The sequence below is a fragment of the Pristiophorus japonicus genome, chromosome 13 (assembly GCF_044704955.1).
Source record: "Pristiophorus japonicus isolate sPriJap1 chromosome 13, sPriJap1.hap1, whole genome shotgun sequence".
NCBI lineage: Eukaryota > Metazoa > Chordata > Chondrichthyes > Pristiophoridae > Pristiophorus > Pristiophorus japonicus.
In genome coordinates this window covers 80,249,782-81,239,781 of record NC_091989.1, presented here as the reverse complement: position 1 = coordinate 81,239,781, position 990,000 = coordinate 80,249,782, and the positions used below count along the sequence as shown (strand labels likewise).

The 990,000-nt window shown below is 49.2% G+C and overlaps 4 protein-coding genes and 1 pseudogene across 5 annotated transcripts; 2 read left to right on the top strand and 3 right to left on the bottom strand.

Moving 5' to 3' along the window:
• Positions 1–115,344: 115,344 nt before the first annotated feature.
• On the top strand, positions 115,345–600,904 carry LOC139278130 (dynein axonemal heavy chain 3-like). The gene is made up of 68 exons (XM_070896786.1): positions 115,345–115,511; positions 115,852–116,055; positions 116,884–117,014; positions 118,694–118,889; positions 119,941–120,135; positions 120,870–121,058; positions 153,705–153,935; positions 155,070–155,168; positions 155,680–155,819; positions 162,785–162,943; positions 163,045–163,273; positions 208,035–208,187; positions 251,276–251,417; positions 269,685–269,883; positions 273,965–274,073; positions 285,320–285,439; positions 288,530–288,700; positions 289,158–289,295; positions 297,865–298,008; positions 299,342–299,506; positions 307,040–307,262; positions 318,542–318,672; positions 319,815–319,915; positions 326,746–326,860; positions 329,633–329,766; positions 336,414–336,599; positions 337,481–337,537; positions 357,059–357,254; positions 408,398–408,424; positions 421,894–422,132; positions 433,706–433,855; positions 436,301–436,520; positions 437,777–437,890; positions 438,011–438,160; positions 438,905–439,087; positions 439,205–439,343; positions 443,472–443,662; positions 445,195–445,290; positions 455,500–455,691; positions 459,551–459,684; positions 465,618–465,780; positions 476,559–476,741; positions 480,523–480,681; positions 494,328–494,435; positions 497,589–497,753; positions 500,496–500,680; positions 510,109–510,280; positions 514,357–514,490; positions 514,576–514,747; positions 519,946–520,149; positions 525,277–525,407; positions 534,835–535,027; positions 536,522–536,700; positions 541,860–542,118; positions 545,625–545,750; positions 547,386–547,563; positions 556,106–556,182; positions 558,019–558,312; positions 561,150–561,287; positions 562,105–562,365; positions 567,430–567,522; positions 569,251–569,349; positions 577,628–577,810; positions 579,607–579,699; positions 579,900–580,073; positions 590,806–590,916; positions 596,763–596,823; positions 600,227–600,904. The coding sequence occupies exons 2-68, from the start codon at positions 115,855–115,857 to the stop codon at positions 600,370–600,372; spliced, it is 10,530 nt and encodes a 3,509-aa protein (XP_070752887.1). The 5' UTR covers positions 115,345–115,511; positions 115,852–115,854; the 3' UTR covers positions 600,373–600,904.
• A 7,129-nt stretch (positions 600,905–608,033) lies between these two features.
• LOC139278129 (putative nuclease HARBI1) lies at positions 608,034–612,903 on the top strand. Its single transcript, XM_070896785.1, has 3 exons — positions 608,034–608,246; positions 610,032–610,982; positions 612,856–612,903. Exons 1-3 carry the CDS (start codon positions 608,034–608,036, stop codon positions 612,901–612,903), a joined length of 1,212 nt encoding a protein of 403 aa, XP_070752886.1.
• Positions 612,904–841,001: 228,098 nt separating this feature from the next.
• Positions 841,002–847,366, bottom strand: LOC139278128 (uncharacterized; annotated as a pseudogene).
• Positions 847,367–912,450: 65,084 nt separating this feature from the next.
• On the bottom strand, positions 912,451–937,134 carry cradd (CASP2 and RIPK1 domain containing adaptor with death domain). The gene is made up of 2 exons (XM_070897717.1): positions 936,659–937,134; positions 912,451–913,457 (listed from the first exon to the last, which is right to left on the bottom strand). The coding sequence occupies exons 1-2, from the start codon at positions 936,987–936,989 to the stop codon at positions 913,147–913,149; spliced, it is 642 nt and encodes a 213-aa protein (XP_070753818.1). The 5' UTR covers positions 936,990–937,134; the 3' UTR covers positions 912,451–913,146.
• A 36,709-nt stretch (positions 937,135–973,843) lies between these two features.
• Positions 973,844–986,756, bottom strand: socs2 (suppressor of cytokine signaling 2). 2 transcript variants are annotated; one of them, XM_070896706.1, is made up of 3 exons: positions 986,685–986,756; positions 985,677–985,957; positions 973,844–974,642 (listed from the first exon to the last, which is right to left on the bottom strand). In XM_070896706.1, exons 2-3 carry the CDS (start codon positions 985,804–985,806, stop codon positions 974,182–974,184), a joined length of 591 nt encoding a protein of 196 aa, XP_070752807.1. In that variant the 5' UTR covers positions 985,807–985,957; positions 986,685–986,756; the 3' UTR covers positions 973,844–974,181. The 2 variants fall into 2 exon arrangements, with proteins under 2 accessions (XP_070752807.1, XP_070752806.1); XM_070896705.1 differs by lacking the exon at positions 986,685–986,756 and adding an exon at positions 986,116–986,204.
• Positions 986,757–990,000: the final 3,244 nt, after the last annotated feature.

Sequence of the window (990,000 nt, the reverse complement as noted above, 5' to 3'; positions counted from 1 at the left end):
TGCTTTTGGCCTCACAGCATCAACATAGGCAGTCCCTCGGAATCGAGCAAGACTTGCTTCCACTCTTAACATGAGTCCTTAGGTGGCTGAACAGTCCAATATGAGAACCACAGTCCCTGTCACAGGTGGGACAGATAGTCGTTGAGGGTAAGGAAGGGTGGGACAGGTTTGCCGCACGCTCTTTCCGCTGCCTGCGCTTGATTTCTGCATGCTCTCGGCGATGAGACTCGAGGTGCTCAGCGCCCTCCCGGATGCACTTCCTCCACTTAGGGCAGTCTTTGGCCAGGGACGCCCAGGTGTCAGTGGGGATGTTGTACTTTATCAGGGAGGCTTTAGTCCTGTTTGTTGGCGGGGAGTGGGGCACCATCAGTGAAAGGCGCCTGTCCGTGGTAACACCTTTGGCCGAACTAGTGAAGTGGGGGCACAGGTCGGGGGGAGCAGACAAAAGGCTGCCCGATTCTCTCAGTTGAGTGCAGCAGTCAGGCCTGCACCTCCTGCCCCCAGTACTGCTGCTGCCTCCCCTCAGGTTAGCACGCACCTGGGATACTGAGAGGGGAGAGCAGGGCTGGGAGCAGGAGCTGGGTGGCTGCACACTGCCCCATTGCTGAGAGAACTGTCAGCACTCTGGCTCTCCGCCGTCTGATTGCCCCGACTCATCTGGCTGATCGGCTGTGAAAACTGTATACACCTTTGGTCTCCTTGTATAAGGAGAGATATACTTGCATTGGAGGCAGTTCAGAGAAGGTTCACGAGGTTGATTCCTGAAATGAAGGGGTTGTCTTATGAAGAAAGGTTGAGCAGCTTGGGCCTATACTCATTGGAGTTTAGAAGAATGAGAGGTGATCTTATTGAAACATATAAGGTTGAGGGGGCTTGACAGGGTAGATGCAGAGAGGATGTTTCCTCTCGTGGGGGAATCTAGAACTAGGGGGCATAGTTTCAGAATAAGGGGTCACACATTTAAAACAGAAATGAGGAGGAATTTCTTCTCTCAGAGGGTCGTGAATCTTTGGAATTCTCTGCCCCGGGGAGCTGTGGAGGCTGGGTCATTGAATATATTTACGGTGGAGATGGACAGATTTTTGAACGATAGGGGAGTCAAGGGGTATGGGGAGCGGGCAGGGAAGTGGAGCTGAGCCCAAGATCAGATCAGCCATGATCTTATTGAATGGCTGAGCAGGCTCGTGGGGCCAAATGGCCGACTCCTGCTCCTATTTCTTATGATCTTATGAGTGCCAGCAGGCATTACTGAGGTCGGTGCAATTTAATTAATAACCCTCGCATCACCCAGCTCGGACTCTCGACTGAGCCGAGGGATCAGAGAACAGGCAGACCTGCGTGATCCAGAGAAAATTGGGAAGTGAGCCAAGGGGTTGAATCCCCTCCCTGATTATACAACTTTAATTGCTTTTACAGAAAAGGTGAGGTGATTAAAATGAGATATGAAGAGCATTCGATAAATCCTACAAACTGAGCAAAAGGGCAGGATTTACTGGGGGTGGAGAGAATGCAACCAATTATTGCAGAAAAAAATAGGGAATATATGAATATATAAAACCTAGTTGGGGAATTAAAAATAAGGAATGGTAATTGAACCTGTGCTTTATCTCCCTGCTGCATTGGCTGTTTGACGGCTATGAAAAATACTAATCATTCTCTGTAAGAAGTAGCATGAAATTATAACACTGCAGGTTTGGTGATAAATTTGTAATGAACTGAGGCCGCCTCTCAATGAATGGGCTGGAGGATAGCTGTCTGATTGTGCTGTAGGGCTGCGGCTTCAAATTAGGGCCATCAATAATGTGATCTGCGCACACAGCCAGCATAATGACATCCAGATCAGCCACAACGTCACTGAAAGTTGTGGTGGTAATCCAGCCAGCGTCTGTCAGACAGCGAGAAACAATTTGCGATTTTGTATAAAAACAGTACGAACTTGCATTTCTATAGCTCCTTTCACAACCTCAGGACGTCCTAAAGCGCTTTACAGCCAATGAAGTACTTCTGAAATGCAGTCATTGTTGTAATGTCGGAAATGCGGCAGCCAATTTGCGCACAGCAAGCTCCCAAAAACAGCAAAGTGATAATGACCAGATAATCTGTCTCAGTGATGTTGGTTGAGTGATAGATATTAGCCAGGACACCGGGGATAACTCTGTCTTGGGATCTTTTACGTCCACCTGAGAGGGCAGACGAGGCCTCGTTTAACGTCTCATCCGAAAGGCGGCACCTCCGACAATATAGCACACCCTCAGCACTTCACCGGGAGTGTCAGCTTGGATTCTGTGCTCAAGTCTCTGGAGTGGGGCCGAGTTAGGATAGAAAGCTTTGGGTGCATTACGTTTAGTTTATGTAACACACGAGAAGAACTCAGGTGCAGCCTTGCTGTAATAAAAGGACAACATTATATTACTGACAAATGGAGACTGTGCCTACAGCTGTCAGAGGACGTGTTAACAGAACTGCTGTATAATCAGCGTCCTGCTTGCTGGTGAAACCAGTGTGCTGTGAAACAGTATTGAGTGTAAGAATAGTACATTGCTTAATCTCCATAACTTCAAAGCAAAGCCAACAATGACGCTAATTTTGCAAGAAGCAGAGATGTGATATTTGCATCGCTTGTGTCATGCCTTCAGCCTTATAGGGTGAATGACATCATAATCAAGGTCAGACCTCTCAGCTAATCAGCTGCCTGACAGTAATGCACGTCCACAGATCCCTGAAGGTAGCAGGCCAGGTAGATAAGGTGGTTAAGAAGGCATACGGAATACTTGCCTTTATTAACCACGGTATAGAATACAAGAACAGGGAGGTTATGCTCGAACTGTATAAAACACTGGTTAGGCCACAACTGGAGTACTGCGTGCAGTTCTGGTCACCACATTACAGGAAAGATGTGATTGCGCCAGAGAGGATACAGAGGAGATTTAGGAGGATGTTGCCTGAACTGGATAATTTTAGCTATGAGGAAAGATTGGATAGGCTGGGTTTGTTTCTTTGGAACAGAGGAGGCTGTCGGAAGACCTTATTGAGGTATATAAAATTATGAGAGACGTGGAGAGAGTGGATGAGAAGGATCTATTTCCCTTATCAGAGGGGTCAACAACCAGGGGGCATAGATTTAAAGTAATTGTTGGAGATTTAGAGGGGTTTTGAGGGGCAATTTCTTCACCCAGGGTTTCTGGAACTGAGTGCCTGAAAGGGTGGTAGAGGCAGAAACCCTCACCACATTTAAAAGGTACTTGGATGTGCATTTGAAGTGCCGTAACCTACAGGGTTATGGACCTAGAGCTGGAAAGTGAGATTAGGCTGGATAGCTCTTTGTCGGCCGGCGCGGACACGATGGGCCGAAATGTACTCTTTCCGTGCTGTAAATTTCTATGATTCTATGAAGAGCGGCAGGCAGACAGGGTGATTCCCCCAGCCCATGGGCTGTGTCCATCCCGCACCTATAGATGGCCACCTTGGTCAGGCCCACAGACAGTAGTTAAAGGGGACTGTGAGATTTTGTGTTCCACCAGCAATGTTATGGTTAGCCTGGCGATCATTATTGTCAGTGGCATTAAGCTTTAGTTACAACAGGTAGCTATGAACCAGCTTTTGTGCCAGGGTCGCGGAATGGAGAGCTGACAGTAGTTGGAGTTCCTTCTGATTTTTTGACATTTGTGTTTTCTTTCTAGATACTATGATCTCATTGAACGATGTATTGACTCGTCGGTGGTGACTCCGTTGAGTAAGGAATGGCTGCAGAGAGTCTATGCTTATGTCCCCACTGACCGCTACATACACTTGCGGGACTTGTGTCAGGATTTAACACAGGTATGAGCTGCGGAACACCCTTGGGGTATTGTTTACAGGTATGACGTGTGTTATAGCCTGACTATTTCTCGTGAGTGAATGGTCAATATGTTTGTCCTTTGCTATTTTAATGGTCATGTCAATGTATTTAAAATAGACAATAACAACAATAACGTTATTTATATAGTGCCTTTAATGTAGTGAAATGTCCCAAGGAGCTTCACAGGAGTATTATGAGATAAAAATTTGACACCGAGCTGCATAAGTAGAAATTAGCGCAGAGCTTGGTTAAAGAGGTGGGTTTTAAGGAGTGTCTTGAAGGAGGAAAGAGAGGTGGAGAGGTTTAGGCAGGGAGTTCCAGAGCTTAGGGCCCAGGCAACAGAAGGCACGGCCACCGATGGTTGAGCGATTATAATAAGGGATGGTCAGGAGGGCAGAATTCGAGGAGTGCAGACATCTCGGTGTGGGGGAGGTGGGGGGGGTGCTGAAGGAGATTACAGAGATAGGGAAGGGTGAGGCCATGGAGTGATTTGAAAATAAGGATGAGAATTTTGAAATCGAGGCGTTGCTTAACCGGAAGCCAATGTAGGTCAGCGAGCACAGGGGTGATGGGTGAGCGGGACTTGGTGCGATTTAGAACACGGGCAGCCGAGTTTTGGATCGCCTCCAGTTTACATAGGGTAGAATGTGGGAGGCCAGCCAGCAGTGCATTGGAATAGTCAAGTCTAGAGGTAATAAAGACATGGATGAGGGTTTCAGCAGCGGATGAGCTGAGGCAGGGGCGGAGACGGGCGATGTTACAGAGGTGGAAATAGGCTGCAGATATGTGTTCGGAAGCTCATTTCAGGGTCAAATATGAGAGGTTAACTAACTTGTATTAAATTATCAGACAGAAATCTGTCAGTACACTGACATGCAACGGCTCGGTGCAGATACCCTCCGACTGACACTTTCAGCCTTATGTTTCTATTTTAGTTCCATTGCATTTGTAAATTCATGATAAGAACTGCTAAGATTAAAAATTACATTTCAAGGAAAGTTTCCTACATTGCAACAGTGACTGCACTCCAAAAAAGTACTTCATTGGCTGTAAAGGGCTTTGAGATGTCCGGTGGTTGTGAAAGGCGCTTTATAAATGCAAGTCTTTCTTTCTTTCCAAGAATGTTCTCACAATCCAACCGCTCTTTTAGAGAAAATAACCTTTTTTCTCTCTCCTCCCTCGCCCCGTCCACCCCCCCTCCCCTCACCTCTTAACCCTCCCCCTCCCAATCCCCTTTCCTTATTCCTCAATCTCACCCTCACCCCTCCCCCTTCCTCCTCCCCTCCACCTTAAAGCGACCCCTCCCCTCCCCTCCCCTTAACCCTCAATCTCACTCTCTCCCACCCCCAAGGCAAATGTTCCTGGAGCGGAGAATGTTAAGGGGAGATTAAATCGAGCTGTTCACAATTATGAAGGGTTTTGAAAGAGTACATAGGAAGAAACTGTTTCCACTGGCTGGAGGATCAGTAACATAGAAACATAGAAAATAGGTGCAGGAGTAGGCCATTTGGCCCCTCGAGTCTGCACCACCATTCAATATGATCATGGCTGATCATTCAATTTCAGTACCCCATTCCTGTTTTCTCTCCATACCCCTTGATCCCTTTAGCCGTAAGGACCACATCTAACTCCCTTTTGAATATATCTAACGAACTGGCATCAACAACTTTCTGTGGTAGAGAATGCCACAGGTTCACAATTATCTGAGTGAAGAAGTTTCTCCTCATCTCAGTCCTAAATGGCTTACCCCTTACCCTTAGGCTGTGACCCTGGTTCTGGACTTTCCCAACATCGGGAACATTCTTCCTGCATCTAACCTGTCCAATCCCGTCAGAATTTTAAATGTTTCTATGAGATTCCCTCTCATTCTTCTAAATTCCAGTGAATATAAGCCTAGTCGATCCAGTCTTTCTTCATATGACAGTCCTGCCATCCCGGGAATCAGTCTGATGAATCTTCGCTGCACTCCCTCAATAGCAAGCATGTCCTTCCTCAGATTAGGAGACCAGAACAGTACACAATATTCAAGGTGTGGCCTCACCAAGTCCCTGTACAACTGCAGTGAGACCTCCCTGCTCCTATACTCAAATCCTCTCGCTATGAAGGCAACATGCCATTTGCCTTCTTCACCGCCTGCTGTACCTGTATGCCAACGTTCAATGACTGATGTACCATGATACCCAGGTCTCATTGCACTGCACCGTTTCCTAATCTGTGACCATTCAGATAATATTCTACCTTCGTGTTTTTGCCACGAAAATGGATAACCTCATATTTATCCACATTATACTGCATCTGCCATGCACATAGATTTAAAACAATTGGTAAAAGAACCAGAGGGTAGATTGTTGTGATCTGGAATGCACTGTCTGGAAATACAGTGGAAGCAGATTCAATAGTAAATATCAAAAGGGAATTGAATATGTACTTGAAAGGGCGAAATTTGCAGGGCTATGGGGAAGGAGCGGGGCAAGTGGGGCCTAAATCGACAGCTTGTTCACAGAGCCGGCACAGGCACGAGGGCCTCCTGTGCTGAAAGATTGGATTCCATGAGGTGGCAGTGATTCAGTCTCACCTGCCCCAGGCTAATCCCCTCCCAGTGACCCCAGGCTAATCCCCTCCCATTGACCCCAGGCTAATCCCCTCCCACTGACCCCAGGCTAATCCCCTCCCAGTGACCCCAGGCTAATCCCCTCCCAGTGACCCCAGGCTAATCCCCTCCCACTGACCCCAGGCTAATCCCCTCCCAGTGACCCCAGGCTAATCCCCTCCCAGTGACCCCAAGCTAATCCCCTCCCAGTGACCCCAGGCTAATCCCCTCCCACCGACCCCAGGCTAATCCCCTCCCACTGACCCCAAGCTAATCTCCTCCCACTGACCCCAAGCTAATCCCCTGCCACTGACCCCAGGCTAATCCCCTCCCAGTGACCCCAGGCTAATCCCCTCTCACTGACCCCAGGCTAATCCCCTCCCACCGACCCCAGGCTAATCCCCTCCCACTGACCCCAAGCTAATCCCCTCCCACTGACCCCAAACTAATCTCCTCCCACTGACCTCAAGCTAATCCCCTGCCACTGACCCCAAGCTAATCTCCTCCCACTGACCCCAAGCTAATCCCCTGCCACTGACCCCAGGCTAATCCCCTCTCACTGACCCCAGGCTAATCCCCTCCCACTGACCCCAAGCTAATCCCCTCCCACTGACCCCAAGCTAATCCCCTCCCAGTGACCCCACAAACTCCAGCGGGGGCCAATGCTGCTGCATGCTGCCAGGAACAATCCCAATATAACTGCTGGGATCGGAACCCAAGCAATTTCAGGGTCAAATCTGCTAAATTTCCAAGCTACAGGGATGATGACTTATTCTGTAATGTGGTTTTGCTGTTCCATTTTTATTTCTTCTCATTTTATCTCACACTTTTGAAAATGTCACTGAGAGACCTGCCTGGCACTCGTGGCTGCCTTTTAAGTGGGGGGAATATCATTCTGGGAGCTTGTATCTGTCAAGTATCAGGACCTCAGCTCTGGAGCCCTTATTGGGTGAAGTTCAGCTGCTGGCTGCGATCCTTGCTGCAGATGGGCAGAGGTTGTGAGATTGGAAGCTGAGGCTCACAAGCCCGGTATGCTGATCGCTGCATTTAGTGACAGTGCACATGGGCAGGCACAAGGAGGCAGTGCTGGAGGATACAGTATCAGTCTCAGTTATATAAGTCCCACGCTAACTTTCATGTTGATCTGGCTCCCTCCACCCTGGCGCATACCCAGGGCCGGATTCAGGGCCTGAGGGACCTGGGCAACTGATCCACATAGGCCGATACTTATCTTTGTTCATGTTCATTACATCATGTGTATGATTCTGATTCTGAGTATGGAAACATAGGCCAGTATATTCAACAATGAAGGCATATATTCTGTATCAAGTAGGTATATATTCTGGTTCTGGTAACATTGCAGTTCTAGATTCCGATACATATATGGAAATTTCTCTCAATAACATGTGAAAAAAAACAGGCTACTACATATTCTGTTCTATACATAGGTACATTAGTGTATATAGGTACTTCTGTATATCGGTACATTAGTGTATATAGGTACTCTGTATACAGGTATAAACAAGTGAATCTAGCTTGTATAACCAAGTATATATCCTGCAGATACTTTACAAGATAGCATTGTGAGACTTCTTATATGTGAATTAGACAACGATGTCTTTCGTTTCAATAGTAGCCAACAAGTCATGTTCAATACAAAGGAGTGAAAGGCATTCAGTCGGATTGGGCCCATCGTTGACCGAATTAAATTTTTCACCCACTTGAGCACAGAAAACAATTGTTCTCCGCTACAGTTCATAATCATCAGGGACAGCCTATTCTATTCTATTCAGCCTATTTGGGAAGCCTTATTTTTTTTTCCTACATTTATTTGGTGGGCAGATGTTTTTTGGTGAGCCTGGGGCTGCAGCTCCATCCGCCCCGCGGTTAATCCTCCCCATGGTTAATCTGCCCTGTGGTTAATCGACCCCATGGTTAATCGACCCCGCAGTTAATCCTCCCCATGGTTAATCTGACCCGCGGTTAATTCTCCCCATGATTAATCTGCCCCGTGGTTAATCGACCCCATGGTTAATCGACCCCGCAGTTAATCCTCCCCATGGTTAATCCGCCACGCGGTTAATCCAATCCGCGGTTAATCCACCCCGCGGTTAATCCTCCCCACAATTAATCCCACCCCGTGGTTAATCCCACCCCGCGGTTAATCCACCCCGTGGTTAATCCTCCCCACAGATAATCCCACCCCGTGGTTAATCCCACCCTGTGGTTAATCCTCCCCACGGTTAATCCGCCCCACGGTTAATCCTCCACGTGGTTAATCCTCCCCGCAGTTAATCCTCCCCGTGGTTAATCCTCCCCACGGTTAATCCTCCCCGTGTTTAATCTGTCCCGCAGTTAATCCGCTCTGTGGTTAATCCATCCCGCGGTTAATCCGCCCCGTGGTTAATCCGCATTGCGGTTAATCATCCCCGTGGTTAATCCTCCCCGTGTCTAATCCGTCCCGTGGTTAATCCTCCCCACGGTTAATCTGTCCCACATTTAATCCGCCCCACGGTTCATCCTCCACATGTTTAATCCGCCCCACGGTTAATCCTCCCCACAGTTAATCCTCCCCATGTTTAATTCCTCCCCACAGTTAATCCTCCCTGTGTTTAATCCGCCCCATGGTTAATCCACCCCATGGTTAATCCTCCTCACGGTTAACCCTCCCCGTGGTTAATCCGCCCCGCGGTTAATCCTCACCGTGGTTAATCCGCCCCGCGGTTAATCCGCCCCGCGGTTAATCCTCCTCACGGTTAATCCACACTGTGGTTAATCCTCCCCGTGGTTAATCCTCCCCATGGTTAATCCTCACCGTGGTTAATCCGCCCCGCGGTTAATCCGCCCCGCGGTTAATCCTCCCCATGGTTAATCCTCCCCGTGGTTAATCCTCCCCGCGGTTAATCCTCCCCACGGTTAATCCTCCCCACGGTTAATCCTCACCGTGGTTAATCCTCACCATGGTTAATCCTCACCGTGGTTAATCCGCCCCATGGTTAATCCGCCCCACAGTTAATCCTCCCCATGGTTAATCCTCCCCACGGTTAATCCTCACCGTGGTTAATCCTCACCGTGGTTAAACCATGGGGTCGATTAACCACAGGGCAGATTAACCATGGGGAGGATTAACCACGGGGCGGATTAACTGCGGGGCGGATGGGGCTGCAGCCCTAGGCTCACCAAAAAACATCTGCTCACCAAATAAATGTAGGAAAAAAAAATAAGGCCTCCCAAATAGGCTGAATAGAATAGAATAGGCTGTCCCTGATGATTACGAACTGTAGCGGAGAACAATTGTTTTCTGTGCTCAAGAGGGTGAAAAATTTAATTCGGTCAACGATGGGCCCAATCCGACTGAATGCCTTTCACTCCTTTGTATTGAACATGACTTTTGGCTACTATTGAAACGAAAGACATCGTTGTCTAATTCACATATAAGAAGTCTCACAATGCTAATCTGCCCCACAGTTAATCCTCCCCACGGTTAATCCTCCCCATGGTTAATCCGCACTGTGGTTAATCCTCACCGTGGTTAATCCTCACTGTGGTTAATCCGCCCCACGGTTAATCTGCCCCACAGTTATTCCTCCCCACGGTTAATCCTCCCCATGGTTAATCCTCACCGTGGTTAATCCGCTCCAGGGTTAATCCACCCCTGCATACACTCACGCATGTAAAAAGGGTGGCTGACTATTTCATTGGTCTGGCCTTCGTGAAGCTGGCTGTCATTTTCAAAAATTAGCAGGAAATTTGCCTTGCCTTTCCATTAAGCATTAACTTTTGGCTACATTATGCTCAGTGTGTTATTTCTCGATGCAAAGGCTTCTACCGCAGCACCTCCCAAACCCGCGACCTCCACCACCTAGAAGGACAAGGGCAGCAGGTGCATGGGAACACCACCACCTCCACGTTCCCCTCCAAGTCACACCCCATCCTGACTTGGAAATATATCGCCGTTCCTTCATCGTCGCTGGGTCAAAATCCTGGAATTCCCTCCCCAATAGCACTGTGGGAGCACCTTCACCACACGGACTGCAGCAGTTCAAGAAGGCGGCTCACCACCACCTTCTCAAGGGGCAATTAGGGATGGGCAATAAATGCCGACCTTGCCAGCGACACCTACATCCCGGAACAAATTTTTAAAAACGGAAAACGTGCCTTTGGTTTTACCGAGGTATTCCTCCAGTTGCAAGGTAACTTGCAGTAAAGTTACCACAGGGCTACATGCATGCTAGACAGCGGAAGCAGCATGCTATAGACAGAGCTAAGTGATCCTACAACCAACGAATCAGATCAAAGTTCTGCAGTCCTGCCACATCCGTTCGTGAATGGTGGTGGAAAATTAAACAACTAGCGGGAGGAGGGGAGTCCATGAATATCCACATCCTCAATGAAAGCAGACCCCAGCACGTATATGCAAAAGACAAGGCTGAAGCATTTGTAACCATTTTCAACCAGAAGTGCCGAGTGGATAATCGAACTTGACCTCCTCCTGACCATCACAGAAGCCAGTCTTCAGCCAATTCGATTCACTCCATGTGATATCAAGAAATGGGTGAGCGTACTGGATACAGCAAAGGCTATGGGCACTGACAATATCCCAGCTATTGTGCTGAAGACACGTGCTCCAGAACTATCCACGCCTTTAGCCAAGCTGTCCCAGTACAGCTACAACACTGGCATCTATCTGACAATGTGGATAACTGCCCAGGCCAACATCGCAAGCACTGACCACACTTGACCAATTCCGATGGGTGGGCCATATCGTCCGCATGCCCAACATGAGACTCGGTAAGCAAGCGCTCTACTCGGAACTCCGACACGGCAAGCGAGCCCCAGGTGGGCAGAGGAAACACTTCAAGGACACCCTCAAAGCCTCCTTGATAAAGTGCAACATCCCCACCGACACCTGGGAATCCCTGGCCTAAGACCGCTCTAAGTGGAGGAAGAGCATCTGGGAGGGCGCTGAGCACGTCAAGTCTCATCGCCGAGAGCATGCAGAAAGCAAGCGCAGGCAGCGGAAGGAGCGTGCGATAAACCTGTCCCACCCACCCTTTCCTTCAACGATTGTCTGTCCCACCTGTGACAGAGACTGTAATTCCCACATTGGATTGTTCAGTCACCTGAGAACTCACTTTTAGAGTGGAAGCAAGTCATCCTCGATTTTGAGGGACTGCCTATGATGATGGATGAGGTCCTGTCCACAAAAAGCATGACAAATACAATCCGGCCAATTACTGCCCCATCAGTCTATTCTCAATCATCAGCAAAGAGATGGAAGGTGTCGTCGACAGGGCTATCAAGCGCCACTTACTCACCAATAACCTGCTCACCGATGCTCAGTTTGGGTCCTGCCAGGACCACTCGGCCTCATTACAGCCTTGGGCCAAATGTAGACAAAAGAACTGAATTCCAGAGGTGAGGTGAGAGTGACTGCCCTCGACATCAAGGCAGCATTTGACCGAGTGTGGCATCAAGGAGCCCTAGTAAAACTGAAGTCAATGGAAATCAGGGGGAAACTCAAAACCTAGCACAAAGGAAAATGGTTGTGGTGGTTGGAGGTCAATCATTACAGCCCCAGGATATCACAGCAGGAGTTCCTCAGGGCAGTGTCCTCGGCCCAACCATCTTCAGCTGCTTCATCAATGACCTTCCCTCCATCAGAAGTGGGGATGTTCGCTGATGCTTGCACAGTGTTCAGTTCCATTCACAACTCCTCAGATAATGGAGCAGTCCATGCCCGCATGCAGCAAGACCTGGATGAGATTCAGGCTTGGGCTGGTAAGTGGCAAGTAACATGCTCGCCACATAAGTGCCAGGCAATGACTATCTCCAACAAGTGAGAGTCTAACCACCTCCCCTTGATATTCAACGGCTTACCATCGTCGAATCCCCCACCATCAACATCCTGGGGGGTCACCATTGACCAGAAACTTAATTGGACCAGCCACATAAATACTGTGGCTACAAGAGCAGGTCAGAGGCTGGGTATTCTGCAGTGAGTGTCTCACCTCCTGACTCCCCAAAGCCTTTCCACCATCTGCCAGGCACAAGTCAGCAGTGTGATGGAATATTCTCCACTTGCCTGAATAAGTGCAGCTCCAACTACACTGAACAAGCTCAACACCATCCAGGACAAAGCAGCCCGCTTGATTGGCACCCCATCCACCACCTTCAACATTCACTCCCTCTACCACCGGTGCACCGTGGCTGCAGTGTGTACCATCTAAGATGCACTGCGGCAACTCGCTTCTTTGGCAGCACCTGCCAAACCCGCGCTCTCTACCACCTCGAACAGAGCTGAGCAATTATTTGGGCTAGAAGGCGACTTCACATGTTTTGCTGAGCTGTTGAGCGCCGCACACATAAAATGAGTTGTGTAAACAACAGCTACCGTTAAAATTTGCAATGGCATTTATTTTCTAACGTACCCTTCATGCCTTTCTCCACAGTTAATGGCCCTGATCGCGGTTGGTGTGATGGTGTACTCTGAGAGTTCGCCCTTTTACCGCCTTTGAAATCAGTTGCAAATTCTGGATGCTGCATGTCCTTGCTGTAATATATATAGCTCCACCCAGTGGACTAGTGTGGCCTTTGCTGTTTACAAGTCACGTGGCAGGTTCCTGGAGTTATCAGCCACCTTAAAGCCTGTAGGTTTGTAAGGTTGTACCGAAAGCGTAACACTTGTGCATGTGCTCAATGCCGAACTTGTGACCTGCACACTACCAACACCGTATCAGCTTCGCTACACGTTGCATTGAAATCAACGAGCCCACCAAAAGTTGGGCTAATTGCCCACCAACTGCGCATTAATTACCCTGAAAATGTTTACATCTGGTGCAAACAGGCACAGGAGCCTGTTGCACAGCGTAAAGGTAGAGGGAATGAGAAAAGTGTTCCAAACATTGCTGCTGTGGCACAAAAAGGCCGATTTGTGTATCATCTCCCATTCTCTTCCATATGTGTCGAGGTAGCTCTTTCTGCCCATTAGATGATTTGTGATGATAAACACATAGCAAATTTGTTTCCAGCAGATTAGGTTAGACATACTGAAAGAAAGGGATTGTGTCCATTATCCCAGCTATGTTTTGCTTTATAGAAATAGTGGCAACATCTTCTCCTGATTATTGGGTAGAAAATAGCTTTGGAAAATTGAATTGGACAAATGTCACCTCCACGTTTTATTAATGGACAATTGTTTTATGAGGTGAGCCATGGCTGGGAGACAGAGTCAAAATTGCCCCCTTTTGGAAAAGCTATGGGATCAGACTGGGCCCTACCCGTTCAGTGCTTGGGGACATGAGTTGCTCCTGGCAAAAGCTCTCTGTGCTTTTATGTTAGAAGTTGTCCGAGTTAATGATTATTTATGTTCTATTTGTACAATGACCTATTCATTTCTGTAACTGAATGGCATGTATGTTTTAATAGCCTATTGAAATGATGTGGGCAAATCTGTGAAAAGAAATTAGTTCAATTAAGTCAAACATTATTAAATCCCATTGTCACTTGTATAAACTTTAATTTATACAATGGCCAGACAACTGAAAAACGAACGTCAGCAGGATGTCTCCTCTGTTTCCTGATTGGCTAAGAGTCGGGAAGGTGGAAGGAGCTCTGCCCCACGTGATCCCAGGTTGACGCACGCACATAAGAACATAAGAAATAGGAGCAGGGGTAGGTCATACGGCCCCTCGAGCCTGCTCTGCCATTCAATAAGATCACGGCTGATCTGATCGTGGCCTTAACTCCACTTCCCTGCCCGTTCCCCACAACCCTTGACTCTCTATCGCTCAAAAATATGTCTACCTCGACCTTAAATATATTCAATGACCCAGCCTCCACAGCTCTCTGGGGCAGAGAATTCCACAGATTTACAACCCTCTGAGAGAGGACATTTCTCCTCATTTAAATGGGCAGCTCCTTATTCTGAAATGGTGTGCTCCTGGGTTCCATGAGGCACTAGGCTGCTCACAACATCGCAGCGTTCAGGAGCAACTTCTTGAAGCTGGGTTTGCACACGGGAAGTACGGATTTCCGTCGGATATTGGCAGCGTACTCCTTACTACGCCGCCAATAACAACATGAACATGCTAACGAACATGATGGCGGTTAACGAGGCAGGTAGTAAAGTGCACGCTCTGTTTATTCCAAATGGTCTAAATTCATTCTTCTGTTGGAAAATGAGAGATCGATTCTGCTTCCGCTGACAATTATGAACAAGGTATAAGGAACAATCAAGGAAAAAAATCATTTATCCAACCTTTAAAAATTGCACATGAAAGTGCTACTTTGATGCCTTTGAAACCTCACTGAGAACTAATTAAGTGACTAGGAAAATGATTTGAACTGCAAATTGCGCCCCAGGTCAGCCATCAAATTGAACTTGTTCATTGTCAATGTAAAATCTCTCCTGAGAAAAGCCAAGATGCCGATAGAGTTTGCAGAGAAGAATGGAAACAAGTAATGCACCATTATAATACACATTTCTTCCCTGAGTGCTATTTATTACTGGGTCTGGCCGATCACATAAAACTCTACAACGCTCTTCCAGCCTTGACAACAAACTTAACTTGTTCACAGAACGGGGAAAAAGGGCTTAAATTAAAAACAGTGAATGCAATGTTCAATATACCCAGGTATAGTTCTGCATCCACTGTACTAATTAAATGGGATATTATTAACTAGTGAATAATTGTGCAAGAATTAACCCCCACTGACAGTGATTGGTGAGACTGGTGTTAAATTGGTAAATGTGTTGATCATCATTCCCACTTCTATCCTATCTAAGGTTGTGGGTTCAAGTCCCACTCCAGGAACTTGTGCACAATCAAGGCTGACTCTCCAGTACCGTGCTGAGGGAGTGCTGCACTGTCGGAGGTGCTGTCTTTCAGATGAGACGTAAAATCAAGGTCCTGCCTGCTCTCAAAGGTGGACGTAAAAAAAATCTCATGGCACTATCTCGAAGTAGAGCTGGGGAGTCCTGGCCAATATTAACCCCTGAATCAACATAACAAAACAGATTATCTGGTCATTATCACATTGCTGTTTGTGGAAGCTTACTGTGCGCAAGTTGGTTGCCACGTTTTGTACATTACAACAGTAACTACACTCCAAAAGTACTTCATTGGCTTTAAAGTGCTTTCAGACTTCTGGTGGATGTCAAAGGTGCTGAGAATGACGTGATTAGCACATGTAGCGAGTTGGTCTTACCGCAGGTAAAGGGTCTACAGCCAGATAGGGAATGGAAGACCAACAGGAAGAGCAGTGCAAGGAAGGTAGTGCAGGGGTCCCCTGCGGTCATCCCCCTGCAAAACAGATACACCACTTTGAGTACTGTTGAGGGGGATGACTCATCAGGAGAGGGCAGCAGCAGCCAAGTTCATGGCACCGTGGCTGGCTCTGCTGCACAGGAGGGCAGGAAAAAGAGTAGGAGAGCGATAGTGATAGGGGATTCAATTGTAAGGGGAATAGATAGGCGTTTCTGCGGCCGCAACCGAGACTCCAGGATGGTATGTTGCCTCCCTGGTGCAAGGGTCAAGGATGTCTCGGAGCAGGTGCAGGACATTCTGAAATGGGAGGGTGAACAGCCAGTTGTTGTGGTGCACATTGGTACCAATGATATACGTAAAAAACGGGATGAGGACCTACGAGACGAATTTAAGGAGCTAGGAGCTAAATTAAAAAGTAGGACCTCAAAAGTAGTAATCTCGGGATTGTTACCAGTGCCACGTGCTAGTCAGAGTAGGAAGCCCAGGATAGCTCAGGTGAATATATGCTTGAGCAGTGGTGCAGCAGGGAGGGATTCAAATTCCTGGGGCATTGGAACCGGTTCTGGGGGAGGTGGGACCAGTACAAACCAGACGGTCTGCACCTAGGCAGGACTGGAACCAATGTCCGAGGAGGAGTGTTTGCTAGTGCTGTTGGGGAGGAGTTAAACTAATATGGCAGGGGAATGGGAACCAATGCAGGGAGACAGAGGGAAACAAAATGGAGACAGAAGCAAAATACAGAAAGGAGATGAGTAAAAGTGGAGGGCAGAGAAACCCAAGGCAAAAAACAAAAAGGGCCACTTTGCAGCAAAATTCTAAAGGGTCAAAGTGTGTTAAAAAGGCAAGTCTGAAGGCTCTGTGCCTGAATGTGAGGAGTATTCGGAATAAGGTGGACGAATTAACTGCAGATAGCAGTTAACGGATACGATGTGGTTGGCATCACGGAGACATGGCTCCAGGGTGACCAAGGCTGGGAACTCAACATCCAAGGGTATTCAGCATTTAGGAAAGATAGACAGAAAGGAAAAGGAGGTGGGGTGGCTTTGCTGGTTAAAGAGGAAATTAATGCAATTGTAAGGAAAGACATTAGCTTGGATGATGTGGAATCGGTATGGGTGGAGCTACGGAATACCAAAGGCAGAAAACGCTAGTGGGAGTTGTGTACAGACCTCCAAACAGTAGTAGTGATGTTGGGGAGGGCATCAAACAGGAAATTAGGGGTGCATGCAATAAAGGTGCAGCAGTTATCATGGGTGACTTTAATATGCATATAGATTGGGCTAACCAAACTGGAAACAATACAGTGGAGGAGGATTTCCTGGAGTGCATAAGGGATGGTTTTCTAGACCAATATGTCGAGGAACCAACTAGAGGGAAGGCCATCCTAGAGTGGATGATGTGCAATGAGAAGGGACTAATTAGCAATCTTGTTGTGTGAGGCCTCTTGGGGAAGAGTGACCATAATATGGTAGAATTCATTATTAAGATGGAGAGTGACAAAGTTAATTCGGAAACTAGGGTCCTGAACTTAAGGAAAGGTATCTTCAACGGTATGAGGCATGAATTGGCTAGAATAGACTGGCAAAGGATACTTAAAGGGTTGACGGTGGATAAGCAATGGCAAACATTTAAAGATCACATGGAAGAACTTCAGCAATTGTACATCCCTGCCTGGAGTAAAAATAAAACGGGGAAGGTGGCTCAACCATGGCTAACAAGGGAAATTAAGGATAGTGTTAAAACCAAGGAAGAGGCATATAAATTGGCTAGAAAAAGCAACAAACCTCAGGACTGTGAGAAATTTAGAATTCAGCAGAGTAGGACAAAGGGTTTTATTAAGAGGGGGAAAATAGAGTATGAGAGGAAGCTTGCAGGGAACATAAAAACTGACTGCAAAAGCTTCTATAAATATGTGAAGAGGAAAAGATTAGTGAAGACAAACGTAGGTCCCTTGCAGTTGGATTCAGGTGAATTTATAATTGGGAACAAAGAAATGGCAGACCAATTGAACAAATACTTCGGTTCTGTCTTCACGAAGGAAGACACAAATAACCTTCCGAATGTACTAGGGGACAGTGGGTCTGGTGAGAAGGAGGAACTGAAGGATATCCTTATTAGGCGGGAAATTGTGTTAGGGAAATTGATGAGATTGAAGGCCGATAAATCCCCAGTGCCTGATAGTCTGCATCCCAGAGTACTTAAGGAAGTGGCTATAGAAATAGTGGATGCATTGGTGATCATTTTCCAACAGTCTATCGACTCTGGATCAGTTCCTATGGACTGGAGGATAGCTAATGTAACACCACTTTTTAAAAAAGGAGGGAGAGAGAAAACGGGTAATTATAGACCGGTTAGCCTGACATCAGTAGTGGGGAGAATGTTGGAATCAATTATTAAAGATGAAATAGCAGCGCATTTGGAAAGCAGTGACAGGATCGGTCCAAGTCAGCATGGATTTACGAAAGGGAAATCATGCTTGACGAATCTGCTGGAATTTTTTGAAGATGTAACTAGCAGAGTGGACAAGGGAGAACCAGTGGATGTGGTGTATTTGGACTTTGAAAAGGCTTTTGACAAGGTCCTGCACAAGAGATTGGTGTGCAAAATCAAAGCGCATGGTACTGGGGTAATTACTGACGTGGATAGAGAACTGGTTGGCAGACAGGAAGCAGAGAGTTGGGATAAACGGATCCTTTTCAGAATGGCAGGCAGTGCCAAGTGGAGTGCCGCAGGGCTCAGTGCTGGGACCCCAGCTCTTTGCAATATACATTAACGATTAAGATGAAGGAATTGAGTGTAATATCTCCAAGTTTGCAGATGACACTAAACTGGGTGGCAGTGTGAGCTCTGAGGAGGATGCTAAGAGGCTGCAGGGTGACTTGGACAGGTTAGGTGAGTGGGCAAATGCATGGCAGATGCAGTATAATGTGGATAAATGTGAGGTTATCCATTTTGGGGACAAAAACACGAAGGCAGAATATTATCTGAATGGCGGCAGATTAGGAAAAGGGGAGGTGCAATGAGACCTGGGTGTCATGGTTCATCAGTCACTGAAAGTTGGCATGCAGGTACAGAAGGCGGTGAGGAAGGCAAATGGTATGTTGGCCTTCATAGCTTGGGGATTTGAGTATAGGAGCAGGGAGGTCTTACTGCAGTTATACAGGGCCTTAGTGAGGCCTCACCTGGAATATTGTGTTCAGTTTTGGTCTCCTAATCTGAGGAAGGACATTCTTGCTCTTGAGGGAGTGCAGCGAAGGTTCACAAGACTGATTCCAGGGATGGCTGGACTGTCATATGAGGAGAGACTGGATCAACTGGGCCTTTATTCACTGGAGTTTAGAAGGATGAGAGGGGATCTCTTAGAAACGTATAAGATTCTGACGGGACTGGACAGGTTAGATGTGGGAAGAATGTTCCCGATGTTGGGGAAGTCCAGAACCAGGGGACATATTCTTAGGATAAGGGATAGGACATTTAGGACTGAGATGAGGAGAAACTTCTTCACTCAGCGAGTTGTTAACCTGTGGAATTTCCTGCCGCAGAGAGTTGTTGATGCCAATTCATTGGATATATTCAGGAGGGAGTTAGATATGGCCCTTACGGCTAAGGGGATCAAGGGTTATGGAGAGAAAGCAGGAAAGGTGTACTGAGGGAATGATCAGCCATGATTTTATTGAGTGGTGGTGCAGGCTCGAAGGGCCGAAAGGCCTACTCCTGCACCTATTTTCTATGTTTCTATGAGAGTGCGAGGGACCATTACCCAGGCTGGTAGTGCGAGGGACCATTACCCAGGCTGGTAGTGCGAGGGACCATTACCCAGGCTGGTAGTGCGAGGGACCATTACCCAGGCTGGTAGTGCGAGGGACCATTACCCAGGCAGGTAGTGCGAGGGACCATTACCCAGGCTGGTAGTGCGAGGGACCATTACCCAGGCTGGTAATGCGAGGGACCATTATCCAGGCTGGTAGTGCGAGGGACCATTACCCAGGCTGATAGTGTGAGGGACCATTACCCAGTGTGAGAGTGCGAGGGACCATTACCCAGGCTGGTAGTGCGAGGGACCATTACCCAGGCTGGTAGTGCGAGGGACCATTACCCAGGCTGGTAGTGTGAGGGACCATTACCCAGTGTGAGAGTGCGAGGGACCATTACCCAGGCTGGTAGTGTGAGGGACCATTACCCAGTGTGAGAGTGCGAGGGACCATTACCCAGGCTGGTAGTGTGAGGGACCATTACCCAAGCTGGTGGTGCGAGGGACCATTACCCAGGCTGGTAATGTGAGGGACCATTACCCAGGCAGGTAGTGCGAGGGACCATTACCCAGGCTGGTAATGTGAGGGACCATTACCCAGGCAGGTAGTGCGAGGGACCATTACCCAGTGTGAGAGTGCGAGGGACCATTACCCAGGCTGGTAGTGCGAGGGACCATTACCCAGGCTGGTAGTGTGAGGGACCATTACCCAGTGTGAGAGTGCGAGGGACCATTACCCAGGCTGGTAGTGCGAGGGACCATTACCCAGGCTGGTAGTGCGAGGGACCATTACCCAGGCTGGTGGTGCGAGGGACCATTACCCAGGCTGGTGGTGCGAGGGACCATTACCCAGGCAGGTCGTGCGAGGGACCATTACCCAGGCTGGTGGTGCGAGGGACCATTACCTAGGCTGGTGGTGCAAGGGACCATTACCCAGGCTGGTAGTGCGAGGGACCATTACCCAGGCTGGTAGTGCGAGGGACCATTACCCAGGCAGGTCATGCGAGGGACCATTACCCAGACTGGTGGTGCGAGGGACCATTACCCAGGCTGGTAGTGCGAGGGACCATTACCCAGGCAGGTCATGCGAGGGACCATTACCCAGGCTGGTGATGCGAGGGACCATTACCCAGGCTGGTGATGCGAGGGACCATTACCCAGGCTGGTGGTGCGAGGGACCATTACCCAGGCTGGTGATGCGAGGGACCATTACCCAGGCTGGTGATGCGAGGGACCATTACCCAGGCTGGTGGTGCGAGGGACCATTACCCAGGCTGGTAGTGCGAGGGACCATTACCCAGGCTGGTAGTGCGAGGGACCATTACCCAGGCTGGTGGTGCGAGGGACCATTACCCAGGCAGGTCATGCGAGGGACCATTACCCAGGCTGGTGATGCGAGGGACCATTACCCAGGCTGGTGATGCGAGGGACCATTACCCAGGCTGGTGGTGCGAGGGACCATTACCCAGGCTGGTGATGCGAGGGACCATTACCCAGGCTGGTGATGCGAGGGACCATTACCCAGGCTGGTGATGCGAGGGACCATTACCCAGGCTGGTGATGCGAGGGACCATTACCCAGGCTGGTGGTGCGAGGGACCATTACCCAGGCTGGTGATGCGAGGGACCATTACCCAGGCTGGTGATGCGAGGGACCATTACCCAGGCTGGTGGTGCGAGGGACCATTACCCAGGCTGGTAGTGCGAGGGACCATTACCCAGGCTGGTGGTGCGAGGGACCATTACCCAGGCTGGTAGTGTGAGGGAATTTACCAGGTTGCTGGGTATCCACAGATTGAGGGCGGCTGTTTGCTTCTGGACTCGTGCAGCAATCTCAGAACCTACCTCCGATGGAATTTTCACACAATTAATGTTGAGGTCGCATGTGAACACAGATACTTCATTGTGCACTGATATCCAGGAGGGACCCATGCTGGGTTCAGTATGCAGCAATCCTTGTTGTCTGGCTTACTTCAAGGCTCGGATAGATTAACAGATAACCACTTGCAGACCAGAGCCTACAGAGCCTACCTCTGCCACTCTGGTTGGTTCCACCTGCCCCCCACCCCCACCCCGCAACCCACCCTGACTCCGGGAGCCTCCTCAACAGCAACACTATCTAAGTATAAGGCTCGTGCCTCATTGAGAATTACTGAAGAGCCCACAAGTACTATGTTGGAGCAATGGTTCCATTTCTGGGACCTTTCTGGCTGGATGTTCCTATATAGCCCTCGGGTCTAAAATCATCACACAGTACAACGAGGAGTGTATGTGCAGTCGGACAGAGAGGAGGCCTACACTGCACCATTAATGGAGGAGGAGGATGCAGAGGTTTGGTTGGGGTATTTGGTGTGGCAGTGATTTATAGGGTGCTTCTGCTGCCTACTACCATGATTTCCGTTGGTGACCCTGCTCCCGAACCTATAGCCATGCCCAAGTGCTTCCTGAATGGGAGCAGCACGTGTGGTGGCAGGCTGCAGTTGCTGAGTGATGGCCGCTCGGGATGGAGATGGCTGTCAAACCCTGGGTGCCGGTAATGCTACCGCTGGACGTACAGCCAAGACGGCAGTGGCAGTCACCGCTAACTGACATGTCTTCGGCTATTTGAGAGAGCACGCGAGCGAGAGGACAGGAAGCGGCCCTTCTCCTGTCATGCTCTGTGTGCTGGGATCGCCACCAGGAATGGCAGAGCCTGACAGGAGTGCCGAGTGTGAGGCACTGCTGAGCAGCGTGGAGACTTCAATCAATGTTCTGTTGCGATGATCTCCTCCATCTCAACTCCAACTGTGACCGACTCCTGTACACCGGAGACCAGGGTAACCCCAGTCACAGCATTCACAAGGGAGACAGTTTGGTCTTGAAGCATGTTGGGATATTGTCTATGTTCAAGGGAGTCGAGGGTTATGGGGAGCGGGCAGGGAAGTGGAGTTGAGGCCAAGATCAGATCGCTCTTATTGAATGGCGGAGCAGGCTCGAGGGGCCAAATGGCCGATTCCTGCTCCTATTTCTCATGTTCTTATGTTCAAGGCACTATATAAATGCAAGTTGTTGCATGGTCCTTCTCTCTCTGTCTCTGCTCCATAATGCATTGCAGTTGTGAAATCCCATGGACAATATAGGTGGAGATGCGGAGAGGACAGTGATGGCTGATCCACTGGCAGAGTCCATGGAGTCAGCGTTGGGAGGGGGGAATGGGATGGGAAGGAGGTTGCCAAGGTTAGCCCAGCAAGTGTGCTGGGCGGACAGGTAAGATGGAATAGTTGGGGTTGCTGCCCATAATGAGGCAGCGACGAGTGCCTCGATGGGCCCATTGGATGCTGCCAAGAGAGACACAGAGAGAAGCTGTTGGCTTATCTGGGAGGGAGTCAAGCCTGGGACGGTGGCAGGAGAGTGGGCAGGAGTGCTGAATGGTTGGTGTAGGGATTTGGAGGGGCCGAGTACCCGAGAAGGGAGAAGAGAAAGGAGGCATGGTGACAGAAGGGTACCAGGATCTAGGTACAGAGAAAAAAAAACTGGAAATAGAGAAGGAATGAACACCTCCTCTGGGGGGCTACTGCATAGACCTTTGCAACACTCAAGAAGCTCAAGACCATCCAAGACAGCAGTTCTCTTGATCAGCAGCTTCATCACTGGTCACAATCTCCACCCCCTCCACCACTGGTGTCATGTGACTGCAGTGTATACCATCTACAGGATGCACTGCAGCAACTCGCCAAGGTTGCTGCAACACCAGCTTCTCCTCTGAGACCTGTACCACCTAGAAAGACAAGAGCAGAAACATTATAGGAACACCACCATCTCCACGTTCCCCTCCAAGTCACACACCATCCTGATTTGGAAATAATCGCCGTTCCGTCATCGTCGCTGGATCAGAAACCTGGAACTCCCTCCCTAACAGCACTGTGGGAGCACCTTCACCACACGGACTGCAGCGGTTCAAGAAGGCGGCTCACCACCACCTTCTCAAGGGGCAGTTAGGGATGGGCAATAAATGTGGCTTTTCCAACATTGCCCACATTCTGAGAACAAATGAAAAAACCTTATGGCAGCAATTGAGCGAGCTGAAGGGGCTTGAAAGTAATTTTGACATCAAAATACGTTTATTTTTGTATTTTGCAAAAGAACAAGTCTTGCTTTTCAATAAAAGTTACGAGCTGCAAACAATTTTGTGCGAGTACCATTGTCCTGAGAAAAGTACGTCATAACCAGTAATAAAAAGCAGCAGCCGCAATGAACCATCCCCAACACCGATTGTTTTTCCAATTGTGGACTCCACAATCGTTGTCGAAAGTGTTTCCTGGGACTGGAGAAAATCCAGCAGCCCGTTTAGAGCACTTGTCAATGGGGTATAACCTTGCCAGAGAGGTTAGCACTCCCCAAACTGGCTCAGCCATCACATAACTAGGCGGACCTGTGTTTGGTTTGGAGGCAGTGCAGGCATTGCTTGGACTGTGCCAGTGTTTGTGTAGCAGATACTGAAGGGAATTCTGGAAAGCACAGATTAACGTTTGGGATTCAGTTAGCAGCTTGGAGCAGGAGAGTTCGGCTTTAAGGGTTCACTGAATTCAGCTGCATGAGTAGAACAGGCTGCAGTATTGACAACTCATAAATCAGGAGACAGACTCTTAAAAATCAAAAGATCATAAGCCAATATAGATTGACAGTTGGTTTACAAACTTCGTTAGTGGTTTTATTTAATCTCCAACAGGTCACCGCCCTTTACAAAAATTATGGGTCACATTTTCCGGTCCTTTGTGCTCTGTGTTTCGCCCCAGAGTGGTGGCAATGGCGGCAGTAAGGTGTTCTGGGCGGGCGGTCAGCCTCCAGCGCCCCGCGGTGATCCTCGGGTGCGGTTTTACGGCGGCGTGGAGCAGCACCGCCCGGAGGAGCTGTGCCAGTGTGCAACGCACCTGGTTGTGACAGCGGCGCGAGTTTTGACTCCCAATCCGTCCGCCCCACAGCACGCCCCACAGTGAAACCTGGGAAATCAGGGCGGTCCGACCTATACCGACTGCAGCGAGGTAAGTAACACCGTCCTAAGGTAAGTGCGATTGATTTTTCTTTAATTTATTTTGCGGTTTATGTTGTGGTGGTGTGGGCGATGTTTTGGGAATGTTTTTGTGGGTTTTTTGTCAGGTTTTTTTTCTCCCCAGCGCTCCCGGCCCAGCTCTTTAGCTCGGGAGTTTCCCAGGCTAACGTCCCGAGAGAAGTGTACAACGCTTCCCTTAGCGCTGTGCCCCCGATTCAGGGCCCAGCTACCCAATGTTACTGACTGAAGCGCAAACTGTTCCCGGGCGCTAACTTTACCGCCCCACCGCCATTACCGCCCCAAAATCATCAAAGCCGAAAATCCAGCTCCTGGTTACGGCATCTAACAATGCTTTACAAAAAAAATTTTTTAATCCTTCCCGTTACCACCACACTGCCATGCATCCCAGTCTAAGGTTACCGTGACTAATATAAATGAGTTACACCACTGAGTATTTATATTTCTAGCTTGGGCCACCTGCCAACAGGAAGAGGCAAGCATTGGGCCCACTGCCTGCTTGTGTTAAAATCAAGCCTCATCTCTCCTGTGAGCCAAAACCTGCGCTGATATACCCGCTGTGTCCGAGATAGTCCACAAGTAACAGTACGTTCGATCATTGTCTTTGGCCACCACTATCAAGTCAGCTGCTGATCACTGACTGCGTCCTCCTCCCCAGCCACTCATTCAGCTGAAGCAGACCCTGTGAGTCCTTGACCTCTGCTTGACCCGGAGCTGGGCTCCAAACGCCACACCCTACCTCTGCAGCACTGCCTGTCCCAGCTCCCACCTCTGCTCCGGCACTGCTGGAACCCTTTATCCATACTTTTCTCACCAACAGAATATTTTTCTCCAGTGTCCTCCTTCTGGCTCCAACTCTCCAACCTCCATAGCTTCTGACATGTCCCAAACTTGGCCAGTCTTAAATCTTTTCTGCACTCAGTCCTGTTCACCCATGATCTCAATTTTCACAAACTTACTTTGGCCTCGTGTCCCCCAACGTTTTTTAAATTTAGTCTTGTTCAATCTTTTCAAATCCCTCGAACCAAGTTTCTGCAACCTCCTCCAGTTTGATAGCTCCTCCTGATCCATTCACTATAGAGCGTTCTCAGTCCTTCCGCCTCACTGTTGATGGCCGCACCATCAGCCGCCTCGTTTCCCTGGAACTCCCTCTCGAAACCCCTCCACCTCTCCCCTTACTTCTCTCCCCACCTTGAAAAAATACCTCCATACACCACAGGCAATTTTAGTCAAAGAAAATGTAAAGACAATTTAAGAAAATTAATGTCTGATGCCGTTGAACTGATAGATTCCACATTAGAATTCTTCAATACAATATTCTTTGTATAGAAAAGCAAAATACTGCGGATGCTGGAATCTGGAATAAAAAGAGAAAATGCTGGAAATGCTCAGCGGGTCAGGCAGCATCTGTGGAGAGAGAAACAGAGTTAACGTTTCAGGTCGATGACCCTTCGTCAGAACTGGAGTGTTCGAAATGAACAGATTCTTAACAAGCACTGAGAGGGGGAGGGGAAGAAAGAACAAAGGGAAGGTCTGTGATAGGGTGGAAGACAGGAGAGATTAGACACAAAAGGGATGATGGCCCAAATTCAAATGCTAATGCCAGCAGTTAGAAAAACATTAGTCGCGATCGGGTGTGAATGGTGGGATTATGACCAACTGCCATTAGAGACAAGGAGTAAACAAGAAAAGATTAGCAGCGGCTAGGCTCTGAAATTGTTGAACTCGAAGTTGAGTCCAGAAGCCTAAACAAAAGATGAGGTGCTGTTCCTTGAGCTTGCATTCAACTTCATTGGAACAGTGCAGGAGGCCGAGGACAGAGAGATCAGAGTGGGAATGGAGCAGGGAATTAAAGTGACAGGTGACCGGAAGCTCAGGGTCACACTTGCGGACTGAACGGAGGTGTTCTGCAAAGCGGTCACCCAATCTACGCTTGGTCTACTCAATGTAGAGGAGACCACATCGTGAGCAGCGAATACAGTATACTACATTGAAAGAAGTACAAATAAATTGCTGTTTCACTTGGGAGGAGTATTTTGGACAGTGGGAAGAGAGGAGGTAAAAGGGCAGTTGTTGCATCTCCTGCGCTTGCACGGGAAGGGGCCGTGGGAATGGGAGGGGGTGCTGGGGGTGATAAAGGAGTGGACCACGGTGTCACGGAGGGAGTGGTCCCTTCGGAATTCTGAGAGGGGAGGGGAGGGGAAGATGTGATTGGTGGTGGGATCACGCAGGAGGTGGCGGAAATGGCGGAGGATGGTCCGTTGAACGTGGAGGCTGGTGGGGTGAAAGGTGAGGAAAAGGTTCTGAGAGGAAGGGGTGAGAGCAGAGGTGTGGGAAATAGAACGGACATGGTCGAGGGCCATGTTAACTGTGGCGGAGGGGAATTCCTTATATACTGTGGCTTTTATGCAGGATTTAGTGTTCATATATCCTATAGCCATGATCTTATTAAATGGTGGTGCAGGCTCGAAGGGCCGAATGGCCTACTCCTGCACCTATTTTCTATGTTTCTCCACCGACCTTCATAAACGGTTCCCTTTTTGCTACAGCTCCCCTCACAGTTTCTGAATTTCAAACATGGATTAAAGGAAGCCTTCTGTTGCACCCCTCCTAGTTTTGAACCATAAAGAACTGTCGTGACACTCATCTTATGTGCCACATCCTTAACCCGCACTGAAAATTTGCCATCATATCAGAAAGATCAAAACTCCTCGCCCCCCTTTTCAGTGCAGTCCTGAATATCTCTATCTGAGCTAAAATGAGCATCCACCAGGTTCTGTAGGTGCTGACCTTAATAAACAATTTTAGATACGCCCTTTCTAACTTCCGTTCCAAATGTTCATGATTCCCATTTGAACTGTGCAATTCCGTAAAACTGCAGTGTGCTCCATCATCATTTCCTACCGGCTGGCCCATTGCTCTGTTCAGTGTTGGGAATTTATTTTAAAGTCGGCAGTAAACGGGGGAATGCAGGCATTCTCAGTGGTGAGAGATACCCTTCACAACTCACAGGGTATGTCATTATTCCCACTGGGATAAATAGCGCCTGACGTGTGCTCTGTGCAGCTCTCCAGAGATACGTGTGTGTAAATGTCTTGTTGTTGATGCCTGACGGTGACTGACTACGGTCTGTACTGATACTGCACGGGTAAATACCCGGTTATCGCCGTAACTCGGCCTCCTGAGGCAAGGCAGGTACAGTCCTGTCAATCAACCAGCAGACAAGCACTTAGCCCCGCCTCCAGAGCAGTCACTGGCAAGGTAGAGAAGGCCCCGCCCCGCCTCGCCCCATGCTGTGTACTCCTGCAGGGTCAACCAATCAGTGTCTTGCTGGCATGGCCGCGCCTCCTTCATGCGTGAGAACAGAGGAGGCTGATGGGAGACCTTATTGAGGTGTATATAATTATGAGGGGCCTAGATAGAGTGGATAGGAAGGACCTGTTTCCCTTGGCAGAGGGGTCAACAACCAGGGGGCATAGATTTAAAGTAATTGGTAGAAGGTTTAGAAGGGATTTGAGGGGAAATTTCTTCACCCAGGGGGCGGTGGGGGTCTGGAACTCACTGCATGAAAGGGTGGAAGAGGCAGAAACCCTCACCACATTTAAAAAGTACTTGGATGTGCGCTTGAAGTGCCATAACCTACAGGGCTACGGATCTAGAGCTGGAAAGTGGGATTAGGCTGGATAGCTCTTTGTCAGCCGGCACGGACACAATGGGCCGAAATGGCCTCCTTCTGTGCTGTAAATTTCTATGATTCTATGCTTTGCGGAAAAAAAAGCATGACTTTTCTGAGGTGAATCGCAAAAACACGAGTGGGGGAGGATTTTCATCAGCAATCGCATGTCTCGCGATGAAATCCCGAGAGTTGGCATTACTGTATTGAAAGTGGATGAGGATCTCTGTATGTGACGCGTGCCACAACGTTTTCTGTTGTATTTATCCCTTGTGATCAGTGTACCTCTGTATAATTCTGCAGGCATGTGCCAGACCTTTAAGCATTCCCCGAACCTCTTCTTCCATTTGGTAGTTGCAAAGAAAATTAAACGTCACTATCCAAGTTGGATAAACAGGCCAAAGTTTCCAGTGTAACAGCGTGGGTATCTTGCAGGCTGCCTGCACTCCAATGATGTGCTCCAGGGTCTGATTAGGAGCTCCACAATCGCATGATGGGGAGGCTTTAACCTTCCACCTATGGAGAAGGTGGCAGCATTGACCATGACCGGTTCTGAGGTGGTTGATGGTACGTCGCAGTTCTTCCCTAACAAAGCAGCAGTGTAAGGCTATCGAGCTGCCTGTGATTTTGAAGGCCTGGTACCTTCACCTGCAGTGAGCTTTGGTGTATCTATGCAATTGCCAGCCTTGTCCTTTGGTCAAGCTGCTGTGTGCTCATTGCTTTCCGGGGCATGAACTTCTGCCTGGCAGCATAGGGGCTCAAAGCTGGCACCGACAACCCTGCCATCCTCCGATGAGGCGCACGGACCTTTGAATGTTGAGCAGTAGACCTTTGTGAAGTCTTTGAAACCCGCACCAATGGTTGGAGGTGCTTTCCCAGGCCTGTTGGATCCGGCTATCTTGGACTTTGAATTGCGAATCAATCACAGGAGAATTAAGAGCATTCGGAGAGATGGTCCTACTGTTGTGTACAGGCTGTGTTCCTACTGTTAGGACCTCTATCACTCACTCCCCCCCAGAGATGTCTGTGCTCCTCTATTTCTGCCCTCCTGAGCATCCCTGGTTATAATCGTTCAACCATCGGTGGCGGTGCTTTCTGTTGCCTGTGCCCCAAGCCCTGGAACTCCCTGCCTAAACCTCCCAGCCTCTCTACCTCTCTTTCCTCCTTTAAGACACTCCTTAAAACCTACCTCTTTGACCAAGCTTATGGTCACCTGTCCTAATATCTCCTTATGTGGCTCGGTGTCAAATGTATTTGTTTTGTGCTATAACACTGTTGTGAAGCGCCGTGGGACATTTTACTGAGTTAAAGGCACTATATAAATAGTGTTGTTGTTGTTCTCATTGTCTGACTGCACGGTGGACAATCCGTAACAACAAGGTGTTCCAGTTTTGTTTTCAAGGGGTTTTACTCGGAGCAGTTCCTGCCTTTAGTTTTGTATAATTTATGTATCTCTGCCTGATACAGCAGGAATTCAGATTAACAATCGACTGCTGTTACCACACAACGCTTTGGGCTTTGGGATTTTGTGTGGTACCAGTTAGACCCTATGCTGTCAGGCCCAATTGGTACTGCTGAGCAGAACCTTGGGGGTACGGGTTTGAGTGCCTTTGTACACCGAGTCAGGCCCGACAAGAGTCACTTCCTCTGAGTCTTTCTTCCCCTTGTATTCCATAGATCATGACATCAGGCCTCGGGATGCTATCAAAATTCTATCATAGCGACAGAGCCCGGAGAGCCCCAAGCCCGATTTTAACTCGGGGCGTGAGTGGAGCGGGTGAGGGTCAAGGTGGGTGGTGTGCCATGTGACCCCTCTGCGGTGCCAGGGTTAAAATCTGCCTTTCACTGTGTAATATATTGGCATCATGGATTCTTTGCTTAGTGGATGGGGTGCTGATCAAGCGGGCTGGTTTGTCCTGGATGGTGTCGAGCTTCTTGAGTGTTGGCCACAAATGAGCTGGCACGATGAGAGGGTGGGATCCTTTCCTTTATTGGTTCCAGCTTGGGCAAGGGAATACACAGGACCCTTGTGGGTGCAATGTACTCCTTGCACCTCGGGGAATCCTGCCACTCCCTACAATGAGTGCCTGGTCAAGGTGCTTACAGTTGACCATTGGGAAGCAGATGTACTCACTAGCTCTAGGGAACAATGACATTTGGTGAGTTGCTGTATGCACCTGTTTGCTAATATTAGAAACTTGCTTGGACTGGCACTGTGACACCAAGATTAGCAGGACTGGAGTCTTTAACGGGCACTGGCACAGCTGCTCACCTGTAGGAGGTGTCTCAGATATGGAACCGGAGAAAGGTTTCTCGAGTAAAAGTGTTTGTGGTGGTTATTCTCGATATATTGCTGCTCCCTGTGCTTCGTTGGGCTGGCGCTGATGGTGTCCTGGAATCTCTGATAGCTCAGAGTCACAGGCCTCTATTTCGCCACAATTGTGCGACGTTGTTTGGAGTTGAAATGTTTTTTCCTGTGAAATACTCGCGTTCCAACTTTCGGCAACGTTTGGACGCTGGCGCCGACCATGTGCGCCAGTTTAAAAAATGTTGCCGCCGACCCGAGTCAAAACGGCACCGGGCACCGATTTCATGGACTTAACTGATTTTGGCCATCCACGATTTGTTTCAGCGCGGCGCACACTGCCCAACAGCCCCACAATAAATAACCCATACTTCAACTTAAGGAATCGGAGCGGCGCACAAGAGGACAGGAGCGAGGCAATAAGAATACAAAATAAAATACCTTTTTTTTCACAGGGAACTCTTTTTGGAGCAAGGGAAGAAGATTTCTGGGTCAGAGGACTGCTACACCCGCGGCAATCCGGGCCATAGGACTGCTACCCCCACGGCAATCCCGAGCCATAGGACTGCTCCCCCCACGGCAATCCCGAGCCATAGGACTGCTCCCCCCATGGCAATCCCGAGCCATAGGACTGCTCCCCCCACGGCAATCCCGGGCCATAGGACTGCTCCCCCCACGGCAATCCCGAGCTATAGGACAGCTACCCCCACGGCAATCCCGGGCCATAGGACAGCTCCCCCCACGGCAATCCCGGGCCATAGGACTGCTCCCCCCACGGCAATCCGGGCCATAGAACTGCTCCCCCCACGGCAATCCAGGCCATAGGACTGCTCCCCCCACGGCAAAATCCCGAGCCATAGGACTGCTACACCCGCGGCAATCCCGAGCCATAGGACTGCTACACCCGCGGCAAAATCCCGGGTCATAGGACTGCTCCCCCCACGGCAATCCCGGGCCATAGGACTGCTCCCCCCACGGCAATCCGGGCCATAGGACTGCTACCCCCACGGCAATCCCGGGCCATAGGACTGCTCCCCCCACGGCAAAATCCCGAGCCATAGGACTGCTACACCCGCGGCAATCCCGAGCCATAGGACTGCTACACCCGCGGCAAAATCCCGGGTCATAGGACTGCTCCTCCCACGGCAATCCCGGGTCATAGGACTGCTACCCCCACGGCAAAATCCCGAGCCATAGGACTGCTACACCCGCGGCAATCCCGAGCCATAGGACTGCTCCCCCCACGGCAATCCCGGGCCATAGGACTGCTACACCCGCGGCAATCCCGGGCCAGAGGACTGCTCCCCCCACGGCAATCCTGGGCCATAGGACTGCTCCCCTCACGGCAATCCCGGGCCATAGGACTGCTCCCCCCACGGCAATCCTGGGCCATAGGACTGCTCCCCCCACGGCAATCCCGGGCCATAGGATTGCTCCCCCTGCGGCAATCCCGGGCCTGAGGACTGCTCCCCACCGGCTGGACCCACTGCAGTCCCAGGCCAAATGGCCCCACACCCCCCACTCAGTCCCGTTCCCCCTGCGAGTTGAAGTTCGGGAACAGGAGGGCCATTTGGCCCGGGATTGCAGCGGGTCCAGCAGGGAGTGGGGGGGGGTGGGGAAGCAGTGGTAGCGGGTCCAGCTTGGGTGAGCGGTGACTGCGGGTCCAGCGGGTTCGGGGGCAGGGGGGAGAAGCCCTTTGTGGCCCTTTCGCCAGTGGTGGGGTCCTTTCGGGGGAGCAAGCTTCAGCATCCCTGGTTGCCCTAGCAACTTCAGCTTTTCGCGCATGCCCAGAGAATTTTTAGCGCAAACTTGAAGTTCCGCCCTCCCAGACTAACTGCACAAGTGCGGCGCCAAATTCAAATATTTCTTTGGCGAAAGTCCCAATTTTTTTTTCTCCTGCAAACGTACAAAAAAAAATCGCTTGTTAACATGCGCGGGCGCCAAAAATCCAGCAGGTGGAAAATATGGGCCGCAGAGTGGAAAAAGTCTTCCGAAGAATGGTATAATGAATGGAATAGAATATTTATCACAGATATTAAATAACTGCTGAGTGACCATCCAATAGAGTGCCTGCTGTAACTGGTATTTAACTTGGAAATAGTTGGACCTGTGGCCACCTGTTTAATGTGGTAAACATTTTTCCGAGTCATGATAAGCATGTAACTGCCCTCAACATTTAAGGCAGCATTTGACCGAGTGTGGCATGAAGGAGCCCTAGAAAAACTGAAGTCATTGGGAATCAGGGGAAAACTCTTCACTGGCTGGAGTCATACCGAGCACAAAGGACGATGGTTGTGGTGGTTGGAGGTCAATAATCGCTGCCCAGGACATCACTACAGGAGCTGCTCAGGGCAGTGTCCTCGGCCCAACCATCTTCAGCTGCTTCATCAATGACCTTATCACCATCATAAGGTCAGAAGTGGGATGTTCGCTGATGATTACAGTGTTCAGTGCCATTCGCAACTCCTCAGATAATGCAGCGGTTCAAGAAGGCGGCTTACCAGCATGTTCTCAAGGGCAATTAGGGATGAGCAATAAATGCTGGCCTTTGCAGTGACGCCCACAACTCATCAACAAATAAAAAACAAATGTAAACACATGTCCGCAAATTGACGGTGATGTAACCAACATCATAACTTCCAACTTCTCATTGAAAAGCCTAAAATTCTGTTCTCTGCACAGTTCGTTAAGATGATTACAACCTGGTGCAGAAAATGTATTTGCAAGGATGGATTGACCAATTGCCAGTAGGAATGTGTAGAAAATGGTATTTTGTAGCTCCAGCATAAATCAGTGTAGCCATGCCCCATCCCAAACGTGCCTCAATGACTATGCACCAGAAAATCGGCAAGAAAGTCTTGCATTTCTATAGCACCTTTCACAATAACCAGATGTTCCAAAGTGCTTTCCAGCCAATGAAGCACTTTTAGAGTGTATTCACTGTTGTAATGTTGGAAACACTGCTGCCAATTTGAGCACAGCAAGCTCCCACAAACAGCAATGTGATAATCACCAGATAATCTGATTTAGTGATAAATATTGGCCAGGACTATTGTGTTCCTAACACAGATGAGGCTGCACACAGGGAGGTTAAAGTAACAGTGACCTCAGTCTTTAATAAGACACTCCAGAGTGAGGAACAGGCCTTCGGGGCCGGCTTATATACAGTGCTCCCAAGGGATGCTGGGATCCCAAGGGACTTCAGGGGATGAGCTCCCTGGTGGCAGAACATGGGAGTGCATGCTTTACAGATACACAACATCACTCCCACCCAAAGTCAAAGTGAAAACTATTTACAAGGTGAGGCGGTCGGGAGTCTTTCTTTCCCTGGTGGACCGCCTCGGTACAAATGTCTGTTCTGGTGTGTTGGCTGGGCCCTCACTGGGCTGGCGTGTTGTTGGCCCTGCAGAGCTGTTGGGTGAGCCTGGCCTTGCTGGGCTGTTGGACGTGATGGGTTCTATTTCCTGATCCGGCGTGGTGTCGTTGATCCTTTGTGTGTGTGTTGTGGGCTCGAAAAAGGTGGTGTCTGCTGTGGGTTGTTCAGGGCAGTCTGTGAACCGCAGCCTCGTTTGGTCCAGGTGCTTTCTGCAAATTTGTCCATTGTCTAGTTTGACTACAAACACCCTACTCCCTTCTTTAGCTATCACCGTGCCCGCGATCCACTTGGGACCATGTCCATAGTTTAGCACATACACAGGGTCATTCAGATCAATTTCCCGTGAGACAGTGGCGTGACCATCGTTTACATTTTGTTGCTGCCGCCTGCTCTCTACCTGATCATGCAGGTTGGGGTGAACCAGCGAGAGTCTGGTTTTAAGTGTCCTTTTCATGAGTAGCTCAGCAGGGGGCACCCCTGTGAGTGAGTGGAGTCTCGTGCGGTAGCTGAGCAGTACTTGGGACAGGCAGGTTTGGAGTGAGCCTTCTGTGACTCGATTAAGGCTCTGTTTGATTGTTTGTCCTGCCCGCTCTGCCTGCCCATTGGAGGCTGGTTTAAACGGGGCCGAGGTGACATGTTTGATCCCATTGCAAGTCATGAATTCTTTAAATTTGGCACTGGTGAAACATGGCCCATTGTCATGGACCAGTATGTCAGGCAGGCCATGGGTGGCAAACATGGCCCTCAGGCTTTCAATGGTGGCAGTGGCGGTGCTTCCCGACATTATTTCACATTCAATCCATTTTGAAAAAGCATCCACCACCACCAGGAACATTTTATTGAGAAACGAGCCCGCATAGTCGACATGGATCCTCGACCATGGTCTGGAGGGCCAGGACCACAAACTTAGTGGTGCCTCTCTGGGCACGTTGCTCAACTGAGCACACATACTGCATTGCCGTACATAGGACTCAAAGCCAGAGTCGATACCGGGCCACCACACGTGGGATCTGGCTATCGCTTTCATTATTACTATACCCGGGTGTGTGCGGTGGAGATCCGAGATGAACGTCTCCCTGCCCTTTTTGCAGTAGCACTACGCAGTTACCCCACAACAGGCAGTCTGCCTGAATGGTCAGCTCATTCTTTCACCACTGGAATGGCTTGATTAGCTCTTGCTGGCCTAGCTCCCATGCAGTACACAGTTTTTTACTAGGGACAGCAGAGGATCTTGGCTGGTCCAAGTCCTAAACTGGCAGGCCGTGACAGGTGATTTATCATTTTCAAACGTTTCCATGACCATCAACAAGTCTGCGGGCTGCGCCGCCATCAACAAGTTTGCAGGCTGCGCCATTTCCACCCCCGTGGTGGGCAATGGTAGCCGACTGAGAGCATCCGCACAGTTCTCGGTGCCTGGCCTGCGGCGGATGGTATAGTAATAAGCTGATAGCGCGAGTGCCCACTTTTGTATGCGGGCTGAGGCATTAGTATTTATCCCCTTGTTTTCAGCGAACAGGGATATGAGGGGCTTGTGATCGGTTTCCAGCTCAAATTTGAGGCCTGACAGGTACTGATGCATTTTCTTTATCCCGAACACACAATCATGCTGTAGGCGCTCTCAGCCTTAGACAAGCTCCTGGAGTCATAGGCGACAGGTTGCAACTTCCCCGCAATGTTAACTTGTTGTAATACACACCCGACTCCGTACGACAGCACATCACATGCTGGCACGAGTCTTTTACACGGGTTATACAATACAAGCAGCTTGTTGGAGCATAAAATGTTTCTGGCTTTCTCAAAAGCAATTACTTGTTTTTTTTTCCCATACCCAGTTCTCACTTTTACGCAATAACACATGTAGGGGCTCTAAGAGGTTGCTTAACCCCAGTAGGAAGTTACCAAAATAGTTGAGGAGTCCCAGGAACGACTGCAGCTCCGTGACGTTCTGTGGCCTGGGCGCGTTCCTGATAGCCTCTGTCTTGGCATCTGTGGGCCAAATGCCTTCCTCCGTGATCTTTCTCCCTAAAGACTCCTTGTCTTTTGCCATGAAGATGCATTTCGACCTCTTCAGCCACAGCCCTACGCGATCCAGTCGCTGGAGCACCTCCTCCAGGTTTTGTAGGTGCTCGACGGTGTCCTGACCCGTGACCAATATATCGTCCTGAAAAACCACCGTGCGTGGTACTGACTTGTGTAGGCTCTCCATGTTTCTCTGGAAGATCGCTGCAGCTGACCGAATTCCAAGCGAGCATCTGTTGTAGATGAACAGTCCCTTGTGCGTGTTGATGCAGGTGAGGCCCTTCGAAGACTCCTCCAGCTCCTGCGTCATGTAGGCCGAAGTCAGGTCGAGCTTGGTGAATGTCTTGCCTCCTGCCAGCGTTGCAAATAGGTCATCTGCCTTTGGTAGTGGGTATTGGTCCTGTAGCGAGAAACGATTAATAGTTACTTTATCATCGCCACAAATCTTGACCGTGCCATCACTTTTGAGTACTGGAACAATCGGGCTGGCCCACTCGCTGAATTCCACTGGGGAGATGATGCCCTCGCATTGCAGCCTGTCCAGCTCGATTTCCACTCTCTCCCTCATCATGTGAGGTACCGCTCGTGCCTTGTGGTGAATGGGTCGTGCCTCTGGGACCAAGTGGATCCGCACCTTCACCCCGGAAAAGTTTCCAATGCCTTGCTCAAAAAGGGAAGGAAATTTATTAAGAACCTGAGTACATGAGGCCTCATCGACATGTGATAGCGCTCGGATGTCATCCCAGTTCCAGAGGATTTTGCCCAGCCAGCTCCTTCCAAGCAGTGTGGGGCCATCGCCCGGGACAATCCAGAGTGGCAGTTCGTGCACCGTGCCCTCGTAGGTGACCTTGACCATGGCGCTGCCCAGGACAGTGATAAGCTCTTTGGTGTACATTCTCAGTTTCATGTGGATGGGGCTCAGGGCTGGTCTGAGTGCTTTGTTGCACCAGTCTCGCAAACATCTTTTACTCAAGATGGATTGGCCGGTGTCCAGTTCCATGGCTACGGGTAAGTCATTCAATTTTACATTTAGCATTATAGGTGGACATTTCATCGAAAATGTGTGCAGCCCGTGTACTTCAGCATCTGCCTCCTCTCTCTGAGGCTCGAAATTGCTTTGGTCCACCATGGACCGATCTTCCTCTGCAATGTGGTGGTTAGCAGGTTTTGCAGAGCTTGCAGCTCATCTGCAAGCTCGTTGGAGGTGCCCCATTGTTCCACAGCTCTTGCAAACATACCCTTTGAAGCGGCATGAATAGGCTGAATAGAAGCCTCCACAATGCCAACAAGGTGTGAATTGCCTTGCATTCATCCTTTGTTGCGGACTGAGTCATCTGGGTCACCTGAGGCCTGCTGGCAGTTGCAGACTCGTGATTTCTGCCCTGTACATTTCTGCTCGCAAACACAGTTCCAGTTAATTTATGAACATTGTTAGCACTTGTGTGTTGAGAGATTTGTTTGGTGTTATCACTGGTGCATATAAACGCCTGTGCTATTGCAATGGCCTTACTGAGGGTCTGTGTTTCTACAGTCAAAAGTTTTTGTAGGATGGTCTCGTTGCCAATGCCCAGCACAAAAAAGTCTCTGATCATTTGCTGCAGGTAGCCATCAAACTCACATTGTCCTGCAAGTTGCCTTGTCTCGGCGACGTAGCTCGCCACTTCCTGACCTTCAGATCGTTGGCACGCATAGAACCGATACCTCGCCATCAGCACGCTCTCCCTCGGGTTAAGATGCTCCCGAACCAGTGTACACAGCTCCTCATACGACTTATCTGTGGGTTTCACTGGAGCCAGAAGATTCTTCATGAGGCTGTAGGTCGGTGCCCCGCAGACTGTGAGGAGGACCGCTCTCCTTTTTGCAGCACTTCCTTCTCCGTCCAGCTCGTTGGCTACAAAGTACTGGTCTAGCCATTCGACATAGGCTTCCCAGTCCTCACCCTCCGAGAACTTCTCCAGGATGCCCAAAGTTTCCTGGATCTTTGCGTTGGATTCATATACTCATCGCCAGTTATTGTGTTCTTAACACAGATGAGACTGCACACAGGGAGGTTAAAGTAACAGTGACCTCAGTCTTTATTAAGACACTCCAGAGTGAGGAACAGGCCTTAGGGGTCAGCTTATATACAGTGCTCCCAAGAGATGCTGGGATCCCTTGGGACTTCAGGGGATGCGCTCCCTGGTGGCGGAACATGGGAGTGCATGCTTTACAGATACACAACAAGGACACCAGGGAAAACTCCCCTGCTCTTCTTCACAATAGTGCTGTGGGATTTTTTTACGTCCCCCTGAGAGAACAGACGGGACCTCGGTTTTCCGTCTCATCTGAAAGACGGCACCTCCAACAGTGCGGCGCTCCCTCAGCTTAGATTTTTGTGCTCAAGTCCCTGGAGTGGGACGTGAACCCACGACTTTGTGACTCAGAGGTGTGAGTGGTGCCCACTGAGCCACAGCGGGGATTAGGAATTAAATGCAATTTGAATGTTTTCTTGTGAGGGTGCTCCAAGGCTGAGCATTCAGGGATGCCTGTGCATTCAGTGTTGATTCAGCCCCGATGACCCAAAGAATATTCTTTTCCAATACAGGTATCTCACTTGTGGAAGAAAGCATCTACTACCAATCACTCATCTAAATAAACTGACAGTTCTTTATGCAACATTGAATCTTATGAGATGTGAAAAAACAAAGGTTTACTTTCCATTCAATAATTTGTGCCAATGTAATTACATTTTAATATTTTAAAATCTGCAGTTTTTAGCAGATTTTTTTGAAGAGTCAGTAAACATACATCCTAAATGGTTTTGAATTACTTAAAGTTGCAACAAAGAATAACGGTTAACACTGGTGTACATTTCTTGAAGCATTCCCTTTTACCATCTACTGGGAATTTATAAACACAACTTCCTGTGACATGTCTATGTGTAAAACCTTCACTTCAGCTTGTTTGTGACCCAGTATTATTGTTTTTATGAGTCTGTATTTCATGTAGAATGTGAGAGAAGGGCTACAAAAGCACTTAGTTGCTATCCACTTCATCCATCCCCGCACTCCCCCATTGCAGCATCTAACTGGTTCTTGATTACATCCAGGGCTTGTGCCTCCACCAGTCTATCTGGAGGTCTATCGCTGGTCAGTGTCTCGGACCTCACAGAACACAAAGTGTGTTTCTCCATGCTATTACTGCTATAGAATCTAAGAAATATACAGCACAAGAAGCCATTTGGCCCATTATACCTGTGCTGGCTCTTTAAAAGAGATGTCCAACCAGTCCCATTCCCCTGCTGACGTTGAAGTTCAGGAGGAAGGTAGTGAAATATTGGATGGGATAAACATTGTAAGAGAGGAATTATTAAGGGGTTTAGCATGCTTGAAAGTAGATAAATCACCAGGACCGGATGAAATATATCCGAGGCTACTAAACAAAGCAAGGGAGGAAATTGCAGAGGCTCTCACCATCATTTTCCAATCCTCGCTGGCTACAAGTGTGGTGCCAGAGGATTGGAGAAATGCTAACATTGTACCATTGTTTAAAAAGGGAGTAAGGCATAAGCCAAGCAATTACAGGCCAGTTAGTTTAACCTCGGTGGTGGGCAAATTACTGGAATCAATTCTGAGGGACAGTATAAACCTTCAATTAGAGACACAGATTAATCAAGGACAGTCAGCATGGATTTGTTAAGGGAAGGTCGTGTCTGACTAACTTGATTGAGTTCTTTGAGGAGGTAATAAGGAGGGTCGATGAGGGCAGTGTGTTTGATGTAGTTTACATGGATTTTAGCAAGGCTTTTGACAAGGTCCCACATGGTAGGCTAATCAAAAAAGTAAAAGCCCATAGGATCCAAGGGAGAGTGGCAAATTGGATCCAAAATTGGCTCAGTGGCAGGAAGCAAAAGGTAACGGTTGAGGGGAGTTTTTGTGACTGGAAGGCTGTTTCCAGGGGGTTCCACAGGGCTCAGTACTCGGTCCCTTTTTGTAGTATATATTAATGATTTGGACTTAACTGTAGGGGGCATGAGAAAGAAATTTGCAGATGATACAAAAATTGGCCGTGTGGTTGACAGTGAGGAAGAAAATATTAGACTGCAGGAAGATATCAATGGACTGGTCAGTTGGGCAGAAAAGTGGCAAATGGAATTCAATCCAGAAAAGTGTGAGGTAATGCATTTGGACAGAAGCAACAAGGCAAGGGAATACACAATAAATGGGAGGATACCGAGAGGTATGGAGGAACAGAGGGACCTTGGAGTATATGTCCACAGATCCTTAAAGGTAGCAGGATAGGTTGATAAGGTAATTAAAAAGGCATACAGAATGCTTTCCTTTATTAGCTGAGGCATAGAATACAAGAGCAAGGAGGTTATTCTCGAAATATATACAACCTTAGTTAGGGCACAGCTGGAGTACTGTGTGCAGTTCCAGTCACCACATTATAGGAAGGGTGTGATTGCACTCGAGAGGGTACAGAGGAGATTTACGAGGATGTTGTCAGGACTGGAAAACTTTAGCTATGAGGAAAGATTGGAGATGCTGGGTCTGTTTTCTTTGGAACAGAGGAGGCTGAGGGGAGACCTGATTGAGGTGTATAAAATTATGAGGGGCCGAGATAGAGTGGATAGGAAGGACCTGTTTCCCTTAGCAGAGGGGTCAACAACCAGGGGGCATAGATTTAAAGTAGTTGGTAGAAGGATTAGAGGAGACACGAGGGAAGGTTTCTTCACCCAGAGGGTGGTGGGGGTCTGGACCTCGCTGTCTGAAAGGGTGGTAGAGGCAGAAACCCTCACCACATTTAAACAGTACTTGGATGTGCACTTAAAGAGCTGTAACCTACAGGGCTACGGCCCTAGTGGGATCAGGCTGGGTAGCTCTTGGTTGGCCGGCACGGACACGATGGGTCGAATGGCCTCCTTCTGTGCTATAATTTCTCTATGATTCTGTGATTCTATGCTTTTTCCCCATATCACTGTAAATTTTCCCTTTTCAAGTGTATCCAATTCCCTTTTGAAAATTATGATTGAATCTGCTTCGACTGCCCTTTCCGCCGGCGCTTTCCCGAGCACAACACTGACAAGAATGGACTTTTGTTTTCTTTCAACAATCCTAGTGGTAATCTGATCAGCAGTATCAGAGATAACTTATCAAGCGGCACTCAGAAATGGTCGCAGTTTCATAAATATAATTTAGGACAAGAGTTCTTTTTGTCAAACTTAAATGTGCTTATATTGAACCTATTGTATCTGGTCTTTAGCTATTCTAAATCATCTATATTAGTTTTATTTGAGCAAAAACTTTAATCCCTATAGCTTTTTGTTTCATCTCCCACAATACTTAGCAATTCTCTAAACGCACAGTACTCCTGAAACACTCAAATTCTTTTTCAACTTAGGAAATACAGGATGTATACACAGGAGCCATAAGGAAGGCCATACTTGACTACATCCTGTTAGATCCCGTTGAACAAGAGAGACTCGCCATTGAACTGCCTCCTAAGGTATGTGAGAAATGCAAAGTTTTGTTCCATTGAGCGGAAAAGCTAAGGAAAATTTGGTGAGCCTTCGTGGTGTTCTGCTGAAGAAAGTTTATCAGATACGCTAGCATTTTGAACAACTAAAGGCATATTCATGAAATGGGGCCATTCAGGGGTGATCTCAGGAAGCATTTCTTCACTCAAAGAGTAGAGGAAATCTGAAGCTGTCTCCCCCAAGAAGTTGGGGCTGGGGTCCCTTTGAAAATTCCAATACTGAGATTGATAGATATTGTCACGGAAAGGCATTAAGGGATATGGAATTAAGGTGGGTAAATGGAGTTAGGATACAGGTCAGCCATGGTCTGATTGAATGGCGGAACATGTTCGAGGCACTGAATGACATTCCCCTGTTCCTCTGTAACAGGCTCGAGGAGCTGAAAGGCCTCCTCCTCTTCCAATGTTCCTAAATACCCTCAAGGTTCATTGAATTCCCACCATAGCTCCAGGATTCCTGATGGTAAAGGGGGACCCCCCGATAAGATCAGTGATGTGAAGGAGGCAGAGATGGGAGTTCCCATGTCTCTGGTTCAGTGGGGACTGAGAGGGATGAGGTAGACTGGCCTCTAAATGGGCACGAGTAGGACCCAGCGCAGGGTCCAGGCGAGAGGAGCAGGCTGGGTTTATCCAAAGGGCAGGGAGCCAAAAAGATTATGTGCCTGTGCAGCCCCTTCCACCCAACCATGAAAGTATTAGGAGTAATGGTACCAAGGTCAGCAGATGAGGTTAAGATACATAGAAACATAGAAATTAGGTGCAGGAGCAGGCCATTCGGCCCTTCGAGCCTGCACCACCATTCAATAAGATCATGGCTGATCATTCAACCTCAGTACCCCTTTCCTGCTTTCTCTCCATACCCCTTGATCCCTTTGGCCATAGGGGCCATATCTAACTCCCTCTTGAATATATCTAATGAACTGGCCTCAACAACTTTCTGTGGTAGAGAATTCCACAGGTTAATCACTCTCTGAGTGAAGAAGTTTCTTCTCATCTCGGTCCTAAATGGCTTGCCCCTTATTCTTAGACTGTGACCCCTGGTTCTGGAACTCCCCAGCAATGGGAACATTCTTCCTGCCTCGAACCTGTCCAGTCCCGTCAGAATTTCATATGTTTCTATGAGATCCCCCTCTCATTCTTCTAAACTCCAGTGGATATAAGCCCAGTTGATCCAGTCTCTCCTCATATGTCAGTCCTACTATCCCGGGAATCAATCTGGTGAACCTTCGCTGTACTCCCTCAATAGCAAGAACGTCTTTCCTCAGATTAGGAACAAAAACTGAACACAATATTCCAGATGTGGCCTCACCAAGGCTCTGTACAAATGCAGTAAGACCTCCCTGCTCCTATACTCAAATCCTCTAGCTATGAAGGCCAACATGCTATTTGCCTTCTTCACCACCTGCTGTATCTGCATGCCAAATGTCAATGACTGATGTACCATGACACCCAGGTCTCGTTGCACCTCCCCTTTTTCTAATCTGTCACCATTCAATAATATTCTGTCTTCCTGTTTTTGCCACCAAAGTGGATAACCTCACATTTATCCACATTATACTGCATCTGCCATATATTTGCCCACTCACCTAACTTGTCCAAGTCACTCTGCAGCCTCTTAGTGTCCTCCTCACAGCTCACACTGCCACCTCATCTGCAAACTTGGAGATATTACATTCAATTCCTTCATCTAAATCATTGATGTATATTGTAAATAGCTGAGGTCCCAGCACTGAACCCTGCGGCACCCCACTGGCCACTGCCTGCCATTCTGAAAAGACCCATTTATTCCGACTCTCTGCTTCCTGTCTGCCAACCAGTTCTCTAACCACGTCAATACATTACCCCCAATACCATGTACTTTAATTTTGCACACTAATCTCTTATGATATAGATACAGATCAGCCAGATCTGATTAAATTGTGCAATAGGCCCGAGGGGCTGAATGGCCTCCTTCTGTTCCTAAGTTCCTTTGTTCATATGGGCAGGAGGTGGATTTCCAGCTGCTTGGGGCAGATGGGCGTCCCAGACACAGGGCCATTGGGCACTGGTGGCATTAGAGAGCAGGGTGAATGGAATAACAAGTCTGAGCCGTTGGACGGGACCTCTGAATGGAATCACCCTCAAGAATTCAGACTTCTCTCAGTCATGCACTAGAGTACCAGCTCATATTGTAATCTCAAACCCGTCATTATTACACAGTCCCATCTCAGGTACGGATGCAGGGTCCAATGGCCCTGTGTAAGTCAGGTAACCTCTGGCTGGCCCATTGAACTCCAGCAGGGTCAGTGCTAGAGGTCACTAGTGGGCGCGGTCCCAGCGTAACCAGCAGGCCGTAACCATCGATTCTAGATTAATATCACAAACATTGGGCAACAAGTACAACATGACAGTCGGGCAGATATAGAATGAATCCCATACTTGCACACAGTACTGTCCGCTGGCTGTTACAAGCTTAACTCTGCATCCGTACCTGAGGTGGGACTGTGTAATAGTGACGGGTTTGAGATTACAATATGAGCTGGTACTCTAGTGCGTGACTGAGAGAAGTCCGAATTCTTTAGGGTGATTCCATTCAGAGGTCCCGTCCAATGGTTCAGACTTGTTGTTTCATTCACCCCGCTCTCTAATGTCACCAGGAGGGGATTGCTGCCCTGATGCAGGCACAGAGCTGACCTTGTCGGGAAGGGACTGGACAGTACAGCCACTGACTCAGCACCAACTGGACATTTGTCTGTCAACTCCAGCTAGTTTTATTGCCATAACAATAGTCGTTTGCACCTGCCACTGTAATACACGACAAGGAGACGATGCGCGTCGTGATGGTCGTTGTGTTGCCAGTCATTCACCTCAAGTATTGCCAGAGCCAAAACCAAGGGTACCAAACATTAGCCAAGCCCAATGGACCATCCCAACTACTGGGATTGGCATCAACGGACATGACAGCATGACAGAAATGACAACATTATACCAGAGGGTAACACCGTGTGTGGAAAAATTAATACCAGGCAATAAAATAGATATAAATGAAGCACCTTTAAGAACAGGATAATGTTTCTACTGAATCACAATGGAACTGGTGAAAAGTCGAATCTAGCAACTATCTCAATCATGAGCTCGATGAACTCATCACTCACGAGCTACCAAGATAGCCTCAATGTGTGTCTTTGTCTTTTCTGTTGTTCCTGTAGTGTCTGCTCTAATCCATTTTCTTTCTCAAGCCATCTAACACTGCAGGCAGGGAGAGGTTCCCATGGCATGAAAGCGTAAACTGTGCCCGACACAAGTTGAACGATGTCTTGTACACCACTCATCCGGTCATGTCTGCGATACTCCTCAACTTTCAGACCAGGTAGGTGCAATGTATTTGCTTCATGGGTTCTTTGCTTAAGAATTCATAGCAACACTTTGCTATTAAGAACTAGTTGGTTTATTAGCAAAAGGTTGAACAATCACACTACACATTACCAGTTCATCCACCAGGCTCACAACCACCTGCCTCATCGTGGATCCCCCGAACCCAACTAGCTGGGGTTTTATTGAGTCTTGTGAACATCATGTGACTGGCTAAGCCACTCCCAACTCAACAGCTGTGAGCATACTCACAGATACATACATTATAGTACGCACTTTGAAAGTTCCACTACATTTTGTTCATTTGTTTTGAAATGACTGAGACGAGAAGCTCTTGAGTCTGGTGTTGAAGAACAAAAGACAGGATGTGCCCAGGGTTTGTGAACTCCCACTCGGCAGCTCATGGTTTATGTGTAATTTTGTTTGTGAATGAAAAATATTAACAAAAATTCATGTGAAGTACAAACTCTTACAGAGTTTAAAGTTACGTTTGTTGTGCAGCCTGAAATATCTGCAAGATATTAAAAGTCTTGTGTACTGAGTGGCATCACCCACACCCAATAACATCCTGGCTCACACCTCGCGTCACTGTTAATCACGTGCACATTTATTCTCTCCTAGGCAAATTTAGGCAAATGATTAGGTCATTCTCCCCAAATAATTCTCTCCCATCCCCTCTATTCCTCACTCCAATTTTCTCAACAATTGCGTCAAGCCACAGAGAAGCAGGTGTCACAAGAAACTAAAAATAATTCAATATCTCCAGGCTGGGTGTAGAAGTAGGAAACGTGAAACATTTTAAAACTGTTTATAGGCAGGACGTTTTGCACTTTCCGCCTTCTATGTTGAATAATTGTAAAATGCCGTGTTTCATCTCCCTTTCTACCTGTGAGCTGCGGCTCAGTGTGCAGCACACTCGCCTCTGAGTCAGAAGGTTGTGGGTTCAAGTTCCACTCCAGAGACTTGAGCACAAAAAATCCAGGCTAACACTCCCAGTGCAGTGCTGAGGGAGTGCCGCACTATCGGAGGTGTTGTCTTTCAGATGAGACGTTAAACTGAGGCCCCATCTGCTCTCTCAGGTGGACGTAAAAGATCCCACGGCACTATTTCGAAGAAGAGCACAGGAGTTATCTCCGGTGTCCTGGGGCCAATATTTATCCCTCAATCAGTGTAACAAAAACAGATTATCTGGTCATTATTACATTGCTGTGGTGGGAGCTTGCTGTGCACATATTGGCTATTGCATTTCCCACATTACAACAGTGACTACATGCCAAAAATGCTTCATTGGCTGTAAAGCAATTTGGGTTGGTCGATGGTCGTGAAAGGCACTATATAAATGTTTCACAATGCCTCCAAATTCTAAATCGGCCTGCCAATCAAATAAAGCAAGGACTAAGTGCACCAATATTCATGTCAAGAACACCGAGCGGTCACACCTCCCAGCCCGAAAGGGACAAACACCTAACACTCTGTTTAAAATCATATGTCTCTGCTCTTGCACCACACAGCACACTCTGACTTACCATGAACAAAAACACAGATCCATTAGCAACGTTTAGATTGTGGGAACAAATTATTAAAGATTCTGCAAGATGAATTATAAGTGATTTGTTTAACCATCTTGCCATATCCTGTGGAGTATAGGATTTGATTCAGTGGTGACATTTTTGCCTCTGAGTCTGAAGGTTGTGGGTTCAAGTCCCACTCTAGAGAGTTGAGCACAAAATCTCAGCTGACAGTCCAGTACAGTGCTGAGGGAGTGCTGTACTGTCAGATGTGCCGTCTCTCAGAAAAGATGTTGAACCGAGTCCCCCATCTGCCTCTCAGGGTGATGTAAAAGATCCCACGGCACAATTCGAAGAAGAGTAGGGGCGTTCTCCTTGGTATCCTGGACAATATTTATCCCTCAATCGACATCACTAAAACAGATTATCTGGTCAGTATCACATAGCTATTTGTGGGAGCTTGCTGTGCACAAATTGGCTGCTGCGTTTCCTACATTACAACAGTGACTACACTTCAAAATTATTTGACTGACTGTAAAGTGCTTTGAGATGGCCTGAGGTCACAAATGGTGCAATATAAATGCAAATGAAAGAACTTGCATTTCTATAGTGCCTTTCACGACCTCATGTTGTCCCAAAGCGCTTTACAGCCAATGAAATACTTTTAGAAGTGTAGTTACTGGCGTAATGTCGGGAATTGCTTTTTCGTTCATTGACTTTAATAAAGTGCATTTTGTTCTTAATTTGCATGTTTGTGTTACAGATACAGAAACTTCAGACTGATAGAATCTGAGGCGCTCTCACAGGTTTTCCCCTTTACCCTGGGTCAGCTCGTTAACCACGTCTCCATGGCTACGAAGAACAGGGTTATCATTTTGCAGGATCAGTGGTTGAAGGATTGTTGTGATATAATTGGTGAGAGCAGAGACAATGTTGAATCCTGGATGCCCCAAGATAATGAGGTGAGCCGGCCTCTTGCAATATTTCTATTCAGAAGGAATCCCACTGAGCAACCCTGTCCGGCTGCGATCCCGGGCCTGAAGTATCAGCTTGCCTCGCTCTACGGTCCGAGGTCGCAGGACGCCCGCTCGACACTGTTACCCAACATTGACCCCCATCCCAAAACACGGTGATGGTGCCATCCTTGTCATAGGGGTGGGCGCCCGTACCATTCACCGTGCTTGGTGGGCGCATGCACCTCACGGGGAGCGCGGGCGTAAGGCAGTCGGGGGTGGGGGGGCGGGGGGGGGGCACCTCGATGCTCCACTGAAGGGCAGCTTTCTGCGGCTGGAGAGCATTTGTTTTCCAGATGATCCCGAAAAGCTTTGTGTACGGCGGTCAATCACTCTGTCACCCTGGGGAACCGGCAATGGGCCCCCAATCCCATGGGAACGTGTCAAGCTGGCCCTTGTAAGGGTGGAACTGGCGGGATTTCTGGCGGGAGATGTCCTCCCACCACCTTGGCCTCTTCTGTTGATCACAAGCGTGACCATTCCGTCCGATTGCAGAACTGCAACAAAAGGGCGGCAACTCGGGGAAATTGGGTCCCACTCTCCCACCCCTGGACCCACTCCACCCACCCCTCTACCCACTCCCCCCACCCCTGGACCCACTCCCCCCCGTACCTGGACCCACTCCCCCCACCCCTCTACCCACTCCCCTTACCCCTCGACTCACTCCCCCCACCCCTCTACCCACTCCCCCCACCCCTCTACCCACTCCCCCCCACCCCTGGATCCACTCCCCCCTCCCTTGGACCCACTCCACCCACCCCTCTACCCACTCCCCCCACCCCTGGGCCCACTCCCCCCGTACCTGGACCCACTCCTCCCACCCCTCTACCCACTCCCCTTACCCCTCGACTCACTCCCCCCACCCCTCTACCCACTCCCCCCACCCCTGGACCCACTCCACCCACCCCTCTACCCACTCCCCCCACCCCTGGACCCACTCCCCCCGTACCTGGACCCACTCCCCCCACCCCTCTACCCACTCCCCTTACCCCTCGACTCACTCCCCCCACCCCTCTACCCACTCCCCCCACCCCTCTACCCACTCCCCCCCACCCCTGGATCCACTCACCCCTCCCCTGGACCCACTCCACCCACCCCTCTACCCACTCCCCCCACCCCTGGGCCCACTCCCCCCACCCCTGGACCCACTCCCCCCGTACCTGGACCTACTCTCCCCATCCCTGGACCCACTCCCCCCGCCCCTGGACCCACTCCCCCCATTCCTGGACCCACTCTCCCCACCCCTCGACCCACTCCCCCCACCCCTCGACCCACTCCCCCCACCCCTCTACCCACTGCCCTCACCCCTCTCATCTTTCCCCCCACCCCTTTCACCTTTCTCCCCACCCCTCTACCCACTCCCCCCACACCCCTCTCCTCTCACCCTCACCCTCACCTGTCCCCTCTCTCTTCTACCCAACCCTTTTCCCCCACCCTGTCCCCTCAACCCTCTCACCCTCCTCTCCCCCACACCCCATCCCTTTCTCCCCCCTCTCTCCCCTCACCCCTTTTCCCCTTTCCTCCCCCACATCTCTCCTTTCTATCCCTCACCCCTCCCCTCTAACCCCAACCCTCTGCCCCACATCTCCCCTCTTTGCCACCCCCTCCTCCCACCCCTCTTCCCCACACCTCTTGTTTCGCTCCCCCCCTCAGCCCCCCCTCTCCCCCCACCACTTGGTACCACTCTCCCTGTCCCTGGAACATCAGGGCCAGTATCTACACAGGCACCTTTATTTTGTTGGTGTGTTCGCTTCATGAGGTCTTGGCTGATGAACTAGATCTCATGGAGTTTACATAAAATATCTTCAAATCTCCTAGCCTTTAAAAGCAATAATGGAGCCCTGCAGTTTTCAATGCCTCGTTGCTTCAATCTGCTAACTTTAATTTGAGCAAAAACTAAAAAAAAAACTGTTTCAGGAGAGGTGGAACTGATCAGAAGAGAAAGTTAACCATCTCTTTAAGTCAATTCAAGGCATCGGCCTGGGTGATGTATACAGCAATCGAACCTTGGACATAAAATCTAACTCATTGAATTGTGTCAGCCGTGGCTCAGTGGGCAGCACCCTTGCTTTTTGAGTCAGCAGGTTGTGGGTTCAAGTCCCACTCCAGAGAGTTGAGCACACAAATCTCGGCTGACACAGCAGTACAGAGCTGAGGGAGCTCTGCACTGTCGGAGGTGCCGTCTTTTGGATGAGACATTAAACCAAGGCCCCGTCTGCTCTCTCAGGTGGACGTAAAAGATCCCATGGCACTATTTTGAAGAAGAGCAGGGGAGTTATCTCCGGTGCCCTGGCCAATATATATCCCTCAACCAACAGAACAAAAACAGATTATCTGGTCATTATTACATTGCTGTTTGTGGGAGTTTGCTGTGCACAAATTGGCTGCCGCGTTTCCCACATGACAACAATGACTACACTCCACAAGTACTATATTGGCTGTAAAATGCTTTGAGACGTTCGGTGGTTGTGAAAGGCGCTATATAAATGAAAGTCAGCCTTTTTTTCTTCAACAGTCCTGAGTCGATTGTAGGACAAGGCTCCTAAATAAATGTCATCACATTGGGACTTGTAAATTGTTCACGTTAATTACATTGCACCATTGCATGATTGACCAATGCAGCCCGCATTCATTTTATACTGAGGCACTTTGTTAACATCGATTTACATATCAACTGCTTAAGAACTACTTTTTTTCATAAATGTCATGTATTATACCACTTTAAATTAAAGGATGTTCTCTCAATTTCAAAATGGTTTTGAATGTAGGAGCTGAGAATGAAAAAGATGGATCACTTCTTCGCCAGTGTTGCCACGCTCACGTCGAACCTTCTCCGAAGCATAGTGGAAGAATCACTTGCAGAATTAGTTCAGATGTTTGAAGGGTATCGAAAAGGAAACGGATACGAAGGGGAGTATCCCATTCATTCCCTGGGGACTCCTGTCAAACCTCACCCCGTCATTATCTTTATGGTAAGTGTGAGGCTCCATTACAGACCATCCCTTGACCATTGAAACCTCTCCATGGCTTCCAAAACAGTTCACCTCATGTGCTTCTTCTCCACAAGCTGTGGTTTACGTGAAGTGTGGGCAAATAAATATCCTTCACTGCTAAAACTCCCTCTTGGGCAATTGTATCCTCTTCTCTTCCGTGACAACCCGAGCTGGCTGCAGAAACCTGTTGTTTTGTAGCATCAAAGCCTGGAAACATTATTGGGGCTGTTTGCGCACAGTATCTATGCCATTTTGGCATTACATTTTGGTAGGAAGAATCGGGAGGTCACATTACTTGGAGGGTGCGAGTCTGGGTGGTGTAGATGGAACAAAGGGATCTCAGAGTACAAATACACAAATCACTAAATGTTGTGACACAGGTTAGCGAGGCCATAAAAAGCAAACCAAGCACTAGGGTTTATTTCTGGAGGTATAGAATTGAAAAGTAGGGAAGTTACGCTAAACCTGTATCGAAGCTTTGTTAGACCACACTTGGAGTACTGCTTATGGTTCTGGTCACCATATTATACAAAGGATATAGAGGCACTGGAGAGGGTGCAGAGAAGATTTACAAGGGTGATACCAGAAATGCGAGGGTATACATATCAGGAAAGGATGAACAGGCTGGGTCTCTTTTCTCTTGAAAAAAGAAGGCTGAGGGGTGACCTAATAGAGGTCTAAAATTATGAAAGGTTTTGATGGAGTGGATACAGAGAGAATGTTTCCACTTGTGGGGAAGAGCATAACTAGAGGCCATCACTATAAGATAGTCAGCAAGAAATCTAATAGGGAATTCAGGAGAAACTTCTTTACCTGGAGAGTGGTGAGAATGTGGAACTCACTACCACAGGGAGTGGTTGAGGTGAATAGTATTGACGCATTTAAGGGAAGGCTAGACAAGCATATGAGGGAGAAGGGAATAGAGGGTTATGCTGATAGATTTAGATGAGGAAAGACGGGAGGAGGCTCGTGTGGAGCATAAATGCCGGCATGGACTGGATGGGCCCAATGGCCTGTTTCTGTGCCGTATATCTGATGGAATTCATTGCCTGTTTGCAGGCTGTACTGCAGGCTGAAAGCTTTTTCTGATGGTGCCGATATTCATGGGAGGCACAGTGCTATTGTCTACCTGATTTCCTAATAACATCAAGCTGTGTGGACAGGTGATAATTGAAATTGATGGCATCCAGGGAGCTCCAGCAAATAAACAGCTGGACTAACAGCTGGATAGTAATGGTCAAAGCTGGAAGGTGGAATGTGTGTGATTAAGGGGCCCCATCGGCAAAGGTGGCAAAGGAAAGGGATGTTACTGTGATAATTAGTAGGTTTCCAGTCAATGTGCAATTGGTGTCAAGAAGGCCAATTAAGTACCAGCTATAGATCTACCTTAAGGATTATGTCAAAACAACTTAATTTACCCTTGTATGGACCATCCGTGAAAGCATATTGTGTGAAGTTTTGGGCACTACTCTCAGAAGGGTATTGAAGAGAGTTTGGTGAAGAATGATCCTGAGACTTGGAGCTATGTATTATGAATACAATCCATAAGAGCTTTAAGCAATGAACCCGACAATGAGACTTGAGTGCAAAGTTAACAAGCTCTACACAGAATGAAGAGTCGGAAAAAAAAACTGAAATAGTAGTGTGGGGAATAGACTCCCAGTTAATGAGGCGGATAACTACTTAGATAGGAAGGGAATTAAAGGCTATAAGGGTAGGTATAGACAGATGGTTCCTGTGTTGCTGCAGCTATAGAAATATTGGCATGGATTTTCCTCAGTAAAATAACCCATGAATCTGAGGAATTTTTTATTCTGTTTCCAAACTGTTCACGCGTGTTAGCTAGAAACAATCTTCAAAAGCAAAGTTAAAAAACAAATGATGAGCCTATTAGTCTAAGGTCTGTTGTGGGGAAGTTACTCGAATCTGTTATTAGGGGCAGAGTGACTGAGCATTTGGACAAAGGTGAGCTGATTAGAGAGCCAGCATTGCTCTGTAAAGGGCAAGTCTTGTCTAATCAATCTAGTCAAATATTTTGGGGAAGTAACTAACTTGGTAGATAAGGGAATCTTCTCTTCTTCTGAGGCAGCCCCCCGGAGTGGAGGATGACTTGCTTCCACACTAACATGAGTTCTCAGGTGACTGATGAGACCAATGCGGGATCTACAGTCTCTGTCACAGGTGGGGCAGGTGGTGGTTGGAGGGATGGGTGGATGGGGGGTTTGGTTTGTCTTATGCTCCTCCCGCTGTTTGTAACTTGGCTTCTCCGTGCTCCCGGCGAAGAGACTCGAGGTGTTCGACGCCTTCCCGGATGCTTCTCCTCCACTTTGAGTGGTCTTGGGCCAGGGATTCCCAAGGAGGCTTTGAGGGTGACCTTGAAGTGTTTTCTCTGCCTTCCTGGGACTCGCCTGCCATGACATAGCTCAGAGTAGAGCGCTTGTTTCGGGAGTCTCGTATCGGGCATGTGGACGATGTGGCCCGTCCATCGGAGCTGATCGAGTGTGGTCAATGCCTCGATGCTGGGAATGTTGGCCTGAGAGAGAACACTGACATTGGTGCGGCTATCCTGCCAATGAATTTGCAGGATTTTGCGGAGGCAGCACTGGTGGTACTTCTCCAGTGCTTTGAGGTACCTGCTGTACATAGTCTGAAGCATATAGGAGGGCAGGTCTATGGATACGCAAGCACAATATCGCGAATACGAACATACAACCCAAGGATGGACAAGAAAAGACCCACTGGTCCCGCAATATATCCACTCTCTACCCCACCTGAAACCATGGGTTCTCCTGGGAGAGGTGAAAAATAGATAAAAACCCAGGCCAATTGGGGTAAAAAATCTGGGAAATTCCTTTCTGACCCCCAATGGTGATCAAAACTAGTCCAGGAATTCACACTGCCCTGATATTTCTATGCAGTATCTACCTTTTATAAGAGGTGCACCCCAACCATAAACAGGTCCAGCTCTTGCTTGAAGGAATTTAGCAAATCAGCGTCCACCGCACGGGACGGCAGCCTGTTCCACAGGTCCGCTATTTTCTGGGAAAGGAAACCTTCTGAGCTCTAACCTAGAGCTGGCCTTACACAACATAAAATCATGACCCCGGTCCTCCCAAACTATTTAATTGGAACAAACTGTCAATTGGAACACAATCTATTCCCTCCATCACTTTATAAACCTCAATCAGACCACCCCTCAGTCTGCACTTCTCTAAAGTGTAGGGTCCCAGCTCTTTTAGCCTATTTTGATAACTAGGATGCTTTATACTGGGAATTAGTCTAGTGGCCCTCCTCTGTACCCTTTCCAAAGCCATGTGAGGAGACCAAAACAGGACACAGGAATCCAAGTGAGGCTTGACCAAGGTCTTGTACAAGGATAAAATAGTTTTCATTGTCTTATTGTCAATTGTCCTACCCCAAATCCTTTTCGCTCTGCCAATTACTTCACAACATTGCTCATGTACCTTAAGAGTTCTATGCACTAGAACACCCAGATGTCTTTCTTTCTCCAGCTTCTTTAATGTCTTTCCCTGAAGGGTGTATGAATGTTGTGCATTTGCCCTGCCCACATGCATAACACTGCATTCAGTAAGTGAGATTAGTAATGGGATAAGTACATTTAAAATAAAAAGCAGATATATTAAATAAACTAATCAAACTCAAAGAGGATAACATCCCTGATGAATTGCATCCACACATTTTAAAAGAATCTAGGGAAGAGATAGCAGAGGCCTTACTACACATATTTAATAATCCGTTAGAAAAAGGTGTAGTGGCAGAGGACTGGTGGATAGCTAACGTGATACCTATATTTAAGAAGGGGGATAGAACATGTCCAGGGAATTACAGACCAGTCAGCTTAACATCAGTGATAGGAAAAATAATGTAATTCCTACTAAAGGAGAAAATAGAAGAACATCGAGAAACCCAAAATATAATAATGAATTGTCAGCATGGATTTCAAAAGAGAAAGTCTTGCTTGACCAGCTCATTGAATTTTTTGAAGAGGTAACAGAGAGAGTAGACAAGGATAATGCAGTAGAGGTAATTTATCTAGATTTTCAAAAGGCTTTCGACAAGGTACCACATAATAGACTGATGAACAAGGTCAGAGGTTGCGGAGTCAGGGGGTTTATTTCCAGAGGGATAGAATTAAAAAGTAGGGAACCTGCAATGGTTTCTCTTCCTGTCCCCGCATTGTTACCTCTGGTGTCCCCCAAGTATCTATTCTTGGCCCCCTCCTATTTCTCATCTACATGCTGCCCCTTGGTGACATCATCCGAAAACACAGCGTCAGTTTCCACATGTACGCAGATCTACCTCACTACCACTTCGCTCGACCCCTCCTCAGCCTCCAAATTGCCAGACTGCTTGTCCGTCTGGATGAGCAAAATTTTCTCCAATTGAATATTGGGAAGACCGAAGCCATTGTTTTTGGTCCCTGCCACAAACTCCGTTCCCTAACCACTGACTCCATCCCTCTCCCCAACTTCTGTCTGAGGCTGAACCAGACTGTTCGCAACCTTGGTGTCATATATGACCCTGAAATGAGCTTTCAACCACATATCCGCAGCATAACTAAGACCGCCTATTTCCACCTGCATAACATCGCCAGTCTCCACCCCTGAAACCCTCATCCATGCCTTTGTTACCTCTAGACTTCACTATTCCAATGCACTCCTGACTGGCCTACCACATTCTACCCTAATTAAACTAGATGTGATCTAAAACTCGGCTGCCCGTGTCCTAACTCACACCAAGTCCCACTCACCCATCACCCCTGTGCTCGCTGACCTATTGGCTTCCGGTTAAACAGCGCCTCGATTTCAAAATTCTCATTCTTGTTTTCAAGTCCCTCCATGGTGTAGGTCCCCTGCAGTCAGAATCAGGGGAAGTCATAACGGGGAACAAAGAAATGGCGGACCAATTGAACAAGTACTTTGGTTCGGTATTCACTAAGGAGGACACTAACAACCTTCCGGATATAAAAGGGGTCAGAGGGTCTAGTAAGGGGGAGGAACTGAGGGAAATCCTTATTAGTCGGGAAATTGTGTTGGGGAAATTGATGGGATTGAAGGCCGATAAATCCCCAGGGCCTGATGGACTGCATCCCAGAGTACTTAAGGAGGTGGCCTTGGAAATAGCGGATGCATTGACAATCATTTTCCAACATTCCATTGACTCTGGATCAGTTCCTATCGAGTGGAGGGTAGCCAATGTAACCCCACTTTTTAAAAAAGGAGGGAGAGAGAAAACAGGGAATTATAGACCGGTCAGCCTGACATCGGTAGTGGGTAAAATGATGGAATCAATTATTAAGGATGTCATAGCAGCGCATTTGGAAAGAGGTGGCATGATAGGTCCAAGTCAGCATGGATTTGTGAAAGGGAAATCATGCTTGACAAATCTTCTGGAATTTTTTGAGGATGTTTCCAGTAGAGTGGACAAGGGAAAACCAGTTGATGTGATATATTTGGACTTTCAGAAGCATTTCGACAAGGTCCCACACAAGAGATTAACATGCAAAGTTAAAGCACATGGGATTGGGGGTAGTGTGCTGACATGGATTGAAAACTGGTTGTCAGACAGGAAGCAAAGAGTAGGAGTAAATGGGTACTTTTCAGAATGGCAGGCGGTGACTAGTGGGGTACCGCAAGGTTCTGTGCTGGGGCCCCAGCTGTTTACATTGTACATTAATGATTTGGACGAGGGGATTAAATGTAGTATCTCCAAATTTGCGGATGACACTAAGTTGGGTGGCAGTGTAAACTGTGAGGAGGATGCTATGAGGCTGCAGAGCGACTTGGATAGGTAAGGTGAGTGGGCAAGTGCATGGCAGATGAAGTATAATGTGGATAAATGTGAGGTTATTCACTTTGGTGGTAAAAACAGAGAGACAGACTATTATCTGAATAGTGACAGATTAGGAAAAGGGGAGGTGCAACGAGACCTGGGTGTCATGGTACATCAGTCACTGAAGGTTGGCATGCAGGTACAGCAGGCGGTTAAGAAAGCAAATGGCATGTTGGCCTTCATAGCAAGGGGATTTGAGTACAGGGGCAGGGAGGTGTTGCTACAGTTGTACAGGGCCTTGGTGAGGCCACACCTGGAGTATTGTGTACAGTTTTGGTCTCCTAACCTGAGGAAGGATATTCTTGCTATTGAGGGAGTGCAGCGAAGGTTCACCAGACTGATTCCCGGGATGGCGGGACTGACATATCAAGAAAGACTGGATCAACTGGGCTTGTATTCACTGGAGCTCAGAAGAATGAGAGGGGACCTCATAGAAACGTTTAAAATTCTAATGGGTTCAGACAGGTTGGATGCAGGAACAATGTTCCCAATGTTGGGGAAGTCCAGAACCAGGGGTCACAGTCTAAGGATAAGGGGTAAGCCATTTAGGACTGAGATGAGGAGAAACTTCTTCACCCAGAGAGTGGTGAACATGTGGAATTCTCTACCACAGAAAGTTGTTGAGGCCAATTCACTAAATATATTCAAAAAGGAGTTAGATGAAGTCCTTACTACTAGGGGAATCAAGGGGTATGGCAAGAAAGCAGGAATGGGGTAATGAAGTTGCATGTTCAGCCATGAACTCATTGAATGGCGGTGCAGGCTAGAAGGGCCTACTCCTGCACCTATTTTCTATGTTTCTATGTTTCTAATCGGCAGAACCATCGACAGACTTCAACGCATTTTGGACTTTTAAGTTTTGGACAGTGCTTTTCCATATTTTCTGTTACTACAGAAGAGCAGACAGTGGCCTGGGATAGGTCCAGACATGTTCCACAGGAATACACATCAGGTGGGCGGGGATGGGTTAATGGCTAAAATCGCAGGAAGATAGCTGATGGAGGACCCTTTGTCATATAATGAGCACTCATCAGTGAGAGATCAGGTAAACTGGTCAAGCCATCGAAATGACTGAGAGCCCCGGTGCGTGGGAACCTCAGGACAAAGGAAGCTATTTGGCCACCCAGACTCGTTGGAGCCTTTATCCCCAGGAACAACCCAATAACAAAGGCACAGGCCGAAGATGTGATTCATTGCTTTTAGTTGGACTGCGTCAGGCAAAGGACTGGTTTTTGGCACGAAGAATTGAAGCACTTTTCAGGTATAAGAGATGGCAGTTGCAGCCATCTCTCTCTCTCCTCCTCTACACTTGCTTGCTTCATTCAACGCATTCAAGGACCGAGCACTCCATCTGGGACGGAGAGAGGAAACTACCATCTATGAGCAAAGAGAGCCTTGCTCATCAGGAGAAGCAGCGAGTAAGCCAGAGGAGTAACTGGTGAGCATTATCCCAGCCCATGCATCCTTAAAGAACACCGCATAGTGTGAAGGGGTGTTGTGTGTCCCAACCAAGCCTTAGGGGTTGAGTGGGGAGGTTTCTTTGTGGATCATAGGCGTACAGATTCGGTGGTGCCCTATTGAGCCAAGCAGGGGTGTTTTAGTCGTGGGTACTTTGCGATAGGGGCCGGTTCAGGCGGGCCAGTGTTGTGTGTAGTACTGTGTTTTTTTTTGTTTTACACCACCAGAGTGTGTTTTACTGGGTGAAGGGCTATGCTTTAACTTGAATAAAAGCTTTGTGATGGTTGAGACCGAAAGATCGTTCTATAACCGTGTATTCTGTTCACCACTATAATTCCCAGGTCTCGAACTGTTGTAAGGGGGCGTGATTCGAAACCTCCAAGGGCACAAGCACTTACAATGGAGGCACCTCGCCCCTCCCTATCTCTGTAATCTCCTCCATCCCCACAACTCCCTGAGATGCCTGCGCTCTTCCATACCCAGTGAGTCCAACTTAACCTGTCCTTGAGCGACCTTTAATAGTCCAATACAGTCTCTGACAGATCTCGGACTCTTCCCACACCTGATAAAGCTTATGCCATTACTATCCACAATTGTCTACAATCCTCTTTTCATTATCCTTTTAGCTGTTCTCGAGCAGCCTTTGTTGCCTTTAGCTGTTCCTCTGTTTAATTGAGTGTTAAATGCCTTTAATTTATAGAAACATTTTTGTTTGCACTTTATTTGTCTGTGTCCATGCTGGAAATCTGAAATCAAAATGGAAAATGCTGGAGACATTCAGCATCTGCGGAGAGAGAAACAGGGTTAACTTTTCAGGTTGATGACCTTTCAGATAGGAACGAGAGGAATTTAGAGATTTAACAGTTTATAAGCACCAGGGAAAGGGAGAGGGGGAAGAAGAAAAGTGATGGTCTGTGATAGGGCAAAGGGCAGGAGTGATTAAATGGCAAAAGGGCGTGGTTATAAGACAAGTAAAGAAACTGGCGATGGGTGTAGAGGAGGTGTCAGTGGCAACAGCAGAGAACCATTACCGGAATGTGCTGCTGGAGGAAATGGGAGCAGTGGTATTAGCGGAATTCTCCGTGGTTACCGTCGCAACAAGGGGTCGTTAGTCAGGTGACACTAACTCCACTTATGACTCACCACGAGTGGTTTTCTAATAAGAAGCTTCATTTCCATTGACTAATAACAATATTAGATGTGATATAACTGTTGTACAGTGTTACATTAAATCACAAGATGACATGTAAATAATGCACCCTGGTTCCCGAACCCTGGGCTGTGGACTTCGGTCGGCCCTCGAGATGTTAATCCGACTAATAGAAGAAATATGTCCCATTCCGATACTGTTGGGCTGCGTTGAGCTAATTCTGCCCACAACATCCTGCATTTTTAGGTGTTAACCCAGCTCATAATCTGTTTAGCTTTTGTCCCTGTGCTACAAGCTGTGTTTATCATACAGTAAGCGCATAGCTTAACTCTTACTGCGGTATATGCTTACTCGGAATAGAGACATGTTTCTCTGGCCTCTTTCTCTGGCCTGGGAATATTATTTGAATGGGGAGAAATTACAACATAGAGGGACCTGGGAATCCCAAAAAGTTAGTTTGCAGGTGCAGCAGGTAATCAGGAAGGCGAATGGAATGTTGGCCTTCATTGCGAGAGGGATGGAGTACAAAAGCAGGGAGGTCCTGCTGCAACTGTACAGGGTATTGGTAAGGCCGCACCTGGAGTACTGCGTGCAGTTTTGGTCACCTTACTTAAGGAAGGATATACTAGCTTTGGAGGGGGTACAGAGACGATTCACTAGGCTGATTCCAGAGATGAGGGGGTTACCTTATGATGATAGATTGAGTAGACTGGGTCTTTATCGTTGGAGTTCAGAAGGATCTTATAGAAACATTTAAAATCATGAAAGAGATAGACAAGATAGAGGTAGAGAGGTTGTTTCCACTGGTAGGGGACACTAGAACTAGGGGGCACAGCCTCAAAATACGGGGGAGCCGATTTAAAACCGAGTTGAGAAGAAATTTCTTCTCCCAGAGGGTTGTGAATCTGTGGAATTCTCTGCCCAAGGAAGCAGTTGAGGCTAGCTCATTGAATGTATTCAAGTCACAGATAGATAGATTTTTAACCAATAAGGGAATTAAGGGTTACCAGGAGCGGGCGGGTAAGTGGAGCTGAGCCCACGGCCAGATCAGCCATGATCTTATTGAATGGCGGAGCAGGCTCGAGGGGCGAGATGGCCTACTCCTGTTCCTAATTCTTATGTTCTTATGTTCTTATTATGTTCTTTCTCCCATATAAAAATGAAAACCGAAGCAAGAGGGTGCTGGAACAGTCTGACCAGTGAATCATCTGAAAGCATTCTAACATAAATCATAATGCATTCTAACATTCCACCCTCTTGACACAGAATCTGAGCAATCACTCTGGGTCAATTAACTCTCGTTCTGGCCTTACCTTGAATCATCTCTGAGTTTACAGGCAATTACTAAGCACACCTAACATGTACACATTGCTCCAACGGTTCCTTTGGTCTTATTTCTTATATTGATAATTATCCGTGAGTTCTCCTGTGCTCCACACCTGGGAGAGCTCTCTGCTGAGGTTAATCCTTGTTCTCCTCTTTCATTTTGTATTGCCTTGTCTAGGCAGCAGTTACATGATAATAACTCAGATCAATGTACAGCTCAGTGGCTAGCACACTCACCTCCAAATCAGAAGGTTGTGGGTTCAAGTCCCACTCCAGGAACTTGAGTGCATAAATCTAGGCTGACACTCAAGCACAGTACTGAGGGAGTGCTGCACTGTCGGAGGTGCTGTCTTTCGGATGAGATGTTAAACCAAGGCCCTGTCTGCTCTCTCAGTTGGACGTAAATGATCCCATGGCACTATTTTGAAGATCAACATAACTAAAACAGATTACCTGCTCATTATCACAATGCTGTTTGTAGGCGCTTGCTGTGTCCAAATTGGCTGCCATGTTTCCCACTTTACAACAGTGACTACACTCCAAAGAGTACTTCATTGGCTGTTAAGCGCTTTAAGACGTCCGGTGGTCATGAAAGGTACTATATAAATGCACATCTTTCTTTCATTGGAAAATAACTAACAGTTGTAAAATCATTCTTCTCCATGGGAGTATTGACATTTTAGTTACATCCTCCGATCATGATTTCCTTACCAGCGCCTCAATCTGTTATCAGATTCTAATTTTCCTGATGTAGCTGGTCCAGGTATTTTACTGAGATCTGGGTTCGTGCTATAATCTCTTTTCATTTTAATGTTCGGGGGGCTTGGATATCCATATCGAATCAACAATTTGCCAGTGGGCGAGAGCACATGGCCGTGCTCTGTGATGTTAGTAACATCATGCTCGGTCACTGGTATCAAGATCTCATGATCTATCTTGGTGACCTGGGTAGGTTAAAAGCAGAAAGAGGAGTGGGTGACTGGGCAGGTGGAGGGGCCCATACCCAGAGGAGGCTGTGGCCATAGTGACACAATAAGGTCCCTGTCTGACACAACTGTTTTATTTGTCTCTGTTGCCATCTTGTTACAGACATGGTACAATTTTGGCTCTCCTTATTCCAAGTAAACCACATGCTGGCTTATTAATTTCTCTGGCCAATATTTATCCCTCAATCGACATCACTAAAACAGATGATCTGGTCATTATCACATTGCTGTTTGTGGGAGCTTGCTGTACGCAAATTGGCTGCCGCATTTCCCACATTGCAACAGCGACTATATTCCGAAAGTACTTCATTGGCTGTAAAGGGCTTTGAGACATTCGGTGGTTGTGAAAGGCGCTCTATAAATGCAAGTCTTTCTTTCTTCTCAGGTCATATCGACACATCCTTGTAACTTTGATTAAAGAACATGGTGCCATGTTTGGTACTGTCCATGTTTCATTTATTTGTACCACATATGGTGGGAAAGGATGATATTCTTTATGCATTTGCTCCTCCAATATCCCAACTCATTCTACTGTCCATACTTTTATGGGCACATGGGTCTCTAGTATTGGCAGGGCAAGAATTGTCCCTACCAGTCCCTTAGGTTTAACATGGTAGGGGTGGGACATAGCCCATACTTTGCCCGACCACCTGAGTTCACAAGTGGGAAGAATGGCAGTAGTCACCTTCCATTCTGCGAGCTGTTTATCTGACACAAATGTCGGGATTAGGTTGTTCTCAGTATCATTGCTGTATTTGGGAAGGAAAGAATGCCCGACACATAATAGAAGCAACCCGCTTTGAGGTATCACTTAGAGCTTGAACATCCTCTTGGATGAGTGCATTAATTTTGCCCTGGAATCTTTGTTCATTTGTGTAATGTATGTACCTGTGAGGATGTTGAGTTGTTGCATTGTGAGTGGCTTAGCCAGTCACATGGTGTTCACAAGACTCAGTAAAACTCCAGCCAGTTGAGTTTAGGGGATCCATGATGGGGCAGGTGGTTGTGAGCCTGGTGGATGAACTGGTAATGTGTTGTGTGATTGTTAAACCTTTGCTAATAAACCAACTAGTTCTTTATAGCAATGTGTTGCTATGAATTCTTAAGCAAAGAACCCACAAAGCAAATACATTACAATTTGACATTAGGTCCGTCCCTGAGAACAACACTTAACTAATTTCCCCACCCTAGTCATCCAACGTTTGGTTCTCCTTCGGCAATATTCATTTAAGCTGCTGTTTTCATCGCTCTGAGTCAAGAGTTGAATGTCCATCATATTCCACCCAGCCCCTGCCCCCCACCACCCCCCCCCACAGCTCCATTACCCAACCATTCACCCACTCCCCACCTTTTATGGGGTTGGGAGGGTGACAGAGCAGAGGACTGGTTAACCTTGCTTGTGGTGGTGTGGGCTGGAGGGAAGACTCAATCCGACAAGCTCAGGAGCATGTGCTCTTATCAACTGGTTGTGAAATGTTACATATGTCAGGAAGCAAAAGTTCTCTGGCATGGACACATTTTAACCCTAAAGTTAAACATCACCGGAACTATTTCATGTAGTACATCATTCTATCGAGATGGTCCTGTATCAGTCCATTATGGGGTCCATTTTTCCCCAAAGGGGCAGACGGGGTGTGGGGTTATTTCCTTTCTTTTGTATGTGTAGCCGCGTGACATTTATCTCTATGGGCTTGTAAAGGCCACGGGTGCACATTGGGTGAGACCAAGGGGTTAAACTGCTCGTTACAGTGGCTGATTCCATGGACAAGATGCAGACTTAGTTCAAGATGCCTCAAATTACTTTCAAACCCTTCCTATAATGGGGTAAAAGAAAAAAGAAAGACTTGCATTTATAGCACCTATCACGACCATCAGACATCTCAAAATGCTTTAAAAACAATGAAGTAATTTTTGAGTGTAGACACTGTTATAATGTGGGAAATGCAGCAGCCAATTTACACACAGCAAGCTCCCACAGACAGCAATGTGATAATGACCTGATAATCTGTTTTTGTTATATTGATTGAGGGATAAATATTGACCAGGACACCGGGGATAACCTGCTCTTCTTTGAAATAGTATCGTGGGATCTTTTACGTCCACCTGAGAGGGCAGACGGAGCCTTTGTTTAATGTCTCATCCGAAAGATGGCACCTCCGACAGTGCGGCACTCCCTCAGCACTGCCTTGGAGCATCAGCCTAGATTTATGTGCTCAAGTTTCGAGAAACATAGAAACATAGAAAATAGGTGCAGGAGTAGGCCATTCGGCCCTTCGAACCTGCACCGCCATTCAATGAGTTCATGGCTGAACATGCAACTTCAGTACCCCATTCCTGCTATCTCGCCATACCCCTTAATCCCGCTAGTAGTAAGGACTACATCTAACTCCTTTGAATATATTTAGTGAATTGGCCTCAACAACTTTCTGTGGTAGAGAATTCCACAGGTTCATCACTCTCTGGGTGAAGAAGTTTCTCCTCATCTCGGTCCTAAATGGCTTACCCCTTATCCTTAGACTATGACCCCTGGTTCTGGACTTCCCCAACATTGGGAACAATGTTCCTGCATCTAACCTGTCTAAACCCGTCAGAATTTTAAACGTTTCTATGAGCTCCCCTTTCATTCTTCTGAACTCCAGTGAATACCAGCCCAGTTGATCCATTCTTTCTTGATATGTCAGTCCCGCCATCCCGCGAATCAGTCTGGTGAACCTTCGCTGCACTCCCTCAATAGCAAGAATATCCTTCCTCAAATTAGGAGACCAAAACAGTACACAATACTCCAGGTGTGGCCTCACCAAGGCCCTGTACAACTGTAGCAACACCTCCCTGCCCCTGTACTCAAATCCCCTTGCTATGAAGGCCAACATGCCATTTGCTTTCTTAACCGCCTGCTGTACCTGCATGCCAACCTTCAGTGACTGATGTACCATGACACCCAGGTCTCGTTGCACCTCCCCTTTTCCTAATCTGTCACCATTCAGATAATAGTCTGTCTCTCTGTTTTTACAACCAAAGTGGACAACCTCACATTTATCCACATTATACTTCATCTGCCATGCATTTGCCCACTCACCTTACCTATCCAAGTCACTCTGCAGCCTCATAGCATCCTCCTCGCAGCTCACACTGCCACCCAACTTAGTGTCATCTGCAAATTTGGAGATACTACATTTAATTCCCTTGTCTAAATCATTAATGTACAGTGTAAACAGCTGGGGCCCCAGCACAGAACCTTGCGGTACCTCACTAGTCACTGCCTGCCATTCTGAAAAGTACCCATTTACTCCTACTCTTTGCTTCCTGTCTGCCAACCAGTTCTCAATCCATGTCAGCACACTACCCCCAATCCCATGTGCTTTAACTTTGCACGTTAATCTCTTGTGTGGGACCTTGTCGAAAGCCTTCTGAAAGTCCAAATACACCACATCAACTGGTTCTCCCTTGTCCACTCTACTGGAAACATCCTCAAAAAATTCCAGAAGATTTGTCAAGCATGATTTCCCTTTCACAAATCCATGCTGACTTGGACCTATCATGTCACCTCTGCGCTGCTATGACATCCTTAATAATTGATTCCATCATTTTACCCACTACCGATGTCAGGCTGACCGGTCTATAATTTCCTGTTTTCTCTCTCCCTCCTTTTTTTTTAAAAGTGGAGTTACATTGGCTACCCTCCACTCAATAGGAACTGATCCAGAGTTTATGGAATGATGGAAAATGACTGTCAATGCATCCGCTATTCCAAGGCCACCTCCTTAAGTACTCTGGGATGCAGACCATCAGGCCCTGGGGATTTATCGGCCTTCAATCCCATCAATTTCCCCAACACAATTTCCGGACTAATAAGGATTTCCCTCAGTTCCTCCTTCGCACTAGACCCTCTGACCTCTTTTATATCCGGAAGGTTGTTTGTGTCCTCCTTAGTCAATACCGAACCAAAGTACTTATTCAATTGGTCTGCCATTTCTTTGTTCCGACTTACGACTCCCCCTGATCCTGACTGCAGGGGACCTACATTTGTCTTAACTAACCTTTTTCTCTTTACATATCTATAGAAGCTTTTGCAGTCCATTTTAATGTTCCCTGCAAGCTTCCTCTCCTACTCTATTTTCCCTGCCCTAATCAAACCCTTTGTCCTCCTTTGCTGAGTTCTAAATTTCTCCCAGTCCCGGGTTCACTGCTATTTCTGGCCAATTTGTATGTCACTTCCTTGGCTTTAATACTATCCCTGATTTCCCTTGATAGCCACGGTTGAGCCACCTTTCTTTTTAATTTTTATGCCAGACAGGGATGTACAATTGTTGTAGTTCATCCATGCGGTCTCTAAATGTCTTCCATTGCCCATCCACTGTCAATCCCTTAAGTATCATTCCCCAATCTATCCTAGCCAATTCACGCCTCATACCTTCAAAGTTACCCTTCTTTAAGTTCTGGACCATGGTCTCAGAATTAACCATTTCATTCTCCATCCTAATGTAGAATTTTACCATATTATGGTCACTCTTCCCAAAGGGGCCTTGCACAACGAGATTGATAATTAATCCTCTCTCATTACACAACACCCAGTCTAAGATGGCCTCCCCCTAGTTGGTTCCTCGACATATTGGTCTAGAAAACCATCCCTTATGCACTCCAGGAAATCCTCCTCCACCGTATTGCTTCCAGTTTGGTTAGTCCAATCTATATGCATATTAAAGTCACCCATTATAACTGCTGCACCTTTATTGCATGCACCCCTAATTTCCTGTTTGATGCCCTCCCCAACATCACTACTACTGTTTGGAGGTCTGTACACAACTCCCACTAGCGTTTTCTGCCTTTGGTATTCCGTAGCTCCATCCATACCAATTTCACATCATCCAAGCTAATGTCTTTCCTTACAATTGCATTAATTTCCTCTTTCACCAGCAATGCCACCCCGTCTCCTTTTCCTTTCTGTCTATCCTTCCTAAATGTTGAATACCCTTGGATGTTGAGTTCCCAGCCTTGGTCACCCTGGAGCTATGTCTCCGTGATGCCAACCACATCGTATCCGTTAACTGCTATCTGCACAGTTAATTCGTCCACCTTATTCCGAATACTCCTCGCATTCAGGCACAAGCCTTCAGTCTTGCCTTTTTAACACACTTAGACCCTTTAGAATGTTGCTGCAAAGTGGCCCTTTTTTTTTTGCCTTGGGTTTCTCTGTCCTCCACTCTTACTCATTTCCTTTCTATCTTTTGCTTCTGTCTCCATTTTGTTTCCCTCTGTCTCCCTGCATTGGTTCCCATCCTCCTGCCATATTAGTTAAACTCCTCCCCAACAGCACTACCAAACACTCCACCTAGGACATTGGTTCCAGTCCTGCCTAGGTGCAGACTGTCCAGTTTGTACTGGTCCCACCTCCCCCAGAACCGGTTCCAATGCCCCAGGAATTTGAATCCCTCCCTGCTGCACCACTGCTCAAGCCACGTATTCATCTGAGCTATCCTGCGATTCTTACTCTGACTAGCACGTGGCACTGGTGGCACTGGTACCACCACTCAAGGCCTACTCTTTGCCTATGGGGATCTTTGTAAGGGTGCGGTGTAATCAATCAACCGTGCGTTGGTATGGGGTCATCTGTAAGGGTCCTGGTGCATCGCACACGCTCCCCTTGACCAGAAAGGCTGGATACCATCTGGCTTGCTTTGCCCCACTTTTGTGGGTCCTGGCTGAGTTATTTACCGGGGAGGTGATTTTTATGTCAGGCCGGTGTCAGGGTCATTAGAGGGAGTAGCGTGCAGCGGCGTACTACTGCAGGGAGCAGCACGTGCTGCTGCAGGAGGGCATTGGCTGTGAAGCCGGGTCGCTGATTGCAGTGCGGGCAGGTACAGCAGGATGGGCGAAGGAGCAGCAAGAGTTTGTAGAGGGAAGTGACCGGGGCCCAGGAGAGGCGAGATTTCGGGGCCTGAAGAGGTGAGGGCTCAGGGGCAACACGGGCCAGCCCACACTGCGATGTGTATGCACTAGGTCCATGGAGCAGAGCTGGTCTCCAGTCGTCTTGGTTAATCCTTTCCACTGACTGCAAAAGCTTCTATAGATATGTGAAGAGAAAAAGATTAGTGAAAACAAATGTAGGTCTCTTGCAGTCAGATTCAGGTGAATTTATAATGGGGAACAAAGAAATGGCAGATTCGTTAAACAAATACTTTGGTTCTGTTTTCATGAAGGAAGACACAAATAACCTTCCGGAAATACTAGGGGACCGAGGGTCTAGTGAAAAGGAGGAACTGAAAGAAATCCTTATTAGGCAGGAAATTGTGTTAGGGAAGTTGATGGGATTGAAGGCCGATAAATCCCTGGGGCCTGATAGTCTGCATACCTGAGTACTTAAGGAAGTAGCCCAAGAAATAGTGGATGCATTGGTGATCATTTCCCAATAGTCGATCGACTATGGATCGGTTCTTAGGGACTGGAGGGTAGCTAATGTAACACCACTTTTTAAGAAAGGAGGCAGAGAGAAAACGGGTAATTATAGACCGGTTAGCCTGACATCAGTCATGGGGAAAATGTTGGAATCAATTATTAAAGATGAAATTGCAGCACATTTGGAAAGCAGTGACGGGATCAGTCCAAGTCAGCATGGATTTATGAAAGGGAAATCCTGCTTGACAAATCTTCTAGAATTTTTTGAGAATGTAACTGGTCGAGTGGACAAGGGAGAACCAGTGGATGTGGTGTATTTGGACTTTCAAAAAGCTTTTGACAATGTCCCACACAAGAGATTGGTGTGCAACATTAAAGCACATGGTATAGGGGGTAATGTACTGACGTGGATAGAGAATTGGTTGGCAGACAAGAAGCAGAGAGTCGGGATAAACGGGTCCTTTTCAGAATGGCAGACAGTGACTAGTGGAGTGCCGCAGTGCTCAGAGCTGGGACCCCATCTATTTACAATATACATTGATGATTTGGATGAGGGAATTGAGTGTAATATCCCCAAGTTTGCAGATGACACTAAGCTGGATGGTGGTCTGAGCTGTGAGGAGGACGTTAAAAAGGCTGCAGGGTGACTTGGACAGGTTAGGTGAGTAGGCAAATGCATGGCAGATGCAGTATCAGGTGGATAAATGTGAGGTTATCCACTTTGGTGGCAAAAACAGGAAGGTAGAATATTATCTGAATGGCGACAGATTAGTATAAGGGGAGGTGCAACGAGACCTGGGTGTCATGATACATCAGTCATTGAAATTTGGCATGCAGGTACAGCAGGCGGTGAAGAAGGCAAATGGTATGTTGGCCTTCATAGCTAGGGGATTTGAGTATAGGAGCAGGGAGGTCTTACTGCAGTTGTACAGGGCCTTCGTGAGGCCTCATCTGGAATATTGTGTTCGGTTTTGGTCTCCTAATCTGAGGAAGGACGTTTTTGCTATTGAGGGAGTGCAGCGAAGGTTCACCAGACTGATTCCAGGGATGGCAGGACTGACAAATGAGGAGAGACTAGATCGATTGGGCCTGTATTCATTGGAGTTTAGAAGGATGAGAGGTGATCTCATAGAAACATATCAAATTCTGACGGGACTGGACAGGTTAGATGCAGGAAGAACGTTCCCGATGTTGGGGAAGTCCAGAACCAGGGGACATAGTCTAAGGATAAGGGGTAAGCCATTTAGGACTGAGATGAGGAGAAACTTCTTCACTCAGAGAGTTGTTAACCTGTGGAATTCCCTACCGCAGAGAGTTGTTTGTGCCAGTTCATTGGATATATTCAAGAGGGAGTAAGATATGGCCCTTACGGCCAAAGGGATCAAGGGGTATGGAGAGAAAGCAGGAAAGGGTGTTAGATCTCTTAATTTCCAATGAAATACGAACTCCGATTGTAGTTTTAATGTAACTTTATTTCTGGCAGGCAGCAACAAGCTTCTGGCTTTAAGCCAGGTCTTTGTCCTTCTGAAATCTTTTGTCCCAGGTATACAGCCTCTTCTTGGGATATTTGTGCTTTGTCAATGCTGGCTTTATGTCCTTTCAGCTGAAGGTGGTCCAGCAAAGCTCGTAAATCTTGTTCATGCTGGTCTTCCGTGTTTGAAGTTAGCAGGATATCGTCTACATATTGGATGACTGTGGATGACAGGGGAGGTAATTCTCGCAAATGGCTTTGTAAAGCCATGTCGAATACCGTAGGGCTGTTGTGGAAACCCTGTGGTAACTGGGTCCAAGTATACTGTTGTCCTTGGACCGTGAAAGCAAACCACTGTCGAACCTCCGGTGCCAGAGGCACCAACCAAAATCCGTTGGCCATATCTATAACCGAGAAATATTTATGTTCCGGTTTGAGGGCATTAAAAATGGTGGAGGGATCTGCGACCAAAGGAGCTTTTTAATCAATACACTGGTTAGCTTTCCTATAATCGACAGTCAAACGGCAAGTCTCATTAGATTTCTGTAACGGCCACACGGGGCTATTGGAGGAGCTATGCGTTTTAATAAGCACCCCTTGTTTCTCCAATTGCTGAATAACTGGTAAGTTTCTGCGATGGCAGTTGGACTGATGGGATATTGCTTAGTGCATGGAGGCTTGGTCCCGATAAATGACGCAGGCTCCATCTGGAGTAGGCCACAATAGTTCTTATCTTTAGCCCATATCAGGTGTTCCTTCAATTCTTCTTTCTTCAAAGTTCTAATTGACCATGTCACCCGACCATCCTCGAAATGCAACGATGAATCTATTTGGATTAGAACGTCCATTCCCAAAAGGGGTTGATCTACTGGACCTATCCAGACTGGCGTGGTTAGTTCATGTGGACCCAGCCCTATAAGTATCGGTGTTGTCCTTTTAATTTCCATTTTATGGCCCCCAACTCCATAGGCTGTACGTGCCCTACCATCCAACGGCAAAAAGTCTCCATATTGTAGGGGTAAGCATGTTAATTCCGCCCCGTGTCTAAAAGACAGTCCACATTCTTATCGCCCACCCTCACAGTTATATATAGCCCATCTCCCCTCTGTTGTATTAGTGCGAGGAGGGGGGCCAGGGTGGGCTCTAATCGTTTTTTGCTATCCCAAGTAACTCCTTCTGTTGTTGTATTGTCAGTCGCTTAAATGCTTCTATGAGGTCGTTATCTTGTGACAAGCCTGGTTTGTTGGCTGAATTGTATCCCTGGCTGCGTCCTCTTCCCCAGCCATGACCTTTCTGTTTTGCCCTGCACGTCTTCGCCCAGTGACCTTCTTTCCCACAATAATGACATTTTCCGGGTAATTTTCCTAATGACTGTTTATCGGAATCCTGGGATTTCCATCCCATAGTCTGTACAGCTCGGACTTTAGCTCCCATATCCCGATCTAATTGGTTACATCGATCCACCAATGCTACAAATGTAGTTACTCTACCTTCCCAGTCCGGTAACACTACCTTAAGCATTTTGGACAGTTCTGGCTTTAGACCTGCCACGAAAGCTGCTTTCAGGGGTCCAAACACTTGTTCATCCATTTCCTCATCCGTATTATTCATACCCGAATGTTCTAGCTACGTGCATCTAAACCGCTCGTCATACTCCAGGACCTCCTCTGTTCCTTTCTGTTGGCAGGCTGCAATTTTTCCCCAGTCTGTCTTAGCTGGACTGAAGGCTTGCAGCCAGTGTTTAATCGCCTCCCATCCTGCGTCTAATTCTTGCTCATCCTGCCCCAAAGCTTCATCTACCTTGTCGTGCAATTTTCTTCCCTGTGTTTTTGGCACCATTATGGTCAAAATTTGCACTCCGTCCCAGGGATGAAGTCGATATATATTTCTTAAGTGGTCCAATTGGTCCCACGTTTTTACTCCCCCTTTCTTTGGATTGGGCAATTCCTTGGACCATTTATCAATTTTCTCTGGGTCTGCCGGATCATGAACTAAGTATTTTTTCTAGAGCCTTTTCTTCGTTTTTTTGGTTCCGCCCTCATCTGCAGTCTCTTCTGATTTGACTACAACTCGTCTTTTTTTTTTTAAACGGGGCAAAGCGCACCCCTAATTCTTCATCCTCCGACCCTGTATCATCGGAGGATTCAGAATTCGTATCTATTCCTCGGTCGTGTCTTCGGGTTTGCGCTTTTAATTTATCCAAACATGGGGACCCTGGGAATTAACCGATACATTTTCCTTTTCCTATTACTGTCTCTTGACCTAATGATTTTTTCCATTTTTTAATTTCACCTTTAAGATCTTTAACTTCCGCTTCCGACTTTCAAGTTCAAATCTTTTCTGTCGCAGCTGCGCACAAACAGCTTGCAATTGATCCTTTGTACTGGTCAGTTCTCAATCATGTTGGGAACGCATTATAATTTCATTCCGGTTTCGGATCTTTCCCATAACGGCTAGGGACCACCTGATTCGCTCTTTATTTTTCATACGGGTTGTTTTTCCCCAGACCCTTTTAATATCGTCCAAGGACCATTGTCCTTTGGAGGTTCCATACTTTTGTTCGATCTTAATATAGGTTTTAGATAAATTGAATTGTTGCTCTATATATTCTTTCAACTGTTCGAGAATTTTATCTAGCAAAACTTCAGGTGGTGCTTGCCCACCTTTAACAGTTGTAGGCAATTCTTTGCTCTTATCTCCTGCTGTCATAATACTGATTTCTTTACTGGGGTCTTGAGTCGTAGGCTTTCTAGCTGATCAATAGGTCGGTGATTAATTAACTAACACACCGCCGACGTTTAGACATCTATGGGACCTCGAGCCAACTACCAACTGGAGGGTTCGCAAACCGGAGGCTTTCGGAATCGCGTAGAAGGAGAGGCGAATTTAGACTTTTGACCGAGGACTTTTATAAAGAGGAGTCCTTACCTCAGTATGTAGGTCCGATGTCCAAAATTCAGTTTCTTTCCTCAGCGATCGTGTTCGTGACGGCAAAATTGTTAGATCTCTTAATTTCCAATGAAATACGAACTCCAATTGTAGTTTTAATGTAACTTTATTTCTGGCAGACAACAACAAGCTTCTGGCTTTAAGCCAGGTCTTTGTCTTTGAGACCACATGGTCAAAATGGCTGTACTTATACCTGGATCAATTTACAGAAAAGAACTCACCTTCTTTGACCTTATTGGCTCAATTAATAGTCTTTTAACCTTTTAATTGGCCCACTACCCAAGGTCCTAAAATGTCAAGTTAATTGATGACTTAATGCAACGTGCTCCCACTCACGTAGCATCTCTGACTTGGTGTCTGTGAATTCTCACAGTCTGTCTAAATGCAGCCTGTTTGAATTCTCTATCAAAGGGGTACGGAGGTGAATGATAAGCCATGATCTTATTGAATGGTGGTGCAGGTTCAAAAGACCGAATGGCCCACTCCTGCACCTATTTTCTATGTTTCTATGTTTCTATCAAGGCCTAGCTCTGTCAACCCCGTGTGGTGGCAGGTGTACAACGGCCACCACACGTTAAAAAAATCCACGCACAGGCATCTTCCACCCTTCACGATGTTGTTCAGGATATGGAATATTAGGTCCTTCATTGAAACACCTGTGAACCCATCCCTTTTTGGAGTGGAAGCAAGTCATCCTCGCTTCAAGGGACTGCCTATGATGATGTTTTATCTGATCACTCTGGGGTGGAGGGAAATGCTGAGGAAGAGAAAGATGGGACTGGTCTGAGCCTTTCCTCAGGGATTCTATTTCCTGTCTCACAGCATCGATCAGAGAGTCAGATTTTACTCTCCTCTTTCCATCGGTAGTCGCCACCCCCTGGTTGATCACTTTGGCAATCCCCAAAACGATGGCCCCTTTATCCACCGGCAGCACCTCAAAGCTGCCCTTCCATTTCTAGCCATCGGTCGATATTGTGACTTCTCTCATTCTCCCAGGGCCAGGTGGCTCCTGGCCTGTGTAAGATGCATTCTAGCAGTTCCCGGTTTTGTTCCTATGTGCTTGTGTTCATGGGTCAACTATCCCAGTACTCAGGGCTGACTGGGGGATGATTGCAGGATCATACACATCACTAATCACTCCCTAATGACCCCCAACTTCCCCAATCAGGTACTGAACCCACAATCTCATGCAATCCGGCCCTAAACCATCCATCATTACGACAGGGAAAGCAGCCTTGTGTCGGTGCCACATTCGCTCGATAAATGCTCCCGCTACCTCGTCATGGTCCTGCTTACAGTCCAACAAACACTTTTGGTCTGTTCTACTGGACCCTTCCCCGAATCCCATCACTTTCCATCCTGCGATACTGGTGCCTTCCTAATCTGCCTTTCCTTTCCTAACCTCCGGCTGCAATGCTTCATCCACTTCGAGGGCTGCGGAGGAGAAGTAACACTTTTACTGATTTCTTTTCATCGCACCATGAAGTGCACTTGCTCGCTCCACCACTGCCAGAGTACAGGACGGTTTTTATTGTTAATTCGTGGGATCCCAGTGACCATAGCCTGCAGTTGGGTAGTATCGAAACGGCTGTTATTATAAACATAGAAACTAAGAGTAGTAGTAGGCCATTCGGCCCTTCGAGCCTGCACTGCCATTCAATATGATCATGGCTGATCCTCTATCTCAATACCATATTCCCGCTTTTTCCCCATACCCCTTGATGCCATTTGTTTCTAGAAATCTATCCATCTCCCTCTTAAATAGATTCAGTGATTTGGCCTCCACAGCCTTCTGTGGTAGAGAATTCCACAGGTTCACCGCCCTCTGAGTGAAAAAATTTCTCCTCATCTCGGTCCTAAATTTCCTACCCCGTATCCTGAGACTGTGACCCCTTGTTCTAGACTTCCCAGCCAGAGGAAACATCCTCCCCGCATCCAGTCTATCCAACCCAGTCAGAATTAACTCCCTGCTTTGTTCCCTTCTCTATCCGCTTTTAGTATCTTTACTGGCATCATTCACCCTGTGGGAGTGTCAGGAGGCCTGTCTCCTCTTCTCTCTCTAATACTGATGAACAGCCTCCGCTAGGTCTGGGTAATTTGCCTCCTCCCAGGAGCAGTTATCGCCCACAGTCTGACTGGCAGCCCCGCCGGGCATCAAACCTTCTGCTTCAGTCTTTCCTCCAACTCCTGCATTGTGAACAGACAGTGTGCACAGCCCCCCTTTCCTTCTGTATCCGCTGGTCCTCTGATTCAGGATCCCATGTAGCCCGCTGCCCCATTCTTCTGCCGTTTATTCCAACATCTGATTTAAACCCTCCTACTTGTGGCTCCGCTTTGCATGTTCCTCGTTTTCTGGACTTCCTTGCACCTTCGTTTGAAGACAGTCAACGGACACGGCTAAGGTTGTGCTTTCTTTGCCTTTTTGGTGGAATTGGGTTTCCAGGCTCCGGCTGAGAGTGCTCTCGGCTTTTAATTGCCTTCTCGGTTCTATAATTAGCAGTCCTTGCCACAGCAACTTTCCATTGTTTTCTTATTGAAACACTTCTCTTAGGTTCATCTTTTAACCACCTCCACTAGCTTCTCTATATTTTTGGTTTGCTCAATCAAGGAGATACGCAAAGCAAATGATTTCCCCCCCCCTCCCAATTCCCCCAATGGGAGAAATCCCCCCTCTGCATTCGCCCTGAGTCCTGGGATTTCAGGCCTGAAGATGAACAGCAGACACCATGGAACGAGGACATGTCTCAGAATCAGACAAAACTCACAGCACAGGAGGCCATTCAGCCCATCGGCTTGTGCTGGCCCTTTGTAAGAGCAGACGTGTTTAGTTCCCCCCCCTGCATTTTGTCCGTAACCCTGTAAGTTCTCCATCCTCAGGACCTGTCCAACTCCCTTTCAAAATTATTGATGGACTCAGCTTCCATCACATCTTCAGGGAGAGCGTTCCAGATCCTGACAACATTTCTCCTCATCTCCCCTCGAGATCTTTAACCAATTATTTTAAATCTCTGACCTCTAGTTATTGACCCACTCGCCAGAGGGTACTGCGTTGCTCTATCTACTCTATCAATAACGTGGACCATTTCCCACACCTCGGGAGCCTCCCATCAACAAGAGCAGACATTGACGACGAGATTCAACACCGCCTGCAGTGCGCCAGTGCAGTCTTCGGCCGCCTGAGGAAAAGAGTGTTCAAAGACCAGGCCCTCAAATCCACCACCAAGCTCATGGTCTACAGGGCTGTACGAATACTTGCCGTTCTGTATGGCTCAGAGACATGGGCCATATACAGTAGACACCTCAAGTCACTGGAGAAATACCACCAACAATGTCTCCGCAAGATCCTACAAATCCCCTGGGAGGACAGACGCACCGACGCTAACGTCATCGGCCAGGCCAGCCAGCAGCCCCAGCATTGAAGCACTGAACACACTTGATCAGCTCCGCTGGGCAGGCCACATCGTTCGCATGCCAGACACGAGGCTCCCAAAGCAAGCACTCTACTCAGAACTCTTTCACGGCAAGCGAGCCAAAGGTGAGCAGAGGAAACGTTACAAGGATACCCTCAAAGCCTCTCTGATAAAGTCCAACTTCCCCACCGACACCTGGGACCCTGGCCAAAGACCACCCTAAGTGGAGGAAGTGCATCTGGGAGGGCGCTGATCACCGAGTCTTGTCGCCGAGAGCATGCAGAAACCAAGCGCAGGCAGCGGAAAGAGCATGCGGCAAACCAATCCCACCTACCCTGTCCCTCAACGACTATCTGTCCCACTTGTGACAGGGACTGTGGTTCTCATATTGGACTGTTCAGCCACCTAAGAACTCATTTTTAGAGTGGAAACAAGTCTTCTTCGATTCTGAGGGACTGCCTATGATGATGATCTACTCTATCAAAACCCCTCCATCAGCTTGAAGAGCTCCATTAGGTCAGCTCTTAACATAACAGTATAAGAATTAGGACCATTCAGCCCCTCGAGCCTGCTCCACCATTCAATGAGATCATGGCTGATCTGCGACCTCAACTCCACTTTCCTGCCCGATCTCCATATCCTTTGGTTCCCCTAGAACCCAAAAGTCTATCGACCTCAGCCTTGATTATACTCAATGACTCAACATCCATAGTCTTTTGGGGCAGAGAATTCCAAAAATTCACAACCCTCTAAGTGAAGAAATTCCTCCTCATCCCAGTCCTAAATGGCCGACCCCTTATCCTGAGACTATGCCCCTTGTTCTAGACACTCCAGCCAGGGGAAATATCCTCTCAGCATCTACCCTGTAATCCCCCTCAGAATTTTATATGTTGCAATGAGATCACCTCTCATTCTTCTAAACTCCAGAGAGTATAGATCCATTCTACACAATCTCTTTTAGGACAACTCTCTTATAGAAACATAGAAACATAGAAAATAGGTGCAGTAGTAGGCCATTCGGCCCTTCGAGCCTGCACCGCCATTCAATGAGTTCATGGCTGAACATGCAATTTCAGTACCCCATTCCTGCTTTCTCACCATACCCCTTGATCCCCCGAGTAGTAAGGACTACATCTAACACCTTTTTGAATATATTTAGTGAATTGGCCTCAACAACTTTGTGGTAGAGATTTCCACAGGTTCACCACTCTCTGGGTGAAGAAATTCCTCCTCATCTCGGTCCTAAATGGCTTACCCCTTATCCTTAGACTGTGTCCCCTGGTTCTGGACTTCCCCAACATTGGGAACATTCTTCCTGCATCTAACCTGTCCAAACCCGTCAGAATTTTCAACGTTTCTATGAGATCCCCTCTCATTCTTCTGAACTCCAGTGAATACAAGCCCAGTTGATCCAGTCTTTCTTGATATGTCAGTCCCACCATCCTGGGAATCAGTCTGGTGAACCTTTGCTGCACTCCCTCAATAGCAAGAATGTCCTTCCTCAAGTTAGGAGACCAAAACTGTACACAATACTCCAGGTGTGGCCTCACCAAGGCCCTGTACAACTATAGTAATACCTCCCTGCCCCTGTACTCATATCCCCTCGCTATGAAGGCCAACATGCCATTTGCTTTCTTAACCGCCTGCTGTACCTGCATGCCAACCTTCAATGACTGATGTACCATGACACCCAGGTCTTGTTGCACCTCCCCTTTTCCTAATCTGTCACCATTCAGATAATAGTCTGTCTCTGTTTTTACAACCAAAGTGGACAACCTCACATTTATCCACATTATACTTCATCTGCCATGCATTTGCCCACTCACCTAACCTATCCAAGTCACTCTGCAGCCTCATAGCATCCTCCTCGCAGTTCACACTGCCACCCAACTTAGTGTCATCTGCAAATTTGGAGATACTACATTTAATCCCCTCGTCTAAATCATTAAGGTACAGTGTAAACAGCTGGGGCCCCAGCACAGAACCTTGCAGTTCCCCACTAGTCACTGCCTGCCATTCTGAAAAGTACCCATTTACTCCTACTCTTTGCTTCCTGTCTGCCAACCAGTTCTCAATCCACGTCAGCACACTACCCCCAATCCCATGTGCTTTAACTTTGCACATTAATCTCTTGTGTGGGACCTTGTCAAAAGCCTTCTGAGAGTCCAAATATACTACATCAACTGGTTCTCCCTTGTCCACTCTACTGGAAACATCCTCAAAAAATTCCAGAAGATTTGTCAAGCATGATTTCCCTTTCACAAATCCATGCTGACTTGGACCGATCATGTCACCTCTTTCCAAATGCGCTGCTATGACATCCTTAATAACTGATTCCATCATTTTACCCACTACCGATGTCAGGCTGAATGGTCGATAATTCCCTGTTTTCTCTCTCCCTCCTCTTATCCCAGGGATCAGTCTAGTGAACCTTTGTTGCAACGCCTTGAAGGCAAATATATCCTTCTTTAGATAAGGAGAGCAAAAATGTGCACAGTACTCCAGGTGTGGTCTCACCAAGGCCCTGTACAATAGTAGCAGGCTCTCCTCACAGTTTACTGTCCTACCTAGCTTTGTATCGTCAGCAAACTTGGATACATTGCACTTGGTCCCTTCATCTAAGACATTGATATCCATTGTGAACAGCTGAGGCCCAAGCACTGATCCTTGTATCACCGCACTAGTTACTGCCCGCCAGGTCGCTGATTTGAGCGCGGGAAAGTATAGCAGGTGCAGCAAGGTCAGGGCGAAGGAGCGGCGAGAGACTGTGGAGGGATGTGATTAGGGCCCAGGGGAGTCGTGAGTTCGGGGCCAGGGGCCCAGGGGCAGCACGGGCCAGCCCACACTGCGATATGTGTGCGCACTAGGTCCGTGCAGCAGAGCTGGTCTCCAGTTGTCTTGGATAACCCTTGCCAGTGGACCAAGACCTTGCTCTGTCAAGCCCATGTTGTGGCTGGTGTGCAACAGCCACCACACGTTAAAAAATCCACGCACAGGCATCTTCCACCCTTCAAGATTTAGTTCGGGTTCTGGAATATCAGGTCCTTCATTGAAACACCTGTGAACTCTTCAGTGTGGAAGCAAGTCATCCTCGATACGAGAGACTGCCCATGAAGGAGAAGGTTGCCTGCCAAATTGAAAATTAACTGTTTATCCCTACTCTTGTTTTCTGTCCATTAACCAATTCTCTATCCATGCTAATATATTGAGCCCTAATACACTAACCTTCTCTGTTCCAAGGAGAACTTTTCCAACCTCTCCGCATAACTGAAGTCCCTCATCCCTGGTAACATCCTGGGAAACCTCCTCTCTAAGACCTTTATATTTTTCCTGGAGTGTGGTGCCCAGAATTGTCCACAATACTCCAGCTGGGACCTAACCAGTGATTATAAAGTTTTGGATCCTCTCTTTGCTTTTATATTCTATGCCTCTGTTTATAAACCCAAGTAACCCATATGTTTTTTAACCACCTTATCAACTTGCCCTGCCACCTTTAAGGATTTATGTATATGGACACCGAGGTCACTCTGCTCATCCACACGTTTCAAAATTGTGCCATTTATCATTTACTGTCGTTTCATACTCAGAATGACTGCTGCCAATGAACCAGAAGCTGTGCAGATGCATTCTGCACATAACTGTCAGGTCCCAAATTAAAAAAATAATGTTCACCACAACAGATGGAGGACCTGAGAAGTGTTGAAGCACATCACTGATAAAGTTTCATTAATGTTCGAGATTCCCAATCCACCATCCCTACCACTGTTACAGTAATCTCCCAATGCTTCTAGTCTCAGAACAGCAATTTGCTAAATATTAACATAAGAACACAAGAACATAAGAATTAGGAACAGGAGTAGGCCATTTAGCCCCTCGAGACTGCTCCGCCATTCAATAAGATCATGGCTGATCTGGCCGTGGACTCAGCTCTACTTACCCGCCCGCTCCCCGTAACCCTTAATTCCCTTATTGGTTAAAAATCTATCTATCTGTGACTTGAATACATTCAATGAGCTAGCCTCAACTGCTTCCTTGGGCAGAGAATTCCACAGATTCACAACCCTCTGGGAGAAGAAATTCCTTCTCAACTCAGTTTTAAATTGGCTCCCCCGTATTTTGAGGCTGTGCCCCCTAGTTCTAGTCTCCCCGACCAGTGGAAACAACCTCTCCGCCTCTATCTTGTCTATCCCTTTCATTATTTTAAATGTTTCTATAAGATCACCCCTCATCCTTCTGAACTCCAACAAGTAAAGACCCAGTCTACTCAATCTATCATAAGGTAACCCCCTCATCTCCGGAATCAGCCCAGTGAATCGTCTCTGTACCCCCTCCAAAGCTAGTATATCCTTCCTTAAGTAAGGTGACCAAAACTGCATGCAGTACTCCAGGTGCGGCCTCACCAATACCCTATACAGTTGCAGCAGGACCTCCCTGCTTTTGTACTCCATCGCTCTCGCAATGAAGGCCAACATTCCATTTGCCTGCAGCAGGTAATCCAACTACCTATAGGCAAAATAGACAGTGCTGGGGCCAAACTATCCCCACCTGGAAACTGCCGACTTGACTAATATATTTACACATAAGAACATAAGAAATAGAAGCAGGAGTAGGCCATACGGCCCCTCGAGCCTGCTCCGCCATTTAATATGATCATGGTTGATCTGATCTTGGACTCAGGTCCACTTCCCTGCCCACTCCCCATAACCCCTTATTCCCTTATCAGTTCAGAAACTGTCTCTCGGTCTTAAATTTATTCAATGACCCAGCTTCCACAGCTCTCTGAGGCAGCGAATTCCACAGATTCACAACCCTCTGAGAGAAGAAATTCTTCCTCATCTCAGTTTTAAATGGGCGACCCCTTATTCTAAGATTATGCCCCCTAGTTCTAGTCTTCCCCATCAGTGGAAACATCCTCTCTGTATTCACCTTGTCAAGCCCCCTCATAATCTAACACATTTCAATAAGATCACCTCTCATTCTTCTGAATTCCAATGAGTAGAGGCCCAACCTACTCAAACTTTCCTCATAAGTGAACCCCCTCATCTCTGGAATCAACCGAGTGAACCTTCTGCCTCCAAAGCAAGCATATCCTTTCTTAAATTATGGAAACCAAAACTGTATGCAGTATTCCAGGTATGGTCTCACCAATACCCTGTATAACTGTAGCAAAACTTCCTGCTTTTATATTCCATCCCCTTTGCAATAAAGGCCAAGATTCCATTTGCATTCCTGATCACTTGCTGTACCTGCATACTATCCTTTTGTGCACAAGCACCCCCACAAGTGCACTGCAGCACTTTGCAATTTTTTTCCATTTAAATAATAACTTGCTCTTCAATTTTTTTTTCTGCTAAAATGCATAAGCTCACACTTTCCAACATTATACTCCGTCTGCCAAATTTTTGCCCACTCACTTAACCTGACTATGTCCTTTTACAGGTTTTGTGTCCTCCTCCAGTTTCCTCCCATCTTTGTATCATCAGCAAACTTGGCTACATTACACTCAGTCCCTTCATCCAAGTCGCTAATGTAGATTGTAAATAGTTGGGGTCCCAGCACTGATCCCTGCGGCAGCCCACTAGTTACCGGTTGCCAACCCGAGACTGAACCATTTACCCCGACTCTCTGTTTTCTGTTAGTTAGCCAATGCTAATATATTACCTCCAACCCCGTGAACTTTTATCGTGAGCATGGGTTTGCTTCATGGGTTCTTTGCTTAAGAATTCATAGCAACACATTGCTATTAAGAACTAGCTGGTTTATTAGCAAAAAGGTTAACAATCACGCTACACTTTACCAGCTCATCCACCAGGCTCACAACCAGCTGCCTCATCATGGATCCCCCAAACCCAACTGGCTGGGGTTTTATTGAGTCTTGTGAGCATCACATGACTGGCTAAACCGCTCCCAACTCAACAGCTCAACCAACCTGTGAGCAGCATACTCACAGGTGCCTACATTACACTGATCAACCACAATTTAGTGCACAGACAAGCGGATCATACCTGAATAAATTCTACAATTCACACAATTAATAAATTAAACTACAACCGAACAAGATTTTTTTTTATCCACTTCTTGATTCCTCATTTTGGGAAGTCCGGCGACAACAAACAAAAATCCCATTGGACCTGTGCATGCGTAACTACTTCCTGTTCGTTGGCAGCAGTCGCATCCTTCCATATTAGTCCTCCCAAAGTGCATCACTTCACACTTCTCCGCATTGAACTGTATCTGCCACGCTTCTGCCCATCTCACCACCCTGTCTGTGTCATCCTGAAGCCTACAACTATCCTCATCTACTACTTTGCCAAGTTTCATATCATCTGCAAACTTTATAATGCTGCTCCTGCTCCCTACAGCCAAGTCTAGGTCCTTTATAAAGTAATGGACCCATAACTGATCCTTGGGGAACACCACCGAAAACCACCTCTCAATTTAGAAAAAAACCTCCACCACCCTCTGCTTCCTGTCACAGAGCCAATTCCGTATCCACACCGACACTTCCCCTTAATTCCATGGGTTTCCATCTTCTTAACAAGCCTCCTGTATGGCACTTTGGCAAATGCCTTTTGATAGTCCATATATACATCTATATATTGCAATATTTAGTGCACTAACTTGATCAATATTCTCTGTTACCTCATCAAAGAATTTAATCAAATTAGTCAGACACGATTTGCCTTTAACAAATCCATTTTGATTAACCCTTTCTAAATGAAAGTTTATTTTGTGTCTGACAATGATTTCCAATAACTTCCTCACCACCGATGTTAGGCTGACTGGCCTGTAGTTTCCTGGTTTATCCCTCACCCCTATCTTGAATAGTGAGATAACATTAGCAACCCTCCAGTCCTCCGGCACTACTCCTGTGAGGATTGAAAGACTGTGACCAATGCTATTTCTACCTTTGCTTCTTTCAGCAACCTAGGACCTGGTGACTTATCAACTATCAGTAATACTAATCTTTTTAGTGCATCTTCTCTATCTATTATTACCCTGTCCATAACTTCCATCTTCTCTTTCAGTGTAACATTCACATTCTCTGCTTCTTTAGTGAAGACAGATACAATGTACAAATTTAATATGTTATCCATGTCCTCGCCCTCTACACGAAGATTTCCCTTTGGGTCCTTAATAGGTCCAACATTTTCCCGAGCTAACCTCTTACTTTTTTTATGTTTATAAAATATTTGCGGGCGTAATATATTTGCTTCATGGGTTCTTTGCTTAAAAATTCATAGCAACACATTGCTATTAAGAACTAGTTGGTTTATTAGCCAATGGGTTAACAATCACACTGCACATTACCAGTTCATCCACCAGGCTCACAACCACCTGCCTCATCGTGGATCCCCCGAACCCAACTGGCCGGGGTTTTATTGAGTCTTGTGAACATCATGTGACTGGCTAAGCCACTCCCAACTCAACGGCTCTACAAACCAGTGAGCATCCTCATGTGTCTACATTGCAGCGGGTGCAATTTAATGTTGCCTGCTAATCTTTTTCCGTAACATCTCTTTACCTCCCATATTAACTTTATTCAATTCCCTCCTGTACTTTCTGTAATCTTCCTGGTTATTAACTTACTCCTGACATTTGTTGCAAGCCTCCTTTCTCTGCTTTATTTCCTTTGTTATCCAGGGCGCCTTAGCTTTGGATGCTCTATCTATTCCGTTCGGAGGAATATGCCTAGTTTGTGCCTGAACTATCTCTTCCCTGATTTCCCTCCATTGCTCTGTTACTGCTTTACCCTGCAATTGCCTTTTCCAATCTACCAGTGGTAGGTCCCTTCTTAAATCACTGAAATTATCTCTTTGCCCAGTTGAGCATTTTTACCTTGAATATTTTCTCGTCTCTTTCCATAATTACTCTAAACCGAATTATGTTCTGGTCTCTGTTAGTAGTTAAAATACTCTCAGAATTGGCTCTCTACTATTTAATGAGCTGACTGGCATATTTCATTGGGGAAGGTTTCTGTGCAACAAAACCATAAATCCATTCATAATGAAGAGGTTTATGATATTGCTGTACCAAGCACACTGAGGGAAACTGCCAAGGTGGAATAATAACATCTCTGGAAAATGCTGACTGGGATTTTTCTGAAGTAAAAGAGAGCAATGAATTGTAACATGGTATAATATTTTCCTTGAACAGTATGGGGACTGGGCTGATAAATTTGAACATTATTAAAATCTGTATGGAATTTATTTTATCACTCTGATAGATCGTTTAAAAGTATGGAGTTTCCAGTCACATGAGCCTGTGATAACAGTTTAGAGCGGTAGGCTCTTTCAAATTGCGTTTATTACATTTAAGGAGAAGCTGGATAATGCACGAGGGAGGAAGGAAGGTTAAGTTGATGGAGTGAGATGTTATGGGGTGGGAGGGGGCTCATGTGGAACATAAATACCGGCAGCGGACCGCTGGGCCGAATAGGCACACGTTCTATGTAAATCTATGTATTGCATTACAATAGTGCAGTATGTTCCTGTTGTTTGAAATACCTGTTTAACTTCGGCAGTTTAACATTGTTCTCACCATGTTGTGCAGATTTCTGATGTACATCTTTGCTTATAAACAAAATATTATTAAAGATCTTTCTAAGCTCCATACAGATACATGTGTATATAAGAACATACGAAATAGGAGCAGGAGTCGTCCATTTGGCCCCTCGAGGCTGCTCCGCCATTTAATATGATCATGGCTGATCTGATCATGGACTCGGCTCCACTTCCCTGCCCGCTCCCCATAACACTTTCCTCCCTTATCGCTCAAAAATTTGTCTCTCTCCGCCTTAAATACATTCAAAGACCCAGCCTCCACAGCTCTCTGGGGCAGAGAATTCCAAAGATTTACAACCCTCTGAGAGAAGAAATTCCTCCTCATCTCAGTTTTAAATGGGCAGCCCATTATTCTGAGACTATGCCCCCTAGTTTTAGTTTCCCTATGAGTGGAAATATCCTCTCTGCATCCACCTTGTCGAGCTCCCTCATTATCTTATAAGTTTCGATAAGATCACCTCTCATTCTTCTGAACTCCAATGTGTATAGGCCCAACCTACTCAACCTATCTTCATAAGTCAACCCCCTTATCTCCAGAATCAACCTGGTGAACCTTCTCTGAACAGCCTCCAATGCCAGTATATACTTCCTTAAATAAGGAGACTAAAACTGTACGCAGTACTCTAGGTGTGACCTCACCAATACCCTGTACAGCTGTAGCAGGACTTCTCTGCTTTTACACTCTATCCCCCTTGCAATAAGGCCAACATTCCATTTGCCTTCCTGATCACTTGCTGTAATCATTTTCTTTCCCCCCAAGGTACAATATTGTTCCATATAAATATTTCACACAGCCACAGGTTTAAGAAAACATCATGGAGTAATCTCTTAATAAGAAAATGTCTTAATTATACAGTGAAACTCCTGGGCTCGCTGTATGTGAAGAATCATCTTTACAATGACCCTGTAACATCAGTCCTGACATTAAGAAAAGAAAGACTTGCATTTATATAGCTTCTTGCAAGACCTCAGGATGTTCCAAAAATGCTTTACAGCCAATGAAATACTCTTGAAGTGTGGTCATTGTTGTAATATAGCAAACGCAGCAGCCAATCTGTGCACTGCAAGCGCCCACAAACAGCAATGAGATAAATGACCAGACCATCTGTTTTTCTTTGGTGATGTAACAAATCAGGTTTGCATTGGTCCTCAAAGAACATCTGTGCAGTGGTCATCATAGTTTTTTAAATTATTTATTCAGGGGATGTTGCCATTTAATGGGCATTTAATGCCCATCCCTAATTGCCCTTGACAAGATGGTGGTGAGCCGCAGCCTTGAACCGCTGCAGTCCGTGTGGTGAAGGTGCTCCCACTGTGCTGATAGGGAGTTATACTTTGTCGTAGCGGTTTGATACAACTGAGTGGCTTACTAGTCGCATTGTTATGGGTCTGGAGTCACATATAGGCCAAACTGGGTAAGGACAGCAGCTTCCCTAAAGGACATTAGTGAACCAGATGGATTTTTACAACAATCCGGTAATTTCATTGTCACCATTACTGATACTTGCTTTTTATTCTAGATTTATTTAATTAACTGAATTTAAATTCCCCAGCTGCCGTGGTGGGATTCTGAACTCATGATCATTAGCACAGGCCTCGGGATTACTATTCAAGTAACATAACCACTATGCTTCCATTTCCGATTTGGTTGCACTGCTGTTATATTTATACAGTCTTTTGGGGCTCTGTAGGTAGGTAATTACTGTTGTACTCATTTTATCCCTCTTCATTTACAGGAAGAATCTTTTTTTTAATCTTTGCTGTGCAGAAGAAATTGCAACAAGCAAAAATTCAGGAAGTATTTCCATACGATTTAGTGGTGGAGATTTTAATGTTGAACTAGTTGTTAGAAACATGACAATGTTCAGCTCAGTGTTTCTAAACGTTGTACTGCAGCAGGGAAGAATGTTGCTGAGCAGCTATGCTTTGTTTCTGACAGTGTTTAGTTCACTGCGACTGCAGGTTGCGATGCACAGCAACAGATTATTTAGTCTTTACATTCAGCATTTGTATTGCGTTCTCCCAAGTTAGATGTAATTTACAAAGATTTGAATGCAGTTCAGACCTCCCCCTCAACGATGTCCAGGGTTGAAATGGCTTTGTGTGTTAGAGCTAGCATCTGCATTCATTGTCTATTGATCCATCTTTAGGATGAAATGTTAAACAGAGGCCCCGTCTGCCCCCTCAGGTGGACATAAAAGATCCTATGGCACTCTTTCGAAGAATAGCAGGGGAGTTCTCCGTGGTGTTCACTCCAATATTTATCCCTCAATCAACATAAAAAAAAACCCAGATTATCTGGTCAGTATCGCATTGCTGTTTGTGGGAGCTTGCTGTGCACAAACTGGCTGCCGTGTTTCCCACATTACAACAGTGACTACACTCCAAAAGTACTTCATTGGCTGTAAAGCGCTTTGAGATGTCCAGTAGTCGTGAAAGGCGCTATATAAATACAAGTCTTTCTCTCTTTCTTTCTTCCTTTCTTTCTTTCTTTCTTCCTTCCTTTCTTTCTTTCTTTCTTTCTTTCTTTCTTTCTTTCTTTCTTTCTTTCTTTCTTTCTTTCTTTCTTTCTTTCTTTCTTTCTTTCTATTAAGGGCAAGCATTTCTGTGATTTGTCATTAATTCAGCAGGCACCATCTTCTGCCTACACTTCTGAATTTGTTTTGGGGGGTAAATATTCCGAGTGCATGTCATTGCATGGACAAAATGGGTCATTTTATTTGCTTGTTAGCAGTGACTAATATGAAACCTGCATATTTACTGAGGATTTACCTGGGGGAGTGTGCCTGAAGGGCCAAAGGTTTGCGTGCCCAATACTTCTTCAGATCCTATCCCTTTTTATGCAAACTTGAAATAACAACATGATAAAGTTACGAAAACTAATTGTAATCAAATGATGACCTGGTATCCTGATACAGGAGTTAATGGGGGTGGGGTGGGGGAGGGGGAGTCGGCGGTGATTGGGGGGGTTATAGCAGTAGTGCAATAAGGGAGTTCAATGGATAAACTTAAACTGTGGCTTCTGGTATCATAAGAACATAGAAATAGGAGCAGGAGTAGGCCATTTGGCCCCTCGAGCATGCTCCGCCATTCAATAAGATCATAGCTGATCTTCTACCTCAACTTCACTTTCCTGCACTATCCCCAGATCCCATGATTCCCTTAATATCCGTAAATCTGTCAATCTCGGTCTTGAATATACTCAACGACTGAGCCTCCACAGCTCTCTGGGGCAGAGAATTCCAAAGATTCATCACCCTCTGAGTGAAGAAGTCTCTCCTCATCTCAGTCCTAAATGGCCGACCCATCATCTGCCCACTTGACACGTTACTGGTTTATTACTCTCTGAGATGTGTGTATTCTTCCATCAGCCATCCTGTGCGTGACATCTAGGTACTGTGACTAGAAGTGCCACCCCATGTAACACTGTCACCTCTGAGTCAGAAGGTCATGGGCTCAAGCCCCACTCCAGGTACGAGCACATTCATTGCAGTGCTGAGGGAGCGCTGCACTGTCGGAGGTGCCGTTTTTCGGCTGAGACATTAAACCGAGGCCTCATCTGCCCTCTCAGGTAGACGTGAAAGATCTCAGGGCACTATTTGAAGTAGAGCAGGGGTGTCCTGGTCAATATTTAGCACTCAACCAATAACTGCAAAAAAATTATCTCACTGCTTTGTGGGACCTTGGTTGCCACATTTGGTTATGTAACAGTAACGATTGTGCTTCCGAAGTCATTCATTGGCTGTGAAGTACTTTGGGCCATCCTGAGGACATAAAAGGTGCTATATAAATGCAAGTCTGTTCTGTAGAACCACAGTCTACACGCTGTAGCTCCAGTTACAAGCGGAGGACCACTGCATCTTGACACTAACCTAGTCGTTTTTTTCTCAAGAACATCTTCTTGATGCTGAGGGCACCATTTCTGAAAGATTTGCTTTAATAAACATTTGCATACAATACTCCCATGTAATAGTACATATTAACTGAACAAAGCAACGGTACTTGGAAATAACTTGGGTTTAGCAGGTCATTCTTGCAACTCTGATGTACAATAGAAATCTTTGCAAATTGGTATTCATCAGTCTGTTTATGCTGTTCCATGTGTAGAGGCCACACATGGAGGGATCATGCGTCACAATTACACCAACTATTGATGAAGTATTGGGAGGACTGATTCGCATTGTGGACCTTTTAGTCACCAGCGTCCAGCAGATTCCTAGAATTGAACACCAGCTCTTTCAGGTAATTATCTGCTGCAAAGTGTATTTTCATGTGCCTCTGAGTAACTGCTAGTCCAGCTATCCTATCACCAATCTCATCATCATCATAGGCGGTCCCTCGAAACGAGGATGACTTGCTTCCACGCCAAAAAAGGATGAATTCACAGGTGTTTCAATGCAGGACCCGAACTACATCTTGGAGGGTGGAAGATGCCTGTGAGTGTATTTTTTTAACGTGGGGTGGCCGTTGCACACCAGCCACCACACGGGCTTGACAGAGCTAGGTCTTGGTCCAGTGGCAAGGACCAATCTACTGTACCAGATACTGTTGGTCAAATCTATAGCTGTGCAACACTTTCTTTTGCCAATTTTCTCCCCTTCCCTCCCCGTCCTGGGGGTGTTGAGTCCTCCTGTGTTACCCTCCCATATCTCACCCAAGTGACCACCTTCATGTTCAAACCTTGACAGTGAGTGTTGACAAGGGTCTTCACACCGTATCCAAGCCCCAACTTGCCCTCTTGTGATGTCCAGACAGATGCCCTTCTCAGGAGCGGTGACTGGATAGCAGTCCAGGCTGGGAGCCAGGGCTGATTTTCTCCTTCACGGGCAAGGGAGCTGAGGCCAACTGAGACCAGCCCTGACTTGGATCAGGGACTAGATCTGGAATTCAACCCAGGACCGTCTGCCCTGTGTAACGCAGTTAGACGCTGCCTTTACCAGCTGAGCTTTGCAAGTCTTATCAACTCTTTGATTGCAAACGATGGGGCCAAAATTGAGCCCTGCCCCAAACAGGACGCACTTAGCATTTTTAGAAACATTTCTCCACCCCAGTCCATGGGGCGGAGATTCCGGCGAAATTCAGTACTTTGTTTTTTTTCGGGTGCGGGGCGGAGGTGCCCTTGCAGTGGGTCCCCCGCCCCAAACAGTCATCAGCGCCGCGCTGACACACCACAACATCTCTCCCCTTCAGTTAAAGGGGAGGGCCGCTGCGTACTCTGCAAAGTTTTTACTTCGATCCACTGGGCCACCAGGGAGGGTTTCGGCCGGGCCAGCTGCCTGCCACCCAAAAGGGGTGCCAGGCTTCCTGTTGGCGGCCCGGCCGTACCCGGGGGGCAATAATTGTCGGCCCGACATGGCAGTTAGCCGGCAATAAAAGATAACATGGATTCTAGGCAGCGCGCGCTCCACTTTAACTGTCCCCTCCCCGGGGAAAGCTGTCAGTGGCACCAACCGGTGGCGGAGTTGCTCCCGCGGCGCAATTCCTCACAGGGCAATTTCCCACGGGGCCTACGGAGTCGGAAAGCGGGTCGCCGCCGGTTGGTTCGAGGTCAGCGTGTGCATGACGCGACGGAAAAATGGGCGGTGCAGAAACCCATTCCCGCCGCTCCCGGCACGGGGGCAACGTCGGTCGGCCGGGTGGTCTCATCGGTCTGCCCCCGGTCAGTGAGGCTCATCGGTCTACCCCTGGTCAGTGAGGCCCCTCCCCCTGCCCCTGGTCAGTGAGGCGCCTCCCCCTGCCCCTGGTCAGTGAGGCTCATCGGTCTACCCCTGGTCAGTGAGGCCACTCCCCCTGCCCCTGGTCAGTGAGGCACATCAGTCTACCCCTGGTCAGTGAGGCCCCTCCCCATGCCCCCGGTCAGTGAGGCTCATCAGTCTACCCCTGGTCAGTGAGGCCACTCCCCCTGCCCCTGGTCAGTGAGGCACATCAGTCTACCCCTGGTCAGTGAGGCCCCTCCCCCTGCCCCCAGTCAGTGAGGCTCATCAGTCTACCACTGGTCAGTGAGGCCCCTCCCCCTGCCCCCAGTCAGTGAGGCTCATCAGTCTACCCCTGGTCAGTGAGGCCACACCCCCTGCCCCTGGTCAGTGAGGCCCCTCTCCCTGCCCCTGGTCAGTGAGGCTCATCGGTCTACCCTTGGTCAGTGAGGCCCCTCCCCCTGCCCCTGGTCAGTGAGGCTCATCGGTCTACCCCTGGTCAGTGAGTCCCCTCCCCCTGCCCCTGGTCAGTGAGGCCCCTCCCCCTGCCCCTGGTCAGTGAGGCTCATTGGTCTACCCCTGGTCAGTGAGGCCACTCCCCCTGCCCCTGGTCAGTGAGGCTCATCGGTCTACCCCTGGTCAGTGAGGCCCCTCCCCCTGCCCCTGGTCAGTGAGGCTCATCAGTCTACCCCTGGTCAGTGAGGCCACTCCCCCTGCCCCGGTCAGTGAGGCTCATCAGTCTACCCCTGGTCAGTGAGGCCACTCCCCCTGCCCCGGTCAGTGAGGCCACTCCCCCTGCTCCTGGTCAGTGAGGCCCATCGGTCTGACCCCGGTCAGTGAGGCCCCTCCCTCTGCCCCTGGTCAGTGAGGCTCATCGGTCTGACCCCGGTCAGTGAGGCCCCTCCCCCTGCCCCTGGTCAGTGAGGCCCATCGGCCTGACCCTGGTCAGTGAGGCCCCTCCCCCTGCCCCTGGTCAGTGAGGCTCATCAGTCTACCCCTGGTCAGTGAGGCCACTCCCCCTGCCCCGGTCAGTGAGGCTCATCAGTCTACCCCTGGTCAGTGAGGCCACTCCCCCTGCTCCTGGTCAGTGAGGCCCATCGGTCTGACCCCGGTCAGTGAGGCCCCTCCCCCTGCCCCTGGTCAGTGAGGCCCATCGGCCTGACCCTGGTCAGTGAGGCCCCTCCCCCTGCCCCTGGTCAGTGAGGCTCATCAGTCTACCCCTGGTCAGTGAGGCCACTCCCCCTGCCCCGGTCAGTGAGGCTCATCAGTCTACCCCTGGTCAGTGAGGCCACTCCCCCTGCCCCGGTCAGTGAGGCCACTCCCCCTGCTCCTGGTCAGTGAGGCCCATCGGTCTGACCCCGGTCAGTGAGGCCCCTCCCCCTGCCCCTGGTCAGTGAGGCCCATCGGTCTGACCCCGGTCAGTGAGGCCCCTCCCCCTGCCCCTGGTCAGTGAGGCCCATCGGCCTGACCCTGGTCAGTGAGGCCCCTCCCTCTGCCCCCGGTCAGTGAGGCTCATCAGTCTACCCCTGGTCAGTGAGGCCACTCCCCCTGCCCCGGTTAGTGAGGCCACTCCCCCTGCCCCTGGTCAGTGAGGCCCATCGGTCTGACCCCGGTCAGTGAGGCCACTCCCCCTGCCCCTGGTCAGTGAGGCCCCTCCCCCTGCACCCGATCAGTGAGGTCCCTCCCCCTGCCCATGGTCAGTGAGGCCCCTCCCCCACCCCGGTCAGTGTGGCCCCTCCCCCTGCCCCTGGTCAATGAGGCCCATCAGTCTACCCCCAGTCAATGAGGCCCCTCCCCCTGCCCTCGGTCAGTGAGGCCCCTCCCCCTGCCCCTGGTCAGTGTGGCCCCTCCCCCTGTCCCTGGTCAGTGAGGCCCATCAGTCTACCCCCGGTCTATGATGCCCCTCCACCTGCCCTCGGTCAGTGAGGCCCCTCCTCCTGCCCCCAGTTAGTGAGGCCCCTCCCCCTGCCCCCAGTCAGTGAGGCCCCTCCCCCTGCCCCCGATCAGTGAGGCCCCTCCCCCTGCCCCCGGTCAGTGAGGCCCCTCAGTCTGCCCTCGGTCAGTGAGGCCTCTCCATTCCATTCCTGCCTCTTAGAGACGGAAATGGAGCTTATAGAGGGGGACAATTTTGGCCTCATGTGTTCTGCCATTGGTCTGTTATATATCCATATATTTGTTTCTAGTTCCTTATATTACTTTTCATACCCATTAGTTTACTGTAGATGACTGTACAACAAATTTGTGTTCAGCACCAACAGATGTGCCTTGTGTGTCTGTACTGAGTATTACTGCCTTTCGAATCAATCAGCTGGGACCAAGGAAAGGTTGACATCACTGCCCTGTACATTTCTTCTGCAGGCTATAGATAACCTCGAAGTCAAATATATCAGCTCTGTACAAGTTGAAGAGGAAATCGTCCTGAATGCTAAAGCAAGACTCCAAGCTGTGGCTGAAAACAATAGTCATGGTCCACTTAGGTAAAACTGCTTTTAATATTCTAACATTAATATTTGGGATGCAGTATATGAGTAATATGAGATACGGCCTGTGGTGAGTGTAGCAGGCTTGTGAGCAACAGGCAGCTGTAGACCTTTAGGGCTGGATTTTCGGCTTTGATGATTTCGGGGCGGTAATGGCGGCGGGGCGGTAAATTTAACGCCCGGGAACAGTTTGCGCCTCACTAAGTTTGGGCAGCTGGGCCCTGAGTCGGGGGGGCGCAGTGCTAAGGGAGGCGTTGTACACCTCTCTTAGCACGTTAGCACGGGAAACTCCCAAGCTAAAGAGCCGGGCCGGGAGCGCTCTGAGAGATGCTAGGGGAGGGGAGCGGTGGTTAGGAAACTAAAAAAACCCCACAAAAACATTCCCAAAACATTGCTGACTTCATAAGACAAATCGCAAAATAAATTAAAAGAAGAAACAATCACACTTACCTTAGGACGGCGTTACTCACCTGTCTGCAGCCGGTATCATTGGACCGTCCGATTTCCCAGGCGGTCACTGCGGGGCGCGCTGCGGGGCGGACGAGTCGGGCAGGAGTCAAAAAGCGCGTCGGTGTCGCAACCAGGGGCATTGCACACCGGGCACAGCTCTTCCGGGTGGTGCTGCCTCGCGGGGCTCTGGATGCTGACCGGCCGGCCAGAACACCTCATCGCCGCCATTGCCACCGCTCCGGGGCGAAAAACAGAGCGCAAAGGATCGGAAAATCCATCCCAAGAGCTCTCCCCCACTGGGGTTTTCCGCACCCCATGTCTGAGTCTGTTGTAGACTCATTGATAAAGATTGGTTGCTGTGATTGGTCAACAACTCCTTTATTGTATCATGCTACTAACAGAATGGTAGAAGATGAACTAGATGGACCATGGTCTTTCTCATCGACCAACTCCCTATGACCCTAACATTCTTTTACACAGAGCCCGCATAACATTACATTAAATACTCTAATAACACTTTAGCCCGGATTTTACATTACGATACGGTGAGGCTATCAGCACTCAGCTTATCACGGAGTAAATCGGACTGCAGCTTTCGGCGAGCATACGTGCGCAGTTAAACGCAGAAATCAAGAAGTTGTTGCCTGAGTTGCCCTGCTCCTGCACAAGCTTCGCTGCGCCAGTATCTCGCCGAGAGACTTGGCATTCTCACACATGCAATGGTGTGAAGCTATGGCACTTACCCTCGAGATACCCACCAAACACCTCAGAGATCGCTGGGGCCTCTCCAAGCTAGTGTAAGTGGATGTTTAACACTGTGATTATTAATTACTGCCAAACAACCTCTCTGGCCCTGAAAATTAATTTTTACAAGTGTGGAGTCTCATACCTTCTGATTTTAATGATTGTTGAAGATTTTAAAAAATGGAAAAATGTAATATTTTTTCAATTTTTTCTTTCTGTCTCTTTTATCTCTCTCTCTTAATCCCACCTTTCTTTGCTTCTCTTTATTTTGTTTTCAGTACATGTTTGGGCATTGAATGAAATATTCTAACTGTTATTTCCTGGTTCAGTCTCTGCAGGCTGGATTTTAATCAGCAGGAGCGTGTGGGTGCGGGGGAGGGGGGGTGGTGGTAAAACAAACAAAATTGGCAGTACATCGGGAAGATGGCTCCAAGCCGCTGACTTTTGCACGTCACTGGAGCGCGTTAGGCTGCTTACATGCAGCCCCCGCAGGAGAGGCGGGTTACCAATTAACATATGCGGTAACGACACACGTGTTTAAGTTTAACATTGGGTCCACGGGTTCCCCGGGCTTCGTGAAACTCGCCAGTGATAGGAAGGCGAGAGCACCTTGGCAAGTGAGGGGGCTGAAGCTATCTCAGGAGTATTTGGCAATACATAATCTGTACTAACCTGTCCTCACCTGCTTGTGGGAAAGGGTTTCCTCTCAATGCTTTTGCAGAGGTTACTTTACACTTTGGAGGTTTTTTCAACACTCTGGAGGTTTGGAGGTCTGATCTGCACTTTGGAGCTGTGACCTGTCAGGTCAGCGTGGGTGCCGCTTACGCTGCCTTAGATTGGAACTCGGATGAGGACCGAGATGATCAGCAACAGCTGATTGGTCACAGAACTGTAGTTCCACAGGACAGAGGAGAGCAGCAGAGAGGTACAGCACACAGGAAGTCATACCTGGCACACAGGGTCTACAGGCAGAGGATAATGTCCTCGACATGTCTGAGCAGCAGTGTCTTCAGAGGCTCATGCTGTCGCGTTTTGTGGTGGCAGACATTTGCAGTCCGCTGGACCAGTAGCTCTCAAAGTACCGCTGCACTGTCAGAGGTGTCACCGTTCGGATGAGATGATAAACCGAGGTCCCGTCTGCTCTCTCAGGTGGACGTAAAAAATCCCATGGCACTATTTCGAAGAAGAGCAGGGGAGTTATCCCCGGTGTCCTGGCCAATATTTATCCCTCAATCAACATGACAAAACAGTTTATCTGGCGGTTATCACATTGCTGTTTGTGGGAGCTTGCTGTGTGCAAGTTGGCTGCCACATTTCCCACATTACAACAGTGACTACGCTCCAAAAGTACTTCATTGTCTGTAAAGCGCTTTGAGACATCCGGTGGTCGTGAAAGGCGCGATATAAATGCAAGTTTTTCGTTCTCCTCAGTTCCTCCATTGCCCTCACCCACGCTCTCTCCAGCTCCTCTATGATCTTGTCCTTCGCTCCCTCTGAAACTTTCTCCAGCTCTCTGTCCTAGTTTCCACCCTTTGATACCCCCCTCTGGTCTCGTGTGAAACGTTTCCTCTCCTCCCTCCAATTCTACAAAGCCTTCTCTGCCTCACTTTCTGGAACAATCTCCCTTAATGCCTCTGCATCACTGCTTCTCACCCTGGATTTAAAAAGCTCTTCCGATCCAGTCACTATGGATATTACAGGATAAGTATCAGCACTACCGAGGGAATATCTCTTGCAATACCATTTGGCTGCTACAGAAATATGGCATTAAATGTAGAATGAATGTGTACATGAGCCGGATGGGTTAAAGCTGGCTTGTTGAGGCAGGCTGCCTTCTAGTTGTGATGACAATTCTCTACACTCAGAAGCAGCACCCTGATGTTTTCGGTCATTCAGATATTGTCCTACAGACATGGAATTGATGGGCAGGGAAAGATCAGCTGGCCCATCAAGCCTGCACCACTCTCAGGGTGCCTGGAGTATAATCACTCGACACATCCTACAGCACCCCGCCCCCCGACAACCCGCACCCCCTCCCCTCCCCCACTGCTGCCGTGTGACCTCCTGGGAGAGGCAAAAAAAACAGGAGAAACAACCCAGGGCTAATAAGGGGGAAAAGTCTCGGGAAAATGCCTTTGCTGCTCCCCAGGTCACCGACACCAGACTAGATCACACGGACCATGTGTACTTTCTCTTCCCTTTTATATGTTGCAATCTCTGTCCCAGCCAGGTACTGTCCAAGGATCTTGTCCTTGAACGACATTCAGTCTGCCCTGATGTAACTCGAGGTGGATTCCTGTGAGTGACCCATTGGGTAGGGAGGTGTTGGAAAAAGTAAAGGCACTGGCCATTCTGCTTAAAACCCGTCAACAAAAGGTTCCCTTCAGACCAGTCGCAGAGCTGATACTGATTGGAGAATCTCACGCCCTAGACATCCCTACCCTGGCCTAAGGAGAGAGAACAGAACATAAGAACATAAGAATTAGGAGCAGGAGTAGGCCATTCAGCTCCTCGAGCCTGCTCCGCCATTCAATATGATCATGGCTGATCTTCGACCTCAACTCCACTTTCCTAAACTATCCCTGTATCCTTTGATTTCCTTAAAATTCAAAAATCTATCGATCTCTGTCTTGAATATACTCAACGGCTGAATTTCCACAGCCCTCTGGGGTAGAGAACTTCAGAGATTCACCACCCTCTGAGTGACGCAGTTTCTCCTCATCTCAGTCCTAAATGACCGCCCCTTATTCAGAGACTGTGACCCTGGTTCAGAGTCTGATTGTATAGCTCGCAGAGGTCTCAAGTTACGGGGTTTTTCTACTAGATATTGGGCTAGACTTTCCCTAAAGACCCTCAACGCCCGATTGCCCGCTGAGAAGAACCACTAATGTTCGGTGAGTAACGCTGGCGAGAATTTCCATTTTTATGTTTAAAGTAATTAAAACTAATCGCCCGGCGAGAAAATGGGCCTTGCACTCTCATTATCGGCGTTTTTCTCAGCGGGTAAGTGGAAAGTTAGCAACATGGGCGTTCGTTACCAGAATGGACGGTAAGTACTAAAATTTAGTCCGAGGCTGCGGTAAGATAGATGAATCAACATTAAACATCATAGCATAGGGAGACATCTATTCCTGTATGCAACTTGACACATCGAAATGATAACACCATTTTCTTGCTCTAAAAACATAAACGTTTAATCGAGGTTCACTTCCCTTTGCTAAGCTGCCATTGACTTTTTAAATCATAAAATCAGTTAGCTGTCGGCTACAAGATTCACTTACTGATTGAAACTGCCAACCTAACCCTGCAAAAGGAGGTCTCTGCCCCCGAGCTATACATCACAGAGGTCTCCAGCCAATCGTTGGAGCTGTTGCATTCTGTAAGTGTCTCAGAAACAGCATTTAATAAAAGTCTCATTGCTATTTGTGGGAGCTTGCTGCCTCGTTTCCTATGTAATAACACTTCAAAAGTATTTCATTGGCTGTGAAGCGCGTTGGGACGTTACGAGGTCATGAGAAGTGCTATAGAAATGCAAGTCTTTTAATCTGGAGGTCAGTGATGTACGGACACTTCCCGATAGCCATCCGGACAACTGCATCTCATGAAAACATTGGATCAATCAGCCATTCATCAATATTGATCAATGGAGATCGCTGACAATGACAGGGCCATTTATTATTGCTAATCAGGACCCCGGGTTTCATCACCCAATTACTCCTGAAACTAACCTAGTGTGGAGCACAAATATATTCACCCTTTGTCGCCAAACTATCTGGCTTGAGTTGATAGCTTTCTGTTGAGAAATCCTTTGTGAACCTTTGGGTTTTAATGCCTTGGATGCTGTTTTTAGCAGTGTAACTTATAAGTTACAAAATTCAGCACTGACACAAGGGTATGTTTTTGTCACGGGTTTGGATGGGTTGGAGTTTATCATTATTCTTGATTTTTTTTAAAAACTTTTTTGGCTTGTGATAGATACTGCTCAGTGTATGAACCGTACAAGTACCTACTGTCCCCAGACACCGACAGTAAGATTGAAGTTATTATCAACAAAGAGTTCAACCTGAGATGTTATATCAAGGAAATCGAGAATCTCCGAAGGATGGCTGCGGAACTTGCCTCGCTCCCTGTACATGTCCCTTTGGAGCTGCTGCTGCTTGATTGCTCCGAATTAAATCAGGTAAGTGGGTCAATTGTTGTGGGGGACATACATTGAGAAGTCTTTTGATAGGTATGTCGCCAAGTGACACTTTGGGCTGGATTTTCGGCTTTGCTGATTTCGGGGCGGTAATGGCGGCAGGGCGGTAAAGTTTGCGCCCGGGAACAGTTTACGCCTCAGTCAGCAAAATTGGGCAGATGGGCCCTGAGTCAGGGGGCGCAGCGCTAAGGGAGGCGTTGTATACCTCTCGTCGGGCACTAGCCTCGGAAACTCCTGAGCTAAAGAGCCAGGCCGGGAGCACTCCAAGAGATGTCTGGTGGGGGAGGAAATAAAACCTGAACAAAAGACCCACAAAAACATTCCCAAAATACAGCCCCGCCACCACAACATAAATCGCAAAAAAAATTAAAAGAAAAATCAATCACACTTACCTTAAGACAGCGTTACCTACCTATCTGCAGCCGGTATAGGTTGGACCGCCCTGATTTCCCCGGCAGTCACTGCGGGGCGCGCTGCGGGGCATACGGGTCGGACAGGAGTCACAAAGCGCACTGCTGTCACAACCAGGGATGTTGCAGCTCTTCCCCGCGGTGCTGCTCCGCGCTGCCACAAAACCATCCCCAAAAACACCCGCGGGGAGCTGGAGGCTGAGCGCCCATCCAGAACACCTCACCGCCACCATTGCCACCGCTCCGGGGTGAAACACGGAGCGCAAAGGACCGGAAAATCCGCCCCTATGGCTTTGAATTTCCACGGGGTTCTCCAGATCACCTGCCATTACTTCCTAATTGGCCGTTTATGCCGTTTCTCCAGGGACTCCCCCAATATCTCGCACTGCAGAAACCCACAATAATTCTGGCTTGTCTATACAATTAATACTCTTAGTCATAGAATTTGCTTGGTCGTTCTGCTGGACTTTTGAACAGAGATAAACTAGGAAACCATAGGCCCATTAGTCTAACGTCAGTTATGGAGACGTAACTAGAATGGTTATTAGGGGCAGAGTAACTGAGCAGTTGGACAAACATGAGCTGATCAGAGACCAAGCGTTGATCTGTAAAGGGTAAGTCATGTCTAACGGACCTAGTTGAATTTTTTGAGGAGATTTATTGTGATAGATAAGGGCATGTCTATGGATGTTAGTTATATGGAATTCCAGAAGGCATTCGATGAGGTTCCACACAACAGAATGTTAGCAAACATCAGAGTGCAAAGGTCAGAGGGCATCTGAAACTGATGTTGAGGCTGGAGCTAAAATGCAAATTTCAAAACTGAGATTGATAGATTTTTATTAGGTAAGGGTATGAAAGGTTGTTGAACCAAGGCGGGCCCATGGAGTTAAAATATAGATCTAATTGAAACAGGCTCGAGGGGCTAGATGACCTCCTCCTTTCCCATCTTCTCCTGACTCCTGCCATAACTCCAATGGGAGTCCCCCAGAGTGGCTGGAAACTCTGCAGAGACCCAAATGTTGGAGTTATGTTGGAGTTTCTGGTGGTTTCCGTATGTCCCAAACATGCCACCAATGTGGCGGGGGGCGGGGAGGCTGAGAGCAAGGGACTCCCTATTCTCGGAGTTCCTACACACAGCCTGGGTGTGACTGGAGGCTGGTACACACAGTGAGATGATGCCTAATGGCCTCCTGAAAGGTGCAGGTGGATCCCACTGGGAGGGGCAAGGCCTAGACCCCTGGAGATCAAGTAATACATTTTTTAAAAAATATTTAAAATAGCTCTCAAAACAGAAGGCCACGCTTTACTGCTTTCTGGGAGGGCCCCAATAAATCACCCCTCCCCATGAAGGCACCTTTGTCCGCATTTTCTTTGTCTTGCGGGGAGGGGTCATGGTGCCCAGATGTGGTGCCCAGATGCGGTGCCCAGATGTGATATCCAGGTGCAGTTACCAGATGTGGTGCCCAGATGTGGTGCCCATATGTGATGTCTAGGTGCAGTTACCAGATATGGTGCCCAGATGTGATGCCCAGATGTGATGTCCAGGTACGATGCCCAGATGCGGTGCCCAGGTGCAGTTACCAGATGTGGTGCACAGATGTGAGGTCCAGGTACGGTGCCCAGATGTGGTGCCCAGGTGAGATGTCCAGGTACAGTGCCCAGATGTGGTGCGCAGATGTGATGCCCAGGTGCAGTTACCAGATGTGGTGCCCAGATATGGCCCACATCCCCTGCAGGCTCCTGAATTTAATTGGGATCAGCAGCAAGGTCCAAAGTCCCGTCGATTTTGGGGGCCTTTGTGTGTAGTATGCGACTGTAGTGGGTGGGAAATTTATATCACATGGTATGAAAATGTTACATTTGCAATCTGTATGCTGAGTACTTGTTCCTGATTATCTTGATCATTACAGTGCTTAAATAGGAGACGGCTACATGTAGCAGCGCTGTAGGAAAACGACTATAATTAGCAAACAAATTACTAACCAGCAACTGGCAAATAAGGAAACCAACCAGGTGTTCAAAGTATAGTACTCTTTGAAAAGGTTTTGTCAGTTACCTGAGGACAAATATAAAAAGGAGTTTGCAGCGTCTTCCCGATCTCCCACCAAAACATTTGTTAGGAAGATTACCACAACTCTGCAGAAACAGGGCCGTTGCTGCTGACCCTTTTTCTCCAGGAGGTCCACTGATCTTCAGCTAAAGTCACGGTTGGGAAGCTGTGTTTCAAAGAAAGAAAGACTTGCATTTATATAGCGCCTTTCACGACCACCGGATATCACAAAGCGCTTTATAACCAATGAAGTACTTTTGGAGTGTAGTCACTGTTGTAATGTGGGAAACGCGGCAGCCAATTTGCGCACAGCAAGCTCCCACAATCAGCAATGTGTCCAGATAATCTGTTTTTGTGATGTTGATTGAGGGATAAATATTGGTCAGGACACCATGGATAACTCCCCTGCTCTTCTTCAAAATAGTGTTATGGGATCTTTTATGTCCACCTGAGAGCACAGGCGGGGCCTCTGTTTAATGTCTCAGCTGAAAGACGATACCTCCGACAGTGCGGTACTCCCTCAGCACTGCACTGGAGTGTCAGCCTGGATTTATGTGCTCAAGTTCCTGGAGTGTGTCTTGAACCCACAATCGTCTGACTCAGAGGCGAGAGTGCTGCCCACTTAGCCAGAGGACACAGCTCGAAGGAAAAGGCTGATTGACTCGGTGGGGGGGATAAATCCGCCTGGATGGGGATGTAAAACGGACTTTAGCCAATTGACCAATGTTACACACCCCGCTCAGTTTTCCTCTCCGTGTTGAACTGTGCTCCCAGTGAGCTGTGACCTGTTGCTGTGTCTACAAGTCACATCAAGATGATTCTTTTTGTTTTCTGCCAAGGTGCCAGCCATGGCTCAGTGGGCAGCACTCTCACCTCTGAGGGTTGTGGATTCAAGTCCCACTCCAAAGACCAGCACATAATCCAGGCTGACACTCCAGTGCAATACTGAGGGAGCACCGCACAGTCGGAAATACCGTCTTTCAGATGAAATGTTAAACTCTCAGGTGGATGTAAAAGATCCTATTGTACTATTCGAAGAGCAGGAGAGTTCTCCACCGTGTCCTGGACAATATTTTTCAACCAACATCACTAAAACAAATTATCTGGTCATTACCTAATTGCTGTTTGTGGGAGTTTGCAGTACACAAATTGGCTGACGCATTTCCTGTGTAACAACTGTGTCTACACTTCATTGGCTGTAAACCACTTTGGGAAATCCTAAGGTTGTGAAAGGTGCTATATAAATGCAAGATCTTTCTTATGACCCTTTTCTGACTATGGCAGTGTGGGGGCGCTCTCTTGTGAATATTTACACAGAGAAAGAGAAATAGAAGGGGCAGGTCCCATGGACATCCAGATTCATCGTAGGAAAACTCTTAACACGTTTAGGCCTCGAAACATGCAGTGCCCAGTGAAGTTTCAACCCTGCACTGCCCCTAATGGGAGCGACTTCCATCTGCCTACAACAACTTGCATTTATATAGCACCTTTAACGTAGTAAAACGTCCCAAGGCACGGATCATTATCAGACAAAATTTGACACCGAGCCACATTAGGAGATATTAGGACAGGTGACCAAATACTTGTCCAAAGAGGTAGGTTTCAAGGAGTGTCTGAACGGAGGAAACCGAGGTGGAGAGGTTTATTGAGGGAATTCCAGAGCTTAGGAACTGGGCAGCTAAGACACGGCCGCCAATGGTGGAGCGATGAAAATCGGGGATGCACAAGAGGCCAGAATTAGAGGAGCACCGAGATCTCTGGGGGTTGTGGGGCTGGAGGACATTTACAAACAGAGATAGGGAGGGGCGAGGCCATGGAGGGATTTGAAAACAAGGATGAGAATTTTAAAATCGAGGCGTTGGTAGATAGGGAATCCAATGTAGGTCAGTGAGCACAGGGGTGATGGGTGAATGGGACTCGGGGCGAATTAGGACATGGGCAGCAGAGTTTTGGATGAGTTCAATTTACGGAGGGTGCAAGGTGGGAGACTGAACAGGAGAGCGTGGGAATAGTCCAGTCTAGAGGTGACAAAAGCATGGATGAGGGTTTCAGCAACGGCTGAGCGGAGGCAGGAGCGGAGTCGAGCGATGTTACAGAGGTGGAAATAGGCCGGTATTAGTGGTGGAGAGGATATGGGGTCGGAAGCTCAGCTCAGGGTCAAATACCCCATTCACACTACAGTCGTATGACAACATTTCTTTAAAGGATCTCCTTCTGCTGTCCACCTGAGGCCAGCCTAATTCTGTTTGTCAGTGGGCCTCACAATGGGCAGGCGGTTCATAAATACTGGGGTCCCATCGCAATGTCCAGGTACCAATGTGCGTATCCTCTTCAGCTGATGGTTCAGGGTATCAAGCGGTCCAACTGCTCGGGATTTCAGTGGGGCCAGGCCCAGTGTGAATGCCCTCCTGGCCCCACTGAAACCTTCACAGCTGCTCAGTGGTCCCCACCCCTGGGATTTTCCCTGCTCCCCCCATCGTGCCCCTCATCTTAGCTTTCGACTCCCAGCTCGGCCCTGCGGAGAAGTCTCTGGATTCCCCCCCCCACCCGTGCCCCCTGCCCCTTCTGATTGTCCAGCAGCCCATCACTGTTTGTTGGAATCAGCAGCTCCCCGACATGGTGCCGACGAAGCCGGAGCATGAAGGTGGTGTCGGTGGGCAGGTAGTGCGCCCACGCCACCCACTGCCCGAAAATCGGCCCCAGTGATTACTGAAAGCCTTTGCCAGAGTCTCAACCCAACTGTTCCATCCGAGCTCTGTACCGGCATGCACCTTGTACCAATGCCAGGGAAGGTCCGAGCCTTGATCAAAGTCCAAATGAATCTAGCTTAGATAAAGGCGCTATACAAATGCAAGTTGTTGTTGTTATAGATCATTGTAATGTATTTGCTTCATGGGTTCTTTGCTTAAGAATTCATAGTGACACATTGCTATTAAGAACTAGTTGGTTTATTAACAAAAGGTTTAACAATCACACTGCACATTACCAGTTCATCCACCAGGCTCACAACCACCTGCCTCATCGTGGATTCCCCCGAACCCAACTGGCTGGAGTTTTATTGAGTCTTGTGAACATCATGTGACTGGCTAAGCCCCTCCCAACTCAACAGCTCAACCAACCTGTGAGCATACTCACAGGTGCCTACATTGCAATAATAATAGTGTGCTTGGTATAACTTTCACTTCAGACTCATATCAAGACTGGACCATTAGGGCAGGATTGGGTTTATTGACCATTTTGGCCAGCACCAATGAAGTTTTCAACAGCCAGTAGTTCAGAGGCACACTTATTCTGGTCAATGTTTAATTATTTATAATATTCCTGGCTCCTCATTGATCTTTTTTTGTTGTTAAGTTTTAAGACGTCACCTGCTGTTCAACTTTTCCCTTCAGCCAGGAAGCTGGGCAGCAGCATTCTATCATTCGGCAACAGTGCGTATCTTCTGTCCAGTCACCCTTCTCCCTTCCCCTGTTCCAACAGCCAGTCAGGAAATGATACTTCGATTTACATAGACTTTACAGCACAGAAACTGGCCGTTCAGTCCAACTCATCCATGCTCCACATGAGCCTTCTCCCAACCGTCTCCAGCTCACCCTATCAGCATATCTTTCTCATCTATTTCCCTTACATGCTGCTCCAGCTTCTCTGTAAATTAATTTATACTATTCACCTCAACCACTCCCTGTGATAGCAAGTTCCACATTCAAACCACTCTCCGGGTAACAAAGTTTCTCCTGACTTTCTTACTGGATTTATTAATGATTATCTTATATTTGTGACCTCTCGTTTTGGACTCCCCCCTAAGTGGAAACATTTTCAGTGTGTCATTTGATATTTAGCAGAGCATGTCCAAGCTCTCCTGCCTGTTGGGGTTCTGAGTCAGACCCTTGGGCTGGACTGTCAGCTTCACTGCCTGGTAGGGTGGCCAAACCCCCCAACATTGCCCTGCAATTCAAGATTAGCCTCCAGGATCCGGCTCTGAGCAAAATCCGGGAGAAAATTCATTGGGGCATTAAAAAAAATAACTTGTTTTTTTTCAATTTCTTTCAACATTTTTATTTATTAGTTATTAAAATCCCGGTGATTGGGAAAAGGCCACTTTACTCAGCGGGACAGCTGGAGGCGGGAGGTCATATAACACCCCTATTTAAAAAAGGAGGCAGACAAAAAGCAGGAAACTATAGACCAGTTAGCCTAACATCTGTGGTTGGGAAAATGTTGGAGTCCATTATTAAAGAAGCAGTAGCAGGACATTTGGAAAAGCAAAATTCGGTCAGGCAGAATCAGCATGGACTTATGAAGGGGAAGTCATATTTGACAAATTTGCTGGAGTTCTTTGAGGATGTAATGAACAGGGTGGATAAAGGGGAATCAGTGGATGTAGTGTATTTGGACTTCCAGAAGGCATTTGACAAGGTGCCACATAAAAGGTTACTGCACAAAATAAAAGTTCACGGGGTTGGGGGTAATATATTAGCATGGATAGAGGATTGGCTAACTAACAGAGAACAGAGAGTCGGGATAAATGGTTCATTCTCTGGTTGGCAACCAGTAACTAGTGGGGTGCCGCAGGGATCAGTGCTGGGACTCCAACTATTTACAATCTACTTTAACGACTTGGAAGAAGGGACTGAGTGTAATGTATCCATGTTTGCTGATGGGAGGAAAAGCAATGTGTGAGGAGAACACAAAAAATCTGCAAAAGAACATAACAGGCTAAGTGAGTGGGCAAAAAATTGGCAGATGGAGTATAATGTTGGAAAGTGTGAGGTCATGCACTTTGGCAGAAAAAAAATCAAACAGCAAGTTATTTAAATGGAGAAAGATTGCAAAGTGCCGCAGTACAGCAGGACCTGGGGGTACTTGTGCATGAAACACAAAAGGATAGTATGCAGGTACAGCAAGTGATCAGGAAAGCCATTGGTATCTTGACTTTTATTGCAAAGGGGATGGCGTATAAAAGCAGGGAAGTCTTGCTACAGCTATACAAGGTATTGGTGAGGCCACACCTGGAATATTGCGTGCAGTTTTGGTTTCCATATTTACGAAAGGATATACTTGCTTTGGAGGCAGTTCAGAGAAGGTTCACTAGGTTGATTCCGGGGATGAGGGGATTGATTTATGAGGAAAGGTTGAGTAGGTTGGGCCTCTACTCATTGGAATTCAGAAGAATGAGAGGTGATCTTATCGAGACGTATAAGACTATGAGGGGGCTTGATAAGGTGGATGCAGAGAGGATGTTTCCACTGATGGGGGAGACTAGAACTAGAGGGCACGATCTTAGAATAAGGGGCCGCCCATTTAAAACAGAGATGAGGAGAAATTTCTTCTCTCAGAGGGTTGTGGATCTGTGGAATTCGCTGCCTCAGAGAGCTGTGGAAGCTGGGACATTGAATAGATTTAAGACAGAAATAGACAGTTTCTTAAATGATAAGGGGATAAGGGGTTATGGGGAGCGGGCAGGGAAGTGGAGCTGAGTCCATGATCAGATCAGCCATGATCGTATAGAATGGCGGAGCAGGCTCGAGGGGCCGTATGGCCTTCTCCAGTTCTTATTTCTTATATTCTTATGTGAGGAAACCTCCAGGAATAATTAAAAAAGGAAGAGGGGCAGCAGTTTTGATTAGGGAAAATATTACAATGCTAGAAAGAGAATGTCCTTGAGGGACCAAAGACAGAATCTATTTGGTTGGAGTTGAGAAACAATAAAGGAGCTGTTATGCTACTTGGTGTATTTTATAGGCCACCAAATGGGAAGGAGGTCAAGGAGCGAATTTGCAAAGAAATTACTGAGAGGTGCATGAACTATAGAGTAGTGATAATGGGAGATCTTAACTACCCCAGTATTGAATGAGGTAGTGATTGTGTTAAGGGCAGAGAAGGGGAGGAATTTCTGGTGTGTTCAGGAGAATTTTCTTGATCAGTATGTTTCCTGCCCAATGAGGATGGAGGCATTGCTAGATCTAGTCCTGGGGAATGAAGTTGGTCAAGTGGAGAACGTCACAGTTGGAGAGTCTCTCTGGTGTAGTGATCATTGTATTGTAAATGTTTAGATTAGTTATGGAGAAGGACCAGCAGCTATCTAAAATAAATTGAGGAGGGATCTGGCCCAGGTACATTAGAGTCAAAGACTGGCAGGCATGGGTGACCTTTATAAAAGAGATGGTTTGGGTACAGTCTCGGCACATTCCCATGAGGGGGAAAGGGAGGGTATCCAAAGCCAGAGCTCCCGGGATGCTGAAGGAATTAGAGAGTAGGTTGAAGCAAAAAAAGGGGGCATATGACAGATGCCATCTTGATAATACAAGGGAGAATCAGGCTGAATATTAATAGCACAGAGAAGAAGTGAAAAAGGAAATAAGAGGGGTAAAGAGACAGAATGAGAATAAATTCATGGCTAACACAAAGTGGAATCCAAAGGTCGTCTATAGGCGTACTAACAGTAAAAGGGTTGTCAGAGGAGTGCTCGGCCAATTAGGGACCAAATTAGAGAACTATTCATGGAGGCAGAAGGTATGGCTGAGCTACTAAATGAATACTTTGCATTGGTGTTTACCAAGGAAGAGGACTTTGCCAAAGCTACGGCAAATGAGGAGATTGCTGGGATACTGGATGAGATAAAAATAAAGAGGAGATACCAGAAAGGCTGGCAGTAATTAAAGTGGATACGTCACCGAGTCGGGATGGGATGCATCGTAGGATGCTGAGAGAAACAAGGGTAGAAATTGAGTAGGTCCTGGCCACAATTTTCCAATCCTCCTTAGATACAGGGGTGGTGCCAAAGGACTGGAGGATCGCAAATGTTACACCCTTGTTCAAATAAGGGGGAGAAGGATAAACCTGGTAATTACAGGCCAGTCAGTTTAATGTCAATGCTGGGGAAGCTTTTAGAAACAATAATCCGGGAGAAAGTTAACAACCACTTAGACAGGCATGGACTAATAAACAAGAGCCAGCATGGATTTGTAAAGGGAAAATCGTGTTTGACCAACTTGATTGAGATTTTTGATGAGGTAACGGAGAGGGTAGATGAGGGCAGTGTAGTTGATATGTATACTGACTTTCAAAATGAGTTTGATAAAGTGCCACACATTCGGCTTGTTAGCAAAATTGAAGCCCATGGGATAAAGCGGCGGTAGCAGCATGGATACACAATTGGCTCAGGGACAGAAAACAGAGAGCGATGGTGAATGGCTGCTTTTCGGACTGGAGGAGGTATATAGTGGTGACTGGCAAAGTTCAGTACTAGGACCACTGCAGTTTTTGATATGCATTAATGACTTGGACTTGTGGCTACAGGCCATAATTTCGAAATTTGCAGATGCTATGAAATTTGGAAGTGTAGTAGTCAGTGAGAAAGATAGTGATAGACTTCAAGAAGACATAGAAGGTTGGTAGAATGGGCGGACACATGACAGATGAAATTCAGCACAGAGAAGTGTGAGGTGATACATTTTATTCGGAAGAATGAGGAGAGACCATATAGACGAAATGGTACAATTTTAAAGGGGGTGCCAGAACAGAGAACAGTAGCATTGTGGTTTGTTACTGAATCAGTAATCCCAAGGCCTGGACTAACGATCCAGAGGCATGAGTTCAAATCTCACCACGGCAGCTGGGGAATTTAAATAAATCTGGAATCTAAAGCTTGTATCAGTCATGGTGACCATGAAACTATAGGATTGTCATAAAAACCCATCTGGTTCACTAATGTCCTTTAGGGAAGGAAATCTGCCGCCCTTACCCGGTCTGGCCTATATGTGACTCCAGACCCAAAGCAATGTGGTTGACACTTAACTGCCCTCTGAAATGGCCTAGCAAGCCTCTCAGTTGCAAAAAATCGCTACAAGAAACAATAATAAGAATAAAACCGGATGGACCACCCGGCATCGACCTCAGCACCGGCTACAGACACGACAACAGTGCACCCAGCCCAGTGAACCCTGCAAAGTCCTCCTCACCAACTCACCAACATCTGGGGACTTGTGCCAAAATTGGGAGAGCTGTCCCACAGACAGATAAAGCAACAGCCTGACATAGTCATACTCACAGAATCATATCTTTTAGCCAATGTCTCTGACTCCTCCATCATCATCCATGGGTATATCCTGTCCCACCGGAAATCGGGAAGTCGCGACACTGTCACTATTCTCTTCATACCCAATAAACCTATTAACAATCTGTGACCCACACACAATGCCCCATCTATGGCCCGGGGGGGAGTGGGGGGGAGGGGTGAGGTCATGCACTTGCATTGGGGTAATGAACTTCGGCTGGGGGAGGCATGCACTTGGGCTGAGAGGGGGGGGTGGGTTAAGGAACTTGGGCTTGGTGGGGGAGATAAACTTGGGCTGAGGTCAGGGATTTGGGAGACTTTTACTGGGGGCTCTATCCTCTCTGTGACTGCAGGGGAGTTCTGATGTCAGAATGGCTCGAATTCCACTTTGCAAAGTCACTCAGAACTTGGGCTGAGCGGTTCCAATTACACACTCCAGAGAAACATCTGTGTGTGGCTTATCCTCCAAGGGACCAATCAGGTCATGTGATAATGGAGAGCCAATCAGCCAGACACACAGTGCAAATAAGCACATCCATAAAACACTGGTTCAGCCCCAGCTGGAGTATTGCGTCCAATTCTGGGCACCGCACTTTGGGAAGGATGTGAAGACTTTGGAGAGGATATAGAAGAGATTTACCGGAATGGTTCCAGGGATGAGGGAATAGAGTTACGTGGATAGACAGGAGGATTGTTCTCCCTGGAGCAGAGAAGGCTAAGAGGCGATTTGATAGAGGTGTTCCAAATCATGAAGGGTTTAGATAGAGTAAATAAGGAGAAACTGTTTCCAATGGCTGAAGGGTCAATAATGAAGGGTCAATAATCAACGAGCACAGATTTAAGGTGATTGGCAAAAGAACCAGAGGTGACATGAGTAAAAACGTTTATATGAGTGGTTGGGATTTGGAATGAGCTGCCTGATGGGATGGTGGATACAGATTCAATAGTAGCATTCAAATTTGAATTGGATAAATACTCGAAGGAGAAAAAATTGCAGGGATGTGGGAAAGAGCGGGCAAATGGGACTAACTGGATCGCTCCGAATGGCCTCCTTCTATGCTGTACTATTCTATGATTCTATGAATATGTCCAACCAGATTTGGTTAACCTGCCACCAGTGTGTTCCAATGGGGTTTAGTTCTCTGCCATTATGTCACGGGGAATGGAATAGATGGGGATAGCTGGAGGGATACCACCAACGATGTCTCCGCAAGATCCTACAAATCCCCTGAGAGGACAGACACACCAACATCAGCGTCCTCGGCCAGGCCAACATCCCCAGCATTGAAACACTGACCACACTTGATCAACTCCGCTGGACAGGCCACATTGTTCGCATGCCAGACTTGAGACTCCCAAAGCAAGTGCTCTACTCGGAACTCGTCCAAGGCAAACGAGCCAATGCTGGGCAGAGGAAACATTACAAGGACACCCTCAAAGCCTCCCTGATAAAGTGCAACATCCCCACTGACACCTGGGAGTCCCTGACCAAAGACCGCCCTAAGTGGAGGAAATGCATCCGGGAGAGCGCTGAGCACCTCGAGTCTCATCGCTGAGAGCATGAAGAAATCAAGCGCAGGCAGCGGAAGGAGCGTGCGGCAAACCTGTCCCACCCTCCCTTTCCCTCAATGACTATCTGTGACAAGGACTGTGGCTCTCGTATTGGACTGTTCAGCCGCCTAAGAACTCATGTTAAGAGTGGAAGCAAGTCTTCTTCGATTCTGAAGGATTGCCTATGATGATGATAATGATGATGATGAGATGGGGATAGCAATGTTGTTCGAGGTTGTGAATGTATCTACACCTTTGGGGCATAATAAGTATGGTACTGAATGTACCACTGTAGCCCTGACAACTCATCTGAGGTTGCCAGGAATAACATTAAAGTGTTTTGTGCAACATTAACACTGTGGGATGTGCAGCATGTGCATTCAGAATAATCCTTTATTTTTCTTTATGTACATAGGGGAGGGCCAGCTGTATCTCATCCCATTAAACTCAGCAAAACTCCTCATCAACCTGTAGGTTAATAAGCATATTCTGAAAGTCGCTGATTGCTGTCAGAACAAATCTGTACCCCAGGGAATTTCTGTCTGTGTTGCTTTACTAACCCATAGATCCTAATCCAGAGTAGTGACAGCACAAGTGATCCATTTCACACAAAATCCTACAAAGCACCACATGTCACGGTGCTTGAAATAAATTATAAAGTAAAAACCAATTCATGTTTATAAATTATACATATATACATACTTTTAAAATAGATTTTTTGACACTTTTTTGTTTTTTGGAACAACTTACATTTATAAAGCATCTTTAATGTAGTAAAACATCCCAAGCCACTTCACAGGGGTATTATCAAACACATTTTGACATTTTAAGGAGGTATTAGGATAAATGACCAAAAGCTTGGTCAAAGAGATAGGTTTTAAGGTGCAAAAGAACAGTAATGAGGTAGAGAGGTTTAGGGAGGGAATTCCAGGGCCTGGGGCCCAGGTAGCTGAAAGCACGGCCACCGATGGTGGAGCGATGGAAATCAGGGATGTGCAGGAAGCCAGAGTTAGAGGAGCACAGATACCTCGAGGGACTGTGGGGATGGAGGAGATTACAGAGATAGGGAGGGGCGAAGCCAAGGAAGGATTTGAAAGTAATGATTAGAATTTTAAAATTGAGGCGTTGCTTGACCGGGAGTCAATGTAGGTCAGCAAGCACAGGGGTGATGGGTGAGCAGGTCTTGATGCGAGTTAGGACACGGGCAGTGAGTTTTGGATGAGCTGAAGTTTTCAGAGTGGCAGGTTGCTGCAAACTGAAATATGCAGTTGCATTAACCTGAAGAGCAAACCAGGTTATGGCAGCAATCATTAAACTTACCTGTGACAAACCCCAAGGCCCAGAGTTTCCTGATCCTCCATAACTCCACATGGGGTTAACAGGGACCCACATCACCACCAGAAGCTCTGGTGCCCGCCGACCATCTGAGAGGATGGCTGGCGATACTGAGCCAATCCCCAAAGAGATCTCCTCACTCCCTCCTTCAGCTCCCTTACCAAAAGGAGGCCGCTAGGAATTTTTATTTAAAGAAGCTTCCTCTCGTCTTCCCTGATCTGGACCTTCCCCGAACCCCACTTTGGGTCTATTTCTGGAATCTGTGACACCTCATCCCACGAGACGGACTGACCTCCAACCATAGGCCAGGTCCAAAATGGAATAGGGCAGTGGGAACTCCCAGTGGTTTCCAAGTCATGCTTTAGATTTGACTTTATTTTTTAAACCGAGCCCCCGTCTGCCCTTTCAGGTGGATGTAAAAGATCCCACAACACAATTGGACGACGAGCAGGGGTATTATCCCCGGTGTCCTGGGGCCCTCAATCAACATCATGAAAACAGCTAGAACCTCCACTTTTGTGGTTTCCGGCGTGGGCAGTAAAATGGGTTTTCAGATCGATGGCTTCTCGCCCATTCTCAAACCAACTAGTCTCCACTTTTAAAAATGGGCGTTACCGCGAGCGATATAAAATGGGCAGTAGCGTTAAATTTTTTTGACCTTCTGCCGTAAAGTGTGGCCGCCCTTAGCAATGGCAAGGCAACGCTCGATTCCCGCGATTCTGGAGGTCAAGGGTCACCATGACATGCGCAGAAGAGGACACAGAGAGAGAGAGAGCTCAGAGGGACTGAAGGCATGGCTGGTTGTGAGGAAGGAAGGAGACTTTAAAGCTTCACAGCAAGTAGGCAAACAAACAGTAGGTGTTACCAGCCACATATTTGACCGGATTTGGCCTATAATGGAGAGAGAGGAGGAGGCATCACAGTACGCTGTGGAGACTGATGCTGGAGAGAGCAGTGAGGTGGGAGAGAAGCACATTGGAGGCCACAAAAGAGCCAGGTGGTTCTCGGAAGAGGCAAAATGCCTCCCTCCTGCAGGAGGTTGAGTTATGCTGGGGTGATTTGACACAGGGAGGGCGTGGGAAGCCCACCTCAAAGGCCTACCAGAAGATATGGACCTAGATAGCAGACGTGGTCTCGTCGGCGACCAGCAAGATGCGTGAGGGCAACCAATGTCGCAAACGATGGAACGACCTTGTGGGATCCGCAAGAGTAAGTATTATATTGATTTACATGTACTTATGTATTTATATAATTTGATTTATAACAGTCATGAGTGACTATCAGCAGATGTGAGGTCTTGCACTTTTACCGGGAATGTTTTACTCAAATCCTGCAGTCACGGTGTACATCTTTAGGTAAAGAATGATAATAATCATAATAATCATGATTACATCTGTCGGTTATGTGTTGTATCAGTCTCTGTGACAGTACCTAGCAATGATATCATGCAATGATCTTATGCCATGTCGTCCTGTCACCTTTTACAGAAGAAGCTATCAACGATGAGGTCCGTGCAGAAGCGAACGGGTGGGGGGCCACCAGTCCCCAGCGACATCACTGACATGGAGGAGCGTGTGCTTGAACTCGTGGGGAAGCACCCCGGGACAGCCACGGACGCATCTGCAGACCCTGAAGTGATGCCACATGAGAAAAGCTTACACTATTGCGTTATGTAAAGTCTATGGATGCCACACCAACTCATATCCGAACAATCATATATGACAGATGATTTCTAAAAGTGCCATAGAAATAATGCTGGCCTAATGAAAATCATTGCAATGCGTTGATATGGTGATGGTCATGAAATGTGATGTCTGTGATGATTTTGATAATGGTGATGCTTTTGTCATGCATATGCTGTATGTAGCGCTGGACTCACCTTGTGACCCGAGCACCCCCCTCTCCTCTAATAACCTAATTTGTGTTTTGCAGCTCAGCCCGCAGCGTGGCTCCAGGCAAGACCACAGAGGCCAGAAGGTGGGGGCACGGGCCAGGAGTTGGCGGACGATCCTGCTACATCTAGTGCTGAGGAGCTCCGATTCTCGCCTGTCAATCCACTGGGTCTGTTCTCCATGGATGAGAGCGCGGACTTCGAAGAACCTGCATTGCCACGCTCCAGAAGCCATTCCACCCCAAGGCCATCCAGTGGTCCCCCGGTCATTCCCGCCTCCACTCTGGAGGTACCGGCCCCAAGCATCTCGCCACAGGGCACCCCATTTGTCCCCAGGATTGCGACGACCTCGCGGCGACCTCGTGGACGCAGCAGTTCTGTTCCATGAGCGCGAAATGACAGCGGAGAGATGGTACAGTTGTCCAGGAGGACTGTAGACATTAGTGACCAGCTCATTGAAGCATTGGGGGGCATATCCCAACAGCTGCCCACCATGATCAAGTACATGGCGGAGTCCCTGGATGTGATAGCCAGGAACACTGCTGCCACAGGCTTCCCAGTGGTCCCCGAGCGCGGCACTCCACTCCTAGGTTCCGCACTACCACTGCGAATGACAGATGAGAGCAAGGACCACGATCCTGCTCCTGCATCAGAGAATGTTGCCCCCTCGGCACCCCCTGCTCCCATACCCGTGAAACCAATGCATCTGCCTTCATTGCCCCACAATGAGGCACCGCCTGAGGAGCTCCTCGGTCAGGCGCCGTGGAGCGAGGAGGGGAAGGGGTAGAGGCAGGGAGAAGAAAGAGAGGGGGGAGGAAAGTGAGGTGCATGTGCTCAGGTGAGGGCTGTGTTATATCTCCATCTGGGTGTATGCAATTTGTTGCAAAGTATGGGGCTGGGGACCACGCTCCTGCTTTGCCTTTGTATTCTGTGTTGCTGGACATGTTGAACATGTGATTGATGTCAATGGTAGAAAAAGTGGGGTGTGGGCGGGGGTTGGGTGTTATTGGCTGTGATACTTACGATTTCAGACCAATATTGGTATTAAATTTTTGTTATTGAACATAACCTTGCTGCGCATTGTCTCAGATAGCTAAACCATTACACACTGGTGATTGCTTACCATGAAAGGATTAAATACAACTTAACATCAATCAACGTAAACTTTAACTGACACCAAGCTGATGGGCACCATTGATGTCTGAGCTGCACACACATAGCAGTGAGTCAGCATTGTCACTCACATCAGCGCTCTTTCAGGCTAATCTCTCAGATATCAGCTCCTCATGTAAGAGTAGGATTTAACAAATGCCAGTTGGCATTCGTTCCGGTTAGTTCCACTTTTTGTGGGCGGTTTTTTGGGTGAGAGATATTGTGGGCAATATGTATGCGAGGTGGTGAAATTGATGCTGGGCGATCTCCAGGGCAGCTAGTTTGGGTAAATATGCTCTTTACGACAAAAAACAATGGGCGGGCGTTAATATTGAATCTCGGCGTTAATTCCGTGCGGAAAGTAACGCTGGGCGATATTATGGGCGTTGATTTCGCCCATTCTGCAGATTCTGCCCCAAAAAAGTGAGCGGGCGGTAATATTTTTTCCCGGCGTTAAGCACATGGGGAAAGTAACGCTTGGCAATAAGTTTCCTAAAAATGCCCGTCAATTTCCATTTTGTGCCAAAATGGGTGATATATGGACGTTATACGTCATTTCAGCGGTAAAATGGATGTTAAGTGGGCGTTAAGCATGCAAAAAAGTGGCGATTCTAGCCCATTATCTGATCATTCATTTCATTGCTGATTGTAGGAGCTTGATGTGCGCAAATTGGCTGCTATGTTTCCCTGCATTATAACAATGGCTACACTTTAAAAGTGCATCATTGGCTCGAAAGCACTTTCGGATGTCCTGGGGTCATGAAAGGTTCTGTATAAAGGCATACGAATATATGAAAAATGTACAAGGATAAGACAGTACGCCGTGTCTTATACGCAATTGTCCGATGGATACACCCCGTCACCCTATTGCTCTACTATCGCTGCACGGTATTGCCTGTAAGGATGTACAGGAGCAGGTCTTTTTTTATTACACATTTATACAGTAGTGGAGATGTATTAACTGATGAATTGCTCCCTAATTGTGGAGTACCTGGCTTATTAATACGGACCTCCATTCATATCTGTGCCACTTGTGAATTTTTACTCTTTCACACCTTTCAGGCAAAGCTATTAATGCTGGTAATTTATTGCAATGCAAAGGAATATAAAACAGTCAAACAACTGAGCTGTAAAAGTCCCAGGTAATATTGTATATAGGGTACAAATAATTTGTAATAGGCTATGGTATAGACTCACTGGAGAAAATGAGAATATGTTTACTATAGCATGATTTATTTCTGAAATGCTACAAATCACAGCCCAATATATAGTCCTTTTTGCAGGGAGAGGTGTACTGGGGCTGTAGCCTTGTTCCATCAAATATTAATTTTCCTATAAATATGCATGATTTTGATATCTTAAAGGGGGAATAATACCCTTTTGGAATACGTGTATAATTTTGTCCTTCAATTATTTTTTTTTGGGGGGGGGGGATCTTGTGCAACAATGAATGAGTTCTGTGAATGGAAATGCAAATACCATGCCCCACAGCCAGGATGGTGGGGTTTCCAAACCTTCCCTCAGTGCTCGCTGACCGCAGCAGTGGGCCCAATTAGAAGCAGGCACCTCTTGCGGGAATTTCCTCAAGGCAACACAGCACCTCTTCAACTCGCACCTCCGGCTCAAAGGAACACATTGCATTTTGCATGCTTAATATTCTTCTCGGATCCGAATGAATGTGACAGCACGGTAATATATCACACTGGGAAGCAAGGTCGGGGATAGACTGCATGGGCAGTGCAGTGTGAGTCTGGATAATGATATTGATAATGTGGCTGTGCCTTTTGGTCCCAATTAAATCTGACCAGCCGTGAGCCAGCAGCGAGAGCTAAGTGCTATTTAGCTGATCACCGCCTCTGCTTTGAGGCAACTAGTGACGATCCGAGGGAGGGATAGGACAAAACTGGGCTGGATGGCAGTGTGCGATAGTTGTGCGGAACTGTACGAGGTGCGGGAATGAAGCGTAAAAGATGAATAGCTCTGCCGATGGCCAGGACCTGAGCATGTCTTCTTGTCTTGCAATTCCCAGTGGATGATCGATCGCACCCGGCAGCTGGCTGATGCTGTCATTGATAAAGTTGTGAGGGTGTCGGAGAAGTTTAACGGCAGGATTTGCCAGCAGTACGACAGCATGGTGAGGAAGATCACACGCACGGCGGGCTGCACCCGCGGGCTGGTGCAGATGCAGAGTGAAGTGGACACATTGAGGAGCAGTGAGGTGCTCCAGCTGGAGGTAGGGGTCCAGCTTCCCCTGTTCAAATACCCACAGCACAGGGCACAGCAACACGCCGGAATGTGTCTCTTTAAAAGCATTCGGTCCTCCTCGTTTGTAGCACCGAGGAAAAGCTTTTGTTTGTGGTTAAGATGCAGAGTTTTTTTTAATCTGTGTTGGTGCAAAATTAATGTTGTGCGTTGCAAGTGAGTGCCATTACAGAAAGCTTGCCTTTTTCTCTAATGTTTACTGAACAGTCTGCGGCTCTGGATAAAATGTCAGGTCGGACGCCTAGAGACTAAGTGTAGCAGCGTGGCAGTGTGTGACAGGGGATGTGTGGCAGGCACTGAGGGCAGGGCCCTTGCCAAGGCTCGGTGTTCTGTTCAATGAAAGATGGGACAGGCGGCTGCCCTGTCATTTACTGGCACAGGGTGAGCGGCGCTGGGCAAGAGGGGGGCTGCAATTGGTCATCCCGGGGCAGGTTACAGAACATGTCTGCTCTCTGTCTGCCCGAACAACCCAGCAGTCGCCCCGCAAACCTCGGCTGCTTGACTCCCAGCGATGTGCAGCGATTGAGAAAGAAGCAGAGAGTGTGCAGAGTACAGGGATATATCTGAGTGAAGCCCTTAGTGTCTGGTACATTGAAGTGAAGGAGCTGGAACACGCTGGGCAAACTAGCCCGGCTGTGTTTGTTGCGTTCAATGTCTCCTGGATATTGCAGGGGATTGGCAGTAACTGGCCTCGCCTGCTTTAATATGTCCCTGGGAGGCGCTCTATTGAGTGAAAGAATGATTTGAGTCTGGATTGAGCGTTGTCGACCCTGACTGGTTCTATGTTCGCCTCGATCAGGACAAGCTGGGGATAGCGGCCGAGAACCTACTGTTCCTTGTGGACTATGCCTCGCTTTCCAACAGGGACATTATTCTGAACGGCACCGCCTTCTCGTGGCCGGAGAGGATCAGCCCGTTCCTCAGAAACAGGTCAGTGTGGGTTTGTAAACCACCGGGTCCCGAACACACCGGGACATCTCTTCCACATCTGCAGTGTGTTTCTGAGTGAGTTAAATCCTTCATTCTCAAATCAGGAGATGTAGTTAGCACGAGCAGCGCGGGGACAGGAGAATGCTATTTAAACAAGGTTTTGCACTTTTTTTCAAATATCAAAAAGTCATGTATTATTACATTTACTCAAAGCCCTATACAAGCAAAATGGGTCGTATCTTATGAGGAGTACCCCATAAGGCATACAGAAAAGAACTGTGGTAATAGTTTCAGTGAAATTAATAATTTTAATAAAATATTGGCACTGTATAAACGTGATAAAAGTGAGATTTTTTCGATAAAAGTAATGCATTGATGCAGGTGTCTCGATGTACATTGAATTTATTGAGAATTACAGTTAGATTGATCTTTTGTTAGGGTTGTCTGAGGAGGACAGATGGAATAGATTGGACCGAGTCTCTCTGGAGTTTAGAAGAATGAGAGGTGATCTCATTGAAACCTACAAGACTCTGAGGGGGATTGACAGGGTAGATGCAGAGAGGATGTTTCCTCTTGTGGGAAATCTAGAACTAGGGGTCACAGTCTCAGGATAAGTGGCCGGCCATTTTAGACTGAAATGAGAATTTCTTCACTCAGAGGGTGGTGAATCTTTGGAATTCTCTACCCTAGAGGGCTGTGGATGCTGAGTCATTGAGTATATTCAAGGCTGAGATCAATAGGGGCCGAAATTCAGCTCCAAAAGGCCATTTACCGCCAGAAAGCGGGGAGAGTGCACTGCTGCGGACGGCATGTTTTTTTTGTCAGTTGTCTGCCAGGTTGTGCCGACAATTATGCCCCTGGGTTCGGCCGGGCCCGCTTGGGTGCCAGGCTGCTGGCCCGGCCGAAACCCTCCCTGGCAGCCCAGTGGGCCGAAGTTCCTGAATGCCGAAGGCTCTCCCCTTTCAGTGACGCGGACTGCGTGGTGATGCACACGTGTTGTGATGTCATTGCCGCGCCGCTGCTGACTGACAGCGGTGGTGACTCCGTCCTTACCCCACTTCCGCCTCCATTATGACCGACATCCGGTCTGCTGCAAAAATAAGGATAAAGAGCTGAATTTACCGAAAGAGGCCATCTCATCGACAGCGGCGGAAAGAACACCAGGAGTGGCAGGTGCGACCCGTTTCAGGCGGGGGTGAATTTCAGCCCCATAGACTTTTGGGCTCTAGGGGAATCAAGGGCTATTGAGATTGGGCAGGAAAGTGGAGTTGAGGTTGAAGATCAGTCTTGACCTTATGGAATAATGGAGCAGACTCGAGAGGCCGAATGGCCTACTCCTGCTCCTAATTAACCCTTGGTGGCCGTGCCTTTAGCTGCCAAGGCACTAAGTTCTGGAACTCCCTCGCTAAACTTCTTCGCCTCTCTACCTTTCCTCCTTTAAAATGTTCCTTAAAACTTAGCTCTGACCTGTTGTAATATCTCCTTATGTGGCTCGGTGTCAAATGTTGTTTGATAACGCTCCTGTGAAGCGCCTTGGGATGTTTTATTTACGTTAAAGCATTAAATAAATGTAAGTTATTGTTGATTAAAAGCTGAATTGAAACAATTGAGTGGAGTTTAAATGCTGAGTGTCCACATCCATACTAAAAACCAATCTTCTCTCCCCACCCTCACCGCAGTGAAATGCGATTACAGAAAGAACACGACGTGGCAATGTCCAAACTGGTCCACTGGCAGAACGATTTTGCAAAGCGCATTGCTGAAACTGCAGCCTTGGTGAAGGAATTTCAACAGAAGGATCGTATGCCCGAAGCTCAGAAATATATGACAAAGCTGGAAAACATCAACAGAAGAATAGAGGAATTTACAGAGGAGGTGAGTTCAGAACTTTAACTCAGCTTTTTGTCACATTACTGCTTAAGAACTGGTACAGCTTTAGTCAACCCTTAATAGACCTTATGGCTCAATGCGGCACTCTCCAAGTTCCACTCCAGAGACTTGAGCACAAAAGATCTAGGCTGACACTCCCAGTGCAGTGCTGAGGGAGTGCCGCACTGTCGGAGGTGCCGTCCTTAAGATGAGACATTAAACCGAGGCCCCATCTGCCTTCTCAAGTGGACGTAAAAGATCCTATTGCACTATTTTGAAGAAGCGCAGGGGGAGTTCTCTCTAGTGTCTGGGCCAATATTTATCCCTCAAACAACATCACTAAAACAGGTTAGCTGGTCATTTTCACATTGCTGTTTGTGGGAGCTTGCTGTGCGCAAATTGGTTGCTGCGTTTCCCACATTACAACAGTGACAACACTCCAAAAAGTACTTCATTGGCTGTAAAGTGCTTTGGGACATCCAGTGGTCGTGAAAAGTGCTTTATAAATGCAAATCTTTCTTTCTCCTGAAAACCAGGCTGTTGTGGAAGAAGCTGGGATTGTATCAAGTTTATGTTGTTTGGCACACACTATATCCTGAAATATTCTGTATTTCATTTATTAAGAGTTGTTAGTTACCTCAAGATTTTTTTTCTGATCAATTCCCTAAAGTTGAGTAAAAACATAACTGTACATTGCAGTGATGGATTTCGGGAAGCTGTTATTTGATGTACCACTTCTTAGAATTAGCAGAGCAAGCAGGTAGCAGAAGTAAAATGATGAGAGCTCTTTAAAGTGCAGGTGGAGGTAGAAAGTCCTCCTTTGATGTACTATACTGGAGCTATTGGAAACAGACCCTTTATAAATTTGATTGATGTTTGACAACTGTCATTGTTCATACCATTCTTAGAATGGATAGGCTCATTTTAGCACACCAGTGGTCACCAGCGTGTGTTTTGTGTGATAGTGCATTTCAGCTTGGCCATTTTACTTGACATCGGGGCAGGTAGGTCACTTCGGTTGGTCACGGTGTGACGGGTTTTCGTTATCTTTGCTCAGAAAGCCCTGATCAACCATGAAGAAGTTCTGCTGGAGACAGGACACATTAGCCCTTACCACCAAATCCAGAATATTATCAACGCGAAGGAGCCCTTTGAGAAGCTGTGGAAAATGGCGGTCCAGTTCAACCTGCACTATGACAAGTGGATGAATGGCTCCTTGCTACAGGTCAACGCGGAGGAGGTGGAACAAGAGGTCAGAAATGCACAAGATTTCTCGTTCCTTTAACATAGCATTTAGCAATCCAGCATTCTGTTTAGACCATAACTCTATTGTGTAAAAATATTTTAGGTATATTTTAAAATATAATTATATAAAATATTTGAAAAATATGTAGATTAGAATCCTTGGCAGTTGTTTTAAAAAGTGCTGCCAGATTTAAAATTTATAGGACAAGTTTTAGATTCTCAGCCCACCCACCCCCGAGATGTCTGCGCTCCTCTAATTCTGCCCTCCTGAGCATCTCTGATTATAATCACTCAACTATCGCTGCCGTGCTTTCAGCTGCCTCAGCCGCAAGCTTTGGAACTCCCTCCCTAAACCTCTCCTCCTCTCAACCTCTCTTTCCTCCTTCAAGACACTCCTTAAAACCTACCTCTTTGGTCACCTGCCCTAATTTCTTCTTATGTGGCCTGGTGTCAGATTTAGTTGTTTTGTCTTAAGACGCTCCTATGAAGCACCGTGGGATGTTTTACTACATTAAAGGCGCTATATAAATCCAGGTTATTGTCATTGAAAGAAAAAGTCTGGGTGAGAACAAGACTAAGACTAAAAGCCACATTAACAGATAATGATCTGCATTGCACTGAGATTCATTTAGCTTATTAGCAGCATCAAAATTATAGTCTGCAAATTGATGAGTGCATCTTCAACATCTAGTCATTGAAAAAATATAATCTATTTCTCCTTCTGTACAATATTGTCTTCAGGTGCAGAGTTTATGGAGGATCAGCTACAAGCTAACAAAGGTTTTCAATCACCCAGATTTACACGGCCCTCTAAAAGTCGCGACAACCATAAAAACGAAGCTGGAAAAGTTCAAAATCAATATGCCTCTGATCATTGCCCTCTGCACGCCTGGGATTAAGCAACGTCACTGGAGTGTGATGAGTCAAAAGGTAGGCAGATTATTTTAAGGGCACAGAACCGATGACCAAAATCCTGCACGAGAATTGTCAATACATTTTGGAAGCACAACTAGGTAAAAGGAAATACAGCTTAAATGGTGAGATTTTAAATGGTGCAGTGGAGCAGAGAGAGCTTGAGACTAGAAACTGTGAAGGAGCGAGGAGATTTGGGTGTTCCGGTCCAGAAAACTCTAAAAGCTAGTGCACAGGTACACAAAGTAATCAGCGAGGTTAATGGAACATTGGCCTTTATCCCGAGGGAGCTGGAGTACAAAGAGGAGCAAGTGATGGTGCAGTTGTACAGAGCCTTAGTCAGACCCCATCAGGAGTTACTGCGTCCAGTTCTGGGCCCCGCCCCTCAGGAAGGGTATATTGGCCTTGGACGGGATGTAGACCAGATTTACCAGAATGATACCGGGGGCTAAAAGGTTTAAATTATGAGGAGAGGTTGCAGAAAGTTGGATTGTATTCCTTTGAGTTTAGAAGATGGAGGAGAAAGCTAATCGAGGTGTTTAAAATAACTCTGTAGGGCAGATAGAGGGAAACTATTTCCTCTGGTGGGGGAGTCCAAAACAAGGGGAATCATCTTAAAATTAGAGCTAGGCTGTTCAAGAGCGAAATCAGAAAGCACTTCTTCACACACAGGGTGGGGGAAATCTGGAACTCTCTCCTCTACACACACACTCTCTACCTCTCTCTCACACACTCTCTGGATGTTGGGGATCAATTGAAATTTTCAAGACTAAGATTCATAGAATTTTGTTGGTAAGTGTGTCAAGGGATATGGAACCAAGGCGGGTAAATGGAGTTAAGATACTGGAGATCAGCCCTGATCTCATTGAATGATGGAATGAGCTCGAGGAGTTGAATGGCCTCCGTCTGCTCCTATGTAGCCCTCTGGCCGTCAACTTGCCCCGCACACTGGGCTGGGAGGTCATGGCAGGGTCAGGGCAGCAGGCAGAAGGTTTGTTCTGACCCTCCATGGGCAGGTTAGGGAAATCCAGCCTATAGAATACAGGTGTGAGAAGGGAACATTGCACTTGTACAAGGCTTTAGTCAGGCTTTAGTCATAGTTTACAGTTTTGGGATCCAGGAACTCGAGCACATAAATCTAGGCTGACACTTCAGTGCAGTGCTGAGGGAGCGCTGCACTGTCGGAGGTGCTGTCTTTTGGCTGACGCATTAAACCGAGGCCCCGTCTGCCCTCTCAGGTGGACATAAAAGTTCCCTTGGCACTATTTTCAAAGAAGAGCAGGAGAGTTATGCATGTGTCCTGTTTGTGGGAACTTGCTGTGTGTAAACTGGCTGCCGCGTTTCCCACATTACAACAGTGACTACACGCCAAAAGTACTTCTTTGGCTGTAAAGCGCTTTGAGATGTCCAGTAGTCATGATAGGCGCTATATAAATGCAAGTCTTTCTTTTTTCTTTTACCCCATTATAGGAAGGGTTTGAAAACAATGTGAGGCATCTTGAACTAAGTCTGCGTCTTGTCCATGGAATCAGTGCAGTTCTTCTCTGTTCTCACTGTCTGAAAATGGCTAGATTTTTATGATATTAGATCAAATCTCGTTTTATGATCAGAAGTTAAACGTGTCAGGGACTTCTCTCCAGTGTCCTGGCCAATATTTATCCCTCAATCAACATCACTTAAAAACGTTTTTAACTATCGATTATCACATTTGTGGGAGCTTGCTGTGCACAAATTAGTTGCCGTATTTCCTACATTACCACAGCGACTATACTTCAAAAGTACTTCATTGGCTGTAAAGTGCTTTGGCACATCCTGAGCTTGTATACGGCACTATATAAATTCAAGTTTTTGGGGGAGAAATTCACTATCGTCCCTTTTGGGGCGCGAATTTTTAAAAGTTTGAAAATTTAGCGCCAGGCGCTAACGATTTCAAACGTTTAAAACATTCACTGTTTGCGCTCCAAGAAGGAAGTGGAGTGCTAAGTCAGGCTCTCCTCTCCCTTCCTGGAGCGCAGTCGGCAGCAGGCGGGGCGGTGAGTTCAACATCACTGCTCACTGCACCATGCAGCGCTGCCGCATTCAAAGGGACCTTCCCTCCCTTAAAGGGACAGGCCATCGCTGCAGGCTCTGCAATACCAAGGGGGCATACTTGGACCACCAAGGCAGCCGCCATCTCGCGCAATCAGCCCGACACTCAAGCAGAGCGTCAGGCTGATCGATCGCACAGGAACCCGCAAAAAAAACTGGAACAGGAGAGGCTTCTTTACTTATCTCGGGCACCTTGCCTATAATCATCACCCTGGTGAGGGCCGGCCGTCTGATGGACGCCTCCTGCAGCTGTCGCTGCTTTCGTCCGGCGCGGCTGCAGGGGCGGAAGTCAATTTCGGACGCGGGGCGTTAATGGGTCAATGCGCACAGCGATGACATCATGATCTGAGGGTGGAGGAGATCAGGACGCAACACCGTAGTGCCACCACAAAACTCCCGCTGGATATGGTGATATCAGCTGACGGGAGGCACAAAGGCCCCAATTTCAGCCCCCTTATTTCTTTCTTTCAAATACCATTGAGTATAGTTTGTTACTGAGGGTTTATAATGTTATCGTACAATATAGCTGAGTATATGGAGAATAGAAAGCAGCAGCACAGCATTAAGCTGCGGCATTTAAAAAATACTTCTTATTTATTCTTTCTCAGGATGTGGGCGTCGCTGGCAAGGCTGGCATTTATTGCCCATCCCTAATTGCCCTTTGAGAAGGTGGTGGTGAGCTGCCTTCTTGAACCACTGCAGTCCGGGTGGTGAAGGTGCTCCCACCGTGCTGTTAGGGAGGGAGTTCCAGGATTTTAACCCAGCGACGATGAAAGAACGGCGATATATTTCCAAGTCAGGATGGTGTGTGATTGGGAGGGGAACGTGGAGGTGGTGGTGTTCCCATGCACCTGCTGCCCTTGTCCTTCTAGGTGGTAGAGGTCACGGGTTTGGAAGGTGCTGTTGAAGAAGCCTTGGCGAGTTGCTGCAGTGCATCTTGTAGATGGTACACACACGTTAATATTGGTATGGTGCGCTTGGCATTGGGCTGACTAAAACTTTCTTCGACTAACTCTGTTTGCTAAAACATGAAGTGCCATCAAGGCAGAGACCTGAATATTTCACAAAAGTTTCCTCTAGGTTTTATGAAGATCTGGAATTGGCTGCCTAACTTTGAACTTCTACTGTTACAGCTTAACCCCCTGAACCAGGTATTTCATTTCAGTCTCTCTGCCTACTTAATCGGCTCAAAAGATAAGCTCTTCCCTTGTGAGCTGAGCATGATTCTCGTTTTGTGCTGTGGTGCTTGAGTTAGGCGTGACTTTCCAGGCGATGAAACGAGCCAACGATTTTCACTTACCATGGGTCTGGAGAGGTGTTTCCACCGGGGATTCCTGCACCAGCTCATTTGCATAGCCATTAGATTCGCGACTTGCCGTATAACCCGTGTAAAACCGGCGCAACCTGCTGGCATGCATGTAAATGAGAGTGCAGCCTTGAAGGAGCCAGTTCAGCCTCCACACTTCAGCAACAGGCTGAGAGATAGCCAGGGAAGGAGGGAGCGAGACTTTGATCACTCACGTCAGTCTTGGATAACGTCACTGCGTCAATCTTACCACCATACATTTCCAGAGTGTGTCTACACCAGGAACATTTCCACCAAGCAGGCAGATTAGTCTGCAGGGCACGGCAGCAAGCTAGAGAAAAAGAACTCACATTCCTTTCTGACTTGGACCTCCAAGCCCTCCTGAAGCGAAGGGAAGTCAGGACGCAGAGATTTCTGGGTGTCCAGCCAATAATCCAGCAGGTGAGTTAATCGTGACATCAGGAGGGAGGCGGCACTGACACTGAGTGCCGCCTCTCTCACCTCCAGCTGACCAGTGCAGAGACAAGTTCAACCATCTTAGTAGGGCACCAAAGTATCGCAAAAGTTATTTTATAGCAATGGAGAGCCATGCAGTTGGATGACCATGGTGCAGGTTTTCATGTAGTGAGTGGCCCATTGCCAAAAGTGCGCTCTTCCAATACACATCTCCTCAGTAAGGTCCCCCCTGGACCCATGCTGCCTGTATATTGTAAGGGGAGGGGGTAAAATCTGATGGGCCCCATCTTCCTTATATGCTGCCTGATTCTTTGCTACATCCTGTTCTCCTCCCCCTCCATGAATGAGCCATAATAAGGTAAGTCCATTGGGAAAGGCTGTATCAGCTACTGAGAAGCCCTCACCGGGAGTGAGAGAGTGGAGGGGGGTGCTAGAAATGTGCTGGTCCCAGACCCTGTCACAGCAAATCTGGGGGTGGAGGGGTAGGGTTTATCAGTGGTTCTCCAACTGCCTTGCTATAAGTTTGGTGTAAACTCTGAGATGGCAGATTACCACAATCAGGGCCACAGAAATGGTTGGAGGCATCTTGGCAGGTGTGACTAAACAGACCAGCCTGGCTCCTGCTTGCCCTGGCTACCTCCTGTCAAACACTGCCATGTAAAGCATGGAGTGCTGGGGTTTAGCTGGTACTGACAGCTCATCGCTAGGTCCCCGGGGGTCAGCTGCTTCTGCCATTGGGGCGAGGAGCTTCTGCCAGCAGGGACTCGCAGCGTGAGATGTCCTTCCCCCACCGCTCTGGTGATGTTGGGGTCCGGGCGTGGCTGGGAGGGGCCAGCGAACCTCTTGGGCAGCCTGACAACCCTCCGCAAACTCCTCCTCTTCCTCCCAATGTCATCCCTCACGACAAAACCCACTGGTGCCAATTATAGGGGATCGGGGCAAAATAGAGAAATAACACCTTGGCAGAGGAATCTAGAACTGGGGGCATTGTTTCAGAATAAGGGGCTGCCTGTTTAAAACTGAGATGAGGAGGAATTTCTTCTCTCAGATGGTCATGAATCTATGGAATTATCAGCCCCAGAGAGCTGTGGAGGCTGGGTCACTGAATATATTTAAGGTGGAGATAGACAGATTTTTGAACGATAAGGGAGTAAAGAGTTATGGGAACGGGCAGGGAAATGGAGTTGAGGCCATAATCGGATCAGCTATGATCTTATTGAATGGCGGTGCAGGCTCGAGGGGCTGAAAGGCCTACTCCTGGTCCTATTTCTGATGTTCTTATGTTCAAAGAAAACAATAACTAATGAGAACCTTTACAAGGCCTGGGGCACTTGCCTTTACCATCAGTGGGCCTATTAAAGGGCCTCTCGCCTGTAGGAATGCAGGGGTCCCCCTTCCCCACAGGTCTCACCGGATGTGCTGAGATCGCAGTGTCCAGAATGAGCGAGCCCTTCCCCACCCCCATTTTACACACAGTTCAGACGGGAACTCCAAGCACCCACCCCCGGTCCAATATACGAGGACCAAAACCAGTGGAACTGATTCCCCTAGAATCAGGGCAGGAAGGAGACAAACATCTCACATTCTGGCCTAACTTCCACTTCAGTCTGCTTTGTGCTGATGTGTTACTATAAATGTGAATGTTGCGACCCCGTACACAAACAATATCCTAAATAGTTGAAACCCCTTTGACAGACTTGGCATTCTGCAGAAATCCGTTTCATAGTGTGATAGAATACTCTCCACTTGCCGGGATGAGTGCAGATCCAACAACACTCAAGAAGCTCGACACCATCTAGGGCAAAGCTTGATTGGCACCCCATCCACCACCTTAAACATTCACTCCCTCCACCACTGGCGCACCGTGGCTGCAGTGTGTACCATCTACAAGATGCACTGCAGCAACTCGCCAAGGCTTCTTCGGCAGCACCTCCCAAACCCGCGACCTCTACCACCTAGAAGGACAAGGGCAGCAGGCGCATGGGAACACCATCACCTCCACGTTCCCCTCCAAGTTACACGCCATTCTGACTTGGAAATATATCACCCGTTCCTTCATCGTCGCTGGGTCAAAATTCTCCCTCCCTGACAGCACTGTGGGAGCACCTTCACCATACGGACTGCAGCGGTTCAAGGAGAAGACCCACCACTTTCATTAAAAGAACAGAATTGTACTGCCCAGTTTAAAGCTGCGAGCTGTCCTGATCCATTACCATACATTTGATTGTATTTTTAGTTCTATTTCACATTAAGTTAGTCATTCAAAGAACTTGGTGTACTAGTTCTCTGTGACTGTAAGTACATAGAAACTGAAAAAAACAGATAGAGAATAAACAGCATGAAATGACGGAGGTTCAGAGAAGGAGTCAGTCATTTGATCTTTCAGACTCTTATAGGTTACAAAATAAATGTATAAATAAATCTAGCATCAGGCCCTACCCCTGTCCTGCTGAGAGTCTCGGTTTTATTCAAATTATGTTATTTAGATAAGGAAGTGGAAGTGATTAATTGCAATTGATAAGGGGCTGTGACATCACCTGCCTTGTACAAATGTTTCCAATTCAGCCTTGTAGGAAACATTCACTGGAATGCTAAACCTCCAGCTGGGTGCAATGTGTGTTATTGGTTGTGTTGTCATTGAAAGTGATGTTGTTAAAATGTCACTCGGTTTTCATCCTGTGCAGACCTATAAATAAAGGTACCGTGGGTTTCTTTGCCCCACGACATGACACTATTTCTACAACACAACTCCCCATGACAACCAGTCCTACAACACACACTACACCCAGCTGGACGCTTTGCATTCCATTGAATGTTTCCCTCTAGTTGGGCCTGTACTCCATGCCCAGTGCAAATAGACAAAAGCTTTCTATAAGTCCTCTATCTAGTCATCAGTTTAATTAGAAAGTGCGGGGCCAATTCTGGTGCTCCAGACTGTGGGGAACGAATGTTGGATACCAGAGCCATGAATGCCCACTCTACACTCCTTCCTACCCCCAGTACGGAGCAACTGAGATTCCCCTCGTTTGTTCCATAGCTCATTTTGAAGACATGATTACTTGGAGCATCTTGGCGCCTGGGATTTCTCGTGTATTCCTGCCGTTGACAGCTAGCGTATATTGGAATCGCCAGAACCTTTTACAAAAGTGAAGATGTCAATAAAAATGTTGCCATTGAAAAAACAGACTTTCGGACAAGAAAAGAAAAATGTGTAGCTGTCTCCTCCCTCTGGTGCAGAAAGTGTTTTAATGTTCTTCCAAGATAAACACATTGAAATGAGCTGCAGAACCTATTGACCTGGAATTTCTAGGCTCCCTGGGCTGGGTATATTTTTTTAATTGCTCATCTGATACTCCGTGACCCTGAAACAGATGGTAATATCACAGTGATGGCTTTATTACCAGAATCCAATCTGCAAAAGCGAAACACCATTTTAAATAAATGTGAAGAAAGTGAGCAGTAATGTGTATCCAATTCCTCTCTCCTATTTTGATTATGATAGCTTTATTTTTAATGTACCGCATTTTATTCCTTTAAAAAAAACACGAATTAAAGCACTTTATTGGAGGAAAAAGCATTGGTTGTTCAGAATCATCCAATGTCAAACTCCCTTTCTGGGGGGGAATCGTGTTGTACCCAACGCTCCCCCAGAATCTAATTCCAAATTGCCTGCCAATTGTACACGTGCTGTGAAATGAAAGGTGAGCAATCTTTTTTAGTTCCAGGGTTCCTAATTGTACACTCTGCACTATTCGAAAATAGATTCAGTAAACTTGTAAAGGTGAGGCTGTTGAAGTGTTCAAGGTATGAGGTGCAGGTGTGGGTTTAAATGCTGCACAGTAGCCTGGATTGTCGATTATCTGTGCACTTACTGCAGGGTCTCTCATAAACGTTGCTGCTACACAAATGTTTATTATTGCGTCCCATGATGGTGGTGATGATGGTCTCATCACTGATGGGAACATAACTCCCTGGTAGATGGGTGCACTGATGACTGTGTAGATCAATGCGTGACAGACATAGTTTATCACATGCCTCACATAACCACATTCCTGAAACATAGCAACAGGAGGAGACCATTCAGCCCCTCGAGCGCATTCCGCCATTCAGTCAGATCAAGGCTGATCTGTACCTCAACCCCATTTACCCGCCTTGGTTCCATATCCCTTGATATCCTTACCCAACATTTTCTATCAACCTCAGTTTTGAACATTTCAATCGTCCCCAGCATCCAGAGCCTTTTGGGGAGAGAGTCCCAGATTTTCATCACCCTTTGTGTGAAAAAGTGTTTCTGATTTTGCTCCTGAGCGGCCTGGCTCTAACTTTAAGATTACACCCCTTTGATCTGGACTCCCCCACTAGAGGAAATAGTTTCTATCTCCTCTATCGAATCCTGCAATCACTTTAAGTACCTTGATCTTCTAAACTTAAGGGAATTCAAGCCGAGTCTATACAACCTTTACTCATAATTTAACCCTTTTGGCCCTAGTATCATTCTGGGGAATCTACACTGCTCCCCCTCCCAACATATGATCCCTGAGATGCAGTGCCCACAACAGTATACAGTGCTGCAGATGGGGACTGACCAGAGCTGTATAGGACTGTAGCATAGCTTTCTCCCATTTGTATTCCCGCCCGCTGGAGATGAAGTTCTCGTGTTGATGTCCCTGGTGTCGCCGATCTTTCTGTCTTTTGTGTCTTGCACCCATATTGGCCTGGTGTTGCAACTCAAACCCCTTCACTACACCCCTCCTTTCAGCATGACAGGACTGTGCAAGAGTACTACTGGGTCATGGGGGGAGGGCAGAGGATCAACGTTGGGAGTCTTTTGACATCCGCGTTATTTCTATCTGACCCTGAGCTGACTCTGCACTGACCCGACCCTGCACTGACCCTGCACTGACCCTGAGGTGACCCTGAGCTGAGCCTGAGCTGACCCTGAGCTGACCCTGAGGTGGCCCTGAGCTGACCCTGTACTGACCCTGAGGTGACCCTGCGCTGACCCTGAGGTGACCCTGCGTTGACCCTGCACTGACCCTGAGCTGACGCAGAGGTGACCTTGAGCTGACCCTGAGGTGGCCCTGCGTTGACCCTGAGGTGACCCTGCACTGACCCTGAGGTGACCCTGCGCTGATCCTGAGGTCACCCTGCATTGACCCTGAGGTGACCCTGAGCTGACCATGTGCTGACCCTGCGGTGATCCTGTGCTGACCCTGAGGTAACTCTGAGCTGACCCTGAGTTGACCCTGAGCTGACCCTGAGGTAACTCTGCGCTGACCCTGCACTGACCCTGAGGTAACCCTGAGCTGACCATGTGCTGACGCTGCGGTGACCCTGTGGTGACCCTGCACGGAGTTCTCTCCGTAGGCAGCGTTGTGAACTCATCCTTTGTCGGCCTTTCCCATGTGAACTGGAACAACTCGTCAGAATCTGTGATATGATCCGACATGATTAGCTGGGGAATAAAAACATTTTTTGAAGTCTGCATCCAATCTTCAACCATTATCTGTGTGGGGCCCAGTGCCAAAGATCTCAGAGGGCAGACGGAGCCTCGGTTTAATGTCTCATGTCACCTCCTAGCGTGCAGCACTCCCCTTGGGCAGTACCAGCCATGCCAGCTATCGAACTGATACATTATCCTGGGATTTCCAGTCAGCCACGATGCCTTCACCCTGCACCAGATCGGTGTGCCAGCTCTCGTCAAGCACGAGGGTGGCTGCTTGGAGACAAGAAATTTGTGTCGGTTGGGCCTCCCACTAGCGCCCCCAGGAGCGCGAATGACTTCTCGCCCAGAGCGCGGGGCCACCATTGCCTGCCGGGAAATTCGGCGGGAGTTAGCGGAGGTGCGGACCGGTAGCGCTGTGGACCGCTGTGTCGGCGAAGAATGGTGGCATAACCGAGGGCGGCGATCGGTTTTCGCCCCGGAGCCAGAATTCCGTAGCGCTTCATGAGCCCGCCGTGGGTGATGCCTGCGCCAGCCTCATGAGCCGCGAACTGTCCTCACTCCACTCGCGAGGCGAAAATTAAAGGGGATGCGCGGCGCGCACTTCTTTAAAAAATGGCCGACTCACCGGTCACGGCCTTGCCCTCTTCAAATCGCGGGGTACGTGGTGCGATGTTACAGCCCGACACTCCGCTTCTGTGCCGGGCTGCTGCCACGGCAACCCGCTACGCGCTTAGTGTCCCAGTCCCAGTCCCGCCCCCAAGAGGAAGTGACACGCGCGACACTGCGATCCACTTCCTCTCAGGAGCAGTAACCCCAAATTTGAAGTGTAGCCAATTTGCACACAGCAAGGTCCCACAGGCAGCAAGGTGATGATGACCAGATGGTCTGATGGTTGAGGGAATAAACCCTCCCACTGATAGAAAACCCTGATATTTGCTGAGATTAGGGACTTAAAGGGAATTCTCACTCTATTTCATTGCACATCATTAAAACATTTATGAATTCAAATGAGAGCAGAACGAGTGGCTCTTGACATTTCTGCTGATGGGATGAAGATCTTCAGTCTGCTCACATGAAATAAGCCTGATGGTTTCAATCTAATTCTTATAATGGGTTTGTGCTCACAGCACATCACTGCTCCCAATTCAATATAAAATGAAATTAAATCGGCAATCTCTTTCAGGGAGGCTGCAATGCTGGCCTGTCCTCTCCTGAGTGTAGCATTGGGAACTGATTGACGGACAGAGCAGAGGGAGTCACCTTTACTCAGAGTCTAACAGGGACCAGAACGGCTGACACTGGCTGTGAAAAGTAGGAAAGTAGTCGGGGGCTAAATTGGATTGTCCCTGAACTCGGGTGTGGGATCGTGATGTGCCATTACCCCGTGTCCGTGCACACCAACTTCGTGCTGCCTGCTCATTTGGAGGATCTCTGCATCCAGCCGGTGCTAACCGCGCTGTTCATTGGCTGGGCACATCAGCAGGGGACCAATATCGTAACTTGGTAGCGCCAGTTAAAGCTAGCCTGGTCCTTTTAAAGGAGAGGTGCTTTACATAAGAACATAAGAAATAGGAGCAGGAGTAGACCATACGGCCCCTTGAGCCTGCTCTGCCATTCAATAAGATCATGGCTGATCTGATCACGAATTCAGCTCCACTTCCCTGCCCGCTCATAAGAACATAACATAAGAATTAGGAACAGGAGTAGGCCATCCAGCCCCTCGAGCCTGCTCCGCCACTCAACAAGATCACGGCTGATCTGGCCGTGGACTCAGTTCCACTTACCCGCCCGCTCCCCGTAACCCTTAATTCCCTTATTGGTTAAAAATCTATCTATCTGTGATTTGAATACATTCAATGAGCTAGCCTCAACTGCTTCCATGGGCAGAGAATTCCACAGATTCACAACCCTCGGAGAAGAAATTCCTTCTCAACTCGGTTTTAATTTGGCTCCCCCATATTTTGACGCTGTGCACCCCAGCTCCAGTCTCCCCGACCAGCGGAAACAACCTCTCTGCCTCTATCCTGTCTATCCCTTTCATTATTTTAAATGTTTCTATAAGATCACCCCTCATCCTTCTGAACTCCAACGAGTAAAGACCCAGTCTACTCAATCTATCATCATAAGGTAACCCCCTCATCTCCGGAATTAGCCTAGTGAATCGTCTCTGTACCCCCTCCAAAGCTAGTATATCCTTCCTTAAGTAAGGTGACCAAAACTGCACGCAGTACTCCAGGTGCGGCCTCATCAATACCCTATACAGCTGCAGCAGGAGCTCCCTGCTTTTGTACTCCATCCCTCTCGCAATGAAGGCCAACATTCCATTCGCCCTCCCGACTACCTGCTGCACCTGCAACCTAACCTTTTGGGATTCATGCACAAGGACCCCCAGGTCCCTCTGCACCGCAGCATGTTGTAATTTCATAACCCCATAACCCCTTATCCCCTTCTCATTTAAGAAACTGTCTATTTCTGTCTTAAATGTATTCAATGTCCCAGCTTCCACAGCTCTCTGAGGCAGCAAATTCCACAGATTTACAACCCTCTGAGAGAAGAAATTTCTCCTCATCTCAGTTTTAAATGGGCGGCCCCTTATACTAAGATTATGCCCTTTGTGGCTGGAGCAGGCGCTGTGAATCGTGCAGGAAGTGAATCTGTCTGGGAAACAGTGAACAACGACACAACATGGCAGAGAGCGGGCGCCAAGGTTTTCAGACGGAGGTGGAAAGTAGAAGCGATGTCCTTTTTCCGCAGGAGAACAGGAGGCCCTCCAGTCACACGCTCAGAAGGCGGTGGGAGCAGATAATCGCGGAGGCCAATGCCAGGAATCAAACTCCGAGGACCTGGATACAATGCTGGAAGAAGTTTAATGACCTGACATGGTGGTGAAGGTCAGTGAGTGCATCTTCAAATGCCATATCTCACCAGTTGCACCACTAGCCCCAGCCACTGCTCAATTCACCATACCCCCATCACTCACCTACCAACGATCGCTATCAATCAGGTCTCATGCCGAACATTCATAGCTTCACCTCACCCTCACACACTTAGCATTGCTGCAAGCCTCACACCCACAGCTCAAACCTTGCACACACTGTCGACCATTTTACCATGACAGCCCCATCATCCAAACACTCACTGATATACTTTCCCCTCTCTTGTAGGACAAGGTGGCACACAATCGGGGGCAGCACGGGCTACCCACAGGCGGGCAGGCATGCCTGCATCCTCTAACCCCACGGAGGAGACACTGCTGGCCATTATTGGAATGGTAGTTGCCGAGCCCGTGGCCAGCGGTGGGGCTGAATCAATTGAAGGTGACGGTATCCTCATACTTCATCCTCCTTCCCTCATCCCACAAACTCTTCCGACTTACAACTAACTGATGGTGTGATCATCCACTTCTTGCTTTTCCCCCCTCCCCTTGCCACAACCTTACCCTGTGCCTTTCTCCTTTCAGCTACCCAAGAACTGCAACCTGGCCAGGCAGTGGTGGAAGAGCAACAAGACAGTGATGATGAAGACACACTGTCACTCGATTTAACACTTGCAGCCACCAGCCCAGACACTGAAACTGTGTGTAATTTGGAGCATAGTATAGAAGTGGGATCTGTATGAGGTGAGACACCAGGCACGAGGGGCTTGCAGCCAGGATGGGGCAAGGATAGCACAGGTGCCAGCTAGCCGGAGGGGAAGGTCGAACCCAAGTTCTGCTGCAGAAGACTTACTTGAGGACTTCAAGGGGGCAGCGGCTGAAGGGTATGCACAATAAAATGCTTGATGCATTGGCCGCCCTGCCAGAAATGCTGCGTGCAATGTCAAGGAGCATGGAGGAGTCTGGCACCAACTAGGCACAGGGCCTCGTGTAGAGCTTGGAGCCCATCCTCTTCAGCATGGCATGGTGGGCAACTCCATTAGCACACTTGTAGACCCAACCATCATGCAGCATCTGATGGCTGCTGTCGCAACTTCCATTGCAGCACAAGCAGGCAGCCACCCAATGTCTGGCTGCGGCAGTGGAAGCTCAGACTCCTGTCATACAAGGTCAGACTGCTGCCATCATGGCTGTGGATTCCAGTGTCCAAAGGGGCATGCAGGGTGTCACAGCAGGCCAGCAGTCTTACCTCCCAATGGATACTAGGCCTCACCTCGGGGGAGTGGCAGTGGCTCCGTGGCGCATGAACCTGCTGCCTCTCAGGGTGGCAGCAATTCCTGCTCCTACCTCTGCCACTCCGCCTGTGCCCTTGCTATTGCCTTTCAGCCAGCCCAGACTGCTGCCGCCCGTGCCGAGGTGGTGCAGTCCGCAACCGGACCTTCTAGGCCCAGAGCTGTTTGAAGCCGTCCTCCAAGACCATCTGCAGTGTCCTCCACTGAAAATCAGCAGCCTTCCAGCAGCCCCGCTGCAGCCACTGGGGTAGCACTGCGTAGGAGCACTAGGACAGGCAAAGACACATTAAGGGAATGCACAGGTGGGATTAGTTGACTTTTCCATGCAATATAGCCTGATTTCATTTATAAATTTGTTTTGGAATGTTTATCTTGTGATGGCTTTTAACTTTGCCTTGTGGCCAAGAGGACACGGGGGGGACACTGGGGCTGTGCCCTTGTGATGGTGAGGTTGTGCAGCATGCAGCAGACCACCTTTACACCAGCTCTGCCGAGTTATACAGGCCTCCTCTAGAGCGGTCCAGCAGCAGAAGCGTTGTTTCAGCACAGCAAGAGGCTGCTCTATCGCATTTCGTGTGGCAGCACAGCTTTCATTAAATGCATACTGTGGACGTATGCGTGGGTTACACGCCACAGTCATGAGCCATGTCATCAGCAGATAGCCCTTGTCGCCCAGTAGCCGCCCTTTGGTTTGCCACGTTGGCTGAGATGCAGATGGCACAGCAAACTGCCGCAGAATGAAGGCATCATGACTGCTGCCAGTGGGCATTGATATGATTCACTGCCTGTGGTCACACACCAGCTGGACATTGAGGGAGAAAAGTCCCTTTCGGTTCTATTACATGGCAGAGTTGATATGTGGTGCCCACAAAGCGATGTGCATGGCACCCTGCACCATGCGGAAGCCTGCAATCTTTGTGAAGTTTTGTGCTCGCTCCGCCTGCTGCTCTCTGGTAAGAGAGAATGAAATGTAGTCAGCTCTCTTTGGGCTGCATTTTCGGCTTTGCCGTTCTCGGGCAAAAACGGAGGCGGGGCGGGAAATTTACCTCCCCATTAACGTTTGCGATTTGTGGAGCAACTTTTGTCATTTGGGCTCTGTGCTAGTTTTGTGGCACAAAAACCGGATCCTCACCAACTTTAGTGCGGGGCCGGGAGCGCTTCGAGAGAAGCCTTGGGAGGGGGAAAAGAATTCACCAAAACATTCAAAAAACATTGGCAACACCCTTACCTCATAAATCGCTGCATAAATATAAAACAATAAACAGTGGAACTTACCTTTTTTGCAGTTTATCCACCTCACCGCCCCTGGCAGGGGGAGACCGCTGTGTTTTCCCTGACGGATATCGCGAGGTGTATTTCGGGGCGTACGGGTCGGGTGATTGCCGAAACTTGTGCCGGTGTCACAATGCGAGCCATTACACACGGCATCCGCCGCAAAAACCGACCCGAGGATCGTGCCCGGACGCAAAACAGCTGACTGCCCCACATTTCGCCACCGAGGGTTAAAACCCGGCAAAAACACGGTCGCAAACGACCCGAAAATCCAACCGCTTTGAATGTAGCTCCTCAGTGACCTCCCTTACACAACAGTGGACGGCAAACAGAGAGATGTTGCTAATATCTCCCACTCCAGCTGGAAGGAGCCCATACATAAACGTTCATGGCCACAGTCACCTTCGTGGCCCCCAGCAAAGCTGTCCTCGCCCTGCTCTGAGGCTGCAGTTGTTCCTGCAGCAGGTGGCAGATTTGAGTGAGGACGTCCTTGGCAGACCGCAGACGCCTCACACACTGTTCCTCTGAGATTTAGGTAAGAATGTTACTCCCTGAACACTCTGGGTGGATACAGCCTCCTACTGAAAGCCCTTCTCCCACTCCTCCTCCCTCTTCCAGCAGCTTGTCCTCCTCTGCTTGGCCTCTGCTCACTCTCCCACTCACGCTCGATTCCAGGAGGAAGGCCTACTAGTGCACCCACGTCCGGGAGCAACTGGCTTGTGCAGAAGCCTTGAAGTTAGCAAAAAGTTCTTCAGCACCTGCCACACCCTTCCTGTAGACTTCTGCAACTTCAAACAGCTACCAAAAATGTGTCGAATCGTAGCAACAGCTGGAAGAAATCAACTAGCAACTCACCTGTAAGTAGTTAATGATCCCTTTGAACAGTGCTGGTGGGGGGTCCTTCCTGCTGCTGAATGAGTGTTCTGCTGTGCGAGGTTTAGAGAGGGCGTTAACTGGAGCGTTGAGCTCCAAAATGGCAGCACTGGCGTCAAATCAGTGTCATGATCTGCCTGCTGCGCACACATCCGGCGGACATTCACTGCGCTCGCACTAATGTCTGCACCAATATGGCGCCTGGCGTGATTTGCTCCACTAGTATGCGGCGCACATGCCACAGATGCCATTTTGGAGCTCTAAAGGTACTCATAGTGCCCAAAACAACGGGCGCTAATGAGCCCAATTTCTCGCCCGTTCCCATCTTACTTCGATGCGCACGAACAAAATCATCTTATCAATTAAAAGTGTTTCGCAAATCTTTAAAGAAAATTGGGGAAGATACCAAGTTGTAGTCCTTTATGCCCCTAAGCATTGCACCTCAGGAAAAGATATATTGGCATTGGAGAGGGTGCAGCGCAGGTTCATTGGGGCTAAAAGGGGTAAATTATGAGGACAGGTTGCACAGACTAACCAGGCCTGTATTCACTTGAGATGTGGCAGATTAAGGGGCGATCTAATTAGGGTGTTTAAGATGATCAAAGGAGCTGATGCGGTAAACAGAGAAATTACTTCCTCTGGTGGGAGGAGTCCAGAACACGGGGGCATAACCTTAACACTAGGCCGTTTGGGGTGATGTCAGGAAGCACAAAGGGCGATGGAAATCTGGAACTCTCCCCAAAAAGCTGTTGGGGGTCAATTGAAAATTTCAAAACTGTGCTTGATAGTTTTGGTTAGGCAAACATATTGAGGGTTACAAAACCAGCCGTAAGTTGCACATCAGTCACGATCGAATTGATTGGATCATTCAGGCTCAAGGGGCTGATTGGCTGGCTCCTGTCCCTATGATCCAATGCTGCCTGTAGAGTCACTGAACACTGGCTGTGACCACAATGCCAACATGTGTTTATATAACAACAACTTGTATTTATATAGCGCCTTTAACGTAGTAAAATGTCCCAAGGCGCTTCACAGCAGTGTTATAACATTGTTAACTAGTTTCAAATATACTGATCATTAAATTAGACAGAGAACGAGTACTCCATGTTCTTGAACAAAATCAAGGCCTGAAATCCTCCTTTTATTTGTTGGAGTTCACTGGTTGGAGTGAGAGATTATCTATGCAGATGTATTCCTGGAGATTGGTATGAGACTGGCAGTGTGGGTGGTGCAGGCCAGTAACACCCAGCTACACCCAGCTACACCCAGTGACACCTAGTGATACCCAGCTACATCCAGTGACACACAGTGATACCCAGCTACACCCAGTGAGACCCAACGACACCCGGCAACACCCAGTGACACCCAGCTACACCCAGTGACATCCAGTGACACCTCATCGACACCCAGTGACACCCAGCAATACCCAGTGACAACCAGTGACACCCAGTAACACCCAGTGACACCCAATGACACCCAGTGACACCCAGCGACACTCAGTGACACCCAGTGACACCCAGCAGCACCCAGTTACACCCAACAATACCCAGTGACACCCAATGACACCCAGTGACACCCAGCAACACCCAGCGATACTAGATCCCTTGAACACAGGGGGCTCAATTTTCCCAAAGCTGTTTTATGGCATACTTGAAGAGTTACGCCCATTTTTTGGGGGGCCAAGTACACTAAGAAAAAATGTTCCATGTTTCTCCGTTTGTGTTCTTCATTATGGCGCAGCCTAACCGGCCTTTTAGTTTTGGGGGGGAGCCTTGATCTGCGCCTAAAAGATCGGGTTTCCACGGTAACCAGGAACACAATGCGGGCTGAGGCTGGAAAGTGAAACATAACAGCCAGCTCGCAACCTGCACAAGCACTTTAAAATACATTGCAGCAACTTCACAGGCATAAATACATTGCAGCAACTTACCGCCATTAAATTATTAAAGTCCTCCCCCCACCCCACCCAGATCCCCGCTCCTATCCCAGGCCGAAGGGCCTCCCGGTCCATTCCCCCACACCTAGCCCTGGCCGAATGGCTTCCTCCCTCCCGGTCCCGCACCTAACCTAGGCCGAATGGCCTCCCGGTCCTCTTCCACGCAGCTATCCCAGGCCGAGTGGCCTCTTCCCGTCCAGTCCCCACACCTAACTATAGCCGAAAGGCTTCCCCCGCCGCCCACTCCCCCTTCCATCTCCCCCCTCCCCTCCCTCTCTCCCCCTCTCTCTTACCTTTCCCGCTGCTGCTGTCCAGGCACCTGCTGCACTTACCTGCGCCGATTTCCTTACCTGCGCCGATTTCCTTAACTCACCAGAAGGTTTTTCTGCAGAGGCCACATACGCTGGCTTAAGCACAACTGGAGTAACTCTCAGCTGGCCAAACTTCCCTAAATGGCCAGAATTGGCGCGGGTGGCAGGTTACGCCCCCTTTGGCTGATAAAAAAACTGGCCTAAAAAAAAATGGTAAGTAACTGAGTTACGCTGGTGCAAATTGATCGGGGAAACTGTGGTTTTTCAACTTAGGCCAAAAGAAATGGCCTGCTCCAAAAAAAGGCGCAAATCACCGGGGAAATTGAGCCCAGGGATCGGCTAACAGCAGAGAGCACTGTCGGTAACACAGTCGCTGTAGCCTCGATGGAACAAGAGAGGTTTATTGTTTATTGACTATGTAAGAGTTATATTTAACATTATTACTACAAGTGTACAGACAGTACAGGAAGCTTTGCTGGGGCTGTACCGTGAGTGATGTAATTTATACTGTAAACGCATCCCAGAAGGTAACAGGTGTTGGACTTTCCCTGGTGGGCGAATCTGATGCATGCCACTGCCAATTAGAGTTGATCTCGAGACAGTGTTTCTGTAGCTCAGTAATCACTTTCACCTAGCACGGGAAAGTATGAAACTGAGCAGTAATATATACTTTTTCAAAATGATGAGGGCTTTTGATGGAGTGGATAGGGAGAAACTGCTTTCACCGGTGGGAAGGTTGGTAACCAGAACACACAGATTCAAGATAATTGGCAAAAGAGCCAGGGAGGAGAAGAGGGGAATTTTTTTCCTGATCTGGAATGCACTGAAAGGGTGGTTGAAGCAGATTAGTACTAACTTTTGTAATGTATTTGCTTCCTAGGTTCTTTGCTTAAGAATTCATAGCAACACATTGCTATTAAGAACTAGTCGGTTTATTAGCAAAAGGTTTAACAATCACACTACACATTACCAGTTCATCCACCAGGCTCACAACCACCTGCCCCATCGTGGATCCCCCGAACCCAACTGACTGGGGTTTTATTGAGTCTTGTGAACGCAACAGCTCTACAAACCTGTCAGCATTATCACAGGTGCATACATTACAACTTTTGAAAGGGAATTGGATAAATACGTGAAGGGAAAACATTTGTAGGGCTATGGGAAAAGAGCGGGGGAGTGGGATAAATTGGATCGCTCTTTCAAAGAGCCGGCACAGGCATGATGGGCTGAATAGCCTCCTCTGTGCTGTATGTTGATTCTGTAAAATTTAACAATCCTGCTCCAATAATACCTCCACATATAATGATGCTGTACCTCAAACTGTGTACTGTGTACCTATGGATTCAGTTCCCACTAACCTCTGGGTCCCACTAACCTCTGGGTCTCACTAACCTCTGCATACACTAACCTCTGGGTCCCACTAACCTCTGGGTCCCACTAACCTCTGGTCCCACTAACCTCTGGGTCCCACTAACCTCTGCATACACTAACCTCTGGGTCCCACTAACCTCTGCATACACTAACCTCTGGGTCCCACTAACCTCTGGGTCTCACTAACCTCTGCATACACTAACCTCTGGGTCCCACTAACCTCTGCATACACTAAACTCTGGATCTCACTAACCTCTGGTCTCACTAACCTATGGTCCCACTAACCTCTGGGTCCCACTAATCTCTGGGTACACTAACTTCTGGTTACACTAACCTCTGGGTCTCACTAACCTCTGGATACACTAACCTCTGGGTCTCACTAACCTCTGGGTCTCACTAACCTCTGGTTACACTAACCTCTGGGTCTCACTAACATCTGGGTCTCACTAACCTCAGGGTGCATGGTCTTTCAATGAAAGAAATGCACCCTCCTCTGAGCCAGTGACCCTCCCTTGCTATTGTCCAGTCAAGCTCTCTCCCAGATCCCTCACCTCCTTCCATGTGGCACTATGCCTAAGTACCTGGGCTCGCTGACCAACATTGGCTCCCCGTCCACCAACGCCTCGATTTCAAAATTCTCACTCTTGTGTTCAAATCCCTCCATGGCCTCTCTGTATCTTTGTAACTTCCTCCAGCCCTGCAATCCTTCGAGAACTCTTCGTTCCTCCAACTGTGGACTCTTGTGCATCACCTCCATCATCATCATTGTCCCTCTGCCCCACCATCGGTGGCCATGCCTTCAGCTGCCTGGGCCCCAGGCTCTGGACTCCCTCCCTGAACCTCTCCGCCTCTATCACTCTCTCTCCTCCGTTAAGACGATCCTTAAACCAAGCTTTGACCAAGTTTTTAGTCATGCCTCCGAACATCTCCTTCTGTGGCTCGGTGTCAACATTTATCTGATTACGCTTCGCGAAACACCTTGGGACGTTTGACTATGCTAAAGGCGCCATATAAATGCAAGTTGTTGTGGCTCTCCAACGCTATGCACGCATCACCTCCATGCATGTGTGGAGGAGGTCCACATTCGGCTGATAGTTACCGAGTTGAGTGGTGTTGCCTTTGAACCTGACCTCCGTCTCATCCTATAAGATCCCTGAATTGATGAGGCTGTTTATCCTCACTTTGTGCGGACACTTTCGGGTTTGAGGGCCCCACCCTAATCGCTTTCCGGGTCGGCAGTTGGACACAGTCTCCTGTGTGGTTTGCAAACATCTCACCAGCTCCTCTTACACCCTGGCGCCTGTGCTCAATCCACGACCGATCTCCCCCAGGCTTCCCAGCAGAGTCCGGGCTTGGAGCCAGAAGAGGCAGGTCCGCAGTGTGTACCATTGTCGCCTCTCCTACCACCTCTACCTGCGGCTCAGTGAAGTACGTCTCCCGGGACTGTGTCGCTTGGTGTAGCTTTCCCCAAATACCTTTGGCAGCAGTTTTACTGCTCCACAGCCGACAGGATGTCAAGGGAGGCCCTTCTTCTGCGTTACAGGTGCTGAACGTCAACTGTTGCTGGTCCTCATTAATTGTCTGACTTAACTTACCGCCGTTAGCAAGGTAGAATCCCACAGAGCTAAAAATAGAACATAAGAACATAAGAAACAGGAGCAGGAGTCAGCTATTTGGCCCCTCGAGCCTGCTCCGCCATTCAGTAAGATCATGACTGATCTGATCATGGATTCAGCTCCAGTTCCCTGTCCGCTCCCCATAATCCTCGACTCTCTTATTGTTCAAGGTCAGGTCAGGTCACTGAGAACTGTGCGCAGTTACCAACGCAAAGTGTCTCCCACCTTCCAGATGGAATATAGTATCGTGTATTCAGAACTTTAGAGATGGAAATACGAGGAAAGTTTGGAAGGAAAGTGAAGCAACACCTAGCGCTTCCAATCTTTCATTGATTGTCTCTGGTTTGCGGCTGGGATATTTAATCAGGGTTATTCACAGGTCAAGTAATAATATCGCACCTCACTAATGACAGGCCTGTTTGAGGGCCTGCTGAATAACAGCAATCGTGGGCAGGCTCTGTGATTACACAGTGAGCTGTGAGAGTTCCACCTGATTTAGTCTGTTGGGAGAATTACTCCAGCAGTTTCCAAGGTCTCCTCTGAGTTGTACAGGAACTGCATTTTTTCCTTCTGCTGCTACTGTAATTACTGCAGGAAAACAACATGAAGGAGTGACTTTCTGTTGCCATGTGATTGGAGCCTGGCAAGCATCACCTGTGAACCAGCCTTTCTGCAAATCCCAGCTGCAGCCTTGTAACAACAACAACTTGTATTTATATAGCGCCTTTAACGTAGCAACGAGCGTTACAAAACAAAATTTTACACCAAGCCACATAAGGAAATATTGGGACAGGTGACGGTCAAAGAGGTAGGTTTTAAGGAGCGTCTTAAAGGAGGAACGAGAGGTGGAGAGGTTTAGGGAGGGATTTCCAGAGCTTGGGGCCCAGGCAACAGAAGGCACGGCCACCAATGGTTGAGCGATTATAATCAGGGATGCTCAAGAGGGCAGAATTAGAGGGGCGCAGACATCTCGGGGGGTTGTGGGGCTGGAGGAGATTACAGAGATAGGGAGGGGCGAGGCCATTGGAGGGATTTGAAAATAGGGATGAGAATTTTAAAATTGAGGCATTGTTGAACCGGGAGCCAATGTAGGTCAGCGAGCACAAATAAACTCTGGGCTGTGCTGTCTCCCTTTGCACTCAGTACAAAGGGCTGGTTTACTCAGTAACTATAAGTAGCTTTAACCATTCCCACTGGAACGCTCAACCTCTCTGCCAGTTGCCAACATGTGTTTGTGTTGCAAGTCCTTCTCTAAAGAGAGTCACCAACTAATTGGAGCTGCTGTCATCCCACATGTAGCAAGTATGGCATTTATATAGCACCTGTCAGGACATCTCAGAACACTTCATAACCAATGAAGTACTTGTGAAATGTAGTCACTGCTGTAACGTAGGAAACACGGCAGCAAATCTGTACACAGCCAGCTCCCACAAACAGCAATGAGATAAATGACCAGATAATCTGTTTTTTTCAGTGACCTTGTTTGAGAGATAAATGTTGGCCAGGAAAGCGGGGAGAACTATAATAAAAGTGAAAAATACTGAACCTCCCAGCAGGTCGGGCCGCATGTATGGAGAGAGGAAATGTTCATGTTTCATCAGAACTGGACGATGTTACAGATGGACAGCAGATCAGAAGGAGCAGAGTGAGGGAATGGAGGGGAGGTCAGATACACAGAGGATCAATAACAGTGAACAAGAAAGTGATTGGATGGAGAACGGGAGGTGGTTAACCAACAGGAGTGATAATAGCGAGAGGCAAAAGGAAGCAATGATGAGAGAAATTAAAATGATCCACGGCCCAGAATAAGTAGGTTTGTTCATTTGGAGAGGGGAGCATGAAAGCCCGGCAAAGCAGAGCAGGATCCAACGACCCAGTGAGTGTGGTGGAAGAAACAGACAGGTCGAACCCAGGGGTGCAGACCACTCTGTCCACCTGTACCGATGGCGGATTCCCACCCCAAGCACCAACCCTCGCCCTCCCCTGGTGAACCCCATCCTACATTACCAACACTGACTCTCACAGTGTCAATGGGTGCGGTGGGTAAGGGCTGAAGTTGGCGAAGTCAGTGTAAAAGCCCGGAAGGCTGTTGTGAGGTGGTGAGTAGAACGTTCGAGCTTGCATTGACCTTCATTGGAACAGTGTAGGAGGCCGAGCACAGAGAGGTCAGAGTAAGAGTGGGCTGGGGAATTAGAGTGGCAAGCAACTGGAAACTCAAGGTCACACTTGTGAACTGAACAGAGGTGTTTAGCAAAGCGATCAACCAATGTGCAACCAATGTTTAACCAGGTGAAACAGCGATTTACTTGTACTTCTTGCAATGTAGTATACTGTATTTGCTGCTCACGATGTGGTCTCCTCTACATTGGGGAGACCAAGCGTAGATTGGGTGACCGCTTTGCGGAACACCTTCGTTCAGTCCGTAAGTGTGACCCCGAGCTTCCGGTCGCTTGTCACTTTAATTCCCCGCTCCACTCCCATTCCCACTCCGACCTCTCCGTCCTCGGCCTCCTGCACTGTTCCAACGAAGTTCAACACAAGCTCGAGGAACAGCACCTCATCTTTTGTTTAGGCACTTTACAGCCTTCTGGACTCAACATCGAGTTCAACAATTTCAGAGTGTAACCTCTGGCCCCATTTTGTTCCCTTTCCTCCCTTTTTTAAAACTTCCCCCCCTTTTTATTTGAAGTCTTTCCTCTCTTTCCCATGGCAACTGGTGATGGTTCCACCATTCACACCCCATCTAGACTCATCTTTTGTTTCCTTACGTGCCATTACTATCTTATTTTTTCCCATCATCCCTTTTGTCTCTCAAATTTCTCCTGCCTTCCACCCTATCACAGACCTTCCCTTTTGTTCTTCTCTCCCCTCCCCCTCCCTCCCCTTGCCCCTGCCCCGGCACTACCTTCATAATCTGTTACATCTCCAACTTTTCCAGTTCTGACGAAGGGTCATCGACCTGAAACGTTAACTCTGTTTCTCTCTCCACAGATGCTGCCTGACCCGCTGATATTTCCAGCATTTTCTGGTTTTATTTCAGATTCCAGCCTCCGCAGTATTTTGTTTTTGTGTAACCAATATGCATATGGTCTTCCTGATGTAGAGGAGACCACATCGTGAACAGTGAATAAAACACCCTGGGCTGGAGGAAGTACAAGGGAATCACTGTCTGGCACAGAAGGAGTGTTTGGGGCCCTGGACAGTGGGAAGGGAGGAGGTAAAGGGGCAGGGGTTGCATCTCCTGCGCTCACACAGGAAGGTGCTATGGGAAGGGGAGGAGGTGCTGGGGGTGATTGAAGAGTGGACCAGGGTGTCGCAGAGGGAACAGTCCCTTCGGAATGCTGAAAGGGAGGGGAGGTGGCGATGTGATTGGTGGTGGGATCACACTGGAGGTGGCAGAAATGGCGGAAGATAATCCATTGAATGTGGAGGCTGGTGGGGTGAAAGGTGAGGACAAGGGGAACTCTATAAAATTCTGATGGGATTGGACAGATTAGATGCAGGAAGAATGTTCCCGATGTTGGGGAAGTCCAGAACCAGGGGTCACAGTCTAAGGATAAGGGGTAAGTCATCTAGGACCGAGATGAGGAGAAACGTCTTCACTCAAGGAATTGTGAAACTCTACCACAGAAAGTTGTTGAGGCCAGTTCGTTAGATATATTCAAAAGGGATTTAGATATGGCCCTTATGGCTAAAGGTATCAAGGGGTATGGAGAGAAAGCAGGAATGGGGTACTGAAGTTGCATGATCAGCCATGATCATATTGAATGGTGGTGCAGGCTCGAAGGGCCGAATGGCCTAATCCTGCACCTATTTTCTATGTTTCGATGTTTCTATTGTGGTTCTGGGAGGGCAGCTGATTGCAGAAGTGCAGGAAATGAGACGGACTCAGTCAAGGGCTCGATCAACCACGGTGGAGGAGAATCCTCCGTTGAGCAAAATGAAAGCTGTTTCGGAAACACTGGTGTGGGTGGTGGCATCGCCAGAGGAGATGAAACGGAGAAACTGGAAGAAGGGGATAGAGTCCTGAGAGGAAGTGGGGTGGGTGGGAAGAAGTGTAACCGAGGTAGCTGTGGGAGTGGGTGAGCTTGTAACAGGTGTCAGCGGGCAGTCTATCCCTAGAGATGGAGATAGAGAAGCCAAGGAAGGTAAGGGAGGGGTAGAAATTCTCCAGATCAGGGTGAGAACTGGAAACAGCACCAACACCATCCTCTATGTAATGGAAAAAGAGGTCTGGGAGGGGATCTGGAACAAAAAAGTGTTCAACATGCTCGATAAAAAGAGAGGTATAAGCAAGTTCCCATAGTGACGGCCTTTACCAGAAGAAGTGAGTGGAGTTAATGGAAAGATGAACAGGTTTGGGCAGGTGATGGAGGGTGGTGATGGATGGGCCTCCATTCAATGAAGGAGCATGAGGGCCCACAGACTGTCCTGAGGAGGGATGGAGGTGCAGAGGGTCTGAATGTTCTGATTAGAGGGACTGAGGATCCATGGTGGGATATGGAGATGTAAACAGGTTGTCCTGGCGTGGGGCGGAGATGTAGTGGGTCTGACTGCCCTGGAGGGGAATAAAGGTGTAGAAAGACTGAAAGCATTGGTGAAAGGGAGATGGTTAAGGCTAAAGCTGGGATTGGGTAGAGTGGGGGAGAGCTTCAGGAGAGTCGTGGATGTAGGTGTACAGTGACTGGATAACGAGAGAAAAATTGAGTCGAGATAAAAGCAAATAAAAGGAGAAATGTTTTCACTCAGAGAATTGTGGGGATCTGGAACGCTCGACCTGAAAAGGTGGTGGAAGCTGAGTCCATCAATAATTTTAAAAGGGAGTTGGACAGGGCTTTGAGGATGAGGAACTTACAGGGTTCAGGATACAATGCGGGGATGTGGGACTAAACACGACTGCTGTTACAAAGGGCCAGCACAGGCACGATGGGTCGAATGGCATTTTTCTGGGCTGTAAGTTTCTCTGATTCTATGATAAAAACATTAATCAGACAAATGACAAAAATTAATGACATTTCGATAACACACACTTAATTTAAGGGAAGTATTTTATAGGCAACAATAGTATTCCCATATCAATCTATTTACTTATTTTATACGTGTGGGGTAAATTTGGTAGCCCCACAAATGGGGATGGGTATCACGATGCACAATTAGCTTGTGCCCGTTGAGTCCAATGCAGACAGCACGTAAACTTGGTGCTGCCTGCTAATTTAAATGTCATTAGCGTGTAGCTTAGCACTGAATGCACTGCTGAGTGGCTGAATGCCTCGGCAGGGGACCCAAGTTCGTCCGAGGCTAGCACAGCTTAAAGCTAGCCTGCACTTCTTAAAGGGGAGGTGCATTCTGGCTGCAGCAGGTACTGGATGTGGCTGTGGAAGACATTCTGAGCAGGAAGATGTATTAATGACACAATAGGGGAGAGAGCGGGCTCCATGATTTTCTGTTGCAAATCTGGAAGCCTTTGTTGCAGGTGGACTGGAGAAAGAAAGAAAGAAAGAATCACCACCACCGGACGTCTCAAAGCTCTTTACAACCAATAAAGTATGTTTGGAGTGTAGTCACTGTTGTAATGTGGGAAACGCAGCAGCCAATTTACGCACAGCAAGCTTCCACAACCGCAATATGATAAGGACCGGATAAACTGTTTTTGTTATTTTGATTGAGGGACAAATATTGGCCAGGACATCAGGGATAACTCCCCTGCTCTTCTTCGAAATATTGCCATGGGATCTTTTATGTCCACTTGAGAGAGCAGACGGGGCCTCGGCTTATTGTCTCATCCGAAAGACGGCACCTCCGACAGTGCAGCACTCCCTCAGCACTGCACTGGAGTGTCAGCCTGGATTTATGTGCTCAAGACCATGGAGTGGGATTTGAACCCACAACCTTCTGACTCAGAGGCGAGAGTGCTGCCCACTCTTCTTCTTCTTCGGCAGTCCCTCGGAGTCGAGGGTAACTTGTTTCCACTGAGTTCTCAGCTGACTGATGAGTCCGATGCGGGACCTACAGTCTCTGTCACAGGTGGGGCAAATGGTGGTTGGAGGTTGGGTTGCCTGGGTTGCCGCGCGCTCCTTCTACTGTTTGCGCTTGGCTTCAGCTTGCTCTCGGCAAAGAGACTCGAGGTGTTCAGCGCCTTCCTAGATGCACTTCCTCCACTTTGGACAGTCTTGGGCCAGGGACTCCCAGGTGCCAGTGGGGATGTTCCATTTTTTTAAGGAGGCTTTGAGGGTGTCCTTGAAGTGTTTCCTCTGCCCACCTGGGACTTGCTTGCTGTGTCGGAGCTCCACGGCTGACGCACGGAGAGAGGTCCTCTCTACATAGGGGGCCAGGGGGCCCTCCAGACAAACTGTGAGAAGGAAATAGGTACAAATATCCGCGGCAGTCAATGCCGGCTGGGTAGTCCCGAGGACCTGGCTGTGGTACCACAAGAAGTTTAATGATCTCACACAAGTGGTTAGGCAATTCATCTTCAATCTTTATTATTCACAACTCATATCTCACATTCATAGCTTCACCTCCCCCTCACACACTTAGCACTGCTGCAAGCCTCACACCCACAGCTCACAGCTTGCACACACTGCCAGCTATTCATCCATGACAGCCACATCACCCAAACACATTGCACCACAGCCACTTACACACATTTCTCTATTTTTCAGGCCAAAGGGGATACAAACTACTGCAGCCATGTCTGGAACCAACTGGTCTGAGCAGAAGCCTCGAAATAACCTGCCACACCACTCCCTAGATACTTCAAATCAGATAACAAACCACCGAACACTTCTCCAAGCTCACCAAGAACCAGTAGAAATCAATCAACAACTAGCCTGAAAGCAGTTGATGATCCCTTTTAAGTAGCGCTGGTATGGGGTCCTTCCTGTTGCTGAACACATCTTCAGCTGTGCGAGGTGAAGTGAGGGTGTTAGCTGTGCGAGGTGAAGCAAGGGCGTTAGCTGTGCGAGGTGAAGCAAGGGCGTTAGCTGTGCGAGGTGAAGCGAAGGTGTTAGCTGTGCGAGGTGAAGCAAAGGTGTTAGCTGTGCGAGGTGAAGCAAGGGCATTAGCTGTGCGAGGTGAAGCGAGGGCGTTAGCTGTGCGAGGTGAAGCGAGGGCGTTAGCTATGCAAGGTGAAGCGAGGGCGAAGCGAGGGCGTTAGCTGTGCGAGGTGAAGCGAGGGCGTTAGCTGTGCGAGGTGGAAACTGGCAGCACTGGAGTCACACACTGATTGACGTCATAATCTGCCTACGCTCGGTGCACGCTCCCAGCGCCCGTGCTAATGACCTCACCAAAATGGCACCTGTGTGGGCCATACCAGAAGTGTGCGTATGACACTGGACACATCACAGCATCTGTAGCGCCAAAACACTGAGCTCTACGGAGCCGAATTTCATAACTGATGTGTTACTGCAGCTGGAGGGAGATTTAAACATCAGTGTCTCCCTGACAATGAAGGCAGCTCGAGCCTGGAGCTATTACCGGTCCTATCAAGAGAACAAAATGAGAAATAAAAAGTAATAAAATTATGACATCACAAGGACGGAGGACAATGATTGGTTCTTCCAGATTAATTGAATCACTGGACAGGGAATGAATCGTAACGACAGCTAATAACTGATTTAATTTGCTGATTTTCTAATTTTAACTTAATTTATAATTATGGAATGTATTATTTAATTTTGTTTAATTATAATTAATCTTTATTATACTGATTTCACTATTGTATACTCCTTATTGTATTATTTACAATGTAATTTGAATTTTTTTTTGCCTGTGTCTATCTGCCCGCGCATTTTGGCTGCCGCTTCAGACCCGAGCCCTTAACCTCTTTTTACACTTCCTTCTCACGCTTTTTCTCTCTTTCCCTCAATGGTCAATATCTAGCATGTTGTAAAATTGTTGTGAAGCGCCTTGGAATGTTTTATTACATTAAAGGCGCTATATAAATACAAGTTATTATTATTATAACAGATGTGATCAATTGGGCGGAGTGGAGCTCACCTATGAAAGTGTTGGTGAAAATGGGGTATGACAGCACTTTGGTCAGTCCAGCTCTCTGTCTACGCTTAGCCGCAGATCAGTGGTCACCAATGGGATTGCTCCCATCAGCTTGACTGAAGGTGACATGGAAAGGGCACGCTTTATGTCCTTTCTATTTAAGTGAACCATTGGTGCTACCAATACCCACTCAGCCAGATATTTGCACCTTGATAGCAGTGAGAGGACAACATTAGATCGGCATGTACATTGGCAATGTTCTCTTGAATGCCTCTGATGTATTGATCTCCTTGTCTGGTGCTGTGGCGTGTGCTGTCAGTATGACCTTGTCTCCTAACTCGCACCAAGTCCTGTTCACCCATCACCCCTGTGCTTGCTGGCCTACATTGGCTCACAGTCCGGCAAAGCCTTAATTTTAAAGTTCTCATCCTTGTTTTCAAATCGCACCGTGGCCTCACCCTCCCTATCCCTCTAATCCCCTCCAGCCCACAACCCTCTGTGATCTCTGAGCCCTCCTCCAATTCTAGCCTCTTGCACATCCCTATTTTAACCGTGCCACCATTGGCGGCCGTGATTTCAGTTGCCTGGGCCCCAAGCTCTGGAACTCCCTCCCTAAACCTCTCCGCCTCTTTACCTCTCTTTTCTCCTTTGAGATGCTCCTTAAAACCTACCTCTCCTGTGTTAGTATTCAACCTCCTTCCTCTTGTTCACACCAACACATTTCGAGTAAGCACGAGGCCCTCCGTAGTGTAGCACAGAACAGACTTTATTGATACACAGTACGGGTGATCAGCCTAACTGTATACAGAGAGTGCCTTTTCTGTTTTTGTATCTTTCCAACCCCCCCAAAGATCTATTGAACACATTGCTCCTTTATACACCATATTTTTCCTACACCAAAGGTACACATCATAGATAAGACCTCTATTCCCAAATCCTTTGAACACTGTCTATTCAAGTAAACAATTGTAGTTGTTTTCTCCAAAGCTACTTCACTTAAACAAGACTTGCTGATGTAACTGTCCTTAAACCTCTTTGAAGAACAGACTTTATCAACGGTCATCTTTCTATACTATAGTTAATGGATGCCTCTACCTATGGTTACTACCCTAGCCCCTAAAGTTACACTTTAATCACTCGTGGCTGATGTCTTTATTCCCAGGTATTTCTTTGCACAAACACTTTACATATCAGAAGACAAGCTATGCTTTCCTCTCACCATACTTCAAAGTCACCCATTTTATATTGTATAATGTGGCTCGGTGTCGAATTGTGTTTGATAATGCTCCTGCGAAGTGCCTTGGGATGTGTTACTGTATTAAAGGTGCTGAGGGATGGGGGCATTGTCCTGTGAGGAGAGACTGAGCAGACTAGGCCGATATTCTCTAGAGTTTACAAGAATGAGAGGTGATCTCATTGAAACATACAAAATCCTTTCATGGCTTGACAGGGTAGATCAGGGAGGATGTTTCCTCTGGCTGGGGATCACAGTCTCAGAATAAGGGGTCAGCCATTTAGGACTGAGATGAGGAGAAACTTCTTCACTCAGAGGGTGGTGAATCTTTGGAATTCTCTACCCCGGAGGGCTGTGGAGGCTCAGTCTTTGAATATATTCAAGACAAAGATCAATAGATTTTTGAATATTAAGGGAATCAAGGGATATGGGGATAGTACAGGAAAGTGGAGTTGAGGTAGAAGATCAGCCATGATCTTATTGAATGGTGGTGCAGGCTCGAGGGGCCGAATGGCCGACTCCTGCTCCTAATTCTGTATAAACGCAAGTCGTTATTATGCAGGTTTAAAGTGAATTTTGCCAACAATGAGGCGAGGCCAGTGGTCATGACCTTTGCCCTCCCATGGGCTCTTCCTTCCCTTCCCAGTGCACACTGTTGGCTCTTATATGCACTTCAGGATATTCCTTTTTGAATTGAAAAACCAAGTGGAAGGACGAAGACCCATTGCATACAGCATCGTAACAATGTAGAAAAGAGTAAATGACGGACAAAATAAATGAGGAAATAAGTATTAGTTGGCACTGAGCTTGAGCTTTAACAACATTAAGACTGCAGGAGAGAAAGGCTGGGGATGTAAAGGACAGTTTTGGAATCTTTAGAAAGAATCACTTAAAGTAGGAGACTGTGAAATGAGTCATAATTTCAACACAGTAGGGATGTAGGGAGGCGGACAGGTGTGTAGGACAGGATGTTTTCAGCTTGGAAAGAACAAGAGAGGAGATGGAGCAAGCAGTGTCCACCGGTACGCTCGTGGCCTTCCGCGAGAGGTGGGCGCCAGAGGGACTGGAGTGCATCATCATCCCCGGCAACTAAATTTTAATTTGACCATTTAAAGTTAAAAGTTTCATTTGTTTAATTTGTCGATTTTAGTGCCCCTTTAATATGGGGGCACTTGATTTATAGTTTCAACCAAAATAGTTGTGGAGCTATTGAGTTGGGAGTGGCTTAGCCAGTTACGTGATGTTCACAAGACTCAATAAAACCCCAGCCAGTTAGGTTCGGGGGATCCACGATGGGGCAGGTGGTTGCGAGCCTGGTGGATGAACTGGTAATGTGTAGTGTGATTGTTAAACCTTTTGCGAATAAACCAACTAGTTCTTAACAGCCGAAAATGGTGGAAATCTCAGCGAGTCAGGCAGCATCTGTGGAGAGAGAAACAGAGTTATTGTTTCAGGTCGACGACCCTTCACAGATGTTGCCTGACCCGCTGAGATTTCCAGCATTTTCTGTTTTATTTCTGATTCCAGCATCCACAGTATTTTGCTTTTGTATTAGTTCTTAATAGTAATGTGTTGCTATGAGGTCTTAAGCAAAGAACCCATGAAGCAAATACATTACAGTAGTGTTTACAGTGGAGAAGTTGGAGCTGAGACATGGCAGAGGGCTCTCAGGTGCCCAGGTGCCCTCTGGACTTAGGGGCAGCTCCGTGTTTCTCATTTGTTTCTTCGAAGTCCCTTGTTGGTAGGACCCTGCTGTCTGAGTGTTAATTCATGGTGAATGGTTCTTTGTTATGGTCCATCTGATTCACTAATATTTCCAGACTTTACCTGCCCTGTTAGGGATGTGGAGTGAACACCTGGAATGTTAGGAATCTAACTATCTATCACAGCAAGGGTCTCAAACGTCATTCTCTCCTCACCTCTGCAGCTGTGGTTTCTGAGACCCTCAATATCCCAAAGTGAATTGGAACTCTGACGATGCTTCAGTCGAAGGTGCCCTCCTTTCTCATGCCTATTAGATGTTGTGAATCCTAGTGTGATTGGCCACAAATGTGCTCGACTGTGCTGTGTGTCTTCTGTGTTGAGTTTTGAAGATCCTTAAATAAGACGTTGCAAAAAAAAACCCGTGCTGTAGTATGAGAATTAAATATGGATAGGAGCACAGCAAATTTCCCTTAGCAGAGAGGTTAACAACCAGGGGGCATAGATTTAAAGTAATTGGGGGGAGGTTTAGAGGGGATCTGAGAGGAAATGTTTTCACCCAGAGGGTTGTGGGGGTCTGAAACTCACTGCCTGAAAGGGTGGTAGAGGCAGAAACCCTCACCACATTTAAAAAGTACTTGGATGTGCACATGAAGTGCGTAACCTACAGGGCTACAGACCAAGAGCTGGAAAGTGGGATTAGGCTGGGTAGCTCTTTGTCGGCCGGTGCGGACACGATGGGCTGAAATGGCCTCCTTCCGTGCTGTAAACTTCTATGAAATGCTGGAAGAGAAAGGACTGGTTCGCCTTCTACCGTATGGGGTTACATGTTAAAATGCAAAGCCTATTGTTTGGAGAGACTTTGTAAGCAGTTTCCTTCACTTTATCACAGGTTGGGTTCAGTATCACACCACAGGAAAGCACTTCCTTGATGGACATCTTACAGCTGGGCCTCGAGAAGTACTTGGAAGATTTAAGCCACATCAGTTCCCAAGCGAGTAAAGAGTACGCACTGGAGAAAGCCCTCAGCAAGATGGAGAAAGACTGGGAAGAAGTCAATTTTACATTTGTCTGTTATAAAGACACTGGCATCGACGTGTTAGCAGCATTGGATGACATTCAGGTGTAGTATATCAACGATGCTTTAATGGGGCAAGAGTGTGGATCTGATACTTCAAGAGAATACCTATCAGATTTCCTTTTGGAGGGAAAGGAGGTAAAGATGGTACAGAAGAAGCTGTGATTCGATTTACCTTTTTGCTGAACCCAGAGTGGGGTTTCAGAAAGTACAGGGGCAGAATGTGTTGATATGCACAGTGTTAAAGTGGCCCTCTTTAAACTCTGCAGGCTTAAGATGTAGCTGGATTTGAACCTAATCTTCAATAATAAGACGTGCCTAGAATAGAGATCATGAGAAGAGCAAAGGCTGGAGCTCATTTGATCTTTTGCTTGCTGCAGTGTGCGGGGTAGCATTTACTGTCAGTTGTTGCCCTGATTAAATATCTGATTTTATTTTTTAATAAAAATGGACTAAAAAGAACTCGTATGAAATGGCCACAAACTGAGTCTGAAGACCAGAACTGCACCTGGTACATTTAGATTCCATGGCAATTTAATTACGTTACCTGAGTATTGCAGTAACAGCTTTTTGTAACCAAACTGGAGAAAAAACAAGCGAGTATAATGCTACATTTTAGACAAGAAACCTTCGATGAATTCTTGCTCTGCAGTTACACTTTACAACATAAAGCACAATGAGTTCTTTGTGGCAGATACCTGATAGAATTGTGTGATTCCAACAAGGCAAACCAGGCTTTATATATATAAAGAAAGAACGATTTAAATTGTCTTTCTTGAAGTTAGCTTTACATGGCCTGTTGTTGCCAGTAAATAATTTACATTGTGCAGGAAAAAAGAATAGCTTGTAGTCTTAAGTTATTTAAAAGCTGCTATCTCGCGCAGTGGATTTAAATCACGGCATTTACCAAGATTCTCTGATCTTATTGAGTAGAAGATGTGAAAATGTAAATTGTAAAACTAACAATGCTGAAACTGTTCGAGATGACCGTGTGTGGCAGGAGATTCTGACACACGCTATTTCTCTGCACTGTCGCAGCAGACAGCAATAAGGTTCAATCGTTGCCGATTGCAAGCTGCAAATCTAGCTCTGTACAAGCTCGAAGTTATCTGTTCATTTTATCTCATTCTTGGCATCCATTCAGGACTATAATCCCCGAATCTAATCTATTTCTCTCAGGTTTTACTTGAAGATCACATTGTAAAAACTACCACCATGAAAGGCTCTCCATTTATTGCGCCCTTCCTAAAGGAAATATCAGCATGGGAGTCTAAGCTGGTGAGTTTGGTTTTAGAGAGGCTCTTGTTGAAATTTAATTAGTGTCTAGATTTTTGTTACATCCCACGCCTCCGTTTTTTTGTTATCTATTGCCGTTCACGCTTCGGCAACTTTCAGTTTCTTAAACTTGGGCTGCAGCGCTGGTCTTGTGGGAGCAGCTAGCAACGTGCACACTGTTCCATTGAAGCTGCTTCAGCTTTTCAACGTGAGAGCTTAAACTAAATAGGCAGTCACTCAGTGAGTGCACCAACCGCCCATGTGAGACCGGCCAAGGGAACGGCCTTGGCTCTGACTTCACTGGGCCTCATCAGCTGGAACATAAGGAGGAATGTCGGGTCCAGTTGTGCAAGACAGGAGCTCGCCTCCCACAAGCTCGCATGAGCAGACCCAGGTGTCTGAGGAGCCGCCCCGTTTGTGAGAAGTCATCAGTCTGGGGCTTTTTTTGTTTAATGTCGTTTGGTTATTTGCAGCAACATTTTGGCCATCACCCTGTGTGCTCTCTTTTCCACAGTGGCTGATACACAACATCCTGGAATCTTGGCTCCGTGTCCAAATGGCTTGGCTGTATCTGGAGCCCATATTCAGCTCCGAGGACATCCGCAATCAGATCCCAGTGCAAGGAAAGATGTTCGAAGTGGTGGACACCATCTGGTAAAGCATTCCTTTTGTTAAAAAAAACTAGAAACAAATTTGAATTGATCACTTTTTGTGTTGCAGGGAGGGGGTGTGAAATGTGACTGTTATATGTTGCGGTATAATGGAGGTGGTTATATGGGGATGGATGTGACATCTAACGTGATGCTACAATGATCGATTTTAATCTAAAATATCAATGAAAATCATCGCTTTTTCCCCACATCAGAGTGACAAATGGACTGATTGTTAGTCACTATTGGGAACATGTATCATTGTTTTCTTATCATACTTGACAGAGCCTGATTAAAATGAAATTCTGCAAGCAGAAAGGATTTCAGTGGCGATAACGGCGATCAGCTCAGGTTATGTTGCAGTTGAAGTGTTTGCATTTAATCTCACAGCACTGTGTTTTCCTATTACTCTTAGAATGATGTGTATGTAGATTGACTTTGTTTTAACTCACCGAGTAAATCAGGCTCCTTATGTCAGTCCAGCTCAAAGTCCAACAGGCTTTTCGAGCTGAATGACACTATTGTTCTCCCGGCTTAAAGGATGCAATTATCAATCGTGAGCTACCGTGGTGAAATCTGAGCCCAGTACAAGGCAAGGCAGTGGGAGATTCAAATACAACCACCCCAACCAGAATCCCTTTTCATTACTAATAGTGAGGGTTTTAAAAACAAACAAGTTCATTAATTTATTATTCTCACCTACCAGCTAAATGAAGTATGTTTGACACATTGTATTATTACATCCATATAAAAAACGGTTGTTTATCACACATAAAAAACACGAGAAGGTACAATCAAATGTTGTTCTTGAAGGACCCAGAGACCTGCTTCTCACTCAAGGGGTGTCAGTGTATATAGAGTAAAGTGTGCTTCAGCTCCTAACCAGTGTCAGCACTGAGTCAATACACATTTCTAATATTCAACATTTTCACAACCGGTAGTGATCTTTTGCGGACACTCTGTACTGCACAATGTGTACCGTGGATGAGACATTAAACCGAGGCCACACCTGCCCTCTCAGGTGGGTACGTAAATGATCCTATAGCACTATTCGAAGAAGAGCAGGGGAGTTTCCCCCAGTGTCCTGGCCAATGTTTATCCCTCAAACAACATTACTAACATGGATTATCTGATCATTATCACATTATCGTTTGTGGGAGCTTGCTGTGCGCAAAATGATTGCTGTGTTTCCCACATTACAACAGTGACTGCACTTCATTGGCTGTAAAGCGCTTTGGAACATCCTGAGGTTGTGAAAGGCGCTATATAAATGCAAATATTTATTTCTTTAAGGAATCGGGAATTAACAATCAATACCATTTAAGGGCTAGATGTTGAACCAGTGTTAGAGAATGAGCTTTTATACTGACGACCCAGTTTCCATTTAAAAGGAAATAGAAATGGCCTGGGTTCTATAATGGGCAGCTAATCACAACGCCAGTTGTACAGCTTGAATTATGATGTCTGAGAGGGTAAAATAAAGGTCCCAAGTCCTTATCCTGTCTATTACAATTTATTCACATGTATTTACTGTTGCTATCTGATAAATGTTTCATCAGATGCTGTTTCATTGATTGAGCCAGTCTCGATTTAGCTGAACATGATTTGTGATTTTATAAAACCCAGCAGTGCACGGTCTAGACATATATTGGCAACAAAATAAATTTCATGTTAATCAAAACATGAAATATCACACAATCTTCCTTATCTATGTTATCTGTGTTATACTGTATATTTATCAGCATCTAAATGTAGATTACCTTCAGTCTTTCTGCAAATGTGTTCTGCTCCAACGTCCTCGAACGTGTTGTCGCCTCCCAAATCTGTGACCAGCTTTCCCGCAATTCCATGTTTGAATCCCTCCAATCCGGTTTCCACCCCTGCCACAGTACCGAAACAGCTCTCATCAAAGTCACAAATAACATCCTTTGTGACTGTGACAAAGGTAAACTACCCCTCCTCGTCCTTTGTCACAGTCTGACATCTTGTGGTCATGAAAGTCGCTATATAAATGCAAGTCTTTCTTTTTCTTGACCTGTCTGCAGCCTTTGACATGGTTGACCACTCCATCCTCCTCCAACGCCTTTCCACCATCGTCTAGCTGGGTGGGACTGCACTCGCCTGATTCCACTCTTATCCATCTAATCGTAGCCAGAGAATCTCCTGCAACAGCTTCTCTTCCCACTCCTGCATCGTTACCTCTGGTGTCCACCAAAAATCTATCCTTGGCCCCCTCCTATTTCTCATCGATATGTTATCCCTTTGGCGACATCATCCGAAAACACGGCGTCAGTTTCCACATGTACGCTGATTACACCCAGCTCTACCTCACCACCACTTCTCTCAACCCCTCCTCGGTCTCTAAATTATCAGACTGCTTGTCAGACATCCAGTCCTGGATGAGCAGAAATGTTCTCCAATTGAATATTGGGAAGACCAAAGCCATTGTTTTCGGTCCCCGCCACAAATCCCGTTCCCTAGCCACTGACTCCATCCCTCTCCCCAACTTCTGTCTGAGGCTGAACCAGACTGTTTGCAACCTTGGTGTCATTTGACCCTGAAATGAGCTTTCGACCACATATCCGCAGCATAACTAAGACCGCCTAGTTCCACCTCCGTAACATCGCCCGTCTCCGCCCCTTGCCTCAGCTCATCCGCTGCTGAAGCCCTCATCCATGCCTTTGTTACCCCTAGACTTGACTATTCCAATGCACCCCTGGCTGGCCTCCCACATTCTACCCTACGTAAACTAGAGGTGATCCAAAACTCGGCTGCCCCATGTCCGAACTCGCACCAAGTCCCGCTTACCCATCAGCCCCTGTACTCGCTGACCTACATTGGCTTCCGGCTAAGCACTGCCTCGATTTCAAAATTCTGCCCTCTTGAGCATCCCTGATTATAATCGCTCCACCATCGGTGGCCGTGCCTTCTGCTGCCTGGGCCCCAAGTTCTGCAATTCCCTGCCTAAATCTCTCCGCCTCTCTACCTCTCTTTCCTCCTTCAAATCGCTCCTTAAAATGTACCTCTTTGACCAAGCTTTTGGTCACCTGCGCTAATTTGTACGTATGCGGCTCGATGCCTAATTTTTTTAGCACATAATACTCCCGTGAAGCGTCTTGGGACGTTTCACTACGTTCAAGGCACTATATAAATCGATGTAACTATTTGTACTGCATCTGTCAAGCTCTGCCCCCCGCCCCCCGTCCCGAATCATTCCCTTCATGTGGTGCCGAGAAGCAAGACCTGAGGCCCGAGACTGCCGACCTGATCCCAGTGGGAGGGCTGAGAGCGGCTGAGTGGGGCCGAGAGTGGGTGGTAGAGACAGAGAGACTGGGGGAGGGAGAGAGAGACTGGGGGAGAGGGAGAGACTGGGATAGAGGGAGAGAGCGAGGCTGAGGTAGAGAGAGTGAGAGACTGGGGAGGGGGGAGAGAGAGAGGCTGGGGGAGTGCAGAGAGAGAGACTGGTGGGGAGAGTGAGAGACTGGGGAGGGGGGAGAGAGAGAGGCTGGGGGAGTGCAGAGAGAGAGACTGGTGGGGAGAGAGAGAGAGGCTGGGGGAGGGGGCAGAGAGAGAGACTGGGGGGGTTGGGAGAGAGACTTGGGGAGAGGGAGGGACTGGGATGGGGGGAGAGGGAGAGGCTGGGGGAGAGAGTGAGAGAGAGACGGGGGGGAGAGAGAGACTGGGGGGTGGGAGCGAGAGAGAGAGAGACTGGGGGAGAGAGAGAGAGAGACTGGGGGGGGCAAGAGAGAGAGAGACTGGGGTGTGGGAGGGAGAGACTGGGGTGGGAGAGAGAGAGGCTGGGGTAGAGAGAGAGACTGGGGGAGAGAGAAAGGCTGGGGTAGAGAGAGAGACTGGGGGAGAGAGAGAGGCTAGGGGGCAGGGAGGTGGGAGAGAGAGAGAGAGAGAGAGAGACTGGGGGGGTGGGAGAGAGAGACTGGGGAGAGAGAGAGATTAGGATGGGGAGAGAGAGAGACTGGGAGAGGGGGAGAGAGAGAGAGAGGCTGGGGGAGGGAGAGGGAGAGAGAGACAGGAGAGAGACAGTGGGGAGGAGGGGGGGCGAATGGGAAGGGAGAGAGGGAACTCAGGGAAGACGGATCATGTTCTTCCAACCCCCTACGAGGGGTTCATATCCAATAAACCTGTTAACAATCCATATACAATGCCTGCCCCATCTATGGTGGGGTGGTGGGTGGTGGCAGTGGGGGGTAAGGTAATTCACTTGCGCTGGTGTAAGGAGGGACTTTGGCTGAGGGAGGCATACACTTGGATTGGGGTAAGGCACTTCGGCTGGGTGAGGGATTTACTTGGACCAGGACTTTGGCTGGTCTTTGCTGTCTTCTGGGGAGCTCTGTCCTCTGTCGCTTCAGGAAGTCAAAGTGAATCGAGTAACAATTTGCAGTCAGTGAGACCTTGGGATGAGTGGTTCCAGTTACACATTCCAGTGAAATTTCAGGGTGTGGTTTATCCTCCAAGGGGACCAATCATAGACAAAGGGTGGAGCATAGTGGCCATTTTGGCAGTACAAATAAGCGCATCTTATATAAATACAAGTTGTTGTTGAATATTATATTGTCCAGATATATTTAAGATGCAGAATATACATTAAAGTAAACGATGTATTTTAGCAATTGCTGATTCCAGTTAACTGAATCCTGTTAATCCTTTTGAATCTATCACCGTATTAGATGATTGCACTATGCGGAGTTCATTGTAGGACTACGGACTTTGATTTTCTCGAGTGAGTCGGATAAACGGCCTATTTCTCTGGTCTTCATATCGCATTATAGTTACAATATTTCAGTGGTCTTTCTGTCATTAATTTTCATACTTAAGTTTATTTCATTTATAATGCAGACTGTTAAAGACATGGAATTAAATTGTCACATGACAATTAAAGATGACAATTAGATGAGCATAAGGGTAGAGAACCAGAGGACACTGATTTAAAGTGGTTGGCAAAAGGCCCAAAGGGGACATAAGAAAAAACCTTTTTATGCAGCAAGTGGTTGAGATCTGGAACGCACTGAAAGGGCGGTGGAGGCAGACTCAATCACGGCTTTCAAAAGGGAGTTGGATAAGTAGCTGAAAGAAAAAATTGTGCAGGACTTCGGGAACAGGACGGGGGAGTGGGACTGGCTGAAGTGCCCTAGCCAGCACAGGCTCGACGGGCCGAATAGCCTTCCGTGCTGTAAGCATTCTATGATTCTAGACATGACAATTAAACATTACAATTAAAGATGATAATTACACGTCAATTACATATTACAATTAAACATTACAATTAAAGATGATAATTACACGTCAATTACATATTACAATTAAACATTACAATTAAAGATGATAATTACACGTCAATTACATATTACAATTAAACATTACAATTAAAGATGATAATTGCACATCAATTACATATTACAATTAAACATTACAATTAAAGATGATAATTGCACGTCAATTACATATTACAATTAAACATTACAATTAAAGTTGATAATTACACGTCAATTACATATTACAATTAAACATTACAATTAAAGATGATAATTACACGTCAATTACATATTACAATTAAACATTACAATTAAAGATGATAATTACACGTCAATTACATATTACAATTAAACATTACCATTAAAGATGACCATCTCAGACTTGTACCTCTCCTAAACAGAAATTAAATATTCAAGTCATGGGTCTTGTTTTGAAGTCAAATATTATTTGATTTACTAACGCACCATGGATGAAATACAAAACTAAATGTAAATACCTGCTCGTATTGTCAATAGGAAGATAAACCACTGATATGGCAAGCAGTGAGTGTCATACACCTGCACCCAGGTGCAATGCTCACTCACGTGTCCGGTTGCTGGAAAGACAACCCCAGGAATAGCGCCAGGTCACCTACTGATGGTGATGTGACACTGGATATGTGAAAACACTGAAAGCCCCACGGATTTGATAAATAGCAAGCGGTCTACAGATACAAAACAGAAATGTGTAACATGCAACAAAGTGCCATTTATATTATAAAAAATGCTTTTTAGAAGGGTTTAGGTATGGAAGTATTTTTGATGAATATTTTAGAACGGCAATCCATGGGATGTAATATTCTTGGCAGCTTTTTATAATCAGAAAGTGTGGCTGTTTTCTTTTGATAGAAACAACAAGGTGTTTCTAATGATTTAGTGCTGGTTTATGGAGAATTATACAGCTTGCTGTGTTCTTTCTATACTGGTTTTCATTTAACCTGAGGCAGAGAACCATCACTGCAGGGACAGTTTAACATGTGAGACAGGAAGCAGTCGCTGATGATCACACTGCACCACATCTGAAAAACAGAGAGAGTTGCATTTATATAGCTCCTTTCACAACCTCAGGAAGACCATTGGGCGATAAAAAGCGGGCGGTTTCTCTAATGGGCGACGGAATCACAACGCCCCTTTCACACCTGGTCCCAAGTTGGGAATACCGAGTGCCACATCTCTGCCTTCCACTGCATGGCTTTCTGTTAGCGCCTCTGTCTTTCTTTGTGTGTAAATTGGTAATTATTTCTCAATTGTGGCTTGGCAGACAGTAGGATTTTATTACCTGAAAATAAGCTGGAAGTGTTGAACTCAATAATGGAACCCTGCTCTGAGCGAATTAACAAAATTACATTTAGAAAAAAAAAAGCACTCTCTTCTGTCCAGCTTGTAATGGAAAGTTTCGAATAGCGGTCTCGGGATAAAAATCACTCACATCGAGAACAATTGCTGCTTTTCACATTCCATTTACCTTTAAGTTAAGAGAATAAAGACAGCTGTGCCTTTGTACGAGGCGAGGCTGCTGCTTTAGCACTGCGGTGGGGGCTTAAAGTTCGAATAAAAATTCACGCTGTTGTTTTGTAACAGTGGATGTTCAATTAAAGTTACGAAGCCTGTTGTGCAGGCTCTAGCTGTTTCATTCGCTCTGTTCTATCTGACACACCAGGAGGCTGATAATGAAAGAATCGGTAAAGGATGCAAGTGCCATGAAGGTTATCTCCCAACCACAGATGCTGGATAAGCTGAGGGAGGCAGAGTCGCTGCTGGACGACATTCAGAAAGGGCTCAACGAATATTTAGAGAAGAAAAGATTCTTCTTTCCGCGGTAAATGAGAAAAGAACTCTGGTACTTTTGCACAAAGGTTTTTTTTTATCGAAGCTTGTTTCTTTTCAATGATTTATGTCGGTCCCTCCCCCTCGTTTCAGGTTCTTCTTCCTCTCCAACGACGAGCTGCTGGAAATTCTCTCGGAGACAAAGGACCCACTTCGAGTCCAGCCCCATCTCAAGAAATGCTTTGAGGGGATAGTGCAGCTCACCTTTAATGGCGAGAAGGAGATCACGCACATTGAGTCAGCGGAAGGCGAACGGGTGGGGCTCGTCCTTCACATCATCCCAGACAAAGCCAAGGGCCTCGTGGAGAAGTGGCTTTATGAGGTGAAGTGGCTACTTTGTGTCTTTGTGCTCAGCTGGAAAATCTTACAATAGCAAGTCCCTCTCTTCCGCCCCCCCCCCCTCCCCCCGAGCCTTCCCCACCACTGGCCCACTAACAACGCAGCACATTCCTCCTCACGTTTCACTGCTCCTTTCCCCGACGTGACCAGTCTTCCAGGAGGAAGCACATTGAACTATTGTTCCCCCTCACATATTTAAAACATGATTGCTGCAATGACGTTATGTGGTTAAGAGGACTCGAATCGAAACTGAGACTTGATGTGACTCACATTTCAGTCTGTATCTTATTGTCTTATGATGAAAGGTTGAGCAGTTTGGGCCGAAATTCATTGAAGTTTAGAAGAATGAGAGGTGATCTTATTGAAACATATATGATACTGAGGGGGCTCGACAAGGTAGATACAGAGAGGATGTTTCCCCTTGCGGGGGAATCTAGAACTAGGGGGCATAGTTTCAGAATAAGGGGTCGCCCATTTAAAATGAAAATTAGGAGGAATTTCTTCTTTCAGAGGGTCATGAATCTTTGGAATTCTCTACCCCAGAGAGCTGTGGAGGCTGGGTCATTGAATATATTTAAGGCGGAGATAGACAGATTTTTGAACGATAAGGGAGTGAAGGGTTATGGGCAATGGGCAGGGAAGTGGAGTTGAGTCCATGATCGGATCAGCCATGATCTTATTGAATGGCACTGCGGGCTCGAGGGGCCAAATGGCCTACTCCTGCTCCTATTTCTTATGTTCTTCTGTTTGACTCTACACTAGGTCACTCACTAGCAACACTGTTGCTCAGTAATGGTAATTTGTATTATCAGGGGCAAACAAAACAAATGCTTGAATCTGGCAGGTAATTGGAATTACAACTTGTTAGGGAGATCCAAACTAGGGGCCATCAATGTAAAATGGTCACTAATCAAATCCAATGGGGAATTCAGAGGAAACTTCTTTACCCAGAGAGTGGTGAGAATGTGGAACTTGCTACCACAGGGAGTGGTTCAGGTGAATAGTATAGATGCATTTAAGGGGAAGCTAGATAAACAGATGGGGGAGAAAAGAATAAAAGGATATGCTGAGAGGATGATATGTAGTAAGGTGGGTGGAGGCTCATATGGAGCATTATCACCGGCACAGACCTGTTGGGCCGAATGGCCTCTTTCTGTGCTGTACATTCTGTAAATCTATACAATGAATCTCTTGACTGACTTTACAAAGGTCTAAGTAAGTTTAAAGAAGCAGTGGGGTTAATTTTTACCTTCCCGATTGGTAACCTAGTAAAGTGTATCGCCCTTCTGTTGCAGATCCGGACCTTGTCCCAGCACTTGAACAGGCCCCAAACCCAGCCTTGACCCCAACTCGGCCCCAACTCCAACACTGACCCAGCCTTGACTCCATCTCAGCTCCAACCTCAATTCCAGCCGCGACCTTAACTCCAGCCCCGACCCGACCCAGCGTCGACCCCAACTCAACCACAAACATAACTCCAGCTCCGACCCAACCCCTAAACCCAGCCTTGAACCTAACTCGGTCCCAACCCTAACCTGCACCAGTAATATTGTTAGATGCAGTTTGATGTGGCTACGTAATGTAGCATGAAATGACTATTTACTTTTGAAGAGGAAATTAAACCATGTACAGAACACAATCAGTGTCATCGGTAATGAAGATAGATTCACTGCCGTGCTTTATGGCTTTTTATTCCTATGTGATTGGGATTCAGTCTCACGTAGGGACGAAAGCCATGAAATGCTCAGTGACAGACCTCGGGAGCTTCGCAGGGAGTATTGTGATTCCTGCTGTATGTTTGAGCAGGCCTCCCACCATCTTTTGCCATCCTGCCCATGTTCAATCACAGTGACGGGTTTAATTGACCACTTGTAGTCCATCTGTAATAAAGAAGAATTGTAAAAGCAAATTGCCATGTGGGACGCCTATCGAGTTGAGCAAATTATGGTAAATAGAACAAATGTCAATTCTCTAGCGATTTGTGTACGTCACACATTTACCGAAGCATTTGCTTCCATTTAATTATTATTCATTCTTTAAACAAGTTTGTCTTTTTGGTGCTGTGCCTTGTGTTGATTACAACAATCCGAGTTGTTTTGCTCTCCTTTAATAATACATTGTTCCGAAAGTCGTAATCCTGTTAAAATGTCCATATATTTAATCTCAATTTAATTGAATGCACTTTTCTCAGATATAAGGGCACTGCTTCCAAACATTATGAGAGTCAGAAGACACGGCATGCAATAGTGACAATCTGACGAAGGGTCATCGACCCGAGACGTTAACTCTGCTTCCTCTCCACAAATGCTGCCTGACCTGCTGAGGTTTCCAGCATTTTCTGTTTTTAGTCCAGATTCCAGTATCTGCAGTATTTTGCTTTTCAATGACAGCCAGCACCTGTTCCTAAATTTCACAGTGAAGAATTGACTATAAGTAAGGTTCGGCCTCAGTAATTGTCTTTCGGAATTTGAGATACACACTTTAAGCTGAGTCCAAATACACTGTTTCCAGTCAGTGTGAGCAGTGAATGTGAAGTGTGAGTGTGAGCGGTGAGTGTGAGCTTGAGCGGTGATCGTGAGCGGTGATCATGAGTGGTGAGTGTGAGCAGTGATCATGAGCGGTGAGTGTGAGCGGTGATCATGAGTGGTGATCGTGAGCGGTGATCGAGAGCAGAAATCATGAGCAGTGATCGTGAGCGGTGATCATGAGCGGTGAGTGTGAGCGGTGAATGAGCGGTGAGTGGTGAGTGTGAGCTTCAGCGGTGAGTGTGAGCTTGACCAGTGAGTGCGAGCGGTGAGTGTGAGCGTGAGCAGTGAGTGAGCGGTGGGTGTGCGCAGTGAGTGTGAGCGGTGGGTGGTGAGCGTGAACTGTGAGCGGTGAGCCAAATGGTGAGTGTGAGCAGTGAGCGATGCACGGTGAGTGTGAGCTGTGAGTGTGCGCAGTGAGTGTGAGCGGTGAGTGTGCGCAGTGAGTGTGAGCGGTGAGCGGTGAGCGTGAACGGTGAGTGTGCGCGGTGAATGTGAGAGGTGAGCAGTGAGCGAGGAGCGTGAACGGTGAGTGTGCGCGGTGAGTGTGAGCAGTGAGCGGTGAGCGGTGAGTGTGTGCATGAACAGTGAGTGTGAGCGGTGAGTAGTGAGCGTGAGCGGTGAGTGGTGCGGTGCGCGGTGAGTGTGAGCAGTGATCGTGCGCAGTGAGTGTGAACGATGAGTGTGAGCGGTGAGCAGTGAGTGTGAACGGTGAGTGTGCACGGTGAGTAATGAGCGGTGAGTGTGTGCGTGAGCAGTGAGCGGTGAGCCTGAGCCATGAGCGGTGAGCGGTGAGTGGGAACGGTGAGCGTGAGCCGTGAGCGTGAGCCGTGAGCGTGAGCCGTGAGTGTGAGCGGTGAGTCTGAGTGGTGAGTGGTGAGTGTGAGCGGTGAGTGTGCGTGGTGAGTGAGCGGTGAGCAGTGAGCGGTGAGTGTGAACGGTGAGTGTGCGTGGTGAGTGTGAGCAGTGCGCGGTGAGTGTGAGTGGAGAGTGTGAGTGGTGAGTGTGAGCAGTGAACAGTGAGCGGTGAGTGTGCGTGGTGAGTGTGTGCGGTGAGTGTGCACAGCGAGTGAGCGGTGAGCCGTGAGCGTGAGTGGTGAGCATGAGCAGTGAGTGTGCGCGGTGAGTGTGCATGGTGAGTGTGAACTTTGTGTGTGAACTGTGTGTGTGTGAGCAGTGAGTGAGTGGTGAGTTTGAGCAGTGAGTGTGAGTGCGAATGTGAGCTTGAGCAGTGAGTGTGAGCTTAAGCGGTGTGAGCATTGAGTGTGAACCTTGAGTGCAAGCGGTGAATGTGAGCAGTGGGCGTGAGTGTGAGCCGTAAGCAGTGAGCAGTGAGTGTGAGTGGTGAGTGTAAGTAGTGCACGGTGAGTGAGCAGTGAGTGTGCGCAGTGAGTGTGAGCGGTGAGTGTGCGCGGTGTGAGCATTGAGGTGTGAATGGTGAGTGTGAGTATTGAGTGTGTGTGGTGAGCGGTGAGTGTGAGCGCTGTGTGTGAGCACTGAGCATGAGAGTGAGCGGTGCGAGTGAGTGTGAGTATGAGCTATCCGTGTGCGTGGTGAGCGGTGAGTGTAAGCCATGAATGTGAGCGGTGAGTGTGTGCAGTGAATGATGAGTGTGAGCGGTGAGTGTGAGCATGACTGTGAGTGGTAAGTGAGCGGTGGGTGTGAGTGAGCAGTGAGTCTGAGCGGTGAGTGTGAACGGTGAGCGCTGCGTGTGAGTGGCGAGTGTGAGCGGTAAATGTGAGCAGTGAATGTGAGCTTGAGCAGTGAGTATGAGATTAAGCGGTGTGAGCATTGAGTGTGAGCATTGTGTGCAAGCGGTGAGTGTGAGCAGTGAGTGTGAGCCATAAGCAGTGAGCGGTGAGAGTAAGCGTGAGTGTGAGTGTGCGCAGCGAGTGTGAGTGATGAGTGTGAGCGGTGAACGATGAGTGTGAGCAGTGAGTGTGAGCAGTGAGTGGGAGTGGTGAGCGGTGAGAGTGAGTGTGAGCAGTGAATGTGCGTGGTGAGCGATGAGTGTGAGCGGTGAACGGTGAGTAGTGAGTGTGAGCATCAGTGTGAGCGGTGAGTGTGAGCATGCGCGGTGAGTATGGGTGGTGAGCATGAGTGGTGAGCAGCGTGTGTGAATGTGCTCAGTGAGTGTGAACATGGAGTGTGAGCATTGAGTGCAAGCGGTGAGCCTGAGCAGTGACTGTGAGCGGTGAATATAAGCGTGAGGGTGAACATGAGCAATGAATGTGTACGGTGAATGTGTGCGGTGAATGTGAGCTTGAGCAGTGAACGTGAGCGGAGAGCGGTGAGCAGTGAGTGTGCACGGTGCGAGCGAGTGGTGGGTGTGAATGTGAATGGCGAGTGTGAGCTGTGGGTGAATGTGAGCAGTGCCTGTGAGCAGTGGAGGAGTGTGAGTGGTGAGTGTGAGCAGTGGGTGTGAGTGTGAGCATTGAGGGTGAGCGGTGTGTGTGAGCAGTGAGGGTGAGCAGTGAGTGTGAGCGCTGAGTGTGAGTTCTGAGTGTGAGTGGTGAGTGTGGGCGGTGAGTGTGAGTGGTGAGTGTGCGTCAGATTGTGAGCAGTGAGTGGTAGCGGTGAGTGTGAGTGGTGAGTGGTGAGTGGTATCGGTGAGTGTGAGTGGTGAGTGGTATCGGTGAGTGTGAGTGGTGAGTGTGAGTGGTGAGTGTGAGTGTGAGTGTGAGTGTGAGCGGTGAACAATGAGTGTAAGCGGTAGGTATGAGCGGTGAGTGTGATCAGAGTATGAGCGGCGGGCATGAGCGGTGAACAAGGAGTGTGAGCGGTGAGTGTGATCGGCGAGTGTGATCAGTGAGTGTGAGCGGCGAGCATGAGCGGTGAACAGTGAGTGTAAGCGGTGGGTGTGAGCGGCGAGTGTGATCTGCGAGTGTGATCAGTGAGTGTGAGCGGTGAGTGTGAGCAGTGAACAATGAGTGTAAGCGGTGGGTGTGAGCAGTGAGTGCCAGCATTGAGTGTGATCACTGAGTGTGAGCGGTGAGCATGAGTGGTGAGCGGTGAGTGTGAGCAGTGAGTGTGCACGGTGAGTGCGAGTGGTGGGTGTGAATATGAGTGGTGAGTGTGAGCTGTGGGTGAATGTGAGTGGTGGATGTGAGCAGTGGAGGAGTGTGAGCGGTGAGTGTGAGTGGTGAGTGTGAGCAGTGAGTGTAAGTGATGTGTGAGTGGTGTGCGAGTGTGAGCGGTGAGTGTGAGCAGTGATGATGAGCAGTGAGTGTGAGTGCTGAGTGTGAGTGCTGAGTGGTAGCAGTGAGTGTGAGTGTGAGCGGTGAGGGTGAGTGTGAGTGGTGAGCAGTGAGTGTGAGTAGGTGAACAATTAGTGTAAGCGGTGGGTTTGAGCGGTGAGTGTCAGCGGCGAATGTGATCGGTGAGTGAGCGGTGAGTGTGAGGTGAGCTGGTGAGTGAGTGAGAGTGTGAGCATGAGTGTGAGCGGTAAATGTGAGTGGTGAGCGGTGAACAATGAGAGTAAGCAGTGGGTGTGAGCGGTGAGTGTCAGCGGCAAGTGTGATCAGTGAGTGTGAGCGGTATGTGTGAGCGGTGAGTGTGAGGTGTGAGCAGTGAGTGTGAGTGCGAGCGGTGAGTGTGGGTGGTGAGCATGAGCGGCGAATGTGAGCATTGCGTGTGAGCTTCAGCCGTGGATGGTGAGAGTGAGCAGTGAATGTGAGCTTCAGCTGTGAGTGGTGAGAGTGAGCGGTGAGTGTGAGCGGTGAGCGTGAGCAGTGAGTGTGAGCTTGAGCAGTGAATGTGAGCTTGAGCGGTGAGTGTGAGCAGTGAGTGTGAACTTCAGCCTTGAGTGTGAGCGAGAGCACTGAGCATGAGCGGTGAGTGTGAGCTTCAGCCATGATCGCTTAGTGTGAGCGGTGCATGTGCGCAGTGAGTGTAAGCAGTGGGTTTGAGCGTGAGCGGTGAGCTCGAGCAATGAGTGTGAGCTTGAGCAGTGAGTCTGATCTTGAGCAGTGAGTGAGAGCAGTGAGCATGAGCGGTGAGTGTGAGCGATGAGTGAGCTTCAGCCGTGAGCGGTGAGTGTGCGCAGTTAGTGTGCGTCGTGAGTGTGTGCAGTGGGTGTGAGCAGTGAGTGTGAGTGTGAGTGGTGAGTGTGAGTAGTGAAGGTGGGTGTGATTGTGAGCCATGAGCGGTGAGTGTGAACGGTGAGTATGAGCAGTGAGTATGAGCGGTGGGTGTGAGCGGTGAGTGTGAGCGGGGATTGTGAACAGTGTGTGAGAGTGAGCAGTGAGCAGGGTGAGTGTGAACAGTGGCTGTGAGAGTGAGCAGCGAGTGTGAGCGGTAAGAGTGAGTGGTGTGTGAGAGTGAGCGGTGAGCAGTGAGTGTGATAGTGAGCAGTGAGTGTGAGTGGTGAGTGTGAGTGATGAGAGTGAGTGGTGAGAGTGAGCGGTGCAAGTGAGAGTGAGTGTGAGTGTGAGTATGAGCTGTGCGTTTACGCGGTGATTGGTGAGTGTGAGCAGTGAGTGAGCAGTGGGTGTGATCGGTGAGTGTGAGAGTGGGCGGTGAGTATGACCGGTGAGAGTGAGCAGTGAGTCTGAGCGGTGAGTGTGAACGGTGAGCGTCGCGTGTGAGCGGCAAGTGTGAGCGGTAAATGTGAGCAGTGAATGTGAGGTTGAGCAGTGAGTATGAGCTTAAGCGGTGTGAGCATTGTGTGCGAGCGGTGAGCGGTGAGTGTGAGCAGTGAGTGTGAGCGGTGAGTGTGAGCCATAAGCAGTGAGTGTGAGTGGTGAGTGTGAGCAGTGAGTGTGAGCAGTGTGTGAGATTGGGCGGTGAGCAGGGTGACTGTGATAGTGAGCAGTGAATGTGAGCAGTGAGCGGCGAGTGTGAGCGGTGAGTGTGAGTAGTGAGTGTGAGTGTGAGAGTGCGCGATGAGCAGTGTGAAAGTGAGCAATGAGTGTGAGCGTGCACAGTGGGCAGTGTGCGCGTGAGCGGTGAGTGTGAGCAGTGAGTGTGAGTGGTATGTGTGAGTGTGAGATGTGAGCAGTGTGTGTGTGAGCGGTGAGTGTGAGCGGTAAGTGTGAGCTTCAGCCGTGAGTGGCGTGAGTGAGCAGTGAGGATGAGTGTGAGCGGTGAGTGTGCGTGGTGGGTGTGCTCGGTGAGTGTGAGCAGTGGGTGTGAGCAGTGGGTATGAGTGTGAGCGGTGAGTGTGAGCGCGAATGGTGAGTGATAGCAGTGAGTGTGAGCGGTGCGTTTGAGTGGTGAGTGTGATCAGTGAGTGTGAGCAGTGTGTGAGAGTGAGCGGTGAGCAGGGTGAGTGTGAGCAGTGAGTGTGAGGTGTGAGCGGTGTGTGTGTGAGTGGTGAGTGTGGGTGTTGAGTGTCAGCAGTGAATGTGAGTGTAACTGTGGTCAGTGAGTGTGAGCAGTGAGTGTGAGCAGTATGTGTGTGTGTGTGTGAGCAGTATGTGTGAGTTTGAGCGGTGAGCTTGAGCAGTGAGTGTGAGCAGTATGTGTGAGCGTGAACGGTGAGCTTGAGCAGTGAATGTGGGCGTTGAGGGTGAGTGTGAGTGGCGAGAGTGAACAGTGAGCATGAGCAGTGAGTGTGAGTGTGCGTGGTGAGTGTGGGCGATGGGTGTGTGAGGGTGAGTGTGAGCCGTGTGAGTGACGAGAGTGAGCAATGAGTGTGTGCAGTGAGTGTGAGCAGCTAGTGTGCATGGTGTGTGTGAACGGGTGGTTGTGAGTGTGAGCGGTGACTGAGTGTGAGCAGTGGGTGTGAGTGGTGAGCAGTGAATGTGAGCAGTGTGTGAGAGTGAGCGGTGAGCAGGGCGAATGTGATATTGAGCAGTGAGTGTGAGCGGTGAGTGTGAGCAGTGAGCAATGAGTGTGAGCGGCGAGTGTGAGCGGTGGGTGGTGAGTGTGAGAGTAAGCAATGAGCAGTGTGAGAGTGAGCAGTGAGTGTGAGAGTTAGCAATGAGTGTGAGCAGTGAGTGTGAGCGGTGAGCAGCATGAGCGGTGAGTGTGAGCAGTGAGTGTGAGTGGTATGTGAGCGTTTGAGCGGTGAGTGTGATCAGTAGTGTGAGCGGTATGTGTGAGTGTGAGCAATGAGTGTGAGGTGTGAGCAGTGTGTGTGTGCGCGGTTAGTGTGAGCGGTGAGTGTGAGCTTCAGCTGTGAGCGGTGAGAGTGAGCATTGAGTGTGAGCTTCAGCCGTGAGCAGCGCGAGTGAGCAGTGAGGGTGAGTGTGAGCAGTGAGTGCACACGATGGGTGTGAGCAGTGGTTGTGCATGGTGAGTGTGAGCTGTGGGTGTGAGTGTGAGCGGTGAGTGTGATCATGAATGGTGAGTGATAGCAGTGAGTGTGAGCGGTGAGCGTGAGCAGTGAGTGTGAGCAGTGTGTGAGAGTGAGCGGTGAGCAGGGTGATTGTGAGCAGTGAGTTTGAGGTGGGAACAGTGTATGTGTGTGAGCGGTGAGTGTGGGTGTGAGTGTCAGCAGTGAGTGTGAGCGATGAGTGTGACTGTGCTCAGTGAGTGTGAGCAGTGAGTATGAGCAATATGTGTGAGTGTGAGCAGTAGGTGTGAGTGTGAGCGGTGAGCTTGAGCAGTGAGTGTGGGCATTGAGGGTGAGTGTGAGCGGTGAGTGTGAGTGGCGAGAGTGAACAGTGAGCATGAGTAGTGGGTGTGAGCGTGAGCAGTGAGTGTGAGTGTGAGCGGTGAGTGTGAGCGGTGGGTGGGTGCGGTGAGTGTGAGCGTGAGTGGCGAGTGTGAGTGTGAGCTTGAGCGGTAAGTGTGAGCATTGAGGGTGAGTGTGAGCAGTGAGTGTGAGTGACGAGAGTGAACAGTGAGCGTGAGCGGTGAGTGTGAGCGGCGAGTATGCGTGGTGTGTGAGCGGGTGAGAGTGTGAGTGGTGAGCAGTGAGTGTGAGCGCGAGCGGTGAGTGTGCACAGTGAGTGTGAGCAGTGAGTGTGAATGTGGACGTGAGCGGTGAGTTTGAGCGGCGAGTGTGAGCAGTGAGCGGTAAGTGTGAGCGGTGAGTTTATTGCAGTGAGTGTGAGCAGTGAGTATGCGTCGTGATTTTGAGCAGTGAGTGTGAGCAGTGAGTGTGAGCAGTGAGTGTGAGCGGCGAGTGGGAGCGGCGAGTGGGAGCGTGAACGGTGAGTGTGAGGTGGGGAGTGTGAGCGGCGTGTGTGAGCGGTGAGTGTGAACGGTGAGTGTGAGCTGTGAGTGTGAGCAGTGGGTTTGTGAGTGAGCGGTGAGTGTGAGTGGTGAGTGTGAGCAGTGGGTGCTTGAGCGATGAGTGTGTGTGGTGAGTGTGAGCGGTGAGTGTGAGCGGTCTGTGTGAGCGTGAGCAGTGGGTGTGTGAGCGGTGAGTGTGAGCGGTCTGTGTGTTTGGTCCTTCGTTTGTTTATCTTTTGATGGAAGTTTATTCAATGAACGCTCTCTGTATAAGCTGAGCTCCCCGCTCTGTTATTGACCTCGTCTCATGGCACTTGGTTGTTTGGTGAAGAATGTTCGGCTAATGTTTAGACAAATACTGTCACTGTCATAACATGAATTAAATATTTATCCCACTAGAAATGGAGTGCACATCACTGGAATCCATGGTAACAATACAATAGAAGGCAATGGTTAACTTCATTTTTAGTCCAGCGTGATTGACTCTAATAAAGGAATTTGCTTCCGATTATACTTAAAATCCTAATCTACTGAAGCTTAGGATATCAATGTAGCATTTTCAAAACGGCACACTCAAAATATTGTGTGCAGGTGGGATCAATTATATATGGGACAGAGCACTTTACCAGTGACCTTATAGGTCAAGAAGGCTAGTTCTGTCCTTTCAGAAGAAACTGCATTTGAGTACCTGAATGTAGTGAGATTCACAAATGCATCTGCAATTATTTTCTGTCTGTGATAATTCACCAATTGCTAACATGTATTCCAAGGCTAGGTTTGTACACTCGGCACTGGTTTAAAAACGGCAGATTCAAAATCAATGCCAACTCAGCACCAGCTGATTCATCCAGTTGGGCTCTGAGCTGACCATTCTGTATTTGCAAACTTGGTGTCATATTTGATCCTGAAATGAGCTTCCGACCACATATCCACAGCATAACTAAGACCGGCCTATTTCCACCTTCGTAACATCGCCCGTCTCTGCCCTTGCCTCAGTTCATCTGTGGCTGAAACCCTCATCCATGCCTTTGTTACTTCTAGACTTGACTATTCCAACACACCCCTGGCTGGCCTCCCACATTCTACCCTGCGTACACTAGAGGTGATCCACAACTCGGCTGCCCGTGTCCTAACTCGCACCAAGTCCCGCTCACCCATCACCCCGAGTGCTCGCTGACCTATATTGGCTACCGATTAAGCAACGCCTCGATTTCAAAATTCTCATCCTTATTTTCAAATCCCTCCATGGCCTCGCCCCTCCCTATCTCTGTAATCTCCTCTAGCTCCACAACCCACCCCACCCCCACTGAGATATCCGCGCTCCTCTAATTCTGCCCTCCTGAGCATCCCTGATTATAATCGCTCAACCATTGGTGGCCATGCCTTCTGTTGCCTGGGCCCCAAGCTCTGGAACTCCCTGCCTAAACCTCTCCGCCACTCTATCTCTCTTTCCTCCTTCAAGACACTCCTTAAAACCTACCTCTTTGACCAAGCTTAAGGTCACCTGCGCTAATTTCTCCTCATGCGGTTTGGTGTCAAATTTTTGATCTCGTAATACTCCTGTGAAACGCCTTTACTACATTAAAGGCGCTATATAAATACACATAGTTGTTATTGTATTCTCTCCACTCCTGCAACTGTTTGTCGAGTGTCCAGTAGATCCCCTGTGTGCAGCCTGTACCAGGTTTGATACTGAACTGGAGTTCCACTCTGAAACGTTAACGCTGTTTCTCTCTCCATAGAGGCTGCCTGAGCTGCTGAGTATTTCCAACACTTCCTGTTTCATATTTCTGTATGAAGATTGTTGTGTGTTTCTTTAGACTTGAGTATTCCATCATTCTGAGCTTAGGTGCACTACATATTAATGCTCTCACACCCAGAAATTAGTTTCAGATATACTCAGGTATATCTGATTCATTGCACAGCTCAGTTGCCATCTATTAAACCAATTAAATTAATAATTACTTTCATTACATTTGGTTTATTTTTCCTAAGCTTTAACAGTATCACTGTTGAAAACAAAGTCATTTTATATAATTAGGAGAATGTTGCAAATGGTAATTGTCTAAATTATGAATACTTAAGCTTGGGGCTGATTCAACATTGTGGCACCGAGCTATTTTACCGTCGGAATGTATCTTTCCATTTGTTCTGGGGATGCGGGTGCCGCTTGCCCCTGCCCCACACCCAGACCCCCCCTCCCCCAGACCCAGGAACCCCTCCCCCAGGACACCCTCCCCCAGACCCAGGACCCCCTCCCCCAGACCCAGGAACCCCTCCCCCAGGACACCCTCCCCCAGACCCAGGACTCCCTCCCCCAGACCCAGGAACCCCTCCCCCAGGACTCCCTCCCCCAGGACACCCTCCCCCAGACCCAGGACCCCCTCCCCCAGACCCAGGAACCCCTCCCCCAGGACACCCTCCCCCAGACCCAGGACCCCCTCCCCCAGACCCAGGACCCCCTCCCGCAGATGCAGGTCCCCCTCTCCCCAGACCCAGGACCCCCTCTCCCCAGACCCAGGACCCTCTCCCTCAGACTCGGGACCCCCTCCCCCAGGGCCCCCTCCCCTAGACCCGGGACCCCTTCCCCCAGGGCCCCCTCCCCTAGACCCGGGACCCCCTCCCCCGGACCCCCTCCCCCAGGGCCCCCTCCCCAGACCCAGGACCCCCTCTCCCCAGACCCGGGGCCCCTCCCCAGACCCCCTTCCCCCAGACCCAGACCTCCTCACCCAGACCCACTGCCCAGACCCGGGACCCTCTCTGCCAGACCCGGGACCCCCTCTCCCCCAGACCCCCTTTCCCCAGAGCTGGGCCCCCTCCCCCAGACCCGGGAGCCCCTCCCCCAGACCCGGGACTTCCTCTCCCAGACCCAGGGCCCCCTCCCCCAGACCTGGGACCTCCTCTCCTAGACCCAGGGCCCCCTCCCCCAGACCTGGGATCCCCTCTCCCCCAGACCCCTTCTCCCAGACCCAGACCTCCTCACCCAGACCCCCTCCCCAGACCCAGGACCCCCACCCCTGGGACCCCCCTCCCCCAGACACCCTCCTCCATCCAATACCTCGGCGGCACTTTGGGCAGCACTTGGGCGGCGGTGGCCTTGATGAAAATCGGCCCCTGGGTGTGGCCTCACCAATACCATGTACAGTTGTAGCAGGACTTCTCTGCTTTTGTACTCTATCCCCCTCGCAATAAAGGCCAACATTCTATTTACCTTCTTGATTACTGTACCTGCATACTAACTTTTTGTGTTTCATGTACAAGGACCCCTAGGTCCCTCTGTACTGCAACACTTTGCAATTTTTCTTTCTTTAAATTGTAATTTGCTTTTCTATTTTTTCTGCCAAAGTGGATAACCTCACATTTTCCCACATTATACTCCATCTGCCAAATTTTTGCCCACTCACTTAGCCTGTCTATATCCCCTTGCAGATTATTTGTGTCCTCCTCACAATTTGCTTTCTCATCCATCTTTGTACCATCAGCAAACTTGGCTACATTACACTCGGTCCCTTCATCCAAGTCATTAATATCGATTGCAAATAGTTGAGGACCCAGCACCGATCCCGGCGGCAACTCACTAGTTACTGTTTGCCAACCGAAAAATGACCCATTTATGTTTCATGTTCAAGGACACCCAGATCCTTCTGTATTGCAGCATTCTGTAGTCTCTCTCCATTTAAATAATATTCTGCTTTTCTATTCTTCCTACCAAAGTGGATAACCTCACAGGACCTCCTCCGTGTTCCTGCCTATGTTGTTTGTTCCACTATGGACCACAACAACTGGATTTACCCCCTTCCTTTTCCAATTCCTCTCCAGCCACTGTGAGATATCCCTTACCCTGGCACCGGGTCAGCAGTATGCCCTTCGGGATTCTCGTTCTTGGCTGCAGACCATCAGCAGGCCGGGGACATTAGAGGGAGCAGCATGCGGTGGTATACCACTGCAGGGAGCAGCGCGTGCTGCTGCAGGAGGGCGATGGCTGACTGCAGTGCAGGCAGGTACAGCGGGAGCAGCGAGGTCGGGGCAAAGGAGCGGCAAGAGTTCGTAGAGGGATGTGATCGGGGCCCAGGAGAGGTGAGAGTTCAGGGTCCAGAAGAGGCAAGGGCCCTGGGGCAGCACGGGCCAGCCCACACTGCTATATGTGTGCGTGCTAGGTCCGTGCAGCAGAGCTGGTCTCCAGTCATCTTGGTTAGTCCTTGCCACTGGACCAAGACCTAGCTCTGTCAAGCCCGTGTGGTGGCTGGTGTGCAACGGCCACCCCACATTAAAAAAATCCACGCACAGGCACATTCCACCCTCCAAGATGTAGTTTGGGATCCGGAATATTAGGTCCTTCATTGAAACACCTGTGAACTCATCCCTTTTCGGCGTGGAAGCAAGTCATCCTCGCTTCGAGGGACTGCCTATGATGCCTATGATGATGACTGAGCTGCAGAGGATGCTATCTATTCCCCCTAATTATAGAGTCCCCAATCACTACCACATTTCTATTCTGCTCTATCACCGCCCGACCATGACCTCTGCGTGTCCAGTCCAGTACCGAATCACCGCCCTACCGTGATTCTACGTGTCTCATCCAGTGCCGAATCACCGCCCTAACGTGAACTTCTGTTTATTTCAATGGGAATTAAAGGCTCATTATTTTGACTTTTGTCATGGTGAAATATGTTCGATCCTGTTGCGTAAAGGAAGCAATTAGAGAGCATCCAGCAAGTGTAACGGTAATAAATTCAAGATGCTGTGGGTTTGTGGAAGGTATGCCATGCCTAATGAATGTCTTGGAATAACTGGAGGGTGAAGCAGAGTAAGTAAATGAGGAGATAGTGGCAAGTACTGCTTAATATGGCTTTCAGCAAACTTTGGATCCGGTTCTACAAAGGGAGGCAGAAACCAGAAAAGCACATGCTTGTCAATTCACTATTAATTATGGGGATGTTAGTGGAATCTATCATCAGGGACACAAGTGTGAGCTGATCAAATACAGTCAGCGTGGATTGGTGAAGGGTAGGTCATGTCTGACTATTCTAGTCCCATTGTTTGAAGGGGTCATTAACCTGCTGGAGCTGGTGCAGGAGGGCGACGGCAGCGAAGAGTGATGTCAGCAAGGTCCAGTTCGGTGATTGGAGCGTGGGCAGGTACAGCAGGAGCGGCAAGGTCGGGGCAAAGGAGTGGCGAGAGATTGTAGAGGGACGTGATCCAGGGGCCCAGGGGCAGCACGGGCCAGCCCACACTGCGATATTTGTGCGCACTAGGTCCGTGCAGCAGAGCTGGTCTCCAGTTGCCTTGGGTAATCCTTGCCACTGGACCAAGACCTGGCTCTGTCAAGCCCGTGTGATGGCTGGTGTGCAATGGCCACCACACATTAAAAAAAAATCCATGCACAGGCATCTTCCACTCTTGAAGATGTAGTTCGGGTCCTTCATCCGTAATGCCTGTGAACTCATCCTTTTTTGGTGTGGAAGCAAATCATCCTTGTTTCAAGGGACCGCCTATGATGATGATGATAACATGGTGGACAGAAACTCTCTGTGGATGTTGGCTATATGAACTTCCAGAAGACATTTGTTGAGATTCCGCACGAGGTTATTAGTAAATATGTGACATGTGTTGGGAATTGGTTGGCAGGCAAGGCACAGATGGGGTGAAATTGGATTAGGTCCGATAAAAGGGGATCTTGATGCTGCCTTCTACTTTGCACGATGCAGCACACAACCCGGTGCTGAGCTCACTGCTGACTGGCTGTGTACTCAGCAAGAAGCCGAAGTTCGCCATGTTTGCACAAGGCTAGCTTTATTTAAAGCTAGTCTGCTCCTCTTAAAGGCAGCCTGCACCTCTTAAAGGTGAGCTACCTTCTGCTGATCAAAACAGATAAAAGTGCTTCCGCACTTACCAAAATGACTCAACAGGCAAGGGAAATGACATCCAAGGTCACGGATGCAACACTCAAGGCCTTTGTGCAGGGGGTGAACACTCAAAGCGGGGTCCTCTATCCCCAGGGGGGCCAGGAGAACCTCCAGAATCACTGTGAGAAGGACGTGGGACCAGATCGCCGAGGCGGTTACTGCCAGCCGTGTCGTCCCCAGGACCCAATTCCAGTGCCCAATGAAGTTTAATGACCTGAGACGAGTGGTCAATATCGGTGAATGCACCTTCAAGCGTTGTCTCCACCCAACTGCACACTGCTCAATGCACCACTCACATACTAACAACCTGTATCAAATGTGACTCGCACCTCACATTCACAGCTTGCCCTCACTTGCACACACTCCCCATGGTTGCAAGTCCCACACCCACATCTCACCGCTTGAACACACTGTCAGTTATTCAACCATGACAGCCACATAACATATCAAACCACGCTCACTGACTCAATTCCCTTCCTCTTGCAGGACAAGGTGGCGCATAATTGGGCGCCAGCAGAACTTAACCAGCAGTAGGCTGGCTCGCCCGCATCACCTCACCCCCATGGAGGTACTCTCGGTGCTGGCCATTCTTGGCAGGGGCACGGCTGAGCCTGTGGCCAACGGTGGGGCTGAAAGGATAGAAGATGCCGGTATCCTCATATGTTATCCTTCTCTCATCCCACAATCTCTTCTGATGTACAAGCTGCAGACGGTGTAAGCATGCACCTCTTGCTTCACCCGCCTCCCCCCACCACAACCCTACCCCTGTGCCCTTATCATTTCAGACACCCATGAAATCCAGCCTGCCCAGCCAGTGGTTGAACAAGAAGGAGAGGAGAGTGAAGAACCAGCATGACTCGATTTCATGCTCTGCCACCAGCTCAGATACTGACACTCCGCGTACTTTAGAGGGTAGGTTAGACGGGGGATCTGCCCGTGGTGAGACCGGGCACGAGTGGGCTGCGGCCAGCTCCCCTGAAGTCGAGGTCGCACATGGGATCTGCGGCACAGGACTCAGATGAAGATTTTGATGGGGCGGCCTACAGAAGGACACTGAAATGCTTGGTGCATTGACAGGCATGCCAGAAAGCCTGAGTGCAATGTCAAGGAGCATGGAGGAGTCCGGCTGCAGCTTTGCACAGGGCTTTGGGCAGAGCTTGGAGCCCATCCTTTCCAGCATGGAAGGGGTGGGCAGATCTATTAATGCACTTGTGGACCAAACCATCGTGCTGCATCTGATTGTCAAAGTCTCTGCTCCTGTTGCAGCACCAGCAGAAGCCACCTACAGTCTGGGTGCTGCAGTGACAGCTCAGACTGGTGTCACACAGCTACAGACTGGGTTTACCAGTGTTCACAGGTGCTTGCAGGGTCTCACAGCAGTCCAACAGGCGGATGATTCAATCCTGCATCTCCTGGCTAGAAAGAGCCTGTCTGGATTGCCTCCTTCTGCTTCCACTTCCTCCTCCTCCCCCTCCATCTCCTCCTCTGCCACCTCTTCCTTCTTCTCCTCCTTCACCTCCATCTCCTCCTCCTCCATCTCTTCCTCCTGAGCTGGTGGCCGTATCCCTGGTGGCAAGGGCGGCACCCTGGTACAGACCAGAATGTGAAGGATACAGCAGACTGCCAGAAATCGGGACACATGCTCAGCTGTGTACTGAGGGCTCTATTGCTTCAGCACCCCAAAGGTCTGCTCGATGATGTTTTGTGTGGAAGAATGATTCTCATTGTTTGCATGCTGTCCCGTGTGGTTGAGTTATGGAATGGAGTCATGAGTGAGGTGCTCAAGGAATGTCACCCAGTAGCCATCCTCTGGTTTGTCTTGTTGGCTGATTTACACTGTGCCCAATTTACCCCCCACCCCCGATTTATACCCCCCGGATTTACACCCCCCGATACACACCCTCCCCGATTTACACCCCCCGATTTACACACCCCGATTTACAACCCCCCGATTTACACACCCTGATTTACACACCCCGATTTACAACCCCCCGATTTACACCCCCCCCCCGATTTACAGCCCCTGATTTACACCCCCCCGATTTACACCCCCCGATTTACACCCCCCCGATTTACACCCCCCGATTTACACCCCCCGATTTACACCCCCCCCTGATTGACACCACCCCCGATTTACACCCCCCGATTTACACACCCCGATTTACACCCCCCGATATACACCCTCCCCGATTTACACACCCCGATATACACCCTCCCCGATATACACCCCCCTGATTTACACCCCCCCGATTTACCCCCCCCAATTTACACCCTCCCCCCGATATACATCCCCCCCGATATACATCCCCCCCCGATTTACACCCACCCGATTTACACCCACCGATGTACACACCCCCCCGATTTACACCCCCCCGATTTACACCCCCCCGATTTACACCACCGATATACACCCTCCCCGATTTACACCCCCCCCGATTTACACCCCCCCGATTTACACCTCCCCCGATTTACACCCCTCTCGATTTACACCCCCCGATATACACCCCCCTGATTTACACCATCCCGATTTACACCCCCCCGATTTACACCCTGCCCAATTTACACACCCCTGATTTACACCCCTCCCGATTTACACCCCCCCGATATACACCCCCCCGATTTACACCCCCCTGATTTACACCCCTCCCGATTTACACCCCCGATATACACCCTCCCCGATTTACACCCCCCCCGATTTACACCCGCCCCGATTTACACCACCCCGATTTACACCCCCCCCGATTTACACCACTCTCGATTTACACCCCCCGATATACACCCCCCTGATTTACACCATCCCGATTTACACCCCCCCGATTTACACCCTGCCCAATTTACACACCCCTGATTTACACCCCTCCCGATTTACACCCCCCCGATATACACCCCCCCGATTTACACCCCCCTGATTTACACCCCTCCCGATTTACACCCCCGATATACACCCTCCCCGATTTACACCCCCCCCGATTTACACCCGCCCCGATTTACACCACCCCGATTTACACCCACCCCGATTTACACCCCTCCCGATTTACACCCCCCCGATTTACACCCCCCCGATTTACACCCCCCCCGATTTACACCACTCTCGATTTACACCCCCCGATATACACCCCCCTGATTTACACCATCCCGATTTACACCCCCCCGATTTACACCCTGCCCAATTTACACACCCCCGATTGACAACCCCCTGATTTACACCCCCGATTTACACTCCCCCGATTTACACCCCCGATTTACAACCCCCTGATTTACACCCCCGATTTACACCACCCCGATATACACCCCCCTGATTTGCACCCCCGATTTACACCCCCCTGATTTACACCCCCCGATTTACACCCACCCGATTTACACTCCCCGATTTACACCCCCCTGATTTACACCTACCCGATTTACACCCCCCTGATTTACACCTACCCGATTTACACCCCCCTGATTTACACCCCCCGATATACATCCCCCCGATTTACACCTCCCCCGATTTACACTCCCGATATACACCCCCCCCGATTTACACCCCCCAATTTACACCCACCCGATTTACACCACCCCCCAATTTACACCCCCCTGATTTACACCCCCCCGATATACACCCGCCCGATTTACACCCCCGATATACACCCCCTGATTTACACCCCCTGATATACACCCCCCCGATTTACACCCCCCTGATTTACACCCACTTATATACACCCCCCCCGATTTACACCTCCCCCGATTTACACCCCCCAATTTACACCCCCCCGATTTACACCCCCCCGATTTACACCCCCCAATTTACACCCACCCGATTTACACCACCCCCCAATTTACACCCACCCGATATACACCCCCCTGATTTACACCCCCCCCGATATACACCCCCCTGATTTACACCCACCCCCCTGATTTACACCCACCCGATATATACCCCCCCGATTTACCCCCCCCCCGATTTACACCCACCCGATTTACACCCCACTGATTTACACCCCCCTGGTTTACACCACCCCCGATTTACACCTCCCCTGATTTACACCCACCCGATTTACACACTCCCCCGATTTACACCCACTGATTTACACACTCTCGATTTACACACTCCCCCGATTTACACCCCCGATTTACACCCCGCCAATTTACACCCCCCGATTTATACCCCCCCAATTTACACCCCCTCATTTACGACCCCCCGATTTACACACCTCCCCCGATTTACACCCCCTGATTTATACCCCCCCAATTACGCTCCCCCGATTTACACCCTCCCCGATTTACATCCCCCATTTTACACCCCCTGCGTTTTACACACCTCCCCCGATTTACACCCCCCCGATTTATACCCCCCCGATTTACACCCCCCCGATTTACAACCCCCATTTTACCACCCCCCCCCGATTTACATCCACCCGATTTACACCCCCCCGATTTAAATGACGATTTACACCGCTCCTGATTTACACCCTCCCGATTTACATCTACCGATTTATACTACCCCAATTCCCCTCCCCATTTATGCCCCCCTGATTTACAACCCCCCCGATTTACCCCCCCCCCCGCGATTTACACCCCCCCCCGATTTACACCCTCCCAATTTACACCCCCGATATATTCCCCCCGCGATTTACACCCCCCCGATTTACACCTCCCTGATTTACACCCCCCGATTTACATCTTCCCCGATTTACACTCTCCCCGATTTAGAACCCCCGATTTACACTCCCCCCGATTTATAACCCCCGATTTACACCCCCACGATTTACACTCCCCCCGATTTACAAATCTCTCGATTTACACCCCCCCGATTTACAAATCTCTCGATTTACACCCCCCATGATTTATAACCCCCGATTTACACTCCCCCCGATTTACACCACCTCCGATTTACACCACCTCCGATTTACACTCCCCCCGATTTACACCCCCCGATTTACACTCCCCCCAATTTACACCCCCCGATTTACACTCCCCCCAATTTACACCCCCCCGATTTACACCCCCCGATATACACGCCCCCGATTTACACCCCCCGATATACACGCCCCCGATTTACACCTCCCCCGATTTACACCCACCCGATTTACACCCCCCCCCCGATTTACACAACCCCCGATATACACCCCCCTGATTTACACTCCCCGATACACCCCCCCCCCGATATACACCCCCCTGATTTACACTCCCCGATACACCCCCCCCCGATATACACCCCCCCGATTTACACCCCCCGATTTACACCCCCCTGATTTTCACCACCCCCCGATTTACACCCCCCGGTATACACCCACCCGATATACACCCCCCCGATTTACTATACACCCCCCCGATTTACACCCCCCTGATTTACACCCCCCTGATTTAGATCCCCCTGATTTACACCCACCCGATATACATCCCCCGATTTACACCTATCCGATTTACACCTCCCCCTATTTACACCCCCCCGATTTACACCCACCCGATTTATACCACCCCCCGATTTACACCCACCCGATTTACACCCCCCTGATTTACACCCCCCCCGATATCCACCCCGCGATTTACACCCCACGATTTACAACCATCCGATTTACACCCCCCTGATTTACACCCCCCTGATTTCCCCCTGATTTACACCCCCCTGATTTACACCCACCCGATATACAACCCCCCTGATTTACACTCCCCGATACACCCCCCCCCGATATACACCCCCCCGATTTACACCCCCCGATTTACACCCCCCTGATTTTCACCACCCCCCGATTTACACCCCCCGGTATACACCCACCCGATATACACCCCCCCGATTTACTATACACCCCCCCGATTTACACCCCCCTGATTTACACCCCCCTGATTTAGATCCCCCTGATTTACACCCACCCGATATACATCCCCCGATTTACACCTATCCGATTTACACCTCCCCCTATTTACACCCCCCCGATTTACACCCACCCGATTTATACCACCCCCCGATTTACACCCACCCGATTTACACCCCCCTGATTTACACCCCCCCCCGATATCCACCCCGCGATTTACACCCCACGATTTACAACCATCCGATTTACACCCCCCTGATTTACACCCCCCTGATTTCCCCCTGATTTACACCCCCCTGATTTACACCCACCCGATATACAACCCCCGATTTACACCTCCCCCGATTTACACCCACCCGATTTACACCCCCCTGATTTACACCCACCTGATTTACACCCACCCGATATACACCCCCCTGACTTACACCCCCCGATTTACACCCACCCGATTTACACCCCCCTGATTTTCACCACCCCCCGATTTACACCCATCCGATTTACACCCCTCCCGATTTACACCCCCGATATACACCCCCCTGATTTACACCCCCCGATTTACACCCACCCGATTTACACCCCCCTGATTTTCACCACCCCCCGATATACACCCTCCCCGATTTACACCCCCCCCGATTTACACCCGCCCCGATTTACACCACCCCGATTTACACCCCCCTGATTTACACCCCCTGATATACACCCCCCCGATATACACCCCCCTGATTTACACCCACTTATATACACCCCCCCGATTTACACCCCCCTGATTTACACCCACTTATATACACCCCCCCGATTTACACCTCCCCCGATTTACACACCCCTGATTTACACCCACACGATTTACACCCCCCTGATTTACACCCCCCCCCCGATATACACTCCCCTGATTTACACCCCCCGATATACAACCCCCCGATTTACACCCCCCTGATTTACACCCGCGATTTACACCCCCCTGATTTACACCCACCCCCCTGATTTACACCCACCCGATATATAACCCCCGATTTACCCCCCCCGATTTACACCCACCCGATTTACACCCCACTGATTTACACCCCCCTGATTTACACCATCCCCCGATTTACACCTCCCCTGATTTACACCCACCCGATTTACACACTCCTCCGATTTACACCCACTGATTTACACACTCTCGATTTACACACTCCCCCGATTTACACCCCCTGATTTACACCCCGCCAATTTACACCCCCCGATTTATACCCCCCCAATTTACACCCCCCATTTACGACCCCCCGATTTACACCCCCCCCCGATTTACACCTCCCCCGATTTACACCCCCCTGATTTACACCCCCCCCGATATACACTCCCCTGATTTACACCCCCCGATATACAACCCCCCGATTTACACCCCCCTGATTTACACCCCGCGATTTACACCCCCCTGATTTACACCCACCCCCCTGATTTACACCCACCCGATATATACCCCCCCGATTTACCCCCCCCCCGATTTACACCCACCCGATTTACACCCCACTGATTTACACCCCCCTGGTTTACACCACCCCCCGATTTACACCTCCCCTGATTTACACCCACCCGATTTACACACTCCCCCGATTTACACCCACTGATTTACACACTCTCGATTTACACACTCCCCCAAATTACACCCCCTGATTTACACCCCGCCAATTTACACCCCCCGATTTATACCCCCCCAATTTACATCCCCCCATTTACGACCCCCCGATTTACACACCTCCCCCGATTTACACCCCCTGATTTATACCCCCCCAATTACGCTCCCCCGATTTACACCCTCCCCGATTTACATCCCCCATTTTACACCCCCTGCGTTTTACACACCTCCCCCGATTTACACCCCCCCGATTTATACCCCCCCGATTTACACCCCCCCCCGATTTACACCGCCCATTTTACCACCCCCCCCCCCGATTTACATCCACCCGATTTACACCCCCCCGATTTAAATGCCGATTTACACCGCTCCTGATTTACACCCTCCCGATTTACATCCACCGATTTATACCACCCCAATTCCCCTCCCCATTTATGCCCCCCTGATTTACCCCCCCACCGCGATTTACACCCCCCCCGATTTACACCCCCCCCCGATTTACACCCTCCCAATTTACACCCCCGATATATTCCCCCCGCGATTTACACCCACCCGATATACACCCCTCTGATTTACACTCCCCGATACACCCCCCCCCGATACACCCCCCCCGATATACACCCCCCCCGATTTACACCCCCCTGATTTAGATCCCCCTGATTTACACCCACCCGATATACATCCCCCGATTTACACCTGTCCGATTTACACCTCCCCCTATTTACACCCCCCCGATTTACACCCACCCGATTTACACCACCCCCCGATTTACACCCACCCGATTTACACCCCCCTGATTTACACCCCCCCCGATATCCACCCCGCGATTTACACCCCACGATTTACACCCCCCTGATTTACACCCCCCTGATTTCCCCCTGATTTACACCCCCCTGATTTACAGCCACCCGATATACAACCCCCGATTTACACCTCCCCCGATTTACACCCACCCGATTTACACCCCCCTGATTTACACCCACCCGATTTACACCCACCCGATATACACCCCCCTGATTTACACCCATCCGATTTACACCCCCCGATATACACCCCCCCCCCGATTTACAGCCACCCGATTTACACCCCACGATTTACAACCATCGCGATTTACACCCCCCTGATTTACACTCCCTGATTTCCCCCTGATTTACACCCCCCTGATTTACACCCCCCTGATTTACAGCCACCCGATATACACCTCCCCCGATTTACACCCCCCGATTTACACCCACCCGATTTACACCCCCCTGATTTACACCCCCCGATTTACACCCACCCGATTTACACCCCCCCCGATTTACACCCCCTGATTTACACACTCCCGATTTACACACTCCCCCAATTTACACCCCCTGATTTACACCCCGCCGATTTACACCCCCCAATTTATACCCCCCAATTTACCCCCCCATTTACGACCCCTCGATTTACACACATCCCCTGATTTACACCCCCCAATTTATAACCCCCAATTACGCCCCACCGATTTACACCCCCTATTTTACACCCCCCCCCCGATTTACACACCTCCCCCGATTTACACTCCCCCGATTTACACCCCCTATTTTACACTCCCCCCAATTTACATCCACCCGATGTACACCCCCCCCCCCGATTTACATGCCGATTTACACCCCCCCTGATTTACACCCTCCCCATTTACACCCACCGATTTATACCCCCCAATTCCTCCCCCCCATTTACGCGCCCCTGATTTACAACCCCCCCGATTTACACCCCCCGCGATTTACACCTCCTGATTTACAACCCCCCAATTTACACCCCCCCAATTTACACCCCCGATTTACACCCCCCGCGATTTACATCCCCCCAATTAATACCCCCCAATTTACACCCCCCCAATTTACACTTCCCCGATTTACACCCCCTCGATTTACACCCCAATTTGCACCCCCCCGATTTATACCCCCCAATTGCCCCCCCCACATTTACCCCCTCCCCAATTTATACCCCCCCAATTGTCGCCCCCCACATTTACCCCCTCCCCCGATTTACACCCCCCGATTTGCACCCCCCTGATTTACATCCTCCGATTTACACCCCCCGCAATTTACACCCCCCCAATTTACACCCCCCGATTTACACCCCCTGATTTAAACCCCCCGATTTACATCCTCTCCGATTTACACCCCCCTATTTACACTCCCCCCGATTCACAACCCCCGATTTACACTCCCCCCGATTTATAACCCCCGATTTACACCCCCGATTTATAACCTCCGATTTACACTCCCCCCGATTTATAACCCCCGATTTACACTCCCCCCGATTTACACTCCCCCCGATTTACAACCCCCCCGATTTACATCCCCCGATTTACCCCCCCCCCCCATTTACACCCCCCTGATTTACACCCCCCGATTTACACCCCCCCGATTTACACCCTCCGATTTACACCCCCGGATTTACACCCCCCGATTTACACCCCCCTGATTTACAACCCGCAATTTACACCCCTCGATTTACACCCCCCTGATTTACACCTCCCCCGATATACACCCCCCGATTTACACCTCTCCCGATTTACAACCACCCGATTTACACCCCCCCGATTTACACCTCCCCCGATTTACACCTCCCCCGATATACACCCCCCGATATACATCCCCCGATTTACACCCCCCGATATACACTACCCCCCCCGATTTACACCCCCCTGATTTACACCCCGTGATTTACACCCCACGATTTACATCCACCTGATTTACACCCACCCGATTTTCACCCCTCGATTTACACCCCCCTGATTTCCACCCACCCGATTTACACCCCCCGATATACACCCCCCCGATTTACACCTCCCCCGATTTACACCTCTCCCAATTTACACCTCCTCCGATTTACACCCACCCGATTTACACCTCTCCCGATTTGCAACCCCCGATTTACACCCCCCTGATTTACACCCCCCTGATTTACACATTCCCCCGATTTACACCCTCTGATTTACACATTCCCCTGATTTACACCCACCCGATTTACACCCACCCGATTTACACCCCCCTGATTTACACCCCCCTGATTTACACACTCCCGATTTACACACTCCCCCGAATTACACCCCCTGATTTACACACTCCCGATTTACACATTCCCCCGATTTACACCCTCTGATTTACACCCCGCCGATTTACACCCCCCCGATTTATACCCCCCCAATTTACACCCCCCATTTACGACCCCCCGATTTACATACCTCCTCCGATTTACACTCCCGATTTATAACCCCCCAATTACGCCCCCCCGATTTACACCCCCCATTTTACACCCCCCCATTTACACCCCCCATTTTACACCCCCCCCCGATTTACACACCTCCCCCGATTTACACTCCCCCGATTTACACCCCCCCAATTTATAACCCCCCGATTTACCCCCCCGATTTACACCCCCCATTTTACACCCCTCCCGATTTACACCCCCTCCAGATTTACATGCCGATTTACACCCCCCCTGATTTACACCCACCGATTTATACCCCCCCAATTCCCCCCAATTTAAGCCCCCCTGATTTACAACCCCCCCGATTTACACCCCCCGTGATTTACACCCCCGCAATTTACACCCCCCCAATTTACACCCCCCAATTTACACTTCCCCAATTTACACCCCCCCGATTTACACCGCAATTTACACCCCCAGATTTATACACTCCCAATTGCCCCCCGCACATTTACCTCCCCATTTACACTCTCCCCCGATTTACACCCCCCGATTTACACCCCCCTGATTTACACACCCGGATTTACATCCTCCGATTTACACCCCCCGCGTTTTACACTCCCCCCGATTTATAACCCCCGATTTACATTCCCCCTCATTTACACTCCCCCCCGATTTATAACCCCCAATTTACACTCCCCCCGATTTATAACCCCCGATTTACACCACCCCCGATTTATAACCCCCGATTTACACCACCCCCGATTTATAACCTCCGATTTACACTCCCCCCAATTTACAAATTTCTCAATTTACACCCCCCCCCCGATTTATAACCTCCGATTTACACTCCCCCCAATTTACAAATCTCTCAATTTACACCCCCCCCGATTTATAACCTCCGATTTACACCCCCCGATTTACACCCCCCCCGATTTACACCCCCCGATTTACACCCCCCTCGATTTACACCCCCCGATTTACACCCCCCCCCCCCGATTACACCCCCCCCGATTTACACCCCCCCCGATTTACTCCCCCCGATTTACAGCCCCCCGATTTCCCCCCCTCAATTTACATCCCCGATTAACACCCCCTCCCCGCAATTTACACCTGGCCCAATTTACAGCCGGCCTGATTTTGAAGTCATGCAGAGTAAAAGCAGTCGGGCTGTATATCCAACATTGGTGGCGGGGAAGCGATTGAAAAGCTAAAGGGATGTGCAATTGGACAAACGTTATAGAGATGTTGTTGCATTGAGCACAGCGAGTGTGAAGGACCTACTGTCAGGAACTGATCGATCCAGACAGTAGAAATCTGAAGAGAAAAGACGGGGATTTGGTGAAGGATTTGTTGCCTGGGGTGACCCATTTCCATTTCTATTCATGTTACAGACTCTAAAATCACAAAGTATGGCCCATTCCACCGAAATGCTCAGCCGTCTTTGTACAGGTACCCTCGCAAAGTGAGTTAATAGGCTGCTATCATCATCTACATGAGGGAACATTTCCCTCATTTGGTCACGGACCTGTGTGATTATTGTGCTCCCTCTGCCCAATGTAAGTCTAGATATACGTGACACCGCAGTTAGTTTGATCTCTTCTGAGCGACTCAGTTATGCTGAAGGGCTGAGAATGAGGACATCTGAGCAATGGTCATCGACAGAGGCTGAAGGAGAATCGGCAGCATAGGAAGAGGAAGTGAAATCATCACATAACACATATTCTGAGGAAGGGCCAGAGACCCAAAACGTGAACTCCACAGATGCTGCCTGACCCGTTGTGATTTCCAGCATTTTCTACGTTTATTTATGCTATATTCCTTCTTCACAGTGATATTGTCAAATGGATTTTCTTGGATTTGACGCGTACTGTTTAACCACTGCAACAAATGCCTAAATTATAATCATTAGTGATAACATAACCAATGTTCTGCACTGGGATCAGCAATCAAGCAACAAGACTGAAAGAAGTGGGCAACTTGCTTCCAAATAAAGTTTCATTCATGTTTTATTCATATAGCTTGTTATTGTGTCAACCGCAGTAACAGACACGAATAAATACAAGTAATGGTCATGGCCCAGGAACCTAAGGACATTTCTACTGTTTTGAAATAACATGCCTCTGTAAATCTCCCACTCTCTCCCTATAGCCCTGTATCAATCCAAACTAATCCCACTGCCGCACTCTGTCCCCATAGCCCTGTATCAATCCCAAACTAATCCCACTGCCCTGTGCTTTCCCCATAGCCCTGTATCAATCCAAACTAGTCCCACTGCCCCACTCTCTCCCAATAACCCTGTATCAAACCCAATCTAATCCCACTGTCCTACTCTCTCCACGTAGCCTTATTAATATTCCAGATTAATCCCTTTGCTCCACTGTCTCCCCATAGTCCTGGATCAAGCCATAATAATGCTACTGCCCACTACCTCCCCATAGCCTTGGACCAATACCAGGAATGGTAACATGGCGGTTATGTTACAGGACAAGTAACTCAGGGGCCTGGACTAATGATCCAGCGACTTGAGTTTAAGACCCACCACGGGAGCTGTGGAATTCAAATTTAGTTAATGAAACAAATCTGGAATAAAAAGCTATTATCAGTAATCTTGTCCATGAAACTATTGGATGTCGTAAAAACACTTTAGGGAAGGAAACCTGCCGTCCTTACCCGGTCTGGCCAATATGTGACTCCAGACCCACAGCAATGTGGTTGATTCTTAACTGCCCTCTGAAATATCCCAGCGAGACACTCCATTGGAACAAATAAGAAAAAATAATAAGATTAAAACCAGACGGACCACCTGGCATCAAGTGTGCCTCTGGCTTTGGGCCGTGACAATGGCACACCCAGCCCAGTCGACCCGGCAAAGTCCTCCTCACCAACATCTGGGGACTTGAGCCAAAATTGGGAGAGCTGTCCCCCAGACTGGTCAAGCAACAGCCTGACAGTCACTCACAGAATCAAACCTTTCAGCCAATGTCCCAGACTCCTCCATCACCATCCCTGGGCATGTCCTGTCCAGTCTGGCAGGACAGACCCACCAGGGGTGCCGGCACAGTGGTATACAGTCGGGAGGGAGTGGCCCTGGGAGTCCTCAACATTGACTCCGGACCCCATGAAGTCTCATGGCTTCAGGTCAAGCATGGGCAAGGAAACCTCCATCTGATTACCACCTACTGCCCTCCCTCAGCTGATGAATCAGCACTCCTCCATGTTGAACACCACTTGGAAGAAGTACTGAGAGTAGCAAGGGCACAGAATGTACTCTGTGTGGGGAACTTCAAAGTCCATCACCAGCAGTGGCTCGGTAGCACCACTACTGACCGAGCTGGTTGAGTCCTGAAGAACATAACTGCCAGACTGGGCCTGCGGCAGGTGGTGAGAGAACCAACACGAGGGAAAACCTACTTGACCTCATCTTCATCAATCTATCTGTCACATATGCATCTGTCCATGACAGCATTGGTAGCAGTGACCACCTCACAGTCATTGTGGAGACGATTCAGCTGATTCAGAACAGATCTAGCAGCTCAAAACTGAGCATCCACAAGGCGCTGTGGGCCATCAGCAGCAGCAGAATTGTCTTCCAGCACAATCTGTAACCTCATGGCCCGGAATATCCCTCACTCTACCATTACTGTCAAACCAGGGGACAAACCCTGGTTCAATGAAGAGTGCAGAAGAGCATGCCAGGAGCAGCACCAGGCAGGTGTACCTAAGAATGAGGTACCAACCTGGGGAAGCTGCTTCACAGGACTACATGCATGCTCAACAGCGGAAGCAGCATGCTATAGACAGCTAAGCGATCCCACAACCAACAGATCAGATTAAAGTTCTGCAGTCCTGCCACATCCAGTCGTGAATGGTGGTGGACCATTAAACAACTAATGGGAGGAGGCTCCATGAATATCCCCATCCTCAATGATGGCAGAGACAAGGCTGAAGCGTTTGCAATCATCTTCAGCCAGAAATGTCGAGTGGATGATCCAAACTGGCCTCCTCCTGAGGTCCCCACTATCACAGAAGCCAGTCTTCAGCCAATTCGATTCACTCCATGTGATATCAAGAAACGGCTGAGCGCACTGGATACAGCAAAGGCTATGGGCCCCGACAACATCCCGGCTGTTGTGCTGATGACTTGTTCTCTAGGCCTAGTCTCGCCTCTAGCCAAGCTGGGTATTCTGTGGCGAGTGTCTCACCTCCTGACTCCCTAAAGCCTTTCCATCATCTACAAGGCAAAAGTCAGGAGTGTAATGAATACGCTCCACTTGCCTGGATGAGTGCATCTCCAACAACACTCAAGAAGCTCGACACCATCCAGGATAAAGCAGCCCACTTGATTATCACCCCATCCACCACCTTCAACATTCACTCCCTCCACCACCGGTGCATCGTGGCTGCAGTGTGTACCATCTACAATTTGCACTGCAGCAACTCGCCAAGGCTTCTTCGACAGCACCTCCCAAACCCGCAACCTCTACCACCTAGAAGGACAAGGGCAGCAGGTGCATGGAAACACCACCACTTCCACGTTCCCCTGCAAGTCACACACCATCCTGACTTGGAAGTTTATCGTCGTTCCTTCATCAAAATCTTGGAACTCCCTCCATAACAGCACTGTGGGAGTACCTTCAACACAACTGCAGCGGTTCAAGAAGGTGACTCACCACCACCTTCTCAAGGGCAATTAGGGATGGGAAATAAATGCTGGCCTTGCCAACGACGCCCACATACCGGGTATGAATTAAAAAAAACAAATCCCAAACTAATCCACTAGTGCCGCGCTCTCCCCATAGTGCTGCATCAATCCCAATCTAAACCCATTGCCACGCACTTTCCCCATAATCCTGTATCAATCCCAAACTAATCCCAATGCTCCGCTCTCCCCCTATAGCCCTGTACCAACCCAATCTATTCCCACTGCCCCGCTCTCCCCCTATAGCCCTGTGTCAACCCAATCTAAACCCACTGCCCCACTCTCTCCCCATAGTCCTGTATCAACCTAATCTAGTCCCACTGCCCCGCTCTCTCCCCATAGTCCTGTATTAATCCCAAACTAATCCCACTGCCCCACTCTCTCCCTAAAGCCATGTATAAATCCCAAACTAATCCCAGTGTCCCGCACTCTCGCCATAGCCCTGTATCAATCACAAATTAATCCCACTGCCCCACTCTCTCCCCATAGTCCTGTATCAGTCCCAAACTAATCCCACTGTCCCACTTTCTCCCCATAGCCCTGTATCAACCGAATCTAGTACCACTGCCCTGCACTCTTCTCATAGCCCTGTATCAACCCAAAACTTTTCAGTACTTTTGAAGTGTAATCACTGTTGTAATGTAGGAAACGTGGCTGCCAATTTGCACACAGCAAGCTCCCACAAACAAAAATGTGATAATGACCAGATAATCTGTTTTAGTGATGTTAACTGAGGGATAAATATTGGGATCAATCCAATTTTCCCTTTGCAGATGTAATGGTGTCTTCCTCAACCACTCTGTGTGTCAAAGGAATCCATACTTTAACTATTTGCTGGGTGAAGAAGTTTCTCTTGTTAATGACAATTTTCAATCAATGGCACTCCCCATCCAAAGGAAATAATCTTTCCCTGCTCATTCTATCAAAACCAATCTTAATTTTAGAAATCTTCATTAAATCTCCTCAGCCTCCTCAATATCTCAAGACTTTCCTCATAACTATTGCTTCATATTTTTGGTATCGCCCTGGTGAATCTACCCTGTACCCTCTCTATGGCTCTAATGCAGCACTCAAAACTGTAGACAAGGTCTAGGCTGACACTCCAGTGCAGTGCTGAGGGAGTGCTGCACTGTCGGAGGTGCTGCCTTTCGGATGAGATGTTAAACCGAGGCTCCGTCTGCGCTCTCAGGTGGACGTAAAAGATCCCATGGCACTATTTTGAAGAATAATGGGGATATCCTGGTGTTGTGGTCAATATTTATGTTGAAGTTAAGGAAGGAGAGTTGGGGCGTGTTGTACAAAGGCCGGGTACTCCGCTCCCACAGTGATGGTCTCGCTGGCCAAGGTGAAAATAACTCCCTGCACATCAAACGGCCATCAAACATCTGTTTAAAGTAGATACTTTACTTTGGATCTATAAAACATGACGTTTGCGATATTCCTACACTGCTTCACCCACTAATATTTAAAAGAAAGACACTGGGCATAAATTAATAAAGAGTCAATCAACATGTATCACTGCAGTATTCCAATAAACAAATATAAGACCAACAAAGTAAAAGCAATAAAATCATTTATCTACAATCACCTTTTGCTAAATTGAGAAACGGGGGTGAAGAGTTGTGATCTCTAGAACATCAGTAACCTGAACATCGGCCCCGATTTTAACTCGTGTTCAAAGAAAATGAAAAACAAACACAATTTGTTTCAGGCCTGAGTTAAAATTACAGTTGGGCCTCAATGATGTCATTGGGCCACACCATGCCCATGTAAAGAAGGACCCTGTTGGCTCCGGGCGGGTGTCCTTGCTGCCTGACCAGGGGCGCAGGTTATAATTGTAGATGTTGCGATCATGGCAGCTTTCGGACAGGTAAGAGCCAGTAGGGTTAAAATCGCCCCTGTCACTAAGAATACTAATCATGGGGGAAAGACAAGATGTGCATTTATATTGTGCCCTTCTCATACTCAGCACATTCAAATCACTGCCACTGAATTACTGTTGAAGTGTAGTAACAGTTGTTTCTTAGGCAAATGCGATAGTCAATTTGTGCACAGCAAGCTCCCATAAATCCACGGCGGGGCCTTGGACTTCGTGGATCACTTTCCATACCTTGGGAGCCTACTACCAGCAAGGACAGACATTGATGACGAGATTCAACACCGCCTCCAGTGAATCAGCGCAGTCTTCGGTCACCTGAGGAAGAGAATGTTTGAAGACCAGACCCTCAAATCTGGCACCAAGCTTATGGTCTACAGGGCAGTAGTGAGACCCGCCCTCCTATATAGAAACATAGAAACATAGAAAATAGGTGCAGGAGTAGGCCATTCGGCCCTTCTAGCCTGCACCGCCATTCAATGAGTTCATGGCTGAACATGCAACTTCAGTATGGTTCAGAGACGTGGGCCATATATAGCAGACACCTCAAAGCTCTGGAGAAATACCACCAACGATGGCTCCGCAAGATCCTGCAATTCCCCTGGGAGGACTGACGCACCAACATTAGTGTTCTCGATCAGGCCAACATCCCCAGCATCGAAGCACTGACCACACTCAACCAACTCCGTTGGGTGGGCCACATCGTCCGCATGCCCGACACGAGACTCCCAAAGCAAGCGCTCTACTCGGAACATCTACATGGCAAACGAGCCGCAGGTGGGCAGAGGAAACGTTTCAAGGACACCCTCAAAGCCTCCTTGATAAAGTGCAACATCTCCACCGACACCTGGGAATCCCTGGCCCAAGACCGCCCTAAGTGGAGGAAGTGCATCCGGGAGGGCACTGAGCACCTCGAGTCTCATCGTCGAGAGCATGCAGAAATCAAGTGCAGGCAGCGGAAGGAGCGTGCGGCAACACAGACTCCCCACCCACCCTTTCCTTCAACCACTGTCTGTCCCACCTGTGACAGAGACTGTAATTCCCATATTAGACTGTTCAGTCACCTGAGAACTCACTTTTAGAGTGGAAGCAAGTCTTCCTCGATTTCGAGGGACAGCCTATGATGATGGATGACAAAATGCAATGAGGCACTGGCTGAGGGATCATCATCATAGGCAGTCCCTCGAATTGAGGATGACTTGCTTCCATGCAAAAAAGGATGAGTTCACAGGTGTTTCAATGAAGGACCTAATATTCCAGGTCCCAAACTGCATGTTGAAGTGGAAGATGCCTGTGCATGGATTTGTTTAACATGTGTTGGCCATTGCACACCAGCCACACTAGGGATAGATGTTGTCCAGGATAACTCCCCTGCTCTTCTTTGAAATAGTGCCACGGGATCTTTGACATCCACCTGAGCAGGCAGATGGAACCTTGGTTTATCAACAGAATCCCTGACACATCGACCCAGGGAGTGCTGCCCTGAAGCGTAAGCCTAGATTTGCTGCTCAAGTGGGGCTTGAACCCATGGCCAATTGGCTCAGAAGTGAAAGCACTGCCATTGAACCAGGCTGACACAGATAGAACCAGAAGACTGAGGGAGGGGACATATTCTACAGCCCCTGGGAAAGAATGACTGAAGGGTAGGAGATGGTGTGATGGCTCCTGATTTCAACACCGTGGCGATTGATAAAATGCAACATCCCCACCGACACCCGGGAATCCCCGGCCAAAGACCGCCCTAAGTGGAGGAAGTGTGTCCGGGAGGATGCTGAGCACCTCGAGTCTCACCGCCGAGAGCATGCAGAAAGCAAGCGCAGGCAGCGGAAGGAGCGTGTGGCAAACCAGATTCCCCACCCACCCTTTCCCTCAACCACTGTCTGCCCCACCTGTGACAGAGACTGTAATTCCCATATTGGACTGTTCTGTCACCTGAGAACTCACTTTTAGAATGGAAGCAAGTCTTCCTCGATTTCAAGGGACTGCCTATGATGATGATGATGATGATACACAGAAGAGTAAGGGTGTTATTGCTGGGGAAACAAATTACTTTCATTAGGAATTGCAAACACTCCCTTGAGTTTTTTTTCATGTGTTTGTTCATTAAACAACAGCTCTTAACACCATCTGTAACTATTCATGACAATGAGTTTTAAAGCCAGTGCTTGGAAACAGATCCATTGTTAAAGACAGTCACAGCGATAGTTATTCATCCCCTGTCACCATTAGTTCCAATCACAGACTGAGCTGAGCTGGTCTTCAGTGCTGATTTATCCTTCCTGTAATAAAAACGCAACCTGTGACCAACTCTTGAGCAAACAAGGAATGAGACTCAGACGCCCAGAGCTTTATTGTAAGTGCAAATCTGGCATTTGTTCAGCTTCCTGTGAATCACACAGTCCTCAAACAGCACACCTTCCAATTAGAGTGCTAAGCGACAATACGTCTTCAACTCACTGCACTCAAAATTAATCATCGAGGAACAGATAGAAGTTCACACAGCTTATCAGGCTGACAGAGATTTGGTGGGTGAGAATCAGTGCACATTTCCCCCATTTTTCAGGCGTAAAACAGGTACAACGTTTACCCATTTCTGGGGTTGAGGCCCTGCCACCATATTGGTTCTTGCTGTTTTAAGGTGTTTTTGGCATTGGCCCAACGTAAATATATAAAGAAGCATTGGTTTCAGAACCCTTCTGCAAAATTGGTCAAATTCTAGCTGGAGAGTTGGCACCGTGCATTCGCCAACCACTTTTACCAGTTGTACAGCGGCCTAACCAGCAACAACAACAACTTGTATTTAAATTCACTCTGGAGCATCCACGATGCTGAGAACGACGTGAGTAGCATGTGTAGCGAGTTGGTCTTACCGCAGGAGAAGGGTCCACAGCCAACTAGGGAATGGAAGACCAGCAGAAAGAGTAGTGCAAGCCCCCTGTGGTCATCCCCCTGCAAAACAGATACACTGCTTTGAGTACTGTTGAGGGGGATGACTCATCAGGGGAGGGCAGCAGCAGCCAAGTTCATGGCACCGTGGCTGGCTCTGTTGCACAAGAGGGCAGGAAAAAGAGTGGGAGAGCGATAGTGATAGGGGATTCGATGGTGAGGGGAATAGATAGGCGTTTATGCGGCCGCAACCGAGACTCCAGGATGGTATGTTGCCTCCCTGGTGCAAGAGTCAAGGATGTCTCGGAGCGGGTGCAGGACATTCTAAAAAGGGAGGCTGAACAGCCAGTTGTCGTGGTGCACATTGGTACCAACGACATAGGTAAAAAAAGGGATGAGGTCCTACGAAACGAATTTAAGGAGCTAGGAGCTAAATTAAAAAGTAGGACCTCAAAAGTAGTAATCTCGGGATTGCTACCAGTGCCACGTGCTAGTCAAAGTAGGAATCGCAGGATAGCGCAGATGAATACGTGGCTTGAGCAGTGGTGCAGCAGGGAGGGATTCAAATTCCTGGCGCATTGGAACCGGTTCTGGGGGAGGTGGGACCAGTACAAACCGGACGGTCTGTACCTGGGCAGGACCAGAACCAATGTCCTAGGGGGAGTGTTTGCTAGTGCTGTTGGGGGAGGAGTTAAACTAATATGGCAGGGGGATGGGAACCAATGCAGGGAGACAGAGGGAAACAAAAAGGAGACAAAAGCAAAAGACAGAAAGGAGATGAGGAAAAGTGGAGGGCAGAGAAACCCAAGGCAAAGAACAAAAAGGGCCACTGTACAGCAAAATTCTAAAAGGACAAAGGGTGTTAAAAAAACAAGCCTGAAGGCTTTGTGTCTTAATGCAAGGAGTATCCGTAATAAGGTGGATGAATTAACTGCAAATAGATGTTAACAAATATGATGTGATTGGGATTACAGAGACGTGGCTCCAGGATGATCAGGGCTGAGAACTCAACATCCAGGGGTATTCAACATTCAGGAAGGATAGAACAAAAGGAAAAGGAGGTGGGGTAGCATTGCTGGTTAAAGAGGAGATTAATGCAATAGTTAGGAAGGACATTAGCTTGGATGATGTGGAATCTATATGGGTAGAGCTGCAGAACACCAAAGGGCAAAAAACGTTAGTGGGAGTTGTGTACAGACCTCCAAACAGTAGTAGTGATGTTGGGGAGGGCATCAAACAGGAAATTAGAGGTGCATGCAATAAAGGTGCAGCAGTTATAATGGGTGACTTTAATATGCACATAGATTGGGCTAACCAAACTGGAAGCAATACGGTGGAGGAGGATTTCCTGGAGTGCATAAGGGATGGTTTTCTAGACCAATATGTCGAGGAACCAACTAGGGGGGAGGCCATCTTAGACTGGGTGTTGTGTAATGAGAGAGGATTAATTAGCAATCTCGTTGTGGGAGGCCCCTTGGGGAAGAGTGACCATAATATGGTGGAATTCTGCATTAGGATGGAGAATGAAACAGTTAATTCAGAGACCATGGTCCAGAACTTAAAGAAGGGTAACTTTGAAGGTGTGAGGCGTGAATTGGCTAGGATAGATTGGCGAATGATACTTAAGGGGTTGACTGTGGATGGGCAATGGTAGACATTTAGAGACCGCATGGATGAACAACAACAATTGTACATTCCTGTCTTGCGTAAAAATAAAAAAGGGAAAGTGGCTCAACCGTGGCTATCAAGGGAAATCAGGGATAGTATTAAAGCCAAGGAAGTGGCATACAAATTGGCCAGAAATAGTAGCGAACCTGGGGACTGGGAGAAATTTAGAACTCAGCAGAGGAGGACAAAGGGTTTGATTAGGGCAGGGAAAATGGAGTACGAGAAGAAGCTTGCAGGGAACATTAAGACGGATTGCAAAAGTTTCTATAGGTATGTAAAGAGAAAAAGGTTAGTAAAGACAAACGTAGGTCCCCTGCAGTCAGAATCAGGGGAAGTCATAACGGGGAACAAAGAAATGGCAGACCAATTGAACAAGTACTTTGGTTCGGTATTCACTAAGGAGGACACAAACAACCTTCCGGATATAAAAGGGGTCAGAGGGTCTAGTAAGGAGGAGGAACTGAGGGAAATCCTTATTAGTCAGGAAATTGTGTTGGGGAAATTGATGGGATTGAAGGCCGATAAATCCCCAGGGCCTGATGGACTGCATCCCAGAGTACTTAAGGAGGTGGCCTTGGAAATAGCGGATGCATTGACAGTCATTTTCCAACATTCCATTGATTCTGGATCAGTTCCTATCGAGTGGAGGGTAGCCAATGTAACCCCACTTTTTAAAAAAGGAGGGAGAGAGAAAACAGGGAATTATAGACCGGTCAGCCTGACCTCAGTAGTGGGTAAAATGATGGAATCAATTATTAAAGATGTCATAGCAGCGCATTTGGAAAGAGGTGACATGATAGGTCCAAGTCATCATGGATTTGTGAAAGGGAAATCATGTTTGACAAATCTTCTGGAATTTTTTGAGGATGTTTCCAGTAGAGTGGACAAGGGATGTGGTATATTTGGACTTTCAGAAGGCTTTCGACAAGGTCCCACACAAGAGATTAATGTGCAAAGTTAAAGCACATGGGATTGGGGGTAGTGTGCTGACATGGATTGAGAACTGGTTGTCAGACAGGAAGCAAAGAGTAGGAGTAAATGGCTACTTTTCAGAATGGCAGACAGTGACTAGTGGGGTACCGCAAGGTTCTGTGCTGGGGCCCCAGCTGTTTACATTGTACATTAATGATTTAGACGAGGGGATTAAATGTAGTATCTTCAAATTTGCGGATGACACTAAGTTGGGTGGCAGTGTGAGCTGCAAGGAGGATGCTATGAGGCTGCAGAGTGACTTGGATAGGTTAGGTGAGTGGGCAAATGCATGGCAGATGAAGTATAATGTGGATAAATGTGAAATTATCCACTTTGATGGTAAAAATAGAGAGACAGACTATTATCTGAATGGTGACAGATTAGGAAAAGGGGAGGTGCAACAAGACCTGGGTGTCATGGTACATCAGTCATTGAAGGTTGGCATGCAGGTACAGCAGGCGGTTAAGAAAGCAAATGGCATGTTGGCCTTCATATCGAGGGGATTTGAGTACAGGGGCAGGGAGGTGTTGCTACAGTTGTACAGGGCCTTGGTGAGTCCACACCTGGAGTATTGTGTACAGTTTTGGTCTCCTAACTTGAGGAAGGACATTCTTGCTATTGAGGGAGTGCAGCGAAGGTTTCACCAGACTGATTCCTGGGATGGCTGGACTGACATATCAAGAAAGACTGGATCAACTGGGCTTGTATTCACTGGAGTTCAGAAGAATGAGAGGGAACTTCATAGAAACGTTTAAAATTCTGATGGGTTCAGACAGGTTAGATGCAGGAAGAATGTTCCCGATGTTGGGGAAGTCCAGAACCAGGGGTCACAGTCTAAGGATAAGGAGTAAGCCATTTAGGACCGAGTTGAGGAGAAACTTCTTTACCCAGAGAGTGGTGAACCTGTGGAATTCTCTACCACAGAAAGTTGTTGAGGCAATTCACTAAATATATTCAAAAAGGAGTTAGATGAAGTCCTTACTACTCGGGGGATCAAGGGGTATGGCGAGAAAGCAGGAATGGGGTACTGAAGTTGCATGTTCAGCCATGAACTCATTGAATGGCGGTGCAGGCTAGAAGGGCCGAATGGCCTACTCCTGCACCTATTTTCTATGTTTCTATGTTTCTATATAGCACTTTAACGTAGTGAAACGTCCCAAGGCGCTTCACAGAACTATTATGTGATAAAAATTTGACATCGAGCCACATAAGTAAAAATTAGTGCAGGTTGGTTAAAGAGGTAGGTTTTAAGGAGCGTTTTGAAGGAGGAAAGAGAGGTAGCGAGGCGGAGAGGTTTAGAGCTTGGGGTCCAGGCAACAGAAGGCACGGCCACCAATGGTTGAGCGATTAGAATCAGGGATGCTCAAGGGGGCAGAATTAGAGGAGCACAGATATCTTGGGGAGTTGTGGGGCTGGAGGAGATTACAGCGATAGGGAGGGGCGAGGCGATGGAGGGACATGTAAACAAGAATGAGAATTTTGAAATCGAGGTGTTGCTTAACCGGAAGTCAATGTAGGTCAGCAAGCACAGGGTGAACGGGACTTGGTGCGAGTTAGGACACGGATTTGGTTCACCTCCAGTTTATGTAGGGTAGAATGTGGGAAGCCGGCCAGGAGTGCATTGGAATAGTCAAGTCTAGAGGTAATCAGAGGCATGGATGAGGGCTTCAGCAGCGGATGAGCTGCGACAAGGGTGGAGACGGACGATGTTACGGAGGTGGAAATAGGCCGGTCTTAGTTATGCTGCAGATATGTAGTCGGAAGCTCATTTCAGGGTCATATATGACACCAACTTTGCAAACAGTTTGGTTCAGTCTCAGACAGGAGTTGGGGAGAGGGATGGAGTCAGTAGCTAGGGAATGGAGTTTGTGGCTGGGATGGAAAACAATGGCTTCGGTCTTCCCAATATTCAATTGGAGTAAATTTCTGCTCATCCAGTGGTCATCCAATGGTCCAAAACAGGTGACATTCTGTAAGTGCACTGGAGGCCACCAAGAAATAGTAGGGAAAGTCTCCCACCACCATCCCCCCCATCCCCCCCAACCCCCAGCCCAGAGTTTACTGAGGGTCACTGTTGCCGAGGCATCAGGCCCAAATTGGGCTCCCGGCATCACGAAGCTGCCTCTGTCAATGGGACAGGCGCTGGCAGTTCACCTCTGCCGCTAGAATGATGCCCGAGGCCCAGCGTCAGGCCTCCAGCGCATTTACAGAATGTCACCTGTTTCGGGCTCGAAAACAAGCTGGAACCAACTTCTACCTGAATGTAAACAGAAAATGTTGGGATTCTCAGCGGGTCAGGCTGCATCTGTGGAGAGAAGTATCTCCAGTGCTGTTTCTCTCTCCACAGATGCTGCCTGCCTGACCCGCTGAGATTTCCAACATTTTCTGTTTTTATTTCAGATTCCAGCATCCGCAGTATTTTGCTTTTGCTCTACCTGAATGTGTTTTTCAGCACTGGTTGTCAGAAAGAGGTTGAGCCACCTTCAGCCTCAGTTATGAGCAGCCAGTGCCTTGGAGGTAAGACACAGGCGGAGTGACTTTTGCCAAATACTTTAGGTGTTACAGAGGTAATGAGGTGGCCAAGATGGTGTCTAAGTTGCAACATCAGTTTAGCTCACGTTTAAAACAACTCACCATTTTGGTAAAGGAGCTGAAGCGCGCGCCAGGAATGGCCAACCAGAGCATCGTTAAACAGCTGATTGTCTCTTAACATGCCTGCCATTGCTCATTACAGAGGCTGCACGGCATTTTGTTGGCTCGCCCCTCCCCCCTAACAACGACCAGCTGTTTGAAAGTAAACACAGCACTGATGTCAATTTCCAGCACTACTTAAAGGGATCCTCACCCTTTCATAGTCATTGCTGCTGAAGCTGTGAAGAGGACCTCTGAAACACGAGAGACTTTCTGGGACACTTTTTCAAGATTTCATCAACTCTCGCGCAACATTCGGGAAATTCTCTGAGGTCTTCACCGAAGAGAATGAAACTACCGGATTGTGTTTAAAAATTCATCTGGTTCACTAATTTTCTTTAGTGAAGGAAATCTGCCGTCCTTACCCGACCTGGCCTACATGTGACTCCAGACCCACAGCAATGTGGTTGACTCTTAACTGCCCTCTGAAATGGCCCAGCAAGCCACTCAGTTGTACCAAGCCGCTATGACAAACTGTGGGAGCACTTTCACCACACGGACTGCAGCGGTTCAAGAAAGCGGCTCACCACCACCTTCTCAGGGCAATTAGGGATGGGCAATAAATGCCGGTCTTGCCAGCGATGCCCACATCCCAGAACGAATTTTTAAAAATAGGAATATCTCATAAAAAGCTCCAATAACATGGTCGTCAGGGATATTGCAAGATTAGGTCAGCAATTCTATTCTGAAACTTGTCCCTGACTCAAGAACAGCAACAATCGCTGTACCTGGAGTCTAATATATTCTCAAGAACATTTTGCTTGTTTCCTTCATTATCTAGATACCCTGGTATTGCACAAAATGATACTGTTGCAAGTTTGTTTGTTTTTAACACTGACATGTTGCAAAAAGCATGAGTAGCTTGGAAGAGAAAGCATGAAACATAAATCATTTTGTTAATCGGTATATGTTGAATATTGAAACATTTAAACGCTAAACTTTTGATTATCTCTACCAAGTGTTGAGATGCACAACATTTTACATAGGTTTCTGCACAGAGCACATCTGTCCTATTGCAGAGGTTGTGAATATAGTTAAGTGTGTGCAGTCAGTTCCAACTATTGTTTTCTTAGTGATTAGGCTTTCCGGTATAAACTGAGTCACAGTGTGCATTTAACACAGACTGTGGTCTGTACTAAACTTGTGTCAGCCAGTGGCTCAGTGGGTAGAACCCTCGCCTCTGAGTCAGAAGTTTGTGGGTTTAAGTCCCACTTCAGGGACTTGAGCACAAAAATCTAGACTGACACTCCAGTGCAGTGCTGAGGGAGTACTGTCTTTCAGTTGAGATGTTAAACCAAGGTCCCGTCTGCCCTCTCAGGTGAACGTAACAGATCCCATGGCACTATTTCAAAAAACAGCAGGGGAGTTATCGCTGGCCAATATTTATCCCTCAATTAAAATAACAAAATAACAAAAAAACAGATTAACTGGTCATTATCATGTTGCTGTTTGTGGGAGCTTGCTGTGCACAAATTGGCATTTCCTACATTACAACAGTGACTGCACTCCAAAATGACTTCATTGGCTGTAAAGCGTTTTGAGATGTCCAGTAGTTGTGCAATTCTTTCTTTAAACTGGGGTATATCTCCTTTATAAAATGCCACAAAAATATCCAAACATAAAAGAAAGTGAGAGCATACTCCAATCGGTAAATGTTCCACGTTATGCTGCCGATCTCTGCAATCTCCCAAATGCAGATTGGGTAATTCAGCATTTATTCAAAAAACTCGAGCAGGTCAGGAGCACATCATTGAGAAATTAAAGCTTCTTAGAATTTATCAAATGCTAATTTAACTTTTCTAATAATTAACTTAATAACTAAAAAACAAACTGTAGATGGCTTGGCCCCTGAAGCAACCACAGTATGGGAATGTGTTCGTGATTAATCATATTTAGGTGGCTCATAAACCTCTCACTGTTTCTGAATGTGGTATTACCACATTTTATTCTGAAATAGTGGATGATCTACTAGCAGAGTCCTGAACAAATAGGGCAGCATTGCTATAGATCAGCAGGGTTGACAACACTGATTATGAGAAAAAGAGGTTTATTTTAGCAGGAACTCAATCCATCACAATTGGCCAGACTCCCTCTGTCCCATTCAATAAGGTGCCTTGGCCCAAGCTCAGAAAAGCACCATCTATGCAACCCATTCTTGGATAGAAAGTGGAACATATGGGCTCGGGTGTGACCCCGAGCTTCCGGTCGCCTGTCACTTTAATTCCGCGCTCAAATCCCACTCTAACCTCTCCAGCCTCGGCCTCTTACACTGTTGTAATGAAGCTCAGTGTAAGCTCAAGGAACAGCACCTCATCTTTCGATTAGGCACTTTAAAGCCTTCTGGACTCAACATCGAGTTTAACAATTTCAGACCGTAACCACTGCCCCTATTTTTTCAGATGGCAGCATTTGTTGATTCTGCCATTCCCATTTACACCCTATCCAGACTCATCTTTTGTTTCTTTACCTGAACCATTACCGTCTCCTTTTGCCTTGCACCATCATCCCTTTTTATCATTTAATCTCTCCTGCCTTCCACCCTATCACAGACCTTCCCTTTTGTTCTTTCCTCCCCTCCCCCTTTCCCTGCCCCTGCACTTGCTTAAACTCTGTAACATCTCGAACTTTTTTCAGTTCTGACAAAAGGTCATCGACCTGAAACGTTAACTCTGTTTCTCTCTCCACAGATGCTGCCTGACCCGCTGAGCATTTCCTGCATTTTCTGTTTTTATTGTGGAACACACACATCTGTTGCTTGACCAGTGACTTACTCCGGGCAACACATGGAATGGAACATGTTGACAAGGCTGTGATAAAACTTCAGACATCTAATGCCTTTGTAAACTGCTCCAAATGGGCTTTCATTTAACAGTGCACAGGTCAATAATTGTGATTATATTGGCAGCTGGTTGTGATAAAGTGGAATGAGAATGCAGATAGAGTGTGACTTATTTTGTCTACTGCTGGAGTATTTCCTATTGACTGAAAAGATTTGACAGGACGCAGTCACCAGGATGCTGACCGAGATTGTTCTTTGAATGGAATCTTTGTATTTGCTGCAGTTACATTCCAGATAGTGGCAGCAAATCAATGCGAGTCCATTCTTTGGAGGTAACCTCACTTATCTCAACCCCTTCAGGAACAGCATAGCACCGACAATGTTACACTGCACCTTTTAATATCAGGATAAAGAATATCTTAGAGCAACATGTGCTAAAAGTGCACAAAATGATAATTGGTAATCATCTGCGCCTTCGATTACACTACAACCGTGTCTCTCTCCCTCTCTCTCGTTCTCTCTATCTCACGCACGCTCTTTAACTCTCTTTTTTTCACTCTCTTTTTTTCTCGCTCTCTCTTACATACACTCTTCCACTCTCTGTCTCTTTCTCTCTCTTTCTCACTCTGTCCCTCTCTGTCTCTCTCTCTCTCTATATCTTTTTTCTCTCTTTCTCTCACATGTCCTTCATTCAATCACGGAGAGAGAATCAAATACATTTTTGTGACATTTGCTGTGAGAATGTCAACATCTAAATTTCAAAAGGCCAAAAGCAATGTTTTATTTAAATGTATGTATAAAGTGTGTGACGGGAGTTTTAAGAAAATATTTGCATTACTTTATGTTACGCCTGGAGAGTACAGGGAAAAAAATGATAATTTTATTCCGATGGAATTGGGAGGGGAATTCTTCATGTTCATTTTTGAAGTCTTGTCATCTCCAATCATTGGTTAATAAAATACAGCGAAGCACTTTATCAATAACCAATATTTGTACTGATTGTCATTTCTTTCATTTATAGGTAGAGAAGGTGATGAAAAGGTCCTTGGGTGAAGTAATGCTTCAAGCTATCACAGCGTACCCTGAGGCTTGCCGAGAGCAGTGGGTGCTGAACTGGCCCGGGCAGATTGTGTTGGCATCCAGCATTGTGTACTGGACTGCATCCGTCTCACAGGTGTGTAAATAGTCTGCCCGACTCACAAGTGTGTAAATAATCAGCCTGTCTCACGGGTGTGTAAATAATCTGCCTAGCTCACGGGTGTGTAAATAGTCTCCCGCCTCACAGGTGTGCAAATAGTCTGCCTGTCTCACAGGAGATAAATAGTCTGCCCGACTGACAGGTGTGGAAATAGTCTGCCCGACTCACAGGTGTGTAAATAATCTGCCTGTCTCACGGGTGTGTAAATAGTCTCCCACCTCACAGGTTTATAAATAGTTGTGTACATAGTCTGCCTGTATCACACATGTGTAAATAGTCTGCTCGCCTCCTGGGTGTGTAAATAGTCTCCTGCTTCACAGGTGTGTAAATAGTCCTTTCCGTCTCACAGGTGTGCAAATAGTCCTTTCCGTCTCACATGTGTGTAAATAGTCTGCCCCTCTAACAGATGTATAAATAGTCTGCCGATCCAACAGGTGTGTAAATAGTCTGCCCTTCTCACAGGTGTGTAAATAGTCTCCCGTCTCACAGGTGTGTAAATAGTCTCCCCGTCTCATATGTGTGTAAACAGTTTCCCGTCTCACAGGTGTGTAAATAGTCTCCCGTCTCACAGGTGTGTAAATAGTCCCCCCATCTCACAGGTGTGTAAATAGTCTCCCCGTCTCACAGGTTTGTAAATAATCTAACTGCCCGTCTCACAGGTGTGTAAATAGTCTCCCATCTTACAGGTGTGTAAATTGTCTGTCCATCACACAGGTGTGCAAACCATCCATCCTGTCTCATGGGTTTGTAAATAAACTAACTGCCCGTCTCACAGGTGTGTAAATAGTCTCCCGTCTCACAGGTGTGTAAATAGTTTCCCCGTCTCATATGTGTGTAAACAGTTTCCCGTCTCACAGGTGTGTAAATAGTCTCCCGTCTCACAGGTGTGTAAATAGTCCCCCCATCTCACAGGTGTGTAAATAGTCTCCCCGTCTCACAGGTTTGTAAATAATCTAACTGCCCGTCTCACAGGTGTGTAAATAGTCTCCCATCTTACAGGTGTGTAAATTGTCTGCCCATCACACAGGTGTGCAAACCATCCATCCCGTCTCATGGGTATGTAAATAGTTTCTCAAGTCTCACATGTGTGTAAATATTCTGCCAATCCCACAGGTATGTAAATAGTCTGCCTGTATCATACGTGTGTAAATAGTCTGCTCGTCTCATGGGTGTGTAAATAGTCTCCTGCCTCACAGGTGTCGAAACAGTCCCTTCCATCTCACAGGTATGTAAATTGTCTGCCCCTCTAACACGTGTGTAAATAGTCTGACCGTTTCACACGTGCGTAAATAGTCTCTCCCATCTCACAGGTGTGTAAATAGTCTGCTCATCTGACAGGTGTGTAAGTAGTCTACCCGTCTCAAGGGTATGTTAATAGTTTGCCCGCCTCACAGGTATGTAAATAGTATACACCTCCCACAAGTGTATAAATAGTCTGCCCGCCTCACAGGTGTGTAACTAGTCTGCCCTCCTCACAGGTGTGTAAATAGTCTGCCCATCTCACAGGTGTGTAAAGAGCCCATTGTCTCACAGGTGTGTAAATACTTTCTCCCACCTCACGGGTGTGTAAATAGTATGTCAATCTCACAGGTGTGTAAATATTCTGCCCGTCTCACAGATGTGTAAGTAGTCTCCCCGTGTCAAAGGTCTGTAAATAGTCTGTCTGTCTCACAGGTGTGTAAATAGTCTCCCACCTCACAGGTGTGTAAATAATGTCCCCATGTCACATGTGTGTAAATAGTCTGCCAATCTCACAGGTGTGTAAATAGTCTCCCATCTCACAGGTGTGTAAATAATCTCCCCATGTCACATGTGTGTAAATAGTCTGCCAAACTCACAGGTGTGTAAATAGTCTGCCCGTCTCACAGGTGTGTAAATAGTCTGCCTGACTCACAGATGTGTAAATAGTCCCGCCATCCCACAGGTGTGTAAATAGTCTGCCTGTCTGACAGGTGTGTAAATAGTCTGCCCGTATCACAGGTGTGCAAATTGTCCCGCCACCCCACAGGTGTGTAAACATTCTTCCCATCTCACATGTGTGTAAATAGTCTGCCCGTCTCACAGGTGTGTAAATAGTCTGCCTGCATCGCAGGTGTGCAAATTGTCCCGCCATCCCACAGATGTGTAAATAGCCTGCCCGTTTCACAGGTGTGAAAATAGTCTCCCATCTCGCAGGTGTGTAAATAGTCTCCCGTCTCACAGGTGTGTAAAGAGTCTGCCCATCTCACTGGTGTGTAATTATTCTGCCCACTGCAGGTGAGTAAATAGTCTACCTATCTCACAGCTGTGTAAATAATATGCCCGCCTCACAAGTGTGTAAATAGTCTCCCATCTCACAACTGTGTAAATCATATGCTCGTCTCACGGGTGTGTAAATAGTCTCCTGTTTGACGGGTGTGTAAATAGACTGCCTGTCTTACAGATGTGTAAATAGTCTCACGTCTTACAGGTGTGTAAATAGACTATGTGTCTCACAGGTGTGCAAATAGTCTGCCCGCCTCACAGGTGTGTAATCAGTCTGCTCATCTCACAGATGTGTAAATAGTCTCCCATCTCACGGGTGTGTAAATAGTCTGCCCATCTTACAGGTGTGTAAATAGTCTGCCTGTATCACAGGTGTGCAAATTGTACCGCCACCCCACAGGTGTGTAAATAGGCGGCCCATCTCACAGGTGTGAAAATAGTCTCCCACCCCGCAGGTGTGTAAATAGTCTCCCGTCTCAGAGGTGTGTAAAGAGCCTGCCCATCTCACTGGTGTGTAATTAGTCTGCCCGCTGCAAGTGAGTAAATAGTCTACCTATCTCACAGCTGTGTAAATAATATGCCCGCCTCACAAGTGTGTAAATAGTCTCCCATCTCACAACTGTGTAAATCATATGCTCGTCTCACGGGTGTGTAAATAGTCTCCAGTTTCACAGGTGTGTAAATAGACTGCCTGTCTTACAGGTGTGTAAATAGGCTCACGTCTTACAGGTGTGTAAATAGACTATGTGCCTCACAGGTGTGCACATAGTCTGCCCGCCTCACAGGTGTGTAATCAGTCTGCTCATCTCACAGATGTGTAAATTATCTGCCACCTCACAGGTGTATAAATAGTCTGCCCATCTCACAGGTGTGTAATTATTCTGCCCGCTGCAGATGAATAAATAGTCTACCTATCTCACGTCTGTGTAAAAAGTATGTTCGTCTCACAAGTGTGTAAATAGTCTCCCATCTCACAACTGTGTAAATCATATGTTCGTCTCACAGGCGTGTAAATAGTCTCCTGTCTCACAGGTGTGTACATAGACTGCCTGTCTTCCAAGTGTGTAAATAGTCTCCCATCTCACATGTGTGTAAACAGACTATCTGTCTCACGGGTGTGTTAATAGTCTCCCCATCTCACAGGTGTGTAAAGAGTCTCTCTGTCTCACAGGTGTGCAAATAATCTGCCTGCCTCACAGGTGTGCAATCAGTCTGCTCATCTCACAGATGTGTGAATAGCCTCCCATCTCACAGGTGTGTAAATAGTCTGCCTGACTCGCAGGTATTTAAATAGTCTCACCATCCCACAGGTGTGTAAATAGTCTGCCCTTCTAACAGGTGTATAAATATTCTGCCCATCTCACAGGTGTGTAAATAGTCTGCCTGACTCGCAGGTGTGTAAATAGTCCCGCCATCCCACAGGTGTGTAAATATTCTGCCCGTCTCATAGGTCTGTAAATAGTCTGCCCATCTCACAGGTGTGTAAATAGTCTGCCTGTATCACAGGTGTGTAAAAAGTCTGCCTGACTCATAGGTGTCTAAATAGTCCTGCCATCCCACAGATGTGTATATAGACTGACTGTCTTACAGGTGTGTAAATAGCCTCCCATCCCACAGGTGTGCAAATAAATTATCTCACAGGTGTGCTAATAGTCTCCCCGTCTCACAGGTGTGAAAATAGACTGCCTGTCTCATGGTGTGTACATAGTCTCCCCATCTCACAGGTATGCAAAGAGTCTCTCTGTCTCACAGGCGTGCAAATAGTCTGCCCGCCTCACAGGTGTGTACATAGTCTGCCCGCCTCACAGGTGTGTAAATAGTCTCCCGTCCCATGGGTGCGTAAATAGTCTTACATCTCACAGGTGTGTAATCAGTCTGCCAATCACACAGGTGTGCAAACCATTCATCCCGTCTCATGGGTATGTAAATAGTTTCTCAAGTCTCACATGTGTGTAAATATTCTGCCAATCCCACAGGTATGTAAATAGTCTGCCTGTATCATACTTGTGTAAATAGTCTGCTCGTCTCATGGGTGTGTAAATAGTCTCCTGCCTCACAGGTGTCGAAACAGTCCCTTCCATCTCACAGGTATGTAAATTGTCTGCCCCTCTAACACGTGTGTAAATAGTCTGACCGTTTCACACGTGCGTAAATAGTCTCTCCCATCTCACAGGTGTGTAAATAGTCTGCTCATCTGACAGGTGTGTAAGTAGTCTACCCGTCTCAAGGATATGTTAATAGTTTGCCCGTCTCGCAGGTGTGTAAATAGTATACACCTCCCACAAGTGTATAAATAGTCTGTCCGCCTCACAGGTGTGTAACTAGTCTACCCGCCTCACAGATGTGTAAATAGTCTGCTCATCTCACAGGTGTGTAAAGAGCCTATTGTCTCACAGGTGTGTAAATACTTTCTCCCACCTCACGGGTGTGTAAATAGTATGTCAATCTCACAGGTGTGTAAATATTCTGCCCGTCTCACAGATGTGTAAATAGTCTCCCCGTGTCAAAGGTCTGTAAATAGTCTGCCCGTCTCACAGGTGTGTAAATAGTCTCCCATCTCACAGGTGTGTAGTCTCCCGTCTCACAGGTGTGTAAATAGTCTCCCGTCTCACAGGTGTGTAAATAATCTGCCCGTCTCACAGTTGTGTAAATAGTCTCCCGTCTCACAGGTGTGTAAATAGTCTCCCGTCTCACAGATGTGTAAATAGTCTCCCGTCTCACAGCTGTGTAAATAGTCTGCCCGTCTCACAGGTGTGTAAATAGCCTCCATCTCACAGGTGTGTAAATAGTCTCCCGTCTCACAGGTGTGTAAATAGTTCGCATCTCACAGGCGTGTCCATAGTTTCCCATCTCACAGGTGTGTGAATAGTCTCTTCCGCCTCATAGGTGTGTAAATAGTCTTCCATCTCACTGGTGTGTAAATAGCCTCCCATCTCACAGGTGTGTAAATAGTCTCTTCCATCTCGCAGCTGTGTAAATAGTTTGCCCGTCTCACAGGTGTGTAAATAGTCTACTTGTCTTACAGGTGTGTAAATAATCTGCACATCTCACAATTGTGTAAATAGCCTTCCGTCTCAGAGATGTGTAATCGTCCTCCGTCTCACAGGTGTGGAAATAGTCTTCCATCTCAGGTGTGTGTAAATAATCTGACCGTCTCACAGGTGTGTAAATCAATGTGTGTTGCACAGGTGTGTAAATAGTCTGCCCGCCACACAGGTGTGTAAGTAGTCTGCCCGCCTCACATGTGTGTAAAGAGTGCCTCCCACCTCACAGGTGTGTAAATAGTCTACCCGTCCCACAGGTATGTAAATAATCTGTTCATCTTACATGTGTGTAAATAGTCTCCCGTCTCACAGGTGTGTAAATAGTCTCCTGTCTTACAGGTGTTTAAATAGTCTGCCTGCCTCACTGGTGTGTAAAGAGACAGCCTGTCTCACATGTGTGTAAATAGTCTCACATCTCACAGGTGTGTCAAGTGTCAGCCCATATCACGGGTGTGTAAATAGTCTCCACATCTCACAGGTGTGTAAAGAGTCAACCCGTCTCACAGGTGTGTAAATAATCTGCCCGTCTCACCGGTGTGTAAATACTCTCCCCGTCTCACAGGTGTGTAAATAGTCTGCCCATCTCACAAGTGTGTAAATATTCTCTCCGTCTCACAAGTGTGTAAATACTCTCCCCGTCTCACAGGTGTGTAAATACTCTCCCCGTCTCACAGGTGCGCCCCCAGGTCCCGCTGTACCGCGGCACCATTTAAAAAAGGAGGCAGACAAAAAGCAGGAAACTATAGACCAGTTAGTCTAACATCTGTAGTTGGGAAAATGTTGGCGTTCATTATTAAAGAAGCAGTAGCAGCACATTTGGAAAGGAAACTTCAGTCAGGCAGTGTCAGCATGGATTTATGAAGGGCAGTCATGTTTGACAAATTTTCTGGAGTTCTTCCAGGATGTAACAAACAGGGTGGATAAAGAGGAACCAGTGGATGTGGTGTATTTGGACTGCCAGAAGGCATTTGACAAGGTGCCACGTAAAAGGTTACTGCACAAGATAAAGGTTCAGGGGTTGGTAGTAATTTATGAGCATGGATAGAGAATTGGCTGTCTAACAGGGAACAGAGAGTCGGGATAAATGGTTCATTCTCTGGTTGGCAACCAGTAACTAGTGGGGTGCCATAGGATCAGTGCTGGAACCCCAACTATTTACAATCTATATTAATGACTTGGAAGAAGGGACTGAGTAAAACGTAGCCAAGTTTGCTGATGGTAAAAAGATGGGAGGAAAAGCAATGTGTGAGGAGGACAAAAAAAATCTGCAAAAACAGAGATAAGGAGAAATTTCTTCTCTCAGAGGGTTGTAAATCTGTGGAATTCGCTGTCTCAGAGAGCCAATGATCAGATCAGCCATGATCTTATTGAATGGCGGAGCAGGCTCGAGGGGCCCTATGGCCTACTCCTCTTATTTCTTATGTTCTTATTTTCTTATGTGTGTAAATAGTCTGCCCACCTCACGGGTGTGTAAATAGTATGCTCATCTCACAGGTGTGTAAATAGTGTGCCCGTCTCGCAGGTGTGTGAAGAGTCTGCCCATCTCACGGCTGTGTAAATAGCCTCCATCTCACAGCTGTGTAAATAGTCTGCCCATCTCACAGGTGTGTAAATAGTCTTCCATCTCACAGGTGTGTAGTCTCCCGTCTCACAGGTGTGTAAATAGTCTCCCGTCTCACAGGTGTGTAAATAGTCTGCCCGTCTCACAGCTGTGTAAATAGTCTCCCGTCTCACAGGTGTGTAAATAGTCTCCCGTCTCACAGATGTGTAAATAGTCTCCCGTCTCACAGCTGTGTAAATAGTCTGCCCGTCTCACAGGTGTGTAAATAGCCTCCATCTCACAGGTGTGTAAATAGTCTCCCGTCTCACAGGTGTGTAAATAGTCTCCCGTCTCACAGATGTGTAAATAGTCTCCCGTCTCACAGCTGTGTAAATAGTCTGCCCGTCTCACAGGTGTGTAAATAGCCTCCATCTCACAGGTGTGTAAATAGTCTCCCGTCTCACAGGTGTGTAAATAGTTCGCATCTCACAGGCGTGTCCATAGTCTCCCATCTCACAGGTGTGTGAATAGTCTCTTCCGCCTCATAGGTGTGTAAATAGTCTTCCATCTCACCGGTGTGTAAATAGCCTCCCATCTCACAGGTGTGTAAATAGTCTCTTCCATCTCGCAGCTGTGTAAATAGTTTGCCCGTCTCACAGGTGTGTAAATAGTCTACTTGTCTTACAGGTGTGTAAATAATCTGCACATCTCACAATTGTGTAAATAGCCTTCCGTCTCAGAGATGTGTAATCGTCCTCCGTCTCACAGGTGTGGAAATAGTCTTCCATCTCAGGTGTGTGTAAATAATCTGACCGTCTCACAGGTGTGTAAATCAATGTGTGTTGCACAGGTGTGTAAATAGTCTGCCCGCCACACAGGTGTGTAAGTAGTCTGCCCGCCTCACATGTGTGTAAAGAGTGCCTCCCACCTCACAGGTGTGTAAATAGTCTACCCGTCCCACAGGTATGTAAATAATCTGTTCATCTTACATGTGTGTAAATAGTCTCCCGTCTCACAGGTGTGTAAATAGTCTCCTGTCTTACAGGTGTTTAAATAGTCTGCCTGCCTCACTGGTGTGTAAAGAGACAGCCTGTCTCACATGTGTGTAAATAGTCTCACATCTCACAGGTGTGTCAAGTGGCAGCCCATATCACGGGTGTGTAAATAGTCTCCACATCTCACAGGTGTGTAAAGAGTCAACCCGTCTCACAGGTGTGTAAATAATCTGCCCGTCTCACCGGTGTGTAAATACTCTCCCCGTCTCACAGGTGTGTAAATACTCCCCCCGTCTCACAGGTGTGTAAATAGTCTGCCCATCTCACAAGTGTGTAAATACTCTCCCCGTCTCACAAGTGTGTAAATACTCTCCCCGTCTCACAGGTGTGTAAATACTCTCCCCGTCTCACAGGTGCGCCCCCAGGTCCCGCTGTACCGCGGCACCATTTAAAAAAGGAGGCAGACAAAAAGCAGGAAACTATAGACCAGTTAGTCTAACATCTGTGGTTGGGAAAATGTTGGCGTTCATTATTAAAGAAGCAGTAGCAGCACATTTGGAAAGGAAACTTCAGTCAGGCAGTGTCAGCGTGGATTTATGAAGGGCAGTCATGTTTGACAAATTTTCTGGAGTTCTTCCAGGATGTAACAAACAGGGTGGATAAAGAGGAACCAGTGGATGTGGTGTATTTGGACTGCCAGAAGGCATTTGACAAGGTGCCACGTAAAAGGTTACTGCACAAGATAAAGGTTCAGGGGTTGGTAGTAATTTATGAGCATGGATAGAGGATTGGCTGTCTAACAGGGAACAGAGAGTCGGAATAAATGGTTCATTCTCTGGTTGGCAACCAGTAACTAGTGGGGTGCCATAGGATCAGTGCTGGAACCCCAACTATTTACAATCTATATTAATGACTTGGAAGAAGGGACTGAGTAAAACGTAGCCAAGTTTGCTGATGGTACAAAGATGGGAGGAAAAGCAATGTGTGAGGAGGACACAAAAAATCTGCAAAAACAGAGATAAGGAGAAATTTCTTCTCTCAGAGGGTTGTAAATCTGTGGAATTCGCTGTCTCAGAGAGCCAATGATCAGATCAGCCATGATCTTATTGAATGGCGGAGCAGGCTCGAGGGGTCCTATGGCCTACTCCTCCTATTTCTTATGTTCTTATTTTCTTATGTGTGTAAATAGTCTGCCCACCTCACGGGTGTGTAAATAGTATGCTCATCTCACAGGTGTGTAAATAGTCTCCCATCTCACAGGTGTGTAAATAGTCTCTTCCATCTCGCAGTTCTATAAATAGTTTGCCTGTCTCACAGGTGTGTAAACAGTCTGGTTATCTTACAGGTGTATGAATAATCTGCACATCTCACAGGTATGTTAATAGCCTTCCGTCTCACTGGTGTGTAAATTGTCCTCCATCTCACAGGTGTGTAAATAGTCTTCCATCTCAGGGGTGTGTAAATATTCTGCCCGTCTCACAGGTGTGTAAATCGTCTGTGTGTTGCACAGGTGTGTAAGCAGTCTGCCCACCTCACAGGTGTGTAAAGAGTGCCTCCCACCTCACAGGTGTGTAAATAGTATGCCAGTCCCACAGGAGTGTAAATAACCTGCTCATCTTACATGGGTGTAAATAGTCTCCCATCTCACAGGTGTGTAAATAGTCTCCCGTCACACAGGTGTGTAAATAGTCTCCCCATCTCACAGGTATGTAAATAGTCTCCCCATCTCACAGGTGTGTAAATAGTCTCCCATCTCGCAGGTGTGCAAAAAGTCTCACCGTCTCACAGGTGTGTAAATAGTCGTCCTGTCTCACAGGGGTGTAAATAGTGTGCCCGTCTCACAGGTGTGCAAATAGTCTTCCTGTCTCACAGGGTTGTAAATAGTCTCCACGTCTCACAGGTTATAAGTAGTTTCTAGCCTGATAGGTTTGCAAATAGTTGCTCCCATCTCATAGGTGTGTAAATAGTCTGCCCGTCTCACAGGTGTGTAAATAGTCTCACGACTCACAGGCGTGTAAATATTATACTCGTCTTACCGGTGTGTAAATAGTCTTCTCACGTCTCACAGGTGTGTAAATAGTCTGCCCATCTCGCAGGTGTGTAAACAGTCTCACGTCTCACAGGTGTGTAAATAATCTGCCCATATCACAGGTGTGTAAATAATCTCTCCGTCTCATAGGTGTGCCCCCAGGTCCCGCTGTACTGCGGCACTATTTAAAAAAGGAGGCAGACAAAAAGCAGGAAACTATAGACCAGTTAGTCTAACATCTGTGGTTGGGAAAATGTTTGCATTCATTATTAAAGAAGCACTAGCAGCACATTTGGAAAAGCAAAATTCAGTCAGGCAGAGTCAGCATGGATTTATGAAGGGCAGTCATGTTTGACAAATTTTCTGGAGGTCTTCCAGGATGTAACAAACAGGGTGGATAAAGAGGAACCAGTGGATGTGGTGTATTTGGACTTCCAGAAGGCATTTGACAAGGTGCCACGTAAAAGGTTACTGCACAAGATAAAAGTTCACGGGGTTGGTAGTAATATATTGGCATGGATAGAGGATTGGCAATCTAAAAGGGAACAGAGAGTCGGGATAAATGGTTCATTCTCTGCTTGGCAACCAGTAACTAGTAGGGTACCATAGGATCAGTGCTGGGACCCCAACTATTTACAATCTATATTAATAACTTGGAAGAAGGGACTGAGTATAATGTAGCCAAGTTTACTGATGGTACAAAGATGGGAGGAAAAACAATGTGTGCGGAGGACACAAAAAATCTGCAAAAGGACATAGACAGGCTAAGTAAGTGGGCAAAAATTTGGCAGATGGAGTATAATGTTGGAAAGTGTGAGGTCATGCTCTTTGGCAGAAAAAATCAAAGAGCAAGTTAATATTTAAATGGAGAAAGATTGCAAAATGCCGCAGTACAGCTGGATGGTAATTGTACATGAAACACAAAAGGACAGTGTGCAGGTACAGCAAGTGATCTGGAAGGCCAATGGTATCTTGGCCTTTATTGCAAAGGGGATGGAGTATAAAAGCAGGGAAGTCTTGCTACAGGTATACAAGGTATTGGTGAGGCCACACCTGGAATAATGCGTGCAGTTTTGGTTTCCATATTTACGAAAGGCAATACTTGTTTTGGAGGCAGTTCAGCGAAGGTTCACTCGGTTGATTCCGAGGATGAGGCGGTTGATTATGAGGAAAGGTTGAGTAGGTTGGGCCTCCAATCATTGGAATTCAGAAGAATGACAGGTGATCTTATTGAAACGTATAAGATTATGAGGGGGCCTGACAAGGTGGATGCAGAGAGGATGTTTCCACTGATGGGGAAAACTAGAACTGGAGGGCATGATCTTAGAATAAGGGGCAGTCCATTTAAAACAGATATGAGAAGAAATTTCTTCTCTCAGAGGGTTGTAAATCTGTGGAATTCGCTGTCTCGGAGAGCCAATGATCAGATCAGCCATGATCTTATTGAATGGCTGAGCAGGCTCGAAGGGCCGTATGGCCTACTCCTCCTATTTCTTATGTTCTTATTTTCTTATGTGTGTAAATAGTCTGCCCGCCTCACGGGTGTGTAAATAGTATGCTCATCTCACAGGTGTGTAAATAGTGTGCCCGTCTCACAGGTGTGTAAATAGTCTCCCATCTCACAGGTGTGTAAATAGTCTGTCCGTCTCACAGGTGTGTAAATAGTCTCACGACTCACAGGTGTGTAAATATTCTACTCGTCTTACCGGTGTGTAAATGGCCTCCCGTCTCACCGGTGTGTAAATAGACTGCCCGTCTCACAGGTGTGTGAATAATCTGCCCATCTCACAGGTGTGTAAATAGTTTCCCCATCTCACGGGCGTGTAAATAGTCTCCCCGTCTCACAGGTTGTAAATAACCTGCCCGTCTCACAGGTGTGTAAATAATCTGCCCATCTCACAGGTGTGTAAATAGTCTCCCCGTCTCACAGGTGTGTAAATAATCTGCCCGTCTCAAAGGTGTGTAAATGGTCTCCCCGTCTCACAGGTGTGTAAATAATCTCCCCATCTCACAGGTGTGTAAATAATCTCCCCATCTCACAGGTGTGTAAATAATCTCCCCGTCTCACAGGTGTGTAAATAATCTGCCCTTCTCACAGGTGTGTAAATAGTCTCCCCGTCTCACAGGTGTGTAAATACTCTCCCCGTCTCACAGGTGTGTAAATAGTCTCCCCGTCTCACAGGTGTGTAAATACTCTCCCCGTCTCACAGGTGTGTAAATAGTCTCCCCGTCTCACAGGTGTGTAAATACTCTCCCCGTCTCACAGGTGTGTAAATAGTCTCCCCGTCTCACAGGTGTGTAAATACTCTCCCCGTCTCACAGGTGCGCCCCCAGGTCCCGCTGTACTGCGGCACTATTTAAAAAAGGAGGCAAACAAAAAGCAGGAAACTATAGACCAGTTGGTCTAACATCTGAGGTTGGGAAAATGTTGACATTCATTATTAAAGAAGCAGCAGCAGCACATTTGGAAAAGCAAAATTCAGTCAGGCAGAGTCAGCATGGATTTATGAAGGGCAGTCATGTTTGACATATTTTCTGGAGGTCTTCCAGGATGTAACAAACAGGGTTCATAAAGAGGAACCAGTGGATGTGGTGTATTTGGACTTCCAGAAGGCATTTGACAAGGTGCCACGTAAAAGGTTACTGCACAAGATATAATTTCACAGGGTTGGTAGTAATATATTGGCATGGATAGAGGATTGGCAATCTAAAAGGGAACAGAGAGTCGGGATAAATGGTTCATTCTCTGCTTGGCAACCAGTAACTAGTGGGGTGCCACAGGATCAGTGCTGGAACCCCAACTATTTACAATCTATATTAATGACTTGGAAGAAGGGACTGAGTATAATGTAGCCAAGTTTACTGATGGTACAAAGATGGGAGGAAAAACAATGTGTGCGGAGAACACAAAATATCTGCAAAAGGACATAGACAGGCTAAGTAAGTGGGCAAAAATTTGGCAGATGGAGTATAATGTTGGAAAGTGTGAGGCCATGCTCTTTGGCAGAAAAAAATAAAAGAGCAAGTTAATATTTAAATGGAGAAAGATTGCAAAATGCCGCAGTCCAGCAGGATGGTAATTGTACATGAAACACAAAAGGACAGTGTGCAGGTACAGCAAGTGATCTGGAAGGCCAATGGTATCTTGGCCTTTATTGCAAAGGGGATGGAGTATAAAAGCAGGGAAGTCTTGCTACAGGTATACAAGGTATTGGTGAGGCCACACCTGGAATAATGCGTGCAGTTTTGGTTTCCATATTTACGAAAGGCAATACTTGTTTTGGAGGCAGTTCAGCGAAGGTTCACTAGGTTGATTCCGAGGATGAGGCGGTTGACTTATGAGGAAAGGTTGAGTAGGTTGGGCCTCTACTCATTGGAATTCAGAAGAATGACAGGTGATCTTATCGAAACGTATAAGATTATGAGGGGGCCTGACAAGGTGGATGCAGAGAGGATGTTTCCACTGATGGGGAAAACTAGAACTGGAGGGCATGATCTTAGAATAAGGGGCAGTCCATTTAAAACAGATATGAGGAGAAATTTCTTCTCTCAGAGGGTTGTAAATCTGTGGAATTCGCTGTCTCGGAGAGCCAATGATCAGATCAGCCATGATCTTATTGAATGGTGGAGCATGCTCGAAGGGCAGTATGGCCTACTCCTCCTATTTCTTATGTTCTTATTTTCTTATGTGTGTAAATAGTCTGCCCACCTCACGGGTGTGTAAATAGTATGCTCATCTCACAGGTGTGTAAATAGTGTGCCCGTCTCACAGGTGTGTAAATAGTCTCCCATCTCACAGGTGTGTAAATAGTCTGTCCGTCTCACAGGTGTGTAAATAGTCTCACGACTCACAGGTGTGTAAATATTCTACTCGTCTTACCGGTGTGTAAATAGCCTCCCGTCTCACCGGTGTGTAAATAGTCTCCCCGTCTCACAGGTGTGTAAATAGTCTCCCCGTCTCACAGGTTGTAAATAATCTGCCCGTCTGATAGGTATGTAAATAATCTGCCCATCTCACAGGTGTGTAAATAGTCTCCCCGTCTCACAGGTGTGTAAATAGTCTCCCCGTCTCACAGGTGTGTAAATAATCTGCCCGTCTTAAAGGTGTGTAAATTGTCTCCCCGTCTCACAGGTGTGTAAATAATCTACCCGTCTCACAGGTGTGTAAATAATCTGCCCGTCTCACAGGTGTGTAAATAGTCTCCCCGTCTCACAGGTGTGTAAATAATCTCCCCGTCTCACAGGTGTATAAATAGCCTCCCCGTCTCACAGGTGTGTAAATAATCTGCCCGTCTCACAGGTGTGTAAATAGTCTCCCCGTCTCACAGGTGTGTAAATAATCTGCCCGTCTCACAGGTGTGTAAATAGTCTCCCCGTCTCACAGGTGTGTAAATACTCTCCCCGTCTCACAGGTGTGTAAATAATCTCCCCGTCTCACAGGTGCGCCCCCAGGTCCCGCTGTACCGCGGCACTATTTAAAAAAGGAGGCAAACAAAAAGCAGGAAACTATAGACCAGTTGGTCTAACATCTGAGGTTGGGAAAATGTTTGCATTCATTATTAAAGAAGCAGCAGCAGCACATTTGGAAAAGCAAAATTCAGTCAGGCAGAGTCAGCATGGATTTATGAAGGGCAGTCATGTTTGACATATTTTCTGGAGGTCTTCCAGGATGTAACAAACAGGGTTCATAAAGAGGAACCAGTGGATGTGGTGTATTTGGACTTCCAGAAGGCATTTGACAAGGTGCCACGTAAAAGGTTACTGCACAAGATAAAAGTTCACGGGGTTGGTAGTAATATATTGGCATGGATAGAGGATTGGCAATTTAAAAGGGAACAGAGAGTCGGGATAAATGGTTCATTCTCTGGTTGGCAACCAGTAACTAGTGGGGTACCATAGGATCAGTGCTGGGACCCCAATTATTTACAATCTATATTAATGACTTGGAAGAAGGGACTGAGTATAATGTAGCCAAGTTTGCTGATGGTACAAAGATGGGAGGAAAAGCAATGTGTGAGGACACAAAAAATCTGCAAAAGAACATAGACAGGCTAAGTAAGTGGGCAAAAATTTGGCAGATGGAGTATAATTTTGGAAAGTGTGAGGTCATGCTCTTTGGCAGAAAAAAAATCAAAGACCAAGTTAATATTTAAATGGAGAAAGATTGCAAAATGCCGCAGTACAGCAGGATGATAATTGTGCATGAAACACAAAAGGACAGTGTGCAGGTACAGCAAGTGTTCAGGAAGGCCAATGGTATCTTGGCCTTTATTGCAAAGGGGATGGAGTATAAAAGCAGGGAAGTCTTGCTACAGGTATACAAGGTATTGGTGAGGCCACACCTGGAATAATGCGTGCAGTTTTGGTTTCCATATTTACGATAGGCAATACTTGTTTTGGAGGCAGTTCAGCGAAGGTTCACTAGGTTGATTCCGAGCATGAGGTGGTTGACTTATGAGGAAAGGTTGAGTAGGTTGGGCCTCTACTCATTGGAATTCAGAAGAATGACAGGTGATCTTATTGAAACGTATTATGAGGGGGCCTGACAAGGTGGATGCAGAGAGGATGTTTCCACTGATGGGGAAAACTAGAACTGGAGGGCATGATCTTAGAATAAGGGGCAGTCCATTTAAAACAGATATGAGGAGAAATTTCTTCTCTCAGAGGGTTGTAAATCTGTGGAATTCGCTGTCTCAGAGAGCCAATGATCAGATCAGCCATGATCTTATTGAATGGCGGAGCAGACTCGAAGGGCCGTATGGTCTACTCCTCCTATTTCTTATGTTCTTATTTTCTTATGTGTGTAAATAGTCTGCCCGTCTCACGGGTGTGTAAATAGTATGCTCATCTCACAGGTGTGTAAATAGTGTGCCCATCATGCAGGTGTGTAAATAGTCTCACATCTCACAGGTGTGTAAATAGTCTCTTCCGTCTCACAGGTGTCTAAATAGCCTCCCATCTCACAGGTGTGTAAATAGTCTCTTCCATCTCACAGGTGTGTAAATAGTTTCCCATCTCACCGGTGTGTAAATAGTCTCTTCTGTCTCACAGGTATGTAAATAGTCTCCCATCTCACAGGTGTGTAAATAGTCTCTTCCATCTCGCAGTTCTGTGAATAGTTTGCCTGTCTCACAGGTATGTAAACAGTCTGCTTATCTTACAGGTGTATGAATAATCTGCACATCTCACAGGTGTGTAAATAGCCTTCCGTCTCACTGGTGTGTAAATAGTCCTCCGTCTCACAGGTGTGTAAATAGACTTCCGTCTCAGGGGTTTATAAATATTCTGCCCGTCTCACAGGTGTGTAATTCGTCTGTGTGTTGCCAGGTATGTAAGTAGTCTGCCCACCTCACAGGTGTGTAAAGAGTGCCTCCCGTCTCACAGGTGTGTAAATAGTCTCCCCATCTCACAGGTGTGTAAATAGTCTCACGTCTCACAGGTGTGTAAATATTCTCCCGTCTCACAGGTGTGTAAAGAGTCAACCCGTCTCACGGGTGTGTTAACCGCCTCCCATCTTGCAGGTGTGTAAATAGTCTCCCCATCTCACAGGTGTGTAAATAGTCTCCCATCTCACAGGTGTGTAAAAGGCTCACCGTCTCACAGGTGTGTAAATAGTCTCCCCGTCTCACAGGGGTGTAAATAGTGTGCCCGTCTCACAGGTGTGTAAATAGTCTCCACGTATCACAGGTGTATAAGTAGTTTCCAGCCTGATAGGTGTGCAAATAGTTGCTCCCATCTCACAGGTGTGTAAATAGTCTCGCGACTCACAAGTGTGTAAATATTCTACTCGTCTTACAGGTATGCAAATAGCCTCCCGTCTCATGGGTGTGTAAATAGTCTGCCCGTCTCACAGGTGTGTAAATAGTCTGCCCATCTCACAGGTGTGTAAATAATGTGCCCGTCTCACAGGTTTGTAAATAGTCTCCCATCTCACAGGTGTGTAAATAGTCTCCCATCTCGCAGATGTATAAATAGCCTCCGTCTCACAGCTGTGTAAAAGTTCTGCCCGTCTCACAGGTGTGTAAATAGTTTCCCAGCTCACAGGTGTATAAATAGTCTGCCCATCGCACAGGTGTGTAAATAAACTGCCTATGTCACAGGTGTGTAAATAGTCTCCCGTTTCACAGGTGTGTAAATAGCCTTCCATATCACAGGTGTGTAAATAGTCTCCCATCTCGCAGGTGTGCAAATAAGCTGCCCAACTCACAGGTGTGTAAATAGTCTGCTCAATTCACGGGTGTGTAAAAATTCTGCCACCTCATGGGTGAGTAAATAGTCTCCCCGGCTCACAGCTCACATGTGTGTAAATAGTTTCCCAGCTCACATGTGTGTAAATAGTCTGCCCATCTCACAGGTGTGTAAATAATCTGCCCATCTCACAGGCATGTAAATAGTTTGCCCGCCTCACAAGTGTGTAAATAGTTTCCCATTTCAGAGGTGTGTAAATAGCCTGCCCACCTCATTGGTGTATAAATAGTCTCCCGTCTCACAGCTGTGTAAATAGTCTTCGGTCTCAGGGTTGTGTAAATACTCTGCCCGTCTCACATGTGTATTAAATAGTCTGCGTGTTGCACATCTGTGTAAAGACACTGCCCGTCTTACAGGTGTGTAAAAGGTCTGCCTGCCTCACAGGTGTGTAAAGAGTCTCTCCCACCTCACAGGTGTGTAAATAGTATATGTGTTGTACCGGTGTGTAAATAGTCTGTCCGTCTCATAGGTGTGTAAACAGCCAGCCAGCCTCACAGGTGTGGAAATAGTCTCCTCCTCTTACAGGTGTGCAAATAGTCTCATCGTCTTACAGGTGTGTAAATAGTCTCCCGTCTCACAGATGTGTAAATAGTCTCCCGTCTCACAGGTGTATAAAAAGTCTGCCCGTCTCACAGGTGTGTAATTAGTCTGCCCGCCTCACAGGTGTGTAAATAGTCTGCCCGTCTCACAGGTGTAGAAATACTCTCCCCGTCTCACAGGTGTGTAAATAGCCTCCCCCAGCTCACAGGTGTGTAAATAATCTGCCCGTCTCACAGGTGTGTAAATACTCTCCCCGTCTCACAGGTGTGTAAATAGTCTCCCGTCTCACAGGTGTGTAAATAATTTCCCCATCTCACAGGTGTGTAAATACTCTCCCCGTCTCACAGGTGTGTAAATAATCTCCCCGTCTCACAGGTGCACCCCCAGGTCCCGCTGTACCGCGGCACTATTTAAAAAAGGAGGCAAACAAAAAGCAGGAAACTATAGACCAGTTAGTCTAACATCTGTGGTTGGGAAAATGTTGCCGTTCATTATTAAAGAAACACTCGCAGCACATTTGGAAAAGCAAATTTTGGTCAGGCAGAATCAGCATGGATTTATGAAGTGGAGTCATGTTTGACAAATTTTCTGAAGTTCTTCCAGGATGTAACAAACAGGGTGGATAAAGAGGAACCAGTGGATGTGTTGTATTTGGACTTCCAGAAGGCATTTGACAAGGTTACTGCACAAGATAAAAATTCACGGAGTTGGTAGTAATATATCAGCATGGATAGATGATTGGTTATCTAACAGGGAACAGACAGTCGGGATAAATGGTTCATTCTCGGGTTGGCAACCAATAACCAGTGGGGTACCACAGGATCAGTGCTGGGACCCCAACTATTTACAATCTATATTAATGACTTGGAAGAAGGGACTGAGTATAACGTAGCCAAGTTTGCTGACGATACAAAGATGGCAGGAAAAGCAATGTGTGAGGAGGACACAAAAATCAGCAAAAAGGACATAGACAGGCTAAGTGAGTGGGCAAAAATTTGGCAGATAGAGTACAATGTTGGAAAGTGTGAGGTCATGCACTTTGGCAGAAAAAAATCAAGAGCAAGTTAATATTTAAATGGAGAAAGATTGCAAAGTGCCGCAGTACAGCGAGACCTGGGGGTACTTGTGCATGAAACACAAAAGGATTATATGCAGGTGCAGTCAGTGATCAGGAAGGCCAATGGTTTCTTGGCCTTTATTGCAAAGGGAATGGAGTATAAAAGCAGGGAAATCTTGCTATAATTATACAGGGTTTGGTGAGCCCACACCTGGAATACTGTGTGCAGTTTTGGTTTCCATATTTACGAAAGGATATACTTGCTTTGGAGGCAGTTTAGAGATGGTTCATTAGGTTGATTCCATGGATGAGGGGGTTGACTTATGAGAAAAGGTAGCATAGGTTGGGCCTCTACTCATTGGAATTCAGAAGAATGAGTGGTGGTAATCTTATCCAAGTGTATAAGATTATGAGGAGGCTTGACAAGGTGGATGCAGAGAGGATGTTTCCACTGATGGGGGTGACTGGAACTAGGGGGCATAATCTTAGAATAAGGGGCCTTTCACTTAAAACAGAGATGAGGAAAGATTTCTTCTCTCAGAGGGTATTAAATCTGTGGAATTCGCTGCCTCAGAGAACTGTGGAAGCTGGGACACTGAATAAATTTAAGACAGAAATGGACAGTTTCTTAAACGATAAGGGGATAAGGGATTGTGGGGAGCGGGCAGGGAAGTGGAGCTGAGTCCATGATCAGATCAGCCATGATAGCATTGATTGGCGGAGCAGGCTCAAGGGGCCGTATGGCCTACTCCTGTATCTATTTGTTATGTTCTTATGTTCTTATGTGTGTAAATAGCCTGCTCGTCTCACAGGTGTGTAAATAGTGTGCCCGTATCACAGGTGTATAAATAGTCTCCCGTCTCACGGGTGTGTAAATAGTCTGCACGCCTCACATGTGTGTAAATAATCTGTGTGTTGCACAGATGTGTAAATAGACTGCCTGTCTCACAGGTGTGAAATAGGTCTGCCCACCTCATAGGTGTATAAATAGTCTGTGTATTGCACAGGTATGTAAATTATCTGCCCGCCCCACAGGTGTGTAATAGTCTCCCATCTCACAGGTGTGTAAATAGTCTCCCCTTCTCACATGTGTGTAAATAGTCACCCAGCTCACAGGTGTGTAAATAGTCGCCTCGTCTTACAGGTGTGCAAATAGTCTCCCGTCTCACAGGTGTGTAAAAATAGTCTCCCCATCGCATAGGTGTGTAAATAGCCTCCCCTTCTCACATGTGTGTACATAGTCACCCAGCTCACAGGTGTGTAAATAGTCTCCTCGTCTTACAGGTGTGTAAATAGTCTCCCCGTCATACAGGTGTGAAAAGAGGCAGCCCGTCTCACAGGTGTGTAAATATTCTCCCCATCTCACAGGTGTGTAAATAGTCTGCCTATCTCACAGGTGTATACATAGTCTGCTCGTCTTACAGGTGTGTAAATAGTCCCCTGTCTCACAGGTGTGTAAATAGTCTCCCTCCTCACAGGTGTGTAAATAGTCTCCCATCTCACGGGTGTGTAAATAATTTGCCCTTCTCACTGGTGTGTAAATATTCTGCTCATCCTACAGGTGTGTAAATCGTCTCCCATCTCACAGGTGTGTAAATAGTCTCCCGTCTCACAGCTGTGTAAATAGTCTTCCATCTCACAAGTGTTTAAGTAGTCTGCCTTTCTCACGGGTGTGTAAATAGTGTGCAAGTCCCACAGGTGTGTAAACAGACTCCCCGTCTCACACGTGTATAAGTAGTTTCCAGCCTGACAGGTGTGCAAATAGTCGCTCCCATCTCACAGGTGTGTAGTCTGCCCGTCTCACAGGTGTGTAAATAGTCTCCTGTCTCTCGGGCGTGTAAATAGTCTGCCCGCCTCACAGGTGTGCAAATGGTCTCCCGTCTCGCAGGTGTGTAAATAGCCTCCGTCTCACGGGTGTGTAAATAGTCTGCCCATCTCACAGGTGTGTAAATAGACTGCCTGTCTCACAGGTGTGTAATAGGTCTGCCCACCTCATAGGTGTATAAATAGTCTGCGTATTGCACAGGTATGTAAATTGTCTGCCCGCCCCACAGGTGTGTAATAGTCTCCCGTCTCACAGGTGTGTAAATATTCTCCTCATCTTACAGGTGTGTAAATAGTTTCCCATCTCGCAGGTGTGTAAATAGTTTCCCCGTCATACGGGTGTGTAAAGAGTCAACCCGTCTCACAGATGTGTAAATATTCTCTTCGTCTTACAGGTATTTAAATAGTCTCCATCTCACTGGTGTGTAAATAGTCTCCCGTCTCACAGGTGTGTAAATATTCTCTTCGTCTTACAGGTGTTTAAATAGTCTCCCCATCTCACAGGTGTGTAAATGGTCTCCTCGTCTTACAGGTGTATAAATAGTCTCCATCTCACTGGTGTGTAAATAGTCTCCCGTCTCACAGGTGTGTAAATATTCTCTTCGTCTTACAGGTGTTTAAATAGTCTCCCCATCTCACAGGTGTGTAAATGGTCTCCTCGTCTTACAGGTGTATAAATAGTCTCCATCTCACTGGTGTGTAAATAGTCTCCCGTCTCACAGGTGTGTAAATAGTCTCCTCGGCTTACAGGTGTGTAAATAATTTCTCATCTCACAGGTGTGTAAAGAGTCAGCCCATCTCACAAGTGTGTAAGTAGTCTGCCTTTCTCACGGGTGTGTAAATAGTCTGCACATCTCACAGTTGTGTAAATAGTGTCCCGTCTCACTGGTGTTTAAATCATCTCTCCCATCGCACTTGGGAATCAGTGTATGGCTGTTATTAGTTAGATAACTGTACCTACATAAAGTCAATTATTTATTTAACAACAGATGACTGCCATAGTTAAGAAGAGTTGCAAGCAGACCCTGGGTAATACAGGTCTGTTACTTTGGCATGTGTTGTAAGGAAGATACTCGGAGATGCTTTAAGGGGTGGATTTACCTGGAGAGGTTGGCAGTTATTAGAAGATCCTAAGACAGCTGAAGGAATCGGAACCTCAGTTGAGTTGAGTCTGGTGAGGAAGTGACCAAGTTAGTGGCTGAGTGATGTTCAGCGGATTTTCAGAAAGTCTTTTATAATGTTTCACGTAGTAGGCTATCGAGTAGGATTTCATCTGGTACGATTGGCAGTCGGAATTATGCTGGGTAGGAAATCCGTGGCTAACGAAAGAAATATAGGACGGTATCCAATTAAAAACAAGGACATACAAAGTGGCCAAATCTAGTGGGAGGACAGGAGACTGGGAAACTTTTAAAAGTCAGCAAAGAATGACTAAAAAAATGATTAAGAAAGGGAAGATAGTCCATGAAAGTAAACTAGCATGAAATATAAAAACAGATAGCAAGAGTTTCTATAGGTATATAAAAAGGAAAAGAGTGGCTAAAGTAAATATTGGTCCTGGAACAAATATTTTGTATCTGTCTTTACGGTAGAGGACACAGACAATATCCCAACAGTGGATAGTCAAGGGGCTATAAGGGGGGGAGGAACTTAACACAATCACAATCACTAAGGAGGTGGCACTCAGTAAGATAGTAGGGGCTATAAGGGGGGAAGGAACTTAACACAATCACAATCACTAAGGAGGTGGCACTCAGTAAGATAGTGGGACCAAAGGTGGATATATCCCCTGGACCTGATGGCTTGCATCCTAGGGTCTTAAGAGAAGTAGCAGCAGGGATAGTGGATGTATTGGTTGTAATTTACCAACATTCCCCGGATTCTGGGGAGGTCCCAGCAGATTGGAAAACCGCAAATGCAACTCCCCTATTCAAAAAAGGAGGCAGACAAAAAGCAGGAAACTATATGCCAGTTAGCCTAACATCTGTGGTTGGGAAAATGTTGGGAGTCCATTATTAAAGAAGCAGTAGCAGGACATTTGGAAAAACATAATTCAGTCAGGCAGAGTCAGCATGGATTTATGAAGGGAAAATCATTATTGACAAATTTGCTGGAATTCTTTGAGGATAAAGAGGAACCAGTGGATGTGGTGTATTTGGACTTCAGAAGGCATTTGACAAGGTGCCACATAAAAGGTTACTGCACAAGATAAAAGTTCACGGGGTTGGGGGTAATATATTAACATGGATAGAGGATTGGCTAACTAACAGAAAACAGAGAGTCGGGATAAATGGTTAATTCTCGGGTTGGCAATCAGTAACTAGTGGGGTGCCGCAGGGATCAGTGCTGGGACCCCAATTATTTACAATCTATATTAATGACTTGGAAGAAGTGACCGAGTATAATATAGCCAAGTTTGCTGACGATACAAAGATGGGAGGAAAAGCAATGTGCGAGGAGGACACAAACAATCTGCAAAAGGATATAGACAGGCTAAGTGAGTGGGCAAAAATTTGGCAGATGGAGTATAATGTTGAAAAGTGTGAGGTAATGCACTTTGGCACAAAAATCAAAGAACAATTTATTATTTAAATGGAGAAAAATTGCAAAGTGCTGCAGTACAGCGGAACCAGGGGGTCCTGGTGCATAAAACACAAAAGGATAGTATGCAGGTACAGCAAGTGATCAGGAAGGCCAATGGAATCTTGGCCTTTATTGCAAAGGGGCTGGAGTATAAAAGGAAGGAAGTCTTGCTACAGCTATACAGGGTATTAGTGAGGCCACACCTGGAATACTGCGCACAGTTTTGGTTTCCATATTTAAGAAAAGATATACTTGCTTTAGAGGCAGTTCAAAGAAGGTTCATTCGGTTGATTCCGGAGATGAGGGGGTTGACTTATGAGCAAAGGTTGAGTAGGTTGGGCCTCTACTCATTGGAATTCAGAAGAATGAGAGGTGATCTTATCGAAACCTGTAACATTATGAGGGGGCTTGACAAGGTGGATGCAGAGAGGGTGTTTCCACTGATGGGGGAGACTAGAACTAGAGGGCATGATCTTAGAATAAGGGGCCGTCCATTTAAAACTGAGATGAGGAGAAATTTCTTCTCTCAGAAGGTTGTGAATCTGTGGAATTCTCTGCCTCAGGGAGCTGTAGAAGCGGGGTCCTTGAGTAGATTTAAGGCAGAGATAGACAGTTTCTTAACCGATAAGGGAATAAGGGGTAATGGGGAGCGGGCAGGGAAGTGGAGCTGAGTCCATGATCAGGTCAGCCATGACTGTATTAAATGGCGGAGGAGGCTCGAGGGGCTGTATGGCCTACTTCTGCTCCTATTTCTTATGTTCTAATGAAATGAGTTGTAATATCAGAGGCAAAGGGTCAGTGTCGATGGGAGTAGACCTGGGTGGAGGCTGACCTCAAGTGGAGGCCACAGGCCTCTGTGTTGGGACTGTTTCTGTTTATCATCTTCATCAGTGATTTAGATGAGGGAATTAATGGAACCTTTCACAAATGATGCAAAAATGTGCATGTTATTGCGAATATGGATCAAATAAAATAGAATCATAGAATGGTTACAACAACAATGTGTATTTATATAGCGCCTTTAATGTAGTATAACATCCCAAGGCGTTTCACAGGAGTATTATGAGATAAAAAAATTTGACACCGAGCTGCATAGATAGAAATTAGCGCAGGTGACCACAAGCTTGGTCAAAAATGTATGTTTTAAGGAGCATCTTGAAGGAGGAAAGAGAGGTAGAGAGGCGGAGAGGTTTAGGGAAGGATTTCCAGAGCTTGGGGCCTAGGCAACAGAAGGCATGGCCACCAATAGTTGAGCGATTATAATCAGGAATGCTCAGGAGGGCAGAATTAGAGGAGTGCAGATATCTCAGGGGGTTGTGGGGCTAGAGGAGATTACAGAGATAGGGAGGGGTGAGGCCATGGAGGGATTTGAAAATAAGGATGAGAATTTTGATATCGAAGCATTGCTTAACCGAAAGCCAATATAAGTTGGCGAGCATAGGGGTGATGGGTGAGCAGGACTTGGTGCGAGTTAGGACATGGGCAGCCAAGTTTTGGATCACCACAAGTTTATGTAGGGTAGAATATGGAATGTCAACTAACATGGGAGCCTGAAAAGGAAGTTGGGTGGTTAGCAGTTTGGTGGGAATAGAGTCAAGGGAGCAGGAAATGTATCCTATGGCCAGTATGAGCTCAGATAGGTCATGAGGGGAGATCGGAGAGAAACTGTGGAAAGATGTGAGGTCAGGGTTACGGCAGGGGGGATCCTTAAAGGAAGTTTGGCCCAGTGGGCTAGGGGAAGAAAGGGAAGAGGCAGAGGCGGCTGAACGGATGGTCTCAATCTTAGAGACAAAAAAGTCCATGAGCTCCTCACACTTAGTGTCGGTGGTGAGGGTGGAGGCTGGGGAGAGGGGTTTAAAAAGACTATTAGCAGTGGAAAATAGAAGCCAGGGTTTATCTTTAAAATCCAGAATGATTCTGGAATAGTGAGTGATTTTGGCAGACGAGGGCAGGATCCGATAATGCTTTATGTGGTCCAGCCAGATCTGGCAGTGAATGGCTAAACTAATTGTCCGCCATATCCATCCAAGCCTGTGTCCCTTGGACTGAAGGGAGTGAAGATCAGGGCTGTACCAGGGGGTGATTTTCTAGAGGAGAGAGTGTAATTATTTTAATAGGGACTAGGGCATCAAAGGTAGTGGTGAGAGTGTGATTGAGCAGATCGGTAGCTGCAGAAACGTCCTGGTGAATGGAAGGCCACAGGTAGGACAATTGGGAGTTGATAAGTGCAGTTATAAGAGAGTCAGGAGAGAATTTTTTTCCAGGGGCAGACACAGAAGGATGTAGGCTTTGGGTGGGTGCGATGGGGGGGTAGTAGGTGGAAGGGGGATGTGGGTGGAGAGCGATACGAGGAAGTGGTCAGAGATGACCTTGCCTTCGGTTCTTCTGCCAATCACCTTAAATCTGTGTCCTCTGGTTCTCGACCCTTATGCCAATGGGAACAGATTCTTCCTATATCTACCCTGTCTAGACCCCTCGTGATTTTGAACACCTTGATCAAATCTCCTCTCAATCTTCGCTGCTCCAAGAAGAATAACCCCAGCTTCTCTAGTTACAGGATAGAAAGAGGTCATTCGGTCCGTCGAGCCCATGCCAGCTCTTTGCAAGAGCACTTCCTATAGTGCCACTCCCCCGCCCTTTCCCCATAGCCTGCACATTTTTTTCCTTCAGGTACTTATCCAATTCCCTTTTGAAAGCCATGATTGAGTTTGCCTCCACTGCCCTCTCAGGCTGTGCATTCCAGATCCTAACCACTCGCTGTGTAAAAAAAGTTTTTTCTCATTTTGCCTTTGGTTCTTCTGCCTTAAATCTGTGTCCTCTGGTTCTTGACCCTTCCCCCAATGGGAACAGTTTCTCTATCTACTCTGTCCAGACACCTCGATCAAATCTCCTCACAACCTTCTCTGCTCCAAGGAGAACAACCCCAGCTTCTCCAGTCTATCCCCATAACTGAAGTCCATTATCCCTGGAATCATTCTCGTAAATCTTTTCTGCACCCTCTCTAAGGCCTTCACATCCTTCCTAAAGTGCGGTGCCCAGAATTGGACACAATACTCCAGTTCATCATCACTTCCTTGCTTTTGTACTCTATGCCACTTTCTCAGCCTGCCCTGCCACTTTCAGCGATATACCCCCAGGTCTCTCTGTTCATGCACCCCTTTAGGATTGTACCCTTTGGTTTATATTGCCTCTCCTCATTCTTCCTACCAAAATGTATCACTTCGCACTTTTCTGCGTTAAATTTAATCTGCCCACGTGTCCGCCTGTCTCTGTCTTCTTTAAGATCATCACTATCCTCACTATTTACTATACTTCCAAGTTTTGTGTCAACTGCACATTTTGAAATTGTACCCTGTACACCCAAGCCCAAGTCATTAATATACATGAAGAAAAGCAGTGGTCCTAGTACTGACCCCTGGGGAACACCACAGTATACCTTCCTCCAGTCCGAAAAACAACTGATCACCACTACTCTATGTTTCTTGTCACTGAGCCAATTCCGTATCCATGCTGCCAATGTCCCTTTTATTCCAGGGGCTTCAACTTTGCTGGCCTATTATGTGACACTTTATCAAACGCCTTTTGGAAATCCATATACACCACGTCAACTGCATTGCCCTCATCAACCCTCTCTGTTACCTCATCAACCCTCTCTGTTAACTCATCAAAAAACTTGATCAAATTAGTTAAATATCATTTGCCTTTAACAGATCTGTGCTGGCTTTCCTTAATTAATCCACCCCTATCCAAGTGACCATTTATTTTGTCCCAGATTATCATTTCTAAAAGCTTCCCAAATACCAACTGACTGGCCTGTAGTTGCTGGGTTTATCCTTACTCCCTTTTTTGAACAAGGGTGTAACATTTGCCATTCTTAAGTCCTCTGGCACCAACCTCGTATCTAAGGTGGATTGGAAAATTATGGCCAGTACCTCCGCGATTTCCTCCTTAACTTCCCATCCGGTCTTGGCAAGTTATCAACTTTAAGTACAGGCAGCCTTTCCAGTCGCTCCTCTTTATCAATTTTTATCTCATCCGGTATCTCAACTCCCTCCTCTTTCACTATGTCTATACATGGACTCATAGAAGGCGCCATGTAAGAGACTCATGCCAAAATTCAGGATGTGTGGAGTCAGGGGGCAGGTAGCAGAAGGGATTCAAAGCTGACCAGAAATAAGTAACCAGAGGGGCGGAGTTAATGGAAGTTTCTCAGACTGGCAGAAATTGATAATTAGTGTTCAATGGGGATCTGTGCTGGGACCAGTGTTCACTGGGGATCTGTGCTGGGACCAGTGTTCACTTGGGATCTGTGCTGGGATCAGTGTTCACTCGGGATCTGTGCTGGGACCAGTGTTCACTGGAGATCTGTGCGGGGACCAGTGTTCACTGGGGATCTGTGCTGGGATCAGTGTTCACTGGGGATCTGTGCTGGGACCAGTGTTCACTGGGGATCTGTGCTGGGACCAGTGTTCACTGGGGATCTGTGCGGGGACCAGTGTTCACTGGGGATGTGTGCGGGGACCAGTGTTCACTGGGGATCTGTGCTGGGACCAGTGTTCACTGGGGATCTGTGCTGGGACCATTGTTATTCACTAGGGATCTGTGCAGGGACATATGAACAAAGGAACATAGGAGCAGGAGTAAGTTATTTAGCCCCTCGAGCCTGTTCCGCCATTCATTGAGATCATGGCTGATCTGTGACCTAACTCCATCTCCCTGAATGAAGACATTTCTCCTCATCTCAGACATAAATGACCGACCCCTTATCCTGAGACTATAACCCCTAGTTCTAGACTCTCCAGCCAGGGGAAACAACCTCTCAGCATCTACCCTGTCAATCCCCCTCAGAATCTTATACGTTTTAATGAGATCTCCTCTCATTCTTCTAAACTCCAGAGAGTATAGGCCCAGTCTACTCAATCTCTCCTCATAGTACAACCCTCTTTTCCCAGGAATCAATCATATCTTTGTATTACCTTCCTCTCTCCATCACCCATCCCCGTAACTTTCAGTCCTCTGACTGGACTTACATTCCAGCATTGGTGACAGACCCGTCAGCCTCCTTGGCCCCACCTTCTGGAATTCCCTCCCTAAAGCTCTCCACCTCTCTGCTACTCTCTTTTCAACTATTCCTTGTGGTCACCCCTCCAAATCACTCGCTCCACCCCCTGCCTATTACATTGGTGCAGTGTAGGGACATCTTTTTAAAATCTTAAATGTTCTATATAATTAAAAGCTGTGTTATGTATATTTCCAGCTGCCCTAGCTTTGCAGAAAGGAGAATGTGATCCAAATTTTTCATCAAACCTTATGGCACTGGAATCAGGAAAACCTCTAAGACTCAGCTGTGTCTACCAACACCAGTGCTCAGTGCAGAATAGAAAAAGATCATTTGAAAGCATGACTGAAGTTTTTGATGTGAGATGTTAACCAGTTCTGACTGACCGGTGTAATTCCAACACTGTCTGTATGTTTTTCCTTTATATGCGTATTTAAGAACATAAGAAATAGGAGCAGGAGTAAACCATTTGGCCCCTCGAGCCTGCTCCGCCATTTAATAAGATCATGGCTGATCTGATCTTGGCCTCAACTGCATGAACAATACCAGACTTTGGAGGGGGTGCAGCCCGGATTCACCAGAATGATACAAGGACTAAAAGGATTAACTTATGAAGATAGGTTGCAAAAACCTTCTAAATGGAGGAGTACTGATTCATCAGTTGAGGGAGGGTGGTAGGTGGTAATCAGCAGGCTTCCTTGCCCATGTTTGACCTGAAGTCATGAGACTTAATGGGGTCCAGAGTCAATATTGAGGACTCCCCAGGACCACTCCCTCCTGACTGCATATCACAGTGCCACCATCCCTGGTGGGTCTGTCCTGCCGGTGGGACAGGACATACCCAGAGATAGTGATGGAAGAATCTGGGACATTGGCTGAAAGGTATGATTCTGTGAGTGACTGTCAGGCTGTTGCTTTATCTGTCTGTGGGACAGTTCTCCCAATTTTTGTACAAATCCACAGATGTTAATAAGGAGGACTTTGCCGGGTCGACTGGGCTGGGTGTGCTGTTGTCGTGTCCATAGCCAGTGCAGAGGTCAATGCCGGGTAGTCCTTTGGGATTTATTCTTATCATCTTGCTTGTAGTGGTTTGTTACAACTAAGTTACAATGGAGAGGGCAGTTAAGAATCAACCACATTGCTGTGGGTCTGGAGTCACATACCGGCCAGACTGGGTAAGGACGGCAGATTGCCTTCCCTAAAGGACATTAGTGAACCAGATGGGTTTTTACGACAATCTGGTAGTTTCATGGTCACCATGACTGACACTGGCTTTTTATTCCAAATTTATTTAATTAACTGTATTTAAATAACTCAGCTGCCGTGGTGGGATTTGAACTCAAATCTCCGGATCATTAGTCCAAGCCTCTGGATTACTAGTCCAGTAAAATAATCACGATGCCACCGCACCCCACAATGCCATCTACCTGCCTTGGTTCCATATCCGTTCGTATCCTTAACTAACAAATGTCTTTCAATCTCAGTTTTGAAATTTTCAATTGATCCTCTTAACAGCTTTTTGGGCAGAGAGTTCCAGATTCCCACCGCCCTTTGTGCGAAGAAGTGCTTCCTGACATCACCCCTGAACGTCCTAGCTCTAATTTTGCCCCCTTTCTTCTGGACTGTCCCACCACAGGAAATAGGTTCTATCAGCTCTATCACTCCTTTAATCATCTTAACAGAAAAACCTAAGCAATAGGAGCAGGAATCAGTCATTTGACCCCTTGAGCCTGCTCCGCCATTCAATAAGATCATGCTGATCTGATCTTCGCCTCAGCTCCACTTCCCTGCCCACTCCCCATAACTCTTGACTCCCTTATCGTTCAAACATCTGTCTATCTCCACCTTAAATATGTTCAATGACCCAGCCACCACAGCTCTCCGGGGTAGAGAATGCCAAAGATTTACAACCTTCTGAGAGAAGAAATTCCCCTTCTCTGAACTGCTTCCAATGCAAGTATATCCCTCCTTAAAAGAGGAGACCAAAACTGTACGCAGTACTCCAGGTGTGGTCTCACCAACCTGATTTCATGGGACTCTGGGGCCAGTACTGGGACAGGAAGGAGCGGTACCGCTGGGACGGGCTCCACCTGAACAGGAGTGGGACCCGTGTCCTGAAGGAAAGGATAAATCGGGCTGTGGATAGGAATAAGGGGATGAGAATGGAACTAGGGAAAATAAATTGGAAACATTCACTGGCAAACAAAGAAATGGAGCAGCAGTGGGAAACATTTAAACCGGTGATCAATGGGGTCCATGAGAACTATGTCCCACTAAAGAGCAAGATCAAACTAGCCAGTAGTGACACACCTTGGGCGAATAAAGAGTTCAGGGCAAAATTTGCACTAAAGGAAAAGGCATTCACTAAGTACATAGACAATAAAGGAGAGGGTGACAAAAGGGAATAAGAAAAAAGTCAAAAAAGCAATTAGGAAAACAAGGAGAGCTAGAAATCTATTTCTGGCAGTGTGGCCAAATGGGCAGAATCTGATCATCCGCCCGTTATACGCAACGCCTGATATTCTGTCCCATTACCGTCCGATCCGATACCGCCCGCTTTGCTCAACCAACTGAGACAAATTTCTAGGCCAGTGGAACTCCAAACTTAGCAGGGAATTTAAAAAGAAATAGTAAAGTATTCTACAGACCCATAAATAACTGAAGGAAAGTCAGGATAGGGACAGGGCCACTAAGGGATAAGAACATAAGAACATAAGAAATAGGAGCAGGAGTAGTTCATACGGCTCCTCGAGCCTGCTCCGCCATTTAATACGATCATGGCTAATCTGATCATGGACTCAGCTCCAATTCCCCGCCCGCTCCCTATAGCCCCTTATCCCCTTATCGGTTAAGAAACTGTCTATCTCAGTCTTAAATTTATTCAATGTCCCAGCTTCCATAGCTCTCTGAGGCAGCGAATTCCACAGATTCACAACCCTCTGAGAGAAGAAATTCCTCCTCATCTCAGTTTTAAATGTGCGGTCCCTTATTTTAAGATTATGCCCCCTAATGCTACGCTCTCCTATCAGTGGAAACATCCTCTCTGCATCCACCTTGTCAAGCCCCCTCATAATCTTATACGTTTCGATAAGATCACCTCTCATTCTTCTGAATTCCAACCTACTCAACCTTTCTTCAACTCCCTCATCTCCGGAATCAACCTAGTGAACATTCTCTGAACTGCCTCCAAAGCAAATATATCCTTTCGTAAATATGGAAACGAAAACTGCACGCATTATTCCACGTGTGGCCTCACCGATACCCTGTATAACTGTAGCAAGACTTCCCTGCTTTTATACTCCATCCCCTTTGCACTAAAGGCCAAGATTCCATTGGCCAACTTAATCACTTGTTGTACCTGCATACTATCCTTTTGTGTTTCATGCACAAGTACCCCTAGGTCCCGCTGTACTGCAGCACTTTGCAATTTTTCTCCAATTAAATAATAACTTGCTCTTCGATTTTTTTCTGCCAAAGTGCATGACCTCACACTTTCCAACATTATACTCCATCTGCCAAATTTTTGCCCATTCACTTAGCTGATCTATATCCCTTTGCAGATTCTTTGCATCCTCCTCACAATTTGCTTTCCCACCCATCTTTGTATCATCAGCAAACTTGGCTACATTACACTCAGTCCCTTCATCCGAGTTATTAATATAGATTGTAAATAGCTGTAACCTTTTATGTGGCACCTTATCAAATGCCTTATTAAAATCCAAATGCACCACATCCACTGGTTCTCCCTTGTCCACCCTGCTCATTACATCCTCAAAGAACTCCAGCAAATTTGTCAAACATGATTTCCCTTTCATGAAACCAATGCTGACTCTGCTTGACTGAATTATGATTTGCTAAATGTCCTGCTACTACTTCCTTAATAATGGACTCCAGCATTTTCCCAACGACAGATGTTAGGCTAACTGGTCTATAGTTTCCTGCTTTCTGTCTCCCTCCTTTCTTAAATAGGGGCGTTACATTTGCAGTTTTCCAATCTACTGGGACCTCCCCAAACTCCAGGGAATTTTGGTAGATTACAACCAATGCATCCACTATCTCTGCAGCCACTTCTTTTAAGACCCGAGGATGCAGGTCATCAGGTCCAGGGGACTGGTCCGCCTTTAGCCCCATTAGTTTGCCTAGTACTTTTTCTCCAGTGATAGTAATTGTTTTAAGTCCCAACCCCCCCGACCCTCCCAATAGCTCCTTGATTAGCAATTTTTGGGATGCTTTTAGTGTCTTCTAACGTGAACATTGATACAAAATATTTGTTCAAAGTCTCTGCCATTTCCCTGTTTCCCATTATTAATTCCCAGTCTCATCCTCTAGGGGACCAACATTTACTTTAGCCACTCTCTTCCTTTTTATATACCTGTAGAAGCTCTTACTGTCTGTTTTTATATTTATTGTTAGTTTACTCTCATAAACTATCTTCTCTCTCTTTATTATTTTTTTGGTCGTCCTTTGCTGGTTAAACACCTCAGTTAGATCTCCCCTTAGTCCTCTAGACTCAAGGGAATACAAGCATAGCCTATGCATCCTGTCCTCATAATTTGACCCTTTAAGCCCCAGTTTGCATATGAGAATGCTGATGACTCACTGGAATAAAATGATTCTATAAAATCTCAGACTGCTGGAAGGCCGTTGTGGATGTAATAGCAGAGTAATGATACATGGTCACCACCCAACCAACGAGCGTATGTTTTTACATATTAACTTTACTGCTAGCGGTAATCTATCTAATGGAAGATAAGCTTTAACAATGTACAATAAACAATTCAACACCAGGAAAGACCCCCTTTTTCCCACGTTAATAAGTGTGACTGTTGTATTTCTGTCTGCGAATAAAGTGAAATAATTCTCCGAACTGCCCAGGAGGACTTGCAGACAATACCCTTTGTATTTCAGCCCCTGGAGTTACTCTGGGTACTTTGAAGTGCCGAACACATCATCATCATAGGCAGTCCCTCGGAATCGAGGAAGACTTGCTTCTCCTCCTGAAGTGAATTCTTTGGTGGCTGAACAGTCCAATACGAGACCCACAGACTCTGTCACAGGTGGGACAGATAGTCGTTGAGGGAAAGGGTGGGTGGGACTGGTTTGCCGCATGCTCTTTCCGCTGCCTGAGCTTGATTTCTGCACGCTCTCGGCGTTGAGACTCGAGGTGCTCAGCGCCCTCCCAGATGCACCTTCTCCACTTAGGGTCGTCTTTGGCCAGGGACTCCCAGGTGTCAGTGGGGATGTCGCACTTTGCCGAACACAGCAGCCCATCTCACACTCGTATTGTGCATCAGGACCTCCACAACCCGGAGGTGTGCTGGTTGCAAAGTCCCATCAATCGCACAGAAACTGAACAGACACGGACACGATGAGCCGAATGGCCTCCTTCTGTGTCGTCATGTTCTATGATTTTCTGTGATTCTAAATGTTTTTCACTTCCTTATGCCCACTTGCCCTTCGATGGAGTCCCCCAGCCCTTTAAAAAGTTGCAACAGTGCAAAATCCCATCTCTAACCGAACAAGTTGCCACAGATACCCTGCCGAGTAGACTACAGCTTGCGATGAATATGTAATGAGAACCAAAAACAGAGGGACTGCTCACCTGCCAATCACACCAGCTCCTGCGGCTTTTTTGATGCAGTGATTTATCGTTGCGTCTTTTTTCTGCTGCTTTTTCAAATGAAGGGTTACAGCTCTGCCTAAAGGAAGCACGCGATTAAAGATTTTATTGACCCTTAATCTTAAAAGCAGGCGTTAGGGCATTAGCGCTATGGAGAATTCACTGACTGCGATCCTGAGCTGATGGAGGAGCCATGGGCAGTGCTACTGTTTGAGATGCAGAAATATCCAGTTTGTTCTTCACTGACGTTTAGAAGATCTTTACTCTGCAAAGTCAGGGAGTTTTTTCTGGAAGAATTGTTGTGCTTTATGAAAGAAAACTGAGGTAACCCCCTAGTTACTCACACCCACCTCGCTATGTACAAATATATCGTCGTTCCTTCATCGTCGCTGGGTCAAAGTCCTGGAACTCCCTCCCTAACAGCACTCTGGCAGCACTTTTACCACACGGACTGCACGTTGACATCCGCTCGTGCCTGCTTTGTGGGCCGCGGGGCAATTCCCCCCCCGCGGGGCGGTTAGTGGTCAGCACGGGGCGGTGAGGGGTCGCTGCTTATGGTGATGATGTCATTGCTGGTCGCACAGTGGCCCGGGGTGCTAACGCCACAATCTCCCAGGCAAATTCCTGGGAGTTGGTAGCAACACTCCCCCTCCCCCACTCCCCCCGGGCGAAATGTCTCTTCCGCCTCGTTAGCATCCCCCGAAGCACGAACGGGCCTCTAAAAAGGGGTCAGTTTTGCCCCCAGAGAGTAGGGATAATGGTCATCTACTCTAATTGGCAGGATGTGACTATTGGTGTCCCGCAGGGATCTATGTGGGGGCCTCAGCTATTCACCGTAATTATTAACAACTTAGATGGGATATGTAATGATATCTAGCTAGGAGGTATAGCGTCCACGATCAGTATTAAGAGACTGTGGGGCTGAAGTTCAGGTTCTCAAAGAGACCCATTAATGCCCGTTTACGGCGGCCATTCCTAAAACTCAAATGGCCGCCGCTTCAGGGTCAACAGGCCGACCCGACCTAAATTCAGGTCGGGGATTTTTTGTCCTGGACCTCATTCTACCCAAGTAGTTGCACCGCCAATTTAAATCAATAAAAAAATAATTACCAGCCATTTTCAGCTGAATCCGTCGATCCCCGCCGCGCGGTGCCCCCGGTAGGTTTTTCTGCCGGTGCACCATCTTCGCACCGAGTGCGGCCTGGCAGCACGGCCACCCTTAAAGGGGAGGGCCCACTGCCGCAGCTGCAATGGAAACATTTTTGCTGGACAACTTGCCGATCAGATGGCAAAATACTGCCCCCGGGTTCAGCCGGGCTGCCAATGGGCAGCCTGGCACCCCCTCTTGGGTGCCTGGCCGCTGGCCCGGCCGAAACCTTCCCTGGTGGCCCAGTGGCCTAAGAGGGTTAAAATCTAGAATAAAGAGGATTAAAATTGAACTTATGAGGTGTTCTAGCATGGAGAGCCAGATATCCAAGTTTGCCGATGACACAAAGATAGGCGGCATTGTAAGCAGTGCAGATGGAAGCATAACATTACAAAGTGATATTAATAGATTAAGTAAATTGAAAAACTGTGACAAACGGATTTCAATATAGACACGTTTGAGATCACCCACTTTGGACCTAAAACGGATAAATCAGAATATTTCCGAATGGTGAAAAGCTAGAAGCAGTGGCAGTCCAAAGAGACTTGGGGAGTCCAGGTACATCGATCATTAAAATATCATGGACCGGTACAGAAAATAATCAAAAAGGCTAATAGAATGCTGGCGTTTATATCCAGAGGACTAGAATACAAGGGGGTAGAAGTTATGCTGCAGCTGTACAAAGCCCTGGTTAGACCACACCTGGAGCACTGGGAGCAGTTCTGGGTACCACACCTTAGGAAGGATATATTGGCCCAGGAGAGAATGATACCTGGATTCCAAGGGCTAAATTACGAGGAGAGATGACACAAACTAGGGTTGTATTCCCTGGAATTTAGAGGGTTAAGGGGTGAGTTTATCAAAGGTTTTAAAATATTAAGGGAAACTGATAAGTTAATATAGAAACATAGAAAATAGGTGCAGGAGTAGGCCATTCAGCCCTTCGAGCCTGCACCGCCATTCAATAAGATCATGGTTGATCATTCACCTCAGTACCCCTTTCCTGCTTTCTCTCCATACCCCTTCATCCCTTTAGCCGTAAGGGCCACATCTAACTCCCTCTTGAATAGGTAGGAATAAGGTAGATAGAGAGAAAGTATTTCCGCTGGTTGAAGAGTTTAGGACTCGGTGAAATATCATACAATTTAGAGCCAGACCTTTCAGGAGTGAGGTTAGGACTCACTTCTGCACACAAAGGGTGGTAGAAGTTTAGAACTCTCTCCGCAAATGGCAGTTGATGCGAGATCAACCGTTAATTTAAAATCTGAGATTGATAGATTTCTATTGACCAAAGGTATTAAGGGATATGGGCCAAAGATGGGTAGATGGAGCTCGGTCACAGATCAGCCATTGAATGGAGGAACAGGCTCGAGGGGCTGAATGTCTCATTCCTATACCTATGTTCTTAAGAATCAACACCTGGATGATGTATGGAAGTGAGTGTTGTGTATGGAGAAAGAGTCAGGCTGAACACTGTGAGCTCAAAGTAAAGTGTGACCTTAGTCTTTTATTGCAGGTCTCCAGAGTACCTCTCCAACCTGTGAAGCCTCCTTAAATACCTCTGCTCCCAAGGGATTATGGGATCCCTTGGGACTCCAGGGAATGAGCCCTCTGATGGCTGTACAGAGTAAATACAAGTCCACATATATAACAACACTCCCCCCCAAAGTCAATAGTGTAACTATTTACAATGTGAGTCGATCTGGGGCCCTTTTTGCCCTGGTTGTTCGTCTCGGTGTGAAAGCTGGTGTTGTTGAATCATTTGTTAGGCCCTTGCTGGGCTGCTGTGCAGCTGGCCTTGCTGGGCTGCCTGGTGCATTGGGCCCTGCTGGGCTACTGTGGATGATGGGTTCTGCTTCGTGGTCAACCGTGGTGCCGGTTGCCACTGGTGTGTATGTTGGGGGAATCAAAAAAGGTAGGGTCCAAGGTGGGTTGCTCAGGGTAGTCCGTGAATCTCAGTTTGATTTGGTCCAAGTGTTTCCGGTGAATGAGTCCATTTGAAAGTTTGACCCGAAACACCCTTCTCCCCTCTATGGCCACGACAGTGCCGGGAAGCCACTTGGGACCTTGTCCATAATTTAATACAAATACAGGATCATTGATTTCAATCTCGCGTGACACATTTGCGCTATCATGGTACGCACTTTGTTGAAGCCGCCTGCTCTCTACCTGGTCATGTAGATCAGGGTGAACTAACGAGAGCCTTGTCTTAAGTGCTCTTTTCATGAGCAGTTCAGCAGGTGGGATCCCAGTGAGTGAGTGTGTAGCTAAGCAGGACTTGGGATAGGCGAGTCTGCAGTGAGCCTTCAGTTACCCTCTTCAAGCCTTGCTTAATGGTTTGCACTGCTCTCTGCCTGACCATTGGACGCTGGTTTAAATGGGGCAGATGTGACATGTTTGATCCCGTTACGGTTCATGAATTCTTTGCACTCAGCACTGGTAAAACATGGCCTGTTGTCGCTCACCAGGACATTGGGTAGGCCATGTGTGGCAAACATGGCCCGCAGGCTTTCAGTAGTGGCAGCGGACGTGCTAGCCGACATTATCTCACATTCAATCCAACGGAGTACGCGTTTACAACCACAAGGAACATTTTATCCAAGAACGGGCCTGCATAGTCGATGTGTACCCTAGACCACGGTTTGGAGGGCCAAGACCATAAACTTAGCGGCATCTCCCTGGGTACATTGCTTAACTGCGAGCATGTATTACATCTGTGAACGCAGGACTCTAAGTCCGCATCGATACCGGGCCACCACATGTGGGATCTGGCTATCGCTTTCATCATTACGATGGCTGGGTGGGTACTATGGAGGTCATTGATGAAGGTGTCTCTGCCCTTCTTCGGGACCATTACTCGATTGCCCCACAGAAGGCAATCTGCCTGTATAGACATTTCATCTTTGCGTCGCTGGAACGGCTTTATCTCTTCCTGCATTTTCACTGGGATACTGGACCAGCTCCCATGAAGCACACAGCTTTTGACTAGAGATAATAAGGGGTCCTGGCTTGTCCAGGTTTTGATCTGCCGGGCAGTGACGGGTGATTGCTCACTTTCAAGTGCTTCCATAACCATGGCTAGATCTGCGAGCTGCGCCATTTCCACCCCCGTGATGGGCAATGGCAGCCTACTGAGAGCATTGGCGCAGTTTTCTGTGCCTGGCCTGTGGCGGATGGCGTAGTTGTATGCGGACAATGTGAGCGCCCATCTCTGGATGCGGGCCGATGCGTTGGTATTTATCCCTTTACTCTTGGAAAACAGGGATATAAGTGGCTTATGGTCAGTTTCCAATTTGAATTTTAGCCCAAACAGGTATTGCTGCATTTTCTTTACCCCATAGACACACGCTAACACTTCTTTCTCAATCATGCTGTAGGCTCTCTCAGCCTTAGACAGACTCCTGGATGCATAAGCAACCGGTTGCAGTTTCCCGAAATCATTAGCTTGTTGCAATACACACCCGACGCCATATGACGACACATCACATGCTAGTACCAAACGCTTATATGGATCATACAACACAAGCAATTTGTTTGAGCATAACAATATTCTCGCTTTTACAAAGACATTTTCTTGGCTTTTACCCCAAACCCATTCGTCCCCTTTTCGTAGTAAGACATGCAGTGGTTCTAACAATGTGCTGAGACCCGGTAAGAAGTTACCAAAGTAGTTCAGGAGTCACAGAAATGACTGCAGCTCCGTCACGTTCTGTGGCTTCAGTGCATTCTCGATTGCCTCCGTCTTCACGTTGGTGGGCCTGATGCCGCCCATCACAGTCCTCCTTCGCAGGAACTCCACTTCAGGCGCCAGGAAAATGCACTGCGAGCGTTTTAACCTGAGCCCCACGAGGTTGAGTCAACTAAGAACCTCCTCCAGGTTCTGCAGATGCTCGATTGTGTTCCGACCTGTGACCAAGATGTCCTGGAAGACCACAGTGTGCGGGACCGACTTCAGTAAGCTTTCCATGTTTCTCTGGAATATCGCCACCACCGATCGGAGTCCAAATGGGCATCTGTTATAAACAAAAAGACCTTTGTATGTGTTGATGCAGGTGAGGGCCTTTGATGATTCCTCCAGCTCCTGCGTCATATAGGCTGAAGTCAGATTCAGCTTCGTGAACGTCTTTCCTCCCGCCAGCGTTGCAAAGATGCCGTCGGTCTTTGGTAGTGGGTATTGGTCCTGCAGGGAGAAACGATTGATAGTTACTTTGTAATCACCACAGATTCTGACGGTGCCGTCTCCCTTGAGGACTGGGACGATAGGACTGGCCCACTCGTTGAACTCGATCGGTGAAATGATGCCCTCTCTTTGCAGCCGGTCTAGCTCAATCTCTACCATTTCTCTCATCATGTACAGTACTGTTCTCGCCTTGTGATGGATGGGTCGTTCCCCCGGAATTAGGTGGATCTGCACTTTTGCTCCTTGGAATTTCCCGATGCCTGGTTCGAACAGCGATGGGAACTTGCTTAAGACCTGGACACACGAAGTGTCGTCAGCGGGCGATAGCGCTTGGACGTTGTCCCAGTTACAGTGTATCTTTCCCAGCCAGCTCCATCGCCCGGTACCACCCAGAGTGGTAGCTTATGCACCGCTCCATCGTAGGAGACCTTTACAGTAGCACTGCCGATTACGGGAATCAGTTCTTTCGTGTAAGTTCTTAGTTTCATGCGAACTGGTGTTAAGACTGGCCTTGAGCCTTGTTGCACCACAACCTTTCAATAGTCTTTTTGCCCATGATGGATTGGCTCACGCCCGTGTCCAGCTCCATTGACACCGGAAGTCCATTTAGTTCAACATTCAGCATTAGCGGGGGACAATTCATGGTGAATGTGTGCACCCCATGTATCTCTGCCTCCTTGATCTGAGGCTCTGGTTTGTTGTGATTCTCCGTGGATCTGTCCTCCTCTGCAGTATGGTGGTTTGCAGGCTTAACAGGCTTTGCAGCTCGCCTGCACACTTGTTGGAGGTGTCCCATTGTTCCACAGCCCTTGTAAACGTACTCTTTGAATTGGCATGAATGGAAACATTGATCACCCCCGCAGCGCCAACAAGGTGTTAATGGCCTTGCATTCATCACACTTGATGGTGGACTCTGAGACATTTGCAGACGTGTAGCTGCAGGTATGTGTGACCAGCCCTGTATGTTACGATTCAAAAACAACATCACTTTGTTCACAGTACTTGTAGCGGCACTTGTGTGCTGAGAGATTTGCTTCGTATTGTTCCTGGTGGCAATGAATGCCTGGGCTATTGCTATGGCCTTACTCAAGGTTGGGGTCGCTATGTCAAAAGTTTGCGAAGTATGGTTTCGTGGCCAATGCTAAGTACGAAAAAATCTCTGAGCATGTGCTCCAAATATCCTTCAAATTCGCAATGTCCTGCAAGGTGTCTTAGCTCGGTGACATAACTCGCCACTTCCTGGCCTTCAGACCTTTTGTAGGTGTAGAACCAGTACCTCGCCATCAAAACGCTTTCCTTCAGGTTCAAATGCTCTCGGACCAGTGTGCACAAATCATCGTATGATTTCTCCGTGAGTTTCGCTGGAGTGAGCAGATTCTTCATGAGGCCATACGTTGGTGCCCCACAGACGGTGAGGAGGATCGCCCTTCGTTTGGCAGTGCTCTCTTCCCCATCTAGCTCGTTGGCCACGAAGTATTGGTCGAGTCACTCCACAAAAGTTTCCCAATCATCTACCTCCGAGAATTTCTCCAGGATGCCCATTGTTCTCTGTATCTTTGTATTCGCTATCTGTATCTCGTCACTGTTGTGTATGAAGAGTCAGACTGAACACTCTGAGCTCAAAGTGATGTGTGACCTTAGTCTTTTATTGCAGGTCTCCAGAGTGCCTCTCCAACCTGTGAAGCCTCTTTAAATACCTATGCTCCCAAGGGAGTATGGGACCCTTTGGGACTCCAGAGGATGAGCCCTCTGGTGGCTGTACAGAGTAAATACAAGTATACATATATAACATTGGGTCAGATGTCTACATATTGGGTGCTTCCAGCTACCTGCAGGAGACATCACTAAGATCAGTTGGCACACTGCTCATACACAACATACTATTACAATCTTGCCATTCTTTACACTTGTCTGAATTCTACTTCTGCTGCCACAGTTCCGCCCACTTGGATATTTTGCCCATTCTCCGCTGCCTCCTCCAATTCCATTGCCCCTCTATGTTTGGAATCATTTACAAATTTGACCAGTTTGAATCGAGTTTCTGAATCCAAGTTATTGATGTACATCAGAAAGAGGAGTGTTCCCAACACTGGGCAGGAGATGCCCCACTCAGTACTCCCCCCCCACACACACACTCCTTCTCCAACCTGTCTCCCCTAAAAGGTGCCCTTTGCTTTCTACCCTTCAGATGATTTTTGATCTATCCCCAAGGTTTACCCTGAATCCCCACAGCTTTGCCTTTAACTAATAGCCTTGCATGTAGAGCTTTCATTTAGGAAATCTGTCTATAACCATTCATTGGGCTTCTTACAGTGCAATTGGATATCACTCCTGAAATGAATCAAGGAGGCTAGTTGTGTAGGATCTTCACCTTATGTGTCCACGTAATAGAACCATAGAATCATACAGCGCAGAAGGAGGCCATTCAGCTTCTCGTGTCTCTGCCAGCTCTTTGAAAGAGCGATCCAATTAATCTCGCTCCCCTGTCTTTCTCCATATTCCTGCAAATTTCTCCCCTTCAAGTATTTATCCCATTCCTTTTTGCAAGTTAGGCAGCGCATTCCGGATCATACTACGTTAAAAAAAATTCCCCTCTCTGGTTCTTTTGCTAATTATCTTAATAGTGAACAGTGTCTCCTTATTATTTACTAGGTGATTATGCAGATAATCCTCAAGATTCAGTAGGAAGTTACTAGGGATTAGAAGCCGAGCGGTTATAGTTACGAAGGGAGACTCGAGAAGTTAGGTGGCATTCTTACTGAATCTGAGAAAGGTCAGGGATGAGCTGATAGAGGTCTTGATGATTATCTCCAGGGGCAACAGTCCTCTCAAGCTTGAAACTGTGCTTCTCTCTGCTTCATTATTTCTTGCCCCAAGGCCATGCCAAGGGATGGGCCCGGCCCACCTAATCTGGGCAGGTGCAGTTCATGTTGGGCGTGCTGCTGCTATATCGGCACAAGGTCAGAGGGGGGCAGCAAAGTCGGGCCTGGCATTTCTCAGATATGCCACAACCGTAAGACAGTGCCGATTGAAATACGCCTGAGTTCAATGTAAAAATGATCTTTACTGCTTATGTGTTAAAGCATCAAACCCCGAATATATCGCTGTCCCTTCTACTTCACTGGGTCAATACTCTAGAATTCCCCACCGGACATTGTAATGGGAGCATTTTCACCACATGGACTGCAGCGGTTCAAGAAAGCGGCTCACCACCACCTTCTCAAGGGGCAATTAGGGATGGGCAATAAATGCCGGCCTTGCCAACGATGCCCACATCCCAAGAATAAAATTAAAAAAGAGTTTTTAGCCATGTAAGGGATACATTAATTTTCCTTTGCTGCTCTAGAGAATTGGTGTTGCTGTCTGAGACCACTAATATTGAGAGTTACATGACAATCCTGTGTCAAGTACAGCTGAGAAGTCTGCTTTTTTGGTCCCAGCGATACTTAAAATAAATATAAAATGTTAGAAAGTTATTATTTCCCTGATTACATCACTTTACAGCTCTCAATTATTCTCAATTTAAAGTTCCACGTTAAATAATGAATGCAACAACATTAAGTTTTTCTACACCAAGATATGTAGAGCTCAGTGGAGCAGAGCATTGATGCATGCTGGTGTGTTTCTGAGCATTGATGTCAGTCACTCTGTTCCTGCTGCTTTATTAGCAGAAGCCGGTTATGTTTTAGAATAATCTACAATTGAAAGAGAAGATTGCTGATCATGCGTGAAAGGATGAAGGAGAGGGTCACTACTAAATTGCCGCTCCTCACATTGAAGACGTCTGTCTGTGCTGTATCATGTGCTTGTGTATAATGTGCTTTTAGTTTGGAGCCAGTAACACCAATTACTCCAAAACAAATCTAAACGGACAAACGGAAAGAGTCAATCTCTCCGGCTTGACGCAAATAACCGAGCTGTCGCCAGCATCTTTCAGCCTTGTTTTCCTTGCAGGCCATCACTCAGAAGGAGGGACTGCAAATCTTCCTGAAAAAAAGCAGTAAAGAAATCGAAGATATTGTCACCCTGGTACGGGGCAAGCTGACCAGGATGGCGAGAATAACTCTCGGCGCTCTCATCACTATCGATGTTCATGGTAGGGGAATGTCATGTATGTAATCTTCATGTAACTGTAACCTTCATGTAACAACACTGCATACTGTATACACCTAAGAAATGCACACCTTGACCACAGGAGGTGAACTTGTGGGAGACACTCCACACCTGGTCATCCAGGTATATAAAGGGAGGTCCCACGCAGGGTCAGCACTTCTTGGTCCTGTGAATAAAGGTTCAGGTCACAGAGTGACCTTGTCTCCAGTATGTGCCTCGTGTTGATTTACAGTATAGAGTGTAAGGACACAACAGGGAAGGTATGCTTTATTGAATTTCACTTACCCCATTCATTCCTCAGCAGCATTATCCACAGCACTTCGACATGAGGCAGTCCAAATATCTACCATTCATAGTCGTATGGCTTTACTGTTGACGGAGTGCACACAATCATCTTACCGAACCATGGAATCTCTTACAATCTGACCGAAGCATTTACTACTTTTATAATATTTATTGGCTCCATCTCCTCTTTTGGTAAATGATTTCTCTCAGTTTCCTCTCCCTGCCCACCCTCCACACTATGCCTGAGAGCAGGTCAATTGATCTCCAATCAGTTATTGGAATAGTGCAAGCTTAGAACTACTCACTGTCATTCTGGATTACATCTCACCTCCACTGGCTCAGTCCATTACAATTTCTGTTAATCATAGCAATCATAGAATCAGAGAAATTTACAGCACTGAAGGAGGCCATTTCGGCCCATCGTGTCCGAGCCGGCCAACAAAGAGCTACCCAGCCTAATCCCACTTTCCAGCTCTCGGTCTGTAGCCCTGTAGGTTACGGCACTTTAAGTGCACATCCAAGCACATTTTAAATGTGGTGAGGGTTTCTGCCTCTACCACCCTTTCAGGCAGTGAGTTCCAGACCCCCACCACCCTTTGAGTGATAAAAATTCCCCTCAAATGCCCAATAAATATTGAGGAAACCAAATCCATTGTCTTCGGTCCCCGTCACAAACTGTGTACCCTTCGATTCCGTCCCCTCCCTGGCCACTGCCTCAGGTTGAACCAGACTGTTCGCATCCTATTTGAGCAGCATCTGAGCTACCGACCCATATCCTCTTTGTCATGTATGTAACCACAATGTAACACCACTGTATTACTGTATACACTCAACCTAGATGCACACCTTGACCACAAGGGGTGAACTTGTGGAGACACTCCTTGCCTGATCACACAGGTATGAAAAGGGAGGTCCCACGCAGGGTCATTGTCTTTGGAGTCCTGTGAATAAAGAGTTAAGGTCACAGAGTGATCTTGTCCCCAGAATGTGCCTCGTGTGGTTTCATACTGTAGAGTAAGGACTTTACATTGGCGACGAGAAATGGGAATTCACGACCCACGAGAATGGCCACCGGTAGCACACAGGAATGGTACTGTGTTGGGGAAGACTGGGACGATTTTGTCAAGAGGCTTCAGCAAAGCTTTGTTATGAAAGAATGGCTGGGGGATGCAGCGGCCAACAAGCGAAGGGCTCATCTTTTGACCAGCTGCGGACCAAAGACTTATGCGCTCATGAAGGACTTACTAGCACCCGAAAAGCCGGCGGACAAAACCTTTGAAGAACTTAGCAAATTGATCGGGGAGCACCTCAAACCGGCAAGTAGCATACATATGGCCCGACACAGATTGTACACCCACCGACGTTGTGAAGGACAGAGCATACCGGACTTCGCAGCGGACCTCCAGCGTTTGGCCAGCCTCTGTAAGTTCACAGACACCTGCAGAGGGGAAATGCTAAGGGACTTCTTTATTGAGGGCATCGGTCATGTGGGAATTTTCCACAAATTAATTGAGACCAAGGATTTGACCTTGGAAGCGGCGGCGTTGATAGATCAAACTTTCATGGCGGGGGAGGAAGAGACGAAAATAATATACGCGCGCAATTCTGCCTCTAACGCAGCGATGGATCAGGGAGTCAACATCATCAATGCGACTCAGAGCCCCGCAGGCAGGCAGGGGCAGTCCGACACTCCCCAGGCAGCAATAGACCCCAGAGTAGGACTTCAACAGAGACAATGGCAGGCTGAACGGACATTCACGCCATCACAGTGGACAATGCGGCCCAGGATGGGGCCATTGACATCCACTAATAGGGTACTTAAGAGCAGTCAAAGGGACAGTCAGCGTGGAATGCCTGGCCATAGTCCCTTTGTTCCCAACAATGGAAACTTTAACTCATGCTGGAGGTGTGGGGGAAATCACTCAGCTAGATCTTGCAGATTTCAACAGTTTGTCTGCTGGAACTGCAATCTCAGTGACCACTTAGCTCGAATGTGCAGGAAGTCTGCAACCAGACTAATATATGAGGCAGATGGACCAGAAGAGTGTTCTTTGAGGCAGGATGACTCTTAGGGCAAATCGATGGACGCCGAGGTTCAGCGGGTCCATGTGGTGAATATTCACAGTTCATACACCAAAACACCACCAATGATGATGAGGGTTTTATTAAACGGTATCCCAGTACGCATGGAGCTGGACACTGGGGCCAGCCAGTCACTCATGGGCGTTCAGCAATTTGACAAGCTATGGCCATTTAAAGCCAGTAGACCCAAATTAGTGCGTATTGAGACACAATTACGGACTTACACTAAAGAAATCATTCCGGTGCTCGGCAGTGCAATGTTGGCTGTCACACACAATGGGTTAGTGAATCGGCTGCTGCTCTGGATTGTCCCGGGCAATAGTCCCGCACTTTTGGGGAGGAGCTGGTTAGCCGAGATGAACTGGAAATGGGGGGATGTTCACGCAATGTCCTCGGTGGAGCGAAGTTCGTGCTCAAGTCCTACAACAATTCGAGTCACTATTTCAACCGAGCATCAGGACTTTCAAAGGCACTAAAGTAAGAATACACATCACCCCAGACGCCAGGCCAGTGCACCACAAAGCCAGAGCGGTGCCGTATGTGATGCAGGAAAAGATCGAGAGCAAATTGGACTGGCTGTTGAGAGAGGGCATCATCTCGCCTGTTGAATTCAGCGACTGGGCGAGCCCCATCGTTCCCGTCCTAAAAGCGGATGGCAGGATCTGTGGCGAACACAAGGCCACCATAAATCGGGTGTCCCTACAAGATCAATACCCGCTCCCGAGAGCGGAGGACCTCTTCGCCACGCTGGCAGGCGGCAAGCTGTTCACCAAGTTCAACCTCACTTCAGCCTATATGACCCAGGAACTGGCCGACGAATCTAAACTACTGACCACCATCACCACGCACAAGGGACTGTTCGTTTATAACAGGTGCCCGTTTGGCATTCGATCAGCGGCCGCGATTTTTCAAAGAAACATGGAAAGCCTGCTGGCCTATAGATCTCGACCGCACTCGCTCATGGGGGTCCAGCCCGCAGAGCTACTAATGAAACGGACACTCAAAACTCGGTTGTCCCTCATTCACCCAGTCCTGACCGACATAGTTGAGGGCATGCGCAAGTCCCAAAACGAGTACCATGACTGTAATTCAAGGGGGAGATGTATAGAAATAAATTATCCTGTATTTGTCCTCAATCACGCCATGGGGCCCAAGTGGCATGAGGGCACTGTAATTGACAAAGAGGGAATAGGGTCATTGTGGTAAAACTCAACAATGGTCAGCTATGCCGTAAGCATCTGGACCAAGTAAAAAAAGGTTCAGCATCGACACTGAGGAACCTGGAGAAGACCATGAGATGGAACTCACACTACCGCCAGTGAACGTGCAACAAGAGCAATCAGAAGAATGCACAGTCCCTGAGGTCAGCCCGGACAGGCCGGAATCACCACAAGTGACAGACACTCACGTCAGTGTCCAACAACCAGAGCCCCAACTGCGGCGCTCCACGAGGGAGCATAGACCACCTGAAAGACTAAACCTATGATCCCAATAAGACTTTGGGGGGGGGAGGTGATGTCATATATGTAACCACAATGCAACACCACTGTATTACTGTATACACTCAACCTAGATGCACACCTTGACCACAAGGGGTGAACTTGTGGGAGACACTCCTTACCTGATCACACAGGTATAAAAAGGGAGGTCCCACGCAGGATCATCATCTTTGGAGTCCTATGAATAAAGAGTTAAGGTCACAGAGCGACCTTGTCCACTGATTGTGCCTCGTGTGGTTTCATACTGCAGAGTAAGGACTTTACAATCTTCATCACTAAGACTGCCTATTTCCACCTCCGTAACATCGCCCGTCTCCATCCATGCCTCAGCTCATCCACTGCTGAAACCTTCATCCATACCTTTGTTACCTCTAGACTTGACTATTCCAATATTCTCCTGGGTGGCCTCCCATCCTTTATCCTTAATAAGTTTGAGCTAAAGCTCTGTTGCCCCTATCCTCTCCCGCTATCCCGCACCATCACTCTGTCCTGCTCACCATCACTCTGTGCTCGCTGACCTACATTAGCTCCCTGTCCCTCTACACCTCCAATTTTACATTTTCATCCTTGCGTTTAGATTCCTTCATTGCCTTGCCGCTCGCTGTCTCTGTAACTTCCTCCAGCTCAAAAAACCCTCTTCACCAAGAACTCTACTCTACAACTCTGGCCTCTTATGCAACCCCCTCCCTTCAGCCCACCATTGAGGCTTCAACTATCCGGGCCCTTAGGTTCTGAAATTTCCCCCACCCCCCCAAATCCCTCTGCCTCTCCACCTCTCATTCCTCCTTTAACACTCTCCTTAATGCCCACCTCTTTGACCGAGCTTCGTTGCCCAACCATTTATTTCAGATTCGGCCTCTGTGAAGCGCTGTGAGATGCTTTTCCATGTTCAAGGCTCTGTATAAATGGGAGATGTTATTTTTGTTGTAAAAATTAATTTATTTTTAATTTTTTTATTCGTTCTCTCCTGATCTTTGAATTATCTTTCTCCACTTTTTTCCTTTATTTCTCGTCATTACTTTCTCCTTTTCTGTCAGTTTATTTCCTCTCCTCTCGTTTCCTTTTACTGTGCTATACTGGGTCATTTTTGTCTTTCTTTCCCATCTGTTTCTTTGATTTTTAATATTTCCCTGTTTTGTTTCTGTTATGTTTATTTTGCTGTTTCATGGAATCATAGAATCAGAGAAACGTACAGCACAGAAGGAGGCCATTCGGCCCATCATGCCTGTGCTGGCTCTTGCTTTGTTCTATGTATCTGTCCATTTATCTGTTGTATTGTGAGTATCCCGGACTCTAATTATTGATCGCCGAGGGTTTTCCAAGATTTTCTGACTCTCTCCATGCTGTTCCTATGCCACTTCCCGGCTCTATCCCTGCTATCAGCCATGGCTCTGTGGGCAGCACTCTTGCCTCTAAGTCAGAAGGTTGTGGGTTCAAGTCCCACTCCAGAGAGTTGAGCACATAAATCTAAGCTGACACCCCAGTGTAGTACTGAGGGAGTGCTGCACTGTCGGAGGTACCATCTTTTGGATGAGACATTAAACTGAGGCCCTGTCTGTTCTCGCAGATGAATGTAAAAGATCTACGGCACAATTCAAAGAAGGTGTGGGGGCTGGGGGAGGTGTGGTGTGGTGTGGTGTGGTGGGGCTGGGGGTGTAGGGGTGCTGGGGGTGAGGGTCCTTCCTGCTTTTAAACTCAGCCTGCCGGGTCTTCACTCAGTATTTGTCAGGTTTCATTGTGTGATGCCTTTGCAGCAGACATTCCGCTCAGTCGTTCCGTAAAATTGCACCAGGGTCCTAATACCATTACGTTTAATCACAAGCCTCCAGTCTGAGTCACTGGTGACGTCAAAGTGGCGGCGAGGAATCATTCCCCGTGGTTTGAGCTGGGTGGGGGGAGTTTAAATCCCCCCCTTTTACGCCTGATGAAGGAGCCTAACAGGTCACTCAGCCCCAACCCACCCCCCGCCCCCGCCCCGGGATGGGCAGTTACTGTGACTGTCTCAGTGTCATCCACATCCTGCGATCACATTACAAAAACCAAACTGCTAAAAATATCTTGTTGGGTGTCGGAATGAATGCACAGGATATTCCTCCCCTTCCCCCACCCCTGGATAGCCCTCCCCTTCCCCCACTCATGGATACCCCTCCCCTTCCCTCACTCATGGATACCCCTCCCTTCCCCCACCCCTGGATACCCCTCCCCTTCCCCCACCCCTGGATACGCCTCCCCTTCCCTCACTCATGGATACCCCTCCCTTCCCCCACCCCTGGATACCCCTCCCCTTCCCCCACCCCTGGATATCCCTCCCCTTCCCTCACTCATGGATACCCCTCCCTTCCCCCACCCCTGGATACCCCTCCCCTTCCCCCACCCCTGGATACCCTTCCCCTTTCCCCACTCACTACAGGCTGATTTTAACTCAAGGGAAAATCCAGCAACTGTACATTCCTTGTTTGCAGTTAAACATGGAATTAGCTTTCCCAACATGTCCCTAGCAATACGATGGTTGGAATGATAAGTTTGTCTGAAGTAGGAATAAGCCACATTTGCCTCCCGTGTGCAGTCAGACTCCCAGTCCAACAACTGAGCTGAGAAATCTTGCACTCTGTGACAGCTCAAATCATCACAAAGCTGATTAGTATTTCTTGAGGTTTGTGATAAGGACCATCAACAGGACATCATTTTGACAACTATCCAAAGCAGACACATTAATGTAATGAACAGTCATTTGTGCCTCAATCACCGGAGAAAATACCAGGATAATTCCCTCGTGCTGATCAACAAAATTGTAATGGGATTATTCTTAGTTTAGGAATTTCAAATTTCATAAAAACACAGTGGCCTGGAGTTTCCGCCAGAGTGTGTTGGTGTTATCAGGGCAGCTCACTTGAAATCGGCCAAACCAGGCAAAATAATCGCCGGATTTCAAGTGCAAATTAAGTTTCCGCTAGTGTTAAAAAACTAGAAGTCGGTCCCGCCCACAAAATTGGCCACACCCTCAGACCGAATTAATCGCCATGGTGAGTTTCTGTTAATTGCGCTCGTTTGCGATCCTTCGGGGAGGCTCTTAAAATTAAACTTTTTTTTTTAGGTGTAATGACAACAACTTGCATTTATATAGTGCCTTTCGCATAGTGAAACATCCCAGGGCGCTTCATAGGAGTGTTATCAAACACAATTTGACAGCGAGCCAGGTCAGATGACCAAAAGCTTTGCCAAAGAGATAGGCTTTAAGGAGCGTCTGAAAGTAGGAATGAGAGACACCACTGGGTACATTTTAAAAGCTTTCAAATATATTTTTTTCAATTTACTAAGAAACTTTACACCAATGTAACTAGCAAATGGTTTCGTATGGTTTGTTAAAGTTATTTACAGTGATTTATAATTGGTTGTTCAGAGGTGGTGGTCTGGACACTGATTACAAAACTTATGTTTTGTGATCAATCCATGAATAAAACTGCACCGGATTACCAACTACATCAAGGAATATTTTAAATGCATTTTTTTTAACTTCGAAATTACGTTCTAAATTGCTGCCCAATTACCGCTGGTACAGGGAAGTTGGCAATATGCAAATGAGTTTGAGCGGAAAACTTGAGCCAAAAAAGCACTTCTTAAACCGGCACCATTTTCAGCATAGTTTGCTCCCAGAGCGCCGGTTGCACTCAAAGCAGAAACTCTTGGCCAAATGTTTGCGTTATGCTCTGTGACTATTGCAGATCTGAAACACTGAGCTGAGCAGGTGACAGAGAAGGTTGAACTAGACCCAATATTCTTTATTTCTTCAAATAAATTGTAAGAGTGTCAGAATCAGTTAGAATCAGCTCGTCATTTTCAAATGTTCCCTTTGTAATCATGAAGCGGCTTTCAGTCCAGGTTTAGCCTTGATTGCAACAGACATGTCTAATCAGGAACAAAAGATTGTGTGAAAAATCAATTTGCCAGCTTAATTCTGCTGGAGAAGAGGTAACCATGGTAACTCTGAGCTGGCCTGCTATTGATAGGTGCCCAGACATGCTCAGTGTTCACAATAAACCATGGGCTCCTGCTGTCATGTGCAATTGGTCTGCTGCCGATTAATCAATTAGCATCGATTAAAAATGTAATCAAGTAGCGATTGATTAATTACCCATATATCCTGCAGAAACTGACTGATTCGATTCAATGAATTGAAATGAACACAAACACTTATTTGTAGCTTTTGACTTGCTAGTTGAGTTGTTGAAATATTTACTGGGTGAACAACTCAATCGATCTGGTCAGCATTCAGTGTAATTACACTAAACTCCTCATGCAGTTACCCACGGCATTATATCAGTCGTGCTTTGACATGAAGAGGATTAACAATAATCAGTTCCCGTGGGTAGACTTTAGTCTTCACCCCGGGATCGAAAACTGGTGGGCACAGATCAGCTGCTCGTAACAACCCCTCACCCCCCCCTAGGTGTCCAATCCATCGACGTAACAGGAAGGACAATCAGGGGGCATGAGACGAAGGGGGCGGTGACAGGGAGGTGTGACAGCTGGGTGACTGGGTTTGAGGGGAATGTGATGGGGGGCTGGGGGTGTGAGGGGTGCTGGGGATGGCGGAGGTGCAGTGTGGGGGCTGCGGGGGGTGGGGGAGGTGTGGGCGGGTGCTGGTGGTGGGGGGTGCTGGGGGTGGGGGCGGTGTGGGGGGTGGGGGATGTGTGGGGGGTGAGGAGTGGGGTTGGAGGTTCCCTATCAGTGCATGGCCGGTGGGGGTATGTACTATTCTTTCTCAACCCTCACTTCACAGACACAGAGTACTCGATATGAACCCCTCACAATGGGAGGCACAAGGTTGGTTGGATGGAGGGGTGATTAAAGAGTGTCAGCCATGGCTAAGTGGGCAGCACACTCGCCTCTGAGTCAGAAAGTTGTGGGTTCAAGTGCCACTCCAAGGACTTGAGCACATAAATCTAGGCTGACACTCCAGTGCAGTGCTGAGGGAGTGCTGCACTGTTAGAGGTGCCGCCTTTCAGATAAGACGTTAAACCGAGGCCCCGTCTGCCCTCTCAGGTGGACGTAATAGATGCTACGCCATTATTTGGAAGAAGAGCAGGGGAGTTATCCCTGGTGCCCTGGCCAATATTTATCCCTCAATCAACATAATCATTGCTGTTTGTGGGAGCTTGCTGTGCACAAACTGGCTGCCGTGTTTCCCACATTACAACAGGGACTACATACCAAAGTACTTCATTGGCTGTAAAGCGCTTTGAGACGTCCGGTGGTCGTGAAAGGTGCTCTATAAATGCAAGTCTTTCTTCATTCATTAAATACGGGGAACCCGTGCCCAACTCGTCGCTCCTGTTCCCTCCGCCAGTTTTATAGTGGCGGATATCGAGGTGTCCAGACAACCCACTGTGGAGAGGCAACTTTCGATTATCCGGGTCCCTCAGGGATTGGGCTATTCCGGGTAAATGATTTTTCCGTTAGGGTGAGTCTACATTTTAAAGTTAAAACTTTAATGGATAAATACAATCAGCTACAAACAGCAACAAAAGATGGACATTACCAGCATGCATGTGCAGGTTCTGTGCCTGGAACCCGGTGCCGGTCCTGCCCCCGTTCCCAACGTCAGCGACGGCCGCGAGAGACAGCGGTTGCAGCAGTGCGTACACACACACACACCAGCACAGCAAGGGCAGAGGAGGGCGATTTTTATGGTGACAGAGAGAGAGAAAGTGTGTGAGAGAGAATGTGCGAGTGTGAGAGAGAGAGAGAGTGTGAGAGAGAGAGAATGAGCAAATACAAATGAGCACAGTGTTTGGAAGGCAATTTTTCCAAATAATATGGAGCTGTCTTTTCACTTGTTAGCAACAGAATTTTAAATCCCGTTACAACGGTTTCCCGTTGGATCCGTGTATGGATAATTGAGAGTTGCCTGTATTTAAATCTGGCTCACACAGTGCAGGTGGGAGGCTGATGTATAACTCCCTGCACCGGCAGTGAAGGGCAGGCAGGAGGGGTTGGCTCCACACAGTTAAGGACCTTTTCCAACAACCCTTGTGGACCAGGAAGTGCAGGAATGCTCCCCCAGGTCCCTCAAGGGAGCATGCAGCCCACGCCAGCCCTGATCGCCAGCCTTCCAAACCTTCATCCCAGCCCTCCCGACCCCTGATCCCACTCCTCCTCCCCCTGGTGTTCCCCCCTGGCCACTGGCCGGGCCGTCTATTGGTCCAGCGCTGGGTGGGAACTGGAGGGAAAATGTCGGGAGAACCTCCGGCCTTGTCGGGTTCTTCAGCTGTTTTCTACTGCTCCGTCCCTTCCCCGCACCCTTTCCCGCCCCCTCCGCCTTCCCTGCACCCTCCCCCGCCCCTGCACCCTTCCCGGCCACCTCGCCCGCCAGCTCCCCTCCCACACCCTCCCCCACCCCGTTCCCTCCCCCTCCCTCACACCCTCCCCTGCACGCTCCCCCTCCCCCTCCCTCTCACCCTCCCCCTCCCCCGCACCCTCCCCGTTCCCCACCCCCTTCCCCATCCCCTCCCCTTCCCCTCCCCCTTCCCCTCCCCGCATCCTCCCCCTCGCCTGTCCTTGTCCCCTCCCCTGCCCCCTCCCCCTCCCCTTCCCCCTCCCTCTCCCCTGCCCCCTCCCAACCCCCTACCCTCCCTGTAAATATGGATGCTACAATCTCCCTCTGTAGCAGAAAGTTTGGAGTGCCATCCCTTCATAGGTCATAGAATCATAGAAATTTACAGCACAGAAGGACGCCATTCAGCCCATTGTGTCCATGCCAGCCGACAAAGAGCTATCCAGCCCAATCCCACTTTCCAGCTCTTGGTCCCTACCCCTGTAGGTTATGGCACTTCAAGTGCACATCCAGGCAATTTTTTAATGTGCTGAGGGTTTCTGCCTCTACCACCCTTTCAGGCAGTGAGTTCCAGACCCCCACAATCCTCTGGTGAAGATATTTCCCCTCTAAATCTCTAAACCTCCCCACAATTATTTTAACTCTATGTCTCCTGTTTGTTGACCCCTCTGCCAAAGGAAATAGGTCCTTCCAATCCACTTTATCCAGGCCCCTCATAATTTTATACACCTCAATAAGGTCTCCCCTCAGCCTCCTCTGTTCCAAAGAAAACAAACCCAGCATCTCCAATCTTTCCTCACAGCTAAAATTCTCCAATCCAGGCAACATCCTTGTAAATCTCCTTTGTACCCTCTCTCATGCAATCATATCTTTCCTGTAATGTGGTGACCAGAACTGCATGCAGTACTCTAGCTGTGGCCTAACTAGTGTTTTATACAGTTCAAGCATAACCTCCCTGCTCTTATATTCTATGCCTCGGCTAATAAAGGCAAGTATTCCGTATGTCTTCTTAACCACCTTATCTACCTGGTCTGCTACCTTCAGGGATCTGTGGACATGCACTCCAAGGTCCCTTTGTTCCTTTACCCTTCTCAGTGTCCTACCATTTAATGTGTATTCCCTTGCCTTGTTAGCCCTCCCCAAATACATTACCTCACACTTCTCCGGATTGAATTCCATTTGCCACTGTTCTGCCCACCTGACCAGTTCATTGATATCTTCCTACAGTCTACAGCTTTCTTCCTCATTATCAACCACACAGCCAATTTTAGCATCATCTGCAAACTTCTTAATCATACCCGCTACATTCAAGTCTAAATCGTTGATATATACCACAAAAAGCAAGGGACCTAGTACTGAGCCCTGCGGAACCCCACTGGAAACATCCTTCCAGTCACAAAAACACCCATCGACCATTACCAAGGACCCTTTGCTTCCTGCCTCTGAGCTAATTTTGGATCCAACTCGCCAATTTGCCCTGGATCCCATGGGCTTTTATTTTCATGACCAGTCTGCCATGTCGGACCTTATCAAAAGCCTTGTTAAAATCCATATACACTACATTAAACACACTACCCTCATTGACCCTCCTTGTTACCTCCTCGAAAAATTCAAACAAGTTAGTCAGACACAACCTTCCCTTAACAATTCCATGCCGACTGGCCTTGATTAATCCGTGTCTTTCTAAATGAGGATTTATCCTGTCCCTCAGAATTTTTCCCAATTACTTTTCCACTATCGAAGTTAGGCTGACTGGTCTGTAATTACTCGGTCTATCTCTTTCTCCCTTTTTAAACAAAAGTATAACATTAGCAGTCCTCCAGTCCTCTGGCACCACACCTGTAGCCAGAGAGGATTGAAAAATGATGGTCAGAGCCTCTGCTATTTCCATTTTTGCTTCTCTTAACAGCCTGGGATACATTTCATCTGTGCCTGGGGATTTATCCACTTTCAAAGATGCTAAACCCCTTAATACTTCCTCTCTCACACTGTTTATTTCATCTAATATTTCATGTTCCTCCCTGATTGCAATGTCTGCATCGGCCCTCTCTTTCGTGACAACAGATGCAAAGTATTCATTAAGAACCATATCCACACCTTCTGCCTCTACACACAGATTACCTTTATGGTCCCTAATAGGCCCTACTCTTTCTTTAATTATCCTCTTGCTCTTAATGTATTTATAAAACATCTTTGGGTTTTCCTTGATTTTACTTGCCAATATTTTTTCATGCTCCCTCTTTGCTTTCCTAATTTCCTTTTTAATTGCACCCCTGCACTTTCTGTACTCCTCTTGGGTTTCTGCAGTATTGAGCCCTCGGTGTCTGTCATAAGCTTCCCTTTTTTTCTTTATCCTACCCTGTAAGGACCAAGTTTCTGGTTCTGGCAAAAATGGCGCAACTCCGAGACTTACGTGACCTGCCTGGGCTCGAAGGTGCGCCAGAATCTTCTTCAGCAATTCTCCGGTCCTCCTGGAGCGTGGCGTGGTGCAGCGTAGTCTCCCTGGGGCGGAGCAAGCCGATCGCAGCTTGCAGGGGGGCGGGGCTAGGGATCATGCCTTCTTGTCAGTGCCGGCAGCGTTGCGCAGGCGCGTTGGAGCATGCGCGCCTGCGAAATGGCTCGGGGGAGCGTGGGTACCGGGGAGGGGGGGCGGGGAGTGTGGCAACAGGGATGGAAGGGGTGCGTGGGTACTGGTGTGAGGAGGGGAGGGAAGGGGGAACGTGGCTACCAGGGAGGGGAGGGGAGAGGCGGGGGCGGGGGCAGCGTGGCTACTGGGAAGGGGAGTGGGGGGGATGAGTATGGCTACCGGGGAGGGGAGGGGAGGTGGGGGGAGCGTGGCAACAGGGATGGAGGGGGAGCATGGCAAGGGATGGAGCAGCTTGGGTTGGGGGGCACTCGAAATGATCAAAGGGCCGGAGGAGAGAGCAGGGGTGCTTCCTTCCAGCCTCCCCCGCCCCCCACCCCTCCACGCACGCCCCCCCACACACACACATACCCTCCTACCCCGCCCCCACACACGCACCATGTCCCACCCCCCCCCCCACACACACACCCTCCCACCTCCCCCCCACACACAGCCTCCCACCCCCCCCACACACACACCCTCCCACCCCCCCCCCACACACACATCCTCACACCCCCCCCACACACACACCCCTCCCACCCCCCCCACACACACACCCTCCCACCCCCCCACACACACATCCTCACACCCCCCCCACACACACACCCCTCCCACTTCCCCCCCCACACAACCTCCCACCCCCCCCACACACACACCCCTCCCACCCCCCACACACACACACCCCTCCCACCCCCCCACACACACACCCCTCCCACACCCCCACACACACACATCCTCCCATCCCCCCACACACACACCCCTCCCACTTCCCCACACACACACACACCCTCCCACCCCCCCCCACACACACATCCCCTCCTACCCCGCCCCCCACACACGCACCATGTCCAACCCCCCCACACACACACACACCCTCCCACCCCCCCCCACACACACACACCCTCCCACCCCCCCCACACACACATCCTCCCACTTCCCCCCACACACACACCCCTCCTACTTCCCCACACACACATCCTCCCACCCCCCCATCCACACACACACCCCTCCCACTTCCCCACACACACACACCCTCCCACCCCCCCCACTCACACACATCCCCTCCCACCCCGCCCCCCACATATGCACCCTGTCCCACACCCCCACACACACACCCCCTCCCACCTCCCCACACACACACCCCCTCCCACATCCCCATACACACACCCCCTCCCACCCTCCCACACACACACACACACCCTCCCAGCCCCCACACACACACACCCATACACACACACACAGCCCCCCCTCCACCCCCCACATACACACAGCCCCCCACACACACAGCCACCCCCCCACACACACACACAAACACACACCACACACACACACCCACCCCCACCCCTCACTGTCAGATACAGAGAGAGAGAGACACTACAGAGATAGACACTGACAGAGACACCTTCCCTTCACATACTTCTATTTTTTATTGATTGATTGCTTATTACTTTGGTCTTGGTGCTTTAGGTACAGGGTTCCTTCTATTTTTTATTAATTAATTGCTTATTACTTTTTGTGCTTCGTTTAGTGCTTGGTGCTTTAAATGTACGGCTTTGTTTAGTGCTTAGTGCTTTAAATGTACTTTGCTTCTTTAATGTTGTTGTGAAGGTGTTTATGGAAAATCCTCTAACTTCGTTCCACCCCCCTCCCTGTTGTGATGTTGATATGTCCTTTGTGTTTAATGCTTCCCACTCGCCGTCTCTGGCTGTGCCTGCACTAAACTTAACTCTAGGTAAGGTTTTTCAGAAGTTACAAAAGTTAGTTTGTAGTAAGTTTTCACTGCCGAAACTTGCAAAACAGGCCTGAGTGGCTTTTGAAAAAAAAATACCGTACCTAAAGCCAACCTAAACGAACTCACTCGAACTGGAGCAAACTAATATTCAAGAATTGCAATTTCTAACATACTCCAAACTAAACTAGTTGCTCCAAAAAACTAGGAGCAACTCCACCTGAAACTTAGGTCCTATGTCCCTTGATATCCAGGGGGCTCTAGATTTGTTAGTCCCACCCTTTTACTTAAGGGAACATACTTGCTCTGAACCCTGCGGATCTCCTCCTTGAATGCCTCCCACTGCTCTGACATGGATTTACCTTCAAGTAACCGTTTCCAGTCCACCTTGGTTAAATCACCTCTCAGCTTATCAAAATTGCATTTTCCCCAATTGTGAACTTTCATTCCTGGTCTATCTTTGTCCTTTTCCATAACTGCCCTAAATCTTACTGAATTATGATCACTAGCACCAAAATGCTCTCCCACTGATACCCCTTCCACCTGCCCAGCTTCATTCATGCAATGGCTGGGAGCTGGAGGAATGGATATGTGGCTGGTATCTCATTGTCACTGATAGTCACAATCTGCTGTCAGTACCAAACACTCTCATACGGTAGTTTCCAGGGTACATTGGCGCAAGTTGCATCAGACTATCGAGAAACCATTTGTATCTCACCTTCACAATTGTGCAGTCGGTGATATAGCTCATGAATCAAGAGATGATAATGGAGGCATTTGGAGCAGGGAGCAGGCGGGTGAGTCACTGTATATTTAAAATTGATGCTTCATTCTATTTAAGAAGCTGTGAATGTCAATATAGATTGATGAATATAAATTCAAATTATAAACACTGCCTGCTCTGAAAATAAAAGGAACTTGAAATGATTCTGTGTGTAAGGTCTAGTTCGTATTTACTGACCTGTGACTGATGGTTAATCCAATATCTACTTGAGGTTTTAACTAATTGAGTGAACAGATATCAATGTGAAGCATCGTCAGTCTCTGTATAGATTCTAACAGTTGTGTGTGACAGACTGGAGTGGGGGAATGGGGAGGGTAGGTGTGCTGGGAAAAGCCTGCCGTTATATCGTTAATATTGCCTTGCATCCCCCACACAGTGCAGGGTCAGTCTGATACAAAGGCACCCAGAGACGTGGTTGTCACACTGGCTTGGCTTCGAAACCTTTGACATTTAGATTTTTCTTTTACATGTTAACAGAGATCAGACTTTCTCTTTGCCAAACCTTAAAGCTTAACTGGCATTTACTGCCATATATCCGTGTATATGGGCAAGCTTTCCCATGAAGCACAACCCAGGCAATGCCCCACCTTAGCCCAGAGCTACTGATTGGACCATCCCCCTGAAAGAAAGAAAGACTTGCATTTGTATAGCGCCTTTCAGGACCACCGGATGTGGGAAACGCGGCAGCCAATTTATGCACAGCAAGCTCCCCCAAATAGAAATGTGATAATGACCAGATAAACTGCTTTTGTTATGTTGATTAAGGGATAAATATTGGCCAGGACACTGGGGATAACCCCCTGCTCATCTTCAAAATAGTGCCATGGGATCTTAAACGTCCACTTGAGAGAGCAGACGGGACCTCGGTTTAATGTCACATCCAAAAGACAGAACCTCTGACAGTGCAGCACACCCTCAGCACTCCACCGGAGTGTCAGCCTAGATTTCTGTGCTCAAGGTCCTGCCTTGGGATTTGATCTCACAACCTTCTGACTCAGAGGCGAGTGGGGTTCCCTGCCGCGGAGAGTTGTTGATGCCAGTTCATTGGATGTGTTCGGGAGGGAGTTGGATGTGGTCCTTGAGGCTGGGGGGTCGGGGGGTGTGGAGGGGGTGTGGGGGGGGGGCGCGGTGCTGGGGTGGGTGATCAGCCATGATCTTGTTGAATGACGGTGCAGGCTCGAAGGGCCGAATGGCCTACTCCGGCACCTATTTTCTATGTTTTCTATCTATGCTACCCACTCATCATCATCATAGGCAGTTATTCGGAATCGAGGAAGACTTGCATCCACTCCTGAAGTGAGTTCTTTGGTGGCTGAACAGTCCAATACAAGAGCCACAGACTCTGTCACAGATGGGACAGATAGTCGTTGAGGGAAGGGGAGGGTGGGACAGGTTTGCTGCACGCTCTTTCCACTGCCTGCGCCTGATTTCTGCATGCTTTAGGCGTTGAGACTCGAGGTGCTCAGTGTCCTCCTGGATGCACTTCCTCCACTTGGGGCGGTCTTGGGCCAGGGACTTCCAGGTGTCAGTGGGGATATTGCACTTTATCAGGGTGTCCTTGTAACGTTTCCGCTGTCTACCTTTGGCTCGTTTGCCGTGAAGGAGTTCCGAGTAGAGCACTTGCTTTGGGAGTCTCATGTCTGGCATGCGGACAATGTGGCCTGCCCAGCGGAGCTGATTAAGTGTGGTCAGTGCTTCAATGCGAGGGCTGTTACTCTGAATGAGGACACTGATGTTGGTGCATCTGTCCTCCCAGGGGACTTGTAGGATCTTGTGGCAACATCGTTGGTGATATTTCTCCAGCAACTTGAGGTGCCTACTGTACATGGTCCATGTCTCTGAGCCATACAGGAGGGCAGGTATTACTACAGCCCTGTAGACCATGAGCCACAGCTGACAGGCCAACTAGCTGACAACCCTGGCCATAGACTACTCACACTGTAACATACATTGCAGACCCTGTCTCTACAATCCATCATATTTGGAACGAGCACCTCACTTCCATTGAATGACGTTTTGTTTTGAAGTGTAATCACTGTTGCATGCAGCAAAATCCCATGAACGTAATGAGATCTTGGCCTAGAAATTGGCCTCCTTAGTGCCTCCTGATCTCGCCTCTGGGGGGCTATCGGCTTTGCGACTGGGCGCGGCGATAACATCAACTCCCCGCCATACTGGGCGGGAGGTTTGCGACGGTGGTGGGGCGTTGCGCCCCGATCATCTTCGCCCGGAGATCGTAATGTCATCGCCATGCGCATCGCCCCAGTAACGCCCCAGACCCGAACTTGCGTTCTGCCTCCTGCAACATCTCTGGGAGCGCCCCCCCATCCCCCGCCAGTTTCTTCCGCCCAGTTAGCGCCCCCCAGAGGCGCAAATGTGCCACTAAAGAAGGGGCAATTTCACCCCCGAAGAGTTCAGTTCCTGAGCACTAAAATCCTCTCTTTGATGAATCTGAAAAAACTCAATTCAACAAACAGTGTTTGCATATCTGAGCCGCATTCTCTCTCCAGCAGGACACTTTCCCTGAGTTGTTGCGTGAATAAACGTCAGACGCCACGTGTATGAATTGAACTCCAGCCCAACTCTATAATAAACTCGAGTTGCACTGTGGAACACGGTGATGAAATGCATATCGACCGGGTGAAACTCATCTTCAGCATGAGCAGAAGCGGAGGCGGGGGGGCGATGGGAGATCGGCCAAGAGTTTTACACCTTCCCAGAAACGGGCTGACAATTTCATCCCCATTGTTTCCATTCAAAAAATGGGAGCTGGATCAGCCCAACGGTGCCCACCTTGATCTGTACCGGATATTTTAAGATTGGCAGCATAGCCGTCAATCAAATCTTTTTTTTTATCAAGAATGCATTCAGTTCAGAAAAAAATATAATAACCCATTTTAATTCTCTCTGCTAGCTCGTGATGTTGTTGCAAAGTTGAACGAGCTTGGAATTAACACCACGATGGATTTTAATTGGATTGCCCAGTTGCGTTATTATTGGGAAAAGAGAAAAGTCGTTGTTCGAATGATTACAACCACAGTGCCTTACGGCTATGAATACCTGGGGAACACAGGGAGGCTGGTCATTACTCCCCTGACTGACAGGTGCTATCGGTAAGAGCCAGGTTTCCAACGTGTGCTGTCAACACACGTCACTGTCTCTGCTGAGATATCTCACATCAGACTGCATTATTAATCCGACTGCCGTTATAGGCGTGTGACATTGAATTCAAGATTACATTTAACAACGACAGGAATTGTTAAAAGATATGAATAAAACCAGAATAGCTCCTTTCGATTCACTACTTCAAGCCAATTTTCTTTAAAGATATCAAGAGTTAGATTTTCACTCTACTCACATCAAAGGGAATGAACGAGCTTCATGTGGTTTCGAGAATGGTGGAACATCGCCAGTGACGGCTTTACACTCGGCCCGCGAGCTCGACACCTATTGAAAGTCTGCATAGTCTTTGCAAATCCTACTCACAGCCCAGTCCCATAAACGCATCGCTGCCCGACAAAAAGCAGCAATGTGTGGGGTGTCTGCAGAGAGACAAGGTCCGTTTGCAGATCTTCATCAACTATTATCATTCTCAACTAAATCACACCAATAAAATACATAGGATTACACAGGATTACACAGGATATATGGCACACAAATAGGTCATTCAGCCCAACCAGTCCATGCTGGCGTTTATGCTCCACTCAAGCCTCCTCCCGTCTTTCCTCATCTAACTCTATCAGCATAACCCTCTATTTCATTCTCCCTCATTTGCTTGTCTAGCCCTCCCCTTAAATGCATCGATACTATTTGCTTCAACCACTCCCTGTGGCAGCGAGTTCCACATTCTCACCACTCTCTGGGTAAAGAAGTTTCTTCTGAATTCCCTATTGGATTTCTCAGTGACTCTCTTATACAGGTTGAACTTCTCTTATCCAGGACTCCCTTATCCGGCACCACCTCTCGCTTGGGACCATTCCCGACTGCCTGGTGATGAACACGACTGTCAAAATCCTCAAAAAATATCAATATAAAAAAAAAACTTGGCCATTTACACTTGCACGGCACATTTCAATCTCAACAGACCCACAATAAATTATCCCAACTTCGGAGCCGACACCTCGGGGTCCGCCAGCCCGCTGACTCCGTTGACTCACTTTTGCGCGGTGCTGGCTTCTGGATCAGCCTCGTCTCCCTGTGCTGTGCCCCAGGGCTGGTGTAAGGGTCGGTGGGGAAGGGAATGAGGAACTGATATAAGGATCGTGGGGAAGGGGATGAGAATCTGCTGTGCCCAGGGTGGGTGTAAGTGTCGGTGAGGAAGGGGATGAGGAACTGGTGTAAAGTCGGTGGGGAAGGGAACCAGGATCCACTGTGCCCAGGGCGGGGGTAAGGGTCGGTGGGGAAGGGGATGAGGAACTGCTGTAAGAATCGGTGGGGAAGGGGATGAGGATCTGCTGTGCCCAGGGCGGGTGTAAGGGTCAGTGGGGAAGGGAATGAGGAACTGCTGTGCCCAGGGTGGGTGTAAGGGTCAGTGGGGAAGGGGATGAGGAACTGCTGTGCCCAGGGTGGGTGTAATGGGTGGTGGGGAAGGGGATGAGGAACTGATGTAAGGGTCGATGGGGAAGGGGATGAGGATCTGCTGTGCCCAGGGCGGGTGTAAGGGTCAGTGGGGAAGGGGATGAGGAACTGCTGTGCCCAGGGTGGGTGTAATGGGTGGTGGGGAAGGGGATGAGGAACTGCTGTGCCCAGGGTGGGTGTAAGGGTCAGTGGGGAAGGGGATGAGGAACTGCTGTGCCCAGGGTGGGTGTAAGGGTCAGTGGGGAAGGGGATGAGGAACTGCTGTGCCCAGGGTGGGTGTAATGGGTGGTGGGGAAGGGGATGAGGAACTGCTGTGCCCAGGGTGGATGTAAGAGTCAGTGGGGAAGGGGATGAGGAACTGCTGTGCCCAGGGTGGGTGTAAGGGTCAGTGGGGAAGGGGATGAGGAACTGATGTAAGGGTCGGTGGGGAAGGGGATGAGGATCTGCTGTGCCCGGGGTGGGTGTAACGGGTGGTGGGGAAGGGGACCAGGAACCATTGCTCCAGCACGAGCTCCAGTTGCTGCTGGTCCCACTCCCAGTGTCGTTCCTGGAGTCTCCCCACACTGGCACAGGGACAAATCAAACAGGAAGATTCACTCTCACCCTGTCTAACCCATTGTGCTCAGTAGAGCCAAGTGTGAACCATGTCTGTGAGCACAGAGGTGTCAGCGGGCTGGCGGGCCCCGAAGTGGCTTGAGGCTGGGAGTGGGTTGCAAACACGCGACCTCCCCTCATCCGACAAAATCCCTTATTCAGCACTGGACAGGTCCCGAGGGAGCCGGATAAGAGGGGTTCAATCTCTTTGATGACCTCTAGTTATACTCTTCCTCACAAGTGGAAACTATCCACTTCTCTCGATCCACTCTATCAAAACCTTTCATAATTTTAAAGACCTCTATTTGGTCACCCCTCAGCCTTCATTTTTCAAGAGGAAAGAAACCCATCCTTTCCTGATATATATATCCTCCCATGACTGGTATTATCCTTGTAAATCTTCTCTGCACTCTCTCCAATGCCTCTATATCCTTTTTATAATATGGCGACCAGAACTGTACACAGTACTCCAAGTGTGGTCTAACCAAGGTTCCATACAGGTTTAGCATAACTTCCCTACTTTTCAATTCCAAACCTCCAGAAATAAACCCTAGAGCTTGGCTTGCTTTTTTATGGCCTCGCTAACCTGTGTCACCACTTTTAGTGATGTGTGTATTTGTACTCCGAGATCCCTTTGTTCCTCTACACCACCCAAACTCACACCCTCCAAGTAACGAGTGACCTCCCGATTCTTCCTACCAAATGTAATACCTCACATTTATCTGTGTTAAACTTCATTTTTCAATTACATGCCCATTCTGTCAGTTTATTAATGTCCTCCTGTAATTTGTTACAGTCCTCCTCAGTATTGACTATCCTCCCAATGTGTTAGTCATACATTTAACAATAAACACAGTTTCTTCAAAAGCAATCTGGTTTCTAAGATTTGCTGTTGAAATTGAGGCTTGTTTATTGTGTATTCTGCCCATGGCCAGTGGATGCTGTGAGCTGGCAATGACTGGGAAATGATTTGACACAACACAATCCCCTGCCTGAATTCATTATTTGTTCATTTGGAGTTAACTGTAATTTTTCCTGATTGATTTTTCTTGTTCTTTAGTTTCCTCGCTTCTTCCGTGACCAGCTTTTCCCTTTTTCATCCCCTTTATAGATATTATTTACTTTGAAAACAAAGATGAAGTAAGCCAACACGGCAGCTCATTAAAATCATTTCAATCGGATGTAGCCAAATCGTAACAGTGATACTGATCTTGACCACTATCTGTGAAGATTGCTAGCACAACTGAAACTGAGAGATTTTGTAAACTGTCCCTGCAGTTTAAAGGAACTGTAATGTATACACCTGTGAGTATGCTCACAGGTTTGTAGAGCTGTTGACAGAGGGCACTTGCATTAACGTTTTATTGTTTTACAGATACAACAAAATAGTTGTAGAGCTATTGAAGCGGGCAGGTCGGAGGGCCTCCTCGTGGGCCTGCTCCCGGGCCTGGCCAAGGTGCCATTAATCGGTCCAGACAGCAGGTGGTCGAGGGGGTCATTCAGCCTTCTCTTCCACAGCTATGTTCGCGCCAGGGTGTCCCTGGAAATGGAGCACGCGGTGTCCACATGTATGCTTGAGGCCTTCCGCAAGAGGTAGGCATCGGAGGGACTGGTGTGCATCATTTCAACAGGGAACAAAATTTTAATGTAATTCGATTTGTATGGTTCCCTTTAATGTTTATTAGTTAATTTGTGGATTTTTGTGCTCCTACAAAAGGGGGCGCTTGAGTTACAGTTACTTTAAAATAGTTGTAGAGCTGTTGAGTTGGGAGTGGCTTAGCCAGTCACATGACGTTAACAAGACTCAATAAAACCCCAGCCAGTTGGGTTCTGGGGATCCACGATGAGGCAGGTGGTTGTGAGCCTGGTGGATGAACTGGTAATGTATAGTGTGATTGTTAAACCTTTTGCTAATAAACCAACTACTTCTTAATAGCAATGTGTTGCTATGAATTCTTAAGCAAAGAACCCATGAAGCAAATACATTACAGGAACCATCAACTCCACCGATTCTCTTTACAGGACCCTGATGGGGGCTTTGCAGCTGAACCTGGGAGGGGCTCCGGAAGGACCTGCAGGAACTGGGAAAACAGAAACCTGCAAAGATCTGGCCAAAGCAGTGGCTAAACAGGTAAAAGAAAGAAAGAAAGGCTTGCATTTATATAGCGCCTTTCTTGACCACCGGATGTTTCAAAGCGCTTTACAGCCAATGAAGTACTTTTGGAGTGTGGTCACTGTTGTAATGTGGGAAACACGGCAGCCAATTTGCGCACAACAAGCTCCCACAAACAGCAATGTGATAATGACCAGATAATCTGTGTTTGTTATGTTGATTGAGGGATAAATATTGGACTGAACACCAGGGATAAATCCCCTCTTCTTCGAAATAGTGTCACGGGATCTTTTACGTCCACCTGAGAGAGCAGACGGGGCCTCGGTTTAATGTCTCATCTGAAAGACGGCACCTCCGACAGTGCAACGCTCCCTCAGTACTGCCCTGGAAGTGTCAGCCTAGATTTATGTGCTCAAGTCTCTGGAGTGGGACTTGAACCCACAACCTTCTGACTCGGAGGCGAGAGTGCTGCCCACTGAGCCACAGACATGGAATGTCCCATACAATACTGTGGGGGAGGAATTACCATACATCAAAAGTTAACAGTGTGTGTATTTTTAAAATCCATTTGCAAAAGTAGTGTGTTCTTCTCTACCCATTGTGTGTCAGAGCATTTGCTCACAACGTAAAAGCTCATGGCCGGCAGCAGCAGGAAGAAAGGCTGACAGCTTTCGACCACAGGGGGCACTTTGCCGAGCAGTGGCTGACAGGAGTTTGCCTTGTAACTAAATCATCCTGACCCTCTGCAGCTGCATAGGGACTGAGAAACACTCAATCAGTTCGCAGATATAGCGATTCTGAATCCATATCCCGCCCATCGCTCTCTTACATGGTTAAGCAATGCCTCAATTTCAAAATTCTCAACTCAATCCCTCCCTATCTCTGTAATCTCCTCCAGCCCCACAACTCCTCCCGCCCCCCACCCCGAGATGTCTGTGTTGCTCAAATTCTGCCCTCTTGAGCATCCCCGATTATAATCGCTCAACCATCGGTGGCCGTGCCTTTTGTCACCTGGGCCCCAAGCTCTGGAACTCCTTCCCTAAACCTCTCCGCCTCTCTACCTTTCTTTCCTCTTTCAAGATGCTCCTGAAAACCTACCTCTTTGACCAAGCTTTTGGTCATCTGCGCTAATTTCTCCTTGTGCGGCTCAGTGTCAAATTTTTAAAATTTCATAGTACTCCTGTGAAGCGCCTTGGGATGTTTCACTACGTTAAAGGCGCTATATAAATACAGGTTGTTGTTGCATTTACCTGCTGCCAAAGCCTGGCTGCACAGGATTCTAAATCCATTCACAAAACTCTTACTTTGAACAGTTGTTGTTCTTTGTTCTGAGAGCTGCAGATCTTCGCCACCATGTCAATAAGAGTGGCTCAGGGGACAGACATCATGATCACAAAGGACGATCTCTTGTCGGCAGCAATACCTCCGCCTGCAATGTGACGTCCCCACTTGTATTTTGATTTGCTTCCTCTCTCATAAAACTTTTACATCTGTTTGTTCATTTGTTGAAGTTGTGATTATCCTGCCCTGTCAAATATCATTTGTTCCATTATCATGAGGAAATAAATATATTTCCGACAATTTTGACCTCTCGGGCTGTTCGAATCATGTTTTGTATTTTATTTCGCACAAGTAGGGAACTCTTGGATATGAGGCTGAATTGTGTTAAGTGCACAGACAGACTATAACAGACAGTATTAATGTGCTTTTTAAAAAATGCTGCATCCATTACATAGAATTATAAAGTATTTACAGCACAGGAACAGGTCTTTCGGCCCAACAGGTCCGTGCTGATGTTTATGCTCCACACGAGCCTCCTCCCACCCTACTTCATCCAACCCAATCATTATATCCTTCTATTCCTTTCTCCCTCGTGTTTATCTAACTTCCCCTTAAATGCATCTATACTATTTTCCTCAATCACTCCCTGTGGTAGCGAGTTCTACATTCTCAGCATTCTCTGGGTAAAGAAGTTTCTCCTAAATTCCCTATTGAATTTATTAGTGACTATCTTATATTGATGGTCGCTAGTTTTTAAATCCCCCACAAGTAGAACGATCCTCTCTACGTCTACCCTATCAAACGCTTTCATAATCTTAAAGGCCTCTATCCGGTCACCTCTCAGTCTTCTATTCTCTAGAGAGAAGATGCCCGGCCAGTTTAATATTTCCTGATCGGTAAACCTTCCAGTTCTGCTACTATTCTAGAAAATCATATTTTCACCTTCTGCAGCGCCTTTTACAATATAGAGGCCTGAACTGTTCATAATACTGCAAGTGTGGTCTAACCAAGGTTCAATACAAGTTTAATTTGACTTCTCTGCTTTTCAACTCCATCCCTTTAGAATTAAAACCCTGTTCTTTGTTTGCATTTGTATGGCCTTATTAACCTGTGTGGCTACTTTTATTGACTTGTGTATCTCATCCCAGATCCCTCTGCTCCTCTTCTCATTTTAGACACTTAATTTCCAAGGTGTATGTGGCCTCCTTATTCTTCCTACAAAAATATGCCACCTCATATTTACCAAATTGAAGTTAACTTGCCATTTACATGCTTATTCTGCAAGTTTATTAATGCCTTCCATCATTTTGTCGCAGTCCTCCTCAGTATTAACAAACGCACAGGGTTTGCTGTCAACCGCAAATTTTGAAATCGTACTTCTGATTCCCGAGTTCAAATCGTTGATGTAAATGGTGAACAGCAGTGGTCCCAGCACCGATCTTGTGGAACACCACTTCACACCATTTGTCAATCTGAGTAGCTGCCTTTAATCCCTATTCTCTGTTTTCTGTTGTGTAGCCAGCTTGCTATCCATTCTGTTACCAGGCCCCTGACTCGACATGTTCTGACCTTAGTCATGAGTCTAATAAGCGGTACCTTATCAAAGGCCTTTTGAAAATCTAAATATTGTACATCTACTACATAGCCCTTATCTACCCTTTCTGTTACTTCTTCAAAGAATTCAATATGGTTGGTCAAGCATGACCTTCCTGTTGAAATCTGTGCTGACTACTCTACTTTATTTTTGGTTTCGAGATGTTTTTCTATCTTTGAGTAATGATTCCTTTATCTTTCCTACCACTGACATTAAGCTAATTGGTCTATAGTTCCCTGGATTTACTCTACCTTCCTTTATAAATATAGGAATCACATTAGCTGTCTGCCAGTCCTCTGGCACTATTCCCTTTTCTAATGATGTTTTAATAAATATATAATAGGGCCTCTGCTATCTCTTCCCTAACCTCTTTTAATATGTGCGGATACACTCCAACCAGATCAGGGGTTGTATCCTCGCTAAGTTTGATTAGTTTATCAATTGTCTCCCCCTCTCTATCTTACATGTCTTTATGTCTTTTTTTTAATCTCTTCTTCTAATGTCATGTCCACCATGTTAGTCTCCCTGGTAAATACCGAGGCAAAGTAATTATTTAAAATTTCTGACATTTTGCTGTCGTCATCTGTCAGTTTATCGTGTGTATCCCTTAGTGCCCCTGTCCCTATCCAGACTTTCCTTCAGTTATTTATGCATCCGTAGAATATTTCACTATTTCTTTTTAAATTCCCTGCTAAGTTTGGAGTTCCTCTTGCCTAGAAATTTGCATCGGTCGGTTGAGCAAAGCGGGCGGTATCGGATCGGACGGCAATGGGACAGAATATCAGATGTTGCGATCAGATTCCGCCCGTTTGGCCACACTGCCAGAGACGGATTTCTAGCTCTCCTTGTTTTCCTAATTTTTGGGGGACTTTTTTCTTAACCTCTTTTTGTATTCCCTTTTGTCATCCTCTCCTTTATTGTCTATATACAGAGTGAATGCCTTTTTCTTCATTGCCAATTTTGCCCTGAACTCTTTATTCGCCCAAGGTGTATCACTACTGGCTAGTTTGATCTTGCTCTTTAGTGGGACATAGTTCTCCTGGACCCCACAGATCACCGGTTTAAATGTTTCCCACTGCTGCTCCATTTCTTTGTTTGCCAGTGAATGTTTCCAATTTATTTTCCCTAGTTCCATTCTCATCCCCTTATTCCTATCCACAGCCCGATTTATCCTTTCCTTCAGGACACAGATCCCACTCCAGTTCAGGTGGAGCCCGTCCCAGCGGTACAGCTCCTTCCTGTCCCAGTACTGGCCCCAGAGTCCCATGAAATAAGGTTGGTGAGACCACACCTGGAGTACTGCGTACAGTTTTGGTCTCCTTATTTAAGGAGGGTTTCAGAGAAGGTTCACGAGGTTGATTCCTGAGATGAGCGGGTTGTCTTATGAGGAAAGGTTGAGCAGGTTGGTCCTATACTCATTGGAATTTAGAAGAATGAGAGGCGATCTTATTGAAACGTATAAGATTCTGAGGGGGCTTGACAGGGTAGATGCAGAGAGGATGTTTCCCATCGTGGAGGAATCTAGAACTAGGGGGCATAGTTTCAGAATAAGGGGTCGTCCATTTAAAACGGAAATGAGGAGGAATTTCTTCTCTCAGGGGGTTGTGAATCTTTGGAATTCTCTATTCCAGAGAGCTGTAGAGGCTGGGTCATTGAATATATTTAAGGTGGAGATAGACAGATTTCTGAATGATAAGGGAGTCAAGGGTTATGGGGAGAGGGTGGGGAAGTGGAGTTGAGATCAAGATCAGATCAGTCATGATCTTATTGAATGACGGAGCAGGCTCGAGGGGCCAAATGGCCTATTCCTGCTCCTATTACTTATGTTCTTATGAAATGGAATTCCTCCTTCCCACACCAGTCTTTCAGCCATGTGCCCACCTTCCTGATCAGCCTATCCCGATGCCAAGTAGCACATGGCTCGGGTAATAATCCAGAGACTACCATCTGTGAGGTTCTGTTTTTTAATTTGGTTCCTAACTTCTGATACTCCTTCAGCAAGACTTCCTCCTTGTTCTTCCCTATGTCATTGGTCCCAACATGGACCATGACAAGTGAATCGTCTCCCTCCCTCTCTAAGTTCCTCTTCAGTTTCTCTGAGATGGAATCATAGAATTATAGAAAGTTACAGCACAGAAGGAGGTCATTCGGCCCATCGTCTCTGTACTGGCTCTTTGACCGAGCAAGGTGTTTCGTCACAAGGTGATAGGAAGGGACAATATGTATGAATATAAAGGAGCTGCAGGAGGGGTCAAAACTAAAAATCATGGTTTAAAAACTAGTATTAAAACACTCTACCTAAATGCACGCAGCATTCGAAATAAAGTAAATGAGTTGATGGCACAAATCATTACAAATGGGTATGATTTGGTGGCCATTACAGAAACGTGGTTGCAGGGTGGCCAAGACTGGGAATTAAACATACAGGAGTATCTGACAATTCGGAAAGATAGACAAGAAGGGAAAGGAGGTGGGGTAGCTCTGTTAATAAAGGATGATATCAGGGCAGTTGTGAGAGACGATATTGGCTCTAATGAACAAAATATTGAATCATTGTGGGTGGAGATTAGAGATAGTAAGGGGAAAAAGTCACTGGTGGGCGTAGTTTATAGGCCCCCAAATAATAACTTCACGGTGAGGCGCGCAATAATCAAGGGAATATTGGAGGCATGTGAAAAAGGAATGGCAGTAATCATGGGGGATTTTAATCTACATATCGATTGGTCAAATCAAATCGCACGGGGTAGCCTGGAGGAGGAATTCATAGAACGCATACGGGATTGTTTCTTAGAACAGTATGTTACAGAACCTACAAGGGAGCAAGCTATCTCAGATCTGGTCCTGTGTAATGAGACAGGAATAATAAATGATCTCCTAGTAAAAGATCCTCTCGGAATGAGTGATCACAGTATGGTTGAATTTGTAATACAGATTGAGGGTGAGGAAGTAGTGTCTCAAACGAACGTACTATGCTTAAACAAAGGGGACTACAGTGGGATGAGGGCAGAGTTGGCTAAAGTAGACTGGAAACACAGACTAAACGGTGACACAATTGAGGAACAGTGGAGGACTTTTAAGGAGCTCTTTCATAGTGCTTAACAAAAATATATTCCAGTGAAAAAGAAGGGCGGTAAGAGAAAGGATAACCAGCTGTGGATAACCAAGGAAATAAAGGAGAGTATCAAATTAAAAACCAATGCGTATAAGGTGGCCAAGGTTAGTGGGAAACTAGAAGATTGGGAAAATTTTAAACGACAGCAAAGAATGACTAAGAAAGCAATAAAGAAAGGAAAGATAGATTACGAAAGTAAACTTGCGCAAAACATAAAAACAGATAGTAAAAGCTTTTACCGATATATAAAACGGAAAAGAGTGACTAAAGTAAATGTTGGTCCTTTAGAAGATGAGAAGGGGGATTTAATAATGGGAAATGTGGAAATGGCTGAGACGTTAAACAATTATTTTGCTTCGGTCTTCACAGTGAAAAATTGCTGGTCACGGGAATGTGGGAAGGGAGGACCTTGAGATAATCACTATCACTAGGGGGGTACTGCTGGACAGGCTAATGGGACTCAAGGTAGACAAGTCCCCTGGTCCTGATGAAATGCATTCAGGGTATTAAAAGAGATGGCAGAAGTTATAGCAGATGCATTCGTTATAATCTACCAAAATTCTCTGGACTCTGGGGAGGTACCAGCGGATTGGAAAGCCGCTAATGTAACGCCTCTGTTTAAAAAAGGGGGCAGACAAAAGGCAGGTAACTATAGGCCGGTTAGTTTAACATCTGTAGTGGGGAAAATGCTTGAAGCTATCATTAAGGAAGAAATAGCGGGACATCTAGCTAGGAATAGTGCAATCAAGCAGAGGCAGCATGGATTCATGAAGGGGAAATCATGTTTAACTAACTTACTGGAATTCTTTGAGGATATAACGAGCATGGTGTACCGATGGATGTGGTGTATTTAGATTTCCAAAAGGCATTCGATAAGGTGCCACACAAAAGGTTACTGCAGAAGATAAAGGTATGCGGAGTCAGAGGAAATGTATTAGCATGGATAGAGAATTGGCTGGCTAACAGAAAGCAGAGAGTCGGGATAAATGGGTCTTTTTCGGGTTGGAAATCGGTGGTTAGTGGTGTGCCACAGGGATCGGTGCTGGGACCACAACTGTTTACAATATACATAGATGACCTGGAAGAGGGGACAGAGTGTAGTGTAACAAAATTTGCAGATGACACAAAGATTAGTGGGAAAACGGGTTGTGTAGAGGACACAGAGAGGCTGCAAAGAGATTTAGATAGGTTAAGCGAATGGGCTAAGGTTTGGCAAATGGAATACAATGTCGGAAAATGTGAGGTCATCCATCTTGGAAAAAAAAAACAGTAAAAGGGAATATTATTTGAATGGGGAGAAATTACAACATGCTACGGTGCAGAGGGACCTGGGGGTCCTTGTGCATGAATCCCAAAAAGTTAGTTTGCAGGTGCAGCAGGTAATCAGGAAGGCGAATGGAATGTTGGCCTTCATTGCGAGAGGGATGGAGTACAAAAGTAGGGAGGTCCTGCTGCAACTGTACAGGGTATTGGTGAGGTCACACCTGGAGTACTGCGTGCTTACTTAAGGAAGGATATACTAGCTTTGGAGGGGGTACAGAGACGATTCACTAGGCTGATTCCGGAGATGAGGGGCTTACCTTATGATGATAGATTGAGTAGACTGGGTCTTTACTCGTTGGAATTCAGAAGGATGAGGAGTGATCTTATAGAAACATTTAAAATAATGAAAGGGATAGACAAGATAGAGGTAGAGAGGTTGTTTCCACTGGTCAGGGAGACTAGAACTAGGGGGCACAGCCTCAAAATACCGGGGAGCCAATTTAAAACCGAGTTGAGAAGGAATTTCTTCTCCCAGAGGGTTGTGAATCTGTGGAATTCTCTGCCCAAGGAAGCAGTTGAGGCTAGCTCATTGAATGTATTCAAATCACAGATCGATAGATTTTTAACCAATAAGGGAATTAAGGGTTATGGGGAGCGGGCGGGTAAGTGGAGCTGAATCCACGGCCAGATCAGCCATGATGTTGTTGAATGGCGGAGCAGGCTCGAGGGGCTAGATGGCCTACTCCTGTTCCTAATTCTTATGTTCTTATGTCCCAAATCCCCGTCTTTCTTGCGTAACCCTGTAAGTTCTTCATCCTTATACCTGTCCAACACTCATTTAAAATTAGTTATTCGATCAGCTTCCACCACCTTTAAAGGTAGAATGTTTCAGTTCCTGACAAATCTCTGAATGAAAAAAATTCTCCTCATCTCCCCTCTAGAGGCGGCTCACCACCACTTTGTCATGGGCAATCAGGGATGGGCAATAAATGCTGCCCTTGTCAGCAACGCTCACATCCAATGAATGAATAAATAAAAAAGATCTATTGCCAATGATTTTGAATCTCTGATCTCTGGTTATTGACCCACTTGCCTGAGGGAATAATATTTCTCTATCTACTCCATCAAAACCTCTCATCATCTTTAAACCTCTATAGGTCACCTCTTAACCTTCTCTGTTCCAAGGAGAACAGTCCTAACTTTTCCAACCTCTCCTCAGAACTGAAGTCCCTCATCCCTGGTAACATCCTGGGAAACCTCCCCTCTAGGGTCGTTACATCGTTCCTGGAGTGTGGTGTCCAGAATTGTCCACAATACTCCAGCTGGGACCAGTGATTTATAAAGTTCTAGCATCATCTCTTTGCATTTATATTCTCTGCCTCTGTTTATAAACACAAGTAATCCTTATGCTTTTATAACCACCTTATCAACTTGCCCTGTCACCTTTTAGGATTTGTGTATATGGACACCAAGGTCTCTCTGCTCATCTACACTTTTCAGAATCGTACCATTTATAGTATACTGTCTTTCCATATTAATCCTCCCAAAGTTCATCACTTTACATTTTTCCAACCTCTCCTCAGAATTGAAGTCCCTCATCCCTGGTAACATCCTGATAAACCTCCTCTGTACCCTTTCTAAGGCCTTCACATCTTTCCTAAAGTGCAACATCCCCACTGACACCTGGGAGTCCCTGGCCAAAGACCGCCCTAAGTGGAGGAAGTGCATCCGAGAGGGCGCTGAGCTCCTCAATCTCGTCGCCGAGAGCATGCAGAAATCAAGTGCAGGCAGCGGAAAGAGCGTGCGGCAAACCTGTCCCACCCACCCCTTCCCTCAACGACTGTGACAGAGACTGTGTTTCTCATATTGGACTGTACAGTCACCTAAGGACTCATGTTAAGAGTGGAAGTCTTCCTGGTTCTGAGGGACTGGCTGTGATGACTTTACATTTCTCTGCATTGAACTGTATCTGCCACGCTTCTGCCCATCTCACCATCCTGTCTGTGTCATTCTGAAGTCTACAACAATCCTCATCACTATCTACTACTTTGCCAAGTTTCGTATCATCTGTAAATTTTATAATGCTGCTCCCTATACCCGAGTATAAGTAAGTTATAAAAATTGCAAAGAGTAATTGACCCAAAACAGACCCTTGGGGAATGTCACTGCAACCCACCTCCCAGTTTGATGACCATCCATCACCACCCTTTACCTTCATCTTTGTACCAGGTAGGCATCTGCAGAGGTCTTTATCCCCCTAATTATCGATTCCCCTATGATTATAACCTGCCTATTATGCTCTTCCTCCCCTTGAATTGTCTCCTGCTCCATGGTGCCATGGTTAGGCTGCCCATCCTGCAGCCTGTATCCTTATCCTCACAGGTAGCAAGGACAGGACCAGAGCCTGTGGGAGCTCCTGCTCTATCTCTCCTTGATTCCCCTTACCCTGCTGATGGACAGTCACACCCACCCCTTCCTGCGAGGTTGTCCTCCGAGGTGTGACTGCACTCTGGAGAAAACTATCCAGAACTTCTTCCCCCTTCCTCAAGTGTCAGAGTGTCTCGAACTTGCACTCCAGCTTAAAGATTCTGAACCGGAGTGTCTCAAGCCGCAGACATTTACTGCCGATGTGGCAATTCTAGACAGTCTCACTATCCACAAACAGGGCCATGGGGAGAGAGTGGGACTGTGGGATTAGTTTGGGATTGACACAGGGCTACGGGGAGAGAATGGAGCAGTGGGATTAGTTTGGGATTGATACAGGGTCATGGGGAGGGAGTGGGACAGTGGGATTAGTTTGGGATTGATACAGGGCTATAGGGAGAGAGTGGAGCAGCCTGGGACTGGCTATTTCAATGTTAAATTTCGCTAATGCGCGAAACTGTGAATGTTGTAGACTGTGAAATATAAATGAGGGGTGCATTGGATGGCCTGCACTGTAAGTTTGACGGGAGTCCCTCAGAACAGCTTCAAAATTGGCTGGGACCCTGATGCACCGAGTCTCGGCCCTGCAAGTTGGAGCCTCGGCTCACCCCTATGATTTAAGGGACTCTGAGTCGGGGTCCTGTCCAGCATCGGCCCAGGTGTGCCTGCCCTTAGCAGGGGGAGCTCGCCAAGACCAAAGGAAGAGGAGCTCTCCTGGGGGTTCGTGGCAGGGTCGAGAGTGGGCAGTTTTTATCAGCGTGTTTTTTAATAGGGGAGAGACACAGAGGACCCCTCACCCCACCACCGATGGCCCGCTCATGGAGGTACAACCCCTGACCCAGCCAATGTCGGTGGGACCAGTAATGGTGGTCCCAGTGTATTGCACCCTACTGATTTTCTGGGCCTACAAAGTCTAGTCCTGCTAACCTGTCCCTTTCAACATATGTAATAACATAAACAATAGGAGCAGGAGTAGGTCATTTAGCCCCTCGAGCCTGCTCCGCCATTTAATACGATCATGGCTGATCTGATTATAGTCTCAGGTCCACTTCCCCGCCTGCTCCCCATAACCCCTTATCGGTTAATAAACTGTCTATCTCTGTTTTAAATTTATTCAATGACCCGCTTCCATAGCTCTCTGAGGCAGCGAATTCCACAGATTTACAACCCTCTGAGAGAAGAAATTCCTCCTCATCTCAGTTTTAAATGGGCAGCCCTTTATTCTAAGATTATGGCCCCTAGTTCTAGTCTCCCCTATCAATGGAAACATCCTCTCTGCCTCCACTTTGTCAAGCCCCCTCATAATCTTAGACGTTTCGATAAAATCGCCTCTCATTGTTCTGAATTCCAATGAGTGGAGGCCCAACCTACTCAACCTTTCCTCATAAGTCAACCCCCTCATCCCCGGAATCAACCTAGTGAACCTTCTCTGAACTGCCTCCAAAGCAAGTATATCCTTTCGTAAATATGGAAACCAAAACTGCACACGGTATTCCAGGTGTGGCCTCACCAATACCCTATATATGTTTTCAGCATGCTGTTCTTTATGTCTATGTTACAAGAGCTATTCAATAATCTTCTATTTTACAGTGCGTGGTGTTTAACTGTTCGGATGGGCTAGACTATAAAGCCATGGGGAAGTTTTTCAAAGGTCTTGCACAGTGCGGAGCCTGGGCTTGTTTTGATGAATTTAATCGCATAGAGTTAGAGGTAATTTAAACAACAATGTTTCACAAATCAGTTTTAAACAAAATGTTATTATGACTGTTGTATTAATGGACAATCACTGCAGAAATGACAATTGTTAGTGTTTCATACTGACTGTTTGAAATGACAAAGTTATGCAAATGAAATGTAAAACTTTTTTAAAAATTGGCAATTAGCATTTTTCTAATGATTTTTGATATGAATGAGAAATACATTTTTATTTTATGAATTCACTACCACAAACCTGTATTTATATTTTACTTTGATTTATTTTTATGCAATCAGTGGCATTTTCCAGTATATCTATTTGTCTATGTATTATCAAAAGTCCTGCATATGTCTACAGAACAGAAAACAGACAATCGGGGTTAAAGGTAGATACTCAGATTGACAAATGGTAGGAAGTGGTGTTTCACAGGATCGGTGCTGGGACCTCTATTTTTCAACATTTATATAAACGATATGGACTCGGGAATCGAAAGTACAATTTCAAAATTTGCGGACAACATCAAATTGGGGGTGCAGTTAATACAGAGGAAGACTGCGACAAAATATAGGAAGTCATTAATAAAGTTGCAGAATGGGTGTGTAATTGGCAAATTAATTTCACTATAGGTAAGTGTGAGGTGGTACATTTTGGTAGGAAGAATAGGGAGGCCACATACTCTTGGAAAATATGTGATCGAGGAGCAGAGGGATCTGGGGGTATAGATACACAAATCACAAAAAATTGCCTCATAGGTTAATAAGGCCATAAAATAAGCAACAAAGCACTGGGATTAATTTCTAAAGGGATAGAATTGAAAAGCAACAAATTTATATTAAACTTCTATCAAACTTAGACCATACTTGGAGCACCGTACACAGTTCTGGTCTCCGTATACCTTGGTTAGACCACACTTGGAGCACTGTGCACAGTTCTGGTCTCCGTATACCTTGGTTAGACCACACTTGGAGCACTGTGCACAGTTCTGGTCTCCGTATACCTTGGTTAAACCACACTTGGAGCACAGTTCTGGTCTCCGTATACCTTGGTTAGACCACACTTGGTGTAACGTGCACAGTTCTGGTCTCCGTATACCTTGGTTAGACCACACTTGGAGCACCGTGCACAGTTCTGATCTCCGTATACCTTGGTTAGACCACACTTGGAGTGCTGTGCACAGTTCTAGTCTCTGTATACCTTGGTTAGACCACACTTGGAGTACTGTGCACAATTCTGGTCTCCGTATACCTTGGTTAGACCACACTTGGAGTATTGTGCACAGTTCTGGTCTCCATAATATAAAAAGGATACAGAGGCACTTGATAGGGTGCAAAAATGATTTACAAGGATGATATCAGAACTGAGAGGTTTTAACTATCAGGAAACACTGCACAGGCTGGGTCTCTTTTCTCTAGAAAAGAGAAGGTTGAGTGGCGACCTAATAGAGGTCTTTAAAATTATAAAGAGATTTGATAGGATAGACATAGAGAAGATATTTCCACTTGTGGGAATTCAAAAAATAGGGACCATAAATATAAAATAGTCACTAATAAATCCAATGGGGAATTCAGGAGAAACTTCTTTACCCAGCGAGTGGTGAGAACGTGGAACTCGCTGCCACAGGGAGTGGAGGGGTGAATAGCATTGATGCCTTTAAGGGAAGCTCGGTAAGTACATGAAGGAGAAAGGGATAGAGGGTTATACAGATAGGGTGAGTTGAAGTGGGGTGGGAGGAGGCTCATGTGGAGCATAAATACCAGCACGGACCAGTTGTTCTGGATGGCCTGTTTCTGTGCCGTACATTCGATGTAATTCCAAGTCCAACTTCTTCAGGTCACAATTCTTGGTCGCTCCTGTCTGTCAACATTGAAACTGCTAATGTAAACGTTCAGACCAGAAATATTGTATGTAAACAGTAACCTGTAACAGTGTAGCTGCTGGCTTAGGTCAGTAGGTGGTGCTGTGGAGTGAATTTCTCTCCGCTAACATCGTCACCATCTGATGCCTAAAAACTTTATTTTTCCGCAACCAAATGTTAGCAAGATTGCAGAGTTTGCTTGTATAATAAATAAAATTAGCATTTTAATCCCTTGTTTACAAAAAGATCAGTGACACATTTGTGTGTCAAACAGACATAGTCACTGCAAAATAATCTTTAAAACTCTTTCAGATTTCCCGGAAGAATTCTTCCTCTCTTTTGAAGGATAACTTAAGTGTAATTAAAAAAATCAAAGTGGTGATTGTGGCATGTTGAATATTAAAAGAAAGAAATGGAAGCTATCAAATAAGAATGGATTTGCACCTTTTCATCAAATGTTATGAGCACATTCCCAGAGTGATTAACTGCCCATTTGAAGCTGGCTTTGAATCAACAGATGACAATCCCACTGATCGTCATTAAGATAACGATGGAAGAGGAATTGCAGCCTATTGAGGAAAGATGTTAGAACATATGAACATAATGAAATAGGACCAGGAGTAGACCATTTGGGATCCTCGTGCCTGCTCTGCCATTCAACAAGATCATGGCTTATATTAGCAAACTGCGATTTTGTTAACATTTGGTTGATGAAAAATAAAGTTTTCATGCATAAGATGGTGACGATGTTAGTGGAGAGAAATTCACTCCACAGCACCACCTACTGGCCTAAGCCAGCAGCTACATTGTTACAGGTTTCTGTTTACATACGATATTTCTGGTCTGAACATTTACATCACTTTCCTGCCCGCTCCCCATAACCCTTGACAACCCTATCGTTCAAAAATCTGTCTATCTCCACCTTAAATATATTCAAAGACAGCTCTCTGGGGCAGAGAATTCCAAAGATTTACGACCCTCTGAGAGAAGAAATTGCTCCTCATCGCCGTTTTAAATGTGCGACCCCTTATTCTGAAACTATGGCCCCTAGTTCTAGATTCCATCACGAGAGAAAACATGCTCTCTGCATCCACCCTGTCAAGCCCTCTCAGAATCTTACATGTTTCAATAAGTTGAAGGATCAAACTCAAACACAGTTTATCTCTGTGTTTTCTCCAACAATTATGAAAGTGATGAATTAGTTTTAGGTCCAGACTGTTTACTAATGATTTTCTTGTCTGCCCTGCAGGTGTTGTCTGTCGTGGCACAGCAGATCCAGACCATCCAGCGGGCAGTTTCAGAACAAGCGCAGACATTTGTGTTTGAAGGGACGGAGATCTCGCTGGACCGGTCGTGCTGCGTGTTTATCACTATGAACCCTGGCTATGCTGGCAGGGCTGAGTTACCCGACAATCTCAAGGTCAGTGCTGCAGCCTAGAGGCTGAATTAGATCAATCATCACCAACGGTGTAAAGCACAATTAATGAGCCAAACTTGGTGACAATACGCACTCTGACTGTGGGAAATTGCTAATTGCATGTCAATCGCCTTTCCTTTATTAAAACCAGCAATACTTTAATTCAATGATTAATATCTAGCATGCATTCTGCACGGCTATTGACACTTGAAGTTATAAAATTGATGTGACTTTGGGGAAAGAATGGAAAAGTGTCTGACCTGACCTGCCCTTGGCAGTTTGATAACTGGCAGGGCAGGATACTGAACCCTCCCTGATCATTCACCAAACCCTGATCGGCTGTGTTATATTTCTCATATAGATCAGTGTGAGCAGTGCGTGATATCAGTGAGCAGTGTGTGATATCAGTGAGCAATGTGAGCAGCAGTGAGATGCATTTAACTGTCCAGTATTCCACCAGGTGCTGTTCCGTACTGTGGCCATGATGGTCCCAGATTATGCTCTCATCGCTGAAATCTCCCTCTACTCCATGGGATTTGTAACTGCTCGAATTCTTGCTGCCAAAATCGTCGCGATATACAGACTCTGCTCAGAACAGGTAAATAATACTCTGCGTTGAAGTGAAATACACAAACCTTCGGTTATTGTACCAATAACACTTCCAGTTCCTTTTATTTCGAGCTCCTCTGTTCAAGCTCCTGTTCTGGCACAGGGATCCCGGCTGCAAGATTCTCTTTGCCTGGTTCAGCAGCTCAAAGCAACCATCGTTATTCTGGGTTATCTGAGTGTGGAGCTAGAACCCATGATTGAGAGAAGGTTTTAATGTTGATTGATTTAAGATTTGATACTTTGTTTAAAAGCTTTTGATCCAAAATGTTGCTTTGAGTGACAACGACAAAATAAACATCTGGTAGATTGAATCAATTGGCCCGGAATTTCCTGGATTATCGAAAATGGAACCCATGCCATATTCTTCTTCTCTGAAAATTAAAGTTTGTAGCCTTCAAACCATCATTTACTCTTCAGGCTCGGCATGTTTACAAAAATGAAATTGTAGAAGCTTTTAAATTTCTAATGTAGCTCTACTACTACAAAAAAATAATTCAAAAATCCAGATAATACAATGCAGCTCCCAGTGAGCGGAACAGTAAGCACAAGAATCGCTGTAAAGTGCCGTAAATAGTGACTGTGGTCCATTCCCGCAGAAATCTAGATTAGTGCAGGAGGTTTGCGTGAGCTGCTCTTTGCATGGGGTGGGGATATGCTAATGAGTGGGGGAGAGTGGAATCGCCGCAAAAGATAAGAGCTTACGGGGTTGGGGATAATATATTAGTATGGATAGAGGATTGGCTAACAAACAGAAAGCAGAGAATCGGGATAAATGGGTAATTTTCCAGTTGGCAAACAGTAACTAGTGGGGTGCCGCAGGGATCGGTGCTGGGTCCTCAGCTATTTAGAAACATAGAAAACATAGAAATATAGAAAATAGGTGCAGGAGTAGGCCATTTGGCCCTTCGAGCCTGCACCATCATTCAATATGATCATGGCTGATCAAGCAACTTCAGTACCTCATTCCTGCTTTCTCTCCATACCCCTTGATCCCTTTAGCTGTAAGGGTCATATCTAACTCCCTTTTGAATATATCTAATGAACTGGCCTCAACAAATTTTTCTGTGGTAGAGAATTCCACAGGTTCACAATTCTCTGAGTGAAGAAGTTTCTCCTCATCTCGGTCCTAAATGGCTTACCCCTTATCCTTGGACTGGCCCCTGGTTCTGGACTTCCCCAACATCGGGAACATTCTTCCTGCATCTAACCTGTCCAAACCCGTCAGAATTTTATTTGTTTCTACGAGATCCCCTCTCATTCTTCTAAATTCCAGTGTATATAAGCCTAGTCGATCCAGTCTTTCTTCATATGTCAGTCCTGCCATCCCGGGAATCAGTCTGGTGAACCTTCGCTGCACTCCCTATAATCTATATGAATGACTTGGATGAAGGGACCAAGTGTAATGTAGCCAAATTTGCTGATGATACAAAGATAGATGGGAAAGCAAGTTGTGAGGAGGACACAAAGAATCTACAAAGGGATATAGGACTGGAAATTCCCCAGCCTGACGTTATTTGATAAATAACGCCATTTTAGTTAATAAATAAGAACACAAATTTCGCCATTTTTTTAAGGGGGTAAATTTGGCATTAAAAACAGCGTTGCACAACGATTCGCGGTAAAAACTGTGATCTCGACAATTTTAGCCCGAGGCCTATCAACACCAAAAATACAGACCCCTGGAGGGGAGAAAACACAAAAAAAATTGCAAAAAACAAAAAATCATCAATCACAAAACATTTACAAGACCGTCAACTAAGTAATCGCTGCAAAAGAATTAAAAAAATTAAAAACTTTAACTTACCTTTTTTGCAGGTCTTTCCACTTACTGACGTTTCTGAGGCTGCAACGCCTGCTTTTCTCGTGCGTTTTTTTACATCCGAGAATGGGTTCATCGAACGGTCAAACTTAGACCGTGCGGTTTTGTTCTGCGTTGCACATTGGCGATCCGCTTCTTGCCGGTATTTTGAAAACGCCACTTGTAGACTTTGGGGAATTTTGTGCACTTCATTTTAAGAACAAAAAAGCATTTTTAATGCAAAAAAAATCACGTTAAAACGTGCGTTAGCTCGGGAAATTCTTGCCCTATAGACAGGCTAAGTGAGTGGGCAGAAATTAAGCAGAAGGAGCATAAGAACCAAAGAACCTAAGAACATAAGAAATAGGAGCAGGAGTAGGCCATACGGCCCCTCGAGCCTGCTCTGCCATTCAACTCCACTTCCCTGCCTGCTCCCCATAACCCCTTATCCCCTTATCGTTTAAGAAACTGTCTATGTCTGTCTTAAATTTATTCAATGTCCCAGCTTCCACAGCTCTCTGAGGCTGCGAATTCCACAGATTTACAACCCTCACGGAAGAAATTTCTCCTCATCTCAGTTTTAAATTGGCGGCCCCTTATTCGAAGATCATGCCCTCTAGTTCTAGTCTCCTCCATCAGTGGAAACATCCTCTCTGCATTCACCTTGTCAAGCCCCCTCATAATCTTATACGTTTCGATAAGATCACCTCTCATTCTTCTGAATTCCAATGAGTAGAAGCCCAACCTACTCAACCTTTCCTCATAAGTCAATCCCCTCATCCCCGGAATCAATCTAGTGAACCTTCTATGAACAGCCTCCAAAGCAATTATATCCTTTCATAAATATGGAAACCAAAACTGCATGATGTATTCCAGGTGTGGCCTCACCAATCCCTTATATAGCTGTAGCAAGAGTTCCCTGCTTTTATACTCCATCCCCTTTGCAATAAAGGCCAAGATTCCATTGGCCTTCGTGATCACTTGCTGTACCTGCATACTAACCTTTCGTGTTTCATGCACAAGTACCCCCAGGTCCCACTGTACTGCGGCACTTTGCAATCTTTCTCCATTTAAATAATAACTTGCTCTTTGATTTTTTTCTGCCAAAGTGCAAGAGTATATGTGGGAAAGTGTGAGGTTGTCCACTTTGGTAGGAAGAATAGAAAAGCAAATCATTCTTTAAATGGGGAGAGATTACAAAGCGCTGCAGTACAGAGGAATCTGGGGGTCCTTGCACATGAAACACAAACGTTAGCATGCAGGTACAGTAAGTAATCAGGAAGGCAAATGGAATGTTGCAAGGGGGATGGAGTATAAAAGTAGGGAAGTTCTGCTGCAACTGTACAGGGCGTTGGTAAGGCCACACCTAGAGTACTGCGTATAGTTTTGGTCTCCTTATTTAAGGAAGGATATACTTGCATTGGAGGCAGTTCAGAGAAGGCTCACCAGGTTGATTCCTGAGATGAGGGTGTTGTCATATGAAGAAAGGTTGAGCAAGTTGGGCCTGTACTCATTGGAGTTTAAAAGAATGAGCGGTGATCTTATGAAACGTATAAGATTCTGAGGGGGCTTGACACGGTAGTTGCAGAGAGGATGGTTCCCCTCGTGGGGGAATCTAGAACTCGAGGGCACAGTTTCAGAATAATGGGTCGCCCATTCAAAACGGAGACGAGGAGGAATTTATTCTCTGAGGGTCGTGAATCTTTGGAATTCTCTACCCCAGAGAGCTGTGGAGGCTGGGTCATTGAATATATTTAAGGTGAAATAGACAGATTTTTGAATGATAAGCGAGTCAAGGGTTATGGGGAGTGGGCAGGGAAGTGGAGTTGAGCCCAAGATCAGATCAACCATGATCTTATTGAATGACGGAGCAGGCTTGAGGGGCCAAATGGCCTACTCCTGCTCCTATTTCTTATGTTCAAAAGATCGAGGAAATCGGCATTAGGCTGAATTTGTACTGTTGTTTCTGCGCATGTTTCCAGAAAATTCCAGGCCAGTATGAGGTGCAACACAGTAGCACAGTTAGGCCGCCCACTTACATCTTTTTTTCCCGTTCTCTGACCTGTTGCCGATTGGTTGAGAACCACTGAAACTCATCGCAGCTGTGAAAGGTAGTCATTATAGATCTGGTCATTCAACTCTTCACCCTCTGGGAATGGAGTCAGTGCCAGAATTTAGGGTGGGCTAACACTATATTTATAGAGAGAGAGAGAGACAGGGATAGAGACAGTGAAATTGACAGAGCTAGATAGAGATAGAGACAGCGACAGAGATAGAGACAGACAGACAGAGAGACAGACACATAGATAGAGAGAGAGACAGCGATAGAGATAGATACAGACAGACAGAAACACAGACACATAGATAGAGAGAGACAGATAGAGTGAGAGAGAGAAGTAGAGAGAGAGACAGAGAGAAAGACTTATAGAATCATAGAGTGATTACAGCACAGAAGGAGGCCATTCGACCCGTCGAGTTCGTGCCGGCTCTCTGCAAGAGCACCTCAACTAGTCCCACTCCTCTGTTTAAAAAAGGGGGCAGACAAAAGGCAGGTAACTATAGGCCGGTTAGCTTAACATCTGTAGTGGGGAAAATGCTTGAAACTATCATTAAGGTAGAAATAGCGGGACATCTAGATAGGAATAGTGCAATCAAGCAGACGCAGCATGGATTCATGAAGGGGAAATCATGTTTAACTAATTTACTGGAATTCTTTGAGGATGTAACGAGCATGGTGGATAGAGGTGTACCGATGGATGTGGTGTATTTAGATTTTCAAAAGGCATTCGATAAGGTGCCACACAAAAGGTTACTGCAGAAGATAGAGGTACGCGGAGTCAGAGGAAATGTATTAGCATGGATAGAGAATTGGCTGGCCAACAGAAAGCAGAGAGTCGGGATAAATGGGTCCTTTTCAGGTTGGAAATCGGTGGTTAGTGGTGTGCCACAGAGATCGGTGCTGGGACCACAACTGTTTACAATATACATAGATGACCTGGAAGAGGGGACAGAGTGTAGTGTAACAAAATTTGCAGATGACACAAAGATTAGTGGGAAAGCGGGTTGTGTAGAGGACACAGAGAGGCTGCAAAGAGATTTAGATAGGTTAAGCGAATGGGATAAGGTTTGGCAGATGGAATATAATGTCGGAAAATGTGAGGTCATCTACCTTGGGAAAGAAAACAAAAAAAGGGAATACTATTTGAATGGGGAGAAATTACAACATGCTGCTGTGCAGAGGGACCTGGGGGTCCTTGTGCATGAATCCCAAAAAGTTAGTTTGCAGGTGCAGCAGGTAATCAGGAAGGCGAATGGAATGTTGGCCTTCATTGCGAGAGGAATGGAGTACAAAAGCAGGGAGGTCCTTCTGCAACTATATAGGGTATTGGTGAGGCCGCACCTGGAGTACTGCATGCAGTTTTGGTCGCCTTACTTAAGGAAGGATATACTGGCTTTGGAGGGGATACAGAGACGATTCACTAGATTGATTCTGGAGATGAGGGGCTTACCTTATGATGATAGATTGAGTAGACTGGGTCTTTACTCGTTGGAGTTCAGAAGGATGAGGGGTGATCTTATAGAAACATTTAAAATAATGAAAGGGATAGACAAGATAGAGGCAGAGAGGTTGATTCCACTGGTCGGGGAGACTAGAACTAGGGGGCACAGCCTCAAAATACGGGGGAGCCAATTTAAAACCGAGTTGAGAAGGAATTTCTTCTCCCAGAGGATTGTGAATCTGTGGAATTCTCTGCCCAAGGAAGCAGTTGAGGCTAGCTCATTGAATGTATTCAAGTCACAGATAGATAGATTTTTAACTAATAAGGGAATTAAAGGTTACGGGGAGCGGGCGGGTAAGTGGAGCTGAATCCACGGCCAAATCAGCCATGATCTTGTTGAATGGCGGAGCAGGCTCGAGGGGCTAAATGGCCTACTCCTGTTCCTAATTCTTATGTTCTTATGTTCTTATGTTCTCCCGCCCTTTCCCCGTAGCCCTGCAATTTTTTTCCTTTTCGGTACTTATCTAATTCCCTTTTGAAAGCTGCGATTGAGTCTGGCTCCACCACCCTCTCAGGCCGAGCATTCCAGATCCTAACCACTCGCTGCGTAAAAAGGTTTTTCCTCATGTCGCCTTTGGTTGTTCTGCCAAACACCTTAAATCTGTGTCCTCTGATTCTCGACCTTTCTGCCAATGGGAACAGTTTCTCTCTGTCTGCTCTGTCCATATCCCTCATGATTTTGAACACCTCTATTAAATCTTGCATTTATATAGCATCTTTGACGACCATCAGATGTCCCAAAGTGCTTCACAACCAACAAAGTACTTTTGGAGTGTAGTCACTGATGTAATGTAGGAAACACAGCAGCCAATTTGCACACAGCAAGTTCCCACAAACACCAATGTGATAATGACCAGATAATCTGATTTAGTGATGTTTATTGAGGGATAAATATTGGCCATTTCAGCAGGGATAACTGCACTGCTTTCCTTTGAAATAGTGCCATGGGATCTTTTACGTCCACCTGAGAGAGCAGACAGGGCCTCGGTTTAATGTCTAATCTGTAAGACGGCACCTCCGACAGTGCAGCACTCCCTCAGCTCTGCACTGGAGTGTCAGCCTAGATTTTTGTGTTCAAGTCTCTGGAATGGGACTTGAACCCACAGCCTTCTGACTCAGAGGCTAGAGTGCTACCTACAGAGACAGCTGACAAACAGAGAGCAGGTAACTGGATGTGGGATACAAACAGGAATGCATTGAGGGGTTTCGATCATAAAGTGCAAGAGTGGAATTTGAGTGTTTGGACACTGCCAGCTGAAGCTGCTGTGGGTAGAAGCTCTGGGTGAAACTGTGAGCTTGTATTACATGAAAACAACAACAACAACTTGTATTTATATAGTGCCTTTAGCGTGGTAACATGTCCCAAGATGCTCCACAGGAGCATTATGAAACAACATTTAACACTGAGCCACATAAGGTGATATTAGGGCAGGTGACCAAAAGCTTGGTCAAAGAGGTATGTTTTAAGGAGCGTCTTAAAGGTGAAAAGAGAGGTAGAGGTTTAGAGAGGGGATTCCAGAGCCTGGGGCCGAGGCAACAGAAGGCACGGCCACCAATGGTTGAGTGATTACAATCAGGGATGGTCAAGAGGGCAGAATTAGAGGAGGGTGGGGCGGGGAGGTTGTGGGGCTGGAGGAGATTACAGAGATAGTGAGGGGCGAGGCCATGACCTCTAGTGTACGCAGGGTAGAATGTGGGAGGCCAGCCAGGAGTGTGTTGGAATAGTCAAGTCTAGAGGTAACAAAGGCATGGCTGAGCAGATTCAGCAGCAGATGAGCTGAGACGGGTGGAGACGGGAAATGTTACGGAGGTGGAAATAGGTGGTTTTAGTTATGCCGCAAATATATGGTCGGAAGCTCATTTCAGGGTCAAATATGATACTTAGGTTGCTAACAGTCTGGTTGAGCCTCAGACAGGTATTAGGGAGAGGGATGGAGTCAGTGGCTAGGGAACGGAACTTGTGGTGGGGACTGAAGATTAGAAAAGAGTTACAAATGGAAAAACACTTGTGCACAGGAGACACTGAATGTACTGACTTAAACTCACGGGCCATAATTTTCTCCAGGTGGGCAGGTTGGGGGTGTGGGGTGGGGTGGCCTCTGAGGCGGGTGGGACACTCAGGAGGCCGGGATCCCCGCAAGCCCTGCCGACTGGAATGGCATGGCCTGGTTTGCATGTGAGGCCTTGGATTCCTCGCCACAGACAGCCAGATTGAGAGATTGGCTGGCTGCGTGTGGGTAGGCCTCAGTGGTGCAGAGGGATCGAGGAGCCGGTCCGGGGGAGGGACCACACGGGAGGGGTCAGGAGTCGGCTGGCTCGGGGATCGCGGTGGGGCGGGTGGTGGGTCAGGGGTCGGCTGGCTCAGGGATCGGCGCGGGGATCGGAGATCGCGGAGAGCGGAGGGGGGGTGGTGGTGGTCAGGTCGGCTGGCTCGGGGACCACGGTGGTGGTGGGCGGGATTCAGGGATTAGGGTGGGAGGGGGGGCAGGGTTGAGGGATGGGCGCGGGGGTCGGAGATCGCTGTGGGGAGGTGGGGAGTCAGGGATCGGCGGGAGTGGGGTGGTCAGGGATTGGGGTGGGGGGGTGGTTGACAGGGGTGGGGTCGGGGCTGGCCACCGGTGGGTTGTGGCTGACCTATAGCATCATTGGTGGGGTTGGGGTGGGGGAGGTCTCATGATGGGGATCGGAGGCCAGGTGGTGGGGTCTCTGACAACGGGGGGGGTGGGTTAGTTAGGATGCAGGAGTTGGAACTGAGGCCATGTACCTCCTGGATGCAGCACCCTGTTTAATTGCTGAGTTTCACGAATTGTGTGAAACCCGGCCACATGCAGTTAAATTCACAATAGTGATCAAAGAGCCACCCAGCCTCAATATCATATTTAAATTTACCTATGGCCTCCTGGGAGCGGTTTGGCTGCCTCTCCTCCCCCGCCATTCCACCTCCGTTAAATCCGGAAGTGGGCGGGTTGGAGGCGGGATCAGGTCGGACATCCCATTTTTAACACTTTAACTGCCCCCATGCTCCAAACACAAAATTCCAGCCGGAGATTACTGGCCCCCATCTCCAGTGACATCACTTCCATTATGCAACCAAGTAACATAGAGCAAAGCATCAGCAAATCGCCAGTGCCATTTCTGTGGAAGTTGAGAACTGATTTTGCCGGAGGCCGAGTTTACTAACCGAATATTGTAACGTTCAGCTTTCCTCTCAGCACCACTACGATTATGGGATGCGAGCAGTCAAATCTGTCTTAACCGCTGCTGGTAACCTGAAAGTCAAGTACCCTGAAGAGAAGGAAGAGGTTATCGTCCTTCGCTCCATCACTGACGTCAACCTACCCAAGGTACACCCACTGCTCACTTCATCACCGTGTGTGTTTCTGTCAAATAACTGCCCCAGTGGAGACAGTCATAATAAATAAGGAATTATAAATAATAGTGTTGAGCATGTATCAGGAACACTGACCTTTCTTTTGCTGACACACCCAGCGGTTTTAATCAGTGCACAGACTGCTGTCTGCCAGCTATCTAACCCTGCAAGGCATAAGTCAGGAGTGTGATGGAACACTCTCCACTTGCCTGGATGAGTTCAGCTCCAACACTCAAGAAACTCAACATCATCCAGGACAAAGCAGCCCACTAGATTGGCACCCCATCCACCATCTTAAACATTCACTCCCTCCCCCACCGGCACACCGTGGCTGCAGTGTGTACCATCTACAAGATGCACTGCAGCAACTCGCCAAGGCTTCTTCGGCAGCAACTCCCAAACCCGCGACCTCTCCCACTTAGAAGGACAAGGGCAGCAGGCGCATGGGAGCACCACCATCTCCAAGTTCCCCTCCAAGTTACACACCATCCTGACTTGGAAATATATCATCATTCCTTCATCGTCGCTGGGTCAAAATCTTGGAACTCGCTCCCTAACAGCACTGTGGGAGCACCTTCACCACACGGACTGCAACAGTTCAAGAAGGTGGCTCACCACCACCTTCTCAAGGGGCAGTTGGGGATGGGTAATAAATGTTGGCTTGTCCAGCTGTGCCCACATCTTCAGTCTATCTAAAACAAATTGATTGCTAGCTGCCTGATTGTATTTCTCAGAAAAAAGAGCTTGCATTTCTATAGCGCCTTTCATGACTTCAGGATGTCCCAAAGCACTTTACAGCCAATGAAGTACCTTTGAAGTGTAGTCACTGTTATAATGTAGGAAACACAGCAGCCAATTTGTGCACAGCAAGCTCCCATAAACAGCAGTGAAATAAATGACCGGATAATCTGTTTCTAAGTGATGGAGGTTGAGAGATAAATATTGGCTGGGACAGTGGGGGAACTCCCCCTGCTCTTCTTTCAATAGTGCCATGGGACCTGAGAGAGCAGGCGGGGCCTCGGTTTAACATCTCACCTGAAAGACGACACCTCCGACAGTGCAGCACTCCCTCAGCACTGTACTGAGGCCTGTTGCTCAACATATCTGTGGAGTTACTGCAGATGAGCAGAAAGTGTGACGATACTAGTAATGAACATTTCTAATACAGAATAAACATCCTGTCGGAACAAGGCATTCTGCAATTGTAATTTCTGATTAATTTTAGAGGAAGATTTTACAAAATTTAATTGATTACTTCACTGTTCCAACCATGCTAATTTCTCATTTATTTTTATTTCCAATTTCAGTTCCTGTCTCACGACATCCCACTTTTTGACAGTATCATTTCTGATCTCTTCCCCGGGGTTGTCTTGCCAACTCGTCACCACGGTAACCTGGAGATCTCCATTAGAGAAATCATTCACGGACTTCATCTGCAGCCAACGCCCTGGTTCATTGAAAAAATCATTCAGGTAATGAGAGTGACCCTGTCCAATGTGCCGCCTCAAAGTGAGGAGAGAATAAACCCTGAGGTGCCTGAGGCTGGAGAAGACCCCAGTAATGGTCGGGCTCCGGTGGGGGGGTGGTGGTGGGGGTGATAGATGGGGGGGGCGGGGATTGGGCTAGTGGGGGAAATGAATCAGATCTCAGCTCTGGCAGGATTTGGACCACACCTTTAAATTCCAGTCCGGGCAGGGGCAAGGGTGGATGTCCCGCCAATCCCCCAGCATGTGATGAATCCCTCCCACGATTTCGCAGGAAATGTGGCCCTTTTACACAGAACTTGCGTCAGTTGAGACCCAGTGAGTCTCTTTTGAGGCCTTTAGAAGGCCCCAAATGTTTAATAGAGTATTATCATTGCACCCGGAGGGGATCCATCACCATCACCATCACCATCACCATCAGCAGGCCGGGGCCATTCAAGGGAGCAGCGTGTGGTGGCATGCTACTGCAGGGAGCAGCGCGTGCTGCTACAGGAGGGCGACGGCTGACTGCAGTGTGGGCAGGTACAGCAGGCGCGGCGAGGTCGGGGCGACGGAGTAGCAAGAGATTGTAGAGGGATGTGATTGGGGCCCAGGAGAGGCGTGAGTTCGAGGCCCAGAAGCGGCGAGGGCCCAGGGGTAGCACGGGCCAACCCACACTGCGATATGTGCACCCACTGGGTCTGTGCAGCAGAGCAGGTCTCCAGTCGTCTTGGGTAATCCTTGCCACTGGACCAAGACCGAGCTCTTGTTAAGCCCGTGTGGTGGCTGGTGTGCAACGGCCATCCCACGTTAAAAAAATCCACACACAGGCATCTTCCACCCTTCAGGATGTAGTTCGGGACCTGGAATATTAGGTCCTTCATTGAAACACCTGTGAACTCATCCTTTTTCGGCGTGGAAGCAAGTCATCCTCGTTTTGAGGGATGGCCTATGATGATGATAATTGGAGTGGTGCCAGTGGGAGCTGAAGAATTTGGAAGGGATGATTTCCTTTGGCCCCCTTGAGCCCCTGGGAGCCTGAAATCTCCAGCTTTGTGAGTGAGCGGGAAGGGGTTCTGCCCTGACAGATTTAACACTGGTGGGATGGTGACGATGGGAGTTTCCAGCCCTCTATTAGTAAAGCATAGTCTGCATTTAAGTCAGATTGTTTATGGTTTCACAAATTATACTGACAAAGCCTTGCTGATGTCGTAACTGCATGTATAAGGGAATAGGAAGAGCTGTTTGAAATATGATCTGCATGACATTATTGGGGTTATTTCTCTACTCACACAATGTCGGTCAGGGCTCTCGTATTTCCTGCTAATGAACAAAGTGTCAAGTTCAACGCCAGCTGTGAGCTGACACTGGTAAAGTAATCATGAACATGGGAGAGAAATTGGGCGCTACAACGCCATTTTTTTAGGTGCTACGCCGCCTCCTAACAGTCGAAAATGGCGTCCGAGATGCGTACGCACACGACCGATGGGAAATGCGCCAGATGCCATCTTGGTAAAGGGGTTTGCACGCTGGCAGCATGCAGAGCAAGCTGATCATGGCATCAATCAGTGCAACGCTGCTCTGTCACCAGTGCTGCCATGCTCCAGCCGATGCTATGTCTTAACCTTGAACTGTTAATTATGACGTTAAACAGCATGAAGGACCCTCCTGCCCCCCCCCCCCCCACCCCACCAGCTCTATTTAAAGGGATCATGAACTACTGACAGGTTTGTGCTGGATTATTTCTTCTGGCTGCTGGTGCAATTCCACACGTTTTTGAAGCTTTCCTCAAGTGCCAATAGTCTACCGAGAGTGGTCTGGCTGGTGCCGAGGTAGTCCTTTGATATTGTGTGCACCTCATGTCACCTCAGCTATTCTCCTGAATCGAAAGCGATTCTATTCCCTCAATCATGGCTGAACTTCTACATCAACTCTACTTTCCCACTCTGTCCCCAGATGCCTTGATTCCCTTAGTACCTGAAAATTTATCGATCTCAGTGTTGAACATATTCATCAACTGAGCATCCACTGCCCTGTGGGGCAGAGAATTCCAAAAATTCATAACCCCCTGAGTGAAGAAATTTCTCCTCATAAGACTTTAAATGGCCGACCCCTTATCCTGATACTGTGCCCCCTAGTTCTAGACTCTCCAGCCAGGAGAAGCAGCCTCTCAGCATCTACCCTGTCAATCGCCCTCAGAATCTAACATGTTTCAATGAGATCACCTCTCATTCTTCTAAATCCCAGAGAGTATAGGCCCTATCTACTCAATCTCTCCTCATTGCACGACACTCTCAACCCAGGAATCAATCTAATGAACCTTTGTTGTATCGCCCCTAAGGCAAACATATCCTTCCTTAGGTCTACGCACTGATCCTTGTGGCACTTCTCCAGTTACACCTTACCATCCTGAAAATTACCCATTTATTCCTACTCTCTGCTTTCTGTCCACTAACCAATCGTTTATCTATGGCTAATACATTTCCCTCAGTCCCATGGACCCTAATCTTGTGTAACAACCTCTTGTGTGGCACCTTATCGAATGCCTTCTGAAAATCCAAATATACTACATCCACTGGTTCCCCCTTATCGAACTTGTTAGTTATACCCTCAAAACACTCATACATTTGTCAAACACGATTTCTCTTTCATAAAACCGTGTTTACTCTGCCCAATCATATTCTGATTTTCAAGTGCCTCCTTACCACATCCTTCACAATGGATTCCAGCATTTTCCCTACTGCTGATGTCAGGCTAACTGGCCTGTAGTTCCCCGTTTTCTCTCTCCCTATTTTCTTGGATAGTGGGATTATATTTGCTACCTTCCAATCTACGGGGGCCGTTCTAGAATCTGGGAATTCTGGAAGATCAAAACCAATGCATCTGCAGCCACCTCTTTTAAAACCCTTGGATATAGGCCATCCGGTCCAGGGGATTTGTCGCTTTTGCTCCAACTAATATCTCCAGTACTTTTCTTTAAACTGATATTAGTCACAAGTGTGGAGAAATTAGCCTCCTTTGCACCTCCGGGGGTGGGGGGGGGGGTGATAACAACAACAACTTGTATTTATATAGCGCCTACAACATAGTGAAGCATCCCAAGACGCTTCACAGGAATATTATGTGATAAAAATGTTGACACCAAGCCGTATAAGTAGAAATTAGCGCAGGTGACCAAAAGCTTGGTCAAAGAGGTATGTTTTAAGTAGTGTCTTGAAGGAGGAAAGAGAGGTAGAGAGGCGGAGAGGTTTAGGGAGGGAGTTCCAGAGCTTGGGGCCCAGGCAAAGAAGGCACGGCCACCAATGGTTGAGCGATTATAATCAGGGATGCTCAGGAGGGCAGAATTAAAGGAGTGCAGACATCTCCGGGGGTTGTGGGGCTGGAGAAGATTACAGAGATAGGGAGGGGCGAGGCCATGGAGGGATTTGAAACTAAGGAAGAGAATTTTGAAATTGAGGAATTGCTTAACCGGAAGCCAATGTAGGTCAGCGAGCACAGGGCTCATGGGTGAGCAGGACTTCGTGCGAGTTAGGACACAGGCAGCCGAGTTTTGGATCACCTCAAGTTTACATAGAGTAGAATGTGGGAGGCCAACCAGGAGTGCGTTGGAATAGTCAAGTCTGGAGGTAACAAAGGCATGGATGAGGGTTTCAGGGGTGAAGACTGACAATGTTATGCAGGTGGAAATAGGCGGTCTTAGTTATGCTGCGAATATGTGGTTGAAAGCTAATTTCAGGGTGAAATATGACACCAAGGTTGCAAACAGTCTGGTTCAGCCTCAGACAGAGGTTGGGGAGAAGGATGGTGTCAGTGGCTAGGGAACAGGGTTCATGGCGGGGACCGAAAACAATGACTTTGGTCTTCCCAATATTCAATTGGAAAACATTTCTGCTCATCCAGAACTGGATGTCGGACAAGCAGTCTGACAATTTAGAGACCGTGGAGGGGTCGACAGAAGTGAGGTAGAGCTGGGTGTCATCAGCGTACATGTGGAAACTGACGCTGTGTTTCCGGATGATGTCGCCAAGGGGCAGCATGTAGATGAGAAATAGGAGGGGCCAAGGATAGATCCTTGGGAGACACCAGAGGTAATGGTGCAGGAGTGGGAAGAGAAGCTGTTGCAGGTGATTCTCTGGCTACGATTAAATAGATAAGAATGGAATCAGGCGAGTGCAGTCCCACCCAGCTGGACGCTACCAGCTCTGAGACTGGGCTCAGCGAGAGTACCGACGCCCGCGAACTTCCCTGGCAGGTTAGCGGCAGCAGTAAACCCTAGCGCCATGATCTCCTGCGCCCAGGATATGGTGACGCCATCCGGTGCGCAGCGCCCCGATACCGCCCTGGATGCGAACTTTGCTTCCGCCCCTGCAGCATCGCAGGGCGGCAATACCGACAGCCGCAGGAGGCATCGTAAGGTCGGCCGGCCGCTAGGGGAGTGGGAGTTAAAGGAGAAGGAGGTGAGGTAGGGGACATTTTTTATTGAGCCCACAAGTCAGTTTTTGTAACATGTTCTTGTGCGGGAACTGATCATCCCTGCGCTCTGTGAGAGTGCTGGGGACTGATCGACACGGACCATGTGCCATTGGCGAGCAGGGAATTCGATTTATTGCAGAGCCTGCAGCGATGGCCCTTCCCTTTAAAGGAGGGAAGGAGCCTCTGATCCCAGCAGCACTACACTGGGCATTGTGCAGCTTCTGCTGCTACCGCCCCTCCTGCCTGGCTTAGTGCTGCAAGGGAAGTGGTAGTGCTTGATTTAGCTTCCACCTCCCTCCTGGAGTGCTAAACCAGACATTCGCGTCCGCTAGACTTGGGTAGCAGTTTCCAGCCCGAAGTTCCTTCCTGTCTTTAGACCCTTGCTTCACCACAATTTCCGCTATGGTCTTTGCGTCTTCTACTGTGAAGACAAACACAAAATCTTTGTTTAATGCCTCTGCTATTTCCTTATTCCCCATTATAATTTCTCCTGTCTCTCCCTATAAGGGACCCACATTTACTTCCGCTAAGAGGAGAAGGAGGAGGAAGTGGAGGAACAGGAAGAGGAAGGAAGACTACAACATATTCAGCCCCTTTCTGCCCGGGCTCTACGTGATGAAATAATTAATAAGTGAACCTCAACCACACCTCCCCATTCACCGCAGTCCCACGATCCTTACCTTTTATCACTGACCATCGATCGGCAGCATCTCCCAAACCCGCGACCTCTCCCATCTAGAAGGACAAGGGCAGCAGGTGCATGGGAACACCACCACCTCCATGTTCCCCTCCAAGTCACACACCACCCTGACTTGGAAATATATCAGTCGTTCCTTCATTGTCGCTGGGTCAAAATCCTGGAACTCCCTCCCTAACAGCATTGTGGGAGCACCTTCACCACACGGACTGCAGCGGTTCAAGAAGGTGGCTCACCATCACCTTCTCATGGGGCAATTAGGGATGGGCAATAAATGCCGGCCTTGCCAGTGATGCCCACATCCCATGAATTAATAAAACAAAACACATTGTCCTCTTTCCAACACACAAATAAAACCCATCAGAATATGCACATTCCAATAAAATGTATAAATTGAATCATGACAGGATGCATACAAAAATAAACCAATCGCCCTTGTGCATTCCCTTAGTGCCTCTTCCTTGGGCTTTTGCCTCTCCCAGTGCCCCTAGTGGCTGCAGCATGTGTGGCGGAAGGCTGCTGACCTCCGGTTGTGGACATTGCAGAGGGCCTTGGAGGGCGACCTCGAGCAGCTCTGGGCCTAGAAGGTCCGGCTTCAGACTGCACCATTGCTGCATGGTCTACGGCAGTCTGGGCCGGCTGGGAGACAGGGAACAGCAAGGGCACAGGTGGAGTGGCAGGGCTGTCATCCTGAGAGAGGACAGCAGGTTCCTGCTCCATGGAGCCACTGCCCCTCCCCCGGGGCGGCGCCTCAGCAATCCTAGTATTCTATTGGAGGACAGATTGATGACTTGTGACGCCCTGGAAGCCCCTTTGAACACTGGTATCCAGACCCCCGGGGACAGCTGTTTATGCTGCAATGGAAGCAGTGACATTGGCCATCGGACGCTGCATCATGGTGGGTTCCACAGGTGGGCTGATGGAGATGACCACCCATTCCGTGTTGGAAAGGATGGGCTCCGAGCTCTGCACAAAGGCCTGTGCCAAGTTGGTGCTGGGCTCCTCCATGCCCCTTGACATTGATGCAGGTTTTCTGGCAGGCTTTCCAGTGCACCAAACATTTAGTTAGTTATCAACTTCACACATCAACTGGCCTGCAATTATTTCAATTGAGGTTTTAGTATTTCAACCTTTCTCCACAATATCCTGGTTGCTCTTTCTCTCTGCAGTGCAGTGTTACAGGAGATGTGTACACAGTGAATCAGTGTCCATCACAACAAGAGCAACAGGGCTAGGCCATTCGGCCCATCACTCATTCTCCACCATTTTCTGCGCTGTGGTAGCTCTTTACCTTTTTAATGCCGACCCCCCTTTCTCTATATCCTTTAATACTCCTATTCCCTTTTAGACAAGCCATGCAACACTTTATAGAGTTCGGACCCGTGGAACGGAACAACTCAAGACACGGAGTTCTCATTTCCCCTTTACGGGATAATCTTTTCTTTACCTAAAATCAACAAGAGATTACAAGCAAGCATCCAATAGTACTGGTGCACAATAATCCCGGATTACAAGTAAATATGCACAGATCTATTGCTTTTACTTTAAGCTCAAGAGATCATAAGCAAAACTCATGCGTACTAACATCAGTGAGTGGTCGGTTTGGCCATGACTAGATGTGGCTCATTTACTGGCAACTGACCAGGTTGCCCCAGACTGCAGCAGCCCCGAATGTCTTTTCGCAGCACTTTTTATACCCCAAAACTTGGTAACCTGCCCATTGCATCGTGTCCCAAACTATACTAGTCATGGCGGTAGTTGTTTTCTTAATTTCTCCTTATCAACAGGCAGTTAAGCATCGGTGGCTTCAAAGCTGATCATTGTCTGCAGCTGTTCCTGTTTTTCTCATGATAGCTCAACAGTTTGTTCCTGCCCAAGGTCGGTTGCTCCCTTATCTGTAAAACAGTTTGCTGGTTCAGCAGTTTTACAAAGTTCTCACAGCAACCAGTCGCTTGGCCTCCTGAAGCATGCTGGCTCATTAAATTTGGTCAACTTTTAAGTTTGGTTAAGTTACAACAAATTTATACAATGAAAAATGGTTCCCCAAAGTCGACAGAACATGGGGTAATTTAATAGAAATGTTTCGAGTGATTGATGGGTCTAAAACAAGGGGACAGAAATACAAGATGAAATGTAAATGATTTACAACAGAGAATAGGACAAACCATTTTACACAGCGGATGTGAGGGTGTGGAATGCATGACCAGAGTTAGTGTTTGAAGCAGAGACCATGGGGAGTGAAAATCACTCATTATCCCGGGACAGTATGAGTGCTGTAGTAACTTGTTTCCCTTGTTGCAATTTCTTCATCAAACAATGTTCCTTCTTCAGGATGAATGAAAATGAACATGTGGAAGTGTTTTTGTCCCCAGATTTATGAGATGATGCTGGTGAGGCATGGCTTCATGGTGGTCGGAAGTCCCCTGGGGGGTAAGACAAGTGCTGTGAAGGTGCTGGCTGGGGCCTTGGAGTTGTTGGAAGTGAAAGGCCTGATGGAGGAGCACCGAGTGCAGTACATCATCATCAACCCAAAGGCCATCACCATGAGCCAGCTGTATGGCAGCTTTGATCCGGCCTCGCATGAGTGGAGCGATGGTGAGTACACACCAGGTGATGCACCATCACTGTGGGGCAGACGGGAACCAGCTCTGCTCCAACCAGCAGCACGGGAATCACACAAACAAGTCCTTCTGAAACAAATCTCAGCGATTTTCTGTGTGCATAATTCAGTTATCAAAAGCAATTCACTTTGCACACATTGTGCACTCCTGAGAATGTAGATTCCTGTCGACAGATGTTAAAATGTTAGGCTTAACTTTTCTTGGACTGTACAACATGGCTATTAAATTTAAAGAAAATGGGGGTGAAATTGCCCCAGTTTATAGCCCCTAACGGGGTGCAATGCCGTTTTCGCCCAGGGGAAGGGGGCGCTACCACCTCGCTGGAAATTGTCCCCGAGGTTTGGGCGGGGGGGGCTGTCCTGGCAGTGACGCACCCGTCATTACTGCCCCAGGCTCGGGCACAACCGGCGATGGTGTCATCGGTGTGCGCGCCGACCCCTCACCGCCCCGCGCTGACCTCTCGTCGACACCTCACCGCCCCACACTGACCTCTCGTCGACCCCTCACCGCCCCACACTGACCTCTCGTCGACCCCTCAGTGCTCCGCGCTGACCTCTCGTCGACCCCTCAGTGCCCCGCGCTGACCTCTCATCGACCCCTCAGTGCCCTGCGCTGACCTCTCATCGACCCCTCACCGCCCCGCGCTGACCTCTCGTCGACCCCTCAGTGCCCCGCGCTGACCTCTCGTCGACCCCTCAGTGCCCCGCGCTGACCTCTCGTCGACCCCTCAGTACCCCGCGCTGACCTCTCGTCGACCCCTCAGTGCCCCGCGCTGACCTCTCGCCGACCCCTCAGTGCCCCGCGCTGACCTCTCGTCGATCCCTCACCGCCCCGCGCCGACCTCTTGCTGACCACTCACCGATCTCTCGCCGACCCCTCACCGCCCCGCGCTGACCTCTTGTCGACCCCTCACCGCCCCGCGCCGACCTCTCGCTGACCCCTCACCGACCCCTCACTGTCCCACGTCGACCCCTTACCGCCCCGCGCCAACCCCTCACCGCTCCGCGCTGACCTCTCGCCGACCCCTCAATGCCCCACCCCGACCTCTTGTCGACCCCTCACCGGCCCGCGCCGACCCCTCACCAACCCCTCACCACCCCGCGCCGACCTCTCGCTGACCTCTTGCCGACCCCTCACCGCTCCGTGACGACCCCGTGCTGACCCCTCACCAGGCCCTATATAATTGCAGCAAGATTTCCTGTTAGACTCAAACCCCCTTACAATAAAGGCTAATACAGCATCTGCTTCTTTAAGTACTTGCTGTACCTGCATGTTAACTTCCTGATGGTGCCCATGCATCATTATTGTGCTGTTACAGCCTTTCAGCAGTCTAAAATTTTATCATTTTATTCTCTCAGTGAGTCATCAGCATTCTCATGTGCCAACAGTGGCAGCAAGGGTCACATTACGAGGACAGGTTGCATAGACTGGGCTTTTATTCCCTTGAGTTTAGAAGCTCAAAGGGTTATCTATTTGAGGTGTTTAAGATGATTAAAGCATTTGATAAGGTAAATAAAGGAAATCTATTTCCTCTGGTAGGAGAGTCCAGAAAAAAGGGCCATAATTAGAGTTCATGGGGTGATGTCAGGAAGTACTTCTTCAAAAGAAAGAATTGCATTTCTATAGCACCTTTCACGGCCACCAGAGATCCCAAAGCGCTTTACAACCAATTAACTAATTTTAAAGTGTAGTCACTGTTGTAATGTGGGAAACGCAGCAGCCAATTTGCGCACAGCAAGCTCCCATAAACAGTAATGAGACAATGACCAGATAATGTGTTTTAATAATGTGGATTGAGGGATAAGTATTGGCCAGGTCACCAGGGATAACTCCTTTGCTCTTATTCAAAATATTGCAATGGGACATTTTACATCCACTTGAGAGAGCAGACAGGGCTTCGGTTTAATGTCTCATCTGAAAGACAGCACCTGCAACAGTGCAGGACTCCCTTAGCACTGCCCCGGAGTGTCAGCTTGGAATTTGTGCTCAGTTGCTGGAGTGGGACTTGAACCCACAACCTTCTGACTCAGAGGCGAGAGTGCTGCCCACTGAGCCACAGCTGACACAAAAAGAAATGGAAATGGGTTCTTCCTGTTCCATTGTTCAAAACCACCATGCTTAACCCTCACCCTAACCCCCTCGCCCTAACCTTAACCCTCGCCCTAACCCCCTCGCCCTAACCTTAACCCTCACCCTAACCTTAACCCTCACCCTAACCTTAACCCTCACCCTAACCTTAACCCTCACCCTAATCTTAACCCTCACCCTAACCTTAACCCTCGCCCTAACCCCCTTGCCCTAACCTTAACCCTCGCCCTAACCTTAACCCTCGCCCTAACCTTAACCCTCGCCCTAACCTTAACCCTCGCCCTAACCCCCTCACCCTAACCTTAACCATCGCCCTAACCCCCTCGCCCTAACCTTAACCATCGCCCTAACCTTAACCCTCGCCCTAACCTTAACCCTCGCCCCCAACCTTAACCCTAACCCTAACTCCCTCGCCCTAACTTTAACCATAACTCCTTCACCCTAACCCCCTCGCCATAACCCCCTCGCCCTAACCTTAACCCTAACCTACCCTGTCTATAAAGTGGATGCAGAACCTCTTCAATAATCTGCCCTTGCAGAGTTCCGTGTCTGAAGGGTTAACCGTCTTCTCATTGGATGAACAGCAATCTTGCATTTACAGTTGTAGACAGTGGAGGTGAATAATACTGGCAGGATGGAGCTGGATACTGTAATGTGTTTGTTCCATGGATTCTTTGCTTAAGAATTCATAGCAACACATTGCCATTAGGAACTAGTTGGTTTATTAGCAAAAGGTTTAACAATCACACTACACATTACCAGTTCATCCACCAGGCTCACAACCACCTGCCTCATCGTGGATCTCCCGAACCCAACTGGCTGAGGTTTTATTGAGTCTTGTAAACATCACGTGACTGGCTAAGCCACTCCCAACTCAACAGCTGTACAAACCTGTCAGCATCCTCACAGGTACATACATTACAGATATGTATTAAGCAGAGAAGCAATTGAAGGGTATAAGAGGTAGTGCAGAAGGTGATTTGTTTGAACTTGTGAGTGGCCAGAGAGACCATAATGACCTTCCCTGATCCGACACATTCCTTCGTTCCATTAGCACAAATGTTCAGCAAGTACAATCCATAAGCATTAACATAGAGAAGCGTGACTGCTCCAATGCACTCCTTGCTAGCTTCCACACCTCGCAAGATACAACCTGTTCCGAATGCTGGGCCCACATTCTCACCTATTGCCATCACCCCTGTATTTGCCGAGTTTCAGCCGAATCCCTGCGCCCTAGCACATTAATGTTCAAATACTTGCCCTTATCTTCAAAGCCACCCATAGCCTTCCCTGACATCACCTCCATGATCTCCTCCAGACATGCAGCCCCACGTCTTCAGCTCTAGTCTGTTCTTCATTTAGAAGAATGAGAGGTGATCTTATTGCAACATATGAGATTCTGAGGGGGCCCGACAGGGTAGATGCAGAGAGGATGTTTCCCCTCGTGGGGGAGACTAGAACTCGGGGGCACAAACTCAGAATAAGGGGTCACCCATTTAAAAAGGAGATGAGGAGGAATTTATTTTCTCAGAGAGTCGTGAATCTTTGGAATTCTCTGCCCCAGAGAGCTGTAGAGGCTTAGTCATTGAATATATTTAAGGTGGAGATAGACAGATTCTTGAACAATAGGGGAGTTGAGGGTTATGGGGAGCAGGCGGGGAAATGGAGTTGAGGCCAAGATCACCCCAACTATTTACAATCTATATTAATGACTTGGAAGAAGGGACTGAGTGTAACGTAGCCAAGTTTGCTGATGAAACAAAGATGGGAGGAAAAGCAATGTGTGAGGAGGACACAAACAATCTGATAAAGGATATAGATAGGTTAAGTGAGTGGGCAAAAATTGGGCAGATGGAGTATAATGTTGGAAAGTGTGAGATCATGTGCTTTGGCAGAAAAAAATCAAAGAGCAAGTTATTATTTAAATGGAGAAAGATTGCAAAGTTCTGCAGTACAGCGGGACCTGGGGGTACTTGTGCATGAAACACAAAAGGATAGTATGCAGGTACAACAAGTGATCAGGAAGGCCAATGGTATCTTGGCCTTTATTGCAAAGGGGATGGAGTATAAAAGCAGGGAAGTCTTGCTACAGCTATATAAGATTTTGGTGAGGCCACACCTGGAATACTGCGTGCAGTTTTGGTTTCCATATTTACGAAAGGATATATTTGCTTTGGAGGCAGTTCAGAGAACGTTCACTAAGTTGATTCCGGGCATGAGGGGGTTGACTTATAAGGAAAGGTTGAGTAGTTTGGGCCTCTACTCATTGGAATTCAGAAAAATGAGAGGTGATCTTATCGAAACGTATAAGATTATGAGGGGGCTTGATAAGGTGGATGCAGAGAGGATGTTTCCATTGATGGGATAGACTAGAACTAGAGGGCATGATCTTAGAATAAGGGGCCGCCCATTTAAAACAGAGATAAGGAGAAATTTCTTCTCTCTGAGGGTTGTAAATCAGAGAGCTGTGGCAGCTGGGACATTGAATAAATTTAAGACAGAAATAGAAAGTTACTTATACGATAAGGGGATAAGGGGTTATGGGGAGCGGGCGGGGAAGTGGAGCTGAGTCCATGATCAGATCAGCCATGATTTTATTGAATGACGGAGCAGGCTCGAGGGACCATATGGCCGACTCCTGCTTCTATTTTTTATGTTCTTATGTTCATTTCTGTCCCTCCACCAAACCGAGGCATAGAGAACAAAAGCAAGGAAGTTATGTTAAACTTCTATAAAGCACTGGTTAGGCCTCAGCTGGAGTATTGTGGCAATTCTGGCACCACACTTTGGGAAGGATGTCAAGGCCTTGGAGAGGGTGTAGAGGAGATTTGCAGGAATGGTTCCAGGGATGAGGGACTTCCGTTAAGTGGAGAGACTGGAGAAGCTGGGATTGTTCTCTTTAGAGCAGAGAAGATTAAGAGGAGGTTTATTAGAGGTATTCAAAATCATGAAGGCTTTTGATAGAATAAATAAGGAGAAACTGTTTTCAGTGGCAGGCGGGTCGGTAATCAGAGGACACACATTTAAGATAATTGACAAATGATCCAGGGACGAGGTGAGGAGAGGTTTTACGCAGCGAGTTGATATGATCTAGAATGCACTGCCTGAAAGGGTGGTGGAAGCAACAACAACAACAACATGTATTTATATAGCACCTTTAACGCAGTGAAATGTCCCAAGGCGCTTCACAGGAGTATTATAAGATTTTAAAAATTTTACATTGAGCCGCAGAAGTAGAAATTCATGTAGGCGATCAAAAGCTTGGTCAAAGAGGTAGGTTTTAAGGAGCGTCTTGAAAGAGGAAAGAGAGGCGGAGAGGTTTAGGGAGGGAGTTCCAGAGCTTGGGGCCCAGGCAACAGAAGGCACGGCCACCAATGGTTCAGTGATTATAATCAGTGATGCTCAGGAGGGCAGAATTAAAGAAGTGCAGACATCTCAGGGGGTTGTAGGGCTGGAGGAGATTACAGAGATAGGGAGGGGTGAGGCCATGGAGGGATTTGAAAATAAGAATGAGAATTTCGAAATCGAGGTGTTGCTTAACCGGAAGCCAATGTAGGTCAGCGAGCACAGGGGTAATGGGCGAGTGGGATGTGGTGCGAGTTAGGACACGGGCAGCCGAGATTTGGATCACCTCTAGTTTACATTAGGTAGAATGTGGGAGCCAGCCAGGAGAGTGATGGAATAGTCAAGTCTAGAAGTAACAAAGGCATGGATGAGCAGATTCAATAGTAACTTTTAAACGGGAAATGGAAAATATTTCAAGGGAAAATATTTCAAGGGAAAACATTTCCAAGGCTGTGGAGAAAGGGCAGGGGGGGGCAGTGGGACTATCTCTTTCAAAGGCCCAGCACAGGAACGATGGGCCATTGTATGATTCTGTGATTCATTCACCCGCTGTGCTCCTTCCCTCTGGAACACCCTCCTCTTGTCCTTTTGTCACGCTGCCTCCCTCCGCTTCTAATGACCCCTTGTTTCAACTGTGCTTCCAGGTCCCTTCCTCTACTGCTCAGTATCCACTTTATTCTCCCCTCTGCCCTGACATGTCTTCCGTGCATACAGAAACCCGCCTTACTGCTGTACGACACACAGAAATACCCCTAATTGGTCAATCACCATTCATAAGAATATCTAAAACTATCTTAATGGTCGTTTTAGCTGTGAATGAGAAAGTCCGGGCTAATAGCAGGGAGAGATCAATGGATTGTCCCTTCTCATAGCTCTTTGGGTATCAGTGTCATGGATTGTACCACCTCCCACAGCAAGACTTTGCAAATGAGGCTACTACCTGACTAAAACCAGAGGTTCCAGAACTCCAGAACTACTTCAGAGAGCTGCCATTAACTCCCTCATTCAGTTGAAGTCACACTCTGAAACAAACTTTACAATATTTCAGTCATACATGCAAACGACAGTGCCACAACCAAAACCACCAGGAAAAAGTACACTTACTCAAGTGTGGGTTTCGGTAGGATTTCTGCTCAATGACTCTGAAGAGGAGTTCAGCTCACCAGATAAACAGATCTGTCGCTAAGGTGTAATTAGACATTCACAACAAACACAAAACCCCGTTCTTTACACTAATGCAGCCTTTAATAATCTAAACAGCTTGAACAGAGTCTTTACTGCATTCATTAATAATGACACACCATAATTGAACATTCAGAATTCTGCGACTGGAAGATTCTATTTTCTTCTTTTTTAAAAATATATAAACCTTGGGGTAGAATTTCCATGTGGGTTTTCCCGATCTCCCACAGTTTATGCTGATTCTCCAGGGTTTACGGAGGATGATTGGGAGAACATCAACAGAAGTTCTACCCCCACTGAATTTAGGGCATTCATGTCGATCACAAAATGTTACTGCAGTGTCGAGGAGTACGGTTATTACCTCAACACTGTACAAAGTCATTGTAGCATTTGTTCTTATTACTTCCCGTTTGGTAAGTTTGATATCACTTCTGAAAGACGGCCCCTCTGACAGTGCAGCACTCCCTCAGTATTGCCCCTCCGACAGTACGGCACTCCCTCAGTACTGCCCCTCTTATAGTGCAGCACTTCCTCAGTACTGCCCCTCCGACAATACTGCCCCTCTGATAGTGTAGCACTCCCTCAGTATTGCCCCTCCAACAGTGCAGCACTTCCTCAGTACTGCCCCTCCGACAATACTGCCCCTCTGATAGTGTAGCACTCCCTCAGTATTGCCCCTCCAACAGTGCGGCGCTCCCTGAGTACTGCCCCTCTGACAGTGCGGCACTCCCTCAGTACTGGCCCCTTGACAGTGCGGCGCTCCCTCAGTACTGCCCCTGTGACAGTGCAGTGCTCCCTCAGTACTGCCTTTCTGACAGTGCAATGCTCCCTCAATACTGCACTGGGAGTGTCAGCCTGGAGTTTGTGCTAAAGTCCCCAGAGTGGGGTTTGAACCCATGACGTTCTGACTCAGAGGTGGATTCAGAAATAAAAGTAATGGGGAGAAGGAAGAGCAGCTAGAGAATTAAACAATAATTAGATTTATATTACTGCAACCATTTAAAATAATTAAAACCAAGCAGTCATTGGCATGCCCATGAATTGAGATGCTGTTGTGAATGCTTCCAGTGTGTGTGTGACATGGCCATCCCTGATCCCCAAATTACCAGGGAACGTAAGCTTGCTGGAAAGGTTGACTAATTGAGTCCCTCGAAAAATGAATCACGGGGTCCAAGAAGGATCTCGCGACGCTGTGCCAGGAGGCGAAGTATCTGGAGGAGACTTTCCATAGGATCAGTGAGGTAGAGGAGGCAGTGCAGCAAACAGTCAGATACGTGCGAGAGAAGAGTTGGCAGATGCAGGGAAGCTGTGGAAGTGGAGGGGTGAAATTGTCTCTGGGCAGTATCACACAACTTCCCATAGTCAATGGCCGTCATTTCACACCCACCCAATTTTCTTGTTAATTTACTTCCATGGGAAAGAATGTGTGTGTGTGTGGGGGGTGGGGGTGGGGGGGCGATGGGGAGGGAGTTGGGGGATGCGTGGGTGGTGAGTGTTGGGGGGGGGGTGTATAAATAATTCACCATCACCCGATTTGTGCTACCGCCCAAGATCAATTGCAACCTGCAGATTGTCCCGCAGATTCGCAGCACTGAAGGTGGAGAAGGATGGATCTTCAGCCGATGAGAACCATCAACAGGCCAGGGCAGCAAGATAGAGATTGATCTCCAGCACTGGAGAGGGAGACTTCACTGGGGCTGTTGTAGACTAATTGATAGACATAAGAACATAAGAAACAAGAGCAGGAGTAGGCCATTCGGCCCCTCGAGCCTGCTCCAGCATTCAATAAGATCACGGCTGATCATCAACCACTTTCCTGCCCGATCTCCATATCCCTTGATTCTCGTAGACTCCAAAAATCTGTCTATCTCAGCCTTAAATATATTCAGAGACTCAGCATCCACAGCCCTCTGGGGCAGAGAATTCCAAAGATTCACAACCCTCTGAGTGAAGAAATTCTTGCTCATCTCTGTCTTAAGAAATTGATTGCTATGATTAGTCAACAATTCCATTATAGAAACATAAAAAATAGGTGCAGGAGTAGGCCATTCGGCCCTTCGAGCCTGCATCATTGGATCATGCGACTGATATGATGGCAGAAGGTGAAGTAGTTGGACTAGCAATTATTTTATGGTTTAGCAATTCCAATGTTCCTAAAAAACCCTACGACTGGAAAGGGAGCAACTGCAGGAACCAGTGAGGTAGTGTAGAATGGTGGAAGTTTGAGGAGCTAGGGAAAAGATTAAAGACCTCCAGGATAGTAATCCCTCAGGATTACTCTCATTGCCACATAATGGATCTATTGGAGTGGAATGGGACAAGATAGGTCAATACATGGCTCAGCACACGGAATCTGGCGGATATTTTGGATTTCCTGGGGCCAGTGCTGTTTCCATATTTCGGACTGCATGGGAAGCCCATCGCAAGGCGCAAGAGTGGAAGGGAACGTGTCCATTTGTGATCTCGAGTGTATCATGGCCAATGGCCTCTGGAGCAACCAACAAATGCAGGGGGGCGGCATTTAACCACTTTTAGGGCCAGAGAATCTAATTGATATCACTACAATGGATTAACCACCCCTGGAAGGATTTGAACTTAAATACCCCTCATGCCCAGACACTAAGAACACATCAATGGTTCTATTGTTCATGCCGTGAAGTGAATAGTTCCCATCATTTTAGCTGCCGCGTTTCCCACATTATAACAGTAACTGCACTCCAAAAGTACTTCATTGGCTGTAAAGTGCTTTGAGACGTATGGTGGTCATGAAAGGTGCTATATAAATGCAAGTCTTTCTTTCTTTCCTTCATTAGCATATTGTTTGAATACACCCAGTGTCCAGCGGGAAATCCCAGGAGTGCCAGATGACTGGCTCCCCATCACACTTCCTGCTGATGCGCCCCCGCGCCCCCCCCCCCCCCCCCACCGTCCGCCCCGCTACCCCAATAAAACCCATTGCCCCTTTGTGTCCACTGCAACAAACAGACAGGATCTCATCTGAAGATCAGGACCTCCGATTGAGCAACACTCCCTCATTACTCTCTTCTCTTAGGAGGTTCCTCGTATCGAGGATGACTTGCTTCCACACCAAAAAGGGATGAGTTCACAGGTATTTCAAGGACCTAATATGAAGGATCTAATATTCCAGGTCCCGAACTACATGTTGCAGAGTGGAAGATGCCTGTGCGTGGATTTGTTTAACGTATGGTGGCCGTTGCACACCAGCCACCACACGGGCTTGACAGAGCTAGGTCTTGGTCCAGTGGCAAGGATTACCCAAGACGACTGGAGACCTGCTCTGCTGCACGGACCTAGTGCGCACACATATCACAGCGTGGGCTGGCCCGTGCTGCCCCATGGCCCTCGCCTCTGCTGGGTCCCGAACTCACGCCTCTCCTGGGCCCCGATCACATCGCTCTGCAATCTCTCACCGCTCCTTCGCCCTGACCTCGCTGTTCCTGCTGTACCTGCCCACGCTCCAATCAGCGATCTAGGTTATGGTGACATCCAATGCAGACGCCTTTGTCACAGCCGCCCCCCTGCCAGACCGGCTCGTGCTGCATCTTGCTGTGATATGCCGCCACACCCGACCATCCCTCATGCGAGGAACCATCCCTCAGCCCAGCACTGAGCTGTCAGCCTCGACTTTGTGCTCAAGTTATGGAGAAAACACAAGCCCATAGCATTCTGGCTGACCTGAGTGCCACACACTGAGTCAAGCTGACAGTCCTGTGCGGAGGGCAAATAACAAGGCAAAGGAATACACCTTAAATGTAGAGGAACAAAGGGACCTTGGAGTGCATGTCTACAGATCCCTGAAGGTAGCAGGGCAGATAGATAAGGTGGTTAAGAAGTCATACGGAATACTTGCCTTTATTAGCCGAGGCATAGAATACAAGAGCGGGGAGGTTATGCTTGAATTGTATAAAACACTAGTTAGACCACAGCTAGAGTACTGCGTGCAGTTCTGGTCACCACATTACAGGAAAGATGTGATTGCACTAGAGAGGGTACAGAGGAGATTTACGAGGATGTTGCCTGGACTGGAGAATTTTAGTTATGAGGAAAGATTGGATAGGTTGGGGTTGTTTTCTTTGGAACAGAGGAGGCTGAGGGGAGACATTATTGAGGTGTATAAAATTATGAGGGGCTTAGATAGAGTGGATAGGAAGGACCTATTCCCCTCAGCAGAGGGGTCAATAACCAGGGGGCATAGATTTAAAGTAATTGGAAGGAGATTTAGAGAGGATTTGAGGGGAAATTTCTTCACCAGGAGGGTGGTGGGGGTCTGGAACTCACTGACTGAAAGGGTGGTAGAGGCAGAAACGCTCACCTCATTTAAAAAGTACTTGGATGCGCACTTGAAGTGCCGTAACCTGCAGGGCTACGGACCAAGAGCTGGAAAGTGGGATTAGGCTGGATAGCTCTTTATTGGCCGGCGCAAACACGATGGCCTCCTTCCATGCTGTAAATTTCTGTGATTCTAAGATGCATGAGTGGGGGAGATTCAGAGCCAATCGGTGGTGCCGTTACAGTACATCTGGGAGCTTTGAGTTGTTCAATCAGTTAATGCTTGACTGTGACATAACCGGTGTCTACACTGTAAAGTAAGCTCTGGAAACTGTTTGTTCTGGACAGGAATCCTGGCTAATGTCTTTCGAGAACATGCCACCAGCCCAAGCAGGGACAGGAAGTGGTGCATCTTTGACGGCCCTGTAGATGCAGTCTGGGTAGAAAACATGAACACGGTTCTTGACGACAACAAAAAGGTAATGGGCGCTGGAGTGTTGCTCGTGTTCTGACAGACTTCACTTCTTCTTCCTGGCAGTCCCCTGGAGTCGAGGATGACTTGCTTCCACACTAAGATTAGTTCCGAGGTGACTGATGAGCCCAATGCGGGACCTACAGTCTCTGTCACAAATGGGGCATCATCATCATAGGCAGTCCCTCGGAAACGAGGAAGACGCCTCCACTCTAAAAATGAGTCCTTAGGTGGCTGAACAGTCCAATATGAGAACCACAGTCCCTGTCACAGGTGGGACAGATAGTCGTTGAGGGTAAGGGAGGGTGGGACTGGTTTGCCGCATGCTCTTTCCGCTGCCTGCGCTTGATTTCTGCATGCTCTAGGTGATGAGACTCGAGGTGCTCAGCGCCCTCCCGGATGCACTTCCTCCATTAGGGCGGTCTTTGGCCAGGGACTCTCAGGTGTCAGCGAGGATGTTGCACTTTATCAGGGAGGCTTTGAGGGTGTCCTTGTAACGTTTCCTCTGCCCACCTTTGGCTCGTTTGCCGTGAAGGGGCAGACGGTGGTTGGAGGGATGGGTGGGTGGGGAGGGCTTGGTTTGACGTACACTCTTTTCGCTGTTTGCGCTTGGCTTCCGCGTGCTCCCGGTGAAGAGACTCGAGGTGTTCGGTGCCTTCCCGGAAGCTTCTCCTCCACTGGAGACTTTCACTGAAACGCAACCAGCACAGCTTCACTGGGGTATATCACGCTAGGCTTGAATTAGCACAACTGATTGACACTTTAATGCTGCAGATACTGTAATGTGTTCTTTTAATATGTAGAATTCCACTGACCTCATTAAAAGTAGATTCAATCTTTTCTTTCTGGTTTAGCTGGGAAGAATAATTATCCCATTTGAATGAAGATTTTCACATAATCCCCTCCAGGGATAGCAGAACAATTGATTCAGTTTGAAATATATGACACAATCGGCCAAGAACGCTCCTGTGTATTCTATTATGATCTTCCTAACATTTATTATGCTAATCCTGTGAAGTGATAAGGTTTTAATTGTTTATCATTGAAAAGAATATTCATCAGGTTTGGTATTCGAGAGTTTTACATAGCTCTCATCAGAATGTAGTGTTGGTTGTCGATTAATGTGAAGCTTTTTACCGTGTCCCACAGCTCTGTTTGATGAGTGGGGAGATTATTCAGATGAACGGCCAGCAGAATATAATTTTCGAAGTTCTGGATCTTAAGGAAGCATCACCTGCAACAGTCAGCAGGTGGGTACAGGAGCCAGGACTGCGGGGCATTGGCATGGATGTGGGCTCTTTACTCAGCTGTCGTCGTCATAGGCAGTCCCTCGGAATCGAGGAGGACTTGCTTCCACTCTTAACATGAGTCCTTAGGTGGCTGAATAGTCCAATACGAGAACCTCATCATCATCATCATAGGCAGTGCCTCAAAGCGAGGATGATTTGCTTCCACGCCAAAAAGGGATGAATTCACAGGTGTTTCAATGAAGGACCTAATATTCCAGATTCCGAACTACATCCTGAAGGGTGGAAGATGCCTGTGCATGGATTTTTTTAACGTGGGGTGGCCATTGCACAACGACCACCACACAGGCTTGACAGAGGCTAGGTCTTGGTCCAGTGGCAAGGGTTAACCAAGACTAACTGGAGACCAGCTCTGCTGCACAGACTGAGCGTGCACACATATTGCAGTGTGGGCTGACCCGTGCTGCCCCTGGGCCCTCGCCTCTTCTGGGCCCCAGATTCACACCTCTCCTGGGCCCCGATCACGTCCCTCTACAAACTCTTGCCGCTCCTTCGCCCCTCCTGCTGTACCCGCCCGCACTGCAGTCAGCGACCTGGCTTCACAGCCGTCGCCCTCCTGCAGCAGCACGTGCTGTTCCCTGCAGTGGTATGCCGCCGCACGCTGCTCCCTCCAATGGCTCCCTGCTGATGGTCTTACAGGTCGGGACTGCGCCGATTTCTGGGCCGGGCCAAGAACCACAGTCTCTGTCACAGGTGGGACAGATAGTCGTTGAGGGAAAGGGTGGGTGGGACTGGTTTGCCGCACGCTCTTTCTGCTGCCTGCACTTGATGTCTGCACGCTCTCGGTGATGAGACTCGAGGTGCTCAGCGCCCACCTGGATGCACTTCCTCCACTTAGGGTGGTCTTTGGCCAGGGACTCCCAGGTGTCGGTGGGGATGTTGCACTTTATCAGGGAGACTTTGAGGGTGTCCTTGTAACGTTTCTTCAGCCCACCTTTGGCTCATTTGCTGTGAAGGAGTTCTCAGTAGAGCACTTGCTTTGGGAGTCTCGTGTCTGGCATGCGAACAATGTGGCCTACCCAGTGAAGCTGATCAAGTGTGGTCAGTAGAAGAAGGCCATTTGGCCCGTGGAGCCCGTGCCGATTCTCAGCTAGTCCCACTCCCCCGCCCTTTCCCCGTAGCCTGCAAAGATTTTTCCTTCAGATAATTATGCAACTCCCTTCTGAAAGATGAAATTGAGTCTGCCTCCACCACCCTCTCAGGCAGTGCATTCCAGATTCTAACCACTCGCTGCGTAAAGAAGTTTTTCCTCGTGTCTCCCTGGTGTCCTGGCCAATATTTATCCCTCAACTAACATTGCAAAGATTATTTGGTCATTATGTCATTGCTGTGCACAAATTGGCTACCGCGTTTCCTACATCACAACAGTGACTACGCTTCAAAAGTACTTCCGTGTCTTTAGGATGTCCTGAGGTGGAGAAAGGTGCTGTAAAATTCCATCTATCTTTATACAGTACAGTTTTTTCAAACCTATTTTGAGCTTGTGTTGCAAACAATGAGCAGGGAAAGAGTGTGAGGTTAAATGTGAACTGATTCTATTTTCACCAAGATCATTGCACACACTCAGTAAATGAGCCCAGGTCCTGGTGAAATCTTCTCCCACAGCCTTGCAGAAAAGATTGTCTGCATTAAATGCTGGGAAGTATAGCTTCAAGCTGCTTATCAACTGAGATTTAGGGTGGGGAATGGGGGTGGGGGGGGGGGAATTGCCCTCCGCTCTGTTTGGGGCAGATAATTTGAATTATGCAAATTATGACCGCCCGGCAGGAGTTGGAGGGAAGAGGCGCGAAATTCTGAACTTTAACTTTTTCACCGCCTCCCAGCATTTGTGGCGCTGTTTGAGGCAGTGTCGGGCGGGTTTGTGTTGGGAGCGGGGGGGTGACTACATTCCGCGTCACGCTGATGCGTAGCAACGTCCTTCCCCTTCACTTAAAGGGGAGGGATGCTGCGTGAACTATGTGGTGCCCACTGAGCCACCAGCGAGGGCTTTGGTCGGGCCAGCAGAGGGGGTGACAGGCTGCCTATTGTCGGCCTGGCCCAACCAGCGGCCGCCATTGTCGGCCTGACAATTAAAACAAAATGGCGGCCACGGCAGTGCGCCCTCCCCTTTAAGGGCAGACACACCGCCCAGCCACTGGCAGCTCCCCAAATCTCGAAGCTGTCGAGGGCACCGACTGGCAAAGCTGCCCTGCCGCGGGACAATTTCCCCCGCCGGGTGCTAAGGGTTCGGCGCGCGGCCTACTACGGATTGGAGCGCTGGGCGGGGCGGAAACACAGAGCGTGGAGGAAACCCGTTTCTGCCGCCCCTGACCCAGGGGCAATTGCGGATGTGTCGCTCCCTCCACCTGACCCCGGGCAGGCAGGCCTTACCGCTCCATTACCGCTCCATTACCGCTCCATTACCGCCCCATTACTGTCCTATTACCGCCCCTTTCCCGCCTTTTTCAGGGCCTTTAAAAAAGGGACCCTTGAATCGCACCCTCCTCGGGAATCCCCATCAAAAATGCTGAGCCTTGCTCCAGAGGAAAGCTTATTAGCCAAATTCATAACCCAACCCCACACCCAACACGCACAAATAAATCATCACTTCATTTCAGCTCAGTATGGCACGGAATCACCACACTGATCTCAGAGCTTACAGGATTACATTATGAGGACAGGTTGCATAGATTAGGCTTGTATTCCCTTGAGCATCGAAGGTTAAGGGGGTAATCTAATTGAGATGTTTAAGCTGATAAAGGGATTCACTAGGTTAGAGAGCAGCTACTTTCTCTGGTGGAAACCTTGAAATTAGAGCTCGGGCGTTCAGGGGTGATGCCAGGAAGCACTTTTTCAAACAATAGATGGTGTTGAGGCTAGGGGTGGTGGAGGTACAGACGGGGTGGGGGGTGGCGGGGTGTGGTGGATGCTGGGCAGGAGGCAGGGTGGGGGCGGGTGTTGTGGGGGTGGGGGTCAGGGAGTGGGTGATGTGTGGGGGGTGCAGAAGATAGGTGATGTGAGGGGTGGGGTCAGGGGTGGGTGTTGAGGGTGGGGTAGTGGGCAGGTTATGAGGGGCGACAAGCTGGATGCAGAGAGGATATTTCCACTCATAGGGGAAATTAAAACTAGGGGACGTAGTCTCAGAATAAGGGGCAGGGTGGGTTTTGGGTGGCGGCGGGTGGGTGGGTAACAGGTGGGGGTGGGGGCCACTCTGTCCACTGACTGTCGCTTTTGTGCTAAAATTGGAACAGTTATGCCTTAATTTTTCTTCATTATTCCAAACTAATATCCATGGCTTCTTAAACCGGAGGTGATGTTTGTTACATGAAGTGAAAGTTGGCCCAATAGAATCCCGGCATAGATCTCGGTGCTGACGAGGGATTCTGAGTGTTTTGGGCGGTAGGCAATCTTTGCAGCACCTGGAATGGCTGAGGTCCATTCTTGTCATATCATCATAATGTCACACACATCGCATTATTTGTGAACAACACATTGGGGGGGGGGGGGATTGTGTTTGGACGCTTCCTTCGTATGAACGAATACAGAAGAATGAGAGGTGATCTTATCGAAACATATAAGATAATGAGGGGGATCGACAAGGTGGATGCAGAGAGGATGTTTCCACTCATAAGGGAAACTAAAACTAGGGGACATAGTCTCAGAATAAGGGGCCGCCCATTTAAAACTGAGATGAGGAGGAATATCTTCTCTCAGAGGGTTGTAAATCTGTGGAATTCTCTGCCTCAGAGAGCTGTGGAGGTTGGGACATTGAATATATTTAAGGCAGGGATAGACAGATTTTTGGGCGATAAGGGAATAAAGGGTTATGGGGAGCGGGCAGAGAAGTGGAGCTGAGTCCATGATCAGATCAGCCATGATCTCATTGAATGGCGGAGCAGGCTCGAGGGGCCTTATGACCTACTCCTGTTCCTATTTCTTATGTTCTTATAAATTCCTCCGACCTCCAAAAAATCTACAAAAGTACCTGGTGGTCCCGGAGGAAGGTAGGATCCTGGTCGGAGGCCTAGATTCGCTGCGCAGTGCATGGGGAGATGTCTTTCAGGTACGTACGTACATGCTGTAGTCACGTGGGCCTAGACCACCAATCACTGTGCAGTATTCTCATTGATAAAAATGGGAGCTCCGTTTGTACGGGCTCCCATTACTATCAATGAGAAAACCCCCTAAAACACAGCACAATAAATAAATAAAACACCTCACATATTTCAAATTAATTGAAATTGAATGCAATTAAATGTTTTAGAAAAAAAATATGTATTTTGGAATTTTTTTAAATAACGTTAAAAATAAACTTACCTCAATGGACTGGGTTTTTAATATAAAAATGAGTGTTTAAATTTAATTTTTATATGTTTTAAAAGTGTTACGCTGGTAAAAGTGAGCTATACGCCTGCTTTTACCAGATGTAAAAATTTGACGGACATTCGCTGGGCAAATAGCCCAATCTCTCCCGCGTGAATGTCCTTCTCCCGGGGATGCGGACGATCTGTCTTTAGAAATCTGACTGATCGGAAAAGCCGGTTTTCTGGGCATGCGCATCGCGCCCTGAGAACCGGCTTTTGTGTGGCCTCGCTGGGTCCGTGTGCACTCCGTATGCACCCAGCGAGGCCGGGATTTTCGGCTCAATGAAACTCGCAAGTTAAAACTTTAGACTCTTTGTGCTGGTCCAATATCAATGACTGGTGCTGAGTTTCAGTTTGGATCATTCACCCAGATGAATATACAGATAGTCTAACTTGAACTTCTCTGATAAGAAAACAGACATTATGTTGTCCTAAAAACAGAAAATGCTGGAAATCTCAGCGGGTCAGGCAGCATCTGTGGAGAGAGAAACAGAGTTAACGTTTCAGGTCGATGGTGCTTTGCCAGAACTGGCAATAGTTTGAAATTAACAGATTCTTAAGCACGGAAAGGGGGAGGGGAAGAAAGAGCAAAAGGGAAGGTCTGGGAGAGGGCGGAAGACAGGAGAGACAAAAGGGATGATGGGCCGACTTGAGATGGCAATGGAAGAAGTTAGGAAAACTTCTAACTTCTGCCAGCATCTTGTGCTCTTTCAGCCCCGCGGCCGGCCACCGGCTCAGCCATGCCCCTGCCAAGAATGGCCAGCACCGACTCCTCCAAGGGGGTGAGGCGATGCAGGAAATCCTGTACCCACTGCCTGGGCTCAGCTGGCACCGGTTGTGAGCCATCTTTTCCTGCAGGAGGAAGGGAAGTGAGTCAGTGAGTGTGATGCAATGTATTTGGGTGATTAGTCTTTTTTTAAATTTGTTCATGGGATGTGGTGTCAATGGCAAGGCCAGCATTTATTGCCCATCCCTAATTGCCCTCAACAAGGTGGTATGTGGTTTGCTAGGCCATTTCAGAGGGCAGTTAAGAATCAACCATATTGCTCCAGATCTGGAGTCACATTTGGCCAGACCGGGTAAGGACAGCAGATTGCCTTTCCTAAAGAACTATCGGAAACCAGATGGGTTTTTACGACAGTCCAGTAGTTTTCATAGTCACCATGACTGTCATTTATTCCTGGCTTATTTAATTGACTGAATTTAAATTTCCTAGCTGCTGTGGTGGGATTTGAACCCATGATTATTAGTCCAGGCATTTGGATTACTAGTCCCAGTAACATAACCACTATGCTGCCGTACTCCTATTGCTGCCTGTCAGGTTGAATTGCTGCCAGTGTGTGCATGCTGTGAGATGTGCAGCAGTGGTAATTGTGTGAGGGTGAGGTGAAGCTATGAATGTGAGGTAAGAGTCGTGTTTGGTAGAGAGTGTTGGTGGATGAGTGATGGGGGTGTGCTGCATTGGACAGTGTGTGAGACAAGTGGTGATGTTGGTACTATTTGGCATTTGAAGATGCATTCACTGACCTTGACCACTCGTGTGAGGTCATTGAACTTCTTCCAACACTGAGTCATAAGAACATAAGAACATAAGAAATAGGAACAGGAGTACGCTGTACAGCCCCTCGAGCCTGTTCCGCCATTTAATATGATCATGGCTGATCCAATCATGGACTCAGGTCCACTTCCCTGCCCGCTCCCCATAACCCCTTATTCCCTTATCGGTCCAGGTCCTCAAGGCAACACTGCTTGCATTCACCACGTTGGCTATCTGCTCCCAGTGAACTTTTGTCTGGAATATGGAGGGCCTCTTGGCCCACTGTGGAAAGAGGACCTCTCTCCTTGAATTGATCTTCTGCACCAAGGCCTCCAGTGCCATCATTAACAGATTTTTTCCCACTCTCTTCGCCAGCCACTTCAATGATGATCTGCAGCCAGAATGCACCTCCCCTTTAAGAGGTGCAGACTACCTTTAAGAAGTGCAGGCAAGCTTTAATTGGTGCATGCCCTGCACGAACTTGGGCCCCTTGCTGAGCGTTCAGCCACTCAGCAGCGTGTTCAGCACTAGGCTGAACCTCGCAACCATGTTAATCAGCAGGCAGCGCGGAGCTGCTGTCAGTCTTCTGAATGGCTGTGGGTAGCTAGCGCATCGCGACCCCCGCGCCCATCGGTGCAAAGTCACCTGGCCCTCACGGGCATGCAGCACTCACCACACTCTGTGCTCACTAAGAGATTAAAGTGCCGAGCGCCTGGGTGTGGGAGGTCCTTGTTTGGAGATCATTGACACTGCTTTGGTGAACGGACTTCTTCTGTGCACAGTTGTCGGAGAGCGATGATCTCCGTCCAGGTTTAAAAGTCCATCCAATGACAGCAACCAAGCAGTCTAACACAGCAAGTATTATTTTACATATTTCCCCTTCTTTCAAACAGGTGTGGGATGATTTACATGGAGCCGATGAATCTGGGATGGGAGCCCTTGGTCCAGTCCTGGTTAGCTACCAAACTGCCCCACCAGCTGACAGCGGCACAGAGACAGACTGTGCAGGTACGTCACTGTGCTTAGCTCATCACTCAAATATCACTCCGCCGTGGCGTAATGATCCGTGCAAACGGCACGGTGTAGAGCTAAAGTCTGACATTCTGAGCTGTAATGTATGCACCTGTGAGCATGCTCACAGGTCTGTGACGCTATTGTTCTGCACAGAGGGGATTCCTGTACGGGGCTGTCTTTGCACACCCTCCATTTTGCCATCCACGTCTGCCGTCCGGACACGCCATGGCACACCATCCTGCCATCTGGAGGAGGCAGCGGTCCCCAATGGAGTGCACTCTATGCAGGAGTCCTCCCCTTATTTATTGGGAACTTGGCCTGGAAGACGTTGCAAGGAGCAGTCCCGTGCAATAAGTTTTTAGGTTGGTTCATGGACTCCCAGGCCGCCTGCAATTTCTGCGGTCTGGAAGAGTCCGTGTTCCATGTTTTTATGGAATGTGCGAGGTTGCAGCCCCTCTTCCATTATTTGAAGGGGCTGCTCCTCAAATTCTGGTTGCACTTCAGTCCCACACTCCTGATCTTTGGGCACCCTGGGCGGAGGGGAGCGGGCAGGCCGGAAGGCCTCCTCGTAGGACTGCTCCGGGGCCTGGCCAAGGGGGCCATTAACCAGTCCAGGCAGCGAGCGGTCGAGGGGGTCGTTCAGCCCAACTGCCTGCCTCTCTTCCATGGCTACGTTCGCGCCAGGGTGTCCCTGGAGATTGAGCACGCGGTATCCACCGGTATGCTCGTGGCCTTCTGCGAGAGGTGGGCGCCTGAGGGACTGGAATGCATCATCACCCCCGGCAACCAAATTCTAATTTGATTTGTTTCCGTTAAAATTTTATTTGGAAATTTGTGGGTTCGAGAGCCTTTGCTAAAAGGGGAAATTTGATTTAAAGTTATGCTCAAAATAGTCGCAGAGCTGTTGAGTTGGGAGTGGCTTATCCAGTCACGTGATGTTCACAAGACTCAATAAAACCCCAGCCAGTTGGGTTCGGGGGATCCACGATGAGGCAGGTGGTTCTAAGCTGGTGGATGAACTGGGAATGTGTACTGTGATTGTTAAACCTTTTGCTAATAAACCAATTAGTTCTTAATAGCAATGTGTTGCTATGAATTCTTCAGCAAAGAACCCATGAAACATAGAAACATAGAAAATAGGTGCAGGAGTAGGCCATTCGGCCCTTCTAGCCTGCACCGCCATTCAATGAGTTCATGGCTGAACATTCAACTTCAGTACCCCATTCCTGCTTTCTCGCCATACCCCTTGATCCCCCTAGTAGTAAGGACCTCATCTAACTCCTTTTTGAATATATTTAGTGAATTGGCCTCAACAACTTTCTGTGGTAGAGAATTCCACAGGTTCACCACTCTCTGGGTGAAGAAGTTCCTCCGCATTTCGGTCCTAAATGGCTTACCCCTTATCCTTAGACTATGACCTCTGGTTCTGGACTTCCCCAACATTGGGAACATTCTTCCTGCATCTAACCTGTCTAACCCCGTCAGAATTTTATATGTTTCTATGAGGTCCCCTCTCATTCTTCTGAACTCCAGTGAATACAAGCCCAGTTGATCCAGTCTTTCTTGATAGGTCAGTCCCGCCATCCCGGGAATCAGTCTGGTGAACCTTCGCTGCACTCCCTCAATATCAAGAATGTCCTTCCTCAGGTTAGGAGACCAAAACTGTACACAATACTCCAGGTGTGGCCTCACCAATGCCCTGTACAACTGTAGCAACAACTCCCTGCCCCTGTACTCAAATCCCCTTGCTATGAAGGCCAACATGCCATTTGCTTTCTTAACCGCCTGCTGCACCTGCATGCCAACCTTCAATGACTGATGTACCATGACACCCAGGTCTCTTTGCACCTCCCCTTTTCCTAATCTGTCACCATTCAGATAATAGTCTGTCTCTCTGTTTTTACCATCAAAGTGGATAACCTCACATTTATCCACATTATACTTCATCTGCCATGCATTTGCCCACTCACCTAACCTATCCAAGTCGCTCTGCAGCCTCACAGCATCCTCCTCGCAGCTCACACTGCCACCCAACTTAGTGTCATCTGCAAATTTGGAGATACTACATTTAATCCCCTCATCTAAATCATTAATGTACAGTGTAAACAGCTGGGGCCCCAGCACAGAACCTTGCGGTACCCCACTAGTCACTGCCTGCCATTCTGAAAAGTACCCATTTACTCCTACTCTTTGCTTCCTGTCTGACAACCAGTTCTCAATCCATGTCAGTACACTACCCCCAATCCCATGTGCTCTAACTTTGCACATCAATCTCTTGTGTGGGACCTTGTCGAACGCCTTCTGAAAGTCCAAATATACCACATCAACTGGTTCTCCCTTATCCACTCTACTGGAAACATCCTCAAAAAATTCCAGAAGATTTGTCAAGCATGATTTCCCTTTCACAAATCCATGCTGACTTGGACCTATCATGTCACCTCTTTCCAAATGCACTGCTATGACATCCTTAATAATTGATTCCATCATTTTACCCACTACCGATGTCAGGCTGACCGGTCTATAATTCCCTGTTTTCTCTCTCCCTCCTTTTTTAAAAAGTGGGGTTACATTGGCTACCCTCCACTCCATAGGAACTGATCCAGAGTCAATGGAATGTTGGAAAATGACTGTCAACGCATCCACTATTTCCAAGGCCACCTCCTTAAGTACTCTGGGATGCAGTCCATCAGGCCCTGAAGCATTATATTACACGAGTGAATGCTGTAAATGGTGCCTTTGCTCAGTAATTGTCGCCCTCATGTCCAGATGCTGTGTGATTGGCTGTTGCCGCCTTGTTTGGATTTTGCTCAGAAGAAGTGTAACCTGGTGGTGCAGTCGTCGGCCATGCACCTGACCGTCTCCATGCTGAAGATCTACGAGAGTTTGCTGACGGAAATCAAGTAAGGTTTTTCAAAGTCTAGATTTCGGTGTGTTAAACTCGTGTAGACGGATGGATCAGTGGCTGGATTCTACTCTGCAATCCCACTGGAAAATGGGGCAAGTTGGCGGTGGAGGATGGGGCAAGATCTGGCAGTGAGGCCAACCTCACCGCCCCAACCTGGATCTCCCTCCAATCGCTCTCACTCCAACCCTCGGTGCCCAACCTTACCTTGTCTAATTCCCTCCCATCCACCTCCGCTCCATCCATTTGCCACCTACCACCATGTTTAGAAAGAAAGGAAGAAAGACTCACATTTATATCGAGCCTTTCACGACCCCCGGACGTATGAAAGCGCTTTACAGCCAATTGAATACTTTTGGAGTGTAGTCACTGTTGTAACGTGGGAAACACCGCAGCCAACTTGCGCGCAGCAAGCTCCCACAAACAGCACTGTGATAATGACTAGATAATCTGTTTTTGTTATGTTGATTGAGGGATAAATATTGGCCAGGCCTCCGGGGATAACTCCCCTGCTCTTCTTCAAAATAGTGCCATGGGATCTTTTCCGTCCACCTGAGAGGGCAAATGGGGCCTCGGTTTAACTCCTGATCCGAAAGACGGCACCTCCAACAGTGCAGCACTCCCTCAACACTGCACTGGAGTGTCAACCGAGATTTATGTGCTCATGTCCCTGGAGTGGGACTTGAACCCACAACCTTCTGACTTAGAGGCAAGAGTGCTGCCCACTCAGCCACAGCTGACACGTTTAAGGTGGCCATCGGCAAGGGTTGGTGGCGGGAAAGGCCTCGAGGCCAAGCAATGGACGGCCAAGTAGAGGCCTGCTGTACCTCCAATGTTGACCCCCACACTTACCTCTACAGGCCTTGGTCTACAGGCCTTGGTTGGTGCCGAGGCCTAGGCTGCCTGCTGACCCTTTGACCATCAGGACCCTTCTGCCCCTTTAGGTGACCAGCCACATCTCCTGGTGTTGGAGGAACGGTCCCAGCAGCCGGGAACTCAGCCTGCAGTTCCACTGACCCTGGGTTAGGCTCGGAGAGATGTCGGAGAGGTGGGCCGAGGCCCTTCACTGCTGCCACTCCACCCCAAAGAGGACAATCCCACTCCAGAGGGGCTTTTCAGTTTTGGCAGCGTCAATTTAAACCCATTAAATCGGGGGGGGCGATGCGAAACAGACGGATCGTTTTCTCCAAAGAAGGCAATTGGAAAATGACCCATAGCTTGCGGAACACAACTGTGAGAGCGTAACTCAGTAAATAGAGCAGCTTTCAGCCAGTTCTCTGCTGCAAAACACATTCACAATGGTATCATGTCCAAGCTACAGAGGAACATAGGAATTGCTGGAGGATAAAAGACCAAGGTGCATCTGCTTGGCCTTCTACTATCCTGGGAGTCACGTGATACAATGATAACAGAGTTATTACTAACTGTGTAAAACACTAGTTAGGCCACAGCTGGAGTACTGCGTGCAGCTCTGGTTACAGGAAAGATGTGATTGCACTGGAGAGGATCCAGAGGAGATTTACGAGGCTGTTTGCCTGGACTGGAGAATTTTAGTTATGAGGAGAGATTGGATAGGCTGGGTTTGTTTTCTTCGGAACAGAGGAGGCTGAGGGGAGACCTTATTGAGGTGTATAAAATTATGAGGGGCCTGGATAGAGTGGATAGGACTGACCTATTTCCCTTAGCAGAGGCGTCAATAACCAGGGGGCATAGATTTAAAGTAATTGGTAGGAGGTTTAGAGGGGATTAGAGGGGAAATTTCTTCACCCAGAGGGTGGTCGGGGTCTGGAACTCACTGCCTGAAAGGGTGGTAGAGACAGAAACCCTCACCACATTTAGAAAGTACTTGGATGTGCGCTTGAAGTGCCATAACCTACAGGGCTACAGACCAAGAGCTAGAAAGTGGGATTAAGCTGGGTAGCTCTTTGTCGGCCGGCGCGGACACGATGGGCTGAAATGGCTTCCTTCCATGCTGTAAATTTCTATGGGCTCAATTTTCCCCAGTTTTCTGCGCCGTTTTTTTCGGTGCGCGCTGTTTTTTTGGCGTAAATTAAAATATCCAAGTTTCCCCAAAGTTTCTGCGCCAGCATAACTCAGTTATGATATTTTTAGGTGAGTATTTTTTGCATCATGTAAGATTTCTAAATCTCTGGCATAACTTGACTGATTCTTTTAAAACTATTCGGAATAGTTTATTAAACACACACACACATGCACATCTATCAGCAGTCGTCAACTATCCTAAGGATTGACTATTTACAACAGATACAATGATGTTACAATAAAAACGGTATACATTACTTCCCTCTGGCAAAGCACATGGCCTACTACTTTGTCTGTAGAGGGAGGTCCTGCTTTTGCCGTGTGCTAAGGAGAAGGGAAGAGAGAGAGCAATCTGTGCTTGGGTTTTTATATCCCTTAAATCCATTGTTCCTCAGAAAGCCCCAGGATTGGGTCTTGGTTCCAGGGCCATTCCTGATTGGCTTCTCCTCATACATGTGTCTGTCTGGAGGGCCGGTGCCATCCTTTGATTAGGTTAATGGCTTTCCAATTAACATCTTTACTGGTTTGGTGAGTTTCAAAGCCATGGAGACATGAACTTGGAGAAGGTATCCATTTTGTCTCTTCAAACTGCAGCCTTTCCATATAATCTACACTTTCAACATTTATACATACACAGAATCAATTATTATTAAACACTTTTATTCTTACAGTCATAGGGGACGTAACCTAATGTCTGTGCCAGTTTTTCAGATTTATGCAAGTTTGGCCAATTACATTTTTCCTGGGACGGTGTATGTGACCACTCCCAAAAAACCTTCTGGGCACTTAAGAAAAACCAGCGCACATTAAAAAATCGGCACAGAAAGACGCCATTGTTTTTATGTGAAGTTTTGGAGGGAGTCAAGAATACATTAAATATGTATCATGAAGCTTAATTTTTTCAAACTCAGAACGGAGAAAATGGAAGTCTAATGCAATTTTTAAATTTGGGATTTTTTTCAAAGTACCACGCCACCACTGAGCGTCTGCTCACCGTGCTCGAGGGTCAGAGTGTCAGCCGGCAGGGTCGCTCCCATGCCCGGACACGGGCTCGGCGCTCAGCTTCAAAAGAAGCCCAGGGGGTGGGGTGTTGGGAGGTCGGGGGGTGTGGAAAACAAACTGAAGGGATGGGAACCCTTAGACGATACAGCAGCTTCAAAAGAAGCATGGGTGGGAGGGGCGGTGTTTGCCAAACCCCTGTGTCTGGGCGAGAGAGCGATTCTGCCGCCCAACACTCGAGCCGGTGAGGAGATGTTCGGTCAGTGGTGGGCTGGTACTTTGAAAAAAATCTAAAGTTAAAGAATTGCATTAGACTTCGTTGCCCCAAATGTCTTCATTGAATGCCTAGCTTCCCGTTCTAAACAAGCCTCTTGCGCATGCACAGACCAGGGTGTGGTCCACACTAGGGCATCAACCTTAGGGAGAGAGAGAGGAAAGAAGCTTTAAGTCCTTTGTCCTGCTGTTTTGAGCTTCTTGCAAAGCTACAATTTAATTATGGGGGCAATACTGACAATGCCGTACCTCGTGCAAGCCTTCTGCATGTTGGTGCTCTGGAGGAGACGAGTGATTCGACATCATCGCATGAGGAACCTCAGAGCACGTAGGGTGATGGGCGGGAGGCCTTACCCACGTCGGGTATATCGAGACAGGCGTTCGTACCTGCACCTGAGTGAGGCAGACTGTGTGAGAAGGCTGCGTTTCCACAAAGAAGTTGTAACCGAGATCTGTGAATTAGTAAAAGCAGACCTGCAACCTAGAAGCATCAGGAGGATTGCTTTGTCAGTTGAAGTGAAGGTTACAACTGCTCTTTCATTCTATGCATCTGGATCATTCTAGGCTACAAATGGGGATGTGCGCGCCATTTCTCAGCATGCAACACATATCTGCATTCGGCAGGTGACTGCTGCACTATATGCCCAGAGGAATGACTACATAAAGCTCCCCATGATTGCCCAGGCTGTGAAAGAGCTGTGGACTTCTCCAGGATTGCTGCATTCCTAAAGGTACAGGGCTGCATTGATTGTACCCACATCGACTTGCGGACACCTTTGGAGGATTCCGAGATCTATAGAAAAGGCTTTCACTCCGTTAATGTGTACTCGTGTGTGACTACATGCATCGCACCATGTCAGTTGATGTGAGATACCCTTGAGGCACCCATGATGCACTCATCCTACGCGAGAGAGCTATATCTGCCATGTTTCAGCAGCAGCCAGAAGGGCAGAGCTGGCTTCTGGGAGACAAAGGGTACGACCTCGCCACCTGGCTCATGACGCCCCTACGCGTAACCCGGACGGAAGCTGACCGGGAATACAACATGTCGCACATTGTGACGTGCAGTATCATAGAGAGGACCATTGGCATCTTGTAACTGCGTTTCCGATGCCTTGACCATTCCGGAGGCTACTTGCAATACTCCCCTGAGATTGTCGTGTGCTGCATGCTGCACAACTTAGCCATCATGAGGCAGCAGCAGCTGGTAGTAGTAGACCCACCTGAGGTGAGAGTGGCTGATGATGAGGAGGAAGATGCAGATGATGAGGAGGAGGACGAGGAAGAGGAAGCCACGCAACTACCTGAACCCGGAGCACGACGGAGGAGGGCGGGCCGTCGTGCCCCTTTAAACGATTGCTCGAGCCTTGCGCCAGCAGCTCATCCGTGAATGATTTGCTGCCTGAAGGCTCAGCGGCAATTATTCCAAATGGACCATGTTTACTGTTTGGACATGTTCCATAATGTTGTGTTAATGGAACAAATAATGGAAATGATTCTTCTTTAATTCAAAAAGTTGTGTTAATAATGGAACAGATAATGGAAATGATTCAGTTATAATTTAAAATATATTTTATTAAAAAGTTTAACACTTGTTTGTACTTAACTTAACTTTAATAAAAATATTCTTGCTTCAAACTTTAAAGTTTTCAGTTAAAATCACTTACAAAATTTTAAGATCACTGACAGTGCATCAACTACCTATAACATTCCCCCTCTCATGTGCACCAACATTGTATCCGCTGCCTGCAACATTCCCTCCCTCATGTTCCCGGATAGTGTTCCCATTTCTCGTGAGAGTGTTGTTACTTTTCCCGACAGCCCCGATACCTCATCACCCACCCCACTGATGGTGTCCAGGAGTGATCGGGTAAGGTCAATGCTCTCCGCACTCATTGCCATCATCTGAACCACATCTGTTAGATCCTACACCTCAGGAGAGCACTGTCGAGCTCTCCTTCCCCTCCTCACCCTGGGTGAGCCTCGCTGCATCCCACTGGGACCTGCAGCCTCGGATGGTGGGGCCATGGGTGTGCCTCGCTGCACCCCACTGGAATCCCCAGCCTTGGTCTGTGAGAAACCATGGAATGTCCCAACACTCGACCACTCAGGGAAGGGGCTGGGCACCTCAATGAGTGGCACCTGCAGCTCCTCCAGAGTGAGTACAACAGTGGGGGCTTCATCCATCCTCTCCCCCTCCCCCTCCCACTCACCCCCACGTTCTTGGTCTGGAAGGTGGGATTGGAAGATGTTCTCCTCTTCAGGCTCGTCCGTGTCTGAATCTTCTTCTGTATCAGCTTCAGCCTCGTCAGGGTTGGCTTCAAGTTCTGCAAAATATAACAGAACAGACAAATGGTTAGTAGCAGAGGAGGGGGCAGTCACGGAAAAAAATTATTTTTTTCCCGCGCATGCGCAGAAGGGGTGCATCGTTTTTTTCAGCACAGACCTTAGGCTCCACCCCCCAAAGCTAAAGGATAGGCTGTACGGCGCCAATTTCAAAAAATAGAACGGGGAAACTTGCTATTTTTTTTGAGTAGTCGGGGCCAAAAAAAACGGTCGTAATTCTTGCAATACGCAAAAAAACGGCATTGGGGAAAATTGAGCATTATGATTCTAATCGCTACCAGTTATTAACAGGCCCAGTGAAATCACCCTCTCCAGTGCTGTTCCCTCCCCTCACCTCCCCTCATTCTGCCCACCCTACCCACACAGGTGCATTGAAGGAATAAAACCACGTTTTCTGTTGCTCGCTGGTTCATTGTTTTTATTTATGTTTGGCAAAATTATGTAGTTTTACATTCGGAGCGAAGACATGCCAGCTCTTGGTACAATAGAATTATAGAAGTTTACAGCACGGAAGGAGGCCATTTCGGCCCATTGTGTCCGCGCCAGCCGTCAAAGAGCTACCCAGCCTAATCCCACTTTCCAGCTCTAGGTCCGTAGCCCTGTAGGTTACGGCACTTCAAGTGCACATCCAAATACTTTTTAAATGTGGTGAAGGTTTCTGCCTCTATCACACTTTCAGGCAGTGAGTTCCAGACCCTCACCACCCTCTTGGTGAAAACATTTCTCCTCACATCCCCAATAATCTGATTTTTTTTTAATGCACATATATGTACTAAACTCTATATTCTGCTAACTGATCTGATTCGTAGGTAATAGGTAAACCCCAGAGGTGGAGAGCTGTGGGAACTATAGATCCACAGTCACCTGCTGGAACACATCGAACCTTGTTTGATTTGCTGAACAATGAGGCAGGTAGACAGGACGGTCTCACTCCGTCAAACCTTCGCGGTCAGCGATTTCACCGAGTGACTTCTTGTGTTGCAGCTTTGCTGAAGATCTTGTCGACAACGGTGAGGAGATTTTTCAGGCTTTGAAAGCAATGGATAAAAAGTGCTTCTCAGCCACGATACAGAAAGAAACGGAGGAGATCACCAACACACTGGTCGCCTTTGCCTTCTTTTCAATAGTCTGGTCCATTGGTGGTATTCTCCACACTTCATCGAAGCAAAGGTAATAAACACTGCTGGGCTGCAACATTAATCACAGAGCCTCAGCCCCTAAGCTTGGCTATTGTAGAACATGTCAGTGGACTTGAAACAAAGACGTCTCAAAGTGCTTTGCAGCCAATGAAGCACTTTTGAAGTGTAGTCACTGTTGTAATGTGGGAAACACAGTGGCTAACTTGCACACAGCAAGCTCCCACAAACAGAAATGTGATAATGACCAGATAATCTATTTTTGTTCTGTTGACTGAGGGATAAATATTGGCCAGGACACCAGGGATAACTCCCCTGCTCTTCTTCGAAATAGTGCCGTGGGATCTTTTACGTCCACCTGAGAGAGCAGACAGGGCCTCGGTTTAATGTCTCATCCAAAAGATGGCACCTCCGACACTCCCTCAGTCTAGATTTTTGTGCTCAAGTTCCTGGAGTAGGACTGAACCCTTGGTCTTCTGACACAGAAGCAAGTGTGCTGCCCACTGAGCCACAGCTGACATCAGTTATGGATCGGGGTTGATGATAAAGATGGTTATAATTTTAGATTACTGGCACAGCTGTCATTAATCCTCGATTGTTTCAGTGTGAATACATCTCTGGCTGCTGATCTCATCACACTTTAACCTAAAACCAACACATTTAACCTTTTAACGTGGGTTGGTTGCTGGGAATGGTTCATATATTCCCAAGTATCCTCGGTGAAATGATGGCTGTGTAGGCACTTCATGGAACTCTTTTAAAAATTTGACCATTTAAGTGGGATCTGGCTGAAAAAAACCGAGAGGACTGGAAAAAAAAAAGGCATCTTTAAATGTAATTACAAAAGATTAGTCCTGAAATGCTTTCTGAAATCAAGCGTGTTTTAATCTACTTTGGTTTCTGTACTTGCTTTAGGTGGATAATCGTGCAGCTCATTACAACATTGCCTAAGATGCGGGTGGCTGTGTTATAGTTTGTAGAATTGAATTATATTGTACTCGTCAATTACTTCATTGTAAGAGTTCTGTCTCTTATCGAAGGGAAAGATAATATCAACTTATCAGCCAGACAGCAGCAACAGTAAGATTGGTCAAAGAATTACACTGGATTACATCGGATATACAGCACAGAAACAGGCCATTCTGCCCAACCAGTCCATGTCGGTGTTTATGCTGCACTCGAGCCTCCTCCCGTCTTTCCTCATCTAACTCTATCCACATAACCCTCTATTCCCTTCTCCCTCATATGCTTGTCTAACCTCCCCTTTAATGCATCGATACTGTTCACTTCAACCACTCCCTGTGGCAGTGAGTTCCACATTCTCACCCCCCCCAGGTATAGAAGTTTCTTCTCAATTCCCTATTGGATTTCTTGGTGACTATCTTATATTGATGGCCTCTAGTTATGCTCTTCCCCACAAGTGGAAACACTCTCTCTGTATCCACTCTATCAAAACCTTTCATAAATTTAAAGACCTCTATTAGGTCACCCATCAGTCTTCTCTTTTTAAGGGAAGAGACCCAGCCTGTTCATCCTTTCCTGATAGCTATAACCTTGCAGTTCTGCTATCATCCTTGTAAATCTTCTTTGAAGAATCTCCAGTGCCTCTATATCCTTTTTATAATATGGCGACCAGAACTGTACGCAGTACTCTGTGTGGTCTAACCAAGGTTCGATACAGGTTAAGCATAACTTCCCTACTTTTCAATTCTATCCTTCCAGGAATAAACCCGAGTGCTTGGTTTGCTTTTTCATGGCCTTGCTAACCGTGTTGTTTCAGCTCTTGTAGATCCCTCTGCCTCCCCCCCCACCACCGGGTCTTACCAGTTTAAAGCCTTTGCCACCTTCCAGTTTACCCTTTCCGCTGGGACACTGGTCAAGTCTAGCACGGCCTGTCGGTACAGCTCTTTCCTGTCTCAGTACTGGTGAGAGTGTCCCACGAAAAGGAACCCCACTTTCCCACATCAGCCCTTAAGCCAAGTGTTAACACTCTTGGGGAACAAAATTGGCCACCTCCCGAAACGAGTCGCACCTACCGCTCTTGAAGTGTTCCACTACCACAATGCACGGGGCGGCCAATCGGCAGAAATTCAGCCCTTCGTGATTTTTTTTTTGGAGCGGGGCGGAAATGGTCTTATCATCGGGGCAGAGGTCGGGGTGGAGGTGGGGGCGGGGCGGAGGGCAGAGGGTGGGGGCGGGGCGGAGGTGCGGGGCGGAGGTGGGGGTGGGGCGGAGGTGGGGGCGGGGTGGAGTGATCGACACTCCAAGTCATCAGCACCTACTGATGATGTCATCACGCTGATGAGTCACAACGTCTCTCCCCTTCAGTTAAAGGGGAGGGCCGCTGCGTACTCTGCAGCCACTTCAGTGGCACCAGGAGGGATTCAGCTGGGCCAGCAGCTTGGCACCCAAGAGGGGGTACCAGGCTGCCTGTTGGCGGCCCAGCTGAACCGAGGGACATAATTATCGGCCCGACCTGGCAGTCGACCGACAGAAAAAAAAACATGATGTTGCCGGCAGTGCGCTCTCCCCTTTAACGGCGGCCGTGCTGCCCGGCCACAGAGAGTTTACCGGCAGCAAAAGCTATCAATGGCACCCACCGGTGGTGCGCCGCTCCCACCGGGAAATTTTCAATAGGGGCAAATTCCCGCGGGGCAATTTTGGGAAGGGGTCACCGTTGGTCGGTAAGGGTTGGCGCGTGCACACCATGGCGGGAAAACGACCGGAGAGGTCCGCTACACTGCTCCAAACCTGAGCAAGGGCAATTCCTAAAGTGGCGGCCCCTCTGTGGAGACTCGGCGGCCTCGGGCCATATAGAAAGTGTAGTGTTCCTAACACAGGTCAGACTGCACACAGGGAGGTTAAAGTAACAGTGACCTCAGTCTTTATTAAGACACTCCAGAGTGAGGAACAGGCCTTAGGGGCAGGCTTAGTGCTCCCAAGGGATGCTGGGATCCCTTGCAACTTCAGGGGATACGCTCCCTGGTGGCGGAACATGGGAGTGCATGCTTTACAGATACACAACATCGCTCCCCCGCCAAAGTCAAAGTGAAAACTATTTACAAGGTGAGGCGGTCGGGAGCTTTTTTTTCCCCTGGTGGACCGCCTCGGTACAAATGTCTGTTATGGTGTGTTGGCTGTGCCCTCGCTGGGCTGGCGTGTTGTTGGCCATGCAGGGCTGCTGGGTGAGCCTGGCCTTACTGGGCTGTTGGGCGTGATGTCGTTGATCCTTTGGGTGTGTGTTGTGGGCTCGTAAAAGGTGGTGTCTGCTGTGGGTTGTTCAGGGCAGTCTGTGAACCGCAGCCTCGTTTGGTCCAGGTGCTTTCTGCAAATTTGTCCATTGTCTAGTTTGACGACAAACACCCTACTCCCTTCTTTAGCTATCACTGTGCCCGTGATCCACTTGGGACCATGTCCATAGTTTAGCACATACACAGGTTCATTCAGATCAATTTCCCGTGACACAGTGGCGCAACCATCGTTTACATTTTGTTGCTGCCGCCTGCTCTCTACCTGATCATGCAGGTTGGGGTGAACCAGCGAGAGTCTGGTTTTAAGTGTCCTTTTCATGAGTAGCTCAGCTGGGGGCACCCTTATGAGCGAGTGGGGTCTCGTGCGGTAGCTGAGCAGTACTCGGGACAGGCAGGTTTGGAGTGAGCCTTCTGTGACTCGATTAAGGCTCTGCCTGCCCATTGGAGGCTGGATTAAACGGGGCCGAGGTGACATGTTTGATCCCATTGCCGGGTCATGAATTGTTTAAATTCGGCACTGGTGAAACATGGCCCGTTGTCACTGACCAGTATGTCAGGCAGGCCGTGGGTGGCAAACATGGCCCTCAGGCTTTCAATGGTGGTGAGGGTGGTGCTTACCGACATTATTTCACATTCAATCCATTTTGAAAAAGCATCCACCACCACCAGGAACATTTTACCTAGAAACGGGCCCACATAGTCGACATGGATCCTCGACCATGGTCTGGAGGGCCAGGACCACAAACTTAGTGGTGCCTCTCTGGGCATGTTGCTCAACTGAGCACACATGCTGCATTGCCGTAAACAGGACTCTAAGTCAGAGTCGATAACGGGCCACCACACGTGGGATCTGGCTATCACTTTCATCATTACTATACCCGGGTGTGTACTGTGGAGATCCGAGATGAACGCCTCCCTGCCCTTTTTGGGTAGCACGACGTGGTTACCCCACAACAGGCAGTCTGCCTGAATGGTCAGCTCGACGTTTCGCCGCTGGAACGGATTGATTAGTTCTTGCATTTCAATGGGGATGCTGGCCCAACTCCCATGCAATACACAGTTTTTTACGAGGGACAACAGAGGATCTTGACTGGTCCAAGTTCTAAACTGGCGGGCCGTGACAGGTGATTTATCATTTTCAAATGTTTCCATGACCATCAACAAGTCTGCGGGCTGCGCCACCATCAACAAGTTTGCAGGCTGCGCCATTTCCACCCCCATGGTGGGCAATGGTAGCCGACTGAGAACATCCGCACAGTTCTCGGTGCTTGGCCTGTGGCGAATGGTATCGTCATACGCTGATAGCGCGAGCGCCCACCTTTTGTATGTGGGCTGAGGCATTAGTATTTATCCCATTGTTTTCAGTGAACAGGGATGTGAGGGGCTTGTTATCGGTTTCCAGCTCAAATTTGAAGCCAAACAGGTACTGATGCATTTTCTTTACCCTGAACACACACGCTAATGCCTCTTCTCAATCATGCTGTAGGCCCTCTCGGCCTTAGACAAGCTCCTGGAAGCATAGGCGACTGGTTGCAACTTCCCCGCAATGTTAGCTTGTTGTAATACACACCCGACTCCATACGATGATGCATCACATGCTGGCACGAGTCTTTTACACGGGTTATACAATACAAGCAACTTGTTGGAGCATAAAATGTTTCTGGCTTTCTCAAAAGCAATTACTTGTTTTTTTTCCCCATACCCAGTTCTCACCTTTACGCAATAACACATGCAGTGTCTCTAAGAGAGTGCTTAACCCCGGTAGGAAGTTACAAAAATAGTTGAGTCCCAGGAACGACCGCAGCTCCGTATCGTTCTGTGGCCTGGGCGCGTTCCTGATAGCCTTTGTTTTGGCATCTGTGGGCTGAATGCCGTCCGCCGCGATCTTTCTCCCCAAAAACTCCACTTCTGTTGCCATGAAGACCTCCTCCAGGTTTTGCAGGTGCTCAACGGTGTCCCAACTCGTGACCAATATGTCATCCTGAAAAACCATCGTGCGTGGTACCGACTTGAGTAGGCTCTCCATGTTTCTCTGTTAAATCACTGCAGCCGACCAAATTCCAAAGTGGCATCTGTTGTAGATGAACAGTCCCTTGTGCGTGTTGATGCAGGTGAGGCCCTTCGAAGACTCCTCCAGCTCCTGCGTCATGTAGGCCGAAGTCAGGTCGAGCTTGGTGAATGTTTTGCCTCCTGCCAGCGTAGCAAATAGGTCGTCTGCCTTAGGTAGCGGATATTGGTTCTGTAGCGAGAAACAATTAATAGCTACTTTAGAATCGCCGCAAATCCTGACCGTGCCATCACTTTTGAGTACTGGAACAATCGGACTGGCCCACTCGCTGAATTTCACTGGGGAGATGATGACCTTGCATTGCAACCTGTCTAGCTCGATTTCCATTCTCTCCCTCATCATGTGAGGTACCGCTCGCGCCTTGTGGTGAATGGGTTGTGCCTCTGTGACCAAGTGGATCTGCACCTTCGCCTCGGAAAAGTTTCCAATGTCTGGCTCAAAAAGGGAAGGAAATTTGTTAAGAACCTGGGTACATGAGGCCTCATCGAAATGTGATAGCACTCGGATGTCATCCCAGTTCCAGCGGATTTTGCCCAGCCAGCTCCTTCCAAGCAGTGTGGGGCCATCGCCCGGGACAATCCAGGGTGGCAGTTCGTGCACCGAGTCCTCATAGGTGACCTTGACCATGTCACTGCCAAGGACAGTGATAAGCTCTTTGGTGTACATTCTCAGTTTTGTGTGGATGGACTCAGGGCTGGTCTGAATGCCTTGTTGCACCACAGTCTCTCAAACACCTTTTTACTCATGATGGATTAGCTAGCGCCAGTGTCCAGTTCCATGGCTATGGGTAAGCCATTCAATTTTACATTTAGCATTATAGGTGGACATTTCGTCTCAAATGTGTGCACCCCGTGTACTTCAGCATCTGCCTCCTCTCTCTGAGGCTTGAAATTGCTTTGATCCACCATGGATCAATCTTCCTCTGCCACGTGGTGGTTTCAGGTTTTGCAGAGCTTGCAGCTCATCTGCAAGCTCGTTGGAGGTGCCCCATTGTTCCACAGCTCTTGCAAACATACCATTTGAAGCGGCATGAATAGGCTGAATGGAAGCCTCCATAACACCAACAAGGTGTGAATTGTCTTGCATTCATCCTTTGTTGGGGACTCAGTCATCTGGTTCACCTGAGGCCTGCTGGCAGTTGCAGACTCGTGGTTTCTGCCCTGTACATTTCTGCTCGCCAACACAGTTCCAGTTAATTTATGAACATTGCTAGCACTTGTGTGCTGAGAGATTTGTTTGGTGTTATCACTGGTGGACATAAACGCCTGTGCTATTGCAATGGCCTTACTGAGGGTCGGTATCTCTACAGTCAAAAGTTTTCATGGGATGGTCTCATGGCCAATGCCCAGTACAAAAAAGTCTCTGAGCATTTGCTCCAGGTAGCCATCAAACTCACATTGTCCTGCAAGTCGCCTTAGCTCAGCGACGTAGCTCGCCACTTCCTGACCTTCAGATCGCTGGCACATGTAGAACCGATACCTTGCCATCAGCACGCTCTCCCTTGGGTTAAGATGCTCCCGAACCAGTGTACACAGCTCCTCATACAACTTATCTGTGAGTTTCACCGGAGCCAGAAGATTCTTCATGAGGCTGTAGGTCGGTGTCCCGCAGACCGTGAGGAAGACCGCCCTCCTTTTTGCAGCGCTTCCTTCTCCATCCAGTTCGTTGGCTACAAAGTACTGGTCTAGCCATTCGACATAGGCTTCCCAGTCCTCACCCTCTGAGAACTTCTCCAGGATGCCCACAGTTTGCTGCATCTTTGCGTTGGATTCGTATACTCGTCGCCAGTTGTTGTGTTCCTAACACAGATGAGACTGCACACAGGGAGGTTAAAGTAACAGTGACCTCAGTCTTTATTAAGACACTCCAGAGTGAGGAACAGGCCTTAGGGGCCGGCTTATATACAGTGCTCCCAAGGGATGCTGGGATCCCTTGGGACTTCGGGGGATGCGCTCCCTGGTGGCAGAACATGGGAGTGCATGCTTTACAGATACACAACAGAAAGAGGCAATTTAGGCCCCGTGTTTGTTTTTATGCTAATTTGCACATGGCTCAGACAATAATCCAGAGATTATTACCTTCGAGGTCCTGCGTTTTAATTTAACTCCTAACTCCTGACAGCAGGACCTCCTCCCATTTCCTACCCAGGTTGTTTGATCCGGCATGGACCACGACAACTGGATTTACCCCCTCCCTATCCCAATTCCTCTCCAGCCGCCCCCAGCTATCACTAAGGTGCGTGGACGTTCGGTCCCCTGCAGGCCGCTCGGCTGCTGTCACTGCCGGAAGTTACTGCGCGGCAAATTTAAAGGGACCGCACACGGAACTTCAACAAATCAGGGGAAACAGTGTCCTTTGAGACTCTTGAAATGACCCCCGCCCATCCCAAGGAGTTTGGACGCCAGTGGGAATGCTGAAGGTTCCACCCAGCAACTGCTCACTGCCCGCCGAGACCAGGAAGCGGTTTGATAACATTCGCAGCAGGGCAGCTATCATCAGAGGTTAGCAGGAAATGGGCCTCTGGCCCAGAGTGGAACCAGACAGGTGAGCACCAGTGATGTTCACACAGGACACAAACATCATATGAGGAGAGACTGGATCAATTGGGCCTTTATTCACTGGAGTTTAGAAGGATGAGAGGGGATCTCATATAAACATATAAGATTCTGACGGGACTGGGCAGGTTAGATGCGGGAAGAATGTTCCCGATGTTGGGGAAGTCCAGAACCAGGGAACACAGTCTTAGGATAAGGGGTAGGCCATTTAGGACTGAGATGAGGAGAAACTTCTTCACTCAGAGAGTTGTTAACCTGTGGAATTCCCTACCGCAGAGAGTTGTTGATGCCAGTTCATTGGATTATATTCAAGAGGGAGTTAGATATGGCTCTTATGGTTAAGAAGATCAAGGAGTATGGAGAGAAAGCAGGAAAGGGGTACTGAAGGAGTGATCAGCCATGATCTTATTGAATGGCAGTGCAGGCTCGAAGGGCCGAATGGCCTAATCCTGCACCTATTTTTCTATTTTTCTATGTTTCTATCAGCCAGAGGAAAGGAAACGTACTGACGTGTCGTGAACTAGACTGAGCTTGAAGTACTGACCAAGGTGACAGTAATATTCACCTCCTGTGTAGGCCCCCAATCCATAAGCAAGTCTGGAAGCCTCTAATGAGATGTCCAGCCAGCCCCACTCTGTGTCAAGCACCTGTGGAAGGTATTAGGAGCCCGCGGGGTTTTCCAAGAACACCAAGCTAAGTATAATAAACTCACATGCAAAGGCACCAGTGGCAGCCTCAGGTCCTGAAGTTGCTGGCCTGGATGTTTGGAGTGGGTGAGAGAAGCCTAATTGGATGTACCTGCCATTGACCCCAAATCTTTTTTCTTGGAGGTTACTGGATAAGAATAGTCTGCAATGAGTCTGCAATAAGGGTTGGCCTTCTTCATGCCTTGTGTTATCTGTCATCCGGTTTTTATATGCAAACAAAGCTCACACTCTACCTGTAGAGTAACCAACTATCATCTAACCCTGCCCTCTCTGCACAGAACGATCCAATATCCATACTCCACAGCACAGTAACATCACACATTCAGCAGTACTCCATCCTGCACAGCACCGAGCCAGGCAGCCACACTTCCAGTCCTAGAGTACTCAGGACAGGGAGGAGGCAGAACTTCTACTCACCGAAAGTAGTTTGGAGGAATAAAGACCTTGCATTTATATAGCGCCTTTCATGACCACCGATGTCTCAAAGCGCTTTTACAGCCAATGAAGTACTTTTGGAGTGTAGTCACTGTTGTAATGTGGGAAACGCGGCAGCCAATTTGCGCACAGTGAGCACCCACAAACAGCAACGTGCTAATGACCAGATAATCTGTTTTTGTTATGTTGGTTGAGGGATAAATATTGGCCAGGACACCGGGGATAACTCCGCTGCTCTTCTTCCAAAAAGTGCCATGGGATCTTTTACATCCACCTGAGAGGGCAGATGGGGCCTCGGTTTAACGTCACATCCAAAAGGCAGTGCCCTCCGGCAGTGCAGCACTCCCTCAGCTCTGCACTGGAGTGTCACCCTACATTTATGCGCTCAAGTCCCACAACCTTCCGACTCAGAAGTGAGTGTGCTACCCACTGAGCCACAGCTGACATGGTGCAGAGAGGCCACTTAAGGTTTGCAGAGATCCTAGGCCCGAGGCCCAAACAGAGAAAGTAGTGGAGCACAGGGTTAGGGGCACTGTGTGCGCGAAGGTGCGAGCAAGGTTCAGCAGGACGGGTACATCCATCGATATGCTGATGGAAGGAGTGCAGCTGAGGGGTTGACTCCATGGTGCTCTGACTGCTGCTGTGATTCAGTTGGCATCTGCAGGCCTGCAATTTTGAAAGTTGCGACCATGAAACCTGCCATCTTGTCATAAAAGCCCACTCGGTTCCCTCATGTCCTCCAGCGACACCCAGTCTGGCCGACACATGACCTTAGGCTCACACTATGTGGTTGACTCCTTCTACCCTCTGAAGTGGCCTGACAAGCACTCAGGGCAAGTAGGGGCAGGCAATCAATGTGGCCTTGCCAGGGTCACCCACGTCCTATGTGTGGTCAGTGTGATGTTACTTCACTTAACTATGGCTGGTCACTGCAGATGAAAGAAAGACTTGCATTTCTATAATTCCTTTCACAACCTCAGGGCATCCCAAAGCGCTTCACACCCAATGAAGTACTTTTGGAGTGTAGTCACTGTTGTAATGTAGGAAATGCGGAAGCCAATTTGCGCACAGCAAGCTCCAACATACAACAAAGTGATAATGTCCAGATAATCTATTTTAGCAGTGTTGTTTGAGAGAGTGTCATCCTGGATTATGTCTCAACTGTGACTCAGTGGGTAGCAGTCTCGCCTCTGAGTCAGAAGGTTGTGGGTTCAAGTCCCACTCCAGAGACTTGAGCACAAAGATCTAGGCTGACACTCCAATGCAGTCCTGAGGGAGTGCTGCACTGTCGGAGGTGCCATCTTTCGGATGAGATGTGAAAGATGCTATGGCACTATTTCGAAAAAGAGCAGGGAGTTATCCCTGGTGTCCTTGCCAATATTTATAAATCAACATAATAAAAATAACAGGTTTTCTGGTTGTTATCACATTGCTGTTTGTGGGAGCTTGCTGTGAGCAATCGGCTGCAGTGTTTCTTACAATACAGCAGTGACTACACTCCAAAAAGTACTTCATTGGCTGTAAAGTGCTTGGGATGTGCTGAGGTCGTGGAAGATACTGTAGAAATACAAGTCTTTTATCAAATCTCTGGAGTGGAGCTTGAATCCACAACATCTGATGAGATTGCTACCACTGAGCCAAGGCTGGCACTGTGTGGACGAAGATTGGCGTTTAATTTCTACACTCTAAATCACTTTACCTCTCAGTTATTCTGATGCTCAGCAGGTAGAGGTTGATCTGTGACTGCGATTCATTTCCCAAGCTGGTGATAATGACACATCTCACACAATGAACCTTCAGACATTATGCAGAGTATGAGAGGCACTGAGGGCTGGCGATAGTGTTGCTTCTCAAAGTTATAATTAATGCTGTCTGCCGTTCTCCAATGAATGCTGGATATAACTTCGACTCAGCCACCATCTCCATCGACTGAATGAGCACTGTTCTTCACACAGGAATTGTTTCTGGAGTCAGCAGCTTTAGTATCCTCGTCATCAGCTTTCTCGCATGATCTTTAAAGATTTCACCCAAATTTAATATAGTATGAGGGGATGAGAGTGAGTATCCGGAGATTAATAGCCCTTTGCTGTCAGATAAGCAGACGTCTCATCTCCCAAAGTAAGCAAACGTGATTCCCAAAACATTTTGCTCCTGGAATTAAATTTGTGACAAGTTTATTAATTACATTAATTGATCCATTATGTACTACAAGGACTAGCTTTAATTGGTGGTACTTTTCTTTTTCCAGATGCTATATTTTCAAAGATGGAGACATCAGGGTCGGTGGGATGGATCGAGGGGATGGGTCGGGGGGTTCGGGGGATGGGTCGGGGAATGGGTTGGGGGGATGGGTCGAGGGGATGGGTCGGGGGGTTCGGGGGATGGGTCGGGGAATGGGTTGGGGGGATGGGTCGAGGGGATGGGTCGGGGGGGGGGTCAGGGGATGGGTTGGGGGATGGATCGGGGGGATGGGTCGAGGGGATGGGTTGGGGGGGTCGGGGGATGGGTTGGGGGGATGGGTCGGGGAGCCATTCCAACGGCCCCCCAGACACTGAAACATCGAGCATTTTCCATCAACATTGATGGTGGACAAGTTTAAATTAGACATTGATGCTCTGAATGGCTGTCCGATGAATTTCCTATTGTTAGTGCCTTCGCCTGTGTGTTCCTGGCAACCAGAATATCTAAGGGCGTGATGAAGTGTTTAAAAGCTCAAGCCAAGACTTGCTTAGTGCAGCCCATCGCGGTCCAAGGAGGGACATGTGAATAATGCTAAACATTCTGTATTCAGCGGGGCTGCTGAGTACACTGAGTGTGGCGGGCACCTCTGTCACTTCCCTCCTCCTCTCCCTTGCCCCTCTGGCGAGGGGTAACCCGGTGACAGCCCTATTGCCATTGGGAACCTGCCGCATGTAAATGAGCCAGAAGATGTGCCAGGGTCAGAGTTCGCAGTGATGAGTGGGCCACCACCAAATAGACAAAGTCCAGTTCTGTACCTTCCGAGCCCTGATTGCTGGGGGAAGGGATGGAAATCAACCTGTAGGATGCGGTCTTGCCTGCTTTGGTTTAACTCTCGTTCAGTCTCGAGCCTGGTTTAGAAAGAGCTGAGGGGGCCACCTGAATTTCCTGAACACTTTATAAGCTTAAGCAGAAATATTTTAATGCATGCGAGTGTGGAAATTCTCACCCGAACTCTGCAAGTTTGCCAGCCAGCAGTATAGTCAGGCTCACACATGTAAGCACTCTTCATAATTTGGCAGCGACAGTACAAGCACAGTCCAGTCAAATGAGTCACAATCTTCAATGTCAAGTCTGGTCATGGAACAGTTGCAGTAACTGGCCAGTATTTCAGAGAGCAACCTGGCAAATTGGGTCCCTTGCCACTTTCTCCAACGAACCAACACTGCCCCAAGGTTTTCTGTTCAGTTCAAAGACACTTTGTTTTCATTATTCATTCACGGGATGTTGGCGTCACCGGCAAGGCCGGCATTTATTGCCCATCCCTAATTGCCCTTGAGAAGGTGGTGGTGAGCCGCCTTCTTGAACCGCTGCAGTCCGTGTGGTGAAGGTACTCCCAGCGTGCTCATAGAATCATAGGATCATGGAAATTTACAGCACCAAATTTCTGAGCCAGGCGACCAAGAGCTATCCAGCCTAATCTCACTTTCCAGCTCTTGATCCGTAGCCCTGTAGGTTACGGCACTTCAAGTGCACAGACAAGTACTTTTTAAATGTGGTGAGGGTTTCTGCCTCTACCACCCTTTCAGGCAGTGAGTTCCAGACCCCCTCTGGCTGAAGAAATTTCCCCTCAAATCCCCTCTAAACCTTCTACCAACCTATGCCCCCTATTTAATCACCCTTCTGCTAAAGGAAATAGATCCTTCCTATCCACTCTATCGAGGCTCCTCATAATTTTATACACCTCAATAAGGTCTTCCCTCAGCCTCCTCTGTTCCAAAGAAACCAACCCCAGTCTATCCAATCTCTCCTCATCGCTAAAATTCTCCAGTCCAGGCAACATCCTCGTAAATCTCCTCTGTACCCTCTCTCGTGCAATCACATCTTTCCTGTAATGTGGTGACCAGAACTGCATGCAGTTCTCTAGCTATGGCCTAACTAGTGTTTTATACAGTTCAAGCATAATCCCCCTGCTCTTGTATTCTATGCCTCGGCTAATAAAGGCAAATGTTCCGTAAGCCTTCTTAACCACCTTATCCACCTGGCCTGCTACCTTCAGGGATCTGTGGACAAGCATTCCCAGGTCCCTTTGTTGCTCTATACTTTTCAGTGTCCAACCATTTAATGTGTATTCCCTTGCCTTGTTAGCCCTCCCCAAATGCATTACCTCACACTTCTCCGGATTGAATTCCATTTGCCCCTGTTCTGCCCACCTGACCAATTCATTGATATCTTCCTGCAATTTACAGCTTTCTTCTTCATTATCAACCACACAGCCAATTTTAGTATTATCTGCAAACTTCTTAATCATACCCCCTACATTCAAGTCAAAATCATTGATATATACCACAAAAAGCAAGGGACCTAGAACTGAGCCCTGCAGAACCCCACTGGAAACAGCCTTCCAGTCACAAAAACGCCCATCAACCATTACTCTTTGCTTCCTTTGCATCCATCTTGCCATTTTCCCTGTATCCCATGGGCTATTATTTTTGTGACCAGTCTGCCATGTGGGATCTTATCAAAAGCCTTGCTCAAATCCATATACACTACATCAAATGCACTACCCTCATCGACCCTCCCTGTTACCTCCTCAAAAAATTCAATCAAGTTAGTCAGACACGACCTTCCCTTAACAAATCCATGCTGACTGTCCTGGATTAATCCGTGTCTTTCTAAATGAAGATTTATCCTGTCCCTCAGAATTTATTCCAATAATTTTCTCACCATCGAGGTGAGGCTGACTGGCCTGTAATTACTCGGTCTATTCCTTTCTCCCTTTTCAAACAACGGTACAACGTTAGCAGTCTCCAGTCTCTGGCACCACATCTGCAGCCAGAGAGGATTGGAAAATGGGGTCAGAGCCTCTGCTATTTCCTTTTATATTTCTCTTAACAGCCTGGGATACATTTCATCTGGGGATTTATCCACTTTCAAAGCTGCTAAATCCCTTAATACTTCCTCTCTCACACTGTTTATTTCATCTAATATTTCACACTCCTCCTCCCTGATTGCAATGTCTGCATCGCCCCTCTCTTTTGTGAAAACAGACGCGAAGTATTCATTAAGAACCATACCCACATCTTCTGCCTCCACACACACATTACCCTCATGGTCTCTAATAGGCCCTACTCTTTCTTTAATTATCCTCTTGCTCTTAATGTATTTATAAAACATCTTTTGGTTTTCCTTGATTTTACTTGCTAAAATATTTTCATGCTCTCGCTTTGTTTTCCTAATTTCCTTTTTAATTGCACCCCTGCACTTTCTGTATTCTTCTCGGGTTTCTGCAGTATTGAGCCCTCGGTATCTGTCATAAACCTTCCTTTTTTTCTTTATCCTACACTATATGTCCCTTGACATCCAGAGGGCTCTAGATTTGTTAGTCCCACCCTTTTCCTGAAGGGAACATACTTGCTCGGAACCCTCAGGATCTCCTCCTTGAATGCCTCCCATTGCTCTGACACTGATTTACCTTCAAGTAGCCGTTTCCAGTCCACCTTTGGCTAAATCACCTCTCAGCTTATCAAAATTGGCTTTTCTGGTCTATCTTTGTCCTTTTCCATAACATCCCTAAATCTAATTGAATGATGATCACTAGCACCAAAATGCTCTCCCACTGATACCCCTTCCACCTGCCCATCTTCATTCCCTAAAATTAAGTCCAGAACTGCCCCCTCCTAATTGGGCTTGTTACATACTGGCTAAAAAAAGTTATCCTGAAAACATTTTAGGAATTTTGCACCCTCTATACCTTTCACACTAACTTTATCCCAGTTAATATTAGGGTAGTTGAAATTCCCTACTATTACTGCCCTGAAGTTTTTTTAGGGAGGGAAGGAGTTGCAGGATTTTGACTCAGTGACAATGAAATGAATAATCTTGGGGGGAAAAAGCACACAATCCCCAATTGAGATACAGACAACAGATTTCCTTAGGCATTCTGGAATCCATTATTAAGGAAGTGGTAACAGGGCATTTGGAAAGTCATAATATGATTGGGCAGAGTCAACATGGTGTATGAAAATGAAATCATGTTTAACAAATGTATTAGTCTTTTGAGGATGTAACGAGCAGGGTAGATAAAGAGGAACTAGTGGGTGTAATATATTTGGATTTCCATAAGGCATTCGATAAGGTTCCACATAAAAAGTTTGTCATGGAAGATAAGGGCCCATGGGGTTGGGGGTAATACGTTAGCATGGATAGAGGATTGGCTAATGGACATAAAACAGAGAGTAGGGATAAATGGGTCTTTTTCAGGTTGGCAGGCTGTAATTAGTGGGATGCTGCAAGGCTCAGTGCTGGGGCCTCAGCTATTTACAATTTATATTAATGATATGGATGAAAGGACCGAGTGTAATGTATCCAAATTTGCTGATGATACAAAGTTAGGTGGGACAGTAAGCCACATAAATACTGTGGCAACAAGAGCAGGTCAGAGGCTGGGTATTCTGCGGCGAGTGTCTTACCTCCTGACTCCCCAAACCCTTTCCACCATCTACAAGGCACAAGTCAGGAGTGTGATGGAATACTCTCCACTTGCCTGGATGAGTGCAGCTCCAACAGCACTCAAGAAGCTCAACACCATCTAGGACACCTGAAACATTCACTCCCTCCACCACCGGCGCACCGTGGCTGCTGTGTGTACCATCTACAAGATACACTGCTGCAACTCATCAAGGCTTCTTCGGCAGCACCTCCCAAACCCACGACTTCTACCACCTAGAAGGGCAAGGGCAGCAGGCGCATGGGAACACCACCACCTCCACGTTCCCCTCCAAGTCACACACCATCCTGACTTGGAAATATAACGACCGTTCCTTCTTCGTTGCTGGGTCAAAACCCTGGAACTCCCTCCCTAACAGCACTGTGGGAGCACATCACCACACGGACTGCAGCGGTTCAAGAAGGTGGCTCACCACCACCTTCTCAAGGGCAATTGGGGATGGGTAATAAATGCCGGCCTTGCCAGCGACGCCCCCATCCCCGAATGAATAAAAAAAAAGCTGCGAGGAGGACACAAAGAGCCTGCAAAGGGATATAAAGAGGTTAAGTGAGTGGGCAGTAAGGTGGCAGGGGAGTATAATGTGGGGAAATGTGAGGTTATCCACTTTGATAAGAACAATAGAAAGCAGATTATTTTTTAAATGGTGAGAAATTATTAAATGTTGGTTTTCAGAAAGATTTGGGTGTCCTCATACAGGAAACACAGAAGGTGTGATTTTTCCTACCAAGGCGGGAGAGAGGCGGGTGACGTCTCCGCTCCTTGCTCCATGTCAGCTTCCCCCACGACTTACCCTAGATTGGGCTTATTAAACCCGCCCTGCGAGGTTCCTGGCCAATTAACAGGAAGCTGGTCTGATGAGGTGAACTGATGTCACATCATCAGCTGGTTTCCTTAAAGGGGCCATGGCATTTTGACAGTTGTGCTGTCAGTGTTCTGCAGCATTGAGATGCTGCAAACACTGACAACCGCGGCACAGAGGGGCACGGCTGCACCCAGAGTCTCCCATGACCCCCTTCAGATGCTTATGGAGGGAGTCACAGCACACAGGGAGGTTCTCTTCCCTTTGGATGGACGGAAGAGACCTCCCCAGGACACGAACACAGCCTGGTGGCACATTGCACAGGAGGGCACAAGCAGGGATGTTGTCAGGAGGACCAGGCTGCAGTGGCACAAACCTTCCAATGATCTCAGTAGATCACGAAACGTTACTGCAAAGCCACACTCAACCTCATCCTGATGTGCCTATCACCAGATTCCCATCACTCTGCCTCCCCTACCCTACTCCTACACATCCTTACACACACCAACTGACCTTACACCTCCACCCATCCCTCTCTATCTACATTATCACTTCCCCCACTCACTGGCCACCCCTCACACTCACCCTCATCCTAGTCCAATCATTCCAACTAACAACACATAAGGGTATGGATTTGGGTGTTATCACCAATGCTGGTGTAACGTTTCTGCTAATGTGTTGTGAAATATTGAAATCTTTATTTTCAACACTTTGCCTTCTTGGACAGATCTGTGTGTATCTTTGGAAGTGGCTTAGTGAGTTACAGTGAATGGTGAGAAATAACCACGGCCCCAATGGTGATGAGGGTGAAAGGAATGGGTTGGGCATTGTAGGGATGCTTTATGGAGCTGGTGTGGGGTGGTGCCAACCTGGCGCATCATGTGGCAGCCAGGGTATACAGCGTCAATAATCTGGCCATGGTGAGTCCATTCCTGGCTTCCCGGGCAGTAATGTGCTCGGGTGCTGATGCCCTGTGTCCTGTGCAGCATCAGGTGATTGCGGAGAAGGTTGGTGTTGTTGTTGGTGCTGCTGGTGTTGGCTTGATTGTGTTGGGATTCTGAGGACCAAGGTGAGATTCTTTTCAAGGGCACCGATGCTGATGGAATAGATGGCAGGTGAAGTTGAGATGACAGAAGCAATCTGTCACTGGTGAGAGAGGTTGCTCCAAGGAGGTGACAGTGGATAGAGAGTTCACCGCAAACACTTCCAACCTCCATAAAGCTGAAAAGTGTATTCCAAATCCCGAAGGCTCCAGCTTCTAAGATTGGAAATTGGACAGCTGTGAAATAATAGCTTTTATACCACTTCTGCAGCTGTGAACTAGTCAAACCAATCCAGAGTTATTAAGAACCAGACATACTTAGCTGACATGATCCCCGAGAGACGGGAACCTCGTAAAAAACTTGGTAAAATGGTTAGGACCTGGAAACATGCTGCTAAATAGCTTTAAGCAGCTTCTTAAGTGCCGAACACGTCGCTTAGTGCCGGGTCTGCAAGCTACAGGCAGAGCCAACACTTGGGAAATTCACATGGAGGCGGGTTCAGAGCGGGATCCCGCTGTCAATCAGGGCCATTTTGACAGCGGGCCCGCCCCCAAACTTGCACTCGCAGGGCTGGTAAGTTTCCAGCCAGAGCGTTAGAATGCAGGTACAGCAAGTAATAAGGAAGGCAAATGACATGTTGGCCTTTATTGCAAGGGGGTTGGGGTACAAGAGTAAGGAAGTCCTGCTACAATTGTATAGAGCCTTGGTGAGACCACACCTGGAGTACTGTGCACAGTTTTGCTGTCCTTATCTGAGGAAGGATATACTTGTCTTGGAGGCAGTGCAACGAAGGTTCACCAGATTGATTCCTGGGATGAGAGGGTTGACCACGAGGAGAGATTGTGTAGAATGGGCCTATACTCTCTGGAGTATAGAAGAATGAGAGGTGATCTCATTGAAACTACAAGATTCTGAGAGGGATTGACAGGGTAAATGCTGAGAGGTTGTTTTCGCCTAGCTGGAGTGTCCAGAACTAGTGGGCGGTACAGTCTCAGGATAAGAGGTGGGCCATTTAATACTGCGATGACATTTCTTCACTTCGAGGGTTGTGAATCCTTTGGAATTCTCTGCCCTAGAGAGCTGTGGATGCTCAGTCATTGAATATATTTAAGGCTGAGATAGATAGACTTTTGGACTCTAGGGATCGGGCGGGAAAGTGGAGTTGAGGTCGAGGATCAGCCATGATCTTATTGAATGGCGGAGCAGGCCTGCGAAGCTGTGTGGCCAATTCCTGCTTCTAATCCTTATGTTCTGTCAGCTTTCTGGCATAACTCAGACAAAAGTCGGGTGCATGCTGTCTCCAGGAGTTTCCACCTTGTGACAGGCAAAACCTTCAGCTACCCCTTTACAAGACAAGTGACAGCGAGGGGGCAAGGCCGAGGGTGGGGATTCTCTTCGCTCCTGCTGCCCCCCGACTCAGAGGGGCTGGCGTGACACCGAAGAGGTGAGGTGTACCGTAGGTGTGCCAGTGGGCCCCATTGGGGGAGAGCGGGGGTCGGGGTGGGGGGGGGGCAGTGGGGTTCCGGCCAGATAACCAGCCTGGAGCCCAATACAAAGGATCTGTGTCAGCCCCCTTACATGGGGCGGAGCTGCATGTGATCGGGTCGGGTCCCCCGCAGAAGGTTACTGCCCCAATCGGGGTGAGGGGCAATTTCACGGCAAATCGTTATCTGATCAACAGCTCCCACTTTACCTTCGACGGCTCCATACTTAGTCCTTTTCCCTCTGTTTGACAATATTACTCTCATTATCTCCGCCAATCTGAAATGGAAATCTGCACATCTCCCCCCAGTGCTGAAGCCTCCTTTGAGCACTCCTGCAAAGACGCTTCTTAGCTACTCAAAAAAAGTATTTTAACTTTCTCAAAAGTTGCTGTCAGTACAGGACGTGAATCCTACTTCCACAGCTGGGGAGATACTTCCAACATCTCTTTGAACTCATGGACAGGATACCAGGGAAGGCTTGTCGCCTGAAAGACAGTCCCTCTCATCTGCCTTCAAAGAGAATGTCACTTGGAGATAATAAAAGGAAATCATGCCTGATTGCACATCCACTCAGATATGTTTGTGCTCGCTCGAGGAGACACGCTCAGAAGGCTCTTTGTAAAATAGTCTCTATTTTAGGAGCAACAAAATTAGCCTCTGTGATTTTCCTTATTACGAAGTTAGATTAAATGTGTACGTTTATAGAAAGGACAAGGTTAAGAACACATTCCCTGAATAGTTTGCTGATAAACTTTCATCTCCAGCCCCACTACTGCACAAACTGTGCATCAAACAGCAGGTTTACAAGGGCTCACTTATTACTCGACTGTCTGTCATGTTATTTCTCCTGTGTATTAATGAAATGTTTTCTGCACTGCAAGCCCTGTTCCTCTGTCGGTATAAGTGACTTTCCGATATTATGACAAGGGTCCCCAAGGGATGTGTCAATAGTTGTCCTATCGAGACCCCCGTCTGGCCTCTCAGGTGGACGTAAAGGATCCCATGGCGCTATTTCGAAGAAGAGCAGGGGAGTGATCCCTGGTGTCCTGGCCAATGTATCCTAGTCCTCAATCAACATAACAAAAAAACAATTATCTGGTCATTATCACATTGCTGTTTGTGGGAGCTTGCTGTGCACAAATTGCTGCGTTTCCCACATAACAACAGTGAGTACACTCCAAAAGTATTTCATTGGCTGTAAAGCACTTTGAGATGTCCGGTGGTCGTGAAAGGTGCTTTATAAATGCAAGTCTTTCTGTTTTCTTGCTATTGTGAAAATCACTGTGTTAAATAACTTGAACACAGCCCGGCATTCCGTGCAAGCAGTCAGTGCTGAGACATTCGCCATTCTGATAAATATTGTCTATGTTTATTGTGGTCTACAATGAAAAAGGAGCTTGTAAAGCACTTTCATAATCTATCATGGAAATCGTTTCATCTGTAATAAATATTTTATCTTGCAGCTTTAGTGATTTTTTCAGCAGTCTCTGCGATCGGGATTCAGCATTCCCCAGGCCGAAAGATTTAAAATTTCCCAGAGCTTTACAAATCCCAAAAAATGGGAATGTTTTCGACTTTGTCTATCTCAAGAAAATCTTTTCATCCTGGTGCATGTGGAGAGACTTGGTCACTGCTGTCGACATTGAGCAGACTGTAAAGGTACGCACTTACTGAGGGTATACTTACCGAGGGTATACTTACCGAGGGTATACTTACTGATGGATATACTTCCTGATGGTATACTTACTGAGGGATATACTTACTGAAACATAGAAACATAGAAAATAGGTGCAGGAGTAGGCCATTCGGCCCTTCGAGCCTGCACCACCGAGGTATGCTTACTGAGGGTATACTTACTGAAGGTGTACTTACAAGGTGTACTTACTGAGGATGTACTTACTGAGGGTATACTTACTGAGGGATGTACTTACTGAGGGTATACTTACTGAGGGTATACTTACTGAGGGTGTACTTACTGAAGGTATACTTACTGAGGGATGTACTTACTGAGGATATACTTACTGAGGTGTATATGAGTTCAGGGATGTATTTACTAAGATACTTACTAAGGTGTGTACTTACCATGGGACATCCTTAATAAGTGGTGTACAGACTGAAGGATGTAATTATTAAGCTGTTTACTTACTATGAGATGTAGTTACTAAGGTACATAATTATTAGGGGATGCCTTTAAAAGGTTTCATATTTTGCACAATAGTGATGTAACTGGAAGAGCCTTTCTTAAAATCTCTCTGCCTATTTCTGTGATGCATTGCGTCCGATGCAAACTGAATTTAACATATATTTAATATTTTCCATCTCAACAAAACTAAGAAACAAATTTTGAAAAAGGAAGGACCTAGCACTATTGTTATTGGTCATCGTTAGTCATCACATACCATTTTACAATTCATTTTGCTGCTTTGCGTATCACTCACTCACCTTCCGTCTAGTTGTGCTTCGTGTTGACTTGCACTTTCTGGAGATCCAAAGGATGTTCCAAATCTGAATTGAGCCATTCTAGATTTGTTCGCAGGTCAATAAATCAGCTCAGTTTGGACCATTTGATTTTACTGATCCCTTTAAAAGATAGCAATGTTCCCACACCCTTGCGTTCCCAATCTCAGTGACATAACACACAGTGCAGAGACAACTGCTGCTCTGCTGCCTGGGATTAGAAATGGGGACAAAATTGGGTGGTGAGGAATATCGTCAACTCACCATGTGACCTGAGACAATGGTGATACTTCCTCACCCTGAGGGTACCATGCCCATGTGCTCCCATATCCTCCCTGCTCCCGCTGATTCATGGGGCCTGGCACTGCCCCTGGGGTAATGATGGGATGGCCCCGTGTGCAGTGAATGGAGGTACATCATCATCATAGGCAGTCCCTTGGAATCGAGGAAGACTTGTTTCCACTCTTAAAATGAGTCCTTAGGTGACTGAACAGTCCAATACGAGAGCCACAGTCCCTGTCACAGGTGGGACATGTTGAGGGTAAGGGTTGGTGGGACAGGTTTGCCGCACACTCTGCCGCCTGCGCTTGAATTCTGCATGCTCTCGGCGATGAGACTCGAGGTAGCTCAGTATCCTCCCGGATGCTCTTCCTCCACTTAGGGCGGTCTTTGGCCAGGGACTCCCAGGTGTCAGTGGGGATGTTGCACTTTATCAGGGAGGCTTTGAGGGTGTCCTTTTTTTTTGATTGTAACAGGTTATTTTATGAAGACTTAACTTGCCTTGGTGTAATCATTTTACACATCAAAACAAGATAAAATTGCCAAAAAAAGTCATAGAGTTGTTTTATTGTACACATTTAGACAGTTTATTGGACAGGGGATTCATATCCATCAGCTCGATCTACTTTAGCACCAGTCTCTTCACCTGAGGGTTTGCTGGAGCCTCCTTCACCATGCAGCTCCATCAGTTGAGGGGTGTCCTTGTAACGTCTCCTCTGCCTACGTGGGGCTCGTTTGCCATGAAGGAGTTCCGAGTAGAGCGCTTGCTTTGGGAGTCTCGGTGTCTGGCATGCGGACAATGTGGCCTGCACAACAGAGCTGATCAAGTGTGGTCAGTGCTTCGACGCTGGGGATGTTGGCCAGGTCAAGGACGCTAATGCTGGTGCGTCTGTCCTCGCAGGGGATTTGTAGGATCTTGCGGAGACATTGTTAGTGGTATTTCTCCAGCGACTTGAGGTGCCAACTGTACATGGTCCATGTACTGGTACCTGCTCAACTATGTCATCGTCCGAGACAGGGATCACAGGTGTAAAGTCCTGTCCCTGCAGTACAGATTCACACGAGGCATATACTGAAGTCAAGGTCACTCAGGACCTGCACCTTTATTACACAGCTCTCGAATGCCACACTTGCCTGAGACCTGTCCTTATATACCTGTCTGGGACAGGTATCCAGTGTCTCCTGCAAGTGCACCCCTGGTGGTAAGGTAAGCTTGTGGTTACAGGTCATCTCTAGTTACAATCATGTATAGCATGGTAAGATACACTTATGTACAATAGTGTGACATACATGACGTCATCCTCCCCCAAGGTCTTATTGTCTTTATAGATTCAGTCTCTCAGGTGGTCTACGCTCTCGTGTAGAGCGTCTTAGTTGTGGTTCAGTTGTTTGCCTTGGTGCCTGTTTTTCTTTCGGTGTGATTGCTGGTATCTCGCCTGGACTGTCTGTTTTGTTCAGTATGATTGTTGGTGTCTCGCCTGCGCTGTCTGTTGGGATTGCCCTTTCCTCAGGTTGTTCCCTCTGTCTGTCCACCAGGTGTGGTGTGAGTTCCACATTGTAGTCTGCCTCTGGTTCAGCAGTGTTGTTGGTAAATCTACTTTTGACTTGGTCTACATGCCTCCGGCAGGTTTGGCCATTGTCCATTTGTACCACCAATAGCCTGTTTCCTTCCTTGCCTCTTACTGTCCCTGCAAGCCATTTGGGACCCCTGCCATAGTTTAGCACAAACACTTTGTCCCCTATCTCATTCCACCTCCCCCTCGAATTTCAGTCATGGTACTCGGTTAGCTTGCGGCGCTTTGCCTCAACGATTTCGTGCATGTCTGGGAGGATTAATGCGAGCCTTGTCTTTAAGGTCCATTTCATTAATAGTTGCGCGGGGGGAACTCCAGTCAATAAATGCGGATGAGATCTGTATGCCAGCAGCAGTCGTGACAGGCGGCTCTGCAGCGTGGCACCTTGGATTTTGAGCATGCCTTGTTTAATGATCTGCACTGCTCGCTCCGCCATTGGAGACCGGCTTGAATGGTGCCGTCTTAACGTGATTTATGCCGTGGTCACTTATAAAATCTTGGAATTCTGCGCTGGTGAAGCACGGACCATTATCACTGACCAATATGTCAGGAATGCCGTGCGTTGCGAATATGGTTACAAGGCTCTCCACAGTGGTGGAGGTGGTGCTCGAGTTTAAAATGGTGCCTTCGATCCACTTAGAAAATGCATCTACAACTACGAGGAACATTTTGCCCATGAATGGGCCCACATAGTCTATGTGCACCCGCGACCACGGTTTGGTGGGCCAGGGCCAGGGGGCCTCCCTGGGGGCATTACTGAGTTGGGCACAAATGGTGCATCGTCGGATGCAGAGCTCCAAGTCCGCGTCAATGCCAGGCCACCAGACGTGGGATCTGGCTATGGCCTTCATGAGAACGATCCCCGGGTGCTCGTGGTGGAGCTCCCGGACAAATGCCTTTCTGCCTCGCAGAGGTATAACTACTCGGCTGCCCCACATCAGGCAGTCTGCTTGTAGTGACAGCTCATGCATGCGCCTAAGGAAAGATTTGATCTCCTCGGGGCAGGCATCGCGAGCCTCTGCCCAGTCACCAGTTCAGACACATCTTTTTACGAGGGATAACGTGGGGTCGCTGGTCGTCCAGGCTCTGAATTGGTGAGCCGTCATGGGCGAACCTGTGGACTCAAAGGCATTGATTGCCATGACTATCTCACAGTTCTGTTCATCAGACCCTTCCGTGGTCGCCAGGGGTAGCCTGCTAAGTTGTCTGTGCCTGGTCTGTGCCTTATTGTGTAGTCGTAAGACGCCAGCATGAGTGCCCACCATTGAATGCGCGCCGAGGCATTGGCGTTTACTGCCTTGCTCTCGGATAGTAGGGACGTGAGGGGCTTGTGGTCGGTTTCTAACGCGAACTTGGCCCCGAAAAGATATTGATGCATCTTTTTGACACCGTACACGCATGCGAGCGCCTCCTTCTCCACCATTCTGTACCATCACTCCACCCGCGAAAGTGACCTGGAGGCATAAGCTATGGGTTGTAATTTACCCACACTATTGACATGTTGTAAAACGCACCCGACCCCGTACGCTGACGCATCACATGTAAGAACTAGCTTTTTACCAGGATCAAAGAAAGCCAAAACACTGTTGGAACACAGAAAGTTGCGTGCCTTATTGAAGGCGAGTTCCTGGGCGTCCCCCCAAAACCAATCGCACCCCTTTCTGAGTAGCACGTGGAGAGGTTCCAGCAGCGTGCTTAAGTTCTGCATAAAGTTCTCAAAGTAATTGAGTAGCCTGAGAAAGGCGTGCAGTTCTGAGACATTCTGGGGCCTGGGTGCCAGGTGAATTGTTCTGTTTTGGACTCTGTTGGGCGGATTCCATCAGCGGCAATCCTTCTGGCCAAAAATTCAACCTCGGGCGCGAGAAACAGGCACTTGGATTTCTTAACTCGTAGGCCTACCCGATCCAACCGCTTTAGTACTTCCTCCAAATTGCGGAGATGGGAGTCGGTGTCCCTGCCTGTGATAAGTATGTCGTCTTGAAATACAACCGTCCCCGGGATGGACTTGAGCAGACTCTCCATGTTGTGCTGGAATATAGCAGCTGCCGACCTGATGCCAAATGAGCATCGATTGTACATGAAAAGGCCTCGATGTGTGTTGATGGTGGTGAGTAGCTTGGACTCGTCAGTCAATTCTTGCGTCATATACGCAGATGTGAAATCTAGTTTTGAGAAAAGTTTACCTCCAGCCAATGTGGCAAATAGGTCCTCCGCTCTGGGCAGCAGGTATTGGTCCTGTAGGGAGACTCTGTTTATGGTAGATTTGTAGTCCCCACAGATTCGTACGGATCCATCAGGCTTCATGACTGGGACGATGGGACTTGCCCAGTCGCTAAATTCCACGGGTGAGATAATGCCTTCCCGCAGAAGCCTGTCTAGTTCGTGTTCAATCTTTTCCCTCATCACATAGGGCACAGCTCTAGCCTTGTGATGGACCGGTCTAGCATCCTGTGTGATGTAGATTTTGACTTTAGCCCCTTTGAAGGTGCCCACACCTGGCTGAAAGAGATGTTCAAATCGACTTAGAACTGTTGAGCAGGAGGTCCGTTCCTCTGACGACATGGCGTGAACATCATCCCATTTCCAGTTTAGTTTTGCCAGCCAGCTTCTCCCCAGCAGTGCTGGGAGATCTCCGGGGACAATCCACAGGGGAAGTTGGTTCACTGTCCCTTTGTGTGTGACTGAGAGCATGGCACTGCCAAGGACTGGGACGACTTCTTTGGTATAGGTCCTTAGTTTGGTGTCGATCCTTGTGAGTTTTGGTCTGTCTCTTTTGTATGGCCACAGCTGTTCAAATTGTTGAGCGCTCATGAGAGATTGACTCGCTCCCGTATCCAGTTCCATGTTGACGGGTATCCCGTTGAGTAGGACCCTCATCATTATAGGAGGCGTCTTGTTGTAGGAGCAGTGGCCATTGATCATGTTGACCCGCTGTACATCGGTGTCCCGGGTACTGTCCCCACCATCTTCTGGTCCGCTTTCCGACCCTTCCGATTCATATACCAGCCGAGCTGCCATTTTTCTGCACATGCGGGCCAGATGCCCTGTATAGTCGCAGTTTCTGCAAACAGCATGCTGAAATCGACACCCCATGGATGAGTGCCTTCCCCCACATCTCCAGCACAGACTCTTTCCATTGTTTCCAAAGGATGAGCTGCGTCTGGCTGATCTCTCTTGAGCTTCTCTCAGTTTGTAGTTGATTACTCGCATTGTGGGTTGATGAGGTGTGAACGGTTGTTCATGTGGCCCTTGATGGCTTCTGGCGCCACTGCCTGCTGTTGAGGGCCTGCTCTCCTGCCTTTATCTGTGTGTGGGGGTAGCAGCTTGTTTCACGCTGTGAACCCCTTGTTCTGATGTTTCGTTAGTTGTCGTACCCGCAGTGTAGATCAACCTCGTCTCTTCTTCTCCTGCCAGGAATGTCTGTGCAACCAGTGCTGCTGCCTCTCGGGTCAGGTTCTTGGTCTCTATGAGCTTTCAGAATCTGCCTGCGTGGCCTATTCCTTCAATGAAAAAGTCTCTCAGTACTTCTCTCCTTAGTTCATTGGAGAACTCACAAACTAACCAACCTCCGAAGTTCCGCCACGAAGTCGGGTATGCTCTGGCCCACACAACGTCTGTCGTTGTAGAACCTGTGTCTGGCCATGTGTCGGCTGCTCGCTGGCTTCAAGTGGTTTCTTACCAGTGTGCTCAACTCTTCAAACGACTTGCTTGCTGGTTTCTCGGATGCCAGCAGGTCCTTCATTAAGGCGTATGTTTTCAAGCCACAGCTGGTGAAGAGATGGGCTCTTCTCTTGTCTGCCTTATCGTCACCTAACCAGTCTTTGGTTACAAAGCTTTGCTGGAGCCTTTCTATAAAGTCCTCCCAATTATCTCCAGCATTGTATTTTTCATCTGAGCCGTTGGTCGCCATTCTGTGGGTTCTGTAATCCCGTAACTCATCGCCACTGTAAAGTCCTGTCCCTGCAGTACAGATTCACACGAGGCACATACTGAAGTCAAGGTCACTTCGGACCTGCACCTTTATTACACAGCTCTCGAATGCCCCACTTGCCTGAGACCTGTTCTTATATACCTGTCTGGGACAGGTATCCAGTGTCTTCTGCAAGTGCACCCCTAGTGGTAAGGTAAGCTTGTGGTTACAGGTCATCTCTAGTTACAGTCATGTGTAGCATGGTAAGATACAGTTATGTACAGTAGTGAGATACATGACAACACGGATGTGCGTATTACCCACGCTATGACAGGTGCTGATGACTGCTGGATGGACCACCGCCTAATCCGAACCATCATTGACATCAACATAGGAGGTACAGAGCCCAGTCAAAGCCTCGCCCCCCCCCCCCCCCCAAACCACCCTGTTGGGTTATCTGCTGAAGGCCGCAATGGCCATTCAATGGCTTCTTGCACGAGTTCGGGGTCTGTGCGCCCCCCCCTCACTCTCCCCCGGCCCTCCCACCATGTCACCCCCGCCCCCTCTAGTGCTGCGCCATCACTTGCTTCCTCCCAGGACCACCGCCAGGCTCCTGCTTGCTGGTGGGAATCCCACCGGGAACACACCATGACTATGTAATGATCCCTGACCCAGGAAACAGTTCCAGGGTCATGCTGGAGTCAGGGTGGTGAGTTGAAGTCCCACCCTGACCCTGTAGTGCTGGGATAAGGACAATCCAGCCCATGCAGTGCGTGTGGCCCATTGTGTGACCTCATCATCACTGAGGTTCTCAGGCTGCGGTATAACTCTTGAGTCGTGTCCCTGTATGATTCTGGAGGGAATGGTGTGTGAGGTCTGCTTTGGTTTGGCACCTTCTTCTTAGGCAGTCCCTCAGAGTCGAGGAAGACTTGCTTCCACACTAAAAATGAGTTCTCAGGTGACTAAAAGCATCCAATACGGGAATTACAGTCTTTGTCACAGGTGGGACAGACAGTGGTTGGAGGAAAGAGTGGGTGGGGAGTCTGGTTTGCCGCATGCTCCTTCCGCTGCCTGCGCTTGTTCTCTGCATGCTCTCGGCGACGAGACTCGAGGTGCTCAGCGCCCTCCCGGATGCTCTTCCTCCACTTGGGCGGTCTTGGGCCAGGGACTCACAGGTGTCAGTGGGGATGTTGCACTTTATCAAGGAGGCTTTGAGGGTATTTTTGAAGCGTTTCCTCTGCTCAACTGGGGATCGCTTGCCGTGTCAAAGCTCTGAGAAGAGCACTTGCTTTGGGAGTCTTGTGTCGGGCATGCGGACGATGTAGCCCACCCAACGGAGCTGGTCGAGTGTGGTCAATGCTTCGATGCTGGGGATGTTGGCCTGACTGATAACATTGACATTGGTGCGTCTATCCTGCCAATGGATTTGCAGGATCTTGCTGAGGCAGCGTTGGTGGTATTTCACCAGTGCTTTGAGATGTTTGTTCTATATAGTCCACATTTCTGAGCCATACAGGAGGGCGGGTATCACTACTACCCTGTAGACCATAAGCTTGGTGCCGGGTTTGAGGTGCTGGTCTTCAAACACTCTTTTTCTCAGGTGACCGAAGACTGCACTGGCGCACTGGAGGTGGTGTTAGATCTTGTCGATGTCTGCTCTTGCTGACAGTAGGCTCCCGAGGTATGGAAAGTGGTCCACATTGTCCAAGGCCTCATCATGGATTTTGATGACCGGGGGGACAGTGCTGTGTGGCAGGGACAGGTTGGTGGAAGACCTTTGTCTTACGGATGTTTAGTGTAAGGCCCGTGCTCTCGTATGCCTCGGTGAAGGTGTTGACCATGGCTTGGAGTTCGACCTCTGAGTGTGCACAGATGCAGGCGTCATCTGCATACTGTAGTTCAATGACAGAGGATGGGATGACCTTGGATCTGGCCTGGAGGTGGCAAAGATTGAGCAGGTTCCCATTGGTTCTGTAGTTTAGTTCCATTCCAGCAGGGAACTTGCTTAGGGTGAGATGTAGCACTGCAACAAGGAAAGTCGAGAAGAGGATTTGCGCGATGACGCAGCCCTGCTTGACCCTGGTCCGGATGTGGATTGGGTCTGTGGTGGATCTGTTGGTCAGGATCATGGCCTGCATGTCATTGTGGAGCAGGCGGAGGAAGTTGACAAACTTTTGAGAGCAGCCGAAACGGAGGAGGACGCTCCATAATCCCTGTCAAAGGCCTTTGTGAGGTCAAAGAGGGCCATGTGCAAGGGTGCTGTTCCCTGTATTTTTCTTGCAGTTGTTGCACAATGAAGATCATGTCCATTGTACCCTGTACTGGTCGGAATCTGTATTGCGACTCAGGGAGGAGCTCTTCAGCCAAAGGGAGAAGACGATTGAGGACAATTCTTGTAATGACTTTCCCTGTGGCTGACAGCAGGGAGATTCCTCTGTAGTTACCGCAGTCAGACTTGTCACCTTTCTGAAGATCTCCTGGCACGCTCTCCTCCTTCCAGATTAGAAAAATGTGATCATGTATTTGCGCCAATAGTGCATCTCTGCCATGCTTTAGTACATCGGCGGGGATTCCATCTGCTCCTGATGCCTTGTTATTCTTCAGCTGATGGATGGCCTTTGCGTGCAGGACTGGGGTTGTGCTGAGGTGGTGCTGGGTCGCATGCTGCAGGATAGAGTTGAGGACAATCGCATTGAAGACAGAGTCTCAATTAAGGAGATCTTCGAAATGCTCCTTCCAGCAGGCACCGACTGCCTCGGTGTCCTTGATGAGTACCTCTTCGTTCTTGGCCAGCAGTGGGGTAAGGGCCTTAGGTGCTTGGGCCGTAGGTGGTCTTGACTGTGTTGAACAATCCTTGCATGTTGTGGTTGTTGGCTAACTGCTGGATCTCCTGCGCTTTCTCCACCCACCATCTGTTCTTTAGGTCGCAGGTTTTCTGTTGGACCTTGGCCTTCAGCCGTCTGTAAAGCTGTGCTCGTGCTCCCGAGTTGGGTTGCTGCTTTAAGTTCAGAAATGCCCCGCATGTTATGTATGTTAACTGACCTGCCACCGGAGGGCACGCCTGTCGGAATCTTAATGGTCACTGGCAGACACGTGCAAGCCGTGTATATAATGTTGGCAGCCAAGTTGATTCCTCACTTTGAGAATAAATAAACTGGAGTAAGGTCATGCCTGAACTAGCTCATTGTACTTAGCCTCGTGGAGTTATTCGATACTTAACAACTGGCGACGAGTTAAAAATACGAACTTTCACGCAACCATGTCTGTTGGAATTTTGGAGAGATTCATGGAAGGGGAAGACTGGGAGGATTTCACTGATCACCTCGACCAGTAGCCAACGGATTGGAAGCAACCGATAACACAATTAAGCGCAGGGCGGTTCTCCTCACTCTTTGTGGGTCAAAGATTTATGGCCTTATCAAGAATCTACTCTCACCGACTCGACCAATGGATAAGACTTATGATGAATTGTGTACGCTGGTTCGGAACCACTTTAAACCGAAGGAAAGCATCATTATGGCGAGGTATCGTTTCTCTATGCACAATCGCTTCGAGGGCCAGGACGTGGCAGAATTTGTCGCCAACCTGAGACGTCTCGCTGGGCCGTGCAACTTCGGAGCTACGTTGGAGGAAATGCTGCGGGACTTTTTCGTGCTTGGCATTGGCCACAAGGTCATCCTTCGAAAGCTGCTGGCTGTTGAATCTCTAGACCTGAGCAGGGTCATCACGATCGCTCAGGCACACATGTCCACTGACGAAAACTCGAAACAGATGTCTTCCCAGCATCGAAACTCACCGGCAAGTACTGTGCATAAAATAATATCATCGGCAGGCAGAGCTGCACATGACAGGGCCTACTCGTCCACATCCGTACAACCTGTAACTGCTCAAAGTCCGCCATCGGGGATGAATCAAATCTCGCCTTGTTGGCATTGCGGGGACTATTATTGGGCCCATCAATGCCGATTCAAGCAATACGTGTGCAAAGGTTGTGCAACAATGGGGCACCTTCAGCAAATGTGTCCACAACTGAGCAAGCGTGCTGCAACACACCACATGGCTGAGGATGATCGATCCAGTGTAGATCAAGTGGCACAGGCAACTCAACCTGAAGTACAGGATGAAGAAGTGTATGGGGTACATTCTTTTGCCAAAAGTCCTCCGATAATGCTGGAAGTTAAATTAAATGTGGTTCCAGTATCCATGGAATTGGACACGGGTGTGAGTCAGTCAATAATGAGCAAGAGAGCTTTCAGAAAGCTGTGAGACACTAAGGCAAATAGAACCAAATTGAGCCCAATCAATGCGAAGCTGCGTACCTACACCAAAGAGCTCATACTAGTCATTGGCAGCGTGGCAGTAAAGGTATCGTACGATGGAGAAGTGCATGATTTATCATTGTGGATCATTCCAGGCAATGGCCCAACGCTGTTCGGCAGGAATTGGCTTGAGAAAATTAAATGGAACTGGAATGGTATTAAAGCCTTATCATCAGTGGATGACGCTTTGTGTGCTCAAGTGCTGAGCAAGTTTCCTTCATTGTTGAACCAAGCATCGGCAACTTCATGGGTGCAAAGGTGCAGATCCACCGAGGCCCGGATGCAAGACCCATCCATCACAAGGCTCAGGCGGTTCAGTACATGATGAGGGAGAAGGTTGAAATCGAACTGGACAGACTTCAACAGGAAGGAATCATATCACCAGTCGAGTTCAGCGAATGGGCCAGTCCAATTGTCCCGGTGTTGAAAAGTGATGACACAATCAGGATCTGCGGCGACTACAAGGTAACGATCAACCGAGTCTCGATACAGGATCAGTACCCGTTACCAAAGGCTGACGACCTGTTTGCAATGCTAGCGGGGCAGAGAGAGGTCATTCACCAAATTGGACCTGACCTCCGCTTACATGACACAGGAGTTGGCCGAATCGTCGAAAAAACTGAGGACAAAGGACTGTTTGTATATCACAGATGCCCTTTTGGAAGTCGCTTGGTGGCAGTCATATTTTAGAGAAACATGGAGAGTTTTCTGAAGTCTGTCCTGAGAACCATCGTGTTCCAAGATGATATCCTGATCAATGGTCGCGATGCCACCGAACACCTGCACAACCTAGAAGAGGTTCAACGTCGTCTGGACAGAATGGGATTCAGGCTAAAATGCTCCAAGTGCGTTTTCATGGCACCAAAAGTCTAATTCCTGGGGAGAAAGATTGCAGCAGACGGCATCAGGCCTATGGACTCGAAGACAGAGGCCATCAAGAATGCACCCAGACCCCAGAGTGTGATGGAGCTGCGTTCGTTCCTATTTCGAAACTATTTCGGTAACTTTCTACCTAGTTTGAGCACATTGCTAGAGCCCTTGCACATGTTGCTGAGAAAGGGTAATGACTGGGTTTGGGGCAAATCTCAAGACAGAGCCTTTGAGAAGGCCAGGAACCTGCTATGTTCCAATAAGTTACTGGTACACTATGACCCATGTAGGCAGTTAGTGCTGGCCTGCGACAGCTCATCATATGGAGTCGGTTGTGTGCTCCAGCAAGCCAATGTATCAGGCAAACTCCAACCAGTTGCATATACGTCCAGAAATCTGTCTAAGGCTGAAAGAGTCTATAGTATAGTAGAGAAAGAGGCTTTAGCATGCGTATATGGGGTTAGGAAAATACCTTGTTGGGCTTCGGTTTGAGCTTGAAACAGACCGCAAGCCGCTCATTTCATTGTTTTCTGAGAGCAAATGTATAAACACCAATGCCTCGTCCCATATCCAAAGATGGGCACTGACATTATCCGCTTATGATTATGTCATCCGCACTGAAAACTGAAAACTGTGCTGATGCGCTTAGCCGGCTCACATTGCCCACAACCGGGGTGGAAATGCCTCAGCCCGCAGACTTGCTGCTGGTCATGGACACCTTCGAGAGCGAGGGGTAATCACCCGTCACGGCTCGCCAAATTAGGACCTGGACCAGCCAGGATCCTGTACTGTCAAGCATAAAAAGGTGTGTCCTAAATGGAAATTGTTCTCCCATTCCCAGGGAAATGCAGGATGAATAGCCGCCGCAAAGATGAATTGTCCATTCAGTCTGATTGTCTGTTCTGGGGTAATCATGTTGTTATGCCAAAAAAAGGCAGGGAAACTTTTGTGCGAGATTTACACAGTAGCCACTCAGGCATTGTCATGATGAAGGCCATTGCCAGGTCTCACGTTTGGTGGCCTGGCATTGACTCGGACTTGGAGTCATACGTGCATCAGTGCAACACTTGCATGCAACTGAGTAATGCACCTGTGGAGGCTCCACTGAATTTGTGGCCATGGCCATCCAAACCGTGGTCAAGGATCCACATAGACTTTGCCGGCCCCTTTCTCGGCAAAATGTTTTTAGTTGTAGTGGACATTTACTCCAAATGGATTGAATGCGTAATCTTGTAATCCAGCATGTCCACAGCCATTATTGAAAGCCTCCGGGCCATGTTCGCCACTCATAGCCTACCCAACGACCTTGTCAGCGACAACGGACCGTGTTCCTCCAGTTCGGAGTTCCACAGGTTTATGACCCGTAATGGCATCAAGCATGTCAGGTCTGCCCCTTTCAAACCCACGTCTAATGGTCAAGCGGAATGGGCTGTCCAAACCATTAAGCAGAGCCTAAAACGCTTGACTCACAGCTCCCTACAGACCGGCTTGTCCCGCATTCTGCTCAGTTACCGGGCGAGACCCCACTCGCTCACCGGAGTCCCTCCTGCCGAGCTGTTTAATGAAGAGAGGCATCAAAACCAGGCTCTCCCTTGTAGACCCGGATCTCAATGATCACGTCGAAACCAGAAGGCAACGGCAGCAATGGTACCATGATCACACGGCCGTATCACGTGACATTGCTGTTCATGACCCTGTGTTTCTCCTGAATTATGGTCATGGTCCAAAGTGGGTTGCTGGCACTGTTTTGGCCAAGGAAGGGAACAGGGTGTTTGTAGTCAAACTGTTAAATGGCCAAACGTGCAAGAGGCATATCGACCAAACCAAACTGCGATTCACAGACAACCCAGAACAAATTGCAGATGACATCATCATCAACCAACCAACACACATCCAACCGTCAGTTGACTCTTGTGTCATTCACGAAGACGAACCTACCATCCCTGACAGTCCTGTCAGACTGACTGTTCCGCAATGCAGCAATGGTCCTACTAACTCACCGAAGCTTGGGTTCGAACTGAGGCGATCAACCAGGGAACGGAAGGCCCCGGACCGTCTCAACTTGTAAATACAACCTGTACCAAGGACTTTGGGGGGAATGATGTTATGTATGTTAACTGGGTTTTACCTGTCACCGGGGGGCTCGACTGTCAGAGTCCTAATGGTCACTGCTAGACACGTGCAAGCTGTGCATATAATGTTGGCAGCCATGTTGAATCCTCACTTTGAGAATAAATAAACTGGAGTAAGGTCATGCCTGAACTAGCTCGTGGAGTTATTCAATACTTAACACTGCGCTTGTGGCTAATTAGCTCAAGGATCTCCTGGTTGTGCTCGTCGAACCAAACTTGGTGTTTCCTGGTCAAGTGACCGACGTCTCTTCATAGGTGCTGGTTATGGAGGCCTTGAGGGCAAACCAGGCACTGTGGGCACTCTGCGTCTTGGGGACACTGGGAGTGGTCAGGTTGGCAGTGAGGCGCTGGCTGTATAGGGCTTTCTTATCAGGGTTTTTGAGTGTCAAAGCGTTGATTTTCCTGCAGCATTGTTTCTGTTGCCGTCGCTGATTTGGGGCTACATTGATATTAATGACAGAGTGGATTAGGCAGTGGTCCGTCCAGTAGTCATCGGCTCCTGTCATGGCGTGGGAGATGCGCAGTCCCTGGCTCGGACAATGACCTCGTCGAGCAGATGCCAGTGCTTGGAGCGAGGGTGTTGCCATGATGCCTTGTACTTGTCCCTCTGATGGAACAAGGTGTTGGTGATGACAAGGTCATGTTCTAGGCATTTTGTCAGGAGCAGGGTACCGCTGGAGTTGGTTTTCCCTACCCCCTCTCTGCCAATCACGCCTCCCCAGAGGGCTGTGTCCTTACCGACCCTGGCGTTGAAGTCACCAAGGAGGAGCAGCTTGTCGTCCGCAGGATCAAGGGACAGGGATTGTTCGAGGCTGGAGTAGAATACCTCTTTGGTCCCATTTGTTGCGTTGAGTGTTGGGACGTACGCGCTGATGACCGTAGTGCACTGGTTCCGGGCTAGGGTGAGCCGGAGAGTGATGTGACCTTTGCTAATCCCGCAGGGAGAGTCTCTGAGGCGGTCGACCAGCTCGTTTTTGATGGTGAAGCCAACTCCATGGAGGCTTACCTTTCCAGAAGAAGGTGCAACCTCTACCTTGTTCTTTGAGCTGGGCTTTCCCTGCCCGCCGGGTCTCACTTAGGACGGCGATGTCAACGTCAAAGCTTCTGAGTTCTCGCGGAATAATGGCGGTGCGACGTTCCAGTCTGTCGCTGTTAGGGTTGTCCATGACGGTCCTGACGTTCCCGGTCCTGAACTTCGTATTGAAGGGTGGAAGATGTCTGTGCGTGAGTTCTTTTAACGTGGGGTGGCCGTTGCACACCGGCAACCACACGGGCTTAGCTGGTCTTGGTCCTGTGGCAAGGGGGTTCAAGACGACTGGAGACTCAGCTCTGCAGTATGGACCTATGGTGGGATGTGAACCATAAGCTCAGCACTGGACAGCACCTTTAGGAGAGATGGTGGAAAATCCGAGGTGTGGAGAGTGAGAGTCAGATACCTGAGGCAGTGTTTCAGTCTCCCAGGCACCAGGTCCTGGTTGAAGACAGACACTGGAACCCTGCTCACACTTTTCTACACACATGGAGTCTAACTCCAGTTTGGGGTTGAATCTGATGGAAGAACATCGGGACTTAAGAAATAGGAGCAGGAGTAGGCCCTATGGCCCCTCGAGCCTGCTCCACCATTCAATAAGATCATGGCTGATCATCGATGTCAACTCCACTTTCCTGCCCGATCTCCATATCCCTTGATCCCCCTAGAGTCCAAAAATCCATCTATCTCAGCCTTTAATGTACAGAGACTCAGCATCCACAGCCCTCTGGGGCAGAGAATTCCAAAGATTCACAACCCACTGAGTGAAGAAATTCCTCCTTATCTCTGTCTTAAATGGCCGATGCCGTATTCTGAAACTATGCCCCTTGGTTCTAGACACTCCAGCCAGGGAGGAAACATCCTCTCAGCATCTACCCTATCAATCCCCCTCAGTATCTTATATGTTTCAATGAGATCACCTCTCATTCTTCTAAACTCCAGAGAGTATAGGCCCATTCTACACAATCTTTCATCGTAAGGATGGAGAGTGTTCAGGGAGTCCATTTAATCGCAAGAACTGTTTTGAGTTACCCAGAGTTGACTGTTCACGGTGCAGCATAGATTGCTCTGCTGGATTCAGAGTTGCAGTTGGATCCTTGTGGTATGAACAGGGATCAGCCTGGCCAGTGTTGGGTGCAGTGCATACGTTTCCTTCAGGAATGGGCACAAACGACCCCTTTGTGCACGCCTGTGTCCATGTTCTGCTGTACGTTTCTCTGCCATCATGACCGGTGTTGCCTAATTGGGCTGCAATGTGGGGCCAGAGCCACAATGACAAATGGTCAGGAGACCTCTCCAGTATTGGGTGCTGCACAGTGATGACGCCCCCAAGGCACGGTGCGGAGGATGTGTCTTTGGAGGTTCACATGCCAGTGGGATCAGGATCAATGATTTGGGGCGAGAAATTCAGTAAAACCCAAGCGGTATAATTAGAAACGTTGGAGAATTAGCCCTAGGTGCTAATTAAAACATAAGAAAAAGGAGCAGGAATAGGCCATTTGGCCCCTCGAGCCTGCTCCGCCATTCAATAAGATCATGGCTGATTTGATCTTGGCCTCAACTCCACTTTCCTGCCCACTCTCTATAACTCTTGACTCCCTTATCGTTCAAAAATCTGTCCATCTCCACCTTAAATATATTCAAGACCCAGCCTCCACAGCTCTCTGGGACAGAGAATTCCAAAGATTCACGACCCTCTGAGAGAAGAAATTCCTCCTCATTTCCATTTTAAATGGGCACCCCTTATTCTGAAACATCCTCTCTCCATCTAGCCTGTCAAGCCCCCTCAGAATCTTATACATTTCAATAAGATCACTTCTCATTCTGCTAAACGCCAATGAGTATAGGCCCAACCTGCTCAACCTGTCTTCATACGACTACCCCTTCAGACTGGATGAAAAATTTGTGCTCAGTGCTCAAAGAAATGATTGGAGTCCTAACTCAAGCCTTTAAACCCAAGTTCATTGATGTTGCACTCAAAGGATGGACCAATATCAGGTGCCCTCGGGCAGTGTGTCTCGGGCAGTGTGTCTCATCGCAAGTCATGATTGCCACAGGCTTTTTCCAGTTCTTAAAGGGGAGGCTCATTGATGGTGCAGCACCTCATTCTCAGCATTGCTGGCTGTGCAACTGCCTCAGCAAGCAGCAGCAGGACAAGGAGAAGCAGCCGGAGGACTGAAGCAACTGTGCTCATGGCAGATCCATGCCCCAGGGAGAGAGCCTGCAGATTCTGCGATCTCGCATTGGAGGCATTGGGGTTTGCTGTGGTGAGTCTTCTGCGGCATGTGGAGGAAGAAAGTGCATCATGTCTCGGGCAGCGTGTCTCGGGCAGCGTGTATCGGGCAGTGTGTCTTGGGCAGTGTGCCTCGGGCAGCATGTCTCGGGCAGTGTGTCTCGGGCCCTCGGGCAGTGTGTCTCGGGCAGTGTGTCTCGCAATGTGTCTCGGGCAGTGTGTCTCGGGCAGTGTGTCTCGCAATGTGTCTCGGGGCCTCGGGCAGTGTGTCTCGGGCCCTCGGGCAGTATGTCTCGGGCAGTGTGTCTCGGGCCCTCAGGCAGTGTGTCTCGGGCAGTGTATCTCAGGCTCTCGGGCAGTGTCTCGGGCAGTGTGTCTCGGGCAGTGTGTCTCGGGCCCTCAGGCAGTGTGTCTCGGGCAGTGTGTCTCGGGCCCTCGGGCAGTGTGTCTCGGGCAGGTGTCTCTGGCCCTCGGGCAGTGTGTCTCGGGCAGTGTGTCTCGGGCTCTCGGGCAGTGTGTCTCGGGCAGTGTGTCTTGGTCCCTCGGGCAGTGTGTCTCGGGCAGTGTGTCTCGGGCCCTCGGGCAGTGTGTCTCGGGCAGTGTGTCTCGGGCAGCGTGTCTCGGGCCCTTGGGCAGTGTGTCTCGAGCAGTGTGTCTCGGGCCCTCGGGCAGTGTGTCTCGGGCAGTGTGTCTCGGGCCCTCGGGCAGTGTGTCTCGGGTCCTAGGGCAGTGTGTCTCGGGCCCTCGGGCAGTGTGTCTCGGACAGTGTGTCTCTCGGGCAGTGTGTCTCAGACCCTCAGGTAGTGTGTCTCGGGCAGTGTGTCTCGCGCAGTGTGTCTCGGGCAGTGTGTCATGGGCCCTCGGGCAGTGTGTCTCGGGCAGCGTGTCTCGGGCCCTCGGGCAGTGTGCCTCGGGCAGTGTGTCTCGGGCCCTCGGGCAGCGTGTCTTGGGCAGTGTGTCTCAGACCCTCGGGCAGTGTGTCTCGGGCAATGTGTCTCGGGCCCTCGGGCAGTGTGTCTCGGGCCCTCGGGCAGTGTGTCTCGGGCAGTGTGTCTCAGGCCCTCGGGCAGTGTGCCTCGGGCAGCATGTCTCGGGCAGCGTGTCTCGGGCAGTGTGTCTCGGGCCCTCGGGCAGCGTGTCTCGGGCCCTCGGGCAGCGTGTCTCGGGCAGCGTGTCTCGGGCAGTGTGTCTCAGACCCTCGGGCAGTGTGTCTCGGGCAATGTGTCTCGGGCAGTGTGTCTCGGGCCCTCGGGCAGCGTGTCTCGGGCCCTCGGGCAGCGTGTCTCGGGCAGCGTGTCTCGGTCAGTGTGTCTCAGACCCTTGGGCAGTGTGTCTCGTGCAGTGTGTCTCGGGCAGTGTGTCTCGGGCAATGTGTCTCGGGCAGTGTGTCTCGGGCCCTCGGGCAGTATGTCTCGGGCCCTTGGGCAGTGTGTCTCGGGCAGCGTGTCTCGGGCCCTCGGGCAGTGTGCCTCGGGCAGTGTGCCTCGGGCAGTGTGCCTCAGACCCTCGGGCAGTGTGTCTCAGACCCTCGGGCAGTGTGTCTCAGGTCCTCGGGCAGTGTGTCTCGGGCCCTCGGGCAGTGTGTCTCAGGCAATGTGTCTCAGGTCCTCGGGCAGTGTGTCTCGGGAAATGTGTCTCGGGCAGTGTGTCTTGGGCCCTCGGGCAGTGTGTCTCGGGCCCTCGGGCAGTGTGTCTCGGGCAATGTGTCTCAGGTCCTCGGGCAGTGTGTCTCGGGCCTTCGGGCAGTGTGTCTCGGGCAATGTGTCTCAGACCCTCGGGCAGCGTGTCTCAGACCCTCGGGCAGAGTGTCCCGGGCAGTGTGTCTCGGGCAGTGTGTCTCGGGCAGCGTGTCTCGGGCCCTCGGGCAGTGTGTCTCGGGCCCTCGGGCAGCGTATCTCGGGCAGCGTGTCTCGGGCCCTCGGGCAGCGTGTATCGGGCAGCGTGTCTCGGGCAGTGTGTCTCAGATCCTCGGGCAGTGTGTCTCGGGCAATGTGTCTCGGGCAGTGTGTCTCGGGCAATGTGTCTCGGGCAGTGTGTCTCGGGCCCTCGGGCAGCATGTCTCAGACCCTCGGGCAGTGTGTCTCAGGCAATGTGTCTCGGGCAGTGTGTCTCGGGCCCTCGGGTAATGTGTCTCGGGCAGCGTGTCTCGGGCCCTCGGGCAGCGTGTCTCGGGCAGTGTGTCTCAGATCCTCGGGCAGTGTGTCTCGGGCAATGTGTCTCGGGCAGTGTGTCTCGGGCAATGTGTCTCGGGCAGTGTGTCTCGGGCCCTCGGGCAGTGTGCCTCGGGCCCTCGGGCAGTGTGTCTCGGGCCCTTGGGCAGTGTGTCTCGGGCAGTGTGTCTCGGGCCCTCGGGTAATGTGTCTCGGGCAGTGTGTCTCGGGCCCTCGGGCAGTGTGACTCGGGCAGTGTGTCTCGGGTCCTCGGGCAGTGTGTCTCGAGCAGTGTGTCTCGGGCCCTCGGGCAGTGTGTCTCGGGCAGTGTGTCTCAGGCCCTCGGGCAGCGTGTCTCAGACCCTCGGGCAGTGTGTCACGGATCCTCGGGCAGCGTGTCTCAGACCCTCGAGCAGTGTGTCTCGGGCCCTCGGGCAGTGTGTCTCGGGCAGTGTGTCTCAGACCCTCGGGCAGCGTGTCTCAGACCCTCGGGCAGTGTGTCTCGGGCAGTGTGTCTCGAGCAGTGCGTCTCGGGCAGCGTGTCTCGGGCAGCGTGTCTCAGGCCCTCGGGCAGTGTGTCTCGGGCCCTCGGGCAGCGTGTCTCGGGCAGCGTGTCTCGGGCCCTCGGACAGCGTGTCTCGGGCAGCGTGTCTCGGGCAGCGTGTCTCGGGCAGTGTGTCTCAGAACCTTGGGCAGTGTGTCTCGGGCAATGTGTCTCGGGCAGTGTGTCTCGGGTCCTCGGGCAGCGTGTCTCGGGCCCTCGGGCAGCGTGTCTCGGGCAGCGTGTCTCAGGCAGTGTGTCTCAGATCCTCGGGCAGTGTGTCTCGGGCAATGTGTCTCGGGCAATGTGTCTCGGGCAATGTGTCTCGGGCAGTGTGTCTCGGGCCCTCGGGCAGTGTGCCTCGGGCCCTCGGGCAGTGTGTCTCGGGCCCTTGGGCAGTGTGTCTCGGGCCCTCGGGTAGTGTGTCTCGGGCAGTATGTCTCGGGCCCTCGGGCAGTGTGACTCGGGCAGTGTGTCTCGGGTCCTCGGGCAGTGTGTCTCGAGCAGTGTGTCTCGGGCCCTCGGGCAGTGTGCCTCGGGCAGCATGTCTCGGGCAGCGTGTCTCGGGCAGTGTGTCTCGGGCCCTCGGGCAGCGTGTCTCGGGCCCTCGGGCAGCGTGTCTCGGGCAGCGTGTCTTGGGCAGTGTGTCTCAGACCCTCGGGCAGCATGTCTCGGGCAGTGTGTCTCAGGTCCTCGGGCAGTGTGTCTCGGGCCCTCGGGCAGTGTGTCTCGGGCAATGTGTCTCAGGTCTTCGGGCAGTGTGTCTCGGGCCCTCGGGCAGTGTGTCTCGGGCAATGTGTCTCGGGCAGTGTGTCTCGGGCAGTGTGTCTCAGACCCTCGGGCAGCGTGTCTCGGGCCCTCGGGCAGTGTATATCAGACCCTCGGGCAGTGTGTCTCGGGCAGTGTGTCTCGGGCAGCGTGTCTCGGGCCCTCGGGCAGTGTGTCTCGGGCCCTCAGGCAGCGTGTCTCAGGCAGCGTGTCTTGGGCCCTCGGGCAGCGTGTCTCGGCCCTTCGGGCAGCGTGTCTCGGACATCGTGTCTCGGGCAGTGTGTCTCAGACCCTCGGGCAGTGTGTCTCGGGCAATGTGTCTCGGGCAGTGTGTCTCGGGCAGCGTGTCTCGGGCCCTCGGGCAGTGTGCCTCGGGCAGTGTGTCTCAGACCCTCGGGCAGCATGTCTCGGGCAGTGTGTCTTAGACCCTCGGGCAGCATGTCTCGGGCAGTGTGTCTCAGGTCCTCGGGCAGTGTGTCTCGGGCCCTCGGGCAGTGTGTCTCGGGCAATGTGTCTCAGGTCCTCGGGCAGTGTGTCTCGGGCCCTGGAGCAGCGTGTCTCGGGCAGTGTGTCTCGGGCCCTCGGGCAGCGTGTCTCGGGCCCTCGGGCAGCGTCTCTCGGGCAGCGTGTCTCGGGCAGTGTGTCTCAGATCCTCGGGCAGTGTGTCTCGGGCAATGTCTCGGGCAGTGTGTCTCGGGCAATGTGTCTCGGGCAGTGTGTCTCGGGCCCTCGGGCAGCATGTCTCAGACCCTCGGGCAGTGTGTCTCAGGCAATGTGTCTCGGGCAGTGTGTCTCGGGCCCTCGGGCAGCGTGTCTCGGGCAGCGTGTCTCGGGCCCTCGGGCAGCGTGTCTCGGGCAGTGTGTCTCGGGCAGTGTGTCTCAGATCCTCGGGCAGTGTGTCTCGGGCAATGTGTCTCGGGCAGTGTGTCTCGGGCAATGTGTCTCGGGCAGTGTGTCTCGGGCCCTCGGGCAGTGTGCCTCGGGCCCTCGGGCAGTGTGTCTCGGGCCCTTGGGCAGTGTGTCTCGGGCAGTGTGTCTCGGGCCCTCGGGTAGTGTGTCTCGGGCAGTGTGTCTCGGGCCCTCGGGCAGTGTGACTCGGGCAGTGTGTCTCGGGTCCTCGGGCAGTGTGTCTCGAGCAGTGTGTCTCGGGCCCTCGGGCAGTGTGTCTCGGGCAGTGTGTCTCAGACCCTCGGGCAGCGTGTCTCAGACCCTCGGGCACTGTGTCACGGATCCTCGGGCAGCGTGTCTCAGACCCTCGAGCAGTGTGTCTCGGGCCCTCGGGCAGTGTGTCTCGGGCAGTGTGTCTCAGACCCTCGGGCAGCGTGTCTCAGACCCTCGGGCAGTGTGTCTCGGGCAGTGTGTCTCGAGCAGTGCGTCTCGGGCAGCGTGTCTCGGGCAGCGTGTCTCAGGCCCTCGGGCAGTGTGTCTCGGGCCCTCGGGCAGCGTGTCTCGGGCAGCGTGTCTCGGGCCCTCGGGCAGCGTGTCTCGGGCCCTCGGACAGCGTGTCTCGGGCAGCGTGTCTCGGGCAGCGTGTCTCGGGCAGTGTGTCTCAGAACCTTGGGCAGTGTGTCTCTGGCAATGTGTCTCGGGCAGTGTGTCTCGGGTCCTCGGGCAGCGTGTCTCGGGCCCTCGGGCAGCGTGTCTCGGGCAGCGTGTCTCAGGCAGTGTGTCTCAGATCCTCGGGCAGTGTGTCTCGGGCAATGTGTCTCGGGCAATGTGTCTCGGGCAATGTGTCTCGGGCAGTGTGTCTCGGGCCCTCGGGCAGTGTGCCTCGGGCCCTCGGGCAGTGTGTCTCGGGCCCTTGGGCAGTGTGTCTCGGGCCCTCGGGTAGTGTGTCTCGGGCAGTATGTCTCGGGCCCTCGGGCAGTGTGACTCGGGCAGTGTGTCTCGGGTCCTCGGGCAGTGTGTCTCGAGCAGTGTGTCTCGGGCCCTCGGGCAGTGTGCCTCGGGCAGCATGTCTCGGGCAGCGTGTCTCGGGCAGTGTGTCTCGGGCCCTCGGGCAGCGTGTCTCGGGCCCTCGGGCAGCGTGTCTCGGGCAGCGTGTCTTGGGCAGTGTGTCTCAGACCCTCGGGCAGCATGTCTCGGGCAGTGTGTCTCAGGTCCTCGGGCAGTGTGTCTCGGGCCCTCGGGCAGTGTGTCTCGGGCAATGTGTCTCAGGTCTTCGGGCAGTGTGTCTCGGGCCCTCGGGCAGTGTGTCTCGGGCAATGTGTCTCGGGCAGTGTGTCTCGGGCAGTGTGTCTCAGACCCTCGGGCAGCGTGTCTCGGGCCCTCGGGCAGCGTATATCAGACCCTCGGGCAGTGTGTCTCGGGCAGTGTGTCTCGGGCAGCGTGTCTCGGGCCCTCGGGCAGTGTGTCTCGGGCCCTCAGGCAGCGTGTCTCAGGCAGCGTGTCTTGGGCCCTCGGGCAGCGTGTCTCGGCCCTTCGGGCAGCGTGTCTCGGACATCGTGTCTCGGGCAGTGTGTCTCAGACCCTCGGGCAGTGTGTCTCGGGCAATGTGTCTCGGGCAGTGTGTCTCGGGCAGCGTGTCTCGGGCCCTCGGGCAGTGTGCCTCGGGCAGTGTGTCTCAGACCCTCGGGCAGCATGTCTCGGGCAGTGTGTCTCAGACCCTCGGGCAGCATGTCTCGGGCAGTGTGTCTCAGGTCCTCGGGCAGTGTGTCTCGGGCCCTCGGGCAGTGTGTCTCGGGCAATGTGTCTCAGGTCCTCGGGCAGTGTGTCTCGGGCCCTGGAGCAGCGTGTCTCGGGCAGTGTGTCTCGGGCCCTCGGGCAGCGTGTCTCGGGCCCTCGGGCAGCGTGTCTCGGGCAGCGTGTCTCGGGCAGTGTGTCTCAGACCCTCGGGCAGTGTGTCTCGGGCAATGTGTCTCGGGCAGTGTGTCTCGGGCCTTCGGGCAGCGTGTCTCGGGCAGCGTGTCTCGGGCCCTCGGGCAGCGTGTCTCGGGCAGCGTGTCTTGGGCAGTGTGTCTCAGACCCTCGGGCAGTGTATCTCGGGCATTGTGTCTCGGGCAATGTGTCTCGGGCAGTGTGTCTCGGGCCCTCGGGCAGTGTGCCTCGGGCACTCGGGCAGTGTGTCTCGGGCCCTTGGGTAGTGTGTCTCGGGCAGTGTGTCTCGGGCCCTCGGGCAGTGTGTCTCGGGCAGTGTGTCTCGGGCCCTCGGGCAGTGTGTCTCGGGCAGTGTGTCTTGGGCAGTGTGTCTCGGGCAGTGTGTCTCGGGCCCTCGGGCAGTGTATCTCGGGCAGCGTGTCTCGGGCCCTCGGGCAGTGTGTCTCGGGCCCTGGAGCAGCGTGTCTCGGGCAGTGTGTCTCGGGCCCTCGGGCAGCGTGTCTCGGGCCCTCGGGCAGCGTGTCTCGGGCAGCGTGTCTCGGGCAGTGTGTCTCAGACCCTCGGGCAGTGTGTCTCGGGCAATGTGTCTCGGGCAGTGTGTCTCGGGCCTTCGGGCAGCGTGTCTCGGGCCTTCGGGCAGCGTGTCTCGGGCAGCGTGTCTCGGGCCCTCGGGCAGCGTGTCTCGGGCAGCGTGTCTTGGGCAGTGTGTCTCAGACCCTCGGGCAGTGTATCTCGGGCATTGTGTCTCGGGCAATGTGTCTCGGGCAGTGTGTCTCGGGCCCTCGGGCAGTGTGCCTCGGGCCCTCGGGCAGTGTGTCTCGGGCCCTTGGGCAGTGTGTCTCGGGCAGTGTGTCTCGGGCCCTCGGGCAGTGTGTCTCGGTCCCTCGGGCAGTGTGTCTCGGGCCCTCGGGCAGTGTGTCTCGGGCAGCGTGTCTCGGGCCCTCGGGCAGTGTGTCTCGGGCCCTCAGGCAGTGTGTCTCGGGCAGGGTGTCTCGGGCCCTCGGGCAGTGTGTCTCGGGCAGTGTGCCTCGGGCAGTGTTTCTCAGACCCTCGGGCAGTGTGTCTCGGGCCCTCGGGCAATGTGCCTCGGGCCCTCGGGCAGTGTGTCTCGGGCCCTTGGGCAGTGTGTCTCGGGCAGTGTGTCTCGAGCCCTCGGGCAGTGTGTCTCGGTCCCTCGGGCAGTGTGTCTCGGGCCCTCGGGCAGTGTGCCTCGGGCAGCGTGTCTCGGGCCCTCGGGCAGTGTGTCTCGGGCCCTCGGGCAGTGTGTCTCGGTCCCTCGGGCAGTGTTTCTCAGACCCTCGGGCAGTGTGTCTCGGGCCCTCGGGCAATGTGCCTCGGGCCCTCGGGCAGTGTGTCTCGGGCCCTTGGGCAGTGTGTCTCGGGCAGTGTGTCTCGGGCCCTCGGGCAGTGTGTCTCGGGCCCTCGGGCATTGTGTCTCGGGCAATGTGTCTCGGGCAGTGTGTCTCGGGCCCTCGGGCAGTGTGCCTCGGGCCCTCGGGCAGTGTGTCTCGGGCCCTGGGGCAGTGTGTCTCGGGCAGTGTGTCTCGGGCCCTCGGGCAGTGTGTCTCGGTCCCTCGGGCAGTGTGTCTCGGGCCCTCGGGCAGTGTGTCTCGGGCAGCGTGTCTCGGGCCCTCGGGCAGTGTGTCTCGGGCCCTCAGGCAGTGTGTCTCGGGCAGGGTGTCTCGGGCCCTCGGGCAGTGTGTCTCGGGCAGTGTGCCTCGGGCAGTGTTTCTCAGACCCTCGGGCAGTGTGTCTCGGGCCCTCGGGCAATGTGTCTCGGGCAGTGTGTCTCGGGCAATGTGTCTCAGGTCCTCGGGCAGTGTGTCTCGGGCCCTGGAGCAGCGTGTCTCGGGCAGTGTGTCTCGGGCCCTCGGGCAGCGTGTCTCGGGCCCTCGGGCAGCGTGTCTCGGGCAGCGTGTCTCGGGCAGTGTGTCTCAGACCCTCGGGCAGTGTGTCTCGGGCAATGTGTCTCGGGCAGTGTGTCTCGGGCCTTCGGGCAGCGTGTCTCGGGCAGCGTGTCTCGGGCCCTCGGGCAGCGTGTCTCGGGCAGCGTGTCTTGGGCAGTGTGTCTCAGACCCTCGGGCTGTGTATCTCGGGCATTGTGTCTCGGGCAATGTGTCTCGGGCAGTGTGTCTCGGGCCCTCGGGCAGTGTGCCTCGGGCACTCGGGCAGTGTGTCTCGGGCCCTTGGGTAGTGTGTCTCGGGCAGTGTGTCTCGGGCCCTCGGGCAGTGTGTCTCGGGCAGTGTGTCTCGGGCCCTCGGGCAGTGTGTCTCGGGCAGTGTGTCTCGGGCAGTGTGTCTCGGGCAGTGTGTCTCGGGCCCTCGGGCAGTGTATCTCGGGCAGCGTGTCTCGGGCCCTCGGGCAGTGTGTCTCGGGCCCTGGAGCAGCGTGTCTCGGGCAGTGTGTCTCGGGCCCTCGGGCAGCGTGTCTCGGGCCCTCGGGCAGCGTGTCTCGGGCAGCGTGTCTCGGGCAGTGTGTCTCAGACCCTCGGGCAGTGTGTCTCGGGCAATGTGTCTCGGGCAGTGTATCTCGGGCCTTCGGGCAGCGTGTCTCGGGCCTTCGGGCAGCGTGTCTCGGGCAGCGTGTCTCGGGCCCTCGGGCAGCGTGTCTCGGGCAGCGTGTCTTGGGCAGTGTGTCTCAGACCCTCGGGCAGTGTATCTCGGGCATTGTGTCTCGGGCAGTGTGTCTCGGGCCCTCGGGCAGTGTGCCTCGGGCCCTCGGGCAGTGTGTCTCGGGCCCTTGGGCAGTGTGTCTCGGGCAGTGTGTCTCGGGCCCTCGGGCAGTGTGTCTCGGTCCCTCGGGCAGTGTGTCTCGGGCCCTCGGGCAGTGTGTCTCGGGCAGCGTGTCTCGGGCCCTCGGGCAGTGTGTCTCGGGCCCTCAGGCAGTGTGTCTCGGGCAGGGTGTCTCGGGCCCTCGGGCAGTGTGTCTCGGGCAGTGTGCCTCGGGCAGTGTTTCTCAGACCCTCGGGCAGTGTGTCTCGGGCCCTCGGGCAATGTGCCTCGGGCCCTCGGGCAGTGTGTCTCGGGCCCTTGGGCAGTGTGTCTCGGGCAGTGTGTCTCGGGCCCTCGGGCAGTGTGTCTCGGTCCCTCAGGCAGTGTGTCTCGGGCCCTCGGGCAGTGTGCCTCGGGCAGCGTGTCTCGGGCCCTCGGGCAGTGTGTCTCGGGTCCTCGGGCAGTGTGTCTCGGTCCCTCGGGCAGTGTTTCTCAGACCCTCGGGCAGTGTGTCTCGGGCCCTCGGGCAATGTGCCTCGGGCCCTCGGGCAGTGTGTCTCGGGCCCTTGGGCAGTGTGTCTCGGGCAGTGTGTCTCGGGCCCTCGGGCAGTGTGTCTCGGTCCCTCGGGCAGTGTGTCTCGGGCCCTCGGGCATTGTGTCTCGGGCAATGTGTCTCGGGCAGTGTGTCTCGGGCCCTCGGGCAGTGTGCCTCGGGCCCTCGGGCAGTGTGTCTCGGGCCCTTGGGCAGTGTGTCTCGGGCAGTGTGTCTCGGGCCCTCGGGCAGTGTGTCTCGGTCCCTCGGGCAGTGTGTCTCGGGCCCTCGGGCAGTGTGTCTCGGGCAGCGTGTCTCGGGCCCTCGGGCAGTGTGTCTCGGGCCCTCAGGCAGTGTGTCTCGGGCAGGGTGTCTCGGGCCCTCGGGCAGTGTGTCTCGGGCAGTGTGCCTCGGGCAGTGTTTCTCAGACCCTCGGGCAGTGTGTCTCGGGCCCTCGGGCAATGTGTCTCGGGCAGTGTGTCTCGGGCAGTGTGTTTCGGGCAGCGTGTCTCGGGCCCTCGGGCAGTGTGTCTCGGGCAGCGTGTCTCGGGCCCTCGGGCAGTGTGTCTCGGGCAGTGTGTCTCGGTCCCTTGAGCAGTGTGTCTCGGGCCCTCGGGCAGTGTGTCTCGGGCAGCGTGTCTCGGGCCCTCGGGCAGTGTGTCTCGGGCCCTCGGGCAGTGTATCTCGGGCAGCGTGTCTCATGCCCTCGGGCAGTGTGTCTCGAGCAATGTGTCTCAGGCAGTGTGTCTCGGACAGTGTGTCTCAGACCCTCTTGCAGCGTGTCTCGGGCCCTCGGGCAGTGTGTCTCATTCCCTCGGGCAGCGTATCTCGGGCCCTCGGGCAGTGTGTCTCGGGCCCTCGGGCAGCGTGTCACGGGCCCTCGGGCAGCGTGTCTCGGGCAGCGTGTCTTGGGCAGTGTGTCTCAGACCCTCGGGCAGCATGTCTCGGGCAGTGTGTCTCAGGTCCTCGGGCAGTGTGTCTCGGGCCCTCGGGCAGTGTGTCTCGGGCAATGTGTCTCAGGTCTTCGGGCAGTGTGTCTCGGGCCCTCGGGCAGTGTGTCTCGGGCAATGTGTCTCGGGCAGTGTGTCTCGGGCAGTGTGTCTCAGACCCTCGGGCAGCGTGTCTCGGGCCCTCGGGCAGTGTGTCTCAGACCCTCGGGCAGCGTGTCTCAGACCCTCGGGCAGTGTGTCTCGGGCAGTGTGTCTCGGGCAGTGTGTCTCGGGCAGCGTGTCTCGGGCCCTCGGGCAGTGTGTCTCGGGCCCTCGGGCAGCGTGTCTCGGGCAGCGTGTCTTGGGCCCTCGGGCAGCGTGTCTCGGCCCCTCGGGCAGCGTGTCTCGGGCAGCGTGTCTCGGGCAGTGTGTCTCAGACCCTCGGGCAGTGTGTCTCGGGCAGTGTGTCTCAGACCCTCGGGCAGCGTGTCTCGGGCAGCGTGTCTCGGGCAGTGTGTCTCAGACCCTCGGGCAGTGTGTCTCGGGCAGTGTGTCTCGGGCCCTCGGGCAGTGTGACTCGGGCAGTGTGTCTCAGGTCCTCGGGCAGTGTGTCTCGAGCAGTGTGTCTCGGGCCCTCGGGCAGTGTGTCTCAGGCAGTGTGTCTCGGGCAGTGTGTCTCAGACCCTCGGGCAGTGTGTCTCGGGCAATGTGTCTCGGGCAGTGTGTCTCGGGCCTTCGGGCAGCGTGTCTCGGCCAGCGTGTCTCGGGCCCTCGGGCAGCGTGTCTCGGGCAGCGTGTCTTGGGCAGTGTGTCTCAGACCCTCGGGCAGTGTGTCTCGGGCAATGTGTCTCGGGCAGTGTGTCTCGGGCAATGTGTCTCGGGCAGTGTGTCTCGGGCCCTCGGGCAGTGTGCCTCGGGCCCTCGGGCAGTGTGTCTCGGGCCCTTGGGCAGTGTGTCTCGGGCAGTGTGTCTCGGGCCCTCGGGCAGTGTGTCTCGGGCAGTGTGTCTCGGGCCCTCGGGCAGTGTGTCTCGAGCAGTGTGTCTCGGGCAGTGTGTCTCGGGCAGTGTGTCTCGGGCAGTGTGTCTCGGGCCCTCGGGCAGTGTGTCTCGGGCAGCGTGGCTCGGGCCCTCGGGCAGTGTGTCTCGGGCAGTGTGTCTCAGGCCCTCGGGCAGTGTGTCTCGGGCCCTCGGGCAGTGTGTCTCGGGCAGCGTGTCTCGGGCCCTCGGGCAGTGTGTCTCGGGCAGTGTGCCTTGGGCAGTGTGTCTCAGACCCTCGGGCAGTGTGTCTCGGGCAGTGTGTCTCAGTCCCTCGGGCAGTGTGTCTCGGGCCCTCGGGCAGTGTGTCTCGGGCAGCGTGTCTCTGGCCCTCGGGCAGTGTGTCTCGGGCCCTCGGGCAGTGTGTCTCGGGCAGCGTGTCTCGGGCCCTCGGGCAGTGTGTCTCGGGCAGTGTGCCTCGGGCAGTGTGTCTCAGACCCTCGGGCAGCGTGTCTCGGGCAGTGTGTCTCAGACCCTCGGGCAGTGTGTCTCAGGTTCTCGGGCAGTGTGTCTCAGGTCCTCGGGCAGTGTGTCTCGGGCCCTCGGGCAGTGTGTCTCGGGCCCTCGGGCAGTGTGTCTCGGGCAATGTGTCTCGGGCAGTGTGTCTCGGGCAGTGTGTCTCAGACCCTCGGGCAGCGTGTCTCGGGCAGTATGTCTCAGACCCTCGGGCAGTGTGTCTCAGGTTCTCGGGCAGTGTGTCTCAGGTCCTCGGGCAGTGTGTCTCGGGCCCTCGGGCAGTGTGTCTCGTGCAATGTGTCTCGGGCAGTGTGTCTCAGACCCTCGGGCAGCGTGTCTCGGGCCCTCGGGCAGCGTGTCTCGGGCCCTCGGGCAGCGTGTCTCGGGCCCTCGGGCAGTGTGTCTTGGGCAGTGTGTCTCGGGCAGTGTGTCTCGGGCAGCTTGTCTCGGGCCCTCGGGCAGTGTGTCTCGGGCAGTGTGTCTCGGGCAGCGTGTCTCGGGCAGTGTGTCTCAGGTCCTCGGGCAGTGTGTCTCGGGCCCTCTGGCAGTGTGTCTCGGGCAATGTGTCTCGGGCAGTGTGTCTCGGGCAGTGTGTCTCAGTCCCTCGGGCAGCGTGTCTCGGGCCCTCGGGCAGCCTGTCTCGGGCAGTGTGTCCCGGGCCCTCGGGCAGTGTGTCTCGGGCAGCGTGGCTCGGGCCCTCGGGCAGCCTGTCTCGGGCAGTGTGTCCCGGGCCCTCGGGCAGTGTGTCTCGGGCAGCGTGGCTCGGGCCCTCGGGCAGTGTGTCTCGGGCAGTGTGTCTCGGGCAGCGTGTCTCGGGCACTCGGGCAGTGTGTCTCGGGCAGCGTGGCTCGGGCCCTCGGGCAGTGTGTCTCGAGCAGTGTGTCTCGGTCCCTCGGGCAGTGTGTCTCGGGCAGTGTGTCTCAGACCCTCGGGCAGCGTGTCTCGGGCAGTATGTCTCAGACCCTCGGGCAGTGTGTCTCAGGTTCTCGGGCAGTGTGTCTCAGGTCCTCGGGCAGTGTGTCTCGGGCCCTCGGGCAGTGTGTCTCGGGCCCTCAGGCAGTGTGTCTCGTGCAATGTGTCTCGGGCAGTGTGTCTCAGACCCTCGGGCAGCGTGTCTCGGGCCCTCGGGCAGCGTGTCTCGGGCCCTCGGGCAGCGTGTCTCGGGCAGTGTGTCTCGGGCAGTGTGTCTCGGGCAGCTTGTCTCGGGCCCTCGGGCAGTGTGTCTCGGGCAGTGTGTCTCGGGCAGCGTGTCTCGGGCAGTGTGTCTCAGGTCCTCGGGCAGTGTGTCTCGGGCCCTCTGGCAGTGTGTCTCGGGCAATGTGTCTCGGGCAGAGTGTCTCGGGCAGTGTGTCTCAGACCCTCGGGCAGCGTGTCTCGGGCCCTCGGGCAGTGTGTCTCGGGCAGCGTGTCTCGGGCAGAGTGTCTCGGGCAGTGTATCTCTCGGACAGCGTGTCTCGGGCAGTGTGTCTCGCGTCCTCGGGCAGTGTGTCTCGGGCAGTGTGTCTCGGGCTCTCGGGCAGCCTGTCTCGGGCAGTGTGTCCCGGGCCCTCGGGCAGTGTGTCTCGGGCAGCGTGGCTCGGGCCCTCGGGCAGTGTGTCTCGGGCAGTGTGTCTCGGGCAGCGTGTCTCGGGCCCTCGGGCAGCGTGTCTCGGGCCCTCGGACAGCGTGTCTCGGGCAGCGTGTCTCGGGCAGTGTGTCTCAGAACCTTGGGCAGTGTGTCTCGGGCAATGTGTCTCGGGCAGTGTGTCTCGGGTCCTCGGGCAGCGTGTCTCGGGCCCTCGGGCAGCGTGTCTCGGGCAGCGTGTCTCAGGCAGTGTGTCTCAGATCCTCGGGCAGTGTGTCTCGGGCAATGTGTCTCGGGCAATGTGTCTCGGGCAATGTGTCTCGGGCAGTGTGTCTCGGGCCCTCGGGCAGTGTGCCTCGGGCCCTCGGGCAGTGTGTCTCGGGCCCTTGGGCAGTGTGTCTCGGGCCCTCGGGTAGTGTGTCTCGGGCAGTATGTCTCGGGCCCTCGGGCAGTGTGACTCGGGCAGTGTGTCTCGGGTCCTCGGGCAGTGTGTCTCGAGCAGTGTGTCTCGGGCCCTCGGGCAGTGTGCCTCGGGCAGCATGTCTCGGGCAGCGTGTCTCGGGCAGTGTGTCTCGGGCCCTCGGGCAGCGTGTCTCGGGCCCTCGGGCAGCGTGTCTCGGGCAGCGTGTCTTGGGCAGTGTGTCTCAGACCCTCGGGCAGCATGTCTCGGGCAGTGTGTCTCAGGTCCTCGGGCAGTGTGTCTCGGGCCCTCGGGCAGTGTGTCTCGGGCAATGTGTCTCAGGTCTTCGGGCAGTGTGTCTCGGGCCCTCGGGCAGTGTGTCTCGGGCAATGTGTCTCGGGCAGTGTGTCTCGGGCAGTGTGTCTCAGACCCTCGGGCAGCGTGTCTCGGGCCCTCGGGCAGCGTATATCAGACCCTCGGGCAGTGTGTCTCGGGCAGTGTGTCTCGGGCAGCGTGTCTCGGGCCCTCGGGCAGTGTGTCTCGGGCCCTCAGGCAGCGTGTCTCAGGCAGCGTGTCTTGGGCCCTCGGGCAGCGTGTCTCGGCCCTTCGGGCAGCGTGTCTCGGACATCGTGTCTCGGGCAGTGTGTCTCAGACCCTCGGGCAGTGTGTCTCGGGCAATGTGTCTCGGGCAGTGTGTCTCGGGCAGCGTGTCTCGGGCCCTCGGGCAGTGTGCCTCGGGCAGTGTGTCTCAGACCCTCGGGCAGCATGTCTCGGGCAGTGTGTCTCAGACCCTCGGGCAGCATGTCTCGGGCAGTGTGTCTCAGGTCCTCGGGCAGTGTGTCTCGGGCCCTCGGGCAGTGTGTCTCGGGCAATGTGTCTCAGGTCCTCGGGCAGTGTGTCTCGGGCCCTGGAGCAGCGTGTCTCGGGCAGTGTGTCTCGGGCCCTCGGGCAGCGTGTCTCGGGCCCTCGGGCAGCGTCTCTCGGGCAGCGTGTCTCGGGCAGTGTGTCTCAGATCCTCGGGCAGTGTGTCTCGGGCAATGTGTCTCGGGCAGTGTGTCTCGGGCCCTCGGGCAGCATGTCTCAGACCCTCGGGCAGTGTGTCTCAGGCAATGTGTCTCGGGCAGTGTGTCTCGGGCCCTCGGGCAGCGTGTCTCGGGCAGCGTGTCTCGGGCCCTCGGGCAGCGTGTCTCGGGCAGTGTGTCTCGGGCAGTGTGTCTCAGATCCTCGGGCAGTGTGTCTCGGGCAATGTGTCTCGGGCAGTGTGTCTCGGGCAATGTGTCTCGGGCAGTGTGTCTCGGGCCCTCGGGCAGTGTGCCTCGGGCCCTCGGGCAGTGTGTCTCGGGCCCTTGGGCAGTGTGTCTCGGGCAGTGTGTCTCGGGCCCTCGGGTAGTGTGTCTCGGGCAGTGTGTCTCGGGCCCTCGGGCAGTGTGACTCGGGCAGTGTGTCTCGGGTCCTCGGGCAGTGTGTCTCGAGCAGTGTGTCTCGGGCCCTCGGGCAGTGTGTCTCGGGCAATGTGTCTCGGGCAGTGTGTCTCGGGCAGTGTGTCTCAGACCCTCGGGCAGCGTGTCTCGGGCAGTATGTCTCAGACCCTCGGGCAGTGTGTCTCAGGTTCTCGGGCAGTGTGTCTCAGGTCCTCGGGCAGTGTGTCTCGGGCCCTCGGGCAGTGTGTCTCGTGCAATGTGTCTCGGGCAGTGTGTCTCAGACCCTCGGGCAGCGTGTCTCGGGCCCTCGGGCAGCGTGTCTCGGGCCCTCGGGCAGCGTGTCTCGGGCCCTCGGGCAGTGTGTCTCGGGCAGTGTGTCTCGGGCAGTGTGTCTCGGGCAGCTTGTCTCGGGCCCTCGGGCAGTGTGTCTCGGGCAGTGTGTCTCGGGCAGCGTGTCTCGGGCAGTGTGTCTCAGGTCCTCGGGCAGTGTGTCTCGGGCCCTCTGGCAGTGTGTCTCGGGCAATGTGTCTCGGGCAGTGTGTCTCGGGCAGTGTGTCTCAGTCCCTCGGGCAGCGTGTCTCGGGCCCTCGGGCAGCCTGTCTCGGGCAGTGTGTCCCGGGCCCTCGGGCAGTGTGTCTCGGGCAGCGTGGCTCGGGCCCTCGGGCAGCCTGTCTCGGGCAGTGTGTCCCGGGCCCTCGGGCAGTGTGTCTCGGGCAGCGTGGCTCGGGCCCTCGGGCAGTGTGTCTCGGGCAGTGTGTCTCGGGCAGCGTGTCTCGGGCCCTCGGGCAGTGTGTCTCGGGCAGCGTGGCTCGGGCCCTCGGGCAGTGTGTCTCGAGCAGTGTGTCTCGGTCCCTCGGGCAGTGTGTCTCGGGCAGTGTGTCTCAGACCCTCGGGCAGCGTGTCTCGGGCAGTATGTCTCAGACCCTCGGGCAGTGTGTCTCAGGTTCTCGGGCAGTGTGTCTCAGGTCCTCGGGCAGTGTGTCTCGGGCCCTCGGGCAGTGTGTCTCGGGCCCTCAGGCAGTGTGTCTCGTGCAATGTGTCTCGGGCAGTGTGTCTCAGACCCTCGGGCAGCGTGTCTCGGGCCCTCGGGCAGCGTGTCTCGGGCCCTCGGGCAGCGTGTCTCGGGCAGTGTGTCTCGGGCAGTGTGTCTCGGGCAGCTTGTCTCGGGCCCTCGGGCAGTGTGTCTCGGGCAGTGTGTCTCGGGCAGCGTGTCTCGGGCAGTGTGTCTCAGGTCCTCGGGCAGTGTGTCTCGGGCCCTCTGGCAGTGTGTCTCGGGCAATGTGTCTCGGGCAGAGTGTCTCGGGCAGTGTGTCTCAGACCCTCGGGCAGCGTGTCTCGGGCCCTCGGGCAGTGTGTCTCGGGCAGCGTGTCTCGGGCAGAGTGTCTCGGGCAGTGTATCTCTCGGACAGCGTGTCTCGGGCAGTGTGTCTCGCGTCCTCGGGCAGTGTGTCTCGGGCAGTGTGTCTCGGGCTCTCGGGCAGCCTGTCTCGGGCAGTGTGTCCCGGGCCCTCGGGCAGTGTGTCTCGGGCAGCGTGGCTCGGGCCCTCGGGCAGTGTGTCTCGGGCAGTGTGTCTCGGGCAGCGTGTCTCGGGCCCTCGGGCAGCGTGTCTCGGGCCCTCGGACAGCGTGTCTCGGGCAGCGTGTCTCGGGCAGCGTGTCTCGGGCAGTGTGTCTCAGAACCTTGGGCAGTGTGTCTCGGGCAATGTGTCTCGGGCAGTGTGTCTCGGGTCCTCGGGCAGCGTGTCTCGGGCCCTCGGGCAGCGTGTCTCGGGCAGCGTGTCTCAGGCAGTGTGTCTCAGATCCTCGGGCAGTGTGTCTCGGGCAATGTGTCTCGGGCAATGTGTCTCGGGCAGTGTGTCTCGGGCCCTCGGGCAGTGTGCCTCGGGCCCTCGGGCAGTGTGTCTCGGGCCCTTGGGCAGTGTGTCTCGGGCCCTCGGGTAGTGTGTCTCGGGCAGTATGTCTCGGGCCCTCGGGCAGTGTGACTCGGGCAGTGTGTCTCGGGTCCTCGGGCAGTGTGTCTCGAGCAGTGTGTCTCGGGCCCTCGGGCAGTGTGCCTCGGGCAGCATGTCTCGGGCAGCGTGTCTCGGGCAGTGTGTCTCGGGCCCTCGGGCAGCGTGTCTCGGGCCCTCGGGCAGCGTGTCTCGGGCAGCGTGTCTTGGGCAGTGTGTCTCAGACCCTCGGGCAGCATGTCTCGGGCAGTGTGTCTCAGGTCCTCGGGCAGTGTGTCTCGGGCCCTCGGGCAGTGTGTCTCGGGCAATGTGTCTCAGGTCTTCGGGCAGTGTGTCTCGGGCCCTCGGGCAGTGTGTCTCGGGCAATGTGTCTCGGGCAGTGTGTCTCGGGCAGTGTGTCTCAGACCCTCGGGCAGCGTGTCTCGGGCCCTCGGGCAGCGTATATCAGACCCTCGGGCAGTGTGTCTCGGGCAGTGTGTCTCGGGCAGCGTGTCTCGGGCCCTCGGGCAGTGTGTCTCGGGCCCTCAGGCAGCGTGTCTCAGGCAGCGTGTCTTGGGCCCTCGGGCAGCGTGTCTCGGCCCTTCGGGCAGCGTGTCTCGGACATCGTGTCTCGGGCAGTGTGTCTCAGACCCTCGGGCAGTGTGTCTCGGGCAATGTGTCTCGGGCAGTGTGTCTCGGGCAGCGTGTCTCGGGCCCTCGGGCAGTGTGCCTCGGGCAGTGTGTCTCAGACCCTCGGGCAGCATGTCTCGGGCAGTGTGTCTCAGACCCTCGGGCAGCATGTCTCGGGCAGTGTGTCTCAGGTCCTCGGGCAGTGTGTCTCGGGCCCTCGGGCAGTGTGTCTCGGGCAATGTGTCTCAGGTCCTCGGGCAGTGTGTCTCGGGCCCTGGAGCAGCGTGTCTCGGGCAGTGTGTCTCGGGCCCTCGGGCAGCGTGTCTCGGGCCCTCGGGCAGCGTCTCTCGGGCAGCGTGTCTCGGGCAGTGTGTCTCAGATCCTCGGGCAGTGTGTCTCGGGCAATGTGTCTCGGGCAGTGTGTCTCGGGCAATGTGTCTCGGGCAGTGTGTCTCGGGCCCTCGGGCAGCATGTCTCAGACCCTCGGGCAGTGTGTCTCAGGCAATGTGTCTCGGGCAGTGTGTCTCGGGCCCTCGGGCAGCGTGTCTCGGGCAGCGTGTCTCGGGCCCTCGGGCAGCGTGTCTCGGGCAGTGTGTCTCGGGCAGTGTGTCTCAGATCCTCGGGCAGTGTGTCTCGGGCAATGTGTCTCGGGCAGTGTGTCTCGGGCAATGTGTCTCGGGCAGTGTGTCTCGGGCCCTCGGGCAGTGTGCCTCGGGCCCTCGGGCAGTGTGTCTCGGGCCCTTGGGCAGTGTGTCTCGGGCAGTGTGTCTCGGGCCCTCGGGTAGTGTGTCTCGGGCAGTGTGTCTCGGGCCCTCGGGCAGTGTGACTCGGGCAGTGTGTCTCGGGTCCTCGGGCAGTGTGTCTCGAGCAGTGTGTCTCGGGCCCTCGGGCAGTGTGTCTCGGGCAGTGTGTCTCAGACCCTCGGGCAGCGTGTCTCAGACCCTCGGGCAGTGTGTCACGGATCCTCGGGCAGCGTGTCTCAGACCCTCGAGCAGTGTGTCTCGGGCCCTCGGGCAGTGTGTCTCGGGCAGTGTGTCTCAGACCCTCGGGCAGCGTGTCTCAGACCCTCGGGCAGTGTGTCTCGGGCAGTGTGTCTCGAGCAGTGCGTCTCGGGCAGCGTGTCTCGGGCAGCGTGTCTCAGGCCCTCGGGCAGTGTGTCTCGGGCCCTCGGGCAGCGTGTCTCGGGCAGCGTGTCTCGGGCCCTCGGGCAGCGTGTCTCGGGCCCTCGGACAGCGTGTCTCGGGCAGCGTGTCTCGGGCAGCGTGTCTCGGGCAGTGTGTCTCAGAACCTTGGGCAGTGTGTCTCGGGCAATGTGTCTCGGGCAGTGTGTCTCGGGTCCTCGGGCAGCGTGTCTCGGGCCCTCGGGCAGCGTGTCTCGGGCAGCGTGTCTCAGGCAGTGTGTCTCAGATCCTCGGGCAGTGTGTCTCGGGCAATGTGTCTCGGGCAATGTGTCTCGGGCAATGTGTCTCGGGCAGTGTGTCTCGGGCCCTCGGGCAGTGTGCCTCGGGCCCTCGGGCAGTGTGTCTCGGGCCCTTGGGCAGTGTGTCTCGGGCCCTCGGGTAGTGTGTCTCGGGCAGTATGTCTCGGGCCCTCGGGCAGTGTGACTCGGGCAGTGTGTCTCGGGTCCTCGGGCAGTGTGTCTCGAGCAGTGTGTCTCGGGCCCTCGGGCAGTGTGCCTCGGGCAGCATGTCTCGGGCAGCGTGTCTCGGGCAGTGTGTCTCGGGCCCTCGGGCAGCGTGTCTCGGGCCCTCGGGCAGCGTGTCTCGGGCAGCGTGTCTTGGGCAGTGTGTCTCAGACCCTCGGGCAGCATGTCTCGGGCAGTGTGTCTCAGGTCCTCGGGCAGTGTGTCTCGGGCCCTCGGGCAGTGTGTCTCGGGCAATGTGTCTCAGGTCTTCGGGCAGTGTGTCTCGGGCCCTCGGGCAATGTGTCTCGGGCAGTGTGTCTCGGGCAGTGTGTCTCAGACCCTCGGGCAGCGTGTCTCGGGCCCTCGGGCAGCGTATATCAGACCCTCGGGCAGTGTGTCTCGGGCAGTGTGTCTCGGGCAGCGTGTCTCGGGCCCTCGGGCAGTGTGTCTCGGGCCCTCAGGCAGCGTGTCTCAGGCAGCGTGTCTTGGGCCCTCGGGCAGCGTGTCTCGGCCCTTCGGGCAGCGTGTCTCGGACATCGTGTCTCGGGCAGTGTGTCTCAGACCCTCGGGCAGTGTGTCTCGGGCAATGTGTCTCGGGCAGTGTGTCTCGGGCAGCGTGTCTCGGGCCCTCGGGCAGTGTGCCTCGGGCAGTGTGTCTCAGACCCTCGGGCAGCATGTCTCGGGCAGTGTGTCTCAGACCCTCGGGCAGCATGTCTCGGGCAGTGTGTCTCAGGTCCTCGGGCAGTGTGTCTCGGGCCCTCGGGCAGTGTGTCTCGGGCAATGTGTCTCAGGTCCTCGGGCAGTGTGTCTCGGGCCCTGGAGCAGCGTGTCTCGGGCAGTGTGTCTCGGGCCCTCCGGCAGCGTGTCTCGGGCCCTCGGGCAGCGTGTCTCGGGCAGCGTGTCTCGGGCAGTGTGTCTCAGACCCTCGGGCAGTGTGTCTCGGGCAATGTGTCTCGGGCAGTGTGTCTCGGGCCTTCGGGCAGCGTGTCTCGGGCAGCGTGTCTCGGGCCCTCGGGCAGCGTGTCTCGGGCAGCGTGTCTTGGGCAGTGTGTCTCAGACCCTCGGGCAGTGTATCTCGGGCATTGTGTCTCGGGCAATGTGTCTCGGGCAGTGTGTCTCGGGCCCTCGGGCTGTGTGCCTCGGGCACTCGGGCAGTGTGTCTCGGGCCCTTGGGTAGTGTGTCTCGGGCAGTGTGTCTCGGGCCCTCGGGCAGTGTGTCTCGGGCAGTGTGTCTCGGGCCCTCGGGCAGTGTGTCTCGGGCAGTGTGTCTCGGGCAGTGTGTCTCGGGCAGTGTGTCTCGGGCCCTCGGGCAGTGTATCTCGGGCAGCGTGTCTCGGGCCCTCGGGCAGTGTGTCTCGGGCCCTGGAGCAGCGTGTCTCGGGCAGTGTGTCTCGGGCCCTCGGGCAGCGTGTCTCGGGCCCTCGGGCAGCGTGTCTCGGGCAGCGTGTCTCGGGCAGTGTGTCTCAGACCCTCGGGCAGTGTGTCTCGGGCAATGTGTCTCGGGCAGTGTGTCTCGGGCCTTCGGGCAGCGTGTCTCGGGCCTTCGGGCAGCGTGTCTCGGGCAGCGTGTCTCGGGCCCTCGGGCAGCGTGTCTCGGGCAGCGTGTCTTGGGCAGTGTGTCTCAGACCCTCGGGCAGTGTATCTCGGGCATTGTGTCTCGGGCAATGTGTCTCGGGCAGTGTGTCTCGGGCCCTCGGGCAGTGTGCCTCGGGCCCTCGGGCAGTGTGTCTCGGGCCCTTGGGCAGTGTGTCTCGGGCAGTGTGTCTCGGGCCCTCGGGCAGTGTGTCTCGGTCCCTCGGGCAGTGTGTCTCGGGCCCTCGGGCAGTGTGTCTCGGGCAGCGTGTCTCGGGCCCTCGGGCAGTGTGTCTCGGGCCCTCAGGCAGTGTGTCTCGGGCAGGGTGTCTCGGGCCCTCGGGCAGTGTGTCTCGGGCAGTGTGCCTCGGGCAGTGTTTCTCAGACCCTCGGGCAGTGTGTCTCGGGCCCTCGGGCAATGTGCCTCGGGCCCTCGGGCAGTGTGTCTCGGGCCCTTGGGCAGTGTGTCTCGGGCAGTGTGTCTCGAGCCCTCGGGCAGTGTGTCTCGGTCCCTCGGGCAGTGTGCCTCGGGCCCTCGGGCAGTGTGCCTCGGGCAGCGTGTCTCGGGCCCTCGGGCAGTGTGTCTCGGGCCCTCGGGCAGTGTGTCTCGGTCCCTCGGGCAGTGTTTCTCAGACCCTCGGGCAGTGTGTCTCGGGCCCTCGGGCAATGTGCCTCGGGCCCTCGGGCAGTGTGTCTCGGGCCCTTGGGCAGTGTGTCTCGGGCAGTGTGTCTCGGGCCCTCGGGCAGTGTGTCTCGGTCCCTCGGGCAGTGTGTCTCGGGCCCTCGGGCATTGTGTCTCGGGCAATGTGTCTCGGGCAGTGTGTCTCGGGCCCTCGGGCAGTGTGCCTCGGGCCCTCGGGCAGTGTGTCTCGGGCCCTGGGGCAGTGTGTCTCGGGCAGTGTGTCTCGGGCCCTCGGGCAGTGTGTCTCGGTCCCTCGGGCAGTGTGTCTCGGGCCCTCGGGCAGTGTGTCTCGGGCAGCGTGTCTCGGGCCCTCGGGCAGTGTGTCTCGGGCCCTCAGGCAGTGTGTCTCGGGCAGGGTGTCTCGGGCCCTCGGGCAGTGTGTCTCGGGCAGTGTGCCTCGGGCAGTGTTTCTCAGACCCTCGGGCAGTGTGTCTCGGGCCCTCGGGCAATGTGTCTCGGGCAGTGTGTCTCGGGCAATGTGTCTCAGGTCCTCGGGCAGTGTGTCTCGGGCCCTGGAGCAGCGTGTCTCGGGCAGTGTGTCTCGGGCCCTCGGGCAGCGTGTCTCGGGCCCTCGGGCAGCGTGTCTCGGGCAGCGTGTCTCGGGCAGTGTGTCTCAGACCCTCGGGCAGTGTGTCTCGGGCAATGTGTCTCGGGCAGTGTGTCTCGGGCCTTCGGGCAGCGTGTCTCGGGCAGCGTGTCTCGGGCCCTCGGGCAGCGTGTCTCGGGCAGCGTGTCTTGGGCAGTGTGTCTCAGACCCTCGGGCTGTGTATCTCGGGCATTGTGTCTCGGGCAATGTGTCTCGGGCAGTGTGTCTCGGGCCCTCGGGCAGTGTGCCTCGGGCACTCGGGCAGTGTGTCTCGGGCCCTTGGGTAGTGTGTCTCGGGCAGTGTGTCTCGGGCCCTCGGGCAGTGTGTCTCGGGCAGTGTGTCTCGGGCCCTCGGGCAGTGTGTCTCGGGCAGTGTGTCTCGGGCAGTGTGTCTCGGGCAGTGTGTCTCGGGACCTCGGGCAGTGTATCTCGGGCAGCGTGTCTCGGGCCCTCGGGCAGTGTGTCTCGGGCCCTGGAGCAGCGTGTCTCGGGCAGTGTGTCTCGGGCCCTCGGGCAGCGTGTCTCGGGCCCTCGGGCAGCGTGTCTCGGGCAGCGTGTCTCGGGCAGTGTGTCTCAGACCCTCGGGCAGTGTGTCTCGGGCAATGTGTCTCGGGCAGTGTGTCTCGGGCCTTCGGGCAGCGTGTCTCGGGCCTTCGGGCAGCGTGTCTCGGGCAGCGTGTCTCGGGCCCTCGGGCAGCGTGTCTCGGGCAGCGTGTCTTGGGCAGTGTGTCTCAGACCCTCGGGCAGTGTATCTCGGGCATTGTGTCTCGGGCAGTGTGTCTCGGGCCCTCGGGCAGTGTGCCTCGGGCCCTCGGGCAGTGTGTCTCGGGCCCTTGGGCAGTGTGTCTCGGGCAGTGTGTCTCGGGCCCTCGGGCAGTGTGTCTCGGTCCCTCGGGCAGTGTGTCTCGGGCCCTCGGGCAGTGTGTCTCGGGCAGCGTGTCTCGGGCCCTCGGGCAGTGTGTCTCGGGCCCTCAGGCAGTGTGTCTCGGGCAGGGTGTCTCGGGCCCTCGGGCAGTGTGTCTCGGGCAGTGTGCCTCGGGCAGTGTTTCTCAGACCCTCGGGCAGTGTGTCTCGGGCCCTCGGGCAATGTGCCTCGGGCCCTCGGGCAGTGTGTCTCGGGCCCTTGGGCAGTGTGTCTCGGGCAGTGTGTCTCGGGCCCTCGGGCAGTGTGTCTCGGTCCCTCGGGCAGTGTGTCTCGGGCCCTCGGGCAGTGTGTCTCGGGCAGCGTGTCTCGGGCCCTCGGGCAGTGTGTCTCGGGCCCTCGGGCAGTGTGTCTCGGTCCCTCGGGCAGTGTTTCTCAGACCCTCGGGCAGTGTGTCTCGGGCCCTCGGGCAATGTGCCTCGGGCCCTCGGGCAGTGTGTCTCGGGCCCTTGGGCAGTGTGTCTCGGGCAGTGTGTCTCGGGCCCTCGGGCAGTGTGTCTCGGTCCCTCGGGCAGTGTGTCTCGGGCCCTCGGGCATTGTGTCTCGGGCAATGTGTCTCGGGCAGTGTGTCTCGGGCCCTCGGGCAGTGTGCCTCGGGCCCTCGGGCAGTGTGTCTCGGGCCCTTGGGCAGTGTGTCTCGGGCAGTGTGTCTCGGGCCCTCGGGCAGTGTGTCTCGGTCCCTCGGGCAGTGTGTCTCGGGCCCTCGGGCAGTGTGTCTCGGGCAGCGTGTCTCGGGCCCTCGGGCAGTGTGTCTCGGGCCCTCAGGCAGTGTGTCTCGGGCAGGGTGTCTCGGGCCCTCGGGCAGTGTGTCTCGGGCAGTGTGCCTCGGGCAGTGTTTCTCAGACCCTCGGGCAGTGTGTCTCGGGCCCTCGGGCAATGTGTCTCGGGCAGTGTGTCTCGGGCAGTGTGTTTCGGGCAGCGTGTCTCGGGCCCTCGGGCAGTGTGTCTCGGGCAGCGTGTCTCGGGCCCTCGGGCAGTGTGTCTCGGGCAGTGTGTCTCGGGCCCTCGGGCAGTGTGCCTCGGGCCCTCGGGCAGTGTGTCTCGGGCCCTCGGGCAGTGTGTCTCGGGCAGCGTGTCTCGGGCCCTCGGGCAGTGTGTCTCGGGCAGTGTGTCTCGGTCCCTTGAGCAGTGTGTCTCGGGCCCTCGGGCAGTGTGTCTCGGGCAGCGTGTCTCGGGCCCTCGGGCAGTGTGTCTCGGGCCCTCGGGCAGTGTATCTCGGGCAGCGTGTCTCATGCCTTCGGGCAGTGTGTCTCGAGCAATGTGTCTCAGGCAGTGTGTCTCGGACAGTGTGTCTCAGACCCTCTTGCAGCGTGTCTCGGGCCCTCGGGCAGTGTGTCTCATTCCCTCGGGCAGCGTATCTCGGGCCCTCGGGCAGTGTGTCTCGGGCCCTCGGGCAGCGTGTCACGGGCCCTCGGGCAGCGTGTCTCGGGCAGCGTGTCTTGGGCAGTGTGTCTCAGACCCTCGGGCAGCATGTCTCGGGCAGTGTGTCTCAGGTCCTCGGGCAGTGTGTCTCGGGCCCTCGGGCAGTGTGTCTCGGGCAATGTGTCTCAGGTCTTCGGGCAGTGTGTCTCGGGCCCTCGGGCAGTGTGTCTCGGGCAATGTGTCTCGGGCAGTGTGTCTCGGGCAGTGTGTCTCAGACCCTCGGGCAGCGTGTCTCGGGCCCTCGGGCAGTGTGTCTCAGACCCTCGGGCAGCGTGTCTCAGACCCTCGGGCAGTGTGTCTCGGGCAGTGTGTCTCGGGCAGTGTGTCTCGGGCAGCGTGTCTCGGGCCCTCGGGCAGTGTGTCTCGGGCCCTCGGGCAGCGTGTCTCGGGCAGCGTGTCTTGGGCCCTCGGGCAGCGTGTCTCGGCCCCTCGGGCAGCGTGTCTCGGGCAGCGTGTCTCGGGCAGTGTGTCTCAGACCCTCGGGCAGTGTGTCTCGGGCAGTGTGTCTCAGACCCTCGGGCAGCGTGTCTCGGGCAGCGTGTCTCGGGCAGTGTGTCTCAGACCCTCGGGCAGTGTGTCTCGGGCAGTGTGTCTCGGGCCCTCGGGCAGTGTGACTCGGGCAGTGTGTCTCAGGTCCTCGGGCAGTGTGTCTCGAGCAGTGTGTCTCGGGCCCTCGGGCAGTGTGTCTCAGGCAGTGTGTCTCGGGCAGTGTGTCTCAGACCCTCGGGCAGTGTGTCTCGGGCAATGTGTCTCGGGCAGTGTGTCTCGGGCCTTCGGGCAGCGTGTCTCGGCCAGCGTGTCTCGGGCCCTCGGGCAGCGTGTCTCGGGCAGCGTGTCTTGGGCAGTGTGTCTCAGACCCTCGGGCAGTGTGTCTCGGGCAATGTGTCTCGGGCAGTGTGTCTCGGGCAATGTGTCTCGGGCAGTGTGTCTCGGGCCCTCGGGCAGTGTGCCTCGGGCCCTCGGGCAGTGTGTCTCGGGCCCTTGGGCAGTGTGTCTCGGGCAGTGTGTCTCGGGCCCTCGGGCAGTGTGTCTCGGGCAGTGTGTCTCGGGCCCTCGGGCAGTGTGTCTCGAGCAGTGTGTCTCGGGCAGTGTGTCTCGGGCAGTGTGTCTCGGGCAGTGTGTCTCGGGCCCTCGGGCAGTGTGTCTCGGGTAGCGTGGCTCGGGCCCTCGGGCAGTGTGTCTCGGGCAGTGTGTCTCAGGCCCTCGGGCAGTGTGTCTCGGGCCCTCGGGCAGTGTGTCTCGGGCAGCGTGTCTCGGGCCCTCGGGCAGTGTGTCTCGGGCAGTGTGCCTTGGGCAGTGTGTCTCAGACCCTCGGGCAGTGTGTCTCGGGCAGTGTGTCTCGGTCCCTCGGGCAGTGTGTCTCGGGCCCTCGGGCAGTGTGTCTCGGGCAGCGTGTCTCTGGCCCTCGGGCAGTGTGTCTCGGGCCCTCGGGCAGTGTGTCTCGGGCAGCGTGTCTCGGGCCCTCGGGCAGCGTGTCTCGGGCAGTGTGTCTCAGACCCTCGGGCAGTGTGTCTCAGGTTCTCGGGCAGTGTGTCTCAGGTCCTCGGGCAGTGTGTCTCGGGCCCTCGGGCAGTGTGTCTCGGGCCCTCGGGCAGTGTGTCTCGGGCAATGTGTCTCGGGCAGTGTGTCTCGGGCAGTGTGTCTCAGACCCTCGGGCAGCGTGTCTCGGGCAGTATGTCTCAGACCCTCGGGCAGTGTGTCTCAGGTTCTCGGGCAGTGTGTCTCAGGTCCTCGGGCAGTGTGTCTCGGGCCCTCGGGCAGTGTGTCTCGTGCAATGTGTCTCGGGCAGTGTGTCTCAGACCCTCGGGCAGCGTGTCTCGGGCCCTCGGGCAGCGTGTCTCGGGCCCTCGGGCAGCGTGTCTCGGGCCCTCGGGCAGTGTGTCTCGGGCAGTGTGTCTCGGGCAGTGTGTCTCGGGCAGCTTGTCTCGGGCCCTCGGGCAGTGTGTCTCGGGCAGTGTGTCTCGGGCAGCGTGTCTCGGGCAGTGTGTCTCAGGTCCTCGGGCAGTGTGTCTCGGGCCCTCTGGCAGTGTGTCTCGGGCAATGTGTCTCGGGCAGTGTGTCTCGGGCAGTGTGTCTCAGTCCCTCGGGCAGCGTGTCTCGGGCCCTCGGGCAGCCTGTCTCGGGCAGTGTGTCCCGGGCCCTCGGGCAGTGTGTCTCGGGCAGCGTGGCTCGGGCCCTCGGGCAGCCTGTCTCGGGCAGTGTGTCCCGGGCCCTCGGGCAGTGTGTCTCGGGCAGCGTGGCTCGGGCCCTCGGGCAGTGTGTCTCGGGCAGTGTGTCTCGGGCAGCGTGTCTCGGGCCCTCGGGCAGTGTGTCTCGAGCAGTGTGTCTCGGTCCCTCGGGCAGTGTGTCTCGGGCAGCGTGGCTCGGGCCCTCGGGCAGTGTGTCTCGGGCAGTGTGTCTCGGGCAGCGTGTCTCGGGCCCTCGGGCAGTGTGTCTCGAGCAGTGTGTCTCGGTCCCTCGGGCAGTGTGTCTCGGGCAGCGTGGCTCGGGCCCTCGGGCAGTGTGTCTCGAGCAGTGTGTCTCGGTCCCTCGGGCAGTGTGTCTCGGGCAGTGTGTCTCAGACCCTCGGGCAGCGTGTCTCGGGCAGTATGTCTCAGACCCTCGGGCAGTGTGTCTCAGGTTCTCGGGCAGTGTGTCTCAGGTCCTCGGGCAGTGTGTCTCGGGCCCTCGGGCAGTGTGTCTCGGGCCCTCAGGCAGTGTGTCTCGTGCAATGTGTCTCGGGCAGTGTGTCTCAGACCCTCGGGCAGCGTGTCTCGGGCCCTCGGGCAGCGTGTCTCGGGCCCTCGGGCAGCGTGTCTCGGGCAGTGTGTCTCGGGCAGTGTGTCTCGGGCAGCTTGTCTCGGGCCCTCGGGCAGTGTGTCTCGGGCAGTGTGTCTCGGGCAGCGTGTCTCGGGCAGTGTGTCTCAGGTCCTCGGGCAGTGTGTCTCGGGCCCTCTGGCAGTGTGTCTCGGGCAATGTGTCTCGGGCAGAGTGTCTCGGGCAGTGTGTCTCAGACCCTCGGGCAGCGTGTCTCGGGCCCTCGGGCAGTGTGTCTCGGGCAGCGTGTCTCGGGCAGAGTGTCTCGGGCAGTGTATCTCTCGGACAGCGTGTCTCGGGCAGTGTGTCTCGCGTCCTCGGGCAGTGTGTCTCGGGCAGTGTGTCTCGGGCTCTCGGGCAGCCTGTCTCGGGCAGTGTGTCCCGGGCCCTCGGGCAGTGTGTCTCGGGCAGCGTGGCTCGGGCCCTCGGGCAGTGTGTCTCGGGCAGTGTGTCTCGGGCAGCGTGTCTCGGGCCCTCGGGCAGTGTGTCTCGGGCAGCGTGGCTCGGGCCCTCGGGCAGTGTGTCTCGAGCAGTGTGTCTCGGTCCCTCGGTCAGTGTGTCTCGGGCCCTCGGGCAGTGTGTCTCGGGCAGTGTGTCTCAGGCCCTCGGGCAGTGTGTCTCGGGCCCTCGGGCAGTGTGTCTCGGGCAGCGTGTCTCGGGCCCTCGGGCAGTGTGTCTCGGGCAGTGTGCCTTGGGCAGTGTGTCTCAGACCCTCGGGCAGTGTGTCTCGGGCAGTGTGTCTCGGTCCCTCGGGCAGTGTGTCTCGGGCCCTCGGGCAGTGTGTCTCGGGCAGCGTGTCTCGGGCCCTCGGGCAGTGTGTCTCGGGCCCTCGGGCAGTGTGTCTCGGGCAGCGTGTCTCGGGCCCTCGGGCAGTGTGTCTCGGGCAGTGTGCCTCGGGCAGTGTGTCTCAGACCCTCGGGCAGCGTGTCTCGGGCAGTGTGTCTCAGACCCTCGGGCAGTGTGTCTCAGGTTCTCGGGCAGTGTGTCTCAGGTCCTCGGGCAGTGTGTCTCGGGCAATGTGTCTCGGGCAGTGTGTCTCGGGCAGTGTGTCTCAGGTCCTCGGGCAGTGTGTCTCGGGCCCTCGGGCAGTGTGTCTCGGGCCCTCAGGCAGTGTGTCTCGTGCAATGTGTCTCGGGCAGTGTGTCTCAGACCCTCGGGCAGCATGTCTCGGGCCCTCGGGCAGCGTGTCTCGGGCCCTCGGGCAGCGTGTCTCGGGCAGTGTGTCTCGGGCAGTGTGTCTCGGGCAGCTTGTCTCGGGCCCTCGGGCAGTGTGTCTCGGGCAGTGTGTCTCGGGCAGCGTGTCTCGGGCAGTGTGTCTCAGGTCCTCGGGCAGTGTGTCTCGGGCCCTCTGGCAGTGTGTCTCGGGCAATGTGTCTCGGGCAGAGTGTCTCGGGCAGTGTGTCTCAGACCCTCGGGCAGCGTGTCTCGGGCCCTCGGGCAGTGTGTCTCGGGCAGCGTGTCTCGGGCAGAGTGTCTCGGGCAGTGTATCTCTCGGACAGCGTGTCTCGGGCAGTGTGTCTCGCGTCCTCGGGCAGTGTGTCTCGGGCAGTGTGTCTCGGGCTCTCGGGCAGCCTGTCTCGGGCAGTGTGTCCCGGGCCCTCGGGCAGTGTGTCTCGGGCAGCGTGGCTCGGGCCCTCGGGCAGTGTGTCTCGGGCAGTGTGTCTCGGGCAGCGTGTCTCGGGCCCTCGGGCAGTGTGTCTCGGGCAGCGTGGCTCGGGCCCTCGGGCAGTGTGTCTCGAGCAGTGTGTCTCGGTCCCTCGGTCAGTGTGTCTCGGGCCCTCGGGCAGTGTGTCTCGGGCAGTGTGTCTCAGGCCCTCGGGCAGTGTGTCTCGGGCCCTCGGGCAGTGTGTCTCGGGCAGCGTGTCTCGGGCCCTCGGGCAGTGTGTCTCGGGCAGTGTGCCTTGGGCAGTGTGTCTCAGACCCTCGGGCAGTGTGTCTCGGGCAGTGTGTCTCGGTCCCTCGGGCAGTGTGTCTCGGGCCCTCGGGCAGTGTGTCTCGGGCAGCGTGTCTCGGGCCCTCGGGCAGTGTGTCTCGGGCCCTCGGGCAGTGTGTCTCGGGCAGCGTGTCTCGGGCCCTCGGGCAGTGTGTCTCGGGCAGTGTGCCTCGGGCAGTGTGTCTCAGACCCTCGGGCAGCGTGTCTCGGGCAGTGTGTCTCAGACCCTCGGGCAGTGTGTCTCAGGTTCTCGGGCAGTGTGTCTCAGGTCCTCGGGCAGTGTGTCTCGGGCAATGTGTCTCGGGCAGTGTGTCTCGGGCAGTGTGTCTCAGACCCTCGGGCAGCGTGTCTCGGGCCCTCGGGCAGCGTGTCTCGGGCCCTCGGGCAGCGTGTCTTGGGCCCTCGGGCAGTGTGTCTCGGGCAGTGTGTCTCGGGCAGCTTGTCTCGGGCCCTCAGGCAGTGTGTCTCGGGCAATGTGTCTCGGGCAATGTGTCTCGGGCAGTGTGTCTCAGACCCTCGGGCAGTGTGTCTCAGACCCTCGGGCAGCGTGTCTCGGGCCCTCGGGCAGTGTGTCTCGGGCAGCGTGTCTCGGGCAGAGTGTCTCGGGCAGTGTATCTCTCGGGCAGCGTGTCTCGGGCAGTGTGTCTCGGGTCCTCGGGCAGTGTGTCTCGGGCAGTGTGTCTCGGGCTCTCGGGCAGCCTGTCTCGGGCAGTGTGTCTCGGGCCCTCGGGCAGTGTGTCTCGGACAGTGTGTCTCTCGGGCAGCGTGTCTCGGGCCCTCGGGCAGTGTGTCTCGGGCCCTCGGGCAGTGTGTCTCGGGCAGTGTGTCTCGGGCTCTCGGGCAGCCTGTCTCGGGCAGTGTGCCTCAGACCCTCGAGCAGTGTCTCGGGCAGTGTGTCTCAAGTAGCACTGTGGTCCCCAGGACTGACACGCAGCAAGGAATTTAATGACCTCACATGGTCAGGGTGAGTGAAGGCTTCAACAAATGCTACATACCACCCTCTGTATCACATTCTTCACACACTGTCCAAAGCACCACACTCCCAGCACTCACCCACCAACAATCTCTACCGAGCAACACTCAGACCCACATCTCGCATTTGCACACAATGACAGCTATTCCACTATTTCAGGCACATCACCCAAACACATTGCTCCACACTCACTCACACACTTTCCTGTCTCTCACAGGCCCAGGTGGCTCACAACAGGAGAGAGCAGGGTTCATGGTTAGGGGACAAGCCGACACCCAACCACTGTCTGCGCTGGAACATCGAGTGCGGCAGATTATTGGGCGTCAGGTGGTGGGCGCCGTGGCCACTGACCCAATGGGGACATTGACCCCTTGGGGACAATAACGCTACGTTCATCCCTGCTCCTTCTCCTCACATCCCACTTCCCCCTCACCCCACAAACGTTTTGCACTTTCTGATTGATCATGCTGTATGTATGTATTTCTCCCTTCCTGCCCCCCTCCCCTCACCTTAACCCGACTCTGTGCCTTTACGCTCTCAGGTAATGAGCACCACCTGAGCAGCCAGACTCTGAGGGCACGGAGTGAGCGAGGTGGGAGAGGGGGAGGGGGGAGAACACACCGTGTCACTGCATCCCTCACCCGCAGGCACCGGCTCGGACACTGGCACTACGTGATCTTTAGAGGCTGGTATTGTAGCGGGATGTGCACAGGGTGAGGCACTGGGGACGAGTTGGCTGCAGCAAGGCCTGGGGGAAAGGGTAGCTCGGGGGCCAGCTCCCCGGAGCGGGAGTTTGCGCGTGGGTTCCGCTGCACAGGACTCAGATGTGGACCTCGATGGGGGGCCTTTAGAATGGGCCTGCACAGCGATATGACAGGTGCAATGGCAAGGGTGCCCGAGAGTCTCTCAGTAAGGAGCGTGGAGGAGTCCGCCTCCAACATTGCACACAGCTCTGTGCACACCATGGAGCCCATCATTGCCAGTCTGCCAAAGGATGGTGGACTCCCAGAGAGACTGTGCAGATCCAGACCTGGATGTGGCAGCTTCCATTGCAGCACAGGCAGAAGCAACGCAACATTTTAGTGCTGTAATGGAGTCTATGGTTGGTGGAATCGAAGCTCAGACTGCTCTCATGCAGTCTCAGCTGGATGCCACCCAAGCTCTCACTGCTGCCATCGTGGCTGGGTCTACCACCATCGACCGGGGCTTTCACAGTGTCGTAGCAGGCCAACAATCTGTGGTCCAGCAGATTGGTGGGGATGCTGAGGTACTGCCCCGGGGGCAGTTGCCTGTCACCCAACCAGCCCAGACCATCGGGCTGCCGCCCAGCCTCCTCCTCCTTTCCCTCCTTCTCCTCCTCAGCTAGTTCCACAACCCCTGCTGGCAAGGGCTGTGCCCTCATGATGGCCAAGTTGTGAAGCATGCAGCAGACCACCACAAAATGGGACACCCGTTCGGGTGTGTACTGGAGGACTCCTCCCGAGTGGTCAAGGCAGCGGAACCGTTGCTTCAGCAGCCCGATGGTCTGCTCGATGATGTTCCTGGTGGCAGCATGGCTCTCATTGTACGAGAGCTGGGCAGGTGTGGTGGGGTTGCGGAGGGGAATCATGAGCCAGGTGGAGAGCGGATAGCCCTGGTCTCCGAGCAGCCAGCCGCGAGCTTGATGTGGTGTCTGGAACAGAGCTGGCACACTGGTCTGGCGCAGGATGAAGGCATCATGGCTGCTGACAGGATAGCGGGCATTGATGGTGAGGATTCGCTGGGTTTGGTCTCACATCAACTGCACATTCAATAAGTGGTAGTCTTTGTGGTTACAGAATACCTCAGGAATGTTATGCGGTGCCCGCAAAGCAACATGGGTGCAGTCAATGGCGTTCTGCACCATGGGGAAGCCCGCTATCCTGGCAAAGCCACATGCACGCTCGTGCTGCTTCTCTCTGGTCACGGGGAAGGAAATGTAGTCCCTCCTCCTTCTGTACAGAGCATCTGTGACCTCGCGGATGGAGCAATGGATGGCGAGCTGAGAGATTTTAGTTAGGTCTCCTGTTGCAGACCGGAAAGATTCGCTGGCGAAGAAATTGAGGGCGACGGTGATCTTGAGGGCCACTGGGAGAGCCGTGGTCACCCTGGTCTGAGGCTGTAGTTCTGGTTGCAGGAGGTGACAGAGTTCTGTGACCACCTCCTCCTAATACACTGCTGCTCGCTTAATTGGAGGGAGGAGAAATGCTCTTAGAATACTCTTGGAGGGTAAGGCCCCCTGTTGAGAGCCCCGATGGCCCTCCTAAAAACATAAGAACATAAGAAATAGGAGCAGGAGTAGGCCATTTAGCCCCTCAAACCTGCTCCGCCATTCAATAAGATCATTGCTGATCTGATCTTCCCTGCCCGCTCCCCATAACCCTCGACTCCCTTATCGCCCAAAAATCTGTCTATCTCCACCTTAAATATATTCAATGACCCAGCCTCCACAGCTCTCTGGGGCAGAGAATTCCACTGATTTACAACCCTCCTGAGAGAAGAAATTCCTCCTCATCTCAGTTTTAAATGGGCGGCCCCTTATTCTGAGACGATGTCCCCTAGTTCCTCCTCCCTCTGGGCACATGTTCCACTCTTTCTCACTGCCTCCACTCCCTCCATCGTAAATCCTGGAGTACAACCCCCATTAATGTAACCAAGTCTGTTTAAAGAATAAATGTAGCTACTTTTTAGTTGCCACAGCATTCCTGATACAAGATAACCCTGAAATCGCAGAATTAGATTGTTGCACTCTGTGAAACAGACAAGAAAACACAGGGGGAGAAATTGGTCTCCTATGCACCTCCCATTAGCATCTCTGGGGGCCGATACAGGGGAGCTAACAGCTTACCGACCGGGAGGGGCGCGAGCCCCGACACCCGCAAACTTCCCGGGTGGGTTAGCGCCGATGGTGAATGTTTTGTGTTGCCGCACAAAAATCACGGGTGAAAATTGTCATCAAAACTCGCTTGGGGGAAAAGCGTGCAGTAAGCAACCCCTGTGAGGTGTGTTAAATCAATCCTTCATCGCTTCTACACAGAGGTTACAGGTGAAATTCAACTCGGGTGGGGGTGCAGAACAGGCCGGTGGGGGAACGGGTTCCACACCCCACCCGAGTCACCTGCCCATTGACTTTATCCAGTGGCTACCGTTCATTGTGTGCCTCCACCGAAGGTGATTGTCACCCATGATCTTACTCACATCGTTCTTTCGCCTTCTTAACCACAAAATCTTCCTGTTTCTTGTAAGTGAACAGTTATCTTTAATTGAGAATAAATATTATAAGAAGTTGACTAAATTATTGCAAGGGTGTTTTTCTTTGTTATATTTGCATGATATTGTCACCAAGCATTTTATCATTCATGCATATTGATGTGATAATTATATTAAACAGCTTATTGTAAGTGAAGATTTCACCACAGCTCATAGCAACAAGGTGTGAGTGAGAGATATTAAGAATGATAAGTCTGATATGCTTATTATTATCTAGATAGAGATTGCAGAGTGATATAGTGCTGACTGTTCTTTCCTCTGTTTGCTGCTGATGGGTGTCTCTGGGTGGATCCTGAACTCGCACTGTACCTCGATAGGCTGACGGGAAAGACTTTGACCTACGGGTATGTATAAATCCCAGTTAGCATTCAAGAGCCCTTGTTCACATATTCCCGATTGTAATATAGGCACCAGTGAGGATGCTCACAGGTTTATAGATCTGTTGAGTTGAGAGTGGCTTAGCCAGTCACGTGATGTTCACAAGACTCAATAAAACCCCAGCCAGTTGGGTTCAGGGGATCCACGATGAGGCAGGTGGTTGTGAGCCTGGTGGATGAACTGATAATGTGTGGTGTGATTGTAAACCTTTGCTATTAAACCAATTAGTTCTTAATAGCAATTTGTTAGAACCCATGAAGTAAATACATTACACCGATCTGGAAGATATTTCAGTAGGTGCTACTTCAGTGAAGGACCCAGACTTTTTCACCTTGTGTAACTTTCTCATTGATTATTAAACGCCTTCCTGATGGAGTGCAGATGTTAAGCCCTTCTATCTAATATGTCCTTTCCATTAACGCCAAGAGACTCCACTGAGATGGGGAAACTGCACAAATTCAAATATTCAATCAATTATCACTGCACTAATTTCATGCTGGTGCTCCACAACTCTGAGCCACACCATGAAAGCAAATGTCCGAGAAATCCTCGTTCCACCACAATTACAATTTAAAGAGGCAGGAGATGCGAAATGAAATCTGGCCATTTTTATGGCAATTTCATATCACAACATTTGCTGACTTTAGCTGATAGCTTATGATTCCAACAGAATAAAACGAAGGATTGTCACTTGAATGTAATTGCTGCAATGTGAGTCGGCAAGGGATCGATTCGGGCATGCAAACAACGCAAGAATTTTAGAATTTTTTTTTTCATATCAAGCTCAAGATCCATGAATCTGATTCTTGATAACAGCTCTGTCAGTAACAGCTAACTTGCTGAGGATTATGCTTGTGTGTGTGTGTCTATTAAGTGGGCTGTGTAAAGCTTCATGTGTTAACTGGTAAGACTGCAGACTAGTTCCTTTAACTTATATCACCATCAGGTCTTTTTACTGTAGCAGATTAGACAAAGTGTGTGGTGGAAAGTCAAATTAAGTCGCACAGCCCAGGGTCAGTAGTGAGATATTCAATATTAATACTGCTCACAGCCCAGGGTCAGTAGTGAGATATTTAATATTAATACTTCTCACAGCCCAGGGTCAGTAGTGAGATATTCAATATTAATACTGCTCACAGCCCAGGGTCAGTAGTGAGATATTCAATATTAATACTGCTTACAGCCCGGGGTCAGTAGTGAGATATTCAATATTAATACTGTAATGTCTCTGCACCTTGTTACAAACTCACACGAGGCATGGATATATCAGACACGGTCACTCTGTGACCTTCACTTTATTTCTAGGACTAAAGAGTGCTGATCCTGGGTGGGACCTCCCCTTTTATACCTGGAAGTCCAGGTGAGGAGCTCACTTCCTGTAGTCAGAGTGTGCATTACAAGGGTACAGGTACAGTATGCATGAGTTACAGTTACATACTTATAGTCATTGCAAGATGGTGAAATACATGACATCACCTCCCCCCTTAGGTCTTTTAGTTTCAGAGGTTAAGTCTATCGGGTGGTCGGCGCTCTCTCGTGGAGCACCGCAGTTCTGGCTCTGGTGGCTGAGCCTCAGCACGCATCTCTGTCGCTTGAGGTGATTCCGGCCTGTCCGGGCTGGCCGCAGGGACTGTGCATGCTGAGGGCTGTCTTTGTTGCTCGTCCGCTGGCAGTGGTGTGGGTGCTATCTCATCATGCTCTTCTTCTGGTTCCTCCGTGTCTGCACTGAACCTTGTCTTTACTTGGTCCAAGTGTTTGCGGCATATCTGCCCATTGTCTGGTCTGACCACCATGATCCTGTTTCCTTCTTTGCCAATTACGGTGCCCTCAAGCCACTTGGGTCCCAAAGCATGGTTAAGAACAAATACCGGGTCATCTATTTCTATACACCGCCCCCTTGAGCCTCGATCATGGAGCTCGATTTGGGACTGGCGCTTGCCCGCAACAATGTCTGCCAGGGCCGTGTCTTGAGCGTGCGTTTCATGAGGAGTTCCGCTGGCGGGACTCCTGTGAGCAAGTGCGGCCGGGACCTGTAGGCCAGCAGGAGGCGTGATAGGTGGTACTGAAGGGAGGGTCCTTGGATGCGTAGCATGCCCTGTTTTATGACTTGGACCGCCCGTTCTGCCTGGCCATTGGAGGACGGCATAAATGGCGCTATCCGGACGTGCTTGATCCCATTGCCCGACATAAACACATGGAATTCATGGCTGATAAAACACGGGCCATTATTGCTGACCAGAATGTCTGGCAAGCCGTGGGTCGTGAAAACCGTACGCAGACTCTCCATGGTGATGGATGTCGTGCACGAGTTCAATACGATGCACTCGATCCACTTCGAGTATGCATCAACAACGATCAGGAATATTTTCCCCATGAACGGGCCCGCATAGTCCACGTGAATACGTGACCATAGCCTGGTGGGCCAGGGCCACGGGCTGAGTGGGGCCTCCCTGGGGGCATTGCCCAGCTGGGCACACGTCGTGCACCTGCGAAACCAGTGTTCCAGGTCTGAGTCAATCCCCGGCCACCACACGTGTGACCGGGCAATAGCCTTCATTAACATGATGCCAGGCTGCTCGCTGTGGAGTTCCCTGATGAATGCTTCCCTTCCTTTCTGGGGCATGACTACCCGGCTGCCCCATAACAGGCAGTCGGCTTGGACGGAGAGTTCATCCATCCGTCTCTAAAACGGCCTGGCTTCCTCGGGGCACGCCCTGTGTGCGGGCACCCAATCCCCAGTCAGGACACATTTCTTTACCATGGATAGGAGGGGGTCCCTGTTGGTCCAGAGTTTGATCTGGCGGGCTGTGATGGGGGAGCCCGCAGTGTCAAAAGCCTCAACGGCCATGATCATCTCGGCGCTCTGCTCCGCTGCCCCCTCGGTGGTGGCCAGTGGGAGCCTGCTGAGCGCATCAGCGCAATTTTCGGTGCCTGGCCGGTGCCGTATGGTGTAGTCATACGCAGCCAGCGTGAGGGCCCATCACTGTATGCGAGCTGACGCATTGGCGTTGACAGCCTTGCTGTTGGACAACAGGGATGTTAACGGCTTGTGGTCCATCTCTAGCTTGAACCGTCTACTGAAAAGGTACTGATGCATCTTTTTCACACCGTACACACACGCAAGTGCCTCCTTCTCGACCATGCCGTATCCACGCTCTGCCTGGGAGAGTGACCTGGAGGCGTAAGCCACCGGTCGGAGTCGGCCGTCATCGTTACCCTGCTGCAAAACACACCCAACCCCGTAGGATGATGCATCGCATGTTAAAACCAGTTTTTTACAGGGGTTATACAAAGACAGCAGTTTGTTGGAACACAGCAGGTTCCTCGCCTTATTGAAAGTCCATTCTTGACAATCCCCCCCAAGACCATTCACAACCTTTACGGAGGAGCATGTGTAACGGCTCCAACAATGAGCTTAAGTTCGGCAGGAAGTTCCCAAAATAGTTCAAGAGTCCCAGGAATGATCGCAACTCCGACGTGTTGCTGGGCCTGGGCGCCCGGCGAATCGCCTCAGTTTTTGATTCAGTGGGCTGGATCCCGTCTGCGGCAACCCTCCTGCCCAGGAACTCGATCTCTGGGGCCAAAAACACGCACTTGGCCTTTTTCAGCCACAGGCCTCACCGATCCAATCGGCGTAGCACCTCCTCCAGGTTGCGGAGATGTTCCTCAGTGTCTCGACCCGTTATAAGGATGTCGTCTTGGAACACGATCATTCCAGGGATGGACTTGAGCAAGCTTTCCATGTTTCGCTGAAAGATAGCTGCTGCCGAACGAATGCCAGATGGGCACCTATTGTAAACAAATAATCTTTTGCGTGTCGTGATGGTGGTTAGAAACTTGGATTCTTCAGCCAGTTCCTGAGTCATGTAGGCCGAAGTGAGGTCCAGCTTCGTGAACAGCTTGCCACCTGCCAGCGTGGCAAAAAATTCCTCCGCTCTCGGGAGCGAGTATTGGTCTTGCAGCGACACTCGGTTGATGGTGGCTTTGTAGTCGCCACAAATCCTAACCGAGCCATCTGCTTTGAGGACGGGAACAATGGGATTTGCCCAGTCGCTGAATTCAATGCCCTTTCTGAGCAGCCAGTCCAGTTCACTTTCAATTTTCTCACGCATCATGTACAGCACCGCTCTGGCTTTGTGGTGCACTGGTCTGGCGTTCGGAGTGATGTGTATCACTACTTTGGTGCCCTTGAACGTTCCGACACCGAGTTGAAAGAGTGACTCGAATTTTTGCAATACCTGCGAGCATGATCTTTGCTCCATGGATGAAATGGCGTGCACATCCCCCCATTTCCAATTCATCTCAGCTAGCCAATTCCTCCCCAAGAGCGTGAGGCCATTTCCTGGAACAATCCAGAGTGGCAGCCGGTTCTGTGATCCATTATGCATTACCACCAAGTTTGCACTGCCCAGCACTGGGATGATCTCTTTGGTGTACGTACGTAGCTGCGTCTCAATGCGTTCCAATTTGGCCTGCTAGCTCTGTGTGGCCATAGTCTCTCAAATTGTTGGGCACTCATGAGGGACTGGCGAGCTCCGGTATCCAGCTCCATGTGCACCGGAATGCCATTCAGTATTTCAAGACTTTCATCATCATGGAGCGGCGTTTTGGTGTATGAGCTGTGGACTTCGGCCACATGAACTCTCTGAACTTCAGCCTCCATGGTAGTTCCCCAGGCCTCATCCTGCGTTTCAGACCCCTCGTCTGGTTCGTCTGTCTCGTAGACTAGCCTCGCTACTGTCTTTTTGCACATCCTGGCCAGGTGTCCCTTGACATTACAAATCCTACAGGTGTAAAGTTGGAACCTGCAGATTTTTGCAGTGTGTCTGCCCCGACATCTCCAACATGAGCTGGGATTGCTGTTAACAAAAGGGCATTCCTCTCTGATGGCCCATTTGGCTATTTCTAAGCACTCTGATGGAGGGTGTTAATGGTTCCATCACGGGATGCATTGTTCCTCGTGATGGCGTGAATTGCCGATCCCCTTTCCATTGTCCCTGTTGCAGGCCCACCCTGCCTGCCTGGACGGTGTCGAATTGCCCTTGCCTGTGTCCTTTTTACAACATTAACTCCCTGGTTCATCGCAACATTGAAACTAGGGCTGTGTGCGTAAATTAGCTTGGTCTCCTCTTCCCCTGCCATGAAGGTCTGAGCTATCAACGCTGCCCCTTCTAAAGTCAAATCCTTAGTCTTTATGAGCTTCCTGAAAATGCTGGCATGATTAATGCCCTCGATGAAAAAGTCCCTTAACATCTCCCCCCTGCAGGCATCGGAGAACTTACAGAGACTGGTCAGAGGCCGCAGTTCCACCACGAAGTCCGAGATGTTTTGACCCTCCCGACGCTGGTGAGATTAGAACCGGTGCCGGGCCATGTGTACGCTACTTGCTGGCTTGAGATGCTCAGTCATCAGCTGGCTGAGCTCTTCAAAGGACTTGTCCGCTGGCTTTTGGGGTGCGAGCAGGTCTTTCATCAGCGCATTCGTCTGTGGACCACAGCTGGTCAGTCGATGTGCCCTCCGCTTGTCAGCCGCTGCCTCTTCCAGACAGTCCTTTGTGACAAAGCTCTGCTGGAGTCTTTCCACAAAGTCGTCCCAGTCCTCACCCACACAGTAGCGTTCCTCTGTGCCACCGGTGGCCATCCTCGTGGTTCAGTGATTCCCGATTCTAGTCGCCAGATGTAATGTTTCTGCACCTTGTTACAAACTCACACGAGGCATGTATATATCAGACACGGTCACTCTGTGACCTTCACTTTATTTCCAGGACTAAAGAGTCTTGATCCTGGGTGGGACCTCCCCTTTTATACCTGGAAGCCCAGGTGAGGAGCTCACTCCCTGTGGTCAGGGTGTGCATTACAAGGGTACAGGTACAGTATGCATGAGTTACAGTTACATACTTATAGTCATTGCAAGATGGTGAAATACATGACAAATACTGCTCACAGCATGGGGTCAGTAGTGAGGGATTTAGCGCTTGTACTGCTCACAGCCTGCAGTCAATCCACAAAGTTGAACATATCAAACACTCAACGTACTTCATACAGGCTAAAATAATGAATACATTGACAAATGAATAATTTACAGGAACAAAGGAATAGGCAAACACTACAGTGAATACTAAAGTTCATGAGGGCTTTAAAAAGGATTGGTTCATCCATTTCAAACTGCTGCTGATAAACAATTGAGCAAATCTCATTCCTAATTTCCATGTTTTCTTAAATTGGACCAGTTTGTTGGTATGAAACAGCTGTCCCTGCACCATTGGGAGAAGATTGCAGGTCTATGTGTCGAAATGTATATTGGCCAAAATCTCTGGACTGCTGTACCTTAGCCCGATGTGAACCTGGGGTCGGACATTCGATTTAGACCACGTCCGATTTTACACTCCATTAAGTTAATGGACCATAAATTCGGACGGGTTGTCAAACAGGCGCCGTCTCGGACCCACCCGTTTCCTGCTGGGCTGCAATTACATTGTTCCCTCGACTTGTTCCGCAGTGCCACTACTGGCGAGGAGGTGTAGTTACAACACGCTATGTTTACATAGACAGTTTCCATTATAAACATGGACACGGGAATTTTTAATGGAAATGTACGCCCATTATACTTGTTTTGTGCAGGTGTACTTGCTGTTTGTCCTACACCGGATGGAACTGATGGGATGTCCAGGGCTCTCAGCTCCCGCCTTCCCCATCTCCAAAAGTGACATCACAACAAGGGGCATGGGTGGAAGAAACTCCCCTTCCCATCGGAACTGGAGGGAGTCTCCAGGAAAGGCTTGAAACGTCGCTCCTTGGCCAATACCCCATTGCTCGCTGAGAAACGGGAATGAGATTAGCAGAGTTACATGAGGCTGATCGCTTACTGTATGGGTAGAATTCTGTGAGGCAGTTCAGTGACCAACAACAACAACGTGTATTTATATAGCACCTTTAACGTAGTGAAACGCCCCAAGGCGCTTCACAGGAATGTTATGAGATTCTGAAAAAGTTGACACCGAACCGTATTAGAAATTAGCGCAGGCTTGGTCAAAGAGGTCGGTTTTAAGGAGCACCTTGAAGGAGGAAAGAGAGGTAGTGAGGCGGAGAGGTTTACGCAGGGAGTTCCAGAGCTTGGGGCCTAGGCAACAGAAGGCACGGCCACCGATGGTGGAGTGATTATAATCAGGGATGCTCAGGAGGGCAGAATTAGAGGAGTGCAGGCATCTCGGAGGGTTGTGGGGCTGGAGGAGATTACAGAGATAGGGAGGGGCGAGGTCATGGGGGAGGGGGTGTGGTTTGAAAATAAGTATGAGAATTTTGAAATCGAGGTGTTGCTTAACCGGAAGCCAATGTAGGTCAGCGAGCACAGTGGGTGTTGGGTGAGGGGGACTTGGTGTGAGCTAGTACACGGGCAGCCGAGTTTTGGATCACCTCTAGCTTACGTAGGGTAGAATGCGGGAGGCCAGCCAGGAGTGCGTTGGAATAGTCGAGTCTAGAGGTAACAAAGACGTGGATGAGCTGAGGCAAGGGTGGAGACTGGCGATGTTACGGAGGTGGAAATAGGCCGGTCTTAATTATGCTGTGGATATGTGGTTGAAAGCTCATTTCAGGGCCATATATGACACCAAGGTTGCAAACAGTCTGGTTCAGCCTCAGACAGAAGTTGGGGAGAGGGTTGGAGTCAGTGGCTAGGGAATGAATTTGTGGTGGGGACTGAAAACAGTGGCTTCGGTCTCCCCAATATTCAATTGTAGAAAATTTCTGCTCATCTAGATCAGACCAGGTGTCAGAGTGCAAACCGTGTTTTATTTGGGATTACCTCAGGATAGCATTGTGCTTGTTTAAAAAATTCACAGCATCTAGAATGAAAAGAAAAAAGAGAGAAAGTCTGGGAGAGATAGACTGACCAGAAATATGTTCGGGAGAGCAAGGTTGGTGAGAAATATAGGGAAACATAATGCAGAAAGACAACATGACAGAGCAGTACCACATACACAGGAATCAGCTGTGGCTCAGTGGGCAGCACTCTCACCACAGACTTGAGTGCAAAATCCAGGCTGGCACTCCAGTGCAGTACTGAGGGAGTGCTGCACTGTTGGAGATGCTGTCTTGCATGTGAGATGTTAAACCGAGGCCCTGTCTGCTCTCTCAAGTAAGTGTAAAAGATCCCATGGCATTAATCGAAGAAGAGCGGAGGAATTATCCCCGGTGTCCTGGCCAATATTTATCCCTCAACCAACATCTAAAAAAACAGATGACCAGCTTATTTATCCCACTGCTGTTTGTGGGAGCTTGCTGAGCACAATTTGGCTGCCAAGTTTCCTACGGTGCAACAGAGACAACACTTCAAAAGTACCACATTGGCGCAAAAAGCTTAAATTATTCTCTTTAGGTAATAAATTCTTTCACAGTCCCACACATGTTTCTCTTTCACTGTCTCACTCCATGCTCAGTCTCGCTGGTATTGCAGCATTAATGCTACTGAATTAATGCGAGTGTGATGTAAACCCAACCGTTGGTTCTATGTGTGAAATTCCCCCACAATTTATTTTGCGGGAGCAGTAGTGTCCCCTGCCCCCCGGGCGACAAATCGGGGGCGCTGTCGGGAGGCACAAATGATCTGATTTTCTCCCCCCAAGTATCTCCAGTCTATCCACGTAACTGAAGTCCCTCATCCCTGGAACCATTATTGTAAATATTTTCTGCACCCTCTCGAAGGCCTTCACATCCTTCCTAAAGTGCAGTGCCCAGAATTGGACATAATACTCTAGTTGAGGCCGAACCAATGTTTTAGACAGGTTCATCAAAGCTTCCTTGCTGTTGTACTCTATGCCTCTATTTATGAAGCCCGGGAACATGTAAGCTTCTTTAACCACTTTCTCAACCAGCCCTGCCACCATCAACAATTTGTGCACATATACCCCCAGGTCTCTCTGTTCCTGCACCCCCTTTAGGATTGTACCATTTATTATATTGCCTCTCCTCATTCTTCCTACCAAAATGTATCACTTTGCACTTTTCTGCATTAAACTTCATCTGCCACGTGTCCGCCCATTCCACCAGCCTGTCTATATCCTCTTGAAGTCCATCACTAACCTCCTCACTGCTCACTATACTTCCACGTTTTGTGTCATCTGCACATTTTGAAATTGTGCCCTGTATACCCATGTCCAAGTCATTAATATATATGAAGAAAAGCAGTGGTCCTAGTACCGACCCTGAGGAACACCACTGTATACCTTCCTCCAGTCCGAAAAACAACTGTTCACCATTACTCTCTGTTTCCTGTCACTTAGATAATTTTGTATCCATGCTGCCACTGTCCCTTTTATTCCAGGGCCTTCAACTTTGTTGGCTAGCCTATTATGTGGCACGTTATTAAACACCTTTTGGAAGTCCATGTACACCACCTTAACCACATTGCCCTCACCAAAAAACTTAGTTAGTCCTTTGAAATAGTGCCGTAGGATCTTTTATGTCCACCTGAGAGAACAGACGGGCCTTGGTTTAACGTTGTAATGTATGTATGCCTGGGTTTACCTGCCACCAGGGGGAGCAACCGTCGGAGGTCATTGGGCCACAGACACACACGTGCAGCCCTTGTATATAAAGAAAGCCTCCATGTTTAATCCTCACTTTGAGAGCTAATAAAGTAGAGTCAGGTCGCATCTGATTGAGTTCACGGTACTAAGCCTATTGAGTTATTGCATATGCAACATTTGGCGACGAGGCACAATATGAACTTTCACACACAAAAATAATGAGCAATGTTGGAATCCTGGAGCGATTCGTGGAGGGAGAAGACTGGGAGGATTTTACAAATCGCCTCGACCAGTACTTCGTGGCCAACAAGATGGATAAAGATGCTGACGCAGGGCAGCTTTCCTCACGGTTTGTGGTCCAAACATCTATGACCTCATAAAGAATCTGCTCTCACCTGCACATCCAATGGAAAAGACCTATGAGGAATTCTGTGCTCTGATTCGGGACCATCTCAAACCTAAAGAAGGCATCATTATCTCGAGATATCGCTTTTACAAGCATGTTCGTTCTGAGGGCCAGGACGTGGCGGAATTTGTTGCCGACCTGAGACGTCTCGCTGGGTCGTGTAAGTTTGGAACCCCGTTGGAAGACAGGCTGTGCGACGTCTTTGTAATAGGCATAAACCACAAGGTGATCCTGCGAAAGCTGCTGGCTGCGGAGACACTGGATTTGAGCAGGGCCATCGCGATCGCCCAGGCTTGCCTGACCACGGTTGATAGTACAAAGCAGATATCCTCGCAGAGTTGGAACTCCACGGCAAGTACTGTGCACCAGATTGTGTCGTCGGTTGGCAGAGCTGCACCTGGAAGGGCCTACCCGACTGTGTTTGCGAAACCTGTAGCTGCTCAAAGTCCGTCATTGGGCACGAATCCGATTTCACCCTATTGGCGTTGTGGGGGCAATTATTGGCCTCATCAGTGCCGTTTCAGACAGTATATTTGTAGAGGTTGTGCAAAAATGGGGCACCTTCAGTGGATGTGTCCGTAGCTGCTACACACCACGTGGACGGACTTCAGTAAACACTCCATGTTTCACTGAATAAAGGGCTGTTCCTTTACAACAGGTGTCCTTTCGGAATTCGCTCGGCTGCAGCCATATTTCAGAGAAACATGGAGTGTTTACTGAAGTCCGTCTCCAAACCGTGGTGTTCCAAGATGACATTCTGGTCACAGATCGTGACACTGCCGAACACCTGAACAACCTGGAAGAGATTCTACGTCATCTGGACAAAGTGGGGCTCAGGCTGAAACGTTCAAAGTGCGTCTTTATGGTACTGGAAATCGAATTCCTGGAGGTGGCATCAGGCCTACGGACTCAAACAGAGGCCATCAAAAATGTACCCAGACCCCAGAATGTGACGGAGCTGCATTCGTTCCTTGGTCTTCTCAACTACTTCAGTAATTTCTTACCTACATTATTAGAGCCACTGCACATGCTGCTCAGAAAAGGCGACAGCTGAGTTTGGGGTGTATCTCAAGACAGGGCCTTCGAGAAGGTTAGAAATCTGCTTTGTTCAAACAAATTGCTGGTATATTATGACCCATGCAAGTGTTTAGTATTGGCCTGTGATGTTTCATCACATGGGGTTGGTTGCTTGCTCCAACAATCCAATGAGTCGGGCAAACTATAACCCGTTGCATACGGGTTGAGAAGCATGCCTAAAGTGGAAAGAGCCTACGGCATGGTAGAGAAAGAAGCTATAGCCTGCATATATGGGGTTAAAAAGATGCACCAATATTTGTTTGGGCTTCATTTCGAGCTTGAAACCGATCACAAGCCACTCATATCTTTGTTTTCAGAGCATAGAGGTATCAATACCAGCGCGTCGCCCTGCATCCAGAGCGCTGACATTATCTGCCTATGATTATGTCATTCGCCACAGACCTGGCACCGAGAATTGTTCCCATGCATTGAGCCGTTTACCGTTGCCCACGCCGGAGGTGGAAACGGCACAGCCCACAGACCTACTGTTGGTCATGGATGCCTTTGAGAGTGCAGGGTCACCTGTCACTGCTCAACATATTAGCACCTGGACCAGCCAGGATCCGATCTTATTGGTTGTAAAACATTGTGTCCTTAGTAGTGATTGGTCGGCCATTCCCAAGGAAGTGTGTAATAAGACCAAACCTTACAACCATCGCAAAGACGAACTATCCATTCAATCTGATTGTTTGCTATGGGCTAATCGTGTTGTTATGCCTAAGAAAGGCAGGGAGAGGTTTGTACGGGATTTACACAGTACCCATCCCAGTATTGTGATGATGAAGGCCATTGCCAGGTCTCACGTTTGGTGGCCTGGCATTGACTCTGATTTGGAGTCATGTGTGCATCAGTGCAACACTTGCATGCAGTTAAGCAATGCACCAGTGGAATCTCCGCTAAGTCTGTGGTTGTGGCCATCCAAACCATGGTCGAGGATCCACATCGACTATGCGAGTCCTTTCCTGGGCAAAATGTTTTTGGTGGTGGTGGATGCGTATTCCAAATGGATAGAATGTGTAATCATGTCATCCAGCAAATCCACAGCCACCACTGAGAGCCTTCGTGCTATGGTCTGCCCGATATTATGAGCGACAACGGATCGTGCTTCACAAGTTTGAAGTTTCAAGAGTTTATGAGACTCAACGGTATCAAGCACGTAAGGTCAGCACCATTCAAACCCATGTCCAATGGTCAAGCGGAGCGGGCCGTCCAAACCATCAAGCAGAGCCTAAAACGCGTAACTCACGGTTCTTTGCAGACTCGCTTGTCACACATACTGCTTAGTTACAGGACGAGACCCACATGCTTACCGGGGTCCCCCCTGCTGAACTGTTGATGTAGAGAGATCTCAAGACCCGGCCTCTCGCTTGTCCACCCTGATCTTAACGATCAGGTCGTCAATATCAGCAGTGGTATCATGATCGCACTGCTGTGTCATGTGACATCTCTATTAATGATCCTGTGTTTGTGCTAAATTGTGGTCAAGACCCCAACTGGGTCACTGACACTGTTACGGCCAATGAGGTTAACAGGGTGCTTATTTCAGGCTCACTAATGGACAAACATGCAGGAGGCACATTGATCAGACGAAATTGAGGCATACAGACGAACCGGAACAGCTTGAAGAAGACACCATCGATGACCAACCGATTCATATTCAGCCATCAGAAGACCCTGCTGTTGTTAATGAATCTGGACCTTCAATCCCCGACATGGACAGTGCCACTCCCATTAGATCGGCTACCCAGCCTCAAGTCATAAATGACTCAGAGAGCTCACCCAGATCTGGAATGGAACTGAGACGATCAACTAGGGAGTGGAAAGCCCCGGACCGTCTCAATTTGTAAATAGGACTGATACCAAGATCTTGGGAGGAATGATGTAATGTATGTATGCCTGGGTTTACCTGCCACCAGGGGGAGCGACCATCGGAGGTTATTGGGCCACAGATACACACGTGCAGCCCTTGTATATAAAGAAAGCCTCCATGTTTAATCCTCACTTTGAGAGCTAATAAAGTAGAGTCAGGTCGCACCTGATTGAGTTCACTGTACTAAGCCTATTGAGGTATTGCATACGCAACAAACGTTACATCCAAAAGACGGCTCCTCCGACAGTGCAGCACTCCCTCGGAGTTTCAGCCTAGATTTTTGTGCTCAAGTCTCTGGCGTGGGACTTGAACCCACAACCTTCTGACTCGGAGGCGAGTGTGTTACATACTGATCCACAGCTGACAAACACAGCCACTTCCCCAAGGCTGGATTTAGCTTGTCCACTGGAAGAGAGAGAGAAGTTGGGAAGTCTGGCTGGGGTAGAGCTAAGCCTGTGACAGTCAGACCAAACATATCCAACATACAAAGTGACACTTCCCACAACCTGCTGCTGTTTATCAGTCTGAGCCTAATACCACATTTATATTGTGTCTGCAGCTTAGCGACATCATTGTTAACACCATGGAGACAGCAATGCAGACGTACTTTCTCGAGAAGTTGTTGCTACAAGATAAGCCACTGCTGTTCGTAGGACCCACAGGCACCGGAAAGACAGCTGTCACAAACAGGTTCCTGCGGCAACTGCCTGCCGAAAAATACGCCATTTGTCAGATCAACTTCTCAGCACAGACTTCAGCCAATCAAACCCAGGACATCATCCTCACACGGCTTGAGAGGTACATTTAGCATCATTACATTGTCAGCTTTTCATAGATTCATAGAGTCATAGTAACTTAGAGCACAGGAGGCCATTCGGCCCATCGTGCCTGTGCCGGCTCTTTGACAGAGCAGTCATGCTTAATCCCAATTCCCCACTTTTTGCCCCTAACTGTATTATATTTACTTCCTGAGTTCTTTGCTTAAGAATTCATAGCAACACATTGCTATGAAGAACTAATTGGTTTATTAACAAAAGGTTTAACAATTACACTGCACATTACCAGTTCATCCACCAGGCTCACAACCACCTGCCTCATCGTAGATCCCCCGAACCCAACTGGCTGGGGTTTATTGAGTCTTATGAACATCACGTGACTGACTAAGCCACTCACAACTCAACAGCTCTACAAACCTGTGAGCATACTCATGTGTGCCTACATTATAGTAACCCTGTAAGGTCCTCATACTCAAGGACCTCTCTAACTCCCTTTCACAATTATTTATGGACTCAGCTTCCACCACCTTTCCAGGTCGAGTGTCCCAGATCCCCACAACTCTGAGTGAAAATGCTTCAACAGTATCGCACTTGGAAGTAGATGTCATTAGGCAGAGTTTTAACAAATCGAGAATGATGTATTGAAACCTACAGAAGAGCTTACTGTGGCAGCTAGCCCTCCTGTCAGGGACTGCTTCGGGGTAAGAAAAATAGGTTTTTTTTTTAACTTTGTTGTATTTTAATTTCTTAAATGCAAAAGCAAAGTTACAGTTAGTTGAAAAGAGTAATTGACTAATTATATGTGGACTAACCTAGAAAACCAGCCAAGTTGCCTTAATAGAGACCTACAACTATTAAAAACTCGGCGTTAGATGGAGAGTGCAGTGGGGAACGGGCTTGTCATAACCTAAGCTGTAGGTGTATCTCACGTTTCATGTACAGCATTGCAGAAAGGATCAGTAAGCAACAGTGCTGGGGAGTCAAAGTTCATGAAGAGTAGGGCTGGCATCTCTGATTGGACAAATTCCTGGAGATGTCATCACGTGACCTCCTGGCCCACCCCGACACTCCCACCACTGGATGCCCGACATGTCCATCCATCTTCTCAGCCAATCGGAGAACAAACAGAATCTTCGCAATCTGATTGGACGATTCTTGACTCTGCCAAGCTGCCATTTCTCCTCCATCTTCAATAATTTTATTGTGTTCCTAGCACAGATGAGGCTGCACACAGGGAGGTTAAAGTAACAGTGACCTCAGTCTTTAATAAGACACTCCAGAGTGAGGAACAGGCCTTAGGGGTCGGCTTATATACAGTGCTCCCAAGGGATGCTGGGATCCCTTGGGACTTCGGGGGATGAGCTCCCTAGTGGCGGAACATGGGAGTGTATGCTTTACAGATACACAACATCACTCCCCCCGCCAAAGTCAAAGTGAAAACTATTTACAAGGTGAGGCAGTCAGGAGCCTTTCTTTCCCTGGTGGACCGCCTCGGTACAAATGTCTGTTCTGGTGTGTTGGCTGTGCCCTCGCTGGGCTGGCGTGTTGTTGGCCCTGCAGAACTGCTGGGTGAGCCTGGCCTTGCTGGGCTGTTGGGCGTGATGGGTTCGATTTCCTGGTCCGGGGTGGTGTCGTTGGTCCTTTGGGCGTGTGTTGTGGGCTCGAAAATGGTGGTGTCTGTTGTGGGTTGTTCAGGGCAGTCTGTGAACCGCAGCCTCGTTTGGTCCAGGTGCTTTCTGCAAATTTGTTGATTGTCTATCTAGTTTGACTACAAACATCTTATTTCCTTCTTTAGCTATCACCGTGCCCGCGATCCACTTGGGACCATGTCCATAGTTTAGCACATACACAGGGCCATTCAGATCAATTTCCCGTGACACAGTGGCGCGACCATCGTTTACATTTTGTTGCTGCCGCCTGTTCTCTACCTGATCATGCAGGTTGGGGTGAACCAGCGAGTGAGTGGGGTCTCGTGCGGTAGCTGAGCAGTACTCGGGACAGGTGGGTTTGGAGTGAGCCTTCTGTGACTCGTTTAAGGCTCTGTTTGATTGTTTGTACTGCCCGCTCTGCCTGCCCATTGGAGGCTGGTTTAAACGGGGCAGGGGTGACATGTTTGATCCCATTGCGGGTCATGAATTCTTTAAATTCGGCACTGGTGAAACATGGCCCGTTGTCACTGACCAGTATGTCACGCAGGCCGTGGGTGGCAAACATGGCCCTCAGGCTTTCAATGGTGGCGGTGGCGGTGCTTCCCGACATTATTTCACATTCAATCCATTTTGAAAAAGCATCCACCACCACCAGGAACATTTTACCGAGAAACGGGCCCGCATAGTCGACATGGATCCTCGACCATGTCTGGAGGGCCAGGACCACAAACTTAGTGGTGCCTCTCTGGGTGCGTAGCTCAACTGAGCACATACGATGCATTGCTGTACACAGGACTCTTAATTCAGAGTCGATACCGGGCCGCCACACGTGGGATCTGGCTATCGCTTTCATCATTACTATACCCGGGTGGATGCTGTGGAGATCCGAGATGAACGTCTCCCTACCCTTCTTTGGTAGCACTACGTGGTTACCCCACAACAGGCAGTTTGCCTGAATGGACAGCTCGTCCTTTCGCCGCTGGAACGGCTTGATTAGCTCCTGCATTTCAACGGGGATGCTGGCCCAGCTTCCAAGCGGGACATGCAGAGGAGGATGCTATGAGGCTGCAGAGTGACTTGGATAGGTTAGGTGAATGGGCAAATGCATGACAGATGAAATATAATGTGGATAAATGTGAGGTTATCCACTTTAGTGGTAAAAACAGAGAGACAGACTATTATCTGAATGGTGACAGATTAGGAAAAGGGGAGGTGCAATGAGACCTGGGTGTCATGGTACATCAGTCATTGAAGGTTGGCATGCAGGTACAGCAGGTGGTTAAGAAAGCAAATGGCATGTTGGCCTTCATAACGAGGGGATTTGAGTACAGGGGCAGGGAGGTGTTACTACAGTTGTACAGGGCCTTGGTGAGGCCACACCTGGAGTATGGTGTACAGTTTTGGTCTCCTAACCTGAGGAAGGACATTCTTTCTATTGAGGGAGTGCAGCGAAGGTTCACCAGACTGATTCCCGGGATGGCGGGACTGACATATCAAGAAAGACTGGATCAACTGGGCTTGTATTCACTGAAGTTCAGAAGAATGAGAGGGGATCTCATAGAAACGTTTAAAATTCTGATGGGTTTAGACAGGTGTAAGGGGTTTTCACAGGGTTGTTGTTGTGCCTTGGGTGTCTCTCTCTGGGCTTCTGCCCTCACAGCTTATGCCTGGCCTGTGAGGTACCCTGAGTGCTGCAAGAGCACCCCTGGAGAGACTGTGTCCACAGCTTTTGAGACTCGTGCGTCCCCACAGCTTATGCCTAGCCTGTGAGGCACCTGTGAGTGTCAAACACTCCTAACCCCTTCTTCCCTAGCCTGTGACACACAGTTGAGCATTTTCGAGGCGCTCCTAGCTTCCCTTACACGGTTCTGACATAAGACTCACGATCAGGAGATGTAATACAATAGAACTGAGACAAGGTGATTCCAAGAGGAACTTTAGGCTTCCAATTTATTTGACAAGGTGTAACTCAACAAACAGCAATACACCAACAAAACAATCCCCCTAAATCCCACTAAAACGGACCCAACGAAAATCTTTACACCAGTGTACATTACAATGCCCAAACTCCCACCTTTCCTGGCCTAACTGAGTTGGGAATTCTGGGGACCGGAGGTTATACTCACTACTGTGCCTTCCGCAGTCTGGTGGTTTGTTTCTTCTATCTTCGGTGTCTTCGGACACTGGTTTTCCTTCAGTGTCGAGAGGCTTGTGGTTGTGGTTGTTGAATCACGAGTGCAGGGAAAATCATCACTTCTTTCTTCACTACGTCAGAAACCCCTTTTTTATAGCCAGATTATCCAGTCCGCCTCTCCTGCTGAAGTCGATTCTTCTCATTGGTGGACTTTTGATTTTGAAAAATGCAGCAGTTTGAGGTTTTTAGGTTTTTTTCCCACTGATCTTAACCTACTCAAGGTTTGAGTGGGTGTTGATTGCATTGGCCTCCTGTAGCCATTGTGCTAGTCTGGCCTGAGCCAGATATTTCTATGCCTGATGAAAAAGGTGTTGGAATATGTATGTGGCATTGTTTAAATGCTAATGTTTTCAAGGGGCAAGTTTCGAGGGTATACAGTTCCCAGACAATTTGATTAGTTCCAATGTCCAAACTGGCCCTTTTGATATTGACTCCACCCCTTTTCTTGCAGACCTTTTAAAAAATCCCAAATTCGATTAAAGTTCGTAGTTTCTTCCATGTGCACTTTAGGATTTCAAACTTTCTGGTAGATAGTTCCAAATTAAATTCCCTTCCCTATGAGTCCAAACACTGGGGGGGGGGGGGGGTCTCCTTTTGATTCCTTCCATCGGTTTCAATTCACAGCACAGACTGATCCCACAGCCCTTTTCCTTCTGGGTAAAATGAGGGGGTTTTCGTCCTCCCCTACACAGGTTAGATGCAGGAAGAATGTTCCCAATGTTGGGGAAGTCCAGAACCAGGGGTCACAGTCCAAGATAAGGGATAAGCCATTTAGGACCGAGATGAGGAGAAACTTCTTCACCCAGAGAGTGGTGAACCTGTGGAATTCTCTACCACAGAAAGTTGTTGAGGCCAATTTACTAAATATATTTAAAAAGGAGTTAGATGTAGTCCTCACTACTAGGGGGATCAAGGGGTATGGCGAGAAAGCAAGAATGGGGTACTGAAGTTGCATGTTCAGCCATGAACTCATTGAATGGCGGTGCAGGCTCGAAGGGCCGAATGGCCTACTCCTGTAACTATTTTCTATGTTTCTATGTTTCTATGTTACACAGTTTTTTTACTAGGGACAGCAGACGATTTTGGCTGGTCCAAGTTCTAAATTGGCGGGTCGTGACATGTGATTTATAATTTTCAAATGCTTCCATGATCATCAATACGTCTGCGGGCTGCGCCACCATCAACAAGTTTGCAGGCTGCGCCATTTCCACCCCGTGGTGGGCAATGGTAGCCGACTGAGAGCATCCTCACAGTTCTCGGTGCCTGGCCTGTGGCGGATGGTATAGTTATACGGTGATAGCACGAGTGCCCACCTTTGTATGTGGGCTGAGGCATTAGTATTTATCCCCTTGTTTTCAGTGAACAGGGATGTGAGGGGCTTGTGATCGGTTTCCAGCTCAAATTTGAGGCCAAACAGGTACTGATGCATTTTCTTTACCCCGAACACACACGCTAATGCCTCTTTCTCAATCATGCTGTAGGCCCTCTCGGCCTTAGACAAGCTCCTGGAAGCATAGGCGACAGGTTGCAACTTCCCCGCAATGTTAGCTTGTTGTAATACACACCCGACTCCGTCACATGCTAGCACAAGTCTTTTACACGGGTTATCCAATACAAGCAGCTTGTTAGAGCATAAAATGTTTCTGGCTTTCTCAAAAGCAATTACTTGGATTTTTCCCCATACCCAGTTCTTACCTTTGCGCAATAACACATGTAGGGGCTCTAAGAGGGTGCTTAACCTCAGTAGGAAGTTACCAAAATAGTTGAGTCCCAGGAACGACCACAGCTCCGTGACATTCTGTGGCCTGGGCGCATTCCTGATAGCCTCTGTCTTGGCATCTGTGGGCTGAATGCCGTCCGCCGCGATCTTTCTCTCCATGCATTTTCATGGCAACAGAAGTGGAGTTTTTGGGGAGAAAGATCGCGGCGGATGGCATTCAGCCCACAGACGCCAAGACAGAGGCTATCAGGAATGCGCCCAGGCCACAGAACGTCACGGAGCTGCGGTCGTTCCTGGGACTCCGCAACTATTTGAGTACTGGAACAATCGGGCTGGCCCACTCGCTGAATTCCACTGGGGAGATGATGCCCTCGCGTTGCAGCCTGGATTTCCACTCTCTCCCTCATCATGTGAGGCACCGCTCGTGCCTTGTGGTGAATGGGTCATGCCTCTGGGACCAAATGGATCTGTATCTTTGCCCTGGAAATGTTTCTAATGCCTGGCTCAAAAAGGGAAGGAAATTTGTTAAGAACCTGGGTACATGAGGCCTCATCGACATGTGATAGCGCTTCGGATGTCATCCCAGTTCCAGCGGATTTTGCCCAGCCAGCTCCTTCCAAGCAGTGTGGGGCCATCACCCGGGACAATCCAGAGCGGCAGTTCATGCACCGTGCCCTCATCGGTGACCTTGACCATGGCGCTGCCCAGGATAGTGATAAGCTCTTTGGTGTACATTCTCAGTTTCGTGTGGATGGGGCTCAGGGCTGGTCTGAATGCCTTGTTGCACCACAGTCTCTCAAACATCTTTTTACTCATGATGGATTGGCTAGCGCCAGTGTCCAGTTCCATGGCTACGGGTAAGCCATTCAATTTTACATTTAGCATTATAGGTGGACATTTCGTCAAAAATGTGTGCACCCCGTGTACTTCAGCGTCTGCCTCTTCTCTGAGGCTCGAAATTGCTTTGATCCACCATGGACCGATCTTCCTCTGCCACGTGGTGGTTAGCAGGTTTTGCAGAGTTTGCAGCTCGTTTGCAAGCTCGTTGGAGGTGCCCCATTGTTCCACAGCTCTTGCAAACATACCCTTTGAAGCGGCATGAATAGGCTGAATGGAAGCCTCCACAATGCCAACAAGGTGTGAATTGCCTTGCATTCATCCTTTGTTGGGGACTCAGTCATCTGGGTCACATGAGGCCTGCTGGCAGTTGCAGACTTGTGGTTTCTGCCCTGTACATTTCTGCTCACAAACACGGTTCCAGTTAATTTATGAACATTGCGAGCATTTGTGTGCTGAGAGATTTGTTTGGTGTTATCACTGGTGGACATAACCGCCTGTGCTATCACAATGGCCTTACTGAGGGTTGGTGTCTCTACAGTCAAAAGTTTTCATGGGATGGTCTCATGGCCAATGCCCAGTACAAAAATGTCTCTGAGCATTTGCTCCAGGTAGCCATCAAACTCACATTGTCCTGCAAGTCACCTTAGCTCAGCGACATAGTTCGCCACTTCCTGACCTTCAGATCGCTGGCACGTGTAGAACCGATACCTCGCCATCAGCACGCTCTCCCTTGTGTTAAGATGCTCCCAACCCAGTGTACACAGCTCCTCATACGACTTATCTGTGGGTTTCACTGGAGCCAGAAGATTCTTCATGAGGCTGTAGGTCGGTGCCCTGCAAACTGTGAGGAGGACCGCTCTCCTTTTTGCAGTGCTTCCTTCTCCGTCCAGCTCGTTGGTTACAAAGTACTGGTCTAGCCATTCGACATAGGCTTCCCAGTCCTCACGCTCCGAGAACTTCTCCAGGATGCCCACAGTTTGCTGCATCTTTGCGTTGGATTCATATTCTCATTGCCAGTTATTGTGTTCCTAACACAGATGAGGCTGCACACAGGGAGATTAAAGTAACAGTGACCTCAGTCTTTAATAAGACACTCCAGAGTGAGGAGCAGGCCTTAGGAGCCGGCTTATCTACAATGCTCCCAAGGGATGCTGGGATCCCTTGGGACTTCAAGGGATGAGCTCCCTAGTGGTCGAACATGGGAGTGAATGCTTTACAGATACACAACATCTTTATAACTAATAGGCGAAATGTACAAAGAAAATGAAAAAAGATACCATTTGTTTGAATTCCCCAATAATCTATCTCCCGTGTTCCTCACAGCCGTGTCTTGGAGATTAATCTTCAATTCCTGCCGACTCCAGGACAATCTTGGAGGGTTAGTAACCCTGATTAAGAGGGATGCAGTGGTTGAGTGGTTTTCATATGGGTGTAATATATGTACCTGTGAGGATGCTCACAGGTTTGTGGTGCTGTTGAATTGGGAGTGGCTGATGTTCACAAGACTCAATAAAACCCCAGCCAGTTGGGTTCGGGGGATCCACGATGAGGCAGGTGGTTGTGAGCCTGGTGGATGAACTGGTAATGTGTAGTGTGATTGTTAAACCTTTTGCTAATAAACCAACTAGTTCTTAATAGCAATGTGTTGCTGTGAATTCTTCAGCAAAGAACCCATGAAGCAAATAAATTACGGGGGGGCATGTTACTGCCCGGATCATTTTTTCCAAGTTCAGGGTTATTCCAGCACACTGGTCCTGGAGCTGATTACTCTTCCCCAAGAGAGCAATACCAGTGCTCTCTTTACACTAATGATTATTACAGTAGAGGAATTGATTCAAGCTATAACTGCAGCCTTTTAACACTATCTTATTCATAGTCTGTGTGAGCTCAGCTGGTGAAGAATAAATTGGACATTGATGTAGAAATAATGAATGTATATTTGTAAGAATACTTTTCTGTAAATCTGGTAAATGGCCAGGACAACAATGGAAGCGAGAGTGCAAGAGCAAGAGAGAGAGCGAGCGAGGGAGAGCAAATGCAGGAGTGAGGGAGAGCGAGAGTGCGAGAGACAGAATGAGAGCAAGAGAGAGCGAGCAAGAGAATGAGAACGAGTGAGAGAATGAGAGCGAGAGAATGAGAGAGAGAGAGAGCGAAAGAGAGAGAATGAGAGCAAGAGAGAGCGAGGGAAAGGGAGCGAGAGAGAACGTGCAAGAGAGATTGAGAGTGAGAGTGAGTGATTGAGAGCGAGACAGAGAGAGTTAGCGAAAGTGAGAATGAGAGTGAGATAGAGTGAGAGTGAGAGAGAGAATGAGAGATGAGAGCGCGAGAGAGAAAGAGAGGGAGAGTGAGAGAATGAGAGCGAGAGTGAGAGAGAACGTGAGGGAGAGTGAGAGAATGAGAATGAGAGAGAAAATGAGAGCGAGCGAGAAAATGAAAGCAAGAGCGAGAATGAGAGCGAGAGAGCGAGCGAGAGAATGAGAACGAGAGAGAATGAGAGCGAGAGAGAGCGTGAGGGAGAGTGAGAGAATGAGTGAGAGCGAGCGAAAGAATGAGAGCGAGTGAGAGAATGAGAATAAGCGAGAGAATAAGAACGAGAGAGAATGAGAGCGAGCAAATGAGAACGAGAGAGAATGAGAGCGAGAGAGCGAGTGAGAGAGCCAGTGAGAGAATGAGAGTGAGAGAATGAGAGCGAGAGAGCGAGCGAGAGAATGAGAGTGAGAGAATGAGAGCGAGAGAGCGAGCGAGAGAGCGAGCGAGAGTGAGTGAGAGTGAGTGAGAGTGAGAGAATGAGAGCGAGAGAGAGAGAATGAGATCGAGAGAGAGAGAATGAGAGTGAGAGCGAGAGAGAGCGAATGAAAGCGAGAGAGCGAGAGTCAGAGAATGAGAGCAAGAGAGAGCGAGCGAGAGAGAGAGAATGAGAGCGAGAGGGAGCAAGAGAGAGAGAATGAGAGTGAGAGAGCGCGAGCGAGAGAGAGAGAAAGAGAGCAAGAGAGAGCGAGCGAGAGTGAGAGAATGAGAGCGAGAGAGAGCGAGCGAGTGTGAGAGAATAAGAGCGAGAGAGAGCGAGCGAGTGTGAGAGAATAAGAGCGAGAGAGAGCGAGTGAGAGAATGAGAGCGAGAGAGAGCGAGCGAGTGTGAGAGAATAAGAGTGAGAGAGAGCGAGAGTGAGAGAATGAGAGTGAGAGAGCGAGCGACAGTGAGAGAATGAGTGAGAGAGAGCGAGCGACAGTGAGAGAATGAGAGTGAGAGAGAGCGAGCGAGAGTGAGAGAATGAGAGTGAGAGAGAGAGCGAGCGAGGGTGAGAGAATGAGAGTGAGAGAATGAGAGTGAGAGAGCGAGCGAGAGTGAGAGAATGAGAGTGAGAGAGCGAGAGTGAGAGAATGAGAGCGAGAGAAAGCGAGCGAGTGAGAGAGCGAGAGTGAGAGAATGAAAGCGAGAGAGAACGAGTGAGAGTGAGAGAATGAGAGTGAGAGCGAGCGAGAGAGAGAATAAGAGCAAGAGAGAGCGAGAGTGAGAGAATGTGAGAGAGAGCGAGCGAGAGTGAGAGAATGAGAGTGAGAGAGTGAGAGCGAGAGTGAGAGAATGAAAGTGAGAGAGAGCGAGCGAGAGTGAGGGAATGAGAGTGAGAGAGAATGAGAGCGAGCGAGAGTGAGAGAATGAGAGTGAGCGAGAGCGAGCGAGAGAAAGAGAATGAGAGCAAGAGAGCGAGAGTGAGAGAATGAGAGCGAGAGAGAGCGAGCGAGAGAATGAGAGTGAGAGAGAGCGAGCGAGAGTGAGAGAATGAGAGAGAGAGAGAGAGCGAGCGAGAGTGAGAATGAGAGCGAGCGAGAGTGAGCGAATGAGAACGAGAGAGAGAGCGAGCGAAAGTGAGAGAATGAGAGCGAGAGAGAGCGAGCGTGAGAGCGAGTGAGAGAGAGAGAATGAGAGACAGAGAATGAGAGCGAGAGAGTGAGCAAGGGTGAGAGAATGAGAGTGAGAGAGAGCGAGTGAGAGTGAGAGAATGAGAGTGAGAGAGAGCAAGCGAGAGTGAGAGAATGAGAGTGAGAGAGTGCAAGTGAGAGTGAGAGAATGAGAGTGAGAGAGAACGAGCGAGAGTGAGAGAATGAAAGCGAGAGAGAGCGAGCGAGTGTGAGGAAATGAGAGTGAGAGAGCGAGCGAGAGTGAGAGAATGAGAGTGAGAGAGAGCGAGAGAGAGCGAGAGTGAGAGAATGAGAGTGAGAGAGAGCAAGAGTGAGAGAATGAGAGCGAGAGAGCGAGCGAGAGAAAATGAGAGCCAGAGAGAGCGAGCCAGAGAGAATGAGAGTGAGAGAGAGCGAGCGAGAGTGAGAGAATGAGAGTGAGAGAGAGCGAGCGAGAGTGAGAGAATGAGAGCGAGTGAGAGAGAGCGAGCGAGAGTGAGAGAATGAGAGTAAGAGAGAGCAAGCGAGAGTGAGAGAATGAGAGCGAGCGAGAATGAGAGAATGAGAGCGAGAGCGAGCGAGCGTGAGAGAATGAGAGCGAGAGAGCGAGTGAGAATGAGAGCGAGAGCGAGAGAATGAGAGTGAGAGCGAGCGAGAGAATGAGAGCAAGAGTGAGCGAGATTGAGAGAATGAGAGTGAGAGAGCGAGCGAGAGAGAATGAAAGCAAGCGAGAGTGAGAGAATGAGAGTGAGAGCGAGCGAGAGGGAGAGAGAGCGAGAGAGAGCGAGCGAGCAAGAGAGAGAATGAGAGTGAGAGACTGAGAGAGAGAGTGAGCGAGAGTGAGAGAATGAGAGTGAGAGAGCGAGCGAGAGAGAATGAGAGCGAGCGAGAGTGAGAGAATGAGAGTGAGAGCGAGCGAGAGTGAGAGCGAGCGAGAGGGAGAGAGAGCGAGAGAGAGCGAGCGAGCAAGAGAGAGAATGAGAGTGAGAGAATGAGAGCGAGAGTGAGAGCGAGCGAGAGGGAGAGAATGCGAGCGAGAGAGAGTGAGCAAGAGAGAGAATGAGAGTGAGAGAATGAGAGCGAGAGTGAGAATGAGAGCGAGAGAGAGAGAATGAGAGTGAGAGCGAGCGAGAGCGAGGGAATGAGAGCTACACCTCCCAGCTCCTGAAGGTAGCCACTTTCCATCCACAGAAACCCTCGTTGTGAATGTAACTAGTCGATAGTTTTATGCCAGATGAGATGATAAATTGTCTGAATGTAGAAATAATTGAAAAATGACCCTCCAATTAACAGGCGAAGGAAAAGTGTCTCTGGGACACAGCCAGAGAAAAGGGTTTGTGTTTTTGTTGATGACCTGAACATGCCGGCAAAGGAAAAGTATGGAGCTCAGCCTCCAGTTGAGCTGCTGCGACAATGGATAGACCACGGCTACTGGTTTGACAGGTGCAGTAATTGTTCCACCGTACCCCGAGATACTGGGCCAGGCGAGTTCTCTCCACGGCAGAATGATTGATGTGACCCTAAATCTAGGTTCAGTTGTCTTTAACAAGCAAAGCTCCTGAAGTAAATGTTATTTATATATCCTGCAGTTTATGTGGGAAACAAAAGCGACCAATTTGCAAATCTCATTGTCTTAATTCTGCATTTGCTCAGGTAGATCGCATCAGACCAGTACATGAGTGAGCTCATTGTCAGAATACAACATGGCAGGCGAGGTACAGTCAGTGTGGCCATCAGCATTATTTTAAAACCAGTTTACAATCAGGTTTAATCCCCACTCCTGATTATCATATCAGCACTCAACCAAAAACCACTCGAAAAATGTGCAGCAAGGCCAAACTATACAAGGGTGCTAAAGTTAAATTTCTCTTCGATTTCTAATTCTTTATAACCGTTTGAATTTTAAAAGCAATCCCAATGGGACAGCTATCTGTAAAAAGCCCAGTGTAAAAGCGTATTAAGTATGGGAAATGTTTCATTGCAGGCCTGAAATCCAAGCTGCGTCAAACACTGAAGCAGCAGTAATGTTCAGATAACGGTGTGTGAATTTATATACACCAATGCAGCACCAAGAATTGAGTTATATTGGAACTGTCATTGTGTACAGTACAGGACTGTGGGGAGCTGGGATTGAGTTACAAGGTTGTAATCAGGAGTGTCGCAGCTCAAGAATGTCACAGCTCAACTGAGTCACAACTCAATATACCACGGCAAATTCATTAACTATTTAAAATCTTTAACAAAACACCATCCGTTTCTGGGCTGGAGTTCTGTTCTGGTAACGATAACTGAGCAGGTCAGAGACCCACACCCAATCTATAAGGGCACTCAGTCACTGCACAATTCAGGCAGGCCCGCTAACCGCCTGAAATAAGCTCAATATTTCAATATTGAAATGAGGCTCTTGTGCTCATTTGTGGCCCAGTGAGTAAATTCCGACCAGTATTTCTCAGTCACGAGCTGTCTACTCAGTGCTCCTAAATGGGACAGAAGGCTATGCAGACTGAGCTGAACTTGGGTCTTTCAGAATGCGAAACACAACTGAGATAGAGAGAGTGAGGTGGTCGGAGATCAGCCCGTCATACACCCTGCCCGATTTTCCAGTGTCGTCTGTCTCTCGCGCATAAAAACATGATGATTAAACTCATTTCCAGCTGTTGTCTGGCACTCCTGTACAACCAAGTACAGCTCAGTCTGCATCGCCTCCTGTCCCTGTATACACCAGCTCAGCTACACACACAGTAAGAGGATTCTCAGCCCACCTGCCTGTACACTGAGTTGGAGTAACACATCACATTTGTGATAGTTTATATTTAGCTAGGATAGGATCAGGAATAGGCCGATCAGCCCATCGAGCCTGGACTGCCATTCAGTTAGATCCTGGCTGATCTGTACCTACCCGCATTGATTCTGTAACCCCTTACTGAATGAATCTCAGATTTGAAATTATTAATTGACCCCCATCCTCAAAAGCTTTTTGCGAGAGATTCCCACCACCCTTGGTGTGAAGAAGTGCTTCCTGACATCATCCCTGAGCGGCCTGGCTCTCATTTTAAGTTTATGCCCCCTTGTTCTGGACTCTCTCACCAGATGAAATAGTTTCTCACCATCTACCCCGATCAAATCCTTTAAACATTTTAAAGACCTTGCTTTGATGGAAGGCTGCTTTGTCATACCTACGCCACACACGTTAGAAGCGTCATTGAGTGTATAAGAACATAAAAACATAAGAAATAGGAGTAGGAGTAGGCCATACAGCCCCTCGAGCCTGCTCTGTCATTCAATAAGATCATGGCTGATCTGATAATGGACTCAGCTCCACTTCCCCGCCCGCTCCCCATAATCCCTTATCCCCTTATCGTTTAAGAATCTGTCTATTTCTGTCTTAAATTTATTCAATGTCCCAGCTTCCACATTTCTCGGAGGCAGCGAAGTCCACAGATTTACAACCCTCTGAGAGAAGAAATTTCTCCTCATCTCAGTTTTAAATGGGCAGCCCCTTATTCTAAGATTATGCCCCCTAGTTCTAGTCTCCCCCATCAGTGAAAACATCCTCTCTGCATCCACCTTATCAAGCTCCCTCATAATCTTATACGTTTCGATAAGATCACCTCTCATTCTTCTGAATTCCAATGAGTAGAGGCCCGACCTACTCAACCTTTCCTCATAAGTCAATCCCCTCATCCCTGGAATCAATCAAGTGAACCTTCTCTGAACTGCCTCCAAAGCAAGTATATCCTTTCGTAAATATGGAAACCAAAACTGCCGCAGTATTCCAGTCTGTTAATGGGGTGTATGTATGAGGGGCGAGTGATCATGTTGAAATGCTCGGACAGTGTGGCGCTGATCGCGAAGTGCGGGACTGATCAATGTGTCCGGCATTTGCAGGAAGGACAGCAGCATCCTGCGAGTCCACAACATGTCCATCGTGGCTGCAATGGCTCCCCCTGGTGGTGGGCGACAAGCCGTCACTCCTCGCTGCCTCCGGCATTTCAACATCATCTCAATGGATGCTTTCAGTGAAGAAACCATGAAGACTATCTTTCAACCTGTGGTGGACTGGCACTTCAATAGGGGATTCGATATCTCCTTGAAAAGATATTCCAGGGTAAGAACTGCATGCGTGTGAACAATCTAACCAAACTCAGAGGCCTCAAAAGAAAGTTAACGGCTGACTGCTGTTGGTCACACTGCAACGTTAGGCTGTAAGACAGAACTTCATTTCATTTCGAACTCCTTTGCCCTGACCTCACCGCTCCAGCTGCACCTGCCCACACTGCAGTCAGCCATCGCCCTCCTGCAGCAGCACACTCTGCTCCCTGAAGTGACAATGAAGTGTGATCGGGGCCCAGGAAAGGCGTGGGCCCAGGGGCAGCACGGACCAGCCCACACTGCGATATGTGTGCGCACTGGGTCCGTGCAGCAGAGCAGGTCTCCAGTTGTCCTGGTTCAACTCTTGCCGCTGGACCAAGACCTAGCTCTATCAAGCCCGTGTGGTGGCTGGTGTACAGGCATCTTCCACCCTTCAGGATATAATTCGGGACCGGGAATATTAGGTCCTTCATTGAAATACCTGTGAACTCATCCTTTTTTGGTGTGGAAGCAAGTCATCCTTGTTTTGAGGGACCGCCTATGATGATGATGATGATGATGATTTCATTTTATCCATCAGGCGATATTAGAAATGCTTCGAATTCAGATCAGCACCGTAATATGTGGTCCCACAGGGCTCTATATTTTTGCTGTATGTTTGTGTACAACTGTGTGAATCCATCTATCGAATGAGATGTTAAACTGAGGCTCTCTCCAGTGGATGTAAAAGATCCCATGGCACTATTTTGAAGAAGAGCAGGGGAGTTCTCCCCGGTGTCCTGGCCAATATTTATCCCTCAACCAACATCACTAAAGCAAGTTATCTGGTCATCATCATAGTTCTGCTTGTGGGATCTTGCTGTGTGCAAATTAGAACATAAGCAATATGAACAGGAGTCGGCCATTTGGCCCCTCGAACCTGCTCTGCAATTGGATCATGGCTGATATGATCCTGGCCTCAATTCCACTTCCCTGCCCGCTCCCCATAACCCTTCACTCCCTTATCATTCAAAACAACTGGCTGCTGCGTTTCCCACATTACAACAGTGACTACACGCCAAATGTACATCCTGGGCTGTGTAGCGCTTGTGGACACACTGAGGTGATGACAGGCGATATAGCAATGCAAGTCTTTCCTTTGACTACAGCAGTTAAAGTGAAAATTCTGCTTAATTGTGATTCCCTGACATTATTATTGGAAGATGATGATACGAAGTGTTATCTTGTGCATTGATATAAATATTCTCATGGTTAATCTTTTCATCTGTGAAGATTTTGGTCTGGGCTACTACGGAGGTGTACACTCAAGCTGTGGAAAATTTTCTGCCGACACCCACCAAATCCCATTACATATTTAATCTGAGAGATATCTCCAGGGTAATTCAGGTAATGCAATCTCCAAACAATTAGTGTTGAAATGATGCTAATTACAGCAGACAAGTCATTGTGAATGATCCCATTAATCTCAGCTGGAGTTTTTTCATTTACCCGTCACTTGTTCTCTAGGGTTTGCTCCTGTTAAAATCAGACTGTGTTCCTCAAGGGATTGGAGGAGATCACAAACTAATGAGACTTTGGATTCACGAGATCTACCGTGTCTTCTGTGATCGACTGGTTGACAGTCAAGATAGAAGGCTATTCTTGCAGATCGTCAAGGTTCGTAAATGCATTTTGATAATCATTCCTGTGGCGATTCCCACAGTGCAGCCTTGGGGGCCATTTGTGGCCTGCTGGCCTTCCACCTTTGATCCTTGGCTGATGGGTATGTGTTGGCCTTTTATCCGTGACCAACTGAAGGACCCTGCCACAACTGTAAAGGTATTGTCCTGAATTGTGTTGTACCTCGATAAAATTATGAATCCTCTCATTTTCTTTCTCACCGTCCCCCACCAAAAGCTCCAGTGGGCATGTGCCAGACTAGGAGGGCGCATTTGAAATATAAAATGTGGGACATCACAGACCGGTGCTCCTTCTCTCAGTGAATCACTGCTCAGGGTTCTGGCTTTTGACAAACCGTGAATAACCCTCATTAATAGATAGCAGGAGGGCAAAATTGCCACTTTTTATAAGCCCCGTTAGCGCCTCTGGGGGGGCGCTACCAACTCCTGGGAGTTTGGGGAGGTGCTGCCACGGCAACACCGTGCTTAGCGCCTCGGGCTACCGCGCAACTGACGATGACATCATCGCCATGCTCGGCGACATCTCACCGCCCCGTGCCGACCCTGCAACGCCCCGCGCCGACCCTGCAACGCCCCGCGCCCTGGAAGTTCACCGCCCCCAATCGGGCCGCAGCTCCAGGTTTCTGCTGCTGAACTGTCCGAGCTCTGCTGCCGGTTTCATTGCGAAGGGTCGGGAGCCTTAGTGCTGATGCCCTATTGAAGCTGCTCCCCTCTTTGTCAGAATGTCATGCAGGCTCAGTTCAAGGTAAAGATCAACAACCTGTTCAACCACACCGGCATCGGCAGCGATTTTGGTGACAACAACATCCGCACTCTCTTCTTCGGCGATTACATGTCACCAAAAACCAACCAAAAGAGCAAAAGGGCGTATAATGAAATAACGGACATGATCGAGCTAAAGAACGTAAGTCTGAGAGGAGCAGCCGCTGCATAAACCGCGCTCCGTGTTGTGACTCCCCGCCACTCCACAGTGGCCTGCCGATGTGGGCATTCAGCTCCTGCCTTTGTCTCCCTGATGCAGACCATCGAGCGCTACCTGGAGGAATTCAATCGAAGCAGCAAGGCTCCCATGGACCTGGTGATGTTTAACTTCGCCATTGAGCATATCTCGCGTATCAGCAGGATTCTCAAGCAGCCGGGTGGCCATGGTGTGCTGGTTGGTGAGTCTGGGTGCGACAGACAGTGAAGCTCGGTTCTGTATTGCACCTTTCCGTGACACGCACAGGGTTAACAATGGCTGCTGCCACTTGTTCCCGCCAGTTGCAAGCAGTTTCAGTTGCAGCTTTCAAAAGGCAATTGGATAAAGACTTGAAAAGGGAAACGATGCAGGATAATGGGGAAAGGGCAGTGCAGTGGGGCTAATTGGATCACTCTTTCAGAGAGCCAGCACAGGCACGATGGGCCAAATGGCCTCCTTCTGTGGTGTCATCATCATCATAGACAGTCCCTCGAAGCGAGGATGACTTGCTTCCACGCCAAAAAAGGATGAGTTCACAGGTGTTTCAATGAAAGACCTAATATCCCAGATCCCAAACTACATCCTGAAGGGTGGAAGATGTCTGTGCGTGGATTTTTTTAATGTGTGGTGACCATTGCACACCAGCCACCACACGGGCTTGACAGAGCTAGGTCTTGGTCCAGTGGCAAGGGTTAACCAAGACTAACTGGGACCTGCTCTGCTGTACGGACCCAGTGCGCACACATATCGCAGTGTGGGCTGGCCCGTGCTGCCCCTGGGCCCTCGCCTCTCCTGGGCCCTGATCACATCCCTCTGCAATCTCTCGCCACTCCTTCGCCCTGACCTCGCCGCTCCTGCTGTACCTGCCCACACTTCTGTGGTGTGTCGTTCTATGAATACCTCTTGTAAGAGCCCAAAAAGAAAAGAGTTCTAGAAAGAGGGTTTCGAGAGGTCTAACAGCTCCAAATCCCAATCTCCACATCCATCGCCGTTATATTTCCTGTGTAAAAATATACGGACTTGAGTTGCTGATTCCATTCTGTTTTTGCTATCTATTTTTGGGACAGTATATTGGCGCTAAAATGTTCAGTGCATGTGTCGCACAGCATTAACAATGTTCTCCCTGATGTGGAGATACCGATGACTGTTCCATATTCCAGTTATTGGCCGTGAAGGTCACTGAAGGTGACCAAGACCGGGGTCCTCGAAAGGGGACAAAGCTGTGGGCAAACAAATGCAGCATCACACTCCCACTCACGGCATCCCAGTGTCCTCATCCCCCAGTGCTAGTAACCTCCAAACAGCACCCCCTGCTGCGGGCACAAGTGAGGGAGACCCCAGTCTGTAAGAGTTACATTTCTGCCCAGGCATAAAGGTTAGAAATCAAAACCGAGAGTGCTGGAGGTCGCAGCGGGTCAGGCAGCATCTGTGGACAGAGAAAGACTTGCATTTGTATAGCACCTTTTACCACCCCAGGACGTCTCAAAGCGCTTCACAGCCAATGAAGTACTTTTGGAGTGTAGTCACTGTTGTAATGTGGGAAACGCGGCAGCCAGTTTGCGCACAGCAAGCTCCCACAAACAGCGATGAGAGAATGACCAGATAATCTCTTTTAGTGAATGATTTCTTTCCCGTTCCCCCTTTTTGTTTAAAATCCCCCCTTTTTTTCTCTTTCCCGTGGCAGCTGGTGATGATTCCGCTATCTAGACTCAACTTTTGTTTCCTAACTTCTGCCATTACCATCTCATTTTTCCCATCATCCCTGTTGTCTCTCTAATCTCTCCTGCCTTCCACCCTATTACAGACCTTCCCTTTTGGTCTTTCCTCCCCTCCCCCTTTCAGTGACCCTGCATTTCCTTCATAATCTGTTGCATCTCGAACTTTATCCAGTTTTGACAGAGGGACACAGACCTGAAACATTAACTCTGTTTCTCTCTCCACAGATGTTGGCTGACCCGCTGAGATTTCCACCACTTTCTGTATTTTATTTCAGATTCCAGCATCCGCAGTATTTTGCTTTTGTATCTGATGTTGGTTGAGGGGTAAATATTGGCCAGAACACTGGAGAGAACTCCTTTTCGTTTGCGTCCGCCTGAGAGAGCAGACGGGGCCTCAGTTTAATGTTTCATCCACAAGACGGCACCTCCGACAGTGTAGCACTCCCTTAGCACTGTACTTAGCCTAGATTGTGTTTATGATGATGATGATGATAGGTACTGAAGTTGCATGATCAGCCATGATCATATTGAATGGCGGTGCAGACTCGAAGGGCCGAATGGCCTGCTCCTGCACCTATTTTCTGTGTCTATGTCTATAAGTCCCTGGAATGGGAATTGACCCCATGACCTTCATGACTCAGAGAGGGGCATGCCACCATATAGCCAGTGCTAACATATCCCACTGTTTCTAAATCCACCACTAACCTTGTAACATAATCTACATTACAACTCCCAGTGAACCCTTCCCACAGAGAGAATACGCCTCAATAACAGACATAAAAAGTACTGCTTTACCAACTGGTGATGGAATACTTTGCCCTCCTCTTACCTCTGTCCTAAACACACTGTAAACTCTGCCCATAAACAGGGATTCCAGCAAATTCCCCCTCTGTCCCACAAAGTTCACCAGAAGCAATAGTTAGAAATCTGACTTGATTGGGACACTCCGGTCATAATTATTCTAACAATGAAGGTTTCTTGCAATCTTTAAGAACACTTTTGGGCACGGATCGTCACTGAACCAGGAGGCCCGAGGCTGGTCCGCAGTTAGGCTTCGAGTGTGGTGTAATTATTGTGGGAGAGCTGCAGGCGGCGATTGCACCTTCCCTGGGAGCGCGCCCTGTCTGGCCCCGTATTCCGGGACCTCCCCGGGAACGCGCCCTGCTCCGGGATCGGATTCCGGGTCAACTGCTGATGGCATCAGTCCCGGAGGAGTTGGGGGGGGGGGGGCGGGTAGACTAGACAGTGGGAGGGGGAAGGGGGCTGATCAGGCCTTAGTGGGGGAGGGGAGCAAGTGGGGGTGGGAGCGGGGGGTGATCGATCCCGGGAGAGTGGGTAAAGTGGGAGGGAGGGTGATCGGTCCGGGGTGGGGAAAGTGGGAGACAGTGGGAGGGGGGGGGTTGATCAATCCTTTGTGGGGGGGGGGGGGGGGGGAGATGATGGCGATGGGCAGAGGTTGTCAGGAGTAACGGGGAGCCAGGACGATTACTCCTGCCCCTGGCTCCACATTGAGTAAGTTTCAGGAAAGGGAGCTGGTTTGTTGGGTGTTGTAGGTCAGGAATCAACAAACCCCTGAAACATTGAGCGAGCTAGCCCGGTGCCTACTCCACTCAGCACCGGCAACACTCTCCGACAGGGCCTTCAACAGGCTTTAGGCCCTCATTAACATATTCAATGGTTCCAACACCATTTGATGACTAACAATGAGCCTCACAGTGGGACCCACTCCCGCACAGATCGGGTGCAGGCCACCCCACTGCTAAATTGGTCTGCTTTGCACCTGCCTTACACCCCAAAAAACAGACACTTCAATTCAATTTTTGCCGCTTTAACTTAAATACAAAAAGTTGTGATTTTTTTTCTCAATCGATATGTGAAATTTTTTCTCAGAACGTGAAGCCGGCCTGTTGATTTTACAAGGAAAGGTTTTATTATATGAATCAATTCTCCCTCTGTGCCTCAACGTTCTCTGAACAGAGTGCAGTGAGTACTCGGACTTGTTGAGGTTTTTGCTGAAACACAGCTGTAAAATAGAAGAGCAGTTTTATACCCTGAATTTTGTTATTTATATGCAAATATAAGTGTCAGCTGTGGCTCAGTGGGTAGTACTCTCACCTGAGTCAGAAGGTTGTGGGTTCAAGTCCCACTTCAGGGACTTGAGCACATAAATCTATTCGGAGTTGGCGTTTTTCGGATGAGATGTTAAGCTGAGGCCCTGCCTGCTCTCCCAGGTGGACGTAAACGATTCCATGGCACTTTTTTGAAGAAGAGGAGGGGAGTTATCCCTGGTGTCCTCAATCAACATAACAAAAACAGATTATCTGGTCATTATCACATCACTGTTTGTGGGAGCTTGCTGTGCACAAATTGGCTTCCACAGTTCCCACATTACAACAATGACTACACTCCAAAAGTATTTCATTGTCTGTAAAGTGCTTTGAGACATCCGGTGGTCGTGAAAGGCGCTATATAGATGCATGTCTTTTCTTTATTCCTTTATTTGTGAAAGTTGTGAAAGTAATCGCTTCGAGTGAGACGTAGCACCTCCGTGAGGGCAGGATGTGTTGCCGGTGCTGGAGGATCGATGACTGTTGTTGTGTTGTGAATGGTAGGGATTGGAGGGAGCGGGAGGCAGTCCGCCACAAGGCTCGCTGCCTTCATGGCCGACACCGAGATCTTCCAGGTCTGTATCCAGAAAACGTACACGCTGGCTGAGTGGAAGGACGACCTGAAGAAGGTGTTACGCGGGGCTGGGCAGAATGGCACTCCCACCGTCTTCCTATTTGCAGACCATCAGATCAAGGTAACGGCCGCAATGTTTGTCCAGAACCTTTATCGCTCACTGTCCCATTCCCTCTAACTTCCTGCAGGTTGTCCTGTTTTGATCTTTGAGTTGCTCAGTGAGGCTTGTGGCCTACATAAGAACATAAGAAATAGGAGCAGGAGTTGGCCATTTGGCCCCTCGAGCCTGCCCCGCCATTCAATAAGATCATGGCTGATCTGATCTTGGACTCAGCTCCACTTCCCTGCCCGCTCCCCATAACCCTTTACTCCCTTATCGCTCGAAAATCTGCCCATCTCCGCCTGTTACCTTGCCAATCTTACATGCAGTTCTTTATAATGAAGATTTAAGTTGGGCACCCTCCTACATACAGCGCATATCCATCTTACGATGGGTACTGTCGGGCAGTGGTCATGTTACTGGGCATATAATCCACACAATGTGGGTTCAAATCCTGGAAATCAGTTTTAAAAAACTGGAAATAATAATCTGGTATCAGTAAAAATACTGTCCGATTGCCATAAAAACCCAACCGGTCCACTAATGCCCTTTAGGGAAGGAAAGCTGCCGTCCTTTCCCGTTCTGGGCCTACATGTGACTCCCGTCCCACAACAACATAGTTGACTCTTGCCCCTCTGGAGTAGCCCACTGTAATGTATCTGCTTCATGGGTTCTTTGCTTAAGAATTCATAGCAACACATTGCTATTAAGAACTAGTTGGTTTATTCGCAAAAGGTTTATCAATCACACTACACATTGCCAGTTCATCCACCAGACTCACAACCACCTACCTCATCGTGGATCCCCCGAACCCAACTGGCTGGGGTTTTATTGAGTCTTGTGAATATCATGTGACTGGCTAAGCCCCTCCCAACTCAACAGCTCTACATTTATTTTAGATAGAACTTTTAAATCAAATGCCCCCTTTTTGTAAAGGCACTAGAACCCATAAATCTAAATTAACTCGGGAACTTTATCAAATTAAATAAAAATTTGGTTGCCGGGGGTGATGATGCACTCCAGTCCCTCCGGCGCCCACCTCTCGTGGAAGGCTGCGAGCGTACCAGTGGACACCGCGTGCACCATCTCCAGGGACTCCCTGGCCCGGATGTATGCGCAGAAGAGAGGCAGGCAGTTGGACTGAACGACCCCCTCAACAGCTCTACAACACCTGTGAGCATACTCCCAGGTGCATACATTACACCTTAGTCAGCAATGAGTTGTATCAAAACGCTAGGTGGTTTAAGAAGAAGGTTCAACATCGCCTTCTCAGCGTCACTAGGGGTGGCCAGTAAATGCCAGCCTTGCCAGCAACGCCTACATCCTGAGAATGAATATATAACGGCGGGATTTTGCAGGGCCGATGGCGTACACCATTGGTTCTCAGAGCGCCCCCCCCCCTGGTTCCAGGTTTCTGCGCACACTGACAGGCCCCGGACCCCAAGGCTCTGACTCCCAGGAGCCAGCAGCTACGCCAGAGGTACGTCTCTGAATGCACATTTCGGCCCAATATATCTCGGTGATAAATTCTCCTCATCACTGTTTTATATCAGGATGAAGCCTTTCTGGAAGATATCAACATGATTCTGAACAACGGGGATATCCCCAACCTATTCGACAACGAGGAAAAGCGGGCAATAATCGAAAAGGTAAGACGTAGTCGCCCCGCCAGATACATTTCCAGACTCCACTCGCGAACCGAAATCTCGCTCGACATCCTGTGGAACTGGCAGAATTACCAGAGCGAACACAGGGTGGCTGTGAGCTCTCGAGCTGGTTTCTATGACCGGAGGGAGCCAGAATTTACCAGAATATTTTTTCCTTTATTGGCCCTGGGACTTTTCAGTTTTTTTTGCCTCTACCAGGAGATCACATGGCTCAAGGGAGGGTGTGAGGAGGGGGCAGGGGGCTTGGAGAAGGGTGTGAGGAGGGGACGGAGGGTTCGGGAGAGGGTGTGGGGGGCTCGGAGAAGGGTGTGAGGAGGGGGCGGGGGGCTCGGAGAAGGGTGTGAGGAGGGCTCTGGGGAGGGTGTGAGGAGGGGGCAGGGGGCTCGGGGAAGGGTATGAGGAGGGGGCAGGGGCTCTGGGGAGGGTGTGAGGGGGGGGCGGGGGGCTCAGGGGAGGGTGTGAGGAGGGACTCGGGAGGGGCTCGGGGGAGGGGGCGGGGGTCTCGGGGAATGGGCTCGGGGGAGGGGTGGGGGGCTTGGGGGAGGGGCTCGGGGAGCAATGTTTAGCCACGAAGCTCCAGCCTTCCTGGTGTGGGGCCGGCTTGGCGGACCAGCCGGTCAGTTCCCGCCCCTCCGTATTGTGTGTTGGTGATATCAGCGGTGATATCAGTGAAATGGGGAGTGTCAGGATTCCCTGACCCCCAACACCCCATCGTCCAATCAGTGCTAGCAGCAGTGTGCAAACATTCATCCCTGGAGTGTCGCGGCCAGCATCTAAGCTGTTCCAGGGGAGTGGGATTGTCCGACACGGCCGGATTGAGCTCACCAGTTCGGCAGTGTGTGACCTGGTGTGGTGTTGCTGAAAGTGGTGCCGCGCCCTTGCACTGGGCCCTCAGTGCGTAGCATTGCCCGGAGTGTGGATCGGCGGTGGATTGGCCGATTGTGTCTGCCATTATGGGTGGGGGGGGGGGCAACATAAAACCAACCTTTCAAAGCGAAGCCCCCAGGCTCCTGAGAGAGACAAGCAAAGTGGTGATGGGCAGTGGTGCACAAATGGCAGTCTTGTGAGCAAATGAAAGACTTCATTGTTTGATGTATTTGTTGGATTTTCATGGTCCCTGTTGCCCCAGTGCTGGCACGGAGCGCTGACCTCATCGCTCAACCCAGGAGAGCCGACATTAATTGTTTCCGCCCATTACATAAGAACATAAGAAGTAGGAACAGGAGTAGGCTATACGGCCCCTCGAGCCTGCTCCACCATTCAATAAGATCATGGCTGATCCGATCATGGACTCGGGTCCACTTCCCCGCCCGCTCCCCATAACCCCTTATCATTTAAGAAACACTCTATTTCTGTCTTAAATTTATTTAATGTCCCAGCTTCCACAGCTCTCTGAGGCAGTGAATTCCACAGATTTGCTACCCTCTGAGAGAAGAAATTTCTCCTCATCTCAGTTTTAAATGGGCGGCCCCTTATTCTAAGATCATGCCCTCTAGTTCTAGTCTCCCCCAACAGTGGAAACATCCTCTCTGCATCCACCTTGTCAAGCCCCCTCATAATCTTATACGTTTCGATAAAATCATTCTCATTTTCTGAATTCCAATGAGTACGAGGGCACGAGGGCACCCCAGCCCAGACCAGCACTCCTGCTCAGGCCGAGTGTGGAGAAGGGGTGGGGAATTTGAGCTCAGCTGTGTGTGTGTCTGGCGTCTGGAATTGGGAGGTCAGCAGACAGAAGGCTTCGATTGCCTGAAAACATCCTGGCAATGAGGGAAAGGTCTACCCATCTTCGGCCTCCCGCCACCCCCCACCACCCACAGGATCTCGGCCAGACTCCTCCGGTTGACTGGGGCCTGGGTTGGATCTCACTGGCAGCGCTTGCACTGGGATGCCCAGCGAGCGAATTCCCGGCAAGGTACATAAGAACATAAGAAATAGGAGCAGGAGTCGGCCATACGGCCCCTCGAGCCTGCTCCACCATTCAATAAGATCATGATCAGTTGCTGTAGCTGCGTACTATCCTTTTGAGTTGGAACATCAGGACCAGCCCCTCCCACCTCAGTAGCATCACCGGAATACAGCCCGGCTCTGCTCCCCCTCCCCCAGGAATCACAGGAATCCCAGACAGTGTCACAGGGACAGACACCCAGTGCCACAAGTCTCGCAACAAGCAACTCATCCAGGGAAATGCGCATTACCTTTCCAAGCGACTACCAGGATGGTAGAAGGTGAACTCGATAGATTTTGGTCCAGCAATTCCAACGTGCCCTCATTATTTCTCCTACCTTTCCTCCTTGCTAGTTATTTATTGGTAGACTGTTACTAGGCGACTGATTATCCTTGTGTACTTGCCCACCTCTGTAGTCATATTCGCATTTGATCCCTGTGTGAACAAGGTAGTTTAGCCAATTGGGATTCTTTGGCTAATACAAAAGCAAAATGCTGTGGATGAACATAAGCAATAGGAGCAGGAGCAGGCCATTCGGTCCCTCGAACCTACTCTGCCATTCAATAAGATCCTGGCTGATCTGATCTTGGCCTCACCTCCACTTCCCTGCCCACTCCCCATAACCCTTGACTCCCTTATCGCTCAAAAATCTGTCTATCTCCACCTTAAATATATTCATTGACCTAGCCTCCACAGCTCTCTGGAGGCAGAGAATTCCACAGATTCACGACTCTCTGAGAGAAGAAATTCCTCCTCATCTCAGTTTTAAATGGGCGACCCCTTATTCTGAAACTATGCCCCCTAGTTCTAGATTCCCCCACGAGGGGAAACATCCTCTCTCCATCTACCCTGTCAAGCCCCCTCAGAATCTTATACGTTTCAATATGATCACCTCACCAGATGCTTGCAACAGCTTTCTCACGACTCACGGGGGTGTTCTCCTCACAAGAGTTTTAATTCTATAGATATATAAAATAGCAAAGTTGAGGATAATCTGAGAGATCTAGACTGACACTCCCAGTGCAGCGCTGAGGGAGTGCCGCACTGCTGGAGGTGCCGTCTTTTGGATGAGACGTTAAAGCGAGGCCCCGACTGCTCTGTGGCTTGAGCAGTGGTGCAGCAGGGAGGGATTCAAATTCGTGGGGCATTGGAACAGGTTCTGGGGGAGGTGGGACCAGTACAAACCGGACGGTCTGCACTTGGGCAGGAACGGAACCAATGTCCTAGGGGGAGTGTTTGCTGGTACTTTTGGTGAGGAGTTAAACTAATATGGCAGGGGGATGGGAACCAATACAGGGAGACAGAGGGAAACAAAAAGGAGACAAAAACAAAAGACAGAAAAGAGATGAGTAAAAGTGGAGGGCAGAGAAACCAAAGGCAAGAAACAAAAAGGACCACTGAATATAAAAGGGCTGCAGGAGGGGTAAAAACTAAAAATCATGGTTTAAAAACTAGGATGAAAACACTCTACCTAAATGCACGCAGCATTAGAAATAAAGTAAATGAGTTGACGGCACAAATCATTACAAATGGGTATGATTTGGTGGCCATTACAGAGACATGGTCGCAAGGTGGCCAAGACTGGGAATTAAACATACAGGGGTATCTGACGATTCAGAAAGATAGGCAAGAAGGGAAAGGAGGTGGGGTAGCTCTGTTAATAAAGGATGATATCAGGGCAGTTGTGAGGGATGATATTGGCTCCAATGAACAAATTGTTGAATCATTGTGGGTGGAGATTAGAGATAGTAAGGGGAAAAAGTCACTGGTCAGCGTAGTTTATAAGCCCTCAAATAATAACTTCATGGTGGGGCGGGTAATAATCAAGGGAATAATGGAGGCATGTGAAAAAGGAACGGCAGTAGTTATGGGGGATTTTAACCTACATATCGATTCGTCAAATCAAATCGCAGGAGGTAGCCTGGAGGAGGAATTCATAGAATGCATACGGGATTGTTTCTTAAAACAGTATGTAACAGAGCCTACAAGGGAGCAAGCCATTTTGGATCTGGTCCTGTGTAACGCGACAGGAAAAATAAACGATCTCCTCATAAAAGATCCTCTCGGAATGAGTGATCACAATATGGTTGAATTTGTAATACAGATTGAGGATGAGGAAGTTGTGTCAGAAACGAGCGTACTATGCTTAAACAAAGGGGACTACAGTGGGATGAGGGCAGAGTTGGCTAAAGTAGACTGGAAACAAGGACTAAACGGTGGCACAATTGAGGAAGAGTGGAGGACTTTTAAGGAGCTCTTTCATAATGCGCAACAAAAATATATTCCAGTGGAAAAGAAGGGCGACAAGAGAAGAGATAACCAGCCGTGGATAACCAAGGAAATAAAGGAAAGTATCAAATCAAAGACCAATGCGTATAAGGTGGCCAAGGTTAGTGGGAAACTAGAGGATTGGGAACATTTTAAGCAACAGCAAAGAATGACTAAAAAAGCAATAAAGAAAGGGAAGATAGATTACGAAGGTAAACTTGCGCAAAACATAAAAACAGATAGTAAAAGCTTTTACAGATATATAAAACGGAAAAGAGTGACTAAAGTAAATGTTGGTCCCTTAGAAGATGAAAAGGGGGATTTAATAATGGGAAATGTGGAAATGGCTGAGACCTTAAACAATTATTTTGCTTCCGTCTTCACAGTGGAAGACACAAAAACCATGCCAAAAATTGCTGGCCACAGGAATGTGGGAAGGGAGGACCTTGAGATGATCACTATCATTAGGGAGGTAGTGCTGGACAGACTAATGGAACTGAAGGTAGACAAGTCCCCTGGTCCTGATGAAATGCATTCCAAGGTATTAAAAGAGATGGCGGAAGTTATAGCAGATGCATTTGTTATAATCTACCAAAATTCTCTGGACTCTAGGGAGGTACCAGCGGATTGGAGAGCAGCTAATGTAACGCCTCTGTTTAAAAAAGGAGACAGGCAAAAGGCAGGTAACTATAGGCTGGTTAGTTTAACATCTGTAGTGGGGAAAATGCTTGAAACTATCATTAAGGAAGAAATAGCGGGACATCTGGATAGGAATAGTGCAATCAAGCAGACGCAGCATGGATTCATGAAAGGGAAATCATGTTTAACTAACTTACTGGAATTCTTTGAGGATATAACGAGCATGGCGGATAGAGGTGTACCGATGGATATGGTGTATTTAGATTTCCAAAAGGCATTCGATAAGGTGCCACACAAAAGGTTACTGCAGAAGATAAAGGTACGCGGAGTCAGAGGAAATGTATTAGCATGGATAGAGAATTGGCTGGCGAACAGAAAGCAGAGAGTCGGGATAAATGGGTCCTTTTCCGGTTGGAAATCAGTGGTTAGTGGTGTGCCACAGGGATCAATACTGGGACCACAACTGTTTACAATATACATAGATGACCTATAAGAGGGGACAGAGTGCAGTGCAACAAAATTTGCAGATGACACTAAGATTAGTGGAAAAGCGGGTTTTGTAGAGGACTCAGAGAGGCTGCAAGGAGATTTGGATAGGTTAAGTGAATGGGCTAAGGTTTGGCAGATGGAATACAATGTCGGAAAGTGTGAGGTCATCCACCTTGGGGAAAAAATACAGTAAAAGGGAATATTATTTGAATGTGGAGAAATTACAACATGCTGTGGTGCAGAGGGACCTGGGGGTCCTTGTGCATGAAACTCTTTGAGAGTTTATCTGTAAAACAAAACATTAAACCGTGCCACCCGAACTGGGTGACACACCAGACATTTACAAGGCCCTTTTTTTCCTTTTTTTTTGTGTTTTTCATTTTTTTTTTTTTGTTTTTTTTTTTGGGGCACTAAAATCACAATTTTTCCCCAGTGCCCCCTATAAAGGGAAGGGGGACACTAAAAGCACCGGCAATTAAAACAAATTAAACTTTAAAACGTAAAATCAAATTAAAATTTGGTTGCCGGGCGTGATGATGCACTCCAGTCCCTCTGGTGCCCACCTCTCGCGGAAGGCCGCGAGCGTACCGGTGGACACCGCGTGCTCCATCTCCAAGGACACCCTGGACCGGATGTAAGAGCGGAAGAGAGGCAGGCAGTCAGGTTGAACGACCCCCTCGACCGCCCGCTGCCTGGACCGGCTGATGGCACCCTTGGCCGTGCCCAGGTCCCTCGGACCTACCCACTCCCCTCCGCACAGGGTGCCCAAAGATCAGGAGAGTGGGACTGAGGTGCAGCCAGAATTTCAGGAGCAGCCCCTTCAAATAATAAAACAGGGGCTGTAACCTTGTGCATTCCATAAAAACATGGAACACGGACTCTTCCAGACCGCAGAAATTGCAGGCGGCCTGGGAGTCCGTGAACCGGCTTAAAAATTTGTTGCACGGCACTGCTCCGTGCACCACCCTCCAGGCCAAGTCCCCGATGAATAGTGGGAGGACCCCTGCGTAGAGTGCCCTCCATCGGGGACCCCCGCCTCCTCCGGACGGCAAGATGGTACGCCATGGCGTGTCCGGACGGCCGGCGAGGATGGCAAAGTTGAGAGTGTGCAGGAGCAGCCGGTACAGGAAACCCCTCCGCGCGGAACTGAAAGGCACGGAGGGGATTTCCCCGAGGCGGCTCAAGTTGTGAGGCGCCGGCCCCCGAGGGAGGTTCCGGGGTTTGGCGCCGATGAGGAATTCCGTCCGGACGGGGGTCAGTTCGGACGGGATCTCCCCATGTGCTTGAGCCTCCTCGATGCACCTAACGGAGTCAGGGCCCAGAGCTGTTTTTAGCGACTCGATGGCATCGGCCGCGTGGCGGACGTTGGCAGAATTTAGGCGCCGCGCCAGCGTGTCCTTGTGCATGAAACTCTTTTGAGTTTACCTGCAAAAACATAAACATTAAAACCATGCCACCCGACCTGGGTGACACAGCAGACATTTTCAAGGCCCCTTTTTTTTTTCTTTTTTTTTGGTTTTTTTGGGGCGCTAAAATCAAATTTTTCCAGTGCCCCCTATAAAAGGGGAGGGGGACACTAAAAGCACCGGCAATGAAAACAAATTAAACTTTAAAACGTAAAATCAAATTAAAATTTGGTTGCCGGGCGTGATGATGCACTCCAGTCCCTCCGGTGCCCACCTCTCGCGGAAGGCCGCGAGCGTACCGGTGGACACCGCGTGCTCCATCTCCAAGGACACCCTGGACCGGATGTAAGAGCGGAAGAGAGGCAGGCAGTCAGGTTGAACGACCCCCTCGACCGCCCGCTGCCTGGACCGGCTGATGGCACCCTTGGCCGTGCCCAGGAGCAGTCCTACGAGGAGGCCCTCGGACCTACCCGCTCCCCTCCGCACAGGGTGCCCAAAGATCAGGAGAGTGGGACTGAAGTGCAGCCAGAATTTCAGGAGCAGCCCCTTCAAATAATGGAACATGGGCTGCAACCTTGTGCACTCAATAAAAACATGGAACACGGACTCCTCCAGACCGCAGAAATTGCAGGCGGCCTGGGAGTCCGTGAACCGGCTTAAAAATTTGTTGCACGGCACTGCTCCGTGCACCACCCTCCAGGCCAAGTCCCCGATGAATAGTGGGAGGACCCCTGCGTAGAGTGCCCTCCATCGGGGACCCCCGCCTCCTCCGGACGGCAAGATGGTACGCCATGGCGTGTCCGGACGGCCGGCGAGGATGGCAAAGTTGAGGGTGTGCAGGAGCAGCCCGTACAGGAAACCCCTCCGCGCGGAACTGAAAGGCACGGAGGGGATTTCCCCGAGGCGGCTCAAGTTGTGAGGCGCCGGCCCCCGAGGGAGGTTCCGGGGTTTGGCGCCGATGAGGAATTCCGCCCGGACGGGGGTCAGTTCGGACGGGATCTCCCCATGTGCTTGAGCCTCCTCTATGCACCTAACGGAGTCAGGGCCCAGAGCTGTTTTTAGCGACTCGATGGCATCGGCCGCGTGGCGGACGTTGGCAGAATTTAGGCGCCGCGCCAGCGTGTCCTTGTGCATGAAACTCTTTTGAGTTTACCTGCGAAAACATAAAACATTAAACGGTGCCACCCGACCTGGGTGACACTCCAGACATTTACAAGGCCCTTTTTTTTTTTTTTCCCCCCCTTTTTTTTGTGTTTTTCTTTTTTTGGTTTTTTTTTTGGGCACGAAATTCACAATTTTCCCCAGTGCCCCCTATAAAAGGGAAGGGGACACTAAAAACACCGGCAATTAAAACAAATTAAACTTTAAAACGTAAAATCAAATTAAAATTTGGTTGCCGGGCGTGATGATGCACTCCAGTCCCTCCGGTGCCCACCTCTCGCGGAAGGCCGCGAGCGTACCGGTGGACACCGCGTGCTCCATCTCCAAGGACACCCTGGACCGGATGTAAGAGCGGAAGAGAGGCAGGCAGTCAGGTTGAACGACCCCCTCGACCGCCCGCTGCCTGGACCGGCTGATGGCACCCTTGGCCGTGCCCAGGAGCAGTCCTACGAGGAGGCCTTCGGACCTACCCGCTCCCCTCCGCACAGGGTGCCCAAAGATCAGGAGAGTGGGACTGAAGTGCAGCCAGAATTTCAGGAGCAGCCCCTTCAAATAATGGAACATGGGCTGCAACCTTGTGCACTCAATAAAAACATGGAACACGGACTCCTCCAGACCGCAGAAATTGCAGGCGGCCTGGGAGTCCGTGAACCGGCTTAAAAATTTGTTGCACGGCACTGCTCCGTGCACCACCCTCCAGGCCAAGGCCCCGATGAATAGTGGGAGGACCCCTGCGTAGAGTGCCCTCCATCGGGGACCCCCGCCTCCTCCGGACGGCAAGATGGTACGCCATGGCGTGTCCGGACGGCCGGCGAGGATGGCAAAGTTGAGGGTGTGCAGGAGCAGCCCGTACAGGAAACCCCTCCGCGCGGAACTGAAAGGCACGGAGGGGATTTCCCCGAGGCGGCTCAAGTTGTGAGGCGCCGGCCCCCGAGGGAGGTTCCGGGGTTTGGCGCCGATGAGGAATTCCGTCCGGACGGGGGTCAGTTCGGACGGGATCTCCCCCCGTGCTTGAGCCTCCTCGATGCACCTAACGGAGTCAGGACCCAGAGCTGTTTTTAGCGACTCGATGGCATCGGCCGCGTGGCGGACGTTGGCAGAATTTAGGCGCCGCGCCAGCGTGTCCTTGTGCATGAATCCCAAAAGGTTAGTTTGCAGGTGCAGCAGGTAATCAGGAAGGCAAATGGAATGTTGGCCTTCATTGCGAAAGCGATGGAGTACAAAAGCAGGGAGGTGTTGCTGCAACTGTATAAGGTATTGGTAAGGCCGCACCTGCAGTACTGCGTGCAGTTTTGGTCACCTTACTTAAGGAAGGATATACTAGCTTTGGAAGGGGTACAGAGACGATTCACTAGGCTGATTCCAGAAATGAGGGGGTTACCTTATGATGATAGATTGAGTAGACTGGGTCTTTACTCCTTGGAGTTCAGAAGGATGAGGGGTGATCTTATAGAAACATTTAAAATCATGAAAGGGATAGACAAGATAGAGGCAGAGAGGTTGTTTCCACTGGTGGGGGAGACTAGAACTAGGGGGCACAGCCTCAAAATACGGAGGAGCCAATTTAAAACCGAGTTGAGAAAGAATTTCTTCTCCCAGAGGGTTGTGAATCTGTGGAATTCTCTGCCCAAGGAAGCAGTTGAGGCTGGCTCATTGAATGTTTTCAAGTCAAAGATAGATAGATTTTTAAGCAATAAGGGAATTAAGGGTTACGGGGAGAGGGCGGGTAAGTGGAGCTGAGTCCACGACCAGATCAGCCATGATCTTATTGAATGGCGGAGCAGGCTCGAGGAGCTCGATGGCCTACTCCTGTTCCTAATTCTTATGTTCTTATGTTCTTATGTTCTCTCTCAGTTGGATGTAAAGGATCTCATGGCACTATTCAAAGACAGGCAGAGGAGTTCTCCTCACTGAAGGCCAATGTTTACCCCTCAATCAATGCCAATAAAACAGATTAGCTGCTCATTATCACATTGCTGTTTCTGAGACCTTGCTGTGAACAAAGTGGGTGCCGCGTTTCCCACACTCCAGTGACTACACTTCAAAAAGTATTTTGCTTTTGTTCAAAAATATCTAATTGGCATTGGGGCGTCTTGTGGTTGCGACAGGCACTACAGAAATGCAATTTTTTTTTCTCTAAAATCCATAAACCAGGAGCAAATCATTCTGATAGTTTTGAGGATGTCCCTGTGATTGAACTATGACCTTGGTTCTCACTGCCAACATTCCGTAGGGCAGTCTCGTTGTATTATTTTGACAATGGCTTTCTTTCACTGCCAGATGAGTCAGCTGGCACCTGTGGAGAAAAGCAAGCTTGACGTTACCTCCGTCAACGTGTACAACAGGTTCACCGAAAGAATTCAGCAGAACCTGCACCTGATGCTGGTGTTCAGTCCCGTAGGGCAGGCCTTCTGCAATCGCCTGCGCCAGTTCCCAGCCCTCATTAACTGCTGCACCATCGATTGGTTTCAGGTAACTCGGCCTCTGATGTCTGCACCTGTGGCGATGCTAGTTGTAGAGCTGTTTACCCGTCCGGATGGAATTCCTCATCGGCGCCAAGCCCCGAAACCTCCCTCGGGAGCCATTGCCTCACAACTTGAGCCTCCTCCAGGAAATCCCTTCCGTGCCTTTCAGTTCTGCACGGAGGGGATTCCTGTACGGGCTGCTCTTGCACACTCTCCACGTTGCCATCCTTGTCTGCTGTCCGGACATGCCATGGTGCACCATCTTGCTTCCAGAGGAGGCAGGGTTCCCCAATGGAGCGCACTCCAAGCGGGAGTCCTCCCTCTATTTATCGGGGACTTGGCCTGGAGGGTGGTGCAAGGAGCAGTCCCGTGCAATAAGTTTTTAAGTTGGTTCACGGATTCCCAGGCGCCTGTCATTTCTGTGGTCTGGAGGAGTCCGTGTTCCACGTTTTAATTGTATGTGCGAGGTTGCAGCCCCTCTTCCAATATCTGAAGGGGCTGCTCCTCAAATGCTGGTTGCACTTCAGTCCCACACTCCTGATCTTTGGGCACCCTGTGCGGAGGGGAGCGAGCAGGTTGGAAGGCCTCCTCGTAGGACTGCTCCTGGGCCTGGCCAAGGGGGCCATCAGCCGGTCCAGGCAGCGGGCGGTCGACGGGGTCATTCAGCCCGACTGCCTGCCTCTCTTCCGTGGTTACATCTGAGCCAGGTTGTCCCTGGAGATGGAGCACGCGGTGTCCATCGGTACACTCACGGCCTTCCGCGAGAGGTGGGCGCCGGAGGGACTGGAGTGCATCATCACCCCTGGCAACCAAATTTTAATTTGATTTAAGTTTCCTTTAAAGTTTTATTTGTTAATTTGTGGGTTCTAGAGCCCTTGCCAAAAGGGGATACTTAGAAACATAGAAATTTACAGCGCAGAAGGAGGCCATTCCGGCCCATCGTGTCTGTGGCGGCCGACAAAGAGTCGCAAGTCTTCGGTCAACAGCCCTAAAGGTTACATATAAACCTATGAACAATGTCAGAAAGACAAAGAGCACCCAGCCCAACCAATCCACCTCACACAACTGCGACACCCCTTATACTAGAACATTCTACACTCCACCCCAACTGGAGCCATGTGATCTCCTGGGAAACTTGATTTAAAGTTATGCTCAAAATAGTTGTAGAGCTGTTGAGTTGGGAGCGGCTTAGCCAGTCACGTGGTGTTCACAAGACTCAATAAAACCCCAGCCAGTTGGGTTCGGGGAATACACGATGGGGCTGGTGGATGAACTGGTAATGTGTAATGTGATTGTTAAACCTTTTGCTGATAAACCAACTAGTTCTTAATAGCAAGGTGTTGCTATGAATTCTTAAGCAAAGAACCCATGAAGCAAATACATTATAGGGCCCAAATAGGCTAAATCGAGGTTGTGGGGGTCTGGAACTCGCTGCCTGGAAGAGTGGTGGATGCAGAAACCCTCACCACTTATAAGAGATGGTTAGATGGGCACTTAAAGTGCAGTAACCTGCAGGGTTACGGACCTAGAGCTGGTAATTGGGATTAGACTGGATAACCTCTTGTTGGCCGGTGCAGATATAATGGTATCACTGCAGGGAATTGAATAAGTCCAGGGTGATCTCCTGGACTAGTTTCGATCGCCTGGATGGGTCAGAGAGGAATTTTTCCAGATTTTTTCTCCCTAAATTGGCCTGGATTTTTATCTGGTTTTTGCCTCTCCCGGGAGATCCCATGGCTCCGGTTGGGGTGGAGTGTAGAATATTTCAAGTGTAAGGTGTGTCGCAGTTGTATGAGGCGGACTGGTTGGGCTGGGTGCTCTTTGCCTTTCTGTCATTGTTCATGGGTTTATATGTAACCTTTAGGGTTGCTGACCAAGGACCGTGCGGCTCTTTGTCGGCCGGCGCGGACACGATGGGCCGTTATGGCCTCCTTCTGCGCTGTAAATTTCTATGTTTCTATGGGCTCAATTTTCCCCAAAGCATTTTTTTGCCGTACTTGAAGGGTTACGCCCGATTTTTTTTTAGGGCCCAAGTATGCCCCAAAAAAATGTGTTGTAATTTTCCCCGTTGGATCTCTTCATTTTGGTGTGGCCGAACCTGAGGGGGATGGAACCTTGATCTGCGCCAAAAAGATGGGGTTGCCATGGTAACCAGGGACACAATGTGACCTGAGGCTGCAAAGTGAAACATACAGCCAGCTCCCAACACATTAAAAGGATTGAAAAACACATAGCACCATCTTACCTCTCTCTCGCTCTCAAAAACAGTGCAAATACTGGGGAAAATTGAGTCCTATGTTTCTATGTTTCTATGTTTCTAAAGCAGGAATAAGCAATGGGCATCAACTATTATCTGCAAGCTTTCTGTTGATGTAGTGTCTGCCCATGCTGTTAGTGTTCCCCACTAACGGATTTAGCGGAGTGTTTAACTGAGCTTTAGTAGCTGAATAATGGCTAACATTTTCCTTATATCTAACCGCAATATTTAGCACAGCAGTTTTGTGCATTGCAGCTTTTAAAACTGATTTGCATAGACCTTTGTTGGGTAAGCGTATCCAGGGATATAGAGCAAAGGTGGGTAGATGGAGTTGAGTTACAGACTAGCCATGAGCTAATAGAATGGCAGAGCAGTATCCAGGGGCTGTTCTAATGTTCACTCCGAAGGTATTAAAGAGGGCTAGATTGTCAACTACAGAGCAATAATCAATGTATGTCTATTTACATTCGTCAACAGGTTTAGCAACTGGAAGTTGAGTTGATAAATTTGTCAACAGGGGTCAATTCATTTTGAATTAGTGTTACTCTTCTGACATCAAGGAGTAAATAATTCCCTGGAAAAGGGATGTGAGATGTCATTGAAGCCTCGAGCCAGAATTAATAATGTATTGCTCAGTCAGATTCCTTGCTCCAGCACCCTGCTGACTAGTGTTGGCGGAAGATATAACTTACAAAGAGAGTTTCTGAATAAACCCATCTGTGCCACCACATCACAGAATGTGAGAGTTTAGCCATTAAAGTATTAGAACTAGTCAGCTGCAAATTGTATAATGACAGCCTGTTGTCGGTAGGATGTGTGATTAATTAGAGTGTTCCTGGGTTGTGTGATTAATTAGAATGTTCTAATGAGACAGTTGATTTGTAAACTGATTTATTAATGAATTTGGTCTCTTTACTTGAAAGAAAGTGCTGGCTTGGATTTCCCTCCTGAAATTTTCCATTTTCATAGAATCATAGAAATTTTCAGCACGGAAGGAGGCTATTCGGCCCATTGTGTCCGTGTCGGCCGACCAAGAGCTACCCAGCCTCATCCCACTTTCCAGCTCTTGGTCCGTAGCCCTGTAGATTACCGCACTTCAAGTGCACATCCAAGTACTTTTTAAATGTGGTGAGGGTTTCTGCCTCTACCACCCTTTCAGGCAGTGGGTTCCAGACCCTCACCATCCTCTGGGTGAAGAAATTTCCCCTCATATTGCCGCTAAACCCCCAATTACTTTAGATCTATGCCCCTGTTTGTTGACCCCTCTGCCAAGGGAAATAGGTCCGTCCTATCCACTCTATCCAGGCCTCTCATGTTTGTTTGCACCTCAATAAGGTCTGCCCTCAGCCTTCTCTGTTCCAAAGAAAACAACCCCAGATGTCCAATCTTTCCTCTACGTATGTGATTGACCCTGACTCCGGAGAAGGGTCAAAGGTCAGAGCTGGCTAGCAGAAGTCCCTCAACAACCCACTTTGGTGCAAGGAGAAAGATCTGGACCATAGTGCCTCACAGTGAGCCAATCTGTCACACTGAACCTGTGTCTATCAATGTCCCACCGATGGACAGAGCTGTGGATGTATTCTAATGTATCCTCGTCTATATGTTGTAGGCCTGGCCTGAAGATGCCTTGGAGAAAGTGGCAAACCATTTCCTAGATGATGTTGAAATGTCGCAGGAAATCCGGAATGAAGCTGTGCTCATGTGTAAACATTTCCATCAGAGTGTCGTTGCTCTCTCTGAAAGGTGCCCGTCAGCCATTGGAAAGTGTTCCTCTGAACTGAATTCAGTTGTATAACCGATAAATTCTCTGCTAATGACGTTTCACTGAAAGAACAAATTCATCGGGATTATGTGTTGGAATGGAATCAATTGAAGTGGCGAGAACATTTTCATCAAGCTGTTTAACAATCTTCATGTTCTTACAAATAGATGCAGATTGGTTAACAACTTTAGCTCTTTAATATCTCACTCGAACATTGAGACTTGGGACATCGATCGCGAGGGAAAAACAGGGAAAAAAATTCAAAGAGAGCATTTGAGATTTGCTTACCTCGGACACCTGGCCTTTAAGCGCCGCCCCCGAAACGCCCGGCGTCCCGATCCACGCCTCCTGCAGCTGTCGGTGTTTACGCCCAGCGATGCTGCAGGGGGCAGAATCCATGTTTGGGTTCGGGGCATTACCGGGGCGATGCGCATGGCGATGGTGACGCGATCTCCGGGCGAAGGCGATCTGGGTGCAACACCGTACCGCTGCCGCAAATCTGCCGCCGAATACAGCGGGGGTCAATCTTCTCACCGCGCCCGGTCGCTAATATTTAGCGCCCCAGTATTGACACTGGAGGCGAAAACGGGAGGTGCTGAGGAGGCTAATTTCTAGGCCTGAGACAGGCATGGGACGTTTAGGGGGCCGTAATTGCCTCTTCCCTTAAGGCCTGTAAATGCTGGAAATTGGCGGCCATGCTACAGAGTGCAATGGCCGCCGATTTTTTGTGAAATAGCCACCATTTTGGAAATTCCGCTCCTGCAGTATCCCGCCGGTGACCCGCTTCCCACCCCCACCCGCCACCCCCCCCCCACCGCTTCGCTGCTGCCGCTCCGTCCGAAGTGCGTCATCAGTGCACGCACTGCCGATGTTTCCCCTGAATGTGAGATTCCACCGAGAAAATCTTGCTTCCACCGCTCGGTGCAGCTTTTCCTGCTGGTGCAGCATGTTCAAAATTGCGGTGCGGTCACCATTAAAGGGGAGGGCGCACCGCCGCGGCCGCCATCTTACTTTTTCTTGTCGGTCGACTGCCATGTCGAGCCGACAATTATGCCCCTCCACGTTCGGCCGGGCTGCCAACAGGCAGCCTGGTACCCCCTGTTGGGTGCCAGCCGGAACCCTCCCTGGTGGCCCGGTGGTCTGAACTAAAATAATCACAGAGCTCGCAGCGGCCCTCCCCTTTAAGTGAAGGGGAGAGACGTGGTGATGCACCAGCACGATGACGTCATCAGCGCTACGCTGATGAGTGACATCAGCGGACACTCCTTCCGCTTCCCCAACTTCCGCCCCTCTAGTGTACGGACTTTCGCTCACCACCGCCCTTCTGCCCCCATTATGACCGACTTCTGGTCCGCCGGGAAAAAAAGTGAAATAGCGGAATTTCATTCAAGAGGCCACCGCGGCGGTGAAAACAGCTCAAACACGGTAAGTGCGCCGCGTTTCCTTAATATCCACCCAAACTAGGGACAGGCAGAGACATTATGTTGTACGTTTAACTGATTTATCAAAGAAAACTTCGACAGGGTATTTTTAGTTCTTTTGTTACACAGCTCCCACACTGAAGCACAACGTTTCAGTGTCAGCACTGTAACTTTGTTAGAAGAAAGGGCACAATAGAGGAAGAATTGCGATGAGCTTTTTTGAAGCGAGCACTGATTTGACAGAAATTTGAAGAGACAATGCTGGAAATGCACCCGCTGAGTATTTCCAGCATCCGCAGTATTTTGCCTTTAGTGTGCCTGATTTGACAGCCGCGTTCTGTGCAGACGACAGAGGTCCTAAACGATTGCAATTTATATAGGCTTCAGGGAAATCCTACCCCCTTTTGTTGTGGGCATACTGCGTATGTCACACTGTGATCAGCCTCCAGCTGTTTGATACACTTGGGCCTAACACTTTGGTTACACCACACTTCTAATACGACATGCAACCCAGAAGTATTTCAGGTTTATGGAGCTGGTGGTGCTCACTCTAATGCATAGAATCTTACAGCACAGAAGGAGGCCATTCGACCTATCGTGCCTGTGCCGGCTCTTTGAAAGAGCTATCCAATTAGTCCCACTCCACTGCTTTTTCATAAGAATATAAGAAATAGGAGCAGGAGTCGGCTATTTGGCCCCTTCGAGCCTGCTCCACCATTCAATAAGATCATGGCTGATCTGATCATGGACTCAGCTCCACTTCCTCGCCCGCTCCCCATAACCCTTTACTCCCTTATCGCTCAAAAATCTGTCTATCACCGCCTTAGATATATTTAAAGACGCAGCCTCCACAGCACTCTGGGGCAGAGAATTCCACAGATTTACAACCCTCTGAGAGAAGAAATTCCTCCTCATCTCAGTTTTAAATGGGTGGCCCCTTATTCTGAGACTATGTCCCCTAGTTTTAGTTTCCCCTATGAGTGGAAATATCCTCTCTGCATCCCCATAGCCCACAAATTTTTCTTTTACAAATATATATTCAATTCCCTTTTGAAAGTTGCTATTGAATCTTCTTCTACCGCCCTTTCAGGCAGCGGGTTCCAGATCACAACTCATTGAGCAAAATAAATTCTCCTCATCTCCCCTTTAATTTGCCAATTATTTTAAATCTGTGTCCTCTGGTTATCAGCCCTCCTGTTCAATTGAAACAGTTTCTCCTGATCTAGTCATCATTTTAGCTTTTCTGCTAAATCTCCCCTTAACTGTCTCTGCTCTAAGGAGAACAACCCCAGCTACTCTGGTCTCTCCAAATATCTGAAGTCCCTCATTCCTGGGACCATTCCAGTAAATCTCCCCTGCACTCTCTCTAAGGTTGGAAAGGGTGCGGAGGAGATTCAGACGCACTGCCTGTACCAACACCCATCGCTGGTGATCTGCCCATACAGTGATATTATAGCTACAGCTGGGTGCATCACAATGTCTCAGACCATCGAGACACAATCTAACAGCACAATAAACTCCTATTGTACTGCCACAAACCTGACCCAGGATTCAATGGGTGCCACCCATCACACACACTGGATTCACCCATTCCCCAAACAGGAACAATCTATGGGGGAGGTTGGAGTAAAATTATTTATCTAGAAAGGGGGTAAAATGTAGTATTTTCTACCATAAACCATCATTCAAAAAGAATGATCAATTATTATAAATGAGAATTAGAGTGTCACGTGAATAAGATAAATTTTAAAGGGTATAGAGGTAGAGTAGAAGAGTGGGATTAGATTGGGTGGGATATTAAAGGATGTGGGATTGAGTAGGTGAGTGGGATTAGACTGGGTGGTATATTAATGGGTACAGGGGGATGGGATTAGACTGGGTGGGTTATTAAAGGGCAGTGTGTTGCAACATCAAGTTCTGATTGGCCTCCTTGGATTGCAAGAGCAGATTTCTGATTGGTCCCCATGGAGGACAGGACACACCCCGCTGTTTGTCTGCAATGTGTAATTAGATCCTGCCTGCCTGAGTAATCAAGTACTTTACAATGTGCAATTTGATCCATTCATTCTGACTGCCAGGTTCCAGACAGAGCTCACAGCGCTGCTTTCAGAGCATAAACAGGGCTCACCCTCATGGGTTAGGACATTCTTTCCCCCCAACAAGTTCCTGACTTTCTCCCCACCCCCGAGTTCCTGAACCCACCGCCCGCCCGGAGTTCTTGAACTCACCGCCCACCCCGAGTTCCTGAACCCACCGCCCGCCCCGAGTTCCTGAACCCACCGCCCGCCCCGAGTTCCTGAACCCACCGCCCGCCCCGAGTTCCTGAACCCACCGCCCACCCCGAGTTCCTGACCTTCTCCCCTCCACCCCCGAGCTCCTCTCCCTTTTCTCCTTTGATGTATTCTCACCCCTTTTGAGCCACTCTCCTCTCTCTTCACAACGCCCCCCTCCTCCCAATCCACTTTTGTCTTTCATCCCCTCTCTTCTCTCTCTCTCTTTTGATCCATTCTCCCCTTTTTGATCCACTCTCCCCTCCCCCCCCTCCCCCCAGGGCACTAAAATATGCCCTGATCTCCGCAGTGAGGTGAGGAAAGTGAGGAAAGCGTGGTGGTCAGTCTGCAGCCGCTGCACATGCAACTGGATCAAGTGCGCCTGCGCAGAGGAGAGTGGGAACAATGGTGCAAATAATCACCGCAATATTAAAGTATGTGGGAGTGAACAGGCAAGTGGGAGAGTGCTGGCAGAGATAGGGCAACTGTATCCGGGCCGGCATTATTGAATCAGCCTCACTCACTCCAGCTAGTTAAATGTCACAGCAACTTCAATCCCTATTTTCCCTTATTTTCTCCTGGGCTCAAGTCTCGAGCAGTCCCGCACTCCACCTGAGATTATGTGAGGGTGAGGGGCATTGGTGACAAAGGGAGTGAGACAGGACCGAGAGAGGCGATGAGTGCTCTTTCCACAACATGCACGTGACCTGTCAGTTCTAATTCTGTGGAGACGTTCTAACATAATTAGGCATAAATATAAAACCAAAATGATGATTTTTTTTTAAATGCCCATTAAGAATTGAATTTGTGATAGACGACAGGAATTACCACCTCTATTTGTCAATTTTAATTCAGTTTATCTTTCAGAACTAATAAAAGGAAAAAATTGTTTGTTTTCAGAGAAGTTAAATAAAAGCCGAAGATCATGGCAACACTCAGCAGGTCAGACAGCATCTGTGGAGAAAGGAAGGACGGGTAACGCTTCAGGTCGCGAGGTTCTGACGAAAGGTCATCGACCTGAAACATATTAACTCTGTTTGCATGGATCGAGGATTGGCTAACTAACAGAAAACAGAGAGTTGGGATAAATGGGTCATTTTCCAGTTGGCAAACAGTAGGGATCGGTGCTGGGTCCTCAACTATTTACAATCTATATTAATGACTTGGATGAAGGGACCGAGTGTAATGTAGCCAAGTTTGCTGATGATACAAAGATGGGTGGAAAAGCAAATTGTGAGGAGGACACAAAAAATCTGCAAAGGGATATAGACAGGTTAAGTGAGTGGGCAAAAATTTGACAGATGGAGTATAATGTGGGAAAATGTGAGGTTATCCACTTTAGCAGAAATAATAGAAAAGCAAATTATAATTTAAATGGAGAAAAATTGCAAAGTGCTGCAGTACAGAAGGGCCTGGGGGTCCTTGTGCATGAAACACAAAAAGTTAGTATGCAGATACAGCATGTAATCAGGAAGGCAAATGGAATGTTGGCCTTTATTGCAAAGGGGGATAGAATATAAAAGCAGAGAAGTCCTGCTACAACTGTACAGGGCATTATAAGGCCACACCTGGAGTACTGCATGCAGTTTTGGTCTCCGTATTTAAGGAAGGATATACTTATATTGCAGGCTGTTCAGAGAAGGTTCACTAGGTTGATTCCAGAGATGAGGGGGTTGACTTATGAAGATAGATTGAGTAGGGTAGGCCTATACTCATTGGAGTTCAGAAGAATGAGATGTAATCTTATTGAAACATATAAGATAATGTGAGGACTGAACAAGTTGGATGCAGAGAGAATGTTTCCACTCATGGGGGAAACTAAAACTAGGGGACATAGTCTCAGAATAAGGGGCCACCCATTTAAAACTGAGGTGAGGAGGAATTTCTTCTCTGAGGGTTGTAAATCTGTGGAATTCTCTATCCCAGAGAGCTGTGGTGGCTGGGTCATTGAATATATTTAAGGTGGTGATAAACAGATAAGGGATGGGCAGGGCAGTGGAGCTGAGTCCATGATCAGATCAGCCATGGTCTTGTTGAATGGCGGAGCAGGCTCGAGGGGCCAAATGGCTGACTCCTGCTCCTATTTCTTACGTTCTTGTCTCTCTCTCCATAGATGCTGCCTGACCCGCTGAGATTTCCAGCATTTTCTGTTTTTATTTCAGATTTCCAGCATCTGCAGTGTTCTGCTTTTTGTTAACTTGCTAAAAATGTTGCCGTCTCCAGATTCTATGCATCTCTTCAAAGGAGAACTTACGTCACACCCACGTCCTACCTCGAACTGATTAAGATATTTAAAAACCTGTTGGAAAGGAAAAGGCTTGAGTTGTTGACCAACAGGAACAGGTATGGAGTTGGACTGGAAAAGCTGGACTTCGCAGCGTCTCAGGTAGGTTGAAGTGAAATGTGCTTAGATGTTCCACTGGCTCCAGGATCAAGCAGAGCACATTGGTCATTTGATCCAGTGTCCCGCCTATTCCGTTCCCAATCATTCTCCGGGATCTGTAAACCTGAGTGGGAGCCATATGCATGGGGCTGGATTTTCAGTCTGTTGCTGCCTCTGTTTTTGCCCCAGAGGGGCGGTAATTGCAGCGGGAAACATTTCCGGGCGGGCGGCCATCTTCCAGCTCCCTGCCGGGACACTCGGTGCTGGGTTTGCGGGGGCACGGAGCATTACCGCCCAGGAGAGGCGAGCCGGTGTGCAACGCCCCCTGGTTGTGACACCGGCTCGATATCTGAAATTCATCCAATCCGCAGCGCCCCCGCAGCGCCCCCTGGTGGGACCGCCTGGGAAAGCGGGCAGTCCGAGCTGTAGTGGCCGCAGTAAGGGAAGGAATGTCGCCCTGAGGTAAGTGTGATTGGCTTTAAATGTTTTTATTTTTGCGATTCACATGGTATGTGGCGTCAGGAATGTATTGGAATTGTTTTTGGTGGGTTTTTTTTCAGATTTTTTTTCACGGAAGCCTCTCTTAGGACGCTCCGAGGCCAGCTGTTTAGCTCGGGATTTTCATTTGCTCAGCCGGCCTAGCCCCCTAAAGAAGCTGTGGAACACCATCCTTAGCACCCCGCCCCACACTCAGGGCCCAGCTGGTGAATTTTTGCGGCTGGAAACGCAAACCATTTCCCGGCGCAAAATTTACCGCTCTGCCCGAGCTAACGCCCCAACAGAATTTCCACCTGTACATGAAAAGGCGGCCCCTTTATCCCCTGTGGATAATTCCCGCATTAATCCGATGATCGCTGGGAATTTCCTCGTGGTTTCTCCCGATCGGCCACCGGGACTTTGGCGGAAGAATTGTGGTAATCCCGTTTACATCTCGTATGGGGACTGAACGGGAGAATGCCTGAAGAAATTTCAGGCATATCTGCGTGCAATTTAGGCGTGGAGCAGTGCGGATCTGACTGATTTGCACTCATGATTTCTCAGCCCCGGTGAAATGCTTTAGCTGTATCCATGTTTGGGATATGAGTCCATGTATTAACCCCAGTGAGCAGTGCGATCACAGCGGGAATATCCACAATCAGTGACATTGGAGGATGGTCCCTTGCTTACCCAGAGATGGCTGCATGGTGATCACATCGTCCAAAACTACCCAGGATGTTAAAATTATATAAATGTGTGAATTGGTGTTCCTGAACGTATTTATGACTCAGATTCATTCCTACAATTGAGTGGGTGTAATGTATTTGCTTGATGGGTTCTTTGCTTAAGAATTCATAGCAGCACATTGCTATTAAGAACTAGTTGGTTTATTAGCAAAGGTTTAACAATCACACTACACATTACCAGTTCATCCACCAGGCTCACAACCACCTCATCATGGATCCCCCGAACCCAACTGGCTGGGGTTTTATTGAGTCTTGTAAACATCATGTGACTGGCTAAGCCACTCCCAACTCAACAGCTCCACCAACCTATGAGCATCCTCACAGATACACACATTACAGTGGGGAAAGAATATTAATAAACGTGCATTTACATAAGGTCTGATCACGTTGAAACACCTAAAGCACTTTGTGCGAGGAGATACTCTGAGGTGCAGTGACTGTGAAATGTAGGCAGACATGGCAGCCATTTTATGACAGCAAGATCCCACAAATGGCATTGAGATCAACGGCCAGTTTATTTTATTTGGGTTGAGGTTGCGGGAAACTCCCTGCTCTTCCAATCCTGCCATGGGATCTCAACACCCAGCTACACTGCTGAAATCAGCACATCTGAAAGACCAACCACTATCAATAAGCTCCAATGTTTTATACTTCATAAATTTTAGATATTTTACCCAAATGAGGGATTTCAGTGGGAACTTTTCAATTTGAGGCATCCAGTATTAAAAATCACAGGGTTAGATGTAGCATTGGACAGATGAAGAGTTAAGATTCCTTTAGTCTGTCCCCAATAATACCTCGGAAAGAAAACTCGGGAAAGCGCTGCCTATTGCACGGGTCTGAACTTTGCTATTACCACCTTTGGACACTGTTGCTAAGTTATGAGGAGTTTCGTGCTACAGGTCCACTGGGACCTGGTTGAGCCTGGCTATCTTGTGCCACGTTGGGGCCTTACAGTTTGCAGAGAGCATACCTCCGTCGGTTGGGTTTGGGCTGGGTGTGTGTACTGGTCCCAGTGATAAAAGGAATCGTGCACTATCCCACTGCACCATCTAGTTCCCTAAAGTCCACATTTTGTACATGAGACAGTTCTAGCTGGAGACTCTTCAAATTGCTGGGCCTTTTGTCGCTCTTCACAACTTGTAATATAACGGTGCAAGCGTTCACTGGTACCACATGGTTACCCAAAACATTTCTCTATTGGATTCAGACTTTCCTCTATGCCAAATCATTTTCTTCTGTTTTTTCTTGCAAGCCCTTCATCAATCTTTTCTAAAGTTTGCTGCAGATATGAAAAAATGCACCAAAAGCTTCAACGAAAAGTAATGCCAAGTTCCTATTCCATTTTTTGCTTGCTGTTTTTCACTTTAGTCCATTGTTCCAATTAAGAACATAAGAATTAGGAGCAAGAGTCAGCCATTTGGCCCCTTGAGCCTGCTCCACCATTCAATGAAATCATGGCTGATCTTCTGCCTCAACTCCACTTTCCTGCACTATCCCCATATCCATTGTTTCCCTTAGTGCCCAAAGATCTATCCATCTCTGTTTTCAATATACTCATCAACTGAGCATTCACAGCCCTCTGGGGTAGAGAATTCCAAAGATCAACCACCCTCTGAGTGAAAACATTTCTCCTCTTCTTAGTCCTAAATGGCCGTCCCCTTATCCTGAGACTGTGCCACCTTAGTTCTAGACTCCCCAGCCAAGAGAAACAGCCTCTCAGCATCTATCCTGTCAATCCCCCTCAGAATCTTGCATGTTTCAATGAGATCACTGCTCACTCTTCTAAACTCCAGAGTACAGGTCCAATCTACTCAATCTCTCCTCATTGGACAACACTCTCATCCCAGGAATCAATGTAGTGAACCTTTGTTGCACCCCCTCATAAGAACATAAGATAAGAACATAAGAATTAGGAACAGGAGTAGGCCATCTAGCCCCTCGAGCCTGCTCCGCCATTCAATAAGATCATGGCTGATCTGGCCGTGGACTCAGCTCCACTTACCCGCCCACTCCCCGTAACCCTTAATTCCCTTATTGGTTAAAAATCTATCTATCTGTGATTTGAATACATTCAATGAGCTAGCCTCAACTGCTTCCTTGGGCAGAGAATTCCACAGATTCACAACCCTCTGGGAGAAGAAATTCCTTCTCAACTCGGTTTTAAATTGGCTCCCCCGAATTTTGAGGCTGTGCCCCCTAGTTCTAGTCTCCCCGACCAGTGGAGACTAGATCTTGTCTCTCCGCCTCTATCTTATCTATCTCTTTCATTATTTTAAATGTTTCTATAAGATCACCCTTCATCCTTCTGAACTCCAACGAGTAAAGACCCAGCCTACTCAATCTATCATCATAAGGTAACCCCCTCATCTCCGGAATCAGTCTAGTGAATCGTCTCTGTACCCGCTTCAAAGCCAGTATATCCTTCCTTAAGTAAGGTGACCAAAACTGCATGCAGTACTCCAGGTGTGGCCTTACTAATACCTTATACAGTTGCAGCAGACCTCCCTGCTTTTGTACTCCATCCCTCTCGCAATGAAGGCCAACATTCTATTCGCCTTCCTGATTACCTGCTGCACCTGCAAACTAACTTTTTGGGTTTCATGCACAAGGACCGCCAGGTCCCTCTGCACCACAGCATGTTGTAATTTCTCCACATTCAAATAATATTCCCTTTTACTATTTTTTTTCCCAAGATGGATGACCTCACACTTTCCGACATTGTATTCCATCTGCCAAACCTTAGCCCATTCGCTTAATCTATTCAAATCTTTTTGCAGCCTCTCTGTGTCCTCTACGCAACCCGCTTTCCCACTAATCTTTGTGTCATCTGCAAATTTTGTTACACTACACTCTGTCCCCTCTTCCAGGTCATCTATGTATATTGTAAACAGTTGTGGTCCCAGCACCGATCCCTGTGGCACACCACTAACCACCGATTTCCACCCCGAAAAGGACCCATTTATCCCAACTCTCTGCTTTCTGTTCGCCAGCCAATTCTCTATCCATGCTAATACATTTCCTCTGACTCCGCGTAGCTCTATCTTCTGCAGTAACCTTTTGTGTGGCATCTTATCGAATGCCTTTTGGAAATCTAAATACACCACATCCATCGGTACACCTCTATCCACCATGCTTGTTATATCCTCAAATTCCAGTAAATTAGTTAAACATGATTTCCCCTTCATGAATCCATGCCGCGTCTGCTTGATTGCACTATTCCTATCTAGATGTCCCGCTATTTCTTCCTTAATGATAGTTTCATTCCCGGGATGGTGGGACTGACCTATCAAGAAAGACTGGATCAACTGGGCTTATATTCACTGGAGTTCAGAAGAATGAGAGGGGATCTTATAGAAACGTTTAAAATTCTGACGGGTTTAGACAGGTTAGATGCAGGAAGAATGTTCCCAATGTTAGGGAAGTCCAGGACCAGGGGTCACAGTCTAAGGATAAGGGGTAAGCCATTTAGGACCGAGATGAGGAGAAACTTCTTCACCCAGAGAGTGGTGAACCTGTGGAATTCTCTACCACAGAAAGTAGTTGAGGCCAATTCACAAAATATATTCAAAAGGGAGTTAGATGAATTCCTTACTACTCGGGGGTCAAGGGGTATGGCAAGAAAGCAGGAAGGGGGTACTGAAGTTGCATGTTCAGCCATGAACTCATTGAATGGCGGTGCAGGCGAGAAGGGCTGAATGGCCTACTCCTGCACCTATTTTCTATGTTTCTATGTTTCTATGTTTCAAGCATTTTCCCCACTACAGATGTTAAACTAACCGGCCTATAGTTACCTGCCTTTTGTCTACCCCCTTATTTAAACAGAGGCATTACATTAGCTGCTTTCCAATCCGCTGGTACCTCCCCAGAATCCAGAGAATTTTGGTAGATTATAACGAATGCATCGGCTATAACTTCCGCCATCTCTTTTAATACCCTGGGATGCATTTCATCAGGACCAGGGGACTTGTCTACCTTGAGTCCCATTAGCCTGCCCAGCACTAACCCCCTAGTAATAGTGATTGTCTCAAGGTCCTCCCTTCCCACATTCCTGTGACCAGCAATTTTTGGCATGGTTTTTGTGTCTTCCACTGTGAAGACCGAAGCAAAATAATTGTTTAAGGTCTCAGCCATTTCCACATTTCCCATTATTAAATCCCCCTTTTCATCTTCTAAGGGACCAACATTTACTTTAGTCACTCGTTTTATATATCTGTAAAAGCTTTTACTATCTGTTTTTAAGTTTTGCGCAAATTTACCTTTGTAATCTATCTTTCCTTTCTTTATTGCTGTTTTCATCATTCTTTGCTGTTGTTTAAAATTTTCCCAATCTTCTAGTTTCCCACTAACCTTGGCCACCTTATACGCATTGGTCTTTGATTTGATACTCTCCTTTATTTCCTTGGTTATCCACGGTTGGTTATCCCTTCTCTTACCACCCTTCTTTTTCACTGGAATATATATTTGTTGTGCACTATGAAAGAGCTCCTTAAAAGTCCTCCACTGTTCCTCAATTGTGCCACCGTTTAGTCTGTGTTTCCAGTCTACTTTAGCCAACTCTGCCCTCATCCCACTGTAGTCCCCTTTGTTTAAGCATAGTACGTTCGTTTCTGACACAACTTCCTCACCCTCAATCTGTATTACAAACTCAACCATACTGTGATCACTCATTCCGAGAGGATCTTTCACTCGGAGATCGTTTATTTTTCCTGTCTCATTACACAGGACCAGATCGAAGATAGCTTGCTCCCTTGTAGGTTCTGTAACATACTGTTCTAAGAAACAATTCCGTATGCATTCTATGAATTCCTCCTCCAGGCTACCCCATGCGATTTGAGTTGACGAATTGATATGTAGGTTACTTGCCCTCGAGGGCAAGTATATCCTTCCTTAGGTAATGAGACTAAAATTGTGCACGGTACTCCAGGTGTGATCTCACCAAAGCCGTATACAATTGCAGAAAGACTTCCTTACTCCTGTACTCCGACTCCCTTACAATCAAGGCCAACATGTCATTTGCCTCCCGAATTGCTTGCTGTACCTGCATTGGCTGATTACATATCAGCCTACGTGACTGGTTAGAGCTTTTAACTTTCCGGAAGTATTCGGGGACTGAGGGTCTAGTGAGAAGAGGGAACTGAAGGATATCCTTATTAAGCAGGAAATTGTGTGAGGGAAATTGATGGGATTGAAGGCCGATAAATCCCTGTGGCCTGATCGTCTGCATCCCAGAGTACGTAAGGAAGTGGCCCTAGAAATAGTGGATGCATTGGTGATCATTTTCCAACAGTCTATCGACTCGGGATCATTCCTATGGACTGGAGGGTAGCTAATGTAACACCACTTTTTAAAAAGGAAGGGAGAGAGAAAGCGGGTAATTATAGACCGGTTAGCCTGACATCAGTGGTGGGGAAAATGTTGGAATCAATTATTAAGGATGAAATAGCAACGCATTTGGAAAGCAGTGACAGGATCGGTCCAAGTCAGCATGGACTGATGAAGGAGAAATGATGCTTGACAAATCATCTGGAATTTTTTTGAAGATGTAACTAGTAGAGTGGTCAAGGGAGAACCAGTGGATGTGGTGTATTTGGACTTTCAAAAGGCTTTTGACAAGGTCCCACACAAGAGATTGGTGTGCAAAATCAAAGCACGTGGTATTGGGGGTAATATACTGACGTGGATAGAGAACTGGTTGGCAGACAGGAAGCAGAGCGTCGGGATAAATGGGTCCTTTTCAGAATGGCAGGCAGTGACGAGTAGAGCAAGGCTCAGTGCTGGGACCCCAGCTCTTTACAATATACATCAATGATTTGGATGAAAGAATTGAGTATAATATCTCCAAGTTTGCAGATGACACTAAACTGGGTGGCGATGTAAGCTGTGAGGGGGACGCTAAGAGGCTGGAGGGGGACGCTAAGAGGCTGCAGGGTGACTTGGACAGGTTAGGTGAGTGGGCAAATGCATGGCAGATGCAGTATAATGTGGATAAATGTGAGGTTATCCACTTTGGGGGCAAAAACGTGAAGACAGAATATTATCTGAATGGTGGCAGATTAGGAAAAGGGGAGGTGCAACAAGACCTGGGTGTCATGGTTCATCAGTCATTGAAAATTGGCATACAGGTACAGCAGGCGGTGAAGAAGGCAAATGGTATGTTGGCCTTCATAGCTAGGGGATTTGAGTATAGGAGCAGGGAGGTCTTACTGCAGTTGTACAGGGCCTTGGCGAGGCCTCACCTGGAATATTGTGTTCAGTTTTCGTCTCCTAATCTGAGGAAGGACATTCTTGCTATTGAGGGAGTGTAGTGAAGGTTCACCAGACTGATTCCCGGGATGGCTGGACTGACATATGAGGAGAGACTGGATCAACTGGGCCTTTATACATTGGGGTTTAGAAGGATGAGAGGGGATCTCATAGAAACATACAGGATTCTGACGGGACAGGACAGGTTAGATGCGGATAGATTGTTCCCGATGTTGGGGAAGTCCAGAACCAGGGGACACAGTCTAAGGATAAGGGGTAAGCCATTTAGGACTGAGATGAGGAGAAACTTCTTCACTCAGAGAGTTGTTAACCTGTGGAATTCCCTGCCGCAGAGAGTTGTTGATGCCAGTTCATTGGATATATTCAAGAGGGAGTTAGATATGGCCCTATTGGCTAAAGGGATCAAGGGGTATGGAGAGAAAGCAGGAAAGGGGTACTGAGGGAATGATCAGCCATGATCTTATCGAATGGTGGTGCAGGCTCGAAGGGCCAAATGGCCTACTCCTGCACCTATTTTCTATGTTTCTATGTTGACAGTGAGACATAAGTTTGTCTTTTAATTATGAGGAGAGTTGCTGCTGTTGTTTTTGAACTTTGCATTGAAGTTATTTTGAAGGCAAGCTTCTCAGTGATGCATTTTGTAATGCTCCTGTATCAAGATGGCCAGGATTTCTCCCATCACTGCTGGAGCCATTTCACCCTCTTGCAGGCTCCTGGCTTCCACAGACACTGCTCTCTGATACAGCAGTCTGACATGGAAGGCACTGGCTAAATGCAAATTCCTTTTTCCTTGGTGCAATGCTGAAAGATTAATTGACCGTCTCTGTACAGTTAGACACTGCCGATTCGAGAGTTCCACAAAATTCTTCCCTGGTTCCTGAACTGATCCTGTGGCACAGACATCCCACACAGCAGTCACCTCGGCTGTAATGGGCAGTGCCGCTGTCGTTCGTTGCGGAAATTCAGCGTCCCATCGAGCATAAGAACATAACATAAGAACATAAGAAATAGGAGCAGGAGTAGGCCATACGGCCCCTCGAGCCTACTCCGCCATTTAATACGATCATGGCTGATCCGATCATGGACTCAGATCCACTTCCCTGCCCGTTCCCCATAACCCCTTATTCCCTTATCGTTTAAGAAACTGTCTATTTCTGTCTTAAATTTATTCAATGTCCCAGCTTCCACAGCTCTCTGAGACAGCGACTTCTCTGAGACAAGAAAGTTCTCCTCATCTCAGTTTTAAATGGGCAGCCCCTTATTCTAAGATCATGCCCTCTAGTTCTAGTCTCCCCTATCCGTGGAAACATCCTCTCTGCATCCACCTTGTCAAGCTCCCTCATAATCTTATACGTTTCGATAAGATCACCTCTCATTCTTCTGAATTCCACTGAGTAGAGGCCCAAACTACTCAACCTTTCCTCATAAGTCAACCACCTCATCTCCAGAAACAACCTAGTGAACCATCTCTGAACTGCCTCCAGAGCAAGTATATCCTTTCGTAAATATGGAAACCAAAACTACACGCAGTATTCCAGGTGTGGCCTCACCAATACCCTGTATAACTGTAGCAAGACTTCCCTGCTTTTATACTCCATCCCCTTTGCAATCAAGGCCAAGATTCCATTGGCCTTCCTGATCACTTGCTGTATCTGCATACTAACCTTTTGTGTTTCATGCACAAGTACCCCCAGGTCCTGCTGTACTGCGGCACTTTGCAATCTTTCTCCATTTAAATAATAACTTGCTCTTTGATTTTTTTTCTGCCAAAGTGCATGACCTCACATTTTCCAACATTATACTCCATCTGCCAAATTTTTGCCCACTTACTTAGCCTGTCGATGTCCTTTTGCAGATTTTTTGTGTCCTCCTCACACATTGCTTTTCCTCCCATCTTTGTATTGTCAGCAAACTTGGCTACGGGATGAGTATGGGACAGATGGTATTGAGAACACCTGTGGACCAAGGTTCCCTGTCATTTATTTTTGTGGGTGCACGGCCCCTATAATGGGCTGCGTGTCCGGTTTAAATTCCTGCGCATGCGCAGTTTTTCCGATGTAATGCTGGCATGCAGCCTGCGGGGTGCTGCAGACAACTGCACAGCCACACAACTTAAAAGGAGCATTGTTGCGGGTATCTTTGGTTTGTTAACACCAAAGCGCACAAGCTACCTTATCAAACTCAAGGAATTCATTCCCCATGGGTGTTCCCTCTGTAAAGAAACAATCACCTTTCTCTTCCATGCCCTCCTTGTCCTTCCCCTTCTCTGTCATGTCAGCAGCAACCAGAACACACACTCCCCTAACGTAAGCTCACTAAAGGGACGGGGCTCATTGTTTGTGGAGCAGACATTATTCCGATCGCAATTGGGAGAAATACCAGATGGGCAGATTTGCGGTTAATGTTTGAGCACAAGAATGTGCTTATTTATTTTTGTTCTCAGGCTAATAAATATCTTAATTGGTATTTCAAACAACGTGTGGTCCTTCAGTGCTGCTCAGTTACAGACTAAGTGGAGAAGGTAGAGTCGTGATAATTACCGAAAGTGTTGGAGTACAGTGAGTGTTAAAGTTCCTTGGTCAGACTGCTCCACATAGCGGAAGGATGTATCAGCCCTCTGTTATTTCAATATTAGATTTCCTCGGTGTTGTAAATGAAAGTTCCGCCTCAGGCTTATACCCACAACGAAAATACAATGGATTGAGTGTCCATCTTCAGCACCTGAACAGTCGGTAAGCTGAGCGAACAGAAGCCTGCCCATTGGACAACACGTCTGATTTCTGCCCTTGTACCGGCTTCTGTGAGCGTGCAGCTTGAGGCAAGCGATAACTCTGATTCCACCAGCTAGTGTCAACCGCAACACAAAGAAATACAGTCAAAGTTCATGGCTTCGGTTTCCAAATCCTTTATTATGCACGGTGAGCTGTAAGGATACAAAATAAAGCACACAACTAGATTTCTTGTAGAACACCATCAGGAACGATACAATAATCCAATCCAAGAACAATTCGATAAAGCAGCAAAAAAGAGAAATTACTTAATGTGAACCCTCCAGAACCACAGTTAACAGGGGTTTGATTCCTAACCTAACAATATAATGAAACGGTTAACCAAACTATGGTGTCTCCCAGGGACCATCACAGCCCCGTTGAGTGGAAGTCTAGCAGGTCCTATAACGGATGGCTAGCTGTTCGATTAGATTACCGTCCATGGGGTCAAGATGCAGATAAATAGAGCAGCATTGTGTTGCCGCCCAGGTGTCTGAATATTCCCTTTGCTGTATTCAATCAGATTGCAGTAATGCAGCAGGAACTGACTGGGCTGAAGCCTTTGTTACTGGAGCGAGACCAGGAGACGGAGGAGCTGCTGAACATCATCGCCGACGAGACGCTGGAGGTGGAAGTTGTGAAGCGGGTGGTGGAAGCGGATGAGGCGATAGCAGACAGTGCTGCACAGAAAGCTCGTGCGATTAAGGTGAATGGGTTTAAACGCTGCAGCCGCCTACCTTATCTCAAAGGCAAGGAGCTGCAGCCAATACAAGGGCACTCTTCAAACATAACCCATCAGCTGACAGGACCTGGCATTTAGACCAGGGAAGTACAAGGGTCGAGGAAGCAAATTACAGCTGCTGCGGGTAATTCGACACACCAGAGTATTTTATTGCAGATATTTGCTCAACGTGAATGTGTATTCAATTAGTAAAAATTAACACTAGCTCGATCCTGGGAAATACATTTTTAGGTTCCTATATTCCGTGATATTTGCTTGCAGACTGCAGGAATAGAGCATGGTGGTGGGGGATTCTATAATCAGGGTACGGACACCATTCTTTGCCGTCATGACCTGGAGACCCGAAGGGTGCGTTGTCTTCCTGATGCCAGAATGAAGGACAACATGGGAACAACATCTGGAACGGGGGGGTGAGCGGTCGTGTTGGAAGCAACGACCGTGGATAGAAATACATTTGAGGTCTTGCAGAGGGGGTTTAATGGAGTCAGGCAGTAGAATGGAACCAATTCTCCAGGTTGATAATCTCCAGGTTGCTTCCCGTGCTGCACACCGAACAGGTTAGAGAGAGGATGATTAGGATTGTCAATGTATGGCTGCAGGGCTGGTGCACAATGGGTGGGCTCACGTTCTTGGGCTGTTCGAGTGATTTCTGGAACAGGGGAAAGGCTGATCAAAAGGGGCAGGCTCCACCGGAACCAGAATGACACCAGTGTCCTTGCAGAGAAGGCAGACAGAGCAGTGGGGAGGGTTTAAACTAAAGGGAAAGGAAAGGACAAAGTCTAAGTTTGAACCTTGAGAGAGTAGGGTTAGAGGATGCAGGGTGGGAGGAGGCTCGTGTGGAGCATAAACTCCAGTCTAGACCACTTGGGCCAAATAGCCCGCTTTTGTGTTGTAAATTCGATGTAACTCTTTGTCAGGGTAGGACTAATAAATCTGTTGGACTAGAAACAGAAGGCTTATCTGAAATAAATAGTGAGAAAATATTATCAGAGGAGAAAGGGCGATGAGGCAGTGAGGGATAAAAACTGTTAGGGGGCAAGCGATAGCAAAACAATTAAACATTAAAAACAAGAAATAGAATAGAGGCGAACGTTACAGAAAATAGAGTCAGAATTGAGAAGTATGGATGCAAGTGCTGTTGCTGCATAAAGTATTCAAAATAATACTAGGCAGTTATAACCTTTAAAAACTATTGACAAATATGGCTTAGACTACTTGTTATAGCATTTTCAGGAGCGAGTGTGTGTGTGGGATAGCAGTGTTAGTAAATGATTGCTTCACAGTGCTAGAATACAAGGATGTCCTGGACGTTATGTTAAGATGGAGAAGGTAAGAAACAGGAAAGGGAATGGGGAACTTGTTGATGTGCATTACAGGCCACCAAAGGGTGGATGAGAAGGAGATGGAGAATTGTGGACAGTGCAGAGAAATACACAAAACAACAGAGCAATCTTAATATTGGATGATTTACGATATTCCAGGATCGAGTGGAATATAAGTAATGCACTTGGTCAAAGAGGACAAGACCTCAGAATGTACCCAGGACTGCCTCCTAGATCAGTGAGGTTCCAATCAATAGAGAAAGGAATATTGTTTGAATTAGTTCTGGGAAATGAAATGGGGTAAATAATTGATGTGAGAGTAGGAGAACAGTTGGAAAACAGAATAGAAAAGAATGATGAAGAGCTGTAGATAAGGGTGCTAGACTACAAAAAGATAATGTTCAGCAAGATAGAAAGGGATCTGGTCCAAATTAACTGGGCAGCAAAGTGAGCAAACACATCGACAGATCAGCAGTCGACAAATCTTTTACATCCGTCCAATGTACTGGATGAGCAGAAATTTGCTCCATCTAGATATTGGGAAGACCGGAGCCATTGCTACCCGCCATTGGTCCCCGCCACAAACTCTGTTCCCTAACCACTGACTCCATCCCTTTCCCTGGCAACTGTCCAAGGCTGAACCAGACTGTTCGCAACCTTGATGTCATACTTGACCCCGAGGTAAGCTTCTGAGCACATATCCACTCCATCACCAAGACCACCTATTTCCACCTCCGTACCATCGCCTGTCTCCGCCCCTGCCTCAGCTCATTTGCTGCTGAAACCCTCATCCATGCCTTTGCTACCTCTAGACTTGACTATTCCAACATACTCTTGGCTGGCCTCCCATTTTCTACCCAACGTAAACTTGAGGTCATCCAAAACTCGGGTTGCCCATGTCCTAACTCACAACAAGTCCCACTCACCCATCACCCCTGTACTCGCTGACCTACATTGGCTCCCGGTTTGGCAATGCCTCAATTTCAAAATTCTCATCCTTATTTTCAAATCCCTCCATGCCCTCGCCCCTCCCTATCTCTGTAACCTCCTCCAGTCCCACAACCCCCTGAGATATCTGCGCAACATATGGGTGTGAAATTGAGAGCAATTTTCGGGCCCAACTTGCGGGTTGTGTCCAAGGAGGACATTGCAGGCCCTGATGTTTGCAACAATTGGCAGGGACAGACCGTGAGCTGGATGCTGTGCCTGTGCTGGTCTCTCAGTGACTGCAGCTCTTCACCTGGCATTGAGCCCTTGCTGAGCAAAGCTGTGTTATACAAGATGGTGCTTTTGTTGGCTGCACCTGTGAGGTTAATCAAAGTTTCCAGGTTCCTGGTTCGCTACCTACATTTGTTCATGTATTTATGCTGAATTGCAAAACTGCAAATTGATTTGTTTTTATTTGAAACCCGGTGAGTTTAATATTCCCTATTTATGACTGCATGCCACCTGCAAAATGCAACTCGGCTGAATATATAAACCTTGAGTAAATTATTGTGATGGCTTCTTTTCTAACGTTGTTCCTGAAACAATAAATTATATAAAGGCCAAAAAACAACTGTGATCTCACCATATTTTGTTAAAATCAATCTTAAACTTTGTAAAGAGATGTTAATAACTTGAGATTCTCAGTTAATTATTCCCAGCAACACCACTCCCCGAAAACTGCAGGACCACTTTATCTTCACTAAAATTAAAATGCTGCGCACACTGACTGCAGGAGATCGCAGGGTTTTACGTAACCACAACACATGTAGTCCATGTACCTGTTGGCGCTGGGAACCCCTGCTGGACTATATCTCCAATGAGCTTTGATTGACTCAGTTCCACAGGATCTGTTGACACACAGAGTGACTGGGGAAGTCGTGACTACTCTCTGTTCTATAATCCGCCAACATGACCCCCTCCCCCTCCAATCGCAATGTGTTTAACACACGGCACAGGAATCGAAAGAGATCGCCTCAACTTTAAAACGAACATACGAACAATGGCGGACAGGTAAAGACTCTCTTGTCCATCGAGCCTGTCCCACACAATTGCGATACCCCGTGTATCACAACATAGACACTCCACCCCACCCCAAACCATGTGATCTCCTGGGCGAGGCTAAAAAACAGATAAAAGCCCAGGCCAATTTAGGAAAAAAAATCTGGGAAATTCTTCTCCGGCCCATCTAGACGATCGAAGCTAGTCGAGGAGATCACTCTGGCCATTAAATTCCCTGCAGCACCTACCTTCTGCAAGAGGTGATCTTCGCCTCAGCCAGGAACAAATCCAGCTTTTGCTTGAAGGGATTCAGTGACAAATGTTTCCGTTTGATTGTTGTAATGAAAATGGTGCAAACATGCCGCTTGACGTCACTGTATTTGGGTCAGCCTCGCGTCCTCTCCCAGTCACTGGGTAACTGTGTGGTTCTTCTGCAGGTTGAGTGTGAGCAGAAGCTGAGTGTGGCCATGCCAGCTCTCAACGCTGCCATAGTGGCTCTCGACACGCTGAAGGCCAGCGATATCACGCTGCTGAAGACCATGCAGAGTCCTCCATCCGGGGTCCGCCTAACGCTCGCTGCCATTTGCATATTGAAGGTATCGCACAAAGAACAGAGCCTGTTGTTCACTGAGAAAGGCAGTGTGGCCCATCCTCACAAACTGCAGTTCCTTTTAAACAGCTGGCGTGCTAGCTCTTCATGTTGGGGAATGTTTGCACTCTTCACATTTGCACCGTGTTAACTTTCAGTACGGTAGATGCGATTGATTTTTCTTGTTAAAACCGTGGAAAGAATGAGTTGTACCATTTTAGATTTTCAAGAAAAATACACTCTGTTCCAACACTCTGTCCCGCAGAGCGGTACGACGCAGGTACCTGCCTGTAGTTCCCCACACCATGCCTTCCTGATCTGAACCGGGTGGCCCAGAAGGGGGGGGGGGGGGCAGGAGAATGCTCCAACTTACCATGTCAATCGTCAAAGCTGTGGCTCAGTGGGTGACACTCTCGCCTCTGAGTCAGAAGGCTGTGGGTTCAAATCCCACTCCAGGAACTTGAGCACATAAATCTAGGCTGACACTCCAGTGCAGTACTGAGGGAGTGCTGCACTGTCAGAGGTGCCGTCTTTCGGATGAGACGTTAAACTGATGCCCCGTCTGTTCTCTCAGATGGATGTAAAAGAAAAGCAGGGGAGTTCTCCCCGGTGTCCTGGCCAATATTTATTCCTCAATCAACATAACAAAAAAACAGATTATCTGGTCATTATCACATTACTGTTTGTGGGAGCTTGCTGTGCGCAAATTGGCTGCCGCGTTTCCCACATTACAACAGTGACTACACTCCAAAAGTACTTCATTAGCTGTAAAGCGCCTGAAGATGTCCGGTGGTCAAGAAAGGCGCTATATAAATGCAAGTCTTTTTTGTTTTACACACATCATCAAGATTATGTACACATTTTAAAATTTATATCCGGCTACGAAAGCTCAGTTTATCGGCCGTCCATGTTCACACCTCAGCCTTCAGTATGTCAGCCTTGCTGACTAATTGGAGAGCAAAATATCACTGTCTCTCTCACTGTCCCAGACCCTCCCGCAGAAGAGAAAGAAAACCAAGCCCACCCCTGATCCGCCCTGACATTCTGTGTGCCAAGGATTGGCTCGCCTTGCTGCCAATCAAAGTTACAGCCTTGAATGAAATGCTGCCCTTCCCTTCCCCCGAGAAAGAAGCACGTTCAGCTCAGCCCCCTGCTGGGGCACATTGAATGGAAGCCATTCTACCATCGGGGCTCAACCTGCTATGGAATGTGTCCAATCAATTCCCATTGTCTCAGAGAGCTGACGTAACAAAAAAACATACATAATCTGATGGCTGTTCCATCTGGGTTTCTACCTATTCAGCCTCATCAGCATTGTGCATCTCTGGGAGTTAACCTTATGTACACTGAACCTGGCCCGAATTACATTAAATGGATTAAATGTAATATAGCTTCAAGGCCAAAGAGGTAAAAGTTCCAAAATGTTGCACAGTCCAAAACAAAAGAGATTTGCACAGCGAATGTGTATCTGACCATCCAATGTGGGAAATGTGACATTGTGTTGCCGCCTACATGCATACATCTACACCAATCCTATATCGGATGAATTTACTTCCTTCCTGAGCCTCCTTTACCCTGCTGTCCATGTTTGAGATGAAAGGAGATAAGTTGTTGATCTATCATTGGGATGTGGGAAAATCTGCATTTATTGGCCATTCCCGGTTGTCCTGCAATCCTCTCGGTGAAGGTGCTCCGATGAAGCTATTAGGTCAGGAATTCCAGGATTCTGGCCGAGCAACAAAGGAACATAGGAACAGGAGTGGGCCATTCAGCCCATTGGGTCCAGTCTCACAGCTATGACCTTCATGATCCGGCCACCAGAGTGGTGGTCCTATCCAACAACTCTTGGTGCTGGACATTGAAGACAATCCAGCTTTCATGGTTATCTTTCTAGTGCCAGCCAGAATTCCATTCCATGGAGCATTTGAACTCAAGGTCTCTAGGTTGCTTCTCCAGTATCAGTTCCACACCCTATTATTTCTCTGGCTGGTCCTGTGAGGCCTCTGCTGACCCGCTCACGTTGCGTGGTACGATATGGTGAGTCAAGTTGAGCAATCGGACTTCATTTTCTGCAGCACTGCTGTAAGCAGATTGCTATTACTTTTTTTGAGCTAGCAAATGTAAAATATTTTATGAGCAGTTATCAAAATGACACTTGAATTAAAACAAGCATCCATGAAAAATATAAGGAAAATAAATCTGGTTTTACACAAAATCCTATAAGCCAAAAGTGTATGATTAGATAAATCAGATAATTATACAGTGCTCAATTTTCCCCAGTGCCGTTTTTTTGTGTATTTCAAGAGTTATGCCCATGTTTTTTGACCCCGACGATATTGGAGCGTGGGCAGACACAGCAGGAGTGGTGAGAGACTGTGGAGGGATGTGATGGGGCCCAGGGGAGGCGTGAGTTCGGGCCCAGGGGCAGCACGGGCCAGCCCACACTGTGATCTGTGTGCGCACTAGGTCCATGCAGCAGAGCAGCTCTCCACTCATCATGGGTAACCCTTGCCACTGGACCGAGACCTAGCTCTGTCAAGCCCGTGTGGTGGCTGGTGTGCAACGGTCACCACATGTTAAAAAAATCCACACACAGGCATCTTCCACCCTTCACGATGTAGTTCAGGACCTGGAATATTAGGTCCTTCATTGAAACACCTGTGAACTCATCCCTTTTTGGCGTGGAAGCAAGTCATCCTCGTTTCGAGGGACCGCCTATGACGATGATGATTACTTTTTTTGAGCTGGCAAATGTAAAATATTTTATGAGCTAGTTAACAAAATGATATTTGAATTAAATAAGCATCCATGAAAAATATAAGGAAAATAAATCTGGTTTTACACAAAATCGAATAGGCCAAAAGTGTATGATTAGATAAATCAGTTAATTATACAGGGCTCAATTTTCCCCAATGCTGTTTTTTGGCGTATTACAGGAGTTAGGTCTGTTTTTTTTAGCCCCGACTACTCCAAAAAAAAAATAACTTGCCAGTTTCCCCGTTCTATTTTTTGAAACTGGCGCCGCGCAGCCTGTCCTTTAGCTTTGGGGGGCGGAGCCTAATGTCTGCACTGAAAAAAGGATGCTTCCCACCCTCTTCTGCGCATGCGCGAAAAAAAAGGACGTTTTTGACGTGACTGCTATGGACGGGCATGCCCAGTACAGCTCCCGGTCTGCATTTAAAGAGCCAGTTGTGTGTGTGAGAACTTTCATTCTCATTGGAAAATCGGAGCTGCAATACAAGGACCAAGAATGTCTCACAGGATGAAATGGAGGCACTGGTTACTGTAACTGAGGCCAGATGGCACGAGCTGGACACCAGCAGAGGTCACATAAAAATTTCACCAAAGGAAATTAAGAAACGCTGGAACCAATTTGCAGGAGATTACTGTGCAATGGTGACCACCCCGAGGTCTGGAGGCCAGTGCTAAAAGAAGTGGCAGGACCTTGGTCAACTAGTTAGTGTAAGTAATATTTTCATTTATTCACTGGAATTGTAGTTGTAAATGTGACCATCTGTATGTCCCACCCAGCAGAAAGACACCCTCTCTAAAAAGTTATATTTTCATCTTTGCAGAGGAAGGTGGCACACAACAAAAGAGAGAGAACGCGAACAGGAGGAGGCCTGAAAAATCTGCACCCACTGACATCCTTGGAAGACAGGGTTGCTGCTTTGATGGGTCCTGCCTGGAGAAAAGCAACCAGCACTGCACAAGCTGGGCACACTCGAGGGAGAGGGTAAGTCCTGCAAATTCCACAGTCTGGCTTTGCTAAATGTTAGGTACTGCGCGGGCTAGCCACGCTTCGGTTCCTGGGGATGTCTCCATCAGCTACGCTTCGATTGATGCAATGTTTATCATTCACTGTGGTCCTTCAAATCAGCCTGTGTGAGCCTACTCATGCCACCCTGCCCCCTCCTCTGCTGCTAACCATTTGACTGTTCTGTTATATTTTGCAGAACTTGAGGCCAACCCTGATGAGGCTGAAGCCAATGCAGAAGAAGATACAGACGCGGACGAACCTGACGAGGAGAACATCTTCCAATCCCATCTTCCAGACCAAGAGCATGGGGGTGAGGGGGAGGGGCAGGGGGAAGGGGATAATGAAGTCCCCACTGTTGTACTCACTTTGGAGGAGGTGCAGGTACCGCCCATTGACATGCCAGCCCCTTACCTGAGTGGTACGAATGTTGTTGGGACATTCCATGGTTTTGCACAGTCCAAGGCTGCGGGTCCCAGTGGGATGCAGCGAGCCACACCCAGGGTGAGGAGGGGAAGAAGAGCTCGACAGCGCTCGCCTGAGGTGCAGGATGTAACAGATGTGGTTCAGATGATGGCAATGAGTGCGGAGAGCATTGACCTTACGCGATCACTCCTGGACACCATCAGTGGGGTGGGTGATGAGGTATCGGGACAGTCGGGAGAAGTAACAACACTATCACGAGAAATGGGATCACTGTCGGCGAACATGAGGGAGGGAATGTCGCAGGTAGCTGATACAATGTCGGTGAACATGAGGGAGGGAATGTTGCAGGCAGCTGATACAATGTCGGTGAACATGAGGGAGGGAATGTTGCAGGCAGCTGATACAATGTCGGTGAACATGAGGGAGGGAATGTCGCAGGTAGCTGATACAATGTCGGTGAACATGAGGGAGGGAATGTTGCAGGCAGCTGATACAATGTCGGTGAACATGAGGGAGGGAATGTTGCAGGCAGCTGATACAATGTCGGTGAACATGAGGGAGGGAATGTCACAGGTAGCTGATACAATGTCGGTGAACATGAGGGAGGGAATGTCGCAGGTAGCTGATACAATGTCGGTGAACATGAGGGAGGGAATGTTGCAGGCAGCTGATACAATGTCGGTGAACATGAGGGAGGGAATGTCACAGGTAGCTGATACAATGTCGGTGAACATGAGGGAGGGAATGTTGCAGGCAGCTGATACAATGTCGGTGAACATGAGGGAGGGAATGTCACAGGTAGCTGATACAATGTCGGTGAACATGAGGGAGGGAATGTTGCAGGCAGCTGATACAATGTCGGTGAACATGAGGGAGGGAATGTTGCAGGCAGCTGATACAATGTCGGTGAACATGAGGGAGGGAATGTTGCAGGCAGCTGATACAATGTCGGTGAACATGAGGGAGGGAATGTTGCAGGCAGCTGATACGCTGTCAGGACACATGAGGGAGGGAATGTTGGAGTCAGCTGCTGCAAAAAGGGAACAAGCTCAGACTCCGCGCCCATTGACAGAATCAACTGCAATCTCCAGACCAGCCTCAGAAGAGGCCCAAGCCGGGCCCTCCACATTACCGCCTGCGCCACCCCCTCCCCCCCCACCCCATCAAGAAGAAGTGCGCATTACCCGAGATGCTCGAAAGAATAAGCTTGGTACCAACCCGAGAAACGCTGCGCCACTGCCTGCTGGCAGGGGTGGAGTCAACAAGACCCAGCGCAGCAGGCGGTCTTAGATTAAGGTGGAGGCGAGATGGGTGCAGCCTTTCTTTGTTGCTGTTATTGTTGTTGTTCTCCCCAACCTGCGTGAGAACACGAGCAGCAGGCCTGGGCCATAAAAGGAGTGGAGTGCGGCGCCTAGGAGCAGCGCGAGTTGCAACGGCAATGAAGAGTGACATCATCAAGGTCCAGGTTGGTGATTGGAGCGTGAGCAGATACTGCAGGAGCGGCGAGAGACAGTGGAGGGATGTGATCGGGGCCCAGGGGAGGCGTGAGTTCGGGGCCAGGGGCCCAGGGGCAGCACGGGCCAGCCCACACTGCACTGTGTGTGCACTAGGTCTGTGCAGCAGAGCAGGTCTCCAGTCGTCTTGGTTAACCCTTGCCACTGGACCAAGACCTAGCTCTGTCCAACCCGTGTGGTGGCTGGTGTGCAACGGTCACCGCACGTTAAAAAAATCCACGCACAGGCATCTTCCACCCTTCAACATGTAGTTCAGGACCTGGAATATTAGGTCCTTCATTGAAACATCTGTGAACTCATCCCTTTTTGGCCTGGAAGCAAGTCATCCTCGTTTCGAGGGACTGCCTATGATGATGATGATGATATTATTTATGTTACTGTTGTAACTGTTTTCAAATTTTTGTAAGTGATGTAAATTGACAAATTTAAAAGTTTGTAAGTGATCTTAACTGAAAACTTTAAAGTTTGATACAAGAATACTTTTATTAAAGTTAAGTTAAGTACAAACAAGTGTTAAACTTCTGAATAAAATATATTTTTAATTATAACTGAATCATTTCCATTATTTGTTCCATTAACATAACACAACATTACGGAACATGTCCAAACAGTAAACATGGTCCATTTGGAATAGTTGCTGCTGAGCCTTCAGGCAGCAAAGTGTTCACGGATGAGCTGCTGGCGCAAGGCTCGAGCAATCGTTAAAGGAGCACGACGGCCTGCCCTCCGCCGTCGTACTTCGGGTTCAGGTAGTTGCAAGACTTCCTCTTCCTCCTCGTCATCTGCATCTTCCTCCTCATTATCAGCCACTCTCACCTCAGGTGGGTCTTCAACTACCAGCTGCTGCTGCCTCATGATTGCTAAGTTATGCAGCATGCAGCACACAACAGTGAACTGACCGACAATCTCAGGGGAGTATTGCATGTAGCCTCCAGAATGGTCCAGACATCGGAAACACTGCTTCAAGATGCCAATGGTCCTCTCTGTTATGCTGCGCGTCGCAATGTGCGACATGTTGTATTCCCGGTCAGCTTCCGTCCGGGTTACGTGTAGGGGCATCATGAGCCAGGTGGCGAGGCCGTATCCTTTGTCTCCCAGCAGCCAGCTCTGCCTTTCTGGCTGCTGCTGAAACATGGCAGATATAGCGCTCCCGCGTAGGATGAATACATCATGGGTGCTCCCAGGGTATCTTACATCAACTGATATGATGCGATATATGTCGTCACAGACGAGCTGCAACTTCACAGAGTGGAAGCCTTTTCTGTTCCTGTACATCTCAGAATCCTCCAAAGATGCTCTCAAGGCAATGTGGGTACAATCATTGCAGCCCTGTACCTTTGGGAAGCCAGCAATTCTGGAGAAGCCCACAGCCCTGTCATGCATTGCCTGGGCAGTCATGGGGAACTTTACGTAGTCATTCCTCTGGGCATATAGTGCAGCAGTCACTTTCCGAATGCAGATATGTGTTGCATGTTGAGAAATGGTGCACACATCCCCAGTTGTAGCCTGGAATGATCCAGGTGCATAGAACGAAAGTGCAGCTGTAACCTTTACTTCAACTGACAAAGCAGTCCTCTTGATGCTTCTAGGGTGCAGGTCTGCTTTTACTAACTCACAGATCTCGGTTACAACTTCTTTGCGGAAACACAGCCTTCGCACACAGTCTGCATCACTCAGGTGCAAGTACGATCGCCTGTCTCGATATACCCGACGTAGGTAAGGCCTCCTGCCCATCACCCTACATGCTCTGAGGTTCCTCATGCGATGATGTCTAATCAATCTTCTCCTCCGCAGCACCATCTTGCAGAAGCCTTGCACGAGGTATGGCATTGTCAATATTGCCCCCATAATTAAATTGTATCTTTGCAAGATGCTCAGAACAGCAGGACAAAGCACTCACACCTTCTTTCCTCTCTCTCTCTCCAAGGTGGATGCCCTAGTATGGATCACACCCTGGTCTGCGCATGCGCAATAGACTTGTTCAGAACGGGAAGCTAGGCATTTAATGAAGACATTTGGGGCAACAAAGTCTAATGCAATTCTTTAATTTTAGATTTTTTTCAAAATACCAGCCCACCACCGACTGAACATTTCCATATCGGGCTCGAGTGTCGGCCGGCCGAATCATTCCCTCGCCCGGACACAGGGGCTCAGCATCCACTCCCCGCTGCACCCCCCCAAACTCCCGGGCTTCTTTTGAAGCTGCTGTATAGTCTAAGGGTTCTTATCCCTTCAGTTCGGTTTCCACCCCCCACCCCATCCACCCCCGGGCTTCTTTTAAAGCCTAGCCCCAAGCCCCTGTGTCTGGGTGAGGAACGATTCTGCCGGCCGACGCTCTGACCCTCAAGCCTGGTGAGGAGACGTTCGGTGGTGGTGTGGCACTTTGAAAAAAAATCAAAAGTAAAGAATTGCATTAGACTTCCATTTTCTCCCTTTTGATATTGAAACAATTAAGCTTCATGATGCATATTTATGTCTTCTTGACTCCCTCCAAAACTTCACCGAAAAACACTGGCGTCTTTCTGTGCCAATTTTTTTATGTCAGCTGGTTTTTCTTAAGTGCACAGAAGGCTTTTTGGGGGTGGTCACATACGCCATCCTAGGAAAAATGTAAGTTGGCCAAACTTGCTTAAATGTAAAAAACTGGCACAGATATCAGGTTATGAAAATTAAAAAAGTCAAAGAATAAGGAAAAGGCAATAGAGCAGGGTAGCGCTGGGGAAAATGAAAACCAGAGCATGACAGGAAGGGACAGAATGTATAAACATAAAGGTGAATCAAAAAGTGGGGTAAAAATGGTAAAAAAAACAAATTTAAAAGCTCTTTATCTGAATGCACGCAGCATTCATAACAAGATAGATGAGTTGACGGCACAAATAGATACAAATGGGTATGATCTGATAGCCATTACAGAGACGTGGTTGCAAGGTGACCAAGGCTGGGAACTAAATATTCAGGGGTATTTGACAATTTGGAAGGACAGACAGAAAGGAAAAGGAGGTGGGGTAGCTCTGTTGATAAAGGATGAGATCAGTGCGTTAGTGAGAAACGATATTGGCTCAGAAGATCAAGATGTTGAATCAGTTTGAGTGGAGATATGGAATAATAAGGGGAAAAAGTTGCTGGTGGGTGTAGTCTATAGGCCCCCTAACAGTAGCGACACTGTTGGACGGAGTATAAATCAAGAAATAATGGAGGCTTATAATAAAGGAACAGCAATAATCATGGCCGATTTTAACCTCCATATTGATTGGACAAAGCAGATTGGCCAGAGTAGCCTTGAAGAAGAGTTCATAGAGTGTATCGGGATAGTTTCCTTGAACAGTACGTTGCGGAACCATCCAGGGAGCAGGCAATCTTAGATCTGGTACGGTGCAATGAGAAGGGATTAATAAATGATCTCGTAGTAAAGATCCTCTAGAAATGAGTGACCATAACATGGTTGAATTTCAAATTCAGTTGGATGATGAGAAAGTTGGATCTCAAACCAGTGTCCTCAGCTTAAATAAAGGAGTCTACAAAGGTATGAGGGCAGAGTTGGCTAAAGTGGACTTGGAAAATAGATTAAAGTATGGGACAGTTGATGAGCAGTGGCAGACATTTAAGGTGATATTTCATAACTTGTAACAAAACTATCCCAATGAGAAGGAAAGACTGTAAGAGAAGGGATAACCATCTGTGGCTAACTAAGGAAATAAAGGATGGTATCAAATTGAAAAAAAGGGCATACAATGTGGCCAAGACTAGCGGGAAGCCAGAGGATTGGGAAACTTTTAAAAGCCAGCAAAGAATGACTAAAAAAATGATAAAGAGAGGGAAGATAGATTTTGAAAGTAAACTAGCACAAAATATAAAAACAGATAGTAAGAGTTTCTATAGATACATAAAAAGGAAAAGAGTAGCTAAAGTAAATGTTGGTCCCCTAGAGGATGAGACTGGGGAATGAATAATTGAGAACAGGGAAATGGCAGAGACTTTGAACAAATATTTTGTATTGGTCTTAATGGTAGAAGTCACTAAAAACATCCCAATAGTGGATAATCAAGAGACAGTAGGGAGAGAGGAACTTAATATAATCACAATCACTAAGGAAGTAGTACTTGGTAAAATAATGGGACTAAAGGCGGACAAGTCCCCTGGACCTGATGGCTTGCATCCTAAGGTCTTAAAAGAAGTGGCTGCAGAGATAGTGGAATCATTGGTTGTAATCTACCAAAATTCCCTGGATTCTGGGGTGGTCCCAGCGGATTGGAAAACCACAAATGTAACGTTCCTATTTAAAAAAGGAGGCAGACCAAAAGCAGGAAACTTTAGACCAGTTAGCCTAACATCTGTAGTTGGGAAAATGCTGGAGTCCATTATTAAGGAAGTAGTAGCAGGACATTTGGAAAAGCATAATTCAATCAAGCAGAGTTAGCATGATTTTATGAAAGGGAAATCATGTTTGACAAATTTGCTGGAGTTCTTTGAGGATGTAATGAGCAAGGTGGATAAGTGTGAATCAGTGGATGTGGTGTATTTGGATTTCCAGGAAGGCATTCAATAAGGTGCTATATAAAAGGTTGCTGCACAAGATAAAAGCTCATGGGGTTGAGGGTAATATAAGTATGGAGAGAGGATTGGCTAACTAACAGAAAACAGAGTCGGAATAAATGGGTCATTTTCCGGTTGGAAAACAGTAACTAGTGGGGTGCCGCAGGGATCAGTGCTGGGTCCTCAACTATTTACAATCTATATTAATGATTTGGATGAAGGGACCGAGTGTAATGTAGCCAAGTTTGCTGATGATACAAAGGTGGGTGGGGAAACAAATTGTGAGGAGGACACAAAAAATCTGCAAAGGGATATAGACAGCCTAAGTGAGTGGGCAAACATTTGGCAGATGGAGTATAATGTGGGAAAATGTGAGATTATCCACTTTGGCAGAAATAATAGCAAAGCAAATTATAATTTAAATGGAGAAAAATTGCAAAGTGCTGCAGTACAGAGGGACCTAGGAGTCCTTGTGCACGAAACACAAAAAGTTAGTATGCACGTACAGCAAGTAATCAGGAAGGCAAATGGAATGTTGGCCTTTATTGCAAGGGGGATAGAGTATAAAAGCAGAGAAGTCCTGCTACAACTGTACAGGATATTGGTGAGGCCACACCTGGAGTACTGCGTACTGTTTTGGTCTCCATATTTAAGGAAGGATATACTTGCATTGGAGGCAGTTCAGAGAAGGTTCACTAGGTTGATTCTGGAGATGAGGGGGTTGACTTATGAGGAAAGGTCGAGTAGGTTGGGCCTCTACTCATTGGAATTCAGAAGATTGAGATGTGATTTTATCAAAACATATAAGATTATGAGGGGGCTTGACAAGGTGGATGCAGAGAGGATGTTTCCACTGATGGGGGAGACTAGAACTAGAGGGCATGATCTTAGAATAAGGGGCCGCCCATTTAAAACTGAAATGAGGAGGAATTTCTTTTTTCAGAGGATTGTAAATCTGTGGAATTCGCTGCCTCAGAGAGCTATGGATGCCGGGACATTGAATAAATTTAAGACAGAGATAAACAGCTTCTTAACCAATAAGGAATAAGGGGTTATGGGGAGTGGGCGGGGAAGTGGACCTGAGTCCATGATCGGATCAGCCATGATCGTATTAAATGGTGGAGCAGGCTCGCGGGGCTGTATGGTCTACTCCTGCTCCTATTTCTTATGTTCTTATGTTGCTTCCTATGACGCAAAAAAATACTAACCTAAAAAAATCGTATCTAACTGAGTTACGCTGGCACAGAAACTTTGGGGACTACTTGGATTTTTTAATTGACGCCAAAAAAAGCACCGTATGCCAAAAAAACGGTGCAGATAACTGGGGAAAATTGAGCTCCAGTCTTAGATGATATGCTGTTACATAAGAACAGATTTATTTTTGTTATTTTATATATGTTAAATATATATATTTAGATAAAACTTTTGTCAAAATCTTGGGGAATTTGTGAAGCAGGGCAGTAGTGTTGTTTGGAGTTTCTCTGCAGTACAGACCGAGGAGTTGGGGAATGTACAACTGTGGTGCTATAGTGCCACCACTGGTGTGAGGATGCAATTACAGCATACTAAGTTTATGTCGGCATCCCAGCCCCAGGACATCACTGCAGGAGTTCCTCAGGGCAGTGTCCTAGGCCCAACCATTTCAGCTGCTTCATCAATGACCCTTCCTGCATCATAAGGTCAGATGTGGGGATGTTTGCTAATAATTGCAAAATGTTCAGTTCCATTCGCAACTCCTCAGATAATGAAGCAGTCCGTGGACGACATTCAGGCTTTGGCTGATAAGTGGCAAGTAACATTCGTGCCACACAAGTGCCAGGCAATGACCATCTCCAACAAACGAGAGTCTGACCACCTCCCCTTAACATTCAACGGCATTACCTTCATCACCAAATCCCCCACTGTCAACATCCTGGGGGTCATCATTGACCAAAATTTAATTGGACCAGCTACATTAATACTGTGGCAACAAGAGCAGGTCAGAGGCTGGGTATTCTGCGGCGAGTGTCTCACCACCTGACTCCGCAAAGCCTTTCCACCATCTACAAGGCACAATCCAGGAGTGTGATGGAATACTCTCCACTTGCCTGGATGAGTACAGCTCCAACAACACTCAAGAAGCTCGACACCATCCAGGACAAAGCAGCCCATTTGATTGGCATCCCAGCCACCAACTTAAATATTCACTCCCTCCACCACCGGCGCACTGTGGCTGCAGTGTGTACCATCTACAAGATGCACTGCAGCAACTCGCCAAGGCTTCTTCGACAGCACCCGCCAAACTTGTGACCTCCACCACCTAGAAGGCAAGGGCAGCAGGCGCATGGGAACACCACCACCTGCAAGTCACCATCCTGTCTTGGAAATATATCACCGTTCCTTCATTGTCGCTGGGTCAAAGTCCTGGAACTCCCTCCATAACAGCACTGTGGGAGCTCCTTCACCACAGACTGTAGCGGTTCTCGGTGGTGGCTCACCACCACCTTCTCAAGGGCAATAAATTCTGGCTTTGTCAGCAACGCCCACATCCCATGAATAAATAAAAGAAAAATGTAAAAATATGGAAATATAAAAATAAGAACAAAACATGTGACTTTCAAATGGTGTCTGAATTGTGCTGGTGCACCAATGTCTAACTCTCTCTTTCAGCGTCTAACCCCACTTCACTAGAATTTGGTATCAATGTTCCCTTTAATCTGTGCGGCCTTGCAGCATTCCGGAGGTCCCGCCCAGCCGCTCACCGGCTTCTAAATGGAAAAACCGCGCGCGCAGAAATTTGAAAGAAAAAACATTAGAGGGAACATTGGTATGTATGTGTATCAGGTCTCATATTGTCACACTTCAGAGTGTCAACATTATTTAAAAAAAAGAAAGAAATCTAGTCATTTCCTACTGATTTCTGCTGGCCTCTAATTGACTTAGCCAACTTCAAGTTGAGCTCAGAAACGTAGCTAAATTAAACCTTTAAGGGAAATTGGGTATTCGGCTACATGAGGCTGCACTTGAGCAGTGGGATAATATGTCATCTTCATCATCATCATAGGCAGTCCCTCGAAGCGAGGATGACTTGCTTCCACGCCAAAAAAGGATGAGTTGACAGGTGTTTCAATGAAGGACCCAATATTCCAGATCCTGAACTACATCCTGTAGGGTAGAAGATGTCTGTGCATGGATTTTTTTAACATGTGGTAACCATTGCACACCAGCCACCACACGGGCTTGACAAAGCTAGGTTTTGGTCCACTGGCAAAGATTAACCAGGATGACTGTGGGATAATATGTACACTCTGTGTAACAGGATATAACCCTCCCGGCCGAGCATGCTCTCAATGATCACAACCAGCACCCGATGAGGTCTGTGGCTGGGTTTAGAAATGTGAAACATGGAGAGTTATCTGTCCAACTTTTATCTCCCTTTTTAAGGGAATTAAACCTGAGAAAAAAGTGGATGAAAATGGGAAAAGTTCAGACGATTACTGGCCCTCTGCGAAGAAGATGCTCGGTGATATGAAATTCCTGGAATCACTAAAGGTAAACAGAGATTTGGACCGCGATTTCGGCAACAGTGGTGAGACTGGACCTTGGGGTTCCATCCTGCCCTTTCAACACAATCTTCCCTTCGTGGGGCTTGTCAGGTTCCCTGCGAGGTTCCCGGCTAATGAACAGGAAGCGGGTCTGATGACGTCATTTGATGCCGCGTCATCAACCGGTTTCCTCAAAGGGACACTGGCCAACTTTTTTTTTACATTTGTGTTCTACAGCATTGAGGTGCTGCAAACACTGACAGTCATTGCAGAAAGACACAGGGCTGCACCCAGGCTCTCCCATTACTCCCTCCAGATGCTTATGGAGTCACAGCACACAAGGAATTCCTCTTCCCTTCCAATAGGTGGAAGAGACCTCCCCAGGACACCAACGCAGCTTGGTTGCACATTGCACAGGAGGGCACAAGTAGGGATGTTGTCAGGAGGACCAGGCTGCAGTGGTACAAACCTTTCAATGACCTCAGTAGATCACGAAATGTTACTGAAAGGCCACACTCAACCTCATCCTGCTGTGCCTCTCATCATATCCCCATCATTCTGCCTCCCCTACCCGACTCCTGCACATCCTTACTCACACCAACTGACCTTACACCTCCACCCATCCCTCTCTATCTATCTACGTTATCACATCCCCATCTCACTAGCCACTCCTCACATTTACCCTCATTCTTGTCCAATCATACCAACTAACAACACACAAGGGTAGGCACTTGGGTGTTTTAGTCAATGTTTATGTAGAGTTTCTGCTAATGTGTTGTCAAGCATTGTAATCTTTATTTTGAACACTTTGTGGTGAAAATTCGGCCGCGCTTCAGTTGTGACGTTGTTCCAGGCGGAGCGGTAAATTTTACGCCGTCTGCTGCTGCAAAATGAATCAGCTGGGCCCTGAGTGTGGGGCTGGGCGCTAAGGGAGGCGTTACACACCTCTCTCAGGGCACTAGGTCGGCTGAGCATGGAAAAATCTCGAGCTAAACAGCCGGCCTCGGAGCGCTCTAAGAGAGACCTGGGGAGAAATAACAACCTGAAAAAAATACCAAAAACATTCCCGATACATAGTCCACGCCACCACAACATAAACCGCCCAAAAAATGTTTTAAACCAATCACACTTACCTAAGGTCGGCATTACTTACCTCACTGCAGCCGTTGCAGCTCGGACTGCCCGCAACCACAGGCGTTCCCAGCAGGGGGTGCTACAGAGCACTACGGGTCGGGCGGTAACCAAAAATCGAGCCGGTGTCACAACCAGGGGTGTTGCACACCGGCTCGCCTTTCCTGGGCAGTACTGCTCCGCGCCCCACCGATACCGGCCCCGAATGTCCCGGCGGGGCGCTGGAAGCTGGCCGCCCGTCCGGACGCAACTGCTTTCCGCTGCCATTGCCACTCCCCCGGCAGAAGGTCGAATTGCCATCACTTTGTGTTCTTGGACAGAGTTGTGTGCACCTTTGGTTTAGTAAGTTGTAATTAATGGTCAATGGTGAAAAGTTTGAAAGGAATGGCTTGGGCATTGTAGGGGTGCTTTGGTGCTGGTGTGGGCTGGTGCCAACCTGATGCATCATGTAGCAGCCAGGGTGTACAGCGTGAAGTGAAGTAAATGTGGCCAGGGTTAGACCATCCCTGGCCTTCCTGGCAGCAATGTGGTCAGGTGCTGATGCCCTTTGTCCTGTGCAACATCAGGTGATTGCAGAGAAGGTTGGTGTTGTTGGTGCTGCTGGTGTGCCTGGTGCTGCTGGTGTTGGGGCTGATAGTGGTGGGATTCTGAGAACCAAGGTGAGATTTTTTTAAGGGCACCGATGCTGATGGAATAGATGGCAGGTGAAGTAGGGATGACAGAAGCGATCTGTCATTGGTGAGAGAGGTTGCTCCAAGAGTTCACCACAAACACTTCCAACCTGCATATAGCTCAAAAGTTTCTTCCAAATCCTGAAGGCTTCAGCTTCTGACATTGGAAAGTGAACAGCTGTGAAATGGTAGCTTTTATACCACTTCTGCAGCTGTCAACTAGGCAAAGCAATGGAGAGTCACTGGGAACTCAATGCACTTACCTAGTGTGAAATCCGAGGGATGGCAAACTCATTGAAAACTTGGTAAAATGACAAGCGCTTGGATGAAATCCTTTTAAATGCCTTTAAATTACCTCTTAAGCATCTTGATTGACTGGCCCGCTGCTTGGTGTTGGGTTTGCGATCTGCACACAGACCTGACAGCAGAGAAACTGACACGGAGAGGGGTTCAGAGTGGGATTCCACCCTGATGTCAATCATGGCCATTTGACAGTGGGCCCGCCTCCAAAACCACACTCGTGGTGCTGGGCAGATTCCAGCCTTGGTGTTAGCAGGAAGTGCACCTTTGTTGGCAAGCCAGAAACTGTACAGAATACAAGAGCTTTTCCCCCTTACTTTTTCCACTCACTGAGGTGAGAACTGCCAGTGCTAGGTGTGAGTAATGTATGCTCGCAGGTTTGTAGAGCTGTTGCATTTTTGAAGGGGCTGCTCCTCAAATTCTGGTTGCACTCTGTGCAGAGGGGAGCGGGCAGGTTGGAACGCCTCCTCGCGGGGCTGCTCCTGGGCCTGGCCAAGGTGGCCATTGACCGGTCCAGGCAGTGGGTTGTCGAGGGGGTCATTCAGCCCGACTGCCTGCCTCTCTTCCGCGATTACATCCGAGCCAGGGTGTCCCTGGAGATGGAGCATGCGGTGTCCACCGGTACGCTCGTGGCCTTCCGCGAGAGATGGGCGCCGGAGGGACTGAAGTGCATCATCACCCCCGGCAACCAAATTTTAATTTGATTTAAGTTTGAATTGTTAATTTGTGGGTTCTAGTGCCCTTGCCAAAAGAGGGCATTTGATTTTACGTTCTACCAAAATAGTTGTAGAGCTGTTGAGTTGGGAGTGGCTTAGCCAGTCACGTGATGTTCACAAGACTCAATAAAACTCCAGCCAGTTGGGTTCGGGGGATCCACGATGGGGCAGGTGGTTGTGAGCCTGGTGGATGAACTGGCAATGTGTAGTGTGATTGTTAAACCTTTTACTAATAAACCAACTTGTTCTTAATAGCAATGTGTTGCTATGAATTCGTAAGCAAAGAACCCATGAAGCAAATACATTGCACCATCCATCAATGTTGTGTTGTACTCCCCACAGGATTTTGATAAAGACAATATCCCTCCTAAAGTGACAACCCACATTCGAAGAGATTTTATCAGCAACCCTGAGTTCCAGCCGTCCGTCATTAGGAACATTTCCTCAGCCTGTGAGGGCCTCTGCAGTTGGGTCCGAGCCATTGAAGTCTATGATAAAGTTGCAAAGGTAAACTTAACGCCACGTGGGAGATTGTGAGTTTCATATTGTGTTCTAAGTCAGTCAGGTGAGAGGAAAGGAGCACAATGAGGAAATGTAGCATTTACAGCCCGTCAACCATCGGCATATCAACGTGACTTATTGTACATTGTGTTCACTGGGGGCTGGATATTCGGCTTTGAGGATTCCGGGGCTTTAATGGCGGTGGAGCAGTCCTGATACCGCCTGGAAAACGTTTGCGCCTCAGCAAAATTGGGTGGCTGGGCCCTGAGTGTGGGACAGAGTGCCAAGGCAGCTGTTGTATGCCTGTCTTAGGCCGCTAGGCCAGCTGAGCATGGGAAAATCCCGAGCTAAACAGCCGGCCCAGGAGCGCCCCGAGAGAGGCCTGGGGGAGAAAAAAACCCTGAAAAAAACCCACCAAAAACATTCTCAATACATGGCCCATGCCACCACAACATAAATCACAAGAAAACAATCGCACTTACCTGAGGTGGACATTACTGACCTCACTGCAGCCGCTACAGCTCAGACCGCCCGCTTTCACAGGCGGTCCCAGCAGGGGGCGCTACGGGTCGGGCGGGAGCCAAAAATCGATCCGGTGCTGCAACCAGAGGCTCACCTCTTCTGGGTGGTAATGCTCCGCACCCCCGCCGAAACCGGCGACGAAAGTCCCAGTGAGGTGCTGGAAGCTGGCCGCCTGCCTGGAAGAGCTCACTGCTGGCACTGCTGCCCCTCCCGGACAAAAACAGAGGCGACAAGAAGCTAATAATCCAGCCCCGTGTTTATACCATTTCCAGCCCCAGGGCGGTGGGGGGCGTCTGGTGATGGGGCCGTCTGGTGGTGGGGGGCGTCTGGTGATGGGGCTGTCTGGTGATGGGGCCGTCTGGTGGTGGGGCTGTCTGGTGGTGGGGGTATCGGGTGGTGGGGCCGTCTGGTGGTGGGGGGCGTCTGGTGATGGGGCTGTCTGGTGATGGGGCCGTCTGGTGGTGGGGCTGTCTGGTGGTGGGGGTATCGGGTGGTGGGGCTGTCTGGTGGTGGGGCTGTCTGGTGGTGGGGGTATCGGGTGGTGGGGCTGTCTGGTGGTGGGGGTATCGGGTGATGGGGCCGTCTGGTGGTGGGGGTATCGGGTGGTGGGGGTATCGGGTGATGGGGCCGTCTGGTGGTGGGGCTGTCTGGTGGTGGGGGTATCGGGTGGTGGGGCTGTCTGGTGGTGGGGGTATCGGGTGATGGGGCCGTCTGGTGGTGGGGCTGTCTGGTGGTGGGGGTATCGGGTGATGGGGCCGTCTGGTGGTGGGGCTGTCTGGTGGTGGGGCTGCCTGGTGGTGGGGCTGTCTGGTGGTGGGGCTGTCTGGTGGTGGGGCCGTCTGGTGGTGGGGGTATCGGGTGGTGGGGCTGTCTGGTGGTGGGGCCGTCTGGTGGTGGGGGTATCGGGTGGTGGGGCTGTCTGGTGGTGGGGCTGTCTGGTGGTGGGGGTATCGGGTGATGGGGCCGTCTGGTGGTGGGGCTGTCTGGTGGTGGGGCTGTCTGGTGGTGGGGCTGTCTGGTGGTGGGGCTGTCTGGTGGTGGGGCCGTCTGGTGGTGGGGGTATCGGGTGGTGGGGCCGTCTGGTGGTGGGGCCGTCTGGTGGTGGGGCCGTCTGGTGGTGGGGCCGTCTGGTGGTGGGGCCGTCTGGTGGTGGGGCCGTCTGGTGGTGGGGCCGTCTGGTGGTGGGGCCGTCTGGTGGTGGGGCCATCTGGTGGTGGGGCCGTCTGGTGGTGGGGCCGTCTGGTGGTGGGGCCGTCTGGTGATGGGGGTATCGGGTGGTGGGGCTGTCTGGTGGTGGGGCCGTCTGGTGGTGGGGCTGTCTGGTGGTGGGGCTGTCTGGTGGTGGGGGTATCGGGTGGTGGGGCTGTCTGGTGGTGGGGGTATCGGGTGGTGGGGCTGTCTGGTGGTGGGGCTGTCTGGTGGTGGGGGTATCGGGTGGTGGGGCTGTCTGGTGGTGGGGGTATCGGGTGGTGGGGCTGTCTGGTGGTGGGGCTGTCTGGTGGTGGGGGTATCGGGTGGTGGGGCTGTCTGGTGGTGGGGGTATCGGGTGGTGGGGCTGTCTGGTGGTGGGGCTGTCTGGTGGTGGGGGTATCGGGTGGTGGGGCTGTCTGGTGGTGGGGGTATCGGGTGATGGGGCCGTCTGGTGGTGGGGGTATCGGGTGGTGGGGGTATCGGGTGATGGGGCCGTCTGGTGGTGGGGCTGTCTGGTGGTGGGGGTATCGGGTGGTGGGGCTGTCTGGTGGTGGGGGTATCGGGTGATGGGGCCGTCTGGTGGTGGGGCTGTCTGGTGGTGGGGGTATCGGGTGGTGGGGCTGTCTGGTGGTGGGGGTATCGGGTGGTGGGGCTGTCTGGTGGTGGGGCTGTCTGGTGGTGGGGGTATCGGGTGGTGGGGCTGTCTGGTGGTGGGGGTATCGGGTGGTGGGGGTATCGGGTGGTGGGGCTGTCTGGTGGTGGGGCCGTCTGGTGGTGGGGCCGTCTGGTGGTGGGGCCGTCTGGTGATGGGGGTATCGGGTGGTGGGGGTATCGGGTGGTGGGGCTGTCTGGTGGTGGGGCTGTCTGGTGGTGGGGGTATCGGGTGGTGGGGCTGTCTGGTGGTGGGGCTGTCTGGTGGTGGGGCCGTCTGGTGGTGGGGCCGTCTGGTGGTGGGGCCATCTGGTGCTGGGTGCATCTGGTGGTGGGGCTGTCTGGTGGTGGGGCCATCTGGATCAGTGTACATCTCTCTTTCAGATTGTTGCTCCCAAGCGCCAGAAGCTCGCGGAAGCAGAAGAAGAGCTGAAATTCCAAATGGAGAAACTGAACAAGAAGAGGTCCGAGCTGATGGAGATCAGGAGTAAGCTGGAAGTCCTCCAGAACCAGCTATCACAGAAGCTCACCGAGAAGAAGCAGCTGGAAGATAGCATCGAGATGACACAGTGAGTCCCGCTAATCCCTGAACACTATTGTAAGACTTAACTTAATGAAGACAGGTTTTAGCCTGTAAGATTTATCTACACTTAACAGAGTTCAAACTTGTGAGACAAAATAAAACAACAGACACAGACCAAGGATGTTTCTTTTCTCACTCCTTTCCAGGGGGTTATCTTTACTTAAAATAATCAAAGGAAATACAAGCAATTTACGACAGCATCAAAGGCACAATTATACTGCACCAACCTACTCCTATTAATATATTTCTTAACTGTTAAAATTGTCTACCCCTAAGTGATTCAAAGAAACAAAGATACTCACACCAGACCGTGGTCAGCCATTGTAAGACTTAACCCCCTGATTCTCTTGGCAGCTAACCAGGTTGCCAGTTCTCTGGAGTTCAGCAGTCCCCTATCTCACGTGTTACAGCCATTTTATACTTTTTTCTGGCTGCCTGCCCACCCTGTGCGTAATATACTTCTAGCATTGAAACAAAGGACGCTCTCTCACAATGAATAGGTCTTTCATTCTCTTATCTCCTGGACAGTCCTTTTCCACAGTTCCCAGACAAGTCTTTTGCAGCTGTGAAGTGTTAAACTCATGAGAAAGTCTTTTGAATTTGCACAGCCTTGTGGGTCACTAAAAATGGTCAAATCAGTTTCAGCCACCTTGGAGCAGTTTGCAAACACAGTTATTAGCAGAAAGATGAGATGAAAAAAATGCCGTAGTCTTACACCACACACTGGATAATGCTCTGGAGCATCAACGAGCTGCATAGTAATATCTACTGGTGTGTGCAAACACTTAGAAATAAATCAAACCAGCTCTGCTTCTCCTGGGAGTATTGTTTTGTTGCCAAACATTCGAGCCTATTCACCATACTGTTTTGGAGCTCTGATTCATTATCATCCTGAAAGCACCAGACCATTCTGTACCCTCCAGTAGAAATACTTCTCATTAGTTACACTGTCAGCTGAGGTTCAGTCGATAGCACTCTTGCCTCTGAGTCAGAAGGCCATAGGTTCAAGTCCCTCTCCAGGGACTTGAGCCAATAATTTAGGCTGACACTCCAGTGCAATACTGATGCATGAACGATGTACAGAAGACACCTCAAGTCGCTGGAGGTATATCACCAACGATGTCTCCACAAGATCCTGCAAATGCCCTGGGAGGACAGGCGCACCAACATCTGTGTCCTCGTCCAGGCCAACATTCCCAGCATTGAAGCACTGGTGACACTCGATCAACTTCGCTGGGCAGGCCACATAGTTCACATGCCAGACACGAGACTCCCAAAACAAGTGCTCTATGCGGAGTTCCTTCACGGCAAATGAGCCAAAGGTGGGCAGCGGAAACATTTCAATGTCACCCTCAAAGCCTCCCTGATAAAGTGCAACATCACCATTTACACCTGGGAGTCCCTGCCCAAAGACCACCCTAAGTGGAGAAAGTACATCCGGGAGGGCATTGAGCACTTCGAGTCTCAACGCTGAGAGCATGAAGAGGTCAAGCGCAAACAGCGGAAGGAGTGTGCGGCAAACCAGTCCCACCCACCCCTTCCTTCAACGACTATCTGTCCCACCTGTGACAGAGTCTGTGGCTCTCGTATTGGACTGTTCAGCCATCAAAGAACTCACTTCAGGAGTGGAAGCAAGTCTTCCTCGATTCCGAGGGACTGCCTATGATGATGATGATGAATACTGATGGAGTGCCGTCTTTTGGATGAGACGTTATACCAAAGCCCACTCTGGTCTGCCCTCTCAGGTACTGTTTGTGAGAACTTGTATGCCATTTGGCTGCTTCATTTCTGACATCACAACAGCGACTACACTTCAGAAATATTTCATTGGCTGTAAAGCATTTTGAGACGTCCTGAGGTCATGAAAGATGCTATATAAATGCAAGTTTTTCATAATAAACAGGAGCAGGAGTGTAATGTAGCCAAGTGTGCTGATGATACAAAGATGGGTGGGAAAGCAAATTGTGAGGAGAATGCACAAAATCTGCAAAGGGATGTAGACAGGCTCAGTGAGTGGGCAAAAATCTGGCAGATGGAGTATAATATGGGAAAATGTGAGGTTATCCACTTTAGCAGAAATAATAGAAAAACAAATTCTAATTTAAATGGAGAAAAATTGCAAAGTGTTGCAGTACAGAGGGACCTGAGGGTCCTTGTGCATGAAACACAAAATGTTAATATTCAAGTACAGCAAGATCAGGAAGGCAAATGAAATGTTGGCCTTTATTGCAAGGGGGTTACAGTATAATAGCAGGAAAGTCCTGCTACAACTGGACAGGGTATTGGTGAGGCCACACCTGGAGTACTGCGTGCAGTTTTGGTCTCCGTATTTAAGGAATGATATATTTGCATTGGAAGCTGTTCAGAGAAGGTTCATGTTATGTATGTAAACTTGTATATACCTTGTACAGCCACCAGAGGGCTCATCCCCTGGAGCACAGGTACTTAAGGAGGCCTCACAGGCTGTAGAGGCACTCTGGAGACCTGCAATAAAAGACTACGGTCACACTTTATTTTGAGCTCACAGTATCCAGTCAGACTCTTTATTCACATATAACAACTGACGACGAGATACAGATGACGAACCCAACAATGCAGAGAACAGTAGGCATCCTGGAGAAATTCTCAGAGGGAGATGATTGAGAAACCTTCGTGGAGCGACTCGACCAATACTTCGTGGCCAAAGAGCTGGAAGGAGAAGCGAATGCTACCAAACGAAGGGCGATTCTCCTCACCGTCTGCGGGGCACCAACGTATGGCCTCATGAAAAATCTGCTTGCTCCAGCGAAACCCACAGAGAAATTGTACGATGATTTGTGCACACTGGTCCAGGAGCATCTAAACCCGATGGCGAGGTACCGGTTCTACACCTACAAAAGGTCTGAAGGCCAAGAAGTGGCGAGTTATGTCGCCGAGCTAAGATGCCTTGCAGGACATTGCAAATTTGAAGGACATTTGGAGCACATGCTCAGAGACTTTTTCATACTTGGCATTGACCACGAAACCATACTTCACAAACTTTTGACTGTAGAGACCACAACCTTGAATAAGGCCATAGTGATAGCCCAGGCATTCATTGCCAACAGTGACAATACTAAGCAAATCTCTCAGCACACGAGTTCTGCTACAAGTACTGTGAACAAAGTGATGTTGTTTTCAAATCACATAGACGGCAGGCCCCACATGCCTGCAGCTGCACATCCACAGATATATCAGAGTCCGCCATCAAGGGTGATGAATGCAATGCCATTATCACCTTGTTGGCGCTGTGGGGGGTGATCATCATTTCCATTCATGCCGCTTCAAAGGGTACGTTTGAAAGTGCTGTGGAACAATGGGACACCTCCAACGTATGTGCAGGCGAGCTGAAAACCCGGTTAATCCTGCAAACCACCATGTTGCAGAAGAGGACAGATCCACAGCGGATCACGGCGAACCAGAGCCTCAGACCAAGGAGGCAGAGGTATATGAGGTGCACACATTTACCACAAAGTGTCCCCCGATAATGCTGAAGGTTGAATAAAATGGACTCCCAGTGTCAATGGAGCTGGACACGGGCACGAGCCAGTCCATTATGAGTAAAAAGACTTTTGAAAAATTGTGGTGCAGCAAGGCCTCAAGGCCAGTCTTGACTCCGATTCGCATGAAACAGAGAACTTACACAAAGGAATTGACTCCCGTAATCAGCAGTGCTACGATGGAGCGGTGCACAAGTTAACACTCTGGGTGGTAACGGGCGATAGTCCAAGCTGCTCGGCAGGAGCTGGCTGGGAAAGATACGCTCGAACTGGGATGACGTCAGAGTGCTCTTGCCCACTGACGACACTTCGTGTGCCCAGGTCTTAAACAAGTTCCCTTCGCTGTTCGAACCAGGCATCGGGAAGTTCTAAGGAGCAAAAGTGCAGATCCACCTAATTCCGGGGGCGCGACACATCCATCACAAGGCGAGAGCAGTACCGTACATGATAAGAGAAAGGATAGAGATCGAGCTGGACCAGCTGCAATGAGAGGGCATCATTTCGCCGATCGAATTCAACAATTGGGCCAGTCCTATTGTTCCAATCCTCAAGGGAGATGGCACCGTCAGAATCTGTGGTGATTACAAAGTAACTATCAATCGTTTCGCCCTGCAGGTAGTGGGTAAAATGATGGAATCAATTATTAAGGATGTCATAGCAGCGTATTTGGAAAGAGGCGACATAATAGGTCCAAGTCAGCATGGATTTGTGAAAGGGAAATCATGCTTGACAAATCTTCTGGGATTTTTTGAGGATGTTTCCAGTAGAGTGGACAAGGGAGAACCAGTTGATGTGGTGTATTTGGACTTTCAGAAGGCTTTCGACAAGGTCCTACACAAGAGATTAATGTGCAAAGTTAAAGTACATGGGATTGGGGGTAGTGTGCTGATGTGGATTGAGAACTGGTTGGCAGACAGGAAGCAAAGAGTAGGAGTAAATGGGTACTTTGCAGAATGGCAGGCAGTGACTAGTGGGGTACCGCAAGGTTCTGTGCTGGGGCCCCAGCTGTTTACATTGTACATTAATGATTTAGACGAGGGGATTAAATGTAGTAGCTCCAAATTTGCAGATGACACTAAGTTGGGTGGCAGTGTGAGCTGCGAGGAGGATGCTATGAGGCTGCAGAGTGACTTGGATAGGTTAGGTGAGTGGGCAAATGCATGGCAGATGAAGTATAATGTGGATAAATGTGAGGTTATCCACTTTGGTGGTAAAAACAGAGAGACAGACTATTATCTGAATGGTGACAGATTAGGAAAAGGGGAGGTGCAACAAGACCTGGGTGTCATGGTACATCAGTCATTGAAGGTTGGCATGCAGGTACAGCAGGCGGTTGAGAAAGCAAATGGCATGTTGGCCTTCATAGCGAGGGGATTTGAATACAGGGGCAGGGAGGTGTTACTACAGTTGTACAGGGTCTTGGTGTACAGTTTTGGTCTCCTAACTTGAGGAAGGACATTCTTGCTATTGAGGGAGCGCAGCGAAGGTTCACCAGACTGATTCCCGGGATGGCGGGACTGACATATCAAGAAAGACTGGATCAACTGGGCTTGTATTCACTGGAGTTCAGAAGAATGAGAGGGGATCTCATCGAAACGTTTAAAATTCTGACGGGTTTGGACAGGTTAGATGCAGGAAGAATGTTCCCAATGTTCGGGAAGTCCAGAACCAGGGGTCACAGTCTAAGGATAAGGGGTAAGCCATTTAGGACTGAGATGAGGAGAAACTTCTTCACCCAGAGAGTGGTGAACCTGTGGAATTCTCTACCACAGGAAGTTGTTGAGGCCAATTCACTAAATATATTCAAAAAGGAGTTAAATGTAGTCCTTACTACTAGGGGGATCAAGGGGTATGGCGAGAAAGCAGGAATGGGGTACTGAAGTTGCATGTTCAGTCATGAACTCATTGAATGGCGGTGCAGGCTCGAAGGTCCAAATGGCCTACTCCTGCAACTATTTTCTATGTTTCTATGTTTCTATGTTTCAATGTTACCCACTACCAAAGGATAACGAGCTTTTTGCTATGCTGGCGGGAGGAAAGACGTTTATGAAGCTGGACTTGACCTTGGCCTACATGATGCAGGAGCTGGAGGAGTAATTGAAGGGCCTCTCCTGCATCAACACGCACAAAGGTCTCTTCATTTATAACAGATGCGCATTTGGAATTCGATCAGCCACAGCGATATTCCAGAGAAACATGGAAAGTTTACTGAAGTCGGTCCCGCCACGGTGGTCTTCCAGGACGACATCTTGTTTACAGGTCGGGACACAATCGAGAATCTGCAGAACCTGGAGGAGGTTCTAAGTTGACTCAACCGCGTGGGGCTCAGGTTGAAACGCTCGAAGTGCGTTTTCCTGGCGCCTGAAGTGGAGTTCCTGGGGAGGAGGATCACGGCGGACGGCATCAGGCCCACCAGTTCGAAGATGGAGGCAATCGAGAACGCAACAAGGCCGCAGAACGTGATGGAGCTGCGGTCGTTTCTAGAACTTCTGAACTACTTTGGTATCTTATTACCGGGTCTCAGCACACTGTTAGAACCATTGCATGCCTTACTGCGTAAAGGGGACAAATGGGTTTGGGGCAAAAGCCAAGAAAATGCCTTTGTAAAAGCTAGAAAATTGTTATGCTCAAACAAATTGCTTGTGTTGTATGTAAGCATTTGGTACTAGCATGTGATGCGTTGTCATATGGAGTCGGGTGTGTATTGCAACAAGCTAATGAATCTGGGAAATTGCAACCGGTTGCTTATGCATCCAGAAGTCTGTCTAAGGCTGAGAGAGCCTACAGCATGATTGAAAAAGAAGTGTTAGCGTGTGTCTATGGGGTAAAGAAAATGCATCAATATCTGTTTGGGCTAAAATTTTAATTGGAAATGGACCATAAGCCACTAATATCCCTGTTTTCCTGTTGCCCGGGGGTGGGCAACGGCAGCCCGCAGATCTAGCCATGGTTATGGAAGCATTCGAGTGTGAGCAATCGCCCGTCACAGCCCAACAGATTAGAACCTGGATGAGCCAGGACCCCTTACTGTCCCGAGTAAAAAATGGTGTGCTTCACAGGAGCTGGTCCAGTGTCCCAATGGAAATGCAGGAAGAGATAAAGCCGTACCAGTGGCGCAATAATGAAATGTCTATACAGGCAGGCTGCCTTCTGTGGGGCAATCGGGTAATGGTCCCCAAGAAGGGCAGAGACACTTTCATCAGTGACCTCCACAGTACCCATCCAGGCATCGTAATGATGAAATCGATAGCCAAATCCCACATGTGTTGGCCCGGTATCGATGCAAACTTAGAGTCCTGCGTGCACAGATGTAACACATGTTCGCAGTTAAGTAATGCACCCAGGGAGGCACCACTTAGTTTATGGTCTTGGCCCTCCAAATCGTGGTCCAGGGTCCATGTCGACAATGCAGGCCCATTTTTGGGTAAAATATTCCTTGTGGTTGTAGATGCGTACTCCAAATGGATTGAATGTGAGATAATGTCGGCAAGCACGTCCGCTGCCACCACTGAAAGCCTACGGGCCATGTTTGCCACGCACGGACTACCTGATGTCCTTGTGAGCGACAATGGGCCATTTTGTAGCAGTGACGAGTTCAAAGAGTTCATGACCTGTAACGGGATCAAACATGTTACATCTGCCCCGTTCAAACCAGCATCCAATGGTCAGGCAGAGAGAGCAGTGCAAACTATCAAGCAGGGCTTGAAGAGGGTAACTGAACGCTCACTGCAGACTCACCTATCCAGAGTTCTGCTTAGCTACCACACGAGACCCCACTCGCTCACTGGGATTCCACCTGCTGAACTGCTCATGAAAAGGGCACTTAAGACAAGGCTCTCGTTAGTTCACCCTGATCTACATGAACAGGTAGAGAGCAGGCGGCTTCAACAAAGTGCATACCATGATAGCGCAAATATGTCACGCGAAATTGAAATCAATGATCCTGTATTTGTATTGAATTATGAACAAGGTCCTAAGTGGCTTCCCGGCACTGTTGTGGCCAAAGAGGGGAGCAGGGTGTTTCAGGTCAAACTTTCAAATGGACTCATCTACAGGAAACACTTGGACCAAATCAAACTCAGATTCACGGACTATCCTGAGCAACCCACCTTGGACCCTACCTTCTTTGACCACCCAACACACACACCAGTGGCAACCACCACAGTTGTCCATGAAGCAGAACCCTTCACCCACAGCAGCCCAGCAGGACTCACCACACCAGGCAGCCCAGCAAGGCCAGCTGTATAGTAGCCCAGCGAGGGCCCAACAAACGATTCACCAAAACCAGCATTTGCACCGAGACGATCAACCAGGGCAAGAAAGGCTCCAGATCGACTCACCTTGTAAATAGTTACACTGTTGACTTTGGGCAGGGGGAGTGTTGTACAGCTACCAGAGGGCTCATCCCCTGGAATCTCAAGGGATCCCACAATACTTTGGGAGCACAGGTACTTAAGGAGGCCTCACAGGCTGCAGAGGTACTCTGGAGACCTGCAATAAAAGACTAAGGTCACACTTTACTTTGAGCTCACAGTATCCAGTCAGACTCTTTATTCATATACAACAGTTCACTTGTTTGATTCCAGAGATGAGGAGGTTGACTTATGAAGATAGGTTGAGTAGGTTGGGCCTATACACATTGGAGTTCAGATCAATGAGAAGTGATCTTATCGAAATATGTAAGATAATGAGGGGGCTCGACAAGGTGGATGCAGAGAGGATATTTCCACTCATAGGGGAAACTAAAACTAGGGGGCATAGTCTCAGAATAAGGGGCCACCCATTTAAAACTGAGATGAGGAGAAATTCTTCTCTCAGAGGGTTGTAAATCTGTGGAATTCTCTGCCCCAGGGAGCTGTGGAGGCTGGGTCATTGAATATATTTAAGGTAGAGATGGACAGATTTTTGAGCGAAAGGGAGTCAAGGGTTATGGGGAGCGGGCGGGGAAGTAGAGCTGAGTCCATGATCAGATCAGCCATGATCGTATTGAAGGGTGCAGCAGGCTCGAGGGACCGTACGGCCTACTCCTGCTCCTATTTCTTATGTTCTTTGTAAGTCATGTGGCCTCCTGAGCCTGCTCCGCCATTCAATAAGATCATGGCTGAACTTCTAAATCAACTCCGTTTTCCTGCCCGATCCCTATTCATATTCAGTTTTCCATATAATGTGGTGTCTGAATGCAACTAATATGATGTGGAGCCAGAATTCTAAGCCGGTCTCCACTCACTGTGACGATCTGGAGCGGGATCGAACTCTGCACCTTCTGACTCAGGGGCGGGAACATTACCACAAACCGAAAGGCTTGCTCCACCTTCACACTGAGACTCGGAGGCCGAGGTCGCTGGGATGGAGAGCAATGTATGACAAATGACTGCCTTAAGCTATCTTGTCCCGCCATCCGGTATTCCCTCCCGAAACCCCCAGCCACCCAAATAAACTGTCACTAATTATGGTAAATTACACAATCTATGGAATCTTCCAACAAACAAATGTGCAAGCCCTTAATTGAGGAAAGAATGAAGGGATCCATGGTTGTTATATGAGTGGGATGGAGGCAGGAGGAGGACGGAGGTTGTAGGGGGACGGGGATCGGAGGGTGAGGGGGATTGGAGGGTGAGGGGGATTGGAGGGGGAGGGGGGTCGGAGGGGGAGGGGGTCAGAGGGGGAGGGGAGTCGGAGGGGGAGGGGTCGGAGGGGGAGGGGGTCAGAGGGGGAGGGAAGTAGGAGGGGGAGGAGTCAGAGGGGGAGGGGGGCGGGAGTAGGAGGGGGATTGGGGTTGGGCAGTTTGCCAGAAACACCTGAGTGAGCAGGATGGGAGCTTGTTGTCTTCCTTTGGTTATTGCTCTGTTTCGCTTGGCTGGTGTAACGCCCCCTCACTGCCTCGTATTGTTTTCAGGCTGAAGCTGGAGCGTGCTGAGAAGCTGATCAATGGCCTTGGAGGGGAGAAGGAACGCTGGACTGATATTGCAGAACATCTGGAAGACACATACCAGAATATTATTGGCGATGTATTACTGAGTGCCAGTGTGGTGGCCTATCTCGGCCCCTTCACCCCAGAGTTCCGACAGGTGAGGCAAGGCTCTTCAGTGCAACTGAAACGTTTAATATCATTCAATGTGTGACTGATAACAGAATAAGGAACAATGTTTGGCTTCCACTTACTGCTGCATTTGTGGAATATTACCCTGCTTTATTATCTTGGCTACTTGGGCAGTCAATCAAATCATTCCAGCAGCAAAAATGAAGCAGCTTACAGCACAGAAGGAGGCCATTCGGCCCATCGTGCCTGTGCAAGTCCGACCAAAGTGATGGTTGTTGGCCACTGTTCAGTGCTGTCTGGCCCGTGGCCTTCCATTACATGGGGACTAGCATGAGGGAAAGGCTAGTCCTTTCCTATCCCTATCCAGAAGTAATTGAGAAGGTAGCATTGCTTGCTGGATGAATTTGAAAGGTCTGGTAATAGTTAATGACCTGATGTAAATATTAGTGAGATGCACACGCAAGGCGGGAGTTTCCTGACTCTGCCCGAGGAGGGTCAGGGTGAGACCTCCGTCCACTATCCTCACCTGACAGGGACCCTCGACCTACTCTCCTCCTTGGGCCCCATTCAATACGCAGGGCACGCTCCCGGTGAGATCTGTGCTGCCCAAGAGGAAGCCCACTGCTGTCAGAGGGGAGGAAGGTGCAGTGGGGTTGAAGAGGGATCCCCACCGCAGCTCTCAAAGAGGTGGAGGTGGTTTCCAAAGGTCTCAGGTGCCCGAAGATCAAAGGGCCTGGCACTGAACCACTGCCTCCAGGCCACTGCTCCATTCCTGGCAGTGCCGCGGGGCCGGGCAGGTCGGGGCGGCGCAAGACGGAGGGAGTTGGGCGGGGTGGGGCTGGGCGGAGGGAGTTGGGCGGGGTGTGGCTGGGCGGAGGGAGTTGGGCGGGGTGGAGCTGGGCGGAGGGAGTTGGGCGGGGTGGGGCTGTGTGGAGGGAGTTGGGCGGGGTGGGGAGGGGCGGACGGAGTTGCGCAGGATGGGCTGGGGGGGGGAAGGGAGTTGGGCGGGGTGGGGCAGAGGGAGTTGGGCGGGGTGGGGCTGGGTGGAGGGAGTTGGGCGGGGTGGGGCGGGGCGGACGGAGTTGGGCGGGGTGGGGCTGGGCGGAGGGAGTTGGGCGGGGTGGGTCTGGGCGGAGGGAGTGGGGTGGGGCTGGGCGGAGGGAGTTGGGCGGGGTGGGGCTGGGTGGAGGGAGCGGGGCGGAGGGAGTTGGGCCGGGTGGGGCGGGGCGGACGGGGCTGCACAGGCAGGTGGCAGTGTGGAGTCGGGCAGCTTTCCAGGCCGTCTGTCCCCCGGCAGGAGGGGAAGGAACAGTTAGCTGCCTCCCCAGGTAGGCTAGGCCGAGGAAAACACACGGCAGGGCAGGAATCCAATGGCAGGCCCGCCGGACAACTTCCTTCATTCCCAACAACAGGGGTGATGGGTCAACGGGCCTTGCAGCGAGTTGGACAAGGGGCAGCAGAGTTTTGGATGAGCTCAAGTTTACGGAGAGTAGAATGTGGGAGGCCGGCCAGGGGAGTATTGGAATAGTCAAGACTAGAGGTAACAGAGGCATGGATGAGGGCTTCAGCAGCAGATGAGCTGAGGCCGGGGTAGAATCGGGCGATGTTACAGAGGTTGAAGTCGGCGGTCTTGGACTTTAAGGGAATCAAAAGATATGGGCAGGAAAGTGTAGTTGAGGTAAAAGATCAGCCATGATATTATTGAATGGTGGATTAGGCTCGAGGGGCCCAATGGCCTACTCCTGCTCCTATTTCCTATAAGTCGGAAGTTCAGCTCAGGGTCAAGTAGGACACCAGGATTGCGAACAAACTGGATCAGTTAAAGAGAAATGGATGGAGTCGATGGATCGGGAATGGAGTTTGTGGCAGAGGGGAAACCGCAGGCTTTAGTCTTCCCAATTGAAGGAAATTATAGCTCATTCAGGACTAGAAGTCGTCAAAGCAGTCTGACAACACAGAGGCAGTGGAGGGGTGGAGAGAGGTGGTGGTGAGATAGAGCTGGGTGCCATAAGCATTCATGTGGAACCTAACCCCGTGCTGGGGCATTCACCCACTTTCTACCCTCATTTCCCGAGTTGTGACACTGCAGCCACTCTGCCAACCAGGAATGATATCGATTTTTAATTTAAATTGTGCTCGCTGACTTACATTGGCTCCCGGTTAAACAATGCCTTGATTTCAAAATCCCCATCCTTGTTTTCAAATCCCACCATGGCCTCGCCCCTCACTATCTCTGTAATTTCCTCCAGCCCCACAATAACTCGAGATGTCTGCACTCCTCAAATTCTGCCCTCTTGAGCATCCCTGATTGTAATCACTCAACCATTGGTGGCTGTGCCTTCAGCTGCCTGGGCCCCAAGCTCTGGAACTCCCTGCCTAAACCTCTCCGCCTCTCTACCTCTCTTTCCTCCTTCAAGACGCTCCTTAAAACCTACCTCTTTGACCAAGCTTTTGGTCACCTGCGCTAATTTCTTCTTACGGTGTCAAATTTATTTATTTTGTCTTAGAACACTTCTGTGAAGCGCCTTAGAAATATAGAAACATAGAAAATAGGTGCAGGAATAGGCCATTTGGCCCTTCGAGCCAGCACCACCATTCAATAAGATCATGGCTGATCATTCCCTCAATACCCCTTTCCTGCTTTTTCTCCATACCCCTTGATCCCCTTAGCCGCAAGGGCCATATCTAACTCCCTCTTGAATATATCCAATGAACTGGCATCAACAACTCTCTGCGGCAGGGAATTCCACAGGTTAACAACTCTCTGAGTGAAGAAGTTTCTCCTCATTTCAGTCCTAAATGGCTTACCCCTTATCCTAAGACTGTGTTCCCTGGTTCTGGACTTCCCCAACATCGGGAACATTCTACCCGCATCTAACCTGTCCAGTCCCGTCAGAATCTTATACGTTTCTATGAGATCCCCTCTCATCCTTCTAAACTCCAGTGAATAAAGGCCCAGTTGATCCAGTCTTTCCTCATATGACAGTCCAGCCATCCCTGGAATTAGTCTGGTGAACCTTCGCTGCACTCCCTCAATAGCAAGAACGTTCTTCCTCAGATTAGGAGACCAAAACTGAACACAATATTTCAGGTGAGGCCTCACTAAGGCCTGTACAACCACAGTAAGACCTCCCTGCTCCTATACTCAAATCCCCTAGCTATGAAGGCCAACATACCATTTGCCTTCTTCACCGCCTGCTGTACCTGCATGCCAACTTTCAATGACTGATGAACCATGACACCCAGGTCTCGTTGCACCTCCCTTTTTCTAATCAGCCGCCTTTCAGATAATATTCTGCCTTCGTGTTTTTGCCCCCAAAATGGATCCACATTATACTGTATCTGCCGTGCATTTGCCCACTCACCTAACCTGTCCAAGTCACCCTGCAGCCTCTTAGCGTCCTCCTCACAGCTCACACCGCCACCTAGTTTAGTGTCATCTGCAAACTTGGAGATATTACACTCAATTCCTACATCTAAATCGTTAAGGTATATTGTAACTAGTGACTGCCTGCCATTCTGAAAAGGACCCGTTTATCCCGACTCTCTGCTTCGTGTCTGCCAACCAGTTCTCTATCCACGCCAGTACATTACCCCCATTACCATGTGCTTTGATTTTGCACACCAATCTCTTGTGCGGGACCTTGTCAAAAGCCTTTTGAAAGTCCACTATGTTAAAGGCGCTATATAAATTCAAGTTGTTGTTGTAAATAGACCCTTTGGTGGGTCATCATCATCATAGGCAGTCCCTCGAATCGAGGATGACTTGCTTCCATGTCAAAAAGTTCACAGGTGTTCCAATGAAGGAACTAATATTCCAGATCCTGAACTACATCCTGAAGGGTGGAAGATGCCTGTGTGTGGATTCTTTTAAAGTGGGGTGGCCGTTTCACACCAGCCACCACACGGGCTTCACAGAGCGAGGTCTTGGTCCAGTGGCAAGGATTAACCAAGACAACTGGAGACCTGCTCTGCTGCACGGACCTAGTGGTGTGTATATGACACATAGCTGCACATGGGCACTGCTTAAATCGGTGCTCAGCTGCAGGAAATGCATCTGGCCAAGGTTTCACATGTTGTGTTGCTGTTGTCCCTCTATGGCAGGACGTGCTGAAGGAATGGTTGAGTATGTGCAAGCAGAAACGAATCCCAGTGTCCGACATCTTCTCCCTGTCGAATACCTTGGGGGAGCCGGTGAACATCATGGAGTGGCAACTGCACGGACTGCCGCGGGACATGTAAGTATTTCCTTCCCGATCGCTCTGACAGGACGTTGAGAATGAAGTGGTGCGAAAATCTCATGCAACGTTCCTGTCCACTCAGATTCTCGGTGGACAACGCCATCATCGTCACCTGGGCCCAGCGCTGGCCGCTCATGATCGACCCGCAGGGCCAGGCTAACAAGTGGGTCAGAAACTTGGAGAAGTCCAACAAGCTGCACATCTGCAAGCTCACCGAGTCTGACTGCATCCGTACCCTGGGCAACTCCATCCAGGTAATATTTCTGAAAACTCTAGGTCTGGCCAAAGGTCTCTTACAGCTCAGCCTTTCTCCCGATATGAGAGCCCTGTGCCTGTGGGGAGAGGAGTTTCCACCGTCGTTGAGTAGCCTGGGCTTCGACTCATTGGAATTCAGAAGAATGAGAGGTGATCTTATTGAAACATATAAGATTTTGAAGGGGCTTGACAAGGTGGATGCAGAGAGGATGTTTCCACTGATGGGGGAGACTAGAACTAGGGAGCATAATCTTAGAATAAGGGGTCGCCCATTTAAAACTGAGATGAGGAGAAATTTCTTCTCTCAGAGGGTTGTGGATCTGTGGAATTCGCTGCTTCAGAGAGCTGTGGAAGCTGGGACATTGAATAAATTTAAGATAGAAATAGACAGTTTCTTAACCGATAAGGGGATAAGGGGTTATGGGGAGTGGGCAGGGAAGTGGACCTGAGTCCATGATCGGATCAGCCATGATATTAAATGGCGGAGCAGGCTCGAGGGGCTGTATGGCCTACTCCTGCTCCTATTTCTTATGTTCTTATGTGCTCCTGGTACTGCTCACTCCGCACCCTGGCATGGCCTCATGCTGGAATCAGCCTGAGGCAGGAGCGTGACGGCAGCTGGTCACCAGCACCAGGGCTCCTCGGCCTGAAGATCATTCCGCAGTGGGAGGTGGCCAATTTAAAAATCTTTCACTGCTTCTCTGTCTTCAGTTGTCCCCCTTATGTTTGTTACAAACTGAAGCTTAACTCGAGTACAAAGTAAGTGCAAAGGGCTGGATTTTGGGTCGTCTATAGCCCCAGTTAGCAGCCAGAGGAGGCGTTAATGGGAGCATGAGAGCTTAGCGACCGGGAGCGCAGCATTTAGCGCCCTGACGGGAAATTCATTAGATGCTCACCAAGGGCGCTAACCGCTAGCATTTGGCTGTTGACGATCACTCCGATCCTGACCTATTCCTGGTGCAACGTTCACGCTTGCGCCCCGGTCGGTACATTCAGTGCGTGTGCCTCATTGAATGCCTGCCAATACAATGTCTGGGAACACAGTTGGTCCAGGCTTGCAGAGTTGTGAACTGGTGGCTAATTAAAGGGATGAGGAAGGGCTTCTCTCAGAGGTCACAGTCAGTGCAACGTTTACACACAGCACGGTGCGTGAGCCTCCCAGTTTGCAGCGGCCGACAGTCATAACAGCACAGCTTGGAAACAAGTGATGTTGAAAACTTTAATGGGTGCATTACTATGCGACGCCTTTAAGACTCGGCTTTTCCCGGGATCGCAATCGGAGATAGGATTGCATGCGGAATGGATTGATTAAATTTAGCGGCGACATTTCCGTTAGCACCCCCAGGTCACGTGTGCAACGGCTGATTTTGCGGCACCTTCAGCTCCTCACCCAATCCCGACAAATTTCTCAGCGGGAGGCGCAAACATTTTCAAGGCGCTAAAATTACCGCTCCGCCTGGCTTGCCGCCCCAACTGAGGCGCGACCCAATTTCTCCCCCAGAGTATCTGAGATACTGGATCTCTGGATAACAGTAAACCACTTCAGTACACACACTAAATAGCACGGGATCATACCATACTATCTCCAACTGACAGTGAACACCACATTGACAGACCATGTGCGTCAAATTTAGTAAGTAATATTAAACAGCACCAAAAGCAAAAACAACAGATTTGTCTCGATTGCAACACCATTTAATTGCAGTATCTACTTGAAAACAAGAATAGCTCTTGAAGTCTTAGCGGTTTGTTTCAGTATGATTGGAACATATGTGATTATGTAACTGGACCAATAATCCAGAGGCCTGGACTAATGATCCCGAGACAGGAGTTCAAATCCCACCACGGCAGCTGGAGAATTTAAATTCAGTTAATTAAATAAATCTGAAATAAAAAGCAAGTGTCGGTAATGGTGACCATGCAACTACCAGATTGTGTTTAAAAATCCATTTGGTTCACTAATGTCCCTTTAGGGAAGGAAACCTGCCGTCCTTACCCGGTCTGGCCTACATGTGACTCCAGACCCACAGCAATGTGGCTGACTCTTAACTGCCTTCTGAAATGGCCCAGCAAGACACTCAGTTGTACCAAACCTCTATGACAAAGTCAGCACCGTGGGAGCACCTTCACCACACGGACTACAGCAGTTCAAGCAGGTGGCTCACCTTCTCAAGGACAATGAGGGATGGGCAATAAATGCCGGCCTTGCCAGCGACGCTCACATCCCAGGAACTAATAATTAATGAGCAAGTGGTTAGTCGTCATGCTCCAGCTGCACTGACCCCAGCTCCACCATCAAAGTACCCCATAATATCCACTGCCAGCCTCATTGCAGTTTGTGGAACATTAGTATTTAATTGATCAAGTTGTATCATGCCAGATACGAGACTCCCTAAGCAAATGCTTTATGAGGAGCTCCTTCATGGTAAACGAGCCAAAGGAGGACAGCGGAAACGTTATAAGGACACCCTCAAAGCCTCCCTGGTAAAGTGCGACATCACCACTGATACTTGGGAGACCCTGGCCGCAGACCGTCCAAGGTGGAGAAAGTCCATCCGGGAGGGCGTTGAGCTTTTTGAGTCTCGACGCAAGGAGCATGAAGAGGCCAGGCGCAGGCAGCGGAAGGAGCGCGCAGCAAACCAGTCCCACCGACCCCTTCCTCCAACGAATGTCTGTCCCACCTGTAACAGGGTCTGTGGCTCTCGTATTGGACTGTTCAGCAATCAAACAACTCACTTTGGGAGTGGAAGCAAGTCTTCCTCGATTCCGAGGGACTGCCTATGATGATGATGATGATGTATAAAACACGGCAAACAATGAATTCATTTTGTTTGATGATTTTTTTTAACCACTTGTGCCTCACAGTCATGGGTGCATTCTGGGTTCCACGAGGGCAGGGTGTAAGCTACAATTGCCATGATGTGGTTCTGTCACAGGCTCCTGTCTCTGCGGGGCCTAAGGGCAAGACAACTTGGATTTCCAGGGTTTCAACTCAGTCTGCACATCTAATCAGAGTGTCGCATCAATTGACCTAATGATCAGCAAGCTACAAAGAGAGCTGGTGTGGGGCGGACAAGGTCACATGTCACACTGGTACAATGGGGTCAAGGTGAGGAGTAGAGGGAGCCCCACACTGTATCTCAGAACCAGGAAATGTTCCATTCCCCATCTTATCACCCTGCACCTTAATAAAAGAAAAGAAAAACTTGCATTTATATAGCGCCTGACGTCCCAAAGCGCTTTATAGCCAATGAAGTACTTTCTGAAGTGTAGTCACTGTTGTAATGTGGGAAATAAGTAGAGCGAATCGAACAAAAACAGGGTTCCCCAACAAATAATGTGTGTACATGACACACTAAAGCCAAGAATTATCGGGGTAGATGGGTGATAGCGAGTCAGCAGCCTGTTTTACATCCTCCCCATTTTTGTTTCCGTGATAAATTACTGAATTGTTTGCTGAGGATAATGGAATGTAGATTGATGCGACCGAAAGGCACATAAGCAAATACAAAGGAGGTGGGCTGGTACATGGAAAGCTCTTGGGTATGCACGTACCCATAGGACATCACAGCTTAAAGTGTCTGGCACATCTCAAGGGCGTTAAATCTCAAAGTGAACTTCACCCCTCAAAGTCTGTGTGGAGCAGAGGTAGTGAAACACTATTACATCAATGACTGATTTTACCAAATTTCCCATTGACTAGGTATGAAGACTTACATTCGCTAAACAGGTAAGAACATTTACCAATCAGCAAATAGCAAAGTCAACAAAGTTCAGCATTAAATCACACTTTTTCTCAAACCCAGATATCCAGAAACAACAATTAGCACAAAACCAAACAATCAAATCACTCAAACAGCTTTCAAACTGCTTTTGGCTGCCATTTTGTATCCCTCACTTAGATACGTCCAGCTAAAATAACACTTGCAACACAATAAATGACACAAACATATCCATTAAATGAGACACTTCCCCGTTAGAAACGCCTGCAAGAAGCTTTCCTACACAGGCCTATCTTGCTCTCCAAAGCCTAGGAATTGGATTCTGCTTCAATTGCAACGGTTGAAAATCTCACGTGGACCTTGCGTGATGAGGAAGGCGCAACTCTTGTGAACGCCAAGCATTTCCTGGCTGTGAGATACAGTGTAGAGCTCCCTCTGCTCTGTACCAACAACCCCAACCCTAACCCTTGACCCTGAAAGTAAAGCAACCTCCGCCATCATACCAGTGTGAAATGTGACATTCTTCTTTCCCCACTGGCCACACCAGCTCTCTTTGTAGCTTGTTCAAAATGTGCTCCATTGATGCTGTGCGGGTATGTTTTGATTAGATGTGCACACACTCAGGGTTGGTTTTTTAGTTCTGCCCATTTCGGGGTGGTAATGGCGGTGGGATGGTAAAGGTTGCGCCCGGGAACAGTTTGCATCGGCAGCCACAAAATTTTCCATCTGGGCCCCGAGTGTGGGGCGGAGCACTAAGGGAGGCATTGCACACCTCTCTTAGGGCGCTAGGCCGGCTGGGCAACTGAAAATCCCGAGCTAAACAGCCGGCCTCGGAGTGCCCTAAGAGAGGCTTCCCTGGGAAAATACAACACCCCACAAAACATTCCCAATACCTTGCCCATCCCACATTAGGATAGATCGCAAAAATAAAAATAAGCGAAACAATCAAACTTACCTCATTCATTACTTACTTCACTCACTCACCGCCGGGACAGTTCTGAGCGCCTGGTTTTCCATTACGGCGGGCTACGGGGCACGACGGGGCACTCGAGTGTTGGTATCCCACAAAAGTCGATGCTCTGTCGAAACCGGTGACGTTGCATATCTCCGTGATGCTCCCGGGTGGTGCTGCTCAGCGCTCCCACAAAACTGGCGACGAATTTCCTGGCAGGGTGCAGGGAGTTGGTCGGCCAACATCCCTGCCACCATTACCGCCCCTCCCGGGCGCAAACAGAGGCAGCAACGCAGGGAAAATCCAGCTCGAAGAACTGAGTTGAAACCATGCGAATTGAACTTGTGCTCCCTTTAGGGCCACCAGAGACAGGAGATGTCCTTTCGATCGGACCAGACTGCACTCAAGCCCAGATCAGAAGGATGCAAGTGCAATGGCACAGCCCACTTCACCAGTCAGTCTTCGCTTTAATAATATTCTTTATCTTACTTCAGGGTCTAAATTGTGCACTTCTGTGTTCTAGTTTGGAAACCCTGTTTTAATTGAAAATCTTTCTGAAGAACTGGATCCCATTCTGGAACCATTGCTGCTGAAGCAAACGTTCAAACAACGTGGAATGGATTACATCCGCCTCGGAGACACCATCATCCAGTATTGCCGAGATTTCAAGCTCTACATGACCACCCGCCTTCGAAACCCTCATTACCTCCCTGAGGTTTCAGTCAAGGTAGGCCTACTGATCGTTCAAAATCAGACAGGAACTGTGCTAGCCGGTTTGGTGCCCAAAACAAATTGGTTTGCTCATGAAAGAAGGGACCGAGTGTAACGTAGCCAAGTTTGCTGACGATACAAAGATGGGAGGAAAAGCAATGTGTGAGGAGGACACAAAAAATCTGCAAAAGGACATAGACAGGCTAAGTGAGTGGGCAAAAATTTGGCAGGTGGAGTACAGTGTTGGAAAGTGTGAGGTCATGCACTTTGGCAGAATAAAATCAAAGAGCAAGTTATTATTTAAATGGAGAAAATTGCAAAGTGCTGCAGTACAGCGGGACCTGGGGGTACTTGTGCATGAAACACAAAAGGTTAGTATGCAGGTACAGCAAGTGCTCAGGAAGGCCAATGGAATCTTGACCTTTATTGCAAAGGGGATGGAGTATAAAAGCAGGGAAGTCTTGCTACAGTTATACAAGGTATTGGTGAGGCCACACCTAGAATAATGCGTGCAGTTTTGGTTTCCATATTTACGAAGGGATATACTTGCTTTGGAGGCAGTTCAGAGAAGGTTCACTAGGTTGATTCCGGGGATGAGGGGGTTGTCTTATGAGGGAAGGTTGAGTAGGTTGGGCCTCTACTCATTGGAATTCAGAAGAATGAGAGGTGATCTTATCGAAACGTATAAGATTATGAGGGGGCTTGACAGGTGGATGCAAAGAGGATGTTTCCACTGATGGGGGAGACTAGAACTAGAGGGCATGATCTTAGAATAAGGGGCCACCCATTTAAAACTGAGATGAGGAGAAATTTCTTCTCTCAGAGGGTTGTAAATCTGTGGAATTCACTGCCTCAGAGAAATGTGGAAGCTGGGACATTGAATAAATTTAAGAAGAAATAGACAGATTCTTAAACGATAAGGGAATAAGGGGTTATGGGGAGCGGGCGGGGAAGTGGAGCTGAGTCCATGATCATAGAAACATAGAAACATAGAAAATAGGTGCAGGAGCAGGCCATTCAGCCCTTCTAGCCTGCACCGCCATTCAATGAGTTCATGGCTGAACATGCAACTTCAGTACCCCATTCCTGCTTTCTCGCCATAACCCTTGATCTCCCGAGTAGTAAGGACTTCATCTAACTCCCTTTTGAATATATTTAGTGAATTGGCCTCAACTACTTTCTGTGGTAGAGAATTCCACAGGTTCACCACTCTCTGGGTGAAGAAGTTTCTCCTCATCTCGGTCCTAAATGGCTTACCCCTTATCCTCAGACTGTGACCCCTGGTTCTGGACTTCCCCAACATTGGGAACATTCTTCCTGCATCTAACCTGTCTAAACCCGTCAGAATTTTAAACGTTTCCATGAGGTCCCCTCTCATTCTTCTGAACTCCAGTGAATACAAGCCCAGTTGATCCAATCTTTCTTGATAGGTCAGTCCCGCCATCCCGGGAATCAGTCTGGTGAATCTTCGCTGCACTCCCTCAATAGCAAGAATGTCCTTCCTCAAGTTAGGAGACCAAAATTGTACACAATACTCCAGGTGTGGCCTCACCAAGGCCCTGTACAACTGTAGCAACACCTCCCTGCCCCTGTATTCAAATCCCCTCGCTATGAAGGCCAACATGACATTTGCTTTCTTAACCGCTTGCTGTACCTGCATGCTAACCTTCAATGACTGATGTACCATGACACCCAGGTCTCGTTGCACCTTCCCTTTTCCTAATCTGTCACCATTCAGATAATAGTCTGTCTCTCTGTTTTTACCACCAAAGTGGATAACCTCACATTTATCCACATTATACTTCATCTGCCATGCATTTGCCCACTCACCTAACCTATCCAAGTCACTCTGCAGCCTAATAGCATCCTCCTCGCAGCTCACACTGCCACCCAACTTAGTGTCATCCGCAAATTTGGAGATACTGCATTTAATCCCCTCGTCTAAATCATTAATGTACAATGTAAACAGCTGGGGTCCCAGCACAGAACCTTGCGGCACCCCACTAGTCACTGCCTGTCATTCTGAAAAGTACCCGTTTACTCCTACTCTTTGCTTCCTGTCTGACAACCAGTTCTCAATCCACGTCAGCACACTACCCCCAATCCCATGTGCTTTAACTTTGCACATTAATCTCTTGTGTGGGACCTTGTCGAAAGCCTTCTGAAAGTCCAAATATACCACATCAACTGGTTCTCCTTTGTCCACTTTACTGGAAACATCCTCAAAAAATTCCAGAAGATTTGTCAAGCATGATTTCCCTTTCACAAATCCATGCTGACTTGGACCTATCATGTCACCATTTTCCAGATGCACTGCTATGACATCCTTAATAATTGATTCCATCATTTTACCCACTACTGAGGTCAGGCTGACCGGTCTATAATTCCCTGTTTTCTCTCTCCCTCCTTTTTTAAAAAGTGGGGTTACATTGGCTACCCTCCACTCCATAGGAACTGATCCAGAGTCAATGGAATGTTGGAAAATGACTGTCAATGATCAGATCAGCCATGATCGTATTAAATAGCGGAGCAGGCTCGAGGGGCTGTATGAGCTTCACCATCGGAGGGTGTGGGTGTGCTCTCCCTCAAAATACCCCAAGGTGGCGACTTCCTCATATCAGCCCTGTTGGCTATTAAAGGACACCAACGAGAGCAGGAGTGAGAAACTGAAGAGTCAATCTTCCTGGATCACTGGCAGAGGATTGGCAGAGGCCTTTGTCATGACACCTGCCCATTTCCTTAGCTCCGTGATAGTATGTGACAGAGCAGGATCCATAGGGCAGTGGTCATTTCCAGAGACAGAGGGGCTGAAATTCACCCCCGCCTGAAACGTGTCGCACCTTCCTGAAGTGTTTTTGCCATCGCCTCGTATGAGGTTGCCTCTTTCGGTAAATTTAGTTCTTTGTAATTTTTTTAAGCAGACCGGAAGTCATTCATAATGGGGGTAGAAGTGGGGCAGGAAGGTAATACAAAGATATGATTGATTCCTGGGATAAGAGGGTTGTCCCATGATGAGAGATTGTGTGGAATGGGCCTATACTCTCTAGAGTTTAGAAGAATGAGAGGTGATCTCATTGAAGCATACAAGTTTGACATGAGTAGATGCTGAGAGAATGTTTCCCCTGGCTGGAGTGTCTAGGACTAGGGGGCACAGTCTTAGGATAAGGGTTGGCCATTTAAGACTGAACTGAAGAGGAATTTCTTTACTCAGAGGGTTGTGAATCTTTGGAATTCTCTGCCCCAGAGAGCTGTGGATGCTGAGTCTCTGAATATATTCAAGGCTGAGATAGATAGATTTTTGGAGTCTAGCGTAATCAAAGGACATGGGGATCGGGCGAGAAAGTGGAGTTGAGGTCAATGATCAGCCATGATCTTATTAAATGGCGTAGCAGGCTCGAGGGGCCATATTGCCTACTCCTGCTCCTAATTCTTATGTCCTTAGGAGCTTTTTTGATGGCTCCAAGCCAGACTGCGGCTTGTGAGCTTGCATATATGTTCACAGCCATGCTCACCAAATGTTGGCTAATTGTTAATATTAGCAGACAATCAATGGGACAGTTAGTCAATTGATAACATTAAAAGCAAAGATGAAATGAAGTTTAAAATCTTTTCACTACAGTTTGCCGCAATTACAATTATATTGCAGTCAACACAAAGCCAAAACAGTGTGAGTCTACATCCCGACGGTGATCTCACACTCCTCGAATATATTTGATTCAGGCAACTTTGCATCGAAATTCCAAAGCACATCATTGCATCATTGTGACTATGAAGTCACTCTGAGTTAAAAAAAAAGACTTGCATTTATATCGGGGGGGATTTCCCTGGGTCAGTATTGGGGAGATTTCCCTGGGTCAGTATTGGGGCATTTTTCCTGGGTCCCTGGGTCAGTATTGAGGGGATTTCCCTGGGTCAGTGTTGGGGGGATTTCCCTGGGTCAGTATCGGAGGGGGATTTCCCTGCGTCAGTATTGGGGGGATTTCTCTGGGTCAGTATCGGGGGGATTTCCCTGGGACAGTGTTGGGGAGATTTCCCTTGGTCAGTATTGGGGGGATTTCCCTGGGTCAGTGTTGGGGAGATTTCCCTGGGTCCGTATCGGGGGGATTTCCCTGGGTCAGTGTTGGGAGGATTTCCCTGGGTCAGTATCGGGGGGATTTCCCTGGTTCAGTGTTGGGGAGATTTCCCTGGGTCAGTATCAGGGGGATTTCCCTGGGTCAGTGTTGGGGAGATTTCCCTGGGTCCGTATCGGGGGGGATTTCCCTGGTTCAGTGTTGGGGAGATTTCCCTGGGTTAGTGTTGGGGGAATTTCCCTGGGTCAGTATCAGGGGGATTTCCCTGGGTCAGTATTGGGGCAATTTCCCTGGGTCAATATCGGGGGGGATTTCCTTGGGTCAGTATCGGGGGGGATTTCCCTGGGTCAGTATCGGGGAAATTTGCCTGGGTCAGTGTTGGGGAGATTTGCCTGGGTCAGTATTGGGGGGATTTGCCTGGGTCAGTATCGGGGGGATTTCCCTGGGTCAGTATCGGGGAGATTTGCGTGGGTCAATATCGGGAGGATTTCCTGGGTCAATATCGGGGAGATTTGCCTGGGTCAGTATCGGGGGAGATTTCCCTGGGTCAGTATCGGGGGGGATTTCCCTGGGTCAGTGTTGGGGAGATTTCCCTGGGTCAGTATCGGGGGGATTTCCCTGGGTCAGTATCGGGGAGATTTGCTTGGGTCAGTGTTGGGAAGATTTCCCTGGGTCAGTATTGGGGGGATTTGCCTGGGTCAGTGTTGGGGGGATTTCCCTGGGTCAGTGTTGGGGAGATTTCCCTGGGTCAGTATTGGGGGGATTTCCCTGGGTCAGTATTGGGGGGATTTGCCTGGGTCAGTGTTGGGGGGATTTGCCTGGCCCTATATTGATAGAAATCATACAAGAAAGGGGCTGTTGAAATAACCTGAAAGATGCTCAGAAGATGCATTTAAAAAAATATATATTTTTGTGTGATATATTTCAATAATTGAAATGTCTTCTTGTATTATCATTTTGAAGATTATCTCTAAGGCAGAATATTACCTGATGCTATTTGCAGAATTAGCTATTGAAAGTTAAGCTTTCACACCTGCTATAACCCATAATACTGGCTGCCGTTGATTTTTCAGGTCACTCTCCTGAACTTCATGATCACATCGATCGGGCTAGAGGACCAACTACTCAGCATTGTGGCAGCAAAGGAAAAGCCGGAACTGGAAGAAAAGAAGAAAGTTCTTTATCTGGAAAGGGCACAGAACAGGTAGCGGTTAGAACAGAGTCCTGTGCCCAGCAGATCAGAGTCGATGGCATGGTTAGCACAGTGCCCCGGTAGCATAATCACATACTGAAATCAGGCAGTAATTTGGTACTGCTCCATCCAGAAATAAGGCTGATTTTGGCAAGACTTAGCTTCTAAATCTGAAAAGTGGTTCCACAATATAGCCAGGACTGTTTTCTATGTTTTAGAATTGACAAGGGAACAGGCCATACAGGGTTTAGTGATGAGCAACTTCAATTGTACAGAGCTCTGGTTAGACCCCATTGGGACACTGTGTTCAGTTCTGGGCACCGCCCTTCAGGGAGGGTATATGGCCTCAGAGGGGGATAGTGCAAAGGTTGAATTATGACAACAGGTTGCACAGACTAGGCTTGTATTCCCTTGAGCTTAGAGGGTTGAGGGATTATCTAATTGAGGTGTTTAGGATGATACATGGATTCAATAGGGCAGATACAGGGAAACTATTTCCTCTGGTAAGAGAGACCAAGGGGACATAACCACAAAACACAATCAGGAAGCACTTTATCGCAGAAAGGGTAGAGAGATCTGGAGCTCTCTCCCCCAGAAGGCTTTAGATGCAGGGGGACAATTGGAGCTTTCGAGACTGAGATCGGTAGATTCTTGTTGGGTAAGGGCATCAAAGCATGTGGAGCAAAGACAGGTCGATGGAATTGAGATGCAGATCAGCTGTGCACTAACTGAATGCAGAACAGGCTCGAGGGGCTGAATGGCCTCCTATTCCTATTGTGTTTACGAAAAGTTTAAAACTGATGAGTGGATTAGTATTGTTTGTATTGGGTGGTGGGTGAGTGTGGTGAGCCAGTGTTAGTTGACCATGAAATGGTTGAACTGATCACATGTGGTCAATCACAACAGGGTAGACTTTCATACAAGGCAGTGGGGAGGATAATTCGTCCATTATACACCCCGTTATACACCCTACCCATTATACACCCGCCCGTTATACACCCGCCCATTATACACCTGCTCGATATACACCCCGCCCGTTATACACCCTGCCCGTTCTACTCCCGCCCGTTCTACACTCGCCCGTTATACGCCTGCCCGCTATACACCCGCCCGCTATACACCCGCCCGCTATACACTCGTCCGTTATACACCCACCCGTTATAAACCTGCCTATTATACACCCCACCCGTTATACACCTTGCCCATTATACATCCACCCATTATACACCCACCTATTATACACCCCGCCCGTGATACACCCTGCCCATTATACACCCCGTCCGCTATACACTCGCCCGTTATACACCCGCTCGCTATACATTTGCCCGTTATACACCCAACTGTTATACACCCGCCCATTATACACCGCCTGTTCCCCCGTTATAAACCCACCCGTTATACACCCTGCCCATTATACACCCGCCCGCTGTACACGCACCTATTTACACCCTACACCCACCCGTTATACACCCGCCCATTATACACCCATCTGCTATACACCCATCCATTATACACCCGCCCGCTATACCCCCGCCCGTATACACCCTGCCCGTTATACACCCCCCCGTTATACACCCCCCCGTTATACACCCGCCCGTTATACACCTTCCCCGTTATACACCTTCCTCATTATACACCCTGCCCGTTATACCCCCCGCCCATTATACACCCCGCCCGTTATACACCTTCCCCGTTATACACCCCGCCATTATAAACCCCGCCCATTATACACCCGCCTGTTATACACCCACCCGTTACACATCCTGCCCATTATACACCCTGCCCGATATACTGCCGCCCGTTATAAACCCACCTGTTATACACCCCGTCCATCATACACCCCGCCCGTTATACACCAGCTCGTTCTATACCCGCCCATTATACACCCGCCCGTTATACACCTGGCCGTTATACACCCCACCCGTTATACACCCCGCCCGTTATACACCCACCTGTTATGCACCCCACCCGTTATAAACCTGCCCGTTCTACACCCGCCTGTTATACACCCTGTCCATTATACACCCATCCGTTATAAACCCTGCCCGTTTTACACCCCGCCCGTTATGCATCCGCCCGCTATACACTCCTCCGTTTTACACCCGCCCATTATAAACCCCACCCGTTATACACCCCATCCATTATACATCCATCCATTATACACCCGCCCATTATACACCCTGCCCATCATACACACCATCCATTATACACCCCACCTGTTATACACCCGCCTGTTATACAACCCGCCCATTATACACCCGCCCGTTATACACCCACCAGCTATACATTCGCCAGTTATACACCCGCCCGCTATACAGTCACCTGTTATACACCCACCTGTTATATACCCGCCCATTATGCACCCGCCCATTTCCCCCCCGTTATACACCCGCCCGTTATACACTCGCCCGTTATACACCCTACACCCGCCCGTTATACACCCGCCCGCTCTCCACCTGCCCAGTATACACCCGCCCGCTTTACCCTCGCCCGTTATACACCCCACTCTTTATACACCCGTCCATTATACACCCGCCCTTTATACACCCCCCCATTATATACCCGCCCATTATCCACCCGTCCATTATACACCCGCCCGCTATACACCCACACATTATATACCCATCCGCTATACACTCGCCCTCTATACACTTGCCTGTTATAAAACCCCACCCGTTATACACCCGTCCGTTATACATCCGTCCGTTATACACCTACACATTATACACGCCCCCGTTATACACCCACCCATTATACACGCCCCCGTTATACACTCGCCCGCTATACACCCACCCATTATACACCGACCCGTTATACACCCGCCCGTTATACACCCGTCCGTTATACACCCCGCCCGTTATGCATGCCCCCGTTATACACCCCGTCCGTTATACACCCCGCCCGTTATACACGCCCCCGTTATACACCCGTCCGTTATACACCCACCCGTTATACACGCCCCCGTTATACACCCGTCCATTATACACCCGCCCGTTACACACCCTGCCCGATTCTCTTTTCCATTTGAATGTCATGGGAAAGTAAAATCATGAAATTTTGATTTTCAAAGGGCCTTCAGTGAAAATATAGTCGACTCTTGTCCAAGATCAGAGCATGTGAAGTCAGGGGACAAGTATTAGAATGGATAGCAAGTTGGCTACACAACATAGAACAGAGAGTCGGGGTTATAGGATTGGCTAAAGTTGGGCTCGATGCTGGGACCTCTGTTCTCCATTTACATAAACCATTTGTACTCGAGAATTGGAAGTACAATCTCAAAATTAGCAAACTATACCATATTGCGGGAATAGTTAATATAGAGGAGGACTGTGACAAAACACAGACAGACATCAATAAACACGCAGAGAGGGTGTGTAATTGGCAACTGATTCTCAATACAGAACCTCTGAGGTGACCACGGTGGGGTCCGAAGCTGAAATGCTGACTAAGTCCGCGTTTAGTGCAAGATGCCATCTTATTAAAGGAGTTGAAGCCAGCACTAGGAACGGCCACCCAGAGGATCGTTAAGGGTCAGATTGACAATGAAATTGCCCGCTAGCGCCCATTAAAGAGGCTGCATGGCGTTGAGGTGTCTAATGCTTCAATCAGCAACTTCTCCTCACAGCGAGCAGCTAAACAGGAGCAGACACGACTTGGATTAGCAATTCGAGCGTGACTTAAAACTCAGCTTTCAATGTTCAATTGCTGCTAAAGGTTGAAAGAGGATTTTTGTGACACCGCGGGGGACTTTCTGGTACACTCGGTCAAGATTTCACCAGCACTCGCCCAACATTTATTTGTGAAATTCGCTGAGAACTTAACCTTCAAAGAGTGAGTGCTGAGCTGCTGCACCTCATTGGACACCTTGTAGGGGTCACCAGAACAAAGGGAGTGTTTGGTCATCGGCTTCTTGCGAGGGGTCCCCCTTGGTCTGCAGGGAGAATGGAAGGAGGACACGAGGCCAGGCAGAGCAGCACCAGCTGCTGCAGGAGAGAGGGACAGCAGGGTGAGATGGGTGAGGAGGGTGAGGAGGGTGAGGTGGGTGAGGTGGGGTCCTCCCCCCTGCATGTACAGGACATCCCTCCTCCTTTGGCCTTCATCCTCTGCCCTCCTCCTCTGGCCCTCCTCCTTTGGCCCTCCTCCTCTGGCCCTCCTCCTGTGGCCCTCCGGTGCCGTGTCCGAGAACCTGAGTCCCTGCCCCATCCTGAAACCTGCCGCTGTGTGTTAGCCAGTGCACCCCACACCCTAGGAGCGACATATACCGCCCCACGATAATTGCGGAACCAGCGTTTGCGCTAAACCTGCAAGTGTCAGTTTCAGTGCCTCCAGCCAAGTTCAAAAAGGAACGGCAGTAATCATGGGGGATTTTAACCTACATATCGATTGGTCAAATCAAATCGCACGGGGTAGCCTGGAGGAGGAATTCATAGAATGCATACGGGATTGTTTCTGAGAACAGTATGTTACAGAACCTACAAGGGAGCAAGCTATCTTAGATCTTGTCCTATGTAATGAGACAGGAATAATAAACGATCTCGTGGTAAGAGATCCTCTCGGAATGAGTGATCACAGTATGGTTGAATTTGTAATACAGATTGAGGGTGAGGAAGTAGTGTCTCAAACGAGCATACTATGCTTAATCAAAGGGGACTGCAGTGGGATGAGGGCAGAGTTAGCTAAAGTAGACTGGGAACACAGGCTAAACAGTGGCACAATTGAGGAACAGTGGAGGACTTTTAAGGAGCTCTTTCATAGTGCTCAACAAAAATATATTCCAGTGAAAAAGAAGGGCGGTAAGAGAAGGGATAATCAGCCGTGGATAACCAAGGAAATAAAGGAGAGTATCAAATTAAAAACCAATGCGTATAAGGTGGCCAAGGTTAGTGGGAAACTAGAAGATTGGGAAAATTTTAAACGACAGCAAAGAATGACTAAGAAAGCAATAAAGAAAGGAAAGATAGATTACGAAAGTAAACTTGCGCAAAACATAAAAACAGATCGTAAAAGCTTTTACAGATATATTAAACGGAAGAGAGTGACTAAAGTAAATGTTGGTCGCTTAGAAGATGAGAAGGGGGATTTAATAATGGGAAATGTGGAAATGGCTGAGACCTTAAACAATTATTTTGCTTCGGTCTTCACAGTGGAAGACACAAAAACCATGCCAAAAATTGCTGGTCACGGGAATGTGGGAAGGAAGTACCTTGAGACAATCACTATCACTCGGGGGGTAGTGCTGGACAGGCTAATGGGACTTAAGGTAGACAAGTTCCCTGGTCCTGATGAAATGCATCCCAGGGTATTAAAAGAGATGGCGGAAGTTATAGCAGATGCATTCGTTATAATCTACCAAAATTCTCTGGAATCTGGGGAGGTACCAGCGGATTGGAAAACAGCTAATGTAATACCTCTGTTTAAAAAAGGGGGCAGACAAAAGGCAGGTAACTATAGGCCGGTTAGTTTAACATCTGTAGTGGGGAAAATGCTTGAAGCTATCATTAAGGAAGAAATAGCGGGACATCTAGATAGGAATAGTGCAATCAAGCAGACGCAACATGGATTCATGAAGGGGAAATCATGTTTAACTAATTTACTGGAATTCTTTGAGGATATAACGAGCATGGTGGATAGAGGTGTACCGATGCATGTGGTATATTTAGATTTCCAAAAGGAATTCGATAAGGTGTCACACAAAAGGTTACTGCAGAAGAAGTACACGGAGTCAGAGGAAATGTATTAGCATGGATCGAGAATTGGCTGGTTAACAGAAAGCAGAGAGTTGGGATAAATGGGTCCTTTTCGGGTTGGAAATCGATGGTTAGTGGTGTGCCACAGGGATCGGTGCTGGGACTACAACTGTTTACAATATACATAGATGACCTGGAAGAGGGGACAGAGTGTAGTGTAACAAAATTTGCAGATGACACAAAGATTAGTGGGAAAGCGGGTTACGTAGACGACACAGAGAGGCTGCAAAGAGATTTAGATAGGTTAAGCGAATGGGCTAAGGTTTGGTAGATGGAATACAATGTTGGAAAATGTGAGGTCATCCACCTTGGGAAAAAAAACAGTAAAAGGGAATATTATTTGAATGTGGAGAAATTACAACATGCTGCGGTGCAGAGGGACCTGGGGGTCCTTGTGCATGAATCCCAAAAAGTTAGTTTGCAGGTGCAGCAGGTAATCAGGAAGGCGAATGGAATGTTGGCCTTCATTGCGAGAGGGATGGAGTACAAAAGCAGGGACGTCCTGCTGCAACTGTACAGGGTATTGGTGAGGCCGCACCTGGAGTACTGCATGCAGTTTTGGTCACCTTACTTAAGGAAGGATATACTAGCCTTGGAGGAGGTACAGAGACGATTCACTAGGCTGATTCCCGAGATGAGGGGGTTACCTTATGATGATAGATTGAGTAGACTGGGTCTTTACTCGTTGGAGTTCAGAAGGATGAGGGGTGATCTTATAGAAACCTTTAAAATAATGAAAGGGATAGACAAGATAGAGGCAGAGAGGTTGTTTCCACTGGTCGTGGAGACTAGAACTAGGGGGCACAGCCTCAAAATATAGGGGAGCCAATTTAAAACCGAGTTGAGAAGGAATTTCTTCTCCCAGAGGGTTGTGAATCTGTGGAATTCTCTGCCCAAGGAAGCAGTTGAGGCTAGCTCATTGAATGTATTCAAATCACAGATAGATAGATTTTTAACCAATAAGGGAATTAAGGGTTATGGGGAGCGGGCGGGTAAGTGGAGCTGAGTCCACGGCCAGATCAGCCATGATCTTTTTGAATGGCGGAGCAGGCTCGAGGGGCTAGATGGGCTACTCCTGTTCCTAATTCTTATGTTCTTATGTTCTTATGTTAATCAGCAATTAGGACCAAAATTGCATGCTAAAAGCAGATTGTCAAACGGGCGTGGCTTAGCACAGCACCCATTTATTGCCTGTATTCACCCTTTCACCACAATAATCCCACAAGTATTTATTTCCACTTGTGGGGTGTCCAAAACAGGAGGTATTAAATATAAGACAGTCACTAATAAATCCAATCAGGAATTCAGGAGAATCTTTGTTACCTAGAGAGTGGTGAGAATGTGGAACTCGCTACCACAGGGAGTGGTTAAGGTGAATAGAATAGATATATTTAAGGGAAACACGGTAAGTACATGAGGGAGAAAGGGATAGAAGACTATATAGTTCGGGTGAGATGAGGAAGAGTGAGAGGAGGCTCTTGCAGATCATAAACACCGGCACAGACCAGTTGGCCTGAATGGCCTCTTTCTGTGCTGTAAATACGATGGGCTAAAAATTCGGGTGCACCCCGTTTGGGTGCGATAACACTCACCAGGCGCGAGACTTTGCTCCAGACACAGAAGTCTCACCTCTCGCGAGAAATTGGGGTGACTGCCACAAAATTGGGATTACCACCCCGAAATTGGGGATACCGCCCGATATTGGGGTTACTGCTTGAAATTGGGGTTACCACCTCGAAATTGAGGTTAATCCCCGAAATTGGGGTTATTGCCCCAAAATTGGGGTTACCGCCCCGAAATTAGGGTTACCGCCCGATATTGGGGTTACTGCCCGAAATTGGGGTTACCGCCCCGAAAGGAGCACTCCACTTTCCTTCTGGGATGGTAGCAGGATGTGGCGCTGAATTAAAGGGACGGGCCCAAGCTGCATACTCTGCATATTGGGAACCCACATACCTGGACCACCGGGGAGCGGGGGTGCCATGTGATCAGCCCGGCACTCAAGCAAAGCGCTGCTCTGAGTGATCGTGGCACCGAGCCCGCGGCCAAAGCGGCAACGGAGCGCACAAGGAAACCGGCCCCTTTTTAACAGCCACCTCCCTTTTAACCTTCGCCCCGCGAGCGGATGGCCATCTCCCGTTTAACCTTCGCCCCGCGAGCGGATGGCCATCTCCCTTTTAACCTTCGCCCCGCGAGCGGATGGCCATCTCCCGTTTAACCTTCGCCCCGCAAGCGGATGGCCATCTCCCGTTTAACCTTCGCCCCGTGAGCAGATGGCCATCTCCCGTTTAACCTTTGCCCCGCGAGCGGATGGCCATCTCCCGTTTAACCTTCGCCCCGTAAGCGGATGGCCATCTCCCGTTTAACCTTTGCCCCGCGAGCGGATGGCCATCTCCCGTTTAACCTTCGCCCCGTGAGCGGATGGCCATCTCCCGTTTAACCTTCGCCCCATGAGCGGATGGCCATCTCCCGTTTAACCTTTGCCCCATGTGCGGATGGCCATCTCCCGTTTAACCTTCGCCCCATGAGCGGACGGCCTCCCGGTACGCGCCACCTGAAACTGTTGCTGTCACCGCCCGGCGTAGCTTCAGGGGGCGATACCCAATTTAGGGTCCGGGCGCTAATGGGTCACTGCACACGGCAATGACATCACGATCTCCGGGCGCAGGGGATCGGGGCACAACGCCGTAGCGTCGCCGCTAAACTCCCTCCGAATTTAGCGGGCGTCGGTCGTGGCGTCGTTAGTGGCGCCACACCCAGTCGCAAAGCTGTTTAGTGCCACGTTAACGCCCGCTGGAGGCGCTAACACGAGGCACAAATAACCCAAATTTCTGCCCCTGTGTAATTCTAAGTAACGGGCAGCAAATCCGCTGCTATCGGCTTTCCACCAATGCATTGTGTGGGACGGGAGTCACACGCCGTCTAGACCGGGTCGGGGTGGTAGATTTCCAACCCGGAAGGACGTTCGTGACATAGTTGGGTTTTTATGGCAATCTGGAAAAGGTTATTTTTCCGATGCCAGCCCGCAAATGACCAGAGCTGACTCTCACCACTTCCCATGGTGGGATTGTGGACCTGAGGTTTGATGGTCCGGGTCTGTAGGCACCAGGCTCCCTTACCTGTAGCAAGGTTTCACACAATTCTTTAAACCCCGTCATCATCATAGGCAGATTCTCAGAATCTAGGAAGACTTACTTCCACTCTTAAACTGAGTCCTTAGGTGGCTGAACAGTCTAATACGAGAACCACAGTCCCTGTCACAGGTGAGACAGACAGTCGGTGAGGGAAGGGGTGGTTGGGACTGGTTTGCTGCATGCTCTTTCCACTGCCTGCGCTTGATTTCTGCATGCTCTCAGCGTTGAGACTCAAGGTGCACAGCGCCCTCCCGGATGCACTTCCTCCATTTAGGGCGGTCTTTGGCTCGTTTGCCGTGAAGGAGTTCCAAGTAGAGCGCTTGCTTTCGGAATATCGTGTCTGGCATGCGAACAATGTGGCCTGCCCAACGGAGCTGATCCAGTGTGGTCAGTGCTTCAATGCTGGGTATGTCGGCCTGGTCAAGGACGCTGGTGCGCCTGTCCTCCCAGGGGATTTGTAGGATCTTGCGGAGGCATCGTTGGTGGCATTTCTCCAGCGACTTGAGGTACCAGCACGGGGTGTCACTGATTGTAACATCAATACTTTGTTCTACTCAGGAAACTTCTGAAAGAATCGGAGGAGCAGGTCTTGGAGGTGCTGTCCATGTCACAGGGCAACATCCTGGAGGACGAGAGGGCCATTCACATCCTCTCCTCCAGCAAGCAGCTCTCGCAGGAGATCCTCGAGAAACAGGAAGTCACCACTCGCACTGAGATGCAGATTGATGAAACCAGGGACGGCTACAGGCCTGTGAGTCCATTGCTCATTTGGAAATCTAGACTTTTAGACAATGAGTTTCTCCGATGACTGATTTTAATCGGGCAGTTGGTGGATACTGCTGGTGGCTGTTGTAAAGTTAAATGCTGCTTAGAGTTTTTTTTCTGTATATAAATTCATCTGTTTACCAGCAAGATAATCCTTGGCCCAGTTACATGATAATGATGTTGCAGAACAACACTGCTAGTCATTTGGTGAGAGTTTGTATTGATGCAAGCAGTGACCTGTGCAGGCATTTGGTGCTTCTTCAACATGATATTATTAAATAAGGTTTTATTTTACTGTTGCTAGAAATTCTATTGACCAAAAATTCTGGGGTTATTTTGGTGAAACAGGCACTAAGTGGGTGCTGTGCTAAGCCACGCCGTTTGACAGTCTGCTTTTAGCCCCCAACCATCCTCCGGGCGGCCGTTCCTAGTGCTGGTTTCAACTCCTTCACCGAGATGACGGCTTGTGCTAAACGCAGGCTAAACCGGCGCTGCAGTTCAAAACTCCGTCTTGGTCATGCCTGACGTTTCCCAGGGAATTCGCCCCTTTTGAGTTATAAAGGAATTCAAAATAGATAGCCCGTTGCCGTAATCCAAACTTAAGACCATTGCCAACTCCAGAAACATCTCCCAACCTGCCACAACGTAAACGCTGGCCCACCTCCATCCCAGCCCCAGTCTGCAAAACATCACTGTTCCCAGCCTCAGCTCTAAGTAGGGGCCTTCAGCCCTGGACTTTTCCCCACTGCCCCCACTCCCCCACTCCCCCACCATCCCACCACTCCCCCCTATCCCATCCCACCCCTGATTCCCCCCTCCCACACTTCCCCACCCCCTCCCCCACCCATACTCCCCCCTCCCCCACCTCACCCCTCACTCCCCCTTTCCCACCCACACACCCACTCCCCTTTCCCCCACCCACATCCCCCCACTCTCCCCTCCCCCCACTCCCCACTCCCCCTCCCCCACACCACCCCCCACTCCCCCTCCCCCACCCCCCCACTCCCCTTCCCCCACCCCCCACTGCCCCACTCCCCCCCATGGCCCCACTCCCCCCATCCCACATTCCCCCCACCATTGCCCTCTCCCCCACCCCACCCCCCACCCCCAACTGCTCGGTTACTGTTGCCTGGATTGCCTTGGCCCACGAATAACAAGATTGCAATGGCTGCCTTTGCTGATGAATTGTGCAGCCTGTGTCCGTGTGCTGCTCTTGGTCAGTGATCTCGGGGAGCTGAAGCCCCTGCACAGTGAGATATTGTAACCCAGCTCCTGCCCGTGCATTACTGCAAATGGTCTTCAACTGCTGGATGTTAGATGGTTTACTGAAGTAACCTATTACATGAAATACTGGAGCAGCATCTTACTAAACTCACGTCGAAGCTGCAGCCATTAACTTAATGAACAGATCATTGTCTCAGAGTCACAGCCTGTCCCCACAAACCGGGTGTAACAATGGTTTCTCCGTGTCCTTTAACAGGTCGCCACTCACTCCAGCGTGCTGTTTTTTGTCATTTCTAATCTGGCTTACATCGACCCCATGTACCAATATTCCCTCGCCTGGTTTCTGAATCTTTATATGAACTCTATTGACAAGAGCATTCCCTCCAGCCTGCTCCACGACAGGATAAGCAATCTCAATCATCACTTTACCTACAGGTAATTATTGGAGTTTGTCACTGAAGTGGGATTGATGTTTCCTGGCGGCCCGATCACTGTGCACATCGTGCTATGTTGCACCAAGTGCCGAGAGCTGGCTCGGTCAATCACCTATGCTGAACTGCAAGACCGCTATTATAGCATTGGGAAACGTTTAAAAGCTAGCAAAGGATGACTAAAAAAATAATAAAGAAAGGGAAAATAGATTATGAAAGTAAACTAGCATGAAATATTAAAAACAGATAGTAAGAGTTTCTGCAGGTATATAAAAAGGAAAAGAGTGGCTAAAGTAAATGTTGGTCCCCTGGAGGAGGAGACGGGGGAATTAATAATGGAGAACAGGGAAATGGCAGAGATTTTGAACAAATATTTTGTATGGTAGAAGACACTAAAAACATCCCAATAGTGGATAATCAAGGGGCTATAGGGAGGGAGGAACTTAGCACAATCACTATCACTAAACAAGTAGTACTTGGTAACATAATGGGACTAAAGGTGGACAAGTCCCCTGGACCTGATGGCTTGCATCCTAGGGTCCTAAAAGAAGTGGCTGCAGAGATAGTGGATGCATTGCTTGTAATCTACCAAACTTCCCTGGATTCTGGGGCGGTCCCAGCAGATTGGAAAACCGCAAATGTAACGCCCCTATTTCAAAAAGGAGGGAGACAGAAAGCAGGAAACTATAGACCAGTTAGCCTAACATCTGTAGTTGGGAAAATGCTGGAGTCCATTATTAAGGAAACAGTAGCGGGACGTTTGGAAATGCATAATGCAGTCAAGCAGAACCAGCATAGTTTTATGAAAGGAAAATCATGTTTGACAAATTTGCTGGAGTTCTTTGAGGATATAACAAGCAGGATATAATAAGGGGGAACCAGTGGATGTGGTGTATTTTGATTTCCAGAAGGCATTCGATAAGGTGCCACATAAAAGGTTACTGCACAAGATAAAAGTTCACGGGATTGGGGGTAATACATTAGCATGGATAGAGGATTGGCTAACTAACAGAAAACAGAGTCAGGATAAACGGGCCATATTCCGGTTGGCAAAGAGTAACTAATAGGGTGCCGCAGGGATCGGTGCTGGGGCCTCAACTATTTACAATCTGTATTAATGACTTGGATGAAGGGACCGAGTGTAATGTAGTCATGTTTGCTGATGATACAAAGATGGGTGGAAAAGCAAATTGTGAGGAGGACAAAAATAATCTGCAAAGGGATATAGACAGGCTAAGTGAGAGGGCAAAAATTTGGCAGATGGAGTATAATGTGGGAATATTTGTGAGATTATCCACTTTGGCAGAAAAAATAGAAAAGCAAATTATAATTTAAATGTAGAACAATTGCAAAGTGCTGCAGTACAGAGGGACCTGGGGGTCCTTGTGCAGGAAACACAAAAAGTTAGTATGCAGGTACAGCAAGTAATCAGGAAGGCAAATGGAATGTTGGCCTTTATTGCAAGGGGGATAGGGTATAAAAGCAGGGAAGTCCTGCTACAACTGTACAGGGTATTGGTGAGGCCACACCTTGAGTACTGTGTAAAGTTTTGGTCTTCGTATTTAAGGAAGGATATACTTGCATTGGAGGCTGTTCAGAGAAGGTTCACTAGGTTGATTCCGGAGATGAGGGAGTTGACTTATGAAGATAGGTTGAGAAGGTTGGGCCGATACACATTGGAGTTCAGCAGAATGAGAGGTGATCTTATCGAAACATATGATAATGAGGGGGCTTGACAAGGTGGATGCAGAGAAGATATTTCCACTCATAGGGGAAACTAAAGCTAGGGGGCATAGTCTCAGAATAAGGGGCCGCCCATTTAAAATTGAGATGAGGAGGAATTTCTTCTCTCAGAGGGTTGTAAATCTGTGGAATTCCCTGCCCCAGAGAGCTGTGGAGGCTGGGTCACTGAATATATTTAAGGCGGAGATCGACAGATTTTGAGCGGTAAGGGAATAAAGGGTTATAGGGAGCGGGCAGGGAAGTGGAGTTGAGTCCATGATCAGATCAGCCATGATATGATTAAATGGCGAAGCATGCTCGATGGGCCAAATGGTCTACTCCTGCTCTTGTTTGTAATGTTCTTATGTTCTTATGATAATGTATTTGCTTCATGGGTTCTTTGCTTAGGAATTCATAGCAACACATTGCTATTAAGAACGAGTTGGTTTATTCACAAAGTTTTAACAATCACACTACACATTACCAGTTCATCCACCAAGCTCACTACTGCATATCTCATCATGGATGGCCTAGACCCAACTGACTGGGGTTTTATTGAGTTTTGTGAACATCATGTGACTGGCTAAACCACTCACTGCAACAGCTCCACAAACCCATCGACATGGACAGTACATGGACAGCTGCAATCAGCCTCCATGGGGCAGGAAGAGGGAAATGAGCAACCCAGGTCCCGACCCTGGAACTTCTGCAGCCACACCTGATGAGGGCAGGATCAGACCCAGTGTTGCTGCCCTCCATAATGGGAGCTGCCCGCAACTCTCATCCCTTGGCTAATGTATGAAGAAGAGTGTGAGGTCGTGGCGAGCTGCAGAGGTCCATAGAGTCACTCGCTGCAGGGATAGGCTGCAGGAGGGATGATCATTAGGGAAAATAATATTAAATGTTAGATGAAAAGTAAGGGGAGGGGGTGGGGGGGGTGACACTTCTGAGGTTAGTGCAAGGGTGTCGCTTAATCACTGGGTGCAAAGGTCGGGAAAAAGAGGAGGGAGGCTCATTACTCTAGGCTCCGCCCCCTTTAGGTTGCCTGGGATTCTGGAGGCTTCCATTCAGGGACGGAGCAAGGACCTACAATCGGTGCACACCGTGTTGTCATAGAAACGGGGCAGGAAAGAGTGTTTCAGGCCCTCCCTCTCTATTTCCTGTTGTTGCCTGGGAAGGGCAGCCACACGCAGGGGCACCTGAAGATCCAGGCAGTGCGTGTTGCCACGGTAATGTTATCAGGGACGGATGAACAGGCTGGATCTCTCTTCTTTTCAAAAGAGAAGGCTGAGGGGTGACCTAATAGAGGACTTCAAAATTATGAAAGGTTTTGAAAGGGTAGATACAGAGAGAATGTTTCCACTTGTGGGGAAGAGCAAAGCTAGAGGCCATCAGTATAAGATAGTCACCGAGAAATCCAATAGGGAATTCAGAATAAACTTCTTTACCCAGAGAGTGGTGAGAATGTGGAACTTGCTGCCACAGGGAGTGGTTGAAGTGAATAGTATCGATTTGAGGGGAGGCTGGACAAGTATATGAGGGAGAAGGGAATAGAGAGTTATGCTGATAGATTTAGATAAGGAAAGACGGGAGGAGGCTCGAGTGGAGCATGAACTGGATGAGCCGAATGGCTTGTTTCTGTGCCGCATATCCGATGTAAACCTATGTAATGACTTTCCCAACAATTGGGGCGTACAGAGGCTTTGTGTCCATTATGCCCCACCTCGACACCACCCAGACCAGGGTCCTGCAGGGAAACAGGCCCATGGCCTGAGTGAGGGTGCTTTGAACCACATAGAATGTGAAGCACTGACTGGAACTGCTTGTAATGTCTCCAGAAACCTCCACATTTTACTTAGCTTCTAAATCCAAGTAGTCAAGGGAAAAAACAAAATTAGTTTAAACTGGTTCCCCATTTCGGTTATCCATTTTGGGGGCAAAAATACAAAGGCAGAATATTATCTGGATGGTGGCAGATTAGGAAAAGGGGAGGTGCAACGAGATCTGGGTGTCATGGTTCATCAGTCACTGAAAGTGGGCATGCAGGTACAGCAGGCGGTGAAGAAGGCAAATGGTATGTTGGCCTTCATAGTTAGGGGATTTGAGTATAGGAGCAGGGAGGTCTTACTGCAGTTGTACAGAGCCTTGGTGAGGCCTCACCTGGAATATTGTATACAGTTTTGGTCTCCTAATCTGAGGAAGGACGTTCTTGCTATTGAGGGAGTGCAGCGAAGGTTCACCAGACTGATTCCAGGGATGGCTGGACTGTCATATGAGGAGAGACTGGATCAACTGGACCTTTATTCAGTGTAGTTTAGAAGGATGAGAGGGGATCTCATAGAAACGTATAAGATTCTGACGGGACTGGACAGGTTAGATGTGGGAAGAATGTTCCCGATGTTGGGGAAGTCCAGAACCAGGGCACATAGTTTTACGATAAGGGGTAGGCCATTTAGGACTGAGATGAGGAGAAACTTCTTCACTCAGAGAGTTGTTAACCTGTGGAATTCCCTACCGCAGAGAGTTGTTGAGGCCAGTTCATTGGATATATTCAAGAAGGAGTTAGATATGGCCCTTACGGCTAAGGGGATCAAGGGGTGTGGAGAGAAAGCAGGAAAGGGGTACTGAGGGAATGATCAGCCATGATCTTATTGAATGGTGGTGCAGACTTGAAGGGCCGAATGGCCTACACCTGCATCTATTTTCTATGTTTCTATGTTTCTATCTTTCACTGCTGCTGTAAGTGGGAATTAATGTCTGTTATTAAACTGCGAATATTGCCGGTGTTGGCTCAGCTATGTGAAGTCACAGCAAAAGCACAGACATCGCAATACTGCGACCTTCTCAGCCAAAGTGCGACAAATGGGAACTCTATCCTGAATATGACAGTAAGGAGATAAGTCATGTACAAGTTCCTGAGTATCTGTTCAGTCTGCTGAGCGATGTGTTGGTTGTGATTGGTTTAAGAAATACACCCAGGTTTTTCATATCGGTGGGGGCTTCTTTGCGTTAACAGTTCAGTTGCTGGTATTGCTCGAGGTAAGCCCAAAGTTTTAATATTTAAACAAAGAGTCAGGGGGGTGTCCGCCCAATGGTCAGAGTGAGGACCTGAAGGAAAACACCAAAAAAAACTTTTGTGGAATCGCAAATGCCTCAGTTTCACCGCGTCCTTGCCCGGTCTGGGCCTATACATGACTCCAGTCCCACACCAACATTAGCTGTCCTCTGAAGTGGCCCAGCAAGACACTCAGTTGTATCAAACTGCTACAAAAAAGCAGACCCACTATCACCTTCTGAGGCCAACTACGGATGGGCAATAAATGGCCTTGCCAGCGGCGCCCACATCTTGAGAATCAATTTTTAAAAATGTACCACCCAGATGAAAATTCCGGCCTGCTGCCAATGTACCTCAGTAACAATTGGCCATGTTTCCTTTTCCAGTATCTACCAGAACGTCTGTCGGTCGCTGTTCGAGCGAGACAAGATGCTGTTTTCGTTCCTGCTGTGTGTTGGCATTCAGAGGAGCCGGAACCTTGTGAACGATGATGAATGGCGCTTCCTCCTGACGGGAGGGGTGGCGTTAGAGGTCCCATTCCTCAATCCCGCCCCCGCCTGGGTGAAGGACAAGTCCTGGGGTGAAATTGTCCGCCTCTCCACTCTTCCCGCTTTCTCCGAACTAAAGAATCATTTCTGCTCAAAGGTAAGTGCTGGAATGTGTAAGTATATGGAGCTTATACAAACCTCCTGACGGTAAATGTAAAGGAGTTGTTATTGGGATTCAAGGGACTGTTCACACCAGGACTGGTCTGCTGAGATGAAATAATCTGTTCTGCCCCACCGGCCTGTAGTGTGGGCATCAGGACAACATGCCATTGAACAATTTTTTAATTCGTTCCTGGACGTGGGCATTGCTGGAAAGGCCGGCATTTATTGCCCATCCCTAATTGCCCCTTGAGAAGGTGGTGGTGAGCCGCCTTCTTGAACCGCTGCAGTCCGTGTGGTGAAGGTACTCCCACAGTGCTGTTGGGGAGGGAGTTCCAGGATTTTGACCCAGCGACGGTGAAGGAACGGTGATATATTTCCAAGTCAGGATGCTGTGTGACTTGGAGGGGAACGTGGAGGTGATGGTGTTCCCATGCACCTGCTGCCCTTGTCCTTCTAGGTGATAGAGGTCGCGGGTTTGGGAGGTGCTGCCAAAGAAGCCTTGGTGAGTTGCTGCAGTGCATCTTGTAGATGGTACACACTGCAGCCACAGTGCGCCGGTGGTGGAGGGAGTGAATGTTGAAGGTGGTGGATGGGGTACCAGTCAAGCGGACTGCTTTGTCCTGGATGGTGTCAAGCTTCTTGTGTTGTTGATACAAGTGCGCTGATTGTAGTCCAGAGTGAGTGTGACTAATCAGCAGGATTCGCTACAAAACTTTCAAAATGTTGAAGAAATAACTCAGTGGTAACGCTCCACCTCCGAGTCAGAAGATCAAATCCCACTCCAGAGACTTGAGTCGATAATCTAGGCTGACACTCCAGTGCAGCACTGAGGGAGCACTGAGGGAGCGCTACACTGTCGGAGGAGACGTTAAACTGAGGCTCCGTCTGCTCTCTCAGGTGGACGTAAAAGATCCCACGGCACTATTTGAAGAAGAGCAGGGGAGTTCTCTATCCTGGCCAATATTTATTTCTCGACCAATATCACTATAACAGATCATCATTATTACATTACTGTTTGTGGGACCTTGCTGTGCGCAAATTGGCTTTCACGTTTCCTACAATACAACAGTGACTAAACTTTAAAAGTAATTCATTGGCTGTAAAACACTTTGGGAAATCCTGAGGTCATGAATTTCTGTTCAGGCTGGCGACTGCGATGGGAGAGACACTTCAGAAGCAAACTCCACAGCCGCAGCTACTGGTGCAACCTGCAACTACATTGTGACAGGGAACTGTTTACATACAGGATTTCCATTCTACGGCGCAGAAAGCTGTTTGCACCAGCTTGCTTATTTGCACATGTAAAGGGCCTGTTTCAGGCACAGGCTAGTTCTTTGGCCTATACCAATATGGCAGGCAGCACACTCCACCTTGTGATGAGCGCATGCCCCCTGACCCCCATATTGGAGACTTACATGCCCGATTAGCACCCGAAAAACTAGATTATGTCATCAGATTTCTACACCTAAGTGTTTACTTAGAAACATAAAAATCCACAGCGCAGAAGGAGGCCATTTCGGCCCATCGTGTCTGCACCGGCCGACAAAGAGCCCCACGGCCCTCGGTCAGCAGCCCTGAAGGTTACATATAAACCTATGAACAGTGAACAATGGCAGAGCGGTAAAGAGCACCCAGCCCAACCAGTCCACCCCAAACAACTGCAACACCCCTTGCACTGAAACATTCTACACTCCACCCCAACCGAAGCCATGTGATCTCCTGAGAGAGGCAAGAACAATAGCAGTTTCAAAGTAAAATGTTTCATTAAAATAGGACAAGAATCTCGGTGACAGGAAATTGGCCAGAAAATGCAACAATGCATATGGTAATTATTTGATAAGACATATGAGACAGATAAATAAACCAATGAACCCAGCCTGTAATTCTGCACAGGTGTTCAGTAACCTAACAAACAACAGGCCTTGTGCGGGGCAGGATTTCTCGAGACGCTGCGGTAAACTACATCTTTTAAATGAAGCGTTTGCATGTCAGTGAACCAGCTCCCAAATTTGTTTCGAGTTCCGGAATAAGGTAGAATTTTCCAGCACAGAGGGAGGCAGTTCAGCCCATAGCTCAGTGCTGGAAGTGTTGGCCCACAGCCTGCTGTGGCGGGTTTTGCTACGCTGTTGGGGATTGAGGGTGGACTGTGTCCCCATTGACATTCGCCCACTGCCCCTCCTTGCTCTTCGGGAGCGTGTTATGGGTCTTGTGAGCAGGGAGCTGCTGATTGGCTGTTTGCCAGTCAGTGCGTTGCGTGCTGTGACTGGCGTGTGCCCCACCGATGCCCTGCTCACCTGTTGTGGTGACAGGGACAGGGTTTACCATCGTGAGGGCACTGTCTCCTTGCCGCTAGCAGGGAGAGTTGTTCCAGTCTGTGTTTCATTAAAATAGGACAAGAATCTCGGTGACAGAAAGTCGGACAGAAAATGCAAAAATGCATATGGTAATTTTTTGATAAGACATATGAGATAGATAAATAAAACAATGAATCCTGCCTGTAATTCTGCACAGCTTCTGTAAGACTCAGCTGAATCTCCCACCCTGGGGACAGATCTGGGGGACGGGGTGAGGATCTGAGGGGATGTGAGATCTGTTCATCGTCTTTGTGGCATCCGAGTCTTTTTCGTGTTAGCATGACCTCCGTACTAACAGCAATATTTAAACACCACTCTAATGCTGTAATGTATTTGCTTCGTGGGTTCTTTGCTTAAGAATTCATAGCAACACATTGCTATTAAGAACTAGTTGGTTTATTAGCAAAAGGTTTAACAATCACACGACACATTATCAGTTCATCCACCAGGCTCACAACCAGCTGCCTCATCGTGGATCCCCTGAACCCAACTGGCTGGGGTTTTATTGAGTCTTATGAATATCACGTGATTGGCTAAGTCCCTCCCAACTCAACAGCTCAACAACTATTTTAAAAAGTAATTTTAAATCAACTTTAAATCAAGTGTCCTTTTTTTTTGAGGGCACCAAAAACCACAATTTGACAATTGGAAATTAAAGGAAACCTTTTTCAAATAAGATCAAATTAAAATTCTGTTCCCTGTTGAAATGATGCACTCCAGTCCCTCCGGCGCCTACCTCTTGCGAAAGGCCACGAGTGTACCGGTGGACACCACGTGCTCCATCTCCAGGGACACCCTGGCTCGGATGTAACCGCGGGAAAGAGGCAGGCAGTCGGGTTGTCAACAGCTCTTCTCACAGGTGCCTATATTACAAATGCCACAGAGCAGGCCTCTGTGTTTGCACACATTCTTACAGTCATGTTTTCACTGGAAGGATGGTGACACAGAGCCAGCAGTATAACTCAGGTTTTCATCCCCCACTCTGCTCTGGGCATGTACCAATCCCACCTGCACTATAAAAACATCCTAATCCAGAGAGTCGATGAGCTTTGTTCATGTACCTGAACTCTCACACTTGTTTGACGTATTAAATGATAACTTGTTCTAAGTGCATGTGTGGTGACAGATCTCTCTTTAATGTGTTTAGCTTTCTGAATGGAAGAAAATCTACGACTCCTCTCAGCCTGAGAAAATGCCTTTCCCTGATCCGTGGGGAGGTATTCTGAGCCATTTTCAGACCCTTCTTGTACTTCGCTGCATCAGGTCAGACAAGGTTTGTACTCAGGGGGTTTGTGTATATTGTAGATAAGTGTATTGTTGCTATAATCAAAATTCATTCATTAGCAGTAGGTTTCCTAGTATTGTATTCTCTTATACTATTTCAGCCCTGTTTATAGATTGTATGAGACCATTATTGCATGTTCTGGTATTAAATCTACACGCAGGAATGTATTGTACTGGAACAGATGTCTGTGTTACATACGGGTGGCCCCAAGCAGTACTACGCACTCTTTTGTAGCACAGCTTCATGTGGCCAGTGTCCCTTTAAACCCGCCTCAATGTGTCCACGCGTTCCACCTGTTGCCCACATTCACCAACCCTGCGTCTGAAGCCGTGGGGCATAAACTATCCACTCACCAACTCACCAACACCAAACAATTTATTCTCGGGTTATCCACAGCCCTGAGACTCCAGAAACTTTTGGTACATCTCTGGAACCTACTTTTCCCCAGTCTAACCCTCCCAGCTCCCTTTGTCAGTCCCTGTAGATCTGGAGTGAAGTGCAGAGGATCGGTGTTGCTCCTCCCCTCTGTAGCCTTTCTAAAGCCAGGATGTCCCCAGTGTGGTCCCGTGATCCGATCTCGACACATTCCAGTGCTGAGCCAGTAATTGATGCAAGCTGATTATTACCACCAGGGCCTCGTCCAGTTCACCTTCGGTACCATTGCTGCACAATGCGCTAATGCTTCCAACAACCTCTCCCCTAATCCTCAAACCCCCTCCTGTTGCACCCTGTATCCTGCCACTGTTAGATTCATACTGGTTATTTCCTTTCCCAATCTCCTGACCTTACATTTGCACACATTAAGCACCATTTCCATCTCCCTACTTTTTCCTTTTGTCTAGTTTAAATGGTGTGTTTCCTGACTGTTATGTATGCAATAAAGGTTCAAACTGAGTACTGTTTAACTAAGCAAGGTACAATCTCGGCTCTGCTTTATTTAGGCCCAAAGTGCCTGACTCTCAAAATGGCTGGCCTTTTATACCCGAGCAGCACCATGTGCGTGCTGCTCAGTGGCCTCCAACGCCATCTGGTGGGTACAAACAGAATGTACATACATGACACTGACCTCACCCTTGCAACTAGTGAAGTAGTGTAGTGACAATGGCAAGACATGGGGGGTATGATTGGTCAGCACCCTGCTGGCAATGTGGGCATTTGATCCAGTCAGTGGCAGGCAAGCAGCAGACTGACTGCGTTGTATTTAAGCAATTTACATTGTCGAGTTCAGACAATGCACAGCGTCAACACCCTGCAACATTCACACACCACATTACACACTACACACACCATACACAACCCACACACCATACACAGCCCACACACCATATACAGCCACACACCACATCACACACTACGCACACAATACACAGCCCACACACCATACACAGCCCACACACTGCATCACACACTACACACACCATACACGGCCCACACACCATACATACACCACCTCACACACCACAGAACTGTCCATTTCTTTAATCAATAGTAATGAATCCTTCCCTGTGTTAAAAGCAGGAATATTTTGTCTAATGTGCTGTGGGATTTAATCTGCTGAGTTGCTGGGATTTGCTCGAAGCAGTAAGTGACATCAGTGGTGTTTTCCTGTCTCTTGTCCTGCAGGTAATTCCAGCTATCCAGCAATTCATCACTGAGAAAATGGGTGCTGCTTATATCGAGCCTCCAACATTTGATCTTCAGCACAGCTTTAAGGGTTCCAGTCACTTCACTCCACTGATCTTCGTTCTTTCTGCTGGAGCCGATCCCATGGCCTTACTGATGAGATTCGCTGAGGAGCAAGGTATTGCTAACCAATGAGCATTTTGACATACTTTCTGAGGATAACAGATACAGATGTGTCTCAACAACATCAACTTGCATTTCTATATCGCCTTTAACATAGTTGTAATGTATGCACCTGTGTGTATGCTCACAGGCTTGTGGAGCTGTTGCACTGTGAGTGGCTTAGCCAGTCATGTGATGTTCACAAGGCTCAATAAACCCCAGCCAGTTGAGTTCAGGTTCGCCATGATGGGGCATGCAATTGTGAACCCGGTGGATGAACTGGAGTGTTCAGTTTGATTGTCAAACCTTGGCTAATAAACCAGCTAGTTCTTTACAGCAGATGTGCAGCTGTGAATTCTTAAGCAAAGAACCCATGAAGCAAACACACTGCAATAGTAAAACATCCCAAGGTGCTTCACAGGAGCAATCGCAAACCAAATTTGTCACTGAGCCGCATAAGGAGATATTAGGACAGGTGACCAAAAGCTTGGTGAACGAGGTAGGTTTTAAGGAGCGACTGAAGGGAGGAAAAAGATGTAGTGAAGTGGAGAGGATTTGGAAGGGAGTTCCAGAGCTTGGGGCCTAGGCAGTTCAAGGCACGGCCACCAATGGTGGGGCGAAGAAAATCGGGATACATTAGAGATCAGAATTAGAGGAGCGCAGACATCTCGGGGTTGTGGGGCTGGAGGAGATTACAGAGATAGGGAGGGGCGAGGTGTTGCTTAACCGGGAGCCAATGTAGGTCAGCGAGCACAGGGGTGATGGGTGAGCGGGACTTGGTGCGAGTTAGGACACGGGCAGCTAAGTATTGGATGACCTCAAGTTTACATAGGGTAGAACGTGGGAGGCCAGGCAGGAGTGCGTTGAAATAATCAAGTCTTGTATCAAAGGCATGGATGAGGGCTTCAGCAGCGGATGAGCTGAGGCAGAGACAGAGGTGGGCAATGTTATGGAGGTGGAAATAGGCGGTCTTAGTTATGCCGCGGATGTGTGGTTGGAAGCTCATTTCTGGGCCAAATATAACATCAAGGTTGCGAACAGTCTGGTTCAGCCTCAGACAGAAGATGGGGAGATGGATTGTGTCAGTGGCTAGGTAATGGAGTTTGTGGCGGGGACCGAAAACAGTGCCTTCAGTCTTCCCAATATTCAGTTGGAGAACATTTCTGCTCATCCAGAAGAGGGATTTGAACACAAGGATGAGAATTTTAAGTTGAAATCTTAATGAATGAATCCCATTAACTAACTAAGGGCTCGAACTTACGCAACGCACTGCTTGGGGCGATAACATTTGCAGGAGCGAGAAGGTAATGCTGGGTGCTACCCAAGTGAATCCGATGTGAACTTTCGGTTTAGCTCTGCAGGAGGGAAGTGGGGCAGTAACTCAGGCGCTACCACTTCCCTTGGAGCACTAAACGGAGCGAGAGGGGTGGTATCACAATGCCCAGTGCAGCACTGTCGGATGACGAGGGCCTCGTTGGCCTCGTCCGAAAACGGCTTTGCCCTTTTCCAACCCCCATCCACGCTCTCGGATGATGATGATGACATCTCTACAATTTATCCAAATCTCCAAAGGCAAAAAACGCCACAAAACTCCACAAATCTCCTCTCTCCAACTCCAACAACTCTCTCCTTTATCTCTCCTCTCTCTCCCACCACAATCGACCTTATGCGCATGTGTGGATGACCCCTGAGCTCCCGAAACGCGCAAAATGCTGGCAACTGGGAAAAAAAATTGCATGCGCAGAAGTCGGTTGCTAGGGAAGCTTTTGTCTTCCACATCGCTGACCGTTCCTTGGGCGAGCGTCACATCGCTGACCTTTTGCATCGCCCATTTGAAATCACTGGCCTATCGTCGAGTGGAAAATCGCCATCCAAAAAATGGGCGCTGAGCCAGCGATCGGTAAGGCTGACACATCGAACTTCGCTGGAATATCGCCCATTTTTTGGCCCATATTCAGCAAAGTGGGAAGTCGAGCCCGATGTGCGCTGCACATAGTTTGGCTATTGCAGGTGACCTAGTTGAAACTCTACCCCCTTCTATTTGACACAGGATTACACAGGGTATACGGCACAGAAACACGCCATTTGGCCCAACCAGTCCATGCCGGTGTTTATGTTCCACTTGAACCTCCTCCCATCTTTCCTCATCTAACTCTCTATTCTCTGCTCCCTCACATGCTTGTCCCTTAAAATGCATCGATACTATTCGCTTCAACCACTCCCTGTGGTAAACATAGAAACATAGAAACATAGAAAATAGGTACAGGAGTAGGCCATTCGGCCCTTCTAGCCTGCACCACCATTCAATGAGTTCATGGCTGAACATGCAACTTCAGTACCCCATTCCTGCTTTCTCGCCATACCCCTTGATCCCCCTAGTAGTAAGGACTTTATCGAACTCCTTTTTGAATATATTTAGTGAATTGGCCTCAACAACTTTCTGTGGTAGAGAATTCCACAGGTTCACCACTCTCTGGGTGAAGAAGTTTCTCCTCATCTCGGTCCTAAATGGCTTATCCCTTATCCTTAGACTGTGACCCCTGGCTCTGGACTTCCCCAACATTGGGAACATTCTTCCTGCATCTAACGTGTCTGAACCCATCAGAATTTTAAACGTTTCTATGAGGTCCCCTCTCATTCTTCTGAACTCCAGTGAATACAAGCCCAGTTGATCCAGTCTTTCTTGATAGGTCAGTCCCGCCATCCCGGGAATCAGTCTGGTGAACCTTCGCTGCACTCCCTCAATAGCAAGAATGTCCTTCCTCAAGTTAGGAGACCAAAACTATACACAATACTCCAGGTGTGGCCTCACCAAGGCCCTTTACAACTGTAATAACATCTCCCTGCCCCTGTACTCAAATCCTCTCGCTATGAAGGCCAACATGCCATTTGCTTTCTTAACCGCCTCCTGTACCTGCATGCCAACCTTCAATGACTGATGTACCATGACACCCAGGTCTCGTTGACCTCCCCTTTTCCTAATCTGTTACCATTCAGATAATAGTCTGTCTCTCTGTTTTTACCACCAAAGTGGATAACCTCACATTTATCCACATCATACTTCATCTGCCATGCATTTGCCCACTCACCTAACCTATCCAAGTCACTCTGCAGCCTCATAGCATCCTCCTCGCAGCTCACACTGCCACCCAACTTAGTGTCATCCGCAAATTTGGAGATACTACATTTAAATTTAATCCCCTCGTCTAAATCATTAATGTACAGTGTAAACAGCTGGGGCCCCAGCACAGAACCTTGCGGTACCCCACTAGTCACTGCCTGCCATTCTGAAAAGTCCCCATTTACTCCTACTCTTTGCTTCCTGTCTGACAACCAGTTCTCAATCCATGTCAGCACACTACCCCCAATCCCATGTGCTTTAACTTTGCACATTAATCTCTTGTGTGGGACCTTGTCGAAAGCCTTCTGAAAGTCCAGATATACCACATCAACTGGTTCTCCCTAGTCCACTCTACTGGAAACATCCTCAAAAAATTCCAGAAGATTTGTCAAGCATGATTTCCCTTTCACAAATCCATGCTGACTTGGACCTATCATGTCACCTCTTTCCAAATGCGTTGCTATGACATCCTTAATAATTGATTCCATCATTTTACCCACTACTGAGGTCAGGCTGACCGGTCTATAATTCCCTGTTTTCTCTCGCCCTCCTTTTTTAAAAAGTGGGGTTACATTGGCTACCCTCCTCTCCATAGGAACTGATCCAGAGTCAATGGAATGTTGGAAAATGATTGTCAATGCATCCGTTATTTCCAAGGCCACCTCCTTAAGTACTCTGGGATGCAGTCCATCAGGCCCTGGGGATTTATCGGCCTTCAATCCCATCAATTTCCCCAACACAATTTCCCGACTAATAAGGATTTCCCTCAGTTCCTCCTCTTTACTAAACCCTCTGACCCCTTTTATATCCGGAAGGTTGTTTGTGTCCTCCTTAGTGAATACCGAACCAAAGTACTTGTTCAATTGGTCTGCCATTTCTTTGTTCCCCGTTATGACTTCCTCTGATTCTGACTGCAGGGGACTTACGTTTGTCTTTACTAACCTTTTTCTCTTTACATATCTATAGAAATTTTTGCAATCCGTCTTAATGTTCCCTGCAAGCTTCTTCTCGTACTCCATTTTCCCTGCCCTAATCAAACCCTTTGTCCTCCTCTGCTGAGTTCTAAATTTCTCCCAGTCCCCGGGTTCGCTGCTATTTCTGGCCAATTTGTATGCCACTTCCTTGGCTTTAATACTATCCCTGATTTCCCTTGATCGCCACGGTTGAGCCATCTTCCCTTTTTTATTTTTACGTCAGACAGGAATGTACAATTGTTGTAATTCATCCATGCGGTCTCTAAATGTCTGCCATTGCCCATCCACAGTCAACCCCTTAAGTATCATTCGCCAATCTATCCTAGCCAATTCACGCCTCATACCTTCAAAGTTACCCTTCTTTAAGTTCTGGACCATGGTCTCTGAATTAACTGTTTCATTCTCCACCTAATGCAGAATTCCACCATATTATGGTCACTCTTCCCCAAGGGGCCTCGCACAACGAGATTGCTAATTAATCCTCTCTCATTACACAACACCCAGTCTAAGATGGCCTCCCCCCTAGTTGGTTCCTCGACATATTGGTCTAGAAAACCATCCCTTATGCACTCCAGGAAATCCTCTTCCACCGTATTGCTTCCAGTTTGGTTAGCCCAATCTATGTGCATATTAAAGTCACCCATTATAACTGCTGCACCTTTATTGCATGCACCCCTAATTTCCTGTTTGATGCCCTCCCCAACATCATTACTACCGTTTGGAGGTCTGTACACAACTCCCACTAACGTTTTTTGCCCTTTGGTGTTCTGCAGCTCTACCCATATAGATTCCACATCATCCAAGCTAATGTCCTTCCTAACTATTGCATTATCTCCTCCTTAACCAGCAATGCTACCCCACCTCCTTTTCCTTTTATTCTATCCTTCCTGAATGTTGAATACCCCTGTATATTGAGTTCCCAGCCCTGATCATCCTGGAGCCACGTCTCTGTAATCCCAATCACATCATATTTGTTAACATCTATTTGCACAGTTAATTCATCCACCTTATTACGGATACTCCTTACATTAAGACACAAAGCCTTCAGGCTTGTTTTTTTAACACCCTTTGTCCTTTTAGAATTTTGTTGTACAGTGGCCCTTTTTGTTCTTTGCCTTGGGTTTCTCTGCCCTCCACTTTTCCTCATCTCCTTTCTGTCTTTTGCTTTTGTCTCCTTTTTGTTTCCCTCTGTCTCCCTGCATTGGTTCCCATCCCCCTGTCATATTAGTTTAACTCCTCCCCAACAGCACTAGCAAACACTCCCCCTAGGACATTGGTTCCGGTCCTACCCAGGTGCAGACCATCCGGTTTGTACTGGTCCCACCTCCCCCAGAACCGATTCCAATGCCCCAGGAATTTGAATCCCTCCCTGCTGCACCACTGCTCAAGCCACGTAATCATCTGCGCTATCCTGCGATTCCTACTCTGGCTAGCACATGGCACTGGTAGCAATCCTGAGATTACTACTTTTGAGGTCCTACTTTTTAATTTAGCTCCTAGCTCCTTAAATTCGTTTCGTAGGACTTCATCCCTTTTTTTTACCTATGTCGTTGGTACCAATGTGCACCACGACAACTGGCTGTTCCCTCCCTGTTTAGAATGTCCTGCACCCGCTCCGAGACATCCTTGACCCTTGCACCAGGGAGGCAACATACCATCCTGGAGTCTCGGTTGCGGCCGCAGAAACGCCTATCTATTGCCCTCACAATTGAATCCCCTATCACTATCGCTCTCCCACTCTTTTTCCTGCCCTCCTGTGCAACAGAGCCAGCCACGGTGCCATGAACTTGGCTGCTTCGGCCCTCCCCTGATGAGTCATCCTCCTCAACAGTACTCAAAGCAGTGTGTCTGTTTTGCAGGGGGATGACCACAGGGGTTCCTTGCACTACCTTCCTTGCACTACTCTTCCTGCTGGTCTTCCATTCCCTAGCTGGCTGTGGACCCTTCTCCTGCGGTAAGACCAACTCGCTACATGTGCTACTCACGTTATTCTCAGCATCGTGGATGCTCCAGAGTGAATCCACCCTCAGCTCCAATTCCGCAACGTGGTCCGTCAGGAGCTGGAGGCGGATACACTTCCTGCAGATGTAGTCGTCAGGGACACCGGAAGTGTCCCTGAGTTCCCACATGGTACAGGAGGAGCATATCACGTGACTGAGCTCTCCTGCCATGACTTAACCTTAGATACACTTAAATTGGTGACAACACTGTTACAGGTTACTTACTGATAGAAAAAAGAAAAACTACTTACCAATCACCAGCCAATCACTTACCCCTTTGGCTGTGACGGCACCTTTTGATTCCTTTCTACTTCTTTTCTGCTTTTTCTCCCGGCTGGAGCTGCACAAGCTTGCCTTTTATAGATCTTTTATGTGGTAGCGGTTCCACATTCTCACGATTCTTTGGGTAAACAAGTTTCTTCTGAATTCCCTATTGGATTTCATGGTGACTATCTTCGATAGATATGTGAAGAGAAAAAGATTAGTGAAGAAAAACGTAGGTCCCTTGCAGTCAGATTCAGGTTCAGGTGAATTTATAATGGGGAACAAAGAAATGGCAGACCAGTTGAACAAATACTTCGGTTCTGTCTTCACGAAGGAAGACACAAATAACCTTCCGGAAATACTAGGGGACCGAGGGTCTAGTGAGAAAGAAGAACTGAAGGATATCCTTATTAGGCGGGAAATTGTGTTCGGGAAATTGATGGGATTGAAGGCCGATATATCCCCGGAGCCTGATAGTCTGCATCCCAGAGTACTTAAGGAAGTGGCCCTAGAAATAATGGATGCTTTGGTGATCATTTTCCAACAATCTATCGACTCTGGATCAGTTCCTATGGACTGGAGGGTAGCTAATGTAACACCACTTTTTAAAAAAGGAGGGAGAGAGAAATCGGGTAATTATAGACTGGTGAGCCAGTTGGAATCAATTATTAAAGATGTAATAGCAGCACATTTGGAAAGCAGTGACAGGATCGGTCCAAGTCAGCCTGGATTTATGAGGAAGGACGTGCTTGCTATTGAGGGAGTGCAGCAAAGGTTCACCAGACTAATTCCCAGGATGGCAGGACTGACATATGAAGAAAGATTGGATTGGCTAGGCTGATACTCACTGGAATTTAGAAGAATGAGAGGGGATCTCATTGAAACATATAAAATTATGACAGGTTAGATGCAGGAAGAATGTTCCCGATGTTAGGGAAGTCCAGAACCAGGGGTCACGGTCTAAGGATAAGGGATAAGCCATTTAGGACTGAGATGAGGAGAAACTTCTTCACTCAGAGAGTTGTTAATCTGTGGAATTCTCTACCACAGAAAGTTGTTGAGTCCAGTTCGTTAGATATATTCAAGCAGGAGTTAGATGTGGCCCTTATGGCTAAAGGGATTAAGGGATATGGCGAGAAAGCAGGAATGGGGTACTGAAGTTGCATGATCAGCCATGATCATATTGAATGGTGGTGCAAGCTCGAAGGGCTGAATGACCTGCTCCTGCACCTATTTTCTATGTTTCTCTGTTTCTCTGTTTCTATGAAAGAATCCATCCACCATGGTAACATTACCAAGCTTCCCAATTTAAGATTAATGAGTACTGAGTCACGAGTTGTTTTGTGCTATGGATTCACATCCAATGTGAATTGGTTTAAGACTCTTTAATACATCTCAGTGAGAGCCTCACTATTTTAGAGCAAGGATCCTTCAATCCCAGTGGGACATGGAATGTCAGTCCTTTAAATTCATTCTCGGGACGTAGGCATCACTGGCAAGGCCGGCATTTATTGCCCATCCCGAAGTGCCCTCGAGAAGGTGGTGTTGAACCTTCTTCTTGAACCGCTGCAGTCCATGTGGTGAAGATGCTCCCACAGTGTTGTTAGAGGGTGAGTTCCAGGATTGTGACCCAGCAACAATGAAGGAACGGCCGATATATTTCCAAGTCAGGATTGTGTGTGACTTGGAGGGGAACATGGAGATGATGGTGTTCCCATGCACCCGCTCCCCTTGTCCTTCCAAGTGGTAGAGGTCGTGGGTTTGGGAGGTGCTGCCGAAAAGTATTTGAAATCATGTTATTGTGAAATTTGTATTTTTTTAAATCTTTTTTTATTTAAAGCCTTATCTTGTACATAAGAAATTTCAGATACTTGGAAAAAAAATGGTGGACAAAAGAATTTCAAAAACCATTTCCAGCGATTATGATTGATTCCTCAACAAAATGTGACAGGCAATTGTTTACATTCAAAATTCCCATTATAAAACGTTTACATACAGAATCCCACCAAAGCAGTTCACATAGGCAGTTTCCATTGTAAGTTTTGACGTAAAAAGTTTTACAGGAAGTAAAGTATTTGGACCAGAAGTGCACAGCAAGATGTTTAATATATACCAATAGATATCTGTAGATATATAGTTAAGTTGATTAGCAAGGTAACTTATGAATGCAGCAGTTAAAATGTACACTGCCTGTTTTAGGAATGGGAGGGGCGAATCTTCAAACAATCTCCCTTGGCCAAGGACAAGGCCCAATTGCTGGAAAAATGATTGAAAAAGTAAGTTTTTGAATAGTTATTTGGTAAGAACACATTCATTTTACCTGAAGTTGGTCCCGGTTATTTAATAGTCTTTGGGAGATAAGAATGGAACAGATATTCAGACATTCCCACATGTGACGGTGTCTAAGTCCTAACATTTGTAGGTACCCAGGACAGCATTCTTCCAACTGATCCTGCTGCAAGTCTCAAGAGGAACATCATCATAGGCAGTCCCTCGGAATTGAGGAAGACTTGCTTCCACTCTTAGAAAGAGTCCTTAGGTGGCTGAACAGTCCAATACGAGAACCACAGTCTCTGTCACAGGGTGGGACAGACAGTCGTTGAGGGAAAGGGAGGGTGGGACAGGTTTGCCGCACGCTCTTTCCGCTGCCTGCGCTTGATTTCTGCATACTCTCGGCGATGAAACTCGAGATGTTCAGCGCTCTCCCGGATGCACTTCCTCCACTCAGGGCGGTCTTTGGCCAGGGACTCCCAGGTGTCGGTGGGGATGTTGCACTTTATCAGGGAGGCTTTGAGAGTGTCCCTGTAATGTTTCCTCTGCCCACCTTTGGCTTGTTTGCCATGGACGAGTTCCGAGTAGAGCGCTTGCTTTGGGAGTCTCGTGTCTGACATGCGGACAATATGGCCTGCCCAGCGAAGCTGATCAAGTGTGGTCAGTGCTTCAATGCTGGGGATGTTGGCCTGAACGAGGACGCTGATGTTGGCACCAGCATCAGTGTCCTCAGAGGAACAGAAACACACTCATAAAGTAAGAAAGGGGAAAGCAGCTCTCTGGGGTCTGCTTCAGCAACCCCCAAACAGCAACTTAACAACGTCTTAAGAGATTCCGCGGCTCCCAGAGATGACAGGAGTCAACAAGAGAGCCTGAGTTGATGGGATTGGTTGGGGAACGCACACGATGTAAGAGCAAAGGACCCCAGACACTGTAATGCACAATTACAGTACATTCCAACAGTGGGGATACAGCCGATTAAGATATCAGCCCCACTGTCTTCATTACTTATTTTGAAATCATCAGTGAACCTGATGTTGATTTCCTCACACCATTTACGTTTAAGCTTGATCGAGCATCTGTCGTACTTTCACTGGAGGTGATGCAGATAACTTGCAAAGTCTCCAGACGACTTTGTCAAATAAACGTTTTTGAATAACAGAAGGGTGCTTTCACTGATTGCCAAGCCTCTGCCAGCAGCTTTTTAATCATTGCTACTCACAGCCCATGTGAAAATAAACTCAGCTTGCTGAGCAAAGGGTGCATTTATCTTCATTGGTCAGTCATAGCAACGTTGACAATTGAATGGAGGTCAGGCTAATTGTAAGACTTAATTTGCTGGGAAATGGCCATTTGTCATCAATTATTGCTTTGAAGTGTGAATCAGTAGTCTTTAGAAGGATGAGAGGGGATCTCATAGAAACATATAAAATTCTGATGGGACTGGACAGGTTAGATGCAGGAAGAATGTTCCCGATGTTGGGGAAGTCCAGAACCAGGGGTCACAGTCTAAGGATAAGGGGTAAGCCATTAGGACCGAAATGAGGAGAAACTTCTTCACTCAGAGAATTGTGAACCTGTGGAATTCTCTACCACAGAAAGTTGTTGAGGCCAGTTCATTAGATATATTCAAAAGGGAGTTAGATGTGGCTCTTACAGCTAAAGGGATTGAGGGTATGGAGAGAAAGCAGGAATGGGGTACTGAAGTTGCATGATCAGCCATGATTATATTGATTGGTGGTGCAGGCTCGACGGGCCGAATGGCCTACTCCTGCACCTATTTTCTATGTTTCTATGTTTCTATGTCTTGACCGCTTTCTGCCATGGTTTCACTTTTGCAGGCTGCGGAGGAGGGCACATGGGTGGTCCTTCAGAACTGTCACCTGGCCAGCAGCTGGCTGCCGGAGCTGGAGCGGATCAGCGAGGAGGTGATCACCGACAGCGACAGGACCCAGCCCGAGTTCCGCCTGTGGCTTACCAGCTATCCATCCCGGGATTTCCCCGTCTCCGTGCTGCAGAACGGAATCAAAATGACCAACGAGCCGCCAAAGGGGCTGCGTGCAAACCTGCTGAGGTCGTACCTGAACGATCCAATCTCTGACCCACACTTTTTCAGTGGCTGCAACAAGCCCGAGGTATGGGCCGCTAACTTTTTCTGCTTGTCTGTAGCCCTGTTTCCCCCGGTAAGATGGGTATGTGTCAGTGGGTCAGACACACAGCAATAGAAGGTCAGTGCAGGACCGGAGGGGTTTGTGGTTATTAATGGAGCACCAGAGACACTGTCCATGGAAGGCAGGAACTAATAGGGCTGGATTTTTGGCTTTGCTGATTTTGGGACGGTAATGGAGGTGGGGCGGTAAAGTTTGCGCCTCAGTCAGCAATATTCATCAGCTGGGCCCTGAGTGTGGAGCGGGGCGCTAAGGGAGGCGTTGTACACCTCTCTCGGGGTGCTAGGCCGGCTGAGCATGGGAAAATCCCGAGCTAAACAGCCGGCCTCGGAGCGCTCTGAGAGAGGCCTGGGGAGAAAAAAAACCTGAAAAAAACACCAAAAACATTCCCAATACACGGCCCACGCCACCACAACATAAATTGCAAAAAACCACTCACACTTACCTGAGGTGGACATTCCTTGCCTCACTGCAGCCGGTATGAGTTGGGCCGCCCGCTTTCACAGGCGGTCCCAGCAGGGGGCACTGCAAGGCATACGGGTCGGGCAGGAGCCAAGAATCGAGCCGGTGTCACAACCGGGGGCGTTGCACGCCGGCTCAACTCTCCCGGGCGGTAATGCTCCGCACCCCGCCGAAACCGGCCCCGAAAACCCCGGCGGGGCGCTGGAAACTGGCCGCCCGCCCGGTAAAGCTCACCACCGTCATTGCCACCCCTCCGGGGTGAAAACAGAAGCAACAACAAGCCAAAAATCCAGCCCTAGCAACTAACAGACCCGTTTCATGAAAGGAGGCCTTGTCTCAGCGAATTTTTGTAATTGTTTTAAGACAATGGGGGTGAAAGTCGTCAGCGGCGGTAGCACAATCGGGGCTACCAAGAACTGGGCCAGTGTAATCGGCCGATCCACTGTCGTCCATTTTGCGCTGATGCCCAGGATAAATTTCACCCCTGAAACCTCTCCAGGAATCGACAGCCATTGCCCCGGATGGACGAGTCCCAGGGGGACATGGTTACCTCATGTAACGTTTAGCGACGCAGGGTTATGCTGAGATTGATCCAGCGTTTCTAATTTAGAGTTTAGAATCGCCGACCGATTTCACCTAATAACAGCTGTCACTGGAATCCTGCAAGGGAATTCAACAGGCAGCTGAAGAGAATTCTTGAGAATTCTTACATACTGGCTATTGGTGTAAGCTGTTACTGCAGCACAGATAAAGAAAGAACACTCAATGTGCACCTAAAAAAAAAATATATAAAGGGTATGGGGAAGGAGTGTGCTGCCAAATTCATGAGGAAAAGAAGGATCAAGGTCACCACATTACAGGAAGGATGTGATTGCACTGGAGAAGGTACAGTGGAGATTTCCGAGGATGTTACCTGGACTGGAGATTTTTAGCTATGAGAAAAGATTGGATAGGCTGGGGTTGTTTTCTTTGGAACAGAGGAGGCTGAGGGGAAACCTGATTGAGATGTATACAATTATGAGGGACCTGGATAGAGTGGATAGGAAGGACCTATTTCCCTCAGCAGAGGAATCAATAACCAGAGGGCACAAATTTAAAGTAGTTGGTAAAAGGATTAGAGGGGAGATGAAGACATTTTGTTTCACCCAGAGGGTGGTGAGGGTCTGGAACTCACTGCCTGAAAGGGTGATAGAGGCAGAAACCCTCACCACATTTAAAAACTACTTGGATGTACGCTTAAAGAGCTGTAACCTACAGGGCTACGGACCCAGTGCTGGAAAGTGGGATTATGCTGGGTAGCTCTTTTTTGGCCAGCGCGTACACGATGGGTCGAATGGCCTCCTTCAGTGTTGTAATTTTTCTGTGATTCTATTCTGCTGCCAAATGGAAATTGTTCATGAAATTGAAGGATTAGAATTGGTAAATCCAATCCTTGGGGCATCGGCCTGTCTGAAGTGTATGGGACGGCATCAGAAATTATCGTAGTTTGGGAATATGCTGGTGGTGGTGAGATTTTAGACCAATTTTCAAGCTGAGTGTGAAGAGGCATGAAACAGCGCACGAGGCAGATATTAGAGGGTGTTGCTTCCTTGCACAGAAAGAAGATAGTCCACCTCGATTTAAAATCACTCAGTTAACTGATCATCTTATTCAGGCAAATGTAAAACTCACAAAAATAATGAAAGATTTTAAAGTAGAATGTGTTTGTAATTTGAGAAATAGTGAATGTCTGCAGTTCAGAGTAACTGGACGGGAAAATGTCCAATATTCCAGAACGGATTCATTGTTCTTGTATTAGCCAGAGGAGTGAAGTGATGATTTGAGGTGAGAAGAGGTGGGACGTTCGTTTATCTGAAGCCAGTGCTCGGTGTCAGTGCTGGATGTGAACAAATGTGAAATGCAATCTCAGTCTCGCAGTCACGGTCAGGGTCTGATTTCCGGGTCTCGGGGTGTGGGTCTGAACAGGAGCTGGGAGGCGCTTTCCTCCTGAGAAAGTGAGCTGTGTAAACATAGAAAGATAGAAACATAGAAAATAGGTGCAGGAGTAGGCCATTCGGCCCTTCGAGCCTGCACCACCATTCAATATGATCATGGCTGATCCTCCATCTCAACACCATATTCCCGCTTTCTCCCCATACCCCTCGATGCCTTTTGTGCCTTGAAATCTCTCTATCTCCTGCTTGTTGATTCTGGATCATTCCATGTTCCAACACTCTCGACTTTTGCATGCAGCCCACAGCAGAAAGAACCATACTTTGCCCTAACAGCCATGTTAATGACATTGCTTTTTAATGTATGAAGTGGTGCAGGCGTTTGTGTCTGACAATCCCTTTCATTGACAGGTTTGGGAGAAGCTTCTCTTTGCGTTGTGCTTTTTCCACGCAATCGTTCAGGAACGCCGCATGTTTGGCTCACTTGGTTGGAATGTCCCCTACGAGTTCAATGAATCCGATCTGCAGATCAGCGCACGGCAGATTCAGGTATATCCCCGTGGCACAATAAGGAAACCCATTGACAGTGTCCTTCAGTGGTAACTAACTAAGTTAATTAATAGCTTGCTACGCTATTATTAATTATGCATCTCCTTTATAACAGTGTCATCTTGGGCTCACTTGGGAACACTCTCCGCTCTGAGTCAGACGAAAGACTTGCATTTATATAGCGCCTTTCTCAACCTCAGGGTGTCCCAAAGCACTTTACAGCCAATGAAGTACCTTTGGAGTGTAGTCACTGTTGTACTGTGGTAAACGCGGCAATTTGCATGCAGGCAGATCCCACAAATAATGACCAAATAATCTGTTTTTAGTGACGTTGGTTCAAGGGTAAATATTGACCAGGACATCGGGGATAACTTCCCTGCTCTTCTTCGAATAGTGCGATGGGATCTTTTACGTCCACCTGAGAGAGCAGGTGGGGCCTTAGTTTAACATCTCATCCGAAAGACGGCACTTCCGACAGTGCAGCACTCCCTCAGCACTGCACTGGGAGTGTCAGTCTGGATTATGTGCTCAAATTTCTGGAGTGGGACTTGAACCCACGGCCTTCTGCTGCGAGAGCACTGAGCCATGGCTGGCAACTCGGGCTATGGCTTGAAGCCCCACTGCATGTGCATTTAATCTCGGCTGATGTTCCAGTGCAGTACTGAGGGAATGCTGCTTTGGCTGTGAAGCACATTGAGATGTCTTGAGCATGCGTTATATTAATGCAAGTCTTTCTTTAATATAAGACCAGACGTTTAATTTCTGATCGATACTGGAAAACGGTGGAAATGACTTGTCCATTGTGGTGTGTCCACAGATGTTCTTGAATGAATACAGTCAGGTGCCTTTCGAGGCTCTGATATACCTTACAGGAGAGTGTAACTATGGCGGCCGTGTCTCTGACGACCATGACCGACGACTCCTTCTCAGCCTCCTGGAGAACTTCTACTGTCACAGCGTCATCAGGGACAACTGCTACAAATTCTCCCCCAGCGGCATCTACTATTCCCCACAAAACAGCAGCTATGAAAGTTATTTGGAATACATAAAGAAGTTACCCCTCAATGCAGACCCAGAGGTACGTTGAGGGGCTGTGAGATTGGGGTGGGGTGGTGGCACAGCAGGGCCTGAGTATTATTCAATAGTCGCTATAAACCCGCACTACAGCTTGAAAACCTTCAAACCTCCAAATATTATCAGAGACCAATCATACAGTCACAGGCCCGATAGTTCCGGGGAGGCGGGGTGGGAGAGGGGGCTATATAGCAGCTGGGAAATCCTTGAATGGGGGTAACACTGCGACACCGCTGTATTTAACGTCAGCGCACCATTTGGATTTCCCGGGTGGCAGACGTGCAGATTGAGAGGCGCACCGGATGTCGGGCGAGAAGGTCCATGGCTGGAGAGTGGAGAAAGGGGGAGGGAGAGATCGCGGGGAGGGGGAGAGCAGGAAGGGTTACAGGTCATATAAGAACATAAGACCATAAGAAATAGGAGCAGGAGTAGGCCATTCGGCCCCTCGAGCCTCCTCCGCCATTCAATGAGATCATGGCTGATATTCTACCCCAACTCTACTTTCTTGCACTGTTCCCACTGTATACCATAATTTTATACAAGCTTGTAAGGCAAGAGCTAAGCTTGTTTTCAGTAGTATTTTAAAGCTGTAACATCCTTCCCTCTGTGATGGACATGTCAGTTTAAATTTAATACTGAACAACCAGCAACTATGGGCTTATACAGACTTCAAGGTGTAGTGTGCCATAATTATACTAACAAACCACATCAAATGTCTTCCCTTCTCCGTTTTTCTAATGTATAAATGTAGTTGAACTGCTAGCATTCCTAACTAGGAAGGAGTAATCAGCTTTCAGTGATGCTTTTCAATTAATTGTTTTATACTTTACTTTCTCTCTCTGAATACGAATGAGACTTCAGCCCCACCGAGTGAAATTAAATATTGACATGGGTTCGGGGCCATGATTCACCATCTGATGATGTTTTTAATCTAGACTGTGCTGTCAGGCGTGATATATTCTTTCCGACATCACAAATACACACATACACAAGATCGCGAGACAGGAACTTGTCATGTGACCTTGTCACATGATGCTTTTATTATATACACCAATAGTTGCATTACCACAGTAGTCCACGAGGTGGAGATCTATATATTTTGAATGAAGAGTCGCTGCTTCCCGGGCCTGAAATTCAATCCCGTTGGAAAGCTGGTGTTACCCCCCACCTCTTTGTGGCCATTAGCGGCAAAAAAATGTTGTGGCTGAGCCACCCCATATTCAGCTCCAAAAGTGAACACATGGGTTCCAGCGCTAATGAACCCTTCCAAAGTGGATTTTTCAGCAGTGTGGCTGTCTGAATTTGAGGGTTATCACCGCTGAGAATTCAGCAGGTAAAGGTTTCTAATTAGCCAGCTGCTCCCGGGCTTTTTTAAAGGGCAGGGTTTGCAGCAAGGCCCTGAGGTGGTTGGGGGGGGAGGTTGGAAGGATGGCTGGTGTAAGAGGTGCAGGGAGAGCCAACAGGTTCACTGATATGGAGCTGGAGACACTGATGGACGGTGTGGAGGACAGAAGAAGAATACTGTTTCCTGACGTGGGGAGACCTGGCAGACCGCCAATACATAATTCATGGAGGGAGATTGCAGGGGAGGTGTCAGGCACCTCCATATATGTGAGGACACACTCTCCCAGGAGGGTGCTGGCCAGTCTGCACCCGGCCCTTCCAGGGTGGCGATGGGTTGATACCAGCCAGCTCAGGGGCGACGGGGATTCTCCTCCTCCTCCTGCACCTCCTCCTCCTCAGGTGGTACTGCTGGCTCAGCCTCCAGCGGCTGTCCCCTCATGATGGTCAGGTTGTGCAGCATGCAGCAGACCACGACGATTATGGAGACCCGTTGAGGAGAGTACTGCAAGGTGCCACCAGAGTGGTCCAGGCACCAGAACCTGTGCATGAGGATGCCTATGCACTGCTCGATGATGCACCTGGTGGCACAATGAGTGGCATTGTATGCATGCTCTGGCGCTGTCCTGGGGTTCCGCAGTGGAGTGAGCAGCCAAGTGGACAGGGGAGATCCCTTGTCCCCAAGCAGCCAACCACAATCCTGATTCGGGCCGGTGAAGACGGCGGGCACACTGGTGTGGCACAGAATGAACGAATCATGGCTGCTGCCTCCCTTGCCCGCTGCCTCTCTGCACGGCACTGACAGTGAAGCCTTGTCCTGCGTGCCGCCCTGTTCCTGACCAGGTGTCGCCCTCCCAACACTCCTCCCATCCTCAGGACGAACCCTGCCAAGCAGGTCTCTGCAGCCCACAGGCCTCCACTAAAGATTCAGACCCGAAAGTTGTACAGAAGTACGGGGGTATGTGCAAACCTCTGAGCAGCACTCAGCAGGTTTAATGGAGCCAAAACAATAAATAACATTTTATCAAGAGATAAATACTGCGCATGGTGGAAAATGAAATAAAAACACTAATAATTAATAAAACTATATGAAAAGATAAATACTGCGCATGCATGCTGGAAAATGAAATAAAAACACTAATAAGTAATAAAACTATTTACCGATCAAAGGGCCCCAGCGATGTTGCATTCGAGCACCGCATCGAAAACCTCGCGGGGACACTGCCGGAAAAAGTCCGACCTTTTCCTCGGTGAATGTCGCTGTGGTGTCTCTTTCCAGCGGCCCGAACGCTGCAGAGCTCTCCGCCGGAAACCCTCCTCTACAGCGGTTTCACTGCGCCATTTCCGGCGGAAGTGAACGCTCAAATCCCCCCCGAGCTGAATATGGCTCAAGGAGGGAAAAGTACCCGATCACAGCGGCCCATCGAGTTTTCCGATCGACCGCCAAACCCCGCGGTAGCCATCCCTTCGGAGACGGTGAATTTCGGGCCCCCCCTGTCAATGAGGAGATTGCAGGTTGGCCTGGAGATCATGGTGGCTTCGTATCGTGTGGTCAAGGGTGAGTGGGGTCAGAGGGAGCGGGGAGGGGGGGTGGTGTGGGGAGGCAGATTGCAGCAGGCTAGCGTGGGATGGGGGTGGTGGGGGAGGCAGATCGGGGCAGGCTAACGTGGGACTGGGGTGGGGGGAGATCGTGGCAGGCTAGCGTGGGACTGGGGTGGGGGGAGATCATGGCAGGCTAGCGTGGGACTGGGGTGGGGGGAGATCATGGCAGGCTAGCGTGGGAATGGGGTGGGGGGAGATCGGGGCAGGCTAGCGTGGGACTGGGGTAGGGGGAGATCGGGGCAGGCTAGCGTGGGACTGGGGTGGGGGGAGATCGGGGCAGGCTAGCGTGGGAATGGGGTGGGGGGAGATCGGGGCAGGCTAGCGTGGGACTGGGGTGGGGGGAGATCGGGGCAGGCTAGCGTGGGAATGGGGTGGGGGGAGATCGGGGCAGGCTAGCGTGGGAATGGGGTGGGGGGAGATCGGGGCAGGCTAGCGTGGGACTGGGGTGGGGGGAGATCGGGGCAGGCTAGCGTGGGACTGGGGTGGGGGGAGATCGGGGCAGGCTAGCGTGGGAATGGGGTGGGGGGAGATCGGGGCAGGCTAGCGTGGGACTGGGGTAGGGGGAGATCGGGGCAGGCTAGCGTGGGACTGGGGTGGGGGGAGATCGGGGCAGGCTAGCGTGGGAATGGGGTGGGGGGAGATCGCGGCAGGCTAGCGTGGGACTGGGGTAGGGGGAGATCGGGGCAGGCTAGCGTGGGACTGGGGTGGGGGGAGATCGCGGCAGGCTAGCGTGGAACTGGGGTGGAGGGAGATCGCGGCAGGCTAGCGTGGGACTGGGGGAGGTGGAGGGGAAGCACTCCTGTTCCTCCTGGCTCACGAGTTGTGCTGTAAAATACTTACCTGTTGGGTCCGGCTGTTCGCGCCCCCCCTCCTGCTGCCGGGTTTCCCGAGCCCTGGGAAACTCAGCCCGCAGTCTGTTAACTGTAAAAGTTTGATCAAATCTGAGGCACGCAGCCTCATTAACATATTTAAATTACTGACCCGCCTCTCGAGAGCAGCTGACCTCCCCAATTCACCCTGGTTAAACCAGAAGGGGCTGCATTCGTGGTGGGTTGGGGTCAGTTTTCAAGTTTTTACAGAATTTAAACCCTGGCCCCTCTCCTGCCTGTGCTCGGGGGTTAAAATTCCCAAAATAAAACCTTACAACACAGAAGGAGGCCAATTGGCCCATTGTATCTCTGCCGGCTCTTTGAGAGAGCTGTCCAATTAATTCCACTCCCCCGCTCGTTCCCCAAAGCTCTTAACCTTCTCTCCTCGAAACTGAACAACCCCAGCTTCTCCAGTCTCTCCATGTAACTGAAGGCCCTTATCCCTGCTACCATTCTGGTAAATCTCTTCTGCACCCTCTCCAAGGCCTTGATATTGAAAGTGTGATGCCCGAAATATAATCATACTGTGAATCTCGTGGATGTTTTTAAATTTGTACAATTATGAGCATAATCTGGATTATGGGACCTGGGGGTCCTTGTACACAAAACACAGAATGCTAGCATGCAACTACAGCAATCAATTAGGAAGGCAAATGGAATGTTGTCCTTTATTGCAAGGGGGTTGGAGTATAATAGTAAGGAAGTCTTCCTACAATTGTACAGAGCCTTAGTGAGACCACACCTGGAGTACTGCGCACAGTTTTGGTCTCCTTATCTAAGGAAGGATTTACTTGCCTTAGAGGCGGTACAACAAAGGTTCACTAGACTGATTCCTAGGATGAGAGGGCTTAATAGAGTAAATGCTGAGAGGTTGTTTCTCTTAGAACTAAGAATCTAGAACTAGGGGCCACAGTCTCCGGATTAGGGGCCGGCCATTTAAGACTGAGATGAAGAGAAATTTCTTCACTCAAGACATTGTGGATCTTTGGAATTCTCTCAGAGGGCTGTGGATGCTCAGTCGTTGAGTATATTCAAGTACGAGATTGATAGACTTTTGGACTCTAAGGGAATCAAGGGATATGGAGGTCGGGCGGGAAAGTGGAGTTGAGGTCGATGATCAGCCATGATCTCATTGAATGGCGGAGCAGGCTCGAGGGGCTGTATGGCCTACTCCTGCTCCTAATTCTTATGTTCTTAAAAGTATTCCTTGAAATTACAAAGTAACAGTCAGTTTCTCCTGCCCGCCTCCTGTTCAGGTCTTCGGATTGCACGAAAACGCAAATATCACGAAGGAACAAAAGGAAACGCAGGAAGTTTTTGATGGGATCCTGACTACACTCCCCAGAGAGGTGAGCAGTACGAGACATTGCTGCCTTATGCTAATGCAGGTTTCCCCATCACACAGCATGTGATTAAGGTGCTGTCAGGTAATGCCTCCAATTATAAGGAGCCTGTTTGCAACAAATGATTCTCTTCCTTTGATCAAAGACCTCGGTATGAAATTGCCAGCCTGCAGGATACACAACACACCCGAAGGTACTCGCCTGAAAGTGGGATACAAATACACACTTTTCATTTCTTGAAAGGAAACCTGTAATAAAATAACAAAGAAATGGTTAACGATTGTGAATCAGTCTCCGAGGTCATAGGGCATTTGCAAACCACTCGAGCAGCAGGCTTTTGACTGACGCGTCATCTGAACTGCTCGATTGAGTTACATAAGTCACACAATGCACACGTTGTTAGTGTAATACTCAGAGCGTACACAGTCCAGGAATACACCTCAAGCAGCCAGCTTGCAGGGATCTAACATCGCCACATTTCTCGTTTGGTGTGTTGTTTGGGATTAGTGCAGGTGGTTTGAGTGTTGGACTGTTCTAGATAATAGGAGCGCTGTAACTATATGCTGGGCTCTAGCAATAATCTCCAAATCTAGGCTGACACTCAGATGCAGTGCTGAGGGAGTGCTGCACTGTCGGAGGTCTTGTCTTTCAGATGAGACATTAAACCGAGGTCCTGTCCGCTCTCGGGTGGACGTAATAGATCCCATGGCACTATTTCAAAGACGACCAGGGGAGTTATCCCCGGTGTCCTGGGGCCAATATTTATCCCTCAATCAACGTAACTAAAACAGATTGGGGCCGAAATTACACCCCGCCCTGTAACTGGGCACGTGCAATGCTTTGAGGTTGATGTCGCCTCTTGAGCGAAATTCCGTTCTTTGTTGTTTTCGTCATTTGGATCCGGAAGTTGCTCTTAATGTGGGCGGTGACTACACGAGGGGGGCGGTTATGCAGCGGTGGAAACACCTGAGGGGCGGAAGTTGGGGCGGTGCAGAGTGACCTTTAAAGGGGAGAGCCTCCGCGATTTTTTAACTTTGGTCCACTGGGCCACCAGGGAGGGTTTCGACTGGGCCAATGGCCTGGCACACAAGAGGGGGCCCAACTGAACCCAGGGGCAATAATTGTCGGCCCAACCTGGCAGTCGGCCAACAAAATAAAACATGGCAGCAGTAGCAGTGCGCCCTCCCCTTTAAGGAAAGCCGCACCGCCATTGCAGAAGGCCAGAGCCTCACTGGACCACCGGGAAAAAACAGGTTTTGGCACCGTTGGGCGGGCCAAAGATTTTCCTAGGGGAATTTTGCCGTCGGGGGGGAGAGGGTAGATCGGCGGTGCGCACGTTGATAACGCACTTAACACGATCGGCAGCAGCGGAGCAGTGGGGGAGGAGGGGAGCAGGTCACCGCTGAGATAACACGGGAGCAGAATGTTGATAATGGCGGCCATTACACGAAAAGTCGGCGGCTATTTTTCGGTGTTAAGAGGTCTTAAGGAAGGGGGCAATTTTGGCCCCATTTTCTGGCCATTATCACATCACTGTTTGTGGGAGCTTGCTGTGCACAAATTGGCTGCCGTGTTTCCCACATTACAACAATGATTACATTTCAAAAGTACTTCATTGGCTGTAAAGTGCTTTGAGACATCCAGTGGTCATGAAAGGCTTCTCTAAATGCAAGTCTTTCTTCCTTTATTTATTTATTTATTTGTTTTAAATTACAAACTGTTTCTCCCTTCTAGGTAAATGGAGGAGATAGATCGTCATCTGAGATTGTGCAGGAACTGGCAACAGACATCCTGTCCAAAATACCCCCTGACTTTGTTACAGAGGATGTAATGGTGAGAAATAGCCCACATCATTGGAGCTGCACGTTCTTGCTTCGTGCTTTTGCTGTAATAAATGGAATTGGCTGTTGTGTATAGAAGAACTCCATGAGGCTGAGTACTGTGAGCTCAACTCAGTGTGACCTTAGTCTTCTTTATTACAACTCCAGAGTGTCTAAACAACATGGCAGCCAACCTTTTATACTGGCCCTGCACGTGTGTGCAGGTGACCATTAGGACTTCAACAGTTGCGCCCTCTGGTGGCAAGTATTACATAGTTACATACATAACATCACCCCCCCCCCCCCACACCCTCAAGTCATCGGTACAAATTATTTACAAGTTGAGGCGATCCGGAGCCCTTCGCTCCCTGGTTGATCATCTAAGTTCAAACCCTGGTGTGTGTGAGTTGGCCGGACCATTGCTGCACTGCGGCGCGGCTGGTCTGGCCGTACTATCAGGAACGGTGGGTTCATCCTCATGATTGACAGCGAGGTCGATTGCTGGTTGGGTGTGTATTGGTGGATCGTCGATGGTAATGTCCTCTTGAAGTCATTCCTGGTTGTCAGTAAATCGCAATTTGGTCTGATCTAAATGCTTTCTGCAGGTTTGGCCATTTAACAGTTTGATTATAAATACCCTATTCCCTTCCTTGGCCAAAACAGTGCCAGCAACCCACTTGGGACCATGACTGTAATTCAGGAAAAACACAGGGTCGTTAACATCAATGTCATGTGAAACAGCCGCGCGATCGTGGTACGTGTTCTGCCGGTGTCGCCGGGTTTCCACGTGATCATTAAGATCTGGGTGGACTAGGGAGAGCCTGGTTTTGAGTGCTCTCTTCATTAACAATTCTGTCAGGGGAACTTGGTCAGCGAGTGGGGTCGTGTCCGGTAGCTGAGCAGAATGCGAGGTAAGCGGATCTTCAGGGAGCCGTCTATTATGTCTATGAATGACTCCATGAGGCAATATGTTGTACTCAAACTGTAGTGACCTTGGTCCTTTATTCGTAACTCCAGAGTGAGGCAGCCGCATGGTGGCTCCCCTTTTATACAGCCCCTGCCACCAGGGCTGGAAACCCCGGTCTCCACCAGTTGCACCCTCTAGTGGTGCCAGCATTTATATACACAGTGTAAACCTTGTTGATAGTACATCAGGTAAACAAGTCTCCATCTTATGCAACTATACAGTGACTACAAAGAGAGTATATCTATAGTTTGCATATATAACACGTGTTTCTTGCTCTGCTTGATTGTTTGGACTACCCGCTCCACTTGACCATTAGACACGGGCTTAAACGGAGCAGACCTGACATGCTTGATGTCATTGAGGGCATAAACTCGTTGAATTCCGAGCTGGTGAAACATGGTCCGCTGTCGCTGACAAGGACGTCGGGCAAGCCATGGGTGCCGAACATGGCCCGGAGGCTTTCAATGGTGGCTGTGGACGTGTTGGATGACATGATTATGCATTCAATCCACTTGGAGTAAGCGTCCACCACTACTAAAAACATCTTTCTTAGAAAGGGGGCCGGCAAAATCTATGTGGATCCTGGACCATGGTTTGGAGGGCCATGGCCACAGACTCAGTGGAGCCTCCCTTGGTGCATTGCTCAGTTGCGAGCAAGTACAGTGTTGCACTGATGCACGCATGACTCCAAGTCCGAGTCAATGCCGGGCCACCAAATATGCGATCTGCATGACGATGCCTGGGTGGGTACTGTGTAGGTTGCGTATAAATGTTTCCCTGCCTTTTTTTGGCAAAACCATGCGATTACCCCATAAGAGACGATCCGACTGGATAGATATTTCATCTTTGCGTCGGTGAAATGGCTTAATTTCATCTTGCATTTCCCTGGGAACGGCCAACCAGTTTCCATTTAGGATGCAACTCTTTACTAATGATAGCACAGGATCCTGGTTGGTCAAGGTCCTGATCTGGCGAGTTGTGATGAGTGACCCCTCGCTCTCAAAAGCATCCATGACCAGTAGCAAGTCTGCGGGCTGCGCCATTTCAACCACAGTGGTGGGTAATATTAGCCGGCTGAGAGCATCGACACAGTTTTCAGTGTCTGGTCTATGTTAGTGTCTCCTTCCAGCTCGTTGGCCACGAAGTACTGGCCGAGACGCTTGACGAAGGCTTCCCAATCATCACCCTCTATGAATCTCTCTAATGTTCCAACGGCAGCCATGGTTGCGTGTAGGTTCGTATTCTGTTACTCATCGCCAATTGTTGTGTATAGAAGAACTCCACGAGGCTGAGTACTGTGAGCTAAACTTAGTGTGACCTTAATCTTCTTTATTACAATTCCAGAGTGCCTAAACAACATGGCAGCCAACCTTTGATATTGCCCCTGCACATGTGTGCAGGTAACCATTAGAACTCCAACAGTCACGCCCTCTGGTGGCAAGTATTACATAGTAACATAGAAAATAGGTGCAGGAGTAGGCCATTTGGCCCTTCGAGCCTGCACCACCATTCAATAAGATCATGGCTGATCATTCACCTCAGTACCCCTTTCCTGCTTTCTCTCGATACCCCTTGATCCCTTTAGCCGTAAGGGCCATATCTAACTCCCTCTTGAATATATCCAGTGAACTGACATCAACAACTCTCTGCGGCAGAGAATTCCACAGGTTAACAACTCTCTGAGTTACAGACATAACATCAGCGGCCTGGCCTGAATTCTGTTGTTGTGCAAAAAAGACCGGCAGGTGTGAAAAAAGTGAGACTGTATGTCTGCAGTGACTTTGCGGGGGACGAGGATGATGTTTGATTACTGAGGGAGGCAACGAGGCCAGGCCTCCTAATGCCACTCACACCTTGCAGCTTCCAGCCATGTGAGCGGTGCAGGGGCGGGGGTAATCTGATCGGTAAGCCTCTCGGTGACCTGCCCGGGTTCCAGAGGTCAGTCCAAATATAGCGGTGAATCTGAGCAGGAGAACCTGAGATTGTGGCACTGAACGTGGCACCGAACCGAAAGAGAAACCTTAATGCGTTACGTGTTCCCTGTTAGTGCAGTTTTCGATGTGTCGTTTCTCCTTCTCCACCACCCCTCTGAGCCCGGCATCATTTCATGGCTCAGAGAGCTTCCCTCAGTCGCTGTCACCCTCATCGTGCTGTGTCATGGAAAGCGGACAGTAATTACCCTGCGACTGACCCTCTTTTAGTCTGTGAATGAGTTGGGGCATCACTCACGGGGTGAGCCTGCTAACTTGTGTGATTACAGAGTCACAACTTCCTCACCCAGAGTTTTTATTTTGAAACTGTTGTAAAATAAACACTCCATTTTTAGTTGTTTATTTTTTCCCACCAATTTCTGTCAATTATCTCCAATCCTCTCGTTTCTGATCATTACCGGAGTCTCGTTCCCCTCTGTTGCTTTTCGGAATCGGAGCAGGCGATTCAGTCCCTTGAACCTATCCTCCCTCAATCTCTCCCTCCATATAAACACCCCAACCCATATTCATGGCCAGCCCTCGACCTTGCCATCTCTCGTGGCCTCGCTACTCCCATCGTGTCAATCACAGATAAGACCATTTCTGACCACTTCCTCGTGTCGCTCTCCACCCACATCCCCCTTACCCCAACCCCCCAAGCCTATCTCCTTCTGTATCCGTCCCTGGAAAAAACTTTCTCCCGACTCTCTTACAACTGCACTTATCAACTCCCAACTGTCCAGCCTTTGGCTCTCCATTCACCAGGACATTTCTGCAGCTACCGATCTGTTCAACCACACCCTCATCACCACCATTGATGCCCTGTTAAAACAATTACACTCTCTTTCCCCGGTTACAGTCCCGATCTTCGCTCCCTTAAGCCCAAGGGACGCAGATTTGAATGGATATGGCGGACAACTGGTTTAGCCATTCACCGTCAGATCTGGCTGGACCACATGAAGCATTATTGGGTCCTGCCCTCGTCTGCCAAAATCACTCACTATTCCAGAATCATTCTGGAATGTAAAGATAAACCCTGGCTTCTATTCTCCACTGCTAATAGTCTTTTTAAACCTCTCTCCCCAGTCTCCACCCTCACCTCCGACAATAAAGGTCTCTAAGATTGAGACCATCTGTTCGGCTGCCTCTGCCTCTTCCCTTCCTTCCCCTCGCCCACCTGGCCAAACTTCCTCTCAGGATCCCCTCCTGCCCTAGCCCTGACCTCACATCTTCCTCCAGTTTCTCTCCGATCTCCCCTCATGACCTTTCCGAGCACATCCTGTCCATGAGACCCACTTCCTGCTCCCTTGACCCTATTCCACTAAACCGCTGACCACCCAACTTCCTTTCCTGGCTCCCATGTTAGCCGACATTGTTAACGGTTCTCTCTCCTCAGGTACTGTCCCCCTCTCCCTCAAATCTGCCGTCATCACCCCTCTCCTCAAAAAAAAAACCTTCGACCTCCTCCGTCCTTGCAAACTACTGCCCCATCTCCAACCTCCCTTTCCTCTCCAACGTCCTTGAACATGTTGTCGCCTCCCAAATCCGTGCCCATCTTTCCCACAACTCCATGTTTGAATCCGTCCAATCCGGTTTCCACGTCTACCACAGTACCGAGTCGGCTCTCATCAAAGTCAGAAATAACATCCTTTGTGACTGTGACAAAGGTAAATTATCCCTCCTCATCCTCCTGGACCTGTCTACAGCCTTTGACACGGTTGACCACTCCATCCTCCTCTAATGCCTCTCCACCGTCGTCCAGCTGGGTGGGACTGCACTCGCCTGGTTCCATTCTTATCTATCTAATCGTAGCCAGAGAATCACCTGCAACGGCTTCTCTTCCTGCCCCCGCATCGTTACCTCTGGTGTCCCCCAAAGATCTGTCATTAGTCCCCTCCTATTTCTCATCTACATGTTGCCCTGTGGCGACATCATCCGGAAACACAGTGTAAGTTTCCACTTTTCCACATGTCGCTGATGACTATCACAACGGGTCCTTTTCAGAATGACAGGCAGTGACTAGTGGGGTGCCGCAGGGCTCAGTGCTGGGACCCCAGATATTTACAATATACATCAATGATTTAGATGAAGGAATTGAGTGTAATATCTCCAAGTTTGCAGATGACACTAAACTGGGTGGCAGTGTGAGCTTTGAGGAAGATGCTAAGAGGCTGCAGGGTGACTTGGACAGGTTAGGTGAGTGGGCAAATGCATGGCAGATGCAGTATTATGTGGATAAATGTGAGGTTATCCACTTTGGTGGCAAAAACAGGAAGGCAGATTATTATCTGAATGGCGACAGATTAGGAAAAGGGGAGGTGCAACGAGACCTAGGTATCATGGTACATCAGTCATTGAAAGTTGGCATGCAGGTACAGCAGGCGGTGAAGAAGGCAAATGGCATGTTGGCCTTCATAGCTAGGGAATTTGAGTATAGGAGCAGGGAAGTCTTACTGCAGTTGTACAGGGCCTTGGTGAGGCCTCACCTGGAATATTGTGTTCAGTTTTGGTCTCCTAATCTGAGGAAGAACGTTCTTGCTATTGAGGGAGTGCAGCAAAGGTTCACCAGACTGATTGCCGGGATGGCAGGACTGACATATGAGGAGAGACTGGATCGACTGGGCCTGCATTCACTGGAGTTTAAAAGAATGAGAGGGGATCTCATAGAAACATAAAATTCTGACAGGACTGGACAGGTTAGATGCAGGAAGAATGTTTCCGATGTTGGGGAAGTCCAGAATCAGGGGTCACAGTCTAAGGATAAGGGGTAGGCCATTTAGGACTGAGATGAGGAGAGGCTTCTTCACTGAGAGAATTGTTAACCTGTGGAATTATCTACCACAGAGAGCTGTTGATGCCAGTTCATTGGATATATTCAAGAGGGAGTTAGATATGGCCTTTACGGCTAAAGGGATCAGGGGGTATGGAGAGAAAGCAGGAAAGGGATACTGAGGGAATGATCAGCCATGATCTTATTGAATGGTGGTGCAGGCTCGAAGGGCCTACTCCTGCACCTATTTTCTATGTTTCTACCACTTCACTCGACCCCTCCACGGTCTCTAAATTGTCAGACTGCTTGTCCGACATCCAATTCTGGTTGAGCAGAAATTTTCTCCAATTGAATATTGGAAAGATCGAAGCCATTGTTTTCTGTCCTTGCCACAATCTCCATTCCCTAGCCACTGACTCCATCCTTCTCCCCAACTTCTGTCTGAGGCTGAACCAGACTGTTCATAATCTTGCTGTCATATTTGATCCTGAAATAAGCTTCCGACCACATATCCGCAGCATAACTAAGACCGCCTAGTCCCACCTCCATAACATTGCCCGTCTCCACCCCTTGCCTCAGCTCATCCGCTGCTGAAACCCTCATCCATGCCTTCATTACATCTAGACTTGACTATTCCAATGCATTCCTGGCCAACCTCCCACATTCTACCCTACGTAAACTAGAGGTGATCCAAAACTCGGCTGCCCGTGTCTTAACTCGCACCAAGTCCCGCTCACCCATCACCTCTGTGCTCGCTGACCTACATTGGCTCCCAGTTAAGCAACGTCTTGACTTAAAAATTCTCACCTTATTTTCAAATCCCTCCATGGCCTCACCCCTCCCTATCTCTGTAATCTCCTCCAGCCCCACAACCCCCGAGATGTCTGCGCTCCTCTAATTCTGCCCTCCTGAGCATCCCTGATTATAATCGCTCAACCATCAGTGGCTGTGCCTTCTGTTGTCAAGGCCCCAAGCTCTGGAACTCCCTGCCTAAATCTCTCCGCCTCTCTACCTCTCTTTCCTTCTTCAAGATGCTCCTTAAAGCCTGCCTCTTTGCCCAACTCTGCCATAATTTCTCCTTATGTGGCTCGGTGTCAAATTATTGTGTCTATAACACTCCTATGAAGTGCCTTGTGATGTTTTGCTACGTTAAAGACGCTATATGAATACAATTTGTTGTTGTTGAATTTGCACTGCCGTTCAATGAGATGAAGGTTGATCTGTATAGTAACTCCATCTACCCGCCTTGGTTCCGTAGCCCTGAATACCTTTGCCTAACAAAATGTATCACTTCAGTTTTGACATTTTCAATTGACCCCCATCCTCAACAGTGTTTGGGGGAGAGAGTTCCAGATTCCCACCGCCCTTTGTCTGAAGAAGCACTTCCTGACATCACCCCTGATCAGCCTGGCTCTAACTTTAAGGTTCTGCCCCCTTAGTCTGGACTCCCTCCCCCCGCCACCAGAGGGAATAGTTTCTCGCTATCTACCATATCAAATTGTTGCATCATTTTAAACACCTCATCATCAACCAACGGAGACTATCGCTGACCCTCCCTGACCCTTGCTGACCCTTGTAACCCTCCCTGACCCTCGATGACGCTCGTGACCCTCCCTGACCCTCCCTGACCTTCACTGTCCCTCTCTGACCCTCGCTGACCCTCAGTGACCCTCACGGACCCTTCCTGACCCTCACTGACCCTCAAGACCCACCCTGACCCTCAGTGACCCACACTGACCCTCAGTGACCCTCACTGACCCTCCCTGACCTTCACTGTCCCTCGCTGACCCTCGCTGACCATCACTGACTCTCGCTGACCCTCACTGACCCTCACTGACCCTTCCTGACCCTTCCTGACCCTCACTGACCCTCAGACCCACCGTGACCCTCAGTGACCCTCAGTGACCCACACTGACCCACACTGACCCACACTGACCCTCAGTGACCCTCACTGACCCTCCCTGACCTTCACTGTCCCTCGCTGACCATCACTGACCCTCGCTGACCCTCACGGACCCTTCCTGCCCCTCACTGACCCTCAGACCCACCGTGACCCTCACTGACCCTTACTGACCCTCACTGACCCTTACTGATCCTCGCTGACCCTCACTGATCCTCGCTGACCCTCGTTGACCCTCACTGACCCTCGCTGACCCTCACCACATTTCGGTGCTTTGTGACAATCGGTGTATGAAGGAGCTGGAGAACACAGAGAGCTCCAGCTCTGGCTTCAGACCTTGCTTGGGTTGATGGAGCAAGTGCCTCCTCTGCTGGCAGTGCCTGGGTTGGACAATCCCAGCCTAGCTCCTGTAGGTTACGGCCCACAGCCCAGAACTGCCCCCAACCCAGCAATAATTGTCAGGAGAATCATGTCCTGTCGTCGCCCACTGTTTCACGAAAATGAGCACAGATTAGAATTTCAACCAGTGAGAGATGAGGGAGCTGGAAATGTCCCAGTGGGAATGTCCTCCTGAGACTGGAGGTTGTTAGTACCGGATGTACTTGTGGTTTCCTAACGCCCTCTCTCTACTTTTCACATTGCTTGTTTGGTTGTAGCCTACTAACACTTCTGCTTAACCCACAGACGAGATACCCCACCAAGTACAGTGAGTCAATGAACACAGTACTGATACAGGAGCTGCTCCGTTTTAACCGTCTGATATACTGCATCAGAACCAGCCTGCGAGACATCAACAAAGCCATTCGAGGGCTCATTCTCATGTCCAGTGAGCTAGAAGATATGTTCAACAGTATAATTGTAGGCAAAGTAAGTCATCTTGAGATTCATAATCTATTGGGGGTCATTTGGATTTTGGGAGCGTGTGTAAAACGAGTGATATCGGATCAGCCGCCCATTGTACATCCCTCCACATCTGAGAAAGAAAGACTCTGAGAAGGATGAACCATCTGTGGCTAACTAAGGAAGTTAAGGATGATATCAAATTAAAACAAAGGCAAAGATTAGTGGTAGGCCAAAGAATTGGGATTTTTTTAGAAACTAGCAAAAAGTATAAAAACAGACAGTAAGAGCTGCTACAGGTATATAAAAAGGAAGAGAGTGTATTTATCACTCTACAAACATTGAAATTGAAGTGAATCTTTACAAATCTGATAAGAAAGAAAGACTTACATTTATACAGCGCTTTCACAACCACCAGATGTCCCAAAGCACTTTATAGCAATGGATAATGGAGACAGTGTGGTCCACAGAGTCAGCAATGGATAATGGAGACAGTGTAGGGTCCACAGTGTCAGCAATGGATAATGGAGACAGTGTAGGGTCCACAGTGTCAGCAATGGATAATGGAGACAGAATGGAGTCCACAGTGTCAGCAATGGATAATGGAGACAGAGTGGAGTCCACAGTGTCAGCAATGGATAATGGAGACAGTGTAGGGTCCACAGAGTCAGCAATGGATAATGGAGACAGTGTAGGGTCCACAGAGTCAGCAATGGATAATGGAGACAGAGTGGGGTCCACAGTGTCAGTAATGGATAATGGAGACAGAGTGGGGTCCACAGTGTCAGCAATGGATAATAGAGACAGTATGGGGTTCACAATGTTAGCAATGGATAATGGAGACAGTGTAGGGTCCACAGTGTCAGCAATGGATAATGGAGACAGAATGGGGTCCACAGAGTCAGCAACAGATAATAGAGACAGAGTGGGGTCCACAGTATCAGTAATGGATAATGGAGACAGAGTGGGGTCCACAGTGTCAGCAATGGATAATGGAGACAGTGTAGGGCCCACGGTGTCAGCAATGGATAATAGAGACAGTGTGGGGTTCACAATGTCAGCAATGGATAATGGAGACAGAGTGGGGTATACAGTGTCAGCAATGGATAATGGAGACAGAGTGGGGTCCACAGAGTCAGCAATGGATAATGGAGACAGAGTGGGGTCCACAGAGTCAGCAGTGGATAATGGAGACAGAGTGGGGTCCACAGTGTCAGCAATGGATAATGGAGACAGAGTGGGGTCCACAGAGTCAGCAATGGATAATGGAGACAGAGTGGGGTCCACAGTGTCAGCAATGGATAATGGAGACAGTGTAGGGCCCAAAGTGTCAGCAATGGATAATGGAGACAGAGTGGGGTCCACAGAGTCAGCAATGGATAATGGAGACAGAGTGGGGTCCACAGAGTCAGCAATGGATAATGGAGACAGAGTGGGGTCCACAGTGTCAGCAATGGATAATGGAGACAGAGTGGGGTCCACAGTGTCAGCAATGGATAATGGAGACAGTGTGGGGCCCACAGTGTCAGCAATGGATAATGGAGACAGTGTAGGGCCCACAGTGTCAGCAATGGATAATGGAGACAGAGTGGGGTCCACAGAGTCAGCAATGGATAATGGAGACAGAGTGGGGTCCACAGTGTCAGCAATGGATAATGGAGACAGAGTGGGGTCCACAGAGTCAGCAATGGATAATGGAGACAGAGTGGGGTCCACAGTGTCAGCAATGGATAATGGAGATAGAGTGGGGTCCACAGAGTCAGCAATGGATAATGGAGTGCCACAATTCTCCTCTGACATTTCTCGGTTGTTTGATTTCTCAGGTACCCACCATGTGGTCAGCGAAGTCTTACCCCTCACTGAAACCGTTGGGCAGTTACATCACTGACCTCCTGTCCAGACTTCAGTTCTTTAAGGTACAGATCAATGAAGGTTTATTTATAATTGGATCAGGCTCTCGGATTCCCTCCCTCAACCTCTCCAACCCTCTCTCCTCCTTTAAGACCCTCCCTGAAACCTACCTCTTTAACTTCCACCTGTCCTAATGCTTCCTTTGGCTCAGTGTTGTTGTATGTGTACTTATTTTAAATCTCTCTTGTGTTGTGATGTATTTCAGGACTGGATCATTAAAGGAACCCCAGTAATCTTCTGGATCTCTGGCTTTTACTTCACTCAGAGCTTCCTGACAGGTGCTCTCCAGAACCACGCAAGGAAGTATCGGATCCCAATAGATCACCTGGAGTTCCAGTTCCATGTGACTGACCAGGATCATGACATACCAGCGCCAGCAGTAAGGGACATTTTCTAACTTCACATTACAGCACAAACACCACCCCCCATCCTACCGCTCACTTCCAGGAACTGTCCAAGTGCTTCACTTGGAATATTTATTTGTTCCATGGCCACTGATGAAACTATCTTGGACTTCCTATGTCCATTAAATCTTCCAGTGACCAGCTGTAATATATTTGCTCCATGGGTTCTTTGCTTAAGAATTCATAGTAACACATTGCTATTAAGAACTAGTTGGTTTATTAGCAAAGGTTTAACAATCACATTACACATTACCAGTTCATCCACTGGGCTCACAACCACCTGCCTCATCGTGGATCCCCCGAACCCAACTGGCTGGGGTTTTATTGAGTCTTGTGAACATCATGTGACTGGCTAACCCACTCCCAACTCAACAGCTCTACAACTATTTTAGTTGAAATGTAAATCAAATGCCCCCTTTTGTCAAGGGCACTAGAACCCACAAATTAACATTTTAAACTTTAACAAAGCTTTAAATCAAATTAAAATTTTGTTGCCGGGGGTGATGATGCACTCCAGTCCCTCCGGCGCCCACCTCTCGCGGAAGGCCGCGAGTGTACCGGTGGACACCGCGTGCTCCATCTCCAGGGACACCCTGGCTCGGATGTAACCGCGGAAGAGAGGCAGACAGTTGAGCTGAACGACCCCCTCGACCGCCCGCTGCCTGGACCGGTCGGTGGCCCCCTTAGTCATGCCCAGGAGCAGTCCTACGAGGAGGCCTTCCAACCTGCCTGCTCACCTCCGCACAGGGTGCCCAAAGATCAGGAGCGTGGGACTGAAGTGCAACCAGAATTTGAGGAGCAGCCCCTTCAAATATTGGAACAGGGGCTGCAACCTCACACATTCAATAAAAATGTGTAACACGGACTCTTCCAGACTGCAGAAATTGTAGGTGGCCTGGGAGTCCATGAACCGACTTAAAAACTTATTGCACGGGACTGCTCCATGCACGACCCTCCAGGCCAAGTCCCCAATAAATAGTGGGAGAACTCCGTGTAGAGTGCACTCCATCAGTGAACCCTGCCTCCTCCGGACGGCAAGATGGTACGCCATGGCGCGTCCGGACGGCAGGCGAGGATGGCAAAATGGAGAGTGTGCAGGAGCAGCCCGTACAGGAATCCCCTCCATGCAGAATTGAAAGACACACAGGGGATTTCCCTGAGGAGGCTCAAGTTGTGAGGCACTGGCTCCCGAGGTAGATTCCGGGGTTTGGCGCCGATGAGGAATTCCATCTGGACGGGGGTCAGTTCGGACGGGATCTCCCCACGTGTTTGAGCCTCCTCGACACACCAAACGGAGTCAGGGCCCAGAGCTGTTTTTAGCGACTCGATGGCATCGGCCGCGCGGCGGACGTTGGCCCAGGATAGGCGCCGTGCCAGCATGTCTGGCACCATCCAGCCCGCTCCTCCGCCATCGAGCAGGTCCCTGACCCCGGTCATCTCGCTAGCCACAGCCCTCTCGTCCGCCTGCCACCTAAAACCTCGGTCGTGGAGGTACGGATTCCCGGGCAACGGCTCCTGCAGGACAGCTGCCACTCCAGACGGGGGAGAGCTGCGCTTGGTGGAGACTCTGTTCCAGACCCTGATGAGTTCCTGGTAAAAGACAGGCAGCCCCTGGACGGTGGTCCTGACGCCCTCCAAGCTCACAAACAGGAGTTGTGTGTCGTAATTGAGGCTGTGCTGCTGGCGGAAGAAATATGTCACCAGCGCACGCCACCTAGGAGGGGGCGCAACGTAAAGATATCTCTGCAGGGTCTGAAAGTCGCTAGCTGGGTGCTGACGCACACCAACGACTGACCGCCCTCCCTAAGCAGGAGACTCAAATCCGCAGCAGAGACCCAGTGCTTCCTGTTGTTCCAGAAGAAGTCCACCAGCTTCTTCTGTATCACAACTCTTTTGGAGAAAAAACATAATTAAACATTAAATCAAGAGCCCCCTAATCTGGGGGACACTCCAAAAACTTAGCAATGCCCTTTTTTTTGTGGTTTTTTTTGTGTTTTTTATGTTTATTTGGGTTTTTTTTGGGGGCACAAAAAGCATGAATATATACAAGTGCCCCCTATAAAAGGGAAGGGGGACACTAAAACCGGAAATTAAAACAAATTAAACTTTAAAACATATAAAATCAAATTAAAATTTGGTTGCCGGGGGTAACGATGCACTCCAGGCCCTACGGTGCCCACCTCTCGCGGAAGGCCGCAAGCGTACCGGTGGACACCGCATGCTCCATCTCCAGGGATACCCTGACCCGGATGTAAGCACGGAAGAGAGGCAGGCAGTCAGGCTGAACGACCCCCTCGACCGCCCGCTGCCTGGACCGGCTGATGGCACCCTTGGCCGTGCCCAGGAGCAGTCCTACGAGGAGGCCCTCGGACCTACCCGCTCCCCTCCACACAGGGTGCCCAAAGATCAGGAGTGTGGGACTGAAGTACAGCCAGAAATTGAGGAGCAGCCCCTTTAAATAATAAAACAGGGGCTGCAACCTCGCACACTCCATAAAAACATGGAACACGGACTCTTCCAGACCGCAGAATTTGCAGGCGACCTGGGAGCCCGTGAACCGGTTTAAAAATTTATTGCATGGGACTGCTCCGTGCACCACCCTCCAGGCCAAGTCCCCGATGAATAGTGGGAGGACTCCCACGTAGAGTGCCCTCCATCAGGGACACCCGCCTCCTCCGGACGGCAAGATGGTACGCCATGGCATGTCCGGACGGCAAGCGAGGATGGCAAAGTTGAGAGTGTGCAGGAGCAGCCTGTACAGGAAACCTTCCCGCGCAGAACTGAAAGGCATGGAGGTGATTTCCCCGAGGCGGCTCAAGTTGTGAGGCGCCGGCTCCCGAGGGAGGTTCTGGGGTTTGGCACCGATGAAGAATTCCGTCCGGACGGGGGTCAGTTCGGACGGGATCTCCCCACGTGCTTGAGCCTCCTCGACACACCTAACGGAGTCAGGGCCCAGAGCTGTTTTTAGCGATTCGATGCCATCGGCCTCGCGGCAGACGTCGGCCGAATTTAGGCGCCGCACCAGCATGTCTGGCGCCATCCAGCCCGCTCCTCCGCCATCGAGCAGGTCCCTGACCCTGGTCACCTCGCCAGCTACAGCCCTCTCGTCCGACTGCCACCTAAAACCTCGGTCGTGGAGGTATGGATTCCCGAGCAGCGGCTCCTGCAGGACAGCCACCACTCCAGCCGGTGGAGAGCTGCGCTTGGTGGAGACTTTGTTCCAGACCCTGGTGAGTTCCTTGTAAAAGACAGGCAGCCCCTGGACAGCGGTCCTGATGCCCCCCAAGCTCACAAACAGTCGTAGTTGAGGCTGTGCTGCTGGCGGAAGAAATATGTCGCCAGCGCACGCCACCTAGGAGGGGGCTCGACGTAAAAGTATCTCTGCAGGGTCTGAAGACGGCAAGTCGCTAGCTGGGCGCTGACGCACACCAATGACTGACCGTCCTCCCTAAGCGGGAGACTCAAGACCGCGGCAGAGACCCAGTGCTTCCTGTTGTTCCAGAAGAAGTCTACCAGCTTCTTCTGTATCACAACTCTTTTTGGGGAGTACAAATAAACATTAGATCGAGTGCCCCCCGATCTGGGGGACACTCCAGACACTTATAACAGCCCTCTTTTTTGTTTTTTTTTGTTTTTTTTTGTATTTTTGTAGGGTTTTTTGTGTGTTTTTTTTTAGGGCATTAAAATTCAATATTTTACAAGTGCCCCCTATAAAAGTGGAGGGGGACACTAAAACCCCGGCAATTAAAACAAATTGAACTTTAAATCATAAAATCAAATTAAAATTTGGTTGCCGGGGGTGATGATGCACTCTAGTCCCTCCGGCGCCCACCTCTCGCGGAAGGCCGCGAGCGTACCGGTGGACACCGCGTGCTCCATCTCTAGGGACACCCTGGCGCGGATGTACGCGCGGAAGAGAGGCAGGCAGTCAGGCTGAACGACCCCCTCGACCGCCTGCTGATGGCACCCTTGGCCATGCCCAGGAGCAGTCCTACGAGGACCTACCCGCTCCCCTCCGCACAGGGTGCCCAAAGATCAGGAGTGTAGGACTGAAGTGCAACCAGAAATTGAGGAGCAGCCCCTTTAAATAATAAAACAGGGGCTGTAACCTCGCACACTCCATAAAAACATGGAACACGGACTCTTCCAGACCGCAGAAATTGCAAGCGGCCTGGGAGCCCGTGAACCGACTTAATAATTGATTGCACGGGACTGCTCCGTGCACCACCCTCCAGGCCAAGTCCCCGATGAATAGTGGGAGGACTCCCACGTAGAGTGCCCTCCATCAGGGACCCCCGCCTCCTCCGGACGGCAAGATGGTACGCCATGGCGTGTCCGGACAACAGGCGAGGATGGCAAAGTTGAGAGTGTGCAGGAGCAGCCCGTACAGGAAACCTCTCCGCGCAGAACTGAAAGGCACGGAGGGGATTTCCCCGAGGCGGCTCAAGTTGTGAGGCGCCGGCTCCCGAGGGAGGTTCTGGGGTTTGGCGCCGATGAGGAATTCCGTCCGGACGGGGGTCAGTTCGGATGGGATCTCCCCATGTGCTTGAGCCTCCTCGACACACCTAACGGAGTCAGGGCCCAGAACTGTTTTTAGCGATTCGATGCCATAGGCCGCGCGGCGGACGTCGGCCGAATTTAGGCGCCGCGCCAGCATGTCTGGCGCCATCCAGCCCGCTCCTCCACCATCGAGCAGGTCCCTGACCCTGGTCATCTCGCCAGCCACAGCCCTCTCGTCCGACTGCCACCTAAAACCTCGGTCGTGGAGGTACAGATTCCCGAGCAGCGGCTCCTGCAGGACAGCCACCACTCCAGCCGGGGGAGAGCTGCGCTTGGTGGAGACTTTGTTCCAGACCCTGGTGAGTTCCTTATAAAAGACAGGCAGCCCCTGGACGGCGGTCCTGACGCCCCCCAAGCTCACAAACAGGAGCTGCGTGTCGTAGTTGAGGCTGTGCTCCTGGCGGAAGAAATACGTCGCCAGTGCACGCCAGCTAGGAGGGGGCTCAACGTAAAGGTATCTCTGCAGGGTCTGAAGACGGCAAGTCGCTAGCTGGGCGCTGACGCACACCAACGACTGACCGCCCTCCCTAAGCGGGAGACTCAAGACCGCGGCAGAGACCCAATGCTTCCTGTTGTTCCAGAAGAAGTCTACCAGCTTCTTCTGTATCACAAACCTGAGAGCATACTGACAGGTGCAAACATTACACCCGCCTGACACGCAGTCAGCATTAAGCTCACTTACTCAGATTCCATAAGTTTGGCATGACTCCGCTGGTCACCAACCCACTCTGCCACGAGAGACATCCCACATCCATCTACATAGTGACTCTTTCAGCAGGAGGAGCCCTTCAGCCTATCCAGCCCACCCATCCTCCGCATCCTTTGGTGTATTTCTTAATAATCCTGATTTTCCACTGACCCAATCCCCTGCTCCCGCCCCATACCCCCGTTCCCGACACGTCCCCCTCGTTCCCGACATGTCCTCCCGCTCCCAACACATTCCCCCCTGCTCCCGACCCATCCCCCCCACTCCCAACACGCCCCCCCCCCTTCCCGACCTGTCCCCCCGCTCCCAACCCGTACCCCCGGTCCCAACCTGTCCCCCCCGTTCCCGACCCGTCCCCCCAGTTCCCGACCTGTCCCCCCCGTTCCCGACACGTCTCGCTCCTGACCCAGAAAGGAAATGGAACACATTATTTTGCACTTCATTTGCTTTCGGGGCGGTAACCCCAACATAGCGAGCGGGGCAGTCCCTCCGCGCCTGGCGCAGAATGTCCCGCCTCCCGGATGTTACCGCCCCCAAACAGGGCACAACGGAATTTCACCCCCGCCCCCCCCATCTTCAAAACCAGGAAACATGTCAAACTAGAATAAAAAGGTTTCAATTTTCCTAGCTTGATGTTCGATATAAATTGATGCTTTTTATATGTGTATGTGAGAGAGACCCACACAAGTAAATGTTTGTAGCGCTGTAACACAGCGAGCCTGTTCACATAGCCTGAAGGAAAACAGCAAAGTCAAAACACACTTCCCACGACGCGGTGCCTGCCCACAGAATGTGGGACTTTGCACAGATATTTAAACAGAAATCAATTCAGGATTTCAAGGATAATTTTTAGTTTTGTTTCAGTAGTGTGTAGAGAGGGGATGTTATTGTCGTGTACTTTAGTTTTATATTATTAAACCGAGCGTGCACATCCAAACCATACAATCTGAGAGTAGTTAGGGCTGGATTTTCAGCTTTGCTGATTTCATAGAAACATAGAAACATAGAAAATAGGTGCAGGAGTAGGCCATTCAGCCCTTCTAGCCTGCACCGCCATTCAATGAGTTCATGGCTGAACATGCAACTTCAGTACCCCATTCCTGCTTTCTCGCCATATCCCTTGATCTCCCTAGTAGTAAGGACTTCATCTAACTCCTTTTTGAATATATTTAGTGAATTGGCCTCAACAACATTCTGTGGTAGAGAATTCCACAGGTTCACCACTCTCTGGGTGAAGAAGTTTCTCCTCATCTCGGTCCTAAATGGCTTATCCCTTATCCTTAGACTGTGACCCCTGGTTCTGGACTTCCCCAACATTAGGAACATTCTTCCTGCACCTAACCTGTCTGAACCCATCAGAATTTGAAACGTTTCTATGAGGTCCCCTCTCATTCTTCTGAACTCCAGTGAATACAAGCCCAGTTGATCCAGTCTTTCTTGATATGTCAATCCCGCCGTCCTGGGAATCAGTCTGGTGAACCCTTCGCTGCACTCCCTCAATAGCAAGAATGTCCTTCCTCAAGTTAGGAGACCAAAACTGTACACAATACTCCAGGTGTGGCCTCACCAAGGCCCTGTACAACTGTAGCATCACCTCCCTGCCCCTGTAGTCAAATCCCCTCGCTATGAAGGCCAACATGCCAATTTCGGGGTGGTAATGGCGGCGGAGAGGTGAAGTTAGTGCCCGGGAACAGTTTGCGCCTCAGTCAGTAACATTGGGCAGCGAGGCCCTGAGTGTGGGGCAGAGCGCTAAGGGGGGGGTGTTAGGATGGGAAACTCCCGAGCTAAAGACACCTGGGGGTGGGGAAGATAAACCTGAAAAACATTCCCAACACATTGCCCTCGCCACTACAACATAAATGGCAAAAAAAATTAAACGATAAATCAATCACACTTACCTTAGGACGGCGTTACTCACCTCTGTGCAGTCGCTATTGTTGGACCGCCCTGATTTCCCCGGTGGTCACTGCGGGGCGCGCTGCGGGGCGCACGGGTTGGGCGGGAATCACAAACCGCACCGCCGCAAAACCGGCCCCAAAACCCCGCGCGGGGCGCTGGAGGCTGGCCGCCCGCCCACAACACCTCACCGCCGGCATTGCCGCCACTCCGGGGTGAAATACGGAATGCAAAGGACCGGAAGATCCAACCCTTCGATTTTTTTCATAATTTTTGCAAGTTTCATGGGAGCACACTATTTAGAAAACTCTATTTTTACTTTCAGTTAAATTCTGAAAATTAAATTAATTGCTCATGGTACAATATCCTCTAGAGAAATAGAAGGCCAGAAAGATAGACGGATAGGAAATATTCACTTTAATTACTTGGGAAGTTGTATAAGAAAGTTAAATAAAGCGAACATCTATCAGATTTCTGCGACCTATTCTGACCTTTCAACTCAAAAATGTACAACATAACCAACAATATAATGCATCTACAACAAGGAAAATAGATTTATCTGTTATCGGTTTAAATCAGGTCTGAATAATATATTTTAATCCTGGAAATTAATGTTGAATGTAAGGCTGGGAATCTCTATCTGAAGTTCGACAACATTACTTGTAGGAGTGTTAGACCTTTACTAAGTATCACAACAAGAAGTTGTGTACATAGGGCCTAATGAATTTGGATGGAAAAAAAAAACAAAATGCTGTTATATGAAATAAGTCCAAGTACCAGTTTAATTAAAAGGTTTCGGGGCAAAATTTGCGGGGCGGTAAGTTTTAGCATTTTGAAAAGTTAACGCCTGGCAAGACGGGCTGAAAATTGTGGAATATTGGGCATTTTCGCCTGGGAAATGAAGGGAAGTGCTAATGGCCTCAGGGTGGCGCTAATGGCCTCAGGGGGCGCTAATGGCCTCAGTGGGGTGCTAATGGCCTCAGAGGAGTGCTAATGGCCTCAGTGGGGTGCTAATGGCCTCAGAGGAGTGCTAATGGCCTCAGTGGGGTGCTAATGGCCTCAGAGGAGTGCTAATAGCCTCAGAGGAGTGCTAATGGCCTCAGTGGGGTGCTAATGGCCTCAGTGGGGTGCTAATGACCTCAGGGGGGTGCTAATGGCCTCAGTGGGGTGCTAATGGCCTCAGGGGGGTGCTAATGGCCTCAGGGGGGCACTGCTGCTGCGCTATTACCAGAGCTGCACTTAATTTCAGCTGCCTTTCATTCAGCAATAATCAGCCTCCTGCTCATTCCAGTTCTTAAAGGGGTTGACGTTTCAGCAGCACCTGGTCATTTTCATCATTCCTGGACTTCACTGAGAGCTGGAAGGGAGTTCTGAGATGGCTGCTCCAAATGCTCTTAGAAGGGCCATTGGGTTCAATGACCTGCCATCGGAGACATTGTTGGGGGCAGTGGAGAGACGGAGGGATGCACTGTTCCCTCCTCTGGGAGAAGGCCAATGCTGCAGGTTTTTAGGGCCATGTAGGCAGAGGTGGCTGCAGAGTTTGTTGGCCAGCACCGTGGCCCACAGAAGCCCCACACACTCCAATACAGAGTACTATCATTTGTAAAAAGCAAGTATATAAGGCAAAAATAATAATAGCAGAATAAAAACGAACAGATCACGTGGGAAGTGATGTAAAATTACACAACGCACACCACCACTTCAACCCGCAGAGTCAGTCCCTGTCCTTCACAGTCTGTTACAGCAAGACCTGGGCCATTGAGCTCAGCATTATCACTCACTCGTTTCCCAGGTGTTTGAGGTACTGAAGCTTCAGGATTAGTCCATCCAGTGACTGAAATCTCTCATTAAATGAAATCAGTTTTGTTGCTCTCTGATCAGCTCACCAGCGAGCTCACAGTTGTAAAACTGATGGGATTTCCCATTTTACAAAGCAGCAGAGAGAGTGGGGACACAGCACTGCCCCGAGGTATCGCATGTCACACAGGAAATGCACACGCGTGTCACTGTCACATGCCAACTACAACAGGCTCCATGGTCCCTCATCTCTTGACTCGATCAACGAGCAAATTCTCTAAAAGGTTTTTACTGTTTGGTGGAGATATTCCCAAAGAGTTGGTTCAAAAAGCAGCATTAACAGGGTGAGACACTATGGAGGCAAAATTCCCCTGAGCCCCGATTCAGGGTGGTAAGCAGCTGGGGTCGGGGTTTTTTGCGCCCGGCGCTGAATTGGGCTTACCGCCCCTTAAAGGAAGCGGAGGGCAATCTCCCGTGCTCCATTTCCTTCAGGGGCAGGTCCCAGGGCGCTACTGGGGCGCTCTGGGAAGCGCTGCCCGGATGCGCCGCGTAGTGCTGACATGCTGCAACACCCCACTTCGTCAATTAAAGGAGCGGACCACTGTGCACTCTGCACGCACTCTGCATGGCCTCCACTGGGCCAGTAGGGCAGCATGTGGACCCAGCCTGTAGCCTGACACCCACAATGGAGTGCCAAGATGCACGATGGCGGCCTGGACCACGCTAGCAAGCCGACAGCGGAGCCGACCCGAGAGCCGGCAAACCACTTAAAATGGCGGCGCGGAGCGCTGGCGCCCTCCCCTTTAAGTCCTGCCCGCGAGCGGACGTCGGTCGGCTTCGCGACCCATGAGGCTCACGTTGACATTCGTTCGTGCCAGCCTTGTGGGCCGCGGGGCAATGTCCCCCACGGGGCGGTAAGTGGTCGGGGCAGCGGGGTGAGGTGTCAATCCGCAAGGCGATGATGTCATCACCAATGGCGCGGCGGCCTGGGACACGGCGACGCCATGGCAGCGCCTCCGCAAACTCACGGCCAATTTCTGGGAACCAGTAACACCCCCTCCGTCCCGCCCCCGGGAGTCTCTTCAGCCCCATTAGTGCCCCCCCAAAAGGCACTAACAGGCCTCTAAAAAAGGGACAATTTCGGCCCCTATGAATGTAAGAAAAAGAAAGACTTGCATTTATATAGCGCCTTCCATAACCTCAAAAAGTCCGCAAAGCTCTTTACAGCCAGAGAAGTATTTTTTGAAGTCTAGTCACTCAGGCTGTGGGCACAGCTGGCAAGACCAGTATTTATTGCCCATTCCTAATGAAGAACAGGCGGGATCCAGTTAGTACACAGCAAGGTCCCACAAAGAGCAATGAAATATTTGACTAAATAAGCTGTTTTTAGGGGTTGGTTCAGGGATAAATATTGGCCAGGCCAGGAGAATTCCTCTGGTGTTCTTCCAAATAGTACCATGGGATCTTTTACATCCTGCTGAGAGTACAGATGGGTCCTCAGTTTAATATCTCATCTGAAATACAGCACTTCTGACAGTGCGGCACTCCCTCAGTACTGACAAGGTCGATTGGTGGATGATTAGAGTGGCAAATGCTCAATGTTCTCGTCCAGTACATGTGCACCTGTATTTTGTGATGGGACTTAAAGCCAAACATATATTTAAACATGGAATGGTACAGGCATTATCCAAAAAAAGTCTTGTGATAGTTTGTGACTATATATATCATTATTTTATTTTTAACTTTAGGTGGATGGAGTTTACATTAAAGGTCTTTACATGGAAGGAGCGAAATGGGATCGGAAGAGGCACGTGATTGGAGAATCCCTTCCCAAAGTGCTCTACGACAATCTACCAATTGTATCCTGGCCTGTGATTGTTTGAATCACGTTTGTAGATGCATTGCAGAGTTCAGTTAAGACAAACTAATGCGCCAATATTGTTTTTCGTTCTCAGGATGTGGGCGTCGCTGGCAAGACCAGTATTTATTGCCCATTCCTAATTGCCCTTGAGAAGGTGGTGGTGAGCTGCCTTCTTGAACCGTGTGGTAAAGGTGCTCCCACAATGCTGTTAGGGAGGGTTTTGACCCGGCGACGATGAAGGAATGGCGATACATGTCCAAGTCAGGATGGTGTGTGACTTGGAGGGGAACTTGTAGTTGATGGTGCTCCCAAGTACCTGCTGCCCTTTTCCTTTTAGGTGGTGGAGGTTGCTGGTTTGGGAAATGCTGTCGAAGAAGTCTTCGAAGGTGTGGATATTTAAGCCAGTGGATGGGGTACCAATCAAGTAGACAGTTTTGTCCTGGATGATGTTGAGTTTCTTGAGTGTTGTTGGAGCTGCAGCCATTTAGACAAGCAGAGAGTATTCCATCGCACTCCTGACTTGTGCCTTGTAAGATAGTTGAGAGGCTTTGGGGAGTCAGGAGATGAGCCATTCACTGCAGAATACCCAGCCTCTGACCTGCTCTAGTAGCCACGGCGTTTTATGTGGCTGGTCCAGTTCAGTTTCTGGACAATGGTGACCCCCAGGATGTTGGTGGTAGGGATTCGGTGATGGCGATGTTATTGTTTGTCAAGGGGAGGTGGTTAGACTCTCTTATTGAAAATGTTCATTGCCTGGCACTCTGTTGAATGCTGCCTTGATGTCGAGGGCAGTCACTCTCACCTCACCTCTGGAATTCAGTTGTTCTGTCCATGTTTGCACCAAGGCTGTAATGAGGTCTGGAGCCAAGTGGTCCTGGCGGAACCCAAACTGGGCATCGGTGAGCAGGTTATTGGTGAATAAGTGCCACTTGATAGCACTGTTAAGGACTCATTCCATCATTTTGCTGATGATTGAGAGTAAACTGATAGGACGCTAATTGGCCAGTCAGATTTGTCCTATTTTTTGTGCCCAGGATGTACCTGGGCTATTCGCTATATTGTCGGATAGATTCCTGTGTAGTAGCTGTACTGGAACAGTTTGGCCAGAGTTATGGCTAGTTCCAGAGCACAAGTATTCAGCACTACAACCAGGATGTTGTCGTGACCTGAAACATTTGTCACACCCAGCGCACTCGGCCATTTCCTGATACCACGTGGAGTGAGTCGAATCGACTGAAGGCTGGCATCAGTGATGGTGGGACCTCAGGAGGAGGGAGAGATGGATCAACTACTTCTGGTTGAAGATGGTTGTGAGTGCTTCAGCCTTTTCTTTTGCACTCAAGTACTGGGCTCCGCCAACGTTGAGGATGAGGATTTTCAGTGAGCCTCCTCCTCCCATTAGTTGTTTAATCATCCACCACCATTCATGATTGGATGTGGCAGGACTGCAGAGCATTACTCTGATTCTGTTGGGAAGTCTTGCTTCTGTTCACACCTGGAGTACTGCGTACAGTTTTGGTCTCCTTATTTAAGGAGAGATACACTTGCATTGAAGGCAGTTCAGAGAAAGTTCATAAGGTTGATTCCTGAGATGAAGGGATTGGCTTATGAAGAAAGGTTGAGCAGGTTGGGCCTCTACTCATTGGAGTTTAGAAGAATGAGAGGTGATCTTATTGAAATGTATAAAATTCTGAGGGGGCTGGACAGGGTAGATGCAGAGAGGAAGTTTCCCCTCGAGGGGGAATCTAGAACTAGGGGGCATAGTTTCAGAATAAGGGGTCGCCCATTTAAAACGGAGATGAGGAGGAATTTCTTCTCTCAGAGGGTCGTGAATCTTTGGAATTTTCTACTTCAGATCTGTGGAGGCAGAGCCATTGAATATATTTAAGGTGGAGATAGACAGATTTCTGAACGCTAAGGGAGTGAAGGGTTATGGGAAGCGGGCAGGGAAGTGGAGTTGAGGCCCAGATCAGATCAGCCGTGATCTTACAGACTTGAGGGACCAAATGGCCTACTCCTGTTCCTATTTCTTATGCTCTTATGTTCTCATGATTAGTTGGCTGTGTGATGGCTTAGCTCTGTCGATAGCATGCTGCTTCTGCTGCTTTGCATGCATGTAGTCCTGTGTTTCAGCTTCATGAGGATGGCATCTTATTTTTAGGTACGCCTGGTGCTGCTCCTGGCATGCTCGTCATTGAACCCGGGTTGCTCCCCTGGTTTGATGGTAATGGTAGAGTGAAGGATATGCCGAGCCATGGGATTACAGATTGTGGTGGAATATAATTCTGCTGCTGCTGATGGCAATGTCATGAATGCCCAGTTTTGAGCTCCTAGATCTGCTTTTCATTCATCCAATTTAGAATAGTGGTCATCCCACACAACACGGTGGAGAGTGTCCTCAGTGTGAAGACAGGACTTGGTTTCCACAAGGACTGTGCGGTGATCACTGCTACCAATGCCGTCATGGACAGATGCATCTGTGACAGGTAGATTGGTGAGGACGAGGTCAAGTAGGTTTTTCCCTTGTGCTGGTTCTCTCACCACCTGCTGCAGGCCCAGTCTGGCAGCTATGTCCTTCAGGACTCAGCCAGCTTGGTCAGTAGTGGTGCTACTGTTGGTGATGGACATTGAAGTTCCCCTCCCAGAGTACATTCTGTGCCCTTGCTACTTGTGATATATTTATGACATCACAAACGCACACGACACACAAGATTGCTCTACAGGAACTTGTCATTACACTTTTATTGTTATACGTCAGCAGTTGCATTACTATAGTAGTCCACCAGGTGGAGCAGTACCACTAGCTGGCGCTCTCTATTAACCTACTCTCATTGCTTCCTCCAAGTAGTGTTCAACATGGAGCAGTATTGATTCATCATCTGAGGGAGGGCGGGAGGTGGTATTAAGCAGGAGGTATCCTTGTCCATGTTTGACCTGAAGGCATGAGACTTCATGGGGTCAAGCATCAATATTGAGGACTCCCAGGGCCACTCCCTCCAAACTTGGGGCTATACCACTATGCCCCCACCTCTGGTGGGTCTGCGCTGCCAGTGAGACAGTACATACCCTGGGATGGTGGTGGAGGAGTCTGGGATGCTGGCTGATAATGACAAGGAACAAAAACTGACACTGCGTCGCATTGTAACAGTCAATATTCAGCAGAGTGGGTGGTTGTGTTGTCACTGCACTAACCTTGAAGTGACAGGTAGCACACAATCCGTTACGATCAGCCTACGGTTTCCGCTGACAGGTCACAATGCTGCAGTAGTCACCTCCCACCGTTTACTCCGTCCATCCCTGTAACTCTCGCTAGATGATGGCATCGCATCATTTACTTTAATTTTCCTCACAGCCCCTCAGCAGTCAGTCTGTAAACCCTTTTCACCTTGAGAATCCTGCCAGCATGAATCTGTAAATATATGATGATTCTGTGTGTTCATATCATCACTTTTATTGACTGTGTCAGTTCAAGAGAATGCTGAAGAATTATCAAGCACCAATTCTAAACTATGATAATCTTCACCCTTTCAGAGGATCTTGATATGTTTGCACCAAAATAAAATGCTTGATAGAGAATTTCCAATCTCTGAGAATCCTGTCAATGCTACAACATTCTCTGGGTCCATACATTTGTACAGCAGTATTTGATCTCGTTGGTCAGACATGCATGTGCAATTCTGGGTCTATAGCTACAGTTTGTAACATGGCAATTTGCTAAGCATTGCCGGGTGAGAGGCTGATGGCAGACGATCGAATCGAATCCCACCCCTTAGTCCAGTGTTAACGGGACAGCAACAGCCTCACAATGGGCTCAGTGTCCTTACCACCCTGACTACACCGCCACCATTTTGAAAGGGGCCTAGCACCAGGGGACCAAACTTGGTGAAGGCCAAGTCCCGCCCAAGTCCCGCCCAAAAGGCCACCGAGAGACCGGGCGGCACTTTGGGCGGGAAATTGATGAAAATAATTTAAAAGTTGGGCTGGCGGCAAATAAGAATATAAGAACATAAGAATTAGGAACAGGAGTAGGCCATCTAGCCCCTCGAGCCTGCTCCGTCATTCAACAAGATCATGGCTGATCTGGCCGTGGACTCAGCTCCACTTACCCGCCCGCTCCCCATAACCCTTAATTCCCTTATTGGTTAAAAATCTATCTATCTGTGATTTGAATATATTCAATGAACGACGTACGCCATCAAACTGGGCGGGAGCAGGCGGGAGCGGGCGGGAAGGAGCTCCCAATCTCTGCGGCAAAGGCTCTTGTCGCTGAAGTGCCGCCGAGAATGGAGTCGGGCCCAGGGAGGGTCGAAGACGTTCAAATAAAAATGATTGGAAATAAAAGTTACCCGGAAGACCTTCAGGGAACCCAGTGAGGTAAGTTGCTGTGAAAAGAAATTTATTCAAATGTTCACTAACCTTTTTTTTCCAGTTTTATAACCTTACCAGCCTCCTTGCAGCAGTCCCTCCCCCTGACTCCCGCCGACTCCCACCCACACCAATCTGCCATCTCGATGGGCAGGAGCTCAGTTGCATCACTCTGCCGTCCGCTGACGTGAGCAGGCAGTTCCCAGCGGCTGTCCCCTCCCGCCCACTCCAAGCCAAGTGCCAAGGCACCCGGCAGCTTCAGGCGAAAGGTTATGTTAAACATGTTTCGAACCTTGGGCTAGGCCACACTTCGAATACGGTGCACAATTCTCGTCTCCTTTTTGTAAAAGGGATATAAGAGGCACTGGTGAAGGTGCAAGAAAGATTCACGAGAATGATACCAGAACTGAGAGGATATATTTACCTGGAAAGGTTAAGCAGGCTATGGCTCTTTTCTGTAGAAAAAGAGAAGGCTGAGGACCTGATAGGGGGCTTTAAGATTATGAAGGGGTTTGATAGGGTAGATGTAGAGAAGGTGTTTCTCCACTTGTGGGGGAGACCAAAATAAGAGGCCATAAATATAAGATGGTCACTAATAAATGCAATAGGGAATTCAGGAGAAAGGTCTTTACCCAGAGAGTGGTGAGAATGTGGATTTTGAGGTGAATAGCATCGATGCTTTAAGGGGAAGCTGGATAAACACATGAGGGAAGGATATGTTGGGAAGATGAGATGAAATAGAGTGAGATGAGGCTCATGTACAACATAAACACCGGCCTGGACCTGTTGGGCTGAATGGCCTCTTCCCATGCTGTAGACTTGACATATATAGATGTAACTCGATGAGCCCCTTTTAATATGGAAATCAGGGACCTATGACATAAATGCCCACTCAAATCAGTCCCATGGGTGATGGAACTGAAGAAATCCGGCCAAAGGTAAGTATTCAATTATATTTGTGGGCATTGGGGGAGCAGGAGTGAACATCCGGGGCCCACAGAAATAATCTGGGTCACTGCCACCCCGAGACCCCCACCCTCTGTGACCCCCACCATAACATACCTTGCTGATGACCTCCACCACCCAATCCTGAGGCCTGAATCCAACGAGTTGCACCGGCAATGCCTGTTTGGCTCCCCACATCTTGCCTGCCACATTTAAATGAGGCCGGAACCTCAAAATCACAGGGTGGGGGTCTGATCATCCCAGAAATGGGGGGGGGGGGGAGCCTACTGATTGGCCAAAGTCAAACTAGACCCCACTGTCTGACAGGGAATGGCGAGACTTTGGCAAGTGAGAGTAACCGGGCGGATTCTGGGCAGGGAAAGGTGTGGGGGGAGCCGGAGGTGGTCACTGGAAGAGGATGTCTGGAGTGTAACGTCAGGATTACACAGTGTGGCTCATTGTGAGGGGTGAGCATTTCCAGACTGAGTTTCTTTCCTCTCTCTGTTGGTACACATCCTTAACCAATTCAATCAGATTTGGCTCAAACCAGGAGAAACATCACCATTTAAGGAAGAATCTGTTTATAGATGTCCAGGTAGAAAGATGTTTCCTTATATTAAGCACTGCTGTTATATTCTTATTTCTAGTCCAACCCTCTCACTGTAACATCGCACAATACTAACTGTTTATTGAGAACAACAATTTACTTTTATACATAGAGGCTTCAGTATAGAAAAATGGCCAGACACTCCACAGTGGCATAATCAAAGAAGGAGATGATAGGAGGATGACAGAATGCCTGGCCACAGAGGGATATAAGAGTGGCGAGGGGGATGGAGAAGGGAAGGGATTTAAGGAGTTGTAGAGTGTGGGGCCTGGTGGGCCAATGGTGGGACAAGGGGGAGGGGTGCAACAAAGGTCGGAGTCGGAGGAGCAAAGCGTTTGGGGGGGCTGTTGGACTGAAGGAGGAAGTTACAGAGATCAGGAGGGGCGAGGCGATGGAGGGAATTAAACAGAACGATGAGAATGAGATGTTGGGGAAGTAGGATTTAGTGTAGGTCAGTGAGCACAGGGGTGATGGGTGAATGGGACTGGGTACGAGTTAGGACACAGGGGCAGCGAGCACAGGGGTGATGGGTGAACGGGACTGGGTACGAGTTAGGACACAGGGGCAGCGAGCACAGGGGTGATGGGTGAGCGGGACTGGGTGCAAGTTAGGACACGGGCGGCCGAGTTTTGGATCACCTCAAGTTTATGGAGGGTGATAGGTGGGAGGACAGCTAGAGCAGCATTGTAAAATGAGTCTAAAGGTAACAAAGACAAGGATGAGGGTTTCAGCAGCAGCCGAGCTGAGGCAGGGGCGGAGACGGGCGATGTTACGGAGGTGATAGGAGACGGTCTCAATGATGGCAAGGATGTGGGATCAGAGGCTCAGCTCCTGGTCGAGTAGGACGCTGAGGTTGGAAACAGTCGGGTTCAGCCTGAGACAGTGACCGAGGAAGGGGATGGAATCGAAGGCAGGGGTATGGAGTTTGGGACGAGTGCCGAGATGATGGCTTAGATCATCACAATGTTTAACTGGAGACCCTCCCCTTACTCACCCTTTGAATCTCCTCCCCTTGCCATCCCCCTTGCAATCTCACCCACCCAAGTCCGGTGACTACTGCACTGAGCAGGCCCCTCTCCTCCAGCACTATTGGCCGGGATTGTTGATTATGCCTACTGGAGGTGGGAGGGAGCAGAGGGGAGCCCAATTGGTGCAGCAAGCAGCAATCCACTGCTGCACCAATCGGGCTCCCCTCGAGCGCTGACTGTGGACAGGAAACATTGCCACTTGGCATGTCTGTGTGTGAGCCGAGTTCTTCAGGCCACAGAGCCCCACAGTCAGCGACACATTGGCGATCCTTTAGACTGGAATCCAGCAAAGGAGAAGGCTCATCTTTGGCACGATGGCATTGGTCTTTTCAATGTTTATCATAGAATCAGACAGCACAGGAGGAGACCATTCGGCCCATCGTGCCTCTGCCGGCTCTTTGGTAGAGCGATCCAATTAGTCCCCCTTCCCCATAGCCCTGTATAATTTTACCCTTCGTGCAATGTTCCCTCTAATTTTATTTTTTAGCCCATGCTGCCCCTTCAATTATTCAACAAATTCGCTTTTGAAAATTATTATTGAATCTGTTACCACCATCCTTTCAGGCAGCGCGTTCCAGATCACAACTCGCTGCGTCTCTCCACATAACTCAAGTCCTAGTGCCATTCTAGTAAATCTCCTCTGCACCCTCACCAACGCCTTGACATCCGTCCTGAAGTGTGGAGCCCAGCATTGGACACAATTATTTTATCAGTTTTATCAGCTTGTCCTGCCATCTTCAAAGCGTTGTGTAGGTACACCCCCAGGTCTCTCTGTCCTAGCACCTCCTTTAAAATTGTATTTAATTTATACTTCCTCTCATCATTCTTCCTCTCAGAATGAATCACTTCACACTTCTCTGCATTAAATTTCATCTGCCATGTGCCTGCCCGTTTCACCAGTCTACCTATGTTCTATTAAATCTGCGACTATCCTCCTCACTGCTTACTACATTTCTAAGCTTTGTGCTATCTGCAAACTTTAAGATTATGCCCCCTATACCCAAGTCCAGATCATTAATATGTATCAGCATGAACAATGATCCCAACACTGACCACTGGGGACCACCTGCCTCCAGTCTGAGAAACAATCCTACACCATGACTCTCTGATTTCTGTCTCTCAGACAAATTTGTACCCATGCTGCCACTGCCCCTCTGTCAATTATGTGATACTTTATCAAACATCTTCTGAAAGTTCATATGCACATCACAACCGCACTGCCCTCATCATCCCCTCCGTTACTTTATCAAAGAACTCGATTAAGTTAGTCAGATAAGATTTGCCTTTAACAAATCCATGCTGGTTGTCATTTATTAACCATAATTTTTCCAAGTGACAATTAATTTTGTCCCCAATTATTGTCTCTAAAAGTTTTCCCACTACTAACATTAGGCTGACTGGCGTGTAGTTGCCAGATATCTCTCTCTCCCCTTTTTTGAACAGGGGTGTAAAATTTACAATCCTCCAGTCCTCTGGCATTACCCCATATCTAAGGAGGATTGGAAGATTATGATCAGAGCCTCTGCTGTCTACCTTGCTTCCCTCAGCAACCAGGGATGCATCCCATCTGGACCGGGTGACTTTTCTACTTTGAGCACTGCCAACCTTTTAAGAACAACCTCTTTATTTTTATTCTATCATTTTTCTCTATTGCCTCCTCCTTTACTGTTACATTGGCAGCAATCCAAAATTAACCCACTGCCCTACTCTCCTCACAGCCCTGTATCAATCCCAAAGTAATCCCACTGCCCCACTCTTTCCCCATAGCCCTGTATCAATCCCAAACTAATCCCACTGCCCCACTCTCTCCCTATAGCCCTGTATCAATCCCAAACTAATTCCACTACTCCGCTCTCTCCCCATAGCCCTGTATCAATCCCAAACTAATCCCATTGCCCCGCTCTCTCCCCATAGCCCTGCATCATTCCCCAAACTAATCCCACTGCCCCGCTCTCTCCCCATAGCCCTGTATTAATCCCAAACTAATCCCTCTGCCCCACTCTCTCCCCTTAGCCCTGTATTAATCCCAAACTAATCCCTCTGCCCCACTCTCTCCCATAGCTCTGTATCAATCCCAAACTAATCCCTCTGCCCCACTCTCTCCCCTTAGCCCTGTATCATTCCAATTTTCCCTGAAGAGTTGCAATTTAAATTATTGACTCCTCATCACTGAATACCCAAACAGAGGAAATTGTCTTTCCCTAGTCACTTTTAGAAAACTCGTGATAATTTGCAGTATCATTTTAAAATAAACATCCACTAGGACTGTTGCTGCTGTATTCATTAATCAGTCTTAAGGTGATTATTCTGGGTGAGGATGTGAGGTACATTGACCGATTGGTTTCCGACTCTTTGCTCCACAGTTTACAAGACGAGTGTTCGGCGAGGGATTCTCTCCACCACCGGGCACTCCACCAACTATGTCCTGACACTCGAGTTACCATCGGACCAGCCGCAGAATCAATGGGTCAACAGGGGCGTTGCCTGCTTGTGTCAGCTCGATTACTGATTGCTGCGATATTCAGCCAAGCCCCCACCACAAAGCGGTCGATGTGGCCACACAGTACAATCAAAGGAGAGCCCCTCCTACTGTGGGAGCAGGACTCTGCACTCTAATCCATAGTTACCAGCTTTACAATGATTATTTGTGTACCAGATCAGTGTGTGCTTTTTATACAGTTTAGATAATTTCCAGTGCATATATTGTCCATTTCTATATCCAGTGTGATGGAGCAGCTTGCAATGGACTGATTGCAATCTCCATACTTCCTCAATGAGTTCTTTCACTACTTCCTGGTGTATTTCTATGTCTGAGTGTGATACTAACCATACACTCACCTCCAGTGTGAGTACACGGGTCTCCACATTTACAGGAGATCACGATGATGGGCGAGGATTCCTCCTGCTGATCTCAGCAATGTTATCTCCATTCTCAGCAACAGGGAAAGGTGATTGAAGGAAATCAGCGTGATATGTGTATGCTTCAGCTGGCAGTTGCACGATCACCGATGCTCAGAGTGAAGTTGTATTGTTTCATACGCTGCGAGCACTTTTATACATGTTAGTAAAACTACAGTTACATACTTTGTGGTCCTGTCTTTATTCTGCTTTCTGACATTAATCCTGGGTACACACACACATCAACACGGGAACAGGAGTAGGCCACTCAGCCCCTCGAGCCTGTTCCGTTGTTCAATGAGACCATGGCTGATCAGTATCCCAACTCCCTCCACTCGCCTTGGCTCCATATTTATTAATACCCTTGTCTGGAAAAAATTGATCAATCTTAGATTTTAAATGATTAATCGAGCTCGCGTCTACTGCTTTTTGTGTGAGAGAATCCCACACTTCTATCACCCTTTGCGTGAAGAAGTGTTTCCTAACTTCTCTCCTGAATGGCCTGGCTCAGATTTTAAGGTTATGTCCCTGTGTCCTAGACTCCGCCCCCACCACCAATGTAAAAAGTTTCTCTCCATTTACCCTATCAATTCCTTTCAAAATTCTAAAACCTTCGATCAAACCCCCCTCAACCTTCTGTATCCCAGGGAATACAAGCCTAACTTATGTAATCTCGACTGGTAACATCCTGGGGCATCTGCACTGCACTCCAGCCAAGGCCAATATGTCCTTTGTAAGGTGTGGAGCCCAGAACTGTACAATGCTCCAGATGTGGTCTAACCAGGGCTTTGCACAGCTGTAGCAAAGCTTTGTCCTCTTTATATTCTCACCCTCTAAATAAAAAAGCAATCATTCCATTTCCCTTTTTTGATTATTTTCTGTACATGCGCACTAAGGGCTCGAAATTGGTTAGCGCCCTATTGAGTGAAGTTCCTGAGGATCCATTACTGTTCATCAATTCTGTTCTCGATCCAGAAGAGGATTGGGGCTAGAAATTCGTTAACATCCCGTTTGGGGCTTTAAATTTTGAAAAGTTGGAAAAGTCACGCCAAATGCTAATCATTCTCTCCTGCAGCGACAGTCAGCTTTAGCGCTGCAAGAGGGAAGTGGAGTGCTATATCAAGCGCTAACCCCTTCTCCAAGGCTGCTAAAGTCCGAGAGCAGAGCGATAGCGGCAGAGCGCTGAATAACTTGCAGCGTTTGCTAACAGCATCAGAGGCTGCTCCCTCGCTTAAAGGGCAGGGCCAATGATGCTGCACAAGCCAGTTGTCAACGCCGCTGTCAATCATCAGCCTGGCGCTGTGACATCCTGACGTGTTTGCGTCACCATGTCTCACTCTTCACTGAAAGGGGAGGAATGCTGCGAGCTCTGCCATTATTTTATTTCTGTCCACGTGGCCACCAGGGAGGGTTTTGGCCGGGTCAGCAGCCTGGCACCCAAGAAGGGGGCCCGGCCGAACCCGGGGGCATAAGTGTCGGCCTGACCTGGCAGTCGGCTTGAATGGCCGCCGCACAGCCATGCCACACGCACACCGAACACAGCCCACCGACAGAAAATGCTGTCGGGGGCACCGCTCAGCAGCCCGAAGATTTTTTGCCCTGAATTTCGATGGAGGTGCGGGAGATCAGCGATACGCGCTTTGATGACGCGTTTAGGATGGTCGGCAGCAGCGGGACTGGAGTGAGGACCGCCGGAAAAACCACCCAGGAAAATTTCACCAGCGGTGGCCATTCAACTCCGCCACGTGGCTGCCGCTTTCCGACAGTAAGAGCCATTCTCGGGGGCTGAATTTCGGCCCCAGGGAGTGCCGCACTGGTCGGAGGTGCCGTCTTTCGGATGGGACATTAAACCGAGGCCCCGTCTGCTCGCTAAGGTGGACGTAAAAGATCCCATGGCACTATTTCGAAGAAGAGCAGAGGAGTTATCCCCGGTGTCCTGGCCAATATTTATCCCCCAATCAACATAACAAAAACAGATTGCTGTTTGTAGGAGCTTGCTGTGTGCACAATTTGGCTGCTGCGTTTCTCACATTACAACAATGACTACTCTCCAAAAAGTACTTCATTGGCTGTAAAGCGCTTTGAGATGCCTGATGATCGGGAAAGGTGCTATATAAATCCAAGTCTATCTTAAAACCCCATCTGGAGTACTGATTTTATTCTGGGTATCGCACCTCAGGAAGAACGTATTGGATTTGGAGGGGTACAGCGTAAATTGGCAGAATGATACCAAAGCTGAGAGGGTAAAATTAGGAGGATATGTTGGATAGACTGGACTTGTATTCCCTCAAGTATAGAAGATAAAGGGGTGGTATAATTGAGGTGTCCAACATGATAAAAGCATAGATAGAGAGAAACTGTTTCCTCTGGTGAGGGGAGTGCAGAACAAGGGAGAATGGCCTTAGGATTGGAGTTAGACCATTTAGGGTGAAGACAGAAAGCAGTTCTTCACACAAAGGGCAGTGGGAATCTGGAACTCCCTCCCCTGTAAAAAGCTGTTGAGGCTGGGGGTCAATTGAAAATTTCACAACTGAGATTGATCGGATGTTTGTTAGGCAAGGGTATTTAGGGTATACGGAACCAAGGCAGGTAGATGGAGTTAAGCTATAGATCAGCCACGGTCTAATTGAAAGGCGGTACAGGTTTGCGAGGCTGAATGGGCTGCTCCCAATGTTTCCTGTGATTATTTTTGGCGCCGTGCAGCCCGTTTAAAGGATTGCACGGACCAGCAAAATAGTACACGTCAAAAATCATCATCATCATAGGCATTCCCTCGAAATCGAGGAGGACTTGCGTCCATTCCAAAGTGAGTTCTCAGGTGGCTGAACAGTCCAATATGGGAATTACAGTCTCTGTCACAGGTGGGACAGACAGTCGTTGAGGGAAAGGGAGGGTGGGACAGGTTTGCCGTATGCTCCTTCCGCTGCCTGCGCTTGATTTCTGCATGCTCTCGGCGACGAGACTCGAGGTGCTCAGCGCCTTCCCGAATGCTCATCCTCCACTTAGGGCGGTCTTTGGCCAGGGACTCCCAGGTGTCAGTGGGGATATTGCACTTTATCAGGGAGGCTTTGAGGGTGTCTTTGAAACATTTCCTCTGCCCACCTTGGGCTCGCTTGCCGTGTAGGAGTTCCAAGTAGAACGCTTGCTTTGGGAGTCTCGTGTCAGGCATGCGGACAATGTTGCCTGCCCAATGTAACTGGTAGAGTGTGGTCAGTGCTTCGATGCTGGGGATGTTGGCCTGGTCGAGGACACTGACGGTCAACATCTTCACCGAGGCGTACAAAAGTATGAGCTTTACACTAAACATCCATAAGAGAAAGGTTGTCCACCAACCTGACCCCATCACACAGGTATCAAGATCATCGAAAAGCCAGCAAGCCGGCTGCATGGGTTCCCTGGAGCGATGCTCGGTCGTGCAGCCTATAGGGAGCATTGGCTACTCCTGTTCCTATGTTCCTTCTTTTATTAAGTTACAGATCAGCCATCAATGATGGAATGTGCTCCACCTGTTGCAGTAAATATATGCAACTAATTAACATCATTGGTAGGAGGCAGACAATCCCATCACTGCCCACCATCACTGACTCGTGACCACATGGAAATCTGTTATTGCAGTCTAGCACATCAAGTCATTGTAATGTTAATGAAGCCCCAGGTTTTGCCAAACATGATATCATCAAGGTGAAGCCCCTTTAACTGGACGGGCCAAAATGTGACATCACAGAGCAAGCCTCGCCCTCACACTGCACATCACAGTGAGAGCAGACATCACAATAGGTTTGTAAGCTGTGAAAATGTGTGTCAGGAGGCTGCACAACCTGTTTAAGTGAAGGGAAAGAAGCTGCACTGACTGTGACTAACTGGATGATCCGTCTAGGAGTGAATGTGGTCGGGTAAAAGATCGCAACAGTTTTAATTTGTGAGGGGAGCGTGAACAATGAGAATATCATTAACCAACAGATTAGACAGAAGGTTGTGGACATTGAAAGGTTTGTCTCAACCTGTTTATCTTGTATCATAACCAAAGTCATAACCAACAATATGAGCAGTTTAACAGACCCTGTAATATTGATGCGCAGTCGGGTGGAACAGTTCAATTTAATAATATTTATAGTTCATCCATGGCGTTGCTCACAGGTAGTCTGGGGCCTGGTTACCGATGGTTACTCTCAGTTTCCTCACTGTTGCCCTTCACCCAGCCCTTGAGTTAAGTGCTTACTCCCTGATTTTAGATGTATAAAACTAATTAAAATCATTGGTAGATCTCGCATGGATTTTCTCATAGATAGTCAAAGAGATTCAGCATAGATTTGTCAAGGACAGGTCATGTCTGACTAATCTAGTAAATGTTTGATGAAGTCACGCACACGGTGGACAGGAGTCTCTATGGAAGTTGTCTATATGGACTTCCAGAAGGCATTTGATAAGATTCCACAGAGGATTAACGGTGAAAATGTGAGGGCATGGAATTGGAGGCAATGGGTTGATAATTCAATTGGAGATAGGAGAGAACTTAAGCACATAATAAGAACATACATTATAGTAGCAGGATTAAGGCATTAACTCCAATCCTTTTGTAATAAAGGCCAACATACCATTTGCTTTCCTAATTGATTGCTGTACCTGCATGTTCATTTTCTGTGATTTGCTCCCGCAGAAGCTATCGCTCCAAACTGGGCTCTTTGCAATTTCTAGCCCTTGGTTCCCAACTATTTCTGGAATGTTTCTTGTGTCTTCTACCATGAAGACAGATAAAATTATTTGTTTAATCTCTCTGCCATTTCCTTATTCCCCAGTATAATTTCTCCTGTCTCAGCCTGTAAGAGACCCATGTTTACTTTTGCTAATCTCTTCCTTTGCACATACCTTTCAAAGCTTTTACAATCTGTTTTTATGTCTCTTCCTAATTTACTCTCATTCTTTTTACTATTTCTTTATCAATTTCTTGGTCATCCTTTGCTGAATTCTATAAACCCCCCCCTCCCCCAATCCTTAGGTTTATTGCTCTTTTTGGCAACATAATAAGCTTCTTCCTTTAATCTAATACTATATTTAATGTCTCTTGTTATCCACAGTTAGACCATCTTTTCCATTGGATTTTATTCCTGAAGGGAATGTATATTCATTGTGAATTATGAATTATTTCTTTAATTGTTTGCCGTTGCTTATCTACCTCTTTTAATCTATTTTCCCAATCTATTTTAGCCAACTCGCCCCTCACACCAATATAGTTTGCTTCCTTCAGATTTTAGACCCTAGTTTCAGACTAAATCACTCTGAAACTGAATATAAAATTCAATCACATTATGATCACTCTTCCCCAGAGGCTCCTTTACGACAAGATTATGAATGAACTGTTTCTCACTGCATAATACTGGATCTAAAATATCCTGTTCCCTAGTTGTTTCCTCGACATACTGAACGAGAAAATGATCTTGAATGTATTCCATCAACTCACCCTCCACACTATATTACTGCCAGTTTGGTTTGCCCAGTTTATATGAAGATTAACATGCCCTATGATTACTGCATTACCCTTGAGAGAGAGCGAGAGTAGGGATAAAGGGAAAACCCTACGATTGAGAGAATGTGAGAAGCAGTGTTCCCCTGAGATCTGTACTGGTGCCTCAGCTTTTCAGTACATTTATCAGTGACTTAGATGAAGCAATAGAGAGTCATATAGCTAAGTTTGCTGATGGCACCAAGTTAGTTGGCACAGGAAGTAGTGTAGATGGGAGCCGAAAGTTACAAATGGTAGATTAAGTGAGTGGGCAAAACTGTGGCAGATGGATTTTGATGTGGGGATTTGCAAAGTCATCCACTTTGGACCTAAGAGAGTTAGCTCAGCATAATTTTCCCAATAGTAAGAAATTAGGAGCTAGTGGACATGTCCAAAAAATAATGTAACAAGCAACAACAACAACTTGTATTTATATACAGGTACAACGTACGAAATCCAGAATCCTCGGGACTGAGTCCGTTCCGGTTTTGCTTTTTTTCCGGATTTCAGACAAGAAAATCAAGTCTGAAATCCGCAATCCTCGACCGAATCCATGCCGGGTTTTCAGCAGCGAGGTCCGAAATCTGGCAAAACCCAAAATCCAGCATGGATTAAATCAAGGATTCCAGATTTTAGACTTGATTTTCTTGTCTGAAATCCAGAATCCTCAACCAAATCCATGCCGGATTTTGGGTTTAGCCTCAAAAATATCCGGTTTTTGGACAATAATTCCGGATTACGGATGACTGCATCAGCTATGCACAAAGTGCCCGGTTTTTGGACAATTCTAGTTTTCGGAGTTCTGGATTCGAGATGTTGCACCTGTAACACCTTCAATGGAGTAAAACATCCCAAGGCGCTTCGCAGGTGCGTTATCAAACAACATTTGAGGCCAAGCCACATAAGGAGATATTAGGACAGACGACCAAAAGCTTGGTCAAAGAGAAAGGTTTTAAGGAGCATCTTGAAGAAGGAGTAAGAGGCAGAGAGATGGACAGGTTTATAGAGGGAGGTCCAGAGCTTAGGGCCCAGGCAGCTGAAAGCACGGCCACCGATGGTGGTGCGATTAAAATCAGGGATGCACAAGTGGCCAGATTTGGAGGAGTGCAGAGGTCTTGGAGGGTTGTAGGATTCAAGGAAGTTACAAAGATAGGGAGGAATGCAGCCATGGAGGGATTTGAAAATAAGGATGAGAATTTTTAAATCAAGGTGTTGCCGGACCGAGAGCCAATGTACGTCAGCAAGCACAGGGATGATGGGTGACTGGGACTTGGTGTGAGTTAGGACATGGGCAGTGAGCACAGGGGTAATGGGTGACTGGGATTTGGTGCGAGTTAGGACACGGGCAGCGAGCACAGGGGTGATGGGTGACTGGGGTTTGGTGCGAGTTATGACATGGGCAGCGAGCACAGGGGTGATGGGTGACTGGGATTTGGTGCGAGTTGGGATTTGGTGCGAGTTAGGACATGGGCAGCGAGCACAGGGGTGATGGGTGACTGGGACTTGGTGCGAGTTAGGACACGGGCAGCGAGCACAGGGGTGATGGGTGACTGGGATTTGGTGCGAGTTAGGACATGGGCAGCGAGCACAGGGGTGATGGGTGACTGGGATTTGGTGCGAGTTGGGATTTGGTGCGAGTTAGGACATGGGCAGCGAGCACAGGGGTGATGGGTGACTGGGACTTGGTGCGAGTTAGGACACGGGCAGCGAGCACAGGGGTGATGGGTGACTGGGACTTGGTGCGAGTTAGGATATGTTCAGCAGAGCTTTGCATGAGCTCAAGTTTATGGAGGGCGGAAGATGGGAGCCCAGCCAGTAGAGTTCAAAGTGGAGGAAAAGCATCGGGGAAGGCACTGAACACCTCGAGTTTCTTCGCCGAGAACAAGCTGAAGCCAAGTGATGACAGTGGAACAAACGCATGGCAACCCAGGCTCCCCAACCTGCTGTTTGTCCAACCACCATCTGCCCCACCTGTGACAGAGACTGTAGGTCCCGCATTGGGCTCATCAGTCACCCGAGAACTCATTTCTAGTATGGAAGCAAGTAATCCTCGACTCCAAGGGACTGCCTATGATGATGATGGAATAGTCAAGTCTAGAGGTAACAAAGGCGTGGATGAGGGTTTTAGCAGCAGATGAGATGAGGGGCCAAGTTGGACGATGTTACGGAGCTGGAATTAGGTGGACCTGGTGAAGCTAATGGAATGTCAGACTACATTTCAAAAGGGTGGATATTGTGTGTCAGTTGTACAGAGCTCTGGTTAGACTCCATCTAAGGTACAGTTCTGGGCACTGCACATCAGGAAGGATATATTGGTCTTGGCGTAGGTGCAGCTCAGATTTACAGAATGGTACCATGGCTTGGAGGGTTAAATTGTGAGAACAGGTTGTAAGGTATTGAAGACGGAAGTATGGAAGATTAAGGATTGAAACAATTGAGGTGTTTAAGATGACCAAAGGAGAAGGAAGATGGGTTAGATAGAGAGAAACTATATCCTCTGGTCGGGGTTTCCAGAACATGGGGGCATCATCTTAAAATTAGAATTAGGCCATTTAGGGGTGATGTCAGGAATCACTTCTTTACACAAAGGGTAGAGGAAATCTGGAACTGGGCTGTTGTGGTTAGGTCAATTCAAATTTCAAAACTGAGATTGATAAGATTTTTGTTTGTTAAGGGTATGAACAGATATGGAGCCAAGGCAGGTAAATCGAGTTAATATACAGATCATACATGGTTGAACTGACTGGCAGAAAGGACTCAAGTGCCTGAATGGCCCACTCCTGTTCCTATGTCCCTAATTTTATCAAGGGATATGGAGCCAAGGTGGGTAAGTGGATTTGAGGTATAGATCAGCCATCATCTAAGTGAGTAATGGAATGGCCTCCATCTGTTGCTATGAATGTATACAAGTAGAATCATGGAATCATACAGTGCAGAAGGAGGCCATTCGGCCCATTGTATCTGTGCTGGCTATTTGAAATAGATATCCTATTAATCCCATTCCCCTGCTCTTTCTCCATAGCCCTGCATATTTTTGTTTTACAAGCAGATATCCGTGCCCACACAGCTCCTGACACCGTTCCAGGTGTTACCTTTCAAAAGGGAATTGGATATATACTTGTAAAAGTGAAATACACAGTGCTCCAGGGAAAGAGCAAGGGAATGGGATTAATTGGCAACACTTTGAAAGAGCTGGCGCAGACACGATGGGCCGAATGGCCTCCTTCTGTGATGTAAGATTCTACGGCCTAGAAACTCGGGGGTTTAGTGCTGGTCATTACGGCCCGTTTGGATGGAAGAAAAGGCATCCGCCTCGGTTCTGCCGTGAGTGCAACGGCATTTTGGGCCGGTCGACAGCGCTGCCGATGCCTGAGCTCGTGGCAGAAATTTAGATTGGGCCGACTGTGACGTCAGTGAGTGTGCACTGCTCACTTGACGCCCGTTCTTCCATTTTTTCTGTCGCTGCTCCGCACATCGGCCTGTGTTAACCGAGGCCAACTGACCAAGCATTCAGTAGCCTCCAGCAGTTATTTAACGGGATCATCATCGACAACTTGCAGTTTGACTGGCTCCGTGTAAACTTTCTGAAACTCTTGCAGCTTTCTGAACATGTTTCAATTTCCTGAGGTGACGGGTAGTGTTGGTGCAAGCGGAGAATGCCTGGATTCTGATTTAAAGGCTGTCACTCACTCCACTTGCTCTTAGTCATGGGGGCTTTACTGGCAGTGCCCCTGGCACTCGAGTACCTGCGGGAGAGCGAGCGGAGGTAGCGAAGGAGAGGAGAAGGTGCGCGCAGAGGGAGGAGGAGGAGGAGGCGGCGGCAGCATCGGAGGGCTCTCAACAGGAGGCCGTATCTACCGAGGGTGTTCCGGGAGCACTTCTCTTATATCCACCTAAGCGAGGAGCAGTGTACTCGGAGGCTCCGCTTCACCAAGGAGGTGGTCACAGAACTCTGCCACCTCCTGCAACCAGAACTGCAGCCTCAGAGCAGGGCGACCACAGCTCTCCCAGTGGCCCTCAAGATCACCGTAGCCCTCCATTTCTTCGCCAGCAGATCATTCCAGTCTGCAGGAGGCAATATAGCTAACATCTCTCAGTTTGCCGTCTATTGCTGCATCCAGGAGGTCACAGATGCTCTCTACGCCAGGAGAAAGGACTATGTTTTCTTTTGTCTGAGCAGGGAGAAACAGGAGGAGCGCGCACGTGGCTTTGCTAGGATAGCGGGCTTCCCCATGGTGCAGGGCGCCATCGACTGCACCCACGTGGCTTTGCGGGCGCCGCATAACAATCCTGAGATCTTCAGTAACCGCAAAGGCTACCACTCGCTGAATATGCAGTTATTGTGCGACCACACCCAGCGCATCCTGATGGTCAATGCCCGTTATCCTGGCAGCAGTCATGATGCCTTCATCCTGCGTCAGTCTAGTGTGCCAGCAATCTTCCAGCCACCACATCAAACCCAAGGGTGGCTGCTCGGAGACCAGGGTTATCCGCTCTGCACCTGGCTCATGACTCCCCTCCGCAACCCCACCACACCTGCCCAGCTCTCATACAATGAGAGCCATGCTGCCACCAGGAACGTTATCAAGCAGACCATCGGGCTGCTGAAGCAACGGTTCCGCTGCCTTGACCGCTCGGGAGCAGCCCTCCAGTACACACCCGAACGGGTGCCCCATTTTGTGGTGGTCTGCTGCATGCTTCACAACTTGGCCATCATGAGGGCACAGCCCTTGCCAGCAGGGATTGTGGAACCACCTCAGGAGGAGGAGGAGGGAGAGGAAGGCAGAGGAGGAGGAGGAGGAGGAGGAGGAGGGAGAGAATGGAGGAGGAGGAGGGGGGAGAGAATGGAGGAGGAGGAAGAGAGGGAGGGAGGGAGGGAGGAGGAGGAGGAAGGGAGGGAGGAAAGGAAGGAGGAGGAGGAGGAAGGGAGGGAGGAAGGGAAGGAGGAGGAGGAGGAAGGGAAGGAGGAGGAGGAGGGAGGGAGGGAGGAGGAAGGGAGGGAGGGAGGAGGAGGAGGAGGGAGGAAGGAGGAGGAGGAAGGGAGGGAGGAAGGGAAGGAGGAGGAGGAGGAAGGGAAGGAGGAGGAGGAGGGAGGGAGGAGGAGGAAGGGAGGGAGGGAGGAGGAGGAGGAGGGAGGAAGGAGGAGGAGGAAGGGAGGGAGGAAGGAGGAGGAGGAGGATGGCAGCAGATCATCAGCGCCTCCCCAGACTCTGTGAAGGAAGCTCCAGAACCCTGTTGCCCACCATGTCCTCAACATACCATCCCTCTGTCACGGAACATCACAGCTCCTCCTGGGCACACAGCTGGAATGAGAACCATCACAAAACAAACATTCCAAACAAAATAAATAAGGCCATCACAATCCAATCAAGACTGATGTATGAACCAATCACCCTTGTGCAATCTCTTAGCCCAGAATTTTGCCCCCCAAAAATGGGTGGGTTTGAAGCGTGGGGGGAAGTTAAATTGTTAAAAATGGGAATCCCAACCTTCTGATGGTGTGTGAATGGATATATTGCTTCCCATCCCTCCCCTCACCACAACTCGTCAAGGTCGCCCCTGGAGTTGTCCATCTTTTCCATCCTGAATATCATGGGCGCCAAGCTCTGCACAAAGTCCCATGCAATGTTGGCATCGGACCCTGACGAGAGGCTCTCTGGCAGGCTTGCCAATGCACCAAGCATTTTGGTGTGCATAGTCGTCGCCCTTCCTCTGAAGGCCGCCCCATTGAGGTCATTATATGAGTCCTATGCAGCAGAACTCGTGTGTGAGCTCACTCCCAGGGAGCTGATGTCTGTGAGTATCCGATGCGGTGATGGTGTGCCTTCTCCTTCACTCTCCTCCACAGCATGAGGGACAGGCTGGTCCGCTGGCAGTGCTTGGGTCTCTGAAAACAGGTTCTCCTCAGCTACAACCCTCAAAATTCATTCTCCCCATTGTGAAAGCGATTCCAAGTGTTGTAAGTGGAGCAGACTGAGCCAGCAGAGTGGGAGAGAGTAGAATTCCTGGAAAGGGAGAGAAAACATTGCCAGAGGAAGAGTTGGAGAGAGGGAGTAGATACAGAGAAAGAGAAAAGAGAGACAGACACAGAGAATATGAAGAGACCTCAAATTATGTTTGAGTAACTTGATTGAGTTTTTTGATGAGGTAACAGAGAGATTAGATGAGGACAGCGATGTTGTGCATATGGATTTTCAAAAGGTGCTTGATAAAGCCCCAGATATTCGGCTTGTTAACGAAATTGAAATCCATAGGGTAACAGGGGCAGTAGCAGCATGGATACACAATTGGCTCAGGGATAAAAAACAGAGGGGCTGAAATTCGATCGTGCCCCATTTGGAAAATTTAGCGCCAACTGCAAACAATTGCTAACTTCTGCTAAAATGGGCTTTAGCACCCCAGGGAGGAAGGGGGCAGTAAATGATGTCATATATGTAACCTCTATGTAACACCACTGCAATACTGTATACACTTAAGCAATGCGCACCTTGACCACAGGGGGTGAACTTGTGGGAGACACTCCTTACCTGGTCATCCAGGCATATAAAGGAAGGTCCCACGAAGAGTTATCACTTCTTGGTCCTGTGATTAAAGGTTTGGGTCATAGAGTGTGCCTCGTGTGGGTTTTGTGCCATTGAGTAAAGGATATTACATTGGCGACGAGAAACGGGAATCAACGACCCACGAGAATGGCCAGCGGTAGCACAGAGGAACGGTACTGTGTTGGTGAGGACTGGGACGATTTCATTGAGAGGCTCCAGCAAAGCTTTGTCATGAAAGATTGGCTGGGAGATGCAGCGGCTGACAAGCGAAGGGCCCATCTGCTGACCAGCTGCGGATCTAAGATGGACGCATTCATGAAGGACCTACTAGCACCCAAAAATCCAGCGGACAAAACCTTTGAAGAGCTGAGCAAACTAATCGGTGAGCACCTCAAACCGGCGAGCAGCATACACATGGCCCGACATAGATTCTATACCCACCGACATCGTGAAGGACAGAGCATACCAGACTTCGTTGCTGACCTCCGGCGTTTGGCCAGCCTCTGTAAGTTCACAGATGCCTGCAGGGGGGAGATGTTAAGGGACTTCTTTACTGAGGGCATTGGTCATGCGGGGATTTTCTGAAAGTTAATTGAGACCAAGGACTTGACTTTGGAAGTGGCAGCGTTGATGGCTCAGACTTTCATGGCGGGGGAGGAGGAAACCAAAATAATATACGCGCGCAATTCTGCCTCCAACGCAGCGGGGGATCAGGGAGTCAATATCATAAACACGGCTCAGAGCCCCGCAGGCAGGCAAGGGCAGTTTGACACACCCCAGGCAGCAATAGACCCCAGAGTAGGTTTTCAACAGAGACAATGGCAGGCTGAACGGACATTTATGCCATCACAGTGGACAATGCGATCCGGGATGGGGCCATTGACAACCACTAACAGGGTACTCAAGGGACAATCAGCGAGGAATGCCGGGTCATAGCTCCTTTGTTCACAACAATGGGAATCTCAGTTCATGCTGGAGGTGTGGGGGCAAACACTCTGCCAGGACTTGCAGGTTTCAACAATTTGTCTACAGAAATTGCAATTTCAGTGGCCATTTAGCTCAAATGTGCAGGAAGCCTGTAACCAGGCTATTTTACAAGGCGGATGGACCAGAAGAGGGGTCTGTGAGGCAGGATGACTCTTGGGGCAAATCAATGGATGCTGAAGTTCAGCGGGTTCATGTGGCAAACATTCACAGCTCATATACCAAAATGCCACGAATGATGATGAAGGTTTTATTAAACGGCATCCCTGTATGCATGGAGCTGGACACGGGGGCCAGCCAGTCACTCATGAGCGTTCAACAATTCGAAAAGCTATGGCCACTCAAAGCCAGTAGACCCAAACTAGAATGCATTGACACACAACTATGGACGTATATCAAAGAAATCATTCCAGTATTAGGCAGTGCAATGTTGGCGGTCACATATAATGGATCAGTGAACCGGCTGCCGCTCTGGATTGTCCTGGGCAATGGTCCTGCACTGTTGGGAAGGAGCTGGTTAGCTGAGATGAACTGGAAATGGGGGGATGTGCATGCAATGTCATATGTGGAGCGAAGTTCATGCCCTCAAGTCCTACAACAATTTGAGTCACTATTCCAACCTGGCGTCGGGACGTTCAAAGGTACCAAAGTAGTGATACACATCACCCCAGACACCAGACCAATGCACCACAACGCCAGAGAGGTGCCTTATGTGATGCGGGAGAAAATTGAGAGCGAACTGGACCATTTGCTGAGAGAGAGCATCATCTCGCCCGTTGAATTCAGCGACTGGGCGAGCCCCATCGTTCCCGTCCTAAAAGCGGATGGTTCTGTCAGGTTCTGTGGCGACTGCAAGGCCACTACCAATCGGGTGTCCCTACAAGACCAATACCCGCCCCCGAGAGCGGAGGATCTTTTCGCCACGCTGGCAAGTGGCAAGCTGTTTACCAAGTTGGATCTCACTTCAGCCTACATGACCCAAGAACTGGCCGACGAATCCAAACTGCTGACCACAATCACTATGCACAAGGGACTGTTCGTTTATAACAGGTGCCCGTTTGGCATTCGATCAGCGGCCACGATTTTTCAAAGAAACATGGAAAGCCTGCTCAATCCATTCCTGGAACAACCGTATTTCAGGACAAAATCCTCATCACGGGTCGTGACACCAAGGAACACCTCCACAACCTGGAGGAGGTGCTACGCCGACTGGACCGGGTAGGCCTGCGACTCAAGAAATCTAAATGTGTGTTTTTGGCTCCTGAGGTTGAGTTCCTGGGCAGGAGGGTTGCTGCAGATGGGATTCAGCCCACCGAATCCAAAACAGAGGCGATTCAACGAGCGCCCAGGCCCGGCAACACATCGGAGTTGCGTTCATTTCTGGGACTCTTGAATTATTTCGGGAACTTTCTGCCGAACTTAAGCACGTTGTTGGAGCCGCTTCACGTGCTCCTGCGTAAGGGTTGCGATTGGTTTTGGGGGGACTGTCAAGAACGGGCTTTCAATCCGGCGTGGAACCTACTTTGTTCAAATAAGTTATTGACCCTGTATGACCCCTGTAAGAAATCGGTTCTGACATGTGATGCATCGTCCTATGGGGTTGGGTGCGTGTTGCAGCAGAGTAATGCTGAGGCCCAACTACAACCTGTGGCTTATGCTTCCAGGTCGCTCTCTCAAGTGGAACGGGGATATGGGATGGTCGAGAAGGAGGCACTCGCATGTGTCTATGGTGTAAAAAAAATTCATCAGTACCTTTTTGGCAGGAGGTTCGAATTAGAAATGGACCACAAGCGTTAACATCCCTGCTGTCAGATAGCAAGGCTGTCAGTGCTAATGCGTCAGCCCGCATACAGCGATGGGCTCTCATGCTGGCTGCTTATAACTACTCCATCCGGCACTGGCCTGGCGGCAAAGATTGCGCTAACACGCTCATCAGGCTTCCACTGGATACCACCGAGGGGGCAACGGAACAAAGCGCTGAGATGGTCATAGCCGTTGATGCCTTTGACAGTGCAGGCTCCCCCATCACAGCCCGCCAGATCAAAATCTGGACAAACAGAGATCCCCTCCTATCTCTGGTTAAGAAATGTGTCCTGACTGGGGATTGGGCGCCCGCACACAGAGCATGCCCTGAGGAGGTTAGACCGTTTCACAGGCGGAAGGATGAGCTCTCCATCCAAGCTGACGGCCTACTATGGGGCAGCCGGGTAGTCATGCCACAGAAGGGCAGGGAGGCATTCATCAGGGAACTCCACAGCGAGCATCCAGGCATTGTGCTGATGAAGGCCATTGCCCGGTCACACGTTTGGTGGCCTGGAATTGATTCAGACTTGGAACACTGTGTTCGCAGGTGCATAACCTGTGTCCAGCTGGGTAATGCTCCCAGGGAGGCCCCGCTCAGCCCGTGGCCCTGGCCCACCAGGCCATGGTCACGCATTCACGTCGACTACGCGGGCCCATTCATGGGAAAAATGTTTCTCATTGTGGTAGATTCGTATTCGAAATGGATCGCGTGCATCATTTTGAATTCGTGCACGACATCCACCACTGTGGAGAGTCTACGTGCGGTCTTTGCAACCCACGGCTTGCCGGACATCCTTGTTAGCGATAATGGCCCATGTTTCACGAGCTACAAATTCTGGGAGTTCATGTCGGGCAATGGCATCAACCATGTCAGGACAGCACCGTTCAAGCCAGCCTCCAATGGCCAGGCGGAACGTGCGGTCCAAATCATTAAACAAGGCATGCTCAGGATTCAAGGGCCTTCCCTTCAATGCCGCCTATCGCTCCTCCTGCTGACCTATAGGTCCCGACCGCACTCGCTCACGGGGGTCCCGCCTGCTGAGCTACTTATGAAACGAACACTCAAAACTCGGTTGTTCCTCATTCACCCAGTACTGACCGACATAGTTGAGGGCAAGCGCCAGTCCCAAAACGAGTACCATGACCGAAATTCAAGGGGAAATGTATAGAAATAAATGACCCCGTATTTGTCGTCAATCACGCCGTGGGGCCCAAATGGCTTAAGAGTACTATAATAGACAAAGAGGGGAACAGGGTCATCGTGATTAAACTTAACAATGGGCAGATATGCCGTAAGCATCTGGACCAAGTTAAAAAAAGGTTCAGCATAGACACTGAGGAACCCGAGGAAGATCATGAGCTGGTGCTCACACCACCGCCAGTGAACGAACAACAAGAACATTCAACAGCATGCATAGTCCTGGTGGTCAGCCCAGACAGGCTGGAATCACCACAGGTAACAGACAGTCACACCAAGGCTCAACAACCAGAGCACCAACTGCGGCGTTCCACGAGGGAGCGTAGACCACCTGAAAGACTTAACCTATGATCCCAATAAGACTTTGGGGGGGGTGGGGTGGGGGGGGTTGGGGAGGTGATGTCATGTATGTAGCCTCTATGTAACACCACTGCAATACTGTATATAGAAACATAGAAAATAGGTGCAGGAGTAGGTCATTCGGCTCTTCGAGCCTGCACCGCCATTCAATAAGATCATGGCTAATCATTCCCTCAGCACCCCCCTCCCGCTTTCTCTCCACACCCCTCGATCCCCCCAACCGTAAGGGCCATATCTAACTCCCTCTTGATAATATCCAGTGAACTGGCATCAACAAATCTCTGCAGGAGGGAATTCCACAGGTTAACAACTCTGAGTGAAGAAGTTTCTCCTCATCTCAGTCCTAAATGGCCTACCCCTTATCCTAAGACTATGTCCCCTGGTTCTGGACTTTCCCAATATCGGGAACATTCTTCCCGCATCTATCCTGTCCAGTCCCGTCAGAATCTTATATGTTTCTATGAGATCCCCTCTCATCCTTCTAAACTCCAGTGACTAAAGGCCCAGTTGATCCAGTCTCTCCTCATATGACAGCCCAGCCATCCCTGGAATCTGGTGAACCTTCGCTGCACTCCCTCAGAAGCAAAGAAAGACCCCAGAGAGAACCTCAGCTCCTTCCCCCATTGGTTGTGCCCCATCTACAGGCCCCTCCCCCAATCCCATCCAGCGTCACTGCTCGGACTGTTCCAACTGGAGCAGAGGAGGCAAGGGGGGATTTCATTGTGGTTTTAAATGATGAAGGGTTTTGATCAAGTGATTGGGGAAATACTGTTTCCTCTGGTTGAGGAGTGAGTGAAGGGCCAGCAATTTAAAATGATCACTGAGTTAGGAGGGAGGTGCAGAGAAATTTCTTCAGAGTTGTTTTGGAGCATGGAATGGTTGATGCAAAGACCTTGGAAACATTAAACCGAGGCCCCACCTGCTCTCTCAGGTGGACATAAAAGATCCCATGGCACTATTTTGAAGAAGAGCAAGGGTGTTATCCCCGGTGTCCTGGCCAATATTTATCCCTCAATCAACATAAGGAAAACTAATTATCTGGTCATTATCACATTGTTGTTAGTGGGAGCTTGCTGTGCGCAAGTTGGTTGCCGTGTTTCCGACATTACAACAGTGACTACACTCCAAAAAGTACTTCATTGGCTGTAAAGTGCTTTAGGATGTCCGGTGGTCATGAAAGGCGATATATAAATGCAAGTCTCTTTTTCTTTTCTTTCTTTTCGCAGTGCCTCCTAAACCCGGCTTCACCCCTCGCAGTTCACTGATCCAGCTGGTGAACTTCAGTCGTGAAATCATCAGAAGGAAGGTCACCGCCCAGGAACCGTGGCCTGTTCCACCCGGCAGAAACCAAATGGTGGAACATCTGGGTCTGCCGAATCTTGCCGCAGGATTTGGCGCATATCCTGAATTCCCTGCCACCAGATTCGCTGCGATGGGCTGTAATTATGGTCGGGTGAGGGAGCAATCCTTGCCGCAGAGTGACGACCACCTTCAGAGAGAATCCTGCAGTAGCTGACTGTGTGGGTGCCCTCAGTGTAGGGGCAGGGCCTTGAATCACCACTTAGCTTGGCTGTGCACCTCGGGGTTCATTCAGCAATAGCAGCAGCAACTACTGCAGATGCCCGTTGACACTGCAGGATATTAGAGGAGCAGGTGGAGGAGCTGCTGCACGGCTACAAGCCTCTCCAGCAGAAGCTTCATGTAGTCCTCAATTGGCTCCGAAGAGACCCTGTCTCACTTGGTAGCTTAGTCCACCCCATCTACTGGCCCCATTCAGGGACAGCAATCATTTCAAGGCTTGAGCCGAACTGCAATGTACCATAAGAACATAAGAACATAAGAACATAAGAAATAAGGGCAAGAGTAGGCCATTTGGCCCCTCGAGCCTGCTTCGCCATTCAATAAGATCATGGCTGATCCGATCATGGACTCAGCTCCACTTTCCTGCCTGCTCCCCATAACCCTTTGCTACCTTATCGCTCAAAAATCTGTCGATCTCCGCCTTAAATATATTCAATGACCCAGCCTCCACAGCTCTCTGGGGTAGAGAATTCCACAGATTTACAACCCTCTGAGAGAAGAAATTCCTCCTCATCTCAATTTCAAATGGGTGACCCCTTATTCTGAGACTATGTCCCCTAGTTTTAGTTTTCCTTATGAATGGAAATATCCTCTCTGCATCCACCTTGTCGAGCCCCCTCATTATCTTATATGTTTCAATAAGACCATCTCTCATTCTTCTGAACTCCAATGTGTATAGGCCCAACCTACTCAATCTATCTTCATAAATCAACCCCCTTATCTCTGGAATCAACCCAGTGAACCTTCTTTGAACAGCCTCCAATGCAAGTATATGCTTCCTTAAATACGGAGAGCAAAACTGTACGAGGTACTCCAGGAGTGGCCTTACCAATACCCTGTAGAGTTGTAGCAGGATTTCTCTGCTTTTATACTTTATTCCCCTTGCAATAAAGGCCAACATTGCAGCAGCAGGTCAGAGTGCAAAGGTAAGAGTTTGGTAAGTGGGAGAGTTCGGGCAAGTGGGAGTGGGAGGTGTTGCTTTGTCTTGTTTTCCCCACCAGTGCTGACTCCCCGACCTGGGAGGAAAAGAAAACGAAGTGTGACGTCACAGCAAGAGGTTCGATGACGTCGGAGTGGCCTATAAAGGCCAGCTGGTGCAGCTGCAGCAGGGAGAGAAGGCAAAAAAGTAGAAAGAAATCGAAAGGTGACATCACAGCCAAGGGGGTAAGCGATTGGCTGGTGATTGGTGAGTAGTTTTTCTTTTTCTTTTCGTAATCAATAAGTAACCTTTAGCATTATTGTTGCCAAATTAAGTTAATCTAGGGATTAAGTTATGGTAGGAGAGCTCGGACAAGTGTTATGCTCGTCCTGTACTATGTGGGAAGTCAGGGACGCTTCCAATGTCCCTGACGGCTACATATGCGCGAAGTGTATCCGGCTGCAGCTCCTGACAGACCGCATTGCAGCACTGGAGCTGCGGGTGGATTCACTCTGGAGCATCCACGATGCTGAGAATGACGTGAATAGCACGTTTAGTGAGTTGGTCTTACCGCAGGGAAAGGTTAGACAGCAAGATAGAGGATGGGTGACCAACAGGAAGAGCAGTGGAAGGAAGGTAGTGCTGGGGTCCCCTGTGGTCATCCCCCTGCAAAACAGATACACCACTTTGTGTACTGTTGAGGGGATGACTCATCAGGGGAGAGCAGCAGCAGCCAAGTCCATAGCAACGTGGGTGGCTCTGGTGCACAGGAGGGTAGGAAAAAGAGTGGGAGAGCGAGTGATAGGGGATTCTATTGTACGGGGAATAGATAGGCGTTTCTGCGGCCACAACCGAGACTCCAGGATGGTATGTTGCCTCCCTGGTGCAAGGGTCAAGGATGTTTCAGAGTGGGTGCAGGACATTCTGAAAAGGGAGGGTGAACAGCCAGTTGTCGTGGTGCATATAGGTACCAACGATATAGGTAAAAAAACGGGATGAGGTCCTACGAGACGAATTTAGGGAGCTCGGAGCTAAATTAAAAAGTAGGACCTCAAAAGTAGTGATCTCAGGATTGCTACCAGTGCCACATGCTAGTCAGAGTAGGAATCGCAGGATAGCTCAGATGATTACGTGTCTTGAGGAGTGGTGCAAGAGGGAGGGATTCAAATTTCTGGGACATTGGAACCAGTTCTGGGGGAGGTGGGACCAGTACAAACCGGACGGTCGGCACCTGGGCAGTACCGGAACCAATGTCCTAGGGGAAGTGTTTGCTAGTGCTGTTGGGAAGGGGTTAAACTAATATGGCAGGGGAATAGGAACCTATGCAGGGAGACAGAGGGAAGTAGAATGGGGGCAGAAGCAAAAGATAGAAAGAAGAAAAGTAAAAGTGGAGGGCAGAGAAACCCAAGACAAAAAGCAAAAAAGACCACATTACAAAAAAATCCTAAAGGGGCAAAGGGTGTTAAAAAGACAAGCCAGAAGGCTCTGTGCCTCAATGCGAGGAGTATTCGGAATAAGGTGGACGAATTAACTGCACAGATAGCAGTTAACGGATATGATGTAATTGGCATCACGGAGACATGGCTCCAGGATGACCAAGGCTGGGAAGTCAACATCCAGGTGTATTCATCATTTAGGAAGGTTAGATAGAGAGGAAAAGGAGGTGGGGTGGCATTGCTGGTTAAAGAGGAAATTAATGCAATAGTAAGGAAGGACATTAGCTTGGATGATGTGGAATGTGTATCGATGGAGCTACGGAATACCAAAGGGCAGAAAACGCTAATGTCCAGACCACCAAACAGTAGTAATGAGGATGGGGACAGCATCAAACAAGAAATTAGGCATGTGTGCAATAAAGGTATAGCAGTTATCATGGGCGACTTTAATCTACATATTGACTGGGCTAACCAAACTGGTAGCAATGCGGTGGAGGAGGATTTCCTGGAGTGTATTAGGAATGGTTTTCAAGACCAATATATCAAGGAAACTAGAGGGCTGGCCATCCTAGACTGGGTGATGTGTAATGAGAAAGGAATAATTAACAATCTTGTTGTGCGAGGCCCCTTGGGGAAGAATGACCATAATATGGTAGAATTCTTTATTAAGATGGAGAGTGACACAGTTAATTCAGAGATTAGGGTCCTGAACTTGGGGAAAGGTAACTTCAATGGTATGAGACGTGAATTGGCTAGAATAGACAGGCAAGTGATACTTAAAGGGTTGACGGTGGATAGGCAATGGCAAACATTTAAAGATCACATGGATGAACTTCAACAATTGTACATACCTGTCTGGAGTAAAAATAAAACGGGGAAGGTGACTCAACCGTGGCTAACAAGGGAAATTAAGAATAGTGTTAAATCCAAGGAAGAGGCATATAAACTGGCCAGAAAAAGCAGCAAACCTGAGGACTGGGAGAATTTTGTAATGCAGCAGAGGAGGACAAAGGATTTAATTAGGAGGGGGAAAATAGAGTATGAGAGGAAGCTTGCTGGGAACATAAAAACTGACTGCAAAAGCTTCTATAGATATGTGAAGAGAAGAAGATTAGTGAAAACAAACGTAGGTCCCTTGCAGTCAGATTCAGGTGAATTTATAATGGGGAACAAAGAAATGGCGGACCAGTTAACAAATACTTGGGTTCTGTTTTCATGAGGGAAGATACAAATAACCTTCCGGAAATACTAGGGGACAGAGGGTCTAGTGAGAAGGAGGAACTGAAGGATATCCTTATAAAGCGGGAAATTGTGTTCGGGAAATTTATGGGATTGAAGACTGATAAATCCCTGGGGCCTAATAACCTACATCCCAGAGTACTTAAAGAAGTGGCCATGGAAATAGTGGATGCATTGATGATCATTTTCCAACAATCTATCGACTCTGTTTCCTATGGAGTGGAGGGTAGCTAATGTAACACCACTGTTTAAAAAAGGAGGGAGAGAGAAAACGGGTAATTATAGACCGCTTAGCCTGACATCAGTGGTGGGGAAAATGTTGGAATCAATTATTAAAGATGAAATAGCAGCGCATTTGGAAAGCAGTGACAGGATCGGTCCAAGTCAACATGGATTTTTGAAAGGGAAATCATGCTTGACAAATCTTTTGGAATTTTTTGAGGATGTAACAAGTAGAATGGACAAGGGAGAACCAGTGGATGTGGTGTATTTGGACTTTCAAAAGGCTTTTGACAAGGTCCCACACAAGAGATTGATGTGCAAAATCAAAGCACATGGTATTGGGGATAATGTACTGACATGGATAGAGAACTGGTTGGCAGACAGGAAGCAGAGAGTCTGGATAAACGGATCCTTTTCAGAATGGCAGGCAGTGACTAGTGGAGTACCGCAGGGCTCAGTGCTGGGATCCTAGCTCTTTACAATATACATTAATGATTTAGATGAAGGGATTGAGTGTAATATCTCCAAGTTTGCAGATGACACTAAACTGGGTGGTGGTGTGAGCTGTGAGGAGGATGCTAAAAGCTGCAGGTTGACTTGGACAGGTTAGGTGAGTGGGCAAATGCATGGCAGATGCAGTATAATGTGGATAAATGTGAGGTTATCCACTTTGGGGGCAAAAACACGAAGGCAGAATATTATCTGAATGGCGACAGATTAGGAAAGGGAGAGGTACAACGAGACCTGGGTGTCATGGTTCATCGGTCATTGAAAGTTGGCATGCAGATACAGCAGGCGGTGAAAAAGGCAAATGATATGTTGGCCTTCATAGCTAGGGGATTTGAGTATAGGAGCAGGGAGGTCTTACTGCAGTTGCACAGGGCCTTGGTGAGGCCTCACCTGGAATATTGTGTTCAGTTTTGGTCTACTAATCTGAGGAAGGACATTTTTGCTATTGAGGGAGTGCAGCGAAGGTTCACCAGACTGATTCCCAGGATGGCGGGACTGACATATGAGGAGAGACTGGATCAACTGGGCCCTTATACACTGGAGTTTAGAAGGATGAGAGGGGATCTCATAGAAACCTACAAGATTCTGATGGGACTGGACAGGTTAGATGCGGGAAGAATGTTCCCGATGATGGGGAGGTCCAGAACCAGGGGACACAGTGTTAGGATAAGGGGTAGGCCATTTAGGACTGAGATGAGGAGAAACTTCTTCACTCAGAGTTGTTAACCTGTGGAATTCCCTACCACAGAGAGTTGTTGATGCCAGATCATTGGATATATTCAAGATGGAGTTAGATATGGCCCTTATGGCTAAAGGGATCAAGGGGAATGGAGAGAAAGCAGGAAATGGGTACTGAGGGAATGATCAGCCATGATCTTATTGACTGGTGGCGCAGGCTTGAAGGGCCGAATGGCCTACTCCTGCACCTGTTTTCTATATTTCTATGTAACATTCCATTTGCCTTCCTGATTACGTGCTGTACCTGCATACTAACTTTTTGTGTTTCATGCACAAGGCCCCTTAGGTCCCGCTGTACTGCAGCACTTTGCAATTCTTCTCCATTTAAATTAGAATTTGCTTTTCTATTTTTTCTGCCAAAAATGAATAACCTCAAATTTTCCCACATTATACTCCATCTGCCAATTTTTTGTCCACTCACTTAGCCTGTCAACATCCCTTTGCAGATTTTCTGTGTGCTCCTCACAATTTGCTTTCCCACCCATCTTTATACCATGGCAGTCCATCATTCCAGATTAGTACATGAAATGCAGGGAGCAACAAGTAACCTTCGAGACCCTGTCCCACTGCACCTCCCCAAGCAGTGATTCCTGCCTTGATGGCCCATCGGAGAGCTGGGTGGCTGGGCCATTCCCAGCACTGCCCTGTGGAAGTGGATCACTCTGGATGCTTGGGTCCAGGAGACAAGAGGTAGTGAGTATCCTCTGTACCAGCAGCTTGAGCCTCCATGTTTCCACAACGTGGTTTGTTTTGAGCATCAGAGGAACCACCAACCAATGGACATACTGGCAAGTGACATCATGGTCTTCTACCATCCATAAGAACATAAGAACATAAGAAATAGGAGCAGGAGTAGGCCATAAGGCCCTCGAGCCTGCTCCGCCATTCAATAAGATCATGGCTGATCTGTTCATCGACTCAGCTCCACTTCCCCACCCGCTCCCCATAACCCCTTATTCTCTTATCGGTTAAGAAACTGTTTATTTCTTTCTTAAATTTACTCAATGAACCAGCTTCCACAGCTCTCTGAGGCAGCGAATTCCACAGATTCACAACCCTCTGAGAGAAGAAATTTCTCCTCATTTCTGTTCTAAATGAGCGGCCCCTTATTCTAAGATCATGCCCTCGAGTTCTAGTCTCCCCCATGAGTGAAAACATCCTTTCTGCATCCACCTTGTCAAGACCCCTCCTAATCTTATACGTTTCTATAAGATCACCTCTCATTCTTCTGAATTTCAATGCGTAGAGGCCCAACCTACTCAACCTTTCCTCATAAGTCAACCCACTCATCCCCAGGATCAACCTAGTGAACCTTCTCTGAACTGCCTCCACAGCAAGTATATCCTTTCGTAAATATGGAAACCAAAACTGCACGCGGTATTCCAGGCCTCTGTTGTGTATCTGTAAAGCATGCACTCCCTGTTCCGCCAGCAGGGAGTGCATCCCCTGAAGTCCCAAGGGATCCCAGCATGTACCCAGGTTCTTAACAAATTTCCTTCCATTTTTGAGCCAGGCATTGGAAACTTTTCCGGGGCGAAGGTGCGGATCCACTTGGTCCCAGAGGCGTGACCCATTCACCACAAGGCGCGAGCAGTACCTCACATGATGAGGGAGAGAATGGAAATCGAGCTGGACAGGCTGAAACATGAGGGCATCAACTCCCCAGTGGAATTCAGCGAGTGGGCCAGCCCGATTGTTCCAGTACTCAAAAGTGATGGCACGGTCAGGATTTGCGGCGATTATAAAGTAACTATTAATAATTTCTCGCTACAGGACCAATACCCGCTACCTAAGGCAGACGACCTATTTGCGAAGCTGGCAGGAGGCAAGACGTTCACCAAGCTCGACCTGACTTCGGCCTACATGACGCAAGAGCTGGAGGAGTCTTCGAAGGGCCTCACCTGCATCAACATGCACAAGGGACTGTTCATCTACAACAGATGCCCGTTTGGCATATGGAGAGTCTACTTAAGTCGGTACCAAGCACGGTGATTTTTCAGGATGACATATTGGTCACGGGTCGGGACACTGTCGAGCACCTACAAAACCTGAAGGAGGTCCTCCAGCGACTGGATCGCGTAGAGCTGCGGCTCAAGAGGTTGAAATGCGTCTTTATGGCAACAGAAGTGGAGTTTTTGGGGAGAAAGATCGCGGCAGACGGCATTCGACCCACAGACGCCAAGACAGAGGCTATTGATGTGTGTATCATCCTGGTACCTTAAATGTATAATAAGCACAATGGTACACCACAGAGGGCGCTGTGGTGGGAGAACTGAAAGTACCTGCAAGAGGCAGTATAAAAGGCTGATCACCACACCTGAGAGTCGCTCTGGAGCTGTTCAATAAAGGACGAAGGTCACAGACCAACACCAGACCGTGTGGAGTCAATGATTTGTGCGCTACATACATCACACAACCTGTCGCCTATGCCTCCAGGAGCTTGTCTAAGGCCGATAGGGCCTACAGCATAATTGAGAAAGAGGCATTAGCGTGTGTGTTCGGGGTAAAGAAAATGCATCAGTACCTGCTTGGCCTCAAATTTGAGCTGGAAGCCCCTCATATCCCTGTTCGCAGAAAACAAGGGGATAAATACTAATGCCTCAGCCTGCATACAAAGGTGGGCACTCGCGCTATCAGCGTATAACTATACCATCCACCACAGACCAGCCACCAAGAACTGTGCGGATGCTCTCAGTCGGCTACCATTGCCCACCATGGGGGTGGAAATGGCGCAGCCTGCAAACTTGTTGATGGTGGCGCAGCCTGCAGACTTGCTGATGGTCATGGAAGTGTTTGAAAATGATAAATCACCTGTCACGGCCCACCATATTAGGACTTGGACCAGCCAAGATCCTCTGCTGTCCCTAGTAAAAAACTGTGTACTGCATGGGAGCTAGGCCAGCATCCCCGTTGAAATGCAAGAGCTAATCAAGCCCTTCCAGCAGCGAAAGGACGAGCTTTCCATTCAGGCAGACTGCCTGTTGTGGGGTAACCGCGTAATGCTACCAAAAAAGGGCAGGGAGACATTCATCTGGGATCTCCACAGCACACACCCGGGTATAGTAATGATGAAAGCGATAGCCAGATCGCACGTGTGGTGGCCCGGTATCGACTCTGACTTAGAGTCCTATGTATGGCAATGCAGCGTGTGTGCTCAGTTGAGCAACGCGCCCAGAGAGGCACCACTAAGTTTGTGGTTCTGACCCTCCAGACCATGGTCAAGCATCCATATCGACTATGCGGGCCCGTTTCTCAATAAAATGTTCCTGGTGGTGGTGGATGCTTTTTCAAAATGGATTGAATGTGAAATAATGTCGGGAAGCACCACCACTGCCACCATTGAAAGCCTGAGGGCCATGTTTGCCACCCATGGCCTGCCTGACATACTGGTCAGTAACAACGGCCCATGTTTCACCAGTGCCGAATTTAAAGAATTCATGACCGCAATGGGATCAAACATGTCACCTCGGCCCCGTTTAAACCAGCCTCCAATGGGCAGGCTGAGCGGGCAGTACAAACAATCAAATAGAGCCTTAAATGAGTCACAGAAGGCTCACTCCAAACCCGCCTGTCCCGAGTATTGTTCAGCTACCGCACGAGACCCCACTCACTCACAGGTTGCCCCCGGCTGAGCTACTCATGAAAAGGACACTTAAAACCAGACTCTCGCTGGTTCACCCCAACCTGCATGATCAGGTAGAGAGCAGGCGGCAGCAACAAAATGTAAACGATGGTCGCGCCACTGTGTCACGGGAAATTGATCTGAATGACCCTGTGTATGTGCTAAACTATGGACGATGATAGCTAAAGAATGGAGTAGGGTGTTTGTAGTCAAACTAGACAATGGACAAATTTGCAGAAAGCAGCTGGACCAAACGAGCCTGCGATTCACAGACTGCCCTGAACAACCCACAACAGACACCACCTTTTTCGAGCCCACAACACACACCCAACGGATCAACGACACCACCCCGGACCAGGAAATCGAACCCATCACGCCCAACAGCCCAGCAAGGCCAGGCTCACCCAGCAGCCCTGCAGGGCCAACAACACGCCAGCCCAGCGAGGGCCCAGCCAACACACCAGAACAGACAATTGTACCGAGGCGGTCCACCAGGGAAAGAAAGGCTCCCAACCGCCTCACCTTGTAAATAGTTTTGACTTTGACTTTGTGGGGGAGTGATGTTGTGTATCTGTAAAGCATGCACTCCCATGTTCTGCCACCAGGGAGCGCATCCCCTGAAGTCCCAAGGGATCCCAGCATCCCTTGGGAGCACTGTATATAAGCCGGCCTCTAAGGCCTGTTCCTCACTCTGGAGTGTTTTAATAAAGACTGAGGTCACTGTTACTTTAACCTCCCTGTGTGCAGTCTCATCTGTGTTGGGAACACAATAGTCTCACCAATACCCTGTACAACTGTAACAAGACTTCCCTGCTTTTAAACTCCATCCCCTTTGCAATAAAGGCCAAGATTCCATTGGCCTTCCTGATCAATTGCTGTACCTGCATACTATCCTTTTGTGTTTCATGCACAAGTACCCCCAGGTCCCGCTGTACTGTGATACTTTGCAATCTTTCTCCATTTAAATAATAACTTGCTCTTTGATTTTTTTCTGCTAAAGTGTATTACCTCACACTTTCCAACATTATACTCCATCTGCCAAATTCTTGCCGAATCCACACTGAGAGCGAGTGACAGTCTCTGTCAGCCTCGTTATCCAGAAGGCTCAACTGTTGGGGATATTTCTCCAGTTGAGCCTTCTCTGCCAGTAACATTTCCACAGGTCTCCTTTGTCACAGCATCTGAGCTGAGCTGGTGGTCCAGGGAGCACTGTGTTCTCCAGGGTTTTGGTGCTACAGCCTTCAGCTAATGCTTCGACATATGGGTGGGGGCCACATTCAGGATGATGAGGCTTCTAGGCCAGTGGACCAGGATGAGCTCACTTGGCAGTTTAAAAGGCTTGAGGTGTGAAAAGTTCAATAGAACATTATCCACTTGCAGAATTGGTGCGAGGCAAGTCAATGGGCCCAAATTTGGTGAAGGCCCCCGCCTGCCCAAGTGTTGCCCAAAGGACCGCTGATGGCTGCCGAGGTCCCTGACGGTACTTTGGGCTAGGTTTTCATCACCCAGTTCCCTCGAAGGTCGGCGGGTGGCAAATGGACGACATACACCGCCAATCTGGGCGGCAGGTCTCATTCTTGGCAGCAGAGGCGTTTGCCGCCCAAGTGCCGCCGAGGATGGAGTTGGGCCCACGGAGGGTTGAAGACTGAAAAAAAAACATCAGAAAAAAAGAATCCATCAGAAGACCTTCAGGGGACCCCATCCAGGTAAGTTGCTGTGGAAATGTTTTAAAAAAAAATTTTACTAACCTTTTTTTCAGGATCGACATACCAACCATCGAGGACAGACCAGCCTGCAGCTAGTGGGCTACCCCTATTCTACCGCTGACTCCCACCCACATCAATATGTCATCACGGTGGACGGGAATCCATCTACGCCACTCAGCCATCCGCTGACATCAGCGAGCGGTTCACGGCGGCTCTCCCCTTCCGCCCACATCGAAAGTGGCACTGGGCGGATCTTTAGGAAGAATTTCGGCGGCAGCGGGCGGTGAAATTCAATAGTGCCCCGTTTGGAAATTTTAGCGCCAGGTGCAAACAATTGCTAACTTCTGCTAAATTGGGCTTTAGCACTCCAGGAAGGAAGGGGGCAGTAAATGAGGTGCTAATGACCACAGTGGGGTGCTGCAGGGTGCTATCCAATTTCAGGTGACTTGTATTCAGCAATCATCCTTCAACCCTTCACACTGGCTGATTCCAGCTCTTAAAGGGGAGGCCTTCTTCGACCTTACAAAGGTCTTCGACACTGTCAACTTCGAGGGTGTATGGAGCGTCCTCCTCCGTTTTGGATGCTCCCAAAAGTTCGTCACCATCCTCCGCCTGCGCCACAACGGCATGCAAGCCATGATCCTTACCAACGGATCCATGTCCGGACCGGGGTAAAGCAGGGCTGCGTAATCACCCCAACCCTCTTCTCAATCTTCCTCGTTGCCACACTCCACCTCACTGTCGACAAGCTGGAGTGGAACTAAACTACAGAACCAGTGGGAACCTGTTCAAACGTCACCGTCTCCAGGCCAGGTCCAAGACCCTGTCGTCGAGCTACAGTACGCAGACGACGCCTGTGTCTGCGCACATATAGAGGCTTAACTGCAGGACATAGTTGACGTATTTACTGAGGCTTTCGAAAGCATGGGCCTTACACTAAACATCAGTAAGACAAAGGTCCTCCACCAACCTGTCCTCACTGCACAGCACTGCCCCCAGTCATTAAGATCTACAGTGTGGCCCTGGAAAATGTGGACCATTTCCCATGCCTCGGGAACCTCTTATCAACAAGGGCAGACATTGACGACGAGATCCAACACCGCCTCCAGTGCACCAATGCAGCCTATGGCCGCCTGAGGAAAAGAGTATTTGAAGACCAGGCCCTCAAAATGCCACCAAGCTCATGGTCTACAGGACTGTAGTAATACCAGCCCTCCTGCATGGCTCAGAGACATGGACCATGTACAGTAGACACCTCAAGGTGGAGAAATACCACCATGATGTCTCCGCAAGATCCTACAAATCTCCCGGGAGGACAGACATGCCAACGTTAGCGTCGTCGACCAGGCCAACATCCCCAGCATTGAAGCACTGACTACACTTGATCAGCTCCGCTGGGCAGGCCACATGCCAGACACGAGACTCCCAAAGCAAGCGCTCTACTCGGAACTTCTTCATGGCAAACGAGCTAAAGGAGGGCAGCAGAAACATTACAAAGTCACCCTCAAAGCCTCCCTGATAAAATGCAACATCCCCACTGACACCTGGGAGTCCCTGGCCAAAGACCGCCCTAAGTGGAGGAAGTGCATCCGGGAGGGCGCTGAGCACCTCGAGTCGCATCACCAAGAGCGTGCAGAAATCAAGCTCAGGCAGCGGAAAGAGCATGCGGCAAACCTGTTCCACCCACCCCTTTCCTCAACGACTATCTGTCCCACCTGCGACAGGGACTGTGGTTCTCGTATTGGACTGTACAGCCACCTAAGAACTCATTCTAAGTGGAAGCAAGTCTTCCTCGATTCCGAGGGACTGCCTATGATGATGATGATGATGATGATGATGATAACCTAAAAAAAATGTAGCACCGAAGTTTGGCCGTTTGGCACCGCCGTACTCGCTTCGCAAAACATCGTTTTTAAAAACCTGGCTTTGCAGCTTCAAAAATGGCGCTAAGTAAGAAGACCTACAAAAAAAGTAAGTTAATTTTTAAAAAAAATTTCAGCCATTCTGTTAATGCTTTTGTGAATGTTTTCTCAATTATTTTTTTTTATATTTGAAATTTTTGGGGGGGTTTTTCCCCCTGTATTTTTCGTGATAACGGCCTCGTGGTAAAATTGGAGAACATAAACATAAGAACATAAGAATTAGGAACAGGAGTAGGCCATCTAGCCCCTCGGGCCTGCTCCGCCATTCAACAAGATCATGGCTGATCTGGCCGTGGACTCAGCCCCACTTACCCGCCCGCTCCCCATAACCCTTAATTCCCTTATTGGTTAAAAATCTATCTATCTGTGACTTGAATACATTCAATGAGCTAACCTCAACTCCTTCCTTGGGCAGCGAATTCCACAGATTCACAACCCTCTGGGAGAAGAAGTTCCTTCTCAACTCGGTTTTAAATTGGCTCCCCCGTATTTTGAGGCTGTGCCCCCTAGTTCTAGTCTCCCCAGCCAGTGGAAAAAACCTCTCTGCCTCTATCCTGTCTATCCCTTTCATTATTTTAAATGTTTCTATAAAATCACTCCTCATCCTTCTGAACTCCAACGAGTAAAGACCCAGTCTACTTAATCTATCATCATAAGGTAACCCCCTCATCTCCGGAATCAGCCTAGTGAATCGTCTCTGTACTCTCTCCAAAGCTAGTATATCCTTCCTTAAGTAAGGTGACCAAAACTGCACGCAGTACTCCAGGTGCGGCCTCACCAATACCCTATACAGTTGCAGCAGGACCTCCCTGTTTTTGTACTCCATCCCTCTCGCAATGAAGGCCAACATTCCATTCACCTTCCTGATTACCTGCTGCACCTGCATACTAACTTTTTGGGATTCATGCACAAGGACCAATTGTGGAGCAGTGGAGGCATGTCCTGCACAGTTGGAGCTGAGCTTCAGTGAGAGGAGCAGCTATCAACTTTTACTCTTGCCTGGAGAGCCCTGAGAACAGCCCGGGAAGAGAAGGAAGGAAGGGGCTTCACCACCAACTTTCACCCGGAGGGAGAGGAGGGAAGCAGAAAACTTTGAACATTTTACCATTTCTATAAAGAGTTGGACAGAGGGGGAAAGACCAACAACAAAATCCAGTGTGGAAGGAGGGAGACTCTACCATTCGACAGGTGGGTGTATTGGTGCAGTCCCCAATAGACTTTGTTGTATCGGTGGGGGGAGGAAAGAAGACCACTGAGGGCCGGAACATCGCGGGGGGTGTGTGTGTGTGGATAGTGTGTGTGGGGGTCTTGCCTACAACTAGGCCCCACACACAATTGAACCCCCCCGCCATTGCCCAGCCTGGGATAGCTGGAGCTACCAGGCTGAAGATTTTATTTACCACCTATTTAACATCGTTAGGAGTGTGTGCCTGGTGGCTCTAGCTGCCCCAGGTGAAGACATCTTCTCCCCTCACCCGAAGACCACCCCAAAGACTATTTTGTGTTTTGCCATCTGGGGATTGCACCCACCCACAGCTGCGAGGGGAGACCTGCCCTCGCAGTTCCCCTCGCCCTTCCCACCCCCCTCTCTCTTTCTCTGTTACTCTCTGTTTCTCCCCTCTCTCTCTGAGACCCCTTCCTCCTAATTTAAAAAAATATAAAACAATTAAGACAACTGAGCAGAGGGAGCAAGGCCCCTCCCCAATTGCCAACTAGGGGAGAGGTGTGCCTCGTTAAGAGCTCCTCTGCTCAGTCTTATCAAACGAGGCCTAATTAAGACCATTAAGGCCTGTGACTTTGGGGTGGGTGTAGCCCTTAAAGGGACCCCATGATGGCGACCCCATCCACGCCGGTGGCAGGGCCAGCGAAGACATATGCGCAGGTGGCAACCGCTTCCACGGCACCTCCTGCGCCACCTGCTGCCCTGCCACCATTCACGCTAATCACAAAGAAACACGGGGTCAAGAGCTACACTCACCCCACAATGAGCATCGAGGAGTGCGTGCAGGCGATGGCTGGGGTAGTCGGCCCCTCGGCCATTGTCGCAGCCTCCAAGATGTCTGGGAAGGCCGTGTTCTTCCTGGGGTCAGAGCGGGCAGTGTCCCTGGCCCTCGAAAAGGGGCTCACGGTGGGCGGGACATTCCTGCCAGTGGACCCTCTCGAGGCCACCGCGCAGAGGGTCATCGTGTCAAACGTCCCGCCCTTTGTTCCCGCTGAGCTCCTCCTCCCTCACCTACACCAACTGGGGGAGGTAAGGTCGGGGATCAACCCCATACCGCTCGGCCTCAGGGAGAACAGCCTGTGCCACGTGTTCTCCTTCCGCCGCCAGCTCTTTGTCCGGCTGGCGCGGGAGGACACGACGGAAGGGCACTTTAATGTGGTGCACGAGGGGACTGCCTACCACGTCTTCTGGACGTCGGACGGCGTGCGGTGCCATGCCTGTAGGGAGGTGGGGCATGTTCGTAAGAACTGCCCCACCTCCAAGGCCGCCAAACCACCGAAGGCGGCCAAGGCTGGCGCCGCCGCCACCCCTCCCCCTAGTTGCGTCCGCGTGCCGGGAGCCATGGGTGCGCGGGCATCGTCGGGGGCCTTTGTTTTCACGGCCTCCGGTGGGGGGGAGGGAGAGCGTCCGACCGGAAAGAAGGCGCGGAACAAGACGAAACATCGAGAGGCGGGTCCCCTCAGTGCGCCAGAAAGATTGACCACCGCGCTCAGCCCAAACCCGTCACCGGCGAGTGCGGGGTGCCCTGAGCCATGCCCGAGCCCTTGAACAACACCACAGAGGGGCCCGGGCGTGGGCAAGAAAAGGAAAATGAAAAGGGGGGAGCGGAGCGGGAGGCCTCGGCAGACATGGAGGTCTCCCTGCCTCAGCGCACCCCCAGCAACAAAAGGAGGCGCCGCTCCGTTGAGGCGGAGGGGGAACAACATCCCTCCGCGGAGGAGTCCGTGCCCGCCGCGTGTCCCGCGTCCCCCACCAGCGCCCCCCAAGCAGCGCCGTAGGCGGGAGGAGTCTGTCCCCGGGGAGGGTGAGACAGTCGAGGCTGCCCAGCCTCTGCCTCCCGGGGTTGGCGTGGAAGATCTGCCTGTCGTGGGGGGCGTGGGGACCGCGGAGGAATGCATTGCCGCCGGGCCGGGCGTCCCGGGGACTGAGGCGGGCGGGGCCGAAAAGGCCGAACCTGAGCCCGCCCAGCTATTATCCAACTTCCCCCGGGAGTCGCTCGACCCGGCAGAAAATGAAATTAATGATTTTAATGATACTGTAGATGCTGGGCCGGGGGGTGGCAGCGGGGAGGGGGAGGAACACCCACCCTCGCCCCTTACTTTGGAGCTGGAGCACTTGGGGAGCCTGGGGATTTCCTATGGCCGGGTCTCTCCTTGTTCCCCGCTTCCTGGGGCGGAGGGGGAACCCCTTCCGCTGTCGTTTCCCGACCCAGCACCATTTTTAAAAGAGCCCAGTGGGGACTCCAATGCCGACGATCCTGGGGGTGGGATCGGGGCAGAGCCAGGGCCGGTTGGAGCGGCCGGGTCATTTGCCGTACCTTGTGCGGTCGATGGGCCGGCTGCTGGCGGCCACCTCCCGGAGGAGGACGGGGACTCGGTGGGGAACGCGGGAGAAAATCTAGAGACCACCGCCAGCGAGGCGGTGGATCTGCTCGCGGCCGCCGCCGAGACCATCCTCATTCCTGCAATGAGGGACTCCTTGCTGGGTTGCGGAGGGAGCGGAGTTCAACAAAAGACTCCGCTCCCTCCCCCACAATAGGTTAAGGTAGAGGTTGCACTATGCTTTTGCCATGAAGATAACCATAGCCAGCCTCAACATCAACGGCGGCAGAGGGGCACGCCGTAGATTTGACAATTTTTCGCTCCTGCGGGAGGGGAAATATGCGGTGTGCTTCCTGCAAGAAACCCACACCGTTCCGGGAGACGAAGCCACGTGGCGCCTGGAATGGCAAGGAGAGGTCCGCATGAGCCACCTCACCGCCATTTCTAGTGGGCCATCTTGCTGGGCCCGCATTTTCAGCCGGAGATCTTGGGGGTCGAGGAGCCCGTGCCAGGCCGCTTGCTGCACGTAACGGTTCGCCTGGGGGACGTGCCGCTCCATCTCGTGAACGTGTACGCCCCTCAGCCCAGCCCGCAGCAAACGCGCTTCTTTGAAGAGGTGTCCGCTCTTCTTGGCTCCATCGACGTCGGCGACTGCATTGTCCTCGGGGGGGATTTTAACTGCACCCTCGAGGCGAGGGACCGCTCCGGTGCCCCGCAGTGCATGACGGCGATGGAGAAGTTGAGGGACCTGGTCGGGTCCTTCGACTTGGTGGACGTCTGGCGAAATCTCCACCCCGACTCCAGCGCCTTTACTTGGGTGAGGCCTGGAGTTGGATGGTCTAGAGTCGACCGCCTTTACGTGTCTCGGGCGTACGTTTCCTGCGTCCCGGCGGCCTCCATGCGGCCGGTGCCGTGTTCAGACCACCACCTGGTGTGGGCGGAGCTCGCTTCGCTCCGCGCGAGGACGGGGTCCGCGTACTGGCACTTTAACAACCGGCTGCTGGAGGACGTGCGCTTCCAGGACTCGTTCCGTCGATTCTGGTCCGACTGGAGAAGGAAGCAGGGGGGCTTCCCCTCCTTGAGGCTATGGTGGGACGTGGGCAAGGCTCACGTCCGCGTCTTCTGTCAAGAGTACGCGAGGGGGTCGACCAAGAGGCGGGCGGCCAGGGTCGGGCGCCTAGAAAAAGAGGTGCTCGACCTGGAATCCCGGCTCGGTCAAGTCGTCCAGGACCCGGCCCTGCGGATGGTGTACGAAGCGAAGAAGGCCGCGCTGAAGGACCTGCAGCTCGTCGGGTCCCGAGGCGCGTTCGTGAGGTCGCGGATCCGGTTCCTGCGGGATCTGGACCGCGGCTCCCCCTTCTTCTACTCGCTGGAAAAAAGGCAGAGTGTCCGTAAGCAGCTCTTGACGCTGCTGGCCGACGATGGCTCTCTCGTCTCGGATCCGGAGGGCGTCAACAACAGGGCCCGTGAATATTACGGGGCTCTGTTCTCTCCGGATCCGTCCAGCAAGGAAGCGCGTAGAGTTTTGTGGGAGGACCTGCCGAAGGTCAGCCCGGAGGGCGCCGAAAATTTGGAAGCTCCGCTAAGCCTGGCGGAGCTGACCGGTGCCCTCGACCGGCTCTCGAGGGGAAAATCCCCGGGGCTGGACGGGCTGACCGTGGAGTTCCACAGGGCGTTCTGGGACGTCCTGGGGAGCGACTACGCGCGGGTCCTGGGGGAAAGTCTGGCGACCGGGGAGATGCCCCTCTCTTGGCGCAGGGCAGTCATCGTCCTGCTGCCTAAGATGGGCGATCTCCGCCTCCTTAAGAACTGGCGCCCGGTCTCCCTCCTCAGCACGGACTACAAAATCTTCGCCAGGGCGATGTCTGCTCGCCTTGGTGCCGTGCTGGACCACATGATCCACCCCGACCAGCCCTACACGGTCCGGGGCCGGACAATCCACGATAACATCCATCTGGTCCGGGACCTCATCCATTGTTCCCAGGAGGCTGGTCTGTTGGTCGCCTTCCTATCCCTCGACCAAGAGAAGGCGTTCGACAGGGTGGATCACGACTATCTGCTCGGAACTCTGCACGCTTTCGGGTTCGGGACGCATTTCGTCGCCCGGATCCGACTTTTGTACGCCGCCGCGGAGTGTCTGATTAAGGTTAACGGGTCCTTGACGGCGCCCCTTCGCTTTAGGAGAGGGGTGCGCCAGGGATGCCCCATGTCCGGCCAGTTATACGCCGTTTGCGTGGAGCCTTTCCTGCGCCTCTTGCGGACGAGGTTGACGGGACTGGCTATGCAAGGGCCGGGCGTGGAGGTCGTCCTCTCGGCTTACGCCGATGACGTGCTTCTCACGGTAGAGGATCCCGCTGACCTGCGGAGGATGCTTGAGTGCCAAGAGATTTACTCGGCCGCATCCTTTGCCAGAATCAACTGGGAGAAATGTTCCTGACTCCTGGTGGGTCAGTGGCGGGTGGACTCCCTGCCGGAGGAGCTCAGGCCTTTTGCCTGGAGCACGACCCATCTCCTCTATCTGGGAGTCTACCTTAGCCCAGACGAGGGAGCCTGGCCGGCGAACTGGCAGGAGCTGGAGGCCAAGGTCGCCGCTCGCCTAGGGCGCTGGACAGGACTGCTCCGAGTGCTGTCCTACATGGGTCGAGCGCTAGTCATAAACCAGCTGGTGGCCGCAATGTTGTGGTACCGGCTGGTCACTTTGACCCCTCCCCCTGCGTTTGTCGCCAAGATACAGAAGAAGCTGGTGGACTTCTTCTGGAACAACAGGAAGCACTGGGTCTCTGCCGCGGTCTTGAGTCTCCCACTTGAGGAGGGCGGTCAGTCGTTGGTGTGCGTCAGCGCCCAGCTCGCGACTTTCCGTCTTCAGACCCTGCAGAGATACCTTTACGTCGAGCCCCCTCCTAGGTGGTGTGCTCTGGCGACGTATTTCTTCCGCCAGCAGCGCGACCTCAATTATGACACGCAGCTCCTGTTTGTGAACTTGGGGGGTGTCAGGACCGCCCTCCGGGAGCTGCCTGTCTTTTACAAGGAACTCATCGGGGTCTGGAACAAAGTCTCCACCAAGCGCAGCTCTCCGCCGGCTGGAGTGGCGGCCGTCCTGCAGGAGCCGCTGCTCGGGAATCCGTACCTCCACGACCGAGGTTTTATGTGGCGGTCGGAAGAGAGGGCTGTGGCTGGTGAGGTGACCAGGGTCAGGGACCTGCTCGATTGGGGAGGAGCGGGCTGGATGGCGCCAGACACGCTGGCGCGGTGCCTAAATTCTGCCAACGTCCGCCTCGAGGCCGATGCCATCGAGTCGCTAAAAACAGCTTTAGGCCCTGACTCCGTTAGGTGCATCGAGGAGGCTCAAGCACGTGGGGAGATCCCGTCCGAACTGACCCCCGTCCGGACGGAATTCCTCATCGGCGCCAAACCCCGGAACCTCCCTCGGGGGCCGGCGCCTCACAACTTGAGCCGCCTCGGGGAAATCCCCTCCGTGCCTTTCAGTTCCGCGCGGATGGGTTTCCTGTACGGGCTGCTCCTGCACACTCTCAACTTTGCCATCCTCGCCGGCCGTCCGGACACGCCATGGCGGACCATCCTGCCGTCTAGAGGAGGCGGGGGTCCCCGATGGAGGGCACTCTACGCAGGGGTCCTCCCACTATTCATTGGCCTGGAGGGTGGTGCACGGAGCAGTGCCGTGCAATAAATTTTTAAGCCGGTTCACGGACTCCCAGGCCGCCTGCAATTTCTTCGGTCTGGAGGAGTCCGTGTTCCATGTTTTTATTGAGTGCACAAGGTTGCAGCCCCTGTTCCATTATTTGAAGGGGCTGCTCCTGAAATTCTGGCTGCACTTCAGTCCCACTCTCCTGATCTTTGGGCACCCTGTGCGGAGGGGAGCGGGTAGGTCCGAAGGCGCCATCAGCCGGTCCAGGCAGCGGGCGGTCGAGGGGGTCGTTCAACCTGACTGCCTGCCTCTCTTCCGCTCTTACATCCGGTCCAGGGTGTCCTTGGAGATGGAGCACGCGGTGTCCACCGGTATGCTCGCGGCCTTCCGCGAGAGGTGGGCACCGGAGGGACTGGAGTGCATCATCACGCCCGGCAACCAAATTTTAATTTGATTTTACGTTTTAAAGTTTAATTTGTTTTAATTGCCGGTGCTTTTAGTGTCCCCCTCCCCTTTTATAGGGGGCACTTGGAAAAATGTGATCTTAGCGCCCCAAAAAAAAACAAAAACAAAAAAAACAACAACAAAAAAACCACAAAAAAAGGAAAAAAAAAGGGGGCCTTGAAAATGTCTGCTGTGTCACCCAGGCGGGTGGCACGGTTTAATGTTTTTTTTTCAGGTAAACTCAAAAGAGTTTCATGCACAAGGACCAATTGTGGAGCAGTGGAGGCGTGCCCTGCACAGTTGGAGCTGAGCTGCAGTGAGAGGAGCAGCTATCAGCTTTTGCTCTTGCCTGGAGAGCCCTGAGAACAGCCCAGGAAGAGAAGGAAGGAAGGGGCTTCACCACCAACTTTCACCCAGAGGGAGAGGAGGGAAGCAGAAAACTTTGAACATTTTACCATTTCTACAAAGAGTTGGAGAGAGGGGGAAAGACCAACAACAAAATCCAGTGTGGAAGGAGGGAGACTCTACCTTTCGACAGGTGGGTGTATTGGTGCAGTCCCCAATAGACTTTGTTGTATCGGTAGGGGGAGGAAAGAAGACCACTGAGGGCCGGAACATCGTGGGGGGTGTGTTTGTGTGGATAGTGTGTGTGGGGGTCTTGCCTACAACTAGGCCCCACACACAATTGAACCCCCCTCCCCATTGCCCAGCCTGGGATAGCTGGAGCTACCAGGCTGAAGATTTTATTTACCACCTATTTAACATCGTTAGGAGTGTGTGCCTGGTGGCTCTAGCTGCCCCAGGTGAAGACATCTTCTCCCCTCACCCGAAGACCACCCCAAAGACTATTTTGTGTTTTGCCATCTGGGGATTGCACCCACCCACAGCTGCGAGGGGAGACCTGCCCTCGCAGTTCCCCCCCCCCTTCCCACCCCCCTCTCTCTTTCTCTGTTACTCTCTGTTTCTCCCCTCTCTCTCTGAGACCCCTTCCTCCTAATTTAAAAAAATATAAAACAATTAAGACAACTGAGCAGAGGGAGCAAGGCCCCTCCACAATTGCCAACTAGGGGAGAGGTGTGCCTCGTTAAGAGCTCCTCTGCTCAGTCTTATCAAACGAGGCCTAATTAAGACCATTAAGGCCTGTGACTTTGGGGTGGGTGTAGCCCTTAAAGGGACCCCATGATGGCGACCCCATCCACGCCGGTGGCAGGGCCAGCAAGAACATATGCGCAGGTGGCAACCGCTTCCACGGCACCTCCTGCGCCAGCCGCTGCCCTGCCACCATTCACACTAATCACAAAGAAACACGGGGTCAAGAGCTACACTCACCCCACAATGAGCATCGAGGAGTGCATGCGGGCGATGGCTGGGGTAGTCGGCCCCTCGGCCATTGTCGCAGCCTCCAAGATGTCTGGGAAGGCCGTGTTCTTCCTGGGGTCAGAGCGGGCAGTGTCCCTGGCCCTCGAAAAGGGGCTCACGGTGGGCGGGACGTTCCTGCCGGTGGACCCTCTCGAGGCCACCGCGCAGAGGGTCATCGTGTCAAACGTCCCGCCCTTTGTTCCCGCTGAGCTCCTCCTCCCTCACCTACACCAACTGGGGGAGGTAAGGTCGGGGATCAACCCCATACCGCTCGGCCTCAGGGAGAACAGCCTGTGCCACGTGTTCTCCTTCCGCCGCCAGCTCTTTGTCCGGCTGGCGCGGGAGGACACGACGGAAGGGCAAACCACCGAAGGCGGCCAAGGCTGGCGCCGCCGCCACCCCTCCCCCTAGTTGCGTCCGCGTGCCGGGAGCCATGGGTGCGCGTGCATCGTCGGGGGCCTTTGTTTTCACGGCCTCCAGCGGGGGGGAGGGAGAGCGTCCGACCGGAAAGAAGGCGCGGAACAAGACGAAACATCTAGAGGCGGGTCCCCTCAGTGTGCCAGAAAGATTGACCACCGCGCTCAGCCCAACCCAGTCACCGGCGAGCGCGGGGTGCCCTGAGCCCGTGCCCGAGCCCTTGAACAACACCACAGAGGGGCCCGGGCGTGGTCAAGAAAAGGAAAATGAAAAGGGGGGAGCGGAGCGGGAGGCCTCGGCAGACATGGAGGTCTCCCTGCTTCAGCGCACCCCCAGCAACAAAAGGAGGCGCCGCTCCGTTGAGGCGGAGGGGGAACAACATCCCTCCGCGGAGGAGTCGGTGCCCGCCGCGTGTCCCGCGTCCCCCACCAGCGCCCCCAAGCAGTGCCGTAGGCGGGAGGAGTCTGTCCCCGGGGAGGGTGAGACAGTCGAGGCTGCCCAGCCTCTGCCTCCCGGGGATGGCGTGGAAGATCTGCCTGTCGTGGGGGGCATGGGGATCGCGGAGGAAAGCATTGCCGCCGGGCCGGGCGTCACGGGGACTGAGGCGGGCGGGGCCGAAAAGGCCGAACCTGAGCCCGTCCAGCCAATACCCAACTTCCCCCGGGATTTGCTCGACCCGGCAGAAACCGAAATCAAGAAATTTAATGACACTGTAAATGCCGAGCCAGGGGGTGGCAGCGGGGAGGGGGAGGAACACCCACCCTCGCCCCTTACTTTGGAGCTGGAGCACTTGGGGAGCCTGGGGATTTCCTATGGCCGGGTCTCTCCTTGTTCCCCGGTTCCTGGGGCGGAGGGGGAACCCCTTCCGCTGATGTTTCCCGACCCAGCACCATTTTTAAATGAGCCCAGTGGGGACTCCTCTGCCGACGATCCTGGGGGTGGGATCGGGGCAGAGCCAGGGCCGGTTGGAGCGGCCGGGTCATTTGCCGTACCTTGTGCGGTCGATGGGCCGGCTGCTGGCGGCCACCTCCCGGAGGAGGACGGGGACTCGGTGGGGGACGCGGGAGAAGAACTAGAGACCACCGCCAGGGAGGCGGTGGATCTGCTCGCGGCCGCCGCTGAGGCCCTCCTCATTCCTGCAAAGGAACTCCGGACTGGCCCTGGAAAAATGGTCCGAGCCAGAGCTGATCAAGGGGTCCGTCCGCGCCGCCACTAAAACGTTGGCCGCGGGCGGGCCCTTGACAAAGGCGCAACACTTTGAGCTGCGCGAGCTCGAAGGACTCCTCGCTGGGTTGCGGAGGGAGCGGAGTTCAACAAAAGACTCCGCTCCCTCCCCCACAATAGGTTAAGGTAGAGGTTGCACTATGCTTTTGCCATGAAGATAACCATAGCCAGCCTCAACATCAACGGCGGCAGAGGGGCACGCCGTAGATTTGACAATTTTTCGCTCCTGCGGGAGGGGAAATATGCGGTGTGCTTCCTGCAAGAAATCCACACCGTTCCGGGAGACGAAGCCACGTGGCTCCTGGAATGGCAAGGAGAGGTCCGCATGAGCCACCTCACCGCCATTTCTAGTGGGGTGGCCATCTTGCTGGGCCCGCATTTTCAGCCGGAGATCTTGGGGGTCGAGGAGCCCGTGCCAGGCCGCTTGCTGCACGTAACGGTTCGCCTGGGGGACGTGCCGATCCATCTCGTGAACGTGTACGCCCCTCAGCCCGGCCCGCAGCAAACGCGCTTCTTTGAAGAGGTGTCCGCTCTTCTTGGCTCCGTCGACGTCGGCGACTGCATTGTCCTCGGGGGGGATTTTAACTGCACCCTCAAGGCGAGGGACCGCTCCGGTGCCCCGCAGTGCATGACGGCGATGGAGAAGTTGAGGGACCTGGTCGGGTCCTTCGAGTTGGTGGACGTCTGGCGAAATCTCCACCCCGACTCCAGCGCCTTTACTTGGGTGAGGCCTGGAGTAGGATGGTCCAGAGTCGACCGCCTTTACGTGTCTCGGGCGTACGTTTCCTGCGTCCCGGCGGCCTCCATGCGGCCGGTGCCATGTTCGGACCACCACCTGGTGTGGGCGGAGCTCGCTTCGCTCCGCGCGAGGACGGGGTCCGCGTATTGGCAGTTTAACAACCGGCTGCTGGAGGACGTGCGCTTTCAGGACTCGTTCCGTCGATTCTGGTCCGACTGGAGAAGGAAGCAGGGGGGCTTCCCCTCCTTAAGGCTATGGTGGGACGTGGGCAAGGCTCACGTCCGCGTCTTCTGTCAAGAGTACGCGAGGGGGTCGACCAAGAGGCGGGCGGCCAGGGTCGGGCGCCTAGAAAAAGAGGTGCTCGACCTGGAATCCCGGCTCGGTCAAGTCGCCCAGGACCTGGCCCTGCGGACGGTGTACGAAGCGAAGAAGGCCGCGCTGAAGGACCTGCAGCTCGTCGGGTCCCGAGGCGCGTTCGTGAGGTCTGGGATCCGGTTCCTGCGGGATCTGGACCGCGGCTCCCCCTTCTTCTACTCGCTGGAAAAAAGGCAGAGTGTCCGTAAGCAGCTCTTGACGCTCTGGCCGACGACGGCTCTCTCGTCTCGGATCCGGAGGGCGTCAACAACAGGGCCCATGAATATTACGGGGCTCTGTTCTCTCCGGATCCGTCCAGCGAGGAAGCGCGTAGAGTTTTGTGGGAGGACCTGCCGAAGGTCAGCCCGGAGGGCGCCGAAAACTTGGAAGCTCCGCTAAGCTTGGCGGAGCTGACCGGTGCCCTCGACCGGCTCTCGAGGGGAAAATCCCCGGGGCTGGACGGGCTGATCGTGGAGTTCCACAGGGTATTCTGGGACGTCCTGGGGAGCGACTACGCGCGGGTCCTGGGGTAAAGTCTGGCGACCGGGGAGATGCCCCTCTCTTGGCGCAGGGCAGTCATCGTCCTGCTGCCTAAGAAGGGCGATCTCCGCCTCCTTAAGAACTGGCGCCCGGTCTCCCTCCTCAGCACGGACTACAAAATCTTCGCCAGGGCGATGTCTGCTCGCCTTGGTGCCGTGCTGGACAACATGATCCACCCCGACCAGTCCTACACGGTCCCGGGCCGGACAATCCACGATAACATCCATCTGGTCCGGGACCTCATCCATTGTTCCCAGGAGGCTGGTCTGTCGGTCGCCTTCCTATCCCTCGACCAAGAGAAGGCGTTCGACAGGGTGGATCACGACTATCTGCTCGGAACTTTGCGCGCTTTCGGGTTCGGGACGCATTTCGTCGCCCGGATCCGACTTTTGTACGCCGCTGCGGAGTGTCTGATTAAGGTTAACGGGTCCTTGACGGCGCCCCTTCGCTTTAGGAGAGGGGTGCGCCAGGGATGCCCCATGTCCGGCCAGTTATACGCCGTTTGCGTGGAGCTTTTCCTGCGCCTCTTGCGGACGAGGTTGACGGGACTGGCTCTGCAAGGGCCGGGCGTGGAGGTCGTCCTCTCGGCTTACGCCGATGACGTGCTCCTCGCGGTAGAGGATCCCGCTGACCTGCGGAGGACGCGTGAGTGCCAGGAGATTTACTCGGCCGCGTCCTCCACCAGGATCAACTGGGAGAAATGTTCCGGACTCCTGGTGGGTCAGTGGCAGGTGGACTCCCTGCCTGAGGAGCTCAGGCCTTTTGCCTGGAGCACGACCCATCTCCTCTATCTGGGAGTCTACCTTAGCCCCGACGAGGGAGCCTGGCCGGCGAACTGGCATGAGCTGGAGGCCAAGGTCGCCGCTCACCTAGGGCGCTGGACAGGACTGCTCCGAGTGCTGTCCTACAGGGCTCGAGCGCTACTCATAAACCAGCTGGTGGCCGCAATGTTGTGGTACAGGCTGGTCACTTTGACCCCTCCCCCTGCGTTTGTCGCCAAGCTACAGAAGAAGCTGGTGGACTTCTTCTGGACCAAAAGGAAGCACTAGGTCTCTGCCGCGGTCTTGAGTCTCCCGCTTGAGGAGGGCGGTCAGTCGTTGGTGTGCGTCAGCGCCCAGCTCGCGACTTTCCGTCTTCAGACCCTGCAGAGATACCTTTACATTGAGCCCCCTCCTAGGTGGTGTGCTCTGGCGACGTATTTCTTCCGCCAGCAGCACGACCTCAATTATGACACGCAGCTCCTGTTTGTGAACTTGGGGGGTGTCACGACCGCCCTCCGGGAGCTGCCTGTCTTTTACAAGGAACTCATCAGGGTCTGGAACAAAGTCTCCACCAAGCGCAGCTCTCCGCCGGCTGGAGTGGCGGCCTTCCTTCAGGAGCCGCTGCTCGGGAATCCGTACCTCCACGACCGAGGTTTTATGTGGCGGTCGGTAGAGAGGGCTGTGGCTGGTGAGGTGACCAGGGTCAGGGACCTGCTCGATGGCGGAGGAGCGGGCTGGATGGCGCCAGACACGCTGGCGTGGCGCCTAAATTCTGCCAACGTCCGCCACGCGGCCGATGCCATCGAGTCGCTAAAAACATCTTTGGGCCCTGACTCCGTTAGGTGCATCGAGGATGCTCAAGCACGTGGGGAGATCCCGTCCGAACTGACCCCCGTCCGGACGGAATTCCTCATCGGAGCCAAACCCCGGAACCTCCCTCGGGGGCTGGCGCCTCATAACTTGAGCCGCCTCGGGGAAATCCCCTCCGTGCCTTTCAGTTCCGCGCGGAGGGGTTTCCTGTACGGGCTGCTCCTGCACACCCTCAACTTTGCCATCCTCGTCTGCCGTCCGGACACGCCATGGCGTACCATCCTGCCGTCCGGAGGAGGCGGGGGTCCCCGATGGAGGGCACTCTACGCAGGGGTCCTCCCACTATTCATCGGGGACTTGGCCTGGAGGGTGGTGCATGGAGCAGTGCCGTGCAACAAATTTTTAAGCCAGTTCATGGACTCCCAGGCCGCCTGCAATTTCTGCGGTCTGGAGGAGTCCGTGTTCCATGTTTTTATTGAGTGCACAAGGTTGCAGCCCCTGTTCCATTATTTGAAGGGGCTGCTCCTGAAATTCTGGCTGCACTTCAGTCCCACTCTCCTGATCTTTGGGCACCCTGTGCGGAGGGGAGCGGGTAGGTCCGAAGGCCTCCTCGTAGGACTGCTCCTGGGTACGGCCAAGGGTGCCATCAGCCGGTCCAGGCAGCGGGCGGTCGAGGGGGTCATTCAACCTGACTGCCTGCCTCTCTTCCGTTCTTACATCCGGTCCAGGGTGTCCTTGGAGATGGAGCACGCGGTGTCCACCGGTACGCTCGCGGCCTTCCGCGAGAGGTGGGCACCGGAGGGACTGGAGTGCATCATCACGCCCGGCAACCAAATTTTAATTTGATTTTACGTTTTAAAGCTTAATTTGTTTTAATTGCCGGTGCTTTTAGTGTCCCCCTCCCCTTTTATAGGGGGCACTTGGAAAAATGTGATCTTAGCGCCCAAAAAAAAAACCAAAAAAAGAAAAACAAAAATCCCCACAAAAACAGGAAAAAAAAAAAGGGGCCTTGAAAATGTCTGCTGTGTCACCCAGGCGGGTGGCACGGTTTAATGTTTGTTTTTTTTCAGGTAAACTCAAAAGAGTTTCATGCACAAGGACCAATTGTGGAGCAGTGGAGGCGTGTCCTGCACAGTTGGAGCTGAGCTGCAGTGAGAGGAGCAGCTATCAACTTTTGCTCTTGCCTGGAGAGCCCTGAGAACAGCCCAGGAAGAGAAGGAAGGAAGGGGCTTCACCACCAACTTTCACCCGGAGGGAGAGGAGGGAAGCAGAAAACTTTGAACATTTACCATTTCTACAAAGAGTTGGAGAGAGGTAGAAAGACCAACAACAAAATCCAGTGTGGAAGGAGGGAGACTCTACCATTCGACAGGTGGGTGTATTGGTGCAGTCCCCAATAGACTTTGTTGTATCGGTGGGGGGAGGAAAGAAGACCACTGAGGGCCGGAACATCGCGGGGGGTGTGTGTGTGTGGATAGTGTGTGTGGGGGTCTTGCCTACAGCTAGGCCCCACACACAATTGAAACCCCCCCCCCCCGCCATTGCCCAGCCTGGGATAGCTGGACCTACCAGGCTGAAGATTTTATTTACCACCTATTTAACATCGTTAGGAGTGTGTGCCTGGTGGCTCTAGCTGTCCCAGGTGAAGACCACCCCAAAGACTATTTTGTGTTTTGCCATCTGGGGATTGCACCCACCCACAGCTGCGAGGGGAGACCTGCCCTCGCAGTTCCCCCCCCCCCCTTCCCACCCCCCTCTCTCTTTCTCTGTTACTCTCTGTTTCTCCCCTCTCTCTCTGAGACCCCTTCCTCCTAATTTTAAAAAATATAAAACAATTAAGACAACTGAGCAGAGGGAGCAAGGCCCCTCCCCAATTGCCAACTAGGGGAGAGGTGTGCCTCGTTAAGAGCTCCTCTGCTCAGTCTTATCAAACGAGGCCTAATTAAGACCATTAAGGCCTGTGACTTTGGGGTGGGTGTAGCCCTTAAAGGGACCCCATGATGGCGACCCCATCCACGCCGGTGGCAGGGCCAGCGAAGACATATGCGCAGGTGGCAACCGCTTCCACGGCACCTCCTGCGCCACCCGCTGCCCTGCCACCATTCACACTAATCACAAAGAAACACGGGGTCAAGAGCTACACTCACCCCACAATGAGCATCGAGGAGTGCGTGCGGGTGATGGCTGGGGTAGTCGGCCCCTCGGCCATTGTCGCAGCCTCCAAGATGTCTGGGAAGGCCGTGTTCTTCCTGGGGTCGGAGCGGGCGGTGTCCCTGGCCCTCGAAAAGGGGCTCACGGTGGGCGGGACGTTCCTGCCGGTGGACCCTCTCGAGGCCACCGCGCAGAGGGTCATCGTGTCAATCGTCCCGCCCTTTGTTCCCGCTGAGCTCCTCCTCCCTCACCGACACCAACCGGGGGAGGTAAGGTCGGGGATCAACCCCATACCGCTCGGCCTCAGGGAGAACAGCCTGCGCCACGTGTTCTCCTTCCTCCGCCAGCTCTTTGTCCGGCTGGCGCGGGAGGACACGACGGAGGGGAATTTCAATGTGGTGCACGAGGGGACTGCCTACCGCGTCTTCTGGACGTCGGACGGCGTGCGGTGCCATGCCTGTAGGGAGGTGGGGCACGTTCGTAAGAACTGCCCCACCTCCAAGGCCGCCAAACCACCGAAGGCGGCCAAGGCTGGCGCCGCCGCCACCCCTCCCCCTAGTTGCGTCCGCGTGCCGGGAGCCATGGGTGCGCGGGCATCGTCGGGGGCCTTTGTTTTCACGGCCTCCGGCGGGGGGGAGGGAGAGCGTCCGACCGGAAAGAAGGCGCGGAACAAGACGAAACATCTAGAGGCGGGTCCCCTCAGTGCGCCAGAAAGATTGACCACCGCGCTCAGCCCAACCCCGTCACCGGCGAGCGCGGGGTGCCCTGAGCCCGTGCCCGAGCCCTTGAACAACACCACAGAGGGGCCCGGGCGTGGGCAAGAAAAGGAAAATGAAAAGGGAGGAGCGGAGCGGGAGGCCTCGGCAGACATGGAGGTCTCCCTGCCTCAGCGCACCCCCAGCAACAAAAGGAGGTACCGCTCCGTTGAGGCGGAGGGGGAACAACATCCCTCCGCGGAGGAGTCGGTGCCCGCCGCGTGTCCCGCGTCCCCCACCAGCGTTCCCAAGCAGCGCCGTAGGCGGGAGGAGTCTGTCCCCGGGGAGGGTGAGACAGTTGAGGCTGCCCAGCCTCTGCCTCCCGGGGTTGGCGTGGAAGATCTGCCTGTCGTGGGGGGCGTGGGGATCGCGGAGGAAAGCATTGCCGCCGGGCCGGGCGTCCCGGGGACTGAGGCGGGCAGGGCCGAAAAGGCCGAACCTGAGCCCGCCCAGCCAATACCCAACTTCCCCCGGGATTTGTTCGACCCGGCAGAAACTGAAATCAAGAAATTTAATGACACTGTAAATTCTGGGCCGGGGGGTGGCAGCGGGGAGGGGGAGGAACACCCACCCTCGCCCCTTACTTTGGAGCTGGAGCACTTGGGGAGCCTGGGGATTTCCTATGGCCGGGTCTCTCCTTGTTCCCCGGTTCCTGGGGCGGAGGGGGAACCCCTTCCGCTGATGTTTCCCGACCCAGCACCATTTTTAAATGAGCCCAGTGGGGACTCCTCTGCCGACGATCCTGGGGGTGGGATCGGGGCAGAGCCAGGGCCGGTTGGAGCGGCCGGGTCATTTGCCGTACCTTGTTCGGTCGATGGGCCGGCTGTTGGCGGCCACCTCCCGGAGGAGGACGGGGACTCGGTGGGGGACGCGGGTGAAGAACTTGAGACCACCGCCAGGGAGGCGGTGGATCTGCTCGCGGCCGCCGCTGAGGCCCTCCTCATTCCTGCAAAGGAACTCCGGGACTTTTTGGCCCAGAGCCGGGGTCGCTGCGACCAAGCCCGACTGGCCCTGGAAAAATGGTCCGAGCCAGAGCTGATCAAGGCGTCCGTCCGCGCCGCCGCTAAAAACTTGGCCGCGGACGGGCCCTTGACAAATGAGCAACACCTTGAGCTGGGACCTCATCCATTGTTCCCAGGTCGCCTTCCTATCCCTCGACCAAGAGAAGGCGTTCGACAGGGTGGATCACGACTATCTGCTCGGAACTCTGCGCGCTTTCGGGTTCGGGACGCATTTCGTCGCCCGGATCCGACTTTTGTACGCCGCCGCGGAGTGTCTGATTAAGGTTAATGGGTCCTTGACGGCGCCCCTTCGCTTTAGGAGAGGGGTGCGCCAGGGATGCCCCATGTCCGGCCAGTTATACGCTGTTTGCGTGGAGCCTTTCCTGCGCCTCTTGCGGACGAGGTTGACGGGACTGGCTCTGCAAGGGCCGGGCGTGGAGGTCGTCCTCTCGGCTTACGCCGATGACGTGCTCCTCGCGGTAGAGGATCCCGCTGACCTGCGGAGGATGCGTGAGTGCCAGGAGATTTACTCGGCCGCATCCTCCGCCAGGATCAACTGGGAGAAATGTTCCGGACTCCTGGTGGGTCAGTGGCGGGTGGACTCCCTGCCTGAGGAGCTCAGGCCTTTTGCCTGAAGCACGACCCATCTCCTCTATCTGGGAGTCTACCTTAGCCCCGACGAGGGAGCCTGGCCGGCGAACTGGCATGAGCTGGAGGCCAAGGTCGCCGCTCGCCTAGGGCGCTGGACAGGACTGCTCCGAGTGCTGTCCTACAGGGTTCGAGCGCTAGTCATAAACCAGCTGGTGGCCGCAATGTTGTGGTACCGGCTGGTCACTTTGACCCCTCCCCCTGCGTTTGTCGCCAAGATACAGAAGAAGCTGGTGGACTTCTTCTGGAACAACAGGAAGCACTGGGTCTCTGCCGCGGTCTTGAGTCTCCCGCTTGAGGAGGGCGGTCAGTCGTTGGTGTGCGTCAGCGCCCAGCTCGCGACTTTCCGTCTTCAGACCCTGCAGAGATACCTTTACGTCGAGCCCCCTCCTAGGTGGTGTGCTCTGGCGACGTATTTCTTCCGCCAGCAGCACGACCTCAATTATGACACGCAGCTCCTGTTTGTGAACATGGGGGGTGTCAGGACCGCCCTCCGGGAGCTGCCTGTCTTTTACAAGGAACTCATCAGGGTCTGGAACAAAGTCTCCACCAAGCGCAGCTCTCCGCCGGCTGGAGTGGCGGCTGTCCTGCAGGAGCCGCTGCTTGGGAATCCGTACCTCCACGACCGAGGTTTTATGTGGCGGTCGGAAGAGAGGGCTGTGGCTGGTGAGGTGACCAGGGTCAGGGATCTGCTCGATGGCGGGGGAGCGGGCTGGATGGCGCCAGACACGCTGGCGCGGCGCCTAAATTCTGCCAACGTCCGCCACGCAGCCGATGCCATCGAGTCGCGAAAAACAACTCTGGGCCCTGACTCCGTTTGGTGCATCGAGGAGGCTCAAGCACGTGGGGAGATCCCGTCCGAACTGACCCCCGTCTGGACGGAATTCCTCATCGGCGCCAAACCCCGGAACCTCCCTCGGGGGCCGGCGCCTCATAACTTGAGCCGCCTCGGGGAAATCCCGTCCGTGCCCTTCAGTTCCGCGCGGAGGTGTTTCCTGTACGGGCTGCTCCTGCACACTCTCAACTTTGCCATCCTCGCCGGCCGTCCGGACACGCCATGGCGTACCATCTTGCCGTCTAGAGGAGGCGGGGGTCCCCGATGGAGGGCACTCTACGCAGGGGTCCTCCCACTATTCATCGGGGACTTGGCCTGAAGGGTGGTGCACGGAGCAGTGCCGTGCAACAAATTTTTCAGCCGGTTCACGGACTCCCAGGCCGCCTGCAATTTCTGCGGTCTGGAGGAGTCCGTGTTCCATGTTTTTATTGAGTGCACAAGGTTGCAGCCCCTGTTCCATTATTTGAAGGGGCTGCTCCTGAAATTCTGGCTGCACTTCAGTCCCACTCTCCTGATCTTTGGGCACCCTGTGCGGAGGGGAGCGGGTAGGTCCGAAGGCCTCCTCGTAGGACTGCTCCTGGGCACGGCCAAGGGTGCCATCAGCCGGAGGGACTGGAGTGCATCATCACGCCCGGCAACCAAATTTTAATTTGATTTTACGTTTTAAAGTTTAATTTGTTTTAATTGCCGGTGCTTTTAGTGTCCCCCTCCTCTTTTATAGGGGGCACTTGGAAAAATGTGATTTTAGCGCCCAAAAAAAAAACCAGAAAAAAAAAGAAAAAAAAAACCCACAAAGAAAGGAAAAAAATAAAGGGGCCTTGAAAATGTCTGCTGTGTCACCCAGGCGGGTGGCACGGTTTAATGTTTATGTTTTTTCAGGTAAACTCAAAAGAGTTTCATGCACAAGGACCAATTGTGGAGCAGTGGAGGCGTGTCCTGCACAGTTGGAGCTGAGCTGCAGTGAGAGGAGCAGCTATCAACTTTTGCTCTTGTCTGGAGAGCCCTGAGAACAGCCCAGGAAGAGAAGGAAGGAAGGGGCTTCACCACCAACTTTCACCCAGAGGGAGAGGAGGGAAGCAGAAAACTTTGAACATCTTTACCTTTTCTACAAAGAGTTGGAGAGAGGGGGAAAGACCAACAACAAACATCCAGTGTGGAAGGAGGGAGACTCTACCATTTCTACAGGTGGGTGTATTGGTGCAGTCCCCAATAGACTTTGTTGAATCGGTGGGGGGGAGGAAAGAAGACCACTGAGGGCCAGAACATCGCGGGGGGTGTGTGGGTGTGGATAGTGTGTGTGGGGGTCTTGCCTACAGCTAGGCTCCACACACAATTGAACACCCCTCCCCCATTGCCTAGCCTGGGATAGCTGGAGCTACCAGGCTCAAGAATATTTACCACCTATTTAACATTGTTAGGAGTGTGTGCCTGGTGGCTCTAGCTGCCCCAGGTGAAGACATCTTCTCCCCTCACCCGAAGACCACCCCAAAGACTATTTTGTGTTTTGCCATCTGGGGAATGCACCCACCCACAGCTGCGAGGGGAGACCTGCCCTCGCAGTTCCCCCCCCTTCCCACCCCTTCCCACTCCCCTCTCTCTTTCTCTGTTACTCTCTGTTTCTCCCCTCTCTCTCTGAGACCCCTTCCTCCTAATTTAAAAAAATATAAAACAATTAAGACAACTGAGCAGAGGGAGCAAGGCCCCTCCCCAATTGCCAACTAGGGGAGAGGTGTGCCTCGTTAAGAGCTCCTCTGCTCAGTCTTATCAAACGAGGCCTCATTAAGACCATTAAGACCTGTGACTTTGGGGTGGCTGTAGCCCTTAAAGGGACCCCGTGATGGCGACCCCATCCACGCCGGTGGCAGGGCCAGCGAAGACATATGCGCAGGTGGCAACCGCTTCCACGGCACCTCCTGCGCCACCCGCTGCCCTGCCACCTTTTACATTAATAACAAAGTAACACGGGGTCAAGAGCTACACTCACCCCACAATGAGCATTGAGGAGTGCGTGCGGGCGATGGCTGGGGTAGTCGGCCCCTCGGCCATTGTCGCAGCCTCCAAGATGTCTGGGAAGGCCGTGTTCTTCCTGTGGTCGGAGCGGGCGGTGTCCCTGGCCCTTGAAAAGGGGCTCACGGTGGGCGGGACGTTCCTGCCGGTGGACCCTCTCAAGGCCACCGAGCAGAGGGTCATCGTGTCAAACGTCCCGCCCTTTGTTCCCGCTGAGCTCCTCCTCCCTCACCTACACCAACTGGGGGAGGTAAGGTCGGGGATCAACCCCATACCGCTCGGCCTCAGGGAGAACAGTCTGCGCCACGTGTTCTCCTTCCGCCGCCAGCTCTTTGTCCGGCTGGTGCGGGAGGAGACGACGGAGGGGAACTTTAATGTGGTGCACGAGGGGACTGCCGACCGCGTCTTCTGGACGTCGGACGGCGTGCGGTGCCATGCCTGCAGGGAGGTGGGGCATGTTCGTAAGAACTGCCCCGCCTCCAAGGCCGCCAAACCACCGAGGGCGGCCAAGGCTGGCGCCGCCGCCACTCCTCCCCCTAGTTGCGTCCGCGTGCCGGGAGCCGTAGGTGCGCGGGCATCGTCGGGGGCCTTTGTTTTCACGGCCTCCGGCGGGGGGGAGGGAGAGCATCCGATCGAAAAGAAGGCGCGGAAGAAGACGAGACATCTAGAGGCGGGTCCCCTCAGTGCGCCAGAAAGATTGACCACCGCGCTCAGCCCAACCCAGTCACCGGCGAGCGCGGGGTGCCCTGAGCCCGTGCCCGAGCCCTTGACCAATACCGCAGAGGGGCTCGGGCGAGGGCAAGATAAGGAAAAGGGGGGGTCGGAGCGGGAGGCCTCGGCAGACATGGAGGTCTCCCTGCCTCCGCGCACCCCCAGGAACAAAAGGAGGCACCGCCCCAATGAGGCGGAGGGGGAACAACATCCCTCCGCGGAGGAGGCGGTGCCCGCCGCGTGTCCCGCGTCCCCCACCAGCGCCCCCAAATTGCGCTGTAGGCGTGAGGAATCTGTCCCCGGGGAGGGTGAGGCAGTCGAGGCTGCCCAGCCGCTGCCTCCTGGGGATGGCGTGGAAGATCTGCTTGTCGTGGGGGGCGTGGGGCCAGCGGAAGAGTGCGTAGCCGCCGGGTCGAGCGTCCCGGGGACTAAGGCGGGCGGGGCCAAAAAGGCCGAACCTGAGCCCGCCCAGCCAATACCCAACTTCCCCCGGGATTTGCTCGACTCGGCAGAAACTGAAAATGCCAATTTTATTGAATCCGTACACGCTGGGCTGGGGGGTGGCGGCGGGGAGGGAGAAGAACAACAATCCTCGCCCCCTACTGTGGAGCTGGGGGAATTGGAGGACCTGGAACATTACTTTGACCAGGTCTCTCCCAGTTCCCCGGTTCCTGGGGCAGAGGGGGAACCCCTTCCGCTGTCGCTTCCCGACCCAGCACCAATTTTAAAAGAGCCCAGTGGGGACTCCTCTGCCGACGATCCTGGGGGTGGGATCGGGGCAGAGCCAGGGCCAGATGGAGCGGCCGGGCCGTTTGCCGTACCTCGTGCGGTCGATGGGCCGGCTGCTAGGGGCGACCTCCCGGAGGGAGACGGGGACTCGGTGGAGGACGCGGGTGAAGATCTCGAGTCCATCGCCAGTGAGGCGGTGGATCTGCTCGCGGCCGCCACCGAGACCCTCCTCATTCCCGTAGAGGAACACCGGGACTTTTTGGTCCAGTGCCGGGGTCGCCGCGACCAAGCCCGTCTGGCCCTGGAAAGATGGTCCGAGCCGGTACTGCTCGTCGCGTCCGTCCGCGCCGCCGCTAAAACCATGGCCGCGGGCGGGCCCTTATCAAAGGCTCAGGGCCTTGAGCTGCGCCGGCTCAAAAAGTTCCTCGCTGGGCTGCTGAAGGAGTGGAGGTCAACAAACGAGTCCACTCCTCCCCCACAATAGGTTAGGTAGAGGTTGCACTATGCTCTAGTCATGAAGATAACCATAGCCAGCCTCAACATCAACGGCAGCAGAGAGGCACGCCGTAGATTTAACAATTTTTCGCTCCTGCGGGAGGGGAAATATGCGGTGTGCTTCCTGCAAGAAACCCACACCGTTCCGGGAGACGAAGCCACATGGCTCCTGGAATGGCAAGGAGAGGTCCGCATGAGCCACCTCACCGCCACTTCTAGTGGGGTGGCCATCTTGCTGGGCCCGCATTTTCAGCCGGAGATCTTGGGGGTCGAGGAGCCCGTGCCAGGCCGCTTGCTGCACGTAACGGTTCGCCTGGGGGACGTGCCGCTCCATCTCGTGAACGTGTACGCCCCTCAGCCCGGCCCGCAGCAGACGCGCTTCTTTGAAGAAGTGTCCGCTCTTCTTGGCTCCGTCGACGTCGGCGACTGCATTGTCCTCGGGGGGGATTTTAACTGCACCCTCGAGGCGAGGGACCGCTCCGGTGCCCCGCAGTGCATGACGGCGATGCAGAAGTTGAGGGACCTGGTTGGGTCCTTCGACTTGGTGGACGTCTGGCGAAATCTCCATCCCGACTCCAGCGCATTTACTTGGGTGAGGCCTGGAGTAGGATGGTCCAGAGTCGACCGCCTTTACGTGTCTCGGGCGTACGTTTCCTGCGTCCCGGCGGCCTCCATGTGGCCGGTGCCGTGTTCGGACCACCACCTGGTGTGGGCGGAGCTCGCTTCGCTCCGCGCGAGGACGGGGTCCGCGTACTGGCACTTTAACAACCGGCTGCTGGAGGACGTGCGGTTCCAGGACTCGTTCCGTCGATTCTGGTCCGACTGGAGAAGGAAGCAGGGGGGCTTCCCCTCCTTGAGGCTATGGTGGGACGTGGGCAAGGCTCACGTCCGCGTCTTCTGTCAAGAGTACGCGAGGGGGTCGACCAAGAGGCGGGCGGCCAGAGTCGGGCGCCTAGAAAAAGAGGTGCTCGACCTGGAAGCCCGTCTCGGTCAAGTCGCCCAGGACCCGGCCCTGCGGACGGTGTACGAAGCGAAGAAGGCCGCGCTGAAGGACCTGCAGCTCGTCGGGTCCCGAGGCGCGTTCGTGAGGTCGCGGATCCGGTTCCTGCGGGATCTGGACCGCGGCTCCCCCTTCTTTTACTCGCTGGAAAAAAGGCAGAGTGTCCGTAAGCAGCTCTTGACGCTGCTGGCCGACGACGGCTCTCTCGTCTCGGATCCGGAGGGCGTCAACAACAGGGCCCGTGAATATTACGGGGCTCTGTTCTCTCCGGATCCGTCCAGCGAGGAAGCGCGTAGAGTTTTGTGGGAGGACCTGCCGAAGGTCAGCCCAGAGGGCGCCGAAAATCTGGAAGCTCCTCTAAGCTTGGCGGAGCTGACCGGTGCCCTCGACCGGCTCTCGAGGGGAAAATCCCTGGGGCTGGACGGGCTGACCGTGGAGTTCCACAGGGTGTTCTGGGACGTCCTGGGGGGCGACTACGCGCGGGTCCTGGGGGAAAGTCTGGCGACCGGGGAGATGCCCCTCTCTTGGCGCAGGTCAGTCATTGTCCTGCTGCCTAAGAAGGGCGATCTCCGCCTCCTTAAGAACTGGCGCCCGGTCTCCCTCCTCAGCACGGACTACAAAATTTTCGCCAGAGCGATGTCTGCTCGCCTTGGTGCCGTGCTGGACCACATGATCCACCCCGACCAGTCCTACACGGTCCCGGGCCGGACAATCCACGATAACATCCATCTGGTCCGGGACCTCATCCATTGTTCCCAGGAGGCTGGTCTGTCGGTCGCATTCCTATCCCTCGACCAAGAGAAGGCGTTCGACAGGGTGGATCACGACTATCTGCTCGGAACTCTGCGCGCTTTCGGGTTCGGGACGCATTTCGTCGCCCGGATCCGACTTTTGTACGCCGCCGCGGAGTGTCTGATTAAGGTTAACGGGTCCTTGACGGCGCCCCTTCGCTTTAGGAGAGGGGTGCGCCAGGGATGCCCCATGTCCGGCCAGTTATACGCCGTTTGCGTGGAGCCTTTCCTGCGCCTCTTGCGGACGAGGTTGACGGGACTGGCTCTGCAAGGGCCGGGCGTGGAGGTCGTCCTCTCGGCTTACGCCGATGACGTGCTCCTCGCGGTAGAGGATCCCGCTGACCTGCGGAGGATGCGTGAGTGCCAGGAGATTTACTCGGCCGCGTCCTCCGCCAGGAACAACTGAGAGAAATGTTCCGGACTCCTAGTGGGTCAGTGGCGGGTGGACTCCCTGCCGGAGGAGCTCAGTCCTTTTGCCTGGAGCACGACCCATCTCCTCTATCTGGGAGTCTACCTTAGCCCCGACGAGGGAGCCTGGCCGGCGAACTGGCAGGAGCTGGAGGCCAAGGTCGCCGCTCGCCTAGGGCGCTGGACAGGACTGCTCCGAGTGCTGTCCTACAGGGTTCGAGCGCTAGTCATAAACCAGCTGGTGGCCGCAATGTTGTGGTACCAGCTGGTCACTTTGACCCCTCCCCCTGCGTTTGTCGCCAAGATACAGAAGAAGCTGGTGGACTTCTTCTGGAACAACAGGAAGCACTGGGTCTCTGCTGCGGTCTTGAGGAGGGCGGTCAGTCGTTGGTGTGCGTCAGCACCCAGCTCGCGACTTTCCGTCTTCAGACCCTGCAGAGATACCTTTACGTCGAGCCCCCTCCTAGGTGGTGTGCTCTGGCGACGTATTTCTTCCGCCAGCAGCGCGACATCAACTACGACACGCAGCTCCTGTTTGTGAACTTGGGGGGTGTCAGGACCGCCCTCCGGGAGCTGCCTGTCTTTTACAGGGACCTCATCAGGGTCTGGAACAAAGTCTCCACCAAGCGCAGCTCTCCGCCGGCTGGAGTGGCGGCCGTCCTGCAGGAGCCGCTGCTCGGGAATCCGTACCTCCACGACCGAGGTTTTATGTGGCGGTCGGAAGAGAGGGCTGTGGCTGGTGAGGTGACCAGGGTCAGGGACCTGCTCGATGGTGGAGGAGCGGGCTGGATGGTGCCAGAAACGCTGGCGCGGCGCCTAAACTCTGCCAACGTCCGCCACTCGGCCGATGCCATCGAGTCGCTAAAAACAGCTCTGGGCCCTGACTCCATTAGGTGCATCGAGGAGGCTCAAGCACGTGGGGAGATCCCATCCGAACTGACCCCCGTCCGGACGGAATTCCTCATCGGCGCCAAACCCTGGAACCTCCCTCGGGTACCGGCGCCTCACAACCTGAGCCGCCTCGGGGAAATCCCCTCCGTGCCTTTCAGTTCCGCGCGGAGGGGTTTCTTGTACGGGCTGCTCCTGCACACTCTTAACTTTGCCATCCTCGCCTGCCGTCTGGACACGCCATGGCGTACCATCTTGCCGTCCGGAGGAGGCGGGGGTCCCCGATGGAGGGCACTCTACGCAGGGGTCCTCCCACTATTCGTCGGGGACTTGGCCTGGAGGGTGGTGCACGGAGCAGTGCCTTGCAACAAATTTTTAAGCCGGTTCACGGACTCCCAGGCCGCTGCCAATTTCTGCAGTCTGGAGGAGTCCGTGTTCCATGTTTTTATTGAGTGCACGAGGTTGCAGCCCCTGTTCCATTATTTGAAGGGGCTGCTCCTGAAATTCTGGCTGCACTTCAGTCCCACTCTCCTGATCTTTGGGCACCCTGTGCGGAGGGGAGCGGGTAGGTCCGAAGGCCTCCTCGTAGGACTGCTCCTGGGCACGGCCAAGGGTGCCATCAGCCAGTCCAGGCAGCGGGCGGTCGAGGGGGTCGTTCAACCTGACTGCCTGCCTCTCTTCCGCTCTTACATCCGGTCCAGGGTGTCCTTGGAGATGGAGCACGCGGTGTCCACCGGTACACTCGCGGCCTTCCGCGAGAGGTGGGCACCGGAGGGACTGGAGTGCATCATCACGTCCGGCAACCAAATTTTAATTTGATTTTACGTTTTAAAGTTGAATTTGTTTTAATTGCCGGTGCTTTTAGTGTCCCCTTCCCTTTTATAGGGGGCACTGGGAAAATTGTGATTTTAGTGCCCAAAAAAAAACAAAAAAAAAGAAAAACACAAAAAAAAAACCAAAAAAAGGAAAAGAAAGGGCCTTGTAAATGTCTGGTGTGTCACCCAGGTCGGGTGGCATGGTTTAATGTTTTATGTTTTGCAGGTAGACTCTAAAAGAGTTTCATGTACAAGGACCAATTGTGGAGCAGTGGAGACGTGTCCTGCACAGTTGGAGCTGAGCTGCAGTGAGAGGAGCAGCTACCAAACTTAGCTCCTGCCTCGAAGGCCTGGAGAGCCCTGAGAACAGCCCAGGAAGAGAAGGAAGGAAGGGGCTTCACCACCAACTTTCACCCAGAGGGAGAGGAGGGAAGCAGAAAACTTTGAACATCTTTACCTTTTCTACAAAGAGTTGGAGAGAGGGGGAAAGACCAACAACAAAATCCAGTGTGGAAGGAGGGAGACTCTACCATTCGACAGGTGGGTGTATTGGTGCAGTCCCCAATAGACTTTGTTGTATCGGTGGGGGGAGGGAAGAAGACCACTGAGGGCCGGAACATCGCGGGGTGTGTGTGTGTGTGGAAGTGTGTGTGGGGGTCTTGCCTACAACTAGGCCCCACACACAATTGAACCCCCCTCCCCCGCCATTGCCCAGCCTGGGATAGCTGGAGCTACCAGGCTGAAGATTTTATTTACCACCTATTTAACATCGTTAGGAGTGTGTGCCTGGTGGCTCTAGCTGTCCCAGGTGAAGACATCTTCTCCCCTCACCCGAAGACCACCCCAAAGACTATTTTGTGTTTTGCCATCTGCAGATTGCACCCACCACAGCTGCGAGGGGAGACCTGCCCTCGCAGTTCCCCCCCCTTCCCACCCCCCTTTCTCTATCTCTCTCTCTCTGTCTCTCCCCTCTCTCTCTGAGACCCCTTCCTCCTAATTTTAAAAAAACCAAACAAAAAAACAACTGAGCAGAGGGAACAAGGCCCCTCCCCAATTGCCAACTAGGGGAGAGGTGTGCCTCGTTAAGAGCTCCTCTGCTCAGTCTATATACGAGGCCAATCAAGACCATTAAGGCCTGTGAATTTGGGGTGGGTGTAGCCCTTAAAGGGACCCCGTGATGGCGACCCCATCCACGCCGGTGGTGGGGCCAGCGAGGACATATGCGCAGGCGGTGTCCACATCCACGGCACCTCCTGCGCCACCCGCTGCCCTGCCACCTTTTCAACGAATCACGAAAAAACACGGGGTCAAGAGCTACACTCACCCCACAATGAGCATCGAGGAGTGCGTGTGGGCGATGGCTGGGGTAGTCGGCCCCTCGGCCATTGTCGCAGCCTCCAAGATGTCTGGGAAGGCCGTGTTCTTCCTGGGGTCGGAGCGGGCGGTGTCGCTGTCCATCGAAAAGGGGCTCACGGTGGGCGGGACGTTCCTGCCGCTGGACCCTCTCGAGGCCACCGCGCAGAGGGTCATCGTGTCAAACGTCCCGCCCTTTGTTCCCGCTGAGCTCCTCCTCCCTCACCTACACCAACTGGGGGAGGTAAGGTCGGGGATCAACCCCATACCGCTCGGCCTCAGGGAGAACAGCCTGCGCCACGTGTTCTCCTTCCGCCGCCAGCTCTTTGTCTGGCTGGCGCGGGAGGACACGACGGAAGGGCACTTTAATGTGGTGCACGAGGGGACTGCCTACCACATCTTCTGGACGTCGGACGGCGTGCTGTGCCATGCCTGCAGAGAGGTGGGGCACATTCGCAAGAACTGCCCCGCCTCCAAGGCCGCTAAACCACCGAAGGCGGCCAAGGCTGGCGCTGCCGCCACCCCTCCCCCTAGTTGCGTCCGCGTGCCGGGAGCTGTAGGTGCGCGGGCATCGTCGGAGGCCTTTGTTTTCAGGGCCTCCGGCGGGGGGGAGGGAGAGAGTCCGACCGGAAAGAAGGCGCGGAACAAGGCGAAACATCTGGAGGCGGGTCCCCTTAGTGCGCCAGAATGTTTGACCACCGCGCTCGGCCCAACCCAGCCACCGGCGAGCACGGGGTGCTCTGAGCCCGTGCCCGAGCCCTTGAACAACACCACAGAGGGGCCCGGGTGCGGGCAAGAAAAGGAAAAGGGGGGGGCGGAGCGGGAGGCCTCGGCAGACATGGAGGTCTCCCTGCCTCAGCGCACCCCCAGCAAAAAAAGGAGGCGCCGCTCCGTTGAGGCGGAGAGGGAACAACATCCCTCCGCGGAGGAGTCGGTGCCCGCCGCGTGCCCCGCGTCCCCCACCAGCGCCCCCAAGCAGCGCCGTAGGCGGGAGGAGTCTGTCCCCGGGGAGGGTGAGACAGTTGAGGCTGCCCAGCCTCTGCCTCCCGGGGATGGCGTGGAAGATCTGCCTGTCGTGGGGGGCGTGGGGATCGCGGAGGAAAGCATTGCCGCCGGGCCGGGCGTCCCGGGGACTGAGGCGGGCGGGGCCGAAAAGGCCGAACCTGAGCCCGTCCAGCCAATATCCAACTTCCCCCGGGATTTGCTCGACCCGGCAGAAACACAAACTAACAATTTTAATGAAACTGTACATGCTGGGCCGGGGGGTGGCAGCGGGGAGGGGGAGGAACACCCACCCTCGCCCCTTACTTTGGAGCTGGAGCACTTGGGGAGCCTGGGGATTTCCTATGGCCGGGTCTCTCCTTGTTCCCCGGTTCCTGGGGCGGAGGGGGAACCCCTTCCGCTGTCGTTTCCCGACCCAGCACCATTTTTTAAAGAGCCCAGTGGGGACTCCTCTGCCGACGATCCTGGGGGTGGGATCGGGGCAGAGCCAGGGCCGTTGGAGCGGCCGGGTCATTTGCCGTACCTTGTGCGGTCGATGGGCCGGCTGCTGACGGCCACCTCCCGGAGGAGGACGGGGACTCGGTGGGGGACGCGGGAGAAGAACTAGAGACCACCGCCAGGGAGGCGGTGGATCTGCTCGCGGCCGCCGCTGAGGTCCTCCTCATTCCTGCAAAGGAACTCCGGGACTATTTGGCCCACAGCCGGGGTCGCTGCGACCAAGCCCGACTGGCCCTGGAAAAATGGTCCGAGCCAGAGCTGATCAAGGGGTCCGTCCGCGCCGCCGCTAAAACCTTGGCCGCGGGCGGGCCCTTGACAAAGGAGCAACACCTTGAGCTGCGCGAGCTCGAGGGACTCCTCGCTGGGCTGCGGAGGGAGCGGAGTTCAACAAAAGACTCCGCTCCCTCCCCCACAATAGGTTAAGGTAGAGGTTGCACTATGCTTTTGCCATGAAGATAACCATAGCCAGCCTCAACATCAACGGCGGCAGAGAGGCACGCCGTAGATTTGACAATTTTTCGCTCCTGCGGGAGGGGAAATATGCGGTGTGCTTCCTGCAAGAAATCCACACCGTTCCGGGAGACGAAGCCACGTGGCTCCTGGAATGGCAAGGAGAGGTCCGCATGAGCCACCTCACCGCCATTTCTAGTGGGGTGGCCATCTTGCTGGGCCTGCATTTTCAGCCGGAGATCTTGGGGGTCGAGGAGCCTGTGCCAGGCCGCTTGCTGCACGTAACGGTTCGCCTGGGGGACGTGCCGCTCCACCTCATGAACGTGTACGCCCCTCAGCCCGGCCCGCAGCAAACGCGCTTCTTTGAAGAGGTGTCCGCTCTTCTTGGCTCCGTCGACGTCGGCGACTGCATTGTCCTCGGGGGGGATTTTAACTGCACCCTCGAGGCGAGGGACTGCTCCGGTCCCCGCAGTGCATGACGGCGATGGAGAAGTTGAGGGACCTGGTCGGGTCCTTCGACTTGGTGGACGTCTGGCGAAATCTCCACCCCGACTCCAGCGCCTTTACTTGGGTGAGGCCTGGAGTAGGATGGTCCAGAGTCGACCGCCTTTACGTGTCTCGGGCGTACGTTTCCTGCGTCCCGGCGGCCTTCATGTGGCCGGTGCCGTGTTCGGACCACCACCTGGTGTGGGCGGTGCTCGCTTCGCTCCGCGCGAGGACGGGGTCCGCGTACTGGCACTTTAACAACCGGCTGCTGGAGGACGTGCGGTTCCAGGACTCGTTCCGTCGATTCTGGTCCGACTGGAGAAGGAAGCAGGGGGGCTTCCCCTCCTTGAGGCTATGGTGGGACGTGGGCAAGGCTCACGTCCGCGTCTTCTGTCAAGAGTACGCGAGGGGGTCGACCAAGAGGCGGGCGGCCAGAGTCGGGCGCCTAGAAAAAGAGGTGCTCGACCTGGAATCCCGGCTCGGTCAAGTCGTACAGGACCCGGCCCTGCGGACGGTGTACGAAGCGAAGAAGGCCGCGCTGAAGGACCTGCAGCTCGTCGGGTCCCGAGGCACGTTCGTGAGGTCGCGGATCCGGTTCCTGCGGGATCTGGACCGCGGCTCCCCCTTCTTCTACTCGCTGGAAAAAAGGCAGAGTGTCCGTAAGCAGCTCTTGACGCTCTGGCCGACGACGGCTCTCTCGTCTCGGATCCGGAGGGCGTCAACAACAGGGCCCGTGAATATTACGGGGCTTTGTTCTCTCCGGATCCGTCCAGCGAGGAAGCGTGTACAGTTTTGTGGGAGGACCTGCCGAAGGTCAGCCCGGAGGGCGCCGAAAACTTGGAAGCTCCGCTAAGCTTGGCGGAGCTGACCGGTGCCCTCGACCGGCTCTCGAGGGGAAAATCCCTGGGGCTGGACGGGCTGACCGTGGAGTTCCACAGGGCGTTCTGGGACGTCCTGGGGAGCGACTACGCACGGGTCCTGGGGGAAAGTCTGGCGACCGGGGAGATGCCCCTCTCTTGGCGCAGGGCAGTCATCGTCCTGCTGCCTAAGAAGGGCGATCTCCGCCTCCTTAAGAACTGGCGCCCGGTCTCCCTCCTCAGCACGGACTACAAAATCTTCACCAGGGCGATGTCTGCTCGCCTTGGTGCCGTGCTGGACCACATGATCCACCCCGACCAGTCCTACACGGTCCCGGGCCGGACAATCCACGATAACATCCATCTGGTCCGGGACCTCATCCATTGTTCCCAGGAGGCTGGTCTGTCGGTCGCCTTCCTATCCCTCGACCAAGAGAAGGCGTTCGACAGGGTGGATCACGACTATCTGCTCGGAACTCTGCGCGCTTTCGGGTTCGGGACGCATTTCGTCGCCCGGATCCGACTTTTGTACGCCGCTGCGGAGTGTCTGATTAAGGTTAACGGGTCCTTGACGGCGCCCCTTCGCTTTAGGAGAGGGGTGCGCCAGGGATGCCCCATGTCCGGCCAGTTATACGCCGTTTGCGTGGAGCCTTTCCTGCGCCTCTTGCGGATGAGGTTGACGGGACTGGCTCTGCAAGGGCCGGGCGTGGAGGTCGTCCTCTCGGCTTACGCCGATGACGTGCTCCTCGCGGTAGAGGATCCCGCTGACCTGCGGAGGATGCGTGAGTGCCAGGAGATTTACTCGGCCGCGTCCTCCGCCAGGATCAACTGGGAGAAATGTTCTGGACTCCTGGTGGGTCAGTGGCGGGTGGACTCCCTGCCGGAGGAGCTCAGGCCTTTTGCCTGGAGCACGACCCATCTCCTCTATCTGGGAGTCTACCTTAGCCCCGACGAGGGAGCCTGGCCGGCGAACTGGCAGGAGCTGGAGGCCAAGGTCGCCGCTCGCCTAGGGCGCTGGACAGGACTGCTCCGAGTGCTGTCCTACAGGGGTCGAGCGCTAGTCATAAACCAGCTGGTGGCCGCAATGTTGTGGTACCGGCTGGTCACTTTGACCCCTCCCCCTGCGTTTGTCGCCAAGATACAGAAGAAGCTGGTGGACTTCTTCTGGAACAACAGGAAGCACTGGGTCTCTGCCGCGGTCTTGAGTCTCCCGCTTGAGGAGGGCGGTCAGTCGTTGGTGTGCGTCAGCGCCCAGCTCGCGACTTTCCGTCTTCAGACCCTGCAGAGATACCTTTACGTCGAGCCCCCTCCTAGGTGGTGTGCTCTGGCGACGTATTTCTTCCGCCAGCAGCACGACCTCAATTATGACACGCAGCTCCTGTTTGTGAACTTGGGGGGTGTCAGGACCGCCCTCCGGGAGCTGCCTGTCTTTTACAAGGAACTCATCAGGGTCTGGAACAAAGTCTCCACCAAGCACAGCTCTCCGCCGGCTGGAGTGGCGGCTGTCCTGCAGGAGCCGCTGCTCGGGAATCCGTACCTCCACGACCGAGGTTTTATGTGGCGGTCGGAAGAGAGGGCTGTGGCTGGTGAGGTGACCAGGGTCAGTGACCTGCTCGATGGTGGAGGAGCGGGCTGGATGGCGCCAGACACGCTGGCGCGGCGCCTAAATTCTGCCAACGTCCGCCACTCGGCCGATGCCATCGAGTCACTAAAAACAGCTCTGGGCCCTGACTCCGTTAGGTGCATCGAGGAGGCTCAAGCACGTGGGGAGATCCCGTCCGAACTGACCCCCGTCCGGACGGAATTCCTCATCGGCGCCAAACCCCGGAACCTCCCTCGGGGGACGGCGCCTCACAACTTGAGCCGCCTCGGGGAAATCCCCTCCGTGCCTTTCAGTTCCGCGCGGAGGGGTTTCCTGTACGGGCTGCTCCTGCACACTCTCAACTTTGCCATCCTCGCCGGCCGTCCAGACACGCCATGGCGTACCATCTTGCCATCCAGAGGAGGCGGGGGTCCCCGATGGAGGGCACTCTACGCAGGGGTCCTCCCACTATTCATCAGGGACTTGGCCTGGAGGGTGGTGCACGGAGCAGTGCCATGCAACAAATTTTTAAGCCGGTTCACGGACTCCCAGGCCGCCTGCAATTTCTGCGGTCTGGAAGAGTCCGTGTTCCATGTTTTTATGGAATGCACAAGGTTGCAGCCCCTGTTTCATTATTTGAAGGGGCTGCTCCTGAAATTCTGGCTGCACTTCAGTCCCACTCTCCTGATCTTTGGGCACCCTGTGTGGAGGGGAGCGGGTAGGTCCGAAGGCCTCCTCGTAGGACTGCTCCAGGGCACGGCCAAGGGTGCCATCAGCCGGTCCAGGCAGCGGGCGGTCGAGGGGGTCGTTCAACCTGACTGCCTGCCTCTCTTCCGCTCTTACATCCGGTCCAGGGTGTCCTTGGAGATGGAGCACGCGGTGTCCACCGGTACGCTCGCGGCCTTCCGCGAGAGGTGGGCACCGGAGGGACTGGAGTGCATCATCACGCCCGGCAACCAAATTTTAATTTGATTTTACGCTTTAAAGTTTAATTTGTTTTAATTGCCGGTGCTTTTAGTGTTCCCCTCCCCTTTTATAGGGGGCACTTGGAAAAATGTGATTTTAGCGCCCAAAAAAAAACACAAAAAAAGGAATTTAAAAAAAAGGGGCCTTGAAAATGTCTGCTGTGCACCCAGGCGGGTGGCACGGTTTAATGTTTATGTTTTTTTTCAGGTAAACTCAAAAGAGTTTCATGCACAAGGACCCCCAGGTCCCTCTGCACCGCAGCACGTTGTAATTTCTCCCCATTCAAATAATATTCCATTTTACTGTTTTTTTTCCCAAGGTGGATGATCTCACACTTTCCGACATTGTATTCCATCTGCCAAACCTTAGCCCATTCGCTTAACTTATCTAAATCTCTTTGCAGCCTCTCTGTGTCCTCTATACAACCCGCTATACCACTAATCTTTGTGCATTCTGCAAATTTTGTTACACTACACTCTGTCCCCTCTTCCAGGTCATCCACGTATATTGTAAACAGTTGTGGTCCCAGCACCGATCCCTGTGGCACACCACGAACCACCGATTTCCAACCCGAAAAGGACCCATTTATCCCGACTCTCTGCTTTCTGCTAGCCAGCCAATTCTCTATCCATGCTAATACATTTCCTCTGACTCCTCGTACCTTTATCTTCTGCAGTAACCTTTTGTGTGGCACCTTATCGAATGCATTTTGGAAATCTAAATACACCACATCCATCGGTACACCTCTATCCACCATGCTCGTTATATCCTCAAAGAATTCCAGTAAATTAGTTAAACATGATTTCCCCTTCATGAATCCATGCTGCGTCTGCTTGATTGCACTATTCCTATCTAGATGTCCCGCTATGTCTTCTTAATGATAGTTTCAAGCATTTTCCCTACTCCAGATGTTAAACTAACCGGCCTATAGTTACCTGCCTTTTGTCTGCCCCCTTTTTTAAACAGAGGCGTTACATTAGCTGCTTTCCAATCCGCTGGTACCTCTCCAGAATCCAGAGAATTTTGGTAGATTATAACAAATGCATCTGCTATAACTTCCGCCATCTCTTTTAATACCCTGGGATGCATTTCATCAGGACCAGGGGACTTGTCTACCTTGAGTCCCATTAGCCTGTCCAGCACTACCCCCCTAGTGATAGTGATTGTCTCAAGGTCCTCCCTTCCCACATTCCCACATTGACCAGCAATTTTTGGCATGGTTTTTGTGTCTTCCACTGTGAAGACCGAAGCAAAATAATTGTTTAACGTCTCAGCCATTTCCACATTTCCCATTATTAAATCCCCCTTCTCATCTTCTAAAGGACCAACATTTACTTTAGTCACTCTTTTCCGTTTTATATATCTGTAAAAGCTTTTGCTATCCGTCTTTATGTTTTGCGCAAGTTTACCTTTGTAATCTATCTTTCCTTTCTTTATTGCTTTCTTAGTCATTCTTTGCTGTTGTTTAAAATTTTCCCAATCTTCTATTTTCCCACTAACCTTGGCCACCTTATACGCATTGGTTTTTAATTTGACACTCTCCTTTATTTCCTTGGTTATCCACGGCTGGTTATCCCTTCTCTTACCGCCCTTCTTTTTCACTGGAATATATTTTTGTTGAGCACTATGAAAGAGCTCCTTAAAAGTCCTCCATTGTTCCTCAATTGTGCCACCGTTTAGTCTGTGTTTCCAGTCTACTTTAGCCAACTCTGCCCTCATCCCACTGTCGTCCCCTTTGTTTAAGCATAGTACGCTCGTTTGAGATACTACTTCCTCACCCTCAATCTGTATTACAAATTCAACCATACTGTGATCACTCATTCCGAGAGGATCTTTTACTTGGAGATCGTTTATTATTCCTGTCTCATTACACAGGACGAGATCTAAGATAACTTGCTCCCTTGTAGGTTCTGTAACATACTGTTCTCAGAAACAATCCTGTATGCATTCTATGAATTCCTCCTCCAGGCTACCACGTGCGATTTGATTTGACCAATCGATATGTAGTTTAAAATCCCCCACGATTACTGCCGTTCCTTTTTCACATGCCTCCATTATTCCCTTGATTATTGCCCGCCCCACCGTGAAGTTATTATTTGGGGGCCTATAAACTACGCCCACCAGTGACTTTTTCCCCTTACTATCTCTAATCTCCACCCACAATGATTCAACATTTTGTTCATTGGAGCCAATATCATCTCTCACAACTGCCCTGATAGCATCCTTTATTAACAGAGCTACCCCACCTCCTTTCCCTTCTTGCCTATCTTTCCAAATCGTCAGATACCCATGTATGTTTAATTCCCAGTCTTGGCCCCCCTGCAACCATGTTTCTGTAATGGCCACCAAATCATACCCATTTGTAATGATTTACTTTATTTCGAATGCTGCGTGCGTTTAGGTAGAGTGTTTTAATACTAGTTTTTAAATCATGATTTTTAGTTTTGATCCCTCCTGCAGCCCCTATATATTCAGTGGCCCTTTTTGTTTTTTGCCTTGGGTTTCTGTGCCCTCCACTTTTACTCATCTCCTTTCTGTCTTTTGCTTTTGTCTTCTTTTTGTTTCCCTCTGTCTCCCTGCATTGTTTCCCATCCCCCTGCCATGTTAGTTTAACTCCTCCCCAACAGCACTAGCAAACACTCCCCCTAGGACATTGGTTCCGGTCCTGCCTAGGTGCAGACCGTCCGGTTTGTACTGATCCCGCCTCCCCCAGAACCGGTTCCAATGCCCCAGGAATTTGAATCCCTCCTTGCTGCACCACTGCTCAAGCCACGTATTCATCTGAGCTATCCTGCAATTCCTACTCTGACTAGCACGTGGCACTGGTAGCAATCCCGAGATTACTACTTTTGAGGTCCTACGTTTTATTTTAGCTCCTAGCTCCTTAAATTCGTCTCGTAGGACCTCATCCCTTTTTTTACCTATGTCGTTGGTACCAATGTGCACCACGACAACTGGCTGTTCACCCTCCCTTTTCAGAATGTCCTGCACCTGCTCCGAGACATCCTTGACCCTTGCACCAGGGAGGCAACATACCATCCTGGAGTCTCGGTTGCGGCCGCAGAAACTCCTATCTATTCCCCTTACAATTGAATCCCCTATCACTATTGCTCTCCCACTCTTTTTCCTGCCCTCCTGTGCAGCAGAGCCAGCCACGGTGCCATGAACTTGGCTGCTGCTGCCCTCCCCTGATGAGTCATCCCCCTCAACAGCACTCAAAATGGTGTATCTGTTTTGCAGGGGGATGACCACAGGGGACCCCTGCACTATCTTCCTTGCACTGCTCTTCCTGCTGGTCTTCCATTCCCTAGCTAGCTGTGGACCCTTCACCTGCAGTAAGACCAACTCACTACACTTGCTACTCACGTCATTCTCAGCATCATGGATGCTCCAGAGTGAATCCACCCTCAGCTCCAATTCTGCAACGCAGTCTGTCAGGAGCTGGAGGCGGATACACTTCCCGCACACGTAGTTGTCAGGGACACCGGAAGTGTCCCTGAGTTCCCACATGGTACAGGAGGAGCATATCACATGACCGAGCTCTCCTGCCACGACTTAACCCTTAGATACACTTAAATTGGCAACAACAATGCTAAAGTTTACTCACTGTTGTCGAAGAGAAAAAAGAAAAGCTACTCACCAATCACCAGTCAATCACTTACCCCCTTGGCTGTGACGTCATCTTTCTATTTCTTCCTGCTTCTTTTTTGCCTTCTCCCTGTTGCTGCACAAGTCACGCCTCTCCATGCACCTCCTCGACGCTGCTCCCGACTCAGCGACGCACTGCCCGACCTCGCGGCCCTTTTATAGGCCTCTCCACGCACCTTCGACGCTGCTCCCGACTCAGAGGACGGTGTTTTCCAACACGTTTCCTCCAGCAACGACGTTTTTTAACGATGGGGATATTTTTTGGCCAAACCTAGCCCATTAAAAAAATGGCAACATTTTTCTTAGTATTTTTTCCCCAAATAGCGTTATTTGTCAAATAACGACAGTCTGGCAAAATTCTAGCCCATAGAGTACTACGTACAGTTCTGGTGGCCAAATTATAAAAAGGATATAGAGGCACTGAGAGGGTTTACAAGGATGATACCACAAATGCGAGGGTATATATATCAGGAAAGGATGAACAGGCTGGGTCTCTTCTCTCTTGAAAAAAGAAGGCTGAGGGATGACCTAAGAGGTTTTAAAATTATGAAAAGTTTTGATAGAATGGATACAGAGAGAATGTTTCCACTTGTGGGGAAGAACATAACTAGAGACCGTCACTATAAGATAGTCACCAAGAAATCCAATAGGGAATTCAGGAGAAACTTCTTTACCCAGAGAGCGGTGAGAAAGTGGAACTCGCTGCCACAGGGAGTGGTTGAGGTGAATAGTATCGATGCATTTAAGGGGAGACAAGCGTATGAGGGAGAAGGGAATAGAAGGTTATGCTGATAGATTTAGATGAGGAAAGGCGGGAGGAGGCTCGTGTGGAGCATAAATGCCGGCATGGACTGGTTGGGCCGAATGGCCTGTTTCTGTGCTGTATATCCTGTGTAAATACTGAGGTAAGCCAGAATATCTTCAGGAATTGGGAGGTTGCCAAATCGATCGATTTGCTCACATCTCTGGACAATCACCAATCTGCTCCAGGACCTCAGGCAGTCAAGGTGAAGGTGGGACAGTCTTTTGTTCTTCTGTTTCTAGATGCTGGTGTTCAGGTTTGCCTCTCCAGAATGCTACATTGCATTGCAGGAGGTGGTTATCAGATCAGGCTTTTGCAGCAGTGTGATACTGACCGCGGTGGAGACACTACTTGTGTCCCAAAAAGCCCTGCAGCGTGGAGTCATCCTCATGTTCACACCAGGCATCACTGTTCAGACCGACATTCATGGGTAATGCTCACTTTATCAATTTGTCCTGGTCACTTAAATCTCCATTCCCATCCAAATCCCTCCATCCTCCTTGTCCTCATTACGACTTGGTTATTGGCCAGCAATGCACGCAGAATGCGTGAATGAATATCAGCTCGCCTGTAAGCTGCTCTCTTGTCAACTCCTCTTCTTTCTTCAAGCAACACAGCATTTTCCACCCACTCGGTTGTCACTTGGGTCTTGTGGGGAGTGGTTGGTGTCTTTCTTTTCCTCATTCTGGGTTGCCTTTGCGTGTCAACATACTGAGTTCTGTGGTGTGCTGAGAGCTGGGAAGAGAGGAGTGAAACATGTGGGCGTCCCTCGAAAGGTTGGGGGCTATAAATTGGATTGCCCTGGAAAACGTATGCGGGGCTGGCGATGCGGAACTCCCCGTGCCCATTGAAAGGAATGCAGGCTGCACGCCACCTTTGTGCTGCCCACTAATTACAGTGATTGTAGCGTTCAGCCCAGCGGTAAACATGCTGCTGAGTGGCTGAATGCTTAGCAAGGGGCCAACGTTCGAGCGAGGCTAGCTCCACTGACAGACAGCCTGCACTTCTTAAAGGTGGTCTGCACCTCTTAAAGGGGAGGTGCATTCTGCTAGCTATAGCTCATTCAACTGACCGGAGAGGACTGTGCAAAACAACTACTAATGTCACAACAGGGGAGAGAACATGTACCAAGCTTCTCTAATACAGCACTGGAGGCCTTGGTCCTGGAGGTGGGTAGGAGAGCAGTCCTATTTCCACAGGGGGCCAGGATGCCCTCCAGGCAAAATCACAAATGCCAATGGGAACAGATAGCCATAGCTTTTCGTGGCAGCAGTGTCGCTCGAGAAGCTGGTATCAGTGCAGGAAGAAGTTTAATGACATCACATGAGTAGTCAAGGTCAGTGAATGCATCTTCAATTGCCATATCCCACCACCTGCACCACTAGCCTCACACACTGCACAATGTACCACACCCCCATCACTCACCCACCAACCATCTCTAACAAAGATGACTCATACCTTATATTAATAGCTTCACCTCACCCTCACACACATAGTACATGCCCACATTTCACACCTTGCACACTCTGTCAGCTATTCAACCATGACAGGCACATCACCCAAACGCATTGCACCACACTCACTGACACGCTTCCCTTTCTCATGCAGAAAAGGCGACTCACAATCGGAGCCAGCAGAGTCTACCCGAAGGGGCACAGGCATACCCGTATAATCTCACACCCCTGGAGCAGACGGTGCTGGCCATTCTTGGCAGGACCATTGCTGAGCACGTGGCCAGCGGCGGAGATGAAGCAATCCAAGGTGACAGTATCCTGATACCTAATCCTCCTTTTCACATCCCATTTCACCCTCATCCCACAATCTTTTCTGATGTACAAGCTCCAGGTGGTGCAAGCATATACCTCTTACTTCCCCCTACTCCACTCACCACAACCTTACTCTTGTACCTTTCTCCTTTCAGATAACCAAGAACTGCCACCCAGCCAGGAGAAGCAACAAGACAGTAATCATGAAGACACACTGTCGCACGATTTCACACTCGCAGCCCCCAGCTCAGGTATTGACACTCTGTGTCCTTTAGAGGGTGGCTTAGACATGAGATCTGCACGTGATGAGACACCGGGTAGGAGTGGCCTGCAGCCAGGGCAGGGGGAAAGCGTACCGCAGGTGCTAGCTCCCCGGAGCGTGAGATCGCACACAAGTTCTGCTCCACAGGACTCCGATGAGGACTTCGATGTGGCGGCCTACAGAAGAAGGCTGAAAGGTATGCACAATGAGATGCTTGATGCATTGGCAAGCCTGCCAGAAAGCCTATGTGTAACTTCAAGGAGCATGGAGGAGTCCGGCACCAACCTTGCACAGGGCATTGTGCAGAGCTTCGGGTCCATGAATTGATGACCAACTCCATTAGTGTACTTGTGAACTCAACCACCATGCAGCGTCTGATGGCCAATGTCACAGCTTCCATTGCTGCACCACCAGAAGCAACCCAACACCCAAGTGCTGCAGTGGAAGCTCAGACTGCTCTCATTCTGGCACAGCTCACTGCCATGCATGCTCACTCTAACACCATTGTGGCTGCAATTGCCAGTGTTGAAAGGGGCTTGGAGGGTGATAGAGAATTCAAACAGGCTGCATTTAGACAGGTTGAGAAAACACAGACTCCAATGACTACGTGCAGTTCAGCATGTTGCATTAAGTCATCAATCAACTTGACATTTTAGGACCTTGGGTAGCGAGCCAATTAAAAGGTTAAAAGACTATTAATTGAGCCAATAAGGTCAAAGAAGGAGAGTTCTTTTCTGTAAGTTGATCCAGGTATAAGTACAGCCATTTTGACCATGTGGTCTCAGAAGGACAAAGACCTGGCTTAAAGCCAGAAGCTTGTTGCTGTCTGCCAAAATAAAGTTACATTAAAACTACGATCGGAGTTCGTATTTCATTGGAAATTAAGAGATCTAACAATTTTGGCGTCATGAACACGATTGCTGAGGAAAAAAACTGAATTTTGGACATCGGACCTATATAAAAAAGTCCTCGGTCAAAAGTCTAAATTCGCCTCTCCTACGCGATTCCGAAAGCCTCCGGTTTGCGAACCCTCCGGTTGGTAGTCGGCTCGAGGTTCCATAGATGTCTAAACTTCGGCGGTGTATTAGTTAATTAATCACCGACCTATTGATCGGCTGGAAAGCCTACGACTCAAGACCCCAGTAAAGAAATCAGTATTATGGCAGCAGGAGACAAGAACAAAGAATTGGCTACAACTGTTGAAGGTGGGCAGGCACCACCTGAAATTTCACTAGATTTAATTCTCAAACAGTTGAAAGAATACATAGAGCAACAATTCAATTTATCTAAAACCTATATTAAGATCAAACAAAATTACGGAACCTCCAAAGGACAATGGTCCTTGGACGAGATTAAAAAGGTCTGGGGAAAAACGACCCGTATGAAAAATAAAGAGCGAACTAGATGGTGCCTAGCGGTTATGGGAAAGATCCAAAACCGGAATGAAATTATAATGCGTTCCCAACATGATTGAGAACTGACCAGTACAAAGGATCAATTGCAAGCTGTTTGTGCACAGCTGCGACAGAAAAAACTTGAACTTGAAAAGCTGGAAGCGGAAGTTAAAGATCTTAAAGATGAAATTAAAGAATGGAAAGAAGGTCATTGGGCCAAGACGTGCAGGGCAAAACAGAAAGGTCATGGCTGGGGAAGAGGACGCAGCCAGGGATACAATTCAGCCAACAAACCAGGCTTGTCACAAGATAACGACCTCATAGAAGCATTTAAGCGACTGACAATACAACAACAGAAGGAGTTACTTGGGATAGCAAAAAACGGTTAGAGCCCACCCTGGCCCCCCTCCTCGCACTAATACAACAAAGGGGAGATGGGCTATATATAACTGTGAGGGTGGGCGATAAGGATGTGGACTGTCTTTTAGACATAGGGGTGGAATTAACATGCTTACCCCTACAATATGGAGACTTTTTGCCGTTGGATGGTAGGGCACGTACAGCCTATGGAGTTGGGGGCCATAAAATGGAAATTAAAAGGACAACACCGGTACTTATAGGGCTGGGTCCACATGAACTAACCACGCCAGTCTGGATAGGCCCAGTAGATCAATCCCTTTTGGGAATGGACATTCTAATCCAAGTAGATTCATCGTTGCATTTCGAGAATGGTCGGGTGACATGGTCAATTAGAACTTTGAAGAAAGAAGAATTGAAGGAACACCCGATATGGGCTAAAGATAAGAATGATTGTGGCCTACTCCAGATGGAGCCTGCGTCATTTACCGGGACCAAGCCTCCATGCACTAAACAGTATCCCATCAGTCCAACTGCCATCGCGGGAATCTTACCGGTTATTCAGCAATTGGAGAAACAAGGGGTGCTTATTAAAACGCATAGCTCCTCCAATAGCCCAGTGTGGCCGGTACAGAAATCTAATGAAACTTGGCGTTTGACTGTCGATTATAGGAAAGCTAACCAGTGTATTGATCAAAAAGCTCCTTTGGTCGCAGATCCCTCCACCATTTTTAATGCCCTCAAACCGGAACATAAATATTTCTCGGTTATAGATATGGCCAACGGATTTTGGTCGGTGCCTCCGGCACCGGAGGTTCGATAGTGGTTTGCTTTCACTGTCCAAGGACAACAGTATACTTGGACCCGGTTACCGCAGGGTTTCCACAACAGCTCTATGGTATTCCACATGGCTTTACAAAGCCATTTGCGAGAATTACCTCCCCTGTCATCCACAGTCATCCAATATGTAGACGATATCCTGCTAGCTTCAAACATGGAAGAACAGCATGAACAAGATTTACGAGCTTTGCTGGACCACCTTCGGCTGAAAGGACATAAAGCCAGCATCGACAAAGCACAAATATCCCAAGAAGAGGTTGTATACCTGGGACAAAAGATTTCACAAGGAAAGAGAGAACTTACCCAGGATAGAACTGCAGCCATTCGGGCTGCTAAAAACCCACCACTATTCAGGAACTAAGGTCTTTTTTTCGGATTTTGTAACTTTAACAGAAATTGGATTGACTCCTTCACACAGCTTGCTCAGCCATTGAATGATATTTTAAAGGGGAAACGTGTCTCTAAAGAAGCCATCACCCTCACTAAAGAACAGCAAGAGGCCTTCCTGAGTTTGAAAAAGGCTTTGTGTTCGGCACCGGCTCTGGGAATCCCCGACAGTGGTAAGCCATTTACCCTGTTTTTCCATGAGAAGGAAGGATATATGACAGCTATACTGACACAAGCACATGGGAATCGGCAAAGACCTATTGGCTATTATTCGGCAAAACTGGATGCGGTAGCCCTCGGATGTGAAAGTTGCCTAAGGGCCATGGAAGCTACATGTCGAGCAGTAATGACCACTGCGGGTTTAGTCCTCGACCAAAAGCTGATTGTCAAGTGTCCCCACACCGTACACGCTTTGCTGTCTATGAATAGAATGTCTCAGGTGACGGCAGCTAGATGGACACGCTGGATAGCAGTTTTGGAAGCTCCTAATCTCCATATCGTCCGGGCCAGCCCGGTTAATCCCGCAACTATGCTCCCGATGTCAGAATCGAGGGAGCAAGAGGGGGGAGAATGTGAAGAGCATGACTGTGTGGAGATTTTAAAAGAAACAGAAGAAGCAGCCTTAGCAGCAGAGGAGCCTCTGCACAACCCAGACCTCATCCTGTTTACAGATGGTTCCTCCTTTGTTGACAATGGTACCAGAAAAGCAGGATGGGCAGTTACAACCTTATATGAGGTAGTGGCAAAAGGATGTTTACCCTCAGGAACGTCAGCACAACAGGCCAAGTTACGGGCCCTGTCAGAAGCATGTCGAATAGCAGAAGGACAGACAGCTAATGTCGACACAGATTCGCGTTATGCTTTTGGAGTCGCTCACGACTTTGGTCTGTTGTGGCGGAAAAGAGGATTCCTCACTGCTGCTGGTACACCTATCCGAAATGGAAAAGAAGTCCGAGATTTACTGGAGGCCATACAATTACCTCAGGAAGTGTCCATCCTGAAGTGTAAGGCCCATACCAAGGAAATTACCAAGGAAGTACAGGGAAATGCTCTAGCCGACCAGGCAGCTAAAGATGCCGCCTCACAGGGCGTTCCTCCAGAAGAACAAACACAGATGTGCAGATTGAAAGCACTCAGGACTCTGACACGAGCCCTTCAAACAATGCAAGGCGAGTGCTCCCGAGAGGAAAAATGGACATGGATTGAGGCAGGAATTAAGCTATGTGAAGATGGTGTCTGGAGACAAAGAGTTACCGACAAGCCAGTCGCGCCACAGGCGCTTATGCCTTTTTTAGCCCAACAGATCCACTCATGGGGACACTTGGCCTCACAACAGATGACGGCACGGTTCCAGAAAAGCTGGTGGGGTCAGGGATTTAAAAAACATGCCCAGCTGGTAACAGACCGCTGTGTGGTCTGCCAGAAAAATAATTCTGGACCCATCACGGTAATGCCCCAACTGAGGCCCCCTGCCCCTGTCGGACCATTCCAGCATCTGCAGGTTGATTATATATCTCTTCCTTCATGCCAAGGATACACTAACATTCTTGTCATGGTCGACAGATTCTCTAGATGGGTAGAAGCTGTCCCAACTAAAAGAGCCACAGCCAATCATACTGCAAAGGTCTTGTGTAAGGATTACATTCCCCGATGGGGAGTCCCAAGTAGCATTGACTCAGATCAGGGAACACACTTCACAGGTGCTGTCTGCCAAGAAGTCTGTAGGTTGCTGAACATTACGTGGGATTTACACTGTCCTTATCATCCACAATCATCAGGACAAGTAGAACGAATGAATCGAACTCTGAAACAACGGCTTGCCAAATATCACCAAGAAGGAACACCATGGCCCCAGGCACTACCAATAGTGCTATGTAGCATTAGGGCAACCCCGAACAGAACTACAGGTCTAAGCCCATTTGAAATTATAACAGGAAGACCCATGTCGCTGCCAGGAACTATCGATTTACGGAAAGCTGATGTTCACTTAATGAGTGACACTTTGTTATCATACTGTCAGAACTTAACCAATGCTATTAGTTCTGTTTCCCGACAGGTATCGGCAGCTTGGGGTAATCCACCCGAAGGAGCCCACGACATCATCCCGGGAGTCTGGGTGGATGTGAAAAATTTGCATAAAGAACCTTTGGGTGCCAAGTGGGAGGGACCTTATCAAGTGTTATTGACCACCCAGGCAGCTGTTAAAGTCCAAGGAAAGAAAGCCTGGATCCACACTTCACACATTAAACGAGCACCCATAACTGAAGCTGAAATCTAATAAGAACAATTACTTTTTGCGAAAATGTATAAATTTACTGTATTATTGATTGTAGGTATTCTAGGCATAGGCCTACTTCTTACTAGCCGACCCTCTGCACCAAAGGGAAATAATAGAGTAGCAAGGGAATTACATGTAAATACCTTTTTATATATGTCATACATTTATGCCAAACAAGGTAACATTTCTAGTTGTTGGGTGTGTGCGCATATTCCTATTCACTCAAAGGGAGGGATTCTCTTGAGGCCAGTTCCCTTGAATATCTCGGAAATGGCTGAGTGGATAATTAATCAAAACAAAACAGGCAATGCGTTTCAGGATACGGAAAACTGGGCACATAAATGGAAGTCAGCAGGTTACAATCTGACTACCTTTGAAGGAGGATACCAACCGTGCTACAATAATTCCAAACGGCCCCCATTTTTTGTTATCACTAATACAACGGGAATAGGAAGACCGGGGGAATCGGTCTGTCTGATTAGAAACATCAAAGGAGGCCAAAATATGGGGTATAGTAACTGCTCCAGGAATTATAATATAATCAAGCCACGGAACTGTCCAAACTGGGCCGATGTGGGAATTTTTAACGTAACGGGGATTCTGAATAAAACAGATGGAAAAGCCTGGACAGGCCCCGGAGTGTTGCTGACAAAGAAACAACTAACATTCATTGTATATAATGGCACCTATTGGGTGTGTGGCCACAAGGCCTACCACTTGGCTGCCCCAGAATTGGATGGGATCCTGCTATTTAGCCTACATTGTGCCTTATATGTATCATATAAAGTCACTGTCGGAACATTTACACCATCCTAAGAGAGCTATCACAGAAACAGGGAGGTTCTTTGCTATTCTGATCCCCAGGTATGGGACCGCCAGACTGGCAAGGGAATCCATTAACATGGCATCCGTTGTGGAACGGGTAGCCAATGATACCTCAGAGGCCCTAGTTAAAATCAATGCAGAAACGGTAGCAATCCGTACAGTAGCCCTACAGAATAGACTGGCCCTTGATTACATCCTGGCTGAAAAGGGAGGTACTTGCACCCTACTCGGAACTGAGTGTTGCACATATATCCCAGATAGCTCCGAAGAAATTACCCACTTAGCGGAGCATATCCAAAAGGAGGTAGAAAAACTTAAGCAACCCCCATCATTCACTTTGTGGAGTGGAGCCACTGAATGGCTAGGTTCAATAGGAACTTCATTGGTGGGAGGTTTAATTCTATTTGTTGTAATTGTTTTACTTTTATATTGTTTGTTTATGTTGATTAAATGTTGTTGCGACCAGGCGGCTGCAGCTGCTGTCCCGCAGGTGAGACACCTTGCAGGTCCCAGCAGACCGTCTGTACGTGGCACAGGGGTATGTTATGCTTAAGGGAAGGTTGTTTACTGGCTGAATTAAGATATTGATTTGGATTAAATTGGAATAAGGTTAATTAACCTACTAAAACCAGACTTCCATTGTGGCCACGATGGAACTCGGGTTGATGTAAATTTGTGTGGAAGCTACTAGTCCGGACATGTGGCGAAACACATCAACAAATTTTAGAAGGAATCTCTGTTAACATGTATGAAATTATTTTGTAGAATGTTTAACCAGTGATACCTGATGTTTTATGATTCAGTTTGTGAAAGAATCAAAGGGGGGATTGATAGAGAATTCAAACAGGTTGAGAAAACACAGACTCCAATGACTACATGCAGTTCAGCATGTTGCATTAAGTCATCAATCAACTTGACATGTTAGGATCTTGGGTGGCGAGCCAATTAAAAGGTTAAAAGACTATTAATTGAGCCAATAAGGTCAAAGAAGGCGAGTTCTTTTCTGTAAATTGATCCAGGTATAAGTACAGCCATTTTGACCATGTGGTCTCAGAAGGACAAAGACCTGGCTTAAAGCCAGAAGCTTGTTGCTGTCTGCCAGAAATAAAGTTACATTAAAACTACAATCGGAGTTCGTATTTCATTGGAAATTAAGAGATCTAACAGAGGGTATCACATCGGTCCAGCAATCTGCCCTGCAACAGTGTACTAGGAATGCTGCGGCTCTGCCCCAGAGGAGTGGCATTGGCTCCTCTCTCAGGCTGACAGCATTTGTACTTCCTCCCCTGCCACTCCGACAGTGCCCTTGCTGTTGCCTGTCAGTCAAACAGGCAAGCCTGCTGCCGCCCATGCCGAGATGGTGCAGTCTACAGTTGGGCCTTCTAGGCCCAGAGCAGCTCAAAGTCATCCTGCAAGGCCATCTGCAGTCTCCCCCATTGAAAGTCAGCAGCCTTCCACCAGCCATGCTGCAACCACTGGGGTAGCACTGCGTGACATCAGTAGGATCGGCAAAGGCACAGTGAAGACAGGCACTAAGGGAATGCACAACGGTGATTAGTTGACTTGTTCCTGTAACATTGCATGGTTTGATAGATAAAGTTGGATTGGAATGTTTGTTTTATGGTAGCTTTCATTTCAGGGCTAGACTTCCCACTTCACATCGCCCATGTATGGCCCATTAATTGCCCAAAACGGACTCCTATCGCCCATTTTGAGCAAAAAGTGGAAACTAGGCCAGAAAGATCGCCAGAAAAATAAGCCCCCAACTTTCGGCTCACTTCGTCGATCTGATCGCCGATCTGATTGCCCACACAAGGCCCATCCCAACTTTCAGCACAGCGTCATCACAAGGCCGGGCTGATGGAAGGCCGAAAACATCGCTGTGAAATAGGTGCTTTTCTCGGGCTTTACAGAAGGAAATGGGCGCCATTTTGAAGATTGGAGGAAGTGGGGAGGCAGCCAAAAAATCGTGCTTAGATGGTTGTGAGTGATTTATGGGTCCTGTATCGATAGATCTACTCAGATTATTAATTATATTTAATTTTACTGATAGTAGCCTAGTGGATTAGGCATTTTTTAGTGAAAAGTTCATTTATACCTGGTGAAAATAATTATTTAAAGTGAAGGGTGCCTAGTGTTAGACTGGAGCTGGAATAGATAGAGTAGTTTAATAGTTTCACATTCTTTAGTGAAAAGTTCATTTATAGCAATTGAAAATAATTATTGATAGCGATGGGACCTATGCTTTCTGCGCCATTACTCGTAATTGCTCACACGCTGGTTTCTGAAAGGATCAATCGAAGAGGTGGCAGAGTAATGCGTAGGCAGAGACAGAGGAGACAGAGGAGGCGAGCGTACAGCCAACGAAGCTACTTGGAAAAGCAATCTTACCTCAACTTGTCTGAAAATGCGTGTCTTAGGAGGCTGCGCTTCTGGAAGGAGGTCATTGATGAGATTTGCCAGCTCATCAAGGGGGATCTTCAGCCTTCCAGCACTATCAGAACCGCACTCTCCGTTGAGGTGAAGGTTACTGCAGCCCTAGCCTTCTACACTTCGGGATCTTTTCAGGCTTCAGCTGGCGACATCCGCCATATCTCTCAGCACACCATACACTGCTGCATTCGGCAGGTGACTGGAGCCCTTTATGCTCACAGAATGGACGTCATAAGCTTCCCTGTGACCAGGGAGGCACAAACCGGGAGGGCTTTGGGTTTCTCCAGAATAGCAGACTTTCCCAAGGTGCAGGGATCAATAAACTGCACGAACATCACCCTCAAAGCACCCTTAAAGAACGCGAAGGTGTTTCCTAACAGAAAGGGACTCCACTCCCTAAATGTGCATCTTGTTGTCGACCACAAACAAATAATCATGACAGTAAATGCTATATTTCCTGGCAGCATCCATGATGCGCACATCCTGCATGAGAGTGCTATCCCTGACCTGTTTCTCGATAAGCTAGAAGGTCACGGTTGGATGCTGGGGTATAAGGGATATGGCCTTGCCAGTTGGCTGATGACCCCACTGCATAATCCCATCACTGAAGCAGAGAAACGTTACAATGAAAGCCACATTGCGACACGGAACATCGTCGAGAAGATAATTGGAGTCCTAAAGCACTGCTTCAGATGCCTGGTGAGAGGGGAGCAGCCTATCAAAAGCCCAGCGGGAGATCGAGAGCCAGCGGCAGTTGGTGAGAGGGGAGCGACCTATAAAAGGCCCAGCGGGAGATCGAGAGCCAGCGGCAGTTGGTGAGAGGGGAGCAGCCTATAAAAGGCGTACTGGTGCAGCTACAGCGGGAGAGAAAGCAAAATAGAAGTAGAAAGTAATCAAAAAGTGACGTCACAGCCAATGTGGTAAGTGATTGGCTGGTGATTGGTGAGTAGCTTTTCTTTTCTTTTTTATATCAGTAAGTGAACTGCAACATTGTTATTACCAATTTAAGTGTATCGAAGGTTAAGGCATGGCAGGAGAGCTCGGTCACGTGATATGCTCCTCCTGTACCATGTGGGAACTCGGGGACACTTCCGTGTCCCTGGGCGCTACGTGTGTGGGAAGTGTATCCGCCTCGAGCTCTTGACGGTCCGCGTTGCGGAATTGGAGCTGAGGGTGGATTCACTCTGGAGCATCCACGATGCTGAGAATGACGTGAGTATCACGTGTAGTGAGTTGGTCTTACCGCAGGAGAAGGGTCCACAGCCAGATAGGGAATGGAAGACCAGCAGGAAGAGCAGTGCAAGAAAGATAGTGCAGGGGTCCCCTGTGGTCATCCCCCTGCAAAACAGGTACACTGCTTTGAGTACTGTTGGGGAGGATGACTCATCAGGGGAGGGCAGCAGCAGCCAAGTTCATGGCACCGTAGGTGGCTCTGCTGCAAAGGAGGGCAGGAAAAAGAGTGGGAGCGCGATAGTGATAGGGGATTCGATGGTGAGGGGAATAGATAGGCGTTTCTGCGGACGCAACCGAGACTCCAGGATGGTATGTTGCCTCCCTGGTGCAAGGGTCAAGGATGTCTCGGAGCGGGTGCAGGACATTCTGAAATGGGAGGGAGAACAGCCAGTTGTCGTGGTGCACATTGGTACCAACGACATAGGTAAAAAAAGGGATGAGGTCCTACGAAAAGAATTTAAGGAGCTAGGTGCTAAATTAAAAAGTAGGACCTCAAGAGTAGTAATCTCGGGATTGCTACCAGTGCCACGTGCTAGTCAGAGTAGGAATCGCAGGATAGCGCAGATGAATACATGGCTTGAGCAGTGGTGCAGCAGGGAGGGATTCAAATTCTTGGGGCATTGGAACCGGTTCTGGGGGAGGTGGGACCAGTACAAACCGGACGGTCTGCACCTGGGCAGGTCCGGAACCAATGTCCTAGGGGGAGTGTTTGCTAGTGCTGTTGGGGAGGAGTTAAACTAATATTGCAAGGGGATGGGAACCTATGCAGGGAGACAGAGGGAGACAAAAATGAGGCAAAAGCAAAAGACAGAAAGGAGATGAGGAAAAGTGGAGGGCAGAGAAACCCAAGGCAAAAAACAAAAAGGGCCACTGTACAGCAAAATTCTAGAAGGACAAAGGGTGTTAAAAAAGCAAGCCTGAAGGCTTTGTGTCTTAATGCAAGGAGTATCCGCAATAAGGTGGATGAATTAACTGTGCAAATAGATGTTAACAAATATGATGTGATTGGGATTACGGAGACGTGGCTTTAGGATGATCAGGGCTGGGAACTCAACATCCAGGGGTATTCAACATTCAGGAAGGATAGAATAAAAGGAAAAGGAGGTGGGGTAGCATTGCTGGTTAAAGAGGAGATTAATGCAATAGTTAGGAAAGACATTAGCTTGGATGATGTGGAATCTATATGGGTAGAGCTGCAGAACACTAAAGGGCAAAAATCGTTAGTGGGAGTTGTGTACAGACCTCCAAACAGTAGTAGTGATGTTGGGGAGGGCATCAAACAGGAAATTAGGAGTGCATGCAATAAAGGTGCAGCAGTTATAATGGGTGACTTTAATATGCACATAGATTGGGCTAGCCAAACTGGAAGCAATACGGTGGAGGAGGATTTCCTGGAATGCATAAGGGATGGTTTTCCAGACCAATATGTCGAGGAACCAACTAGGGGGGAGGCCATCTTAGACTGGGTGTTGTGTAATGAGAGAGGATTAATTAGCAATCTCATTGTGCGAGGCCCCTTGGGGAAGAGTGACCATAATATGGTGGAATTCAGCATTAGGATGGAGAATGAAACAGTTAATTCAGAGACCATGGTCCAGAACTTAAAGAAGGGTAACTTTGAAGGTATGAGGCATGAATTGGCTAAGATAGATTGGCTAATGATACTTAAGGGGTTGACTGTGGATGGGCAATGGCAGACATTTAGAGACCGCATGGATGGATTACAACAATTGTACATTCCTGTCTGGTGTAAAAATAAAAAAGGGAAGGTGGCTCAACCGTGGCTATCTAGGGAAATCAGGGATAGTATTAAAGCCAAGGAAATGGCATACAAATTGGCCAGAAATAGCAGCGAACCTGGGGACTGGGAGAAATTTAGAACTCAGCAGAGGAGGACAAAGGGTTTGATTAGGGCAGGGAAAATGGAGTACGAGAAGAAGCTTGCAGGGAACATTAAGGCGGATTGCAAAAGTTTCTATAGGTATATAAAGAGAAAAAGGTTAGTAAAGACAAACGTAGGTCCCCTGCAGTCAGAATCAGGGGAAGTCATAACAGGGAACGAAGAAATGGCAGACCAATTGAACAAGTACTTTGGTTCAGTATTCACTAAGGAGGACACAAACAACCTTCCGGATATAAAAGTGGTCAGAGGGTCTATTGAGGAGGAGGAACTGAGGGAAATCTTTATTAGTCGGGAAATTGTGTTGGGGAAATTGATGGGATTGAAGGCCGATAAATCCCCAGGGCCTGATGGACTGATGGAAATAGCGGATGCATTGACAGTCATTTTCCAACATTCCATTGACTCTGGATCAGTTTCTATCGAGTGGAGGGTAGCCAATGTAACCCCACTTTTTAAAAAAGGAGGGAGAGAGAAAGCAGGGAATTATAGACCGGTCAGCCTGACCTCAGTAGTGGGTAAAATGATGGAATCAATTATTAAGGATGTCATAGCAGCGCATTTGGAAAATGGTGACATGATAGGTCCAAGTCAGCATGGATTTGTGAAAGGGAGATCATGCTTGACAAATCTTCTGGAATTTTTTAAGGATGTTTCCAATAAAGTGGACAAAAGAGTACCAGTTGATGTGGTATATTTGGACTTTCAGAAGGCTTTCGACAAGGTCCCGCACAGGAGATTAATGTGCAAAGTTAAAGCACATAGGATTGGGGGTAGTGTGCTGACGTGGATTGAGAACTGGTTGTCAGACAGGAAACAAAGAGTAGGAGTAAATGGGTACTTTTCGGAATGGCAGGCAGTGACTAGTGGGGTACGGCAGGGTTCTGTGCTGGGGCCCCAGCTGTTTACATTGTACATTAATGATTTAGACGAGGGGATTAAATGTAGTATCTCCAAATTTGCGGATGACACTAAGTTGGGTGGCAGTGTGAGCTGCGAGGAGGATGCTATGAGGCTACAGAGTGACTTGGATAGGTTAGGTGAGTGGGCAAATGCGTGGCAGATGTAGTATAATGTGGATAAATGTGAGGTTATCCACTTTGGTGGTAAAAACAGAGAGACAGACTATTATCTGAATGGTGACAGATTAGGAAAAGGGAAGGTGCAACGAGACCTGGGTGTCATGGTACATCAGTCATTGAAGGTTGGCATGCAGGTACAGCAGGCGGTTAAGAAAGCAAATGGCATGTTGGCCTTCATAGCGAGGGGATTTGAGTACAGGGGCAGGGAGGTGTTGCTACAGTTGTACAGGGCCTTGGTGAGGCCACACCTGGAGTATTGTGTACAGTTTTGGTCTCCTAACTTGAGGAAGGACATTCTTGCTATTGAGGGAGTGCAGCGAAGATTCACCAGACTGATTCCCGGGATGGTGGGACTGACCTATCAAGAAAGACTGGATCAACTGGGCTTGTATTCACTGGAGTTCAGAAGAGTGAGAGGGGACCTCATAGAAACGTTTAAAATTCTGACGGGTTTGGACAGGTTGGATGCAGGAAGAATGTTCCCAATGTTGTGGAAGTCCAGAACCAGGGGTCACAGTCTAAGGATAAGGGGTAAGCCATTTAGGACCGAGATAAGGAGAAACTTCTTCACCCAGAGAGTGGTGAACCTGTGGAATTCTCTACCACAGGAAGTAGTTGAGGCCAATTCATTAAATATATTCAAAAGGGAGTTAGATGAAGTCCTTACTACTCGGGGGATCAAGGGGTATGGCGTGAAAGCAGGAAGTGGGTACTGAAGTTTCATGTTCAGCCATGAACTCATTGAATGGCGGTGCAGGCTAGAAGGGCTGAATGGCCTGCTCCTGCACCTATTTTCTATGTTTCTATGTTTCTATGTTTCGATTCTGATGGCAGCCTACAGTACCACCCTGACCAGGTCACTGAGTTTATTGTGGTGTGTTGCATGCTGCATAACCTAGCTACAAGGAGAGGACAACAAATGCCAGATGGGGCTGCAGGTCCACCTCCAGAAGGAGGGAAGACGGAAGAGTGAGCCGGTGAGGAGCAAGAGGAGGAAGAGGCTGGTGAGGACCTAGGGGAGGGCCATCAGCCTGGTGATCTAGCCCTGGTCCCCTCCCCCCCAACCGCCGGAAGACCAGTACCCAGTAACAGTTACACGGCCTGCTCTCTGATCCCCTCCAAGGTCTGTCGTGCTAACTCCATTTGATTGACAGACCAGATTGAGGAGGTTGTGGAGAACTGGCTCCAGTTCGTGAAGAACTGAGTGAACCCCTGGATAAGCTCACAACTTATCACGACCATCTCCCTACTCATGGAGACCAATCACTCCCTCTGCCCATCCGAGGTAGGCGATTGCTCACCTCACTGACCCGACCTCCGTGGGGTCGGAGTGTGCAATATGTCACGCCTTGGTGTCACCAGCTGCACACCGCTTGGTCCCGGTGCCTCATCGCTCTCAATTGAGATGACTGCAGGTTCATCCCCCCCGCCTCCCCCATATCAACAGCCTCCTCGTGCTGGAGCTCCAGCTCCTCCTCATCTTCCTGCTCTTGCTCCTCATAATCCATGCGAGGAAATAGATCTGCCTCAAATTCTTCATCGGGTTCCTCCTGCCCCACCAATGCAGATGGTGACGGTCCTGGTGCCAACTACACCTCTAACAATGTATCAGGTTTACCTTAAAAACACACATGATGACATTTTTACATCGCTCATTAGAACATAATGATGAACATTACCAAGGGACGTTACATATCAATACTTTTCACTACCCCAGAAAGCTGTAACTGCTGCAATCCCTGCTTCTTATGCATGCATGAACTGACATGACATCCTTAATACATCATAAGCACATTACAAGTATATTGGATTTTGCATTTTAATTACAGGTCATTAGATCAGTTGCATACTTAAGTTTTTAATACTGTTTTTAATACAGTGCGACAAATTACAAGTTACTCACGAGACGCATGGCCGGGTTCAGCCAGACCATGGATCGTGGCCGAACGGCTTTCACGGCCAACCAGCACGGCCGCACGCTCCTCAATCTCGCTCAAGGGCTGCAGCTGAGCAATGCCACCCCCCCGTCCACCTTTGCTCGGCATTATTGACAGATATCTTCTGCAATGAGAAATGGCATGGCATAAGCTACTGGACTAGGTAGTATCTTGATGTCACAATAGTTTCAAATGTTTAAAATGTTACATGCTGCTGGTTCACGTAACATATTTAAGAATGACAAACAATTTCGGTCAAGGGTTGTTATTTAATACAATATAGAATGTCCAAGTTGAATTAAATGTAGGACATTCATTGCTATAAAAAAATTTACATGCAAAAGTAAAACATTACATATTAATTTTTACATTATTATTTGCAATTTACTGTTAACATGGTTTAACTAAAACATTCAAGAATTACATGCAATGCAGAAGATGCATTGCTCTAATAAAAATTTGCATGCATCAGTAAAATATAAAATATAAGCAGTAAAACATAAAATATAAAATGCAACTTAATCTTGCTGCAGCCACCAAGCTATTCCAACGTTTTCGGCACTGGTCTAATCCCCTTGCTTCATGGGATGCCGAGGACACCACCGCACCGATCTCCGCCCATATTTTCCTATAAACAAGGGGTGGGGGCTTGCCGTGTACACCCCAAGTCAAATCGTCCCACCAGGACTCGACCACGTTCACAAGGGCCTCATTAGCCTCGGCACTAAAAGGCTTCGCCCTTTTCCTCTCAGATTCTATTTCTGCCATTTTTAATATTATATTTGATAATATTAAATGTAAATTCAAATTTAGATTATGTAAATGTTTTTATTGCTCTGTAAGCACAATTCGATTATCAACTATCCCCTTTACTCACACTGTCTTCCTCCTCTCTCTCAATATCCTATCTCTCTCCAGCCCCTCCCTCTGCCCTCTGCCTTCTTAGCATGTGTGATGAACCCTGACCTCCCAAAACGCAGTAAAACCAGTCGGCCGAAAAAAAATCTCACGCATGCGCACAAGGCCGTTGCTGGGGAAGCTTATTGACTTCCTCTTTTGGTGGGTGAAAGCGACTTCACAAAAATGAGATCGCCCATTCCACATCGCCGGCCAAAGGCCGAGTGGAAAATCGCAAAACAAAATGGGCCATGTACCAGCGATCAGTAAGGCTGAGACATCCCACATCGCTGGAACAAGGCCCATTTTTGGGGGCAATGGCCCCCTAGTGTTGTTGCCACGTTAGGTTATTTTAAGGGTTAAGTCATGGCAGGAGAGCCCAGACCCGTGTCATGCTCCTCCTGTGCCATGCGGGAAATCAGGGATGCTTCCAGTGTCCCTGACGATTATGTGTGCAGGAAGTGTATCCAGCTGCAGCTCTTGTTAGACCGCATAATGGCATTGGAGCTGCGGATCACTCTGGAGCATGCGCGATGCTGAGGATGTCTTGGATAGCACGGTCAGTGAGTTGGTTACACCGCAGGTAAAGGTTACAAAGGCAGATAGAGGATGGGTGACCACCAGGCAGAGCAGGAGTAGGAAGGCAGTGAAGGAGTCCCCTGTGGTCACCTCCCTCCAAAACAGATACACCGCTTTGGATATTTTTGGGGGTGATGGCTCACCAGGGAAGGCAGCAGCCAAGTTCATGGCACCGTGGGGGGCTCTGCTGCACAGGAGGGCAGCAAAAAGAATGAGAGAGCTATAGTGGTGGGGGATTCTACTGTAAGGGGAATAGATAGGTGTTTCTGCGCTCGCAACTGAGCCTCCAGGATGGTATGTTGCCTCCCTGGTGCAAGGGTCAAGGATGTCTCGGAGCAGCTGCAGGGCATTCTGGAGTGGGGGGGTGAACAGCCTGTTGTCGTGGTGCATATAGGTACCAACGATATAAGTAAAAAATGGGATGAGGTCCTACAAGGTGAATTTAGGGAGCTAGTAGTTAAATTAAAAAGTAGGACCTCAAAAGTAGCAATCTCAGGATTGCTACCAATGCCACGTGATAGTCAGAGTAGGAATTTCAGGATAGCTAAGATGAATACGTGGCTTGAGGAGTGGTGCAAGAGGGAGGGATTCAAATTCCTGGGACATTGGAACCAGTTCTGGGGGAGGTGGGACCAGTACAAACCAGATGGTCTGCACCTGGGCAGCACCGGAACCAATGTCCTAGGGGGAGTGTTTGCTAGTACCGTTGGGGAGGGGTTAAACTAATATGGCAGGGGGATGGGAACCTATGCAGGGAGACAGAGGGAAATAAAATGGGAGCAGAAGCAAAAGATAGAAAGGAGAATAGTAAAAGTGGAGGGCAGAGAAACCCAAGGCAAAAATCAAAAAGGCCCACATTACAGCAAAATTCGAAAGGGGCAAAGTGTGTTAAAAAGACAAGCCTGAAGGCTCTGTGCCTCAATGCGAGGAGTATTCGTAATAAGGTGGAAGAATTAACTGCACAGGCAGCTATTAACAATCATGATATAATTGGGATTACGGAGTCATGGCTCCAGGGTGACCAAGGCTGGGAACTCAACATTTCGGAAGGATAGACAGAAAGGAAAAGGCGGTGGGGTAGTGTTGCGGATTAAAGAGGAAATTAACACAATAGTAAGAAAGGACATTAGCTTGGATGATATGTAATCTATATGGGTGGAGCTGCGGAATACCAAAGGGCAGAAAATGCTAGTGGGAGTTGTGTACAGACAACCAAACAGTAGTAGTGAGGTGAAAACAGCATCAAACAAGAAAATAGGGATGCATGCAATAAAGGTACAGCAGTTATCATGGAAGACTTTAATCTACATATAGATTGGGCTAACCAAGCTGGTAGCAATGCGGTGGAGGAGGATTTCCTGGAGTGTATTAGGGATGGCTTTCTAGACCAATATGTCGAGGAACCAACTAGAGAGCTGGCCATCCTAGACTGGGTGTTATGTAATGAGAGAGGACGAATTAGCAATCTTGTTGTGCGAGACCCCTTGGAAAAAAGTGACCATAATATGGTAGAATTCTTTATTAAGATGGATAGAGATAGTGTTAATTCAAACTAGGGTCCTGAACTTAAGGAAAGGTAACTTTGATGGTATGAGACGTGAATTGGCTAGGATAGACTGGAAAATGATGCTTAAAGGGTTGACAGTGGATAGGCAATTGCAGACATTTATAGATTACATGGATGAACTTCAACAATTGTACATCCTTGTCTGGAGTAAAAATAAAATGGGAAAGATAGCTCAACCGTGGCTAACAAGGAAAATTAGGGATAGTGTTAAATCCAAGGAAGAGGCATATAAATTGGCCAGAAAAAGCAGCAAACCTGAGGACTGGGAGAAATTTAGAATTCAGCAGAGGAGGACAAAGGGTTTAATTAGTAGGGGGGAAAATAGAGTATGAGAGGAAGCTTGCAGGGAACATAAAAATTGACTGCAAAAGCTTCTATAGATATGTGAAGAGAAAAAGATTAATGAAGACCAACGTAGATCCTTTGCAGTCAGAATCAGGTGACTTTATAATGGGGAACAAAGAAATGGCAGACCAATTGAATAAATACTTTGGATACTGTCTTCACTAAGGAAGACACAAATGACCTTCCGGAAATACTACGGGTTCGAGGGTCTAGCAAAAAGGAGGAACTGAAGGAAATACGTATTAGTCAGGAAATTGTGTTGGGGAAATTGATGGGATTGAAGGCCGAAAAATTCCCAGGGCCTGATTGGCTGCATCCCAGAGTATTTAAGGAAGTGGCCCTAGAAATAGTGGATGCATTGGTGATCAATTTCCAACATTCTATTGACTCTGGATCAGTTCCTGTGGACTGGAGGGTAGCTAATGTAACACCACTTTTTAAAAAAGGAGGGAGAGAGAAAACAGGGAAGTTAGCCTGACATCGGTGGTGTTGAAAATGTTGGAATCAATCATTAAAGATGAAATAGCAGCGCATTTGGAAAGCAGTGACAGGATCGGTCCTAGTCAGCATGGATTTATGAAAGGGAAATCATGCTTGACAAATCTCCTAGAATTATTTGAGGATGTAACTAGTAGAGTGAACAAGGGAGAACCAGTGGATATGGTGTATTTGGACTTTCAAAAGGCTTTTGACAAGGTCCCACACAAGAGATTAGTGTGCAAAATTAAAGCACATGGTATCGGGGGTAATGTACTAATGTGGATAGAGAACTGGTTGGCAGACAGGAAGCAGAGAGTCGGAATAAACGGGTCCTTTTCAGAATGGCAGGCAGTGACCAGTGGGGTGCCGCAGGGTTCATTGCTGGGACCCCAGCTATTTACAATATACATCAATGATTTAGATTAAGGAATTGAATGTAATATCTCCAAGTTTGCAGATGACACTAAGCTGGGTGGCCGTGTGAGCTGTGGGGAGGATGCTAAGAGGCTGCAGTGTGACTTGGACAGGTTAGGTGAGTGGGCAAATGCATGGCACATGCAGTTTAATGTGGATAAATGTGAGGTTATCCACTTTGATGGCAAAAACAGGAAGACAGAATATTATCTGGATGGTGGCAGATTAGGAAAAGGGGAGGTGCAACGAGATCTGGGTGCCATGGTACATCAGTCATTGAAGTTTAGCATGCAGGTACAGCAGGCGGTGAAGAAGGCAAATGGCATGTTGGCCTTCATAGCGAGAGGATTTGAGTATAGGAGCAGGGAGGTCTTACTGCAGTTGTACAGAGCCTTGGTGAGGCCACATCTGGACTATTGTGTTCAGTTTTGGTCTCCTAATCTGAGGAAGGACGTTCTTGCTATTGAGGGAGTACAGCAAAAGTTCACCAGACTGATTCCTGGGATGGCAGGACTGACATATGAGGAGAGACTGGATCAACTGGGCTTGTATCCACTGGAGTTTAGAAGAATGAGAGGGGATCTCATAGAAACGTATAAGATTCTGACGGAATTGGACAGGTTAGAGGCAGGAGGAATGTTCCCGTTGCTGGAGAGTTCCAGAACCAGGGGCACAGTCTAAGAATAAGATGTAAGTCATTTAGGACCGAGATGAGGAGAAACTTCTTCACTCAGAGAGTGGTTAACCTGTGGAATTCTCTACCGCAGAAAGTTGTTGAGGCCAGTTCGTTAGATATATTCAAAAGGGAGTTAGATATGGCCCTTACGGCCAAAGGGATCAAGGGGTATGGAGAGAAAGCAGGAAAGGGGTACTGAGGTTGAATGATCAGCCATGATCTAATTGAATGACGGTGCAAGCTCGAAGGGCCGAATGGCCTAGTCCTGCACCTAATTTCTATGTTTGTATGTTTCTATGTTTCTCGTGAAAAGTCTAGCCCACTGTGTCTAAGAGAATGCTGTGATGGGCAGTATCAGAGGAATGGTAAGATGTGGGACTCTTCATAGAATCATAGAAATTTACAGCACGGAAAGAGGACATTTTGGCCCATCGTGTCCACGCCAGCCAACCAAGAGCTATCCAGCCTAATCCCACTTTCCAGCTCTTGGTCCATAGCTCTGTAGGTTACGGCACTTCCAGAGCAGAGGGCTGTAGTAATACCTGGCCTCCTGCATGACTCAGTATCATGGACCATGTACAGTAGACACCTCAAGTCGCTGGAGAAATACCACCATGATGTCTCCGCAAGATCCTACAAATCTCCCGGAGGACAGACACGCCAACATTAGCGTCCTCGACCAGGCCAACATCCCCAGCATTGAAGCACTGACCACACTTGATCAGCTCTACTGGGCAGGCCACATTGTTCATATGCCAGACACGAGACTCCCAAAGCAAGCACTCTACTCGGAACTCCTTCATGGCAAACAAGCCAAAGGTGGGCAGCGGAAACATTACAAGGACATCCTCAAAGCCTCCCTGATAAAGTGCAACTTCCCCACCAACACCTGGGAGTCCCTGGCCAAAGGCCGCCCTAAGTAGAGGTAGAGCATCTGGGAGGGCGCTGAGCACCTCGAGTCTCGTCAACGAGAGCATGCAGAAACCAAGCACAGGCAGCGGAAGGAGCATGCGGCAAACTAGTCCCACCCACCCCTTCCCTCAACGACTATCTGTCCCACCTGTAACAGAGCCTGTGGTTCTCGTATTGGACTGTTCAGCCACCAAAGAACTCATGCTAAGAGTGGAAGCAAGTCTTCCTCAATTCCGAGGGACTGCCTATGATGATGATGCACATCCAAGTATTTTTTAAATGTGGTGAGGGTTTCTGCCTCTACCACCCTTTCAGGCAGTGAACCAGACCCCCACAACCCTCTGGGTAAAGAAATTTCCCCTCATATCTCATCTATATCTCCCCCCAATTACTTTAAATCTGTGCCCCCTGGTTGTTGACTCCTCTGCTAAGGGAAACAGGTCCTTCCTATCCATGCTATCCAGGCCCCTCATAATTTTATACACCTCAATCAGATCTCCCCTTGGCCTCTATTGTTCCAAAGAAAACAGACCCAGCATCTCCAATCTTTCCTCATAGCCAAAATTCTCCTGTCCGGATAACATTTTTCTTGTAAATCTCCTCGGCAACCTCTCCAGTGCAATCACATCTTTCCTGTAATGTGGTGACCAGAACTGCACACAGTACTCCAGCTACGGCCTTACCAGTGTTTTATACAGTTCAAGCGTAACCTCCCTGCTCTTGTATTCTATGCCTCGACTAATAAAGGCAAGTATTCCATATGTCTTCTTAACCACCCTAATTACCTGGCCTGCTACCTTCAGGGATCTGCACTCCAAGGTCCCTCTATTCCTCTATACTTTTCAGTGTCGTACCATTTAATGTTTATTCCCTTGCCTTGTTAGCCCTCCCCAAATGCATTACCTCACACTTCTCCGGATTGAATTCCATTTGCCACTGTTCTGCCCACCTGACCAGTCCATTGATATCTTCCTGCAATCCACAGCTTTCTTCATCATTATCTATCACACAGCCGATTTTAGTGTCATCTGTAAACTCCTTAATCATACCCCCAACATTCAAGTCTAAATCATTGATATATACTACAAAAACCAAGGGAGCCTATTAAGTATCGAATAACTCAATGAGGCTAAGTACGGTGAGCTAGTTCAGGCATGACCTCACTCCAGTTTATTTATTCTCAAAGTGAGGATTCAACATGGCTGCCAACATTATATACACGGCTTGCACGTGTCTGCCAGTGACCATTAGGACTCCGACAGTCACGCCCCCCGGTGGCAGGTAAAACCCAGTTAACATACATAACATCATTCCCCCCAAAGTCCTTGGTACAGGTTGTATTTACAAGTTAAGACGGTCCGGGGCCTTCCGTTCCCTGGTTGATCGCCTCAGTTCGAACCCAAGCTTGGGTGAGTTAGTAGAACCATTGCTGCATTGCGGAGCAGTCGGTCTGACAGGACTGTCGGGGATGGTAGGTTCATCTTCGTGAATGACACAAGGGTCAACTGATGGTTGGATGTGTTGGTTGGTCGATGATGATGTCATCTTCAATTTGTTCTGGGTTGTCTGTGGGTCGCAGTTTTGTTTGGTCGATGTGCCTCTTGCACGTTTGACCATTTAACAGTTTGACTACAAACACCCTGTTCCCCTCCTTGGCCAAAACAGTGCCAGCAACCCACTTTGGACCATGACCATAATTCAGGACAAACACAGGGTCATGAACAGCAATGTCACATGATACGGCTGCGTGATCGTGGTACCATTGCTGCCGCTGCCTTCTGGTTTCGATGTGATCATTGAGATCCGGGTCTACAAGGGGTTTACCTGGTTTTGAGCCCTCTCTTCATTAACAGCTCGGCAGGAAGGACCCCGATGAGCGAGTGGGGTCTCGCCCGGTAACTGAGCAGAATGCGGGACAAGCGGGTCTGTAGGGAGCCGTGAGTCACACGTTTTGGGCTCTGCTTAATGGTTTGGATAGCCCATTCCGCTTGACCGTTAGACGCGGGTTTGAAAGGGGCAGACCTGACATGCTTGATGCCATTACGGGTCATAAACTCGTGGAACTCCAAACTGGTGAAACACGGTCCGTTGTCGCTGACAAGGACGTCAGGCAGACCATGGGTGGCGACCATGGCCCAGAGGCTTTCAATATTGGCTGTGGACATGCTGGATGACATGATTATGCATTCAATCTGTTATGTCTGTAATGCACTTACGAATGACTCCACGAGGCAATGTGTCGTACTCAAACTGTAGTGACCTTGGTCCTTTATTCGTAACTCCAGAGTGAGGCACAAGCATGGTGGGCAGCCTTTTATACTGGACCTTGCAACTATACAGTGACTACACAGAGTATATCTATAGTCTGCATATATAACATCACTCTCCCCCAAGTCCTTTGAGTCGATTACCTTTGCACTATGTGCTTTGGTATAGCTTTCCCTAAACTTAAGTGCTAATAGCCTTTGCACCTTGGCTATGCTTTGGCTTGGCTCTCTCCCTGTTAACTCCCATGTCCTTTTGCCACAATATTGGATAGCATCCTTTAAGAGAACCCTGCTGGCTTTACCCCAATCAAATGCTTTGTTAGACACTACGTGTTGGTCCCACAGCGTTGCACCTCGCGATAAGGCCGCGGCCATCTTCTTTTTCAGCCATGCTGCCTGTCACTGCAGCAGGGACGCCATTTTGCCTCTGTCCTAGAGGTCGACTGCCTTGATCCTTCTCTCCCGCGATTCTGCCACAAAAGCTGGAAGAGTGCCTGTGAATTCGATCTTCCTCCCCAGGAGTCCTGCCACTGGAGCCGGGAAGGTACTTTTAGATCACTCTGGTCGGATATTTGCCACGCAGTCATGATGGACGGTCTGTGCCTCAGGTGCTGCACTGGTCTGTTCTCTGGTGCCTGGCCCAAGCGAAGGTGAGGTTTTGCTCTGCCTCTGAGCATGAGGGACATCGATTGCTGGAGTGAAGAGGTCTTCCCATTTCCGCTGGATCTTTTCTATCCACCTTCTTCCGAGTAGCGTTGGACCATCACCTGCCACAATCCACAGAGGTAACTTGTGTACCACGCCATTATGGATTACACTTACATCCGCACTACCAAGGACTGAGATCAGCTCCTAGGTGTAGGTGCGCAACTTTTCCTGTATTGGAACCAGCTCGGATCGTTTTTCATTTCAGAGCCTCTCAAAGGCATCCTGTCTCATCACTGACTGGCTCGCTCCCGTGTCCACTTCCATGAAGACGCTTATCTCGACTTCCATCTTCACTGGAGGACAATCGGTGGTGCAGGTATACACTCCATACACTTCTTTTTGGGGCTGAGCTACCTCTCTGGCCAAATTATCATACTCCCCACTGGATTCAAAGTCATCTACCAACTCTTCTGCTAGACAGTGAGTCGTATTTTTTTACACATACGCTGGAGGTGGCCCTTCGTATTACAGGCTTTGCATATGTACGCAGCAAACCGACACTGGTGAGCCCTATGGTTTCCTCCACAACGCCAGCATGGTGCTACTCGATTAGCACCCCTCAGCGGACTCTCAGTTCTGGCACCCTGAGGTCTGTGCTCTCTGCCCTGGGCAGAGCCATGTTCTACAGTCTTGACTGTGAAAGGCACCATTCTGTGTACCATACTTGCCGGATTTGGGTCCACAGGATGAATAATTTGCTTGGTGCTACAGGTCGAGGTCATGAACGTCTGACTGATGCTGATAGCCTTCTGCAGGTTGACTGTGGTGTCAGCAGATAATAGCTTGTGAAGGAGGCCCTCATGGCCGATTCCCACAACGAAGATGTCTTGCAATGCTTCGTTGAGGTGCGTGCCGAAATCACACGGTGCCGCAAGTCTCCTGAGGTCGGCAGAATATTTTGCAATCTCCTGGCCCTCAGGTCTGTGGTGAGTGTAGAATCTGTGCCTGGCCGTGAGAATGCGCTGTTTTGGTTTTAGTTGGTTGCGAATTAGTTCAATCAGCTCATCGTATGTCTTATCCTTGGCCTTCGTGGGTGCCAGCAAGTCCCTGACGATGCGGTAGACCTCGGGCCCACAACTGGTCAGCAGTATAACCTTATTTTTCTCTGCCAATGTGTCCATCTCCTCTGCCAGGTCATTTGCCACGAAATATTGCTCGAGCCTTTCCGTGAAGGCATCCCAATCATCACCCTCTGCAAAGTCTTTAATTTGCTAAAGGAAGCCATAATCGCGTGAAAGTACGTATTCTCGTCGCCAGTTGTTATGTCTGTAATGCACTTATGAATGAATCCACGAGGCAATGTGTTGTACTCAAACTATAGTGACCTTGGTCCTTTATTCGTAAGTCCAGAGTGAGGCATATGCATGGTGGGCAGCCTTTTATACTGGGCCCTGCACACCGATGCAGGTGACCCTCAGGTCTCCCACCGCTGTGCCCTCTGGTGGACAGCCTCTGCCACAGGGGCAGGAAACCCCGGTCTCCACCAGTTGCACCCTCTAGTGGTGCCAGCAATATATGTACACAGTGTAAGCCTTATTGATAACAGGTAACAAGTCTCCATCTTATGCAACTATACAGTGACTACACAGAGAGTATATCTATAGTCTGCATATATAACACAATCCATTTGGAGTAAGCATCCACTACCACTAAAAACATTTTGCCGATAAAGGGGCCGGCAAATCTATGTGGATGCTTGACCATGGTTTGGATGGCCATGACCACAGACTCAGCGGAGCTTCCACAGGTGCGTTACAGTTGCATGCAAGTGTTGCACTGATGCACGCATGACTCCAAGTCCAAGTCAATGCCGGGCCACCACACGTGAGACCTGGCAATGGCCTTCATCATGACAATGCCTGGGTGGGTACTATGTAAATCTCGCACAAAAGTTTCCCTGTCTTTTTTTTGGCATCACAACACGATAACCCCATAACAGACAATCAGACTGAATAGACAATTCATCTTTACGGCGGCTATAAGGCTTCATTTAATCCTGCATTTCCCTGGGAATGGCAGACCAATTTCCATTTAGGATATACCTTTTTATACTTGACAGTACAGGATCCTGGCTGGTCCAGGTCCTAATTTGGCGAGCCGTGACGGGTGACCCCTCGCTCTCGAAGGTGTCCATGACCAGCAGCAAGTCTGTGGGCTGCGGCATTTCCACCCCGGTTGTGGGCAATGTGAGCCGGCTAAGCGCATCAGCACAGTTTTCAGTGCCTGCTCAGTGGCGGATGACATAATCATAAGCGGATAATGTCAGTGCCCATCTTTGGATATTTATACCTTTGCTCTCAGAAAACAATGAAATGAGCGGCGTGTGGTCTGTTTCAAGCTCAAACAGGTAATGGTGCATTTTCCTAACTCCATATATGCATGCTAAAGCCTCTTTCTCTACCATACTATAGGCTCTTTCAACCTTAGACAGACTTCTGGATTGGAGTTTGCCTGATACATTGGCTTGCTGGGCCCCAAATGAGGAGACGTTGCAGGCCAGCACTAACTGCTTACATGGGTCATAGTGTATCAGTAATTTATTGGAACATAGCAGGTTCCTGGCCTTCTCAAAGGCTCTGACTTGAGATTTGCCCCAAACCCAGTCATTACCCTTTCTCAGCAACATGTGCAAGGGCTCCAGCAACATGCTCAAACTAGATTGAAAGTTATCAAAATGGTTGAGAAGACCTAGGAATGAGCGCAGCTCCGTCACACTCTGGTGTCTGCATTCTTGATGGCCTCTGTCTTCGAGTTCGTAGGTCTGATACCATCTGCTGCAATCTTTCTCCCCAGGAATTCGACATCTTTTGACATAAAAACGCACTTGGAGCATTTTAGCCTGAGTCCCATTCTGTCCAGACAATGTAGAACCTCTTCCAGGTTGTTCGGTGGTGTCGCAACCAATGATCAGGATGTCATCTTGGAACACGACGGTTCTCAGGACGGACTTCAGCAAACTCTCCATGTTTCTCTGAAATATGGCTGCCACAGAGCGAATTCCAAGAGGGCATCTGTGGTATATAAACAGTCCTTTGTGCGTGTTGATGCACGTCAGTTTTTTTGACGATTCGACCAGCTCCTGTGTCATGTAAGCGGAGGTCAGGTCCAATTTGGTGAATGACTTCCCCCCCGCTAGTGTTGCAAACAGGTCATCAGCCTTGGATAACGGGTACTGATCCTGTACCGAGACTCGGTTGATCGTTACCTTGTAGTCGCCGCAGATCCTGACCGTGCCATCACTTTTCAACACCAGGGCAATTGGACTGGCCCATTCGCTGAACTCAACTGGTGATATGATTCCTTGCCATTGAAGTCTGTCCAGTTCGATCTCGACCTTCTCCCTCATCATGTACTGAACCGCCCGAGCCTTGTGACGGACGGGTCTTGCATCCGGGCCTAAGTGGATCTGCACCTTTGCTCCCGTGAAGTTGCCGATGCCTGGTTCGAACAATAAGGGAAACTTGCTCAGCACTTGAGCACACGAAGCGTCATCCACTGATGATAAGGCTTTAATATCATTCCAGTTTCATTTAATTTTCTCAAACCAACTCCCGTCGAACAACATTGGGCCATTACCTGGAACGATCCACAACAATAAATCATGCACAGCTACATCGTACGATACCTTTATTGCCGCGCTGCCAATGACTGATATGAGCTCTTTGGTGTAGGTACGCAGCTTCGCATTGATTGGGCTCAGTTTGGGTCTTTTTGCCTTAGTGTCCCACAGCTTTTCGAAAGCCCTCTGGCTCATTATTGACTGACTTGTACTCGTGTCCAATTTCATGGATACTGGAACCCCATTTAATTTAACTTCCAGCATTATCGGAAGTTTGGTAAAAGAATGTATCCCATACACTTCTTTGTCCTGTAACTTGGGTTGAGTTGCCTGTGCCGCTTGATCCATGCTGGATCGATCATCCTCAGCCACATGGTGTGTCGCAGCACGCTTGCTCACTGAAGGTGCCCCATTGTTGCACAGCCTTTGCACATGTATTGCTTGATGGGCCCGATGATACCCCCCGCAATGCCAACAAGGCGAGATTTGATTCACCTCCGATGGCGGACTTTGAGCAGTTACAGGTCGTACGAACATGGACAAGTAGATCCTGCCATGTGCAGCTCTGCCTGCCGACGATATTATTTTATGCACAGTGAGGTTCGACGCTGGGAAGATATCTGTTTTGAATTTTTGTCCATGGACATGCATGCCTGGGTGATCAAGATGGTCCTGCTCAGGTCTAGAGATTCAGCAGCCAGCAGCTTTCGAAGGATGACCTCGTGGCCAATGCGAAGCACGGAGCATTTTCTCCAACACAGCTCCGAAGTTTCACGGCCCAGCGGGACGTCTCAGGTCGGCGACAAATTCCACCACGTCCTGGCCCTCAGAGCGATTGTGCGTATAGAAACAATACCTCGCCATGATGATGCTTTCCTTTGGTTTAAAGTGGTTCCGAACCAGCGTACACAATTCATTATAAGTCTTATCCATAGGTCGAGTCGGTGAGAGCAGATTCTTGATAAGGCCATAAATCTTTGACCCACAAACGGTGAGGAGAACCGCCACGTGCTTAATTGCGTTATTGGTTCCTTCCAATCCGTTGGCTACGAAGTATTGGTCGAGGCGATCAGTGAAATCTTCCCAGTCTTCCCCTTCCACGAATCTCTCCAAAATTCCAACAGACATGGTTGCGTGAAAGTTCGTATTTTTAACTCGTTGCCAATTGTTAAATATCGAGTAAATCCAGGAGACTAGGTACGGTGAGCTAGTTCAGGCATGACCTTACTCCAGTTTATTTATTCACAAAGTGAGGATTCAACATGGCTGCCAACATTATATACACGGCTTGCACATGTCTGCCAGTGACCATTAGGACTCCGACAGTCACGCCCTCCGGTGGCAGGTAAAACCCAGTTAACATACATAACAGACTCAGCACTGAGCCCTGCCAAACCCCACTGGATACAGCCTTCCAGTCACAAAAACACCCATCAACCATTACCCTTTGCTTCCTGCCTCTGAGCCAATTTTGGATCCAACTTGCCACTTTGCCCTGGATCTCATGGACTTTTACTTTTGTGACCAGTCTGCCATGTGGGACCTTATCAAACGTTTTGCTAAAATCCATATACACTACATCATACGCACTGACCTCATTGACCCTCCTTGTTACCTTCTCGGAAAATTCAGGCAAGTTAGTCAGACACGACTTTCCCTTAACAAATCCATGCTGACTGTCCTTGATTAATCCATGTCTTTCCAAATGAAGATTTATCCTGTTCCTCGGCATTTTTTCTAATAATTTTCCCGTCACCGAGCTGACTGGCCTGTAATTATTCGGTCTATCCCTTTCTCCCTTTTTAAACAATGGAACAATGTTAGCAGTCTCCTGTCCTCCGGCACCACACCTGTTGGTGAATGTTGAATTGGGACTGAGTTCACTGGAAGCACAGAGGATAAGTCGCTCACAGACAGCCGGGCAGAAAGGGGCTGTCTGGGCTGCCTTCTCCTCCCTCCTCCTCCGCAGCTGGTCAGAGTATGCCTGGTGGCAAGGGCTGTGCCCTGGTGATGCCGAGGTTGTGGGGCTCACAGCAGACCATGAGGAACCTCGAGTTGCACTTTGGAGAGTACGGCAGGGCTGCTCCAGAGCGCTGCAGGCAGCAGAAGCGTTGCTCCAGCACCTCAATGGTCTGCTCGATGAGGTTTGGTGTGGCAGCATGGCTCTCGATGTTTGCATGCCGCCCAGTGTGGTTGCCATGTGGAGCAGATTCATGAGCCACGGTTGAGCACCAACAGCATTTACTGTTTTTATTTCAGATTTCCAACATCCGCAGTATTTCGCTTTAAGATTGAAAGTTCGTTTATAAACCACATTAGTGGCTTTATTTAATGTCTAACAGGTCACAAATCTCTTGAAAAACTAAATAACTGCTACTGAAAATGCTTTACAAAAATCTTTTTAAAAATCCTACCGGGCATCACCACATTGGGTCTCTTTGGGTACTCCTGAGGGTTACAGGCTGAGACTGAGGGAGAGAGACAGACAGACACAGAGAGCCTGAGGGAGAGAGAGAGAGACAGACACTGAGAGCCTGAGGGAGGGACATAGACAGACACTGAGACTGAGGGAGAGAGAGACAGACACTGAGAGCCTGAGGGAGAGACACAGACAGACACTGAGAGACTGAGGGAGAGAGACAGACAGACACTGAGAGCCTGAGGGAGAGACACAGAAAGACACTGAGAGACTGAGGGAGAGAGAGACAGACACTGAGAGACTGAGGGAGAGTGACAGACACTGAGAGACTGAGGGAGAGACACAAACAGACACTGAGAGACTGAGGGAGAGACACAGACAGACACTGAGAGACTGAGGGAGAGACACAGACATTGAGAGACTGAGGGAGAGACACAGACACTGAGAGACTGAGGGAGAGACACAGACAGGCACTGAGAGACTGAGGGACGGACAGACAGACACTGAGAGACTGAGGGAGAGAGACAGACAGACACTGAGAGACTGAGGGAGAGAGACAGACAGACACTGAGAGACTGAGGGACGGACAGTCAGACACTGAGAGACTGAGGGAGAGAGACAGACACTGAGAGACTGAGGGACGGACAGACAGACACTGAGACTGAGAGAGAGAGACAGACACTGAGAGACTGAGGGACGGACAGACAGACACTGAGAGACTGAGGGAGGGACAGGCAGACACTAATAGACTAAGGGAGAGAGACAGACACTGAGAGACTGAGGGAGAGACAGACAGACACGAGACTAAGAGAGAGACACAGACTCTGAGAACAGGAAAGCTGTTGGCATTGATAGGGAATTGATTAGGAGATTGGATACAGAGAGTGGGGATAATGGATATGAACTCAAAGTGGCAGGATGTGACCAGTGCTGTCCCCCAGGGATCTGTACTGGGGCCTCAGCTTTTCACTATATTTATCGATGATTTAAATGAAGGAATAGAGAGCCTTATATCCAAGTTTGGTGATGGTACTAAGTTTGGTGGCACAGCAAATAGTGTAGATGGGATCAGAAAGTTGTCAAAGGTCATTGAGAGATTGAGTGAGTGGGCAAAACTGAGGCAGATGGAGTTCAATGTGGGAAAGTGTGAGGTCATCCACTCTGAACCCAAGAAATATCGATCAAAGTATTTACTAAATGGTGAGAAGCTAGGAACTGTGGGTAAGCAGAGATTCAGGAACAGAATCACCAAAAGTTGGTGGTCAGGAACAAAACAGAATGAAAAAGGCTAATGGAATGTCGGCCGTTATCTCGGGGGCTGGAATACAAGGGGGTGGAAGTTATGCTACAGTTGTACAGAGCTCTGGTCAGACCCCATCGGGAGTCACCGTGTTCAGTTCTGGGCCCCGCCATCAGGGAGGGTATTATTGGCCTCGGAGGGAGATCAGCCCAGAGTCAGAGAATGGTACTTGGGGCTTAGATTGTTACATTATGAGAGACAGGTTGCATAAACTGGGCTTGTATTCTCTATTGTAGAGAAGATTGGAGGGGGAGATCTATATGAGGTGTTTAAGGTGATCAAAAGGGTTAATAGGGTAGATGGAGAAACTATTGGTGAGGGAGTCCAAACCAAGCGGGCATAACCTTCAAATCAGAGCTGGGCTGTTGAGGGGTATCAGAAACATTTCTTCAAAGGGTGATGCAAATATGAAACTCTAACCCCCAAAAAGCTGTTGAGGCTGGGGGTCAACTGAAAATTTCAAAACTGAAGTTGATCAATTGTCGTTCAGCAAGGGTATTTAGTGGCAGGGAACCAAGGTGGATAGATGGAGTTCAGATAGAGATCAGCCATGGACTGACAGAATGGCAGTATATAAGAACATAAGGACATAAGAAATAGGAGCAGGAGTAAGCCATATGGCCCCTCGATCCTGCTCCGCCATTTAACACGATCATGGCTGATCCGATTATGGACTCAAGTCCACTTCCCTGCCCGCACCCTATAACCACTTATTCCTTTAACGATTAAGAATCGGTCTATCTCTGGCTTAAATTTATTCAATGTCCCAGCTTCCACAGCTCACTGAGGCAGCAAATTCCACAGATTTACAACCCTCTGAGAGAAGAAATTCCTTCTAATCTCAGTTTTAAATGGGCGGCCCCTTATTCTAAGATTATGCTCTCTAGTTCTAGTCTCCCCCATCAGTGGAAACATCCTCACTGCATCCACCTTGTCAAGACCCCTCATAATCTTATATGTTTTGATAAGATCACCTCTCAGTCTTCTGAATTTCAATGATTAGAGGCCCAACCTACTCAACCTTTCTTCATAAGTCAACCCCCTCATCTCCGGAATCAACCTAGTGAGCCTTCTCTGAACTGTCTTCAATGCAAGTATTTCCTTTCGTAAATATGGAAACCAAAACTGCACGCAGTATTCCAGGTGTGGCCTCACCAATACCTTATATAGCTGCAGAAAAACTTCCCTGCTTTTGTACTCCATCCCCTTTGCAATAAAGGCCAAGATTCCATTGGCCTTCCTGATCACTTGCTGGACCTGCATACTATCCTTTTGTTTTTCATGCACAAGTACCCCCCAGGTCCCGCTGTACTGCGGCACTTTACAATCTTTCTCCATTTAAATAATAACTTGCTCTTTGATTTTTTTCTGCCACTTTCCAATATTATACTCCATCTGCCAAATTTTTGTCCACTCACTTAGCCTGTCTATGTCCTTTTGCAGATTTTTTGTGTCCTCCTCACACATTGCTTTTCCTCCCATCTTTGTATCATCAGCAAACTTGGCTATGTTACACTCAGTCCCTTCTTCCAAGTCGTTAATATAGATTGTAAATAGTTGGGTCCCAGCACTGATCCCTGTGGCACCCCACTAGTTACTGATCACTAACCCGAGAATGAACCATTTATCCCAACTCTCTGTTTTCTGTTAGTTAGCCAATCCTCCATCCATGCTAATATATTACCCCCAACCCCCTGAACTTTTATCTTGTGCAGTAATCTTTTATGTGGCACCTTGTCAAATGTCTTCTGGAAGTCCAAATACACCACATCCACTGGTTTCCATTTATCCACCCTGTTTGTTACATCCTCAAAGAATTCCAGCAAATTTGTCAAACATGACATCCTCTTCATAAATCCATGCTGACTCTGCCTGACCGAATTATGCTTTTCCAAATGTCCTGCTACTGCTTCTTTAATAATGGACTCCAACATCTTCCCAACCACAGATGTTAGGCTAACTGGTGTATAGGTCTAGATTTTCCATTATTTTGGCCTGCATATCGCCCACTCAATGTCCATTTTAATGTCGAAATGAGGTATAATGCCCAGATATCACCCATTTAGCCACAAAATGGAAACTAACGCCCATTTTTCGGACACTTATCGCTGAGCATTACTTTCCCCATGTACGTAACGCCGGGAAAAAATATTACCGCCCGCCCACTGTTTTTGGGCGGAATCATCAGAATGGGCAAAACCAACGGCCATAATATCGGCCAGCGTTACTATCGGCATGTAATTAATGCCGAGATTTAATAATACCGACTGCCCACTGTTTTTTGTCGTAAAGCTCACTTTTGCCGAAACTAACGCCCAGTATATCACCCATCCTTACTTTTGGCACCTCGCACACATCTCGCCGACAATATCGCTCGCCAAAAAACACTGGGAAAAAGTGGAACTAACCGGAACTACTCACAGCCATGTTCTAAATAGCAGGTCATATCTTTTAAAAGCTGCTCTGCTTCAACCTCAGGGGAGTTCGGATGTACTCTGGAGGTCTTTGGAGGTGATGTGAACATCTGAACAAACATCTTTATCATACTGTGGATGATTGGAATTTAATAGGTGTCTTGGTGAGGACATTCATTCTTTGTGAACAATCACTGGAAAACAGATAGCTATTGGAATGGGGCCTGTCCTTTCTCACCTTTTCTTGATGACCAATTACATGCAGCAGACTCGAGATGGCAGAATGTTACGCTCCACAGCATTATGTGCCCAACATAAGACGTGCCAGACTGATGAGGAGGACCAGACGTTACACCCCCCGCAAGTGTAGGGAGAAGCAGTCTTATCTCAACTTGTGTGACACCACCTGCCTTAGGAGCCTGCGCTTCCACAAAGAGGTTATCGGTGAGATATGCCAGCTCATCAGGGGAGATCTGCAGCCTGCCAGCACCATCAGGACTGCACTGTCCGTCGAGGTCAAGGTCACCGCGGCACTGTCATTCTATGCGTCGGGTTCCTTTCAGGCCTCAGCTAGCCACATTTGTGGTATATCTCAGCATGCCACATATTGCTGCATTAGACAGGTCACTGAAGCCCTGTATGAACATAGGATGGATTTTATCAGCTTCTCCATGACCAGGGAGGCTCAGACTGAGTGGGGTCTAGAATTTTACCGAATTTCTAACTTCCCCAAGGTGCAAGGAGCAATAGACTGTGCGTACATCGTGATGCGGGCACCTTTTCAGGATGCAGGGGTTTTCAGGAACCACAAGGGATTCCACTGCCTGAATGTGCAACTCGTTGTCGATCACCACCAAGTTATTATGACAGTGAATGCTAAATTTCCGGGCAGCATCCATGATGCTCACATCCTGCGTGAGAGCGCTGTATCTGATATGTTACCAGTCACAAGGTCAATATGCTGGATGCTTGGTGAAAAAAGATATGGCCTCGCCACCTGGCTGATGAACCCCCTGCATGACACCCAGACAGAAGACGAGATGCGATATAACGAGAGCCACAGAGCCACTCGCAATATCATCGAGAAAAGCATTGGAGTGCTTAAGCAGCGCTTTAGATGCCTGGACCACTCAGGAGGCGAGCTCCAATACCACCCTGAGCAGATAGCTCAATTTGTGGTGGTGTGCTCCATGCTGCACAACTTGGCTATCAGGAGGGGACAAGAATTGCCAGGAGGGACTGCCGGTCCACCTCAGGAGAGAGAGGAAGGGGAGGACAAGGAGGTGGAAGCTGACATCGGGCCACAAAATCAGGCCCCCACCATGAAGCCATGCCCCCGCCCCCTTGTAGACCGCAGCAAAGGGCCCGTGATAGCTACATAGCTGCAAGACTCGTACGTCAGGAGCTCATAATTGAGCGCTTTGTCTGAAAGAACGTTGATGGTATTTACAAAGTTGACACACTGCTGGGTGTGCAGGTCATACATCAATGGTGGGCATCACCTTGGTGACAGTTAAAGTTTAAGTTGATTCAAGTTAAGTGTGATTATACCCTTTTGATGTTAAGGCATCACCAGTGTGCAACGGTGCAGCTATCTGAGCCAATGCGCAACAAGGTTATGTGAAATAAAAACCATTTAATCCGACCATTTGTCTGAAATCATCAGTATATCTGTAAAAACCACCCCACCCACAACAAATTTATCACATTTACATTACAATGGTCCCCATTTCCCGCAATACAGAACACAAATGGAAAACAAGGTAGCCCCCTCACCCCTTGCCCTGACCCTCCCACCAAAATAGCAGCAGCCACCTAAAAATATGCCCAGAGAACACCTGCAGCCATGCACCTCACTTTCCTCCCCCCCCCCACCCCACCCCCCTTTCTTCTCCCCATCTCTACCCCTTCCCCTTCCCCTCCTGACTCCAAGCCGCCTGGCCGAGGAGCTGCTCAGGCGCTGCTTCATTGGGGGGGGGGGGGGGGATGACGGCAGAATCACTGCTTGATACGGCAGAGGACGGTCCCGAGGTGGGAACATGCTCCAAGCCAGAAGCAAGATGTTGCTTCTCTCATGTGTGGTTGGCAATGGGGGTGCGGCCCCTTGGGACCACTAGGAGCCCTCTGCCACTAGTGTTCCTGGCTACCAGCTCCAGGGCCTCCTCCATCCCTTCCAAGTTATGTATTATTTGTTGAACAAAAACTCGGTGCCAACTATGTTCTTGGTGCTTCGTAGGGTTTTTGCTGCTGGTGAATCTCCCTCGTGCCTCCCACAACAGCCAAACAACCACACACCACACCCACACATGCTTTCAGTCCCTCTCTGCTCCTTTTCTCTCTGTCTCCTCTTCTGCCCATGGAATGATGACCCCTGACCTCCTGAATCATGGGAATCGAGCGTTGCCATGCCGTTGCTAAGGACGGCAACACTTTACAGCAGAAGGTCAGAGAAATTTAGGCTCACGTCCATTTCAGATCGCTCGCGATAACACCCAATTTCAAAAATGGAGACGAGGGGCTTTGAGAATGGGTGACAAGCCGGCGATCTGAAAACCCATTTTTACCGCCCACGCCGGAAAAAACATCCATTTTCGGGCGATCTGCCCAAAAGTGTAAAATCTAGCCCATAGTTTCCTGCTTTTTGTCTGCCTCCTTTTTTAAATAGGGGCGTTACATTTGCAGTTTTCCAATCTGCTGGGACCTCCTCAGAATCCAGGGAATTTTGGTAAATTACAACCAGTGCATCCACTATCCCTGCCGCTACTTCTCTTAAGACCCGAGGATGAAAGCCATCGGGTCCAGGGGATTTATCTGCCTTTAATCCCATTATCTTACTGAGTACCACCTTCTTAGTGATTATGATTGTGTTAAGTTCCTCCCCCCCTATAGCCCCTTGACTATCCACTGTTGGGATATTGTTAGTGTCCTCTACCGTAAAGACTGATAAAAAAATATTTGTTCAGAGTTTCTGCCATCTCCATGTTCCCCATTACTAATTCCCCGGTCTCGTCCTCTAAGGGACCAACATTTACTTTAGGCACTCTTTTCCTTTTTATATACCTATAGAAACTCTTGCTATCTGTTTTTATATTTTGTGCTAGTTTACTTTCATAGTCTATCTTCCCTTTCTTAATCATTCTTTAGTCATTCTTTTGCTGGCTTTTAAAAGCTTCCCAATCTTCTGTCCTCCCACTAGTTTTGGCCACTTTGCATGTCCTTGTTTTTAATTGGATACCATCCTTTATTTTCTTGAGTGTTGTGAAATATCTCCTTAAATGTACACCACTGTTCATCAACTGTCCTACACTTTAATCTATTTTCCCAGTCCACTTTAGCCAACTCTGCCCTCATACCTTCATAGTCTCCTTTATTTAAGCTTAGTACGCTGGTTAGAGATCCAACTTTCTCGCCCTCCATTTTAATTTGAAATTCTGGCTCGAGAGGCTGAATGGCCTAATCCTGTTCCGAAGTAAATCAAGGTATATGGATCAAAGGCAGCAAATGAAGTTGAGCTACAGGTGAGCCATCAGCTAATTAAATGGCGGGATGTACTCGAGGGGCTGAATGGCCTCCATTTGTTGCTGTCAATTTTGTACAACTACTTAACATCATTGGTAGGAGGCAAACAAGCCCTTCACTGCCCATCGCCCTCATACTCTGTTCCCTCAATTGTGACCACATGGAGCCTGTTATTGCATCCTAGCACATCAAGGCATTATAATCTACATGAAGCCCAACAGTTTTCCAAACACTGTTTCATCAAGGTGAGGCCCTTTTAAATGGACAGACCAAAGTGAGACATCAGAAAGCAAGCCTCGCCCTTACACTGCACATCACAGTGAGATCACGCATCACAATTGGTTTGTAAACTGGGGATAGTTGTGTAAGGAGGGTCCACAACCTGTTCAAGTGAAGGAAAGGGAGCTGCACTGACTGTGACTAACTGGCTGATCTATCTAGGAGTGAATGTGGTCGGGTACAAGATCGGAACAAGTTTACTTTGTGAGGGGAGCGTAAATAATGGGAATATCATCAACCAGCAGGTTAGACAGAAGGTTGTGGACATTGAAAGGTTTGTCTCCACCTGTTTATCTTGTATCATAATGTAACCAGCAACGTGAACAGTTCAATGGACCCATTAATAGTGATGAGCAGGTGGAATAGTTCATTTTGTTGTCATTAATTGATCTTCCATGGCATTGCTCATAGGTTGTCTGGGGCCTGGAGCCTGGTTACCGCTGGTTACTGATGGTTACCGATGGTTACTGGGCCCCACTCTCAGCTCCCTCACTAGTGTCCCTTACCCAGCCCATGAGTTTCGTGCTCACTCCCTGGTCTTAAATGTATAAAAAATTTACATCATTGGTAGATCTGGCATAGGATTGCTCATAGGATACCAAAGGGATTCAACACGATTCATCATGAACAGGTCACGTGTGACTAACGCAGTAAAGGTTTGATGAGCTCATTAACATGGTGGACAGGGAGTGTCTCTGGATGTTGCCTATATGGACTCCGATAGGCATTTATCAGCAACAATGCGAGTGCCTGGAGTGGAGGTAACCTTGTGACATGGGTTGTTAATTGGTTGGGAGTTAGGAGAGAGCGGTGATAAGCGCAATGTGACAACTGGGCCGGAATCTTTATCTTGGAGTCAGTTCGGTTATGTGCCTGGGGGCTGTGTAGCGGGTCGGGAATCTGAAGATGTGAACAGAGTATTGTGCAATGCGAGTTTTATTTAAAGGCCCCAATTAAACCAGTCATGTGTGTTTCTGGCCACATTAACTGCGGCGGGTCTGACGATGTCATCGATGACTCATTTCCAGCGCGGATATTTAAAGCAGCCTTGCACACATCTGATTTGAAGGTTGATGCAGGAGTGAATGAGTTGGTATCCAGAGGTCTGGGTAGTGTGATAGACCTGACACACTGTGGGTCATGGAGACAAGGCAGAGGGCCGCACCAAGGTTCAACAATGCCTCCCTTGCCGTTCTGCTGCAGACAGTAAGAGCATGCAGGGAGGTCCTCTTCCCCCGCGATCGACACAAACGGCCACCCAAAGACACAGAAAGCCTGGCTGGGGATTGCAGAGGAGGTCAGCAGCAGGGATGTGGTCAGGAGGGGACCAGGGTGCAGTGCTGGAAGCTCTTCAATGATCTGATGAAGTCAGGAAAGGTGAGTGCAAAGCCACACTCACCTTTATCCTGATGCGCGTGTCACCACATCCCCATCACTTTGCCTTCCTAAGCCTACTCCTGCACATCATTCCTCACACCAACATACCTTGCACGTCCACCCAATTCTCTCTCTATGTACATTTTCACATCTCCATCTGACTAACGCTCATCCTAATGCAATCAAAGCAAGTAACACCACAGAAGGAGGCCATTTGGTAACATCACATCACTCCCTCATGGTCACCCTCTACAGATGTAGCCCATCAATTGCTTACACTCATTCCATCACGCTTACTCAAAGTTTTGCTTGGCTTTCCCTCCTTGCAGGAGAAGAGAGCCCACAACAATAGGGAGAGGCAGAGGATCGGAGATGGCCCTCCACTCTTCACCCAACTGACACCAGCAGAGGAAGAGGCCCTGGAGATATCGGGAGTTGCAGAGCTGTTGGTAGTGGGAGATGTAGAGAGAGGGACATCCCAGCAACCTGGAGACAGAATCACATCTCATGCAGCCACACGGCATACGTCTGTGTTGCGGGTATCGCCTCCGGAGTGGTGCAGCCTTGTGCTGATCCCCTCTCTCCTGTGGAGCATCAGGTCATTGAGGAGAAGGCTGCTGGTGTGGCTGCTGCTGGTGCTGGGGCTCATCATGCTCACAGTCTGAGACAGTATAAGCAGCACCCATGCTGATGTAATAGATGGCAGGTCAAGTCACAATCAGAGGCCCAATCCCTCAATGCTGTGATAGTGACCAGCAATGTGATGAGAGTGGCTTCCGAGGTTACAGAAATGACACGCAAACGGTTGACAGCTAAATCTCTGCACAAAATGGAGACAACAAGAGCCTTTTCATTAGCCAAATAACCAGGTGTACTGTGGGAGTATTGATGTGTTTTTCCCAGCTCTCAATTAATGCCCTCGCCCAATGGCCACTGAGCTCCCGCGGGCCCTTCACGGGCGAGCTTCCCGAGGTGCGACAATCCCGTGCTCCTGAAGTTAAAGCGAAGACCTGCTGTTAAAGAGCCACTTATGGTCGCTCAACTAGCGTTTAAGTATTTCAGTGAGGTCGCCCGCCTCTGCTGAGCGGGTCCATGGCGCGCTGGGAAACGCGCACAAGTTAAATGCAGAAGTCAGCGGGATGACAGCGGGTTCCCGACACGCTGGTAATTGCAGCGATTTCTACTGCTGACCCGCCCCCAAACCCATATGCTTGGGACTGGGAAAATTCCGGCTGTGGCGTTTACCAGGGAACTGCGGCCTCAGCTTTTCACCAGATTTGTCGTTGATTTAGATGAAGCAATCGAGATTCATATATCCAAGTTTGCTGATGACACTGAGTTAGGTGCCACGGTAAGAAGTGTAGATGGGAGCGGAGGATTGAAAGGGACACTGATAGATTAAGTGAGCGGGAAAAACTGTGGCAGATCGAGATCAATGTGTGGAAATGCAAAGTCATCCACATTCGACTAAGAATGTTAGATCAGAATATTTTCTAATATTTTCAAGTCATGTCCTGAATGAGGAGAGAGTGTTAGAGGCGGAGAGGTCTACGGAGTGTATTCCAGAGCTCAGAGCCTCAGCAGCTGAAGGCACAGCCGCCAATGGTGGAGTGATTAAAAAAACATGCTTTTATTCATTCCTGGATGTGGGCGTCATTGGCAAGGCCGGCATTTATTACCCATCCCCAACTGCCCCTTGAGAAGGTGGTGGTGAGCCACCTTCTTGAACCGCTGCAGTCCATGTGGTGAAGGTGCTCCCACAGTGCTGTTAGGGAGCGAGTTCCAGGATTTTGACCCAGCGACGATGAAGGAACGGTGAATTATTTCCAAGTCAGGATGGAGTGTAACTTCGAGGGGAACGTGGAGGTGGTGGTGTTCCCATACGTCCGCTGCCCTTGTCCTTTTAGGTGGTAGAGGTCGCGGGTTTAGGAGGTGCTGCCGAAGAAGCCTTGGCGAGTTGCTGCAGTGCATCTTGTAGATGGTACACACTGCAGCCACGGTGCACCGGTGGTGGATGGGGTGTCAATCAAGTGGGCTGCTTTGTCCTGGATGGTGTCGAGCTTCTTGAGTGTTGTTGGGGCTGCACTCATCCAGGCAAGTGGAGAGTATTTCATCACACTCCTGACTTGTGCCTTGTAGATGGTGGAAAGGCTTTGGGGAGTCAGGAGGTGAGACACTCGCCGCAGAATACCCAGCTTCTGACCCGCTCTTATGCTCTTTATAGATGGTCGCCGGGGTGGTAGGTCCCAAGGGAGCTTCCCCGCTCCAAACAGCTCCCACCAGCTCTTGGCAACTTTCCGCCCCCCAGCCTCCCTCCTCCTGCTGTTTAAGACTCCCCTAACCAAATAGACCCTAATAGGGGGTCTAACCACGTAAACCCAAACTTTTACCCCTTACCCTAGTCCCAACCCTGCGAGTCCCACGAGTTTGGGCCATTCGGGCCTACCGCAGCCTTCCAACCACATCACCCATCGACATCTCCCGGCGACCTCCGATGTCCTACGGTGACCTCCGATGTCCCACGGTGACCTCCGACGTCCCACGGCGACCTCCGACATCCCACAGCGACCTCCGACGTCCCCCGGCGACCTCAACATCCCCTAGCGACCTCCAACGACCTCCGACGTCCTCCGATGACCTCAACATCCCCATGCGACCTCCAACGACCTCCGACGTCCCACGGCGACCTCCGACGTCCCCCAGCGACCTCCAACGACCTCCGACGTCCCCCGGCGACCTCCGATGACCTCCGGAGGCGGTGTCCTCGACCTGGACCAGGCTATCAGGCCTCCAACCCCCGACCCCCTCCTGCGGTGATCTGATCGGAACACCTCCAGTGACGGCAAATGGACCTCTCCTTCATGACAGAGTCTGGGCCTCCTCGACGACATCTGGACCTCCCGTGCCAACGAACAACCTCCTCCTCAAGGATGACTGGGTTCCCCTCACCCACATCGGTGACTGGTCTCCCCTCCTCCTTCAGCGACGACTGGAGCTCTCCTTCCCCACTGGCGACCTGGCCTCTTCTCCACCTCCAACACGAGGTGAGTTCCATGGCTGTGACCCCCCTGCCCTCCCACCCTGAACCCCTGTGGGCCACTGACCCTCCCAATGCCTGTCCCTAACCAGGCCTCGGATCACCTACACCAAGGGCGCAACCCAGCGCCGAGCCTGCGGTCAACATCTCGCCGTAGGCAACGAGGCCCATATAGCAGTGCCTGGTCTCCAATCACATTGGACCCCCTTGCCACTGGATCAAGACCTCGTTCAGCTAAGCCCATGAGATAGCCGGTGTGCAACGACCACCCCACGTTAAAAGAACTCACACACAGGCATCTTCCACTCCGTTAACATAAAGTTCGGGACCTGGAACGTCAGGACCCTCATGGACAACTCTTCAACAGTGACAGGTCGGAACGCCGCATCATATAGTTGCTCGGGAACATAGACGCTTTGATATCGACATCCCCGCCCTAAGCGAGACCTGGCGGGCAGGGGATGGCCAGCTCATAAGAACATAAGAACATAAGAATTAGGAACAGCAGTAGTCCATCTAGCCCCTCGAGCCTGCTCCGCCATTCAAAAAGATCATGGCTGATCTGGCCATGGACTCAGCTCCACTTACCCACCCGCTCCCCATAACCCTTAATTCCCTTATTGGTTAAAAATCTCTCTATCTGTGATTTGAATACATTCAATGAGCTAGCCTCAACTGCTTCCTTGGGCAGAGAATTCTACAGATTCACTATCCTCTGGGAGAAGAAATTCCGTCTCAACTCGGTTTTAAATTGGCTCCCCCGTATTTTGAGGCTGTGCCCCCAAGTTCTAGTCTCCCCGACCAGTGGAAACAACCTCTCTGCCTCTATCTTGTCTATCCCTTTCATTATTTTAAATATTTTTAGAAGATCCCCCCTAATCCTTCTGAACTCCAACGAGTAAAGACCCAATCTACTCAATCTATCATCATAAAGGTAACCCCCTCATCTCCGGAATCAGCCTAGTGAATCGTCTTTGTACCCCCTCCAAAGCTAGTATATCCTTCCTTAAGTAAGTTGACCAAAACTGCACGCAGTACTCCAGGTACGGCCTTACCAATAACCGATACAGTTGCAGCAGGACCTCCCTGCTTTTGTACTCCATCCCTCTCGCAATGAAGGCCAACATTCCATTCGCCTTCCTGATTACCTGCTGCACCTGCAAACTAACTTTTTGGGATTCATGCACAAGGATTTACAGGTAAACTCCAAAAGAGTTTCATGCACAAGGACCCCCAGGTCTCTCTGTACCACAGCATGTTGTAATTTCTCCCCATTCAAATAATATTCCCTTTTACTGTTTTTTTTTCCAAGGTGGATGACCTCACACTTTCTGACATTGTATTCCATCTGCCAAACCTTAGCCCATTCGCTTAACCTATCTAAATCTCTTTGCAGCCTCTCTGTGTCCTCTACACAACCCGCTTTCCCACAAATCTTTGTGTCATCTGCAAATTTTGTTACACTACACTCTGTCCCCTCTTCCAGGTCATCTATGTATATTGTAAACAGTTGTGGTCCCAGCACCGATCCTTGTGGCACACCACTAACCACCGATTTCCAACCCGAAAAGGGTCCATTTATCCTGACTCTCTGCTTTCTGTTAGCCAGCCAATTCTCTATCCATGCTAATACATTTCCTCTGACTCCATGTACCTCTACCTTTTGTGTGGCATCTTATTGAATGCCTTTTGGAAATCTAAATACATCCACATCCATCGGTACACCTCTATTCACCATGCTCGTTATTCCAAGAATTCCAGTAAATTAGTTAAACATGATTTCCCCTTCATGAATCCATGTTGCATCTGCTTGATTGCACTATTCCTATCTAGATGTCCCGCTATTTCTTCCTTAATGATAGTTTCAAGCATTTTCCCCACTACAGATGTTAAACTAACCGGTCTATAGTTACCTGCCTTTTGTCTGCCCCCTTTTTTAAACAGAGGCGTTACATTAGCTGCTTTCCAATCCGCTGGTACCTCCCCAGAATCCAGGAGAATTTTGGTAGATTATAACGAATGCATCTGCTATAACTTCCGCCATCTATTTTAATACCCTGGGATGCATTTCATCAGGACCAGGGGACTTGTCCACCTTGAGTCCCATTAGCCTGTCCAGCACTACCCCCCTAGTGATAGTGATTATCTCAAGGTCCTCCCTTCCTACATTCCTGTGACCAGCAAATTTTGGCATGGTTTTTGTGTCTTCCACTGTGAAGACCGAAGCAAAATAATTGTTTAAGGTCTCAGCCATTTCCACATTTCCCATTATTAAATCCCCCTTCTCATCTTCTAAGGGACCAACATTTACTTCAGTCACTCTTTTCCGTTTTATATATCTGTAAAAGCTTTTACTATCTGTTTTTATGTTTTGCGCAAGTTTACTTTCGAAATCCATCTTTCCTTTCTTTATTGCTTTCTTAGTCATTCTTTGCTGTCGTTTAAAATTCTCCCAATCTTCTAGTTTCCCATTAACCTTGGCCACCTTATACACATTGGTTTTTAATTTGATACTCTCCTTTATTTCCTTGGTTATCCACGGCTGGTTATCCCTTCTCTTACCGCCCTTCTTTTTCATTGGAATATATTTTTGTTGAGCACTATGAAAGAGCTCCTTCAAAGTCCTCCACTGTTCCTCAATTGTGCCACCATTTAGTCTGTGTTTTCCGTCTACTTTAGCCAACTCTGCCCTCATCCCACTGTAGTCCCCTTTGTTTAAGCATAGTACGCTCGTTTGAGATACTACTTCCTCATCCTCAATCTGTATTACAAATTCAACCATACTGTGATCACTCACTCCGAGAGGATCGTCTACTTGGAGATCGTTTATTATTCCTGTCTCATTACACAGGACGAGATCTAAGATAGCTTGCTCCCTTGTAGGTTCTGTAACATACTGTTCTCAGAAACAATCCCGTATGCATTCTATGAATTCCTCCTCAAGGCTACCCCGTGCGATTTGATTTGACCAATCGATATGTAGGTTAAAATCCCCCATGATTACTGCCGTTCCTTTTTCACATGCCTCCATTATTCCCTTGATTATTGCCCGCCCCACCATGAAGTTATTATTTGGGGGCCTATAAACTACGCCCACCAGTGACTTTTTCCCCTTACTATCTCTAATCTCCACCCATAATGATTCAACATTTTGTTCATTAGAGCCAATATCGTCTCTCACAACTGCCCTGATATCATCCTTTATTAACAGAGCTACCCCACCTCCTTTCCCTTCTTGTCTATCTTTCCGAATTGTCAGATACCCCTGTATGTTTAATTCCCAGTCTTGGCCACCCTGTAACCACGTTTCTGTAATGGCCACCAAATCATACCCATTTGTAATGATTTGTGCCGTCAACTCATTTACTTTATTTTGAATGCTGCGTGCGTTTAGGTAGAGTGTTTTAATCCTAGTTTTTAAACCATGATTTTTAGTTTTGACCCCTCCTGCAGCCCCTTTATATTCATACATATTGTCCCTTCCTATCACCTTGTGGTTTACACTTACCCCAGTGCAACTCTGCTCTGTTGCCTCCTGCCTTTTACATTCTTTCTTGGGATCCTGTTCATCTGAGCTCTCACCCATTCTAACTAGCTCAGAGCCCTCTCCTGTGTTCCGAATACTCCTTGCATTGAGGCACCAAGCTTTCATGCTTGCCTTTTTATTACACTTTGACCCTTTAGAATTTTACTGTACAGTGGCTCTTTTTGTTTTTTGCCTTGGGTTTCTCTGCCCTCCACTTTTACTCATCTCCTTTCTGTCCTTTGCTTTTGTCTCCTTTTTGTTTCCCTCTGTCTCCCTGCATTGGTTCCCATCCCTCTGCCATATTAGTTTAACTCCTCCCCAACAGCACTAGCAAACACTCCCCCTCGGACATTGGTTCCGGTCCTGCCCAGTTGCAGACCGTCCGGTTTGTACTGGTCCCACCTCCCCCAGAACCTGTTCCAATGCCCCAGGAATTTGAATCCCTCCCTGCTGCACCACTGCTCAAGCCACGTATTCATCTGAGCTATCCTGCGATTCCTACTCTGACTAGCACGTGGCACTGGTAGCAATCCCGAGATTACTACTTTTGAGGTCCTACGTTTTATTTTAGCTCCTAGCTCCTTAAATTCGTCTCGTAGGACCTCATCCCTTTTTTTACCTATATCGTTGGTACCAATGTGCACCACAACAACTGGCTGTTCGCCCTCCCTTTTCAGAATGTCCTGCACCCGCTCCGAAACATCCTTGACCCTTTGCACCAGGGAGGCAACATACCATCCTGGATTCTCGGTTGAGGCCGCAGAAACGCCTATCTATTCCCCTTACAATCGAATCCCCTATCACTATCGCTCTCCCACTTTTTTTCCTGCCCTCCTGTGCAGCAGAGCCAGCCACAGTGCCATGAACTTGGCTGCTGCTGCCCTCCCCTGATGAGTTATCCCCCTCAACAGTACTCAAAACGGTGTATCTGCTCAAGGAGCAAGGTGGAGGTTACACCTTCTTCTGGAAAGGGAAACCAGAAAAAGAACACCGCCTCCACGGAGTCAGCTTCGCCATCAAAAACGAGCTGGTTGACGGCCTCAAAGACTCCCCCTTCGGGACTAACGAACGCCTCATGACTCTCCGACTCACCCTATCCCGGAACCAGTCATCAGTGCGTACGCCCCGACACTCGATGCAACTGATGAGGCCAAAGAGGGTTTTTACACCAATCTCGAGAAATTCCTGTCCTGCGTCCCTGCAGGCGACAAACTGATCCTTCTCGGTGACTTCAACGCCAGGGTTGGCAAGCACACAGCCCTCTGGGGGGGCGTGATTGGCAGAGAGGGGGTAGGGAAAGCCAACTCCAGCGGTACCCTACTCCTGACAAAATATCTAGAACATGAACTTGTCATCACCAACACCTTGTTCCATCAGAGGGACAAATACAAGACATCGTGGCAACACCCTTGTTCCAAGCACTGGCACATGCTTGACTATGTCATCGTCCAAGCCAGGGATCTCAAGGATGTGCTCATCAACCGCGCCATGACAAGAGCCGACGACTGCTAGACGGACCACCGCCTAATCCAATCCATCATCGACATAAACATAGCCCCAAAGCGGAGGGGACAGCTGAAGCAGTGCCGCAAAAAAGTCAATGCCGGAGCACTTAAGGACCCAGCTAAGAGAGCCCTATACAGCCAGCGCCTCACAGCTAACCTGGTGTGCCTTGATGATCCCGAGACACAGAATGCCCACAGTGTTGGTCTGCTCTCCAGGTCTCCATAACCAGTGCCTGCAAAGAGACACTCGGTTACTCAACCAGGAAACACCAGGACTGGTTTGATGAGAATGATCAGGAGATCCAAGAGCTAACAGATCGCAAGCACAGGGCATTTCTGAGCCTTAAACAACAACCCTACGCGGGAGCAGCAAAGCAGCAATACAGATGGCTCAAGGCTGAGGTCCAACAAAAAATCTTGGACCTAAAGAACAGGTGGTGGATGAAGAAAGCACAGGAGATACAGCAGCTGGCCGACAGCCATGATGTGCGAGCATTCTTCATCGCAGTCAAGGCCACATACGGACTAAACTCCCAAAGCCCCACCCCACTGCTGGCCAAGAATGGAGAAACAGTCATCAAGGACACCGAGGCAGTCAGGGCCCGCTGGAAGGAACACTCAATCGAGACTCTGTCTTTGACTCGAGTGTTCTCGACTCCATCCTGCAGCATGCTACCCGCCAACATCTCAGTGAGACTCCAACACTGCACGAGGTAGAAAAAGTCAGAAGACAGCTTAAAAACAACAAGGCTACGGGTGCGGATGGAATCCCTGCTGAGGCATTGAAGTATGGCGGAGAGGGACTGCTGGCGCGAATACACAACCTCATCTCTCTCATCTGGAGGGAGGAGAGCATGCCGGGGGAACTCAGAGATGCAGTGATCATAACCATCTTTAAAAAAGGGGGACAAGTCTGACTGCGGCAACTACAGGGGAATCTCCCTGCTATCAGCCACTGGGAAAGTTGTCGCTAGAGTCCTCCTCAACCAACTTCTTCCCATGGCTGAGGAGCTCCTCCCGGAGCCACAGTGTGGATTTCGTCCCCTTCGGGGCACAACGGACATGATTTTTGCAGCGCGACAGCTGCAGGAAAAATGCAAGGAATAGCGCCAGCCCTTATACATGGCCTTCTTCGACATTGCAAAGACCTTTGACACTGTCAACCGCGACGGTCTATGGAGCGTCCTCCTCCGTTTCAGATGTCCCCAAATGTTTGTCACTATCCTCTGCCTGCTCCACGACGACATGCAGGCCGTGATCCTTACCAACAGATACATCACAGACCCAATTCACGTCCAGACCGGGGTCAAACAGGGCTGTGTCATCGCCCCAAACCCTCTTCTGAATCTTTCTCGCCGCCTTGCTCCACCTCACAGTCAACAAGCTCCCCGCTGGAGTTGAACTAAACTACAGAACCAGTGGGAACCTGTTCAACCTTCGCCGTCTCCAGGCCAGGTCCAAGACCACCCCAACCTCTGTCGTTGAGCTACAGTACGCGGACGACGCCTGCGTCTGTGCACATACAGAGGCTGAACTCCAGGACATAGTTGATGTATTTACTGAGGTGTACAAAAGCATGGGCCTTACGCTAAACATCCGTAAGACAAAGGTCCTCCACCAGCCTGTCCTCGCCGCACAGCACTGCCCCCCAGTCATCAATATCCACGGCGCGGCCCTGGACACCGTGGACCACTTCCCATATCTCGGGAGCCTACTATCAACAAGAGCAGGCATCAATGACGAGATTCAAAACCGCCTCCAGTGCACCAGTGCAGCCTTCGGCCGCCTGAGGAAAAGAGTGTTTGAAGACCAGGCCCTCAAAACTGCCACCAAGCTCATGGTCTACAGGGCTGTAGTAATACCTGCCCTCCTGTATGGCTCAGAGACATGGACCATGTACAGTAGACACCTCAAGTTGCTGGAGAAATAACACCAACGATGTCTCCGCAAGATCCTACAAATCCCCTCGGAGGACAGACGCACCAACGTTAGCATCCTCAACCAGGCCAACATCCCCAGCATCGAAGCACTGACCACACTTGATCAGCTCCGCTGGGCAGGCCACATAGTCCGCATGCCAGACACAAGACTCCCAAAGCAAGTGCTCTACTCAGAGCTCCTTCACATAGAAACATAGAAACATAGAAACATAGAAGCATAGAAAATAGGTGCAGGAGTAGGCCATTCGGCCCGTCGAGCCTGCACCGCCATTCAATGAGTTCATGGCTGAACATGCAACTTCAGTACCCCATTCCTGCTTTCTCGCCATACCCCTTGATCCCCCTAGTAGTAAGGACTACATCTAACTCCTTTTTGAATATATTTAGTGAATTGGCCTCAACAACTTTCTGTGGTAGAGAATTCCACAGGTTCACCATTCTCTGGGTGAAGAAGTTTCTCCTCATCTCAGTCCTAAATGGCTTACCCCTTATCCTTAGACTGTGACCCCTGGTTCTGGACTTCCCCAACATTGGGAACATTCTTCCTGCATCTAACCTGTCTAAACCCATCAGAATTTTAAACGTTTCTATGAGATTCCCTCTCATTCTTCTGAACTCCAGTGAATACAAGCCCAGTTGATCCAGTCTTTCTTGATATGTCAGTCCCGCCATCCCGGGAATCAGTCTGGTGAACCTTCGCTGCACTCCCTCAAGAGCAAGAATGTCCTTCCTCAAGTTAGGAGACCGAAACTGAACACAATACTCCAGGTGTGGCCTCACCAAGGCCCTGTACAACTGTAGTAACACCTCCCTGCCCCTGTACTCAAATCCCCTCGCTATGAAGACCAACATGCCATTTGCTTTCTTAACCGCCTGCTGTACCTGCATGCCAACCTTCAATGACTGATGTACCATGACACCCAGGTCTCGTTGCACCTCCCCTTTTCCTAATCTGTCACCATTCAGATAATAGTCTGTCTCTCTGTTTTTACCACAAAAGTGGATAACCTCACATTTATCCAAATTATACTTCATCTGCCGTGCATTTGCCCACTCACCTAACCTATCCAAGTCACTCTGCAGCCTCATAGCATCCTCACGGTAAACGAGCCAAAGGTGGGCAGCGGAAACACTACAAGGACACCCTCAAAGCCTCCCTGATAAAGTGCAACATCCCCACTGACACCTGGGAGTCCCTGGCCCAAGACCGCCCTAAGTGGAGGAAGTGCATCTGGGAGGGCGCTGAGCATCTCGAGTCGCAATGCTGAGAGCATGCAGAAATCAAGCACAGGCAGCGGAAAGAGCTTGCGGCAAACCAGTCCCACCCACCCTTTCCCTCAACAACTATCTGTCCCACCTGTGACAGAGTCTGTGGCTCTCATATTGGACTGTTCAGTCACCAAAGAACTCACTTCTGGAGTGGAAGCAAATCTTCCTCGATTCCGAGGGACTGCCTATGATGATGATGATGATGATTTATGTGGCTGGTCCAGTGAAGTTTCTGGTAAATGTTGACCCCCAGGATGTTGACAGTGGGGGATTCGGTGATGGTAATGCCAATGAATGTTAAGGGAAGGTGGTTCGACTCTCTCCTGTTGGAGATGGTCATTAACTAGTGCTTGTGTGGCGCGAATTATATTTGCCACTTATAAGCCCAAAACTGAATATTGTCCAGGTCTTACTGCATGCGGGCATAGAACCATAGAAACATAGAAAAAAGGTGCAGGAGTAGGCCATTCAGCCGTTCAAGCCTGCACCACCATTCAATAAGATCATGGCTGATCATTCACCTCAGTACCCCTTTCCTGCTTTCTCTCCATACCCCTTGATCCCTTTAGCCATGAGGGCCATATCTAACTCCCTCTTGAATATATCCAATCAACTGGCATCAACGACTCTCTGTGGTAGGGAATTCCACCGGTTAGCAACTCTCTGAGTGAAGAAGTTTCTCCTCATCTCAGTTCTAAATGGCTTACCCCTTATCCTTAGACTATGTCTCCTAGTTCTGGACTTCCTCAACATCGGGAACATTCTTCCTGCATCTAATCTGTCCAATCCCGTCAGAATTTTATATGTTTCTATGAGATCCCTCTCATCCTTCTAAACTCAAGTGAATACAGGCCCAGTCGATCCAGTCTCTCCTCATATGTCAGTCCTGCCATCCCGGGAATCAGTCTGGTGAACCTTCGCTGCACTCCCTCAATAGCAAGAACATCCTTCCTCAGATTAGGAGACCAAAACTGAACACAATATTCCAGGTGAGGCCTCACTAAGGCCCTGTACAACTATAGTAAGACTGCCCTGCTCCTATACTCAAATCCCCTAGCTATGAAGGCCAACATACCATTTGCCTTCTTCACCGCCTGCTGTACCTGCATGCCAACTTTCAATGACTGATGTACCATGACACCCAGGTCTCGTTGCACCTCCGCTTTTCCTAGCCATTCAGATAATATTCTGCCTTCGTGTTTTTGCCACCAAAGTGGATAACCTCACATTTATCCACATTACACTGCATCTGCCATGCGTTTATCCACTCACCTAACCTGTCCAAGTCACCCTGCACCCTCTTAGCATCTTCCTCACAGCTCACACCGCCATCCAGCTTAGAGTCATCTGCAAACTTGGAGATATTACAATCAATTCCTTCATCTAAATCATTAATGTATATTGTAAATAGCTGGGGTCCCAGCACTGAGCCCTGCGGCACCCCACTAGTCACTTCCGGCAATTCTGAAAAAGACCCGTTTATCCGAACTCTCTGCTTCTTGTCTGCCAAACAGTTCTCTATCCACATCAGTACATTACCTCCAATACCATGTGCTTTAATTTTGCACACCAATCTCTTGTGTGAGACCTTGTCAAAATCCTTTTGAAGGTCCACTGGTCTCCCCTGTCCACTCCACCAGTTACATCCTCAAAAAATTCTAGAAGATTTGTCAAGCATGATTTCCCTTTCATAAATCCATGCTGACTTGGACCGATCCTGTCACTGCTTTCCAAATGCACTGCGATTTCTCTTTAATAATTGATTCCAACATTTTCCCCACTACTGATGTCAGGCTAACTGGTCTATAATTATCCGTTTTCTCTCTCCCTCCTTTCTTAAAAAGTGGTGTTACATTAGCTACCCTCCAGTCCATAGGAACTGATCCAGAGTCGATAGATTGTTGGAAAATGATCACCAATGCATCCACTATTTCTAGGGCCACTTCCTTAAGTACTCTGGGATTCAGACTATCAGGCCCTGGGGCTTTATTGGCCTTCAATCCTATCAATTTCCCGAACACAATTTCCCACCTAATAAGGATTTCCTTCAGTTCCTCTTTCTCACTAGACCCTCGGTCCCCTAGTATTTCCGGAAGGTTATTTGTGTCTTCCTGAGTGAGTACAGAACCAAAGTATTTGTCCAACTGCTCTGCCATTTCTTTGTTCCCCATTATAAATTCACCTGAATCTGACTGCAAGGGACCTACGTTTGTCTTCACTAATCTTTTTCTCTTCACATATCTATATATGCTTTTGCAGTCAGTTTTTATGTTCCCAGCAAGCTTCCTCTCATACTTTATTTTCCCCCTCCTAATTAAACCCTTTTTCCTCCTCTGCTGAATTATAAAATTCTCCCAGTCCTCAGGTTTGTTGCTTTTTCTGGCCAATTTATATGCCTCTTCCTTGGATTTAACACTATCCTTAATTTCCCTTGTTAGCCACGGTTGGCCCACCATCCCTGTTTTATTTTTACTCCAGACAGGGATGTACAATTGCTGCAGTTCATCCATGTGATCTTTAAATGTTTGCCATTGCCTATCCACCGTCAACCCTTTAAGTATCACTCGCCAGTCTATTCTAGCCAATTCACGTCTCATACCATCGAAGTTACCTTTCCTTAGGTTCAGGATCCTAGTCTCTGAATTAACTGTATCACTCTCCAACTTAATAAAGAATTAATGGTCACTTTTCCCCAAGGGGTCTCGCACAACAAGATTGCTAATTAGTCCTTTCTCATTACTCATCACCCAGTCTAGGATGGCCAGCCCTCTAGTTGGTTCCTCGACATATTGGTCTAGAAAACCATCCCTAATTCACTCCAGGAAATCCACCTCCACCGCATTGCTACCAGTTTGGTTAGCCCAATCAATATGTAGATTAAAGTCGCCCATGATAACTGCTGTATCTTTATTGCACGCATCCCTAATTTCTTGTTTGATGCTGTCCCCAACCTCACTACTACTGTTTGGTGGTCTGTACACAACTCCCACTAGCGTTTCTGCCCTTTGATATTCCGTAGTTCCACCCATACCGATTCCACATCATCCAAGCTAATGTCCCTCCTTACTATTGCGTTAATTTCCTCTTTAACCAGCAATGCCACCTCACCTCTTTTTCCTTTCTGTCTATCCTTCCTGAATGTTGAATACCCCTGGATGTTGAGTTCCCAGCCTTGGTCACCCTGGAGCCATGTCTCCATGATGTAAATTACATCATATCCGTTAACAGCTATCTGCGCAGTTAATTCGTCCATCCTAATACGAATACTCCTCGCATTGAGGCACGGAGCCTTCAGGCTTGTCTTTTTAACACACTTTGCCCCTTTCAAATTTTCCTGTAATGTGGCCTTTTTGCTTTTTGCCTTGGGTTTCTCTGCCCTCCACTTTTACTTTTCTTCTTTCTATCTTTAGCTTCTTCCCCCATTCTACTTCTTTCTGTCTCCCTGCATAGATTCCCATCCCCCTGCCATATTAGTTTAACCCCTCCCCAACAGCATTAGCAAACACTCCCCCTAGGACATTGGTTCCGGTCCTGCCCAGGTGCAGACTGTCTGGTTTGTACTGGTCCCACCTCCCTCAGAACCGGTTCCAATGTCCCAGGAATTTGAATCCCTCCCTTCTGCACCACTCCTCAAGCCACGTATTCATCTGAGCTATCCTATATGCACCACAACAACTGGTTGTTCACCCTCCCCCTTCAAAATGTCCTGCAGCCACTCTGAGACATCCTTGACCTTTGCACCAGGGAGGCAACATACCATCCTGGAGTCTCGATTGCAGCCGCAGAAACGTCTATCTATTCCCCTTACAATAGAATCCCCTACCACTATAGCTCTCCCACTCTTTTTCCTGCTCTCCTGTGCAGCAGAGCCAACCACAGTGCCATGAACTTGGCTGCTGCTACTCTCCCCTGATGAGTCATCCCCTTCATGGGGATGACCGCAGGGGACCCCTGCACTACCTTCCTTCCACTGCTCTTCCTGTTGGTCACCCATCCCCTATCTGGCTGTGTACCCTTTACCTGGGGTGTGGCCAACTCACCAAATGTGCTATTCACGACATCCTCAGCATCGCGGATGCTCCAGAGTAAATCCAGCCGCAGCGCCAGTGCTGCAATGCGATCTGTCAGATGCTGCAGGTGGATACACTTCCTGCACATGTAGTCGTCAGGGACACTGGGAGCGTCCTTGACTTCCCACATAGCACAGGAGGAGCATGACACGTGTCCGAGCTCTCCTGCCATGACTTAACCCTTAGATTAACTTAATTTGGCAACAATGATAAAGGTTACCTACTGATAAAGGAAAAGAAAAACTATTCACCAATCACCAGCCAATTGCTTACCCCCTTGGCTGTGACGCCACCCTTTGATTTCTTTCTACTTTTTTGCCTTCTCACCCTGCTGCAGCTGTACCGGTTGGCCTTTTGTAGGCCTCCCGACACTGCCGCTCCGCCTCCTCGACATCCCCCATTTTCTGAGGAGTTGCGAATGGAACTGAAGAAGCAAGGAAAAAGAAAGACTTGCATTTATATAGCGCTGTTCATGACCTCAGCACATACCAAAGCGTTTTACAGCCCAATGAAGTACTTTTGGAGTGTGGTCACTGTTGTAATGTAGGAAACGCGGCAGCTAATTTGTGCACAGCAAGCTCCCACAAACAGCAATGTGATAGTGACCAGATATCTGTTTTTGTTATGTTGATTGAGGGATAAATATTGGCCAGGACATCGGGGAGAATTCCCCTGCTCTTCTTCAAAATAGTGCCATGAGATCTTTTACGCCCACCTGAGAGAGCAGACATGGTCTCAATTTGAAGTCTCATCCGAAAGACGGCACCTCCGACAGTGCAGCACTCCCTCAGTACTGCACTGTAGTGTCAGCCTAGACTTTTGTGCTCAAGTCCCTGGAGTTGGAACCCACAACCTTCTGGCTCAGCATAACTGTAAAGAAGAAAGTCGAAAAGCTAAAATCTAAACTTACCTGAATGTTGTGTGTTTCAGGAGCGCTGGTAGCGGGTCTGTTGTACTGCAGCACGCACGTGTTTCCGTGTGTGGAGAAGACGTTGTTCAGACCGGCGATGCCTAAAATCCCAGACCGTGCGTCAGTGCAGCGTTGCGTGCCGACTGACGTCATGATCTGCAGCATTTAAATATGGGAAGTGAGCGCAGGCAAGGCAGCGCTGTCCACCTGCCCAAAATGGCAGCCGCTGTGTTCCACACTGGATACGGACAGCGGTGAGGCAGCCAAATCGGCCTTCACGGTTGCCGCTAACGGCTCCAATCTCCCAGCCATCGAGAGTAAAATAAATCAGACAAAGGAGGTTTATGATAAATGTCAGGTCCATAATGCAGTAGAGAATCCAGCAGAATACACACAGTGCAGAGGGGAACTGAAGAAGGAAATAAGAGGGGCAAAGAGAGAGTATAAGAATAGATTTTATAAACATATAAATAGTAAAAGGGCAGTCAAAAGAAGGGTGTGGCCGATTATGGATTGAAAAGGTAATTGTCTTGTAGAGGCGGAGGGCATGGCTGATGTACTAAATGAATACTTTGCATCTATCTTCACTAGAGAGGATGCTGCCAATGTCACAATAAAGGAGGAGGTGACACAGAAATTGGATGGGATAGAAATAGATGAAGAGGAGGTACTTAAAAGATTGGCAGCACTCAAAGTAGAAAAGTCACCCGGTCCGGAGGAGATGCATCCTGGGTTGGTGAGTGAAGTAAGGGTGGAAATAACAGAGGCTCTGGCCACAATCTTCCCATCCTCCTTAGATATGGGGTGGTGCCAGAGGACTGAAGGATTACAAATGTGACAGCCCTGTTCAAAAAAGGGGAGAGGGATAAAAGCAGCAACTATAGGCCAGTCAGCCTAATGTTGGCAATGAATGATTTAGCTCCAAGAGACAAGCGAGTTTAGAAGAATGAGAGGTGATCTCATTGAAAGTTACAAAATTCTTACAGGGCTTCACAGGGTAAATGCAGGGAGAATGTTTCCCGCTGGCAGGGGAGTCTAGAATCAGGGGTCACAGTCTCAGAATAAGGGGTCGGCCATTTGGGACTGAGATGAGGAGAAGTTTCTTCTCTCAGAGGGTGGTGAACCTTTGGAATTCTCTGCCCCACAGGGCTGTGGAGGCTCAGTCTTTGAGTATATTCAAGACAGAACAATAATTTTGGGGATATTAAGGGAATGAAGGGATATGGAGACAGTGCAGGAAAGTGGAGTTGAGGTCAAAGATCAGCCATGATCTTATTGAATGACGGAGCAGGCTCAAGGGGCTGAATGGCCTACTCCTACTCCTAATTCTTATGTTCTTATGTCTTCAGAAGCTCACTGAGCTGGAGGAGACAGTGCTGGAGATCATTGGAGGGATTGTCACTGAGGCCGTGGCGAGCCACGAGGTTGAAAGCATTACTGATGATGATATTCTCACATCCCACTTCCCCCTCAGGTCACAATCTCTTCTCACTCACAAGCTGTTGATGGTGTAAGCATGTACATCTTGCTTTCTCCCCTCCCCTCACCACAACCCCACCATTGTGCCTGTCTCCTTTCAGATACCCACGCACTGCCAGCAGCCCAGCCTGTCCCCGACCTTGTGAAGGGGTAGAAGTGGCACCATCACTCGATCTGATACTCCCACACACCAGCTCACAAAATGGCACTGCGGGTACTTTACCATAAGAACATAAGAAATAGAAGCAGGTGTAGGCCATCTGGTCCTTCGAGCCTCCTCCGCCATTCAATAAGATCATGGCTGATCTGATCTTGGGCTCAGCCTCCACTTCCCTACCCGCTCCCCATAACCCTTCACTCCCTTATTGTTCAAAAATCTGTCTATCTCCGCCTTAAATATATTCAATGACCCAGCCTCCACAGCTCCCTGGATTATTTTAACATGTGGTGGCCGTTGCACACCAGCCACCACACAGGCTTGACAGAGCTAGGGTTGACCAAGATGACTGGAGACCAGCTCTGCTGCATGGATCTAGTGTGCACACATGCTGCTACTATCCATAGATCGCTGTATGGGCTGGCCCGTGCTGCCCCTGGGCCCATGACCAGGTTTAATAGTGCTGCCAGTGGGTTCGCTCTGCTGCTGACACACGCTCAGCTGGACACACGTGATTAGGAAAGGGAGTTAACTGAAGCGGCGATGTCGAAAATGGGAGATCGTCAAATTAGCGTTGCACACTCATTGGCGTCCCGATCTGCCCCGGAAACAGGCGGAAGGGAGGCCGCTGACACTTTTACCACAAGACAGGCCCACGCTAAACCTCCGAATCTCATGGTCATCGACAATGGACAAGGACAGAGTATCAGGTCCAGCAACCTCGCTCCACCCAACCTGCAAAAGCACCCAGCGTTCCCTGAGTAATTGCTGACTCCTGGGAGAAGGGAAAGTCCTGGGAAATTCCTCTTATGGTGTATGAAATGATACAATGAACTCTGTACTGTGAGCCAGTGATCAGGTGTAACCTGGTCAGTTTTTAATGGCTTCCAGGAGTGACAATACAAAGGTGAAGTTCAGGTTATATACCAGGCCCAGCACGAGTGTACCTATGACTCTAAGACCTCCGATGGTAGGGCCCTCTGGTGGTGGGCAGACCTTATGTACATACATTACACCTCTTTTGGCTCCTTAAGGCAATCAAGCAAGGCTGCCCCTCCTGTTGGCACAGACGGCTGTGATGTATCACAACCTGAACTATCTGGGAGCTTAACCCCGTTAAGTGCCATTTTCTCTCAGGAACTTGTCAAGGTCATTTCTAAAGGATTGTGGCAACTCCGTTACAGCAGTGACGACACTTCAAAGGTACTTCATTGGCTGTAAGGTGCTTTGGGATGTCATGAAGTCATGAAAGTTGCTATAGAAATGCAAGTCTTTCTTTCTTGTCCATTCCACCAAATTTTGTCAGTTTGTTCCAGAGTGCGGTGATTCTCTACAGAGAGGAATATTTCCCGTTTCACCAGCTGGAACCGTCTTGTCCAGCCCATTGCTCAGAATATCTACCAGCTCCCTCTGCTCTCCTGTGAGATATAGTTTTAGAAGATTATAAGCAAATAAATAAATCAAGGTGGGCGGGTCACCCAGAGTTCAATGGGCTAGAAATTGTGCAGCGTCCCATTTGGGGCGATAACTTTTCACGGGGCGCAAAAGTATCGCCGGGTGAAAAAGATTTGCGGCTGATGGGAACTTCTGCTTTAGCGCTCCAAGAGGGAAGTGGAGCATCAAATTAAGCACTACCACTTCCCTACGAGTGCGAAAGGGAGTGAGAGGGGCGGTATCGGCAGGGCGCTGCACAATGTTCGGGGCAGCGCTGCTGTCTGTACAGGACCTTCCCTCGCTTAAAGGGAAGGGCCAATGCCGGGGACGAATATTGCATCCAGGGCGGTAACGGGGCGCTGCGCACCAGATGACGTCACGATCTACGGGGTGCCAGAGAGCGAGGCGGTTAGTGTTCGCGGCAGTGCAAAACCGCGCCCGGTCAGTAACCCCATAGCACCCCACTACCGCCCCCCGCAGGCACTAAGGGGGGGCGCAAAGTAGGCCAATTTCTCCCCCAGTGAGACAAGGCAAGACATGATGAAGCCTCCTAGTTTAGGTAGCTCCAAGTTTCAGCTGCTGAATTTGTTGATCTCAGAACTGTAATGGGCATCTGCATCCCCACAATTACTGTCTTGATTTCTGCACAATGGCCCATTCACGCCATGAACATCAGCCGTGGCTCAGTGATCATACTATCACCTCTGGCAAAGGTTCAAGCTCCATTCTCAAGCCTTGAGCACAAAATATCGGCTGATGCACCAGTACTGCACTATTGGAGCTGCCGTCTTTCGGATGAGACGTTAAACGTCTGCTCTCTCAGGAGAATGTAAAAGATCCCATGGCACTATTTCAAAGAAGAGCAGGGGAGTTATCCCCGGTGGCCCGGCCAATATTTATCCTTGACCAACATCTCTAAAACAGATGAGCTGCTCATTATTGTTATGTTCAGAATAACTCCACAAGACTGTGTCGTAAGCTCAAACCATTGTGACCTCGATCTCTTTAATGTAACTCCAAAGTGAGGAAGCAGCATGGTGGATTGCATTTTATACCTGCTTGCCCAGGGTGCACAGGTGACCCTTAGGTCTCCCACAGGTGTGCCCCCTGGTGACAAGTCTTACACATTGGTGAGGTTTGCATACATAACATCACTCCCCCCCAAAGTCTTATGTACAAGTTGTTTACAGGTTGAGGCGATCTGGCGCTCTGCGATCCCAGGTCGATTGCCTGAGTTCAAGTCCTGGCCTGGGTGAGTCGGTCAGACCATTGCTGCACTACAGCGTGGCTGGTCTGATCGGACCGTCGGGCATGGTGGGTTCATCCTCGTGGTTGACAGTGAGGTCGATTGCTGGTTGGGTGTATGTTGGTGGATCATAGATGGTAAAATCTACAAACTGTTCTTTGTTGTCAGTGAATTGCAGTTTGGTCTGATCCAAATGCTTTCTGCACATTTGCCCGTTCAACAGTTTAACAACAAACACTCTATTCCTCTCCTTGGCTAAAACAGTGTCAGCAATCCATTTGGGACCATGACCGTAATTGAGAACAAACACAGGATCATTAACCTCAATGTCACGCAATACAGCTGCGCGAGCATGGTATGCGTTATGCTATCGGGTTTCTACGTGATCATTGCGATCCAGGTGGACTAAGGAGAGTCTGGTTTTGAGTGCTCTCTTCATTAACAATTCTGCAGGGGGAACCCCAGTGAGCAAGTGGGGGCCTGTCTGGTAGCTGAGCAGGACCTGAGATAACCGGGTCAGCAAGGAGCCGTCCGTTACGCGTTTCAAGCTCTGCTTGATGGTATGGACTGCCCGTTGCGCTTGATCATGGACCATGTACAGTAGACACCTCAAGTTGCTGGAAAAATATCACCAACGATGTCTCTGCAAGATTCTACAAATCCCCTGGGAAGACAGGCACACTAACATCAGCGTCCTCACTCAGGCTAACACCCCCAGTATTGAAGCACTGACCACACTCAATCAGTTCCGCTGGGCAGGCCACATAGTTCGCATGTCAGACACAAGATTCCCAAAGCAAGTGCTCTACTCGGAGCTCCTTCATGGCAAATGAGCCAAAGGTGGGCAGTGGAAACGCTACAAGGACACCCTCACAGTCTCCCTGATAAAGTGCAACATCCCCACTGACACCTGAGAGTCCCTGGCCCAAGACCGCCCTAAGTGGAGGAAGTGCATCCGAGAGGGGGCTGAGCACCTCGAGTCTCAACGCCGAGAGTATGCAGAAATCAAGCGTAGACAGCAGAAAGAGCGTGCAGCGAACCAGTCCCATCCACCCCTTCCCTCAACGACTATCTGTCCCACCTGTGACAGAGTCTGTGGCTCTCATATTGGACTGTTCAGCCACCAAAGGGAACTCACTTCAGGAGTGGAAGCAAGTCTTCCTCGATTCCGAGGGACTGCCTATGATGATGGAAATGGGGCAGACCTGACATGCTTAATGCCATTGCAGGTCATGAACTCGTTGAATTCCGAGCTGGTGAAACATGGTTCATTGTCACTAACAAGGACTAAACCATGGGTGGCGAACATGGCCCTGAGGCTTTCAATGGTGGCAATGGACGTACATGATGACATTATTATACATTCAATCCATTTAGAGTAAGCGTCCACTGCTACTAGAATCACCTTTTCTAGAAAAGGGCCAGCAAAATATATGTGGTCCCTGGACCACAGTTTGGAGGCCATGACCACAGGCTCAGTGGGGCCTCCCTGGGTGTGATGCTCAACTGTGAGCAAGTGTTGCATTGGTGTACGCATGACTCCAATTTGGAGTCAATGCCGGGCCACCAAACATGCGACCTGGCGATAGATTTCATCATGACAATGCCTGGGTAGGTACTGTGTAGGTCGCTTGTAAACGTTTCCCTGCCTTTTTTTGCCAAATTACGCGATTACCCCATAGGAGACAATCCGATTGGATGGACAATTCATCCTTACGGCTTAATTTCATCTTGCATTTCCCTGGGAACTGCCGACCAGCTCCCATTAAGGATGCAGCTTTTTACTAGTGACAGCAGAGGATCCTGGCTGGTCCAGGTCCTGATCTGGCGAGCCGTGACGGGTGACCCCTCGCTCTCAAAAGCATCCATGACCAGAAGCAAGTCTGCGGGTTGTGCCATTTCCACCCCGGTGGTGGGCAATGGTAGCTGACTGAGGGCATCAGCACAGTTCTCAGTGCCTGGTCTGTGGCGGATTACATAGTCATACGCAGACAATGTTAGTGCCCATCTTTGGATGTGGGACGAAGTATTGGTGTTAATACCTTTGTTTTCTGAGAGCAATGAAGTAAGCGGTTTGTGGTCGGTTTCGAGCTCGAACCGGAGACCAAATAGGTATTGGTGCATTTTCTTAACCCCGTATACACAAGCCAACGCTTCTTTCTCAACTATACTGTAGGCTCTTTTAGCCTTGGATAAACTTCTTGATGCATATGCAACCAGTTGCAGTTTGCCTGACACATTTGCTTGCTGTAACACACAAACGACCCCGTACGATGATGCATCACAAGCTAGTACTAAACGTTTACATTGGTCATACAATACAAGTAACTTGTTAGAGCGTAGTAGGTTTCTGGCCTTTTTAAAGGCTGTCTCTTGAGATTTACCCCAAACCCAGTCGTCACCCTTGTGTAGCAATAAATGCAAGGGTTCCAGCAAAGTGCTCAACCCCGGTAGAAAGTTACCGATAGTTGAGGAGTCCCAGGAACGAACGCAGCTCCGTCACATTCTGTGGTCTGGGTTCATTCTTGATGGCCTCCGTCTTGGAGTCTGTGGGCCTGATGCTGTCTGCCACAATCTTTCTCCCCAGAAATTCAACCTCGAGCGCCAGGAAAACACACTTAGAGCGTTTCAGCCTGACTCCCACTCTGTCCAGTCACTTTAGAACCTCTTCCAGGTTGTGCATGTGTTCGGTAGTGTTGAGACCAGTGATCAAGATGTCGTCTTGGAACACCACGGTGCATGGAACCGATTGCAGCAGACTCTCCTTGTTCCTCTGGAAGATGGCCGCAGCCGAGTGAATCCCAAAGGGGCATCTGTGTTATATGAACAGTCCTCTGTGCGTGTTGATGCACGTCAACTTCTTTGACGGTTCAGCCAGCTCCTATGTCATGTAAGCAGAGGTTAGGTCTAGCTTGGTGAACGACTTTCCCCCTGCTAGTGTTGCGAATAAGTGTTCTGCTTTAGGTAGTGGGTAGTGGTCCTGTAATGACACTCGGTTGATCGTTACCTTGTAGTCCACGCAGATTCTGACCGTCCCATCGCTTTTTAGTACCGGCACGATTGACTGGCCCACTCATTGAACTCGACTGGCGATATGATTCCCTCGCGTTGCAGTCTGTCCAGCACGATCTCGACTTTCTCTCGCATCATTTATGGGACTGCTCAGGCCTTGTGATGAACGGGCCGTGCCCCAGGAACAAGATGGATCTGCACCTTGGCGCCTGTGAAGCAGCCGATGCCTGGTTCAAATAACGCCGGGAATTTGTTTAGCACCTGATTGCACGAACCATCATCCACTGAAGATAGTGCTTTGATGTCATCCCAGTTCCATCGGATCTTTCCGAGCCAGCTTCTGCCGAACAGCGTTGGGCCATGACCTGGTACAATCCATAGTGATAAATCATGCACCATTCCGTCGTACGATATTTTCACTGCCGCACTGCCAATAACAGGTATGAGTTATTTGGTGTAAGTGCGCAGCTTTGAATGAATCAGGCTCAGTTTTGGCCTCTGTGCCTTGTTGCCCCACAATTTCTCAAAAGCCTTCTGGCTCATGATTGATTGACTCGCCCCCGTGTCCAATTCCATGGAGACTGGAATGCTGTTAATATAGAAACATAAAAACAAAGAAAATAGATGCAGGTATAGACCATTCGGCCCTTCGAGCCTGCACCACCATTCAATATGATCATAGCTGATCATGCAACTTCAGTACCCCATTCCTGCTTTCTCTCCATATTCCTTGATCCTTTTAGCCGTAAGGGCCACATCTAACTCCCTTTTGAATATATCTAACGAACTGGCCTCAACAACTTTCTGTGGGAGAGAATTCCACAGATTTACAATTCTCTGAGTGAAGAAGTTTCTCCTCATCTTGGTCCTAAAAGGTTTACTCCTTATCCTTTGACTGTGTCCCCTGGTTCTGGACTTCCCCAACATCGGGAACATTCTTCCTGCATCTAACATGTCCAATCCTATCAGAATTTTATATGTTTCTATGAGATCCCCTCTCATTCTTCTAAACTCCAGTGAATACAGGCCCAATTGATCCAGTCTCTCCTCATATGTCAGTCGTGCCATCCCGGGAATCAGTCTGTTGAACCTTCGCTGCACTCTCTCAATAGCAAGAACATCCTTCCTCAGATTAGAAGACCAAAACTGAACATACAAGGTGTAGCCTCATCAAGGCCCTGTACAACTGCAGTGAGACCTCCCTGTTCCTATACTCAAATCTCCTAGCTATGAAGGCCAACATGCCATTTGCCTTCTTCACCGCCTGCTGTACCTGCATGCCAACTTTCAATGACTGATGTACCATGACACCCAGGTCTCGTTGCACGTCCCCTTTTCCTAATCTCTCACGATTCAGATAATATTCTGCCTTCCTGTTTTTGCCATCAAAGTGGATAACCTCACATTTATCCACATTATACTGCATCTGCCACGCATTTGCCCATTCAACTAACGTGTCCAAGTCACCCTGCAGCCTCTTAGCATCCTCCTCACAGCTCACACTGCCACCCAGCTTAGTGTCATCTGCAAACTTGGAGATATTACATTCAATTCCTTTGTCTAAATCATGAATGTATATTGTAAATAGCTGGGGTCCAGCACTGAATCTTGCCTACCATTCACTGCCTACCATTCTGAAAAGGACCCGTTTTGTTATGTATGGAGAAAGAGTCAGACTGAACAGTTTGAGCTCCACGTAATATGTGATCTTAGTCTTTTATTGCAAGTCTCCAGAGTGCCTCTCCAATCTGTGAGGCCTCCTTAAATACCTGTGCTCCCAAGGGATTATGGGATCCCTTGGGACTCCAGGGGATGAGCCCTCTGGTGGCTGTACAGAGTAAATACAAGTTTACATATATAACAACACTCCCCCCACCCCCCCCCCGCAAAGTCAATAGTGTAACTATTTAAAATGTGAGTCGATCTGATGCCCTTCTTGCCCTGGTTGATCGCCTCAGTGTGAAAGCTGGTCTTGTTGAATCATTTTCTGGGCCCTCACTGGGCTGCTGTGCAGCTGGCCTTGCTGGGCTGCCTGGTGTGTTGGGTCCTGCTGGGCTGCTGTGGATGATGGGTTCTGCTTCATGGTCAACTGTGATGCCGGTTGCCACTGGTGTGTGTGTTGGGGGATCAAAAAAGGTAGGGTCCAAGGTGAGTTGCTCAGGACAGTGAATCTGAGTTTGATTTGGTCCAAGTATTTCCGGTGAATGAGTCCATTTGAAAGTTTGACCCGAAACACCCTGCTCCCCTTTTTGGCCACGACAGTGCCGGGAAGCCACTTGGGACCTTGTCCATAATTCAATACAAATACAGGATCATTGATTTCAATCTCGCGTGACACATTTGCGCTATCATGGTATGCACTTTGTTGAAGCCGCCTGCTCTCTACCTGTTCACGTAGATCAGGGTGAACTAACTAACTAACTAGAGACTTGTCTTAAGTGCTCTTATCATGAGCAGTTCAGCAGGTGGGATCCCAGTGAGTGAGTGGAGTCTCGTGCGGTGGCTAAGCAGGACTCGGGATAGGCGAGTCTGCAGTAAGCCTTCAGTTACCCTCCTCAAGCCTTGCTTGATGGTTTGCACTGCTCTCTCTGCCTGACCTGGTTTAAACAGGGCAGATGTGACATGATTGATCCAGTTACGGATCATGAATTCTTTGAACTCAGCACTGGTAAAACATGGCCCGTTGTCACTCACCAGGACATCGGGTAGGCCGTGTGTGGCAAACATGGTCCGCAGGCTTTCAGTAGTGGCGGCGGACGTGCTAGCCGACATTATCTCACATTCAATCCACTTGGAGTACACAAGGAACATTTTACCCAAGGACGGTCCTGCATAGTCGATGTGTTCCCTAGACCATGGTTTGGAGGGCCAAGACCATAAACTAAGCAGCGCCTCCCTGGGTACATTGCTTAACTGTGAGCATGTATTACATCTGTGAACGCAGGACTCTAAGTCCGCATCGATACCGGGCCACCACACGTGGGATCTGGCTATCGCTTTCATCATTACGATGCCTAGGTGGGTACTGTGGAGGTCATTGATGATGGTGTCTCTGCCCTTCTTGGGGAGCACTACTCGATTGCCCCACAGAAAACAGTCTGTCTGTATAGACATTTCATCTTTGCGCCTTTATCTCTTCCTGCATTTCCACTGGGACACTGGACTAGCTCCCATGAAGCATACAATTGACGAGGGACAATAAGGGGTTCTGGCTCGTCCAGGTTTTGATCTGCCGGGCAGTGACGGGTGATTGCTCACTCTCAAATGCTTCCATAACCATGGCTAAATCTGCGGGCTGCGCCATTTCCACCCCCGTGGTGGGCAATGGCAGCCTACTGAGAGCATCGGCGCAGTTTTCTGTGCCTGGCCTGTAGTTGTATGCGGACAATGTGAGCGTCCATCTCTGGATGCGGGCCGATGCTTTGGTATTTATCCCTTTACTCTCGGAAAACAGGGATATAAGTGGCTTATGGTCAGTTTCTAATACGAATTTTAGCCCAAACAGGTATTGATGCATTTTCTTTACCCCATAGATACACGCTAACGCTTCTTTCTCAATCATGCTGTAGGCTCTCTCAGCCTTAGACAGACTCCTGGATGCATAAGCAACCGGTTGCAGTTTCCCGAAATCATTAGCTTGTTGCAATACACACCCAACGCCATATGACAATGCATCAAATGCTAGTGCCAAACGCTTACATTGATCATACAACACAAGCAATTTGTTTGAGCATAACAATTTTCTCACTTTTACAAAAGCATTTTCTTGGCTTTTGCCCCAAACCCATTTATCCCCTTTTCGTAGTAAGACATGTAGTGGTTGTAACAGTGTGCTGAGACCTAGTAAGAAGTTACCAAAGTAGTTCAGGAGTCCCAGAACCGACCGCAGCTCTGTCACATTCTGTGGCCTCGGTGCGTTCTCGATTGCCTCCGTCTTCGCGTTGGTGGGCCTGATGCCGTCCGTTGCAATCCTCCTTCCCAAGAACTCCACTTCAGGCACCAGGAAAATGCACCTTGAGCATTTTAACCTGAGCCCCACGCGGTTGAGTCGACCAAGAACCTCCTCCAGGTTCTGCAGATGCTCGACTGTGTTCCGACCTATGGCCAAGATGTCGTCCTGGAAGACCACGGTGTGCAGGACCAACTTCTGTAAGGTTTCCATGTTTGTCTGGAATATCGCCGCCGCTGATCGAATTCCAAACGGGCATCTGTTAAAAATAAAAAGACCTTTGTGCGTGTTGATGCAGGTGAAGTCTTTCAATGATTCCTCCGACTCCTGCATCACGTAGGCTGAAATCAGATCCAGCTTCGTGAATGTCTTTCCTCCCACCAGCGTTGCAAAGAGGTCGTCGGTCTTTGGTAGTGGGTATTGGTCCTGCAGGGAGAAATGACTGATAGTTACTTTGTAATCGCCACAGATTCTGACGGTGCCGTTTCCCTTGAGAACTGGGACAATGGGACTGGCCCACTCTTGAACTCGATCGGTGAAATGATGCCCTCTCTTTACAGAATTTCGAGCTTGATCTCTACCCTTTCTCTCATCATGTATGGTACTGCTCTCGCCTTGTGATGGATGGGTCGCGCCCCTGGAATTAGATGGATCTGCACTTTTGCTCCTTGGAATTTCCCAATGCCTGGTTCGAACAGCGAAGGAAATTTGTTTAAGACCTGGGCACATGAAGTGTCATCAGTAGGCGATAGCACTCGGACGTCGTCCCAGTTCCAGTGTATCTTTCCCAGCCAGCTCCTGCCGAGCAGCGTAGGAACATTGCCCAGTACCACCCAGAGTGGTAATTTGTGCACCGCTCCATCATAGGATACCTTTACAGTAGCACTGCCGATTACAGGAATCAGTTCTTTTGTGTAAGTTCTTAGTTTCGTGCAAACTGGAGTTAAGACTGGCCTTGAGGCCTTAGTGCACCACAATCTTTCGAAAGTCTTTTTGCCCATAATGGACTGGCTCGCCCCCATGTTCAGCTACATTGACACCGGGAGTCCATTTAGTTCAACATTCAGCATTATCGGGGGACAATTCGTAGTGAATGTGTGCACCCCATGTACCTCTGCCTCCTCGGTCTGAGGCTTTGGTTCGTCATGATCCTCCATGGATCTGTCCTCTGCAACATGGTGGTTTGCAGGTTTAACAGGATTTGCAGCTCACCTGCACATACGTTGGAGGTGTCCCATTGTTCCACAGCCCTTGCAAACGTACCCTTTGAATCGTCATGAATGGAAACGATGATCACCCCCGCAGCGCCAACAAGGTGTTAATGGCCTTGCATTCATCACCCTTGATGGTGGACTCTGAGACATCTGCGGACGTGCAGCTGCAGGCATGTGTGACCTGCCCTGTACATTGCGATTCAAAAACAACATCACTTTGTTCACAGTACTTGTAGCTGCACTTCTGTGCTGAGAGATTTGCTTCGTATTGTCACTGGTGGCAATGAACGCCTGGGCTTTCGCTATGGCCTTACTCAAGGTTGGGGTCTCTACAGTCAAAAGTTTGCGAAGTATGGTTTCATGGCCAATGCCAAGTACGAAAAAGTCTCTGAGCATGTGCTCCAAATGTCCTTCAAATTCGCAATGTCCTGCAAGGCGCCTTAGCTCGGTGACATAACTTGCCACTTCCTGGCTTTCAGACCTTTTGTAAGTGTAGAACCAGTACCTTGCCATCAGAACGCTTTCCTTCGGGTTCAAATGCTCTCGGACCAGTGTGCACAAATCATCGTATGATTTCTCCGTGGGTTTCACTGGCGTGAGCAGATTCTTCATGAGGCCATACGTTGGTGCCCCACAGACGGTGAGGAGGATCGTCCTTCGTTTGTCAGTGCTCCCTTCCCCATCTAGCTCGTTGGCCACGAAGTATTGGTCGAGTCACTCCACAAAAGTTTCCCAATCATCTCCCTCCGAGAATTTCTCCAGGATGCCCACTGCATCTGCATCTTTGGGTTCGCTATCTATATCTCGTCGCCAGTTGTTATGTATGGTGAAAGAGTCAGACTGAACACTGTGAACTCAAAGTAATGTGTGACCTTAGTCTTTTATTGCAGGTCTCCAGAGCGCCTTTCCAACCTGTGAGGCCTCCTTAAATACCTGTGCTCCCAAGGGATTATGGGATCCCTTGGGACTCCAGGGGATGAGCCCTCAGGTGGCTGTACAGAATAAATACAAGTTTACATATATAACACATTTATTCATATTCTTTGCTTCCTGTCTACCAACTAGTTCTCTATCCCGTGAATACATTACCCCAATACCATGAGCTTTAATTTTGCACACTAATCTCGTGTGGGACCTTGTCAAAAGCCTTTTGAAAGTCCAAATATTCACATCCACTTTTTCTCCCTTGTTCACACTACTAGTTACATCCTCAATAAATTCTAGAAGATTTGACAAGCATGATTTCCCTTTCATAAATCCATGCTGACTTGGACCAATCCTGTCACTTCTTTCCAAATGTGCTGCTATTATAGCTTTAATAATTGATTCCAACATTTTGCCCACTACCAATGTCAAGCTAACCTGTCTATAATTCCTTGTTTTCTCTCTCCCTCCTTTTTTAAAAAGTGGGGTTACATTAGCTACCCTCCAATCCATAGGAACTGATCCAGAGTCTATAGAATGTTAGAAAATGACTACCAATGCATCCATTATTTCTAGGGCCACTACCTTAAGTACTCTGGGATGCAGACTACCAAGCCCTGGGGATTTATCAGCCTTTAATCCCATCAATTTCCCTAACACAATTTCCTGACTAATAAGGATTTCCTTCAGTTCCTCTTTCTCGCTAGACCCTCGGTCCCCTAGTATTTCCGGAAGGTTATTTGTATCTTCCTTAGTGAACACAGAACCAAAGTATTTGTTGAATTGGTCTGCCATTTCTTTGTTCCCCATTATAATTTCACCTGATTCTGACTGCAGGGGACCTACATTTGTCTTCACTAATCTTTTTCTCTTCACATATCTTTAGAAGCTTTTGCAGTCAGTTTTTATGTTCCCTGCAAGCTTACTCTCATACTCTATTTTCCCTGTCCTAATTAAACCCTTTTGTCCTCCTCTGCTGAATTCTAAATTTCTCCCAGTCCTCAGGTTTGCTGCTTTTTCTGGCCAATTTATATGCCTCTTCCTTCGATTTAACACTATAGCTAATTTCCCTTGTTAGGCACGGTTGAGCCACCTTCCCAGTTTTATTTTTACTCCAGACAGGGATGTACAATTGTTGAAGTTCATCCATGTGATCATTAAATGTCTGCCATTGCCTATCCACTGTCAATCCTTTAAGTATCATTCACCAGTCTAGCCTAGCCAATTCACATCTCATACCGTCGAAGTTACCTTTCTTTAAGTTCAGGACCCTAGTCTCTGAATTAACTGTGTCACTCTCCATCTTAATAAAGAATTCTACCATATTATGGTCACTCTTCCCCAAGGGGCCTCACACAACAAGATTGCTAACTAATCCTCTCTCATTACACAACACCCAGACTAGGATGGCTAGCTCTCTAGTTGGTTCCTCAACATATTGGTCTAGAAAACCATCCCTTATACACTCCAGGAAATCCTCCTCCACCATATTGCTACCAGTTTGGTTAGCCCAATCTATATGTACATTAACATCACCCATGATAACTGCTGTACCTTTATTGCACCGCATCCCTAATTTCCTGTTTGATGCCATCCCCAACCTCACTACCACTGTTTGGTGATCTGTACACAACTCCCACGAGCGTTTTCTGCCCTTTGCTGTTCTGCAGCTCTACCCATACAGATTCCACATCATCCAAGCTAATGTCCTTCCTTACTATTGCATTAAGCTCCTCTTTAACCAGCAGCGCTATCCCACCTCATTTTCCTTTCTGTCTATCGTTCCTGAATATTGAATACCCCTGGATGTTGAGTTCCTAGCCTTGGTCACCCTGGAGCCATGTCTCCGTAATCGCAATTACATCATATCCATTAGCAGCTATCTGCGCAGTTAATGCATCCATTTTATTATGAGTGCTCCGCGCATTGAGACACAGCGTCTTCAGGCTTGTTTTTTTTTAACATTCTTTGTCCTTTTAGAATTATGTTGTAATGTGGACCTTTTTGATTTTTGCCTTGGGTTTCTCTGCCTTCCACTTTTCCGTATCACCTTTCTATCTTTTGCTTCTGCCCCCATTTTACTTCCCTCTGCCTCCCTGCATAGATTCCCTTCCCCCTGCCACATTAGTTTAAACCCTCCACAACAGCATTAAGAAACACTCCCCCTAGGACATCGGTTCCGGTCCTGCCCAAGTGCAGACCGTCTGGTTTGTACTGGTCTCACCTCCCCCAGAACCCGTTCCAATGTCCCAGGAATTTGAATCCCTCCCTCTTGCACCATTCCTCAAGGCACATATTCATCGTAACTATCGTGCTATTTCTACTCTGACTAGCACATGGCACTGGTACCAATCCTGAGATTACTACCTTTAAGGTTCTACTTTTTAATTTAACTCCTAGCTCCCTAAATTCAGCTTGTAGGACATCATCCCATTTTTTACCTATATCGCACCACGGCAACTGGCTGTTCACCCTCCCCCTCCAGAATGCCCTGCAGCCGCTCCGAGACATCCTTGACCCTTCGACCAGGAAGGCAATATACCATCCTGGAGTCTCGATTGCGGCCGCAGAAACACCTATCTATTCCCCTTACAATAGAATCCTCTACCACTATAGCTCTCCCACTCTTTTTCCTTCCCTCCTGTGCAACAGAGCCACCCATGATGCTATGAACTTGGCTGCTGCTGCCCTCCCCTGATGAGCCATCTCTTGCAACAGTGTCCAAAGTGGTATATCTGTTTTAGAAGGAGATGACCACAGGGGACTCCTGCACTACCTCCCTACTCCTGCTCTGCCTGATGGTTGCCCATTCTCTATCTGCCTTTGTAACCTTTACCTGTGGTGTGACCAACTCACTATACATGCTATTCACGACATCCTCAGCTTTTAACATTATTGGAGGGCTTTTGGTGGTGAAGGTGTGTACCCTATACACTCCCTCTTCATCCTCAGGTTGAGTAGCCTCTCCTGCTTGATCAGCGTGACCCGCGTTGGATCAGTTGTCCTCTGCTGATTCTCCCACGTGGTGAGTCAGTGGCTGTTTGCACATTCGTGGGAGGTGCCCCATTGTTCCACAGCCCTTGCACACGTAGTGCTTGAATCGACATTGATGGGTTCGCTGACTGCCCCCGCAGCGCCAACATAGTGTTAATGGATACACATTCACACCCCACAGCGGCCTCTGAGTTACCCTAAGTCTGGCCCCTGCGGTCGGGTAGGCCCTGCCATGGACAGTTCTGCCTGCTGAAGGCATTATTTTATGCACAGTACTTGCCGATGAGCTTCGATTCTGTGAAGATTTCTGTTTCGTGTTGTCGCTCGTGGATATGAAAGCCTAGCCTATCGTGAAGGCCTTGCTCAGATCTAGGGATTCGGCAGACAGCAGTTTGCGAAAAATGACCTTGTGGCCGATTCCAAGCACGAAAAAGTCCCGCAACACTTCCCCCAAAGATCTTGCAAATTCGCACTGTCCTGCAAGGCATCTTAGGTCGGCGACAAAGCTCACCACGTTCTGGCCCTCAGAGCGAAGGTGCGTGTAAAAGCGATACCTGGCCATTAGGATGCTCTCCTTCAGCTTGATGTGTTCTCGAACCAGCGTGCACAGCTCTGTGTAAGTCTTGTCTGTTGGTTTGACCTATGCCAGCAGATTTTTGACGAGGCCATATATTACAGGCCCACATACGGTGAGGAGAATCGCCCTGCGCTTGACCGCCATCTCAGCCATGTCCAGCTCATTGGCCACAAAGTACTGGTCGAGACACTCAATGAAGGCTTCCCAATCATCACCCTCAACAAATCCCTCAAGAATACCAACGGCAGCCATTACCGCGTGAAAGTTCGTGATTTGTAACTCATCGCCAATTGTTATGTTCAGAATAACTCCACAAGACTGTGTTGTAAGCTCAAACCATTGTGACCTTGGTCTCTTTAATGTAACTCCAAAGTGAGGAAGTAGCATGGTGGATTGCATTTTATACCTGCTTGCTCAGGGTGCACAGGTGACCCGTAGGTCTCCCACAGGTGTGCCCCCTGGTGGCAAGACTTACACATTAGTGAGGTTTGCATACATAACAATTATCACATTGCTGTTTGTGGAAAATTGCTGTTGCAAATTTCCTGCTGCGTTTCCTATAGTGATTACACTTCTGAAGTACTTAATTGGCTGTAAAGATCTTTGGGACATCCTGAGGTCACGAAAGGCGCTATAGAAATGTGAGACTTTCTTGCTTTTTACCAAAACTCACAGGGGTGAATTGGGGGCGGTACTTCCTGTGCCCAGGGCTGTACTTCCTGTTCCTGGATTGTACTTCCTGTGCCAGGGCTGTACTTCCTGTGCCCGGGGTGGCACTTCCTGTGCCCGACACGGTATTTCCTATGCCCGGGGCAGTACTTCCTGTGGCTTCACCGCCCCTCAGAGGAAGTGGAGCGCAATCTCGCACGTTCCACTTCCTCTGGGGGCGGTTCCGGCAGCGCTAGCAGGGCGCGATCGGCAGCCCTACACGGATGCTCAGTGTAGCTCTGACGCATTTCAACGCCCCTCCCCTTCGCTTAAAGGGGAGGCCACTGGGCGCTGTGCACGGTCTCTCAGGGCCTTCACTGGGCCACCAGGGCAGCGTGGTACAGGGGCTGCAGCCTGGAACCCAAAACAGAGTGCTGGGCTGCAGGGGGGCGGCTCGGACCATGCGGGATTGGGGGGGGGGGCAGCACGAATTGGTCCGACTGGTGAGTCGGCAAAACCAGCAAGGTGGCGGCATGGGGCGCTCGTGACCTCCCCTTTCACTTCTTCCCTTCGAGCGGATGTTGGCCCGATTCGCGACCCGCAAGGCTGGCTCTGACCGCCCCCCCCCAGCCTCACGGGGCACTATCTGCTGCGGGGCGGAAAGTGGTCAATGCATGGCGCTAAGGGTGTGCCGCGCGCGGCGATAACATCATCAGCCGTTGCGCGATGGCCTGGGACTCCGCAAATTCCTGGGCAATTTGGAGGGTAGCGGCCCCCTCCCCCCCCCCCCCGCCCGGTGCAAAGTGTTTCACACCCCATTAGCGCCCCCTAGAGATACTAATGGGCTTCGCATAAAGGGGCAGTCACTGTCTTGGCTCAGACACGAAGAATGGTCACTGCCTATGGAACTGCACTGTGACTTAAGCCACCATCTCCGAGAGAAGAGAGAAGACGATCGGAACGATTGGAATAAAGTAAACAAGTTGTTTGACAAAAAACGCAGCTGTTTCCAGCAACAAATAATTGGGACTCATTCCTTCCTTTCTGTTCTCAACAATATCCCTCTGTGGATATTACGGTTGGGTTTAGGCATTTAATCTATTTTTTTTTTTCTCTGAACAAAGCTAGACCGTTCAGCTTGGTATACTGCTCACGACTTCCTTGGCCCAAAAATAAATAACAAACGAGTGATTCAGCGTTTAATCTGCCTGTTAATGCCACCGTACGTCATCTCTAAAGGTTAGTTACAGATAGATTTCACTCTAATTATATTTCGCACGTCACTGATCTTTCCCAATGTCCTCACACCTCCTATTTCTCTCAGTTACAAATGTCACGGTTCAGAGTGCGTTGGCAGAAAGGACGAGCAGACAGGCGATATTCAGAGGTGTTTTTAGATTAAAGGGGGTCCACTTCCCAAGGGGGCCCCGTGCTGAGCTCGAGGCAGGAGAATGGTCATTACAACAGGTGGAGGGTCTCTCAGAGACCCAAACAACGGACAATGCATTAGCCATGTCTGGTTACTCAGGGGGACACTTCGCACCTTACTGTTGGAAACCTGTGTTGATCTCTTGGGGGGCCTGGAGCTGTGATTTTCACCCGAGGCTGAAGCAGGTCAGAAGAAGCCACCCCCCCCCCTTCAAAGGTAAGCGAAAAGCTTGCCTTTATGAGGTTCCTCCAGGCGCCACGAGAAAATTCATGGCTCCTCCCTCACTTTCCCATCCATGAGATCATTCTGTAAACCCCTCCCCACAACTTAACCTCCTGCAGGTGGGTCTTCACTTAGTGTCAACCAGCAATGGCCCACCACCCCCAAACCCCCGATCCTGCCCCTAAACCTCCAAACCTCCCCCAGAACCTCCTCTCCTCCTCTCCCCACTTCCTACTTCCCTCCCCCCGAATCTCCTGTCCTGCCCCCCCCAAACTTCCTCTCCTGCATCTCCCGAACCTCCCCTCCTGCCCCCCTCCCCCCCCGAACCTACTCTCCTGCCCTCCCAAACCTCCTCCGTGTTCATCATTAGAGAGAGGAGAATTGTGCCTTACCCGAAGAGTTTGCAACTACCTTCTGTGACGACAAGCGTACATATCTGTCTAAAGGTAGCATTGCTTCTGACTGGCAAAAGAATATTTGTTTAAAATATATTCTCTCAGATTTTCACTTTCTTTTTGGGAACTCTCCTGAACGTACTAAGGAGTGTAATTGAATAAAAGTAAAAGATTCTGACTCCTACAGGGCTGCGGACCAAGAGCTGGAAAGTGGGGTTAGGCTGGATAGCTCTTTGTCGACCGGCGCGGACACGATGGGATGAAATGGCCTCCTTCCGTGCTGTAAATTTCTATGATTCTATGATTTACTGCAAACCCTAATCTTGAGATCTGGTCATTCTTACAGCACAGAGTGTAGACTAGAGTGTAGACTATTCTGTCGGATTTCCATCTCTGAGATTGCACAGCCTAAATGATTGTGTTACCTGTTGTTACGCTTTTACAGAGGAGCAACATCTATAGATGAGAGAGAACCTCGTGGCCCATCATGGGTCACTCTGGCTCTTCACTCACATCGAACATGGAACTGGGCTGAGGCGTCCCCGGTTTCAGATGTGAACTTGATAGTCATCTGAGAAAGGGAGGCTTCATTCCCTCAGTGTGGGCTGTATTCTCAACCAGATTCGAGAGACAATAGAAAGAAAGAAAGACTTGCATTTAGGCTGTGAAATCTCAGAGATGGAAATCCGTCAGAATAGTCTACACTCTGTGATGTAAGAATGACCAGATCTCAAGATTAGGGTTTGCAGTTAATCATAGAATCATAGAAATTTACAGCACGGAAAGAGGCCATTTCGGCCCATCGTGTCCGTGCCGGTCGACAAAGAGCTATCCAGCCTAACCCCACTTTCCATGACCTCAGGGCATCCCAAGGCCCTTCACAACCAATGAAGAATTATTTGGAGTGTAGTCACTGTTGTAATGTGGGAAACACAGCAGCCACTGTGCGCACAGCAGGCTCTCACAAACAGCAATGTGATAACGACCAGATAATCTGTTTTAGTGATGTTGGTTGAGGGATAAATATTGTCCAGGACACCGGGGAGAACTCCCCTGATCTTCGTGCCAAACCCAAAGGATTGTCCAACCTTTCTGATATCTTTGAATTTTCCAACTGACCCTGATTTACACTGGCTCTCTGTTATAAATGGAACCCAGTAACAAAAAATGAATGTTTTGGTGATTAACAGAGCTGCCAGTGTGTTGCCCGAGACTCACTGTGGGTGTGTAGACAGTTTACTCGCTGGGTATTCAGTCACTACAGTCGCAACAAATCGGTGGGACTTCGAGTATTGAAAGAAAGTCGTCGACAAACGTTACGTTTAAGCCAAATAAACTTTATATCTCAAAGTAGAATTAAAGTACAAACAATGTATAAGATAGCACATAAGCCTCACTACTTGTGCTTGCATTACCCGTTAACAGAGGTGATCAATCTCCGCCACTGGTGTCCTGCTTTAAGCTCCCAGCTTAAGGTCCGGCTTCTCTCATGGGTGGGTCCTAGGTTCTCGCTGCCTAGATGGTGTTTCCCCTCCTGGTTTATACCATTCTCCAATGGCCCCAGTCTGCTGATGGTCTTGCAGGCCGGCACTGCGCCTAGTCCTATTTCAGCCGAATTATACACCCACGAGATGAGCCGGGCCATTGGAGGGATCAGTGTGCGGCGGCATACCACTGCTGGGAGCAGCGCGTGCTGCTGCAGGAGGGCGACGGCTGCGAAGCCAGGTCGCTGATTGCAGTGCGGGCAGGCACAGCAGGAGGGGTGAAGGAGCGGCGAAAGTTTGTAGAGGGAAGTGACCGGGGCCCAGGAGAAGCATGAATCTGGGGCCCAGGGGCAGCACGGGCCAGCCCACACTGTGATATGTGTGCGCACTGGGTCCGTGCAGCAGAGCTGGTCACCAGTCATCCTGGTTAACCCTTGCCACTGGACCAAGACCTAGCTCTGTCAAGCCAGTGTGGTGGTTGGTGTGCAACGGTCACCACATGTTAAAAAAATCCACGCACAGGCATCTTCCACTCTTCAGGATGTAGTTCGGGATCTGGAATATTAGGTCCTTCATTGAAACACCTGTGAACTCATCCCTTTTTGGCATGGAAGCATGTCATCCTCGCTTCAAGGGACTGCCTATGATGATGATGATGATGATGATACTATTCTATAATCTGTCCCATCTCCGTTGATTACACATTTGTCTGCCTGATGAAGAGTTTATTCTAAACTTTATCTTCTATGATTAGTTTATAATTGTTACTGGCTATGCTAAGGAAGGATTGACTAAACTTCAGTTTCAATTGTTAATTCATTTCTATGTTCAAGGCACCTTAACCTTACTCTCGGGTCTTCCCATCTTATGTTGCCATAGCCTGCATATTTCTACATTCCTCTCTAGATTTACATTAACTGGCACTGACTGTGGGACATGTGTATCTATGACTGGCTGTGCATCGTCAACCAACTTTAGCCTGCAGGGGGAGCTGGTGTTACACTGAGGGAGGAGAGACACACCAGCTTGCATCTTGGTACAAAAGATCAAAATGGTGTAAACCAACAAAGCGCTGTTGTCACAACTTTCACATTAGTGTTAGAGATTTCCTTGGTTGGGCAGTGCTGGTGATTCTGGTAACTGGCCCTAGTACCATCCAATCACTAGTGTTCCCATACTGCCCAGTATCTTATCATAAATGAGTCTTATAATACAGTCGGCCGAATCACCAATGACCAGTTCAGAGATCCCTCTCCTCACCTGTGGCCTGGTGCCTGTCCTGCTACTCTGGGGCACAGCTCTGTTCAGCTGTAATACAATCTATTGCTGAGACATACTGTGAAGTTATTTGAGAGTGAAGTGAGGGAGGCAAGCACTGTCCCTCTCTGACCCGGTTTCTCCCCCAAGTCTGTTGCTCAAGTGTCAGTTGGCTATTTACCATGAGGGCCATTACATAAGAACATAAGAATTAGAAGCAGGAATCGGCCATTCGGCCCCTCGAGCCTGCTTCACCATGCAATGAGATCATGGCTGATCTTCTACCTCAACTCCACTTTCTTGCACTATCCCCATATCCCTTAATTCCCTTAATATCCAAATATGCAACATCCCCACCGACACCTGGGAGTCCCTGGCCAAAGACCGCCCTAAGTGGAGGAAGTGCATCCAGGAGGGGGTTGAGCACCTCGAGTTTCATCGCCGAGAGCATGCAGGAATCAAGCGCAGGCAGCGGAAGGAGCGTGCGGCAAATCTGTCCCACCCACCCCTTCCCTCAACAACTATCTGTCCCACCTGTGACAGAGACTGTATTTCCCATATTGGACTGTTCAGTCACCTGAGAACTCACTTTTAGAGTGGAAGCAAGTCTTCCTCGATTTTGAGGGACTGCCTATGATGATGATGACAATATCCCAAAATCTATCGATCTTTGTCTTGAATATACTCAATGACTCAGCATTCACAGGCCTCTGGGGTAGAGAATTCCAGAGAATCACCACCCTCTGAGTGAAGAAGTTTCTCCTCATCTCAGTCCTAAATGACTGATCCCTTATTCTGAGACTGACCCCTGGTTCTAGACTCCCCAGCCAGGGGAAACATCCTCCCTGCATCTACCCTGTCAAGCCCTGTAAGAATTTTATATGTTTCAATGAGATCACCTCTCATTCTTCTAAACTCTAGCGAATATCGGCCTAGTCTGCTCAATCTCTCCTCATAGGGCAATCCCCCCATCCCAGGAATCAGTCTGGTGAACCTTCATTGTACTCCCTCTATGGCAAATATATCCTTCCTTCGGTAAGGAGACCAAAACTGTACACAATACTCCAGGTGCAGTCTCACCAGGGCCCGATATAATTACAGTAAGACGTCTTTACTCTTATACTCAAATCCTCGTAATAAAGGCCAACATTACAAAGGATCTCCACCTTGATCTCATCCAACAGGCCAGTTTGAGCACTTGTGGCAGGGATCTCTGGATAGGGATCAGGATCAGGAACTTTGGCCAAGTTGTTTTATTTCCTGTAACCCAGGAACACCAAGACTAATTGTGGCAAGTCCAGCTCCTTTTAAAGGCGAGTTAATTGATGTATTATCAACTACTTTCAGTGGGAGCCTGCTCTGCATAGCTACTGTGAAAATAAATCCCAAATGTCATTTAAGAGCCTTCTATTTTGTATACTTACCATTTACAAGGAACAATACTGAAAGTGGCTGAGCGAGAAAAAGGTGTTACTCTGCACAGTATAATAATAACTTGTATTTATATAGCACCTAGCACCTTTAACGTAGTAAAACGTCCCAAGGTGCTTCACAACAGTGTTACAGATAAACAGATACATTTGACACCGAGCCACAGAAGAAGAAATTAAGGCAGATGACCAAAAGCTTGTTTAAAGAGGTAGGTTTTAAGGAGCGTCTTAAAGAAGGAGAGGTAGAGAGGCGGAGAGGTTTAGGCAGGGAGTTCCAGAGCTTGGGACCCAGGCAACAGAAGGCACGGCCACCGATGGTTGAGCAGTTATAATGGGGGATGCTCAAGAGGCCAGAATTTGAGGAGCGCAGACATCTAGTGGGGTTGTGAGGCTGAAAAAGATTACAGAGATAGGGAGGGGCAAGGCCATGGAGTGATTTGTAAACAAGGATGAGAATTTTGAAATCGAGGCGTTGCTTAACTGGGAGCCAATGTAGGTCAGAAAGCACAGGGATGATGGGTGATCTTGACTTGGTGCAGGTTAGTACATGGACTGCTGAGTTTTAGATGACCACAAGTTTACGTAGTGTGGAATGTGGGAGGCTAGCCAGGAGTGAGTTGGAGCAGTCAAATCTAGAGGTAACAAAGGCATGGATGAGGGTTTCAACAGCAGAAGAGCTGAGGCAGTGGCGGAGGCGGGCAATGTTATGGAGGTGGAAAAAGACGGTTTTAGTTATGCCGTGGATATGTGGCTGGAAACTCATTTCAGGATCAAATATGATGCCTAGGTTGCGAACAGTCTTGTTCACCTCAGATTAATGCTGGGGAGAGGGATGGAGTCAGTGGTTAGGGAATGCAGTTTGTGGCAGGGATCAAAGATAATGGCTTTGGTATTCCCAATATTGGAGAAAATTTCTGCTCATGCAGTACTGGATGTCGGACAAGCAATCTGACAATTTAGATACCAAGCAGAGGTCGAGAGAAGTGGTAGTGAGGTAGAGCTGGGTGTCATCAGCGTACATGTGGAAACTGACTCCGTGTTTTCGGATGATGTCACCGAGGGGCAGCATATAGATGAGAAATAGGAGGGGGCCAAGGATCGATCCTTGGGGGCCACCAGAGGTTACGATGTGGGGGCGGGAAGAGAAGCTATTGCAGGTGATTCTCTGGCTACGATTAGATCGATAAGAATGGAAACAGGCGAGTGCAGTCCCACCCAGCTGGATGATGGTGGAGAGGCGTTGGAGGAGGATAGAGTGGTCAACCGTGTCAAAGACTGCAGACAGGTCCAAAAGGATGAGGAGGGATAGTTTACCTTTGTCACAGTCACAAAGGATGTCATTTGTGACTTTGATGAGAACTGTTTTGGTTCTGCGGCAGGGGCGGAAACCGGATTGGAGGGATTCAAACATGGAGTTGCGGGAAAGATGGGCAGGGATTTGGGAGGCGACAACATGTTCAAGGAATTTGGTGAGGAAAGGGAGGTTGGAGATGGGTCCGATAGTTAGCAAGCAAAGTGGGGTCAAGGGTTGTTTTTTTCAGGAGAGGGGTGATGACGGCAGATTTGAGGGAGAGGGGGACAGTACCTGAGGAGAGAGAACCGTTAACAATGTCGGCTAACATGGGAGCCAGAAAAGGAACTTGGGTGGTCAGCAGTTTAGTGGAATAGGGTCGAGGGAGCAGGGAGTGGGTCTCATGGTCAGGATAAGCTTGGAGAGGTCAAGAGGGAAGGTCAAAGAGAAACTTTGAAAGTATAGATCCCAGAGGGATCCTGTTCCAAATGATTTGCGGTTGACCCGTATTGGGGACAGTGATTTAACTTTATTCAGCACAAGCAAGATGCAATACATTACAGCAGTTTACAGAGTATAATTGAGATTTATATTACCAATCATACCCTGGGTAGAAGCCGCAACCATGAATAAGCTGCACCCCGTGTCTCTCTCTCTCATCTCTCCTCGTCTCCCGGGTGTCTCCTTGATTCCTCCTGAAATTTTCCACTCCAGAAATCTTCTGCATTTTGTGAGTGCTAAGAGCCCCTTCTTATACCCTTACTCTCATTCAAAATCTATGCAGTTCTCTTGAACCAATCACTGGCTGACACCCAAAACCCAAAATCCAATCATAAAGATGCCACGACTGTAGCACCCTGGTATTCGCAGGTTTTTGGTCTGATGACAATCTTATGTCATCTGTTTTTAACCATCAAGACTCGTATCTGGGGTCGTTATGGCAATACAACAGGAATATGTCTCCACAGGTTCAGATACAGCCTCCGCTGTTGGTCTTTGATTTTATAACCCACTGCGGATTTTATAACTTTCCAGCACAGTGACAACTGCAGCTGACCTTGGTTCCCAGGCTAGCTGTCCCATCCTTACTGTTAGCTGATGTCCAACTTTCACCCACAGCCTCACTATTCGACTGTAGCAACCCTCTTTCTCACCCCAGGTTGTCTGGGTACAGCTTACACACAGACTTTTAATTATAAGCAAAAGAGTTGCATGTCATATATAATTCAGGTTACCATTGCGTACAGTTGATGATTACAGAATTTTATATCTTTTACACTCGATTATAAATCCATTACTGATGATTATAAGATAGTAAAACAAGTAGTCTAAAAACCAACTAACCCATGATCACCTTACAACAGATCACTGAAGGTTCACACCTGATGCGGATACGCTGTAGCCACAACTAACCGGGGTTTGGGTTGTATTAATAGAACCATTCAGTCAACGTCAAAGGTCACCATTCTGTCATTATACAGGTCCCTGGTCAGATCACATCTGGAGCACTGAGTACAGTGTTGGTCCCCTCGCATGGTGATGTAGTGGCCTTGGAGAATGTCCAGAGGAGAGGTACGAGAATGATTCCTAGCTTAAGGGACCTTAGCTACTCAGATAGACTCGAGGACCTTGGTCTATTTACTCTGGAGCAGTGCAGACTTGGAGACAACCTGATAGAGGTTTCTAATATGCGAGGGCTGGATTGTGTGCCTATTGATAGATTATTTCAGATTGGGGCGGTCCAGGGGACACCAGTTTAAACTGTGTAAGAGTAGGAATAGACTGGATGTCAAGCAGTTCCTCTTTGCCCAGAGAGCAATGAGACTCTGGGATACATGGTGTGGTGAGGGTTGATTCACTGCGGACCTTCAAGAGGGAATTGCATCATATAGTAGGCACGTGGTTTAACAGTTGACATGTGATCTCTTTGACTGGTTTCCATCGGCAGAAGGGCAGGAGAGGAATTGTCCAGATTTTTTTCCCCTTTTTGGCCCGAGGGTTTTGTCTGCTTTACCACCTCGCCCAGCAGGTGGCGTGGCTGTGGGAGGGTGGGATGCGTCTAGTCCACCGCGGTGATTCAGGCATCTTGAGGTGTGGGGCAGGCTGGATGGACCAGCAGGTCATATCATGCCTGTCATTTCCATATGTTCGTATGGACGTGTGTCCTCTCTTTCGGCAAATACCGTACAATTGAAGTCCGGTTGATTCGAACATTTTAGCATCATTTACGACTCACACAGTTTCCTGGCCATAACGAGGTGGAACTGCAACTAGCTGTGAACGGGCTTGGCTGAACTTGGAGTCTCAGATCCCCAACACAGTGCTAGGAATGGCAATCAGTAAAATGTACCCTCCCGGCAGTGTCACCGGGGGGCGGGCGGAAGAGAAGGGAGACTAGTGAGAGGAGCAAGTGAAAACATTGGGCCATAAATCGCGGCCTCTCCAGCTTTTACAATCTGTAAAAATGTCTTTTGTCAGATTGCATGCATCGCCGGGGGAAGGATATCCGTGCGGCAGAGATCGGGCTATTTGCCCAACTCGTGCCCAGCGAATGTCCTTCAAACCTTTTAGCCTACTTTTACCAGCATAAGAGTTTTAAAACATAGAAAAATTAATTTTTATCTTAAAAACCCTGTCCATTAAGGTAAATTTATTTTTACCCCTATTAAAACATATTTTTAAAAATCGCAAAGAAACATTCTTTTTTTAAAAACTTTTAATTGAATTGAATTTCAATTGATTTTAAATATGTGAGGTGTTTTGTTTATTTATGGTGTTGTGTTTCTGTGTTTTGGGGGGTATTTTCATTGATGGTAATGGAAGCCCGTACAAATGGAACTCACCATTATTATCAACGAGAATACTCCATGTTGATTGGTGGTCCAGGCCCACGTGATCCCAGGATGCGCTTACGTTCCCGGGATGGGTGGGCCCGCACGCTGGGCTGCGAATGGAGGCCTCGGAACGCAAGTCTACATTCCCCCGGGACCACCACGGAGGAAGCCTCCGACCGCAATTTCTGGACCATTGTTACAAGACTGGGGGTGTTTAGTTAGCACAGATTAGGTTAATTTAACAGAGGTGTGTTAATTTAACAAAATATGAAGTGAAGGGGCAGAGTGTGATATGGAAGGTATTGAATTGGCCGAACATTTCACATTCTGCCCGGTTTTCTTCTCCATTGACTTTAAGACAAGTTTTTTACCCCACTGTTTCTAGTGATTGAGGGATCCAGAACAAGGGGCCATCGATACAAGATGCAAGAGATTTAGGTCAGAGAGCAGGGGAATCTCTTGCACAGAGGGTTGTGAGGCTGGAATTCATTTCCAGAGCTAGTGATTGAGGCAGAGATCTTGTCGCCATTGAAGAGTAGGTTCGCAAGCCCGACACGAGACTCCCAAAGCAAGCGCTCTACTCGGAACTCCTACACAGCAAGCGAGCCCAAGGTGGGCAGAGGAAACGTTTCAAGGACACCCTCAAAGCCTCCCTGATAAAGTGCAACATCCCCACTGACACCTGGGAGTCCCTGGCCAAAGACCGCCCTAAGTGGAGGAAGTGCATCCGGGAGGGCGCTGAGCACCTCGAGTCTCGTCGCTGAGAGCATGCAGAAATCAAGCGCAGGCAGCGGAAAGAGCGAGCAGCAAACCTGTCCCACCTACCCTTACCCTCAACGACTGTCTGTCCCACCTGTGACAGAGACTGTAATTACCGTATTGGAATGTTCAGTCAGCTAAGAACTCACTTTTAGAGTGGAAGCAAGTCTTCCTCGATTTTGAGGGACTGCCTATGATGATGATAATGATGATGATGAGATCAGCGACTGAAGGAAAGGGGGATAAAGGGATATAGGAACAGTGCGGGTGCATGGGATTAGGAATCTGATCGCGTGGAGGAGTAAGACCAACACGCACTGGTTTGGCCGAGAGGCCTGTTTCTGTGTTGACTGCCCATCTCAGCAGTCAGTTTAAGAGCTAACAACCAGAACCTAACAGGGAGTAAAACTGTCGGACTTCACTGGACACTCGATTTGGAACAAGGAAGTTGGGACTCTGTTCAACTATTTTAGTTGTGCACTTTAAACAAATGCCCCCTATAAGGGGGTTCACACTCAAATATATATTTTTTCCAGTGTCCCCCTTTTTATGTTTGTTTTTTTGAGGGCAACAACACACAAATTATACAAGTGCCCCCGGCTAAAAGAGGGGGGAAACACTAAAACCGGCAAATTAAACAAATTAAACTTTAAACTTAAATGATCAAATTAAAATTTGGTTTGGGACTCTGTTCATCCTCAACGCCCCCTCTAGCTGACAGCACATGATTTTCACACCTGATCCGGGGTCAGCGATTTTTATTTAGCTTTCCACTTGATTAAAATTTTCATTTTAGTGACATTTAGTTTTGTTTGGTCTGAAAGAGATTGACCACAACATATGTCAACCTTTAATTAATATGTTCGACACAAGTGGGTTTGATTGAAAGGTTAAGGTCCTTGCAAATTAATTAGGAGTTGGCCTTAACACAATCTAATTCCTTCTCCAATCTCAACACAGCCTTCCCGAGTATAGAACCAAACAAATTAATCAGAGAATTAACACAATGCATATCAAGCATTACCCTTTGTAAAGACACAGTGCTCTTCCTTTTGTGGGCGGCCCTTCGGGTGGAGTGGTTTATCAGGAATTCTGTTCCACTTGCGGACTCCAACCCGTTGTCTCCAGGTTTTTCTGCTTGATACAAGGAATTGTCCTCCTCAGCGCCTCCCTTTATGGCCTCTGGGGTGCGATAGCGGGGTGCTAACCACTTCCCGACCGGGCATGTGTGGTGAGAAGCTCGGCTCCCGCTATATTCGGCAGGAGCTTTGCGTCGGCGGTACGGAGATGGCAATGTCATCGCTGTACGCATCGCCCCTGCAGTCAAACTTCGGTTCCGCCCCCTGCAGCATCGGCGGGCGACAACATCGACAGTTCATCGGGAGGCCGGCCGCTTCGGAGGAGCCATGCTCAAAGGAGAGGTGGCCCAGGAAAGTTAAAAAAAAGTTACAAAAAATTCTCAAATGCTCTCTTAATATTTTCTACTGCTTCCCCCCCCCCCCCCCCCCCCCCATCACGCCCCGCGATCGATCAGCCCGGCGCTCTGCCGCAGTGCGTGGGGCTGATCGGGCCAGATCGCGGCTGCAGTACGCGGGGCTGATCAGCCGTCAGGGACCAGCTCACCGGCCCCAATGCAGAGCCTGCAGCGATGGCGCCTTTCCCTTTAAGGGAGGGGAGGAGCCTCAGATCGTGGCAGTGCTGCACACCTACTGCCCCACCTGCTGCCGTTAGCGCTCCAGGAAGGAAGTCGAGCGCCTGATTTAGCTCTCCGCTTCCTTCCTGGAGCACAAACGCTGCATTTTTATAAAAGTTAAAAAACATTAGCGCCTGACGTCAATTTTTTAAACTTTTAAAAGTTAGCGCTCCAAACGGGCCACTCCTGAATTTCTCCCTCAAGGTCCTTTGGTCCCAAATTTGTTTCTCCTCCAAAACCATGGTCATTGTGGCCAGTGTCAAGAATAATACGGATCGCGTCATTAAAATCATTCGCACACATATCAAATCCCATGATCACTTTCCTTCTTTGTGTGAGCAGCCCCCGTTCTTCTGAATCCACCTCCGATCCATCTCCATCTTTCCCCTCATCAGGACGCCTCGACTTTCGGCACTCAAAGTCATGCAGTTCTGACAGGCCTCTCGCCACAGGAGCCTGAGGGGTATGGGGCACAGAAGCTTTAAGGAGTGGTTGGTGATGTTGTCATAGTCAATTGCATCGCCAATCCCCCCTCGTGCTACTCATTTACTTTGGCCAGGAGATGACAGGCGAAAATTCTGGCTCCGTAGCGCCTGAATTTACTCCACTATGGGTGCCGTTTTGTGCCAAAAATGGTGTTCACACTGCGCACGTCCATGCCGCGCCAGACCCCATCGTGGTGAGGGCGGTACATCGGACATTAGGAGCACCTGCCAGAAGCATGCTGCATTTCCCACATTACAACAGTGACTATACTCCAAAAGTATTTCATTGGCTGTAAAGCGCTTTGAGAAGTCCGGTGGTCATGAAAGGCGCTATATAAATGCAAGCCTTTCTTACTTTAGTGTGCAGATCACGGTGACAATCAGTGGCCATGGTGATTTGACACCAGTGCTGTTATTTTGGTCCATTACCGCCCCGTGCTAACCTCGCACAGCCAAACATGCATTCAGCAGCAGCAAGTACCCTCCACCAACAATAGTTAAAGGGACCATCCACCCTCCTAAGTTGCTGACTGATATCTACTGGCTCTGTGTAAGTTTGTGGGAATGTTTGGCGATTTCTAGAGTTGTTTAAAGTTGGTGAGGTGACAGGGCGTGGTTCTGCAAGTGGAGCAGGCCTTGCTCCTGACTTCAAGGGTCTAGGTCAGAACACTTGCTCCCAGTCATGGCTCCTCCAGTTCTCATCACCCTTGGCCTGCAGCACGACAAGGAGATGGAGCAGAGGCAGCGAAGAAGAGGACAAGCTGCTCGCAGAGGGAGGAGGAGGGAGAGACGGGCTCTCAGCAGCAGACATCACCCACCTCGAGTCTTCAGAGAGCAATTCTCTTACCTCAGTCTGCAAGGAGCAGTGCGTGAGGCTTCTGTGCTTTACGAAGGAGGTGCTCACAGAACTCTGTCTCCTCTTGCAACCAGACCTGCAGCCTCACTCCTGGGCAAGGACAACACTGCTAGTGCTGTCAACAACTTATATTTAGATAGTGCCTTTGACGCAGTAAACCATCCCAAGGCGTTTCACAGGAGATTACAGAGATAGGGAGGGCCGAGGCCATGGAGGGATTTGAAAACAGGGATGAGAAATTTGAAATCAAGGCGTTGCTTAACCGGGAGTCAATGTAGGTCAGCGAGCACAAGGGTGATGGGTGAGTAGGACTTGGTGCGAGTTAGGCCATGGGCAGCCTGAGTTTTGGATGACCTCAAGTTTACATAGGGTAGAATGTGGGAGACCAGCCAGGAGTGCGTTGGAATAGTCAAGCCTAGAGGTAACAAAGACATGGATGTGGGCTTCAGCAGCGGATGAGCTGAGGCAAGGGTGGAGACGAGCGAGATTATAGAAACATAGATAATAGGTGCAGGAGTAGGCCATTCGGCCCTTCAAGCCTGCACCACCATTCAATGAGTTCATGGCTGAACATGCAACTTCAGTACCCCATTCCTGCTCTCTCACCATACCCCTTGATCCCCCTAGTAGTAAGGACTTCATCTAACTCTTTTTTGAATATATTTAGTGAATTGGCCTCAACAACTTTCTGTGGTAGAGAATTCCACAGGTTCACCACTCTCTGGGTGAAGAAGTTCCTCCTCATCTCGGTCCTAAATGGCTTACCCCTTATGCTTAGACTGTGACCCCTGGTTCTGGACTTCCCTAACATTGGGAACATTCTTCCTGCATCTAACCTGTCTAAACCCATCAGAATTTTAAAGGTTTCTATGAGGTCCCCTCTCATTCTTCTGAACTCCAGTGAATACAAGCCCAGTTGATCCAGTCTTTCTTGATAGGTCAGTCCCGCCATCCCGGGAATCAGTCTGGTGAACCTTCGCTGCACTCCCTCAATAGCAAGAATGTCCTTCCTCAGGTTAGGAGACCAAAACTGTACACAATACTCCAGGTGTGGCCTCACCAAGGCCCTGTACAACTGTAGCAACACCTCCCTGCCCCTGTACTCAAATCCCCTCGCTATGAAGGCCAACATGCCATTTGCTTTCCTAACCGCCTGCTGTACCTGCATGCCAACCTTCAATGACTGATGTACCATGACACCCAGGTCTCATTGCACCTCCCCTTTTCCTAATCTGTCACCATTCAGATAATAGTCTGTCTCTCTGTTTTTGCCAGCAAAGTGGATAACCTCACATTTATCCACATTATACTTCATCTGCCATGCATTTGCCCACTCACCTAACCTATCCAAGTCGCTCTGCAGCCTCATAGCATCCTCCTCACAGCTCACACTGCCACCTAACTTAGTGTCATCCGCAAATTTGGAGATACTACATTTAATCCCCTCGTCTAAATCATTAATGTACAGTGTAAACAGCTGGGGCCCCAGCACAGAACCTTGCGGTACCCGACTAGTCACTGCCTGCCATTCTGAAAAGTACCCATTTACTCCTACTCTTTGCTTCCTGTCTGACAACCAGTTCTCAATCCATGTCAGCACACTACCCCCAATCCCATGTGCTTTAACTTTGCACATTAATCTCTTGTGTGGGACCTTGTCGAAAGCCTTCTGAAAGTCCAAATATACCACATCAACTGGTTTTCCCTTGTCCACTCTACTGGAAACATCCTCAAAAAATTCTAGAAGATTTGTCAAGCATGATTTCCCTTTCACAAATCCATGCTGACTTGGACCTATCATGTCACCTCTTTCCAAATGCGCTGCTATGACATCCTTAATAATTGATTCCATCATCTTACCCACTACCGATGTCAGGCTGACCGGTCTATAATTCCCTGTTATCTCTCTCCCTCCTTTTTTAAAAAGTGGGGTTACATTGGCTATCCTCCACTCCATAGGAACTGATCCAGAGTCAATGGAATGTTGGAAAATGACTGTCAATGCATCCGCTATTTCCAAGGCCACCTCCTTAAGTACTCTGGGATGCAGTCCATCAGGCCCTGGGGATTTATCGGCCTTCAATCCCATTAATTTCCCCAACACAATTTCCTGACTAATAAGGATTTCCCTCAGTTCCTCCTCCATATTAGACCCTCTGACCCCTCTTATATCCGGAAGCTTGTTAGTGTCCTCCTTAGTGAATACCGAACCAAAGCACTTGTTCAATTGGTCCGCCATTTCTTTGTTCCCCGTTATGACTTCCCCTGATTCTGACTGCAGGGGACCTACGTTTGTCTTTACTAACCTTTTTCTCTTTACATATCGATAGAAACTTTTGCAATCCGTCTTAATGTTCCTTGCAAGCTTCTTCTCGTACTCCATTTTCCCTGCCCTAATCAAACCCTTTGTCCTCCTCTGCTGAGTTCTAAATTTCTCCCAGTCTCTGGGTTCACTGCTATTTCTGGCCAATTTGTATGCCACTTCCTTGGCTTTAATACTATCCCTGATTTCCCTTGATAGCCACGGTTGAGCCACCTTCCCTTTTTTATTTTTACGCCAGACAGGAATGTACAATTGTTGTAATTCATCCATGCGGTCTCTAAATGTCTGCCATTGCCCATCCACAGTCAACCCCTTAAGTATCATTCGCTAATCAATCCTAGCTAATTCACGCCTCATACCTTCAAAGTTACCCTTCTTTAAGTTCTGGACCATGGTCTCTGAATTAACTGTTTCATTCTCCATCCTAATGCAGAATTCCACCATATTATGGTCACTCTTCCCCAAGGGGCCTCGCACAACGGTATTGCTAATTAATCCTCTCTCATTACACAACACCCAGTCTAAGATGGCCTCCCCTCTAGTTGGTTCCTCGACATATTGGTCTAGAAAACCATCCCTTATGCACTCCAGGAAATCCTCCTCCACCGTATTGCTTCCAGTTTGGTTAGCCCAATCTATGTGCATATTAAAGTCACCCATTATAACTGCTGCACCCTTATTGCATGCACCCCTAATTTCCTGTTTGATGCCCTCCCCAACATTACTACTACTGTATGGAGGTGGAACTAGGCGATCTTAGTTATGCTGCGGCTATGTGGTCAAAAGCTCATTTCAGGGTCAAATATGACACCAAGGTTTGAACAGTCTGGTTCAGCCTCAGGCAGATTCTCGGGAGAGAGATGGAGTCAGTGGCTAGGGAACGGAGTTTGTGGCAGGGACCAAAGACAATGGCTTCGGTCTTTCCAATATTTAATTGGAGAAATTTCTGCTCATCCAGAACTGGATATCGGACAAGCTGTCTGACAATTTAGAGACCGAGGAGGGGTCGAGAGAAGTGGTAGTGAAGTGGAGCTGGGTGTCATCAGCGTATATGTGGAAACTGACGCTGTGTTTTCAGATGATGTCGCCAAGGGACAGCATGTAGATGAGAAATAGGAGGGGGCCAAGGATAGATCCTTGGGGGACACCAGAGGTAATGGTGCAGGAGTGGGAAGAGAAGCCATTGCAGGTGATTCTCTGACTACGATTAGATAGATAATAATGGAACCAGGTGAGTGCAGTCCCACCCAGCTGGACAACGGTGGAGTGGCGTCGGAGGAGGATGGAGTGGTCAACCGTGTCATAGACTGCAGACAGGTCGAGAACGATGAGGAGGGATAGTTTACCTTTGTCACGGTAACAAAGGATGTTATTTGTGACTTTGATGAGAACCGTTTCGGTACGTGACAGGATTGGAAACCAGATTGAAGGGATTCAAACATGGAATTGCAGGAAAGATGGACACGGATTTGGGAGGCGACAACACGTTCAAGAACTTTGGAGAGAAAAGGGAGGTTGGAGACGGAGTGATAGTTTGCAAGGACAGAGGAGTTGTTTTTTTGAGGAGAGGGCTGATGACGGCAGATTTGAGAGAGAGGGGGGCAGTATCTGCCTGATGAGAGAGAACCGTTAACAATGTCGGCTAACATGAGAGCCAGAAAAGGAAGTTGGGTGGTCAGCAGTTTAGTGGGAATAGGGTCAAGGGAACAGGAAGTGGGTCTCATGGACAGGATGAGCTTGGAGAGGTCAAGAGGGGAGATTTTAGAGAAACTAGAGAAAGATGCGAGTTCAGGGCTAGGGCAGGGGGAACCTCAGAGGAAGTTCAGCCCGGGGGGCGAGGAGAAGGAGGGGAGTGACAGCTGATCAGATGGTCCCAATCTTTGAGATAAAGAAGTCCATGAACTCCTCACACTTGTTGGAGGAGAGTGTGGTGGAGACAGGGGAGTGGGGATTAAGAAGACAGTTAGCAGTAGAGAATAGTATCCAGAATGATTCTGGAATAGTGAGCAGTCTTGCAGACAAGACCTGGACCTGATAATGCTTTATGTGGTCGAGCCAGATCTGGCGGTGAATGGCTAAACCAGTTGTCCACCCCATCCGTTCAAGTCTGCAAAGCTGAGCGCCCTACAAGGAGGAACAGCCAGGGTGAGAGAGAGTAATTGTTTTAACACGGACTGGGGCATCAAAAGTGGTGGTGAGGGTGCGATTGAGCAGATCGGTAGCTGCAGGAATGTTATGGTGAATGGAGGGCCAAAGGATGGACAGTTGGGAGTGCAGTTGTAAGAGAGTTGGGAGAGAGCGAAGGTAACTGTGACTCTGAATTTCCTCACGTCGGGACCCATCCAGGCTGGAGCGCCGACATCTCGATTATCTCCCAATTCACCGTCCATGGCTGTGATGGAGAGGTGACAGACGCTCTTTATGTCAGGAGAGGGAAGTTCTCTCTGACCAGAGAGAAGCAGGCGGAGTGTGGATGTGGGTTTATCAGGAAAGCGGACTTCCCCATGGTGCAGGCCGCCATCAACTGCACAAACGTGGCTTTGCAGGCAGCGCATCTAAGTGTTGTAAATGGTATAAATCGGGGTGGGGGGGGGGGTGTAAATCGGGGGGGGGGGGGGGTGTAAATCGGGGGGTGTAAATCGCCCCCATTTTGTTCACATATTGCCCACAGTAATTCTCCCTTCCAAACTGGTCCTCTCTGCTATTGCACTGTATTATTGTACATTAGAACGCCCTTGAAGATTGCAGTGATTGTATTAATGGTGGGAAATGTAGGAATATATCAAACCCTGGTAGAGGTTTGACATTTTTCTATCCTTGGGATGTGGAGCCCAACTTTTCCCATCAATCCAGGAATTGCCATGGACGCGAGTGGGTGAAGGTGGAAGGTCGGTACTCAGAGATACAGTGCTGCCCTGTGTTGTCGTTGCTACCACAGATTGTGTAATGCTAAATATAACAGCAAAACTGCCAAGGCTAAACATTTGCCGCTCGTTACCTTCTCGAAATTGATTTCGGAATTGGCTTTCCAAAAGTTCCATTTGGGGTTTAGTCTCTGCGGGAACTGCTTGGCCTTGCAACTGGTTGCCCAACAATAAACTAAAGGCACAGAACAATTTGAACAATTGTGAATTGAACAAAACCAGGAGATTCCACATCAGACAAAATGAACCACTGTCAGAGTGATTCCAAAACAGCAGCTTATTTCACTAAGCAAGGTATCGATTTGAAATGTGGCAAAGAATTGGACTACATAGATCAAGCTCCACTTATTCACCAATATATGGTACATATTAAAAATATACTAGACCTCCCAGCTTACCTCACACTTACTTGGATCTCCCTGCGCCACCCTGGGAGTGTCTGCATCGGGGGGAGAGAGAGAGGGAGAGAGGGAAAAAGACGGGCAGAGAGAATGGCCTAGAAATGTGGATGTGTGCTTTCCCCAAATCCTCGCTCTCTCTATCCCACTCTTTCACCAGCCATTCCAGTCCTCTCTCCATCCATGACTTTCTCCATACCACTCTCTTCATCCATCCCTCTCTCTATCCTATCCATCCTACTCTCCATCCCTCTCTCCATCCAACCCTTCTTCTCTCCATCCTTCCCACTCTGTCCATGCCGCCCTTGCTCCAGCCATTCCTTTCTCCCTCCATCCCTCTCTCCATTCCATTCATCACATCCACCGCGTTCTCCAGCCATTCCTCCCTCCGTGCCTCCCTCTCTCCATCCATCCTATCCTTCCCTCTCTCGATAAAGAAATGAGGTCTGCACTCCTTTCAGGCAGCCACCAGGGCTGCCTATAAACTGGGCCTGACCAATTTAGCTGAGGCCTGAACATCTGTGCAGATCGTACTCGGGTTTCTGGGATGCTAAATTGGATATTGTTGTGCCCGTTTCAGGCCCATAAACTTTAAGTCCAGTGATGTTAAATTTAGATCCCATAAAATGGGGATAGCGAAACGCGGCCAATTTTAAATCTGTCGCATTGATGTGAATGGAAATAGAAATGAGGAGCGATGTAAAACGTTCTGCTGACTCACCATCACCCGTTTTACACTAACACACTATCGAGATCTACCCCAAAGAACTGAAATCAGTGGAAGTGTCAGACAAAGATAAACAAGTGCAGGAAAACACCATTCTTGTTCATGAGCAGCACCAAGGGAGAGCAGCTAGTTTGTAGAAATGCTTTAACAAAATATACATTAAGCACTTACTGCACATGAAAAACACCACCACACCAGCTGCCACAATTAGCCTAAAATAATTGAGCTTGCTTGGAATTTGTTTTTTTAAAACTGCAACATATTTTCCAATTTTCACCTAAGTAGAAAACACAATGTTAACATATTTTGGACTCTTGTATTGTATTAAAACGCATGATGCTGGGTTTTCTATCGCGTGTGAGGTCAGGACTCATCACTGGCAGTTAAGGTTTCATCATCAGAATTATTTGTCATTGTTTATTCAGTAAGGTTCCTCGGCATCAAACAAACAGCGGCCTTGAGATCGGGGCAGGAATGGTGCATCGGAAAAGAAGGAGACCATTCAGCCCCTCGAGCTTGTTCCATCTTTCAATTAGACCAAATTAGGCCTGTACCTCAACTCCCCATCTACCCGCCTTTGCTCCGTGTCCCTCGATACCCTTACCCAACAAAATTCTATCCGTCTTTGTCTTGAAAGCTTCAATTGTCTCAGAATCCACAGGCTGATGGGAGAGATAAAAGAAATACATTACATAAAGAAAGACTTGCATTTATATAGCACCTTTCACGACCACCGGATGTCTCAAAATGTTTTACAGCCAATGTTGTAATGTGGGAAACGCAGCAGCCAAATTGCCACAGCAAGCTCCCACAAACAACAATGTGATAATGACCAGATCATCTGTATTTGTGATGTTGGTTGAGGGATAAATATTGGCCAGGACACGGGAATAACTCCCCTGCTGTTCTTCAAAAGAGTGCCGTGGAATCCTTTACATCTACCTGGGAGAGCAGACGGGACCTCGGTTTAACATCTCATCCAAAAGACAGCACAGCAGCACTCCCTCAGAGTGTCAGCCTAGATTTTTTTGTGCTCAAATTCTTGGAGTGGGACTTGAACTCACAACTTCTGACTCAGAGGCAAGAATGCTATGCACTGAGCCACAGCTGACACTATTATATAGTGCCTTTCATGACTTCAGGACATCCCAAAGTGGTTAACAGTCAATGAAGTAGTTTTGGAGTGTAGTCACTGTTGTAATGTAGGAAACAGTGGAGCCAAGGCCTTGGCTTAACATCACATCTGAAAAGCAGTGGGGGCTAAGTTGGAAAGCCCCTAAAAACAGGTGCAGCGATTGCAATGCGCGATTACTCCAGGCCCGTTCAATGTAATGCAGCCAGCACAGGAAAGCATCAAATAACTGTTGTGAGCTGCGGGGGACCATGAGTGAACCTCCAGGGTCCAGAAAAATAATGTGGGCAACTGTCGCCCCGAGACCCCCGCCCACCACGGCCCCTCCCCATCCCTGACACACCTGGCAGGCAGTCACCTCGGTCTGACATCTGTCCTCAAACCACAAGCTGCCTGTTCAGCTCCCTGCGGCTCACCAGCCAGATTTAAATGAGGGCGGGGCCTCGCAATCGCTGCGGGGGCATGGGGAATGTGGGAGGGGAAGGGGGGGGCCTCTTCAGTGCTAGGACAGGTGACTGACCAGCGCGCTCTCCAGACTGGTCAACCAAAAGTCAGAAGCAGCCCTTGCGGATTTAATGTCCTTTCTGTAACGGGTCACCCAAAGCTCCACATATGGGACGATAGGAATTGCCACGGTCCATCCTGTTCACCTTCTACCATCCTGCTAATCCCAGGATACAACCATCCTCGAACTGTGGTCTAACCAAGGCTTCACACATATTTTCCATTGTCCCCATACTCCTGTACTCTCTGCCCCAATCATAAAACCCACAAAGCTGCTTCATCTACCGACACTCACACTTTCAGCTCTCCCTGTTCATGTGGCTGAAAAGTCAAAATCATATTTCCACTACCTTCAGTGTAAAACACAATTAACATAAATTAACAGGGCACTTAGAAAATCACAATAGGATTGGGCAAAATCAGCACGAATTTATGAAAGGGAAATCGTGTTTGACAAATCTAATGGAGTATTTTGAAGTTGTAGCTAGCAGGGTATTTAAGGGGGAACCAGTGGATGTGGTGTATTTGGATTTTCAAAAAGCATTCAATAAGGTGCCACACAAGAGGTTATTACACAAAATTAGGATTCATGGGATTGGGGGTAATATATTAGCATGGATTGAGGATTGGTTAAAGGATAGAAAACAGAGAGTAGGAATAAATGGGTCATTTTCAATTGGCCAGATGTAACTAGGCAGTTACTGTCATGTATTCAACCAGCATTGTAACCCATGTATAATCTGACCTAAGTTGTACACTGTGAGAACAATGACCACTGGGTGGTGAACTTGTCGGAGACACTCCTAACCTGAATCTTCAGATATAAAAGGGCAAGCTCCACCCACTTCCATCACTTGAGTGCTACGGAATAAAGGACAGGTCACAGACTGACTTTCTCTCAAGCATGGGTCTCGTGTGCATTTATACTGTATAGAAAGGACGTTTCAATTGCGATGAGAAACTGGGATTTAAACCACTCGAGCATGGCCACGAGCAAAACAGACGAGAGGTACTGTGTTAAGGAATGGTTGGGACAGAGATTCAATGTTGTTAAAGCAGCACACAGTTCTCCAGGCAGACAAGGGCAGTCGGGCATGCCCCAACATGTAGTCGAACCCAGAGGGGAAGTTCGACAGAGACAATAGCAAGCTGAACGGCGATTCACGCCATTACAAGGGACAATGCGGCCAGTAATGGGGCCATCAACACCTGTTAATGGCGCACTCAAGGACAGTCACGGGCAGTCAGGGACAATCGACTGGCAAGGGACCTTTTGTTTCAAACAGCAGCTCATGTTGGAGGCGTGGAAGCACACACTCAGCTGGAGTTTGCAGAGATGAGCAAAATACCTGCAGAAATTGCAGAAATGAATGCTGGGGGAAATCGCTGGAAGCTGAAGTTCAGCGAGTTCATACTCCAGGACGCCACCGATAATGATGAACGTGCTCCTCAATGGCATCCCAGTATCAATGGAGCTAGACACGGGGGCCAGCCAGTCCCTGATGGGTATCAAACAGTTCGAAAAGTTGTGGGCGTCCAAGGCCAGGAGGTCAGAATTATCGCCGATTGACGCACAGCTACGGACATACACAAAGGAGATCATTCCGGTGCTAGGCAGCGCCAAGGTAGTCGTGACCCACAAAGATTCAGAGAACAGGTTGCCACTCTGGGTTGTCCCGGGGGATGGTCCCGCACTGCTGGAATTGGCTTGCTGTCATGAACTGGAAATGGGGCGATGTCAATGCAATTTCCTCTGTGGAGCGAGTATCATGCTCATAGATCCTTGACAAATTTGACTCATTATTTCAACCCGGCATTGGCACTTTCATGGGGGCCAAGGTAGTGATTCACATAAACCCGGACACCAGGCCAGTACACCACAAGGCCAGAGCAGTGCCATACGTGATGCGGGAAAAGATAGAAGGCGAATTGGACCGCCTGCTGAGGGAAGGCATCATCTCGCCAGTCGAATTCAGTGACTGGGCGAGCCCGATTGTGCCAGTGCTCAAGGCGGATGGGTCGGTCAGGATATGTGGCGATTACAAGGCCACCATTGATCGGGTGTCACTCCAAGACCCGTACCCGCTACCGAGAGTGGAGGACCTCTTTGCGACGCTATCCGGAGGCAAACTTTTTTCAAAATTGGACCTGACCTCAGCTTACATGACCCAGGAGCTGGCGAGTGAGTCAAAGAAGCTGACCACCATCACGACACACAAGGGGTTGTTTGAGTACAACTGATGTCCGTTCGGGATTCGCTCGGCCGCCGCGATCTTCCAACGAAATATAGAAAGTCTCCTCAAGTCGATTCCAGGGACGGTGGTTTTTCAGGACGACATCCTCATCACGGGTTACGATACTGAAGAACACCTCCACAACCTGGAGGAGGCGCTACGCAGACTGGACCGGGTAGGGCTGCGACTGAAAAAGGCGAAGTGTGTCTTCCAAGCTCCAGAGGTAGAATTCCTGGGGATGAGGGTAGCAGCAGACAGGATCAGCCCTACTGCGTCCAAGATGGAAGCGATCCAGAGAGCACCCAGACCCCGTAACACGACGGAGCTGCGTTCATTCTTGGGGCTCCTGAACTATTTTGGTAACTTTCTTCCCAAATTGAGCACGCTGCTAGAGCCGCTACACGTGCTCCTATGCAAAGGTCGTGAATGGATCTGGAGGGACAGCCAGGAAAGGGCTTTTAATAGAGCACACAATTTGTTATGTTCCAACAATCTGTTAACGCTATATGACCCATGTAAGAAACTTGTGTTAACGTGCGATGCGTCATTCTATGGTGTCGGGTGTGTGTTGCAGCATGTCAATGCCAAGGGTCAGTTACAGCCGGTAGCTTATGCTTCCAGGAGTCTGTCCCAGGCAGAAAGGGGCTACGGGATGGTAAAAAAGGAGGCGCTCGCATGTGTATATGAGGTAAAGAAAATGCACTAGTACCTGTTTGGCAGGAAATTTGAGCTGGAGACAGATCACAAACCCCTAACGTCCCTTTTGGCCGACAACAAGGCCATAAATGCAAATGCATCGGCCTGCATACAGAGGTGTCAACTCACGTTAGCTGCCTATGACTACACAATTCGGCACAGACCAGGCACCGAAAACTGCGCCGATGCACTCAGCAGGCTCCCACGAGCCACCACTGAGGGGGCTACCGAGCATGCTGCTGAGATGGTCATGGCTGTTGAAGCTTTCAGAAGCGAAGGCTCACCCATGACAGACCGTCAGATTAAAGTCTGGACAAATAGAGACCCGCTATTGTCTCTAGTCAAGAAATGTGTTCTGAATGGGGACTGGGCAGCCACGTACAGGGCATGCCCTGAGGAATTTAAACCATTTCACAGGCGCAGGGATGAACTCTCGATTCAGGCCGATTGCCTACTGTGGGGAAACCGCGTAGCCATGCCCCAGATGGGTAGAGAGGTGTTCATCAGAGAACTCCACAATGGGCACCCAGGCATTGTCACGATGAAGGCAATTGCCAGGTCACATGTTTTGTGGCCAGGGATAGACGCAGATCTGGAACTTTGTGTTCGCAGGTGCAACACGTGTGCCCAGCTGGGCAATGCGCCCAGGGAAGCCCCCCTTAGCCCCTGGCCATGGCCCGCCAAGCCTTGGTCACGCATCCATGTGGACTACGCAGGTCCTTTCATGGGAAAAATGTTTTTGGTTGTAGTAGACGCCTACTCCAAATGGATCGAGTGTGACATTTTAAATTCAAGCACATCCTCTGCCACGGTAGAAAGTCTACGGGCAATGTTTGCCACCCACGGTCTACCGGACATCTTGGTCAGCGACAATGGCCCGTGCTTCACAAGCACTGAATTCCAGGATTTCATGGCAGGCAATGGAATTAACCATGTTAGAACGGCACCGTTCAAGCCGGCCTCAAACAGCCAGGCAGAACGAGCAGTGCAGATGATCAAACAGGGGATGCTCAGAATCCAAGGGGGTTCCCTACAACCCCGCTTATCACGCCTCCCGTTGGCCTATAGATCCCGACCACACTCGCTCACAGGGGTTCCACCCGCAGAGCTGCTAATGAAAAGGACGCTCAAAACCCAGTTATCCCTTATACACCCCACCATGAAAGAAATTGTCGAGAGCAGGCGGCGGTCACAATATGACTACCATGACAAGAATGCGAGGGCGTGCTGTATTGATGTAAATGATCCTGTTTTTGTCCTCAACTACGCTGCAGGGCCCAAATGGCTTGCAGGCACTGTGGTTGCCAAAGAGGGAAATAGGATTCTGGTAGTTAAATTTACCAATGGACAAATCTGCCGCAAACACGTGGATCAAACAAAAAGGAGGTTCAGCAACCCCATAGAAGAAGCAGAGGAAGAACACGATGTAGAGTTCACTCCTCCACAGGTTACTGAACACAGGAACCAAAGGGAGGGGAGCCCAGTCACTGTGGGCAGTCCAGACAGGCCTGAGGCACCGCAAACAGCAGACACTCAAGCCAGTGCCCAACAACCGGAGCCCCAACTCAGGCGCTCTACAAGAGTGCATAAACCACCAGAGAGACTCAACCTGTGATCCCAATAAGACTTTTGAGGGGGAGGTGATGTCATGTATTCAACCAGCATTGTAACCCATGTATAATCTGACCTAAGTTGTACACTGTGAGAACATTGACCACTAGGTGGTGAACTTGTGGGAGACACTCCTAACCTAGACCTTCAGATATAAATGGGGAAGCTCCACCCACTTCCATCACTTGAGTGCTATGGAATCAAGGACAGGTCACAGACTGACCTTCTCTCAAGCATGGGCCTCGTATGCATTTATACTGTATAGTAAGGACCTATCAGTTATCGCAAGGATCAGTGCTGGGGCCTCAGCTATATCAATGACTTAGATAAAGGGACCGAATGTACCGTATCCACGTTTGCTGACAAAACAAAGCTAAGTGGAAATGTAAGTTGTGAGTAGGATGCAAAGAGGTGGCAAAGGGATATAGACAGGTTAAGTAAGTGGGCAAAAACATGGCACATAAAATATAATGTGGAGAAATGTGATGTTATCCACTTTGGTAGGAAATATAGAAAAGCAGAGTATTTTTGAAATGGTGAGAGACTGGGAAATGAGGGACCTGTGTGTCGTTTACACGATTCACAGAACGTTACCATGCAGGTACAGCAAAGGGAGGCAAATGGTATGTTGGCCTTTTTTGCAAGGGGGGTTGTAGAACAAGAGTAAGGTGGCTAAAAATGGGTTTGCACCAATGCGGGTTCAATCTGCGCCAGCTGAAATGAAAGCAGGCTGCACACTAATTAATGCAAGTACAGCAAGTAATTAGGAAAGCAAATGGTATGTTAGCCTAAATGACAAAAGGTTTGGAGCATGAAAACAAAGAAGTCCAACTGCAATTATATAGGGCTGTACTGTGTACAGTTCAGGTCTCCTTATCTCAGGAAAGATATACTTACCTTAGATGGAGTGCAACAAAGGTTCACCAGACTGAGGGATGGGGGGGTTGTCCTATGAGGAGAGACTGAAGAGACAAGTCTTATATTCTCTAGAATTCAGTAGAATGAGAGGTGATCTCATTGAAACATATAAAATTCTTACAGGGCTTGACAGGTTAGAAGCAGGGAGGATGTTTCCCCTGGCTGGGGAGTCTAGAACCAGGGGTCACAGTCTCAGAATAAGGGGTCGGCCATTTAGGACTGAGATGCGGAGAAATTTCTTCACCCAGAGGGTGTGGAATTAACTACCACAGAGAGCTGTGGATACTCAGTCGTTGAGTATCATAGAAACATAGAAACATAGAAAATAGGTGCATGAGCAGGCCATTCAGCCCTTCTAGCCTGCACCGCCATTCAATGAGTTCATGGCTGAACATGAAACTTCAGTACCCCCTTCCTGCTTTCTCGCCATAACCCTTGATCCCCCGAGTAGTAAGGACTTCATCTAACTCCCTTTTGAATATATTTAGTGAATTGGCCTCAACTACTTTCTGTGGTAGAGAATTCCACAGGTTCACCACTCTCTGGGTGAAGAAGTTTCTCCTCATCTCGATCCTAAATGGCTTACCCCTTATCCTTAGACTGTGACCTCTGGTTCTGGACTTCCCCAACATTGGGAACATTCTTCCTGCATCTAACCTGTCTAAACCCGTCAGAATTTTAAACGTTTCTATGAGGTCCCCTCTCATTCTTCTGAACTACAGTGAATACAAGCCCAGTTGATCCAGTCTTTCTTGATAGGTCAGTCCCGCCATCCCGGGAATCAGTCTGGTGAATCTTCGCTGCACTCCCTCAATAGCAAGAATGTCCTTCCTCAAGTTAGGAGACCAAAACTGTACACAATACTCCAGGTGTGGCCTCACCAAGGCCCTGTACAACTGTAGCAACACCTCCCTGCCCCTGTATTCAAATCCCCTCGCTATGAAGGCCAACATGCCATTTGCTTTCTTAACCGCCTGCTGTACCTGCATGCTAACCTTCAATGACTGATGTACCATGACACCCAGGTCTCGTTGCACCTTCCCTTTTCCTAATCTGTCACCATTCAGATAATAGTCTGTCTCTCTGTTTTTACCACCAAAGTGGATAACCTCACATTTATCCACATTATACTTCATCTGCCATGCATTTGCCCACTCACCTAACCTATCCAAGTCACTCTGCAGCCTAATAGCATCCTCCTCGCAGCTCACACTGCCACCCAACTTAGTGTCATCCGCAAATTTGGAGATACTGCATTTAATCCCCTCGTCTAAATCATTAATGTACAATGTAAACAGCTGGGGCCCCAGCACAGAACCTTGCGGCACCCCACTAGTCACTGCCTGCCATTCTGAAAAGTACCCGTTTACTCCTACTCTTTGCTTCCTGTCTGACAACCAGTTCTCAATCCATGTCAGCACACTACCCCCAATCCCATGTGCTTTAACTTTGCACATTAATCTCTTGTGTGGGACCTTGTCGAAAGCCTTCTGAAAGTCCAAATATACCACATCAACTGGTTCTCCTTTGTCCACTTTACTGGAAACATCCTCAAAAAATTCCAGAAGATTTGTCAAGCATGATTTCCCTTTCACAAATCCATGCTGACTTGGACCTATCATGTCACCATTTTCCAGATGCACTGCTATGACATCCTTAATAATTGATTCCATCATTTTACCCACTACTGAGGTCAGACTGACCGGTCTATAATTCCTTGTTTTCTCTCTCCCTCCTTTTTTAAAAAGTGGGGTTGCATTGGCTACCCTCCACTCCATAGGAACTGATCCAGAGTCAATGGAATGTTGGAAAATGACTGTCAATGCATCCGCTATTTCCAAGGCCACCTCCTTAAGTACTCTGGGATGCAGTCCATCAGGCCCTGGGGATTTATCGGCCTTCAATCCCATCAATTTCCCCAACACAATTTCCCGACTAATAAAGATTTCCCTCAGTTCCCCCTGCTTACTAGACCCTCTGACCCCTTTTATATCCGGAAGGTTGTTTGTATCCTCCTTAGTGAATACCGAACCAAAGTACTTGTTCAATTGGTCTGCCATTTCTTTGTTCCCCGTTATGACTTCCCCTGATTCTGACTGCAGGGGACCTACATTTGTCTTTACTAACCTTTTTCTCTTTACATACCTATAGAAACTTTTGCAATCCACCTTAATGTTCCCTGCAAGCTTCTTCTCGTACTCCATTTTCCCTGCCCTAATCAAACCCTTTGTCCTCCTCTGCTGAGTTCTAAATTTCTCCCAGTCCCCAGGTTCGCTGCTATTTCTGGCCAATTTGTATGCCACTTCCTTGGCTTTAATACTATCCCTGATTTCCCTAGATAGCCACGGTTGAGCCACCTTCCCTTTTTTATTTTTACGCCAGACAGGAATGTACAATTGTTGTAATTCATCCATGCGGTCTCTAAATGTCTGCCATTGCCCATCCACAGTCAACCCCCTAAGTATCATTCGCCAATCTATCCTAGCCAATTCACGCCTCATACCTTCAAAGTTACCCTTCTTTAAGTTCTGGACCATGGTCTCTGAATTTACTGTTTCATTCTCCATCCTAATGCAGAAATCCACCATATTATGGTCACTCTTCCCCAAGGGGCCTCGCACAATGAGATTGCTAATTAATCCTCTCTCATTACACACCACCCAGTCTAAGATGGCCTCCCCCCTAGTTGGTTCCTCAACATATTGGTCTAGAAAACCATCCCTTATGCACTCCAGGAAATCCTCCTCCATCGTATTGCTTCCAGTTTGGTTAGCCCAATCTATATGCATATTAAAGTCACCCATTATAACTGCTACACCTTTATTGCATGCACCCCTAATTTCCTGTTTGATGTCCTCCCCAACATCCCTATTACTGTTTGGAGGTCTGTACACAACTCCTACTAACGTTTTTTGCCCTTTGGTGTTCTGCAGCTCTACCCATATAGATTCCACATCATCCAAGCTAATGTCTTTCCTAACTATTGCATTAATCTCCTCTTTAACCAGCAATGCTACCCCACCTCCTTTTCCTTTTATTCTATCCTTCCTGAATGTTGAGTACCCCTGAATGTTGAGTTCCCAGCCCTGATCATCCTGGAGCCACGTCTCCGTAATCCCAATCACATCATATTTATTAACATCTATTTGCGCAATTAATTCATCCACCTTATTGCGGATACTCCTTGCATTAAGACACAAAGCCTTCAGGCTTGTTTTTTTAACACCCTTTGTCCTTTTAGAATTTTGCTGTACAGTGGCCCTTTTTGTTCTTTGCCTTGGGTTTCTCCGCCCTCCACTTTTCCTCATCTCCTTTCTGTCTTTTGCTTTTGCCTCCTTTTTGTTTCCCTCTGTCTCCCTGCATTGGTTCCCATCCCCCTGCCATATTAGTTTAAATCCTCCCCAACAGCACTAGCAAACACTCCCCCTAGGACATTGGTTCCGGTCCTGCCCAGGTGCAGACCGTCCGGTTTGTACTGGTCCCACCTCCCCCAGAACCGGTCCCAATGCCCCAGGAATTTGAATCCCTCCCTGCTGCACCACTGCTCAAGCCATGTATTCATCTGCGCTATCCTGCGATTCCTACTCTGACTATCACGTATCATCATCATCATCATCATGGGCAGTCCCTCGGAATCGAGAAAGACTTGCCTCCACTCTTAAAATGAGTCCTTAGGTGGCTGAACATCCAATACAAGAGCGACAGTCCTTTGTCACAGGTGGGACAGATAGTCGTTGAGGGAAGGGGTGGGCGGGACTGGTTTGCCGCACGTTCTTTCCGCTGCCTGCGCTTGATTTCTGCATGCTCTCGGCGACGAGACTCGAGGTGCTCAGCACCCTCCCGGATGCACTTCCTCTACTTAGGGCGGTCTTTGGCCAGGGACTCCCAGGTGTCAGTGGGGATGTTGCACTTTATCAGGGAGGCTTGGAGGGTGTCCCTGTAACGTTTCCTCTGCTCACCTTTGGCTCATTTGCCGTGAAGGAGTCCCGAGTAGATATTTGGATACTTTGGATATTAAAGGAATCAAGGGATATGGGGATAATGCGGGAAAGTGGAGTTGAGGTTGAAGAGCAGCCATAATCTTATTGAATGGCAGAGCAGGCTCGAGGGGCCGAATGGCCTACTCCTACTCCTAATTCTTATGTTCGTAACCTTTGTAATTGTGCAAAAATACATTTCGCAAAGTAGCTTTCTATCCAAATTACTTGACACCGTGATACCCGTCCCTTCCACTTACTTCCAGTTTTGATATTGAAGTATAGGATATGGGGTATGGCGAGAAAGCAGGAATGGAGTACTGAGGTTGCATGTTCAGCCATGAACTCATTGAATGGCGGTGCAGGCTCGAAGGGCCGAATGGCCTACTCCTGCACCTATTTTCTATGTTTCTATATTAGTTCACATTTTATTTTATCTGCCGTCACCTCTGTAACGTTACATTCCACTGGGTCGCCCTTGGTCCTCAGAACATAAATCTTAAGTTCACTTTTGCAAAGGTGTAAGTTGCCTTTCTTTTTCTGGAAGATAAATAATTTGAAAGGAAAAAGTTTAAAGAGAGCCTTAAAATAAAGGAGACTTGGTGCTCAATAAGTGAGGAAATGGAATACATTTTACCATTGCAGTAACCCGGAGCGTTTTGCCTTGAGTAGCCATTGTAAAGTTATAAAACATTGAGTCCTGGTGGTAAGCCATAGGGAAGTGCTTCTGCTTCGATCCAGACATGAGGAATGACATGGAATAATTGCTGGGGATCCTTCTGCCTACGGCAGTTGGAGAGACACAGATCCAGGTCCTATTATGAGCTGAACATTCCTGTCCCTCAAACACACGGCATTAATATAGGGAAGGAAAAATGTGACAGATTTCACCTCTTTAGGTTAAGTTGTGTTTTGACACTGTCAATGTAAAAAGAATCAGTTTCATCCAAACTAAAGACACTGTAATGACTCAAGAGTCTTGTTACTGTAAATGGCCTCAGGTGTAAACCTGATCCAACGTTATTCGTGCTCAAAGTACCCGCATTTCATGGTACCCGCGCTTATATACCAGTGACTGCGCACACGCGCGGACAGCCCAATGACCTCCGACAGTGGCGCCCCCTGGTGTCCGGTGACCCCAAGCATCAATACATAACAACATCCCTCAAATTAAGACAGTGTGGGACTTTCCTCTCACGAGTTGATCGTCTCAGTGCGACTTTAGTTCCAGACCAATATGTCGAGGGCTGGCCATCCTAGACTGGGTGATGTGTAATGAGAAGGGACTAATTAGCAATCTTGTTATGCGAGGCCCCTTGGGAAAGAGTGACCATAATATGGTAGAATTCTTTATTAAGATGGAGAGTGACACAGTTAATTCAAAGACGAGGGTTCTCAACTTAGGGAAAGGTAACTTCAATGCTTTGAGACGTGAATTGGCTAGAATAGACTGGCGAATGATACTAAAAGGGATGACGGTGGATAGGCAATGGCAAACATTTAAAGATCACATGGATGAACTTCAACAATTGTACATCCCTGTCTGAAGTAAAAATAAAACGGGGAAGGTGGCTCAACCATGGCTAACAAGGGAAATTAAGGATAGTGTTAAATCCAAGGAAGAGGCATATAAATTGGCTAGAAAAAGCAGCAAAACCTGAGGACTGGGAGAAATTTAGAATTCAGCAGAGGAGGACAAAGGGTTTAATTAGGAGGGGGAAAATAAAGTATGAGAGGAAGCTTGCTGGGAACATAAAAACTGACTGCAAAAGCTTCAATAGATATGTGAAGAGAAAAAGTTTAGTGAAGACAAACGTAGGTCCCTTGCAGTCAGAATCAGATGAATTTATAATGGGGAACAAAGAAATGGCAGACCAATTGAACAAATACTTCGGTTCTGTCTTCACGAAGGAAGACACAAATAACCTTCCGGAAATACTAGGGGACAGAGGGTCTAGTGAGAAGGAGGAACTGAAGGAAATCTTTATTAGTCAGGAATTGTGCTAGGGGAATTGATGGGATTGAAGGCCGATAAATCCCCAGGGCCTGATAGTCTGAATCCCAGAGTACTTAAGGAAGTGGCCCTAGAAATAGTGGATGCATTGGTGATCATTTTCCAACAGTCTTTCGACTCTGGATCAGTTCCTATAGAGTGGAGGGTAGCTAATGTAACACCACTTTTTAAGAAAGGAGGGAGAGAGAAAACGGGGAATTATAGACTGGTTAGCCTGACATCAGTTGTGCGGAAAATGTTGGAATCAATCATTAAGGATGAAATAGCAACGCATTTGGAAAGCAGTGATGGGATCGGTCCAAGTCAGCATGGATTTATGAAAGGGAAATCATGCTTGACAAATCTTCTAGAATTTTTTGAGGATGTATCTAGTAGAGTGGACAGGGGAGAACCAGTGGATGTGGTGTATTTGGATTTTCAAAAGCCTTTTGACAAGGTCCCACACAAGAGATTGGTGTGCAAAATTAAAGCGGGGGTAATGTATTGACGTGGATAGAGAACTGGTTGGCAGACAGGTAGCAGAGAGTTGAAATAAACGGGTCCTTTTCAGAATGGTAGGCAGTGACTAGTGGGGTGCCGCAGGGCTCAGTGCTGGGACCCCAGCTATTTACAATATACATCAATGATTTAGATGAAGGAATTGAGTGTAATATCTCCAAGTTTGCAGATGACACTAAGCTGGGTGGTGGTGTGAGGAGGATGCTAAGAGTGACATGGACATGTTAGCTGATTGGGCAAAAGCATGGCAGATGCAGTATAATGTGGATAAATGTGAGGTTATCCACTTTGGTGGCAAAAACACGAGGACAGAATATTATCTGAATGGCGGCAGATTAGGAAAAAGGGAGGTGCAATGAGAACTGGGTGTCATGGTACATCAGTCATTGAAAGTTGGCATGCAGGTACAGCAGGTGGTGAATAAGGCAAATGGCATGTTGGCCTTCATAGCTAGGGGATTTGAATATAGGAGCAGGGCAGTCTTACTGCAGTTGTACAGGGCCTTGGTGAGGCCTCACCTGGAATATTGTGTTCAGTTTTGGTCTCCTAATCTGAGGAAGGACATTCTTGCTATTGAGGGAGTGCAGCGAAGGTTCACCAGACTGATTACCGGGATGGCAGGACTGACTGACATATGAGGAGAGACTGGATCGACTGGGCCTGTATTCACTGGAGCTTAGAAGAATGAGAGGGGATCTCATAGAAATACACAAAATACTAACGGGACTGGACAGGTTAGATGCAGGAAGAATGTTCCCGATGTTGGGGAAGTCCAGAACCAGGGGACATAGTCTAAGGATAAGGGGTAGGCCATTTAGGACCGAGATGAGGAGAAACTTCTTCACTCAGAGTTGTTAACCTGTGGAATTATCTACCGCAGAGAGTTGTTGATGTCAGTTTGTTGGATATATTCAAGAGGGAGTTAGATATGGCCTTTATGGTTAAAGGGATCAAGGGGTATGGAGAGAAAGCAGGAAAGAGGTACTGAGGTGATGATCAGCCATGATCTTCTTGAATGATGGTGCAGGCTCGAAGGGCCGAATGGCCTACTCCTGCACCTATTTTTTATGATTCTATGTTTCTAGGCGAGCACTCTGAGTCAGTTGTGACTGAAGGCTGAGTAGCCGATCTGATGGGAGTGGTAATGACCACAGCAGAGACTAAAGGTCCAGGTTCAGTAATGACAGCAAAGTCCTCTAATGAATGAACATTGGTTGGTTGGTCACTGACTGCATCTTCCTCAAATGGTTCCAGTGCATCCATGTGCTGCAGTTTTATCTGATCAACATGTTTCCTGCATGTTTGCCCATTCTTGAGCACGACAATAAACACTCTATTACCCTCCTTGGCTGTAACAGTACCGGCGATCCACTTTGGACCTTGATCGTTGACAGAGATGTCACGTGACATAGCAGCACAATCATGATACCATTGCTGACTTTGACGTCTGTTTTCAACACAATCATTCAGTTCAGGATGAACAAGCGAAAGCTTGGTCTTGAGATTTCTCTTCATCAGTAGTTCAGCAGGGGAAACCCCAGTAAGCGTATGAGGTCTTGTCCTGTAACTGAGCAATATACATGACAAACGAGTCTGCAGTGAACCCTGAGTTACACGTTTCATACTCTGCTTGATCGTTTGAACAGCACGCTCTGCTTGATCATTAGAAGCAGGTTTAAATGGTGCTGACCTCACATGTCTAATACCATTGAGTTTCATGAACTCCTGAAACTCCAGACTTGTGAAGCAAGATCCGTTGTCGCTCACAACAATGTCAGGCAAACCAGGAGTAGCAAACATGACATGAAGGCGCTCAATAGTAGCTGTAGACGTACTGGATGACATAATAATACACTCTGAATATCCACTTTGAATATGCAGCCACCACAACAAAAAACACCTTTCCCATGAAAGGGCCTGCAAAATCGATGTGTATCCTTGACCATGGTTTAGATGGCCACGGCCAAAAACTCAGCGGAGATTCCGCTGGTACTTTATTTAGCTGCAGGCAAGTATTGCACTAATGCACACATGATTCCAGATCAGAGTCAATTCCAGGCCACCATACATGAGACCTAGAAATGGCCTTAATCGTGACAATACCAGGATGAGTGCTATGTAGTTCACGTACAAATTTTTCTCCACCTTTCTTAGGCATAATGACACGATTACCCCACAGTAAACAATCTGACTGAATGGACAGCTCATTTTTATATGGTTGTAAGGTTTGGTCTCATCACACATCTCCATAGGTATTGCAAACCACTGAGGACACAACGTTTCACAACCGATAAAATAGGATCATGGCTGGTCCAGATCCTAACTTGTTGAGCTGTGACAGGAATTCCTTCACTCTCAAAAGCATTCATGACTAACAGTAGATCTGCAGATTGAGGCGTCGCCATATCAGGTGTGGATAAAGGCAGACGACTCAGTGCATCGGCACAATTCTCAGTACCGAGTTTATGATGTATGACGTAATCATAGGCAGACAATGTCAATGCCCACCTCTGGATATGGAACGATGCATTGGTATTAATACGTTTGTTTTCCGAAAACAATGAAATGAGTGGCTTGTGATCCATTTCGAGCTCAAAACGATGACCAAACAGGAACTGATGCATCTTTTTGATCCCATACACACAGGCCAAAGTTTCTGTTTCTACCATGCTGTAAGCTCTTTCCGCCTTTGAAAAACTTCTCGAAGCTTACACAACAGGTTGTAGCTTATCCGACTCATTTGCTTGTTGGAGTACACAGCCAACCCCATATGATGAAGCATCACAGGCCAATACAAGATGTTTACACGGACCATAGTGAACAAGCAGTTTGTTCGAACAGAGCAGATTCTTAGCTTTCTCAAAGGCTCTATCTTGAGACACACCCCAGACCCAGTTGTCGCCTTTTCTGAGTAGCACGTGCAGTGGCTCTAATAAAGTGCTCAATCTGGGTAAGAAATAACCGAAGTAGTTGAGTAGCCCAAGGAATGTACGCAGCTCCATCACATTCTGAGACCTGGGTGCATTTTTGATAGCCTTGGTTTTCGAATCAGTAAGCCTCATGCCATCAGCAGCAATATTCTTCCTCAGGAATTCAATTTCAGGTGCCATGAAGACACACTTCGAACGTTTCAGCCTGAGTCCCACTTTGTCCAAATGATGTAGTACTTCTTCAAAATTGTTCAGGTGTTCAGCAGTGTCACGATCTGTGACCAGAATGTCATCTTGAAACATGACAGTTCTAGGAATGGACTTCAGTAGACTCTCCATATTCTTCTGAAATATGGCTGCAGCCGAACGAATTCCAAAAGGACACCTGTTGTACTCAAACATTCTTTTATGAGTGTTGATGCAGGTGAATTTCTTCGAAGTGCCGACAAGCTCCTGTGTCATGCAGGCCAACATCAGATCTAGTTTAGTGAACGATTTTCCACCAGCTAGCATGGCGAACAGATCATCAGCCTTCGGTAACGGATACTGATTCTGCTTCGAAAATTGGTTAATTGTAACCTTGTAGTCTCCACAAATCCTGACAGTGCCATCACTCTTCAATACAGGAACAATGGGACTGGCCCACTCATTAAACTCATCCAGTGATATGATCCCTTCATGTTGGAATCTGTCAAGCTCAATTTCAACCTCCCTCATCATGTAAGGAACAGACCGAGCTTTATGATAGACAGGCTTTGCATCAGAATCCAGGTGAATCTGCATCTTGGCTCCAATAAAATTACCGATGCCCGGTTCAAACAAAGAAGGAAACTTTTCAACACTTGAGCACATGAAGTGTCATCCACCGAGGACAACACTGTAACATCATTCCAGTTCCACTTGATTTTCTCGAGCCAATTCCTGCCGAACAGCGTTGGACCATTACCTGGAATGATCCATAATGGTAGATCATGAACCACAGCATCATATGACATCTTGACTACTGCACTGCCAATCACCGGTATGAGTTCCTTGGTGTAAGTATGCAACTTGGCATTGACTGGACTCTGCTTAGGCTTCACAGCCTCGGTGTCCCACAGCTTGTTGAATGTTCTTTGGTTCATTATCGACTGACTCGCACCCATGTCCAGCTCTATTGATACAGGCACACCATTCAGCTTCACATTAACGATTATTGGCTGGCTCTTTCCTAAGAACGAATACAGACCATACACTTCCTCCTCGGGTTGTGCAGCCGGGCCAGCACTGGACTGGTCATCATCAACAATGTGATGAGCGGCAGCACGCTTGCTCTAGTTGTGGGCACATTCTCTGAAGATGCACCACTTTCGAACAGCCATTACAGGCGTATTGTTTAAACCGACACTGATGAGGCCGATGATTGCCTCCACAACGCCAACAGGATGAAATCGGATTCGTACCAGTTGGCGGACTCTGAGCAGCTAAGGTTTCACATAATCAGTCGAGTAGGCCCTGCCATAAGCTGCTCTGCCAGAACATGACACAATACAGTACCTGCCGTGGAGCTCTGACTCTTCGATGATATCTGCCTCAAATAATCATCAGTCTTCATGCATGCATGGGCAGTCGCGATGGACTTTCTCAAATCCAGCTTCTCTTTGGCCAATAACTTCCGAAGAATCACATAATGGTTGATGCCTATCACGAAGAAATCTCACAACATGCCTTCCAACACGTTCCCGAACTTACACGGCTCAGCAAGACGTCATAGGTCAGCGACGAATCCTGACACATCCTGGCCCTCAGCACGAACATGCGTATAGAAGCGATAGCGTGAGATGCTGATCTCCTCTTTTGGCTTAAATGGTCACACACCAAAGCACACAAATCCTTGTACTCTGTCCGTTGGATGTAAAGGCGAGAGAAGGTTCTTCATAAGGCCATAAGGCTCAAAACGATGACCAAACAGGTACTGATACATCTTTTTGACTCCATACACACAAGCTAAAGTTTCTTTTTCTACCATGCTGTAAGCTCTTTCCGCCTTTGAAAAACTTCTCGAAGCTTACACAACAGGTTGTAGTTTACCCGACTCATTTGCTTGTTGGAGTACACAGCCAACCCCATATGATGAAGCATCACAGGCCAATACAAGACGTTTACATGGACCATAGTGAACAGAGCAGATTCTTAGCTTTCTCAAAGGCTCTATCTTGAGACACACCCCAGACCCAGTTGTCGCCTTTTCTGAGTAGCATGCAATGGCTCTAATAAAGTGCTCAATCTGGGTAAGAAATTACCGAAGTAGTTGAGTAGCCCAAGGAATGTTCGCAGTTCCATCACATTCTGAGACCTGGGTGCATTTTTGATCGCCTTGGTTTTCGAATCAGTAAGCCTCATGCCATCAGCAGCAATATTCTTTCCCAGGAATTCAATTTCAGGTGCCATGAAGACACACTTCGAACATTTCAGTCTGAGTCCCACTTTGTCCAAATGATGTAGTACTTCTTCAAGATTGTTCAGGTGTTCAGCAGTGTCACGATCTGTGACCAGAATGTCATCTTGAAACATGACAGTTCTAGGAACGGACTTCAGTAGACTCTCCATATTCTTCTGAAATATGGCTGCAGCCAAACGAATTCCAAAAGGACACCTGTTGTACTCAAACAGTCCTTTATGGGTGTTGATGCAGGTGAATTTCTTCGAAGTGCCGACAAGCTCCTGTGTCATGCAGGCCGACATCAGATCTAGTTTAGTGAACGATTTTCCACCAGCTAGCATGGCGAACAGGTCATCAGCCTTCGGTAATGGATACTGATTCTGCTTCGAAAATTGGTTAATCGTAACCTTGTAGTCTCCACAAATCCTGACAGTGCCATCACTCTTCAATACAGGAACAACGGGACTGGCCCACTCGTTAAACTCGTCCAGTGATATGATCCCTTCATGTTGGAGTCTGTCAAGCTCAATTTCAACCTCCCTCATCATGTAAGGAACAGACCGAGCTTTATGATAGACAGGCTTTGCATCAGAATCCAGGTGAATCTGCATCTTGGCTCCAATAAAATTACCGATGCCCAGTTCAAACAAAGAAGGAAACTTTTCAACACTTGAGCACATGAAGTGTCATCCACCGAGGACAACGCTGTAACATCATTCCAGTTCCACTTGATTTTCTCGAGCCAATTCCTGCCGAACAGCATTGGACCATTACCTGGAATGATCCATAATGGTAGATCAAGAACCACAGCATCATATGACATCTTGACTACTGCACTGCCAATCACCGGTATGAGTTCCTTGGTGTAAGTATGCAACTTGGCATTGACTGGACTCTGCTTAGGCTTCACAGCCTCAGTGTCCCACAGCTTGTTGAATGTCCTTTGGCTCATTATCGACTGACTCGCACCCGTGTCCAGCTCTATTGATACAGGCACGCCATTCAGCTTCACATTAACGATTATTGGCTGGCTCTTTCCCAAGAACGAATACAGACCATACACTTCCTCCTCGGGTTGTGCATCCGGGCCAGCACTGGACTGGTCATCATCAACAATGCGATGAGCGGCAGCACGCTTGCTCTAGTTGTGGGCACATTCTCTGAAGATGCCCCACTTTCGAACAGCCATTACAGGCGTATTGTTTAAACCGATACTGATGAGGCCGATGATTGCCTCCACAACGCCAACAGGATGAAATCGGATTCGTACCAGTTGGCGGACTCTGAGCAGCTAAGGTTTCACATAATCAGTCGAGTAGGCCCTGCCATAAGCTGCTCTGCCAGAACATGACACAATACAGTACCTGCCATGGAGCTCTGACTCTTCGATGATATCTGCCTCAAATAATCATCAGTCTTCATGAATGCCTGGGCAGTCGCGATGGCCTTTCTCAAATCCTGCTTCTCTTTGGCCAATAACTTCCGAAGAATCACATCATGGTTGATACCTATCACGAAGAAATCTCACAACATGCCTTCCAACACGTTCCCGAACTTACACGGCTCAGCAAGACGTCGTAGGTCAGCGACGAATCCTGACACATCCTGGCCCTCAGCACGAACATGCGTATAGAAGCGATAGCGTGAGATGATGATCCCCTCTTTTGGCTTAAGATGGTCACACACCAAAGCACACAAATCCTCGTACTCTGTCCGTTGGACGTAAAGGCGAGAGAAGGTTCTTTATAAGGCCGTAAGTTTTCGGACCACAAACGGCGAGTAAAACTGCCCTGCGCCTAACTGCATCAGCCTCTCCCTCCATTTTGTTGGCCACAACATACTGATCCAGGCGGTCGATAAAATCCACGCAATCCTCGCCATCCGCGAATCTCTCCAGAATTCCAATAGTGCCCATTGTACATGCGAAGGTTCTTAAGTTACCTCGTCGCCAAATATAATGACTCAAGAGTCTCATTACTGTAAACGGCCTCAGGTGTAAACCTGATCCAACTTTATTCGCGCCCAAAGTACCCCCGTGACATAGTACCCGTGCTTATACACCAGTGACCGCGCACACGCGCGTACAGCCCGATGACCTCGGACAGTGGTGCCCCCTGGTGTCTGGTGATCCCAAACATCAATACATAACAGACACCTCACGTGATTAACTGAGGTTAACAGGAAAGCTTCAGTCGGTAAAGGTAAAAGAACTCAGAACTCATTGGATCCTCCGTTAACCACACCTGCATCTGATTAACTGCGTCTAAATTTCTCCCAATTATCATCAGGTGTCGGCCGCCACTGTAAAAATCAACCGGAAATGAGAAGGTAAGACCTGGACAAGTGACAGCACTGGGTAGGTCAGTCTTCCTGTGTAGGGCAGGCCACATTGTTCGCATGCCTGACACAAGACTCCCAAAGCATGCACTCTACTCGGAACTCCTACACGGCAAGTTAATCCCAGGTGGGCAGAGGAAACATTTCAAGGACACCCTCAAAGCCTCCCTGATAAAGTGCAACATCCCCACTGACACCTGGGAGTCCCTGGCCAATGATTACCATAAGTAGGGGAAGTGCATGCGGGAGGGCACTGAGCACCTCGAGTCTCATCGCCGAGAGCATGCAGAAATCAAGCGCAGACAGCGGAAGGAGCGTGCGGCAAACCAGTCCCACGCAGCCTTTCGCTCAACGACTGTCTGTCCCACCTGTGACAGAGACTGTGGTTGACACTGGGATCTTCCTGTGTAGGATCTGGTGTTTGACACTGGGATCTCCCTGTGTAGGTCTGGTGTTTGACAGTGGGACCGCCCCATGTAGGGTTTCCTCTACATTGGGGAGACCAAACGCAAATTGGGTGACCATTTTATGGAACACCTCCGTTCAGTCCGCAAGTGTGACCCGAACCTCTGGTCGCCTGTCACTTTAATTCCCTGGACCACTCCCACTCTGACCTCTCTGTCCCCGGCCTCCTGCACTGTTCGAATGAAGGTCAACATAAACTCGAGAAACAGCACCTCATCTTTCGATTAGGCACTTTACAGCCTTCCCAGCATCATAGGAATATGAGTAGGCTATTCAACCCCATGGCTGATTTGTGACCTAACTCCATATATCCACCTTTGCCCCATATCCCTTAATATCTTTGGTTCACAGAAAGCTATCAATATCCGATTTAAAATTAATAATTCATCTAGCATCAATTGCCATTTGCGGCAGAGAGTTCCAAACTTCAGTGACTCTGTGTGTAGAAGTGTTTCCTAATTTCACTCCTGAAAGGTCTGGCTCTAATTTGCAGACACTGCCTCCTAGTCCGAGAATACTCAACCTGTGGAAACTATCTACACTATCTGTTTCACTTATGGGCTGAAAATTGCAGCCTTGCCGGGTCCATACAAAGTGCGCAGGCACCTGGCGAGGCCTCACAAAAGCTGGTTTTCAACACGCAATGCGCATGCGCCAAAAACCAGTTTTTCTACGCAGTCTACGCAGCCTCGGGAGAAGGACATCCGCGCGGGAGAGATTGGGCTATTTGCCCAACGAATGTCCTTCAAACTTTTACACCTGGTAAAAATAGGTGTATAGCTTACTTTTACCAGCGTAACACTTTTAAAACATAGAAACATTTAATTTAATCATTCATTTTTATATCAAAATCCCTGTCCATTAAATTCCCGAAAATATTTTTTTTCTAAAACATTTAATTACATTTCATTTCAATTAATTTTAAATATGTGAGGTGTTTTATTTATTTATTATGCTGTGTTTCAGTGTTTTAGTAATGGGAGTCCGTACAAACACACCTCCCATTTTTATCAATGAGAATACTGCATAGTGATCCAGGCCCACGTGATCCCAGCAGATGAGTTTGTACATGAAAGACCTCTCCCCATGCGCTGTGCAGCGAATGAAGGTCTCAGAACGGAATCCTACGTTCCTCCGGGACTAACAGGTATTTATGTAGATTTTTTGGGGGTAAGAGGCGTTTGTTTGAAGGAAACCTCCGACCGCAATCTTTGGCCCAATATCTTAATATCTTCCAGAGTAACACTGAGTTCAACAATTTCAGGCGATAACCTTTGTCCCCATTTTTTCCAGACGGCAGTTGTTGATGATTGTCAATTTCCCATTTATACTCCACTGGACCCAGCTTTTGTCCCATTACCATCTCCTTTTGCCTTGCACCATCATACCTTTTGTCATTTCATCTCTCCCGCCTTCCACCCTATCACAGACCTTCCCTTTTCTTCTTTCCTTCCCTCCCCCTTTCCCTGACTCTGCACTTGCTTAAAACCTGTTAGATTTCTAACTTATTCCCGTTCTGATGAAAGGTCATCGACATGAAACGCTGACCTTGTTTCTCTCTCCACACCTGCTTGAGTATTTCCAGCATCTTCTGCTTTTATTATAGTAGTTTTTTTGCTGCTCTGACTCTGTTCCCCAGCCATGTGAATATGCTACTGCAGCCAGAATGCACCTCTCCTTTAAGAGGTGCAGTCTGCCTTTAAGTAGTGCAGGCTAGCTTTAAATAGTGCTAGCCTCATTTGATCTTGGGGCCCCCTGCTGAGCGTTCAGCCACACAGCAGTGTGTTCAGCATTGGGCTGCACGCCACAATCTGGTTAATCAGCAGATAGCACAAATGGCCTGATTCTGTATAAATTATATGTAACTCCTGCTACATATTTTTTTTTCCTCCTGATAAGTTTTCAAACAAATTCTGGCTCCTTGAAATATAACTTTCTGAAGGCTTTGTGGCCGTATTTTGAGCGGCCTCCAGTGGTCCCTTTAAGGAACACTGGTTGGGTCACTCAAGCCCTGGGTATACCACCTCAGGTCGGGACTATAAGAGCTGGAGTGCACGAGCCGCTCCAAGTGTGCGATGTCTTCGAAGTGGGCGACTGGGTGACATCATCAGAACCCAGGTTGCCGTTTGGCGCGTGGGCAGGAGCATTGGCTGGGACCTGGTACAGCAGAGGAGCGGGAAGGACGTGGCGGACTTGCGACGAGTGATCGGGGCGGAGGAGTGATGACGGATCGTGGCTGAGATTTGATGGGTGATCGTGACGAAGGTTTGGCAAATGTTTGGTGTGGGGGTGCGGCGGAAGATCGTGGCGGAGGTGCGGTGAGTGTTTGGTGCGGAGGGTGATCGTGACGGAGGTTCGGCGAATGTGGGGGGCGGAGGAAGATCGTGATGGAGATGCGGCGAGTGTTTGGTGCGGAGGGAAATCGTGGCGAAGGTGCGGCGAGTGTTTTGTAGTGGAGGAGCGGTGAAGGATCGTGGCGGAGGTGCGGCGAATGTTTGGGGTGGAGGAGCGGCGAGAGATCATAGTGGAGGTGTGGCAAATGAGGGTACAGGGCCCAGAAGAGCCGAGGCCCCAAGGGCAGCACGGGCCAGCCCACACTGCTATATGTGTGCACACTAGGTCCGTGCAGCAGAGCAGGTCTCCAGTCGTCTTGGTTAACTCTTGCTACTGGACCAAGGCCTAGCTCTGTCAAGCCCGTGTGCTGGCTGATGTGCAACGGTCACCACATGTTAAAAAAATCCACGCACAGGCATCTTCCACCCCCTCAATTGGAGTTCAGGACTGGAACATCGGGTCCTTCATTGAAACATCTGTGAACTCATGTGGAAACAAGTCATCCTCGTTCGAGGGACCCGCCTATGATGATAATGATGGGTACAGCTAGGCAGACATTGGACACACTCGCTCCACCCATTTGTACACAGATTTTGTACTGGGTCCATACAACTGGCGTAGTTTGCACGGTGACGCGGCCTTATGCCTGTTGCAGGTGTGCGGGGTCCTCGCCCATTCACAGGACTGAATATGGCATCAGGCGGATCTCGGGCACCAATGGGGCGGCTGAGGTGACCCCGATTCTCAACTCCTGGTCGCTCGTTTTACAGCACAAAATGGATGGCCATAGGTTCAGTTTCTCAGTGTTACCCGTTTAATTGAGAATCCTGAAGATTTAAGATTTTTATCTTACTGACCCATAATGAAGCATAACTTTTTTTATACCTTTGATTAAACCACATGTCATTAAAAAAAACAGGTATTTTTGTTCAAGTTTTGATTTAGTGACTGTCTCTTTAAAACTTATCGGGCTGGAAATTGGTGGTGGCCTGTGTTTGGGTCCTTAACCAGCGACGCAACCGGATGTCAGTACGCTCTTCCAACCAGGAGGTCAGGGAACGTCCAACACTGGTCCTCGCACCTCTACAGGCAGCTCGCCCGTTTCTGTAAGAAGAATATCGAGGCGTTAATCTCTCTGGCAGTGGGCCGAAGATAAGCCCTGGGGTTGGGGTTGGGGAGATGCTGGAGCAGCAATGGAGGTGGTCGGGGGCAGCGATCGCCAGGACAGCAGAGTCAGGGGAGTGCTTCTGCTCTGCCTGGCCCCACAGGAACGTTGCTATTTGTGCTTAGGCCACAGCAGAACTGGCCCAGCACCTGGTCCACTCGATGCAAACCAATTCTGCACAGGTCCAGTCCCTCAGGTACATATGTAGGGGGCCGAACGCTTGTTTTAGGGGCCGCCCGGGCTGCTGGGAAAGCCGCCGTTTTCAATATGGCGGTGGGCGCAATGCTGGCGCAGATCGGGCGCGGGACGTAGCGTCCCCGAAATTGGTCCGCCTGAAAAATGCAGCAACAAGGACCAGTTTCTGCCCCATTCTGCTTCGAATGTCAGCACAAGCAAGAATCTTGTTTGTTCAAGATATGTCATCGGGTTTTATGTTGTGGTCTCCCTGGTTACAGACTTTAGAGGCAGTCTAACACACAGTTTTCAAATGCATACTCTTTGGGTAAAGAAGTTTCTTCTGAATTCCCTAATTGATTTCTTGGTGAGTCTTGCATTGATGGCCTCTAGTTTTGCTCTTCCCCACAATGGAGACATTCTCTGGCCACGGTTTCTCCACACGCGGCGGGATCGATGCGACCGGGATAGGTGGCATGTTGAAAGTCCGTTCCCGACTCGAACTCGCTCTCTCTCCGGAATCTTCCCATGATGAGGCTTGTTAAGCCCAGCCTATGGTCTTCCCGGCCCATTAAGAGGAAGCGGGTCTGATGATGTCAATTGATGACTCGTCATCAACCGGTTTCCTTAAAGGGACCATGCCCAGATTGGTTTTGACAGTTCTTCACTGTTCTGCAGCATTGAACAGCTGCAAACACTGACAAGCACTGCACAGAGGTGCAGGGCTGCACCCAGGCTCTCCCAGCAATCCCTCCATATACATATGGAGGGAGTCATAGCACGTAGGGAGTTACTCATCCTTTCCCATGGGTGGTAGGGACCTCCCCAGGACACCAACACAGCCCTGTTGCACACTGCACAGGAGGGCACAAGCAGGGATGTCGTCAGGAGGACCTGGCTGCAGTGGCACAAAACCTTTCAATGATCTCAGTAGATCACAAAACGTTACTGCAAAGCCACACTCAACCTCATCCTGCTGTGCCACTCATCAAATCCCCATCACTCTACCTTCCCTACCCTACTCCTGCACATCCTTGCTCACACCAGCTGACCTTGCACCTCCACCCATCCCTGTCTCTATATACATTATCACATCCCCATCTCACTAGCCACACCTCACACTCACCCTCATGCTTGTCCAATCATACCAACAGCAAGTAAGGCTGGGAACTTGGGTCCTTTAGCCAATGTTCATGTATAGTTAATGTTAATGTATTGTCAAACATTGAAATATTTATTTTCAGGACTTTGCATTCTTGGGCAGATTTGTGAGCACCTTTGGAAGTGGCTTAGTGAGTTGTAATGCATTGTGAGACATAACCCCCCCCCCCCCCTGCAATGGTGATGAGTGTGAAAGGAACGGTTTGGACATTGCAGGGATGCTTTATGGAGCTGGTGTGGGGTGGTGCCAACCTGGCGCATCATGTGGCAGCCAGGGTGCAGAGCGTGAAGTGAAGTAACTCTGGCCATGGTGAGGCCATCCCTGGCCTCCTGGGCAACATTATGGTTGGGTGCTGATGCCCTGTGTCCTATGAGGCATCAGGTGGTTGAGAAGAAGGTTGGTGTTGTTGGTGCTGCTGGTGTGCCTGGTGCTGCTGGTGTTGGGGTTGATCGTGGTGGGATTCTGAGGACCAAGGTGAGATTTTTTTCAAGGGCACTGATGCCCTTCCAAACCTGCATACAGCTCACAAATCTCTTCCAAATCCTGAAAAGCGTCAGCTTCTGACATTGGAAAGTGAACAGCTGTGAAATGGTAGCTTTTATACCACTTCTGCAGCTGTCAACCAGTCAAAGCAATGGAGAGTCACCCAACACACGTACCTGGCGTTAAACCTGAGGGTCGGCAAACCCGCCAAAAGGTTGGTAAAGTGGTAAGTGCTACTTTTAAGCCTCATTTAATGATGTTAATTACCTGTCCCGCCGCTTGCTGTTGGGTCTGCTATCCCAACGCCGATCTTATAGCTGAGAAACTGACACGGAGGCGGGTTCAGAGTGGGACCCAGCCCCGCTGTCAATCACGGCCATTTTGATAGTGGGCCCGCCTCCAAACCCGCACTCGCAGGGCTGGGAAGATTCTGGGCTCTGTGACTACTCAAAACCTTTCATAATTTTAAAGATCTCCATTAGATCAGCCCTCAACCTTCTCTTTTCAAGTCTGTTCAACCTTTCCTGATAGGTATACCCTCGCATGAAGGCTTGAAGTAATCCACTTCTTAGAAATAGTTACCAAACCAGGTTTGCAGTTTGTTTACCAGGTGAGTTACTGAAATGTTACCTAGATCTCAAGACCCAAGAGGTGTGGGAGTTGGGACAGACCCGTGGAGAAATCGAAGATACAACAGGCAAAGTAATCTAGAGTATGATTTGAAACAACCCAAACACTCTCTCCCAGCCTCCCCCATTATACATACCCCACCCCCTACCCCATAATCCCCCCCCACCCTGCCCCCCCACCCCATGCACCTCCCACCACGCCTAGCACCGTTATACATACCCTACCCCATAACCCTCCACCCGAAAAACCCTCCACCACACACACACCCCCACCCCGCCTCCCACCATTATACATACCCCACCCTCTACCCCATAGTCCTCCCAACCCGACACACACCCACCTCATGGACCACTCACCCCACTCCCTCCCCCGCCTAGCACCGCTATACATACTCCAACTCCTACCCCATAACCCCCCCACCCGACACAACCCCCGTCCCATACACCCTGCCCTCACCACTATACATACCCCACTCTCCCTACCTCATAAACTCCCCAACCCCATACAGCCCCCACTCTGTATTCCACCATTATACATACTCCACCCCCTACCCTATAACCGCCCCACCCCCAGTCCCCCCACTCCCCACCGCCATTATACATACCCCATCCCATAGCCTCCCTTCCCCCCCCCCCACTATACATACCTGGCCCAGGATACTGTCGGGCAAATCTCTGTAATGAGACAGTGACTGACGTAGTCCAGGACAGCAGTTCTGTTAGCCACACAGAGCCTTTCAGAACATACAGCAAACACACGCTCTTTTTGCCGCAGGTGGTCACAGGTAACACACATCTTACTGACGTGCTGCTCTCAATGGTGCAGTTGTTCGACCTGGCACAGAAAATATATTTAAAAAACAAACATAGAAACATGGAAATTTACATGCGCAGAAGGAGGCCATTCCAGCCCATCGTGTCTGAGCCGGCCGACAAAGAGCCACACGGCTCTCGGTCAGCAGCCCTGAAGGTTACATATAAAGCTATGAACAATGACGGAAAGGCAAAGAGCATCCAGCCCAACCAGTCCGCCTCACACAACTGCGATACCCCTTATACTGAAACATTCTACACTCCACCCCAACCAGAGCCATGTGATCTCCTGGGAGAGGCAAAAACCAGATAAAAACCCAGGCCAATTTAGGGAGAAAAAATCTGGGAAAATTCCTCTCTGACCCATCCAGGTGATCAAAACTAGTCCAGGAGATCACCCTGGCCGTATTCTGTTCCCTGCAGTACTTACCATTATATCTGCTCTGTCCAACAAAAGGTCATCCAGTCTAATCCCAATTATCAGCTCTAGGTCCGTAACCCTGCAGGTTACTGCACTTTAAGTGCCCGTCCAACCATCTCTTAAAAGTGGTGAGGGTTTCTGCATCCACCACTCTTCCAGGCAGCGAGTTCCAGATCCCCACAACCCTCTGCGTAGAGAAGCCCCCCGTCAAATCCCCTCTAAACCTTCCACCAACCACCTTAAAACTATGCCCCCTCGTAACAGCCTCCTCCACCAATACTATCCACTATGTCCAGGTCACTCAATGTTTTGTACATCTCAATGAGGTCTCCTCTCAACCTCCTCTGTTCCAATGAGAACAAACCCAGCCTAAACATTCTGTCCTCATAACTAAGATTCTCCATTCCAGGCAGCATCCTAGTAAATCTCCTCTGCAACCTCTCTAGTGCAATCACGTCCTTCCTATAATATGGCGACCAGAACTGCATGCAATACTCCAGCTGTGGCCTAACCAAAGTATTATACCAAAGTATTATAATTTAAGCATAATCTCCCTGCTCTTATATTCTATGCCTCAGCCAATAAAGGCAAGCATTCCGTATGCCTTCTTAACCACCTTATCCACCTGACCTGCTACTTTCAGGGATCTGTGGACAAGATTAATATTACAAACATTAATATTCTCTGCCCAAATTTCAGTTTTTGTGAGTTTTTTGTGCTCAAGAAGCTGAAAGAATTATTACTGGGGAAAGGAAGACGATTCCACTTTTCCGTCGTTGAGCACTCGCAGGTCAGGCACTGCACAGCCACAGTCAGAGCAACTCTGGCCCTGAAATTGTGGTCGGAGGCTTCCTGCGGGCAGATTCCTCCGACCACAATAATATTTACAGAAGTACCTGGTGGTCCCGGGGGAACGGATATTTGCAGTACGAAGTCTCCATGGTCAGGGCCCATGTGTTCCAGGAGCGTGTGTACAGCCTGCGATCACATGGGCTGAACCAACCAATGACAATGGCAGATCCCCATTCACAGTAATGGTGAGTTCTGTTTGTACAGAGATCACCGTTTCTGTGAATGGGGATACCCCCAAAAACACACACACATTTAAAATATATAAGAAAAACACCTCACATATTTAAAATGAATTGAAATTGAATTTAATTAATTATTTTGGACAAAAATGTTCTTTTTTCGATTTATTTTAATATGTTTTAATAGGGGTAAAAAATAAACTTACCTTAATGGACAGGGTTTTTAATATAAAAATTATTGATAAAATTTAATTTTTTCTATCTTTTAAAATTCTTATGCTGGTGAAAGCAGGAGCTGGCTGTTACCAGGAGTAAGAGTTTGAAGAACATTCGCTGGGCAGGAGTTGGGCAAATAGCCCAAATCTCCACCCGCGAAGGCCCTTCTCTCCGGGGAGGCGTTGGAACTGTCATTATGACAGATCGCAAATGCTGGATTTTGGCGCCTAAACCTGGAACTTGCGGGGCCTCTCCAGGTGTGTGCACACATCGTATGCACATCGCACGCACACCGTGCGCACATTGTATGTACATCGTACGCACATCGTATGTACATCGCACGCACATCGTACGCACATCGTATGCACATGGAGAGGCCGCAGTTTCAGGGCCTCTATGTTATCGGCAAAAAGCAGCAAATGCTGGAGACACTCAACAGGTCAGTCAGCCTCTGTGGAGAGACGCACATGTGGACATTTCAGGAATTCTATGACAAGTTTGTTGAAGACATGTTACCAGATTTTCTGTTGTGGTCTCCATGGTAACAGACTTTAGAGGGAGTCAGTTTTCAAATATATACAGAGCTCACAAGCAGTTCAGTTTATATTTGACAGTTGCTTTTTGTATTTGAATGCGCTGGTATTCAGAATACAGGCAGTCCCGGGAACACATTTCTGTGCTATAAGAAAAGTTGCTGCTAAAACAGGAGCTGACCATAGGGCTGAAGTGATATTAGCGAGAGACGGCAGGAAGAAGCGTCATGACAGACTTGAACAGTACTTTGTGGAACCAACCAGGGAGCAGGCTATCTTAGATCTGGTACGGTGTAATGAGACAGGATTAATAAATGATCTCGTACTAAAGGATCCTTTAGGAATGAGTGACCATAACGTGGTTGAATTTCAAATTCAGTTGGAGGGTGAGAAAGTTGGATCTCAAACCAGGGTCCTAAGCTTAAATAAAAGAGACTACAAAGGTATGAAGGCAGAGTTGGCTAAAGTGGACTGGGAAAATAGATTAAAGTATGGGATGGTTGATGAGCAGTGGTAGACATTTAAGGAGATATTTCATAACTCGCAACAAAAATATATCCCAATGAGAAGGAAAGAATGTAAGAAAAGGAATAACCATCCGTGGCTAACTAAGGAAATAAGGGAGGGTATCAAATTGAAAACGAAGGCATACAATGTGGCCAAGGCTAGTGGGAGGACAGAGGATTAGGAAACGTTTACAAGCCAGCAAAGAACGACTAAAAAAAAGATAGAGAGGGAAGATAGATTATGAAAGTAAACTAGCATGAAATATGAAAACAGATAGTAAGAGTTTCTACAGGTACATAAAAAGGAAAAGAATGGCTAAAGTAAATGTTGGTCCCCTACAAGATGAGACTAGGGAATTAATAATACAGGGAAAATGGCAGAGACATTGAACAAATATTTTATATTGGTAGAAGACACTAAAAACATCTCAATAGTGGATAATCAAGAGGTTATAGGGAGGGAGGAACTTAATACAATCACTATCACTAATGAAGCAGTACTTGGTAAAATAATGGGACTAAAGGCAGACAAGTCCCCTGGACCTGATAGCTTATATCATAGGATCTTAAAAGAAGTGACTGCAGCGATAGTGGATGCATTGGTTGTAATCTACCAAAATTCCCTGGATTCTGGGGCGGTCCCAGCGGATTGGAAAACCGCAAATGTAATGCCCCTATTTAAAAAAAGAGTCAGACAAAAAGCACAAAACTATAGACCAGTTAGCCTAACATCTGTAGTTGGGAAAATGCTGGAGTCCATTATTAAGGAAGCAGTAGCAGGACATTTGGAGAAGCATAATTCAATCAAGCAGAGTCAGCATGGTTTTATGAATTTATTGCAAAGGGGATGGAGTATAAAAGCAGGGAAGTCCTGCTGCAGTTGTACAGGGTATTGGTGAGGCCACACCTGGAGTACTATGTACCGTTTTGGTCTCCGTATTTAAGGAAGGACATACTTGCATTGCAGGCTGTTCAGAGAAGGTTCACTAGGTTGATTCTGGAGATGAGGGGGTTGACTTACGAAGATAGGTTGAGTAGGGTGGGCCTATACTCATTGGAGTTCAGAAGAATGAGAAGTGATCTTAACGAAACATATAAGATAATGAGGGGGCTCGACAAGGTGAATGCAGAGAGGATATTTCCACTCATAGGGGAAGCTAAAACTAGGGGGCATAGTCTCAGAATAAGGGGCTGCGCATTTAAAACTGAGATGCGAAGGAATTTCTTCTCTCAGAAAGTTGTAAATCTGTGGAATTCTCTGCCCCAGAGAGCTGTGGAGGCTGGGTCATTGAATATATTTAAGGCGGAGATAGGCAGATTTTTGACCGATAAGGGGATAAAATAGTGGCAAAGATTATGGTTTGAAATTGTTGAACTCGATGTTGAGTCCAGAAGACTGTAAAGTGCCTTAACAAACATTCACTATAAACCCACTGACTCCCACAGCTACCTGGACTACACTTCCTCCCACCCCACTTCCTGTAAGGACTCCATTCCATTCTCCCAGTTTCTCCGTCTCCGTGCATCTGCTCTGACGACGCCACCTTCCATACTAGTGTTTCCGATATGTCTTCCTTCTCCTCAGCTGAGGATTCCCCTCTACCGTGGTTGCTATGACCTTTGGCCGTGTCCATTCTATTTCCCGCACCTCTGCTCTTGCCCCTTCCCCTCCCTCCACGACAGGGTTCCACCCCACCAGCCTCCACATTCAACCGATCATCCTTCGCCATTTCTGCCACCTCCAGCGTGATCCCACCACCAATCATATCTTCCCCTCCCGTCCCCTCTCAGCGTTCCGAAGGGACAGCTCCCTCCGCAACGCCCTGGTCCACTCCTCAATCACCCCCGGGTGTGGTGTATGTAGCACACAAATCACTGACTCCACACGGTCTGGTGTTAATCTAACTGCTGTGACTTTCGTCCTTTATTGAACAGCCTCAGAGTGACTTCAGAGTGGTCAGCCTTTTATATTGCCTGTTGCAGGTACTTCCAGGTTTCCCACCACAGCGCCCTCTGTGGTGTACCATTGTGCTTATATTACATTTAAGGTACCAGGACGATACACACATCAATACATAACATCACACTTGTCCAAAGTAAGGCAGGTAGGCATAGACAGTGCGTTAGTATGGTACATGTTATCCGGTACATTAACTAGTTATTGACTGGTAACGGATCCCTGATTTCCTTGTTAGCTCTTATCATTAATTGTACTTCATATCCATTATTTTACACAAATATAGTGGCCATTCAGCATTAAAATATTAATTCTTATTATAAATCCGCCATCTCACATTAACATAGCTCATTTTAGACTCGCTCTGCCTTACCGAAGTCCTTTGTGGGGACCACCACATGGTAAGGCCCTTTTAAGACTCAGGGCGCATTTCCTTTTTAAGGCACCATCTTTGATGCAGGAGGATTCCACGAGGCTTCGCCTTGGGCGCCGCCATCTTTGATGCTCTGCTGCTCGGGACACGAGGCCGCCGCCATCTTGCTCTCCGCCGCTCCAGATGCCCTCCGCCGCCGCAGCCTCCGCTCCCCTCCGCTGCCACCTGACTTGCCGCCTCTCCCGCCGCCTCCCCTGTGGCCGCCGACCTCCAGCTGCTGCCGCCACCCGACTCTCCCTCTGCGTGGGCCCCTCCCATCTGCCGGCCATCCTGGATCCCTCGCACCCCGCCGGCTCACCCCCCGCCTCCCCCCCCCCCCCCCACTAGGCCCCTCTCTGCAGGGCTGCTTGCCTGTGGGGGCTGAGGCTGCAGGATCTCTGTGGCTTGAGGTCCAGGCCTGGGGCTTGTCTGTGGGGGGATTGAGGCTGCAGCTCCAGCTCGGTCGGCGCTGCTCTCTGGGGACCCGGGGCACGGCAGCACCCCGGGGAGCAGCAGCCTGTGGAGTGGTGAAGTCTTCCCAGCTCCCACGGACCGTCCCCATCCACCTCCAGCCGAGGAATGTCGGCCCATCGCCTGCAACGACCCACAAAGGTAAACCGTGCGTCTCGTCCCCGTGAGATACCTGCACCATCGCTCTGCCGAGAACAGGTATCAGTTCCCTGGTGTAGGTACGCAGCTTCGCCGTGACCGGGACCAGCTTGGGTCGTGCAGCTGGGTTAATCCACAGTTTATCAAAAGTTCTCCGACTCAACAACGACGGACCCGAGTCCGTGTCCACCTCCATACTCACTGGGACTCCATTGATTTTTACTTCCCTTATGACTGGGGGCAAATCGTCGGTGCACGTATACAGTCCAAGCACCTCATCTTCTTCTACCTGCTCCTCGCTGGATGGTGGATCATCCCCCATCTCCTCAGCCACATGGTGAGTCCGATTTCTTTTACACATACGCTGAAGGTGGCCTTTCGTGTGGCAGGTACTCCGCAAACCTGCACTTGCACTGGTGAGCCCCATGGCTTCCTCCACAACGCCAGCATGGTGCTGTTTGATTAGCCCCCCTCAGTGGATTCTGAGTTCCAGGACCCCGAGGTCCGTGCTCTCTGCCCCGGGCAGAGCCACGTTCTGCAGTTTTGTCCGTGGTGGGCGCTACCCTGTGGACAGTGCCTGCCGGGTTTGAGACTGTGTGGATTATTTGCTTGATGCTGTAAGTCGAGGTCATATGTGCCCGGCTGATGTTGATGGCCTTTGTCAGAGTGACTGTGGGTTCCGTGGCTAACAGCTTGTGAAGGAGGCCCTCATGGCCGATCCCCATAACGAAAACGCCCCGTAACGCCTCGTCAAGGTGTGCGCCAAAATCACACGGCGCCGCGAGTCTCCTGAGGTCCGCAGCATATTTGGTGATATCCTGGCCCTCGGGTCTGCAGTGATGGTAAAATTTGTATCTGGCCATGAGGATGCTCTCCTTCGGTTTCAACTGGTCACGAATGAGTTCAGTCAGCTCCTCGTATGACTTGTCCCTGGCACTCCCGGGTGCCAGCAAATCCCTGATGAGACAGTAAACCTCATCGCCACAACTGGAGAGCAATATCGCCATACGCTTCTCTCTCATTGTGTCCGTGTCCTCCGTCAGGTCATTTGCTGTGAAGTACTACTCGAGCCTTTCCGTGAAGGCCTCCCAATCATTGCCCACGGTAAAATCCTTTAGCGAGCCCAGAGTAGCCATGGTTGCGTGGAGTTCGTCCGCCTCTTTGTCGCCAATGTGGTGTATGTAGCACACAAATCACTGACTCCACACGGTCTGGTGTTAATCTAACTGCTGTGATCTTCGTCCTTTATTGAACAGCCTCAGAGTGCCTCTCAGGTGTGGTGGTCAGCCTTTTATATTGCCTGTTGCAGGTACTTCCAGGTTTCCCACCACAGCGCCCTCTGTGGTGTACCATTGTGCTTATATTACGTTTAAGGTACCAGGACGATACACACATCAATACATAACATCACACCCGGCATCCCCTCCCCTCCCCACGGCCCCTTCTTGTGCAAGTGCAGGAGATGCCACACCTACCCTTTTACCACCTCCCTTCCCACTGTCCAGTGTCCCAAACACTCCTTCCAGGTGTCACAGCAATTTACTTGTACTTCTTTCAATGTAGTATACTGTATTCACTGCTCATGATGTGGGCTCCTCTCCATTGGGGAGACCAAACGTAGATTAGGTGACCACTTTGCAGAACACCTCCGTTCAGTACATGAGTGTGACCCCGAGCTTCCGGTCGCTTGTCACTTTAATTCCCTGCTCCACTCCCACTCTGACCTCTCCGTCCTCGGCCTCCTACACTGTTCCAATGATGCTCAACGCAAGCTCAAGGAATAGCACCTCATCTTTTGTTTAAGCACTTTACAGGCTTCTGGACAACATCGAGTTCAACAATTTCAGACCATAACCTCCGACCCTATCTTTTTTTGTTTTTTCTGGGTTTATTTCCCTTTCCCATGGCAGCAGTTGATGATTCTGCCATCTCCAATTACACCCTATCTAGACTCATCTTTTGTTACTTACCTTATCCCATTACCATCTCCTTTTGTCTTGCACCATCATCCCTTCTGTCTCTTAATCTCTGCTGCCTGCCACCCTATCATAGACCTTCCCTTTTGTTTGTCCCTCCCCTTCCTCCTTTCCTTGCCCCTGCACTTGATTAAAAATCTGTTACATCTCTAACTTTTTCCAGTTCTGATGAAGGGTCACAGACCCGAAACGCTAACTCTGTTTCTCTCTCCACAGATGCTGTCTGACCTGCTGAGTGTTTCCAGCATTTTTCTGTTTTTATTCCCTCTGCTCATAGATCTGCAACTCCTCCTTGCCCTCAAGCACGAGGAATTCCCATCTACCGGCATAAGGCGGGCAATTTTAACTTAACCCACCCATCAGGAACCCCGGGAATCAGGCGAGATGCTGGTTTTACAGCCGTCCTGATTTTATTCTCCAGTGATTTTAACGGAGGTGATATTGGGCGAGGTAAAAAGCTGATGTTCCACCTGAACCTGTGGGTTTCCCGCCCAGCGAGCGAGGTTCAAATTATCACCAGGTTGTCTGAACTGAAAGGAGAATGCCCTTCAATGTGTAATGTATTTGCTTCATGGGTTCTTTGCTTAAGAATTCATAGCAACACATTGCTATGAAAAACTAGTTGGTTTATTAGCAAAAGGTTCAACAATCACGCTACACATTACTAGTTCATCGTGGATCCCCCGAACCCAACTGGCTGGGGTTTTATTGAGTCTTGTGAACATCACGTGACTGGCTAAGCGACTCCCAACTCAACAGCTCCAGAACTATTTTAGTTGCACCTGTAAATCAAATTTAAATCAAGTGCCCCCTGATTAAAGGGGGCACCAAAACCGACACATTAAACAATTTAACTTTTAACAATAATGGTTCAAATTAAAATTTGGTTGCCGGGGGTGATGATGCGCTCCAGTCCCTCTGTGAGCATACACACATATGCATACATTACAGATGGGAGGAGGTGAAAGAAAAAATCAGAGCGATCCTCTCCTGGATTTTCCGACCTCGCCACTCTGGGAGCACACGTGTATCAGCAGCACATCTCCCCTGTAGCCCAAGGTTTGTGCTGAATTGTGGCATGTTTAGTTTAGCTGCTCTGAACCAAGCAGAGACTGTAGTGGAGCTAAAGCTCACATCCCCAGACTTTCATCCTGGCGGTCTGGACTGGATTCCAACCACATGTCCCAGAGGTGAGCACGACCAAGTGCTCACTCCCCACAACATGTGGTTCCCAAAGGCCAAACAACTTTTATATTGGATAAACGGACGGTGTAACTGCAGCTCATTGTCAATACTTTTAAACAAACACCTACAGATACCCCCAACTTAGATTAAGCGTGCTCCACTTGTCAAGTCAAAGTACTAATATCTTCGGTCTATTCAAAGAGTAGCAAATGTAATTACTCTTCATCGTTTGGGACACTTTCACTTACCTGACTGTACTATAGTCATTCATTGCTTTGATGTGAAGTGCAGCGCTCGATCCAGCATTGAGACCAGATCCAACAATGGTCAATGTGGTCCTCCCACATGTAAGCACACGCACTGGATTTATAGACGTACAACCGGATCCTGACAGAAGAAAAGAGTTTTTCTAATTACCATTTCTCTACTATTCCCTGTAGTAGAACAAATGAAACCAAAATCTTATCAGGTTCTCCCATTAACTTGAACGTTTTAATCAAATGAGATTCTACCACACCTAGTTAACAACTATTACACAGCAATAAACATTATGGGCTAGAACATCCACTTTTTTTGCCTGCTTAACGCCCACTTAACGCTGAAATGACGTATAACGCCCAAATATCGTCCATTTTGGCACAAAATGGAAACTGACGGGCATTTTTCAGAAACTTATCGCCGAGCATTACTTTCCCCATGTGCTTAACACCGGGAAACTATATTACCGCTCACCCACTTTTTGGGGGCAAAATCAGCAGAATGGGCGAATTCAACTCCCATAATATCGCCCAGCATTACTTTCCGCGTGGATTTAACACCGAGATTCAATAATACAGCCCGCCTACATTTTTTGTCGTAAAGAGCATGTTTACCGAAACTAGCGACCATGAGACCGCCCTGCATCAATTTCACCACCTCGCGCACACATCGCCCACAATATCGCTCGCCCAAAAAAACCACACACAAAAAGTGGAACTAACCGGAACGAATGACAGCGTTATGGACATAGAAACATAGAAAATATGTGCAGGAGTAGGCCATTCAGCCCTTCGAGTCTGCACCACCATTCAATAAGATAATGGCTGATAATGCAACTTCAGTACCCCATTCCTGCTTTCTCTCCATACCCCTTGATCCCTTTAGCCGTAAGGGGCACATCTAACTCCCTTTTGAATATATCTAATGAACTGGCCTCAACAACTTTCTGTGGTAGAGAATTCCACAGGTTCACAATTCTCTGAGTGAAGAAGTTTCTCCTCATCTTATCCTTGGACTGTGACCCCTGGTTCTAGACTTCTCCAACATCGGGAACATTCTTCCTACATCTAACCTGTTCAATCTCGTCAGAATTTTACATGATTTCTATGAGAACCCCTCTCATTCTTCTAAATTCCAGTGAATATAAGCCTAGTTGATCCAGTCTTTCTTCATATGTCAGTCCTGCCATCCCAGGAATCAGTCTGGTGAACCTTCACTGTCCTTCCTCAGGTTAGAAGACCAAAACTGTACACAATATTCAAGGTGTGGCCTCACCAAGGCCCTGTACAACTGCAGTAAGACCTCCCTGCTCCTATACTCAAATCCTCTCGCTATGAAGACCAACATGCCATATGCCTTCTTCACCGCCTGCTGTACATGCATGCCAACTTTCAATGACTGATGTACCATGACACCCAGGTCTCGTTGCACCTCCCCTTTTCCTAATCTGTCACCATTCAGATAATATTCTGCCTTCCTGTTTTTGCCACCAAAGTGGATAACCTCACATTTATCTACATTATACTGCATCTGCCATGCATTTCCCCACTCACCTAACCTGTCCAAGTCACCCTGCAGCCTCTTAGCATCCTCCTCACAGCTCACACTGCCACCCAGCTTAGTGTCATCTGCAAACTTGGAGATATTACATTCAATTCCTTTGTCTAAATCACTAATGTATATTGTAAATAGCTGGGGTCCCAGCACTGAACCGTGCGGTACCCCACTAGTCACTGCCTGCTATTCTGAAAAGGACCCGTTTATTCCTACTCTTTGTTTCCTGTCTGCCAACCAGTTCTCTATCCACATCAATGCATTACCCCCAATACCATGTGCTTTAATTTTGCGCACTAATCTCTTGTGTGGGACCTTGTCAAAAGCCTTTTGAAAGTCCAAATACACCACATCCTCAAAAAATTCTAAAAGATTTGTCAAACATGATTTCCCTTTCATAAATCCATGCTGACTTGGACCGATCCTGTCACTGCTTTACAAATGCGCAGCTATTACATTTTTAATCATTGATTCCAGCATTTTCCCCACTACCGATGTCAGGCAAACCGGTCTATAATTCCCTGTTTTCTCTCTCCCTCCTTTTTTAAAAAGTGGGGTTACATTAGCTACCCTCCAATCCATAGGAACTGATCCAGAGTCTATAGAATGTTGGAAAATGAACACCAATGCATTTAGGGCCACTTCCTTAAGTATTCTGGGATGTAGACTATCAGGCCTTGGGGATTTATCAGCCTTCAATCCCATCAATTTCCCTAACACAATTTCCTGATTTAATAAGGATTTCCTTCAGTTCCTCCTTCTCGCTGGACCCTCAGTCCCCTAGTACTTCCGGAAGGTTATTTGTGTCTTCCGTAGTGAAGATGGAACCAAAGTATTTGTTCAATTGCTCTGCCATTTCTTTGTTCCCCGTTATAAATTCACCTGATTCTGACTGCAAGGGACCTACATTTGTCTTCACTAATCTTTTTCTCTTCACATATGTATAGAAGCTTTTGCAGTCAGTTTTTATGTTCCCTGCAAGCTTACTCTCATACTCTATTTTCCCCCTCCTAATTAAACACTTAGTCCTCCTCTGCTGAATTCTAAATTTCTCCCAGTCCTCAGGTTTGCTGCTTTTTCTGGCCAATTTATATGCCTCTTCCTTGGATTTAACACTAATCCTAATTTTCCTTGTTAGCCACGTTTGAGCCACCTTCCCCGTTTTATTTGTACGCTAGACGGGGATGTACAATTGTTGAAGTTCATCCATGTGATCTTTAAATGTCTGCCATTGCCTATCCATCGTCAATCTTTTAAGTATCATTCACCAGTCTATCCTAGCCAATTCACATACCATCAAAGTTACCTTTCTTTAAGTTCAGGACCCTAGTCTCTGAAGTAATTGTGTCACTCTCCATCTTAATGAAGAATTCTACCATATTATGGTCACTCTTCCCCAAGGGGCCTCACACAACAACTAATCCTCTCTCATTACACAACACCCAGTCGAGGATGGCCAGCTCTCTAGTTGGTTCCTCGACATATTGGTCTAGAAAACCATCCCTTATACACGCCAGGAAATCCTCCTGCGCCGTATTGCTACCAGTTTGGTTAGCCCAATCTATATGTAGATTAAAGTCACCCATGATAACTGCTGTACCTTTATTGCACGTATCCCTAATTTCCTGGTTGATGTCATCCCCAATCATTTGGTGGTCTGTACACAACTCCCACTGGCGTTTTCTGTCCTTTGGTGTTCTGCAGCTCTACCCATACAGATTCCACATCATCCAAGCTAATGTCCTTCCTTACTATTGTGTTAATCTCCTCTTTAACCAGCAACGCTACCCCACCTCCTTTTCCTTTCTGTCTATCCTTCCTGAATATTGAATACCCCTGGATGTTGAGTTCCCAGCCTTGGTCACCCTGGAGCCATGTCTCCGTAATCCCAATTACATCATATCCGTTAACAGCTATCTGCGCAGTTAATTCATCCACCTTATTATGAAGACTCCTCGCATTGAGACACAGAGCCTTCAGGCTTGTTTTTTTAAACACTTTTTGTCCTTTTAGAATTATGTTGTAATGTGGCCCTTTTTGATTTTTGCCTTTGATTTCTCTGCCCTCCACTTTTCCGTATCTCCTTTCTACCTTTTGCTTCTGCCCCCATTTTACTTCCCTCTGTCTCCCTGCATAGATTCCCATCCCCCTGCCATATTAGTTTAACCCCTCCCCAACAGCACTAGCAAACACTCCCCCTAGAACATCGGTGCTGGTCATGCCCAGGTGCAGACCGTCTGGTTTGTACTGGTCCCATCTCCCCTAGAACCAGTTCCAATGTCCCAGGAATTTGAATCACTCCCTCTTGCACCATTCCTCAAGCCATGTATTCATCTTAACTATCCTGCTATCTCTATTCTGACTAGCAAGTGGCACTGGTAGCAATCCTGAGATTACTACTTTTGAGGTACTACTTTTTAATTTAACTCCTATCTCCCTACATTCAGCTTGTAGAACCTCATCCCGTTTTTTACTTATATCGTTGGTACCTATATGCACCACGACAACTGTCTGTTCACCCTCCCCCTCCAAAATGCCCTGCAGCCACTCCGAGACATCCTTGACCCTTGCACCAGGGAGGCAACATACCATCCTGGAGTCTCGATTGCGGCCGCAGAAACGCCTATCTATTCCCCTTACAATAGAATCCCCTACCACTATAGCTCTCCCATTCTTTTTCCTGTCCTCCTGTGCAGCAGAGCCACCCATGGTGCCATGAACTTGGCTGCTGCTACCTTCCCTTTATGAGCCATCTCCCCCAACAGTATCCAAAGTGGTATATCTATTTTGGAGGGAGATGACAGTAGGGGACCCCTGCACTACCTTTCTACACCTGCTCTGCCTGATGGTCACCCATTCCCTATCTGCCTTTGTAACCTTTACCTGCGATATGACCAACTCACTAAATGTGCCATTCACGACATCCTCAGCATCGCGGATGCTCCAGAGTGAATCCATGCACAGCTCCAGTGCCACAATGTGGTCTGACAGGAGCTGCAGCTGGATACACTTCCCACACACATAGTAGTGTCCCTGATTTCCCACATAGCACAGAAGGAGCATGACATGGGTCTGGGCTCTCCTGCCATGACTTAACCCTTAAATTAACTTAATTAGGGAACAATGCCAAAGGTTTCCTACTGATAAGAAAAGAAAAAGAAAAAGAAAAAGGATAAAATACTCACCAATCCACCAGCCAATCACTTACCCGCTTGGCTGTGACGTCACACTTCGATTTCTTTTTACTTCTTTGTTTTACTTTCGGCCTCGATCTCCCGCTCCTGCTGCTGTGGCTCCTCCTGAACTCCGTGCCCTTTTTATGGGCCTCTCAACCTCCCGCTCCCGCTGCCATGTTCTAGATCACATATCGCGTCCTTTAAAAGGCTGCTGTGCTTCAACCTCAGCGGAGTTTGGATGCACTCTACAGGTCATTGGAGCTGATGTGAACATCTGTAAAAACATCTTGACCATACTGTGACCGATTGGAATTGAAGAGGTGTCTTCATCGGGACATTCCTTGTTTGTGACCAATCGGTGGAAAACAGAGAGCCTGTCCTTGGGGTCTGCAATGGGACCTGTCCTTTCTCACCCTCACTTGCTGACCAATTACATGCAGCAGACTCGACATCGCTGAAGGAATGCTCCACTGCATTATGTGCCCAATGAAAGACGGGACAAACAGATGAGGAGGGCCAGATGTTACACTCCCCGCAAGTACAAGGAGAAGCATTCTTGCCCGACACCATCTGCCTTCGGAGACTGTGCTTCCACAAAGAGGTTATTACTGAGGTATGCCAGCTGATAAGGGCAGATCTGCAGCCTGCCAGCACTATCAGTACTGAACTGTCCGTCGAGGTCAAAGTCACCGCGGCACTGTTGTTCTACGCCTCGGGTTGTTTTCAGGCCACAGCTGGAGACATTTGCAGACTTTCTCAGCATGCCACACATCGCTGCATTAGACAGGTCACTGAAGCCCTGTATCCACGCAGGAGAGACTTGATCAGCTTCCCTATGACCAGAGAGGCACAGAGTGAGAGGGCTCTAGGATTTTCCAGAATTGCAAACTTCCCCAAGGTCCAGGGAGCAATAGACTGTGCGCACATCACGATGTGGGCACCTTTTCAGGATGCTGAGGTTTTCAGGAACCGCAAGGGATTCCAGAACGTCCAACTGGTTGTCGACCACCAGCAAATTATACTGGCAGTGAATGCTCAATTTCCGGGCAGCATCCATGATGCTCACATCCTGCGTGAGAGCACTGTATCTGACTTGTTTAACAATGAGCCACAAGGTCAATGCTGGATGCTTGGTGACAAAGGAAATGGCCTCGCCACCTGGCTGATGACCCCCCCTGCGTGACACCCACACTGAAGACGAGAGGCGATACAATGAGAGCCACAGAGCAACTCAGAATATCGTGGAGAAAACCATTGGAGTGCTGAAGCAGCACTTGGACCACTCAGGAGGCGAGCTCCAATACCACCCTGAACAGGTAGCTCAATTCGTGGTAGTATGCTTCATGCTGCACAACTTGGCTATCAGGAGGGGACAAGAATTGCCTGATGAGTCTGACAGTCCACCTCACCAGAGAGAGGAAGAGGAGGACAAGGAGGCAGATGCTGACATCGGCCAATCAGGCTGAAGCTGAAGCCATGTCCCCGCCCCCCTGTAGACCGCACGAAAGGTCCCATGGTGGCATGATAGCTGCAAGAGCCTTAGGTCAGGAGCTCATCAATGATCACTTTGCCTGAAAGAACGTTGGTGTTATTTACAAGGCTGATACACTGCTGGGTGTGCAGGCCATACATCAATGGTGGGCATTACCTTGGTGACAGTTAAAGTTTAAATTGAATGAAGTTAAGTGTATTTATACGCTATGATGTAAAGGGATCACCAGCGTGTAATGGTGCAGCTATCTGAGCCAATGTGCTATAAAGTTTATTGAAATAAAAAACATTTAAACTGAACATTAGTCTGAAATCATCAGCATTTCTGTACAAACCAACCCTCCCCGCTTCTCCTCCCCACCTCTACCCCTTCCCCTTCCCCTCCTGACTCCAAGCTGCCTGGCAAAGGAGCCCCTCAGGCGATGCTTCATTGTGGGGGGAGGGGAGGGGAGTTACGGCCGAAGTGCGGCTTGGACGCATACGGGAGAGGACAGTCCCGAGGTGGGAACGTGCTCTGAGTCAGAAGCAAGATGTTCCTGCTGGCTCTCATGTGTTTGGCAATGGGGGTGTGGCACCTTGGGATGCAGTGCAGTGCTCCGGGACCACTGGGAGCCCTCTGCCACCAGTGTTCCTGGCTAACAACTCCAGGGCCTCCTCCATCCCTTCCATGTTATATATTATTTTTTGGACAAAAACTCGGTGCCAACTATGTTCTTGGTGCTTAGTAGGTTTTTTGCTGCTGGTGAATCTTCGTTGTTCCTCCCCCAACAGCCAAACAAGCACACACCACACCCACACACGCTTTCAGTGCCTCTGAGTTCCCTCTCTCTCTGTCTCCTCTTCTGCGAGTGTCATGATGACCCTTGACCTCCTGAATCACAGGAATAGAGCGTTATCATGCCATTGCTAAGGACGGCCACACTTTACAGCAGAAGCTCAAAAAACTTTAACACTACTGCCCATTTGATATCACTCGCACTAACGCACATTTTCAAAAATGGAAACTAAGTGTTTTGAGAATGGACGAGAAGTCGGCAATCTGAAAACCCTTTTTTAACGCCCACGCCAGAAATATCACCCATTTTTGGGTGATAAGCACAAAAGTGGAGGTTCTAGCCCTATATCATTGACCAGATTTCCCAAAAATTGTGCACTAATTATGCTTCCTCTGTTGTTTATCTCCTCAGGTCCGTCAGGTCCATCCTGATTCACAGCCCACTGCACCTTGCTTGTCCTGCCTGCTGAGAATTTGACCCAGGGTCTGTGCTGGTGTGTTTGCCCTATGACTGCTGCTCTTTAACTGTAAATTGTAAATGTGCTGGGAGCGAAAGTGAGAGTGTGCACATTCTCCAAAGTTCGAATGAACTCTGTTTCAGTTTACAAAGTGCCCAACAGATCCATTTTAAAATCTGGCTTGACACTGGACTGGAGTTATACTCCACGTGGTGTTAATCTGAAACAGTGGGAGACCATCCACTCCCTGGAGATGGCAATTTGCCCCGCTCTGGAGTCAGGTTCAGTTGTGACTCACCTGCAATGCAAAGGTGACAGTATAACTGCAGGCTAAAGTTGAACTGGAATTGAGGTACAGATCAGCCATGATCGAATTGAATGGTGGAACAGGCTCAAGGGGCTGAATGGACTACTCCTGCTCCTGTGCTAAATCTATGGTGGACTGCGATTCTGAGATTGGGGGAGTGTTTAAAGGAAATCTGAAAGCACCTGATGATGAGATTTCCCAGAATACCCTACGATTGGCTATTTCCTGTTTTATAAAAGGTACCAGTTTGGTGGAGGTGAAAGATGGGATTGTGCAGGCAATTCCTGAGATCAGCTGGGTCAGCATGTGATGGGCATCAAACAGGGACCGATTCCCCAGTGACAGAGTGCGACTGCAACCCAACACACACATCACTTACTGCTCCTTTGTACATTATTTGTGTGGCAGTGTGAGCCAGGAGTGTTGAGTTATTCTGGCTGCTCACAGTGCCAGGCGGGGAGGATGAGCACTGTGTGCGTTTGTGGTCAACACATGGATGGGCTGAATTTAGGCTGCCCCATGTACTGACGCTCTGATGGTGCAGGAACCAGACGGTGTTGTATAATGGATCTTGCTGTATATTTGAGTTAAACACTGACTTTGCCAAATGAGCCTTTCAGTCATCACCAAGCTAAATTGTCTGCATTGTAAATCTTTTATTCCTCCGAGAATGTGGATGGTTCTGAGGGAGTGATGAACAGGTTAAAGGACCAATTCATGATGTATCTAAAAAGTGGCTTTGACTCATTTCGTCTTGAAGGTGACCAAAGTTACAGAGACGGATTTAGGAAAGGTTACTTCCCATTCAATAGTAAGAACGTCCTTCCTCAGATTAGGAGACCAAAACTGAACACAATATTCCAGGTGAGGCCTCACTAAGACCCTGTACAACTGCAGTAAGACCTCCCTGCTCCTAGACTCAAATCCCCTAGCTATGAAGGCCAACATACTGTAAAGTCCTGTCCCTGCAGTACAGATTCACACGAGGCACATACTGAAGTCAAGGTCACTCAGGACCTGCACCTTTATTACACAGCTCTCGAATGCCTCACTTGCCTGAGACCTGTCCTTACATATCTGTCTGGGACAGGTATCCAAGTGTCTCCTGCAAGTGCACCCCTGGTGGTAAGGTAAGCTTGTGGTTACAGGTCATCTCTAGTTACAGTCAGGGGAGAGAGTGTTTGGGTTGTTTCAAATTTTACTCTAGGTTACTTTGCTTGTTGTATCATAGATCTCGCCACGGGACTGTCCCAACTCCCAGACTTTTTGTGCCTTGAGCTCGAGGTAACATTTCAGTAACTCGCCGGGTAAACAAACAAATGGTTTGGTAACTATTTCCAGGTAGTGGATTACATCAAGCTTTCATAAGACCTCACTTAAGTTTTCGAAAATGGCAAAAGCATCACAGCACAACTTGTCTAAAGTTTCAATGTGAACCTAATTTATTCCACAAATTACAAACAAGTGAATAATCTTAATGATATAATAGTTAACATTTTATAGTAGAACATCTTTAATCCAGTTCCTGAGGAGATAAAATAATAAAGAGTTGCCAGTTTCAGAAGTAACCGAGCTCTCCTACATAACTTTGTGATACTCACCATATACTTCTCTTCCCTTTCAGGAAAAATGTTTTGTCCCCTTAATGCTTTTCTGAGATTTTTGAACTGTCCCTCACAAGGCATTTTCCAAAAGCTTTCTCGAGAAGCTTCTCCAACTAACAACTCTCGAATAGAAACAGCTCCGTTTGTGCGATTTCCTGGACTCTGGACACCAGACCGCTCAAATTGAAATATAACTATGAAGCTTGTATGTATTTGAAAACTGTGTGTTAGACTGCCTCTAAAGTCTGTAAAGTCTGTAAAGTCCCTGGCCAAAGACCGTCCTGAGTGGAGGAAGAGCATCCAGGAGGGCGCTGAGCACCTCGAGTCTCGACGCCGAGAGCATGCAGAAACCAAGCACAGGCAGCAGAAGGAGCGTGCGGCAAACCAGTCCCACTCACCCTTTCCCTCAATGACTGATGATGATGATGACATTACCAATTTATCCACCAGGCTCACAACCATCTGCCTCATCGTGGATCCCCCGAACCCAACTGGCTGGGGTTTTATTGAGTCTTGTGAACATCATGTGACTGGCTAAGCCACTCACAACTCAACAGCTCTACAAACCTGTGAGCATACTCATCATCACCCAGTATTATTCTACCTGTCGAACCTTTAAATTCATCAAGCTGATTGAGCTCCGGAAACTGGGCCTGGCTGTGATTGCATCCTGGCGTTGTGAGCATTAGCAGGAGGAGAACAGGATTGGTCATTGCAAATGTGCAATGGGTGATTGAGGGCCAGGAATCTGGGCGGGGTAAGTGAGCGGAAGCAATGGCACACTGTAGATTTAGAAATAAAGGACTTGCATTTCTATAGCGCCTTTCACAACCTCAGGATATCCCAAAGCACTTTACAGCCAATTAAGTACTTTGGAATTGTAGTCACTGTTGTAATGTAGGAAATGTGGCAGCCAAATTGTGCACAGTAAACCAGTCCCACCCACCCTTTCCTTCAATGATTATCTACCCTATCTGTGATAGAGACTGTAATTCCCGTATTGGACTGTTCAGCCACCTGAGAACTCACTTTTAGAGTGGAAGCAAGTCTTCCTCAATTTCGAGGGACTGCCTATGATGATGAAAGTCTGTAATCAGGGAGACCACAACATAAAATTCGGTGACATTTCTTGAACAAACAAGATTCTTGCTTGTGCTGACATTCAAAGCAGAATGGGGCAGAAACTTGTCCTTGTTGCTGCATTTTTCAAGTGGACCAATTTCGGGGACGCTACGTCCCGCGCCCGATCTGCGCCAGTATTGCGCCCACCGCCATAATGGAAGCAGCAGCTTTCCCAGCGGCCCAGGCGGCCCCTAAAACAAGCGTTCGGCCCCCTACATATGTAGGGACTGGACCTGTGCAGAATTGGTTTGCATCGAGTGGACCAGGTGCTGGGCTAACTCTGCTGTGGCCTAAGCACAAAAAGCAACATTCCTGTGGGGCCAGGCAGAGCAGGAGCACTCCCCTGACTCTGCCGTCCTGGCGATCGCTGCCCCCGACCACCTCCATTGCTGCTCCAGCATCTCCCCAACCCCAACCCCAGGGCTTATCTTCGGCCCACTGCCAGAGAGACTTACGGGCGCGTCGCCTGTGGAGGCACAACAGGCTCCGGCCGCTCACCAATACAATGTGACTGAGGATCAAGGACTAGCAGAGTGGAGATTATTTTGATGGATATCCTCCATTTCAGATGCGAACTTGACAGTTGTTTGAGACAGGAGACATCACTCCCCCAGTGTGGGCTGTATTCTCAGCCAGGTCCAGGAGGCGATGGCGAAGCACCACAGGATTGTCCAACCTTGCTGATAACTTTGCATTGTCAAACTTACTCTAACTGACACTGGCTTTTTGTTACAAATGCAACCCAGTGAAAAAGAATATTCATTGATGCTCAGGTGATTAACAGAGATGTACGATGTCGGTCATGGATTTTGGGACTTGTATATGTGTGCCTGACTGCACTTCCTCTGCACAAGTAGACTCCAAATTAGCTTTGGATCCGATAGGCCGGGACATTCAAACAGTTGAAGTAGTGAGGATTGGGATTAAAATCAGGAGAAATGCATGGTGCAGAAGCAAAAATATAAACTCTTTCAGCACAAAGCTTGTTCCTTCACCGAAGGAGAATGTTCTGTGTCAAACACTTGCATCTGTTTCTTTCTCTAACAACACCAGTTAGGAGGTGGTTATTGATATAAAAAATAACCATTATTGGGCCCCGTGCATTATTGATCTGGACAGCTGACTAACCCCTCCAGAAATGTACTTTTAATCAATGTACCATTAAAAATGCTCAGTTTGCATTTTTGTGAGAATTGCATTCAAAACGTTATTTGTTTTGTTTCCACCTGAGAACATTTCAGCAGTGAAGCTAAAATTTCCCAGTTAAATAAACAATGGGAGAGAAATTGGCCGGGTTTGCGCCTCCCGTTAGCGCCTGCAGGGGGCGGTAACGGGACATAAAGGTGTTACCGAACTGGCGCGGCAAAATCACCGACACCCGTGAATTTCCCTGGCGGTTTTGCGCTGGTGCTAACACTAACCGCCTCGCTCAGTTGCGCCCCATAGATCGTGACGTCATTCGGTGCACAGCGCCCCGTTACTGCCCCGGATGCAATATTCACTCCCGTCCTCCCGCAGCATCGCCAGGCGTCAACAACGGCAGCTACAGGAGGCGTGTCACCTCGGCTGGCTGCTTAGGGAGTGATATTTAAAGGCAGTGGTGGAGAGGTAGGGCAAAATGTATTAATTTCCTTAGTCTGGTGTCTTCTGCTTTCCTTTGCCCCACAATTGTTCCACCCTGCACTCTCTCAATAAGAACATCAGAAATAGGAGCAGGAGTAGGCCATTTGGCCCCTCGAGCCTGCTCCACCATTCAATAAGATCATGGCTGATCTGATCTTGGTTTTATCTCCACTTCCCTGCCCGTCCCCCATAACCTTTGATTCCCCTATCATTCAAAAATCTGTCTATCTCCACCTTAAATATATTCAATGACCCAGCCTCCACAGCTCTCTGGGGCAGAGAATTCCAAAGATTCACCACCCTCTGAGAGAAGAAATTCCTCCTCACCTCCATTTTAAATGGGCGACCCATTATTCTGAAACTATGCCCCCGAGTTCTAGATTCCCCCACGAGGGGAAACATCCTCTCTGCATCTACATTGTCAAGCCCTCTCAGAATCTTATATGTTTCAATAAGATCACCCCTCATTCTTCTAAACCCCAATGAGTATAGGCCCAAACTGCTCAACCTTTCTTCATAAATCGCATGGTTCCGGTTGGGGTGGAGTGTAGAATGTTTCGGTGCAGTTGTATCGGGCGGACTGGTTGGACCGGGTGCTCTTTACCTTTCTGCCATTGTTCATTGTTCATAGGTTTATATGTAACCTTCAGGCTACCGACTGAGGGCCGTGCGGCTCTTTGTCGGCCGGAGTGGTCACAATGGGCCAAAATGGCCTCCTTCTGCACTGTAGATTTCTATGTTTCCAACCCCTTCATCTCCAGGGACAGATTAAGGGGGGGCAGGTGGGGCAGGTCCCCAGGGCCCAAGCTTAGAGTGGGGCCCACACAGGGTGGGATTAAGGGTAAGGGTAAACAGTATCGACATAAGTGACGTAGCCAGAGCGGAGCGAAGCCGCGAGGGCTCAGTGCATGTTATTCTGAACTTGATGTAAACAGACTCTCGATGACCTTTCTCGAGAGACGCGTTCTACACACAAATCGGGGGCGGGGAAAGGAAAGAGCAGCAGCTACTCGAGGAGCAAAAGGGACGAGAAGTAGCCAACTACAAACTCAAGATCGTGAAGAGGAAGGCCAAGACGACGCTGTGCAGTGAACTTCAACATGAAACCACTCATGGCCCCGGACCCAGAGTTGGCCGAGTTGGAGCTCCAAGTCCAAAAGGTTGAAGAAGATAAAAACCAAGTGGTGCATACTGAGCTGAAAGAGGCGCAACTTACGCGTGACATTGGGCTGTGGGGAGACAATATCTCAGAAGACATGCCAAGCCATTGGATTGGAAAAGGTAGTGAGGACTGCTGAAACCATGATAAAGACTTCCAGAACTCCGGCGTGATTCATGCCGAGGAAAGATGTCGCCGATACTGCTCGAAGTCCTTCTTCACACGTGTGCACCCGCTGACAGGGGAACGTGCGGAGCGAACGTGGCTCGATTATTCACCTTCAAACGGCAGTGTATACTGCTTTGCTTGCAAGGTCACAGCACGAACAAGTCGTCACTTTACTCATGGATTTAATGACTGGAAGCATGGAGATGAAAGGATTGCAACTCACGAAAACAGCCCCCAGCATAGAGAAGCCATGGTAGTAATGTGCACTAGACAAGCAGGCACTGGTTGTGTGGTTGGTCATATTGTCTTCCAGTTTGAAAATGAACGGCAGTACTGGGGCAAGGTGCTAGAGCGGGCTGTCTGTGTGATAACGTTTCTCTGTGAATGAGATATTTCATTGCGAGGCAGAGACAAAATCGTTGGGTCTCCAAGTAATGGTAATTATCTGGGATCTCGTAAACTATGATGCATTTCTTGCTGAACACATCAAGCAGTTCGCCAACAAAGGCAGGGGGCATACTTCATACTTGTCTTCCACCACTTGGAAAGAACTGACTAGTCTGATAGGTGGCAAAGTATTTGAGACAATTATCCAGGAATTGAAATCAGCGAAGTTCTATTCAATATCTGTTGACAATATCTGGGACAAATGGTGACAAATGCTGATTTCTAGCTTGCTGTAGTGCCTGTGCACAAAATGTCCCATTTCGGAAGCTGACTGCAGTGATTCTCCCGGGCTCTGGTGCTTGTGTCCGGCCGAGCCCGCAACCCTTCCCGGCCGGGACTTCCCCGACCCGGGCCTGGAGCCCGGCCACCAATCATTGTGTTGGGGTGAACAGTCGCGATATGGGTGAAAAAGAATCACCCTAACCCTAACCCAGCAAATTGTCTCACTCTGAAAACTCGGAAATTACTTTCCCAGTTATTTTCAGAATACCCTGTTCAAAAAGATCCATGCATTTGTACTTTATTTTGTCTTCTTTTGCCTGGCCCCAATGTCCTTTTGTGGCGCTGCGCCGATTTCCGTCATTTCACCAAAGGTTTTTTTTTCAGGGACTTTTGGCAGTGTGCGCCGTGCTGAACAAAATCGTGGACGGCCAAAATCGCCCAACTGCAGAAAAATGGCGCCCGAGTCCGTTTTCACTCGTGTCTGCCCTAAAATGTTTTAAACTGGCGCACTTGGTCCACGTCGGCATACAAACGTTGGCGAAAATTGGAAACTGAGGGCTTGACGCCAAAAAACATTTGGACGCCAAAAAAACGGCACACAATCATGGCAAAAATAGGGGCCATAGAGATTCCCTTATCCATTAGTTACCTCCGCAAAAAATTCAACTTGGTTCATTAGACATGACTTACCCTTTACAAATCAATGCTGACTCTCTGATCAGCTCATATTTGTCCAAGTCTTCAGTCGTTCTGTCCCGAATGATGGTTTCTAGTAACTTCCCCACAACTGATGTTAGACTTATCATTTCCTATAATTTCCTAGCTTATCTCTCCTACCCTTCTAAATAATGTTGTGACAATGGCAGGTTTCCAATGCAATGGGACAATTCCTGAGTCTATTGACTCTGGATCAGTTCCTATGGACTGGAAGGCAGCTAATGTAACCCCACTTTTTAAGAAAGGAAGGAGAGAGAAAACGAGTAATTATAGACCAGTTAGCCTGACATCAGTACTGGGGAAAATGCTGGAATCAATTATTAAAGATGAAATATCAGCGCATTTGGAAAGCAGTGACAGGATCGGTCCAAGTCAGCATGGATTTATGAAAGGGAAATCCTGCTTGAAAAATCTTCTAGAATTTTTTGAGGATGTAACTAGTAGTGTGGACAAGGGAGAACCAATGGATGTGGTGTATTTGGACTTTCAAAAGGCTTTTGACAAGGTCCCACACAAGAGATTGGTGTGCAAAATTAAAGCACATGGTATTGGGGATAATGTACTGATGTGGATAGAGAACTGGTTGGCAGACAGGAAGCAGACAGTCGGGATAAACGGGTCTTTTTCAGAATGGTAGGCAGTGACTAGTGGGGTGCCGCAAGGCTCAGTGCTGGGACCCCAGCTATTTACAATATACATTAATGATTTGGATGAGGGAATTGAGTGTAATATCTCCAAGTTTGCAGATGACACTAAGCTGGGTGGCAGTGTGAGCTGTGAGGAGGACGCTAAAAGGCTGCAGAGTGACTTGGACAGGTTAGGTGAGTGGGCAAACGCGTGGCATATGCAGTATAATGTGGATAAATGTGAGGTTATCCACTTTGGTGGCAAAAACACGAAGGCAGAATATTATCTGAATGGTGGCAGATTAGGAAAAGGGGAGGTGCAACGAGACCTGGGTGTCATGGTACATCAGTCATTGAAAGTTGGCATGCAGGTACAGCAGGCGGTGAAGAAGACAAATGGTATGTTGGCCTTCATAGCTAGGGGATTTGAGTATAGGAGCAGGGAGGTCTTACTCCAGTTGTACAGGTTCTTGGTGAGGCCTCACCTGGAATATTGTGTTCAGTTTTGGTCTCCTAATCTGAGGAAGGACATTCTTGCTATTGAGGGAGCAGTAAAGGTTCACCAGACTGGATCCCGGGATGGCAGGACTGACATATGAGGAGAGACTGGATCGACTGGGCCTGTATTCACTGGAGTTTAGAAGGATGAGAGGGGATCTCATAGAAACATATAAAATTGTGACGGGACTGGACAGGTTAGATGCAGGAAGAATGTTCCCGATGTTGGGGAAGTCCAGAACCAGGGGACATAGTCTAAGGATAAGGGGTAAGCCATTTAGGACTGAGATGAGGAGAAACTTCTTCACTCAGAGAGTTGTTAAACTGTGGAACAACCTACCACAGGGAGTTGTTGATGCCAGTTCATTGGATATATTCAAGAGGGAGTTAGATATGGCCCTTACGGCTAAAGGGATCAAGGGGTATGGAGAGAAAGCAGGAAAGGGGTACTGAGGTGCATGATCAGCCATGACCTTATTGAATGGTGGTGCAGTCTCGAAGGGCCAAATGGCCTACTCCTGCACCTATTTTCTATGTTTCTATGAAGCAAGAGAGTTTTGGAAGATCATCAACAATCCCTCACCTACTTCTTTTCATCCCCTGGGGTGGAATCCATTGGGTCCAGGAGATTTTTCTATCTTTAATAAGTTTCTCCATCACCGTTTTTTTTTACTTATATTTGAATACAATGATTCCCTCCTCTTGAATTGCTTTCAGTATTCCTTGTATCCGGAAGACACAGATTTAAGGTGATTGGAAAAAGAATCAAAGGCAACCTAATATTAATTGGGATAGAGTTAGTGTGAAAGATATAGAGGGTGCAGAATTCTTAAAATGCATTCAGGAGAACTTCTTTAGCCAGTATGTAGCAAGCCCAATAAGAGAGGGGGCGGTTCTGGACATGGTTTTAGGGAATGAAGCTGGGCATGTGGAAGGGGTATCAGTGGGAGAGCATTTTGGTGCTAGTGATCATAATTCAGTAAGATTTAGGGTATTTATGGAAAAGGACCAAGATAGACCAGGAATAAAAGTTCTGAATTGGGGAAAAGCCAATTTTACTAAACTGAGATGTGATTTAGCCAAAGGTGGACTGGAAATGGCTACTTGAAGGTAAATCAGTGTCAGAGCAGTGGGAGGCATTCAAGGAAGAGATCCGGAGGGTTCAGAGCAAGTATGTTTCCTTAAGGAAAAGGGTGGGACTATCAAATCTAGAGTCTTATGGATGTCAAGGGACATACAGGGTAGGATAAAGAAAAAAGGAGAAGTTTCTGACAGATAACGAGGGCTCAATACTGCAAAACCCAAGAGGAATACAGAAAGTGCAGGGGTGCAATTAAAAAGGAAATTAGGAAAGCAAAGAGAGGGCTTGAAAAAATATTGGCAAGTAAAATCAAGGAAAACCCAAAGATGTTTTATAAATACATTAAAAGCAATAGGATAATTAAAGGAAGAGTAGGGCCTATTAGGGGCCATAAAGGTAAACTGTGTGTGGAGGCAGAAGACGTGGTTAAGGTTCTTAATGAATATTTTGCGTCTGTTTTCACAAAAGAGAGGGATGTTGCAGACATTGCAATCAGGGAGGAGGAGTGTGAAATATTAGATGAAATAAACATAGTGAGAGAGGAAGTATTAAGGGGTTTAGCATCTTTGAAAGTGGATAAATCCCCAGGCCCAGATGAAATGTATCCCAGGCTGTTAAGAGAAGCAAGAGAGGACATAGCCGAGGCTCTGACCATCATTTCCCAATCCTCTCTGGCTAAAGGTGTGGTGCCAGAGGACTGGAGACTGCTAACTTGGTACCTTTGTTTAAAAAAGGAGAAAAGGATAGACTGAGTAATTACAGGCCAATTAGCCTAACCTCGGTGATGGGAAAATTATTGGCAAAAATTCTGAAGGACAGGATAAATCTTCATTTAGAAAGACACAGATTAATGAAGGACAGTCAGCAGTTTGCAGGTGATACAAAAATTGGATTTGTTAAGGGAAGGTCGTGTCTGACTAACGTGATTGAATTTTTTGAGGAGATAACAAGGAGGGTCGATGTGGGTAGTGAGTTTGATGTAGTCTATATGGACGTTAGCAAGGCTTTTGATAAGGTCCCACATGGCAGACTGGTCATGAAGGTAAAAGCCCATGGGATCCAGGGCAAAGTGGCAAGTTGGATCCAAAATTGGCTCAGAGGCAGGAAGCAAAGGGTAATGGTTGATGGTTGTGTGTGTGGCTGGAAGGATGTTTCCAGTGGGGTTCCGCTGGGCTTGGAACTGGGTCCCTTGCTTTTTGTGGTATATATCAATGACTTGGACTTGAATGTAGGGGGTATGATTAAGAAGTTTGCAGGTGTTACAAAAATTGGCTGTGTGGTTGATAATGAAGAAGAAAGCTGTAGACTGCAGGAAGATATCAATGGACTGGTCAGGTGGGCAGAACAGTAGCAAATGGAATTCAATCCGGAGAAGTGTGAGGTAATGCATTTGGGAAGGTCTAACAAGGCAAGGGAATACACATTAAATGATAGGACACTGAGAAGTGTAGAGGAACAGAGGGACCTTGGAGTGCATGTCCACAGATCCCTGAAGGTAGCAGGACAGGTAGATAAGGTGGTTAAAAAGGCATATGGAATACTTGCCTTTATTAGCCGAGGCATAGAATACAAGAGCAGGGAGGTAATGCTTGAACCGTATAACACACAAGTTAGGCCACAGCTAGAGTACTGCGTGCAATTCTGGTCACCATATTACAGGAAAGATGTGATTGCACTGGAGAGGGTACAGAGGAGGTTTACAAGGATGTTGCCAGAACTGGAGAATTTTAGGCATGATGAAAGATTGGATAGGCTGGGGTTGTTTTCTTTGGAACAGAGGAGGCTGAGGGGAGACCTTACTGAGGTGTATAAAGTTATGAGGGGCCTAGATAAAGTGGATAGGAAGGACCTATTTCCCTTTGCAGAGGGGTAAATAACCAGGGGACATACATTTAAAATAATTGGTTGGAGGTTTAGAGGAGATTTGAGGAGAAATCTATTCACCCAGAGGGTGGTGGGGGTCTGGAACTCCCTGAAAGGGTGGTAGAGGCAGAAACCCTCATCGCATTTAAAAAGTACTTGGATGTGCACTTGAAGTGCCATAACCATAAGTGCTACAGACCAAGAGCTGGAAAGTGGGATTAGGCTGGATAACTCTTTGTTGGCCAGCATGGACACGGGGATTGAGTTACAAAGGCATGACTAGATTATAAAGCATGATTTGAATTCATATGAAAAAGTTGATGTAGTCCATGCCCCATAGATGTCAGCAGCCGGGACAATGATTTAAAGTATTTCATCGAGTCGCCAAAGAAGCCCTCAGCATCAACGGGCGTCTTCAGTAGTTGCTGCTGCTATTCCTGAAGGAACCCTGAGGTGCACAGCCAAGCTAAGGCCCTGCCCCTACATTGAGGGCACCCACACAGTCAGCTGCTGCAGGGATTCTCTCTGAAGGTAGTCCCCACTCTGCGGCAGGGATTGCTCCCTCTCCCGACCATAACTACAGCCCATCGCAGCGAATCCGGTGGCAGGGGATTCAGGATATGCGCCAAACCCTGCGGCAAGATTCGTCAGACCCAGATGTCCCACCATTTGGTTTCTGCTGGGTGGAACAGGCCACGGTTCCTGGGCGGTAACCTTCCTGCTGATGCTTTCACGACTGAAGTTCACCAGCTGGATCAGTGAACTGCGAGGGGTGTATTATGTCTGTGATGTACTTATGAATGACTCCACGAGGCAATGTGTTGTATTCAAACTGTAGTGACCTTGGTCCTTTATTCCAAACTCCAGAGTGAGGCACAAGCATGGTGTGCGGCCTTTTATACTGGGCCCTGCCACCAGGGCAGGAAACCCCCGATCTCCACCAGTTGCACCCTCTAGTGGTGCCAGCATGTATATACACAGTGTAAACCTTATTGATAGTACATCAGGTAAACAAGTCTCCATCTTATGCAACCACACAGTGACTACACAGAGAGTATATCTATAGTCTGCATATACAACATCACTCTCCCCCAAGTCCTTTGTACCAATTATCTTTGCACTATGTGCTCTGGCTTAGCTCTCCCCAGACTTAAGTGCCAATAGCCCTTGCACCTTGGCTGTGCTTTGGCTTGGCTCTCTCCCTGTTAACCCCCAAGTACTTTTGCCACAACATTGGGCAGTGGTTTCCAGTTTGGATGGTTTGATGATGCAGTGGAGGTTCTAGTGGCTTCTGGGTGTGATCCATGTATGTGTCCATAGCCACATACATCCATTTCCCCCCCGCCCCCCCACCCCCCACCGCCCCCTCACAACGAGATCATGCAGCTGGCCCGTTACATTAACATACAGGATCGGACACAGTGCAAGTACAAAGAAAGGAAGAAAAGCATTTTTTTTACAGTTTCTATCGTGACACCTTGGTTCAGTGACTTACATTCATTACGTTTTACGATCGTGTGCCAGGATTGGGTAGATTGCATTTGATAGAGAATTCAAACAGGCTGCATTTAGACAGACTGTGAAAATTCACAGACCCCCAAGTCAAGGCTGCTACATGCAGTTCAGCATGTTGCATTAAGTCATCAATCAATTTGACATTTTAGGACCCTTGGGTAACGAACCAACTAAAAGGTTAAAAGACGATTAATTGAGCCAATAAGGTCAAAGAAGGCGAGTTCTTTTCTGTAAATTGATCCAGGTATAAGTACAGCCATTTTGACCAAGTGGTCTCAGAAGGACAAAGACCTGGCTGAAAGCCAAGAAGCTTGTTGTTGCTCTCTGCCAGAAATAAAGAAATTAAAACTACAATCGGAGTTCGTATTTCATTGGAAATTAAGAGATCTAACAGCATTCGTGGTTCAGTCATGGTCAGTACTGAGGTAGCAGTACAGTATGCGAGGACGCTAGTTCCAGAACAACCGGACGGGGTCCTAGTCGTCTGATGGCGGCGCTGGGCCCCCTGCTAGTGGGGTGGGCTTGGTTCGCTCACCTAGCCAGGACTCAGGGCCTTTGCCATTGCCTAGTGGTGGGCAGAGCCACAGATGTGTGTGGCCTCCCTATCCTCCTTTGAGGGCTGCAGAGTCTTCTGCCTGCTCTCCAACGGTGTTGGGGACCTGGCTGTTCCAGGTCCCGTTTGGGGAACTCGTTGGTTCTGACCATTCGCTCCCGGACATGGTCGAGGTAGTGACTGGGTCTAAGGGCTGTGCCATCTCCACCCGGGCGGTGGGTAACAGCGGCCGACTGCGTGTATTGGCACCGTTTTCGTTTCCAGGTCAGTGGCGAATAGTGCCATCGGGTGCCTGCAGCATGGGATAGACCTGGGGCAGGGTATCGGGATCAGTGCCTTCACCCTCCTGAGGTCGCTCGCTTGCTACTTTTTGGGACACTCTATTCCCGACATCTTGCAACAACATTTTGTTCTTTACATTAGGAATAGTACCGACAATTCTCAATAACATTTTGTTCACAATCTTAATCAGTTTGTTACATTGATTGCCATGCATACAATGTCTCTTTAAGTTCAGTTGATTGCAGGTCTCCTTTAAGAGAACCCTGCTGGCTTTACCCCAGTCAAATCCTTTGTTAGACACCACGTGTTGGTCCCTCAGTGTTGCACCTCGAGATATTGCTGCAGCCATCTTTTTTTTCAGCCACGCTGCCCATCGCTGCAGCAGGGACACCATCTTGCCTCTGTCCTCGAGGTCGATTGCCTTGATCCTTCTCTCCCGTGATTCTGCCACAAAAGCTGGAAGAGTGCCTGTGAATTCGATCTTCCTCCCCAGGAGTCCTGCCACTGGAGCTGGGAAGGTACTTTTAGGTCTTTCCGGCCAGATCATTGCCACGCAGTCATGATGGATGGCCTGTACCTCAGGTGCTGCGCTGGTCTGTTCTCTGGTGCCTGGCCCAAGCGAAGGTGAGGTTTTGCTCTGCCTCTGAGCACGGGGGACATCGATTGCTGGAGTGAAGAGGTCCTCCCATTTCCACTGGATCTTCCCCATCGACCTTCTTCCGAGTAGCATTGGGCCATCACCTGCAACATTCCACAGAGGTAACTTGTGCACCACGCCATTATGGATTACACTTACATCCGCACTACCAACGACTGGGATCAGTTCCTTGGTGTAGGTGCGCAACTTTTCCTCTCCTGGAACCAGCACAGGTCGTTTTTCGTTCCATAGCCTCTTGAAGGCATCCTTGCTCATCACTGACTGGCTCGCTCCCGTGTCCATTTCCATGAAGACTGGAACGCTGTTTATCTCGACTTCCATCTTCACTGGAGGACAATCGGTGGTGCAGGTATACACTCCATACACTTCTTCTTGGGGCTGAGTTGCCTCTCTGGCCAAATCATCATATTCCCCGCTGGATTCAAAGTCATCTACCGACTCTTCTGCTAGACGGTGAGTCATATTTCTTTTACACATATGCTGGAGGTGGCCCTTCGTGTTACAGGCTTTGCGTACGTACTCAGCAAACTAACACTGGTGAGCCCTATGGTTTCCTCCGCAATGCCAGCATGGTGCTACTCGATTAGCACCCCTCGGCGGACTCAGAGTTCTGGAAGTCTGTGCTCTCTGCCCTGGACACGTTCTACAGCCTTGCCTGTGAAAGGCACCATTCTGTGTACAGTACTTTCCGGGTTTGAGTCCACAGGATGAATAATTTGCTTGGCGCTGCAGGTCGAGGTCATGAACGTCTGACTGATGCTGATAGCCTTCTGCAGGTTGACTGTGGTGTCGGCAGATTATAGCTTGTGAAGGAGGCCCTCGTGGCCGATTCCCATAACGAAGATGTCTCGCAATGCTTCGTTGAGGTGCTTGCTAAAATCACATGGTGCCGCAAGTCTCCTGAGGTCGGCAGCATATTTTGCAATCTCCTGGCCTTCAGGTCTGCGGTGAGTGTAGAATCTGTACCTGGCCGTGAGGATGCTCTCTTTTGGTTTTAGTTGGTCGCGAATTAGTTCAGTCAGCCCATCGTATGTCTTATCTTTGGCCTTCGTGAGTGCCAGCAAGTCCCTGATGAGGGAAATTGATGGGATTGAAGGCCGATAAATCCCCAGGGCCTGATGGACTGCATCCCAGAGTACTTAAGAAGGTGGCCTTGGAAATAGTGGATGCATTGACAGTCATTTTCCAACATTCCATTGACTCTGGATCAGTTCCTATGGAGTGGAGGGTAGCCAATGTAACCCCACTTTTAAAAAAAGGAGGGAGAGAGATAACAGGGAATTATAGACCGGTCAGCCTGACATCGGTAGTGAGTAAAATGATGGAATCAATTATTAAGGATGTCATAGCAGTGCATTTGGAAAGAGGTGACATGATAGGTCCAAGTCAGCATGGATTTTTGAAAGGGAAATCATGCTTGACAAATCTTCTGGAATTTTTTGAGGATGTTTCCAGTAGAGTGGAAAAGGGAGAACCAGTTGATGTGGTATATTTGGACTTTCAGAAGGCTTTCGACAAGGTCCCACACAAGAGATTAATGTGCAAAGTTAAAGCACATGGGATTGGGGGTAGTGTGCTGACATGGATTGAGAACTGGTTGTCAGACAGGAAGCAAAGAGTAGGAGTAAATGGGGACTTTTCAGAATGGCAGGCAGTGACTAGTGGGGTACCGCAAGGTTCTGTGCTGGGGCCCCAGCTGTTTACACTGTACATTAATGATTTAGACGAGGGGATTAAATGTAGTATCTCCAAATTTGCGGATGACACTAAGTTGGGTGGCAGTGTGAGCTGCGAGGAGGATGCTATGAGGCTGCAGAGCGACTTGGATAGGTTAGGTGAGTGGGCAAATGCATGGCAGATGAAGTATAATGTGGATAAATGTGAGGTTATCCACTTTGCTGGTAAAAACAGAGAGACAGACTATTATCTGAATGGTGACAGATTAGGAAAAGGGGAGGTGCAAAGAGACCTGGGTGTCATGGTACATCAGTCATTGAAGGTTGGCATGCAGGTACAGCAGGCGGTTAAGAAAGAAAATGGCATGTTGGCCTTCATAGCGAGGGGATTTGAGTACAGGAGCAGGGAGGTGTTGCTACAGTTGTACAGGGCCTTGGTGAGGCCACACCTGGAGTATTGTGTACAGTTTTGGTCGCCTAACCTGAGGAAGGACATTCTTGCTATTGAGGGAGTGCAGCGAAGGTTCACCAGACTGATTCCTGGGATGGCGGGACTGACCTATCAAGAAGGACTGGATCAACTGGGCTTGTATTCACTGGAGTTCAGAAGAATGAGAGGGGATCTCATAGAAACGTTTAAAATTCTGACGGGGTTAGACAGGTTAGATGCAGGAAGAATGTTCCCAATGTTGGGGAAGTCCAGAACCAGGGGACACAGTCTAAGGATAAGGGGGAAGCCATTTAGGACCGAGATGAGGAGGAATTTCTTCACCCAGAGAGTGGTGAACCTGTGGAATTCTCTACCACAGAAAGTTGTTGAGGCCAATTCACTAAATATATTCAAAAAGGAGTTAGATGAAGTCCTTACTACTCGGGGGATCAAGGGGTATGGTGAGAAAGCAGGAATGGGGTACTGAAGTTGCATGTTCAGCCATGAACTCATTGAATGGTGGTGCAGGCTAGAAGGGCCGAATGGCCTACTCCTGCACCTATTTTCTATGTTTCTATGGTAGACCTCGGGCCCATAATTGGTCAGCAGTATAGCCTTGCGCTTCTCCGCCAATGTATCCGTCTCCCCTGCCAGGTCGTTTGCCACAAAATATAGCTCGAGCCTTTCTGTGAAGGCATTCCAATCATTACCCTCTGCGAAGTCTTTTAGTGTGCCAAAGGTAGCTATGATCGCGTGAAAGTCCTTATTCTCATCGCCAGTTATTATGTCTGTGATGTACTTATGAATGACTCCACGAGGCAATGTGTTGTACTCAAACTGTAGTGACCTTGGTCCTTTATTGCAAACTCCAGAGTGAGGCACAAGCATGGTGTGCAGCCTTTTATACTGGGCCCTGCCACCAGGGCAGGAAACCCCCGGTCTCCACCAGTTGCACCCTCTAGTGGTGCCAGCATGTATATACACAGTGTAAACCTTATTGATAGTACATCAGGTAAACAAGTCTCCATCTTATGCAACCACACAGTGACTACACAGAGAGTACATCCATAGTCTGCATATACAACAGGGTGAAGCCGAGTGTAGGAGGCACTGCGAAAAACAAGAAAAGAAAAAAAAGACTTGCATTTATATAGCGCCTTTCATAACCTCAGGACATCCCCAAGCGCTTTGCAGCCCAGGAAGTACTTTTGGATTATAGTCAGTGTGATAATTTGGGATGTGTGCCAAAGGTCTGCCAGACCCACATGTCCCACTATTGGATTCTGCTGGGTAGAACAGGACACGTTTCCTGGGCAGTAACCTTCCTTCTGATGATTTCACAACTGAAGTTCACCAGCTGGATCAGTGAACTGCGAGGGTTGAAGCTGGGTGGTGGAGGCACTGTGAACACTGTCTCATCATCATCATCATAGGCAGTCCCTCGGAATCGAGGAAGACTTGCTTCCACTCTAAAAATTAGTCCTTAGGTGACTGAACAGTCCAATATGAGAACCACAGTGCCTGTCACAGGTGGGACAGATAGTCATTGAGGGAAAGGGAGGGTGGGACAGGTTTGCCGCACGCTCTTTCCGCTGCCTGCGCTTGATTTCTGCATGCTCTTGGCGATGAGACTCAAGGTGCTCAACGCCCTCCTGGATGCACTTCCTCCACTTAGGGCAGTCTTTGGCCAGGAACTCCCAGATGTCAGTGGGGATGTTGCACTTTATCAGGGAGGCTTTGAGGGTGTCCTTGTAACGTTTCCTCTGCCTACCTTTGCCTCATTTGCAGTGAAGAAGTTCCGAGTAGAGCGCTTACTTTGGGAGTCTCGTGTCTCGCATGCGAACGATGTGGCCTGCCCACCGGAGCTGATCAAGTGTGGTCAGTGCTTCAATGTTGACCTGGTCGAGGACTCTAACGTTGGTGCATCTGTCCTCCCCAGGGATTTGCAGGACCTTGAGGAGACACTGTTGGTGGTATTTCTCCAGCAACTTGAGGTGTCTACTGTACATGGTCCATGTCTTTGAGCTATACAGGAGGGCGGATATTACTACAGCCCTGTAGATCATGAGCTTGGTGGCAGATTTGAGGGGCTGGTCTTGGCTGTAACCAGAGGGGGCTTATCAAGTCCACCCAAACTGTCCTGGAGATTGGTAGGTGAATCCAGCAAGGGTCTGTGCCAGAGGCCTTTGCAAAACACCAATAAAGATTCAACCTCCTCCCCCCACCCCCCCCCCCCCCGCCCCCCAGGTGCAGGGTCTTCCAGAACAGACAGTTTCAGATTATGGGTCGCCCTTGTTTTGAATACATGACAAAGCCCCAGCGACTGGTGCTCAGGGTCCGATTCTGGCTCCCAACCTGCCTTCAAAGGTGGGAAGCCTCCAGGCAGCTTCCTGGGGCTGAACTGACTGTGCGGGCTGGGCCCTAACCAGTGCCAGTGCAGTTAGCCCCAAGCAATGCCAGACTGAGCCTGGAGTTGGAGCAGGGTTGGTGCTTGATGCCGATGTGGGGACATGATGGCTGGATGTGAAGACCCAGCCCGGGTTTATTGTTAATTTTAAAATTAACAATAGAAATAGATATCAGAATAAGTCAGAGTGGTAGGGATAAGGCCCGGTGACCTTAGTGGCCAAACTGCGACCCACAGTCTACAGCCAGCCTCTGGGAGACCCTGGAATACTACCAACAAGTGTTTTCCTCTGCTTCAAATATTGATCCTGAAAGATCCCATGGTCTTTGCATCAACCACCCCCTGCCGTAAACCATTCCATAGTCCAAACAACGCTGAAGAAATTTCTCCACACCTCCCTCCTCATTCAGTGATCATTTTAAATTGCTGGACCTTCACTCACTCCTCAAAGAGGAAACAGTATTTCCCCAGTCACTTGATCAAAATCCTTCATCATTTAAAACTGTCATGTATGTAACCACAATGTAATATCACTGTATTACTGTATACACTCAACCTGGATGCACACCTTGACCACAGGGGGTGAACTTGTGGGAGACAATTATTACCTGATCTCCCAGGTATATAAAGGGAGGTCCCATGCAAGGTCATCACTTGTGGAGTGCTGTAAATAAAGAGTTGAGGTCACAGAGTGACCTTGTCCCTAGAATGTGCCTCGTGTGGTTTCATGCAGTGGAGTAAGGACTTTACATTGGTGACGAGAAACGGGAACTCACGACCCATGAGAATGGCCACCGGTAGCACAGAGGAACGGTACTGTGTTGGGGAAGACTGGGACGATTTTGTCGAGAGGCTTCAGCAAAGCTTCGTTACGAAAGAATGGCTGGGGGATGCAGCGGCCGACAAGCGACGGGCTCATCTTTTGACCAGCTGCGGACCAAAGACTTACGCGCTTATGAAGGACTTACTAGCGCCTGAGAAGCTGTCGGACAAAACCTTTGAAGAACTTACCAAACTGATCGGGGAGCACCTCAAACCGGCGAGTAGCATACATATGGCCCGACACAGATTCTACACCCACCGACGTCGTGAAGGACAGAGCGTACCGGACTTCGTAGCGGACCTCCGGCGTTTGGCCAGTCTCTGTAAGTTCACAGACGCCTGCAGGGGGGAGATGCTAAGGGACTTCTTTATCGAGGGCATCGGTCATGCGGGAATTTTCCGCAAATTAATTGAGTCCAAGGATTTGACCTTGGAAGCGGCGGCGTTGTTAGCCCAAAACTTTCATGGCGGGGGAGGAAGAGACAAAAATAATATACGCGTGCAATTCTGCCTCTAACGCAGCGATGGATCAGGGAGTCAACATCATCGATGCGACTCAGAGCCCGCAGGCTGGCAGGGGCAGTCCGACACTCCCCAGGCAGCAATAGACCCCAGAGTAGGACTCCAACAGAGACAATGGCAGGCTGAACGGACATTTACACCATCACAGCGGAGAATGCGGCCCGGGATCGGCCATTGACATCCACTAATAGGGTACTTAAGAGCAATCAAAGGGACAGTCAGCGCGGAATGCCTGGCCATAGTCCCTTTGTCCCCAACAATGGAAACTTTAACTCACGCTGGAGGTATGGGGGAAAACACTCAGACAGATCTTGCAGATTTCAACAGTTTGTCTGCAGGAACTGCAATCTCAGTGGCCACTTAGCTCGAATGTGCAGGAAGCCTGCAACCAGACTAATATATGAGGCGGATGGACCAGAAGAGGGTCCTTTGAGGCAGGATGACTTTTGGGGCAAATCGATAGACGCCGAGGTTCAGTGGGTCCATGCGGCGAACAGTTCATACACCAAAACGCCAGCAATGATGATGAGGGTTTTATTAAACGGCATCCCAGTACTCATGGAGCTGGACACTGCGGCCAGTCAGTCACTCATGGGCGTCCAGCAATTTGAGAAGCTATGGCCACTTAAAGCCAGTAGACCCAAATTAGAACGTATTGAGATACAATTACGGACTTACACCAAATAAATCATTCCGGTGCTAGGCAGTGCAATGTTGGCTGTCACACACAACGGGTTAGTGAATCGGCTGCCGCTCTGGATTGTCCCGGGTAATGGTCCCGCACTGCTGGGGAGGAACTGGTTAGCCGAGATGAACTGGAAATGGGGGGATGTTCACACAATGTCATCTGTGGAGCGAAGTTCGTGCTCACAAGTCTTACAACAATTTGCTTCACTATTCCAACCTGGCGTCGGGACTTTCAAAGGCACCAAAGTAGTAATACACATCACCCCGGACGCCAGGCCAGTGCACCACAAAGCCAGAGCGGGGCCGTATGTGATGCGGGAAAAGATCGAGAGCGAATTGGACTGGCTGTTGAGAGAGGGCATCATCTCGCCTGTTGAATTCAGTGACTGGGCGAGCCCCATCGTTCCTGTCCTAAAAGCAGATGGCTCTGTCAGGATCTGCGGCGACTACAAGGCCACCATAAATCGGGTGTCCCTCCAAGATCAATACCTGCTCCCGAGAGCAGAGGACCTTTTCGCCACGCTGGCAGGCGGCAAGCTGTTCACCAAGTTGGACCTCACCTCAGCCTATATGACCCAGGAACTGGCCAACGAATCCAAACTATTGACCACCATCACCACGCACAAGGGACTGTTCGTTTATAACAGGTGCCCGTTTGGCATTCGACCAGCGGCCGTGATCTTTCAAAGAAACATGGAAAACCTGCTTAAATCCATTCCTGAATCGTATTCCAGGACGACATCCTCATCACAGGTCGAGACACCGAGGAACACCTCCACAACCTGGAGGAGGTGCTACGCCGACTGGACCGGGGAGGCCTGCGACTCAAGAAATCTAAATGTGTGTTTTTAGCTCCTGAGGTTGAGTTTCTGGGCAGGAGAGTTGCTGCAGATGGGATTCGGCCCACCGAATCCAAAACAGAGGCAATTCGACGAGCACCCAGGCCCTGCAACACATCGGAGTTGCGTTCGTTTCTGGGACTGTTGAACTATTTCGGGAACTTTCTGCCAAACTTGAGCATGTTGTTGAAGCCACTACACGTGCTCCTGCGTAAGGGTTGAGATTGGTTTTGGGGAGACTGTCAGGAACGGGCTTTTGATCGGGCGCGAAACCTACTTTGTTCAAACAAGTTGTTGACCCTGTAAAAAATTGGTTCTGACATGTGATGCATCGTCCTATGGGGTTGGGTGCGTGTTGTTGCAGGGCAATGCTGAGGGTCAACTACAACCTGTGGCTTATGCCTCTAGGTCACTCTCACAAGCAGAAGGGGGATATGGGATGTTTGAGAAAGAAGCACTCGCATGTGTCTATGGTGTAAAAAAAATGCATCAGTATCTCTTTGGTAGGAAGTTCGAATTAGAGACTGTTTTGGATCGATAATAATAGACACAGGTTCGGGATCTGGATGAATGTTAAATAAGAGACAAGACAAATGAAGTAAAGAATAAAACACCGTTTACTGAGAGAAAAGAAACATAATAATACAGTTTACGAAGAAAAGAGAAGTATGATAAGATGCAACAAAGCTCACGGCCTTCAGCCCATCGGGAACTCCGCAACGATGGCTGGTCTGCAGCCTTGGGGGTCCTGGCACCGGTCGCGAATCACGGTCCAAGGTGAAGTTCAAAGAGCTACGGGACAGTGCTGTACCTTTATACTATCAAATAAACATACTATTGAACAAAACATGGGTGCATGTGGCTTATGGCCAACTCCTAATCTGTAAGGCCCCAGCTGCTCGTCCACAAAGCATGAGATCTCGAGGCGCCGACCGTCTCATAACAAGCTGGTGTGTGTCCCAAGGTCGCTTCTCTCTCCCTCTATAGCAACAACATTCCATGGGGCATGGGACAGAGACACACTGTAAATGACTAAATATCATAATTAACAGTGTGTGATTAACCCCATACAATACAATCCACCCTTGATATTTAGACATTCTAAGTAATATAATCAAGTTGAAGGTGTAATGCATCAGTTACACGTTGAGTATGCACAAGCAACGCCCGCAATCTACACCTAAGAATACATACAAGCAGTAATAACGCGACGATTAAAATGACGATAGGATGTATTAACAGCTTCAAAGCGGCGGATGTTTTGGGGGATCATCTATAAAAGATGTTCCACCAATACAATCCACCCTTGATTGTCTTGTGTACGATCAGTGTTAGCAAACCGCCACCCTATACGGCCATCCCATGCTGTGTTTGAGGATGGAAGTAGCACCGTCACAGATAACGAGATACAGAGACTGGCCAGCACGAGTTGGTAAGTCGTCATTTTGAGCAGAATTCCTGTGGGAGGAAGCATAAGTATATTAATTCAGCCCCGTTTAGTCAATTTACCCTTGTCAACACAGAGAGGAATATCTTGACCAGTCAGGAGCACCCAATAGGTGTCTCCTTCTCCTTTCGCTAAGATTTCCCCTGCTTGTAAAGGTTTCTGGGGGTATTGCACCCACACTTTTTCTCCTTCACAAACTGTGTCCTGAGTCTGATTTTCTTTTTCAATTGTAGGGACACTAACTTTGCCTAACATGTGGCTTATGGGAGTTCTCCCCCCGCAATGGTCGGTGATTCAGATTGTGCACTGCTTGTGGTAAGACCTTTAACCACCCTTGCAATGTGTTAGTGGGAGTTAATATTTTAATCTGTTGCTTAAGTAGTCCATTCATGCGCTCTATTAACCCTGCAGCTTGCGGATAGTAAGATATGTGAAACATCCAATAGATACCGTTGTCTACCACCCACTGTTGCACTGTTTGACCTGTGAAGTGCGACCCATTATCGGACTGTACTTCTGCTGGCTCACCGTAGTACGTGATTAAATTCTCTAGTCCTTTAATCGTACTTTGTTGATTCGCTTTAGTCACTGGATAAGCTATCAAACGTCCAGAATAGGTATCAACAGCAGTGAGCAAATATTGGAACCGTTGTTGTAATGGTAAAGGTCCTACATAATCAACTTGCCATATTTGTGCTGGTTGAGTCCCTCTCTTAATATGGGCACCGGTTTGTCGTTGTAGGGGAAAATGCTTCACCTTTTGACAAATTTCACAGGTGTTTATGATCTGTTTAACACCGTCCGTAGTCAAATGTAATCCCTGCAGGGGTTTTTCCTTCTACTGTTGCTTGTGACCAGACGCAACCTTCAGACTATTGTGATTTGAGTTGCTATCACCAGTGGACCCCTTTTCTGCTTATACCCAATTACAGCTTAGTGATATGTTTGATATCACCAATATGTCTGAGGCTGCTTATACCCAATTACACCTTAGTGATATGTTTGATACCACCAATATGTCTGAGGCTGCTTATACCCAATTATAGCTGAGTGATATGTTTGATACCATCAATATGTCTGAGGCTGCTTATACCCAATTACAGCTTAGTGATATGTTTGATACCACCAATAAGTCTGAGGCTGCTTATACCCAATCGCAGACTTGACGTTTTAAGGCATCCTGCACCCCTATCTGGTTCTGACTTCAGAATTTAGGTGGATAATGAGCTTCCCACAATAAAACACTCAGAGATGCAAAAGACAAGAAATGTTCCTGGAAAAATCAGGTAAGTCCTACTTTATTAAAACCCAGGTGAGCGTTTAAACAAGGTTAAGTTGCTAAAGACAACACAAAACTAATACACACATAATAAAAGTGGTGCGAGCCCCCAAAGTGTGGACCAAGTGAAATACAAGGTCGACGCACTGGCTTGTTGAACCACTTTGAACTAAGGAAAAAAAAAGGTTTATGGGAGGAACGGACACAACAAAATTCTACACAAGTTTAAAATCCTTGTACCCACTCTATCACCCACCCCCTCCTTTACACCTAACTAGCCTAAGCTGACAGTTGGGAGAAGACTCCAGGGTGATACTCAGTTTCCTTTGACGGGTATAGTGGGCCCCACCTTAAATCGGATTTGCTCCAGTTATTCTCGGAGGTTGTATGGGCTCGCAGTTGTGTTTCTTTTTGGCCGGGTGAGTTGTCGGTGTGGACTGGGGTGAATGTTGCCTCCCCCGGTCACCTCGGTCGTCGGTTGTCCAGTCGGTGGGCCTCGGAGCGCGGTCCTGGTGTGCGGCTCGGTTGCTTAGGGCAAGGTTGGGTCCCCCCCTTTTTCTCTTCCTTGGTTTTCGGTCACTGGTTCAGCACACGGATGGAGTCTAGGTCCGCTGGTGGCAGTTGTCTTTGGCCGCTCCGAAGTTCTTTAGCCTGGGTCGTTTTTTTGCGAGGCTGAGTCCCTCTCTCTTCCTTCGAGGTGTCGTCAGGTCCCCTTGTCTGTGCTTTTCAAGTGCTGCCAGCTCTCACTTTTATACCCGGTTCGGTTTCCGGCCCTTTTCGTGCCCAAACTGAATCAGTGTCTCATTGTTTGAGTCGAGGTGGGGATGAGGGGTTAAGGTAAAGCATTGTTTCTTGTGCACCTCGGTGCCTGATAGTCTGGCTAGCTATTGTGTCAGGGTCGGGATGCACCGAGGTGTTGGCCTCTCCTATTGTCTTTATGTACACGGGTAATGGGCTGGTGATGGGCCATTCTCCTTGATTAGATCCAGGTACGCTGTCCTTTACAAAATGGGCCGAGTATTCTCTATTGGTCGAGGGTTTCCCTGCTTCTAGCCCGGCTCGATTCACTGATTGGCTGGCCCAGGATGCACTTTCCCGGGATTGGCTGGCTTCTCAGCCTGCCTGTGGCCCCCGAATTCACCTAGTGTCTGGCCACAGACATATTTCCCAGCCTGCCTTTCTTCCTGCGGCTTGCCTTGGCCAAAGTTCGATTAAAAGGGTGTATGGAATAGACCCATGCTCTGTTTCCTTGTTACCGGGTGCCTTTTTTTTTGTGTAGCACTGGATTTTCGACCCTTACACTCCCCCATCTTGACATCCGGAAATAAACGGAATGTGTCAAAGGATTGTAAGAAAATCCTAGGGTCTGCCAAGTGTCAGCCTTCCCCATTAATTATCCTCAACTATGGGCCCGTTTACTCCCAGGTGCACAAACAACATTCTTACTTTGTACATTAACCCCACTTTCTTGCAGGTAAATTACAAAACAGGTACCTCTTTGTTTTAGTTACATAGAGCTTTCAAACCCCAAATTACACTATGTCGCGTGTTTCTTGCTGTTCTTGCACCATGTTTCAAAACACTACAACACACCAACACACATAGTTACTGCACAGAGAATATCCATGGTATGCGAGTCCATGATGTGCTTCATGCCCGGGATAGTTGACAGGGTTGGTCCATCTCCGGGTGCGCCTTCCCAGGATGTTACGGCAGCCAGAGTGTCCTTCTTTGTTTCTGAAAAAGGGAAGAACAGCTGGAAACAAAGGGCGTTCTTAATGATCAGACGAGGCTGTCTTGCTGCTGTCTCTGGAACATTACGGAATAGTCCTGTGCCCTCTGAGCCTGCTTAGATTTACAAGCGCTGGCTAGAAGGTACAGGACAATAATTAACTGTGCAATAACCAGTGCGTGGGAGGCCATACGGAGCCAAACAGGGATGGCCACCCGGGTACCCCAGTCCCACCATGCTGGTGACTGTATGTTTGCAATCTCGAGGGCTATACTCTTTGTCCTTTGTTGCAGAGTGTAATAATGCTTTTGGCTGAGTTCCACTGCCTTCAACAAGGCAGTGAGTTTCTCAGGGAGTAATGGTATAGGATAACCAAAACGGACGGCATACTTCTGCAGGTTACTCGCGTTGTATTGTACCATGAGGTGAACTGTGGAGGGTTCTGGGATTGGAATGATCCTTTCCTGGGCCACTTGAACTTCCGCCCTGGGTTTAAAGCAAAAACTGCTGTCCGGAATATCACACCACTCACTCGGTCTATACCGGTGGGCAGTCATGGCGACACAATATGTCCCACTACCTACATATGCTATCTGTGGAGGTACATGGCCAGGTGCCATCACCTCCATCCTGCAATTTATAGGTTCTGCCCCAGCAGTGCTAAACCCACACTGTGGCCTCCCGAAGGCGTTCAAGTGCTGGGGACACAAGATGACCTGTGCTCCCCAGCTACGGCAACCAGCTAAGTCTGTCCCTGTCATTGCGCGTTCCCACACAATGACATAGGGTTGGACCGTTGCGAAACGGTCGTGCACCCCCCCTCGAATGACTCCTATGTTTTCCACACGGTACAGGGGTGCTGGTTTGGCGGATGGCCCCATGACTGGCATCCGCATGGCTATACCCATGATGGTGTGGTTAGATTTCCCGCAGTCAACCGGGACAGGGTAGGCCTCGGACGCTAACCGGAGTTGACAGGGGCTGAGGGCGCTGCTATAGGGGTGTAGTGACTCCAGGTGCCTGTTACTGACCCAGGAGGGGACCCGACCTTGCCTAAGGTCCTCCAAGTTACTCCGTCCCTCTCCCAGCAACCAGGCCCCGTAGCGTACACACACCTCATTCTGCGCAGCTAGATCGGAGGCCAGACGGTCCTCCCTGATCAGGGCATTTATGGTTCGGGCATGATTCTCTATCTGGGTAATGACTTCTTTAAGGTGTACAGTCATAGCTACCCCCTCATGCAGTGAGGAACCCAATACGTGGTTCTCCTTGCCAAGGATGCTGCGCAGCTGTGATTTTAACCCGTTAATCTGTCGGGCCAGCTGGACATCATCCAGGCTGTTCATGACAGAGGCCCCAGTGTTGATCCCCGTAAAAACGTCGTTCATGACCCCTGCGTTGCCTGCCTCGTTCGGTGATGTCTTCCTGCCGATACAAGTCTGCTACATTGATGTCCCCAAAGTCCAGCTCGTAAAAGCTCCTGAACATTTCTTTGAGTAGAGCTTGATACAATACCTCGGTTTCTCTGGGGCAGAAAGCAGGTAGGTGAACGTCTGTCAGGTTTAGAATTACTGAAGCAACTGCATAATGTACTCCCTGGTATACTAACTTATCTGTCGGTACTAACACTAACCCATTCCCAGGTCCCCTAGTGGTGGGCGGACATCCATAACTGTCAATGGGCTTGGGCGTGGGCAGGGGTTTCTTCACCTGAGCCAGCAGCTCGGTGGCGTTGACTGGTACCCGGAAGCGAGGGAGCACACAGCCTTCCCTGCTGCGATGCCATTCTATCCCCTTCCCCGAGTCCTTCCACCATCGGGCAAAAGCAATTGACAGCCCAGCTGGGCATATTCGGGCTGAGCCCCATAAGCAGGTATAGATCCCCTGATCATAGGCCCACCATTTCTCCCAACACAAAGTGACCCCCCTCGGTGACCCCGTGATCGTTCGGTAGGTGTCATTGCTCAGACATTCCCAGTCTGCGCTGCTGTCCTTGACGTCCGCGCTCAGTTTCCTGAGCCACCACCAGCGTCCCAAAGGTATGTCCCCAACACACGTTAAACACACTCTCCATCCCTCTGTCACCCTAACCCGGGACGTGGCCATCTCGATTTCGGGCCTCCCCATAGGTAAAACTCTTGTGGCTTGAATACCAGGTGGAATTCGAACCCAACCACCCAGGCCATCTCCCCTTGTGGAAGTAGGTGGCCTGGCCTTCTGCCTCCATGATGCCTTCTCCCGTGGTCACGATTGGCGCCCTGCCCCCGGGGCACCTGTATGTCAAAGAAATCTCGATGTCGAGTTTCTGCCCGGTGCAGGTCCCCAGGTAGGTAAATAACATCACGACGGTCCGGAGCATCTTCTGGAACACAAGATTGAACACAGTCTTGCCTGAGACTTCTTCAGGCTCGACTGGAGTAACATCACAAAATAAAAACACCATCACCTCACTTTAAAATCTCCCTAAACTATATACAGAACACCGGGCTATATACAATGCCACCCGTCTCCGGGTGGCCAGGTCAGTCTTTGATACTGACTTGGCTTTGTTGGCCATCTTGCTGACCTTGGCCCAGGAGCCGGACTGCCCCCTTTTGTAGGGCTTGCAGGAGGACTTCTTTTAAATGTCCTGCTTCCATTTCTGTGAGGCCTTCGGTGTCTGGGATCTTTCCCGGGTCTTTCGGTGGTGTCCCTTTTACCGCACAGAGTCTGCCACTCTTGTGCTTCTTTTCTCGTTTGACTCTGGGACGGGCGGGAAGGTATACAGGGGACCAAGGCATCCTAGGCTGCCTCACTCTGGAACTACGCCTAACCAGGGGCGCCGAGTCCCATGTTACGGGCTGCACCCCTTGGTCCTCCCACTGGTCTATCCCTTCCTCTACCTGCCCTGTCGTTATACTGCACAGGACTCCCTTCTCCTGTGCTAAGTCCCTTTCCTGCCCATCAGGCTGTGCCACTTCACTCTGGTGTGTGATGGTCTTACTGTGGCAGCGGACTATTCCGGGTTGTGGGGCTTCGGGGCCGGGGTTGACCTCTGTTACAGCCTCCACATCCACTGGATGTCTCCCGTGGGGTTTCTTTACTTGTGGGAGCCTTCCTTTTTCCTGCCCTAGTAGGGTCGAACCGCTCTATACCTCGTTCCCCTGCTCTGAGACCCAGGAATTGTACTTCCTTTAACCCTATCTGGGCCTTCTTGGGGTTGACCTTAAAACCCCTCTCCTTAAGCACAGCCAACAGTTCCGCCAGAAGGGGACCATGCTCTTTACTGTTGTCAGTAAAAAGGAGCAAGTCATCCGCATACTGCACCAACTGTTGCGGCTGGCTGAAGCTCTTCAAACAGTTCACCATACACTGGTGGAAGATGCTTGGACTGTTGTGAAATCCCTGAGGGAGACAGCTCCAAGTATATTGCTGTTCCTTGAAGGTGAACGCAAACTTATACTGGTCTTCTCTCCTTACAGGGATAGACCAGAAGCTGTTGGAGATATCGACCACTGAAAAGGTAGTGGCAGACGCAGGGATTTCCCTGATCAGGTCTGCCAATGCTGCTACTGTGGGAGCACAAGCCGGGATGTTTTTATTGAGCACCCGATAGTCCACAGTGGCTCTCCACGAGTTGTCCGGTTTCCTAACCGGCCACAGGGGAGAGTTCACATGGGTGGTTATGGGTCCCAACACACCCTGCTCCACCAGCGAGCTCAGTGCTACCTCCAAATCGGCTTCCGCCTCCTTTGGGAAGCTGTACTGCCTTTGAGGATGGGACATGAGATCCCCATCTACCCGGACTTCGACTCCGGTGACTCTCCCACAATCTTGTACTTGTGGGTGGCAAATGCTGCGAGACTGGCTCGCACATAGGCCCTGTACTCGGCCGGGGTGTTGCTAACCAGAAGCTCCAAATCGCAACCCCCTTTCAGCTTCACAGTACATAGGGTCCCTTTGTCCTGCACTTTCTCAGGACAATAATCATGACTTCGTTATTCTCTCCCGGATCTACTGTTCCCCATAAACAGTGATTTTGTAAATTCACCAGAATCTGTTGGGCTTTTACGAAATCTGCCCCGAGTATCCCCTTGTTAGCCTGCTCCCATTGCATTAGGACGCACTTCCACTTGGTTGTAAGTGCTCCCAACTTGAGGGTCAATGGAATTGAGAAGTACCCTGCCCTCTCGTATCCTGTGAAGCCGACCAGCTCGTAGGGTACACCGTTAGACAGGGGTGAGGAGGCCGGGTCCTCTGTGTAGACAAGGGTGCTTGAAGCCCCTGTGTCCAACAGGTAATTACCCTGACTCCCCTCCACCTCCATCTTTACCCACGGTCTTCCCCACGAGTCGTAGTCCAGCGGACACAGGTAGGCAGGCTTGGTGGGGCCTAATCACAGCTTCTGCTGTAGGGGAGTTGTTGGGATCTCCCTGCCTGCAGCGACGTTGACCCGGCCGGAACTTGCCAGCAGCTGCCTGAGGGTTTCCACCGCAGTCTCGAATGCTGCGGTGGCCCCGGGTGTGGTGTATGTAGCACACAAATCACTGACTCCACACGGTCTGGTGTAAATCTAACTGCTGTGACCTTCGTCCTTTATTGTTCAGCTCCAGAGTGCCTCTCAGGTGTGGTGGTCAGCTTTTTATAGTGCCTGTTGCAGGCACTTCCAGGTTTCCCACCACAGCGCCCTCTGTGGTGTAGCATTGTGCTTACATTACATTTAAGGTACCAGGACGATACACACATCAATACATAACACCGGGTTTCTCGCCGCCTGGGTTCCCCTCCAGGGGTGTTTTCACTTCCTTGGTGCGGTACGGGTTGGTCCGGCAGTTGTTGCGGAAATGGCCCGGCTTGCCGAATCCGTAACATACCCCCCCTCTTATCGGAAGGATATCCCCCTTCCTGATGCCACTTTCTCTTGGGAGTTTGGTTGGGTTGCACCATGTGCACCCGACCCTTTATGGGTTTTTCAGGCTTCTCCTCCTCCTCCATCCGCCGTGTGGCGGTCAGTCTGCCTATCATGATGTCCTCGGTGAGGTTGGGGTCAGCGGGGATAAACCAGAGGTCTCCCCTTTCCTTTACACTGGGCAGGCTGTTCGCGATTATGGTGCGAAACTAGGCCTCCCTCTGCTCTACCGTGAGATTAGCCCTGTCGAGCAGTCCCCCGCAGGCTACGCTATACACCAGCCACAGCCTGTCCACATAGATCTGTGGGGCCTCTCCAGTTAGCTGACGGGTCTTTGCTATCCTTTCGAAAGGGCTTCCCTCGTTCCACCCCATAGCTTCCAGGATGGCCCTTTTCAGAGCCTCCAAGGTACAGTGTCCCCCTCGAAAAACAGGGGGAAGGGCCTGATAGATTCTTCCATCTATTGAGAATAGGAGCACTTTAACTGCTTCTGCATTATTGTAGGCATTGAGATCTACTGCCTGCGCTACTTCCAGGAAATGGGCGTACAGGTCTCCTTGCCTAGTCAGCTTGGGGATGTGCGATACCATAGCCTTTAGGGCTTGCACCCCATGTGGGATAATAAACTCGCTGTTGAGCGGTCCCTGGGGTTGTGCACCCTGTGGGGGGCTGTACTTTCTGTGCACAGCCGGGCACATCGGTCCCGCTGCTGATGTTACTACTGGCTCCCCTTGTTCTTCAGCCGTGATCAAACTGACAGACTCGACCCTTTCTACGGGTGTCCTATACCCATTTGGCTGGGTCGGCTCCACCTGGCCAGCCCCATGCCCTTTTGGCTGGACCGACTCTCCCTGGCTAGCCCCATACCCTGTGAGCTTCTTGGACTGCACCCTCTGTTCCTCCCTGAAGCCTGCTAGACACACTACGGGCGCCTCGGGAGGTGGTCGACTGGCTTCTGCCGTCGGATCCTCCTCCACTCCCCATTCATTGGCAGCCCCCCTGGGCCACACTGTCCCCTTTACCTGGGACAGAGCCTGGAGGAGGGATTGGATCCGTTTCTGGCAGGGCGCATGATCTGCCTTCTCACGGCTGATTTACGTGTTGACTTTATAGGCAACACACAAATCCTCTAGCTGGCCCTGCAATTCCTGTACTTGCTTTGCATAGGTTATACTTTGTTCTCTATGTTTCTGCTCCGCAGCCCGAGACACTGTAACCTGACTTGAGGATGTTTCCAGTAGAGTGGACAGGGGAGAACCAGTTGATGTGGTATATTTGGACTTTCAGAAGGCTTTCGACAAGGTCCCACACAAGAGATTAATGTGCAAAGTTAAAGCACATGGGATTGGAGGGTAGTGTGCTGACATGGATTGAGAACTGGTTGGCAGACAGGAAGCAAAGAGTGGGAGTAAATGGGTACTTTTCAGAATGGCAGGCAGTGACTAGTGGGGTACCGCAAGGTTCTGTGCTGGGGCCCCAGCTGTTTACATTGTACATTAATGATTTAGACGAGGGGATTAAATGTAGTATCTCCAAATTTGCGGATGACACTAAGTTGGGTGGCAGTGTGAGCTGCGAGGAGGATGCTATGAGGCTGCAGAGTGACTTGGATAGGTTAGGTGAATGGGCAAATGCATGGCAGATGAAGTATAATGTGGATAAATATGAGGTTATCCACTTTGGTGGTAAAAACAGAGAGACAGACTATTATCTGAATGGTGACAGATTAGGAAAAGGGAAGGTGCAACGAGACCTGGGTGTCATGGTACATCAGTCATTGAAGGTTGGCATGCAGGTACAGCAGGCGGTTAAGAAAGCAAATGGCATGTTGGCCTTCACAGCGAGGGGATTTGAGTACAGGGGCAGGGAGGTGTTGCTACAGTTGTACAGGGCCTTGGTGAGGCCACACCTGGAGTATTGTGTACAGTTTTGGTCTCCTATCTTGAGGAAGAACATTCTTGCTATTGAGGGAGTGCAGCGAAGATTCACAAGACTGATTCCCGGGATGGTGGGACTGACCTATCAAGAAAGACTGGATCAACTTGGCTTGTATTCACTGGAGTTCAGAAGAGTGAGAGGGGACCTCATAGAAACGTTTAAAATTCTGACGGGTTTGGACAGGTTGGATGCAGGAAGAATGTTCCCAATGTTGGGGAAGTCCAGAACCAGGGGTCACAGTCTAAGGATAAGGGGTAAGCCATTTAGGACCGAGATGAGGAGAAACTTCTTCACCCAGAGAGTGGTGAACCTGTGGAATTCTCTACCACAGAAAGTAGTTGAGGCCAGTTCACTAAATATATTCAAAAGGGAGTTAGATGAAGTCCTTACTACTCGGGGGATCAAGGGGTATGGCGTGAAAGCAGGAAGGGGGTACTGAAGTTTCATGTTCAGCCATGAACTCATTGAATGGCGGTGCAGGCTAGAAGGGCTGAATGGCCTGCTCCTGCACCTATTTTCTATGTTTCTATGTTTCTATGACTCTGCAGGTACTCCTGGTGGTTACGGAAAGTCTCCTCCAACTGTGCTCTCCTGTTCCTTTCTGCTATCAGCTCCTCTGTGACCTGGGTGCCCGCTGCACTGCTGGCTGCTGAGGTTATCAGTGCTTCTTTGAGTTCATCCTGTAACCTCCCCACCTGGAGGTCTAGCTCTCTAACCTGCCTTGTCAAGCAGATTAGCCAGATCGCCTTCTCTATATTCTTTCTATAGGTTGGACCCGCAGTCCACTGGGCCGCCGCGTCTGCCGGTCGCAGTGCCCTAGTCAGGCTCTGAACCAAGCCTTAGAAAAATTAACTTTAGAAAACACATAATCTTTAATTCTTTCCTCCATTTTGGAATGTTCCAGGATCACCTTCTCTGAGATGGTCAGCTCATTCTCCCACTGAGCTCCTGGCTGGCTCGCCATTAGTTGTAGGGGTTTTTCCTTCTACTGTTGCTTGTGACCAGGTCAAATCACCTTCAGACTATGGTGATTTGAGTTGCTATCACCAGTGGACCTCTTTTCTGCTTATACCCAATTACAGCTTAGTGATATGTTTGATACCACTAATATGTCTGAGGCTGCTTATACCCAATCGCAGCCTTGACGTTTTGAGACATCCTGCACGCCTATCTGGTTCTGACCTCAGAATTTAGGTGGATAATGAGCTTCCCACAATAAAACACTCAGAGATGCAAAAGACAAGAAATGTTCCTGGAAAAGTCAGGTAAGTCCTACTTTATTAAAACCCAGGTGAGCGTTTAAACAAGGTTAAGTTGCTAAAGACAACACAAAACTAATACACACATAATAAAAGTGGTGCGAGCCCCCAAAGTGTGGACCAAGTGAAATACAAGGTCGACGCACTGGCTTGTTGAACCACTTTGAACTAAGGAAAAAAAAAAGTTTATGGGAGGAACGGACACAACAAAATTCTACACAAGTTTAAAATCCTTATACCCACTCTATCACCCACCCCCTCCTTTACACCTAACGAGCCTAAGCTGACAGTTGGGAGAAGACTCCAGGGTGATACTCACAGTTTCCTTTGACGGGTATAGTGGGTCCCACCTTAAATCGGATTTGCCCCGGTTATCCTCGGAGGTTGTATGGGCTCGCAGTTGTGTTTCTTTTCAGCCGGGTGAGTTGTCGGTGTGGACTGGGGTGAATGTTGCCTCCCCCGGCCACCTCGGTCGTTGGTTGTCCAGTCGGTGGGCCTCGGAGCGCGGTCCTGGTGTGCGGCTCGGTTGCTTAGGGCAAGGTTGGGTCCCCCCCTTTTTCTCTTCCTTGGTTTTCGGTCGCTGGGTCAGCACACGGGTGGAGTCTAGGTCCGCTGGTGGCAGTTGTCTTTGGCCACTCCGAAGTTCTTTAGCCTGGGTCGTTTTTTTGCGAGGCTGAGTCCCTCTCTCTTCCTTCGAGGTGTCGTCAGGTCCCCTTGTCTGTGTTCTTCAAGTGCTGCCAGCTCTCACTTTTATACCCGGTTCGGTTCCGGCCCTTTTCGCGCCCAAACTGAATCAGTGTCTCATTGTTTGAGTCGAGGTGAGGATGAGGTGTTAAGGTAAAGCATTGTTTCTTGTGCACCTCGGTGCCTGATAGTCTGGCTGGCTATTGTGTCGGGATGCACCGAGGTGTTGGCCTCTCCTATTGTTTTTATGTACACGGGTAATGGGCTGGTGATGGGCCATTCTCCTTGATTAGATCCAGGTACGCTGTCCTTTACAAAATGGGCCGAGTATTCCCTATGGTTGAGGATTTCCCTGCTTCTGGCCCGGTTCGATTCACTGATTGGCTGGCCCAGGATGCACCTTCCCAGGATTTGCTGGCTTCTCAGCCTGCCTGTGGCCCCCGAATTAACATAGTGTCTGGCCACAGACATATTTCCCAGCCTGCCTTTCTTCCTGCGGCTTGCCTTGGCCAAAGTTCGATTAAAAGGGTGTATGAAATGGACCCATGCTCTGTTTCCTTGTTACCGGGTGCCTTTTTTTTTGTGTAGCACTGGATTTTCGACCCTTACACCCCCTATTCCGTGCCCATTGTATCGCACCCTGAATGCCAGAATATCCAGATTTGTTGTGGGCCCACTTGCCTATGCCATATTCTTCCTCTTCAGCCTCTTTGACAGCCCGTACCCGGGCTGTATTATCAACGGTGTCATTATATTCAGAGGTCTTTGAAGTGTTTTTCATGTGAGCATCCACATGATATACAGTTATTTTCATCTTCTGGGCTTTGGGCCAGATTTGTTCCCATAGGTGCTTTCCCCACAAGTCTTTCCCAGTTATTTGCCAGTTATGTTCATGCCAGTTTCGCATCCAGCTCGCCATGCCATTGGCTACTGCCCATGAGTCAGTATTTATGTGTACTTGTTGCTGTTCCTCTTCTAACGCAAGGACTACAGCTGTTAGTTCTGCTAGCTGGCTGGAGCCTCCCACGCCCTCATCATGCACAATTGTCTGGGTTTTTGGATTGAAGGCAGCGGCTCGCCATCACCGAAGGCCATTTCGCCAGACCACTGAGCCCTCTGTGAACCAGGCATGGCTATGTTCTTCAGGTGTTAACTGTTCAAAAGACATGCTCCAGGAGATTGGTGACTCCTGGGTTAAACTGACAGGCGACTGCGTAAGTTCACTCTCAGCTGTTTGTGGGTATTCAGCCACGTGCTCATGTAGCCGGGTGATTCCTTCTTTCCCTTTACTTGCTCTGTCTGCGATATACCATTTCCAGCGCACTATGGAGGTTTGCTGCGCTCGTCCGACCTTGTGTGTCTCATTTTCTGAGAGAACCCAGGATAATATGGGTAGGTCTGGTCTTAAACTGACTTTGTCGTCCCCTGTCTGTCCTTCTGTTTCTGTTAGGGCCCAATAACATGCTAATAATTGTTTCTCAAATGGAGTGTAATGAGTAGCAGCATCTGTCAATTTTCCAGACCAGAACCCTAACGGTATACGAGTGCCATGTTGAACCTGCCACAAACTCCATACTGCAGTATCATTGGTAACGGATACCTGTTGCTCAAAAGGCTGCCCAGGCACTCGCGGGGTTAGGGGTAAAGCTTGAGCTACGGCTTCTTTGGCTGCATCAAAGGCCACCTGTTGTTCCTTTCCCCACTCGAAGTGGGTCTTTTTTCGTGTTACGGCATACAGCGGTTTTAATAACATCGTGAGGTGATGTATGTGTCTCCTCCAGTAACCCAATAGTCCCAAGAACCGTTGTGTCTCAGTTTTATTCGTGGGGGTGGCCATTTCTTGAATTTTATTCTTCAGAGGCTCGGGTATGATGTGCTCACCCCAAGACCATTGGATCCCCAGAAACTGGACAGTCTGACTAGGGCCCTGCACCTTCTTCGGATTTATCTCCCAGCCCCTGTCTCGCATGTGTTGGACTAAAGTAGCTAGGGCTTCTGACACCACTGCCTCAGTGGGACCCTTTATTAGTACATCATCGATGTAGTGTGCCAGTGAGACAGTAGGAGCCAACGTGCTCATGTCCAGGTCCCGGGCCACCAATCCGTGGCATAGGGTAGGGCTATGTAGGTAACCTTGAGGTAGGCGTTTAAATGTGTATTGCCTCTCTTCCCTAGTGAATGCAAACTGGTCCTGGGATTCTTCCACTATTGGAATGGAGAAAAAGGCATTGGCCAGGTTGATTTTACCGCATACCACTCCGCACCCTCTTCAGACAGCCACTCTGTTATAGTTACTACATCTGGGACAGCGGTTGCCAGGGGAGAGGCAAATTTGTTCAGTTGTCGGTAGTCCACAGTCATCCTCCAACTTTTGATGGGTTTCTGCACAGGCCAAACAGGGCTATTGTAGGGGAACACCACATGTCTAATGATAACCGCCTCCAAAAGCCCTTGTATGGTTTCCCCTATTTTTTTGTGTCCCCCAGGTAATCGGTACTGTTTCATAGTCACTATACGTGATGGCCGTGGTATATTACCACTGGTTCCCTCTTTGCTTCCCCTGTAATCACAGTGATCGCCCATATCCCGAATGAGAATCGCCCGAACGAGGTGTTGTGTGTGGTTCTCTTTAAAAGGTCCGTCCCAATAATATGTTCCTTTACTGCTGATATTAACCCAGTGCGGAGGCCCATTTCCCAACGCCATTCTGATAGTTGTTTGGACAGCAGGCGTTTCTGCCCCTCCGAACCCATTAATCAGCATACCTGTGTGTTTCCTCGGATTTCCATGGATAATAGTAACTTCTGCCCCTGTGTCTAGTAAAGCCACATCTCTTTGTATGTTCCCCCCCCCACCTCCCGCCAACGTATCGTAATCGGAATGTGTGGCCTCAGATTCCCGGGAGCTTGGGTTGGTGTGGTTCTAACGGGGAGTACTCCCGGATCCCGGCCACCTCTAGTCGAGGGGATTACTAGCCTCCCACAGCTCTTCTACGTTGGGGTATAGGCTAGCGGGAGGTGGTTTCTCCGCATCCGCAGACTTATCGCTATCCGACTTAGTCTCCCTTACCTCCCTCCTTTCACCCTTCTCTGTTCCCGGGACGCAGTGTTGCTTCCACATAGAATACATTGCTCCTGTTGGGATTCCATCAATTTTTCCCTTGGGGACCCCTGCCTTCAGTAAAGCCGCGAACATGTCCCTCCGCGTAATTCTTTTTTTGTCTTTCCTGACCCTGTGCCTTTCCCAGAGGTCGAACCTTGTCGCTGGTCCCGATCCCCCTCTACATTAGCCGTTCTCGACTCTCACACACTATCTTCTACATCCTCTAACTGTCCTAACAATAGGCAAGTGTGCCCCACCCGCTGCCCTTGGGCTGGTCCCAATAATGCGAGTAGCGCACTCCTCATCATAGGAGGGCCATTCTTCATCAGCCTGCTTCGCATTCCTGCCATAAAGAGCTCCTGATCTGGCCCCCCATATTGTTGGTGATATATTCCTCCCTGTGTTGCCATGTTGTGCAACTGTATCGCACTCTCCGCCATAGTATTCCAAGGTTTTACCTCCCCTTCCCAATCAACGGCAGAGGGATATTTTTGCCGGACCCCTATAGTAACCATGTCCCATAGTGAACTTGTGCCCTGGACATTCCATAGCACTGCTGTGATATGGTGGTCCGTAGTCATAGTCCCCATTTTTGTTAACTCTTCGGGGTTAAGTATTACGCCTGATGCTCCCTGGTCCCAAATCCAGGTTAGCCATTCTGACAATGATTCCCCGGGTTTTTGGCGAAATCGAGACCCTATTTCTTGTAACTCACTAGTGGTGAAGTCACGCACCCCTCTAGTGGTTACCGGCTGTTCCCCATCTTGCTGTTTCGTCTTATTTGTCATAAGGGGTCTAGCTTCTGTGCTCGGAGTGTATGGGGGAGGGTCTTTAGTTTCCTCCCGTTCCCCCCCTCTCCATTTTTTCCAGCTTGTATACATTCCCCACATGATTCTGCATTGGCTTTTAAACACTCACTGGGGTCTGATTGAGCAAGTCCAAACCACATGCAGCAGCAAATCAGTGCAGTACAAAGGATATATTTCAAATCCATCTGTAATATCCGTGGTCTGGCTTTCTTTTTATTTTGTACTGTCGCCAGACGGCATATTAAAGTTTCTGATTGTTCATTGGCCTTGTCAGCCTGTTCTTGTGCAGTGCGGACCACTTCAGTCAGGGTCGACTTTTGACTTTCCAAAACCTTAACAGCTGTATTTAACTGTAGGTTTTCTGCCTCACTTTCCTTCAGTTGTTTACACATCGCCCTTAAGGCTATCAACAAAATCCATCCCATTTGTGGGGAACTATTTTTCTCCTGTGGGAAGCCTTGTTCCTCCAGGAGAGACAGTACCGAGTGGGGTACGGTTCTATCTTTGCTCTGTTCCAATAACGGCATATCCCCATGTTGCGGGAGTCCAAACCGGGCTAGCACCTTGGCAAGAGAGCCAAAACCCTCATCCCTCGTGCCCCACCCTGGTATTCTATACTTCTCTCCCGCAGGAAGAGACTGTTTCTTGTCTTTTCTCTTAAACATTTTACCAGATCCTGTTCGTGACGCCAAAATGTTTTGGATCGATAAAAATAGACCCAGGTTCGGGATCTGGATGAGTGTTAAATAAGAGATAAGACAAATGAAGTAAAGAATAAAATACCGTTTACTTAGAGAAAAGAAACATAATAATACAATTTACGAAGAAAAGAGAAGTATGATAAGATGCAACAAAGCTCACGGCTTTCAGCCCGTCGAGAACTCCACAACGACGGCTGGTCTGGAGCCTTGGGGGTCCCGGCACCGCTCACGAATCACGGTCCAAGGTGAAGGTCAAAGAGCTACTGGACAGTGCCACTCCTTTATATTATTAAACAAACATACTATTGAACAAAACATGGGTGCATGTGGCTTATGGCCAACTCCTAATCTGTAAGGCCCCAGCTGCTCGTCCACAAAGCATGAGATCTCGAGGCGCCGACCGTCTCATAACAAGCTGGTGTGCGTCCCAAGGTCGCTTCGCGCTCTCTCTATAGCAACAACATTCCATGGGGCATGGGACAGAAACACACTGTAATTCTCTAAATATCATAATCAGTGTGTGATTAACCCCATACAACACAGAGACGGACCACAAGCCATTAACATCCCTGTTGTCAGACAGCAAGGCTATCAATGCCAACGCATCAGCCCGCATACAGCGATGGGTTCTCATGCTGGCTGCTTATGACTACTCCATCCGGCACCGGCCAGGCACTGAAAATTGCGCTGACGTGCTCAGCAGGCTTCCACTAGCCACCACTGAGGGGGCAGCGGAGCAAAGCGCCGAGATGGTCATGGCTATCGATGCCTTTGACAGCGCAGGCTCCCCCATCATAGCCTGCCAGATCAAAATCTGGACAAACAGAGATCCCCTCCTTTCCCTGATTAAGAAATGTGTCCTGACTGGGGATTGGGCGCCCGCACACGGAGCATGCTCTGAGGAGGTCAGACTGTTTCACAGACGGATGGATGAGCTCTCCATCCAAGCTGACTGCCTACTATGGGGCAGCCGGGTAGTTATGCCCCAGAAGGGCAGGGAGGCATTCATCAGGGAACTCCACAGCGAGCACCCAGGCATTGTGCTGATGAAGGCCATTGCACGGTCACACGTTTGGTGGCCGGGAATTGATTCAGACGTGGAACACTGTTCACAGGTGCATGACGTGTGCCCAGCTGGGTAATGCCCCCAGGGAGGCCCCGCTCAGCCCGTGGCCCTTGCTCACCAGGCCATGGTCACGCATTCATGTTGACTACGTGGGCCCATTCATGGGAATGATGTTCCTTATTGTGGTAGATGCGTACTCGAAATGGATCGAGTGCATCATTCTGAATTCATTTATGTCATCCACCACTGCGGAAAGCCTACGTGCAATCTTTGCAACCCATGGCTTGCCGGACATCCTGGTTAGTGATAATGGCCCATGCTTCACAAGCTATGAATTCCGTGAGTTTATGTCGGGCAATGGCATCAACCACGTCAGGACTGCGCCGTTCAAGCTGGCCTCCAATGACTAGGCAGAATGTGCGGTCCAAATCATTAAGCAAGGTATGCTCAGGATTCAAGGACCCTCCCTGCAATACCGCCTATCGCGCCTCCTGCTGGCCTATAGGTCCCACCCGCACTCGCTCACAGGAGTCCCGTCCGCAGAGCTACTAATGAAACGGACACTCAAAACCCGGTTGTCCCTCATTCACCCAGTCCTAACCGACATAGTTGAGGGCAAGCGCAAGTCACAAAACGATTACCATGACCGTAATTCGAGGGGGAGATGTATAGAAATAAATGATCCTGTATTCGTCCTCAATCACGCCATGGGGCCCAAATGGCTTGATTGACAAAGAGGGGAATAAGGTCATCGTGGTAAAACTCAACAATGGTCAGATATGCCGTAAGCATCTGGACCAAGTAAAAAAAAGGTTCAGCATTGACACTGAGGAACCTGAAGAAGACCATGAGATGGAGCTCACAACACCGCCAGTGAACGAGCAACAAAAGCAATCAGAAGAATTCACAGTCCCTGCGGTCAGCCCGGACAGGCCGGAATCACCACAGGTGACAGACACTCACGTCAGTGTCCAACAACCAGAGCCCCAACTATGGCGCTCCACGAGGGAACATAGACTACCTGAAAGACTAAATCTATGATCTCCACAAGACTTTGGGGGGGGGGGGGGGAAGGTGATGTCATGTATGTAACCACACTGTAACACCACTATATTACTGTATACACACAACCTAGATGCACACCTTGACCACAAGGGGTGAACTTGTGGGAGACACTCCTTACCTGATCACACAGGTATATAAAGGGAGGTCCCACGCAGGGTCATCACTTGTGGAGTGCTGTAAATAAAGAGTTGAGGTCACAGAATGACCTTGTCCCTAGAATGTGCCTCGTGTGGTTTCATGCAGTAGAGTAAGGACTTTACAAAAGCCACAATGAAATCCCCCCTTTCCACCTCTGCTCCAGTTGGAACAGTCCGAGCAGTGACGCTGGATGGGATTGGGGGAGGGGCCTGTAGATGGGGCACAACCAATGGGGGAAGGGGCTGAGGTTCTCTCCGGGATCTTTCTTTGCTTCAATCGCCAGAGTCAATGAGCTAGCTCCTAACTTTCGATGTTGCGATTAGTTCCTGCCCCTGACATCTGGTCTTATTTGACTCTGCTCATTTTTTGGAATCTATTGGAATCACTTTATCCTGGGAGGTGCACAAAGTACACACAGGTGGGGGAGGAGCCTTAAACTTTGCTAACATTGTGTGCCTAGGATCCTGTCACACAGTAAACCATTTCACACTGGGGAGAGGAGGACACTGAGTGACAATGGGAGAGATTAAGGGGGATGAGGAATACCAAGAACACAGGTTGGATGAGGGGATTTTGAAGGAAGAGGGAGGGGTAACCAGGCTCTGTGTTTTGGGGTGTAACCCAATGAGCTGTGGTTTAATAACTGAAAGACTGCCCTGTGCTGGAGGGGCTGGAGGAGGGGCGGGGAAGGTGGGGTGAGAGGATGAGCAGTAAATGCAGAGTCAGGAGAGCAGAAGCTGCAGACTAGGGACAAATGGCCAGAAATGCTGATTCAGATGGGGTGGAGCGATACTGTGGAGGGATCCAGATTGCCAGAGTGTAGTGTATGTAGGCAGTGTAGTGTATGACTCCATGAGGCAGGGTATGATACTTAAACTGTGTAGATTTGTAGCCCTTTATTTGCAGCTCCTCGAGTGAGGATACCTAGAGGTGAGCTCCCTTTTATACTGGGTTACCTGCAGTGTGCAAGTAACCCTTGGGTCTCCAGCAGCAGCACCCTCTGGTGTACAGATAAGGTGTGTACAGGGTAAGGGTACATTCAGTGTTACATAACAATGTTACAGACATCGCACAACAAACAAGCATGCATAGATAACAACACTCCCCCCTAAGCATTTTTAATATCCTTATGTCGTGACCTGGGGAGGCGATCAGTAGTGGGCTACGGGAGGTTGTGGTGAGGGTTGTGTGGGTGACAGGTGTAGTGAGGGTTGTGTGGTTGCCAAGTGTGATCTCTGTGCTTGAGGCTGGCCTCATACGTTTCCCTCCCCTCACACACAGACCATGTGGGTGTCACTGTTGTGGGATCCCTCGGGGGAGTAGCCACAGCAGCAATGGGTAGGGTGCATACTCTGTGATGTGGATAATTGTGGAGTGGTGGACAGGGCCACAGTAGGGTTGGTCTGGTGCAGGTTGTCAGTGATAGTGGCTGTGCTGCCCATTGACCACTGTCCCTGTAGTGGGTCTGCTCCCACTGGGTGTGTGTGTGTCCTTCCAGGGACATCACACTAGTTCCAAAGATCCAGGCTACATGGTCAGGTAGCCAGATGGACCTGGGGTCTCCCACTGGGGGATTCCTCTAGCATCAGCATGGTCCCTGTAGGACCCAATGTCCTTTAATTGTGTCCTACCTGTATACATGACACCTTGGCTCTGATCACACATAGTCAAGCCTACATTATAAATTACAGCATTTGCATCACTTTTGGATGTCATGGTCTCACCAGACATGGTTACATTAGGCATTTGAAACTCTCTGTCATAATCAGCAAACGTAACAAACTTGTTCTCAACCTTACTTACACAAGCATTCATCTCATTAGTCACATTAGTTATACCAGCTTCACAATTCATGGTTACATTGCCACATTATCATATTTGCACCCTTAGCTTTAAAGACCTTGTCCTCATTTAGTTGAAACTGTCCTTTAAATTTTTTTGGTTACCAGTCTCCTTTAAGAGAGCCTTCCAATCGGATTGGCCGCTCGGTGCCACATGTCGCTCCTCCAATGCTGCCCCTCGTGGTCTGGCCGCGGCCATTTTGATTGCAGGTTCTTCTCCTCGTGGTGCGGCTCTCCTCCAGGTAGGGTGTGGTGCTCTTTTCTTCCCCAGGTACAGCCCTGGACATCAGGAATCCACTTCTTTCGACGATGTTCACCTCTTGGAGTCCTGTCCCGGCCCGGAAGGTGGAGTTTTCAGTCCTGGAGATTTCGCCGCGATGTTGTGGAGTCATCGCCGCACAGTCGAGCTGGACGGTGGGATCTCTGGATGCAGCGGTGGATCCATGTTCGATGTCGGTTGCTGGAGCCTGGAGCCACTTCGACCGACTTGGACTGGGTTCATCCAATTCCTACCCAGCAGCGTGGGACCATCGCCGGCTACGATCCACAGGGGGAGTTTGTTCAACACGCCGCCCTGGGAGACCTGGACGTCCACGCTGCCAACGACCAGGATTTTACCTTTGGTATAGGTGAGCAGCTTCGCTTGGACAAGAGACAGTTTTGGTCGATTGGCGGGATTTATCCAAAGTTTTTCAAAGGTCGTTTGGCTCATCACAGACTGGCTCGCCCCTGTGTCGATCTCGATAGAAACTGGGACCCCATCGATGTCTACTTCCATCGTCCATAGAGAACTTTCGGTGGAGCAGATATAAATTCCATACTCTTCTTCCAGGGTTTGAGCAGCTTCACCTTCATCTGTGTCGGAGTCCCGGTGATCAGCCAACTCATCAGAGATGCGGTGAGTACAGCTTTTTCTGCACATTCTTTGAAGGTGCCCTTTCTCTTTGAAGCCTTTGCATGCATAGTCTTTGTAGCGGCACTGGTGGGCCCTGTGGTTTCCTCCACAGCGCCAGCACGGGGCCATCCGGTTTGCCCCATGTGGCGGACTCAGGGTTGCGGGATTCGGGGCAGCATTCCTGCCTTTCAAAGTATCCATGCGGTGCATTGCGCTCACCGGTTTAGAGTCCTGGGTCAGTATTTGCCTGGAGTCGCCGGCCGAAACCATGTAGGCCTGGCTCACTTGAATTGCTTTCAGCAGGATGTCCGTGATGTCGGCAGAGAGCAACTTGTGCAGGAGGCCCTCGTGGCTGATTCCAATGACGAATATGTCCCTTAGTGCTTCATTAAGGTGGTCTCCAAAATCACATGGTGCAGCTAGTCTTCTTAAGTGTGCGGCATACTTAGTAATTTCTTGGCCTTCGGGTTGACGGTAAGTGTAGAATCGGTGCCTGGCTGTGAGAATGCATTCTTTCGGTTTTAGTTGCTCATGTATAAGTGTTACAAGTTCCTCATAGCTTTTGGTGGTTGTCTTCGCTGGGGCTAGCAAGTCCCTGACGAGACCATGGGCCCACAACTGCTAAGCAGAATGGCCCTGAGCTTGTTTGGCCGTATAGTCAGTGTATCCCCATCCAGGTCGTTGGCTATAAAGAAATGTTTCAATCTTTCTACAAAAGCGTCCCAATCTTCCCCTTCTGGAAATTGCTGAAAGATGCTGAGATTCGACATGCTGAGCGTGTAGTTCGTGACCTCGTATCCTCATCGCCAGTTGTCGTGTATGTAGGCACCTTTAGTAATGACTCCATGAGGCAGGGTATGATACTTAAACTGTGTCGACTGTAGTCTTTTATTTGCAGCTCCTTGAGTGAGGACACCAAGCTGTGAGCTCCATTTTATACTGGGTTACCTGCAGTGTGCAGGTAACCCTTAGGTCTCCAGCACCAGCACCTTCTGGTGTATAGGTAACGTGTGTACAGGGTAAGGGTACATTCAGTGTTACATAACAGTGTTACAGACTTCACACAACAAACAAGCATGCATATATAACACAGAGTAGGATCCTGAAATCAGTTTTCAGGAGGACAGGTGACCAATGAAACTAGGCAAGGACAGGGTGAGGAAATGACTCTCCGATAATTACTGATCTGATCCAGTTATTGCTTCAGATACTGCAATGTGGCACAAGGTTTGATCAGTATGTTGTACACTGCTCAGGCCCACACTTGTACCAACACTGATAAATCCAGCTCCACCTGACAATCCAACAGCATTTTCCCAATCGTCTAACAATTCAAACTTGTCCCGGTGTTTTCTCTCCAGCCTCTCTCCTTATTAATGTCCTTCCTCATTTAGTGTTATGGGATACTATTGGGGTGGTCTAGATGGAGCTTTATCCTACCATCTAACCCCAGCAACACTTAACCTGGAAATGCTTAATGCGGATTCTGGGGAAAACGTTTCAATGTGTTTCTAATCTTGTGACGCTACTGCCCACAGATTCTGCTGCCACTCGAGTGTTAAAGACAGAAGATGCCACCGATTCTGGAGTTGGACAATTGACACCATCTTCTGAATCAGGGCAAAGGTCCAGAATGGCTGCAATTCCATCAGATGAACCAGGATCACTGGCACAAGAGGAGCTGTCTGTCACTATCGGAGTGCTTTAGATGGCAGTGCCTGAGCCAGCGGACCTGGGAGGTCCTTGGCAAGGACTCCAGGATTGGCAAGGCCGGACAACACCAGTAACACCTGGGTCAAGACTTGTGCAACGGCCACCACACATTAAAAAAATCCACGTACAGGCATCTTCCACCCTTCAATATATAGTTTGGGACCTGGAATATCAGGTCCTTCATTGAAACACCTGTGAACTCATCCCTTTTTGGTGTGGAAGCAAGTCATCCTCGATATGAGGGACTGCCTAACAAGAAGAAGAAGAATCCTAGAATAGTACAGCACAGCCCATCAAGTCTGCACCATCTCTTATGATAAACAATGTCATGTATGTACTTTTGGGATCACTAGCCATTAGATGGCGTCACTGTTGGAGGCCATTGGGCTGCACGCACATGTGTGCAGCCCATTTATAAAAGGCCAGCCATTTTGTATATATGCACTTTGGGCCTTAATAAAGCACGAGGCAACAAGAACCTTTGCATGCGAAAATGAGCACAATTGGATTGTTGGAGCGATCTGTGGAAGGAGAAGATTGGGCAGACTTTGAGAGCCATTTGAGCCCGTTCTTCATGGCCAACAAAATGGAGGAGGTCGGCACCGGGCGGTGTTCCTCACGGTTTGCGGTCCAAAAATTTATGGTCTGATAAAGAATCTACTCCTGCCGGTGAGTCCAACAGAGAAGAATAGTGTACTCTAGTACAGGACCACCTTAAGCCAGACGAAGGCATCATCATCTCTGGATACAGATTTTACATGCACGTTCGCTCAGAGAGCCAGAATGCGGTGGAATTCATTGCGGACCTGAGACGTCTAGCGGGACCGTGTAAGGTCGGGGCTGACATGCTGCGGGACTTCTTTGTAATTGGCATCAACCACGAAGTGATCCTGCGTAAACTACTGGCGGTGGAGACGTTGGACTTGAAAAGGGCCATCATGATCACTCAGTCATGCATGATGATGGACATAGAAACATAGAAACATAGAAATTAGGTGCAGGAGCAGGCCATTCGGCTCTTCAAGACTGCACCGCCATTCAATAAGATCATGGCTGATCATTCAACCTCAGTACCCCTTTCCTGCTTTCTCTCCATACCCCTTGATCCCTTTGGCCGTAAGGGCCATATCTATCTCCCTTTTGAATATATCTAATGAACTGGCCTCAACAACTTTCTGCAGTAGGGAATTCCACAGGTTAACCACTCTCTGAGTGAAGAAGTTTCTCCTCATCTCGGTCCTAAATGGCTTATCCCTTATTCTTAGACTGTGACCCCTGGTTCTAGAACTCCCCAGCAACGGGAACATTCTTCCTGCCTCTAACCTGTCCAATCCCATTAGAATTGTATATGTTTCTATGAGATCCCCTCTCATTCTTCTAAACTCCAGTGGATAGAAGCCCAGTTGATCCAGTCTCTCCTCAAATGTCAGTCCTGCCATCCCGGGAATAAATCTGGTTAACCTTCGCTGTACTCCCTCAATAGCAAGAACGTCCTTCCTCAGATTAGGAGACCAAAACTGTACACAATATTCCAGGTGGGGCCTCACCAAGGCCCTGTACAACTGCAGTAAGACCTCCCTGCTCCTACACTCAAATCCTCTAGCTATGAAGGCCAACATGCCATTTGCCTTCTTCACCGCCTGCTGTACCTGCATGCCAAACTTTAATGACTGATGTACCATGACACCCAGGTCTCATTGCACCTCCTCGTTTCCTAATCTATCAGCATTCAGATAATATTCTGTCTTTCTGTTTTTGCCACCAAAGTGGATAACCTCACATTTATCCACATTATACTGCATCTGCCATGCATTTGTCCACTCACCTAACCTGCCAAATCACCCGGCAGTCTCTTAGCATCCTCCTCACAGCTCACACCACCACCCAGCTTAGTGTCATCTGCAAACTTGGAGATATTACACTCAATTCCCTCATTCAAATCATTAGTGTATATTGTAAATAGCTGGGGTCCCAGCACTGAGCCCTGCGGCACCCCACTAGTCAATGTCTGCCATTCTGAAAAGGACCCGTTTATCCCGACTCTCTGCTTCCTGTCTGCCAACCAGTTCTCTATCCACGTCAGTACGCTACCCCCAAGACCATGTGCTTTAATTTTGCACACCAATCTCTTGTGTGGGACCTTGTCAAAAGCCTTTTGAAAGTCCAGATATGTCATATCCACTGGTTCTCCCTTGTCCATTCTACCAGTTACATCCTCAAAAAATTCTAGAAGATTTGTCAAGCAGGATTTCTCTTTCATAAATCCATGCTGACTTGGACCAATCCCATCACTGCTTTCCAAATGTGCTGCTATTTCATCTTTAATAATTGATTCCAACATTTTCCCCACTACTGATGTCAGGCTAACTGGTCAACAATTACCCGTTTTCTCTCTCCTTCCTTTCTTAAAAAGTGGTGTTGCCTTAGCTACCTTCCAGTCCATAGGAACCAATCCAGAGTTGATAGACTGTTGGAAAATGATCAGCAATGCATCCACTATTTCTAGGGCTACTTCCTTAAGTACTCTGGGATGCAGACCATCAGGCCCCAGGGATTTATCAGCCTTCAATCCCATCAATTTCCCTAACACAATTTCCCGCCTAATAAGGATTTCCTTCAGTTCCTCCTTCTCACTAGACCCTCGGTCCCCTAGTATTTCCGGAGGGTTATTTGTGTCTTCCTTCGTAAAGACAGAACCAAAGTATTTGTTTAACTGGTCCGCCATTTCTTTGCTCCCCATTATAAATTCACCTGAATCTGACTGCAAGGGACCTACGTTTGTTTTTACTAATCTTTTTCTCTTCACATATCTATAGAAGCTTTTGCAGTCAGTTTTTATGTTCCCAGCAAGCTTCCTCTCATACTCTATTTTCCCCCTCCTAATTAAACCCTTAGTCCTCCTCTGCTGTATTATAAACTTTTCCCAGTCCTCAGGTTTGTTACTTTTTCTGGCCAATTTATATGCCTCTTCCTTGGATTTAACACTATCCTTAATTTCCCTTGTTAGCCACGGTTGAGCCAGCTTCCCCGTTTATTTTTACTCCAGACAGGGATGTACAATTGTTGAAGTTCATCCATGTGATCTTTAAATGTTTGCCATTGCCTATCCACCATCAACCCTTTAAGTATCACTCGCAAATCTATTCTAGCCAATTCACGTCTCATACCATCGAAGTCTAAAGTAGATATCAGTGAAAAATCGAAACTAGACAAGTATTGTAAATATGATTGATTCGGCATTCGGCAGAGTGGCACATGGCAGGGCCTACCCGACTGTGTATGCAAAACCTGTGGCTGCCCAAAGTCCATCAGCAGGAATGCATCCGATTTCTCTGTGTTGGCATTGTAGGGGAAGTCATCAGCACCAGCAGTGCCGATTTAAGCAATATAGTTGCAAAGGCTGTCTGAGAGTGGGGCATCTCCAACACATGTCCGCAGATGAGCAAGCATGCTGCGACACACCACATGAAGGATGGTGGTCAGAGTAGCGCAGATCCGGATACGCAATCCAAGATACCAGAGGAGGAAGTGTATGGACTGTACTCGTTCCTAACTAAGAGCAAACCGATAATGATCAACGTGAAATTTAATGGCGGTATCGATGGAACTGGCACGGGGGCGAGTCAATCGATAATGAGCCAGAGAGCACTCAACAAGCTGTGGGATACTAAGGCTGTGAGGCCCAGGCTGAATCCAGTCAATGCCAAGTTGCGCATGTACACCAAAGAACTCATAAGGGTGATTGGCAGTGCCACAATTAAAGTGTCGTATGATGGTGCGGTTCACGAGTTACTGCTATAGATGTCCCAGGCAATGACCCAACACTGTTCGGTAGGAACTGGCTTAAAAAAAAAAGATGTGATTGGAACGACATCAAGGCATTGTCATCGAAGAAAGATACATGTGCCCAAGTACTGAGCAAGTTCCCCTCGCTGTTTAAACCAGGCATCGGGAACTTCACGGGAGCCAAGGTGCAGATCCACGTGGACTTGGATGCAAGACCCGTCCATCATAAAGCTCGGGCAGTTCCGTATATGATGAGGGAGAAGGTCGAAATCGAACTGGACAGACTCCAGTATGAAGGGATCATATCACCGGTTGAATTTAATGAATGGGCCAGCCCCATTGTTCCTCTAGCTGAAAAGTGATGGCACAGTCAGAATCTGTGGAGACTACAAGGCTACGATCAACAGGGTTTCAAAACAGGATCAGTATCCGTTACCGAAGGCTGATGACCTGTTTGCATAGCTAGCCGAGGGGAAGTCGTTCTCCAAACTGGACTTGACGTCAGCCTACATGACACAGGAGCTGGTCGAGACGTCGAAGAGACTTACGTGTATTAACACACATAAAGGATTGTTTATTTATCACAGGGGCCCTTTTGGAATTTGCTCGGCTGCAGCAATATTCCAGAGGAACACGGAGAGACTACTGCAGTCCGTTCCCAGAACTGTCGTGTTCCAAATGACATCCTGATCACAGGACGTGACACCAAGGAACATCTGAACAACTTGGAAGAGGTTCTACATCATCTGGACAAAGTGGGATTCAGACTGAAACACTCGAAGTGCATCTTCATGGCACCAGAGATCGAATTCCTGGGGAGGAAAATTGCTGCTGACGACATCGGGCCCACGGATGTGAAAACCAAGGCCATCAAGAATGCACCCAAGCTGCAGAATGTGACGGAACTGTGTTCGTTCCTGGGTCTACTCAACTACTTCGGTAACTTCCTACCTAAATTCAGCACCTTATTAGAACCACTGCACATGCTGCTAAGAAAAGGCGACAACTGAGTGTGGGGTGCATTTCAAGACAGAGTGTTATATATGTGGACTTGTATTTACTCTGTACAGCCACTGAGAGCTCATTCCCCGGAGTCCCAAGGGATCCCATAATCCCTTGGGAGCACAGGTATTGAAGAAGGCCTCACAGGTTGGAGAGGCAATCTGGAGACCTGCAATAAAAGACTACGGTCACACTTTAATTTGAGCTCACAGTGTTCAGTCTGACTCTCTCTCCATACACAACAACTGGCGATGAGATACAGATAGCAAACCCACGGTTGCAGAGAACAGTGGGCATCCTGGAGAAATTTTCAGAGGGAGATGATTGGGAAACTTTTGTGGACCGACTTGACCAATACTTCGTGGCCAACGAGCTAGATGGGGAAGAGAGCGCTGCCAAATGTGGAGCGATCCTCCTCACCGTCTGTGGGGCACCAACGTATGGCCTCATGAAGAATCTGCTCACTCCAGTGAAACCCACGGAGAAATCGTACGACGATTTGTGCACACTGGTCCGAGAGCATTTGAACCTGAAGGAAAGCGTTCTGATGGCGAGGTACCGGTTCTACACCTATAAAAGGTCTGAAAGCCAGGAAATGGCGAGTTAAGTCGCCGAACTGAGACGCCTTGCAGGACATTGCGAATTTGAAGGACATTTGGAGCACATGCTCAGAGACTTTTTTGTACTTGGCATTGACCACGAAACCATACTTCGCAAACTTTTGACTGTAAAGACCCCAACCTTGAGTAAGGCCATAGCGATAGCCCAGGCATTCATTGCCACCAGTGACAATACTAAGCAAATCTCTGAGCACACGAGTGCTGCTACAAATACTGTGAACAAAGTGATGTTGTTTTCGAATCGTAACATACAGGGTAGGTCGCACATACCTGCAGCTACACGTCCACAGATGTTTCAGAGTCCACCATCAAGGGTGATGAATGCAAGGACATTAACACTTTTTTGGCACTGCGGGGGTGGTCATCGTTTCCATTCATGCTGATTCAAAGAGTACGTTTGCAAGGACTGTGGAACAATGGGACACCTCCAACGAGTGTGCAGGCAAGCTGCTAAGCCTGTTAAACCTGCAAACCACCATGTTGCGGAGGAGGACAGATCCACGGAGAATCACTACGAACCAAAGCCTCAGATAGAGGAGGCAGAGGTACATGGGGTGCACACATTCACCACGAATTGTCCCCCGATAATGCTGAATGTTGAACTAAATGGACTCCTGGTGTCAACGGAGCTGGACACAGGCGTGAGCCAGTTCATCATGGGCAAAAAGACTATCGAAAGGTTGTGGTGCAACAAGGTCTCAAGGCCAATCTTAACTCCAGTTCGCACATGACTAAGAACTCACACTAAAGAACTGATTCCTGTAATCGGCAGTACTACCGTAAAGGTCTCCTACGATGGAGCAGTGCACAAGCTACCACTCTGGGTGGTACCAGGCAATAGTCCCACGCTGCTCGGCAGGAGCTGGCTGGGAAAGATAAGCTGGAACTGGGACGACGTCCGAGCGCTATCGCCCGCTGACGACACTTTGTGCGCCCAGGTTTTAAACAAATTTCCTTCACTGTTTGAATCAGGCATCGGGAAATTCCAAGGAGGAAAAGTGCAGATCCACCTAATTCCGGGGGCGTGACCCATCCATCACAAGGCGAGAGCAGTACCGTACATGATGAAAGGGTAGCGATCGAGCTAGACCAGCTGCAACGAGAGGGCATAATTTCACCGATCGAGTTCAGCGAGTGGGCCAGTCCCATTGTCCCAGTCCTCAAGCGAGACAGCACTGTCAGAATCTTTGGCGATTACAAAGTAACTATCAATCGTTTCTCCTTGCAGGACCAATACCCACTACCAAAAGCCGACGACCTCTTTGCAACGCTGGCGGGAGGAAAGACGTTCATGAAGCTGGATCTGACTTCAGCCTACATGACGCAGGAACTGGAGGAATCATAGAAGGCCCTCACCTGCATCAACACGCACGAAGGTCTTTTTGTTGATAACAGATGCCCATTTGGAATCCAATCAGCGGCGGCGATATTCCAGAGAAACATGGAAAGTTTACTGAAGTCGGTCCCACACACCGTGGTCTTCCGGGACGACATCTTGGTCACAGGTCGGAACACAGTTGAGCACCTGCAGAACCTGGAGGAGGTTCTTAGTCAACTCAACCGTGTTGGGCTCAGGTTAAAACACTTGAAGTACGTTTTCTTGGCACCTAAAGTGGAGTTCCTAGGAAGGAGGATTGCATTGGACAGCATCAGGCCCACCAAAGCGAAGACGGAGGCAATCGAGAAAGCACCGAGGCCACAGAACGTGACGGAGCTGTTGTCGTTTCTGGGACTCTTGAACTATTTTGATAACTTCTTACTGGGTCTCAGCACCCTGCTAGAACCACTACATGTCTTACTACAAAAAGGGGGTGAATGGGTTTGGGGCAAAAGCCAAGAAAATGCCTTTGTAAAAGCAAGAAAATTGTTATACTCAAACAAATTGCTTGTGTTGTATGATCCATGTAAGCATTTGGTACTAGCATGTGATGCGTCGTCATGTGCATTGCAACAAGCTAATGATTTCGGGAAACTGCAACCGGTTGCTTATGCATCCAGGAGTCTGTCCAAGGCCGAGAGAGCCTACAGCATGATTGAGAAAGAAGCATTAGCATGTGTCTATGGGGTAAAGGAAATGCAACATTACCTGTTTGGGCTAAAATTCGAATTGGAAACTGACCATAAGCCACTTATATTCCTGTTCTCCGAGAGTAAAGGGATAAATACCAATGCATCGGCCCACATCCAGAGATGGACGCTCACGTTGTCCGCATAGAACTACACCATCTGCCACAGGCCAGGCCAGAAAACTGCGCGGATGCTCTCAGTAGGCTGTCATTGCCCACCACGGGGGTGGAAATGGCGCAGCCCACAGATCTAGCCATGGTTATGGAAGCATTTGAGAGTGAGCAATCACCCGTCACTGCCCGACAGATCAAAACCTGGACAAGCCAGGACCCCTTATTATCGCTAGTCAAAAGCTGTGTGCTTCACGGGAGCTGGTCCAGTGTCCCAGTGGAAATGCCAGGAAGAGGTAAAGCCGTACCAGCGGCGCAAAGATGAAATGTCTATACAGGCAGACTGCCTTCTTTGGGCAATCGAGTAGTGGTCCCCAAGAAGGGCAGAGACACCTTCGTCAATGACCTCCACAGTACCCACCCAGGCATCGTAATGATGAAAGCGATAGCCAGATCCCACTTGTGGTGGCCCGGTATCGATGCGGACTTAGACTCCTGCGTTCACAGATGTAATACATGCTCGCAATTAAGCAATGTACCCAGGCAGGCGCCGCTAAGTTTATGGTCTTGGCCCTCCAAACCATGGTCTCGGGTACACATCGACTATGCAGGCCCGTTCTTGGGTAAAATGTTCCTTGTGGTTGTAGACGCGTACTCCAAGTGGATTAAATGTGAGATAATGTCGGCTAGCGCGTCCGCTGCCACCACTGAAAGCCTGCGGGCCATGTTTGCCACACACAGCTTACCCAATGTCCTGGTGAGCGACAACGGGCCATGTTTTACCAATGCTGAGTTCAAAGAATTCATGACCCGTAACGGGATCAAACATGTCACATCTGCCCCGTTTAAACCAGCAGCCAATAGTCAGGCAGAGAGAGCAGTGCAAACCATCAAGCAAGGCTTGAAGAGGGTAACTGAAAGCTAACTGAAGACTTGCCTATCCCGAGTCCTGCTTAGCTACCACATGAGACCCCACTCACTTACTGGGATCCCACCTACTGAACTGCTCATGAAAAGAGCACGCAAGACAAGGCTCTCGTTAGTTCACCCTGATCTACATGAACAGGTAGAGAGCAGGCGGCTTCAACAAAGTGCATACCATGATAGCGCAAATGTGTCACGCGAGATTGAAGTCAATGATCCTGTATTTGTATTAAATTATGGATAAGTCCCAAGTGGCTTCCCAGCACTGTCGTGGCCAAAGAGGGGAGCAGGGTGTTTCGGGTCAAACTTTCAAATGGACTCATTCACCGGAAACACTTGGACCAATCAAACTCAGATTCACGGACTACCCTGAGCAACCCACCTTGGACCCTACCTTTTTTGATCCCCCAACATACACACCAGTAGCAACCAACACCACGGTTGACCACAAAGCAGAACCCATCATCCACAGCAGCCCAGCAGGGCCCAACACACCAGGCAGCCCAGCAAGGCCAGCTGCACAGCAGCCCAGTGAGGGCCCAACAAATGATTCAGCAACACCAGCTTTCACACCGAGATGATCAACCAGGGCAAGAAGGGCCCCAGATCGACTCACATTGTGAATAGTTACACTATTGATTTTGCGGGGGCATGTTGTTATATATGTGGACTTGTATTTACTCTGTACAGCCACCAGAGGGCTCATTCCCCAGAGTCCCAAGGGATCCCATAATCCCTTGGGAGCATAGGTACTTAAGGAAGCTTCACAGGTTGGAGAGGCAATCTGGAGACCTGCAATAAAAGGCTAATATCACACTTTACTTTGAGCTCACAGTGTTCAGTCTTTCTCCATACACAACACAAAGCTTTTGAGAAACCACTAATCTGCTTTGCACTAACAAACTGCTGGTACATTATGACCCATGTAAACGTTTAGTATTGGCCTGTGATGCTTCGTCATATGGAATTGGGTACGTACTCCAACAAGCTAATTTTTTTTTTTTTTTTTTTAAATTCGTAGCCAATCGTTCCAATTCTTTGTCAAATCACAAACGCCAAAGGTCACCTTGGGCCCATTCAAGGATCACTCTGCGCCAATGCTCTTAGCCAAAAGGCCTAGAGCCACTGCACTGTTCCTGGAAGTACTGCAATACCAGGTTCGTGCCATGGAGGTGGATGGGTCAGGCCCCCCACACACCTCCGTGGAGGTGGATGGGTCAAGCCACCCCACCCACCTCCTATTTCCAAAAACAACAAGCTAATGAGTCGGGTAAACTTCAACCAGTCGCGTATGCTTCAAAAAGTTTGTCTAAAGTGGAAAGAGCCTACAGCATGGTAGAGATAGAAGCACTAGCCTGTGTGTATGGGGTAAAAAAGATGCATCAGTATCTGTTTGGTCTTTGGTTTGAAGTGGAGACAGATCACAAGCCGCTCATTTCACTGTTCTCTGAAAACAAAGGTATCAATCCCAATGCTTCATCCCGCATCCAGAGGCGCTGACATTATCCGCTCATGATTATGTCATTTGCCATAGACATGGCACCAAGAATTGTGCCGATGCTTTGAGCCGTCTGCCTTTGCCCACACCGGAGTTGGAAACACCACAACCCACGGACCTATTGTTAGTTATGGATGCTTTTGAAAGTGAAGGAACCCCTGTCACGGCTGAACCTGGACCAGCTAGAACCCGATTTTATCGGTGGTGAAGAGATGCATCCTCAAAGGTGATTGGTCTGCATTACCCAAGCAAATGTACGAGGAGACCAAACCTTACATTCATCACAAAGACGAACTGTTTATTCAGTCTGATTGTATAGTGTGGGGCAATCATGTTGTTATGCCCAAGAAAGGGAGAGAGAAATTTGTACGTGAGCTACATCGCACACATCCTGGCATTGTAATGATGAAAGCCATCGCCAGGTCTCATGTATGGTGGCTGGGAATTGACTCTGAGCTGGAATCATGCAGCTCAGCAAAGCACCAGTGGAATTGCCGCTGAGTCTGTGGTTGTGGCCATCCAAATCATGGTCCAGGATCCACATAGACTTCCTTCCTTCCTGAGGAAGATGTTTTTAGTTGTAGTGGATGCATATTCGAAGTGGATAGAGTGTATAATCATGTCATCTAGCACATCCACAGCTACCATTGAGAACCTCAGTGTCATGTTCGCGACAGACACATGGTCTGCCTGTCATCGTTGTTAGCGACAATGGATCGTGCTTCACCAGTCAGGAGTTTCAAGAGTTCATGAAACTCAATGGAATCAAACATGTAAGGTTAGCACCGTTCAAACCTGCATCCAATGGGCAAGCAGAACGTGCTGTCCAAATCATAAAGCAGAGTATGAAGCGAGTAACCCAAGGGTCACTGCAGACCTGCCTGTCATGCATACTGCTTAGTTACAGGACAAGACCATACACACTTACCAGGGTCTCGCCTACTGAACTAATGATGAAGAGAGGTCTTAAGACAAAGCTATCTCTTGTACACCTGACTTGAATAACCATGTTGAATATAGAAGACAAAGTCAGCAAGGCTGTATCATGCGATATTTCTGTAAATTATCCTGTATATGTTCTGAATTATGGTCAAGGTCGCAAGTGGATCGCTGGTACTGCCATGGCCAAGGAGGGCAACAGAGTATTTATTGTCAAGCTCAAAAATGGGCAAACATGCAGGAAACATATGGATCAGACAAAGCTGTGGCACACAGACGAACTGGAACAGTCGGAGGAAGAGACAATCGACGACCAACCAACCTAACCCCAGTCATCAGAGGACTCAGTGGTCATCAGTGAATTGGGACTTTCAATCCCTGACATGTTCAATGAAAATGGACTTTCAATCCCTGACATGGCCATTGCCAATCCCACCAGATCAGCCACCCAGCCACCAGTCACAACAGACTCTGAACACTCACCCAAGGCTGGACTTGAACTGAGACGGTCAACCCGGGAGTGTAAAACACCGGACCATCTCAATTTGTAAAAGACTGTGTTAATATCTCAGACGGGGGTATGTACCTTTGGGATCACTAGCCACTAGATGGCGTCACTGTTGGAGGCCATTGGGCTGCACGCACATGTGCGCAGCGCAAAGAGAAAAGGCCAGCCATTTTGTATATTAGTCACTGGGCCTTAATAAAGCAGAGTCAAGTTCATACCTCTTTGAGTTAAACAGTACTCAGTCTAACAGTTATTACATACACAACAAATAATATATTTAGTCCCACACCTCAAGTCTTTCTCCATATTACTATAATTTTTTCTCCTTCAAGTATTTCTCTAATTCCCTTTAGAAGGCTATTATTGAATCTGTATTCATCACCCTATCAGGTAATGTATTCCAAATTTCAGCTGCAGTGGGTCTGCCCATTCCACCAGACTGTCTATGTCCTCTTGAAGTCTATCACTATCCTCCTCACTGTTTACTACACTTCGTATCATCTGCAAATTTCAAAATTATACCCTGTAGCCCCAAGTCCAAATCATTAATATATATCATAATCAGTGGTTGTAGTACTGATCCCTGAGGAAAACCACTATATACCTCCTCCAGTACAAAAAGCAGCCATTCACCGCAACTCTCTGTTTTCTGTCCCTAAGCCAATTGTGTATCCATGCTGCCACTGACCCTTTATCCCATGGGCTTCAATGTCGCTAACAAGCCAAGTGTGCGGCACTTTATCAAACGCCTTTTGAAAGTCCAAATACACAACATCAACTACACTGCCCTCATCTACCCTCTCTGTTCTCTCATCAAAAACTCAGTCAAGTTGGTCAAACACGATTTTCCCTTAACAAACCCGTGCTGGCTCTCCTGTATTAGTCCATGCCATCCAAGAGGCTGTTAACTTTCTCCCGGTTTATTGTTTCGGAAAGCTTCTCCCCACCGATGTTAAACTGACTGGCCTGTAATTCCCAGGTTTATCCATCTCCCCTTTGTTGAACAAGGGAGTAACATTAGCAATCCTCCAGTACTCTGGCATGTTCTCGTGTATCAGTTTCGTCCCAACTTCAGTATCGTTGTCTGAGGCCAAATCCCAAGTTCCAGATTTTTTATATTTTTAATTAGCAAGATGTCAATGCACTGAGTACCATTAAGAATATGCAGATACTCAGCTCAAAGGAACAGAAGAAAATAGCACTGTACCTATTTGCTGCAATAGCTGCCTCAGAGAGAACATAAGAACATAAGAATTAGAAGCAGGATTAGGCCTTACAGCTCCTTGAGCCTGCTCCGCCATTCAATAAGATCTTGGCTAATTTTCGACCTCAACTATACTTTGCCACCCAATCCCCATATCCCTTGATTCCCCTAGAGTCCAAAAATCTATTGATCTCAGCCTTGAATATATTCTTTGGGTTAGAGATTTCTGAAGATTTACAACCCTCTGAGTGAAGAAATTCCTCCTCACCTCGGTCTTAAAAGAGCGACCACTTCTGAGACTGTGCCCCCTAGTCCTAGTCTCTCCACCTTGTGAAAGATTTCCCACCTCCCTCTCTGAGCTCTCTTCATATTCTCCGTGTCTGTCTCTCTTTTCTCTTTCTCTGTATCTACTCCCTCTCTCCAACTCTTCCTCTGGCAATGTCTTCTCTCCCTCTTCAGGACTTCTACACTCTCTCACTCTGCTGGCTCAGTCTGTTTTATTACAATACTTGGAATCGCTTTCACAATGGGGAGAATGAATTTTGAGTTTTATAGCTCAGGAAATTCGGTTGAGGCTGCCGTGTGGCCAGGCTGGGATTCCGTAGCTGTGGAATTGTGGTTTCCGTTCCCACCGCTCGTTCCCTGCTCGAGTTACAAAGTCCAGTTCTGGTCCCCCTGTCTCTGAGACCCTGATCGGTACTTCTCGCATCTCAAACCTTCAGTTCTACAACACTCTCACCACCCCACATATTTCAATTAGCTGAGCAAGGAAATCCCGCCTGGAATTATGGAATCTTACAGCATAGAAGGAGGCCATTCGGCCCATCATGTCCATGCTGGCTCTTTGAAAGAGCTGCCAATTAGTCCCATTCCCCTGCTCTTTCCCCATAGCCCTGCATATTTCCCTTTTACAAGTATAGATCCAATTCCCTTTTGAAAGTTAACACCTGGGCCGGTGTCAGGGGCCATGTGGGCAGGTACCAAGCTCAGGCACTGAGCTCCAGGGGGATTGCTGCCGAGGAGCAACATCCAGTAAAAATCAGTAACCGCACTCCAGGCCTCGGCCTATCTCCTGTGGGTAAAGTCACAGGAGATCTGGCAGTGACACTGAGTGAAGCTCTCGACTCTGCTGTGCCTCAGTGTTACTGGATCTCACCAAACATTGGTAGGGGGCATCCAATCCCATCACCGCCCATCGCCCGCACAGTGATATGGAACCAAGGTGGGTAAATGGAGTTAAGATACAGAACAGCCATCATCTAATTAAATGACGGAATGTATTTGAGGGGCTGAATGACCTCTACCTGTTGCTGTAAATGTATACAAATAATTAACATAATTGGTAGGAGGCAAACAATCCCATCACTGCCCACTCTGTTCTTTGGGAAGGAACCACGTGGAAATCTGTTATTGCATTCCAGCGCATCAAGTCATTGTAACCTAAATGAAGGCCAATGGTTTGCAAACATTGTTTCATCAAGGTGAGGCCCCTTTAACTGGACGGGCCAAAATGAGACATCACAGGGCAAGCCTTACCCTCACACTGCGCATCACAGTCAGATCTGACATCACAATAGGTTTGTAAACTGGGTAAATTTGAAGCAGGAGGGAGCTGCACTGTGTGACTAACTTTCCAATCTATCCCGGAGTGAATGTGGTCGGGTAGAAGATTGGAAGAGGTTACCTCTGTGAAGGAAATGTGAACAATGGAAATATTGCTCATCAGCTCACACCGAGAAGGTTGTTGCTGTAGGTTTATTAATACCTGTAGTTCCGGATTGTATCACTCCCTGTGGAACTCACAGTGACGATCAGTAAAATCCACTGTAGATATAAAGTCTGAGAAATTCGGGTCATTTGCAACTCCCGTTAGCACCTGCAGGGGGGCGCTAACGAGGCGCAAACGACTTTTCGCCCGGGCACGGCGCCGCTAACGACTCCCGCTAAATTCCGCGGGAGTTTAACGGCGGCGGTAACCCGTAGCGCCCCGCTCCACCAGTGATGATGCCATCACCGTGCACAGCGCCCCGTTAGTGCCCCGGACCCTAAATTGGGTATCACTGGGCGAGGACAGCGCCAGCTTCAGGGGACGTGAGCCAGGCGGCCGGCCGCTCCTGGGGCAAACGGTAAAGGGAAGGTGTGTGCCTTTAAATAAAAATGCCTCCGATTTTGCCCTGCGCCCCGTTGCCGCTTCGATCGTGGAGTCCGTACTGGCTTTTCCGATCTGTCACATTCTGGTTTGACAGATCCAACGCATCTCGGCAGTCAGGACATTCACATGGGCAAGCTTGCGGTTTTTGCCCATCTCTTGTCCAGCGAATGTCCTTAAAACTCTTGCGCCTGGTAAAAACAGGCGCTTGGATTACTTTTACCAGCGTAAGAGTTTTAAAACATATAAAAAATATCTAAAAATAACATTTAAAAACACATTTTTATGTTAAAAATCCTGCCCAATACGGTAAGTTTATTTTAAACCCTAATTACAAAACCTTTTTTAAAAATCGGAAAAATATATATTTTTTCTAACACATTTATTAACTTTAATTTCAATTAATTTTAATTCCGTGAGGTGTGTTTTTTATTTTTTATGTTGTGTGCTTGTTTTTTTTCCCCATTAACAGCAATGAGAACTGGTAGATCCTGAGTTCCCATTGCTATTAATTGAGAATACTTTACCTGATTGGCTGAGCACTCACACGTGACTGCACCGTCTGCGTCCGAACGTCAAGGATGGGAGCACACACCGCAGCTCGGGAAGAGAAGGCCTCCCCACCGGTACCGCAGGCACCTCTGGGACCAGCAGGTAAATTCATAAAACTTCTCGGGTCGGAGGCATACGTCCGAAAGAAGCTTCCGACCGGAATTGCGGGCCCAATATCTCCTTCCTGAGGTGCAGTTCTCCAAGGGGGTCTAACCAGAGCTCCATACAATGTTAACATAACTTCCACCCATTTTGTATTATAACCCTCTTGAAGCATAAGCTAACATTTCATTAGCTTCACCAAGACCGCCTACTCTGGGGGGGAGGGGAATTTGTTCCCTTAGCGCCTCCCGGTAGCGTCAGTAGATGGCGCTATTGGGGCACTAGACAAGTATTGACGCAAATTCTATTCCCTAGCCACTGACTCCATCCCTCTCCCCAACTTCTGTCTGAGGCTGAACCAGACTGTTCACAACCTTGGTGTCATATTTGACCCTGAAATGAGCTTCCGACCACATATCCACAGCATAACTAAGACCGGCCTATTTCCACCTCTGTAACATCGCCCATCCCCGCCCCTTGCCTCAGCTCATCCGCTGCTGAAGCCCTCATCCATGCCTTTGTTACCTCTAGACTGGACTATCCCAACGCACCCCTGGCTGGCCTCCCACATTCTACCCTACATAAACTAGAGGTGATCCAAAACTCAGCTGCCTGTGTCCTAACTTGCACCAAGTCCCGCTCGCCCATCACCCCGTTGTGCTCGCTGACCAACATTAGCTCCCGGTTAAGCAACGTCTCAATTTCAAAATTCTCATCCTTGTTTTCAAATCCTTCCATGGCCTCGCCCCTCCCTATCTCTGTAATCGCCTCCAGCCCCACACCTCCTGAGATGTCTGCGCTCCTCTAATTCTGCCCTCCTGAGCATCACTGAGTATAATCGTTCAACCACTGGTGGCCGTGCCTTCTGTTGCCCCAAGCTCTGGAACTCCCTCCCTAAACCTCTCCGCCTCGCTACCTCTCTTTCCTCCTTCAAAACGCTCCTTAAAACCTACCTCTTTGACCAAGCTTTTGGTCACCTGCGCTAATTTCTCCTTATGCGGCTCGGTGTCAAATGTTTTACCTCATAACGCTCCTGTGAAGCGCCTTGGGATGTTTCACTACTGTTAAGTCCTGACCCTGCAGTACTGACTCACACGAGACACATGCTGAAGTCAAGGTCACTCAGGACCTGCACCTTTAATTCCAGCTCTCCAGTGCTGCACTTGCCTGAGACTTCTCTTTACATACCTCAGTGGGACAGGTATGGAGTGTCTCCTGGTGGTAAGGTATGCTTATTGTTACAGGTCATATCCAGTTACAGTCATGTATAGCATGGTAAGATACAGTTATATACAGTAATGTGAGATACATGACATCACCCTCCCCCAAGGTCTTATTGCCTTTACACATTCAGTCTCTCAGGTGGTCTGCGCTCTCGCGTGGAGCGTCTTAGTTGTGGTTCAGTTGTTTGCCTTGGTGCCTGTTTTTCGTTCGGTGTGATTGCTGGTATCTCGCCTGGGCTGTCTGTTGAGACTGCCCTTTCCTCAGGTTGTTCCACCTGTCTGTCCACCAGGTGTGGTGTGAGTTCCACATTGTAGTCTGCCTCTGGTTCTTCAGTGTTATCAGTGAATCTACTTTTGACTTGGTCTACATGCCTCCGGCAGGTTTGGTCATTGTCCATTTGTACAACCAGTAGCCTGTTTCCCTCTTTGTCTGTTACTGTCCCTGCAAGCCATTTGGGACCCCGGCCATAGTTTAGCACAAACACTTTGTCCCCTATCTCATTCCACCTCCCCCCCCCCCCCTCGAATTTCGGTCATGGTACTCAGTTAGCTTTTGACGCTTAGCCTCAACAATTTCATGCATGTCTGGGAGGATTAACGAGAGCTTGGTCTTTAAGGTTCGTTTCATCAATAGTTGCGCGGGGGGAACCCCAGTCAACGAATGCGGATGAGATCTATATGCCAGCAGCAGTTGCGACAGGCGGCTCTGCATCATGGGACCTTGGATTCTGAGCATGCCTTGTTTAATGATCTGCACTGTTCGCTCCACCAGGCCATTGGAGGCCGGCTTGAAAGGTGCCGTCTAAATGTGATTTATACCATGGTCAACTATAAAATCGTGAAATTCTGCGCTGGTGAAGCACGGACCATTATCACTGTCCAATATGTCAGCAATGCCGTGCGTTGCAAACATGGTTCTAAGGCTCTCCACAGTGGTGGAGGTGGTGCTCGAGTTTAAAATGGTGCACTCGATCCATTTTGAAAATGCATCAACGACTACGAGAAACATTTGGCCCATGAATGGGCCCGCATAGTCTACATGCACCCGCGACCACGATTTGGTGGACCAGGGCCAGGGGCTTAGGGGGGCCTCCCTGGGGGCATTACTGAGTTGGGCACAAATGGTGCACTTTCGGACGCAGTGCTCCAAGTCCGCGTCAATGCCAGGCCACCAGACATGAGATCTGGCTATGGCCTTCATAAAGACGATCCCCGGGTGCTCGCGATGGAGCTCCCGGACAAACGCCTCCCTGCCTCGTAAGGGCATAACTACTCGGCTGCCCCACATCAGGCAGTCTGCCTGTAGTGAGAAGTCATGCATGTGCCTATGGAAGGGTTTGACCTCCTTGGGGCAGGCATCGCGAGCCTCTGCCCAGTCACCCATTAAAATGCATCTTTTAATTAGCGAACCTGTGGATTCAAAAGCATTGATTGCCATGACCATCTCACAGTCCTGTTCGTCGGACCCTTCTGTTGTCGCCAGGGGTAGCCTGCTAAGCGCGTCAGCACAGTTGTCTGTGCCTGGTCTGTGCCTTATCGTGTAGTCGTAAGCCGCCAGCATGAGTGCCCACCACTGAATACGCGCCGAGGCGTTGGCGTTGATTGCCTTGCACTCGGATAGTAGGGATGTGAGGGGTTTGTGGTCAGTTTCTAATGCAAACTTGGCCCTGAAAAGGTATTGGTGCATCTTTTTGACACCGTGCACGTACGCGAGCGCCTCCTTCTCAACCATACCGTACCCGCGTTCCGCCCGTGAAAGTGACCTGGAGGCATAAGCAACGAGCTGCAATTTACCCGCATCATTGACGTGCTGTAAACCGCACCCGACCCCGTACGCTGACGCATCACACGTAAGGACTAACTTTTTACCTGGGTCAAAAAAGACTAAAACACTGTTGGAACATCGAAGGTTGCGTGCCTTATTGAAGGCGCGTTCTTGGGCGTCCCCCCAAAACCAATCGCACCCCTTTCTGAGTAGCACGTGGAGAGGCTCCAGCAGCGTGCTCAAGTTCTGCATAAAGTTCGAAAAGTAATTGAGTAGCCCGAGAAAGGCGCGCAGTTCCGAGACATTCCGGGGCCTGGGTGCCAGGCGAATCGCTTAGATTTTGGATTCGGTTGGGCAGATTCCATTGGCAGCAATCCTTCTGCGCAAAATTCAACCTCAGGCGCGAGAAACAGACACTTGGATTTCTTAACTCTTAGGCCTACCCGATCTAATCGACTTAATACTTCCTCAAGATTGCGGCGATGAGAGTCGGTGTCCCTGCCCGTGATGAGTATGTCATCTTGAAACACAACCGTCCCCGGGATGGACTTGAGCAGACTCTCCATGTTGCGCTGGAATATAGCAGCTGCCGACCTGATGCCGAATGGGCATCGATTGTACATGAAAAGGCCTCAATGTGTGTTGATGGTGGTGAGTAGCTGAGACTCTTCGGTCAGTTCTTGCGTCATATACGCAGATGTGAGGTCAAGATTCGAGAAAGGTTTTCCTCCAGCCAACGTGGCAAATAGGTCCTCCACTCTGGGCAGTGGATATTGGTTCTGTAGGGAGACTCTGTTTATAGCAGACTTGTAATCCCCACAGATTCGCACGGATCCATCAGGCTTCATGATGGGGACAATGGGGCTTGCCCAGTCGCTGAATTCCACGGGAGAAATTATGCCTTCCCGCAGAAGCCGGTCCAGTTCGTTTTCAGTATTTTCCCTCATCACATAAGGCACAGCTCTAGCCTTGTGATGGACCAGTCTGGCATTCTGTGTGATGTAGATTCTAACTTTAGCCCCTTTGAAGGTGCCCACACCTGGCTGAAAGAGATGTTCAAAACGGCTTAGAACTGTTGAGTAGGAGGTCCGTTCCTCTGACGACATGGCGTGAACATCATCCCATTTCCAATTAAGTTCTGCTAGCCAGCTTCTCCCCAACAGGGCTGGGAGATCCCCGGGGACAATCCACAGGGAAGGTCGGTGCACCATCCCTTTGTGTGTGACCGAGAGCATGGCGCTGCCAGGGACTGGGACGATTTCTTTTGTATAGGTCCTTAGTTTGGTGTCGATCTTTGTGAGTTTTGGTCTGTTGATTTTGTGCGGCCACAGCTGTTCAAATTGTTGAACGCTCATGAGGGATTGACTGGCCCCCGTGTCCAGTTCAATGTTGACGGGTATCCCGTTGAGTAGAACCCTCATCATAATTGGAGGCGTCTTGGTGTAAGAATAGTGGACATTGATCGTGTTAACCCGCTGTACCTCGGCGTCCCGTGCACTGTTCCAACCGTCTTCTGGTCCGCTTTCCGACCCTTCCGATTCATATACCAGCCGAGCTGCTGTTTTTCTGCACATGCGAGCCAGATGCCCTGTGTAGTTGCAGTTTCTGCAAACGGCATGCTGAAATCGACACACCCTAGTTGAGTGCCTTCCCCCACATCTCCAACACAGACCGTTTCCATTGTTTCCGAAGGATGAGCTGCATCTGGCTGATCTCCCTTGAGCTTCTCTCAATCTGTTGTTGATTGCTCGCATTGTGGGTTGATGAGGTGTGATCAGCCGTTCATGTGGCCCTTGATTTTGGTGGCTTCTGGCGCCACTGTCTGCTGTTGAAGGCCTGCTCTCCTGCCTTTGTCTGTGTGTGGGGGTAGCAGTTTGTTTCACAATGTGAACCCCTTGGTCCAATGCCTCATTGGTTGTCATACCCGAAGTATAGATCAGCCTTGTTTCTTCTTCGCCTACCAAGAACATCTGTGCGACCAGTGCTGCTGCTTCTAGAGTCAAGTTCTAAGTCTCTATAAGCTTTCGGAATATGCCCGCGTGGCCTATTCCTTCAATAAAAAAGTTTCTCAGTACTTCTCTCCTTAGTTCATCGGGGAACTCACATGAACTAGCCAGCCTCCGAAGTTCCGCCACGAAGTCGAGTATGCTTTGGCCCACACAGCGTCTGTAGTTGTAGAACCTGTGTCTGGCCATGTGTAGGCTGCTCGCTGGCTTCAGGTGGTCTCTCACCAGTGTGCTCAACTCCTCAAACGACTTGCTTGCTGGTTTCTTGGGTGCCAGCAGGTCTTTCATTAAAGCGTATGTTTTCGAGCCACAGCTGGTCAAGAGATGGGCTCTTCTCTTGTCTGCCTTATCGTCACCCAGCCAGTCTTTGGTCACAAAGCTTTGCTGGAGCCTTTCTATAAAGTCATCCCATTTGTCTCCAGCATTGTATTTCTCATCTGAGCTGTTGGTAGCCATTCTGTGGATTCTGTGATCCCGTAACTCATCGCCACTGTTAAGTCCTGACTCTAATGTACTGACTTACACAAGACACATGCTGAAGTCAAGGTCACTCATGACCTGCACCTTTAATTCCAGCTCTCCAGTGCTGCACTTGCCTGAGACCTCCCTTTATATACCTCAGTGGGACAGGTATGGAGTGTCTCCTGCAAGTGCACCCCTGGTGGTAAGGTATGCTTATTGTTACAGGTCTTATCCAGTTACAGTCATGTCTAGCATGGTAAGATACAGTTATATACAGTAATGTGAGATACATGACAACTACATTAAAAAGATGCTACATAAACACGTTGTTGTTGTTGTTGTTGTGTAATGTTGGAGGCGGACTCCTCCACGCTCCTTACCGTTGCCGAGAGACTCTCAGGCACCCTTGCCATTGCACCTGTCATCTCCCTGTGCAGGCCCATTCTAAAGGCCTCCCATCGAGGTCCACATCTGAGTCCTGTGCTGCGGAACCCGCGCGCAAACTCCCGCTCCGGGGAGCTGGCCCCCGAGCTAACCTTCGCCCCGGCCTTGCTGCAGCCAACTCATCCCCAGTGCCTCACCCTGTGCACATCCCGCTACTATACCAGCCTCTAAAGATCACGTAGTGCCAGTGTCCGAGCCGGTGCTTGCGGGTGAGGGATGCAGTGACACGGTGTGTTCTCCCCCCTCCCCCTCTCCCACCTCGCTCACTCCGTGCCCTCAGAGTCTGGCTGCTCAGGTGGTGCTCATTACCTGAGAGCGTAAAGGCACAGAGTCGGGTTAAGGTGAGGGGAGGGGGGCAGGAAGGGAGAAATACATACATACAGCATGATCAATCAGAAAGTGCAAAACGTTTGTGGGGTGAGGGGGAAGTGGGATGTGAGGAGAAGGAGCAGGGATGAACGTAGCGTTATTGTCCCCAAGGGGTCAACGTCCCCATTGGGTCAGTGGCCACGGCGCCCACCACCTGATGCCCAATAATCTGCCGCACTCGATGTTCCAGCGCAGACAGTGGTTGGGTGTCGGCTTGTCCCCCGCCCATGAACCCTGCTCTCTCCTGTTGTGAGCCTGTGAGAGACAGGAAAGTGTAGAAGTAACAGGATCCCGATTTTGATGTGAAAAGGGGACAGGCGAGTGCTTTAGATACCCGACGCTAGGCCCCTTTCAAAATGGTGCCGGCCACATTGCCCGTGTTACCAGGGTGGCGAGGTCACCTACGACATTCCGAGGTCTTTACTGGCAAGTAACGGCAGGCGAAGGCATTCAAAATTGACCCCATGAACTCAGACCTGGACCTGCAGGGAGAGGTTTTTAACTAGAGGTAGTATGGTCACGTCGTGACAATGCTTTAAAGTGCATATGAAAAGATTTTAAAAGTTTGAATTATCTTTATCTGAACGTGATACTTCGTGAGAAAATACTTTGTGTATGAGTGGGTGATGTCATAAGATTACATAGTATACATGGCACAGAAACAGGCCTTTCGGCCCAACCAGTCTATGCCGATGTTTATGCCCCACTCGTGTGTTGTGGCTTTTCCATTTTACTCTAATCGCTAAGTCTTTGGGAATGTGGGTAATCTCCATCATCATGGGCAGTCCCTCGAAATAGAGGAAGACTTGCTTCCACTCTAAAAGTGAGCTCTCAGGTGCCTGAACAGTCCAATACGAGAACCACAGTCCCTGTCATAGATGGGACAGACAGTCGTTGAGGGAAGGGGTGGGTGGGACTGGTTTGCCGCACGCTCTTTCCGCTGCCTGCGCTTGATTTCTGCATGCTCTCGGCAACGAGACTCGAGGTGCTCAGCGCCCTCCCGGATGCACTTCCTCCACTTAGGGCAGTCTTTGGCCAGGGACTCCCAGGTGTCGGTGGGGATGTTGCACTTTATCAGGGAAGCTTTGAGGGTGTCCTTGAAATGCTTCCTCTGCCCACCTGGGGCTCGCTTGCCGTGTAGGAGTTCCGAGTAGAGTGCTTGTGGTTAGTCTAACCTACGGCTAACACACGTGTAGGCCCAACCTATCCTGTGTTCCTGCTAGTAGCAGCACCAAGCCCAATTTTTAAAAATGTCTATTCCAACATTCAAACATCGCAGTTGTCAGAAATCTTTGATGTCCTGGAGTTCATTGCTTCTAATGTCGGGGACAGAGAACCTGAAGCAAATAGTTTACCGTCAGATCATTGTTGACCCCTAATCCACTTATCTTCTTATTTTTATTCACTGTGACAATCATTGTTGCTTTTTCACTCATGTCAAAGGTTATATTTATTGACATCTACTCCCACTTTTATAGTGCAATCGGTATCTCTGATGCAAGAGCTCGATTCTCAACCATCGCGTTCCGGTTGTGACAAGTGTAGGGAAGGAGTGTTTCCTCCCTTTGAACATTAAGGAGCGATTATGTTTCAGGCTCAAAGGTCCTTTGGGCCATTGTCCTCGTCACGCCCTCACTAATACAACAAGTATTTCACCCCACACCCAGTTTTATTGTCATGAGTGTGCTTATTCGTTCATTGTCAATCTGACAGGGTCAGTAAAGTGTTATTGATGCTTTATTGCTAAGGCTCTTTCAAACATTCACTAAATAAATGAGACTTGCATCTCAAAAGCACCTTTCACAACCTCGGTACTTCCCAAAGTGCTTCACAGCCAATGAAATGCAGTTGCTGTTGTAATGTAGGACATAAGGTACTGCTGATAAATCCCATGCAGGTTTTTGCTGAGACACCTTGGCTACATGGGAGCCCAGGCTACACCTGGGAGTCCCTGGCCAAAGACTGCCCTAAGTGGAGGAAGTGCATCTGGGAGGGCGCTGAGCACCTCGAGTCTCATCACCGAGAGCTTGCAGAAATCAAGTGCAGGCAGCAGAAGGAGCGTGCGACAAACCAGTCCCACCCACCCCTTCCCTCAACGACTATCTGTCCCACCTGTGACAGAGACTGTAGTTCTCATATTGGACTGTTCAGCCATCTAAGGACTCATTTTAAGAGTGGAAGCAAGTCTTCCTCGATACCGAGGGACTGACTATGATGACATGTTAGAATTCACATAGTTGTAGCAACCTGTTATATTACAAACACGTAATAAATATCTCTTAAATGACCTTGGCATCAATTAGTGATAATATCACTTAAATAACGATGAATGGATATGTCCATGCGGGGCTAATTTCTGGGTATGGGTAATATTGCAGATGACCTATTGAGTCCTGGGTGTACACACACTGCCAGTAACCACAAGGTTGATCAATCTTACAGTTTATGACATGGATTCAGATCATTAGATACCAGTTCAAAAATATCTGTCGTTACCATGACAACAGTCAGGAGTCAGTTAGAGGAGTTTGCGAAATGTTAGCGAATCACTTAAGGGTGTCCTCTCTGTCTTGTGGCTGTGAAGGTTATAATAATAATAGAGCGAAGGCCCATAGATACAGGGTTAAACTTACAAGAATACAAGAGCAAGAGAAACCTCTTTGCCTAGGAATTGTGAGGATGTGGTATTCACTTCCAGGTTTAGCGATTGAGGCACAAATTCTGGCCTGGAGCTTTAACAGCACCATGCCATTAATGGCCTCCTCAGCCTCCAATATAGCGGGCAGGCAGCCAATGCCCACTGCAAACCAAACAAGTCATATTGGTAAAGGCAAAACAAATCAGCTGTAACAAGTCCTTTGCATATATGCAAATGAGGGACATAACACCTGTTTGAGGCCTGCACTGCAATATTGGGTTGACCGAAACACAGCTGGCACTGGGCTATAAGAACGTAAGAATCTTGCGGAGACATCGCTGGTGGTATTTCTCCAGCGATTTGAGGTGTCTACTATATATGGTCCACGTCGCTGACCCATACAGGAAGGCGAATATCACTACAGCCCTGTAGACCACCTCAAATCGCTGGAGAAATATCACCAACGATGTCTCCGCAAGATCCTGCAAATCCCATGGGAGGACAGACACACCAATGTTAGCGTCCTCGATCAGGTCAAAATCCCCAGCATTGAAGCACTGACCACACTCGACCAGCTCCGTTGGGCAGGCCCATTGCCCGCATGCCTGACATGAGACTCCCAAAGCAAGTGCTCTATTCGGAACTCCTACACAGTAAGCGAGCCCCAGATGGGCAGAGGAAATGTTTCAAGGGCACCCTCAAGGCCTCCTTGGTAAAGTGCAACATCCCCACCGACACCTGGGAATCCCTGGCCAAAGACCACCCTAAGTGGAGGAAGTGCATCCGGGAGGGCGCTGAGCACCTCGCGTCTCATCGCCGAGAGCATGCAGAAACCGAGCTAAGGCAGCGGAAAGAGCGTGTGGCAAACCTGTCCCACCCACACTTTCCTTCAACCACTGTCTGTCCCACCTGTGACAGAGACTGTAATTCCTGTATTGAACTGTTCAGTCACCTGAGAACTCACTTTTAGAGTGGAAGAAAATCTTTCTCAATTGCGAGCGACTGCCTATGATGATGATGATGATAAGAACATAAGAAACAGGAGCAGGAGTCGGCCATTTAGCCCCTCGAGCCTGCTCCGCCATTCAATGAGATCATGGATGATCTGATCTTGGCTTTATGTGGCCTAAGCAGTTAGCCCTTAAAGGGACCGCGGCAGGCCACAACCAACAAGATAAGTGTTTAAAATACAATGACATGACTGTGGAGTCAGGAGGAGCAGGAGGGATCATCCTGACCCCAGATTAAAACCTCAAGGTCACTGCTGGCCACCGCTGACATCTGCCCCGCACCCCCCCCTCCTCACACCCCATACCCTGCCTCGATCAGTACCACCACACCCCCTCGATCCCGGCCTCTGTCCTCCCTCCCGACCCCATCAACTCCTTACCCCGTCCCCTTTAGCCACTTGCCTGCAGCAGCCTAACCCAATCTTCGTGTCCTCTTTTCCGGTGAGCAACATGTTAGGTGTCCCCAGCTCACCCGCTGGATGAGAATGCTGCCTGAGGCCCGACATCACGTGGGCCTCGGGCCTATCCATTCAGGAGCGCGCGCATTTCTCAGTCTTTGTCGAGATTCAGGACCAGATTGATAGGTGGGTGAAGGAAAGAGGCTGGAGGGATATGTGAACAAGGCGGGTAAATATGATTGGGACTGTTTACTCACATGTCGTGTAAACATCGACACGGACTGTTTGGGCCGAATTGCTGAATCTCAGGATGTGGGTGTCCCTGGCCCAACCCTACTTGCTCTGAGAAGGTTGCCTTCTTCTGTGTGGTACAGCTGAGTGTCTCGCTGGGCCAATTCACAGGGCATTTAAGAGTCAACCATGTTGCTGTGGGACTGGAGTTACATATCGGCCAGACCGGGTAAGGACGGCAGGTTTTCTTCCATAAAGGACATTAGTGAACCAGTTGGGTTTTTACGACAATCCGACAGCTTCATGGTCACATTTACTGCTTTCTGTCTTTTATTTAAGACTGAATTCAAATTCTCCAACTGTCAATTTGGGATTCACATTCTCTGGATTTCTAGTCCAGTAATATAACCGCAACGCCTTGATTTTAAAACTCACATCCTTGTTTTCAAATCCCTCCATGGCCTCGTTCCTCCCTATCTCTGTAATCTCCTCCAGCCCCATAATCTCCCGAGATCTCTGCGCTCCTCTAATTCTGCCCTCATGAGCATCCCTGATTATAATCGCTCCATCATTGGCGGCCGTGTCTTCAGCTGCCTGGGCCCCAAGCTCTGGAACTCCCTCCCTAAACCTCTCCGCCTCGCTACCTCTCTTTCCTCATTTGAGATGCTGCTTAAAACCTTTGGGCTAAAAATTCAGTATCACCCGGTTTGAGCCGGTGACACCGCCTGGCCATTAACTTTAGTGCCAGGTGATGTTTACCGCCTCCAACTGGGATATTGGTTCTTAGCGCCCCAAGAGGGGAGTGGGTACTAAGGGAAGTGTTCCACACCCCTCTCAGGGCGCTAACAATGATTCCCGGGGCGCTATCGTGGGAGCGCTGCTGAAGATCTGGCGCTAGGAAACCGGCATCCCAGCACCTAAAGGGGAGGTCAGCTGACCACCCGGAAACTGAAAGCAAAATGGAAGGGAGCAATGTGTCCATTAGCAACGGTGTTGAACAGCTGAGAGAGTTAAATAAATATAAATAAAGTCCATTCTAAATACCCAGCTGCTGTAGGATTGCAAAATTCGTGGGAAAACCCCTGCAGTGTTTGGACTCATTGGAAAGGAAATTCAATTTGGAACTATCAGCCAGAAAGTTTGGGATCCTAAAATGCACATGGAAGTAACGACCAAATTTGGGATTTTACAAGGCATATTGGGTCCGTGTGAAAAGGGCTGCAAAACTAAAGGACAACTAGCCTCCAAAGAAGCTAGTCTTTGGGTATTGAAACCATCTGGGGCATTGAAGCTAAACAAATTGTCTGGGAACTTGTGTAAACTCGAAAATCCTTCTCCCCAGGAGACATTAACATAGCAACAATCAACCCAGAGATAGCCAGCCATCGCTCTAAGCAGGAAACCCATCCAGCGCATTCATAATGTTAATGGCCCATCCAGCCCGCATGGAAAACCCAGGCCTAGGCAGATATCGCAAATACCAAAACTAATTTTCACGATCAAGAAACAAATTCAACAGATCAACACATCCGAGACAGGTTACCATTAACGAGCCCGCCAAAATGTGACAAAGAAATATCAAGCCCGCCAAAATTAAGACAAAGAATCGGGGCTGATTTGGCGCGCAGATTAGAACGACTCCCAAAGTATAACTGGGGCCCTGTTTTACGGGTAAAATTAAGAGACCACCACAGCAGCCTTAACAAGCCTTCCAGAGAGCTTGCTACACAGCCTTCTATGCAGCTCTTCTGATCATGAACATCTTCAGCCTCGACGACACTCCTGGGCTACACTGCTCTGCTACCGAAGAAAAAGGGAGAACATCATCAAGGCAGAGAAAAGCAGTTCCAGTAACTTCGGACATCGCCATCGTGGCAGCAACTGACCACAGCCAACGTGGTAACATCGAAACCACCGCGATCGATAAATTCTAAGAACAAAACTCCTCAAGAAGAAATCGAAGATTCGAAAGTTTCCACTCTACAATCTGTTCCTAGCTACCAACAGGTGAAACATTACCTAAAAGGACTTTAAAACCTACTGCTGAAGGAAGAAAGTGGGTACTCACCCCATAAATCCAATATGCACCCTACCGCATAAGCGGACACCAGCCAACTAAAGACTACGCAGTAAGAAGTCTTCCACGGCGTTTGGGGTACGGCGAGCAGAACCTACAGAGTCCAGCGACTCCCGAAATCGTAAACCACTGCCAACTGACAATAAAAGGATTGGTGAGCATAATCCCTGTTTGCCCTGGAGTTCAACCTAGGCATTGGGAGGTGGGAGGTGTATTATTTTCTTTTGAACGTGTGATAAAGTGTTCTTTATTCTAGTGATTGCAAGCTTTGACATTGTACTTTCTTGTCCTTAATAAAATCGAAGTTCTTTGCACCAAAACTAGTTTCTCTTGCACTTTGTCACATCTCCAAATAAATCCAAAGTCTAGAACCCAGGGAGTGGGAGCGAGTCAAACCGCTCAGAAGGTCAGAAGCGAACCTGACCCCCGAGACCACCCGCTACACCGCTGATCCATGGATATATCGCCCCGGGAGCTTCTCCGGGTTGCCTGCTTTCCCTGTCGGGATTAGCACCAGGTGATATGGCTGAAGAAACCATTCAAGGTCATGATCGCAGCGCTACGGGGGCGTTGCACACTCACTGACGTCACCCAGTGGGTGGCGCTAGAGCGCGCAGCGCTACTCGTTAGCGCTGCCACTGAACCTGCACTGAAGGTCACGGGAGGCGCTGATAGCGCGGCGCTTGGGCGGTAAGCGCTTAGTGGCCCGTTAGTGCCCCTCTCGGGCAGTAAACATCGCCCACCCCTCTCGGGCACTAACGGGTGGTGCTAAGCCACCCAATTCCTGGTCCTACCTCTTTGGCCAAGCTTTTGGTCATCTGGCCTAACATCTTCTTACATGGCTCGGTGTCAATTTTGTTCTGATGCCACTCCTGAGAAGTCCTTTAGGACGTTTTATTCGGTTAAAGGTGCTACATAAATACAAGTTGTTTTTGTACCTATGTTGTAACTTTGAGATATAGTTATATATCATATCCTTGAATATTTTGGCACTTGGATTATTTTAACCAGCTGGGGGCGCTGTTGCATCTCAGCTGAACAGTTTTGCATCCAATCGCAAATGTCACACACAATCAATTTACAAATGCAAAGGATGATCCAACGTGTGAGTACACAATAACCGGGTCAGAACATCACTTCTTCATTTTCGCTCATCAACTCCTTGCTGCAGAATGTGCGAGTAATCACAACACACAGATTTTGTGCACAACATCTAGGCTGACACTCCAGTGCAGTGCTGGGGGAGCGCTGCACTGTCGGAGGTGCCGTCTTTCAGATGAGATGTTAAACCGAGGGCCCCGCCTGCTCTCTCAGGTGGATGGCACTATTTTGAAGAAGATTAGGGGAATTCTGGCCAATATTGATCCCTTAATTAACATCACTTGAAAACAGATTATCTGGTCATTATCACAGTGTTGTTTGTGGGAGCTTGCTGTGCACAAATTGGCTGCTGCATTTCCTGCATTACAACAGTGACTACAGTTCCAAAGGAATTAATTGGCTGTGAAGTGCTTTGGGATGTCCTGAGGTTGTGAAAGGCGCTATAGAAATGCAAGTCCTTTATTTCTAAATCTACAGTGTGCCATTGCTTCCGCTCACTCACCCCTCCCAGATTCCTGGCCCTCGATCACCCATTGCACATTTGCATCGACCAATCCTGTTCTCCTCCTGCTAAAACTCACAACGCCGGGATGCGATCACAGCCAGGCCCAGTTTCCAGAGTTCAATCATCTCGATGAATTTAAAGATTCGAAAGGTAGAATAATACGGGGTGATGATGAGTATGCTCACAGGTTTGTAGAGCTGTTGAGTTGTGAGTGGCCTAGCCAGTCACGTGATGTTCACAAGACTCAATAAAACCCCAGCCAGTTGGGTTCGGGGGATCCACGATGAGGCAGGTGGTTGTGAGCCTGGTGGATAAATTGGTAATGTCATCATCATCGTCATCATAGGCAGTCCCTCAAAATCGAGGAAGACTTGCTTCCACTCTAAAAGTGATTTCTCAGGTGACTGAACAATCCAATATGGGAATTACAGTCTCTGTCACAGGTGGGACAGACAGTGGCTGAAGGAAAGGGTGGGTGGGGAGTCTGGTTTGCCGCATACTCCTTCTGCTGCCTGCGCTTGATTTCTGCATGCTCTTGGCAATGAGACTCGGGGTGCTCAGCACCCTCCCGGATGCTCTTCCTCCACTTAGGGCGGTCTTTGGCCAGGGACTCCCAGGTGTCAGTGGGGATGTTGCACTTAATCATGGAGGATTTGAGGGTGCCCTTGAAACGTTTCCTCTGCTCACCTGGGGCTCGCTTGCCATGTAGGAGTTCTGAGTAGAGCGCTTGCTTTGGGAGTCTTGTGTCAGTCATGCGAACAATGTGGCCCACCCAACAGAGCTGGTCGAGTGTGGTTCGTGCTTCGATGCTGGGGATGTTGGCCTGATCGAGAACACTGACGTTGGTGCGTCTGTCCTCCCAGTGGATTTACAGGATCTTGCAGTGACATCGTTGGTGGTATTTCTCCAGCACTTTGAGGTGTCTACTGTACATGGTCCACGTCTCTGAGCCATACAGGAGGGTGGGTATTACTACTGCCCTGTAGACCATAAGCTTGGTGCCAGATTTGAGGGCCTGGTCTTCAAACACTCTCTTCCTCAGACGATCAAAGGCGACCTCACATCCTGGCCTCCCTCCAGAGATGTTCGGGCCTCCCCCCCGCCCCCGGCTACTGGCTTCACTCAACTGCGGAGCCTTTGTCGAGCATGTGGTGTGCACAATGGCTGTGGCCATTCTGACCTCTCCTCCTTTCATGAAGTGGACCTCTGGCCACCCCAATGCCTGCTCTCAGTCAGGAACTGATATCTGTGAGAGGGAAGCATTACCCCAAATCTCTCACCCCACCCTACCCCGCCCCCACTTTCCACGCCTTGGATTTCTCACCATCTCACCGAAGGGCGCTGCTCAGCACCGAGCTTACAGCTCGCATCCTGCCGTAGGCAACTAGGCCCATACAGTAGAACCTGGTCTCCAGTTGTCTTGGACCCCCTTGTCACTGGACCAAGACCTTGCTCTGCTAAGCTCGTGTGGTAACCGGTGTGCTACTGGTAATGTGCAGTGTGATCGTTAAACCTTTGCTGATAAACCAACTACTTCTTAATAGCAATGTGTTGCTATGCATTCTTAAGCAGAGAACCCATGAAGCAAATACATTACAATGACCTTTGATTGACTCCGGCAGTATCGCCCCTGTAGGGAGTGTTCTTCAAACACTTTGGTCTCCTTATCGAAGAAAGGATATATTTGCCATAGAGGAAGTGCAGCGAAGGTTCACCAGAATGATTCCTGGGATGACAGGACTGTTGTATGAGGAGAGATTGGGTCGACTAGGCCTGTATTCACTAGAGTTTAGATGAATGAGAGGCGATCTCATTGAAATGTGTAAAATTCTGACTGGGTTGGATAGTCTGGATGCGGGGAGGATGTTTCCCCTGGCTGGGAAGTCTAGAACAAGAGGTCACAATCTCAGGATACGGAGTAGGAAATTTAGGACCGAGATGAGGAGAAATTTGTTCACCCAGAGGGCAGTGAATCTGTGGAATTCTCTACCACAGAAGGCTGTGGAGGCCAAGTCACTGAATATATTTAAGAGGGAGATAGATAGATTTCTAGATATAAAAGACATCAAGGGGTAGGAGGAGAAAGCGGGAATATGGTGTTGAAATAGAGGATTAGCCATGATCATATTGAATGACGGTGCAGACTTGAAGGGCTGAATGGCCTACTACTGCTCCTAGTTTCTATGTTTCTAGGTTTCTCAGATAGGTGTGCTTGGGAGTGTAAAGGTGGAGGTGTGGGTAATGGTGAGTGTGGACAGTCTGCCTCTAATAATAAATAAAAATAAAAATAAAAAAGGGACGGTGGCTCAACCGTGGCTATCAAGGGAAATCAGGGATAGCATTAAAGCCAAGGAAGTGGCATACAAATTGGCCAGAAATAGCAGCGAACCCGGGGACTGGGAGAAATTTAGAACTCAGCAGAGAAGAACAAAGGGTTTGATTAGGGCAGGGAAAATGGAGTAGGAGAAGAAGCGTGCAGGGAACATTAAGACGGATTGCAAAAGTTTCTATAGATATGTAAAGAGAAAAAGGTTAGTAAAGACAAATGTAGGTCCCCTGCAGTCAGAATCAGGGGAAGTCATAACGGGGAACAAAGAAATGGCGGACCAATTGAACAAGTACTTTGGTTCGGTATTCACTGAGGAGGACACAAACAACCTTCCGGATATAAAAGGGGTCGGAGGGTCTAGTAAGGAGGAGGAACTGAGGGAAATCCTTATTAGTCGGGAAATTGTGTTGGGAAAATTGATGGGATTGAAGGCCGATAAATCCCCAGGGCCTGATGGACTGCATCCCAGAGTACTTAAGGAGGTGGCCTTGGAAATAGTGGATGCATTGACAGTCATTTTCCAACATTCCATTGACTCTGGATCAGTTCCTATGGAGTGGAGGGTAGCCAATGTAACCCCACTTTTTAAAAAAGGAGGGAGAGAGAAAACGGGGAATTACAGACTGGTCAGCCTGACATCGGTAGTGGGTAAAATGATGGAATCAATTATTAAGGATGTGATCGCAGTGCATTTGGAAAGAGGTAATATGATAGGTCCAAGTCAGCATGGATTTGTGAAAGGGAAATCATGCTTGACAAATCTTCTGGAATTTTTTGAGGATGTTTCCAGTAGAGTGGACAAGGGAGAACCAGTCGATGTGGTATATTTGGACTTTCAGAAGGCTTTCGACAAGGTCCCACACAAGAGATTAATGTGCAAAGTTAAAGCACATGGGATTGGGGGTAGTGTGCTGACATGGATTGAGAACTGGTTGTCAGACAGGAAGCAAAGAGTAGGAGTAAATGGGGACTTTTCAGAATGGCAGGCAGTGACTAGTCGGGTACCGCAAGGTTCTGTGCTGGGGCCCCAGCTGTTTACACTGTACATTAATGATTTAGACGAGGGGATTAAATGTAGTATCTCCAAATTTGCGGATGACACTAAGTTGGGTGGCAGTGTGAGCTGCAAGGAGGATTCTATGAGGCTGCAGAGCGACTTGGATAGGTTAGGTGAGTGGGCAAATGCATGGCAGCTGAAGTATAATGTGGATAAATGTGAGGTTATCCACTTTGGTGGTAAAAACAGAGAGACAGACTATTATCTGAATGGTGACAGATTAGGAAAAGGGGAGGTGCAACGAGACCTGGGTGTCATGGTACATCAGTCATTGAAGGTTGGCATGCAGGTACAGCAGGCGGTTAAGAAAGCAAATGGCATGTTGGTCTTCATAGCGAGGGGATTTGAGTACAAGGGCAGGGAAGTGTTGCTACAATTGTACAGGGCCTTGGTGAGGCCACACCTGGAGTATTGTGTACAGTTTTGGTCTCCTAACCTGTGGAAGGACATTCTTGCTATTGAGGGAGTGCAGCGAAGGTTCACCAGACTGATTCCCGGGATGGCGGGACTGACCTATCAAGAAAGACTGGATCAACTGGGCTTGTATTCACTGGAGTTCAGAAGAATGAGAGGGGACCTCATAGAAACGTTTAAAATTCTGACGGGGTTAGACAGGTTAGATGCAGGAAGAATGTTCCCAATGTTGGGGAAATCCAGAACCAGGGGACACAGTCTAAGGATAAGGGGGAAGCCATTTAGGACCGAGATGAGGAGGAATTTCTTCACCCAGAGAGTGGTGAACCTGTGGAATTCTCTACCACAGAAAGTTGTTGAGGCCAATTCACTAAATATATTCAAAAAGGAGTTAGATGAAGTCCTTACTACTAGGGGAATCAAGGGGTATGGTGAGAAAGCAGGAATGGGGTACTGAAGTTGCATGTTCAGCCATGAACTCATTGAATGGCGGTGCAGGCTGGAGGGGCCGAATGGCCTACTCCTGCACCTATTTTCTATGTTTCTATGTTTCTAATGCCGGTATATCTCCCTCACATCCTTTCTTTCAATCTCATCTGAAAAGCTCAAGCAATTGCAATACCCACTTTTTGTCGCAGCAACCAGAAATACTTGGCTTCCCTTTAAGACTTCACTACCAGCAAGGCCTGGATGTCTCTGATTTTTGCTCCCATTGTTTAGGGGCTCCGTGCGATCAGTGACAACGAGGTTTGTCCTCACCCCAATGTCATTACAGAAATAATGCCCTTGCACGTTCTGAGCGAGAGCTTGTGACGCCAGGCGAAAAGTCTCGCTGGAAATTTAGGCGATCTGCGTGGAACTCCGAGAAAATGAATCCGCTCCCAAATTCCCGGTTCGCCATCACCCGTCACATATTCCCGCTGACCAATCCCATCCTTCTCCTGTTACATTCACAATGAGGAAAGGTTGAACAGGTTGGGCCTATACTCATCGGAGATGTCGAATGAGAGGTGACCTTATTGAAATGTATCCGATTCTGAGGGTGCTTGACAGGGTCGACGCAGAGAGGATGTTTCCCCTCGAGGGAGAATCTAGAACTAGGGGGCATAGTTTCAGAATAAGGGGTCACACATTTAAAACAGAGACGAGGAGGAATTTCTTCTCTCAGAGGGTCGTGAATCTTTGGAATTCTCTGCCCCATGGAGCTGTGGAGGCTAGGTCATTGAATATATTTAAGGCGGAGATGGACAGATTTTTGAACGATAAGGGTTATGGTTGTCATGTATCTCACACTACTGTACATAACTGTATCTTACCATGCTATACATGACTGTAACCACAAGCTTACCTTACCACCAGGGGTGCACTTGCAGGAGACACTGGTTACCTGTCCCAGACAGGTATATAAGGACAGGTCTCAGGCAAGTGTGGTATTCGAGAGCTGTGTAATAAAGGTGCAGGTCCTGAGCGACCTTGACTTCAGTATGTGCCTCGTGTGAGTCTGTACTGCAGGGACAGGACTTTACAGTGGCGACGAGTTACGGGATTACAGAATCCACAGGATGGCGACCAACGGCTCAGTGAAAAATACAATGCTGGAGATAATTGGGAGGACTTTATAGAAAGGCTCCAGCAAAGCTTTGTAACCAAAGACTGGTTAGGCGACGATAAGGCAAACAAGAGAAGAGCCCATCTCTTGACTAGCTGTGGCTCGAAAACCTTGATGAAGGACCTGCTGGCACCCGAGAAACCAGCAAGCAAGTCGTTTGAAGAGTTGAGCACACTGGTAAGAGACCACCTGAAGCCAGCGAGCAGCCTACACATGGCCAGACACAGGTTCTACAACTACAGACGCTGTGTGGGCCAGAGCATACCCGACTTCGTGGCGGAACTTCGGCGGTTGGCTAACTTATGTGAGTTCTCTGATGAACTAAGGAGAGAAGTACTGAGAGACTTTTTTATTGAAGGAATAGGCCATGCAGGCATATTCCGAAAGCTCACAGAGACCAAGAACTTGACCCTAGAGGCAGCAGCACTGGTTGCACACACATTCTTGGCAGGAGAAGAAGAAATGAGGTTGATCTACACTGCGGGTATGACAACTAACGAAACATCGGAACAAGGGGTTCACAGCGTGAAACAAGCCACTACCCCCACACACAGACAAAGGCAGGAGAGCAGGTCTTCAACAGCAGGCAGTGGCACCAGAAGCCACATGAACGGCCGTTCACACCTCATCAACCCACAATGCGAGCAATCAACTACAAACTGAGAGAAGCTCAAGAGAGATCAGCCAGACGCAATTCATCCTTTGGAAACAATGGAAGCGGTCTGTGCTGGAGATGTGGGGGAAGGCACTCATCAAGGGGATGTCGATTTCAGCATGCTGTTTGCAGAAACTGCGACTATACAGGGCACCTGGCCCACATGTGCAGAAAAACGGCAGCTCGGCTGGCATACGAATTGGAAGGATCGGAAAGCGGACCAGTAGACGGTGGGGACAAGACCCGGGACACCGAGGTACAGCGGGTCAACACGATCAATGACCACTGCTCTTACAAGAAGACGCCTCCAATAATGATGAGGGTCCTACTCAACGGGGTACCCGTCAACATGGAGCTGGATACGGGAGCAAGTCAATCTCTCATGAGCTCTCAACAATTTGAACAGCTGTGGCCACACAAAAGAGACAGACCAAAGCTCACAAGGGTCAACACCAAACTAAGGACCTATACCAAAGAAGTCACACACAAAGGGACAGTGAACCGACTTTCCCTGTGGATTGTCCCCGGAGATCTCCCAGCACTGCTGGGGAGAAGCTGGCTGGCAAAACTAAACTGGAAATGGGATGATGTTTACGCCATGTCGTCAGAGGAACGGACCTCATGCTCAACAGTCGATTTGAACATCTCTTTCAGCCAGGTGTGGGCACCTTCAAAGGGGCTAAAGTCAAAATCTACATCACACAGGATGCTAGACCAGTCCATCACAAGGCTAGAGCTGTGCCCTATGTGATGAGGGAAAAGATTGAACATGAACTGGACAGGCTTCTGCAGGAAGGCATTATTTCACCCGTGGAATTTAGCGACTGGGCAAGTCCCATCGTCCCAGTCATGAAGCCTGATGGATCCATACGAATCTGAGGGGACTACAAATCTACCATAAATAGAGTCTCCCTACAGGACCAATACCCGCTGCCCAGAATGGAGGACTTATTTGCCACATTAGCTGGAGGAAAACTTTTCTCAAAACTAGATCTCACATCTGCGTATATGACGCAAGAATTGACCGAGGAATCCAAGCTACTCACCACCATCAACACACATCGAGGCCTTTTTATGTACAATCGATGCCCATTCGGCATCAGGTCGGCAGCTGCTATATTCCAGCACAACATGGAGAGCCTGCTCAAGTCCATTCCGGGGATGGTTGTATTTCAAGACGACATACTTATCACGGGCAGGGACACCGACTCCCATCTCCGCAATTTGGAGGAAGTGCTAAAGCGGTTGGATCGGGTAGGCCTAAGAGTTAAGAAATCCAAGTGCCTGTTTCTCGCGCCCGAGGTTGAATTTTTGGGCAGAAGGATTGCCACTGATGGAATCCGCCCAACAGAGTCCAAAACAGAAGCAATTCGCCTGGCACCCAGGCCCCGGAATGTCTCAGAACTGTGCGCCTTTCTCGGGCTGCTCAATTACTTTGGGAACTTTATGCAGAACTTAAGCCCGCTGCTGGAGCCTCTCCACATGCTACTCAGAAAGGGATGCGATTGGTTTTGGAGGGACGCCCAAGAACGCGCCTTCAATAAGGCACGCAACCTTCTGTGTTCCAACAGTGTTTGGGCTTTCTTTGATTCAGGTAAAAAGCTAGTTCTTACATGTGATGCGTCAGCGTACGGGTTCAGGTGCGTTTACAACATGTCAATTACCGGTAAATTACAACCAATAGCTTATGCCTCCAGGTCACTTTCGCGGGCGGAGCGCGGGTACAGAATGGTGGAGAAGGAGGCGCTCGTGTGCGTGTACAGTGTCAAAAAGATGCACTAATACCTTTTCGGGGCCAAGTTCGTGTTAGAAACTGACCACAAGCTCTTCACGTCCCTACTATCTGAGAGCAAGGCAATAAACGCCAACGCCTCGGCGCGCATTCAACGGTGGGCACTCATGCTGGCCTCTTACGATTACACCATAAGGCACAGACCAGGCACAGACAACTGTGCCGATGCGCTTAGCAGGCTACCCCTGGCGACCACGGAAGGGTCTGACGAACAGGACTGTGAGATAGTCGTGGAAATCAATGCCTTTGAGTCCACAGGTTCGCCCATGATGACTCGCCAAATCACAGCAGGTAGAAGAAGATGAGGTGCTTGGACTGTATACGTGCACCGACGATTCGCCCCCAGTGATAAGTGAAGTAAAAATCAACGGAGTCCCAGTGAGTATGGAGGTGGACACGGGCTCGGGTCCGTCGTTGATGAGTCGCAGAACTTTTGATAAACTGTGGATTAACCCAGCTGCATGACCCAAGCTGGTCCCGGTCACGGCGAAGCTGCGTACCTACACCAGGGAACTGATACCTGTTCTCGGCAGAGCGTTGGTGCAGGTATCCCACCGGGACGAGACGCGCGGTTTACCTCTGTGGGTCGTTGCAGGCGATGGGCCGACACTCCTCAGCCGGAGGTGAATGGGAACAGTCCGTGGGAGCTGGGAAGACTTCCCCACTCCACAGGCTGCTGCTCCCCGGGGTGCTGCCGTGCCCCGGGTCCCCAGAGAGCAGCGCCGACCGAGCTGGAGCTGCAGCCTCAATCCACCCACAGGCAAGTCCCAGGCCCGGCCCTCACACAGAGACCCTGCAGCCTTAATCCCCACAGGCAAGTCCCAGGCCCTGACCTCAGGCCCCAGAGATCCCGCAGCCCCAGCCCCCACAGGCAAGCAGCCCTGCACAGAGGGGCCCAAGGCGGGGGGTGGGGGTTGAGCCGGCGGGGCGTTGCGGGCGGAGTGCGAGGGATCCAGGGGCCGGCGGATCGCAAGAGCCCCGCAGAGGAGCTGTTAGTGTCGGGCGGCGGCAGCAGCTGGAGGTCGGGGGCTACGGAGGCCGCGAGGGACGCGGCAAGTGCGGCCACTGGACAGGCCACGACGGCCGCAGGAGAGGCGGCAAGTCGGGTGGCAGCGGAGGGGAGCGGAGGCTGCGGCGCCGGAGAAGAAGATGGCGGCGGCATCGTGTCGGAGCTGCAGAGCATCAAAGATGGCGGCGCCCAAGGAGAAGCCTCGTGGAATCCTCCTGCATCAAAGATGGCACTTTAAAGAGGAAATGCACCTGGGAGTCTTAAAAGGGCCTTACAAAGAGGTGGTCCCCACAAAGGACTTCTGTTTGGCAGAGCGAGTCTAAAATGAGCTATGTTAATGTGAGATAGTGAATTTATAATAAGAATTACTTTTTTTTATGCTGAATGGCCACTGTATTTGTGTAAAATAATGGATGAAGTACAATTAATGATAACGGCTAACAAGGAAATCAAGGTTCCGCTACCAGTTAATGTACCAGTTAATGTACCAGATAAAATGTACCATACTAATGCACTGTCTATGCCCACCTGCCTTCCGTTGGACAAGTGTGATGTTATGTAATGATGTGTGTATCGTCCCAGTACCTTAAATGTATTGTAAGTACTATGCCACACCACAGAGGGCGCTGCGGTGGGAAACCCTGGTAGTACCTGTAACAGGTGCTATATAAGGCTGACCACCACACCTGGGAGGCACTCTGGAGCTGAACAATAAAGGACGAAGGTCACAGCAGTTAGACTTACACCAGACCGTGTGGAGTCAGTGATTTGTGTGCTACATACACCACAGTTCTCATGAAGGCCATAGCCAGATCCCACGTCTGGTGGCCTGGCATTGACGCAGACTTGGAGCTCTGCGTCCGACGGTGCACCACTTGTGCCCAACTCAGTAATGCCCCCAGGGAGGCCCCCTGAGCCCCTGGCCCCGGCCCACCAAACCGTGGTCGCAGGTGCACGTAGACTATGTGGGCCCATTCATGGGCAAAATGTTCCTCGTAGTTGTAGATGCATTTTCAAAGTAGATCTAATGCACCATTTTAAACTCGAGCACAACCTCCACCACTGTGGAGAGCCTTGGAACCATTTTCGCAATGCACTACATTCCTGACATATTGGTCAGTGATAATGGTCCGTGCTTCACCAGCGCAGAATTTCAAGATTTCATGAATGACCACGGCATAAATCACATTAGGACGACACCGTTCAAGCTGGCCTCCAACGGCCAGGCGGAGCGAGCAGTGCAGATCATTAAACAAGGCATGCTCAAAATCCAAGGTCCCATGCTGCAGGGCCGCCTGTCGCGACTGCTGCTGGCATACAGATCTTGTCCGCATTCATTGACTGGAGTTCCCCCCCACTCAACTATTGATGAAACAGACCTTAAAGACAAGACTCTCATTAATCCTCCCAGACATGCATGAAATCGTTGAGGCAAAGCGCCGTAAGCTAACTGAGTACCATGACCGAAATTCGAGGGGGAGGTGGAATGTGATAGGGGACAAAGTGTTTGTGCTAAACTATGGCAGGGGTCCCAAATGGCTTGCAGGGACAGTGACAGGCAAAGAAGGAAACAAGCTATTGGTAATACAAATGGACAATGGCCAAACCTGCCGGAGGCATGTAGACCAAGTCAAAAGTAGATTTACCAACAACACTGCTGAACCAGAAACAGACTACAATGTGGAACTCACACCACACCTGGTGGACAGACAGAAGGAACAACCTGAGGAAAGGGCACTCCCAACAGACAGCCCAGGCAAGACACCAACAATCATACTGAACGAAACAGACAGCCCAGGTGAGATACCAGCAATCACACCGAAAGAAAAACAGGCACCAAGGCAAACAACTGAACCACAACTAAGATGCTCCACACGTGAGTATAGACCACCTGAGAGACTGAACCTATAAAAACAATAAGACCTTGGGGGAGGGTGATGTCATGTATCTCACACTACTGTACATAACTGTATCTTACCATGCTATACATGACTGTAACTAGAGATGACCTGTAACCACAAGCTTACCTTACCACCAGAGGTGCACTTGCAGGAGACACTGGATACCTGTCCCAGACAGGTATATAAGGACAGGTCTCAGGCAAGTGTGGCATTCGAGAGCTGTGCAATAAAGGTGCAGGTCCTGAGTGACCTTGACTTCAGTATGTGCCTCGTGTGAATCTGTACTGCAGGGACAGAACTTTACAATGGGGAGCGGGCAGGAAAGTGGAGCTGAGTCCATGATCAGATCAGCCATGATCTTATTGAATGGCGGAGCAGGTTCGAGGGACCAAATGGCCGACTCCTGCTCCTATTTCTTATGTTCTTACAGCGTAAAGATCAGATGAAAATCCAGCTCCGTAACCTCGATGACTTTAAGCCCATAATTCCCAAATCAGGATCAATTGTCAATGGATATATTAACGTATGGGTTCCAGTACTTTTGGTGATGTGGGGCAATTAGCCTCTCAGTCATTTCTTTGTGCAATGCATTAACTGCTATTTTCAAAGCCATGATGTCTATGGGGGGGGGGGGGTTCACGTTTTTAAAACATTTTCATGTTTAAAGTGTCAAAATGTTAATATTCATATATAGTTGGGGGGGGGAGGTGTTGGTGGGTGGGTGAGTTGGGATTTGTTGAATAAAAATCGTTTTGTGAAAATTAAAAGTTTTATGAATCTAACATATTGTTGTGCATTATCTTACAATAACAATAATATAACTTTAGCTCATTAATGCAAATGTTGTACAACAATGGACAAGCAAGGCCAGTGCAGGCGAGACTAAAACGAAACTCAACGTAACTCAACGCAAATGCAACTTTTGTTTAACCATAACTGTAAATGTAAATTTCACTGTCCCCAATGCAAGTTTATGCAAAGCATTCATTTATGAGCTGCTGACGCAACAGCTTTGCAGCCGCATAACACCCACGGGGTAATGGTCTTCCGGGTCTTCTGGGGGGAGGCGACCATGGTTACATCGCCCCATCTAACACTAGGCCCCATCACTTTCAATAATTATTTTCATTTGGTATAAATGCACTTTTCACTAAAAAATGCCTAATCCACTAGGCTACTATTAATAACATTGTCATGGCTGTAAACTTGTAATGCTTGTAGCTCCACACTGTGGATGTGGACGTATTGTGTACTGCAGCTGCATAGTTAATCATTAAACAACAGGCAGCTTTTCGGAGAGTTCCGACAGAGCAGCCTGCATGTTAGGAAGCTGTGTGTGCTGTGCTCTGTGAAGATATCACAAACGTTAAATATAATTATTATCTATACAGGACCCTTAAATAACTGACAACTATCTAAACACAGCCTCAAAATACGGGGGAGCCAATTTAAAACCGAGTTGAGAAGGAATTTCTTCTCCCATAGGGTTGTGAATCTGTGGAATTCTCTGCCCAAGGAAGCAGTTGATGCTAGCTCATTGAATGTATTCAAGTCACAGATTGATAGATTTTTAACCAATAAGGGAATTAAGGATTACGGGGAGCGGGCAGGTAGGTGGAGCTGAGTCCACGGCCGGATCAGCCATGATCTTATTGAATGGCGGAGCAGGCTCGAGGGGCTAGATGGCCTACTCCTGTTCCTAATTCTTATGTTCTTATAAGCACTATTTTTTAGCTGCCTCCACCCTTCCTCCAATCTTCAAAATGGTGTCCAAAGTGCCCATTTCCTTCAGTAAAGCCGGGGAAAAGCAATTATTATCCAGTCTTGTTCTTGGCGAGCGATTAGCTCGGCCTTGTGATGATGATGTGCTGAAACTTCAAATCGGCCATGTGTGGGCGATCAGCTCACCGATCAGCTGACCGATCAGCTCGCCGATCAGCTCACCGATCAGCTCACCGATCAGCTCACCAATCAGCTCGCCGATCAGCTCACCGATCAGCTCACCGATCAGCTCACCGATCAGTTCGACGAAGTGAGCCGAAACTTGGGGGCATATTTTTCCGGAGATCTTTCGGGTCTAGTTTCCACTTTTTGCTCAAAATGGGTCCGTTATGGGCGATATATGGACCATAGATGAGCGATGTGAAGTGAAAAGTCTAGCCCATAGCTTTTTGTTGCATCTGTTGCAGTAGGTGTCAGTGCTGGCTCAGTCATAGCACTCTCCCCACCCAGTCAGAAGCCCCATTCCAGAGACTGAAGCATGTAATCTTGGCTGTCACTTCAGTGCTGCCTTTCAGATGAGCCCTTGAGCCAAGAACCCCGTCTGCCTTCTCAGGTGGGTGTGAATGACCCTATGACATTATTGTGAAGAGCAGGAAATTTCTCCTGATATTTTGGCCAATATTTATCCCTCAAACACTTAAAAACAGATTATCTGGTGATTGTTTGTGGGACCTTGCTGTGCGCAAATTGGCTGCCGCATTTCCTTTGGGATGTCCTGAGGTCATGAACTGCACTATAGACATGCAAGTCTTTCTTTTCTATTCTGATATGTAGGTTTCCATTGCTCTCATGTATTTTTAACATAATGGCCCTGAAATTCCGTTCGACCTCTTCCCGCGGGGAAACGACCTAAAAAAGCAAACAGATACGCACTTACCTGCTGCTGCTGCGACTCTCCGAATTTCCGAGCCTGAGGCCTAGAGGTGACTGCGTGCGCAGCTCGTGCACATGGGGACGTGCGCAGGCCGGGATCTAGTGACAGCAGCCAATCTGGTACAGTATAGTTTCTCATTCATAGCAATAGGAGTTCCGTAAGTACCGAACTCCTATTGCTATGAATGAGAACCCCCCCCCCCCCCAAAACACTTAGAAACCAATAAAAAATAGAAAATAAAGTATACAATTAACATGCATTTAAATTAAAGTTTTTATTTAAAAAAAGTTTGCTGACTTTTAAAAAAAAATTAACACTTAAAATAAACTTACCATAGTGGGGAGAGTTTTTAAAAAGTGCTTTTATAACTTTATTTTTTATTTGTGTGTATTTTTAACCACTTGCACCTGTAACAGTAGGCTATACGCCTGCTTTTTCAGGCGCAGGATTTTAAAGGTCAATTGCAGGGCAAGATATTCATAAATATTGGAAATCTTACCCTGCAAGTGTCCTCGCTCCCGAGATACAGTCATCTGTCAAGACCAAAAAGTTGACAGATGGGAAATGTCGGATTCCAGCGCATGCGCATTGCGTGCTGGAAACGGGCTTTTCCGATGCCTTCCCGGGTCCGTGGAAACTTCTTACGGACCTGGGACATCGGAATTTCAGGGCCAATAAGTTCCACCTCTCAAATTACTCATTCACAGAAGAAATTCACCAAGTTAAGTGTTTGATAGAATGATTATCACTGTGTAAAATGATTCTATTGGTCATTTAACACGATTCTCACAAGCAAGATGAGACATCTAGAATAAATAAGGGTGAGAATTTGTTGAGCTCATGTCTCATTTCATTGCTTCCTCATGCACCCAAAACCTCACCCTCTGATTCACGGATGTCTGTCTTTCCACATTCCATTGAGGAACTAGTCATATGAGACAGGAGGAATGGATTACACAGCAGCAGTACCATAATATAGATTCAGGTTGTGGAAACCCGCCAAAGGCTTAACCTCAGATGGGAGAAGTTCCCCACCAGCTTTAAACAATTCTCATTAAAATAATTGTTGCACGAACATTACGGGAAATGGCAGAAAGGAGAGTGACCATCTGCAGTTGAGCATTCCTAATATTGGCTGCATGAGGCTCTGTGACTTCCAACAAAAACACTCTCAACCATTCTGAACTACTGAGAAAGTACTTTACTGGGTTAAGCAATTGACCCGAGCACGAAAACTGCAGAAATCCCAACTGGCCAAATTTAATATGGTGACTCCTAATTCTCTAAAGTTTGCTGTCAGAAATTCTCAAGAGCAACTTGGGATTAGACAGTGCCTTTAATGCAGGAAAAATCCCACAGTGCTTTCACAGAGGCATAATCATAAAATAGATGCTGAGCCAAAGAAAAGGATATTAGATGGAGTGACCTGAAGCTTGATCGTAAGACAGTCATCATATCGTACGTCACTCCAAATAGAATAATGCTGTCCTCGTATCGTAAGACAAACTTAATATTGTAGGACAGTCCCGATATCGTATGGCACCGCTAATATCGCAAGGCGTCCTAGTAGTGTGACACAGTACTGTAGGGCAGTCCTTCTCTTCTTCTCTTATTAGGCAGTCCTCTGGAGTCGAGGATGACTTGCTTCCACACTAAAATGAGTTGTAAGGTAACTAATGAGACCAATACGGGACCTACAGTCTCAGTCACAGGTGGGGCAGACGGTGGTTGGAGGGACTGTGGGTGGGGGGCTTGGGTTGTCTTACGCTCCTTCCGCTATTTGCGCTTGGCCTCCACGTGCTCCCGGCGAAGAGACTCAAAGTGTTCGGTGTCTTCTCGATGCTTCGCCTCCACTTTGAGCGGTCTTGTGCCAGGAATTCCCAAGAGTTGGTGGGGATGTTGCATTTTTTCAAGGAGGTTTTGAGGGTGTCCTTGAAGCATTTTCTCTGCCCACCTGGGACCCGTTTGCCATGACGTAGCTCGGGAATAGAGCGCTTATTTCGGGAGTCTTGTATCAGGCATGCAGACAATGTGGCCCGTCTATCAAAGCTGATTGAGCGTGGTCAATGCTTCGATGCTGGGGATGTTGCACAGAGCTCTGCGCACACCATGGAGCCCATTATTTCCAGACTGCAGACGATGGTGGACTCCCAGAGAGACCGTGCGGATCCAGACCTCATGGCGCGTGTCAATGGCAGCTTCCATTGCAGCACAGGCAGAAGCAACGCAACGTCTTGGTGCTGTAATGCAGTCAGTCAGAGTCTTCGAGTCTCAGACTGCTCTCATGCAGTCTCAGCTTGGTGCCACGCAAGCTCTGACTGCTGCCATCGCCGCTGGGTCCACCACAGTCCACCAGAGATCTCACGGTGTCGCAGCAGGTCATCAATCCGTGCTCCAGCAGATTGATGGGGATGCTGAGGTGCTGCCCCAGGGGAGTGGCACTGGGTCAGTGGAGCAGGAACCTGCTTCCACAGGGGACACTACAATAGTTAAACCGAGTGTTAAGAGGGGATATAAGGAATGGCACAAGGGTGATTATTAAATATAATTGTTGCTTATGATACTGTTGAATGTTATGAGATCAATTTTAATTGTAATGTTGCTACTTTGGTGGTCTCTCTCATTTCAGTTTTGGGGCTGTGGTATGGAAGGGCAAATGGATGTGCTGATGGGGACGTACAGAGGAACCGGGAATTGGGCTGGAATTCACTGGACCCGAAGTCTGATGAGGCGACCGTGGACTGCAGAATCGCGATTGAGCGGCTTCCTCCTCAGTCGCTGTTGTTGCTGCTCCTACTCTGCCTCGTCCTCCTCCTTCTCCTCCTCTTGCTCCTCCTCCTGCTCCTCCACCTCTCCCTCCTCCTCCTTCTGAGGTGGTGCGGCTATGCCTAGTGGCAATGGCTGCGCCCTCATGATGGGCAGGTTGTGCAGCATGCAGCAGGCGATGATGAAAAGGGACACTCACTCAGCCGAGTACTGGAGGACTCCTCCAGAGTGGTCAAGGCAGCGGAACGTTGCTTGAGCACTCCGATGGTCTGCTCAATGATGTTCCTGGTGGCGGCATGGCTCTCATTGTACGAGTGCTGGCCAGGAGTGTTGGGGTTGTGGAGGGGAGCCATGAGCCAGATGGAGAGCAGATAGCCCTCGTCTCCCAGCAGCCAGCCACAAGCTTGATGTGGTGTCTGGAACAGAGCTGGCACACTGGTCTGGCGCAGGATAAATGCATCGTGGCTGCTGCCAGGATAGCGGGCATTGACGGTGAGGATTCGCTGTGTGTGGTCGCACACCAGCTGCACATTCAGTGAGTGGGAGCCTTTGCGGTTACGGAATACCTCAGGATTGTTATGTAGTGCCTGCAAAGCCATGTGGGTGCAGTTAATGGCGCCCTGCACCATGGGGAAACCCGCTATCCTAGCAAAGCCACATGCACGCTCATGCTGCTTCTCTCTGGTCACGGGGAAGAAGATGTAGTCCCTCCTCCTTCTGTACTGCTTGCAGGAGGTGGCAGAGCTCTGTGACCACGTCCTTGCTGAAGCGCAGCCTTTGAACACACTGTTCCTCAGTGACATTGATGTGGGAGAACTGCTGCCGGAATACCCGGGGAGGGTAAGGTCTCCTGTTGGCAGCCCTGTTGGCCCTCTTCCCTTGGGCCACATTTTGCTGTCTTTCTCGCTGCAACGACGGTGACATCGAGTGCCAACACATGAAACAATTTAAATGTTGGACTTTCAACTTTGCCTTAAATGAAAGGCAGGAAGGTTTAACAGGCAGAACGCTCCTTCAACTGGAAATCGCTGAAATCTGTCAAACAGCCTGTCTGCCGATGTGTTAGCGAGCTGCAAACGGCAATGGCCGACTAACATTTTTCCCAAAGGTGGCGCCTTTAAATCACGCCCCTCCCACCGACTCCCGACTGAATCGCGACCTTGCAATTGTCGTTGTCAGTGCCAGGCGGGAACACAGTGGGTGCGGCCGAATTTAGCTTCCGGGGCGGTAACGGGGCGCTGCACGCGGCGATAACGACGCCATCGCCGGGTGCAGCTGAGCGAGGTGCTACTTGTTAGCGCCGCCGCAAAGCCCCGCCCAATTTAGCGGGAGGCGCTGTTCTCCCCATGCCGGGGCAACAACTCATTTGATCCCCATTAGCACCCCCCTAACAGATGCCACAAAGTACCAGAATTTTGCCCCAATGGAATTTTTTCGAACAGGAGGGGGCATGTGACCATTTGAACCAGAGCTCAATTTGGGCCACATTTGAGGGCTGATTTTATACAGTCGCATTTTTCTGCTTTCTCCCCACATCCTTTTATATAGTGTTCTTCTTTCAGTAATTTAACATTAATCGCCACATATTCCACATTCCAATAATTCTTTGCATGAAAATATTTACTTTATTTTTATCCTTCCCGTAGCTGGCACTTATCAAGAGATCACAGCCTCGTGTCTTTGATTTACTATCCAATAGAATAGTCTCCCTATATTTCCCTTGTCTATTCCAGTTATTATTTTGACCATCTCTGTCAAACTCCTCTCAATTTTTTCAATCAGAGAAAACACATCCCTATTCCAGCCTTTCCACGTAACACAGATGCCTGACATCATCTCCCAAACCCACGACCTCTACCACCTAGAAGGACAAGGGCAGCAGGCGCATGGGAACACCATCACCTTCAAGTTCTCCTCTAAGTCACACACCATCCTGAGTTGGAAATATATCAGCCGTTCCTTCATTGTCGCTGGGTCAATATCCTGGAACTCGCTCCCTAACAGCACTGTGGGAGCACCTTCACCACACGGACTGCAGCGGTTGAAGAACGCGGCTCACTACCATCTTCTCAAGGGGCAATTAGGTATGGGCAATAAATGCCGGCCTTGCCAGCGATGCCCACATCACATGAATGAATTTTTTAAAATCTGTGTTGCACTTTCTTCATGGCCATTCAGCCCCTCGAGCCTGTTCTACCATTCAATTCACAGAAACAGGAGGAGGCCAGTTAGCCCCTCAAGCTTGTTCCGACATTCAATCAGACTATGGCTGATCTGTAGCTTAACCCCATTTACCTGCCTTTGCTCCATATCCCTTACTATCCTTACCCAACAAAAATCCATCGATCACAGTCTTGAAAATTTCAGTTGATTATTGGGAGTTATTAAGAGGTCTTGGCAAGAATCTCTTGTCAGTGTTCTTCCCCATAAAAGTCAGCATTTTACCACTGGCATTTCCTATTCTGTGTGGTTTATAGATCCAAAGGAATGGGCCCATGCTTGGTTAAGCTTGCCAAGTTGTATTTGTCTAACTTTGTGGAACCTCTTCACCCAGTGAATGGTGAGAATGGTGGAACTCACTGCCACAGGGTGTGGTTGCAGCAAAGAACATAGATGCATTTAAGGGGAAGCTAGAAATGTACCTGAAGGGGAAAAGAATGGAAAGATATGCTGATAGGGTGAGATGGAGTAAGGTGGGAGGAGGCTGGTGTGGAGGGTGAATGCCGGTGTGGACCCCTTGGGCTGCATGGCCTGTTTCTGTACTGTACATTCCATGTAACATGAAATCTATCAAATGGGCAACTGGGAAATCAAAAAGAAGACAAAGGAGAAAGAAGAATCAGAAATGAAGGGGAAAGATTGTGTGGAGTGCTAGATGTTGATGCTTTACTGGATGAACACTGCCTAGTTTCTGCCTTCACAAGAACAGTAAACCTTTGCAATATGTGTGCGCACTAGGCCCGTGCAGCAGAGCAGGTCTCCAGTCGTCCCAGTTAACCCTTGCCACTGGACCAAGACCTAGCTCTGACAAGCCCGTGTGGTGGCTGAAGTACAACGGTCACCCCACGTAAAAAAAATCCACGCACAGGCATCTTCCACCCCCTCAAATGGAGTTCAGGATCTGGAATATTAGGTCCTTCATTGAAACATCTGTGAATTCGTATAGAAGCAAGTCACCCTCGTTCCAGGGACCGCCTGTGATGAAACCTTTTTCGTGAAGAATCTTTAAGTCATTGCCATTGTCAGTGGGGTGCATCTTTGCACAGCTCCTACATCACTAATTTCCCAGTGTTAGTGCCTCGCTTGCTATAAATGTCAGACATAATACTCGGTTTCTGCTAATCTGGAAGTAAACATAACAACAAAAGAATTAGGAGCAGCAGTAGGCCATTTGGCCCCTCGAGCCTGCTCCGCCATTCAATAAGATCATGGCTGATCTGATCATGGACTCAGGTCCACTTCCCTGCCCGCTCCCCATAACCCTAAACATGCAACACTTGCTTAGAAATAATTTTAAAATGTTGTACTTTTAGATGCTCTAACAATGACTCCATGAGGCAGTGTGTTGTACTTGAACTATAGTGATCTTAGTCCTTTATTGGTTAACTCCAGAGTGAGGATCACACTTGATGGCCTGCCTTTTATAATAGGCCAGGCACTCCTGTACAGATAACCTATGAGTCTCCCACTGCTGTGCCCTCTGGTGGCACACCTTGAGATAGTACCAACAGTAGCCATGTAGAATGCATGAGATCACTCCCCGCTGAACCCTCAGTGCAAATCGCATCTGCATTGACTGTGCTCTGGGCTTAGCTCTATGTGGGTTTTGTCTGGTTGACCTCTGGCGGGCCAGCTCGACCTTGGGTGGGTAGTTGGTACAGTAATGGGCTGGTGGTTGCTGTTTGTGTGTGTGTTCCTAACCACTCCATTCTCCCCCCTTCCTACACAGATGTGGAGGGGGCTCCTGACATTCATGTACATTCAAGTTCAGGTAAGTGGGTTTTGCATTTTTTTGCGGTTCCTTGGTGCGACAAGAGCATTAGATGCCTTGTCGATGCAGTGACCGGTGCATGAGGACAAGCTAGTTCCGGAGATGCTGGGTGGTCCCTGCAGTCTGGTGGCGACTCAGTGCCCGGTGCTGGCAGTGGGAACCCGGTCGGCTCAGGTAGCCTGCTCTCGGGGCTGTTGCCGTGGTCCCTAGCGTCAGGCAGGTTCACAGATGTCTGTGACCTCCCTGTCCTTTCTTTACACCCAGGGTCGCAGCTGCTCCCTGAGGAGCTGTCATCTAGCAGTGCACAGGGAACTGCTGACTTGCTGGCCTGAGCCACGTTTGGTTTGGGATCCTGGCTGGTGCTTGTTTCCTCTGGGGGAACAGTGGCAGGTGACCCTACATCTAGGGGTATGGCCTTGGTGCAGTCTGCTCCTTCAGGCTCGTGGCAGTTGGGCCATCGGTTGCCTGAGAGATGGAGCCGACCCGGGGCATGGTATCAATACCGTTGCTGCTGCCCTGCTGAGGTCGCTTGCTCTGCAGCTCATATGTGTTGGCTGCTTGTGACCACACTTCGTGGTGCATGACTCTGGTCCCCGGGACGCAGGCTACAGCATTGGGTAGCTCGCTGGACCTGTGTGCATCCGATGGGTGTCTGCCCACTGCTTTGGCTGCGTGCAGTGGGAATCTTGCATCACACAGCTTTTCCTTACTTGTGATGGACACTCCAGGGGTCCGATCATGATCGTGCGACTTTTCCTCTCTGGTTGCATGTATACAATTCCGACTATCAGTTATACATTTTACCTGATCAGTTACGTGCTTTACATAAACCATTGCACCTTTTGTCTCTAGATTACAATTACTGTTACATTGCTTAAATGTGTGGAACTGTCCCTTTAATTGTAATGGGTTGCAGGCCTCCTTTAAGAGAGCCTTGCTTGCTTTACCCCAATCCGCTTCTCCGTTTGGTGCCATGTGTTGCTCCATCAGCGCTACGCCTCGTGGTCGGCCTGCGGCCATCTTTGTTTTCAGCGCATCACCTCGTGGTTCGGGTGCCATCTTTCCTTCGTCCACAATGTCGACTGCGGTGATCCTCTTCTCCCCGGGTTCTGCCTCCGCAGTTGTGAAGTCGCCTCTGGATCCGATTTTCTTCCTTCGGAGTCCTGCCACTGGAGTCTGGAAGGTGCGTTCGGGTCGTCTCAGCTGGATCATCTCCACACAGTTATGCTGAGCGGTCTGCGTCTCCGGTGCCATGCCGATCTGCTCTCCGGTGTCGGGTCCACTCTCAGGTGAGGGCTTGTTTTGCCTCTGAGCTCAGAGGGCTTCGATTGCTGGAGGGGTGATGTCTTCCCACTTCCAATGGATCTTCTCCATCCACCTTCTGCCAAGCAGCATTGGTTCATCACCTGCAACAATCCACAGAGGTAACTTGTGCATAGACGTTGAGCCCACAACTGGTTAGCAGGATAGCGCGGCGCTTATCAGCCAGTGTGGCCGGGTCGTCTCCTGCCAGGTCGTTTGCTGTGAAAAAGTGTTCTAGCCTCTCCACAAAGGCGTCCCAATCATCACCATCGGCGAACTGCTGCAACGTACCAAGGACAGACATTTCCGCGTGAAAGTTTGTAATCTCGTCGCCAGTTGTTGTATCCTTAGATGCTCTAACAATGACTCCACAAGGCAGTGTGTTGTACTTGAATTGTAGTGATCTTAGTCCTTTATTAGTTAATTCCAGAGTGAGGATCACACCTGGCGGCCTGCCTTTTATACTAGGCCAGGCACACCTGTACAGGTAACCTACAAGTCTCCCACTGCTGTGCCCTCTGGCGGCACCCCTTTTGATAGTACCAACAGTAGCCATGTAGGATACATGACATAAAAGACCTTGGAAATGTTAGCAGAGATATAAAATCATCATCGCCCATTGGTGTAAAAATCTGAGTGGCTTTAAGTCTGGATTGTAAAATATCTGAATGTAAGTTTTCACTGCACTGGTAGAGCAGTTGTGAAATGTCACTTTTATATTTTTCTAAATGTATGTTTTAATTTGATTTGAATGGAAAGTTATTTGAAATAAGTGTGATCTTTTCAACTCTATTTACATGTGCAGAGTTATCAATAAAACATTCATTTTATTAAAAAAAACATGAAATCCGCAAACAGGGCGTGCTGCTGTCCCTTCGTTAAACTTGATGCCTTCCGGGTAATTAGCAAAGTGAAAGGGCGATTAAGTGACCTATGCTCGCATGTAAACCAGTTCAACAACTTGTGTGTGCAGTCACTGATCCGCTGGCAGGCAGCAAGCCAGCGCCATGTCTCGAGGTTTCTGGACAACACTGACTTCCAAGAAAGCAGTTGATCAACTTGTCCGAGGCTATTCCTGGAAACATTCGATAGGTCAATTGCTGCAGAAACTATTTGTATTTTTTTCAAATGTTTTATTTGCAATGCCGCTGGAAGGGCGCGGTTTGTTAAGAGTTTGTTAGCTTTATGGTGCCTCGGTAGTAATCCATTTCCCAGCTGCTGTTGTGTAAACACAGCCACTGTCACGCACACCAACTCACACACCGTATCCTATTGACAGTCCAGTCACAACTCCTGACAATCTTTTCAGCTGCTAAATCAAGACAGATGTCATTCTTCCCGGTACGAAAAACATGTTTTCCCTCTGTTAAATAAAATTAAAATGCTTGCATGCAACAGTTCAAGGAGCTGTGTGTAGGAGGAAGAGATCGCAAAATTAGCTAACACTGGAGAGATTCAGTTCACAACTGCGCCCTTGCATCACTGAGAAACCGCCTTTGTTAAAGTCCCTGGCAAAGTCTTTCCTAGCTATCTATCTGGGCTGCTGACCCATGCAGTGTGTCCTTTGTCACCCTGTGTGTTTCTGAAGGGCTTGAATCCATCCAAGTTTCATCATCATCATAGGCAGTCCCTCGGAATCGAGGAAGACTTGCTTCCACTCTTAAAATGAGTCCTTAGGTGGCTGAACAATCCAAGCCACAGTCCCTGTCACAGGTGGGACAGGTTGAGGGAAGGGGTGGGTGGGACAGGTTTGCCGCACGCTCTTTCCACTACCTGTACTTGATTTCTGCATGCTCTCGGTGATGAGACTCGAGGTGCTCAGCCCCCTCCCAGACGCACTTCCTCCACTTAGGGCGGTCTTTGGCCAGGGACTCCCAGGTGTTGGTGGAGATGTTGCACTTTATCAAGGAGGCTTTCAGGGTGTTCTTATACCGTTTACTCTGCCCACCTTTGGCTCGTTTGCTGTGTAGGAGTTTGCTTTGGGAGTCTCGTATCTGGCATGCGGACAATGTGGCCTGCCCAGCGGAGCTGATCAAGTGTGGTTAGTGCTTCAATGCTGGGGATGTTGGCCTGGTCGAGGACGCTAACGTTGGTGCATCCCAGGGGATTTGTAGGATCAGTGCTATTCAAATACACACACTTCAGTTACGTGGACAGACTGGAGAAGCTGGGATTGTTCTCCTTGGAGCAGAGAAGGTTGAGCAAAGATTTGATTGATGTGTTCAAAGTCATGAGGGATATGGACAGAGTAGATAGAGAGAAACTGTTCCCATTGGCAGAAAGGTTGAGAACCAGAGGACACAGATTTAAGGTGATTGGCAGAAGAACCAAAGGCGACATGAGGAAAAACCTTTTTTACACAGCGAGTGGTTAGGATCTGGAATGCACTGCCTGAGAGAGTGGTGGAGGCAAACTCAATTGCGGTTTTCAAAAAGGAGTTGGATAAGCACCTGAAAAAAAATTTGCAGAGCTACGGGGAAAGGGCGGGGGAGTGGGACTGGCTGAGGTACCCTTGCAGAGAGCCGCCATGGGCTCGACGGGCCGAATGGCCTCCTTCTGTGCTGTAACCATTCTATGATTCTATTCAATGAACAGCCCTGCCCAAGCTTCTCCAAGCCATGTATTTTCACCCAGCACACAGCGTTTCCTCGTCTCTTGCATTCAGACCGAGACCAGGTGGCCATTGGGACAGGTTGAAACTTTACCACAAGTGTCTGGTTTTAGAAATAAACGCTGCTTATAAAAAGAATGGGGGGGGGGGGGGGGACAAATCAAACATTGCCAAAACAATGAGGGAGGGTGAGAAGCAGAGGGGGCAGAGGATAAGATCTTGAAGTGGATTCCCGAGGGCAGAGGGAGCTCGTGGGTCTGGGCAAGGAATGAAGTGATGGAGGGGCAGGAGGAAATCTGGGCCTCAGAGCACTGGATAGGAAAGGTGAAGGTGGGAGGATGGTGATGAGAACCTTTGAGAAATTAGCTCTTGACATGAAGAATAGGGGAGGCAGTAAACAGGTAAAGTCATCATCATCATCATCATAGGTAGTCCCTTGGAATCAAGGAAGACTTGCTTCCACTCTTAAAATGAGTCCTTAGGTGGCTGAACAGTCCAATACGAGAGCCACAGTCCCTGTCACAGGTGGGACAGATAGTCATTGAGGGAAGGGGTGGGTGGGACTGGTTTGCCGCACGCTCCTTCTGCTGCCTGCGCTTGATTTCTGCATGCTCTCGCCAATGAGACTCAAGGTGCTCAGCACTTCCTCCACTTAAGGCATTCTTTGACCAGGGATTCCCAGATGTCAGTGGGGATGTTGCACTTTTTCAGGGAGTCTTTGAGGGTGTCCTTGTAACGTCTCCTCTGCCCATCTTTGGCTCGTTTGCCGTGAAGGAGTTCCGAGTAGAGCGCTTGCGTTGGGAGTCTCGTGTCTGGCATGCGAACAATGTGGTCTGCCCAGCGGAGCTGATAAAGTGTGGTCAGTGCTTCAATGCTGGGGATGTTAGCCTGCTCGAGGACATTAATGCTGGTGCGTCTGTCCTCCCAGGGGATTTGTAGGATCTTGTGGAGGCATTGTTGGTGGTATTTCTCCAGCGACTTGAAGTGTCTACTGTACATGGTCCACACCTCTGAGCCATACAGGAGGGCAGGTATTACTACAGCCCAGCAGACCATGAGCTTGGTGGCAGATTTGAGGGCCTGGTCTTCGAACACTCTTTTCCTCAGGCTGCCGAAGGCTGCATTGGCGCACTGGAGGCGGTGTTGAATCTCGTCGTCAATGTCTGCTCTTGTTGACAAGAGGCTCCCGAGGTATGGGAAATGGTCCATATTGTCCAGGGCCGCGCCGTGGATCTTGATGACTGAGGACACCGTGCCAACCATATGGCCTGTGTGAACGACACTCACAATTTAGTTACAATGTGCACTATTTATACATTTCAAAACAAGCATCTAATCGGAGCCAGATTGAGAGTTCCCAACCTCCCTTCCCATGGGAATTCTATTGCCAAGGACAGAACCACATCAGCTCATCAAAAACAGGCACCAAACCACAGCTCGCTAATCCCACTCAACCGCACACATATAAAAACATTGAAAATACTTGCACCTCAAAAATACTTAGCGCTTTGAACATCAAATTTGTTCCTGCACAATTTTACATAGAATTACATCTGGGCCAAAAATCCCGGCCTTGTCGGGTCCATACGGAGTGCACACTGACCCAGCGAGACTTTGCAAAAGCCGGTTCTCGAGGCGCAATGCGCATGCGCCGAAAACCAGCTTTTCCGATCAGTCAGAATTCTAAAGACAGATCGTCCCCATCCCCGGGAGAGGGACATCCACGCGGGAGAGATTGGGCTATTTGCCCAACTCATGCCCAGGGAATGTCCGTCAAACTTTTACATCTGGTAAAAGCAGGCGCATAGCTTACTTTTACCAGCGTAATACTTTTTAAATATATAAAAATTAAAAATTTAAACACTCATTTTTATATTAAAAACGCTGTCATTAAGGTAAGTTTATTTTTAACCCTATTAAAACACATTTAAAAAATTCCCAAACTTTTTTTTTCTGAAACATTTAAGTTCAATTAATTTGAAATATGTGAGGTGTTTTATTTATTTTATTGCGCTGTGTTTGGGTGTTTTAGGGGGTTTTCTCAGCCTGTACAAACGGAGCTCCCATTTTTATCAATGAGAATACTGCATCGTGATTGGTGGTCCAGGCCCACGTGACTCCAGCTTGTACGTACGTACTTGAAAGGCATCTCCCTGTGCACTGCGCAGCGAATCTAGGCCTCCGGCCGGGATCTTACCTTCCTCCGGGACCACCAGGTACTTTTGTAGATTTTTTTAAGGTCGGAGGCATTCGTACAAAGGATGCCTCCGATCGCAATTTCCCCCCAGTATTTACAGCACAGAAACAGGCCTTTCGGCCCAATTGGTCCATGTCAGTGTTTATTCTCCACACGAGCCTCCTCCTTCCCCGAATCATCTAATCCCATCTGCATAACCTTCCATTCCTTTCTCCCTCCTCTACTCATCTGGCTTCCCCTTAAAGGCGCCCGTGATTTGGGATTTTATAAAATGTTATGTTCCATTGACCATCTGTTTCTCCACAGTTGCCTCAATAAGAACTGGTTCACCTACAAATCTACATGCACACCCAACAGTTGTACAAAGACACTGCTGTCATGTGAATTTTGCTAAAAGATGTTCAAAGCCCCAACTAGAAATATTGTATGAAATGGAGCATGGGAGAAATTTATGCGATACTTTCAAAATTGGGGAAAAGCTACCTTTGTTTATTTCAACTTCATACAATTTCAAAGGTAGCAGTTACAAAATAGAGGACACAAAAAAGCCTTAAATGACACTGTAAAAAGATTGTGCCTTTTCCCCACATCTTGAACTGTTGCTCTCCCTCAAAATAATGGCTCTCCTCATTCTGTTTTTTAGGCAATGTGTCCCCTTGGTCTTTATGCATTTGAAAATGGATACCACGTTGCACAAAGTGACCAGGTTTTGTTGACTTTGAAGGTTAGGTGTGTCAGCTGTGGCTCAGTGGGTAGCACACTTGCCCCTGAGTCAGAAGGTTGTGGGTTCAAGACCCACTCCAGGGACTTGAGCACATAAATCTAGGTTGGGAGTGCTGCACTGTCGTAGGTGCTGTCTTTCGGATCTGTTGTCTACTCTCTAATGTGGATGTAAAAGATCCTCTGGCATTATTTCGAAGAAGAGCAGGGGAGTTCTCCTGGTGTCCTGTCCAATATTTATCCCTCAATCAAAAAAACAGATTATCTGGTGATTATCACATTGCTGTTTGTAGGAGCTTGCTGTGCGTAAATTGGCTGCCATGTTTCCTACATTACAACTGTGACTACACTCCAAAAGTACTTAATTGGCTGTAATGATCTTTGAGATGTCCGGTGGTTGTGAAAGGCACCATATCAATGTAAGTCTTTCTTTCTTTTAGACGGTCAATGCTTTTCCCAAAATGTGTCACCGATCACTGCGGAGTCAGCCTCGGCTGAAATGAGACTGTCGCACAGGCTTTGCACCGTTGCTCGCTTCCCGAGTCGCTGTTTCCACAGGACAAAGGCGGCCAGGATCTGTGCCTGTACATTGTATTGGTGGCTCATTTTACATCTGTAGATGTCTGACTGCTTCAGGCCGAGATCCACCACAGCTCGCTCCCATTCTGCTCCGAGTTGGCTGGAAAGCAAGTTCAGTTGCTTGTCGGTGGGCACACTGTTCAAGATATGGTATGGAATGGTCGATAGCAATTCATCTGGGAGAGACAAAAAGAGACAGCAAATAATCCCAAACTCATTTCCCCCCATACATTTTAATCCCGATTTACCAGCACGATCCCACAAGCACTACGTTAATTTACCAGCATTACCAGCATTGCACTTCATGTAAAACTCCAGGCCAATCCCATTCCTTTTTTATTTGCATTGCTGTTCACGGGACATTAAAAGAAAGAACATAAGAACATAAGAACATAAGAAATAGGAGCAGGAGTCGGCCATTTGGCCCCTCGAGCCTGCTCCGCCATTCAATAAGATCACGGCTGATCTGATCTTGGCCTCAACTCCAGTTCCCTCCCGCTCCCCATAACCCTTGACTCCCTTATCATTCAAAAATCTGTCTATCTCCACCTTAAATACATTCAATGACCCAGCCGCTACAGCTTTCTGGGGCAGAAAATTCTACAGATTCACGACCCTCTGAGAAATTCCTCCTCATTTCCGTTTTAAATGGCCAACCCCTTATTCTGAAACTATGCCTCCTAGTTCTAGATTCCCCCACAAGGAGAAACATCCTCTCTGCATCTACCCTGTCAAGCCCCCTCAGAATCTTATGCATTTCAATAAGATCACCTCTCATTCTTCTAAACTTCACTGAGTATAGGCCCAACCTGCTCAACCTTTCTTCATAAGACATATCTTTCATCTCTGGAATCAACCTCATGAACCTTCTCAGAACTGCCTCCAATGCAAGTATATCCTTCCTTAAACACGGAGACGAAAACTGTACGCAGTACTCCAGGTGTGGTCTCACCAATACCCTGTACAGTTGTAGCAGGACTTCTCTGCTTTTATACTCTATCCCCCTTGCAATAAAGGTCAACATTCCATTTGTCTTCCTGATTACTTATTGTACCTGCATACTAACTTTTTGTGTTTCTACAAGGACCCCCAGGTCCCTCTGTACTGCAGCATTTTGTAATCTCTCTCCATTTAAATGATAATTTGCTTTTTTACTTTTCCTACCCAAGTGGATAACCTCACATTTTCCCACATTATAATCCATTTGCTAAATTTTTACCCACTCACTGAGCCAGTCTATATCCCTTTGCAGATTCTTTGCTTTCCCATCTATCTTTGTATCATCAGCAAACTTGGCTACATTACACTCGGTCCATTCATCCAAGTCATTAATATAGATTGTAAATAGTTGAGCCCCAGCACTGATCCCTGTGGCACCTCACTAGTTACAGTTTGCCAATCTGAAAATGACCATTTATCCAGACTCTCTGTTTTCTGTTAGTTAGCCAATCCTCTATCCATGCTAATATATTACCCCCAACCCCGTGAGCTTTTATCTTGTGCAGTAACCTTTTATGTGGCGCCTTATCGAATGCCTTCTGGAAATCCAAAAACACCACATCCACTGGTTCCCCCTTATCCACCCTGCTCGTTACATCCTCAAAGAACTCCAGCAAATTTGTCAAACATGATTTCCCTTTCATAAACCATGCTGACTCTGCCTGACCAGATTAGGATTTGCTAAATGTCCTGCTACTAATTCCTTAATAATGGACTCCAGCATTTTCCCAATGACAGATGTTAGTCTAGCTGGTCTATAGTTTCTTGCTTTCTGTCACCCTCCTTTCTTAAAGAAGACTTGCATTTATATAGCACCTTACACAACCTCAGGTCATCCCAAAGCGCTTCACAGCCAATAAAGTACTTCTGAAGTATAGTCACTGTTATAATGTAGGAAACGCGGCAGCCAATTTGCACACAGCAAGCTCCCACAAACAGCAATGAAACAACTGACCAGATAATCTGTTTTATTGAGGTTGGTTGAGGGGTAAATATTGGCCAGGACACGGAGAAGAACTCCCTTGCTCTTTGCCAAAATAGTACCATGGGATCTTTAATGTCTACCTGAGAGAGCAGGCTTGGTTTAATGTCTCATCTGAAAGGCACCATCTGTGACGCAGCGGAAATTAGCCTAGAATATGTGCTGAAGTCTCTGGAGTGAGGCATGGAGTGGTACCCCTGAGCCATGGCTGACACTGTGGGTCAACCCATAGTGGGCACTGGTGACATGTGTAAACTGGGTAGGGCAGCCCTCAAGTTAGCAGATTTATTGAATTCAGTATCACAATTTGCCATGGCAGGATCTAAATTCATGCCTTCTTGGTTACTAATGCAATCCCATAACCGGTAAACCATCATAGCCAATGGAGAGACTCTCAGTACAAGAGGAAAACATGGCAGCCCTGCATCCCTTTGACACAACTCAAAGTGGGTATCCTGGCAGGTAGATCCAAGGAAGAGTGCGGAGGTTGTCGCTGGAGGCAACAAGGGCCTCTCACATAGGAACAGCCCCTCGAGCCTGGTGTGCCCCCTTGTTCCCCCACCAGAAGAAATAGTTTTTCTCTATCTACCTATCAAATCCTTGAATCATCTTAAACACCTTAATTAGATCGCCCCTTATCTATCTATATTCAAGGAAGTATAAGCCTAGTCTATACAATCTGTCCTCATAATTTAACCCTTTTAATTCTGGTGAATCTGCACGCCCTCCAAGGCCAATATATTCTTCCTGAGATGCGGTGCCCAGAACTGACCAGTGCTCTAGATGGGCTCTGACCAGAACTGTTAATGCTTTCTCTGCACTACACCACTTTTCACTCATTTCTTTCTCTACCGATATTGAAACGAGGAAAATATGGCCCAAAATGTACATACTGGAGCAACGCGGCTCATCCCTCCCCTGCATCTATAAATGTCTAGGAATGTGCAGAGTCAGAATTAACAATGTGTTTTATGTTTACTGTTCAACTTGCCAAGTAATAGCTTTTTCGAGATCGTACAATGGTGATTCACTGCCAGTGTTAATAAAACAACCAGACGAATTTCATTATGATTTTAGGGATGTATTTTTTCCACGTGAAGCAACAGATTGTGTTTCAATCATAATTGCAAGTCTATCCAATTAGGCTTTTGTTTGCAAGCCGAGACAGAAGTGTATTTTCCCCCAGACATTACCATTTTTGCACATAACCAACCTGCAGAATAGAGCCTCCACCCAGAGCATTCAAGGTCACAGTGCGATTGAGATCAGCCACACTATTGAGAGACCTCACTTAGTGAACACGGAAATCAATCATGCATCACGCCCATCATAACCCACTTATGAATACAATTTTTCACAGTGAGTTCTTTTCTCTCTCCCTTCCCCTCCCACTCCTTGTCCTCCCAAGAGTTAGCTCAAACAGTAAGCGTTGTGTGGCAAGCTTCTTCCTTGGCGACCACACTCACATACATCTCACAATAGTCTGCAGACAAGGTCTGATAACCGCACTAGACTTACAGGCTTTGTGAAACTAATTTATGCTGATTAAAGACAGCCCATGTTCAGTTCCCAGGGCCGGCATTCAGCTCAAGGTTTACACACGAGATTCCCGAGTCTCATCTACTAGGGAAGGTAGCCGAAGTGGTTTTCTGTTGCCTTCCTCGTGGTTACAGTGTCAGCTGTGGCTCAGTGGGTAGCCCACTTGCCTCTGAGTCAGAAGGTTGTGGGTTCAAGTCCCACTCCAGGAACTACAGCACATAAATCTAGGCTGACACTCCTAGTGCAATGCTGAGGGAGTGCTGCACTGTCGGTGGTGCTGTCTTTTGGATGAGATGTTCAACTGAGGCCCCGACTACCCGCTCAGGTGGATGTAAAAGATCCCATGGCAGTATTTTGAAGAAGAGCAGGGGAGTTATCCCCAGTGTCCTGACCAATACTTATCCCTCAAGCAACATAAAAAAAAAACAGATTATCTGGTCATTATCACATTGCTGTTTGCTTGTGTGCAAATTGGCTGTTGCGTTTCCCACATTACAACAGTGACTACACTGCAAAAGTACTTCATTGGCTGTAAAGTGCTTTTGAGACATCCGGTGGTCGTGAAAGATGCTATATTATTTTCAGTGTACCTGCTCCTACATAGGCATCGATCAAGGCTAAAACGCCTGACACTTATTGGACGCGAGTACCCCACTGGACGTCAATCAGAGGCGCACTCCGCTCACCAGGGCTGACTCGAGTGTGAACCCAACCCTTCTGACTCAGAGGCAGGAATACGCCCCCTGAGCCAGAGGTCACTCTGTCCGGACGCGGGAACCCCTCTGGATGCCAACACGATATTTGGAGACCATGCTCCAGTCTCCAGTCACTGGGACTGCCTGGATTGGGGATTGAACCCTCCACCTTCTGACTTAGAGGCTCACTACGTACAGAGAGGACTGATTCAGCACATTGAGTTGCCCGAAGTACAGAAAGAGCTGCGTCGTTTATTTTACAACACATATCGTGCTTGACTGCTTGTACATCACCAATCGCACTCCCAGCAACAAAACGTTCTACACCAACTTTAACAGTGGTTCACAGTCTACAAGGGTTGGCTTACTTTGGCTTGAGCTGCTTGCTACCACTCTACTCAAGCTGGGCTGTCAAACGAATAAAATGTTTAAAACTAAAAGTGATTTTCCCCGTCCCCCTCCCCCCTCCCGCCCCACCCCCGCCCCCCACGGCAGCTATTTTTCATTTGGAACCTTTCTATGTAAACAAAAGAAAGCAGTGTCCCTGAGCTTAGAAGGTTCTGGACTCGTGACATCAGCTGAGCCACACCATGAACACAGCTGCCCATTCAGGAGGCCGCTTTAATGGTGCGTTGTATTACATTTTCCATTCTCTACGTCCCATACTTCTTGGGCCTATGCCCAAAAAGGAACAGTATTATAAACTGGTTGTTGCATGCCAAGGAGGGGGGTCTCCCACAGCAACCATTCCTTGAAAGCATAAAGCAGTCAAATCTGAAGTTAAAAGATCCCCATGTTGGCTAATACGATCCACAAACCACATCGAGCCACTTGTACTGTAACGTTGGCAAACCCATCGCTACAATGCTCACACCAATCGTTTTCATCTGTGGGCAAGACCGCACGTTCCCCGGGCACTCGGCCTCTAATCCTTACATAACGACATAAGAAATAGGAGCAGGAGTAGGCCATTTGGCTCCTCGAGCCTGCTCCGCCATTTATCATCATAGGCAGTCCCTGGAAATCGAGGAAGACTTGCTTCCACTCTAAAGTGAGTTCTCAGGTGACTGATCAGTCCAATACGGGAATTACAGTCTCTGTCACAGGTGGGACAGACAGTGGTTGAAGGAAAGGGTGGGTGGGACAGGTTTGCCGCACGCTCCTTCCACTGCCTGCGCTTGATTTCTGCATGCTCTCGGCGATGAGACTCGAGGTGCTCAGCGCCCTCTTGGATGCTCTTCCTCCACTTAGGGCGGTCTTTGGCCAGGGACTCCCAGGTGTCAGTGGAGATGTTGCACTTTATCAGGGAGGCTTTGAGGGTGTCCCTGTAACGTTTCCTCTGCCCACCTAGAGCTCGCTTGCCGTGTAGGAGTTCCGAGTAGAGCATTTGCTTTGGGAGTCTTGTGTCAGGCATAAGAACAATAAGATCATGGCTGATCTGATCTTGGCCTCAACTCCAGTTCCCCACCCACTCCCCATAACTCTCGACTCCCTTAGCTATTGCGGTACTAATATTTATGTTATACTAAATAAAATGGCTCTTGTCTTCTGCTCGTGTCGACTTGTGCTTCCAATCGTTTATTCCTCGTCAGCTTTCTTTGAAGGCACAGCCTGGGTGAGATGCGGCATTGACCGGATAGCTTCCTGTCCATGGAAGCAGGTTAGAGCAAAGGTTCTGGTTTTGGGTTCAAATTTGAAGTGTTGCAGCGTGTCCCACTGTGGAATGAAATGATGCTCAAGGTGGCAATGTCACAAGGTCGGGACTGTAAACTGGGGCATCGAGGGGAGGGAATGACTTCTGGCCCGTTCTCAGGCCTGAAATGGGTCCCCATCAGGGAGGCCGAGATGGACCCAAAAGTGGGCCTCGGGCCAGATCACTATTATTTTGGGGCGCTGCCATCGCCTGCCATGCTTCTACAGGCAGCTCGCCCATCTTTCACTCTCGCCTCGGAGTCAGAAGGTTGTGGGTTCAAGTCCCACTCCAGGGACCTGAGCACAAAAACTCTAGACTAACACTCCAGTGCAATGCTGAGGGAGCGCTGTACTGTCGAGGGGCTGTCTTTCGGATGAGCCGTTAAACCGAGGCCCCGTCTGCTCTCTCAGGTGGACGTAAAAGATCCCATGACACTATTTCGAAGAAGAGCAGGGGAGTTATCTCCAGTGTCCTGGCCAATATTTATCTACAATGAACATAACAAAAAAAAAAGTTTATCTGGTCATCATCACATTGCTGTTTGTGGGAGCTTGCTGTGTGCAAATTGGATGTCACGTTTCCCCCATTACAATAGTGACTACACTCCAAAAGTGCTTCATTGGCTGTAAAGCGCTTTGGGATGTCCAATTATTGTGAAAGGCGCTATATAAATGCAAGTGCTTCTTTCACAATATTAATATAGTGTCACCTGCCTTGCTATCAGCCACATGAAGACAAGTCCTGAGAGGGGAAGGAGGGGACGATGGCGATACTGTGGAGTTGGGGGAACAGACCTGCTCCTCCTGACTCCAACACGACAATGTTTTATAATTGTTTCCTGAGCTCCCTCGATGAAGCATTAGATTAAAAATCCTACCTCTACACGCACTTCTTTTCAGCTATAAGAACATAAGAACATAAGTAATAGGAGCTGGAGTAGGCCATATGGCCTCTCGAGCCTGCTCCGCCATTTAATACGATCATGGCTGATCTGATCACGGACTCAGCTCCACTTCCCTGCCCACTCCCCATAACCCCTTATTCCCTTATCAGTTAAGAAACTGTCTATCTCTGTCTTAAATTTATTCAATGTCCCAGCTTCCACAGCTCTCTGAGGCAGCAAATTACACAGATTTACAACCCTCAGAGAAGAAATTACTCCTCATCTCAGTTTTAAATGGGTGGCCCCTTATTCTATGATTATTCCCCCTAGTTCGAGTCTCCCCTATCAGTGGAAACATCCTCTCTGCATCCTTGTCAAGCTCCCTCATAATCTTATACAGTTCGATAAGATCACCGCTCATTCTTCTGAATTCCAATGAGTAGAGGCCCAACCTACTCAACCTTTCCTCATAAGTCAACCCCCTCATCCCCGGAATCAACCTAGTGAACCTTTTCTGAACTGCCTCCAAAGCAAGTATATCCTTTCTTAAATATGGAAACCAACTGCACGCAGTATTCCAGGTGTGGCCTCACCAATACCTTGTATACCTGTAGCAAGACTTCCCTGCTTTTATACTCCATCCCCTTTGCAATAAAGGCCAAGATTCCATTGGCTGATCACTTGCTGTACCTGCATACTAACATTTTGTGTTTCATGCACAAGTACCCCCAGATCCCACTGTACTGCAGCACTTTGCAATCTTTCTCTATTTAAATAATAACTTGATCTTTGATTTTTTTCTACCAAAGTGCATGACCTCACACTTTCCAACATTATACTACATCTGCCAAATTTTTGCCCACTCACTTAGCCTGTCTATGTCCTTTTGCAGATTTTTTGTGTCCTCCTCACACATTGCTTTTCCTCCCATCTTTATATCATCAGCAAACTTGGCTACATTACACTCGATCCTTTCTTCCAAGTTGTTAATATAGATTGTAAATAGTTAGGGTCCCAGCACTGATCCCTGCGGCACCCCACTAGTTACTGATTGCCAACCCGAGAATGAACCATTTATCCCGACATTCTGTTTTCTGTTAGTTAGCTAATTCTCTATCCATGCTAATATATTATCCCCAACCCCGTGAACTTTTATCTTGTGCAGTAATCTCTTATGTGGCACCTTGTCAAATGCCTTCTGGAAATCCAAATACACCACATCCACTGGTTCCCCTTTATCCACCCTGTTTGTTACATCCTCAAAGAATTCCAGCAAATTTGTCAAACATGACTTCCCCTTCATAAATCCATGCTGACTCTGCCTGACCGAATTTTGCTTTTCCAAATTTCCTGCTATTGCTTCTTTAATAATGGACTCCATCATTTTCCCAACCACAGATGTTAGGCTAACTGGTCTATAATTTCCTGATTTTCGTCTGCCTCCTTTTTTAAATAGGGGCGTTACATTTGCAGTTTTCCAATCTGCTGGGACCTCCCCAGAATCCAGGGAATTTTGGTAAATTACAACCAATGCATCCACTATCCCTGCCGCTACTTCTCTTAAGACCCTAGGATGTAAGCCATCAGGTCCAGGGAATTTTCCGCCTTTAGTCCCATTATTGAGTACCACCTCCTTAGTCATTGTGATTGTGTTAAGTTCCTTCCCCCCATGTAGCCCTTTGACTATCCATTGTTGGGATATTGTTAGTGTTCTCTACCATAAAGACTGATACAAAATATTTGTTCAGAGTTTCTGCCATCTCCATGTCCCCCATTACTAATTCCCTGGTCTCGTCCTCTAAGGGACCAACATTTACTTTAGCCATTTTTTCCTTTTTATATATCTATAGAAACTCTTGCTATCTGTTTTTATATTTTGCATTAGTTTACTTTCATAGTCTATCTTCCCTTTCTTATTCATTTTTTTAGTCATTCTTTGCTGGCTTTTAAAAGCTTCCAAATCTTCTGTCCTCCCACTAGTTTTGGCCACTTTGTATGCCCTTGTTTTTAATTGGATACCATCTTTTATTTCTTTAGTTAGCCATGGATGGCTATCCTTTCCTTTACACCCGTTCCTCCTCACTGGAATATATTTTTCTTGAGAGTGTGAAATATCTCCTTAAATGTACACCACTGGTCATCAACCGTCCTACACTTTAATCTATTTTCCCAGTCCACTTTAGCCAACTCTGCCCTCATACCTTCATAGTCTCCTTTATTTAAGCTTAGTATATTGGTTAGGGATCCAACTTTCTCACCCTCCATCTGAATTTGAAATTCAATCATGCTATGATCACTCATTCCGAGGGGATCCTTTACTAGGAGATTGTTTATTAATCCTGTCTCATTACACAGGACTAGATCTAAGATAGCCTGCCCCCGGTTGGTTCCTTTACATACTGCTCAAGGAACCCGTCCCTTATTCACTCTATGAACTCTTCCTCAAGGCTACCCTGACCAATTTGATTTGTCCAATCAATATGGAGGTTAAAATCACCCATGATTATTGCTGTTCCCTTTTTACAAGCCCCCACTATTTCCTGGTTTATGCTCCGACCAACAGAGTTGCTACTGTTAGGGGACCTATATACTATGCCCACCAGTGACGCTTTCCCCTTATTGTTCCTTATCTCCACCCAAACTGTTTCAACATCCTAATCATTTGAGTTAAAATCGTTTCTCACTATTGCAGTGATTCCATCCTGTATCACTAGAGCTGCCCCACCTCCTTTTCCTTTCTGTCTGTCCTTCCGAATTGTCAAATACCCCTGAATACTTAATTCCCAGTCCTGGTGACCTTGCAACCACGTCTCTGTAATGGCTATCAGATCATACCCATTTGTAACTATTTGGGCCACCAACTCATCTAGTTACAAATATTACATGCATTTAGACATAGTGCCTTTAAATTTGTTTTTTTTACCCTTTGTTCCTGCTTGTTTCCTCGCTCCTTCAAATTCACTTTCTTTATTTTTGCTTTCTAGTTCCAGCGTTACTTCCCTCCCTACTGAATGTATTTTCAGGTTCCCATCCCATTATAGATTCCCACAACCAGCTTTGGATTGCAAACACTGTCATGCTGTAGCTCCATCTTCTCCCCCTCCCCGTCCACCATCACTCCAACGCTCATCCCCCCGCACCCCCCCACTACCAAAGTATAGGTGCTGCAGCACCTCCACTGGGGAGAGGATGTAATTACAGTGTGACAAGTTTACATAGGCAGTTTCCTTTATAGCTCAAGTTCAGCAAGAGAGCCTGAAGCAGCTTTACAGATGTAAGGGGCCTAACGCCTGGAAAACAGCCTGACCCAATGTCGAGTCAGGTGTACTTTAGTCCCCGAAATTGGTGCTGGTTGCGCCCGTTGTAGGCCCACTTCCTGTGAGAGGCAGTAAGCCCAGTTCCCCGGTATCGCCCCGAGCAAGTTACCGCCCCCAAGCGGAGTGCGGGGCAATTTCACCCCTAGGGTCAATCATACCCAACTATTCACCATTACATGCAGTGAAACGTTGAGTAAACTGTACCAGCCTGTGATTTTAAGACTCCAGATGTCTTGGCCTCTGTAAGTTGGACAGGGTGTGACTCGGTTGTGTACAGTTGCTAACGTATTGGGAATTTATTTAATCAGAAGCAGGGACTATAGGGCTGGGTAATTTTGGTGGCAGTAACTGAGAGGGCAATGCCGGCCAAGGCTTGGACACAACACTGCCGTCGCGCCCAGAAACCCGAGCTGGAAACTTAACTCATTCGGCTGCAAGTTATAACATTATAGAATTCTATTTTTCTTCCATAACGTTAATTATATGTGGGGAAGTTGAATGATTTTGAAGTAACAAAGCTTAAAATGCAATGGTTTTCTGAGACTGAGACTGGGGGGGGGTGGGGGGCGGTGTGTTTATGAAGAATCGGGCGCAGACTCGACAGGCCACATGGCCTCCTTCCATGCTACAAACTTTCTGTGATTCTATCAGAAGCAGGCCAGATTCCTTGATCTGGTAATTCATCAAAGGAAACCCACGTTTGTATGAAGGGGCTGGTGATGAGGCGTTCACAGCCTTTAGCAGCTCCTGGGTATGTGAGGTCAGGTGTAGCTCAGTGGGTAGCACCCTTCCCTGTGGCAGAAGGTTGTGGGTTCGAATCCCACTCAAGAGACTTGAGCACAGAATCCAGGCTGACACTCTGTGTAATGCTGAGGGAGTGCTGCACTGTCGGAGGTGTCGTCTTTCGGATGAGACGTTAAACCGAGGCCCCGCCTGCTCTCTCAGGTGGATGTAAAAGATCCCACGGCCACTATTTGAAGAAGAGCAGGGGAGTTCTCCCCGGTGTCCTGGCCAATATTTATCACTCAACCAACATCACTAAAACAGATTATTTGGTCATTATCACATTGCTGTTTGCAGACAAATTGGCTGTCGTGTTTCCCTACATTAGAACAGTGACTGTAGTTCAAAATTACTTTGCTGGCTGTAAAGCTTTTGGGGACATAAGAACATAAGAAATAGGAGCAGGAGTCGGCCGTTCGGCCCCTCGAGCCTGCTCCGCCACTCAATAAGATCATGGCTGATCTGATCTTGGCCTCAACTCCACTTCCCTGCCTGCTCCCCATAACCCTTGACTCCCTTATCGCTCAAAAATCTGTCTATCTCCACCTTAAATATATTCAATGACCCAGCCACCAGCTACCTGGGGCAGAGAATTCCAAAGATTCACAACCCTCTGAGAAGAGAAATTCCTCCTCATTTCCGTCTTAAATGGGTGACCCCTTATTCTGAAACTATGCCCCCTAGTTCTAGATTCTCCCACAAGGGGAAACATCCTCTCTGCATCTACCCTGTCAAGCCCCCTCAGTATATTAGACGTTTCAATAAGATCACCTCTTGATTGCCCCCACTTGCCGCTAACAGGGTGACGTCAGGATGTCCCAAAGCGCTTAACAACCGGTGAAGTATTTTTGAAGAGTAGTCACTGTTGTAATGTAGAGACATACAGCAGCTTAATTTGCACACAAACAGCAACAAGATAATGACCAGATCATTTTGCCTTTTAGTGCTGTTGATTGAGGGATAAATATTGTCCAGGACACCGGGGAGAACTCCCCTGCTCTTCCCCAAAAAATACTGCCGTGAGATCTTTTACGTCCACCTGAGAGGGCAGATGGGACCTCGATTTAACGTCTCATTCGAAAGATGAATCAAGGACATAGTCAGTGTGAATCACAGAATCGAAGGCTTACTGTACCAAAAGTAACCTTTCAATCGGCCATTTAAGACTGAGAGGAGAAACCTCTTCACTCACAGGGTGGTGAATCTTTGGAATTCTCTACCCCAGAGGGCTGTGGAGGCTCAGTCGTTGAGTATATTCAAGGCAGAGATCGATAGATTTTTGGATATTAAGGGAATCAAGGGATATGGGGATAGTGCAGGAAAGTGGAGTTGAGGTCGAAGATCAGCCATGATCTCATTGAATGGCGGAGCAGGCTCAATGGGCCGAATGGCTGACCCCTGCTCCTAAATCTTATGTTCTTAGTCTTATCACTGGCCTTCCACATACCACGTGGTTTTGGGAGAGCAAACAGCGAAGAGGTTACCAGCGAGGTTACAAAACCCGGACACGTTGCTCCCAAAGCAGCCTCGAAGGGCAGTTAAACAAGAGGTTACTCACAAAATATTCAAAAACATAGCACTCTGTTACATTTACAAGCAAAACAACGGGCTCGCATCTGTCTTCCCACAGCCTTCAAAACAAGTTACAAGCCCTAAAATTGTGGAGGAGGGCTTGGTGAGCTAATCTTGGTGAGATTAGCTTTTGAGGAAGAGGGAGAGAGAGAGAGAGAATGAATAACTTTCATCGTGAGCTCCTATTACATTCTAAATATTATTCTTGGCTCTAAAACCCCGGTGACTGTACAGGGTGTGTCGTACAGCGTAGCAAATAACTCGAGAGCTTCGACAAGTGCGTTTTTTTTTGGAAAGTCACAAGATAAACAGGGAGTGTTACAAGCCTCGAGTCTGTTGTGGGCTCTCTCTCAGGTTCAGTCACGCTGGTCCCCTCCCATATGTCCCTTGTACTCCGGGGTTAACCCGCGCTGCCCACTAGTTAGTTGTACAATAGGTTAACCCTGGGGAATGTCACATTAAGTCCCCCCTTGTCATATGAACTGGATAGCAAGTTGTTCAAGCGTGCCCTCGCATGCACTTCTCCAAACCTCCAGTAGATGGAGCTCTTCGGCCCTCTGGTGAACAAGCCAAATCAAGGAGATGGTTTATTTTGCAGAATACATAGGAGGGAACAGGGTAGTAATCCCAGAGTTGTTTTTTTAAACTTCCTCAATAACACAACCCAACCTGTATTGCACAAAACAAGATAGCGGATGAATACTCTCTATTTTACTCTCTGTCTGGTCAGTCCCCGCTGTATTCTGACTGTGTACGGCTCAATTTCTGACCTCGGCCAAAACTCTCCCGAGGCCTCTGTTCTTGAACACATGACCCTTTGTTGTTGTTTGTGCAACAAAAGTTGTGTCGTTTTTTAAATCCTGACTCATTCCTTGACCTAGGGCTGGTTAATAGATTAGTCCCACCACCGCCCTCCCAGGTTTGGACAGGTTAGATGCAGGATGAATGTTCCCGATGTTGGGGAAGTCCAGAACCAGGGGTCACAGTCTAAGGATAAGGGGCAAGCCATTTAAGAACGAGATGAGGAGAAACTTCTTCACTCAGAGAATTGTGAACCTGTGGAATTCTCTACCACAGAAAGTTGTTGAGGTCAGTTCATTAGATATATTCAAAAGGACGTTAGATGTGGCCCTTACGGCCAAAGGGATCAAGGGGTATGGAGAGAAAGCAGGAATGGGGTACTGAAGTTGCATGATCAGCAATGATCATATTGAATGGTGGTGCAGGCTCAAAGGGCCGAATGGCCTGCTCCTGCACCTATTTTCTATGTTTCTATTATGAGCTCCTTGAGGACCAACTCCTGGGGCTAAATTTTCGGTTGGAGGCTTCTTAGGGCGGTAATGTCGGGCGGTGGATAAATTTAGTGCCAGGGAATGGTTTGTGTCGGCAGCTGGAAAATTCAGCAGCTGGACCCCGAGTGTGGGGCGTGGTGCTAAGGGAAACGTTCCATACCTCTCTCAGGGCGCTCGGCCGGGTGAGCAACTGATTATTCCGTGCTAAAGACCGGCTTGGAAAGAAGGAAATCGGCACAAAAAACATTCCCAATGTATTGCTCACCCCAAATATAGATAAATTGCAAAAACAGAACAAAACAAACCAATCGCCCTTCCCTCACTGCTGCCAGGACAGGCCGGACTGCCCGCTTACTCGGGCGGGTTAGTTACGGGGCGCTACAGGGTCAGCACAAAACACATTCTGAGATCGGGACGATACCGGGGGCATTGCACACCGGCGCGGCGTTCTCGGGCCGTACTGCTCAGCGTCACCACAAAACCGGCAGCGAATGTCCCGGCGGGGCGCGAGAAGCTGGTCGCCCGGGTCATAAACATTTCCAGACCCGTTACCGCCACTCCGGGGCACTAACAGAGGCGCAATCCAAACTTCAATCCAGCCACTACTATGTTAGGAATGACTATTGTCTTCCCGATACTGCGAGCGATTATTTGAGCCAGTCTATCCCTGTTGCCGTCAGCTCCTGGTACGCCACCAGAGAACATGATCAAAGCATCGATATAACCACAGGAAAACACAAAGCTGTTTACATACAGAACGGCTTAAAACAATGACAGTACTCAGGTCGGCAACTCTGGTTACACGTAATCCTGGAGTTTCATCAAATGACAACAACTTGCATTTATATAGCGCCTTTAACGTAGTAAAACGTCCCAAGACACTTCAATGGAGCGTTATAAAACAAAATTTAACACCGAGCTGCATAAGGAGAAATTAGGGCAGGTGACCAAAAGCTTGGTGAAAGAGGTAGGTTTTAAGGAGCGACTTAACGAGGAAGAGAGTTAGAGAGAAGTAGGGAGGTTTAGAGATCTTGGGGTTTAGGCAACAGAAGGCAATGGTTGAGTGATTATAATCCAGGATGCACAAGAGCTCAGAATTGGAGGAACACAAGGATCTCAGGGGGGATGGGGGGTTGTAGGGTTGGAGGAGATTACAGAGATAAGAAAGGAGGTGATGGAGGGATTTGACAACAAGGATGAAAATTTTACAAGCGGGGTGTTGCTGGACTGGGAGCCAATGTAGGTCAGCGAGCACAGGGGTGATGGGCGAGCGGGACTTGGTGCGAGTTAGGACACAGGCTGCCGAGCTTTGGATGAGCTCAGGTTTATGTAATGTGGAAGATGGGAGGCCAGCCAGGAGTGCGTTGGAATAGTCAAGTCTCGAGGCAACAAAGGCATGGATGAGGGTTTCAGCAGCAGATGAGCTGAGGCAAGGGGCGGAGACGGGCGATGTTACGGAGGTGGAAACAGGCGGCCTTAGTTATGCTGCGGATATGTGATCGGAAGCTCATTTCAGGGTCAAATACGAACAGTCTGGTTCAGCCTCAGACAGGAGTTGGGGAGAGGGATGGAGTCAGTGGCTCGGGAACAGTGTTTGTGGCGGTGACCGAAGACAATGGCTTCGGTCTTCCTAGTATTTAGTTAGAGGAAATGTCTGCTCAGCCTGTCGGACAAGCAGAGGGACAAATCAGGGACAGTGGAGGGGTCGAGAGAGGTGGTGGCGAGGTAGAGCTGGGTGTTGTCAGAGTACGTGTGGAAACTGAGGTGTTTCTCCTTGCAGTTCTGTGGAGATTAATATTTAATTCCTGGAGACTCCAGGCCAATACTGGAGGGTAGGCAACCCCTAAACACCAGCAAAAAGCCTTTGCGGATATAGCAGAAAATAAGCGTGCCAGTGGATCTGGTGAGGAAGCAACTGAGTAATGTATTCTGGTATTCCAGGGGTCAGCAGGGTCAGAGGTATTAACAAGCCAATCACACTAGGATGTTGCCACGGTGATGTATTTAAAGGATCTTAAAGGGTCCTTGTACATGAACCACTGAAAGTTAATATGCAGGCACAGCAATTAAGAAAGCAAATGGTACGTTGGCCTTTAGTACAAGAGGATTTGAGTATAAGAGTAAAGACGTCGTATTGCAATTATATAGGGCCCTGGTGAGACCACACCTGGAGTACTGTGCATGGTTTTGGTCTCCTTACCAAAGGAAGGATATACTTGCCATAGAGGGAATGCAACGAAGGTTCACCAGACTGATTCCCAGGATGGGGGGATTGTCCTATGAGGAGAGACTGAGTAGACTAGGCCCATATTCTCTAGAGTTTAGAAGAATGAGAGGTGATCTCTTTGAAACATTCAAAATTCTTACAGGGTTTGACAGGGTAGATGCAGGGAGGATGTTTCCCTTTGGCTGAGGAGTCGAGAACCAGGGGTCACAGTCTTAGAATATGGGGTCGGCCACTTAAGACTGAGATGAGAAGAAATTTCTTCACTTAGAGGGTGGTGAATCTTTGGAATTCTCTACCCCAGAGGGCTGTGGAGGCTCAGTCTTTGAATATATTCAAGACAGAGATCGATAGATTTGTGGATATTTAGGGAATCAAGGGATATGAGGCTAGTGCAGGAAAGTGGAGTTGAGGTCGAAGATCAGCCATGATCTCATTGAATGGCGGAGCAGGCTCGAGGGAACGCATGGCCCACTCCTGCTCCTATTTCTTCTGTTCCTATCATGAGGCATATGGCTCTAGTCCTTCATTAGACCCCCAAGAAAGCTTACTTATATCCTGGTGTCACAGTACACGGAAAGTGAGATAGGCAAACTGTTAAAACCACTTATACTTCAGGCCTGATTCGACTTTGTTACGAAACGTCCAGCCAAACGGCAAGATGAGCATATTAAACTACATATCCCGACCACAGTCCAACATCTCACAACAGCAGTACGCATGGTGATAAAATAATAAAAACACTCAGGCCTTTAACACTGAGGCAATGTGCCAGACATTAGCTGGAGTTTTCAAGTCGCAACGTCTAAATTCAAATTCAACAACTTGCATTTATATAGTGCCTTTAACGTAGAAAATAAAAATTCCCAAGGTGCTTCACATAAAAACTGACTGCAAAAGCTTCTATAGATATGGGAAGAAAAAAAGATTAGTGAAGACAAAGGTTGGTCCCTTGCAGTCGGATTCAGGTGAATTTATAATGGGGAACAAAGAAATGGCAGACCAATTGAACAAATACTTTGGGTCTGTCTTCATGAAAGAAGACACAAATAACCTTCCGGAAGTACTAGGGGATCAAGGGTTTAGAGAGAAGGAGGAACTGAAGGATATACTTATTAGGCGGGAAATTGTGTTGGGGAAATTGATGGGATTGAAGGCCAATAAATTCCCGGGGCCTGATAGTCTGCATCCCAGAGTACTTAAGGAAGTGGCCCTAGAAATAGTGGATGCATTGGTGATCATTTTTCAACAGTCTATCGACTCTGGATCAGTTCCTATGGACTGGAGGGTAGCTAATGTAACACCACTTTTTAAAAAAGGAGGGAGTGAGAAAGCGGGTAATTATAGACCGGTTAGCCTGACATCAGTATTTGGAAAATGTTGGAATCAATTATTAAGGATGAAATAGCAACGTATTTGGAAAGCAGTGACAGGATCGGTCCAAGTCAGCATGGATTTATGAAGGGGAAATCATGCTTGACAAATCTTCTGGAATTTTTTGAGGATGTAACTAGTAGAGTGGACAAGGGAGAACCTGTGATGTGGTGTATTTGGACTTTCAAAAGGCTTTTGACAAGGTCCCACACAAGAGTTTGGTGTGCAAAATCAAAGCACATATACTGACGTGGATAGAGAACTAGTTGGCAGACAGGAAACAGAGAGACGGGATAAACGGGTCCTTTTCAGAATGGCAGGCAGTGACTAGTGGAGTGCCGCAGGGCTCAGTGCTGGGACCCCAGCTCTTTACAATATACATCAATGATTTGGATGAAGGAATTGAGTTTAATATCTCCAAGTTTGCAGATGACACTAAACTGGGTGGCGGTGTGAGCTGTGAGGGGGATGCTAGGAGGCTGCAGGGTGACTTGGACAGGTTAGGTGAGTGGGCAAATGCATGGCAGATGCAGTATAATGTGGATAAATGTGAGGTTATCCACTTTGGGGGCAAAAACGCAAAGACAGAATATTATCTGAATGGCGGCAGATTAGGAAAAGGGGAGGTTCAACGAGACCTGGCTGTCATGGTTCATCAGTCATTGAAAGTTGGCATGCAGGTACAGCAGGCGGTGAAGAAGGCAAATGGTATGTTGGCCTTCATAGCTAGGGGATTTGAGTATAGGAGCAGGGAGGTCTTACTGCAGTTGTACAGGGCCTTGGTGAGGCCTCACCTGGAATATTGTGTTCAGTTTTGGTCTCCTAATTTGAGGAAGGACGTTCTTGCTATTGAGGGAGTGCAGCAAAGGTTCACCAGACTGATTCCCGGGATGGCAGGACTGATATATGAGGAGAGACTGGATCAACTGGGCCTTTATACATTGGAGTTTAGAAGGATGAGAGGGGATCTCATAGAAACATATAAGATTCTGACGGGATGGGACAGGTTAGATGTGGGTAGAATGTTCCTGATGTTGGGGAAGTCCAGAACCAGGGGACACAGTCTTAGGATAAGGAGTAGACCATTTAGGACTGAGATGAGGAGAAACTTCTTCACTCAGAGAGTTGTTAACCTGTGGAATTCCCTACCGCAGAGAGTTGTTGATGCCAGTTCATTGGATATATTCAAGAGGGAGTTAGATATGGCCCTTACGGCTAAGGGGATCAAAGGGTATGGAGAGAAAGCAGGAAAGGGATACTGAGGGAATGATCAGCCATGATCTTATTGAATGGTGGTGCAGGCTCGAAGGGCCGAATGGCCTAATCCTGCACCTATTTTCTATGTTCCTTGGGAGCGCAATGAAAGGTGACCAAAAGAGGTGGGTCTTAAGACGGGTCTTAGGGAGGTGGAGAGATTCAGGGAGCGAATTGCAGAGAGTGGGCCCAAGGCGGATGAGGTGGAGAGTTCGGGGGGAGGACTCAAGGAGGTTACAAAGATCAGGATGGGCAAGGCATGAAAGGATTTGAACACAAAGATCAATTTTAATTCACTGCCGATTCTCTTCCAGGAATGCCCACCTTGAAGGAGTTCTGTTTTCATAAGAAATAGGAGCAGGAGTACGCTATACGAATCCTCGAGCCTGCTCTGCCATTCAATAAGATCATGGCTGATCCGATCATGGACTCAGCTCCAATTCCCTGCCCTCTCCCCATAACCCCTTATCCCCTTACGTTTAAGAAACTGTCTATTTCGGTGTTAAATTTATTTAATGTCCCAGCTTCCACAGCTCTCTGAAGCAGCCAATTCCACAGATTCACAACCCTCTGAGAGAAGAAATTCCTCCTCATCTCAGTTTTAAATGGGCAGCCCCTTATTCTAAGATCATGCCCTCTAGTTCTAGTCTCCCCCATCAGTGAAAACATCCTCACTGCATTCACCCTGTCAAGCCCCCTCATAATCTTAATGTTTCGATAAGATCATCTCTCATTATTCTGAATTCCAATGAGTAGAGGCCCAACCTACTCAAGCTTTCCTTATAAGTCAACCTCCTCATCCACGGAATCAACCTAGTGAACCTTCTCTGAACTGTCTCCAAAGCAAGTATATCCTTTTGTAAATATGGAAAGCAAAACTGCACGCAGTATTCCAGGTGTGGCCTCACCAATACCTTGTATATCTGTAGCAAGACTTCCCAGCTTTTATACTCCATCCCCATTGCAATAAAGGCCAAGATACCATTGGCCTTCCTGATCACTTGCTGTAACTGCATACTATCCTTTTGTGTTCCATGCACAAGTACCCCCAGGTCCCGCTGTACTGCGGCACTTTGCAATCTTTCTCCATTTAAATAATAACTTGCTCTTTAATTTTTTTCTGCCAAACTGCATGACCTCACACTTTCCAACATTATACTCCATCTGCCAAATTTTTGCCCACTCACTTAGCCTGTCTGTCCTTTTGCAGATTTTTTGTGTCCTCCTCACACATTGCTTTTCCATCTTTGTATCGTCAGCAAACTTGGCTACGTTACACTCCTCTCCCACAGGAGTTCCATTTGTCTCTTTTACCCTGTTCACCTTCATTGTTATCTGTTTACCTTTAGTTCTTTCCTTCCACACCTCCCCCTCCTACACCGCCCAACCCACCCCCCCACCCCTCGCCCACCTCCCACCTCCGCTCCCCTCAACCCCGACCATTTTCCTGGCTCTTTACTTTCCTAAAAGCTGTTCATCTCGAACATCATCCAGTTCTGATGAAGGATCATCGACCTGAAACGTTAACTCTGTTTCTCTCCCCACAGATGCTGCCTGACCCGCTGAGTATTTCCAGCGTTTTCTCTTTTTATTTCAGTTTCCAGCATCCGCAGTATTTTGCTTCTGGTAAAAAAAATTATTTGAGGTTTGAGAAACCGGGCACTAATGTAGGTCAGGATGGAACCAAGATGGGTGGGTGGGACCAGGGTGGGGGAACGGGACCAGGATGGGGGGATGGGACCAGGATGGGTGGGATTGAATGCCGGCAGCAGAGTTGTGAGTGAGCTGAAGTGTATGGAGGATGGAGGATGTGGGCCGGCCAGAAGAACATTGGAGACATTGAGTCTGGAGCTAACGAAGGCTTGGATGATGGTTCCAGTAGCAGACGTGCTGAGGTAGGGTGGAGACGGGCGATGTTGTGGAGGTGGAAGACAATGTTTGTGAAGAAGAGGTCACAGGATTAGAAACCCAGCTTGGGATTGAACAGGGCACAAGACACATGCGACCAGCAGGAAACCAAATGTTCATTGTGCTGAAGCGACACCATCGTTTCCTGAGCTGGGGGGGGGGGGTTGAAGGCACGACATAAGTTCAGAATAGCAAAACGCAAAATACTGCCCATGCTATAAATCTGAAATAAAAATAGAAAATTCCAGAAACATTCAGCAGGTCAGGCGCATCTGTGGAGAGAGATTCAGAGTTAACGTTTCAAGTCGGTAGCCTTTCATCAAAACCGGAAGATGTGGGAGATGAACAGCACTGTCAGAGGTGCCGTCTTTCGGACGAGATGTTAAACCGAGGCACCGTCTGCTCTCTCAGGTGGACGTAACAGGCACTATTTCAAAGAAGAGCAGGGGAGTTCTCCCAATTGTTGTGGGCAATTTTTAACCCTCAACCAACATAATTAAAACAGATTATCTATCACATTGCTGTTTGTGGGAGTTTGCTGTGCGCAAATTGGCTGCCGCAATTTCTACATTATAACACTGACTACACTGCAAAATTACTTCATTGATTATAAAAATACATTGGGAGATACTGAGTACATGAAAGGCACTATATAAATCCAAGTCTTTCTTTTCTGGCAAAGGCTGGGGAAATCTGAAGTAATGCTCGAGTTTCATCACTTGATTATATAGCACAGGGCTTGACAGGGTAGATGCAGGGAGGATGTTTCCTCTGGCTGGGGAGTCTAGAACCAGGGTCACAGTCTCAGAATAAGGGGTTGGCCATTTGGGACTGAGATGAGGAGAAACTTCTTCACTCAGAGGGTGGTGAATCTTTGGAATGCTCTACCCCAGAGGGCTGTGGAGCCTCAGTCTTTGAGTATATTCAAGACAGAAATCGATAGGTATTTGGATATTAAGGGAATCAAGGGATATGGAGATAGTGCAGGAAAGTGGAGTTGAGGTCGATGATCAGCCATGATCTTATTGAATGGCAGAGCAGGCTCGGGGGGCCGAATGGCCGACTCCTGCTCCTAATTCTTATGTTCGTATGTTCACATATTTTTAGCAGGTGGCCCAGTGCGCTCAGAAAACCACTAACAAGCAAGCAGCAACGATGTTATCTTCTCCCACATTTTGTCAAATTGCCTCATCCAAGCCAAACCAGCAAGATGGGCTTCCTCGTCATCAGCCAAAAGTTTTGAGAACAAAAGTTATCAAGCACGCACCTTGCATTTATATAGCGCCATTAACGTAGAACAAAACGCCCTAAAGCCATTCCAGGAGGTAATCAAAATAACAGACCTCGAGCCAGAGAAGGAGAGATGACCAACAGCTTGGTGTAGGAGAGGGAGGTGGAGAGGGTGAGGTCTTTAGCAAAGGAATTTCAGAGCTTAGGGCCCAGGCGGCTGAAGGTACGGCCGCCAATGGTGGGGCAAAGGGAGGGAGGTGCTGAAGTCAGAGCAATGGAGAGTTTGTGGGGAGCAAAGGGTCGGAGGGTTGCAAGAGGCTACAGAGATAGGGAAGGGCTAAATCATGAGGGGAATTAAACAGGAGGAGGAGAATTTTAAATTGAAGTGTTGGGGGTCTGGGAGATAAGGTAGCAAGTACCGGGGTGAAGAGTGAGTGGACGTGGATAGGAGACGGGAAGCGGAGTATGGGATGAGCTGATGTTTACGGATACACAGGGGTAAAAATTCGTCGCGGGCAGTAGCGCAAAGCGGGCAGTATCGGTTCAACCACCCCTGATACACAGCGCCTGGTATCCAGTTCCACTGACTGCAGGGGGGTCGGGGGAAGGGGGTGGGGGTCAGATGCTATGGGTAGAGGTTGGAGTCTGGGGGGTGGGGGGGAAAGAGTTGAGGTTGTGGTCTGGAGAGGGTAGTGGTTGGGGTCTGTGTGGTGAAGTGGAGATCGGGGGGGTAGTAGTTCGGGGTCCGTGGGGTGAAGTTGAGATGGGGAGGGGGGTTGGGTTGGGGTCAGGGTGGAGCATTGAGGTTTGGGGGTTGGGAACACGGGGTGAGGTTGGGTTGGGGTTTGGGGGTGGGGGTCCAGGGAGGGGGGTTTGGTGGGGGTTGGGGTCTGGATGGTGGGGATTAGGAGTGTGAGGGCAAGGTTGGGTTGGGTGGGGTTGAGGTTTGGGGATGGGGGCATTGAAGGTGAGATTGGAGGGGTTGGGGTCCGGGTGTGGGTCCTGGCTGGGGGTGAGGTTGGGATTTGGGAGGGTCGGGCTTGGGGTCCGGGGGGTGGGGGGGTGCTGAGATTGAGTTGGGGGGGTGAGGTTGGGTTGAGTTGGGGTGGGTTTTGGGAGACCGGGGGTGGGCTTGGACACTGACTGGGGGTGAGGTTGGGGGTTGGTCTGGGGGTCCGGGTGGGCTCAGACACTGACTGGGGGTGGGTTGGGGAGGGGGAAGGTGTCTGGGAGTCTGGGGGGCTCGGACACTGACTGGAGGTGAGGTTGGGGGTTTGGAGGGATTTGGGAGTCTGGGGGTCCGGGTGGGCTCTGGCACTAACTGGTGGGTTTGGGGGTCTGAGGGTCTGGGGTTCTGGGGTTCTGGGGTTCTGGGTGGACTCTGGCACTGATTGCGGGGGGGGGGGTCTGGGGATCTGGGTCTGGGGGGGGGGGGGGGTTCTGGGAATCTGGGGTTTAGGAGGGGTCTGGAGGTCCGGGTGGGCTCTAGCATTGGCTGGAGGGTGGGTCTGGGGATCTGGGGTTTAGGAGGGGTCTGGGGGTCCGGGTGGGCTCTGGCACTGGCTGGGGGTGGGTTTGGGGTTTGGGAGGGGTGGGTCTGGGGGTCCGGGGAGCTCGGACACTGACACTGACCTGCAGGATCCTGCTCCTGCCCCTCCGCCTCCGCCCGCTCTTCCTCCTCCAGCCGCCGGTGCAGCCAGGGGAATTCCTCCCGCAGAGAGTGGGCGAAGGCGGCGAAGGCGCGGGCTCCGCGGCTGGGCAGGTGGTCGAGCAGCTGCAGGGTCTGGCGGGCACTGACCGGCTCGGCCTCCACCTGCTCCACGAAGCTCAGGCTGACCACCCGCTCCTGGTACAGGTACTGCACCACCCGCTCCGCCCGCAGCCCGCCCGCCAGCTCCAGGCGCAACCTCCGCAAGATGCGCCGGTGCTTCTCCTCCATTGCGCCCCGCGGAGCTCGGGGCATCCGAACCCTGCCCTGGTCCTGGGCTCCAGCGGAAAGTCTGAGCTGAGCAACACTGCGCCCAGTCCCAGCCACAACACACAACACACACAGCTCCTGTCTCCCGCAGCGCAGCCAGACGCACCGCTCCTGGCCTTTGTCTTAATGATAGGCAACCACCACCCCTCCCCCTGTCTGAGATACAGACCCCCCCTGCCTGAGATACAGGAACCCCCCCCCCCCCCCCGTCTGAGATACAGGAACCCCCTCCCTGTCTGAGATACAGACATCCCCCCCCTCCCCCTGTCTGAGATACAGACACACACCCCCCTGTCTGAGATACAGAACCCCCCCTCCCCCTGTCTGAGATACAGACCCCCCCCCCCGTCTGAAATACAGGAACCCCCTCCCCCTGTCTGAGATACAGAACACCCCCCCCGGCTGAGATACAGGAACCCCCTCTCCCTGTCTGAGATACAGAACCCCCCCGGCTGAGATACAGGAACCCCCTCTCGCTGTCTGAGATACAGAACCTCCCCTGTCTGAGATGTAGGAACCTCCCCCGCCCCTCGTGTCTGAGATGCAGGAACCTCCCCACCCCCCCCTCGTGTCTGAGATGCAGACCCCCCCCCCCAATCCCAACACAAGAAGGAAGGAACTGCGAACTGTTTTCAGCTCGTCCCACCCATGAACTGTAAATAATCACCAGGAAAAGTGCTGGTGACATTCAGCATCTGTGCAGGGAGCAGAAACACTCATTGGCCAGGAAGGATCTCATGAAGGTGATTTAAATGTTAAAGGGATTCGATGGGGTAGATAAAGAAAAACAATTTCCTCTGGTGGCAAGGTGGGTGAGGGAGAGTCCAGAACAAGAGGACGTAAACTTAAAATGAGAGCCAGACCACTCAGGGGTGATGTCAGGAAGCACTTCTTCACACCAAGGGTGGTGGGAATCTGGAACTCGCTCCCCCAGAAAGCTGTGGATACTGGGGTTCAGTTGAAACTTTCAAAACTGAGATGGATCGATTTGTGTTGGGTAAGGGTATCAAGGAATCTGGAACCAAGGCAGCGAAATGGAGTTGAGGTACAGATCAGCCATGATTAGATTGACCGTCGGAACAGTCTCGATGGGCTGAATGGCCTCCTCCTGTTGCTATGTGACCCTGACCTTCCTGAACCTTGCCCGCTCCCAATCCCACTCTGGCCTCGGGCGCTGTTGCAGCAATGGTGATACCCGCCGTCTGTCTGTATCGACAGTGGGCACCTCGTCATGCCCACCCTCGTCCGCTCGCTTAATTTTGCTGGCTCCCGCTCTAGCACGTGCCTGGCTCCCGTCTATCTCCGCACGAGCATGCGAGTGACAAATCTACGAAGCGGGAATCTGCTAGGAGCTGGGGAACGCTGATGAAGGAGTCACTACAAATGGAGTGGATGGAGGTTGGCAGGAATGGTTAAACAGCAGCTACAAAGCAAAGCGCTGTCCCATCTGCTACTTTCAAAACATTCGTTTTCCTTCAACTAATTCGCTTGCACTAAAATGTCTGCGGGATTCTCTTGAAATACAGAGGCAGGAGTCATCATGCCTGCAATGTTTTGACCTTGGAGAAATAAGGGGTGAATTTATCACTCCATTTTACTGCCCTCTCAGGTGGATGTAAAAGATCAAATGGCACTACTTTGAAGAAGAGCAGGGGAGTTATCCCCAGTGTCCTGGCCAATATTTATCCCTCAATCAACATCACTAAAAACAGATTATCTGGTCATTATCACATTGCTGTTTTGGGAGCTTGCTGTGCGCAAATTGGCTGCCAAGCTCACTTAGCTATTTCTCCCGTGTATAAATATCTGTCCAGTACAAAAATCCACACTCTATTCTGAACACTACACAGCTCACGACTGGCCTAAAAGTAGTCCTCTCTCACACGCAGAGAGTTATCTCAGTGACAGGCACAGGGCGGTTTTTGAGAGCATTAAACGCACAACTGCACAATTAAAAACATTATTTGCAACACACAGCGGCAGTGAATCTGACCGAGGGAGTGACCAGGAACTGGGACTATTGTACTATTTCAGGGGCTTGCAAAAATTCCACAATGACTGATAGTTTTAATCATCTCTGCCCAAAGAAGCTGCAGCCAGTAATTCCGTCAATCCGTCCAGGAACCACTTGCTTTGGAGCATTTTCTTCTGAGGGTTTGTTTGAAGGCTGCACAAGTGAGGCAGGAAGTGACGCAGTGCCGAGGGCAGGGTGTAGAGAGGCAGAGAACCACAGTGGTTGCCAAGGTAATGTCACAGGCCGCAGCCAGGCTATCCTGTATTCCTGCTATGTCGTTACACGTGTGTCAGCAGTGACCATGAACAAGCTGCTCTGTACTTTATATCACCCTTAGTCCATGCCCCAATAGATTGCAGTGCAGGCAGTGTTTTCATATCTTCAGCAGACTTCGCTTGTAATGATTCGGTAACGGGCCGCGCAAAACATGACCAAAACGTGAAGTCAATACAATAACAACTTGCATTTATAGAAAGAAAGAACTTACATTGATATAGTGCCTTTCACAACCTCAGGACATCACGTAACGATTTACAGCCAATGAAGTGCAGTCACTGTCGTAATGTGGGAAACGTGACGGGCAATTTATGCACAGCAAGGGGAGGGGGCGGGGGAGGGGATGGGGGGAGGAGTCTGGGGGTGATCGGGGGGGGGGAGTCTGGGGGTGATCGGGGGAAGGGGTGTTGGGGGGTGTTCGGGGAGGGGGATGGTGGGGCGAGGAGTCTGGGGGTGATCGGGGAAGGGGGAGTCTGGGGGTGATCAGGGGAGGGGGAGTCTGGGGGTGATCGGGGGAGGGGGAGTCTGGGGGTGATCGGCGGATGGTGGGGGTTGTTCGGGGAGGGGGGAGGGGGTGGGGGGAGTCTGGGGTTGATCGGGGAAAGGGGAGTCTGGGGGTGATCGGGGGAGGGAGGAGTCTGGGGGTGATCGGGGAAGGGGGAGTCTGGGGGTGATCGGGGCAGGGGGGTGTGGGGGTGATCGTGGGGGGGTCTAGGGTGATGGGGAGGGGGCCTGGGGGTGATCAGGGGAGGGGGAGTCTGGGGGGGGGAGTGAAGGTGATCGGGGGAGGGGGGTGATCGGGGGAGGGGTCATCGGGGGGATCGGGGAAGGGGCGGGGGGATCAGGGAAGAGTCGTGGTGATAGGGGGAGGGGGGTGAGTCTCGAGGTGATCGGGAGAGAGGGTGTGTCTGGGGGGGTGAAGGGTGATCGGGGGATGGTGGGGGCAGTCTGGGGGTGATCGGGGGAGGGGGGAGTCTGGAGGTGATCGGGGGAGGGGGTGTCTGGAGGTGATCGGGGGAGGGGTGAGTCTGGAGGTGATCGGGGGAGGGGGGTGAGTGGAGGTGATCGGGGGAGGGGGGTGTCTGGGGGGGAGGAGGGGTGTCTGGGGGTGATCAGGGAGGGGGTTGTCTAGGGATGATTGGGGGAGAGGGTGCCTGGGGATGATCGGGGAGGGGGTGTCTGGGGATGATCGGGGAGGGGGGAGTCTGGGGGTGATCGGGGGAGGGGGGTGTCTGGGGGTGATCAGGGAGGGGGTTGTCTAGGGATGATCGGGGGAGGGGGTGATCAGCGGAGGAGGGGTGCCTGGGGGTGATCAGGGAGGGGGGTGTCTGGGGATGATCGGGGGAGGGGGTGTCTGGGAGTGATCGTGGGAGGGTGAGGGGAGTGAGTCTGGAGGTGATCGGGGGAGGGGGTGCCTGAGGATGATCGGGGGAGGGAGTGTCTGGGGATGATCGGGGGAGGGGGGTGTCTGGGGATGATCGGGGGAGGGGGTTGTCTGGGGATGATCGGGGAAGGGGGAGTCTGGGGGTGATCGGGGGATGGGGATGTCTGGGGGGGAGGAGGGGTGTCTGGGGGTGATCAGGGAGGGGGAATCTGGGTGTGATCGGGGGAGTCTGGGGGTGATCGGGGGAGGGGGCGTGGGGGGGGGATCTGAGGGTGATAGGGGAGGGGGAGTCTGGTGGTGATCGGGGGATGGTGGGGGGTGTTCGGGGAGGGGGTGGGGGAGTCTGGGGTTGATTGGGGAAGGGGGAGTCTGGGGGTGATCGGGGGAGGGAGGAGTGTGGGGGTGATCGGGGAAGGGGGAGTCTGGGGGTGATCGGGGCAGGGGGGCGTGGGGGGGTCTGGGGGTGATAGGGGAGGGGGGTCTGGGGGTGATCTAGGGTGATAGGGGAGGGGGCGCCTGGGGGTGATCGGGGGAGGAGGAGTCTGGGATGATCGGGGGAGGGGGTTGTCTGGGGATGATCGGGGAGGGGGGAGTCTGGGGGTGATCGGGGGAGGGGGGTGTCTGGGGGTGATCAGGGGAGGAGGGGTGTCTGGGGGTGATCGGGGAGGGGGGTGAATGGGGGAGGGGTGTGATCAGCGGAGGAGGGGTGATCGGGGAGGGGGGGGTCTGGGGATGATCGGGGGAGGGGTGTCTGGGAGTGATCGTGGGAGGGGCATGGGGGTGATCGGGGGAGGGGGAGGGGAGTGAGTCTGGAGGTGATCGGGGGAGGGGTGTCTGAGGATGATCGGGGGAGGGAGTGTCTGGCGATGATCGGGGGAGGAGGGTGTCTGGGGATGATCGGGGAGGGGATTGTCTGGGGATGATCGGGGGAGGGGGGAGTCTGGTGGTGATGGGGGGAGAGGGAGTGTCTGGGGGTGATCAGGGGAGGAGAGGTGTCTGGGGGTGATCGGGGAGGGGTTGTCTAGGGATGATCGGGGGAAGGGGGGTGAACGGGGGAGGAGGGTAATCAGGGGAGGAGAGGTGTCTGGGGGTGATCGGGAGGGGGTTGTCTAGGGATGATCGGGGGAAGGGGGATGAACGGGGGAGGGGGGTGATCAGGGGAGGAGGGGTGTCGAGCTGATCGGGGAGGAGGGCGTAGGGGATCTGAGGGTGATGGGGGGGATTCTGGGGCTGATCGGGGGATGGTGGGTGGTGTTCGGGGAGGGGGGTGGGGGGAGTCTGGGGTTAATTGGGGAAGGGGGAGTCTGGGGGTGATCGGGGGAGGGAGGAGTCTGGTGGTGATCGGGGAAAGGGGAGTCTGGGGGTGATCGGGGCAGGGGGGCGTGGGGGGACTGGGGGTGATCGGGGCAGGGGGGCGTGGGGAGGTCTGGGGGTGGTCTAGGGTGATAGGGGGGCCTGGGGGTGATCGGGGGAGGGGGAGTCTGGGGGTGATCGGGGAGGGGAGAGTGGGGGTGATCGGGGAGGGGGCGGGTGGGAGTCTGGGGGTGATCGGGGGAGTGGCCATGGGGGCGATCGGGGAAGGGGCGGGGGGATCGGGGGAGAGTCGTGGTGAAAGGGGGAGGGGGGTGAGTCTCGAGGTGATCGGGGGAGGGTGAGGGGGGTGATCGGGAGAGAGGGGTGTCTGGGGGGGATCAGGGGAGGGTGAAGGGGGTGATCGGGGGATGGTGGGGGGAGTCTGGGGGTGATCGGGGGAGGGGGGAGTCTGGAGGTGATCGGGGGAGGGGGTATCTGGAGGTGATCGGGGGAGGGGTGAGTCTGGAGGTGGAGGGGGGTGTCTGGGGATGATCGGGGAGGGGGTGTCTGGGGCTGATCGGGGGAGGGGGTGTCTGGGAGTGATCGTGGGAGGGGCGTGGGGGTGATCGGGGAGGGGGGGTGAGTCTGGAGGTGATCGGGGGAGGGGGGTGTCTGAGGATGATCGGGGGAGGGGGTGGCTGGGGATGATCGGGGAAGGGGGTGTCTGGGGATGATCGGGGGAGGGGGTGCCTGGGTGTGATCGGGGAGGGGGGTGTCTGGGGATGATCGGGGAGGGGGGAGTCTGGGGGTGATCGGGGGAGGGGGTGTGTCTGGGGGTGATCAGGGGAGGAGGGATGTCTGTGGGTGATCGGGGAGGGGGTTGTCTAGGGATGATCGGGGTGGGGGGGTGATCGGGGAGGAGGGATGTCTGGGGGTGATCGGGGAGGGGGTTGTCTAGGGTTGATCGGGGTGAATGGGGGAGGGTGGTGATCAGGGGAGGAGGGCTGCCTGGGGGTGATCGGGAGTTGGGTGTCTGGGGTGATCGGGGGAGGGAGCTGTCTGTGAGTGATCAGGGGAGGGGGAGGAAGGTCTGGGGGTGATCGGTGGAGGGGGCTGTCTGGGGGTGATCGGGGGAGGAGGGATGTCTGAGGGTGATCGGGGAGGGGGTTGTCTAGGGATGATCGGGGTGGGGGGGTGATCGGGGAGGAGGGGTGTCGGGGTGATCAGGGAAGGGGTTGTCTAGGGATGATCGGGGGCGGGGGGTGAATGGGGGAGGGGGTGATCAGCGGAGGAGGGGTGCCTGGGGGTGATCGGGGAGGGGGTGTCTGGGGATGATCGGGGGAGGGGGGTGTCTGGGCATGATCGTGGGAGGGGCGTGGGGGTGATCGGGGGAGGGGAGTGAGTCTGTAGGTGATCGGGGGAGGTGGGTGTTTGAGGATGATCGGGGGAGGGAGTGTCTGGGGATGATCGGGGAGGGGGGTGTCTGGGGATGATCGGGGGAGGGGGGTGATCGGGGAGGGGGTTGTCTGGGGATGATCGGGGGAGGGGGGAGTCTGGGGGTGATCGGGGAGGGGTTGTCTAGGGATGATCGGGGGAAGGGGGGTGAACGGGGGAGGGGGGTGATCAGGGGACGATGGGTGTCTGGGGGTGATCGGGGTGGGGTTGTCTAGGGATGATCGGGGGAAGGGGGTGAACGGGGGAGGGGGTGATCAGGGGAGGAGGGGTGTCTGGGGGTGATCGGGGAGGAGGTTGTCTAGAGATGATCGGGGGAAGGGTGGTGAACGGGGGAGGAGGGTAATCAGGGGAGGAGGGGTGTCCGGGGGTGATCAGGGAGGGGGTTGTCTCGGGATGATCGGGGGAAGGGGTGAACGGGGGAGGGGGGTGATCAGGGGAGGAGGGGTGTCCGGGGGTGATCAGGGAGGGGGTTGTCTCGGGATGATCGGGGGAAGGGGGTGAACGGGGGAGGGGGGTGATCAGGGGAGGAGGGATGTCGGGGTGATCGGGGAGGGGGTTATCTAGGGATGATCGGGGGAAGGGTGGTGAACGGGGGAGGGGGTGATCAGGGGAGGAGGGGTGTCTGGGGGTGATCAGGGGAGGAGGGGTGTCTGGGGGTGATCGGGGAGGGGTTGTCTAGGGATGATCGGGGGAAGGGGGGTGAACGGGGGAGGGGGTTGATCAGGGGACGATGGGTGTCTGGGGGTGATCGGGGAGGGGGTTGTCTAGGGATGATCGGGGGAAGGGGGTGAACGGGGGAGGGGGTTGATCAGGGGAGGAGGGGTGTCTGGGGGTGATCGGGGAGGGGGTTGTCTAGGGATGATCGGGGGAAGGTGGGTGAACGGGGGAGGGGGGTGATCAGGGGAGGAGGGGTGTCTGGGGATGATCGGGGAGGGGGAATCTGGGGGTGATCGAGGGAGTCTGGGGGTGATCGGGGGAGTGGGCGTGGGGGCGGGATCTGAGGGTGATGGGGGGAGTCTGGGGGTGATCGGGGGATGGTGGGGGGTGTTCGGGGAGGGGGGTGGGGGGAGTCTGGGGTTGATTGGGGAAGGGGGAGTCTGGGGGTGATTGGGGAGGGGGGTGTCTGCGAATGATCGGGGGAGGGGGGAGTCTGGTGGTGATTGGGAGAGGGAGCTGTCTGTGAGTGATCAGGGGAGGGGGAGGAAGGTCTGGGGATGATCTGGGGAGGGGGCAGTCTGGGGGTGATTGGTGGAGGTGGCTGTCTGGGAATGATCGTGGGAGGGGGTGATCGGTGGAGGGGGAGGGGGATGAGTCTGGAGGTGATCGGGGGAGGGAGGGGAGTCTGGGGGTGATCAGGGGAGGGGGTGTCTGAGGATGATCGGGGGAGAGGGGAATCTGGGGTTGATCGGGGAGGGGGGTGTCTGGGGTGATCAGGGGAGGAGGGGTGTCTGGTGGTGATTGGAGAGGGGGGTGTCTGGGAGTGATCGGGGGAGGGGGGTGTCTGGGCTTGATCGGGGGAGGGGGGAGTCTGGGGGTGATTGGGGAGGGGGTTGTCTGGGGGTGATCGGGGAAGGGGGGTGTCTGGGGGTGATTGGGGGAGGGGGTGATCAGGGGAGGAGGGGTGTCTGGAGATGATTGGGGGAGGGGGCTGTCTGGGAGTGATCGGGGGATGGGGCGTGGGGGTGATCGGGTGAGGGGGAGGGGGGTGAGTCTGGAGGTGATCGGGGGAGGGAGGGGATTCGGGGTGATAGGGGGAGAGAGGGGTGTCTGGTGGTGATCGGGGGAGGGGGGAGTCTGGGGATGATTGGGGGAGGGGGCTGTCTGGGAGTGATCGGGGGATGGGGCGTGGGAGTGATCGGGGGAGGTGGGTGAGTCTGGAGGTGATCGGGGGAGGAAGGGGAGACGGGGTGATAGGGGGAGAGAGGGGTGTCTGGCGGTGATCGGGGGAGGGGGCGGGGGGAGTCTAGGGATGATTGGGTGAGGGGGGTGTCTGGGGGTGAGGGGGGAGTCTGGGGGTGATCGGGGGAGGGGGCAGGATGAGTCTGGGGCTGATCGGGACACCTGCGATTTACAATTTCAGGCGGCAGGATCTGTGTTGGAGGCTCTACTTTTAACTGCCCCACCAGGTTGGGGGCAGGGTGTTAAAATGAACTGTTCGAGTCGATACTTGCATTTATATAGCCCGTTTCTTGTCCTCAGGCTGTCCCAAAGTGCTTTACAGCCAATGCAATGTAATCACTGTTGTAATGTGGGAAACGCGGCAACCAATTTGCGCACAGCAAGCTCCCACAAACAGCAATGTGATGACCAGATAATCTGTTTTTAATATAGAAACATAGAAAATAGGTGCAGGAGTAGGCCATTCGGCCCTTCGAGCCTGCACCACCATTCAATATGATCATAACTGATCATGCAACCTCAGTACCCCATTCCTGCCTTCTCTCCATACCCCCTGATGCCTTTAGCCATAAGGGCCACGTCTAACTCCCTTTTGAATATATCCAACGAACTGGACCCAACAACCTTCTGTGGCAGAGAATTCCACGGGTTCACAACTCTCTGGGTGAAAAAGTTTCTCCTCATCTCGGTCCTATATGGCTTACCCCTTATCTTTAGACATTGACTCCTGGTTCTGGACTTCCCCAACATCGGGAACATTCTACCTGCATCTAACCTGTCCAGTCCCGTCAGAATTTTATAAGTTTCTATGAGATTCCCTCTCATTCTTCTAAATTCCAGATAGTATAAGCCTAGCTGATCCAGTCTTTCCTCATATGTCAGTCCCGCCATCCCGGGAATCAGTCTGGCGAACCTTCGTTGCACTCCCTCAATAGCAAGAATGTCCTTCCTCAGATTAGGAGACCAAAACTGCACACAATACTCAAGGTGTGGTCTCACCAAGGCCCTGTACAACTGCAGTAAGACCTCCCTGCTCCTATACTCAAATCCCCTCGGTATGAAGGCCAGCATGTCATTTGCTTTCTTTACTGCCTGCTACCTGCATGCCTACCTTCAATGACTGATGTACCATGACACCCAGGTCTCTTTGCACCTCCCCTTTTACTAATCTGTCACCATTCAGATAATAATCTGCCTTCCTGTTTTTGCCACCAAAGTGGATAACCTCACATTTATCCACATTATACTGCATCTGCCATGCATTTGCCCACTCACCTAACCTGTTCAAGTCCCCCTACAGCCTCTTAGCATCCTCCTCGCAGCTCGCACTGCCACCCAGCTTAGTGTCATCTGCAAACATGGAGATATTACCTTCAATTCCTTCGTCTAAATCATTAATGTATATTGTAAATAGCTGGGGTCCCAGCACTGAACCCTGCGGCACGCCACTAGTCACTGCCTGCCATTCTGAAAAGGACCCGTTTATTCCCACTCTTTGCTTCCTGTCTGCCAACCAGTTCTCTCTCCACGTCAATACATTACCCCCAATACCATGTGCCATAATTATGCACATTAATCGCTTGTGTGGGACCTTGTCAAAAGCCGTTTGAAAGTCCAAATACACCACATCCACTGGTTCTCCCTTATCCACTCTACTAGTTACATCCTCAAAAAACGAGAAGATTTGTTAAGCATGATTTCTCTTTCATAAATCCATGCTGACTTGGACCGATCCTGTCACTGCTTTTCAGATGCGCGGCTGTTACATGTTTAATAATTGATTCCAGCATTTTCCCCACCATCGATGTCAGGCTAACCGGTCTATAATTTCCTGTTTTCTCTCTCTCACTCCGTTTTTAAAAAGTGGGGTTACATTAGCTACCCTCCAATCCATAGGAACTGATCCAGAGTCCATGGAATGTTGGAAAATGACCACCAATGCATCCACTATTTCTAGGGCCACTTCCTTAAGTACTCTGGAATGCAGACTATCAGGCCCTGGGAATTTATCGGCCTTCAGTCCCTTCAATTTCCCTAACACAATTTCCTGACTAATAAGGATTTCCCTCAGTTCCCCCTTCTCACTAGACCCTCGGTCCCCTAGTATTTAGGGAAGGTTTTTCGTGTCTTTCTTAGTGAAGACCGAACCAAAGTATTTGTTCAATTTGTCTGCTATTTCCTTGTTCCCCGTTATGAATTCACCTGATTCTGACTGCTGACTAATGATGTTAATTGAGGGATAAATTTTGGCCCCAGGACACCGGAGAAAACTCTTCTTCAAATAGCGCCACGGGATCTTTTATGTGTGAAGCGTGTTGGTAGTTTTTCCTGTACTACGTTAAAGGCACTATATAAATAAAAGTTGTTGTTGTCGTCCACCTGAGAGGGCAGGTGGGGCCTCGGTTTAATGTCTCATCTGTCAGCCTGGATTATGTGCTCAAGTCTCTGGAGTGGGCGCAAACCCACTAAGATGACTCAGAGATGAGAGAGCTTCCACTGAACCACAGATGCTGCCACAAACATTTATATCACCTCTTGTGGAAAGGGCACCTTTAAATGAAGAAATGGAAGGCCATTTAGTGAACACTCAATAATTTGTGCAGAGTTCTACCACGTAAAAGGCATCAATATGTAACAAGCCCCCTCTATATGCCCGATATCTCTGGGTACAGCAGAGCTTTCCCTCAGCTACAACACAAATACTCCACAATAGTGTTCTTCATAAAGGAGGAAGAAGTGTAACATAGAGCTCCCCTAGTGGACTACTGTGACAATGCAGCTACCGATGTAAATAAAAAAAGGATCATGTGGCAAGGTCAGATGATGACAGGTTTTCTGTATTGGAGCCATCTTGTGTAGTGTGTTTCTCAGTGATGACGCCTCCGACCAAAACTTGTTTTATGAAAGTACATGGTGGTGCCGGGGGAACGTAGACTTGCGTTCCGAGGCCTCCATTCACCGCCCAGCGTTTGGGCCCACGCATCCCGGGAACGTAAGCACAACCTGGGATTACATGGGCCTGGAACACCAATCAACATGGAGTTTTCTTGTTGATAATAATGGTGAGTTCCATTTGTACGGGCTCCCATTACCATCAATGAAAATACCCCCCAAAACACAGAAACACAACACCATAAATAAACAAAACACCTCACATATGTAAAATTAATTTTATATGTTTTAATAGGCATAAAAATAAACTTACCTTAATGGACAGGGTTTTTAAATATAAAAATTACTGATTACATTTCATTTTTCTATCTTTTAAAACTCTTGAAGAACATTCACTGGGCAAGAGTTGGGCAAATAGCCCAAATCTCCGCCCGCGAAGGCCCTTCTCCCGGGGATGCGTGCGTGACATCGCGAATGCCGGTTCTCGGCGCATGCACATCGCATGCCGATATCTGGCACTTACGGGGCCTCTCCGGTGCGCGCAAATCGTACCCACCCGGAAAGGCCGCAATTTGCGGTCCATAAAAATCTGACATGAGAAATGTGATTATTTTGAAATGCAAACCATTTTTGCTTTTCATTTAAAAGCTGACAACTTAACAAAGCTTGTAGAATTTCAATAGCACAAGAAGTGCAAAGTTCACGCGTACAAAACTCAATTGGGGGTTAATTTCAAACTAACCTGCCCGGGGCGGGGGGGCGGGGAGACTGATGGAATCAGACTGACAGCTCGAGTCACCTCCGCCCCATCCTACCCCCCTCCCCATCTTACCCCCCTCCCCATCTTACCCCCCTCCCCATCTTACCCTCCTCCCCATCTTACCCCCCTCCCCATCTTACCCCCCTCCCCATCTTACCCCCCCTCCCCATCCTACCCCACTCCCCATCCTAACCCCCCTCCCCATCTTACCCTGCTCCCCATCCTACCCCCCCTTCCCATCCTACGCCCCTCTCCACCTTACACCCCTCCCCTTTTTACCCCTCTCCCCATCTTACCCCCTCCCCATCTTACCCCCCTCCCCATTATACCTCTCTCCCCATCTTAACCCCCCCCTGATCCTACACCCCTCCCCATCCTATCTCCTCTCAATCTTACATCCCTCCCCTTTTTATCCCCTCCCCATCTTACCCCCCCCTTCCAATCCTACTCCGTTCCCCATCTTACCTCCCATCTTCCCCATCTTATCCTCCCTCCCCATCTTACCCCCTTCCCCAATCTTAACCCCCTCCCCATTTTAACACCCTCCCCATCTTACCCCCCTCCCTATCTTACCCCCCTCCCCATCTTACAACAATGAAGTGAACGGAGTGGAACATTCAAGTGGGCTGTAAAGCGGACGTTGGAACCAGGACTCAGCCATTTGCCGCCAGATGGATTCGATTAAAAGTTAGTCCTCAAATATCAGCCATTTGTTGACTTTGTGCATCTTCATATAAACCATTGTTCGGATGAGATGTTAAACTGAGGCCCCATCTGCCATCTCTGGTGAACGTAAAAGATCCTACGGCACATTTTGAAGAAGAACAGAGGAGTTATCCCTGGTGTCCTGGCCAATATTTATCCCTCAACTAACATCGCTAAAACAGATAATCTGGTCATTATCACATTGTTGTTTGCAAGAGCTTGCTGTGCGCAAATTGGCTGCCGCGTTTCCTACATTACAACAGTGACTACACTCCAAAAGTACTCCAAGTCTTTGGGACATCCTGAGGTCGTGAAAGGCGCTATAGAAATGCAAGTTCTTTCTTTATAATCAGGGAAAAAAGTGAAGCGGTTTCTGACTGTGATGAAAAGCACTGCCCCAGCAGCTAACGCCTCACTATCAGCTGAAATCAAGTTGCTGGAATGCGTGGGTTGAAAGCAAGCAAATGAAAACTTCAGATTTTTAATGACTTCTGTTCATAATAAGTCATAGGCATTCCTTCAGAAGCATCATGACATCTATTGTTCAAATTAAGTTGTATGCAATCCTTTAAAAAGAAACTTTAATTTCAGTCACTAATTTAATTTCCCCTTTACTGAAATGTTAGTCCAATTTATCTACATGGTTTAGTCTGCCTCACAAAATTAGTATGTGAGTGACTTACCAAATCTAATTATATTACAACATATATACGTTCACTGTTGCACAAATTTTGGAGAATAAAGTAACATTCATCTCGATTAGAATTGCAAAGCACCTTTGTTTAAAAAAGCTAATTCAACAAAACATTTCATTGTTTAGTGCAATTTTTCTTTACCAGTGTGGAAACGCTAATTCTGGATCCTCCAGCGTTAGACCCTGTGCTGTGCTGTATCCATTAATCCAGTTTGTTTTATTAAAGTGGCAATGTCCAACTCTTGTTGCAGCCAGAAGTGAAGGGGTCTTCGATTCAGAGGCACCCATACATAGATTGCTCAGGTGCTCAATGTCACAGTTTGGTTTTTATCCTTAGCTAGATATTCTCCTTGTTCTGGTGTCAGTCCCGTGAACAGGTGAGCTATGAACCAGAGTCTACCTTTACCCGGGCGTTGAACACAGCGCTCTTGTACTGAATTCCCACTTACTGCAATACACCACTTGGCAGAATATATATTGTAATAGACTGTGGCTCAGGTTGTAAACCACGGGGCAGAGTTATTGAACATTGGAAGCTTGCTGTGCGCAAGTCCTTGGCCAAAAACTGCCCTAAGTGGAGGAAGTGCATCCGGGAGGGCACTGAGCACCTCGAGTCTCATTGGCGAGAGCATGCAGAAATCAAGCGCAGGTAGCGAAAAGAGTGTGCGGCAAACCAGTCCCACCCTCCCTTACCCTCAACGACTATCTGTCCCACCTGTGGCAGGGACTGTGGCTCTCGTATTGGACTGTTCAGCCACCTAAGGACTCATTTTAAGAGTGGAAGCAAGTCTTCCTCGATTCCAAGGGACTGCCTATGAGGTGCGCAAGTTGGCTGCCATGTTTCCCACATTACAACAGTGACTACAGTCCAAAAGTATCTTCAAAAGCGCTTCAAGACGTCCGGTGGTTGTGAAAGGCGCTATATAAATCCAAGTCTTGCTTTCCACAGATGCTGCCTGACCCGCTGAGATCTCCAGCCTTTTCTGTTTTTATTTCAGATTCCAGCAGCCGCAGTATTTTGCTTTTGTCTTTCTTTCTTTAAACAAGTAAATGAATAGTGCTCCCATAGACTGTATTCACGAGGGGAGAAATTCGCAAGCGCCCCATTTGGGCCGCTAACTTTTAAAAGTTAATGCCAGGCGCTAATGTTTCTTTAACTTTTAGAAGATTCGGCATTTGCGCTGCAGGAAGGAATGGAGCGCTCGATTTAGCGCCAGCGGCAGCAGGCGGGCAGTACGTGTGCAGTGCTGCCGGGATCGGAGGCTCCTTACCTCCTTTAAAGGGAAGGTCCATCATTGCAGGCTCTGCCATGAAAGAACTCACCTTCTCCTTGATGGCAGTCACGATCCGACCCGATCAGCCCCATGCACTGCAGCAGAGTCCGGGCTGATCGATCGCGAGGGAAATGCAGCGAAAAAAATTCAAAGATATAATTTGAGAATTTTTTTTTTAAACTTACCTCGGCTACCTACGCTTTAAGCGTCGCCCCCAAAACGCCCGGCCTCCCGATCTACGCCTCCTGCAGCTGCCGGTGTTTAAGCCCAGCGATGCTGCAGGGTGGGGAACCCAAATTCGGGTGCGGGGCGAAGCGCACGGCGATGACGTCATGATCTCCGGGCGAAGGAGATCGGGGCGCAGCACCATACCGCCGCCTCAAACCTCGATCTCACCATACCCAGTCGGTAAGTGCTTCGCGCCCCATTATTACCCCCCCTCCCCCGTGGCAATAACGGGAGGTGCTAAGGCGGCCAATTTCTAGACCTAACTCTTATCATCAAACTGACTCTCGATACATGAGGCTAAACTTTCCTATAATTTTCGGCGGGTTCTCGGCGGTACAGCTCTTTTTCCGCCCGGCGAAAGTTTCCCCAATATTTTTTTTAGTGGTATTGCCCAAATCTGAATACACCCACCAGGACCAAACTGCCGACATGCACTGCCGCGAAAATTGCCAGGGCGTAAGTTTGGCCTCAACGGAAGCCCGTCCAGATCGCCGAGGGAACCGCTCTGTGAAAGCTGAATGGTGGAGCAGGCTCGAGGGGCCTTATGGCCTACTCCTGCTCCTATTTTTTATGTTCTCATGTTCTTACGTGGCACCTTGTCAAATGCCTTCTGGAAGTCCAAATACACCACATCCACTGGTTCCCTTTTATCCACCCTGTTCGTTACATCCTCAAAGAACTCCAACAAATTTGTCAAACATGACTTCCCTTTCATAAATCCATGCTGTCTCTGCCTGACCGAATTTTGCTTTTCCAAATGTTCTGCTACTGCTTCTTTAATAATGGACTCCAACATTTTCCCAACCACAGATGTTAGGCTAATTGGTCTATAGTTTCCTGCTTTTTGTCTGCCTCCTTTTTTAAATAGGGGCCTTACATTTGCAGTTTTCCAATCTGCTGGGACCTCCCCAGAATCCAGGGAATCCTGACCAATATTTATCCCTCAACCAGCATCACTAAAACCAGATGATCTGGTCATTATTTCGGTGTTGCTTGTGGGATCTTGCTGTGCACACATTGGCCGCCACCTTTGCTCCATTGCAACAGTGACTATATTTCCAACGTACTTCATTGGTTGAAAAGCGCTTTGGGATGCCCTGAGGTCGTGAAAAGCGCTATATAAATGCAAGTCTTCCTTTTCTTTATCGCGCAGTATCTGACTTTGTACTAATCCAGTGTCTCTGTGAAAGTGGAGGAGAACCGACATCCATAGGGGTGTAGTTACAGCGAGAGATCGGGAGAAATGGTGTAGAAGTTCCAGGCGGGCACCCCTGTAGGTTCGTAGGAAATTGATGATGAATTGCTTTGAGGTTGGATGTGCTTTTTACTGAAAGTATGGAGGGTCACAGACAGGGGGCAGAGGTCAGCGTGGAAGGTGACCAACTGAAATATAGGGCAAGTATTGAGTGGCAGTGGTCGCCTGCAGAGAGGTTGGATTAGTAGCATTGCTCCTCCTCCCCTTCGTTCATCTTTTAAAGAAAATTTATATTTGATCAAATTGTTTCCCCTTTGATAAGATCAGAGCTTTGATCCCGTGAGCTGGGGAGCGGGTGATAACCCAACCCAGCCCCCCACTCAACCCTTTTTTTAGGGATACATTTTCCACCTGCCAAGCCTGTCAAAAGGGATCAGTTGGTCAAATATGAATGTTCAAACCGTCTAGAAAAAGGGTGCGACATCTTTAACCAAACGCAACTCAAGAATGCAATTCCTTCTAACCTGCAGAGATGTGCACCAGACATTTGTGCACCATTTATCGTGGTATCTCACCGTAACTACAGCAGTCACTGTAGACAGAAGTGTTATCAAACAAAATTTGACACCGAGCCACGCAATATTAGGGCAGGTGACTAAAAGCTTGGTCAAAGAGGTAGGTTTTATGGAGCATCGTAAACGAGTAGTGAGACTCGCAGAGGTTTAGGGAGGGAATTCCAGAGCGAAGGGTCTTGGAAGCTGAAGGCATGGCCATCGATGGAGCGAAGGAAATCAGGGATAAGCAAGAGGCCAGAATTAAAGGAGCGCAGAGATCTCGGAGGGTTGTGGGGCTGGACGAGATTACAGAGTTAGGGAGGGGCGAGGCCATGGAGGGATTTGAACACAAGGGTGAGAATTTCAAAATTGAAGCGCTGCTCAATCGGGAGCCAATGTAGGTCACCGAGCACAGGGGTGATGGGTGAACAGAACTTGGTGCAAGTTAGGGTACAGGCAGCAGAGTTTTAGATGAGCTTAAGTTCACAGCGGGTGGAAAATGGGATTCCGGCCAGGATAGCATTGGAATAGTCAAGTCTAGAGGTAGCAAAGGCCAGGATGAGGGTTTGAGCAGCAGATGAGCTGAGGCAGGGGCGGAGGCAGGCGATGATTTGGAGGTGGAAGTAGCAGTCTTGGTGATGGAGGAGCTATGTGGTTGTCAATGTTCCCCTTCAGCTACGCATCCACACTGCGAGCTTTACTGTGCCGCACAATAAAAGACACAGTCCGCTCACTTTCACAGCAGCGGGGGCTTTAATAACACAGCAAGGTAGCAGCAGCCAAGAAAAGTATCCAATCAGGGAGAGGGGACGGGGCCTCACCCACCCTGACCGACAACCCGCTCCACCAATCACTGCCCAACCTTCTATGACTGGCATTGACTCTTACCAATAGCTATGGGGTGGGGGGGGGGGGGGGGACGGATCCAGAGAGTTCCACGGATGAGCCAATAGCAGGTGAAAGGGACTGGGTGCTGGGTGGCTCCCCTGCGGATAGCCAGCCCAGGAACTCAGTGAACTGAAGGACGTGGGCGAGATATTAACAGCAAACTATTGACAACCAAGAATATTTAAAGGGCTAGGATCGATATTAATATATTAGCATGGATAGAGGATTGGCTAACTAACAGAAAACAGAGAGTCAGGATAAATGGGTTATTTTCAGTTTGACAAACAGTAACTAGTGGGGTGCCACAGGGATCAGTGCTGGGGCCTCAACTATTTACAATCTATATTAATGACTTGGATGAAGGGACCGAGTGTAATGTAGCCAAATTTGCTGACGATACAAAGATGGGTGGGAAAGCAAATTGTGAGGAGGACGCAAAGAATCTGCAAAGGGATATAGATAATCTAAGTGAGTGAGAAAAATTGGGCAGATGGAGTATAATGTGGGAAAATGTGAGGTAATCCACTTTGGTAGGAAAAATAAAATAGCAAATTATTATTTAAATGGGGAGAAATTACAAAATGTTGTGGTACAGAGGGATCTGGGGGTCCTTGTATATGAAACACAATAAGTTAGCATGCAGGTACAGCAAGTAATCAGGAAGGCAAATGGAATGTTGGCCTTTATTGCAAGCGGGATAGAGTATCAAGTAGGGAATTCCTGCTACAACTGTTGGAGTACTGTGTACAGTTTTGGTCTCCTTATTTAAGTAGGGATATACTTGCATTGAGGCAGTTCAAAGAAGGTTCATAAGATTGACTCCTGAGCAGAAGGGGTTGTCTTATGAAAAAAGGTTGAGGAGGTTGGGCCTATACTCATTGGAGTTTAAAAGAATGAGAGGTGATCTTATTGAAACATATAAGATTCTGAGGGGGTTTGACAGGGTAGATGCAGAGAGGATGGTTCCCCTCGTGGGGGAATCTAGAATTAGGGGGCATAGTTTCAGAATAAGGGGTCGGCCATTTAAAACGGAGATGAGGAGGAATTTCTTGTCTCAGAGTGTCGTGAATCTTTGGAATTCTCTGCCCCAGAGAGCTGTGGCGGCTGGGTCATTGAATATATTTAAGGTGGAGATAGACAGATTTTTGAACGATAAGGGAGTCAAGGGTTATAGAAACATAGAAAACAGGTGCAGGAGTAGGCCATTCGGCCTTCGAGCCTGCACCACCATTCAATATGATCATGGCTGATCATTCACCTCAGTACCCCTTTCCCGCTTTCTCTCCATACCCCTTGATCTCTTTAGCAGTAAGGGCTATATCTAACTCCCTCTTGAATATATCCAATGAACTGGCATCAACAACTCTCTGCGGTAGGGAATTCCACAGATTAACAACTCTCTGAATGAAGAAGTTTCTCCTCATCTGAGTCCTAAATGGCTTACCCCTTATCCTAAGACTGTGTCCCCTGGTTCTGGACTTCCCCAACATCGGGAACATTCTTCCTGCATCTAACCTGTCCAATCCCGTCAGAATTTTATATGTTTCTATGAGATCCCCTCTCATCTAAACTCCAGTGAATACAGGCCCAGTCAATCCAGTCTTTCTTCATATGTCAGTCCTGCCATCCCGGGAATCAGTCTGGTGAACCTTCGCTGCATTCCCTCAATAGCAAGAACGTTCTTCCTCAGATTAGGAGACCAAAACTGAACACAATACTCCAGGTGAGGTCTCACCAAGGCCCTGTACAACTGCAGTAAGACCTCCCTGCTCCTATACTCAAATCCCCTAGCTATGAAGGCCAACATGCCATTTGCCTTCTTCACCGCCTGCTGCACCTGCATGCCAACTTTCAATGACTGATGAACCATGACACCCAGGTCTCGTTGCACCTCCCCTTTTCCTAATCTGCCACCATTCAGCTAATACTCTGCCCTCATGTTTCTGCCACCAAAGTGGATAACCTCACATTTATCCACATTATACTGCATCTGCCATACATTTGCCCAGTCACCCAACCTGTCCAAATCACCCTGCAGCCTCTTAGCATCCTTCATCCAAATCATTAATGTATAATGTAAAGAGCTGGGGTCCCAGCACTGAGCCCTGTGGCACTCCACTAGTCACTGCCTCCCATTCCGAAAAGGACCCGTTTATCCCGTCTCTCTGCTTCCTGTCTGCCAACCAATTCTCTATCCATGCTAGTACATTACCCCCAATACCATGTGCTTTGATTTTGCACACCAATCTCTTATGTGGGACCTTGTCAAATGCCTTTTGAAAGTCCAAATACACCACATCCACTGGTTCTCCCTTATCCACTCTACTAGTTACATCCTCAAAAAATTCCAGAAGATTTGTCAAGCATGATTTCCCTTTCACAAATCCATGCTGACTTGGACCGATCCTGTCACTGCTCTCCAAATGCGCTGCTATTTCATTCTTAATAATTGACTCCAACATTTTCCCCACTACTGATGTCAGACTAACCAGTCTATAATTACCCGTTTTCTCTCTCCCTCCTTTTTTAAAAACTGGTGTTACATTTGCTACCCTCCAGTCCATAGGAACTGATCCAGTGTCGATAGACTGTTGGAAAATGATCACTAATGCATCCATTATTTCTAGGGCCACCTCCTTAAGTACTCTGGGATGCAAGACAATCAGGCCCCGGGGTTTTATCGGCCTTCAATCCCATCAATTTCCCCAACACAATTTCCTGCCTAATAAGGTTATCCATCAGTTCCTCCTTCTCACTAGACCCTCGGTCCCCTAGTACATCCGGAAGGTCATTTGTGTCTTCCTTCGTGAAGACAGAACCAAGGTATTTGTTCAATTGGTCTGCCATTTCTTTGTTCCCCATTATAAATTCACCTGAATCCAACTGCAAGGGACCTACGTTTGTCTTCACTAATCTTTTTCTCTTCACATATCTAGAGAAGCTTTTGCAGTCAGTTTTTATGTTCCCAGCAAGCTTCCTCTTGTACTCTATTTTCCCCCTCCGAATTAAAATCTTTGTACTCCTCTGCTGAATTCTAAATTTCTCCCAGTCCTCAGGTTTGCTGCTTTTTCTGGCCAATTTATATGCCTCTTCCTTGGATCTAACACTATCCTTAATTTCCCTTGTTAGCCACGGTTGAGCCACCTTCGCTGTTTTATTTTTACTCCAGACAGGGATGTACAACTGTTAAAGTTCATCCATGTGATCTATAAATGTTTGCCATTGCCTATCCACTGTCAACTCTTTAAGTAACATTTGCCAATCTATTCTAACCAATTCACGCCTCATGCCCTCGAAGTTAGCTTTCCTTAAGTTTAGGGCCCTAGTTTCTGAATTAACTGTGTCACTCTCCATCTTAATAAAGAATTCTACCATATTATGGTCACTCTTCCCCAAGGGGCCTCGCACAACAAGATTGCTAATTAGTCCCTTCTCGTTACACATCACCCAGTCTAGGATGGCCAGCTCTCTAGTTGGTTCCTCAGCATATTGGTCAAGAAAACCATCTCTAATACACTCCAGGAAATCCTCCTCCACCGCATAGCTGCCAGTTAGGTTAGCCCAATCTATATTAAGTAAATTAAGTAAATTAAAGTTGCCCATGATAACTGCTGTACCTTTATTGCACACATCCCTTATTTCTTGTTTGATGCTGTCCCCAACCTCTCTACTACTATTTGGTGGCCTGTACACAACTCCCACCAGCGTTTTCTGCCCTTTGGTATTCCGCAGCTCCACCCATACCGATTCCACATCATCCAAGCCAATGTCTTTCCTTACTATTGCATTAATTTCCTCTTTAACCAGCAACGCCACCCCGCCTCCTTTTCCTCTCTGTCTATCCTTCCTAAATTCTGAATACTCCTGGATGTTGAGTTCCCAGCCTTGGTCACCCTGGAGCCATGTCTCCGTGATGCCAATCACATCATACCCGTTAACTGCTATTTGCACAGTTAAATCGTCCACCTTATTCCAAATACTCCTCGCATTGAGGCACAGAGCCTTCAGGCTTGTCTTTTTAACACACTTTGACCCTTTAGAATTCTGCTGTAAAGTGGCCCTTTTTGTTTTTTGCCTTGGGTTTCTCTGCCCTCCACTTTTACTCTTCTCCTTTCTATTTTTTGCTTCTGTCTCCATTTTATTCCCCTCTGTCTCCCTACATAGGTTCCCATCCCCCTGCCATATTAGTTTAACTCCTCCCAAACAGCACTAGCAAACACACCCCCTAGAACATTGGTTCCGGTCCTGCCCAGGTGCAGACCGTCCGGTTTGTACTGGTCCCACCTCCCCCAGAACCGATTCCAATGTCCCAGGAATTTGAAACCCTCTCTCCTGCACCACTGCTCAAGCCACGTATTCATCTGAGCTATCCTACGATTCCTACTCTGACTAGCATGTGGCACTGGTAGCAATCCTGAGATTACTACTTTTGAGGTCCTACTTTTTAATTTATTCCTAGCTCCTTAAATTCATCTCGTAGGACCTCATCCCGTTTTTTACCTATATCGTTGGCACCTATGTGTACCACGACAACTGGCTGTTCACCCTCCCTTTTCAGAATGTCCTGCACCCGCTCCGAGACATCCTTGACCCTTGCACCAGGGAGGCAACATACCATCCTGGAGTCTCGGTTGCGGCTGCAGAAATGCCTATCTATTCCCCTTACAATCGAATCCCCTATCACTATTGTTCTCCCACTCTTTTTCCTGTCCTCCTGTGCAGCAGAGCCAGCCACGGTGCCATGAACCTGGCTGCTGCTGCTCTCCCCTGATGAGTCATCCCCCCAACAATACTCAAAGCGGTGTGTCTGTTTTACAGGGGGATGACCACAGGGGTCCCCTGCACTACCTTCCTTGCACTGCTCTTCCTGTTGGTCTTCCATTCCCTATCTAGCTGTGGACCCTTTACCTGCGGTAAGACCAACTCACTAAATGTGCTATTCACATCATTCTCAGCATCGTGCATGCTCCAGAGTGAATCCACCCGCAGCTCCAGTTCCGCAACGCGGTTCGTTAGGAGCTGGAGGTGGATACCCTTCCCGCACACGTGGTCGTTGGGGACACCAGAGGCGTCCCTGATTTTCTACATGGTACAGGAGGAGCATAACACGTGTCCGAGCTCTCCTGCCATGACTTAACCCCTAGATTAACTTAATTTGGCAACAACAAGGCTAAAGGTTACTTACTGAAATAGAAAAGAAAAAGAAAAGCTACTTACCAATCACCAGCCTATCACTTACCCCCTTGGCTGTGACGTCACCTTTCGATTTCTTTCTACTTTTTTGCCTTCTCACCCCACTGCAGCTGCACCGGCTGGGCCTCTCCAACGCACTCCCCGAACTGCCACCGCATTGGGCCTTTTATAGGCCTGCCTCAGCGATCTCCCGCCTCTCCAACGCACTCCCCGAACTGCCACCGCATTGGACCTTTTATAGGCCTGCCTCAGCGATCTCCCGCCTCTCCAACGGGGAGCGGGCAACGAAGTGGAGTTGAGGCCAGGATCAGATCAGCCAGGATTTCATTGAATGGCGGAGCCGGCTCAAGGGGCCAAATGGCCTATTCCTGCTCTTATTTCTTATGTTTTTATGTTCTTAAGTGAAACTGGTTCTGACCTTTTGCTGGATTCAATAGCCCCTTTACCTAAAGATGAGCCCTGATCAGCTCCATGAAACATTGAAAGTAATCGCCAGTTCATCACTTAGCCTCCTGTGTATTCTGTGCACCTGGGATTGTTTTGTCAGGAATAAAATGTTGACTTCAGCATTCGCAGAAAATACGGCGATTTGGAACACTTTTTGAATCCTGAAGAGGATTAAGTTAAGACAACAATGGCACCTTCTGGCATTTGGAAGACACCAATTACATAAAGCAGGGCAATACTCTTGTTCCAGAGCAGCTTTCGCCTCAGACACACCGCGAGCCAAGCCATGAGCCATGCACTCTTTATTTCACCCGTGACTTGGCAGTTGGATAAACCGAACTATACAAATAAAATCATCATAGGTGATCCCTCGAACGAGGATGACCTGCTGCCACATGAGTTCATAGATGTTTCAATGAAGGACCCTGTTAACTTCAGAATATCTCCACTAGACTGTGTTGTAAGCTCAAACCATTGTGAATATAGCTCCAAAGTGAGGCAGCAGCATGGTGGGCTGCCTTTTATACCTGCTTGCTCCAGGTACGCAGGTGACCCATAGGTCTCCACAGGTGTGCTCCCTAGTGGCAAGTCTGACACATAGGTTAGGTTCACATACATAACATCACTTCCTCCCAAAGTCTTATGTAAAAGTTGTTTACAGGTTGAGGCGATCTGGCGCTCTGCATTCCCGGGTCGATCGCCTGAGTTGAAGTCCTGGCCTGGGTGAGTTGGTCGGACCATTGCTGCATGGCAGCGTGGCTGGTCTGATCGGACCGTCGGGCATGGTGGGTTCTTCCTCGTGGTTGACAGCGAGGTCACTTGTTGCTTGGGTGTGTGTTGGTGGATCATAGCTGGCGGGATCTTCTTCAAACTGTTCTTGGTCTTGGTTGTCCGTGAATCACAGTTTGGTTTGATCCAGGTGCTTTCTGCACGTTTGCCCATTCAACAATTTCATAACAAACACTCTATTCCCGTACTTGGCCAAGACAGTGCCAGCAATCCACTTGGGACTGTGACCGTAATTTAGAACAAACATCAGATCGTTAACCTCAATGTCACGCGATGCTGCCGCGTGATCATGGTACATGTTATGCCTGTGCCGCCAGGTTTCTACGTGATCATTGAGGTTAGGGTGGACTAAGGAGTCTGGTTTTGAGTGCTCTCTTCATTAACAATTCTGCAGGGGGAACCCCGGTGAGCGAGTGGGGGCGCGTCCGGTAGCTGAGCAGGACCCTGGATAACCGGGTCTGTAAGGAACCATCCGTTACGCATTTCAAGCTTTGCTTGATGGTTTGGACTGCCCGTTCCGCTTGGCCGTTGGATGCGGGCTTAAATGGGCTTAAATGGAGCAGACCTGACATGCTTATTGCCATTGCGGACCATAAACGCGTTGAATTCCGAGCAGTGAAACATGGTCCATTGTCACTGACAAAGACGTCGAGCAAACCATGGCGGCGAACATGGCCCTAAGGCTTTCAATGGTGGCAGTGGAGATACATGATGACATTATTATACATTCAATCCACTTTGAGTAAGCGTTCACTGCTACTAGAAACATCTTCCCCAGAAAAGGGCCAGCGAAATTCACGTGGACCCTGGACCACGGTTTGGAGGGCCATGACCACAGGCTCAGGGGGGCTTCCCTGGGTACCTTGCTCAGCTGTGAGCAAGTGTTACATTGGTGTACGCATGACTCCAATTCGAAGTCAATGCGGGGCCACTAGACGTGCAACCTGGCGATAGCCTTCATCATGAGTATGCCTGGGTGGGTACTGTGTAGGTCGCGTATAAATGTTTCCCTGCCTCATTTGGGCAAGATCACGCGATTCCCCCATAGGAGACAATCTGATTGGATGGACAATTCATCCTTACGTCGGTGAAATGGCTTGATTTCATCTTGCATTTCCCCGGGAACCGCCAACCAGCTCCCTTTGAGGATACAGCTTTTTACTAGTGATAGCACGGGGTCTTGGCTGGTCCAGGTCCTGATCTGGCGAGACATGATGGGTGACCCCTCGCCCTCGAAAGCATCCATTACCAAAAGCAAGTCTGCGGGTTGCGCCATTTCCACCCCGGTGGTGGGCAATGGTAGCCGACTGAGGGCATCAGCACAGTTCTCCGTGCCTGGTCTATGGCGGATTACATAGTCACACACAGACAATATTAGTGCCCCTCTTTAGATGCAGGACGAAGCATTGGTGTTAATACCTTTGCTTTCTGAAAGCAGTGAGGTAAGCGGTTTGTGGTCGGTTTCGAGCTCGAACCGGATGCCAAATAGATATTGGTGCATTTTCTTAACCCCCATATACACAATCCAACGCTTCTTTCTCAGAGATCGCTTGCACGTTCGCTGGAGGTGCCCCAGTGTTCCACAACCCTTGCACACATAGTGCTTGAATCGACATCTATGACTGCCCCCGCAGCGCCAACATGGTGTGAATGGATTCGTATTCCTAGGTCTGGCCCCTGCGGTCGTCTGGGCCCTGCTATGTACAGTTCTGCCTGCTGAAGGCATCATTTTATGCACAGTACTAGGCGGTGAGCTTCGATTTTGTGAAGATATCTGTTTCGTGTTGTCGCTCGTGGATATGAAGGCCTGGGCTATCGTGATGGCCTTGCTCAGATCCAAGGATTCGGCAGACAGTAGTTTGCGGGGGATAACCAAAAAAGTCCCGCAACATTTCCCCCAAAGATCCTGCAAATTCACACTGCCCCGCAAGGCGTCCTAGGTCGGCAACAAAGCTCGCCACGTTCTGGCCCTCGGAGCGATGGTGCATGTAAAAGCGACACCTGGCCATTAAGATGTTCTCCTTTGGCTGAAGGCGTTCCCGAGCCAGCGCACATAGCTCTGTGTAAGTCTTGACGTTGGTTTGTCTCGGACTAGTAGATTTTTGAGGAGGCCATATACCGACGACCCGCATGCGGTGAGGAGAATCACCCTGTGCTTGGTCTCCGTCTCAGCCGTGTCCAGTTCATTTGCCACAAAGACGCTCAATGAAGGCTTCCCAATCATCACCCTCAACAAATCTCTCAAGAATACCAACGACAGCCATTTCCGCGTGAAAGTTCGTGATCTGTAACTCGTCGCCAGTTGTTAAGTTCAGAATAACTCCACGAGACTGTGTTGTAAGCTCAAACCATTGTGACCTTGGTCTCTTTAATATAGCTCCATAGTGAGGCAGCAGCATGGTGGGCTGCCTTTTATACCTGCTTGCTCCAGGGTGCACAGGTGACCCATCGGTCTCCCACAGGTGTGCCCCCTAGTGGCAAGTCTGACACATAGGTTAGGTTCGCATACATAACCGACCCGACGTTCCAGTCCTGAACTCCAGGGGTGGAAGATGCCTGTGCGTGGATTTTTTTAACGTGTGGTGGCTGTTGCACACCAGCCACCACACGGGCTTGACAGAGCTAGGTCTTTATCCAGTGGCAAGGGTTAACCAAGATGACTGGAGACCTGCTCTGTTGCACGGATCTAGTGTGCACACATATCGCAGTGTAGGCTGGCCCGTGCTGCCCCTGGGCCCTCAGCTCTTGTGAGACCCGTACCCTCAAGAGGGCACAAATAAAATAAAGTTCCACCGGCAGTAGATTGATTACACAATCCTGCTACTTCCACAAAACTGCTAATCGTGATTTTGATGCCGAACCAACAGGCCGGAGCTGAACGGCAACTCCTCCCATGTTGGTGGCCCTGTCGAATAACCACACACTCTTTCGCTGGGAGCCGCCCCTCTAAGGAAAGCAATTCTTGTTGGTAATAATGCGCGAGAGAAAAAAAGTTACCGAGGAAGCACGCCTGGGGAAAATTGCTTGTTGCAGAAAATTGGAATGGAGAACCTGGGAAGTTGTTCTCAGAACTTTCTACACACAGCGACCATATACGGGTCCGGTAGCATAGTGGTTATGTTACTGGACTTACTGACCTGCAATCCGGACACCTGAGTTTGAATCCCACCACAGCAACTGGGGAATTTAAATTCAGTTAATTAAATAAACCTGGAATAAAAAGCTAGTGTCAGTAATGGTGACCAGGAAACTACCGGATTGTCATTAAAAACCCATCTGGTTCACTAATGTCCCTTTAGGGAAGGAAATTTGCCACCCTTACCCGGTCTGGCCTACATGTGACTCCAGACCCACAGCAATGTGGCTGATTCTTAACTGCCCTCTGAAATGGCCCAGCGAGACACTCAGTTGTACCAAGCCGCTACAAAGAACTATAACAGCATTGTGGGAGAACCTTCATCATAGGCAGCCCCTTGGAATCAAGGAAGACTTGCTTCCACTCCTGAAGTGAGTTCTTTGGTGGCTGTACAGTCCAATACGAGAGCCACAGTCCCTGTCACAGGTGGGACAGATAGTCGCTGAGGGAAAGGGTGGGTGGGACTGGTTTGCCGTGCGCTCTTTCCGCTGACTGCGCTTGATTTCTGCATGCTCTCAGCATTGAGTCTCGAGGTGCTCAGCGCCCTCTTGGATGCACTTCCTCCACTCATGGTGGCCTTTGGCCAGGGACTCCCAGGTGTCAGTGGGGATGTCGCACTTTATCATTGAGGCTTTGAGGGTGTCCTTGTAGCGTTTCTGCTGCCTACCTTTGGCTCGTTTGTCGTGAAGGAGCTCCAAGTAGAGCACTTGCTTTGGGAGTCTCGTGTCTGGCATGTGGACTATGTGGCTTGCTCAGCGGAGCTGATCGAGTGTGGTCAGTGCTTCAATGCTGGGGATGGTAGCCTGGATGAGGACGCTGATGTTGGTGCGCCTGCCCTCCCAGAGTATTTGTAGGATCCTGCGGAGACAACTTGAGGTAGCGGCTCACCACCACCTTCTCGAGGGCAATTAGGGATGGGCAATAAATGCCCGCCTTGCCAGCGACGCCCACATCCGCGAATGAGTACCAAAAAAAATCCCCAGGCTTAAGCCTAGGGCACACAACTTCTGTAACTAAAGATTAATGTTTACATTTTTTTAATTTCAAAACTTGCACATTTGGGATGTAGATAATTGCAAGCAGTAGGGCTTCATTGGATCACCTGTATCCAATGTACCGAGGCAGTGCTACAATTTAGCCAGGGGCGGCCTTTAGCCAGGGACTCCCAGGTGTCAGTGGGGATGTCGCACTTTATCAGGGAGGCTTTGAGGGTGTCCTTGTAACATTTCCTCTGCCCACCTTTGGCTCGTTTGCCGTGAAGGAGTTCCAAGTCGCGCACTTGCCTGGCCAAAGACTGCCCTGTGTGGAGGAAGTACATCCGGGAGGGCGCTGAGCACCTCGAGTCTCATCGCCGAGAGCATGCAGAAACCAAGCGCAGGCAGCGGAAGGAGCGTGCGGCAATCTGTCCCACCCATCCCTTCCTCAATGACTGTCTGTCCCACCTGTGACAGGGACTGTGATTCTCGTATTGGACTGTTCAGCCACCTAAGAATTCATTTTAAGAGTGGAAGCAAGTCTTACTTGATTCCGAGGGACTGTCTATGATGATGACAATTTAGCGAGGCTTTTTTTTAGTTTTCATTATTCAATGCGATCCTTTCCCCCGTCATTTACTAACAGTTTGTAATAATGTCTGTCCTGACTTTTCGAAGAATGTTTATATATCAGTGCAAAAACATGCAGATGCACTGTTGTAAGAAACAGTTATGTAAAATAAACCCGCCACTGGGATGTTGTAGAAAGGTCACAGTTTATAAGCCTTACGATCTACTCTCTTGTTAAACTCTCTATGAAACATAAGAATATAAGAATTAGGAACAGGAGTAGGCCATCTAGCCCCTCGAGCCTGCCCCGCCATTCAACAAGATCATGGCTGATCTGACCATGAACTCAGCTCCACTTACCCGCCCGCTCCCCATAACCCTTAATTCCTTTATTGGTTAAAAATCTATCTATCTGTGATTTGAATACATTGAGTGAGCTAGCCTCAACTGCTTCCTTGGGCAGAGAATTCCACAGATTCACAACCCTCTGGGAGAAGAAATTCCTTCTCAACTCGGTTTTAAATTGGCTCCCCCGTATTTTGAGGCTGTGCCCCCTAGTTCTAGTCTCCCTGACCAGTGGAAACAACCTCTCTGCCTCTATCTTGTCTATCCCTTTCAATATTTTAAATGTTTCTATAAGATCACCCTTCATCCTTCTGAACTCCAACGAGTAAAGACCCAGTCTACTCAATCTATCATCATAAGGTAACCTCCTCATCTCCTGAATCAGCCTAGTGAATCGTCTCTGTACCCCCTCCAAAGCTAGTATATCCTTCCTTAAATAAGGTGACCAAAACTGCACGCAGTACTCCAGGTGCGGCCTCACCAATACCCTATACAGTTGCAGCAAGACCTCCCTGCTTTTGTACTCCATCTCTCTCGCAATGAAGGCCAACATTCCATTCACCTTCCTGATTACCTACTGCACTTGCAAACTAACTTTTTGGGATTCATGCACAAAGACCCCCAGGTCACTCTGCACTGCAGCATGTTGTAATTTCTCCCCATTCAAATAATATTCACTGTTACTGTTTTTTTTTCCAAGGTGGATGACCTCACATTTTCCGACATTGTATTCCATCTGCCAAACCTTAGCCCATTCGCTTAACCTATCTAAATCTCTTTGCATCCTCTCTGTGTCCTCTACACAACCCACTTTCCCACTATTTGTCATAGATATGAATTAACTTGGTAAATCATTCACCATTAAAGATTTTTTCCTCATTAAACTGGTGGTTGAGACTCTAAGGGAGTGAAGGGATATGAGGATTGGACAGGAAGGTGAAGTTGAGGTCGAAGATCAGCCATGATCTTATTGAACGGCGGAGCAGACTCCAGGGGCCGAATGGTCTACTCCTGCTCCTATTTCTTATGTTCTCATGTCAGTAATCGGCCAAAAGCGCTTCCTGCCCAGGAGCAAAGGTCACGTAATGCGCTTCCTGTCCGGGAGCAAGGTCAGCTAAGGGTCGGGGGGAAAAAGCAAATTACGATTACTTACCAAATCTCATGATTGTTAAGACTTTGTCTCCTGATTTATGAGGTGATGCGGTTGGTAATACTGGGATTTAGCCATGAATACTGGAACAGTCCTGTTCGCTGGCATTCGGGAGATCTCCTCACAGGTAAGGGTCTCACTGCCGGGGGGGGGGGGCACAGCAAAGGGGACAAAGCAAAGATACCCATCCTGCCCAACAAAGGGAGAGAAGGACGCATCAAGCACACAAACGCTGAGCTCCATTCGGCCCTAGCACAGCAAAAACAGATGCCTTATTATTAGTTTTTATTGTGTTGTGTAATGGCTAGCAAAAACAGATCCATTTTCATATATAAATATATTTTTACGACTTGAGTGAGCCAAGCGAGATGCCCAAATCATTTTGATGAGGAGATAAAAATAACTCCGCTGGAAAGTCAAACTGCAGATAAACCCGCCCCCAAAGCCGAAACTCAGAAACATCGATGGGCTGATTTTCAGCACCTCACCACCCGCTGCTGCCCATTCCCGCCAACATTCCTCCTGAAGATCCGCCCAGTGCCACTTTCGGGGTGGCCTGCAGCGGGCGGGAGGGGAGAGCCGCTGGGGACCACCCGCTGACGTGAGCGGACGGCCAAGTGGCGCAACTGAGCTCCCGCCCGCCGAGCTCCCAGATTCCTGTGGGTGGGAATCGGTGGGACTCGGCGGCAGAACAGGAGTGGACCGCTGGCTGGAGGCCGGTCTGTCCCCAACGGTCAGTCTGAAGAACCTGAAAAAAAGGTAAGTGAATATTTAAAAAAAAATTCAACAGCGACTTACCTGCAGGTCTTAGAATAATTTTTTATTTGTGATTTTTATTTCCAGGTCTTCGAACATCCATGGGCCTGACTCCACCCTTGGCGGCACTTGGATGGCAAGTGCCTCTGCCGCCGAGAATGGGACCTCCCGCCCACTGCCGCCCAGATTGGCAGCGTACATCGTCCATTTGCCACCCTCCGACCTTTGAGGGACCTCGGCAATGAATATCCCGCCCAAAGTACCGTCCGGTAGCTCAGCGGCCATCGGCAGCACTTTGGGCGGGCAGGGGCCTTGCTGAAAATCGGCCCCATCATTAATGCCATGAAATGCCTAGCCTAACAGAAGTCAGATTCCATGCAGTGTCTCAAAGTGAACAAGGCAATGGCAAATATACCACAGTGAGTGAGGTGCCAACATTTACTCTCAAATAATAATAAAAACATAAGAATATTAAAATGTAATAATTTGCCTTAATGCAATTCTTAAAAAGTTCCCCCACTCTCCAGCATCTTGGGCCTCGAACCGCCGCCATACCCAAACCTGCCTTCAACCTGGCTTTGGCCTTGATAAAAGATATCGGATAGAATCTTACAGCACAGAAGGAGGCCATTCGGCCCATCGTGCCTGTGCCGGCTCTTTGGTAGAGCAGTCCGATTAGCCCCACTCCCCTACACTTTCTGCATAAACCTGCAAATTTTTCTTTTTCAAATATTTATCCAATTCCCTTTTGAAAGTTACTATTGAATCTGCTTCCACCGCTCTTTCAGGCAGCGCGTTCCAGATCACAACAGCTCACTGCATTAAAAAAATCTCATATTCCCACTGGTTCTTTTGCCAATCACCTTAAACCTGTGTCCTCTGGTTACCGACGCTCCTGTCAGTGGAAACAGGTTCTCCTTATTTACTCGATCAAAACCCCTCAGAATTTTCAACACCTCTATTAGTTCTCCTCCTAACCTTTCCTGCTCGAAGAAGAACAACCCCAGTTTCTTTAATCTGGCCGGATAACTGAAGTCCCTCATCCCTGGTACCATTCTAGTAAATCTCCTCTGCACCCTCTCCAAGGCCTCAAGATATTAGAACCTGACCTGCGAATGCTTGATGTGAAGAGGGGAGTCAGACGAAAGACATAAAGTGAAGATATCAAGTCATTGACTCTTCAAAGACTCCAAAAAGTATTTACACAATGAACAAAAATAATGAATGATCTGAATTTTCTGTTGTTGCTGCTGTGGTTAGGTTGGGCGTTGCTGCTCACAGTTCATGGACAAAAGTTCGCACTCAGAGGAGTTTGTCGCCCGCCCAGTACAAATGGTGGTCGGAAGCTCATCTCAGGGTCAAATATGTCAAAAAGGTTGTGAACAGTCTGGTTCAGCCTCAGGCAGTTGCCAGGGAGAGGGAGATAGTCGGTGGCTAGAGAACAGATTTGTGGCAGGGACCGAAGACAATGGCTTCGATCTTCCCAATATTTAGTTGGAGGAAATTTCTGCTCAACCAATGCTGGATGTCAGCCAAACAGCGTGACAAATCAGAAACCATGGAGGGGTCGAGCAAGGTGAGGTTGAGGTTAGGCTGGGTGTCATCAGCGTACATATGGAACCTGACACTGTGATTTCGGATGATGTCACTGAGGGGCAGCATATGGGGGGAGGGCCAAGGATAGATCCTTGGGGAACGCCAGAGGTAATGATGTGGTGGTGAGAAGAGAAGCCATTGCAGGTGATTCTCTAGCCACAACTCGATAGATAGGAATAGAACCAGGCGAGTGCAGTCCCATCCAGCTGCACAATGGAGAAGAGGTGTTGGAGGAAGATGGTGTGTTCAACTGTGTCAAAAGCTGCAGACAGAGGAGAGGTAGTTTACCATGGTCACAGTCACATAGGATGTCATTTGTGACTTTGATAAGAGCCGTTTCGGTACTGAGGCAAGGTGGAAGCCTGATTGGAGGGGTGCAAACATGGAATTGTGGGAAAAATGGGCAAGGATTTGAGAGGTGACGGCATATTCGAGGACTTGAGAGGAAAGGGAGGTTGGAGTTAGGGCGATGGTTTGCAAGGACAGAGGGGTTGAGAGTGGATTTTTTGAGGAGGTGGGTGATGAGGACAGATTTGAAAGGGAAGGGGACAGTACTTAAGGAGAGGGAGCAGGGCGGCGGGACACAATCCAGGGAAGGAAAGTCTGAGAGGAGGGAACAGGGAGAGTGGACACGATATGGGGTAGGAAAGTCTGAGAGGAGGGAATAGGCAAGGGTAGAAATAGAAAATCCTGAGCAACTTGGAAGCAGAGTTCAGGGTTGAGCAGGATGCCATCCTCACCGAATATTGTCCTCAAGCACTCATTACCTTTACTCTTCCTTTAGTGTTCAGGCAAGAGATTTTTCTATGACTGTCTCTTTATTATACTGTTAATTCGAACACGTATAATCACCACTGCTCCTTGTACTCATTTATCCATCTTATGTGTCAGCTATGGCTCAGGGGTAGCACACTCACGTCTGAGCCAGAAGGTTGTGGATTCAAGTCCCACTCCAAGGACTTGAGCATAAAACTCTAGCTGACACTCCAGTGCAGTGCTGAGGAGGTTCCGTCTTTTGGATGAGCTGTTAAACCAAGGCTCCGTCTGCCCTCTCAATTGGATGTAAAAGATCCCATGGCACTATTTTGAAGAAGAGCAGGGGAGTTATCCCCGGTGTCCTGTCCAATATATATCCCTTAAACAACATAACATAAAAAAACTGATTATTTGATCATTATCACATTGCTGTTTGTGGGAGCTTGCTGTGCGCAAATTGGCTGCCGCGTTTCCTCCATTATAACAGTAACTACTCTCCAAAAGTATTTCATTGGCTAAAAAGCACATTGAGATGTCTGGTGGTCATGAAAGGCGCTATATATATGCAAGTCTTTCTTCTTATGGTCAACACCCTTCTAACAGCAAGGAACAGGCGGAGATATTGACAAACAGACCCCAATATAACCAACATGGCAGCCAGAAAAAAGAGGAAAACATAGAAACATAGAAAATAGGTGCAGGAGTAGGCCATTCGGCCCTTCGAGCCTGCACCACCACTCAATAAGATCATGGCTGATCATTCCCTCAGTATCCCTTTCCTGCTTTCTCTCCATACCTCTTGATACCCTTAGCTGTAAGGGCCATATCTAACTCCCTCTTGAATGTATCCAATGAACTGGCATCAACAACTCTCTGCGGCAGGGAATTCCACAGGTTAACAACTCTCTGAGTGAAGAAGTTTCTCCTCATCTCAGTCCTAAATGGCCTACCCCTTATCCTAAGACTGTGTCCCCTGGTTCTGGACTTCCCCAACATCGGGAACATTCTACCTGCATCTAATCTGTCCCATCCCGTCAGAATCTTATATATTTCTATGAGATCCCCTCTCATCCTTCTAAACTCCAGTGAATAAAGGCCCAGTTGATCCAGTCCAGCCATCCCGGGAATCAGTCTGGTGAACCTTCGCTGCACTCCCTCAATAGCAAGAATGTCCTTCCTCAGATTAAGAGACCAAAACTGGAGACAATATACCAGGTGAGGCCTCACCAAAGCCCTGTACAACTGCAGTAAGACCTCCCTGCTCCTATACTCAAATCCCCTAGCTATGAAGGCCAACATACCATTTTCCTTCTTCACCGCCTGCTGTACCTGTACGCAAACTTTCAATGACTGATGAACCATGACACCCAGGACTCGTTGCACTTCCCCTTTTCCTAATCTGTCGCCATTCAGATAATATTCTGTCTTTGCATTTTTGCCCACAAAGTGGATAACCTCACATTTATCCACATTATACTGCATCTGCCATGCATTTGCCAACTCACCTAACCTGTCCAAGTCCCCCTCACAGCTCACACTGCCACCCAGTTTAGTGTCATCTGCAAACTTGGAGATATTACACTCAATTCCTTCATCTAAATCATTGATGAATATTGTAAAGAGCTGGGGTCCCAGCACTGAGCCCTGCGGCACTCCACTAGTCACTGCCTGCCATTCCGAAAAGGACCCATTTATCCCGACTCTGCTTCCTGTCTGCCAACCAGTTCTCTAAACACGTCAGTATATTACCCCCAATACCATGTGCTTTGATTTTGCACACCAATCTCTTGTGTGGGACCTTGTCAAAAGCCTTTTGAAAGTCCAAATACACCACATCCACTGGTTCTCCCTTGTCCACTCTATTAATTACATCCTCAAAAAATTCTTGAAGATGTCAAGCATGATTGCCCCTTCATAAATCCATGCTGACTTAAACCGATTCTGTCACTGCTTTCCAAATGCTTTCCTTAATAATTGATTCCAACATTTTCCCCTCTACTGATGTCAAGCTAACTGGTCTATAATTACCTGCTTTCTCTCTCCCTCCATTTAAAAAAAATGGTGTTACATTAGCTACCCACCAGTCCATAGGAACTGATCCCGAGTCAATAGACTGTTGGAAAATGATCACCAATGCATCCACAATTTCTAAGGCCACTTCCTTAAGTACTCTGGGATGCAGACTATCAGGCCCTGGGAATTTATCGGCCTTCAATCCCATCAATTTCCCGCCTAATAAGGATATCCTTCAGTTCCTCCTTCTCACTAGACCCTCGGTCCCCTAGTACTTCCGGAAGGTTATTTGTGTCTTCCTTTGTGAAGACAGAACCAAAGTATTTGTTCAATTGGTCTGCCATTTCTTTGTTCCCCATTATAAATTCACCTGAATCCGACTGCAAGGGACCTACGTTTGTCTTCATTAATCTTTTTCTCTTCATATATCTATAGAAGCTTTTTCAGTCAGTTTTTATGTTCCTGGCAAGCTTCTTCTTGTACTCTATTTTTCTCTTCTTAATTACACCCTTTGTCCTCCTCTGCTGAATTCTAAATTTCTCCCAGTCCTCAGGTTTGCTGCTTTTTCTGGCCAATTTATATGCCTCCTCCTTGGATTTAACACTATCCTTAATTTCCCCTGTTAGCCACGGTTGAGCCACCTTCCCCGTTTTATTTTTACCCCAGACAGGGATGTACAATTGCTGAAGTTCATCCATGTGATCTTTAAATGTTTGCCATTGCCTATCCACCGTCAACCCTTGAAGTGTCATTTCCCAGTCTATTCTAGCCAATTCACGCCTCAAACCATTGAAGTTTCCTTTCCTTAAGTTCAAACCCTAGTTTCTGAATTAACTGTGTCACTCTCCATCTTAATAAAGAATTCTACCATGTTATGGTCACTCTTCCCCAAGGGGCCTCGCACAAGATTGCTAATTTGTTCTTTCTCATTACACATCACCTAGTCTAGGATGGCCAGCTCCCTAGTTGGTTCCTCGACATATTGGTCTAGAAAACCATCCCTAATACATTCCAGGAAATCCTCCTCCACCGCATTGTTACCAGTTTGGTTAGCTCAATTAATATGTAGATTAAAGTCACCCATGATAACTGCTGTACCTTTATTGCATGCATGCCTAATTTCTTGTTTGATGCTGTCCCCAACCTCACTACTACTGTTCAGTGTTCTGTACACAACTCTCACTAGCATTTTCTGCCCCTTGGTATTCCGTAGCTCCACCCATACCGATTCCACATCATCCAAGCTAATGTCCTTTCTTACTATTGCATTAATTTCCTCTTTAACCAGCAATGCCACCCCGCCTCCTTTTCTTTTCTGTCTATCCTTCCTAAATGTTGAATACCCCTGGATATTGAGTTCCCAGCCTTGGTCACCCTGGAGCCATGTCTCCGTAATGTCAATTACATCATACCTGTTAACTGCTATCTGCGCAGTTAATTCGTCCACCTTATTCCGAATACTCCTCGAAAATCTGGCACGTAAATACTTAGCAACACTAGCGATGAGTATCAGTTAAATATGCGAGTAAAATCAAAGATTAACAGATTAAAAAACATAATCGTGAGATTATTTAATCATTTTATAGAAGCAAAATGTTCTTAAACCATCACATCCGAAGGAGAGGTCAATTCCAAGGGATGCATTGCTAAATATTCCATCGCCAAAGACCTTTCCATAATTGGGTTGCTTCAGATTGGCTTCTAACCTGGTCCGAGTAGCATTCTGATTAAATCAGTTTCGCTGCTGCAGGGCTTGTGCATCCCCTCCCTGTAACTGGCATCAGCGGAACAGCTGAGGAGAGGGACACCGAGGTGGAAAAATGTCGACTATATTGTACATGAAGAGCGGGCAAAAAGAAAAGCTGGGGCAAGTTTCCCGGGTGAGTGAGGAGGCACATTTTGAACAGAAGTTCTCTCCTGCTTTTCTCCTTTAAGAGAGCTTTAAACCTGATACTTGTATTTTGACAAGTACTTCTTCAACTTCGCTGGTAAAGGCAGTTCTTGGATCTTTCGGGTTGCTTTGTGGATGTTAATCCGACAGAAGTGTTGCAGGGTAGGGGTCTCGGTGTAGAATGGTTTGGTCAGACAGAGCTGGACAACTCTGTTTCGGAGAGCTAGACACTGGGCGTTCTGAATCGTCCGACACAAGACCACATAGTATTGCACCAGGTGCACCACACTGTCAAACTGCTGGAGCTTTGGTTTCACCAGGATCACCGAGTCCAGTCGGAACTTGCCATCCCGATATTCAATCCGCAGGTTGGTTGGTCCCTGGGCAGTTTTTACAGAGATGGTGAGAAAATAGTCCCGGTGCGAACTGTCTCTCACTAGAAAAGTACCTTCAGAGGCTTCTTTTAACTTCTCATTTGCCTCATTTGCTTTAAGAGCTCCCCAATACCACCCTGCAATAAACAAGAAACATGAAATATAAGTCGTATATTGGTACAGTATTCTCAAACTCCACGCTGTGATACCGACAGAACTTAGCTGTTTATAAAATGTGGATTCAACACATTTCTTTGGATTAATTTTAAATGCTGCTTGTTAGAAAAAGTTTCATTTCGTTTACAGAATATTAAAAAGAAAGACTTGCATTTCTATAGGGCCTTTCATGACCACTGGACATCTCAAAATGCTTTACAGCCAATGAAGTACTTTTGGAGTGTAGTCACTGTTGTAATGTAGGAAACGCAGCAGCCAATTTGTGCACAGCAAGCTCCCACAAACAGCAATGTGATAATGATAAGATAATCTGTTTTTTTGTTATGTTGATTGAGGGATAAATATTGGCCAGGATTCCTGGGATAACTGCCTTGCTCTTCTTCAATATAGTGCTATGGGATCTTTTACGTCCACTTGAGGTCTCGGTTTAACGTCTCATCCAAAAGACGGCACCTCTGACAGTGCAGCACCTCCTCAGCACTGTACTGGAGTGTCAGCCTAGATTTCTTTTGTGCTCAAGTCCCTGGAGTGGGACTTGAACCCATAACCTTCTAACTCAGAGGTGACAGTGCTACTCACTGAGCCACAGATGGTTGCAGACACGTTTAGTGGCAACAGCTGTGTGTGCCGGCTGTGATGTCATTGGCCATTGTGACATAAACAAAACAACTTGCATTTTATATAGCACCTTTAACGTAGTAAAATGTCCCAAGGCACTTCTTCACAGGAGCATTCATAAAGAATGTTGACACATAGGGAGATATTAGGACAGGTGACCAAGAGCTTGGTTAAAGAGATAGGTTTTAGGGAGGGTCTTAAAAGAGGAAAGAGAGATAGAGAGGCGGAGAGGTTTAGGGAGGGAATTCCAGAGTTTGGGGCCAAGGCAGCTGAAGGCATGGCCGCCAATGGTGAAGCGATTGAAATCAAGGGTGTTCAAGAGGCAAAATTAGAGGAGCGCAGACATCTTGGAGGGTTGTAGGGATGGAGGAGATTACAGAAATAAGGAGGGGCGAGGCCATGGAGGGATTTGAAAACAAGGATGAGAATTTTTTAAATCGAGACAAGGAGCCAATGTAGGTCAGTGAGCACAGGGTTGATGGGTAACGAGTTTTGGATGACCTCAAGTTTACATAGGGTAGAACGTGGGAGGCTAGAGGTAACAAAGGCATGGATGAGAGTTTCAGCAACAGATCAGCTGAGGCAGGGCTGGAGTCAGTCCAGAGGTGGAAAAAGTCAGTTTTAGTGATGGCACAGATATGTGGTCGTAAACTTGGGGTCAAATATGGTTGCCAACAGTCTGGTTCAGCCTCACACAGTTGCCAGGGAGAGGGATGGATTTGGTGGCTGGGGAGCGCAGTTTGTGGCGGGGACTGAAGAAATAGGCCAGATTTTGTGGGGGGGGGGGGGGGTGCAATGGGTGGCGAATTGAGTAGAAAAGTGTTTTTTTCCCCCCAGCAGGTGGGGACCCCGCTGTGAACCCACCGCCATTCGCCTTTCCCCAATGTCAGGTCTGCTCAGCACTGATGGACCCCACACCCAGTGGCAGGTTCATAGCAGGGGACCCAATTCAGGTAATTAGTGGCATGTTTAGAGCCACTTAACAATGAATTTCAGCTCACCTGCATTTGACAGTTCACCCACAGGGTCCTCGTTGCTCGGGGCCCATGTCAGTCAAGCTGAGGCAGGAGTTCAGTGGCCATTGAATCAGCTGTTGTACAGCTTCAAACGTGCAGTAACAGCTCCTAACTTACAGATATCTTCCCTCAGCCACAAACTCTTCCTCACTGCATTTCCACAACAGATTCACCATGCTGTAAGTCTTTACTCAAGTCCCCATCCAGTCTGACCTCATTACCTCTCTCACCATTGACAGATCGCTTCTGTCATCTTTACTTCACCTGCCATCTATTCCATCAGCAATCAGCATGGGTACCCTTTAAACTCTCTCACCTTGGTCCTCAGAATCCCACCACGATCAGCCCCAACACCAGCAGCACCAACAAGAACACCATCAACCTTCTCCGCAATCTCCTGATGCTACACAGGACAGAGGGCATCAGCACCCGACCACATTGCTGTCTAGAGATTGCCTCACCATGGCCAGATTAACTTCACTTCATGCCATACACCTTGGCTGCCACATGATGTGCCAGGTTGGCACCACCCCACACCAACACCATAAAGCATCCCTACAATGCCCAATCTCAGGAAATTAATTTCAGAGGCTGGGATGGAGGCAGCAGCGGGTTCGGGACCCGCCACTGACATCACCCGCCACGGACCCACCAAGGGGCGGGGAAAGAACTACGGGTGCGGGGGGATGTCAGGTCAAAGGTAGGCAGCGGCCTTCAGGAGTGTTGTGGAGCTGGGACGTGTGCTGCTGCTCTGCCTGGCTCCACAGCAACTTACAAAAAAAATTACATTTTCTTGGCGGCCACTGAGGTCCGATCCCTGCTCCATTCATCACTGAACAACGCAGCGCTGGTGTCCCGAAACAGCCGTTAAACGCCTCCTTTACAAAGTAAGAGGCCTAACCACAGCATCAGGCAGGCGCCATGACTGGCTATCGTTCCGTTAGGACTGCCCGTTCCAATCCGCAGGGGCATCAGCGTGTTCAGGGCGGGTGTATCAGTCCTGGAAGGACGCGCGGGTGGTGCCCACCCCAATCCGCTGGCAGCACACCGCCACGCCACTCATTTCAGTTCATGTTCAACAAAAGGCACAACAAATGGAATTTTGAAGCTTCAGAAAAGCCTCTCTCACCGGTGTTTGATTGACAGTTAGAAAATGTAAACATTCTAATTGCAGGGGAGGGCTGCTATCCAGGGAGCTGCCATGGTGCATTTATAATGAGACAGTCATCCATGCCACAGATCTTTTAGCCCCAATGCAATGTGCATGGCTGGCTACTAGATGACAAGGGACACCCTCTGATGCCATGGCTCATGACACACCCTGAGAAAGCCCCAAAAACCAGCTGAGCGCTCATACAATGAGAGCCACTCAGTCACCAGGAAATTGAGCAGACTATTGGGGTCCTCAAGCAGATGTTTAGATGCCTTGACCAATCAGGAGGTGCCTTGCAGTACTCGGCAGATAAGATGTCCAGATTCCTGGTGACTTGCTGCATGCTCCATAATCTGGTAACCAGAGAGACCAGCCCGTTATCAGCGGGAATTTGCCAGAGGGTCAAGCTCAGGAGCCACAACAAGAAGAGGGGCAGCAGGAGGAGGAAGAGCTGGAACAGAGGGAGGAGAAGATGGTAGAGGAGGAGGAGGAACAGGAGGAGGAGCAGGAAAATGAGGAGCAGGAGGAGGAAGGAGAGAAGGAGGAACAGGGATAGGAGAAGGAGGAGGGGGAGGAGGAGGAGGAATGGGGGGAGGGACGAGGAGGGGGGGAATGGGGGAGGAGGAGGAGGAAGTGGGTGCAAGGAGCCCATGTATACTGCTCCACAAAAGTTGCGTCTAATCAGCTCCCTCAGTACTGCCGTCCAACAGTGCAGCTCTTCCCGAGTCCTACCCCTCCGACAGTGCAGCTCTTCCTGAGTACTGCCCCTCCGACAGTGCAGCTCTTCCCGAGTACTGCCCCTCTGACAGTGCAGCTCTTCTCGAATAATGCCCCTCCAACAGTGCGGCGCTAACTCAGTACTGCCCCTCCAACAGTGCAGCACTCCCTCAATACTGCCCCTCCGACAGTGCAGCTCTCCCTCAGTACTGCCTCTCCGACAGTATAGCTCTCCCTCAGTACTGCCCCTCCGACAGTGCAGTGCTCCCTCAGTACTGCCCCTCCGGCAGTGCAGATCTCCCTCAGTACTGCCCATCCGACTGTGCAGCGCTAACTCAGTACTGCCCCTCCGACAGTGCAGCACTCCCTCAGTACTGCCCCTCTGGCAGTGCAGCTCTCCCTCAGTACTGCCCCTCTGGCAGTGCAGCTCTCCCTCAGTACTGCCCCTCGGAAAGTGCGGCACTCCCTCAGTACTGCCCATCTGATAGTGCAGAACTTCCTCCGTATAGCCCCTCCGACAGCATATGATAATCATGATAATCATCAATTAGCCCGAAAATTGCGTGCTAAATCCGGACTTTCAAACAGGCGTTTCTTATTGCACAGCACCAAATTAGCGGCTGTTTTCACCCTTTGGCCAAAATAACACCCTTGGACATCCAAATTTGTTAATCCTAGTCAGAGTTTGTGATGCGGGAGCCCCAGCCAGCGTTTCCAGGTCGAGAGCAGCCTAACCAGCGTTCCTCAATGGGACTGCTAGAGACCACTTCAAAAAGATCCCAAAAACTTTGAAAATGTTTACTAGTTTGTGATAGCGAAAGGAGCAGCAGTGCTCCTCCTGGCTCCACCAAACAACTCCACGCCACTACTGTCCCGCCCTCACCCTCCTCCCGATCACCTCACATAACCTGACTTACCTCAGGGCCCTCGGCGCAGGCCAAAATCCTTAAGGCCCCAACAGGCAAGTTATGTCGGGCGCCTGATTTATTCTGATGATGCCTGAATTTACGACAGTGGGTTCTCTCCATTCCCACCCCCCAGCACTGCACACTGGGTTTGGGGCACTAAGGAATTTAGGCCCCATCGTGTGTTTGCTACTATAAGAAACACGCCTGTCATGAAAAGGAAAGGGAGTCATTGCGACTTCAATGGAAATAAAGATCGGGAGAAATGCAAAGAGAGCTACCGATTCGCTATCACCCCCAAAAGTCAAAATTACCCCTAATGTGTCCTCCAGTTTATTAAAGACAGTGACACAGCACATCCACTAGTCATAATATATAAACCCCAATGATTACGACAAAGTGCTAATGATCCTACAAATTTGTTCATAAATCTTCAATTTGATAGCAGGACTGAGTAATGAATGAACTTGATTGCCATACATAGCTACAATGGACATTCATTCAATCATTCATTCATAGAATTTACAACACAGAAACAGGGCTTTCAACTCAACTGGTGTTCATGGTGTATTTGCACTCACAATGCAACAGCTCTACAACTATTTTAAGTAGAACATAAAATCAAGCACCCTCTTTTGGCAAGGGCACCATAACATACAAATCTCCAAATAAAAGTTTGCAGTGAACTTAAACCAATCAAATTAAAATTTGGTTGCCAGGGGTGATGGTGCACTCCAGTGCCCACCACTAGCGGAAGATTGCGATCAACAGTGTGAGAGAAGAGGCGAGGTCCCAGGGGCAGCATGGGCCAGCCCACACTGCGATACGTGTGCGCACTAGGTCCATGCAGCAGAGCAGGTCTCCAGTCATCCTGGTTAACCCTTGCCACTGGACCTAGCTCTGTCAAGCCTGTGTGATGATTGGTGTGCAATGGTCACCACACATTAAAAAAATCCACGCACAGGCATCTTCCACCCCTTCAATTGGAGTTCAGGACTGGAACATCGGGTCCTTCATTGAAACATCTGTGAACTCTCGTGGAAGCAAGTCATCCTGGTTCGAGGGTCTGCTTATGATGATGAGGGCGCCACACGAGCCTCTTCCCACCCTACTTCATCTCACCCTCTCAGCATACCTTTCTTTTCTCCCTCGAGTACTTAGAGTTTCCTCTTAAATGCATCGATGCTATTTGCCTCAACCATTCCTTATGGTAGCGAGTTTCACATTCTAACACACTCTGAGTAAAGAAGTTTCTCCTGAATTTCCTATTGGATTTATTCGTGACTATCCTATTAATGGCCCATTAATATGATGGTCACTAATAAATGCCCCACAAGTGGAAACAGCTTCTCTACGTCTACCCCATCAAAACCATTCAAAATTTTAAAGGCCTCTATCAGGTCATCCCTCGGTCATCTCTTTTCTAGAGAAAAAAGCCCCAGCCTGTTCAACCTTTCCTAATAGTTATAACCTCAGTTCTGGTATCATCCTTGTAAATCTTCTCCAATGTATCGCCTTGTAAATCTTCTCCAATGTATCTCCATCCTTTTTGTAATATGGAGACCAGAATTGTGCACATTCACTCGTTCATTCATATTCATCTTCTTTCATCTGAGAAAAAAAAGCCATTTAAATTTGCTCCATATATATATGAGCTTCTTCTCCATTTAATGAAATTTTTAAAAAAATATTTTACATTCATTCATTCTTCTTTTCCATTAGCCATATCTATTGCTCTCCATAAAAGGCTTCCATTAAGAAGCTTGCTGCAATAATTATACACATACTTTTCTTTTGTCTATAAACTGCTATATCCATCCTCTCCATTTCTGTTCTTTGTTGCTAGGTTACTGTTATAAAAACTTTTTCTAGTCTTTGCTTCCTAGTCCAGACTATTCTCAAGACCTGATTTTCCAAGACTCTGATGTCTTTCACGACAGACAACAGTAGTTGTTCCAATGGCCATGTCAGTCAACTGAGCTTTGCAAATTCACTCTTGAGATGGGAACATCCGAGTTCTCCTCCAATTCACCCACCAGCCTGACTTAGACACATATCATTGTTTCTTGTGACAGGTGGCTCAGTCGGTAGTACTCTTGCTCCTGACTCAGAAGGTTGTAGATTCAAGTCCCACTCCAGACACTCTTACACAGAATCTAAGCTGACACACCCAGTACCATACTGAGGGAGTGCTACAATGTCGGAGATACCGTCTTTTGGATGAAACGTTAAACTTGTCTGCCCTCTCCAGTGGACGTATAAGATCCCATGGCACTATTTCGAGGAAGAGGAGAGTTGTCCCCGAGCCAATATTTATCCCTCAATCAACATTAGTAAAAACAGATCAGTTCATTATCACATTGCTGTTTGTGGGAGCTTGCGGTGTGCAAATTTACTGCTGTGTTTCCTGCATTACAAGTGTAGTCACTGTAAAGCATTTTGGGAAGTCCTGAGGTCATGAAAGGTGCTATATAATTGCAAGTCTTTCTTTCTTTTGTTCCTTCATCATCACTCGGTCAAAACCCAGGAATTCCCTAAAGAGCACTGTTGTAGGAGCAACAAGTTTCTTCCAACCTCCGCAGGGGACACCTGGCAAGTAGGCCAGTCTGCAGCTCCTTCCTGCGTAAAGCAAGTGGCTGATGTTTGCCAGGGGAAAAGCCTTCATCACTTTCCCTGCACTTGTACTTCATTGGCTGTAAAGTGTCTTTGAGACGTCCGGTGGTCGTGAAAGGCGCTATATAAATCCAAGTCTTTCTTTCTTTTTCCCTGGAGAAAGGATACTCCAAATGGAGGACACAGAACATTCACCACATGGCAGGCTTCCCAAGAGTGCAGGGCGTTATGGATGGAACCCATGTGGCCAAGCAGGCTTCTCACAATAACCCCATTTCCATTAGCAGCTAGTCCCTGATTACAACTATGTCTCCCTGTGAGTTAATGCCCATTTATACCGGAGTTATTGTGGAACAACCCACACTACCTGCATTGTTTGAAGATGCTGAGAAAGAAAGACATGCCTTTACATAGCGCCTTTCATGATCTCTGGACATCCCAAAGCACTTTATATCCAATGAAGTACTTTTGAAGTGTAGCTGTTGTTGTAATGTAGGAATTGTAATGAGAGAATTAACTAATGGGGCAGAAATTCCAGCCTCCCGGGTCCTTGGACCCGGGATGGCATCGCAAAAGCCAGTTTTCAGCGCACAATGCGCATGCGCTGAAAATCGACTTTTCCGATCTGAAAAGCTGGAGCTCGACAGATCTTCCATATCTTGGCAGCCAGGACATTTGCACGGGCAAGATTGCAGGATTTACCCATATCTTGCCTGGCAAATGTCCTCAAAACTCTTGCGCCTGATAAAAGCCGGCACATAGCCTACTGTTACAGGCGTAAGAGTTTTAAAATACACAAAAACATTTTAAAATAAAATTATAAAAACACATTTTATTGTTTAAAAACCCTCCCCACTACGGTAAGTTTATTTTAAACCATAATTAAAAAAACTTTTTTAAAAATCGGAAAAATATTTTTTAATAGAATACATAAATAACTAATTTAAATTAATAAAAATACGTAGTGTATTTTTTCTATTTTTTTTATTAATGTTTTGTGTGTTTGGGGGGGGAACTCCAAATTACGGAGTTCCCATTATTATGAATGAGTATATACTTTACCTGATTGGCTGGCCAGAGCCATGTGACTGCAGCTCCAGGCCTGCGCACGTCCTGACGTGCACGTGCTGCGATGCGCAGTCAGTGGAGGCCTCAGGACCGGGAACTAGTGTGGGCGCAGCAGGATAAAGTAAGTGTGCATTTTAAAAATGTTTTTTTACCCAATCGCCTGCGGGAAGCAGCTGACCGGGATTTCTGGGCCAATATACTTTTGGGAGACCGGGGGGCACTCTTCGCAGCCACTGATCCCAATCAAAAGCCCCCATGCTGCAGCACAGCATAGACATGTCAGGGCCCCGAGTTACAACCTGACCAATCAGAGCTATAGCATTGGTGACTACGCCAATTAATTATTAGTCCTGCCTTTATTTCAAGAGATTTCACTTGAAACATAGAAACATAGAAAATAAGTGCAGGAATAGGCCATTCGGCCCTTCGAGCCTGCACCACCATTCAATAAGATCATGGCTGATCATTCACCTCAGTACTCCTTTCCTGCTTTCTCTCCATCCCTTGATCCCTTTAGCCGTAAGGGCCATATCTAACTCCCTCTTGAATATATCCAATGAACTGGCCTCAACAACTCTCTGTGGTAGGGAATTCCACAGGTTAACAACTCTCTTGAGTGAAGAAGTTTCTCCTCATCTCAGTCCTAAATGGCCTACCCCTTATCCTAAGACTGTGTCCCCTGGTTCTGGACTTCCCCATCATCGGGTACATTCTTCCCGCATCTAACCTGTCCCGTCCCGTCAGAATCTTATAAGTTTCTATGAGATTCCCTCTCATCCTTCTAAACTCCAGTGTTGTCCAATAGAAACCTCTGACTAGCCACAGGTGAGGCAACGGCTACACGGTTTTAACCACAGGCACTAATTTTAGTCAAAAACACCTCACACAATGCAGTAAATGTGTTTCACATGTGGATATTTAGGGAACAACAATCTCCCACTATTCAATAACCGAGGAAGTGAAGGACTTACAATGAGCAGTAAACATTCACACACTCTGCTTTTCCTCTCACCATTTTACCAACAAACACACTAAAAGGTTAAAGTTCACTATGCGAATATAAGTATTGAGATCACATGACCATCATCGGTGTCTATTATTTTTATTTACTAATCAGACATGCAATTAACCACATCCCAGATTGTGGTGGGGGGTAAAGACAATGGCTTCGGTCTTCAAGTCCCACTCCAGCGACTTGAGCACAAAAATCTATGCTGACACTCCAGTGCAATGCTGAGGGAGCACCGCACTGTTGGAGGTGCCGAGTTTCAGATGAGACATTAAACCGAGATCGCATAAAAGATCCCATGGCACTATTACAAAGAAGAGCAGGGGAGCTCTCTCCACTGTCCTGGCCAATATGTATCCCTCAATCAGCATCACTGGAAAAAAAACAGGTTATCTGCTCATGATCACATTACTGTTTGTGGGAGCTTGCTGTGCACAAATTGGCTGCCGCATTTCCAACATTACAACAGAGACTACACTTCAAATAGTACTTCATTGGCTGTAAAGAGCCTTGGGACAGCCATCGGTCATGAAAGGCGCTATATAAATGCAAGTCTTTTTTTTCAAAGGCTGCAGACAGGTCGAGAATTATGAAGTAGGATCACTGACTTGCATATCAAATACCTTGATTCCAGAAACAATCCTCGGGTAGCCAATAGGCAAGTTTCAGCTCCACTTAACATGTCAATGAGGCGAGGGAATTTTTGATGCAATTGTTTTTCTGTGATGATTTTCCCCTGGAAACCAGCTGGCTGCCATTGCAACCCATAGAAAGGGATATAGCCCTGGACTGTATCTGTGTGCTGCATTTCCCTCACATAGAGGAAGGAACTCTTTCAAGGAAATAGTTAAAACTCCACTTTAAAAATTGAAAAAATATTGGCCCATCTTAATGTCTGCGAGAGGAAGATATAATAGACGTTATAGTTTGAGATAAGGTAGAATTTGGCTTCGACCACAGCTGGGAACATAATACATTATATCCACCCCTGCTCTCCCTCAATCTGATAGAGCTGTTTTGTTTTAAGGAGAATCTATGTTCATGACTAGAATCGGAGAATTTGGCAGCAGACATCTGTACCTGCTCTCCGAAACAGCTACCGACCTAGCCGCTCAAGTCCCGTTCTCCAGCCATTTGCTATATTCTTAACTTTATCACCCCAATATTTATCCAATTCCCTTCTAAACGTTATTATAAATTCTGCTTCCACCTTTTTTCTGGATAACAGTTTTAAAAAATATAATCTTAGTGCATTTTCACACTAAGTAACCGCCTCCCTCCACAATTCTCGTTTTATTGGGACATTAAGTTTTTCATATGGATTTTAAAAATGAAAATACAATAAATTCGAAGGAAAGACGATTGATTCAAAATATCGAATACACCAGCCTCACCTTTTAAGTCATTTCGGTGACTTTTAACATATTGTTTAATGTTATATAAGAAAATATCAAATGAATGTTTAAAAAACTCTAAGTGAAACTTTTCTACATATTTAGAAAAATGTGAATTCTGAGGCGAGAGTTTCTAACACAGTCACTGCGCAACACCCTTTCCCGGTAAGACTGGGAGAATTTCATAAATAGTGTGTGTTTTGTCGGGGATTTATTTGACAGGGTTTCCAACACAGCTCCTGTTTGAGAGGCACGCCCAGTTTATTGCCACAAACAGCAGCAACAGGCGACGGAAATAAATAGATTTTGCAAATAGCTGTTCAATAAATTCCGCCATAAAAAAAAACAGCGATCTGTTAGATTGGTGCGGAATTTATCCACCCCAATAAGAGCATTAAACTGCAAATAAATTAGTTTTTGAAGGATGGGGTGGTTCTACATTAAAATGGCTCGACTGGTTTGACATTAACCACGCACGCTGTAAAGAGAGCCCTGCGGTACCTGAGTTTCGAAGATCGGCCATGGCGACTGAAATGCGGTCCTGTTCAATATCCACCGCTCCCGAATGTGGCCGGGCTCCCTGCTCAGTCTGAACTGAATGCACGTTGTCTGTTGCCTCCTGGTAAGTCATTAAAATGGGCTCGAAATTCCAGCCAAGCGATGGTCCCGCGTTACCCAAAAGGGCATCAAACAACACGAACCTCCACAGCCCCAATCTTCCTCACACTACCAAGAATTCCATTGGGAGCCACAACTTTTATGTTTACTGAACGACTCGATCGCTGCAAAAAGAAACGAGAGGAAGTGTGAGAGTGTTTACCCGTGTTGTGTGATCACCTGCGGGGCTCCCGCGTTATTGGGCAATGTTGGGGTTAATTCCAGGACAGGGTATTTCACCCACAGGGCGCGGGAGGGAGCCTCACATTCCTCACAACCTCACCTTCCACTCCGTCTCCCAGAGTGGGGAAATACACTTCCGCGGGTCCGGCATCGCCGCTTAATCCGAGGCGGAATGAGTATGAATGATCGAGTCAATGGGTGTGTGAGAGTGAGTGCGAGAGTGGGTGTGTGAATGTGTGTGAGAGAGTGAGTGAGTAAGTGCGTGTGTGAGAGTGTGAGAGTGTGTGTGAGTGAGTGTGTGAGAGTGAATGAGTGAGTGCGTATGTGAGTGTGAGAGTGAGTGAGTGTAAGTGAGAGTGAGTGCGTGTGTGAGAGAGTGAGTGTGTGTGAGTGTAAGAGTGAGGGTGAATGTGTGAGAGTGAGTGAGTGTGAGAGTGAATGAGTGAGTGCGTATGTAAAAGTGAGTGAGTGCAGCAACTTCTGTGGGTCGTTTCTCCCCGCGATCTATTTTCCTGTTGATGTTTTTCTCTCTCTATCCCCTCACCACAATCGGTCAGAAAACACTCTCCTACCAGTGCATGAATTTACACTTGTTAACAACTGAATATAGACATGAAACGAGACGTACAACTAAAGCAACGGTGGAAATGGCCAATGTCAAACACATACCTGTGCGGGATTGGCCTTTACTGCCTTTCAATGTTTCTCTCCCCTGCACAGTTGACCCCCGATTTATCTGTGCGCCCAGGGCCGCGCATTCAATCCAAATGGTCGCTTCTGTTTTGCACTGGGACCAAACAACTGGCAACGTGCGGCTTGGAGAGAGGCTGGGGAGAAGGTGGGGGGAAGGGGAAGGGGCTGGGGGAGAAGGTGGGGGGAAGGGGAAGGGGCTGGGGGAGAAGGTGGGGGGGAAGGGGCTGGGGGAGAAGGTGGGCGGAAGGGGCTGGGGGAGAGGGCAGGGGCTGGGGGAGAGGGCAGGAGCTGGGGGAAAGGGTAGGGAGAAGGGGCTAGGTAGGGGGAAAGGGCAGGGCTGGGGGAGGGGGAGGGGGAGGGGGCAGGAGCTGGGGGAGGGGGTAGGAGCTGGGGGAGAATCACTGTCTAAGGCTGAACTAGACTGTTCACAACCTTGGTGTCATGTTTGACCCTGAAATGAGCTTCCGACCACATATCCGCAGCATAACTAAGACCGGCCTATTTCCAACTCCACAACATCACCCGTCTCCGCCCTTGCCTCAGCTCATCCACTGCTGAAGACTTCATCCACGTCTTTGTTACCTCTAGACTGGACTATTCCAACGCACTCCTGGCTGGCCTCCCACATTCTACCCTACGTACAGTTGAGATGATCCAAAACTCGGCTGACCGTGTCCAAACTCGCAGCAAGTCCCACTCACCCATCACCCCCTGTGCTCGCTGACCTACATTGGCTTCCGGTTAATCAACGCCTCAATTTCAAAATTTTCATCCTTGTTTTCGAATCCCTCCATGGCCTCGCCCCTCCCTATCTCTATAATCTCCACGTCCCCGCCCAACCCCGCCCTCCTCCAGATGTCTGCACTTTCTAATTCTCACCTCCTGAGCATCTCTGATTATAATCACTCCACCATTGGTGGTCGTGCCTTCTGTTGCCTGGCCCCAAGCTCTGGAACTCCCTCCCTAAACCTCTCCGCCTCTCTTTCCTCCTTCAAGACGCTCCTTAAAACCTACTTCATTGACGAATCTTTTGGTCACCTGCCATAATTTCACATGTGGCTAGGTGTGAAATTTTGTTTGATCCCCTCCTGTGAAGCACCTTGGGACACTTCACTACATTGAGCCCTATATAAATACAAGTTATTGTTGTTGTTGAAGGAATTGGGAGAGCAGCTTCAGGCACAACAGGAGATTTAATTTGGGGGTCGTCTCCCCTTCCTCTGCCCTACTCTCCCCTCCCCTCCTCTTCTTCTCCCCTCCCCTTCCTCTAAACTCCTCTTCCCCTCCCCTCCGCTCCCCTCCTCTCCTCTCCCCTCCCTTACCCTACTCTCCGACACTCCCCTCCCCTCTCTCCCCTCCCCTCCGCTAGTCTCCCCTCCCGTCCCCTCCCCTACTTCCCTCCCCTCCCTTCCCCTACTCTCCTACACTCCCCTCCCCTCCTATCCTACACTCCCTCCCCTCCCCTACTCTCCCCTCCCCTCCCGTACTCTCCCCTCCCATCCCCTCCACTACACTCCCTCCCCACCCCTCCCCTCCCGTTCCCTCCCCAACCCTCCACTCCCCAACTACTCTCCCCCCTCCCCTCCCCTCCCCTCTCCCAGTCTCCCCTCCCCTCCCCTCCCCTACTCTCCCCTCTCCTCCCCTACTCTCCCCTCTCCTACTCTCCCCTCCCCTACACTCCCCTCCCCTACACTCCCCTCCCCTACTCTCCCCTCCCCTCCCTCCCCTCCCCTCCCCTACACTCCCCTCCTGTCCCCTCCCCTGCTTCCCTCCCCTCCCTGCCCCTCCACTACTCTCCCCTCCCCTACTCTCCACTCCCCACCTTACTCTCCCTTCCCCTACTCTCCCCTCCCCTCCCCTCGCTTCCACGACTCCCTCCCCTCGCCTCCACTGCTCCCTCCCCTCCCCTCCTCTCTCCCCTCCCCTCCCCTCCCCTACTCTCCCCACCCCACTCTCCCCTCCCCACCTTACTCTCCCCTCCCCACCTTACTCTCCCCTCCCCTCCACTACTCTCTCCCCTCCCCTCCCCTACTCTCTCCCCTCCCCTCCCCTACTGTCCTCTCCCCTCCCACACTCTCCCCTCCCCTACTCTCCCTTCCCTCCTCTCCCTACCCTCACCTCCCCTCCCCTCCCATACTTCCCTCCCCTCCTCTACTCGCCCCTCCCTGCCCCTCAGCTACTCTCCCCTCCCCTACCACCCCCACCCCACTCTCCCCTCCCCTCCCCTACTCTCCCCACCCCACTCTCCCCTCCCCTCCCCTCCCCTGCTCTCCCCTTCCCTCCACTACGCTCTCCCCTCCCCTCCCCTCCCCTACTCGCTCCCCTCCCCTCCCCTACTCGCTCCCCTCCCCTCCCCTACTCTCTCCCCTCCCCTCCCCTACTCTCTCCCCTCCCCTCCCCTACTCTCCCTCCCCTCCTCTACTCTCCCTCCCCTCCTCTACTCTCCCTCCCCTCCCCTACTCTCCCCTCCCCTACTCTCCTCTCCCCTCCCCCACTCTCCCCTCCCCCACTCTCCCCTCCCAAACTCTACCCTCCCCTACTCTCCACTCCCCTACTCTCCCCTCCGCTCCACTACTCTCCCCTCTCCTCTCCTCTCCTCTCCACTCCACTCCCCGATTCTCCCTTCCCCTTCCCTCCCCTACTCTCCTCTCCCCTTCTCTCCCCTCCACTACTCTCCCCTCCCCTACTCTCCCCTCCCGTCCCCTCGCCTACTCTCCTCTCCTCTTCTCTCCTCTTCTCTCCCCTCCACTACTCTCCCCTCCGTCCCCTCCCCTACTCTCCATTCCCCTCCCCGCCCCTCCCCTACTCTTCCCTACTCTCCCCTACTCTCCCCTACTCTCCACTCCCCGACTTTCCCCTCCCCTTCCCTCCCCTACTCTCCTCTCCTCTTCTCTCCCCTCCCCTACTCTCCCCTCCGTCCCCTCCCCTACTCTCCATTCCCCTCCCCTCCCCTACTCTCCATTCCCCTCCCCGCCCCTCCCCTACTCTTCCCTACTCTTCCCTACTCTCCCCTACTCTCCCCTACTCTCCACTCCCCGACTTTCCCCTCCCCTTCCCTCCCCTACTCTCCTCTCCTCTTCTCTCCCCTCCCCTACTCTCCCCTCCGTCCCCTCCCCTACTCTCCATTCCCCTCCCCTCCCCTTCCCTACTCTCCCCAACTCTCCTCTACTCTCTGCTCCCCTCACTCCCCTACTCTTCCCTCCCCTCCCCTCCCCTACTCTTCCCTACTCTCCCCTCACCTACTCTCCCCTCCTCTTCCCTCCCCTCCCCTCCCCGACTCTCGCCTTCCCTC

What these genes read in the sequence shown, in the direction of transcription:
- socs2 (XM_070896706.1), bottom strand. Translation starts at nt 985,806, where the DNA reads ATGACTTACCAGGAGGCAACAGACAACGTGCATTCAGTTCAGACTGAG. An exon ending in GGCCGATCTTCGAAACTCAG is followed by an intron (nt 974,643 to 985,676) that starts GTACCGCAGGGC and finishes TGTTTATTGCAG; the next exon opens with GGTGGTATTGGGGAGCTCTT.
- cradd (XM_070897717.1), bottom strand. Translation starts at nt 936,989, where the DNA reads ATGCCCCGAGCTCCGCGGGGCGCAATGGAGGAGAAGCACCGGCGCATC. An exon ending in GCAGGAGCAGGATCCTGCAG is followed by an intron (nt 913,458 to 936,658) that starts GTCAGTGTCAGT and finishes TGTCTCTCCCAG; the next exon opens with ATGAATTGCTATCGACCATT.
- LOC139278130 (XM_070896786.1), top strand. Translation starts at nt 115,855, where the DNA reads ATGATCGATCGCACCCGGCAGCTGGCTGATGCTGTCATTGATAAAGTT. An exon ending in GGACTGCATCCGTCTCACAG is followed by an intron (nt 208,188 to 251,275) that starts GTGTGTAAATAG and finishes TTTTCCTTGCAG; the next exon opens with GCCATCACTCAGAAGGAGGG. An exon ending in TATTCTTGCAGATCGTCAAG is followed by an intron (nt 438,161 to 438,904) that starts GTTCGTAAATGC and finishes CCTCTTTGTCAG; the next exon opens with AATGTCATGCAGGCTCAGTT.
- LOC139278129 (XM_070896785.1), top strand. Translation starts at nt 608,034, where the DNA reads ATGAGCTCAAGTTTATGGAGGGCGGAAGATGGGAGCCCAGCCAGTAGA. An exon ending in CCCCACCTGTGACAGAGACT is followed by an intron (nt 608,247 to 610,031) that starts GTAGGTCCCGCA and finishes GAGCGGAGGTAG; the next exon opens with CGAAGGAGAGGAGAAGGTGC. An exon ending in ACAACTTGGCCATCATGAGG is followed by an intron (nt 610,983 to 612,855) that starts GCACAGCCCTTG and finishes CTGTGATTAAAG; the next exon opens with GTTTGGGTCATAGAGTGTGC.